Here is a 1153433-nt window from a genome sequence, read left to right on the forward strand (position 1 = left end):
TGTATTCTGGGAAACTCTCATGTTCTATGATATTAACTCTTGTTTGATGTATTTCTAGAAGTTTTTCCAATAATCTTCCAAGAGAGATTGCTGATTCAATGTGAGCTAAGTTAAAAATCGCACAACACCAGGTTATAGTCCAACAGGTTTATTTGGAAACACTAGCTTTAGGAGGTGCTGCTCCTTCATCAGGTGACAACCATCTGATGAAGGAGCATCGCTCCAAAAGCTAGTGTTTCCAAATAAACCTGTTGGACTATAACCTGGTGTCGTATGATTTTTAAATTTGTCCACCTCAGTCCAACACCGATTTCTAAATCATGACTACCAACGTGAACTTCGAGTGCATTTCTAAAAGAACAGATTTAAAGCCGATGTTATTTCACAGTAAATCAGTGGAGGGTGAGAGGAGAGAATGGCAGGGTGTGTCTCCCTGATGAAGCATGGCAACCAGTATACTGTGTTCACAAAACAAAACAGCTCATTTTGACAGCTCCGATTGCTCTCACACAGACAGACAGTGAGAAGCACCTGCCTTTATTTGGAGCAGGTTGTATCTCACAGTACACCATTAGCAGCTAATCCGGATTGGTCGTGAGTTAAAATCACTCAGATTTACTAGATCTCTTCATTCAAGTCTTTATTCACAAAGGGTGAAGTGATGGACTGGTTGTATTCTCACTGGGCTTGTAATCCAGAGATCCAAGTAATCTTCCAGGCATCTGAGTTCAAATACCTTCATGACAATTGGTAGAATTTGAATTCAATGAGGATCTGGAATTAAGAGTTGAATGATGACCATGTAACTACTGTCAATTGTTGGAAAAATATATCTGGTTCACAATTTCCCTTAGGAATGGAAATCTGCCCTTTTCAGCTGGTCTGACCTACATGTGACTCCAGACCCATGGCATTGTGGTTAATTTTTAACTGTCTCTGAAATGGCCTAGCCCCTGGGAGCTATAAACCTGTGAGTCTGATAGTGGTGGAGGGTAAGTTTTGGAGGTGATTCTGAAAGATAGGATTTACATGTATTTGGATAGCCAAGGACTGATTAGGGATTGTCCGCATGATCATGTGCGAGGAAAATCGTGTCTCACAAACTTGAGTGTTTTGAGGAAGTAACCAAAAATAATTGATGAAGGTGGGGTGGTAATGTAAGTTGTTTACTTGGGTTTTAGTAAAGTCTTTGATAAAGTTCTGCATAGTAGACTAATGAATAAGGACATCTCGATCAATTGGGTCAATGGGCTGAGGAGTGGCAGAAAGAGTTTAATTTGGATAAATGCGAGCATTACATTTTGGTAAAACAAATTCATTCTATTTCTACCTTTTCCCAGTTCTGAGGAAAGGTCATTGCTTTGAAACATTGGGGTGAATGTATTCCTGCTGATGTCAAGTTGAGAGTGGTGAGATGTTGGCTGATCCTGCTTCAGTGATCATTGAGTGCATCTTGTCAGCAAAAACCTATCAGTCAGACAGGCCCAGGGTTGCAGTATGTTGGTAAAGGCGGGCATCAGGACACACAGGAGTAGCCACTGGGCACACATGGATCAAAGGCTCTATCTCCTAAAGTCTGCTAAACGGCTGGTAGAGGGCACCCTGCCAATGGTAGCAGGTCATGAGTTGGTGCTGAGTGGGAGGTCACCTTCCCTGCCATTGGCACCTCACAGTGACCTCCTTCACTCTCGACAGATGCTATCAGACTCACTGAATGCTCTCAGTAGTTTCTATATACATTATCTATTAATAGCATAGTTCCAGAAGTTTCCATTTTGTTTCTACAGTTCATAGTGAATTCTCCCTAAAACAAATCAAATGGATTTGAAGCAAGGGATGGAGTGAAGGTGAGAGGAGGGTTTGCGCCTTTTGCCATTAGCTCGGTTTGCAGAGAGTTATGGAGTCATAGAGATGGACAGCAAGGAAACAGACCCTTCGGTCCAATCTGTCCATGCCGACCAGATATCCCAACCCAAACTAGTCCCACCTGCCAGCACCCCGCCCATATCCCTCCAAACCCTTCCTATTCATATACCCATCCAAATGCCTCTTAAATGTTGCAATTGTACCAGCCTCCACCACATCCTCTGGCAGCTCATTCCATACACACACCACCCTCTGTGTGAAATGGTTGCTCTTTTATATCTTTCTCCTCTCACCCTAAACCTATGCCCTCTAGTTCTGGACCCCCCGACCCCAGGGAAAACACTTTGCCTATTTACCCTATCCATGCCCCTCATCATTTTGTAAACCTCTATAAGGTCACCCCTCAGCCTCTGTAGCTCCAGGGAAAACAGCCCCAGCCTGTTCAGCCTCTCCCTATAGCTCAAATCCTCCAACCCTGACAACATCCTTGTAAATCTTTTCTGAACCCTTTCAAGTTTTACAGCATCTGTCCAATAAGGAGACCAGAATTGCACACAATATTCCAACAGTGGCCTAACCAATGTCCTGTACAGCCACAACATGACCTCCCAACTTCTGTACTCAATACTCTGACCAATAAAGGAAAGCATACTAAATGCTTTCTTCACTATCCTATCTACTTGCAACTCCACTTTCATGGAGCTATGAACCTGCACTCCAAGGTCTCTTTGTTCAGGAATACTCCCTAGGACCTTACCATTAAGTGTATAAGTCCTGCTAGGATTTGCTTTCCTAAAATGCAGCACCTTGCATTTACCTGAATTAAACTCCATCTGCCACTTCTCAGCCCATTGGCACATCAGATCAAGATCCTGTTGTAATCTGGGGTAACCCTCTTCACTGTCCACTACACCTTCAATTTTGGTGTCATCTGCAAACTTACTAACTGTACCTCTTATGCTCACATCCAAATCATTTATGTAAATGACAAAAAGTAGAGGACCCAGCACCGATCCTTTGTGGCACTCCAGTCTCCAGTCTGAAAAACAACCCTCCAGCACCACCCTCTGTCTTCTACCTTCGAGCCAGTTCTGTATCCAAATGGCTAGTTCTCCCTGTATTCTGTGAGATCTAACCTTGCTAATCAGTCTCCCATGGGGAACCTTGTCGAACGCCTTACTGAAGTCCATATAGATCACATCTACTTCTTTGCCCTCATCAATCTTCTTTGTTACTTGCTCAAAAAACTCAATCAAGTTTGTGAGACATGATTTCCCACACACAAAGCCATGTTGACTATCTCTAATCAGTCCTTGCCTTTCCAAATACATGTACATCCTGTCCCTCAGGATTCCCTCCAACAACTTGCGCACCACCGACATCAGGCTCACTGGCTTGTCCTTACCACTCCTCTTAAACAGTGGCACCACGTTTGCCAACCTCCAGTCTTCCAGCACCTCACCTGTGACAATCGATGATACAAATATCTCAGCAAGAGGCCCAGCAATCACTTCTCCAGCTTCCCACAGAGTTCTCAGGTACACCTGATCAGGTCCTGGGGATTTATCCACATTTACCCGTTTCAAGGCATCCAGCACTTCCTCCTCTGTAATATGGACATTTTGCAAGGTATCACCATCTATTTCCCTACAGTCTATATCTTCCATATCCTTTTCCACAGTAAATACTGATGCAAAATATTCATTTAGTATCTCCCCCATTTTCTGTGACTACACACAAAGGCCGCCTTGCTGAACTTCGAGAGATTCTGAGTCAAATCCTTAGGTTGGCCTCGATGCAAGTTCCATCAAATAAAAGTAGATTTTCCTGTGCTCGTTGGGTATGAGAGATATTCCCATAAAAGAAAACACTATTTCAATTTGTACATTTTTTTTTCCAGGTAGGAAATGTCCAAAGGAACTTAACTGAAGCTTTATTCATTGATTCCAAAGGGAAGTCATGATTCACTTAAAATTGTCTCATATGTAGTCATGATTTTTAGGAACACAACTACAATTTTGATGAACTGTAATTGGTCTTTACAGATGACAGTCTCAAATATGAATTGTGGACTTCACCGGTTTCCTCATTTCCCCTCCCCCCCCACCTTACCCCAGTTCCAACCTTCCAGCTCAGCATCATCCCCATGACCTGTCCTACCTGCCAATCTTCCCTCCCACCTATCCGCTTCACCCTCCTCTCTGACCTATCACCTCCATCCTTACCCCCATCCACCTATTGTACTCTTGGCTACCTTCTCCCCAGTCCCACACCCCTCCCATTTATCTCTCCACCCCAGAGACTCCCTGATGAAGTCCTTTTGCCCAAAACATCGATTCTCCTGCTCCTTGGATACTGCCTGACCTGCTGTGTTTTTCCAGCACCACTCTAATCCACACTCTGATCTCTAGTATCTGCAGTCCTCACTTTTGCCTCAAATATGAAATTGTCACTTGAGTTGTTTAGTGGGCGGCACGATGGCACAGTGGTTAGCACTGCTGCCTCACAGCACCAGAGGCCTGGGTTCAATTCCCGCCTCAGGCGATTGACTGTATGGAGTTTGCACCTTCTCCCCGTGTCTGCGTGGGTTTCCTCCGGGTGCTCCGGTTTCCTCCCACAGTCCAAAGATGTGCGGGTCAGGTGAATTGGCCATGCTAAATTGCCCGTAATGTTAGGTAAGAGGTAAAGGTAGGGGTAGGGGTATGGGTGGGTTGCGCTTCGGCAGGTTGGTGTGGACTTGTTGGGCCGAAGGGCCTGTTTCCACACTGTAAGTAATCTAATCACTGTTTGATATGTTATGTCATTCGTTAAAAAAAATGTTTTAGAGTAACTGTTTATTCTGAAAACAGGGAGAAATGCCATGAGAGGTTGGCTAACAATTGTGACATTTTACAAAGACCATATTTTATTGTAAAAAAAATAAGCAATTAACAATTGTGCTCTGACTGGTTAACAGGTTTATGACAAAACCCAATAACCTCTTTAGATAGTTTCCTCACGGACTACTTTCTTCACAGTGAGCATCACTGGCTGTGTATTGCCCATTCCTAATTGCCCCTTGAGAAGGTGGTGAGTTGCTTCTTGAACTGCTACAGAGCTTGGGGCACGGGGCACTCACAATGCCCTTAGGGAGGGCATTCTAGGATTGTGATCCTGCAATAGTGAAGGGAACGGTGATATACTTCCAAGTCAGGAATGGTGAGTGGCCTGGAGGGAAAGGTGCAGGTGGTGGTGTTCCTATGTATCTGCTGCCCTTCTCCTTCTAAGGGGTAGAGGTCATGGATTTGGGAGGAGTTGTTGGAGGAATTTGGTGCATCTTGTAGAAGGTACACATGGCTGATACTGAGTGACAATGGTGAAGCAAAAATTACTGGATCCAGCTAGTTTCACATTTAAATCTCATGGTCTGCAGTTTCCGCTCAATTCCATTGGTTTTCTTGATGCATTTTGCCTGGAATTGATGTAACCTGTGCAAATGACTGGAATTTTAAGCACAAATTAGCTTAAGTGCAACTTGTATTTCAACCATCGATTCTGCTGGTCCAGCAGGTTCTGTGCATTAAACCAGCCATGACCCAAGGCTGGATTGATCACCATTAAGAATTTCTGCTAATTGCAATCATTGATGGCCCTTAAGGGAGGTTTTAAAAATTAAACTGGTTGTTTTGGGCACAAGGACAGATGTTAAAAGCTTTTAAATGTGACTTTTGTTTTAATTTACAAAGAAGCTTACCAAGAAACTTCAACATAATGAACAAGTAGTTGTATTTATTTTTTATGAAACTGAATTTCAATCACTTGCAATTTAGTTACTCAGCGGTGGGGGTTTTTATCACTGTCATTAAAATGCTTACTGAATGGGACAAGCTTCACAAGTTAGGACTTTCGAATCCATGAAGACAAAGTTCCTAAAGCAAACTATGAAACCTCAATAAATTAAGTTCTAAAACACTGCATGATAAATAAACTGGACCTGGTTGCTCCTGCAGGTCATCATTTCAATGTTTGTGCACAAAACGTGGCACAGCAGGTTGGAAAAGTGATTCATAAGGCAAGTGGCATCCTGGATTTTATAAATGGAGGCACAGAGTACAAGAGCAAAGACATGTACGAAATCATAACCATAAGGAAAATATGGAATTACATCAAAGTGTTTGCTCACTTGTAAAGGGATGAAATGTAGTTTTCTTGAGGAGTAAGAATATCTGGTCCTTGTGACAGACAACCATTGACCTGTAAACAGTACCAATAGAAAGCTGCATCACCACAAGGCCAGAGAAGGCACATTTGTAAGGAGCTGTGTTAAACAAACATGAATGAGGAGTAGAAATAAGGTTACTCATCTCCCCAAACCTGCTCTGCAGCTAATCTGATTGAGTATTTGCATTTCTACCAATCTCTCATAATATTTCACCCCCTTGCTTAACGAGAATCTTCCTATCTCTGCCTAAAGGGATTTGAGCACTCTGCTCTCAGCATCTTCTCAGGAAAAGAGTTCCAACCTTCTGAGAGAAAAGACATGCCTAATCTCTGGTTCAAATGGACAATCTAGACTTTGAAAACCTCGGGCTGAGGGATTGGCACCAATTCCAGGGCAGGTGAGACTTCGAGAAGATGGATGGCTCACACCTTGAGAGGGCCAGGACTAACATCTCGGAAGAATGATTTGGAGGTGCCGGTGTTGGACTGGGTGGACAAAGTTAAAAATCACACAACACCAGGTTATAGTCCAACAGGTTTAATTGGAAGCACCATAAGACACAGAATTTATAGCAGAAGATTACAGTGATACAATATACATTGAACAAAGCTAGAATGTTAAGTTTTTAACCCTTTAGAATGGACTTGCTGGTTTCAGTTCTTTAATATGTAAATCCCAGAGCTTCTTTTGAGTCACATTCTCAAGATACTGTAAGATTTTATAAGAAAAGGTGAGATCTCAGCTCAGATAATGCCTCAAAGGTGTGAGTCAGACCAATCTTGAGTCAAACTGGTTCTATTTCTCAAGTGGAAAACATTATATGGACTCACTGCCTGCATTGACTGCTTGCAGGTTCTGCACTTTTTGAGCAATAAGGAATGCATCTGCAAATACAAATTCACCCCATAAACTTACACTTGTGTGTACATGTAGGAGAGAGAGAGAGAGAGAGAGAGAGAGACAGAGTGAGTGTGTACATGTGAGTGTAAGTGCATGAGAGAGTGTGGGTTTGCATAAGTGCAGGCTTGGTAAAGTATGTGTGTGGGTGTGATGGGGTATTAGCCTGTGACAGGGTGTGTGCATGGGTGAGTGCGGGAGGTATATATGTGTGCATATGAGAGAGGCTTTATGTGAGTGTCCGTGTGTGTGTGTGTGTGTGTGTGAGAGAGAGAGAGTGTATAGTGTAGTGGGGTCACCTATAGTGTGACATGAACCCAAGGTCCCAGTTGAGGCCATCCTCATGGGTACTGAACTTGGCCATCAGCCCCTGCTTGGCCACTTTGTGTTGCTGCCTGTCCTGAAGTCTGCCTTGGAGGATGGTCACCGAAGGTCCGAGGCTGAGTGTCCCTGACCACGGAAATGTTCCCCGAGTGGGAGGGAATATCCCTACCTGGTGGGTTGTTGTGTGGTGTCCATTCATCCATTGTCATTGCCTCTGCACAGCTACGATCTAGAATGGTGGGGCAGGCTTGAACAGCCTTCCTTTGTTTCTATGTCCCTTCAAGTTTATCACTATTTACCTCACAGTTCAAAACACTTTGAAGTTTTTTGTCAGTTGAAAACTTTGAAATTGAGGCTTATTTATGAAGGAAAGCAGGCCCCACTGCTGACTACAGGGATTGGTGTACGTCCCTTCAGGCCTGAAAACAACTTTTCACCTTGACTCTGTTTCCTGTGGTTCAGCTAATTCCGTACCATACTGTGACTGTTGCTTCTATTTCATGGGCTTCAGTTGAGCTGACTAGCCTGTTTTACCAAACAGTTTTTGGAAAATCCATATTGTTAACAGTTCAACCCTCATTGAAAAAGTTAGAAAAATACAAACTTTCTCTAAGAAACCCATATTGACCTTCCTTACTTAAAAAGCTTCCATAAAGCTTTTCCCATTACTGGTTCAATGGATTGGCCTGGTCTCTCTGCTGGTAAGTTTTATTTAAGGCAAAGTTGCATTAATATTTAAGTGATTTATGCTGTCAATAAAGTATAACAGTGATGTGTATACCCCCCTGCACAATGTTTCTATTACTTAGGGTGTGTTCTTACATTGATTATGTGGACCTCTTGATTACCCAGAATATTTGATCAGTGGGCACACTCCTGTTTCCATATTTGCTAGTTAATAAAAATTTGCTGTCATAACCTTCACTTCCTCCTCCCCTCAGGCTCTCTCTGAACTTACCTCCTGCTCTCTCACCGTCGTTGCTGCGAAACTGCTGATTGCCTCCCCTCCTCGTCTCACACTTGCCAATTCTAGAAATGATTTTTTCTCTCTTCAGCTGTTGTTCCTCTCTCCTTGAAATCTGGCTCTTTTCACTCTTTCCCTCCAAAATTTCAATCCTTCATTCCTCTGTCCTTACAAACAATTCCCCTTTGTCCATCCTCCATTTTCTCTGCAAATTCCTAAAATACACGTACACTTTCATGTAAATATGAAATAGGAGCACAAACAGCACATCCAGCCCTTCAAACCTGCTCCTCCATTCAATAACATAATGGTGAATTGGAATGTCACCCCTTCAAATCTGCGCTAATTTTGAAAATCTCCAATGACGATTTCTATCCTGACATAAACTGAAACGGCAATGGATTTTCTGCAGAGTTTGTGTTACGTTCCTCCACTCTCTGTAACTTGCAACAGAAGTAATCGCGATTTTGTCAGGAAGCTGCTCTCATTCTCTGCTGGAATCTTTTACAACAGATTTACATAGAGACAAAGGAATAGGAAGGAGTTGGTCCTTTGAGTGGTGTTTGCTTGCACAGACACACTATTTCAGTGACCGTGGTTTGCTTTTTGCTGCATGTGAAATCTGTTCCACTTCCAATTCTTCAGCTAACACATGGTCAATACTGACTGGTTTTAATTTTACATCCACAAGGACCCACAGCCTTTCCTCCCTCTGCCTCGTCAGTTCCTGGTGGATGTGCATTTGAAGAATTCATGAGCTCATTATGATGCTGATGGTGTAGAAGGTTAATGAACTGCACGAGCATAAGGGAAACTAGAATAAGGCTTCTTCAAGGCTGAACAAAGATGATTCAAACGATTGAGATAATTTCCTGTTCTCATGTAAGTTGCTGCTAATTGTATCCTGTTTAACTTCCATAATTACAAATACATGTGGCCTGTACATGTATAGTACAAGTTAGAGTAGAATTTTGTGAAACATGACAGGATCCCCACTGTCCAAAATTTCTAGGTAGTCATAGCATTCTAGAGTAATACAGAACAGAAGCAGGCCCTTCAGCCCAACTGTTCCATGCCGACCCGTGTTTCAAAACTGAACCAACACCATTTGCCTGCGTTTGGCCCATATCCCTTTCCTATCCTTGTACCTATGCAAATGTCTTTTACATGTTGTATTTGTAACTGCCTCTATCACTTCCTTTGGCAGCCAATATATGCATTATATATTCACTACCCTCTGTGTGGAAAATATGCTCCTTTTAAATTGTTCTCTCTCATCGTAAACATATAGACTCTCGTTCTGGACTCCCCTACCTCAGGGAAAAGGCCTCTACAATGTCACCCGTCAGCCTCCTACACTCCAGGGAAAAATGTCTGAGCCTATCCAGCCTCTCCTTATAACTGAAACCCTCCAAACTTGGTAAACCCCCCTTGTAAATCCTTTTTGCATCCTTTTCAGTTTAATAACATCCTTCCTGTAGCAGGGCAACCAGAATTGTACGCAGCACTCCAGATGTGGCCTAATCAGTGTCTTGTACAGCTGTAACATGATGTCCCAGTTCCTGTATTTAATGACTGATGAAGGCAAGTGTGCCAAATATCATCTCCCCCACCCTGTCTACCTGTGGCGTCACTTGCAAGGAACAATACCTGCACTCCTAGGTCTCTCCATTCGACAATACTGCCCAGGACCCGACTATTAACTGTGGAAGCCCTGCCCTGGATCTCATAAGACCTAGGAGAAAATAAGGACTGCAGATGCTGGAGATCAGAGTCAAGATTGTGGTGCTGGAAAAGCAGAGGGGTCAGACAGCATCCGAGGAGCAGGAAAATTGATGTTTTGGGCATAAGCCCTTCCAGATGAAGGGCTATGCCTGAAACATCAATTCTCCCACTCCTCGGATGCTGCCTGACTTGCTGTGCTTTTCCAGCACCACACTTTTCAACCTTACTAATTAGTCCACCATGTGGAACCTTCTTGAAGGCCTTCCTAAAGTCCACATAGACAGTGTCTATTACTCTGCCTTTATCTATCCTCTTGGTCACCTCTTCAAAACAATTCAATCAACTTTGAGATAAGATTTCCCATGCACAAAGCAATACTGACTGTCCCTAATAAATCCTTGCCTTTCCAAGAGTTCGTAAACCCTGTCTCTCAGAATCCCCTCCAGCAACTTACTCACCACTGACATTAAGCTCACTGATCTATACTTTTCCTGGCTTTTCTTTGCAGCCTTTCTTAAATAATGGCACAAGATTAGCCACTCTGCAGGCGACCGGCACTTCACCCATTGCTGTCAATGATACAAATATCTTCTAGGGACCTAGCAATTTCTTCCCTAGTTTCATAATGTTGTGGGATACACTTGATCAGGTTCTGGAGAGTTTTCTGTCTTTATGCATTTTAGGACATCCACTTCCTCCTCTTCTGTAATGTACTCTTTTGAAGACATCACTATTTATTTCTCAAGTTTCCTAACTTGCATGCCTTTCTCCACAGTAAATTCTGATGAGAAATATTCATTTCGGATCTCACCCATCCCCTATGGGTCCATACATAGATGGCTTTGCTGATCTTTAAGGGGCCCTGTTCTCTCCACAGTTATGCTTTTGTCCTTATTATACTTGTAGAATCTCTTTGGATTATCCTTTACCCCATCTGCCAAAGCTATCTCCTATCCACTCTTTGCCTTCCTGATTTCCCTCTTAAGTCAGCTGGGGAACTGAGCCAAGTAATGACAAATGGAGTTTAATACAGATAAGTGTGGGGTCTTGAATTTTGGAAAGTCAAATCAAGGTGGGAGTTTCGTAGTGAATGGTAGGGCCTTAAGGAGTGTAGTGGAACAGAGGGACCTTGGAGTTCAGGTGCACAGTTCTCCAAAAATGGAGTCACGGGTAGACAGGGCAGTGAAGAAGGCTTTTGGCACATTGGCCTTCATCAGTCAGGGCATTGAGTATAGAAGTTGGGAAGTTATGCTGCAGTTGTACAGGATGTTAGTGAAGCCTCATTTGGATATTATGTTCAGTTTGACTCACCTTGCTATAGGAAGGATGTTATTAAATTGGAAAGAGCGCGGAAGAAATTATAAGGATGTTGCCTGGACTCAAGGGTCTTAGTTATAGGGAAAAGTTGGACAAGCTAAGACTCTTTCCTTAGAGTGGAGACTGAGGGGGGATGTTATAGAAGTGTATAAGATCATGAGTGGCATGGATAGGGTGAATGCACTCAGTCTTTATCCCAGGGTTGGGGAATCAACGAGTAGAGGGCATCAGTTTAGGGTTAGAGGGGAAAAATAAAAGGGAACCTGAGGGCAACCTTTTTGCACAGAAGGTGATACGCAAATGGAATGAACTGCCAATGGAAGTGGCTGATGTGGGTACATTAACAGTTACAAGGTATTTGGACAAATACGTGGTTAGGAAAAGTTTAGAAGGATATGGCGAAAGTGAGAACTGCAGATGTTGGAGATTAGAATCAAAAGTGCAGTGCTGGAAAGGCACAGCAGGTCAGGCAGCATCCGAGGAGCAGGAAAAAACAGGAGAAGGATATGGGCCAAGTGCAGGGAATGGGGTTAGTGTTGATGGACATCTTGGTCGACATAGATCAGTTTGGGTCAAAGGGCTTGTCTCTGTGCTTCATTGACTCTATGACTCTATGAATTGTACTCCTACACTTCCATACTCATAAGAGTGTTTACTTGATCCCATCTGTCTATACCTGACATATGCCTCCTTCCTATTCTTGACCAGAGCCTCAATATCTCTAGTCTTCCAGTATTCCCTACTCCTGTCATCCTTTCCCTTCAGACTAACAGGAACATGTTGGCCATAAACTCATATTATCGTGCTTTTGAAAACATCCAATTTGCCTGACATCTCTTTAGAGTCTGCGCTCTCTGCCCCGCCCCCCCGCCTCCCCAAACAACCTTTGAAAGTTCCAGTCCAATACCAACAAAATTGGCTTTGCCCCAATGTAGAACTTGGTCTCCAGGTGCTTCCCCACTAACACCTCAGTCACTTGCCCTGCCTTAGGAAGGACATACTGGCACTGGAACATGTCCAGCGGAGATTCACACGGATGATCCCTGGAACGGTTGGTCTAACATATGAGAAACGGCTGAGGATCCTGGGATTGTATTCATTGGAGTTTAGAAGATTAAGGGGAGATTTAATAGAGATGTACAAGATAATACATGGCTTGGAAAGGGTGGACGCTAGAAAAATTTTTCCATTAGGCGAGAAGACTAGGACCCATGGGCACAGCCTTAGAATTAGAGGGGGTCAATTCAGAACAGAAATGCGGAGACATTTCTTCAGCCAGAGAGTGGTGGGCCTGTGGAATTCATTGCCGCAGAGTGCAGTGGAGGCCGGGACGCTAAATGTCTTCAAGGCAGAGATCGATAGATGCTTGTTGTCTCGAGGAATTAAGGGCTACGGGGAGAATGCGGGTAAGTGGAGTTGAAATGCCCATCAGCCATGATTGAATGGCGGAGTGGACTCGATGGGCCGAATGGCCTTACTTCCACTCCTATGTCTTATGGTCTTATTTCCCAAGAGGAGGTCGAGTTTTACCCATTTTCTAGTATAGGAATTGATTGATTGAGAAATTTTTCTTGAATATAGATAACACATTCCTCTCTATCCAAGCTCTTAACAGTCCCAGTCTATATTTGGAAAGCTAAAATTCCCTACTATTATCATTATTCTTACAACTGTCTGAGATTTCCCGACATATTTGCTCCTCAGTTACCTGCTGACTATTGGGGTTGCCTATAGTACAATCCCATCAAAGTGATCACCCACTTTCTATTTCTCAGTTCCACCCATATGGCTTCACAGGCTGATCACTCAGGAATATCCTAAGTACTGCTGTGATGTTTCCACTAAACAAAAGTGCCAATCCCCTTCCTCCTCTGTTTCACCTTCTATCCTTCCAATAGCATCTGTACCCTGGAACATTGAGCTGCCAGTCCTGTTCCTCTCTCAGCCATGTTTCTGTAATAGCTACAATATCCCAGTCCCATATACACATCCATGCCCTGAGTTCATCTGCCTTACTTGTCAGGTCTCTTGCACTGAAATAAATGCAATTTAAGTCATCAGACTTCCCTTGTTCCTGCCTTGCTCTTGCCTGCCTTGTCTATTTAACTTGTTCTCTTTAATGTCTGTACCAGCCTCAACCTTCTCTCTTGTCTCATTCCTGCTTAGGGTTCCACCTCCTTGCCAGAAAACTTTAAACTCTTCTGAGTAGCTTGAGCAACACAATAAATTTTGCAGGGACATCAGAGTCCTCTGAAATATGCTAAACACCACAGTGGCCTCAGAGCATGAGGAGGCAGCGGCCCAGTCGGGTTATTGAGAGACTATTAATCCAGAAACCCAGGTAACGTGGGAACCTGGGTTTGACAATAGAAGGCCATTCTGTCCTTCGAGCCTGCACCACCATTCAGTACGATCATGGCTGATCATCCTTAGTCAGTATCCACTTCCTGCCTTATCTCCATAACCCTTGATCCCACTATCCTTGAGAGCTCTATCCAATTCTTTCTTAAATGAATCCAGAGACTGGGCCTCCACTACCCTCTGGGGCAGAGCATTCCACACAGCCACCACTCTCTGGGTGAAGAAGTTTCTCTTCATCTCTGTCCTAAATTGTCTACCCCGTATTTTTAAGCCGTGTCCTCTGGTTCGGCACTCACCCATCAGCGGAAACATGTTTCCTGCCTCCAGAGTGTCCAATCCTTTAATAGTCTTATATGTCTCAATCAGATCCCCTCTCAGTCTTCTAAACTCAAGGATATACAAGCCCAGTCGCTCCAGTCTTTCAGCATAAGGTAGTCCCGCCATTCCAGGAATTGACCTCGTGAACCTACGCTGCACTCCCTCAATAGCCAGAATGTCTTTCCTCAAATTTGGAGACCAAAACTGCACACAATACACCAGGCGTGGTCTCACCAGGGCCCTGTACAGCTGCAGAAGAACCTCTTTGCTTGTGTACTCAATCCCTTTTGTTATGAAGGCCAGCATGCTATTAGCCTTCTTCACTACCTGCTGTACCTGCATATTTACCTTCATTGGCTGGTGTACAAGAACACCCAGATCTCTCTGTACTGCCCCTTTACCTAAATTGATTCCACTTAGGTAGTAATCTGCCTTCCTGTTCTTGCCACCAAAGTGGATAACCATACATTTATCCACATTAAACTGCATCTGCCATGCATCTGACCACTCACCTAACCTGTCCAGGTCACCCTGTAATCTCCTAACATCCTCCTCACATTTCACCCTGTCACCCAGCTTAGTATCATCAGCAAATTTGCTAATGTTATTACTAATACCATCTTCTATATCATTAATATATATTGTAAAAAGCTGCGGTCCCAGCACTGATCCCTGCGGTACCCCACTGGTCACTGCCTGCCATTCTGAAATGGAGCCGTTTGTCACTACTCTTTGTTTCCTGTCAGCCAACCAACTTTCAATTCAAGTTAGTACTTTGCCCCCAATACCATGCGCCCTAATTTTGTCACTAACCTATGTGGGACTTTATCAAAAGCTTTCTGAAGGTCAGGTACACTACATCTACTGGATCTCCCTCGTCCATCTTCAGAGTTACATCTTCAAAAAATTCCAGAAGATGAGTCAAGCATGATTTCCCCTTCATAAATCTATGTCGACTCTGACCTATCCTGTTACAACTATCCAGATGTGTCATAATTTCATCCTTTATAATAGACTCCAGCATCTTTCCCATCACTGAGGTCAAATTAACTCGTCTATAATTTCCTGCTTTCTCTCTCCCACCTTTCTTGAAAAGTGGTACAACATTAGCCACCTCTAATCCGCAGGAACTGATCCTGAATCTATCGAATTCTAGAAAATAATCACCAACGCAATTACGATTTCCCGAGCCATCTCCTTCAGTACCCTGGGATGTAGACCATCAGGCCCTGGGGACTTATCAACCTTTGAGTCATGTCGTGGCAAATAGTAACATTTGAATTCAATAAAAATCTGGAATTTAGAGTCTAATGATGACCATTGACAGCTGCTGGGAAAACCCATCTGCCAACCTGCCGGCATGGTGGTACAGTAGTTAGCACTGCTTCCTCACAGCACCAGAGACCCGGGTTCAATTCCCACCTCAGGCAACTGTCTGTGTGGAGTTTGCACATTCTCCCCCTGTCTGTGTGGGTTTCCTCCGGGTGCTCTGGTTTCCTCCCACAGTCCAAAAACGTGCGGGTTAGATGAATTGGCCATGCTAAATTGCCCGTAGAGTTAGGCGAAGGGGCAAATGTAGGGGAATGGGTCTGGATGGATTGCTCTTCGGAGGGTTGGTATGGACCTGTTGGGCCGAAGGGCCTGTTTCCACACTGTCAGTAATCTAATCTAATCCAGTAGTCTAGGTTACATTGACTCTTAACTTCCCTCTGGCCAATCAGGGATGGTCAATAAATACTAGCCCAGCCAGCAACACCCTCTTGCCAGAATGAATATAAAAAAAAACTTCATTGTTTCCTCCCTTCCAATTATGATACTTGGTATCTATGGTCATCACATGATCTCTATTTCTTAAATAAATATAGAATTTCTGCTTGTAGGTTACAAAATATTTATTGTCAATGAGAAATAAAGACTGTTTGACTGACAGTGACAGTTGAAGTTTGTTTTCTTTCCAATTAGTGGGTCAGAAAATCAATTATTTTTGATTTATTATTGGCCCATACTGAAATACAGCAAAATGTATTGTTTTGCATGCCATCCAGATAAATCATACCTTACATAAGTATTAGGATAATAGAACAGAATGCAGAATAGTATTACAGCTACAGAGAAGGTGCAGAGAAAGATCAACTTTAGTATATCAGAAGTCCATTCATGAGTCTGTTAACCCCGGGAAAGAAACTGTCCTTGAATCTGTTGGTTTATCTTTTCAAACTTCTGTATCTTCTGCCCGATGAGAGTGGGTATAACCAAGATTGGAGAGGTCTTTGATTATGTTGGCTGCTTTCCCAAGGCCATGGGAAATACAGACAGACTGGGCTGTGTTTACGGCTCTAATTTCTTGCAGTCTTAGGCAGAGCAGTTACTATACCAAAGTGTGATGCATTTGGATGGAATGCCTTCTATGGTGCATCTATAAAAATTCGTAACAGTCATCACAAACATGCCAAATATTATTTAGCTTTTCGAGGAAGTAGAGGTGTTGATGTGCTTTGTTGACTGTAGTGGTGATGTGGATGGGCCAGGATAGTTCATTATTGATATTTACTCTGATGAACTTGAAGCTCTTGACCATCTCCACCTCAATACCATTGATACAGACATTAAGGGAAAAATTGTCTTTGCACCATTCTGCTAAGCTCTGCCTCCTTCCTGTACTCTGTCGCCTCATTGTTTGAGATCCAACCCACTACAATGGTGGCATCAGCAAATTTGTAGATGGAGTTAGAGCAGAATCTGGCTACAGTGGTGAGTGTATAAGGAGTACAGTAAGGGGCTGAGTATGCAGCCTTCCTGGGCACCGGTGCTGAGGATTGTCGTGGAGGAGGTTTGGTCGCCAATAATTACTGATTGAAATCTGCAGGTTGGGAACATAGAACATAGAACATAGAAAGATACAGCGCAGTACAGGCCCTTCGGCCCTCGATGTTGCGCCGACCGAATCCTACCTAGCCTACACTAGCCCAATAACTTCCAAATGCCTATCCAATGCCCGCTTAAATGACCATAAAGAAGGAGAGTTCACCACTGCTACTGGCAGGGCATTCCATGAACTCACAACCCGCTGTGTAAAGAATCTACCCCTAACATCTGTCCTATACCTACCACCCCTTAATTTAAAGCTGTGTCCCCTAGTTGAGGATCCATTTGCAGATGTGGGAGCATAGTCCTAGGTATGGGGGTTTGGAGATAAATTTGGTTAATTATGGTGTTAAACACAGAACTGAAGTCAATAAGTAGATGTCCTTGTTATCCAGATGTTCCAGGATGAATGTAGGGCCAGGGATATAGCATCTGCTTTGGACCTATTGCATCGAAAAGCCAATTATAGTGGATTGAGGAAATCTGGGAGGCAGGAGTTGATTACTAACCTCTCAAAGCACTTCAAAATGATAGATGTCCAGCAAGATAGCGGCAGAGTAGGACACTTCACCAGGAGCTCCTGTGCCTGACTGTTCTTTTTCTTTCTTTCCTTTATTCCTCTCTTTTGAGCAGTCCTGGGACACCACACGGAGAAGCAGTCCCACAGCAGAGTGTGGGGAAACAGTCCTGGGACACCACACGGGGAAACAGCCCCACAGCAGAGTGTGGGGAAACAGTCCCACAGCAGAGTGTGGGGAAACAGTCCCACAGCAGAGTGCGGGGAAACAGTCCTGGGACACTACACGGGTAAGCCGTCCTGGGACACCACACGGAGAAGCAGTCCCACAGCAGTGTGTGGGGAAGCAGTCCTGGAGCAGCGGGAGAGAAAACCAGAGTCCTGGAGCAGCGTGAAGGGAAATGATTAGATTACTTACAGTGTAGAAACAGGCCCTTCGGCCCAACAAGTCCACACCGACCCGCCGAAGCGCAACCCATCCATACCCCTACATTTACCCCTTCACCTAACACTAGGGGCAATTTAGCATGGCCAATTCACCTGACCCGCACATCTTTGGATTGTGGGAGGAAACCGGAGCACCCGGAGGAAACCCACGCAGACACGAGGAGAATGTGCAAACTCCACACAGTCAGTCCCCTGAGTCGGGAATTGAACCCGGGTCTCTGGCGCTGTGAGGCAGCAGTGCTAACCACTGTGCCACCGTGTCGCCCACGATGGAAACAGGCCCTTTGGCCCAACAAGTCCAGATTAACCCTCCAAAGACCTACCCACTTCCCTCTGACTAATGCACCTAAGACAAATGAGTCCTGGAGCAATGAAGGGTAGCGAGTCCCAGAACAGCGAGAGGAAATGAACCCTAGAGCAGCGCATGGGGAAGCAAGTCCTGCAGCAGTGCAACCCACCTTGGTGTAACTGAGTGCCGATGTGGAGTGGACTGGAGGCTTGGAGTGGAATGGGACAGTTGTTGGATCGGGACCTGGTGCAGGTGGTCAGACCATGTACTCGCTGAGCTGTTGCAATGTAATGTCGATTTGAAATTCTTCACCAGACTGTAATGTCAATCCTTTAACAATGTTATAACTACCTTATTTCTATTTCATTTTTTAGATACTGTAAGTAATGCTACCACTTTTCCTTTTACTCCTCTTTTGTATCTAAGACTTGTACCTAAGGTGGCACCATTTAAGGCAGCCATTGTAAAACCTCTTCACTGTACCCCTGTACTGGAGTACACATGACAATAAAGGATACTCTATTCAATTCTGTGTCAGAGCCTCCGGGTGGTGGTCATTAAAGCACACTGCCTGGTTTTACTTTGGCATCCAAATGACAGCGACCTTCTCGAAGCAGGTAGCAGCTGAAGCTGATTACTGACTAGGTTTTCCTGCTTTTGAACATGGGCTGCTTCAGTGTCTAACCAGTTGTGAATGGTGCTGAACATTGTGCAAAAGTTGGAAATACCCCACTTTTGACCTTATGATGGAGGGAAGGTCATTGATGAAGCAGCTAAAGATGGTTGAGCCTAGGTCACTACCCTGAGGAACTCCTGCAGAGATGTCCTGCAGCTGAGATGACTGACCTCCAACAGCCACAGCCATCTATGTGTCAGGTATGACTCTAACCACTGGAGAGCTCCCCCCCCCGCAATTCCCATCTATTTCAGTTTTGCTCGGGCTCCATTATGGCACACTCGTTAAGGTGAGGTCTTGATGTCACTCTCACCTTCCCTCTGGAACTCAGCTCTTTCATCCATGTTTGAACCAAGACTGTAATGAGGTCAGGAACAGTTTGATCTTGGCAGAACCTAAACTGGGTGTCACTCAGCAGGTTACTTAATAATTCTTTTGAAAGCAAAATGCACAGCTCAAATTCACAGCTCAAGTTCAGAAGCTATCATTACATGTGGGGAATTGAATTGTGTACATGTTTTATCTAGTCTTTGTTTTAATCATGTTCTTTAATCTTAAGGGTCACAGCTTTTAAATAACACGACTACAGAAATAATATTCATTCTAATTATACATTATTACTTGGTTACCATAGTGCAGACCAAACCAAACAAAAGGTCTTTGTCAGACTGATGGAATTTGAGATTACATGCCAATCACTGAATTGAATTTGTTTCACCCAACATTAGTGCAGCGCTGCGCTCAGATAATCATCTTATTTGTCAAAGGACAAGCCATTCATTTTACTTCAAATAATTTGAATCATCCAACTGTGTTCAATAAATGTGATTCACAATTAATGAGATGAAATGCAAACTATATTCATTTTACTGCAGTGATTTCTTAAGCCTTTCAAGCACAAAATGCTTAGCTGAATGAAGTGGATAATTACTTTGTGCAGTTTACCACAGCAGTCAGCTCAATAATGTCGTGTTAATTAAATTAGTCCAATGCCAAAAATCCATTCAAATGAATAAAAATGGTTTTCTGTCTCAACAGTTAAAAACACATTTCCAATTAGTTGAAATTGTGACCTAATTTTTCAGTGGAGATATGAGCTTCTGTGATGTAGCACACTGAGTCTAGTGATAGAACTGCTCAGATGTAGCTTAATAATTTAATTATGCTTGGCATTACACTACCATTGCTGAAAACCCTACTGGCTATCTTCAGTCAGGAATATAACTTTTTGAATATAGCTCAATGTTCTTTTTGAAAAAAGACTTGCATTTATGTAGCAACTTTAATGCAGTAAAACATTCGAAGGGTCTTTACAGGGAACACCAGACACTGAGACAATGAAGGAAATATTAGGTTAGATGCATGATTGAAAGAGTTAGCAGGGAACACATCATGGGGAAAATATGCAGAGTTCTTGGAGGTCTCTGGGACCACCAGAGATACAGATTATGGCAGAACCACGTAGAGATTTAAAACCAATGATGAGAATTTTAAAACTGAGATATGGGTTGGGTCGGGAGCTACTGTGGATCAGCGAGTGAACGCAGAGGTGAAGAATGACTGGGTCTTGGTGTAGGTTTGATGATGAGCAGCGGTGTTTTAGATCAACTCAAGTCTATATCAGAAGGTGGGCTGCTGGCCTGGAGAGAACTGGAATAGTAACGGAAAGGGCAGCCGAAGGATAAAAGGTGGTCTCAGCAGCAGATGAAATCAGACATCCTGCGCATGATTGGTTGTTTTGTTATGTTGAAGGCACAAGGTCGCTTGCATTGTTGAAAGAACCAGCCCTGGTGTGTTAATGTATTGCAGTCTCCAGTACGTGCAAGTATGTCACATCTCAAAGTTTGTGCGAAGATTTGTAGCTCGGGTGCTCGTTGTTGTGGTTCTGTTCGCCGAGCTGGAAGTTTTTGTTGCAAACGTTCCGTCCCCTGGCTAGGAGACATCATCAGTGCTTTGGAGCCTCCTGCGAAGCGCTTCTTTGATGTTTCTTCCGGTATTTATAGTGGTCTGTCCTTGCCGCTTCCGGTTGTCAGTTTCAGCTGTCCGCTGTAGTGATTGGTATATTGGGTCCAGGTCGATGTGTTTGTTGATGGAGTTTGTGGATGAATGCCATGCCTCTAGGAATTCCCTGGCTGTTCTCTGTCTGGCTTGCCCTATGATAGTAGTGTTGTCCCAGTCGAATTCATGTTGCTTGTTGTCTGCGTGTGTGGCTACTAGGGATAGCTGGTCGTGTCGTTTCGTGGCTAGTTGATGTTCATGTATGCGGATTGTTAGCTGTCTTCCTGTTTGTCCTATATAGTGTTTTGTGCAGTCCTTGCATGGTATTTTGTACACTACATTAGTTTTGCTCATGTTGGGTATCGGGTCCTTCGTTCTAGTGAGTTGTTGTCTGAGCGTGGCTGTTGGTTTGTGTGCCGTTATGAGTCCTAAGGGTCGCAGTAGTCTGGCTGTCAGTTCTGAAATGCTTCTGATGTATGGTAGTGTGGCTAGTCCTTTTGGTTGTGGCATGTCCTCGTTCAGTGGTCTTTCTCTTAGGCATCTGTTGAGGACATGCCACAACCAAAAGGACTAGCCACACTACCATACATCAGGAGCATTTCAGAACTGACAGCCAGACTACTGCGACCCTTAGGACTCATAACGGCACACAAACCAACAGCCACGCTCAGACAACAACTCACTAGAACGAGGGACCCGATACCCAACATGAGCAAAACTAATATAGTGTACAAAATACCATGCAAGGACTGCACAAAACACTATATAGGACAAACAGGAAGACAGCTAACAATCCGCATACATGAACATCAACTAGCCACGAAACGACACGACCAGCTATTCCTAGTAGCCACACACGCAGACAACAAGCAACATGAATTCGACTGGGACAACACTACTATCATAGGGCAAGCCAGACAGAGAACAGTCAGGGAATTCCTAGAGGCATGGCATTCATCCACAAACTCCATCAACAAACACATCGACCTGGACCCAATATACCAACCACTACAGCGGACAGCTGAAACTGACACCCGGAAGCGGCAAGGACAGACCACTATAAATACCGGAAGAAACATCAAAGAAGCGCTTCGCAGGAGGCTCCAAAGCACTGATGATGTTGCCTAGCCAGGGGACGGAACGTTTGCAACAAAAACTTCCAGCTCGGCAAACAGAACCACAACAGTATGTCACACTGTAACAATCCTAATTCCTGATGTTGCTGAGGTGGGAATTCCTGAAGTTATTGAGATGGGTATTCATGATGTTATTGCGGTGGAAACTCAGCTTAGGGTATAATAGGACAGTGAGGGTGAACCTTAAGCCCAAAAAAATTACCTCAAGGCTGTTGGTAAGACTTTGCTCTGTATATTAGAAAGTGACCATGCTTCATTGGCAGCATGGGACATCCTGAGGATGTGAAAGATGTTTTGTGAATCCAATTCCTATTGAACACATGGTGTTTGCCACTAACAGGATGCTGCTGTATACTTGCTGCTTATGCCATTAGCCATGCAAGTTGTCCTGTTTGGTAGCTTCAGCAGATTGACACCTTGTTTTTTAGGTCTGTCTGGTGTTGCTCCTGGCGTGGTCTCATGCACTCTCCACTGATCCAGGGTTGACCCCCTGTCATGGTAATGATCGCGTTTGGGATATGCCAGGCCATGAGGTTACAGATTGGGCTGGATTACAATTCTGCAGCTGCTGATAACCCACAGAACCTCATGGATGCCCAGTCTTGAGTCACTAAACCTATTCAAATCTGTTTCATTTAGCATGGTGATAGTGTCACACATGGTGGAGGTTATTCTGAACGTGACGCCGGGACTTTGTCTCCATAAGAAAAGTGCAGTGGTCGCTCTTACAGATACTGTCATGGACAGATGTATCTGCATTTGGTAGATCAGTGTGGACGAGGTCAAGTATGTTTTTCCCTTACCGTCTGTCACAGAGCTACTCTAGTAGTTACATCCTTTAGGATCCGACCAGCTCGATCAGTATTCATGTTGCCAAGCCACTCTAGTGGACATTGGAATTCTGCACCTAAAGTACACTTTAGGCCCTTGTCATCCTTAATGCTTCCTCCAAGATTTGGAGGAGCCAGTGTTGGACTGGGGTGAACAGAGTTAAAAATCACACAGCACCAGGTTATAGTCCAATAGGTTCATTTGGAAGCACTAGCTTTCGGAACGCTGCTCTTTCATCAGTTGGCTATGGAGATTAAAATCATGCTCACAGAATTTATAGTCAAAGGAGTCCAGTGTCAGGGAGATGTGATACAGTAAACAATCTTTGATTAAAACTTTCATCTTTTATAATGGGATATGCTGGTTTCTGTTCTTTGGTACGTAAATCCCAGAACTTCTTTTAAATTACATTCCCAAGATAGCTCTGCTTTTTAACTAATAGACAAACTTTCTGAGCATTCCGCCTGGTAGCTAGCAGGGAAAAAACACAAGCCTTTCCCTCCGCAGACGGCAGTGGTCGCTGTTCTGTGTCCGTCGCCCTCCCTTGGTCGCTCGGCAGGGATTTTAAAAAAAGATAACAGGGAATCTATAAGTCTACACAAAGCAGTTGCCTGGTACTTTGTGAGGCTTCAGGTGTGAAATATGGCATGTGGGTTGTTTAGTAAATCTTAACCAAGCTTCTGCCTTCATGGTCTAACGAAATGGTGGTTAAACCCTTCTGTTAATTAAACCAAACGCCCAGAAATGCTTACCTCGCCTCCTAATCTATTAAAATATGAGTGACAAAGAGTGAACATTAAACAACAATTATTTACAACTGGAAGCCTCCTTTCTCCTCACTGCTTATTATTTGCCTCCAACTCTATAACAATATACTGTTCCAATAACCAGCCATTTTAAAATTATATCAACTTAATTTCAAAAACAGGCAGCAGCGCTTGTCTCTGGTGTCCTCCTTCCTCTGGCTGGAGACCTCCCTGGGTTGTCCTTGTCTTTTGCTGCAAAGATGTTTCAGATAAAAAGGTACCTTTTATACAGAGTGTTTTGCCGGCTGTTACTCTAGCAATGGTAGTTGGTTGCTCTCTGACTAACATTCAAAACACCAGCTTCTTTATACCCGATACATTGGATCTTCTCATTGGTTCGAGGTTGGCAAAAACAATAAATTCAAATTTGATTGTGTTTTAGTATCCTGGGGCATACTTTAAACTGATTGTTTAAGTTTGAACTGTTGCAAAAACAGAGAAACCAAAACTCAGACAATTGTTTCACAGCCAAATGTTACATATTTTCAATTTTCCAGTACACTCTGAGCCTGCTGGTCAGTCACATGACAGGTCCCTGCAAGCTCTCAGTGCCAAACAGCTTTTACTCTCTCTTAAAGGTACAGTACATGCCTTCAATTTCATAACACCTGCCCCCTTAAGAAGAAAAAAATGAACGATCATAATGAAAAGATGGCTTCATTTTTTTTCTAATTCTTAACCCCATTGCCATGAAATACATAGACATTAATCTAAGTTCATATTAATTTCTGCACACATATATAACATTGGTATCTGTTCAATCCTATCTATACTTAATCTGTTATGACTCACAACATCTACAATTTGTAAATTAAAAGTCTATAACCTCAGACTCCAACAAAATAGTCTCACATTCTTGTCTTTAAATCACTCCAAGAATGTCAGAGGATTGTGATCCATGTACGTAATCGTCTCTGACACATTGTTTGTCACATAAATATTAAAATATTGTAAGACCGGTACCAAACTCAATAATTCCTTTTCAATGGTAGAGTATTTTGTCTGTTGGGTATTATTTGAAAAGTAACCAACTGACTGTACAATTCCATCATCATCGTCCTGTAGCAGGACAGCTCCAACTCCTATGTCACTAGCATCGATTACAATTTTAAAGAATTTCAAAATGTTTGGTGTCGTTAAAATTGATGCAGTGGTTAACACTGCTTTTAAATTGTCAAATGGCTCCTGGCATTGTTCTATCCACTGAAACTTTGTGTCCTTCTTTAGTAAATCTGTTAGTGGTGCCACTCCTCTGCTGACGTTTAGAACAAACTTCCAATAGAATCTGCTTAGTCCCAAAAATCAAAACATCTCTTTCTTTGAGGTTGGTTGTGGAAATTCCTCGATGGCCTTTGTCTTTGCATTCCTTGGGGACAACCTTCCATGACAGATGTTATGTCTTCAGAATATCCTCTCAGCCTTTGCAAATTCTGTTTTCTTCCCAGTTTTGCTTCTCTTAATCATTCAAAGAGCTCTGTCAACTGTACCATGTAATCTGTCCAAGACTCACTAAAGATCACTATATCATCCAGACAGGCTGCACAGTTTGTTAATCCAGCCACAACTCTGTTCATGAGTCTTTGGAATGTGGTGGGTATGCTTTTCATTCCAAAAGGGATCACGTGGAATTGATATAGCCCATTTGGGGTTACAAACCCAGAAATTTCTTTTGCTTACTCTGATAAAGGTATTTGACAATAACCACACAGTAATTCCAACTTTCTGATGGAACTGGCTTGTCCAACTTTCTCTATACAGTCCTCCAAATCTTGATATTGGGTATGAGTCTGATTTTGTTACAGCATTGACCTTCTGAAAGTTCACACAAAATCATTGAGTCCCACCAGGTTTGGGAACTAACACGATTGGTGCACTCCACTCACTCTGACTCGGCTCAATGATAATCTTCATTCAGCATCGCATTCAATTCCTTGTGGATCTGTGTGGCTTTGAAAGGATTAAGCCTCTAGGAGTGTTGTTTTATTGGAATGGCATTCCTTACTTCTACCTCATGCAAAATAGCCACTGGGGGTCCTTGGTAAGCTTGTACCTGTCAGGCAGGGAGGAAGTGTTTGAATGCAGGAGCCCTGGTTTATTAAGGAAGTTGAATGTCTTGTCAAGAGAAAGAGGAAGGCTTATATTAAGATTAGATGTTAGGGCACTTGGGAGTTACAGGTTATCCAGGAAAGACTAAAAAAAGAGAGCTCAGAAGAGCCATGAGGGGACATGAGAAGTCATTGACAGATAGGATCAAGGAATATTCTCAGGCTTTCTATAGGTATATAAGGAATAAAAGAATGACCAGAGTAAGATGAGGGCCAATCAAGGATAGTAGTGGGAGGTTGTGCATGGAGTCAGAGGAGATGGGGAAGCACTAAATGAATATTTTTTGTCAGTAGAAAAAGATAGTGTTGTCAAGGAGAATACTGAGATACAGGCAACTAGATTAGATGGAATTGAGGCTCCCAAGGAGGAAGTGTAAGCAATTCTAGAAAGTGTAAAATTAGGTACGTCCCTTGGGCCGGATGGGATTTACCCTAGGCGTCTCTGGGAAGCTATGGAGGAAGTTGCTGAGCCTTTGGCTTTGATCTTTATGCCATCATTGTCTACATGAATAGTGCCAGAAGACTGGAGGATAGCAAATGTTGTCCCCATGATCAAGAGGGGAATAGAGACAACCCTGGTAATTATAGACCAGTGAGCCTTGCTTCGCTTGTGGGTAAGGTGTTGGAAAGTATTTATAATCATCTAGAAAGGAATAAGTTGATTAGGGATATTCAACACGGCTTTACGAAGGGTAGGTTGTACCTCATAGACCTTATTGAGCTCTTTGAGAAGGTGACCAAACAGATGGATGCAGATAAAGTGGTTGGTGTGGTGTTTATGGATCTCAGAAAGGCATTTGAGAAGGTGTCTCACGGTAGGCTATTGCACAAAATACAGAGGCATGGGATTGTGGTTGATTTAGCGGTTTGGATCAGAAATTGGCTAGCTGAAAAAAGAGAGAGGATGGTGGTTGTTGAGAAATGTTCATCCTGGAGCTCAGTTACTATGGTGTAACACAAGGATCTGTTTTGGGGCCACTGCTGTTTGTCATTTTTATAAGTGACCTGGATGAGGGCGTAGAAGGATGGGATGGCATGAATGTCGGTAGAACTGTGGAGACATTTAACATCATCAACAACACCCTCACAGGCATAAAGTTCACCAAGGAGGAAGAAACTGACAATAAACTCGCATTTCTGGACGTCACAGTAGAAAGAAAGGACAAGGGAGAATTACTAACCTGCTTATACAGAAAACCGACAAATACTGACCAAATACTCAACTACACTAGCAACCATCCCAACACACACAAACGAAGCTGTATCAGAACATTATTCCAATGAGCCACCACACACTGCAGCACAGACGAACTTCGAAAAACAGAGGAGAACCACCTATAAGACGTATTCAAGAAGAACGGATACTCAAAAAATACAGTGCGCAGATTCCTCAAGAATAAACCAGACAAGCAGACCTAACACAGCCAGAAACCCTAACCACATTACCATATATCAAAGAAGTTTTAGAAATGACAGCCCTCAGAATCCTAGTAGCACACAAACCCACCAACACTCTCGAACAAAAACTAACAAACTTAAAAGACCCAGTACAACCCATGGACAAAACCAACCAAACTGCCACAAACACTACGTAGGACAAACAGGAAGAAAGTTAGCCACCAGGATACACAAACACCAGCTAGCCACAAAAAGACACGACCCTCTCTTCCTCACAGCCCTATACACGGATGAAAAAAAACACCATTTCAACTGGGACAACACATCTATCCTGGGACAGGCTAAGCAAAGACATGCCAGAGAATTCCTAGAGGCCTGGCACTCCAACCACAACGCCATAAACAAGCACATAGATCTAGATGCCATCTATCAACCCCTCAGAAAACGAACAGGAAATGACATCACCACAAACCCCAGGAACCCCATCCAGGAGACAACAGCTTTGCTTCACTTGGAGGTCACCACTGATGATGTTACCTAGCCAGGTAATGAAACGTCTGGATATCAAACCTATAGCTCAGCGAGCAAACCTACACCCTAAACCTCAACCTGAGCTACAAACCTTCACAAACCTTGCCAGAACTGTGGATAGCGCAGAAGGATGTTGTAAGTTACAGAGGGACATGGATAAGCTGCAAAGCTGGGCTGAGAGGTGGCAAATAGAGTTTAATGTGGAAAAGTGTGAGGTGATTCACTTTGGAAAGAGTAAAAGGAATGCAGAGTACTGGGCTAATGTAAAATTCTTGGTAGAGTAGATGAGCAGAGATATCTCGGTGTCCATGTCCACAGATCCCTGAAAGTTGCCACCCAGGTTGATAGGGATGTTAAGAAGGTATACGATGTGTTCTTTCATTGGTTGAGGGACTCAGTTTTGGAACCATGAGGTCATGCTACAGCTGTCCACAACTCTGGTGCGGCCACATTAGGAGTATTACGTACAGTTCTGGTCACTACATTACAGGAAGAATGTGGAAGCTTTGGAAAGAGTTCAGAGGAGATTTACTTGAATGTTGCTGAGGAAAGGCTGAGGGACTTGATGGTGTTTTTGTTGGAGAGAAGAAGGTTGAGAGGTGATTTAATTGAGACATTTAAGATAATCAGAGGATTAGATCGGGTGGACAGGGAGAGCCTTTTTCCTCGAGATGTTGATGGCTCACACGAGGGGGCATCGCTTTAAATTGAGGGGTGATAGATATTGGACAGATGTCAGAGGTAGTTTCTTTACTCAGAGAGTAGTAAGGGTATGGAATGCTTTGCCTGCAACAGTAGCAGACTTGCCAACTTTAAGGACATTTAAATGGTCATTGGATAAACATATGGAAGAAAGCGGAATTGTGTAGGTTAGATGGGCTTCAGATTGGTTTTGTAGGTTGGTGCAACATTGAGGGCCGAAGGACCCATCCTGCGCTGTGATGTTCTATTTTCTAATGTCTCATAGAGACTCATAGGTCTTATCTATTTTTAACCAACCTTTCAAAATTACAATGTTTAATTATTTTGAACTCAACATAAGTCTGGCCTGGTTTCTTCTTTATGTTTCTGAATCAATGTCTATTGCTTCTGGTACCAGTTCATAAGCACTCAAGATAGTCTGTTTGACATCTTCGTAATCTCTTGACCCTTTGTCTGTCAGTGCTGCAAATACCTCACTCGCTCTGCCTACCAGCTTACATTACCCACACGTTTTCTGACCACTCCAACTGTCTAGCCAATTTTTCAAATGAAACTAAGATGGCTTTGACATCTTTTTCATCAAAATGTGGCAATGTTTTAACAGATTGTCTATATCACCACCTTCTCTCTTCATCCCCACCCTGTTAACTTAACTTTCCTGACTAATTCACAACTTCTGCATTGCAAATTCTCTCTGCCTTTGCTCAGCTAAGAACCTTCTCTCTCTTACTTTTCTCTCCCTTTTTCCTCTGTTTATCTTCTAACTTCATTTTCCTGAACTTTAATTCAAGTTTTTCTAACTCTGCTGCACTTGCCTGTTTCTCTAATACACCTACGTGTTTGAGTAATTCCCTTACAATTTAGCCCTTTTTTATTTGACCTTGGGTAACCCAATTCTAACCTCTTTGCTAATTCTGAAAGCATGGTCTTTTTCTGTCCTTCTAAACTTGCTTGGCAAATTTGGGAATCATCTTCAAACCCTCGAACATCTTAAGAGCCAGTTCTCTTACTTTTAATTTAATCAACTACAAGTAACCAAAATTAAACAAATGGTCTCACCGATGTTTTATTTAAAGATCTAGGACATTATTCGGCAAGTGTTTAAATCTGCTGGGACCTTTCATAGCCCAAATCTGTGCAAATCTGTTCAAATCTCAGACTGGATCTGTCTAAACCTGTCCAAATCCCAGGCGAACCCCCAAATTGTTACAACACAGTTGAACCCTTCTGTTAATTAAACCAAACACCCAGAAAAGCTCACATTGTCTCCTGATCTGTTAAAATACGAGTAAAAAAGAACTCCCAAATTCCACTATTTAAAGAAAGAATTATCAATTTATTCATTACCTCTAAAAGTGGACATTAAACAACACCTCTAAGTGTCTTTTATCCTAACTGTCTCCAACTCTATAACAATATACTGCTTCAATAACCACCCGTACTAAAATTACATCAACTTAATTTCAAAACCAGACAGCAGCGATTGTCTCCGGTGTCCTCCTTGCTCTGGATGTAGATCTCCCTGGGTTGTCTTTGGTCTTGGTGGTGCAAAGATGTTTCATATTAAAAAGGTACCTTTGATAGAGAGTGCTTTGCTAGCAGATACTTTGGTGATGGCAGTTGGTTGCTGTCTGGCTAACTTTCAAAATGCCTGCTTCTTTATATGCCAAACATCAGATCTTCTCATTGGTTCAAGGTTGGTAAGAACAATAAATTCAAATTTGATTGAGTTTTAGTGTCTTGGGGCATAATTTAAACTGACTGGCTCATTTCGAACTATTGTGAAAACATAGCAACCAAACTCAGGTATTTGTTTCACAGCCAAATGTTATACATTTTCAATTTTCCTGTACACTCTGAGACTGCTAGTCAATGCTAACAGCTTCCACTCTCTCTTAAAGGTACAGTACACGCCTTCAACTTCATAACAATAGTAACAAAATCTCATAAGCCAGTCAGAACTTCAGAGCATGTGACTCTTCACTGATCCATTTGCAACGCAAAATATAATCACCATGTGACCCCTTCACACTTGTTAGCTCCTCTCAACAATCTGTCCAGAGTCATCACCAAAGTCAATAAACTAAGATCCGAATCAAACAGGGCTTAAGTGAGTTGTTTAACGCAGAAATGAGCAGAAAATTGGCTGCAGTGGCAAACACATGTGAGAGTCCCTGCACTGAGTGTGTGTTGTCTAAACATGTAGAGCTGTGGTTATCACAAGCTACAAAGTAAGAGGTGCCTGTACTGGTGAAACTGATCTGTGACACATTCAGGGCTAAAGATCATTTCCTCAGTGGAGCTCCTAAGACAAGTCTTTAAAAAGTGTCCCAAGGTCACACAGCCTAGAAGGGAAGTGAAGGGTAGTGTCAGATATGCCGGCTCCTCTTCTCCCACCTGCAGATATTGGAAAATGCAAGTCCCAGTGGGAAACCTGCTTTGCAGGTTTCAGAACGTAATCCATAATTAACTTTAACAGCAAAATTTTCCACAGGTCGTAGAGTCATAGAGATGTACATCACAGAAACAGACCCTTCAATCCAACTCATCCATGTCACCAGATATCCTAACCTAATCTAGTCCCATTTGCCAGCACTTGGTCCACATCCCTCTAAACCCTTTCTATTCATATACCTATCCAGATGCCTTTTAAATGCTGCAAATGTACCAGCCTCCACCACCTCCCCTGGCAGCTCATTCCACACACACACCACCCTTTGTATGAAAATGTTGCCCCTCAGGTTACTTTCCTATCTTTCCCCTCTCACCCCAAACCTATGCCTTCCAGTTTTGGACTCCCCAACCCAGGGAAGAGACCTTGTCTATTTATCCTATCCATAGCCCCTCAGCCTTTAATGCTCCAGGGAAAACAGCCCCAGCTTATTTAGTTTCTCTCTATTGCTCAAATCTTCCAACCCTGGCAACATCCTTGTACATCTTTTCTGAATCCTTTCAAGTTTCACAACATCCTTCCAATAGGAAGGAGACCAGAATTGCACGCAATATTCCAACAGTGGCCTAACCAATGTCCTGTACAGCCGCAACATGACCTCCCAACTCCTGTACTCAATACTCTGACCAATAAAGGAAAGCATACTAAACACCTTCTTCACTACCTATCTATCTGTGACTCTACTTTCAAGAAACTATGAACCTGCACTCCAGGGTCTCTTTGTTCAGCAACACTCCACAGGACCTTACCATTAAGTATATAAGTCCTGCCCTGATTTGCTTTTCCAAAATGCAGCACCTCGCATTTATCTAAATTAAATTCCATCTGCTACTTCTCAGCCCATTGATCTAGCTGATCAAGATTCCGTTGTAATCTTTGCTGTCCACTACACCTCCAACTTTGGTGTCATCTGCAAACTTACTAACTATACCTCTTATGTTCACATCCAAATCATTTATATAAATGTCGAAAAGTAGCGGACCCAGCACCGATCCTCGTGGCAAACCACTGGTCACAAGCCTCCAGTCTGAAAAGTAACCCTCCACCACCACCCTCTGTCTTCTAAGTGCAAGCCAGTTCGGTATCCAAATGGCTAGTTCTCCCTGTATTCTGCAAGATCTAACATTGTTAACTAGTCTCCCAGCCTCACTGAAGTCCAAATAGATCACGTCCACCGCTCTGCCCTCATCAACCCTCTTTGCTACTTTTTCAAAAAACTCAATCAAGTTTGTGAGACATGATTTCCATGTTGACTTTCCAGAAAGAGACTTTGCCTTTCCAAATACATGTTAATCCTGTCTCTCAGAATTCTTTCCAACAACTTACCCACCATTGATGTCAGGCTCACCAGTCAACAATTCCCGGGCTTTTCCTTATCACTTTTCTTAAACAGTGGCATCATGTTAGCCAACCTCCAGTCTTCCAGCACTTAACCTACAACTATCGATGATACAAATATCTCAGCAGGGGGTCCAGCAATTATTTCCTTATCTGTCCACAGAGTTGGAGGGTACATCTGATCAGTCCTGTGGATTTATCCATTTTTATGCATTTCAAGACATCCAGCATCTCTTCCTCTGTAATATGGCCATTTTCATGATGTCACCATCTATTTCCCCACATTCTGATCTTCTATGTCCTTCTCCACAGTAAACACTGATGCAAAATACTCATTTAGTATCTCCCCCATCTCCTGAAGCTCCACACTTGCTGATCTTTGATGGGTCCTATCCTCTCCCTAGTTACCCTTTCGTCCTTAGTGCATTTGTAAAAACCCTTTGGATTCTCCTTAACCTTATTTGCCAAAGCATGTCCCCTTTTTGCACATTCAAATTTTAGCTGTAAAAATACAAAACAACCTCAACTATCTGAACGAGACAGGCGGGGAGCATTTTGTTCGGATAACTGATTGTTCAGATAGCTGATAATTCTTTTATGGGACCTTGAGATCTTGTTCAGATAATCCAAAAGTTGGATAATTGATGTTTGGATAACCGAGGTTGTTCTGTATAGGTTCCCCCCTACCTCCACCCCAGCTCCTATCCCACTCATGATAAAAGGATAAAAAACACAATTTTTTGGACAGCATAATGCTGAAACGCAGTGGTTAGCACTGCTGCCTCACAGCGCCAGGGACCTGGGTTCAATTCCCACCTCAGGCGACTGACTGTGTGGAGTTTGCACGTTCTCCCCGTGTCTGCGTGGGTTTCCTCCGGGTGCTCCGGTTTCCTCCCACAGTCCAAAGATGTGCGGGTCAGGTGAATTGGCCATGCTAAATTGCCCATAGTGTTAGGTAAGGGGTATATGTAGGGATAGGGGTTTGGGTGGGTTGCGCTTCGGCGGGTCGGTGTGGACTTGTTGGGCCGAAGGGCCTGTTTCCACACTGTAAGTAATCTAATCTAAAAATAAGGGTCAAATCATTGGTATATATCAACTGTTGTAGTTCCTGCTACCAACAGCACTTTGACGTACTTCAGGTTAGACAATATTCTAACTGCAAGTAAGTCAGATAAAGATATGATAAGATAGTAGCTGAAAATGTGTTGTTGGTTAAAGCACAGCAGGTCAGGCAGCATCCAAGGAACAGGAAATTCGACGCTTTGGGCAAAAGCCCTTCATCAGGAATGAAGGGCTTTTGCCCGAAACGTCGAATTTCCTGTTCCTTGGATGCTGCCTGACCTGCTGTGCTTTAACCAGCAACACATTTTCAGCTCTGATCTCCAGCATCTGCAGTCCTCACTTTTTACTCTATGATAAGATAGTGCCTTGTTGCACTCTCACAGAATCCTTTGGGGGTCGTTTTCAAAATCAGGATTGGGAACTCAATATCTAGGTAATTTCCAGATCGAGAATGTGGTGCTGCAAAAGCACAGCAGGTCAGGCAGCATCCGAGGAGCAGGAGAATCGACATTTTGGGCATAATTTCCAAGTGCCGACCCTGTGCTATATTGAGGATAATGACTTCCTGAGCATAATGGTGAAAAATCTTCCAACCACTTCCATCAATCTCGGGCCCAGAGGTTCACAATAACAATTGCACCTTTGGCAGTAAGTTTTTAATTGCCTGAACAATGATGGATATTACCTGCATTATGTAGAAATGTACTGGCAATGGAAATCAGATAGTAATATACTTCTAGAATTTGTACTAACAGGTTTAAAATGCAATGATGTAAATACATAAAGTGATTAATGGTGCTGAGCTACAAGTACATGTGACCACGTGGGAATATAACGTTGTGGCAATAGGGGAATGTGACTCAAAGACAGAGACTTGCTACTTCATACAAAAGGGTATAAAGTGTTCAGAAAAGATGCAAGGCAGTGAAATTATTAAACAGAAAGGTGGTAACAGTGCTGATCAGAGAAGGTACTTTACTGTGGGAAAGGAAGGTTCTTGGAGGTGACAAAGACAGGATCATCTTTTCTGATAATTTCTAGGATGTAAGCATCATTGGGAAGGACCCATCCCTAATTGCTTGTTAAAGTTTAAAAGCGAAATTGAGATGATCATACTACTGGACAATTCTCCGACACACACACACATATATATATATAAACAGTGGTATCTGCTCAATCTTATTGTTACTTTAATTGATAACCTGTCTGCTTATACATTCTTACATGTACAATTTTAGATTAGATTCCCCACAGTGTGGCAACATGCCCTTTGGCCCAACAAGTCCACACCGACCCTCTGAAGAGTAACCCTGACTAATGCATCTAACACCATGGTCAATTTAGCACGGCCAATTCACCTAAAGTGCACATTTTTTTGATTGTGGGAGGAAACACGGGGGACACGGGGAGAATGTACAAACTCCACACAGACAGTCACCCGAGGTTGGAATCGAACCTGGGTTCCTGGCGCTGTGAGGCAGCAGTGCGAACCACTGAGCCACTATGCCACCCCAATTTTAATTTGTAAATTAAAAGTCTGTAACGTAAGACTCCAACAAAATAGCCTCATATTCTTGTCTTTAAATTGTTCCAGGAACGTGAGAGGATTTTGATCCGAGTACACAATTCTCTCTGACACATTGTTCATCACATAAACATTAAAATAGTGTAAGGCCAGTACAAAACCCAATAATTCAGTTTTGATGGTGAGTATTTTCTCTGTTGGGTGTTGAGTTTCTTTGAAAAGTAACTAATTGGCCATTCAATTCCATCATCATTCTTGTAGCAGTACAGCTCCTATATCAGTGGCATTGAATTCAACTGTGAAGGGTTTCAAAAAATTTGGTGTTGCTAAAACTGGTGCACTGGTTAACACTGGTTTTAAATTATCAAATGCCTCCTGGCATTGTTCTGTCCACCAAAAGTTTGTGTTCTTCTTCAGTAAACCTGGTAACGGTGCCCCACTACGCTGTCCTTGGGCCTCTACTGTTTGTAATTTTTATTAATGACTTGGATGAGGGGATTCTGGGATGGGTCAGCAAATTTGCAGATGACACAAAGGTTGGAGGTGTCGTTGACAGTATAGAGGGCTGTTGTAGGCTGTAGCGGGACATTGACAGGATGCAGAGATGGGCTGAGAGGTGGCAGATGGAGTTCAATCTGGATAAATGCGAGGTGATGCATTTTGGAAGGTCGAATTTGAAAGCTGAGTACAGGATTAAGGATAGGATTCTTGGCAGTGTGGAGGAACAGCGGGATTTTGGTGTGTAGATACATAGATCCCTTAAAATGGCCACCCAAGTGGACAGGGTTGTTAAGAAAGCATATGGTGTTTTGTCTTTCATTAACAGGGGGATTAAATTTAAGAGGCGTGAGATCTTGTTGCAGCTCTATAAAACTTTGGTTAGACTGCACTTGGAATACTGTGTCCAGTTCTGGTCACCCAGATGCTGTGGAGAGGGTTCAGAGGAGGTTTACCAGGATGCTGCCTGGACTGGAGGGCTTATCTTATGAGGAGAGGTTGACTGAGCTCAGACTTTTTTCATTGGAGAAAAGGAGGAGAAGAGGGGACCTAATTGAGGTATACAAGATAATGAGAGGCATAGATAGAGTTGATAGCCAGAGACTATTTCCCAGGGCAGAAATGACCAACACGAGGGGTCATAGTTTTAAACTGGTTACAGGAAAGTATAGAGGGGATGTCAGAGGCGGGTTCTTTACACAGGAAGTTGTGAGAGCAAGGAATGCGTCGCCAGCAGCAGTTGTGGAAGCGAGGTCATTGGGGACATTTAAGAGACTACTGGACATGCATATGGTCACAGAAATTTGAGGGTGCATACATGAGGATCAGTGGTTGGCACAACATCGTGGGCTGAAGGGCCTGTTCTGTGCTGTACTGTTCTATGTTCTATCTTGGACTAAGCCCTACTCTCTGCAACTGGATCCTCAGCTTCCTGACCCACAGGACACAATCAGTGAAGATTGCGGACAATATTTCATCCTCACTAACACTCAACACCAGAGCCCCCAGGAGTGTGTGCTCAGCCCCCTACTGTACTCACTGTATAACCATGACAGCGGCACCAAATACCAGACTAATGCCATTTACAAGTTCGCTGATGACACCACCATAGTCGGTTGAATATCAGATGGCGACGAAACAGACTACAGACAGAAGGTGGAAGACCTGGAAAAGTGGTGCACTGAGAACAACCTAGCTGTCAATGCCAGCAAAACCAAAGAACTCATTATTGACTTTTGGCGGGATGTTACTCATGCCCCCCTACGTATTAACAGCACAGAGGTGGGACGAGTGGAGAGTGTCAAGCTCCTGGGAGTGGGCATTCACAACAACCTTTCTTGGACTCTTTATGTGGACGCACTGGTTACAAAAGCCCCACAGCGTCTCTTCTTCCTCAGGCAGCTGACGAAATTTGGCATCTTTTATAGGTGCGCCATCAAAAGCATTCTGTCTGGATGTATCACTCCCTGGTATGGCAAGTGTACCATTCAAGATCAGAGACGATTACAGAGAGTGGTGAACTCGGCCCAGACAATCACAAAGACCAACCTCCCATCGATGGAATCCATCTACCAGGCCCGTTGTCAAGGAAAGGCCGCCAGCATTCTCAAAGATCCATCCCACCCTAGCAATGTTTTTCTATAACCACCATCGGGCAGAAGGTACAGAAGCCTGAACACATGCACCAGCCAGTTTCAAAACAGTTTCTACCCTATTGTTAGAATACTGAATAGACTCAAAAACTCTTAGCATTCGCCTGAACCTGTGTTTTTGTTTTTGCCACTGTTTACCTATTATTTACTATCTAAGCTACTTAACTATGAAATCTGCTTGTATTGCTCGCAAAACAAAGCCTTTCACTGTGCCTCAACACACGTGACAATAAATTTAATTTAATTCAATTCAATCCCACAAATTATCACTCTCTTGGGTCCAAGGTCAGAAAGAGAGCAAACACATTAATCTCTTACTATTAGATACTAATTAGATCCTGTATCTCTCAAAATTATAACTTCTTTCCCTTCTCCCCCAGTTCTTTCTGAGTAAACTGTATCCACAGAGGCAAAGTCTTTAGAGCGAACATGCACTAACTCCATAGCCTGCCCTGGCCTACGCTGTGCACTCTCTTGCAGCTCCTCGACATGTCGCACTTTACCACAGTGGAAACACCCGAGGCCTTTTGCCTCCTTTTCACGCTCTTGGGCTTCGTTTTTAACCTGTGGTAAACTATTATCAATGTGCTCTACTTTTTGTTTTGTAGTGTAGGCTCTCTCCTTCTCCCGATTTCTATTTCTCACAGGATGAAATTCCTGTCGAAAGTTAAATTTCATTTTATGCACCAATGGTTTTGGTATCCTGGGGTATAATTTAAGCCAATTGGTTAGATTCGAATTGTTATGAAAACAACTCAGGTATTTATTTCACAGCCAAATGTTACATATTTTCAATTTTCCAGTATACTTTGAGACTGCTAGCTAGTCATATGACATATCTCAGCACAAAACAGCATTCTCTCTGTAGTGGTTCCGTTCGCCGAGCTGTAAGTTTTTGTTGCAAACGTCTCGTCCCCTGGCTAGGAGACATCATCAGTGTTCTGGAGCCTCCTGCAAAGCGCTTCTTTGATGTTTCTTCCGGTATTTATAGTGGTCTGTCCTTGCCGCTTCCGGGTGTCAGTTTCAGCTGTCCGCTGTGGTGGTTGGTATATTGGGTCCAGGTCGATGTGTTTGTTGATGGAGTTTGTGGATGAATGCCATGCCTCTAGGAATTCCCTGGCTGTTCTCTGTCTGGCTTTCCCTATGATAGTAGTGTTTTCCCAGTCGAATTCATGTTGCTTGTTGTCTGTGTGTGTGGCTACTAGGGATAGCTGGTCGTGTCGTTTCGTGGCTGGTTGGTGTTCATGTATGCGGATTGTTAGCTGTCTTCCTGTTTGTCCTATATAGTGTTTTGTGCAGTCCTTGCATGGTATTTTATAAACTACATTAGTTTTGCTCATGTTGGATATTGACTCCTTTGTTCTAGTAAGCTGTTGTCTGAGCGTGGCTGTTGGTTTGTGTGCCGTTATGAGTCCTAAGGGTCGCAGTAGTCTGGCTATCAGTTCTGAAATGCTCCTGATGTATGGTAGTGTGGCTAGTCCTTTTGGTTGTGGCATGTCCTCGTTCCGTGGTCTATCTCTTAGGCATCTGTTGATAAAGTTGCGCGGGTATCCGTTTTTGTATAGGTGTTCCTCTTCCTCTTTTTGCAGTTCTGGTGTACTGCAGTGTGTTGTAGCTCTTTTGAATAGTGTCCTGATGCAGCTTCGGTTGTGTGTGTTGGGGTGATTACTTTCATAGTTTAGGACTTGGTCTGTGTGTGTTGTTTTCCTGTGTACCCTTGTGGTGAATTCTCCGTTCGGTGTTCTCTGTACTATCACGTCTAGGAATGGGAGTTGGCTGAAACTGACACCCGGAAGCGACAAGGACAGACCACTATAAATACCGGAAGAAACATCAAAGAAGCGCTTCGCAGGAGGCTCCAAAGCACTGATGATGTCTCCTAGCCAGGGGACGAAACGTTTGCAACAAAAACTTCCAGCTCGGCGAACAGAACCACTACAACAAGCACCCGAGCTACAAATCTTCGCACAAACTTTGAGCATTCTCTCTCTCGCTTAAAGGTACAGTATACGCCTTCAACTTCATAAAATATATATGCTGAACATGGGATGGGTTAGAAGGGGGAGTAAACAATAGGTGCAGATGGAGCTCAGAGAGAGAGAAAAAAAACAACAGTTGGGTAGAGAAAGAAATGAGGAACAGTGAGCTGGGGAGAAAGAGAAGCTGCTAGCTAATAGTGAGTGTAAATGGATTGGCTGTGATGAAAGTAGCCCATGTGCTGACAAGGCCTGATGTGTGGGGGTCAGGGTGAGGACATGGAAGATGCTCAGGTCCGAAATTATTGAAGTTGATATTATGTCCTGAAGGCTGCAGGGAACATGGTGGTGTGTTGAAGTAGCAGGAAGCTCAGGGTCATTTTATGGATAGAATGTATGCATTCCACAAGCGGTCACCCAATCTGTTTTACGTCTTCCTCGTGCAGAGGAGACCACATTGTGAGCAGTCAATAAGTAGACTAAATTAAGTGAAGTGCAGACAAAGCACAGCTTCACCTGTGAGGTGTATCTGGGGCCTAGTGAGGAAGGATTAAGTTAATGGACAGATAATATACCTTCTGTGATTACATGGGAAGGTGCCATGGTTGTGGGGGCATGTTAGGAATGGAGTAGTGGACCAGAGTGTCCTGAACAGATAGATCCCTGCAGAAAGCTGATAAAGGAATCGTGGAGAATGTGTGTCTGGTAGTGGCATCCTATCGGAGATGCTGCAAATGGCAGCTTATGATCCTTTTTTTGATTACTCAATTATTAGTAAGGACAACAATAATGTAAACAATAACGTGGGCAGCACGGTGGCACAGTGGTTAGCACTGCTGCCTCACAGTGCCAGAGACCCGGGTTCAATTCCTGCCTCGGGTGACTGACTGTGTGGAGTTTGCACATTCTCCCTGTGTCTGCGTGGGTTTCCTCCGGGTGCTTCGGTTTCCTCCCACAGTCCAAAGGTGTGCGGGTCAGGTGAATTGGCCATGCTAAATTGCCCGTAGTGTTAGGTAAGGGGCAAATGTAGGGGTATGGGTGGGTTACGCTTCGGCGGGTCGGTGTGGACATGTTGGGCCAAAGGGCCTGTTTCCACACTGTAAGTAATCTAATCTAAAATGAGGGTGGGGAGGTATTTGCTACAGGGTAAGACAATGTGCACGTTTGACTGGCCCCTTTGCTTTGGATCCTCTTCTTAACCAGCTGAGCTATGTTCTTTGTTTTTCACCCCCAACGGCTTCCAGTCATCCTCCAGAGACAGTCTCTAAGCTGTCGGTGTCAATGTCTGCCACCTTCATACCTTACTTACAGCTGTCCTTGTACTGGAGGCACGGATGGTCAAGAGGTCATACCCAGAAGCCAGTTCACTGTCCAGAAGGTCATTCATTGATGAATGTGGCCAAGCCAGTGCATATATTACAGAATCATGCAGTACAGAAGAAACCTCTTTGATCCATCATGTCTATATTATCAAATCTACACTAAATTGTCATTGGTTTATAATCATACAGATATGAATGGCTTGGATATTGGAATAGAGAGTAAAATTTCAAAACTCTACCAATGATACCAAAATTGGTTGAGTGGTAAAAAGTAAGGATGTTATAGATCAACTGCAACAGGGCATGGATCGGCTAGCAGAATGGGCAGGCAAGTGGCAGATGGTGTTTAATAGGGAGAATTACAAAACTTACAAGATATCTGGATGGGTATGCGAATAGGAAGGTTTTCGAGGCATATGCTAGCAATGGGACTAGATTAATTTAGGATATCTGGTTGGCATGGATGGGTTAGACTCAATAAAGTAATTTTGTGCAGAAGGGATAGGACGAGGTATTACATACTGAATAGCACACTTCTTAGGAGTTTGTGAAAACAGAGGGACCTGGGGATTTAAATACATGGATATGAGGGTGGCAGAAAGGAGAAAAAAAAATTAAAAAAGCAGATGGGATGTTGACCTTCATAAAGGGACATATTGAGTGTAAAAGTAGAGAAGCTGAACCTGTCTAAAACTCTGGTTAGGCTACAAAGAAGGTTACTGTATCTAGTTCCAGTCCCAACATTTTAGAAAGAATGTGAAGGCCTTTGAGAGAGTGCTGAGCACATTGATCAGAATGGTTCAAGGGATGAGGGGTTTTATATACAGATTAGATTAAGAAAAGCTGGGGTGATTCTCCTTGATAGGAGATTTGACAAAGGCATTCAATGTCTGTTCAACAGGATGACAGGTTTAGATAAGGAGGATGTGGAAGATTATTCTGATTAGTTGATTGAATGCTAGTTTGGGGACACTGATTGAAAGCTTCAGGAAAGAGATATGGTGAGACTCAACATGAATTGCTTTCAATACACTAGGTGATAATAACCTGGAACTCTCTGCCTAAATAGTGATGGGTGAGGGGATGATGAATGATTCCAAAAGGAAATTGAATGGACACTTGACATAAATAAACCTGCAGGATAACGGATAGAACAGTGGAAATGAGTGACTGGATTCCTCTACAAAAAGCCAGCATGGACTTGATGGGCTGAATGGCTTCCTATTATGGGATGGTTACACAATGACATTAATTTTATCCCAGCTCTGTGTCTTACAACCAAAGTGATAGACAAATGTAATACAAGGTACAGCAGATGCTGCAGGTGAGTATGTGTACCTTTTCATAGCTACTATCATAAGGAGAATCACTGGGCACAAAACTCTGCTTTCTCTCCAAAGATGCTGCCAGACCTGAGTTTCTCCAGCAAATTCTATGATTGACAAATGTGTTTTAAATTTACTCAGGATACAGACAGTGGGGGAAGCTTGTGAGGCACTGAGGTTAGGTTTGCATTAAGCAGAACTATGAAGAGAGGCAGCATGGATCGATGGGAAGACACTAAGATAGTGTGGATTGTTCTGGATTGATTCAAGTTACAGAAACAAGTGAATTATTTTGGGGTGGATAAGGGGAATGGGAATAGATAGGGAAATATAGGTTGTTTGGATCACTCAAAAAACTGCACTGGTTTTCTGTTTATCATGCCTTTCCAAGGTATTTTGTAGTCAATAAAGAACTATTGAGGTTATACTATAGGAAGCCAATAGCAAGGCAAGATCTCACAAACTGCAACTGTTATTGACTGGATATCTGATTGTGATTGGACATTGATTGGGAGAGAAATACGACCAAACACAGTGGGGGAGACCTCTGTTACTCTTACCCCATCTTATCTTAGTAAAGCACTTGGACTGTCCAACTAGAATATGCCTTAGACTATGACTTGTACCCACAATCTTATCACTCAGAGACAAAGAGTGTTATGCATGGAATCCTAGGTGACAAGATTCTTAGCACAATGCTATATATTAATAATATATTACTATAATAAATAAAGTCAAATATTAAAGCAACATAACGTCTTTTTTATTCATTCACAGGATGTGGACATCTTCAATTAAGTCAACATAGATTGCCCATTCTAATTGTACTTGAAGAAAAGATGGGGGTGAGCCTCCTGCATGTTCTGGAGCTAAACAAAGGTAATTACATATACACGAAGATGGGTCTGGCCTGAATGGACTGCGCAGGAAAACTAAAAGAAAGAACAGTTAATGAGCATTGTTAGATGTTTAAAGAGATATTCAATTGCTCCCAACCTAAAATATATTGCAGAAAGGAAGAAAGAATGTAAGAGGGGGAGAAAATATCCATGTATAGGCAACCCGAAGGAATTTAAAGATAATATAAAGACAAAAACTAAGACATACCAAAAGTGAGTCGCAGGCTGGAAAATTAGGAAACTTATAAAGATGGGCAACGAGTTACTAAAAAAGTAATGAATAGAATAAAGGTAAATTATGAAAGAAAACTAGTGCCAAAAAGGGAATGGATAGAGAAAGCTTCAATAAGGATATAAAAAAGGAAGATAGTAATTAAAGCAAATGTTGGTCCACTGGAAGATTCCTGAAGAAGGGCTTATGCCCGAAATGTCGAATCTCCTGCTCCTTGGATGATGCCTGACCTGCTGCGCTTTTCCAGCAACACATTTTCACCACTGGAACATGAGACTGGGGAGTTAATAGTTGAGAACATAGAAATGGTACATCACTAAATCAGTGTTTTACTCCATTTTCACTGTGAAGGACACTAGTTCTATGTTGAGAGTGTGGTGCTGGAAAAGCACAGCAGATCCGGCAGCATCCGAGAAGCAGGAGAATCGACGTTTCGGGCATAAGCCCTTCATCAGGAATCCTGCTATGCTTTTCCAGCACTCAGGTCTCCAACATTTGCAGTCTTTACTTGACTCTAGTTCTATACCAATATTAACAGATAAAGCAGAGTTAATGGAAAGTGGGGTGGCAGGGGTGGGGACTTTAAATATGCATCATCATATGAAACACCACTCAGTACGTTATTGGGATTGAAGGCAGACAAGTCTTCAGGCCCTGATAGCCCACATCGTAGGGTCTTAAAGGAAGTGGCAGCAGAGATAGTGAGTCATTGGTTATAATAATCCAAAATTCACTGGAAGGGGGAAAGGTTCCTGTGGGTTGGAAAGATCCTATTACAGGACTCTTATTCCAAAAGTGATGCAAGTAGAAAGTAGCAAACTACAGGCCAGTTAGTTTAAAGTCTGTTAGATTATAGATTACTTACAGTAAGTAATCTAATTAGATTACTGTAAGTAATCTAATTTCAGTGTGGAAACAGGCCCTTCAGCCCAACAAGTCCACACCGACCCGCCGAAGCGCAACCCACCCATACCCCTACATTCACCCCTTTACCTAACACTACGGGCAATTTAGCATGGCCAATTCACCTAACCTGCACATTTTTGGACTGTGGGAGGAAACCGGAGGACCCGGAGGAAACCCACGCAGACACGGGGAGAATGTGCAAACTCCACACAGTCAATTGCCTGAGTCGGGAATTGAACCCAGGTCTCTGGCGCTGTGAGGCAGCAGTGCTAACCACTGTGCCACCGTGCCGCCTCAAAACAACCGTGTTGTTGGGAAAGTATCAGAATCCATTATTAAGGAAGTAATTACAGGATATTTGGAAAGTCAAAATACAACTGATCAAAGTCAGCATGTTTTATGAAAGGTAGATCATGTTTGAGTAATTTGTTTGAGCTATTTGTAAATGTAACAACAAAGTGGGGCTCCTATAGATGTAGTTTATCTGGACTTCTGGAAGGCATTTGATAAGGTACTGCACAAAACGTTAATATATAAGGTAAGGTCACATGGAGTTAATAATTTATTTGCACGGATTCAGGATTGGTGAACCAACAGAAAGCTGAAAGTCAGGGTAAATGGGTCTTTTCTGGTGGCAGGGTATAACGACTGAGGTGCCACAGGGATTGGTTCATCGGCCCCAACTATTTACAATCTATTGGAATAACTTGGATGCAGGAAAAGAAAGTACTATAGCTAAATTTGTAAATGATAATAAAATAGGTGGGGCAGTAAATTGCAAATAGGAAATAAAACATAAAAAGATGAATATGGATAGATTAGGTGAATGTGCCAAAATCTGGCAGATATAGATAGGTGAGAGGTTAGTCATTTTGGTAAGAGGAATGGAAAGGAAATTTAATATCTAATAGGAAATAAATTTCTGAGTGCTTTGGTGCAAAGGGATCTGGGCATCTTTGTGTAAACTAATATATGGGTACACCAGCTAATAAAGTCAAATAAAATGTTGGCATTATTGCTAAAGGAATAGGGAAGTGTTGCTGCAACTGTACAAGGCATTACTGAGACTGTAATTGGAGCATCATGTACAGTTTTGGTCTCTTGTTTGAGGAAGGATGTAGTTGCAAAGAAGGGAGTTTAGAGGAGGTTCACTAGATTGATTCCAAAGGTGAGAGATCCTGAGTGTGAAAACAGGCCATTCGGCCCAACAAGTCCTCAGACCCTCCAAGAGCATCCCGTCCAGACCCATCTCCTTGACTTTTTCCTGTAACCCAGCATTTCCCATTGCTAATGCACTTAACCTATACATCCCTGAAAACTATGGGCAATTTAACCCACCGACTCCCACAACTACATGGATTAAATCTCTTCCCACCCTACTACCTGCAAAAATGCTATCCTGTATTCCCAATTCCTTCACCTCCGCCATATCTGCTCCCAGGAGGACCAGTTCCACCACAGAACACATCAGATGGCCTCCTTCTTTAAAGACTGTAATTTCCCTTCCCACGTGGTTAAAAATGCCCTTCAACGCATCTCATCCAAGTCTCGCACCTCCACCCTCAAACCCCACCCCTCCAACCGCAACAAGGACAGAATTCCCTGGTGCTCACCTTCCACCCTACCAACCTTCGCATAAACCGCATCATCCACCAATATTTCCGCCACCTCCAAACGGACCCCAACAGCAGGGATATATTTCCTTCCTCACCCCTTTCTGCCTTCCGCAAAGACCATTCCCTCTGTGACTACCTGGTCAGGTCTATGCCCTCCAACAACCCACCCTCATGTCCTGGCATCTTCCCCTGCCACCGCAGGAATTGCAGAACCTGTACTCACACCTTCCCCCTCATCTCCATCCCAGGCCCCAAAGGAGCCTTCCACATCCATTAAAGTTTCACCTGCACTTCCACACATGCCATTTACTGTATCCATTGCTCCCAATGCAGTCTCCTCTACATTGGAGAGACTGGACGCCTTCTCGCAGAGCGCTTTAGGGAACATCTCTGGGACACCCGCACCAATCAACCCCACCGCTCCGTGGCCAAACATTTCAACTCCCCCTCCCACTCTGCTGAAGACACGCAGGTCCTGGGCCTCCTCTATCGTCACTCCCTCACCACCCGACGCCTGGAGGAAAACAGCCTCATCTTCTACCTCAGAACACTTCAATGACAGGGCATCAATGTGGACTTCACCAATTTCCTCATTTCCCCTCACCCCCCCACCTTACCCAGTTCCAACCTGCCAGCTCAGAACCATTCTCATGACTGGTCCTACCTGCCAACCTTTCTTAACACCTATCCGCTTCACCCTCCTCTCCTCACCTTCATCCCCACCTCCATCCACCTATTGTAAACTTAGCTACCTTCTCCCCAGCCCAACCCCCCTCTCATTTATCTCACCATCCCAGAGGCATCCTGCGTCATTCCTGAAGGGTTTTTGCCTGAAACGTCGATTTTCCTGCTCCTCGGATGCTGCCTGACCTGCTGTGCTTTTTCAGCACCACTCTAATCTTCACTCAGATCTCCAGTATCTGCAGTCCTCACTTTCACATCACAATTTACCATGGCCAATGCACCTAAACTGCACATCTTTTGAGAGTGGGAGGAAAACAAAGCATCTGCCAGAAACCGACACAGACATGGGGACAGGTTATGGAGAGAGGGCAGGAAAGTGGAGTCAAGGCTGAGATGGGATCAGCCATGATGGTATTCAAACGGTGGAACAGGCCCGAGGGGCTGAATTGCCTATTACTGCTGCTAGTTCTTACATTCTTAGGAATACAAGTCGCTTGTTCGGCCATTTCACAGGACAGTTACGTATCAACCACATCACTGTAGTGTGGAATCATACGAGATCTGATCAGGTAAAGATGGTAGATTTCCTTTCCCAAGGACATTAATGAGCCAGTTGGAGTTTTACAACAATTGATAATTTCATGATCACCTTTATCTTTCATTAAGTAAATTTAAACTCTATCAGCTGCCCAGATTTCCAGATCACTTGCTCTATGAGAGGCTGAACAGGCTAGGGCTGTTTTTCCTAGAGTGTCGGAGGCTGAGGGATGACCTTATAGAGATTTATAAAATCATGAGAAGTATGGCTTGGGTAAATAGACAAGGACTTTTCCCTGGGGTGGGGGAGTCCAAAACTTGAGGGCATAGGTTTAGGGTGAGAGGGAAAAGAGTTAAAAGGGACCTAAGGGGCAAATATTTCACACAGAGGGTGGTGTGTGTATGGAATGAGCTGCCAAAGGAAGTGGAGGAAACTGGTACAATGACAACATTTAAAAGGCATCTGGGCGGGGATATGAATGGGAAGGAATTTGAGGGTTATGGGCTGAGTGCTGGCAAATAGGACTAGATTAGGTTAGGATATTTAGTTGGCATGGACGAGGTGTGCCGAAGGGTCTGTTTCCATGCTGTATTTGGCTCTATTTGCATCATATACCACACTGTTACCATACCAAGGGGACTCCTTGTCTAAAATCAGAGGGGTTTTGGGGTGATGAAATGACAGCATGGTTAACAGCATTTCAGACTTTTCCATCAGTGTTATTTTCAAATTATTTTCAATGTCCCATTTGTTTTTGTAGCTTTAAAAAAGTTAATTCAGAAATCATTGCGAAGCCAAGTTGTGACGACAGTTGAAAATAAACAAGGCAATATTTAACTACAGATGCCAAATGATTTATTCAATGCTGGAAGTGTTCACTTTGTTACCCAGAACAGCATTAGGTAGCAGTAAGCACGCACACATACTTGGATTCTGAGAGTGATTAGTGATGGACGTTTACAACATAATAGCTCACAATATACCCACACTGCTTCTTCACTGGAACAGAACTTGTAACAGAAACGCATAATCTGCTGACTGCATACTCCCAGCAAATTGTAGGCTGACACTTTTTACTAGAACTTTGCTGACCAGTTTTTCCATTCATTTGACCTTTAGCAGAGAAGTTCTGTTCTGAACAATCACACTTCCTTCAGATCTATCAGTATGCTTGCACAGATATCTTTATTTAACACTAAAGATGATGCTTGTGACTATTGCGTTAACATGAATGATGTGATGTAAAAGCTGGTAATGAGGAAGCTGCAGTGTCAGATTTGTTGACATGAAAACACAGAGCTTTCACTGAAGCAGCTCCCCCACTGCCCTTAAAAGAACCATCAAGTAATTCACTTCTAGTAGGGTTATTATACACACCTTTCACTTACACCAAAATTGTTATTAATTAAATCAACGTTATTCAAATTAATTTTTAATATAACTGCTGCAATCTTGAAGTTAGGGAAGCTATAGTCTATTTCAATAATAGACTAAAGGCATTTAGAATTTTGAAGAGGCAGGTTTGCAGGTGCAGGATCTGCTTCTACAGAATCACTGTAGAAAGCAAGCAGAGAAACTCAGTACTTCCCTTTGTCTTGATAATTCATGAACTCTCATGTGTATAATACACTCAGCAATACAGTCTTAGCAAATGATCAACTGATACAGGGCAATTTGCAATGAAACAACTATGAAGCAAAGCAAAAAGATTGCAAATCAAATCATGCTTAGTCGATGAGCTGTTTTTCACTGCTCATGGAGGAAAGTAAAAACCAAACTTCTTGTGTAAAGATGCGTCAAAGGAATGCAGCCCCAAACTCTCCCTGCTTGCTGAAATAAAATACTACACTGGTGTGGCCCCAGGTAAGGCATCTAAGCAAGACTTTATCCAAGGACAGAACTGCGAGAGCACTACCCTTAGGTCACCCAGAACTTCTGCTTCACTGCCACATATCCCTTGCATCAGCGTTCTCATGGAACTTGTGCAGATGGTCAGAATACCTGCAGAAAGGAAAAGGACAAATCACTGGCACTGAGAATATTCACAACACCACACAGAATGTTCAGCATTGACTGAAGCTGCAAAGGGCAAATATGTAGCAACTTATTAACATCCCTTTTAGATACTGACCAATGATGAATACTTCAACATTTGTATAAAATATAAATAAATATGTAAAAATGTAAATGTACATTGATCATGTCAATAATAATATGTAAACCCACCAATATATTTGGGTGAGAATAGCCAATATTGTTAACATTGCCCAGAAGAAACAACTGAATCTTTCTCCCTCCCCCCCCCTCTCTCTCTCACACACACTCTTAAAATAAATCCCATTGCTGATCTGTAGGAGAAGGAAGACTTCCATTTTCACAGCATCTTTCAAAACCCTTCAGGATATCTCAGTATGTTTTGCAGCCAATTAAATACGTTAAGAGGTCACTATCTCAATGTGAGGTAATATGGTTGGTGATTTGTGCACAACAAACTCCAACAAACAGCACTGATATAATGCTCAGATAGTCTTTTTTCTAAGTGGTGCTGACTGAAGGAGGCCACCTGGCATCTTTAATGGAAAAGTGCAGATCTCTCAACGTTGCCACCCAAGTGGATAGGGTTATTAAGCAGGCATATGGTGTGTCGACTTTCATAAGCAGGGGGATTGAGTTTAATAGCCGCAAGGTTATCCTGCAGCTCTACAAAGCCCTGGTTAGATCACACTTGGAATACTGTGTTCAGACCTGGTCGCCTCATTATACGAAGGATGTGGAAGCCTTATAGAGGGTGCAGAGGATATTTACCAGGATGCTGCCTGGACTGGAGGGCTTGTCTTATGAAGAAAGGGTGAGTGAGCTAGGGCTTCTCTCATTGGAGAGAAGAAGGATGAGAGAGGACTTGATAGAGGTGTACAAGATGATGAGAGGTATAGATAGAGTGAATAGCCAGAGACATTTTCCCAGGGGGAAAATGGCTATCACGAGGGGGCATAAGTTTAAAGTGACTGGAGGAAGGTTTAGGGGAGATGTCAGAGGTAGGTTCTTTAGAAAGAGTGTGGTGGTTGCATGGAATGAACTGCCAGCAGTGGTGGTCAAGTCAGATACATTACGGACATTTAAACAACTCCTGGATAGACACATGAATGATAGTACAATGAAGGGTTAGTTTGATCTGAGAATAAAAGGTCAGCTCAACATTGAGGGCTGAAGGGCCTATACCCGGCTGTACTGTTCTATGTTCAGATGGGAATAACAGTGAGGCTTAAGAAAGGTGGGAACCAGTGCTCTGCAGGAGGAGATTCTTGAGTGGTGTGAAGCAATGGAGAGCACCAGATCCTCAGGCTACACAGTGATGAAGTGACAGCCAGAAGAAAAAAGACCAAGATTCATCCTGTTTGACTTCCACCATTCTCATACCATGGAAATGGAATTGGTGAGAATTAGCAATCAATTTCTACCAATTAATTTGCAACAGTGAGAAGCAAAACTCCAGCACTGGTCAGTTTGGGAAGGTGGATGTCTGGGATTTGCAATGCTTTTGCCAATGTCTCCTAAATTTAATTCATTGCATGATCTGCCCTCTATGTGCATGCTGCAATGGGTGTTTGAGTCGAAAAGTGTGGTGCGGAAAAAGAACAACAAGTCAGGCAGCATCCAAGGTGCAGGAGAGTCCATGTCAGACATAAGGCCTTCATTAGGAATGTTTGGCTCAGAACATCAGGCTTTAGCTCCCCAAGTTGGATGGGCTGCCTCATGCTCCAGATGGCGAAGGAAAGAAGTGACTGGATGTCATTGGGGAAAGGGACATTTACTGTGTTTGAACTCGAGCAAAGTGAGAAACTACTGAAATGTAGATAAAACAACCTTCATGTGGAATTAGTAATCTTATGAATGATAGGGGAGGTCCCTTACTTGTTGTCATTATAGATGTTCTTTAAGGATCAGGCAGTGCATAATGGCAGCTATTATAAAGACTGGACTATTTCAGAGACATTTATGATGATTGAATTTATTCGGAAGAGGTCAAAATCAGAGATAAAGATTTTAAAAGATCAGACATTAATTTAGAAGCAAAATACACATGAACAAAATGCTTCAATATAGTCAATAATCACAGGAGGCTTCATCAGCAAGGAAAGGAACATAGATCTATGTAATTCAATGGCCATGACGCACAGACTGACACAAGTGATACTATCAGAGCAATACTTGTACTGAATATTGATCTGAAAAGGTATTTTCAGATTGATATCAAAGTAATTCAATGAAACCAGACTCCAAAGCAATTGGACTGTAATTGCCCTCAGCTTACAAGTCAGAAGAGGGAATGCACATGATAAATGGAGCACAGGAAAAGATCCAGGAGTTATAGAGATTGCATGACAGAAAGCTGAGACACTGCTCAGATTATTTTTTGGAAGTGCTGCATGCAGTTGTGGTCACCTCATTAAAACAAAAATCAAACTCAGGATGTGGATGTCAATGGCCAATTAATGTCCATATCAAGGTGCACCTGAGAAGCTCATGGTGAATATGCCTTTGAATCCCTGGGGTGGTGTAGTGAAGGTCACATAACGTTACCAGGTGAGGTTTCTTGAATTTTGATCCAGGATTGTGGGTCTACTTCATAGGATCATACAGTACAGAACATGCTCTTCGGCCAACAAGTCTGTATTTAGCCTTCAGGGTGAGCAGAAAAGGTTTCATTCAAAATAGCTGGCAATTGCACCAAATTGATTTGGAGGTGCTGGTGTTGGACTGGGGTGTACAAAATTAGAATTCACACAACACCAGGTTATAGTCCAACAGGTTTATTTGGAAGTACAAGCTTTTGGAGCACTGTCCTTCATCATATCAATCTGAAATTATCTTTCCAGATCATTATTCAGTACTAGTATTGCTCTGATTGTATAATTTGTGTCAGTCTGTGCGTCATGACCATTGAATTTACATAGGTGTATGATCCTTTCCTTGCTGATGAAGCTGTCTATGATTATTGATTATATTGAAACATTTTATTCATGTGTATTTTGCTTCTAAATTAACCTCTGACCTTTTAATTACACAAAATCCCGTCAACTCAGCACTGTCCTCTCGAACCGTCCTACCTGCCGATCTTCCTTCCCACCTATCCATACCACTTTCCCCTCCAACTATCACCATCACCTCCCACCTGCATTAACCAACTGCCTTCCCATCTACCACCTCCCTAGCCCTACCCCTCACCCTTCTACTTATCTCTCAGTCACGTTCCCCCACCCACATTCCTGATGAAGAGCTTATGCCTGAGATGTCAATTCTCCTGCTCCTCGAATGCTACCTGACCTCCTGTGCTTTTCCAGCACCATTTATCGACTCTGATCTCCAGCATCTGCAGACCTCACTTTCTGCTCCTTTCAAATAAACCTGTTGGACTATAACCTGGTGTTATGTGATTTTTAACCATGAGGTTAGGTTGAGGAAGTTGGGGCACTTTTTACAAATGTGGAAATTTTGAGGTTTCCAACTGACATTATGAAGATAACCCGGGAAAATTATTTGCTAAATGCATACCTTTAAATCCTGAACAATTACTGAGCATCAGTAGTAAGTGTGGGAGTTGGAAGATAATTTTCCCCAAAGGACAAGAGAATTGAGGAATTATTAAAACAGGCAAGTGGAGACTAAAACTGAGGTGAAAGCAAATTCAGGTATATTTCAATAGAGACTGGGGATTGGGGGGTATGGAGAGATGGCAGGGAAGTCATGTTGATCTATGGAATAAAGGCAGTTCTGAGCTCAGTAATATTTCCTGTTCTTTAAAATTTCTTAGGTTCTTTCATTAGATTTTAGAGTGACCTGGTTGGTTCTTTTTTGTTATTTCTTTCAACTGCTGTCTCTTAAAACAACTTATTCTTAAAATAAAAACTGCTGTTTATTGAAATTATTCCCATGTTTTCATGATACCATCCTGCAGAAACAATCTGCAGAGGAAATTCAAGAAAAAAAACATTTAGGAAGAGTTTGAGGCTGAACTGAAATGGTGAAGAATGGAGAAATAAAGTGAAATAAGCTCACTAATTAAGGTTCTGGGTGTAACACTGATGTGAATAAAGCAGACATTCCAAAGTGTTAGCATACTTACTTCTTTGCACAATAGGCAACACAATCTCTGCCCACACTTTCACTCCAAGCCACCTTATACAGCACCTGGAAAATACAGATAATCAGTAAAGCATGTCCTTAAATGCACATACAAACAATGGGCATATTCCAAGGTTAGATACTAAATTTGCTGACTTTAATTAGATTCTGTAATTTGTTTAATCAGCACAATCTGTATCGAGAGGATCCATGATGTGGAGCTGTAGCATATGACGGATACAAGAGAGATATCTGAACAAATCACTAACACACAGGCAGTGAGAACTGGTTTGGAACAAGAACATTAATCATAACTGGTCACTGGGATTTTGCGTGTTAAATGTTAGACCACAGCTTGGGGGAATTTGCTTCACCTTTGGCGACCTTTCTGTACCATGGGTCTATGACATCAGGATATTGATCGTGCAGGATTTTATTGTTTGCCCATGGGATATGGGACACTGCTGGCTAGGCCAACACTTATTGCTCTTCATGAATTGCCGCTTGAAATGAGTGCTTCGGTTGGGGCATTTCAGATGGCATCTAGAGTTAACTACACTGGCAATGTGCCACAAAGCAGTCAGTCAGGAACACTGGCAGTGTGTCGCATAGCAGTCAGATAGGGACACTGGCAGTGTGTCACACGGCAGTCAGTCAGGGACACTGGCAGTGTGTCACACGGCAGTCAGATAGGGACACTGGCAGTGTGTCACACGGCAGTCAGATAGGGACACTGGCAGTGTGTCACACCGCAGTCAGATAGGGACACTGGCAGTGTGTCACACCGCAGTCAGTCAGGGACACTGGCAGTGTGTCACACCGCAGTCAGATAGGGACACTGGCAGTGTGTCACACGGCAGTCAGATAGGGACACTGGCAGTGTGTCACACCGCAGTCAGATAGGGACACTGGCAGTGTGTCACACGGCAGTCAGTCAGGGACACTGGCAGTGTGTCACACGGCAGTCAGATAGGGACACTGGCAGTGTGTCACACCGCAGTCAGATAGGGACACTGGCAGTGTCTCACACGGCAGTCAGTCAGGGACACTGGCAGTGTGTCACACAGCAGTCAGATAGGGACACTGGCAGTGTGTCACACGGCAGTCAGATAGGAACACTGGCAGTGTGTCACACGGCAGTCAGATAGGGACACTGGCAGTGTGTCACACGGCAGTCAGATAGGGACACTGGCAGTGTGTCACACGGCAGTCAGTCAGGGACACTGGCAGTGTGTCACACGGCAGTCAGATAGGGACACTGGCAGTGTGTCACACGGCAGTCAGTCAGGGACACTGGCAGTGTGTCACACGGCAGTCAGTCAGGGACACTGGCAGTGTGTCACACCGCAGTCAGATAGGGATACTGGCAGTGTGTCACACGGCAGTCAGATAGGGACACTGGCAGTGTGTCACACAGCAGTCAGATAGGGACACTGGCAGTGTGTCACACAGCAGTCAGATAGGGACACTGGCAGTGTGTCACACGGCAGTCAGTCAGGGACACTGGCAGTGTGTCACACGGCAGTCAGATAGGGACACTGGCAGTGTGTCACACCGCAGTCAGATAGGGACACTGGCAGTGTGTCACACGGCAGTCAGTCAGGGACACTAGCAGTGTGTCACACGGCAGTCAGTCAGGGACACTGGCAGTGTGTCACACCGCAGTCAGATAGGGATACTGGCAGTGTGTCACACGGCAGTCAGTCAGAGACACTGGCAGTGTGTCACATGGCAGTCAGATAGGGACACTGGCAGTGTGTCACACGGCAGTCAGCCAGGGACACTGGCAGTGTGTCACACCGCAGTCAGATAGGGACACTGGCAGTGTGTCACACGGCAGTCAGCCAGGGACACTGGCAGTGTGTCACACCGCAGTCAGATAGGGACACTGGCAGTGTGTCACATGGCAGTCACCTAGGGACACAGGCAGTGTGTCACACGGCAGTCAGCCAATGACACTGGCAGTGTGTCATTTACCAGTCAGATAGGGACACTGGCAGTGTGTCGCACGGCAGTCAGCCAGGGACACTGGCAGTGTGTCACACCGCAGTCAGATAGGGACACTGGCAGTGTGTCACACGGCAGTCAGCCAGGGACACTGGCAGTGTGTCACACGGCAGTCAGCCAATGACACTGGCAGTGTGTCGCACGGCAGTCAGATAGGGACTCTGGCAGTGTGTCACACGGCAGTCAGCCAATGACACTGGCAGTGTGTCGCACGGCAGTCAGCCAGGGACACTGGCAGTGTGTCACACGGCAGTCAGATAGGGACACTGGCAGTGTGTCGCACGGCAGTCAGCCAGGGACACTGGCAGTGTGTCACACGGCAGTCAGATAGGGACACTGGCAGTGTGTCACACGGCAGTCAGCCAATGACACTGGCAGTGTGTCACACGGCAGTCAGCCAGGGACACTGGCAGTGTGTCACACGGCAGTCAGATAGGGACACTGGCAGTGTGTCACACGGCAGTCAGCCAGGGACACTGGCAGTGTGTCACACCGCAGTCAGCCAGGGACACTGGCAGTGTGTCACACGGCTGTATGGATTGAGAAACTGTTAGAGAAAATGACGTGGTCATTAACTAGATACACTGATGTAACAGATCTGTGGAGTGTGCAAATCTTCAATACAAAAGGAACAAACACACACAATAGTCGGGATATTGCTCTCAACCATGAACTCAGTGGGACTGAGTTAATACACTATGTCATCAATGAAAGTTTAGAAGGTTAAATAGAGTCATTACCCTATAAATTACTATTGAATAGGCCGGTGCACAAGAGCAGCAGCTGAATCTGGAATTACTATGGAGGTATGAGATTACAGATGATTGTAATTTTATTGCCCCACTCTGTATTCAATTGCAGTTAACTTAGCACCATGATATTGTTTTACAGCAGCCTGAAACAGTGAGTTCTGTTCTGTCACTCTGATTTCTAATGAGTTCTGCTCTGTCATACCAGCAGCAACTATGCTCTAACTCTCTGCCCTGTTGCATTGGTACATCTGATTGATTGTAGCACCAGTACAGACTGTGAACTTTAATAAAACCACTTACAAGAAAGACCAGGCAGTGCAGCAGCACTGTGTAGAAAAAAGCAATAGTGCGAGCCAACTTGTTAGAAAGGATGACACGGCCCTGAAATTAAAAAAAAGGCTTTGTAGAGCTTTCAAAATAAAGAGGTCCAATCATTTTAACAGCCAAAAGTGAATTGCACTCACCATACTCAGAGTAGCTTTATCCCAGGGGCTGAGACTCAGATATCGGCGCTGACGCTCCTAGATACAGTAACAGAAAAGCATAGAAGAGACCAGACAGTCACCAAACACTTCATATCTTTTATTAAGGAGTCATTTTCGGTTGGGATTGAACTATTAATAATCAAGTGACATATTTCTAATTCACACTTTGTAAAGGGAGGTAATATGAACTTTGAAGATTTACACACACTTTTCTTGAAACATGACCAAGGTCATTTCACAGCAATGAATTTTTAGCACCTGCAGTATCGTTTGAGAAAAAAATACTTCAACAGTATCCAACTCGCTCAGGGCTACAACAGATGTAGTTAGCACCAGCTTCAATCCAATTCAGTTTCATTACCTGCTCCTCTCTGAACAGGCATCCTTTTATAAAACACTAACTTGGCCTCAGGCATTGTGACAACTTTAGGAGTACAAGACAGGGTGAAGAGGAGACTTACTGATCCGTACCTGGGAGGAGGGATTTCAGTTGTGGGGTGAACTTGGAGAAGCTCGTGTTAAGGGGAGATTTGATGCATGTACAAAATTGTGAATGGTTTTATTGGAACAATAATGAGGAATTGCTTCCATTGACAGCAGAGGATACAGATTTGAAGGCACTGGCAAAAGAACATGAGGTTTGTTTTCCCAATTTTTAAAAATACACTGACTGGATGTGGCTATCCCTGGTGGTGCTCCCATGTATCTGCTGCCCTTGTCCTTCTAGATGGAAGTTGTTGTGGGTTTGGAAGGTGCTAAAGAACCTTAGCAAAATTCTAGATGCATCTTGGAAATGGCACATTCTACTGCTACTGTGTGTCAGTGGTAAAGGGAGTGAATGTTTGTGGATTGGTTCTTAATCCACAGGCTGCTTTGTCCTGCATGATATCAAGCTTCTTGAGTATTGTTGGAGCTGCATTTATATTGACAAGTGGGGAGTTTGCCAACATATCCTGATTTCTGCTTTGTAAATGATGGACAAGTTTTGGCAAGTCAGAGCTGAGTTGCTGTCTCCACAATTCCTAGCCTCTGACCTGTGGCTTGTAACCACTGCAATTACAGAGGAACCTTGATTATCCATCATTTGATTATCCAAATTTTGGATTATCCAGCAAGATCACAAGGTCCCCATGCTTGGCTAAACTATGTTATCCAGCATTCGATTAACCGAACAAAATATTCCCCGTCAATGTCCTTCGGATAATCAAGGTTCCTCTGGATATGGCAAGTCCAGTTAGTTTCTAGTCAAATGTAATGTCCAGGATATTGACAGTGAGGGATTTCACTGATGGTGAATTAGGTCTGGAGGAACTATCCTGAGCTACCTCACCCAACAGGAACCCTTTAGCAGGCTAAAATCAATTGCGTTCAGGCCCTCTGTGGTTTGTTCTAGATGATGCTCGCGAACACATGACAGAAGCTCAGATAAACATTTCAATGACACCCTTGCTGCTTGGAATTAAGTTTTAACACTCCTCCCAACACCCTAGAATTAAAATACTGGAAAAAGTGAGGGGGTTAAAAATTGGTCCTTCATGAAATAGGACAAGCAGACTGTAAACCATGGGTTGACTGTAGAATCATGTTTGGTTTTCACAGGAATCGTTTACTTTCCTTTATAACTGTAGAAAGTAATGGAACTGACAATAAGGCTCCTGCATTTCCCACGGTAAAGCAAAATAGCTATCTCGTTGGAAAGACCTACCTTTCTGCTGAAAGAGGCAAAAGGATCCAGGCGCTCTTCATACTGAGAGGAGTAACGCAGCTCAGTGTCATCACTGCTTGCTCCCTGCAAAATCAATAACATCAGGAAATAGGGCATCTGTTAATCTGCATTCCTCCAGCTACATTATCAATAATCCACAGAGGCTAAGTGGCTTGCTCATTGTACAGTATTTCATCGGTTGTTATGCATTTCTGATGGGCTGAGACTGTGAAATGAGTTATATAAATGTTGACTCTTTCTTACACATATCAATCATCTACCCAATACAACAAACGAAGATGGATGAATTACCTGTCTTAATATTTTAGAAATTGTTTCAATTTTGCTTCTCTTGCATTGCCATATTCTTCCCTACAACTCCCCAAACCACCCTAAGGCTATAAGTTGTCACCTTTCCCAGGGTGCATGGCACCAATCCATCCAACCATATACCAACAGCTGTATTATTATTTATTGATCAATAATATACAATCTTTAATACTTGATATTGAACCATGTAGCTACGGAGAACTGCTTTCTCTATCACCTATGCTTGGCCCAGTTCTGCAGAATTTCAGCTAATATATGTTAAACATATGGAGGAAGCAACCACAAAGATAGCATCTCTGGACAGAATGAGAGATGAGCATTTTGGAAAGTGGAGAATTTGGTGCAGTGAGGGAAGAGCTGCTGTTTTGGATGTAAATGCAGTGGGCTGAGAATGGGAGACAGAGAACAGTAGTCATAGAGAAGTACAGCACAGAAAAATGTTTTTTGGCCCATTCTGCTGTCAAAGCAACTATCTAACAATTGCTTGACCTGTCTACATCCCTCCATGATATTACTTTTGCTGCTTGCTTTCCCACCTATTTTTGTGTCATCTGCAAATTTAGTGATAGTCTTCCATTATCCAAGGCATTTGTATGTATGGTAGATAGTTGTGCCCCAGCAGTTGTGCCCCAGCGGCACTGATCCATTGGTTGTAGTTTGTCATCCTGAAATTGGCACCTTTACCCCTAATGTCTTCTGTTAGTTAGCCAATCCTCTCTCCATGCTGACGTAATGCACCAGGCTCCACCCTCTCTTACCTTATTAAGTGGCTTTGGGTGCAGTACCTTGTTGAACATTTACTGGTTCCCCTTTATCTATCCTGCCTGTTGCCTCTTCAAGGAATACTAGTAAATTTGTCAGGCATGATTTCTTCTTCAAGAAGCCACGCTGACTCACTTGATTACATTATGTTTTTTCTAAGTGCTCTGCTTTTACATTCTTTATAATAGACTCCAACACTTCGAACCTGAGAGGCAACTTGATAAAAGTATATAAAATTATGAAAGGCATGGACCGAGTGGATATTGGAAATGTCAAATACTTTCAGGCATAAAATGAGAGGGGGAAAGTTTAAAGGAGATGAGCAAAGAAAGGCTTTTATGCAGAGGGTGGTAGGTGCCTAGAACGTGTTGTCAGGGGAGGTGGTAGAAGCAGATACGACAGCACCCTTGAAGGGACATTTAGACAGACACATGAACAGGCAGGGAATAGAGGGATGTGGAGCATGCGATTAGTCTAGACTAGCATTTATATAGTGGTCTGTTTCTGTGCTGTACTGTTCTATTTTAACCAGAGTTTCCATCATTTGGCCTTAGCCTTGTCTGATTTGACATCACAAGTGCACCTCAAAACATTTCAACGTTATGAAGGCTTCAGCCTCTACAATACTTATAGGCAGTGAATTCCAGATTCCCACCACCACCTGAGTGAAAATGTTTCTCATTTAGACCTGCCCCTTACCTTAAATCAACGTCTCCTGATCATTGGTCTTTTCATCAAGAATATGGTTTGCTATATCTTTGGATCCCATGGGCTGTGAACAGCATTCAGCCTTTTATGCAGGATCTTCAAAAGTGCTGAAAGAGGCCATTCAACTCATTGACCCTCCGAAGAACATCCCACCCAGATCCCCTACCCTATCCCAATAATCCCACATTTCCCATGGCTAATCCATGCACATCCCTGGACACTATGAAAAATTTAGCATGGCCAATGTACCTAACCTGCATAACTTTGGACTGCGGTATAAAACCAGAGCACCCGGAGGAAACCCACACACACATGGGAAAAATCTCTACACAGACCCTAGGCTGGAATGGAACTGGAGTCCCTGACACTGTGAGGCAGCAGTGCCAACCACTGAACCATCATCCAAGTAGACTACATCAAAAGCATTTCTCTCACCTACACACCTGGTTACGTATTTAAAAAATTCAATAAAGTTGATCAGACATGATCTCCCCTTAGAGGATTGGGATTTTTTTTGTTTTTAGGAACCAGTTGCAGCTGTCTAAAGTTATTAAAGATGGAGAAAATTGAATATGAAAGTAAATTGACAAAAAATATAAAAACAAAGGGCAATATCTTCTACAGACATACGAAAAGAAAGACTAGCTAAAGTAAGTGCGGTACCTACGAAGGGTACAACTGGGAAATTAATAACAGGGGGCAGGGAAATGGCAGATAATTTAAACCAACATTTGCATCAGTCTTCATGGTAGAGGGCACTATAAACATCTGAAAGATAACAGGTAAACAACGTATGAATGGGAGGAATGATCTTGCACAGTTTCTATCATGAGGGACAAATAATTTGACAAATTTATGGGACTAAAGACAGACAAGTCACCAAGACCCAAGGCCTACACCCAGTAGTTTTAAAGAAATGGTTGCAGAGTTAGTGGAGGCATTGGTCAAAATATTCCAGAACTCACTGGATTCCTGGAGGGTCCAGCATAATGGAAAACTGTTAATCTGACATCCCTGTTCAAGAAGGAAGGGGAACAAAAAGCAGGAAGCCACAGGCCAATTAGTCTGACATTGGGAAAATGTTAACAGTCCATTACTAAGCAGAAATAGCAGGACATTCAGAAAGTTTTAATGCAAACAATCAAGAATCAACATGGTTTTATGAAAAGGAATGTGCTAGACTTCTTGGAGGATGTAACAGGCAGAGTTGATGAAAGGTAATTGGCAGAATCAGTGTATTTGGATTTCCAGAAAGCTTTCAACAAGCTCCAGACAGAAGTTTGGGGTAATAGCATGAATCCAGGACTGGCTAACACACTTAAGACATTGAGTTGGGATTAATGCTTGTTCAGTTTGGAAAGACCTAACTAGTGGAGTGTCACAGGGTTAAGTCCTTACTTTATTTTACTATTTTATCAATGACTTAGAGGAGGGGCATCATTTTCTATATTGAAATTTGCTGAAAATATAAAAACTGGTGGGAAAGCATGTGAGAGGAAGAAAGAAGGATTCTGCAAGTACATCAGTGAGTAAGGATAAGCTTAGCAGGTGGAGTTTATTGTAGGAAAGTGAGAGCATTTTGGTAGGAAGAATTAAAAAGCAGATTATTTAAATGGAAGGAGACTTTAAAGAGTGCAGCACATAGGGATCTATGTGAAACACAAACTATTTTTATGTTCATGCAGCAAATAATTAAGGGGGCAAATGAAGTTTTGCCCTTCATTGCTAGGGTTTAGAGTTTTAAAAAAAGGGAGGTCTTGTTACAACCGCGCAGAGTGAGGCTGCTCCTGGTGTCCTATGTACAATTTTGGTTGCCGTATTTAAGAGATGATATACTAGCATTGAAGGCAGTTCAAAACAGATTAACAAAACTGATTCCCTGGGATGAAGGGCTTGACTTTTCAAGAATGGCTAAACAGGATAGGCCTTTATCCATTTGAATTTAGAAGAATGAGTGCTGTCTTATTGAAATATCCATGATACAAGGATATTGAAATGTAGTTTCTATTTATGGGGGAATCTGAAACTAGGGTACATAGTTACAGAGCTGAAAATGTGTTGCTGGAAAAGCGCAGCAGGTCAGGCAGCATCCAAGGAACAGGAGATTCGACGTTTCGGGCATAAGCCCTTCTTCAGGAATGAGGAAAGTGTGTCCAGCAGGCTAAGATAAAAGGTAGGGAGGAGGGACTTGGGGGAGGGGCATTGGAGATGCAATAGGTGGAAGGAGGTCAAGGTGAGGGTGATAGGCCTGAGTGGGATGGGGGCAGAGAGGTCAGGAAGAAGATTGCAGGTTAGGAAGGCGGTGCTGAGTTCAAGGGATTTGACTGAGACAAGGTGGGGGGAGGAGAAATGAGGAAACTGGAGAAATCTGAGTTCATCCCTTGTGGTTGGAGGGTTCCTAGGTGGAAGATGAGGCGCTCTTCCTCCAACCGTCGTGTTGTTATGGCCTGGCGATGGAGGAGTTCTTACCTACAACCCCACCAACCTCCATATAGAGCGTATCATCCGCCGTCATTTCTGCCACCTCCAAACAGACTCCACCACCAAGGATATATTTCCCTCCCCTCCCCTATCAGCGTTCCGGAAAGACCCTCGTCAGGTCCACACCCCCCACCAATCCAACCTCCACTCCCGGCACCTTCCCCTGCAACAGCAAGAAATGCAAAACTTGCGCCCACACCTCCTTACTTCTCTCCAAGGCCCCAAGGAATCCTTCCATATTCCCCTGCACCTCCACACACATCATTTACTGTATCCACTGCACCCAATGTGGCCTCCTCTATATTGGGGAGACGGGCCGCCTACTTGCGGAACGTTTCAGAGAACGCCTCTGGGATACCCGGACCAACCAACCCAACCACCCTGTGGCTCAACACTTTAACTCCCCCTCCCACTCCACCAAGGACATGCATGTCCTTGGACTCCTCCATCGCCAGACCATAACAACACGACGGTTGGAGAAAGAGCGCCTCATCTTCCGCCTGGGAACCCTCCAACCACAAGGGATGAACTCAGATTTCTCCAGTTTCCTCATTTCCCCTCCCCCCACTTTGTCTCAGTCAAATCCCTCGAACTCAGCACCGCCTTCCTAACGTCTCCGCCCCACCCCACTCCGGCCTATCACCCTCACCTTGACCTCTTCCACCTATCGCATCTCCAACACTCCTCCCCCAAATCCCTCCTCCCTACCTTTTATCTTAGCCTGCTGGACACACTTTCCTCATTCCTGAAGGGCTTATGCCCGAAACATCGAATCTCCTGTTCCTTGGATGCTGCCTGACCTGCTGCGCTTTTCCAGCAACACATTTTCAGCTCTGATCTCCAGCATCTGCAGACCTCACTTTCTCCTAATTTTTAGAAGGCAAATGGAGGAAGTGACAATGGTAATTTAGGATATTTTGACTGAAAGACACTCAAAGGACATATCCAGTGATGGGAAAAAATGTTTGCTAGACCCATGATTAATTCGGATAAATCATTCAAGCAAAACGAAGGAAGCCTTACTCTAACTGAAGCATGTCACATTTGAAACGTCGGGCATCAAATGTTCTGTTCATCAACATCTACATTCTGTACCTTCATGCGTAAATTTCTTTCCACATTCCCCAAAACAGATTAAAATAAAAGCATGAAAATACGATACGTAAAGTACCAATAGTGTCCTCAGCCATATACACATAAGGGAGGTATGCAAAATGCTGGAGGGTATGCATGAACATATATGGCAGCTCAAATTTACAAAATTGATTAATCGCTTTTGCTTGTGTACTCTGTTACAATGCATCGCATCGTGTGAGTTGAGTAACAGGATTTCAGCTCAGGAGGCAGGTTATTTAGTAAAACAAGTTAATACTCAATTTACACCCTCTAATTCGCCTTTACCATTGAAGTTAACTACCACCAAGGGAAGAGCTATTTGTCATAGAAGTGAATCTCTTGTGAACTATGATTTTATTTTACATATTTATAGAATAATCAATGATTATGGATGATAGTTCAGTTATGCTTAATACTCACAATGAGTTACAACTGAAGCTTTGTGATAAAGCTGATTAAGACTAAACTTTCATAAATTCCATTATAAAATTACTTTGATTGAAATGCAGGTCAGTCCTTATGGGGCAGGGCCATCAAGAAGACAGTCTGAACCAAATCAAGGTGCTCCTTCAAACCTACCTCTCTCATGAAGCTTTTGGCCAAGTGCCCTAACAGTACATGACTAATTGTCTAATTTTGCTTTTTTACAATCCCGTGAAGGGTTAATGCCATGAATATAATAAAACACATTGTAAATCTAAACTGCTGTTGATTACAATTCAATTCCAGTAGAAGTGGTGGAAATGTTCTCCATCAGTATAATTAGCTGAATTACTGGAACATTTTTCTTCTGCTTTTAAAAACATCTTAGAAAGGACAAATGTTTGTTCAAGTAAAGTTTATATTGAGTGAACATAACTTCCTTGTCACTCATGTTCATAATAAACTCTTCATCACTTAAGTCACCATTAAATCTTTTTCTAGCCTGCACTACTGTTGTGAAAATGGTCTTGGCATCTCAAATCTCTCCTCATTATTATTAAGGAAAGAAAGAGAGAAACTGCAATGAGACAACAACAGAAAAATGTAAAACAGAAACCACAGTCCCATATTTAATGAATATCACACAAGACCACACCAAGATTATTAAAGGGCTTGCACAGAATGCGTAATTTCTATCCAAATACCTTTCTTTGTGTCATGACTTTTGGTCATACAGTACTTCTCTGTCACTTTATTGCGGCAAATTCTTGTTACTTTGTTGTCCACTTAATTTTATTTTGTTAACTACCATAATGTCGTTTCAGGCTGTGGCTACTAGGTGACACTGCAGAACAAGTTTTTCAAGAACAACTGGTTATCGCATCTCTGTCACCTGCATATAAAGACCTATACTGTATAAATCTACTTGTTTGTTTAAAATCAAATTATTTCATGTCTAATTTAAAATATGTGCATAACTCTTACCCATGAATCTTACTGACAGAGTATGCCATTTTTGGCAATGCCTTTAAGTTGAAATTCCACAAAACTGACTGAGATGAAATTACAGAAATATTTAGATAAAAAAAGAGAGATTTGGATTTATACAATTTGCCTCTCATGATCTTAGGATGTTCCAACCTATTATAATTGACATCATTTCAAAAGTACTTACAAGAGAAATGTTGTAACGCAGGTAAATGAACAGAGGTACTATAGTGTCAGTACTAAACCAGAACCCCAAAAGGATGAGAGTTCAAATTAACCACAGTAAATTAGAAAATTAAATTCAATAAATCTGGTAATTAATCAGCTGGAATTAGAAAATAAACACCACTTCTTACTGCTATTTACAGAATAATGGACACGGTACCCTGGAATTATGATAAACCCTAGAATGCCACTTACTGAAACAAGATTATTTCTAGTCTCCGTAAGTAAATGATCTTGTGGGCAATAAATACCCAGTGTTGTAAAACAGATTCATAATGATCATGTGTGTAAATAAAAGGGTTGGGGCATTAAGAGTGAAACTACGAAAAAATATTTCCTCACTTACAGTGTAAGGCCAGTACTTAATCTGGATTAGCCTTACTCCTTTTACAGGTTGTTGCAATAACGGGTTAACACATTATAAGTTTCCATCATGTTTTGAAGATTACACTCACTCTGCCAGGGTAACTTTGCAGGAATTTGATTTTTTCATAGAGTTTGATATTGTCAGCACGCAGATTGTCCAACTCGTTCTGAAGTGCATGCAACGTTTGCTGCATCATACGGTTATCCTGGAACACAAAATGACAGGTTCAGTGAGGATACCATAGTAAACCACAAATCAAGCTCAGCACAACACTGGAAATCCTTGCAACTGTACGTGTATTATCAGACCCAGAGAGGGGAAGATATAAAGGAGGTACTGTCTACATCAGTGGGCAATATACAGGTCTAATCAAACTTGAAGCAGATCAGGACAGATTTCATTAACATCTTCATTAAGAAATTAACTGTCCAAAGTCTATACTGATGTTTTCAGATTGGCTTCCTCATCAACAAAGCACTAGAGGTTTGAGATGGACTCCGGTCCAAAGGGAAGGCCCTAGCTCAATGCACATTAAAATGCATTTTTGAGTTAGCTTACATATTTCTGTAATGAAAAGATACAATGTTTCCTTCAAAGAAAAGGCTGACATTCATATAGTATGTTTCAGGACTTCAGTGTGAACTAAACTGTTTCACAACCAATGAAGTACTTTTGAAGTTGTAATGTAGGGAAAACTTGGCCAAATTGCACACAGCAGGATCAGACAAACAGCACTGAGATTAATTACTAGATCACCTGTTTTTGATAATTTTGCTTCAGGAATAAACATTGGCAAGGACAAGGGGAGATACCCTTTGCTCTCCAAATAATTCAGAAGGATTTCTTTATATGTCCACTTTCAAAGACTAAGGAATCTCAGTTTAATGCTCTACTTGAAAGAGGGCACTCTGACAGTAGAGCAACCCTCAGCACTCCTGTAAAGTTGTTAACTTGGATCATGTACTCAGGTCTTTGGAATGGAATTTAAATCAAAGACTGTTTGGCTCAGAGGTGAGATCCTAAAAGGAACTGGAATGTTGTTTTTACTGTGTCTCTGTTTTTGTTAAATGATTCTCTTGTCTACTTGCCCTTGTGATACAATCCACCAAACAGTGCCAAATAGAGGTTTGGTAAAACTGTTTCCCAAAGTATTAAGAAGGATGCATACAGCAGATTAATTATTGCCTTTGAAATCCGAATGACATTGTGGAAGCTTTACAGAGGATGCAGAGGAGATTTACCAGGATGCTGCCTGTACTGGAGGGCATGTTTGATGAAGAAAGGTTAAGATAGCTTTTCTCATTGGAGCGAGGAAGGTGACTTAATAGAAGTGTACAAGTTGAAGGCAGGTATAGATGGAGTAGATAGCCAGAGGTTTTTTTCCACAGGGTGGAAATGGCTATCATGAGGGGCACCATTTTAAGGAGGAAGGTTTAAGGGACATGTCAGAGGTTGGTTCGTTGCACAGAGAGTGGTGGGTGTGTGGAATGCACGGTCAGGGTCAGGAGCGGTAATAGAGTCAAGACATTACGGACTTCTAAGTGACTCTTGGATAGGCACATGGATGACAGTAAAGCGACAGGTATGTAGGTTAGAGTTGAGATTGTGGTGGTGGAAAAGCACAGCAGGTCAGGCAGCATCCATGGAGCAGGGGAATTGATGTTTCGGGCAAGAGCCCTTCATCAGAAATGAGCCTTGTGAACCATGGGGATGGAGAGATAAATGTGAGGGAGGTGGGGCTGGGGGGGAGGCAGCTGAGAGTGCGACAGGTAAATGGAGGTAGGGGCAATGGTGATGGGTCAGAGAGGAGGGTGGAGCGGATAGAGGTGGGAAGGAAGATGAACAGTTTGGACAGGTCATGAGGGCGGTGCTGAGTTGGAAGGTTGGAACTGGGATAAGGTAGGGTAAGGGGAAAATGAGGAAACTGGTGAAATCCACATTGATGCCATGTAGTTGGAGGGTCACAAGGTGGAAGATGAGGCATTCTTCCTCCAGGCGTCAAGTGGTAAAGGTGTGGTGATGGAGGAGGCATCTCCTAGATGGGGTGGGGAGGGGGAGTTGAAGTGTTCGGCCATGGGGCAGTGGGGTTGGTTGGTGTGGGAATTCGGCCACCCCATCCCAGAAGTTCCGAGTATCTGGCAGGCTTAAAAGTAGATAGGGCCGGATGAAATGTATCTCAGTTTGAATGAGAGAAGGGAGGAACTAAAAGTGAAACTTGCAAAGATTTTCAAATCCTCTCTGGCCACAGGAGAGGTGTCAGAGGATTGGAGGCCAGCTAATGTGGTACCTTTATTCAAAAAGTGAACAAGGGATAAATCAGGAAACTATAGGCCAGTCAGTTTAACCTTTGTGGTGGTGAAACTATTGGAAGCAATTCTGAGGAACAGAATTAAGCTGCATTTGGAGACACGAGCATTGATTGAGAACAGTCTGCATGGCTTGTTCAGAGGTGGTCATGTCTGACCAACTTGATTGATTTTTTTGAAGAAGTGACCAAGTGAGCAGACGAGAATAATGCTTTTGATAGGTAGTTCTTCTATAATGCGTTGGTTGCATCCTTGCGCATTCCAGTGTTCTAGAAAAATCGTGCTTTAGACACAGCACTTAAAGTGTTGGTGATGTAATCCTGTCACAGCCAATGCACATTTTAAAGGTTTGTGCTTTAGGAACAATGCCCCTAATTTGTCAAACACGATATAGTGAATTCATGCTAACGAAATGTGCATTATAGGAGAATGATCTGTAACTCACTTAACCAGAATGAGGGAGTCTACCTTGTGCACCATGAGAGGCAATGCTGAAAAGATTAAAGCTAGCTGGAACAAATCTGCGTGCCATCTAATTGATGAAGATGACTACACCTTCGATCAAATCTTCAATTTGGATGAGACCGGTTTATACTGGAAGCGATTGCTAGTAAGAATCTACATTTCTAAGAATGAAGCACATACTCCAGGCGTTAAGGTGGCAAAGGATCGTATGACTGTGCTGCTGGGTACCAGGGAGAAATTCTTCAGCAGGAAGGGCTGGGTGCCAATGCCTGTGGGGACTTCAAGCTTAAGCCTGTGATGGTGTGCCACTCTGCCAATCTGTCAGCCTTGACAGTTTACCTTAAGTCTACTCTAGACATCCATTTCTGGTCAAGCAAAAAAAGTGGAACGATGAGGCAAATTTTTTTTTGACCTTACTATTGATGTTTTGGAAGATGTTTTTAGATGATATTGCAGGCAAAAAAAATTGGATTCCAAGGCTCTCCTCATTCTGGATATTGCGCCAAGCCATTCTGCCGTCATTGGTGAGCTTTCTGAAAACATCAAAGTGCTTTTTCTGCCTCCAAACACAACCTATCTCATTCAACCCATGGAAAAGGGTGCAATATCAGCTTTTAAAACTTATTGCTTAAGATGCACTTTCAAGAGGTTGGTTGCAGCTACTGATGGGGATAATAAGGACAGTGTTCTTCAATTTTGGAATAGCTTTAACATCAGGAATACCATCGACATTATTGTGGGGGCCTTGGGTGATGTCAGTAAGGACTGCCTGCATGCAATTTGGCGGCAGATATTCCCAGGTTATTTTTCAAGATTTTAAAGAATGCAAACCATCACAGAAACTCCCAAAAACCAAACAACATTGTGTTGCCCTTGAAAAGTAGGTTGGCTTTGAAGAAGTGGAAAGTGAGGATATTGAAGAGCTGCCCGAGTCCCATTGTGATGATCGCTCTACAGCTGATCCACAACAGGTTTATAAATGACCTGGATGAGGGCGTAGAAGGGTGGGCTAGTAAATTTGCGGATAACACTAAGGTCGGTGAAGTTGTAGATAGTGACGAAGGATGTAGTAGATTGCAGAGAGACATAGATAAGCTGCAGAGCTGGGCTGATAGGTAGCAAATGGAGTTTAATGTGGACAAGTGTGAGGTGATACACTTTGGACGGAGTAATCGGAATGCAAAGTACTGGGCTAATGGTAGGATTCTTGGGAGTGCAGATGAGCAGGGAGATCTTGGTGTCCATGTACACAGATCCCTGAAAGTTGCCACCCAGATTGACACGGCATACAGTGTTTTGGCCTTTATTAATAGAGGGATTGAGTTCCAGAACCAGGAGGTTATGTTGCAGCTATACAAAGCTCTGGTACAGCCACATTTGGAGTATTGTGAACAGTTCTGGTCACCGCTTTATAAGAAGGATGTGGAAGCTTTGGAAAGGGTGCAGAGGAGATTTACTAGGATGTTGCCTGGTATGGAAGGAATGTCTTGCGAGGAAAGGCTGAGGGTCTTGAGGCTGTTCTCGTTAGAGAGAAGAAGGTTGAGAGGTGACTTAATAGAGACATACAAAATAATCAGAGGGTTAGATAGGGTGGACAGGGAGAGCCTTTTTCCATGTACGGGAACAGCAAAAACAAGGGGACACAACTTTAAAGTGAGGGGAGATAGGTATAAGACAGATGTCAGAGGTAGTTTCTTTACTCAGAGAGTAGTAAGGGTATGGAATGCTTTGCCTGCAACGGTAGTAGATTCACCAAGTTTAAGTGCATTTAAGTCGTCATTGGACAGGCATATGGACGTACATGGAATAGTGTAGGTGGGATGGGCTTCAGATTAGTATGACAGGGTGGCGCAACATCGAGGGCCGAAGGGCCTGTACTGCACTGTAATGTTCTATGTTCTATGTAGGTTGACGCTGAAGAGAAAGTGGAGGCTGGAGATGAAAATGATGAAGTCCAGGATGAATCACCACGAGAGCTTTCTACTTTTCTTTTGTCTTCCGTTCTCAGGGAAGTTGAGAGGCAGTTGCAGCTTTTAGAGGAGAATGCTAACATTCTTGCCACTGTGCCCCTCCATTGTTGCAAAAAAAAATAATTTAGGAGTAGATTGTGAGATATGCAGTACAAGAAAAAATTAGAAAAACAAATGATATGTATAAGAGTAATGCAGTCCTGCAGGAATTATACATGGCTTATACAGGAATTATATAAGAATGTTCTTATTTTACAGGGAATACAATGAACATTGATTAGTTTAATTTTTAAGATGGAATGAATGGTGTTGCACCTCTCACATGCTCTAACGGCACCTGACATTGGTGCATGCGCAGAACGGTGCACAGACATCGGTGCTGACATTGGTGCATGCGCAGAACAGTGCAGAGATGTCGGTGCTGACATTGGTGCATGCGCAGAATGAAACGTGCAAAATGACTGCTGCTGGAATCACACTATTGTAAATAGGTGCTTGCATTCTTGAAAATATCGTTCCCTAATTCTTCAACAACATTACAGCTAAGTCACACTGTCAAAACACGCTTGATATGAGAACTACTTGTATATATGCTGGAGACATGGGGATGGGTGGGGGTAAAGGTGTAAATGATAGGCGGATACAGAGCCCGGATAGAAGGACAATTTGGCAAACAAGGGGACTGATAATGACAAACCAAGGAGAAAGAAGAGCTCCTAATGGGTAGCATTATTGTATTGATAATGGGGGAATTGGGTGATGGTAACGCCATTGAATGCCAAGAGCAATGGTTAGAATGTATCTTGTTGGAAGTAGTAATTGCCTGGCATCTGTATTACTTGCCACTTGTCACCTCAAATTTGGATATTGTCAGGATCTTTCTGCATTTGACACAGAGTACTTCACTATCTGAGAAAACTGTGCTGTCATCAGAGAAAATTCCCGGTTTTGATCTTATGAAGATGGTTGGGCCTAATACAATACCCTGAGGAACTCCTGTAGAGATGTCCTGGATGACCTCCAACAGCCATAACCACCTTCGTACGTGTCAGGTAAAACTCCAAGCAATGCAGTGTTCATCCCATCCGATCCCCTAATTTTTCTTGATGCCAGACTTGGTCAAATGTGGCCTTAATGTCAAGGGCTGTCAATCTCACCTCAACTTTGGAATTCAGCTCTCTTATCCATGTTTGAACCAAGGCTAAAAGGAAGGGGGGGGGGGGGGGGGAACGGTGGCTCAGTGGTTAGCACGGCTGCCTCACAGCACCAGGATCCTAGGTTCGATTCCAACTCAGGCAACTGTCTTTGTGGAGTTTGCACATTCTCCCAGTGTCTGCATGGGTTTCCTCTGGGTAGTATGGTTTCCTCCCACAGTCCAAAGATATGCAGGTCAGGTGAACTGGCCATGCTAAATTGCCCATTAGTCAGAGGGAAATGGGTCTTGGTGGGTTACTCTTCGGAGGGTTGGTGTGGACTGGTTGGGCTGAAGAGCCTGTTTCCACACTGTAGGGAATCTAATCTAATCTAAAATGAGGTCAGGAGCTGTGTGGCCACAGTGGAACCTAAACTGGATGTTACTGAGTAGGTTACTGCTGAGCAGGTGCTGCTGGATAGTACTGCTGATGACACAAGCCAATGCAAATAGCCTGCTTTAGCTGACCATGTGCTCTGCATAGCTTCTTTACAACCAAGACCCTACTCCTCCAGAAAGACAAACATAAAACCACGTGGAGGCATCCAGTTTGAGCACTGCTGTCATTAAGGATTGGTTGGACAAAAATGAAGTAACTTCATTGACATGCATGAAGATTTAAAGGTGTTTGCCAGTACCTGCGAGGAGGATGCCTGAGTTCGGAAATCTCAAACAAGGGGCCACTGTCTCAGGATAAAGGGTAGATCATTTAGCATGAAGACATGGAGAAATTTCTTAACTCAAAGGGTTGTGAATCTTTGAAATCCCCTGCATCATTAATCTGCAGATGTGTATTCATGGAATATATTTAAATCAAGGTTTGAGTTTTTTTGGATACATGTGAGTCGGGGACGTGGGGGTGCAGCTGATCAAATCTGATATCATTGAATGGTGAAGCAGGCTCGAAGCTTCAAGCAGTCTGCTCTAATCTCCATTTCTTATATTACTATGTACTGCTCTGCAGAAATTGAATCCAATCAACACTTGAGTGTCACACTTGGAGGTTTCTGGTTCAGCAGCTTCCGGACAAATTAAAATGATGGAAATCTGCAAATTAAACCAAAATTGCATGGAAGATCTGGACTTTTAAAAGGCCAATTTATTAGCATTGTACCAATCTTGTGCTCATTTTCACCGTTTAGTCAAGGATTATTTTCACTTGGTCAGAGAAGGTTGAGATGAGACTTAGTTAAAAATTTTAAAATTATGAATGGATGTAGGTTAAGATTGTCACCAAATGTGTGGGAAAAATATTTTAGGAAAAATATTGTTCTGTAGATGAAATTGTGCTATAAAATCAGGAATATTTTCCCCAGGAAGAAGTTGGGACAGAAATTATTTTAACTTTTATGACAAAATTACTGTAAAGTAAGGGTCTGTGGGTTTTGTATTTGGCTGTTGTATCAAAGAACTGGCATGAGCATGATGGATCAAATGGCCTTTTTCAAGCCTGTCACTTCTATGATCCAATATTCCTCACAGGTGGAAAAACATGGATTTTTTTTCAGAAATTCTAAACAGTATGAAGTGATGTAGCATACGTACAGATTCCAACTCTTGATTTCTGGCTCGAAATCTTTCTCGCTGACTTGAGATGATGGAAAGCAGAGAGTCCATCTGTCCCTGGGGAAGTTCGGAGGTTGGAAAAGGGCCAGAACCTTCAACACAGAAACACAGTTAGTGAGCATATTTGTATACATTTGTTAAAAGGAATCCCTTTGCATTATATTAAAGCACCAATTTCTTCAGCACAGGTTAGAGATTCCAACCACGGTCAATGTATTCTGAAAGACATTCTGCTTACAATCCATCCCAGCCCACAAGTCCATTGGTCACTGATATTTATCCTTGTGGGTAACTGGAAAACTAAGTGTGTCTTCATTACAGACTGAATGACTCCAAACCGACAGTCAACCTGCCAAGTCTTTCTTGCTTTTGATATTATTATATCAAATAAAAATGTTCAAAGAAAACACACACACAATTATATTTAATACCTCTAAGATTTTTTTCTCCAGGGCTGTTTACAATTAAGACAGCAGGAGAGTCTGGAGGGTTACTAACTCTACCACAGCTACACAAAATAGAAGAAACCTCTTCAAGGTAGCTCAAACTACCAACAAATGCAGTTTCAAAGCTGGGAGGGAGGAAGGGACAGAATGGTAAGAGAGGCATCACCATTCAATGTGTAGCTCCATTAATGGCTTCTCTTACCCTCCACATTCATCTCATTATCTCTAGTCTACCCGAGACTTCTTTCCATTTACAAGAAGCTACCTCATTAAACTCTCTCTTACATCCCTGCCTCTCTCTTTGATTAACTTATATCCATTCAATGTCATATTCCTTCAACTCTTCCCAACTGCTTGTCAGATATTTTTCTCTGTGAAATACAATGTAATTAAAAATGTTGCATAAATGCAAATTATTATTAATCTCGCAACTAATAAAATTTGAAAAAATACAGTTAAGGATTTGTAAAAAGAAACAACAGTATATCAGATTCAATATTTATATCAATTGATCACAAATACTTCAATGTCTTACATTCACCTTGTTTTAACAGTCAAAATCTATCATTAGCTTTCTGAAAACATCTGCTTCAGATACTAGGTATTTTGTTTGTTATTTTCAATTCTTACCAAAGAGGGCTGTAGCTTCTTTGATGGGTTCTGGAATCTTTTCCATGTTGCTCAGATCTGCTCCCTGAGATCAATGAGAAACCAGAATTTTCAGTCAGTTCAGCAATAAGACGCTGGTTAGACTACAGCTATACACCCCTGGGCACTATTAAAGTTTAACAGCTTGGATTTAGGGAAATATTCAATGGAGCAACACTAAATTAATGAATGCTCATAAACAGGCTTTCCCACATTGGAACATGCAAGCTAGGGGAAAGGACAAGAGTTGCGATTTATTTTAGAGCAAAAAAAGATAGTTAAGTAGACTGTAAGAGAGATTCAAGGAGAAAATTCTTAAGTTTAAGACCCTGATGCTGTATACAAGACTGCCAATGTTGGAGTCATTGAAACTGGATGTGAAGACAACCTAATTATTTTTCTGAGTATTTGATTGTGGATTGAAGTGGGGAAAGGACTGATTTAAAAAATAAAGATTTTTTTGTTGAATGACTGCTGCACTTTTTAAAAGCAAGTTACTGACTTTCGGGGAGGTGATGACTAACGGTATAATTGAAAGAGCATTCATCCTGAGACCTAGGTGGGGGACCGAGAATTGAATCCTGAATTTTGCTATGGTAGATGTACAATGAGAATTCAATACAAGTCTGTAATTAAGAATCTAACAATGACCGTGAAACCGTTGTCAATTGTTGGAAAAACCCGCCTGGTTCACCAATGTTTAATCTGCCATCTTCACCTGGTCTGACCGACATGTGATTCCAGACCGCAACAATGTGGTTGACTTTTAACTGTCCTCTGGGCAAATAGGGGTGGACAATAAATACTCTTGCCAGCAATGCCCACATTTAGAATGAATTAAAACAAAACAAAAGTGTAAGTGCTATTTATACAGCTGTTGGTTCAAATAGTGGGAAAAGCCTAGTTACAAATGAGCTGGGGGAGCCAGGTGGAGCTATATATGAGATCCAGCCACCAACAAATAGCTGACTAGCCTTAGAGTAATGGCCAGTTATATCCTTGACATTGGCTTACTGCTGGCCAAAAACTGTGCTTGGCTCCCACATGGCTGAACAGCTTGGTGGAAAGAATGTTCAGTCAGAAACAGCAGACGGCAAGCAGCTGTTTTGCTCTGCAGTAGAAACAACACAAGTCTGAAGATAGCAAATTTATTTCCTCGCAACAGTTGCTGTAAGCTATGACTTTTACATAATAAGTCAGAGATTTTTTTAATAAGTGTGAACCAGTCACTCAGTGTCTCCTGCAAATATCAAGAAGCAACATTCTAACCAGCAGGGTCACCTCGCAAATCCTGTGGATCATGAGTGATTGAGCTGCATTACCAGATTTTCCCTCCACTCGTAACACCCATGTTTTGTTTTGTATGTGTGTGTGTGTGTGTGTGTGTGTGTGTGTCTAGAGGGAACATTTTATAAGTGGGTTACAGCTTTAACGAGTAAAGTTATTGTGAGATGGTTCACATTTTTTATTCATTCATGTGCTGTGGACATTTCTGGCTAGACCAGCATCTATTATCCATCCCTAATTGCCCACAAGGCAGTCAAGAGTCAGTATACTGTTGACAGTCTGGAGTCACATTTAGGCCAGACCAGATGAGATGATAGTTTCCTCTGAAAGGACAGTCATGAACCAGATGGATTTTTCAGATAGTCCACAATGGTTTCATAGCTATTGCTTAACTCTGAATTCCAGCATCTGCCATGGCAGAATTCAAACACAGCCCCACAGAATATTATCTGGGACTCTGGTCTAGCAATAATGTATTTATTTATAAATATGCTGTTTTGGTTTCCAGTGCAATACCCCAGTGAGATTTAACTCTAGACATGTACAACAGGCCAGAATTAGAGAAGTTCAGGTTTCCCAAGGGGCTCTGGGGTTGGAAGAGATCACAGCAATAAGGAGCGGTTGAGTTCGTTAAAGGATTTCAAAAGTACAATTTTAACATTGAGAGTTTGCTTATCTGGGAGCTACTGTAGGTCGGCAATGATAGGTCTAAAGGCAACAATGGCATGGATGAGGGCTTCAGCAACAGATGAATTGATGGAAAAGCTCAATAAGCGATGTTTTGAAGGTTAAATGTAGAGTAGATCAGGTTGAGGTTCCCTACAGTATGGAAACATGCCCTTCGGCCCAACTAGTCCACACCGACCCTCCGAAGAGTAACCCACCCATTCCCATTCCCCATATTTACCCATGACTAATGCACCTAACTCTATGGGCAACCTAGCATGACTAATTCATCTAACCTGCACATCGTTGGACTGTGGGAGGAAACCCACGCAGACACGGGGAGAATGTGCAAACTCCACACAGACAGTCGCTAGAGGCTGGAATCGAACCTGGGTCCCTGGTGCTGTGAGGCAGCAGTGCTAACCACTGAGCCACTGTGCCGCCCATTATGTAGTGTGAGCAATGCTGAGCAATGTATGGTCAGAGCCCATCTCAGAGTCACAAATGATACTGAGATTGTAAATAGCCTCAGACAGTAGCCATTGAGTGGGGAGGAAGTGGCTGTACGGAGTGGAGATTTTGCCAGGCACTGAAGACAACGGATTTGGTGTTTCCAATACTTGTCCTCATCTAGTACTGGACATTGGACATGTAGAATGATAACTTAGCAATACTAGCGGTGGTGAGGAAAACCTTGTTGTCACCAGCAAATATGTGGGATTCTATCACACTCCTCACTTGTGGCCTTTGGAGTTTAAGGAGACAGGAGGTGAATTACAAACTGTAGATTACTCAGCCTCTGACTTGCTATTTTTGATTACAGTATTCACATGGCTGGCCCAGTTAAGTTTGTGGATGATGATGGTCTCCAGAATGCTGCAAAGTTCATTGATGGTAATGCTGTTGAATGTCAAAGGGAGATGGTTATGTGGGAGATGGTCACTGACCGCACTTCTGGGACCACGGTATCATCAATACATCACCCATACCCATGGAAATCTGTGTACCTCAGTATCAGGGCGTTGCAGGGAGGACATTGCTTGGATAGTGCTGAGATCTTGTTCTAGCTTTATGATCAGCTCCTTCTGTCCTGTTGTGGTTTTCACAGCCTCAGTGAACTGCATCTGTAACTCAGCACAGCGAGCTGCAGTAACACAGCAGCAATACAAATAATTAACATGAGTCATAATCTGAAACACGCATTAAAAGATTCTCAACATCTGAGTCAGCATTTAAAGAGAAAAGTAAGGTTATTTCATGGTGTGAATTGATTAGCATATGGAAAGACTCAGGGTGGAAAGAAAACATTAAGAGGGCAACACAAGCACAAGAAATTACAACTGATAAGGAAATAAAGAACAGTTTGAAAAGGAAATCGCATTAGAATAACAGGTTGCTGGCAACAGGAACACATGTTGGCATGTGGATAAAGTAGCTAAGTTAAAGGAGTTATTTAGTTCAAGATGTGTGATAAAAAGAGTAGGAAGTGCAAAGGCAGAATGAGGGATGAAACATCCATATCAATAACTGGATACTTGAAAAGGCCAGATGTGAATCATAAAGGTGTGCTTTGAGTACTGTTGGACAAGAAAAACCATGCCAAAAGCCAGTACAATGTGAAATGCAGTGAATTCACTAAAAGAAGGAACTGCAGAAGACTCTGCAGAGTAACTGCAGACCAGTTAGTCCAACGGCAGTTTTAAGAATATTACATTTCTATCTTTCTTCAGTTCTGTTACAAGGTCACTGGACTGAAATATTAACACTGTTTATCACCACAGATGCTGCCTGACATGATGAGCTTTTCCAACAGTTTTATTTTTATTTCAGCCATTTTTAATATTGTGTTTAAGTATTAGGAACAATTCTTTGAATCAAACAGATTGGATGACTTGGTCAGATTTAAGTAAACTGGAAAGAACAATCACAGAAATACAAATGGTGGTCATACCAGAAAATGGAGTATTTTAATAAAGTGATAGAAGGTGAAGTTGAGTGGAATTATTGAGAAGATGCCAAACTAAATACCAGATTACTGATCATGCTACTGGCTTCAATGTGCTGAGATGGTCTGACGGGGTCTATCTAAATGAGAAGTATTCTACGTTAGGTGGTAATGAAGAGTATGATCTTGCAAGGGATAGTGTTAATACTAATATTCATCAACATTATCATTTCAAATTTTGCAGATAGCAAAATAGGAGAAATATCTGATCAAGTGAACTGTTGCGAATTTGGGCATGTTATTGGAAAATAGAGTTTAATGTTTAACAGTTAAGAGATTAGAAAATTATTTGAAATTACTGACACATATCATGAATAGGATATTATATCAAACAACAGTGAAATTAATGGAATATTGGATTAAACTAGATGAGGATGGAGGACAGATGGGAAGTACTAGAAAGCCTACATGAAAAGTGGTGGAAGCTGATTTTGTAATTACTTTAGGATGAGTAATTTCTATGATTATGGCAAAAAAAAAATTGATTGTGTCTGACTAAACATGAGTGCTTTTTCAACGAAGTACAACAGATGCATTGCCTCCTTTTATTCCATAACCTTCTATGTCTCCATGATAAGAATGCTCATCAGACCAATTTTGTTATGGCTTTGAAATTCACAGAAAGAATGAAATTAAGTTGGAACAAGGATGAATAAGGATTACATCAAAAGGGCTATAGAATGAAACATATTCAAAGATTCAGGAGAAAATTATTAGAAAGAAAATTTAAGGGACAATAATAACATTTGAGGAAGCAAATCAGTCAAGGCTTTTCTACATTACTTTGCTAGCAGATTGAATGCCTAGTGGAACAATTTTGAAGATTAAATTTTTTTAGATATATGATCTTGAGGAAAAGCACATTACTAGGATAGCAGAAAGAATGCATAGATGGACTTACAATTCCTTCCACCCTGAGATTTCTACACTGATTTTCCATTGCTCTGAGATGCTGACTGACCACCTGTACATTTCTGTTCTCTTTTCAATAACAGGAACCGTTAGTGTATCATCTTTATGATTAGATTAATGAACTGGAAACTGTATCTCTTTTATTTCAGTAAGGAGATTAACTACGATGCAAAGTGTGACCACCTCTGAAAATCAAACTAGTGTAGCATTTATACACCATTGTAGCCATTAGCATGTAAACAAGTGTCCAGATTCTATCCTGTGATATTCACAACTCAACTCCTTGAGCTGAAGTTCCCTTAAAAATCATTAACTAAGTATTTAAGAAAGTTAAAATAGATTCAGTCTATTTAAAATTCTTTCTTCAGCTATGCTGTTCTTTATCTTTTATTTATTTATTATATATTAGTATCTGGACAGATCAGCCAAATATATACACTTCCCCCTATTAATGGAGATAACTAATCATTCATTTTCGAGACCTAAATTTCTGCAATGTCATGCTTTTCCTAAGGCAACTATTTAAAGATTAAACAACAATTCTAAATTAAATATGCTCGGAAATGAGTAGTTATTTTGTTGAATTCTGCCTTTCATTGATGTAAGAAATAGGAACAGAAGTAGGCCCCACGCAAACTTTCCAACCTGCTTCAACATTCTACAAAAACATGACTGAACCAATTGTAGCATCAACTCCACTTTCCTGCCTGTGCTTCAATAACCCTCAATTTTTGTCAATCAAAAGTCTGCCTAACTCGACTTGGGATACATTATGCAGCCTAGCCTCAAATGACATCTAAACACAGTGACTTTCAGAGAAGAGATTCCTCCTTATGTCTGTCCTAAATGGCAGAACTTTATTTTTAAACTCTGCATTCAGTTGTAGACTTCTCCCAAGAGAAGGAATATTCTCTTCATTTCCACCCAGTGAAGGCCTCAGAATCTTATGTTACAATAATATCCACTCTTAATCTTCTAAGCTCTGAACAGTTTACACCAACCTTTCCTCACAAGTTACTTTCTTTGCTGTTTTTGTACCAGCAGCAAATTTGGCTGCAATGTACTTATTGCCTTCATTTAAGTGATTAAATAAGATAAGGAGTGGGAGTATAATGGCATTATCTCTGGGATATAGGTTAAAATCCCACTTTGGCATGTGGTGAAACTCAAATATAATTTTTAAAAAAGGCAAAGTGGTGGCCATGTTAGAAAAGTTGTAAAAATCCATTTGGGTCACTGATATCCTAGAGAAAGAAAACTGCCTTCCTCATCTTGTATGGCCTACATGTGACTCCAAACCTACAACTATCTTAATCGCCCTCTGAAATGACAGAAGTCACTCATTTCTAGGGTAGTTAGGGATAGGCAATGAATCATAGCTCAGCCAGCAATGGCCACATCCTAAGAACAAATGCAAAACCAAGTTCAGGCACTGATCCCTGCAGTTAGAATCTGTTTACCTTCCTGCATATGACTTATTTGTCTCAACTCTCTTGTTTCCTTTTTGTTGGCCTATCTATATGATGATGTCTTAGCCCCAACACAATAATCTCTTATCTTATGTGGTAACCTTTTATGAGACATTTTATTATTGGCTTGATGGAAAAGCAAACTGACTTTCCGATGTCTCATGTTTTTTCAATGATTCAATTTAAAGAACAAGATAAATATCATTAAAGGGTCCCTCAAATTTAATATATCTGAAAAATTGAAACATGCCAAACATCTGTCACTGAAGAAAATATATTTGGAAAAGATAGGGACCCAGTAAATTAATATTTCGCAAATCGTGAGTTTTGAGAAGAAAAATCAATCTTACCTCTGAACAAAAAGGGGCAGTGATTTCCATGATTAAAATAATAGTTAATGTTGTGTCTGAATCAACAATAAATTTCTATAAATGTAAACATGCTACAAAATGCAACAATTCAGAGACTTCTTAAACATGGTATACACAGACTGGGTAATAGAACACTTACAGAAGACCTTGTTGGAGTACATTTCCAATACTTATTTTGTTCACAGCCAATTTTGTGCACATGCATTCCTTTTTAACATTGAAATTTAATCATCAATACCATCACTGGTAATTTCTACAGCTGACTGTCTAAAACCGTTATTGTGAAATTCAAGAGAGATATTACATTTTCCAAATAGGATGAAGGAGCTTCTGTCTGTTTTGAGCAAATAAGCCTCAATTCATGAATTGCAACTCAAAAAATTTTAATTACTTTAATGAACACATGAGGGTGCAGGTCTTTATGGCACTTTTCTAAATACCACTTGAAAGAGCTGAAAAAAGTAAGTGTAAATGCAGATTCGATACTGAAAATAAAGCAGCGTGCAGGTCCTGTCACTGGGCAGCAGGTGGTGCACTACAAGAAGTACCAACCATCTTTACAGAGTATACACCATTTCTTGCTTTCAATTCACTGCAGAACAAAACAGAATAGGCATCAAATACAAGAAAGCTTATATTTTCCCACAATTGCACTAACTTTACTTTCTCATTAAGTCATTTTACAGCCTCATCTGAACAAAATTCGTTTTCAAATGGAAGGGAAATCCATTTGCTTTAAGTCAGTAACTGCATTTGTGACTGACATTTTCTGTTCTTGATATATTTTTCTTGCACCCCCTGTACTGAAAAGCAGCTTCTGCACAAAGTAATATTTGGTATCCACTACTATGCAATCCACCTACAATACAAGAGGGAGAAAATTAGGTAGTGAGGAACAGGAGTAAGGTCCTGAGTTCTGAGGCTTGTAACTGTTTAAAGATGAGCACAGCTTCCATGTACTGTCTAAACAATATCCTACCAAGAAAGCATTTGAAGAATTTCATGTAGAAATTGGACCAAAGTGAGGACCATGTCTTCGGGAGGATCTTGAATTTTAGCAGAAATGCTTTGACACTAATTTTGCTGAGTGTTTACATTAAAGATAAAAAGTAGATTGAATTCTAGACTCTGAATCATTATTACTAAGTTGGGCACAAAATTGCTATTTACTGAGTGAAATGCTGCAAGTTGCTAAGTCTGTTTCAGTTAAGACTCAGTAATGGGTCAATTTATGACACCAAATTAAAAACCCACTCACAAAACAAAATTGACATGAATTTTAGAGCCAAAGAGGAAAAGATTAAGGTTGGGTTAGATTTTAAAATTCTAACAACTTGAAACTCAAACTGAATGCACTCTCTTTGTGATTATACGGAGGCAGGACAGGAGGTGGACAGTCAATTCATTCCACGGATATAGCTGGCAATTTAGTATTTTAATGAGGCTGGCTTCCAATGATTTGGGCTGCTTTGCACATTTATTTCAGCCAAGAAATGCAGCAGCTGAATATAGGAGGAATGCTTTGGGGAGAAGGTAAGTATCTTCCCAGCATGGCTCAAGAGTTGGAAGCAGCAGGAATGTTTCCCTTGTGCCCATCCCAAAGTTGACTGACAAGAGTGCCGACTGACCCTAACTGCCCTTGTGGCTTGATGTTGAGTCCTCCCCACCTGTACAGAAACCATCTCTGGCAATCAGACTGACTTCTAGGTGGAGAACCTGCAAAGTTCAAAAACATGCCTCCAAAGAGTTAAAACTCCACTGTGTGCAGGGAAACTTGGTCTTTCAGACTTGCCATCAGGAATTCTGTTCCCTTCTACCCATATCCAGCCATCGGATAAGGTGACTGTCAGGGTGATAAAATTCTGTAAGTGTGGTGCTTCATGAAAGAAATAAAGACATGGCCTCTCATGGCCTCAGGATGCCCCTATGGGCTTTATATACCTTCTGAAGTGTAACCACCATCGTAATACAGGAAGCACAACTGACAATCACACACACTCAACTTCCACAGATGTTACTGAAATACTTGACTCAGTCCTCTATTTTTAATGCTAACTGAGAAGAAACATTGCCAAGTTCACCAGTGAGAACATCTCTGCTTTTGTTCAAAGAAAGCCCTCTCTGAAAAGATATGGGACTTCCTTCTTAACATCCAACAATCCAGCGCACCTTCAGTATTGGACAAGGAAGGTTAGCCTAAATTATAGGAACATTTTACAGAAGTGGACAACAAAGAACTCCAACTCAGAGCTTACAGTCCTACCACATGAGCCACAGTTGACCTCCAAATAATGGTCCAGAATTTGCTGCATTGTGGTACTTCATTTCTTAATTTGTTATGCACCTGGGCACAATGGGAGCATGTGAGAGTGGGATGTGTCTATGTAAGGTGTGTAACCAACAGTTCATAAAGTTGTAACAAGACTTGCTGGCTCCTATATTCTATGCCCCACCTAACAAGGACAAAAATCCTGTGTGCCTCCTTCTATCCTGTCTACCTTCAAGGACCTACGGACTTTTACAACAAGGTCCCTTTGTCCTCAGTATTCCCTAAGGACGTCTCATTCAGTGTGTATATGCTTCCCTTAATAGACCTCCCAAAATGAATTATCAGGATGAAATTCCATTACCTATCCTAATTTACCAGCTGGTCAATATCAGGCCATAGCCTGAGATCAAACTTCTCACGTCCAATAACATCACTAATTTTCCTGTCATCTCAATCTCCTTATTACATCTACTACATTCACATCCAAATCATTAATGTACATGACAAACACTGCTAGTCATAAGCTTCCAATCTCAAAATCAATCCTCTTTCATCACCCTTTGCCTCCTATTTGCAAACCAATTTGGATTCAGTTTGCTAACTAGCTTGGATCCCATGGGCTCTCATCTTTTGGACTAGCCTTTCATATGGGATCTTGTCAAAGGCCTTACAGAAATCCATGTAAACCACATCGATTGTGCTATCCTCATCAATATATTTATTGAAACTTTTTAAAAATTAAATTAAGTCAGATAGGATCTCCATCGAACAAATCCAGGCTAACTATACCTGATGAATCTCTGTTTTTCCAAGTGTTGATTACTCCTGTCCCTAAGACATATTCCCAATAATTTCCCTACCACTGATGTCAGACTAACTAGTCTTTACTTACCTGGCCTATCCCTGCTGCTCATCTTAAACCACATTTAGACAGTGTTCCTAGGATTAAGTTGAAAATGTGTTGCTGGTTAAAGCACTGATGAAGGGCTCTGGCCTGAAACGTCGAATTTCCTGTTCCTTGGATGCTGCCAAACCTGCTGTGCTTTAACCAGCAACACATTTTCAGCTCTGATCTCCAGCATCTGCAGACCTCACTTTTTATTCCTAGGATTAAGGTCAACACATCTGATTCAGACTGAAGAATAATACTAATTTCAATTTAATAATTTGTCAACTAAAAATAGATATTTCCACTTAGTGAAATTAAAAGTATAAGCAGGTTGGAGATGCTTACCGGATTATAACTAGAATGGCCTGAGTTATTGATCAGAAGATCTTCATCTAGCAGGTGCAAAACATTCAATGTGAAACTCCTGCCTTTACTGTGTGGAGAAAACAACTGGACTTCTGCTCCTAGTTAGTGAAGATATAAATATGATCCACAATATGAAACATAGTATGAACTTGCCAGCTGAGCCACAAATGCCATGAGTGTTAAACTAACAAGGTTACAGTGAGTGTTGTTATACCTGGAAAAAGAGTAGACTTATAGCTAAGGAAAGAATCTTAAAATGACAGCAGAAATAACATGCAACCATATGACCTCTATGTAATGTAAAAAAGTGTTTTTTGTCAAGGGATTATGCATAAATAAAGACAATGCAGGCCATTGCTGTGTTTGTATAAAAGATATTTACTTCAATTATCACACCTAGGGTGCTAGTGAATAATACATCATGTGAGTTTCATACAGTGATATTGCTTCTCCATATCATATAGGGACTGTTTACAGTGCTGAGAACAGAGTATGCTATATGGCTAATCACCAGAGACAGAAAAAAAAACTAGTTCTGCCAATGGAGGGAGTAGATTCCACTACTGCCTGCCATACAGAAAAGTTTCAACCAGTTCTAACAAATACCAAGAAAAAACAGTTACGAAACATGGATCACAGTGAAGGAAATGGGTGGTGTAAAGCTGTGTGTACAAAAATTACAATTTTTTTTGGTCAACTGGGTTTATTATTTGTGAAATTTTTTGTGACTACCTGTGAATAGCAAATTCTAGAAAAGTCTAAGACATTTAGTGCGTGATGGCAAAAAAATGAAATACTGCAAAACTGTATGACACCACAGCACACTTGGGGTGGGGTGGGAGAGCAGAGGGGATAAAGACAATAAGCGTATTAAAATAGTCCAAGTCAGTGTCTTATACACATGTGCTGCAGTACTACATGGAGCAATTCAGACACGGTCTAGCAGTGGCAAGTCATTATTGCACAAATGCTTCATGAGTAGTTCCAAATATTCCCATCACCTCCCTCAATTAAAAAAAAGCCTTGTAAATAAAACCTTCTTTTCTTTCTACTCCGTATTCAACAACTTGACTTGCAGGAGGCTCTAGGAGGCTGAAACAAAAGTTACAACCACTGTCTCACTTAAACTTATGAACCATAATCAGATGTACATGCTAAAAATTATGACCATGCAAAGTAACGGATATTGTCAACTGGCCAAACTCAGCAGAAATAAATTAAATTCATCTGCTATTAAACACTTTACAATTCAAAAGATAAAACCTACAAATAATAAAATACGAAAGCAAAAATGCTAGAAACACTCAGCAGATCAGTCAGCATTTAAGCAGAGAGGTGGTAAGTTAAAATTTCAAGTGTAATCAAAATATTTTCTAATCAACATGATCAGAGATGTTATTACACACCTTCGGAGCAGGAGCAACTTGAACCTGGATAATTATGACCCAGAGGTAGGGTCACTCACTGTCACTGCACCATAAGAACCCTTCAGGTGTTACTGATCATAGTTGAATGAATGACAGCTGACATGTTAACTTACTCGTCCTCACCAAAGGAGCATGAACAACTCATGCCTGAGAGGATAGCAACAGATGCTATTCTATTGCAACCAACCAAAATAAACTCAAACTGTTGGTAGTGAGCACTGCAGTACATTATTTTTAAAAAATCCCGTCAGGACAGCAGCCTTCAAACAGAACAAGGTGATTCATAAATGAGAATAAGGTAGAATCAAGAATGTCACTTTATTCACATATGGGCTGCCACCTCTGAGCATGCTGTAGGTTTGGGCAAAGTGGGCCCTGAAACAGTTGTACAATCTTTCTTCATTCCATACAAATTAAAATTCAGAATTTCCTAACAGCCTTTGTTCCGGAGTATATTTAAACAGTCCAGTGATATCTGTTTTCAGGGTGAATTCCACTTGGTATAGGGACAATGAATTTGATCCCACATCTATCTAAAGCAGATCCCACGATACTTGTACCTTGCTATATCTGAAAATAGGATTGCTATACCTGAATGTAGGGCTCAGATGACATTTTTATAGCACTGAAGTAATGTTTGGAGTGAAGACATGGAAGCAGGTACATACTAAGACCAGTACGCAAGCACAGGATATACCAACACTTCTAAACCTGGGATACAATGCTATCTTACAATTCATTAAATTCCCTTCTTCCCCAAGCGCTAATGCTAAACCAAGCTTCTCACAACTTCGATGATACAAGTATAGCTCACTGGTAAATATTTGGTCAACAGTCCTGAGCTGTTGAAGAAATGTCTGTTTCTTCCACTAAAGAAAATGCAGATTTGAGCCTTTATCGTGTCCATTAAATAAATGATTCAGATTGTTAAATCTTTCCTGTTCGCAGCTAGATATCTCTGAGCTAATGCCACCTAACTTGGCAAAACAATCCATCTTGACTTTATTAATCCTACCCCACAGGAAGTACAGCTGCCACCAGATGGCCAGTGTGGAGACATTCAGAGCCAGCTTGAATATTTATCGGCCGAATAAATCAAATGCTGTCATTAACACAAGGAATTGTGCCTTCCTGGTGTTTTAGGAGTCAATGTGATACTATCCATTTTTGTGAATATTACACATTACTCATTAAATCTGTGGTCAGTCCTCTCTTGCTCAACTGAAAAGTGATGTGCGCACGTGAAGAAAACTAGAAAAAGAATGAGAAAAAGAATTCTGGAAAAATAAACCTGACTTCAAATTCTTATATCTTTCGGGATTCAAACAAAAGTAGGTTCTAACATACACATCAATCAGTACAAAGTGGTGTAAAACCACATGGTGCACCCAGTTATTGTTGGCTATGGTAGCTAGTCATGTGTAACTGCATCATTTTCATTTCTTGCTTTAGTAACCTTGCAACACTTTATATCTATAAAACACAGCTCAGTAAACTTTAAACCTTAGACGAATCTTGAACATCCTGGTGCCAAAATAACTCAAAAATGAAAACTTGAGCCTACATAAGCAAGAGAAAGAGAGACCCCCGGAGACACATAGAATATCCTACCCATCATGATCAATACACTCCGACAATTGCAAACTTAGTGCAACTGTCTCCAGAGGAAGTACTATGTCAAAACAGATTTTCTGACCATAAAATGGCTCCTTTTTGTAAAAGGAATGGATGAGAGTTTGTTAAAACCACAAACAGTACAAATTGCCTATTGAAGCTATTTTGGAGTTCTTCCATGGACTGCAACCCATTTGCTGCTGACATTATATGCTGGTTATAAATCGCACTAAACGTGAAAAACAGTCCTTCTTGGAACAGGCTAAACTACAATGGAGCCTTGAGGGGAGTTTATAGTGAGTAAATATAAATATGAATACATTGAAATTGCAGATGCTCTGTTTCAAACAGTGTGGGTTTCATTGGTGTTAAATGCAAAATGATCGACTGAAATAGAGAAAGCATTGATAGAGGAATCTTTCACAAGTAGGGGGCTTTACGTTTCAAATATTAGGAATTACTGACATCCCTATTATTGATCAAAATCTTTAAAACAACTGCATTGCTACTGGTTGCTTAAAAGGATTACTAGCTAACTAATAACTGTTTTTCAACATTATCAAACTAGTAAAAGGCCAGATCTTAAATCTTTTAGTGACTGATAACTTTTCAATAAATTACAGTCCTTGTAACAGGTTAAACTGCAAAGGAGCTTCGGGGGAGTATATCATGGGTGTCAGAAGCAGCAGGTTATAAAAATCTGATATTCCAGATGCATAAACTGGAAGTGAATTATAAACTTCTGGATATGCTGGGTATGATAATGTAGTAATTATTATTGAACAAATAATCGAATGGCTTGGACATTATAATCCATATGAACATGAATTCAAATCTTACCAAGGCTACTGAAGAATTCAAATTCAGCTTAATAAAGCTAGAAGTAGAAAGATCTGCCATCAGTGCTTGTGAAGCTGCCAGACTGTTGTAAAACTTAACTGGCTCACTTGAGCCCTGCTTGCCTTTATCCCAGCTGTCCTCTTTGTGTCTCCAGTTTCCAACGAACATGATTTCACTTCCAAAGCAAGCTGCTCAGTTGCATCAAACTACTTCAGTAAACTGAAGTTGAACAAGATGCACTTCCACCTTCTTAGCATGACTAAAAAATTGACAATAAATGGCAACCTTGCCAGTGATCCCTATATTAAATTGAAAAGAAGCTTCATTTGAAGTTTGTGACCCTGGCTATATATTTGCTGCTAGTTCTCAGCATCTGGCAAATCCCGTCCACAGCTTAGCTTTTAATGAATACAATAAATACTTCACGTTTGTAGATAAAACATCAGAAACTAACCCTTTCTAAAGCAACATACAACAATAAAACCCTGACTTCTATATAGCGCCATTACAACATTCCAAATAGCCAAAAAACATGGCTTGGGCAATTTGAAGAGATTACCAAAAGTATAGGCGAAAACCCATGTGGGTTTTAAGAATATATATAGTTTGGGGAAAATGGTAGAGTTGCCACTCAATGCTAATGGGTGGAATGCAGAAAACGAAGTAACTTGTGACTCAACATGATGATTGAGGTGGTTTTGGAGGGAAGTGGATAAAGCTATGATGAGATGAGGATGTTTGGGGCTGGATGGGGTGCAGGGGCAGATACACAAGTGGCCAAAATGAGGAGGTTCCTGAGGGACATGAAGACTGCCTCTCTCAGGTGTTGAAGGGCTAAGTATGTCATCCAACAGTTCTGGTTTTGAAAGTATTTTGCTTGTTATATTTCTCTTCATTTTATTTGTTATTTTTATTCATTTTTATTAAAGTCACTGACTCTAATCTAAAATCCTTTTGTTATACATTTACATATGGGGAAAGGTACAGGAAAATTGTATCTGTGACACACTTGTAACAAAATAGGCTATTTGTGATGAATTCGTCAGTTGACTGAACTGTACTATATGAGTTTTATTGATACATTCCTCAAAGAGAAAAAAAATCAAGGTTATTAGAACTAAAGAAAATGGAAGGAACTAAGTATCTCCTACAAATAAAGTTCTTTTAAGTGAAACATATTAATGCTTAGATAATTTGATCTATTGTTAGCTATTTCAAAAAGCCCTAACATTATTTACCGATGAAGCAATGGTGGGCTCACTTGCCTCAAATCAACCTTCTGTTCCTGATTTTCAAATAGCAAAAGGTCAAAATATAACTTGCTCTTTAAGGGAAAAGCTTCCTCTCTAAAGTCAACTTTTTATGTAAAGAGAGCTAGGCAGCTTTTGACTGAAATGTTACAAATACCAAGGGATGCACTGGGCATTTTTGTTTTTCTGATAAAGATGAGAGTTGAAGTTTTATGGGAGAGAGCAATGATGAAATAAATCATTGAAGATGGCAATGAAGGAATAAAAATAGAATGGAGTAAGGAGAAACAGAATGCAACAGTCAACCAAATAAATAATGGAGCAGCACTTCAATCCCAGAGGGAGAGTACTGATTTGTATCTGCGTTCTTAGTTGTTTGAGGAAAGCCTTGGCTCTCCATACCAAAGAGAAGAATTGCAGGAACTTGGTCATTTTGTAGTTACTTCAATCAACCTACTCATTTTGTCTTTGAAGTAAATTTAAAAGTAGCAGTTGTGAATATGGGCAAAATCCTTTCTAATTTTCTGGTCATGCAGCACAAACTAATCCAATACAGACCAAGTAAATCCTATGGGAGACATTTCACACTGAAGGTGGATGAACAAGCAAACTAGTGGCAATGACAGCAATTAGAACAGAATATTCTTTAGATTAATGGTGTTACTGATTCAATTTTTAAAAACTCAAATGTTAATTGAAAAGAAAACATCTCCAAACATGGTGCAGGTAAGTGCTTAAAAACAACCTAATTCTAAAGTACTAATCTGATTCCTTTCTTAAAATACCATTTTCATCATTGTGCAGCTCATTGGGAAAACTGCACTCTACTTCACACATTTAGCTAATGTCAATCCCACTTCTCTATTTTTCTAAATACTAAATTATGAAATCAATAACAGGAAACTTATTGAATGCAGAATACAGTGTATACTGAAAATCTGCAATAAATAAAGAAAATGCTGGAAATATTCAGCAGGTCAGGCAGCATCTGGATAATGAGGGTCAAACAGTTAAGGTTGATTACCTTTCACATTTTTTGAACTAAAATGTTCTATTAACTGCTTCTCTCTTCACAGATACTGAGTACTTCCAGTATTTTGTTTTTAATAGGAAAATTTAGGTGTGCAAGAAGTGCACATTAATTAAACCATTAATGCTATAATCTGGATACATTATATAAAATGCCAATTTTGTGTCATCTTAAAAACAGACAGCAGAAAACTTCTGATTTGATGAAGAATTACAACAGTGCTTGAAAAAATGCATAATAATTACACCGGAAGCAATAATGGTAAAGCACATTCTCAGGAAGTCTACCAATCTTTTTAAGGTTCTTAAATAAATCATGATTGAAGAACAAGTTTATGTTTGAGGTTAAATGTAAAGTTGAATCTAGGCTACTTTAAGTTTGAGAAAACGGTTTCAAGAAGTAAGTGAAAAATAGACTCTGAATGCAATGTAGAAAATGTACAGATTCAATAAAAATTGACAACTATGTTCTTTGCTAAGCAGACCCTGCCAAAGAAAATGGCTGGTTTTGGATCCCAAAATATCAACATGCTACATGAAAATGACGTAGTGTACGCTATGTGTTACTTCAATAGAAAAGTATTGCCAATAAAAGGTGGCCAATTCCCAGAACGTACAGTCAAAGATTTATTTACATGTGGAATTTTAGCACAGGTATAACCCCAATCTGTGACTGGGCTTCTGTACTTGTCTATTCCAAGTCACGCAGAATTGAGTACATTTTCGCTGTTGAACAGCAAACAGTTCCTAAGCATCTTTTAAAGAATTCAGAGTAAAAAGTTTTCTTTACAAAAGTTACAATTAAAAATCTATGGAATGTCAGTATTGCTTTTTATAATAGTGCTTTTGAGAGAAAATGTTCACCAAAATATGTTGGTGAAGCCACCAACAGGAAGGGTTTTATAGAAAAATACCTCTAAAGCTTTGAACAGAATTTATTCTCCTTCCGTAAGTTCTGACTTTACAAATTTTGTGCTTACATAATTGTATCACAACAGATTTTAAAAATATATTCTTAATAAAATATGCTCTAAGTGCTTTGGGGGAATGTATTCCAATTATTTTGGCTGTTGCATGTATTTCTGTCAGTGACAGCAATCAAAGTGACCTATGGGTATGACAGAGTTTGACTCTTTCATTCCTAGCGTACTATCCTAATCAAGGCACACAATGAGTTCTGCTGTTTTGCTTCTTACTATTTGAAGTAGCTTGAAATTTTAGCATTCAATGCCAGCATACACAAACTGAGCAAGGGTTCACAGGAATATCTGCTTTAATCATTATCTCTTAAGGTGGCTTGATAGTGCAGACAACAATCTCAGGAGATTTGGGTGCAAAGTCATCCAAAGCAAAGATTAGGGCAGGGAGAGTTACAAAGATTGGTATTTCCTGATAGCTATTGTGGGTTGAAAGTGGAATGTGTGTTGATAGTCTCAACCTTGTATCTAATGGACAAAACTCTTCAATGCAAAGCCTTTGATGGCAGGCTTCATAAGTAACAAGCTTAGGTCTCAGGAAGTAGATGGAAATGGTTCATACAAATTACCCCAGCATAGGATTTAAAATTTCAAATAGAATCCAGCTTTTCTGTAGAACTGAAACTTATCAGAATTACAAATATTTTATAATACTACAGCAGCACAAATATAACAGGCATCAATTAATGACAGTGGAAAATGCCACCAAGTCCAGTCAGCTTTTTAGGACCTTTTAAACAGGGGATGTAGCTCAGTGTGTGATTCCCTCCATTCTTACTGCTAAACAGGTCTATGGCTGCCAATGTGTTTTGAATTTTCCAAATTTATTACTTCATTCTGGAGAACGGAAAAGCTTTGTTGCCAAATTGTTTGCAAGCAAAATTTACAAGTATTTCAAGTTTGTAAAATTAGAGGGGGGCCACAATTAATGCTCGGTTCCTCAGAAGGCATTGGATTAAACGCAAACTCCATAAATACATACTACCAAAATTGTACGTTACAAATTTCTTGTTCTGACCAGGTTATCTGGTGAGATTAAAAGGATGTACATCGTCAAATGAAATAAAGCTTACTACTTCCACCAAACTATCTAAATTTTAAAAAAAGTAAAACTTTAATTTGAATATATATATATATTTATACTGTATATAAAATGCCTGGAAACCATCCCCTAAAATGCAAATTAAAACACAGCATCTGAATATGTTTAACATTAATATTCACTTAATGAAACTGAAACACATTGCCTGAATTGTAAATTTTTCAGCTGAAGCAGCCTAAAAGTGACTGTGAATGGGAGGCAGGATTTCAATCACAGAGAGGAAGAACAGAACTTTTTTTTAAGAAAAAGTATAGATTTCCCAATCAGTTGGACCTAAATTCCAAATGAATAAATTAAGAAAATGGAAATAAAGTAAAATGCCTATATTGATCTCAGAAAGTCAGCTTCAGGAATTAGTTATAAAAAATAAAACATTTTTAAGACTTTTCTACAGAGGATACTTCATTCCAATAGCATCAGAATTAAACTCAAACAACTCTGGATATTGACTGCTAAGTCTTGCATATCAATGAAAAATATTTGCTTTTAGGATCTACACATTTTCTAAGGCAGTGATCTGCAGTTTGTAGTTAATAAACTTAGTTTTATGTACAAATTATAATGAGCATTGTATGTCTTATGAATTACCATGCAATACTAAAACTCAAACAGCAATGACAATGTAGAGGCAAAAACTATGATTAATTATGGAATACATAAGGGACAAAATAAAGATTAAAATGAATAAAACCACATGTCTGCCTGCAAAAAAAACACTGCTGCTAATACAGCATTCCTTTCATCATTCTAAGGAGGCTGTATAGACAATGTTCTAAAAAATAATGTGCACACACATTGCTCTATTTATCTCAGCAAGATGTCGGCTTTCGATAGTATTCCAAGTTTTTGCAATAATCACTGTGTTACAGTGGCTCTGGGACAACCGTACAGCTACTTTTAAATCCCCTGTGTGGGCCCTGCAGAAACAGACACTACTGTAAACGTTCCTGGGATAAAGTTATTACATTCTACGAAACAGTATCAAAATCTGAAGCTTCAAGTTACATTTACATTGATTATATTATGTTCCAATTAAGTTTTAATTTCCTGAGTTGTCCAGTCTTAAGCACACATTACAAAGTAGACTATGTTAAGAAGGGACATGAGTGCTTTAGAAGAGGATGAAACAACAGATGGACAGGCTACCATTCCTCAAAGATATTTACTAAAATTTACTTATGAAATTTTTCTTTGCCAAGTTAGCAAAATGAGAACATTGTCAAAAACGTGGGCCTAGTCCCTGATCCTCCTTCCTTTCTTCATAAGGATGCCAACTCGGGCACGATGTCTGGCAATAGCCTTCCTCATCTGCAACCAAGGGCAAACATCCAACGATATTATATTGTGCAAAATTATGTTTAAGTGATACACAAATTATGGTGCAGAATTACAAGGAGCAGTAGTGCTGCTACAGCAGTTAGTTTAATGCTTGTGTTAAAGAAGGTTGGAAACAGAAAACTGCATATGGTAAGTGATGTTTGTTCTGAAATATTCTGTTTGATCACCATTTTATTCACTACAGTCTCAAGTGCAAAGACTAAAAGTAGTCATAGGGCAGGAAACTAATATGTTAAATGAAGTGCAGCGTTACCTTTTGTTCTCTGGTTAACTGGGGCAAGCGTGTGTAGTGGGCAATACAGAGATCAGAATGGGAGGGAATGGAATGTTCTCTGATTCACTGAGATTCTGATCTTTGAACAAATCATATTACAGAGTGGACTCCTCATTAGGAGGTAGAAAATATCAGGATTATCCTTGATCTTTCCTCAGCACTGCCCAACAGAGCAAAAGAAGTAGTCTCTGTGTATCACTCATCCTTTTGGACCTGGCTGGTGAATAGTAATTGAAACTTGCCCTATTTGTCATATACAGCTTGATATTGAGGAATGCTCTCTTGTGAACATATATTTGAAGGATTCATTCTAACTTACTGCCTGGCAGCCTCCTAGAGCCCTTCCCTATGACTAGCTGGAGTTGAATCAGCACCATCTGTACTTAACAGCTAAGTGCTCAATCTACGTGTACAGTTTTATGTATGAAATATATGATTATTTAACATATCATGCAGGTAATGCATTTTTCCCTATAAACAGTCATAATCTGCTACAAAACTACACACAACTCACTGCGGTGCAATATCAGGTATATAACTCCTCAACCATAATTATTATAGAAAACAGAATTCATATATTATAATTAAAATGACAGGTTATGATTGTGCTACACAGTTACTTCAATGGATTCTGACCTAAAAGACCAACACAAAAATCATGATGCAATTTACACTGAGAAACAACGTCTAATCAATATTTTGGAGCTTGAAAGATGTCAAGGAGCCAATATTTATCCAGTGAAACTTGTAAAATATCCCAAATACTGCCGGCAGTCTGACCCTCTAGAACAAGACTTGCTCCCTTTCATCCCTTCCTAACAATGGATAGAAAAAAAAAGCACCTATAAATAAGCACAAAAATATTCTTGTATACTGAAATCATCTACTGTTAGTTTTAATTAAAGATATGGCAAGAAAAAAATATGTAACTTGTGACAAGCTAACTCATACATGCCTTACTGATGACACAGCTTATTGAGAAAAGGGTGGCAGTAACGCACTTTAAATGTGCATTGGTACGTATGAAATCAGTCAGACCTAAGAATTCACACATATACAACTTTCTCTCTCACACACTCTCTCACACACATAAAGACAATATGAGGTCTGATCAGCGTGCTTTGTGGTTTAGAGGTTAAAAAGCAGGTTATAAAATACCTAGGTTCAGATCTTGTCCTGATTTGGCCTAAAATGGAGTGTATTAAACAAACCCTGGCCTGCAGAGAAACCAGAGTCAGTTAAAGCTATGAAACAATGTGCACTACATATCATTATCCTAAATTCACATACAAGAAACACTAACTCACCTACCACATCTTTTTTGACAATTTTTTTAAACGTGACCTTTTTTTAAAAAATAAGTGGACTAAATGTGTTTTTTTTCCTCTTTCAAAGTTTAAAACAGCAAGAATTCTCAAAATATCTAAAAACCAAACTAGTGTGTTTAGAGTCAGATGACTGTGCAATCTCTCAGTGGCAACTGAACAGCTACAAAATTCTAGTCATTTGAAAACTCTCCAATCTTTTTCTGGTTAAGAAGTTAATAGTGTAATATCGCTCTGCTGCCATTTTATGGCAAAGGAGACCCCTCTTTAGCCGATGGGTGTCGCTGCTTGAAGCCCACTTGGCGGAGGGAGAAGGCAAAGCTGTAACAGTTAATCCCAGACAGTTTGAAAATCAGTCATGACACAAAAACACTTCGGGGTACAAAAGCTTAACTGCATGTTTCAACTCTTGCTTTGAAAATGCAATGATGAACGGAACTTAATGCTCTCCTTTTCTATATGCACCTTGGCCTATGGCATTTTTGCCCTGTGGCCTGCAGGGCATTAAGTGCGTGACAGGATAAAATGAGTAAAGAATGTCCAAGGTCTCTTAATACCTAACTCTCAGGAGTTGTGCATAATTAATAATTTAATCTCAAAATTCCCATTCAATGGGCTCTTCCCGACTTGCAGCTTTCTCCAAACGATGAATAATGTTGTTCAAGTTTGCTGCTTTCTTACGCCTTAAACTGTTCTCACGCAGGCTTGTTTTTTGGGCAGGCGAGGGGGTGTCAGAAAAGTTGAACAGGCCTTTCTGGAAGCCTTTTGTGGAAGAGGATGTGGTGCCCCTGCAACCTGTGTTCGTTCCAATGCTCGCCTGCTGCATCAAAGAGGTATCTTCTTTCAAATCTCGGGAGGTCTCTGCTACAGTTGCCGACGTGGAGGCGGATGAGGTAGAGTTGTCCTCTTCTACAACTGACTGGGCCGAAGGCTGGTTTGTTTGGAATTCCTCCAGGGATGTTCCTGACACATGTGCTTCTCGCTGTAATCTCTTATTTCGGCCCGGATGCTTCATGATGCCCTCATCTTCACTCTCAGCATTAGGAGAGACCATGGCATCTCCTTCTAAATGGGACGAGTCCTTTGTATCAATCACTGTGGCATCTTTAATGTCAGGCTGCACAACAGACTCTGTATCCTCATCGCAAACTGACTCCATCTGCCCTTCCTTAGGAGTTACACATCCCGTGCTGTAATTTTCCATTCCCATGGCATTATCCTTTTCTTCAGTCACTGCTTCCAAGTCTCCTCCATCACAGCTTTCTCCTTCTGAGCTGTGTCCTGTCCTATTTCCTCTGACAGATGGAGAGCCACTGGATCCTGTTTGACCATGAGGCCCTGCCTGCACTTCTTCGATGAACAGCTCCCTTCGAATGCGGGACCTGAAACATAACAATATATAAATAAATTATTAAACAATACTTACTAATTCCAGAGATTTTCCTGAACTTTTATTACATTTACAAAAGACCTCTAAGGAACAGACACATAGGCACAAGGTTAACCAAAGTTAGAGGCACTTAAATCCTAAACTCTGGAATCCCCTTCTTGTAATGTTCACCTCTCTACCTCATTTTACTGTTTACAGTCTTCTTAAAAACTACTTCTCTGAAAAGATTTCTGAAAACTTTAACTAATAAAATATTCACACAGCTCAGTATCACGCTTAGGTTTACAATGATCCAGTTAAGTACCTTTAGGTACAGTCATGGAATCATACAGCATAGAAACAGACCCTTTGCTCCAACTTCCCCAAACCGACCAGACACTCCAGCCTGGCGCAGTCCCATTTGCCAGCATTTGACCCATAGCCCTCTAAACCCTTCCTATTCACGTACCCATCCATGTGCCTTTTAAATGTTGTAATTGTACCCACTTACACCACTTCCTTTGGCAGCTTGTTCCACATATGCACCACTACCTGTTTCAAAAAGTTACCTATCAGGTCCTTTTTAAATCTTTCCCCTCTCAGTTTAAACATATGCACTCGAGTTTTGGATTCCCTCACCCTTGGAAAAAGACCTTGGTTATTCACTCTGTTCATGTCCTTCATGAATGTATAACCTTTATAAGGTTAGCATCTGACTCTCCAAGGTAAAAAGCCACAGCCTATTCAGCCATTTCTTATAGCTCAAACCCTACAGTCCTGGCAACATGCTTATAAATCCTTTCTGCACTTCCTCAAATTTAACAACATCCTTCCTACAGAAAGGCTACCAGAATTATATGCAGTATTCTAAAAGTGGCCAGACCAGTGTCCTGTACAGCTGCAACATGATGTCTCAACTGCAGTACTCAATGTTCTGACCAATGAAAGCGAGCGCATCAAAAGACTACCTCACCACCCTACCCTGCAACCCCACTTGCAAGGAAATACACACCTGACCCCTTGGTCTCTTTGTTTGGCTCTACCATGATTTAAAGTTGCTGCATAATTATAAAAATTGCTGCTATTCAACATTATGAATGTTTACGTAAGGGTAAATAGCTGTTGATTATTTCCACGAGTGACACGAGGGTCAACTTTAAGATAACCACAGAAATTAAAGTGGAGGTTAGAAAACTAGCTTTTACATAGAAGACATCAGAATCTGAACAGAAGTTCAATTTCTCAAAGTGTAATTCATTGAAAGTTGAACATTTGGTGTTCTTAGCAGGACTTATACACTTAATGGTAAGGTCCTAGGGAGTGTTGCTGAACATAGAGACCTTGGAGTGCAGGTTCATAGCTCCTTGAAAGTGGAGTTGCAGGTAGATAGGATAGTGTTTGGTATGCTTTCTTTTATTGGACAGAGTATTGAGTACAGGAGTTGGGAGGTCATGTTGTGGCATTGGTTAGGCCACTATTGGAATATTGCATGCAATTCTGGTCTCCTTCCTATCGGAAAGATGTTGTGAAACTTGAAAGGGTCCAGAAAAGTTTTACAAGGATGTTGCCAGGGTTGGAGGATGAGCTACAGGGAGAGGCTGAACAGGCTGGGACTGTTTGCCCTGGAGCGCCGGAGGCTGAGGGGTGACCTTATAGAGGTTTACAAAATCATGAGAGGCATGGATAGGGTAAATAGGCAAAGTCTTTTCCCTGGGGTCGGAGGAGTCCAGAACTAGAGGGCATGGGTTTAGGGTGAGAGGGGAAAGATATAAAAGAGACCTAAGGGGCAACGTTTTCACACAGAGGGTGGTACGGGTATGGAATGAGCTGCCAAAGGAAGTGGTGGAGGCTGGTACAATTGCAACATTTAAGAGGCATTTGGATGGGTATATGAGTAGGAAGGGTTTGGAGGGATATGGGCGGGGTGCTGGCAGGTGGGAATGGATTGGGTTGAGATATCTGGTCGGCATGGACGGGTTGGACCGAAGGGTCTATTTCCATGCTCTATGACTCTATAACTAATACACTCGTCTCTTTCTTAAGGATATGAAGTAACTGTTGTAGATGGGCTCCTATTGATGATGGTAGTAATTAGTGAAAGATCTTGTAAATTGTTAGGTTCTTACATAGAAATGGAAAAACTGAGTCATTCTACCCATCAACCCATCTGTGTTATTCAACATGATCATAGCACCATCCTCCTGCTCTGCTAGTCTCTGGAAATATATTTTATTCTTAAAGCTGTTTAGTAACTTTGCTTCCATCACCTTCATGCGTTAAAGAACTACAAAAGTTGACCACCTTTTAAGTGAAGAAATTTCTCATCTCAATCCAAAATAGCTTACCCTGTATCATTACCCGTTTTTTCTGGATTCTCTAGGCAGGGGGAAAAAAAAACATCCTTTGAAGTCCTGAGCTCCTAGTTGCAAGGAATTAGAATTTTATTTATCTGTCAATAAAATTGTACCAGCTTTTCACAATGAACCTCATTGTGTTATTAAAACTTTTTCACACCTGCAACAGAGTTTGAGATGCGATGAAAGTATCGGATGTGTTATAGGCATGTGTCATGCCTTCGGTATTCATATCGGCAGTTCTATCTTCAGTCTGAAGTGCCCCAATACTGAAATTAATGGGTTATAACATTGAAACGGTTCAGTTCAATTGGAAGCAAATCTCAAGGGTACTACTTTCATCGTATGAGGTAAGGTGCACTGACTATAGCACACCTAACGCAAGGAGGGTTATACCCAAAACATTGACTTCTCCACCTCCTGATGCTGTCTAGCATTTCTTCTAGTCTCCTGCCTGTCTACGTCAGACAAATCATCAATAAACTACTGCCATAGAGACATACGAAGAGATACTGCAACAGATAACCTAAAGCTTGGTCAATTGCATCTTCGAGGAACTGAGAAAGATAGAGAAGTGGAGAGATTTAAGTGGGAGGCAGGGATTCCAGAGCTGAAGGCTCAGATGAAAGCAACATTGACTGATTTAATTATCATTATCTTATGTCTCTGATGAGCATGCCAAACAACAATGTTAAAGATTTCTGCAAGGCTAGATTAAGATAAAGACTACAATTATACAGAACATAATCCAAAATATTCATAACAACAGTCAGCTAGTTTACATTGCTGTAGTAGCAAACTGAATTATTTAATTTTCACTGTTAAACTTTTCTCAAGCCTCTAAAAACAAAAGCAAAATTCATCATCAGCACTTACACATCAGGTTTTGTGAAATCTAAACAAAAAATTCTTCTATTTAAGGTAAATATCCTTGCTTTTCAAGACTGGTCTTCAGGCCAGGAAACTAGGTCATTACTTCACTGCAACAAACGATTAAAATTCTTCTGGCAAATCTCCCATGTAACACTCATAGGCAGCCTGGGACCAGACATACAGTCTTGCTGCAGACTAACTGCAGCAAATGGACAAAAACAATACATCACATAACTGATGGAAATCTCAAACACCCATCTTTTATGTACTGGAAGAAACCAGCCTCTCTCATCTAATGGCTGCATTTTTAATCTACCTTTTATAGTACTTGTTCCAGAAATTAGCCTGAAACAGAAAATATTCTACACTTGGAGAGCAGGGAGAGGTACTATGTACAATTGAGAGAGACAAAAATAGCCAATGGAATAGCCAAGAAATGATTGGGAAAGATGGTCTGCAATAATAGCAAAAGCTTTTTCGGCTACAACTGGAAGACTATTATGAATCATAAATGGATACTCAGAGACAGTAGGAACGATTCAAAATGGTTCGCAGGTTATGCAGAGCTGCTAAATAAAAATGTCTGCATCAAGCATGTTTAGATTTAAAATGAAGGGGACTTTGCACTGAATTTTTAAAATTTCATTCAGAGGTTGTCCACACTGCTGGCTGGGCCAACATTTATTATCCATTCCTAATTGCCCTTGAGAAGGTGATGATGAGGCACCTTCTTCAGTCTCTGCAGTCCACATGAAGTTACACCATATTGGTGCTGGAGAGAGATCCAGGATTTTGATCTAGCAATGATGAACGAATGACAATATAATTCCACATCATGATGCTGTGTGATTTGGAGGGCAACTTGCAGATAGATGTGTTGCCTTGTAGGTGATAGAGGTCACAGGTTTGGAAGCTGGTGTTTGAGGAGGCTCAGTGAGTTACTATATTTCGTAGTTGATACACATTGCTGCCACTATTTGTTATTGGTGAAACGAGTGGACATTGAAGGGTGCTAAGTGGGGTGCAAACCAAATGAAATGCTTTGTCCTGGATCCAGTATTGTCAAATTAATCCAGTATTGTTGGAGCTGCATTCATCTAAGCAAGTGAAGAGGATTTCATCACACTACTTTCTTGTGCCTCAATATGATGGAGAGGCTTGAAAAATAAGGAGGTCAGTTGCTTGTTGCAGAAGAAGTCCCAACATTACTGGTCTAGTTCAGTTTCTGGGCCAATTGTAACCTACAGGGTGTTGATAGTGAGGAATTCAGGAATGGCAATCCCATTAAAATTCATAAAGTTATGGTTAGATTCTCTCTTTTTGAAGATGGGCATTGCTTGGCACTTTTGTGATGTAAATGTTACTTGCCAATTGTCAGTTGAAATCTGGATGTTGACTTGAGTGTCTTACTCATTTATAGGCGGATTACTTCAGTATTTGAGGAGTTGTGAATAGTGCTAACCGTTTTTCAATCGTCCACGAACAACATTTCTGACCTTATGATGGAGGGAAGGTCATAGATGAAGCAGTTGAAGATGGTCAGGTCAAGGAAATTACCCTGAGGAATTCCTGTAAAGATGTGCCTAGAGCTGAGACAACTGATCTCCAACAACCACAACCATATCGCATCCTGCTAGGTATGACTCCAACCAGCAGCGTTTGTCCCCGGTATCCATTGATTCCAGTTTTGCCAGGGCTCCTTGATGACGAGGGCAATCATTCTCACCTCACCTCTGGTTCATGTTTAAACCAAGGTTGTAAGGAGGTCAGGAGCTGAGTGGCCCTGGTGGAAGCCAAACTGGATGTCAATGAGCAGGTGAAGCCAGATAGTACCAGTTGATCACACTTTATTGATGACTGTGTGTATACTGATGGTGTGGTAATTGGTTGGGTTGGATTTGTCTTGCTTTTTTTGAACAGTACAAACCTGAGAAATTTTCTACATTATTTGGAGATACTAGTGTTGTAACTGTATTGTAACAGCATCACTGGGGGCAGGAGTGATTCTGGAGCACAAGTCTTCAGCACTATTGCTAGAATGTTGTCAAGGGTCCAAAGCCTTTGTAGCATCTAGTGTCTTCTATCATTTCTTCATGTCATATGGCCAGAATTGAAATGGGACATCAGGAAAAGGTTGTGATGTAGCATTCACTCAGCACTTAAGGCTTGCAAATGATTCAGCCTCATCTTTTGCACTGATCATCACTGAACAGGGGATATTTGTGGAACGTCTTCCTCCAGCGAGTTAATTGTTCACATCATTCACAACTGAATGTTTCAGAATTACAGAACTTAGATCTGATTCATTGGAAGTGGGATTGCTTAGATATATATCTATTATTTGCTGCTTATATTAATTGGAATGTAAATTGACCATCTGCCATCACGGAATTCAAACTCATTTACCCAGTAATTATGCTTAGGTCACTAGACTATTTGTCCAGTGACGAAATGTATGCCTGGTGTTGTTTCTGGCACATCGTCCTGCACTCTTCATTGAACTGTGGTTGATCCCCTGGCTTGATGGTAATGATAGGATGGGGAATTGCTAGACTATGATGTTACAATTCTGCGGCTGCTGATGGCCCACAGTCTTGAGTTGCTTGATACATTCAAAATTTAACCCTATTGCCATGTACATGATAGAGGGTATTGTCAATGTGAGAATGGGACTTTGTCTCCACAAAGATTCCATGGTAATTAGTCCAACCAATGCAGACATGGAAAGATGCATTTGCAATTGGCAAATTGAGGACAAGGTCAAATAAGGTTTTCCCTTTTGCTGGTTACCTCACGACCTGTGACAAACCCAGTCTAGAAGCAATGTCCTTTAGGACTTGCCAGCTCAGTCAGTAGTGGTGCTGCTAAGTCATTCTTACTAATGGACATTGAAGCTCCCCATACGAAATACAGTATGACCTCTTGCCAGCCTCAATGTGACGTATAAGTGGAGTTCAACATTGGAAGGAGTACTGATTCATCAGCTGTGGCAGCAATACGTGCTAATCAGTAGGCAGCTTTCTGATCCATTATTTGACATGATATCATGAGACTTCATGGAGTCTGAAGTCAATGCTGAAAACTCCAGGGCAACTTTCTGTATACTACTGCACTACCACCTCTGACAGGTTTGTCAGTGGCTCAGGACGTACCCAGGGTTGTGATAATGATGTGTGGGATATTATCTGTAAGGTATGATTCTGCAAGAATGACTATGTCAGGATGTTGCTTAACTAGTCTGTGGTTCAGCTCTTCCAATCCCTCAGGTGTTAGTAAGGAGCTCTATAAAGGGTTGAAAAGGTTAGAGCTTTCGGTGCCTTGATGGATGCTGGGTTATTCATTGGTTTTATTTCTTTCAGCTGACTTTGCAGCAGTTAGATGCAACTGATTAGCTTGTTAGAGCAGTTCAAAGGTCATTTAAGAGTCAACCATATTTCTCTGCATTTGGAGTAATGCGGAGATCAGACCAAGTAAGAAATGCATGTTATCATTTAGTAGAGTTTGACAGGGAATAGATGAAGATCATATGTTAATTAACAAATAATAGGGTGAGAGAAGAGTTTTTGTGCTGCAGTGGCATGCTCCTACCTCCGAGTTGGGAGGCCTGGAGTCAAGTCCCACCTTTCCAGAGTAGTGTAACTGGGTGAGAATTTAACATGTATACACAGGGGACAAGTAAAAGTGTTGTTGGCATGAGAGAGTTAGAACACAATTCTGACTGGAAAAGCATATGCCTGGACTCTGTCTAACCAAGGGAAAAAGTGAGGACTGCAGATGCTGGAGATCAGAGCTTAAAAATGTGTTGCTGGAAAAGCGCAGCAGGTCAGGCAGCATCAAAGAAGCAGGAGAATCGATGTTTCGGGCATCAGCCCTTCTTCAGGAAATCCTCAGGATTTCTTCAGGAATATTCAGGAAATCCATGAATTGCTTTTCCAGCAACACATTTTTAAGCTCTGTCTAACCAACCTTATAACCTCTGATGTTTTATGTGACATATATTTCCCCAAAGAACTTCAGTGAATTAGATTTTTTTTCAAAACAACAATCAAAAATGGTTTCAAGGTTAGGGTTAAGGTTATTATTAGACTGGCTTTTAATTCCACATTAATAACTAAATCCAAATTGAACATCTGCCACAGTGGAATTCAAACTCATTTCCCCAGTAATTAGCCTTAAGTCTCTAGATTATTCATTCAGTGACAATATCACTATGCTCCCTAGGCTTCAGTTCTAGATTGTTATCTGTTCCAGAATGATTAAAAAGATGGGAAAGGTGCAGTAGCTTAATACAGTCAGGGATACTTCATGTTCATGTACAAAACTGGCTTGATGGTAGGAGACAGAGGGTGGTGGTGGAAGCTTGTTTTTCAGACTGGAGATCTGTGACTAGCAGCATTTTACAGGGATCAGTACTGGGTCCATTTTTGTTTGTCATTTATATAAATGACCCTGGATAAGAATATAGGAAGCACAGTTAGTAAGTTTGCAGATGATAGCGAAGAATGTTATCTAAGATTATAAAGAGATCGTGAAAAATTGCATCAATGGGCTGATGAGTGGCAGATGGTGGATTTAATTTGGATAAATGTGAGATATTTACTTTGGTAAAACAAACATGGGCAGGACTTATACAATTAATGCAGGGTCCTGGGTAGTGTTGCAGAACAGAGATCCAGGAGTTTAGGTACATGATTCTTTGAAATTTGCATCACAGGTGGACAAGGGTGGGTAAGGATGCATTTAGCACAACTGCCTTCATTGGTCACACCGTTTAGTATAGGAATTGGGATATAATGTTGAGGTTGTAAAGGACATCGGTGAGGTCTCTTCTGGAATACCTTGTGATTGTTCTGGTTGCCCTACCACAGGAAGGATATTATAAAGTTGGAGAGGATTCAGAAAAGGTTTACCAAGATGTTGTCAGGAATGGAGGGTTTGATTTTTAAAACCAGACTGGGACTTTGTTCACAAGCTTAGGAAGTTGGGGAATGACCTCAGAGATTTATAAAATCATTAGGGACATAGATTAGATGAATAGTAAAGGTCTTTTCCCTAGGGTGGGGGAGTTCAAACCAAGGGGCATATTTTTAACATGACAGTAGAAAGTTTTAAAAAGGACACGAGGGACAACGTTTTCATACTGCATGATTTATGTGTGGAATGAACTGCTAGAGGAAGTGGTGGATGCAGGTACAGTTACAACATTTAAAAGAAATGTGAATAAGTAAATGAATAGGAAGGATTTGGAGGGATAAGGGCCAAATGCAGGCAAGTGGGTTTGGTTTAGTTTGGGAACATGTTGGCTTGGACTAGTTGGACCGAAGGGTCTGTTTCAATGTTGTATGACTCCAAGACTCTGTGACTCTATGTAGACTTGAGTTAGCTAATGAAAAAGAAGAAATCCGAACCAGGGAACCTTAGGCCTATCAACCTAACGATTATTTCTGAGAAGTTGATTGAGAAGATTTGCCTTTGTCTATTTATTTTACAGCAGTACAGACTTAGAGGTGATAGGTCTACGAAATAACTAAAGGACTGTCTTACATCCCTATTTCAATCCAGTTTAATTTGAACAGATTGGGGAGCACGAGGGAACATAATGGAAAGAATGGGCTTGAGCAATGAGTGGTTTGTCTGTTTCCAGACAGCAAGGACCCTCTGGAGTATGCTGTCACTTGCCTTCAGACAGAACCGGACCACTTTCTAATTAGGAGAAAGCGAGGACTGCAGATGCTGGAGATCAGAGCTGAAAAATGTGTTGCTGGAAAAGCGCAGCAGGTCAGGCAGCATCCAAGAAGCAGGAGAATCAATGTTTCGGGCATAAGCCCTTCTTCAGGAATTGGGACATATTGAAAGCATCATTATTTGGGGTGAGTAATTTTAGACCAACCAATCTTTCTCTCTGCATGACTCATGTTCAGACTTACACCGCTCCCTCAACAAACATCACCAAAGCAGATTAACTCATCAAGAAGCTTAACGTAAGTTTGAGGAACAACATTTCATTGTCTTATCAGGAACTTCACAGCCTTTACAATTGTGAGCGCAGTAATTTCAAATCATGCCCTTTTTGATGGCATCTTCTGTCCATTCACATTTTGTCTATGTCCACCATTTCTTTAATTTTACCATGACTATTTTTTTTAACCTTGGAGCATTATCCCTGGACACAGAAGCAAGAGCTCGTATTTCAGAACTGAGACAACTCTGTTTCTCTTTCCTTCTTTCCACAGTTGCTATGCAACCTTGAGTATTTCAAATACTTTCTAATTTTTACTAACACAACATTATCGGTCCAGGTCCAAGTTTAATCCCCTCAATTACCAAAGTGCCTACTTAATTTCCTTTTGAAATTATTCACCATCTCCATTTCCGACATCCTTGTGGGCATCGAGTTACAGACGACCGCTCGCTGCAAAAACTGTCCCCGTATCCTTCTGCACCTCTTGCCCAAAACCTTAAATCTGTTTCTCTGAGTTGATGTACCAATACCAATTCCACCTCCCAGAAACACCTGTCAAATGTCTGGACAAAGATGCAGCTCTAGGATGGGCTCACCAACAACACAAGGACCCATGACAGAATACAGAATTGGCTAGGTGACAATCATTAGTGAATCATTGCTAACGATGACCATTAGCTGATGGGAACAGGTTTTGCCTATCCCTGCAAACCAGTAATAATCTCGTACACCTCTTTTTAATCACTTCTTTGCTCCATGGAGAACTAAGTTGAGAGTGTGGCGCTGGAAAAGCACAACAGATCAGGCAGCATCTGAGGAGCAGGAGAATCGATGTTTCAGGCTTTAGCCCTTCATCAAGAATGAGGCTTGCGGGCCGGGAGGATGAGAGATAAATAGGAGGGGAGAAGGTTGGGAGGGCTGAGAATGCAATAGGTAGAGGAAGGTGTGGGAGAAGGTAATACATCGGAGAGGCGAGTGGAGCGGACAGTTGGGAAAGACAATGGACAAGTCAAGAGGGCACTGCCGAGTTGGAGGCTTGGGACTGGGATAAGATGGGGAGGGGAAATGAGGAAACTGGTGAAATCCACATTAATCCCATGTGGTTTCAGGGTGGAAGATGAGACGTTCTTCCTCCAGGCTTTGGGTGGTTAAGGTTTGGTGATGGAGGAGACCTAAGACCTGCACGTCCTTGGTGGAGTGGGAGGGAGAGTTAAAGTGTTCAACCACGGAGTGGTAGGGTTGGTGTGGGTGGCCCAGAGATGTTCTCTGAAATGATCCACAAATTGGCGTCCTAACTCCTTAATGTAGAGGAGACCACATCGGGTGCAACACATACAGTAGGTGACGTTGATGGACGTACAGGTGAATTTCTGTCAGATGTGAAAGAATCCTTTGGGGCTTTGGACAGAGGTGGGGGGAGGTGTGGGCGCAGGTTTTGCACTTCCTGCAGAGGTAGGGGAAGGTGCCAGGAGTGGGGTGTGAGCAGGTATGGTGGTGGGGGATTGGTCTGACAAGGGAGACGCGGGGTGTGGGGGTAGTGGACTCTCTGAAACGCTAATAGGGGAGGGAAATATATCCCTAGTGGTGGGGTCCTCACTTTCTCCAGGGAGAACAAACCACGTTTCTCCAACCTTGTAGTTAAATTTCTCATTCCTCAAGCCGTTCTTGTAAGTGTCCTCTGCAATCTCTCAAATGTCCTCGCATCCTCTCTGAAGAGTGGTGACCAGTACTCGTTGTGGCCTAACTGATGCTTTTGTAAAGATTTTGTAAATCTTCCCTGCTTTAGTATTCAAAATTTTTATTTATGAAATCTGAGATACTTTGCTAATGAATCTCCCAACATGTCTTGTGTCTTTGCAAATCTGTGTACTTGGATCTATTGGTTGGTGCTTAAACTTTTGAACTGTGCCATTACATCTGTATTGTCACTCTCCATCTCTTTGCGAAAAATACATCACTGCAAACTTCTCTCTATTTGCTACTTGTCTCTCCATTCCTGTTGCAGTTGATTTGCACCATCCTCTGGGCTTAACAGGTCATTGGTTGTGAAGTACGTTGAGGAATCTGGAGATTGTAAGAAGTGCAATATTTCTTTACTTGATTATACTTGTTCCCTTCATGCCTCAATAGTGGCTCCTTGTAAATTTTCTGTCTGGTGTCAGAGTGCAGCTGGGTATTGTAGATCTGCAAGTATTAGGTGGAAATTACAATGCTCTTTATAAATCTATTCATGGATGTCTTTTCTTTCTCTCACTTAAACAAAACCTAGCTTTCCTGAAATGAGCATTGATTATTGGCCTTTCAGTGTGCACATTGTGCAAATTGTTGAATGCTTCTCATTCACTGACTTGTTGCGCTCAATATTAAGGGCATTTGTATTGAAAGTCAAGTAACGAAGAGGCACTCACCTGTAATTATGAAACCAGTTGATGACAGTGCTGGTTTTCAGATTCAACTGAGCAGCAAGTTCTTCTATAGTTTTTGGGGATGGATATGGCTTTAGCTGGTAAGCTCGCTTCAAAGCTTCTTTCTCTTCAGGGGCCAACACCACCCTAGGCTTCTTCAGATGAACCTGTGGCTGGGGACTGGCGCTCTGACTGTAGTCAAGCCCAGCAACTGAAGAGTCACTACCATGACCGTCACTCACTGAGCTATGTCGGCGTTTCATGTAGGCTGAAACAAAAAAATTAAACTTCCAGTTCATCTCATTGTTAAGAAAAAGCAATAGTTTAATTTTTTTAAAGAAAAAAAACATATCAGTCTTATAACTAAGTGTTCATCAAACATTGTGGTTTTAAGTGAATTTAGAACCTGAAGTTTCACCACATGGAAGATTCCTTAGGGGACTTGACGGGGTGGACATGGAGAGGTTGTTTCCTTTTGTGGGAAATTTCAGAACCAAAGGGAATAATCTCAGAATAAGAGGTTGCACATTTAAGACATGGGGAGGAATTTCTTCTCCAGGAGAGTGGTGAATCTATGGAATTCTTTATCACAGAGGACTATTGAGGCTCGGTCATTAAGTATATTCAAGACTGAGATACACAGATTTTTAATCAGCAGAGGAATCAAGGGTTATGGGGAAAAGGCAGGCAAGTCAATTTGAGGAATATCAGATCAGCCGTGATCTTATTGAATGGCAGAGCATACTGCTCGGGCTGGATAATCTACTTCTGCTCTAGCATCTTACGGTCATTAGAATGACACAGAAGTCATTTAATCAAGACTAGATAATAATCAAAGGGAAGGAGGGTTCATTAATAACTCCATCGCCAGGTTAGTGGTGTGCTGTGGAATCACAGAACTGGACAGGATCCTTAGGCTGGCTCTTTGAATGAACCACCCAATCAGTTCCACTTTCTTTGTTTTCCCCAGAGCTCCACATATATTTCCTTTTCACGATAGTCAGTGGAAAATTGAGAAAAATGTCTGAAAGGAGATCCCAGTTATCTGTAAGAATAATGGGGTGGTTTTAGTAGGGGATTTTAACTTTCTAAACATAGACTGGGATTGCCATCGTGTTAAAGGTTTGGATGGAGAGGAATTTGTTAAGTGTGCACAAAAAAATTTTCTTATTCAGTATGTGGATGTACCTACAACAAAACTTGACCTACTCTTGGGACATAAGGGAGGGTAGGTGACTGAGGTGTCAGTGGTGGAGCACTTTGGGGCCAGCGACCATAATTCTATTAATTTAAAATAACGATGGAAAAGGATAGACTGCATCTAAAAGTTAAAGATCTAAATTGGAGGAAAGCAAATTTTGATGGTTTTAGGCAAGAACTTTCAAATGTTGATTGGGGGTAGATGTTTGCAGGTAGAGGGACGGCTGGAAAAGGAAGCCTTCAGAAATGAGATAGCGAATGTTCATGGTCAGTGTGTTCCTGTTAGGGTGAAAGGCAAGGCTGGTAGATGTAGGGAATGCTAGATGACTAGATAAATTGAGGTTTCAGTCAAGAAAAAGGAAGCATACGTCAGATAGACAGCAGGGATTGAGTGAATCCTGAGAAGAGTTTAAAGGCAGTAGGAGTATACTTATAGAGTCACAGAGATGTACAGCACAGAAACAGATCCTTCGGTCCAACTTGTCCATGCCAACTAGATATCCCAACCCAATTTAGTCCCATCTGCCAGCACCCAGCCCATATCCCTCAAAACCCTTCCTATTCATATACCCATCCAACTGCCTCTTAAATGTTGCAATTGTACCAGCCTCCACCACTTCCTCTGGCAGCCCATTCCATACACGTACCACCCTCTGTGTGAAAAAGGTGCCCCTTTTATATCTTGCCCCTCTCACTCTAAACCTATGCTCTCTAGTTCTGGACTCCCCCATCTCAGGGAAAAGACCTTGTCTATTTACCCTATCCATATCAGCAGTGCAAAAAAGGGGACACGAGAAAGCTTTGGCAAATAGGATTATGGAGAATCCAAAAGGATTTTACAAAACATTAAGGACAAAAGGGTACTAGGGATAGAACAGGGCCCCTGAAAGATCAGCAAGACCACCTATGTGTGGAACCGCAGGACATGGGAGATATACTAAATGAGTATTTTGCATCAGTGTTTACTGTGGAAAAGATATAGAAGATAAAGGACGGCACAGTGACTCAGTGGTTAGCACTGCCTCACAGTGCCAGGGTCCCAAGTTCAATTCCATCCTCGGGCAACTGTCTGTGTGAAGTTTGCACATTCTCCCAGTGTCTGCCTGGGTTTCCTCCGGGTGCTCCAGTTTCCTCCCACGGTCCAAAGATGTGCAGATGAATTGGCTATGCTAAATTGCTGAGAGTGTTAGGTGCATTAATCAGAGGGAAATGTGTCTGGGTGGGTTACTCTTCGGAGGGTCGGTATGGACTTGTCCGGCCAAAGGGCCTGTTTCCAAACTGTAGGGAATCTAGAATAAAAAATTGGGGAAATAGCTACATATTGAAAATATCAATGTGACAGCGGTGGTGGTGCTGGATGGCTTAAAGTGTATGAAGGTGGATAAATCACTGGGACCTGACCAGGTGAACCCTAGAACTCTGTGGGAAACTAGAGAAGTCATAGCTGGACCCCTTGCTGAGATATTTGTATCATTGATAGTCACAGGTGAGGTGCCAGAAGACTGGAGGTTGGCTAACATGGTGCCACTATTTAAGAAATGTAGGCATGTTGCAGGGAATCCTGAGGTGAAAAATGTGTTGCTGGAAAAGTGCAGCAGGTCAGGCAGCATTCAAGGAGCAGGAGAATCCTTGGTCAGAACCTGAAGGTCAAGGTTTATAAGGACTGGCAAGGCAAGAACTGATTAGGAATAATCAACATGGCTTTGTGCATGTGAAATCATGTCTCACCAACTTGATTTGAGTTTTTTGAAAAAATAACAAAGAGGATTGATGAAGGGAGAGCAGTGGACGTGATTATATGAACTTCAGTAAGATATTCAACAAGGTTCCTCATGTGAGACTGATTAGCAAGGTTCGATCACATGGAATACAGGGAGAACTAGCCATTTGGATACAGAACTAGCTTAAAGTTAGAAGACTGAGGATGGTGGTGGAGTGTTGCTTTTCAGACTGGAGGCCTATGACCACAAGGATTGGTGCTGGGTTCACAGCTTGTCATCATTTATATAAATGATTTGGATGTGAACATAACAGATATGGTTAGTAACCTTGCAGACGATACCAAAATTGGAGGTGTAGTGGACAGCAAAGAAGCTTACCTCAGATTACAACAGGATCTTGATCAGATGGGCCAACAGGCAGAGGGTTTGGCAGATGAAATTTAATTTAGATAAATGAGAGATGCTGCTTTTTGGAAAGGCAAACCAGGGCAGGTCTTACACAATTAATGGTAAGGTCCTGGGGAGTATTGCTGAACAAAGAGACCTTGGCGTGCAGATTCATAATTCCTTGAAAGTAGAGTTACAAATAGATAGGATAGTGAAGAAGGCATTTGGTATGCTTGCCTTTATTGGTCAGAGTATTGAGTGTAGGAGTTGCGAGGTCATGTTGCGGCTGTACAGGACATTGGTTAGGCCACTTTTGGAATATTGTGTGCAGTTCTGGTCTCCCTGCTATTGTGAAACTTGAAACAGCTCAGGAAAGTTTTACAAGGATGTTGCCAAGTTTGGGGAGGGTTTGAGTTATAGGGGGAGGCTGAATAGACTGGGGCTATTTTTCCTGAAGCATTGGAGGCTGAGGGGTGAATTTATCAAGGTTTATAAGATCATGAGAGGCATGGATAGGATAAATAGACAAGGCCTTTTCCCTGGGGTGGGGTGGGGGGTGGTGTTCAAAACTAGAGGGTATAATTTTAATGCGAGACGGGAATGATTTAAAAGGGACCTTAGGGGCAACATATTCACACAAGGGCGGTGCGTGTATATGGAATGAGCTGCCAGAGGAAGTGGCGGAGGTTGTACAATTAAAACATTTAAAAGGTATCTGGTTGGGTATATGAACAGGAAGCATTTAGAGGGAAATGGACCAAATGCTGGCAAATTGGACTAGATTTATCTAGGATATCTGGTCGGCAGGACGAGTTGGACCAAAAGGTCTGTTTCCATGCTGTACCTCTCTATGACTCTATTTGCTAATTTACTTTTCAACTTTACTTGTGAATCTCCTTCCACCACACATTCAGATAGAACATTCTAGGTCATAACAATTCATTAAATCACTTCTTCTTAGCCTTTCATCAATTCTTCTGCACACCTAATTTTCATCCAACAACAAGGAATAAGCAATCCACTTCACGAGGCAATGATTCTGTGCTGCTGGCTTGAAGGAAATACAGAATCCATCCATAGAAAATTAGATGAATAATTTGCTCTTTAATATAAAAGTAGTGTCATAAAATTAACTTGCCCCTGTTTTGTAGCCCCCTGAGCCTAATTTCCCTGGAGGCTCTCCTCCCCCAATACTGAACTCATTTCTTTGTCTTGTCTCTCTCTAATTATTGCTCATGCCCTCCCTGAGATTCTCAGTTTGTCCCTGAGGTTCACCTGCATCTCTCTCAGCTCCTTTCCATCTTAACTACCAACTAAGTAAATTCCATTTCTGATGAGATGATTAATGTTCTCTCTTTTGGGTGTATCATTCTCTTCTCCAAATGTTGCTGTGGGCACTGCTCTCCTTAAGAAGCTAAGCCTTGACATATTTCAAATTAATGCCCCTTTCTTCAACCTCCCTTTCCTCTATGAATTCCTTGAATGTGTGTTACCTTTCAAACCCATGTCCATCTTTCCTCAAACTATTCTGAATCCCTCCAATCAGGTTTCCACCTCTGCAGCAGTAAAGCGACCAATGACATCCTATGGATTTGCAACAAAGGCAAATCGTTTTTTCTAACCAACATGTCAGCAGCCTCTGACAGAGTTGATCGTATTATCCCTCCTCCAGTGCCTCTCATGCTGTGCAAGATGGCATTCTCCTCACTCCATTCTTATCTATCCAATCATAGCCTGAAAACTATGAGTGGCTTCTTTTTCTATTCCTGCACCATTTCCTCCAGAGTCCCTGAAGGATCCTCAGGTCTCCTCTAAATTCAAAGCTATGTACTGCCTTTTTTTTTTAGACTTACAGTGTGGAAACAGGCCCTTCGGCCCAACAAGTCCACACCGACCCGCCGAAGCGCAACCCACCCATACCCCTTACCTAACACTACGGGCAATTTAGCTTGGCCAATTCACCTGACCCGCACATCTTTGTGACTGTGGGAGGAAACCGGAGCACCCGGAGGAAACCCACGCAGACACGGGGAGAACGTGCAAACTCCACACAGTCAGTCGCCTGAGTCGGGAATTGAACCCGGGTCTACAGGCGCTGTGAGGCAGCAGTGCTAACCACTGTGCCACCGTGCTGTTACGTGATCGGAGGACTCTGTGTTCATTTTCACATATATGCTGACTAGACCCAGTTTTGACTTACTTTCTCTCAACTCCTCCACTGTTTCTAAATTATCAGACTGGTTATTCAACATCCAGCACTGCATGAGCAAAAATGTTATGTACCAAAGGATTGGAAGACTGAAGCCTTTGCCTGTTGTTGCTTCCACTGACTCCATCCCTCTTCCTGGTAACTGTCTGAAGTTGACTCAGACTGTTAATAACCTCAACACGAATCTTCAAATGTGTAGTCATACAATCACTAAGACTATATTGTTTCACTTCCATCACATCAACTGACTATTGAACCCTGCTTCAACTTCTATGCTTTGAAACTCTCATGCATGCCTTTGTTATCACCAGGCTTGGCTGTTGTAACAAAGGTCTGGATGGCCTTTCTTATTGCATTCCATTAACCTGAAGCCATCCTAAACTCTGCTGCCCATATCTTAACTGTCACTAAATCCCAATCATCACTAATTTGGCTATAATACAAGCAATGCTCAACCGTAAAAATTCTTATCCTTTTTCAAATGTCTCTATGGTCTCACTTGTCCCCATCTCTGCAATATCTCAAAACAATACGAGCCCCGGAGATACCTGCATTCCTAGTCATCTCTGACTTGGATTACTTGACCAATAATGGTTGTGCCTTCATCTGCTGAGGCCCTAAACTCTGCAATTCCCTCCATAAGTCTATCCATTTCTCTACCTTCCCCTGCTCCTGCAAGACATTTGTCAAAACCCATTCACTTTGAACAAGTTTTTGGCTATTTGCCCTAAAAAATCTATCTACGGGGCTCAGTGAAACATTTTGTTTGAAAAGCCCTGTGGGGTATCTCAGGATGTTTTATTAGTTAAAGGCGTTATGCTATTATTAAGCTGATAATTAAAATATTCAAGGAGCAACTGTCGAGATTTACTCTGACATATTTTATGAGGAAGTAAATATAATTGGATGGGTAATCTTATTTACTACCCAAAAAACAATTCAGTAATTTAAAAGGCTTATTCTATCTTTGAAAGTCATTGCAATAAACAATAACAGTGTGCTTTATTTTTATCAGATTCTTATTAGATTCCCTACAGTATGGAAACAGTTCCTTTGGCCCAGCAAGTTCACACCGACCCTTCAAAGAGTAACCCACCCAGACCCATTCCCCTACATTTACCCCTGAATAGGGGTAACAATTGCCCACCTAACACTGGGCAATTTAGCATGGCCAATTCACCTGATCCGCACATTTCTGGATTGTGGAGGAAACTGCAGCACCCAGAGGAAACCCACGTAGACATAGAGAGAACGTGCAAACTCCACACAGACAGTTGCCCGAGGTGGGAATTGAACTCAGGTCCCTGCTGCTGTGAGGCAACAGCGCTAACCACTGAGCCACTGTGCTACACACATTAGATTCCCTATAGTGTGGAAACAAGCCCTTCAGCCCAACAAGTCCACACCGACCTTCTGAAGAGTAACCCACCCAGACCCATTTCCCTCTGCCTAATGCACCTAACACTACGGTCAATTTACCATGGTCAATTCACCAGACTTGCACATCTTTAGACTGTGGGAGGAAACCAGAGCAACCTGAGAAAACCCACGCAGGCATGGGGAGAATGTGCAAACTCCACACAGACAGCCGGCTGAGGCTGGAATCGAACCTCGTCCCTGGTGCTGAGAGGCTGTAGTGCTAATCACTGAGCCATGTCATGTCCTGGCAGCACGTTCTAAATAATCTTTATTTCTGTGTTTGCTTCTTAACATGTTGTGACTAATCATGTGTCACACAGGAACTGTTAAAGGTGTCCATGTGAATAGGTTATTCATTGCAAGTGAACTACCAAATGAACAGTAATGACTACTCAATCTAGACTATCAACTAAACAATGTCAGTACTCCAGATGATTGTGAGATAAAGTCATCACTGAATGCAATTTATACTGAACTCCAGTCCCCTTCACTATACAAATCATGAAATTTTGTTCATCTTAACCTTCTATTATTTCTCCTTCATATTACCACCTTGCTTTTGGCTCAACTTTTGATGCAGTTATCATGAAAACGTGAGCTGTCACACAGGTGTCTGAGTCCAGAGAGACACAGAAGGTAGCTATGAGCAACAAATCTTATTAGTATTATTAGTTATGATTGTATTTAATGGCAGAGAAGATTCAATAGGCTAAATGGGCTACTCCCAATTCTTGGAGAAAGTGAGGACTGTAGATGTTGAAGATCAGAGTTGACAGTGTGGTGCTGGAAAAGCTCTGCAGGTCAGGCAGCATCCACAGAGCAGGAGAGTCGACGTTTTAGGCCTAAGCCCTTCATCAGGAACTCCCTACTCTTGTTTGCATGTTTAACAAGATAACAGTTTATGCCTGTCAACTTTGATGTGCATAATCAATTCAAAATGTTTCTCTTCAGAATAATGGTGCATACTAAGCAGATATAGGAATGAGATTAATCACAGAGGAAACTGCTGAGGAGGTATCTGAAATGACAATTAGCAAGAAAAAGGTGAAGTAAAGTTCTAGAAGATGGAGTCACAGAGGCAAAAAAGAGATATGGGATACTAAGCAGTAAACCAAAGCAGGAAGAGTGTTAAGACGTTGTGCTGGAGACAAATCCAGTAAATCTCATATCCACTTGACAATTAATGGTCAGTGGAAATGGACTTTAAGAAGAGTGGCAGATACGCAGAGATGATTTGGAGATGCCGGTGTTGGACTGGGGTGTACAAAGTTAAAAATCACACAACACCAGGTTATAGTCCAACAGGTTTAATTGGAAGCACACGAGCTTTCGTAGCGACGCTCCTTCATCAGGTGATTGTGAGCGTCGCTACGAAAGTTAGTGTGCGTCCAATTAAACCTGTTGGACTATAACCTGGTGTGTGATTTTTAACTAGATATGCAGAGATTATGGGAAAAAAAGAGATTATAAAGATGGTGAAAATTTTTAGGCATATTTGGTGCATATTTAATACAATTTCCTAAATAATTCCAGGCTTAGAATGACTAAGTGTACTAGATATACGGCCAGATGTATCTCTGATAGCAAAGATGTAACTGTGTACAACAACTCAGTCATTAATTCTAAACTAGAGTCAATAAATCTGGAGTGATCATATAATCAAAGCCCTTCAAGTGGAATTCATTGACATGTTTTTGCATCATACATGCCACATTAATAGACATATTACTGATAAACAATGGTTTTCTGTGTACTGGCCATACCAATGATCATTGTCATAAGATAGCTAAATGTTTCAAAAACTTGAGGCTAGAAATACAAATTGATAGTAAACTCAACATTTCTTGCCCTGCCCTAGATGCTCTTGAAAAGCTGGTGTGGAGTCACTGGAGTTCCAAATATTAATCTTTCTGAAGTTCTAAAGAATGTGCAGGGAAACTCATAGGTCATAGTGTTTCCATGCACTTGCTGTCCTAATCCTTCGAGGTGGAAAGTGGAAAGAATAGCAGAATGACACTACAAAGCACCTATTAAAAATCCTATTTAATTAAAAATACAATTTGATGACCACAAAACTCACTGAAGGATGATCTGGATCTACTTTGCAAGCTTTAACCTTTCCTTGAATGACACTGCAGTATTAGCCACAGACACCATGAACATTTACTTGATCACTGTGTGAAGGGCATATATTAAAAGCTCAGCATTTTAACCAACAGCAGGCTGCCCTGAATAACTCTGTTGTGATGAGATCTAAGCTCTGGCCATGGCTCCCTGAACAGTCACTCAATGTCATCCACCCACAAGCCAATTCTCTCTATAACAGCATTTTACAGATGCTGTCTGAAAACTGAGCTTCTGAGGTCTGTGGACTTCATAGAGAACCATTGCTCTGCACAGGCTACAATTCATCTGCAACAAGTGTGCTACACAATGTGTCGTAATATGCATTCTCCAAAACTCATTATGCAGCTATACAATCATAACATTTGCACCAAAACCAATCAACATCACAAGTTATAATCAAATCATAACATACAAGTGCTGTATTAATCCTGTATCATTCATATGAACTAAGAAAAGAATTATAGATACGAAGAATGACATATCAGACTCAAAACATTAACTGTTTCTTTCTCCACAGGTGCTGCCAGACCTGCTGGGTGCTCAAACATTTTCTGTTTGTTTAATGTAGTTCACAACTACATTATGATGCATGCATTTTTAAAAAAAAGATTTCTCAAGGGCTACTTTGAATGTTGAAAAAATGAGAGACTCATTGCTGGGCATGCAGCCAAGAATCTCAAAACTGTTAAACCATTATCTTTCATTCACCCATCACACCCACACACAACCCTTTGTCCTTCTTCAGTTGACTGAGCTCTTCTGAATCAGAAAATGATCCTGGGAAGCACCAGGATCAGAGGGACCTTGGAGTGCATATCCATCCTTTCCTTAAGGTAGGTGGGTAAAAAGGCATATGAGTTACTTGCTTTTATTAGACAAGGCATAAAGTTCAAGAGCAGTGAGACAATAAGATACAGGAGCAGAATTTGGTCAAGCAAATCTGCCTTGCTCTGGCTGATATGTTTCTCAACCCCATTCTGCTGCATTTTCCCCACAACCCTTAATCCCTTACTAATCAAGAACCTATCCATCTCTGTCTTAAATACATTCAATGCCTTGTACAAATTCACCACCCTCCGCCTGAAGAAATTCCTCCACATCTCAATTCTAAAGGGTCATCCCTTCACTGTGAGGCTGTGCCCTCAGATCCTTGTCCCTCCTACTAGTAGAAACATCTTTGCCATATCTACCCAATACAGGCTTCTCAATATCTATAAGTTTCAATGAGATTCCACCCCTCCTGCTTCTGAATTCCTTCGTGTACACACCCAGAGTTCTCTTATGTCAAGCCCTTCATCCTGGGATCATTCTTGTAAACCTCCTCTGGACGCCTTCCCAGGTCAGCATATCCTTCTCTAGATATGGGACCCAGAACTGCTCACAATATTCTGAATGCAGTCTGATCAGTGCATTATCCAGCCTCTCTTTTCCTGGCCCTCGTGAAATGAAAGTTGATATTACGTTTGTCTTCCTAATTGCCAAATGATCTTGTATGTTAACTTTGAATCCTGAACTAGGTCCGCTTTGTGCCTCAGATTTCCAAAGCCTTTTCCCATTTAGAAAATAATCTACTCTAATAGCCATTCTCCCAGCTTTCAAAGCCCTTCTGTAACCTCCCCATCTTCTCAACACAACCTGTCATTCCACCTACCTTTGTGTCATCTGCAAACTTAATAACAATGCCTTGACTATCTTCTTCCAAGGGAGGTTACACAGAAACTGTGTAAAACATTGCTTAGACAACAGCCAGAGAATTGTGTACAGTTCTGGAATCTACATTATAGGGTGGGAGCAATGGCACTGGAGAAGGTGTAGAGGAGATTTACCAGGGCGCTGCCTGGGCTAATGTGTTTTAGTGATGAAAGGTGACTGGACAGATTGTAGTTGTTAACCTTGCAGCAGAGGAAACCTGATGGGGGATGTGATTGAGATGAATAAAATTATGAGGGGCATAGACAAGAAGAAACCTTGATGGAGGGATCAATGGCCATGGGGCATATATTTGAGGTTTACAAAGTTTAGAGAAGGGTTTGAGGAAGGAGCCTTTCACCCAGATGGTGGTGGGAATCATTGCCAGTAAGGGAGAGACCCTCATAACATTTAAGAACTATTTATAAGTACACTTGCAATACAAAGCTATGGGACAAATGCTGAAAAATGGAATTACAATAGCTTGCTGAATGTTTTTGATTGGCACAGACTCGATAGGCAGAAGTGCCTTTTCTTCTGTGCTGTAGGTCCCTATGAATCAACTGGACTTCTAACTTTTTCTATACATCAAAGTTTAATAAACACACACATACGCAACTCACACACACCCACCCATCCCCACACACATACGCAACTCACACCCACCCACCCACACACACATACACAACTCACACACACCCACCCACCCCTACACACATACGCAACTCTCACACACACCCACCCACACACACATACGCAACTCACACACACCCACCTCTCATACACACACACACCCACCTACATACAAACGTGCAACTCACACACAGCTTTTAAAAAAGCTTTAATGCATACTGACCCTTCTAAAGCAAATTTTCTTTTAATCTAAGGCAAACAGAATAAAATGGATTTTTAATAACAATATCTTTTCTCCTGCTTTAAATCTTGCTCTCAAAATAATATATTGGACAAATATAAAAGAGAAGATAGCCCTTGGAACAGATTTTACTTTCCTTTGGGTGTCACAGAAATACATTGTAAAAGGACAGCCAGACCCAAGATGAGGATTTTGGATTAATGAGGTTTAAAGTTGGGGAATCATTGAGTCAACTTGACAAAATAATTTTTAAGTGTGAGAGAGCACAATACTGCATTTTGGCCATGCCTTTTCTCTCTCTGGTTTGACGACTCCTCTCCAAGTTGTCCTCTTCTTCAGTATCTCTGGTTCTCCGCCTCTCTCCCCAACATACATACTTTCACCTGCTCCCTCTGTGACACCACCAGAATTGCTTTACCTGCAGTGGAACGTGGTCTTCACTTATTGCTCTGCTGCTGTTGCTCCACCTCCACCAAATACATGTGCCCCTCATTCCTGCTCTCATTGCTTCACCAAACAATGGAGGGAAGCTGTGATTGGAGGAGCTGGAGCAGCTAGTATAGAATAGACAGAATCTGCAATTCGAAGAGGAGCACTTCAGAGTCTGTTCACTTTCACAATCATTTGCTCCTCGAATCAAAGTCTGTATGTTTCTTACTCTCAACAAGATGCCTCCACTTGCAACCATTTAGCCCTGGAGCATGGAACAGCATATGTGGCATGAAAGTAAACTTTCTTGAATTCTCCATATCCATCTTTGCTTTACGCCTGGCTACTTGTGATATTTTGAAAGCAAATTTGCATGTTGCCTCCTTGCATATTAAACCCTGTTATGGTGTCACAGAATTCTACCTCATTACACAAATCTTAAATTTTTAACCTGATGTCCAGTGCAACTGTGAGAAAGGCAAGTACAAATAGTTGTTTGGTGGTGCACAAATTGAGTTTTTTGTAGAAAAAATGCATTTTGTTGAAACTTTTCATTTTGCACGGATCAGGCAATTTTCAAGAATGCCAATTTATTTGGAAAGCCAATTTTTAAAATCTGGTTGGTAGAGGCTCAGCATCAAGAACGCATCTGTTAATGATGACTGATAGTATTGCCAGTCCTAGCTACTTGCCAAGCAGACAGCACTCTCCTCTCAAAGTATAAATGTTGGCTTTTCCTCCAACTTGGTATTCTTGTAAACTGTCCTGATGAGTGCAAAAGAAAAAGTTTCAATAAAGTACGTCTTTTTTTCTGCAATGCCAAAGGCAAATATATCAAATGACACTCTTACAATAACATAACTGCAGACTGCTCAATATTTAAATGATTATTAGTTAAGTTGCTCTTGGGAAGCAGTGACACTGGTAAAACAGTATCACTGCCCTTTACTAGTTTGCCTTGTTGGTATTACGTCAACAATACAGAGAGAGCAGATCTGGTAGGCCGTCTTCCATTAATGAACCAGTGACTTTTCATTATACCAGCAATATTCTTATTTTCTATTTTCCAGCCCATGTATGACTACATTTATTGAATTCAATCTCACAACTTGTCATAGCTAAATCTGAACCAATGACCACCAAGGCTATAACTATAAGCCAATCACTGCAAAAACTAATTAAAGCATGTAATAAGAACATACATTTTGAGTAGCTTTAATTTTACCCTTTTAATACTCAGATTATTTATGGAAAAGTTGATTATTTATGATAAAGTTTGTTTCTTTCTGTTTCAAATGAAATTATTCTCCTCCCATTATATCTTTCCTTCATCATGGAGTCCCTGCACCTGGTAATGTATTCCCAATTTTGTGCTACAGGCTAACTGAGCACTGAGTGGACAAACAACTTTTGAGCAAATGCCTGTTATGACCAGTCCAGTAGGTGGCACTCCATTTCTTCTTAATTCAGTTTTACACAATAAAGCTTCAATTCACAATGGTGAGGTAAAACCACACATTGCACCTGAAAACAAACATATCCCCTCACGGTGGAACTGCCTTATTTTAAACATGTCAAAGAAGAATTGCAGCTATAACACTGATCTCTAATTCTCCATACACTTCCAGAAACTTCACTGTTTAAATTTAGATTTGAATTCTTTGCCCTTTGCTAACAATAGGACCAGGAAAAACAGAATGGGGTTTTCATTGAGAAACATTAATGAATGCATTTATTTCAATAATCAGCATTCCAAATCCGCAAAACTGCACAGATACCAAGTTAGAAAAGACACAGGCATAATTGCAAAGCTGAACTGCAAAAGGACATTTAATGTTCACACTGACTGGATCTTTCCTGATTGTTCAGAGTAGAGAAGGCACTAAAATAGCTGGTATGCCAAAAGACCACAGGGCCTTTGAGCTCAAATATTTTTTTTCTGACGGTCACTCCTGACATACTCCTCATTAGGAGTTTATGCTGAAAACTTCAACAAATTAAAAACTAAATTTGAGCGAGGAAGTGATGTCTAATCCCTCCTAAAATGAATAATTTCCTTTGCCCCTGCTTCCTTTACACTTGGGAAAGCTGGAACGTTATGTGCTAATAAGAGACTCAGGTGACAGGCCTGGAATGGGGCTGGAATAATTTATATATATAAATATATAGTTGGTGACTTTAAGTGTGCCCCTTTCTTGAATGGTGTACATTTCAATGTGGAGCCAAATAATGCTGACTTTGTGCATCAGCAGCAAAAAAACCCAGTAATTTTTTTTTCTGAATTCAAAAACCCAAAAGTCCAAGGAAGTCAATTAAATTTAATGATACTTGCACAAAAATATTAAAGTGTTACCAGTTCATGGCCATTAACAATGGAGAATGCAAAAAAGAATATTAAACAGAGTGTGACGTAATACTGTAACAAAGGACTGGTCCACTAAAGTTCAGTTTAATATGTTGATTCATTTACCTTTCTTTTCCATTCGTTTCATGTCCATCAGCTTCTCAACATTGCTTGGGTCATTGAGCCAGAGCTGCATGCGGACAAAAGGCTCCCTTCCCTTCAGGCTCAGCTTGTGCCAGGGTTTGGGCCGTGCCAGCAGATCAGACACGGAACCTTGTGTCAGGCCAAGGATGGTCTCTCCAAACAGACGTTGGCCTGTTGGTGGGACACAGAAAACAATCAGCCTACTGAGGCACAAAGCTACATTTTACCAGTTAGACAAAAACATTTTGCAGTTTTATATTGATAATTCTTAAATCAAACCAGGACTTTTGCCAGAATTGGGAATAAGGAGTTTGTAGGAGTTTTTAAGGCAGTTGTATTCCATTTTCTCTATCAGTGAAGGCTAGTAGGTGACTGTGGGAGAGTTAATGCCCACCAAAACAAAGTACCAGATTGGAATCCTCCCAAACGTAACGTGTCCATTGAAAGCAAGATCATCAAAATATTATAAAAACAGGTTGGTCATTCACTGCAGCAATTTGTTGAGAGTAATTTTCATGCGAGTAGTTTATATCAACACTTAAACATCGCAGACTGCTCACCCTATCACTGCGCCACCATCGCAGACTGCTCACTCTATCACTGAACCATCATAGCTCACTGCGCCACCATTGCAGACTGCACACTTTACCACTGCACCACCATCATTGACTGCTCACTTTGGTATCACTGAGCCAACAGTGTTATCTAACCACTCTGATATCACTGCATGATAACTGCTGTGTGCTCACTCCGAAATCACTGCATCACACCTGCTGTGTATTCACTACGATATCTCTGCACCACACCCGCTGTGCTCACTACGATATCTCTGCACCACACCTACTGTGTGCTCACTCCGATGTCACTGCACCACAACTGCTGTGTGCTGACTCCGATATCAATGCAACACACCCGTTGTGTACTCACTCGATATTACTGCACCACACTCGCTGTGCTCACTCCGATATCACTGCATCACACCCGCTGTGAGCTCACTCCGATATCACTGCATCACACCCGCTGTGTGCTCACTCCGATGTCACTGCACCACACCTGCTGTGCTCACTCCGATGTCACTGCAACACACCCGTTGTGTACTCACTTCGATATCATTGCGCCACACCCGCTGTGTGCTCACTTCTATGTCACTGCACCACAACCACTGTGTGCTCCCTCCGATATCACTGCATCACACCCACTTTGTGCTCACTCCGATATCACTGTGCCACTCCGCTGTGCTCACTCTGATGTCACTGCACCACACCCACTGTGTGCTCACTCTGATATCACTGCACCACACCCGCTGTGCTCTCACTCCAATATCACTGCACCACACCCACTGTTTGCTCACTCCGATATCACAGCACCATAACTGCTGTGTGCTTACTCCAATATCACTGCACCACAACTGCTGTGTACTCACTTCAATATCACAGCACCATCACCGCTGTTTGCCCTCTTCAATATCACAGCACCATCACCGCTGTGTACTCACTCCAATATCACAGCACCATCACCGCTGTGTACTCACTCCAATATCACAGCACCATCACCGCTGTTTGCCCTCTTCAATATCACAGCACCATCACCGCTGTGTACTCACTCCAATATCACTGCACCAAAGCGGTTGTCTGCTCACTGTGGTATCACTTCACCATTAATGCTTTCTGGTCCCCTAGTCTTTTAAGACGTCAGTTCTGCATTGTGGTAAATTCACAAAGTCTGGATGTGTACCAAATGCAACTTAACTTTCATTCCATCAAGAAATAAATGTTGGATGATAAATTCAAGCCTTAAAGTCAAACATAACTTGAAGGACTAAATCGAAAAGCCTCCTAAAATGTGGACAGAGATTACAATATCTGATGTGTGCCAAAAACTTCAACAAAATGAGAACTTTGTAATGCCTACTTATATCAATGTTTCCTGTGACCAGCTAGTGTTGTTCAGCTGGATGCATTAAAAGACATAGGTACTGGGATTGGATATCTCATTTAAGGTTAGCTTGTGGAATTTAAAGGAAAGTGCCCTGTAGTTGCAGCTGGTGCTGGCACCCATGTAAAAGAGACTCCTACATCAATTAGTTACACAATTATGGGAGAGTGCGCTTCCAAAGTTTTTTGACACAGCGTTTTTGGTGGAAGTGGCAAGTAGGAACAATATCCTGTAACTCGACAGGATAGAGTCCAATTCATGATAAGAAGCCATTGGATGTTGACAGCCATGAAGGTCAATGGCAACAGTTTAGCACTGAGAATTTGAAAGGAGAGCTGCAAGAAGGTTTTGACCTCACGTAAGTGGTCAGAGTCTGTGAATTCAAATTCTACTGTCACATCCCACCAACTGTACCACTATCCTCAGAAACAGCTGAGCCTATCACACATCCCCATCATGCACTCGCTGACAACCTGTATCAGGACTCATATAGTCAACTGCCCTCTCACGTATATAGCACTACTTCCAAGTCTCTCTCTCACACACCTTACAGGGTACACCCAAAGTTTTCATCATGATCAGTGGCACATTCCCTTCCTTTTTGCAGAACAAGGTTACATACAACAGGAGATAACCAGAAGAGGAACACCTATCTTTCCTAATCCATATGGAGGAAATGATGCAGACTACCACTAAGAAGCTGATTGCTGAGGTTCTGGCCAATGGCATGCCTCAAATCATAAACCTTATGCTTAATTTTCTTTTTGAAAACCCACTACTTCCCCATCTCATCGATCTCCTGTGATTCGCAAGCTGCATTTTAATTAGATTTAGATTAGACTTACAGTGTGGAAACAGGCCCTTCGGCCCAACAAGTCCACACCGACCCGCCGAAGCGCAACCCACCCATACCCCTACATTTACCCCTTACCTAACACTACGGGCAATTTAGCTTGGCCAATTCACCTGACCCGCACATCTTTGGACTGTGGGAGGAAACCGGAGCACCTGGAGGAAACCCACGCAGACACGGGGAGAACGTGCAAACTCCACACAGTCAGTCGCCTGAGGCGGGAAATGAACCCGCCTATCTCCTTACTTTCCTATCTCCCCACACCGTAATGTTACTTGTGACTTTTTCATTTTAAATATCAAAACTGAAAACAACCCAGGCAGTGGAGGAATAGCAAGTAGACAGTAATGAAGAGGACACAGTCTGACTCAATTTTACACTTGTAATCACCAACTCACATAGTGATGCTAGGTAATTTAGGAGCGTGATACAGAGGTAGAAAGTGCATCTGGTGAGGTACAGGAAGAAAGTAGACTGCAGCCATGACTGAGAGTAAAATAATGTAGCTTCCAGTTTTCCTGAAGACAAGGGTGCAAACAAGTACAGCTGCATAAAAGCAATTTAATGGGTAATCTATAAAAGAATGCAATGGATAGGTACAGTGCAATGCAAAGCTTACCAGAAAGCCAACAGTCTAATTCAAAGAGCGTGAGGAAGTTCTCTGTCAACCTAATACAGGATGTGGTGCAGGACTTGAAGCCCATTCTTTTCAGCATGGAAGTGATAGCCAATTCCATTCAAAGAGCCAACCAATGCAGAATACACACAAGAGCTGCCTAGCACTGGATGTTGAATGGAAACTCAGACTGCCCTGTATAGATTTAGACTGCAGCTAACTGTGAATTAGGGTGCAAAGGGATTGGAATTTAAGGGAAGGTGCCCATGTAAAACAGACTAGTTGCACAATTATAAGAGAGTGCTACAGAGTGTTACAGCAGTCCGAACAGCTTCCCTAAGACTGCTGAAGTGCATGCCTAGAGAGTGACAGTGAGTTCCATGGAGCACGAACCTACTGTCCTTCAATAGAAAAGCGACATTTGTCTTCTCTCCACTGCCATCTGCCAGTGTTCAGCTTCCAGTGCAGTCTTCGGTTCCAACCACTGAAAGTCAGCAGAATTCCACTAATTATGCTGCAATTGTTAGGATAAAACAACATCGGAGAACTAGAAAAGACGGGCACTAAGGAGATTCACAAGTATGATTTACTCGTGGATACGAGATCACTTAATTTATAAATTTGGTTTGAGATGTTTTGTGGTAGCTTAAATTTCTGTACAAAAACTAAGTATGTTAAGGAAGGTCAATGATAGAAAATAATACATGAAACTGTTAGATGATGGAGGCAGCAGGGTAGATGGTGTTTGGAGCCTTGCTCATCTATCCCTTCTCACATGACTGACAATATCCTTTTTTATAATTATTTTCTTCATTTAACTTTCAAATCAAATTCATAATTCTTCTTTCTGAAGCTGCAATGGAGATAGGTTGCGAGGAGCAGTTGAGTGGTGGATCTTGTCCATTCCTCATGGCCATGCTGGGCGCAGCTTGGGAATATGTTCCAGCATTGATGCATTTGGATCCATTCCTTACCTCTGATGTTTTGATGGCATCTGCAACATTGGCGGAGTGAACATTGGTGAATGATCTCTCTGCCCCTGGAGTTCATTTGGATAGTCAAATCAGTTCTTGGAAGTTGAGATGGGCTCCGGTCCTTGAGAGTTGAGACAGTCTCCAGGCTATGGTTGTGGCTGTAGTACTGGCAGCAATAGGCTGCTTTGGCAGAGGCGGAGTTCTGGGTCTGGTCAATGGCAGTGAGGGCTGCTTCAGCGTGCATTCTCTTTGGTGCTGTTGCCTCAGGGACAGCTTTGGCAGCTACAGAGTGTGGTGGTGTCCTGTAGTCACTTTGAAAATCAGGAAGCCATTGATGGAACAAAAAAACGAGATTTGTCCAAACCCTTGTATGATTTTTTAATATAAGTTATGTCATTAAAATGGTGCCAGCTAATGGCAACTTATATGCATTTTACTGTTGCATATAAAAGCATGTAAAAATAAAGTACTATTACTATCTGAGAAAGGGGAATTAGAGTGGAGATTACTGGTATCAATGACAAATGAATATTTCACAGATGTTCTTGCTTGAGAGCTTTTCTCCTCTTGTCCTCATGTCCCTATTACTCCCTCTCATTACTTGGTCACCCTAAAATAGGTGACAACGACTTTCCCCTCAAAATGAGATATGGTGTGCAGCACGTAGCAGATATGACAAGTATGGAACCTTTATGCTGAATACTGCAGGGCTCCTCTGAACAGCAAAAATGTTATCACTGTATGCACGCTGTAACATGTGCTTGAATTGCACACTGGAGTCATCAGCCATGCCTTCAATGGACATCTTTTGTAGTCAAGTAGCATTTGCTACTCTAACTCAAATGGGGTTGAAACAACAGACTGTTACAGAATGAAGGCATAAGGACTTCTGATTGGATAGTGAGGATTAACCTACAGTGATTCTCTGCATTTGGTCACACAGCAGCTGGATAATGATGGAATGGGATCACTTTTGTTTGTAGTTTAGCTCCTAGTAGATATGCAGCACCTACCAGCGTGTGCAGCCTATGGCACCATTCATGAACAAACCAGCAATCCTCTGACCGTTTCTCTCTCGCAAAAGAATATGAAATACAGTTGGCTTTCAATAAATAGAATATATCAGTTACATTAAAGTGATTGTGAGATACTACATGTTCCTCCTGCTTAGCCTGAAGAAACCAAATGCAAATACAATGTTAATGACCACTGTCACTTTCACAGCCACTGGTACTGCTATCCTGGCTCTTCTGAAGGAGCTGCCATCCTGTGTCAGACTATTGGATTTCAAAGTTATCAATAACTGGTTTGTATGTGTAGCAAATAAATGTTTAACTGAGCACCCTTTCAGTACAATCCCTTCCAAAAAAAAGCCAATGATATCACTAGTCCTCACTTTCTAAACAGAAGAACTTCAAAAGAAAATATTACCAGTGAATGAAATTAATGAAAGGATGGAAAACCTACTTTTTGTAGTTATTTTAAATTAGTTCTATTACTGATATTCCTTTCAGACTACTTACCTGAAAATTAGTCCAACCATTTGCACTTAACAATCAAGTGTAATAAATTTTCGAACAGCTTTGGGGATTTCCTGCTAAAATATCACTTCTCCAAAAATCAACGGAAGCAATAAAAGGCAGTTTACCAAATTGATTGATCTGCTGTGTCAGATTAACATTCAGGCAGCAAGGTGATTAGCTCCCCAAACACCAGCTATGGTATAGTTTTGCCATTTAAACACCAATAACAGAACAGACTTCATTTTTGCTGCCACCATGTTAAACTCTTCAATCAGTGACACTCAATGAATCAATACCAATTCAAATAGGCAATTTAATCCAATATAAGACTTGGCCCGTACTGGTTTAGTGATTTCTCGTAAAAAAAACACAAGCAACCAGTGAAGTGATCATTTAAATGCATGGCTCTGTAACAGGTTATCAATCATTAATGGGTAGCTGTGCCCCTCCACTAGGATAGGTTTGGCAGCATTGTTTCCATGCATGTCAGAATGACTCACTATCAGTGACACTAAGCCTTGCACACAAAAATCAAGACTGACACGGCAGCATAGAACTGAGTGAGCACCACACTGAGCTCATTTTCTGTTGTGACAACTGACTTTGAAGTGATTTAATTACTGCTTTCAAGGTGATAAAAATGGACAAAAATCATCCAAGAAACTGTGTTCAATATACTGATGGGTTCAAAGGGTAAAAGCTATGGCATTAGATGTAGAAACAGTCAACCATAATGTGTTCACGTATAGAGTGACAGAGACAAGTTGCAAAGAAATCCATTGAAGCAAGAATCCTGAGTGTAACCGGGAAGCAATGAGACACTGTTAAAGATTAAAAAGGAATTGTGGCGTAAACTGAGAAACAAGAGTTTATTTCGTAAAAATGAAGCTTTTATTGATATTCCTAAAAGTTCTTATATTCCAAAAAAAGATGAATGTTTACCAGATCACATTTCCTGCAGCAAGCCAGAAAGCAGTGAACTCTTCATGAACTACTTACAACGGAACTTTGATCTTAATCTTATTTAAATTTGACTGTTTTCAGTACTGGTCACTGCCAAGTGATGCAAACAAAACAACAGATAAAAATGGGAAAATAGCCAGGAAGAAATAAGGGGGACGAAAAATTATCAAAAGTATTGACAATACTATTTTAGCAGGATTACAAATCTTTCATTGCAGCACCATTTTGTTTATCTTGCCAGAATTGACATCACATAAATAGAGAAACTCCAACAAATTATGCTCTACTGACAAAACTTACTATTCTCAATTTTGGAATGAGATTTGCTTATATCATAGAAAATTTACTAAAGTTCTGTTGTTAAATGGTTAGATTCAAAAATCATCTACTTTTCCTTATCGTTGTCGGCATAAAAGTTTTCTTGCTTTTATTGTTAAGTATAAAATGATCACATGACTAAATGTTATTTTTAGTTTCTTGTTAATGACTATGTGAACTTCTTTTGACCGGTAATCGCTGCAGTTTTCATTTTAGATGTAATCTGTTCTGAATGTTGATGAGTTCCAGGGGAACTGTTTTTAAGTTCCCAAAGATAAGATGTGTTGGAACAATCTACACAGTACCTTCTCTTTGTAATTTCCTGGGGAATAAACCCTTGTGCAGTTTATGTTTTCACCACATCTTTCATTCATCTGCTGTGGAATCCCTGGGCCCACTGCTATCAGAAGCACATTTCAGTAAGCCAGTGGTTTCAGCTTTTGCTAATCATAGCCGAAGGCTGTGTATGGCCCCATTTCCAAGGGCAGCAAATATATTCAGAATGAGAAAAGAAATTCAAGTGCATATTTCCTTGTTTATTTTCAGAAAATGCAACACATTGAACTTTCCAAGACCCTATTTGTACTAACAAATTTCAAAACAGTTAAATAATAAATTCAGAGAATCAGAGTCCCTACAGTGTTGAAGCAGGTTATTTGGCCTATCAAGTCCACACCTACCCTCCCAAAGAACATCCCACTCATACCCACCATGAACCCTGCATTGACTATAATTAATCCACCTGACCTGCACACCTTTGGACTGTGGGAAGAAACCCACGCAGACACGGGGAGAATGTGCAAACTCCACATTAACAGTCGCCAGAGAGTGGAATCGAACCTGAGTCACTGGCAACGTGACACTGCAGTGCTAAGCATTGAGCCACCGTGTCCACCATGATTAAACATCAAATATTTCTAACGTTTTCTTTTACATGCTTGCTATTTTCATGGTATTTGGTTTTTATTGTGCAATTCAATGGGGCATAGCAACACACAACTTTGCTTACACAAAGTGCCAGGTATTCACATAGATATATTTATACATACAACATCAACAGCAGATTCTGAATTATTTTCCAGCACTCAGCATTAAGCCAATGAATAAAAACTTGCAGATTGAATGCATCATTATGTCAAACACCACAGCCACAATACAGTTCAGTTATAAGCTGAATCAATTCAGTCAGACAACAATGTCAATTATTGCCTTTCATGGATTTGATCGGGATATTCTGGGTATGAAGATCTCTTGTAATTAAGAAGGATCAAGTAATCTAGGACTACTAGCTAATCAAAAAATGGTATATTTGAAAATTTCTATTTGTAACTTTAATTGTTTGTTTAAAAACCAAATAAATACTTTATTTACTCTTTTGTTCTCCACACAGATACAAAGTGAACATACAACATAAAACAAAACTACTAGATTCAGTAAGTAGCCGTTCTATACACACAGAGGGTCACAGACTGACCTTTACTGGAGCAATGGTAGAGATTGTTATCATTAGTGTCAGAAGCTTTGGTCTACAGAGGGGTAAAATGACATGGGTTCACACTTTTGCCTCAACTGCGTCATTATAAGTTCAAGCACATGAACATTATAGAGGCAGGATCAGGTGTGACGGTGCAAGCTTCACAGTTGCCTGGCCTGCTAACATTCCCATTCAATGTTTACACAGGAATAATGGCTGACCAGCACCTAGTCCCTGTGGTACAATCTTTAAAAAACGTCATCAAGGGATTCAGTACAGGAGAAGTAGATCACCAAACAAACTGGAAAAAGGAACTAGCCAGCCAGCATTTTGTAGCTGTGTTAGAAAGAAAGGTTATAGCTTAAATGGCACAAGAACTACTGGGAATTCTTACAGCTAATAAGTCTTTGTGAACAGATTGTAACCATATTCTCTCTCTCTCTCTCTAGCTAATTTGCTTGTGGAAATATTTTCTGGGTCAAAGGAAAGTAAGTGTCTATATTTTAAAAAGTCAGAAGGATACAATAAGACAAAGAGGAGAAAACTGGAAAACATAATTGTGGAAGAGAAACAAGCAAAGCAACAGCATTAGCAGATTTCCACATTGCTGTTCACAGTAAGTCTGAAGCCAAACAGTTTGGAGGGTGGGTTGCTAGTTTATGGGATGCATTCAGTTCATTGTCTCTCTTGCTTTCTTTCAAACTTCTTTACAAATCCTTTCAATAGCTCTTTTCATCATTAAAGAGATCTGGAAATAGGTTAATCAGAGGTAAAGGTAAAGTGAAATAGCTAAAATAAAACAAAGAACTACAGACTCAAAACATTAGCTCTGTTTTTCTCTCCTCTCACATGCCACTATATCTGCTGACTTTCTCTAGTAACTTGTCTGTGAAAGTAAAATAGCTGTTTTCTATTTGGTTCCTTGAAAATTAAGAATATTTGACTTATGCGTAACTGGTCAAAACATAATAACTAAAATATTAAATCATGATACATTTTACTAATAATTTTCAGAACAGAAATATACTTGTAAATGATTCTATTTGCTGAAACACTTTATTTAGAACCTTGCTCCAAACATTTAGTCTTCCAGCATTTTTTTTATTCTTTGGATGGTTATTTTTGTATTCTGACTCCGATATATGTAAGTAGAAACATATTTGCTCTAATTGTGTGGAATCAAAGTAATTAAAACAGTTGTAATATATAATATTACAGAAGTGGGAAGACAAACTTATGAAATAAAGAAACCTTTAAAGATAGTCATACCCATTAACGTTATAGTTACACTTGTTCTTGTTTGAAGATTTTATCCGGGGAGGGGGGAAACAAAACAAATTCCAGTTATTTCCTCTACTTGTAAAAACTTTTCTCAGAAAACTATCACTACTATTTTGTTAACAGAAGTAGAAAAGGACCAGGGGTCAGAAAGAAAGTCACACTCTGCAAGCAAGGATTCCAATTAATCAAAAAAAAATTGAGATGCTTGGACGTGAAAATTTGGGGTTGTAGGCTGCTACTCTGTTGAAAGTTGAACGATAGTCCAGGAAGTTTCATAAACCGAAGCCACAGGTTTCTCAGAAAAGAGGCACAAGCCTATGATGGAAAGAATTTTAGGGGAGGCTGTGGTGCACTGCTAATGCTACCAGAACAGTAATGGGTTAGAATCCTACAATAACAGATGTTGATATTTAAATTAATTTCTGAATATTCAATGAAATTTTGGAATTAAAAGTTTGTCTAATAATGACCATTTAACCATTGCCACGTGTTGTTAAAAAAAAACATCTGGATCATTACTGTCCTTTAGGGAAGGAAATCTGCCTATCCTGGTCTGGCCTTTATGTGATTTCAGATTCACAGCAATGAGGCTGACTTTTAACTGGCCCCTGAAACATCCTTGCAAGCCAGTAAGTTTAAAAGGCAACAGGGATAGGCAATAAATGCTGGCGCACCCAGCAGCATTCACACCCTATGAACGAACAACAAAAAAACACAAGTGGCTATGATCTACAAAAGGATAGGTTAAACTCACTAGCAGTCAACCAGTTGTGAACTTATGAGGATGTAATTGGAACCCATCAGGTGTGACCACACCACAGAAATCTCCTGATGCAACTGACTGATAAAAAACACTTTAGGCACGCAACGGATCATTCCATCCAAATAAAAACCAAAATAACTGCGGATGCTGGAAATCAGAAACAAAAACCAAAATTGCTGGAAAAGCTCAGCAAGTCTGGCAGCACCCGTGGAAGGGAATCAGAATTACGTTTTGAGTTGAGTGCCTGCTTTGGGTCTGTTTTGAGGAAGGGTCACTCAACCCGAAATGGTAACTCTGATTTCTCTTTGCAGATGTTGAGCTTTTCCCACAATTTCTATATTTGTTTCTGATCATTCTATCCTCTTAAAATCCCAAAAGAATAAAAGAGAACATAGAGAAGTACAGAACAGGCTCTTTGGCCCTCCAAGCTTGTGCCAATCATCATGCCCTAACTAAATTAAAAAACAAACCTTGGTCCTTATTTGGTCCATATCCCTCCATATTCATGTAACCATTCAGATGTCTCTTAAATTTTGTCAATATGTCTGCTTACACCATCTCTTCTGGCAGCTGGCTCCAACCACTCTCAGCATGAGAAACTTCTCTCACACATCTTCCTTAAACTTCCCCCTCACCTTGAACCTGTGTCGCCTTGTAATTGAAACTCGAATCCTGGGAAAAAGCCTCTGACTATCCACCCTGTCTATGCCTCTCATAATTGTGTAGACCTCTATCAGGTCTCCTCTCACCCACCGTCTTTCCAGTGAAAACCATCTCAGTCTTTTTAATCTTTCCTCATAGCCAATGCTCTCAGGACCAGGCAACATCCTGATGAACCTTCTCCGCAGTCTCTCCAAAGCTTCCATGTCTTTCTGATAGTATGGTGACCAAAACTGCACACAATACCCCAATGCAGTCTAACAAGGGTTTTATATAGCTGCAACATGGATTACCAACTCTTGTCCTCCATGTCCTGGCTGAAGAAGGTAAGCATGCCACATGCCTTCTTAATCACCTTGGCCACCTGTGTTGCCACTTTTAGGAAACTGTGGACCTGAACATTCAGATCCATCTATATGTTAATGTCACTAAGGGTTCTGCCAATTACAGTATAACTCACACCTAAATTTGATCCTCCAAAATGCATTTGTTTAGATTAAACTCCACCGGTCATTTCTGTGCCCAAGTTGCCAATCTATATCCTGTTGTATCCTTTCACAATCGTCAGCACTGTCAACAACACCAATCTTCATGTCATCTGCAAATTTACTGATCAGATCACCCACATTGTCCACCAGATCATTTATAAATACTACAAACAACAGAGGGCCTTAGATTGATCCCTGTGGAACACACTAGTTACCAGTTATCATTCTGAAAGACACCCTCCCACGGCTACCTCCTGTCTTCTATGGCCATTCCAGTTTTGTATCTATCTAGCCAGCCCACCTCAAACCCGATGTGATTTTAATTTTTGTACAAATCTTCCACATGGATCTTTATTAAGTGCCTTACTAAAGTCCATATAAACTTCATCCACAGCCCTTCCCACAATTATCTTTGCCAACTCTTCACAAAATACAATGAGGTTGGTGAGATACAATCTTTCCTGTACAAAACCATGCCATTTGTTACTAACTAGGCCATTTTCTTCCAAATGTGCATATATCTTGTCCCTCAGTATCTTCTCCAAGTGTTGCCCCATCACAGACATCAGGCTCATCGGCCTGTAATTTACTGAATTATCTCTGCCTCCTTTCTTAAACAAGGGAACAACATTGGCTGATCTCAAGTGCTCTAGAACCTTGCCTATGGTCAAAGAAGACGAGAAGATATCTGCTAATGCCCCAGGTATATCTTCCTTTGCTTTCTCGTAGTAACCTGGGATAGATCCCAGCCGGCTATAGATCTCCTATAAGAACTTCTCACATCCTCCACACGGTTACCTTTACAATGTCCCAAAGCTCCATCAATGCACCTTGTCTATGTGATACATACCCCACCTCCACTTCACATCTATGTCAACAACACACAGATCTATTTCTCCACAACTGCTTTTGATTCCTCAAATGTTTCTCTGTGATCTTGTTGTTCAGCTGCCATCAAGATCTGGACAAGATGGAAAGCTCACATCAAAGTTTTGATAATTCAAGAGATTTCTTCAGCAGGATATCTCAAGCCTAGAGCTATGTTGCTCATTTGCCTCCAATAGTGCCATCTCTGCAGTATTTCCACATTCTGCCCTAATTCATCCCATTACTTCTGAACCCCTTATCCCACCCTTTAACATGTCCTTGCAGGCCTCTTGAAGTTCTTTATTCACAAATTATAGTGCACTGAAAATATTTCAAGACATATTCCTCATTCTTATCAACAGCAGTAACTTCCAATCAAATTAGTTCAACATTCTTGGGCTCCTCTACAGGCTTTTCTGGGGTCTGTCTCTTTCAGTTCCATTATGCAACCTTCTGAGCTTGGTTTAGCACCCATTTTTGGCCAATGCAATATCTTAAGTTTGCATGCTGCAGCACTTAGGCATGAACTGCTCAGAAACTCCAACTAAACTGTGTCATGAGGAAAAAGATCCTGGCAATCTACTCTGTCTATGCCTTTCATAGTGTTGTATCCCTCAAACAGATTCCCCCCTCAACAACTTCTGCTCCAAGGAAAACAAACCTAGCCTATCCAGCCTCTCCTCAAAAGAGAGACTTTTCATCCCAGACACAATCCTGATGAATCTCCTGTGCAACAACTCTGATAGGATTATGACCAGAATTACATTTACTAATCCATCTGTGGCCCAACCAATGTTTTATAAAGTTGTAACAACATTTTCTTGCTCCACTATTCCACACCTTGTCTAATAAAAGCAAATATCTCATATGCCTTCTTCACTTATGCTGGCATTTTCAGGAATCTATGGACTTGTACACCAAGGTACCATTGTTTCTCAGTACTCCGAGGGACCTACCATTCATTGTGTAAATCCTTCCCTTGGACTCTCCAAAATTCGTTATCTCATACTTATCAGAATTAAACTCTATCTGCTCCTGCTCTGCCCAATTTACTGCTGATCAACATCACAGACAAAACCTCATGATTGACGCCATCACCAATTTGAATGTTATTGATAAACTTATTAACTATGTATCTCTAAAATTACATGCAAGTCATTCCTATACATAAGAAACAGCAGACAGTCCAAAATCTACCTCTGTAGTACACTGCTGGTCATGGATTTCAGATCACAAAAAACAACGCTCCACAATCACACTTTGCCTCCAATTTACAAGCCAATTTTGGATCCTGTTTGCCAACTTGCCTTGGATTCCGTGGGCTGTTACCTTTTGGACCAGCCTTCCAGATATGACCTTGTCAAAGGCCTTACTGAAGACTACATCAACTGCACTACCCTTACCAAATCTGTAGTCAACTCTTCAAACAACTTGAAATTTAAAAAAAGTAAAAATTAAAATTAAATTAGTCAGACAGGAAGTCCCTCCAACAAAGCTGCCTTTGGAGAGATGATCTCTGTCTTTCCAATTAATCCTGTCTCTCAGAATCTTTTCCAATGATTTCCCCACTACTGATGTGAGACTCATGGGTCTGAAATTATCTGTTCTATTCCTGCTTGAACAAAGGAAATACATCAGCTGTCCTCCAGTCATCTGACACTTCACCTGGAGTCACAGAAGTATTAAATATCTCTACCAGAGTCCCAGCAATGTACTTCCATGCCTCACAGGGCAGTCTGGCATATACAATAAATGGGAATATAATGAGAGGGGTAGGTGAAGTGAATGGTCTTGGCATGCAACTGCAAAGGTAGCAGTACAAGTAGATAAGGTTGTAAGGAAGGTTTATGGAGTGCTCTCCTTTACTGGCAGAGGTATGGAATACAAAAGCTGGGATATAATGATGAAATTGTTTAAGATAATGATGAAGACACAACGGGAATACTTTATGCCATTTTGATCAGCACAGTACAGGAAGGATGTAATTTTTCTGCAAAGAGTGTAGAGAAGATTTACTAGAATGTTGCCAAGGCTGAAGAATTGTAGCTACAAAGAGAGATTGGAAAGGGATGCTTTCCTTAGAACAGAGGAGTGACATGATTGGGGTGCATTAAATAGTAAGGGTAGAGATAGAGTAGATAGGAAGAACATGTTCCCTTGGTTGAGAGTTCAAAAACCAGGGATTCAAGCGAAGTGGCAGAAGAATTAGAGAGAACGTGAGGAAATATTTTTTAATGCAACAGGGTTGTGGGTGTCTGGAGTTCACTGCTTGAATCAGAAGTGGAGGCAGAGATTCTCAACGCCTTTATGAAGTACCTGGATCTGCAACTCAACTGCTGTAAGTTACAGGACTGGGACCATGTGCAGAAAGGGCATGGGTGTTTTGGGATTTACATGGGCAAGATGGTCTGAATGGCTCCCTTCTGCACTGTATCATGTCTATGGTTCGAGGAGTGCCAAAACAAGAAAATTTTGACCAATCTTGTATGAAACACTGGAGAGTTTCTTTTGCCTCAACTGAAATAATAAGCTCAGTTCTGGGCATCACATTTTAATAAGACATTCAGAAGGAAGATTTAGAAAAGATTCATGAGAATTGTTCCAGGATTGCGGACCTTCAGTTATAGAGCATAGAACAGTACAGGCCTTTTGACCCTCAATGTTGTGCTCACCTTTTATCCTACTCTAAGATCAAACTAGCCTACATGCCCTTCATTTTACTATCATCCTTGTGCCTATCCAAGAGTCGCTTAATGTCCCTAATGTATCTGACTCTACCACCATTGCTGGCAGTACATTCCACACACCCACCACACTCTGCATAAAGAACCAACCTCTGACATCTCCCCTAAAGTTTCTTTCAATCACCTTAAAATGATGCCCCCTTGTGATAGCCATTTCCGCCCTGGGAAAAAATCTCTGGCTATCCACTCTATCTATGCTTGTCACCATCTTGTACACCTCTATCAAGTCTACTCGCATCCTTCTTCGCTCCAATGAGAAAAGCCCTAGCTCCCTCAACCTTTCTTCACAAGACATGCCCTCCAGTCCAAGCAGCATCCTGGTAAATCTCCTCTGCACCCTCTCTAAAGCTTCCATACCTTTCTATAATGAGGCAACCAGAACTGAACACAATATTCCAAATGTGGTTTAACCAGGGCTCTATAGAGCTGCAATATAACCTTGCGGCTCTTAAACTCAATCCCCTTGCTAATGAAAGCCAACACACTATATGCTTTCTGAACAACCCTATGAACTTGGTTGGCAATTTTGATGCATCTATCGATTTGCTCAGCTCTGCATCCTGTCAATGTCCACTGCAACCTACAACAGCTCTCCACACTGTCCACAACTCCACCAAACTTCGTATCATTGGCAAACTTACTAACGCACCCTTTGACTTCCTCATCGAAGTTATTTATGAAAATCACAAACAGCAGAGGTCCCAGAACAGATCCCTGTGGAACACCACTGCTCACCAAGCTCCAGGCTGAATACGTTCCATCTACTACCACTCTCTGTCTTTTATGGACCAGCCAATTCTATATCCAGACAGCCAAATTTCCCTGTATCCCATGCTTCCTTGCTTTGTGAATGAGCCCACCATGGGGAACATTATCAAACACCTTGCTAAAATTCATATACACCACATGCACTGCTCTACCTTCATCAATATGTTTTGTCACATTCTCAAAGAATTCAATAAAGTTTATGAGGTATGATCTGTCCCTCACAAAGCCATTATGCATATCTCTAAACAAACTATGCTTTTCCAAATAATCATAAATCGTGACTCTCAGCATCCTCTTCAATAATTTGCCCACCATTAACGTAAGACTGATTGGTCTGTAATTCCCAAAGTTATCTCTATTCCCTTTCTTGAACAAAGGAATAACATTTGCCAATCATCTGGTACTACTCCAGAGGACGCAAAGATCATAGCCAAAGACGCAACAATCCCTTCCCTTGTTTCCCGTAGTAACTTTGGGTATATCCCATCTTGCCCAGGGGACTTATCTACCCTACTGTTTTTCAAAATTTCCAGCACATCCTCCTTCTTAACATCAACCTGTCTTGAGCACATCAGCCTGTTTCACACTGTCCTCACAAACACCAAGATCTCTCTCACTAGTGAACACTGAAGCAAAGCATTCATTAAAGACCGCCCCATCTCATCCGAATCCAGACCCAAGTTCCTTCCACTATCCCTGATCTGACCCTCACTCTGGCCATCCTCTTGTTCCTTATATAATTGTAGAATGCCTTGGGGATTTCCTTAATCCTACCCGCCAAGGCTCTTCTGAGTCCATTCTTCAGTTGCTTCTTGGTTACCTTGTAACCCTTTACAACCCCACCTGATCCTTGCTTCCTTAATCTTAAGTAAGCTTCCTTTTTCCTCTTGAAGAGATATTCCACAACTCCTGTTATTAAAGGTTCCTTCATCCTACTATCCCTCCTTGCCTCAGTGGGAAAAATGTATTCAGCATTCGCAGCACGTGCTTCTTAAACAACCTCCACATTTCTGTTGTGCATTTCACTGAGAATATCGGTTCCCAATTTATGCTCCACAGCTCCTGCTTAATAGCACTGTAATTTCCCCCTCCCCCAATTAAATACTTTCCCATAATGTCTGCTCCTGTCTCTCTCTCCATGATTATAGTAAAGTCATTTCACTATATGAAAAGCTCTCCCACCATGAGATCTGACACCTGACCTGGTTTGCTGCCAAGCACCAAATCCAAGTGGCTTCCCCTCTAGTCAGCCTATCTACATATTGAATCAGGAATCCTTCCTGGACACACCTGACAAAATCTGCTCCATCTAAATTTGCATTAACGAGGTTTCAAACAATATTAGGGAAGTTGAAGTCACCCATGACAACAACCCTGTTACTTTTGTACCTTTTCAAAATCTGCCTCTTAATCTACCCCTCTGTGTCTCTGTTGCTATTGAGACTTTTCTACAGACCCCCAAAAAGGTGAGTGCGCCTTTCCTGTTTCTGAATTTCGCCCATACTGACTCAGTAGACAAACCCTCCTCAACGACCTCCCTTTTTGCAGCTTTGATACTATCCCTGATTAGCAATGCCAGTCCCCACCTCTTTTACCTCCTGCCCATCCCTTCTGAAAAATCTAAATTCTGGAACATCCAATAATTCCTGCCCCTGTGATGTCATGGGGATAGATTATAGAATCCAGTTCTAGTCGCCTTAGAGAAACTTCAAGATTTAGTAGAGGTATTCAAAATCATGACAGGTCTAGATAAAGTAGACAGGGAGATACTGTTTCCGTTGGTGGAAAAATCAAGAACCAGAGGCTACAGATGTAAGGTAATTGGCAAAAGGAACGATGACAATGAGGAAAATCTTTTCTACACAGCAAATAGCTCATATTCAAATGCGTTGCTGTAGAGTGCAGTGGCAAAGCATAGTATTTAAAAGAAAGTTGAATCATTACATTGAAATGAAATATTGATGTGCTTAGTGGCACTAGGTGAATTGCTCTCATAGAGAGCTGGTCAAGACAGGACAGGCCTAATAGCCTCCTCTTGTGATTCTACATTCAGTATGCTAGTTAGGTTTGCAATTTCAGAATTGAAGTATCCTTTAAGAAGTTAATATCAATGAGATCTGGCCTGCAATAGCTTCGGATTGCTGTGGGCATGAGGAAGATGATAGGCAGACCAGAAGCAGCAGTCAGGTGAGGTGACAACTGGGTGGTTGGAGCTCTTGTCCAATGATTGCTGAGATGCGAGATGATTGGGCAAGTGCTATGGCTAGAGTGCCATGGATAGATATGTGTCTGAGTGGGGTGGTTAGTAACACACAAAGCAGGAGTGGGACCAGGCCGTTTGACCTCCAATACTCCGCTATTCAATGAGATCATGGGTGATCTGGATCATACTTATTCACCTGTCTTTGCTTCACATTCCCATGACCCATAGACTGAAAATATCTTTCCTGATTTCATCCTGAATGCCCAGTTCTAACTTTTCAGCAGCCCTCCCATTTTGGATTTTCTCTTCAGAAAATATGAACAATTAAAACAAAAGAGAGTGAAGCAAAGAAAGAATATTTTATATTTTTTAACCATTGGAAATAGCAAAGAACCTGAATGATAGCTCTAAAGTGTAGCTTGTAAATACAGCACTGTATTTTCCCATTATAAACTGCTTATTCAACTTCCATACCTTTTCCTTTTATAATACTTACGTCATGTACATGAGAAATAATGGCCTAAAGATGGTTTTTATTTATACTAAAATGGACGAATAATAGAGAGAATTAAATAAATCTAGAAATTAAACAAATGCAAGTGTCATAAAAGGCACTGCTTTGAGGTTGGAGCAACATTGCCTACATCAGTGCAATGCCTGACCTGTGAATGTCTGATGAAGCAATGCAGACAGAATGTTGCTCTGTATCTGATTCATGTTTGAACAGATGTAATTTGCACATAACGCAGGAAGTGAGAGAATGCTCTTTTTGCTTTAACTGACACTTTTCACATTCACCAATTTAAAACGTAAACCAGAAAATGTTTAGGGAGGAAATTAAAGCACAAAGAAAATACAGGAAATCTCAAAAAAATTCCCCTCCTGTTTCTTGGTTGTCCATAAGCATTAAAAAGGACTAAAAAATGGTATTAAATACAAACCCCAACAGTAGGACATTATTAGCTAGAAACAACTAAAGCTACTACACACAACAGTAACAAAATCTGATCATGCAACTATCAGATCTTGTATATACACAGAGACACAAAACCATTCCACTTTGGCTGAAATGGCTACTGAATGCAAAATAAATTTGTTGAGAATGATTACAGATACTGACTTCATTTTTATAATTAATCTTGTATATCTTTTAAATATTTTCTAAATACACTAATAAACTAAAAGTAATACTGAATTATAACTGATCTCAGGAACAATTACCTTGTTGACTATTTGTCCACTGAATATGTGATTTAAATTAATTTATACTTATTGACAACACAATGGATCTTCACAACAATGATCATAACGTACACAATAATAAAAAATGGGATTGAATTGCATGCAGTATTTCCACTGAGACGAATCTACAAAAAACTGCAACTATGAAATCTGCATGAAAGTTACTCAAGTTGCGTGATACATTTCTGACTGATCATTTGGATAATCAGTCTTACACATACTGTGTTAATCTGATATTGAAAAAATGATGCTTTCTCAGCTAGGAGTGGAGCGACTGGTCCTGTTACGGGAGGTCTACAATGTTACAGTTGATTAGAGTAATTTGACAAAGTTTAAATCAGAGATCTTCCTCCACAAACATCAACAGGGATCACTTGATGAATTTTAGAAGCTTTTTTGGAACAGTGCTTTCATTGTGCTAGCAATATATTCCATATTTTTGATGTTATAATTTCAGTGTTAACATCAAAGAGTTTAATTCGTGTTAGTCTGGGGGGGTATGAGAAAGCATTGATGTTTGACCTGAGGAGTGACAGTGCCATGTGACAGATCCTGTAGTAAATTACTGGAGAATAACACATACAGTGTATATTACACTCTGTATGACCTCCATTTGGCAGAAATGTCCTTGGCAACAAAGAGCTCCTGTGCTTTGATGAAAGAGCTCATTCTGCAGCCTCAGCATTTAACAGCACAGAGGCCAATCATTGCCCAGTAGACGTCTGACAAACTGATAAATGGAGGTTAGCTCTTATTATGGTGCATGATGCAATTGCAGGCCAATCGCAACAAACATCTTGCTCGTGTTTCAAGGGTTATTCTGTGATATACTTGTGCAAAACACTAGATTAAACAGCATCCAATCACAAGGTTTAAACTGTGGTCAAGATATCATGGTAATATCAAACAACTTTTAATTTAAGTATCCTCAACTTTAGTCTTATACCAACACAATTAATAAATAAGTGTTAGAATAGGCATGTTGAAAGTCACAATAAGATTGAGAGACATTAATGTAACACCTGCATTGGTGAGAGGGTGTCATTATTCAATTTGTCTCTTCATGTTATTATGCCAGTTTAAGTGATTATGTCCAACGGTACCACCACATTCAAGTGCCAATAAGGGCATCTTGGCATATCAATAACCATTCATTTTTGAGGACTGCCTTCAGTAATAAATAGGTGAATAATTATGAAAACATTTATGGCATTGAAACACGAGCTGATACCAGTTTGATATAATCACCTGCAGCAGTAGAGATGACATTCTATTAACAGCTAAGTAAAAGCAATTTCAGCTCGGAGTCACGATCTAGTTATCTATGTCAGCCTACATTCCAGATTGACCTTCAATCCATTACAAATAGAGTACTACAGTATCTTTAGGATAAGATGCAAACACTCTCTGGTAGAGATCGAAGAACACCAGGAATTATATGAGAAAGAGTACAGGATATTACTTGGCATTCTAGTAGACATTTTCCCCACATATCAACAAAAAATAATTTTCTGGTTATTTATCTCATTGCTCTGTGTGGAACCTCGCTGTTAACTTCTTAAGGGCTGCACTTCATTAACTTTGGGCCAGAAGGGAATGCCCAATCAACATAAAAGCCATTTCCTAAAAATAAGTTCTTTCTTTACTATTCTTGTAGTTCCAAACTGCTCCTTTGCTTCCAAAGGAAAGATCCAGCAATGGATCTTTTAAAAAAAAATCTTCCTGTGAAGACATAATGCCTCACAATGTTATTTTCAAGTAAAATACACCAAATATTCATAACGTCCTGGTCACATACACCATGCCAGAACTGGGGCCTGACCTATTAATGGGATCTGACTCAACCATTTGTGGGAATAGCCAAGTTTAAATATCGTTTGAGGTTATTGGTACATCTATAGCTTGCTAGCTGGTATCACTTCTTGGGTCAAATGTCCTGCATTATCTCAATAGCATCATAACTTTTAGAAATGAATATAAATGCTGAGGTATGGAGGTAGTAAACCATTTTCACAGTCAATAGATAGATACAGACAAGAAAACAAAGTACTGGCAATCAAGACAGCCAACTGGCCTCAGAGGCAACTTGCTGCTGAAAATCTGTACAGATGTCACATGATTTTGTCAGTATCTTATATAAAGAAAGAGAGAGCATGATTCTCATAAAATACATCTGTTTATAGGCATACTGCAGTTGTGAAAAGAAGTTTTAAAATGAATAGCACTATTAATATAAAAATTGGGATATTGAAAATAGTTTGATAAACAATTTAGCTATTAGAATAATCTTGATAATGTAATAAAGTTTGGGAAATATAAATCAAAAAATGTTTGTTTTTTATATAAGCTGTCAGTTTGTAGAATGGACTCAGTCGTTCTCATTTAAAGATATGCTTTTACATACCTAAATTGTTGTCTGTCAGCACTTCTTTGACTTTCTTTGTGATGGCATACGTATCGAGTTCAGGAGACATGGCCACCAGTTCTTGAATGCTTAATGCTGACTGACCAGAAATTGGCAGTGATGATAGAACCTGAGGATCGTTCGAAGGTTGTTCACAGGGTGGTTTGATCTCCTTACTACCTTCTGTGGCTGTGGATTGCTGTGAAGGTATTTCAGCCACACTCTTCACTGATTCAGCAGAACTGACTGGAGATTCAGGGGCCGGGCTGCAACTAGCCGAGGTCTTTGGGGTTATCTCTAAAATAAGTGAACAAAATGAAAAGTATGAAAGTTTTGTTTTCTTTGCTGCAAAGCATTTTAGCCTACATTTCACTGTAGGCAACCCCAGACTTTTAAGCAAAATGTCACCAAAGATTTTGAATTTTATTTGATCTACTACAGCAGTAAAATCAGAAATGCAATTGCAGGTTTAAGAGAACCCCATTTGTTCAAATAAAAACAGGAAGTACTAGAGAAGCTAAGCAGGTCTGGCAGCATCTGTGGCAAGAGACACATAGCTAATTCTTCAGTTCTGAATAGGAGTCACACTGAATTTGAACCATTAACTCTGTTTCTCTCTCTACAGTGCTGCCGAACCTGAGTTTGTCCAGCAATTTCTGTTTTTAATACAGATTTCTAGCATCCACAATATTTTACTTTTATTTACCCCATTAGTTCAAACAGTTAATTCAGTGAATGGCTATGCCACACAGATTAGGAAGGTACAAAGCACACAGGAGGCCACATGTTCTATCTAATCCATGCCCACTCTCCATGTTGCAGTCATTCCTATTCCCCTGTTCCCTCTAATAGCCCTGCAAGTTATTTCTCTCAACCGTCCACTCAATTTCCTTTTCCTTGTAAAACTCATGTGACAGATGTCAAAACTGCTGGGTTAGATGCAGGAACATCAAGCAAAATTTCTGCTTAGTTGATTAGGGGGGAAGATTCACAATGGGGATGCTTAAGTATATACTGTGTGATCTCAGAATACTTGCAGTCAATGCGATCTACAACCAGTCTGCCAACACTGTGTCTGGACATCGAGGTACAGTCAACCCTCACAGCAACCAGCAGGGAGTGAAATGTAGAAGGGCAAAGTTGTCAAAACAGAGAGAAAAAGAAGAAGGAAGGAAAAAATGTCTGTGCACTTCAAGTATAGTACACTGGGAAGAGGTAAAGGGAAATCTGAGCACAAACTCAAAGAAGAGTAGCTGCATGCAGAAATTTTATGATAAAGCTGAAATATCACATTCCTGAAAACGTTTGTAATGGTAAATGCAAAGACTGAAGGAGCGAACTTTTCAACTTTTAACATGATGGGCTGAATAGCCTCCTTCTGTGCATTATATGATTCTGTAACAGAAATACCTCAGGAATTTTAGTACTGAGTTATAGATTGCATAAGGCCAAAGAGGAAAGCTGAAATATCACATTCCTGAAAACATTTATAACGGTAAATGCAAATACTGAAGGAGACAACTTTAATCGTCATAATAGCTTGCACTATATAAATCCATTAATTTCGATCTTGATCTAAAACAATCATGACCTTCAAAAGGTGCAAGAAAATAACTCAAAGTTGCGGTGAATAATCTTTTTTGTAACAAGTCAGTTTGGTTATTTAAAGACTAATTTTTCAGTTACAAATGAGATATAGTCTGGGTTGTATGAGGTACCCATAAGGTACGATATCATAAAATGTGATGATGTAGTATGCTTTCAAAAAAATGAACTGAAAATCTCATGTTGACACTGACAAGAAAATGAAACAATTGTTTAGAATTGTTTTTATGGTCAATCGTAAATATAGTCATATATTTTACAATGGAGGATTAACAGCAAAGACTGAACCATAATAAAATATGTGCACATGAAGATAAGCTATATTCAGAAATCTTTGGTTAGTGTTGGAGCAAATAGCTTTATTTCAGTGGAAGAAATAAACTGGCAGAATACGACACAACATGGCATGCCTTTCACAGCCAAAACAGTTATCAGATTGATAAATGGACCGATTATCTATAACAATGACTATTTTATAAATATATTACATACTTTCCTAATCTGAAGGCAATGAATTAACATTTTAAATTTGGGGTGGGGAAAAAACTGAATAGGTATAGATTTAATATAATTTGATGTGCTACTTACTGAAATGTAATTTGTAGTAAAATAATTATATTGTAGTTTAACAACCAGAACATTACAAATTCTCCCATGTTACATTTATCCTTAAAAGTCTGAATGAAAATCCAGGATACCATTCTGATTAAAGCTATCTTTTTAATCATAGCAACCAGAGAATTATGTGCCAAATTTGCTCCTAATTCACCCATGCGAGGGAGTAGTTTGGCAGATCATCCATCTTCCTCACTGTATGGTGTCAGAGATGGCAGAAACTCCTGCATGATGAAGATATTTTTACTGAGGTCCATGTCCTTTAACCTATACCAAGGTCAAACATACCACTGCTTGGTTAATGACATTCAATGAGGATTTTTTTTCTGACTTCTGTTATTGCTCATTTCCCTCGATCAAGAACACAATTGATAAATCTCACAAATATGTTTTTCTAAATTTTTTTTGTATTTTTAGAAGACAAGCTAAAAACAATTGCGCTTTGGCAACTGGCCATAAAACGAAGCTGTCTAAAACACCTGAGAATACCCGAATAAGATATTGCTGTGTTGAGTTCTGCCAAACCTGAAACAGGATGTTAATGGGATTTAATAAAGAACAAAATACAGCCATTTGCCTTCCTCCTCTTGTATTTTGAGCAAATCTAACCTCCCATCTAGTTTCTCCTCTTCGTTAAAAGTGCATTTGCACAGATGCTACCATTCCTGACGAGGCACTGCCATGAATTCCATCAGAACACTGAAGCTTGTGCTCCCTTTTTAGCTCAGTGTTCTATCTGTTAATCAGGAGAGATGGAGTGAGATTATGTCTGGTGCCCCTAGTTTAAAAGTCTAGCTTCCATGCTTACCATGTGTTGCTGTTGCTTTGTAAGGGGCATTCTGCGTGGCCCAAACAAACTATTTTGCCAAGCTTTACACTAAAAACTCAATCAATGTAATCCTGACTTGCAACAAGTCAACAGACAATAGGTGCAGGAGTAGGCCATTCTGCCCTTCGAGCCTGCACCACCATTCATTATGATCATGGCTGATCATCCTCAAATCAGTATCCTGTTTCTGCTTTATCACCATAACCTTTGATTCCACTATCCTTGAGAGCTCTATCCAACTCTTTCTTAAACGAATCGAGAGACTGGGCCTCCACTGTCTTCTGGGGCAGAGCATTCCACACAGCCACCACTCTCTGGGTGAAGAAGTTTCTCCTCATCTCTGTCCTAAATGTCCTACTCCTTATTTTTAAGCTATGTCCTCTGGTTTGGGACTCACCCATCAGCGGAAACATGTTTCCTGCCTCCAGAATATCCAATCCTTTAATAATCTTTTACGTCTCAATCAGATCCCCTCTCAGTCTTCTAAACTCAAGGGTATACAAGCCCAGTCGTTCCAATCTTTCAACATAAGATAGTCCCGCCATTCCAGGAATTGACCTCATGAACCTACATTGCACTCCCTCAATAGCCAGAGTGTCTTTCCTCAAATCTGGAGACCAGAACTGCACACAATATTCCAGGTGTGGTCTCACCAGGGCCCTGTACAGCTGCAGAAGACCATTTTTGCTTCTATACTCAATACTTCTTGTTATGAAGGCAAGCATGCTATTAGCTTTCTTCACTACCTGCTGTACCTGCATGCTGGCCTTCATTGACTGGTGTACAAGAACATCCAGATCTCTTTATACTGCCCCTTTACCTAACTTGACTCCATTTAGGTAGTAATGTGCCTTCCTGTTCTTGCCACCAAAGTAGATAACCATACATTTATCCACATTAAACTGCATCTGCCATGCATCTGTCCACTCACCTAACCAGTCCAGGTCACCCTGTAATCTCCTAACATCCTCCTCATATTTCACTCTGCCACCCAGCTTTGCATCATCAGCAAATTTACTAATGTTGCTATTAATACCATCTTCTATATCATTAACATATATTGTAAAAAAGCTGCGGTCCCAGCACTGATCCCTGCGGTACCCCACTGGTCACCGCCTGCCATTCCGAAAGGGAGCCGTTTATCACTACTCTTTGTTTCCTGTCAGCCAACCAATTTTCAATCCAAGTCAGTAAGGTAATAAGGAAATCAAACTTTTAATAGTCCAGAAAATTTGGGGTCGGGGAGGGGAGGGAGGAGAGCAATTTCTACAATTTGGAATGCAGAATCATTGGGAACTAGTTCTATTTACTGTTACACGGAAAAGATGGAGCGAGTTTATTAATTTATTCAAGAAGAAAGCATTTGCTAACCAATGGACAGAGAAAAGGTGGAGCAAGGCTCCACTACCTTAAACATATAAAATTAGTTTTACTATCTGTTATATAGAAGTATTCACATTATATACAATAAGTAACCAGGGTCTAGCTGTACTGATATTTCCTCCCTCACTTGGGGTAAAGGGTTCAGTTGGACATACTCAAGATAGATAATTGCTATTTTATAACAACGTGCATTTGTACAATGTTAACACAGAATGATTCAGGAAGGTATAAAGAAATTGATGCCAAGCTAAGACAATATTAAGAATGACAGAAACAAAGACAGAGGATTATGAACAAAGAGGAGAGGGAGTTGATGAAGAAGTGGGGCTTGAGGAAGAAAACTTATCAGTGCAAGTCCATGTGGTAATGGGTAGAAGGGCTTGGACAATAAGCCAATCATAGGATCATAGTGCCTATAGTTTTGGAGATATAAACACGTTTTGGTATCTTCTTCTACATTCTGCAATAGATATCAACTTGTTGAGGACATTAGCACTGTTGTTAAGTGTAAGCATGAACACTGGTTTGTACACACTACACTGGTTTGATGCCAGTGCTTCCATTTTGGACCTCATCACTTCAGCTATCACTGCACTGCCTAACACATATTTAACAGCAGAAAGGACTGCACATCCCATCCTTTCCAAACCACCTGTGCTATTTAAAGGGCTCATCAATTGCTTTCAGGTTATTTCCTAATCAAACTCCACTGGACTGAACTGTGTTTTGAGAACTGTGCATTTTCCTAATGAAGTTTAAAGTTGAATTTGGTGAAGAATGGCATTGCACATGGTGAAGGCCTTGATTCTGAGTTTTGGGCTTCTAGAACATAGAACATAGAAAAATACAGCGCAGTACAGGCCCTTCGGCCCTCGATGTTGCGCCGATCCAAGCCCACCTAACCTACATTAGCCCTATCCAATGCCCGTTTAAATGCCCATAAAGAGGGAGAGTCCACCACTGTTACTGGCAGGGCATTCCATGAACTCACGACTCGCTGAGTAAAGAATCTACCCCTAACATCAGTCCTATATCCACCACCCCTTAATTTAAAGCTATGCCCCCTCGTAATATCTGACTCCATACATGGAAAAAGGTTCTCATGGTCAACCCTATCTAAACCCCTAATCATCTTGCACACCTCTATCAAGTCACCCCTAAACCTTCTTTTCTCCAATGAAAACAGCCCCAAGTGCCTCAGCCTTTCCTCATACGATCGTCCTGCCATACCAGGCAACATCCTGGTAAACTTCCTTTGCACCCGTTCCAGTGCCTCCACATCCTTCCTATAGTATGGCGATCAAAACTGCACACAATACTCCAGATGCAGCCGCACCAGAGTCTTATACAACTGCAACATGACCTCAGGACTCCGGAATTCAATTCCTCTACCAATTCTGCTCGAGTCACTTGTTCCCAATCTTAGCTTCAGCAGTTTCTGACCTCTCTGCCTGCAACATAACAGGAGATTTAGAAGGGCAACACAGAGAAAAATAAGCTGTTGACTGAGAGAGGAACAGGAGAAGGCATTATCCATTGAAAGCCGTCAGGAAAATATTTCCCTTACTTCAACCTGGATGACGTCTGATGTTTTGGAGTAGGGAAAAGAATAGCACCAGCAGTGGCTATGAACAGCACGATAACTAATATCCTTACAATGGGATTTGTCTAAGTTGTAGTAGGTGACACGTTGACCTGGTCCCAGCTTGCATACCAAAGTTGACTGATACTCCTTATGCCCAGGAGAGCAAGTACCTGAGGTTCTCTCAGGCCAGTGAGAAGATGCCAGAGTATGCACATGTACAGTATTATGAGCTTCCCCACTGTAAAGGGTTCCATCACTGGCACATGTCACTTTGTAACTACTGTACCTATATGCAGAAGTATTGCAACCACAAAGGATTCAATTTTCTCATTTGATAAACTCATCATACAGGAGAATATCAGGCATCCTTGTGGTGGCAATGACGCTTTCATTCTACACCATTCCAATGTTCTCTCAGAGCCTGAACCACCTTGGCAACATGGACATCTAGGGACCACTTGCTCCATGACTTTGATACAAAAGTCAGACATTTATATATTGACAGTAATGTTGCTGCACAGAACATCACTGGGCAGACCACTGGGTTGAAAGTGTGCTGCCTGGACCTAGTGTCAAGATCCTGGATCACTCACTGGAGACTATATCACGTAATGTAATTATTTGCAGCATCTTCTTCTTTTCTGACAGCAGAGCACTTGACAACAGGGCTACAATAAGCAAACTGAGGTGCAGCAGCAGGTGGTGGTAGTGGAAGAAGAGCAGAAGAAAAGAAGGACACTCACAGGACATTCTCTTTCTGGCTGGGTTGTCAGCAGTCACCTCATCTGCAGACACAATGCATTTGAATTATCAGAAAGTGCCACACAGGTTAGTTAACTAAATTGTAGCACATGGGATGGGGAACTATAATAGTCTGGATTTAAGATTAGTTAATGGAATGAAAATAGAGTGTGTAGGAATAAATAGGTGTGACTAATGAGATATTGTAAGAATTAGTGCTTGAGCCTCATCTTTTCACAATCTATATGAAAAGATAGATTCTTGATTAGTAGAGGGAATCAAAGGTTATAGGGAAATGGCAGGAAAGTTGTTGTGAGGATTGTCAGATTAACTTTGATCCTTTTGACTGGTGGAGCAGGCTCAAGGAGCTGAATGGCCTACTCCTGTTCCTATTGCTTATGGTCAATGATTTCAACGTGGAGATTAAATGTGTTATTTCCAAAGTTGCAGATGAAACCATTCTAGGTGAGAAATCTGCATTGTGATGATGATAATGATGCAAAGAGAATTCAAGTTAACATGCATGTGCAGCAGACAATCAGAAGGGCAAATAGTATATTTACCTCCATCACATGGGGATTTGTATATGATTAAAGATGACTTGCTTCAATTGTATAGAACCTTGGTGAGACAGCACCTGGAGTACTGGGTGCAGTTCTGGTCTTTTTATCTAAGCATATAGTCTTCACAGAAGATGTATATGGGAGGTTCAAGAGACGATGGGACTGCCTTATGAGGAGAGATTGCACTCGCTAGAATTTCAAAGAATGAGAAATGATCTCATCGAAACTTACAAAATTCTTAAGGGGCTTGACATGGTAGTATGGAAGCTGTTTTTTTCGCTGGCCTGCTAGTTTGCAGCCATTTTAGTCAGTCATGATATTGCTTCGCCTGGCTTGGCCCCTTGCCCTGGGTGGCCCATAGTCTGCCAGAACATTCTGTAACAACCACATAACTAACAAACCAACCAGATGTTATCAACGGGTGAATGCAATGTCTGGAGCATATATTGGCTGAAGGTCTGAAAACAATAGCTTGTTACATACAGTCCTGAGAAACTGTCAGCTCGGCATCTGTTGAAATATACAAATCCACGGTGATTGGGAGCACTTTGGAAAGGTGCTCCCCATGATATCATGCAATAAAATTTGTCAATGCTCAAGGTCTGAGTCTGGAAATCTCTTCAACAGGCAGAGACAAAAAGGACGGTTCCCTTAGTTTGGAGGTCAAGAACCAGAGGGCAAAGTCTCACAATCAGAGGCAAGCCATTTAGGATTGAGATCAAGAGGAATTTCTTCACATAGTAAGTGGTGAATCTTTGGAATTCTCTACCTCGAGGATCTGTGGAAGCTCAGTCAGTATGTTCAAGATAGAGATAGATAACATTAAGGGAAATGGGAACAGCACAGGAAAATGGCAATGAGAAGACAATCAGTTATTATTTGGAATGGTGGTGCAGCTGCAAACAACTGAATGACTTAGTCCTGCTCTTATCTTCCTTTGATTGTAACCAACAAACACAACTTTAATACTCAATTGTACAGTCTCACACCTTATTGTCCCTCTGTTCTCTTAGCCACAACACTTCTAAACAAGCCAACATTTTAAACAAATCATTCAATATTCTGAAGAACATACCAGACTCCAAACGTCAGCATATGTGGAGAAAATTAAAGTTATCAGATCTGCAGAGGTTCTCCAGCATTCTCTTGTGTTTGATTCAATGTTGCGCCAAAATCAACTAATCATTCTTGGGCATTCTATTAGTACTTGTTTTGCTTGGCATAGTGTTCTTTTGTTGTGTGGTCCCAGTGGGCTTAGTATCCCAGTGGATAGAAGACCATTCAGTTTAAATGGAGTGAACTTCAGATAGCCTTGCGAGGGACCCACGAGCACCTCTGGCATTGAGGGTCTAGTTGCAAGCTGCATCATCTGGGCACTGGTGGCAGCAGTCCTGAATAGCTGGCTGGCAGACAGACATTTGTGCAGTAGCAATAATGGGACAAAAAAAAAAATCCTTAGTCAGGGCAAAAGGTTCATGTCTCACAGAAACAATGTGACATAACTCAACATTTAAGAAAACTGTTCAGCTGTTACACAACAAATTGCTGGAATGCTGAGACACCCTGAAAACCCCATTTGAGCACTGATATCTGCACTCATGATGGCACTGGTCTTAGCCTGCATAGCAGAAAGCTGACTTGCAAGGCACCAAGGTACGATTGCATGACTTTAGTCAGAGCTTCTGAAATTGATCTGAGTGGGGAAAGGAAAGATAGACAGAGCAAGCGAAACAGAAGTAGGCAGAGGTGGTGATGGAGGCACCAACTGGCTGTCTCATTTAATAACTTGACATAGACTTGACATATAACTTGGATAGCCCCAGTAACTATAGGCCAGTGAGTCTGACTTCAGTGGTGGGCAAAGTCTTAGAGAGAATGGTAAGGGATAAGATTTATGAACATCTGGGTAGGAATAACGTGATCAGGGATAGCCAGCATGGTTTTGTGAAGGGCAGGTCGTGCCTCACAAACCTTATTGAGTTCTTTGAGAAGGTGACTAAGGAAGTGGATGAGGGTAAAGCAGTAGATGTTGTGTATATGGATTTTAGTAAGGCGTTCGATAAGGTTCCCCATGGTAGGCTAATGCTAAAACTTCGGAGGTATGGCATTGAGGATACATTAGAGGTTTGGATTAGGAATTGGCTGGCTGGAAGGAGACAGAGGGTAGTAGTTGATGGATTATGTTCATCTTGGAGCGCAGTTACTAGCGGTGTACCACAAGGATCTGTTTTGGGACCATTGCTTTTTGTTATCTTTATAAATGATCTAGAGGAAGGACTTGAAAGCTGGGTAAGCAAGTTTGCGGATGACACAAAAGTCGGTGGAGTTGTGGATAGTGAGGAAGGAAGTGGTAGGTTACAGCGGGATATAGATAAGTTGCAGAGCTGGGCGGAAATGTGGCAAATGGAATTCAATGTAGCTAAGTGTGAAGTCGTTCACTTTGGTAGGAATAACAAGATGATGGATTACTGGGCTAATGGGAGGCTACTTGGTAGTGTGGATGAGCAGAGGGATCTTGGTGTCTATGTACACAGATCTCTGAAAGTTGCCACCCAGGTAAATAATGCTGTGAGGAAGGCATATGGTGTACTGGGCTTTATTGGCAGAGGAATTGAGTTCCGGAGTCCTGAGGTCATGTTGCAGTTGTATAGGACTCTGGTGAGGCCTCATCTGGAGTATTGTGTGCAGTTTTGGTCGCCATACTATAGGAAGGATGTGGAAGCTTTAGAACGAGTGCAGAGGAGGTTTACCAGGATGTTGCCTGGAATGGTAGGAAAATCTTATGAGGAAAGACTGAGGCACTTGGGGCTGTTCTCATTGGAGAAGAGAAGGTTTAGGGGAGATCTGATAGAAGTGTATAAGATGATTAGGGGTTTAGATAGGGTAGATACTAAGAACCTTTTACCGCTAATGGAGTCAGGTGTTACTAGGGGACATAGCTTTAAATTAAGGGGTGGTAGGTATAGGACAGATGTTAGGGGTAGATTCTTCACACAGCGGGTTGTGAGTTCATGGAATGCCCTGCCCGTATCAGTGGTGAACTCTCCTTCTTTATGGTCATTTAAGCGGGCATTGGATAGGCATTTGGAAGTTATTGGGCTAGTATAGGTTAGGTAGGATTCGGTCGGCGCAACATCGAGGGCCGAAGGGCCTGTACTGCGCTGTATCTTTCTATGTTCTATGTTCTATGTTCTATAGACAGATCGAGTCTATATGTAAAGAATTGTGTATGCTAGTATTTGTAGTGGTGGTCATCGTGAGGTCAAGTGACATTTTTTGTTCATCAATACCCTGCTGCTCTTTTTATTTACACTCTTATGGATTTGAAAGGAGAAAGGCACAAAGGTAGGAGTTTGGTGAAGAATAATGGGGAAGTCAGATGTGCCAGTTTAACCACTGTATTCAGCTTGCAAATGAGAAGAAATTATGGATTATGGGGAAAGGGGATGTGTAAAAGAGATGAAGTCAATGGTTCCGTTAGAAGGATAGAGCATTTGAGGATGAATTCAGTAAACAAGGCAAATCATTCCTGTGAGGCCATCAAATACGTTCTTACAATGCAATAAGGGTCCCACAGACCATATCGACTTGCTGCTCTCATTGCCTTTGCAACATCTTTCTGAAGGACCTGCTAGTTTCTGTGGAAACTCACACTCCTCTCCAACGCTTGCACTCAGGCCTCCCCTGCTATATCTGAGAAACTTGGTAAAATAAAACAAAGATCAATGGATGCTGTAAATCTGAAACAAACGTAGTAACTGCTGGAGAAACACAGCAGGTCCGACAGCATCTGTCAAGAGAAAACACAGTCAATGTCTTGGGTTCGGTAACCCTTCATGAGAATACGGTTCTGGGAAACATGGTGCCTCTCTCTGCCTCATTGTACCATATTCTTTTCTCTGCAAGGCAGACCCACTTCTCCACCTACTTTCAACACCTGGTACTGTCAATGTGTTATTCCTCTTTAAGAGATGTAGGAAACCTTTTTAATGCTCTGTTCTGAAATATTAACTGTTTGTTTTTCCATTGAGGCTGCTTCACACCAGAACTTTTCAGAAATTAGATTTTCTTTTCAATTTTCCAACATTGTAAATATTTTGCATGATCGTTGACAGTTTTAGCTTTGTACAAACTTGTGCCTCCTATGAGGTGTGTAGAGCTCTTGGTGTTATTGTATAAATTTAACATGCAGCACGGTATTTTCTAGCTGCATCCCACGTACTGAAATGACACAAGTTAATCACACAGTATGATCCCTGAGTCCAATTTTAAGCCTTATCCACCTTTTCCCAATGTGTTTCCTCAATACTCTCTAGTATTTTTTGTTACATCACTCAAATAAGCTAACACTGGGTTGAGCATTTGTAATAGTTACCTGAATGCAGTTACTACAGGGATGTTTGGTTGAAAATTCAAACAGGTTACACTCAAGATTCTTGCTTCAATGACTTCCTTTGCATATTATGGAGTAAATCACTTTTACTGCTCACCAACCACTGATTTTGTTTGTCCCCAACACCCATAATGTAGCTGAAGGTTCACATCTGATGTGAATTTACAACCATTAAATTAACAAAGACTCTGATGTATCACCAGTGGTCATACTCCTACTAGAATACTATTTCAAACCAGCTGCTTTAAAACTTTCCATGTTCTTTCTTTGACCAAATCTCAGAAATCAGTGGATAAGTTCTCTATAATAAACTTGACTGTTTTCATTTTCTGCCTATTTAAAGTCAGGATAAAGTCATTTCTTATTATTGCGAGCATCGAGATGATGATGTCTGCAAGCATTTTTCACCATGAAATAATTATTGCAACTGACATTTTTACTGCTGGCATGCCACAAGGCACAATGTGCATTTGGAAGAAAAGGAATTATTATAAAGAAACAGAAGAGCATTCAGCAATATGCTGCCAGACATAATCATTGTTCTGGTTACTAAAATGGCAGAGAAGAAATATACAAACAAAGAGCTTTTTGTGAATTCCATTATCATCGATGTTGATTGGCAAAAGTTAGCCCATTTATTTGGCTTGCATTAATCTATTTGTTAATAACTGAGTTCTCAAACATACTAAACACCCCCCCTGTCCTTTGAGAACTTTGGTAATATTTCTGCACAAAAACCAAACCTTCAAGCTAATAAGAAAGAAAGGCTTTTAAAAAGTGCTTCATGAGCAAACAAGATGCTTTTTCTATGATTAGTATGATATTACAAGGGTTAAGCCTTTAATCACATAAATTTGTCAATTTATTTTACATTTATGAAAAAAAATCCTAATCTTTTTCCTTAAAAAAAGTTTCTGCAAGGGATATGCCAACACTGATGTTTCCTATAATGCAATGTGATAGATAAATTTCATGAATCTCTTTTAAATTCAATGAGCAAAAATCAGAGCAGTTAACACTACAATATCTCTATAGACCTGGGGTCTTGCATGGAAACAAGTACACTATTGTCTGCATAAAGAATGAGAAGGCCCTGATTCTCCATGTAAATGTGCCTGAATTCCACTGGTGGTTTAATTGGAAGTACGTTGACTTACAGAACTACTGTCAATCTCAGGCCACCACCAAATGCAAAATACAGAGATGTTGGCACTGGTGATAGAGTCACTAAGACACCATCTCCAATAAAGCAACTGCCTGAACCTTTGTAGGTAAACTTGTATGCAGACCACAACCTCCACGGTAGATCTGCAGGAAATTTATTACAGCCTACGTGAAAGTCTAGATAAGCAAACACAAACATTCAGTGCCATTAGCAGTGGAAATAACCAGACAGAATTTTGTTTGCAAATGCCAGCTTTCTTCTAGCTACAAATTCTCAAAATTAACATCAAATAAGCTCAAAAACAGTATATTATTCACTTTTATCATAATCTTTTCAGGATGAAGTAATTTCTTACTATTAATTGTTTTGCTGTGTTAACATTTAAAATAGTTATTCTCTTGCTAGTTATGAAAATGATTTAAGATTTATAGCAGTTTACTTTCTGTATTAAAAACCAAAAGAAATGCGGATGCTGTAAATCAGAAACAAAAACAGAAGTTGCTGGAAAAGCACAGAAGGTCAGGCAGCACCTGTGAAGAGAAACCAGTTAATATTTTGGGTCCGGTGACCCTTCCTCAGAGCACTATGTTCTAAGGAAGGGTCACTTGACCCAAAACATTAACTCTGGTTTCTCTTCAAGGATATTGCCAGACCTGCAGCGTTCCCAGCAATCTCTGTTTTTGTTACCTGCTGCATTGCTTGATTCACACAGCGTCTATTAGTCACCTTTTATTCCAGGTTCCTGCCAGGTATGTAGCTAGAATCCTTGGCACAGCAGACATCATTAGATGTCTGCACAGCCTGTACATGCCAAAGTTACTGGCTTTGGGAAGAAATAATTCCAACAATGCTATACAACTTTAACGGGTTGACTTAATTTACATTGTGCTGCATAACAGAAAAACAATTATAAATAGAAAAGGTTTTATAGTAAAAAGATTATTGATTTGGCTTAATTTTCTTGTATGTGAGTGCTATTGCTTCAGATAAAGCATCTCTGTTGTCCGACAAAGCTTTGTTAGCTACACTATGCTGTAAAAAAAAGGACTCAAGTTGAAATGATGCATTTCACAACCCACAAAAAAACAAGGCCAATGAAATTATTTTGATAATACAGGAAAACACCGCAGCTATTTACATAAAGCTGTTTACTCAAAAGCTTTAATAAAAATCTTGGGTTTTTAGTGCTGGTTTTCTGAACCAAGCATTAATCGTGTTGGTTAGGAAGATCACATCTTGGTTTAACATTGCATGCAAAACAGACAACACCCTTGACAATGCATCACTCCCTCAATGGCAGCCTGGATTACATCCTCAAATCCCTTGAGTATGGCTAAAACCTTTTGACTCAGAGGTGAGACTTTACCACCAACATTAAATCAACATTGGACATGTTTCTCAAGATAAATCCCAGTTAATCTTCTCTCAAAAGTTATTCCTTTCACAAGTTTAAAGTTTACAATATTATTTCAGTTTTGCAAAAGACAGGAAATTTATTCGAACACATGGGTGTGATATTTCTGAATCAGCCGGGAGATAGTGTAGAGCAATCGGTGCTGGCAAACTGCTACTTGGGATCTGTTAAGTATCCACCTTGTTTGTTCACACTGAAATTGTCAAAATGGAGCTGAGTGCTTCACGCCCAATATATACTCCTAGGTTACAATGGTTGTGACTTCAAGAAAATGTAACCCTGCTCCCAAAATATTACTGCCATTGCTCTCCTCAGTGGATGAAGTCACACTGAGGGAGAGAACACTATATCTAAGCAATCTTGGTGAGTCATGACACCATAATTTTGCATACAAATATTTCAACCACACCTACTGCTCTGTGTGCTGGACTCCACCTTGGTTGATGATGGAGATCCATGAAGTATTTCTCTTTGTCATCTGCTGCCTGCTTACCAATGTACTTGGCTGGATGAGATAGCCTGAAGAGTTTTTTTCTCCAAATTGTTTGTTGTAAGACTGTTTGGCCGCAACTACAGCCTGCTCTTGTCTTTGGTACTTAACATGCAGGGAACCCTATCCTGCACATTAACCAGATTGTAAGGTTATTTTAAGGTATGCTTAATGCTCGTCTTGGCACATCCCATAATACTCAGCATTGGTCTCACTATTTAGTGGAAAGCGAGAAGCAAAAGTATGGTGACGGCTTGCAGGACACCATAAGCATTTTGTTTGGTTTACTGGATCCACCCTTTGACTATCCGACTTAGTAGCAAAATAATGGAGTCACCCCACACAATGGAGTGTATCCATGATATGGAAGCCTGATAATGTCTGCAAGACATCACCTGACACAAGGCCTCAAGGCCTCTTAGTCCTCAAGGACTTGGTAACCTCAAGTCACTGGTGGTGGACATTGAAGCTCCTGAGGCACTGTACAATGTTTCTTTCAGAGCTTTCTCCAAGTAATGTTCATACAATTGTTATGGTGTAAGTTACACTGTAGGAGATATTTGGCCTACTCACTGGCTCTAATCATTACCAAGAGCCAATCTCCTATTTTGACCCAAACCTCTGCACACTATTTCCATCCAAATAATTATCTGATGCCCTCTTGAATGCTTCAATGGAACTTGCCTCCACAACATTTCCAGGCAGTGTATTTCACTGAGTTCACTACGCATTAAATGAAAACATATTTCTCACATCATTATTGCTTCTTTTGCGTATCACTTTAAATCTGTGCCCTCTCATTCTTGTTCCTTTTATGAGTGGGAACAGCTTCTCCTACCCAGTCCATCTAGCCCACTAATTTAAAAATCACACAACACCAGGTTATAGTCTAACACGTTTAACTGGAGTCACCTGATGAAGGAGCGTCGCTCCGAAAGCTAGTGTGCTTCCAATTAAACCTGTTGGACTATAACCTAGTGTTGTGTGATTTTTAACTTTGTACACCCCAGTCCTACACCGGCATCTCCAAATCAGCCCACTAATGACTTTGAAAACATCTATCAAATCTCCTCTTGGCCTTCCTCTCTCCAAGGAGACCAGTCCAAACTTCCTCATCACTGAAATTGCTAATTTCTGAACCATTCTTGTAAACTGCTTCTGCATTCTCTGCAATGTATTCACATCTTTCCTATAATATTGTGGCCATAACTGCACACAATACCCCAGCTAAGGTCTACATGTACTTACGTTCAACATCACCTCCTTGCTCTTAGATTCTATGCTCCTATTAATAAAGTCGAGGATACTCCATGCTTTATTTACTGCTCTCCATCTATCCTACAACCTTCAATGATCCGTGCACATATACTCCCATATCCTGCTGCTCCTGCATCCCCTTTAGAATTGTATCCTCCATTTTATATTATCTTTCAATGTTCTTCCATCTCCTCTCATTTCTCTACACTGAACTTCATCAGCCTGTCCACCCACTCCAACTTGTCACAGTCCTTTTGGAGCTCCACACAGTGGACAAGTCATCCAAGTTTCACGTCATCTGCAAATTTTGAAACTGTCCCCTGCACACCAAGATCTAAATCGTCATGCCCGAAACGTCGATTCTCCTGCTCCTTGGATGCTGCGCTTTTCCAGCAACACATTTTCAGCTCTGATCTCCAGCATCTGCGGTCCTCACTTTCTCCATTAAGAAAAGCATGTCAAATGGAAACCTGGGAACTATGTTTTATAAACTCTTCTCCAGCCCGAAAAGTATTGAATGTCATTACTCTCTGTTTCTTATTACTCCCCTAATTTTGTATTCACTTTGCTACTGTTCAACAGGGAAAAATACCATTCTAGCACTTGGGGAGGCAGTCATCGATAATCAGCAGGTGTCATTGACTGCATTTGACCTGAGACCACGATGCTAATTTAAATTAATACTCAGGAAACTTAATGCCACATCTACCGAATGTTTAACTTGAATGTATCCCCACTTGCAGTGGTTTTGTCATATCAATTAAATAGTGAGTTTTTACTGTTGATTGACACTAAGACACATTTGAGGGCATTAAAAGCTATTGGTGATATTTGGCTCCTATAAATGAGCAACATTTACAAGTCAGTTGGATTTTAAAAGCAATCTAAAAGCAGATAACTTCTGGTGTCAGTTCATACATTACTTGTTTTAGATTAGATTAGATTAGATTAGATTACTTACAGTGTGGAAACAGGCCCTTCGGCCCAACAAGTCCACACCGACCCGCCGAAGCGCAACCCACCCATACCCCTACATTTACCCCTTACCTAACATGACAGGCAATTTAGCATGGCCAATTCACCTGACCCGCACATCTTTGGACTGTGGGAGGAAACCAGAGCACTCGGAGGAAACCCACGCAGACACGGGGAGAACGTGCAAACTCCACACAGTCAGTCGCCTGAGTCGGGAATTGAACCCGGGTCTCAGGCGCTGTGAGGCAGCAGTGCTAACCACTGTGCCACCGTGCCGCCCACGGTGAATGTAATTTCACAACCCTCCTAGATGGGATCTGGCCCTCAACCTCACAACCATCTTCACAATAAGAACAGTATGCCTCTCCTTATAATTACATACCTCATTGTTTGAACAATTGTACAAGTTGTTATAATCCAACTAATGTTATTAGTGGACACTAATGTTGCGAATTTGGTTTTAACAATAAAACAGAGGCTTATTGTGCAAAAGAAATGAAGATAAATTTATGAACCTATTTATATACAACACACATTTACAGATTTTGAAACACAGTCAAAATATGATCCTATTTATCTGAACAACATACTACTATGGCACTCAGACACCAGAAAGACAACTCCTTCTGATCTCAAGTAAGTTTTAACTTAGCTGTGACTTTAATTCCTGTCTGTGAGAATCTGATAGCCTCACTCTTGTGTTTGTCCTATAACTGAATCTAACATTTCTTGCTTCAAATTACCCCTCCAGGGTTTTTACCAAATATTTCTAGTCTGGAATTTTTAAAACTAAACATCTTGGACCAAGGTAACCTATTTTTATAACTCTAAGCTATCTTCTCCTTTTCACCTCCAGGTAGAGTCAAGTAAAACTGCCCAAACTGTATTGTAAAAAAGAACTTCTTTTGTTTGAGATGGGTGTTTCCCCTAAGCCCAGAAAAACACTTCAGAATCTGCTATCTGACTGCTTAATGTACTACACGGTTTACCTTGTTCATTCGTAAACTCTCCCAATATAAACAAAATTTCCATTAGCCTCCAAAACATACACACACAGACCTTTTTTTTAAAAAAAGACATCACTATAGCTACAAAAATACTTAGAAGTTAATAATTAAACTTGTTTAGACACACAAAAATACATGTAGCACTAGTTCAGAATTAAAAAATTGAAATTGAAATATAATTATAAAAATATATAATCACACACTGGACATCACAAGGTTAAGGTATTTAAACTAAGTAAAATAGGTATAGATCATATGTGACGAAAGGAGAACATAAAGCATGTAATACGTGTTTTTCAGCTTTGATGATGCCCTACCCTTATACAATTTTACTCAGATAGTGATAATTGCAAAACAGATTGTTTAAAATTCACCTCATGAAAATTCATAATACTTTTTTGGTAGTGCAGAAGTTAAGAATTGCTGAAAAAAGACAAAGAGTGCTGAATATTTTCATCTTGCACTCATCAACACAATTCACAAGAAATACCAATCCAGCAGTAACATGACTGACAAATAAATGTCAAACATTGTTTAAATTTTAAACTAGGCAGGTTAACTCTGATTAGTCAAGGTATTCACCTGAGAAATGAATTACAGATTGACTGTCACCTATTTTGCTGACTTAAAACAGGCACAGTGCGTGTATACTTTCTTTCTATATGCAAAGAGCAGTGTATTAATACTCATAGCTTCTAGGATATGCAAGCCTAAATGACAATTCCAAACTGGTTGTTAGCATAAATCTTTACAGTCAGGATTACTTAGCAAATGCTGTCCAATTGTAAAAAATTATATGTAATGTTGGACACTGTGTTGCAAATTCTGCAAGTGTTGGCTGGCTGGGTATAGTCAGTAACTTGCTGGTTCTGAACAACTTAAGAAATATGCTTAGTGGTATGATCCACTAGTCTTTGGGATATAAGGCCTACATATCTAGCATCACACCAGCAGTAAAATTCAACTACCACATTCGAGAGCTAAGCAAAATGTTCTTATGGCTTGACTAGCATGTCCAGGCACCATTATCCTACCTGGTCTAAAATTTAAGCACTTGGCCTTTGATTATCAGTCAACTCGTCCTCAACTGCAACACCTCTACTAATCACAGGCCACCTGCCAACCAATAAGCACTTTCTCAGAAAGGTTGTTTTTTTCTTTAAACAGGTATTCGTTGTAAATTGTCCTGATGAAACAAAAAGCTTCAACAACTTGTCTTTTTTCAGCAACAATAAAATTCATAATCTTTGGCATCAGACTAAATCTAGTGCAGTGCCACCATAAAAAAATTAATTTAGCATTTGATTTTAGATTAAGAAGTTGGGTTTGATGAACTCTGTTAGAGCAATAGTTAAACAAAAAAGCAACAAATCAGGAGCAATGGCTCTGCATTAAGAAAGAATGATTGGTCAGGATTCTGATTCCAACGTTATCTGCAGGAACATCTTCCAGAAGTGCATGTATATGAGCAGAACAGGATCTGGCTGCAATGTCCTCTCCTGTCATCATCTGCTGAAATTCACACAAGAATGATAAAGCAGTCAGGAAAGGTACTGTCGAGCATCTGGTATCAATGCAATGATATCGCAGTAAGGGAGTTATTGCCTTCAAGAGAGGAAGCATGCCATAAAATTGCAGGGAAAACGTGCTGGGCAGAATGAATTTAAAAAATCATTAGGCAACCTGTCTAGAGTAAGCACAATACCAGATGCCTTCTTAAATCTATTATGGGCATATTACATTTCTGAACACATATAATTTACATAAAATTTTTGGCAATGTTGTCCTTATAGGTCATTATAAAACACTCCTGTAGTTAATTTTGATCAAACATTTATAAAATGAAGATACTTTATGCAAACCAAAAACAGCAGTGAGTAAAAGCAATTTATCATCTCTTTGCCTCACTGATCACATTATCAGTACACTCTTCCACTGCATTCATCATGCAATCGGACGATTATTTGCATATTAATCAGGCATCCAACCATAAAGGACTGCATGCCAGCCAAATGCTGTGCTATCTCTGGAGGAACATTCAGTAATTATCATGTATCAGTGTTATGATGTGGTAATTGATTACAACATCTTTCTCTGCGCCTGGGGAGTCCTCAAACTCGCCCACCTCTAGGCATCATAGTGTAATTCTAAATTCTTCATTCAACCACACAAACAAGGATGAGTTACAAGAAAAACAGATAGCTGACCTTTACAGCAAGCTAGCAACTGCATAGCAAATTTTACTTTTTAACCTTAACAGTAAAGATACAAATAACTGGGCTATCATGTGTGAAATAAATATTAATTTAAACTAGAACACTATAAATAGTAATATGAGAAATTAGTCATCAATTATTTAATAGTGGAAAATGTTGCACTTGCATAACTTCAAGTTCTAGTGCTATCATTGTGTCCCAATTTGCAGCAAAAAGAACAACACTGGTTAAAGCAGTCAAACATATTGTAATATTGAAGCCAAATAATGCTTGAACATGAATGCACTTTCAAAATGCTCCACAATTCAAGTTACTGATTTTGCCACATCTTAGAGGGAATCGAGGAAACTCTTCAAATCGATGAAAACAGAGGAGTGGAATGAAAGGAGAATTTGGAAGGTGTTCCAAATAGAGTAATGCAGTTATAGACAGCAGATGGGTACTAAGCAGGCGCCCACTCACACAACTGGGAAATATTACGTGACACCAAGGGAGTTCAAATGGTTGCTAAAATGGTTGCTTTGGTAGTGGTGGTTGGGGTGGGGGGATAGGTGCGTGAAAAGAGATAATGACATGATCATAAATGCCTCAGTGAATCATGACTAAAGAAAACAAATATTTAGTTTTCTCTGTTTTTATATAAATATGTAACTTACCTCCATCAACCTAATTGCTTTATTGTGATAGATTTTTGAAATGTTCAAGTTGAAACGAATTTGTTTTTGATGGTCATTGATGCGATGAATTCTTCATATTAAATCTTTAACTTAACTATATGTAGTATTTTATGTTCCATCATTTTCTTCAGACACTGTTGACATTAGTGCAATGCAACTGTTTTAAGGGGATTTTTTTTAATTACCTTCATGTAATTTACATTTACTTACTGGCACTTTAGTGCTTTTTGAAGGGATTTGCTCACATATTAATTTACCCTGAAGAGAAACTATAGATTAATTTTGTCTTTCTGATATGAAATAGCAAAAAAGGAGCTTCTTATACTTTTATTAAAAAGGGATTAAGTTTTATGAATCCCTAAAGCAAGACAAATTATTCAGAGTAATACCAATGCCTTTAACAATACCAATTCTAATTAGGCACTTTCTGCTGCGTTAATGCTTTATACGGCTCCTCTGGGTATTCCCATTACCAGGCAATGCAGTGCTAGCGCATAGAGGAATGACGAATGATATCTGGGGACAAACTAAACAAACATAAAATTCAGGCTCCCTGTGGGTCATTGCAGCTGCATCTTAAAATTGAGTTCAGCAGGTCAGGATCTAGTTCACTGAACAGCCTAAATAACATAGATACCTTACCGCACAGTTGAATCTTAGCGACTAAGAAATAACTTCTTCCAATTGTGTTATATATTAATAGCCTTTTTCATTGTCATGGTTTTATTCTTACTACAAATTGAACATTTTTTTCAAACATTCTTCAACAGTAAGTATATTGGAAGAAATGTTAGAAATGTAATTACTAATACAGATGTTATACTAAGGTACTAAGTGTGACTGATCTGCATAAGCATTTGAAATCACTTTCTCATATGTACAATTTAAAACCCATTTCATTTCACAGCCTTACCATTCTAACTAATCACAAATTAAATTAGAATTACCTTGCAACATATTGTTCAAAATAATTAAATATATGCATTTTTGTGGCAAATATTGCCAGTTCACTATCCAAGACAATTCCCCAACCTTGAGGGAGGTTACCCCGTCTTATTAAAAATGAGAATCATTCAGATGTTCTCTCGAAACAGTAGTCAAAGCACAGACAGTAAAGTAGCAGGCAGGTTTCTAGAATTTCCCCACTACGAAGGGGAATAAACCAGAGGGAAAAGCATTTCAAGCACTCTCACACATTTAGTCCTGCTAACAATGGTGCAGCACTGGGATAGACCTAGCACAGCATCAATCCTGGATATCCAATGGAGAAAAGAAAAACAAAATTAAAGTTGTTAAGTTGGGGGGAGGGGTGATGGAGAAATAATTAACCTTCCACTGTTGAAATACTCTGGGAAGAACAAAGAAAAGGAATGCAAATCAGTTCCTGTTCTATGTTCCATTAGAGGATTATTAAATTTATTGAAGCATAAAGCTGCTATACCCAATTCAACATAAAGATCTAGTGTGCAGTATACTTCAATATATTAAAGTTTCAGACGCTTTCCCGGAAAGTGGAGATGGACTCTGTTTCGCACATCAATTTCTTTTTGAAAACGGGTATGATAATGCCTGTAAGCAAGACTCCTCAAAACAAATGTGCAACATATAATACAATATATGTTCATTTGAAAATACAGACTCCGAAAGGGAATTCTTTTATATCTATCTGAGCAGACAGTGGACAATATTTCATTCAAAAGACAGGAAAGGAATTGCAAGTGAAACCATGATTGGAAAAATTAAAGGTGTGAAGAGGAACATACAGCAGACTCAAGTTGTAGAGATCTGTAGTGCTGGGGTCAGGAAGTTATGTGTGGATGAAAACAAAAATAATGAAATTGCTTGCGATACAGACTCAGTGAAGGTCAGTTGATCATGAGAGTAATAAGGAACCTATTGTAGGTAAGGATGCAACTGATGGCGTTTTGGACAATTTGTAATTTTTGAAGAACAGTTCCGTTTTGAAGATCAGATTATGAGTATTCTGTTCCTCGACGTCTTGTTGCTTTGGCAGAAACGTTATCTATCATTATCAAAGTCAAAATATCTTAAAGAGTCAAATCATGCTAGCCTCAATGTTTTAAAGACTTCAAACTGTAACAGCTCATCATGATTGTGTAAAACCTCCAACCTTCTCATTGATTATATGCCAGATTTTTCCAACTGAAAAACTATCCACTATTCAATGATCGCGACAATGTTTGAAGAATGAACTGATACAATCAGAAAGTGTTGTTGCAATGCTCACTATATACGACAATTGCTTAAAAGCAGGACATAATGAACAGAGGAGCAGCACATATTCCATTTTTTTCTTGCTAGCTATCATTTATCAGCATTGTCAGTGGAGCAAATGTACCTGAGATACTAAAGCCTGAGACCAAATGCCTAGGGTTTAATTCAACTTAGACTCTTGAGATAGTTATATATGATGCCGTGGTATTTCGGCACCCTGTTAAAGATTTAGTACCTATTGCTTTATTGAGAATTACCACTCCCATCTCATAACTCAGAAACACTGAAGTCATTTATAACACAGAAACAATATTCAACAGTTCTCTCTGACCTGCAATCATAATATCTAACATTTTTTAAAAAATCAAACAACTCTTACTTCCTTTTTAATCAGCATATATATAAATTACTACAGGAGTGGTTGTGACAGAGAATACTGATCCACTACATTCTAAGTTTTTTGTTTGCAAACTATCAATTTTTACCATCTCTTCAATTCTTGTTTCAAGGTTGTGTAATTCATGCTCTTTTGATACTATTTCATTGACAACTTAAGAGATAAATGCAATATTTGCTATAGGTCAAAGTATATAAGTCTATCTTTGAAGCTTCACAAATCCTTCAGGAAATAGGGGTTGTCCTATATCCCAAGTATAACATGTCTCAAATCATGATTTGGACTTCGGGATTGGCAGCAGCGAAAAGTGGCCGAGCACAGGCTGATAGCTAAGTTCGGTACCCATAGGAAGGGCCTCAACAGGGACCTTGGGGTCATGTCACAATTCAGGTTACCACCATTGCACTACACACACACAGACACTCCTACATACACACACAGGCACTCCCATACACACACACAGACAAATACCCACATGCACACATATATTTTGTGGGGGGAACTTGTACCTGCAGGATTACATTGTACTTTGCTCAAAGACTGCATGCATTCATGTAAAACTCTGTTATCTCACTTTTTAGATTAGAATCAATCTAAACATCATGACATAGACAGAGAACACAGGGGGCTAACAAAAAAGGTTTTGTGATTTACACATGAAAGAAGTGAAACTATCATGGTATTCGAACAGATGAAAGACTCAACAGACAATCAAGGTATTTTTCAATGGATAATTTCAGTTACATCACACTGTAAATTTTTGTTATAAATTCTGTGCCTTCAAATTGAGCCCTCCACTATCACCTGATGAAGGAGCGGCACTCCGAAAGCTAGTGTGCTTCCAACTAAACCTGTTGGACTATAACCTGGTGTTGTTTGATTTTTAACTATGTCTCAAATTAAGCTGCAACCAGCAATGTAAATGCTAACACACTTGTTTCCATTGGAAAGAACTGAGGGACCATCTACCATTTACAAAGCAAGATGGCAAAGCCAAACTCTCCTTCTGGAGAGAAGGAATACTTCGATGAAATCCAGTTTGTTCTGGTGCCTTGCAAAATACATGTGTACAAAAAGAAAATAAAACAAATTACTTTTCGTCTAACTGTACCCTGGAAAGGAACTGAGAGTACACCAAACATATTTTTGAAGTCACTGGAAATATTTTGTCCTTTTCGTCCTTGTTTCTTTTAATGTAATGCTGATTAGGGGATTATTTTTCTGTTTTACACTATTGACATATGTAACTTCAGGAAAACTCATATTTCAGCTTTCAAATAAATTGAAATTATGCTTGATCAATAATACAAAAACTAATCATCTATTTTGCAAGTCAATAACGCTTTTTAGACATATATTTTTTGGAGCCCAACTCAAATTTGAGTTGCATGCACAATGTCCCTACCTTGTGTTTCAATGAATACCAAGATCACTGAAAAATTACTGCAGTTATGATAATCTCACAGCCATCATGTTAATTTGTACACACACTGAGCTTTGACTGCTGGATAATTATACAGTTCACAGTAAAACTGCAAGAAACATTTTTCACCCTGGTTAATAATATTTAAAATTTATCTTATTGTAAATTTTACAAATTGGCGGCATGTTGGCTCAGTGGTTTGCACTGTTGCCTCGCAGCGGCAGGGAGCAAGATTTGATTCCAACCCTCGATTGACCGTTTGTGTGGAGTTTACACATTCTCCCTGAGTCTGATAGGTTTTTTTTATCAGGTATTATGGTTTCTGTGCACAGTCCAAAGATGGTTAGGTAGATTGGCCATGCTAAGTTTCCCCTAGTGTCTAGGGATGTGCAGGCTAGATGGATTGGCCTTGGTAAATGCAGGGTTACGACAATAAGGTGGGATGCTGGGTCTGGGTGGGATGCTGTTTGGAGGCTTGATGCAGACTCAATCAGCTAAATGGCCTCTTTCCCCACTGTTGGGATTCTGTGATTTTAAATTCTCAACATGGTTTCTGCAATTCATTGTTTATGTAATTATAAAGTACAATGATATTTCTTCAGGGCATGACTGAGTTCATACAGTTACAATGCAATTCATTAATTTTTTTTAAAAAAACTACATTTTCAAAATTGATAAGATCCAGATAACCAGAGGGAATTATTACCTGAAAGAAGGGGTTTGGGAAGGATTGATTTAAGTACAAATTAAATGCTGAAACGTGGCATTTAAGTACTAAAAATATCAGGTCAACTTGATATGCCAGGTTGACCTATGCCCTGTTATCTACTGTAACTTCAAAAAAAACATAATCTTAAAAGACGTTCTCTAGGAGCATCTCTTAACCTTCTCAGTTCCAGTGACAAAAATCCTAATATTTCAGGACAAATGAAAATGTTGCCAATGCTGATCAGGTCATTCAGTATCTGTGAAAAGAGTAATAAACGTACAGCATTATAAATATAAAATGATATCAGAACGAGGGAAGGATTATATTGCAAAACGTTAACATTTTTACTTGCCCATAGATCCTACTTAAGCTTTTTTGCTTTTTAGATTTTTTTGTTCAACTTTCCAGTAACTGTAGAGCTTTAATTTGTTTGCTGCCATAATTAATCAAGTCTATCTTCTTCACTGCAACCTCTTAACTCTGGTAACAGCTCAGTGAATCTGCGCTTCACTCTTCTCATGAGTTTACAACTTTTCCATAATGAGACAACATCCTGACCTGCAGATCTGGGCCAAAGAAATAGCATCAATGCCTGAAATAGGCTTTTTAACACATGCAAATTAGGAGCCTTCCAGGAGCTTAAGGCTCCCATTTCATGGCGAGATAATATCAAAAGGTATGGCACAAGCAGCATTTGGCAAGTCACATGGATGTGCAGTCTGTTGCAATCTGCAAGCAACAGGGTAACTCAACTGTAGCACTGACAGGAGTTTATAATACTTTCTCTGAATTCACATTATAGAATTCAGCTGCTGACCCAGCCAGCGCAGTTTCTTTTAATAGCCAAAGACTGCAAGAGGTCAAATGCAGTAAAATGTGTGAATGGCACATACTGGCCCAACTCGGCTGGTATACTTCAAAATGAAGCCCCAATACAACCAGCATGTCAATTTCCAAGGATTACTGTTTTTCTCCTCAGGGCCCTACCGCACTCTAAATTCTTTATGTTGACTGCTGCTGCAAATGCAGCCATTGATTGGCAATTTCACTCCATTGTTGAGATCCCTCAGTTAACCCATAGTTTACTCAACAGTAATGAAACCCAAAATCTAATATCAGGTTTGTCTTAGCTCACATCACAAGGAATTGCTTGCACCATATCCCCAAAAATGAGTGCAACCAAATTTTTTTGTCAGAACGCAACTGAAGCGTAACTAATGTCCCTCAGAGGCTAAGTACCACCTCTTTGAGTCTTCAGTAATTCTAACCACCTATACTGGCTGTCATCAGCTAGTTTATTGCAAATTAAAGATCAAATTTAGCATCTCTACAAAGTTCTGCTATCAGTGGAGAAACTCAGCAACCAGGAGAACATAGGCAAGAGTGTGGTGCTGGAAAAGCACATCAGGTCAGGCAACATCCAAGGAACAGGAAAAATGATGTTTCGGGCAAAAGTCCTTCATCAGGATTGAGGCTGGGAGCCTCAGGGGTGGAGAGATAAATGGAAGGGGATTGGGGCTGGAGAGAATGTGCAACAGGTGGGTGGAGGTGGGGAAAAGGTGACAGGTCGGAGGGGAGGATGGAGTGAGAAGGAAGATTGCCAGGTGGGACAGGTCATGAGACAGTGCTGAACTTGAAGGTTGGAACTGGGGTAAGGTTGGGGGTGGGGAAATGAGGAAACTGATGAAATCCACATTGATGCCCGGGGGTTGAAGTGTCCCAAGGTGGAAGATGAGGCGTTCTTCCTCCAGGCGTTGGGCGTTAAAGAAGGGGCAATGGACGAAGCCCAGAGCCTGCATATCCTTGGCAGAATGGGAGAAGGAGTTAAAACATTCGGCCACGGAGAGGTGGGGTGTCCTGGAGATATTCTCTGAAGCGGTCTGCGAGTAGGCGTCCTGTCTCCCCAATGTAGAGGTGACTGCACTGGGAGCAATGGATACAGTAAATGACGTGTGGAAGTGCAGGTAAAACTCTGATGGATGCAGAAAGCTCCTTAGGGACCTTGGACAGAGGTTGGTGGGGGGTGTGGGCTCAGGTTTTGCAATTCCTGTTGTGGCAGGGGAAGGTTGCAGGAGGGGAGGGTAGGTTGTGGACCTGATGAGGTAGTTGCTGAGGGAACGGTCTTTATGGAATGTGAATGGGGTGGGGAGGAAAATATATCTCTGGTGTTGGGACCTGTTTGTAGGTGGCGAAAATGGTGTTGGATAATGCAATTTATATGGAGGTTGGTGGGGTGGAAGGTGAGGACCGGGTTGTGGGGGATACTAGTGATAGTGGGTCGTGTCCTTTGGTGGTCCAAGGACTGCAACAAACATTACACTGGACAGACGGGCAGGAAATGAGCCACCAGGATACATGAGCATGAATTAGCTATCAAAAGACATGACCAACTATCACTAGCATCCATACACACAGACAAAGAGGGACACCAGTTCAACTGGGACAATTCATCCAACTTGGGACAGGCTAAAACAAAGACACGGACAGGAATTCCTAGAGGTCTGGCATTCAAACCGGAACTTCACTAACAAACATATAGATCTGAACCTCATTTACTAACATCTCAGAAAAAGTACCAGAAGTGATATCACCCTCCACAACAGACCAAGACACATAAATAGCTTCATTGAAGGCTCACTGATGATGTTACCTAGCATGGTGATGAAATGTCAATCTACCAGCTTAATGAGCAAACTTACAGCAAAAACATAGCCTCTATAGTTACGAAGATTTTGATGCAAATAAGATATAATAAAACTAATGTCTAAACAATTGCTTAGGATAAATGTCAAAAAACATTTCACAGAAGGGATTATGATGCTTGGTGCATCAAATGGCACAAACTTAGGGATGGTCACTATGGGAGATGGATAATTTCTCTGCATAACATGAAATTTACCAGAAGGGTCTGAATTCTGAAAAATGGTAACAGTAACTAGACTCTCTCCAACAGATTAGATTGATGGGAAGATTATAGGGATTAACTTATAAAAGTCAAGGTAAACAGGGTTATTTCTTATCAGTGGTACATGAAGACCAGTAATATCAAGATAAATATCACATACACGAGATTCTAAAGTATTTGAAAATTTGCAGAACAAAGTAGGCCTGTTTGGTCCAATCAATCCATGCCAGTTTTTATGTTCCCCATGATCTTTCTCCCAATCAACATAATCATTTTCCTTCTTCCTTTTCAGATTTTCCTCAAATATTATTCGCTTCAGCAACCTTTTGCAAGTAATGTATGTTCACCACTCTCAATGAAGACATTTCTCCTAAATTCCTTGGGGGGTTTTCTTATGGCTGTGTTGTTATTTATATCCACTAGTTTTGATCACAAAAACAATATATTTTATATTGCACGCTTAAATTAATTAACCATTCAAAAGCATTTCAGGGAAAGTTTTCAAACAAAATATAATACCTAGCCACACAAAGACCTATAATAAGAAGATAAGATCTGTAACAATTAATAGAAAAGATACCACAAAAAGAAGTGAATTCAAAGCCACGGCCTGAGGAAATGGCAGAGACAGTGAAAGAATCTTAGTGTCAAAATATCACGTGGAAACATTTTCTCTAAATATAGACCTCTACTATCAGATCTCAGCTTTGTTCTTTCCAGAGAAATGAACCCCAGATGTATCAATCTCCCCTGACAGATCTAACCTTTCAATTTGGTATCAGCCTATCAATTTTACACCTTCTCCATTGTCTCTGTATCGTTTTTATAATAAATTCTTTTTGGACAGTCCCTCAGGGTCAAGAATGATTTGCGTTCACTCTGTTTCAATGGGTTCCAAGATTGCTCATATGTCCAATATTTTGAGAACATCCCTTAATTGTTCCACTGTCTCCCAGGAGTCAACTGCTGCGATAAAATTGGAATATCACAGTTGCACTGGAAATCTGGTGTCAGGCATACAAATGAGATGCGAGAATTGGAAATGGATAGAGAGAATGTGGGTGTCACTGGCAAAACAGAAGAAAGAATCGGTGGTTGTGATGTATTTAGGTTTGCTGAAAGCTTTTGATAAGAGGTTATTGCAAAACTAAAATACATGGAATGATGCCATGGACTCAGAATTAGTCAGCAGACAAGAAACAGAATTGGAGTAAATGAGTTATACAGAGAGGAATGTGGTAACAAGTGGGGCATTGGGGCAATGCGTAGGTCATTGCTGTTCACAATATATATCAATGAACTGGATGAGTGATCAAGTGTTATATTTACAAGTTTTCTAACAACAAAAAAGCGAAGTGAAAGTGATGAGGAAGATATAAAGTGGCTTCAAGGTGATTTAGACAAGTTGAGTGAGAGATCAAACACATGGCAGTCATAGTACAACTGGGATCATTGTGAAGTTGTCCACATTGGTAGCTAAAACATAATTACAGAATACTATTTGAAAGTTACTAGATTGGGAAAGATTAATGTACAAAGTGACCTGCGTGTCCTTATACACTGGTAATCAAAAACATGCATGCAGATGCAGCAAGCAGTTAGGAAGATGAATGGCATGCTAGCCTTCTTTGTAGAAATGAGAGTACAGGAACAAGGAAATCTTACTGCATTTGTAGGAGCTGGGTGAGACCACACCTGGCGTACTATGTAGCTTTTGGATCTCCTTATCTCAGAAAAAAATACCTAGCCATAGAGGGACTGCAGCGAAGGTAGCCCAAACTGATTCCTGGGATGGTAAGGTTTCCCTGGAGATAGATTGGATCAACTGGTGTTCAGAACAATGAGAAGGGCTCTCATTGAGTCACATACATTCTGACATGGCTGGACAGATTAGATTCAGGGATGATGTTTCCCCTGTACAGAGGGTCTGGAATATAAGATCACAGTCTCAGCACAGGGGGCCATTTTAGACTGAGATGAGGGGAAACGTTTTTATGAAGAGTGTGGTCAACCTGTAGAATTCTTTACCACAGAAAGCTATGGAGGCCAAGTCAGCAAATGTATTTAAGAAAGAAATAGCTTTCTAGAAACTAATGGTGCCAAAGGGCATGAGGTGAGAGCAGGAATATGGTGCTGAGGTAGAGGATCAGCCATGATCGTGTCGAATGACAGAACAAGGCATGATAGGTAGAATGGCCTACTTCTATTCCTATTTTTATTTCAATGTTCTGCCCAGTGAAGCTGATTTTAAATGAGTACACTTAGATACTGGCCATGTTTCTTGGGAGAGGACATTGAGATTGAATGATGCATTGTTATTTGCATTTTACAATGAATAATATAGCAAAATACAAATTCAACTGTCACCACAATCGGGCTCTATTTTGAAACGTTTAAGAATAAAAAGAATGAAATAACAAAAAGATCTAGATAAAAGAGAGTTTATTGTCTTTCTGCCACCTCCACTTGTGAGTCCAGAGCCAGGTCACCAATGATACATGCACTTCCACCTCTCCTGCACCAGACCCACCAATGTAGGGAGTCGCCACTCTTTGAGCAACATCTCTGCGTTGCTGAGCCCACTTCACCAACACCAATGCCAGGTCCCATACTAAACCCACACTCTCACCACAACCTCGAAGTTCCTGGCCCTGCTCTCGCAACCGCCTCACTGAAAACCAGGAGTCCCTGGCTCCACTGCCAAGCTAGGCTGCCACCTCACCAAGAGTCCAGTTCCAGTTGCCCTCCTCTGAGATGTCATATTGCTGGCACCATCATCTTGAAAGGTCCACTGCCCCTCTGATCCCTGAAGGGGTTTTGCTACCGGTCGAAGACCGGGAGAACGTCCTGGCTGCTGCCACCATCTCCAGTTGCCAGGAGAAGCCACATCCACCGTCGCCTCTAACTGCTGGAAGGCTGCTGCCGTTTCACGTGTGGCCCATTGTTGCTGCCATGTCAATGTCGCCAATTAATCCGCAGCACAAGGGCCCAAAGAATAACAATTAATGACAAAACACAAGAAAAAAGAAAAAAAAGAAGGAAAATGGAAAAATGGAAAAATAAAGAAAGCAGACGGGAGCAGATGAGCCCTGGCTCAAGAGCCCACATGCAGTCTTGCTACTCTGTCATCATCTTTAAGTAAGATGCTGTTGAACTGCCTCTTTTGTTACCAGAATTGAAGGCACCGCTGGTGATATTTCTTCATGCTTTCAGATGCCTGCTGCAGGCTGCCCAAGTCTTCAAACAATTTGCAGTGGAGGGATCACTGCTGCCTGGAGTAATTCAAATGTAAGTATTGGTTTTCAGATCCTAGGCCTCAAATATGCTTTTTCTCCATCAGGTGAAGGGTGAGCTAACACGGTAGAGGCTAGAGTGAAGTTTCTTGTCCATGCATGCCTTTGTCAGGAGAATCACAATAATCCAGGAATTTATCATTGACCTCAACCAACAGATTTTCTGGGAGGGCAGGGAATTGATTATTTGATTTTGTGGGAGCTGATTGGAATAGGACCTTACTTTCCACATCTTTACAGAAAGGCTCAATTTATCTCATATGCTTTGGAGAATAAGATGATAGTGATCTGGAGCTTATTTTCTGAGTGAGCACAAACACAAATCAAAGCAGGAAATTGTATTGAACCTCTGAAAAGCTCTAGTTTGATCCCAACTAGAACACTGCATTCAATTTAGATCACTACATTTTAGTAAATTTGTGACAGATGCAAAAGACATCTTATTATGGATGTGGAAATTTCTAAGTCATAAACTGGAGTTGTTCTCCATGGAACAAAGGAGTTTGAGGGTATGTTTGTGGAAGTGTATACATTTAGACAAGATGGACAAGGAAAATCTACACCTCTTTGGTGAAGTGTAAGTATGAGGGGACACAGATTTAAAGTTTTGGACAACTGTGTGAGCAGTTGTGGAAGAACATAGAACAATACTGCGCAGAATAGGGCCTTTGGTCCTCGTTGTTGCACCGACCTGTGAACTATTCTCAGCTCATTCCCCCTACACTATCCCATCAACATCCATGTGCTTATCCAAGGATTGTTTAAATCTTCCTAATGTGGCAGGTAGGGCATTCCACACCCCTATCACTCTCTGAGTAAGGAACCTGCCTCTGACATCTGTCTTAAATCTATCACCCTTCAATTTATAGTTATGTCCCCTCGTATAAGCTGACGTCATCACCCTAGGAAAAAGACTTTCACTGTCTACCCTATCTAATCCTCTGATCATCCTGTATGTCTCTATCAAATCCCCCCTTAGCCTTCTTCTTTCCAATGAGAACAGACCCAAGTCTCTCAGCCTTTCCTCCAGACCAGGCAACATCCTAGTAAATCTCCTCTGCACCTTTTCCAATACTTCTAGAGAGCATAGAGTTAGGGTGAGAGGGGAAAGATATAAAAGAGACCTCAGGGGCAACTTTTAACACAGAGGGTGGTACATGTATGGAATGAGCTGCCAGATGAAGTGGTGGAGTCTGGTATGATTGTAACATTTAAAAGGCATTTGGATGGGTATATGAATAGGATGGGTTTGGAGGGATATGGGCCAGGTGGGACTAGATTGGGTTGGGATATCTGGTCGGCATGGACGGGTTGGACCGAAGGGTCTGTTTCCATACTGTACATCTCTATGACTCTATGAACTTCCACATCCTTCCCGAAATATGGCGACCAGAACTGTACATAATATTCCAAGTGCAGCCACACTAGCGTTTTGTATTGTTGCAGCATGATATTGCGGCTCTGGAACTCAGTCCCTCTACCAATGAAACCTAACACACCATATGCCTTCTAAACAGCACTATCAATCTGGGTGGCAACTTTTAGGGATCTATGCACATGAACTCCAAGATCCCTCTGCACATCCACACTACCAAGAATCTTTCCATTGACCCAGTACTCTGCCTTCCTTTTATTCTTCCCAAAGTGCATCACCTCACATTTAGCTGTATTGAACTCCATTTGCCACCTCTCAGCCCAATTCTGCAGTTTATCCAAGTCACCCTGCAACCTGTAACATTCTTCCAAACTGTCCACTACTCTGCCGACTTTCGTGTCATCTGCAAATTTACTAATCCATCCATCTATGCCTGCGTCTAAGTCATTTATAAAAATGACAAACCGCAGTGGTTCCAAAACAGAACCTTGTGGCACACCACTCGTAACTGGACTCCAGGCTGAATATTTTCCATCAATCACCACTCGCTGCCTTCTTTCAGAAAGCCAGTTTCTAATCCAAATTGCTAAATCACCCTCAATCCCATAACTCTGCATTTTCTCCAACAGCCTACCATGTGGAACCTTATCAAAGGTTTTACTGAAGTCCATGTATACCACATCAACTGTCCTCCCCTCATCTACATGCTTGGTCACCCTCTCAAAAAACTCAATGAGGTTTGTGAGACACGACCTGCCCTTGATGAAACCATGTTGACTACCTGAAATCAAATTGCTGCTTGCTAGATGATTATAAATCTAATCTGTTATAATCCTTTCCAACACCTTTCCTACGGCAGAAGTACGGCTCAGTGGTCTATAATTACCTACACTTTTAAGTAGGAAGTTGCAATCTCCTAGAACCCTCTGCCTACAAGTAGGGTTCAGGAACTGAGCAGAAGGGTGATCTAACTGGTTTGCTCCACAGTCAGAACAGTATAAATGAGTTGAATGCTTTTAATGACGCGAAGTGTAGTTCAACTAAGGTTCTACCACAGTTTAATATACCTACCTGTTTTGCAATTCTATTGCTTTAGAAACGAAACCTAATGGTTTGTTCACTTTCTTTTTAGTCTTTTTAACTTGCAGATTTACACAGTGATTAGTGCAGAGGTATCCTAGATCCCTACACTCCTGTCCCCTGGTTAGACTCATATTTTCCAATGAGTAAGTTGCCTTCTTATTCTTACCAGCAAAATGCACCATCTCACTTTACTTATAAGGACATTCATTTGTCAAGTATGCACTCTTCTGATTAGAAAGCATTTGCTTTATGCAAAAATAATTAGAATAATTTGCCACTCACAGCAATCGATGTTAAATTGACTACAACAGTACAAGTATCACAAGCTGATTATTAAAGAAGAAAAATATGAAGTGTATAGGGAGAGAACAGGAAAATGGAAAATAGCTTTTTGAACTAAAAGATACGAAATGTAATTACCCTGTTGCCATGGCTTTGTAAGCAGCCACCAAGATAGTGGTCAATAATTCTGTCCACAGGTTAAGACTGCACACACATATCGTCTCTCTGACCTACCTTGTCCTGATTGCTGGACCTGGGATGGAAGAACGCTTTGCCCCAGCTCGCCATTCAGCCACAGCTGCATGCGAATAAAGGGTTCTCGGCCTTTCTGAGTCAACTTACTCCAAGGCTTGGGCCTAGACAGCATGTCACTAACACTCCCTTGTGACAGACCCAAAACCTAAGAAAAAGATCAGGGCATGGCAAAGAAAAACAAAGAATTTTGTGAGTAATTGTTTTCTCCTAATTTCTTTTGGTTTTGGTAATAGAAAATAAGTGTTACAAGACATTATATTTATAAACATGCAAAATGCATCCAAGTGTTGAAAGCCATTTCAAGGATCACAAGTTATCTTGAAGGGTTACTGATCCAGATTTCAAAGTCACCGGCGCAGACAGCTATAAGGAAAGCATCAATTTTCTGGCAGTAATTTGGACCACTGGTGTTATTTATTTCCTACTCCATTTGTCATACCAATTTGTTGCTTTCCAGAATTTCAATTGCTTTTCTGCCTTTGCGTTTATTTCTTCTTTGGCTTCTAAAACTCATTTTTCACTTCCTTTCTTGTAGTATTTCAGTCACTAAATAAAATAAAATGGTCTAGTTCTGTCTTTTTTGTGGTAGAAAATGAGTTTTACTATGCAACATTCTATTAATAACGTCAAACTACCAACTAGCTCAGTGAAATGCAAAACAACTGCTTAAATTATTTAAGCTCCAAAGCCAGTGGATCCCAGACTGCTTACTGCCTTAAGTTTATCCAGCTTCTGCATTTCCTGCGTAAACTCAATATATTGTGCTGTACTTGGCGTTATGTAAGATTTTACAATGGCCTTATAGAGCAAAAATGATAAAAATGTGTGAACTAGTTATGATTTCACCATTATAATGTTTTACTACTTGCTTTTTTTATAATGTTTATACAATGGTTCTGGCCTACAACATTTCTTGTAACAAGATGATGGACTTTCTTAAGAATTAATCAGGGACTTACCGGTGTTGCTCCAGTGCCGCATGCTCCACTGTGGTCATTTGATGTGGTCGGTGCGGAGCTGATTGGTTGTGTAGTCAGACGCAACACCTGAGTGATGACAATTAGAATGATAAATCGTTCCCTTCTAAGTGTTATCACACTGGTGCTATGACATTGTTTGAAAAGCCAGAACCATTGTATAATAGAAACCACACCTTCTGATGTGGGAACATGAAAGATTGTTTTTCACAGTTCCACCCTCATGTGGTCATATAAAAAACAAACTCAATCAGAACTTCAAACCTCTGAACTTGGTATACCAGTTAGCTGATGATCAGTAATGGAATATATCAAAGTTTCCCACTTCTAGTGCTGAGTGCAACTTATTCCTAGAGATAGATATTAAATCTTGGCACTGGCAATGGCCCCTTCTCCAGTTAACCTACAGATATTAAACAGTCATTATTTTGGGAAGGCAATGTACCATTACATTTCAATTAATTTAGGACAATAATATGTTTCCTGCATTTTAATGGCAACATAATTAGGCTAACTGGAGATTTGTGTCACTCCAAAAGAAGGAATTTTCTGTCTTAACTTTACTGTTGTTGAGGAACATGCGTCTGTAAACTTTAATCCTTCAATCGCAATAACAAAAGGTGTCAGTCCCAAACAGTGCTACATTTGTGGTTCTCATATTGAAACTTCTGGACATTACAGTAAATATCTTGAACTGAGGTTGAGCGAGCAGATATACCAAATGAGGAACAATGCAACAATATCAGCCTATTAACAAACATATTGGATACTCTAGCGAAACTGTTAACAGCATTATTCTTTGTAAACTAGCCTGAGCTGAGTGTTACAGCAAGGTTAGCAACTGATTAGCAAGCAGCTATTATAGACCTGTTCAGTTGGGAACAGGGCTAGGTTAAAACACTTGGAACGTCAGGAAAAAAAATTCAACAATCCTTAATAACACAGGAATAATGTTACTTTTAAATAGCCATTAAGTAAGTAATATCTAATTTTTGTTGGAAACATGATCCAAAATAACAATAATAATGTGTTTACATGGGGCATTTTCATGAAAAAAAAGACTGGTGTTTATGTGGCATTTCGCACAAACACTGGATATCCCAAAGCCGTTTACAGCCATTTAAATACTTTCCGAAATGTCATCACTGACATAATGTAAGGAACATGGCAACTAATTTCAGCTCAGCAAGATCCTGGGGTCAGTTAGATAGATTCCTGGTTTGCAATGCAGCATGGTGTCAAAACAATGGGTTCAATTTCTGCACTAGCTGAGATTACTATAAAAGTCCAGTCTTCTCAACCTCTCTCCTGGCCTGATGCATGGTGACCCTCAGGTTAAACCACCATCGTTTATCTTTCTCATTCTGAAAGAGCAGCTCTATAGTCTGCTAGGACTATTGCCACTTTACCTTTATTATAGCAAGATTCCACAAACACATGCAATATTGATTGAAGGATAAACATTGGCCTGGACACTGTAGGTAACTCTGCTGCTCTCCTTTAAAACACCCAGCAGAAAATGTAGCAAAACACTCAAGGCGTTTCATAGGAGTGCAACATGATATTTCAAACTGATTGTATTATGAAGGAAAGGATAAGTGGTCTTGGTTAAAAATATAGTTTAGTGCATTTTTGAGGATGAGAAACAAGTGAAGAGTAAAAGAGGTATGTGAATGAAGTTTGAAGCTTAAAAATCTAAACAGTAGTAAGCATTGCTGCCAATAGTCATAGACAAAAGAACTAGGGGTTGTACAGTAGGCCAGAGTTGGTGGAATACAAGTCAAAATGGTTGACTCAATGTTTGTGGTGATTTTTATTGGAAGGAAACAGCTTTTGCGTTCTGAACGCAAGTTAGAAATGTTGGAACGGGATATTAGTCTTAACAATGTACATTAAATTTTCATAAAATGGTTGGAAAAAAACTAATTTGAAAAAAAAAGGTGTTTTTAGAAATCATTTACCTTTTCCCCAAAGATCCTCTGGCAGATCCCATTCTTGGCCAACTTTTCCTTCACCTGTCGTGTCAATTCAGCTGTGTCCACTTCCTGGTACATGTAGATCTCATACTGTTCTGGTGTTAATGGTGGGACAGAGGGCTTGTGTGGTTTTGAGACAGGGACAAGAGGTGAAGAAGGCAGGGGACTGCTTTGTGGAGTCACACTGCTACTTGCAGCCACTGTGCCTATATCAGATGCTTGAGAATAAGGCGACTCCGCATTTTGCCAGTCTTTCCAGTGGTCAGAAGCTGCAGGTCCTTGCAAAGCATTTCGCTCCAGTCTGTTTGGATTACTAATCCTCTCTCTCCCACTACAAGCTTCCTCTGCTCTTCCATCTTCTGAAAAAGTGGAGTTTCTTCTGTCAGGACAAACTGTATTCCACCACTGGTCCCTCCATATACTACTTCGTCCCAGCTCATTTTTAACTTGCTTGAGCATATTCTGGGGTGTGTCTGCTATCCCATGGTGCTCTGAGGAGCATGAGTCATGTAATGCTTCTTTTTTAAATCCATGAGATGTTTGTGTTGTGTTGTTGCTGGAATCCACCATGAAAGGCTTTTTCATGGCGATCAGTGAGGAAGAGAATGATGATGAGGAAGATGATGCTGCTTTGGATGAATGGAGGGCTAAGTCAGCTTGAGGAACTGGTGTTGGCTTTGGTGTCGGCTCAAGGCCTGCCTTCTGAGCTTCCATCTCACGCCGGGCCTGTTCCAATATTGACCAAATTGCTTCATCTGAACCACCACTGCTCGATGTACAGGGTGGTTGAGTTGAATCAACTGTAACACAAAATAAAAAAACATTCAAAACCTTCTTTAAACAGTGACAGTTTTATTAGGAATCTGTTCTGAGATTCTGGCAGCTGTCTACAATCTTAAAGATCATAGAAGAAATTATAGCAATACAGAAAATCTGCCAGGAAAAAAAATATGAAATGACACTTCAATACCTGGAAAATGGACAGACATGTGAAAGATGAAATTAATGCAGACAAATATGAAGTGATTGCATTCTTGTAGGAAAAATAAAGAGAGGCCATTTAGAATTAACATGCAATTATAAAGATGGTGTAGTAACAGCAGGAGACATATATGCTTACATAGTTGAATGTGCCAGGGCAGATTAAGGAAAACAATGTATATGGGTTTCAAAGAAGAGTCACATTGGACCCGAGATATTAACCCGGTTTCTGTCTCCACATATGTTGAGTTTCTCCATCACTTTCTATTTTTATCTAAGGTATGTGAAGTGGTGAGTTTTATGGAATGAGGTATAGAGTAACCTTTAAAAAATACTGATTCAGCCTCAACTTTGTGTCTATTTCTGATCACAGTCTTGGAAGGATTTAAAGGATTTTCAGAAGTTGCAAAAAATAGTTACACCAATGGTTCACAACCACCTGATGAAGAGGCAGCGCTCCGAAAGCTAGTGCTTCTAAATAACCCTGATGGACTATAACCTGGTGTTGTGTCATTTTTAACCTTGTCCACCCCAGTTCAAATCATGGTTCCAGGGATGAGGAACTTCAGTTACCTGCATAGATTAGAGAAGCTGATTTAATTAATCTTGTGGCAGAGAACATTGGGAATAGGTTTGTCACTAGGATGAACAGCCAGATTTAAAGTGAAAAAAACCCAATGGTGACATTACAAAATGCTACTTTCACAGCAAGAAATTAGGATCTGGGATGTACTGTTGCTAAGTGTGGTAAAGACAGATTTAATCATACCTTTCAAAAGGTAATTGCATAAGGACCTGAGGAGCAAAGATTTGTAGGGCCTCAGGCAAAGAGAAGGAAGTGACGCTGACAGAGTTACTCTTACAGATAGCTGGCATGGAAATGAAGGGCCAAATATTCTTGTTCTATGCTGCAAACATTCTACAATTCTATGAAAACTGCACCCGAGATCGAGGACAATGTAACTATTTTCATTACTAGCTCAGCAATTCCTAATTGGCAGAGTACATTAAGACAACACACTTAGTTCAGCATTTCAGCAAATAATTTTCCATATAAATATAAATGGATCTCAGTGCGTCAGTTGCTTATGTAAAATAAACCTACACTAGTATTCAGACTTCCATACCTTTAACAAAAAACATATACTGGAAAATAATTCTGTAACTGAAATGATTAACTTGCAAGTCAGAATACTAAAAGGACACAATCTTTCTCAGTTGCAAACACTTTTCCAAAACAAGTATTTTCTTTTGAAGGTTCAAAACCCTAAGTAAAGTAATAGGTTTGTGTTACATAAGAGACTGGCACATTGAGGTTCATTAGTTTAAGTCTCAATTTGGAAGTTGGCTGATACTTTGGTTACGTACAAAAACTTCTCAGTTTCAACTTAAAGATGTCTCTGCCTCCAATACTGAAGGAAGCAATGTTGGTCTACCAGGTCTGGTCCAATGTATCTATGATTTCAGTGTACTCACCAGTTTTTTGCACCTGTAGTTCTCTCTTGGCCTGTTCTAGAATGGATTTAATGGCTTCATCAGAGCCAGTCTCAGGGGTTCTGATCCGCGTTGTGATATTGCCTGAAGATATAAAAATTGCAAGTGAAGACTAAAGCAGGGGGTTTCTAGCCAACAGAAATATATTTATAGTACAACAAAGTCAAAATTTACTTATACTCTTTCAGTGCGTCTAGATAATAGCAACTAACTTCTAAAAGCAAATTTAAGAACAGACTTTTGCCCAGTACATTACTCAAATTATGTACAAAATGCTTTGAAAAGCTGAATTATCCTACTTTTTCTTCAATTACACACTCACTGCCATCATCCAGAATCACTTTGAATTAAGTGGAGATTTGACAATTTATAATGCTGATTTTTTTTTAAGGATTTTCAATGTGTTTTAGGTTGAGTGCACATGATAGCTAAAGAGTGAGAGACTTAAAATTTACAGTACAGGAACAGACCCAAGTTATCTATGCTGGTAAAGCATGGCACTGCTTAGATCTGAATCAAGAACAGTAAAAAGTTGGAGAAATTCAGCAGATCTGGCAGCATTTGTTAATACTTTATGTTCAATATGACACTTCTTTAGAAAGAAGTACTTGAAATCTTAACTGTTTCTCTTGTCATGGATGCTGCCAGACCCGCCAGGTTATTACTCTGATAATATATTTATGTAGGCTGATGCTAAAGTGGCAGAATACTTTAAGAAAGGCTTTAAAACTTCTTGGAAGAATGTAGAAAATATTTTGAGAGAACTGTGCCATGGTGAGGGACTTCTGTTACATGGAGTTACACAAAAAGCTGGAGTTATTCATTTTAGGGAAGATTGAAAGGAGATTTGATACAGGTGCTCTAAATCAGAAACGGTCCACACAGCTACAAAAAGATACTGTTCCTGCTGACAGGAGGATTGAGAGCCAGAAAACAACAATTCAAGGTGATTGGCAAAAGAATCAACAGCAACATGAGAATAATAATTACAATCAGTAGTGGACATGCCAACTTTAAGGGCATTTAAATGGTCATTGGATAAACATATGGATGAAAATGGAATAGTGGACAATAGATGGTTTTCAGATTTGTTCCACAGGTCGGTGCAACACTGAGGGCCGAAGGGCCTGTACTGCTCTGTAATGTTTTATGTTCTATCTAATGCAGAGAGTTGTTAGAATGTGGATTGGTGCTATCTGGGATTGTGGTAGAGGGTTTTCAAAATAGGATCTGATAGCAGCTGAAGATAAAGTAATTTCAGCGCTAGGGGAAAAGGTCAGGGGGGTGGGATAAACTTATTTGCTTTTGCAGAAATCCAGTGTGGACATGATGGGCTGAATGGTCTCCTTCTGTGATGCTACAACTGCATTGGAGATGGGGAAAAAGGCAGTCTATCCCAACCATGGCAGCTTTAGTGATGATGGGGATCATTTACTTATTCTAATTCGTCTCACATGCAATAAACTTTTTCTTAGCTTTCATAATTTAACTGAATGTTAAAATCTAATCAGGTACAAAACCTTATGTTGACTTGGAATAAAACAAAGAATTGTGGATGCTGGACATTGAAACAGCAAATGCTGGCAAAACTCAGTAGGTCTGGCAGCTACTGTAGGATGGACACAGAGTTAAAGTTTTGAGTCCAGTGTCTCTTCAACATTAGTTGTCTTCGGATTTAGGTAATTTTTTTGTGTATATAATTTGAATGGTAACTCCTGTGGAATCAGCACAGTCTAAGCTTTCTTTTCTCATTTTTCACCCTCATTCATATACAGCTATTTTATAACATTTTCAATATTTTCTGCATAAGATTTTTGATATTTGTTCTATAGGTTTAATTTGAAAGACAAACTAACAGCGGTCAAAAGATAGGAGGAGGATACAGGTCGTTTTATAATGTGGATGTTGCTAAAGCATTTTGGAACACTACACTGCTTTGACAGAAATCGAATGACATGACTTAGACACAAAGTTACTGAAAATGATCAAGTTTGTGCCCTGGCTAAACTTTCCTCTAAAATGTTAATTGGAGACAATAAAAGACTTCAAAGCACAAACAAGATTGTAATGTCATTGTGAAAAATAATTTATGCAAACAATTGTATCAAATGTTAATTTTACACAAGAATATTCATGTTTGAAAGACTGGCAGTTGAAATTATTTTGTATTTGATTTATACATCGCACAAAATGTGACTTTGCACATTTACATTAGGCCGCTGTGGTGTGTTGACAAACAGGTTTTTTTTTATTATGCATTGGAGCTCAGAAATTACATTCAATATCTACAGGAAGTGAGAGCTATGTTTAGAATTTTACTGGGAAACAAGCAATATTCAGTTTGCTTTTGCAACCCACGCATACCCCTACATTTACCCCTTCACCTAACACTACGGACAATTTAGCATGGCCAATTCACCTAACCTGCACATCTTTGGACTGTGGGAGGAAACCAGAGCACCAGGAGGAAACCCATGTAGACAAGGGGAGAATGTGCAAATTCCAAACAGACAGTTGCCCGAGGCAGGAATTGAACCCGGGTCTCTCGCGCTGTGAAGCGGCAGTGCTAACCAGTGTGCCACTATGCCACCCAAACAAAGGAAATCAAGAACTTGCATAAATTGTCAGGTGAAGCAGAATTCAAGATCAGAAAGTTATTGGAACAAACTGCAGACAAAGTTCTTTTTTTGTTCAAAACTATATTCCAGCATTTATAGTAAAGTAGCAACAATACTGGTGGGAGGATGTAATTCCAGTCTAACCAGTTTAAATATATCTAATCAATATTCCTATAGGTCGTTCTGCTATAATGTGCGTTTCATCAGCGTGAATTGGCTATAATGTGATTGATGAATTGTGGACGTTGCTTGGATGACACAAACTTTCTGCTGAATGGGTACAGCCATTTTCTATTAGCGATCTCCACAGCCGGGTTACAGAGGAGCACAACTATCGTGTTACAGCAGAACAACCTGTATGTCAACATTTACTATATATTTCCATGGATTTTGAATTCATCAATAGATAGATGAAGTTGCTAAATTGTTTCCAAATCATAAACATAAACAACAAGACTATGTTTCTCCACACTGGAATGCTATGACTAAATACTAGCTTTTATACAGCAGCTTAGTTAGAAACTTACTCAGACCAATTGTTTAATTTGCCTTAATTTCATTTTCACACAAACCCACAAAAGAAAGCACCATTTCTCCTGACTTATTTGTATTTGAACCATAAATAGAAAATTGAGTTAGTATAATCTGTATGGTTTTCACGCTGCACTGGGGCTCTCCCTGATTCTCTCTCTCTTATTCAGAAACACATTTCTTCTCTTTTTTTTCACTCTGTTTAAATATTATCTGAATGGAGGAAAAGATGCTTTAAGATTGAGAAAAAAATCAGTTCTTATTCGACTAACAGAATGCTACTAATGTAGTTTGCGTGAATTTAGATTCGAGGATATGCCTACAGTTTATCAGGTAATATTTCAAAACAAAATAATTCATTTCCAGCACTCAGAGACAGACCATGGGAACTTCAGTTTAAAAATATTACTGAAGTTACTCAAAGTAACAAAAAGCAATATTTTGGCTGGTTAATCATTTTATTCATGTTGCTAACCCTGTTTTGCACATTGTGGACACTTCAATTACTCTAATAGCTAACAAGTTTTCCCATTAAATTAATGCAATCGTTGGGGAGAACAGATTTCTTCACATAATATTCATTCTACTCCCCACCTTCACAAAGTAATGGGAGGACTATTCAATTCACACCTAATTGCAAATTACAATTCCATATCTCATGCAGTCCTCAGCCTCTCTGTGATGTGAGAAAGGCTGCAGTCCTCTCACAACACTCTCTGATTCAATACCCAGCAAGACCAGGTTGGAATCAAGGCCACAGCTCTTTAGGAGAGCACATACTCAGCTGGTGAAATTATTTTCTGGATTAGGCAGCCCACACCCTAAACACTACCTGCAACTGAAGTGAACACAGTAACTTCACATTTCTAGTTACAACCCACAGTTAGCACTGCTGCCTCACAGCGCCAGGGGCCCGGGTTCAATTCCTGACCCAGGCAACTGTCTGTGTGGAGTTTGCACATTCTCCCCAGGTTTCCTCCGGGTGCTCCGGGTTCCTCCCACAGTCCAAAGGTGTGCAGGTCAGGTGAATTGGCCATGCTAAATTGCCCGTAGTGTTAGGTGTCTTCGTCAGGGGTAAATGTATGGGACTGGGTTTTGGTGGGTTGCTCTTTGAAGGGTCGATGTGGACTTGTTGGGCCAAAGGGCCTGTTTCCATTCTGTAGATAATCTAATCTAATCTAATCCTGTAAAATACATCAGGTAGAAAGGCAATGAAAAATTGCTTGTTCTCCAAAAGGGAGCAGATGTAACGACCTCTTCTTCTGGAGTACTTTGTATATTTTTAAAAACTTCAGCAACAGGGAACGTAATAGGACAAGAAGGTACACAAGACATAACCAGAAAATAGGAGACTTGAATACCTTATTAATTCTATGCCATTGACCAACTTTAATCAAACTAAGACTTGAAAGCCTATTTGAAATCAATATTTGTACTTTTCCATCATTAATATTTTCATAAAGCATCTTTCACGATGTGCTTGAACATCTGTGGACCTGTTTACTATGCAAATACTGCAGTGCTATATACTCATCCCAAAACAATAACAACCAACAATAAATTTGATGTGCAACTTATAGTTCACTGCAGGTTTTCTTTAATGACTTCACACATAGGGATTTGAATTGTGCACCGATGCAACTCAGTAGGCAATTACTACAAACAGGTGCAAAACCTCATTTACAGCTGCAAACAGAATAATATTTTATTTACTTAAACAATGGGGAATAATGGAGAACTGCCACTCAGTTACACAACTCTAGATCAATTTCTGACTTTTCAGAACTTCCAGCCATTCATCTTATTACGTTTTCAAAAAAAGAAGACAAGATTGGAAATTTCATCCTGGCCATTACTCCCTTCCATTTCACTAACCAGACAACGCAGAACTGTCTTTGCAACCGAATGTATCACAAACACACGCCAGTGTCTTGAAAACTGCCAGTGCTATTAAATTGTCATCAATGCATGTCTCTATTCCTGAAATCACAATTTCCTGATTCCGAGGAGATGACGTTCTCAACAGAGGCAGCTGGTACTGCGAGCAATTTCAATCACACAGACCCCTAAGTCAACTGCTCTGTCAGCCTATCCATTCAACCAAATGCATTTCAGAATGTCAACCAGTCAGATTCCAGGGCTGTCTCTGCATTAGCACTTCTAATTGTTACTGATTCATTAAAATAAGGTCTCTGGCATTTAGAAATTCTGTCTCACCTCATTCTTAAAAATTAACTTCATCACAGAAATAGCACATATTACTTGCATAGTTCATTCACAAGAGAATTTTCTAATTGCTCAGTCATGCTCCTTCCCAACTCAAAATGATTAACTTCATTCCTGGTTAGCTACATCGGTGTCAGTGGACAGCACAAAGTCCTTCCTGTTCCTAGCCCTGTCTGTGCTTCAGTGACCAAAATCATCTGTTAATGCACTACAGACCAAGAACACTCCATGCATGCTGTGTTCTCTTGCTTGTTCCATCCATCTTATAGATCTCTACGATATCATCTCAATGCAGCTCATCCTGTCTGTCCTTCAGATACAACCCTGTACTTGTCTTTACTTCACTTGCCAGCGAGAAGTCTGAGCTCAACTCAAAATATAAAACAACATGGATCAAAGGGTTCATCAAGACTCATTATCCTATCCCAAAGAAACAAAAAAAGCTATAAATAAGTCAATTGGCTATGATATACAATGAATCAGTATTGCAGATGTCTGATGTATTTGGCTAAACAACTATGCAGCATTCATTTTGTTTCATACACATTATGTATCAGGCGCGGAGCAGATAATTAGTTATTCACTAAAAATAACTAAAACTAACAATGTACTGCAGCTATTTAACAACTGACAGCACTGATGTACTTCCATGACTTCAATGTCAAGAGAACACTTCACAAGCACAGTTTTGATATTAATAAAGATGACAGGTTTCGCATGCCTGAAAATGCCTTTGAAGCCTGCCTTGGGTGTGCCAGGGAATTAGTGGAACATTTCTTTCCAATGCTCAAGGGTTTGTTTCTCATCCTCACTTAGACCGGCACCTACGCCCTTCCTTACGTTCTTCGCTGTGAGCCCAATGGAAGAGCTACCATGATACCCTCAGCCCACATACAGTACCTGGTCAATAACATTCAATTGTCAGAATCAGCTGCATCACATAGAAGTATTGAAGGCAGACAAAACTCACCACGACTGAGGAAGCCTGCTGTAGAATGACAAGTGGGCTTAAGGGTTCTAGCAGGGAAGCTTTATCAATAGCTACTAGAAATGAACTCCATCCAAAGTCACAAACACTGAGAGACTTGAATTCCAAGAGCCACCATTTTGGCAATACATTTTTTTAGCACCTCCTTGCAAATGCCTACAAACATACAAAATAGAACTCGTTTGGGACCTGTATTTCTTTTTCATTGATTAAACTTTGTTTTTCTGGAAGTTTGTTGCCTGCTTTTAAATCTCTCTGTCCCACACACAATTTCCAGATTTCCATGAGTGCTTACCAGTATATGACACTAGGGACCGTTCAGCTCAGTTGGCTGAAAGTTGTGATACTGAGTGACACCAACAGTATAGATTAAATTCCTGCAATGGCTGAGGTTATTTCTCCCTTCACCTGAGGCATGGTAGCCCTCAGGTTAAACCACCAACAGCTGTTTCTCTCTGATGATAGAGCTGCTGTATGGGCTGGTAACACTATGGCAACTTTACCTTTTAGTAGGTCACTATGCCAAAGTGCACACCAGTAGGATGCGTGTGTATGCTGGGGCAACCCCACATGCATCTTTAATAAATAGCAGGTATCCCCTGTTGCTAAGTTTGGTAAGAAGCTGTTTTCTTGAGATCAGTACTTATCCTATGGGAAAAGACATTTGAATATAGGTTTTACTGCACTGTACGTCAAACATTTGGCCTTTTCAGAATTCAGTTCCCCTGATCTAACTTTAGTCACCCCAGAAATTTTTGAGCTGATCTTTTACCCTCAACACAAATAAATTTAATTTATCCCCTCAATATTTCATCTGGACATCAATTAATTTATATGATCTCACAAGGTGAGAGTTCATGGAATCGGTACAATAGAGGTAAAGGCCATTTGGCCAAAGGTGAGTCTGCACCAACCCTCAGAAAGCATCCTGACCAGATCCACTCACTCATCCTATCCCCGTAACCCCATATTTACCTTGGTTAATCCATCTATTCTACACATCACTGGACACTATGGGATAATTTAACATGGCCAATCTATCTAGCCTGCATATCTTTGGGCGATGGAAAGAAACCAAAGTGTCCTCTGGATAACCACATAGACATGTGGAGAACATGCAGACTCCACACAGTCACCTGAAGGTGGAATCGAACCTGGTGCTATGAGGCAGTGTGCTAACAAATGTGCTGCACCAGGGCAACAAAACCAAGCCCAATATTCGCCTTATTAATTATCAAATCTCCAGAAAGGTCAATGGATAGTGACAGGACACAAGGACATTTCCCTAACTTCAACTAACTTAACTGTCTGTACTGTTATTTCAGCCTTTTGAGAGAAGCTAGTTCAGTATACATCAGGATTCACACTATGAGACTAACCTGTTGAGTATGGTTAATACTGTATCGCAGAAATTAGCCACCAACAAACCTATTTCTCCCTCGCTAATGAACAGACTGCAGACCATCAAAGAAAAATGTGTGAACTCATTCCAACATGTTCTGCAACCTATACTGCACTTTTATGGATCATGAGCAGTTGGTCTCGGAGTTAAACGGAAGGTAAAAAGAGAACAGCAATTTAAGCATATGGATGAAATAGATAAAAATAAGAATGACATGAACACCAAAAATACAATCATGGCCACAAGTGCCACTGGATATTGTCACGAAAACAAACATATTTGTCAAACTAACTAATGTGCCTAATGTGCAAATCTGAGTTAACTTAATAAATCTTGGGATCGACGAAATTTAGCATCAGATGTTATAAAATAAAGAACATGTAGTAGCACAAATTTATACTGAGAAAGGATCATAACTGCATCCCATTAAACAGAATTACTGTGCTGCTAACGACAGTATATCTAAATTAAAAGTGTCAGAAATGAAAATCGAATGCAACGAGTCACATCAAATTATGTCAAATAAGAAGCAACAGAAATCAATATGAGATTGTGTCGCTTGAGAAATGTGAGGGATAGAATATTGTCTTTCTTGTTTGTCACGTTGCTATCATCTTAGTTTTATTTGGTTTCAGTTTAGAGTGCCATTTTGTACTGTGACAGCTTTTTAAAAGCTGTCAGTTGTTAAAATGCTTTATAAGGGATGACTGTTGTTATTTAGATAATGACAAAAAGGCTTCACTCTACAAATTTAAACCAGCTCAAGTAAAATCAAAATTACCAGCAATTTTATGCAAGAGAAAGTTTGTTGCCTAACTTACTTAACTTAATTAACAACTTCAACGGTGCACTAATTCACAACTCTCCTTACAATGTTAACTTGCAGTTTGCATAAACCATAACTTAAATGTTGCTCTTAACTGCACACCATCCATGCTAAGCCCACAGTTACCCACTACCCATTTCTTATTTACATTACTAAATAATTTGCATACCAGCATGGTCTTATGCATTCCAACATCTGAGATGTCCTCCAGTCATACATTGCCACACACATTCTCAATTCTAAGAAATAAGCCTGGTTCTCATTCCATGTTCCATTCAGTCCAATTTTTATTGATATCACCTCCATTCAATGGCACTCCAACCTCTGTATTGACATCTCCCTTCCAGCCTTCAAAAACATCTTGTAAAGCACTTAGAATTTTATAAATCTGTGAATATTCCTTGTGATAATCAGAAGGTACTGGTCTTGCTCAAAGTAATGCTCTCCAAATAGAGCCTGCAATGTACATGTTAAGTGAAGAGTTTGAATGTTCTACCACAAGACAGGGATTTCAGTGATTTCAAGGAGGCCAAAAGAATGATTCCTCTTGTGGGAGAATCTAGAGCTACAGGTCACAGTTTAAAAATAAGGGATCACCCTTTTAAGACAGCTCTCTCTGACAGTTGAACGTTTTTGGAATTTCATTTCTCAAAGACAGTATGGAGGAACAGCGAGATCTTGGGGTCCATGAGGCAGCATCCCTCAAAGCTGCTGCCTAAGTTGATAGAGTTGTTAAGGAGGCGTACGGTGTTTTGGCTTTCATTAACAGGGGGATTGAGTTCAAGAGCCGTGAGGTTATGCTGCAGCTCTCTAAAACTCTAGTTAGACCACACTTGGAATATTGTGTCCAGTTCTGGTCACCTCATTATAGGAAGGATGTAGATGCTTTAGAGAGGAGATGTACCAGAATGCTGCCTGGATTGATGGCTTGTCTTACAAAGAGAGGTTGACTGAGCTAGGGCATTTCACATTGGAGAGGAAGAGAGGTGACTTGATAGAGGTGTACAAGATAATGAGAGGCATAGATAGAGTTGATAGCTAGAGACTTTTTCTCAGGGCAGAAATAGCAGTCACGAGGGGTCATATTCTTAAGGTATTGGAAGAAGGTATGGGGAGATGTCAGAGATTGGTTCTTTATGCAGAGAGTGGTGGGTACATGGAATGCACTGCCAGCAGTTGTAGTAGGGACATTTAAGCGACTGCTGGACAAGCAGATTGACAGCAGTAAATTAAGGGGTGTGTAGGCTGGGTTTATCTTAGACTAAGATAAATGCTTGGCCCAACATTGTGGGCCAAAGGGCCTATAATGTGCTGAAAAAATAATGAATTACAATGCAGTAAATACATATTTCAATATTTTTCAAGGTAGTTTGAATTTTGATTGACCAAGACGGTGAACAATGTAGGAGTAGTGTAGAGTTGTGTAGAGTTGAGGTTAAAATCAGATAAGCCATGACCTTATTGAATGGTGGAGCAGGCTCTGAGAGTTGCTGGTAAAGCTTTATTATTTCACAAAAGTTATTTCATAGATGTAGGAGCATTTCTTTTAAGTTGTAAAAGACTGTTGTGCCAAAAAGAATCACCACTTCATGCTGTTCTGAAGTTGTCAAGAGTTCAGGAGAGCACAGGATAGCCAGTGGTACAGAATGCCTGTGGTTTAGAAGCCATGCTAATCAATTACCCAGAAGGAGGCATATTTTGTAAGGCAAGTGTCTGGTTATCCTATTTCTAGTTTATAACTCAGTAAAAGACATTACTTCTCCTATAAGCTTTCCATGTATGGTTCCAAATAAGAACTGCTGAAACTCGCCTACTAGGAACAGCTGGAAATTCTAGGTCACCATCTTTTATTGCTCGAAAAGCTCATGATGCTGACATTCCAGGGCTTTAATCGCAATTTTGTGATGACGATAATGGGTTTAATCAGCAGGCATTACAATTTGATAGGATTTATGTAGTTGTCTATTGTGTAATGGCTTCAAGACACGAGCGGTAGAAAGACAATGGAATTAAAAATTATGCATAAGACCATAATATATAGGAGCAGAATTAGACCATTTAGCCTATTAGGTCTTCTCTGGCATTCAATCATGGCTGAAATGTTTCTCAACCCTATTCTCTGCCTTAATCCTCCCACTGAACAAGAACCTATCTATATCTGTCTTAAATACAACCAATAACTTGGCCTCTACAGCCTGCTGTGGCAATGACTTCCACAAATCTACCACCCCCTGTCTGAAGAACAGGTGACTGATCTGACATCACACTATTTTGTGCTGCACCAGAGGTAGATTTCTATTATTCCTTACCAGAACTCTATTATTCAATTTTTCTAAAAAGAACAAGAACATGAAAAATTACGAATATTTATACTGTGCGAAGAAAGAGCTCCTTGTCACTTTGGTAAATTGTATCTGCTCAGTCTGACTGCTAACAGAACTATGCCATTCTGAATACGGCACTCTATGCACACTGTGATCCATTCCAATTCCCATTTCAGGTTCGTTTAATGAACTGTGAGGTCACATTAAATCCAACAAAAACAACAGTGCAGGCACCAGGAAAACTTCAAAGTACACAAGCAATGCATTTTCCTGAAATGTAAGCCAAACTTCAGACACATTAAAAATAACTTGGATTTATGTAGCACTTCATACATTCATCACAAAGCGTTTCACAGACAACATATTACTTTTATTCAAAAGCATGGCAACCAATACATTGTGGAAGAACGCTTGACTTCTCTGCTTCAGCATTCGGAAACTATGATGCTAGAGTCAAAAATTTGATATTAACAGAATCAATAACTGACTTAGTTGATACTACTCTGCATTCATTTTAGTAAAATAAAATGAGAATTTGTGAACCTTTTCATAAAAATATGTAGAGATTTCCCTTCAATTGAATACAAGTAGTATTAGTCAGAAAGACTGTACTGCTGAGGTTTAAATTAATTACATATTCAGGTTATAATTTTTCCAGAAGTAACACATGGCCATCATTAGATTAAATTCTCCACTTTAATCCATCTTTTCACTCCAGGTTATCAAAAGGCTGACCAGAATGTGTTAAATGTTCATCATTACCAAAAGTATTTAGAAACTATTGGGAGCATAAGAATTTGTAAACACCTCAACTGGTCAACAATATTTTAGGCAACCTGTTGATCAGCCAACAAAGAACACTTCAGTCTTGTGAATATCCCTGGTAACAGACCCTCAGAAATAATTCAAACGGTATGCTTCATGAGGTCACAACCGTAACTTGCATGAACTGTCACTTAAAGCTGCAATGCCCTTTCAATCTAATTTGTTTAAATACACCCACCTCTCTCTGAACAATTTCAGTATGCTCAAGATTTTGAGAGGTAAAACCTGCAATTTCCACTCTGTTCTGTGTTAATATTCATCAAAAAGATCCAAAGACTCCCTATCTCTTCAATAACCTCCATCAACCATGCTCTGAGTCACTGAACCAGCTATTTCTGTCATAATCCCAAAATTACTTTTTTCTTTAAATTTAGAAATATTTACAAATGATATTCAAACGAAATGACTAAAATAAATAATAGGTGCATTAAAATGCAGTTCAAGGAGAATAAATTAGTTCAAAAATAGATTTAAAAGACAAGTATCAAATAGTTGCTCATTGCAGCTTTAAGGAGTGAATGCCTTGATTTTTATACTTACACTATCTGTTTTCCAGCAGATTCCAGGCCAGTATTAGACCGCATCACTTGGGTTTTATGTAGTTAATATGTTTACATGAATCCTATTGGTTGTAATTAACAGAACATCCCAGGACCTACCTTCTGAACCATATCTTCGTTTCTTTACTTCCTGCAACACTCTTTGTATGTTCTGGCCTGGAACCTCTGTTAAAAAACAAGTTTTGATAAGAATAAAAAACAAGGGGGAATTTTTTTTGTCTCTTTACAGTGACCTAGCATGCTATATACTGGGGCACACACAATATATACTGTCACTGATTATTTCAATGGACTGTGTTTTTGGTGGAGGGAGGAAGGTCAAAAACAGCAGTTGAGCTTCACGACAGATGTCATGATGATTCTTGTCGGCACAAAATCATTTTAAAATTTAATGAGCATCAATAACCATGATATCAAATGTCAGTGGCCTCCTTACACTCTCAGCAATTACTGCATTTTCATTACCTATTTCTAACCTAAATAAAGGTTGTTCAATGGCAGATGATTCTGTAAAGCTGCAAGCTACTAAATGTTGATTCTCAGTATTTGGATATGCTTGTCAATGAATTGTGGTAAGTTAACATGCAGATTTAGTAAGCCATTAGGAAGGCAAATGCTTTGTTTAACTTTTTACAAAGGGTATGGAGTGCAAAAATAAAGAAATCTTCATGAAATTCTACAAGGCTTTGAATATTGTTCGCAGATTTGTTCTCTGAACACAAAGAAACATAAACTTGCCTTACTGCAATAAAGGTTCACTATTGGTTCTTGAAATGAGAAGGCGGAGCTATGAGAACAAATCAGGTCACTGAACCTGAAACTTTAGCTCTGCTTTCTCTTCACAGGTGCTGCCAGACCTGCTGAAATTTTAACAGCAATTTCTGCTTTTGTTTCTATATTATCTGGAGTTTAGGAGAAGAAAAAATTTCACCAAAACACTTTTTTTAAGAAGGCTTGACAGAGTAGACACTGAGTCTCCATTTCCCAATTACTGAAGAGGTTATAGCCTCAGGAAAAGTGTTTAGCCATTTGGTGCTAAAAAATGAGAAATTTCTTCATTCAGAAGATTCTTTCAAATTCTTTAACAGGGCTACAGATACTCAGATGACGAATACAATCAAAACATTTGGACTCTAAGGGAATCAAGGGATATGAGGATGGGGCTGGAAAGTGGACTTAACATTTAGTTTAGATATTATCTTCCTGAATGGAGAAAATTTGAGAGATTTTATGGGCATATTTCTTTTTCCATTGTCAATTGGTTCAATAATCTACTATGATACTTTGATACAAGCTCAAGCTTGCTCACAAGCTGTCAAGTGATTTGGAATGAGCAACAAATGCAGGCAATGATGCTCACACCCCATAAATAAATAATCTAGAAAAAAATATTGTGACTTCTCTACATGCACGTTTCTCCTTGGTTCCTTGTGCAGCAAGAACAGTAACACTGTCTCTCCTTACAAAACCTAGTTATTGCAACTGGAATTTCATGCATTAGTAAAATTTAACTTTCAGTTTTATTATATATCTCTGGATGGTTCTTGACATCATTTGCGATCTTCATTGCACAAGATGTCATTATACAGAATATACAGAACAGAAATAAGCTTCTTGCGAGCAGCCAGTCCATGCCGATGTTTTTGCTTAAGCCTCTTTTCTTAACTAAATGTACCACTGTAACCACTATTCCCTTCTCACTCACATGTTTGTCTAGTTTCCCTTAAATACATCTGCACTATCCATTCAACCAAACCCTGTGCCAGATAATTGCAAGTTCTTGCCATGCTCTGGGTGAAAAAAATGCTACTAAATTTATTGGTGACTATGCAATATTCATGGCTTTTGGCTTTGTTCTTCTCCCCAAAAGGAGGCATTCTATATCAAAACTTTTCAAAATTTTTAAAGACCTCTATTAGGTCATTTCTCAACCTTTTTTTTCAAGAAATGTTGAGACCCATCCTGTCAACTCTTTCCTGATGAGTAAATCCACACATTTCTAAGACTGTCCTTGTAAATCTTCACCACCGCCCTCTTATATGCCTCTATTGTGACTAGATCTGCAAATGGTATTCCAAGTGTGCACCAAGGCTCAGTACAGATTTGGCATTGATTAATGTCCTCCTGTAATGTGTAATCCACAAGAAAATGTGGAAAACAAAACACTTCAATGTTTGACAGGAATTGACAAGAAAATTCTTCACTGAACACAAATATATACAAAAATAAACTGATAAAAATGGTATCTACAAATTAGGAAGAAGGCCTTTTCTTTGAAGAAGCGTGTTAAGTGACAAAATTACAACAATTACATTTAAAATCAATTGGATTTTCACAAACGAGAAAAACAAAGCTCCTGATTCTAACACTCAGGTTCTCTTAGTAAAACAATACTTTTTTTAAAAAAAATTACATTAGATTCCCTACAGTATGGAAACAGGCTTTTTGGCCCAGCAAGTCCACATCAACCCTCCGAAGAGAAACCGCCCCCCCCCTTCCCAGACCCATCCCTCTATATTTACCTCTGACTATTGTACCTAACACTATGGGCAATTTAGCACGGCCAATTCATCTGGCCTGCACATCTTTGGATTGTGGGAGGAAAACCATGCAGACACAGGGAGAATGTGCAAACCCCACACACACAGTCACCCAAGGTGGAAATCAAACCTAGTTCCTTGGCACTGTGAAGCAGCAGTGCTAACTACTGAGCCACCATGCCGCCCTTTCTCAGGTCATGCAGCTTAATCCAATACTGCATGAAAAATAATCAAGACCTCGAGTACGCTCATGGCTCATATTCTAAATGTGGAGTACAGTCTTTTCATTTTTGATGTGTTCTATTCACAAAGCTCCTGTTGCTACAATCAATACCTATACATGTACTGACTTTCAACAAGAAAAGCTCTAAACTCAAAAGTACAACAAATCCATGTGAAGTCTCACAGCAGCTTTCTGTGAGGCAATGCTTTACCAATGTACTTGACAATTAAATATCATGGTTCTCTACACAGCAGCCTTTAGGCTGTCAAGTGCACACTGCTGTGTGCTTGCGTATTATATGAGGAAGGAATATACCAGAAGCCTTACGAATTTAAACAGTTGCCTATCTCTGTTCTAGGTGGGAGAATGCACGAAGTGCAGTGCCTATAAATGATACGATGATTTAGTCATGGAAATTGTTACACTACTTGGAATCTGGGCTGTTTCAATTAATAAGTAGCCATAAAAAAATCTTTATCAAACTTTGATTTGTTTTATCTGCTGTTCAGAATTTGCTTTCGTGTTGTCAACTTTTTTAAAAGCTAAAAGTGTTAGGATGTAAAAGGCCAATGAGCCCATATCTGCACCAGCTCTTCAAATGAGCATCATTACCAAGTTCTAAATCCTTATTTGTTTTCCCCCCACAACTGTGCACATTATCTATCCAAATAATCATTAAAGGGCATCTTGACTATCTCAACTGAACCTGTCTCAACCATACTACCAGGCAGTGCATTCTATAACCTAATTACTTGTGTGAAAAAACTTTCCTCTCGCATTTACATCTTGCAAATCACTTTAAACCTACGCTGCTTCATTCTTGTTTCTTTACAAGTCGAAACAGTTTCTCCCTATTCATTCTATCCAGCCCGGTCATGATTTTGAAAACCTTGTGTCAGATCTCTTCTTGTTATCTCAAAGTGAAGAATTTGGGACTGCTCTATCTATCCTTATAACCAAAATTCCTTATTCCTGGCATTATTCTTGTGCTCTCTGAAATGTGTTCATCTCCTCCCTATAATGTGGCACCCTGAGCTACAAGAAGACTCAAGCTGAGGTTTAACAAGTGCCATTCTTTAAAGATAGTCTTATACCAGTCCTCGTTTTACATTTAGTTGTCTTATCTTCGTGAATCATTACAGTCTTCGCTCTTACACTCCAGCAATTTCCAGCCTATGTTTCAGGATTTGCAGTCCTTTCCTTTGATGTATGTTTTACTTTCATTTTATCAATGTTTACACAGTGATTGCTGGTGATTGGAGCAATCCTTTTGAAGTGTACAGTGGAGGAGACCTGGAAATAACCTGTTGGGATATGGAAGTTGGGTTATGATACCAGTTAGGCATCAAGACAAGGTGGAATTATGAAGTGCAAATCTATCTGCACTGTGCAGATTGGGATTAAAACAGAAAAACTAAAGCAAACAGACTTCTACATATTTAAAATGTGTATTCATTTTTCAAGGGGAGAAATTAGTCAGGGGTAGACTTGGTTCTGAGAAACATTCCACATAACTCATTTCAACAAATCTCCATTTCCTAATTAGTTTTAATCAATGCAAGTCAAGGAACATACTACTGGCAAAAAATAAAAATACCAGTCAGAACGGCTGTTTTTTAAAATGTATTCATGTTGAGGGATGTGGGTGTTGCTGGCTGACTTGCATTTATTGCCCATCTCTCAGTGCCCTTGAGGTGGTGGTGGTGAGTGTTTTCTTGAACCAGTGCGGTCTACCTGCTGTGGGTTTACCCACAATGCCATGAGGAAGTGAATTCCAGAATTCTGTATAATTAACCAGTCAGCAAGTTGCATTCTTCTCTTTATTTTAAAGTACCGATTTATGAAGAAACATAGCTTGAAAGTCAAATTGCCTGTACTAATCTATATACTGCTAACCAAGTGCTTAATATATTGAACTATAAGGCTAGTTTACAACTCAACATCTTTTTAAGTTCACACTTGGGACGTGGGCATTGCTGACAAGCCAGCATTTATTGCCCATCCTAGTTTCCCTTGAGAAGGAGGCATTATGCAACCTTCTTGAACCTGTGAGGTTCACATGCCATAGGTTGACTGATATTCTTAAACAATAGGTTGGTAACAGAATATGGTATTTCAGATCTCATACTGTATGAAACAAAACATCTCTATGAGTCTATATAGAAACTAAAAAAGCTGTGCGATAATTTGGAAGACAATGATGATCAATATTTTCCAAAATACTGATTTCCAGAAAACTGGATGGACACTTGAAGGAAGCAAACTTGCAGAGCCAGACTTGGTAGAAACTGGATTGTTCTACAAAGAACCAACATGGACCTTGATGTGCTGAATGGTGTCCTTCTGTGCAGTAATGACTCCAACTTGCTTTTGATGTATATTTGGTTTTGATTTTTCCAGGAGATCATATGGTTTCAGTTGGGATAGACAATATATCTTATAATGCACAATGAATTACAAATATACAAAGAGTCATAGAGTCATACAGCACAGAACCAGACGCTATGGCCCAACTCGTTCACACTGACCAGGCTCCCCAAAGTGAACTAGTCCCCTTTTGCCTGTGTTTCACCCATGTCCCTCTAAACCTTTCCTGGGATACAACAGACCAGATGGTCTTTACCAATCCAACACTGTCCATTAAACAGGCAATGAATTGACAAATTCTGATTAGTCAGATGTTGCACTGTGATCTGGGTTAGGATTAGGCACCACACCTCACTAAGTATGATTTTGCCTTTGAAGGAGTACAGTACAGATTCACCAAAATTATAGGAAAACCAAATGGTTAAATTACAAAAACAGGATTCAGAGACAAGATTTGCTAACCATTGAATGTCAAACATTAAGAGGTAATCTAATCATGACGACACTGATAATGATCTGCCAAACCTCTTTAGACACAGGAGTTGTACCACAAGATTGAAAAACTGCAAATGTTACATAAAAGCAAAATACTGCAGCTGCTGGAAATCCAAATTAAAATTCATCAAATTCAACTCAATACTTGAACTTGGTTTCTCTTTCCACAGATGTTTTGGACCTGCTGAATTTCTGTTTTTATGATTCAAAAAAGGATGAAAGGGCAAAACCAGCAATTTATGTGGTAAGAAATCTGTCAGAAATGTGGGATAAAGTTATTAATCACTTGAACAAGGAAGGATATATCAAGTAAAGCCTACATGGATTTGTTTTGGACAGATTGTGTACAACTTACTTGATTGAATTTTTTGATGAGGTAATAAAGATGGTTGATGAGGATAATGCAGTTGATGTGGTGTACAGGACATCTAAAAAATGCTTGGTAAAGTGTTATTTAGCAGATTGTCAGCTAAGTTGAAGTCTGTATGAAAAGAGGAACAGTGGCTGCACAGATTTGCACTACCAAGTTGACTAAATGATGGGAAATAGAAAGTAGTTTTTAACACTTTAGCAAAGCATACAGTGAGTTTTCCCAGGGATCAGTACAAGAGTCATTGTTTTTCTTGAATTAGATAAATGACCCAGACTTTGGTGTACACAGGGCATCAAAGTATTGTGAACTGTGAATGAGACAGCAATAGGTCCAGATTTCGACAGAGCACAGACAAGCTTATGGACGGGTGGACAACTGGCAAGTAACATTTAATGCAGAGATTCACTTTGGTAGGAACAACGAGGAAAGACAATACAAAATAAACAATAAAATTCTAGAGTGATTGTAGGGGGAGAAGAATCATGTTTAACACCACAAATTTGAAGAGTGGCAGATAGACAAAAAGATATACCTGGGCTTTATAAACAGAGAAATTGACTATAAAAACAAACTAATGACAAACCTTTATAAACACTGGTTCAACCAGAAACTAGAATATTGTATCCAAATCTCTACACCCCACTTTTGAAAGATCATTAAGGCATTACAGAGAGTGCAGAAAAAACTGAAGTTACTTTAAGCTATGAGGTGCTTCGGTTACACAGATTGATTGGAATAATTGTGACTGTTGTCATGTAAGGTTTTGAGAGAGTAAATAGGAAGAAATTTTTTCCACTGGCAGAAGGGACAAGCACTAAAGAACACCAATTTAGGTTGACTGGCCAAAGTACCAAAACAGACAGAAGGAAAAAAACTTTTAAAATTTTTAAAAGCAAGTTAGCATCTAGAGAGCACTGCCTAATAGAGAATCAGAAGCTGGTTCAGTTGTTGTTTGAGGATCATCTGAAAAGAAAAATATTTCAGGCCTCTAAGGAAAAGGCAAGGAACCAGATGTGTTGCTCTAATAGAGAGCCAATATGGACACAAACGGCTAAATGGCTTCTTTATTTGTTGCCATGATTTTATGGTTACTGAAGTCGTTGATCCCTTGCTAGCATGTGCATCCCTTAGATACACTCACTGAACAGTCGACATTCATCTTTCACCTTTGACACGTGGCCTTACCATGTATTTCACAGAAGAGGGGAACAGGAGGAAGAGAAAAATTTTAACTAAGCCTCACCAACTTCACCCACATCCATTCTTCTCTTATTTCCAGCTGTGGTTGCTTGATACCAACAGGAGCCAGAACCTATGACCAATACTTGTTCTTAAACTAAGAATAATCAAGACCCTGCTTGATACCAATTAATTCAATACATCAAAGACTGACCCTGGGATTTTATGGCCCAATAACACAGATATATCAACTGGAGTACAGAAAGCCTATTTTCTCTTCATCATGAAATTATTTTCAAATCAAAGGTTTACGCTCTAGTTCTACACTTTTATTTCTGTTACCAGGCATTGAGACTGACTTAATTTGCAAGAAAATTGCAAGATCTGAAACTACATCATATTGAGAATGTAGATACATTTAGGGACAATGGGACTAACAGATCTGGGATGACGTTGTGCTCAAATAAACATCACACCTTGAGGTTTGAGCCACAGGCTTTTACAGTAAAGACAGACCAGCTATTTCATTAGAAAAACAGGTTTCCATGTTATTTTAAGAACTTATTGCAAGGTAAAAATATATCCTTACCACTAGAAAAGACAGAAGGGTGTCTGTGGATAGTCTGCAGATTCTGCAGCATAGTAAATTTACACGTAATAGGGGGAGTTCGAGGTGATCTGAAAATGTGTTGCTGGAAAAGTGCAGCAGGTCAGGCAGCATCCAAGGAGCTGGAGAATCGACGTTTCGGGCATGAGCCCTTCTTCGGGCTCATGCCCGAAACATCGATTCTCCTGCTCCTTGGATGCTGCCTGACCTGCTGCACTTTTCCAGCAACACATTTTCAGCTCTGATCTCCAGCATCTACAGTCCTCACTTTCTCCAAGGAGTTCAAGGTGATATCAATGTACAGGTTTTTAAATGTTTTCAGTATTCAAATGAAATACCAGTGCCCTAAGTCGACATTGTCCTCCCCAAAATCATCAATTCTGGAAATGTATTAAAGTAATCATGCTGAAGGATGGAAATAAAATGTGTTGCATTCCAACACTCTGCAAATCAGCAGAACAGCTTAAAGACACAGGATTCCTTTTAGAAGTCCTAACAGAATTTTGATGAAACACGTTCAAAGTTAGGTCCAGTTTCTGAATCTTTCAGCTACTGAGTTCTCAGTTATGTTATCCATTATGACATGTTTTGATTTTAAAGTATGGGAAATTCCTTTCTATAATACACCTTCAAACATATAATGGAGAGTAGTTTTGAATGGTCTTCTTCTTGTAACTATCATAGGTGTTAACTTATGGTTGGGTAAAGGTCTGCAAGCATAAGACATTTTGTGTGACCTTAGACATCTTCAGCTCAGTAACACTTGCGTAACACTTGCTCTGGAGCCAAAATTCATGGATTTGTCCCTGGGATGAATGAGTTGTCCTATGATGAGAAGTTGAGTAAATTGGGGCTGCATTCTCGGGCTTTACAAGAATGAGAAGTAATCTCATTGAAACATTCTAGAGTAGAAAGAAACTTGACAGTCCTTGGTATTCGAGACCAAAGGGGCACAATTTCAAGTTAAACAGAGTTGTGGACTCTCCACCACTGAATAAATTTAAGACCGAGAAAGCTATAGATTTCTGGTGTCTCACCAATCAAAGGATATGAGTGTGTGTTGGAAAGTGATGGTGAAACAGAAGATCTGTTATCATCATTTGGAATTGTAGAGCACACTTTGGGCCATCTACTCCTGCCCTGTGTTTTACGCAACTCAGGACTGTAATCATAAGCAGGAATTCTGGTTGATACTTTCCATCTTCTCAGCCAATGGCTTGTGAGGTTAACTTTCATATTCACTCTGCAATCAGCAACCCCACAATATACCATGTACTATAGTACAAAACTGGGCATTGCAGCTATTCACTGTCCTATCAGGTGAGCAGCTATGAGAAAGCATAGAAAAAATCCCAGTTCCTATCATATTTGACAAAGCCAGTACCAGAACAGACTGCACAACGCCATCTAGCATTTTATCAGTTGAAATAGAACTGCAGGAATAATATATCTTTAAGATACTTTGAATGAAAAAGATTATAGTCATCACCCACCTCTTTGCCTGCCCTGGATGCTCCGCAGGGCCAGAATGTTCTGTTCATCAGACAGGAACTGTTTCATCTTGTGAAAAGGCTCCTTCCCTCGAACAGTCAATTTATTCCATGGTTTGGGTCTGGCCAGTATTTCACTTACAGAGCCTTGAGACAACCCCAGTACATAATGTCCAAATATCCGTTGGCCAATATTGTGCTTGATCAGCTGCTCTTTAACTTGCCGTGCAATTTCTGCAGTGTCCAGCTCTTCGCCCTCAGATATGCTTCCAGCACTTTCTGACTGGCTGGGTGAAGGGATCATTCCATTTAAGTCAGAACTTTGCTGGATCGGGCTTGGGGATGATATGGAATTTGTGCTGTAGGGACCTGTTGGAAAAAGCATGGTTGTGCTTCCTGCATCCTGCATTGCCTTGGTGTAGAAGGACTGCATTAGCTGCCGCTGAAGAAGTGAGTTTAGTGCAAATTTCCCTGCAGAGGCCAGGGGAAACGGGGAGCTTGTCAATGATGAGTTGAAAAAATCTTGACCTAAAACCGTCGGTGAGAATTGGTGCGTACCATTAGCACTGGAAGCCTGCTCATTCGCGTTGCGCAGCAACTTAGAGGGAGGGGAGGATGGTGAGGTCGAAGGGCGCAGACTCTCAAGTCGGTCTTTCCCATTTCTCCCAGCTGACCCTACAAGAAAGGCCAAACACAATGCATTATGGGGGAGTGAAAAGTAAAACCATGAAAAATAGCAAACTTTAGCCCAAAATTGCAAGTTAACAAAGGGCTTTCAACTGACGCAACTGGTCAAATTTGAGTATGCCAGACTAGCCCCCAAAGACAGATGTCATGCATTTGTTGTTTGTACCTTTCTTGTAAATGGCAGCCTGAAGAATCCCTGACAAGCATTTAAGCAGCCCATACCAAGCATTACTTAGTGTAAGTGCCACCGTCAGGCAATGTGTTAGTTTAACAGATATAAAACCCTACGCAGAGAGATAATTGCAGCAATACAAAATGACATTAATTACATTTAATTAACTTCTGTAATCACTATTGAATATATACTCAGACATAAACCAACGAGGAAAAAAAAGCTTTTATACCCAAATGCATCAAGATAAAAACTCAGGCAAAATCTGGTCTTTTATTAAAACATTGTCTCCGAGGTCTGAAAGCTTCTTCCTATTACCCAGTCTGTACAAGTATACAAATACAATTTAGTACTTTAGGAAAGAGTAATATACATTAATCTTGTTGCCATGCACTAGTGCAGGCTTTGATGTCAGGACAGCTCCTCACACTCCCCAAGCACAGCAATGTGAGCTGCAAACACAAAGACCTACCACTAAGGTCACTGTTGGTGATACGCAGAGTTGCATTTTCAGACTGTAATGAGCGGTTCTTTTCCAGCAGAAGTACCTCGAGGGTTTTGGATGCATCCTGATAAAGTAACAGCAATGGAGTCAGACTTACTTAATGTTAAATGTGTGATATTTCAGTACTCATCTTGCTTAATCAAGGATTCATTAAGAATCAAAATTAACGGCAGACATTTAGCCCAAGGCAACCTCTTTCAGAAGAGAAATCCTTTAAAGGTGCACCATCATTATAAAGTGCCTGGTAAACCTTTTGTTTACTGACAAACATACAAGATGAAATGATTTACATTGTGTCTAAATGTGTATTATCCCATTATGAAGGAACCAATGTACATTCTTCTCCTTTGGCAGACAAAGAAAGATTTTACAAATCAACCTTTCATGCCCTTTCAAGCTTTTGGCAAAGGAATAAAATTTCTGCAGTTTGCCCTCAAAAAAAAACTGTATTCTAAGAATACGTACTATATTAGTGAAATAAAGCAAAGCAAGAATTTGTTATCTTGAAGTTCAAAAGAAGATTATCTTAAACCATTTCTTCACTTTCCAAATAAACCTTACATTGTCCTGTAACAATCAAATAGATTACCTTTACATTCTAGAAACACAAATTTATGTTTCCATCCCCAAAATCCAGCTTAATGCCAATACCAACCGTCAGAATTTGATGACTTTGCTATTGCCTGAATTTTATTCATGAGCAAATTTAGCAAAGAAAGAGTGAGATTTGAAGTTTGTTTGTGGGTGGCTAAGGGCTTTTACAATCTTACCATCAAACATCTAAGTTACTTTTACAGACATGATGCTCTATATTAAAGTATGTGAAGGTTTCGAGTCAATTTGGGCACCATCACAAATTCACGATTTCAGATTTGGAGAAGAAACAAAAACAGTTGATATTATTTGAATCAAAAAATTCAATCACATGATTTAATACTATTATAGTTAACACAAATGTTACACTAGGTTTGATGACTAGCATGCTCGATTACCATAATAAGATTGACAGGAAGAACACAGCAAGCCAGGCAGCATCGGGAGGTAGAGAAGTCGACATTTTGGGTATAGTTCTTCTTCAGGACAGGGGGTGGGTGTAGAGGGGGGCAGAGATACAGAGAGTGGTGGGGGCAGGATGGTGAAGTGGGGATAGTTAAAGACAGGTAGAGAGTACGACCTGGTTGGTCAATGGGAGGAATGAATCCAGTTGGTGTGCAGGGAGGAGTGGAAGGAGGAGGGGCTGGGAAGGGAGGTTATTTGAAATTGGAGAACTCAATGTTGAGTCCTTTGGATGGGCCCCAGCTACACCTGCCTCTTTGTCGGCTACGCTGAAGTTTTTTTCTCACTACCACGACAAAATGGCATTTTCATTAAGAAATTAACCTTCCAATGTAATACTCGTTAAATGGTAAAATGCTATGCAGTATTTGCTTATCAGTGCTTTCTACTTTTTCTGATATATAAATAGATGCTTTTATAACTCATTTTACAACTGAAGAGTTTCCCACTGATTAAAAACCCTTAAAAATTCTACAACTGTCCCCACAAAAAACTGACCAGCAAACAACATTTGTTTATTTAATTTAAATGGAACTAGCAATAACAATAAATGGGAAATGAAATCCAATCATCTCATTCTCACCCAAGCCAAACTCCTCTGCATCTTACCTCTAGGTTTGTGGCTTATGAGCTGCAATGTATCAAAAACATTCCTGTCTGCTGACCACTAAAATTCTAACGACACTAGTGCTTTCCACAGAACGCTTTTTTCAGACTAGCTTTTATCTTTCCCTGAAAATGTGATCAAAGCAATGAAAATGCAGATTAGGGTCTGTTTAAGGTACCATTTGATGTTATGCTCTAGATGTGTAAGGGCAAAATAACAAATTTCATCAGTTCAGGTGCAAAAGATCAATCTGTAAAAGTACAACTTGTAAAGAAGATTTGGATTACCATTAACATTTAAAAGCTTAGTATTCAACTTGTGTGGGATTTGTAATACCCTCCTCTTGGTCTGACCTAGTATTTACTTTAAAAAGTATTCAAAGCATAAGATGGAGGTTAATCACATTGCTCTTAAATACTACAGCTAAGTAAAACGTTTGTGTTAGGAATTGTAAAGGTATTGCATACACAGGTACTAGGCATGTAAAGGCAATCTTAAAGTCACGGTTGGTTATACTTTTAAATTATTATAACTGACGGAGAATGAGTCATTTTTAGTCAATGTATTGCATATAAATATGATTTGCAACTCTTTGCCAACTCATTACAATTCTGCGAAGATGACTTGGTTCCTGTACAGCTTTCAAAAACACAAATATTTGTTCAATCAATTTTCTGTAAATTCCCTAAGCTTTCCCATAATTACAGTATCATACAAGATTGCAAATTATTCCAACTGACAGCTTCTCAGAAATAATTAAGCATTGCCTTTTCTTGTTTTAAATACCAGTGCAAACAAACTTCTGGAGTGTTAGAAAGTTATCGGCAAACCTAACATTCAGTGGTAAGTTATATTAATGATCATTAACACGAATCACAGAATGGCTACAGCAGTTACATGAGGAGGGCATTCAGTCTTTCATGGCCATGCTGTCTCTCTGCAAGCACAACTAAACAGGTCCCACACTCCTGTCTCTTTCTCACAGCCCTGATAACATTTTCTTCAGGTACTATCAAACTACCTATGGACGCCCTAATTAGCTTCTGACACAGTCCCAGATAGCACATTGTAATTCTAATCAATCACTGTTTACAAAAAAATCCTCCTGCTGCTGTTTACTTTTTTAACAATCACCCTGAATCGATATCATCTCAATCCTCCCATCATTAGGAATCATTTCTTTCTGTCAGCCATATGAACGATTTCTGATTTTGAACTGTGCTACCAAATCTCCTCTCAATCTTTTCTTCTCTCAGGAATACAACTCTATTCTTTTCTAAACTATGCTTGTAACAGAAGAACCTCACCCATGGAACCACTCTCCTAAATTATTTCTAAACCCTTGTTAAATCTTCTTATTCCTTCTTTAAGTGTGATGCCCATATTTGGACACAATACCCCAGTGAAACCAAAACAGAGTTTCATAAGGGTTCATCATGATGGCTTTGCTTTTGTCTCTTATGCTTCTTTTGATAAAGCTGAGGATCTCATGTGCCTTCTGAACTCCTTTTACAATCCAACTTGCAACCTTCAATGATTTCTGCTCACGTACTGCCAAGGCCTCTGTCAGAAACCACTTTTAGAATTGTGTCGCATTCTTCCCACCATAATGAATCATTTGACACTTTTCTGCATTAAACTTTATTTGCCATATATCTCCCCATTCCACTAGCTATGTTCTCTTGCTGCGCTTATCTTGATCATGATATTTGCAAGTTGTGCGTCTTTTTCATTAAATCACTATAAAGAACTTCTTAGGTGGCATCTATGAATTCTTGAATGCAACTGTTAGATGTAAATGTCTCTGCAGTATCCTAGTTTGACCACTTTTAAAACAATGATTGGAATCGACTGAGGTACACCCATGTATGATTAACAATGCTAACACAGCAGAACAAAATCCAGGCATCTTATGAAAACATGTAGGAAGGGTTTCGAGGGATATGGGCCGGGTGCTGGCAGATGGGACTAGATTAGATTGGGATATCTGGTCGGCATGGACTGGTTGGACCGAAGGGTCTGTTTCCATGCTGTACATCTCCACGACTCTATGTGAGATTATTTGTCCAAAACTCTGATCCTTAAAAGTTTCAAATCTATAATTGAGATACGTTTTCAATGTGTAACTCATCTCACCCAGTCCAAATATTCTCCTCGAAATTTCATAATCTACCATCATTTTATTGTATTGATGGATAGCACCTAAGCATTATGTAACTTGGAATTTATACATTAAATACAACAAATTATTAAATTACAACAGAACCTACCTGTGACCCAGATCCTTCTGATGCTACAAATTCCATTGACTTCAGGATACTGGAAACAGGAGGAAAATTATTGTTTAATCATGTTCTTGAATTGGCACAAACAACATTCAAATATATCTCTACATTAATAAGGATGGTAGGAGTAATAACACACACTTCTAGGTATCAGTATACAAAAGAGAAGAATTGCTTAAATTGTCTAAGTTATTAATGTGCCAGGTTACAAATTAAACTTTTAATTTCACCAATAAACACTTCAACATAACTAACGAAGTTATAAAGCAATGTTTAAAATCGAGCATGTACGTATAAATGTAATTCGACACGGCTTTTAAGAGGACAAATATAAAAGTTAATAAGAAGGTAACTTTACACTATCAAAAGCTTTAAGTCACCTATGCTGACTGCAACACTTTCAACCCTTTAGGAATTATTCATGGAAGATTAGTTACAAATGTGAACTTTCTCGATTGGCAATGAATTATGTAATAAAATCAAAATGTGACATTATTGTGGATTCTAATTAAAACATTACTACGACAAATACTCTACATCTCAGTACAGAATACAGGAATACATCTTCATAAACCATAATTCCAGAACTAAAAATGTATTAAGTAACAAATTAGGAGCGAGAGCAAATACACCATATGTGGTTCTCACAATGTGCTTCAACTTAAAGGGAAACAAATCTGCCTATGATGCATCCTGAATATATTACAAATATCAAAGGTGATATATAGATTCAAGTTATTGTTGCTCACTAAGCAAGCACCAACTGCATAAAAACAAAAATGAGGACAGATTCTGACAGTAAAAAATACTCATTTTTAACTCTTTACTTTGACAACTTTTCTACAAACACGCTTTTGACCATCTTGCAGTTATAGGAAACCACACAATTAGCAACCATCTAATTTTGAGAACACTCATTAAAGGTAACATCAGTGGGCCACCCTTTCAATTCTCAAATCACTGGATTAGCACAAAGGAGCCCCAATATAGAAGAATGTGCTACAGCCCCTAAAGAGTTTTGAGATAATTCACTAACTTCTTTGTCATGACACACTTTTCTCACAAGAAACAGATTGTGCATATAACCTTTAAACTTCTCTGCATTATATCCTTCCTAACATAACAGTTAAAATCTATTTCTTCGACCAAATCTTTGGTCACCTGCTTCAATAACTCAACACCTGACTAGGGTAGGAATAGGTCCAGTCAAGGATAGTAGTGGGAAGTTGTGCATGGAGGCTGAAGAGATTGGGGAGACGGTGAATGAATACTTTTCGTCAGTATTCACTCAGGAACAGGATATGGTTGCCGATGTGAATATTGAGTCACAATTAATTAGAATGGATGGCTTTGAGGTATGTAGGGAAGAGGTGTTGGAAAGGATGAAAATAGATAAGTCCCCTGGGCCTGATGGCATTTATCCTAGGATTTTCTAGGAAGCAAGGGAGGAGATTGCAGAGCCATTGGCCTTGATTTTTATGTTCTTGTTGTCTACAGGAATAGTGCCAGAATACTGGAGGATAGCAAATGTGGTTCCCTTGTTCACAAAGGGGAGTAAGGATAAACCTTGTAACTATAGGCCGGTGAGTCTCACTTCTGTTGTGGGCAAAGTCTTAGAGAGAATTGTAAGGGATAGGATTTATGAACATCTGGATAGGAATAATATGATCAAGGATTGTCAGCATGGTTTTGTGAAGGGCAGGTCGTGCCTCACAAACGTTACTGAATTCTTTGAGAAGGTGACTAAGGAAGTGGACGAGGGTAAAGCGGTAGATGTGGTGCATATGGATTTTAGTAAGGCGTTTGATAATGATCCCCATGGTAGGCTACTGCAAAACATACGGAGGTATGACATTGAGGGTGCGTTGGAGGTTTGGATTAGGAATTGGCTGGCTGGAAGAAGACAGAGGGTAGTAGTTGATGGTAAAAGTTCATCTTGGAGTGCAGTAACTAGCGGTGTTCCGCAAGGATCTGTTTTGGGACCATTGCTGTTTGTCATTTTTATAAATGACCTGGAGAAGGGGCTAGAAGGTTGGGTGAGCAAGTTTACGGATGATACGAAAGTTGGTGGAGTTGTTGACAGTGAGGAAGGTTGTGGCAGGTTACAGCGGGATATAGATAAGTTGCAGAGCTGGGCAGAAAGGTGGCAAATGGAGTTCAATGTAGGTAAGTGTGAAGTGATTCACTTTGGTAAGAGTAACAAGAAGATGGAGTACTGGGCTAATGGTCAGATACTTGGTAGTGTGATTGAGCAGAGAGATCTTGGTGTCCATGTACACAGATCTCTGAAAGTTGTCACCCAGGTAAAAAATGCTGTGAAGAAGGCATATGGCATCCTGGCTTTTATTGGTAGAGGAATGGTGTTCCGGAGTCCTGAGGTCATGTTGCAGTTGTATAAGACTCTGGTGCGGCTGCATCTGGAGTATTGTGTGCAGTTTTGGTCGCCATACTATAGGAACGATGTGGAGGCACTGGAACGGGTGCAGAGGAGGTTTACCAGGATGTTGCCTGGTATGGTAGGAAGATCGTATGAGGAAAGGCTGAGGCACTTGGGGCTGTTTTTATTGGAGAAAAGGAGGTTTAGGGGTGACTTGATAGAGGTGTACAAGATGATTAGGGGTTTAGATAGGGTTGACAATGAGAACCTTTTCCCACGTATGGAGTCAGCTATTATGAGGGGGCATAGCTTTAAATTAAGGGGTGGTAGGTATAGGACAGGTGTTAGGGGTAGATTCTTTACTCAGCAAGTCGTGAGTTCATGGAATGTCCTGCCATTAGCAGTGGTGGACTTTCCCTCTTTATGGGCATTTAAACGGGCATTGGATAGGCATATAGAGGATAGTGGGTTAGTGTAGGTTAGGTGGGCTTGGGTCGGCGCAACATCGAGGGCCAAAGGGCCTGTATTGCGCTGTATGTTTCTATGTTCTATGTTCTATCTGACTTAGTGTCAAATTTTGACTGATAATGCTTCTATGAAGAGCTTTGGACAGTTTATCATATTAAAGGGACATTTGTAGGAAGTGCTGTTGTTAATACCAATTTAATCTAAAATTAGCATAAGATCCTGTACCAAATCTTGTCTTCAAAGGCAACAATGCAAAAGCTTGAGAACCTAATTTAATGAATTAGAACAGATAACATTTTAAGTATTTGAATAATGATTACAGCAAAATACAATAAAGTACAGTGAAAAGTTTTCATTTGTCACCATAATCCTGCACCATTTTGATAGTTTAAGAATGAGAAAATGAAAAGATGTAGCTTAAAGAGAAGTGTGTCTACATAGGTGTTCTCAGCCAGCTTAGAAACACACCTCACCAGACCCAACTCATGCAAAAGTCTTTAATCCTCATGAGAAGGAGGAGAAAGTGAGAAGAGAGGACTGAGTTGGATGATTGGTCATAACCATATTGAATGGCAGAGTAGGCTAGAAGAGTCAAATGAACTACTCCTGCTCAAAGTTTGTGCGAAGATTTGTAGCTCGGGTGCTCGTTGTTGTGGTTCTGTTCGCCGAGCTGGAAGTTTTTGTTGCAAACGTTTCGTCCCCTGGCTAGGCGACATCATCAGTGCTTTGATAAATACCGGAAGAAACATCAAAGAAGCGCTTCGCAGGAGGCTCCAAAGCACTGATGATGTCGCCTAGCCAGGGACGTAACGTTTGCAACAAAAACTTCCAGCTCGGCGAACAGAACTACTCCTGCTTCTAGATACTATGCTTCTATGAAAGGAAAACGTGTGAGAATGTGCCAAGAGGAGGGTCAGCGGATTGCTGAGCAGGGAAACAGAGTTAACATATTTTAGTCAAAGGATTTGTCATCAGAAGTCGAACAAGTTAGAAGGTAATTGGTTCTTAGCAAGTGAAATGGAGGACGATAGGAAAACGAATAAACGGAGGACGATAGGAAAACGAATAAATGGAAAGATCGGTAATAGGATATAAGGCAGAAGAGATTAAATGACAAGAGAGATGATAATGCAGGGCCAAACTCAAAAATAATTTTGTCACCCAACTTACCATTGAGTAACTGTTTTTATACAACATGACTACCAGAATATTAAACAACTTCTATTATTCTGTATTCACATCATATATGGTAAAATAAATCATCATCTGATCCAATCTGCATGTGCTGCCTTTCTCATCAACTTGACCAATAATGCTTTTTTTTGTTGGTGTTCTGCACTAAGAAACCACACAGTTCTACTGAAATTATTACTTCCATTGAAGGATGAAACATGCAGCAAAGCAGGGGTATGTTCAAACAGTTACAAAATAACAATTGTATTTCATAGTTAACTTGTTCCACTGAGCTTCACTCCATAGAAGTCTACAAATATGAAAGTCATAACAAACATCTACATTACTAGATACTAGTAAACAACTTATCTCATGACGTTACAGCCATTTCTCTTTTCTAAATGATTGTTGTAAGTTGCACAGAGCACGAGAGTAAGCAAGAAGAACTATCAATTTCTAGAGGAGAAGGAATTGTTTTGCTACCTAGATGCCAGGATCTGACCCAAATCTTCCTTCAAATAAATAAGAAATTGTGGGGAGTGGATTTCCATATCTGAACACTGGCTTTTGTTTTTGAAAAGATGTTTACTTTTTAAATGAGCAAATAGTGAAGTATTTATATTTTCATCAAATTAGTTAAGATTAGTCATATCAAAACAAAGTAAAAAATAAGAACAGGCATATGGCATTTGACCCAGCAAGCCTGTTCTGCCATATATAAGATCTGACTGCGGTCTTAAAGTCGTAGAGATCTACAGCACAAAGATCCTTCGGCCTATTGTATCCATACTAGTCAAAAACACTTTAATTCCATTTTCCAGCATCTGGCCCATAGCCTTGTATGTTGCGGTATCACAAGTGCACATCTAAATACTTCTTAAATATTATGAGGGGTCTTACAGGCAGTGAGTTCCAAGTTCCTCTCTAGTACAATCATATCCCTCCTATAATATAGATTCCAGGACAAAACACAAAATTCTAGCTGTCATCTGACTAACATTTTATAAAATCTCCACTCCTAAACACTTTGCCTTTACTCATAAAGTCAACTATCCCATAGGCCTTCTTCACTACTGATAAGTTGAGGGCCTGCTGGACATATTCACCAAGATCCCTTTGATCCTTGGTGCTTTCCAGGGTTCTATTGTTCACCAAGTACTTCCTTGAGTTGTTTGTCCTGCCCACGTGTCCTTCTGACCCACCCACCTATATCTCCCTGTAATCTAAGGCTATCTTCCCCAATGTTAATCACTCCAAAAAGTTTTGTTATCATGCGCAAACTTAGTGACCAAACCTTGTTTCAAGTTCAAATCATTTATGTAAACCACAAATAGTAATGACCTCTGTGGATCCTTCCTAAATGAGTCTTTGCCTTTTGGTCTATCATTCTTAGTAACTACCCTAACAAGTCCTCTTAGGAGTCACATACAAACTTCATTCTCATTCTTCTAATTTCCTAAGACCATAAACCCGACCTGGACATTTTCTGCATTACAGGGATCAGCAAAGTGAAACTTCCTGAATTGCTTCCAATGCAAGAATATCTCTCCTCAGACCATCTTCAAAAAAGATCAGACTGTCAGCAATAGGCTTCTTCTCTGTGACCAGGACACTGGTGATCTCACAAGGGGTGAATATGTATTATGACAGATGCCATGGATCAACGACAGCCATGCTGTGACCAGGATGCAGGGGACTCTCACTGATCACTCAGAGTCTCCATTTCTACTGGTAAATGTTTTAATTATGAGCAATCAAACTAGCTGCAAAAAATAGGATTGCCATGGAGCTATTTGTCCAGTTGAAGTGTGCCTTGATACTGCACAGGTGACAATGCAGATTCTGCCCTCTAAGGGGCACAACAGACCTTAATTGCATGGCAACTACAAAAGAAAACAAGAACAGCACTAATTCTTGGATATAGCCTTCTTTGATCTCACGAAGGCATTAGATATGGTTAATCATGAGAGATTATGGAGTCTTCTCCTTCGCTTTAGCTGCCATCAAGAATTTGTCACTATCTTCAATCTTCCCCATAATGACATACAAGCCGTAAACCTATCAATTCATGCTTGGACCCGGGTCAAGCAGGGCCATTGCACCAACACCTTTAGAGTTGTACACTGTCTATGCCCCTCAAAGCTCTGTATACTTCAATCAGGTTCCACCCTCAGGCTTCTTTGCTCTCAGGAAATCAATCACAACCTATCTAGTCTCTCTTCGTAACTGAATTGCTCCAGCCCAGGCCAATTCCACTGCATTCTCTCGAATACAATCACAACCATCCTATAGCGTACCGATCAGAACTGCACACAGTACCCCAACTGTGGCCTAATTATTTTATATACAGCTCCATCACAACTTCCTTAGTCCTTGCATTCAAAGCCTTGAAAAATGTATGTATCCCATATGCCTTCTTAAACATCTTCTCCACCTGTCCTGCTGTATTCAAGGCTCCATGGACATTTACACCAAGGTCTCTCTAATGCTCTATACTTAGTAGCACCTTTCTATTTATTGTGCTCTCTAGTCTTATTAGTACTGTCAAAATGTATCATCTCACACTTTTCGGGTTAAATTCCATTTGCCAGTGTTCAGCCCATCTATATCTTCTTGTCGTCTAAGGCTTTCCTTCTTGCTATTTACCACATCACCAATTTTCCTGTCATCTGTGAACTACATTCCTGTTTCGATCATTTATGCACACAACAAACAGCAAAGGATTCACCCTGTGGTACGGTAATGGACACAAAATCTCTGTTCGACCATCATCCTCTGCTTCCTCGGCAATTCAAGGCAATTTTGAATCCAATTTGTGAAATTGTGCATGATTCCATAGCTTTTTAATTTCTTAGCCAGTTTGTCATGCTAATCCTTGTTAACATCCTTTCTCCAAGTCCATAAACTGTACTTCCCTCATCTTCACACCTGTAGTCACCTTCTTGAAAAATTCAATCTCATTCTTATCCATTTTTCTCACTGCAATGTTCCACCTCATCCTGAACAAGCTCCCTGCTGGGGTGGAACTAATCTACAGAATTAACATCCACTGCCTGAAGGCCACAGCTAAGGTAGTCTCGTTTTCTATCACTGAATTATGGAATGTCAACATGCTTGTGTCCGCCGTCATTAGAGGCTGAGCTCCAAATCATCATCAACACCTTCTCCGAGGCATACAGAGCATAGGTCTTTGTTACGTATTTAAGACACAGGTCCTCTACCAAAGTTTTTGATTCCGTGAAACCTGTTCCTATCACATTGCATTGCCTCTGAAATTTCAAAATATACAAGCAAATCTTAGGACAATATAGACAACTTTCCATACCTTGAGATCTTACCTTTAGGAAGGATAACGAAGCTCATTGCCACCTTTGTTGTGCTAGTACAGCCTTCAAGCAGCTGACGAAGAGTGCGCATGGAGGCTAAGTCCTCAAACTCTGTAACAAGCTCATTGTTTACAGAGTAATAGGAGTGCATGCCCTCTTGTATGATTCAGGGACATTGATTATATACAACAGGTACTTCAAAACCATGGAGAAGTGCCATCAGAGCTGCTTCCACAAGGTCTTGCAAATCCATTAGCAAGGACACCACTGACAGATTTCTCATTCAGGCCAATACCCCCAGTATCAAAGCACTGAACACACAATGAATCAGCTCCATTATTCACATGCCTGAAAAGAGATTCCCAATCTAAGTACACTATTCAGAGGTTCAACATACCAAATAAAAAAAGTGACAATGGTGTACCTAATCAGCCAATGGATTTCTTCTGCTGAGGAGAGCAAAAGAAATGCTTCAAAGACATCCTCAAAGCCTTCTTGAAAATGTGTAACATCCACAACAATATTGGGAAATACCGACACCAAGGAAAACCCTGGTCCAAGGCTGCTCAAAGTGGAGGGTAAGTATCTGGAAAGGATCTGAACACCTTGAGTCTGAAGACTGACAGCAAACTGAAGTCAAGTGTGACAGACTAAAGAGCATGTGGCAAGCTGGGCATCCCATACGCTTTTTTTCCCCCAGACACTGCCTGCTTCACCTGTGACAGAGTGTGTCGGGCATGTACTGGACTTTTCAGTAATCTGAGAAGTCATTTTTCATACAGAGCATGTCATCCTTGAACAAGGAATTGCCTGAGAAGAATAAGATGATCTCTCCTTAAATAAGGAGAGCAAAACTGTATGCATTACTCCACCTGTGGTCTCACCAATGTTTTGCACAATAGTAATACGACTTGTTCCATGTACAAAGTCACTCATGGCTTTCCAAACCACAGCATTCTACAGACACTCTCCACTTAAATAATATTCTGCCTTTCTATTCTTCCCACTACTTCACATTTTTCAACATAATACTCCAACTAACAAACTTTTATCCACTCACTTTAATTATCAATAGCCCTTTGTAGGCTGTCCTCACATCTTTGTTTTCCTGCCTATCCTTCTGCTGTCAGCAAATTTGGCTGCGGTATCATGAAACACTGCAATGGCAGCGATGAAAAGCCACCATATAGTAAGCGGTTTGTGGAAAGTGACTACTAGTTAAAGAAGAATCACCTTGTTGAACTGTACAGCAAGTGTTGCTGCATGGTAAGCCCCAGCATTTTCCAGATTTCATCCAAAGACTTGCGAGTGTGGAAATTGTAAATTACTACTGTCAAAACACTGCTCAACGGTTCACTGGATTGATTTCAAGGATGAAGTGTCTGTCGCATGAAGAGAGTTTGAACAGTTTGGGCCTATACTCTCTGGAATTTAGAAGAATGAGAGGTGATCAAATTGATTCAAGATGAAAAATGTGCGGATAAAATTGACGAGAAGTGGATGCTTCCTCTTGTGGGGCAATCTAGAACGAGAGGTCATAGTCTGAGGGTAAGGGGTAGCAAATTCAAAACAGAGTTGAAGAGAAACTACTTCTCCCAAAGGGTTGTGAATCTGTGGAATTCACTGCCCCAAAGTGAGGTGGATGCTGGTCAGTGAATAAATTTGAGGAGGAGTTAGATTTTTAATTGGCAATGAGTTGAAGGGTTATGAGGAGAGGACAGGAAAATGGGGGTTATGAGCTTCTCAGCCATGATCGAATGACGGAGCAGACTCAATGGCCTAATTCTGCTCCTATATCTTATGAACTTATAGAACATAGAAAAATACAGCGCAGTACAGGCCCTTTGGCCCTCAATGTTGCGCCGATCCAAGCCCACCTAACGTACACTAGCCCACTATCCTCCATATGCCTATCTGACCGACCGACTCCCACAGCTACCTAGACTACACCTCCTCCCACCCTGCCCCCTGTAAAAACGCCATCCCATACTCCCAACTCCTTCGGCTCTGCCGCATCTGCTCTCAGGAGGACGAGTTCCAATACCGTACAACCCAAATGGCCTCCTTCTTGAAAGACCGCAATTTCCCCCCAGACGTGATCGACGATGCCTTCCACCGCATCTCCTCCACTTCCCGCTCCTCTGCCTTTGAGCCACGCCCCTCCAATCGCCACCAGGACAGAACCCCACTGGTCCTCACCTACCACCCCACCAACCTCCACATACATCATATCATCCGTTGTCATTTCTGCCACCTCCAAACGGACCCCACCACCAGAGATATATTTCCCTCCCCTATCAGCATTCGAAAAGACCACACCCTCTGTGACTCCCTTGTCAGGTCCACACCCCCCACCAACCCAACCTCCACTCCCGGCATCTTCCCCTGCAACCTCAAGAAATGCAAAACTTGCACCCACACCTCCCCCCTTACTTCCCTCCAAGGCCCCAAGGGATCCTTCCATATCCGCCACAAATTCACCTGCACCTCCATACACATCATTTACTGCATCCGCTGCACCCGATGTGGCCTCCTCTATACTGGGGAGACAGGCCGCCTACTTGCGGAACGTTTCAGGGAACACCTGTGGGACACCCGGACCAACCAACCCAACCACCCTGTGGCTCAACACTTCAACTCCCCCTCCCACTCCCCCAAGGACATGCAGGTCCTTGGGCTCCTCCATTGCCAGACCATAGCAACACGACGGCTGGAGGAAGAGCACCTCATCTTCCACCTAGGAACCCTCCAACCACAAGGGATGAACCTAGATTTCTCCAGTTTCCTCATTTCCCCTCCCCCCACCTTATCTCAGTCAAATTCCTCGAACTCAGCACCACTTCATAACCTGCGATCTTCTTCCTGACCTCTCCGCGCTCGCCCCCACTCCAGCCTATCACCCTTACCTTGACCTCCTTCCACCTATCGCATTTCCAACGCCCCTCTCCCAAGTCCCTCCTCCCAACTTTTATCTTAGCCTGCTGAACACACTTTCCTCATTCCTGAAGAAGGGCTCATGCCCAAAACGTCGATTCTCCTGCTCTTTGGATGCTGCCTGACCTGCTGCACTTTTCCAGCAACACATTTTCAGTGCTGATCTGCAGCATCTGCAGTCCTCACTTTCTCCTATGCCTATCCAATGCCCGTTTAAATGTCCATAAAGAGGGAGAGTCCACCACTGCTACGGGCAGGGCATTCCATGAACTCACGACTCTCTGAGTAAAGAATCTACCCCTAACATCAGTCCTATGCCTACCACCCCTTAATTTAAAGCTATGCCCCCTCGTAATAGCTGACTCCATACGTGGAAAAAGGTTCTCATTGTCAACCTTATCTAAACCCCTAATCATCTTGTACACCTCTATCAAGTCACCCCAAACCTCCTTTTCTCCAATGAAAACAGCCCCAAGTGCCTCAGCCTTTCCTCATACGATCTTCCTACCATACCAGGCAACTTCCTGGTAAACCTCCTCTGCACCCGTTCCAGTGCCTCCACATCCTTCCTACAGTATGGCAACCAAAACTGCACACAATACTCCAGATGTGGTTGCACCAGAGTCATTTCCAACTGCAACATGACCTCAGGACTCCAGAACTCAATTCCTCTACCAATAAAGCCCAGTACACCATATGTCTTCTTCACAGCACTATTTACCTGGGTGACAACTTTCAGAGATCTGTGTACATGGACACCAAGATCCCTCTGCTCATCCACACTACCAAGTATCCTACCATTAGCCCAGCACCCCACCTTCTTGTTACTCTTACCAAAGTGAATCACTTCACTACATTGAACTCTGTTTGCCACCTTTCTGCCCACCTCTGCAGCTTATCTATATCCCACTGTAACCTGCCACATCCTTCCTCGCTGTCAACAACTCCACCGACCTTCGTATCATCCGCAAACTTGCTCACCCAACCTTCTAGCCCCTTCTCCAGGTCATTTATAAAAATGACAAACAGCAATGGTCCCAAAACAGATCCTTGTGGAACACCGCTGGTAACTGCACTCCAAGATGAACCTTTACCATCAACTACTACCCTCTGTCTTCTTCCAGCCAGCCAATTCCTAATCCAAACCTCCAACGCACCCTCAATGCCATACGTCCGTATGTTTTGCAGTAGCCTACCATGGGGATCATTATCAAACGCCTTACTAAAATCCATATACACCACATCTACCGCTTTACCCTCGTCCACTTCCTTAGTCACCTTCTCAAAGAGCTCAATAAGGTTTGTGAGGCACGACCTGCCCTTCACAAAACCATGCTGACAATCCTTGATCATATTATTCCTATCCAGATGTTCATAAATCCTATCCCTTACAATTCTCTCTAAGACTTTGCCCACAACAGAAGTGAGACTCACCGGCCTATAGTTACAAGGGTTATCCTTACTCCCCTTCGTGAACAAGGAAACCACATTTGCTATCCTCCAGTATTCTGGCACTATTCCTGTAGACAAGGACATAAAAATCAAGGCCAATGGCTGTGCAATCTCCTCCCTTGCTTCCTACAGAATCCTAGGATAAATGCCATCAGGCCCAGGGGACTTATCTATTTTCACCCTTTCCAGAATTTCCAACACCTCTTCCCTACATACCTCAAAGCCATCCATTCTAATTAATTGTGACTCAATATTCACATCAGCAACAATGTCCTGTTCCTGAGTGAAAACTGACAAAAAGTATTATGATCAAAGCTACAGGATACAACTCCTTTTGTTGAGATCCTCAGATGCCAATTCATTTCATTTTCAATAAATTAATGGAGAAAATAATTTTGACTGAAATTCAAATGATTATTGCCCAGTCTATCACAACTTAAGAGTTACAGAGTTGCACAGCATGGAAACAGACCCTTCAGTCCAACTCATCCATGCCAACCAGGTATCCTAAATTAATCTAGTTCCATTTGCCCAGCATTTGGCCCATATCCTTCTAAACCCTTCCTATTCATACACCCATCCAGTTGCATTTTAATTATTGTTATTGTACTAGCCTCCAATAGTTCCCCTGGCTGATGGTTTCTCTGCATCTTAATGCTATTCCTTGGATCCCTTTTAAATCATTCCCCTCTCACCTTAAACCTATGCCCTCCAGTTTTGGACTCCCTTACCTTGGGGAAAAAGATGTTGGCAATTCACCTTATCCATGCCCCTTATGATTCTTATAAACCACTATAAGGTTCACAATGCACACTGAGGATCAGAACCAATACCTTATTTTTATGATCAGACTAATTTCTTAAACGAATAAAAAGACCTTTCAGGTCCTGAAACATTTCAATAAGAAAAATAAATGGAATATGGAAAGAAAAATGTCTCAAGGAGATAAGTACTACCATTAATAATCTTTAAAAGAAAATAGTAGGTCTTAACAAATGAATGAGTTTGTTGGATTTATTTTTGTTAGGTAGAATACACTACCATAAAAGGTAGAGAATGTAGATTTCAAAAGCAATTGGTTATATACTGGAAACAAAAAACATTTTGGGGTGATGGAGAATAAATAATGGAGTAGGGTTAATTTTTAAAAAAGCTGGCACAGACACAGTGGTTCCAATGGTGTTCAATGATTCTATTGTAACTGCAATACAGTAATATAGTTTTACAAGTTTGGATGCTGCCTCATGTGAGCCTTTGGAAAGTGTGTATATCTGACAGACCTAATAAGTCGAAGAAAGAAGTAAATGCCCTGAAAACAAATTTCTATTGAAAATTTCAACAATAAAAGACATTTTCAGAAGATGATCCAGCGATCACATGTTCTCATGATGGCAACAGTCCAAATTATATCCTGCCTTTGACTGATATTCATATTCAGTGCTCCCCTGAAGGACAAATGTCAAGTCTTGGCAAAGTCACCTATGGAAGGTCCCAGGAAATTATGGATGTACGCTTCCAATTCACACCCCTTAAGTATACTTCTGAGAAAGCTTTGCAGAACAGAACGTCTGTAAATATCAGTGTACAGAGGGAAATTGGATTCCATAGACTTGGGAGAGGGAAGTAAGCTAAATAGATTTTGGGAATACGAATGAATGACAGCTCACGTTTCAAGCTAAACTTCCTACTTTTTTTCACAAGATGTATAGGAAGTCTCATACTGAATTAACACTCACCTCAGCTCTTTTTTAATCTCTTCATAGTCAGACTGTCCTTTCAGCTTTTCCTCTAGATGCTTCAAAATAGATGGAAATGATTTATAATATACTAAAAGTGCAGGAATTTACTGTTCAGCACAACAGCACAGAAGTTAAATTCTGCAAACTCACAATAAGACAGATAATTTCATGATAGTATCAGAAAACTTGTACAAAAGTTCAATCATATAGCTCTCAGCCCATTTCCTAAAATACTACCTTTCAATGAAGTAAAAATAATTTCATACGTTCATTGGAAATAGCAGTTTCATACCTGGTCTACAAATTCTTGAATTTCTTTATGTTACTTTTCCTCTTCAGCAATGAGCTCTGAATTAGATACTCTCCTCACCACAGTAATGTACCAGAACTTACCCAATTGCTAATGATTCAACATCTGTGCAAATTAAATAAGATAAGCAAGTCCAGAACAGGCAGGCATTTGCAAAAGTAATCTGTTGACATGCAAGTAAGGTTCAAAAAATTATACTTGCTTCAAAAATTATAGGTTAAAAGCACAATCTGAAGTCTGTCTCTGAATACATTTATTTGATAATGCCTATAATTTGAAAATTGAGTGTTTTTTTACCTTCAGTGTGCTGTTCTTCGCACTGAGCTGCTGCTCCAGTTGTGAGACCTGACTTGCTGAGGTCTCACGAAGTTTGGTCAGGTTTGCCTGCAACCTCTGTACATCCTCAACCAATTGCATTATCTCACGGTCTTTTGCTGCCAATTCAACTTCCAGACTTGATCGTGTTAGCACTTCGATAGCTTGTTCCTAATAACCAGAACACAGGTTTTGTATGAACTGTAGCTTTCCTGAAATTATTTTAGTACCATACTAAATGTTTTGCACCTTTGGAAATGTTTCCCAGCTGAGAGTAAACTGATCAAGTTAGAACCCAGAATTAAATGGCTTGAAAGATTACATGTTTAATTTTCACTGTTCCTTTAAAGTTACAGCGAATCACTGAAGCCTATTCACAAGGGGCTGCAAAAGTTCTTTAACAACAGAACATAAGTTTATGACACAAACAAAGGAATGTATTCATTACTTTGCCCTTAAAAGAGTTTATATGTCAGTCAATGCTGTGATCACCGAAGTATCCCATTATCAGATTATTTTCCATGGACTCTGGAGATAATTTTACAATTCCTGTCCAAGCCTGAGGCATGCATCTTACACAATTCTGAGGGACTGAACTTTTTCAGTTCTAACAACTTGAAAACTTCTATTTAAGGTCTGCTGGCTTATAAACTCCAAAGACTAGATATCTCTTCTGCTGAGGTGACTGATTACACTGAACTGAATTATACACTTGTTTCGTCTAAACCAAATTATAAAACTTGATTTTGCTGCTTTGAAGTCAAAACAAAACCAATTGCCTAACTGTGTTTATTTTGCTCATCATAAACCCAATATAATAAACATCTTATCCAAGAATAGCTCAGATGCTTGTAGTAAATTGACTGTAGTTATAAAAACAGAAATTACTGGAAACTCTCAGCAGGTCTGGCAGCATCTGTGGAGAGGAAGCAGAGTTAATGTTTCAGATTCAGTGACCCTTCCCAGAATGGAACTGATTTGAGTGGCGTGAAGCAGAGGGTGATGGTTGACAGATGTTTTTGTGATTCAAGCCTGTGCCCGAAGGGATTCTGCAAAGATCAGTGTTGGTGCCTTTGCTGGTTGTGGTATATAAAAACAATTTAGACCTGAATGTAGGAGGGTTGATAATTAAGTTTGTGGATGATATGAAAATTGGTGGGATGGTTTAAAAAAAAGAGAGGACAGCCTTAGATTAAAGGAGGACAGGTGGTCAGATGGGCTGATCAGTGGCAAATGGAATTTAATCTAAATAAATGCGAAGTGGTGCATTTGGGCAGAACAAACAAGGCAAGGGAATACACAATGAACAGTAGGACCCTCCTCCTTGACCTAACACCTTCATCCCCTCCCCCACTCACTTATTGTACTCTATGCTACTTTCTCCCCACCCCCACCCTCCTCTCATTTATCTCTCCACCCTTCAGGCTCTCTGCCTGTATTCCTGAAGGGCTTTTGCCCGAAACGTCGATTTTACTGCTCCTCGGATGCTGCCTGAACTGCTGTGCTTTTCCAGCACCTCGATTCCAGAACCCTGGTGTACATGTCCAGTGGTCCATTAAAATAGGAGGACAGTTACGCTAAAGTGGCTCAGAAGGCACATGGGATACTTGACATTATCAGTTGAGGCAGAGTATTTAGGAGAAAGGTTGCTATCCTTGCCGCAGCAAGGGTATTATGTGCAGTTCTGGAATCCACTTTATAGAAAGGATATGATAGATGGAGAGAGTGAAGTAGGGATTTACCAGGGGTGTTGCCTGGGCTGGTGATGTTTCATTACGAAGAGAGATTGGACAGACTAAGGAAAACAACAAATGCTGGCGATCATAGCGAGTTAGGCATCTTTCATGGAGAGACAGCCAGCTAATGTTTCGAGTCTAGAGACTCCATCAGCATTGACAGACCGGGGTTGTTTTCCTTGAAGCAGAGGAGGCTGCAAGGGGACATGATTGAGATATGTAAAATTATGAAGGGCATGGACAGAGTAGACAGGAATAAACCTTCCCTTCTTATAGAGGGATCAATGAGTAGGTGGATACAAAGTTAAGGCAATGGCAGTAGGTTTAGGGGGAATGTGAGGAAAGATTGCTTCACCCAGAAAATGATGGGAATCTGGAACTTTCTGTGAGGTTTGTAGGCTCAGAAACCCTCATAATATTTGAAAAGTAATTAGATGTACACTTGGAATTTGAGGAAATCACCACCAGCACCTAAGATACCTCAAAAAAAGGAGCAGCTCTTACAGCCAGAAATTTTCCCCATCCTCCATCTTGGATTACGAAGATTGGTGAGGGCAGAACAGTAGATGTGATCTATATGGACTTCAGTAAGGCGTTCGACAAGGTTCCCTACGGGAGACTCATTAGCAAGGTTAGATCTCATGGAATAAAGGGAGAACTAGCCATTTGGATACAGAACTGGCTCAAAGGTAGAAGACAGAGGGTGGCGGTGGACGGTTGTTTTTCAGACTGGAGGCCTGTGACCAGTGGAGAGCCACAAGGATCGGTGTTGGGCCCTCTACTTTTTGTCATTTACATAACTGATTTGGATGCGAGCATAAGAGGTACAGTTAGTAAGTTTGTGGATAACACCAAAATGGAAGGCACGGTGGCACCGCATTATAAGAAGGATGTGGAAGCTTGGAAAGGGTGCAGAGGAGATTTACTAGGATGTTGCCGGGTATGGAGGAAAGGTCTTACGAGGAAAGGCTGAGGGCCTTGAGGCTGTTCTCGTTAGAGAGAAGAAGGTTGAGAGGTGACTTAATAGAGACATATAAGTTAATCAGAGGGTTAGACAGGGTGGACAGGGAGAGCCTGAACAGGACATTGGTTAGGCCACTGTTGGAATACTGCATGCAATTCTGGTCTCCTTCCTATCGGAAAGATACTGTGAAACCTGAAAGGGTTCAGAAAAGATTTACAAGGATGTTGCCAGGGTTGGAGGATTTGAGCTACAGGGAGAGGCTGAATAGGCTGGGGTTGTTTTCCCTGGAGCATCGGAGGCTGAGGGGTAACCTTATAGAGGTTTACAAAATTATGATGGGCATGGATAGGATAAATAGACACAGTCTTTTCCCTGGGGTCGGGGAGTCCAGAACTGGAGGGCATAGGTTTAGGGTGAGAGGGGAAAGATATAAAAGAGATCTAAGGGCAACCTTTTCACTGAGAGGGTGGTATGTGTATGGAATGAGCTGCCAGAGGAAGTGGTGGAGGCTGGTACAATTGCAACATTTAAGAGGCATTTGGATGGGTATATGAATAGGAAGAGTTTGGAGGGAAATAGACCAAGTGCTGGCAGGTGGGACTAGATTGGGTTGGGATATCTGGTCAGCATGGACAGGTTGGACCGAAGGCTCTGTTTCCAAGCTATACTTCTCTATGACCCTACTGCTATGAAGTACCAGTGTACAAGCTCAAGATTTCTGATTTGAAATGTATGCCTGTGGTAGAATGGGAATATTAATAATACAGGTGTGTTTAATCCTGCTGCGTAGAACCCTGGCTTTGTACTGGGGCTTTTCCCTCAACAAGGTCTCTTTTATGTTTGACAGAGGACTATTATTACTTCATAACAAAGTATGAATCCTGTGACAAAATGCATTTTTCTCATTTTAAACGTTACTTTCTACACTTCTAGAATCATATATATCTTAGGTTATTGCCAACTTCAATTCACACAAAGATGAGCAGATGCTATAATTCTGATCTGACAGCTGACAGAAGAACAAACTTGTCACTGGCAACATAATAGTGGTGTAAACTTGTACAAATTTATCATTTCAGGGAACCATAAGTCATATTTGCAAATATCAAGTATTATTGATAGATGCGACTCCATTGTCTCAATAACATGCAGCATTTTCGGAGGGCTTTCCATGCAATTCACAAAGCACTGTACTAAACCTTGGGTCATGATTCAAAGAACAGCCAACTCCAACCTTACATTTACAAACAGCTATTTCTAACTTCTCTGAAAAGGTCAGGGTCAATGCCTGGCTGGTTCACTCTGTATACTGGGTGGTTGATGAGCAGATATATCATCTCAGACATTGATAGCAATGCACAGAAAAAGGCAATATGGCAAGAGCAGCTAAAACTTTGCAGCCTTATGGTGTTTTAAAGCTTGAGTCAACTTGGTCATGGAAGTTAATTTAATGGAAACTTACAGTAAGTGGTCTTTGTTTCACAGAAAATGAGTTTTACAGTAATGCTACAATAAGGCAAAAAAAAACCTACTCTTAAATATTCAAAATGTAGTTGAACTATGTTATGTAAATAAACACATTACAAATTCAAAGCCTGTTCTGCAAATAAGTTCAGGTGTTTATTAGTCCATCATCTGTCAAGGAGAGATCACGTTGCAGCATGAGGTATACCAGAAGCTTGGTGCATTGTTAACATGATGCTGATTAGACTTACAGTGTGGAAACAGGCCCTCCGGCCCAACAAGTCCACACCGACCCGCCGAAGCGCAACCCACCCATACCCCCACACCCACCCCCTACCTAACACTACGGGCAATTTAGCTTGGCCAATTCACCTGACCCGCACATCTTTGGACTGTGGGAGGAAACCGGAGCACCCGGAGGAAACCCACGCAGACACGGGGAGAACGTGCAAACTCCACACAGTCAGTCGCCTGAGTCGGGAATTGACCCGGGTCTACAGGCGCTGTGAGGCAGCAGTGCTAACCACTGTGCCACCGTGCCGCCCACCATTGATATTGGGAAGGATACATTTCAGATCATATAGACTATGAAGTCTGCGTAAAGGAGTGAACATGAAAGTGACACTGTTGCAACTTGTAAATTAGTGAGGAAAATAATTCTGAACTTATTGTTGTTTTGCTTATGCTGACTGAGTGCTATCAAGCATGATACATTGCAGGATTTTGCTTATGTCACAGAGACTGCAGGCTCCCATACAAGGATGGCAAGATTATTTTCAACACCTTGTAGTTTTATGAGCATTTCTATGGTAATCCTAAGGGTCTTCTGGGATTACTCTTAGACTGCGTAAGAGATGAGGTGGGAATCAATATCAAGTATACAAGTAGCGCCTGATGTATGATCCATTTCGACCATCTCCTAAGATGCCTAGTCTCTCGGTGCTATTCTTAGCTATACATTCTTTAAAAGTTTCCCATTTTGAACTAGTTGTTTTACCCATAAATGCTTGATTCAAATTTATCTGATCAGATATCTTTGCAATCACTGAATTTTTTTGTCCTTTTCATAACTAAAATAACCCCTCTTATCCTACCTGCTTCCTGGGAATTTGATCTCACGCTGTTTCCTTTCTTGTTGGGCAACAAATGCTCTGCTCAAGAATGTTCTCTTATATAAAGACTTCAGGAATTCCTTCCTGCCTGTGCTCATTTAGATTGTGAAACATTCCTAATGAAGGGCCTATACCCAAAACATCAACTCTCCTGCTCCTTAGATGCTGCCTGACCTGCTGTGCTTTTCCAGAGCCACACTTTTTGATTCTGATGTCCAGCATCTGGAGTCCTCACTTTCTCCTACATCGTGACCAATTCTTCTCTTTCTTGTTTACATAATGCCCTTGACATGTTATCAAAAAACAAGGCATTCGTTTTCAAGATATACTGATGACAACCATCACAGAATCACTTCTCCCATCGTTGTTACTAGATTATTAGACAAATTGTCTAATATCCTGTGGTGAATGAGCAGAAATTTATTTCAATTAAAGATAAGGAAGCTGGAAACTATCATCTTTGGTCCTTATGATTAATGCTGGTCTCTAGCTACCAGCTACTTCACAAATTCTATCAACAGACACATCGACCTAGACCCTATATACCAGCCACTGCAGCGGACAGCAACTGACAACCGGAAGCGGCTGATTCAAACCAGTATAAATGCCGGAGGAATCAGCACAGAAGCGCTTCACAGGAGGCTCCCAAGCACTGAAGATGTCACCTAGAAAGGGGACAAAACGTTTGCAACAAAAACTCCCAGCTCGGCGAACAGAACCACAACAACTTCACTCTCCCTGCAACTGAGGCTGAACCCAGTTGTTTGCAACGTGGTTGACATACTGGAGTCTGAGAACAGCTTCTCTTCATCTACAGCATTAAGGCTAAACTGATTTTCAAACCATAACATTGTCTGACTCTGTACATATCTTAGCTCATCTTTTTCTGAAATCCTCACCTCTGGACTTGACTATTCCAATGTATTCCCGGCTGGACTACTACATTCTACCTTTTAAAAACTCGAGGTCATCCAAATTTCCCTTAGCGGTGTCCTAGTCATTCATTACTCTTATGCTTAGTATCCCAGACGAACTCCTGGTCAAACAAGGCTTTGATTTAAGAATACAAGTCCTGGTTTCTCAGTCCACCCATGGCCTCGACCCTTGCTACCTCTATAATGTCTTTCAGTACTTCATTGTTCCAAAATATTTGTGATCATCTAACTCTGATCAATTGAGCATCTACAATTTTAAATGTTTTGTCATTGGTCCACTTGCCAATAACTGCCAAAACCCTAAGCTTTGAAATCCTCTCCCTCTGTTGTCCTTTAAAGTATAACTTTTTGATCAAGATTAGGTCATTTGCTGTAAGGCCTTGATGTTACGTCTTGCTTCATTATGCCCCAGCGAAGTGCCTTAGGCATTTCATCATGTTAAGTACACCAAATAAATGCAGATTTTGGTGTTGCAACTCCATTCTAATGTTTCATTCTGGTGCCTAGACGACTGTTAACTTAGCTTAAATTCTGATTACAAAATGAGTTCACTTCCTCTCAAGAAGATCTGTTCCAAATCTGTTGAGGTTTGAACATCCACCTAAAAGGTGCTTGCTGTCTCACAGAACAGAGGCAGAGTGACACTGTAGTGCCAGGAGGATGAAAAAGCCCTCTGTCAAGCAAAGAGTGTCTTTAAAGATAGCTTTTGGGACAATAGTATTTGGTGACTGTGAAAAAGTTCAAATGTTATATTTCTAGTCATTTTCTTTTAAGACTGGAAGTTAGTCAACTGCAAGGTCAATAAAGTCTTTGTTGCAGGTAGACTGATATGGCGGAGAGAAATGTGGTCGATAAGGTCAAGCTAAGCAGCCTCTGCCTGAGAATCATGCTAAGTCTAGTTAGTACATGTTCAAAATTAGGAAAACCAGACATTAAGATTACAATGTCACTGAATCACATGGATGAACAGTTATTTTAACACATTTTTAACAAATTAATGTTAACAAGATAGAAAAAAAAAATTTCTGTGCAAAAGTTGGTGTCATTGTTTCAGCCTCTTACAGTCATAGTTATTCAGCACAGAAACAGACCTTTCAGTCCCCATGCCAATCAGATATCCCAAATTAATCTAGTCCAGTTTGCCAGCATTTGGAACATATCCCTCGAAACCTTTCCTACTAATGTACCCATCCAGTACATTTCTCTTCATTTTAAGTTATATCTTAACCATGTTACCAGCTTTTTCAGTTCAACTACATAACTATCATTGGTGCGTTAATCTTTAATGTAGAAAATTGATCTAAAATTAATAGGTTTACAGTTGGAAAGTGATTTAGAGAGCTCTTAAGTCAAAAATGTGTGCAACAGTCAACCCTTCATTCCACTCATCATGTTAATGCCTTACCACATCAGGAGCTTTTTGGATCTGAGTGGCCAACTGCAGGGATTGGTTAGCTGAGGAAAGCTGCTCACGCAAGGCCTCTGCTTCTCTCTGAACCACCTCTGCCCTCTGAAGGAAAGTGAAAAGAAACAAAACACACTCATTCAACAGCTGACAAATTATATAGGCCCATTAGTCAATTTCTGCGTCAGTGACTATAACAGATTTTCCTTAACAGTCAACCTAATAAATGTAAAAAGAAAATACTGAAAGTGATGGATATTCGTTTTAAACAGTACAAGGAGGAAATAATTGAGTGATTATGACAGTAATTTAACGCCAGGAGCAAGGAATCCCTGCTGATATTAATGTTGCAGCTCAGCGAGTTTTTGAGAAGCAACAAAAACAAGTGGAACGACATTTTATTTTCAATTTCTTTTCCACAGATGAGACCAAAAGGATCTTTCTCTTGGTATGGGAGAGGGGAGGAATGGGAGATGAGGGATGGGGATGGGATGGAGATGAATGAGAGAAGAGGGTTGAGGATGGCTGGGACAGGAAGGGTGGAGATGACAGAGAGGAGGGGTGGGTGGGGAGTGGAGGGGAGAAAAGGAGTGGAGAGGGGAGGGTGGGAAGAGGAGGGAAGGAAGAGAAGAGGAGAGGTGGAAATTACTTGGAAAAGATGGCTCGGGAGAGGATGAGTGAGAAGATAGGAGAAAGAAGGGGTGGGATGGATTGGGAAAGGAGAGGTGGGGATCCTCTAGGGAACGAGAGTGGGAAGGTGAAGGTGAGACAATTGAGGAATGAAGTTAGATATTAGTACTAGGAGAGGGGATGGGCAGGAAAGGACATGTCAGGATGCTGGAACAAAAAGGGGATTGAAGAGATCAAGGAGTGGAGGAGGAGTTGATCAGAGGGGAGGGACAAGGTGATGACGTGAGGGAATGAAGTGATAAGGGAAGTGGATGAGAAAATATGGGGACAGATGAGTTGACGAGGGGAGGGGATAAGATGAGTTGGCAAACTTATTGGATGAAAGGAATGGATGAGGAGATACACAGAGGGGATGGGACAGGGAGGTGCACGAGGAAACAAGAGGAGGGTCAAAGTGATGAGGGGAGGGACAAGGGGAAGGGGGTGGTCAACTGGCCTAAGCAAATTATTAGTCAAAGCATTAAAAATTAGTTACCTGATTGGCTCTTTCCAGATCTGTCATGATCATTTCAATTTCATCTGCTCTGTAAGAGATTCAACAATTAATGAAGTAATATCCTGAACACAATACCAATAGGTCCACACAATGATGGCACACCCCCAGGTATATTCATTAAGGATAGAAATGTCCTCAGTGTAACAGAGAAATTTCGTCCAGATGTTATATTTAGGGCTAGTTACAAATATGCTTAGTATCTATGCCCATCTTATTTGTTTGCTTTTAGACAAATAAATCACAATTGTAACTGTACAAACAACTTCAGACACTCTCTATTACCTGACAGCAATTCTCACAGATTATGTTTCTCACTAGGCTAATAAAGGAATTGTTTGAGGCCAGCAGGAGTCTATATGAATTACGTACTGGAAGCTGGAAGTAAACTTTCAAGTCTGAAAAGTATATCACACTAGGAGCAATGAACAAATCATAGCATTGCACAAGGGAATTTAGAAAAAAGTGCATTACACAGGAGAACTCAACACAGGAAAATAACTCGCATATATACAATTTTATTCTTGCTTAACCGAACCGAGTAGCAGTTAGCTAGGTAACAAAGGCCAAACCAAAGATCAGATTTAGCTCTGTGTAGCCCTCAGCCTTGATAAAATGAACAACAGTACTATATAACGGGCCTATTAACATTTGTGATTATCTTTTGACAGATCTTCATTCAAATAGTTTTGAGATGCAAGGCAGTAACATTTATTTGATAAGAATCACAAAAAACAGTCCATAACAAGTTGGAACAGTAACAAAACAACATATTCGCTGTGGCTATTCACAAAAAATCTTTAAATTACAACATCAAATCATCTCTTTCCCATAGCACCAGTCAAATTTTACATCATTAAGATATTTAAAGGCATCAAATTTCTGTATCAGGTCTTAGATTGAGATTGATATTTAAAGCTAAGCTATTGTAATTCTGAATTTTCTGACATAACAGATTAGACAAATGATTAAGAGACAGAATCTTTAACCTCTTCTGATACGGAGCACCAGGTGGATTTCTTTAAATTAACATACTCAAAACACACAGCCGATCCACAGAATAGAATTGGTCAGTTGTTCCCTAATTTAAATCCCTTCGTTAAATTGTTGAAATTGTTTGATATTTGGTATTCTGTGTTTGTTGAATAGCTTCAGCAATATCACTGTTCTCAGTGATTTTACTTTTAACAGAAATAATATTAAGCAACATATCTGATTAAGATTTTCCATTTTTGCCTCATTTAATTCACCCAGAATTTTCTTTCCTCTTCATAAAAAGTAGATGAAAACACATGCAATCTTCCAGCAGCCTCAGTCAGGCACACATTAGACAGCTCATTTATTAAGTAGAAATCACTTATATTAAATTGAAGATAAAAAACAAACCTTTTCTATAAATTACCAACAATATCTATGCATTAAAAATAAACATGCATCCAAAAGACTAATATTACAAAAATAATTTCTCTTGAGACACTTCACTGGACTTAAAACTTTTCGTACAGATCCTGGTTTGTTCATGCCCCTGGGCTATAACTTTAGGGACCAATTCTTGTATAAGGTCACTGAAAAAGTTTCAAGCATTCAGTGCTCAGTCCAAAAGTCCTGTTAGTATCTAACGTTATCAATTGTCTATTTACCAAGCCCTTGCTGTAAATTCTGAAAACTGAAAATGACACTGCCTTCAAAGAAGCTATCTTCTGGGAACAATTTAATATTGAGTTCTATTATTCTTTTGCACATATCAGGATTCAAATCATTAGCAAATACCTGCAGCAGATACCCTATAATCTGCACAGTATTACAATAAACGTCAAATAAAATTTATACCAAGTACTGAAGTAAAATTAAACCACATGGATAGTAAGACAAAACCACAAAGTTAGGAACCACTGGCAACTTTTCTTTTTAAATAAGTTCAAAATTTGACTACACAAGCAATGCATTGCACTCTTGTGGGAAAATATGAATTTTAACCTACATCAAAATACTGAGTGTGAGTGTGAAAGTGTGTGGCTTACTTACACCCACAATGATAGAAGGAAGATCTGGAATTTTGACCTAGTAACAGTGAAGAAACAATATTGTAGTTCCAAGACAGGATGGCATTTAGCTTGGTGGGATTTCCATGCATTTGCTGTCCATGACCTTCCAGGTGGTAGAGATCTTGGGATTTGAAGGTGCTGTGAAACAAATCATGCTGAGTGAATGCTGAAGGTGGTGAATGAGTGCCAAACAGACTGATTTGTCCTAGATGGCACCAAGGTTCTGGAGTGTTGTTGGAGCTGTACTCATCCAGACAAGTGGAGAATATTCCACCAGGTTTCTGACATATGCTTGATGGATGGCAACAGGCACCAAGAGGCAGAAATGCCTCAAAAGTTCTATCCACTGACCTACTCATGATATTTAAAATGTTAGTATGTTCAGTTACTTATTAATATTCCTTATCAATGTTATCTCCTAGATGTTGATTGTTGCTTGCCACTTTTGTGCTGAGAAAGTTTTTTTGCCACTTACGAACCTTGTTGCTATCTAGGCTTTGCTGCACACGGACACAGACTGCTTCAGTATTTGAGGAACTGTGAATGGTACATCTAAGCAAAAATATTGAAAATTGTTCAAGTATACCCTGTCAACAAAAAGCAGAATTAGTCCAATCTGACTAATTATTGCCCATAATCACTCCCTTCAACATTTGTAAAGTGATTGAAGGTGTCATCAACAGTGCTATCAGCAGTATAGGTTGACCAAGCTGTTCTAAGGACTGCATTGCGTAATATGTTTTTAAGAAATTATAAAACAATCTCGATTATCTGAACGAAACGGGCAGGGAGTATTTTGTTTGGATAAGTAACCATTGAGATAACAGATAACGTTTTTATTGGACCTTGAAATCTTGCTCAGATAATCCGAAGCTTAGATAATTGATGTTTGGATAACCAAGGTTGTTTTGTACGTATCATTTGATGTCACAAAAGTAGGGAATATTTGGATATCATCCTGCACCTGATCTTGATAACTAAAATGAAGTCAAGTTGTCAGTCCATGTAAAGCTCCAAAGCAAATTTTATGTTCACTATAAACCACTGACAATCTTCATGTCTTCAGTTTGCTCTTGGGGCACCACCAGCAATGGTGGACATGGAACACTGCATGACCATGGTGTGGCTTTTCTCACTCACTACGGCACCATACAATCAATTTAAAGTTATACAGCAGCATTTTTTAAAAATTCACTCATGGTACGTGGGCATACTTATTAATTTAATGTTCACTGCACAGACATTTACTTCTATGCTGTAGATCTTTATGGCTCTATGACTAGATCCATGTAGTGCAGGAAAGATCCTCTGGCTCAGAGTCTGCACTGACATAACTACCGCTAAAAGTGCACTAATTCCAATTTCCTTCCTGCATTTGTCCCATATCCTTGAATGCTGTGATCCAAATATCTTTTAAAGGTTGTAAGATTTCTAGCCTCTGCTACCCTCCTAGGCAGTACATTCCAGATTCACCGCTGAGGGAAAAACTTTTTTGCCAAATCTGCCTGAATCTCCTCCCCTTACAATCTTTACATCTCAATCATGTCCCCCCACCCCCTCAATCTTCTCTGGTCTAAAGAAAACAATCCAAGCCTATCTAGTATCTCCTCATCGCTCAATTTCAGTGAGCAAGAGGTGATAGGTGCAAGAGGTTTGGTGTGAGACATAGGCAAAGTTTCAGAGTATCTCAAATTCACATAGGGGAAACTGTTCCATGGAGAGCAGGAAGTATATCGGAATATTCAAGTAAAGAAGCATTAAGGCATGAATAAGGATTTCAGCAAATAAACTGAAATGGAACAGACCTAGGTGATATTATGGAGGTAGCCTTAATGATTGCACAAAATTAAGTTTGCAGCTCAAATTGGTATCAAATGTGACACCAAGACTGGAAAAAGATTTGCTTAATCTTAAATAGCTGCCAAGAAGAGGATTGGAGTTAGCAGCTGGGGAATAAATTTTGGAGCAGGGCCTGAAAACAAAAATGCTTTAGTCTTCTTGGTAACTGCAGGAAATTTCAGCTCATGCGGGAGTGGAAGTCAGTCAACCAGTCGATAGTCTAGCAACAATGGAGGAGTCAATGAAGGTAGTGGCGAAAAAGAGCTGATATTGTCAGCTTACATGCGAAATCTAACACTGTGCTGTCAGGTAAGTGTTGAAGAACAGCCAGTAAGTAGAAATTAGGAGAAGCAAATAGTCAAATCTTAAAAGACATCATAAGTTATATTGCAGGAGTAGGAAGAGGAACTAATACAATTGACTAGATAGATAAGAATGGAATCAAAGGCGAGTACGTCTCCCCATATGGATGACATGGAGACTCTTTGGAGGCAGGTAGTATGGTCAACTATGTCAAAGTCTATAGGCAGGTCAAAAGGATTGAGGGGGAATGTTTACCTTTATTACAATGTCATTGAGGATGTCATTGTGACTTCGATAAGATCAGTTTCGCACTGTGGTAAGGGCAGAAATCTGACTGGAGAAATTGTGTGAAAAATGGCATGGATTTTGAGTTGGAGATTGAGAGGTGACAACACCTTTGAGAACTTGGAGAGGAAAAGGAGGTTGAAGATGGGATAGTAGCTTGCAAGAACATTTTTTTGGTAAGAGAGGCAATGACAGTAAACTTAAATAAGAGAAATAGAACACCTGAACTGGGAAAACCATTCACAATATAGATTAATGTGGGTAATCAGCAGTTAGTAAGCATTTGCTTTAAACAGGAAAACAAGCTACAGAGAGGTGCAGGGGAATTTCAAAGGTTAGAGCCGAGGCAACTGAAGGTACACACACAAGTTATAAAAGGAAATGCATGGCACCAGAATTAGAGGAGTATAGACATCTTGGAGGGTTGGAAGGATTTATTTAGGTAGGTCTCCCATAAAGATGATTTCACGGAGTGCACAGGGAAAACTATGAAAGAAACTAGAAACAGATACAAGTTTAGGGTTAGGGAAGGAAGACTGCTTAAGGAAACCGATATGATTTAAAAACAGGATAAGGAAGCAACTGTCTGTGTAGAGTTTGCACATTCTCCACGTGTCTGTATGGGTTTCCTCCAGGTGCTCCAGTTTCCTCCTACAGTCCAGAAATATGCAGATTAGGTGAACTGCCTGAGCTAAATTGCCCGTAGTGTTAGGTGAAGGGGTAAATGTCAGGAATGGGCCTGGGTGGGTTGCGCTTCGGCGGGTCGGTGTGAACTTGTTGGGCCGAAGGACTTGTTTCCACACTGTAAGTAATCTAATCTAAATTGCCCATAGTGTTCAAGAATGTGTAGTTTAGGTGCATGGTCAGGGGAAATGTAGAGTAATAGGGTAGAGGAATGGATCTGGGTGGGTTACTCTTCAGAGGGTCAGTGTGGATTTGTTGGGCCAAAATGGCCTGTTTCCACATTGCAGGGATTCTATAATTCTAATTTACTAGAATGTCTTAATCTTCATGACATGCAAATTCATGACCTCATTGCATGTGTTAAGGCAAAGAGTAGAGGGGCAGGCGATTTAAGATGACAGGAAGGTGGTATGCAGTTAAAAATAGAAGCCAAGGTGATTTTTTGCATTCCAGGATAATTATGCAATAGCGAACAGCCCAGGAGACAACAGTAGGACTTGGTAATATTTTAGTTGCTGTTGAGGGTACCTTGTTGAAGGTTTTTAAGGCAAAGATAGATAGACTTCTGAAGAGTAAAAGAACCAAGGGTTATGGTGAGCGGGTGAGTAAGTGGAACTGAATCCACATCAACCCTCCATGATCTTACTGAATAGCAGAACAAGCTCAGCAGGCCAGGTGGCCTATTCCTGCCCCATCTTCTTATGTTCTTATGTAAATAGTTCAGTTAAATCTGGGAATGAGATGACCAAACCGATTATCCAGCATACCCTTTTAAATCTGCGTAATAAATAAGATTGTGTATTGGAGTTGCAATGTACATGTGAACCTTCAAAATACAGTGAAAGACTATTAGTCTGTTAAATGGTCATGTTAATTCATGAAATTTGATAATACCATTCACAAATCTAACAATTAATAACTGTAGTAGATTTATAGAATGGCTGTGTGCGCAAAACATGGTTCATGAATTGTTTAAGATCGAAAACGTTGATATCACAGTAAGGAATTCCATCAACTGGACTTGGTCGCTGATAATTTGTATGACGATGGCAGATTTTATCTTAAGAATACATAAATGTTACATCCATAAATCATGCTAATGGGGATGCTGTATTAATTTTTTAGATTGAAGTTGTATGATATATAAGGAATAAAGACCAAGGATCAATTTTAACCCAGAGCAGTTTGTGGGCGTGGGATGGAGGGGATAGGAAGAGGAGGAGAGAGGGAGAGGGAGGACGAAGAGAGAGAGAGAGAGACAGAGAGAGAGACTGTATAATTTTTCAATAGCCTTAGATGTCCATAAATGCTAAAAAGGATGAGCAGGAACCTGGCTCCCAATCAATTCTCTGCCACGTGTGGTTTCTCTTGCCACTGATATCATTATTGTCCACTTCTCACTTGCTTTCTAGCATTAATTGCCCATTTCTGCCTGCTTTCTCCACCATGGGAGTGCACTCCTCAAATCTCTATCCACTCCACCATTACCTCACTTCCTACTTCTTTCTGATTCTACTCCCTTCCCATGTTTCCCCGCATTGTTTACTACCATGCACCGTTCTCTTTACTGCTCCCTCTCAAGACGGCGGGAAGCAGAAAACAGGGTCAGGCAGCTGCTTTGAACTTCACTGTTAATCAAACACACTGAAACTGCATGTCAGGGAATGCACACACTATAATAGTCGCATTAGTAAATGCAACTGTCTGCAAAACTCTGCAGGTAAATTATTTAGAATTATAGACAATGATAATGCTGTAATGTTATTTATCTGGATTTCCATAAGGTTCTGCATTATAGACTAATGAGTAATTTCAGAGAATATGGAATCAGGGACAAATGGCAGAAAGGATTACTTGTTGGCTCCAAGGCTGAAAGCAGAGCATGAATGGAGTATTAACTGTAATGGAAGAAGATGAGAATTTACAAGGATCTATAGATCAACATTTATATTGACAATTTGTAATTTATAATTAAAAACATAACTTTAAAATTTGGGACAACATCAAATTGGAGTGCGGGGGGAACAGCAACAAATTACAGCATGGGCAAACAAATGGGAAATGGATAAAAGCAAACTACAGTGGATGCTGGAGATCTGAATGAAGCCTTCTGAGGAGTTGTCTTTGAATTTGAAATGTTAACTGTATTTCTTCCTCCTCAGAGGCTGCCTGGGCTGATGAGTTTCTGAAGCATTTTCTGTTTTCATGTTGATAACTGAAGTTCAACATAGATAAATGTGAAATTAAACATTTTAGCAGGAAGAATAGAGTGGTCACTTAACTTGTTTTAACAGCGTTCAAGGAATCAAAGGGAACTTGAAGTACAAATACATCAAACTCTAGAAGGGATGCCATACATTTACAAACACATTAAAATTGCACTAGGTTTTATTTGTAGGATGGAATTCAAAAGTAGTGATATTTTCTAAATGGGTAGAATATTCAGAAGTCTGAAGTGCAAAGTGTTTTGTAAATTCTAATCCAATTGGTCGCTGGCTTGAAGGGTCCGTTGTGTAATGGAAGGGAGGAGGTGGGGCTGGAAAGGGAGCTGCGGGATTGGAAGGAAGGTTTATTTCATAGAATAGAATCACAGAATCCCTACAGTGTGGAAACAGGCCCTTAAGCCCAACAAGCCCACAATCACTCTCCGATGAGTATCCCACCCAAACTCAATTCCCACTACTCTACACTTATCCCTGATTAATGCACCTAACCTACACATCCCTGAACACAATGGGTAATTTAGCATGGCCAATTCACCTAACCTGCACATCTTTGACAGGGGGAGGAAACTGGAGCACCCAGAGGAAATCCATGCAAACACGGGGACATAATTTCAGAGAATATGGAATCAGGGACAAATGGCAGAAAGGATTGCTAGTTGGCTTCAAGAAAGCAGAGCAGGAGTAGTACAGGAACAGTTCATTCAGTTTTTCAAAACCTGCTCCACCAGTCAGTAAAATCACAGCTAAACTGGCTATGATCTCAGCTTCACTTTTCTGACTGCATCTATAATCCTCAACTTCCTTATATACTAAAAATCTAACTTATTCTTGAATAGATTCAATGATCCAGCCTCCACTGGATTTTGTGTAAGAGAATTCCACAGACTAACAATCCTCTCAATTCCACCTTAAACTGTGTCTGCTAATCCTCGTCTCTCCCACACAAAGCTTTGTACATGTTTCAATAAGGTCACCTCTCATTCTGCTAAACTCTGACATGAATAGGCCCAAACTGTTCAATTGTTTTTCCTAAGATAAGGCCTTCACCCCAGAAGTGAGCCAACTGAACTTTCCCTGATCTGCTACTAGTGTAATTACATTTGCAAATAAGGACACCAAAATTGTACACAGCATTCTGGATATGATCTCATGAAAGCTACGTTCAGCTGTAGTAAATCATTCACACTTTCATATTCCACTGCCATCGAATTAAACATCAAACTTTCATTTGCTTTGCTGATCACTTGCTGTACCTGCATATAAACATAATACGACACGTGCCAGGACACCCAGATCCTTATACAACGGAACCTCGATTATCCGACATTTGATTAACCGAACTTCGGAACATCCCAACAAGATAGTCAGGTCCCGATGCATGGCTAACTATCTTATCCGAAATTGGTTAATTGAATGCTGGATAATCAAACAAAATACTTCCTGCCCACTCCTTTAGATAGTTGAGGTTCCTCTGTATACCACCCCATTCTGCAATGTCTCTCCATTTTAAATATTTGACCTATTTTAAAGATTTGTATAGTGTTTCTTTCAGTACTTTCTTTCAGCATAGTGTTTACAATCCTTAATATCCTTATTTAACCATGGGTAATGCACTTTGTTCAAAGGATCTTTCTTTTTTACTAGGATAGATCAGTACTAAAAGTTATTAAATATCTTCTTCAAAGCCTGCCACTGCATCTCCATGTTCTGCCTTTTAGCTTAATTTGTCAGTTTGCTATAATTACTTGCCTTCATACTCTTCTTATCTTATTCAGGTTTGAAACACTAAACTCAGACCATACTCTTCACTTTCAATTTAAACATTAAATTCTATTTCATGACTGCTGTCACATGGAGACTCCTTTTCCATGAAGTTAGTGAATAACCCCATCTCACTTCTCATTACCGGATCTCAAGCATCCTGCTGTTGGGTCAACTCTAGAATGTACTACAATTAGAAATTGTTTCTACATCTACATGTAGATTTAAGGACAATGATGATTATTACGGCAAATTTCTTATGTCCCCAATTTATTTATTCCATTATATAACAGAAATAACTACTGTTGGGGATCCTAAAAACTTATCTCTTCTTTTTTTTATCTCTACAAGACCAAAACTACATCTCTTTTGAACAAAGATCACCTATCCTGACAATTTTCATGACTTATCTAACATACAGAACTACCCCACCATGAGTTGATATAGTGAAATTGAAATGCAAGCTTGCTAGGTTATTAGTCATTTGTAACCACCATACTATCAAATCCACTGCTAACTTTGTTTGTTGTACGCAGCACAGACATGATTACAAATCTTGCAGAGTAAACAAAATGTACAAAGTGGCATGGTTTATAAATTATGTGTCAAAATTGGAGTTGCATGAAAGCTTCCGACCAGCCTTGAAACCGACAGATGTAGAAATAACATTACTGAGAGATCAAAATGCAAGTGAATGTTTGCAAATTTGCACCAGTTAAAAGATATATTTTTTGCTGAGCAGCAATTGCGCTTGCAATTAAAACCCAACATAACATGAGGATTGGGGCTAGAAGATTTAAAAATAATTCTTTGGCAATAAAAATGAGAATGACACTATCAATGTTTTTGTGGGGTGGGTGTAAAATTAACTTCAGTGTAAAATACTTCTTACACTTTTCAAAGATTCTTATGATTGCTGTAACCACTTTGCAAAACCAACAGCTTATATTTCTGTAGAACTTTTAATGAACAGAAACATCCCACGACTCTTCACAAAGGACTTCATCAACCAACACTGGATACTGAGTCAAAGAAACAGTAATATCAGTACAGAACAAAGTGGATCTTAAAGTAGAAGAGGAAGTAAAGTAGATAGGGTTAGGGATGGAATTTCAATATCCGCGGCCTCAGCAGTTGAAGGCATGGCTACCAATGGACAGAGTGAGAGGAGCAGGAATGCACTGATGGCCAAAGACCACAGAATGAAGAATTAAGCAACAACTGTAAACTGGACAAGGTTATAAAGTTTGGGAGAAGTAATATCATACAAGAATTTAAACACAAAACTGTGTGTTCTCATTTATTTTGATCAATAAAAAACTCTTGAACCCACCTACTACCCAATCCCTGTAACCCTGCATTTCCCAATCCACCTGGTCTGGACTGTGGAAGAAAACCAGAGCACCTGCAGGAAACCCATGCAGACACTGGAAGAACCTGCAAACACCACACAGTCAGTCGCCAAGTCTGGAATTGAACCTGGGTCCCTCGTGTGGTGAGGCAGCAGTGCTAACCACTTAGCCACCACGCCACCCCTTAATTCATCAGGAATTGGAAAAATGTATCATAATCACTTCTAATTTCCACCCTTCCCTCAACTTTATCTGGTCCATCTTTGAGTTTTTTCTCGACATCTCAGTCACTATTTCTGGGATAGACTGGCCACCGATATCCATTACAAACCCACTGATTCTCACAGTTGTCTCGACTATATAATCCCACACCTTGCTTCCTGTAGGGATTCCATCCCATTCACCCAGTTTCTCCATCTCCAGCACATCTGTTCTGATAATGTCACCTTCTACAGGAGAGCCTCAGAACTGTCCATCTACTTCCTCAACTGAGGATTCACTGTCACTATGGTTGACAGGGACCTTAGTCTTGTCAGAACCATTTCCCTCTTCTGTCCTCCCTCATTCTCTTCACTCCCAAACCCTAGGAGTCCCTGGGCTTCACTTTCCATCCTACAGGCTTTTGCATCCAAAGGATCATAAGCCACTATTTTCATCATCTCCAGCAGAACACCATCACACACTGGTTTACCTCCTCCCTCCTATTATCTAAGGCTCCAGACATATGAGAGAAAGCAATCTACTTGCAGTTCACTCAATCTTGTCAGTAGTATTCTCTGCTCACAGTGTGGCTTCCTCTACACTGGGGAGATAAACAACAGACTGGGTGACCATTTTGCAGAACACCTATGTTCTGCCTGTAAAAATGACACTGAGTGTCCATTTGTCCACCACTCTAAAACACCACCGTGTTCCCTGGTCAGCATCTCTGACTTGGGCTTGCTGTAGTACTCCAGCAAAGCTCATTGGAAGCAGAAGAATTGCATCTTATTTTTCACTTGAGGACCCTGCAGCCTTCAGGATGCAATAATTTTAAATTACCTTATTCTCTGTCATGTCTTGATCTGCTTTCAGCACAGGGAGAAAGTGAGGACTGCAGATGCTGGAGACCAGAGTTGAAAAATGTGGTGCTGGAAAAACACAGCAGGCCAGGCAGCATCCAAGGAGCAGGAGAACCGACGTTTCGGGCATAAGCCCTTCTTCAGAAATGAGGCTGGTGTGCCAAGCAGGCTGAGATAAAAGGTAGGGGGGAGGGAATTTGGGGGAGGGGCACTGGGAATACGATAGGTGGAAGGAGGTGAGGGTGAGGATGATATGCAGGAGACGGGGTGGGGGCGGAGAGGTCGGGAAGAAGATTGCAGGTAAAGAGGGCGGTGCTGAATCCGAGGGTTGGGACTGAGATAAGGTGGGGGGAGGGGAAATGAGGAAGCTGGAGAAATCTACATTCATTCCGTGTGGTTGGAGGGTTCCTAGGTATCGTGTGATCAGGGTCTGGCGATGGAGGAGGCCAAGGACCTGCATGTCCTTGGCGGAGTGGGAGGGGGAGGTAAAGTGTTCAGCCACGGGGCGGTTGGGTTGGTTGGTGCGGGTGTCCCAGAGGTGTTCCCTGAGATGTTCCGCAAGTAGGCGGCCAGTCTCCCCAATGTAGAGGAGACCGCATCGGGTACAACGGATACAGTAAATGATGGATCCTTCCATATCCCAATGGATCCTTCCATATCTGTCGCAAATTCACCTGCACCTCCACACACCTCATTTACTGTATCCGCTGTACCCGATGTGGCCTCCTCTATATTGGGGAGACAGGCCACCTACTTGCGGAACGATTCAGGAAACACCTCTGGAGCACCCGCACCAACCATCCCGTGGCTGAACACTTTAACTCCCCCTCCCACTCCACCAAGGACATACAGGTTCTTGGCCTCCTCCATCGCCAGACCCTGATCACACGACGCCTAGGAACCCTCCAACTACACGGGATGAATGTAGATTTCTCCAACTTCCTCATTTCCCCTCCCCCCACCTTATCTCAGTCACAACCCCAAATTCAGCACCGCCCTCTTGACCTGCAATCTTCTTCCCGACCTCTCCGCGACCCCCCCCCACCCCCTCTCTGGCCTATTACCCTCACCCTCACCTCCTTCCACCTATCGTATTCCCAGCGTCCCTCCCCCAAATTCCCTACCCCTCTACCTTTTATCTCAGCCCGCTTGGCACACCAACTTCATTTCTGAAGAAGGGTTTATGCCCGAAACGTCGGTTCTCCTGCTCCTTGGATGCTGCCTGGCCTGCTGTGCTTTTCCAGCACCACATTTTTCAACTGTGCTTTCAGCACAGCTAACCCTTTTTTACCGATTTATGGTCCCCATTGTCAAATTTTCTTTCTCCCTGGCATACTATCACTATCCCTTTGTCTGCCTAACTGTCCTTCTTTCTCTCTGGACTCCACCTCCACCGATCTGCTCACCCAATCCTCTGTCTTTAGCATATATACCATCTTTTCCGAGCTACTTTCAATTCTGAAGAAGGGCCATGGGATTCAAAACATAACTCTGCTTTCTCTCCACAGATGCTGCCATACCTGCTGAGTTTCTTTCACAATTTCGGTTTTTGCTACTGTACTATTTTCTTTGCTGTGAACTGAAACAATTAGGCATCAAAAAGTGAATTTTATGTTGAATGCCGTTATCACTCAGGTGGCAAATTTGGACCTCATAGAACCTATGGTGCGGCCGCATCTGGAGTATTGTGTGCAGTTTTGGTCGCCATACTATAGGAACGATGTGGAGGCACTGGAACGGGTGCAAAGGAGGTTTACCAGGATGTTGCCTGGTATGGTAGGACGATCGTATGAGGAAAGGCTGAGGCACTTGGGGCTGTTTTCATTGGAGAAAAGAAGGTTTAGGGGTGACTTGATAGAGGTGTACAAGATGATTAGGGGTTTAGATAGGGTTGACCATGAGAACCTTTTTCCACATATGGAGTCAGATATTACGAGGGGGCATAGCTTTAAATTAAGGGGTGGTATGTATAGGACTGATGTTAGGGGTAGATTCTTTACTCAGCGAGTCGTGAGTTCATGGAATGCCCTGCCAGTAACAGTGGTGGACTCTCCCTCTTTATGGGCATTTAAATGGGCATTGGATAGGCATATGGAGTAAAGTGGGCTAGTGTAGGTTAGGTGGGCTTGGATCGGCGCAACAGCGAGGGCCGAAGGGCCTGTTCTGCGTTGTATTTTTCTATGTTCTATGTTCTAATAGGTTTCCAGCCATCTACCCTTATCCAAACTACACAAGATCCTGTTGGGAAATTTTGAACATATGAGTAGTCTGTTCAGCTCCTTGAACCTGCTCTGCCATCCAATGAGATCAGAGTTGATGAGTATCTCAACTCCATTTCCCTGCCTTTAGCCAAATCCTTCAAAAGGCTTACCTAATAAAAATTGAAAGATTGAAAAAAATAGAGATTTATCACCCCCTTGGATGCAGAAGCCTGCGGGGTGGAAAGTGAAGTCCAGGGGTTACCTATCTGTGGAAATATTAACTCTGGTTTCTCTTCACAGATGCTGCCTGACCTGGTGAGCTTTTCCTGCAATTTCATATTTTTGCTGCTTATCTAATGAAAATCTGTTGAGTTATTTCACACCTCTCCCCAGCTGGACAGCCTCTTCCAAGGTGGAGACAGGGCTTAAAATTCTGTCCCAAAATATCTAAATGTTACTTGATAAAATGAAATTACCAAATTGAAGGCTGCAGAACGGGTAACCTGAATGGTTAGAACATAGAACATTACAGTGCAGTACAGACCCTGTGGCCCTCAATGTTGCGGCGCCTTGTGAAACCAATCTGAAGCCCATCTAACCTACACTATTCCATTCTCATCCATATGCCTATTCTATGACCTTTTAACCCGTAAAGATGTTGAGTCTACAACTGTCGCAGGCAGTGAGTTTCACGCTCCTACTACTCTCTGGGTAAAAACAAGATCTACTTCTGACATCTGTCCTATCTATTGCCTCTCAATTTGAAGCTTTGCCCCCTCGTGCCAGCATCATCAACCTCAGAAAAAGGCTCTCACTGTCCACCCGATCTAACCCTCTGATTATCTTATATGTCTCAATTCAGTCACCTCTCAAACTTCTTCTCTCTAACGAAAGCAGCCTCAAGTCCCTCACAACCTTTCCTTTCCTTGTAAGACCTTCCCTCCAAGCCAGGCACCATCCTAGTAAATCTCCTCTGCACCTTTCCAAAGCTTCCACATCTTTCCTATACTTCTGTGTTATAATAGTTCAGTCATTAATATACATTCTGTACATCAATTACAGTGATAATTGTCCATATAAAATCCTATTATTAATTATGCAAATTGCCAAGTAAAATTTACTAAAATGACATTGGAGCCCTATGATGAAGAACTTCTTTGAGGAGCATCAAAATCTCAATTTTTAATTATAGATCTCCACAAACCAGTTGGAGAGCAACTGAATTTTCCTTTATCTGACACAGTGTGCCGAGAAAGTTTATCCATCAACTGAATTAAATTTTTGAAGCCTTAAACACATTAAAGGCACTTATTCATAAAATGGTTGTAGGAAGTCATGAATAAACTGTCAAAGACACAGAAGTCCAAATATCGTAGCACAGCTTTATCCAAAAGATACAGCAATTTTCAATGACTGCACAGAGATGGCATAATACACAAATAGGACTTGTTGTCAGAAGTGTAAACAAATATTGAAGATTACTGGCTGCAAGAAACTTTAAAATAACAAGTTATTAAGTGGCTTAAAAAAGGCACAAGATTTATAAGTCATCACTCAATCTCGATGCATTGGGAGAATCCCAAAGCATTTTATTCTTATATAAGAAGCAAGAGGGTAACTAGAGAAAGCATTGGTCCACTAAAGGAGAATGAAGGAAGGCTGTGTGTCAAACCTGAGAGAATAGGTGAGATTCTGAATGATTACTTTGTATCAGTGTTCACTGAGGAGAGGAACATGATGAATGTTGAGATTAAGAGATAGAAGTTTGGTTAGTCTGGATCATGTTGACATAAGTAGGGAAGATGTTTTGGGTAGGATAAAGGTTATTAAGGTAGACAAATCCCCAGGACTGGATGGGATCTATCCTGAGTTGCTGAGGGAGGTGAGAGAGGAAATAGCTGAGGCCCTGACAGATATCTTTGTGTCATCCTTAAAGACAGGTGAGGTGCCGGACGACTGGAAGATTGCTCATGTTGTCCTCCTGTATAAGAAAGGTAGTAGGGATATTCTGGGTAACTAGTGAGCCTGATGTCAGTGCTGGGAAAGTTGCTGGAGAAGATACTGAGGGATAGGATCTATTTATATTTAGAAAAGAATGGGCTTATCAGTGATAGGCAAAATGGTTTTGTGTGGTGGAGATCACGCCTTAACAACTTAATAGACTTCTTCGAGGAAATGACCAAGTTGATAGATGAAGGAAGGGCTGTTGATGTCATATACATGGACTTTAGTAAGGTGTTTGATAAGGTTCCCCATGGTAAACTAATAGAGAAAGTAAAGTCACATTGTGTGTAGGGTGTTCTAGCTAGGTGCATAAAGAACTGGTTGAGCAACAGGAGACAGAGTCGTAGTTGAAGAGAGTTTCTTGAAATGGAGAAAGGTGACCAGTGGTGTTCCACAGGGATCAGTGCGAGGGCCACTGTTGTTTGTGATATACATAAATGATCTGGAAGAGGGCACTGTTGGTCTGATCAACAAGTTTGCAGATGACACCAAGATTGGTGGAGTAAGCAGAAAGCATAAGGGACTGTCAAAGAATACAGGAGAATATAGATAGACTGGAGAATTGGGTGGAAAAGTGGCAGATGGCGTTCAATCCAGGCAAACGTGAGATGATGCATTTAAGCAAGTCTAATTCTAAAGCGAATTATACTGTAAAAGGAAGAGCCTTGGGAAAAGTTGATGGGCAGAGAGATCTGGAAGATCCATTGTACCATGAAGGTTGCTGCACAGATGGATAGAATGGTCAAGAAGGCATACTGTATGCTTGCCTTCCATGGATGGAGTATTGAGTATAAGAGCTGGCAGGTCATGTTAAAATTGTAAAAGACATTGGTTTGGCCACATTTAGAATACGGTGTACAGTTCCGGTTGCCGCATTACCAAAAGGATGTGGACGTTTTAGAGAGGGTGCAGTTGAAGGTTTATGAGGAGGTTACTTGGTATGGAAGGTGCTAGCTATGAAGAGAGATTGAGTAGGTTAGGTTTGTTTTCATTAGGAAAAAGGAGATTGAGGGGGGACCTGAGTGAGGTTTACAAAATAAGGCAGGATATAGACAGGGTGGATAGAGATTAGCTTTCTCCCAGGGTGAAGGATTCAATAACGAGAGGTCACGCTTTCAAGGTGAGAGGTGAAAAGTTTAAAGGGGATACACATAGCAAGTGCTTTACACAGAGGATGGTGGGTGCCTGGAATGCATTGCTAGCAGAGGTGGTAGAAGCAGGCACGGTAGATTAACTTAAGATGCGTCTGGACAGATGCATGAGTAAGTGGGGAGCAGAGGGATACAGATGCTTAGGAATTCAGCGACAGGTTTAGACAGTAGATTTAGATCGGTTCAGGCTTGAAGGGCCGAAGGGCCTGTTCCTGGGCTATAAATTTTCTTTGTTTTTTTCATTGCAAAAATCAACAAAATAAACATCTGGTAAAATTTTATAATCCCTTATTTGCGCTGCCATTAGCAGAATGCAAGCAGTACTTTCAATAATGCAATCCTAACGCATTTCAATTAACTCTTGCAAAAACTCCTTAACAACCATTCATCATAGGTACAGAAAAGTAATACTGTACATAAAATGATTTGCAAGGCTGGATGTGATCATAATATTAGGGAATGCTTAATCTTCTCAGACAGCAAAATAATTTCTTGGGATTAGTTTTCTCAAAAAAAACTGCAAAATATTCTGATGCCAACAAAACACCTTAAAACAACAAGATATAGAAGCAGATTTAAAGCATTTGGTCTGTTGAGTCTACTTCACCATACGATCTTCACTGATGTATTTCTCAAACCCATTCTCCTGTCTTCTCCCCATAACCACTGTGCCCTTACTAATCAAAGACCTATCAACCTCTGTCTGAAATATAGTCAATGACTTGGCCTCCACAGCCTTCTGCAAAAATGAGTTCCACAAAATAACCACCCTCCATTCCAAAGATTAACCCACCTTCAGCTGAAGAAATTCCTCCTCATCTTGGTCGCCCTTTCATGCTGAGTCTGTGCACTCGGCTAGTCTCTCCTATGAGTGAAAACATCTTCTCCACGTCTTCTCTATATTCTGCAAGTTTCAATCAGAACGCCCCCATCCTTCTAAACTCCGAGTACAGACCCAAAGATCTCAAACACTCTTCGTATAAGAAGCCCTTCATCCCCAGGATCATTCTTACAAATGTCTTTTGGACCCACTTCAACACCAGCAGATCCTTCTTTAGATATAGGGCATAAAGCTGCTCACAAACGTGGCCTCAGCAGTACATCTCTGCTCTTGTTTCCTTGCCCTCTTGAAATGAACACCAACATTGTGTTTGCCTTTCTGACTGCCAAGCAAACCAGTATGTTAACATTAAAAGAACCCTGAACTGGATTCCAAAGTCCTTTTGTGCTTCAGCTTTCCAAAAGCCTTTCCCCTATTAGAAAATAATCTAAGCCTCTATTCTTGAAGAGTGTGGTGCTGGAAAAGCACAGCTGGTCAGGCAGCATCTGAGGAGCAGGAGAGTCAACATTTCGAGCATAAGCCCTTCATCAGGAGGGTTTATGTCCGAAACATTGATTCTCCTTCTCTTCGGATGCTGCCTGACCAGCTGTACTTTTCCAGCACCACACTCTTCAACTCTGATCTCCAACATCCGCACTCCTCATTTTCTTCTCAGCCTCTTCCTACTGAAGCGCATAATCTCACAATTTTCCACATTGCATTTCAGTTGCCATTTCTTTGCCCATTCTCCCAACCTGCCCAAGTTCTTGTGCAATTCTCTGCTTCCTCAACACAACCTGTATCTCCACCTATCTTTGTGTCATCAGCAAACTTAGCAACAATACCCTCAGTTCCTTTGTCCAGATGGTTAATGTAAATAGTTGTGGTCCAAAAACTCCACTAAGTCACTGACTGCCATCCTAAAAAAGACAACTTTATCTCCACTCTCTACCTTCTATCAATTAGCCAATAGTCTCTCCATATCAGTACCTTGCCCCTAACACAATGGGCTATTACCTTATTTAGCATCCTCCTGAATGGCACATTGTCAAAGGCCTTCCAGATCATGTCTATTGGCTCTCCTTTGTCAAATTTGCTCATTTCCTCCTGAAAGAATTCTAAAAGATTTGTCAAATATGACATCCTTTTGAAAGGCTGTGCTGATTCAGCCCTATTTTACCATGCACTTCGAAGTACTTTGCAATCTCATCCATATTAATAGACACTAATATCTTACCAATGGCCAAGGTCAGGTTAAATAGTCTGCAGTCTCTTGTCTTCTGCCTCCCTCCCTTCTTAAACAGGAGTGTTGCAATAGCCATTTTTGAGTTCTTCTTGAATATACGTCTCAATGTTAATTACAATCAAACTTATGATAGTCTATACAATTTTAGAAGCAATGAGGAATCTCCTGGTTAGTAGATATTCCCCAGACTACCTAAGATACCTTTATTTGCTATTTTTTTTTGTCACAGCTTTTTTTTGTCACTGTAATGTATTAAAGAAAACACTAATATTTGAGGTTATTTTGTAGGACCATGCCCATGTTTGATATTTTTCAATATTTAATAATGTATTGCAGAATCTTGCTTATAAATTTGAAGGGCTGAACATTATTTTACAAGTTGCCTCGGGTAGTTACTAAAAACAATAAAAAAAAATGAAGTTCAAAAAGTATAACGCATTTTATAACATGGAAACAAAAGGGACTGCAGAAAAAAACTGACAAAGACGAATGCTTCATTAAAATTGTGCCTCGGTTACCTGTCTTACTCGGTTTCAGAACACACCAGAAATATGAGAGCTGACAGTACAAGCAGAATTGCAGGGCTGACCTTTTCCATTTACTGCTGTTGAAAATTAGAGGTTAACCTGCAGGTCATTTGTACGCTGTATAACTGCTGTTCGCACAAATATGTTTAGAATAATCCTGCAGACTCACACCTTGCATTAGTCCTTTTGAGTTTTCTCAGGTTAATGTGTCACTTTCCAGATTTAACCTATTATATCTCCATTTTCACATTACATTTGATGTACTTCGCTCGCAGCTTCCAGTTATTTAACCTACGAAAGACTGATGGAAAATAACTCCCGGCTAAGGCAAGTTCTATTACCACCGGAATAGTAAATAACTTTATGATATAATTCTAAATTGATATGAAACAGTATGATGATAAATGTATAAGTTGTTAAATTATTACATCCAATTGTGTGTGAACAACCGCAGGAATATTACGGTAAATTGATTTAATAATTTTTTTCCCCCACAAAAAAACCCCAATTCTACTTCAGATATTGCTATGGTACAAACAGCCAATTTAGGCTGTTACGTACTCATTTAAAGGGAGCAATAACTGAGACTATTTCCCTTTCACTTACCCCAATTTTTAACTGCAGCAAGATTAGACTGACCATGAGGTTAACATTAAGTAATGCTCCTTCAACAAAATTAAAAATCACACAACACCAGGCCACAGTCCAACAGGTTTAATTGGAAGCACTAGGTTTCGGAATGCCACTCCTTAATTAGGTGATTGATGAAGGAGCGGCACTCCGAAAGCTAGTGCTTCCAATTAAACCTGTTGAACTATAACCTGGTGTTGTGTGATTTTTAACTTTCTACACTCCAGTCCAACACTGGCATCTCCAAATCACGATTACTTTAGCAAATTTACCTTAACATCTAACCATCAAATCAGTTTACTTTATAACATTAGATACCTTGACTTCAAACGTACTCATATTACAACCACATTATGTGAACAAACCACTGTATATAGGCGAAAGGTTAAAATCAATGAGAAGGGCTCGCCCGAAACATTGATTCTCCTGCTCCTTGGATGCTGCCTGACCTACTGTGCTCTTCCAGCACCACACTCTCGACTGCTGTATACAGGCCAATACTGTGACAACAAAACCAACTCAAGAGACTGGGTTGTCTGCAACAATCCCCAAGATCTCTCTACCATCTACAAGGCACAGATCAAGAGTGTGATAGCATATTCTCCACACCCTAACTTTAACTTCATTAGCACTGGCACAACGAGATGTAGAACAAAGCAGCTCCTTTAACTGGCACCCTGTCCATCGTTAAGTTATTCTGCGTGACTATGATAATGACCTACCCACTCCTTACACATTCACTAGCACACAACTATGCATACCATCTCTAAAATCTACTGCAGAATACTAAACACGGATAATTTTGCAAAGCCTTTCACACCCACAAACAACCCAGAATAAAATGAATAGCCGGCATATGCAAATACCATCACCTGCACCATGTCTCCAAGTTTTCTTACAATTCTGGCTCAGAAATGTATTGCTTTTCATTCATCATCACTTGGTAGAAATCTTAACTTATACAGTCAGAGAGAGGGAATGGAAAGAGGTGAGCAGGAGAGAGGAAATGGGAGTAGAGGGATGAGATGGAGAAGAACAGAAAGGAAAGAAAGTGCTCCTAAATAAACAGAATGCAGCAGTTCAAGAAAGCTGGTGCCTGCATTCCATGAATGAGTAAGAAAAGAAGAACCCCATCATTTAAGGGTTATAAAAGGGGTTATAAAAAAAAACAGAAACAATGTTATGCTGTGAAGTTATTTTGTGAAACAGTATTTAGATTCCATGGGATTACTGGTATAGGTAGGTATTAATAGCATCATTCAGAGACAAATTAAAGTCACTGGTGTAACAGGAGAATGCAATATTGTACTGTGGCTATTGGTATGCATGTTTTTGCAGACCGTTCAGTTTCAAGTAGGCGTTTGTCGGTGCAACTGCATTTTTAAACTACATCTACAATCATAATAACTTTACATGTTTCCCTTTAGAAACCAAGTCAATTCATTCGTAGAAATGTGTGACCATTACTACAGTGCTGCATGCTCGATTTCAACCTAGTTGTTCCATACCTATATGCTTTTCTCACAGCTGCTTTAGCTATCATTTTTTCCAGCAATTTCACATGCAACAGCATATAGCAATACTATTTTTTAAAAACATAAACAAGACATCAACATAATCTAATAATTATTGGAGCTTTAGTCACACTCGTCTCATGTCAAGCTAATCCCTGATATGTTAAAATTGAATATACAGTTTGTAATTCATTGTGATTAAGTAGTTAAAAATAAATATAAATTCAAAATTTGTAAAATTTATGTTTATCTCTTCTTAGCTGGTAAATAAGCCCTATACTGCTGCCCTTAGAATAGTATTTTCCACTGTGACCCCACTTTGAGGCTTGAAAATTGTCATATTCCCTCAGTGAGAACTGAAAGAACTGGGAATGAAAACTGATAAAACACGGAGTGAGGACTGGGAGCAGAGATTGAGGACTGAGAGACAAGAGATTGAGGAATGAGACAACAGGGGCCTATTGAGCAGAAGGACAGCTGGTTGAACTGTTAAGTTACATTGTAGCCAATGCTGTCTCAGACCTTACAACCCCAAATTTTAGCTCACACCACCACTTGGGAAACCAAATCCCAATATGGGGAACTCTGTCATGTAATTTTTACTGTTACGTACACTCACCCACTAACTGTTCATCTGCTTATGGGAATATACTCTACAAAACTATATTCTATGAATTATACTAAACTATTCTAGTCATATAAAGTGGTTTCCAAATGTTTTGATGCAATTACAGGAGGTTATAATTACTCCTGTTAAGCATTTATATTGTGGAATATCACTGTACAGAAATGAACTCCCCTTGCCAGTTTTTTTAGAAGTATGTGGAATCATTTGTGCGAATCAGAAATAAAGGTTAAACCAGTCAAAGTTAATATCAATATAGTCAGAAAGAGATAACCCCCAAATCAATGTGGTCATATTTTGCCAAATTTAAGCAAAGAGTAAATGGAAATTCTTGGTAAGAGATTATTTGATCAATAATCTCTTGATAAGAGATTAATCAATCTAAGAACAAACTACTGTTTTAAGACTATAGAAATGTTTGGAATGTTCAGGTCAGAATAATGCAGCTGTGCTGCCGGGACAGTGTTATATAGCGGTATATTAAAAGTTCATATCCCAGGCATTCCACGGTATTCTGGTCTGCCTGATTGCTGCACTGTCTGGGAAAATATTAGACACCCCACAGTCCTTTCTGGTAATCAGTAGCATGCCTGAACAAATACAACCTCCAAGAATCTCTGGGTAAGAAATTATTCAATCTAAGAACACACTATGGTTTTAAAAATATAGAAATGTATAGAATGTACAGCTCAGAAAATTATCAGTGCATATAAAGAAAGGCTGTAATATTGGCCTATGTTATACTGAGGAAAACAAACCATTCTTCAATGATTTATTTCCTGTCATTTGGTATATAATATTGAAAACAACTGCTCGCCCCAAGCAGGAAACATTCAGCACTTAAATAACTTTGCATTTAAACTCATCCTAACACAGTAATTCAAAGCTACGGTAGGAGTATATAGACATGTACTGGAAAAGTTAGGCATCAGTTGGCAGCAAATATTATTGGAGATGATCTGTTCAAATATGATGATGTTACACACTTGATAAAGTATTTTCTTTCACTTTTTCAACAGTAGAACTTCAAACTAATCTTGATATTGTTTTCATAATGTCCACTTTCATGTGACATTAAAATAAGTCACAATGCCCATTACTTCCAGCATAATATATTAATTGATTCTAGTTAACACACTGAGAGTAGTAGATATACATCAATAAAACAAGTCATTCACAGTTTTTCCCACATAATTCTGGCATAATAAACATTTTTTTTTACAAAAGACATTCCAAGAACCAAACAAATCTTAACAGGAAAAACATCAAGTTATGATGAAAAAAAGCCACTGACATCTAATTATTCAAACTGCAGGATTTAGAGAAAGGTAAGTTTTGTGTCAAAAATAACTCTAAAGAGTCAAAAATAATAAATGCACTCTTTATTTAAGGTCTCTTTTGGATTTAGAAAGGTTTTCACATTGCAGTCTGGGAAAAGTAGGTAGTACTACAGCAGTAGTCACATATTATTCCAGTAATTCCCTAATGATAACCTTAACAGAACTGCATTATTTAAGATCTTCCATCTAGTACATGCTTATGGTCCACAGGGAAATTAACTTTTGCACAGTCAGTAATCTAAGGGTTAATACAAACTGAAGTACTAAGCCCCCAGTACATGTTCTGTTCAGTAAAGCATAAAATCTGTAAGCTCAGGAGAATAATGCAGCTGTGCTGCAAGGACTGTGTTATATAGCAGTATATTAAAAATTCATATCCCAGGCATTCCACGGTATTCTGCTCTGTCGGTTTGCTGCACTGACTGGGAAAGTATTAGATACCCCACAGTCTTTTTTCACAATCAGTAGCATTCCTGAACCAATACAACCTCCAAGAATTAAAGGGTAAATAGGCTATGAAAAATTACTGAATTAAACTCTCTCTAGTTAAAAAAAAATTAGCTTAAATCTGTCTTTTTTGTACAAATACCTCTTCTAATGCTGCCACTGACAGTCATAGACAAAAGTCATGTCACAGCCCTGAAGTCAAACGCATGATCTAATTTCACTGTCTGCAGCCTGTCTCACCCACCCCATACATTAGGCTTTGTTCTAATGATATATATTTATGATAAATATAGACGAAATATAGGAGGCTCGGCATTACAAAATACTTCTGTTCAAAAGCTGATTTTTAAACTTCATCACAAATAATAAGTGAAACTTGAAAAATTGGAAGGAACTTGTATTGAACAATCCAATACCTAGCAGAAATATTCAAACCTTTTTACTGTAATAAAAGAAATAGTGACAGAAATAACAAGTCTACACAAAGAAATTTAGATTTTAATCATTCGCCTTCTAAACTGGTTGAGTCTTCTAACTGAACCTAATGCAAACTAATTTGCATTCAATTTCTTGGTAGCACCATTTATGATTTTTGCTACGAATATATTTTTTGCTGGATAAACATTACAAAATTCATTTCTAGATTATTAAGGCATCCATAGTAATTCAGGATTCTGGAATTATAGTTTACAATTAATGGGTCACAATGGCAGCATTCTAGGTAGAGGATTTACCAACATGAAGTTATTCAAACATTAGATAAAAACGTGGCATTGAATACTGCCAGACAAAACAGGAGGGGCAATTAGCAATGTGTCATTGCACTTTTCCCAGTGGATTTTTAAGTTTGTGCCAATAAATATTAATTCCTGAAATGTAATTATTTCAGTTGTATTTATTCATACAAGTATAGTCAGTAGATTTGTGTTGGGTTTTGTTGTCTAATTGAAGTGCACAGAATAAAGGTAAGGTATCAACAGCTTTGCTACTCAATGTGTTAGATGTGATGAAAAAGTAACAGGATGTTCTCTTGCCCAGTCTTAGTAATGGCATCCAATCATCTACAAGAATTCATTAAAATGACAGGACTTGTCAAAGAACAATAAAAATTTAATAACAATCAATATAATTAGTGCCTTGAGTGTTTTATGATTTAATAATAATGGCTCATATTTTCACTGTCACTTGACACTGTCAGCACTAATGCTTTGTGTTCAACAGGTTGAGAGTAACTTATTGCACCTTAGGTAATTTTGGGGAAACCAAATGTCAAAATAATACTTTTCAAGCTTGTTAATTATTTTGACATTTTAGATACATGTATATGAAACAACAAATAACAAATGATAATGGTCTACTGCAACAAAAGGGCACATTCCTCGTAAATCCCAAGTCTCTTCCTCCCACAATAACTGAATTTTTTTTTTAAAACTGGTACACTGGCAGATCATATTTCCACAAACAGTCTCTCAAACAGGAAATTGTTGAACATTTTCCTTAAACCACTTTGGTTGTTGGAGGTCTGTCAATGACAATTAATTTTAATATTTCCTTTCACAACTGGGTACTCAACTCCTGTTTCTACGACATGACGCATTTCTATTCCTGCTCTTCTAGTAATTATTAACAAATATCCTTTTCAGGGAACATGTGCTGGATAGTGCAGATTGATTACTTTCAGAGTGGAATTTATTCGCATCGTTCTGTTCATGGCTTTATACTGTCATTCTGACGTTATGATACACAGCATAGTTTGTAATCAGTTATTGCTGTCTTTTTTTTCTCAAGCTTACTGAAACATCATGAAATCATGAATATTGTTTTGCATTTCATCCTTTGCAATTTAAAGTTAAATAGTTAGCTTATTAATAGCTAAATTCTGAATAACAGAATACATCTGTGTTTTGAGACACATATTAATCAGGATCAGACGGCATGAATATGTTGTGGGAAGTTTGCTGAAGTGGATCAAATTTTTTGAGGAGGTAACCAGGAGTGCTGAGACTTACACATTTTAAGTAAAGTACGCAGACTTTAGCAAAGGTTCATGGTAGATAGATCAAGAAAGTAAAAGCCTATGGGATCAAAGGCAAAGTGACATGCTGGATCCAAAATTGGTTGACTGGCAGGAAGCAGAGTGACAGTGGAGTAATGATTCCATGGCTGGATGTCTGTTTCCAGTGTGGTTCTGTGGGGCCTGGTTCGGTATTAAATAAATGGTAGGATGAATGAATGAGTGACACTATGGACGGAAAAGCCTTGGAAAGTATTGAAGCTTAGACGGACCATGGTTTGAAGATTCACAGATCACTGAAAACAGGGAAGATGGTTAAGAAAGTATATGGGATACTTGCCTTTATTAGCTGAGGCAAAGAATGGAAGGGCTTTGAGATTATGCTGGAATTGCATAAAATGTGAGTGAGGCCACAACTGGAGTACTGTTTGCAATTTTAGTCACTACACTTCAGAAAGGATATGATTAGGAGTTTTGATAGGGTTGACAATGAGAACCTTTTTCCACGTATGGAGTCAGCTATTACGAGGTGGCATTGCTTTAAATTAAGGGGTGGTAGGTATAGGACAGATGTTAGGGGTAGAATCTTTACCCAGCGAGTCGTGAGTTCATGGAATGCCCTGCCAGTAGCAGTGGTGGACTCTCCCTCTTTATGGGCATTTAAACAGGCATTGGATAGGCATATGGAGGATAGTGGGCTAGTGTAGGTTAGGTGGGCTTAGATCGGCGCAACATCAAGTGTCAAAGGGCCTGTACTACGCTGCATTTTTCTATGTTCTATGATTACACAAGACACAGTGCAGAGGAGATTTACCAGGATGCTGTCTGGGCTACACGTTCTAAGTGATAAGGGAAGATTGGGTGGCTGGGGTTGCTTTCCTTGCAGCAGCAAAAATTGGTAGGGGACCTGATAAAGGCATATAAGATTATGAAGGACAACCACAGGGTGGATAGAAAGGCACTTTTTCTATTAGTAGAGAGGTCAATAAGTAGGGAGGGGGCATAAAATTAAGATAAAAGGTAGAAGACTAAGATGGAAGTTGAGGAGAATATTTTCACCTGGAGGGTGGAAGGAGTCTGAACTGGGTCTGAAGAGGTGATTGAGTCAGAAACTCTCATAGCAGTTAAACACCATTTAGATATTCACTTACATTACCAAAGCCTCCAGGACTACGAGCCAAGAGCTGGAAAATGGGATTAGATAATTAGATCCTCGTTGACTGGCACAGAAACGATGGGCCAAATGGTCTACTTTATGGGTGTAGACATCTATAAATCTATGAGCTTTCTTCAAAATCTATGTACTCACTTTAAAAAGAAATAAATATCTTAGCAATTTAGATGCCGTTTAGACTGCAGTGCATTACAAATGTTACCATGCAGATGCATTATTTATATTTTGTTTCCAAAAATGTTATCAACTTTCATTGTTCTGTTTAAAGTGCATCTGTCAATTATCTGCCTATTTATCTAATCTGCTTCATATTCTTTAGTGGTGTCTTGCATTTTTATCCCCAATTGGGTTCCATCAACAGACTTTGATAAGGACTCATGTACATTTACAGTCAGAGCACTTATTTATAGTTTGTAAATGGAGAAGAAAATTAGTCCTGACACCCATCCCTGCAGTAAAAGGCGAGCCGCCTTCTGGTAATCCTACTAAGATTAATTTATCCAAACGTTTACTGCTTGTCCACCTATTGATACCATCACCCCTAATTTTCTCCCTGGTTTCTTAGAAAGCAGTCTATTAAATTATAGCCCACCTCCGATGTTTTTTATCATGTTAAATCTAATCATGGGTGCTTGTCATTTTCAGCTACAAATTGAACAAAAGCTGCTTGGCTTATCCTTTTCTGAATAAAAGCACAATACCTTTTAACAACATCTTCAGTCTTCCCCTCTCCATCACTAACTTCATAATGTTGATGATCACCATCACATGGAGGTGTCGGTGTTGGAACAGGTGTTGGTCTAACGTCATCACTAACATCCTCCACTATTCAGCGCTGCACATCAATTTCTGTTCCTTACTAGCTTGCTATTAATAAATGCAACAAGGATTGCCTAAACTCTGGCTACACTTCATTCTGGAGCAAAGTAAACTTTCATTAAATAAATCTGCTCTTTCCTTCTCTATGCCTACAATCTTACCATGCGCATTTCTGAATGGTTCCACTCCTCTAATGACTTTACCTTCCCAAACACCTTTTCAATTTTCTATCATGATGGGAGCAATTTATTTGCAGACATACCTCTTTCCATCCCAAATTTGTGGACTAATCATGCTACTGGTGCTGCAATATGCTTTCTTACAGACTTTATTATAAATCTAATCTGGGTACTCAGTCACAGAACCATAATTGTACATGCAGTGCATTTTCCAGTTACAGGAATATGTTTTCCCAATCTCACCCACAGATCGTTTCTACTGTTGCTGCAATGTTCTACTAGTTGACTGATCTGCATCATTCACACCACATGAAAAGCTGTGCTAGGCATGTATTTTCCACAAAAGGTAGTGATAACAATGTTATCATGTTGCTACCCATGCTCACCTACATTCAAACATGTAGCTTTCCTGAGACTACATCAGCGCATGAGCTTGTTAGAACTTAAATCAAATTCTATTGCATTGATGGTAGGAAAAGATCAGCTGGTTCATCAGAACATAAGAGTTATGGTTAGTAAGTTTGCAGACGACACCAAAATTGGAGGTGTAGTGGACAGCAAAGAAGGTTACCTCAGAGTACAATGGGATCTTGATCAGATGGGCCAATGGTCTCTGGAGTGGCAGTTGGAGTTTAATTTAGATAAATGCGAGGAGCTTGATTTTGGAAAAGCAAATCAGAGCAGGACTTACCTACTTAATGATTAGATCAGATTACTTACAGTGTGGAAACAGGCCCTTCAGCCCAACAAGTCCACACCGACCCTCCGAAGAGCAAACTAACCAGACCCATTCCCCTACATTTACTCCTTCACCTGACACTACGGGCAATTTAGCATGGCCAATTCACCTAACCTGCACTTCTTTAGGCTGTGGGAGGAAACCCACGCAGACACGGGGAGAACGTGCAAACTCCACACAGAGAGTTGCCCTAGACAGGAATTGAACCCAGGTCTCTGGCACTGTGAGGCAGCAGTGCTAACCACTGTGCCACCATGCCGTCCTAGCAGTGTTGCTGAACAAAGAGACCTTGGAGTGCAGGTTCATAGTTCCTTGAAAGTAGAGTTGCAGGTAGATAGGACAGTGAAGAAGGTGTTTGGTACGCTTGCCCTTATTGGTCAGAGCAATGAGTATAGGGGTTGGGAGGTCATGTTGCAGATGTACAGCATATTGGTTAGGCCACTTTTGGAAAACTGCGTGCAATTCTGGTCTTCCTTTTATCAGAAGGATGTTGTGAAACTTGAAAGCGTTCAGAAAACATTTATAAGGATGTTGCCAGGGTTGGAAGATTTGAGCTACAGGGAGAGGCTGAAAAGGTTGGGGCTCTTTTCACTGGAAGGTTGAGGGGTGTGACCTGATTGAGGTTTATAAAATCATGAGGAGCATGGATAGGATAAATAAACAAAGTCTTTCCCCTGCGTTAGGGTAGTCCAGAACTTGAGGGCATAGGTTTAGCTTGAGAGGGGAAAGATATAAAAAGGACCTAAGGGGCAACATTTTCACACAGAGGGTGGTGTGTGTATGGAATGAGCTGCCAAAGGAAGTGGTGGAGGCTGTACAAGTGCAGCATTTAAAAGGCATCTGTTTGGGTCTATGAATAGGAAGAGTTTAGAGCGATATGGGCCAAGTGCTGGCAAATGGGACTAGATTAGGTTAGGATATCTAGTCGACATGGACGAGTTGGACCAAAGGGTCTGTTTCTGTGCTGTAAACCTCTATGACTCTATAAACACCCAACAAACAGCAAAAAGGCTATATGGCACTGAACTTTCATTGGTGGGTCACATCGCATAGATTTCTTGAACTATCCTCAATACATTATGAAGGCATAACAAAGTGGCATGATTTAGGAGGAAAGAGCACCTCCACACGAAAGATGGCCAATGAAACGTTTCTGGGCAGCTATCAAATCTAAACTGTACTCGCTCTTGAACTTTTGACAGCTTAACATACACTACAAATCAGAACGTGACTAAACGAAAACCAGAAGGGAAACATTTTCTTCTAGGTTTAACTGCCATAAACTACAGAGAATTGCATAAGCCATTGTTAACAATTTATCACAATCCAAATTAACTATTTCCTGAACGATGTTCACAAAAATGCAGAAAGCAGAAAATATTATCAATATTAAATCACTTTGGACGGACTAAACCGCCATTCTAATTTATTTATGAGGAGGATTTACAGAAGCAAAATTAACACAGGCAACATTAATACACAACAAATTACAAAATCATAAAATGTTACTTTTTTTACAGTTACAGTTTTTTTTGTAACAGAAAAAGCTGGTTAATGATCCATCCAAGAAACATCCAAGTAATTTCATGGTAAATTACCCCAGCAGAATACAACTAGCTAGAACTACCTGGATTTGTCATAGAATAATGAACTTAAAAGAATTGATCAAATTGCAACTAAATTTCACAAGCAGGTCAGGCAGCATCCAAGGAGCAGGATGTTTCGGGCATGAGCGCCCAAAACGTCGATTCTCCTGCTCCTTGGATGCTGCCTGACCTGCTGCACTTTTCCAGCAACACATTTTCAGCTCTGATCTCCAGCATCTGCAGTCCTCACTTTTTCCTAAATTTCACAAGCATCCTTCGAGCCTCTGGTCTCAACAATTCCAAGTCACTCCTGACTGGTCTCCCACACTCTACCTTCTATAAACAAGATTATACAAAACTCTGCTGCTCATATCTTAATTTGGAGCACGTTACATTCACTTATCATAGTTTTTGGTGACCTACAGTACTGCTCTGTTATTCTAACTTCTTTCTTCAATCACAAGGCACTGGTTTATCTGTGCGATTCTAATTCTGGTCGCTTGGACATGCCTGATTTTAATTTCTGCCCCACTGGGAGCTATGCTTTCAGTTTTCTAGGCCCAAAACACTTGAATCATCTCAGTACATCTCTCTGTCTATCTATTTCATCCATCTCCTTTAGGATGTTCCTTAAATTCTATCTTCTTGATTAAGATTTTTACTTAATATCTCTGGATGGGGTTTGGTGTCACGCTGTTTTACACTGTCCCTGTGACGTAGCTTGGGATGCTTCACTAAGTTTATTGGAATAAAAAAACGAGGAACAGGAGTGAACAGTTTTGACTCTTAAACCTGCTTCACCATTTAATGTGATCATGGCTGATCCCATCAGCTGCAACTGCATTTTCCTGCCATAATCCATTAACACTTTAACCAACTACTAAATAAAAATTTGTGCATCTCCTCCTTAAATTTATTCAATATATCAGCATTCACCACACTTTGGGGGACTAATTTCCACAGATTCATATCTCTTTGAGAGAAGTAATTTCTCCTCATTTCGGTTTTACATCTTTATCCAAAGACTAGCATTTTGCATTCTAGATTGCCCCACAAAAGGAACTATCCTCTCTACATCTACCTTTGTCAATTCATCTTTAGGATTTTATATATCTCACTCACTATCTCCTCTCATTCTTCTAAACTTTCCACAGTATTGGCCTAAACTGCTTAATCTCTGCTCATGAGTAAAACTGTACACTGAAGGACTCTGAAGATCCTCTCTATTTAGATGATAAATGGCCTTTTTCTTCTTCTGAACAAAAATGGGTAACCTCACACTTATCCACAATAAACTTCATCGGCCAGATTTTAGCCCATTCACCCAAACTCTCCATATCCATTTGTACATTTATTTCTTTATTGCAACTTATTTTCCCCACCTATTTTAGTGTCATCTGAAAATTTGGCGATAGAATCTTGTATTACTGCATCCATGTCACTTATATAGAATACAGAACATAGAACAGTACAGGCCCTTCAGCCCACAATGTTGTGCTGAGCTTAATCTAAGATCAACCTAACCCACACACACCTCAATTTACTGCCGTCCATGTGCTTATCCAACTGTCACTTAAATGACCCTAATGTCTCTGACTCTACTACCAATGCTGGCAGTGCATTCCACACAACCACCACTCTCTGGCATCTCCCCTCTACCCTCCTCCAATCACTTTAAGATTATGCCCCCTTGTGACAGCCATTTCTGTCCTGGGGAAAAGTCTCTGGCTATCTACTCTATCTATGCCTCTCATTACCTTGTACCCCTCTATCAAGTCAGCTCTCTTCCTTCTTCTCTCCAGTGTGAAAAGCTCTAGCTCACTCAACCTCTCTTCATAAGACATGCCCTCAATCCAGGTAGCATCTGCACCCTCTCTAAAGCATCTACATCCTTCCTATAACGAGGCAACCAGAACTGGACACAATACTCTAAGTGTGATCTAACCAGGATTTTAGAGAGCTACGGCAAAACCTCATGGCTCTTAAACTCAATCCCCCTGTTAATGAAAGCTGAAACACCATACGCCTCCTTAACAACCCTATCAACTTGGGTGGCAACTTTGAGGGATCTATGCATGTGATTAGATTAGATTAGATTACTTACAGTGTGGAAACAGGCCCTTTGGCCCAACAAGTCCACACCGACCCGCCGAAGCGCCACCCACCCATACCCCTACATTTACCCCTTACCTAACACTACGGGCAATTTAGCATGGCCAATTCACCTGACCCGCACATCTTTGGACTGTGGGAGGAAACCGGAGCACCCGGAGGAAACCCACGCAGACACGGGGAGCATGTGCAAACTCCACACAGTCAGTCGCCTGAGGCGGGAATTGAACCCAGGTCCCTGGCGCTGTGAGGCAGCAGTGCTAACCACTGTGCCACCGTGCCGCCGTAAGTAATCTAATCTAATCAAACAGCTCCTCTCCTACAGCAGTATAATCTCCCCTCCCCCCATTAAGTACCTTCCCAAACTGTCTGTTCCTTTCCCTCTCCATGGCTATGGTAAAGGTGAGGCAGTTGTGGTCACCGTCACTGAAACGCTCCCCCATCAACAGATCTGACACTTGGCCTGGCTCGTTGTCTAGCACCAAATCCAATATGGCCTCCCCTCAGCCAGCCTATTGACCTATTGAGTCATGAATCTTTCCTGAACACACCTGACAAAATCAGCTCCATCCAGACCATCTGCAATAAGGAGGTTCCAATCAATATTGGGGAAGTTGAAGTCACCAATAACAACTGTTTCATCTGCCCTTTCCAAGATCTGCTGACCAATCAGGGGTCCGCAAAAAACACCTATTAACATGACTGCTCCTTTCCTGTTACTGACTTCTACCCATACTGACTCGGTAGACAAATCCTCCTCAACAACCTCCTTTTCTGCAGCTGTGATGCACTCTCTAATTCATAATCCCCTCCTCTTCTACCCCTCTCCCTGTTTTTTTTAAGAAATCTAAATCCTGGAACATTCAGCAACCATTCCTGCCCTTGTGAAATCCATGATTCTGTTATTGCCACAACATCACAGTTCCAAGTGCTTAGCCATGCTCGAAGTTCATCATTCTTATTGCTGACAGTCCTTGCATTGAAACAGACACATTTTAATTCATCACTTTGCCCTATCAACTGAATATCCTTCCTGATTGACACTCTGCATTCTATTTCTGCCCATTAAATAACTACCCTGTCCTCCGATCTGTAGCCCTGGTTCCCATCCCCCTGCCAAACCAGTTTAAACCCTCCCGCAGTGCTCTTCCAAATCTCCCGCTCAGAACATTGGTGCCCCTTGAGTTTAAGTGGACCCTGTCCTTCATGGAGATTACAAATAGTTGGGGTCTGAGGACTGAACCCTGTGGTGCCCCACTAGTAATTTCTTACTAATCAGAAAAAGACCTGATTCTCTTGCTTTCTATTGATTATCCAATCCTCTACCTGAGCTAATAAATTACCCCTAACCCATGTGACCTTACTTTGTATATTAACCTTTTGTGCTGCATTTTATTAAATGCTTTCTGGAAGTCCAGATGTACAATTTGTACAGGATCCTCTCTGCTAATTTGCCTGTTAGATCATCAAAGAACTCTAGCACATTAGTCAAACACAATTTACCCTTCATAAAGCCATGGTGACTCTGATGGATTGTGTTTTAACTTTATGAATGTGAGATTACCACCTCCTTAATAATGGAGTCTAACAATTTCTCAACAATATCGGTCTGTAAGTTTCCTACTTTCTGTCTGCCTCCCTTTCTGAGTAAGGGTTTTATTTTAGCATTTCCCGCCTCCTGGGAATTTTGCTGCCAAGACCATAGGATGTAAGCTAACCAGCCCTGCAGATGTATCTGCCTTCAATCCAACTAGTCTGCTCAGTACATTTTTCCTTTCGATAACCTCTGCATTAGCTGTTACTATTGGCAAGATACGGGTGTTTTTTTTATCGTGGAACCTAAGGCAAAATATTGATTCAGTGTCTTTGCCTTTTCTGTGATCCTCTCCTATTAACTCCTCAGTCTCATCCTCTAATGAATCTACATTCACTTTAGTTACTCTCTTCCCTTTTATATACTTATGAAAGCTTTTGCGATCTATTTTTATATTTTGCACTAGTTTTCCTTCATAATTTACCTTTGGTATTTTATTATTTGGTATTTTGTAGTGGTGCAATATAAGGAGTTATTGTTGGTCAAGATGATCCCATGACTGATGCTAGAATCAGTCGTGAACATTGTGTTAACATAGGATTATGTAGATATACAGAACAGAAACAAGTCATTCATCCCAGTCAGTCTATGCAAATATTTATGGTCTACTTGAACTTCTTTCCTCACTGAAGTGTTGCCTCATATGCTTACTTTGCCTGGCCTTAAATGTATCTAGAGCTTTCATTTCAACCACTCTTTGTTATCACTCGTTCCACATTCTTGCTCAACAAGTTTATTTTGAAATTCATTTCTAGGTGACTGCTCCATTTTACTCTTCTGGCCTAGAGAAAAAATGTTTCTATATCCACTCGATCAAAACTTTTCATAATTTTAAAGTTAAAAATCACACAACACCAGGTTATAGTCCAACATTTGGAAACACAAGCTTTCAGAGCGCCACTTCTTCATCAGGTGGTTGCAAGGAGCAGTGCTTCGAAAGCTAGTGCTTGTAAATAAACCTGCTGGACTATCACTTGGTGATGTGTGATTTTTTTTTTAAACTTTGTACAACCCAGTCCAACACCAGCACCTCCAATTCATAATTTTAAAGATTCCTACACGTCAGCCTTCTCTTTTCAAGAGAAAGGATCCAGTCTCTGTTCACTCTCTTTTGATAGGTATTATACATTTCTGGTAACATTCTTGTAACTTTTTTGCACCTTTGCTCTCATCTCCACATCATTTTTAAAGAGGAAATTAGAATTGTAAGCAGTAATCCAAATGGGGTCTGACCAAGGTTTTTTTAAAAGAATTTCTCTTTTAGTTTCTAATTCTATTGATCTGGAAATAAACATTATTCTTTATTTCTCTTTTTAATGGTTTGGTAAAATGTGTTGCCATCTTAAATAAAAGCAAAATGCTGAGGATGCTCGAGATCTGAAAGAAAAACGAAGAGCTGGTGAAACTTCGCTGGTTTGGCAACGTGTGGAAAGATATAGATTAATGTTTTTAGTCCAATGAATTCTCTTTAGATTCAAAACATTAACTATTTCTCTGTCCATAAACACTGAGAGACCTGCTGTATTCCTCCAGCACTTTGATTTTATTACTGTGACCTTCAGTGATCTGTGTATTTATCTGTTGTCCCATAGCCCTTTGCTCCTTTCCTATTTAAATTCTTCTTTTCTAGGATATGTACAATCACTTTACCTTCTTTCCATAACATATTAAGAAAAAATGTACTTAGTTCTTAACTATTTAGTAATCCAAATAATCTGACTTTTCTACCATCCTGGTCAGTCTTCCAATTACTATTACTGTTAAAGTAGTTTTAAATTTATGTCCACCTATTTAAGAGGGAAGTTCAATTTTTTTTCAAAAATAAGTACAGCTCTGGATAACCCAAAGCTGAAAATTTCCCAAGCGCCTTCAGGTTAGCAGCTTGAGTATTTGCCATTTAAATGTCTGCTGCTGCTTTATCATGGAGCAGAGTATTATATTGGTGATCCTTAGTATTGTAAATCAGTCTGAAGGTTACTTCAGACATTCTGTCAGTCATAGTTTGGTTATGAAGTTCAATTCCTGGTATTTAGAAACAGTGTAAAATTGCCTGGTGTTAAGAAGCTGCATAACTTTAGACATAGCATTTGTAAATTCTTCGAGTAAAAAATGAGGTCTGCAGATGCTGGAGATCACAGCTGCAAATGTGTTGCTGGTCAAAGCACAGCAGGCCAGGCAGCATCTCAGGAATAGAGAATTCGACGTTTCGAGCATAAGAGGGCTTATGCTCGAAACGTCGAATTCTCTATTCCTGAGATGCTGCCTGGCCTGCTGTGCTTTGACCAGCAACACATTTGCAGCATTTGTAAATTCCCAAGCTACTCACAATCAGCTTGCTGATATGTCTTTTGATGTGAAATCTGAAACTTCTGCCGAATACTCTTAGTGAATTTGTCATGGTATTACTCCTGCATATCATTCTCATTCACAATCATGAATGAGTTACGTCATTTTGCAATGTTATTAATACTTGTGGCGAATATACTGTCTGGTCTGAGGAGAACCTCAATGGACCAGTGACTGTGGCACAGTGTTAGAAGCCCAAGAGAGAATCATTTTGTGCCCAACGCAAATTTCTATTTGCATTCGTTCCTTTGTTTAAATGCCTCAATTTTCACAAGAGAACTGGTGATTGGTCAAAGTTACATAACTTGAACTAGGACAGGCTTTTGCACCAAGCCTGTACACTTCGTAACAGCAATCTCATTTGTTTATTTTTGTGCATCTCCTAATAAAAATCTTCTCATTCGTTCACACATATTATGTAAAATCACTGGTTACCAAATGCTGACACCTCAATTCCTGAGAAAACAAACCTTGGATCAACACAAAGGCTATTTAACTTAACCTACAGGCCCCCAAAGTCCTGAATTTATTGTAAATCCACATTAAACAATCAAGGTCTTCTTTCCATGAATCAGTAGGGGCTGTACCTCTGCTAATCTGTGCCAATGTACAAATTATTGAATAACACTATTAGGAAGTGGATACTTAAACATGGATCATTTTATCAAACATCAGGGAATAGGAGAACAGTGTTTTGACTCACAAACTTTGAAACAAACAATAAATATTCAGTGATTCAAAAATGAAAATAATTAAATACATTACTTCAGGATGGGGATGGAGAACTTGCCAACAGTGAAATTAAAATGATTAGAACTCACCCACTTCCACACGGCATTCCTTCTCCCCAAACACCCCAAAAAAGTCCTGGGATTTCTTCAAGAACTTTCTTCGTAAGTTGAAGTGAAAAATTCTTGAACTGGTCAATGTTTATTTAGTGGTTAATTTCACACATTATATGAAAATGAAGCAATGCATTTGTCTAAGTTGTGCTCAGGTGATAAAAGCCTTAACTGATACTGAGAAAGTAGTTTCAAATGCATTAAAGGAGACATATGCAAGTCCACAATTAATCATCCAATTATTATCGTCAACACATTCTGTTTCCAACCCGAAAAAGATAGTAAATATCTCTAGTTGACCTATAGATTCCACCCACCCAATGCTAATTCTGAGTCATGTCTACTATTCCAAGTTGTGGCTTTTCTTAATTTATGTTTATTGTGAAATTACTGACAGCCTATAGGAAGGGATACAAGATGATACTTACTGTGTGTGACTCTACATCATTAATACAATTTAATTGCTGCTTCTAAGATTGCTAATGCGCACTGCAGCTGATGTTGCCTTCTTAACATCTGTACTGCCAGCCAGCTACAGAGCTCAGTAAGGAAGGACAATCAAGGCTAGCTGTCTAAATTGTAGCTTGCACAGCTGAACTGGAACAAGACACACAACTGGAACAAGACCCCCAACTGGCACAAGTGCAGTATTCATGCTGGTTTGAATCCAGAGTTCATACTCTTGACAGTGCATAGCATTATGAACACTGTACTGCCAAGAACAGAGTTATTCAGTGCTGCATGGAGATAATAGCTTTGCATTTAATTAATGTCATTCAGACGTAACAGACTTGTCAAGTAGTAGTCTAATCACACATGCAAAAAAAGGTTCTCCATGCAACAGGATCAAATGGTTTCATCACTTTCACTGTGGGATATTTTTGAACATAGTGACAGAGTACAGACCTATTTTATAACTCCTGTTGGGAACTGTAAAGCAGCAGCATTCAACAACATTCAAACAAAACCACAGACGTTGCAGCTACAGCTCTGAAACATAGAAGCATAGAAGATAGAAGCAGGAGCAGGCCATTCAGCCCTTTGAGCCCCCTCCGTCATTCATCACAATCATGACTGCTTTCTCCCCATAACCTTTGAACCTATTTGTTCCAAGAGCTGTATCTCACTGCCTCTTGAATGCATTCAATGTTTTGGCATCAACTATGCCCTGTGGAAATTAATTCCACAGGCTCACCACTTTGGATGAAGCAGTGTCTCCTCATCTCCGTCCTAAATGGTCTATCCCAAATCCTGACTGTGATCCACCTTATCACTTATCCACCTTAGTGCCTTTTAGAATGCGCAACACTTCCTTCCACCTTATGCTGACTTGACCGAGAGTAATCAAGCTTCTACCCTTAACCTTAACATTTGTCATGTCCCTCTCCTTAGTGAATACTGATGCGAAGTGCTCATTAAGAATTTCACCCATTTTCTCTGGATTGAATTCCATTTGTCACTAATCAACTTACCTGATCAGTCCTTCTAACCCTCCTGTAATCTAAGGCTGTCCTCCTATTTGTCAAGCCACTAATTTTTATATCATTTGTGAACTTACTGATCACCCTTCCTACTTTCAAGTCTAAATAATTGATGTAAACCACAAACAGCAAAGGCCGCAATACTGACCCCTGGGAGATGCCACAGGACACACACTTCCGGTCAGAATAACACCCCCAACCAACACCTTCTTTCCTCGTAAACAGCCAACTGTGGATACAACTTGTCAAATTTCCTTGGATTCCATGGGTAATTCCCTTTGCTATCAGTCTCCCATGTCACATCTTATCAAAAGCCTTGCTGAAGCCCAAGTAGACTACCCTCATCTACAACTCCAGTTAATACTGTCACTTAAACATTTATTATTGTCAAGAGTGTGGTGCTGGAAAAGCACAGCAGGTCAGACAGCATCCGGGGAACAGGAGATTCAAAGTTTCAGACATAAGGTCTTCATCAGCCCTGATTCTCCTGCTCCTCGGATGCTGCCTGACCTGCTGTGATTTTCCAGCACCACACTCTCGACTCTGATCTCCAGCATCTGCAGTCCTCACTTTCTCCTGAACATTTATCATTCCCAACCTTATAAAACAAATTGATCCCCAGCTTCTAGAGTATGTTCAATGAGAACATTCCAAATTCCTTCCATAGAATGAAAAAGTAGCCTTTCATTTAATTCTTAAAAGGCTTCACGTTAATTTTAAAACCATGTCCCCTTGATTTGAATTCTTCCACTGGAGTAAACAGTTCCTGTGTATTCACTATTGAATTTGGTTATCATTTACACACCTTAAATAGATCAGCTTTCAAGCTTTTAAACACAAAATGTATGCAATCTTTCCAAATAACCTAATCCCTTTAACCTCTAGTATTATTTTGGTGAATCGGAACTCTAAAAACTATATGTTTTCTTAAATTGACGTCTAAAACTGAAAACAGTTCCCTAGTTAGTAGGATCTAACCATTGAACTTTACAACTGAAGTGCAATTTTTCACTTTTGTGTTCCAATTTCCATGAAAAAGATGGCTATTCCATCTGTCTTTATGAGTACATTTTCTACTCAGTTTTGTAACTGTTTCCAAGTGGTGTACTTTGCATTCCATCTTCCTAGCTTTTAACAATCTGTCAATGTAGTGAATCACGTAAATTCCTCATGCTTTAGAACATTCAACTCTAGCTGTCATAATATTGTCCATTCATTTAATTTATCTATGCTCCTCTGTAACTTCCTGCACACATCTGCAAAATTTATTGAGCCTCTCAACTTACAATCATTTGTGAACATATGACTCTCTAATCCCTTACTCGAACTATTGACACTTCTGATAACAAGCTGAGGCTCCAGTACTGCCATATTCTGCCAATTAGAGAGTATTTCCTTTATCCCTATTCGTATCTTCTACCCTGTCAACCAATTGTGTCTCCAGTTCTGTGGACTTTTATTATTCTTAATAACCCTGTGAAACATTTCTCAATTTCTCATGAAATTCCACAGAGAGCATGACAGTTCATATCTCTGACCACTTTGCTCACAACACTCAAAATATTCAACTAGATCAGTCAGACATGACCTACTCTGCACAAATTCATGTTGCCTTTCTCTAAACAATTTCTACTTTTGCATCGTCACTTATCATCAGATATCAGTAACTTACTCAGAACTATGTTAACCTGACAGATTTGAACCTCCTTAATTTCTCGTTCCCTCTCTTAAATAATGGAATGGTACTTTTTCCAATCCAATGGCACAATTTTGAATCTAGAGAGCTTTTAAGAAATCCTAATTAATATATCTATAATTCCCCCTTCTGTTTCTCTTACTACCATGAAGTGAATTCATTGGGAACTGGAGGTGTCTCTATTGTCATTCTACTTTTTTTAACCACAACCATTTTTAATATTTTAAATACAAGTGACTTCCTGCTATTGACATTTTGTAAGTTTCTATTTCATTGATGTTTCATTGTCCTTTTCTACTGAAAAGAAATATAAAGTACTTGCTTAAGAATTTATTTCCTTATTACTGCCTAAGTACCAACAGTCTTTAATGGGCTCTGACTCCACCTCACGACTCTCTTCTTATTAAAAGATTAATGGAAATTTGCTGTTAGCTTTGAAATCCCAAGCAGGTTTTTTTAAAATATTGCACAACAGTGACTACACTTCAAAAATATCCAACGGTTGGAAAGCATTTAGGATTGTCCTAAGATTGTGAAAAGTACCATGTAAATGCAAGTATCCTTTCCTTGCTTAAGTCCTCCCTTTTGTCTTTTTTAACTCTGGCAAAGTGGAGTTCTTATGTTTTCTTATATTGTGCAAGCATTTACTTAAAATTACTATTCACTGTTTTTGACGATTGTTGCTACTCAATGTACAACTTATCTTTCACCTTTTGTAAGTATGTACACAATGCAAAACTCCACCAACCATTATTAAAATGCTGTCAAACTGAAGGACTCTTCCTCATAGTTTCATCAAAATCCAGCTCCAAACCCCAAAGAATTAAAGAAAGATAAGCCAACAGCCACTTATAGCCTAAGGATGATTACAGATGCAGACAGATGCACCAAACCCCACACTAATTCCAAAAAAAAATGGAAGAACTGCACATACTGGAAATGAGAAACAAAAACAAAAATAGAAATTGCTGGAAAAACTCCTTCAGCAGGTGGTAGTGTAAGGTGTAAGGTTTGGTAAATCTTTTTTTTTAGATTAGACTCTGACCATTGTGGCACAGACAGTCTCATAGGGCACCTCACGTCTTCAATGCATTATCTAAGCCGACATGACACCAAATTGTTCAAGTTCACTTGAGAATGTAAGTTTTTAAAAGTTCTGCGATTTACATATGAAAGAACTGAAACTAATATGTTCATTCTAAAAAATGAGAGACTTAACAAATAATCCAGATCTTTTTCAATATATAGTTTCAGTTACATCGCACTGTAAACGTTTGCTATAAATTCTGTGTCTTGTGATATTATATTCCACAACCACCTGAGTAGCACTCCAAAAGCCAGTGCTCCCAAATACAGAGGAACCCCGATTATCCGAACAAGATGGGCAGGCATATATTTCGTTCAGATAACTGATCATTTGGTTAATCGATTCAATATCTCGCCTCTGGGGCTCAGAGTTTTCTATTAAGTCTGCTCCCCGTTCAAGGGACTAGGCAGCAACACACCACGTGCAAGCCCCTGCCCACCCCTACCTCATCCAACACCACACCCTGCCCACCCCTAATCCTGTCCCCTTGCCCCTCAACGCAGTCCTACCCCGCCCGCCGCCCCCCCCCCCAACACCATGCAACACCGCCTCCATGTCCGACCCTCATCGCTCTGCTCCCCCCCAAGCCCCATGTGCTCCCGCTCGTCAGCCTCCCCTCCCCCTCCAGGACAGCCGGAGTGGACACCAGTAGTAAGACTGCCAAGATTTTGACAAGTTCAAAATCTGCCCTGTACAAGACAATGTTAGAGAGAATATCTGGGGAAGGGAGGTTTAGGGTTCACCCTTATGTAGAGCTCCAGGGAAAGTGTGGAGAGAGGGAGAGAGGGCAGAAGGTCAGCTATTTGGAGATGGTGCCTGGGCTTCCATCAATGCCCATGACTGTTCTCTGCAGCATTTCAGTGAGCCAAGAATGCTTTTAATCATTATAAACAAAAGACGTGATCAGGGTTGAAACAGCCCTTTTATGTAATGTTTCGATCAGGACCTCAAGATCTCCTCCGGATAATTTGATATTCGGAAAATCGCAGTTCCACTGTACACCTGTTGGACTATAATCTGGTGTTGTGATTTTTAAAAAACAGTCCAGATCTTTTTCAATATATAATTTCAGTTACATCATACTGTAAACGTTTGCTATAAATTCTGCGTCTTGTGATATTGCACTCCACAACCACCTGCATCTCCAAATTATGACTAAAACCTATGCTTGGATCCCCATCTTTCTATTTCAAGTCAAGGAACTGCAGAACTGCCTGAAGACAGAAAAATATCTTTCACTTATTATAACAAAGAAATCGATGAAGGCAGGGTGGTGGACGTTGTCTAAGTGGACTTCAGCAAGGCGTTCAACAAGGTGCCACACAGTAGAAAGTTAAGAGCACACAGAATCCAGGCAGAGCTAGCCATTTGGATACAAAATTGGCTTGAAGGTAGGAGACAGAAGGTGGTGGTGGAGGGCAGTTACTCAGACTGGATGCCTATGACCAGCATTGTGCCACATGGAATAGTGCTAGGTCTGTTGCTTTTTGTTATGTACAGTATCCCCCAAGGGGATATGTTCCAAGACCTATCACGGAAGCCCAAAATTGCAGATAAGAGCGAGCTGATTCATTTAAGTGGAAAGTTCACCTTCCTGGCAGCCCCAGGTCCCTGGTTCAGGCTGCAGTAAACCAAGGGTAACTGGAACCATGGAAAACAATACCGCGGATACAGCGGTAGGCCTGTATATGAATGATTTTGATGTGAATGTAGAAGGATTGGTTAGTAAGTTTACAGAGGAGACCAAAATTGTAGTGTAGTGGACAGTGAAGAAGGTTATCTCAGAGTATAAAGGGACCTTGATCAAATGAGCCAAAGGGCCTGTAATGGCAGATGGAGTTTAATTTAGAAAAATGGGAGGTGCCACATTTAGCTGAGACAAATCAGGACAGGACATTTGGTACACTTGCCTTTATTGGTCATTGAGTATAAGAGTTTGGATATCATGGTGCAACTGCACACGACATTGGTCAGGCCACTTTTGGAATACTGCATTCAATTCTAGTCTCCCTGCTATAGCAAAGATATTGTTAAACTTGAAAGGTACAAAAAAGAATTGCAAGGAGGTTTTGGGCTTTAGGGAGAGGCTGAATAAGTTGGAGATGTTTTCTCGGGAATGTCGGAGGCTGAGTGGTGACCTTATAGATGCTTATAAAATCATGATATGCATGGATAGGCTGAATAGCCAAGGTCTTTGTCCTAGGGTAGGTGAGTCCAAAACTAGTGGGCATAGGTTTAAGGTGAGAGGAGAAAGATATAAAAGGGACCTTAGGAGCAACTTTTTCACACAGAGGGTGGTGCATGTATGGAATGAGCTGCTGGAGGAAGTGGTGGAGGCTGGTACAAATATAACATTTAAAAAGCACCTGAGTGAGTATATGAATAGGAAAAATTTAGAGGGATAAGGGCCAAATGTGAGCAAATGGGACTAGGTTAATTTAGGCTATCTGGTCAGCATCGATGACTTGGATGTAAGAGTCTGTTCCCATGCTGCACAACTCTATATAAAATTTCCAAATTTCAACATGCAAATTTGTTTTTATTCCACTGCAAATAAATTGTCTTTACCCATGCAACAGCCCGAACACAACCAAGTGCAGTATGTATCTTTATGTTGGCCTGTATTGAAAAATTTATTGCTTATGTATATGAATGTGTCAAATTCAAAGAATACACCATAAATTGAATTACATTTTGATAGCTGTATTAGAATTTGTAAAATCCTCCACTGGATTATAACATTTATTCGATTTCCAAAGTAATGACAATTTGAGAAATAGATGTGTAGCCAAGAAACATTTGAGATTTTGCTTAAGGATATTTCATTTCTGAAGCATCTGTGAAACTTGTAACAAATTAAGGTATCAAGAGAGATGAAGTAAAACATGCAAAAACTCAAGAATTCATGGAAATGGACTGAAAATTACAAGTACATGAGGGTAGGTGGTAGTTTAACATTACTGGACTGGTAATTCAGAACCTCAAGCTAATGTTCTAGAGACATGGATTTGAAACTCGCCATATCAGATGCTAAAATATGAATTCTAGAGAAATCTGAAAAGGAAAACTAGTCTAATGGTGATCATGTCACCATTGTTGATTGTTATATTGAACTCAACTAGTTCATCATGTCCTTTAAGGAAGGAAATCTGCCATCCTTACCTTGTCCGGCCTACATGTGACTTCAGACCAACAGCAAAGTAGTTAGCTCTTAAGGTAAGCAATAAATGCCTGGCCAACACCACCCACACAGAATCAATGAAGAATCATACAATCCCTACAGAGCAGGTGCAGGTCTTTCAGCCCATCAAGTCTTCACCGACCCTCCAAAGAGTATCCCACATTTACCATTCCATCTACACATCGCTGAACACTATGGGACAATTTACCACAGCTGATCCACCTAACATGCACATCTTTGGATTATGGGAGGAAACCAGAACACGCAGCAGCACACAGACACAGGGAGAATGTACAAACTCCACATGGATAGTCATCCAATGCTGGAATCGAACCCGGGTCCCAGGTGCTACGAGGCAGCAGGACTAACCACTGTGCAAGCTGCCCACACCCCATGAATGAATAAAGCAAAAATGGAAATAAAGGTATGTAAAAAATGTGAACAACCATCTCGAATGACAAGAAAATTTTGTATTTCTGACTTCACAAAGTGAGTAAAACACATCTAATGCATAAATTCAAACATCAAATAATGTAATTCTACCCTTTATTGGTCAGAGTAATGAGTACAGGAGTTGGGAGGTCATGTTGTGGCTGTACAGGACATTGGTTAGGCCACCGTTGGAATATTGCGTGCAATTCTGGTCTCCTCCCTATCGGAAAGATGTTGTGAAACTTGAAAGGGTTCAGAAAAGATTGACAAGGATGTTGCCAGGGTTGGAGGATTTGAGCTATAGGGAGAGGCTGAACAGGCTGGGGCTGTTTTCCCTGGAGCGTCGGAGGCTGAAAGATGACCTTATAGAGGTTTACAAAATTACGAGGGGCATGGATAGGGTAAATAGGCAAAGTCTTTTCCCTGGAGTCGGGAGTCCAGAACTAGAGGGCATAGGTTTAGGGTGAGGGTGGAAAGATATAAAAAACCTACGGGGCAACGTTTTTACAGAGGGTGGTACGTGTATGGAATGAGCTGCCAGAGGAAGTGGTGGAGGCTGGTACAATTGCAACATTTAAGAGGCATTTGGATGAGTATATAGGAAGGGTTTGGAGGGATATGGGTCGGGTGCTGGCAGGTGAGACTAGATTGGGTTGGAATATCTGGTCAGCATGGACAGGTTGAACTGAAGGGTCTGTTTCCATGCTGTACAACCGTACGACTCTATTTATTAATTACGTTTTCAAAATAACACTAATATAAAGGTCAGAAGTATTGTTCCACTTACTATACTTCACAATTTAGGGGAAAAAAACTGATGCACGGGGCACCTTCAAATGTCATTTACTGGAATTTATAAAGACAATTGAAATTATATTGTTAGTGCTGTGACGACTTGCCTCAAACACAATTTATTAACCACACCAGTTAACTTTTGAGCAGAAACAGAACTGAAGAAGGATGTTAAATTATTTAAAGGAAAGAGGGTAGGATGGATAACATTTTCATTTAAAGACAAGGGAGAAAAGGAAAGATCAGAGCTTTAAAAAAGATATAATTCTGGGAAATATTCCATAAGCAGAAAATGTTATAAGAAACAATTGTGACATGCCTAAAAAAGGCAGGAATTACAAAACTAACAACATACTCAATTGTCTGCAACACTACAACGGCATCAACAAAACATTGAAAGAACTGGAAAGAATTTAAAGATTAGCAGTGAGGAAATAAATAAAATATGGCTTGCAGATAGGTCAGGATTGGCTTTGAAAATTTTCAGGCTACAGAGATTTAAGAAAAGCTTGGAAAAAGATGTTAGTAGGACAGCTGTGCTTATCAGAAAATACCTGCAGCAAGAAAGGACATAACTCTAAAAGGACTTAGAAATGTAATGCAAAATGTTGAAGATATTAGGGGTATACAGCCGACCTTAAATAGTGGAAAGGGTGTAAAGGAAGAAATACATGAAATGAGCAAAAACCACAACATCCCCTGAATAAAACACCCAAGAAAGGTAGTGAAAGAAGGTTGCAGCTGTTACAGTGAGTACAAGATGATCCAAAGGTGACATCTGACCCCTTTTGTAACAACCTCAATAATGAGACAGGCTTTTGTGAGAACCTCAATGAGACAAGCATCACTGCACTTAATAATGGGGAAATTTTCCAGAACAGATAAGAGAAGGAAGTGTATGAGGATGACTAGAGAATGGCAACAACAACATTATAAGGTTGAGAAAGATCAAGCTCAGTTCAAAGACCAAACTAAATAGAGTAAAAAATGCAGCGATGAGTGAATGACAATGGAGTTCAGGAAAATAAGCCAGAAAAAAATACTGACAAAGTTAACAGCTTGAAACATTCAAAGATGAAATCAAAGGTGGAAGTAAAGAACTTATGAAGAATTTGCCAACAGAAAGTAGTGAAACGTGGAACTTGCAGCCACGTCGAGTGAATAAAGCAGATACATGAGGGAGAAGGAAACAGAGAATTATAGTGTAGAGTGGGAGAGGTCAAATGAGAGGGAGGTTCACATGCAGTATAAAACTGGGAAAGACCATGAGCTGTATCTCATAATAAATATATAATTGCCATTTTATCTTGGAAAAGTCAAATGTAACTGTTAAATTAAGCAATTTAAAAGAAAAATCAGAACGTAAGCACATAATAAAAACATAAAACATCTAAAAATATTACCGAATTATTGAGTTATTTGAGGATGTAACAAGACAAGTTGACGAAGGTCGAGCAGTGGATTTGGTGTATATGGATTGCAATAAGTTCCCCACGGTAGGCTCATTCAGAAAGTCAGGAGGTATGGGATATGGGGAAATTTGGCAGTCCGGATACAGAATTGGTAGTGCATGGAAAGTAATCTGCCTGGAGTCAATGACCAGTGGTGTTCCACAGAGATCTGTTCTTGGTCCTCTGCTCTTTGTAGTTTTTATAAATTACTTGGAAGAAGTGGAAGGGTGGGTTAGTGAGTTTACAGATGATACAAAGGTCGGTGGTGTCGTAGGTAGTATTGAGGGCTGTTGCAGGCTACAACAAGACATTTATAGGATGCACAGCCGGGTTGAGAAGTGGCAGATGAAGTTCAACCTGGATAAATGCGAAGTGATTCAATTTGGAAAGGTGAATTTGTATGCCGAATACAGGGTTAAAGACAGGATTCTTGGCAGTGTGGAGGAAAAGCAGAATCTTGGGGTCCACATACGCAGATCCCTCAAAGTTAATCCTCAAACCCAAGATAATAGGGTTGTTAAGAAGGCCTAGCGTTCACTAACAGGAGGATTGAGTTTAAGAGCTGCAAGGTTTTGCTGCAGCTCTATAAAACCCTGGTTAGACCACACTTGGAAAATGGTTTCCAGTTCTGGTCGCTTCATTACAGGAATGATGCAGATGCTTTAGAGAGGGTACAGAGGAGATTTACCAGGATGCTGCCTGGATTAGAGGGCTTGTCTTATTCAGACAGTTTGAATGAGCTAGGGCATTTCACACTGGAGAGAAGGAGGAAGAGAGGTGACTTGATAGGGGTGTACAGGGACATAGATAGAGTAGATGGCCAGAGATTTTTCCCCAAAGCAGAAATGGCTATTATGAGGGGTCATAATTTTAAGGTGATTGGAGGAAAGTAGAGGGGAGATGTCAGAGGTAGGTTCTTTACGCAGAGAGTGGGGGGGTGCATGGAATGCACTGCCAGCGGTGGTAGTAGAGTAAGAGACATTAGGGACGTTTAAGCGATTGCTGGACAAGCACATGGACAGCAATAAATTGAGGGGTGTTTAGCTAGGTTGATACTAAGATAAATGCTTGGCACAAAATCGTGGGCCGAAGGGCCTGTACTGTTCTGTGTTCTATTCCTGCAAAAGCACATCTGTCCAAGTATTTTATACAAGGGAAACATTCCATTCGGAAATTGGTCCCTATTATTGGCTACGATTTAACAAGCACAATCAAATGGCACAAACTCCTCCTCCACCTCTAGCTGCTCACTGAATCCACATACCTCGGCCATGTGCTCACTCCCATTTCCAGTGGCACCACAACCCCACAAAAACAAAGAAAGTAAAACTGTAAATGTTTGGAAATTGGAAATAAAAATAAAAGATGCTGGAAATGTAGAGTGTGCATTCTTTCATCAGAACTAAGGTCTGAAAACAAACATGCAACTTACAATGACAAAGAAAATAAGGAGACAATGGAGGAGGAGGTGAGAATCAAAAAAACAAACTATTCATAGGGATGGAAATAGCCTTCCACAAGTGTTTAATGGAAAACTTTCAAATAAGTTCAAAATCATCAATGAGATGATAAAAGACATAACAATGCAAAAAATACTGGGGCATGTGATGATCTAAAAAAGGCTAATGACGTTAATTCCATTGCATTTTGCTCATTTGGACTTTCCATGACCTTTTATTCTACATTCTATTTTAACACCTTTTTAGCCTTAGAAGGTGCACAAATGCTCTTTTCTGATTAACAGCTTTTATTCAGTACTCACAGCACATTTAATCCATAAACTGCCTCTCTGTATTTGTTGATTGCCAATACTATAGTTTAGTTCACTTTCACACCTAGTAAAAGTGCCTGTTCATCTAACCTTCAACCTAGATGAATAAGTACATGCAATCAATGTATGTATCTTTCCTCTTTAAGAGGCTACCTAACAGGCTGCATTTTCAGCATCTTCTGCTTTTATATCAGCCATTTCTATAAAAAGCAAGGTGGACATTAGGACTTTTTCATCAACACTGATAATGGATTCAAAGCTTCTTTCTGCTAGCAGTTGTAGCATAGGGCTGGTGTAATTGAGCTTTACAGATGTCTGATGGTGTCTGTGGCAGTTCGTCAACTGCGGTCAGAGATGCAACAAATTCTGAATTTTTAAATGCAAGGTTCTCTGCTTTCTACACCAGAATTTCATATAGGCATCACAGTTGTCAACTATTAAGGAAAGTTCTGTCTCTTCATTGCCAGGCTACCAAAAGGGCAATTAGCAAAGTTTATTTAATGGTTTTTCTAAGTTACTCTTGGCATCATAAAAAAGTCTAGATGGTTCAGGATTCCCAATTAGCAGCACTATCCTTTCCCCTAGTATTGCTGGTACAACCATGACAGTTTGCTGCTTAGCCATTTTTCCCATACATGCACTTCGTTAAATGTTGAACATTAGTGTATGTATCAAAGAAAATGGCTGATTATAACAGGTGTATTCAAGATTCCATTACAAAAACTGTTTAGGATATTATTACATGCACAGTGGCCCATACTCTGCTGATTGCTTTCCCATATGTGGATTTTAACAGACTCAAATACTTCAAATTAATTGGCCAGCAAGACAAAATCAGATAGTCAAGGAAAACCAGCTACTGTGGCTTGTTCAAACCAGGATAGATTCAAATAAAAGTAGATTCATTTGGAGTGGACCATGAAATTTGGAGTAACCAATCAGTCTAACAAAGTCGTTTGAATTAACCATGGACTCGTGCATAGCATGGATTCCTGTACAGTTTGAATTTGAATTTATTGATAATTTTTCAAATCAGGAACACATCACATACTCAATAACATATCACTACTGAAAATGGAGCATCTCAACAAATAATGGATGGATCACATCAATCGAAGCGAGATCTTGGATCCAAATCCAGAGTTGAAAGGACATTTCCAACCACTGAGTCACACAGGATACCATTTAGAAGAAACTAAACTTTGAAAGGGAAGTAAGTAGTCAAATTGTACAAATGGAAACAATACTTGAATACTTCAACAAGATCAGAAGGTGATGGATTACACTGCCTGCGAGGATAGGTGAGGCAGGAAACTTTAAAACCTTTAAAAATTACTTGGTTGAGAACCTGAAATGTTTCAACATTCAAGGCTGTGGGCCTAGTGTGGGAAACTGGGACTAGTGGGACTTTTTGGCAGTACGGATTTGATGAGACAAAGGGTCTCCTCTGAACTATATAATTCTGTGATCTAGTAAGTTAACAGTTTCACATAGGTAAACGTGTTGATAGCTATCTATCAACAGGGTCTATATTACCATTAAGATGGAAACATGTGAGCAACTCCTATCAATTATATGCAATAAGTGTCATCCTTGCATATCTACGTCACTTCAAAATATCTACACAAAAAAAGGATATTGAGGCCAGAATGCCTATAGCCTTTTTGATTGTTTGTTGATTGCAATGCCATCAATGATTCTCCACACCTAATTACACTGCAGATGATGGTGTTAAGCCACCTACTCGAACCACTGCAGTCCATCTGGTGTGGTAGACTGCTGTTGGGGAGAAAATTCCATCATTTGTCCGTGTGATGGTGTCGGAATATAGACACAGTCATAGTCATAGAGATGTACAGCACAGAAACAGACCCTACAGTCCAACTCGTCCATGCCGACCAAATATCCCAACCCAATCTAGTCCCATTTGCCAATATTTGGCCCATATCCCTCTAAACCCTTCTCATTCATACACCCATCCAGATGCCTTTTAAATGTTGCAATTATACCAGCCTCCACCACTTCCTCTGGCAGCTCATTCCATATGCGCACCACTCTCTGCGTGAAAAAGTTGTCTCTTTTATATGTTTCCCCTTTCACCTTAAATCTCTTCCCTCTAGTTCTGGACTTCCCCACCCCAGGGAAAAGACTTTGTCTATTTATCCTATCCATGCCCCTCATGATTTTATTTATATCTTTCCAGCCTGCTAAGTAACCACTGTGAACTCATCAGTGATAGCACGGGAATCACATTTTCGAATGAGACAACATTTAGACTTATAATCTCAGACCAAATCACCAAAGTTATGTTAAGCTAGGAATTGGCAACTTGGAAAACTTGGAATAGCCTCTCCCTTACTAACAGGCAGAATTAAATGTTGCTACCTGGCGACTCTAGCAACTGTGCATGCTCTGAATGTTACAATTCACATATTGTAGACTTGTGAGTGCAAGAAAATACGACAAAAATAATTCATCACAGACTTTCACAAAACACTATTGCTTAACTCTGTGCTGTGTTTGGGTTCTTAGAGAGCAGTGTGTCCTATAATAAAAGATAAAGTAGCGATATACCGGGATTAAATTTCTTGTCTATAAAATGACAAGTGACACTCCATGTAACATTGTTGTCCCTAATCTCACCCTATGAAGGTTATACTTCACTTCTATTCTTACCTTCTAAGGAATATTCCCAATTTGACAACACCCTTAAAGGCATGTCACTCAGCTCTCCTCTCCATAGCACCATCTCTCTCAGGCCTAATACAATTAAACATACTTTAAAATGATAAACCCCTTGCTCTCTTCCTTATTGTCTCCACATTACCATGTGCCTCTGAATTTCATACTATATGGCTGTGTGTCTGATTATTGCTGGGAATGGGCTTTGAATTCATTATTTTTAGTAAATGGGTCAAAATTGATTAAAACATCTGAAAGTCATTTCCCCCATTGTGCATGCAAATGTACAGGCAGAATTTCCACAAGGGACTCTTCTGCCATTTGAAGTCCTTTCATCATAACTGCCAATACATGTCATACAGTTACACTCAAAGCTCGTTACTGGGGAATTTGTGTTGTTAAAAACTTCTGTTTGAAGGTATGTATTCCTGGGGAACGAAGTGTACTTTGGGGTCTGATAAAATACACGATTGGCATTTGTTATGAAGATGTGGGTGAAATGGTTTTCAATTAAGCAGGAAGGTTTACCCCGTGTTGTAACAGCTTGGGGGGCTCCGGTTCACGATTTGAACTGGTTTAGACAGATTTGAATAGATTTCAGGGTATAACAAATCCCAGCAGATTTAAACACTTACAGGTTAGTGTCTGAGATCTTTAAATAAAACGTAGGTGAGACAATTTGTCTAATTTCAGTGACTTGTGGTTTATTAAATTAGAAGTGAAAGAAAAGGTTCTTAAAATTGTTAAAGAGGTTCCGGGATTTGAAGATAGTTCTCAAATTTGCCAAAAAATGTCTAGAAGGAAAGAAAAAAGCCATACTTTTAGAATTAGCAAATATGTTAGATTTGTATTTAACCAAGGACAAAAGTTAAGCTGAAATTCTAAGGGAGTTACTCAAACACTTAGGTGCGTCAGATAAACAGACAAGTGCAACAGAGGTAGAAAATCTTAAATTACTATTGAGGAAAATGGAGTTAGAAGATAAAGAGAGATTGAGAGAGAGAGAGAGAGGAAAGGAGAGGGAGAGAAAAGAAACAGAGAGAGAGAAGAGAGGGGGAGCGAGGAGAAAGAGAGAAGAAAAAGAGAGAGACAAGATTCTTGGCTGAACAAAGAGAGAGAGAAGAAAGGGAGAAAGGGGAGAAAGAAAGAGAAAGTTCTTAGCTGAGCAAAAAAGAGAGAATTTGAACATGAGAAGTTGCAATGTAAGTCAGTAAAGTTGACAGGATTGAGATTAAAAGAGAAGGTAGTGATATATGTCAAAACTCTGCCACATTTTGATGAGAAAGATGTCGAAGCCTTCTTTATTTCATTTGAAAAATTTGTGAGGCAGATGGAGTGGTCTGAGTATTTATGGGTAATGCTAGTTCAGACTAAATTGGTAGGCAGAGCTAATGAGGTATTTGCCACACTCTCAGATGAGGTGTCAATAGGTTAAACAGGTTATTTTAAGTGCTTATGAATTAGTACCAGAAGCACACACACAGCAGTTCAGAAACACAAGGAACCAGGTCAGACTTATGTTGAGTTCGAAAGAATTAAATATAGTCACTTTGATCAATGGGTGTGTGCTTTGAAAATAGATAGGACATTTGAGGCTCTCAAAGAGATTATTCTGCTGGAAGAGTTTAAAAATTCACTTTCAGAGATGGTAATAATTCACGTGGAGGAACAGGAAGTTCAGGAAGTGAGAAGGGCAGCAGAATTAGCAGATGAGTATATTTTGGTGCAAAAGACAAGCTTCTGGCCAGAATTTTGTCCTGTGAGGGACAGAAAGTTGGGAGAAGGGCAGATCTTATACTACTAAACCAAGAGTAGAGAACACTGGTAAAAATTTACCACAGGATAAAAAAAAAGTCCAACAGGGTGGCAAGGAGGTGAGAGACCCCAGGTGTTTCCACTGTGGTAAAGTGGAACATGTAAAGACACAGCACTGGTCGTTAAAGAAAGGCACCATGGGAAAAGATGTGGTAAAAGAAGCTAAGCATTAGTGAAGCTAGTAAAGGAAACGCCAAGAAAATTTGAAGAGCTGCAAGACAATAAAAGATATTATGTGGATGCGTACTCTGAAAATGAGGTAGAGAATATTCTGGAGGGTTATTATCTAAAAGATAGAATCCTAAGATGGAAATGGAGACCATGGCAGGTTAACGTAAAGGAGAAGTGGGCTTAAGTGAGCCAGATTGTGTTGCCGGTAGCATACAGACAGGAGGTATTACGGATAGCACATGAACTACCTGTAGGAGATCACCTAGGGATACAACAGCCTCAGGCTAAGGGACAAAAACATTTTTATTGGCCTGGAATGCACAAGGATATGTTTAACTTTTGCCATAAGCGTCATACATGCCAAATGGTAGGTAAACTACAGTCAGTAATAAAACCAGCACCTTTGTTGCCAATTTCCACAATTGAAGAACCTTTCACACGGATTATAATTGATTGTGTAGGTCCCATCCAGAGAAATAAAAGTGGGAACCAGTATTTGTTAACCATAGTGAATGTGTCTACCAGATTTCCGGAGGCAATTCCATTACGGAGTATCAGTGCAAAAAACGTAGTACAGAAATTAGTAGCTTTCTTCGCACAGTATGGGCTACCCAGAGAGATTCAGTTGGACCAAGCGTCAAATTTTACTGCTCTGTGTTTATGGATAGCTTAGTATACAGCACTTTAATTCTGAATCCCAGGGAGCTTTAGAAAGAAGACCATGTTGAGAGTATACCGTCAGGATTACGCCAATTAATTGGGATAAAGGTATCCCATTCATATCGTTTGCCATTAGAGATGCCCCAAATGAATCTATTCAGTTTACTCACTTTTGAGTTCATATTCGGTCATGAAGTGAGAGGCCCTTTGAAATTAATGAAAGAAAAATCGACAGGACTAGAGTCAGAGATCTCACAATTAATTACATATCGGGGGGGGGGGGGAGAGATTAAACCAAGTACGTGAGTTAGCTAAACAGCATCTAAAGAGGGCACAATGAAGCAGGTAGTAGATAAAAGTTCTGAGGCTCAAACGTTTTCCCAAGGGGATGACGTGTTAGTATTGTTACCAATGATAGGAGATCCCTTCAAAGCCAGGTTTAGTGGTCCCTATCAAATTAAGAAAAGGTTGAGTTGGGTAAACTATTTAGTAAAGATGCCAGATTGGAAAGAAACGGTATCACGTATGTCACGTGAACACGTTGAAACTGTATTACACTAGCAAGAAAGAATATGAGAAACAGGTGTTAGTTAATGCCCCACAGAGTGAGGAATCAAATCCAGACAATATGGATTTTGAGGTACCTCAAAATAGATTAAAAAATGAAGTAGTCCTTGAGGAATGGGATAGGTTAATAAGGTATCTGTCTCAGGAGCATAGAATGGAGCTGAAAGATTTGTTACTGCAGTATAAGGACATATGAAACATTAGATGAGGAGGACTAATGCTACTGTACATGAAGTAGATGCAGGTAATAGTGCTCTGATAAAACAATATCCCTATCGGCTTAATCCTCTCAAAGCCAGACAGGTCCAGATGCAGTTGGAGGCCATGATCAATGAGGACATCATCAAACCAAGCCAGAGCGACTGGAGTTTGCAGATCGTCTTAGTTCTCAAACTGGATGAAACTCAACAATTCTGCGTGGATTATCAGAAGGTCAACGCGGTTACAAAATCAGACTCATCTCCAATTCCTGGATTGTACTGAGAAAGTTGGATAAGCCAATTACATCACCATGCTGGACTTAATATGTGGTTACTGGCAAGTACATTTATCAGAGCTGGCAAAAGAAATTTCTGTGTCTGTAACCATAAATGGGCTATACCAGTTTGAAGTGATGCCCTTTGGAATGAAGGACAGGCTCATGAACAGAGTTGTGGTTCGGTTAATAAACTGTGCAGTCTATTCGGACGTTGTAGTGATCTTTCGTAAGTCCTGGAAAGATCACATGGTACCGTTGGCAGAGCTCTTTCAACAACTAGGAGAAGCAAAACTGGTGAAAAACTTAAATAATACGAAATTTGCAAAAGCAGAGATGATGTTCTTGGGACATAACATCGGTCATGGAAGGTTAACATTGGATGCAAAGACAAAGGCTATCAAGGAATTTCCATACCAACTTCAAAGACAGAGGTGTTTCGATTCGTAGGACTCAGGAAGAACACAAAGTTTCGGTGGACAGAACCATGCCAGGAGGCATTCGACCATTTAAAATCGATATTAACCAGCAAACCAGTTTTAGCTACACCAAACTTTTCAAAACCTTTTTAAGTCACCATCGATGTTAGTGACATTGGAGTTGCGAGCTGTACTCCTACAAGAAGATGAGGATAGGGCTGAACTGCCAGTTCGTTACTTTTTGAAGAAGATCAACATCCACCAGAGGAAATACTCCACAATCGAAAAGTAACAATTGAGTTTGATACTGGCCCTACAACATTTTAATATGTATGTTACAAACAATGTGTCAGAGATAGTTGTGTACACTGACCACAATCCACTTACATTCTTAGAATGTTTTAAAGATAAGAATATGAGACAATTTTATTGGAGTCTTATGTTACAGACTTTTAACTTTAAAATCATGCATGTTGCGGGTTGGAAGAATGTAATTGCAGCTGCGTTATCACGGATTTAACTGATACAGTTTAGATGAGATCTGCCTTTATTTAATGTTATACAAGGTATATGGGAAGAAGTTAAGATGAACTTATATTAAAGTTATCTGTATGTTACGAAATGTGTTTAAAAATAGAAAAGAAAAGAAGCCATCTTTTCATTATGATGGTTCCTTTTTTTTCCTTAAGGGGGTGGTGTTATGAACATGTGGGTGAACTATACCTTTTAAGCGAGTTAAAAGCTAGCAGTGACAGCACCAAGTGTTCTCAATAAGACACAATGTAACATGTGCTCCAGCTACTGGAGTAGCTGGTTGCCTGGAAACAACAAAAAAACAGATTCAAATTAGACCAATAATTTAAATTATTCCCTGAAAATTACAAACTCCAATCAAGTTTGAATTGAGTATATTGACAATCTTAAAAGCCAATGACAAAATCTGATGCTTTGGAGGTATGAAAACTGGGAAAATTAAACAGTTGAGAGGAGAACTGCCAAGCCCCAGCATGTAAACAGACTGCCTGAAAAATAGCTCTCTTAAAAAGTACCTTTTTTGATCAGACCTGTGAAGCAGAAATCCCGAAGAAGAAAACTGCCTGGATTTGAGATAATAAGTTTTGTTTCATAAATCTTAATTGAGAGTTTTATCGGATTAGTATTATAGAAGGCAAAGTAAAAGAAAGGTTAGAGTACGGACTTATGAATAGTTGTTAGTTAATTATTCTCTGTTATACTTTAAGAAATAAAGCTGTTAATTTTTACTTTAAATATTTCTTGGCCAATCCAAATTTTACAGATTACTGCTCGGGTTAAATGTTTTGTGTTGCTAGTTTTAAATTAAGCAAGAGGTCGAATTTGAAAGCTAAGTACAGGATTAAGGATAGGATTCTTGGCAGTGTGGAGGAACAGAGGGATCTTGGTGTGCAGGTACATAGATCCCTTAAAATGGCCATCCAAGTGGACTGGGTTGTTAAGAAAGCATATGATGTTTTGGCTTTCATTAACAGGGGGATTGAGTTTAAGAGTCGTGGGATCTTGTTGCAGCTCTATAAAACTTTGGTTAGACCGCACTTGGAATACTGCGTCCAGTTCCGGTCGCCCTATTATAGGAAAGATGTGCACGCTTTGGAGAAGGTTCAGAGGAGGTTTACCAGGATGCTGCCTGGACTGGAGGGCTTACCCTATGAAGAGAGGTTGACTGAGCTCGGACATTTTTCATTGGAGGAGAGGGGACCTAATTGAGGTATACAAGATAATGAGAGGCATAGATATAGTCGATAGCCAGAGACTATTTCGGGGCAGAAATGACCAACACGAGGGGTGATAGTTTTAAGCTGGTTGGAGGAAAGTATAGAGGGGATGTCAGAGGCGGGTTCTTTACACAGAGAGCTGAGAGCATGGAATGCGTTGCCAGCAGCAGTTGTGGAAGCGAGATCATTGGGTACATTTAAGAGACTACTGGACATGCATATGGTCACAGAAATTTGCGGGTGCGTACATGAGGATCAGTGGTTGGCACAACATCGTGGGCTGAAGGGCCTGTTTTGTTCTATAACAACATTACTGTACTTAGTAAACTATTGCAGGAACTTTTAAGGTTGGCACAGCTTTGAAAAAGTTAAAGCAAATTGTTTTTTGAGTAAATGTGCATCCAATTGTATTCACTGAATTTACATTTACAGCAATGTATCAGAAGAGACAAATGCTAACCAAACATGGTTATCAAATCATATAAAACATCCATTTCTTTTGACATATCAATAACTAAAACATGAAGAAAATCATACTGCTTTCAGAATGATGAAACTTGCCAAAATTGTCTTTTATGTGCTTAAGGAGCTACCTTCTAGTTTTACATGAGGGTTTCAGCCTTTCAAAGAAACCTAGTATTGAAATCTATACTCTGACTTCCAGCTCTCACTTTCCTGGCCTCAGGGAATTCTACAGCTTGAGTTTGCATGGCACGTCCAATCTCTCATTGTGTCAGTAAAACTCTTGTCATTGCTGTTTTTCTTGTGACAAAATAGCTGATTACACTACCAGCAACTGTTTCCAAATGGGCTAGAGAAGAACCCTTAATCATGTACTGTAATATTTACTTTGTCTACTGTGACTGGTATATTAAACTTACTTCAAAGACAGGTGAGAGGCGGACACAAATAGCAAAATCCTCTCTTACTGGTATTTCAGATATTGCGTAAGAAAGTTACTTTGCAGAAAGTATTTCTTTCCCTTTCATTTTAAGTTCACTGTAGTTAAGGTTTGGTAAAATAGATCAAATCAGGAGAAGAAACATAGTGTGAGATGAATGTTAGAACTTTTTTTTGCAGACATCTTCCTTCACTACTCTAAGACAAAGATATCTTTCATCAGTAATTGACAATCTTGAAATTGCCTTACAAGGTGATGAGATTCCACCTCTTTGCATGTTTCTGACTTCAGTACCGACCCTAATGCTTCCAAGTTCTGGGATCTTTCCACCACTACCCTAATGTCAAAAACACCCAGTAAACAAACACAAATATTCCACTCTCCAAACCCTAAGCTTCCTCTCCACAGTATTACCACAATAAATCTCAAAATCACTTCTCAAAACTCACTAGAAAATTTCAGTTATTGTTAAAAACCCAGGTGCACCTCCTGCCCACTACTACTAAGCCCCATGTAGTTAACCTACATTCTGCTTCATGTAGTTCTCCTATAACGCGGGTTTATTAAACGTGATTTGTGAATTGCCGACTTTTCGAAGTCTGGGTGGCACGGTGGCCCAGTGGTTAGCACTGCTGCATCACCGCACCAAGGACCCAAGGTTTGATTCTAGCCTCAGCCGATGGAGGCGTTGCCATTTCAGAGACGTGGACAGAGCAGGAACAGGAATGCTTTTTGCATATTCCGGGATTTAGATGTTTCAGTGAGAACAGAGAAGATGGTAAAAGAGCAGGAGTGTGGCAGTGTTATTCAAGGACAGTATTAGAGTAGCAGAAAGGATGTTTGAGGACTCATCTACCGAGGTGGTATGGGCTGAGGTTAGAAACATGAAAGGAGAGGTCACGCTGTTGGGTGTTTTCTATAGGCCTCCAAATAGTTCCAGACATGTAGAGGAAAGAATAGCAAACATGGGGCAGCATGGTGACTCAATGGTTAGCACTGATGCCTCATAGCACCAGGGGTCCCAGGTTTGATTCCAGCCTCGTGTGACTGTGTGTGTGCAGTTTGCACATTCTCCCAGTGACTGCGTGGGCTTCCTCCGGTGCTCCGGTTTCCTCCCACAGTCCAAAGATGTGCAGGTTAGGTGAATTGGCCATGCTAAATTGCCCATAGTGTTAGGAATATTAGTCAGAGGGAAATGGGTCTGTGTGGGTTACTCTTCGGAGAGTCAGTGTGGACTAGTTGGGCCGAAGGGCGTGTTTCCACACTGTAGGGAATCTAATGTAATAATCTAATAATTCTGGATAGGAGTGAGGGTAACAGGGTAGTTGTTATGGGGACTTTAAATTTCAAAATATTGACTGGAAATACTATAGTTCGCATACTTTAGATGGGGCAGCTTATGATCAATCTGTGCCGGAGTGTTTCCTGGCACAGTAAGCAGAAGGACAACAAGGGACGAGGCCATGTTGGATTTGGTACTGGGTAATGAACCGGGCCAGGTGTTAGAATTGGAGGTATGTGAGCACTTTGGTGATAGTGACCACAACTCAGTTATGTTTGCTTTATTGATGGAAAAGGATAGGTATATAATGCAGGATAAGAGTTATAGCTTGGGGAAAAGCAATCATAATGCAATTAGGCAAGATTTAGGATGCAAAGGATGGGGAAGGAAACTTCAGGAGATGGGCACAATACAAAAGTGGTGCTTATTCAAGGAACAGCTACTGCGTGTCCTTGATAAGTATATACCTGTCAGGCAGGGAGGAAGCAGTCAAGCAAGGGAGCAGTGGTTTACTAAAGAAGTTGAGTCTCGTGTCAAGAGGAAGAAGAAGGCTTATGTTAGCATGAGATGTGAAGTCTCAGTTAGGGTGTATGAGAATTACAAGTTAACCAGGAAAGACGTAAAGAGGGAGCTAAGAAGAGCCAGGAGGGGACATGAGAAGTCGTTGGTAGGTATGATCAAGGGAAACCTTTCTGTAGATATATCAGGAAAAAAAGAATAACTAGAGAAGGATTAGCGTCAATCAAAGACAGTACTGGGAAGTAGTGCATGGAGTCAGAAGAAAAAGGGGAAGCGCTAAATGAATATTTTTTATCAGTATTCATACTGGAAAAAGACAATGTTGTTGAGGAGAATACTGAGATATAGGCTACTAGACTAGACAGGATTGAAGTTCAAAAGGAGGAGGTATTTGCAATTCTGGAAAGTGAAAATAGATAAGTCCCCTGGGCTGGATGGGATTTATCCTAGGATTCTCTGGAAAGCCAAGGAGGATACTGCAAAGCCTTCAGCTTTGATCTTTATGTCGTCATTGTCTACAGGAATCGTGCCAGAAGACTGGAGGATAGCAAATGTTGTCCCCTTGTTCAAGAAGTGGAGTAGAGACAAACCTGGTAATTACAGGCTAGTGAGCCTTCCTTCGTTTGTAGGTAAAGTGTTGGAAAAGATTAAAAGAAATAGGATATATAATCATTGAAAGAGAAATAAGTTGATTAGGGATTGCCAACACAGTCTTATGAAGCATAGGTCATACCTCACAAACCTTATTGAATTCTTTGAGATGGCAACCAAACAGATGGATGACGGTAAAGTGGTTGATGTTGTGTACATGGATTTAGATTTAAGGCATTAGATAAGGTTCCCCACAATAGGGTAATGCACAAAATATGCAGGCATGGGATTAAGGGTGATTTAGTTTGGATCAGAAATTGACGAGCTGAAAAAAGACAGAGGGTAGTGGTTGATGGAAAATGTTCGCAGTGTATCGCAAAGATCTGTTTTGGTGCCACTGCTGTTTGTCATTTTTATAAAGGACCTAGATGAGGCCGTAGAAGGATGGGTTAGTAAAGTTGCAGATGACACTAAAGTCGGTGGAATTGTGGATAGTGCTGAAGGATGTTGCAGGTTTCAGAGGGACCTTGATAAACTGCAGAGCTGTGCTGAGAAGTGGCAAATGGAGTTTAATGCTGAAAACTGTGAGGTGATTCAGTTTGGAAGGAGTGACAGGAATAAAGAGTACTGGGCTAATGGTAAGATTCGTGGTGCTGTACATAAGCAGAGAGATCTCGGTGTCCATGTACATAGATCCCTGAAAGTTGCTACCCAGGTTGTTGTTAGAAGGTTATTATTGGTAGAGGGATTGAGTTTTGGAGCCACGAGGTCATGCTGCAGCTGTACAAAACTCTGGTGCGGCCGCACTTGGAGTATTGTGTACAGTTCTGGTCACTGCATTATAGGAAGGATGTGGAAGCTTTGGAAAGGGTTCAGAGGAGACTTACCAGGATGTTGCCTGGTATGGAGGGAAGGACTTATAAGGAAAGGCTGAGGGACTTGAGGCTGTTTTCATTAGACAGAAGAAGGTTGAGACGTGACTTAACTGAGACATCTAAGATGATCAGAGGGTTACATAGGGTGGACTACGAGAGCTTTTTTCCTTCGTGATAGCAAGCACAAGGGGACATAACTTTAAATTGAGGGGTGATAGATATCGGAGAGATGTCAAAGGTAATTTCTTTACTCAGAGAGCAGTAGGGGCGTGGAACGCACTGCTTGCAACTGTAGTAGACTCCTCAACTTTAACATCACTTAAATGGCCATTGGAAAAACATACGGATGAAAATGGAATAGTGTAGGATTGGTTCCATAGGGTGGCGCAATATCAAGGGCTGAAGAGCCTTTACTGCAATGTACTGTTCTATGTTCTATTCTCCTTGTGTCTGTGCAGATTTCCTCTGGATTCCCCAGTTTTCTTCCATAACCAAAAGATGTGCAGATTAGATGACTGGCCATGCTAAATTGCCCGTAGTGTTCAGGGATATGTAGGCTAGGTGCATTAGTCATGGGAAATGTAGAGTAATACGGTAGGAGAATGGGTGTGGATGGTTACTCTGCAGAGGGTCGGTGTGGATTTGTTGGACCAAAGGGCCTGTTTCCGCACTGTAGGGATTCTATGAAAATGTCTCTCCAGCCGGAGGACAAGAAGCTGGGAGGAATCTGTTAATTTAAGAACCTGACTTGAACTAAGAGTGAAATTTCATTGCAATTGACTAACGATAAAAGGACAGTATTGAGGAGCAGTTTGAAACTTGGCTTTGTTGTTTGTATCAAGAGCTTTTTCTCTTTTTTTATTTAAGAAATATGTTTAGATGTTAAAGAATACCTGTAGACTCATGTGAAATTATTTCAATGACTAATCACTATAGTAATCAACTGCAAAAAAGTGACTAGTACAGGGGCTTGGACATGGTCAGTCAGCAGCTCAGGGTGGTAAGATGCACGAAACTTTGTACATAGTGGGTGAGGGACAGAAAGGTGGGTTGGCACACTGCTACTTTCGCTGTATGTGTGGGGATGTCCTGAGGAATATCCACACACTGTAGGCTGTGCAGAAGAGGTTCAGGGTTAGTCAGGGTCAGATGTTAGTAAGAATGAGTGAGAGTGGGGAAGCTGTTGTTGCAGGAAATGATGGGTACAATCGCAAAGATGAAGTGTGAAGTGTCAGCGAGAAGATGGTGGCACTTTCACTGGCAGAGTGGAGAAGGCCACTGATCTCCTTCCTACATTCTGTGTATTCCTATGATGGTTGAGACTGCACTGACCTGGATGGTAACCCTGGTCCAGGTTAGCATGGTTATAGTAGAATGGCATCCTCTGTTGGCCTGGGAGAAAAGAGCATCCTGCCTTTACCTCACCCCATCCCTATCAGCAGCATCTTCATGTCCCTGTCCACAAAGAGAGACCTGAATTTTCCATTGTCTGCCATGTCCAGGGCCAATGTCAGGAACCGTGCAGGGCAGCTCCAGACTGATGGTGCTGCACCACAGATGTTGGTCAATTCTGGGATATCCAGGAAGTGGTAAGTTGTTTTGGAAATTGCACATGGAATGATAGTGACAGAACATGTGAGAGGGGCACCGAAGTGTGGGGTAGGTAATAGAACAGATTGGTTTTGTAAAATAAGGTGAGAGACGTCCCCAAGCATCACGATATGAAACTCTCTGAGAAACTTGACAAAACTGACACTTAGCGAAAGAAATGATGATTCAGCCCTTGATCTATCAAGGCAAGTTTCATTTTAAGATCTGACTTGTGCAGTGTTACCACTGATGGGTTCAGAAGACTGGCTAGAACGCAATGCATCCAGCAGGAATAGCTGCCAATCAAGAGTAATCAATTGAAGATTCTCATGAATTGCACTATGCAGTACAGGTCAGTTACAACAGGTCAACATTTAGCTCGACTGTACTATCATTTGTAGTAGGCTAACTACTATTTTTGACGTTTCGGGCATGAGCCCTTCTTCAGGCTCCTGAAGGATTCCTGATGAAGTGCTCATGCCCGAAACATCGATTCTCCTGCTCCTTGGATGCTGCCTGACCTGCTGCACTTTTCCAGCAACACATTTTCAGCTCTGATCTCCAGCATCTGCAGTCCTCACTTTCTCCTAACTACTATTTTTGTTAAAATTTGTACTGATTTGCCCCAACCCTGTTTTTCCCTTAGATCGCTTTATTTCTAATGCACCATTTTCCACAACCCAGCATCGCACACGAATGCAACTATGGCATCACAGGCGAACTATCTGTACGTGACTGCAGAGTTTTATAAAAGGTATAATACAGAGACAGATATTTGTTAATTGAACACATATTAATAATCGAGGTCACTCATTTGTACTTTTCACAAATACAAATCATGGAATGTGATGACCAAAACACTGGTTGAAAACCACAATGTCATATAATTAAAGCAGAATTAGATTAATCATAGTAAATTAGTGCCCTGATAATAAATAATGTGATAAAGCAGTCCCTCACTGTAGCAAAGCTGGTTCAGATAGAAACAGCACAATAAAGCATGATAGTGCAGCACACATTTTTCATTTAGGACATTTAAATGTGTGCTCCACTTTGAAAAAGGGACAAGGAAACTTTCCAGGAACAGCAAAGAGCCTGAGCTTACACATCTAAATACCTTAAATGACTTTTTCAAATAGATTTTACAAAAGACAAACCCATGATTTTGATTTCTACTCTGAATAGCAATCAAACACTGGTTTAACACACGTAGTGTGATCTCAATTACAATTAGACTGAGGGGAACTGAAGTTCATTTTCAGAATAGAAAACACCATGCAATAATTACTTAATGGCCCTTTTTTTTTAAACAAAAGCATTTTATCTAGTTATCATGAGCCATGTCATAGCTCTGTGTCTGTGTGTTTTCAACAACTTCAACCATTTTGAACGTATGGAACAACCATTTTTAAAAATACTTTCAATTGCTTTGGTTTTAAATCATTTCATTATACTTACTTGGCAGTTGACTCCTCATCATATTTTGTTTTCAAATCAAATAGCTCAGTCTGAGTTGATTCCAGGGCTGCAAAAGAAAAATAGCTTCAATAAAAGCCAAGAATGGAATGGTTTAAGGAAACATTTTTAGCTGTTCATGCAGTTAATTGTTTAGTAAATCGAGATCCTTTGAGTTCCCAAAGAGGTTAACTGGCCTCACAATATTAACTCTAAGTTAAAAATCACACAACACCAGGTTATAGTCCAACAGGTTCATTTGGAAGCACTAGCTTTGGAGCGCTGCTCTTTTCTCAGGTGGTTGTTGGGTATAAGATCATCAGACACAGAATTGATAGCACAGGTTAACAGTGATGCAACTGAAATGATACATTGAAAAAGACCTTGATTGTTTAAGTCTCTAATCTTTTAGAATGTCCATGTTGATTTTAGTTCTTTCATATTTAAATTTTAAAAGGTATATTCTCAATTGAACTTTAACATGTCAGCCCAGATAATGCATTGAAGGTAAAGTTAAAGTCTATTTGTTTGTGCCTCAATGTTCAGACAGATTCTATTTCTAAAAAAGAGATTTACAGAATCTCGTATAAATTCATGCAGTTTTTGAGCAAAATAAAGTGTAATTCTGCAAGTACAAATTCACCCCACAAACTTGTGTGTGTGTGTGTGTGTGTGTGTGTGTGTGTGTCTGTGCGAGAGTGTATGTGTATGTGTATGAGTATGAGTGTGAAGGGGTATAAGTGTGGGGAGGTGTGTATGTGTGAGCATATGAGAGACAGCTTGTGTGTGAGAGAGCATCTGCGTGAATGTGTGGGTTTGCAGGAGTGTGCGCATGTGCACAGGCGTGTGTGTGTGCATGCGCGCGAGAGAGAGAGAGACAGACAGAGTGTGCAGTGCAGTGGAATCACTTGTAGTGTGACATGAACCCAAGGTCCCAGTTGAGGCCACCCTCATGGGTACTGAACTTGGATATCAGCCTGTGCTCAGCCATTTTGCGTTGTTAGGTAAAAACAATGACTGCAGATGCTGGAAACCAAATTCTGGAGTAGAGTGTTGCTGGAAAAGCACAGCAGTTCAGGCAGCATCAGAGGATCCAACGCCATTTTGCGTTGTTGCCTGCCCCGAAGACTGCCTCTTTTTAAATCCACAAATACTTCCAGTCCTGCCAAGTTCCTCCAGCAATTTCAGCTTTTCTTTGTTCTAGATTTTTTGAAGCTGTTTGAATTACGTTTGTCAAGTAGTATAATGAATATTATGGAATGAGCAGTTGATTGAATTTAAGGAGAAGGCTGCCTTAAGCTGCAAGAGTAACTGGGCCTAAACAAACCAACTTTAAAATAAATTGGCATGCTTTCCACAACTTGAAGGAATAATTCATGTTATTTTTAGTTCTTAAGTAGCTAAATAAACAATAAATTGCTTCTAGACATTACCATTAAACTCAGTTTACATTCAATTTCTTTTTTCTCTCAGGTTTTAGTGGTGGAGAGGTGTCATGCTAGCTGCATAAGAGAATGCTACCTATTTTGGGAACCCAACATCAACTTTTAAGTCCAAGATTGTTCATGACGGAATGAATGTAATCTAATACAATAACCCAATTGTACCAAGATAGAACTTTTCAATTTTCCATACAACCTATCTGATGTGACATTTCACTATAACATCACAGGACCTATATTGACTAGAAACATGATTGTTGACAATAGAAAATTCATGTCATTGAATAACTTCATCTTCTGTACACAGTAATGGCCACCATCTGGCCAGTCAAGGCTTAATTTCAATCCACTTTGAAGCAGCAAACTGTATTGACTAGCTCCCCCATTCATAATATTAAAAACAGGAAATATAATTAGAACCTCTTGACGATGAACAAAGACTTTAAAAACAAAATGACATTTTTTAATGCAGGATGAAAGGAAAATCTTCTAAACTGTCACCTGTAGTATTAGAAATGTACCCAGTGTCGAGAGGAGGCAGTATTTCCACATACAGAACAACCTCGATTATCCGAACGTGACGGGTGGGAAGTACTTTGTTCGGATAACTGAGAGTTCGGATTTCTGATTATTCAGATAATGGATAGCATTTTTACGAGGTTGTTCTCTATTCTCCAAACTTGTAGATGACACTAAGCTGAGTGGCAGTGTGTGCTGTGAGGAGGATACTAAGAGGCTGCAGGGTGGGTTGTACAGACTGGCTGAGCAAGTACCTGGCAAATGCAAAATAAGATGGATAAATGAGAGATTGTCCACGTTGTCTGCAAAAACAGGACAGATTAATATCTGAATGGTAGCAATTTAGGAAAAGGTGAGGTGCAACAAGATCTGGCTGTCATGGTGGACCAGTTGCTGAAGGTGGGCTTGCAGGTACAGCAGGTGGGGAGGAAAGCTAATGGCATGCTGGCCTTCACAGCAGGAGGATTTGAGTATCGGAGTAAAGATGTCTTGCTGCAGTTATGCCACCTCGAGTATTGTGTGCAGTTTTGGTCTCCTAATCTGAGGAAGTACATTCTTACTACTGAGGGAGTCCAGTGAAGGTTCACCAGGCTGATTCCTGGGATGCAGAACTAACATATGAAGAAAGACTGGATCGAGTGGGCTTGTACTTACTGGAATTTAGAAGAATGAGGGGGGGATCTCATAAAAACATATAAAATCCTGATTGGACTGGACAGGCCAGATGCGGGAATAATGTTCCTGATGGGGAAGTGGGGGGGTAGACTGACCAGAAGTAGGGGTCACATTCTAAGAATAAGGGGTAAGCTATTCAGGACTGAGATGAGGAAGAATTTCTTAACTCAGAAAGATGTGAACCTGTGATATTCTCTCCCACAGGAAGCTGTTCAGGCCACTTTATTAGACATATTCAAGAGGGAGAGAGTTAGTGATTTCGGAGACCGATGAAAGATTCTGGAACAGTTGAGGAACCCAGAGTATTCAAGAGGGAGCTGGACATGTTTCTTGCAGCTAAAGGGATCAAAGAGGTATGGAGAGAAAATGGGAATAGGATATTTAGTACATAGAACATAACAGCACAGAACAGGCCTTTCAGCCCACGATGTTGTGCTGACCATTGATCCTCATGTAAGGTAAACCTAATGTACAAACCCTCAAATTTCTGTGACAATATGCATGTCCAGTAGTCTCTTAAATATTCCCAATGACCTTGCTTCCACAACTGCTGCTGGCAACGCATTCCATGCTCTCACAACTCTCTGCATAAAGAACCCACCTCTGACCATCCCCTCTATACTTTCCGCCAAACAACTTAAAACTATGACCCCTCGTGTTAACAATTTCTGCCTGAGGAAAAAGTCTCTGGCTATCAAGTCTATCTATGCCTCTCATTATCTTGTACACCTCAATTAGGTCCTCTCTCTTCCTTCTTTTTTCCAAAGAAAAAAGTCCGAGCTCAGTCAACCTCTCTTTGTAAGATAAGCCCGCCATTCCAGGCAGCATCCTGGTAAACCTCCTCTGAACCCTCTCCAAAGCATCCACATTTTTCCTAGAATAGGGCAACCAGAACTGGACACAGTATTCCAAGTGTGGTCTAACCAAAGTAGAGACTGATATAAACTCCTCTGCCATTTCATCGTTTTCCATAATTATCACCCCAAATTCATTTTTCTGAGGCGTCTTATTGGACTATGACCTCTATCCCTTTTTATATACTTGAAGAAGCTCTCATTGTCAGTTTTTATATTCCTCACTAGTTTGCCATCATGCTTTATTTTAATTGTCTAAATTACCTTTTTAGCCCTCCTTTGCTGGATTCTGATAGTCATCCTACATGCTTTTTCTTTTAACTTCATACTCTCTTTAACTTCCTTGGTTTGACGTGGTTGGTTTATCCCTCCTTAGTGGGATGGACTTTTGCAGTGTCATAAATTGCCTCCTTAAATGTCCTTAAACATTTGCTTATTGTCATTCTTGCTAATCTAACCACCCAGTTCATTTTAGCTAACTCTACCTCATTTCATTGCAATTCCCCTTATTTAAGTTAAACACAGTTATTTCCGACCAAATTTCTTCCTCATAAACTGAACATTAAATTCCATTATGCTATGATCATTACTTCCTGGGGGATATTTTATTCTGAGTTAGCATATTTGGCGTATGTTTTAAAAGACACATTTCAAAGGCGCACAGGAAAGAATGCAAGTTTTTCCTTGATCCAATATTGAGTTGACTTATTGTTAGCATGTCTTTCATTTTCTCAATATTACTTTTGGCTATTGCGTTCCTTCTTCTAAGTTCTGATTCACATTTGCCATATTTTCTGATCATTTGTCCTGAACAGACAAACCATTTGCTTCAGTGTGACATTACCCACTTCAATCTACATTCTAGTTTCTTTCGATATATTCTTTCAAACAACCATTGGTTTTGTTTTTGTGGTGTTCATACTCAATCTGTAATCTAAACCACTACATTTTACTTGATCTAAGCACACTTCATAGAATTATACGATGTTTCTCTTAATTTCATACTATCTTTAACACCCTTACTTAGCCACAGATGATGCAAAGATTTTCTTTCTAACTGGGATAACTCTTTGCTTTAAGTACCTCCTTAAAAGCACGCCGCTACACATCCATCGTATTATCTTTTAAGCCAGTTTCCCAGTTCAGTTCAGCCAGCAATGTTGTTACAGTTACATTTATTGAGGTTTAAAGCACCAGTCTTAGGATGAAACATCTCCCTTCAAACTGAATGTGAAACTCTACCTTATTATAATTGCTGTTGCCTAGATGCACCTTTACTATTCAAAGTATCAGGAACAGAATATCAACGGTAGGGGAAATATCACATATAGAGTACCAGAGATCCCCATTCATCTGCCCTCAAAGATATTCCGGGTTAGGTAAAAGTTGTTCTTAGAGAATAACATCCTTAACGTGTAGCAGCAAATCCATTAAAAGCAATAAATTTGTAAGCAAATGAATATGCTATCACAAATGATGTGCAAAATAAATTACTTAGTGTAAGCTTGTGAATGTACCTACATGAAATGGACTGCAATGGTTCAAGAAGGCAACACACCACCTTTTTGACAGCAATTAGGGATGGGTTAGAAATACTAGCACACCATCAACACCCATATCCATAAATGCTTTTTAACAAGTTGGACACAATAACTATTTTGTCCAGTTATACTTAGCTGCACATTCCAATTATTCATTCTACCAGAAATTTTAGCATTGAAGTATTGTGGCTTTTACTTTTAATCTTTTACATTTTGTAAATGATTTATATGTCTGTAAAAGCATTTTAATATATTCAACATGTTCCTTTGCTGTACTGTTCTGTTTTATGTTAATTTACAATGTGCATATACCATGCAAACAGTGAGTCACATAAAGCCCTGACCATGGGATCAAAATCATTCTCTTACCTGTCTGTAAAACTTGAACCTTGTGATCAGCCTCCTCAAATTTGGAGGCCAAGGATGTTTGAGTCTCTTGTAATTTCCTGCAAGATAAATGAAATATTAAGAGAATGATCAAAAGAGTCCACAATCGATGCAACTTCATCTTGTGTACAAGAAAGACTACAGCTTCATTGAGAAGTTATTCTTTTTGATCCTTCATAGTTTCATGTATCATAGGATAAACACTTCCCTTTTGTTTTGCTTTTAAACCACTCTTGACAATAATTTCACTTCAAAGCCATTACTGTTGAATTTATTTTCAGTTTCTTTTAACTTCACTGTTCAAAATTCCATTACAAAGAAAATTGATAGAGCAATCAAAGAAAAATTATAAGCACACAGCACAATGATATAACAGCAGTGAATGGCATCGGTACTTCAATCCAGCTGGTCATTATGAGGAACCAGGAATAAATACCCTGCACTGGTGTTAACAATAGAAAACACTAATAGCATTCTGAAATTACTAAATAATCAAGGGGTAAAACGAGGAGTGGAAATAAATACAATAATTATTGTTATGACACAGAGTAAACCCTTCTGCTTAATTTAAACCAACAACCTAGAAAAGATTTATCCCGTGCAGTAATCTGTGAAAGTTCTAGAGGCCAAGAACTGCTAAAAGTAAAAATTAACAACTTTGTTTCTTCAAGCATAATGGAGAATAATTAATGACCAACTACATACAACTCATTCCTGTAACCTATCTTTTATCTTCCCTTCTACAATACTAGTCCGATAAAACCCCCGTTTAAGATTTACCAAAAATTCAAATTTTCAAAACCAGCCAGCTGTCAAACCTTCTATTTGGATTCTTCCTGTGTCTTTTCTTCTTCTTGGGGATTATGCTTCACAGGTCATGGATCAATAAAGGTACCTTTAAGGGAGCTATTTATCAGGCAGTCTTGACATGATTTTGTAGTAGCAGTTCTCCTCTCAACTGCTCAATTTTCCCAGTCTTATACCCCTAAAGCATCAGATTGTGTCACTGGCTTTTAAGATTGTCAATATACTTAATTCAAACTTGATTGGAGTTTGGCAATTTTTGGAGGTATCATTTAAACTGATTGACCAAATTCAAATCTCTTTTTTTTTGTCTCCAGGCAACCAACTACCCTAGCTATCCCCAGGAGCTGGACCACATGTTACATTGCATCTTATTCAGAACACTTTGTGCTGTTAGGTAGTTCTGCCAGTTTTTAACTCTCTTAAAGATACAGTACACTCACATCTTCATAACACCATCACTAGAGAAAAGGTGCTCACAGGATGAGGCTGTTACTGACTAGGCCAGAATTTATTGCCCATCCTTAATTGCCCAGAGGTCAGTTAAGAGTCAACCACATTGCTGTGGATTTGGAATCACATGTAGGCCAAACAAGGGAAGAATGGCATTTGCTTCCCTGAAGGACATTAGTGAACCAGAAGAGTTTTTCTAACAAGCGGCTAATAAGGCTATAAAGATTGATAAGTTCCCTGATGAAATGCAGTATGCAAGACACAGCTACAAAGTAGTAGATGTGTTGGTAATAATCTACCAAGAATCTTTAAATTCTGGAAAACATAGGAACACAGAAAACAAGGAGCAGGAGAAAGCTTTCCCCGCCATTCAATAGGATCATCGAACTCAATAAACTGTTTCCACTTTCACCCCAGGCCCTTTTAGCCCTAAGAACTATTTGAAGTCTGGTTGAAGATTTGTAGCTCGGGTGTCCGTTGTTGTGGTTCTGTTTGCCGAGCTGGAAGTTTTTGCTGCAAACGTTTCATTCCCTGGCTAGGGAACATCATCAGTGCTATTGGAGCCTCCTGTGAAGTGCTGCTTTGATGTTTCTTCCGGTATTTATAGTGGTTTGTTCTTGCCGCTTCCGGGTGTCAGTTTCAGCTGTAGTAGTTTGTATGTGGGGTCCAGGTCGATGTGTCTGTTGATGGATGTTCTTGCCGCTTCCGGGTGTCAGTTTCAGCTGTAGTAGTTTGTATATGGGGTCCAGGTCAATGTGTCTGTTAATGGAGTTTGTGGATGAATGCCATGCCTCTAGGAATTCCCTGGCTGTTCTCTGTCTGGCTTGTCCTATGATAGTGGTGTTTTCCCAGTCAAATTCATGTTGATGGTTGTCTGAGTGTATGGCTACTAGGGATAGCTGGTCATGTCGTTTTGTGGCTAGCCAACACTCAGACAACCAGGAACATGAATTTGACTGGGAAAACACTACCATCATAGGACAAGCCAGACAGAGAACAGCCAGGGAATTCCTAGAGGCATGGCATTCATCCACAAACTCCATTAACAGACACATGGACCTGGACCCCATATACAAACCACTACAGCTGAAACTGACACCCGGAAGCGGCAAGAACAAACCACTATAAATACCGGAAGAAACATCAAAGCAGCACTTCACAGGAGGCTCCAATAGCACTGATGATGTTCCTTAGCCAGGGAACGAAACGTTTGCAGCAAAAACTTCCAGCTCGGCAAACAGAACCACAACCTAAGAACTATATCTAACTCTTTCTTGAAAACATTCAGTAGTTTGACCTCAACTATTTTCTGTGGTAGAGAATTCCACAGACTCACCATTCTCTGAGTGAAGAAATTTCTCATTTCAGGCCTAAATGGTCTACCGATATCCTTAGACTGGGATCCCTGGTTCTGGGCCTCTCAGTCATTGGGAACACCCTTCCCTGCATTTACCATGTCTTGTCGTGTTAGAATTTTATATATTTCTATGAAATTCACCCCAAGGCATTATTCTAAATCCTGGTAAACATAGTCCTGACTAATTTCAGTCTCTCTTCATATTTTAGTCGTCATCCCTGGAATCAGTCTCGTAAACCTTTGTTGCACTCCCTCCCTGGCCAGGACATCCTTCCTCAGATAAGTCGATCAAAACTACATAGAATACTCACTAAAGCCCGTACAATGCAAGACAGCTCTGCTCCTGTACTTGAATCCTCCCGCTATGAAGGCCAATATACCATTTGCCTTCTTTACTGCTTGCTACACTGTGTTCTTAATTTCAGCAAGAATACCCAGGTTTCATTGCACCTTCCCTTTTCTCAATCTATTACCACTCAGATAATATCCCACCTTGCTGTTTTTGCGAACAAAATGGATAATCTCATAGTTATCCACATTATATTTCATTTTCCATGCATTTGGCCACTCACTCAAATTATCCAAATCACACTGAAGCATCTCCACATCCACCTCACAGCTCACCCTCCCACCCAGATTTGTGTCATCTGCAAAAGTGGGGATATTACATTTAGTTCCCTAATCTAAATCAGGAATGTATGCTGTGAACAGTTGGGATCCAAGGACTGGTCCCTGTAATATCCCACTATCTGCCACTCGGAAAAAAGAGATATTTATTCTTATCTTTCTTTTCCTGTCTGCCAAACAGTTCTGTATTTATGTCAGTACGCTCCTCCCAAACCAATGTGCTTTAATTTTACATGCTAATCTCTTATGTGGGACCATACTAAAAGCTTTCTGAAAATCCAAGTAAGCCACATCCACTGCTCGACTCTACCAGTTATAGCTTTGAAACATTCCAGTAGATTTGTCAAACAGCACACTGGGATTTTAACCTGTGAGCCCACCAAATCTTCTTTTATGAGACATGCTGATGAGACAATTACACGTCTAGAATAACCAGGAACATCCCAGAGAATTGGTGCAGTTATACTGGGCCTTGGTAAAGCCACATCTTCAATATTGTGTGCAGTTTTGGTCTCCTGGCCTGAGGAAGGATATTCTTGCTGTTGAGGGAGTCCAGCAAAGGTTCGCCAGACTGATCCCTAGGATAGACATATGATGAAAGACTAGATCGACTGGTCTTGTACTCACAGGAATTTAGAAGAATGGGAGGGGACAATCACATAGAAAGATATAAAATCCTGATGGGACTGGACAGGCTAGATGCGGGAAGAATGTTCCCCATGTTGGGGGGGATGTCCAGAACTAGGGGCCACAGTCTAAGAATAAGGTGTAAGCTATTCAGGACTGAGATGAGGAAGACTTTCAGAGAGTTGTGAACCTGTGGAATTCTCTGCCACAGGAAGCTGTTGGGGCCAGCTTGTTAGATATATTCAAAACGGAGCTGGACGTGGCCCTTGCAGCTAAAGGGATCAAGGGATATGGAGAGATAGCAGGAGTGGGATACTGGAATTACATTATCAACTATGATCATATTCAATGGTAGTGCAAGTTCCAAGGGCTGAATAGCCTATTCCTGCATGATTTTCTATGTTTCCAGAACTGCTAGTGTAATACCTTTCTTTTAATTGGGAAGGAGGCAAAAAGAAAGGGTAACCAGAGGCTAGTTAGCTTAATGTCTGTTATTGGAAAAATGTTAGAGTCTATTATAAAAGATGTAATAGCATAGCATATAGAGATGCATAGAATGATCAAGCAGAGTCAACATGGCTTCACAAAGGGGAAATCACGCATGAAAAATGTATTAAAATAAGAGATATAAGGGTAGTAGTGGATGTAACATATCTGGATTTTCAGAAGCCATTTGATAAGGAGTTATACACTTTTAATCAATACGGGAATCAAGGGTTTTGGGAAAATGCAGGAAAGTGGAGTTGATGAGTTTCAGATCAGATGTAATCTCATTGAGTGTTGTAACAGATTCGATGGGCTTAATAGCGTGCTTCTGCTCCTGTGTGTTAAAGATGCTGCACTGTTCCTGTAACTTGTTACATCACAAAAAGCTTGAGGACAAAGCCTCTTAAAACACACTGACAGGGTTATCTCCAAATATAAAGATTGCAGAGCATTTCAGCTCACAACTGTTTCCCCTTTTACACTTTACAAAGAATTTGGGCGGCACGGTGGCTCAGTGGTTAGCACTGCTGCCTCACAGCACCAGTGTCCCAGGTTTGATTTCAGCCTTGTGCGAGTGTCTGTGTGGAGTTTGCACATTCTCCCCACGTCTGAATGGGTTTCCTCCGGGTGCTCCGATTTCCTCCCACAATCACAAAAATATGCAGGCCAGGTGAATTGGCCATGCTAAATTGCCCATACTGTTAGGTATGTTAGCCAGAGGGAATGGATCTGGGTGGGTTACTCTTCGGAAGGTCAGTGTGGACTTGTTGGGCCGAAGGGCCTGTTTCCACACTGTAGGGAATCTAATCTAGTCCAATTACTCCTGACTTTCAAAACAACTCCTGAGCCACCTGAGGTGCCACAGAGAGACAAATACTGCAGGAACTTAAGTTCCATGATTTTCTGAAAGGAAGAATGGTACTATTTTCGGTATATAGTCTGTTCTGATATAATACGATAGTTCTGTTCACGTGTGATCCTGCGTTGTAAAAAAATTGTGTAATAGCAGAACTACTTAAACTATTGGGACAGAAATTGCGTTATAGCCAATCCAGATAGGGAAAGTTCACGTTCTTCAAATTACAGTCTAAATTCTTCAATCGCGTTATAGCCAATTTGATTGTGTTATAGCAGAACTGACTATTATTTTATTCTCCCCTTCTTTAATCCATTGTACTTTTGAATATTAACAAAGAGTATGTTGAAGTTAAAACTACATCTATATTTTTCCAATACTAGTTGGGAGTGAGCCGAAGTTTTATGCTGCATATTATTTCCTTCTTATAGGAGCCCCAGGCTGTGATTTCTGCTGCATAATAGAAAAGTCACAGTAGAAGACAGTTCATATAAATCTTGCTGATTATCAGATCCCCAGTTTTTAGTAAAGAAAGTAACTCCAAGATAAAAGCAGCAAAGTCAAATACTGTACAGCAGTTAATTATCACAACACACAGACACACAATTGGCCAGACAAAACAAAGACTCCAACCAATTTATGTAACAGTAGCTGTATCGTTTCAATCCCATTCCCAACAAAATCTACAAACCATTATTTTGTGTTGCGGGATGCCCTGAAACTACAATTGGGATGTGGAGATCTGGGTACTGAGTAATTGATGTAGCTGTCAGCCTAACCAGGGGCGTGACAGCAACAGTTGCTCCAGATTACTATGATAACACTTAGAGTTGTGGAAGGGAATGGTGATGTCTACCTATTGACATGAAAATAAAGAGCTGCTAACAACTTTGGAACTGAAAGATTTCAACATTGAAACTTTTAACATGGATACTTGCTGTGGAGCTATAGACTTGATTTTTTTTGGCAGGTAAAGTAAATCACTAAACAAAGTACAATGAGAAACAGGTAACAAGCAACGTAAAGCATAATTCCCACAGAACAATTAATGGCAATGGTCAGCTGCAGCAACAGTGAACAAAACAGCCTAAAATCAACTGAAAAGAACAACTAGACGGATTAAGTTCAAAAATACCTGTATTTCAATGGATGTATGTCACTAGTCCTTACTATCAACCCATTCTATGATAACAATATATCATTTAATACAATGTGTGTGCCTCACAAAGCACTGATCAACTGAATTCTATTAGGTGGATGTGCCTGGTGAACACATCCCTAATGTTTGATAATCTTAGTCTGGGGGAGAAACATGAAATTCTGATTTTCTCCAGCTGCCTTTGGATGGGGATATCACCGACATTCAGTACCACACATCATCACCAACATCCAAACATTAAAGAAATTAAACCTTGTCTCACAATCCACAGTCCTTGTGATTTTTTAGTACATCATAGAGTGATTTTTTTTTAAAATACAGTATTATTACAGCAAGCAAATAATGCTGTCTTAAGAACAAAATTGCCAGCCTCTTTGACGTGACAGTAAAAAAAAATGTAATCACGGAAGCAAGCTGTGTTGCAAGTCTGGCTGCTCCAAAATTCTGACAGTATTCTCGATTGTGGGGGTTGTTTGGCAAACATATTTAACCTCAGAATTAAGCCCCATTAAATATTTTTCAGAACTAGCTTCTTAGCTGTAGCATCCACATGGAGCCATGTTTCATCAGTTTTTGGTGACATGTCACACAGTCAGAGATGCATCTTACACACATTATGGAGTAGAAACAGATGCCCCTACTTCAGCCAGTCAATGGTCTCAAAAATGAAAACGATCAGGGAAACAGCTTTATCATCTGATGAATTCCTCAACCAGAAACAGGAAATGCCTGCCTCCAAAAGATTAGACTTTAAAATAAAACATATTGAGCAAAACATGAAATGAAAAAAGAGGCATTAACTCACCTTTCTTTCTCTGTGAAGTCATTCTGCAATTTCTGCTCTTTTTCAAGTGCAAGGCTTTCTGCTCTGCTGCTCAAGGTCTGCTCATACTCTTTGATTTTTTCTTTAAGTGCTTTTATTGTAACCTCTGTAAAACAAGAAGTGTTTACACAGTTATTGTGCAGTTCTACATGAGGAGCTTTCCTGTACTCAGAAAACGTGCCATGATTTAAACTGCAACTTTACAAACCTGACATATAATCAATTGATACTAGTCCCTTTGGAGTCCCATTATTCCTTAAATGTTAAATTGAAGTTCAAATGGTTAGGTTATGAACGATCAATAGAGTTTGCTTTAAAGGATACTCTAGGCCCACTGAAATGACTCACAAGAAAATCAATGTCAAAATATTATACCACTTTATTGACTCGACTCAAGTTAGCTTCTGTTCACTAAAGATCGCAAAGCTATTTATAACTTTTGATTTTGGAAGCCAATCAACATAGTCAACGACAAATGCATCACAAAATGGTTACAAGTCCAAAGATGGCCATTCAGCCCTTCAAATCTGGAAAAGCTATCAACAAAAAAAAATCAGCTAATCCGAATCCTCAGCCTTCCTCCATAATCCTGCATGTTTATCTTCAGGTCATTATATAATGCTCTTTCGAAAGAGACACAAGTAAATCTATCTTTTGTCATGCTTTTGGGCATTCAAGATCCTAATCAATCACTGCAAAAAAAACTTACTCTCATGGTACCACTGGTTCTTTTGCCACTCAATTTGTATCAGTGTCATCTGGTACTCAAAAATTCCAGCTATGGGAACAATTTTTCCCTTAGTACAAAGAACAATATAGAATAGGATCAGGTTATTCAGCCCTCCAACCCTGACACATTTTGCCCTTCCATACTAAAACTATCTTTACTTATAGGATCCATTTCCCTCTAATCCCTTCCTATTCATATATGCATCCAGGTGTTTCTTGAATGCTGCTGTTGTATCTGCTTCCACCATGTCCTCTGGCAGCACATTCCAGACATTCACCACTCTTTGTGTGAAAAACTTCCCCGCACCCTGAACTTATGTTCCCTTCTAACTGACTGCTCCACTCTGGAAAGAAGCCTCATACTTTCCATTCTATCCAAGCCATTCACAATCTTTAACAATCTTAAACAATCTTAAGCAATGGGGTTCAGGCCTCTGTCATGGAGCCTATCCCCGTTGCTCAGAAGGGAAGGGTGGAGAAGAGCAGAGCAATAGTTGTTGGAGACTTGATAGTTCGCGGCACAGATAGGCGGTTTTGTGGGGGTGAGAGAGACTCACGATTGGTATGTTGCCTCCCAGGTGCAAGGGTACATGATGTCTTTGATCGTGTTTTTCGGGTCCTTGAGGGGGAGGGGGAGCAGCCCGAAGTCGTGGTCCACATTGGCACCAACGACATAGGTAGGAAGAGGGATGAGGATGTTAGGCAGGCTTTCAGGGAGCTAGGTTGGAAGCTCAGAGTTAGAACAAACAGAGTTGTTGTCTCTGGTTTGTTATCCGTGCCACGTGATAGAGAGTCGAGGAATAGGGAGAGAGAGCAGTTAAATGCTTGGCTACAGGGATGGTGCAGGAGGGAGGGATTCTGATTTCTGGATAACTGGGGTTCTTTCTGGGGAAGGTGGGACCTCTATAAACAGGATGGTCTACACCTGAACCTGAGGGGCACCAGTATCCTTGAGGGGAGGTTTGCTAGTGCTCTTTCGGGGGTTTAAACAAACTCTGCAGGGGCATGGGAACCTAGACTGTAGTTTCAGGGTGCAGGACGTGGAGTGTTAGGGAGGTTAGGAACATGGCATCAATCTTGAAGGAGGGTGCCTGTAAACAGGAAGGTGGCTTGAAGTGTGCATACTTCAATGCGAGAAGTATACGAAATAAGGTAGGTGAACTTGCAGCGTGGGTTGGTACTTGGGAGTTCGATGTTGTGGCTATTACGGAGACATGGGTAGAACAGGGACAGGATTGGTTGTTGCAGGTTCCAGGGTTTAAATGTTTTCGTAGGGTCAGAGGGGGAGGTGTGGCATTGCTTGTCAAAGATAGTATTACAGCAGTGGAAAGGACGATGGATGAAGACTCGCCATCTGAGGTAGTTTGGGCTGAGCTTAGAAATAGGAAAGGTGAGGTCACCCGGTTAGGAGTTTTCTACAGGCCTCCTAATAGTGCTAGAAACCTAGAAGAAAGGGTTGCGAGGATGATTCAGGAGAAGAGTGACAGTAATAGGGTGGTTGTTATGGAGGACTTTAACTTTCCAGATATTGACTGGGGAAGCTATAGCTCGAGTACGTTAGATGGGTCGGTGTTTGTACAATGTGTGCAGGAGGGTTTCCTGACACAATATGTAGACAGGCCAACAAGAGGTGAGGCCATACTGGATTTGGTTCTGGGTAACGAACCAGGCCAGGTGTTAGAATTGGAGGTAGGTGAGCGCTTTGGGGACAGTGACCACAATTCGGTGACTTTTACTCTAGTGATGGAGAGGGATAAGTGTGCACTACAGGGCAAGCGTTATAGCTGGGGGCAGGGAAATTATGATGCAGTGAGGCATGACTTAGGATGCGTGGCTTGGAAAAGTAGGCTTCAAGGGAAGGGTGCAATCGATGTGTGGAGCTTGTTCAAGGAGCAACTACTGAGTGTCCTTGATAAGTATGTACCTGTCAGGCAGGGAGGAAAGGGTCGTGTGAGGGAGCCATGGTTTAATAAGGAATTGGAATCCCTGTTACAGGGAAGAGGGCAGCCTATGTGAAGATGAGGCGTGAAGGTTCAATTGGGGCGATTGAGAGTTATAAGGTAGCCAGGAAGGATCTAAAGAGAGAGCGAAGAGCAGCAAGGAGGGGACTTGAAAAGTCCTTGGGTGGTAGGATTAGGGAAAACTCAAAGGCTTTCTATAGGTATGTCAGGAATAAAAGAATGACTAGGGTAGGAATAGGTCCAGTCAAGGATAGTAGTGGGAGGTTGTGCGTGGAGGCTGAAGAAATTGGGGAGACACTGAATGAATACTTTTCGTCAGTATTCACTCAGGAACAGGACATTGTTGCCGATGTGAATATTCAGTCACAATTAATTAGAATGGATGGCTTTGAGGTATCTAGGGAAGAGGTGTTGGAAATTCTGGAAAGGGTGAATACAGATAAGTCCCCTGGGCCTGATGGCATTTATCCTAGGATTCTCTGGGAAGCAAGGGAGGAGATTGCACAGCCATTGGCCTTGATTTTTATGCCCTCGTTGTCTACAGGAATAGTGCCAGAATACTGGAGGATAGCAAATGTGGTTCCCTTGTTCAAGAGGGGAGTAGGGATAACCCTAGTAACTATACACTGGTGAGTGTTACCTCTGTTGTAGGCAAAGTCTTAGAGAGAATTGTAAGGGATAGGATTTATGAACATCTGGATAGGAATAATGTGATCAAGGATTGTCAGCATGGTTTTGTGAAGGGCAGGTCGTGCCTCACAAACCTTATTGAATTCTTTGAGAAGGTGACTAAGGAAGTGGACGAGGGTAAAGCGGTAGATGTGGTGTATATGGATTTTAGTAAGGCGTCTGATAAGGTTCCCCATGGTAGGCTACTGCAAAACATACGGACGTATGGCATTGAGGATGAGTTGGAGGTTTGGATTAGGAATTGGCTGGCTGGAAGAAGACAGAGGGTAGTAGTTGATGGTAAAGGTTCATCTTGGAGTGCAGTTACCAGCGGTGTTCCACAAGGATCTGTTTTGGGACCATTGCTGTTTGTCATTTTTATAAATGACCTGGAGGAGGGGCTAGAAGGTTGGGTGAGCAAGTTTGTGGATGATATGAAAGTCGGTGGAGTTGTTGACAGTGAGGAAGGATGTGGCAGGTTACAGCGGGATATAGATAAGCTGCAGAGGTGGCAAATGGAGTTCAATGTAGCTAAGTGTGAAGTGATTCACTTTGGTAAGAGTAACAAGAAGATGGAGTACTGGGCTAATGGTCGGATACTTGGTAGTGTGGATGAGCAGAGGGATCTTGGTGTCCACGTATATAGATAAGTTGCAGAGCTGGGCGGAAATGTGGCAAATGGAATTCAATGTAGCTAAGTGCGAAGTCGTTCACTTTGGTAGGAATAACAAGATGATGGATTACTGGGCTAATGGTAGGCTACTTGGTAGTGTGGATGAGCAGAGGGATCTTGGTGTCCATGTACACAGATCTCTGAAAGTTGCCACCCAGGTAAATAGTGCTGTGAGGAAGGCATATGGTGTACTGGGCTTTATTGGCAGAGGAATTGAGTTCCGGAGTCCTGAGGTCATGTTGCAGTTGTATAGGACTCTGGTGAGGCCTCATCTGGAGTATTGTGTGCAGTTTTGGTCGCCATACTATAGGAAGGATGTGGAAGCTTTAGAACGAGTGCAGAGGAGGTTTACCAGGATGTTGCCTGGAATGGTAGGAAAATCTTATGAGGAAAGGCTGAGGCACTTGGGGCTGTTCTCATTGGAGAAGAGAAGGTTTAGGGGAGATCTGATAGAAGTGTATAAGATGATTAGGGGTTTAGATAGGGTAGATACTAAGAACCTTTTACCACTAATGGAGTCAGGTGTTACTAGGGGACAAAGCTTTAAATTAAGGGGTGGTAGGTATAGGACAGATGTTAGGGGTAGATTCTTCACACAGCGGGTTGTGAGTTCATGGAATGCCCTGCCCGTATCAGTGGTGAACTCTCCTTCTTTATGGTCATTTAAGCGGGCATTGGATAGGCATTTGGAAGTTATTGGGCTAGTATAGGTTAGGTAGGATTCGGTCGGCGCAACATCGAGGGCCGAAGGGCCTGTACTGCGCTGTATCCTTCTATGTTCTATGTTCTATGTACACAGATCTCTGAAAGTTGCCACCCAGGTAAATAGTGCTGTGAAGAAGGCATATGGTGTACTGGGCTTTATTGGTAGAGGAATTGAGTTCCGGAGTCCTGAGGTCATGTTGCAGTTGTATAAGACTCTGGTGTGGCTGCATCTGGAGTATTGTGTGCAGTTTTGGTCGCCATACTATAGGAAGGATGTGGAGGCACTGGAACGGGTGCACAGGAGGTTTACCAGGATGTTGCCTGGTATGATAGGAAGATCGTATGAGGAAAGGCTGAGGCACTTGGGGCTGTTTTCATTGGAGAAAAGGAGGTTTAGGGGTGACTTGATAGAGGTGTACAAGATGATTAGGGGTTTAGATAGGGTTGACCATGAGAACCTTTTTCCACGTATGGAGTCAGATATTACGAGAGGGCATGGCTTTAAATTAAGGGGTGGTGGGTATAGGACTGATGTTAGGGGTAGATTCTTTACTCAGCGAGTCGTGAGTACATGGAATGTCCTGCCGGTAACAGTGGTGGACTCTCCCTCTTTATGGGTATTTAAACGGGCATTGGATAGGCATATGGAAGGAAGTGGGCTAGTGTAGGTTAGGTGAGTTTGGATCGGCGCAACATTGAGGGCCGAAGGGCCTGTACTGCACTGTATTTTTCCATCTTCTATCAGGTTGCTCCTACATCCCAGTTAAAACAAACCCAGTCTATGCAATCTTTCTTCATAGCTAAAATTCCCCCAGACCAGGCAACATCCTGGAAAACCTTTTCTGTACCCCTTCCAAAGCATCCACATCCTCTGGTGGTGTGGGGACCAGAACTGGACGCAATATTCCAAATGTGGCCTAACCAAGGTCTATAAAGATGCAGCACAACTTACCTGTGCTTATATTACATCTCCTTTCAATGAAGGCAAGCATGCCATGGGCCTTTTTTACTATCTTATCTACCTGCGCTGCCACTTCCAGTGATCTGTGGACCAGCCCACTCAGATCCCTCTGCATATCAATACTACTAAGGGTTCTGCCTTTCACTGTTATTTTTTACCTGCACTTGACCTTCCAAAATGCATCACCTCATATTAAATTCCATCTGCCATTTTTCTGCCCATGCCTCCAAATGATCTATATCCAGCTGTATCCACTGACAATCCTCCTCACTGTCCACAACTCCATCAATCTTTGTAACAACCGCAAACCAGCTACAGTTTCCTCCAAATCATTTTTGTAGTAGACCATGAGCAGCACTGATCCCTGTCGAACGCCACTCGTTGCAACCCTCCATTCCAAAATGCATCCTTCCAACACTACCCTCTGTCTCCTATGACTAAGCCAGTTCTGTATCCATTTGCCAGCTCACCCTGATACCATGTGACTTCATCTTTTGTAGCAATCTGCCATGACTGACTTTGTCAAAGACATTTCTGAAGTCCATGCTGACAACATCAACTGCTTTTCCCTCAATCATCTTTGTCACCTCCTCAAAAAACTTAAGTCAGTGAGGCACAATCATCCCTCTCAAAACTATGCTTTGCTTCTAAATGCATCTAGATGTTGTCCCTGAGAATCTTTTCCAATAATTTCCCCCCCACTGAGGTGAGGCTCAAAGGCTTGTAATTTCCTGGATTATCCCCGCTATCGTTCTTAAAAACTGGGGAAACACTGGCTGTTCTCCAGTCCTTTGGGAGCTCACCTGTGGCCACGGAGGATACAAAGATGTCTGTTAATGCTCCAGTGAACTGTTCTCTTGCCTCCCTCAATATTCCTGGGATAGATCCCATTAGGACCTGGGTACTTATCTACCTTAATGCTTTTTAAGATGCACAACACTTCTTCCTTTTTAATAGTAATGCAGTGTAGAAATTCGACATTCCCTTCTCCGAGATCATCCTCCACTAATTCCTTCTCTTTGGTGAATACCGACAAAAAGTATTCATTTAAGAACTCACCTATCCCTTCTGGCTCCACACAGATTCCCTCCTTGTCCTTGAGTGGGCAACTTTTTCCCTGATTACCCTCTTGCTTTTTATATACACACAAAAAGCCTTGGTATTCTCCTTAGTCCTGTATGCTAACAATTTTTCATGACTCCTTTTAACCATTCTAATTCTTTGTTTTCTTTCCCACTTTCCTTATATACTTCAAGAGCTTCGTCAGTTCCAACCTCCCAGACCTTATGTATGCTTCCTTTCTCTTATTGACCAAAGTCATAACATCCCAGATCATCCAAGGTTCATGTAACTTGCCGTACCTATCCTTCATTCTCACAGGAATATGCAGTTTCTGAACTCTTATCAACTGCCATTTGAAATACTCCCACATTTCCGATATGGATTTACCTTCAAACAACTGCCTCCAATCAAAATTCTCCAGTTCCTGCCTAATCTTGTTGTAGCTCACCTTCCTCCAGTTTAACACCTTCACCCGAGGACTGCTGTTAGCCCTATCCATGAGTTCTTATAACCTTCGACATTATAGATACTACTCCTGAAATCCTCCCCAACTAAAACTTCATTCATCTGGCAGGGCTCATTTCTCAAAACCAGATCCAGAATAACCCCTTCCCTGATCGAACTGTATCAAGAGGGGAAATTAAAATCACCCACCACAACAACCCTGCTGTTTTTATATCTTTCCAAAATCTGTCCACATATTCTCTCCTCTATCTCCACAATGCAGTCTCAACATTGTGATTTCACCTTTTCTATTCTTGAGATCTAGCCATATTAACTTGCTACACAAGTACCTGTTGACTTTCTTATTTTCCTTTCACTTGAATGTGTTGAATGCTTATTGTGATACTTTTTCACACACAACCACCCCTTTCACTTCTCATAAACGTTCAGCCTTGAACAATCAGCAAGACCCAAGGAGCAGTACTTGCCAAAATCGTAAGTTGGGGCCCAATCTAAGGGCAGAATTGTAACCCTGGTGCAGTGTTCAAATCAGCAGAAGCAGCAGTAGGTACCATATCCCCTCTCTTGCATTTGGCCAGTTCCTGCATGATTATCACTAAACCTTAAAAATGCAAGGGAATCCAGTGTGATCACATGGTAGGAGAAGTTTCTTTGGTGAAATACATTATCGGCTGACAATGCAGAGTATATAATGATAAAAGAGTTACAGAGATCGACATCACAGAAAAAGACCCTTCAGCCCATTGTATCTGCACTGGTCAAAAACAACCACCGAACTACTCTAATTTCATTTTCCAGCCCTTTCCCATATGATTATATGCCGTGGCATCGCAAGTGCACATCTAAATTATTTTTAAACCCTCTAGGGTTTTTTTTTAAACCTCTAACACACTTACAAGCAGAGCTCCACATTCCCACTACTTTCTGGATGAAAAGTTTTTTCCTCACATCTCTAAATCCTCTGTACCTTACCTTAAATCCAGGTCTCCTGGTCACTCATTAAGGGGAAAAGTTTTTTATTATCTACCCTACCTTTGCCCCTCATAATTTTACATATCTATAGGAGAAAAGATAAACCACTCTGCCTGCCCACTACTTGCTCACAGAAACCATTGCTGTTCTTAACGAAACATATCCATAATACATCAATCTGACAACAAGAACTAAACAGCAAAACAAGACATTACCTAAACAGCTTCCAGACTGAAGGAATACACTCCTGAGATGGTCTAATAACAGACTTCCTATCTCAGAATAGCATCACTGTTCCTGCAGCCCCGAAGGCATCCCTAGTCTCCTCAAGTACTGAGGCCCTACAAAGCCTACTTAGACTGAGTGGCATCCAGATACCTGACAAGAATGCACATCACCCTACAGATCTACTGTAACCAGGATATTGGACATTAGCACTTGCTCTAGCAGAGGAATGGAACCTCCTGTCACAATTATTACCTAATGGCTACTACCGGACAACTGATTGTTTTCCATTGAATGTAATTTAATTCATATTGTATTGTAATTAACACACTACAAAAAATGTGTCTGCAGCTCAGATAATAGAATCCTTGACTTAACTGCATCAGTCCTGTCACTTTCTCTTCCCACCATATCCTGAGAAATAAACCAATATTCATCAATTTCACAAGATCTGTGTGTGGCCTCTATTTGTAATTGGAACATTCTCCGACAGTATCTCAGAAAGGAGTCCTCTCAATCTCCACTGCTCTAAGGAAAACAATCCAATGTGTCCAATTTTGCTTCATCACTGACTTCAAAAGAGCCTGCTGGATGAGCAGGGAACCCAAGAAATTCAGAACACAAAGGTGGCACTGGTCTATTTCAAATTTAAATTTTATTCGTCTACATTTCATATGCCATTAGTTTCACTTTAGTCATGAATGCATCACTGTAATTTCTAGCTAGTTTAGACAGAAAGCTGAGTGCATATCTTATTGTTTACATATATGCATGATTCCAGTGGAGATCAGAGATGATTGTGATAGGTCAGTGTGGAGGGTGGAGTGGATGGGTGGGAAAGAAGATGGACAGGTAGGTCAGGCCAAGAGGGCAGTGCTGAGTTGGAGGTTTGGATGTAGGATAAGGTGATGGGAGGATTGGGGAGATTTAGAAACTGGTGAAGTCAATGTTGATGCCGTGTGGTTGTAGAGTCCCAAGGCATGAGGTGTTCTTCCTCCAGTCGGCGAGTGGCTTTGATTTGGGGTGGAGGTGGCCCAGGATTTGCATGTCCTTGAGGGAATGGGAGGCAAAGTTGAAGTCGTTGGCCAGACGGTGGTGGGGTTGTTGGGTGCATGCAGACTAGAAGTGTTTCCTGAACCGCAAGTTGGCGCTTGGTCTCCCTGCTGTAGAGAAGACCACATTGAGAGCAACACTTGCAATAAATGAGGTGGGACGATGTGCAGGAAAATCTCTGTTGGATTTGAAATGATCTTTTAGGGCCTTGGATGGAGGTGAGGCGCGGGCACCGGCTTTACATCTCATGCAGCGGCAAGGGGAGATGGTGGTTTGGTGGAGAGTGCGGACCTAATGGGGGACTCAAGGAGGGAATAGTCTCTGCGAAACGCAGATAAAGGTGGGGATGGAAATATATTTTTGCTGATGGGGTCTGATTGTAGGTGGCAAAATGGTGGAGGATAATGCACTGTATATGGAGATTTGTGGGGTGGCATGTGAGGACCAGGAGGGTTCTATTCTTGTTGCGGTTGAGGGGGTGGGGAGCAGAAGAGGTCCAGGAAGAGAGAGAGCATTAGAGATGGCCCATGTGAATTTGAGGTCAGGGTGAAAGGTGTTGGTGAACTTGCTGAACTGTTCAATCTCCTTGTGGGAGCACAAGGTGGCATCGATACAGTCATCAATGTAGAGGAAGAAAAGATGGGGGATGGTGCTGGTGTAGCCACAAAGAGGGACTATACCACATATTCGACAAAGAGGCAGGCATAGCTGGGGCCCATGCAGGCTGTAAGAATATGAAGGGGACGTTGTTCAGGGTGAGGACCAGTTCCAATAATTAAATGAGTGCGCCAGTGGAGGGGAACTGGTTAGGTCAGTGGGAAAGGAAAAAACGGAGGGCTTTTAGGCCTTCATCATGGGGGGTGGAGGTGTATAGGGACTGGACATCCATGGTGAAGGTGAGGTGCTGGGGGCCAGGGAATCAAAAGTTATGGAGGAGGTGGAAGGTGAGGGTGGTATCCTGGATGTATGTGGGGAGGTCATGCACTGAGGGGGGCAGGACAGAATCAAGATATGAGGAATTGAGTTCAGTGGGGCAAGAGCAGGGGGAGACAATTGGGCAGTCAGGTTTGTGGATTTTGGATAAGAGGTAGAACCGGGAGGTGCGGGGCTGGGGAACTATCAGGTTGGAGGCTGTAGATGGGAGATCCACTGAGGTGATGAGGTGGTAGTTAATTTGGGAGATGATGGCCTGGTGATGTGAGGTGGGGTCATGGTCAAGGGGGCAGTAGGAGGAGGTGTCAGCGAGTTATATAAAGTGGATATAGAGTTTGCAGGCATGATAGAGTGGGTGACAACAAAACAAGAGGAAGCAGCAATTGGTTAAAGAATCAATTACAGTTGTGAGAAGGGTTGATATATTAAATGAATTAACAAATGAGGCTTTATAGGTTGAGCTTAGAAATAAATAATGGACAGTCACACTTTTAGGAGTATACTACACACCCCCAAATAGTAAGAGAGAGATAGAACACCATAAATATAGACACATTTCTGTCTGTAGAAATAAGAAGGCAATAGTAGTAGTCGACGTTAACTATCCCAAATTCAACAAGGTTTCAAATCACATAATGGGTACTGATTTTGAAAAATTAATGTTCTGAATCCAGGAAAAAAATTTAAACAATGCATGACAAGCCCAATGAGAGGAGATGCAATTCTGGATTTAACTTTGGGAAATGAAGATGGGCAAGTAGGTGAACGCCATAATCAAGTAAATTACGAGTAAAAGTTTTAAACTGGGGGAAGGCAAGCTTTACAGGACTGAGAAGTGATTTGGCTGAAGTGGATTGGACAGGACTGCTAACGAATAAATGAGTGGGAAATGAGTGGGAAATCAGTGGCAGGCACTAAAAAGTCAGATCCTTAGGGCGTAAAACAGAAATGCTCCCTCCAAAAATAAGAATGGTACTACCAAATCTGGACGACCACCCCCCCCCCCCCCCCCCGCCCCGCCCCCCCCCCCCGCCCCGCCCCCCCCCCGCCCCGCCCCCCCCCCCCCCCCCCGGTTGTCTAGAAAAATACAAATGAAAATTAAACAGAAAAGGAAAGTTTATGATCGCCACAAATAAATTATAACACTGCAGATAGCCAAGAGCAGTTTAGAAAGTACAGGGAAGAAGTTAAAAAAGAAATAAGGAAATCAAAGCATGAACAAATATTAACAAGCAAGATAAACAAAAACCCAAAGATGTGCTACCAGTATATAAAGAACAAAAGGATCGTTAAGGAAAAAGTAGGACCTATCAGAGATAAAGAAGGGAACTTATGTGAAGATGCAGAGGATATGGGGAGAATGTTAAATTAATTCTCCAAATTTACAAAGGAAAGGGGTGATGAGGATATCCAAAAGAAGCAGTGTGAAATATTGGCCAAAATAATCGTAATGCAAGAGGAAATGTAAGAAGAGTTGGAATCCTTGAAAGTGAGTAAGTTGACAAGACCAGATGATTGTTCGCTAGCATGTTGATGGAGGTTAGGGATGAAATAGCAGATGCTCTGACGATTATTTTCCAATCCTCACTAGACACAGGTGAAGGACTGTGGGAATGCAAATGTGGTTCCACTGTGTAAAAAAGGCGTAAATGAAATGCCAAACTAGTTAGCTGACTTTGGTGTTGGGCAAGTTGCTAGGATAATCGCTGAAAAATCGGAAAAACTGTCACTTGGAAAGGCATGGACAAGTTAGAGATAGCATTGTTTTGTTAAGGGAAGGTCATGCTTTACAAATTTGATTGAATTCTTTGAGGAACTGACAAGGAGGATTGGTGATAGTAGTGCAATGGATGTTGTCTATGTAGATTTTAGTAAAACATTTGACAAGGCCCCACATGGCAGACTGGCCAATGAAGTGATTAGATTACTTACAGTGTGGAAACAGGCCCTTCGGCCCAACAAGTCCACACCGACCCGCCGAAGCGCAACCCACCCATACCCCTACATTTACCCCTTACCTAACACTACGGGCAATTTAGCAAGGCCAATTCACCTGACCCACACATCTTTGGACTGTGGGAGGAAACCGGAGCACCCGGAGGAAACCCACACAGACACGGGGAGAACGTGCAAACTTCACACAGACAGTCGCCTGAGTCGGGAATTGAACCCAGGTCCCTGGCGCTGTGAGGCAGCAGTGCTAACCACTGTGCCACCGTGCCGCCCTAAGTAAAAGCTGATGGGCTACAGGGCACCGTCTCAAATTAGATTCCACCAACCCTCAAGTCAGACTCGATCTTGCCTATCCCAAGCCTCCATTTAAGCTGTCACTCTACTGCTCCCCTGCCTTTTGCCCAAGAATTCAACAAGAAAACTTATCAGACACAACTGCACAAACAAACAGTTGCATGGCAAATTCGTAAATTTGGTGCTATGACATTCTCATGCTCTGCTGACTTGATTCTGAGGTTGGAACATAATTTCAAAAAAAAAATTCAATATAACCAATTTCATAATGACAAATGTGTTCCAAGTTAAATAACACCATAGGGCATCATGAGGGCTGTCCAGCAAGAAACATGCTGCTGATCTTCTCTGAATTTGAACCCACAATCAGGAAAGCACAATTTCAGGTCTCACTGATTCAGTCATCTTTCTCACACTTTAGAAACATCCCTGTCCCCTCAAAGCCCCTCTAAAGTCCAAAAATCAGCTGGCAACTGCAGTGCCATGCTGAGGGACTGCTGTACTGTTAAAGGTGCTATAATCCAGGTGAAACATCAAAATGAACTCTCGTCTACCTTTTTATCTGCCTTGAAGAACAGCTGAGGAGTTATCTCCGGTGACCTGCAAGATTTACACCCCTCAATCACTATTGCTTAAAATAGTTTACTTGATCATTGATATGTCATTGTTGTTTATAAGAGCTGAGTGCAAACATTTACGACATTTCAAAAGGGCTTAATTAGCCATAAAGTCTTTTCAGGTGTTCAGTGGTCATTGAAAGCGCAAGATAAATCCAAGTCTTTCTTCATTTATCTGAATTCTGGAGGCATCACTTACAATTCTGTTTGCACCAAATGTCCATGCACACTTACAGCTAGCATGTGTCTGCATTTTCTCTCTCTAACGTAGCAGCACTAACACCACTTACGGTGTTTCAGTTGGTACTCTGGTCAACTCTGTGATCAAATTCGACACTTTTTCTTAACTCTCATTTTCCAGTCTCACCTGAAATGTTTGAAGTGGTTATCTTTTTTTACTGTGATATACAACCATAACTTTGTTTCCTTCTCTCGAGAGATGCTGTCAGACCTGTTGAGATTTTCCAGCAGTTTTTGTTCATAATTCATATTTCTTGCATTTACAGTATTTAGTCTTTGCAGAATAACAATTTCTGTTTAATAAAGTGTTAGAAAAGGCTTCTGGGGCCCAAGTGATTTAAAATTACAGCTAGTCTAAATGTTCCATTAAGTTTCTTGGGAAGTTTTGTACTCATTTTACAAATATACATTAACAGGAAATAAATTAACTAATCTCATCATCACAACTTCTACGCTGAGCCTGGAACAGAAAAATCTTGCCTGAGAAAGAACAAATACATTTTACAAATTTACAATTTACCAACCTAACTATAAGGAATTCCAATCCTGCATGCGTATTTTTTATTACTAGCAATACAATAAATGAATTCTGTGGGTTGCAACTACACCTATATTTTCACAAATCAAATAAAAGGCATTAAAAAGCTAAGTTTTTACTATAGACTGCTTAATAGTCAGATATATCTTTCAATGACCTTTAATACTTAGAACAGCAAATCAGTTTTGTAGAATACAATTTTAGAACATTACTGCACATTAACAGGCCATTTGGTGCATGAAATCTGTGCCAGTTCTTCTGCACACAAGTTATATAATCTAATGCTACTTGCATAACACCAGATTTTTGCCTGCCTTCACTGCCCTGATTAATCTAGGGGTGATTTAGTGGGTGGAGTCTGGTGCACACAGAGGACTGGAGCTGATAAATGTACATATGACTACCAATGACAACAAATCTATGTGGAAGTTTGGTAAAGTAAAATAATTACACCTGACAAGAGAAGCCCAACAACAAGGCCATCCAGGTCACGGGAAATGTTTGCATGCATGAGGGCAGAAAGGAAGGTGAATGCATATGTGACAAAGGGAAGAGAGAGAGAGTGTAAGTGTCTGTGGGTGTATGCATGGCTGTGAGAAATGGCACAGCCACTGATATTAAGGATCAGTGTCAGCTATTGTGTCAGCTGCAGCCAACCCTGACAATGCGGAACAAACAGGAAGGAACCACAAAATGTCCATAACTCTCGGCCTGCCCTTAACTCCATCATAAACAACAATTGTGGGGAGACTCCTGGTTTTTCTAATGGGAAGTGTCACAGGTGGTTTGACAAGAATGACCAGGAAATCCAGAAACTGCTAAATGACAAATGCAAGCTGTTCCTGAACTGAAACACCACCAAATCCGACGAGAAAGAATATAGGTCTATTGACAAATGAAGGCAGAGGTTTAATGAGAATTCCGTGACTGACAGATGGTGGGCAGGAGAGCATAGGAAAATCAGGAACTCACTGGCAGTCATGGTACGCTTGATTCTTCAACATAGCCAAGGCCAGCTGCAGCCCAAACACCCAGAGACCTAAGAGAGCGAAGACCTGAGAGGTGAAAATAATACTAAGCACTACCACCTCAGCATAACCACAACCCGGCATGTTTTTAAAAATCTATCCAACAGCAGAAAACAACAAGTCTGCAAGTGCAGTCTAGGAATCTCTGAAAAAATATTGAAATATGGTAGAGATGCACTCTTTGCATTGATACATATTCTTGTCTTCCTTATCTGGAAGGAAAACATGCCTACTGAACTCTGAGATGCGTTAATTATGACCAAGTTCAGGAAATGAGATAATATTGAGTATGATCATTACAGACAGCTTTTTCCACTATCTGCCACATTGAAAGATTGTTGCAAAATCCTTCTCCCAATGGTTAAGGAGGTCCTACAGGAGTTGTAATGCAGATTCTGTCCATCAAAAGGCAAAGTGCATATGACATACACAGCAATACAAGTCCAAATAATGTGTTCAGAGCCACAGCAACCTTTATATATGGCCTCCTTTGACCTTACAAAGCCTTTGATTTTGTCGTCCAAGAGGCTACAGATCATCCCTCTCAAATTTGGCTCCCTGTAGAAACCCAACACCATACTCTGCCAATGACAAGATAATTTGCAAGCCATAATCCTCGCTGATGATCCACCACATACCCAAGATGTGTACAATATGGTGTTAAGTAATGCTGTGTCGTCACACCAAATCCTTTCTCCATCTTCCTCACTGCAATACTCCATTCCATATGCATGAAGCTTCCCATTGGAATGAAGCTGCTACAAGTTGGGCCGGATGGGATTTATCCTAGGATTCTCTGAGAAGCCAAGGAGGAGACTGCAGAACCTTTGGCTATGATCTTTATGTCATCATTGTCTACAGGAATAGTGCCAGAAAACAGGAGGAGAATGAATGTTGTTCCCTTGTTCAAGAAGAGGAGCAGAGACAACCCTACCTAAGCCTTACTTCAGTTAGACCTATAAGCCTTACTTCAGTTGTGGGTAAAGCGTTGGAAAGGGTTATATGGGATCGGATTTATAGTCAACTAGAAAGGAATAAGTTGATTAGGGATAGTCAACATAGTTCTGTGAAGGGTAGGTCATGCCTCACAAACCTTATTGAGTTTTTTGAGAAGCTGACCAAATAGGTGAATGAAGATAAAGCAACTGATGTAGTGTAAATGGATTTCAGTAAGGTGTTTGATAAGGTTCCCCATAGTAAGCTATTGCACAAAATACAAAGACATGAGATTGAAGGTGATTTAGTGGTTTGGATCAGAAATTGGCTTGCTGAAAGAAGAGATAAGGTGGTCACTGATGGGAAATATTCATACTGGAGTTCAGTTACTAGTGGTTTACTGCAAGGATCTGTTTGAGTCCTTTATAAATGACCTGGATGAGGCCATAGAAGGATGGGTTAGTAAATTTGCAGGCGACAGTAAGGTTGGTAGAGTTGAGGATAGTGACAAAAGATGTTGCAGTTTACTGTGGGATGTAGATAAGCTGCAGAGCTGGGCTGAGAGGCAGCAAATGGAGTTTAATGCAGAAAAGTGAGAGATGATTCACTTTGGAAGGAGTAACAGGAATGCAGAGTACTGAGCTCATGGTAAGATTCTTGATAGTGTAGATGAACAGAGAGATCTCGGTGTCCAGGTACATAGATCCTTGAAAGCTGCCACTCAGCTTGATAGGATTGTTAAGAAGGCATACAGTATGTTAGCTTTTATTGGTAGAGGGATTGAGTTTCAGAGCCATGAGGTCATGCTGCAGCTAAACAAAACTCTGGCGCTGCCACACTTGGAGTATTGGGTACAATTCTGGTCACTGCATTACATGAAGGATGTGGAAGCTTTGGAAAGGATTCAGATGAGATCTATTAGGATGTTGCCTGGTATGGAGAGAACGTCTTACAAGGAAAGGCTAAGGGACTGGAGGCTGTTTTCGTTAGAGAGAAGAAGATTGAGAGGTGGCTTAATTGAAACATAAAAGATAGTCAGAGGGTTAGATAGGTCGGACAGTAAGAGTCTTTTCCCTCGGATGGCGATGGCTAGCATAAGGGGGCATAGCTTTAAAATGAGGGCTGACAGATATTGGACAAACGTCAGATGTAGTTTCTTTACTCAGAGAATATTGGGGGTGTGGAACATATTGCCTGCAACAGTAGTAGACTCACCAACTTTATGGGCATTTAAACAATCATTGGATAGGCATATGGACGAGAATGGAATACTGTAGGTTAGATGGGCTTCAGAGTGGTTTCAAGGGCTGAAAGGTCTGTACTGCACTGTAATGTTCTATGTTGTATGTTCTAAGTTGAGCAGAAAACTGTTAATCAAGCTGCAGTGTGTATTCTTGGGTGCACACACTCACAGGCCAAGCTACAAACTGTTAAACATATTCAAGGAGGCATATGACAGCATGGTCCTTACATTAAATATCCAGAAAACAAAAGTCTTCCAACTGTTCTGACCACACACCACCGCCCAACTATTAAGATTGGCAATCAGCCACTGGATGTGAGTCAATTCCCATACCTTGGAAGGCCCCTTTCAAGATATGCAGACATCAAAAATGAAATTCATCATCATTTGGCTGCCTGAGGAACACAGCATCTGATGACAAAGACTACAAGCTTTGCTCCAAGCTCATGGCGTTAGCTGCCCCATCGCACGTGCCAGAGACATGAAGGTTGTACAGCAGACATCTCAAATCCCTCAATCTCAGATGCCAGAAATACTATCAACAACACCTCCACAAATTCCTGCAAATCCAATAACAGGATTAAAACTCCAAGTGCAGTGCCCACTCTCAAATAGATGCCCCTAGCGTCAAAGCACTGGCTACTGTCAATCAGTTACATTGTGCGGGCAGACAGAGAACTTCCAAAATAAGCTCACTACCCAAGTTTCACCATGGCAATGAGTTACAAAGGAATAAAAAGAATTAAGGACATCCTCAAAGGCTTACTGAAAAAAAAACACCGATGTATAGAAATATTCTGCACTGGATCTCTCCAAACTGGAGAAAAAACTTCAGTAATGATACCAACCAAGCAGGCCCAAATTCAAACAGCAGAGGAAAGTATGAAAACCTGAGCACCCCACTAACCCGTTCTCAAATATGATTCACTTTGCCTGTGCCAGGATATACAGATATCTAACGGTAGAGTCTAGATTAGACTGGTGCTGGAAAAGCACAGCAGGTCAGGCAACATCCGAGGAGCAGGTAAATCAACGTTTTCTGCAAAAGCCCCTCATCAGGAACCTCTGGTGGTAGACTATTTAGTCACCTCAGGATCAGTAAATCCAGGCTGAAAGGAAGTTAACCTAGGTTTCAAGGGACTGCCTGAGGGGATGATAATGGTGCACTTTATGAATAAAACAGCTAAATTTGTTTTGAAAGCACTTAATCAAGTTTCTTCAAGAAAAAAAGACATCTTCTAATCTCCAACTGTTTGATTTTATTTAACAATGGAACATGGACATCGCTGGCTGACCAGCATTTTATTGCCAATCCCTAGTTGTCTCTTGAGAAGGTGATAGTGAGCTGCCCTCATCAACTGGTGCAGTCCATATGTAGTGGGTTGACCCACAATGGCCTTAGGCAGGGAATTCCAGCAGGTTGAACCTGCGACAGTGAAGGAATGTGATTTATTTCCAAATCAAAATGATGAGTGGGTTGGAGGAGAACTTGCAAGTAATGGTGCTCCATTATTTTGATGTCCTTGACCTAGATACAAATGGACATGAGTTTGGAAGTGCTGACTAAAAATCTGTAATGAATTTCTGCAGTGCATCTTACAGATAGTACACATTGCTGCTACTCAGCATTGGTGATGGACAAAGTGGATGCTTGTGGATGTGGTGCCAATTAAGCAGGCTGCTTTGTCCAAAATGGTATCAAACTTAAACGCAGTTGGAATTGCATCCATCCAGGCAGTGGAGAACATTCCATCACACTCCTGACTTGTGCCTTGCAGATGGTGGACAGGCTTTGGGTGGTAAGAAGGTGAGTTACTTGCAACAGCATTTGACTTGCTCTTGTAGTCACTGTGTTTTTGTGATGAATCTGAGTTTCTGGTCAATGGTATCTCCAAGGATGTTGATAGTGGGGAATTTAATCTCAAGTGGTAGTGATTGTCACTTGTCAGCCCAAACCTGGAGATTGTCAAGATCTTGCTGAATGTGAACATTGACTGTTTTAGTATCTGAGGAGCCGTGAATGATGTTAAACATTTTGCAATCATCGGCGAACATCCCCACTGTTGACCTGATGGGGGAGGCAAGCCCATAAATGAAGCAATTGAAGATAGTTGGGCCTAGGACACTACCCTGAGGAACTGCAGAGATGTCCTGGAGCTGAGATCACAGAGTCCTATAGCACAAAAACAGGCCCTTTGGACCAAACTGGTCCATGCCAAACAAAATGTCTGCCAGATTAATTCCATTTCCCTGTATTTGGCCCATATCCTTCAAACCCATTACTATCCATGTATTTGGCCAAATGCCTTTTAAATGTTGTTCATGTATCTGTGTCAAACACTTCCGCTGGCAGCTCATTCCACCTTCTGTGCAAACAAGTTGCCCCTCAGCTTCCCTTTTATTCTTTCCCCTCTAACCTTAAACTAATGTCCTCTAGTTCTTGATTACCCAACCCTCAGAAAAAGACTGAGTGCGTTTATCCTATCCATGCCTCTCATGATCTTATACACCTCTATAAGAGGTGTCCTATGCTCAGGTGCTCTGGTTTCCTCCCACAATCCAAAGATATGCAGTAAGGTGAATTGACCACGCTAAATTGCACATATTGTTCAGGGATATGTTGGTTAGGTGCATTAGTCAGGGGAAATATAGGGTAGGGGAATGGGTTTGTGTGGGATACTCTTTGGAGGGTCAGTGTGGACTTATTGGGCTAAAGGGCCTGTTTCCATACTGTAGGGTTGACCACGCTAAATTGCACATATTGTTCAGGGATATGTTGGTTAGGTGCATTAGTCAGGGGAAATATAGGGTAGGGGAATGGGTTTGTGTGGGATACTCTTTGGAGGGTCAGTGTGGACTTATTGGGCTAAAGGGCCTGTTTCCATACTGTAGGGATTCTATGTTTCTCATTGACCAGGAAGGTTGATGAGGGCAGGGGTTAGATGTAGTCTATATGGATTTCAGTAAGGCACTCTGTCTCCTATGCTCCACAGAGAAATGCCCTCACTTGTCCAACTTCTCCCTATAACTCAGACAATTGAGTCCTGCCAACATCCTTGTAAATTCCTTCTGCACTCTTTCCAGCTTAATAATATCCTTCCTATAACAAGGTGACCAAAACTGAACATTATACTCCAAGTGCAGCCTCACCAAAGTCCTGTATAACTGCAACATAACTTCCCAACTTCTATACTCAATGCCCTGACTGATGAAAGCCACTGTGCCAAAAGTCTTCTTTACCGCCCTCGCTACCTGTGACTCCATTTTCAGAGAACTGTGAACCTGAACTCCATCATCCCTCTGTTCCACTACCATTCACCACAAAATTTCGATCTTGACTTACTTTCCAAAATACAAGCCCTCACACTTATCTATATCAAGTTCCATTTGCCATTTCTCAGCCTACTTCCCCAACTGATAAATATCCTGCTGCAATTTCTGATAATGTTCATCACTGTCCACATTACCACCTCTTTTAGTATCATGTCCAAAATCATTAAACATACCTTGTACAGTCTCATTCAAATTACTGATATAGATAACAAACAGAATGGGCCCAGTACCAACCCCTGAGGCACTCCACTTGTCACAGGCATCCAGTCCAACAAGCATCCTTCCACAATTATCCTCTGCTTCCTACCAGCAAGCCAATTTTGAATCTAATTCATCACTTCCCCCTGAATTCCATGTAATCTAACCTTCCAGAGCAGCCTACTATGTGAAACCTTATCTAAGGCCTTACTGAAATCCATATAGACTACATCTAACCCCTGCCCTCATCAACCTTCCTGGTCAATGAGAAACATAGAATCCCTACAGTATGGAAACAGGCCCTTTAGCCCAATAAGTCCACACTGACCCTCCAAAGAGTATCCCACACAAACCCATTCCCCTACCCTATATTTCCCCTGACTAATGCACCTAACCAACATATCCCTGAACAATATGTGCAATTTAGCGTGGTCAATTCACCTTACTGCATATCTTTGGATTGTGGGAGGAAACCAGAGCACCTGAAGGAAACCCATGCAAACACGGGGAGAATGTGCAAACTTCACACAGACAGTTGCCCGAGGCTGGAGTGGAACCCCAGTCCCTGGAACTATGAGGCAGCAGTTCTACCTGCTGAACCACCATGTCGCTCAGAACCATCAAGGAACAAGTTTGTGAGGCATGATCTCCCACTCACAAAGCATTGCTGACTATTTTTAATCAAACCTAGTCTTTCAAATGCATGTATATCTTATCCTTCAAAATCTTCTCAAGTAACTTACCCCCCACAGATGTTAAGCTTCCTGGTTTATCGTGCCCAAGTTTTTCTTTGCAGCCCTTCTTGAACAAGGGCACAACATTCGCTACCCTCCAGTCTTCCAAGACCTCACAACTAACGACGATACAAAAATATCAGCCAGGGCCCTCACAATTTCTTCTCTAGCCTCTTGCAGTGTTCTTGGATATATGTGGTCAGGACCAGGAGATTTATCCACCTTTATATATCCAAGTACATCGAACACCTCCCCCAACTGTGACATGGACTGATCTCCAACAACCACAACCATTTTCTTACATGCTAGGTAGACTTTAACCAGCAGAAAGCTTGTCCCTTTGATTCCAGTTTTGCAAGGGCTCCTTGATGCCACACTCAGTTGAATGTCGCCTTGATGCCAAAGACAGTCACTCTCACCTCACTTCTTTTGTCAATGTTTGAACCAAGGTTGCAATGAGGTCAGGAATGGAGTGGCCCTGGCAAATCCCAAAATGAGCATCACTGACCAGGTTATTGCTGAGCAGGTGCTGCTTGACAGCACTGTTGATTACATCTTCCATCAAGAGAAGAGTGATGGGGTGGTAATTGGCCAGGTGGGATTGTCCTGCTTTTTGTGTATCGGAGTGTCATTGACCAGACCAAATACTCTCAAAATATATTAAGAAGATAGCCTAACTTTTTCTTATTTTAAACACAAGTGTGAGGCACTGCTTTCCAGATGCAATTCGATTGGTCAAACTGCCAGTCTTGAAGCAAAACACTTTTTATTCATACATAATTGTTAAAAAGACAACAAAAGAAAGAAGAAATTGGAATAACTTAACTCTTTTGGAAAGCTTTAACAGAATAATAGATTATTTAACTACTGAGCAGTAACTGTTCCGATATAATAACATCCCATAAACACACCCTTAGTAAAGGTAAACTCATTAAAATGGATTATTTAACAGGCAATTCTCTAGTCTAGCAGGAAAAACATCACGAGAAAGCTCCAAAAGGGAGCAGCACAGAAGGATGAACTATAGCTTCCAAATGCAGCTTCAAAACTAAAACTGTGATAGCTCAACCACACCCATTCAGGCTACTCCCATTGCTTCAACTTTTTTTTAAATCCCCCAAGGCCTCATAAACATTATTGGCTTCAGAGCAGACTGCCTTTGCCAGGACCTTTCTTCATATAAAAAAAAAGGATAAAATACAGCTCTGAAAGCCATTGTATTGTCACAAGGCTATACCTAGGTAAGTGTCCACATTGTTGTGAAGATGCCAGCATTGTAACTGTTCCGGAATAGTTTGGCTAGGAGAGTGGTAAGTTCTGGAGCACAAGTTTTTAGTACTATGGCAAGAATATGTCATTTAAACTAATGGTGCTGGAATCCTGTTATTGCCAATACAGGTAAGGAAATTAGTTTTTGACAACAACGGTCTAAATTCTTCAAATCCGTTAAAGCCAATTTGCAGTCAAGAAACACGGGTATTGGCAGAATCAACTGTATCTGTAATACTGGGGACAACTCGTGGTGGTCAAGATGGATCAGCCACATGGGGCTTCAGGTTTAAGATGGTACAAATGTTTCCGCCTTATCTTTTGCCCTAGTGTGTTGCATTCATTCATCATTGGGGATGGGGATATTTTTTAAGCTTCCTTCTCAACTGTGTGTTTAATTGTCGACCACCTTTCACAACTGGATGTGGCAGGACTGCAGAGTTTAGGTCTGATCCATTGATTGTGGAATCACTTAGCTCTATCACTTTCAGTTCACACAGTTTGGCATGCAAATAATCCTGTTTAGTAGCTTCATCAGGCTGACACCTCATTTTCTGGTATGCTTGGTGCTGCTCCTGGCACCCCTCCTGCACTCTCCATTGAACTAGTGTTGATCCCCTGGCTTATGGGTCATGGTTGAGTAGGAGATATACCGTGCCATTGGATTGCAGATTGTGCTGGAGTGCGATTCTACTATTGATGGCCATGTCCAATCTTGAGTTGCTAGATCGGTTTGATGTTTGTCCCATTTAGCATGGTCATCATGCTGCATAACACTCAATGTAAAAGCGGAACTGTACAGCAGTCACTCTTTTATCGAGACTTCCATGGACAAATGCACCTGCAGCTGGCAGATTGTTAAACACGAGGTCAAGTATATACTTTCCTTTTAAAAACGGAAAGAACTATGAATGGTGTAAATCAGAAACAAAAACAAAAATCATGGGAGAAGTTCAGCAGATCTGACAGGATCTGTAGAGAGAAATCAGTTAAAGTTTCAGGTCGAGTTAGAGTTCTTTAATGAACTGACCAGGAAGGTTGATGAGGGCAGGGCAGTTGACATAGTGCATACAGATTTCAGTAAGGCTTTTAATTAGGTTCCACATAGTAGGCCTGTCTGGAAGGTTAGATTGCTTGGAATCCAAGGAGAGCTGGCAAATTGGATATAAAATTGGTTTGCTGGCAGAAAGCAGAGGATGCTCGTCAGACGGAGGCCTGTGCCGAGTGGTGTACCTCAGGGGTCAGTGCTGGGCTGTTACTGTTTGATATCCATATCAATGATTTGGATGAGAATGTACAAGGCATGATTAGTAAGTTTGCTGATGACACTAAAATAGGCATTATCGGAGACAGTGAGGTAGATTATCAGAGATTGCAACAGGATATTGATCAGTGCACCAAGGAATGGCAAATGGAGTTTAATATAGATAAGTATGAGGTCTTGCATTTTGGAAAGTCAATTCAAGGTAGGAGTTTCATGGAGAATGGTAGGGCTTTAAGGTGTGTAGTGATACAAAGGGAACTTGGAATATAGATGCACAGTTCTCTGAAAGTGGAGTCACAGACAGACAGGGCAGTGAAGAAGACCTTTAGCACAATGGCCTTCATCAGTCAGTGCACTGGGTGTAGAAGTTGGGTAATTATTTTGCAGTTGCACAGGACATTGGTTAGGTTGTACTTAAGAGTATCTTCTTCAGGTTTGTGACCTTACTATAGGAAGGATGTTATTAAACTGTAATGAGTGCAGAAGAAATTTATAAGGATGTTGCCAGGTCTCAATGGTGTGAGTTATGGGGAGAGGTTAGACAAGCTAGGACTTTTTTCTTTAGAGCATAGGAGACTGAGGGAGGATCTTATAGAAATGTATAAGATTGTGACAGGCACGAATAGAGTGAGCATCAGTTTAAGGTTAGAGGGGAAAGAATACAAGGGAACCAAAGTAACTTTTTTTTTTAAACACTGCGTGGGTTTCCTCCGGGCACTCCAGTTTCCTCCCACAATCCAAAAATATGCAGATCAGGTGAATTGGCCATGTTAAATTGCCCATAGTGTTGGGTGCATTAGTCAGAAGGAAACCGGTTTGGGTGGGTTACTCTTCGGAGGGTTGGTGTGGACTGATTGGGCCAAAGGGCCCGTTTCCACACTGTAGGTAATCTAATCTAATCTAAACAGAGGGTGGTACGCTTATGGAATAAGCTGCCAGAGGAAGTGATTGAGGCGGGTACTTTAATAACATTTAAAAGGCATTTGGACAAACACATGGATAGGAAAGGTATGGGCCAAATGCAGGGAAATAAGGTTAGTGCGGATGGACATTTTAGACAGCATGGACTAGTTTGGTTCAAAGGGCCTGTCTCTGTGCTATAGGGCTCCTCAACTCTATGAATGAGTCTTCCTCAGAAACTCCAGTTCCTCAATGTTCAGTTCTGAGGAAGGATCATTCATAGAGTTATCTCCACAGACACTGCCAGACTTGCTGAGCTTTTCCAGCAATTTGTTTTTGTTTTTCCCTCACACCCTGCCACAGACCCACTCTAGTAAACATGTCCTTTAGGACCCGATCAGTTTAATCAGTCATGCTGCTGCTGTGCCAGTCTTAGTCTTGGGCACTGAAATCCCCAACCAGAATATATTTTGTACTCTTGCCGCTTCAGTGCTTCCTTCAAATGATAGTCAACATGGAGAAGTACTTATTCATTAGCAGAGGGAGAATGGTATGTGGTAATCAGCGGGAGGCTTCCTTGCCCATCTTTAAACTGAAGCCGGGAGTCTTCATGGTGTCTGGAGTCAATGTAGCGGCCTCCGAGGGCAACATCCCTCCAAGCATATACCACTGTGCCGCCACCTCTGCTGGGTCCGTCCTGCCAGTGGGACAAGATAAACCCAAGGAAAATGGTGGTGGTGTCTACAACATTATCTGTAATGTATGATTCTCTGAGTATGACTGTGTCAGGCTGTTACTTGACTAGTCAATCAGACAGCTCTCCCAAATTTTGTCACTAGCACCCAGGTATTAATAAGGACTTGCAGGATCAACAGGGCTGTTTCTCCCATTTTCTATTCCAGTACCTAGATCAAGACCAGGTGGTCTGTCAGTTTCATTTCTTTGAGACTTCATTGTAATTGATACAACTGGCTTGCAAGGCTATATCAAAGAGCAGTTAAAAGTCAGAGTCAATCACAATGCTCCGGGTCTGGAGTCACATGTGGGTGAGGATGGCAGATTTCTTTCCGTGCAGGACATTACTGAGCCAGATGGTTTTCCCAACAATCGACAATGGTCTCATGGTCCTCAGTAGATTCTTAATTTCAGAGTATGTTTTCTACTGAATTTAAATTTCACCATCTGCCATATTCTACCATTCCATCGAACCTAAGTCTACCATTCCATCGAACCTATTCTACCATTCCATCGAACATTAGCTGAGTTCCAGATTAATATTCTAGTGATAATACCACTAGGTCATCGTCTCTGCTGTGCTTTTCTGGTACACTTAAACTTGCATTAAAGTATATAATTATCATACCAGACTTTGTGGAAGTCATGAGATCAGATCCTCATTACAGAATTCCAAGGATGACGCAATCATTCTACTGATATGACCAGTTAAGATTCTGGTCAATTGTGCTGCCATATGCAATTGATGTTGGATTCAGCAATAGTAATATAATTAAACGTCACTAGATGGGGGTTTAGATTCGCTCTAGTTCGAAATGGTGATGGTCTGGTACTCGATTAGCATGAAGTTTACTCTTCACTTAAGAGCACAGGCTTGGATGTGGTGTAGGTTTTTCAGCATGTAGGCAGAAACAGAGGATTGCAAATCGTACTAAAGAGTGCACAATCACCACCAAACATCACCATTTCTGACTTTATGATGGAGGGCAGATTATCGATAAAACAGCTGAAGATAATTTTGACTGGAACACGACATCATGAATTGCAGGGATGTCCTTGGAAACGGGTGGTCACCAAAACGTGTGGTGCATAAGAGCTTGACAGGTGACCTTATCAAGGTTTGAAAATCATGCCAGGTAAAGATAAAGGTTTTTTTTCCTGAAAGTAGGAGATTTCAAGACAAAGGTGCATATTTTTAAGGTTGAAAGGAGAAAGATTTAACAAAGATATGCGGGGCAATCTTTTTACACAAAGTGTGTAAAATGAACTTCCAGAGGAAGTGGTAGATGTGGATACAACTGCAACATTTAACAGACATATGGATGAGTACATGAATAAGAAATGTTTAGAGGCAGGCAATTCTAGTTTAGATTGGGATTATGGTCAGCATGGACTGGTTGGACCGAAGGGTCTATATCCAGGCTGTATGACTCTGATTATATAATGAAATATTGGTCAGGTTTGATTTCTTGCATGTAGATTATAAGCTTCTGAAATTTTTCACATTGTCAAGGAAATGTCAGTATTGTAACTGTACTGGAAGACCTTGACCAGGAGGAAGCCAAATTTGAAGCATCAGTCTTCAGTAGTATCACAAAGTTGTTGCCAGGAGCCATAGCCTTTGCTGTGTGCAATTATATCATGTTCAATGCATCAAATTGGCTGAAGACTGACACCTGTGATGCTGGAGAACTCAGGTGGCAGCCAAAGTAGATCATCCAATTGACACAAAAAGCTGAAGATGGTTGAGAGTGTTTCTGCCTTGTCTTTTGGACAGATATTCACAGAACATCCGGTTTCCTCCCACAATCCAAAGATGTGCAGTAAGGTGAACTGACCATGCTAAATTGCCCATAGTGTTCAAGGACAAGGAGGTTATTAGTCAGGGGAAATATAGGGTAGGGGAATAGGTCTGTGTGGGATACTCTTTGGAGGGTTGGTGTGGACTTGTTGGGTCAAAGGACCTGTTTCTACACTGTAGGGATCCTATGTTTCTATTCTATGACAGCACAGTACAGGCCTGTTGGTCTTCGATTTCATGCCAACCGGTGGAACCAATCTGAAGCCCATCTATCCTACACTGTTCCATTTTCATCCATATGTTTATCCAATGACCCTTAAAGTTGGTGAGTCTACTACTGTTGCAGACAGTGCGGTCCACACCCCTACTACTCTCCAAGTAAAGAAACTACCTCTGACATTTGTTCTATATCTATCACCTCTCGATTTAAAGCTATGTCCCCCTCATGCTAGCCATCACCATCCAAACAAAAAAGCTCTCACTGTTCAACCTATCCAACTCCTCTGATTATCTTTTGTGTCTGAATTCAGTTACCTCACAACCTTCTTCTATCTAATGAAAAGCCTCAAGTCCCTCAGCCTTTCCTCAAAAGACCCTCTCTCTATACCAGGCAACATTGTAGTAACTCACATCTGAACCCTTTTCAAAGCTTCCACATCTTCTTATAATGGGGTGACCAAAACTGTAAACAATACTCCAAGTGTGGCTGCACCAGTTTTGTACAACTGCAAAATGACCTCATGTCTCTGAAATGCAATCCCTCTACCAATAAAAGCTAGCACACTGTGTGCCATCTTAGCAATCCTATCAAGCTGGGTGGCAGCTTTCAGGGATCTATGTACATGGACACGGACATCTCTTTGCTCATCTACACTGTGAAGAATCTTACCATTAGCCCAGTACTCTGTATTCCTGTTGCTCCTTCTAAAGTGAATCACCTCACACTTTTCCACATTAAACTCCATTTATCATCTCTCAGCCCAGCTCTGCAGCTTATCTCTGTCTCTCTGCAACCTGCAATATCCTTTGGCACTGTTCATAACTCCCCCGAACTTAGTGTCATCCACAAATTTACTAACTCATCCTCCTATGCCCGGGTCATTTATAAAAATGATAAATCAGCAGTGGACCCAAAACAGGCCCTTGTGGTACATCACTAGTAACTGAATTCCAGGAAGAACATTTCCTATCAACCACCACCTTCTTTCAACGAGCCAATTTCTGATCCAAACCACTAAATCACCCTCAATCCCATACCTCCATATTTTCTGCAATAGCCTACTGTGGGGAACCTTACCAAATGCCTTACTGAAATCCATATATAACACATCAACCGCTTTACCCTCATCCTCCTGTTTGGTGACCTTCTCAAAGGACTCAGTAAGATTTGTGCGGCACACCCTACCCTTCATAAAACCATGTTGACTATCCCTAATCAATTTATTCCTTTCTAGATGATTATAAGGATGTATAACCTTATAAGGTTATTTATCTCTTATAACCCTTTCCAACACTTTACCCACAACTGAAGTAAGGCTCACTGGTCTATTAACACCACAGCGTCTCTACTCCTCTTCTTGAACAAGGGGACAACATTTGCTATCCTCCAGTCTTCTGACTCTATTCCTGTTGACATAAAGATCAAATCCAAAGGCTCTGCAATCTCCTCCCTGGTTTCCCAAAGAATCCTAGGATAAATTCCACCCGTCCCTAGAGACTTATCTCTTTTCTCACTTTCCAGAATTGCTAACACCTCCTTCTTGTGAACCTCAATCTCGTTTAGTCTAGTAGCCTGTATCTCAGTAATCTCCTCAACAACATTACCTTTTTTCCAGTGTGAGTACTGATGAAAAATATTCATTTAGCACTTCTCCTATCTCCTCAGACTCCATGCACAACCTCCCACTACTGTCCTTGACTGGCTCTAATCTTACTCTAGTCATTCTTTTATTCCCAATATACCTATAGAAAACTCTAGGGTTTTCCTTGATCCTACATGTCAATGAAATTTCATGTCACCTCCTGGCTCTTCTTAGTTCTCTCTTTAGGTCTTTGCTGGCTAGCTTGTAATTCTCAAATGCCCTAACTGAGCCTTCATGTTTATCCTAACATAAGCCTTCTTCTTCCCCTTGACAAGAGAACGATGTTTAAGGATTCATTATCATTGAGGTTTGAGTGATTGTAGAGCTGTCTCCTTCTGTTATTTCCTTAATTGTCCACAGCCATTCATGACTGGATGAGGAAGAATTGCAGAGCTTTGATTGAATCAATGGGTTGTTGAATGTTTTAGCCCTCTCTACATATAATTAAACAGCAGAAACAGCATCTTAAGTTCTAGTACTAATCTAGTTCTAAGTTGCAGTTTCACTCAGTTGATATCTTATTTTCAAGTACACTTGATACTATTCTTAGAATGCTTCTTCACATTCTTCATTGAACCATGAGTGCTCTCCTGATTTGATATTAATGAAAGAATACAGGATACTCTGGATAAGGTCATTACAGATTTTGGTTTAGTACAATTCTACCACTGCTGATGGCATACAGCATCTCACGATACCATTTCAGCTGCTAAATCTGTCCTGAATCAATCACATATAACATGCTGGCGCTACACAAAGTGGTGGTGGGTGGCCTCAGTGTAGAGACATACAGGCATTCAAGTCTGCATTCCTGGGATGCGGAACAGGGCTGAAGGTTGTATAAGAGGAGCTACCAAGGAGGAGCAAGTAGTGTATTTATTGGGGAGGAAAGCACATACTGGTAGCTGCAGAAATATGTCATGCTGAATGAAAGGCAATGGACTAGACAGTTAAAAGTGTCCGCATTTGGTTATTCTTCTAATTGTTAACATGTGGCCTTATTAATTGTGAGGTCTTGTTTATTGACGTTTAACAATAAATTTGAAATTTTGCAGGAAGTGAATCCTTTTCCTTCTTCAGTTTTTCTTTTGGAAACAAGCTTCGATTTTGACAACTTCAAGGATTTGCAGACATCCCAGGTCTCACCCCAGCCCCACATTCAGGATTCACACATACAATGGCAGGAAGCTTTACCTACTCCTTCCACAGTTGTAAAGGTTGCACTCAACTCGTCACAATCAGCTGACATTTTTACAAAAAAAATATATCGAACAGATATATCATGATAGACAGATCAATGGGATTTTGTATCATTTTTGATGATCAAAGGACTTACACAGTTTCTAATGTAATGAACTGGTTATATTATAGTCTACATTCAGCATCAGCAAAAACTGCAGTACAATTTTAGCAAGGAGTGACGTAGGCAAAAATCAATACTGTGCCCACAGTAGTTCAACTTTTCATTGCTGAATTTGAAACTGAACTGATAGATCCTTGAGGAAGTCAGTTGAAACATCTGCAAACTTCCTCAGATAGATTGAAAAAGCAGCTTGCCATGCTCTGAAGCAGATATCTGGGTCAAACAATGTGCCGGTGCATGTAGGAAAGGTGTTATTGTGCTCTTTAATTTGGTGGTAAATGACAAAAATACTTTAAGTATGACTAATTGTTTTCAGGGATCAATCATGGTGGATAATTATAGAGAGAAACTGATGAATTTTAAGTTTGCTGAAAAAAATCACAGATCATACAATCCCTACGGTGCCAAAAGAGGCCATTCAGCAAATTCAGTCCACACCAACCCTCCAAAGAGCATCCCACTCAGACCAAGACCCTCACTCTGTTCCCATAACTCCACATTTAATTCACCTGATTTGCACATCCCTGAAGAATTTAGCATGGCCAATCAACCTAACCTGCACATCTCTGGGAAGAAATTAGAGCATCTGGCAGAAATTCACACAAACAAAGGGAGAACATGCAACCTCTATACAGACTTTCAAGGCTGCAACTGAACTGAGTTTCTGGCGCTGTGAGGGAGCAGTGCTAACCACTGAACCAATGTAAATTTCTATTTTTACTGCCAATGATGCTTCCTTCTCTGCAGATGCAACAATTAATTTCCCAGTGTTAGTTTTAATATTGAGGGCACTGAAATTAATGTTGATATTTTTGAAATACTTTGTGCTCCAGGCAGAGGCAAACTTTGGTTTTCAATGCAAGTTGTGATCCATTTGTCCACTTTAATAATCCATAATCCATAAAGTAGCAGCTAAAGGATGCACAAAAATGTGTTCCTTAGTTTTTGCTTGACACAAAGATAATGAAACTGTTACCGACATACTTAGCTTTAAAAACATTCAATGAGGAGGCCTCAACTACTTCACTGGGCAGGGAATTTCACAGCTTCACAACCCTTTGGGTGAAGAAGTTCCTCCCCAACTCAGTCCTAAATCTGTATTCCTGATGAAGGACTTATGCCCGAAGTGTCGACTCTCCTCCTACTCGGATGCTGCCTGACCTGCTGTGCTTTTTCAGTGCCACACGCTTTTAATCTGATCTCCAGCATCGGCAATCCTCACTTTTTCCTAAATCTGCACCCCCTAATTTTGAAGCTTTTCCTCTTGTTCTCGATTCACCTGCCAGTGGAAACAACCTCCCTGCTTCTATCTTATCTATTCTCTTCATAATTTTATATGTTTCTAAAAGATCCCACCTCATTCTTCTAAATTCCGATGAATATAATCCCAGTCTACTCATTCTCTCCTCATAAACAAACCCTCTCAACTGCTGAATCAACCTAGTGAATCCCCTCTGCACCCCCTCTAGTGCCAGGACATCCTTTCTCAAGTAAGGAGACCAAAACTGCATGCAGTACTCCAGGAATGGCCTCACCAGCACTCTGTTCACACCTGTTTTTAAACTCAATCCTTCGAGTAACGAAGGACAAAATTCCATTTGTCTTCTAATTACCTTTGCACCTGTGAACCAACCTTCTGAGATTCGTAAACAAGAACACCCAGGGTCCCTCTACACAGCATCATGCTGCAAGTTTTTACTGTTCAAAGATAGTCAACTAAGGCAAAGTTTATTATATTCTTGATGGGAAAGAATCATAAAGTGATGTTCACTGAGCCTAAAGATTAGAAAATAAAAACAGTATTTAGAAGTACCTTAGCTGCTGAAATTAGAAGTGACGGATATGAAGGTATACTTGTCCAATATTATGAAGGAAATTGCATGCAAAGGACAATCCGAGAAAAAAATTGTTCAGAGAATGTTGCAAGTTAACTACTGTCCCAAATAGAATATTTAGTCAACATTGCAGGTGATGCCTACTAATTGATGTCTAGATATACAAGATAGAGTATAGGGCTTTTTTGGTGCAGTAGTAGTGTCCGTGCATTTAAGCCAGGAGGCCTGGGTTCAATTCCCACTTGCCCCAAAATAACATCTCTGAACAGGTTGATCAGAAAATATCTATACGGGGTAACAAATGGAAGTTGGGGAGAGAGCTGTTACCCTGGTACGGACGATAAACTCACTGCACAGAGTCTATGTCTCTTAGATTTTAACCAGGTTCCTCAAACAGAAACTAGTAATATCACAGGTCGTGTAGGCAATGATATCATCATACAACCATGAAAGAAACAACTAGCATTTACAGATGTAATATGAAGTGGAAGTTTCTAATCCTTACCCTGATTCTTGACTTCCGCAAACTCTTTGTTGTACTCCTCAAGCGTTTCCCGCAGCTTTTGATTCTCTGTTTCAATATCATGCATACGTTGGACTTTGAGCTGGAGTTGTTGTCCTAGATCTAACGCTTGAACAGGGTCTACAAAGGAACAACAGAAGGGAAAATCATCACAGATAATTAGACATACTAGAACTGAAGACCTCATTCCAGACATGCTCCACTCTCTGTGTGAAAAAGCTGCCACATAGGTCCCTTTTAAATTTTTCCCCTCTCATTCTATGCCCTCGAGTTCCAGTCAGGTCCTAAAGGACATATTTACTAGAATGGGTCTACGGCAAGGGGTGAGGGAACCAACAAAAGGAAAAACATACATGACACCAATTGTTAAAGTTCACTTGAGAATGTAATTTTTAAAAAATTCTGTGATTTATAATTGAAAGAACTGAAATCAACATGTTCATTCTAAAAGATGAGCAACTTAACAAACAATCCAGGTCTTTTTTAACAAATAATTTCTATTATATCACACTGTAAACGTTTACTATAAATTCTGTGTCTTATGATCTTATACTCCACAACCACCTAATGAAGGAGCAGCGCTCCAAAAGCTAGTGCTTCTAAATTAACCTGTGGGACTATAACCAGGTGTTGTGAGATTTTTAACTTCGTACACTCCAGCTCCAAATCATGACTGACACAGCCTGATTATATGACATATTTCTAAATGCTCTGCTATTACATGATACTAACATTTTCCCAATAACAGGTGTTAAGCTGTTGGTCAATAGTCACCTGCACTTTGTCTCTTCATTGTCTGAAAAAAGGTGCTACATTAGCAGTTTTCCAATCCTCCAGGACCTTTCCAGCATGTAAGGATTTTTAGAAGATTACTACTAATGTAGCCATTATCTAAGTGGCTACTTCCTTTAGTATCCTTGGATGTATCATTTCAGGTCTAAGAGACGCATTGATGTTTAGCCCCATTTAGTTCCCTAACAATTATTATGAGAGAAAAAGTAGTATATTTATTTTCTTTCTGTCTTTTGCCCCTTAATTATTTTGGAATGCTACTTGTGTACTTGTACTCTGATGGAAATTATTTACTCAACTCTTCTTTCATTTCCTTGTTTCCCATTACTACTTCCCCAGCCTTATTTCCTCAGGAGCATATCTTCATTTTGGCTTCTTTATATATTTAAAGAAACTCTTGCCAGATGTCTGAAATTACTTACAAACAATACTCAAAGTTTATTTTCTCCATCTTTACTTTTTTCAGTCATCTTTTCATTTGCCTTTAAAACTTTTCCAATCCTCTGGCTTACCACCAAGCGTTGCCACTTTTCTTTCTATCTGATGCTATCCTCAACTTCCCTGGTCAACCATGGTTGGTTTATGCTCTTCATGGAAACTTTCTTTCTCAATGGGATTATCCTTGTTGTGAGCAATAAACTATTTTCTTAAATGTCCGTCATTGTAATTCAACTATCTTTACTGCAAAACCCTCACAAATCCACCTCAGCGAGCTCTACCCTCATTCCTTTGTGATTATCATTATTTAAGTTACTGCTGTTTCTGACCAAGGTTTTCAGCTCTCAAATTTAATGCTAAATTCTGTCATGTTATGGCAAATTTTTTTCGGATATCTTTAGATTAGATTACTTACAGTGTGGAAACAAGTCCACACCGACCTGCCAAAGCACAACCCACCCAGACCCATTTCCCTACATTTATCCCTTCACCTAACACTACAGGCAATTTGGCATGGCCAATTCACATATTTGTGACAGTGGGAGGAAACCCACACAGACACAGGGAGAATGTGCAAACTCCACACAGTCAGTCGCCTGATGCGGGAATTGAACTGGGTCTCTGGCGTTGTGAGGCAGCAGTACTAACCACTATGCCATCGTGCCGCCCACTACTCTTCTACTACTCTGTGATTGTTTATTGAAATTGCCTCAATATACACCATCAGATACAAAATAGGCTGATTCCTAGTTAAATCCATAACATAGTTTCTCGGAAATTATCCCAAATACACTTTATGGATCCTTATTTGTGGCTACCCTCTGTAAATGTGACTTTCAAAATCTACACGAAGATTAAAGTTATGCAAGATTAACATATCACCTTCTGTAAATGCCCTCATTATCTCCTGATTTATTCTCTGTCCTACTATATAGCTACTATTATAGACTACTATTAACAGTGTCTTCTCCTGTATTACTTCTCATCTCCATTCACATCGATTCTATATCTGAAAACTCAAGGTCATTTCTTGCTATTGTACTTATTCTATCCCTCATTAACAAAGTTATGCATCACTGTTTCCTTCCTGCCTTCCTTTAGAAAAGTCGCATACTTACTAATCTTTATTTGAGCCATCAATTTATTGACTTTGCATACCATGTGCATTCAAGTAAAGGGCCAATATTTTGCCTTTTTGTTATTTTACCCTGCTTGACCTGATTTGTTGCTGTTCTTCTATGGTTGGTACACTATGCCCCCTTCTTGTCCCACTCTGAGTATTGTCATTCATATGAATATCCTACAAAGCAACCATATTGTTTTGCTTTGTAGCCTATATTTTCCCTCTTGCAAACCCCTCCCCATTTAACACTTTCTACCATTTACTGCAAGGCAGGAAGCAGAGGGTAATAGTGGAAGGATGATTGTCGGACAGGAGTCATAGAGATGTACAGCATGGAAACAGATCCTTCGGTCCAACCTGTCCACGCCCACCACATATCCCAACCCAATCTAGTCTCTGCCAGCACTAGAGGCCCATATCCCTCTAAACCCTTCCTATTCATATACCCATCCAAATGTCTCTTAAATGTTGTAATTCTACCAGCCTCCACCACATCCTCTGGCAGCTCATTCCATACACGTACCACTCTCTGCATTAAAAGGTTGCCCCTTGGGTCTCTTTCCCCTCTCACCCGAAACTATCTCTCTTATTCTGGACTCACCGGTCCCAGGGAAAAGACTTTGTCTATTTATCCTATCCATGCCCCTCATCTTTTTGTAAACCTCTATAAGGTCACCCCCCCTCAGCCTCTGACGCTCCAGGGAAAACAGCCCCAGCCTGTTCAGCATCTCCCTGTAGTTCAAATCCTCCAACCCTGGCAACATCCATGTAAATCTTTTCTGAACCCTTTCAAGTTTCACAACATCTTTCCGATAGGAAGGAGACCAGAATTGCACGTAATATTCCAACAGTGGCCAAACCAATGTCCTGTACAGCCACAGCATGACCTCCCAACTCCTGTACTCAATACTCTGACCAATAAAGGAAAGCATACCAAACGCCACCTTCACTATCCTAGCTACCTGCGACTCCACTTTCAAGGAACTATGAACCTGTACTCCAAGGTCTCTTTGTTCAGCAACACTCCCATTACCATTAAGTGTATAAGTCCTGCTAAGATTTGCTTTCCCAAAATGCAGCACCTCGCATTTATCAGAATTAAATTCCATCTGCCACTTCTCAGCCCATTGGCACATCTGATCCAGATCCTGTTGTAATCTGAGGTAACCTTCTTCTCTGTCCAGTACACCTCCAATTTTGGTGTCATCTGAAAACTTACTAACTGTACCTCTTATGGTCACATCTAAATCATTTATGTAATTGACAAAAAGTGGAGGACCCAGCACTGATCCTTGTGGCACTCCGCTAGTCACAGCCCCCCAGTCTGAAAAACAACCCTCCACCACCATCCTGTCTTCTACCTTTGAGCCTGTCCTGCATCCAAATGGCTAGTTCTCTCTTTATTCCATGAGATCTAACCTTGCTAATCAGTCTCCCATGGGGGACCTTGTCGAACGCCTTACTGAAGTCTATATAGATCACATCTACTGCTCTGCCCTCATCAATCCTCTTTGTTACTTCTTCAAAAAACTCAACCAAGTTTGTGAGACATGATTTCCCACACACAAAGCCATGTTGACTATCCCTAATCAGTCCTTGCCTTTCCATCTCCCCGTGTCTGCGCGGGTTTCCTCCGGGTGCTCCGGTTTCCTCCCACAAATCAAAGATGTGCAGGTCAGGTGAATTGGCCATGTAGTGTTAGGTGAAGGGGTAAATGTAGGAGAATGGGTCTGGCTGGGTTGCGCTTTGCCGGGTCGGTGTGGACTTGTTGGGCCTGTTTCCACACTGTAAGTAATCTAATCTAATCTAATCAAATACATGTACATCCTGTCCCTCAGGATTCCCTCCAACAACTTGCCCACCACTGTGGTCAGGCTCACCGGTCTATAGTTCCCTGGCTTGTCTTCACCGCCCTTCTTAAACAGTGGCACCACGTTTGCCAACCTCCAGTCTTTCAGCACCTTACCTGTGACTATCGATGATACAAATATCTCAGCAAGAGGCCCAGCAATCACTTCTCTAGCTTCCCACAGAGTTTTAGGGTACACCTGATCAGGTCCTGGAGATTTATCCACCTTTACCTGTTACAAGACATCCAGCACTTCCTCCTCTGTAATATGGACATTTTGCAAGATGTCACCATCTATTTCCCTGCAGTCTATATCTTCCATATCCTTTTCCACAGTAAATACTGATGCAAAATATTCATTTAGTATCTCCCCCATTTTCTCTGGCTCCACACAAAGGCCGCCTTGCTGATCTTCGAGAGGCCCTATTCTCTCCCTAGTAACCCTTTTGTCCTTAATATATTGGTAAAAACCCTTTGGATTCTCCCTAATTCTAGTTGCCAACGCTATCTCATGTCCCCTTTTTGCCCTGTGACTAGTGGAGTGTCTCAGGGGTTGGCACTGGGCCCATTGCTGTTTGTTATTTATATCAATGATTTGGACAAGAATGCACAAAGCATGATTTGTATGTCTGCAGATGACCCAAAAATAGGCGGTACCGTGGAAAGTGAGGAAGGTTATCAGAAATTGCAGCAGGACATTGAGGAGCTGGGGAAGTGTACTGAGAATGGCAAATGGAGTTTAATTTGGATAAGCATGAGGAATGCATTTTGGAAAGTCTAATCAAGGTGGGAGTTTCATGGTGAATGGTAGGGCCTTACAGAGTGTAGTGGAACAGAGGGACTGTGGAGTTCAGGTGCATGAAACCAAGAATGGGAAATGAAGATTTCAGACTCGGAAATGAAGGCGCCTTTTGGCTCACTGGGCTTTATCAGTCAGGGCATTGAGTATAGAAGTTGGGAAGTTATGTTGCAGTTGTACAGGATATTGGTGAGGTAGTACTTGGATTATTCTCTTCAGTTTTTGTCACCTTGCTTTAGGAAGGATATTATTAAACTGGAAAGAGTGCAGAAGAAATTTTCAAGAATGTTGTCAACGGTCTGAATTGTAGGGAAAGGTTGGGCAAGTTAAGAGTGGAGGAGAATGAGGAGGGACCTACAGAAGCTCATGAGAGGCAATGATAGGGTGAATGCACTCAGTCTTTTTCCCAGGACTAAAGGGTATCAGTTTCAAGTTAGAGGGGAAAGAATAAAAGGGAAGCTGAGGGGCAAATCTTTTACACAGATGGGAGGTAACATATGGAATGAGCTGCCAGTGGAAGTGGTTAAGACAGGTACATTAACAACATTTAAAAGGCATTTGGACAAATACATGGATAGAAAAGGTTTACAAGGATCTGGGCCATATGTAGGGAAATAAGGTTAGCAGTGACAGACATTTTGGTCAGCATGGACAAGTTTGGGCCAAAGGTCCTGTCTCCCTGACTCTATGAGAACTTCCTCCCTTGACCTATCAATGTCATTAGTACTAGCTTGGATGATAACAACCCTTCTTTTCCCACCTCTTCTCCAGTGCTGAGATGTTCTTAAGTCTGACACCGAGCAGGCAACACAGCATTCGGGACTCATGATTAATATTCCCTCTAAGCTGTGTGTCATGTTCTGAGAGTTTGCGTACTCCAATCAGTGTGCCAAAGCCAGTTCCAGCACTGACTTCTGATTTTAGAAGTTACTGACACACAAAGACTTCTGTAGTCTGCACAGAAAAGTCAGGAATTGGAAGATCATAGCTCATGGCTGCAGAGAACTGTATCTGTCCCAGATCTTCCATCGTCATATATTTACTATCTTATTTCAGTCATCCTTTCACAGTTGAATTATGGATCAGGAGCAGCTTAAAGGACTATATCCTGCATCAAATACTTCTGGATGTGGTACAAAATCAAAATCTTAACTTCTAAGTTGCTTTTTTTTTCATTATTGATTTTTAATTAGCCCTGCTAGTCCTCTGTCAGACTCTCCTGCAAGCAGCCTGGAAACTTAGTTTCTAAATCGGTTGGTTCACTTGCAGAGAAGTGGCCATGAGCCTACAACCTTAACCTGGTACTGACATTGTATGCTTGTTTACTGTTGTAAAGGAAGAACGAACAAACAATTGCTGAGGACATGTCTGACATAAAAGTACATCTATACAATATAAAAACTAATTTGATGTGTGAGATAAATAACAATCCTGTCATTGTTCCCAAATATCCCGATTTGGCCATCATGACAACAATGACAACTCAAAAGTACTTCATTGGTTAAAGGTGTTCAGTGTTCAGAAGAAAAACCCAATATAAATACAACAAAATAAAAAAGCACTTGAAATGCTCAATGGGTTTGATGATGATTGGCCATCATCCACCTGAAACGTTCAGCCTGTTTCTCTTCACAGATCTAACCTGATTTGTTGAGTATTTCATGAATTTTCTGTTTTATTTCAGATTTCCAGCAACTGCAATATTTTGCTTTTCTAAATAAATGCAAACCTTCCTTTTTTTAAGAAAAGGCATTAATAACAACAATTAATTGTACCACACATTCTACAAATTCATGCAGCCTATTGCCTTGCCTTTTTTTAAATAACAAATGCAAATTTAAAAATATCTTTCCCCAAATATTTTCTAACGAATTGATAGCGTCCAAGTGGATCAAGCTTGATCCTGATCGAGGCAAATGTGTTGGCACGACTAACAGCGTTCCGGTAGCTCAGTGGTTAGCACTGATGCCTCACAACACCAGGAACCAGAGTTCAATTCCAGCCTCGGGCGACTGTGTGTAGTTTGCATGTTCACCTCCCCCTCCACCCCCTAACCCTACCATGTCTGCATGGGTTTCCTCCAGGTGATCTGGCTTCCTCCGACAGTCTAAAGATATGCAGGTCTGGTGGGTGGTTGTGCCACTTTGCCCATTGTGTCTAGGGATGTGCAGGTAGGTGAATTAGGCATGTGAACATTACAGGGATAGGGTCGTGGGATTAGTCTGAGTGGGGTGCTCTTCAGAGGGTCGGTGTGGACTCAAAATGCCAAATGGCCTGTTTCCGTCTGCAGGGGTTCCGTGAGCTGATCCAATAGGAGAGGAATGACCAGTGAGAAAATCATCTGCAAACTTGCCACAGTATCTGAACCCAAAAGTCACGACAATCTGTATTCAATCTGAGAGGAAGACACTATGGGAACTAGGGGTCAAGATGCCTTTAAAATTACTTGTGAAAATCCAAAAGCTATTTTTACAGAGAAGAATTACTGTACAGGATAACTTTGTGTGTATAACAGACAGGCTAACTAGGCTGTCACTTTTAATAAGAGGTATGTGTAAAAAATTGAGATTATTGTTTTAAGGAGTAAAATTGGGAATTGATAATGATCTGTAAATGTGACAGATGAGGATTGATTTTTTTTTAAGATACTAAATGGAAGACAAATGAGGTTAAAATAATGCACGTTAGTTTATTTCCAGATCAACAATTATACAACATTCGTTTTTGAAGGGAATGTGTTTACTTTGTTACGCACAGCCCAGAAAGGAAAGACATCCATTTTACAGTGCCTTTTATGACTACCAGTCTTCTCAAACCACATTACAGCCATTGTTTGGCTTTTTAAGTGCAGTCAGTGTTATGATGGAGGAAGCCATGCAACAGTAAGCTCTCACAAACAGGAATATGATAATAATCAGATCATCTTCTTTTGTAATGATTTTGAGGAAAACATGTTGATCAGAACACCTGGGATAATTTCTCACTCTTCTTCAAAATAGTGCCATGGGATCTTTTATGGCCACTTGGGAAGGCAGAGGTACCTCGTCATAACCCAACACCCAAAGGACAGCAATTCTAATAGTGTGGTATTCCCTCAGAATGACACTGGAATGTCAGCCTTGAATTTTGTGCTCAGCTCCTGATGTGGGACTTGAACTCTGTGACTCAGAGGAAACAGTGCCACCAACTGAGACAAAACTGACATATAAACTTGAGTAAAGGAACATCAGCATTTGTCATTCAAGGCAGTGAATGCATTGGCCTATACTACTGAAAGATCCCCACCCAAAGCGTAAAGGCTAATAAATCAGGGTGGTTCCTTTTGAGCTACCTGCACCATTGGGAAACTATCAAAAAAACATTTTGCCACTTTTATTAAAAAAAATTCAGCAGTTATGTCAACATCAATGAAGAGAAACAGAGTAAATGACTGGAGTCTTGTCTGATTTCTTCAGAACGGAAGGCCACATTAATTGTGTTGCAATTACAGAAATTGCAATGAATATTAAAAGATTATATCTGGATCAGAAACAAAGGCTGAGGTAGCTTGGCATTAAAGGGTTGTGTATTTCTCATGTTTCAATCTATGTTATAATTTTAATGATAATCATGCAGTTACAATTTACATGTGGCTGCATGTTAGATAAAAGGCAAGTATAAATCAAGAGGCATAACTTTCCTGACTACTGATGCAGACAAATACCCACCGCTGTCACTTATGCCGAAAGGGTGACTCAGTGGTTAGTACTGCCGCCTCACAGCGCCGCCAGGGACCCAGGCTCGGCCGACAGTCTGTAAGGAGTTTGCACATTCTCCCCATGTCTGCATGGGTTTCTTCTGGGTGCTCGGTTTTCTCCCACAATCCAAAGATGGGCAGGTTAGGTGAATTAACCACACTAAATTGTCCACAGTGTTCAGCGATACATAGATTGGCTACATTAATCAGGGATTAAATGTAGGGAAATGGGTCTGCGTGAGTTACTCTTCGGAAGGTCAGTGTGGACTTGTTTCCACATTGTTACCATACTGTCGGGGTTCTATGATTCTATGAAATACATGATACTAAAAAAAGTCACAATGTGTAAGCAATTCTGCAGATATGCCTCACTAACGTGTTCAGGAGAAGTGTTTGCATACAAACGACATTTGGATGCGTCACAGTTGCACTCAAACTGTCAGATTTAAACTTTGGTGAATATTAGGAAAGTAGAACCTGGGGAAAACATGAAGACAGCTGATATTTGCAAACATCAAGGTTGCATGCTATTTCAGCTGAATTATATAATTTTACAAACATTGTATTCTTTATATTTGACACATTTTCAGTAATTCCTGAAACTAAATTTTACTAAAAGTGTCTGCTACCCATCTCATCTTTATAGTCACAGTATCTGGGGATAATTTAATAGAAGAAACAGAATAATTTTCGTGGAAATGCAAGTTAACTACATTTTCGCATCAGCAATGAAACATGTGAGTTCTGAACATTTTTCACAATGAACAAATTTCAGTATTTCCCAAGAACACGTGAATTATTATTTTTAAATATAAAGGCTCAATTTTTCAATTATAACATTTCTATGATGCTGCTTGCATTCAGAGTTGCATTCCAAGTTTAATCCATAGCTTATACTGATATCAGTCCTTGATGTCAATGGACTGAATTTTCACCGCCTCTAAACAAAATGGGCAATGCTAGATTGTAAAAATGAGATTCTCATGTTGAAACCAAAAGGTTGATTTTCCGCTCTAGATTTGAATGATGAGACAACAATCTCACTAGTGAGTGGCGAGAAGCCTTGTTTCCATGTATTTACATCTCATTGCTACCTCTTCTCAGTGCACTGACAAGCATTCACCTATTCTTTCATGGGGCACAGAGAAACTAGATAGCAGCCATTCCTGGGATGGAAGTCAGAGCAGGTCACTACATGTTCCTCTAGTCCTCTATCTTGGACAGTAGTCCCCAGCATCTCAGGGCATGCTCCATGGATAGCACCTACTCAGAGGTGCCCTAGGTTGAGCCTGCGACTTACTCAGCAAAGAGTGATCTGTGTACCTTTCTATCCTTGTGTGAATCACAAACGTGCGATGGAAATGGAAAATAGCTGGAATCCCAGCCTGAGGTTTTGGAGTAAGTGTTTTCTTTCTGTCTGAATATGCAGGCTCCATTCATGAGCAATGTGACGCTCTTCAAAGTGAAATTTCATTAACCAGCTACTTAAATGATACAAGTTGATTCAAGTTGAAGACAAACAAAAGCAGAAATTGCTGGAGAAACTTAGATGATCTGGCAGTATCTGTGGAGAGAAAGCAGTGTCACTGTTTTCAAGTCCAGTGGCCCATTTTCTGAGAAATGTCATGAAATCAAAACACTAATTCCATTTTCTCTCTACAGATGCTGCCAGACCTCTGAGTTTCACCAACAATTTCTGTTTTTGTTTGTTTCAGATTTCCAGCATCTGCAATTCCTTCTTTTATTTACACAAGTTGAAGTAATCATAGTACACTGCGCAAGTAATGCTCGCAGTGTTCAACAATGCCCTGGCCATAAGTCCTGGCCGCAAGTAATCTTTACCACATCTTTAGTAATTTCAAATTGACCACGGTAATCTTTGTGAAACCATATTAAAAGTTTCACCTGCAGGACATAATTCACAAAGATCATCCAAGGTCTCACAGGTTATACAAGGGATTAGAGTTGATTTCCTTTCACATTGAGCTGTAAGCATTTGTCAACATGTGCTTATATGCATTTTGCCTTTCTGGGTAATGGGGTTCAGCAGTCTTGCCACACTTACAATCTCATACTTCGTTTATACTGCATGGCTTGTGCTGTACACATCAGAATAAGGTCTACTATGTCAAAGGTTCATGGAGAGGAATTCCATAGCTATCCTTTTCAAAGTCCTTCATGTCCCTGTATGGAGGACTATGCTAAACTGCCACTTGGATGTGACGGTAATTTGAGCAGTCAGAATTCACAAGAATTTATTCTGTTTCTAATATTCCCATACAGGTTATTGGAACTATGACTAATGGATCCAGCCACAGCAAGCATCTTTACTGTAGCCACAATGTGACGAAGGCAAAGAGAAATTGAGAAGGAACGAAGTTGTAGCTAAAGGTCCCTTCAGGATGCACAGAAGAAATGGGAGGCACCAAGACCATTGTCCTACTTGCAAGTTCCTTTAGGTAAGCCAAGTGTGTTGCCATCACAGACCACGAATGCCTTGGGCACCATCACAGAACTTTGCCAGCTGCTAATGCCAAAACCTCTAGGGATGGTAGCCATTCTAACCCTTGGTCATTAAAGTGACAAGAGGGCTAAATGTTAAATTAATTGGCTGCTTCCAAGGATCCATTAGGGACTTATATGGGATCAGTCAAACTTCAACCAACAAATGCATCAATGCTGTTAGCAATGCAATTTGTGCCAATCTCTCAGTTTCATAACATTTCCCCATAAAGAGGTCAGTGCTACAGCCTGGGCAGTAGGCTTTGTCAATATATTTGGCGTCTCCTAGGTGCAGGGAAAATGCCGTATCACAATGCAGCTGTCTGCACAGGCAGGAAGGGTTGCACCTAAATGAAGCCCAGATCAGCTTTCTTGGGAACGGTTTGTCAGTGCTATTGAGAAGATTCAACTGACTTGGTAGGGTTGTGGAAACCAGGAGTCAATACTATATAGTCATATCAAAGTATACATAATATTGGTAGGGGCAGAAAGCATGAATTGCAGGCTTTATAAGGTTTTAGACAGATTCAACATAGGAGGGAAAGAGTCTAAGTTGGGATTACTATGCATTTATGGAAGTGTGCAGTGATTAACACTGCTAAGTCATAATGCAAATAGCCGCACAGAAAAATGATGCTGCACTAACAATGGAGGCCTGTCTCAAAGAAGTATATTGAATGTTCCTAGATACTAGGTGTCCTGTAGAAAAACAGAAGGGAAGCAATTTATTTCTTCTTAATTCTTACATAAAGATGAGCGTCACTGCCAAGACCAGCATTTGGTGCCCATCCTTAATCGCTTTTAAGAAGCGGTGACTGCTTTCTTAAACCACTGCAGTCCACCAGGCGTCCTTTAGGAAAATATTAGAATGCAGAAGACAGGATGTCCCAGAGGAGGACAGGGTCCAGTTGGAACTAAAATGATGCAGTATACAGGCCATCAACATATTGAGATACAGATTTATATGGAATTTACAGCAAAGTACAGAATTATATCATAACTCTAATGGAGTATATTAATCATATAGACTGGGATAGTAGTCATATAAAGGAATGAGTCAAGAGTGTGGTGCTAGAAAAGCACAGCCAGTCTGGCAGCATCCAAGGAGCAAGAGAATCGAGGTTTCAGGCTTAAGCCCTTCATCAGGAATCCCCAGCATCTCCAGTCCTCACTTTCTCCCATATAAAGGAAAGAGACAAGCAAGGGATCTAAGTGTGTGTACAAGGGAATTTTATTTACAGAATAAAAGACATTTGAGACAGATGATACAACACAACTTCATTCTGAGATGTGCCAAGTTGATCAAATGTTAGTAGGGGAATATTTAGAGGACCATGATAATTGTATCCTAATGTTTAAGTTGGCTATGTAAAAGGAGAAGGAATACTCCAAAATAAGAGCAATTAACTGAGGGGAAACCAAACTCAAAGGGATGAGAGTGGACCAAGCCCAAATAAACCAAAATCAAAAACTGGCAGAGAAAATTGCAACTGAAAAATTAGGTGCCTTTGAACAAAAAATAATGTGGCTATGGCCAAAGCACAATAGCATGAAGGAGAAAGGGAGGGAAAACAATTCAGATCTCTCTAGAAGAATGAAAGAAATAAAAATGATGGCAGGGTGCGGTGAATCAAACAGCGCGCCGGGCAGGGTGCTCTGAACCACAGAGCGTGCTGGGCAGGGTGCGGTGAAGAAGACAGCGCGCCGGGCAGGGTGCTCTGAACCACAGAGCGTGCTGGGCAGGGTGCGGTGAACAAGACAGCATGCCGGGCAGGGTGCGCTGAACCACAGAGCGTGCTGGGCAGGGTGCGGTGAACAAGACAGCATGCCGGGCAGGGTGCGGTGAACCACAGAGCGTGCTGGGCAGGGTGCGGTGAAGAAGACAGCGCGCCGGGCAGGGTGCGCTGAACCACAGAGCGTGCTGGGCAGGGTGCGGTGAACAAGACAGCATGCCGGGCAGGGTGCTCTGAACCACAGAGCGTGCTGGGCAGGGTGCGGTGAACAAGACAGCATGCCGGGCAGGGTGCTCTGAACCACAGAGCGTGCTGGGCAGGGTGCGGTGAACAAGACAGCATGCCGGGCAGGGTGCGCTGAACCACAGAGCGTGCTGGGCAGGGTGCGGTGAACAAGACAGCATGCCGGGCAGGGTGCGGTGAACCACAGAGCGTGCTGGGCAGGGTGCGGTGAAGAAGACAGCGCGCCAGGCAGGGTGCGCTGAACCACAGAGCGTGCTGGGCAGGGTGCGATGAACAAGACAGCATGCCGGGCAGGGTGCGGTGAACCACAGAGCGTGCTGGGCAGGGTGCGGTGAATCAGGTAGCATGCCGGGCAGGGTGCGGTGAAGCACAGAGCGTATTGGGGAGAGTGTGGTGAAGCAGAGAGCGGTGAAGCAGAGAGCGTATTGGGCAGGGTGCGGTGAACCAGACAGCGTTCCGGGCAGGGTATGGTGAAACAGAGAGCGTATTGGGCAGGGTGTGGTGAACCAGACAGCGCGCCAGGCAGGGTGTGGTGGAGCAGGGAGCGTATTGGGCAGGGTGCGCTGAACCACAGGGCGTGCTGGGCAGGGTGCGCTGAACCACAGAGCGCGCTGGGCAGGGTGCACTGAATCAGACAGCACGCTGGGCAGGGTGTGGTGAAGCAGACAGCACGCCGGGCAGGGTGTGGTGAAGCAGATAGCACACCGGGCAGGGTGCGGTGAATCAGACAGCGCGCTGGGCAGGGTATGGTGAATCAGATAGAACGCCAGGCAGGGTGCGGTGAAACAGAGAGCGTATTGGGCAGAGTGCGGTGAAGCAGAGAGCATATTGGGCAGGGTGTGGTGAACCAGACAGCGCGCCGGGCAGGATGTGGTGAAGCAGAGAGCGTATTGGGCAGAGTGTGGTGAAGCAGATAGCATGCCGGGCAGGGTGCGGTGAAGCAGAGAGCGTATTGGGCAGAGTGTGGTGAAGCAGAGAGCGTATTGGGCAGGGTGCGGTGAACCAGACAAGGCCCTAGAAGGTTACAAGGTAGCCAGGAAGGAACTGAAGAATGGACTTAGGGAGAGCTAAAAGGAGCATGAAAAAACCTTGGTGGCTCGGATTAAGGAAAGCCCCAAGCCGTTCTTCAGTTATGTGAGGAACAAAAGGATGCTCAGAGTGAGGGTAGGACTGATAAGGGATAGTGGACAGAACTTGCGCCTGGAGTCAGAGGAGGTAGGGGAGGTCCTCAATAAATATGTTGCTTCATAAATTCAATAGTGAGCAGGACTTTACTGGGACATTGACCTTTGTGAGGTCAGTGCGAAACAGGCTGATATGCTCAAATTTGTTGATGTTGAGGAGGAGGATGTGCTGGAAATTTTGAAAAACACGAGGATAGGTAAGTCTCCTGCAGGCAGACAGGATATACCCATGGTTACTGTAGGAAGCGAGGGAAAATGGTGCTGCACCTTTGGCAATGATCTTTGCGTCCCCGTTGTCCACTGTAGATGATGGGAGGCTGGCAAATGTTATTCCCTTGTTCAAGAAAGGGAGTAGGGATAACTCTGGGAACTACTGACCAGTCAGTCTGACTTCAGTAGTGGGAAAATTATTGGAGAGGATTCTGAGAGATCGGATTTATGATTACTTGGAAAACCACAGCTTGATTAGAGATAGTCAGCAAGACTTTCAGGGGGGCAGGTCATGCTTCACAAACCTCACTGAATTCTTTGAGGATGTGACAAAACACATTGATTAAGTTAGAGCAGTGAATGTGGTGCATATGGATTTTACCAAGATGTTTGAGAAGGTTCTTCATGATAGGCTCATTGAGAAAGTAAGGAGGCATGGGATACAGGGAAATCTGGCTGTCTGGATACACAATTGGCTGGCCCATAGAAGAGAGAGGATGGCAGTAGATGGAAAGTATTCAGCCAGGAGCTTGGTGACCAGTGGTGCTCTGCAGGGATCGGTTCTGGGACTTCTGCTCTTTGTGATTTTCATAAATGACTTGGATGAGAAAAGGTGGGTTGGTAAGTTGGCCGAGAGCTCATAAGGTTAGTGGAGTTGTGGATAATATGGAGGGCTGTTGTAGGTTGCAACGGGACATTGACAGGATGCAGAGCTTGGCTGAGAAGTGGCAGCTGGAGTTCAACCTGGAAAAGTGTGAAGTAATTCATTATGGAAGGTCAAATTTGAATGCAGTTTACAGGGTTAAAGGCTGGATTCTTGGCAATGTGGAGGAAAAGAGGGATCGTGGAGTCCACATCCATAGATACCTCAAAGTTGCCACCCAATTTGATAAGGGGTTGTTAAGAAGGTGTGTTGGCTTTTATTAGCAGGGGAATGAGTTCAAAAGCCCTAAGGTTGTCCTGCAGCTCTGTAAAGCCTTGGCTCAACCACACTTGGAATATTGTGTTCAGTTCTGGTTGCCTCATTAAAGGAAGAGAGGGTGCAGAGGAGATTTATCAGGATGCTACCTAGACTGGAGAGCAGGAATTATGAAGAAAGGTTGAGTGAGCTAGGGTTTTTCTCTTCGGAATGAAGAAGGATGAGAGATGACTCGATAGAGGTGTACAGGGTGATGAGACGCGTAGATAGAGTGGAGAGTCAGAGGCTTTTTTCAGAGGGGGCTATCACAAGGGGGCATAATCTTAAGGCAACTGGAGGAAAGTTTAGGGGAGATGTCAGAGGGAGGTTCTTTACACAGAGAGTGGTGCATGCATGAAATGCCAGTGGTGGTAGTAGAATCAGATACATTAGCGACATCTAAGCGACTCTTGGATAGGCCATGGATGATAGTACAATGAAGGATACGTAGTTAGATTGATCTTCGGATAACAGGTTGACACAACATTGAGGTCTGAAGGACCTATACTACGTTTCTAATACTGGGCATGATGCAGTGAACCAGAGAACACTGGGCATTGTACAAGTTGCAGAAAAGCAGACATGGTACAGGGTGCAGATCGTATCTGACATGGTGAAGGCTGCAAAAATCAAGAGAGCACTGGGCATGGTGCAGTGAACCAAACATCATGAGGCATGGTGCAGAAATCAGAATACCACAGAGCTTTGGGCATGGTGCAGGGTGCAAAAACCCAGACCACGTTGGGCATGCTGAAGGTTGCAGAGAACCACAGAGTATTAGCATGGTGCAGAGCACCAGAGAGCACAGTGCAGGCTGCAGTGATGCTGAGAGAAGGGGGCAATATTCCAGCATGCTCTGGCACATTCAGGATGGAGTGACTGAGACTTGATGCACCAATCTAAGTGCCAAATCTGAGAATAGAAGTATTGAAGCTCTTTCAATCTTGATGAAGCACTTGGGTGGAATGTTGGGTGCTGTTAACAGTGTCTGAATTGCACACTGTTCTTTAGGACTTTTTCTTTACCTGATCTATATAAAATACAGCAGAGCAAATATCTTATGTAATACGTTGAAAGAGCGCAACTAAAGTGATTGTCAAATCATATGTGCCAGCTACAAGTAAATCTAAACATTAACTACTGAAAATATCTGATTACTACTTTCACTGCTTTGCAACTATTGGCACACTGAGAAGAAAGTCTAACAGAAAGCAAATAAAGTGAAATATAACTAAATAAACAGAGGAAAAATTATAAGAGAATGAGGAAAAGTGGAAAAATGGGATCATGTGGGAATATACTGAAGAGAAACAAGAGAGGAAATGGGGGACACAAAACAAAAAGATCCATAGTAATCAGAAAGAGGAAAGAAATAGAAAAGAGCATAATGAATAAAAAATACAAAAGTAGAACATTGGTTCTCTTTTCTTTTGCAGTGGACTAAGGTAGAAGGCAAAGGTGGTGCAATCAAAAGGAATCGACAGCAGAACTAGGTTCAATTCCAGCCTCGGGCAACTGTCTGTGTGGATTTGCATATTCTCCCTGTGTCTGCGTGGGTTTCCTCTGGGTGCTCCGGTTTCCTCCCACAATCCAAAGATGCCCAGGTCAGGTGAATTGACCGTGCAAAATTGCCTGTAGTGTTCGGTGCATTAGTCAGAGGGAAAATGGGTCTGGGCGCATTATTCTTCGGAGGGTTAGTGTGGACTGGTTGGGCCAAAGGGTCTGTTTCCACGCTGAGGGAATCTAATCTAATCGAACTGAAAGAGTCACAGAGTCATACAGCATCGAAACAGATCCCTCCGTCCAACTAGTTCACTCTGTGTTCCAAAACTAAACTATTTCCACCTACCTGTATTTGACCCATATCTCTCCAAATCTCTCCGATTCATGTACTTATCAAAATGTCTTTTGAACATTGTAACTTGTACCTACATCCATCACTTCCTCTGTCAGTTCATTCCATTCACTAACCACTGTGTGGAAAAATAAGTTGCTCCCCATGTCCTTTTTGAATCTTTCTCCTTCCATCTTACAAATATGTCCCTTAGCTTTGAACTCCACCACCTTAGGGAAAAGACCTTTGTTATTCACCTAATCTATGCCCCTCATGATTTTATAAACCTCTATAAGGTCACGCCTCAACCTCCTACACTCCAATGAAAAAACGTCCCAGCCTCTCCTTATAACTCAAACCCTCCATTCCTGCCAACGTCCTGGAAAATCTTCGTTCAACCCTCTCCAGTTCAACAATGTCCTTTCTTTAACAGGGTGACCAGAACTGAACACAGTACACCACAAGAGGCCTCACGATATCTTGCAGAACCTCAACATGATGGCCCAACTCTGATACTCAAGAGGTCTGAGCATTGAAGGTAAGCACGCCAAACAAGTTCTGGGAAATAAAGAAACTACAAAGAGAGAGAGGTGAACAGAAATGGTGACGTATTGAACATTGTAAAGGGAAAAAAAATGAGCATATGAACAAACAAAGGGAAAGGAAGAGAAATGGTACCAACAGCATGGAGAAAGTCGCATTAAGATAACAAAATTTACTATCCTTAAAAAGGCAAACATCTTACATGTTTCTTGGAGCCTATTCGCTGAGCATCGACTATTTGGAATGGAATATACATTTGATTCTTACTCTGCATAATGTCTACTTCCCAGACACATTTGAATAAAGGCAAGTTATCCAATAAAGCAAAGTTACAATATCATATTCTATATTGTTATAAATTTACAGGCATTATACAGTTTGTCTGTAGCATTACTTCTTGTTCTCTAAAAATAGCTTACATTGGTAAAAATTAAGTTAGACGAATAACCAATAATATTTAGTGTCGAAATTGCCAGCAGATTGTATTCTTCTCAAAAGCCCATACAGTTGCAGATTGCACATAAACATCTGCAAGATCTCTACTGATGTCTGAAGAAATGGTAATATGGATAACTGCATCACTAGCACCCAAAGATGACGAATAGATCCTTGTCGTGTACATCCGTACATAGCTCATCCAATGATGTCACAGCTTCAGATGTGTTCCTGACTTGGAAAAGTGGGATCTTAAGAGCTAATGTAATTAGACAATCACTAAATTAACTCAGCTGCTGTATTAAAAGGAATCAGCTGGAATTTATTCATACAGCAATTAATACTGCAATAAGGGAGTATATTACCCAGCCAACATGGCTGCGTTTTATAAAATAAGTAGCTGGTCAGAACCATGAGAAATATATTCTTTATTCCACATTTCTTTTAAACTTTAAAATGAGAAATAAGCTTTTATGGAGTCACACACAGCTGCACTGTAGGTCGGTCATAGTTAATACAGGCTGCCTAAAATAATATTTTACTCTAAAAATCTTGGAACTAATACAGTTGTGCTCGTATTTCAAACATATTACAAGCTTGCAATGTGAGTTATCATGATGAGAACTCCTAACCACAGCAGCTATGATTTACTGAGTGGTTCGCCTGCTGACCTACTGAGACTGGCTAGGAAGAGCACAGAGGAAAACAAGGAACGAAGAAATTTGGATCGGAACTCCATATAAACACAGTGCATAATAATATAACATCACAGACATTAAGCCCCATGTTCTTGCCAATACAGTTAGAGGAAAAAAAAATTGAAGATTATACAATACAGAAACTTTAAAAAAACTTGAATAAGGTAGAGTGTAAATGGTGCTGACAATGTTGTAACTAAAATAATAGACAAAACACATACAAATACATAGACATCAAAACCTGCTGTTTCTGCATGAACAGTGTGGGAAATTCACGTGGTTTTTTAAAAGATGCCATCTGCAAATTTTCTTAAGGGCTCTGAAAATTATAAAATCTTGCTAGCGCTTTACCTAAACTGCAGAAAACAATTTACATCAATATTTAAACTGAAATCATGGAACATCTCTTTCACCATGCCATTAGATATTTCTGGAACAATAGTGGAACTTAATGGACACAATAACAATCAAGCAGATGCCTTTCCCTTTACAATATCAGCTCAGCTTCAACATTATGTGCCTCAAACTGCCATGTCTTTTTAGACCGCAGTTGGTCATAGTGAATCTTTTTTTTTACTTATATCAGCTGTCCATTGTAAATGATTTCAGATCAACAAGATTTATGCCTGAGCTAATTTAGAAATCAAATTCCAGGGAGAGCAAAAGACAAAAACAAAACATTCCCAAAACTAAAGAAGTGACAGGAAATAGGCTGACCCATGTCAGAAGCTAAATTCTGGAAACATACCTGGAACATCAATTAATCTTTTGTAAACATTTAAAAAGGCTGCCTCTGCTTCTTTGCTTCTTTTACTTAGGGCGTCGATCTGAAACAAACAATAAAAATATTCATTTAAAAAAACCATCACTCTTTCCTTCAAATTACAGACATTGACTATATTTTATAAATTTTAAATTAACGGTTTAACTCCTTGTAAATTTAACTTTGTAATCTCCTCCAAATCTACAACCTTCTGAGTTATCTGCATTCCCCTAATTCTGATGAATTCCCAGGCATAACCATTCCATTATCAGTGGTAGTGCATTCAGTTGCTCAATCCCAAACTCTGGAATTCATTTTGTGTACCTCTTCATCTCAATTTCCACCTTTAAGATGTTTATTCAAACATATCCCCTAACTAGATTTTTGGGCATCTGATCCAATATCTCTTTTGCTCAATGTTTTATAACGCTTCAGTGAAGCACCTTCGGACATTTCACTATATTAAAGGCACTGTACAAGTTGTTGTACTACAAAACCTTTGCGCTCCCAAGTTTCAGAGGAAAGAAAAACTGTGTGCATTCAAATCAGATAATGTTATTGAACATTTACAAATATTCCTATGACGACAATGGCAAATGGTAATTTGCACATAAGCATGAACAAATCCAATGGACATCCATGGCACAACACTCGGAAACAAGAAGGAAAGAAAAGATATTCAAGTTCTGATCTTCAGAGCCACAAAGGATATTTAATTTTTTTTTCCCCTTTGTACTATTACAGACCTCCCCCTCTAAGTATGTACCTCCTCCCCTTTGTCGTCGTTCTGAACTTGCTTAAAAACTGTTCAGCATTATTATCTCCCCAGTTCTGAAGAAAAATCTTCAATCAGAATCAAATACACTATTTATTTTCTACTCCCTGCCAGCTTGCTCAGTGTTTCCATCATTTTCTACTTCAGCTTCCTATTCCGAAAATCTATCAATCTAAGTCAGGGAGTCTTTTTTTGCCATGTTAGTGCCTCAATTCTCCCAGGTTGGTCAGATATGATCAAAACGAAAAATAAAATTCCATCACCTAGTTTAAAATGATGCTGGTCATAATGGATTTCAGTAACATTAAAGAGCAAGAACATCAGCTAGTTCTTTTTCAAAAACAATTACTCAGCAGCAAATCAGCTGAACAGCTGTTGAAATCCCTAAGTAACCCAGCCACACAAAAACATTTCTTAAAAAAATTCATTAGCCGTTCTCTCGCTCTTCCTCCAATATGGCTTTACTGGTTTTCCAATCTGACCAAAAATCGTCCAACCAGAAATATCTGAAGCTGATCATCTCCTAGATCTGCAATTCACGCTGCCCCACACTAAGACTTCAATGCTCAGACAGATAAGATTGACGTTTAGTACATTCAACAACATAATAGGTTATTCAGTGAAACTCATACCAGTCAAATAAATGCCTTACCTATTAATGTTCTTTCACTGTCAGTTTAATCTTTTGCCAATTATAAGGCATTTTTGAAATGAGTAACTCATAAGCCTGACTAAAGGGATGCATAATGTAAATGCGAGACACACAGTTCTTGCTTTCTGCCAGGAATCATGAAGAATTCACCAAACAACTTTCTAACAAACAGGAACAATAGTATAATGACTATGTTACTGGACCAGTAATCCAGAAAAGTGAACTAATAGTATGGAAACATGAGCTCAAAAACCACATTTGATGAATATATAGCTACCAAACTGTTACATCCGTTCCACTAAAGTCCAGTCAGGAGACAAAATCTGCAGTCGTTACCCAGCCGAGCCTGAGTGTGAAATCAGAGTCACAGCAATCACTCTGAAAAGGCCTTGCAAGCTACTCAGTTGTATCAAAGCATAGAGTACCGTCCAGAAGGGTGCCTAACAATACTTTAAGGCCAATAAAGTCCACATTACATGAAAGAAAATGAAAATCTCCTCTTTGCTGATTCTCAAATATTTTTTCAGGAGCCCATTTGCTTAGCAACGCAACCAAAAAATTTTCCATGATTTGGTGTTACCATATTTTTAGCCAACAGACAGTTCAGTGGTGCAGGGAATGTAGGAACATTTCATGGTACTTTATGGTGGCATCAGTAATTACATTTTAATGAGATATAGCCTTTTTTCTAACAAACAACTTCATTTGTATGTTAACCCTGAGAAAAATAAACTGTGAAAACAAAACAGCTGCATGCCTAAGCGACATGAAAGTGACTATCACAGGAGAATGTATAGCTTGTAAAATGATGCCACATCTCTGATGGCTTAGTAGCCAAATATAGCACTACACTAAGGAGAAAGTGAGGACTGCAGATGCTGGAGATCAAAGCTGAAAATGTGTTGCTGGAAAAGCGCAGCAGGTCAGGCAGCATCCAAGAAGCAGGAGAATCGACATTTCGGGCATGAGCCCTTCTTCAGGTATTTTATAACTTTAATCACTGAACCAGAATTTGAAGATTCCCTAAAAAGTGATCATTACTTTTTATTGATACAGCTTAATGGGCAAAGCCTCATCAAGAATCTTTCAGACCTGAGACTGTAAAAACTTTAAGTATTTGCACTGAGAAGTTTCAAAGCAACCAGAAAACTGACACTAATTGAAACTGCTCCCACTCAATTCTTTAATGGAGTGAACAAAATATTCTAAACTGCTCTGCGTGGGCCAGAATAAATGAACAAAAGACTCTGTTTGACGTAATCACAGGACTGAATAACTCCCTGGTCTCAGAAGAAATATATCTCATCTCATACACAATGGAACAGTCTCAAAGTAATTCCAAGTATATTCTTTCTAGATTAGTAAACATTTTATCATTAAGCAATAAAAGACAACATTTAATTCAAAAATTAATTGTAGCATTCTGCCTTAAGACAGAAAACATTCAATCACACTGCAATAAAGTGTTAATCTCAAAATTCAAACATTTGAGGGGGAGGAAAGTCCAAACCCTGTCATAGTATTCCATATAACTGAACCACAAACATCTTGAATAAAAATCTGATCGTTCTTCCCTTATAAGTAACACAACTGTAGAGATTTCTTCCTATAAACATTTTCTAGTCAGAACAGGCATTGAGATTGCAAGCACTTGCAAGACTTGACAAACTTTCATTCCCTAGTATTAACAACATTGTTTTTTCACCATAATGCAGTCAAACGCATACTCTGTATTTCAGCATTTTGTGGTTGAAATTTCTATTAAGATTCCATAATGCACAGCTAAAATGTACTTTTTTAAATAGAAAGCAACTGAGGGACTAATAGACCTTTATAGCTGATTGGTTAAGCCAGTTAAATCACTAGGACCAGTTTTCAGGTGTCTATTTTTTGATGAATGTTAAAGGAAACCGTGCGAGACAGATAGACTAACAGCATATCAGTAATGAGAGACTTTAGTTGACAACTGAGTGACCAGGAAAACAGAAATTGAGAAGAGAACAAGAGCTGGGAATGGAAGAAAAGAAATAGGTAAATACTAGGTTGTGCATTCAAAAGGTTTTCTCCTCCCTGCCAGGTGGAGGTAGCTAAGTAGCAGAGAAGAATGGATGTAGATGATTGGGTAGGGTCAGTACTTTGAGAAAGTGAGGACTGCAGATGCTGCAGTACCAAAGTTGAAAAATGTGGTGCTGGAAAAACTAAGCAGGGCAGGCAGCATCCAAGGAGCAGGAGAATCAACTTTTCGGGCATAAGCTCTTCTTCAGGTCTTTGAAAAATACACTTAAAATGCATACTCAACTGAGTGTTCGTGTAGATTTGTGCTGTTTATTTTTATTCATTCATTAAACATAGGCATCGATGAACAAGCCAGTATTTATTATCCATCCCTAATTGCCACTGGGTGCAGGAGTACAATCATAGAGATGTTAGGAAGGGAGTTCCAGTATATCAACTCAGTGATAGTGAAAGAACTAAGATATATTTTCAAGTGGTATGTGGATTGGAGGGTATCTTGTATGGAGTGGTGATCGCATTCATCTGCTGCCTTCGTCCTCCTAGATGGTAGGAATTTACACTTTGGAAGCTGTTGTCAAAGGAGAATTGGTGAGTTATTGCAGTCCATCTGGTGAACGATATACATTACCGTCACTGTACTGGTGGTTAAGTAAGTGAATTCTAAAAGAAGTGGATGGGGTGCCATTAAAGTTGACTGCTTATCCTAAATGGTGTCAAGCTTCTTGAGTGTTATTGGAGCTGCACTCATTTAGGCAAATGGCTCGAATTCCATCAAATTCCTGACTTGTGCCTTGTAGATGATGGACAGGTAGTGGGAGACAGGAAGTGAGTTACTCAGAGCTGCATTTCCAGCCTCTGCCCTGCACATGATTTACATGGCTGCACCAATTCAGTTTCTTCTCTAATATTGAATTCCTGGTGTTGACCGTAGGAGATTCAGGCATGATAATGCCACTGAAAGTCAAGGGGTTATACTTAATATTTATCAGTCAAGGATGGCAGTAAGAGGCAAATCAGCAGAAAGTTTCCTTCCCATTTTTGATCTGTTTGTAAGTCTCACGTCTGTCATCTGCAAGGTGTTAGAAAGGATTCTGAGGGATAGGATTTATGACCATCTGGAAGAGCATGGCTTGATTAAATGCAGTCAGCACGGCTTTGTGAGGGCCAGGTCATGCCTCACAAACCTTATCGAGTTCTTTGAGGATGTGACTAGAAAGGTTGATGAGGGTCGAGCTGTGGATGTGGTGTATATGGACTTCAGCAAGGTATTTGATAAGATCCCCATGGTTGGCTCATTCAGAAGGTCAGGAGGAATGGGATTCAGGGGAACATAGCTGTCTGGATACAGAATTGGCTGGCCAACAGAAAACAGAGAGTGGTAGTAGAAGGAAAATATTCTGCCTGGAAGTCTGTGGTGAATGGTGTTCCACAGGGCTCTGTCCTTGGGCCTCTATTGTTTGTAATTTTTTTTAATAACTTGGATGAGGGGATTGAAGGATGGGAGTCAGTCGGTTTATAGTAGATGTCTGTGTTGATTCGGTCGCCCGAGATAGAAATGGAAAGATCTAGGAAGGGGTGGGAGGAGTCTGAGACGGTCCAGGTGAATTTGAGGTCAGGGTGGAAGGTGTTAGTAAAGTGGATGAACTGTTCAACCTCCTCATGGGAGCATGAGGCAGCGCCGATACAGTCATCGATGTAGCGGAGGAAAAGGTGGGGGGTGGTGCCAGTGTAGTTGCGGAAGATGGACTGTTCCACATATCCTACGAAGAGACAGGCATAGCTGGGGCCCAGGCGCGTGCCCATGGCAACTCCTTTAGTTTGGAGGAAGCTGACTCCCACAGCTACCTAGACTACACCTCCTCCCACCCTGCCCCCTGTAAAAACGCCATCCCATATTCCCAATTCCTTCGTCTCCGCCGCATCTGCTCCGAAGAGGACCAGTTCCAATACAGTACAGCCCAGATGACCTCCTTCTTCAAGGACCGCAGATTCCCCCCAGATGTGATCGACGATGCCCTCCACTGCATCTCCTCCACTTCCCGCTCCTCCACCCTTGAGCCCCGCCCCTCCAACCGCCACCAGGACAGAACCCCACTGGTTCTCACCTACCACCCCACCAACCTCCATATACAGCGTATCATCCGCTGTCATTTCCGCCACCTCCAAACGGACCCCACCACCAGGGATATATTTCCCTCCCCTCCCCTATCAGCGTTCCGAAAAGACCACTCCCTCTGTGACTCCCTCGTCAGGTCCATACCCCCCACCAACCCAACCTCCACTCCCGGCACCTTCCCCTGCAACCGCAAGAAATGCAAAACTTGCGCCCACACCTCCTCCCTTACTTCTCTCCAAGGCCCCAAGGGATCCTTCCGTATCCGCCACAAATTCACCTGCACCTCCACACACATCATCTATTGCATCCGCTGCACCCGATGTGGCCTCCTCTATATTGGGGAGACAGGCCGCCTACTTGTGGAACGTTTCAGAGAACACCTCTGGGACACCCGGACCAACCAACCCAACTATCCTGTGGCTCAACACTTTAACTCCCCCTCCCACTCCACCAAGGACATGCAGGTCCTTGGACTCCTCCATCGCCAGACCATAACAACACGACGGTTGGAGGACGAGCACCTCATCTTCCGCCTGAGAACCCTCCAACCACAAGGGATGAACTCAGATTTCTCCAGTTTCCTCATTTCCCCTCCCCCCACCTTGTCTCAGTCGAATCCCTCGAACTCAGCACGCCTTCCTAACCTGCAATCTTCTTCCTGACCTCTCTACCCCCACCCCACTCCGGCCTATCACCCTCACCTTGACCTCCCTCCACCTATCACATCTCCATCGCCCCTCCCCTAAGTCCCTCCTTCCTACCTTTTATCTTAGCCTGCTTGGCACACCTTCCTCATTCTTGAGGAAGGGCTTATGCCCAAAACATCGAATTTCCTGTTCCTTGGATTATGCCTTGGGGAAGAAGAGGTCGAGAAAAAGGTTGCAGGTCAAGAAGGCGGTGCTGAGTCTGAGGGTTGGGACTGAGATAAGTTGGGGGGAGGGGAAATGAGGAAGCTGGAGAAATCTGCATTCATCTCTTGTGGTTGGAGGGTTCCTAGGCGGAAGATGAGGCACTCTTCCTCCAGGCGTCATGTTGCCATGGTCTGACGATGGAGGAGGCCAAGGACCTGCATGTCCTTGACGGAGTGGGAGGGGGAGTTAAAGTGTTCAGCCACGGGGCGGTTGGGTTGGTTGGTGCCGGTGTCCCAGAGGTGCTCTCTGAAACTTTCTGCACCACCCCCCACCTTTTCCTCCGCTACATCGATGACTGTATCGGCGCTGCCTCGTGCTCCCACGAGGAGGTTGAACAGTTCATCAACTTTACTAACACCTTCCATCCCGACCTGAAATTCACCTGGACTGTCTCAGACTCCTCCCTCCCCTTCCTAGACCTATCCATCTCTATCTTGGGCGACCGACTCAACACAGACATCTATTATAAACCGACTGACTCCCACAGCTACCTGGACTACACCTCCTCCCAACCTGCCCCCTGCAAAAACGCCATCCCATATTCCCAATTCCTTCGTCTCCGCCGCATCTGCTCCCAGGAGGACCAGTTCCAACACCACACAGCCCAGATGGCCTCCTTCTTCAAGGACCGCAGATTCCCCCCAGACGTGATCGACGATGCCCTCCACCGCATCTCCTCCACTTCCCGCTCCTCCGCCCTTGAGCCCCGCTCCTCCAACCGCCACCAAGACAGAACCCCACTGGTTCTCACCTACCACCCCACCAACCTCCGCATACAACGTATCATCCGCCGTCATTTCCGCCACCTCCAAACGGACCCCACCACCAAGGATATATTCCCCTCCCCTCCCCTATCAGCGTTCCGCAAGGACCACTCCTTTCGTGACTCCCTCGTCAGATCCACACCCCCCACCAACCCAACCTCCACCCCCGGCACCTTCCCCTGCAACCGCAGGAAATGTAAAACTTGCGCCCACACCTCCACACTCACTTCCCTCCAAGGCCCCAAGGGATCCTTCCATATCCGCCACAAGTTCACCTGTACCTCCACACACATCGTCTATTGCATCCGCTGCACCCGATGTGGCCTCCTCTATATTGGTGAGACAGGCCGCTTACTTGCGGAACGCTTCAGAGAACACCTCAGGGACGCCCGGACCAACCAACCCAACCACCCCGTGGCTCAACACTTTAACTCTCCCTCCCACTCCACCGAGGACATGCAGGTCCTTGGACTCCTCCACTGGCAGAACATAACAACACGACGGCTGGAGGAGGAGCGCCTCATCTTCCGCCTGGGAACCCTCCAACCACAAGGTATGAATTCAGATTTCTCCAGTTTCCTCATTTCCCCTCCCCCCACCTTGTCTCAGTCGGTTCCCTCAACTCAGCACCGCCCTCCTAACCTGCAATCTTCTTCCTGACCTCTCCGCCCCCACCCCACACCGGCCTATCACCCTCACCTTGACCTCCTTCCACCTATCCCACCTCCATCGCCCCTCCCCCAAGTCCCTCCCCCAAGTCCCTCCTCCCTACCTTTTATCTTAGCCTGCTTGGCTACTCTCTCTCATTCCTGATGAAGGGCTTAAGCTCGAAACGTCGAATTCTCTATTCCTGAGATGCTGCCTGGCCTGCTGTGCTTTGACCAGCAACACATTTTCAGAGTTATCTATGTCAACCAAAAAAAATTACACAAGGCATTTTCTCATTCATGTCTCAAGGCAATGCCTTAATCATACAGAGTCAACCTGCCCAGTTTAAATTTAAGCAAAGTGTAGCAGTTAACTGTCAACCATCATCAAGCTAGTGCATTCTCCATGGCAATGTCTTTACTAACCACAGTCAACATGCCAACTAAGTAAACTAGACAGCTCTGGCAAAAGTATCAGCCCAGGTTCTCTGGGAGAGATTGTAGACTGCAGAAGAAAAATATTAATGGAATTAATAGAAGTCTCAAAAGACAAGTCAACTGATAAACAAACCCATGTTATGAGCATTTTTGTAAATACTTTGTTTGGAAAAAAAAATTCAGTTGTTAAGAAAAAACATCTCATGAAAATCATTTCACTGACTAAAATCTATCAAAATAAATATTGATATGTGCAAATCCTCTCCAGCATACTCACTGAATGTTAGCAGTTTCAGAAAGAAATTTCTCATACCTATTATGGACTAGGCCAGACCACTCAAAACGTTCTTAAGCAGGCAGCCCCAGACATAACTTTGCAATTTGTTTTGGTAAGTGTACCGTGAAAATTACCCGGAGTAAGATACCTAGGCTGATGACAAGATTTTCAAACAGACAAAAATTTATTCACAAAGTACACAATGAAACACAAAGAACAGAATAAAGAAGCCCAAAGAACTCAACTTATCCAACTACACTTAATTATACTATTCTGAATATACACAACAGTCCCAATAAGCAAACTCTCTTTAAAAACCTGTATAAATGGAACACATGCTTACAGGTTGAAGTTGAAGGGCAGAAAAGAGAGAAAGTTTCCACACAGCTCCCTGCTGAACTTCCCAATTCAAGACTGAATTAAAACTGCTCACCCAGCTAATGAGTTAACCACTCCCCTTTCATTATACAGGTCACTTCTAAAACATGACCACTTTGACCTGAAGTTTCACCTGTTTACATATAAACAAAAGGCCTCTCAAAATCCTTTTCATCTCTGTATAAATATGCAAACATGCACAAACACATGCAAATTCAGGCCACAGTACACGCACCACCGAACACCTCCGTATCTCATTCGAGTCTCGATAACGCATCGGCAATCACGTCTTCGTTACCTGCCACATACACAATTGTCAAATTGCCACTCAATCTCCATTTAAACAGTCTGGCATTTTTGTCCTCAAATTTTTCCACAAATGTCAACGGGTTGTTATCAGTGTATACGATTGTCTCAGTTGCATTGCTGTAATATAAATATTGAAATGTTTTAATGCCAATACCAAACTTCAAGTCGCTTTCTCCACTGTTGAATATTTCTGTTGATGAACGTTCAACTTCCTGGAAAAATACCAGATGGGTTTTTCTATCCCTTCGTTATCCTTCTGCAGTAGCACCGCACCGACACCCACATCACTGGCATCGATAGCTATCTTGAAAGGCTTCATGTAATCAGGTGTGGCTAATACTAGGGCAGTGGTTAACACGGTTTTTAGGCTGTCAAATGCCTTTTGACAGTCTGCTGTCCACTGAAACTTCTTGCCCTTTTTTAAGAATCCGGTGAGAGCTGAAGTTCGGCACAAGCTTGCAAAAAAATCCACACAACCTAGGAACCTAGTACTGATTTTTTCATCAAACATTTGGGAAATTCCCCAATTATTTTCATTCTTGCATCGCGTGGGGCCATTTGTCCATGTCCAATAAATGGCCCAGGAAGGTGACTTAGTCCTCAAGTTCACTTTCCTGCCCTTTTTCTGTAACCCGTAACTCCTTTACTGATTAAAGATTAGCCTAATATAGACTTTAACAAATTCACTTTTAGCTAGGTTTACTATCAAGCTTGCCTTCCGAAGTCGATTGAACAAGTCCGATATGTGTTGTAAATGCTCCTTCCATGAGTTACTAAAAATCAACAGGTCATCAATCTACACCACAAAGTTGGGTAAACTGGCAATGACTTTATTAGTCAGTCTCTGAAGTGTGGCTGGTGCGTTTTTCATACCAAATGGCATGACTTTGAACATTTGACATTACGAAAGCCGAAACTGACTTTGCTCTCTGTGATGGAGGTACTTGCCAGTAGCCTCTGAACAAGTCCAACTTAGAAATGTAATTGCTTGTCCCACGTTTTTGACACAGTCCTCAAGTGGAATTGGATATGCATCAGTTTCTGTAATGACATTGACTTTACGATAGTCCACACATAACCGTAGGGTACCATCTGGCTTTGGCACCATGACTATGGGTGAGCTCCAGTCACTGTAACTCACTTCGATTATGCCATCTTGGAACATGCACTCTATCTCCTTCTGAACCTGTGCCAACTTTAGAGGGCTATGCCTATAAGGATGTTGCTTAATTGGAACAGCATCTCCTGTCTCAACATCATGCACAAATTAGGTTTGTATTTCCCATTTTATTTTCGCATATCTCCCCATGTCAGAGTAATACCTCTTTCAGCTCATTTTGAGTTTCTTGTGGAAGGTAACTCAATTATTTATCCCAATTTTTGACAACTTCCTCATTGTCCAATTTGATTTGAAGATTGTCCAATTCAGAATCCTCTGAACTTGGTTCTTCCTTCTGTGCTGTACAGTGGTTAGCACTGCTGCCTCACAGCGCCAGGGACCTGGGTTCAATTCCCGCCTCAGGCGACTGACTGTGTGGAGTTTGCACATTCTCCCCGTGTCTGCATGGGTTTTCTCCGGGTGCTCCGGTTTCCTCCCACAATCCAAAGATGTGCGGGTCAGGTGAATTGGCCATGCTAAATTGCCCGTAGTGTTAGGTAAGGGGTATATGTAGGGGTATGGTGGGTTGCGCTTCGGCGGGTCGGTGTGGACTTGTTGGGCCGAAGGGCCTGTTTCCACACTGTAAGTAATCTAATCTAAAAAAAAATTAATACCTTCTCCTCTTGCTTTCCTTCCCTATCAAAATACCTTTTCAGCATATTCACTTGACATATACTGTGAGATTTCTTCCTGTCTGGAGTCTTTATCAAGTAGTTCACCTCACTCAGTTTCCTCTCGATTTGATAAGGTCCACTAAACCTTGCTTTTAAAGGCTCACCTGTTACTGGAAATAACACCAACACCTTATCTCCAATTGTAAAATTGTGAATTTGTGATTTCTTATCCGCTTCCTGTTTCATTGTATGCTGTCATACATTTAAATGCTGTTTGGTCAACTCTCCAGCCCTATTTAATCTTCCTCTAAAATTTGACACACAGTCCAAATGGGTGGTCTCTGAATTCTGACTTATTAATTTCTCCTTCGTCAATTTTAACAGTCCTCTTACTTCATGCCCAAACATTAATTCCAATGGACTGAATTTAGTCGATTCATTTGGTGCATCTCTGATCACAAAAAGTATAAACGGAATTCCCTTATTCCAATCATCTGGATAATCCTGACCATAAGCCCTCAACATGATCTTTCATGTTTGATGCCATCTCTAGCGCTCCCTGCAATTCCAGATGATACGCAGTAGATTTGAATTGCTTTATTCCCAAGTTATCCATAAACTCCTTGAAGAACTTGGATGTGAAGTTTGATCTTTGATCTGACTGGATCTCTACTGGCAGTCCGTATCTAGTAAAAAACGTAAGTAATTCTTCGATAACCCTTTTAGTTGTGTTGTTCCGTGATGGGAGTGCCTCTAGAAATCCAGTCCATTATTGTTATTAAATACTTATTCCCACTTTTTGTTTGAGGTAGGGGACCTACGCAATCTATCAAGTCTCTTGGGAAAGGTTTCTCAAATTAAAGGTGCCGGTTTTATTACTGCCAGTCGTTTTCCGATTAACTGACATATATGGCACATCTGACAAACTTCAACGACATCTCTGTGTAGTCCAGGCCAGTAAAAATGCCATTGAATTTTAGCCTGTATTTTCCTCATCCCTAAATGGCCTCCAACTGGTAGCTCATGCGCCACTCGCAGCACCCTATGCCTTATTGGCAAAATAATTTGATGAATCTCTGTCCATTTCTTATCTGCTTGAATGTATGATGGTCACCATTTCCTCATTAAGACATAATTTGTTAAGTAATAACACACAAGAATGCATTCACTTTCTTTCTTTGTAAATGCCTTTTGATGTAACTGTTTTAACTCTTCATCTTTCTGTGGTAATTCAATCATCTTCATAGAGTTAAAGGTACTGGCATGTTTATCTATTTCCTCCTTCTCTGTGCCACTTATCTGATCAAAGGTGGTCTTGGAAAACACTATATCAGTTTCCATATTTGTGCCTTCTGATCTCTCCTGCTTCAGCTTGTGTCTCTGTGATCTTGTGACCACACAATCTGGGAAAATTCCTGGATAAACATTCTCCATGTCTTCAGTTGCCTGTGTCTCCACTGGCTCTTCAACTAGAGTAGGCAGCACGACTACCAGTGAATCAGCTGTATAATTAAAAGGACAAATTGTATTCCTGGAGCTGAGAGTTTGTCCAGTACTCCTACCACAAATGCTCTACTATTTTCTGGACTCTTTAGCCTCACTTTACATAACTGAGCACTCTTTGCCTCAGCATGAATCCCTATTATCAGCACTGTTTCTGGCAATAGTCCCTCAGGAGTACACAGTTCCTCATCCTTCAGCATTACAGACTGAGAGGATCCTGTGTCCCTTAATATTGTAACCTCCTTACCTGCTGCTCCTGGCCTATGTGAATAAACTTTACCCTTGCATGTATTTTTTGTAAGCAGATCTGGCACTTCCTCCTTAATCAACCTCTGATCATCTTGTACACTCTGAGGCAGTTGTATAACTTTTCTTGTGCTTTGTTACTAGTCCAACAAAACTTCCAGGATTGTCTGGTTTTCCTACATCTGGCTTTCTCCTCGCCCACCAACACTGATTTTGTGTGGCTCACTATATTACAATGAAAACATTGGAACTTGTTAATTTCTTTGACCCCCTCAAGGGTTTCATTTTTATCCTGTGCTAAGTTATACTTATTCCCTGAGATCTACCTTTCCCTTTCCATGTTAGGATTTCTCTTTGCCTCAGTTTCTGTCCCTCATGGACTGAAATTGATTCTGGAAGCCAAACCATGTTTTATGGGCCAGCGCATAATCATCAGCCACTTCAGCTGCTAACCTTGCTGTTTTAATTCCACATGATCTAACCTTCCTTAGTAGCCTACCATGTGGAACCTTATCAAAGGCCTTACTGAAATCTGTATAGACCACATCTACTGCCCTGCCCTCATCAAGCTTCATGGTCACAACATCAAAGGACTCTTAACAAATTTGTGAAGCATGATCTTCCACACACAAAGCCATGCTGACTACTCCTAATCAAACCTCGTCTTTCCAAATGAATGTATACCTTATCTCTCATACATTTCACAAGTAACTTACCCACTACACATGTTAGAACATGAACAGTACAGGCTCTTCGGCCCTCAATGTCCTGCTGACCTATTCTATGTTCAAACTAACCTATATATCCTACTCCAGCCTTTCTTGAATAATGGGCACAACATTCGCTACCCGCCTATCTTCCGGGGCCTCCCTTGTGGCTAAGAATGATGCAAAAATATCAGCCAGATATATCAGCCAACAATTTCTTCTCTAACCTTTTGCAATGCGCTTGAATAGAACTGGTCAGGACCAGGAGATTTATCCATCTTCATACATTCTAATATATCCAACACTCCGCTGCTGTGATATGGACCACTCCGAAATATCACCACTAACTTCCCCAAGTTCCCAAGTCTTCATGTCTTTCTCCATGGTAAACACACCTGAAAAATATTCATTGAGGACCTCACCCAGCTCCTGCTGTTCTACACATATATATCCACTTTGGTCCTTGAGGGGTCCTATTCTGTCTCTAGTTACCCTTTTTCCTTTAATATACTGTAAGAGCCTCTCCAGGTTCACCCTAATCTCCTCAGCCAAGGCTATCTTATACCCCCCTTTTCGCCCTCCTGATTTCTTTCTTCAGTAAAGTCCTCTATGTGCCTTTAGGGATTCCCTTGATTCCAGCTGTCGGTACCTGAGCCATGCCTCCTTTTTTCTGTCGAGGCCTCAATATCTTGTCATCCAGGGTTCCCTATTCCTGCAAACCTTGCCCTTCACCCTCACAGGAACATATAGACTTTTGAACTCTAGATACCTCACTTTTAAAGGCCTCCCACTTGCCAGAGGTCCCTTTGCCTACAAACAAATTACTCAAATTAACCCCTGTTGATCAAGCTCCTGCCTAATTCCATCAAAGTTCGACGTGTCCCGAATTAGAAGTTGAATCTGTATACCAGTTTTGTCCCTCTCCACCTTGCAAAAATACACAACATCCACTGCTCTCCCTTCATCAACATTTTTTTCACATCCTCAAAGAATTCAATAAGACTCGTGAGACATGACCTGCCCTTCACAAAGCCATGCTGACTATCTCTAATCAAACTATGATTTTCCAAGTAATCACATATCCTGTCTCTCAAAATCCTCTCCAATAATTTGCCCACCACAGAAGTAAGACTGGTCTATAATTCCCAGGATCATCCCCATTCCCTTTCTTGAACAAAGAAATAACATTTGCCACATGCCAATCGTCTGGCACTACTCCAGTGGACAGTAAGGACACAAAGATCCTTGCTAAAGGCACAGTAATCTCTTCCCTCACTTCCTTTAGTAACCTTGTGTATATCTCATCTGACCCATCCTATCTATCCTTATGTTGTCCAAAGTTTTCAGCACATCCTCTTTCTTAACATCAACCTATCAGGCATATCAGCCTGTTTGATGTAGTCCTCACAAGTGTCAAGGTCCGTTTCAACAGTGAATACTGAAGCAAAGTATTCATTAAGGACCTCCCCTACCTACTATGACTCCAGGCACAGGTTCCCTCCATTATCCCTGATCGGCCCTACTCTCACTTTGGCCAGCCTCTTGTTCCTCACTTAAGTGTAGAATGCCTTAGGATTTTCCTGAATCCTACCCGCTAAAACTTTTTCATGCCCTTTTCTAGCTCTTCTAAGTCCATTCTTCAGTTCCTTCCTGGCCACCTTGTAATCCTCTACAGTCCTGTCTGATCATTGCCTCCTCAACCTAAGTAAGCTTCCTTCTTCCTCTTGACTAGATGTTCCACATCCCTGCACAAACTACATGAGCTTTCAAACACTTCATTCCTCTGCCAAATCACCCACTCTTCCAAGATCAAATATGTATCCAATTTGCCAGGTCCCCCTCAATTACACCGATAACTCACTGATCACAGATTTCAAGATTATTAAAACTGAGATGACCAATACATTTGCCTCAATGCCTTCACTCCAACACCCCCTTCCTTTTGCTAAACAAAGCAAGCAATCTCTCCAGCTCCCTCCTGAACTGATTTCAAATGCATCTTCTTCTCTATGTTTCCTCATATCTACCATATATGTATGATGCACAACTCTTGTGTCACTAATAGAGGTCAGCCTTAAACTCCTGAGTTGATGGATAGCAAATGGCTCTCTTTGCATTTTGTAATTAAAAGCTGGTACTTGGGGCTGTTGTGGCACAATGGTAATGTACCTACCTCTGAACCAGAAGACTCAGGTTCAAAATCCCACTTGCTCCAGAAGTGCGTCATAACATCTCTGATGGGTTCCTGTGACACATCGGGTAATATGCTATATAACAGTAATAAACTCTGACTCAGGAAGCCTGCACTCAAATCTCACCTTTCCAGAGCAGTGTAATAATATCTATGAACAGGTCTATGATCAGAAAATATCCACAGCATATCTGAACAGGCTGATGAGAAAATGTAAAAAAAAAAGCTGGTTGTGATGCAGTGGCAGTGTCCCTACCCCTAGCTCATAAGGTCTGCGTTAAAATCCCACCTGCCTCAGTCATAACAGGTTGATTTTAAGATAACATTAAAGAATGGGTTCACATGATTGGGTGTTTTATTTTATTGGTGATTTTCAAAGAAACAAAAAAGTCCAATGTTTTCCCCCAGTGGAGAGGTGGCTTCTGTATAGTGAAACGGTCCAGAAGAGAAAGAAATAAAACCCTGCAAAGTCTTCCTCTGCCTAATTCAGCAGGTGGCTGGCTGTTAAAAAACCTGTTATCTTGGGCTCATTCACACTTAATTGTTGACCATTTATTATCACCAGCTGACCCTATGTTAGGTGTCCTTTGTAATTTTCTGTCTTCAGGTACTATCTCCTCCTCCTCTTTCTCAAATTATCCCTGTGCTTCTTCTGAAAACAAATCTATGCTCAACCTCTCTGCTCATGAATATTTTGTACAGCTGGTTATCTCCTAAATTGAAGCCCAACCTTCCCACAGTCAGGTTTGAACATTTCCTATCAGATTACTGCCTCTGAGGTACTAAAAAGTGAGTTTAACTAAAAGGCATAAAGGACAGCAACTGTGACTTGGACCGTTGTACATTTTTTCCCTACATTCTTGCTGTAATCTTACAATTTACCATACCAACAATTTTCAACAAGTCAGCCTTCCTGCTCAATATATCTGCTCCTCCCCTTGGCTTCACCCTTAATTACGAAATCAGAAACAGAGCATCTTCAATTATATTATCTTTTTCTGATATCACATCAATTGCTCTGGATTAACACAAAAATCTATCCTTGGTTCCCTCGTTTTCCTCATCTGCTCCCATCCCACTTGGCAACATCACTCATACTCAGAAGGTCAGTTTCTACGTGTACAGCTCTGACCTGTCTCACCACATTGTCTGACATAAGTCCTGGATGAGTGACACTTCTTTCTAATTAATATTTGAGTAGACTGGAACAATTAGATATGAGGTTTTGACACCAATTTCATTTTAGTCGCAAGATTTGTAATCAAACTGCTTACTATCACAACTCTATATTTCACCCAGAAGCCAGCTTAACAAGCTTGTGTCCTCCCATCATAAAAACCATCTACTTCATCATCACAATCATTTCCAAATGTTACATTCCCAATTTCTCCATCTCACCTGTTCACCTTGCACAATGGTGCTTCTGACAAGTTATCATTTTCTTTATCAAAGAAAACACTATAGCTGTACAAAATATAAAAATAACAGGCTAGTGACAGCAGAGGACTTAGAACTTTCTCAACATTAACTGGTATAATCATACAGTGGAAGGTTTCAGGGAAACCATATTCTTTATAATGTATCATGAAAGCTTTTTAAGCCAGTACAAAGAGGGTCCTATAAGAGGGAGGGCAGTCCTGGACTTAATTGTAGGTAATGAAGCTGGATAAGAGGTTGAAGTATCAGTGAGGAAGCATTTGCAGATAGCAATCAGAACTTCATTAGATTCAAGATTGTTCTGGAAAAGGTCATGGATGGGCCTAAAATCCAAGTTCTCAGTTGGGGAAAAGCCAGTAAAGGTCTCCTGCCCTCCAACATTTTCACTTTCCCTTTTGTTCCACTCCCCACTTCTCGAGTCCTGAAGAAGTCACACTGAATTTGAAGAATCAAATCTGTACATCTCAACAATGGCATCCAGACCTGCTCAGTTTCTCCAGCATTCTGCTTTTGTACCACATCATTAACACGCATCTCAGCCTATTTTCTGCTTGCCCCAGTTGATCCACAACCCTGAATCTATAATACCTCAAAATTCAAATTCTTTTCCATATCGTCATTCCCCGTTTCGGTAATCCTTTGCAACCTTCCAAAAGTCAGTCGAGGAGCTTCTTTCTACACAACTCTGAACTCTCCAAATCCCATTCTCTGGTCTTTTAAGCACCAGTGCATCCTCCTGGTCATATCATTAGCAGTCACGCTTCTGCCTTCAGCCACCTCAACTCCACAATCAAATTCTCTGCTCGATACTGTTCATTTCCTCATTTTAAGGCTCTCCTTAAAATCTATTAATTTGACCAATTTTTTGGTCAGTAATATTTGGTCCCTAATATCTCATTATTTGAAAGCTGCTGTAAAGAGACATTTTGTCAATATTTTTCATCTTGACAATTTGCAAAAATAGCTGAAAAATGTGTTGCTGGAAAAGCGCAGCAAGTCAGGCAGCATCCAAGGAGGAGGAGAATCGACGTTTCGGGCATAAGTCCTTCTTCAGGAATTTGCAAAAATAGTAGTTTTAAGGGAAAACAACATTTATACTGCCAGAGAGCAGATTGTTGATTTGTTGAATGCTTTTCAGCAGAGTTTAAGAAATTGGTAAACACTGGTGCTTTCTCCATGACAATGACGATTAACAGTTAACTGCCAGACTTTGTTTGAATCTTAAACCAGGCAAAGTTGCCTGATTGGTTGAGGCACTCCCATGAGAAATGAACCAGAGAATGTCTGTCATCTATTTTGCTGAGTTTAAACAGGTGCAACATGTGTACATAGGATCCTGTTCATTGCAAGCAGTCTATGTGGCTCACAGTACATGTAGGTTTGCCATGCCAAATGCCCGATGAACAATCTTAATTGATTGTAAGTCCAAATATTTGCACACTCAGGATTATGCAGCAAAATGTTATCCACCTGTAGAATCACATCTAATGTTGGATACTGTGCCGTGGGTTTTGAAAACATGGGCTGGTTGGTTAGTTAGGACCTCGTTTCTAACTGACAGCCAAATGGTATGTTGGTTGATATCAACTACTGGTTTTCGAGACATATGGCCTATGTATCTGGCATCACACTGGCACTAATACTCATATACAATTTGTTTGTTTAATGGGCAGAATATATTTTTGGTTTGAAGACAGAATCCCCTTAGTGACGAATACTACTCATGTTGCTTCTCCATAGCTGCAGCGTGGAGCAGGCTCATCTTTTGGTCAAACTATTGAGAAACCTAATGATCACTAATTGGTGAATTCTCCTTGGCAACGTCTCCATTGGAGACGCCTCGCCAACTAATGAAAACTCTTCAACAGTATAAATGTTGGTTTTCCTCTTAAAATTAATATTCTTGTGAATTGCCCTATTGAGTATAAGATGAAAGGCTTCAACAAAATCTATCTTCTTTTCCAGTTACAACCAAGTAATCATCTCAATGTGGTTTGGCTTCCATTTATTGGTGCTTACATGCCTATGAAATGCCTTAGGACTATTTTCTACGTTAATACCTTTATAAAATGTTATACATTGCTCTTAAATATATTATAGTATGATAATATTCCAACTTGATACTTTAGTATTTTCAGTATAATGAAAACAATTTCTTCATGATCTCTTTTCTGTGAAAAGATGAAAATGTCAGCGATGTCATTGTGTACTGACAGCATTCCTAAATTGGAAAGGTTAACTGAAAGATTTGGCATAATACGACTTTGAGCACATTTCAGTTCCAATAGGAGCCTAAAGCATCTTTGGTCAAGTACTGTATCAAGTGTGAGTGAGACACAAACATCATCAGTTAGCAAGGATTTGAGGATGCTGTGCACAAGAACAGGAGCTAGATAATGGACATGGACTGGTACTACCAGAAGAATGGATAATGTGTAATCTGCCTCTCAGAGAAAATTGTATATTCCATCAATATTACTCTGGTCAAAATATGAATTATAGTCATCTATGTACTTCAGATGGGCTTGATGCCTGATACACAAACCGGGCATTCATTGCTCATGCTCATGATCTCAGTTCATATTCAACTACTCTGAGTAGTGGTCTCACAAGATGTCAGAAGAAGTAGAAGGGAAATGAAGGTTCATACCACTGTGTTATTTGGTAACACCTTCAGCAACTTTCCCCCAGTTGTGTAAGAACTTTTAGGAAGACTATCCAAAAAAGAAGTGAAGTTGAATAGGAATGGTTGCACATGCATAGCTTTTCCCATTTGAAAGCGAATGAAGGTACAAAACCAAGCAAGCAGAGACTGCTGGGAGATCACTGGTAGTTGCGCAGGATTTCATTCCTGAAATTACATGCTTATCTTCTCAAATTTGGTCTATGCTTCAGCCTTCGCCTGTTTAAGAACAAATATTGGACTGGTCATATTTGCAAACAAATTCAGTATTTCTTTGGTAAACACTCTCTCGGCGGAGCAGGTATCGGCTGTCTGGTGGTGTTTTTTTTAAAGTCGCGGTACAGTCCAGTTATTATTTTTTTTAACGGCTAAAATTTAAAGTTTTTTTTAAGCACCTAGCGGACCCGGAAGCTGGTGTCGCGCTAGCTTACCTGGGAAGGTTTTTTTTCTTATAAAAGCGCGCAGGAGAGGAACCCGAGGCACTACAGGGGTAGAGCCTCCCACCCACCCTCCTCCTCTAACCTAATAATAAGACCCGTTGTGGTAAGCAGGTAAGTGCTGCATTTTGCTTGTTTGTTTCTTTAGATCCAGTTTTCCTTTAAAGTTTACCTTTTTGAGGGATGGCAGCGAAGGCAGTGCAATGTTCCTCTTGCAACATGTATGAGGTGAGGGAAGCCATTAGCGTCCCTGCTGATTACACTTGCAGGAAGTACACACATCTCCAGCTCCTCCAAGACCGTGTTAGGGAACTGGAGCTGGAGTTGGATGAACTACGGATCATTCGGGAGGCAGAGGTGGTCATAGATCAGAGCTTTAGGGAAGTAATTACTCCGAAAGTTATAGACAGATGGGTGACAGTGAGGGGGACTGGGAGGAAGCAGCCAGTGCAGGGACCCCCTGCGGTCATTCCCCTCAAGAACAAGTATACCGTTTTGGATACTTGTGGGGGGGGGGGGGGGGGGGGGGGGGGACTTACCAGGGGTAAGCAATGAGGTTCAGGCCTCTGGAGCCTGTTCCCATTGCTCAGAAGAGAAGGGCGGAGAAAGGTAGAGCAATAGTTATTGGGGACTCAATAGTGAGGGGCACAGACAGGCGGTTTTGCGGGGGCGACAGAGACTCATGATTGGTATGTTGCCTCCCAGGTGCAAGGGTACGTGATGTCTCTGATCGTGTTTTCCGGGTCCTTAAGGGGGAGGGGGAGCAGCCCCAGATCGTGGTCCACATTGGCACCAACAACATAGGGAGGAAGAGGAGTGAGGATGTTAGGCAGGCTTTCAGGGAGCTAGGTTGGAAGCTCAGAGCTAGAACAAACAGAGTTGTTGTCTCTGGTTTGTTACCCGTGCCACGTGATAGAGTCGAGGAATACGGAGAGAGAACAGTTAAATGCGTGGTGGCTACAGGGATGGTGCAGGAGGGAGGGATTCCGGTTTCTGGATAACTGGGGTTCTTTCTGGGGAAGGTGGGACCTCTATAAACAGGATGGTCTACACCTGAACCTGAGGGGCACCAGTATCCTTGGGGGGAGGTTTGCTAGTGCTCTTTGGGAGGGTTTAAACTAACTCTGCAGGGGAATGGGAACCTGGACTGTAGCTTTAGGGTACAGGACCTTGAGTGTAGGGAGGTTAGGAACATGGCATCAATCTCGAAGGAGGGTGCCTGTAAACAGGAAGGTGGCTTGAAGTGTGTATACTTCAATGCCAGAAGTATAAGAAATAAGGTAGGTGAACTTGCAGCGTGGGTTGGTACCTGGGACTTCGATGTTGTGGCCATTACAGAGACGTGGGTAGAACAGGGACAGGAATGGCCATTGCAGGTTCCAGGATTTAAATGTTTCAGTAGGGTCAGAGGTGGGGGTATAAGAGGGGGAGGTGTGGCATTGCTTGTCAAGGATAGTATTACAGCGGTGGAAAGGACGATGGAGGAAGACTTGCCATCTGAAGTAGTTTGGGCTGAGGTTAGAAATAGGAAAGGTGAGGTCACCCTGTTAGGAGTTTTCTACAGGCCTCCTAATAGTTCAAGAGACATAGAGGAAAGTATTGCGAGGATGATTCAGGAGAAGAGTGAAAGTAGCAGTAGGTGGTTGTTATGGGGGACTTTAACTTCCCAGATATTGACTGGGAAAGCTATAGCTCGAGTTCGTTAGATGGGTCGGTGTTTGTCCAATGTGTGCAGGAGGGTTTCCTGATACAATATGTAGATAGGCCAACAAGAGGTGAGGCCATACTGGACTTGGTTCTAGGTAATGAACCAGGCCAGGTGTTAGACTTGGAGGTAGGTGAGCACTTCGGGGACAGTGACCACAACTCGGTGACTTTTACTCTAGTGATGGAGAGGGATAAGTGTGCACTGCAGGACAGGAGTTATAGCTGGGGGTAGGGAAATTATGATGCGGTGAGGCATGACTTAGGATGTCTGGATTGGAAAAATAGGCTTCAAGGGAAGGACACAAATGATATGTGGAGCTTGTTCAAGGAGCAGCTATTGGGTGTCCTTGATAAGTATGTACCAGTCAGGCAGGGAGGAAAGGGTCTTGTGAGGGAGCCGTGGTTTAATAAGGAATTGGAATCCCTTGTAAAATGGAAGAGGGCGGCCTATGTAAAGTTGAGTCGTGAAGGTTCAATTGGGACGATTGAGAGTTATAAGGTAGCCAGGAAGGATCTAAAGAGAGAGCTAAGAGCAGCGAGAAGGGGACATGTAAAGTCCTTGGTTGGTAGGATTAGGGAAAACCCAAAGGCTTTCTATAGATATGTCAGGAATAAAAGGATGACTAGGATAGGTATCGGTCCAGTCAAGGATAGTAGTGGGAAGTTGTGCGTGGAGGCGGAGGAGATTGGAGAGACATTAAATCAATACTTTTCGTCAGTATTCACTCAGGAACAGAACATCGTTGCTGATGTGAATATTGAGTCACAAGTGATTAGAATGGATGGCTTTGAGGTATGTAGGGAAGAGGTCCGGGGAATACTGGAAAGGGTGAAAATAGATAAGTCCCCTGGGCCTGATGGCATTTATCCTAGGATCCTCTGGGAAGCTAGGGAGGAGAGAGGGGAGCCATTGGCCTTGATTTTTATGTCGTCGTTGTCTACAGGAATAGTGCCAGAAGACTGGAGGAGAGCGAATGTGGCCCCCTTGTTCAAGAAGGGGAGTAGGGACAGCCCTAGTAACTATAGAGCAGTGAGTCTCACTTCTGTTGTGGGCAAAGTCTTAGAGAGAATTGTAAGGGATAGGATTTATGAACATCTGGATAGGAATAATGTGATCAAGGATAGTCAGCATGGTTATATGAAGGGCAGGTCGTGCCTCACAAACCTTATTGAGCTCTTTGAGAAGGTGACCGAGGAAGTGGACGAGGGTAAAGCAGTAGATGTGGTGTATATGGATTTTAGCAAGGCGTTCGATAAGGTACCCCATGGTAGGCTACTGCAAAAATTACGGAGGTATGGCATTGAGGGTGCATTAGAGGTTTGGATTAGGAATTGGCTGGCCGGAAGGAGACAGAGGGTAGTAGTTGATGGTATAGGTTCATCTTGGAGTGCAGTTACTAGCGGTGTTCCACAAGGATCTGTTTTGGGACCATTGCTGTTTGTCATTTTTATAAATGACCTGGAGGAGGGGCTTGAAGGCTGGGTGAGCAAGTATTGGATGATACGAAAGTCGGTGGAGTGGTGGACAGCGAAGAAGGATGTGGCAGGTTACAGCGGGATATAGATAAATTGCAGAGCTAGGCAGAAAGGTGGCAAATGGAGCTCAATGTAGCTAAGTGTGAAGTCATTCACTTTGGTAGGAGTAACAAGAAGGTGGATTACTGGGCTAATGGTAGGCTACTTGGTAGTGTGGATGAGCAGAGGGATCTTGGTGTCCATGTACACAGATCTCTGAAAGTTGCCACCCAGGTAAATAGTGCTGTGACAAAGACATATGGCGTACTGGGCTTTATTGGTAGAGGAATTGAGTTCCGGAGTCCTGAGGTCATGTTGCAGTTGTATAAGACTCTGGTGCGGCCTCATCTGGAGTATTGTGTGCAGTTTTGGTCGCCATACTATAGGAAGGATGTGGAGGCACTGGAGCGGGTGCAGAGGAGGTTTACCAGGATGTTGCCTGGCATGGTAGGAAGATCGTATGAGGAAAGGCTGAGGCACTTGGGGCTGTTCTCATTGGAGAAAAGAAGGTTTAGGGGAGATTTGATAGAGGTGTACAAGATGATTAGAGGTTTAGGTAGGGTTGACAGTGAGAACCTTTTTCCGCATATGGAGTCAGCTGTTACTAGGGGACATACCTTTAAATTAAGGGGAGGTTGGTATAGGACAGATGTTAGGGGTAGATTCTTTACTCAGCGAGTTGTGAGTTCATGGAATGCCCTGCCAGTATCAGTGGTGGACTCTCCCTCTTTATGGTCATTCATGTGGGCATTGGATAAGCATATGGAGGTTATTGGGCTAGTGTAGGTTAGGTAGGCTTCGGTCGGCGCAACATCGTGGGCCGAAGGGCCTGTACTGCGCTGTATTTTTCTATGTTCTATGTAATAAAAGCTTCCTTACTCACAAAGAACAACTGGCAGAATCTCAACTTTTCAATTAAGTCTAAATTGCTTACCAGTATTGAACCCAGTCCCAAATCTAAACTTCTTGCAATTTCTTTTCTCCATTATAAACACATTTATCAGTAATAAACTAACTAAAAACAGCCATTGCTAATTTAAAGATCCTGACTGTCTGGTTTGGGAATTGCGCCATCTCGGATCTTAAGACCCTGCAACGGATAGTGAGGACAGCTGAGAAGATCACCAGGGTCTCTCTTCCCTCCATTACAGACATTTACTCCACACACAGCATCTGAAAGACTAACAGCAGAAGACCCCACACATACCCCCATCAAACTCTTCTCCCTCCTGCATCTGGCAGAAGATACCAGAGCATACAGTCTCTCATGGTCAGACTGTGGAAACAGTTTCTCCCCTGAAGCCATCAGGCTCCTTAACACAGTATAATCAGACACTTTCCCATCTGAATTTCTTTCGCATCACTGCGAGAAAAACGTCCACTATTTATCATTCTTCTATTACATTGTATCTTGCATGTTTTGCACTTCTATATATTTTTTGCCGTGTACAAATGTGTAGTTTGTGCTGTCCATGTAGCACCTTCAGTCCTGGAAGAACACTGTCTTGTTTTTACTCTATCAGTTGTATCTGGTAGAAATGACAAATAAAAACTCCTCTACTGTAATTTTGGTTGGCTTGGCTACATTAAGTACACTAGTAATAGATGTATAACAAATAATACAAAGCTGAATCATGCGTCTCCTCCCTTATAGAGAAACTCTGCAATTCCCGGCTAACTATGAACCTATCCCTCAGATATCTGGTCAAAACTAAATTTGGCTTCCACTTCAAACATTAATTTCCGATTGTAAGTATGGTTATATCTTTTCCTGCATTACAAATCTAACCATCTGTGGGAAAGATATGTTTTTAATTACTTGGTTGATTTTATCCATACACTTGTGATATTCAGTTTCTCAGTCCACTTCATGAAGCATAATTTGGAACTTTAAGTTAGCATTAAGTTTAGTAATAAAGATGAAGTACAACTTTTGTTTACTAGGAGAAAGTGAGGATAGCAGATGCTGGACAGTCAGAGTCGAAAAGTGTGGCGCTGGAAAACCACAGCAGGTCAGGCAGCATCCAAGGAAGGGGAGAATCGACATTTTGGGCATTAGTCCTGTATCAGGAATGTGGAAGGGGAAGGTGAATGAGAGGTAAACAGAAGGGTGGGAAGGAAGCTGAAAAAGCGATAGGTGGATGCAGGTGTGTGTGTGTGTGAGTGTGAGTGTGAGTGTGAGTGTGAGTGTGAGTGTGTGTGTGTGTTAATTGTGATAGTTCAGTGGAGAGTGTGGAGCGGATACGTGGGAAGGAAGATGGACAGGTAGGACAGGCCAAGAGAGCGGTGCCAAGTTAGATCTGGGATGAGGAGGGGGGAGAGGAGATTTGGAAATTAGTGGTCGACATTGAAACCGTGTGGTTGCAGGATCCCATAGCGGAAGATGAGGTGTTCTTTCCCAGTTGTCAGGTGGCTTAGATTTGGTGGTGGAGGTGGCCCAGGACTTGCATGTCTTTGGGGGAGTGGGAGGGGAGTTGAAGTAGTTGGCCACAAGGCGGTGGGGATGTTTGGATTATGTGCTCCAGAGACGTTCCCTGAAACGGTCCATGAGCTGGCGCCCTGTCTTGCCGATGTAGAGGAGACCACATCGAGAGCAAAAGACATAGTAGATGAGATGGGTAGATGTGCAGGAAAATCTCTGCCAAATGTGAAAAGATCCTTTGGGGTCTTGGACTGAGGTGAGGGCGCAGGTTTTATACCTCTTGCTGTGGCAAGGGAAGGTACCATGTGTGAAGAGTGGGGGTCGTGGACCTAACAAGAGAGTCATAGAGGGAATAGTCTCTACAGAACGCATATAGGGGTGGGGAGGGAAATATATTTCTGGTAGTAGGAGTCTGAATGTAGGTAGCAGAAATAGCAGAGGATAATACCTACATACAGAGATTAGAGATTAGAGAAGATTTTCAGCTCAGGTTCAGATTCTGGATGTAGGTTTGTTCGCTGAGTTGGAAGGTTCATTTTCAGGCATTTCATCACCATACTAGGTAACATCTTTAGTGAGCTTCCAGATGAAGCACTGGTGATGTAGCCTGTTTTCAATTTATATGTTTGGGTTTCCTTGGGTTGGTGATGTCATTTCATGTGGTGATGTCATTTCCTGTTTTTTTCTCAGTGGTGGTAAAATGGCATCCAAGTCAACGTGTTTGTTGATAGAGTTCCTGTTGGAATGCCATGTGTGTCTCTGTTTGGCTGTTCCTAGGATGGATGTGTTGTCCCAGTCAAAGTGGTGTCGTTCCTCATCCATATGTAAGAATATTCGTGAGAGAGGGTCATGTGTTTTTGTGGCTAGTTGATGTTCATGTATGCAGGTGGCTAGTTTATTGCCTGCTTGTCCAATGTAGTGCTCTTTTACAGTTCTTGTGAGGTATTTTATTAATGACATTAGTTTTGCTTGTTGTCTGTATAGGGACTTTCAAGTTCATTAGCTGTTGTTTTAGTGTATTGGTGGGCTACCATGTTGCCAAAGGGTCTGAGTAGTCTGGCCGTCATTTCAGAGATGTCTTTGATGTAGGGAAGTGTGCCTAGAGTTTCTGGACGTGTTTTGTCTGCTTGTTTGGGTTTGTTGCTAAGAAATCGGCAGACTGTGTTGATTGGGTACGTGTTCTTTTTGAATACACTGGAGAGATGATTTTCCTCTGCTCTGCAGCTTCGTTTGTGGATATTGGGATGATTGCTTCTGTAGTTCAATATTTGGTCCATATGTGTTGTTTTTCTTAGACGCTGGTTTGAAGTTCTCCATTGGCTGTTTGCTCTACTGCAACATCTAGGAATGGCAATGTGTTGTTGTTTTCCTTAATGGGGTGGAAGGGAAGGACCAGGGGTGTTCTATCTTTGTTGTGGTGGGAGGGGTGGGGTTCAAGGGTGGAGCTGCGGGAAGTGGAAGAGATGTGCTGAAGATTATTGTGGGACGGGAAATTACAGTCCTTGAAATAGGAAGCCATCTGACATTTCCTTGACTGCAATTTTTGTTTGCTGCTGAAAATGGTGGTGCAGCCAATACTTGGGTAACTTTTAAAAATTTAAACCCAGCAGTTCACTCTTGAATAGACAGCAATCTAAACGCATATCGAAAAAATAACATGCATACGTTATCATGCTTTTGACATGCTTTTCAATGAATGATGAATGCAGTTCACCTTCAACGAGGAATGAATAAACCACTTCCTACATTAAAATAGTGGCTCCAATTCAAAGTTCTATCATTGATTGCAAAGTACTTTAAACCATCTTCAAAAAAGTAACACAGACCAGCTGTTAATCATGACAGAATTCCACCCTAATCCAATGGTCATCCAGCATTATTATGAAAGCCACTAGGAGTGGAGATTTTAATTGAGCGATTTATTCCTGTCTCTATCCTATTTGTGCTACAGCTGATACCAGGTAAGTTAGCACAGACTGAACAGTAGAATAGGAATATTCTTGGTCTGTAACCATATTAGAAGCTGGAAACAGACATCTTTTAAATTGTTTCATCGATAATTAATCATCATCTAGGCTAACTTTACCATCACAATTCTTCCTTCTGGATTTGCATCTCCACAGGGAATTTACTGGAATTAAGATTTATACACTGCTTGGGTAATACACTGAAAATCAAGTGCCACTGTTCCTGGAGTCATCACAAAAGTTAAAGACGTTAAACAGTGTGTAAAATTCTCCAGTTTACCTAACTGTTACATCTAGGTTGACAAAGCACAGACCAAGTTTGGTACTTAACACAAAATTTCTCATTATTACAATAAATTAGTCTCCAGCTACGGCTAAACATCTATGAACCATCGGCATCCTGGTGGTGGAAATTTGAATGAAGATTCGGACACCTTGTGTCTTTCACTGTGTCTCACACCTGCACACGCACAACATGGGTGCTGGGGATAAAATAAGCACGACTGCTGTTAGACGGTGGTGTAGGGGTAAAAAGGGGAAAAAAAGAAAAGAAAGAAACAAAAACGTGAGGTGCTGCAAAAAAAAGAACCATCAGCATATAATTCTTTCATGAAGACTCCAATGGCTCATCAACTCCTGCTTACATTCTCTCACACATGGCAAAAAATATAGGTTAAGGATGGAGAAATTCAACTGAGAAAGCCAGTTCTGCAGTTCCTGTTCATAAGGGAGGCACGGTGGCCAATCATTAGCACTGTTGCCTCACAGCACCATCATTAGCACTGTTGCCTCACAGCACCAGGGTCCCAGGTTCGATTCCAATCTCTGACGACTGTCTGTGTGGAATAGAGTGATCCTGAAGTTGATGTAAATATCCCTATAGGTATCAAGACAGGTAAATAACATCGTTCAGTAGATACATTGGATACTTTCCTTTGTGGGCAGCACAGTGGTTAGCACTGCTGCCTCACAGCGCCAGAGACTCGGGTTCAATTCCTGCCTCAGGCGACTGACTGTGTGGAGTTTGCACATTCTCCCCGTGTCTGCGTGGGTTTCCTCCAGGTGCTCCGGTTTCCTCCCACAGTCCAAAAATGTGCAAGTTAGGTGAATTGGCCATGCTAAATTTCCCATAGTATTAGGTGCAGGGGTAAATGTAGGGGAATGGGTCTGGGTGGATGCGCTTCGGCAGGTCGGTGTGGACTTGTTGGGCCGAAGGGCTTACTTACAGCATGGAAACAACCTAAAAAAAAGGGTGCAGAGATAAATCTGACGATTCTGGAGTTGCTCAGAATGCTGTTTTTCAGTTGTCCTTCTCTTGATGGTTTGTATGAGGTACAGGGTGACTGGTTCGCTCATAAAAGATCTCCAACTTATCAATTAAAAGTACAACAACCTCTGAAGATCTTCTGAAAGATAAACTGATTTTCTTCAGGTACAAAGGGCCTTTTTACTGCAAAGAACAAAGAAAACTTCTAAGAGGGTGGTGATCTGAAATCTTCTCTATATCTTGTTCACAGCCCCAACATGTTCAGGTGCCTGAGAGCCAATTACAGAGTTATTGACAAACAGAAGGCATTTGTCAACTGGTTATTAATCCACAAATTAATCATTTACTTGTATCAACCAAAGATTCATCTATACACAAACCCCTTGGTTCCAGGTCGTCTGCAACTACATTGTAACAACCTCTCAAACAAGCAATTGTATAAATGCTTAAAATGAAAGTTACTTACTTGCAAAACATGCAGCAACACTACAACATACCTTGGTTTTAATACAGTTCTTTACTGACTTCAGTTCAAAAGTAGAAACACAGGAAAAATACAAATACATATTTTTTTAATAGTCATAGAGATGTACAGCACAGAAACACTGATGCAAAATACTCATTTAGTATTTTCCCCCATCTCCTACCCTCCACACAAAGGTCACTTGTTGATCTTTGCGGGGGCCGTATTTTCTCCCTAGTTACCCCTTTGTCCTTAATGTATTTGTGAAAACCCTTTGGATTCTCCATAGCCCCATTTGCCAAAGCTATCTCATGGCCCCTTTTTGCCCTCCTGATTTCTCTCTTAAGTATACTCCTACTGCTTTTATACTCTCCTAAGGATTCACTCGATGTATCCTGTCTATACCTGAAATATGCTTCCTTTTTTTTCATAACCAAACCTTACAATCATGATCTCAGACAAGTGAAGCTCAAGTGCATTTTTAACAAAACTTAGGAATGATCTCTAAAATATATAACCCAAACACCAGACAAAAGATTTAGTGGCCAGCTTAACACCAAGGTTGGCTTTCATCCACAAATTTAGGAAGACAAAATATGATGGGCCCATGATGGCAGGATGATGCCAGAACAACCCAATGAATGTCACTAAGCAAGAAATTAGATGCCATTTCAAGTGTGTCTCAAAATGCCAGACACTTAGAGGCTTATCCATCAAAACTGGAAGAACTTGGAATGACTGCCAAATAAACCACTAACATGCTGGATAACATGCTCAAGAGTATAGAATGTGGGAACTGTTGCTTTGAAAAAAAATCATAGTCGATAGAGACCACATCAACATTCACCTTCTACCACCCTGGTTGTTGCCTACTTCTTCAAGAATGGCTTGTTGAAAATTCATAGCAATAAAACACTATCAATTAAACTACAACAAATCAAGATGTGAGGAAAACCTGTTAGAAATCTTGGGATACATAGGTCAATAGTCACCTATTCTTCCCCAAGCAGGTTCTACTCACCATATCATGCCTGAAATTACTTACACATTCTAGCTCAAAATATGTTTCTTCTCATGCCATGAGTGTCCCTTCCTCTGAGCTAGGAGATCTGGGTTCAAGTCCCATCTACCTCACCCACTCTAACTGGGGGAGGGGGCAGTGGTAGTTTGGTGCACTAACCTTGACGCAGGCATCAACTTGAAGACACCTCCTCCTACTGCCCCTTTGAACATGACCTCACCCCCCCATCACCAAACCATCATCTCCCAGACCGTACAGAATCTCATCTCCTCAGGAGATCTCCCACCCACAGCTTCTAACCTCATAGTTCGGGAACCCCGCACTACCCTGTTCTACCTCCTACCCAAGATTCACAAGCCTGACTACCCCAGCAGACCCATCGTCTCAGCCTGCTCCTGCCCCACCGAACTCATCTCCACATACCTTGATACTGTCCTTCCCCCCACCCCTCCCGAATTCAGGAACTCCCCACATACGTTTGGGACACCATCCATGCCCTCCACCTCTTCCAAGACTTTTGTATCCCTGACTCTCAATGCCTCATTGTCACTACTGATATCCAGTCCCTATACATCTCGATCCACCATGACAAGGGCCTCCAAACCCTCCATTTCTTCCTCTCCCAGTGTTCCCACCAGGACCCTTCCACTGACCCTCTTATTTGGTTTGCTGAACTGGTCCTCACCCTCAACAATTTCTCCTTTGAATCCTCCCACTTCCTCCAGACTAAAAGGATAGCCATGGGCACCCGCATGGGCCCCAGCTATGCCTGCCTCTTCATCGGGTACGTGGAACAGCTACACTTGCACCATTCCCCATCTTTCCCTCCATTACATTAATGACCATATCGGCGTCACCTCATGCTCCCACGAGGAGGTTGAACAGTTCATCAACTTTACCAACACATTCCATCCCGACCTTAAGTTCACCTGGAACATCTCGGACATCTCCCTCCCCTTCCTGGACCTCTCCATTTCTATCAACAGTGACCAACTCAACACGGACATCTTCTACAAACCCACCAACTTCCACAGCTACCTGGACTACAGTTCCTCCCACCCTGCCTCCTGCAAAAACACTATCCCTTATTCCCAAAACCTCCGCTTCTGCCGCATCTGCATCCAGGAGGACCAGTTCCACCATAGAACACACCAGATGACCTCCTCCTTCAAAGACTGCAACTTCCCCTCCCACATGGCCCTCCAGTGCATCTCATCCACTTCCCGCACCTCTCCCCTCGGACCCCACCCCTCCAACCACAAGGACAGAACTGCCCTGGTCCTCACCTTCCACTCCACCAACCTCCGTATACATCACATCATCCTCTGCCATTTCCGCCACCTACAAACTGATCCCACCACCAGAAATATATTTTCCTCCCCACCCCATCCACTTTCTGTAGAGACCATTCCCTCCGCGATTCTCTTGTCAGGTCCAGGCCCCCAATAACCCACCCTCCCCTCCCGGCACCTTCCCTTGCCAGCGCAGAAGTTGCGAAATCTGTGCCCACACCTCCCCCCAAGGCCCCAAAGGAGCCTTCCACATCCATGTGGAAGTGCAGTTTTACCTGATGCGGTCTCCTCTACATTGGGGAGGCAAGACACCTACTTGCAGATCACGTCAGAGAACATTTCCAGGACACCCACACCAACCCATGCCCAAATACTTCAACTCCCCCTCCCACTCCGGCAAGGACATGCTATCCTGGGCATCATCCATCGCCAAACCCTAACCACGCGATGCCTGGAAGAAGAACACCTCAGCTTCCATCTTGAGACCCTCCAACGATACGGAATCAATGTGGATTTCACCAGTTTTCCTCATTTCCCCTCCCCACTTATCCCTGATCCAACATTCCAACTTGGCACCACCCTCATGACCTGTCCTACCTGTCCATTTTCCTTCCCACCTATCTGCTCCATCTTCCTCTCCAACCTGTCAGCTTTACCCCCCTCTTCATTTACCTATCACACTCTAAGCTACCTTCTCCACAGCGACACCACCCTCCTATTTATCTCTCCACCCCCTTGACTCACAAGCTTCATTCCTGATTAAGGGCTTTTGCCCAAAACGTCGATTCTCCTGTTCCGCGGATGCTGCCTGACCTGCTGTGCTTTCTCAGCACCACATTTTCGACTGCCTCAGAGATGTGTCATGACATGTCTAAACAGGTTGAATAAAATATCTACATTGTATTAGGGCTGTTGTGACACAATGGTAATGACCCTATCTCTGGATCAGGTGCATGAGCTCAAGTCTCACTGGCTTTAGAGGTACATAACAACATTACTGAACAGAAAAATAAGAAGAAATCCAAAACGTTTTTCTTTAAAATGAATCTAATTTATATTTAAATGAATAACCACAGTCTGTTCCATCATCTCTCAAGGGAGCCTGTTCAAAAGACTGATAATTTCCTCAATGATATGGTGCCACAGATTAGCTTTTTCATGCACCTCTGAGTGCCTACTCTGCCATTGCTTCTACAGTTCTGGACGAGGTGATACAGCTCATCATGACCCATATTATCTATTTCCCCTATATCTGCAATCTTACTCGCATTATGTCTAAATGCCAACATTACACATCCAATCCTCTCAATCATGAGCACTGAGGATATACAACAGGACTTCCAAAACTGTGGGTCATGTTCACCATTGCAGTCCAGAAAAGGGCAGATTACTGAAAATCCCTGAAGATTAAATATTTTGTTCCCTTCAACACTCTCAGATCTCTTCAACTTCCCAACACTCCACAGACTGTCCAAACACATGGTTTATAGGCTTCGAAATTAGGTCACAGTGGGGGGAAACAAGGATTGAAAAGTGTTGATATAGCATCACAGAGTAAAGACACAGGAAAGCAGTCAGTCCATCATACTTGTGCCAGACTTTTGTTAGTTATCCACGTAATCCCACTTCCCTACTCTTCCCCATTGCAATGCAATCATTTACATTCATGGATTTATCCAATTCTCTTTTGAACGTTATGATTGCAAGTGCTTCAATCATCCTTTCAGGCAGTACATTCCAGATCAAAACTACTTGGTGTGTAAAAATGAAGGTTCCTCCTGTTGCTCTAGTTCTTTTACCAACTATAGCTATATTCTCTGGTTACTCAATCTTCTCCAACTTGACCTGTCATTTTAAAAACTGGAACAATTAGTACTATCATAATTCACAGGGGTTATGCACTGGTAATCAAGTCCCAGTGTTCCCAAGAGTTGTCACAGATATGAAAAGACTTAGCACGCAAAATTCTCCAAAGTTCCCAATTTACCTGACTGACAAATCCAGGTTAAAAGAAAATACTCAACAGATTTCTGCATGTAGCAAGAAAACAACTACTTATTGCAAACAGATGCCTTAAGCAATGGCAGAAAAGAAACACAAAGTGTTGACTTAACACTTTACATTCCTGTACTCATACAAACAGACATATAAGGAGACAAGATAAGGGAAAGAAACAAGAAAAATCAGTGAAATACAATTCTGGCACCAGTCCAGATTACAAACAGCAATAAGATGTTTTTCCTCAATTCCCTTTGAGTCCTTGATTTGGTTCTGGATATACAAATTCTCAACCTTACATTCAGTGGTTGAGGATGCAGCCCTTCATTGTCTCTGAAGATGGATTACCCATTTACAGAGAAAACAGAGAGAAGCAGCTGCTCAGAATTTTCTTCTGATTCTCCACATGCTGAGGGGACAGTGAGAGAAAAAATTCCTCTTTCATAGGCTGGATGCTTCAGCTGTATTGTCCAAACACAAAGCTGTAGTCACTTGCCCAGGAATGAATCAAGAAGCCGTTTCAACATTTAATCCTCCTGACTACACACAACTGGTTTTGGTTGACAAAACAATCAACCATCAGTCACTGGGCAAAGTCGCTCCTTGAACCACACTCGTGCTAAGGTGCGCAGCATCCTCCCTACAGTTCAAAGAAGACGACTTTGCAGATAGAACGTACAATGTGTGCAGGTAACGATTTAAAAAAAAGCAACATCTTCTTCCACAATTTTTCATTTACAACAGTATCTTCCCATATTTCAGTCCACAATCCAAACAAAAAGAGGTATTTACAATACATGCATTCTCAACCTGTCTGTTCCTGCACCTCTTTTAAAATTGTAACATCTAGCTTATAATGCTTCACTTCATTAATACTGACAAATTTATCACTTTACGGTTCTGTCCATTAAATTTCATTGTTGAAGTCTCCCACAACAGCTGTCTATGTCCTGCTGAAATCTATTACCTTACTAACTGTTCATTACATTCACACGTTAAACCATCTGCATGCTCTACAATACGCATTATAAAGAACAGTGGGTCCTCATAGTGACTCCTGGGAAACATCCTTCCTATCTGAAAAATAATCCCCATCATGGCCGCTGTTTTCTCTCTCTTAGCCAATTGAGTACCCATGCTGCCACTATATCTCTTTAATCCCACTGCTTTAATTTCTCTAAGAAATCTAAAGTACAATAATGATAGAGAGTGTGTTGTCAATATCTTCTCAGATTCCAAGCACTACATCAATATCAAATTGCAAACAGGTGAAGCCCTCTTATTAAGCATCAGCAATTCAAAAACAGCACTTTCTTAAGGATAACAGAATGTAAACACTGAAAAATTACACAATAAATCTCAAAGAGGGAACATGTCAAATTGAAGCTCCAAGGACAGTCATGTGCCATCTGCAGCCCCATCTAGGATAATAGTTACTACTTGCATGAAACTCCTGACACTGCACACAAAAGGTCATAAAATCAGGTTAACCATAACTTTAAATAGCAAACAAAAGTTTCTTTTATACCTTTGACAGATTCTTAGAAGAGGAAAGCAGCAATTCAAATTGAATTATTCACTCCACATAAACAATAACTAACTGAATAACAAACTATTCTGCTGCTTTCAAGCATGAGAACCTCATCTGCCAAACAAATACTGTCATGCACAGGGAACAGTATAATCGTGGTTATTATTCTGGAGTTATGATCTAAAGATATTAATTAATGATTCAGAGAAATATGTCAATCACAAACTCAGTCAGTAAACTAAATCTAGAATTCAAAAGCAGTGTCACAAGCATGTCCTCAAGGGTAGTTTCTTAACTGAATGTTTTCTATAGTTTCTTGATAAAACAAGAAAGACTAGAAAGGAGTTATGTTTCAACAAGAAAAAAAGTTAGTTTAGTGCTGCTAAATGTTACTTACAGCCGTCAGGGTGTCAGTCATGATGGAGCTTGGTACAGCAGGAGGAGAAAGACCAAAAGGAGGAATTACACTGAACTGATCATGGCAAACAACAGCAAGCAGGGTCACCATTGCCTTTCAACATGACCGACAGATTAATGTGAGCAGGAACAAGGGACATCTCAAGCAGGCAGCCTGGAGCCTGTTAAGAATGGTTTCAGAACTCAGATAGAATTAGAATCCATACTCAGAGTCAAGCATGGGGTTAGGCCATATATCAAAAGGTGGGCACAAAGGCAGCCTCAAGTCACACAGCAGGAGAGGCTTTGACAAAATGGTGCCAAGTGGGTAGATGATCATAAAATTAATTTGGCAATGCTCAGCATGTTTCCTGACCCCAATAATCTTAAACACAAGTTTAGATTAGATTAGATTAGATTAGATTAGACTTACAGTGTGGAAACAGGCCCTTCGGCCCAACAAGTCCACACCGACCCGCCGAAGCGCAACCCACCCATACCCCTACATTTACCCCTTACCTAACACTATGGGCAATTTAGCTTGGCCAATTCACCTGACCCGCACATCTTTGTGACTGTGGGAGGAAACCGGAGCACCCGGAGGAAACCCACACAGACACGGGGAGAACGTGCAAACTCCACACAGTCAGTCGCCTGAGTCGGGAATTGAACCCGGGTCTACAGGCGCTGTGAGGCAGCAGTGCTAACCACTGTGCCACCGTGCCGCCCACTAAATTGCAAAGTCTTTGCAATTCACAAGGAAATCACAAAAGTCATGCTCTGGTCATCCCAATACGGAAAAGCAAATGTGTTTTAAGATCAGATGAGGACATTGATGCCCACTCTCTGCTCAATTCTCAGAACGTCATGTATATTCACATTCGGCAAGTTACTATCAACTAGCAAACTGTATTTCCTGACAAAAAAAAAATTTTAGAAATTCTTTTTATACCACTTGATCTCAAATACTGCTTCAATCCAATTACGTGACCAACAATCTACAAAATTGATTCCTCCACAGCAACCATTAATACTGCAATCAGCTAACAAGAACAATGATTTACCATGAAATCGTCTAATCTCCCCATGAAAAACAACATTCCCCCATCACCAATTAGGCCTTCCAACCACTGATCTAAACAAGAGCTACCAAAACGTACTCACTCAGAGGTGGAAAGATGCTAATGTCCATTACAGTTGTGGGTTTGTAAAGTGGAATTCAATATTAAACTGCTCTGAAACTAGGCCTGCTAGAGACAAAAGGATTTTGTTCAAGTCTGAAAAATTGTTTCAGATATCTATGTTGTTTATATAGCAGTAATTGCTGAAGGACATTGACTGCATGGAAATTTCAACCAGAACAATATGCAATATGAAAAGCGTTATAAAGAACAAAAGCAATTTTGATAATATTTATTAACTTTATTTCAAATTGAAGCAACTATGTAAAGAACTTGCATTAAAAATGCTTGAACATTTGAAGGTTTATTAAGAAATAAATTTGTATTTGCTTCCTGCATGTACGATTATCAGAAGAAATGCATCACAACTTGTTCAATTTAAATAATATTCAAGGACTTCTCATGCATTTTCAAACTTACAGTATCCAAAAATCACATTCAGGCTTAAACATAAAAATACAACCCATGCATGTGCAAAGAAATCCAGTGTTTTTCTTATTTGGATTTATGACTGATCTTTCACAGTAACCTATAAGCAAGCAGAACACAAAAAAATAACCTAAACATAAATAAACCTAGATGAAACATAGTTCTAAAACTGACGTGGAAAGAAAATCCTCCTGTTGAAAGGATATTAGAGATTGCTACCAGATACAAAACAGCCAAGCATGGGTTTTGTCATAAAATGCCACATAGAAGTGTTTTCCACCTAACAATATCTCACAATGTGATCTACACAGCATTATAGAGGCATACAGCATGAAAACATCTTTGGTTCAACCAGTTCATGCTAAACAAAATCCCAAACTAAACTAGTCTCACCTGCCTGATCCTGGCCTATATCCCTCCAAACCTTTCCAATTTATGTATCTATGCAAATGTCTTTTAAATGTTGTAATTGTATCTGCATCCACCACTTTCTCAAGAAGTTCATCCAACATGCAAACCATCCTCTGTTAAAAAAAATTCCCCCTTTTTTAAAACTCTCTCCTTTCACCTTAAAAATGTGTCCCCTGTCTTGAAATCCCACAACCTTGGGAAAAGACAACTACTATTAACTCTATCTATATTTCTCATTATTTTACAAACTTCTATCAGATCACCTCTCAATCTTCTATGCTCCAGTGGAAAAACATCCCAGCCTATCCAGCCTTTCTTTATAACTCAATTCCCAGCAACATCCTGGTAAATCTCTTCTGAACCCTCTCCTGCTTAATAATAAATAGAGTTCCATATATATATATATATATATATATATATATAATCAAAAGAATTTTGTACAATTGAAACTTAAGCATATTTACAAACTTTGACATCTTACAAGGTTCTATAAAAGAAATTTAAAAACCATAAAATCGTAAGGAATAGAAACAAGCAGAGCAGGCCATTCAACCCTTATAACCTGCTCCACCATCCATGATGATCATTGCAAATTTACTCCCTCAGCAATATCTTCTCACACTATTGGAATACCTCTTGATTGCGTCAGTATCTAAAGTTCTATGGATCTCTGATTTGAATTGACTCAATAACTAAGCACACTACAGTAGAGAATCCCTACTCAGGGAAACATCAACTTCAAACTCCGTTAAGAATGTTACAGTTCTACAAGATCACCTTTCATTCTTCTGAACTAGAGGGAAATTACATTAAGCCTACTTAATATTGCCTGGAAAATCTCTCACCCTAATAATCAACCTACTGATGTCTGCTGCGCATCTTCCAATATCCTTCCTTATGTAAGGAGAACAAAACAGAAACAATATGGAACAATACACTACATGGTCTCACCAAAGCTCTCTATAAATTGCAGCAAGACTTCTATATTCTGATACATAAATCCATCTGGGGCAATGAAGAACATGCCATTTTCTTTCCTAATTGCATGCTGCAATAGCACATTGATTTTCGGTGATTCATTTACAACAGCAACAAGAATCCTCTGATTTCCAAGCTTGTAAAATATTCTGACTTTCTGATATTTCTACCAAATGGATAACTTCATATTCCTCCACATTATATTCATTTGCTACGTTCTTTCACATTCACTTAATCCATCTAAATTCTTTTAGTTTTGTTGCATGCTCCCCACAACGTGCTTTCCCTCCTAACATCAAATCATCAGCTAATTTAGAAATACCAAAGCAAGTAAAAGCAGCTCTGAGTACCAAATTATAAATAAACACACAGATAATTTTAATTATCAGAAATCATGACAGAATAAACTTTAATAACAGGTATGACAACTTACATAAATGTGTCTGAATATCTACTGCTAAAGCTGTAACCTGCAGGATACAGACAAAATGCTGAAAAGTGGGATTAGGTAGAGTGGTTCATTTCTCGCAGAATAGACCAAACGGAGTTGTCCTGCATGTAAGCATTCTGTACTTATTAATATGCTCCATATATAATTTATTAATGGACCATGAATGAAGTGATGCAATATAATGGCTATATAGTTGGAAATTTTCTTTTTAATTGATATCCTCTAAACACCGATAAAAGTTGTCTCTTTTAACCATTACCTTGTTTGGTCTTACAAAGTGTGAAATGAGACTCACCTCTGCCTGGAAACTCTTCAGTAATGGTGCCACCAATTTCCTTAAATCCTGTAGTTAGAGAGGAAGAGTGCAGGAGTAGGGGAAGTGGTGATGGAGCAGGATGGTAGGAAATATAAAAAAAAATTCATGAGCAAACAGTACTTTAATACACAATCTGCTATATCATTTCCCTTATTCACCTTGTATTAGATCATCTCATATTGATTTATTAAACAATATACTCTCTGAAATAATAATAACATGAAATGCATTCGGTGTAATTGTCAATTGACAGCTGTAAACAATTTCAAACAATTAGGATAAAATCTCAGCACAACACCATGAGCCAAAGGGCCTGTTCTGTGCTGTACTTTTCTATGTTCTATGTTCTTCTAATGCAAGTGAGCTCGCACGACTCTAGATTATGTCCCCAGGCAGCAGATGAGAGCAAATTATGGGAGAAAACGGATTGTACCCAGGTTTGAGTTACTTTGCGACAGAAAGGTGGAAATAGACTCTGCTATTTGCAAGCTGGAGATCTTTATCCTCTGTCCCATTCACATATGTTTAGTTGCTCAGACTCCAATCACAGAGTTGTCAGGTTGCTTACCTCTACCATCCACATTGGTCACAACTGCATGGAACAATCAGCAACCTGCTACTGGCTAAATCTCACTCTACAAACACATCCTAGTGCCGTGTTGTTTTATCTCTCACTGCCTGCACACCAATTGACTACGTTAAATTGTTCAGAGATGTGCAGCTAGGTTGGTGAGCCACAGTAAATGTGCGGTTACAGGGATAGGGTACAGGAGGCTGGATCTGGGAGGGATGCTCTTCAAGGGTCAGTGCACTCTCAGTGGACCAAATGGCCTTTTTCTGCATTGTAGGGATTCTATGATGGTATGAATCTTAGTGTGTAACTAAGATGATGCCTAGAGAACGGCAACTTTGTACACTTTTCACTATAATCCTGGATTCCTACACTTGAGTACATGTGACAACAAAAACTTAATTGCTAAAGCATTCATTATATGTTTATAAATTTTTGATAAGGACCATCATTAACGAGATGAGTGAAGAGTTGAGAGCTGCAGTCAGAGGAAGAGTCAGGATTGGTCAACTTGATTCAGACCTACAATAAATAATGGAATGTTCAGCCATACTGGGGGCTGTATGCATTCCTGCAGGGTTTGGACTCACCGACAAGAGTCACGAATGGTTGGCCTTGCTCATGGACCTTAATTCTCACTAGAAGGAATGATGAACATAGAACAACAGAGCAGAGTACAGACCCTTTGGCCCTCGATGTTGGGCCAACCTTTACTCTGACTTTAAGATCAAATGAACCTACTTACCCTACATTTTACTATCATCCACATGCCTATCCAAGACTCAGTTAAACATGCCTGATGTATCTGCAATGCATTCCACACACCCACCAGTCTCTGCATAAAGAACCAACTCTGACATCTCCCCTAAACCTTCCTCAATCACCTTAAAATTATGCCCCCTTGTGATAGCCATTTCTGCCTTAGGAAAAAGTCTCTGACTATTCACTCTATCTATATCTCTCATCATCATGTGCTCCTCTATCAAGTCACTCGCAGCTTTCTTCACTCCAATGAGAAAAGCCTCAACTCTTTCAACCTTTCTTCATAAGACTTGCCATCCAGTCCAGGCAACATCCTGGTAAATCTCCTTTGCATTCTCTCTAAAGCTTCCACAACATTCCTATATTGAGGCGACCAAACTGAACACAATATTCCAAGTATGGTCGAACCAGGGCTCGATATAGCTGAGCACAACCTCACGGCTCTTAAACACAATCCCCCTGCTAATGAAAGTCAACATGCCTTCTTAACAACCCTATCAAGCTGGGTGGCAACTATGAGGGATCTACGGCCATGGATCCCAAGATCCCTCTGCTCCTCCACACTGTCAAAAATCCTGCCTTTAACGCTGTATTCTGTATTGAAATTTGACCTTTCAAAATGAATCATTTCACACTTTTCCAGGTTGAACTCCAACTGTCACTTCTCAGCTCAGCTCTGCTCTGCATCCTGTCAATGTCCCGTTGCAGCCTACAACACCCCTCCGCACTATCCACAACTCCACCAACATTTGAATCATTGGCAAACTTACTAACCCACCCTTCCACTTCCTCATCCAAGTCATTTATGAAAATCACAAAAAGCAGAGGTCCCAGAACAGATCCCTGCAGAACACCACTGGTTACCGAGCTCCAGGCTGAATACTTTCCATCTATTACCACCTTCTGTCTTCTATAGACCAGCCAATGCTGTATCCAGACAGCCAGATTTCCCTCATCCCATACCTCTTACTTTCTGAATGGGTCTCTCATGGAGAACCTTACCAAACACCTTGATAAAATCCATATACACAACATTCACTGCTCTACTTTCATGATTGTGTTTTGTGACATCCTCAAATTCAATTAAGTTTGTGAGACATGACCTTCCCCTGACAAAGCCATGCTGACTATCTCTGCTTTTCCAAGTAATCATAAATCCTGTCACTCAGAATCCTCTCCAATATTTTGCCCACCACAGACATGAGATTGACTGGTCTGTAACTCCCAGGATTATACCTATTCTTGAACAAGGGAATAATATTTGCCACCCTCCAATCAACTGGCACTACTTCAGTGGACAGTGAGGACGCAAAGATCATCGCCAAAGATACAGTAACCTCTTTCCTTGCTTCCTGTAGTAACGCAGGGTACCTGGTCCAGGAGATTCATCTAACCTACATGTTTCAAAGTTTTCAGCACGTCCTTCTTCCTAACATCAATCTATTTGGGCATATCAGCCTGTTTCACACTTTCTTCAGAAACATCAAGGTCCCTCTCACTAGTGAATACTTAAACAAAGTATTCATTAAGAATACCCCTACAGCCTCTGACTCCAGGCGCAATTTCCCTCCGCTATCCCTGATTGGCCCTACCCTCACTCTAACCACCCTCTTGCGCCTCACATAAGTGTAGAATGTCTTAGGCATTTGAACAAAGAACATTGCAGCACACAAACAGGCCCTTCGGCCCCCCTGCGCCGATCCAGATCCTCCATCTAAATCTGCAACCTATTTTCTAAGGATCTGTATCCTTTTGCTACCTGTCCATTCATGCAGCTGTCTAGATACTTCTTAAATGAAGCTATCAGTCCCATCCCTACCACCTCCGCTGGCAGCATATTCTAGGCACCCACCACCCTCTGCATGAATAACTTTCCATGACTTTCTCCCCTAAACTTTCCCCCTCTCACTTTGAATTCGTGACCCCGAGTAATTGGTTCCTTCACTCTGGGAAAAAGTTTCTTGCTATCCACACCTCTCATGATTTTGTAGACCTCAACCAGGTCTCCCCTCAACCTCTTTCTTTTCAATGAAAATAATCCTAATCTACTCAATCTCTCCTCACAGCTCGCACCCTCCATGCCAGGCAACATCCTGGTGAACCTCCTCTGCACCTTCTCAAAGGCATCCACATCCTTCTGGTAATGTGACCAGAACTGTACACAGTATTCCACATGTGGCAGAATCAAAACCTTACACAACCATAACATGACACACCAACTCTTGAAGGAAAGCATGCCGTATGCATTCTTGATCATTACTGACCTGCATTGCCACCTTCAGGGAACAATGGACCTGAACACCCAGATCTCTCTGTACATCAATGTTCCCCAGAACTTTTCCATTTATTGTACAGTTTGCTCTGGAATTGCATCTTCCAAAATGTATAAATCCACATTTGTCTGGATTGAACTCCATCTGCCATTTTTCTGTCCAACTCTCCAATCTATCTATATTTTGCTGTATTCTCTGACAGTCCCCTTCAATGTCTGCTACTCCACCAATCTTTGTGCCACCTGCAAACATGCCAATGAGGCAACCTATACCTTCCTCCAAATCATTTATGTATATCACAAACAACAGTGGTCCCAGCACAGATCCCTGTGGGACACACCGGTCATAGTTCTCCATTATGAGAAGCTCCCTTCAACTACTACTCTCTGCCTCCTATTGCCCAACCAGTTCTCTATCCATCGAGCTAGAACACCCAACCCATGCGACTGCACTTTCTTCATCAGCCTACCATGGGGAACCTTATCAAATTATATCCATGTATCTGACATCTCCATCCCTTCCCTCATCAATCAACTTTGTCACCTCTTCAAAGAATTCTACTAAGTTGGTAAGGCATGACCTTCTCTGCACAAAACCATGCTGCTGATCACTGATGAGCCCATTTTCTTCTGAAACAGAAGAATAGATCCTATCCCTCAGTATATTCTCCAGTAGCATCCCTATCACTGACATCAGGCTCACAGGTCTGTAATTACCTGAATTATCCCCGCTATCTTTCTTAAACAAGGGGACAACATTAACAATTCTTCAGTCCTCTGGGACCTACCCCGTTTCAAGATGCTGCCAAGATATCTGTTAAAGCCCCAGCTATTTCCTCTCTCGCTTCCCTCAGTAACCTGGGATAGATCCCATCCAGACCTGGGTCCACCTTAATGCCTTTTAGAATACACAACACTTCCTCCCTCCATATGCCGACTTGATCTAATCAAAGATCTGTCCCTAACCTCAACATCTGCCATGTCCCTGTCCTCTGATGCAAAGTACTCATTAAGAATCTCACCCATTTTCTCTAACTCCACACATCTCTCCTCCTTTGTCCTTGAGTGAGCTAACCCTTTCCCTAGTAACCCTTTTGCTCCTTATATATGAATAAAAGGCTTAACCCTGCTTGCTAAGGTTCTCTCATTTAGCCCTCTTAATTTCTCGTTTCAGATTGGTCCGACATTTCAGGTATTCTTCCAAAGCTTCGTCTGTCTTCAGTCACCTTGACCTTATATACACATCCTTTTTCCTCTTAGCTAATCTCACAATTTCACCGGTCCTCCATGGTTCCCCAACCTTGCCATTTCTGTCCTTCATTTTCACAGGAACATATCTCTCCTGCACTCTAATCAACCTCTCTTTAAAAGCCTCCCAAATATCAGATGTGCATTTCCCTTCAAACAGTTGCTCCCAATCTACATTCCCCAGCTCCTTCTGAACTTTGGAAAACTGGCCTTCCCCCAATTTAGCCCAATTCTTTTAGGACCACTCTCGTATTTGTCCATGAGTATTCTAAAACTTATAGAATTGTGTCACTACTCCCAAAGTAATCTCCCACACAAACTTCAACCACCTGGCTGGGTGCATTTCCTAACACCAGGTCAGAATGGCCCCTTCCTGAGTTGGATCACTCATATACTGTTCTAGAAAAGCCTCCTGCATGCTCCTTCCAAATTCTGGTCCATCCAGACCTCTAACACTACGTGAATCTCAGTAAAATTAAAATTTCCTGTCACCACCACTCTATTATATCTATTTTCCTTCTTCCTAGCTGCTAAAGCTTTTTCATGCCCCCCCCCGCCCCCCTTCTAACTCTCCGAAGCCCATTCTTCAGTTCCTTCCTGGCTACCTTGTAATCCTCTGGAGACCTATCTGACCTTTGCCTCCTCAACCTTAAGTAAGCTTTCTTCTTTCTTTCGACTAGATGTTCCATATCCCTTGTCACCTAAGGTTCTTTCAACCTACCATCCCTTCCTTGCCTCAGTTGGACAAACCTGTCCAGCACTAACAGCACTAACATTTCTGTCATGCATTTACCTGAGAACATCTGTTCCCAATTTAGATGTCCCCAGTTTCTGCCAAATAGCATTGTAATTCCCCCTCCCACAATTAAATACTTTCCCATACCATCTGCTCCTCTCCCTCTGCATGACTATAGTAAAGGTCAGGGAGTTGTGATCACTATCACCAAAATGCTCTTCCACCGAGAGATTTAACACCGGCCTGGTTTGTGCCAAACACCAAATCCAATATGGCCTCCTCTCTAGTCTACATATTGAGTCAGGAATCCTTCCTGGACAAACCTGACAAAAATTGCTCCATCCAAACTATTTGAACTAAGTAGGTTCCAATCAATATTATTAGGGAAGTTAAAGGCACCCATGGCAACAACCTCGGTTATTTCCGCATCTCTCCAAAACCTGCCTCCCAACTGGTCCTCCTTGTCTCTGTTGCTTGGGGGGGGCTGCTAAAAACTCCAAATTACATGACTGCTTCTTTCCTGTTTCTGACTTTCACCCATACTGATTCTGTAGACAAACCTTCCTTGATGACCTCCCTTTCTGCAGCTGTGATATTATCCCTGACTAGCAATGCACTTCCCCCACGTCATTTACCTCCCTTCCCCCATTCCTTTTGAAAAATCTAAACCTGGGTCATTCAACAACCAATCCTGCCCCTGTGATATCCAAGCCTCCGTTATGGCCACAACATCACAGTTCCAAGTACTGATCCATGCTCAAAGTTCATCAATCTTATTCCTGATACTTCTTGCATTAAAATAGATAAACTTTAACCCATCATACAGACTGCATCTTTCTCTATCTCTCCTCACAGACTCCCTGCACATTGTATCTGGCTGTTCACTACCTACTCCATCATCTGATCCATAGCTCTGGTTCCCACCAGACACACCCATTGAGACTTACAAGTTTTCAACCAAATCCTATGGGTACTGGGCTCAGAATTTAAAGTAAGTTTAAATTCAGGGGTTTGGATCGGAGTTGGATACAATTTGGGCATAAACATGAGGTTTTGCTGTAGTCTTTTGGGAGAAGCTACTTTCTGTTAAGTTACGGTGACTGTGCGTTTTAGATTCATACAGTGCGTGAAAGACTCTTTGGTCCATTGAGTCTGCAATACATAATTACAACTATAAATAGCTAATCCCAATTTCCTGCACTTGTCCCATAACTTTGAATGTTATATTTTAAGCATTCATCCAAATATCTTTTCAAGGTTGTACAGTTTCAGCCTCCATTTTCCCAGGCTGTCCATTCTTGATTCACACCACCTGCTCAGTGAAAAAGTTTTTCTCAAATCCACTCTGAATCTCTTGCCTCTTCCCCTAAAACCACACCTGTTCATGACTGACCCCTCAACCAAGGGGAACGAATGCTCCCTATTCACCCTGCAATACCCTTCATAATCTTATGTACCTCAATTATGTCCCCTTAAGTCTTCTCTGATCCAAGCCTATCTAGTCTCTCGTTAGACCTCAATTTCTCCATCCCAAGCAACGTCTTGGCGAACCTTCTCTGCACCCTCTCTATCACATCCTTCCTGGTGACCAGAACTGCACACAGTACTACAGTTGGAGCCTGACCAATGCACTGTACAACTCCAACATTTCCTCCTTGATCTATATTCTGTGACACAACTAATGAAAGCAAGTTTTCCATATGTTTGATTAGCAATCCCCTTCACATGCCCTGCTGACTTGATTTGTGAATAATTACACTAAGATCCCTCTGTCCCTCTCAGCTACCCAATGTCCTGCCATTCATTGTGTTTCATCTTCTGAAGTGCATTACCTCACATTTATCAGGGTTAAATACTACCTGCCACTGGTCTGCCCATCTGATCAATCCAGCTATACCTTTCTGTAACCAACAACCATCTTCTCCACTATTAACCAGTCTACCAATCTCGGTGTCATCTGCAAATTTGCTTTACATTCCCTCCACATTTTCATCTATATCATTTATGTATATAACAACCAAAAAGGGTCCCAGTTCTGATCCTTGTGATATACCAAGTTTTGGGTGGGAGCCAAGGTTAAATCATGGAGGAATTGATATTGGATGAATAAATCAAGGAATTGTGGTATTTACAACAGGTGAAGTGATCTGTATCAAGTGTCAGAAGATTTATTTCAATTAACAAATTTATGGTTGAGTCAAATCCAGTGTCTATGCAACTTTTTTGTTTATAAAATGCAGAGTGTATGCACATGTGTGAGTGAGAGTGAGAGAGAATGAATGAGAGAACTGATTAGAATCTCTCTCAAGCATCCGTTCTGTTTATAGAGACTACAACACTGGATATCAATTGCCAATGACTGCTGACAGTGCATAACATCAAATCAGAAAATGAGACAAACAGCTTGAAGGTTTCGTACTTCTCAATTTGAATGGAAAATGGGCATGTTATACAAACTATAAGCTTCTAAGTCATCGTTGTTCCTCCAGCACTGACACGTATATGTTTCCAATATACTTCAATCACTAGCGAAGACATCCAATCTGTGTTGTCTGGGATTCCCTTATGTCTTATCTGATTTGCTCGGACCTACAAGATGGTTTTCTGCCCACTACACAATTTAAGATATTGAACAAATTTTTATCAGTAATAAATATCCAATACATTTCCGATCGACTTTGCTGACAATATGTTCTTTTCCTTATCCAGATGCACTCGGGCTAGCAAGTGTTCCGAGATCCAATACAGTGGAGATAATGAAATACAGTGCAGTTGTTCCTTCTTTGGTGACATCATTAGCCCAGCTGTCACTTTCTATTTATGAAATGGCCTAGCTCTCACACACAATGACAAACCTCTACTGGCATCTCACCCTTTTTGCATTCCACATTCTTTGTTATTCTAAACAAAATAATGAAAGACCAACACCTGGTGCTGCTCTGGACTCATTCATTGACTGCAGTGCCTCCAACTGAACAATAACTGCAAGGAATCCAAACAGCTCTCAGCGCATATGGTGGTAAAGTACAAATTGCTGTTTATAATTTTACTCCAAAAGCTCCATGGAATTGGGCAGACTACTGCTTAGCCCTTCAAACTTTAAAGTGATCTATTGATACCACTGATTCCACGAGAGACAATTCTGCAATATAAAAAGATCAATGTTTTAAATCAACCTATATATTTGGGGTGGGGCTGGCGGGGGGTTGAATATTAAATAATGAAAAACAGCAACTTTTTCTCAAAAATTATTTCAACTGAAATAAACAAAAAGGGCAGTTCGACTGATTATTTTTTCCAATTTCCCAGGCATAAATGCCAACAAATCTTGAAACTGCTTTGTAGTGAATTCTTGCAGCAGGTTTTGGTACATATGTATCTGTGAGTTTCATGTCAAAACACTACCACTGTAATGAAAATTGAAACTTGTAAAATGTTAGGTAGGTGTTACTGATCTTTTAACAGACTTTATATGATATGACTTATTTCAAGATCCAGCATGGGTGCATACAGGCAAGCATCAAAAAGAACATCAAAGCTGTTTTTGCTCATCTTAGTCATAAACATGCTTTCATGTAATCAACACCACTCAGTTAGTTTTCCAGTAAATCATCCCGTTCAGTATTCTTACCATCAGTCTTACAACATATTAACAAACAATGCATTTATTTTTGCATATTTCACAAAAGGTCAAATAATCCCTAAATTCAATCTCTGTTTAGAAGCAAAGACAGAAAACTTCAAAATAACAACCAAATGCACCTCAGTTTATGCCTTGCAGTAAGTAGCACATATATGGCCGCCGTTACAGACAAGCAAGTATCAAGATACAAAATATATTCCCTTCCTTGTCTTGAATACCAACTAACAAATCTCTCTTCCAACCCCATTTTCAAACATTCCTTTTGTATAGGGAAAGCTAGTTTCACAGTGAGAAATTTCCATGTCCTGAGAAACTTTGTGTTTGAGTCTACTGCGAACAGAAAACATATTGCTGGTCACTTTTTTTCTGAACAAAAATAGTGTGCAAAGGTATGAAGAAAAAGCAGAAAACCGGCAATTAGTAATAATGCTTGCTTGAAGAGCCAGTGCAGGCAAAATGGGCCAAATGGTATCTTTCTGCACCATAACAATTGTGAATTATAGATAGTTTTCAATCAACCTGTTCAGAAATTATTTTACACACCTCTGGGGCAGGTGAGACTTGAACCAGAGTCACTAGGCTCTGAGACAGCAACACTACCAATGTATCAATTGTAGTTAAATACATACAGTGCTGAAATGTGTAGCACTGGAAAAGCACAGCAGGTCAGGTAGCATCCAAGGAGCAGCAGAATAGATGTTTTGGGCATTAGCCCTCCGTCAGGAATTACTTACATACAGATGAGGCTTATTAATTGGATAGTTACTTAAACATATACAAAGAGACAATTACTGACACAGGAGTAGAGTCTGGAGATTACATACACCGAATGTTTCACTCTGACCGGTTCTGGTTCTTTCTGCTTCTTTTGCCAACTAGCTTAAGGAGTATAACAGACCATGCTCCAGCTTCTACATTCACATCAAGATCAACAGGAGTTGGGCATCAGCATAGAGATACAAATCAACATCAACACCTTTTAAGGTTATAAATTCAATATGTAATTGTCTAGTGTCAGTGTGCATATCTAATTTTCCAGAATTGGTATTATTGGAAGATTTTTCTTTGGCTCTTCGCACTTTGTGATCAGTAGTTGTTACATAGTATTTATGTTACTAACACAGATAATTCTGTCTAACCACTCTGTGCTGATTTTTATCTTGTCCCATCTTACTTCATCTGCACTCGCAACACATTATAATTAAAGAACAATCTCACAGAAGTCAAATCAATAAACTCTTAGAGTGTATATTTCGTGCTCTATAAACTTGACAAGTGTGACACGACTATAAACATAACAAGAAAGTATTTCTCTCAAAGGGTCGTGACTCTGTGGAACTCAATACTCCAGAATATGGTGGATTCTGGAACACTGAGTAAATGTAAAGGAAGAGACAGATAGAATTTTAATAATTAATGGGTTGAAGGGTTATGGAGACCGGTCAGGCAAGTGGACTTGAGGCCAAGATGAGATCACCCACAATCATATCAAATTGCAGAGTAAGCTCGAGGGGCTGAACGATCTACTCCTGCTCCTAGTTCTAATGTTCTAAGTCCATTAAACTGGTGAAGAAAACATCACAATAAAAAGTGAGAGGAGATAGGGAGGGGAAGAAGAAAACACATTTTAATTTCATATTAATGCAATTCTCAAAACACCAAATGAATTTTGAAGCTAACTAATGTTTTGATAACTACTTAAGTGATGACACGTGAGACAGAATCGCCAATACTTAGGACACAGAGCAGGCAAGACAAAAAGGTTTACTTTTTGGTTTAAAAAAAGTCTTTTTGTTTTTAAAGTTAGTCTTTTTGTGGAAAACCGATAGCGTAAGGGGGAATATTGAAAGTACAGTGTGTGAAAGGGCCTCGAATCTGTCACTACCTGCTAGTATTGAAGCAAAGTGGGTCTGGAAGAGGATGTAAATAGAAGGTTAAGGATGAGCTTAAGTAACAACAGATCTAGGAAAAGAGGAATTGAGGAGATTGCTCAGAGTGGGAAGAGAAGGACCAAAATGAAGGAGAAGGTAATATAGCAGTATCAAATAAGTGGAAAAGTCAATAACAAGATATGATTACAGGAGGTAAACATAAACATTTCTTGATGACTACTCCTTATTGGGGGTACATCAACTGAAAAATTGTTATTAATCGATGATTTCTTCCAGGTTTTGCTACCATTATCACTAAATATTTAAGATTAATCTTTCTACCACACTGCAAAGTGCTATCATATTCAAAAGACTCAGATTCCGCAGGATATGTTTTTTGCACTTTAAAAAATGATTATTATATAATATTGTAATCCAACTATTAAATGTATAACGTTTTACATGAAATTGGAAATAAAAAATAAGCTAATAGTTCTTAAACAGTTAAACCACAATCTGCAGATGGCTACAGCACACTGTTAGAAGGAAGTGATTATGCACTTAATAGAGTACAGCTGCTCAATGTTTCAAATAAAGGTTTTCTGTCAAGGAAATACCATACTTCCTTGAATGCAAACACTTAAATATTGGCAAGTCTGATTCAATTGTCGGGAACATGGCTCAAGCACTAAATTTGAGTCTTAAATTTAAAACTCATATACTTAATGTTAAAGGTCTCCTTGACAAGACATAAATAATTACACAATGCTTCCGAACCACTGCTGTTATAATTTGTCTCATGCATTATTGGAATTAATTGACAAGAAAAACTGACAATCAGCTGTATCTTAAAATAGATTTTTCCCCAGCCAACCTCCACCCCTACCACCAAAATGTATATTTTAAGTTAATTTAAAAAGACCATGAGAAAAAAATTGTAAATTGCTGATAAGATGCATTTTAAGAAGCAAAACAAATTTGCTCTGAACTTCAAAAGTAGGCTAGAAGATTGAGAAGCTGGCTATGTGTTTGGATTTCTGTAACAATATCTCTAATCCCAAGATTCATCATGTTCCTCTCCTCAGTGAACACTGATGAAAAATAATCATTCAGAATCTCACCCATTCTCTCAGGTTCAGCACACAGCCTTCCTTCATTATCTTTTAGTGGACCAATCTTTTCTTTAGTTATCCGCCTGCATCCTATATAAGAATAAAATGCTTTGGGATTTTCCTTAATTCTGTATAATTCGCTCTAGAATTAGACTTGCCTAAATGCATCACCTCACATTTGTTTGGACTGAAAGCCATTTGCCACTTTTCTGCCCAATTCTCCAGTCTATCTATATCCTCCTGTATTGTGACAGTCCCTTATGCTTTCTGCTACTCCACCAATTTTCGTGTCATCTGCAAACTTGCTGATCATACCAACAGTGCCCTCTTCTAGATCATTTATGTATATCACAAACAACAGTGGCCCAAATACTGACCCCTGTGGAACACCACTGGTCACCTTTCTCCATTTCCAGAAACTCCCTTCAACTACTACTCTCTGTCTCCTGTTGCTCAACCAGTTTTATCCACCTAGCTAGAACACCCTGCACACCATGACTTCAAGTTCTCCATTAGTCTACAATGGGGAACCTTATCAAATGCCTTACTAAAGTCCATGTATGTGACATCAACAGCCCTTCCTTCATCTAACAACTTGGTCACTTCCTCAAAGAACTCTACCAAGTTGGTAAGGCATGATCTCCCCCGTACAAAACCATGTTGCCCATCACCAATAAGCTCATTCCTTTCCAAGTATAAATAGATCCAATCACTCAGTACCCTCTCCAGTTGATGGGCAGAGAGATCTTGGAATGCAGGTCCATTGTACCCTGAAGGTTGCTGCACAGGTGGAATAGAGTGGCCAAAAAGGCATATAGTATGCTTGCCTGCATTAGATGGGGTATTGAGTATAAGAGCTGGTAAGTCATGTTAAAATTGTATAAGACATTGGTTTGGCCGCATTTCAAATACTGTGTACAGTTCTGGTCACCACATTACCAAAGGGATGTGGACGCTTTGGAGAGGGTGCAGAGAAGGTTTACGAGGATGTTGCCTGGTATGAAATGTGCTAGCTATGAAGAGAGGTTGAGTAGGTTAGGTTTATTTTCACTAGAAAAAAGGAGATTGACGGGGGACCTGATTGAGGTTTACGAAATCATGAAGGATGTAGACAGGGTGGATAAAGACAAGATTTTTCCCAGGGTGAAGGATTCAATAATGACAAGTCATGCTTTCAAGGTGAGAAGTGGAAAGTTTAAGGAGGATACACGCGGCAAGTACTTCACACCGAGGGTGGTGGGCGTTTGGAATGTGTTGCTAGCAGAGGTGGTAGAGGCGGGCTCAGTAGATTCATTTAAGATGCGTCTAGACAGATGCATGAGTAGGTGGGGAGCAGAGGGATACAAATGCTCAGGAATTGACCGACAGGTTTAGACAGTACGTTTGGATTGGCTTTTGTTTGGAGGGCCGAAGGGCCTGTTCCTGGGCTGTAAATTTTCTTTGTTCTTTGTTCTAAATCAACTAATATCAGACTGACTGCTGTTGCAAACAATTCTAGCACTAATGTGAATGTGAACAATCAAACTGAGTGAAAATACTGGACCAAACTGTTTCTGGACAGTTTCTTAGCTTACGACATTCCAGATTCTGGTAACAAGATGTTGTTTTGATTATTGTTTATCGTATATTTACTTTTCCTTTACAAAACTGAAAGTGCTGAACTGGTAGCACTTCACCTGAGAGGGTAGAAAATATGAGAAATAGGAAGCAGTAATGTTGCTTCTGATGGCATAAAATTGAAATGTAAATCAAATTTTATTATTTAATCAGAATTAACACAAGCCTGTTAAGCTTCTTATGGATGCACAGATCTGTTATTTTCATTTATAAGTGAGAAATTGGGAGATAGACGTTTATGGGAAAATATTGAGTTTACATCTCTGGACTCACAATGAATCCTTACAATAAGTCAAATTCGAGAATCAAGAACTAAGACAAAGCCCTGTTGCAGTCTGATTCCTGTACGATGTACATTTGTCTGTTGCTGTTGTAACATTATGAACATTTTCTTTTATAATTTAAGATTTCCTAGTCAGATGCCACAACTGCCAATTGTGATGTCTTATTTTTAAATCACAAAGGCTGAGTGGGTTTTGAAAAAACAAGCACGAAGCCTACATTTTTCTCAGCTTTAAGATACAATTTTATACGTTTTGATTCATTTGCAGTATGACACCAAATAGCTTTAGCCCACCCTTGTTACCTTTGAGATGGTGGTGGCAAGCTGCCTTCTTGAACAAACTGCAGTCCATATATGCTGTCAATAGTTCCACAATTCTATTACGGAGAAAATTCAAGGATTTTGACCCAGTGATGCTGAAGGAACAGCAACATATTTCCAAATCAGAGTGGTGAATGGCTTGCAGGGGAATTTGTATCCATCTGCTGCCCTTGTTTTTATTTTGATTTGGATGTGGGTCTCACTTGCTGGGCCAGTATTTATTGCCCAGAGGGCAGTTACAAGTCACCACATTGCTACGGGCCTGAGTCACATGTAGACGAAAACAGGCAAGAATTGCAATTTCCTTCCTTAAAGGACATTAGTGAACCAGTTGGGGTTTTCTGACAATCAACAGAAGTTTCATGGCTGAAAAACAGAAATTGCGGGAGAAATTCAGCAGGAGCAACTGGTAGCATCTCTGGAGAGCACAGTTAACATTTTGAGTCCAGTGATTATTCATCAGACATAGATGCTATCGGACCTGCTGAGTTTTGCCAGCAATTTCTGTTTTTGTTTCAGATTTCCAGCATCTATATTTCTTTGTTTTACTATAGTCATCATTAGACTCTTAAATCCAGATTATTTTAAAATTTCAAATTCCACCATCTGCACATAGCAGGATTTAGAACATAGAACAGTACAGCACAGAACAGGCCCTTCAACTCACGATGTTGTGCCGACCACTGATCCTCATGTATGCACCCTCAAATTTCTGTGACCATATGCATGTTCAGTAGTCTCTTAAATGTCCCCAATGATCTTGCTTCCACAACTGCTGCTGGCGACGCATTCCTTGCTCTCACAACTTCCTGTGTAAAGAACCCGCCTCTGACACCCCCTCTACTTTCCTCCAACCAGCTTAAAACTATGACCCCTTGTGTTAGCCATTTCTGCCCTGGGAAATAGAGTCGATAACCAGAGACTATCTATGCCTCTCATTATCTTGTATACCTCAATTAGGTCCCCTCTCCTCCTCCTTTTCTCCAATGAAAAAAGTCCGAGCTCAGTCAACCTCTCTTCATGAGATAAGCCCTCCAGTACAGGCAGCATTCTAATAAGCCTCCTCTGAACCCTCTCCAAAGCAACCATATCTTTTCTATAATAGAGTGATCAGAACTGGCTGCAGTATTCCAAGTGCAGTCTAACCAAAGTTTTATAGAGCTGCAACAAGATCTCACAACTCTTAAACTCAATCCCCCTGTTAGTGAAAGCCAAAACACCATATGCTTTCTTAACAACACTGTCTACTTGGGTAGCCATTTTAAGGGATCTATGTACCTGCACCCCAAGATCCCGCTGTTCCTCCACACTGCCACGAATCCTATCCTTAATCCTGTACTCAGCTTTCAAATTCGACCTTCCAAATTGCATCACCTCGCATTTATCCTGGTTGAACTCCGTCTGCCACCTCTCAGCCCATCTCTGCATCCTGTCAATGTCCCACTGCAGTCTACAACAGCCCTCTATACTGTCAACGACACCTCCAACCTTTGTGTCATCTGCAAACTTGCCAACCCATCTTTCAATCTCCTCATCCAAGTCATTAATAAAAATTACAAACAGTAGAGGCCCAAGGACAGAGCTCTGTGGAACACCACTCACCACAGACTTCCAGGCAGAATATTTTCCTTCTACTACCACTCGCTGCCTTCTGTTGGCCAGCCAATTCTGTATCCAGACAGCTAAGTTCCCCTGAATCCCATTCCTCCTGACCTTCTGAATGAGCCAACCATGGGGATCTTATCAAATACCTTGCTGAAGTCCAGATACGCCACATCCACAGTTCGACCCTCATCAACTTTTCTAGTCACATCCTCAAAGAACTCAATAAGGTTTGTGAGGCATGACCTGGCCCTCACAAAGCCGTGTTGACTGCATTTAATCAAGCCATGCTCTTCCAGATGGCCATAAATCCTATCCCTCAGAATCCTTTCTAACACCTTGCAGATGACAGACGTGAGACTTACTGGTCTCCAATTGCCGGGGATTTCCCTATTTCCTTTCTTGAAGAGAGGAATTACATTTGCCTCTCTCCAGTATGACTCCAGTGGAGAGCGAGGATGCAAAGATCTTCGCAAGTGGCGAAGCAATTGCATTCCTCATTTCCCAAAGCAACCGAGGACAAATCTGGTCCTGGTCCTGGCCTGGCAACTTGTCAACCTTAATGTTTGACAAAATTTTCAACACATCAGCTTCCTCTATCTATTCCAGCATGCACACCTGCTCTTCAAAGGTTTCATTCACTACAAAGTTCATTTCTTTCGTAAAGACAGAAGCAAAAAACTCATTTAGGGCTTCCCCTACCTCCTCAGACTCCACACACAAATTCCCTATGCTATCCCTGATCGGCCCTACTCTTTCTTTGACCATTCTCTTATTCCTCACGTAAGTGTAAAATGCTTTTGTGTTCTCCCTAAACAATTCTGCCAAGCCTTTCTCGTGCCCTCTCCTGGCTCTCCTCAGACCATTTTTGAGTTCCTTCCTCACCTGCCTGTAATCCTCTAGAGCTGAGCTTGACCCTAGCTTCCTCCACCTTATGTAAGTTACCTTTTTCTTTTTGACGAGAAGCTCCACCACTCTTGTCATGCAAGGTTCCTTTATCTTATCATTTCTTGCCTGTCTCAGAGGGACATATTTATTCATCACTTGCAACAACTGTTCCTTAAACTGTTCCTGATGCTGAGTCTCTGGGTTAATAGTCTGGTAATAATACCACTAGGCTTTTCCTAGTCCTTCTAGATGCAAATGGCCTTAAGTTTGGGAAGTGCTATCTAAAAAGGTTTGGTGAATATCTGCAGTACATCTTGTAGACCATAAACACTGCTGCTATTGAGTGTCAGTGGTGGATGTGGTGCTAAACCAGCAGGTTGCTTTGCCATGGATACTGTCAAGCTTGAATATTGTTAGAGTTACATTCATTTAGGCAAACCAGGAGTATACAATCACACTCCTGACTTGTGCCTTGTAAATGGTAGATGACCTCTGGAAAGTCAGGAAGTGAGTTCCTCGCCACAGCATTCACAGCCTCTAACTTGTTCCTGTAGGTAATGTTTTTAAATGTCTCGTCCATTTTAGAATCTGGTCAATGGTAACCCCCAGATGTTGATGTTGGGAGATTCAATGCTGGTAATGTCATTGAGTGTCAGGGCCGATGATTAGAATGCTCTTATTAGAAGAAATGATCATTGTTTGGAATTTCTGGATGGCACGTTACTTGCCGATTTTCAGCCCAACCACATCCCAGCTTTGCTGCATTTAGACAATGACTACACCAGTATCCGAGGAGTCGTGAATGGTGCTGAAATGTGCAAACATGACCAAACATCGCCATTTCTGACCTTAAGATGTCGGGAAAAACATTGAAGAAGCAGCCAAAGATGGTTTAGCCCTAGAATACCCTCTCTGAAACACTCCTGCAGAGATAACATGTTGCAGAGATAACATGTAGCCGAGTAAACTGACCTCCAACAACCAGAATTCTGTGCCAAGTATGATTCCAAACAACGGATAGTTATCCCCAGCTCCCAATGATTTCAGTTTTGCTAGGGCTTCTTGATGCCACACTCAGTCAAAGGTGGCCTTGATGTCAAGAGCAGTCACTTTCACCTCACCTCTGGAATTCAGCTCTTTTGCCCATATTTGAACAAAGCTATAAGAAGGTCAGGAGTTAAGTGGCCCTCGTGGAATCAAAATGGGCGGCAGTGAACAGGCACTGCTTATAACACGGTTGATGACACTTTCCATCACTTTACTGATGATGAAAAGTAAGTGATAGGGTGGTAATTGGCTGGTTTGGATCTCTCCTGCTTTTTTGCATGCAGCACATACCAGGGCAATTTTCTAGATTATCAAATACATGCCCATGTTATAGCTGTACCAGAATAGCTTGGCAAGGAGGTGTGGCAGGTTCATGTGCACAAGTCTTCAGGACTATTGCTGGAATGTTGCCAGAGCTCATAGCCTTTGCAGTATCCAGCGACTCCAACCAGTTCTTTATAGCAGTGGAGTGAAGTGAATTGGCTGATGACTAGCATCTATAATGCTGGGATCCTCTGGAGGAGGCCAACATGGATCATGAGCATGGCACTTCGAACTAAAAATGCTTCAACTTTGCACTGGTGCACTGGGATCCCCCCATCATTGAGGATGAGAATATTTGTGACATTTCCTCAACCACAACTCCGCACCGCCCTTTTCTACCTCCTGCCCAAAATCCACAAACCTGACTGCCCCGGCCGACCCATTGTCTCAGCCTGCTCCTGCCCCACCGAACTCATTTCTGCATACCTTGACACGGTCCTGCCCCCCTTAGTCCAAGAACTTCCCACCTACGTTTGGGACACCACCCACGCCCTCCACCTCCTCCATGATTTTCGCTTACCCGGCCCCAACGCCTTATCTTCACCATGGACATCCAGTCCCTATACACCTCCATCCCCATCACGAAGGCCTCAAAGCCCTCCGCTTCTTCCTTTCCCGCCGAACCAAGAAGTACCCTTCCACTGACATCCTCCTTCGACTGACTGAACTGGTCCTCACTCTAAACAACTTCTCTTTCCAATCCTCCCACTTCCTCCAAACCAAAGGAGTTGCCATGGGCACCCGCATAGGCCCCAGCTATGCCTGCCTCTTCGTTGGATATGTGGAACAGTCCATCTTCCGCAGCTACACTGGCACCACCCCTCAACTTTTCTTCCGCTACATCGATAACTGTATCGGCGCTACCTCGTGCTCCCACGAGGAGGTTGAACAGTTCATTCACTTTACTAACACCTTCCACACCGACCTCAAATTCACCTGGACCGTCTCAGACTCCTCCCTCTCCTTCCTAGACCTCTCCATTTCTATCTCGGACGACCGAATCAACACGGACATTTACTATAAACCTACTGACTCCCACAGCTACCTCGATTACATCTCCTCTCACCCTGCCCCCTGTAAAAACCCCATCCCATATTCCCAATTCCTTCGCCTTCGCCGCATCTGCTCCCAGGAGGACCAATTCTAATACCGAACAATCCAGATGGCCTCCTTCTTCAAAGACTGCAATTTCCCCTCAGATATGGTTGACAATGTTCTCCACCGCATCTCCTCCTCTTCCCACTCCTCCGCCCTTGAACCCCGCCCCTCCAACCACCACCAGGACAGAACCCCACTGGTCCTCACCTACCACCCCACCAACCTCCAGATACATCATATCATCCGTCGTCATTTCTGCCACCTCTAAACAGACCCCACCACCAAGGATATATTTCCTTCCCCACCTCTATCAGCGTTCCAGAAAGACCACTCCCTCGTCAGATCCATACCTCCCACCAACCCAACCTCCACTCCCGGCACCTTCCCCTGCAACCGCAAGAAATGCAAAACTTGCGCCCTCACCTCCCCCAAGGCCCCAAGGGATCCTTCCATATCCGTCACAAATTCACCTGCACCTCCACACACATCATTTATTGCATCCGCTGCACCCGATGTGGCCTCCTATACATTGGGGAGAGAGGCCGCCTACTTGCGGAACGTTTCAGAGAGCACCTCCGGGACACCCGCACCAACGAACCCAACCACTCCATGACCGAACACTTTAACTCCCCCTCCCACTCCGCCAAGGACATGCAGGTCCTTGGCCTCCTCCATCGCCAGACCATGGCAACACGACGCCTGGAGGAAGAGTGCCTCATCTTCCGCCCAAGAACCCTCCAACCACAAGGGATGAATGCAGATTTCTCCAGCTTTCTCATTTCCCCTCCCCCCACCTTTTCTCAGTCCCAACCCTCAGACTCAGCACCACCCTCTTGACCTGCAATCTTCTTCCCGACCTCTCCGCCCCACCCGTTTAGATTAGATTAGATTAGATTACTTACAGTGTGGAAACAGGCCCTTCGGCCCAACAAGTCCACACTGACCCGCCGAAGCGCAACCCACCCATACCCCTACATTTACCCCTTCACCTAACACTATGGGCAATTTATCCTGGCCAATTCACCTAACCTGCACATCTTTGGACTGTGGGAGGAAACCGGAGCACCCGGAGGAAACCCACGCAGACACGGGGAGAACATGCAAACTCCACACAGTCAGTCGCCTGAGGCGGGAACTGAACCTGGGTCTCTGGCGCTGTGAGGCAGCAGTGCTAACCACTGTGCCACCGTGCCGCCGTTCTCCGGCCTATCACCCTCCCCTTAACCTCCTTCCACCTATCGTATTCCCAGCGCCCCTCCCTCAAGTCCCTCCTCCCTACCTTTTATCTTAGCCTGCTTGGCACACCCTCCTCATTCCTGAAGAAGGGCTTATGCCCGAAACATTGATTCTCCTGTTCCTTTGATGCTGCCTGACCTGCTGCGCTTTTCCAGCAACACATTTTTAAGCTCTGATCTCCAGCATCTCCAGTCCTCACTTACTCCCTGTTTAATTGTCCACCACCATTCACAAATGGGGATGACAGGACAGGTCTGAGCTCTATGGTCCTAAAACAAAGAACTGTGGATGCTGGATATCTGAAACAATATATTCAGAAATCGATCGAAAAACTCAGTAGGTGTGACCCCATAAGGGTCACTGAACTCAAATGTTAACTCTTTTTCTCTCCACAGATGCTGCCAGACATACTGAGTTCCTCTAGCAATTTGCTTTTGTTTTAGATCTGTCCTGTTGGTTCTGGAATTGCTTAATTCTAACACTTGTATGCCACACAGCATAAGCAGCAAGTAGTCCTGTTTTGTAGCTTCACCAAGTTGTAAGTATGTCGGGTGCTGCTCCTGGTATGCCCTCCCGAACCTCTCCTTGAACTTTCAAAGATGGTCAAAAATAAACTAGATCATCAGTAAATGAATGGAAACCTCCTAAAAATCTCAACACTCTTCTTACAGGTCACTTTTAAACTACAATATGACCAAATGCAAACAAAGAATCTGGGTGTTCTTGTACACCAGTCAATGAAGGTAAGCATGTAGGTACAGCAGGTAGTGAAGAAGGTTAATAGCATGCTGGCCTTCATAACAAGAGGGATTGAGTATAGACGCAAAGAGGTTCTTCTGCAGCTGTACAGGGCCCTGGTGAGACCACACCTGGAGTACTGTGTGCAGTTCTGGTCTTAAAATTTGAGGAAAGACATTCTGGCTATTGAGGGAGTGCAGCATAGGTTCACGAGGTCAATTCCTGGAATGGCGGGACTACTTTATGCTGAAAGACTGGAGCAACTGGACTTGTATACTCGAGTTTACAAGACCGAGAGAGGATCTGATTGAGACATATAAGATTATTAAAGGATTGGACACTCTGGAGGCAGGAAACATGTTTCCGCTGATGGGTAAGTGCCGAAACAGAGGACACAGCTTAAAAAATACGGGGTAGACCATTTAGGACAGAGATGTGGAGAAACTTCTTCACTCAGAGTGGTGGCTGTGTGGAATGCTCTGCCCCAGAGGGCAGTGGAGGCCCAGTCTCTGGATTCATTTAAGGAAGAGTTGGATAGAGCTCTCAAGGATAGCGGAATCAAGGGTTATGGAGATAAGGCAGAAACAGGATACTGATTAAGGATGATCAGCCATGATCATATTGAATGGTGGTGCAGGTTTGAAGGGCAGAATGGCCTACTCCTGCACCTATTGTCTATTATCTGTTCAAGAATACCCGCTATTTACACATCTGGTATTTAAATATTTCCTCTATTACCAACTGTTGAGGATATACTTTACAATAAGAATAACAAAATATATAAACAATATAACTAATAAGGGATATTTGTGACTGTCCTATGTGATGGTGAAAGTGTTCAGAACCCATGACTATACAAAGACAGTAATTTGTCACTTTGAAAATCCTCTGCCACATTCTGTCACTATTCTCAAAGGGCAAGTTATTGTCAACTTTCAATACACAAGCAAAATACTGCAGCCGGAAGTTTGAGTTCTCATCAAATTGTATTTCTTTCAATTTAGCACACTGCATTTACTGTTTACAATGCTATTTCATCTACATTGTGAAGAACAGAGCAGAGTAGGTGCCCGCTTTGTAGAACACCTCTTTTCAGTTGGAAGGACCTACACTTTCTCAAACTTTGTGTATTCTTATTCATCCTCAACCACCAAGCTTCTGGTTGCTTGCCGTTTTATTTCAGTGCCTTGCTGTCACACTCACATTTCTGTCCTTTGCCTATTGCAATATTTCAGTGAAACACAATGTAAGTTCAAAGAACAGCATCTGATTTTATTAGGGACTTTACAGCCCATATATCATAACTGCATGTGCCTTTCTTTGTCTTGCATTTTAATCTTTTGCTTGGGACCTTATTAATTGCCTTTTGGAAGTCTGTACATTGCACTGACAGCTTTCCCATTATTTTGCCAAACTGCTGTTATTTCCTTATAGCAGACATCATCCACATAAATTTGCATCACATACTCTCTTACTGCTCAATAATCTTCTAGTTTATTGAGTTCCAAAATTGCCATAATGATCGTACTTCAATACGTGTTGCCAAAAAATACAGGATTCTTCCAAGTGTCTTGACATGGTATTTTAATGCTTGTATTCTCAATCCTCCTATTCTTCCACATCATTGTTTAATGGTGAAATATGGCTTAAATGATCCTATAGACTATTTCTACAAAGTGCATCCTCCATATCACCACTATCCCTCATCAAAGTTAAAAATCACAAAACACCAGGTTATAGTCCAACAGGTTTAATTGGAAGCACACTAGCTTTCGGAGCAACGCTCCTTCATCGGGTGGTAGTGGAGGGCTCGATCGTAACACAGAATTTATAGCAAAAATTTACAGTGTGATGTATTGAAAAATTGATTGTCTGTTAAGCCTTTCATCTGTTAGAATACAGTGATAGTTTCACTTCTTTCATGTGTAAATCACAAAACCTTTTTTTAAAAGTTGCATTCTCGGGTTAGCTGTAACAATGGGTGATAGCTAGACAATATGTTGAAGGTGTTAGCCCCTGTGTTCTCTGTCTATGCCATGATGTTTAGATTGATTCTAATCTAAGAAGTTGGGGAACACTTCAGTGGTCCAGGACATTCAGCCTCGGACCTTCAGGTGACCATCCCCCAAGGTGGACTTCGGGACAGGCAGCAGAGAAAAGTGGCCGAGCAGAGGCTGATAGCTAAGTTCGGTACCCAAAGGGAGGGCCTCAACCGGGACCTTGGGTTCATGTCACATTACAGGTGATCACCATTGCACCACACACACACACCCCCACACACACACACATACAGATATTCCTACACGCATACACTCTCACATACAGACGGACACAGGTACACACAGACGCGCACACAGACACTCACACACACTCTTGTAGACACACACACTCCCACACGCACCCCCTCACAGACTTAAGACACTCTGCACCCACTATACACACAACACACACTTTCTCACACCTAAAACCCCCACCCCAGACAGACAGACAGACAGACAGACAGACAGACACACACACACACACACACACACACACAGACAAAGACCCACATGCACACATATATTTTGTGGGGTGAATTTGCACTTGCAGTACATTGTACATTGTACTTTGCTCAAAAACTGCATGCATTCATGTAGAACTCCGTTACCTCACTTTTTAGATTAGAATCGATCTAAACTCATGGCATAGACAGAGAACACAGGGGGCTAACACCTTCAACATATTGTCTAGCTATCACCATAACAGCTAACCCGAGAATGCAACTTTTAAAAAAAGTTTTGTGATTTACACATGAAAGAAGTGAAACTATCACTGTATTCTAACAGATGAAACGCTTAACAGACAATCAATTTTTCAATGTATGATTTCAGTTACATCACACTGTAAATTTTGCTATAAATTCTGTGTTACGATCGAGCCCTCCACTATCACCTGATGAAGCAGCGTCGCACCGAAAGATAGTGTGCTTCCAATTAAACCTGTTGGACTATAACCTGGTGCTGTGTGATTTTTAACTTTGTACACCCCAGTCCAACACCGGCATCTCCAAATCATCCCTCATCAACATCTACATCTAAAAAGAACCTCTCAAAATATATTCCTGAGAGAAAGAGGAATCATAATAAGGTAGAAAATCATCCATGTAGTAATAAGGAAGTCAATATTAAGATAAAGACAAAAACTACTGCATGCCGTACTGCGAATGTTAGTGGCATTCTGGAGGATTAGGAGAACTTTAAACATCAAAGGGCTACTAAAGACAAAATCAAGAGCCAAGATGAACTATGTAAGGAAACTGGCAGAAAATATATGCACTGATACCAAAAGCTTCTGTAAGCATATAAAAAGGAAGAGAAAAGTGAAAGAAAATGTTGGCCCTTCAGAGGTCAAAAATCACCATATAATAATGGCAAACACAGAAATGGCAGTGGCAGTAAACCAATATTTTGCCTGTTTTCATAGTGGAAGATAATAATTTCTTCCCAAAAACTCCAATTACAACAGAGGAACTTGGTGAAATTACTATAACTAGGGAGAAGGTATTAAGTAAACTAATGGGATTAAAGGAAGATAAGTCCCCAGGGCCGAATGGCCTGCACCAAGGGGATGAACACCTGGAAAAACAAAGCTTAATCCGCCAATGTCACCACAGAAGGGCAAGTTGTGCTTGACAAACTGGAGTTCTTTGAGGATGTAACCAGCAAGATAGACAATAGGGAACCGGTGGACACGTATATCTAGACTTCCAAATGGCATTTGACAAGGTGCCGCATAAAAGACTGATCCAGAAGGTTACATCCCAGGGGGCAAGGGTAGAGACCTAATGAACGGTCTCAACCTGAAACACAGACTTCTCCACCTACTGACGCTGCCTGGCTTGCTGTGTTCTTCCAGCATCCTGTTTGTTTACTAAGGATACAGTATTGGCTAACTGACAGAAAGCAGAGGGTTGGGATAAATGGGTCCTTCTCTGGATGGCAAATTGTAACTGCGGGAGCGGCAAGGTTTGGTTAGAGTCATAGAGATGTACAGCACGGAAACAGACCCTTCAGTCCAACTCGTCCATGCTGACTAGATATCTAACCCAATCTAGAATCTCAAACATCTGAAATTGATATAAATAATCTGCAAGCAGGGACAGAAAGTAACATAGCAAAATTCACGGGTGAAACGAAATAGGTGGGAAAGCAGGCTGTGATGAGGAGATAAAGAGAGCTTAGGCAAGGAGAATTAGCCAGAATCCGGCAATCAGAGCTTAATGTGCTTAAGTGTGAGGTTGTCAATTTTGGCCAGAAAAATAAAATGGCAAGTTATTATTTAAATGGGAAACAGATTCAAAGTGCATCAGTGCAGAGAGATCTAGGTGTCTTTGTATATGAATCGAGAGTGGGTATGTGGCGTAGCATATAATGAGAAAGGCAAATGGAGTCCTGGCAATTATTGCAAAAGGATTGGTGTATTAAAGTACAGTGTTGTTATTATTATATAAGGCATTAGTGAGACCACAGCTGGAATACTGTGCCAAGTCTTGGTCCCTCTACTTGAGGAAGGATGTAGTGGCACTGAAGTAAGTTAAGAGGATGTTTGCCAGGTTAATTCCACGTATGAAACATCTGTGGTATGAGGAGTTGAATAGCTTTGGCGTAAATTCACTTGCGTTCAGAAGAATTGGCGGGCTGGGTGAGATCTGATTGAGGTACATAAAATGCTAAAGGGGATTGATAAGATGGACATTGGACAAATGTTGCCCTTTGTGAGACAGTCTCGAACAAGAGGTCTTACAGTGAGAGGATAGGTTCAAAACCGAGATGAGGAGAAACTACTTCTCTCAGGGGGTTGTGAATATGTGAAACTCATTGCCCCAAAGCGTTGTAGAGGCAGAATGAATCAATCAGTAGATTCAAGAAAGTAATAGATATGTTTCTGATGAAAGGTGGGATAAAAGGCTATGGGGAACAGGCAGGAATGTGGAGGTGAGACCATGATAAGGTTAGCCATGATTATGTTAAATGGCAAAGCAGCATTGCTTATTCTCTATCCTAATTCCTATGCTCCTATGTTTCTAACACTAGAAGCATTATAAACTAAATTAGGAATAACTCTCTGCTTTTGTTACCTGCAGACTCTTGAAATGCAATAGCCAGGATTTCAACCTATTGGGTCTTAAAATGTGCATTTGGGAAACCACTCCTTAGCCAGTTACTTAAATTAATTTACAGAAACAACAAGGCACTCAACCAAAATTAAAAAAATAAATGGCCAAGCTGAGAAAAACAAAAAAAAATCGAACTGCCCCAAAACCATCACCCTACATAGCACAGGATATTTTAAGTTGGACCGAAATACAGTATTCCATACTCCAATTACATTAGAAATGCACTTAAAACTACACAATTAGTGGGCAAAGTTCACAAAAAGCAATCCTTATTGCAAACATTGTAACTCTGACAGAACTACTAATATTCTACAATGACTGCACAAGGAACATTGGTTGACTAGCTCGTTTATAGATTTACTGAATCATTTTGTAGTTTTTCTTCATTAGACTAGTTCAAGAGTGTGTCAAAAAATATTTGTTTCCTTCACCAAATATAAAGTTCATCCAAAACTGGTTGTTGAAGTATAATCACTCAGTCTCTGAAAAGATCGAAGGGGCAGCACAGTGGCTCAGTGGTTAGCCCTGCTGCCTCACAGCACCAGGGTTCCAGGTTCGATTCCAACCTCAGGTGACTCTGTGTGGAGCTTGCATTCTCCCCGTGTCTGTGCATTCTCCCCATGTTTGCGTGGGTTTCCTTCCACAGTCCAAAGATATGCAGGTCAGGTGAATTGGCTATGCTAAAATGCCCATTGTGTTAAGGTGCATTAGTCAGAGGGAAATGGGTCTGCGTGGGTTACTCTTCGGAGGGTCACTGTGGACTTGCTAGGCTGAAGGGCCTGTTTCCACACTGTAGGGAATCTAATCTAATTTTGTATTCAGTTTACAACAAATATCCTGAGCCACCATAAATGTGAAGTTCCTTTAAAACTCCTAGTTCGAGTTACTCCTAGTAACCCAATTTAGGGTTACATAATTAGACAGGTTCCACTGCTTTTCATCATTTATATAACTGACTTGGATGTGAACACAGGTGATATAGTTACTAAAGTTTGCAGATGACACCAAAATTGGAGGTGTGGTGGACAGCGAAGAAAGCGACCAGACCAAATTGCCCGTAGTGTTAGGTAAGGGGTAAATGTAGGGGTATGGGTGGGTTGCGCTTCGGCGGGTCGTTGTGGACTTGTTGGGCCGAAGGGCCTGTTTCCACACTGTAAGTAATCTAGTCTAAGCTAAAAAAAAAGTACACTGGGATTTTGATCAGATGGCACAATAGGCTGATGAGGAGAGGCATATGGACTTTAATTTAGATAAATGTGACATGCTGCATTTCGGAAACGGAAATCAGAGCAGATCTTATGCACTTAATGGCAAGGTCTTGGGAGTGTTGCTGAACAAAGAGACCTTGGAGTGCAGGTTCATAGTTCCTTGAAAGTTCAGTTGCAGGTAGTTAGGATAGTGAATGCGGTGTTGAGTTTAAGAGTTGGGAAGTCATGTTGCAGGTGTATAGGACACTGGCTAGGCCACTTTTGGAACTGTATATGCAGTTCTGGTCTCCATCCTATCGGAAGGATGTTGTGAAACATGAAAGGGTTCAGAAAAGATTTACAAGAATGTTGCCAGGGTTGGAGGATTTGAGGTGTAGGAGAGAGGTTGAATAGGCTGGGGCTGTTTTCTCTGGAGCATCGCAGGCTGACGGGTGACCTTTCATTGGTTTATAAAATCATGAGGATAAATAGACAATGTCTTTTCCCTGAGGTGGGGGAGTCCAGAACTAAGAACAAAGAACCTTACAGCACAGGAACAGGCCCTTCGGCCCTCCAAGTATGCACCAATAACTTGAGGACATAGGTTTACGGTGAGATGGGAAGGTAGAAAAAGGGACCTAAGGGGCAATTTTTTTCACATAGAGGGTGGTGCGTGTATGGAATGAGCTGGCAGAGGAATTGGTGGAGGCTGGAACAATCGCAGTATTTAAAAGGTATCTGAAGGATGAATTGGAAAGATATGGGCCAAGTGCTGGCAATTGGGACTAGATTAGATTGGGATATCTGGTCAGCATGGACAACTTGGGACAGAAGGGTCTGTATCTGTACTGTACATCTTTAAATCTACAAGCATCACATCTATAAGCTACATCAGGAAACATTTTAAAATCAAATACACAAGGTTTCTGAGTTATAAGATTTTGCAAAATCAAGAGAGTAGAACAGTTTTAATAATTAACTGTGGTGAACGCTTTCTGGAAGGAGCCAGAGAAACTGACACAATATAGTGAATTATTTGTGACAAATCTGCTTTAATTGCCATGACTCATTAAATTATCTTGTGTGGGAGAAGTGATGGAACAGAGAGAAAATGCAGAAAATGTGGAGAACTTCAAGCCGAAAAATATATTTTCGTCTTCAGATTTAGTGATTTGTAATATACTATTGCAAAGGTAAGTATATAAAGCCAACAATTTCACAAAATATTAAATTGTGCAATGTCATGCAGAAGGATGGTCACAAAACTGAACAACATTGTGAACAGAATTGCTAAGAAACAGGGAAATTTAAAATACACAGAGGAATCACTCATCACATGAAGCCTGTGCAAAGCAAAGCCAAAAATAAGCTAAACGAAGAGAATTCCATAACGCATTTGGTTCAGCTTCAGCTGAAGTATTGGGGAAACATTGTAAAAACCTTAGAAAGGGAATTAAATTGGTTACTAGAGCTGAGGAATTTCAATTCTGAGGCAAGGCTGAAAGAGTTGAAAGAGTTAGGAATGCTTCTTTGGTCTAAAGTAAGCTAATAATTGATCTAATAGAGATTTTCAAGATGAGAGGGTTTGAAAAAATAGCTCGTGATAAACTATGCTCTTTAACAAGTCAGTTAATAATCACTGGTTATATTATATCACCAGCAAAAGACCTAGGAAAAATGAGGGGTCCTTGGATGAGCGTTGTCAAAAAAGCAGGAGAATCGACGTTTTGGGCATAAGCCCTTCTTCAGGAAGTGCTCATGCCCGAAACGTTGATTCTCCTGCTCCTTGGATGCTGCCCGATCTGCTGCGCTTTTCCAGCAACACATTTTCAGCTCTGATCTCCAGCATCTGCAGTCCTCACTTTCTCCTGAACGTTGTCAAACTCTGGAATGCTATTCTTGAAGTTGATAGAAACTGGTCTAATTCATCATTTTAAAAGGGAATTCAATGGATAGTTGAAGATAAAGGACTCACAGGGCTACTTAGAAAAAGCAGGTAGCAAGGAGGACTAAACAAGGCCATGAGACTAAACAACTGCTTTCTCAGAGTCAGCTCTAGAATTAGGAGACAAGTGGCCACATTCTGTGCTGTAATCTACTACCATTCTATGAGTTTGTCTCATAATTTTGTATCTTCAAATATTTATCTATTTTTTTGCCCTGAAATATACCAAGATCACCATTTCCATTGCTCAATTTAAAAATATTACATGTTGTACCCAAGTTCAGATCAAATATTTTCTCCTAACCCTCTCTTTACTGTATGAGGCTTTCAGCTGATAATTCTTCATGTGCCAGAGAAAGCAGCCTATTAAATAAATCCTATCTGACACCTCATATGTTTGAAAATCTCTTACATTTTCTGTGGTGGAAATTAATCCAGTCTTTCAAGTATCATTGTAGAACTATAGCTTCCATTGCTGGCATCATCCTGATGAACGTGTGGTCTCTACTGCTTAAATAGCTTTTCTCAAATGGGATGCTCAAGACAGCACACGGAAAACAAAACTGTCATCTAACCTTATACAAACACCTTAGCAATGCTTAAACACTTAGCGAATCATGTATTTGAAGTCCTAAGTCTCACCAAGCATTCAGATCCTTCAGTTTATTTCCATTACTTGTTTCCTTCATACTTCTCGTATGGTATTCTATCTGCCTGTCACAAACACTTCCCCCTAAAATGACAATCATTATGTTTGCCAAATCCTCCATGTTTTGGTAATATCATGTCCACAATACCCAGGTCTACATTATATAGGCATTAGACAGAAAACAGAACTGTGGGATTGGCACTCTTCCATGTAGTATGAGACCTATTCTGTAACTCATTTCCTAACTTTCCATTAATAGAAAGCTTTTCTATGTTTTGGCTCATTTTCCATGAATACAGTAGAGTCTTGAACCAGAATAATCCTATTTTGAACCATAGTAGAACTGACAGTGTGGAAGCAGCACAATGTGAATCAGTTTTTTTTGTCAGATTTAACTGTCGATAAGAGAATCCTGAATGACTTGCATTATTTAACAGCCAGAATAGGAAATTTATCTAAATTTCAACATACCCAGAGAGGTGCATGCAAATAAGTTAAACAACATACTCCTTTGTACGTCCAAGAAGAACATATCAGGTGTAAAAGTAGGTTTTCAACTTCTAGAACAATTAGAAGGAAAATGGAAGGGATTAGTGGTGGACAGAGAATGCAAGAGTCAGGTCTTCTGTGTGCTGTGAAGGTTTAAGCTCTGTGGCCTGTGACAACTCAATTAACAGACTAATTTCCAGTCAGGTGGGAAACCCTAGAGAATAAACCACATTATCAGACATGTCCACCTCCTTACATGCATGTTTCAGTCTGTGGAACGGAAGAGGTGACATAAGAATGCATATGGTACACGAAGCAAGTGCACTGAATACAGCAGGTACCTGCAAAAGCACTCAGCTCCTGAATCCAACATATAGTACATTGCCCTTGTCTTTTTATAGTCATCAGCTTTACAAATCCAGGAAATCTAGCTGTTACAGGCTTAAATTGCAAATGGTGAATGAAAATAAGACGCATACTTTTTGATACGTTCAAATGTACCCTTCAAACAAGCCTCAGACTTCCTGACAGCCCTGGATAACCATCTATAAAAGTGAACTTATGTTTGTGAAAACCCTTCAGGACCTGGAGGAATTCACTATCATTGAAGGTAGCATCTAACCATCTGCTTCTGAAGGGCACTAGAAGGACAATAAATGGTGACCTTACTCGGTTTCAGGGTTGAAAGAATTTAGCTACAAGACCAGCCTGAAGAAACTGGGTTGTGCTCCTGCACGCAAAAGGAGATTGTTCTTTTTTGATTCATTCACAGGATGAGTGCATCACTGGCTAGGCCAGCATTTACTGTCCATCCTAAACTGCCCAGAGACTCTAATTCCAGATAATTACTGAATTCAAAATCCACTGCCTATTATGGTGGGATTCGATTGAGGGGAGATCTGACAGAAGTGGAGCAGCACAGTGGCTCAGTGGTTAGCACTGCTGTCTCACAGCACCTGAGACCTAGGTTCGATTCCAACCTCGGGTGATTGTGCAAATTCCATACAGGCATGCACATTCTCCCGATGTCTGTGTGGGTTTCTTCTGATTGCTCCGGTTTCCTCCCACAGTACAAAGATGTGCAGGTTAGGTGGATTGGCCATGCTAAATTGCCTATATTATCCAGGTATGTGGAGGTGGATGAGCCATGGGAAAATGTAGGATTACAGGGAAAGGGTATGGTGTTGTTCTGGGTGGAACACTCTTTGGAGGGTTGGCATGGACTCAATGGGATGAATGGCTTTTGTCCATATTGGAGGGATTTTATGATTCTAGAAAAGTTTACAATTAGATAAAGTTAGAGAGTGAATATGGAAGATATGGTTAGTAAGTCTGCAGATGATTTCAAAATTGGTGGTATAGTGGACAGCAAAGAAGGTTACCTCTCAATACAAATGGACCTCGATCAGATGGGCTGAGGAAAGGTTGTTTAGGAGGGTAGGATTTATACACTTAATGGTAAGGACCTGGGGAGTGTTGCCAAACAAAGGAGACTTTGGAGTCCAGATTCATAGTTCCTTAAAGTTGCAGGTAGACAGGGTAGTGAAGATGACATTTGGTGTGCTTGCCTTTATTGGTCATTGCATTCAATATAGAAGTTGGGAGGTCATATTGCAGCTGTACATGACATTGGTTCAGTCACTTTTGGAATACTGCATTCAATTCTGATCTTCCCTGCTATAGGGGGGATGTTGTGAAACTTGAAAGGATTCAGAAAATAATTACATGGATGTTGTCAGTGTTGGAGGGTTTGAGCTATAGGGAGAAGCTGAATAGACTGGGGCTATTTTCCCTGGAGTTTTAGAGGGGTGACCCTATAGAAGTATATAAAGTCATGAGAGGCATGGATAGGGTTAATAATCAAGGTTTTTTTTCCCAGGGTAGAGGAGTCAAAAACTATGGGGTATAGATTTAAGTGAAAGGGAAAAGATTTAAAAGGGACATTCCTGATGAAGGGATCCGGCCCAAAACGTCGATTTTCCTGCTGCTCAGATGCTGCCTGACCTGCTGTGCTTTTCCAGCAACACACACACAACTTTTCCATGCAGAGGATTGTGCATCTATGAATGAGCTGCCAGAAGAAGTGATGGAGGTTGGTACAATTACAACATTTAAAAGCATCTGATGGGTATATGAGTCGGACGAGTTGAGGGAAGTGGCCATATGCTGGCAAATGGGACTAGATTATTTTAAGATATCTGGTCAGCAAGGACAAAATAAATCAAAGGGTCTGCTTCTATGCTGTACATCTCCATGACTTTTAAGAAGTAGTTGATTTCAGAAGGATGAGGAGACAGTGCTTTGAAGTTACGGGCAAGTGATCTGAGTGGAATGAGGAAGCACCATTTTTAAACAAATCAGTGGCAATGATCTGGAAGTTAATGCCCATAAGAATAAGGGAAGTAACGATCACTGATGATCTCCAAAGGAAATTTTAGACAGAAATAGAGATAAAGAATGGGTCAAACTGGATTGCACTATAAATAGCTGACAGGGACTGGGTGGGCAATGATGCTGATTTGGCTCTAGTTGCTTTCATTTGAACAAGTTATGGTCAACTCTAGAAACTGTTCTCCCGAATACTAATTTTTAAGCAAAATTCGACATAATGGGATTTTGTAAAAAAGTTATTTATCTATTGCCCATCCCAATTCTGAGCCACCTTCTTGGGTGTTGCAGTCCACGTGAAGTAGGTACACTCAAAATAGCTGTTAGGGTGGAAATCCCAGGATTATGAAGCTTATTAAGAAGCTACTACACTAAATCATAATAACTTCCACAAATGGATGAGTATGCACTTTTTGGCAATTGGTTCACTACCACATTATGTTCAAATTTACATCAAGAGAACACATTTGGGTATTCCCCTTCCAGAAACCTTGAGTGAACCAGGAAATCCTCTACCTACTGAAGACCAGGCATGCAGCATTCAAGTCGGACAACCCAGACCTATTACAGAAAATCCAGATATGATCTCTGAAAATTTACCAGAGATACCAAGAGATAGTACCGGACCAAGTTACAGACCCAAAACAACCTTATTGACTCCTACCACCTGTGCTAAGACCTAAACGGCAGAACGGGATACAAAATGGAGCAGGGCAAGATGATGGACAAAGACACATCCCTCCCTGATGTGCTCAATGCTTTCTATGCTTGGTTCGAGGAAAATGCCAGCAGTGTGGTGTCACCTTCCCCAACAGCCCTGGGACATACGTGTTCCCTTTGTCATCACTGCAAACACCAGATCTGTCCTCCTGGGAGTCAATCCAACAAAAGTGGTAGGCCCAGATAGAGTCCCCAGCTAAGCACTTAGATCCTGTGCGCATCAGTTGGCAGAGGTATTCATTGGCATCTTCACCCTCGACGGGCACAGTGGTTAGCACTGCTGCTTCATGGCATCAGGGAACCGGGTTCGATTCAAGCCTTGGGTGACTGCCTGTGTGGAATTTGCACATTCGTCCCGTGTCTGCGTGGGTTTCCTCTGTGTGCTCCCACAATCGAAAAATGTGCAAGTTAGGTGAACTGGTCGTGCTAAATTGCCCATAGTGTTCAGGGATAGGTTACGTGCATGAGTCAGAGGTAAATGTAGAGAAATGGGATACTCTTCAGCAGGTCACTGTGGACTTCTTGGGCTGATGGGTCTGTTTCCACACAGTTGGAATTCTAAATCTACACCCTCTCCCTCCTACAAGCCCAAGTCCCCAGCTGCTTCAAGAAGACCACCACCATCCCAGTACATAAGGAAGCACATGCAGTGTGCCTTAATGACTACCGGCTAGTGGCTCTTACCTCCATAATCATAAGCTGCTTCCAGATGCTGGTCATGCCCACATCAACTCTAGTCTCTTAGCCTGCCTCGATCCCCTGCAATTTGCCTACCAACATACAACTTTCATAGTGGATGCTATTTCCCTGGCCCTGCACTCATCTCCGGAACATTTGGACAACAAGGACACCTACGTCCTGCTCATCAACTACACTTCTGCCTTCAACACATTATCCCCTCTAGACTGATCTCAAAGACTCTGAGACCTAGGTCGCAGTTATGCCCTCGGCTATCTAGATGAAATTATAAATGCATGTTTAAAAAGAATAAAAAGTGAAAAATAGAGCGTTGATGATGCCAAATCACTGTCACATACCCAGTGCAACCAAGTCTATATGGATAGAAGGTACTGCTGGCATTATAAATGAACATTAGCATTAAAATGTTACATAACATCAAAGATTGTTATGCAGCTGTTCCACCCATTCCTGCCAGTGATTGCTATGACTGGCTACAGGCCAAAATGAGCATCAACATGTTCAACGGAAGTGAACTTTCACAAAAATGACTCAATACGTTGACTTTGCTCCAGTTCGTTGTTAGACTCAGCAGTTCCTTCAGAATTCTACTCCACTGCCATCGGAAGTCACTACTTTTACCCAAATTTAGAATTGAATTTGACAAGTGAACTTGCCAAATTTGTCAATAACTCAAAAAGAGATGGGAACGCAAGTTGTGAGGATGATACAAGGAGCTTACAGAAGGATATAGACAGGTCAACTGAGTAGGCAAAAACTTGGCTCATAGAATATAATGTGGGAAAACATGAAGCAATGCACTTTGGTAGGAAGAATAGAAAAGATTATTATTCAAACAAGGAAAAACTGCAGAAAGCTGCAGTATAAAGCAATTTAAGAATGGTAATGCATGAATTACAAAAAACTGGTATCCAAGTTCAGCAGGTAATCAGGAAGGCAATACTTTTTTTTATATTTCAAAGAGGGTACAGTGTACAAATAGGGAAGTCTTGCTGCAACTATATAAGCCATTAGTTAGATAACACTGTGAACAGTTTTGGTCCCTAGGATGACCCTGGGTTTGGGGGGTGGATTTCTTCATGAAGAGTGGTCGAAAAGGTTAAGTTTATCTGAACATTTAGAAAAATGAGAGGAGACTTTATTGAAACATTCTTAGCGACTTAATAGGGTAGATATAGAGAGACTGTTTTCCCTGTGAGAGAATGTAGGACCAGAGGGCACTATCGCAGAGTAAGGAGCACCCATTTAAAACATGATTTAAAAAAAGGGTTTTCTCTCAGACAGTGATGAATTTGTGGAATTTAATTGAGGCTGAGTCATTTGGAAATTGCATTTGAAAATTCCCCAGTCTTTGGTGGCATATTGAATCGTGTCAAAATATCCAGTTTGGGCAGAATTCTAGTTTTGACAATAATTAACTTTGCGGATAAATATAAACTACTGTAACAAATGTCAGAAGCTGTTAAAAAATTTCTCAGAAAAGCATTGCTTCCCAGCTACATTCGTATCACAAAATGGCAATCAGCAATATCCAGAAAATAATAGAGCATTAACAAATTGGTGAGATCATCCAGATACCTTTCATTGGTGACAATACAAAAGCAGAACCATGACTAATAGAAAAGACAACAGAAATGAGGCTCATAAATTTGAGAACTAAATAAAATTTGGATTTACAATAAGCAAATTAACCTCAGAAATGCTTCAGACATAGTCAATTGCTGTTTCAGGTGTAGATCAAAGCTTTGATGAAGCATTCATAACCAAAGAAATGGAGAATTTAGAGGAAGAAGATGGAGATACAGATCATGGAGAGGACAATGTACTGGTCAAAAGAAGTTTCAGCCCATTAATGAATGTATTGCTGCCACATTGGACAGCGGATATACATTTACTGAGTGAGGAATAGTCCAGTTAAAATGTTATCAAGACTCTCCGAATAAAAAGGATCAGAGCAAGCATAAGGAATTTGAATTTCAGATTTGGAGGTGATAACATTAAAAAATTTTGATAAGAATGATTATTCCTTGTTAGATAACTTAAATGAATCATGTTATTCACACAGATGCAGTGTTCAGTGAATTGCCTTTGTTATTAAAAAGATCATTGATGAAGAAAACCCAGATGAAACTAAATCCGGAGAATAACAAAGATACTATATTTGGGAAATCCAAGAACTTGCAATTTTCACTATTGGGACACTAACGGATTCACTTAATGGAACATAAACTCTCTACTAACAAAATTAAAGAACTGTTATTGACATCAGGGGGTAGAAATCTGAAAGACAGAGGTCAATTGTGTTTAAAGCTACATAGATAATTTGTTCATCTATCTTCCAAAGGATTAAAACTCTTAGGAAAGGATGACAGATAAGATGTGAAATCTATCAGAAAAATCAAAGGATACTGTCACAATCTTCTGTAACTCTGCCCTTTAGATTTCAATGAGGTAGTTATCATAGATGTAATGGTATGAGCTACAGGAAAAAGCATTTTCAATTTATGTGTTGCAGATTTAGCAAGCAGATTTTGTCAGTCAATAACATTACACAGCAAAGATAAGAAAACAATTGTGGTTAAGGTAATGGAAAAAGTGGATAGGGCCTGGGCTTGAATAATTAGCAAAACTTTTCACTGATAACAGATGAAGAGGAGAGTTTGCTAATGACAAATTCAGAGATGTATACTAATATGAACATAATAGTTATGAATGCAGCAGAAAGCTTGTTAACAATGAGGTATGTGAAACGAAGTATGCCATAATAGACAAAATATTTCATAAAATTTTGGCAGATCAGCCAAACTATAAATTATCGACACTAATGTGGGCTGTAAATACTTAGAATTCTTTGCAGATGTGGGAGGATACAATCCACATCAGTTTTTTTTGTAGGAATCCTAAAGTTCCATGAGTGATAAGTGATCAGCCCTCAGCTTGGAAAGGGGCTACAATTACAGAGTATTTGAATGCACCACATGCAGGCATCAAGGCTTTCATTAAAATTGGAAGTCTGAGAAAGAATTCAGTTGGCTTTAATATACAAGGTAAAGGCCAGAAGAAACTAGTTTCAATCTGGGAGATGTGATTTGTTATAAGAGAGGGCTGGTGAAGACTATTAATAAAGACAGAAAAATAATAATTGTATAGTAGGGAAAATCAGTTTGTTCAGATATATTCTGAGATTATTTATGATGGATTACAAACTTGCAGGAGTTAACTTCTGAAGGAGTTACAGAAAAAATTGAAGAAACAGGTACATCTCATACCCAAATATTGCACAGCTATGAAAATCAAACTTCCATGGCTTGATGATGAACACATCAGTTCTGATGGTCAATATAAGACCATTAATCCCCAAAGGGCGATGACGAAAAGTAGATCCTCAAGTCAAATGGAATAATGCAATTATAAATAGAGGAGGAAAATCCGCAGGGAAAATACAGCATGAAAAGTGTAATTTCAACAATGACAAGAAATTCTGGACTATAAATAAATCATGACTACCACCAGAAGTAGAAGACCATGTGATTAATAAGATTTAATGGCCACGAACAAACTTGAATACAAATTAATACAAAAGGTCAAACAACTTGAACAACAAAGCTAAAGAGAAGCTGGGGTGTATACAGAGAAAGCAGATGGGAGGCAGAAGTGAATAGGCACTGGAAAATGTCCCCTGATGGGACCTATAAGGCTAAAGCAGGCGGCATGAACTTTTGAAGAAAACCTGGGAAGGTAAGGTATATGGATTGATTTTCCAACTGAAAGAAAAGCAATTTTGAAATATTTCTAACTCTGTTAGCAATGAATGCTTTCAAGTATATGTCAATCAGTTCTGCAGGAAGTTAAGGCTTAGGAGGCAAGTGTTTCTTTGTCTTCAAAAAGAGGTACCAAATGCAGTGGGGACAATCTGGAAGTTAAATAAATGAGAAAATGGCTTATAGGATGCCTCTAGAGTTTGGTACTTCTCAGTAAGGTCTATCATATTAAAATTGCTCTATCTTCAGGAATAGGTGGCTCTGGGTAGGATGTTCTTTGGAGGATCAGTGCGGACTCGACGGGCTGAATCTCCCGTTTTCACATAATAAGGATTCTATAAGCTTAAAGCAGACTTAAAAATTAGAAATCGTGTTTCTCAAGGTTTTAAGTATACTGGATTGGAAATCAGGCAGAATGGATCAAATACCACTTTGTGTCAGCAATCATAGTTGGAAAATGTTAGCCCCATTGCTATTAGTCAAAGTAGGGCTTCACAAAAAGTTGAAGCAACTTCCAAAACTGAAATGGAAGAACTGCAATGTCTAATTGGAGAGGTGAATTGGCTGGGCATCCAAGCACGGCCAGCTTCCAAGCATAATTAAGAAAAATCCCAAGGTGGAAGATATTATTTAGGGAAACGAATCATTGAAACAACTAAAAATGGTTCATTATGCTTTGAAATTTCCATCACTGGAAGATGCCAGAAACATGAAACTTGATTTTAGTGATGCTTCTTATGCAAATCTCTGTGATGGGTTCTCAAGTGCAGGAGGGTTTATAAATTTTCTTTCACAGAGAGGAAGTTAAATGTTACCCTTTAGCTTGCAAAGCTAAAATGATCAGAAAAGTAGTTCAAAAATACCTTCGAGATGGAGACTCGCTCTCAATGAGGCGGTATACATGGCATTTTTCTTAGAAAAATATATTTTTAAAAATTCTAAAAAGGAATTCAGCAACAATATCCAAGTACTACATCAATAATGATTCACAATATAATAAGGTACACTCAACTAAATAAGAAGAAGAAAAGATTGAGGATAGATACTGAGGTTTTAAAACACATTTTGGAGAATGGGAGAGATCTCCAAATTGAAATGGGCGGCTAGCAGCAGTAAGTTGATTGCTGCTTTCTTTGTAAAACAATTTCTAAATTTTTTCTTAAAATTCACTCGTGGGACATGGGCATCACTGGATGGCCAGCATTTATTGCCGGTTCTTACTTGCTATTGACAATATGGTAGCTTGAACCACTGCAGTCCACGTGTTACAGGTGGGTTGTTGGGCATACTGTGACAAGGATACTTGCAACTTTAACGTGCAACTGGAAAAAGGGAATATAATAATGTATCATTTTTTATGAGAGGTTGATTTGTCTAAAGAGAACAAAGGGAATCTGTTCTTATCCAATGCGGTCTGAAGGAATGCACAAAGGCTAGAGACATAAATTGAAAAAGGAATACAAGAAGGATGTGAGGAAGAACTTTGTTTTGAAGAAGTGATTAGTAATGATCTGGAAGTTGCTGTCCACAAGGGGAGTGAAGCTGAGACACTGAACAATTCCAAAAGAAATTTGTCTGCACAATCCAAATAAACCTGAAGTGAAGTGCATTAGACAAACAGTGGGCCTAATTGGATTCCTCTACTGGAACTGAAAATGTGTTGCTAGTTAAAGCGCAGCAGGTCAGGCAGCATCCAAGGAACAGGAAATTCGACGTTTCGGGCAAAAGCCCTTCATCAGGAATGAGGAAAGTGTGCCCAGCAGGCTAAGATAAAAGGTAAGGAGGAGGAACTTGGGGAAGGGGCGATGGAGATGTGATAGGTGGAAGGAGGTCAAGGTGAGGGTGATAGGCCGGAGTGGGGTGGGCACGGAGAGGTCAGGAAGAAAATTGCAGGTTGAGCCTATTCAGTCCTACGCTGACTTATCTGCACTAATCCCACTTTCCAACATTTGGCCCAGAGCCTTGAAGGTTACGACACTTCAAGTGCTCATCCATGTCCTTTTTAAAGGTTGTGAGGTTTCTCATCTCTATTACCATTTCAAGCAGTGCATTCCAAATCCCCACCAACCACTAAGTGAGAAAAGCTTTCCTCAAATCCCCTCTAAACCTCCTGCCCTTCACCTTAAAATTATGCCCCTTTGCTCTTTACCCTAGTTTAAAACAGTTGATACCTCCCTATAACCCTTTCTACTAGGAAATCGCTCAGGAAGTACCCATCTAGAAAGATAGAGTATTAAAGCAAAGTTGAAGTTTTTGAAAGACAGACAGTCAACAAATATTGCTATTCCCTAACTCCTACAACTACCTCAACTATGCTGTTCCCCATAAAGACTATCCAGTTCTCGTCTCCCTATTATAGGAAGGATATTATTAAAATGGAGAGGATTTACCAGGATGTTACCAAGAACGGAGGGTTTGTGTTATAAGGAGAGGCTAGATGGGCTGGGACTTTTTACACAAGAGTGATGAAGGTTAAGAGGTGACCATAAAGAAGTTTATAAGATCATGAATGGCACTTTTTCACTAGGGGCATTTTTTTTAAAATGAGAGGAGAATGATTTGAAAAAGACATATGGGGCAAGTTTCTTTTTTAAACACAAAGTGGTTTGTGTGCAGAATTAACTTCCAGACGAAGTGGTGGATGTGAGTACAGTTACAACCTTTAAAAGGCATTCAGATAATTACATGAATAAGAAATGTTTGGAGAGATATAGGCCAAGTGCACACAGATAGGATAAGTTTAGTTTGGGAACATGGTGTGAACTAGTTGGACCTAAGGGTCTTGTGTTCCATGCTGTACGACTTTATGACTTTATTGCTGTAAGCCACTCTACATCAAAACTTGGAACTATATACCCATTCCTTCACTGTTGCTGGGCTGGTGCCCCTTCCTAATAGTATGGTGGATGACCCCTACACCTTAAGGACTGCAGAGGTTCAAAAAGACAGGTCCCCACAACCTTTGAGGGCAATCAGGGATGGGCAATAAATGCTGGCCTAACCGGCAATAACTCACTTGCATGGACAAGAAAAAAATATTGCTCTGGACTTCCATCCCCTTGCTTTCTGTTCCACTTTCCTAAACATTATTAAAAGGAGACAAGAAGTTGAAGTTTTGCACTCATCACGACCATTACACACAAGAACAAAACTTGGCAAAAAGAGACACCAAATTATACACCATGAAGAGAATGCGGATTAGTTGAGCCATCGTTGGCATAGATATGCAACAAGAACTGTCAAATCTTAACACGCAGTTCAGGAAGAGGAGAGTGTAATTAGTCCAGGGCGGAGCCTCGATGGTGGTGATTTGCCTTGGGAATGTAGCAGAGACCAGAACTCTCCAAAATCTATTTGTTGTGACTTGCAGCCAATATAGCCTGCATCATACCAACACAAATTTATATTACTTTATTCATTTATGCTTTCCTTTATTGGTCAGAGTATTGAGTACAGGAGTTGGGAGGTCATGCTGTGGCTGAACAGGACATTGGTTAGGCCACTGTTGGAATATTACATGCAATTCTGGTCACCTTCCTATTGGGAAGATGTTATGAAACTTGAAAGGGTTCAGAAAAGATTTACAAGGATGTTGCCAGGGTTGGAGGATTTGAGCTATAGGGAGAGGCTAAATAGGCTAAGGTTGTTTTCCCAGGAGTGTTGAGACTGAGGGGTGATCTTATAGAGGTTTATAAAATTATGAGTGCATGGATAGGATAAATAGACAAAGTCTCTTCCCTGGAGTGGAAGAGTCCAGAACTAGAGGGCATAGGTATAGGATGAGAGGGGAAAGATATAGAAGAGACCTTAAGGGCAACTTTTTCACGGAGAGGGTGGTATGTGTATGGAATGAGCTGTTAGAGGAAGTGGTGGAGGCTAGTAAAATTGCAACATTTAGAAGGCATCTGAATGGGTATATGAATAGGAAGGGTTTGGAGGAATATGAGCCGGGTGCTGGCAGGTGGGTCTAGATTGGGTGGGATATCTGGTCGGCATGGACAAGTTGGACCAAAGGGTCTGTTCTCGTGCTGTACATCTCTAAGACTTTGTGGTAGACAATGTTTTTCTGTTTTGATGACAGTATCCTATTAATGGAGAAAATCACTTTAGGTTTACTGCATAGTAGCAACCGGAGACATCTAACTTCACCTACTCTTCAAATTTCTGAGGCATATTTGCCTTCTAGGTAATCAGAAGTCAACCAAGCACTGCTTGTTTTGCTCCTTTCACATATTTATCTCATCTGCTCGTCCAGAGACATTATAATTCTGGTTTTCTGTCTCTACAGTTTCTGCTGAGAATTTTCAACATTTTATGTTTCATTTCAAATTTCCAGTTCACAGTATTTTGCTTTGGTACCATTATGTTTGATTCTACCTCAATGTTCAGAATACTTTAGAAATAGCAGCAATGGGAGGCAATGTATAGAAACATAGAAAATAGGAGCAGGAGCAAATCATTCAGCCCTTCAGAATGCTCCACCATTCAAAATGATCTTTGCTGATCATCAAACTCAGCATCCTGTTTCTGCTTTCTCCCCATATCCCTTAATCCCTTAGTCCTAACAACTATATCAAACATAGAGTCATAGAACTGTATAGCACAAAAACAGACCCTTCAGGCCAACTCGTCCATGTCGATCAGATACCCTAAATTATTCTAGTCCCATGTGCCAGCATTTAGTTCATATCCTTCTAAACACTAACTATTCATATACTCATCCAGATGACTTTTAAATGGTGCAATTGTACTAGCCTACAGCACTTCCTCTGGTACCTCGTTTCAGACACACACCACCCTCTGCATGAAAAAGTTGCCTGTGAGGTCCCTTTTAAGTCTTTCTCCTCTCACCTAAATGTATGAAGTGAAAAGTTGTTGTCCCAACATTGACCCTTACAGAAAACCACCAGTCACTGGCTGCCATCCTGAAAATGACCCTTTTGTCCACACTTTCTGCTTTCTTTGCTGGACAGCCAATCTTCCATCCATGCTGACACATTGCCTCAAACACCATGGGATCTTAACTTACTCTGCAGCCTCTTGTGTACCACCATGGCAAAGGCCTTCTGGAAATCCAAGGAGATAACATTTATTGGCTCTCCTTGGCCTAACCGGAACATTATATCCTCAAAGAATTCTAACAGATTTGTCAGGCATGATCTCCCCTTGATGATACCATGCTGACTTTGCCCTATTTTACCATGCATGTCCAAGTATTCGAAAATCTCATCTCAAAGAAATGACTGAGGAACTGAGTAAGTATATTTTTGTCAATCTTCACAGTGGAAGACGCAAGTAACATCCCAAACATTCAATAAAGTCAAGGAGTAGAGGTGAGTATGGTGGCCATCACCAAGGAGAAAGTGCTAGAAAAAGTGGAAGATCTGAAAGTGGATAAACAACCTGGAACAAGCAGACTATGCCCAGACTTCTGAAGGAGATAGCTGAAGAGATAGCGAAGGCATTAGTGATGATCTTTCAGGAATCATGGAGTCAAGGAGGGTCCCAGTGGACTGAAAAATCACTCATGTAACCCCCCCCCCCCCGCCATTTAAGAAGTGAGTACGGCAAAAGATGGGGAATTAGAGGGCCATTAGCCTGACTTTGGTCATTGGTAAGTTGTTGGAGTCCATTTGACTGGCCCCAAAGTACACCCCACTGACACCTCAGTCACCGGCCTTCCCTTATTTCCCAACAGATGGTCAGGCTTTGCACTTTTTCTAGTGAGTACATCCACATGCTGAATCAGAAAATGTTCTTGTACACACTAAACCAATTCCTCTCCATCCAGGCCCTTAACACTATGATAGTCTATGTTTGGAAAGTTAAAATCCCCTACCATAACCACCCTATTTTTCTTGCAAGTAACTAAGATTTTCTTACAAACTTTCCTTACATTAAACTGCCATAATTTTGATCTTTCTTTTCCTCCAAAGTTCCAAATCAATGCAACAGCTTATAAAACAGTAATTACCGTTCCTAGAATTCAAGGAAATCAGCTCCACCACTGAAAATGCCTCAAAAAAAAAAGTAGCAGCTCTTTCAACCACAACTTTTTCCCATCCTCCATCCTGGATAGCTTATCAAATATCTTGAAAATCTTCAATGATTTGGCCTCAATCAATTTCTGTGCAGAGCATTTCACTGGCTTACCCTTCTCGGGGTGAAGGAATTTCTTCTCATCTCAGATCTAAATGGCTATATACAGTTTTATACACAGAATGCTGTATAACTGAACATAAGTTCAAATGACTCATCCAAAATCTGTCTTCAAAACAGATGCTTAAACAAAGGTATAAAAATATTTCAAATGGTCTGTGATAGCATCGGTATTAATAGCAAAAGAACAAGCAACCACAATATCTACTGCTATCCCTCACAAATTAGTAGGTCTTTACTTATAAATAAATTTTGCATTCAAATTCCCATTCTCAATTTGCAAATAGTTTAAGGGCTCTTCAAGCAAACATTAAATTTAACTTGAAAGTCAGGCAATGCTCTTTAGATTGGTTTTCAATTACTGCCCTAACCTTTCAGAGTCCATCTTCTTATTTTTCAAAACTCACGTCTGTTCTACATCAATACAATTTGACACACAAAATACAAAGACAAGCAGGGTTTCCAAGAAAATCAAATGATTGGTTAAACAAAAGTATGAGCACACAGAAAACAGTTAATTTGTAACAAATCCCAGCACTCTTAATGGAAAGTTTTGTTTAAACTAATTTTATGCACAAGATGCTTTAGATGCTGATGAAGGGAAAGAACAGGATTACAGTTTGTTTCTATATAAAACAAAATGTCCAGGCACAGGAATACTAATGGTTGGAAGTTTTTTTTTCCTTAAATTTGTACTCACATTATTATTTGAATGGCTGTAAATTGAGAGAAGGGAATACTCAATGAGACCAGTGTCCTCATGCACAAGTTTCTGAGACTAATCGTGCAGGTGCAGAAGGCTGTAAAGAAATTAAGCTGCATGTTGGCCTACATAGAGGATTCAAGAACAGGAACAAGGATATCTTGCTGCAATTATACAGGACACTGATGAGGGCTGGAATATTGTGCATTTTTGGTCTCCTTGTCTGAGCAAGGATTTTCTTGCTATAGAGGGAATGCAGAGAAGGTTACCAAAGCTAATTCCTGGGATGGCAGGACTGATCTCTGAGAGATTCAGTCCATTAGGATTCTATTCACTGAATTTTAGAAAAATTAGGATGGGGCCTCATAGAAACCTATAAAATTCTAACAGGACTAGACAGGTTAGATGCAGGAAGGGTGTCCTCCATGTTGGGGGGAGTCCAGAACCGGTTAAAGCATAGGATTGACTGAGGAGAAATTTCTCCATCCACAGAGTGGTCAGGCCTAAACATTATATGTTTTCAAGAAGGAAGTAGATATAGTACTTGAGATTAAAGGTATCAAGGGATGTCGTGGGGGTGGGGACAGAGAGAATAGGGTATTGAGTCAACGATCAGCTATGATCATATTGAATGGCAGAGCAGGCTCGAGGGGCTGAATTGGTCACTCCTGCTCCTATCTTCTATGATTCTACATTTACTAAATAAGACCCAAATTTGGTTGACTTCTCAAAGTAATACTGTATGAATTTTCAACAGGGCAGTTCTTTTGAAATAAGTACTTAGAAAAGTTTACATGATACTTAGCTGTGAATATGTCACAAAGGATACCCAAACAAAATGCCGCTCAATCCAATTTTCGGTAAGGCGATGAAATGTATTTAGTCACCTGATTACTTTCAGTCTCAAATAAAAATATAGCAATTAACCAATGTACATGTAACATAGATGTGCTTGTCCCTGAATTTCCAATTTCTCCTTAGTAACAAAGGGTGGGCATAAGTGAAACTTTGGTAGCCTGCATCAGTTATACAGCAGATAGATTTTAAGCCAGTGACCAACAGAAGGATTTCCATTGGCCAAGGCAGAAAAGAAGAAAAAGATTTGGTAAGAATTACTGATCACACTCTGAATGAGTCTGGTTGTAAAAGTCATAGAGTCATTCAGCGTGGAAACAGGCCCTTCAGTCCAGACAGTCTACGACAACCATATTCCCAAACTGAACCTGCCCATCTGCCTGTGTTTGGCCCAAAGCCCTCCCAACCTTTCCTATTGAATAATTATCCAAATATCTTTTAAAGGTTCTAACTGTACCTGCATCCACCACTTCCTCTAGAGGCCCATTTCACACATGCACCACTTTGTGTAAAAAAGTTGCCTGTCATGTCCTTTTTAAATCTTTTTCCCTTCACGTTAAAAATATGCCCCCTAGTTTTGAACTCTCCTACCCCAGGGAAAAGACCCTTGCTATTCAGCTTAGCTATGCGTCTCATGATTTTATAAACCTCTATAAGGTCACACCTCAACCTCCTCAACTGCAATGGAAAAAAAAGTCACAGCCTACATTTATAACTCAATCCCTCCACTCCTGGTAAATCTTTACTGAACCCGCTCCAGTTTAATAATATTATTTATATTTGAAACCTACAAAATACTGAGGTGCCTGGATAGAATGAATGTGGGGATAATGTTTTCACTAGTTGGCGAGATTCATTGGAACTCATTGCTGCAGAAGGCTGTGGAGGTCGAGTCATAGTGTACCTTTAAGACAGCAACAGCTAGATTGTTGATTAGTAATGAGATCAAGTGTTACAAGAAGAAGGCAAGCGAATGCGGTTGAGAAAAATAACAGCCATGATCGAATGGTAGAGCAGACTCAATGAGCTAAATAGCCTAATTCTGCTCCTATATATTATTATCTATTAATATTTTCACTCTCATTCAGCAGATAGATTAACAGTTCATTCAGTCAGCAACAGAAATTAAAGAGTTTATTAAGGCAGATTAACAGTTACTGAGTGATCAGTTCTGTAACACTTCTGTATTTCTATAATGTGCTCATATACCTGAAATATGCAGTTTAGGAGGTCAGGAAGACAAACAGAGGGTTATAAAATAACAGACTGACCATGAAACAGACAACTACAGTGCTAGGAAACAGAAAAGGTTTGAAATTTACAACACAAAGAGGCCATCCGGCCTGACTGCAGCTTTGAGTAAGCAGCTGTGATTGATAGCGAGTGATATTTGCACCAGTCTGAACATCATGCACACTGCCATCCAGATTGCATCCTCCACCACCATCTTGCTAAAGTTAATAATCACACAACACCAGGTTATAGTCCAAAAGGTTTTTTTCCAAAGTTTGATACCCATGAGGACAGCCTCAACTGGGATCTTGGATTCATGTCACATTACAGGTGACCTCACTACACTATACAAACTCACACATAAGCGCGTGCGCACACACACACACACACACACTCACATACACACCCTTTCACAGGCATATTCACTGTCACATTTGCGCAGACACTCTATCAAGCATGCACATACACACTCTCTCTCTCCCCCCCACACACACACACACACACACCAACACACTCTCTCTCTCTCAAACACACACACACAACCACAAGTCTATAAGTGAATTTGTATTTGCAGATACATTCTACTTTGTTCAAAAAGCACACAGTCTGTAGGCACTCAGTCAATGTGATGTTTTACAAATTCCTACATTGGAAATGGACCAGTCTGACTCCAGGTTGGGACACAGACAGACTCTAACCTCACACCTTTAATGCATTGTCTGAGTTGAGATGTCACCCTTTTCTTATATACTGATAAAACCTTGTTATCTTGGGACTGTGACTTGAAAGAAATTCTGGGATTTACATATTAAATCAGTCAATCAAAAGCTGCATCCCCATTCCGAGTGATTAAGAACTTAACAGCAATCTAGGTTTGTTCAATACATCGCATCAGTTGAACAACACTTTGATTTTCTTTACTATAAATTGTGTGTCCTATGATCCTACCCCACTAGCTACGTGATGAAGGAGCAACACTACAATAGCTCCTACTTTTAAACAAACCTGCTGGGCTATAACCTGGTGTTGCATGATTTTTAACTTTGTGTACCCAAGCCAACACCAGCTCCTCCATATCATGGCCACCACCTTGACAGTCAGTGCTTTCCAACCTCTCTCAGTGCTTCTCTTTCCTCTATCACACTCTATGTTTGTATTCAGCAAGACAGTAAATAGCATTCATAGCTCTGACGTGGAACTTCAACTCACACTGATTCCACCAGAGCTGTGCAGTATCAACAAGAAGAATTTTGGCCCAAAGCGATATGTTGTCATTCACTGATAAGAAATCAAACCCAGGCCGTAGAACTGAAAACACCAAATCTTAACTGCTTGACCACCAGGGAAATTGCTCCACTTTTTTGGATCTCCTATTGCTGTTGCTTTCACCATTTGATCTTTGCATTCCAGGGATTAGCACAAGGCAGGTTTCTCCTCAGATGAAATGTTGTAATGGAACAGAAGTAACTCCCTCACTCTGTGCCATCAACCATTGCTATTCATGGGGACACGAAATCTACATTTGTCTCGGTCAAGACAGTTCCTGAAGCAGAAATTTTTGCCTCAGGTTTTTCTTTCATCCCAAATACGTTTTGTTGTCAAACTGTGTTATATAATAACTCTAGGAAACTATCTGGGGTTGGTTCATGAGACAAAAGTCACAAAATTATAATGACCTGTCCTTTCAAAACATTACTATACTTGACATTGTAAACTAGCCATTGATAAGGCTGATTATGATCTAAATGCTTTAGAACAGCACTGAATTACAAGACATATGGTAGCAGTTACATTTCAGTTACATGCTTTTCTCACACCTGACATAATAATTCTCTTCTTAGGCAAGCACATGCTTTCCTAATGATTTAAAACAAGATTGCATGCACAAACTAATCCAAGAAAGTTTCTACTAGGTAAACAAAAAAAACCCTTCAGTTGTCTCTGGCTTTAGGTAGGATTTACATCAAGGACACAGTTAAGTTCTGAGAATGAGAAATATTCATCATAACAGCACTTTTGTATAAGAGGGCAAATCCAAATTAAATGTATCCTGTGATAAAGTCTTAATCAATAGTAATAAAATGCACCCAGTTGTCAAGGCCAGCTCAGTTAGAAATGGCTCTCAATCATCAGGACTTGAAACAGAAAAAAAACACACAATGATCTTTTTTCTTTTCTTTTTCTTTTCAAATAACAAAATTCTTGATAAGTCAGTGGTACATTAGTCCCAATTGGTATGGTCATATTTAAGTTTAAAATAGACATTCCGAGACATGGAACACATATTCTGACTGTTAACTGAGACTTGGTTAAAATCATAAATTAGAGTAAACATACCCAAAGCCTATATCATTCAAAATCTTTGTTTCACTCTCTTTGTGAGACGAAGACAATTAAATGGACATGAACATACGGATCAAAAAGGCAATGAGATAAAGTTGCTGTTTCCAAATTTGGTTTCCAGCAGTATCCTCTTGGGATCAATAGTATCAAATACTTCCACAAATAATCCGAGTACTATACCTTTGTACAATTTGATACATATTGCTCAATAAACAACTTGCATGATAATGTAACTCTGGAGTATAATCTGTGTAATCAGGTTTAGATATGGTCTTTCACACAGGTTCTTCTCTAAACTGATCAAAGGCACAGCACAACAAGACATAAAACTGTTAGAATATAAGAGAAAAGAAAAGGCCACATGGCCTGCCGAACCCGCTTTATCATTCAATGACATTAGGCTGGTCTGATTAACTACACTTTGTCCATCACTCCTAACTCAGTGTAACTTCTATTGGTCAAAAGCTTATCTGAATACATTCAAGACTGAATGAAATCATCTAGCCTCTGCTGTTATCTATGAGACAGAACTCACAGACTAAAGATCCTCTGAATGAAGGAATTCTGCCTCAGTTCCATCTTAACAGGATGTTCCCCGATTGTTGGACTGTGCCCCCCACATGAGCAAACATCAGTTCAGATCTTCAGATAAAAAGTTGTCGCTGCTGAAGAAGAGTCTGGAGTTGCATGTTGGGACCATGTGAAAGTCCTGACATAGCTTACTTGGTGCAAATTTCCTAGGAAATTGAAACTGCTGATGAGCAATCATCTGGAATTGGGAGCACTCCAACGACGTCCCCCACATCTGTGTTAAAGTCATGAGACCTGGTGGAGAGAGCAATATTTTGGCAATGATGGAAGAACTAGCTTGTTAACAGGAAACAGCGAGTATGAATAAATAGGTCTTTTTCAGGCTAGCACACATCAATAGTGGTGTGCCACAGTGTTCGTGATGCATCAGATTTTTAAAATTTGTATAGAGTCATAATAAATTATTTGAATAAATGATCAAAGACATAGTCGCTAAGTTTGCTGAAGACACAAATATTGGTTGGAAAGTAAATTGTGAAGAGGAATAAGGAGCCTACAAATCGATATAGATGGATTCAGGGAGTGGGCAAAGATCTAGGAAATGGAGTACAATATGGGACAAGTGCGAAACTGCCCATTTTGGGAGAAAAAATAAAATGAAGCACATTATCTAAATGGTAATACAAAGAACAAAGAAAATTACAGCACAGGAACAGGCCCTTCGGCCGTCCAAACTTGCACCGATCCAGATCCTCTATGTAAACCTGTCCCTTAAAAGAATGGAGAAATAAAAATAAGTTGCAGAGCTCAGAGATAAAGTTGCCTTAACACATGCATCACAGAACATTTGTATGTAGGTACAGCAAATAATCAGGAAAGCTAGCAGAATATAATGATTTATTACAGGTGGAATTGACTACGAGTTGTGTTTCAATTATACAGGGTACTGGTGAGGATTCATCTGGAGTAGAGTACAATCAGAAAAGGTTCACGAGATAAATACCTGGAATGAGTGGATTGCCTTATGAGGAAGGCTAGGCAGACTAGACCTGTATATTCTGGAATTCTGGAATGACTTAATTGAAACATACCAAATCCTGAAGGGACTTCATTTGGTGAATGTTGATAGTACATTGCTTCTTCTGTGAGAATCTAGATCATAGTTTAAAACTAAGGGGCACCTATTTAAGAGAGATGAAAGTCTTTGGAACTCCCTTCCTCAAAAAGCAGTGGATGCAGAATTTTTATTTTTTTTAGTAATCAAGAATCTTTCTACCTCTGCCTAAGGGAATGAAAGATTATTGGGAATTTACAGAAATGCAGAGTTGAAGTTAAAATCAAATGAGTCATGATCTGAGGCTGAGTGGTCTACCCTTGTTCCTTGTTCATATGTTTGTGAATGAAGACGTAGGCATAGGGAATGAGCTGCCATTAGAAGTGGTTGAAGCAGGTACTTTAACATTTAAAAGGCATTAGAAGGAAAGGACCAAGTGCAGAGAAACGGGATGAGCATGGACATTTTGGTTGGCATGGACCAGCTTGGGCCGAAGGGTCTGTCTCCATGCTATAGGACTCTATGACTCTAAGAGCATGTTTTCAGCACCAACCCATTCCACAGCTGCCTACATGGAGTCTTCCAACATAATTGCGTTGGTTCAGAGCATTCTTAAGTCCAAACGTTTGCCCAGAAAACTCTTCCACAGGTAAGTGGGAATTTTTTTTTCTGAGCTGAGTCAGGAATAATGATTACAACCAGATCAGAAAATTGATGCCATCTTATCAGCACTATTATGTTAAGTCCCCTGATATTTCAATATGATCACCTCTCATTCTTACAAAAGTCAATAAGCATTGGCCTAAACTGAATAAACTTCCCTTATATTTGCACTGTAAATTCTTTAATTACTTCCAAAGCACAGATATATCCTTTAAGTGAGGAGACCAAACTTGCACACAGTACTCTCATTTGGACCTCATCAATACCCTGTACTTCTGTACCAAAATGTCCCTGTATTTAAACTCCAGTAATCCATCTTCCTTGCAGTGAAGGCCAGATTCCATTTGGATTCCTAATTTATGGCTGTGCCAGCCTGCAAACACATCTTTAGAATTCAAGTACAAGGACACCTATATCCTTCTGCACTAAATGCCCTATAATCTTTTTATTCTTCCATGAATTTGAGTGTCATTGACTAGACCACAGCTATCACGAAGTACCTTAGACAAGGTGGTGGTGAACTGCCTCCTTGAACCTATGCAGTCCATAAGAATAGATGCAACTACAGGACTGTTAGGAAGGAAGTTTCAGGATTTTAACCCGTACAGGAAATGAACCAAGTAGTATCAAGTCAGAAGGATGCAGGATTTGAAAGTGAAGATCTGCTACCCTAGTTCTGCTGACTGGTACAGGTCACAGGTTTGGAAAATGTGAAATAAGCCTTGATGTGTTACTGCACTGCATTTGATAGATGATATACACTGTTGGCACTGTACGGCAACAGTGGAAGAAGTAAATGTTTTAAGATGTGGATGGATGTCAATCAAACAGGCTGTTTTGTCCTGGGTGGTGTCAAGCTTCTTAAATGTTGTTGGAACTGCACTTATCCAGGCAAGTGGGTAGCTTTCCAGCACATTCCCGACTTGAGCTTTTTAAATGATGAACAAACTTTGGGGAGACAGAATGGCTTACCTCTGACTTGCTCTTGTGGCCACAGTATTTGTACAGCTAATCTAATTAAGTTTCTGAACAATGAAAACCCCATGATGTTGACAGAGGGGTTTTTAGTCATGGTAATACCACTGAATGCCAAGGGACAAAAGTTAGGATTCCCTCTTGCTGGTGATGGCCATTGCCTGGCCCATCTGTGGGTCAAACCTAAATGTTGTTCATGTCTTGCCATATACAGACAAAGCCTGCTTCAGCATCTAAGAAGTTGTAAATGGTCCACATCACCACAAACAACTTAAGCCAAAAAGAGAATGAGGTCCTATAGGCAAATTTTAGGAAGCTAGGAGGAGACTAAGAACAAGCCTTCAAAAGGCAGCAACTGCCAGTGGCAGGGGGCTTTAGTTTATTGAGAAATAACAGGGTAAGAAGTCATAGGTCGAAGTCATTTATAAGCCCCCAAAGATTTATTTCACTGTATAAATCAGAATAATTTAGGCGGTAAGAAGGGCACTACAACTATCATGGGTAAGCCTAATGGGAAATTAATAACATGGAACACAGAACAGGCAGATCATTTAAAGCATTGCTCTCCACCAGTCTTCATGGTGAAGACAAGATGAAACATCCCAAAGATAACAGTTTAACAAGGTACTAATGGGACAAAAGATCTTATCAACATCATGAGAGACAACACATTTGGCAAGCTAACATGCCAGAGACTGAGAAGTTGCTAAGAATTAATGGCCTGCACTCAAGTGATTTAAAGGAATTGACTGCAAAGATAATGGTTGAAATATTTCAAAATTCACTAGATTCCTAAAGGATTCTAGTGAATTGAAAAACCACTAATGTGGTTGAAAAACCCCATGTGTTCAATAAAGGAGGGAGACAGAATGCAGGAATCTATAGGCTAATTAGCTTAATATCTGTCATTGCAAAACAAGTTACAGTTCATTTCATAAGAAAGAAACAGGAGGACATCTAAAAAAGTTTAATGCAATCAAACAGTAAACAGTGTTGTGGAAAAGAAATCATGTTTGGCAAATTTGCCAGAGTGCTTTAACAACACTGTGAATATGCTTACATGGACTGCAGTGGTTCAAGAAAGTGACTCACTGCTTCCTTCTCGAGGGCAACAAATCCTAGCCTAATCACTGATGACCATACCCAATGAATAAATTAAAAAATGTTTAACTATCTAGATAAGCAAATATTATTGTTTAGTGGAAAACAACTCTATTTAGTAATCTTTTGTATAGAAATTTATAAACCTGAGAGAATGCATACAGTTTTTAAAACTGAACATTGAAAGTGACTCTTTTCCAAATCTTTTCTGTCATCCTTAAGAATAATAAGCTACGCTTAATAGATAGTGACAACGATTAATTGTCCAGTTAACATTCTACTTGGAATATTATTTCTCTCAGGTGCTAAGTTTACTTCTGCCCTAGAGAGTCGACATCCTGGTAACAACTCCTTTTGGCATATTCGTCTCCATGCTGGTATTATGATAAGCAATGAAAGATGAACTGACTTCTCCCTTTCCCACTCCCTAGCTGGTTCCAGTGGAGATTTAAATTTAAAAGGGTGCGATATCGCCAATTCAATATGCATACAGTCTTGTTAAAAAAATGAGCCAGACAAGTAGTTTTGGGTTAAACGCATAGGAGGTGGTTTTATTGCTAAAATATACCCTGGTAAAAAAGTTTTTAAAGTGCTACAGATGACCAATACTACCATCCTACTTTTCATCGATGCACACAAACACACATACTCTCCAGGTATGCAAAAAAGAAATGCAACTTTAAAACATATCAGAGGTTAAACCTGGTCAAGTGAGATGCACTGACAATATATAGTCAATAAAGATTCACTGATTACATCCTTTGCTCAGCAAAACAACATTTCAAACTTGGATGGGAGGTTAGAGAGGAAACTTTTCACTTTGGCAGCCATTCATGCCTATCCTACGTTCAAACGTTCCCTCAATGACAGAAACAAGTGTCTTGAGCTTCCTGCAAGTCATCTAAAGTTGTTAAGATGAAAAATAATTGATGTGACATTGCGGAAATCTCTTCCTTTGTTTCCTCCTGCCTGCAGAATTGTTTACAACCAATAACACACAGTCTGTTCTTAAAATAGCTATTCAAAGTTTGCAACTTATGTAGAAATTTAGCTGTTCATTATTAAGTGTTGGCACAGCCTTGATGGGCTGAAGGTCCAGTCACTGTGCTGTATCGTTCTGTTCTCTATACATTGCAAAATTACAAACAACATAAAGCCATAAATACAAAGAATATAACACAAGGGTATACCTAGACAAGAAAAACTGCAAATATTATTAGAACTGGAGTTCCAAAGATTCCTCCTTCAACAATTAGTATGCCCTCATATTGGGAAAGTGACCAATTTATATCCAATTTAAAGTTGGCAAATTGGAGTACTATTATACTGTCAACAGCCTCCCACCTCCGCAGGATCTGTGAAGATAAAAGCTTGCTCTACACATGGAATCTGCCTGCTCGGAGAACAACACACATACAGTCATTGTACTGAACCAGGAGCTTGTGGTCAATATGAAATACGGAGCACAGCTGCAACAGCTGTCAGCAGTGAAGGCATGAAGCATAATGATTTTTAGTGAACTGTGATCTTTTACATAGAAGAGAGCAACGCTGGTTTATATCAAGATGCTGTTCCTCCAGCTATAAAATTACACCAAGTTGTATAAACCGTGTAAAATACAAGGAATTGTTGAATGATTTGAGTGAGAACATGGAGAATTTCATTGTACTTCAGCAAAAGGTACAAGAAATGATTGAGCAAAATTGAAACAATAATAATTTCAGATGCAGGCTGCTAATATGCAATGTTTCGCAAATCCCAAGCAACTAGTTAGTATTTCAACTTTACAGCCGGCAGTTTGCCTTTACTGTAAAAATAAGAATTCAGTCATCAGGTGGCTCAGTGGTTAGCACGAGCTGCCTTAGAACCAGGGAACGAGGTTTGATTCTACCTTAGGCCTGTGTGGAGTTTGCACATCCACTCCATGTCTCCACGGGTTTCCTCTGTGTGCTCCGGTTTACCCCCACAGCAAACATTTGCAGGCTAGGTGGATTAGTCATTAGAAATGCAAGGTTACAGGGATGGGATAGGGGTTTGGGTCCAGGTGAAATGCTCTTCAAAGGGTCAGTATAACTTGTTAGGCCAAATGGTCTGCCTCCACACTGTAGGGATTCTATGACTGAATACCCACTAAACACTTCCAGCCTTAACAGGCAAAGACAGAATATCTGTTCCCAAACCCACCCTCAAGTCATAGAGTCATAGAGATGTACAGCATGGAAACAGACGCTTCGGTCCAACTCGCCCATGCCGACCAGATATCCCAACTCAATTTAATCCCACCTGCCAGCACCTGGCCCACATCCCTCCAAATCCTTCCTATTCATGTACCCATCCAGCTGCCTTTTAAATGCTGTAATTGTACTAGTCTCCACAACTTCCTCTGGCAGCTCATTCCATACACTTATCACCCTCTGCATGAAAATGTTGCGCCTTAGGTCTCTTTTATATCTTTCCCCTCTCACCCTAAACCTATGCCCTCTAGTACTGGACTCCCCCACCCAAGGGAAAGGACTTTGTCTATTTATCTTATCCATGCCCCTCACGATTTTATACACCACTGTCTGGAAGGTCACCCCTCAGCCTCCAAGGGTCCAGGGAAAACAGCCTCAAACCTATTTAGGCTCTTCCTATAGCTCAAATCCTCGAACCCTGGCAACATCCTTGTAATTCTTTTTTAACCCTTTTCAAATTTCACAACATCCTTCCTATAGGAAGGAGACCAGAATTGCACGCAGTATTCCAACAGTGGCATAACCAATGTCCTGTACACCTGCAACATGACCTCCCAACTCTTGTACTCAATACTCTGACCAATAAAGGAAAGCATACCTGCGACTCCACTTTCAAGGAGCTATGGACCTGAACTCCAAGGTCTCTTTGTTCAGCAACATTCCCTAGGACCTTACCATTAAGTGTATAAGTCCTGCTAAGATTTGCTTTCCCAAAATGCAGCACCTCTCATTTATCTAAATCAAACTCCATCTGCCATTCCTCAGTCCATTGGCCCATCTGATAAAGACCCCATTGTAATCGGAGGTAACCTTCTTCGCTGTCCACTACACCTCCGACTTTGGTGTCATCTACAAACTTAGTAACTATATCTCGTATGTTCACATCCAAATCATTTATATAAATGACGAAAAGTAGTGGACCCAGCACAGATCCTTGTGGCACTCCACTGGTCACAGGCCTCCAGTCTGAAAAACAATCCTCCGTCTTCTACCTAGGACCCATTCTGTATCCAAATGGCTAGTTCTCCCTGTATTCTATGAGATCTAACCTTACTAAATTAGTCTCCCATGGGAAACTTTGTTGAATGCCTTACTGAAGTCCATATAGATCACATCTATCGCCTTGACCTCATCAATCCTCTTTGTTACTTCTTCAAAAAAACTCAATCAAGATGTGAGACATGATTTCCCACGCACAAAACCACGTTGACTATCCCTAATCACTCCTTGCCTTTCCAAATACATGTACATCCTGTCCCTCAGGATTCCCTCCCTAATCTTGCCCACCACTGACGTCAGGCTCACTGGTCTATAGTTCCCTGGCTTATCCTTACCACCCTTTTTAAACAGTGGCACCACGTTTGCCAACCTCCAGTCTTCCAGCACCTCACCTTCTAGCTTCCTACAGAGTTCTAGGGTACAGTTGATCAGGTCCTGGGAATTTATCCACCTAAACCCGTTTCAAGACATCCAGCACTTCCTCCGCTGGAGTTATAGGCATTGTTTAAGATGCCACCATTTAGTTCCCTACAGTCTATATCTTCCATGTCCTTTTCCACAGTAAATACTGATGTAAAATACTTGTTTAGTATCTCCCCCATCTCCTGCGGCTTCACGTGAAGGCTGCCTTGCTGATCTTTGAGAAGTCCTATTTTCTCTCTCTAGTTACCCTTTTGTCCTTAATGTATTTGTAAAAACCCTTTGGATTCTCCTTAACTCTATTTGCCAAAGTCATCTCATGTCCTCTTTTTGCCCTCCTGATTTCCCGCTTACATATACCCCTACTGCTTTATATTCTTCTCAGGATTCACTCAATCTATCCTGTCTATGCCTGACATATGCTTCCTTCTCTTTCTTAACTAAATCCTCAATTTCTTTAGTCATCCAGCATTCCCTATACCTACCAGCTTTTCCTTTCACCCTAACAGGAATATATGTTCTCTGGACTCTCGTTATCTCACTTCTGAAGGCTTACCATTTTCCAGCAGTCCCTTTACCTGCGAACATCTGCCTACAATCAACTTTCGAAAGTTCTTGCCTAATGTCAAAATTGGCCTTCCTCCAATTTAGAACTTCAACTTTCAGATCTGGTCTATCCTTTTCCATCACTATTTTAAAACTAATAGAATTATGGTCACTGGCCCAAAGTGCTCCCTCACTACACCTCAGTCACCTGCCCTGACTTATTTCCCAAGGGTAGGTCAGGTTTTGCACATTCTCTCGTAGGTACATCCACACACTGAATCAGAAAATTTTCTTTTACACACTTAAGTTTCTTTCCATCTAAACCTTTAACACTATGGCACTCTCAGTCTATGTTTGGAAAGTTAAAATCCCCTACCGTAATGACCCTATTAGTCTTACTGGTAACTGAGATCATCTTACAAATTTGTTTCTTAATTTCGCTCTAACTATTAGGGGGTTTATAATACAATCCCAATAAAGGTCATCATCTCCTTCTTATTCCTCAGTTCCACCCAAATTACTTCCCTTGATGTTATTTCCAGGAATATCCTCCCTCAGTACAGCTGTAATGCTACCCCTTATCAAAAACGCCACTCCCCCTCCTCTCCTGCCCCATTTCTGTCCATCCTGTCGCATTTGTATCCTGGAACATTAAGCTGCCAGTCCTGTCCATCCCTGAGCCATGTTTCTGTAATTGCTATGATATCCCAGTCCCATGTTCCTAACCATGCCCTGAGTTCACCTGCTTTCCCTGTTAGGCGTCTTGCATTGAAATAAATGCAGTTTAATTTATCAGTGCTACCGTGTTCTCTGCTTTATCTCTGCCTGCCCTGACTGTTTGACTCGCCTTTGTTCTCAACTGTACCTGTCTCAGATTGATCTGTTTCTTCACTATTTCCTTGGTGCCCACCCCACCTTACTCGTTTAAATCCTCCCAAGCAGCTCTAGCAAATCTCCCTGCCAGTATATTAGTCCTCTTCCAATTTAGGTGCAATCCGTCCTTCTTGTACAGGTCACTTCTACCTCAAAAGAGCTTCCAACGATCCAAAAGCGTGAATCCTTCTCGCATACACCAGCTCCTCAGCCATGCAATCCTCTGCTCCATCCTCCTATTCCTGCCCTCACTAGCACGTAGCACCGGGAGTAATCCAGATATTACGACTCTCAAGGCCCTTCTTTCTAAATTCCCTTTTTAACTCTGTAATCTCCCTTCAGAATCTCAACCTTTTCCCTTTTTATGTCATTGGTTCCAATGCGTGCACTGACCTCCTGCTGCCCCCTCTCCCCAGCACTGAATGAAATACTGAGAAATGCTTTCTATTCAAGCCTCAAGATCAACACTTTCTCTGTTTATGGTTACGAGCCATCAGAGATCTCCTTCAGCCCAGGTCAGGATAATGGAGTGCAACTGTCTGAGGGCTAATACAAAGAGCTAGCCAGTGTAGGAGCAAATTACTCCAGATGCTAAAATCCGTACTGAAAACAAAAATACTGGAGCTCACAATGGGGCAGGTAGCGTCCACGGAGAGAGAGCAAGCTAACACTGAAGAGTCATCTAGACTCGAAATAGTAGCTTGCTCTCTCTCCATGCAGCTACCCAGTGGTGGTTTATACATCACAAGGTATTAAATTACCTATTCATCACATACATTGATTAGCAGGAATGTCACACCAGCTTGGTAAACCATCTGTGCACAACTACTCTGCAGCTTAGCATCTCGCAAGACTGGTAAGGCATCATAAAGATTTTGGCAATGGATTTAATTTGGCATTCATAGGGTCCTTACCTATTGTAAAAGTAAACACTTTGCCTTGGTTAGATACTGAAAGTGTTAATAAGTGAATTTTAGTGACCTCCGCTGCAGTATAGCCATCAGTGCTCAAGATTTTAGCAAGTAAAGACCATAGCTTCATCTTTCACTTTCCTTGTTCAATAGATAAATGTGCTACTTGTGTTTGCAGTTTATAGTCTCCAATTCACTCCCAAGGTGACTCAGGTGGTAACAGCACTACAAACAACAGTATAGTTAACTTCAGTGATTCATGCAAAAAGAGATGGGGGTGGGCATCAGCCAGGCACCTCTTCCAGATCAACAGAATTTAGAAAAGAAGTGTGGAAAAGTGGAGAATTTGGGCTGAGAACTTTATATATACAAGCATATGAAATACAAGAGTAAGCTATTTCGAGCTCTTTCAGGCTGCTCCACTATTCAATATCATAGTTAATCGGATTTCATCCTCAACTACGACATTCCTGCCTACACTCAATAACCTTTGCTTATCAAGAATTTGTCTCCTAATACTTTCAAGGATTCTGCCTCCATCACCTTTTGAGGAAGAATGTTCCAAAGAACCACTACCCTCAGAAAAAAATGTTCGCCTTATCTCTGCATTAAATAAGTGACTGCTAATTTTTAAGCAGTGATGCCTCATTGGACTAAGCTCAACTGTGATGCTCTCACAATCAAACAGACTACTCCCTAGGCTCATACAGAAAGAACAAGCATTTGAAATAAAATACTGAAGACAGCCAGAGTCTTGTGAAATTATATCCCAACATGAATAATAAATCAAAAGTGGGAGTAGGGGGAAAATGCAGATAATATAACCCAAATCAGAACCATTCAACTAAGAAGCAGAAATCTAGCGGTGTTTTCTTTCTTTCCACGATAACAAGGGGGAGGGTGTCTGCCAATGTTGCTGATCTGAATTTTTCAGTAGGCCTTCTTTAAGGATCCATAAGTGAGTATTCACGATAAACACATGGAACTATTCTTGTGACACGAGCTGGCAAGTGTCTGGAGGGAGGAGAGAACGAAGAGAGAAAGGATAAGGGAATTTTCACTGATATTCACATGATTCACACATTAGCTGCTTTTCATTTCGCAGCCCTTTTGTCTAGAAGTCAGAAGGTTATGGATTCAAATCTCACACCTAGACTTGAGGCTCAATTCCAGTACAGTAAAAAGGATGATGAAGGATCCACCTTTCTGGTGAGACTTTAAATTAAGTTCCATATGCCCCTTCAATTGGCTATAAAGATCTTTACGTGAAAGCAGAGCAAATTACGTTTTCAAACATCTTCAATCAATTCAAAAGAATAGATTATTTGCTTACTAAAATACTACTTTTTGGAAGTTTGGTGTCAACAAATTAACTCCTACATTTCCTATATTACAAGACTAAACTTCAAAAGTACTTCGCTGACATTTGGGAACATCGAGATGAAAGGCGGCATCTAACTATATCTCTTTTCACTTTGGTGAAGTATAAGGAGTCTGTGCTGCCGGTTTTCACCGGATATATCAATGACTTGAAACAAGAAATTATGTCATAAATTCAAGCTGGTTGATGACAGTAAGTTAGCAGGCATGGGATATTTTGAAAAGAGGTCAACTTGTTACAAAGCTACATAGACAGATTAAGTAAATTGAATTTCATCTGCACAATATTTCCAATGTGGGAAAATGCAAGCTCATCCATATTCAATCCAAGAAAGTCAAATGAAAATACTTTCTTAATGGGAAGAACCAAAGTGCTGTGGAAGTACAAAGGGATTTACATCTCCAAACACATAAGTCACTAACAGCCAGTGCACAGACACAAAAAGTAATTAAAAAGGCTAATGGAATGTTAGTTTTAATTTCAAGGTGATTGGACACAGAAGTGAAAATTGATGCTTTACTTGCACACAGCCTGGATCTGAACAGTTTTCAATGGTAAACCTCAAAAAATATATATTAGTCTTTCAGACATTTCACCAGAATACTAGGTTGAAGAGTTAAATTATGAAGATAGGTTGCATAGCTTGAGCTGTAACCTCTTCAGGTTAAAAGGGATGATCTAAATAAAATGTTTAAAATTATAACACAGGTGCAAAAAAGCATTATTCTCTGCTGGATAATTTCAGAATGAGAGGGCCATTTAGAACTGATTATTCTAGACGTACATTGTGTTTAAAGAATAAAAAATATTGGTTAGAAAAGTGTTACAAGGGATATAAACCAAAAGAGGAAATACCGTGTAGATCATCCATGATAGACACTTCTGTACTAATTTGTTCAGATGTGTTATGACATACCTCTGGTGCAGGTGCAACGTGAAGTCAGGCTTTCTGGCCCAAAGGTAGGGACATTACCACTACACTATAAGTGGGTGGCACGGTGGCACAGTGGTTAGCACTGCTGCCTCACAGCGCCTGAGACCCGGGTTCAATTCCCGACTCAGGCGACTGACTGTGTGGAGTTTGCACGTTCTCCCCGTGTCTGCGTGGGTTTCCTCCGGGTGCTCCGGTTTCCTCCCACAGTCCAAAGATGTGCGGGTCAGGTGAATTGGCCATGCTAAATTGCCCGTAGTGTTAGGTAAGGGGTAAATGTAGGGGTATGGGTGGGTTGCGCTTCGGTGGATCGGTGTGGACCTGTTGGGCCGAAGGGCCTGTTTCCACACTGTAAGTAATCTAATCCCCAAAGGGCATCTATGATATCATGGTGGAGGGGTTCTGGCTGCCTAATGGCCTGTTCTTGTTTACACGAATAGTGACGGTTGACAATCTAATGATCAATGAGAGAACCACTGTCCTAGTATAACCATTTTGTAATTATGACATGCAAACAAAATAAGAGAGCCTGTGTTTACAATATCTGCACTCCTAATTGAAAACCCTGTCGCAACTCCAGAAGGTGCATAAGGATAAACACAGCTAATACAATATATTTCTACTGAAAACTGTTCCTGCAATTTTGTCTGAAATGTCAGGAAGATTGAAATAGGTGAGACTAGAAGGAAAAGAAATGGCAATGGAAACTCACAAAAAAATGAAATACAAATAAATCTTATCAACAAAGTACTTATGTAAACACTTTCAAAATTCACGCAGTGGGTGGTACGTGTATGGAATGAGCTGCCAGAGGAAGTGGTGGAGGCTGGTACAACTGCAACATTTAAAAGGCATCTGGATGGGTATATGAATAGGATGGGTTTGGAGGGATATGGCTAAGTGCTGGCAGGTGGGACTAGATTGGGTTGAGATATCTGGTCAGCATGGACAAATTGGACTGAAGGGTCTGTTTCCATGCTGTACATCTCTATGACTCTAAATGCCATCACATCTGACCAATTTCAAACTAATCTGAAGGATTTTATTAGCTTAACACAATTGAAAGTAGCTTAAAAGCTTCCTTGTACTCATTTCCCACTATTGTTACTAGGTCAGAGACAAAGAAAAACTGCAGGTGTTGGATTCCAAGGTAGACAAGCAGGAAGCTAGAAGAACACAGCAAGTCAGGCAGCAACAGGAGGTGGAGGAGTCAATGTTTCTACAGGGCTATTATTACTAATCAGTTTTAGAGAGGCACATCCACAAATGCAGATCTAAAATATAGTTGGAATACAGTCCTTCGATAGAATAAACTGCTAAATTGTACCAGATGTTCACAGGCCTGCAGGGTACTTGAGTTTTATAAACCACAAGCTGGTCTGCATTCCCCATTTTAATTACACAGCTCTAATATAGAATAGAGACAATTTTTTTTAAGTAGTCTTGTTAATGACACAACTGCATTAAGAAAAGCATGATACCCCACAAGCTAACGTTGAGAAGGAATTTTTATAGCTGAGTTATACCTATAAAAGATTTGCGGTATGAAATAAAATCAACAGCAAGTGTCCATCATTTACCTACATGGAACCTAAAACATGCAGAATTTTTAATACAGGTCACTGACGTACTGATTTTGATATCACTCACTATACTGTAATTCCAGTACAGAGCATTCACACTGCTGATAGAAACTATTTGCATCAATTCTGACAAATTATTTTTCTCACAGAGAAGCAAACACAGCTATTTTCCTTTCCTCTTAAAACCATCAGCTCTTTTTTCATCCCAAAAACACAAGCATCCACATAACAGTGTTAACACACAACTGATTGAATGTTACAAAAGACACATTAACAAAGACATGACCAGCTGACACTATGACTGATTGACTGCAGACAGCAATGCTAGACAGTGACTGATGACTGATACCCCAGACGCATTGCATTCAATATGACTGAATTCCACAGGGAAAGCATTCAAGCTCTCAATCTAATTCACTGCACAGAAATTTCTGTTGGAGTACTGAATTAAGGAATAATAAATGTATTCTATATGTGAGCATGTAAAACTATCAAACACCCAAGTGAAAACAGAACTATAAAGGAAAAGAGCAGTTTTGGAGCTAGAGCAAAATTATCAACTATATTACCAATTAAATGTAGACTATCCGAATTTCTATTTTTTCATATTATTCCGTCACCTTTTTCTCTTTCAATGCAACCTCTTATGCAGTAACTGCTTGTTGATTTTAAGCAAGTTTTAGTATAAACATCGAAATCACCTATTAGAATGGAAACTTCAAAAGAAAAAGTCTAAATATTTGTTTTCTTGCAAGTCTCATTCCTTTTTCCCTACTTCTTTTTATACGTTCCGCAACATCTCTATCTCTCTCTAGTTCTAGCCCTCCAGAATTCCACCCAAGTCACCATTCTTTGAGTAGAAATGCTGGAAAGATATCCAAAGCTCAGTACATTCGCCTTCAGAGCTAGGAGAAGCTCATCTAATTCAATGGCAACAGTACTTGTAAATTATAAGTGATGCCGGTGATCTAGAGTGCCATGCAGCTGATAGCAATTTAAAAATTGCAGTGAATGAACATTTGACTTGCATAAATTGCAAGATTATTCAAAGATTCCAGAAACTCTCTAGATAAATATTCGTATACCACCCAGATGCTTTTAAATGTTGATTTTGTACCAGGCTACACCATTTCCTCTGGCAGCTCATTCCATACACACAACATCCTCTGTATGAAAAAGTTATCCCTCAGGTTTTTTTTAAATTTTTCCCCTCGAGCCTTAAACCTATACCCTCTAGTTTTGGATTCCACCATCATAGCAGAAAGACTTTGGCTATTCACCCCATTCATGCCCCTCATGATTTTATAAGCCTCAGTCTCTGACACTCCATTGAAAAATGTCCCAGCCTATTCAGCTTCTCCCTATAGCTCATCTCTCCAATCCAGCAATATTTGTGTAAATCTTTTCTACACACTGTCAAGTTTAACAACATCCTCCCTTAAGCAGGGCGACCAAAATTGTACGCAGTATTCCAAATGTGGCCTCACCAAAGTCCTGTACAGCTGTAACATGACATCCCAACTCCCATACACTATGTTCTGACAATTGAAGGCAAGTGCACCAAATGCCTTCTTCACCACCCTGTCTACCCATGACTCCACTTTCAAGGAACTATGTACCTGCACTGCAAAGTCTTTTTGTTTGGCAACACTCTCCTGGGCTCCACCATGAACTGTATAAGTCCTACCCTCGTTTGCCTTACCAAAATACAACACATCACATTTATCTAAATTAAACTCCATCTGCCACTCCTCAGCCCTGGGCCAAATGGAACTAGGTCAAAGTGGAAAGTCTGGTATAACTTGTCTGTGCTGACCAAAGGGTCTGTTTCCATTCAGTATGACTTTATGACTGGGTAGTAAGTGAAGAAAATATATTGAGCCTGAAAGCGTATTTCTCATCTAATACTATACTAAATACAAACATTACAGTCAATGAACATTTGACTTGCATAAATTGCAAGATTACTCATTTATGCATGCACCAGCACATTGCATTCTGAAAAAAGCCCAAGATTACCCAGGTAACTTGTCTGATGTAAAAAATTAACAGTAAAAGTTAGTTATTAATGAAGTGCAGCAATGTGGTAAAGTAATTCAACCTCTCTAAGTATTCCACAGTGCATCAAGAGCAGATGAATAACTTCTGGAAGGCCCTGGAACCTACCCAAAAACTTCAATAAATCCTCTAATCACACAATCAATATAATATTCCTGGTAACTAATTGGATTTCTTCCAAATAACTTATCTACCCTTGAAAATTAATGGGAATCTAAATCTACACTCGGACAATGGACAGGACAATATTTGAGTCAACGAACAAGAAAAAACCGGATTCAAGTAATCATCTGCCTTCCTAGGTTTGTTACGAAAGTGAATATCCTCACATTTATCCACATTATATTTCATCTACCATACATTTGCCCTCTCGATGAACTTGTCCTTACCACCTTAAGAAGAAGGAACAACAGAGCACAGCAGCAAATTAAGAATAAATGCATGCTTCATTCAAAAAATACTGACATTATAAATTGTTCTACATGCATCCAACACTAAGTACAAAAAGTTGCATTTTGAACTGTCTGGTTAAAGAACATTATTCTGAAATCAATAAGGGTGGAATAAAATGATATAGTGATGCCTAAACTTTACATTTGCTTCCAGAATTTGTTTGGCAAAAGAATGACCAGCAGCTGTGAAAAGAGCTTTATTGCAGAGCAGAATGTGTGTACTTTACAACCCCCACTATTCAATTTCCCAACATAAAAGCACTGAATATGGCCGATAAGCAAGTCATTAACTTAATCACTATGATCAACCAACTTAACAACCCTACATACTACGTTCAAAGTAAATATGTCACAATATTTTTTTTATGTCTGATGATAACTAGTTCAGGTACTAATATATACATATTCCAGTATAACAAGACAACTATACTATTCTTACTAATGCTTGGGATGTAATTTTGCATGACCAAGTGAAAGACCTTTACTAGCACATAAAAAGTCATAATGATCCTGTAAAACTCATTCTCTTTAGAACATCTGCTGTGCTATCCAAAAACAATTATTTTCACTTGGTGGCCACGACAAGCAGGAAAAATACCAAAATCACTGTGTGACACATAGTTCATGTTGAAATTTATAACAGTCTTAAAATAAATATATAGCAGCATTGACTCATTACTACTCATTAAATCATGTGATACTGTTACACAAAACTAATTTCAAACCACAATATTCCACATTAAACTTCAGTTACTGTAAGTTTCAGTGACTGCAACAATTCTGAGGCACACCATTAAGACATGATGCATCCTTTAGAATTAGTAACTACCTTTGCTGTTGGACTGATAAGAAAGCAATACAAAACACACAGAACATGTCTTCAATTGCACTGAGCTGGAAAAAATGTAAATCTCAATCTTGCATTGGCTGCAAAACAATTACTAAAATTCCCAAGAGTATAGGAAAACAAACACATGCCAAGAAAATTCAACTCATGATGAACACACATGGTACTATCAGAAGGGTTCAAGACCATCTGCTTCAGAGGGGTGTCATGGCATGTCCTTACTATAATGAAGAAACCTGAGAATCAATGGTCTCCTTTTAATTTTAAAACAAAACCTTTCTACAATTGGCATTCAGTGAATCAAGGATTTCATTGAAATCAGGAACCTTCTATTCCTTCATAAATCTCAGTAAGTATCACATATCAGGATAAAACAGGTTAATCTGGGGTGCTACATGAAGCTGAAATTATTATTTGAAGAGACCTAATAACGTTGTTGTATTTTTGATCCTTAACAACTCTAACTGTGTAAAAGTTTCATTTTTCATTTCAGAAACGTAGTTTTTTTTGTAATGAAGCAAATCAAACAGTGTGCAATAGGAAATGCTGAGATTGGATATATGAAAGGGATGTACAAGTCAGGTAACTTTGAAAGTTGAATGGCCATATGGAAAGAATACACTGAACAATGGGGCATGCTTACCAGTCCTGTCCTGTAACATAGACATCAGTGGCAAAGGGAAGACAACTGCTCAAACATGCGTAATAAAGTTCATGTGAAAGGAGAGAAATACTGTAGTACAGTTGTCACACTCTGCACTGATACGATGGCAGACAGTAACAAGGAATCCTTCATATCAGAAAGAAACCCTTTCATTGGCATATTTCTCATGAAAGAAAGATAGCCACTGTGCCCAGTTGATAAGGTTTCCCAATAGTGGAAATATACTGCAGTCTCGTCCTGCAAAGGAGGAGAACCCTACAAACTCTCTTTATTCCCTTAATGACCTATAGTTCTATCAATCTCAGCCATAAACATCAAATGAATATCAACTGCCTTCTAGAAAACAGTATTCTAAAACCCCAGGAGAAGAAATTTCCTTTTATCCAGTCTGAATAACGAGCCCCTTGTCCTGAGACAATGACTTTAGTTCTAGTTTCTCCAGATATAGAAAACCCCCTCTCAGCTGTCCAGTCAAAGCTCTAAGAACTTTAAAGAGATCTGATAAACTCCAAAGAAACAGTCCGATTTTCTTGCATATCTGTACATATGATAGACCTCTTGACATAGAAATCAATCTACTGAATATTTGCTGCATCCCTTCAAAGGAAAGCATTTCCTTCCTTGGATTTATGAAGATCACCCTTGGGTATGAAGATCAAAATTGTACACAGTATGCCAGGTCTAGTCACACCAAAGCTCTATGTAACTGCAGCAAGATCTCACTCTTAGACTTTAATCCCATAGTAAAGGCCAACATACCATTTGGTTTCCACATTGTTTAACTTAATTTTCTCCCATTCAAGTCTGAAGATACTTAAATCTCTGTAAATACTAACATTTACCAATCTCCTACCTTTCAAAGAATTTTCATTCTTCCAACAAAAGTGGTTGATTGCTTCCACACTTCCTCACATTATCCTCTACCTGCCATCCTCTGGTCCAAAGTCTGACATGGTGTCTATCCTTTTGCCAAATCCTTACTTCCTCCTCATAACTTATGGCCCATTTAGCTTTGTACTATAAGCAAACTAGATCACATTGTATTTGATCCCTATATCTAAGTCAATGAGTATAAACTGCATTCCAATGGAGGCCCAAGCACTAAACATTACAACATTCCACTAGTTACATCCTGCCATCCCAAACATGCCCTGCTTATTTCTACTCTGATTTCTTTCATTAACTAATTCTCCATCCATGCTAATACATCACCCTCCATCATTTCAGAAAATCTTGTTGATTCTGCCGAATCAAACTGTTGTGGGCTACTGATAGAATCATGCTGCTGCTTTGCTGGTATTGACAAAATTTTAAATAAAAATGTAACTGGCATATGCACATTGGAAACTGTAGAGTCATGTCTGATGCCACAGTCATGAATCTAAATTATAGTTAGAGACTATATTATTAACCTGCATGTTCTTATTGCAATCACTATAAGTTTCAGAATCAAGGCTTTGAATATAAGCGATTAACCCTAACAATATTGAGTGTTAAAGTGAGGTCATCACACTACCCTCCACTGCTGATACAGGCTATTATTCAAAATCTGTACTTTGCTGATGCTCTGGAAAAGCAAATACCAGGAAAAGGAGTAAATCCACATCCTATTTGAACCATATTATTTTCCAAGAAACCCAAAAGTCTAATTCTCATATACAGGCAGAACTTTAACTACCAAGGGCAAGGATTTTAGTTGTGAGAAAGGAACAGGAGTTAAAAGCCCAAAAAGTGGTAGGTCCTGGTATAATTCTGCCCAGATCCAAATTCAACCCATGCTGAACCAAAGATGTGTAGGTCGGTGAATTGGCCATGCTAAATTGCCCATAGTCAGGGGTAAATATAGGGGAGGGGAGGGGAATGGGTCTGGGTAGGTTACTCTTCAGAGGGTTAGTGTGGGCTTGTTGGGCTGAAGGGCCTGTTTCCATACTGTAGGGAATCTAACCTAATCTAAAACAAGCAATGAATGATATCAGAGGCATTTTAACCAGTCTGTTCTCACCATAGCTTCTGTCTGACCTGTTTTAAGATTTTCATAACCAGTATCCTTCTTTTGGTTGGAAAGCATTAATTATTAAATTGCTGTCCCTATGGCAAACTATTTCTTCAGTAGTTTCTCTGATCCTGCAATTATTGCAATCTGTACAGCATGCAAGCCCACTCCACTTTATTAAATTAGATACACCTGTCTTATACAATACTTTCAGAATGAGTGCCATACTGCCCAAAATCTTTCTTGCAATTATTAGCAAAGTGCACCAGAAGTAGGTGGCTAGTATTATACACTAGAAGATAACTTTATTTAAGTAGGGTTCAAGTTGACATTTTTAGTGAGAGCTTTATTTCAGTTAGCCATATTTCATACATACCACACTTATTAGCTCCTCAGATTTGTGCAACCAACTCACATCCAATTAACCTGTAATTAATATATGCATCATCTGGTTCCTTGTTCTTTAGGTCTCAGGCATTGATTCAAACCACGTCAGATAAGTTAGTCGGATAAGCATTGCTGCACCATTATACTGCTGAGACAAAACTACGTGTACAATAACAAATGTTGCTGGCATTGACCGAACAAGTAATGAGGTAGAGAATGTTTTCGAAAGCCAAGAAAAAACATATAATATTTTTCACGAGGTATTCTGTGTGACAGGGACTCTAAGGGTAAAGCTTTAAAATGCACCACAGAGATTCATTAGCCTTTGGACAAATAAAAAATTAACACCAAACATTTCCATAGGAGCAAAATAAGGTTCCCTTCAGATTGCACTGCACGAATATCAGTAGGTAAATGCATTAGTGTGGTTTGCATGCTGGGCTACATAAGTGCCTCCCTGATAACTGTCCACACTATGTGTTAACACAGTTATAATTAACAGTGTTAAATTCTAGTCAGCCAGCTCAGGCATGTTGCCAATACATCAGCCCTAATTACTATATTCACAATGTCAGCGATGTTCATTTTATAGCACATTCTTCATGCTAATGGCAATTCCCTATTTCCCTCCTCACCTCAAAGAAGCATCATACTGTATTTGTACTCCTCTGTATGTCTCCTTTATACGTTTGCTGACTTTTCTCTTCTGGCTGCAGAGTTCCATGATTCATAAGTGTGCATGTGACAAAGCTAGAATCACTTATATAAGTGGAACATGAAAAGGCTTTTCAAGTTAGATTACATAACAAGCCACTTTCAGTTGAAACAACTTTGCCACACAACAGTAACATTGAACTTGACTGATTACACCAAATTTTAAGACTACACTTTCCTCTGTAACATTTTTGACTATCCTAATTCCTACTAATGACTCAGTATATTTTTTCTACACAATTTTTGATCAATTTCATTAACAGAGTTGCACAATAACATGACAGTTTATTCACTACAATCAAATGATCCTAAAAAAAGAGAATGATAATATTTACTTCTAAAGTAGTCATGTTTTAGGACCTTCCATAACGTTTTGAACAGAGACATTCTCAGTTTAACATCTCATTTAAATGACAGCACCTCTAACAGTGCAGTACTCTGTCGATAGAATGGACTGAAATGTCAGTCTGGATTCTTACGCTCAAGTCCTGGAGTTGAACTTAAATCTAAAACCTGACTCAGAGGCAAGAGTCTTACCCACTGACTCCCAATTGTCATCTAATGCCAGAATCGAGGAGAAAACAGGATAAGGTGGATGGTGAGCAAACAAGAATTGGTGAACAGAATACAGACAATAAAGTTTTAGGTGAGCGAATGCTTTTTGAAGGTGGCGTTGGCTCAGAAGCCCAGTCACAAGATAGCTAGAGTAGCTAAATATTAATGATGTCAATCAGTCAGAGGTAAAATAATCAAGGCTTCCTTGAGAATGTTTTCAGGTTACGTCCGGCCTTCGCTAAAATTGACCCCAATTCAGGCCTTGGCTAAAAACAGTCTACAATCCAGGCCCCAATTAAAGATGGTCTCCAGTCCAAGCCTCAACTAAAACGACTTTACTCATTTTCATAACTGTTCATTGTCCCTTCATTCAAAAATATTTTCATCTTCTCTTTGTCACTGCAAGGCTCCCTTGGGAGAGAACTGGTCTGTGTTTGGAGGAGCAACTTCTTGCCATTCCCTTTCATTCAATTTAAGGAGTGAATTTTCCCTGATTACTCACCCAAACAAATTTTCATGGGTGATCAAAGGACATTTGCTAACAATTCGCACAACATTCCCCCTCGGTATATTTTCTGCATCGATGGCAACAGCACAGGTTAACGCTTCAACGGCAGCTGAGGAAATGCACATGGTCACAAGGTGGATGTTGGCAGTTCATATAAGGCACTGTGCACAAGGTCAGAAATCAGCTTGATATCAAAAGAGGTATTGAGGATGCATCAAGCTTTGCTTAGCCTCAGGCAAGAGCCAAGGAGTGCTACGGGTTTGGTGTGGAGAGCATGGAGTAAGCAACAGGAGAACAAAAACAATGATTTCAATCTTTCAATTGTTTAACTAAAAGAAGGTACAGTTCATTCACAACAAATGTTAAACAAGCAGTCTGAGGCTACGAAAGATATCGATGGAGCCAAGAGAGCTCACTGAGACATCGCACTAGGCTCCATCAGCACTAATGTAGAAAATGCATGCAGATGTAAAAACTCAATCTTTTTGCTTCAAATTAATTGTGTATGCTCTCACTGAATTTAAGTGGAAGCAAACTGCTGAAACTGATGCCTCATGGTGAATATGAATAAGCAAAAGTTGATCATATTCCTCAGCTTCTACTTTTCCTATACTTATCCCATATGCTTGTTGACTGTTGATATTTTCTTGAGCTTTTCCAAGTCCAAAGACGAACTCTCATTAAATGTCTTAAGTCATAGTCTCTCTCTCTCTCACCAACAACATTTAGCGAAAGTCGAATGGTACTTCTAATCATCTCAGCACATAACCAGACCTGTTTGTCAGCAGCTGTAGCAAGGGAGCAAGTAGATCCTAATGCTTCTCCATCTCTGAATAATCAAGTTTCAATTTGTTCTGTTCTCTCACATTAGAGCTACAATTCAAGCAATTCTTGAGAAAGATACCTCATCAGCATTCATTTTAAGTTTCCTTCATGCAAGGAAAAATCGTTTTGGGAAAAATGAGAAGACAGTAATAACTTTCAGCTGAATTCTGGCTTGGTTATATGTAAAAACTACCCAACTCCACTGCCCAGTTACAAACCACAAAACATAGTGCGGGTCAGGAGGTGGGCAAGTTGGGGGAGGGAGCAGGAAGAGAGAGCAGCGTCACAAGGGTTACGCTGGGGTAGGGTGGGAAGGAGGAGGTGGGAGGGGAAGTGGGAGAGGAAAGTGGAAAGGGGCAAGGGGCAGAGGAGAGTGAGTTGGAAGGGGCAGGAGGAAGGTGCAGGGGCAAGGAAGGTGGGGAGAAGATGAGGTGGGGCAAAAGGTGGGGTGGGAGGGGAAGGAGAAGGAATATAGGTGTCTCAGGAATGGTTAGAAGCAAAAATGGCCTTTAATAGAGTAATATGCTCTTCTTGTCAGATGTGGAAGCTGAGGGAGAGTTTATGTTACTGAAGATTACAACTGCAATAAATGCCATTGGCGGCGAAACTGTAATAAATGCCGTTGGTGGCAAATCCTATCACATCAAATGGATTGTTGGAGCGACAGATAGAGGCAATGAGGAACTTACAAGAGCAAGGGGGTGTGATGATTGGCAGTTATAAGAAGAGAGAAAAGCCGCAGATGCAATCACATAGATAGGTTAAGTCCAGGAAAGGTAAGAGAGGTAGGCAGGTAGTGCAGGAATCGTTTGTGGCTATCCCCATTTCAAACAAGTAAGCTGTTTGAAAAATGTAGGGGGTGATGGATTCTCAGGGGAATGTACCACGAACAACCAAGTTTCTGGTATCAAGACAGGCTCTAATGTAATGAGGGGTACGTCAGGTTCCAAGCATTCGATTGTGTTAGGGAACTCTCCAGTCAGAAGCACGGACAGACGTTTCATTGGCCGGGAGTGAAAAATCAGAATGGTGTGTTGCCTCCCTGGTGCCAGGATCAAGGATGTCTCAGACAGGGGATGCAGAATGTTCTCAAAGGGAAAGAGGGCCCAGCAGCAGGTCATTGTACACATTGGAACCAACAACATAGGAAGGGAAAAGGATGCGATTCTGAATGGAGAATATAGAAAGTTAAGCAGGAACTTAAAAATGAGGTCCTCGAGGTAATATCTGGATTACTCTTGGTGCTTCAAGCTAGTGAGGGTAGGAAATGGAGGATAGAACAGATGAATGCATGGCTGAGGAGCTGGTGTAGGGGAGAAAGATTCACATTTTTGGATCATGGAATCTCTTCTGGGGGGTAGAAGTGACCTGTACAAAGAGGATGGATTGCACCTGAATAGGAAGGGGACTAATATACAGGCAGGGAGATTTGCTAGAGCTACTCAGGAGGATATAAACGAGTAAGGTGGATTGGTGGGACCAAGGGAGATAGTGAGAAAACAGATCAATCTGAGGCAGGTACAGTTGAAAACAAAGGCGAGTCAACCAGTCAGGGCAGGCAATGACAAAGCAGAGAACAAGGTAGGACTGATAAATTTAGCTGCATTTATTTCAATGCAAGAGACCTTAACAGGGAAGGCAGATGAACTCAGGGCATGGTTAGAAACATGGGACTAGGATATCATAGCAATTACAGAAACATTGCTCAGGGATGGACAGAACTGGCAGCTTAATGTTCCAGGATACAAATGCAAAATGAAGGACAGAAAGGTAGGCAAGAAATAAGCGGGAGTGGCGTTTTTGATAAGGGATAGCATTACAGCTGTACTGAGGGAGGGTATTCCCGGAAATACATAGAGGGAAGTTTTTGGGTAGAACTGAGAAATAAGAAAGGGATGATTACCACATTGGGATTGTATTATAGACCCCCTAATAGTCAGAGGGAAATTAAGAAATAAATTTGTACGGAGATTTCAGTTATTTGTAAGACTAATAGTATGTTATCGTAGGGGATTTTAACTTTCCAAACACTGGCACTGCCATAGTGTTAAGGGTTTAGATGGTGAGGAATTTGTTAAGTGTGTACAAGAAAATTTTCTGATTCAGTATGTGGGTGTACCAATAGAGAAGGTCAAATCTTGACCTATGCTTGGGAAATAAGGCAGGGCAGGTGACTGAGGTGTCAGTGGGGGAGCACTTTGGGGCCAGCAACCAGAATTTTATTAGTTTAAAATAGTGATGGAAAAGGATAGACCTGATCTAAAAGTTGAAGCTTTAAATTGGAGGAAGGCTAATTTTGATGGTATCAGGAAAGAACTTTCAAAAGCTGATTGGGGGCGGATGTTCACAGGCAAAGGGACAGCTGGAAAATGGGAAACCTTCAGAAATGAGATAACAAGAGTGCAGAAACAGTATATTCCTGTTGAGGTGAAAGGAAAGGCTGGCAGGTATAGGGAATGCTGGATGACGAAAGAAATTGAGGGTTTGGTTAAGAAAAAGAAGGAAGCATATGTCAGGTATAGACAGGATAGATTGAGTGAATCCTTAGCAGAGTATAAAGGCAGTAGGAGTCTACTTGAGAAGGAGATCAGGAGGACATAAAGGGGATATGAAATATCTTTGGCAATAGGGTTCAGGAGAATCCAAAGGGTTTTTACAAATACATTAAAGACAAAAGCATGACGAGGGAGAGAATAGGATCCCTCAAAGATCTGCAAGGCGGCCTTTGAGTGGAGCTGCAGGAGATGGGGGAGATACTAAACGAGTATTTTGCATCAGTATTTACTGTACAAAAGGACACGCAAGATATAGACTGTAGGGAAATATACGGTGACATCTTGAAAATGTCCATATTAAAGAGGTGATGGGACTGGATGTCATGAAATGCATAAAGGAGGTATTTCCCCAGGACTTGATCATGTGTACCCTAGAACTCTGGGGGAACCTAGGGAAATGACTGCTGGGCCTCTTGCTAAGATATTTGTATCATCGATAGTCACAGGTGAGCTGCCAGAAGACTGGAGGTTGGCTAACATAGAGCCACTATTGAAGAAAGGTAGTAGGGACAAGCTAGGGAACTACAGACCAGTGAGCTTGATGTTAGTGGTGGGCAAGTTGTTGGAGGGAATCCTGAGGGACAGGATTTACACATATTTGGAAAGGTAAGGACTGATTAGGGATAGTCAACATGGCTTTGTGCGTGGGAAATCATGTCTCACAAACTTGATTGAGCTTTTTGATGAAGTAACAAAGAAGATTGATGAGGGCAGAGTAGTTGATGTGATCTATATGGACTTCAGTAAGGCGTTCGACAAGGTTCCCCATGGGAGACCAGTTAGCAATGATAGATCTCATGGAATAAAGGGAGAACTAGGCATTTGGATACAGAAGGTAAAAAGACAGGTGGTGGTGGTAGTGGGTTGTTTTTCAGACTAGAGGCCTGTGACCAGTGGAGTACCACTGGTCGGTGCTGGATCCACTATCTTTTGTCATTTATATAAATGATTTGGAATGTGAACACTGGAGGTACAGTTAGTAAGTCTGCAGATGACACCAAAATTGGAGGTGTAGTGGACAGTGAAGAAGGCTATCTCAGGTTATAATGGGATCTTGATCAGATGGAGTTTAATTTAGATAAATGTGAGGTGCTGCATTTTGGGAAAGCAAATCTTAGCAGGACTTATACACTTAATGGTAAGGTCCTAGGGAGTGTTGCTGAACAAAGAGACCTCGGAGTGCAGGTTCATCGTTCTTTGAAAGTGGAGTCACAGGTAAATAGGACAGTGAAGAAGTCGTTTGGTATGCTTTCCTTTATTGGCCAGAGTATTGAATATAGGAGTTGGGAGGTCATGTTGCAGCTGTACAGGATGTTAGTTGGGGCACTCTTGGAATACTGCGTGCAATTCTGGTCTCCTTGTGAAATTAATGATTGCATAGCAAGATGAATAATGTATTGCTACTGCATATTGTGGGAGTTGCTGGACCCTAAGGTGATCCAGGGTAATCATGACTCTGGTTAAGTGGTTGCAGCTTGATGAACTTCAGTTCTGAGCTGAGTTCAACCTGCAGATGCTGAGTCACATCAAGGAAAAGGAAAGAACACACCACTGTCCTCAGATGAGGTAATTCAAAACTTATCTTTGATCAGGGAGAAGAAAGTGAGGATTGCAGATGCTGGAGAGCAGAGTTGAAAATGTGTTGCTGGAAAAGCGCAACAGGTCAGGCAGCATCCAAAAAGCAGGAGAATCGACGTTTCGGGCATGAGCTCTTCTTCAGGAATGCAAGTGCATGACTACAGTGAGGCAGGTGTGAGTACCCAAGCATAGCATTCGACAATGACCGGCAGGGCCAATGCTACAACAATCACAAGTTTGTGGAAGCTGTGTGAACAACAGTTGGGACTGCGGTGTAGATATACAAACAGACCACAGCATTGTAGAATATGGGGCCTTTGAATGGGGAGAAATAGGAACACAGAAATGGGGAAATGCAGCCGTGAGTATGTGCCTCAAATGCTGTGCTTCCTGAAGGTCCCAGGCTGGAGAGAAATTTGCAATGGGAATAGGGGGATCTGGTTACTGTCATCCGCTTTGGCACGAACAACATTGACAGGACTAGAAAAGATGGTCTGCTGAAAGAATTTAAACAGATAAGAGCAAAGGTAAAAATCAGCTGGGGAGGGTAGAGAGATCTGGAAAGGGAAACATTCAACAGAAAAAGGTATGGCAATATTGTAGGCAGCAATTTAGGCAACGATACCCAGTGGGACTGGAAGGAACAGTGTTAACAAAAAAAAACTGCAAATAGGGAAATAAGGTCAAAGTGAAAAGAAGTTGAAAGGGAAAATTAATGGCTTTAGTTTAGATGCAATTCAGATCAAAACTCAGTTAATTAATGGTACAAATACAGGTTAATGGGTGATCTTCTTGCCATTACATGGTTATAAGATTATCAAAGCTAGGAAGTAAATATTCAGCGGTATGTGACTTTTCAAAAGGACAAGCAGGAAGAAAAGAATGGTGAGGTAGCATTGTCAGTATAGGATGGAATAAATATGATACCAAGAAAGGATCTTGGATGGGAAGGTGTGGAACTCACATGGGTGGAGATCAGAAATAACAAAAGGAAGACAACAATCTATAGACCTAACAGTCATTGTACCACAGAACACAAAAGAAATCAAATGTAATAAAGACACATTAAAAAAATCAGTATGCTATTCATGGGTGACTTCAATCTTCACATAAATTGGGAAAATCAAACAGGCTAAAAGTAATGTGTGTATTCAGAAACATTAAGCTATGGATCAAACCACAGACCAGGCTATTTTGGATCTGATAATATGTAATATGAGGCAGGATTAATAAATGATTTCAGAGTAATAGATTCCCTAGCAAACAGTGGCCATAACATAAGCATTCAGTTTACAAGTGAGAAACTTCGGCCAGAAAATACAGAGCTAAGCATAAATATAAGGGCACTTATATAGGAATGACTTGGTTGCAATGTACTATGAAAGGAGTTCCACAGAAAAGACAGATGATGAACACCAGCAGATCTTTAAGAAAATAATTCATGATTCACAACAAACATATACCCCAGTGAAGGAGGAGGATTCTAGAAAGGGGATAAGCCAAACATGGTTAACTTAGGAACTTGAGGATAACATCAAATTAAAAGTGAAAAAAAAACAATATAACAAAAAGTGTACAGGCAAGTCAGAAAATTGAGCTCAAAGTTTCAAAAGCCAACAAAAGCTGGCCAGTACAATACGTAGCTGAAAATGTGTTGCTGGTTAAAGCACAGCAGGTTAGGCAGCATCCAAGGAACAGGAAATTCGACGTTTCGGGCCAGAGCCTGATGAAGGGCTCTGGCCCGAAACGTTGAATTTCCTGTTCCTTGGATGCTGCCTAACCTGCTGTGCTTTAACCAGTAACACATTTTCAGCTCTGATCTCCAGCATCTGCAGACCTCACTTTTTACTCCCAGTACAATACGTAGAAATAATAAGAGTAAGCTAGCAAGTAATATAAAAAATAACACAGGCTTTTTAAAGTATATAAAAAGGAAGAGTGAACATCGGTGCCTTAGAGAATGAGACTGGAATATTAGTAATAGGAAATCAAGAGAAGACAGACTGAATTGGTCACTCAGACTTTCTGGCACCATGACTTCCAGCCATTGACTGAGGCTGTGCACGTTTTACCTCCCTGGTGTGGCCACAGTGAACAGTATTAGCATGACTCCATTGGATGCTTTGAACCCCACTCATGACTTCTTTGGCGAAAGGCCAAAGAACATTTGGCAAGGAAAGGGTAAGTTCTTTGAGAAGGTGACCAAACAGGTGGATGAGGGTAAAGCGTGGTGGATATGGATTTCAGTAAGGCATTTGATAAGGTAGGTTCTTGCACAAAATATGTGCAAGAAGCATGGGATTGAGGGTGATTTAGCAGTTTGGATCAGAAATTGGCTAGCTGAGAGCAGACAGAGGATGGTGGTTGATGGGAAATATTCATCCTGGAGTTCAGTTACTCGAGGAGTACTGCAAGGATCTGTTTGAGTCCAGTGGTGTTCGTCATTTATATAAATGATCTGGATGAGGGTATAGAAAGATGGGTTAGTAAATTTGCTGATGACACTAAGGTCGGTAGAGTTGTGGAGAGTGACGAAGAAAGTTGTAGGTTACTCAGAGACAGAGATAAGCTGCAAAGCTGGGCTGAGAGGTGGCAAACGAAGTTCAATGCGGAAAAGTTTGAGATGATTCACTTTGGACCAAGTAGCAGGAATTCAGAGTACTGGGCTAATGGTAAGATTTTTGGTAGTGTGGATGAACAAAGAGATCTAGGTGTGCAGGTACATAGATCCTTGAAAGTTGCCACCCGGGTTGATAGGATTATTAAGAAGGCATACGGTGTGTTAGCTTTTATTGGCAGAGGGATTGAGTTTGGGAATCATGAGATCATGCTGCAGCTATACAAAACTTTGGTGCGGCCACATTTGGAGTATTGCATACAGTTCTGGTCACCACATTTTAGGAAGGATGTGGAAGCTTTGGAAAGGGTTCAGAGGAGATTTACCAGGATGTTGCCTGGTATGGAGGGAAGGTCTTACAAGGAAAGGCTGAGGGACTTGAGACAGTTTTTATTAGGGAGGAAGAGGTTGGGAGGTGACTTAACTGAGACATATAAGATAATAAGAGGGTTAGATAGATTAGACAGTGAGAGCCTTTTTCCTTGGATGGCGATGGCTATCACCAGGGGACATAGCTTTAAGTTGAGAGCTGATAGATATATGTCAGATATCAGAGGTAGTTTCTTTACTTAGAGAGTAGTCAGGGTGTGGAATGCACTGCCTGCAACAGTAGTAGACTCGCCAACTTTAAAGGCATTTAAATGATCATTGGCTGGCATTTGGACGAGAATGGAATAGTGTAAGTTAGGTGGGCTTCAGATTGGTTCCACAGATCGGCGCAACACTGAGGACCAAAGGGCCTGTACTGCACTGATGTTCTATGTTCTATAGAAATACACACCAGAAGGCCACACAGTGAAGACTCGTGCAAAGAATTGTGCAACAACCCAGGAGAAGTTCCAGCCTCACCTGAGAGACCCACCTTCATGGAAGTGAGGCAGTGCTACATCAGAAAGGAAAACAATTCCAACAAGTGGATTGTTGCGGGTAATATCTTTCTCAGACAAACATAGCTGGACGGAGAGTAAATATTGTTGGAAGTGTGGGAAATTCTCAGTGTTTTTAATAATTTTATTAATAAAAATCAAGTTGAACGACAATCCGAATTCGGTGCCCCTTTGTCTGCCTCACTGGCAATAGCACTTACAAAACAAATTAAAACGTAGGTCCTCAAAGCTGGCAAGCTCAAGATTGCTATTGTACTCTTCAGAGAAGAAATTCACTCATGGAACATGGGCATCACTGGCTGGCCAGCATTTATTGCCCTAGAGACAGTGCTGGTGAGCTACCTTGTTGAAGCACTAGAGTCCATATGCTGCAGGTTGCCCCACAATGCCATTAGGAAGGGAATTCCAGAATGTTGACCCAGCGACAGTAAAAGAACGGTAATATATTTCCAAGTCAGGATGGTGAGTGGTTTGGAGGGAAATTTGCAGGCGTAGGTATTCCCATGAATCTGCTGCACATGTTCTTCTAGGTCTAAGTGGTTGCGCGTTTGGGAGGTGCAGTCTAAGGAGCTTTCTAGATTTCTGCAGTGCAAATTGTAGATAGTACACACTGTTGCTTTAGTGTTGGAGGGGACGCTTGTGGATGTGATTCCAATCAAGCAAGCGATTTTGACCTGAATGGTGTCAAGCTTCTTAAGCGGTGGCACTGCACCCATTGAGGCAAGTGGACAGTATTCCTTCACATTCCTGACTTGTGCTTTATACATGGTGGACAGGGTTTGAGGAGTCAGGAGGTGAGTTATTCGCTGTAGTATTTCTGTTCTTGTCGTCAGTGTTTATGTAGCAAGTCCAGTCAAGTTTCTGGTCAGTGGTAACCCCAAGGATTAGTCGGGGATTCAGTGATTCGTAACACCACTGAATATCATGGGGCGGTGGTTAAATAATCTCTTAATGGACATTTGTTTGGTATGAATATCGGAGATAGTGCTGGAGAGTCGGGGTGGATAAAAAGCTGGAAAAAGCACAGCAGGTCAGGCAGCATCAGCAGAAAACCTTTAATCAGGACTGGGGAGGGAAAGAGGGCTGAGAAATAAGTAGAAGGAGGGGATGGGGTTGGGGGAATGGCGTTGGGAATGTGATAGGTGGATGCAGGTAGGTGGTGGCTGGAGTGGATGGGTGGGAAGCAAGATGGACAGGTCAGGTTAAGGGAAAAGGAGGGCTGGGCCTGGGATGAGGCGGTGGGTTGGGTAGATTTAGAAGTTGGTGAATTGTGACAAGGCCACTTGTCACTTGTCAGTCTAAGGCTGGATACTATCCACATCTTGCTGCAATTCACTAACGACTACTTCAGCATCTGAGAAGTCATGAATGGTGCTGAACATTGTGAATATTCCAACTTCTGACTTTATAATAGGGGAAGGTCATTAACTCCTGAAGAAACATTCTGGAGCTGTGATGACTGACCTCCAACAAGCACAGGAAGAGGTGGGTACTGCAGATGCTGGAGATTAGAGTCAAGATTAGAGTGGTGCTGGAAACACACAGCAGGTCAGGCAGCATCCAAGGAGCAGGAAAATTGACATTTCGGGCAAAAGCTCTTCATGAAGGACTTCCTGATGAAGGTCTTTTGCCCGAAACGTTGATTTTCCTTCTCCTCAGATGCTGCCTGACCTGCTGTGTTTTTCCAGCACTACTCTAATCTCTTCCAACAACCACAACTACCTTATGATATGCTAGCTATCACACCAGTGGAGAGTTTGCTCCCCATACAAATTGATTCCAGTTTCATTAGAGCATCTTGATACCAAACTTGGTCGAATGTAGCCTTGATGTCACTCTTACCTCACCCAGGAACCCAAACTGATCGCTAAGCAGGTACTGCTTGATAACAATGTTCATAACACCTCCATAACTTTAATGATGATCAAGACTGATGGGACAATAATTGGCTGGGTTGGATTTGTCCTGCGTTTTGTGTAAAAGATATACCCGGGCAAGTTTTCACATTGTTGAGTATATGCTAGCATTGTAGCTGAACTGGAGAAGGTTGAGTAGGGGAGTGATGAGTTCTGGAGCATAAATCTTCAGTACTATTGCCAGAATGTTGTCAGTGCCCATAGCCTTTGCAGCATTTCTTCATATCAAGTGGAGTGAATTAAATTGGCTGAAGACTGGAATACTGGGAACCACTGGAGGTAGCTGAGATAGGACATGTACATGGCAATTCTGGCTGAACATTGCTGCAAATGCTTCAGTCTTACCTTTTTACACTGAAGTGCTGGGCTCTTCCATCGGGGAAAGTGGGAGATTTGTGGAGCCTCTTCCTCCTATGAGTTGTTTAATTGTCCACTATCATTCACAACCTGATGTACTAAGACTGTAGAGCTTAAATCTGACCTACTGGTGGTGGACTTTCTTAGCCCAATCGATCCAACCAGTACCCTTCCACTGATACACTCAATTTGATTGGTGGAACCGGCCCTCACCCTCAACAGCTTCTCCTTTGAACCCTCCACTTCCTTCAGATGAAAAGGGTAGCCATGAGCACCCAACTATGCCTGCCTCTTCATCGGGTACGTGGAACAGTCCATCTTCTGCAGTTACACTGGCACCATTCCCCACTTTTTCCTTGGCTACATTGATAACTGTATCAGCATCACCTCATGCTCCCACAAGGAGGATGATCAGTTCATCAACTTCACAAATACCTTCCACTCTGATCTCAAGTTCACCTGGATCATCTCAGACACCTCCATCTCCTTCCTAGACCTCTCCGTCTCCGGCAACCGGCTCAACACAGACATCTACTTCAAACCCACCGACTCCCACAGCTACCTGGATTACACCTTCTTCCAGCCACTCTGTAAAAATGTTATCCCTTACTTGCAATTCCTCTGCCGTATCTGGTGTCAGCAGAGGCTATTCCGCTCCAGGATATCCCAGATGGCCTCCTATTTCAAGGACTGCAATTTCTGCTCCCACTTGTTCAACAATGCCTGCCAGCACATCTTCTCCACTTCTTGCACCTCTGCCCTTGAACCTCACCTCTCCAACCACAGCAAGAATAGATCCACCCTGGTTCTCCCCCTCTACCCATTTATCGTTGGACACAGCACATTATCCTCCACCATTTCTGCCACCTACAATCAAACCACCAGAGGGATATATTTCTCGCCCCACCCCAATCAGTATTCTGCAGAGACCATTCCCTCCATTACTCCCTCGTTAGGTCCACGTCACCCCCCACTTCCCTTGCCGCAGCAGGAGGTATAAAACCTGCACCCATACCTCCCCCCTCACCTCCGTCCAGATCCCAAAGGATGCTTCCGCATCTAATAGAGATTTTCCTCCACTTGCAAACAGCTCATCTACCGTGTCCATTGCTCTCAATATGGTGTCCTCTACATTGGAGAGGCAGGATGCCAACTTGAGGAACGTTTCAGGGAACATCTCCAGGACACACTGCAAACTCACCGCCCTGTGGCCAACCACTACAACACCCCTCCCAGTCTGCCAGGGACATGCAAGTCCTTGGCCTCTTCCATCGCCAAATCCAAGCCTGGAGGATGAACGCCTCATCTCCCGCCTTGGGACCTTCCAACCACATGACATGAATGTTGTTTTCACCAGTTTCCTCAACTCCCCACCCCATCCAATCCCAGATCCAACACTCCAACTCAACACCACCCTCTTGAACTATCCTATCTGTCCATCTTCCTTCCCACCTATCCGCTCCACCCTCCCCTCCAACCTATCACCATCACCTCCACCTCCATCTACCTATCGCCTTCCCAGCTACCTTCCCCCCAGCCCCATCCCAACCCTCCTATTTCTCTCTCAGCCCCCTTCTTCCTCCCACATTCCAGATGAAGGGCCCAAAATATTGATTCTCCTGTCCCTCGGACTTGCTGTGATTTTCCAGTACCACACTATTCAACTCTGCTTTCTTTACTCTGTCTATTATTTGCTGTTTGGCACAGTTTTCCCGCTTGGTAGCTTTATTAGTTTGACGCCTCATTTTTAGGTATGCCTGGTGCTGCTCCTGACATGTCCTCCTATACTCTCCGCTGAACTAGGGTTGATTCCCTGGTTTATGGCAATGGTTCAGTAAATGATATACCAGGCCATGTGGTTGCAGATTGTGTTGGAGTATAATTCTGCTGCTGCTGATGGCACTCAGCGCATCATGGATGGCCAGATTGGAGTTGTTATATCTTTCTGAATTCTGTTCCATTTAGCATGGTGACAGTAACACATAACACAATGAAAGGTAGTCTCAATGTGAAGTTGGGACTTTGTCTCCACAAGAACTGTACTGTGGTCACTCTTACCAATATTGTCATTGGTAAGGATGTGATTGTGTGATTTTAGTTCGTGTTCGTTATCACACCATCTGCTGCAGACCTAGTCTAGCATCTACGTCCTTTAGGACCTAACCAAATTGATCAGTACTGTTGTTGCTAAGCCACTGTTTAAGGTCGACCTTAAAATCCCCCATTCAGAGTACATTTTGCCAACTTCAGCGTGCTGGTTCAACATGGAGGGAGTATGGATTTGTTATCTGAGGAAGGGTGGCATGTGGTAATCAGCAAGTTTCCTTCCCCATGTTTAACTGAAGTCATGAGACCCAGCATCAATGTTGCAGACTGTATTCTACCATGCTGCCACCGCTGCTGGATCTGTCCTGCCAGTGGGACAGGACATATCCAAGGATGGTGATGGTGGTGTCTGGGACACTGTGTGTCTGGGACACTCTGTGCAAAGTATGATTCTGTAAGAGTGACCACGTCTACTAGTGCTTAACTAGTCTGAGAGACAGTTCTCCCTATTTTGGCACCAGCCCCCAGATTTCAGAAAGGAGGATTTTGCAGTGTTGATAGGCTGTTTCTGTGCTATCTTTTCCAGTGTCTAGGTTGATGCCAGATGATCTATCCAGTTTCATTTCTTTGTAGTGACTGATTCAACTATATTAGCAAGAGTTACCAGATCAGGTGAGGATGGCAGATTTCCTTTCTTGAAGTGAGCCAGAGCAGTTTTTCTGACAATCAATAATGGTTTCAAGGTCATCAGCAGATTCTTAGGAAGAGATTTTTTAATTAAATTTAAATTCCACCATCACACCCTGGCCCCAGAACATTAGCTGATTTTCTGGATTAATAGCCTAGCGATAATACCATTCGGCCAAGCCACCCCTAAATGAAATAGTGCAACAGGGTACGTTTTAGATTCCAGGGCCGTTAGAACAGATTCTGAGGGAGGTGGGACCAATATATGCTGGATAAGTTGCACCTTGGGGACCAGAACTGAAGTTCTGTGGGAGATTTACAAATGCAATTGGAAGGATTTAAACTAAAATGGCAGGGGGATGCGAACCTCTAAAAGGAGACAGATTGGGAAAGGAAATGGGGAAAGAGCACAAAAACAAAGGACAGAATAAGAAATAACAAAAGCAATAGGCAGAGAATTCAGGGGTAAGAATCCAACAGGACCAGTGAAATATAATGTGAACAGGACAAAGAATGTTAAAAAGGTAAGCCTAAAAAGGGCTTTGTTTTAATGCGTGGAACATTCACAATAAATTGGATGAATTTCTTGCACAAATAGATATAAATTCATACTACATAATTGAGATTATAGCAACATGGCTCCAGCATGACCAGGGATGGCAACTCAATATTCAGAAAGGAAAGGATGTAGCTTTGCTCGCTGAGCTGAAAAGTTCATTTTCAGATGCTTCATCGCCATACTGGGTAACATCTTCAGTGAGCCTCTGAATGAAGCACTGGTGGTGTAGCCCGCTTTCTATTTATGTGTTTGGGTTTCCTTGGGTCAGTGATGCAATTTTCTGTGGTGACGTCATTTCCCATGGTGATGTAATTTCCTGTTCTTTTTCTCAGGGGTGGTAAATGGGATCCAAGTCAATGTGTTTGTTGATAGGGTTCCGGTTGGAATGCCATGCTTCTAGGAATTCATGAGTATCCTTACATACAGATAAGGAAGGACACCACTTCGACTGGGACAACACATCCATCCTAGGACAAACCAAACAGAGACACGCACGAGAATTCCTAAAAGCATGGCATTCTAATTGGAACTCTATCAACAAACACATTGACCTAGATCCCATTTACCACCCCCAAGAAAAAGAACAGGCAATGGCATCATGAATAGAAATAACATTACCAACCCAAGGAAACCCAAGTACACAAATAGAAAGCGGGCTACATCTTCAGTGCTTCGTCCAGATGCTCACTGAAGATGTTACCTAGTATGGTGGCAAAACATCTGAAAACAAAGAGAGCAAACCTACATCCAGAAGCTTAACCTGAGGTACAAATCATCTCAAAACTCACTACCCAAAGGGACAGTGAGAAAAGTTAAAGGAGGTGGAGTAGCATTACTGGTTAAAGAGTAAATTAATGCAATAGTCAGGAATGTGTATGGATAGTGCTTAGAAACACCAATTGCTAAAAAAAATATAATGGGCTGTGTTAACTGATGCAACTGGAAATGTCAACTTTTGTGAACAACAACCAAATTTTATTAAGCACCGGGACATCCAATTTCCTGCAGATCAGCAGAGCAAGTTAATTCTTTAATATCACAGCTGAATATAGACTCCCAAACTGTAGTGGAAATATTGAGGGAGGCATTAAACAGGAAATTAGAGGTGCAGGCAATAAAGGTATAGCTACAATTATGGCAACTCTAATCTGCATGTAGATTGGGAAAGTCAAATGAGTAAGATTTTGATAGAGGAGAAATTTCTCAGTGAGTATGGGGTGGTTTTCCTAATCAATACACTGAGGAACCAACTAGAGGACAGGCCACCCTAAACTGGGTATTGTGCAATGAGAAAGGAATAATAGGTAATCGAGTTATGCAAGACCTCATGGGGAAGATTGACCATATTATAACAGGTCTTCATTAAAATCATGAGTGACATCCTTATTTCTCAGACTAAGGTCCTGAATCTAAATAAAGGAACTACAATGGCTTGAGGCATGACTTTGCTGTGATAAATTAAGGAATGTTATTTAAAGGGATGATAGTGGATAGATGGTGGCAAACTTTTAAAGAAAGCACGGAAGAACTGCAACAATTGTTCATTCCATCAACCACGAAGATAAAAAGGGAAAGGTGGTTACAACATGGCTAACAAAGGAAATTAATGCTTATATTAGATCCAACAAAGGTGCATAAAAAGGCTGTGGACCTGAGGACTTCAAGCATTTTAAATTTCAACAGCCAGGGACAAAAGCATTGATTAGGATGGGAGTACTTCAGTATGAGAATGAGCTCGTGGGGAACATAGAAACTTATTGTAAAAACATTCTACGGGATGTGAAGAGAAAAAGATTAGTGAAGACAAATGTAGATCCCTCACTGCCAGAAATAGGTAGTTACAGGAATAAAGAAGGACGAATTAAATACATACTTGGTTCTGTTTTCACAAACATGGAGACAAATAATGTCCCCAAAATGTTGGAGAACACCAGTCTAGTGCAATCTTGTGCTATACAAAACCACACTATGGAAAATCAGCATTGGTAGGAAAATGGTGCTGGGGAAACTGTTGGGATTCAAGACTGATAAATCCCAGGCCTACATCCCAGAGCACTTAACCAAGTGGTCCTGGAAACGTGGACTGGCAGTTGTCTTTCAAGATTCAAAAAGAGACTCTGAAATAGTTCTTATGAATTAGAGGGTAGCTCATGAAACCACATTATTTAAAAGAGGAGGTCAAGAGAAAATGGAATTATGGACTAAAAGCACGACATTGGTAGGAAGGAAAATGCTACAGACTGCTTGGAAAACAACTCAGCATGAATTTATGAAAGAGATATCATGCTTAACAAACATAATGAAATTTTGAGAGGGTGGAACTTGTAGAGTTGACAAGACAGAGCTATGAACCTGGATGCGGATTACTTGTACTTCCAGACTTTTGATAGGATCCCACATAAGAGGTTAACAAGTAAAGTTAAAGTGTATGGAGTGGGGATACATACAGGTTGTTTTGCTATAACGTGACAATTGCGTTCCTCTGCAATCTTGCACTAAACAAAATTGCACTAACCACTGTAGAAAATCACATTGTAGAAGATCATTATAGAAAATCACTATACCCATTCAGTGAAAAGTTCCCATTATTCAAACAGCATTTATAATTTGTCAATTGCGTTATCACCAATTCGCTTTGAACTAGAATGACCTGTAGTGTAACGAAATGAATACAGAACTGGTTGCCAGACAGGAAACAAAAGAGTAGAAATAAACTATATTTTTCAGTGTGATAGGCAGTGACTAGTGGGGTACTGTGGGGATCAATGCTTGGACTCCAACAATTCACAATATATATTAATGGGTTAGTTGAGGGAACTAAATGCATTGTTTCCAAGTTTGTAGACAATGCAAAGGTAAGTGGGACGGTGAACTTGAAGAGGATGCAGAAATGCTTCAGTGTGATTTGAGCAAGTTAATCAAGTGGGCAAATGCATAACAGATCAAGTCCAATGTTGATTAATGTGAGGTTACCCGTGTTAATATCAAAAATAGAAAGGCACATTATTATCTGAATGACAACAGATTGGGAAAGAGGGAGGTACAACTAGACCTGGTTGTCTCTGTACACCAGTCACTGAAACTAAGTATGCAGGTCCAGCAGGTCCAGTGAAGAAAACAAATGGTATGTTGGCCTTCATAGTAAAGATTTCAAGCGTACAGGAACAGTGATGTCTTGTGGTAATTGTTCAGGGCCTTGGTAAGATCACACCTGGAATATTGTGTATAATTTCAGTCATCTTATCTGTGGAAGGATTTTCTGGCTATCAAGAGAGTGCAATATAGGCTTCCCAGTTTAATTCCTAGGATGGCAGACGCATGGAATCCCTACAATTTGGAAGCAGGCCATTCAGCCCATCAAGTTGACGCCAATCCTCTGAATGGCTTTTGCACGAAACATCAATTTTCCTGCTCCTCCGATGCTGCCTAACTTGCTGTGCTTTTCCATCACCACTCTGATCTAAACTCTGGTTTCCAGCATCTGCAGTTCTCACTTTTGACGAGCATTCCACACAGACCACCCCCCACCTTATCCCTGTACCCTGCATTTCCCAGGGCTAATCAACACAGCATGCATATTCCTGGACACTGTGGGCAATTTGGCACAGCCAATCCACCCAAATTGCACATCTTTGGACTGCGGAAGGAAACCGGAGCACTTGATGAAACCCATGCAGACGAGGAAAATGTGCTAACTCCACAAAGACAGATGCCAGAGGGTGGAACTGAATCCAGGTCCCTGGCACTGTGAGACAGCAGTGCTAACCACTGATTCACCATGCCACCCTGGCACAAAGACAGATTGAATCAGTTAGAAGTATACTCACTGCAGTTTAGAAAAACGAAGGGGAGATTTCACAGAAACATATAAAATCCAACATCTAAACAAGCTAAATGCACAAAGCCTGTTCCCAGTGACTGGGAAATCCAGAACCAGGAGTTACATAAGTTAAGGATATGGAGTAGGCCATTTAAGACTGGGATGAGGAGAAATATCTTCATCCACAGAAGGGCATGGATGGGTAAACAGGCAATGTCTTTTTCCTGGGGTGGGGGAGTCCAGAACTAGAGGGCAGAGGTTTACGGTGAGAGGGTAAAGATTTAAAAGGATCCTAAGAGGCAACCTTTTCACACAAAGGGTGGTGGTGTATGGATTGAGCTGCCATAGGAAGTGGTGGAGGCTGGTGCAATTCCAATATTTAAAAGGCATCTGGACGGTATATGATTAGGAAGGGTTTAGAGTGACATAGGTCAAATGTAACTAGATTAATTTAGGATATCTGGTCGGCATGGTCAGTTAGACTGAAGGGTCTGTTTCTGTGCTGTACATCTCTTTGACTCTACAGTGCAGTGGAATCTCTGCCATAGAAAGCAGTTAAGCCTAAGTCATTGAACGTTTTCAGGATGGAGTTAGATATAGTTAAGGCAAAAGGGATCAAAGAGTATGGGGAGAAAGCAGGAACAGGGTGCGAAGTTGGATGATTGGTCATGATTATTTTGAATGGCAGATGGCTGAAGAGCCTACTCCTAATTTTATTTTCTCTGACAAAGTAGCATTTTGCAATAGTATACTGACATATCTTCTTAGAATAAGTACTCAAAGTGACAAAAGAGTTTAAATCTGAAATTTTCTAATAGGGGCAACGTTTCCTACAGAGGGTGGTACACATATGGAATGAGCTGCCAGAGGGAGTGGTAGAGGTGAATAAAATTACAACATTTAAAAGACATTTGGACAGATTATTGGATAATAAATGTTTAGAGGAATATGGGCCAAATGCAGGCAAATAGGACTAGTTTAGTTTAGAAAAACTGGGTCAGCATGGATGAGTTCAGCCAAAAGGTCTGTTTCCATACTGTGTTACTCTATAACTTTCAGAGATGAAAGTGCTGCGCACAGACGAGATAAAACATTAGAAACTTCCTTCTATTGGATAAAGCCCAAATGTATGGGCGTAATCTTAAGTGGAGCTTGTTCCAGAGTTTGAGTCAATTAGGAACTAAATCAAGAATCACCCCTTACAAAGGAGAGTGAAAATCTGGTATTCTCTCCCTCAGTGTTAACGAAAATCTTATGACCAAAACTGACAAGATTTGTTAGGCAACCGTAACAGCAGCTACACAACAGATAAATGAAGTTTCATTTAGATCACTCATGTTCTAGGTGAAGAACGGAACAACATCAAGGGGCTGAGTGGCTTGCTTCAATGCATAAATTCAAAACATTTGCTTGAAATGCACACAGGTTAATTTCACTAATACGGAAGAAGAATTTTTTTTTACATCAGAGATTAATATTTCAACAGATCAAAAGAAAGATAGTTGTACTTAGATGGAAATCTGCTACAGTACTTTACAATGCTATTGTCAAGAGAACTCAGAGAATTCAGTGCAATTTGTAATGTGGTAATTTGCAGTCTCCAGGCAATAGTCTTCTAGTCTTTTTGTGGTGACTCACACTATTCATTATTGTTTGATAAACTGGTTATAGCTTTAGCAGGTGATTTAAGCTCGTTTTTTAAATAATCAAAAGGATATTCTGGGAACAGCTGGATTCCAAAGAATAAGCTCCAAGACCTGCCATGCCAATTTAAACACTTCTAATATTAATGTGACAATGTATTACAAAATACAAATATAAATCATTACAGAAAGCTTTTAGATGAAAAAAAAGTTAGATTTATTACGTTTTTCAAGACAAGGCTGAGTAAAAACAGACTGCAACTGTCCCAGTTTTCTATCATCACTCCAGCTATTCCTCAGGCAGAAAAATATTTCTTGAAAACTCAAACATCTTACAGTAAAGCTTAATATGCTCCAGGGACCTTCCAAACTTTTTCACGTATTAATACAAACAAAAGCTAAATCAAGAACTTTTCTTTTCAGCGACAACAAGAATTTAAATGAAAAATCATGAATGAGCAGCACAGCTCATACCCTAGCAATCAGAGATAATACCGTCCAGACACTGCTTCAAACTACATTGGCAAATTTATGCTTCAAGATAATCTTCAACATAACATGCCACACCATTACTAATTTTCACAAGTGCCATCAAAAATAAATTACACCTTTAGCACCTTTAATATCAGAAAACCTCATTTGATGCAAACATAGAACAAAAAAAAAGTGCTGAACCAAAAAAAAAGGCTAACCACAAGTTGAGTGGTTTCTCAAACTGAATTTATAAGAGCACAGGGAGGTGGAGGACATTTCAGGACACAGGACCTCAAATACAACTCAAAGGCTCATGTTGAGCTGAAGAGAGCTAGGGATGCACAAGAGACTAAGAGATAAAAAATAAAGTCCTCAAATAATGAAGACTACCTTCAACACCATATTTGGTTGTTTTTTTTTATTCTCTGCATCGCTGCAGCAATCAACAATAAAACTAATTCCATCTTGGGCCACACCTAAGCTTCCTATTAATAGGTCAATTGTATTGAAGTTTTGAAGCTGCCAATTCATGCAAAGTCATGTGTCCAACCACAACAATGATATGTATGAAAGTGGGTGAAACAGGAATGAATATATTAATAGTGGGGTAGTACAGTATCAGAAGAAGTTCCCCCACACCAGAAAGGAAAATGTGTCCTGATCTACTGCTTGGGTCACAGTAGAAGGAGTTGAAAAATGTGGTGCTGGAAAAACACAGCAGGCCAGGCAGCATCTGAGGAGCAGGAGAATCGACGTTTCAGGCATAAACCCTGGTGTTGTGTGATTTTTAACTTTGCAGCAATATGTAAACTGATAAGAACCTTTTTTTTAGATTACTTATAGTGCAGAAACAGGCCCTTTGGCCCAACAAGTCCACACTGACCCGCCGAAGTACAACCCACCCAGACCCATTCCCCTACACCTAACACTACGGGCAATTTAGCATGGCCAATTCACCTAACCTGCACATATCTGGATGGTGGGAGGAAACCAGAGCACCCGGAGGAAACCCACACAGACACAGGGAGAATATCCAAACTCCACACACAGAGTCGCCTGAGGCGGGAATTGAACACAGGTCTCTGGCGCTGTGAGGCAGCAGTGCTAACCACTTCGCCTCCGTGCCTCCTACCAATTACATGATAATTCCTGAGAGATCCTGTCACATTTATCACACAGTATTGATGTTTGCTGTGGAATGGTAAATAGTTGGAAATTGAAGTGCCTGAAACTAATCCATTGAATTACCAGAAGTTGAGATCAGTTCTTGAATACATTTTAATCCACATAATCACTGAGATATTAGGCAGCAATGAAAGTTACAAATGCTTTTCAATTAACTGGCTTATATGTCACCTATTTGCTACAAAATAAAACCAATTTAATGATTTACTACTAGTCCAATTATTTCAAACAAGCATAGAATGCTCGAGAAACTCAGCATGTCTGACAGAGCTTGTGGAGAGAGAAAAAGAGAGTCGCCATTTTGAATCCAAATCACAATAGATTCATACCACTCAAAATGTTAATTCTGCTTCACCCTCTACAGACATTGCCAGAGCCACCGAGTTTCTCCAGAATTGTGTTTGTTTCAGATTTTCAGTAATTGCAGTATTTTGCTTTTACTCCAATCACTTCACTCATTACTGAGATGCTTTCAGCAAATATAGTCACAAAGAAGAGTTGGGATAGTTTTAAACAGGGCACTGAATGCTTCAGAGAGAACAACAAAAATCTGGAACAGAGCACAAAATAAAAGAAAGTTCAGGTGCCACTGAATGCTATGTCACCAAAGCTTCAACTATTTTAAATAACATCACCACAACAGATTAACTGCAAATTGATTGCTACATTTGCTGCCATAATAGTGACTGCAATGCCAAAGCAATCAATTGAGTCTGATGAACTTTAGGACATCCAAGGACCTGCAATACAATTGAATGAAAGACCTTTCAATTTCAAAATGATTGCAGTCATCAAATTACTTCTTGTTTTCATGTGTACTGCCTATAGTTATGATATTAAAAATCACACAACACCAGGTTATAGTCCAACAGGTTTATTTGGAAGTACTAGCTTTCAGAGTGCTGCTCCTTCATCAGATAACCAGTTGCCTGATGAAGGAGGGGCGCTCCAAAAGTTAGTACTTCCAAATAAACCTGTTGGACTATAACCTGGCATTGTGATTTTTAACTTTATCCACCCCAGTCCAACACCAGCACCTCCACATTATAGTTATGATATAACACTAAAACTCTGCATCAAGATGTAATCTGATACTTGCTTGGTTCTGTAGGCGATTGTGCTCAGTTGGATGATAACTGTTGCCACACCTCATACCCATGATGATGTCAACAAAAAACAACTAATTCAATCTTCATAACTATACATTTAAATTGAGTTGTGATGTTTTGACTGCTTTTTAGTTAACTAAAGGGATGGGGGGAAAGAGTAATTAAGAATGTCAACTTTCTTCATGTTAGTGCTGTTATTTAATTCCATATTAAGTTCAACACAGGAATTATGCTTATTACTAACATGGCACTGTTACTTTGATCAAGAAATGTCACGATTTCATACACCATAGACTCCATATTATTGCAATTTAAAAGCTTATGAAACAAATTTGAAATTTGGCTTTGTATTGTAAGTAACGTAAATGACACAGAACTTTGCATTCCTCATGCACGCTCCTTCACTTACAATAATAAGCAAAGTTCTGCAGTGGAAATACTTTCCCTGAAAAGCCTACCAACTGATTCTAGGTGGACCTTCCCTTTTCCATGTTCTATATAACTCCCATCTATACAATATCTTCCTAAATATAACTTCTTTCAAATTCACCTCCTAATTCACTGCATGCAGCCAATTGCAATTATGGGCAGCACAGTGGCTCAGCAGTTAGCAATGCTGCCTCACAGTACCAGGGACCCGGGTTCAATTCCAGCCTTGGGCGACTGTCTGTGTTGCGTTTGCACATTCTCCCAGTGTGTGTGTGGATTTCCTCCAGGTGCTCCGCTTCCTCCCACAATCCAAAGATGTGTAGGTTAGGTGAATTGGCTATGCTAAGTTGCCCAGTGTTCAGGGATGTGTGGTTCAGGTGCATTAGTCAGGGGTAAATGTACAGTAATAGGGTAGGGAAATGGGTCTGGATGAGTTACTCTTCAGAAAGTCAGTGTGAACGTATTGAGCCAAATGGCCTGTTTCCATACTGTCGGGATTCTATGATTCTATAGCATCTTTCCATACATTTTCTAATTCTCCTCCGTCCACCCTATTTAATCTTTGACATTGCTTTCCATTCACTGACTTTCATACTATCTCAACTGATATAATATTACCTCTTCACCCTAACCACAAAACATCACCCTATTTGGTGTCTCATCAGTTATTTAATATTTGTTAATCATGTTTCTGCTGGTATTTAAATGCTGATAAACACCAAACTAAGGCAAATCTTGTCTAAATCAGGCCTTCATCAACAAAGGATTTACAAATGCTGATGTTCTAGTCTAGTTAAACATTCACACGCAATTCAATCTGTTAGAACAGTACATAGCTTGGCAAATCATATTTTACAAGAAAATGATTGATTTATCTGAATACCCTGCTGAGTAAGTTGGCTTCGAGTTAACTGTATTTAGTCTCAATAACTGGGGAATATTTTGTGCTAGGATCAGGAATTCTACATAATAAAAATTAAATGAGATGTAGGTTGAAGTGGAATTCTTAACATGCATAAAGCTCATGTTTTCTTATTTTTCTACCATAATCACAACCAAACCATATTCTCATACTTTGCTTAGTATCTAATTTTGAAATAGTTTCCTCTATAATCACAATTTAAAGGCTGGTAAACTGCTATTCAGATAAGAGAATTCTGATATACATGGATGTCACAGCTTTGCTATTCTTCCACTACTTACATCACAACAATAATATTTCCAACGTTGGGCATTTCTGAAGACTTCAATCCGAAGTGGGTTTTATTTTCTTGGGACTTATTTTACTCACTTCAGGTCACTGACATTCCCATCTGCATGTAAACAGTCACCAGTAGCTTTAAGCCTTGGTTAAATATAAGCTTTGTTTCAGTCATACCCATTACTCCTTATCTCGCTCCCTTCTGCCTCTGACAATCTGTCCTGGACGCAGCCTAAGAGTCTGGTTGTAATATGGCCAATAAAGAAGGACTACTTGGGCAGAATATTGCAGCTTACAAAATCTAACAGCAGGATTTGTTTAGTACACAGTGGTAATAATGCACTGATGATATAGCTGGAAGGGCACAGATGCATTCATACAATAATCATCTCAGCAGTGGTGTTGTACAGAAGAGAAAAAGTATGGTGTGCCCTCTTCACTAGATAATTACTTGGAAGAAGTTAAGTCAACAATAGCTTGCATTTTTATCATGAGCTAGAACCTCGCCAAATATGTGATCACAAATTTAGGTTTTAAGAATAATCTTAATGGAAATAGGGTAACAGAGTCAAGGGTTCAAAACCTAGCAAGACATGACTGTCACTGGCAATGCGGAAGGGTGATTTGAATTGAGGGTGTACAACAGGCCAAAACTGAGAGAATATAGAGCTTTCAAATTCACAGTGGAACAATTCATATTTATATTATGACTTTCTTGTAATATGTTGTCATTACAGATCTGCATTTGCCCCATTGGTCAGAAATGGCATCCATTCAAGGGAAAATTCCACTATGAACGAAGTTTATGAAACTATTTTACAATGTGCTCTTCCCACCTCTCCTTTCTACCGAAGATGGTTCAGTTAGTAAATACACATCTTGATGTGACATTACACCACATGAATCACAATGGTCACACTCCAGTCTGTGCTACAATTAGCACTTCTAGAAAACCAGTGAGCAAAAATTAGCCAGCATTCCAGATTTTTCTAACTATACAGACAAAAAGTAATTCACGTGGATACCACGGATAAACATGAGCTGAACTGTAATATTCCTTCTCTTTCCAAACTCCCAAACCATAAATGCTTGAGCACCAGGGGCCAGTGAAACTGCAATTCATCTTAATACAATGCTTTCAAGAACGGAGCAAACATTCATTGCTTGAAAACAAGAAGTCACTGCCACTTGCTGTAGTTTTAAACAAAAGAACTTGTAAATTCCTGTGCCCAAGGACTGAAAACTAAATGCAACTGATGACAGGACAAAAGAAAGTAATGAATGTAACAGGTAAACAATCCTCAAAGGAGCTGGTACACTAACATTTTCACATGGGATTTCCAGGCTTCAAATATGCTAGAGCACCAATAAAGTTTACATTTCTGGTAAAAAGTAACTGATGGCAGCACCAAGATTTCAATAAGCTTGCCATTTCTAAGTCAGACCTGGTAACCAGAGCATTAATTCACACACTTTCAAACAACAACCTGCAAAGCCTTTCCTTTACCTACCTCTGGTGTGTTCTTCTTAAATTCTCGACTTTCGTCAATAAGTCGTTTTCTGGATTGTTCACTTTCATCCTGTCGATTGGCCAACACAGTAGCAGTGGCATCAAGTTCTCTCTGCACAAATGTAAAAAAAAATGAAATCATGAAATGGAACTGGCACTGGTTTAGGAAGAGGTTCTGGGTAGGTCCAACAACTAGACATATTTTGGAAAATGAAAGCAATAAAATACAAAACAACTCAGACCATAAAGCCAATCCTGATTTATACTGAGAATTAGCTCATAGCAGCAGGTTGTCTGTAGAAGCAAATTTGCAAATCTTGCCCTGGGCTAAGAAAGGAGAAGTCAGCCAGCATTTCTAGGCCAGATCCAAGGAGTTCTATGAAAATTGCACATGTCTGAATATTGGTGAGGGTAAAATGAGCTTTGTCGTGATGTCATTCACTGTCAATAAACTTGCTAAAACACATATCTTAGGGTACGGTCCAACATCAAGACTGGACATGAGTGACATATCTCTGGGTTATCTATGTATATGATACCACAGCACAGCTCGAATCATTACCATTGTCTCTGAGGGTAAGAAGTCAGAAAATAAAGAAGAAATGCGCACAAAATACAGAAGATTTAACAAGTACAATAAAGGATGGCAAACACTTCTGCTGATCTCTTTCTACACCTAATGTATAATGCATTTTCATCAGAAAATTAGTTAAACTATTTGAAGAAGCAGTAGTTATCACTTGCTGAAAAAATGTGTAGTACTGTTTGAAAATAAAACAAGACCTACATTATTAAAATCTGCACGGCGATAAAGGGAGTTTGGAGTACAAGCATTGATTTTCTGCAACTAATCTGCTATTTTAACAGAAACAAGGGAAATACCCCAAAGTACTGGAACAGTGAAGGATTCTATCTGATCTTTTGAATGAAACGTATGATATTTAACAAGGTCTGAACCGATCACCCACTGATAACGCGACAACAGTAAAGGTCAATTCCTGAGCAAAAAGAGAAAACAGAGAACTGCAAGAGGTGAGACAAAGAATGTTAGTGGGGAGGTATTAATTGTGAAGAGTATAAAGAGAATAAAAACCAGAGAAGTAGCACAAGAGCAAAGAGAAGCAAAACAGTCGATAGAAGAAGAAAAGACCTTAGGAGAAAAACAAATCGGAAACACGAATAGCAAATGAAGTAGAAGGTGCTCTTGATGAAAATAGGCTTCACATGACAAGTGCTTGTTAATTCTACTCCTATGGGTCATTACTGTTTGTTCCTCACTCATATAATTTTCATTAACTGATGTTTCTCTATTTTTTTGTTTATTGACATCACAATATTTGAGCATTCATTTCTCAACCTGCTTTAAAACCTACTAAAATAGTTGCAAATTTATATGCTGCACTCAGCAAAAAAATCACCAAAATGTCAAACATTGAGAGACAGTGAGTATAAGTAAGGCCGAATAGAACTCAGTTTCTGGTATTATAAGGGCACCAAACAATTTAGCTACTTCAAGAAGAAATCTTTATGGGGTATGTGGAACAATCCTGTTCCAATTTTACACTGGGACCCTCCTATAACTCTTTTCTCATACATCGATGACTGCTTCTGTGCCGTTTCATGCTCCCACTAGGAACTTCATTCACTTTGCCTCTAATTTTCCACCCCTCTATAACTTTCACATCAATCATTCCCGACACTTCACTTCTTTTCCTTGACATCTGTGTCTTAATTTCAGGGATTAAACTGTCCACTAATATCCACTACAAAGTCAGTGACTCCCACAGCTACCTTCAGTACAGCTCATCACACCCATCCCATTCTCCCAGTTCCTTTGCCTATGTTGCATCTGTTCAGATAATGCCATCTTCCAAATAGCACTGCTGACATGCCTTGCTTCTTCCAAGACCATGGTTTCCCACTCACTGTGGTTAACAGGATTCTCAATCGCATTCAACTGATCACCTGTGCTTCCACTCTTGCCCCTTCCTATTACTGACAACAGTGTGAACAGGTTCCCCTCTTCCTCACTTTTCATCCCACCAGCCTTTACATTCAAAGGATCATTCACCACCATTTCAGACAACTCCAGCAGAATGCCACCACCAAACACATCATCCCTTCACTCCCCAATCTGCATTTCACAGGGATCGTTCCTTCCGGGACACACTAGTCCATTCCACAACAACCAACACGACCAGCCTCTCTCCACTGCACCTGCCCATGTAACCACGAAGGTCCAACTCCTAGCCATTCACATCCTCTCTGCTCACCATGCAAGGGCCTAAAAGGTCTTTCAAGATGAAACAGCATTTTACTTGTACCTCCTCCAATCTTCTGTATTATATTCACTGCACCTTATGGGGGCTATTCGACATTAGAGAAACCAAACGCAGCCTGGGTAACTGCTTTGCAGACCACCTCCAGTCTGTGTGCAAGCTGAATCCCGACCTACTGGTAGCCAGTCATTTTAACAAAGTCTCCTGGTCACATGCCCACATCCGTCCTCAGCACACTGCAGTGTTCCAGCGAATCACAGCGCAAATTAGTACAAAAACTTTGCATTTTCAGACTGGGCACTTTACAGCCTTCTAGATTTAATATTGAGTTTAAAATCTTTAAATTGCGAGCCATTTTTTTCCCTACCTTTTAGCTTACCATGTCATGTCCTCCCCTCCACCAATCCCAGTTACTGTCCTTACAAGTCTGGCAGGAGACACACCAATGTTCAGTCATTCTCACATTCCAATCACTTAATCTGAAATATTAACATCTCTTCTCCAGCAGCACCCTAGCCCCACTACTCTCTTCCCCCCCCCCCCCCCCCAAACTATACTATAAATGCTGTTCCCCCCCCACACTTCACTTCAGCTCTGATGAAGGGTCATTAAGAACTCAAAACATTAGCTTGTTCTCTCTCTATGGATGCTGTCTGACCTGCTGTGATCTCCAGCATTTGTCAAGAAAAGATGCAATCTCCTATATTGAGGCCAAATTAAGTTGAAAATATGCTTATTAATTAAATGACTGGAAGGGTCAAATATTTCCTGGTTAATATTTCCAAGGTGAAAAATTTGAATTTTCCAGAACGCTAAAGTTCACAAAATGGCTCCGCAATGCATTTATTTCAACACTTTCAAAACCTAAAGCTGATTCAATAAATCATCCAAAAGCTAGCAATGTTTCACATTTTAACAAACTACACAGGATTTTATTTTGTCAAACTTGACAAGAAGAATGACTGTCTCTCTTTTTATTGGAAAATAGACTCTGATACCGCCCGGTTCTAACTCCTTCCCAAGATCCACAAGCCTGACCACCCTGGCTGACCCATCGTCTCAGCATGCTCCTGCCCCACTGAACTCATCTTTACCTACACTGTCCTATCCCGCCTAGTCCAGGAACTCCCCACATACGTTCAAGACACCACCAAACACCCTCCACCTCCTCCAAGACTTCTGTCTCCCCGGCCACCAATGCCTCATCTTCTCCGTGAATATCCAATCCTTCTACACCTCCATCCGCTATGACCAGGGCCTTTAAGCCCTCCATTTCTTCCTCTCCCAATGTCCCCAACAGTACCCTTCCACCAACACTCTCATTCATTTGGCCGAACTGGTCCTCACCCTTAACAATTTCTCCTTCACCCTTAACAATTTCTCCTTCAAATCCTCCCACTTCCTCCAGACCAAAGGGCACCCGCACCTGTATGGGCCCCAGCTATGCTCGTCTCTTTGTTGGCTACTTAGAACAGTCCATCTTCCGTAATTACACCGGCACCACCCCCTGCCTCTTCCTCCGCTACATTGATGACTGCATTGGCGCCACCTCATGCTCCCGCAAGGAGGTTGAGCAATTCATCAACTTCACCAATACATTCCACCCTGACCTTAAATTTACCTGGACCATCTCTGACACCTCCCTCCCCATCCTGGACCTCTCCATCTCCATTAATGATGACCGACTTGACACCGACTTTTTTTTACAAACCCACCGACTCGCACAGCTACCTGGATTACACCTCTTCCCACCCTACCTCCTGCAAAAATGCCATCCCGTATTCCCAATTCCTCTGTCTCCGCCGTATCTGCTCCCAGGAGGACCATCACAGAACACACCAGATGGCTTCTTTCTTTAGAGACTGCAATTTCCCTTTCCACGTGGTTAAGGATGCCCCTCAACGCATCTCGTCTACATCCTGCACCTCTGCCTTCAGACCCCACCCCTCCAACCGTAAGAAGGACGGAACCCCCCCTGGTGCTCACCTTCCACACCACCAACCTTCACATAAACCAAATCATCCAACGACATTTCTGCCACCTCCAAACGGACCCCACCACCAGGGATATATTTCCCTCCCCAACCCCCCAACAACCCACCCTCCTGTCCTGACACCTTCCCCTGCCACCATAGGAATTGCAAAACCTGCGTCCACACCTCCTCCCTCACCTCCATCCAAGACCCCAAAGGAGCCTTCCACATCCAAAGATTTACCTGCACATCCACCAATATCATTTATTGTATCCGTTGCTCCCGATGCGGTCTTCTCTACATTGGGGAGACTGGACGCCTCCTAGAAGAGCGCTTTAGGGAACTTCTCTGGGACACCCGCACCAATCAACCATACCACCCTGTGGCCCAACATTTCAACTCCCCCTCTCACTCAGCCTAGGGCATGGAGGCCCTGGGCCTCCTCCACCGCTGCTCCCTCACCACCCGATGCCTGGAGGAAGAACGCCTCATCTTCCGCCTCAGAACACCTCAACCCCAGAGCATCAATGTGGACTTCACCAGTTTCCTAATTTCCCCTTCCTCCACCTCACCCCAGTTCCAAACTTCCAGCTCAGCACTGTCCCCAAGACTTGTCCTACCTGCCTATCTTCCTTTCCACTTACCCACTCCACCCTCCTCCCTGACCTATCACCTTCATCCCCACCCCCATTCACCTATTGTACTCTATGCTACTTTCTCCCCACCCCCACCCTCCTCTCATTTATCTCTCCACCTTTCAGGCACTCTGCCTGTATTCCTGATGAAGGGCTTTTGCCCGAAACATCGATTTTCCTGCTCCTCAGATGCTGCCTGAACTGCTGTGCTTTTCCAGCACCACTCTAATCCAGAATCTGGTTTCCAGCAACTGCAGTCATTGTTTTTACCTATTTATTGAATGAGGTCTTTCAGTGCATCATGTCTAGGTTGGGCAACAATGAAAGGACTTCACTAATCCAATTTTCCAACTCTTGGCTCATAGACTTGAAGGCTATGATAATGCAAGTAATTATCCAAATACTGCTTAAATATTCCAAGAATTTCTGACCTCATCATCCTTTCAGGCAGCGAATTCCAGATAACTTTCCTGTTATCTTCAGCTTGTCCAAGATTGCATCTTTCTTAAATAGTGGATTGGGATTAAATTTAATGGACAAAGTGCCACTTTGCTTTTGATCAGATGGGTTCTTACTTTCTTGATCAGTTTGCAATGAGTGACCTTATTGGAAGTTTCGTTAAAGTTTAGAGAAACCACATGACATGCATTAACCTCATTAGCACACGTGGGTGCCTCCTCAAAAGTTCATCAAATTTGTCAAACAAGTTTTAAGTGTGGCCTTGCTGTAAGTCTGCAGTTGAGAGTAGAGTGGGATCTTTCTTGATTATATGTTTTATTGAGATATGTCTCTTGATTAAACTTAAAAATATAAGCCATAAGCATCAAGTTAGCCTGCAGCAGCATTTTGTAGAGGTATGAGATGGTGCTATTTTCCGGGTCTTCAGATTGGAAAAAGGAAAAGTGGTCTTGAGTAGAGTGATATGCTCTTCTTGTTGGATGTGGGAGTTTAGGGAGAGTTTATATGTTATCGAATGGATCAGCTGGAGCGACAGTTAAGGGCAATGAGGAATTTAAAAGAGCAAGGGGTGTGATGGAAGGCAGTTACAGGAAGGGAGAAAAGCTGCAGTCACATAGATGGGTTAACACCAGGAAAGGTAAGAGAGGTAAAGTAGTTAGTGCAGGGGTCTTCTGTGGCTATCCTCATTTCAAACAGGTATGCTGTTTTGGAAAATGTCGGGAGTGATAGATTCTCAGGGGAATGCAGCACGAACAGCCAAGTTTTGGTTTTGAGACTGACTCTAATGCAATGAGGGGTATGTCAGGTTCCAAAAGATAGATTGCGTTAGGGGACTCTCTAAGCAGAGGCCAGCAAAAAATTAGAATGGTATGCTTATCTCCCTGGTGCCAGGATCAAGGATGCCTCAGAGAGGGTGCAGAATGTTCTCAAGGGGGAAGAGGGATCAGCAGGAGGTCACTGTATACATTGGAACCAATGACAAAGGAAGGGAAAAGGATGAGATTGAGGAGGGAGTATAGAGAGTTAGGCAGGAATTTAAGAAGGAGGTCCTTATAGATAGTAATATCTGGATTACACCAGCTATGAGCTGGTGAGGTAGGAATAGGAGGATAGAGCAGATGAATGCATGGCTGAGGAGGTGGTGGATGGTAGGAGGTTTCACATTTTAGTATCATTGGAGACCCAGGGAGATAGTGAGGAAAGAGATCAATCGGAGACTAGTATAATTGAGAAAAGAAGCTAGTCAAACAGTCAGAGTGGCAGAGAACAAGATAGAACTGATAAATTTAACTGCATTTATTTCAATGCAAGAGGCCTAACAGGGAAGGCAGATGAATTCAGGGCATGGTTAGGAACATGAGAGTGGAGTATCACAGCAATTACATAAACATGGCTCAGAGATGGACAGGACTGGCAGCTTAATGTTCCAGGATATAAATGCAACAAGAAGCCAAGAAAAGGAAGCAAGAGAGGAAGGGGAGTGTTAAGCAGAATGCAAAGGGTTTTTACAAATACATTAAGGACAGAAGGGTAACTGGGGAGAGAATAGGGCCCCTCAACGATCTGCAAGGCAGCCTTTGCGTGGAGCCACAGAAAATGGGAGTGATACTAAACGAGTATTTTGCATCAGTATTTACTGTGGAAAAGGACATGGAAGATATAGACTGTAGGGAAATAGATGGTGACAGCTTGCAAAATGTTCATATTACAGAGGAGGAAGTGTTGGATGTCATGAAATGCATAAAGGTGAATAAATCCCCAGGACCTTATCAGGTGTACCCAAGAACTCTGAGAACCTAGGGAAATGATTATGGGCCCTTTGCTGAGATATTTGGATCATTGATAGTCACAGGTGAGCTGCCAGAAGACTGGAGGTTGGCTAACGTAGTGCCACTATTCAAGAAAGGTGGTAAGGACAAGCCAGGGAACTATAGACCAGTAAGCCTGACCTCGGTGGTGGGCAAGTTGTTGGAGGGAATCCGGAGGGACAGAATGCACATGTATTTGGAAAGGCAAGGATTGATTAGGGATAGTCAACATGGCTTTGTGCGTGGGAAATCATGTCTCACAAACTTGATTTGAGTTTTTTGAAGTAAAAAAAGAGGATTGATGAGGGCAGAGCAGTAGGTGTGATCTATATGGCGTTCGACAAGGTTCCCCATGGGAACTAGTTAGCAAGGTTAGATCTCATGGCATACAGGGAGAACTAGCCACTTGGATACAGAACAAGCTCAAAGGTAGAAGACAGAGGGTGGTGGTGGAGGGTTGTTTTTCAGACTGGAGGCCTGTGACCAGTGGAGTGCCACAACGATTGATGCTGTGTCTGCTACTTTTCATCATTTACGTAAATGATTTGGATGTGAGCATAAGAGGTATAGTTAGTCGGTTTGTGGATGACACCACAATTAGAGGTGTAGTGGACAGCAAAGAAGGTTACCTCGGATTACAACAGGATCTCGATCAGATGAGCGAATAGGTTGAGCAATGGCAACTGGGAGTTTAATTTAGATAAATGTGAGGTGTTGCATTTTCGGAAAGCAAATCTTAGCAGGACTTATACACTTAATGGTAAGGTCCTAGGGAGTGTTGCTGAACAGAGAGACCTTGGAGTGCAGGTTCATAGCTCCTTGAAAGTGGAGTCGCAGGTAGGTAGGAAGGATAGTGAAGAAGGCATTTGATATGCTTTCCTTTATTGGTCAAAGAGTATTGAGTACAGGAGGTCATGTTGCAGCTTTTTAGGACATTGGTTAGGTCACTTTTTTAATATTGTGTGCAATTCTGGTTTCCTTCCTTTTGGAAGGATGTTGTGAAACTTGAAAGGGTCAGAAAAGATTGACAAGGATGTTACCAGGGTTGGAGGATTTGAGCTATAGGGAGAGGTTGAATAGGCTAGGGCTGTTTTGCCTGGAGCGTCAGAGGCTGAGGGATGATCTTATAGAGGTTTATAAAATCATAGGGTCGTGGATAGGGTAAATGGACATGGTCTTTTCCCTGGGGTGGGGGGAGTCCAGAACAAGAGGGCATAGGTTTATGGTGAGAAGGGAAAGAGACCTAAGGGACAACTTTCTCACACAGAGAGTGGTGCACGTGTGGAATGGGCTGCTAGAGGAAGTGGAGGAGGCTGGTACAATTGCAACATTTAAAAGGCATCTGGATGGGTACCTGAATAGAAAGGGTTTGGAAGGATATGGGCAGGGTGCTGGCAAGTGGGACTAGATTGGGTTGGGATATCTGGTCGGCATGGAGCGGTTGGACCAAAGAGTCTGTTTCCATGCTGTCCATCTCTGACTCTACGATCCTTCCAAAACAAATCTATGTTGAATTTCCCTATTAATCAGAGTCTCTCCAAGCGCAAATATATTCTATCCCACAGAATTCTAATTGCCCACCACTGAGGTTCCACTGACTGGCCTTTAATTTCCTGGTCAAAACCTTCCTCCCTTTTCCAAAAATTGGGCAATGTTAGTGATCCTTTCCTGATGAAGGGCTTATGCCCGAAACGTCAAATTTCCTATTCCTTGGATGCTGCCTAACCTGCTGTGCTTTAACCAGCAACACATTTTCAGCTCTACTCTTCTGGCAACTTACCCATTGCCTCCCTAAATAGCCTGGCATACATCTCTTTTGAGCCTGTGGACATATCAACTGTTAAATCCGATAATATAAACTCTTTCTCTCTGTTAATTTTTTTCTAATATTTCACAGTCTTTCTCCAAATTAGCAAGTTTGCAAATGACACAAAGATTGGTGGAGTAGCAGATAGTGAGGTGGACTGTCAGAGAATGCCGCAGAATATAGATAGATTGGAGAGTTGGGCGGAGAAATGGCAGATGAAGTTCACTCTGGACAAATGCGATGTGAAGCATTTTGCAAGATACAATTCAACAGCGAACTATACAGTAAATGGAGAAATCCTGAAGAAAATTGATGTACAGAGAGATCTGGGTATTCAGGTCCATTGCACACTGAAGAAGGTGACGCAGGTCAATAGAGTGGTCAAGAAAGCATACAGCATGCTTTCCTTCATCAGATGGGGTATTGAGTACAAGGGGTGGCAGGTCATGTTACAGTTGTATAGGACTTTGCTTCGGCCAAATTTGGAATACAGCGTACAGTTCTGGTCGCCACATTACCAAAAGGAAATGGATGCTTTGGACAGAGTATAAACGAGGTTCACCAGGATGTTGCTTTGTATGGATGGTGCCAGCTATGAAGAGAGGTTGAGTAGATTTGGGTTATTTTCATTAGAAAGACAGAGGTTGACGGGGACCTGACTGATGTCTACAAATCATGAGAGGTATAGACAGGACGGATAGCAAAAAGCTTTTTCCCCAGAGTGGGGGACTCTATTACCAGGGGTCACGAATTCAGTGTGAGAAGGGTAAAGTGGAAGGGACAAATGCGTGGGGAGTTCTTTACACGGAGAATGGTGGTTGCCTGGAATGTGTTGCCAGCAGAGTTGGTAGAGGCAGCCACGAGAGCATCATTTAAGATGTACGTAGACAGATAAATGAATGGGCAGGGAGCAGAGAGATACAGATCCTTTGGAAATAGGCAACAGGTTTAGATAGAGGATCTGGATCAGCTGTAATTTTCTTTGTTCTATCCCAATTAATATGTGAATAGTTAAAGTTCCCTACATTCTTGCCTTATTATTTTCACATTTCTCTTAAATTCAATTACATATTTGATACAATGTCTCTCCTGACTGTGTGTGCCTCTTCTGTGTTCTTTTTTACTTTGGCCTTTAATTGATGACCTTTAAAGGTAGAATGCCTCCTCACTGCTATAATTGATTCTTTGATCAATACTGCAACCTCAAAATTCACATGCCACCAACTTCTATCTTATCTAAACAATCTATATCCATGAATGTTTGACTGCCACCCTACCCATCTTTCAGTCGTCTTGGTCATACGCTATTCAGTTCTGCCTACTAATCAGGATACCATCTCCCTGCCAAACTAATTTAAATCTGCTCCAGCAGCATTCTCTGAAAGGATATCGGTTCCAATACTGTTCAGATATAAATGATCCAACTTGTACAAGTCTCAGCTCCCCAAGAATTGATCCCAATGCCTTAGGAATCTAAAGTTCCCCCTTCTGCACCATTTCTCTAACCATGCATTCACCTGCATGAATTCCTTCTCTTCCTATACTCACTATTGCATGGCACCACGAGTAATCTAGAGATTACTACCTGTGAAGTCCTGCTTTTTAATTTCCTACCAAACACTCTGAAGTTTGCTTGCATTATCTCATCTCTCTTACTTCCTGTATCATTGGTCCCAACAGACCATGACTTCTTCCTTTCCCTTCACAGCTTCCTGCAGTCTTTCCAAAACTCTGGCACCTTGGAAGCCTCCTGGAGTCATGGCTATTGCCACAAAAGCAGCTGTCTGCTCTCCTCATGAACAAATCCCCTGCTGCTATTGCCTTTCCACACTTTCTCCTCTCCTCCCCCCGAGCAGTTGGATCACCACTGTGCCATGACCACAGCCAGTACTCTGAAGGACTTTCGCCTGAAACGTCAATCCTCCTGATCCTCGGACGCTGCTTGACCTGCTGTGGTTTTCCAGCACTACACTCTTGACTGTGATTCATACCCTGACCTCCTTCAGAGTGCTGCCTCGGATGAAAATCAAACACAGAGAATACGATTGGCATTCCTTCCAAGCACAAGTCCCAGCACTGTTCATATTTTCAGAAGCTACCTAAAAATCTAAAGGAAAGCAAAGGTTGGCCATCTGCCCAGACTCAGGTCAATCAAGTCAAGCCATAGATCATGATATCCAGCCAATTGTTACTTCTTGCAGATTGTAATTCGATTTCAGATTTAATGAGCTCAGTTTCACAATTTACCAAGCTGAGATCTGAATTCACAAGTAGTTGCATAAATGTAGTTCATATGGAACTTCAGAAACCATTTGTTAAATTAGTACATAACATTAGTTGAGGAAATTTTGTCCAACAAATAAAATTGTAATATAGATGACAAGACTTGAAGGCATATAGGCCCAGAACTATATTGCAGCTTTCTTCAGCATCCTACAGCAGGATGTCCACTTGGACTTACAGAAACAAAGTGTTGGATAAATCTTATTTCTGATAATTAATGAAAAGCTAGAGCACACTGCCTGGAGAATCCCAGACAGTGCAAGATGGCAAAAACAGAAAGGGTGTCAGCTATGGCTCAGTCAGTGGCAGTTTTTCTGCCAGAATAACATGGATTTAAGCCCTAATCCAGAGACTTGAATACAAAATCTATATATTCCACTGCACTATTTAGGGAGCATTACATTGGCAGCAGTACCACTTTTGCATGAGACATTAAATCAATAAACAATCTGTCCATCTGTGGTTATAAAAGATCCCACAGCACCGTTCAAAAAAGAGCAAGGCTGAAATTTTGATCAATATTTGTCCTTCAACACCATTAAGAAAAAACAGATCATCTGTCAACAGCATATTGTTTTTGTGGGACAACTGACCATTTCTTGGTATGTACCAATAAATACCACTCCTTTGCATTGAGTTGCAACTGAATTATTTTCCAGAATCATGAAAACAGAGGGAATCAAGTAATATCCCCACTTTAACTAACAAATTACATGCAAGATGGGTTCTGTTCCCTTTACAAAGTTGAAGATTGATATGACTGGCGCAGATACAGGTAGTTCTGCACTAATGCACATTTCATTAGCACAAATTCATCGTAATGCAATTGACAAATTGGGGACACTGTTTCTAAAGCACGAACCTCTAAAATGTATGTTGGCTATAACACGATTACATCACTGTTTCTAAAGCATGATTTTTTTCTATAACACGGGGTTGCACAAGAATGCAACGATCGCGTTATACAAGAACTACCTCTCCCTGTAACTCAAATCCTCCAACTTTGGAAACATCTTTGTAAATCTGAACCTTTTTAAGCCTCACAACATCCTTCCTATAGCAGAGAGATCAAAATTGCACACAATATCCGAAAAGTGGCCTAACCAATGTCCTGTACAGGCACATGACCTTCCTACACTTAATTCTCTGGCCAATAAAAAAGAACATGCAAAAAGTCTTCTTCGTTATCCTAAACACCTACAACTCCACTTTCAAGTAACTATGATCTTGCATGCGGGGTGTCTTTGTTCAGCAACACTCTCCAGGATCTTACCTTTAAGTGTATAAGTCCTGCCCTGATTTACCTTTCCAAAATTCAGCACCTCACATTTATCTAAATTAAACTCCATCCGCCACTCCTTAGCCCATTAGCCCACCTGATCAAGATCCTTAATGGTCTTTTAAACCTTACTTTCCCCAATGACCCTATTTGCATTCATCTTTATGCACTCTGTCCCTTCCTGTCACACTCCTGGTAATCATTTTTTGTATTGTTACCTAGCACCAGGTCTTCTCCTTTCACAATAACTTTCCAAATCTCCCATCTCTTCACCTCCTCTCCCACCCCAGGTTACTTTCCCTCTTAGTAACTTTTTTTCCCACCCTTCTACCGCCTTAAATTAAACAACTTACCAGGACTCTGGTCTCAGCAGGGATCAAGTTAAAATTGTTCCAGTAGTACAGCTTTCTTCCCTGTTCTGATGCCAGTGGTCCATGAGTAAAAATTAAATTTCTCCCACACCAATTCATGATAAATACACTTAATATTCTTATATTAGTTAGCACATGGCAATTTGGGCATAACTCAGTTGGTGATTCAGAAATTATTACCTGTGATCTGTTTAGTAATTTAGGCTCTCATTGCCCCACTTCCTCAGAAGGATCTCTTTCTTAGTCTGACCTATGTTGTTGCTATCAAAATGGACCATAGCAACTGGAACTTTGCTTTCTCATTCACCAGCTCCATGTTCCCCTCCAGTACTGAAGAGATGCCCTTCACCTTATACGAGGTATGTAACACAGCCTTCAGGACACCCATTCTTCGCTCAAGAGAACAGTTATCGTCCCCCTCCTTGCTATCAGGTAACTGTCCGTGTGGAGTTTGCACATTCTTCCAGTGTCTGCGTGGGTTTCCTCCGGGTAGTCTGGTTTTCTCCCACACTCCAAAAAATGTGCAGGTCAAGTAGATTGGTCATAGTAAATTGTCTATAGTATCCAGGGATGTATAGACTAGGTGGGTTAGTTATGGGAAATATAAGGTTACAGGGTTACGGTAGCGGAGGAGGTCTGGATGGGTTGCTCTTTGGAGGGTTGTTGTGGATTCCATAGGCTGAATGACCTGATCCCACACCGCAGGGATTCTATGAATCTGTAACAGTTCCCCTCACAACATCCTCGTATTCCTCAACTCTGTACCACAGCATCTTCCCATGCAATCTCAGGAAATGTAGCATTTACCCTGTAGCCTCCACAATTCTCACTGGAAATGACTCACTCCAGGTGAAATGGTAATTTCTTTCAATCTGCATAGTAGTCTATGTTTGCTGTTTACAAAGCTATCTCCTCTCCAATGGGGAAATCAAACTCTGGCTGGGTGAGCACTTTGTAGATTATCCCCAGACAACAAGGCATAATCCCAATCTTACTATTTCAATTTTTTTTCCATGCTTGCTTTCATTCCTCAGCTGACTACACTGTTCCAGTGAAACCCAACCACAAAGTGGAGGAACAGTTTTTCACTTAATTTTCCACTTAAGCACATTTCAGCCTTTTGGGCTCAACATTGAAGTTATCAACTTCAAATCATCGACTCTATCCTACATTTTGATTTTTTTTGTTCATTGTCCTTGTTTGTATCTCATTCTCACATTTTGCTTTCAGTCAAAGTTGACCTTTATTCCATTCTAAACAAGGGTCACTAGACCCCAAATGTTAACTCTACTTTCTCTCCACAGATACTACTAGACCCGATGAGATTTTCCAACAATTTTTATTTTACAATTATTGGTTTGCTCACTGAGCTGGTAGGTTTGTATGTAGACATTTTGTCATCCTGCTAAATAACGTCCTCAATGAGCCTTCCAATGAAGCATTGTTGAATTACTCTGCTCAGTGTTTACCTGGCCTGGTTAGTTACGGTGCATTGTGGCATTTCCAGTCCTGTTCTGCAGTGGTTCATATGTAGAGACAATTTCTACATGTCTGTTGAAAATGTTGCAGATTGAGAACCTCGAGAAATTTGTGTGTGTCTCTCTCTCTCTTTGGTTAGTTCATCCCAAGATGATTACATTATCCCAGTCTAATTGATAGCCCTCCTTGCTTGACTGTATAGAAATGAGTGAAAATTGGACGTGACGTTTCGCTGCCAGATGGTGTTTGTGTATTCTGGTATCTAGTCTACGTCCGGTATGTCCAATGTAATGTTTGTGGCAGTTACAGCATGAATTTTGTATATTACGTTCGATCTGTGTGTTATGGGTATAGGGTCTTTCATCCTTGACAGCAGTTGGCATAGTGTGGCAGTGGGTTTGCGTGCTATCATGATCTGAGTGGTCATAGAAATCTTATTATCATTTCTGAGATGTTCTTAATGTAAGGTAGAGTGACCACTGTCTGTTCCATAAGCATCGGAGATGATGTTGACTGGGTATCTGTTGTTTGCAAAAACTTTGCGGATATGTTTTTCTTCATTTTTGTGTAGTTCCAGGGTGTTGCAGTGTGTTATTGCTGGTTTGAACAGTGTTCTGACACAGCTCTGTTTGTGGACGTTGGGACAGTTGCTATTAAAATTAAAGATTTAGTCTGTGTGTGAGTTGTCTTCCGGTACACCTTAGTTTTGGAATTCACTGTTGGTCATTCTTTCCACCATTACATCCAAAAATGGAAGTGGATCACTGTTTTCCTCTTCTCTGGTGAATTTACACTGATGAAAATGTTGTTGATAAGTCGGTGTGTTTCCTCTAACCTAGTGCTTTTGATGATGACAAATATATCAATAACATATCAAATCCACAGCTTTGACTGACTCAAGGGAAGGGCAGTGTGTTCCAGTCTCTGCATGACTGCTTCTGCTATGATACCTGAGATAGGTTATCCCATGGGTGTGCCAATGATTTGTTCACACACCTGCCATTAAATATGAGGGGGGAAGTGAGGCATAAATCCAGTATTTGATGGTGTTTTTTATTTTTAGTTTCTGACTTCCAGCAGCAACAACTCTGCTTTTTCAGGCCTTTATTCTGCTATTAACACCCACTCAGAACAAATGCTTTGTTGTTCTGGAAGACTATTACCATTCTCTTTGCCTTTTGATCCATGGCATCCTTGTTCTGTCATCTCTCTCACGCTCCAAATCTTTTCCGGAACTTCCTTTGTTTCATTTGCACCTCCCCCCATTCTTTAATAGCATAAAACACAAAGCTCCGAAGTTTTCTTTTCAGTTCAAAAGACAACTTATTTTCTCTCTTCACATCACCAGCTTCTGCACTATTTTCCTTTCATGACAACATCCATGTAGAAGGGCAAGGGCAGCGAATACATGGGAACACCATCACCTGCAAGTTCCCATCTTGACTTGGAAATATAATCGCCTTTCCTTCACTGTCGCTGATTAAAATCCTGGAATTCACTGACCTCAGAGTATTGTGGGTCAACCTACAGCACTTGGACTGCAGTAGTTCAATAAGGAAGTTCACCAGCACCTTCTCAAGGACAACTAGGGACCAGCAATAAACACTGGCCAGCCAATGAAGCGTGTAGTTGAGAGAATAAAAGCTCGCTATGAAGAACTCATACATGATTGATTGACTGTCTTAGAACATTCAAAGTTTGTGCGAAGATTTGTAGCTCGGGTGCTTGTTGTAGTGGTTCTGTTCGCCGAGCTGTCTTAGAACATGCAAGTTTCAAAATACAGAGTGACAGAAAATAACTACCTCAAATTGAGAGTACGAGGGCAAGAGAAAACAGAAATTAGGAGTTACAACATGGTATTTAACCAATGGAAGCAGCTAAACTTTTATTAGATAAATGACCTATGTATTATGCTATGGATGTGTACATAGGACTTAAAATTGCGTGCATATGTGTGTGCAGTTGTATGGAAAAATTAGAAAATCAAAGGTAAAGGAGAAGGTCCGATTGCAGATATGGCTGATTGTTACCAGAAATTAAAAAGGATGCAATATGCAAGTGTTGTAGTGTGACAAGGAAACAAAGTGTAGGGAAAGTTAATTATAGACTAAGCTTAAAAGCTTTGTACCTTAATGCACAAAGCATTCGGAATAACATAGACGAACCAGCAGCAAAAATCCACGTAAATAAATATGGTCTTATAGCGTTTACAGTTATAAGGAGATCAAAACTGGAACTTAACATTCAGGGACATACAACCTTTCGGAAAGATTGAAGGTATGGGAAAGGTGGTAGCGTAGCGCATTTAATAACAGATTGAATGAGGACAGTTGTGAGTGATTATGAGCTCGGATAATGCAGAGTCCATTTAGCCAAAGGTGAAAACAATGTCTTCTTTCCCTTGCTGTTTTTAAGAGTGGCGTACAGACACACAACAGTAGAAAAGTCTTATGAGGAGAGGTTGACTGAGCTCGGACTTTTTTCATTGGAGAAAAGGAGGAGAAGAGGGGACCTAATTGAGGTATACAAGATAATGAGAGGCATAGATATAGTCGATAGCCAGAGACTATTTCCCAGGGCAGAAATGACCAACACGAGGGGTCATAGTTTTTTAAGCTGGTTGGAGGAAAGTATAGAGGGGATGTCAGAGGCGGGTTCTTTACACAGAGAGTTGAGAGAGAATGGAATGCGTTGCCAGCAGCAGTTGTGGAAGCAAGGTCATTGGGGACATTTAAGAGACAACTGGACATGCATATGGTCACAGAAATTTGAGGGTGCATACATGAGGATCAGTGGTCGGCACAACATCGTGGGTTGAAGGGCCTGTTCTGTGCTGTACTGTTCTATGTTCTAAACTAACTCATAAAAGGATAAGTCATTAAAACTTATGGTGTTAGAGATACTATATTGACATGGATAGAAGATTGGTTCATAGGCAGGAAATAGCAAGGGAGGATAGACTAAGTGGGCAAAAAGTTAGCAAATGAAGTATAATGTAAAAAAATGTGAAGTTTTTCATTTTTGAAGGTAGAACAAAAGAACTGAGTACTATTTAAATGGAGAAAGACTGCAAAAAAGTGGTACACAAAAGGATTTGAAGGTTACTTGCACACAGAACACATTAACTTAGCACACACGTGCAGCTGATAATCAGGAAGGCTAATGGAATATTGGCCCCTTAGTTCAAGAGGATCGGAGTATAAAAGTAGGGACATCTTACTGGAAATGTACAAGGTGATGGTGTGACTACATCTGTAGTATTGAGAGCAGTTTTAGTCTCCTTAATTAAGAAAATATATCATTTCATTTGAGGCAATTCAGAGAAGGTTCATTAGGATGATGCCTGGTATGAAGAGACTGCCTTATGTGCAAAGAATTAAGAAGAATGAGAGGTGATCTCATTGAAACATATAGGATTCTTAAGGGACTCAACAGGGTAAATACTGAGAGGATGTTTTCCCTCATGGGAGAATCTCAGATCAGTTGGCAAAGTCTCAGAATATAGAAGGGCCGAGTGTCGGATCAGGCATGATACACTGAGTGGCGGAGCAGGCTCGAGGGGCCAGATGGCCTACTCCTGTTCCTATTTCTTATGATTTTATGGATATATGGTTGAATATATCCATCAAAAGACCAGCAAACATAAAGAAAGATGAAGTGATTCCATTATAGATGATGACAATGAAGCACTTACTAATGTCACATAAAGAGGGAGAACATCTCAGAAGGCTTCTCAAATGAAGCTATATAGTTTGAATACAAAAAATTAAGAGGAACAATCAGATTGATGGTATTGTACAGTAGGCCCCCAAACAGTTCAAGAAAAACAGAAGAGTAGATATTTGGAAAATTTTAGGGAAATGTAAAAGTAAAAGCACAATGATAGTAAGGAATTTCAACATCCCAAACACTATCGTAGGTCGTCAAAGCGTGAAAGGTTTAGAGGGAGTGGAATTCTTAAAATGCATCCAGGACAGGTTTTTAAGCCCGTATGTAGAAGAATGTACAAAACAGGAGGCAGACCTGGACTTAGTTTTAGATGGTAAAGCATGGCAAATGGTTGAAGTACAAATGGGATAGCATGTTGCAAATAGCAATCATAACTCAGTTTCAAGATTATTATGGAATAAGGACAAAAATAGGGTTGAAATGAAAGTTTTAAGATGGGAGAAGGCTGATTTTAGTATGGTCAGATATGATTTGGCCAGAGTGGACTGGGAGCAGATACTTTTCTGTAAATCTGTTTCATTACAGTGTGGTGCGTACAAGAGGATTAGATTAGATTCCTTACAATGTGGAAACAGGCTGTTCAGCCCAACCAGTCCACACCAACCCTCCGAAGAGTAACCCACCCAGACCCATTTCCCTCTAACTAATGCGCCTAACATTATGGCCTATTTAGCACAGACGATTCACCTGATCTGCACATCTTTGGACTGTGGAAGGAAACCAGAGGAAACCCGCGCAAACCCGGGGAGAATGTGCAAACTCCACACAGTCACCAGAGGCTGGAATCGAACCTGGGATCCTGGTGCTGCAAGACAGCAGTAGTAACCACTGAGCCACCATGCCACTCTAGGAGATAGGGAGAATACAGGGCCAATAAAGAAAAAGGGTGGGTCCATCAAATCCTATGAACCTTGGATATCAAGGGCTATACAGCATTGGCTTAAGAGAAAAAAATGGAGGTTTATGGCAGATCCAGAGGGCTCAAAATAGCAGATTCCTGGAGGGGTATAGAATATGCAAGAAGGAATTTAAAGAAATTAGGAGAGCTCAAAGGGCCATAAAAGGATACTGGCAGGCAAAATGAAGGAAAATCCTAAGCTGCTTTACAGGTACATTAAGGGTAAAAGATAATGGGGACCCATTTAGGAACACAGGGAAAATTGCACATGGAGACAGAGGGTAGGGTTCAAAATGAATACTTTGTATTAGTGCACACAAGTGAGGGGAAAGATCTACATATAACATCTATGATATCATTAAAGAATTAGCAAAGACAGAGAGGAGATTCTGAGTGGTCTGGCAGGCTTAAAAGCAAATAAATCTCCAGAGTCAAATGAAATGTAACCCAATTTGAGTGAGGTACTTGCAAAAAAAAAGTTCAATTCCTTTCTGATCATGGGATAGGTGCTAGAGAACTACAGGACAGCAAATGTGGAATCATTATTCAAGGAGGAAGCAACAGATAAACCAAGAACCTATAGGCCAGTCAAAATTCAGTGGTGGGGAAACTATTGGAAGCACTACTGAGGGACTGATGTAATCTGCATTTGAGGAGGCAGGGATTTACCAAGATCAGTCAGCATAGTTTTAAGGAGAGGCGACGTCTGACTAACTTGCTGAAATGTTTTGAAGAGGTGACCAAGTGTATAGATACAGGCAATATTTTTGTTATAGTCAATTTGGACTGCAGCAAAGTTTTTTGATAAGGTCTCACATATGGGAGACTGACAGCGAAGCAACAGAGCCCACAGAACCCAAGGAAATTTGGCAAAATTGGATTCACAACTAGCTGAGTGGTAGGAAACAAAATGATTAGACTAGAGTAGATTAGATTCCCATTCCCCTCTGACTAATGCACTTAGCACTACAGGCAATTTAGCAAGGCCAATTCACCTAACCTGAACATCTTTGGACTGTGGGAGGAAACCAGAGCACCCGGAGGAAATCCATGCAGACATGGGGAGAATGTACAAAGTCCACATAGACAGTCACCCGAGGCTGGAATCGAACCTGGGACCCTGGTGCTGTGAGGCAGCAGTGCTAACCCCTGAGCCACTGTGCCGATTGTTGTGGGATTTTTTTTTCCCGACTGAAAGTCTGTCTCCACTGGAGCTCCATAGGGTCAGTGTTGGGGCCCTTACTGTTTGCCATTTGTATAAATGATTTAGACTTGAATGTACAAGGCTTGAGTAGTAAGTTTTCAGATGAAACAACAACTAGTGCAGTGGTAAATAAACAGTAGGACAACCTTACATTACAGAGGATATAGACGGATTGGTCAGATGGGCTGATCAATGGCAAATGGAATTCCACCCAGATACATGAGGTAATACTGCATTCAGTTCTGGTCTTCCTGGTCTAGGATGGATATTGCGAAACTTGAAAGGGTTCAGAATATGTTACCAGGATTGGAGGGTTTGAGCTTTAGGGAGAGGCTGAAAAGGCTTTTTTCCTGGAGTGTCAGAGGCTCAGGGGTGACCTTATAGATGTTTATAAAATCATGAAGGGCAAGGATAGGGTGTATAGACAAGGTCTTTACTCCCAGAGTGGGGGGGACCAAAACTAGTAGGCATAAGTTTATGGTGAAAGAGCAAAGATTTAAAGGAGACCTCAGGGGCAACTTTTTCACACGTGTGAAATGAGCTGCCAGAGGAAGTGGTGGAGGCTGGTATAAATACAACATTTAAAAAGCATCTGGATGGGTATATGAATTGGAAGCGTTCAGAGGGATATGGGCAAAATTCTGGTAAATGGAAAGATTAATTTAGGATTTCTGGTTGGCAAGGACAAGTTGGACCAAAGGGTCTGTTTCCATGCTGTTCAGTTGTATGACTCTATGTACACTTGGTGTTGGACAAACAAACATGGAACACATGATGGATGGTCGGACCTTAGGAAGCAGAAGATCAGAGGGACATTGGTGTTCATGTACAGCTGTCCCTTCAGGTATGAAGACTGGTGGATAAAGTGGTTAAAAAGGTACATGAAATACTTCCCTTTATTAGCTGATGCATAGAGCTTAAGAGCAGGGAAGTTATGCTGGAACTGCTGTAAAATGCTGGTTAGGCCACAGCTGGAAAATTGTTAAAAAAAAACAAAAGAACTGTGTATGCTGGAAATGAGAAACAAAAACAGAAATTGCTGCAAAATCTCAGCAGGTCTGGCAACATTTGTGGAGAAAAACTCTGATTTTTCTCTGCAGATGTATCTAGACCTGAGATTTTGCAGCAATTTCTGTTTTGGTTGCTGGGAGCATTGCATGCAGCTCTGGAATCCACATTGTTCAAGAGATGTGACAGCATTGGAGAAGGTGATTTACCAAGATGTTGCGTGGCTGAAGAGTCTCAGTTATCAAGAGATTAGACAGACTGGGGCTGATTTCTTTGAGCAGAGGAGATTGACAATTGTACAAAATTGAGAGAGACAAAGACAGGGTAGATAGGAAGAAGCTTTTCCACTTGATGGAAGCATCAATTACCAGGGGCCGTAGAGGGAGTTCCCGATTTATGAACATCTGACTTACAAATACTCATACTTATGAATGCTCACATCTGCAAGCATAATCCCATACAGGCATGTCATTTTAAATTTCCGACATACAAACATTTCTTGTACTTATGAATGGATACTTTATATTATCCTGTTTCAGTTCTGATCTGTGAACGACTCAGGAAAGAAATGTGTTCATATGGATTGGTTGTCAATTTAAGGTAAGATCAGAGGTTTACAGATGAGCAGAGAAAGCTTTTCACCCAGAGGGTGGTGGGAATGTGGAACTCGTTGTCTGCAAGAGTGGCAGAGACAGAAACCCTCCTAATATTTAAGGTGCATTTAAATGTGCACTTGCGATGCCAAGGCAAATAAGACAGAGGGCCTTAGGAGTGCAGTTACATAATTCTTTGAAGCTTGCATCACATATATAGACCGGGTGGTTAAAAAGGCATTTGGCATGTTTGCCTTGATTGCTCAGTTCTTCGAGTATAGGAGTTGGGAAGTCATGTTGAAGTTGTACACGACATTTGTCAAACCTCTTCTAGAATACCGTGTGCAGTTCGGGTTGTCTAGTTATAGGTAGGATATAATCAAACTGGAGGGGGTTCAGAAGAGATTTACCAGGATGTTGTCAAGTCTGGAAGGTTTGAGTTATAAAGAAAGGCTGGATAAGCTGGGACTTTTTTCACTAGATCGTAGGAGGTTGAGAGACAACCTAACAGATGCTTACATAGGAATGAGAGGTATACATAGAGTTAATGGTAGTTGTCTTTTTCCCTAGAACGGGGATTTCAAGACTCGCGGGCACATTTTTAAGGCGAGAGGAGCGAGATTTTAAAAAGACATGAGAGGCAATTTATTTTTTAAACAGAGGGTGGTTCGCATGTGGAACGAACTTCCAGAGAAAGTGGTGAATGCAGGTATAAGTACAATGTTTAAATGACACTTGGATACGTTAATGAATAGCAACGGTTTGGAGGGATATCGGGCAGCAACAGGCAGGTGGGGCTAGTTTAGTTTGGGATTATGTATGGCATGGACTGAAGAGTCTGTTTCCATGCTGTATGACTCTATGACAACGTGACTATGGGATTAGAATAGTTGCGTGGTTGGTATTTGATAGGTGAGGATGTAATGGGCTGAAGGGCTTTTTTTCTGTGCTGTAGATTTCTATGACTGAAAGGTTTTCTCAAAACAACTGAAGACAAACTAATATCAGTTAAAGCACAGATTGCTCAGACTATTTAAATTGCTTAATTTAGGTCTAGTGCAGTCAATAACATGATTGCAAAGAAAACATTGAGTGTAGGAAAATTCTGCAGCACGTAGCTGAAAACATTTGCTATCAATGAGGAGTGGAAAGTAGTGGTGTGAAAACTTTACAACATGCGCCCTGTAAAGTACAACCTAAGGCGCAAAACATCTTAGGAACCACAAGATAAAGCAGCTTTGTTAAATTATTCACTGCTAAAACCACCACTGAAAGTGGTTTTCACAGTAGTTTCTAGTCCCAGGAAAGCATCTTATGCTGTTATGTAAAGCTGCGGAAAGCAGGTGTGGCTACAGTAGGCAGAATCACAGTAGTTGTACGTGCAGGGAAGCAAAAGGCAACAGATATCATCAGATCCCCACTTGTTTGGTCATTTGCAACATGTTTTCTTAATTTGCTAGGTCAGTCACACTTAGAAGATAAAAATCATAATCTCTGCTGATTTATTTACTGACAGTGACTCATACCTTTCATCTTGGTTAATCCTTCATAAAAATATAAATCGGTTTAGATAAATTAAAATTCAATGTATTTTACACTGAAATATGAATCAAAGGCTTATCATGCTTATCAAGATGGGGATCATTAAGTGCTGATAGATACAATGTTTTTCAGAGTCAGATATATCACAGTAAGATACAGAATAATGAATTTCTATGTTTACTCTACTCGGAGATGTAAAGTTTCTTGTTAAGATCTCCACGGAATCCCATGTTCGTTTTGTACACTGTAAATACCAAAACTTTGTTGGCAGTTTTTAACACACTGGAAGAAAAAATTGTAGCTTGACACCAAATTAGTAATAGCAGGTAGCATCCATGCCATTTCTCTGAAATTGTGCGGTTTTACTTTTGTGGGTAAAACATGCACATTAAACATTAAACAAACAATGTGCAGCAACAGGGAAGTAGTGCACGAGTCTCCTCATAGTAATCAAAATCATCTTCTGTACCAAAGAATTCAAATTATTCTATGACTCTAATTCAAATGAACATGATATGGAGGTGCCGGTGTTGGACTGGGGTGGACAAAGTTAAAAGTCACACAACATCAGGTTATAGTCCAACAGGTTTATTTGGAAGCAATAGCTTTCGGAGCGCTGCTCCTTCATCAGGTAGTTGTGGAGCAGGACCATAAGACACAGAGGTCATAGTGAAATATTAGTGTCATGCAACGGAAATGACATATTGAACAGATTGTTATTAAGTCTTTTAGAATGGATCATTATTATGTAAATCCCAGAACTTCTTTTAAGTCACACTGTCAAGATAACTTAAGGTTTTATAAAGAAAGACGACACCTCAGCTTAGACAATGCATTAAAAGTATGAGGTTAAAGTTTGTCTGTATTCCAATCTTGAGTCAGACTGGTTCTATTTCCAAAGCTCAATTTACAAAATATTACGAGTTGACTGCCTGCAGATTGTGCATTTTTTGAGCAAAATAGAATGTATCTGCAAATCCAAATTCACCCCACAAACTTATATCTGTGTGTGTATGCATGAGAGAGAGAATGTTGACAGAGTATGTTTGCGTGTGCGCAAGCTTGGTAGTGTGTGTGTGCATGGATGAGAGTGTGGGGGATGCAAATACATGTATGAGAGAGGGTCTGCATCAGTATGTATGAGTGTGCAAGTGCGAGAGAGAGAGAGATCTCCTGTAGTGTGTCATGAACCCAAGATCCTGGTTGAGGCCATCTTCATGGGTACCGAACTTGGCTTTCAGCCTGTGGTTGGTCACTTTGCATTTTTGCCTGTCTCAAAGTCCGCTTTGGAGGACAGTTACCCGAGGCCAAATGTCCCTGACTGCTGAAGTCTTCCCTGACTGGGAGGGAACACCCCTGTGTGGTGAGTGTTGCACGGTATCCATTCATCCGTTGTCGTAGCGTCTGCTTGATCCCGCCAATGAACCATGTCTCGTACCCTTGCCTGCAGCGTATGCGATAGACAACGTTGGCCGAGTCACATGAGTACCTGCCGTGTAGTGGGATCTGTGTCGACACTCTGACATGTATTCCAGGGGCTGACATGACAGTGTTGTGGTCAATGTTGTTCTGAAGGCTGAGCAGTTTGCTGCGAACAATAGTCTATTTAAGGTTTCGCAGTTGTTTAAAGGCGAGAAGCAGAGGTGTAGGGAAGTGCTCATCCTCAGTGATAATGTGTTGCAAGCTGTGAAGAACATGGCCTACTTTTCCGGCTCCCAGGAAGTACTGAATAACTAAGGACACCCGATCAGTTGCAACCCATGTCTGTCTCCTGAGGAGGTCATTACGGTTTCTCGCTGTGGCAGATCAGAACTGGCAATCGATGAGTTGAGCATCGTGTTCTGTTCTTAGGAGGTCATCCTTGAGCACCTTCAGGTGTCTGTCACATTCCTCCTCATCTGAACAGATCCTGTGTATGCATAGCACTTATCCTTAGGAGATGGCTGTTTTAATATGTTTAGGGTGGAAGCTCGAGAAGTTAGCATTGTGAGGTTATCCGTAGGTTTGCGGTAGAGTGAAGTACTGGGGTGGCCATCCTTGATGGAGATGCATGTGTCCAAGAATGAGACAGATACTAAAGAGTAGCCCATGGTAAGTCTGATGGTGGGATGAAATGGATGAATGGACAACGCAATAATCACCAGACAGGTGTGAGCACCAGTCATTTCAGTAGCATGTTACTGTCATCCTTTGCTATAAATTCTGTCTCTTATGGCTCTGCTCCACAGCTACCTGAAGGAACAGTGCTTTGAAAGGTCAGGCTTCCAAATAAACCTGGTGCACTATAACCTGATGTTGTGAGATTTTTAATGCAAATAAACATGGCAAGGGGAAATTTAGTCATTAAAAACAGTTGAAATAATCAAATAATTACAAGTGGCTCAAGTTAATATAATGTAGCTTAGCAAATAAGCCATTGTTCATAAATAATATTGATGTGGACAAAGTTACTTAAATGCTAACTGTGGTTAGTAGCTGAATTTGTTGATACTGATTTCTCTAAACTGTTTGTCATTTGATTATAGGGAGCAAAACTACTGTCAACTTGAGCAGAGGGACATGTGCAGTATTTTCTTTTGAAAACAAGAAACTGTCCCATGCAGAAATCCAAAGCATTTGAGATAAGGTTGTAAACACAGATTGGTGCCTGCTATCACATCACTGAATGCTTTCATTTGTTTGGCATATTCTTCACACCAAAACATAATATTATAATACAACACTTTGAAATGCAGTGGCTACTAGGAACTGGCAACAGGAATTTTTAGTTAATCAGGGCCAGCCAGCATGGATTCATGACAGATAAGTCATGCCGAACATACCTCATTGAACATTTTGAAGATATGACTAAGGTAGTGGACAAGGGACAGTCTATGGGTATTGTTTATATGGAATTTCATAAGGAATTTGATACTGTTCACTAAGGCAGAAATGCAACTGAAGGCAAAATACTGACATGGCTGGGAAAGTGGCAACAAAAAAAAGACAATGGATTAGTATTCAAATTGGCAAGATGTGACCAGTGGTATCTCACAAGGATAAAACAAAGAACTGTGGATGCTGGAAATCTGAAACAAAATCAGAAATTGGAGAAACTCTGGCAGTATCTGCGGGAAGAAAGCAGAGTTAACGTTTCAAGTCCAGTGACTATTCATCAGATCATTAGCGGCTATGAAAAAGCCTATATATCTGTGACAGATAGAATTCAATGTAAGCAAATGTGAGGTTATCCATTTTGGAAAAGACAAAGTATAAGTCAGGGTACTTTCCATGATGATATGAAGTAAATGCAGTGGATGTCCAAAGAGACTTTGGGGTTCAAGTGAAAAGATCTTTATTTTTGGCATCCGTTTGTGACATTTTAATCAAGAGAGTTAATGGAATGCTGGCCTTTATGTTTAGAGGACTGGAATACAAGGATAAAAATATTATGCTGCAGCTGTACAAAACCCAGGTTAGACCCCACACGGAGTACCGAAAGATCTGGGCACAAAGGATATATTGGCCTTGGAGGCATTATAACATAGGTTTACAAGAATGATAGCTGGATTTCAGGGGTTTAGTTATGAGGATAAATTACATAAATTAGGCCCATTTTCTCTAGAATTAGAATGTTAATGGGTGAACTGATCGAAGTGTTCAGCAGGAAAAGACAGGGTAGATAAAGATATTTCTGCTGGTTGAAGGTTCAAGAACTGGGGGGCATACTCTAGGAAAAGGGTCAGACCATTCAGATTTTAGGATGCACTCCTACATAAAAAGAGTAGAAGGTACTCCCTTCCAGAAACAGTAGTGGATTCTAGATCAGCTATTAATTTTAAATCTGAGATAGCTGAATTTACATTAAACAAAAGAATATTGGGGCGGCATGGTGGCTCAGTCGTTAGCACCGCTGCCTCACAGTGCCAGGGACCTGCGTTCAATTCCTGCCTCAGGCCACTGTCTGCGTGGAGTTTGCACATTCTCCCCGTGTCTGCGTGAGTTTCCTCCAGGTGCTCCGGTTTCCTCCCACAGAGGATCGGTGTGGACTTGTTTGGCCAAAGGACCTGTTTCCACACTGTAAGGAATTTAATCTAATATTAAGGGATATGGGCCAAAGGGAGGTATATGGAGTTGGACCATAGATAAGCTATGATCTCACTTAATGTGGCTCAGTGGCACGGCAGTCGGTGGTTAGCACTGCTGCCTCTCAGCGCCAGGGACCCAGGTTCAATTCCCACTTCAGCAACTGTCTGTATGGAGTTTGCATGTTCTCCCCATGTCTGCATGGGTTTCCTCTGGGTGCTCCGGTTTCCTCTCACAGTCCAAAGATGCGTAGGTCAGGTGAATTGGCCATGCTAAATTGCCCGTAGTGTTAGGTGCATTAGTCAGGGGTAAATGTAAGGGAATGGGTCTGGATGGGTTGTTCTTCAGAGGGTCAGTGTGGACTTGTTGGGCTGAACGGCCCTGTTTCCACACTGTTGGGAATCTAATCTAATGTGGAACAGGCTCCAGGAGATAAATGGCCTCCTCCACTTCCTATATTTCCATGTATGCACATCATTCTGCATGCAGATCCACAATGCACTATTTTAGAAATCCCGCAAGAAAACTGCTAAAACAACATATACTAAAGTTGGGCGAAAGTGAGGACTGCAGATGTTGGAGATTAGAGTCGAGGGTTTGGTGCTGGAAAAGCACAGGTCAGGCAGCAGCTGAGCAGGAAAATTGACATTTCAGGCAAAAGCCCTTCATCAGGAAGGTCATATACTAAAGTTAACTCTTCCTGGTCTGAATGGTCATTGATTTCAGGAGCCAGCTACTCCTTTTTTAAACAATGTTTTTTTAAAAAATACTCAACTATAAAAGCAGAAAAATACATGAATCATAGATTACATTCAAAAGTTTATTTCAAACGTTGGTATTTTGCAAAAAGGTTGTACATTATATTTTATTCTACTGGATGAAATATATATCAACAATTACAGCACATCGACTTTATTTCAAAGTTACACATGCTGTAACAATTCACTATTATGTACCTACAATCATGATAAATTTAGCAGGCTGAGGTCTAAACTACGTTTAGATGTTCACACGTTCAAAAATATTAAATGCTCGTTTATTTTGGCAACATCTACAAGAGTTTGAAATCAGTTTTGAGTTACATCTGAAAGAGGAAGTGAAGAAAAGCAGAAAAGAATGTACAGAACTTTAATGGTTAAATCAAAGTACCTTTATAATTATGAATTGATGGTTCATAGACAATAATTTCACTTGCTTGTGACATCATTATAAAACATAATTGACCTTATACAGGCCTCACTAGAATTGGGCAGTGCAAGCAAATTCAACTGCTCAGGAGTTTGATTGCAGCCAGTTTCTTTACAAGCACTTCAGACTGACAAAATTGGTATTTTATAGAGTAAATTGGAGGCCTGTTACATTTGATTAAAAACTGCCAATGTTCAAAACACTATTTGGTCCTGTGGCTGTAAACAGTCTAGACAAGTACTTTGCCACCTGTTATTTTGTAAGAATACTGCAGAACTTCAATAAGGACTTAATCTGTTTTGACCCAGTTCTTGATTTTGTGTTGGAGGTCTAAGTCACAAATGCTGCATGTGCAGTTTTTAATCATTACATGAATGTGGGTGAAAATGACAGCACTAGGGTTTCATAAGAAATACTGTATTTTGAAACCTAGAAATATTTTAGAAACCACCTCCACCAATAACAGACAGGTGGGGGGAGCTGGTGATGATGGTTGGTGGAGCATTCCTGTGTGCGCAATGTTGGATAATAAGAATTTAACTGTAACTACAACTCTTCCTGACATTCTTGTGAAATGACAGAAACAATTCAGACAAAACTTAAGACAATGGTGATACTCTGCAATGGAGTAAAATCGACACTCATGCCATGCTAAGTGGAGCTAAGGTGAAGGGAAACCTCAATAGCTAGTCCAGAACACTGCTAGGTACCCATTTCTATCAGAGTCATAGAGGTACACAGCATGGAAACAGACCCTTCGGTCAAACTCGTCTATGCTGATCGGATATCCTAAATTAATCTAGTCCCATGTGTCAACATTTTGCTCATGTCCCTCTAAACTTGTCTTATTCATGTACCCATCCAGATGCCTTTTAGATGTTATAATTGTAGCAACCTCCACCACTCCCTCTGGCACCTCGTTCCAAACACACACCACCCTCTGTGTGAAAATGTTGCCCCTGAGGTAATCTTTCCTATCTTACTTTAAACCTATGCTCACTAGTTTCAGACTCCCCCACCCCAAGGAAAAGACATTGTCTACTTACCCTATCCATGCCCCTCATGATTTTATAGACCTCGATAAGATCACCCCTCAGCTTCCAACGCTCAAGGGAAGGTAGCCCCAGTCTATTCAACCTCTCCTTATAACTCAAATCCTCTAACTCTGGGAAGATCCTTGTAAATCTTTTCTGAACCCTTGCAAGTTTCAAACATATTTCCTATAGCAGGGAGACCAGAATTCGTGCAAAATGCAGCCTAACCAATGTCCATATACAGCTGCAATCTGACCTCCCAATTTCTATGCCTAATGCACTGACCAATAAACAAAAGCATACCAAACACCTTCTTCACCATCATATCTACCTACAACTCCAGTTTCAAGGAACCATGAATCTGCACTCCAAGGTCTCTTTGTTCAGCAACACTCCCCAGGACCTTACTATTAAGTGTATAAGTCCTGCTAAGATTTGCCAACATGCAGCATCTCATATTTATCTAAATAAAATTCCATCCACCACTCCCTGACTCATTGGCACATCTGATCAAGATCCCGTCGTAGTCCAAGATAACCATCTTCGCTGTCCATGACACCTCCAGTTTTGGTGTCATCTGTAAATGTGTTAACTGCCTCCTAGGTACACATCCAAATCATTTATATAGATGACAAAAAGCAGTGGACCCAGCACCTATGCTTGTGTTACACCACTAGTCACAGGCCTTCACTCTGAAAAGCAACCACCACCACACTCTGTCTTTGACCTTCAAACCAGTTTTGTATCCAAATAGCTAGTTCTTCCTCTATTCCGTGATCTAATCCTGCTCACCAGTCTACCAAAAAAAATCTTGTTGAACACTTTACTGAATTCTATATTGATCATGTCCACCACTCTGCCTTCATCAAATCTCTTTGTTATTTCTTCAAAATACTTAATCAAGCTAGCGAGTCACAATTTCCCACGCATAAAGCCATGTTGACTATCCTCTAATCAGTCCTTGCCTTTTCAAATACTTGTAAATCTTGCCTCCAAGATTCCCTCCAACAACGTGCCCACCACTGGTGCCAGGCTTACCGGCCCATAGTTCCTTGGCTTTTCCTTACTACCTTTTTGTTAAAATAGTGGTACCCCATTAGCCAACCTCCAGTCTTCTGGCACCTCACCTGTGGTTATCAATCAAACAAGTATCTCTGCAAGGGGCCCAATCAAGTGCTGGGGATTTATCCACCTTTATCCATTTTAAGTCGTCCAGCACCTTCTCCTCTGACATTTTTCAAGATGTCGCAATATATTTCCCTATGTTCTATATTTTCCATATCCTACTCCACGATAAACACTGATGCAAAATACACATTTAGTATCTTCCGCACCTCCTGCAGTTCCACACATAGGTGGCCTTGCTGCTCTTTAAGGGGCCCTATTCTCTCCCCAGTTACCTTTTTATCAGTTACTTCCCTGGTCCTAGCTACATCCACTGTTATCAAATGGCACAACCAGCCCATAATTTCAGTCAGAATGGCCGCATATCACAACTTATCTTGGCAGCTGTGCATACTAAATTTTATGGTCAATTCTCAAAACATGAGAAAAACACCTAGGATAAAATTCATTCTGGACGTTGAGTCAATAACATGAAGATGATTAACAATTTTTTGTACTGACATTACATGCTCCTGTAATTTTTAAATCCTGAAAGCAGGAGGCAATTTGTAATAAAAGTGCTTATGTGACAAATACCTACATTTGTTTCAGGCAAGCTGTATTCTAATACGTTTGGACACAATATAAACATACTCTACTGTAAACAAAACTTAACAGTCATGTTTAATTTCACCCTGGCTTTGGGAGATCTGAGTTCAAGTCCCAGCTGCTCCAGAGGCGTGTCAAAAAATGTCTGAAGAAGTTAATTGTTTTTTCAAGAAAATGGAACTTCAAAAGGAAAAGATCAATATCTCGAGTCAAGTATCTGCACTATCATACTCAGCTAATTTCAACTTACTGAAACAAAATGTGACATTGAAGGTTGGTGAAATTTAAAACCTTTCAAAATGGCTTTGTTACATTAAGGTTAAGAGATGGTCAACGATGAAGCAGCTGAAGGTGGTTGGATCTAGGACACTAAGAATGGGTCTAAAGTAATTGGCTTCTGACAATCAATACCCGCTAGAACTAGTATCCTTTGTGCCTGGAATGACCTCAACCTGTGGAGTTTTCAATCTACTTCCCAATTTAATAGTTTTGCTCATCCCTTAAGAACTATTGCCTCAATGTAAGACTCTTCAGAATTCTTTCACCCCTCCTCTGGAATTCATCTCTCATATTGATGTTTAGACCAAGGCTGCAATTTAGTCTACAGCTAAATACCTCAGCAAGTCCTAAATGGAGCACAGGTGAGGTTACTGATGAGTTAATACCTTTTTTCAGCAGTGTTAATAATCCCTTCCATTACTCCAATGAAAATTAAGAGTAGGCGGAGTTAATTGGTCAGATTGGATTTGTTCTGTTTTATGCGGATCAAATTAATCTGAATAATTATACACTTTGGCCACCTCATCACCATTGATGTTTGGCTTAAACAATGAACCTGTGGTCTTCAAAGTTTAACAATAGTCCTGCTTTGAACTCTGCTTTAATGTTACACCAATGTTTGCAATCATGCTCAATTTCCCATATTATTCCAGCCTACTCATTCCTTTTCAGTAGTTACACACCTTTTGTTTCTTTAATGCCCAGATCAGGGGTGAGGAACCTGCAGCCTTAAGGCCACATGTGGCCTTCTAGGCCTATTGAATGAATCCAAATTTTGCAAAACAAATTTTTTTTATTATTAATATTTTTACGTCCTTTTTTTATTTAAATCTTAAAATGAATGTACTTAAAATACCAGAGAGTAAAAGAAAATTCAACGAAATAATCCTCACAGACTGACCTCCACAATTAAAAAATGTGAATTTTGAAGAATATATAATTGAAGTTTCTTGGATGCAGCCTTATTAGATTACAACTAACATAATGCAGCCTTCCAACATGAAAAGGTTCCCCACCTCTGGCCCAGATGATCCACCCATTACTTGACTCAGATGATTTGCTATATCATTTCACTCATTATTTAGTTGTGGGTTTGTTTGCTTTGTTAATATCAATGGCATCTCACCCCCTCTCCTTGTAATACTAATTGTATCAAAATGCCTAACGTTGCATTTTTACAAGATACAAAACATTAAATTGTCTATTTCCTCCACAAAATCAATGGGCCTGTGTGCTGCCAAAATAATATTTTTATACCTGTTCAAATATGGAAAATTCAAAGAAAATTAGTAAAAATAACTTCTTAGTCTTATACCCTTGACTTTAAAGAATGGGTTGCAATATCAGGTAAAGTTGAGAAGTTTCAATCTGTTTCAATCTATTGTAATCCAGAAACCTCTAACAATGCTAGCATCAAGTCCACATTTTTGCTTCTTTAATCTTCTCTGGAGATCAAATCAAAGTCATATGGCCTAATGAAGAATTTGCATGCAACAAGGGGAACAAGGAAACATCATTATGATGCTCATTCCATATTTCTTTGCATCAGGACATCAACTGACTGAATTGTCTCAGTAGGCCAATGGGAAATAGACATTCCAACATCAGGGAGACTCATGATCTGAGACCCCATTGCCAGTGACTACTTGCATCACTATATATTCAGTAACTCAATGAAATGTTAAATCACCTTTTTCTGCACGCAGTTTGCCTTTGTACTATAATTTCAGACACATATACCCGTTCATGGTTTATGTTAGTATGATTTTCACTTCTCTACCCACCATTCACTTTTTAACCAATATCTTATTTCTAATTATTATCCCTAATCTTACTTAATATTTTCTAATAAAAAGAAACTTTATTTTCTACTGTTGCGTCAGCAGGAAAGATATTCCTAGCTAAAATTTATTTGAAGCATCACTGAAAATTAAACATTAAAATCCTTCACCTTTACCATATGTCTAGCAGATATCAATATCCATTAAAAACCTGAATGTAAACAGTCTGAAGTATAGCTATAGGGAGATGCTTCTTCAAAGACAGAATTCACGCAGACAACTTTCTTGTAATGCCCTCAAAACTGTTTAACTGTCACTATAGTTAACATAGATATTTAACTTACATTTTTTGATCTGCTAGCTGGCTGCTACATTACAAACTTGCATTTAAATAAAATTCTTTCAACAAATAAATACTGATTAGAGAAAATATCCCAAAGTTTACAGGGAATTTAGTGCATTTATTCAAGTTAAGTGATAAATGATTTCAAAAGTTGCAACTATTTATAGACAACCATTTACACAAGCAAACTACTTTACAGCAGTCACTGCAGAACAGGCACGTTATGAGCAGGTTATTCATATTATTTCCTGTATTCATCTATTTTAATGAGACACCTACAGTACATAGAAAATTGCTAAACAGTGGAGCAATGCAATATAACACCTGAATAGTTCAAGAGTTCTTATCACTTGACCACTGTGAATGATTCTTTCTAGATTTTGCAAAGTAATGCAGGCAAAGTTAAAAATCACACAACACCAGGTTATAGTACAACAGGTTTATTTGGAAGCACCAGCTTTGAGTGCTGCTCCTTCATCAGGTATCTCAATAAACTACAAGTATTCCTGTCACAAGTTCAGGTGCCTCTGGCTGGGAATATTTAGTTTGTCTTTTTCAGAAAAAATGTGCTTCAATGTTCAGTAAAAAAGATCAATGTTGGAGCAATTTCGATCATATTCCCTTAAATCATTTCCATGTTTCAATAATTCACGTTTCCTATGAATTTCACCCTAGATCCCCATGCATCTTGTATTTCTTATTTTCCAATTTGGTACTCTCCCTGGCATAAAATTTGAAACAGATGTATAGCAGGTTAAAAATCACTGATTTTAAATGGACAGAAAAATACACACAAGAAGATACTACAGCAAAGCCACAAAACCTTAAATATTTTGGTATAAAAATAATTTTTTGTTTCAATGAGCTAACCTTTCCTTCTTTACATTTATATGTAACACAAGTGACACACAATGATAATTCAAAATGAAAGACGGGATTAAAAGGCTAACTCATGTCAATTTATATCACTCAACTTTCTATTTCACCAATGACATGTTGACAGTATCACCCCTTGGCATTTTGCTTAAAGTATGTGAAGAATATTGTAAAAAAAAAGTCAAGCCTGTCAATAGCTGCATATGCCTTTCTCAAAGAGAAAACTGAAAAGCACTGTATATAGACAGTTACAGTCAGGGCAGGAAGATAAAACTGTATGAGCCAACGTTTTTCTTTATTTCCTTATGAGCAAAAGGGAGTCATTCTGCTAGAATTCTTGCCATCATTTGCTCAGTATTTATGGTTAATGGGACAAATTATCTCATTCTCTAAAGAAATTAATATGGAGCAAGCCTACAGAGTGCAAAACCAAGTTTGTTTGTATTATCAGCCATATAAGGTGACACGGATGCAAAATGGTAGAATACCATTCTGACTAGTTAATATTAACTGATTCAAGATGACACTGTAGCTCATTAGTCAGCACAGACACCTTACAGCACCAGGGACCTGAGTTCTACCCTCGGGTACCTGTCTGTGTGGAGTTTGCACATTCTTCCCACATCTGCATGGATTCCTCTGATTTCCTCCAGCATTCCAAAGATGTGCAGAGTATGTGGATTGGCCACGCTAAATTGCCCATAGTGTCCATGGATGTGCAGGCTAGGTGGATTAGTCATGGGAAATGCAGGGTTATGGGAAATGCAGGGTTACAGGAATTGGGTAAGAGGTTGGGATTGGTTAGGAGGTTGGGTCAGGTGGGATGCTCTTTGGAGGGTTGATGTGGACTTGATGGGCTGAATGGCCTAATTCCACACTGTTAGGATTCAATGATTTAAAATCCATAAAGAAGGTTTAAATCGTGTCTCAAAAATTGCACATACAGAAAGAAAAATTATTTCAGAGAAAGCTTTTCTTATATCAATATAAAATCTTAGCTAATTCCAAAATGAACCCCAGGGAAACAGTCTAGTTCCTTAACAAATACACATTTTCAGGTTTGAAAATCTGCACATATTCTCAATCTGGATTGAAACCTATAACTTTTCTCTTTGTTTTCACTGGACTTTTTCTGCACAAGCAAGATGATGAATTCAAACTTCATGAGCTCTTTAATTCCTGGTCTTTCACTTGAGAACAAGGAAATAGGGTAACTACAGAAGCTTTTCAGAAAACACATTGCTTTTAAGATGCTGTCATAGTAGCTCAGAAAGGAATGGTGAGGATCAGGATACCGTAATAGTCTGACTTCCAAATGGGGAATTGAACACAAGAGCAGGAAGATTATGATGGAGCTACAAAAACGTTAGCCAGCTGGAATCCTGTGTGCAGTTTTGGTCACTGCGCTGTAGAATAGATGTCTTTGCACAATAAAAGGTGCAGACTTACTAGGATGTTGACTGGGCTGAAGTATTTCAGCTACGAAGAGAGACTAGACAGGCTGGGGCTGTTCTGCTTAGTGCAGAGAAGACTGAGAGGGGACTTGACTGAGAAGTACAAAAGTGGCCCGTAGAAGTACAAAAGTATCAGGGGGCATAGACAAAGTAGATGGGAGCAATCTTTTCCCTAAGTCAAGATATTAATAACTAGGAGCCATATACTTGAGGTATGGGATAAGAGGTTTAGAGGGATTTTAGGCACCCAGAAGGTTGTGGGATGCAGGAACCCGCACAATAGTTAAAAAGTATTTGAATGCACACCTGAAACATCACTGAATACAAGGCTCAGGCCAACTGCTGGAAAATGGAATAAGAGTAGATAGGTGCTTGCTAATCCGTGCAGATACAATGGACTACGGGCACTTTTCATGCTGTAAAACTCTATGATCATAGGTAGATTGCTATGGTTATTCTCAGTCATCCTGGGTCCTGATCGGACACAAGGGGAAAGCTGGAGAATATAAAAATGGAGATTAGGAGGATTATAGTAGCTTCAAACTATCTACTGCCAACGAGGGGAGATTTGATCAGAATATAATAAAGGACTGGTCAGTCAAAGGCAAAGGAAAACAAGGAAATTATTAGATTCGAAGGTGAGAGCATGACTCTCATGAAGATATAACAAAATAGAATGGTTAACGCAAAAAAAATGAAATGGGGGAAATTTCATGGAACATGAACAATAAAACAGAATGATAAGAAGTGGGATAATCTTTAACGCTGTATTCAATTTGCATGATCGAGAGGACAAACTCTACTATAGATTCAGCAAGTAATGAGTAACCCTGATTTTTATGTTGTTGAACCATATATATTAGAATAGGTTCTGGAAGAGAGACATAGATTCTGGAATCACTCTTCTCCTAAGGTGAAAGAAATGTAATTATTAGATATAACCGAGTGAAACAGAACTTACGAAGAATTCACAATCAAATTTTCTCATCATTAGCTCAACCCAATATTACATTTCATACTGAAGGCAGTCCAATTATAAGTGCATACTGCTGGTACAATTGATCAATTTAACAGTTTCCACCCAAAATCTACAACAATAGATTTATACACCCAGCAGCTGTAAATCCTGAGGTGATACCGAAGTGCAATAATTATAAGGCTGGGTTTCAAATGGGTAGGCAGCTGGTTAAATACAAATAATATAGCCCCAGGTATTGGGATAAAATCCTTTGGTTTCGTAGGAATATAAAATGTGGTGAAATTACATAAAAAAAGATATAATTCATGGAGTCTAAAAAAAAAAGTAGCAATACACCAAATATTTTTACTAAAATGTCAACAAAATTAGGTTCTTTGGAATATGCAATGATAATAATTCCCTGACTTTGCACAACTAGGGATGAAGCTATTGTAATATCTCACCTAGGTACATTTAAAGTAATTTCTAAAACATTGCATTCTAGAAGCGGCAAAACACAAATATTACTGCTGGCACATTGTTTTGGATTGCCTACTGAGACATAAGGAAGTCAACTTATAAAAATGCATCTATCCACCATAAATGCAGCTATACGTCCCCAGCAAACACAAGTTAAAACAATTTTTAATTCTGCTTTACAGGATCAAAAAGCTGTATTGCACAAACATATATGTATGTTAAATGATATTAGAAACCACCATACAAGTAATTCTTCATTTAAATGCAGTTTCATAAATCTTGTATCATTAAACATGGAGGCAGGTTCCCAATAAAATTCTGAGTTTAAACAAGCTTATTTTCTATTCATTTAACTTTAAATTTTGAAAGCAGGTAAATATGCCAGAGGTATTTAGTAAACAAAGATGCAAATTTACACAGAGATGTCCAACTCGTCCATGTCGACCAGATATCCTAACCAAATCTAGTCCCGTTTGCCAGCACTTGGCCCATATCCCTCTAAATCCTTCCAATTCGTATACACATATAGATGTCTTTTAAACGTTGCAGTTATACCAGCCTTAATTACTTCCTCTGGCAGCTTATTCCAGCCCATACAAGCACAACTGGCTGCGTGAAATTGTTGCCCCTTAGATTGCTTTTATAGCTTTCCCCTCTCACCTTAAACTATGCCCTCTAGTTCTGGAGTTCCACAACCCCAGAGAAAAGACGTTCTCTATTTATCCTATCCATGTCCCTCATGATCTTATAAGCCTCTATAAAGTCTCCCCTCAGCCTCTGACACTCTGGAGAAAACAGCCCCAGCCTGTTCAGCCTCTCCCTCCAATCCTCCAAACCTGGCAACATCCTTATAAATCTTTCCTGAACCCTTTCAAATTTCACAACATCTTTTTGATAGCAAGGAGACCAGAATTGTAGGTAATATTCCAAAAGTGGCCTCACCGATGTCCTATGCAACTAGAACATGACCTCCCAAGTCCTATACTCAAGCTCTGACCAATAAAGGAAAGCATACCAAACACCTTCTTCACTATCCTATCTACCTGCGACTCCACTTTCAAGGAGCTATGAACCTGCACTCCAAGGTCTCTTTGTCTAGCAACACTCACTAGGACCTTACCATTAAGTCCTGCTAAGATTTGCCTTTCCAAAATGCAGCACCTTACATCTGAAACTCCTCTGTCCATTTACCCATCTGATCAAGAGGGAATCAGAGGTAACCTTCTTCTCTGTCCACTACACCTCCAATTTTGGTATCATCTGCAAACTTACTAGCCATACCTTCTACGTTCACAGCCAAATCATCTCTATGAATGACAAAAAACAGTGGATCCAGCACCGATCCTTGTGGCACACCACTGAAAACAGGCCTCCAATCTGAAAAGCAACCTTCCACCTCTGTCTTTTACCTTCAAGCCAGTTCTGCATCCAAAAGGCAGGTTCTCTCTGCATTCCATGAGATCTAACCTTGCTTACCAGTCTCCCATGGGAACCTTGTCAAACACCTTACTGAAATCCATATAGGTCACGTCCAACATTCTGCCCTCATTAAGCCTCTTTGTTACTTCTTCAAAAAACTCAATCAAGTTCGTGATTTCCTATGCACAAAGCCATGCTGATTAATGCAAATCAGTCTTTGCCTTTCGAAGTACACGTAAACCCTGTCCCTCAGGATTCCCTCCAACAACTTGCCCACCACCAACATCAGGCTCACCGGTCTATAGTTCCCTGGCTTTATCTTACCACCTTTCTAAATTGGTGGTACCACACTGGCCAACCTCCAGTCTTCCAGCACCTCACCTGCAATTATTGATGATACAAATATCTCAGCAACGAACCCAGCAATGACTTCCCTAGCTTCACACAGAGTTTTAGGCCACACCTGATCAGGTCCTGAGGATTTATCCATTTTTATGCGTTTTAAACCATCCAGCACCACCGCCTCTGTAACATGCACATTTTCCCAAGATATCATCATCTATTGAACTTGAAGCATGGGTTGGTACCTCGGAGGCATGGACAGGTGTCGGACGGTGGGTGGGGATGTTCGGGGTGGAAGCAGACGGGGTTCGGGGCAGAAGCAGACAGGGTTGGGGGGCTTGGTAGGAGCAGACAAGGTTGGGGGCAAGCATTCACACGCAGTGTGTTTTTACCTAGTGTCCTGAACGGGGAGCAGACTTCAGAGAAAACTCTGAGCCCCAGAGAAAATCAATTAACCAAATAATCAATTATCCGAATGAAATAATACCCACCCATCTCGTTTGGATAATCGAGGTTCCTCTGTATACTGCAGGGCATGAGTTATTGCTGCGGGAAAGACAATTATGATTTGATTAAGCAAGATTTACGATGCATAGGATACAGAGGAAACTGCAGGGGATGGGCACAATTGAAATGTGGAGGTTATTCAAGGAAGATCTACTGTGTGTCCTTAATAAGTATATAACTGTCAGACAGGGAGGATGTAGTAAAGCGAGAGAGTTGTGGTTTACTGAAGAGGATGAATCGCTTGTCAAGAGGAAAAAGAAGATTTATATTAGGATGAGATGTGAAGGCTAAGTTAGGGAATTCCCGAAAGTTACAGGTTAGCCAGGGAAGACCAGAAGAGAGAGCTAAGAAGAGCCAGGAGGGGACATGAGAAGTCATTGGCAGATAGGATCAAGAAAAACCCTAACGCTTTCTACAGGTATGTCAGGAATAAAAGAATGACTGGAATAAGATTAAGGTCAATCAAGGACAGTAGTGGGAAGTTGTGCATGGAGTCAGAGGAGATAGGAAAGTGCTAAATGAATACTTTTCGTTAGTATTCACACTAGAAAAAGACAGTATTGCCGAGGGGAATACTGAGAAACAGGCTACTAGAGTAGATGGGATTGAGGTTCACAAGGAGGTATTAGAAAGTGTGAAAATAGATAAGTCTGCTGGACCAAATGAGAATTATTCTCCAATTCTCTGGGAAGCTAGGGAGGAGATTGCTGAGCCTTTGCCTCTGATCTTTATGTCATCATTGTCTACAGGAATACAGTCAGAAGACTGGAGGATAGCAAATGTTGTCCCCTTGTTCAAGAAGGGGAGTAGAGACAACCCTGGTAATTATAGACCAGTGAACCTTACTTCAGTTATGGGTAAAGTGTTGGAAAAGGTTAAAAGAGATAGGAGTTATCATCAAGAGAAAAATAAGTTGATTAGGGATGGTCAACACAGTTTGGTGAAGGGGAGGTCATGCCTCACAAATGTTATTGAGTTCTTTGAGAAGGTGACCAAACAGGTGGATGAAGGTCAAGTGGTTAATGTGGTGTCTATGGATTTCAGTAAGGTGTTTGATAAGGTTCCACACAGTAGGCTATTCCACAAAATATGGAGGCATGGAATTGAGGGTGATTTAGCAGTTTGGATCAGAAATTGGCTAGCTGAAAGAAGACAGACAGTGGTGGTTGATGGGAAATGTTCGTCATGGGGTTCAGTTACTAGCGATGTACTGCAAGGACCTGTTTTGGGGCCACTGCTGTTTGTCATTTTTATAAGTGACCTAGAAGGATGGGTTAGTAAATTTGTGGATGACACTAGCCTGGTGGAGTTGTGGACAGTAATGAAGGACAGTGATGTACGTTACAGAGGGACATAGATAAGCTGCAGAGCTGGACTGAGGGGTGGCAAATGCAGTTTAATGCTGAAAAATGTGAGGCGATTCCGTTTGGAAGGAGCAACAGGAATGAAGAGTATTGGACTAATGGTAAGATTCTTGGTAGTGTGGATGAGCAGAGAGATATCGGTGTCCATGTACACAGATCCATGCAAGTTGCCACCTAGGTTGACAAAGTTGTTAGGAAAGCAGACAGTGTGTTAATTTTTATTAGTAGAGGGATTGAGTTTTGGAGCCACCAGGTCATGCTGCAGTTGTACAAACCTCTGGTGCAACCGCACTTGGAGAATCGCATACAGTTCTGGTCACCGTATTATAGGAAAAATGTGGAAGCTTTGGAAAGGGTTCAGAGATCATTTCCTGGGATGTTGTCTGGTATGGAGGGACAGTCTTATGAGAAAAGGCTGAGGGACTTGAGGCGGTTTTCATTAGAGAGAAGAAGGTTGAGAGGTGAGAGCCGTTTTGCTCGGATAGTGATGGTGAGCATGATGGGACATAGCTTTAAATTGAGAGGTGATAGATATAGGACAGATGTCAGAGGTAGTTTCTTTACTCAGAGACGTAGGGGCGTGGAACACACTGCCTGCTACAGTAGTTGACTCGCCAACTTTAATGGTCATTGGATAAACATATGGATTAAAATGGAATAATGTAGGATAGATGAGCTTCAGATTGGCGCAACATCGAGGGCCAAAGGGTCTGTACTGCACTGTAATATTCCATGTTCTATTTCCCTGCATTCCACATCTTCCATGTCCTTCTCCACAGTAAACACTGATGCAAAATATTCATTTAGCATCTCCCCAAATCTTGCAGCTCCACACAAAGACTGCCTTGCTGATCTTTGAGGGGCCCTATTCCCTCCCTAGTTACCCTTTTGTCCTTAATATATTTGTAAAACCCTTTGGTTTCTCCTTAGCCCTATATGTCAAAGCTATCTCATGTCTTCTTTTTGCTTTCCTGATTTACCTGTTAACTATACTCCTACTGCCTTTATGTTATATACCTAACATTTGCTTCCTTTTTTCTTAACCAAAACCTCAATTACTCTGATCATCCAGCATTCCCCATACCTACCTGCCTTTTCTTTCACCCTAACAGGAATATGCTGTCTCTGGAGTGTTGTTATGTAATTTCTGAAGGCTTCCCATTTTCCACCCATCTGCCCCCAACCAGCTTTTGAAAGTTCTTGCCTAATACCATCAAAATTAGCCTTCCTCCAATTTAGAACTTCAACTTTTATATCTGGTCTATCCTTTTCCATCACTATTTTAAAACTAATAGAATTATGGTCACTGGCCCCAAGTTCTCGCCCACTGACACCTCAGTCACCTGCCCTTGCTGTAGGTCAAGTTTTGCACCTTCTCTAGTGAGTACATCCACAACTAACCAGAAAAAAATTCTTGCACAAATTTAACCAATTCCTCTCCATCTAAATCCTTAACACTATGGTAATCCCAGTCTACGTTTGGAAAGTTAAAATCCTCTACCATAACCACCCTATCAGTCTTACAGATATCTGAAATCTCCTTACAAATCCCCCCCCCCACTCCCCCTCCCCTCCCCACTCCCCCCCCACTCCCCCTCCCCTCTCCCCACTCCCCCCCCACCCCCCCCCCCCCCCCCACCCCCCCCCCCCCCCCCCCACTCCCCCCCCCCCCGCCCCCCCCCCCCCCCCCCCCCCCCCCCCCCCCCCCCCCCCCCCCCCGCCCCCCCCCCCCCCCCCCCCCCCCCCCCCCCCCCCCCCCCCCCCTTCTATCCTTCCTTTTGCATTTGTACCCTGGAACATTAAGCTGCCAGTCCTATCCATCCCTGAGCCATGTTTCTGTTATTGCTATGATATCCCAGTTCCATGTTCCTAACCATGCCTTGAGCTCTTTTGCCTTCACCATAAGGCCTCTTGCATTGACGTATAAATGCAGTTTATCAGTCCTACTTGATCTCCACTTTGTTCCTACCCACCCTGACTGACTCACTCCCTTTCCCAACTGTACCAGTCTCAGATTGATCTCGTTCCTCACTATCTCCCTGGGTCCCATCATTTCCAACTGAGACAAGTTGCACTGTTTATCATAGGCTACAAAGAGCTTATCTAGCTTGTTAATGAATTAAATGATTGCAAAGCAGGACAAAGCAACAGTCTTTAGTAGATTACAAAAAGCAATGTTTCATTTTTTACAAGTACATATTAATTACATATAAAACTAACTTAGCTCCAGTTAGATTAGTCTGTCCAATTCTGGTTGTCAAACTTCAGTGAGGACATAAATGGGTATGGGTATAAAAGGAAAGGGATGGCAAAGATTTCTTAAAATGGCTCTAAGAATTACAATTACAATTCCAAATAACGAAGGGGCCATAATGAAAAGGCAGGCAATAGGGAGAACTTAATACTTGGACAGTCCGGGTCTCAATAAATTTTATCATGGGTTATGCCATGGAAAGAACACGGTTTCAAAGCAGAGCATAAACAGAAGCCAAGGGCAGCACTGACAAGTGATTAGCATAATTCAACTGATACAGAAAACATGAGCTGTCTATTCTGGTGCGATGAAATCCATTTCTAACATTGTATGTGAATGTAATCTTCAGAGTGCACTTAATTCCAAGAGTGATATTTTCACTGCTCCAAAATTTTAATAACATTCAATTCTGTTCAGCAATAGGGAAGAGACATATGCTTAATTGGTCATTCAGGACAGGTCAACAGTAATCGAGTATAAGGGTCATAAGCATCAAGTGAGAACATGTAACATAGACATGAGGAATGTTGAGGTTAACTACACAAATGGGGACACGATGGCCTAATGGTATTAATCGCTGGACAGCTAACCCAAAGACCAAGATAACGTACTGGGGCTTACCTGGTTTAGCCTACATGTGGCTCCAAGCTCACAGCAAAGTGGTTTGCTCTTAACTGTCCTCTGGAGCATAAAAAATTCAATGTAAGGAACTCAGTGAGAAGTCAAAGGAATTTGAATGGTTCTGTACTGTTTAAAAACTCAAGACATGATTATTGGAACTTGTAGGCAACAAAGCATTGTAGCCAGAACTTAGAAGTAGTCCTGGGGAGCTGAGAAAGTGGGAAGGTTGTTGGTTTTACTTTGGGGGAAGCTGAGAGTACTCTGAAGAAGTTTGTGAGCATTAATATCTTCACTGGAGCAGAGAGAGTGGTGATTGAAAAGCTCAAGGGCAGTATTTGTTTGAGCATGTGTCGAATTTCAGAAAACAATTCAGGAGCAGGATTGGCTTAATGAAGCTACCAGTCAGTGAAGAGCTGGAGTTGTGTTTCTGAACCACAGCTGAAGTGTAGTTCCAGAGTACAGGACTGCATAGATCCAAGAAAGAAAAGTGATCGATTATCCCAGGATGAGCTCGAGGCATTTTTTGATGGAACAATCAAGTGAGAGTTTTAAGGTCAGATTAGTAAAAGTGAAGAATTATCAAATGTTGAAGTTTCATAAGGTTTGGTGACCCATTGTGTCATTAACTGAGAATTGATGTGAAACCATGCAATCTATCTTGGTCACATTTGCTATCTGATGTCCACTGTGTGGTGTTTCATCACAGTCTCTTACTCAAGTTAACAATCATAAAACACCAGGTTATAGTCCAACAAGTTTATAACAAAAGTTTACAGTGTGATGTACTTATGCTGTAAACGTTTGGTATAAATTCTGCGTCTTACGCTCCACAACCACCTGATAAAGGAGCAGCGCTCCGAAAACTAGTGCTTCCAAATAAACCTGGTGTTGTGGGATTTTTAACTTTGTACACCCACATCTCTAAATCATAATTACCAGTGTTAATTCATAGCCTTAGAATATTCATTGTACAAATATAAATTTGATTACTGTCCTAACACTGTAGTATTGTTGTCTAATCAAAACTGTGGAATCTTGTGGATTGAAATCACATTAGTGGTCCCTACCTAACTTGATCATAATAAAATTGATAAGGAGGTGCCGGTGTTGGACTGGGCTGGACAAAGTTAAAAATCACACAACACTAGGCTGGACTATTACCTAGTATTGTGGTTTTTAATAAAGTGTAATAAAATTGATAGTCTAGTCCAGGATCATAACAACAATGGGAGAGGCTACTATGTTCACTGGTAAGCCACCAAGTCATGCAGTCTCTAACTAATGAACTGCTGATCTGTCGTTGTTCATCTGCTTGAGTAGGTGGTTGGGGTTTGCAGTCTTTGCTCAAGACATGGACTCAATATATCAAACTTGCAAACAAACATTTTCCATAACATGATGCACAAGAAAATGTTCACATTATGGCCACAACTATAGATGAGGAATACCAAAAAATGAATTCACATTGTACCTGAGTACACTATGAGGGAAAGTAAGTCTCAACCCTTAACATTTCTATTCTTTTATTTTTGACTTAGGAACCTTATTTTCTGCTTCTATAAATCTCCTGAACAAAATTTTCAAACCAGGCCATGGTAACTAATGAATTTGAAAAAAGCCAATGCTTAAACCACAATCAGTCAAAACTAATTCATTTATTTTAACAATAAATGCATGCTGTCAGTGGGGTGGTGCATGCCCCTGTCATATGCTGGGTTTCCTGTGCATCTTGCACAACAAGTTCATTTCCTGTCAACAAAGTTTAACACAAACAGCAGAGCTAAATATCACAATTCTTCTAATCAACTACGCTCATCCAAACTTACTGAAACACAATGCCATACCATGTTATAAACAATATTAGCACATGGACTAGGACAACAACACTTTTACTTCCTGATTACCCTACTATTTTTATTTCTTGTCTACAAGTACTTAAATATTTAAATTTGTCCATTAGTAGTTGGGATACAACTGATGATACTCCCAGAGTTACATCAGTAACTTTCTCATTAAAATCTACATTTTCAGCACAAACGTTCTTAGAACACATTATACCAAAATTCTAAAATAATAGACCCCATATCCTACTCTCCATTCACAAGATTGTGGGATCAAGTCCTTAGCAGCAATTTGAAAATATAATCTAGGTCATCACTTCTTTTCAGGACTGAATCAATGTTACAAATCAGATGAAATATTAAACAAAGCCCCCATCTGCTTGCTCAGATGGATGCCAAAGATCACATGGCACAAGTTGGAGGGAGCTCTTCTGGTCAATTTCTTCGTTAACCAATACCCCCAAGTAATAAATCACTTGTCATTTAACTAATTTGCTTGCATGTCCTCTTGCTGTGTGCAATTTGAATGCCAAATTTACTTGGGAGGAGTGTGAAGTGCTTTTCATATCCTCAGGGCTTTTCAAATTACAATGAAATACTTTTGAAATATAGTCCTTTCTTGCTGAACAACAATCATGATGCAAAGAGCAAGATCTCACAAACAACCAAAAGCCTTTTAAGGAACAATGACTCCATGCCATATGCATTTAATTGACTGTGAAAAACATTTGGGGTTTAATGTGGTAAGTTTTTTTTAAATACAGTATCCGGACTCATGGCTTGCTCTTTTCATTTTTGTTTTATCCTCAATGACAACACATACTGTTGGCCATTTGATTAAGAAAATCAAACCTGTGCTTTCATTGAAAACATAAGGAAACATACATATTCTTGGTACTTTGAGGCCAAATAATCAAAGTACTTATTCCAAGAATCATTAACAATTCTGATTTACTTCACAGATTGCAGATCTCTGAGGTATAAAGGGATGTGGACGTCCGCATAAGTGAGTCACAAAAAAAAGTACAAGTGCTGAATAGGCTTGGGCTATTTTTCCTGGAGTGTGGACACTGAGGGGTGATCCAATAGAGGTTTGTGAAATCATGAGGGGCATGGATAGGGTAAATACACAAAGTATTTTCCCCAGGGTGGGGGAGTCCAAAAACTAGAGGGCACAAGTTTAAGGTGAGAGGGGTGAGATTTAAAAGGGACCTTAGGGGGAACATTTTCATAGACAGGGTGGTGTGTGTATGGAATCAGTCGCTAGAGAAAGTGGAGGAGGCTGGTACAATTATAACGTTTAAAAGGCATCTGGATGGATATGTGAATAGGTTGGGTTTAGAGGGATATGTGCCAAATACCAGCAAATGGGACGAGATTAATTTTAGATATTTGGTCAGCATGGATCAGTTGAACCAAAATGTCTCTTTCCATGCTGTACAGCTCTATATAAGCCGAATGGCTGTTATTTACCGCAAGGAGAGCAGAACATTAAAGTAGGGAAGTCTTTGCACAGCTACTGTTCGATTGGTGTTTCTCCAGCACTTTCTGTTATTATAATACAAAAGTAGGGATCTTTTGTCACAATTGAATAAAGCATTGGTGAGGCTACCTTGGGATTACTACACACAGTTTTATTTGCCATATTTAAGTAACTTTGCAAATGCATCGAAAGGTTATTCAAAGAAGGTTTAACTTGGCAAATCCTCAGCTGTGGATAGGACAGATCATTTTATCAGGAAAAGTTGGTCAAGCGGTAAGGGCGTGGAATGCCCTACCTGCCAATATAGTTAACTCAGCCACATTAGGGGAGATTTAAACAATCATTGGATAAGCACGTAGATGACGATGGGAAAGTGTAGGGGAACAAGCTGAGAATAGTTCACAAGTCAGCGCAACATTGAGGGCTAAAGGGCCTGTTCTGCTCTGTATTGTTCTTTGTTTTACACTGGACTCATTGGAGTTTAGAAGGATAGATAATTAATTGAAATACAAGATCCTGAGGTGGCTTGACAGGGTGGATGCTTAAACATTTAAACCTTAAATGCTCTCCCCTTGTGAGAGAAACTAGAGCTAAGGGACACAGTTTAAAAATCAGTTTTAAAACAGAGATGAGAAGAATTTTTTTTCTCTCAAGAAGGGATCTTTGGAGCAAACACAGAAAATGCTGTAGAAATTCAGGTCTAGCAGCACCAATATTTCAAGTCCACAATTATTCTTCTTCAGAACTTTCTCTCTGAAGTGGAGGAGGCAGGATAATTAAATAATGCTAGATTTAGCTGAACGATATCCAGATCTATCAAATCTCATTATTCTTTTCCAAAGGTATACACTTCTTTGGGAAGAAAAAAAGCAACCCCAGATGTCTTTTGTCCAAAATTAACTGTGCCATCAGACTTTTGCTGTGATTCCTATATCTTCACCTCTGTGTGGTAAAGATTTTGTGGGCACCAAGACAAAGACAGTTGCCTGCACGGTTTCCTTTTTCCCTACCCCACTCAACCAAAACATTCATTACAAAATATTCAATAGCAACTTCCTCCATTTCAATGAACTCTTTATCTAGCTTCAAACAGGACATGTAAAGCCATTAAATCATTTTAAATGAAATATTTTTTGCAACAGTGACAGCAACATAGTGTCTCCAACTCTATAGAACTACACTTTCATTTCATTTACACTTATCCAACCTTGGCCAGAGCATCACTAACATTACTTCTCTTCCCACTCCAACATTTTATCAAACTTATGGACCTTCAAAATAACATTTAGGTCCTTGCAATCATCCCTTTCACATGACTGCCCCAGAAATTATGTATTGTATTTATTTGTGTGTTAATTTATTACTAATCTCTTCTTTAAAATCCTCAGCACCCACAATTCTTTTCACAACCCTGTTTCTTCTTTCTCTCCTTCCTTCCCTCAGCCTCTGCAATTCTAGTGATTTCAAACTCTCTTGCAAGCCCTAGAATCCAATCCTAAAATCTACACTTCTCTGAGTCTACCTTTACCCTAAAATCGCCACATCTTTTCCATGATTAACAGTTATATCCTTCGCTGCCTAATTCCTACATTCAGCAATTCTCTCCCTTTCCTTCCCTAGCTTCAAGATTCCCTTACAACCAACTTCTTCGACCATACTTTCAGGGGCCCTTTCTAATATCTCTTCTTTTGGCTCTACATTCATTTTCAATAACAGTTCTGTGAAAAATGTTGGGACATGAAAAGCAGTAATGCAACATGATGTTGACATTAATGCTTTTACTGCATCTGAATTAAAAAGGCTGCCAACACTGTCTTGTTTTGGGTAATTAATAGTATCACTGAGAATTAAGACAGGGTGCTTCTGTGAAAAAATATTGCCCTAAATATGCAGCTTAGAAAGTTAACACATTTGGAAGAACTAAAGCTAAAATAGTAGTAATAATAAATGCAATAGTGCAAGTGATTGAAGTAGGGATAGCCAAAAATTTTCATACTGTTTGCATGTGTGAAATCTTAATAATCAAGGACTAATATTATGTTTGAAATGTTTGTTAATGGAATGAATTTCAACTCTAACGTTTTTAGTGCAAATCAACTGATTGCTTTTAAACTGTACGACATTTCGAAGAAAACTGGATTCATACTACAAATAGTCACTGACTAAAATCAATGTGTTTCAGTCCATATATAAGAGTGTCCCTTGCAAAGTTGCATCTATTGCCAATCTCTGGTGGACCTTTACACAGTGATGATGGTCCCTCTTGTTGGTTCCCTCATCACGTGCCGCAACCTAGTCTAATAACTATGTCCTCTAGGACCCTACCAGCTCGGATTAGTAATACCGTTGAGCTACTCTTGGCTTCTGGTTAAAGATGGTGGTGGACGTTGAAATCCATTTTGTGCCCAGCCACCTTTAATGATTCCTCCAACTGTTATTCAATATGGAAGAGTACTGATTCATCAACCAGGAAAGTGCGGTACGTGGTTATCAGCAGGAAGTTTCCTTGTCCATGTTTAACCAGAAGCCAAGAGACTTCATGGGGCATGGAGTCAATGCTGAGGGCAACTCCCTCTCAACTGCATACCACTCTGTGTTGCCCACCACTACTGGATCTCTCCTGCCCATGGGACAGAACATATCCAGGGATGGTGATGGTGGTGCCTGGGGCATAGTCTGTGAGCTCTGATTCAGTGAGTATCACTATGTCAGGCTGTTGCTTGACTAGTTCTTGAGACAACTCTCCCAATTTTGGCACTAACCCCAGATGTTTGTCATGAGGAATGTGCACGACTGACAGGACGGTTTCTGCCATTGTCTTTCCTAGTGCCTAGGATGATGTTATGTGATGCTTCAGGTTTCATTCTCGAATTATTTGTTACTGGAAGATGTATAACGGCTATCATATTATTTAATATATCTCATTTACCATCCCCTATCAATTTTTTTTCTTCCCTTCTTCTCTAGAAGCATTCTTCTGCTTTGAGATGGCCAAAGTACAAACTATAAATGTGCCAGTCTGAACCTGTGAGGTGTCAGCATAAAATAATTCAGATCACGTTTCTTTGCATTCTTCTGGCCAGCATTAACTACTTCTTCTCCTCAATTAAAGACCCCCAAAAAAAATCTTCGTTTGGGCTGTTCACCTTGCCACTACTCTCACCTTGAATCTGCAGTATGTAAGATGCTGTGCAGCACTTTACCAACATTATCTTGCTGACATCTCCGGAGACTGCAACCACTGTAAAGGACGTGTGCAGCAACGCTTTGCAAACACAACTGCCTTCAAATTATAACGGTTTGTTTTTGTTGCGTTAGCTCAAAATGCTGTAATTCTCAACTAACATCATGTTGGACAATCTTCTCCGTGAAAAGGTCCACCAGAGATTGGTAATGGATGCAACTTTGCAAATGATACATATCCACCACTTCTTCAGGATGTTCATTCCACACACGAAACACCCTGTGTAAAAAAACTTCCCTCATCTGATCAGGAATGATGATGGACAATTAAACAACTCACTAGAGGTGGCGGCTTCACAAACATCCTCAATGATGAAAGAGGCCAGCACATTAGTGCAAAAGAAAAGGCTGAAGCATTCACAGGATCTGCAGCTAGAACTGCCAAGTGGATAATCCATGGTGGCCTCCTCCAGTGGTACCCAGTATTATAGATACCAGTCTTTAGCCAAATTTGATTCACTCCACCTGATAAAGAAACAGTTGGAGGCAGTGGATATTGCAAAGGCTATGGGGCCCTGACAATATTCCAACAATAGGACTGAAAACCTGTGCTCCTGAACTCATCACACCTTGGTCAAGCTCTTTCAGTACAGTCATAATATCGGCATCTATCCGACAATGTGGAAAATTGCACAAATACATCCTGGGTACATAAAAAGCAGGACAAACCCAAACTGTCCAATTACTACCACATCAGTCTACACTCCACCTTTAGTAAAGTGGTGGAAGGTGTCATTAACAGTGCTGTCAAGCAGCACCTGCTCAATGATAACCTGCTCAGTGATGTCCAGTTTGGGTTCCAGCAGAGCCACTTAGCTCCTGACTTCATTTCAGCCTTGATGCAAACAGAGACAAAAGAGCTGAACTCCAGAGGTGAGATTAGATTTAGACTAGATTCCCTACATTGTGGAAACAGGCCCTTCGGCCCAACAAGTCCACACCGACCCTCTGAAGAGTAACTCATCCAGACCCATTTCCCTCTGACTAATACACCTAACACTATGGGCAACTTAGCATGGCAAATTCACCTAACCTGCACATCTGATGTAAGAGCAACAGCCCTTGACATTCAACTGAGTGTTGCAACAAGGAGTCCTAACAAAACTGGAAGTAGTGGGTATCAGGGCAAATTCTCTGCTAGTTGGAGTCATAACTGGCACGTAGGAAGATGGTTGTGACTGCTGGAGGTCAGTCATGTCAGCTTCAGAATACCTCTGCAGGGGTTCCTCAGGATAGTGTTGCAGTCCCAACCACCTTCAGCTGCATCATCAATGACCTTCCCTCCATCATAAGGTTAGAATTGGGGATGTTTGCTGGTGAGTGAACAATGTTCAGCACCATTTGCTACTCCTTAGAAAGAGAAGCAGTCCATATGACATGCAACAAGATCCAGTCTTAGACTAACAATTGGCAAGTAACATTCAGAGCACACAAATGCCAGGCAATAACTGTCTCTTATTGGAAATGGTCTAATCACCATCCATTGATATTCAGTGATGTTACCATCACTGACACCCCTAATATCAACATTTTTGGGGTTACTATTGACCAGAAACTCAACCGGACTTGTCACATAAATGTGGGGCTACAAGAACAGATCAGCAGCTGGAATATTGCAGCAAATAACTCACCTCCTGACTCCCTAAAACCTGTCCACCATCTACAAGGCACAAGTCAAAAAGTGAAAGAAAGCTCCTCAATTGCAACGTGCAGGTGCAACAGCGCTCTAGAAACTTGAACCCATCCGGGATAAAGCAGCCTGCTTGTTTGGCACCATATCCACAAGCATCTACTGCCTTCACCACCAATGCTCAGTAGCGGCAATGTGTATTGTCTACAAAACGTATTGCAGAAATTCATGAAGATTCTTGGCCAGCATTTCCAAACCTATGACCAATTCTATCTAGAAGGACAAGGGCAGCAGATACAGGAACACTACCACCTGCAAATACCCCTCCAAGCCACTCATCATCCTTACCTTGAAATATATTGCCAGTCCTTCACTGTTGTTGGGTCAAAATCCTGTAAATCCCTCCCTAATGACATTATGGGTCAACTTAGAGCATATGAGCTCCAACAGTTCAAAAAGGCAAGTCACCAAACCTTCTCAAAAGACAACTGGGGATACCAACATCCCACAAACGAATAAAAAAAACTGAAATATTTCAATGTCACATTTCTCATGGTTAGTTTCACAAAGGAAAAGATAACAGGTGCATTTATTTCTAGAAGTTTTTATTGTCCAAAGTAATATATGCTGACAGTGAGTTAATTGAAATGGCATACATAAAGACATCCACAAAGATTCCAAAAGAGAAAAGAATACATATCACCAATATCTATTTATTACAACAACAAGAATTAAGGAATGTAACAAGTTTCCTTTAACATGTGGATGAGGGTAGAGCAGTGGATGTAGTGTACATGGATTTTAGTAAGGCATTTGATAAGGTTCCCCATGGTAGGCTTATGCGGAAAGTCAGGAGACATGGGATAGAGGGAAATTTGGCCAATTGGATAGAAAACTGGCTAACCTGTCGAAGTCAGAGAGTGGTGGTAGATGGTAAATATTCAGCCTGGAGCCCAGTTACAAGTGGAGTTCCTCAGGGATCAGTTCTGGGTCCTCTGCTGTTTGTAATTTTTATTAATGACTTGGATGAGGGAGTCGAAGGGTGGGTCAGTAAATTTGCAGATGAGACGAAGATTGGTGGAGTTGTGGATAGTGAGGAGGGCTGTTGTCGGCTGCAAAGGGACTTAGATATGATGCAGAGCTGGGCTGAGGAGTGGCAGATGGAGTTCAACCCTGCCAAGTCTGAGGTTGTCCATTTTGGAAGAACAAATAAGAATGCGGAATACTGGGTTAACGGTAGGGTTCTTAGTCAGGTGGAGGAACAGAGGGATCTTGGGGTCTATGTACATAGATATTTGAAAGTTGCCACTCAGGTGGATAGAGCTTGTAAGAAGGCCTATGGTGTATTAGCGTTCATTAGCAGAGGGATTGAATTCAAGAGTCGTGAAGTGATGTTGCAGCTGTACAGGACTTTGGTTAGGCCACATTTGGAGTACTGTGTGCAGTTCTGGTCGCCTCACTTTAGGAAAGATGTGGAAGCTTTGGAGAGGGTGCAGAGAAGATTTACCAGGAGGTTGCCTGGAATGGAGAATAGGTCGTACGAGGATAGGTTGAGAGTTCTCAGCCTTTTCTCGTTGGAACGGCGAAGGATGAGGGGTGACTTGATAGAGGTTTATAAGATGATCAGAGGAATAGATAGAGTAGACAGTCAGAAACTTTTTCCCTGGATACAACAGTGTTACAAGGGGACATAAATTTAAGGTGAAGGGTGGAAGGTATAGGTGGGTTCTTTACCCAGAGAGTGGTGGGGGCATGGAATGCGCTGCCCGTGGGAGTGGTAGAGTCAGAATCATTGGCGACCTTTAAGCGGCAATTGGATAGGTACATGGATGGGTGCTTAATCTAGGATAGATGTTCGGCACAACATCGTGGGCCGAAGGGCCTGTTCTGTGCTGTATTGTTCTATGTTCTATGTAAATTTATTATATACCTGCACTAACATCCCCATTTCCATGAGGCGGAATATTTCGAGTTTAGGTTGACAGGATCAGCCCAAAAAAACAAAGGGCACAATTCTACAGGGAACGCAAGACCAGGGAGTTCTGGGTATATTTAAATAACCGAAGATGGAAGAACAAGTTGAGGCCGGAATTAATTAAGCACACAGCATACTAAGGTTTTATTATGTGCAACAAAATGCACAAAACAAGGAATAAAGATGACATCAAGTTCTGAGCACCGCACTTTAGGAAAAAGCCATCTGAGAGGGTGCAAGAGGATCATCATATGTGTAGACAGATTGAAAAATTTAGAAGTGTTCTTCTCAGGGAAGAGAATCCAAACAGCAGATTTGATAGAGATAATCAAAATCATGAAGGGGTCTAAACAGGGGAAAGTGTTACTATTGGTGAAAGGATTGAGAATCAAAGAGCACAGATTCAAAATATTTGAGAAAAGAAGCAATGGAGACAGGAGGAGAAAATATTTCTATGCAGTTAGTGTTTAGGATCTGGAATTCATTGCCTTAAGAGTGAGGTATAGGAAGGTTCGATCAAGACTTTCAAGACAGTTATCTGAAAGGAAAGAATGTGGGAGGGCTACAGGGGGAAGGCAGGGAAGTGACACTAGGTGAATTGCCTCTTTCAGAAGGCCAGCACTATTATGATCAACCAAATAGCCTCATACTACACTGTAATTAATCTGCAATTCTAAGAGAAATAAAACAGATTTTTTTTCAAACAGGTGACATATTAAACAGTTACAATATAATCACAGAATTATAGGGTCATACAACATAGAAACAGACTCGTCAGTCCACCATGCCAACCAACAAACAGAAAGCTACACTAATCCCATTTACCTGCACTTCTTCCATAGCATAGTGCAGGTATAGCCTTGCACTTTGAGTGCTCGTCCAGATGCTTCTTAAATGTAGCAAGAGCATCTGCCTCCACCACCCTGTCAGGCAGCGCATTCCACATTTTTACCATCCTCTGGGTGAAAACATTTTTTCTCAGATCCCCTCTAAACCTCTTGTTCCTCACCTATAACGTTTGCCCTCTGGTCTTAGTGTGCCATGGGGAAAGTATTCTACTCTGTCAATGCCTCTCATAATTTTGTCCAACTCAATCTACCTCAGCTTCCTCTGCTCCAAGAAAAACAAACCCAGCTTATCAAGTCTCTCTTCATTACCAAGACATTCCATCCCAGGCAACTCGCTGGTAAATCTTCTCTGCACCCTGTCTAGTCTAATAACCCCCTTTTGATAGTGTGGTGACCAAAACTGCACACAATATTCCATCTGTGGCCTAACCAATGTTTTATAAAGTTGTAACAACAGTTCCTTGCTCTTACATTCTACGCCCTTGCTAATTAAAGGCAAGCATCCCATATTCCTTCTTCACCATCCTGTGCTAACACCTTCAGGGATCTATAGACTTGAACACCAAGGTCCCTTTGATCCTCAGGACTCCCTCAGGATGTACCATTTATTGTATATATCCTTCCTTTAGTGGACTTCCCAAAATCCATCATCCCGCACTTATCAGAATAAAAGTCTGTCGGCCATTCCTTTGTCTAATTTACCAGCTGATCAACTGGAGCCTAAGACCATCCTTCTCACCATCAACACCAATTTTCATGTAATTTGCAAACCTAATTATATCTTCTGTACTCACATCCAAGTTTTTAGTGTAAATAACAAACAGTAGCATGAAATTTGTCCTCACAAGATACTGGACAAACATTAGGAGACATACCCTTGCATCACTAAGTTTGGTTGATTCAAATAAAAGCTTCAAACCACACTGTTGCTTCGAATTTACCTCGGGTCCTCCATTTTGTGTTCAGCAGCAGGAAGAGCGGAAGCAACAGACAAGGGGGCTGCCAGGAAGGTGAGTCACTGATTTAAAAACTTACTCGTGAATAGGCAGAGTGCACACTGAGCAAGAGCAGACACGGGACTGCTGAGTAAGTGAAGTAATATATTTGGGGGATGCTTTACCCGAAACACGACTTAGGTTGTGCCTCCCCATCCACCCAGCCCCGTCCTCTAACTAAAACAAAAGTTCTGTGCACCAGATTGGTAAGGTTTTTTTTAATTCTTTATTTTTCAATAGTCACTTTGGGAATTTAGAATGGTGGGAATGGAGGTTAGTGCAGTTGAATGTTCCTCCCGCAGGAAGTGGAAGGTAAGAGTCACCACTAGTGTCCCTGTTGACCTCCTCTGCTGGAAGTGCACCAAAAGCCAGCTCCTCAAACCGCATTAGGGAACTGGAGCTGGATGAACTTCAGATCATTCAGGAGGTGGAGGGGATTATTGAGGACAGTTACAGGGAGGCAGTCACACCTCAGGTGCGAGAAGAAGACAGATGAGTTACAGCGACTGACTGTGTGGAGTTTGCACGTTCTCCCCGTGTCTGCGTGGGTTTCCTCCGGGTGCTCCGGTTTCCTCCCACACTCCAAAAATGTGCGGGTCAGGTGAATTGGCCATGCTAAATTGCCCGTAGTGGTAGGTAAGGGGTAAATGTAGGGGTATGGGTGGGTTTCGCTTCGGCGGGTCGGTGTGGACTTGTTGGGCCGCAGGGCCCGTTTCCACACTGTAAGTCTAATCTAATCTAATCTAATCTAGTCAGGAGACAGAAAGGAAACCAGCAGGCACCACAGGGATCCCCTGTGGCCATTCTCCTTAATACCAAGTATACAGTTTTGGATAATGTTTTGGGGGAGGAGCATACCAGAGGGATACAGGTCATGGGATACAGTCGCTGGCACAGTATCTGTCCCTGTTGCTCAGAAAGGGAGAATAAGACCAGAATATTAGCAACTGGGGGCTCCATAGTTAGGTGCACAGTTAGGACATTCTGTGAGAATGAGGGAGACTCACATTTGAAAAATGTCTACTTCAATACCAGGAGTATCCGGAACAATGTGGGTGAACTACATTGCTGACTACATCTGCGGGAAGTGCACCCAACTCCAGCTCCTCGAAAACCGCATTAGGAAACTGGAGCTAGAGCTGGATGAACTTCGGATCATTCGGGAGGCAGAAGGGGTTATTGAGGGGAGTTATAGGGAGGTAGTCACTCCTCAGGTACAAGAAAAAGGCAGATGGGTTACAGTCAGGGGACAGAAAGGGAACTGGCAGGCAGTGCAGGGATGCCCTGTGGCCATTCACTCAACAATAAGTATACCATTTTGGATACGGTTTGGGGGGGGGGGGGGGGGGGGGGGGGAGAGACTTACCAGGGGAAAGGAGTGGGGCACAGAATCTGTCCCTACTGCTCAGAAGGGAAGGGGGAAGAGGAGCAGAGCAGTAGTCATTGGGGACTCCATAGTTAGGGGGACAGATAGGAGGTTCTGTGGGGATGAGAGAGACTCACTGTTGGTACGTTGCCTCCCAGTGCCAGGGTTCATGATGTCTCTGATCGTGTTTTGGGGATCCTTAAGGGGAAGGGGGAGCAGCCCCAAGTCATGGTCCACATAGGCACCAACGACATAGGTAGGAAGAGAGATGGGGATTTAAGGCAGAAATTCAGGGAGCTAGGATGGAAGCTTAGAGCTAGGACGAAGAGAATTGTTGTCTCTGGTTTGTGCCAGTGCCACGTGCTAGTGAGGGGAGGAATAGGGAGAGAGAGGAGTTGAACACGTGGCTACAGGGATGGTGCAGGAGGGAGGGTTTGGGATTCTTGGATAATTGGGGCTCTTTCTGGGGTAGGTGGGACCTCTACAAGCAGGATGGTCTTAATCTGAACCAGAGGGGTACCAATATCCTGGGGGGGGGGGGAGAAATTCGGGGTGGGTTTAAACTAATCCAGCAGGGGGATGGGGACCAAAATTGTAGTTAGAGTACAGAAAAGGTTGAGAGTAGGGAGGTCCGAAATCAAGTTTCAGGTATGCAAGATGGCAGCGGCAAGCAAGAAGTTGGTTTGAAGTGTGCCTATTTCAACGCCAGGAGCATCCAGAATAAGGTGGGTGAACTTGCAGCATGGGTTGGTACCTGGGACTTCGATGTTGTGGCCATTTCGGAGACATGGATAGAGCAGGGACAGGAATGGTTGTTGCAGGTTCCAAGATTTAGATGTTTCAGTAAGAACAGAGAAAGTGGTAAAAGAGGGGGAGGTGTGGCATTCTTGGTCAAGGACAGTATTACAGTTGCAGAAAGGATGTTTGGGGACTCATCAATTGTGATAGTATAGACTGAGGTTAGTGACAGGAAAGGAGAGGTCACCTATAGGGAGTTTTCTATAGGCCTCCGAATAGCTCCAGAGATGTAGAGGAAAGGGTAGCAAAGATGATTCTCGATAGAAGTGAGAAAGACAGGGTAGTTGTCATGGGGGACTTCAACTTTCCAAATATTGACTGGAAACACTGTAGTACGAGTACTATAGATAGGACAGTTTTTGTCCAGTGTGTGCAGGAGGGTTTCCTGACACAGTATGTAGACAGGCCAACAAGGGGCGAAGCCACATTAGATTTGGTATTGGGCATTGAGCCCGGCCAGGTGTTAGACTTGGAGGAAGGTGAACACTTTGGTGAGAGCGATCACAATTCTGTTATGTTTACTTTAGTGATAGAAAGGGATAGGTCTATACTTCTGGGCAGGAGTTACAGCTGGGGGAAAGACAATTACGATGCGATTAGGCAAGATTTAGGAAGCCATGGATGGCGAAGGAAACTGCAGGGGATGGGCACATTAGAAATGTGGAGCTCATTCAAGGATAAGCTCCTGTGTGTCCTTGATAAGTATGTACCTGTTAGGTAGGGAGGAAGCTGTAGAGCGCTGGAGCCATGGTTTACAAAGGAAGTGGAATCTCTCGTCAAGAGGAAGAAGAAGGCTTATGTTAGGATGAGATGTGAAGGCTCAGTTAGGGCACTTGAGGGTTACAAGGTAGCCAGGAAAGACCTAAAGATAGAGCTCAGAAGAGTCAGGAGGAGACATGAGAAGTTGTTGGCGGATAGGATCAGGGTAAACCCTAAGGCTTTCTATATGTATTTAAGGAATAAAAGAATGACGAGAGTAAGATTTGGGCTAATCAAGAATAGTAGTGGGAGGTTGTGTGTGGAATCAGAGGAGATAGGGGCAGCAATTAATGAATATTTTTTGACAGTATTCACTCTAGAAAACGACAACGTCGTCAAGGAGAATACTGAGATTCAGGCTACTAGACTAGATGTGATTGAGGTTCACAAGGAGGAGGTACAAGAAATCCTGCAGAGTGTGAAAATAGATAAGTCCCTGGGTAATAATGGGATTTATCCTAGGATCCTCTGGGAAGCCAGGGAGGAGTATGCCGAAGCTTTGGCATTGATCTTTAAATCGTCATTGTCTACAGGAATAGTGTCAGAAGATGGAGGGTAGCAAATGTGGTTCCCCTGTTCAAGAAGAGGAGTAGAGACAACCCTGACAATTATAGACCAGTGAGCCTTACTTCAGTTGTTGGCAAAATGTTGGAAAAGGTTATAAAAGATAGGATTTATAATCATTTAGAAAATAATAATTTGATTAAGGATAGTCAGCACGGTTTTGTGAAGGGTAGGTCGTGCCTCCCAAATTTATTGAGTTCTTTGAGAAGGTGACCAAACAGGTAGATGAGAGTAAACCGGTTGATGTGGTGTATATGGATTTCAGCAAGGCTTTCAATAAGGTTCCCCACAGTAGGCTATTGTACAAAATGCGGAGGAATGGGATTGAGAGAGATATTGAAAGAAGACAGAGGGTGGTGGTTGATGGGAAATGTTCATCCTGGAGTCCAGTTACTAGTGGTGTACCGCAAGGGTTGGTGCTGGGTCCACTGCTGTTTGTCATTTTTATAAATGACCTGGATGATGGTACAGAAGGGTGGGTTAGTAAATTTGCAGATGACACCAAGGTCGGTGGAGTTGTGGATAGTGACAAAGGATGTTGTAGGTTACAGAGAGACATAGATAAACTGCAGAGTTGGGCTGAGAGGTGGCAAATAGAGTTTAATGTGGACAAGTGTGAGGTGATTCACTTTGGTCGGAGTAACCGGAATGCAAAGTACTGGGCTAATGGTAAGACTCTTGGTAGTGTAGATGAGCAGAGAGATCTCTGTGTCCAGGTACACAGATCCTCGAAAGTTGCCACCCAGGTTGACAGAGTTGTTAAGAAGGCATACACTGTTTTAGCTTTTATTAATAGAGGGATCAAGTTCCGGAACCGTGAGGTTATGCTGCAGCTGTACAAAACTCTGGTGTGGCCGCATTTGGAATATTGTGTACAGTTCTGGTCACCACATTATAAGAAGGATGTGGAAGCTTTGGAAAGGGTGCAGAGGAGAGTTACTAGGATGATGCCTGGTATGGTGGAAGGACTTACGAGGAAAGGCTGAGGGACTTGAGACTGTTTTCATTGGACAGAAGAAGGTTGAGAGGTGACTTAATAGAGACATATAAGAACCAGAGATGGATAGGGTGGACAGGGAGAGCCTTTTTCCAAGTATGGTGACAGCGAGCACGAGGGGGCATAGCTTTAAATTGAGGGGTGATAGATATAGGACAGATGTCAGAGGTAGTTTCTTTACTCAGAGAGTAGTAAGGGTATGCAATGCTTTGCCTGCAACGGTAGTAGATTCGCCAACTTTAAGGACATTTAAGTTGTCGTTGGACAAGCAAATGGACGTACATGGTATACTGTAGGTTAGATGGGCTTCAGATTGGTTTGACAGGTCAGTGCAACATCAAGGCCCAAAGGGCCTGTACTGCGCTGTAATGTTCTATGTTCAATAACTTGCAGCATGGATTGGTACCTGGGACTTCAATGTTGTGGCCATTTCAGAGACATGAATTGAGCAGGGACAGGAATGGCTGTTGCAGGTTCCAGGATTTAGATGATTCAGCAAGAACACATAGCAGATGGTAAAAGAGGGGGAGGTGTGGCACTATTAGTCAAGGACAGTAGTACGGTGGCAGGAAGGACGTTTGAGGACTTATCTACTCGTCTACTAGTATGGACTGAGGTTAGAAACAGAAAAGGAGGTCACCCTGTTGACAGTTTTCTCTCGACCTCTGAATAGTTCCAGAGATGTAGAGGAAAGTGAGAATGTATATAGGGTATAAGCAGGCAGGAAAAGAGGTAAGTTCTAAGTTTTGAGAAACAAGAGTCCAGCTGAGCAGGACTCAGATCAGACAAGAACTTACAGTTAACAATGGGGTGCTGGGCGCAAGGCTAACCAGGTGAAAAAGCATTCATTATGTACAGCCATTTAACAAGATGAGGTAGCATTCAGTATGTGAGATCAACTTAACAAGGTGAAAAGTATTCATTATGTGAAGCCAGTTATTCATTGTATAACAGCAGATGGCTTAATCTTACTACTGACATTCATTGATTGTAACGGTCACCCAATCAATATGTATGTTGCCTTATGTGGATGCTCCTCCCTGTAAAATGACAATATAGTTCATTGAGAAACTGCTGTTCTCAAGAAGACTGCGAACTCAAGTCCCTGGGCAGATGGGCGATTGTTCTCTCCCCCTCCAGGGCCCGGAATAAAGATGAAGGAGGTAAAACCACACTGTCTCTCTGAGGGTTTTGCTTCGAATGAAGGGAGAACGGGACGACAAAAGGAAAGCAAAGACGAAATGAGCTAAGGTAACAGGGTAGTTGTTATGGGGCATTTAATTTTCTAAATATTGACTGAAAAGTACTTCGAGTACTTTAGATGAGTCAGCTCTTGTTCAATGTGAGCAGTATGTAGATAGGCCAACAAGGGATGAGGCCACATTAGATGGGTAATGAACCCGGCCAGGTGTTAGATTTGGAGGTAGGTGAGTAGCAATTGTGACTACAATTCAGTTATGTTTACTTTAGTGATGGAAAGGGATAGGAAAGAGTTGTAGATGGGGGAAAAAGGCGCTTATGATGCAATTATGCAAGATTTAGGATGCATAGGATGGGGAAGGAAACTGCAGGGGATGGGCACAATTGAAATGTGGAACTTATTCAAGGAACATCTACTTGAATAAGTAGAATAAGCTTGAAAAGTAGAATAAGCTCCATGCCGACCAAATATTCCAACCCAATCTAGTCCCACCTGCCAGCACCCGGCCCATATCCCTCCTTATATTAGAATGAGACGTGAAGACTCAGTTAGGACGCTTGAGAGTTACAAGTTAGCCATGAAAGACCAAAAGAGAGAGCTAAGAAGAGCCAGGAGGCGACATGAGAAGTCATTGACAGATAGGATCAAGAAAAACCCGAAGGCTTTCTATAGGTATGTCAGGAATAAAAGAGTGACTCATATAAGATGAGGGCCAATCAAGAACAGTAATGGGTAGTGGTACGTGGAGTCTGAAGAGATGGGGAAACAATTAATAAATATGTTTCATCAGTATTCACACTGGAAAAAGACAGTGTTATCAAGGAGAATACTGAGATACAGGCTACTAGACTAGAGAAGATAGAGGTTCACAAGGAGGAGGTTTTAGCAATTCTGGAAAGTGTGAAAATAGGTCAGTCTCCTGGACCAGATAGGATTTATCCTAGGATTCCTTACAAAGCTAGAGAGGAGATTGCAGAGTTTTTTGGCTTTGATCTTTATGTCATCATTGTCTGCAGGAATAGTGCCAGAAGACTGGAGGATAGCAAATGTTGTCCACTTTTCAAAAAGGGGAGTAGAAACAATCCTGGTAATTACAGACCAGTGAGCCTTCCTTCGGCTGTGGGTAAAGTGTTGGAAAAGGTTATAAGAGATAGAAGTTATAATAATCTAGAAAGGAATAAGTTGATTAGGGATAGTCAACACGGTTTAGTGAAGGGGAGGTTGTGCCTCCCAAAAGTTATTGAGTTCTTTGAGAAGGTGACCAAACAGGTGGATGAGGGTAAAGTGGTTGATGTGGTGTGTATGGATTTCAGTAAGGAGTTTGCACAAAATATGGAGGCATGGGATTGAGAGTGATTTAGCAGTTTGGATCAGAAATTGGCTAACTGAAAAAAGGCAGGGGGTGATAGTTGATGGGAAATGTTCATCCTGGTGTTCAGTTACGATTGGTGTACTGCGAGAACCTGTTTTGGATCCACTACTGTTTTGTCATTTTTAAAAATAATCAGGATGAGGGCGTAAAAGGATGGGTTAGTAAATTTGCAGATGATACTAAGGTCAGTGGAGATGTGGACAGTGCCGAATGATGTCGCAGATTACAGAGCTGGGCTGCAGAGTTGGCAAATGGAGTTTAAAGCAGAAAAATGAGTTGATTCACTTTGGAAGCAGCAACAGGAATAGAGAGCTAATTGTAATAAAGGGCTAATGGTAAGATCTTGGTAATGTAGATTAACAGAGAGATTTTGGTGCCCCTGAAAGTTGCCACCCAGTTGATAGGGTTGTTAAGAAGGTGTGTTCACCTTTATTGGGAGAGGGTATATGTTTCAGAGCCACGAGGTCATATTACAGCTGTACACAACTCTGGAGCAACCGCACTTGGAGTACTACATACAGTTCTGGTCACCGCATATAGGAAGGATGGGAAAGCTTTGGAAAGGGTTCAGAAGAGAGTTACGAGGATGTTGCCTGGTATGGAGGGAAGGTCTTACGAAGAAAGGCTGAGGGACTTGAGGCAGTTTTTGTTAGAGAGAAGATGATTGAGAGGTAACTCAATTGATAAAAGATAATCAGAGGGTTAGATAGGGTGGATAGTAAGATCCTTTTTCTTCAGATGGTGATGGCAAGCATGAGGGAACCTACCTTTAAATTGAGGGGTGATAGATATAGGACAGATGTCAGACGTAGTTTCTTTTCTCAGAAAATAGTAGGGGCACGTAACGCACTGTCTGCAACAGTAGTAGACTTGCCAACTTTAAGGGCATTTAAATGGTCACTGGATAAACACATGGACGAAAATGGAATAATGTAGGTTAGATGGGCTTAAGATTAGTTTCATAGATCATCACAACATCGAAGGCCAAAAGACCTGTACTGCGCTGTAATGTTCCATGTTCTATGTTCATGATCTCTGCACCCATGCAAAAGCCGGATTGTTAGCATATTTCTGTTTCTATTTTACCTCTTCATTCAACACCAGAAAGGAGAACTGATTTTTGAAAGTGTCATCATCAAACATTTCCCAGCACAATGACACTGAGATGTGAAGCGCTGCCAAAACAGACTTAAGCATTATCTATAATAAAAAACCAAGTGCAGGGGATATTCAGCAGGTCTGGCAGTATCTATGGAGGGAGAAACAGAGTTAAATGTTTTGAGTTCAGTAAGACTCTCCACCATAACAAGAGAATTTAGATTCCAGCATGTACAGTACTTTGCTTTTATTATCTATAACCAATGGAAAAATAACTTCTAAAATTCTAGATGGCAAATATTTTACCATAATTTCAACTCAGTCCTTTCTGTACATGCAAATTATCTATAATTCTGAGGAAGTGGCAAAGCCAACTGATGAGGAAAGGGCTGTAAATGTCATATGCATGGACGTCAGTAAGGCATGTGACAATGTTCCCTTTGGTCGACCAATGGCGACGGTAAGTGTGTGTGTGCGCGCGCGATACATATATGTAAAGTGATCTGGAAGAAGGTATATAGGTGGTCTGATTAGCAAGTTTGCAAATAACACCAAGATTGGTGGAGTAGCAGATAGTGAAGGAGACTGTCAGAGAATGCAGCAGAATATAGATAGATTGGAGAGTTGAGCAGAGAAATGGCAGATGGAGTTCAATCCAGACAAATGCAAGGTGATGCATTTAGGAAGATACAATTCAAGAGCAAACTATACAGTAAATGGAAAAGCCGTGGGGAAAATTGATGTAGAGACATAAAGTCATAGAGATGTACAGCATGGAAACAGACCCTTTGGTCCAACCCGTCCATGCCAACCAGACATCCCAACCTAATCTCGTCCCACCTGCCAGAACCCGGCCCATATCCCTCAAAACCCTTCCTATTCATGTACCCATCCAAATGCCTCTTAAATGTTGCAATTGTACCAGTCTCCACCACATCCTCTGGCAGCTCATTCCATATACGTACCATGCTCTGCGTGAAAAAGTTGCCCCTTAGGTCTCTTTTATATCTTTCCCCTCTCACCCTAAACCTATGCCCTCTAGTTCTGGACTCCCTGACCCCAGGGAAAAGACTTTGTCTATTTATCCTATCCATGCCCCTCAATTTTGTAAACCCCTATAAGGTCACCCCTCAGCCTCTGACGCCCCAGGGAAAACAGCCCAGCCTGTTCAGCCTCTCCCTGTAGCTCAGATCCTCCAACCCTGGCAACATCCTTGTAAATCTTTTCTGAACCCTTTCAAGTTTCACAACATCTTTCCGATAGGAAGGAGACCAGAACTGCACGCAGTATTCCAACAGCAGCCTAACAAATGTCCTGTACAGCCGCAACAGGACCTCCCAACTCCTGTACTCAATACTCTGACCAATAAAGGAAAACATACCAAATGCCTTCTTCACTATCCTAACTATCTGCAACTCCACTTTCAAGGAGCTCTGAACCTGCACTCCAAGGTCTCTTTGTTCAGCAACACTCCCTAGGACCTTACCATTAAGTGTATAAGTCCTGCTAAGATTTGCTTTCCCAAAATGCATCTTGTATTCAGGTCCATTGTACCCGGAGGGGACAACGCAGGTTGATAAGAGTGGCCAAGAAAGCACACAGAGGAGAAAGTGAGGACTGTATATGCTGGTGATCAGAGTTGAGAGTGTAATGCTGGAAAAGCACAGCAGGACAGGCAGCATCTGAGGAGCCGGAGTATCGATGTTTCAGGCACAAGTCCTTCATCCTGATAAAGGGCTTGTGCCCAAAATGTCGATTGTCTGGCTCCTCAGATGCTGCCTGACCTGCTGTGCTTTTCCAGCACCACACTCTCGACAAAGATGGCACCCGGCATGCTTTCCTTCATTGGAAAGGGTACTGAGTATAAGAGTTGGTAGATCATGTGATAGTTGTATCGGACTTTCGTTTGGCCACATACTGCCAATAGTTCTGGTTGCCACGTTACGAAAAGGATGTGGATGCTTTGGAGAGGGTACAGAGGAGGTTCACCAGGATGTTGCCTGGTATGGAGGGTGCTAGATATGAAGAGAGGTTGAGTAGATTAGGATTATTTTCATTAGAAAGATGGAGTTTGAGGGGGAACCTGATTTGAGTTCTACAAAATCATGAGCGGTATAGACAGGGTGGATAGCAAGAAGCCTTTTCCCCAGAGTAGGGGACTCAGTTACTAGGGGTCATGAGTTCAGGGTGGGGGAGGGGGGTGGGGGGGGGGGGGGGGGGGGGGGGGGGGGGGGGGGGGGTTGGGGGGGGAGAGAAGAGAGAGAGAGAGAGAGAGAGACTGGGGGGGAAGGAAGAGAGAGAGAGAGAGAGAGAAAGAGAGAGAGAGAGAGAGAGAGAGAAAGAAAGACAGAGTGAGTGAGTGAGAGAGTTTAAGGGAGCTATGCGTGGAACGTTCTTTACGCAGAAGGTGGTGGGTACCTGGAATATGTTGCCAGCAGTGGTGGTAGAGGCTGTAGATAGCGTCATTTAAGACGCATCTAGACAGATAAATGAATGGGCAGGGAGCAGAGGGATACAGATCCTTTGAAAATAGGCAACAGGCTTAGATAGAAGATCTGGATCAACGCAGGATTGGAGGGCCGAGGGGCCTGTTTCTGGGCTGTAATTTTCTTGATTCTTGTTCTTAAATCCACTTGATTTAAAAGCCCAAAATCTTTAATAAAGCTATTTTTAAAATCACAAAATATGTTGTTTTTTAATTTCCAAACATACATGTTTTTTTCTAGGCTATACTTTGAATATTAAAACCACAAGTTCCTTTGACTGCATTGCTTTAACAGTAATGATCTATAGTGTCTAGTTCAGTTGTTGGGAGCAGCTATGCTCTATCTTCAAGGTGAAAGGACTGCATTGACCATCAAAAACGTCCTGATTTTTTTTTCCTTTTCATATTCATAGTAAGGATTCCCTTTGGATTGGACGTTAGATTCAAGTTTCCAATGTACTTTAAACCAATTATATTGGTATGGTTAGGAAACACAGAAATACTTTGGATAAATAATGACATCAGATTTAGTAAAATTCATATCCAGAAAATGGAGTATGGTGTACAGTAAATCATTCAAAATCATCAATGTGAACCTTCAGAAACATAGGTGCCATTTTGTGTGTGACGATGTCATACACATTGCATACTGTAAATGCCAGAGTCTGACTGATAGCATATGAAACAAAGAAAATTCACTGAATTCTTAAAATCATTTTTTTTAAAAATAAAATTGGATCAATTCAAAGACACATTAAGATTCAGTTAAACAAATAACTTAATATATGGTAACACAAAAATAAACTGTACTTCAGCTTTATTAAGATGATAGAAGGTAGATGAATTAAACTAATGACATGATATTATAAATCAGATAAAATCAAATGGAAAGCAAATCAAATCAAATGAAAGTATATGAAATATATTCAATAGTTGAAATGGCTGCAGTTTATAATACAATTTCATTACACAGCCACTGCAATCAATAATTTTCAGACAATCAGGGCGTACGGTGTAATTTCAGTTTAAGATAAATAAAACACAGAAAATAGCATATTAAATGTACAAACTATGTTGCAAGTTTTGGCACTGTACACTAATCATGTTAATCAGAATTGAATATTAATGCGATGAGCTCAATCAACTTATTAGCTCAGTTTAACATAAGGAAATTTATAAACAAATTGAGGTAAATAGTTAAAGTCTGCAGCAATGTGGAAATTAAGAAACTGACTCCATCACAATAACAAAGGAAATAGGCTGCTGTCCCAAGTCACTGATCACAGGAAAACCTTTTGACTAACTCATATTCAAGCATCATCAATTAAAATAGCAGGCGTTGTTCTTGGAAAATTTCTTTCAGCAATCTAACCAGAAATATGACATTTTCTAAGAACGTGAACATTAGTTTTGTTTTAAATCCAACTTTAGAATGCTAATTTTTAGAGAAGGGTTGGGATGCAGTGTGGAGTGAAAGGAAATATATCCACTTGCACATATTCTGAGAAGATTTCAATGATCTTCGAAATGTTAAATTTCTTTACAGAATGATCGTACTTCACTGAAATGAACACCAGAACGAATGCTTTAAGCAGCAACCTGAAAATCAATGTTAGGGAAGGTAGTAGCATAGATCAGAGTAAAATCATTCCTCAAGAAAGAAACCTATTGCATTGTATTCTAACACTGATCCCTTTAATTCCATGGGCTCTTCCAAGTAGCTGCTTCAAGCAAAGAACAACAAAGAACACATACTCAACATTTATGCCACTCAAAAATAATAACTGGAGGCAACTCATTGTGATACTCTTACTTTGAAACCTTCACTGACTTTTTGAAGTCACAAGTCATCACTGCCCCAACCTAGAGTATGGTGCTAAAGAAATGGAAAAATATAGCTTCTTGGAGCAAGAAAGGAAACTTAGACAGACATCTTGGAAATCTCTAAATGAGCTGTTCTTTATAACTCACGTTCAACTGGGCAATTGTTTGTTTGATTATTAAAAACTTTGCAATAAGTCACATTTAATTTAGTTACTTGTAAAGTGTTTTAAGATATTTGAAAGCAGTAGAATGCTACATAAATTTGAGTTTTCTTCATTAACATACTGTGACCAAAAGCAGTGAACATATGGCCTCCAGGTGTTTAAAATAAAAATGCATTCAAAGAGGGCTCTTGTGGTGCACTGGTTGTGTCCCGACCCCTGGACTGGGAGGCCTGGGTTCAAGTCCCATCTGCTCCAGATGTGAGCAGGTCAATTAGAAAAATAGTTTTTTTTAAATGCATTGAAAGAGGGCTCTTGTGGTGCAGTGGTATTGTCACTATTGCTGTACCAGGAGGCCCAGGTTTATGTCCCACCTGCCCCAGAGGTGTGTAATTGCAACTCTGAACAGGTTGATTAGAAAATAATCATGCAGAGACAGCAGTTCAGAGAAGGTTTACTAGACTAATACCTACAATGGACAGTTTGTCTTGAGGGAATGCTGGACAAGCCTGGTTTGACTTCAGCTGGAGTCTAGAAGACAAACAGGCAACTTGATTAAAGCATATAAGATCCTTATTGTTGGTGACAAGGTAATTGTGGAAATTACGTTTCTCATTCCGGAAGAATCTAGAAGCAGGGGTAACATTGGAAAAACAAGGTGTCACCCATTTAAGGCAGGGGTCAGATCTTCTTTTCTCCCACAGGGTCACGAATCTTTGGAACATCCTTCCTCAAAAGGTACTGAAAGCAGAGACTGGAGAGAATCTTGATAAGCAATGGGTTGAAAGGTAACATGAGTAGGTGGAAATTTGCAGCAATCAGATTTGTCATGATCTTACTGAATGGCAGAGCTGGCTTGAGGCCAAGTGGCCTACTCTTGCTTCTAATGTATATGCTCATATAATATATCCATTTTGTTTTCAACCTAAATATAATGTTCAAAGCTAATTTTAAGTGTCATAGCTTAATAGTAAAGACAAATTAACTAGTAAAGGATGGACTACTGAATTAACAGCAAAAATCAATAATTAAATTCTGCTTTTCAAACTTCTGTCCAAATTGCTTTGTGATAATCAATAATCAAGATTCTGACAAATTCAACACATCTGGCATTCAAAATACATTGATATCAATCTCATAATTTTTTAAAAGAATTCTGATCAGGCTCCTGAAAGTTTAGGCTAACACACCTCCAGAACATACCAGGGATGTGGAAGATTCAGAGGAGGAAGCAATGTTCAGAGGAGGAAGCACGGTGGCACAGTGGTTAGCACTGCTGCCTCACAGCGCCAGGGACCTGGGTTCAATTCCCACCTCAGGCGACTGACTGTGTGGAGTTTGCACGTTCTCCCCGTGTCTGCGTGGGTTTCCTCCGGGTGCTCCGGTTTCCTCCCACAGTCCAAAGATGTGCGGGTCAGGTGAATTGGCCATGCTAAATTGCCCGTAGTGTTAGGTCAGGGGTATATGTAGGGGTATGGGTGGGTTGCGCTTCGGCGGGTCGGTGTGGACTTGTTGGGCCGAAGGGCCTGTTTCCACACTGTAAGTAATCTAATCTAATCTAGAGTTAAATGACGAAACAGGAACATCAAGTGATTCAATTCAATATCGAATTGAGATAGTCAATACAGAAAGGACATTAGCTAAGGGCTCTCGTGGTGCAGCAGCAGCGTTCCTACATTTGGGTCAGAAAGTCCGGACAAAAGTCCCTCCTTCTGCAGGGGTATATCATAACATGCCAATCAGAATGATTAAAAAAAACTATAAAGGATTCAGTTTGTGTACAATTGGATAGGAAATCATGCATCTGAGCAACAGCAGGGCCCAGCAGTTGATTAGTAGTAGAAAAGTGATATAAGAAAAATGATGTACTCAAGAAGAATGAGAAGAGGTAATTTACCATGGTCAGAGCTCTGGAGTATGTCATTTGTTCCAGCACACTGATAATAAATGAGTAGGATTGTGCTGGCAGTAGTTCTACATTTATAATTAATCTGTACATTTTCTGGTTTTATTGAGTATTAGAAACATATATGTGCTATTTTTCTAGTTGTCATGTTCGATTTCTCAGTCTATTTCATTTCATTTTAATTTGTTCAAAACTATTTTTGTGCACTAATTTTGCTTTTCATTCTCAAAGTTTGGGTGCAAGCTCATCTATCTTCTAAACACTTTATTATTGTACTTGGGTAAAAAGGAGCTACAAATCTAGTAAATTTCTTGTGCAGTATGGAATCTAGTAAATGTACCATCCAACCAGTGAAATGAGCACTCTGATAAACTATTTTCCTATCTTACAGTTTCCATTTAGATTGCAATTATAAATGACACTGGTGTTTAACATCCCACTTGCACCATAGAAATGGTGCTTTTGAAATTTGCTGAGTGAACATTCCAAACTTGTCCTACTTACACTGTAAAACAGCACACCTACAGAAATCGTGCTTGTCCAGTTTAACAGTTCGAATTACAACTGAAAACAAACCGAACTGTGTGCGCATAATTTTTTTTCATGCACCCCTAGCCAGAGGCCAGATAAAGCCTGTATAAATTAGCAACTTGAAAACCATATTACTGAGTAATATATGCAGTAACAGAGCTTAGCTCTATGTATTGCTACATGGCAGCTCAGCTGACTAGTGTCAGAAACACCACAGCACAAATGGAGTAATAGCAAATTACTGTATCAAATCAACTTAGATACCAGATGTTACAACATTTATTAGCTCATTTGTGCAGCACCAGTTTTTCACAATTGGTTGTACTTACTGCATCACCAATCTCTTTAAGCCTAGAAAATGCAACTGGGAATAGAAGAGAACGCAGCTAACAGCAACAGCTTTCCTTAGCCTTGTGGCTGCAAAAGTTTTTGAAAATGAGAACTAATAATATTGAATATAGTAGCTATGGTCATGCTGTTGACCTGAAGTCACAAGCACAAATTTTGATCAAATTTCATGATATTAATTAAATGTTCATCTCCTTGTTGACCAAGTCATGAAAGAATGCAATAAAGGTCAATATTCTGCTTGCTCAACAACCATTCAACAACTCTCACCCTTACCAAATTTCCACTCTGAAGTCACACAGCGTGGAGCATTAAAATAGTGCCACACCAGGAAAAAGGGTTGGGAAGTATGTCAATATGGAAAGGCAAGGCACATGGAAAATGGGAAGGAAAGTGAGTTGTTGTCAAAGATCAGCCATATCTGAGCAGGCTTGAAGAATTGTTTAGTCTATACTTGTTATGATATTCTAAATATCGTCACAATACTCTAAATGTGGTCAGACTAGGGCCTTTTCAAACCAATCCCTGTTCTTATATTCAGGTCCTCTTGAAATAAATGCCAACATCGTACTTGCCTTCCTAACTACTGACTCAACCTGCATGTTTACCTTAGGAGAATTCTTGACTAGAAATCCTAGTCCCTTTGCATTTCAGATTTTCTGCCCATTTAGAAAATAATCCATGCCTCTATTCTTCCACCCAAAGTGCATGACCTCACACTTTCCCACCTTGTATTCCATCTGCCATTTCTTTGCCACTCTCCTAATCTGTCTAAATCCTTCTACAGTTTCCCCACCTCCTCAATACTACCTGTCCCTCTACCTGTTTTTGCAGCTGTGTTCAAGCCACACTCCTGGATTTAAGTGTAAAATTGATTCAGACATTGAAGTTGTGAAAGACTGCTGCACTGTCAAAGTTACTGCTTTCCAAAGGAACATTGACTGAAGTGTTATTAAAGAAGTTCAATGATTTATATGGGTATTAAACAGTCTATGATCATATTCAAGCAGCAGAGAATTCTGATGTCCTGGGCTATTTTCTTCTTTAAAAAAAAAGAGTGCCAAAGGGAAACTAAATGGTTGCTATTTCTGATGCTTACTCTGCATCTGCCCAAATAATAATACTGATACTTCCAAGAAAGGTGATGTTAAGTTCTTTGAATGTCGGAACTGTGATAGCCATTTACAGTTAGCATTCAATTTCTTCTACTGTTAGAACATCTGTCAGTTCAATCAATTTACCAATTAACAGGTTGGCATAATGAGGTAATTTCACAACATAACTCATAACCAAGTACTTCTGCCATTTGATTATTAATATCAGCTAAAGTTCAAGAATGCTATTAAAAACAGTAAGTCCTTTCCACAACCTGTAAAGCAGAAAGCACTGCAGTCTTCAAACACTAATTTATACAAAGCATATCCTGAAAACATTTGTTTAAATCAGGATGCAATTTTGTAATGGCAAAAAGTCAGAATAAAAACACAACAAGATTCTGGGTAATCCAAGAAAAATTCCTGGCTGTAACAGCTGCTCCTTTTTTGAGGTATTTTAGGTGCTGGAGGTGATTTCCTCAACTTCCAGGAGCAGCAATTACTGTTTTATATGCTGTTACATTATTGTGGAACTTTGGAAACAAAAGTCAAAAGAGAGAAGTTAAAAAGAGAGAAGAACAGACAAAGGAAGCACATGGTGAGGTCACTGCAGGACAGAGAGAGAGAAATAAACTCACACAGCAGTGAACCTGCACAGTTACTGCCTTTGCTGTTTGAATTCATGTACCACTGGACATCTGAGTGCGTCTGGGAAAATTAACAACCAGTGAAATTCACAACTTATCTTGGAGGAACTGTTTGGGTGAAGTTCACAGCACAGAATCAGATAAGTTAATTGTTTTAAGTGTGGCCTACAGAAAGTCTGCAGTAATGAGTAGAGTGAGTTCTTTCTTGATTATATATTTTTTGAGATATGTCTCTTGATTAAACTTAAAATATAAGCCATAACCATTAATTTAACCTGGGGCAGTGTTTTCTAAAGGAATAAGACCGTGTTATTTTCGGGGTCTGTAGATTGTGAAGGAGCAAAAATGGCCTTTAGTAGAGTAATATGCACTTCTTATCAGATGTGCGCTTTTACAGAGAGTTTAAGGATTAATGCAGATTATATCTGCAATAAATCTTGTTGGTCGCCAATCCTATCAGACCAAATGGATCGGTTGGTGAGACAGTTAGAGGCAATGAGGAATTTGCAACAACAACAGTATGTGATTGATGGCAGTTATGGGAAGGGGAGAAATTCTCAGATACAGTCACATAGATGGGTTAACTCCAGGAAAGGTAAGAGAGGTAGGCAGCTAGTGCAGGAGTCTTCTGTGGCTATCCCCATTTCAAACAAGTATGCTGTTTTGGAAAATGTAGGGGGTGATCGATTCACAGGGGAACGTAGTATGAACACCTAAGTTTCTGGTATTGAGACTGGGTCTAAAGCAACAAGGGGTACGTCGGGTTCCAAGAGATCAGTTGTGTTAGGGGATTCTCTAGTCTGAGTACAGACAGATGTTTCTGTGGCCAGCAGCAAAAAATCAGAATGGTATGTTGTTTCCCTGGTGCCAGGATCAAGGATGTCTCAGAGAGGGTGCAAATTTTCTCAAGGGAGAAGAGAGGCCAGCACGAGATCATTGTCTACTTTGGAACTAACAACATAGGAAGTGAAAAGGTTGAGATTCTGAAGGGAGATTACAGAGAGTTAGGCAGGAATTTAAAAAGGAGGTCCTCGAGAATAGTAATATCTAGATTATTCCTGGCACTACAAGCTAGTGAGGGCAGGAATAGGAGAATACAGCAGATGAATGCATGGCTGAGGAGCTGGTGTATGGGAGAAGGATTCACATTTTTGGATCATTGGAATCTCTTTTGGAATAGAAGTGACATGTACAAGAAGAACAGATTGCACCTAAATTGGAAAGGGACTAATATACTGGCAGGGAAATTTGCTAGAGCTGCTTGGGAGGATTTAAACTAATAAGGTGGGGAGGTTGGGACTGGGATATCATAGCAATTACAGAAACATGGCTTAGTGATGGGCAGGTCTGGCAGCTTAATGTTCCAGGATACAAATGAGATAGGAAGGATAGAAAGAGAGGCAAGAGAGGAGGGAGAGTGGCGTTTTTGATAAGGGATAGCATTACAGTTATATTGAGAGAGGATGTTCCCGGAAACACATCCAGGGAAGTTATTTGGGTGAAACTAAGAAATAAGAAAGGGATGATAACCTTATTGGGATTGTATTATAGATTCCCCAATAGTCAGAGAGAAATTGAAAAACAAACCTGAAAGGAGGTCTCGGCTATCTGCAAGAATAATAGGGTGGTTATGGTAGGGGATGTTAAGTTTCCAAACATAGACTGGGACTGCCATAGTGTTAAGGGTTTAAATGGAGAGGAATTTATTAAGTGTGTACAAGAAAATTTTCTGATTCAGTAAGTGGATGTACCTACTAGAGAAGGTGCAAAACCTGACCTACTCTTGGGAAATAATGCAGGGCAGGTGACTGAGGTGTCAGTGGGGGAGCACTTTGGGACCAGCAACCATAATTCTATTAGATTTAAAATAGTGATGGAAAAAGATAGACCAGATCTAAAAGTTGAAATTCTAAATTGGAGAAAGGCCAATTTTGACAGTATTAGGCAAGAACTTTCAAAAGCTGATTGGGGGCAGATGTTCGCAGGCAAAGGGATGGCTGGAAAATGGGAAACCTTCAGAAATGCGATAACGAGAATCCAGAGAAAGTATATTTCTGTCAGGGTGAAAGGAAAGGCTGGTAGGTATAGGGAATGCTGGATGACTAAAGAAATTGATGGTTTGGTTAAGAAAAAGAAGGAAGCATATGTCAGGTATAGGCAGGATAGATTGAGTGAATCCTTAGAAGAGTATAAAGGCAGTAAGAGTATACTTAAGAGGGAAATTAGGAAGGCAAAAAGGGGACAAGAGATAGCTTTGGCAATTAGAATTAAAGAGAATTCAAAAGGTTTTTACAAATACATTAAAGACAAAAGGGTAAATAAGGAGAGAATAGGGTCTCTCAAAGATCAGCAACGCGGCCTTTGTGTGGAGCCGCAGAAAATGGGGGAGATACTAAACGAGTATTTTGCATCAATATTTACTGTGGAAAAGGATATGGAAGATATAGAATGTAGGGACATAGATGGTGACACCTTGAAAAATGTCCATATTACAGAGGAGGAAGTGCTGGATGTCTTGAAATGCATAAAGGGGGATAAATCTGATCAGGACCTGATCAGATATACCCTAGAACTTTGTGGGAAGCTAGAAAAGTGATTGCTGGGCCTCTTGCTGAGATATCTGTATCATCAATAGTCACAAGTGAGGTGCTGGAAGACTGGAGGTTGGCTAACGTGGTGCCACTGTTTAAGAAGGGTGGTAAGGACAAGCCAGGGAACTACAGACCAGTGAGCCTGATGTCAATGGTGGGCAAGTTGTTGGAGGGAATCCTGAGGGACAGGAAGTATATATATTTGGAAAGGCAAGGACTGATTAGGGATAGTCAACATGGCTTTGTGTGTGGGAACTCATGTCTCACAAACATGATTGAGTTTTTTAAAGAAGTAACAAAGAGGATTGATGAGGGCAGAGCGGTAAACACGATCTATATGGACTTCAGTCAGGCGTCCGATAAAGTTCCCAATGGAAGACTGGCTCACAAGGTTAGATCTCACTGAATACAGGGAGAACTAGCCATTTGGATACATAACTGGCTCAAAGGTAGAAAACAGAGGATGGTGGTGGAGGGTTGCTTTTCAGACTGGAGGCCTGTGACCAGTGGAGTGCCACAAGGATCGATGCTGGGTCCTCTACTTTCTGTCATTTTCATAAATGATTTGGATGTGAGCATAAGAGGTATAGTTAGTAAGTTTGCAGATGACACCAAAATTAGAGGTGTAGTGGACAGCCATAAAGGTTACCTCAGATTACAATGGGATCTTGATCAGATGAGCCAATGGGCTGAGAAGTGACAGATGGAGATTAATTCAGATAAATGCAAGGTGCTGCATTTTGGTTTATTCCCGAAGGGTTTATGCCTAAAACGTCGATTCTCCTGCTTCTCAGATGCTGCCTGACCTGCTGTGCTTTCCCTGCAACACACTCTTGACTCTGACCTCCAGCATCTGCAGTCCCTCACTTTCTCCTAGTTAAAATCGCAACACTACAGTGATCCATTATATGGCATCATACTTTGAGAGAAATGTAAAATAATCTTTGAAATAAATGCAGAGGCAGCCAGGCATTTCAACCTGGGTTCTTCTGATCTACAATCTGATATTTACAAGCAATGTAACAACCTCCAATTGGCTTCAAGCTAAGTTCCTAAATTTATATTGTGTTTTGTACATCACCTGGAAGTACTAAACAACTAATTTAATTTAAAAGTAGTTTAGATTAGCAAAGCATTTCACACAGTTCAATGACTCGACAACAACAAATTAAAAAACTGACCACCTTATCTGTCTCGTTGTACTGGTACATGGCAGACTTGTAGCTAGAACAGAAGGAATGCTGGCCAAGACACTGAGAAAATTCCAGTTTCCTCTAAACAAACAAACAATTTAATTGAAAATAATGTACTTGCAATAATCAATCTAGGATAATTGCATTCAAGTCCTGGATTCCACATTGGACTGACCATCTTCTGACTTAGAGTTGAGAAAGCTATCAGATGGGTTAAGGTGACACTACAAGCTGCCATAACTACCTGCATATGTCACCCACATGATGTCAGCAAGAAGGAAAGAATGAAGAGGTATGTGATGACAATAAAATGAAGTGGAAATGACAATGTTTAGTGTGACAAATAAACACCAACATAGATCATGTAGGCGGCGTATCCTTTTTCAACGTTGTAAATTCAATGTAATCTTAGGTAAACTTAAATGTATATGTTAGCAACTATACATAACACCCTGGATTAAACTGACATGAGGTCAATGTACAGCAATTCAAAATCAGGTTTTGAAGCTTTATGATGTTTTTTCAAAAATTTACAGTTCAAAAGTTAATTTTGTAGTTCAAAAATGTGTTTTTTTTAAATCATAAAAACAGGTACTACTTTAATCTTAAATCTGGTGACAATTCATTGAAAGAGCAGTAAGATCATGGAACATATAGGGTGTTGTGTTTTGGATATAATTATCAACTCTTCAACTTTTACATTCTTTAAATATCTTTCAAGTTTTATGGTCATTAATTCACCTAAATTATAGAGTCTGGACAAAAATATGCAATTGAAAATCAAGTCTGGCTTCAATAAAATAAAAATAAATTAAAAACCAACCAGAATGTCTGTTCTTTTTATTAATAATTTAAATGTCCTGTCTCTAGATTAAAATGAAGTGCTGTATATGTTAGAGCTCTTTGTTTAGTCAGTATTAGACATTGACACCAAATATCAGAAATAATGTTACAGCAGCAATATCTACCTATTCCAAACTGCAGTATGACTTCAGCACACAAATTTAAAACAAAACTAGTTTATTTTGAGACTAAGAAAAGTTTTAGTGTTATAAATGTTTTTATATTTAAATGTATGATACAGAAAACTATTTGTACTTGGACAGCAAACTATGCCCTCAGGTTTTAGTGCTCAGTCTAAGTTCTAGGGCACAACTTGGCCACTGTGATCATACAGTGAGGTTCAAATTTCAACTGTATTGTCAGGAGCTGATGTTAAGCAGATACTTTCACATCAGGAGAAAGGAGGGAATAATCATTAGGCACGTAACATCGTATCATTTTTGCAAAGATTCCGATGGCCAGCTCTCTCAAAAATACATTCCCTTGTTTCAAGTGATCTGTTGACCTTCTAATGAGCATATCCACTAAATAACAGACGCGTTTGAGATTTTCCTAGTCCCTACTACTCTGTGCTTCAAACTTCAATTATTAGAAATCAAGATGGGAGTTTTCATGACACGAGTGGTAAAACAAAAATGGAATACAAGAGCAGAATTAAACATATCAATAGTAAAATCTATTGCGGTTTGTCCTGTAAGTAGAGACTTGCTTACATGGAAAATCATCTGGGATATTCAAAGATTTGAGACATAGCTACTTTCCATCTAGATTTCTTTGAATGGCCTCCTCCACTTCGACTTGGATGTACAAACAGGGTGTTGCAATCTGCTGGTACACTCACAGACTCACAGACAGGACCATTAATGGCCCAAACATCATAATTCACACATCATAATTCAATCCAGCAGAAGCAAAATATTCTGTGTGGATGCTGAAAATCTGAAAGCAGATAATGCTGCTAGAAACCAGCAGCATCTTGAGGACAGCAAAGCTGAGGTTAGATTGAAGGTCAATGACCTTTCATCTCAGACAAGGACCAGCATTCCTAATTTTCATCACTGTACAGAATCATCAATACCCTGTGCTGTTAAAAACACTGCCACCTGCTTTGTTATTTACAACTTCTTGTTTAATTACTAATCAAATATTCACAGCTTCCTGTAAGACTGAGACAGTACAATCTGACATGAAATTTATTGTTACTACAATATGTTTGCATTTTACTTCACTGCAACACACTTCGGGATTTCAAATTCCAGCCCCTCCCCTCTTATCTTCTATTCACTAGTAACTGGAAAGATACTACTGTCATGTTAACTTGGGCATCTCCACACAACTACTCTGAAATACCTCTCCAATTCTGATTCTTCACTTATCTGCCACAATCATTTCGTGCTCACCTTTTACTCCATCACACCTCACTTTACTGAGTCCATTGTTGAAATCAATGTGCAATTCCAAGCAATTAGAAAGCTTTCACTCTTAAATTTATTTTCAATAAAAACTTAGGACTTTTTTTTTGTAAAATTCATTCATTCATGGGATTTGGGGGTCACTAGCTAGGCCATCCATAATTGCCCAGAGGCCAGACCGGATTCAAACAACAGATTTCCTCCAAGGACATTAGTGAATCAATTTAAAACAAAACAATGTTATGTTTTCATGATAAAAGGCAATGGTCATTAGGCTCTTATTTCCAGGTTATCATGAATTCAAATTCCACCATTCTACAAAGACATTTCGCAGCTGATACTGAATTTGGGAATTATGAAACCAACTCCAACGGTTACAATATTCTGTAACTAAAATCACAACAAGTAAACTTAAGAAACATGTCAAAATAGTTTCAGTGCCTAATTCCATAAATGGGTCAAAATATCCAGAATCAATGCTTCTCTTACGATAGCGTAACAATACTGGTAAACATAAATCTGTCAAATTCACGTAATCAGGCCAGCTGCTTACTTCTTTAACCAACCAGATTGCAATCGTTATCCATGAATAGAAATTCTGCTAACCAGCCAAGCCTCTTTCGATTGCAAAGTTAATAAATATATTACACTATTGAAATGTAATACACACATTATCTTCCTATATTCTTTTATACAGCTTGGTGTATCATAATACCAGACCCGTAATCATGAAATCTAATATCCTTCTTGCATTAATTTGTAAACCTTGGAATAAAGTAGCAAATGACAAATATGCAAATAAAGAAACCAACCAACAATCAATTCAACCCATCTTTAGTATTAAAAAGTCAATAAAGTTCATAAGCAAATATACAGTAATTTATTGAAACTATTTACTCTATCTACCAGTGAAGTTAAGCTCTCGTAAAGAGAATCAACTACAAAAACCTTTTTTGATTTACAGAAGTTCAAAAAGCATACACTCTGTACGCAGTCAATTTTTTTTTATAATCCATGTGACAGTTTATAAATTCCTACTTTGGAAACAGAACCAGTCTGACTCCAGATTGGAATACATACAGACTCTAGCCTCACACCTTTAATACATTGTCTGAGGTGAGATGTCACTATTTTTTATATAAAGCCCAAAGTTATCTTGGGAATGTGACTTAAAAGAAGTCCTGGGATTTACATATTAATGAATCAAAACCTGCAGCCCATTCGAAAAGATGAAAGACTTAACAGTAATCTACACTTGGTCAATATTCTACATCGGTGTATGACGCTATGATCTTTTATTATAAATTCTGTGTCCTATGATTCTACTCCACTAACTACCTGACAAAAGAGGAGAGCAGCAGCTTGTACTTTCAAATAAACCTATTGGACTATAACCTGGTGTGACTTTTAACTTTGTCCACCCCAGTCCAAAATAATGCTGGAAATCTGTAAAGAACATCAAATGCAAGAAAACATTTTACAGAGTAGACACCATTTGTGGAGAGAACTAACAAGCTCACTTTTCAAACAAAGTTCCACACCCCAAACAAAAACTTGTAGTCTCTCCCCAAAACATTGAGGGAACAGTTGTGCTTTCAGAAATTTCTATTTGTGTGGTAGAATGGATGAATCAATCAACCATTTGCGTCAGTTTCTTTTGCAGTTGAGAATCTGACACGTATGCTATTGAAGTGAGGATTGGATGGATATTTATCTTCCAGTCTGTGTTTATCCACTCTCTACTTCAAGTAACTTAAGTCTCCTGTGGCTAGTGACACAAGGAATACCATTATTTTCAATAACAATCAGGCTTCAATCACATTGTCAGTTCACCTCATGCACAGCAGCTTAAGATTCTCCATAGCCGATGTTTTGGTCTGGCTCTTACCTTTTAATTTGTCTAGCATCAATGGTCCTATGAGCAACACACTCACCACTAGAGCTCATGTTGACAATGGGAGAAAACAAGCCTTCACTCCGTGTTCAAGAGCAACCCCAAGGAGTAGGATTATCTGACAGATCTTCAAAGAGAGACACTCCATGCAAACTGACTGACTGGGAGCAAACTACTGCAGATGCTGGAATCTATACTGAAAACAAAAATGCTGGAGATCACAACAGGCCAGGCTGCATCCATGGAAAGAGCAAGACAACGTTGAAGAGTCATCATATTCATGTGCTTATCTAAAAGGCCTTTAAATGCCCCTATCATATCTGCCTCCACACCTGGCAGCACGTTCCAGACACCTACCGCTGTGGGTGAAAAAAACTTGCCTCTCACATCGCCTTTGAACTTTCCCCCTCCAAACTTAAATGCATGCCCCCTAGTATCAGACATTTCCACTCTGGGAAAAAGTGTCAAAGCTATTCATGCATCTCAATTTTACAGACTTCTATCAAGTATTCCCTCAGCTTCCACCACTCCAGAGAAACCAACCCCTAGTTTTTCTAGCCTCTCATTATAGCTCATACCATCTAATCCAGGCAACATCCAATTAAACCTCTTCAGCATCCTCACCAAAACCTCCAGATCCTTCCTGTAATATGATGACCAGAACTGAATGCAATATTCTAAGTGCAGCCTAACCAAAGTCATATGAAACTGCAACATGATATCCTGACTCTTGTACTCAATGCCCTGGCTAAGAAAGGCAAGCATGCCATATGCCTTCCTTACCTTCTTTATCTACTTCTGTGGCCACTTTCAAGAAGCAATGGACTTGAATGCCAAGATCCCTTTGTTCATCAATGCTTTCAGGGTCCTGCCACTAAATGTATTAGTTTCCTTAACATTTGATCTCCCACAGTGCAGCATCTCACACTTGTCCGCATTAAACTCCATCTGCCAATTCTCCATCCATATCTGCAACTGATCTATATCCCGCTGTATTCTTTGACAATCTTTTACATTATCTATAAATTGCCCAATATTTGTGCTGTCTGCAAATTTACTAACCCACCCATCAATGTTTTCATCCAAGTCATTTATATAAATCAAACAGTCAACATCCTCGAATGGATCCCTCCAGAACACCACTAAGACACTGACCTCCAACCAGAAACACACCACTATATCCTGCCTTCTGTAGGCAAGGCAATTTTGAATCCAAGGGGCCAAGTCACTGTGGATTCCCATGCATCTTAATCTTCTGGATGAGCCTACCGTGAGGTACCTATCAAAAGCCTTACTAAAATCCATGTAGACAACTCACTGCTCTACCCTCATCAACTTTTGTCAACTCCTTGAAAAATTCAATTAAGTTAGTAAGACATAACCTACCCAACACAAAGCCATGCTTTCCAAATGCATGTAAATCCTATCACTAAGAATTCTCTCCAATAGTTTTCCAGTCACCGAGAGACTCACTGGTCTGTAGTTTCCTGGATTATTTCTATTTCCCTTCTTGAAGAGCATTAGCTAGTTGCCAGTCCTTCAGGACTTTTCCAATGGTTAGTGAGGATTGCCTCTCTCAATAACCTGGGGTAGGTACTATCAAGGACTGGGGACCTATCCACCTTAATGCTTAAGAGACCCAACACCACTTCTTTCTCAGTCTCAAAATGCCCTAGCATATTAGCATGTGCCACACTAACTTCACTATCCTTCATATCCTTCTCTTGGGTAAAGTACTCATTTAGGAGTTCACCTAAGGTTCTTGCTATAATCAATGAAGAGGTGACACGAACATCCTGTGGAAATTCAGAGATAAATAAGTGTATTGTAAGCCCTCTCAAAGTCTCACTTCATGGTCAGCTGTGGATAGCATCAATTCTGGGTCAGATCAACAAGGGTTCAATCCCAACTGCAGAGACAAGCACATATTGTTGCTCTGTTCAAGGGGTTATTTTCTAAATGAAACATTAAAGCAAAATCCCATCTGCCCTTTTTCAAATAGAAGGATCTCATAGCATTTTTTAAGAGTACATTCCTCTATATCCTGACATTTTTCTTCAAACATCATTGATAAAACAAATCGACTGTGCATCAATGTAATTTTCCTGAAAACTTGGTATGTACACATTGACAACTATATTACAGATATTATGTTTCAAAAGCATATTTTCGACTTAATGAGAAAAGTTCTCTGAAAAGCAATCTTTTCACTGTCTAGTTAGTAGAGATTGAATTTTTTTTAAATAGGAAAAGCAACATCTATTCAACACTCTCTGGGCTGCCCTCTTTTTGTAACAGCCAAATATTGATTGCAAAATATTAAAGGTAGCATCCTGATCATGTGTAATGCACCACAAAACATGTGCAATGCACCACAAAACAAAAATAATGTAACCTCTGATTTACCATAGGAATTCCACAAGCAGTATAGAAAAAGTAGTGGTTACAGTAAAGGGACATGGGGGAATCCACTGACTCTAGAAGATATCAAACAGCACAGAAATAGAAAACTCAGATTTATACTTCAAAGGCATCCAACAAAGTAGCACTTATAAGCATAAATTTTTTAAAAAGTAAATTTTATAGCTGATTACAAGAAACTTTGAATGACAAGTATTTAGAGGAATCTGCAAATATAAATGGTTAAATTATTGTTGGGTACCATGTCAGGATGCACTTCAATTGACCAAATTACCTTTTCTTGTCCTTGACTCTAGTTTTTATTCCAAGTATTTCCAAGGTCTAGGCTAATATACGTTCATTATCAGTGATCAGGGAATCTTATGGAGAAAATTATGTTTTTACATCAAATAATGATGCGGCAATTGTGAAGCTAAAGAGTTTTGTTGCCTTAGTTGATTGTCCACAATTCATATATTTTATTTCTTGGCTTTGGCAAGTCAAATTTGGAAATTAATTGCCTGAGGGGCAATCTAATCATCAAAATTAGATATGTGAGCCACAATGGATCATAATGGTGCCAAGCCAGATACCAGTTTACGTTCATTCCTAATATGTCAGAATTCAATTCATATGAAAATGTCATACTTTGGCTACAACAACAAATGGAAGTAAAATGAGAAAGAAAAAAAATACGATGTGCTGTAATTTGCCAGGATCAGTTTCACTTCTATAGCACCCAAAAGCTCCAATCAATCAGCTTTAAAATCAAATCTCCCACCATCAGAAAAGCAGGAGAGAAATACCATTTGTAATTCAAGCTTCATCACCTCAGAATCTCTCAAAGCATTGACATCTAATGAAATATTTCTGAAACATAGTGATGATATAAAACGTGTAATATGGTGGGCAATTTATTCAACCAAAGTCCCACAAACAATGACAAGATATTTTGTTTTAGTGAAACCAGACAGGTTAGACAGTACAAAAAGAGCAAATACAGTCAATAGTACTTCTATTTTTAAATGCTTTAAAAAGTTTGGAATAATGCTGGCATTATCTAACCCTCATTAGAGGTATTGTTGAGTCACCTCCGTAAATGCTGCTCTTTCATAAAGTCATACAGCATGGAAACAGACCCTTCGGTCCAACCAGTTCAGGCCAAACATAATCCCAAACTAAATTAGTCCCACCTGCCTGCTCCTGGCCTTCCTCCAAACCTTTCCTATTCATGTACCTATCCAAACGTCTTTTAAATGCTGTAATTGAACCCACATCTACCACTTCCTCAGAGGTTCACTCAACACGCAAACCACCCTCTGTGTCAAAAATTTACTTCTCATGTCTTTTTTTAAATCTTCCTTCCCTCTCTGCCCCTTAGACTTGAAATCGCCCATCCTAGGGATAAGACAACCACCATTAACTCTATCAGTATTTCTCTATTTTATAAACGTCTATGTTATTAGTGATCCTGTAATGTTGTTAGTAAGGATATTTTGAAAGAACTTCCCTGGAGTGAAGAAAGTTGGACATTACAACATATTATGACAATATCACTTTTGGAGTTGTCAGTCGTCAATCATAGAACTGCTTGTGCAATTTAGATTAACACAAAGATTAGACAACACCGGTATATCAAATGACATATCACTAGGCATGTTGACTTTGAATAATGTTGCTACAAGGTCATGGGTAACACAAGGAAAAGGATAACAGTTGAGCTAGGTTGTCACAAGATTTTACATTTAGATTTTATTGTTACATGAATTCATGAACAGAAGTACAGGCATACAGTGAAAAGTGTATAATGTCACCGAGTGAGGCAACATCAACCGAAGTACAAAAAAGCTTAGCTTAAGTACCAAGAGAAACAAGTTTAAAAATATGCAGGTTAGGAAGAGAAATTGCCAGAGATCAGCTTGACATATAGAAAGAAGTGAAACCATACAACCTACTGTAAGCAGCCTCAAAATGACCCACCAATATGCAATTCACTTGCAGATTTTTAGCAACTGAAGTTGCCAAAAAGTTGGCCACAGACTGTTTGCCTAACTACTCGATTTCAAAAATGTTTATAGTAAAAAACAAATTGGAGAGAGAAGACTAAATCAAAGCTGCATGCAATAAAGGGAGATGAGGAATAGAATGATATTTCAATCAGTATAAATAGCTAATTATTTACATTATTGTTCTTAGTTCAGCATTTGCCTACACCTTCATTCCCAACGTCAATGCATGGCTGTAGCCCAAAACAGGGCTTAACACTGAAGAATTGTGACAGGGGAAGAAGCAATTAAAGCCAGTTACAGTTAAGGAAAATGTAGCTCAGAAATTCTTCAAATCAAGTATCAGCAAGTATTTTCAAAGAATGGTTTTGTTTTCCAGAACTGATGATATTTACTGGTAACACACGAGCAAGGCTAGAATAGGTTTCTAATGAGGTTTAGCGTTCACATTACTAAATGAAACTCCAATACAATTTAGATACTAGAAAACATAGATTTCTCAGTTAATGGGAGCAAAATATAACCAAAGACATCACAATTAACAAGAGGTGGAATTTTTCCACCATGCTCAAAAGATTGCAGGTTGCATTAAGTACTGTATATGGTGTAATGCAAGTAATTAATTATTCCAAGACAAAGTTAGTCTCCTTCAAGCAGTAAAAAATAGCATTGGCAATGCACACTAGAAAACGTTTGGAATGTGATAATCAGTACTGGAATCAATAAAACTAAAATGGGACATGACAAAGACAGGTAGATAGGATAGTGAATGCAGCACTTTCCTTTATTGGTCAGAGCATCAAGTATGGGAATTGGGAGGTCATGGCGTAGCTGTACAGGACATTGGTTAGGCCACTTTTGGAACATTGCGCACAATCCTAGTCTCTGTTCTATAGAAAGGATGTTGTGAAATTGTTTAGAAAAGATTTACAAGAATGTTGCCAGAGTTGGAGGATCTGAGCTTTCAGGAGAGGCTGCATAGGCTGGGGCTGTTTTCCCAGACCGTGAGAGGCTGAGGATAACCTTATAGGGGTTGATAAAATCATGAAGGGCATGAATAGGGTGAATTAGACCAGGTATTTTCCCCAGGAGGGGAAAGTCCAGAACCAGATGGCATAAGTTTAAGGTGAGAGGGGCAAGATTTAAAAGGGACCTCAGGGGCAACCTTTTCATACAAAGGGTGGTGCATGCATGGCCTGAGCTACCAGAGGGAGTGGTGGAGGCTGGTACAATTACAACATTTAAAAAGGCATCTGGGAGGGGATCCAAGATGGCAGCGACCCAGCAAGACTGAGTCCACAGTGCTCTACCCAAAACTTGGGAAAAGTGGGCTATCCACCCCCACCACACTCACTAAACCATTTATAATAGTTGTTAACCTTAAATAGTTACCTATTAGTACATTTAAATAGTCTAATACTAGCTGGAAAATGAGTAAAGGGAAGGGAACAGGCGGCTCTAAGAAAGCAGGGACCCCTCCCCCACCCTCTCCCTCTTCAGCTGCAACAAAGGTGTCCTCACCTACTTCAGGAGATTTACCAATGAAGATGAGCTTTGAGGAGATGTTTGCCAGGTGGGAGGCGAAGATTGATGCTTTTATCGATGAGTCTCGGCAGAGCAGAGAAGCACTATCAGCCGAGCTGCAGAAGCAGGGCAGAGACATTCAGGAATTGGAGTGCCGAGTCAGAGAGGTGGAGTCGAAGGCCGCAGCCTCAGAGACTGGGATAAAATCAACAGCCGACCACATCCATTTTCTCGAGAATCGAGTCCAGAACCTAGAAAACCACATTGATGACCTCGAAAATCGATGTCGTAGAAAAAATATTCGGTTGTTGGGCCTTCCCGAGCAGGAAGAGGGAGGCCAGCTGACAGCATTCTTAGAGCATTGGCTGCCACAACTTTTAAATCTGTAGGCTGGATCAGGCCAGGTAAGGGTAGAATGGGCCTACCGGGTCACAGTACGTGGGCCCGGCTCAACCCAGCGCCCACGCCCGGTCCTGTTCCAGCTGCAGAGCTATAGGGAGAGGCAGATGCTCCTGGAAGCCTCAAGAAATCTGGGGAAAGATCCCCAAGCTATGACCCACAAAGGATCCAGGATCATGCTGTTCCAGGACTTCTCCCCAGCTTTGGTCTGAAAGAGGAAGGCATTCGATGAGGCGAAGAAGCGTTTAAGGGACTTAAATATCCAGTACTCCTTACGATATCCAGCGACGCTACGCCTTAGCCACGAAGGATCCATATATAACTTCGGATCACCGGAGAAGGCTAAGGAACTCTTGGACTCTCTTAAATAAGCTGTAAGAGATTGTGGACGCTGGTCTGCCTTTCCCATTATTTTGGTTTACATCCCTTCATCTTTTCTTATCTTTCCCCCTATGTGTGTATGTATATATATATGTTGGGGCGTTTGGTTAATGTTGATGGGGGGAGGTGGTTACCTTATCCTATTTTACTTCTGTTTTTAGGAGCGGGGTTGTTTTTCTTTCCCCTGTTATTTTGTGGTATTATATTTAAGTATTACGTGTTGAGATTGTAATCTTATAGTTATATATGGTATTAATATTCCCAAATATATTTAGATGTGGGTGTGGGTGGGGGTGGGGTGTTCACTGTTAACTCTAGCTTTATATTATATTTGAATTCTCCTCATTTTATTGAGGAACACCTGGGTCAAGGGTGGGGCACTGGTTGGAAGAGGGTAAGATGGACTGTGGGAGAGGAAGTGACGCTCCCTGGGAACAAGGGAGAAAATCTCCAATTCGGAATGTTTTATATTTTTTATACTTAGAAAGAGTTTTTTGTTATATTGTTTTGAGTGTATCAGAGAATCTTTACTTTTGTAAATCTTGTATGCTCCATGCTCGGGATGTTCTAGATAGGGTTTCCCCTCCCGAGGGGTCTCGGATCTGTCCAGATGATTATGGCTGAACAGTCGGTTAAGTGGTGCACCTGGAATGTCAGGGGGAGTAATTCGCCAGTTAAAAGGAAGAAAATATTATCAAATCTTAAGAAGGAGAGAGTTGATATAGCTCTCCTACAGGAGACACACCTGTCGGATAAAGAACACTTAAAATTACGACAGGGCGGATTTGATCAGGCCTTTTTTTCCTCTTTTAATTCAAAAAGCAGGGGAGTCGTTATCCTTGTCCGGAAGAACTTCCCTTTGAAAATTCTAAATCAGATAAAAGACGAATCTGGACGATATATTTTGATTAAAGCCCTCATAAATGGAGAGGAATATGGAATCTTAAATGTATACAGCCCCCCGGCACACCCCTTTAAATTCATAACGGAAGCTTTTTCAAAACTGATGGCCTTTGGTGCCCGTCATACAATTATAGGGGGAGACTTTAATTGTATTATGGATCCGGAAATAGACAGGATTCCCAAGAGTGCCTGGAGTATCTCCCAGATCTAGACAACTGGCGGACCTGAATAAAGAATTAGGATTGGTAGATGTATGGAGATGTCTCCATCCACAGGGTAGAGATTTTTCTTTCTACTCTAATCCACATAAATGTCACACAAGAATTGATATGTTTTTTGCCCCATCGATTTTTCTAAACTCTATAGCAACCTGTAAAATAGGTACTATAGCAATCTCTGACCATGCCGCTGTATACATGGAAACTAAGGTAAAGAACAATGGGACATCTGCTCGGCATTGGCGTATGGACCCCTTCCTGATAAAAGATAGCAAATTTTTAAAGTACTTCTCCCAAGAACTTAAAACTTTTTTAGAAATTAATACTGGTACGGCTAGCAATCCGTCAATGATGTGGGAGACCATCAAAGCTTATGCACGAGGTTTGATCATCTCCTATTCAGCGACCCAGAGGAAAATGAAGGGAGAGCAACAGCGTCTGCTCGAAGCTCGCCTAAAAGCAGCCGAAACAGCATACGCTGATAGACTTTCTATCACAAAATTGCAGAGGATTACAGCTCTTAGGACAGCTTTAAACACCGCGCTTACTCAAACGGCTAAAAGGGAAATATTATTTGCGAAACAAAGATTATATGAATATGGCGACAAACCGGGTAGATACTTAGCATTTCTTGCAAAGAAAAAGAAAGCCCCTCAAACTATTCCGACCATCAAGGAAAGTATAGGTACCCTGACTCATGATCATAAAAAGATCAATGCGACCTTTAAAGAATTTTATTCTGAACTATATAGATCGCAGGATTGTGAAGATAGGATTAGGAGGATGCAGTCATTTTTTAAAAATTTGACCTTCCCGGGCCTGACTCCGGAACAGGTGTCGGCCCTAAATACCCCTTTAACAGTCCAAGAAATACTTGAGGCAATTAGGCAACTTCAGAGCGGAAAAGCACCGGGCCCGGATGGTTTTCAAGCTGAATTCTATAAAGAATTTACAGGAATATTGGTTGACCCACTTATGGATATGTATAATTTTGCGCATAGTCAGGTCTGTCTCCCGCCCACGCTGAAAGAAGCAAATATTTCTCTTATCCTCAAAAAAGGAAAAGACCCAGAAGATTGTGCATCTTACAGACCAATATCCTTACTAAATGTAGACTTTAAAATTCTCTCAAAAATGTTAGCACTAAGACTAGAAAGGGTACTGCCATATATTATAAAGGAGGACCAGACGGGATTTATTAAGGGCCGCAGATCATCCAATAATATCAGAAGGGTCTTGAATATGATCCAAGCCTGTCATCAGGGAAAGATACCAGGAGTAGTAATTTCATTGGATGCGGAAAAGGCATTTGATAGGGTTGAATGGTCATATTTATTTTACACATTGGAAAGGTTTGGCGTTGGACAGGTGTTTACCAAATGGGTTTCAACATTGTATAATGACCCCAAAGCAGCTGTTATTACTAATGGGTTAAGATCGGATGGCTTCAGTGTGGGTAGGGGCTGCCGTCAAGGATGTCCTCTCTCACCATTGTTGTTTACACTGATAATCGAACCATTAGCAGAAGCCATCCGGACTGATCCTAATATAATGGCCCCGAGGATTGGTACAGGTAAACACAAAATTACCCTCTATGCAGATGACGTTCTCTTATTCCTCAGTAATCCTTTAATGTCAGTGCCTCGTCTAATTCAAGTTATTAATACATTTAGTGCATTCTCAGGCTATAAAATTAATTTTTCAAAATCGGAAGCCATGCCAATGGGTGGTCTGGCTATGATACCCCACTTAATGGACGGATCCCCTTTTCCCTTCCATTGGTCCCTGGAGGGCTTCTTATATTTAGGTATTTTTATCACGCCAGTATTTGATCAGCTGTATAGGGCTAATTTTGTGCAATTAATGGAAAGGATAAGGCAGGACCTCCAGCGATGGAGAGACCTTCCGATTTCCTGGCTAGGGAGAATAGCATTAATTAAAATGAATGTTCTGCCCCGTCTCTTATATCCTATGAGAATGCTCCCGCTGATGCTGCCAAGGCTAGCCCTACGTAAATTATATGGCTGGTTGGGCTCCTTTATTTGGAACCATAGACGGCCCCTTATTAAGCTGAAGAAGCTACAGCTTCCACAGGCAAGGGGAGGACTGGACTTCCCAGACTTTAGGAAATATCAGTTAAGCTCCCTACTAAGTTACATAGCTGATTGGGTTTCATCTGATCCACAATCAATTTGGCTGGATATCGAAGCCTCCCATGTAAAATACCCACTTATTAACCTTTTATTTTCAGATAAGAGGAAAATCATTACAGACCACTATAAAAATCCCATAATATTAAACACAATTAAGGCCTGGAATATAATGCGGCAAAATGAGGGTAACTCACATAAAACATCCCCCCATGCACCAATAGTAGGCGCATGGGGATTCCAACCGGGGATTACAGATGCCACCTTTAAACTCTGGAGATCCAGGGGCATCTCATGCTTAGGGGACCTATTTAAAGATGGGATCCTGATGTCCTTTGAGCAGCTGCGTCTGAAATTCGGAATACCTAATGGGGATCTCTTTCGATACTTCCAAGTTCGAGATTATATACAGAGGAAGACTAGATTAGATTAGATTAGATTAGACTTACAGTGTGGAAACAGGCCCTTCGGCCCAACAAGTCCACACCGACCCGCCGAAGCGCAACCCACCCATACCCCTACATTTACCCCTTACCTAACACTATGGGCAATTTAGCATGGCCAATTCACCTGACCCGCACATCTTTGGACTGTGGGAGGAAACCGGAGCACCCGGAGGAAACCCACGCAGACAAGGGGAGAATGTGCAAACTCCACACAGTCAGTCACCTGAGTCGGGAATTGAACCCGGGTCTCAGGCGCTGTGAGGCAGCAGTGCTAACCACTGTGCCACTGTGCCGCCCACTACATTAATAGATAGTCTTTATAAATCAGACAGAGAACGTAATGTCTTACGACCAGCGGGGGCATCCTCCGTTAGTACTATATACCATTTAATACATGATGGAGTCTCAGGAGACATGGATGACCTGCTTAAAACATGGGAGCAGGACTTGGGGCTAGAAATCTCTGAGGATATGTGGAATGACATTTGGGAAAATGCTAGAAGAATTGCTATCTGTAACAGAACTCAGGCTATCCAACTAAAGATACTTCATAGGGCCCATATAGCTCCGGCTCGACTGGCAAAATTTAAGGCAGGAGCATCTCCAATGTGTCCCAAATGCAAAATAGAGGTGGGTACTCTTGTACATTGTCTGCGGACTTGTCAGAAAATCCGCAGATACTGGACTAAAGTGGCAAATACCCTGACAGAAATTTTAGGAACGGAAATTAGGGTGGACCCTGTATCTCTCCTTTTGGGCTTTTCGAACCTCTCATCTCTGGATATGCATGGGAAGAGACTATTTTCTATTCTCTCTTTCTGTGCAAGGAAAAATATTTTGGTGAACTGGGTGGCTGAGGGCCCCCCTGGACTTTCAAATTGGCACAGATTAATTATGGAATATATCCCCCTTGACTTCCTCACAAATATGGTGCACCGAAAGACTTAATTATTTTATAAAATATGGCAGCCCTTTTTGAATTATATAAATGCAGATATTTCGGCTATCCTAACAAGGGCTTTTATTTAGTGAAGATTTCAGACCGGGCTGCTCCGGGGCCCCTTGGGAGAGGAATCCTGCGCGAATACGGGTTTTATTATATTTGATGTTTATACATTCCGAGCATGTAAGAGACTTAGGTATACACTCTGGTTAGTTATAGGTTAGATTAGTAGAAAGTTGAGTTTTTTTTTCTTTTTTCGTTTCTTCTTTTTTCTTTTTTTGTTTTCTTTCTTTCTCTTTTCTTTGTTAAATTATGACTATTGTATATATGATTTAATTGTACATCAATGTTTGTATTTGAGAGTTTTGTTTATTTTTGTAAATTTGCAAAAATGTTAAATTTCAATAAAAATATCTACAAAAAAAAAAGGCATCTGGATGGGTAGATGAATAGGAAGGGTTCAGAGGAGATATGGGCCAAGTGCTGGCAAATGGGAGTAGATTAATTTAGGATATCTGCTCAGCATGGGTGAGTTATACCAAAAAGGTCTGTTTCTGTGCTGTATATCTCTATTGCGTGGGGATAATTTCATTTCATTCACAGGATAAGGGTGTCGCTGGCTAGATTTATTGCCCATCCCTAATTGCTCAGAGAACAGTTTAGAATCAACAACATTGCTGCAGGTCTGGAGTCATTTGTAGGTCAGACTAAGGAAGGAAGGCCATTGATGAACCAGATGGGTTTTTCTCAACAATGGATTCACGGTCATCGTTCAACTCAATTCCAGATCTGAATTCAAATTTCATCATATGCCATGGCACTATTCAAATCCAGATCCCTACAATACTACTCTGGATCCATGGATTAACAGTCCACCAGTAATACCACTAGGCCTCATCTCCCCATTTAGGAGGCAAATAAGAAATGGGAATGATTAAAAATAAGAATTTAATTAAATTCAATGTGTGATTTGGTGGTACAATCCTTAGAATAGAATATGGTTCGATATGCCATCAGTACTGCATTCAATTCTAAAGGGTTATCCCTTCTCTCTGAGGCTATGCCCTCAGTCCTAGTCTCTCCTACTAATGGGAACATCTTCTCCACATCCACTCTATCCAGGCCTTTCAGTATTCTGTAAGTTTCAGTCAGGTCCCTCTCATTCCTTCTAACTTCACCTAGTACAGACCAAGAGTCAAAGAAGCTACTTTGGCCCAACAAGTAGCACTGTTTTGTAAGCAAAACAATCTTTTGATTAGACTTTTGTTCTCGGATGGTATTTGGCTCATTATTTTTAGATTAGATTAGATTACTTACCGTGTGGAAATTTGAGGGAGAGAAAAAGCAGTTTTCTTCCCTTGACCGTCTCCCAGTTATGGTACTCAGTCATGTGGCACAGGTTGACAGCTGGCTTGAAAGCACTGCCAATACAATTCTACGTCTCAATATAAGGAGATAATTTCATTTCTATCTGACAGGCACCTCTTTTCCATTTGATTCACATTAGGTCGCTAGAAGAAAGTACTAACATCTTTTGATGTATAGAATTCAAACACAACTCACCAACTAGATTTCTTGAGAGGCAGATTTTTCCTTTTCCCTAAATTTTCTGCTCTCATTTCCTGTAGGTGTTAATTCTTCAGTGAAAGCATTAATGACACAGATTCATCTAATTCGCTCTTACAATTAGTAACTCAATTAATTCTCACTTTCCTAAGAATTTGAGTACGTAACAGACTCTTGCTCAAGCGGCCACACGTCAGACAGTAAGGATCCATCTCCTGGTTTCTTGTGTGACATCATCCTGCAAAATACACAATGCCACTCTTATCCTCAGTTTCTGTTCACAAAAACTGACTTCCACAAGGACCTGAAATTTTATATTGAGAATTTTAAATAGTGAAAATCTAATTTGGCTCTGAAGATCTAACTTTTGGTTCTGAAGATTTACATCTAAATCTTCTTTGGTAGCTTCTAGTTAGGTACATAGGGGAAAACAAAAGGAGTTAAGACTTTTTGAAGTCCTTTTGAATCAATGCACCCATCTAGTTCATCAATGGCCTTAGGAAAGTAATTGCCCGTAGTGTTAGGTGAAGGGGTAAACGTAGGGGAATGGGTCTGGGTGGGTTGCGCTTTGGCCAGTCGGTGTGGACTTGTTGGAAAGAAGGGCCTGTTTCCACACTGTAACTAATCTAATCTAATCTAATCTAACAAAAAGACAAATATAGTAATATCAAATATGCACAGTGACAGAATAACCATCTCATTTATACTGAATATATTTTGGTGTAATTATTTCTCCTTTATCATGCTCCCAAACACACAATCTTTGTTCTCAAATAATTTGCTGCTGACAGAAACTTTCCAAAAGATTAGAAAGGATCAACTAAGCCCAAAAATATCTGCAATTGTCAATAGACAAAGGCTGGTTGCCTCTATCTCACCTAATGGTGCTGTTAAAGAAAAGGATAAAATGAACACATCTACTTAATGCCATTTATAGTGACAAACATTACAGCAACAGACCGTTCATAATGCAAAACAAAATGAATGAATATCTTCAGAGAATCCTGGACAAAATACACAGGAGGTTGATCTGAATGTGTGCACATGGTAGATAAACGGCAATGGTTCTAGGGACAAGAAACAGTAAATTGGGCTTTGGGCCAACAAGCTAAAAGATTTGTAATCATTGCCTGAAATCATCTGGGCAGTATGACATATATAAGGTAAATAAGATACTTGCAAACATGAACAAGATATAACTAGAGAGAGAATAGGACCCCTCAAGGACCAAAGTGGACATGTATGTGTAAGAGAAAGACGTGTAGACTTGGGAACTTGGGGAAGTTAGTGGTGATATCTTGGGGACACCTCATCTCACAGTAGAGGTGGATGCACTATAATGTATCAAGGTGGATAAATCTCCTGGTCCTGACCAAATATATCCAAGAACACTGAAAGAGGCTAGAGAAGAAATTGCGGGGGAACCTGACTGATATTTTTGCATCATCATTAGCCACTGGTGACGTCCCAGAAGATTCAAGGGTAGCAAATGCTGTGCCCTAATTCAAGACGGGGTTCCAAAGGAAAACCTGGGAACTATACACCAGTAAGCCTAACATCTGTGATGGGTAAGTTACTTGAGAAGATTCGGAGGGATAAGATATACATGCATTTGAAAGACAGGATTTTTTAGGAGTCAGCATGGCTTTGTGCATGGGAGATCATGCCTTACAAATTTGTGAGAGCTCTTTAATGATGAACATTGATGAGCGGAGGACAGTAGACGTGGTCTTTCAGTAAGGCCTTTGAGAAGTTTCCACAGGGTAGGCTGCTTGGAAGGTTACATCACATGGAATCTAGGGTAAGCTGGTAAACTGGATACACAATTGGCTTGATGGAGGCCTGTGACTAGTGGAGTGCCTCAGAAGTCAGTACTGGATCCACTGCCGTTTGTCATCTATATCAATGATTTGGATGAGACTGTACAAAGCATGATAAATAAGTGTGCAGATGACACTAAAATAGGCAGTATCATGAACAGTGAGGAAGGCTATTAGAAATTGCAGCAGGACCTTGATCAGTTGGGGAAGTGGGCCAAGAAATGGCAAATGGAGTTTAACATAGATAGCCGTGAGGTCTTGCATTTTGGAAAGTCAAATCAAGGTAGGAGTTTCATACAGAACGGTATGGATCGTGGTTCTCAAAGTGGAGTCACAGTTAGACAGGGCAGTGAAGGCGGCTTTTGGCACACTGGCCTTCATCAGTCAGGGCACTGAGTATAGAAGTTGGGAAGTTATGTTGCAATTGTCCAGGACATTGATGAGGCCGCACTTGGAATATTGTGTTCACTTTTAGTCACCTTATTACAGGAAGGATGTTATTATACTAGAAAGAGTGCCGAAGAAATTTTCGAGTAAAAAATGAGGTCTGCAGATGCCTGGCCTGCTGTGCTTTGACCAGCAACACATTTGCAGCTGCCGAAGAAATTTACAAGGATGTCGTCTGGACTCAATGAGGTGGGACAAGCTCGGACATTTTTTTTCTTTAAAGCGTAGGAGATTGAGAGGGGATCTTATAGAGGCATGAATAGGGTGAATGCTCCATCTTTTTCCCAGAGATGGGGAATTGAGATTGAGAGAGCATCCATTTAAGCATAGAGGGGAAAAAATAAAAGGGAATGTGGGGGACAACTTTTTTTTAATACACAGAGGGTGGTACACATATGGAATGAACTGCCAGTGCAAGTGGCCACTCCTTTACCACCCGACACCTGAAGGAAGAACGCCTCATCTTCTGCCTTGGGACCCTGGGCATCAATGTGGACTTCACCAGTTTCCTCATTTCCCCTCCCCCCACCTTATCCCAGTTCCAACCTTCCAGCTCAGCACCGTCCTCATGGCCTGTCCCATCTGTCCATCTTCTTTCCCACCTATCTGTACCACCCTCCTCTCCAAACTATCACTTTTAGACTTACAGTGTGGAAACAGGCCCTTCGGCCCAACAAGTCCACACCGACCCGCCGAAGCGCAACCCACCCATACCCCTACATATACCCCTTACCTAACACTACAGGCAATTTAGCATGGCCAATTCACCTGACCCGCACATCTTTGGACTGTGGGAGGAAACCGGAGCACCCGGAGGAAACCCACGCAGACACAGGGAGAATGTGCAAACTCCACACAGTCAGTCGCCTGAGGCGGGAATTGAACCCAGGTCCCTGGCGCTGTGAGGCAGCAGTGCTAACCACTGTGCCACCGTGCTGCCCACTTTTACCCCATCTCCATCCACTATTGCGCTCTCAGCTACCTTGCCCCCAGCTCCACCCCCTCCCATTTCTCTCGCCAACCCCAGGCTCACAGCCTCATTTCTGATGAAGTGCTTTTGCCTGAAACATCGATTTTCCTCCTCTTCAATGCTGCCTAACCCGCTGTGCTTTTCCAGCACCACATTCTTGACTGCCAGTGCAAGTGGTTGAAGTGGGTACATTAACAACATTTAAAAGGTACGTGGACAAATACATGGATAGGAAAGGTTTAGAAGGATGTGGGCCAAGTGCAGGGAGATGGGGTTCGCGTGAATGGACCTTTTGTTCAGCATGGACCAGTTTGGTCCAAAGGGCCTGCCTCCATGCTGTCGCACTCTATGACTATGACTTATAGTGACTTTTTACAGGTTGAGAATGAGGTCAATTTTACTCAGGATAGGAGATTTTGACCACCCTTGTCAAAAATATTGAATATATTCAGAAGGACTGAGAGAACGTTGGCCCACAATAAAACACAATACCAGGACATTGGTTCATATTAAAGTGGAAGTGTTCTTTCAAAAAGAAAGATTTGTCAATTATTTAACACTTTTTGAAATTTTTTTAGGGAGCTGAATATACTTTTTTTTAAAACTAGGAATCAATAAGAGATTGTTCTGAAGTAGGGATGGAAATGAGAAGCACACAATTAACATTAATTCTTCAGGTGGATTCTTTATTTTCTCAACATCCACATTCCATTTGGCACTACCAAAGGCACAAGTAATAAAGACAGCTAAAAAGTAACCACAGTTTGAAGAACTATCAATTGTCACTGGCAAATGTAATTTTAGATCTCAGTCTCACAGGTGGTGTAGAAAAATCAGCCTGACTGGCCCAACTCTAGGTATTGCAAACAAAATTATTCCAGACACTCATCAGAGCTACATTGTCCCTGACTAGCCATTATAATCTTGGGAATTGCAACACAAGTTTTTTTTTTACAAATCTTCATATGCCATTGAGTACCAGAGATGTGTATATAAGTCTATGGTCAGCAATTATGTGTACATTTAATAAAAAATGCAATGTTTTTATAGCCCAGTGAAATACTATAATACCAGTTAGGGCTTTTGAAACAGTTTCAGAGAAAAACTTGCGGTGGTGACATATTTTGGCCCAGCAACTTCTGCCTCCACTTTCAATTATGGTTAGCCTGGCCCTCTACTGGTAAAACAATATGTAGAAAAACATTGTCTGCAAAAAGACAAGATTAAATCCCACTTTTGGCTCAGTGGTTAGCACTGCTGCCTCACAGCACCAGGGACCCAGGTTCGATTCCAGCCTCAGTCTGTGTGGAGTTTGCACATTCTCCGTGTCTGCGTGAGTTTCCTCCGGGTGCTCCAGTTTCCTCCCACAGTCCAAAGTTTTGCAGGTCAGGTGAATTGGTCGTGCTAAACTGTCCATAGTATTAGGTGCATTAGTGAGAGGGAAATGGGTCTGGGTGGGTTACTCTTTGGAATGTCAGTGTGGACTTGTTGGGCCAAAGGGCCTGTTTCCACACTGTAGGGAATTTCATCAATATAAAAAAGTAGCAGCTTTGGAAATTTCCTCTTCAACTGCCACTGTCACAAAGCTGGTCCCTGATTTTTTTTTAAGAGAGGATCTAAACGACCCAAGGTTCCATCATGTCTGACGTTTGAGTGGTTCAATGGGGCATGGCCAGTTCTCTAGCTGGGCAGGTCAGTTCAGTTTGGAGGTTAGTTGAGTCAGGTTCACAGTTGAAACTGGGCACTCTTCCCCCTCCTTCTGCTCTTCTGACTTTGTAACCTGTAAGGCTTTGTGTCATATTTTACTCTTTGTACATTGAGGGGTTTGTACATTGGGATAGTTGCAAATATTTTGAAATAGCATCATTAAGTCAGGAGAGCAAGTCGGGTTTGGATAGGATAAGTTATTCGGGTATTCTATTTTTGGTTCGTTGTGTTTCATTCCATAATTTTGGGAATAAATTCTGTTTGTTTAAAACTCAGCGGTCTGACCAGCTAATTCACGCCGGGAAAATCCACTGTACACTTACCTGAAACAAATAGCAAAGTTATGGTCTGGGTTACCTGCTTAAAAATGTTTTGAGGGGTCAGGCCTGGCCTGTAACACCATGCAAACTTCACACACCAGTTGCTTCACTATTAATGTTTGCAGTGCTCATAGTTACTTCTGCATTGCAAATGTTAGATTCTAGGTTTATTTTAGTTGGAACAAAGCTAAATGAAACTCTCTCCTCCAGAGATACCACTGCAATGTGAATGTGATGCCAAGTGACTATGTAAATCAGATTTTAGCAATTTAAACACAAATTAATCAGAAAATAACCACCCTCCAGCAATAGTGTTTACATAGCTCTATCAAAGGGTCGTCTTGCCAATTGATGAAGGTAATTTTCATTATGCCACATCATATTATAGCCTGAATATGTCCACTTGGTTGTATCCATCCACATTAGAAGCCTCCTGCAGGCTGTTCACAATACGACTGAGCATTACATCCAAACCACATTCCTGACGTTTTACGCATTAACACACTTCAAAATATAGCAAAATCTATCCAATTTATTTTGGACAATAGTAGATCACAGATATTTTCAGATATTATTAAATTCTGTCTGCTTAAACTCCTATCAAGTTTCGTAACTGGTAATTCCTGTAGCCCCACTAGATTTTTGTTGTTCAAGGGAATAATGTCCAGTTTAAGAACAACCTGTGGTATGATATGAAAGTCTGCATCACAAATTTGCAACAATACACCTTTGATGAAATTCCTGCAATTCTGGGTGGTTTGATCCTCACCTAATGTTTTTGAGCAACTTAACAGCAGCATTATATGCATTAGCAAAATAAGCTTTTAGCTATATCCTAGAATGAAACATTTCAAAAACAATCTAAAAGAGCACACCCAAGTCTTTAAAAACTATGGAAGATGGCAAATACAATTCTGCCTACCCGTCTACTCCAGAAAACCTATAAATCACAGCTCGATTTAATAATACCAGGCAACAAACAGGTATATTTTAACATGAAATAAATGTAATTAAGATACCAACCCTTCCACATCCTCTTATAGAATATTTTTTGATAAAGTCACTAACTAGTCTCAAAACAAAATAGACATACGGACAGGTCACTGTACAGGGACATGCCAATCAATGTAAATCACAATTTGAGAATATTATGTTTAAATTCATCAATTCAGAAAATTTGAGGAACATAGCTCTGATGCATTTACTTAAAGAAAGGTCACTTTTCAAATTACTTCCAATCTTTACTGATACAACATGTCAATCATGGAGGCATATAAGTGTAGCTTATGGATGTAGGTTTGCTCGCTGAGCTTGAAGGTTCATTTTCAGATGTTTTGTTACCATACTAGGTAACATCTTCAGCGTGCCCCCAGACAAAGCACTGCTGATGATTCCTGCCTTCTATTTATGTGTTTGGGTTTCTTTGGTTGGTGATGTCATTTCCTGTTCTTTTTCTCAAGGGGTGTTAAATTGGGTCCAAGTCAATGTTTGTTGATAGAGTTCTGGTTAGAATGCCATGCTTCTAGGAATTCTCATGCGTGTCTCCGTTTGGCTTGTCCTAGGATGGATGTAGGTAAAAACAAGGACTGTAGATGCTGGACACCAGTGTCTAGATTAGAGTGGTGCTGGAAAAGCACAGCAGGTCAGACAGCATCCGAGGAGCAGGAAAATCAACATTTCGGGCAAAAGTCCTTCATCGGGAATCATTCCTGATGAAGGGCTTTTGCCCAAAACGTTGATTTTCCTGCTCCTCGGATGCTGCCTGACCTGCTGTGCTTTTCCAGCACCACTCTAATCTAGACCCTAGGATGGATGTGTTGTCCCAGTCGAAGTAATGTCCTTCCTCATTTGTATTTGAGGACACTAGTGAGAGGGGGTCATGTCGTTTTGTGGCTAGTTGATGTTCATGTATCCTGTGGCTAGTTTTCTGCCTGTTTGTCCAATGTAGTGTTTGTTTCAATCCTTGCACAGTATTTTGTAAATGACATTAGTTTTGCTTGTTGTCTATATAGGATCTTTCAAGTTCATTCACGACTGTTTTGTGTATTGTGGGCTACCATGATGCCAAGGGGTCTGAGTAGTCTGGCAGTCATTTCCAAGATGTCTTTGACGTAGGGGACAGTGGCTAGTATTTTTGGATGTGTTTTGTTTGCTCGTTAGGGTTTGTTGCTGAGAAATTTGCGAACTGTGTTCATTGGGTACCCATTCTTTTTGAATACATTGTATACATGATTTTCCTCTGATCTGCACATTTCCTCTGTGCTGCAGTGTGTGGTGGCTCGTTGAAATAATGTTCTGTAGATGTTGGTCTCCTTTGATGTAACAGCCCTGTTCACAGCAATCAACATCAACCTGGCCAAGGAAACACTGACTACACTAAAGACCCAAAGACACATACACAAACCACCACCAACTTCATCAGCAAGGATAGTATTGTCAAGCTAGTGGACCTATGCCTTACTACCCACTTTACCTTCAGCAACAAAACCTACAGACAAACCAACGGAACATCCACAGGATCTCCGATATCAGGGTTCTTGGCAGACACAGTAATGCAGAGACTCGACTCTGCCAAGCATCCAACCCAAATTTTGGGTCCACGACATGGATGGCATCTTTGTCATCCCTAAATGAAACAAATTAGAGGAAATCTTCAAGACCATCAATAATACCCTTACTGGCATAAAATTCACTAGAGGAGAAAAACAACAAACTGCCATTCCTAGATGTCACAATAGAGCGAACAGCCAATGGGGAACTTCAAACCAGTGTCTACAGGAAAACAAGGAGAAAGTGAGAACTGCAAATGCTGGAGATCAGAGTTGAAAATGTGGGCTGAATCTCCTTCCTGAAGAAGGGCTTATGCCCGAAACGTCGATTCCCTTGCTCTTTGGATGCTGCCTGACCTGCTGTGCTTTTCCAGCAACACATTTTCAGCTCTACAGGAAAACAACACATACTGACCAAATATTAAACTACAGAAGCAATCATCCCAACACCCACAAACGAAGCTGCATCAGAATGTTATTCCAACGAGCCAGCACACATGGCAGCACAGAGGAACTACACAGAGCAGAGGAAAATCACCTATACAGTGTATTCAAAAAGAACGCGTACCCAATGAACACAGTTCACCGATTTATCAGCAACAAACCCACCAACAAGCATGTGTAAGCACTGCTATTGACCTTTCCTTTTGTTCAGTGCCTGACTTTGACGCGACTTTGCATGCCTGTGAAGAGGGTCAAATGGGGTCACCTAGTTTGTACAAGCTTTAATAAACTTCAACAGTTGCAGAGGTTGGTGTGTTACAATTGCATCAAGTGTAAGAACCTGAGGAAAAAGAACTTAACGATCACTTAACACTCTTCGCAAGGCTTGCAAAGCAAAGCTCTCTGAATAAAGGAACCAGTTCTTCCTTTATATAAAATCTCACATCACAGTCAGCAGTCCACAGGACAACCACTCCCCCATAGTTGCATGCCACTCAAGACACAATGCAGTAATTTGATCATTTCCAGAAACAATGTAATGTAAATCATCCCTTAATGGCAAGATCCGTTGTAAATCATTTTTTAACTACAGAATGTGGTCAGAATTTTAACTGCAATGTTCTTATTGATTCTGAACAGAAGATGACAAAATAAATTCTTTTACTGAGTAATATGAAATGATAATGTAAATTTTTTACATTATACTTGCAAGTTGGAGAAACATACCACACTAAACCCAAGTCATCCAATTTCTTGAAGGTCAGCAGAACAAATTAACCCTTTAACATCTCATCCTGACCCTTCCTCCAACGTGATGACAACTAGGAAAATGTCAGTTTATGTGCAGAATGTGGGGTTGGGAGATGGGGTAAAGAGTAAATGATAGGTAGGAATAGAGCCCAAAGAGACAGGACAATTAGACAGACAAATGAGTGGATGATGATCCAGCTAGGAGAGTGAATTGCTGTTAATGGGTTAAAAATCACACAACACCAGGTTATAGTCCAACATGTTTAATTGGAAGCACACTAGCTTTCGGAGCGCCGCTCCTTCATCAGGTGGTGATGAAGGAATGGCGTTCCAAAAGCTAGTGCTTCCAATTAAACCTGTTGGAATATAACCTGGTGTTGTGTGATTTTTTAACTTTGTACACCCCAGTCCAACACCAGCATCTCCAAATCATGGCTATTAATGGGTACTGTTAGCGGCTTGTGTGTAATAGCATACTGTGTGATAACAAGGCCTGATGTGACAAGGACATGAGAGAGCTCAAGTCCTAAAGCTGTTGAACTTGAAAGCTGCAGGGTCTCCAAGCGAAAAATAAGGTGCTATTCTTCCAGCTTGCACTGAGCTTTGCTGGAGAACTGCAGCAAGCCTGAGACAGAGCTGTTGGCCAGGGAACAGGGTGGTGTATGGAAGTGGCTGGCAACAAGATGTGGACAACATCCGTGCATGTGCTTCACAAATGACGAGTAATTTTTGCATCAAATACCAGCCAATGACCATCTACAATAAGAAAGAGAATCTAATCACCGCACTTTGACAATTAATGGTATCACCATCACTGAATCCCCCACTATCAATATCTTTGACCAGGCACTAAACTGGGGTCACCATATAAACAAACTGGTTACAAGAGCAGGTCAGAGCCTAGGAATACTGCACCTCCTTGACTCCCCAAAGCCTGTCCACCATCTACAAGACACAAGTCACGACTATGATGAAATGCTCCCTACTTGTCCGGATGAGTAGCTCCACAACTCAAGTAGTTTGACATTCTCCAGAATAAACCAGTCCACTTGATTGGCACTACATCAATTTGCATCTACTCCCTCCATCATCGACAAGCAGTTGTAGTAGTGCGTACTGCCTACAGGATGCACTGCAGAAATTCAAAGATCCTTTGAAACATACAACACTTTCTGTCTAGAAGGTCAACGGCAACAGTACGTGGAAACACCACACACGTTCCCCATAAAGTCACTCACCATCCTGATTTAGAAATATTTTGCCATTCCTTCAATGTTGCTGGGCCAAAATCCCAGAACTCCCTCCCACTGAGGATCAACTTACAACATGTACACTGCTGCGGTTCAAGAAGGCAGCTCACCACCACGTTCTCAAGACTAACTAGAGACAGGCAATAAATGCTGGCCTGCCAGGGATGCTCACGCCCCACAAATGAACAAAAAAAAACCCTGAAGTCCAATCTTGTAAACTGACATTGTACTCCCGCCAAAGCCAATATATACTTCCTACTGTATGGTGCCCAGATCAGCTCACAGTACTTTAAGTGAGTCTAACCAGTATTTTGTAAAACTGCAGCATAACTTCTACATCCTCGACCTCCAGATATAAAAGTCTGCATTCTAGTAGATTTTGTGATAAAAATGACACAAACAGATGTAGAAACTAAAGGTCATACATCTGAACATTAAAGTATCTTTGGGCATCCACTATAATTAACTTTATACCATCTCAAAAGTGCCCTGATCTTTGTTGGTCCAAAGCTCACACTGAACTCCATCAATTCACTTAGTCTATCTGTAGCCCTTTGTAATTTTGTTATCTATGCAATCTATAATGCCACCTAACATTTCAATCAGCATATTTTGAAAAATTATATCTTTATGCCATTATCCAAGGCATTAATAAATAATGGAAGACCTAACAGATTCTTGAGGGACACGACTGGTTACATTCTGCCAATTTTCATGTCTGCCCATTATCCCTACTTTCTGTTGTCTGTCATATAACCAACTGTAGGTAGTGACATGAATTTTTAAATTAAACAACAGCTCTTTAGGACCCTAAAAACAACATTGGCCAACTGAATGGCATGCTGGGAAAAATGGTCAACTGTGCATGCTGATACTGAATAAGTGTTAATAAGACAGTGGAACTGAGATATTAATCCAAGAAGCTTGCAGCATTCACTATTAATTTTGATAATGCTGGGCAGACACGTAAGCCTTGATAGGTGCTGATGAGACAATGCTGCAAGGTTTCAAGTGAAACAATAGATCACATTTTCAATAGAAACTCTTGTTCTGAGGAAGCATCACTAGACCCGAAGCATTAATTCTGACTTCTCTCCACAGGTGTTACCAGACCTGCTGAGTTTTCCCAGCAATTTCTGTTTTTGTTTGCGTTTCAGTAGAGCTGTTTTTGAGACATTCTGATTCCAAGGATCAGCTCAATCAATACAGAAAGGTCTTTTGTAACACACTTGTTGGGACAGAAATTCAATTTGCATTGAGTAACTGAATTACATTAATTATATTGTTGCATCAAACTACTGTTCCTTAAATGATAGTGAGCCACAATATTTGGAAATGATACAGCTAACTATTCTAATCAGAGGGGTCTCTCACACAATCCAGAGGGAACATCTGCATCAAGAAGCAGATATGCAAATTGGCAGGAACAGGAAGAACAGCCCCAACTTCAGTTCAACCAGCTGTAGTTGGGGTAATAAAAACTTCTTTACCATCTTGCACTCCTAAAGGTGATTTTAAACCAATGTGAAAGCATAACATCTAAGAACTGTAAAGTTACTCAGGAAATTAGAGGGAAAGATGAGTTTTATAGAATTACATCGGTAATAAACCTCATCTCATGAGAAACCACATCTCATTATTCAAGTAAAATTAGTCCCACTAAGCAAGTAAGTAGATCAGGCACACATGAAAATGACATTTACATCATTGCCTAAACACATCAGTAATGTGCCCTCAATTCTTTGGGCTTCTACCTTAGTTCACAATCTCTTATGTAAGACTTTATCAAAAGCCTTCTGCGTCCACATAAACAATATTAATCAGTTTTCCCCTATCCACTATGTTAGTCAGCTCTTCAAAAAAGATGTGTCAGACAGAATTTAAGGTGTTCAATTACCCCACCCTTATTACCGACTCCAACAATTTTCCCACCATAGATGTTAAGCTACTTGTAATTCCCTGATTTTCCTCCTTCACATTTGTTAAAAAGCAAAGCGACTTATGCAATTTTCTAATTCAGGTGGCTCCTTAATCTAGCGAACTCTGAAAGCTTTTAGTTAGACTGTCTACAATATGATCCCTGCTTCCTTTTACACAATGAGATGAAAGCCATTAGGTCCTGGGGATCTATCACTCTTAATTCCATTCATTTTCTCATACTTCCATTAATTTTATTGTGCCCTGTTCCCAATCCACTATTAATTTCCTCAGGGCTTCTAGCAAACTATCCTTTTTTTTTGCTGCAAACACAAAGTGATTATTCAACATGTCTGTCATTTCTCTACAGTCATCAACTATATCCCTATCTTCAGTCTTTAGTGGGTCAACGTTGCTCCTGACCATCTATATTCCCTTTATGTAACTGTAGAATTTCTTCTTACTGGCCAGTCTGCTTTTATAATCCCTCTTAGTAATTCTTAGAGGCTGCTTTATACCCTTCACTGGTCTTTGTGTTTTTCCCACCAGTCAGCAGGATCTGTGCTGTTGTTTTTCATTTTGTAAGACCTTTCTTTTAGTTTTACACTGTCCCTTATTTCTTTGGTCACCCATGGCTGTATTTTTCTTCCCGTTCAGGGGCACAACCTTCATCCTCCAATTTTCCATCCTAATTTCCTTAGTATCCTTGAATATATCCCACCTGGAGGTAGTCACTTAGCAACTTTAAATACATAGTCTTACTTATCAAAACCTCATACATCTTCACCAAAACAGAAAAAATATTCATCAAAAACCTCCTGATTCCACATACAGAACAACCTCAATTATCCGAATGTGGATTATCCAAACAAGATCTCAAGGCCTGTTAAAAATGGCTTTAGGCAACTCAGCATTCAGTTAAACAGCATTATGGCGTGCATTGCCGGATAATTGAGAAATGTCCGATAACCGGCACTCAAATTGTCATTTGTTTACGATAGATCGGTTATTGGTTAAACGAGATCATGGCACGCATTGCCAGATAACCAAGAAATGTTCGGATAACTGCCACTCAAACCGGCTTGTTTATGATCAGATTGATTATCCAAACAAAATATTCCTGACCCACCTCGTTCAGATAATCGAGGTTCTACTGTATAATTCATCTTTACGTTGCCCAGTTGGTCCCACACTACTTACTTCCTTTTACTACTTGCCTAAGGAAGACTTACGAAAAACCTAATTTTTACCTCAATGCATTCCTTTTTTGTCTAACCACGTGTGATACTTTATTATTTATTTCAGTGCTATGTCCCTCCTAATCACTTGTGCTATTGTGAGGATAAGGAAGGCAACTTTAACAGTGGAAACACTTGGCAAAGAATTTCAAATCACAGTACTGGTTTTCATTTATGTTTTAATTTTTATGTTGACAACACTCAGCATAGTCATCACTCTCCCACATAATTAGCATACTGCTTTTCCACCATCCAGTAATTGGTGAGCTGAAATTTCTTCAAATTAAATATTTGAAAGATTGAAGCATTATTCAGTCCCTGTTGCAAACTCTGACACATAATGTGTGTTTTCAAATGTTGTTATCTTCTGCCCAATGTAAGAGGGTTGAGGAGAGTATAAACAGGTTGGGAGGGGTCATTGTTTACATTGGCTGCTCTCCTAAGGCAGTGGGAAGTGTAGATGGAGTCAATGGAAGGAAGGCTGGTTTTTGTGATGGACTGGGCTACGTTCACATTCTCCATAACTTCTGATCATGGGCAGAGTGGTTGCCATACTAAGCTGTGATCAGGATCATATGCCTTCTATGGTGCATCTAGAAAAAAACTGGTAAGAGTCATTGTGTACATGCCAAATTTACTAAGGCTTCTGAGGAAGTAGAATCTCCGACAGTACTGCATTCCCTTAGTATTGCAGTGAAGTGTCACCTTAGATTCCGATCTCAAATATAATGTCTGAGCTAAGCACAGATATCTTTGGGTAACACCAGTCTATAAATGCTTGAGGCACAAAACTCATCAGACTGTACTGAACAGAGCACAGTATCACGGCCAGCTTTTAATGTTAATACAGCAATCTAAAAGGCCTCACAAAGGGCAACGTGCACATCAGCCCCCTTAAATGACTGGATGGCTCAACTGTACAAAAAGGACATGTACACAGACACAAAGATTTTCTGTCCAGAAACCACCCAAAACATATATTTTATTTAAATCTCCCATGAGCCATTCAGATATCAAATACTTAGTCCTGTTATAAACTGGCTCAATTCCTTTGTAATTGCCAACATGTAAATCTTCTGCAGCCGCATACTGTAAACCATAATAAAGTATCTGTGCACATGAACAATGGAACTGACAGAAAGCTGAGTTCTAATTTTCAAAGATAAAAATGCGTACATAAATAAACAGGAAAAACAAGAGAGATCGCTTTCTCCAGCAGCACTCATTTCAACATCCAAGTCTGTCCGACCAGTATTTCCTTTTGTGATGACTTGGAGGTGCTGGTGTTGGACTGCAGTGGACAAAGTTAAAAATCACACAACACCAGGTTGATTTGGAAGGAGTAGCTTTTGGAGTGCCACTCCTTCATCACAACAACTTGAACGGTGCTCTGAAAGCTAGTGCTTCCAAATAAACTGTTGGATTATAACCTGGTGTTGTGTGATTTTTACTTTTGAGACTACTGTTCATATGGATTACATCACTACATCAGTTGTCAGACTTTCCAAAATATAAAACTGTTAAGATACCCACTGACAGTTCACGAGCAATGAACATGATCTCCAGTCAGCATAACAAAAATTGACAAAAAAGGATACATTTAAGTTCAGATTAAATAAACTTTAATTTATTCCTGCATTTCTATCTCAAAGCCAACAGCAACTTACTTGAGCAAATTAGATGCGAATTTCAGCTATAAACTAGCAATATAATTTGATGCACAACTGTTATCTGGATGTGAATTGCACAGGGCTCCCAGTTTGAACTCAGAAGCATGGCAGCTTGCAGTGATTTCACTATACGCCACCCTGCTGTAAACAAAGTCTCTAAGGAGGGCACATCAGTTTGTTCAATAGTGGAAGTAGGGACAAAATAATTGGCCGTTTAATCTTTTGCAAGCTATGTTAGATAGATATTTCCCACAAAAAAAAAGCTTTTTTTTTCAAAACATCCTTTTGTTCAATCATTTAATCATCAGTATTTAAAGTCTGTCAATTTCAGAAGTAGTTTTAGATTAGATTAGATTACTTAGTGTGGAAACAGGCCCTTCGGCCCAACACCTCCACACCGACCCACCAAAGCGCAACCCACCCATACCCCTACATTTACCCCTTACCTAACACAACCGGCAATGTAGCATGGCCAATTCACCTGACCCGCACATCTTTGGACTGTGCGAAGAAACCGGAGCACCCGGAGGAAACCCACGCAGACGCGGGAAGAATGTGCAAACTCCACACAGTCAGTCGCCTGAGGCAGGAATTTAACCCGGGTCTCTGCCGCTGTGAGGCAGCAGTGCTAACCACTGTGCCACCATGCTGCCCACAGACCCTCTGAAAAATATGCCACCACCTCCAAACCTGTAACCCTGCATGTCCCATGGCAAATCTACTGAGCCTGCACATCCCTGGACACAATAAGCAATATAGCATGGCCAATCCACCTTACTCGCACATCTGTGGACTACTTTAGGAAATCCACTCAGACACAGGTAGAATGGGCAAACTCCACCCAGATAGTCCCCAAAGGTGGACTAGAACCTGGGTTCCTGGTGCTGTGAAGCAGCAGTGCTACCACTGAGCCACCATGCCACTCCAAAGCTGTACATAACATTCTCTGACTTGACATTTTACAGAAGCACACCGATCTGGTGCCAGTGAATCAACTGCTCCAGTAAGCTGATGTCACTCTACAACAAGAAGTTAACGGTGGCTGAATTATTCATTGCAACTTTATATAGTGTGTTAGACACAGCGGGCTGAATATGCTGGCTTTTTGTAAAAGCAGTTGTGTTCAGTCTCACATTCTTCCTTTTTGGCCGTGATCTTGCAAGTCCTTCTCCCTCAATTATCTTCACTCCCATTTAAAATTAGTTATGGAATCAGCTGCATCCACATTTTCAAAAGTCGTATCAGCTCATTTTGATTAAAGTCCTTCAATGTACATCAACAATTCAGGCACTCAATGCTCAGTAGATACTAATATTTATCTGTTACGCAAGGAGTCAGTCTATGGTTGCTAGAACTTTAAATCAAGTTTATTGCTAGAAATGTTTCTGCAACCTTTCTCATTCAATATATCACTTATGGCAGAAGGATAGTTAAATTGCAGAATAACAAAGAACAAATCTGTCTAATCTAGGAACAATTCAACATTTAGCTATTCAGCTTGTCAAAGGGAAAGTCACACTTTGATTTTGTAGTTCATTGAAGGTCAAAATGAAGGTACAAGATCCAACAAGCAGCAAGTTTATTAACTACCAAAGTTAAAGTTTCAAATAACTCCAAACATAAAACTTGAAATCAAATTATTTGGTATCTTCCTATTCAGGACTCGACATTTGAATGAATCAGCTGCTTCACACAGTTCTAAATAGATAGATATGATCACTTTTCAATTCAGTTGAACTAATATCTTACACGACAAAGAAACAAGCATTCAAGCTACCAAAAACAGTTCTCTTCCACTAACTTTACACTCGCACAAATACTATAAAAGCTTGAAGTATAAATTACCACACCAACATTATAGAAACTAGAAATGAATTTTTGTTTCATAAATGTCTGTTGTGACTTGAAAGAAGTTCAGGGATTTACAATCAATCAAAATCTGCATCCCCATTCTAAGTAATTAAAAACTTAACAGCCATCTAGGCTTGTTAACACATCACGTTAGTTGTATGACACTTCGATCTTTTATTTATAAATTCTGAGTCCTACGTACCCTGCCCCAATTGCTACCTGACTAAGGAGCAGTGCTCCTAAAGCTTGTACTTTCAAATAAACCTGTTGGACTATATGCTGGCATTGTGTGATTTTTTTATCGTTGTCTCAGTTCTGGCAATGTTTCTTTCCCCAACGATCATTCACCAAAGGCAACTTAAGAAAAAGAATCAAGCTTTCTGAAATAAGTTAACTTCATTTGTTGCCCGAGTTCATAACATCATCTTTACAGCTCTTATGTGAAAGTCGTGTAAAAGCCATGAGGTGATTTTATTTTCAGGATAGTGCTGTGCAGGAACTGAGAGAGACTCAAGTGGAGTTGCTTTTAGAGAAAAGACAGCTTTCTAACTCACTGTATTACTTAATATCAACATTATTTTCCTTTTATAAATCATTCCTTTAAATGTATCAGAGCTTTAAATAGAATTTAAGTGTTTTACTAGGATCTTCATTAGATAAATGCATCGTATAAACCAAAACCTTTGACTATTCCATTGGCTCATCTCAGCCATGACAAACACAGTACTTTTGGCCTCAGTGCACAGAGTTACAAAGGGCCAAAGCAAAATTGTCCTGACTCCAGATCAGCGGCACGGTGGCACAGTGGTTAGCACTGCTGCCTCACAGCGCCAGGGACCTGGGTTCAATTCCCGCCTCAGGTGACTGACTGTGTGGAGTTTGCACGTTCTCCCAGTGTCTGCGTGGGTTTCCTCCGGGTGCTCCGGTTTCCTCCCACAGTCCAAAGATGTGTGGGTCAGGTGAATTGGCCATGCTAAATTGTCCGTAGGGTAGGGGTATGGGTGGGTTGTGCTTCGGCGGGTTGGTGTGGACTTGTTGGGCCGAAGGGCCTGTTTCCACACTGTAAGTAATCTAATCACTATACAGTAGGCTCTGCTGCAAAGTACGTTGAGTGAATGTGTCAGTAAAAGACAGAATCTACCTGACTTGGACAGACCACCTAGATTCTTTCATCAAGAATAACATTTGGGAGAGTATGAGAAGACAGTGGTCATGAAATCAGACACTACAAGTATCAGTGTCTTCAGAACAGAGAAGAGACACAAAACATGGGGAATGGAATCATTGGAAATGGGAAAAAGTGAGAATGGTGGAATTGCGTAGGAATCACAGAATCCCAATGGCTTGGAAGTTCACAATGACCCTCTGAAGAGCAACCCTAGCAGAGTCTTTCCCTGTAACCCTGCATTTTCCATGGCCAACCCACCTAACCTGCACATCTTTGGGACCACAAGAGGAAACCGGAGTATATGGAAACCATGAAGACACAGGGAGAATGTGTAAATTCCACATAGAAGTCAACTGAGGTGGAATCGAACCTGGGTCCCTGTCACTGTGAGGCAGCAGTGCTAATCAAGAAACTACCTTGCCGCCCTAGGAACAAGATTACAAAATCATAACAAAAAATACTGGAATCATTCTATCAAACACCTCAGAGAAATTACCAATATTTCAGGTCAGTTTTCAATGAAATGTGATCAACCTCAGACATCAGCTTTGATTCTCCACGGATATTGCCTAAGATGCCGACTGTTGCCAGTATTTTCAAATTTTATTTCAAAATTCATTGAATTTTACTAGATTTTACTCACGTACTGAGATACTGAGATAATTCTGATTTGTCCTTCGTGATAACAGAGCCCAGTGTTTAACAGTACAATTTTAAATTTCTTCCTTTCCTGAAGATACTCGCGCCCTGACGTGAAACCACAGACGTGGACAGTTCTCAACTAACATTAGCGGACATTCTACATGAATTTCAACTTCAATACAGTACTAAAAAGGACAGGCTTATCTGGTCACATATGCACATACTCCAGTAGGAATGACAGTGATCTGATTTGCATCCTCCTTAAATTGAGAACAACAGACCATAAGCAAATTGTAACAGCTCAGTTACTGCTCATGCCAAAACATCAACAGTGAATCAACTCAAGACTTTTCTGAACCGTTAAATTCAGAATCACACAGGGGGCACAAGTTTAAGGTGATTGAAGGAAGATTTAGGGAAGATGTCAGAGGTCGGTGCGTTACACAGAGTAGTGGGTACGTGGAATGCACTGCCAGTAGTGGTAGTAGGGTCAGATACATTCGGGACATTTCAGCGACTCTTGAATAGACACATGGAAGATAGTACAATGAAGGGTATGTAGGTTAGTCTGATCTTAAGAGTAGGATAGAACAGTGGATAGGATAGTGTAGTACAGGCCCTTTGGCCTCAATGTTGCGCTGCCCTGTGAAACCAATCTGATGCCCATCTAACCTACACTATTTCATTCTCGTCCATATGCCTATCCAATGAACATTTAAAAGCCAATCCTATAACTGTTGCAGGCAGTGTGTTCCATGCCCCTACTACTCTCTCTGAGTAAAGAAACTACCTCTGATATCCATCCTATATCTATCACCCCTCAACTTGAAGCTATGCCCCCTCATGCTAGCCATCATCAACCTAGGAAAAAGGCTCTCACTGTCCACCCGATCTAACCCTCTGATTACCTTATATGTCTCACTGATGTCACCTCTCAACCTCCTCTCTAACAAAAACAGCTTCAAGTCCTTCAACCTTCCCTCATAAAACCAGTACAACATCGAGGGCTGAAGGGTCTGTACTATGCTGTACTGTTCTATGTTCTTTAATGCCCTGGGAGGCAGCAACAGGTACAGTCTATTTCCATGCGTCAGGTGCTTTAGAAACACAGAAGAGAGGAGAAGGAGGCGGCCATTCGGCCCTTCAAGCCTGCTCTGCCATTCATCACAATCATGGCTGATCATCCAATTCAATAGTTTAATCCTGCCTTCTCCCGAAAATCTTAAATCCCATTTGCCCCAAGTGTTATAGCTAGCCGCCCCTTGAATACATTCAACTAATTCCTGCGGCCATGAATTCCACAGGCTTACCATTCTTTGGGTGAAGGGATGTCTCCTCAACTCCGTCCTAAATAGCCTATCCCCAATCATCAGACTGTGACTGAGATTCTGCACACACCCACCATCGGGGACATCCTCCCTGCATCTTCTCTGTCTAGTCCTGTTAAAATGTTATAAGTCTCTATGAGATTCACCCTCATTTATCTGAACTCCAGCGAAAACAATCCTTATCTAGTCAATCTCTCCTCATGCGTCAATCCTGCCACTACTGGAATCAGCCCAATAAACCTTCACTAGACTCCCTCAAGAGCAAAACCATCCTTCCTCAGAAAAGACAACGAAAACTGAACACAACATTCTAGGTGTGGCCTCTCCAAGCACTGTATAACTGCAACAATACATCTCTGCTCCTGTACTCAAAATCGCTCGCAATGAAGGCCAACACAGCATTTGCCTTCTTTACCACCTGCTGCACAAGGACACCGAGGTCCTGTTGCACACTCCCCTATCCCAATTTACAGCCATTCTGGTATTGAGAATATTATAGGGTATAAGTAGGCAGGGAAAGAGTTATGTTCTGAATTTTGTGCAACAAGAGATTCAGCCAAGCATGACTCAGGTCAGATAAGATCTTAGAGCTAACAATGGCGTGTTGGAGGCAAGGATGATGAGTTAACAAGGTGGAAAAGCAGTCATTATGTTCAGCCATTTAACAATATTGAAAGCATTCAGTATGCAAGGTCAGCTAACAAGGGGAAAAGTACCCATTGTATGAGCCCAGTTAACAAAGTTAAGAACACCCACTTGGCCTCTGCTATAGATACTCATTGCTTGTAATGGTAACCCAATTAATATGTACATTGCTTTATCTGGATGCTCCTCCCTGTAAAATGACTACATAATTCATTGAGAAGCTGTTGTTCTAGAGAAGACCATGAATTCATGTCTCTGTGCACATGGGTGATCGCGCTCTCTCTCTCTCTCCAGAGCCTGGAATAAAGGAAGGTAAATCAACTCTGAGCATTTTGCTTCGACTGAAGGGGGAAATGGGAATGACAGTAATAATTTGCCTTCTTGTTTTTGCTTCCAAAATGAATAACCTCACATTTATCCAAATTATACTGCATCTGCCATTGATTGGCCCACTTGTTATAAGTGAATTCTGTCTAGGTATTCTAAATCTCCGGAGAATAATCCCTGACACTCGGCTAACTACTCTACACTAGGGCTATGGTTCAGATCAACCGAGTTCTGCCTCCACACTCTGCCGACCGCGGACCGTCCTTTAACCCTTGACTTCAAGGGAGACTGTCCACAAGGTCCCGTCCTAGGAGGCGAACTCCAAGCTGACAGCACCAGCCCTCATCCCCTCCGGCTACCGCTTTTCCCGTGGCAAATCAAAATGCTGCGAGACACACAAATGAGCAACGGATGTTTATTTCAAATTTGCAAGTTTGGGCGGCTTCCAAAAAAAAAAGGAGCTTCGGAAGAATCACGACGGAAGATTTTACAGCACTGATATTTATACATTATTTTTACATGTAAAAACATTAATGACAATTCCATTGGTTAAAACATTTCACGCTTTTCTCTGCCAACTCTTTGATTATCTGTATGTTTCTAATATTCTGAGAGCTTCTATTGTATCATGGCCACCTGTTTCTTAAACATTACATTATTTTTAACGATTCTATTGACTAAAGCATTTCTCGCTTCTCTATCCCAGGCCTTGGTTATCTGTATGTTTCTAATATTTTAAGAGCTTCTATTGTATTATTGCCAAGGTTACCTAGCTTCATAGCAGCCTAGTTTTAATTAACAGCTTACGTCAGTTTCATTCAAGGTTCCAAACCGCCATGTTTTTGACATAACAGTTTCTCCCTGTTTCCAGGCTAACTTACATTCAGTCTCACAGTTCGCCCTTACTTATTAACCCTTAGTTAAACTTCAGAAATTACATCACCCATATCACACTCACCCAACCTGTCCATATCATGCTGAAGGATCTCTGTATCCTTGTCACAGTTCACCCTCCCATCCAACTTGGTATTATCTGACAACACTGAGATGTTACATTTTGTTCGCTCATCCAAATCATGCACCGATCTCTGTGGCATCCCACTAGTTACTGCCTGGGAGTTTAAAAATAAATCAATGAGGGTGGCATTGGAAAAGCACTGCAGGTCAGGCAGCATCCATGGAGCAGGAGAGTCGATGTTTTGGGCATAATCCCTTCATCACAAATAGGGCTTATGCCCAAGGTGCCAACTCTCCTGCTCCTCCTTTTCCAGCAACACTTTTCAACTCTGATCTCCAACATCTGCAATCCTCCTAATTTGAAAATAACCCATTAACTCCTACTCTGTTTCCTCTCTGCCAACCAGCTTTCTATTTATCTCAATACACTTCCCCATCCTGTGCACTTCAATTTTGCACAATAACCTCTGACATGGTACTTTGTCAACACTTTCTGAAAGTCCACATCGATTGACTCCCCCTTAACAACTCTACTAATTACAGCTTCATAGAACTCCAACAAATTTGTCAAGCATGATTTCCCCTTCATAAATCCATGCTGATTCTGTCTAATCCTGCCACTACTTTCTGAGTGCTCCACTACAAAGTCCTTGATAACAGATTCGAGAAGTTTTCCCACTACCGATGTTCGGCTTACTGGTCTATAATTGCCTGGTTTTTCTCGACTTCCCATTTTTAACAATGAAGTGACATTAGCTACACTCAAATCTGCAGGAACCAATCCAGAGTCTACAGTAACCTGGAAGATGACCACGAACGCATCTACTATTTCTTAAGTACTTTGGGACATAGATGATCATACCCTGGGGATTTATCTGCCTTCGATCCCCCCCAATTTTCCCAGCGCCATTTCTCTGCTAATAGTGATCTCCTTCAGTTCTTACCTCTCCAATAAATCTTGCATCCTCCGACATTTCTGGTATCTGATTTGTGTCCTCTTTTGTGAAGACAAACCAAAGCATATATTCACTTGTTCAGCCATTTCTTTGTCCCCTGTAGGTAACCTACATTTGTCTTCACCAATTTCTTTCTCTTCACATACTTATAGAAATGCTTAGTGTCAGTCTTTATGTCCCCTACAAGCTAGATTTCGTATTGTATTTTGCCCTTCTTATTCAACTCCTTGGTCCTTCTTTGCTGAATTCTAAACTGCTCCCAATCCTCAGACCTATTATTTTTCTTGGTCACTCGGCAGGCTTCTTCCTTGGATCAGATACTACCTCAAATTTATTTTGTAAGCCTCGGATTGTCCCTCTTACCCATTTTACTTTTGTGCAAGACAGGAATAAACATTTGTTGCAGTTCTCTCATGCTTTCCTTGAATGTTTGCCATAGCCTATCCCCTGCCATCTCTCTCCCCAATTAACTCTCCCCAATCTATCAAGAACTCACACCTCAAATGTTCATAATTTCCTTTATTAAGATTCAGCACCCTAGTTCCAAATCAACCAGCACACTCTGCAACCTGACAAAAAATTCTATTATGTAATGGTCGCTCATCCGCAAAGCGTCTCACACAGCTAGACATGTAATGTTAAAAGATTAAGTGGGACTATCTCTCTGGACAGTAATGTAATGTTAAAGGGTTAAACTGCACTGTCTTTGGGTAGGGACAAAAGCCATGAAAGAGTGTGGATGACTATCCATTGTAATTTGAACTTCATTTAGACATTACTCCCCTGCTACTGTCAAGTTAAACTATCAATTCAATCTCTTCCATTCAAAAATGCTTTCTGGCCAGAGATATGTCGCACCTGTATCGTCTTGGGAAAGCACAGACTCAGGAAATCGTCTGCATCACGATTCCCCAGGATTAGGACATTAGCATTTGCATTATCACTGAGGATGATCTCATCCTGCCATTGTACCTGGGGTCATATGTGACTGTTAGTAACTGGGATTGGGGGGGGTGTCTTGAGTGGCGTGTGATTGTGGGGGAGCAGCCAGATTACCTGTAAGCATTTCCATTGACCTGTATAAAGAGGATGCGCTTTCTTTATTCAGAGCCTCGCTTAGATCAGACTTCGCATTCCTGTGAAGAGGGTCAAAGGGGGGTCACCTAGCTTTAATTGTACTGTACTATATTGTGCTGAATAAATTTAGTTGCTTGTTCACAGGTGTGGGAGTTGCATCAAGTGTGTAAGAACCTCAGGAGTAAAACAACTTAACAGATTGTCAATAATTCCCTTCTCATTATATAGTACTCCATTTAAGATGGCGTGCTGTCTAGTTGGTTCCTCTACATATTGCTCAGTGACAGTGGGGGAGCACTTTGGGGCCAGCGACCATAATTCTAATCGTTTTAAAATAGTGATGGAAAAGGATAGACCAGATCTAAAAGTTGAAGGTCTAAACTGGGGAAAGGCCAATTTTGATGATATTAGGCAAGAACTTTTGAAAGCTGATTGGAGGCAAATGTTCACAGGTCAAGGGACGGCTGGAAAATGGGAAGCCTTCAGGAATGAGATAACAAGAATTCAGAGAAAGTATATTCCTGTCAAGGTGAAAGGGAACGCCAGTAGGTATAGGGAATGCTGGATGACGAAAGAAATTGAGGGTTTGGTTAAGAAAAAGAAGGAAGCATATGTCAGGTATAGACAGGATAGATCGAGTGAATCCTTAGAAAACTATAAAAGCAGTAGGAGTATACTTAAGAGGGAAATCAGGAGGGCAAAACAGGGACATGAGATAGCTTTGGCAAATAGAATTAAGGAGAATCCAAAGGGTTTTTACAAATATATTAAGCGCAAAAGGGTAACTAGGGAGAGAATAGGGCCCCTCAAAGATCACCATTTGTGTGGAGCCACAGAAAATGGGGGAGATATTAAATGAATATTTTGCATCAGCATTTACTGTGGAAAAGGATATTGAAGATATAGACTGTAGGGAAATAGATGGTGACATCTTGCAAAATGTCCAGATTACTGAGGAGGAAGTGCTGGATGCCTTGAAATGTTTAAAGGTGAATAAATCCCCAGGGCCTGATCAGGTGTACCCGAGAACTCTGTGGGAAGCTAGAGAAGTGATTGCTGGGTCTCTTGCTGAGATATTTGTATCATCGATAGTCACAGGTGAGGTGCCGGAAGGCTGGAGGTTGGCTAACGTGATGCCACTATTTAAGAAGGGCAGTAAAGACAAGCCAGGGAACTACAGACCTCGGTGATAGGCAAGTTGTTGGAGAGAATCCTGAGGGACAGGATGTACATGTATTTGGAAAGTCAAGGACTGATTCGGGACAGTCAACATGGCTTTGTGCGTGGGAAATCATGTCTCACAAACTTGATTGATTTTTTTGAAGAAGTAACAAAGAAGATTGATGAGGGCAGAGCAGTAGATGTGATCTAGATGGACTTCAGTAAGGCATTCAACAAGGTTCCCCATGGGAGACTGATTAGCAAGTTTAGATCTCATGGAATACAGGGAGAACTAGCCATTTGGATACAGAACTGGATCAAAAGTAGAAGACAGAGGGTTGTTTTTCAGACTGGAGACTTGTGACCAGTGGAGTGGCACAAGGATCAATGCTGGGTCCTCTACTTTTTGTCATTTACATAAATGATTTGGATGTGAGCATAAGAGGTACAGTTAGTAAGTTTGCAGATGACACCAAAATTGGAGGTGTAGTGGACAGAGAAGAGGGTTACCTCCGATTACAAAAGGATCTGGACCAGATGGACCAATGGACTGAAAAGTGGCAGATGGAGTTTAATTCAGATAAATGCGACGTGCTGCATTTTGGGAAAGGAAATCTTAGCAGGACTTATATACTTAATGGTAAGGCCCTAGGGAGTATTGCTGAACAAAGAGACCTTGGAGTGCAGGTTCATAGCTCCTTGAAAGTGGAGTCGCAGGCAGATAGGATAGTGAAGAAGGCGTTTGGTATGTTTCCCTTTATTGGTCAGAGTATTGAGTACAGGAGTTGGGAGGTCATGTTGCGGCTGTACAGGACATTGGTTGGGCCACTGTTGGAATATTGCATGCAATTCTGGTCTCCTTCCTATCGGAGAGATGTTGTGAAACTTGAAAGGGTTCAGAAAAGAAAGACAAGGATGTTGCCAGGGTTGGAGGATCTGAGCTACAGGGAGAGGCTGAACAGGCTGGGGCTGTTTTCCCTGGAGCGTCGGAGGCTGAGGGGTGACCTTATAGAGGTTTACAAAATTATGAGGGGCATAGATAGGATAAATAAACAAAGTCTTTTCCCTGGGGTCGGGGAGTCCAGAACTAGAAAGCATAGGTTTAGAGTGAGAGGTGAAAGATATAAAAGAGACCAACGGGGCAACTTTTTCACACAGAGGGTAGTACATTTGTGGAATGAGCTGCCAGAGAATGTGGTGAAGGCTGGTACAATTGTAACATTTAAGCAGAATTTGGATGGGTATATGAATAGGAAGGGTTTGGAGGGATATGGACCGGGTGCTGGCAGGTGGGACTAGATTGGGATGGGATATCTGGTCAGCATGGACGGGTTGGACCAAAGGGTCTGTTTCCATGCTGTACATCTCTATGACTCTATGACAACTGTGTTAACTTCCTCTTTAACCAGCAATACTACTCCACTACATTTTTCTTTTTGCCTATGTTTCCTAAATACTGAATACTCTGGGAAATTTAGTTTCCATCCCTGGTCACCCTGCAGACATGTCTCCATAATCTCAATTATTATATCATTCCCGTTTCCATCCATCTGCACGATTGGTTCACCTACTTAACTGCAAATGCTCAATACATTAAAGACACACTGCCTTTAAGCTGGTCTTTTTACTATTTTTCTCAATAACCCTGTTTGAATTATATACTTGGTTACTCTGACTTGCACTTTTCTTATTCCCTATTCTACCTTTTGTTTTTGTCCTTTCTCCTATCTTCTAATGTCTCTTTACCTAGGTTCTCAACCCTCTGGCATATTAATTAAAAAGTCTCCCTAACCATTCTAACAAACACTCCCCCAGGACATCGATCCCAGTCCTGCCCAGGTGGAACCCGTCCAATTTGTATAGGTCCCACCTCTACCAGAACCGTGCCAATGCCCCAGGAATCTGAAACCTTCCCCCGACACCATCTTTTCAGCCACACATTCATCCAGTATATCCTGTTATTTCCAAGCACGTGGCTCTGAGGTCCGATTTCTTAACTTTCTTCCTGGCTCCTTCAATTCTGCTTTTAAGACCTCATCCCTATTACCCATGTCCTTTGTAACAACGTGTACCACAAATACTGGCTGTAGACCCTCCCCCCTTCAGAACGTCCTGTACCCACTCTGAGATATCCTTGACCCTAGCAGCAGGGAGGCAACATCCCATCCTGGAGTCTCATTGCAGCTACAGAAACACCGGTCTATTCCCCTTACAATAGTGTTTCCTACAACTATTGCGCTGGCACACTTTTTAATCCCTTCCCTCTGCAGCAGAGCCAACCGTTGTGCAACGAGCCTAGTTGCTGTTGCTTTCCCCTAATACGTCATTCCCATCAACAAAATCCAAAACAGTATATCTGTTTGCAGGGAGATGGCCACAGGACATTTTTGAACTACGTGCCTATCTATCTTGCTCTGCCTGGTGGTCACCTATTCCCTTCCTGCCTGCAAAGTCTGATTTATGGTGTGACCACCTCTCTGTACATGCTATCCACGATACTCTCTGCCTCGCGGATGCTCCACAGTGTTCCCATCCACTCTAGGAGCTGCACAGCTGGAGATACTTTCTGCATGTTGGAACTGTTCCCAGCCTGCCACATGGAGCAAACCGAACTATAGGCTCTCCTGCCATGGTTTACCTCTGTAAATTAAACCTTGGAGAATACTTTATATTAGATTAAACCAGTTATCTGTGGCCCTTCTTTCCTAGTCCATGGACTACCCTTACAGATTTGAAGCCAAAAAAGGTACTATAAGCAATAGAGGTTGGAAGGACTTAGCTGCCTTACCTACTATTCATCAATCAGCTCTCTCCCTTGGAGTCTCCTGCAGCAGTGCAAGATCATTCACTTGATATAATTGAGACCAGTAACACACTTAGTTTGTAAACAATATAGACCATAACAGAATTATGCTGGGGATACCATGGTGAAGACAAAGTGAAGCAGCAGTAGGAGGCAGGACTTGGCACTCAGCAAGAGCAGAGCACAGATGCCACATGCAATAGCGTGGACGTGGCGGCTCACGTAAGACAGGACAACCATAAATAAGAGCAACATGATAGATGGACCCCACAGATTCCTACAACGTTAGAATGCCCAGCAGATCACGCAGCCTACTTTACTGCCCTGACTGTGCACGTCAGAGTCATACAAGCGCAAAGACAAACCCTTATGGTCAACCAGTCCATGCCAAACATAATCCCAACCTAAACTTGTCTCGCTTGCCTGCTCCTGGCCCACATCCCACCAAATCTTTCCTATTCATGAATCTATACAAATATCTTTTCAAGATTTGGTGGGATGTGGGCCAGGAGCAGGCAAGCGAGACAAGTTTAGGTTGGGATTATGTTTGGCATGGACTGGTTGACCATAAGGGTTTGTCTTTGCGCTTGTATGTTGTGCTCACATCCAGAGAATTTGTACTGTGTATAAGCAGGCAGGGCAAGAGTTAAGTTCAGAGTTTTGTGAAACAAGAGGTTCAGCTGAACATGACTCAGATCAGATAAGAGCTTACAGTTAACAATGGGGTTCTGGAAACGAGGATGATAGGTTAACAAGGTAGGAAAGTATTCATTACGTAGAGCCATTTTACACAACAATATAGCATTCAGTATGTAAAGTCAGTTAACAAGGTGAAAAGTATTCATTACGTGAAGCCAGTTAACAAGGTTAAGAACATTCATTGTGTAAGAGCAGATGGCTTAATCTTTACTGTTGATGCTTGCCGATCGTTGTTCCCCTCCTACGTGAGCCACCTCCACCCCCACCACCCCCTTACCCCACTCTGCTGTATGGTCACCCAATAAATATGTATACTGCCTGATCTGGATGCTCGTCCCTTTAAAATGACTATATACTTAATTGAGAAACTGCTCTTCCAGAGAAGACAGAGAACTCATGTCTCTGTGCACATGGGCAATTGTTCTCTCTCCCTCCAGGGCCCAGAATAAAGATGGAGGAGTTAAGCTAAACAGGGGACCCTTGATTATCCAAATATCAACTATCCAAATTTTGGATTATACGAAGAAGATACCAAGGTCCGGATAGAAACATTACATCAAAGAGGTGTTTCAACATTGATTGCATCTTTTGTTTACAATGATTAAAAATGAACTCTGCTTTCTGAAATGCTGCTGAGAACAGTCTTGGAAATTGATGGGAGCCCAGGCACCTTCTACAAATGACTGACCACTCATCCTCTCCCCATACTTTCCCTGGGTTCTACACAGGGTAGTACCCCAAACCCTGACAAGGGGGCTGACAGGAGTTGGGATGCATGGGTTGGACAGAGAGCAGGGTTGGAGGGGATTGGGAGAGGACAGACCGGTGGGGGGGGGGGGGGGAAGAGGGCCTCACGCACGTGGTGTACTGCTGCCTAGTCTCTAGAACGGGAAGCAACTTAGCAAGTGCTTGCTGTATCAACTCCATTGAACTGATGGTGGATTGTGGCAGGACAGGTGCCTTACACACAGGTGTGTGTTTGCTCAGAAAATCTGACCCAGAGAGGGGGAGCAAGGCAGGCGGAGCGAAGAGAAAGGAAACTTCAGAAAACTCCGAGCCCCAGAGGAGAGGCACTGAATCAATTAACCAAATAATCAATCATCCAAACGAAATAGTGCCCACCCATCCCATTTGAATAATCGAGATTCTTCTGTACAGTGTCTCTGAGCATTTTATCCACACTGGGGTTTGAGTTCCCCGAGTGGGTAATTGTGGTTCGAGTCCTCTGTGCGGTACTGAGGTTCCAATCCTCTGGGGTGGGAAGGAAGGTAACTGAGGTTCGAGTCCTCTGCATTTCAGCGAGGTTCAAGCCCCCCTTGAGGAGTAGAGTGAGAAAATCACCCAGTGGCAAAACCTGAGGCTCTGTGAGTCTTTGATCTGGGTGAAGAGTGTGGCTTGGATTGCAGCATGATGTGGTCCGCTGTGAGAGCTTTCTCTTTTTAGAAGTGTAATTTCAGTCAGAGGATGCATAAAGAAACGAGAAATGCTGAAATTAAGGTTGCACTAATACTTGGGTTGAAAAAAGAATGTAGATTGTGCCATGCTCAGAGTGGTTAATGTTTAAAAACTTTGGTTTGCTAAAATACTGGTTTAGAAAATCCTTTTAAGTAAGTGTTTTGCCTTGTCTGAATCACAATCTCAATTCAATATGTTTTGTGGGCTGTGTTGTGGGGCAGATTTTGTTTTTACATTGAAATTGTGCAACATTATGTCCTTAAAATTATCAAACTTGTAACCTTAAAACAATCAAAATTCTACAATGCCTGTTTAAAAAGGAACAATTGGGTCAGTGGTCATACTTTAGTCAGATCAGATTGTTGTATTAAAATATCTTTGCTGAGCTATGCAGAGTATTTACAAAAAGAATAATGCATTTTTAATGTTTTGTTAAGAATTTCTAGAGAATATCAGAACTTGAGGCTGAGCTACTTAACTTCTGTTAAGACTTCATTGGCTCCCTTCATATTGCAAATTCAAGGAATGTTGATTTCTACCAAAGTTGCCACTGTAAATCCAACTGTTTTATTTGGGAGGTTTCATTTGGAGAAAATATTTTAAAATATTCTGCATTTGATTCCCAATATTTGAAATTTAAATCTGAACTGAAACTGCCTGTTCCAATTTCTAAAACACAGGAAACATTTTGTTGTTTTCTTGCTGTTCCTGACTTTTGAAATACTTATCCTGACAGCGTTCACATTAGCCAAGTATCAATTTGTTAAAGGAAAATTAGTCTTGAATAACCTGAATGGAGTCCCCCAAGGGTTTGATTTTAGGACCATTGATTGTTGTTTACAATTGGCTGAATTGTTTAGGCAGTACAATTTAGAAGTTTATGGATTGTATAAAGCTTGATACGGTCATAAATAGTGAACAAATTAACAGACTTCAAGACGACTGAGAAGGTTGAAATTGGCAGACACAATTTAGTGTAATTAAATGTGTGACTTTCTTCAAACTCATAACCACCTTGGCAAGGAAGGAACGAGAGAAGAAGTGCAAAGACATTTCAGCAGGCAACATCATCTCTAGAGTTTCTCCATTCACAGGTAAAGCATGCCTTCGGACCACTGCCCACCCCTCCACAAGCTGATCCAACAAATTCAATCAGCTCCCCAGTCATGAGCATGAAAATTGAAGAAGCTAGCAACAGTGAAGAGCAGATCGGTACACATTGTGTCAGTGGCCTTCCTATGGACATTAAACCATGTGAGCTTTACCTTCTCTTTCAATCATTGAAGGGATATGACGGTTCACTGATCAAGCTAACATCACAACAGCCAGTTGGCTTTGTTACATTTAAACAGCACAGCGAGAGCAGAAGCAGCAAAGAATGCTGCATTCACCTAGCCTGCTGCTGCTGCAGTTGCAACTGCAATCGCAAATGCAGCTGTGCTGGTATCCTTCAAGTGAAGCATCTCTGCAAGGATTAAAGTCTCAGTTTTGCGATGCATTTAACTGTACCTATCCAAAAAATCAAAGTTCTCCGAAGAGTGATGCAAGAACACACTGAATTTTCTTTTCAGGTTGGATTTTATTAAAGGGATTTTCGGAGAACTGGCTCATTTCCACTCAACTTGAAAGGGATGGAGTAGTCACAAAGGACTGTGGATTTAAGAACTTTACTGGTGAATCTTTTTTCCACATGGGAGGATTCGTCACACTCTAATTACTGTAACGGATTCGTTCTTTTTGTTGTTACAATCATTGTATGCTGCGTGTCAATAACTTGCTTAAATACTGGCTGTCAGAGTCTGATGAAAGTTGGTAGTGCCATTGGTTATCAAGAAATGATAAAAGGAGAGAATAAGAATGTGTATAAGTAGGCAAGGAAAGAGTTAAGTTCTGCGTTTTGTGAAACAAGAAGTTCAGCTGAGCATGACTCAGATAAGAACTTACAGTTAACAATGGGGTGCTAGAGGCAAGGGTAATGGATTAACAAGGTGGAAAAGCATTCATTATGTAGATCCATTTAACATGATGAGACAGCATTCAGTATGTAATGTCAGTTAACAAGGTGAAAAGTAGAGCCAGTTAACAAGGTTAAGAACATTCATTGTGTAACAGCAAATGGCTTAATCTTTACTGTTGATGCTCGCTGATTGTAACGGTCACCCAATTAATATGTATCTTGCCTTATCTGGATGCTCCTCCACGTAAAATAGTTCATTAAGAAACTGCTCTTCCAGAGAAGACTGAGAACTCATGTCTCTGTGCACATGGGCAATCGTTCTCTCTCCCTCCAGGGCCCAGAGTAAAGATGAAGGAGATAAAACTATACCGAGCATTTTGCTTCAACTGAGGGGGAAAATGGGATGACACCACCACTTTCTCAGGCAGTTCATTCCACACACAAACCACCCTCTGTGTAAAACATTTGTCCCTCTTGTCTTTAAAATCTCTCTCCTCTCATCTAGTCTTGAAATCCCTCATCCTAGGGAAAAGACACCTACCATTAACCCTATCTGTATCCAAACAGATTAGAGGAACCACCGCAGCTACATTCAATCTTGTTCAAGGTAATTTAGTTACTCATGTACCACATATAGGGTGATCCGAAATTAATAATGTAGTTCTATTCATGAAATTTACTACATTAAGCAAAACTGCAATACTCCAAAGAAACTGATGTACATACTCAGGTTATATTCCAGGAATGTCAATCAAATACTGAATACAAGCACAAAGTTAATATAAAACACCAAATAGTCACAAAAACATCCAAAAAGAACACCTTTTTTCATTTCTTGCCTCACTTACAAGATTGCTTATCTGGAGGCAGAGCACCATAGATCTTAAACCGATAGCAGCTCTGGAAATTGGAAGCTGTGGATTATTAGACTACCATCCTGCTACCTTAGAGGCGAGGAGCACTGAAGTTCCTTAGAAATATCAAAATATCATCCAGCTTTACTTGAGCTGCTGACTTTTTAAATCTCTCTACATCTCCCAGTAGCAACGAATGGCATCATTAACAAGTCCCGCCACCTTGTAGCTCCATTCTCAGTCCGTGTCATCCTCACCAGAAATATGAGATGCTGACTTAACCACCCAGAATGCTTCTGCTAGTTTATTGGTGGTTAGAATTTTTAAGAGAAGCAAGGAATTCACATTTATCCTCTTTGCTATTTTGACTGCCTGGCTAATGGGCATGAAACAGCAAGTGGCAATATGGAGTTCTTTTTCAGTTGGCAACCCGTAACAAGTGGAGTTCCATAAGCATCTGTGCAGGGACCAGAACTGTTGACATTATACATGAATGACTTGGAGAAAGAAAGCGAATGTACAATAGCCAAATTTGCAGACAACACAAAAATAGGTAGAAAGACAAGTTTTGATAGACATACATGCAGCTGAGATAATGGTAAGTAAATGGACAAAAAGTTGGCAGTATAGTGTGGGAAGATGTGAAGTTGTTCATTTTGGAAGGAAGATCAAAGATCACATTATTTAAATGGAGAAAAATTGCAAAAAGACGTAATCCACAGAGACTTGGGGCACTTGTGCATGAAACACAAAGCTAACACACAGATGCAGCAGGTGATTAGATAGGCTAATGGAATTTTGGCCCTTATTTCAGGGGGTTTGGAGTTTAAGAGTAAAGATGTCTTACAGCAACTGAACAAGATGCTGATGAGACCACATCTAGAGAACTGAGAGCAGTTTTTGTTTTATTTAAGGGGGAAATACCTAATTTCATTGGAGGCAGTTCAGAGAAGATTTATGATGATGATCATTGGTACGAAGGGATTGTCTTATGAGCAAAGGCTAAACAGGTTTACCACTGGAGTACAGAAGAACAAAAGAATCTCATTAAAACAAATAGAACTTTTAAGGAGCTTGACAAGGAAATTATGAGAAATTGTTTCCCTCATGGGAGAGTCTGCAGCCAGAGGGCATAGCCTTTGAATAAACAGATGCCAATTTAAAACTGAGATGAGTAGGAATTTCTTCTCTCAGAGGACTGAGGGTCTTTGTAACTCCTTGCCACAGAGAGTTGTGGGACAGAGTGCTTATGTACATTTAGGGTTGAGATAGATAAATTCTTCACTGTAGGAAAATTAAAGCTGATTGGGAATTGCAGGAAAGTGGGCAAGGTATGTCAGGTCAGACATGATCCTACTAATTGGTGGAGCAGACTTGAGAGGCCCAATAGCCTACACCTGCTCCTATTTCTTATGGTCTTTCGTATTGTATTTCCCACAATTGTTTTGCTTTCAACGCAAAATTGCTTAGGAGCTGTGATAGATGTTGGAATAGCAAAAACAAGGTGGCAGATTATAATCTGAATGGCGACAGATTAGGCAAGGGGGAAGTGCAATGAAACCTGAGTGTTCCTGTACATTGTCGCAAGTAGACAGGTGCATCAGGTGACGAAGGCAAATCCCTTGTTGGCCTTCACAATGACAGGTTGAGTACAGAAGCAGGGATGTTGTGCTGCAATTGTACAGGGCCTTGGTGAGCCCACACCTCAAGTACTGTGAGCAAATTTAGTCTCCGTATGTAAAGGAAGGATATTCTGACAACAGAAGGAGTGCAATGAAGCTTTACCAGACCAATTTCTGGGATAGCAAAATTAACATAGATAGGGAAATAGGACTGGTTTGGACTGTATCCATCAGTGTTTCAAAGAACTTGATTGGAGTGGGGGGTGGGGGGGGTGGAATTTCCGAAAAACTTAGAGGACTTCAACAGGACTAGAACAGGGTAAACACACAAAGAAAGTTTCTGATGACCAGGGAGTCCAAGGCCAAGGATCATAATCTAAGGATACAGATAGTCCTTTTTTGAAAAGATTTGCAGCTTAGGTTGATGATAATTACCTAAGTTATCTTGCTTGAAGGTTTGTTTTCAGATGTTTTGTCACCATGCTAGGTAATATCAGTGAGTCTCTGGTGTAGCGCTGGCGGTATGCCCCGCCTCTCAATTTGTAAGTCTTGGTTTCTTAAGGTGGGTGATGTAATTTCAGGTTCTTTTTTCCCCAAGGAACAAAGATATGCACAAGAATCCTTAAAGGCATGGAATTCTAACCAGAACTCCTTCAATAAACAATCAATTTAGATCCTATCTGCCTTCCCTTGCAAAGAAAAAAGAATCGGAAATGACATCACCCACCTTAAGAAACCAAGACCTATAAATAGAGAGGCGAGACATACCACTAGCGCTTCACTAGAGACTCTCACTGATGTTGTTACCTAGTACGGTGACAAAACTTCCGAAAACAAACCTTCAAGCTCAGTGAGAAAACTTACATACTTATACAGGTGGCTTATTTAGGACTGAGATTAGGAGAAATTCTTCAGTAAAGCATGGTTAGCCTAAGGAAATCTCTACCACAGAAAGTAGTTGAGACCCAAACATTCTATGTTTCAGGAATTTGAAGTAGTTGTTAGGGCAACAAGGATTTGGGGAGAAAGCAGAACAGGATGCGGAGTTAGATGATCAAGCATGATTATGATGCATGGCAGACTCAAAGGACCAAATGACCTACTCCTGCTCCTATTTTCTAGGTCACTCAGGCAGGGAATAGCTCATTAGCTGACTGAGAAGGAACTTACTGAACTTAGGAGCACTGAAAGGAGAAGTTACAATGAACTTCAGAGTAATGGGCTAGGACAACTGGTGAAAGAACAGTGTGGAGACCCTTGTTAGCTAGGAAAGTCAAAGTGGGCACAACTGCAACGTTTGAAAGACACTTGGATAAGTACATGAATAAGAAAGGTTTGGAGGGATATGAGAAGTAGGTGGGTCTAATTTAGTTTGGGATATGTTCAGTAAGAACTGGTTGGATCAAAGGGTCTATTTCCATTCTGTATGACGGAAGCTGACAGTGGTTAAACGGAAGCATTTAGTGGACTAGAGAAGCAGAATAAAAAATTAAGAATTTCACTTTAAGGGGCACAGAAGGAAGGCTACATGTGGAAAAATTCGAAGGCCCTGAGAATACTTGTTGGGCAATAGAGAAAAAAACAACAATGCACAGGGTTTTGCTCATACACAGCATTTTGTTAAGCATATGTCATCCTAAAATTTGCTTTTAGCTTTAAACTTTTCCAGCCATACCCCAGCACTGAATATTTACCTCTAAAGCAAAGCAATACAGATGTTATCAAACCAGGGAGGCCTTCCTTAAAACATATGGATGTTTAAGCAGTGGATAGTTTGAAGTATTTTACTGTCACGAAACAAGTGAAATATCAGAAGCAGACAGTAGAAGGAGCTAGTATACTATCTCAACAAAATTCAGTGACCAATTAACAGAGGCGCTGAAGCATATTTGATTCCTCTATCAGCTCTTAATCTTGCAAGTCACACAAAGAATACATTCACGCAATCCATGTTACAACTTCAAAACTTCCCAAAGCATTCAAAACCAATAAAGTACTTATTAAAGTACAGTCCAATTCTACATCACTGGTGTAATACAGAAAACCAGCAAAGCATGGTACCACTAATGGTCCACAAAGTACAATTAGATAATAACAAGATAATATGCTTCAGCCATGCAAATCAAGAAATAAATAATAGCTAGGAAATCTAAGACTCTTCTCCAAACAGTGCCACAAGGTCTTTTGCATTAAACTGAGCCCTTGTCTGCCCCCTCAGCTAATGTCTCATCCAAAATATAGCAGCAGTGCAGCACAATATCTCCTCAGTACTGCACAGGAGTATTAACCTAGATTTTGTGCTCGATTTTTTGTAGATAGAAAATGGAATTCACACCATTGCTCAGATTTTTCTAAATGGGTGAAGGAGTAGCAAAAAGAGAATTAAAACATCAACGTCTCATTTCCTCAGATGATCCAGAGATAAAGACAAACCAGCTGGGAAGCTTGAAAATTTTGAATCTTAACACAGTGCTATTCACTAAAGCATAAACTCTCTCAGCTAAAAATCATATCAAAACAGGGATAACAGAAACATACACAATGTGCTGACTAACTGCAGTCAGAAAAAGATAAAACACACATTCCCCCTCTCCAGTGAAGAAAACATAGTAGAACAAGCTGTTCGAAGTTACTTGCTTGCACAAAGTTATCAATCTTAAATAAATGTTATCGTGTGTGGCATTTCAGTGTTCAATGTGTCAATAGAGCAATCATCACCCATTATCAGGACCTCAATTCCGGGGATAAAAAAAAAATCACTTTTTTTTTCCTTAAAATAGATTCAAGATCTTCGTATGCTTCTTCTCTCTTCCAGAAGAATGTACGACTGTGAGAAATGATCGAGATAGCATGGAGGTTATTATGCCAAGAAAATGCGCATTGGGCCTGCTGGTCTTTTCTTGCTTATTTGTTTGTAAAAGCAAACAGGTCAAACCGGTTCAGCTCTCTATCTACACCTGGAATACTGCTTCTGCCCGAAACATCGATTTTACTGCTCCTCGGATGCTGCCTGAACTGCTGTGCTTTTCCAGCACCACTCTAATCTAGACTCTGGTTTCCAGCATCTGCAGTCATTGTTTTACCTCTCTATCTACACCAAAAAGGCACAGCCGTCCTACATTACAGCAAGGAGCTGAACGGTCAAAATATTATAGATAATTATAGATAGCAGTTTTACCCTTGAGTGCAAAGTGAGTTTCATTTCTGGAAAGGAGCAAGGATCACTGATTGACACTTTAGTGCCCTATCTGGTCCCAAAGAGAACAACTTACTTGACACAATGCTCCCTTTAAATCACACAGCTGCGCAACAACTGGGAACATGCCACACAGCAACATACAGAATGTGTACAAATAATATTTCCTTTAAAATGTATATATGCAAGACCTTGTGTCAATCGTAAAGGGATCCAAGGGCACAAAAAACCCAATTAAAAAACTATGAACAGACCGGAGTCTAACAATACAGTTAGGAAAGCACTGTATATTTTAGAACAAGACTTAGCTTTAATAAGAGGTTTTACAAGATGTATGCTATGCTTTACAAACTTAAGGCATTTGAGGTTATAACTACTAGGGTATATGGTGTAGTATACTTAGATTTCCAAAAGTTATTTGATTAGGTGCTGCACAAAAAACTAATACATAAGGTATGGACTCATGGATTTGGAACCGATGTCTGAAGTGGATCTCTTCTTAGGCATTCCCTGAGGTGGAGGATGACTTGCTTCCACACTGGTTCCATGAATTCAGAGATGACTGATGTGTCCACCGCATGACCTGCAGACTCGGCTACCTGGATGGCAGATTATGTTTGGAGCTTTTTTGCAATTTCTTCAAATCCCTCAATTTTTCCTTTATGTACTACCAAAGTTTCTCAAACTGTTTGATGACTTCCCGAATGAGCTTTCTCCATTTTGGTCAGTCACAATCCCGGGTCTCCTTTTAGTTTTACCAGCTCAGGTTAGCTTTGAGGACATCCCTAAAAGCACTTCCACTGCTCTCCTGATGTGACCTAGTTCCAAGTACAGAAATTGCTTCAGGCATCTGGCGTCAGGTATACGAAAGACATATTCTGCTCAGTGAAGCCACCTTGATGCTGGGCATATTGGTGTGAAAGAGGATGCTGCAGTTATACCATCTTTCTTGCCACCATGTTATAGCTAGTGACATAACACTTCTGCAATGCTTTGACAAACCTGCCACAGATCTTCCAAAGCAGATAGGAGCAGAGATCCCTGCTGTCCAGTAAACGTTTAGCTATTTTCAATCTACAATAATAACTTAAACATCAATAGAAAGAGAATCATGTATCAAAGTCTGCTAATGACAGAGAGCTAACAGGGTGTCCAAGCTGTGGGGAAGACAAAAGGGTGTAAATAAGTTCACGGAGTGGAAAAAAGCATAACATAAGAAATTGTTCACTTTGGTGCAAGAATAGGAAAGCTGTGTTTTTTTAAAACAAGGCTCGAAAACTGTATATGTTGGAGCATAGGGAGCCTTGGACGTGCTCATACAAGGAACATTAAAGTTTAGATGTAAGTTTGCTTGCTGGAAAGTTCATTTTCAGAGGTTTTGTCACCATATCAGGTAGCATCAGTGAACCTCCGGTGAAGCACTGCTGTTAGTGACCGGCTTTTTATTTATGTATTTAGGTTTCCTTGGGTTGGTGATGTCAGTTCCTGTTTTTTTCTTAGGTGGTAAATGGGGTCCACATCCATGTGTTTGTTCAACGAAATGTCTCAAAATGAACCTTCCAGTTCAGCAAACAAACTTACATCCAGAATCTCAACCTGAGCTACAAATCTTCTCAAAACTCACCAACATGAAAGCTTGCATGCAGGTACTGCAAATAATTAGGAAAACAATGGCACGGTAGCATTTAATAACCAATCTGGACCAATACATCTATTCCCACCTCTGTAGCATTGTCTGTTTCTGCACCACTGCAACTCTTCTGCTACCAAAATCATCAATTATGGTCTTGTTCCTATCAAGCATAATTATTCTAATATACTCCAACTGGCCTTCCACACTGCATACAAACTGAAGCATGTGGAAACTACTTTTTCCTGGTCTACACTCTCCCTACCTCATCTCCACTGGCACTTTAATTCCTTCAAATTGTTTTTTATGTTAGTGTAGACCCCCTGCATCAACTTTCAAAATTAGTAACTAAAGTGTCATCACATGCACAGAACTCCACAGCGGTTGCACACGTTAGAGAAAATGTTACTTTTACCTCTCCATGATATCGGTACTTGTTTAGTTCCAGCCTCCTGTGCATTCCTAATTGTAATTGTTCCATTACTGGATGGTCATGCCTTAACTATCTGGGCCCCAGGTTCTGGAATTCCCTCAAACTTCTCTCTCTCTCTACCTCACTCTTCTCTAAACCTAATATTACCCAAACCTTTGGTCATCACATAGTTGGGCTTGGTCTCATATTTTGCTTCATGTAGCTTCTAGAAAACACCTTGGGCATCTCATTACATTAAGGTAAAGTAGAAGTCAAGGGGACATAATCCAGAGGACCACAGGGCTGCTCTCTCATTGAAAGGAAATGACGGGTGGTAGTTTAACTGGAGGGCCACCATGCCTCAGGCAAGGGGACAGTGTGAGAAGGACACCACATTCATGGTGACCTCAGCCACTGCAGGAACTGAATCCACATATTAGCATAATTCTGCTTGCATACCAGCTGTCCAGCTAACTGAGCTAATTAACTCCACTAGCTAGAGATACTACTTAAATATAAATTATTGTTTGTGCATGAAATACATGTGATAGCAGATAGCTATGTGAATTAAGCTCAACATAAATCACTACTTAGACAAAGCGGAGACAGAGGAAGAAAATACAAGTACAGAGGAATCTCGATTATCCGAACGAGATGGGTGGGCACTATTTCGTTCGGATAATTGATTATTCAGTTAAATCAATTAAATGCCTTTCCTCTGGGGCTCAGAGTTTTGTTAAGTCCACTCCCCATTCGGGAGACGAGGCAGTAGCACACCTCGTGTGAGCCCCCACCCCACCCCTTTTCGATACTCCCTGCCCCTCTCCGGGGCAGCCAGACTGGACACCAACAAGACTACTGCCTTTGTGGGTAAGTCTCCAAATAGTGCATACATACACAGGCACAGCCACACACACAACTTTTTACTGCAACGTTTTGACAGTTTCCACCTTTACTCTGTACAGGACAAAGTTGGAGAGATTATCTGGGGAAGGGGGGTTTAGGGTACACCCCTCTGTAGAACTCCAGGGAAAGTATAGGGGGAGAGAGAGAGGGCAGGAGCTAAGTCATTTGGGGATGGTGCCTGTTTAATCACTGTAAACAAAAGACATGATCAGTGCTGGAAACATGTCATTGATGTAATGTTTCTATCGCGACCACAAGATCTCCTTCGGATAATCCAACATTCAGATAATTGGTATTCGAACAATCAAGGTTCCTCTGTACTCATCTAAATCATTCAATTAGTCACAGTGTGACAAAGCTTCCAAATTTATACACAGAATGCAATGAAAGATATAGTATCAAATAAAAACAGTAGAAAATCATGTTTAATACAACACTAAATTCATTCACTTTAACAATTTCATTGTCTGCTGACAGTTCTGCAAACCGCAAAGGTCCCATTTCCTAGAGTAGATGTTTGTTCAAAGAACAAAGATCTTTCAACCCAGATTGCAACTGGGAGAAAACACAAACAAAATGTGCATTATGTTTCTGTACCCATAGATCACTGACAACAACTCTTCAGCAGAGATTCTCCAGCTTCCTAACAGTCAACTGTAAAAACAAATCTCATATTTAAATTGTAATTAGTTAATTGCTAATATTTCAACAGATTACTAATGGTACCTCCTCTAAACTGTAACAGTTCTGACAGAATTGAATTTGATTTGAACTTGAAGTAATGTAAATCTACATAAATAAAGGAACTCCTTATTAATAGTATTTTTAATTTAAACTGTTATCTTTCCAAGTTGCAGGTCAAACTTAAACACTGTGTGAGCAAGAGCAGCCTTTAGTGCATTCAAATCACAAATAAATCCAAATTTCTCACTCTCAAGTGAAAGTTTACTGAACTATTTTCACTATTCTTAAAAATAACCATTGACCAACAGAAAATCTATCCAAACATTACGTTAGTTCAAAACCGAAAATTCTTCATTCGTTTTATGCAATGCAAAAGGAAAGAAAGATGGCCATAGTCCTCAACCAAGCACTTCACAATCATCTAGGTGTCAAGTACAGCCCAAGGGGCCTCACCATCTCAAGAATGTTCAACACAAAGACAGCTATTCTGCCTTGTCAAGGAAGGGTTTATGCACATTTAGAATTCAAAGCTGCTTCAACAGAAACTTCACATGTGAAATTAATGAGAAGCCAACTCCAGTCTCTTCACCGTAAAAATACTGCACCTCACAAAGTAACTGGCATAAATATTATTTCGAAACATAGCATCTATAAAACAAGTACTACCCTACCTTGAAGCCAGAAGCTAAAATGTGTAAAGCTTCTGAATTGTCCCTGTAATCAGTCTATACTCAACTCCAATAAATTGTCAGGCAAAAATATTTATTAAAATGTATGTTTTATGTACAATATTGTAATTATAGTACGGAAATAGAATTTTACCACACTGCACCATGACAATACTTTTCAATATAATACTGAAAGATTCATTCTCTCACTCGCTCAGCTAAGACTACAGTTTGTTTGCATAAATCAAACTGCACTAGAGAATTAGAGTGAGAATGGTCATTTTCTTTTAACTGTAATAGATATAAAATTAGCCTTGGAAAATAATCAAACTAACATGCCCAATTTTTTAAAACTATTTCATCAAGCGTAAACCCCTTTCACATCCCATACCTCAGCAATTATCATTTGGCAGATGGCCAAAGCTAGCTTTGAAATTTCAGGCTTGTATGAGTATCTAATAGACTTGCAGTAATTTTATATATAAAAAAAAACACTAGTTTAACGAAGCTCAGGTCTAATCATTCTTCGCTATCAGTATTTTTACTCTTGAGCAGCTGGGGGAAATTACCCCATAATGACCAAATACAAATTCAAATTATTTTTAACAGGAACATTACTTTTAAGTTATCTCCATAATTATTCTATAATTAAAGAGTATATACCAAGATTTTAAAGAACATTTTAAAATAACACAAGCTGCAGAGTTGCAGTAGCCAAACTAATCTAGTTTATGCAAGTAAATTCATAAATGTTGATGCTTCATCACTTTTTATTTTGTTAATTTATCTTCAAAATCCAAAGAGTTATATTCAAAATGTTAGCATATATATTTAACTATGATTGTATGCTTCTGCAACAGGGAACAAATCAGAGGGTGAAAGGGTTACAACACCAACCCCCACTAAAGCTGTAAAAATGTATGGAACAATACATAGACACGCACTGTGATTATCATACCAGACACGCTTAGTCAGAATTCATCTTCAAAGTATGCTTCAGTAAACAAACAGAGGAGGATTAATGAAAAAGTGATTCAGCCTGCCGCCTAAGCACTATAAAAATTTGAAATAATTACATATACTGAAAACACCAATAGCCCAAAAATACACATGGTTAAACTATTTTGCAATTGCAATTGCCTGGTTCACTTAAGATATTTGAAATAACCTGGACAAGGACAATTAAAAGATGTCTTAGACCCACATTATTGGTTAGTTACAAAAAGAGCTTTGCTGTGTCTCAAAACTGTTCACATACTATGCAAACTATGTTTTCAAGCACAAGTGAATTGTTCTTCTCAGACAACAAAAAAAGTCATTTCAGCCTATCTCCAAAAAAAATCAAAACCTCAGAACCATGTCAACCAGAAGGACTTCAAAGTTTCATATCCAAAAACACTCATCTTGTGTTCAATGCCAAAACCTGAATGTTGGATGCACTTATCACAGCATGATTACTACACAGTACCAACTGACCCAACCTCGTTTCTTTAACCAAGCTGCACCTAATGTACTCATTTGCCAGATCCTATAATGTGCAGCAACACCACATTATAAACACATTTGGTAAAGCTTTGTTATTGTACCAATTAATCCAACAACTTGATCTGAGTTGCTTAACCATTACTATATCTAAGATCTATCACCGTATCCATTTATCAAAGAACTGTCACTGTGCAAAAGATGCTCTCCAGCATTGCATTCATTTACGAGTGCCATTCAAAACAAACTATACTACTGACTGTCATTACCACAGGAGAATCCCCTTTTTTTATGTCATTATGACTTTAAATTTTGATTACTCTATTGCATTATGGCACATCGCCGCCTTTTGTACATTTCATCATCGTTACTCATTACAGCATCCCATTGGTATATGAGATGTCCAGGCATCATCATTTTGTAATAACAGAGATTGCCTGTATCTCACTCCATTACTGCATCCATTACTGCATATAACTATTCCAATACACTTCTGACCAGTCTCCCACATTTTGCCCTCCAAAAACTTGAGGTCATCCAAAACTCTGTTCCTAACTCACACAAATTCCAATTCCCAACTATTGTTGTTCTTGATAACTAACACACTCAGTTAAGGAACATCTTGATTTTAAAATTCTCTCTTGGTTTCAAATCACTCTATGATCTCCAGCATCTGCAATCCTCACTTTCTCCTAAGGCCTTGCCCTGTTTACTTCTGTAATCGTTAGTAAAAGGTGAAAGATTTATACGATCTGAAGAGAAACCAGAGTATTGTCCAGCTCACATACTTCTAATGTTGATACCTTGAATATCCCAAATTTAAAATATATCATCGACGGTATAGTAGCGTTCAATTCCTGTATCTAGGCTTGAAGCTATGGAATACTTTCCATAAACTTTTCTACTTTGCTATCTTTCTTTAAGGCACTTCTGAAAATGTATTTCTTTGAGTTTGCTCTTGGTCATCTCACTTAATATCTCAGTAGGGCTCAATGTCACATTTTGGTTTATGATGCACATATGAAGTCCTTAAAGGCTCCTAATAAATTGTTGCTGTTACTGTGCCCAAATACTGCAATCCATTACTGAACTAGATGTCAAACACTGCATCATATTCAAGCAACTAAGTGCCCATGCTGCACACAATTAAGATACCGGACATCGTTACTTGTTCAGATCCCCATCACTGCATCCAAATGCAGTTTCAACTCTCCAATCCCACGACAGTAGCATTTCCAAAATCCAGCACCCTACTGCTGCATCATCTCCCAAATCCAACTGCAGCACTAGCATTCCAAACGTGCAAACAACGGCTGCAGCACCAGCTCCACAAATCCCATTCCCCATAACAGCACATATTCCCAAACTTTAATTCTCCATTACACCATGAGATGTCCAAACCCTGCTCCCATTAGAGCACAGGATCCAAATGTACTCACCATCACAGCAACCAGATTCCCAAATTGTGACCCATCCCACAAGATATCCAAATCTCACACCCATTACAGCAATGTCATTCCCAAATCCACTACAGCCAGAAATCTCCAAATTTCTCTCTCTCCCTATTACAACAGTGGATCATCAAATCTTGTTCTCCAGTGAATAGTTGTGGATCTTCAAAGCCCAACCTCCAGTACAGCACCAATCCCACAATTCTGCTTGTTAAAGCCAAGGAAAATCAATCCTGCATTCCATTAAATTTTCAAATCCCGACTCCTGCAACACATTCCTTCCCTGAATCGCCAATCCCACACACCTTTCCATCAAAGGTCCCCAACCTCATATCCCCAATACAAGTCTAATGACATTCCCACTCCCCATTACATTCATGGATCACCGAACCAGCACCACTTTCCAAAACTAGATTTCCAATCCCATACTTACTGCAGCCTCGGGCCCCAAGTGCAGCCTACCCAATCATCTATGGGATCCCCAAACCTGTACCCACTGCAATACCAGATTCAGAATCCCACACTCTGCCCCAATCCCAGATCTCCAATTCCAATCCCTATCCTAAATCCCATTCAAGCACTTTTCGCAGTCCCAGAGCCTCAATCCTGCAATTTTTCCCACATTCCCAATCCTTGCACCCTGCCTGGATCCTCAATCCCCTATACCTTTACAGTTCTAAAGTCCCCATCCCACATCCCTTTCCAATCTCCATACCCAGTCCCAAATGCACACCCCACTCTATCCTGTCATGCCAAATCTCATACTGTTCCAGTTTCAGATCCCAAATGCCATACTCTGTCCCAGTTTCTCTCACCAGCAATCCTGCATCCCAATCTCACACCCTTTCCAATTGCAGCTTCTCAATCCAGTTCCCCCCCCCCAAACCATCTACTGATCCTCAATGACACATCCTGTTCTAGTCTCAGATCCCAATCCCCCACCATTCTAGCTCTGCATCCTAAATCTCACACCCTGTTCCAGTTACCCCCAATCATCTATTCCCAATCCCAAACCCTTTCCAATTCTAGATTTTCAATCCTGCACCCTGTCCAGGTCCAGGATCCCCAACACTCGCCCCTTATACCAGTCCCAGAATCGTTATCGCCGCGCTGTATCCCAGTCCCAAATCCCTAAACCTTCACCTTAACAAATGTAGGTTCCCCCCCAATCCTGTTCCCAACTCCATCCAGTGATCCCCGATCTCGCACCCCACCAGAACACATTGTTGCCCCAGCTTCCCCTGTTGCCGAGGTCCGTCATTGCGACGAGCCTCAATGAGACGCTGCAAGCCGCCGCCGAGGGCAGCCACTCAGGCTCATCGTCAACACTCCCTCTTCATTAATCTGACGTCCTGATTAGAAAAAAAAGTTTTCATAAACCCCCGAGCTTGAACACAAAGTGCTGGAGCGGAGCAGATCCTGTCGCTCTCCGCAACCATTGCCGGTCCGCCCGAGTTCCGGAGGTCAGGGAGGAGTAGGGCCTTGGAAAGCCTCCGGCCGGGGCACGTTCGCAACTTCAAGCCCGGGGGGGCCGCCTCCCCCCCGACCCTGCCGCTCCTTCAGGCTCCTGGCCGCTGCTCCACATTTCACCCGGCCGGCGAAAGCCGCGGCCTATCGCAGCCTCCGGCCGGCCGGCTCCCCATGGGGACAGCCGTCCGACTGTGAGGCTCTCGGTGTCGGCGCGCTTCCAAATGGAAGCCGCTTGGTGCTGGCTCTCTGAGGGAGGAGGGAAGAGGCAGGCTACAGCTCAAACTTTCCCTCCTCCTCAGGGCAGCCGACCCTGACTCCCCCTCTCCGCCCCCCCCCCCCTCCTCCGGCCGGAAAAGTTACAATAAGCTGTGGGGCAAAGGCGCCCCTGCAGCCGCCAGGCCTCGGCCTCAGGGCCCGGATCAGATCGCGGGCGCCATCTTGGCTGCTGGCGGCTGATCGATGATTGAACACAAAAGCAGCCGAGGGATCAATTCCTGATCAATCACAAAAAGCCCGCATCCCGGCGCCCGGAGCCGGCCAATACCGCCACTGTCCGGCCAGGCCCAAAGTCCAGACTACCCGGTGGGCCGTGCCGCCCTCCCGAACTCCCCCGACCGCTGCTGACCTGAAGCAGTTGTAAATCAAATTTCTTCCAATATTGAAACATCGATCCCACATTGGCGGCCATCTTGAGACATATTGAGGCGATAGAGAGCGAGCCTGGATTGGAGTTCCTGCACGGAGGGGGAGGGGGAGGGGGAGGCGGACATCCACAAAACCCGGTACGACACTCTCACACAGCGCGGAGCCGGATCCACCAGTACCAACCTGACCGGCCGGTCGTCACTCGGCCGCCCGCATCCTGATCCCGAGTTCCGGGATCCGGCTCCCATCGCCGCTGGGCTGAGCACACCAACAAATAAAACAGGGAGCTTGCATCGTGCAAGCGATACATCCCATTTAAACCCGCAGCATTTTCACCCCAATGTTTTCTTTAACATTTAAAAAGGCGACCACTCGATACACAGTGCTCCTCGGATATGCAACTAAAATATTTTTCTTCTTTCCAGTTTTGTTTATTTTGTCAAGTAGCTTGTATTTTGCATCCTGCTGTGTTTGTGTACTCTAACATTGCGATTTTTTTTCTCTGGACTTAGGATTCGACTCCATAAAGAAAGGGAACACCAAAATATGTCAGTTTATAATGACGTTATTTGTGTTTTTTTAAGTTAAGACTATGATTGATGATCCTTTAAAAACTCGTAATGTTTAATCAAAGAGACTTAGCGCTACATTGTAAACCACTTGAGATGTTCTGACTGTTCGGAACACAGTTTAACCTCAAATCCCCAAATCCTCCCATGCCACCAGCGAACTGCTGTGATCCCGAATTCTTCTTTTTCAAAGGGCAAACAACTTTCACACTTTTCATTGAGTTTAGGGTTTTTTAAAGCATTCGAAATATATCTCAACGAAATTTAAAGTGCGCAACACGCATGTTTAAATGTCTTAATGCTGTTTAACATAGTATCTAACTATTTTTTCCTAAATTTTTCTCTTTATTTTCAGCCTTTCATTTGCAGAGTGTGTGATTATCAAGGTAGAATTCTACTCATCTGGCGACATGCCCAAAAGTGGTTCAGGATCACATTCTTTGACTTGGGAAATTTGTCATCACTGTTCCTCACCCTCCACTCATCGGTGCTCCATGTGACGCATGGGAGCTTTGAGCATTTATTTGTTCCTTCTCCTATCTCAGACGCTTGCAATATTTCGCCATGAATTTAAATATTATTTGGTAACTCGTTATAATATCTCAACGAAATTGAGTTTCACCAATTATTTCTGGTTTTGTTTGTTTAAGTCCTCCAGCATCCGCAGTTCTTTGTTTCATCGTATTTCGGTGCGCCTCTTTTCCAGTCTTCGTTCGCTGCATTCATGGTGTGTTATTAACTATATAATTACCCCCAAAGGGAGTATGATAATTATCTAAAGGAAAAATGTAAGATCACAGGGGAATGGGACTAGTTAAGTTGTATTTGCAGAGAGGTGGCACAGACAAATAGGGCTGAATGGTTTCCCTCTGTGCTCTAAATATTCTATGATTCATGATTCTATTAGATATGTCTTTATTTTGATAAGAGACAAAAAAAAACTGCAGATGCTGGAATGCAAGGTAGACACGCAGAAGGCTGGAACAACACAGCAGCCAGGCGGCATCAGGAGATGGAGAAATCAACGTTTCCGGTGTAAACCTTCATCCAGTCCTGAACAAGAGGTACACCCGAAACGTTGACTTCTACACCTCCTGATGCTGCCTGACCTGGTCTGTCCTTCCAGCATCCTGTTTACTTCGATAAAGCACATTTAATCTCTCCCCATATCTTTTTCAGCTGGATCACAAAAGTGGGTAGGGCTGGGAGTTATGAGGAGGAATCAAATATGCTTCAACGGCTGTGAATGGGCAAAAATTGGCTAATGGAATACGAGGAGAGATGAACGGTTATCTATGTTGGTAGCAAAAAAAAAGTATTTCCTAAATGATTACAGTCTGAAAAGTGTTGAACTTCAAGGGAATTGGGTGTTCTTGTTCATTATCACTGAAAATTAATATGCAGGTCCAGCAAGCAATTAAGAAGGCATGCTGGCATTTTATCACAAGGGAATTTGAGTATAGGAGTCAAACTTTTCTTACCGCAAGAACCTTGGTGCGACTACACCTGGACTATTGTATGCAGTTTTGGTTCAATGAAAGATATATTCACCATAGAGAGAAGTGCAATGAAGTTTCATTCAACTAATTTCTGGGATGGATGGAGATTGTCCTATGGGAAAAAAAACAGACTGGGACTGTACTGTATAGAAGAATGAGAGATTCAAACGTACAACATTATTATAGGGCTTGGCAGGGTAAATGCAAGAAGGTCATTCTCCTTGAATGGGGTTGCAGGATCTAGAACCAAGGGACTGAGATTAGGAGAATTTTCTTTCCTCGGGGAGCTGTGGAGATTCAGTGATTGAGTATGTTCAAAACTGAGATTGATTGATTTCTAAATTTGAAAACCAACGACAGAAATGGGAAAAGTGCAGGAAAATGGTTTTAAAGATCAGCTATGATTAGTCATTGAATGCTGGAGCAAGGACAAAGGTGATTGGACTACTTCTCGTTCCATATCGGTATAGGTTTGGAGGGCCGAAGGGCCTGTTCATATTCCGTACTTCTCCTTGTTCTTCAATTTTATATTTTTATTTCGACTTCCCTTCAGGATATGCTGAACCTTTCGATGAACTTTCAGTTGAAGTATATATCACTAACAGGTCACCTCAAGTCGAATATTATCCTGACCTTGAATGTGCATCCCTGTTCCTTAACATCATAGAGTAGAACAGCTTAGATCATTGTGATTGGACCCAAATCCTCCTTCACCTTGGCACCGCCTTCGACATTGCAACCACTGCCTTCTCAAAGACAATACTGGGCTTGCCAATAACATCCAGGGCCTGTGAATGAAAACTAAAGTCATTCTTTTTGATTTCTTGGAGTTCCATGGCCGCTGCTAAGAGCGACTAGCCTACCCACCAGTCAAAAACTTCCCTTCAGTCCCTGCTACTGATACAATGTCACATGGGTCAACTGCATACCCGGCATGAAGACAGCGATCGGTTTCCTCTTTGCATTTCTCTTGGAATGCAAGGAAGGGTTATCTCCAGCACCATTTCAACAGGAGATACTGACAGATAAGGGGCGAAAGTGAAAGCTTTGCAATATACATTTCCTCAAAATTCCATGGAATTGCAATCTATGTGACCATGAGGAATAGGCGGCATGTCCCAATTTCTTCCTGAAAGCAGTGAGGTGCGCGGTAATTGGAAGAGATTCAACGTTTCCTCCGAGACCTACCTTGGCTGCTGACGAGTTCCTGGTCTTGCCCGGTGGTAGGAAATAAGTTTCTGTAAATGTGCTGAGGAACCTGATGGCTACCAGCACCACTCAAGGAAACCAAGCTTCGTTTTCCTTCCTCCTGGCCCTTTCTTGGTGACCAAATAGAGACATTCACAGCTTTCTCCTGGTTTTCTCACATTCCTGCTGAAGCTGATTGATAATCATATGGTCACCATCCTTCCCTCTGTGCTTCATTGAGATGAGTCAGCGACTTTGTATCAATAAATTGCAGCTTTAACTCCTTCTGTGCTGTCCAATTTGTTAGAATCTGGCGGACCCGCCTGAGGGGATGTCTAGTACAGGTTACCTGGAGAGCAGTCCTCCTGCTATGAGCATTGAGTCCACTCTTTGTCCGAGATACCCCCTGCCAAACCACGCTGAGTCCAGATTGTGATCTCTTCACCATCTGGAAAACAACTCTTTCCGCTTTCACATAACCTGCCATGATTTCCCATTGCCTATGTTACAAAACGGCAATACTGCGTTTACATCGTGCGATTTCGAGACTAAAAGAGAGTTTAGAAACCGGCAGGGAGTGGGAATAAAGGGAATTCCTGTGTTTAGAAAGCGAAGCCCCCTAGTGAGCCGTGCCGGGCCCTCCATTTCGCACTGCATTTGACAGTGAGATGTTTGAAGATGCCACGACGTTAAAATAGACAATGTGCAATTTAGACAGTTATAAAAAACAGATTTTAAGTTATAAAAAAAGTTGCGAAGGGGCTTTGAAAAATTCAGCGAGTAGGAGAAGCCATGGGACATTGCGTTCTATGTAGGCAAGTGTGGTGACGTTTTGAACTCAAAAGAGGCAATGGTGTGGAACTGCAGAGGAGAAAAGCAATTTGGAAATCCACAACATCAAACGCCATCAAGGGCCAGGAATGAGGTACAAAACTAATTAGGAGGAGAACGCATGGTCACTGTGAGCTGAGGGAGGCTGCAAAGCGAAGTGAGAAGACTTGGCTTCAGACAGGTGCAACCCGCGCTTTCAGGGTTATTTTATCAGGACGCGATTTAGAAAATCAAATAAAATCAAAATACTGTGGATGCTGGAAATCTGAAATAAAAACTGAAAGTGCTCGGGAAACTCAGCAGGTCTGGCAGCACCTGTGGAGGGAGAAAACCCAGATCGAGTTTCGTGTTCAACGGCTTTTCTTTCTAAAGTGTAGAAGGTTTGCCTTGGTGTTATTCATGTGCTAGAGATGGGATGTGATTTGATAGGGTGGATATGGAGGAAATGTTTCTTCCAAAAGGATGTTTAAGTGGAGAGAGGGTTCACTCAGAAAGCACAATGCACAGACACGGTGGAGGGGGTAATGATTCCTCTGGGCAACATCGATGGGGAGGAACAGGGCTTCTTAAAACAGGACCGAGAGTCCTTGAAACTTGAAATCAGGCCGCATTTTTACACAGACAGGAGATTCATGCTGCTGAAGCAACTGAGGCTTTGAAGACTGAAACGAGGACCTGTTGTTAGGTCTGGGCATCCAATGTCAGTCTGGAGTAACAGAGAGCAAATGAAGCTAAGCTTCAGATCAGCCGTCACCGAGTTAATAGTTTAACACATCTCTTGGTTCTTCTGTTGCAGCTCCTGCTCTCGAGAGCTTTGTATTCCAGAAGCAGAGAATTTGAACTTCTCCCCGGAACTGGAATACCCACAAGCAGGTCGCCTCAGGCCAACACGATCCAAGCTGCGATCCATGCAGCCCAATATATCTGCAACAAAGGTGACTGACATCCGCTCAAACTGAAGAAGTAAAGGCAGAGATTGCTGGCGAAACTCAGCAAGTCTGGCAGCATCAATGGGAACAAAGCAGAGTTAACGTTTAGGAAAAAAATGCTCTTGATGTTGAAGGTGGAGCTGGAATCCAGAGAGAGAGAGAGAGCCAAATGAAAGGGAACTGGAACATTACAGCATAGTACAGGCCCTTTGGCCCTCCACGTTGCTCCAATCTGAAGCCCATCTATCCTACACTGTTCCATTTTCATCCATATGTTTATCCAATTACCATTTAATTGCCCTTGAAGTTGGTGAGTCTACTACTCTTGCAGGCAGGGCAATCCATGCACTTACTACTCTCTGAGTAAAGAAACTACCTCTGACATCTGTCCTATATCTATCACCCCTCAATTTAAAGCGATGGCCCCTCTTGTGAGCATCCCAAAGAAAAAAGCTCACACTGTCCACCCGATCTAACCCTCTGATTATCTTATATGTCTCAATTAAGTCATCTCTCAATCTTCTCTCTAACGAAAACAGCCTCAAGTCCCTCAGCCTTTCCTCATAAGACCTTCCCTCCATACCAGGCAACATCCTAGTAAATCTCCTTTGCACCCTTTCCAAAGAATCCACATCCTTCTTATAATGCAGTGACTAGAATTGTATGCAACACTCCAAGTGTGGCAGCACCAGAGTTTTGTACAGCTGCAGCATGACCTCATGGCTCTGAAACTCAATCCCTCTACCAATAAAAGCTAATACACCGTTCGCCTCCTTAACAACCCTATCAACCTGGGTGGCAACTTTCAGGGAGTTATATATCCGGACACTGAGATCTCTCTGCTCATCTACACTATCAAGAATCTTACCTTGAGTCGAGTACTTTTTATTCCTGTTGCTCCTCTCAAAGTGAATCATCTCACACTTTTCCACATTAAACTCCATTTGCCACCTCTTAGCCCAGCTCTGCAGCTTATCTATGTCCCTCAGTAACCTGCAACATCCTTCAGCACTGTCCACAATTCCACCAATCTTAGTGTCATCCGCAAATTTACTAACCCATCCTTCTATGACCTCATCCAAGTCATTTATAAAACTGACAAGCGGAAGTGGCCCCAAAACTTATCCATGCAGTACACCACTGCTAACTGAACTTCAGAATGAACATTTCCCACCACTCTGCTTTCTTTCAGCTAGCCAATTTCTGATCCAAACTGTTAAATCACCCTCAGTTCTATGCCTCCGTAGATTGTGCAATAGCCTACTATGGGGAACCTTATCAAACGCCTTACTGAAATCCAAACACACCACATCAACTGCTTTACCCTCATCCACCAGTTTGGTCACTGTCTCAAAAAACTCAATAAGGTTTATGAGGCCTGACCCATCCTTCACAAAGCCGTGTTGACTATCCCTAATCAATTTATTCCATTCTAGATGAATATAAATTATATCTCTTAGAACCTTTTCCAACACTTTACCCACAACTGAAGTAAGGCTCACTGGTCTATAATTGCCAGGATTATCTCTCTTCCCCTTCTTGAACAAGTGGTCAACATTTGCCATCCTCCAGTCTTCTGGCACTATTCCTGTCGACAAAAATAACATAAAAATCAATGCTAAAGACTCTGCAATCTCCTGTCTGGCTTCCTTCAGAATCCTAGGGTAAATCCCTCTGGCCCAGGGGACTTATCTATTTTCACACTTTCCAGAATTGCTAACACCTCCTCCTTGTGAACCTCAATCCCATTGAGTCTAATAGGCAGTATCTCAGTGTTCTCAACAGCACTGTCTTTTTCCAGTGTGAATACTGACGAAAAATATTCATTTAGCATTTCCTATCTCCTCGGACTCCACGCACAATTTCCCACTACTATCCTTGACTGGCCCTAATCTTTCCCTCATCATTCTTTTATTCCTTACATGCCTATAGAAAACCTTAGGGTTTTCCTGGATCCTATATGCCAACGATTTCTCATATTCTCTCCTGGCTCTTCTTAGCTCTCTATTTTGGTCTTTTCTAGTGAACTTGTAATTCTCAAGTGTCCGAACTGAGCCTTCACATCACATCCTAATATAAGCCTTCTTCCTCCTGACATGTACATACTTATCAAGGACACACAGTAGTTGTTCCTTGAATAAGCTCCACATTTCAATTGTGCCCACCCCCTGCAGTTTCCTTCCCCATCCTATGCATCCTAAATCTTGCCTAATCACATCATAAATGCCCTCCCTCAGCTATGACTCTTGCCCTGCAGTATATGCCTCTCCCTTTCCATCGCTAAACATAACCGAATTGTGGTCACTATCACCAAAGTGCTCACATACCTCCAAATCTAACACTTGGCCAGGTTCATTACTCAGTACCAAATCCAATGTGGCCTCCCCCCTTGTTGGCCTGACTACATACTGTGTAAGAAAACAGTCCTGGAGACATTGGACAAAAACTGACCTATCTAAACTACTTGAACTATATTATTTCCAGTCAATATTTGAAAAGTTAAGCCCCCATAACAACTTCCTGTCACCCTCGCTTCTATCCAGAATCATCTTTACAATTCTTTCCTCTCAATCTCTAGAATTAATCGGAGGCCTGTAAAAACTTCCAAAGGGTAACCTTTCCTTTCCTGTTTCTAACTTCAACCCATACTATCTCAGTAGACAAGTCCTCAAATGCCCTTTCTGCCATTGTAATACTGTCCTTGACTAAAAATGCCACATCTCCCCCTCTTTTACCATCTTCTTTGTGTTCTGACTGAAACATCTAAAGCCTGGAACCTGTAACAAACATTCCTGTCTCTGGTCTATCCATGTCTCTGAAATGGCCACAACATCGAAATCCCAGGTACCAACCCATGCTGCAAGTTCACTCACTTTATTCCAGATGCTCCTAGTGTTGAAGTAAACACACTTCAAATCACCTTCCTGCTTGTCGGTGAACTCTTGTGACTGTGAAACCTCATTTCTAACCTTACTGCTCTCAACCTCCTGGACATAGAACTGCAATTTTGGTTCCCATCCCCCTCCTGCATTGGTTTAACCCCACCTGAAGAGCTTTAGCAAATTCCCCCCTCTAGAATATCGGTACCCCACTGGTTCAGGTGTAGACTATCCTGTTTGTAGACGTCCTACCTACCACAGAATGTGCCCCAATTGTCCAGGTATCCAAAACCCTCCTCCTATGCTATCCCAGTAGCCAGGTATTCAACTCCTCTCTCTCCCTATTCCTTGCGTTGTAAGCACGTGGCATGGGCAACAAAGCAGAGATAACAACTGTTTGTTCTAACACTAAGGTTGCACCCCAGCTCCATGAATGTCTACCTTAAACGCCTATCCCTTTTCCTACCTATGTCGTTTGTGCCTATGTGGATCTGCTGGAACTGCTCCCCCTCAAGGATCCCGAAAACATGATCCAAGACATTACGAACTCTGGCACTTGAGAGGCAACACAACAACCTTTAGTCTCTCTCATTCCCACAAAACCTCCTATCTGTATGGAGACCCCAGTGACTAATGCTCTGCTCATCTCATCCTTTCCATTATGAGCAACAGGTACAGACTCTGTGCCAGAAACCTGTACCCCATGGCTTAGCCCTGGTATGTCATCCCCACTAACAGTATCCAAAACTGTATACTTGTTATTGAGGACAACGGTCACAGAGGATCCCTGGACTGTTTGCTGGTTCCCCTTCTGTCCCCTGACGGTAACCCATCCGTCTTTTTCTTATACCTGAGATATGACTACTTCCCATAACTCTCCACAATAACCCTCTCTGCTTCCTGAATGATCTGGAGTTCATCCAGCTCCAATTCCAGTTCCCTAACACAGTTTTTGAGGAGCTGGAGTTGGATGCACTTCCTACAGAGGATGTCAGCAGCGACACTAGCAGTCTCCCTTACCTCCCATGTTCTGCAGAAGGAACAGTCAACTGCCCTAACTGCTATTGCCACTATTCTAAATTACCAAAGAGACTGTAGAAAAATAAAGAATAAAACAAAACTAAGTTACCTTACCAGTTCTGGTGCACAGAACATTTTTTTTGGTTAGAGGAGGAGGATGGTTAGGAGACACTACCTAAGTAGTGTTTCGGGTAAAGCAACCCTCCAAATATATTATTTCACTTACTCAGCTGTCCCGCATCTGCTCCTGCTCAGCATGTACTCCACAAAGCAAGTTTTTAAATCGATTCACTTTCCCGTCAACCCCCCCGGTTGACATTCCCACTCTTCCTGCTTGTGAAATAAAAATGGAGGGCCCCTTCACTCAAGGTAAGGGTTTAAATAGTGATTTACCTTCCCGTCAGTCCCCAGGTCCACACAGCAGCTCTTCCTGATGCTGAAACAAAAAGGAGAAGATTTACGTGGTGATTATGGATAGCAGGCCAAGACAGAAGAACTAAAAGTGTGGTGCTGGAAAAGCACAGCCAGTCAGGCAGAATCTGAGATGCAGGAGAGTCGACATTTCAAGCTTAAGCACTTCATCAGGAAGTACCTCAGGCTCCTCATTCATTCCTAATGAAGGGCCCTGAATGAAGAACTTATGCTTGAAATGTCGACTCTCCTGCTCCTTGGATGCTGCCTGACCAACTGTGCTTTTTCAGCACCACACGTTTTGATTCTGATCTCCGGCATCTGCAGTCCTCACCTTCTCCAAGATAGAAGAACACTTAATAAGTGATTTAAAAGTTGAGGGTAGCAGAGACTGAAAGCATCCCATACCCTGTAATGTGATAACAGGCCTAGGAATGGGTGAGAATGGGTGACTGTGACAAAGGCAATCTATCTCATAACAGGACTAGGATATGGGATTTTTTAAAGAATCTGAAAGGATGAAATCAGGCTATAAATTTATTGAACTCGATATTGAGTCCTAGAGGTTGCATGGTCCCCAAGTGAAAAATGAAATGTTGTTATGTGAGTTTGTGCTGCGGCTCACTGGAACACTGCAGCAGGCCTGCGACAGAAATGTTGGCAGCACAATGGACTGCTGAAGTGGCAGGCAGCTGGAAGCTCAGAGTCATGTTTACGGATAGAATGTCAGTATTTTACAGAGTAGTCACCTAGTCTATGTTCCTCTCCTCAGTTTAAAGGAGACCACATTTTTAAAAGTGATTACAATAGACTAGATTGGTTGAAGTGCAGGTAAATCGCTGCTTCACCTGGAAGGTGGGTGTGGGGCATTGGATGTTGATGAGGGAGGAAATAAATAGGCAAGTGTTACATCTTATGCGATTGCAGGCAAAGAAGCTGCTGAGATCATTATTATAGAATCCCTACAGTGTAGAAACAGACTATTTGGCCCGAAAGTCCACACTGATCCTCCAAAGAGTATCCCACCCAGAACCATTCCTCTACTGCTCTACATTTCCCCTGACTAATGCACCAAGCCTCCACATCCCTGAACACTATGGGCAATTTAGCTTGGCCACTCTATGTAACCTACACATCTTTGGGTTGTGGGAGGAAATCGGAGTACCCACAGGAAACCCACACAGACACGGGGAGGATGTGCAAATGACAGATAGTTGCCTGAGGCTGGAATCGAACCCAGGTCCCTGGCTCTGTGAGGCAGCAGTACTAACCAGATGTGGGGAGATGTTGGGAATGGAGGAGGACTGGACCAGGGATTCCAGATGCGAACTGTCTCTGTGGAAGGCTGACAAGGGAAGGGAGGGGAATTGGAGACTGCTGGTGGCATCCCACTGGAGGTGGAAGAAATTATGGCTTTTATTACTTTGAATGTGGATACTGGTAGGGTGGTAAGTGAGGACAAGGGGGCTCTATCATTGTTGTGGAAGAAAGGGAAAAGGTAAGGACTGAAGTGTAAGAGATGTGTTAGCCATGTCCGAGTGCCCTTTCAACCACGGTAGTGAAGAATCGTCAGTTGAGGAAAAAGATGGAGATTTTGTAGGCCCCTTTGTTAAAGTTGGCATCACTGGAACAGATGTGCCAGAGTGGGAGAAACTGGGAGAATGGGATGGACTCCTTACAGGAAGCAAGATTTGACAATATAAAGTAGGGAGAGCCAGTGGGTTTGTCATGGCCAGCCCATCCCCAGAAATGGAAACAGACATCCAGGAAAGGATGGGAGGAGTCAGAGATGTGCCAGCCTGCTCCGCCATTCACTAAGATCACGGCTGATCTTTTCATAGACTCGGTTCCACTTACCCGCATTCTCACTGTATCCCTTAATTCCTTTATTGTTCAAAAGTATCTATCTTAGCTTTAGAACGTGTACTGATGTCGCATCAACTACGTCACTGGGCAAGGAATTCTATAGCTTTACAACCCTTTGGGTAAGGAAGTTCCTTCTCAATTCAGTCCTTCTAGTCTTGAGGCTGTAACCTATTGTCCTAGTTTCACCTCTGTGGAAACATCCTCTCTACTTCTACCTTACCTATTCCCTTCATAATTTTATATGTTTCTATAAGATCCCCCCTCATTCTTCTGAATTCCAATGAATATAATTCCAGTCTCTCCTCATAAACCAACCCCCTCAACTCATGAATCAACCTAGTGAATCTCCTCTGCACCCCCTCTAGTGCCAGTACATCCTTTCTCAAGTAAGGAGACCAAAACTGCATGCAGTTTTTTTTAGATTAGACTTACAGTGTGGAAACAGGCCCTTCGGCCCAACAAGTCCACACCAACCCGCCAAAGCGCAACCCACCCATACCCCTACATTTACCCCTTACCTAACACTACGGGCAATTTAGCATGGCCAATTCACCTGACCCGCACATCTTTGGACTGTGGGAGGAAACCGGAGCACCCGGAGGAAACCCACGCAGACACGGGGAGAACGTGCACAGTCAGTCGCCTGAGTCGGGAATTGAACCCGGGTCTACAGGCGCTGTGAGGCAGCAGTGCTAACCACTGTGCCACCGTGCCGCCCATATGTGCCACCGTGCCGCCCAGTTCTCCAGCTGTGGCCTCATCAGCACCCTGTAGAGCTGCAACGTAACCTCCCTGCTTTTAAACACAATCCTTTTAACAATGAAGGACAAAATTCAATTTGCCTTCCTAATTACCTGTTGTACCCGCAGACCAACCCTCTGTGATTCATACACAAGGACACCCACTAGCAGCATGCTACAACTTTTTAACCAGCTTGGACTGCACCATCAGCTGTCTGTGCACTGGCAGCTACACTATCCAGATCACCCACAGAACTGGAAGCTTACTCCTCCCAGCGATTCAGCCCCAATAGCGTTGGCCGGTGAGGAATCACTGAGTTCAAACAAACTCTGAAAGAGACTGTGACGGGCAGAATGAGCCAGGCCCCCGTACAGCAAGGGAGCAATATCCAATAGAAACAGTAGATACAATTCATCAACACAATCATTGCTAGAACTGGTGACTGAGTTCATCTCATTGCTGCCAACTTTCCCATATGGCAGGGATACATTTGAAAGTAAACCCTGTGGGCAATTGAATTTTGAAACAGAAAAAAAGATCATTCAGCCATTACTCTTTGATCTTTTGTCTGGAAACCAACAGATTATTAATTCAGGAAAAAAAATGCTTTTCGCGAAGTTGGAGTTTTCGAGGTTTAAACTTTCTCTCATCAATGCGTGTTCTCTCAACGTTACACCTCAACTGACAAGGAGCCAGATTTCAAACGGACCCTATGTGTTTGGGATCCGCTAGATTACCTGCATGCGATCATTTATTCTATAATATTCTGTTATGAGCTATTTCACATGCGATATATTTTACTTTCAGAGGCAAAAATACTCATTTGAACATTTTTGCTGCAAGTTTCTCGAACTGTACTGCGGTGACATGGTCAGACATCTTTTAAACCCCAAACGTGTTTTCTAAAGGTGGAGAGCATCGCGGTCACGCCCCATTGAGAGCAGTGAGGGACAAGTACTCTCCAGCACGAACCTGACCCGTCTGGTTCTCGCTTGTTGATGACACTTGGATAATATTTGGACATGGATTTCACTGCAAATCTACAGCAAGCGAAGCCCCCCCAGCAGCTCCATTTTACTTCCTTTTATTTCAATAAGTTTCAAACTCCATTCCATTTTCCAAGTTTCCCGACTGCCTCCAATTTAGAGTTGTCTGGATTGGGTCACAATCCTGGTTTGTAAACTTGGAGGTGAGAAGCCCCAAGACGGAGTAAACCCTTTCCCCTCCGGCTACAGCAGCACGGAGCCCCACTTACTATCAAATCCTGGCGTCACTGAGAGGGAAGCAGGGCCGCTGCTGACAGCTCAGTGTCCTCGTTACCGTCAGAAAACAGGGCGATATCCACCAGCTGCCGACTGAAGTCACAAGAGGACGACTGCAAAAATGTTGCTCAAGAGGTTTTGTTTAACACCAGTCTGTAGGAATTGGACTTGATATTTTTTTGACCAAGTCATGACTGGCACCGGAGAGAGGGCTAGGGGAGATCTTGGTGGAAACATACCTACCTGCCTGCTTGTAGTTAAAGCAGCCTATAGCACTAAAGTTACTGCTCTTTGAGTAAGGAATTGGATATAAACACACACCTCATGTTAGTTTCTGGCCTGGACTATGGAGCAAAATGGAATTTCTGGCATTTTAACATAAGAATGAAGAGGAAGATGGACTTGTTGAGTGCCTGCTGCTGGAGTCAGAAGGTTGTAGCTTTAAGTCCCACCGCGTGCTGGTGAAGGTGATCCAGGCTGCCTCTCAGAGGGAGTGTGTTGCACTGTGTGAGGTGTTGTCCTTCACATATATTGCTGATGCTCCTAGAGATCAAACCTACAAGCCACTGGTTATAGTCATATAGTCACACAGTCATACAGCACAGAAACAGACTGTACAAACAGAGAAATTCTTCCAACAATTATCTGTCAACTACACTGGGAAAATAGCAATTTACTGTTAAACTTAACGATGATTTATGGGTTCTTGCTGTGCATGAATTATCTGCCAAGTTTGCCTGGAGACATTGATGATAGTGATGGATTTTCCAATGGTCAACAATGGAGATTCATCATTTTGGTTAGTGCCTTCTGACATCTGGTGTTAGAGAGTTATAGAGCCATAGAGCTGTATGGCACGGAAACAGATCCTTTGGCCCAACTTGTCCATGCTGACCAGATATCCTAAACTAATCTAGTCCCATTTTCCAACACTTGGCCCATATCCCTCTAAGAGAAAGTGAGGACTGCAGATGCTGGAGATCAGATCTGAAAAATGTGCTGCTGGAAAAGCGCAGCAGGTCAGGCAGCATCCAAGGAGCAGGAGAATCGACGTTTCGGGCATAAGCCCTTCTTCAGGAATGAGGAACGTGTGCCAAGCAGGCTGAGATAAAAGGTAGGGAGGAGGGACTTGGGGGAGGGGTGCTGGGAATGCGATAGGTGGAAGGAGGTTAAGGCGAGAGTGATAGGCTGGAGAGGGGGTGGGGGCGGAGAGGTCGGGAAGAAGATTGCAGGTCAAGAGGGTGGTGCTGAATCCGAGGGTTGGGACTGAGATAAGGTGGGGGGAGGGGAAATGAGGAAGGTGGAGAAATCTACATTCATCCCGTGTGGTTGGAGGGTTCGTGGGCGGAAGATGAGGCACTCTTCCTCCAGGCATCGTGTTGCCATGGTCTGGAGATGGAGGAGGCCAAGGACCTGCATGTCCTTGCCGGAGTGGGAGGGGGAGTTAAAGTGTTCCGTCATGGGGCGGTTGGGTTGGTTGGTGCGGGTGTCCCAGAGGCGGCCTGTCTCCCCAATGTAGAGGAGACCACATTGGGTGCAGCAGATGCAGTAAATGATGTGTGTGGAGGTGCAGGTGAATTTGTGATGGATATGGAAGGGTCCCTTGGGCCCTTGGAGGGAATTGAGGGGGGAGGTGTGGGCGCAAGTTTTGCATTTCTTGCACTTGCAGGGGAAGGTGCTGGGAGTGGAGGTTGGGTTGGTGGGGGGTGTGGACCTGACAAGGGAGTCGCGGAGGGAGTGGTCTTTCCAGAACGCTGATAGGGGAGGGGAGGGAAATATATCCTTGGTGGTGGGATCTGTTTGAAGGTGGCGGAAATGACGAAGGATGATACGATGTATCTGGAGGTTGTTGGGGTGTAGGTGAGGACCAGTGGGGTTCAGTCCTGGTGGTGATTGGAGGGGTGGGCTTCAAGGGTGGAGGAGATGCGGTGGAGAGCATCGTCCACCATGTCTGAGGGGAAATTGTGGTCTTTGAAGAAGGAGGCCATCTGGGTTGTTCAGTATTGGAATTGGTCCTCCTGGGAGCAGATGCGGTGGAGGCAAAGGAATTGGAAATATGGGATGGCGTTTTTACAGGGGGCAGGGTGGGGGGAAGTGTAATCTAGGTAGCTATGGGAGTCGGTCGGTTTATAGTAAATGTCTGTGTTGAGTCAGTCGCCCGAGATAGAAATGGAGAGGTCTAGGAAGGGGTGGTAGGAGTCTGAGACGGTCCAAGTAAATTTGGGATGGAAGGTGTTAGTAAAGTGGATGAACTGTTCAACCTCCTCGTAGGAGCACGAGGTAGCGCCGATACAGTCATTGATGTAACAGAGGAAAAGGTGGGGGGTGGTGCCAGTGTAGCTGCAGAAAATGGACTGTTCCACATATCCGACGAAGAGGCAGGCACAGCTGGGGCCCATGCGCTTCCTCCAAAACAACTTCTCTTTCCAATCCTCCCACTTCCTCCAAACAACTTCTCTTTCCAATCCTCCCACTTCCTCCAAATTATAGGCGTAGCCATGGGCACCCACATGGGCCCCAGCTATGCCTGCCTGGACTCTCTCACACCAATGGAAAAGACCTTGTCTATTTATCCTATCCATGCCCTTCATGATCTTATAAACCTCTATAAGGTCACCCCTTAGCCTCCGATGCTCCAGGAAAAACAGTCCCAACCTATTCAGTCTCTCTCCATAGCTCAAACTCTGCAACCCTGGCAACATCCTTGTCAATCTTTTCTGAACCCTTTCAAGTTTCACAACATCTTTCCGATAGGAAGGAAACCAGAATTGCACGCAATCTTCCAAAAGTGGCCTAACCAATGTCCTGTACAGCCGCAACATGATCTCCCAATTCCTATACTCAATGCTCTGAAGGAAAGCATACCAAACGCCTTCTTCACTATCCTATCTACCTGCGACTCTGCTTTCAAGGAGCTATGAACCTGCTGAGGATCTGGGGAGAGGAACCAGGGAGGCAGCTCCCACTCTCTCTCTGCACTTGCACAAACACTTTCCCCCTGCTGATTTTGTGTGTGTGTGTGTGTGTGTGTGCGTGCGCGCGTGCGTGCGCGCTCACCTTTCCTCACAATGGTGATGCTCTATCTGACCTGTTGATTCAGGTGTCTCGCTTTTGGGTCAGACGAGAAGTTACCTTGAAAGAGTTGAACCCGGTGTCAGGATGACCTCTGTGGGGAGGCTTAGGTACAAGTTTGCTCACAAAGGTTCTGAGTTCAGTGGTAATGGCATCTTTGCTTGTCAGCCTCTCCACTCCAGTTGCACAGACTCCCTGCCCTTCTATCTTGCCAGAGTAGGGTTGGTGTGCAGTCCTTCTGTGTTCCTGTGGTTTTTGATGAAAGTGAGTGGTCGGTCCTGTATGCGGCGGTGGTTTCGGAACAGTCCCTTACATTGTGTGCAAGACCAGTGTGTGAAGTATGCGTCCCAGCCTCCGTAGACCCCCACCGAGGTCATTGACAGCATTCCCAGCCACCGTTCTGGTTTCCCACTCCGTTGCTGGCTTGCCGTTTGTCAGTTCGGTTACCTAGGTAATCCTGCCAGTAGCATATGTTTGTCTCAAAGATTAAGCCATGCATGTCTAAGTACACACAGCCGGTCCAGTGACCCTGCGAATGGCTCATTAACTCAGTTGTGGTTCCTTTGATCGCCCCAAACGTTACTTGGATAACTGTGGTAATTCTAGAGCTAATACATGCAAACGAGTGCTGACCCATGCGGGTATGCGTACATTTATCAGACCAAAACCAATCCAGGCTTGCCCAGCAGCTTTGGTGACTCTAGATAACCTCAGGCAGATCACAAGTCCTCGTGACAGTGACGACTCATTCAAATGTCTCTGGGTAATGGGGAATCAGGGTTTGATTCCGGAGAGGGAGCCTGAGAAACAGCTACCACATCCAAGGAAGGCAACAAGTTACCCACTTCCGACTCGGGGAGATAATGACGGAAAATAACAATACAGGACTCTTTTGAGGCCCTGTAATTGGAATGAGTACACTTTAAATCCTTTAAAGAGGATCTATTGGAGGGCAAGTCAGCTGGCAGCAGCCGCAGTAATTCCAGCTCCAGTAACATATATTAAAGCTGCTGCAGTTAAAAAGCGCGGAGTTGGATCTTGGGATCGGGCTGGTGTTTGACCGCGAGGTGAGCTATCGTCTGTCCTTGCCCCTGCCTCTCAGCGCTCCCTTGATGCTGAGTGTCCTGGGGGTCTGAAACGTTTACTTTGTTTTTTTGAATTGGAAAAAGTTAAATTGCAAATGAGACAATTGGAGTTAGAAGATGAGGGAGTAGTGAGGAGAGAGGAACAGGGGCTGCCGGGAGGTAAGCTTTCCACTTGAAAAAGACTGACCTTGAGATTTAGTTTGCAGCAGAAAGAGCGGGAGTGACAATCAGGGGGCTGCTGGGAAGGTAAATGATTGCTTTAAAAACTTACTTGGTGAATAGGCAGTGCCCAAGCTGAGCAGGAGCAGACACAGGATTGCTGAGAAAGTGAAGTAATATATTTGGGGGGTTGCATTACCCGAAACACTACTTAGATAGTGCCACCCTCCTCGAACTAGATTGTTGAGCTAACCTTTTTTTGTATTCTTTATTTTTCAATAATCTCTTTGGGAATTTAGGACAGTGGGAATGGAGGTTAGTGCAGTTGAATGTTCCTCCTGCAGAATGTGGGAAGTAAGGATCACCACTAGTGTCCCTGTTGACTGCATCAATGGGAAGTGCAACCAACTCCAGCTCCTCAAAAACCGCGCGAGGGAACTGGAGCTGGAGCTGGATGAACTTTGGATCATTTGGGAGGTGGAGGGGGTTATTGAGGAGAGTTACAGGGAGGTAGTCACACCTCAGATACAAGAAAAGGCAGATATTTACTGTCAGGGGGCGGAAGGGGAACTGGCAGACAGTGCAGAGACCCCCTGTGGCTGTTTCCTCAATAACAATGATACCATTTTAGATACTGCTGGGGGGGGGGGGGGGGGGGGAGGGTGGGGGGGAGACTTACTGGGGGAAGTAATGGGGTACAGGTCTCTGGCAGGAGTCTGTCCCTGTTGCTCAGAAGGGAACGAGGAGATGAGCAGAGCATTAGTCATTGGGGACTCCATAGTTATGGGGACAGATAGGAGGTTCTGTGGGAATGAGAGAGACTCACGGTTGGTGTGTTGCCTCCCAGGTGCCAGGGTCCGTGATGTCTCTGATCATGTTTTCAGGATCCTTGGGGGGGGGGGGAGGAGCAGCCCCAAGTCGTGGGTCACATATGCACCAATGACATAGGTAGAAAAAGGGATGGGGATTTAAGGTAGAAATTCAAGGAGCTAGAGCAAACGGAGTTGTTATCTCTGGTTTGTTGCCTGTGCCATGTGCTAGTGAGGCGAGGAATAGGGAAAGAGCAGAGTTGAATACGTGGCTACAGGGATGGTGCAGGAAGAGGATTTCACATACCTGGATAATTGGGACTCATTCTGGGTGAGGGGGACCTCTACAAAACAGGATGGGTCTACACCTGACCCAGAGGGGTACCAATATCCTGGGGGGGAATTTGCTAATGCTCTTCATGTGCTAATTCTTCAGGGGGATGGGAACCTAAATTGTAGTTCCAGTATCCTGGAGGTTGAGAATAGTGAGGTCGCAAGAGTTCACCGGCAAGCAGGAAGGTGGTTTGAAATGTGTCTACTTCAACCCCAGGAGCATCCGGAATAAGGTGGGTGAACTTGCAGTATGGGACTTTGATGTTGTGGCCATTTCAGAGACATAGATAGAGCAGGGTCAGGAATGGTTGTTGCAGGTTCCAGGTTTTAATTCCGTCAGTAAGAACACAGAGAAGATGGTAAAAGAGGGGAAGGTGTGGCACTGTTAGTCAAGGACAGTATTATGGTGGCAGAAAGGAATTTTGAGGACTCATCTACTGAGGTAGTATGGTCTGAGGTTAAAAAACAGGAAAGAAGAGGTCACCCTTTTGGAGTTTTCTACAGGCCTCCGAATAGTTCCAGAGATGTAGAGGAAAGAATTGCAAAGATGATTCTGGATAGAAGTGAGGGTGATAGTGTAGTTGTTATAGGGGACTTTAACTTTCCAAATATTGACAGGAAATATGATAATTTGAGTACTTCAGTTGGGTCAGTTTTTGTCCAGTGTGTGTAGGAGGGTTTTCTGACACAGTATGTAGACAGGCCAACAAGGGTGAGGCAATATTGGATTTAGTACTGGGGAATGAACCCAAACAGGTGTCAAATTTGGAGGTAGGTGATCGTGACCACAATTCAATCATGTTCGCTTTAGCAATAGAAAGGGATAGGGCAGAGCAAGAGTAAGAGTTATAACTGGGGAAAAGGCAATTATGATGCAATTAGGCAAGATTTCAGATGCATAGGATGGGGAAAGAAACTGCATGTCCTCGATAAATATGTATCTGTCAGACAGGGAGGAAGTGGTTGAGCATGGGAGCTGTGGATTACTAAAGAAGTTGAATCTGTCAAGAGGAAGAAGAAGGCTTATGTTAGGATGAGATGTGAAGGCTCAGTTAGAATACTTGGGAGTTACAGGTTAGTCAGGAAAGACCTAAAGAAAGAGCTAAGAAAAGCCCGAATGGGACATGAGTAGTCATTGGCAGATAGGATCAAGGAAAACCCAAAAGCTTTCTATAGAGTTATCAGGAATAAAAGAATGACTAGAGTCAATCAAGGACAGTAGTGGGAAATTGTCTGTGGAGTCCGAGGAGATAGGGGAAGCGCTAAATTAATATTTTTCATCAGTATTCACACTGGAAAAAGACAATGTTGTCGAAGAAAATATTGAGAAACAGGCGACTAGATGAGATGGGATTGAGGTTCACAAGTAGGAGGTGTTAGCAATTCTGGAAAGTATGAAATTTATCCTCGGATTCTCTGGGAAGCCAAGGAGGAGATTGTTGAGCCTTTGGCTTTGATCTTTATGTCGTCATTGTCTACAGGAATAGTGTCAGAAGACTAGAGGATAGCAAATGTTGTTCCCTTGTTCAAGAGGGGAGTAGAGACAACCCTGGTAATTATAAACTAGTGAGCCTTACTTCAGTTGTGGGTAAAGTATTGGAAAATGTTATAAGAGATAAAATTTATAATCATCTAGAAAGGAATAACTTGATTAGGGATAGTCAACACGGTTTTGTGAAGGGTGGGTCAGGCCTCACAAACGTTATTTAGTTCTTTGAGAAGGTGACCAAACAGGGGGATGAGGGTAAAGTAGTTGATGTGATGTATATGGATTTCAGTCAGGAGTTTGATAAGTTTCCCCACGGTAACCGATTCTACAAAATACGGAGGAATGGAATTGAGCATGATTTAGTAGTTTGGCTCAGAAGTTGACTAGCTGAAAGAAGACAGAGGATGGGGGTTGATGGGAAATGTTCATTCTGGAGTTCAGTTACTAGTGGTGTACAGCACGGATCTGTTTTGAGTCCACTGTTTGTTATTTTATCAATAACAAAGGGCAACACGGTGGCTCAGTGGTTAGCACTGCTGCCTCACAGCGCCAGGGTCCCAGGTTCGATTCTAGCCTCGGGCAACTGTCTGTGTGGAGTTTGCACATTCTCCCCGTGTTGCATGGGTTTCCTCTGGGTGCTCCAGTTTCCTCCCACAATCCAAAGATGTGCAGGTCAGATGAATTCATCTGAATCATTCAGATGAATTGGCCATGCTAAATTGCCCATAGTGTTAGGTGCATTAGTCAGAGGGAAATAAGTCTGGGTGGGTTACTCTTTGGAGGGTCGGTGTGGACTGGTTGGGCCGGAGGGCCTGTTTCCACACTGTAGGGAATCTAATCTAATCTTAAATGATCTGGATGAGGGCATAGAAAGACGTATTAGTAAATTTGTGGATGACACTAAGGTCGGTGGAAATGTGCTGAAGAATGCTTAAGTGATGAAGGATCTTGCAGGTTACAGAGCAGAGCTGGGCTGAGAGGTGGCAAATGGAGTTTAACGTGGAAAAGTGTGAGGTGATTCACTTTGGAAGGAGCAACAGGAATACAAAGTACTGGGCTAATGGTAAGATTCTGCATCCACATACATAGATCCCTGAAAGTTGCCACCCAGGCTGAAAGGGTTGTTGGGAAGACATATGATGTGTTAACTTTTATTGGTGGAGGAATTGAGTTTTGGAGCCACGAGGTCATGCTACAAGTGTATAAAACTCTGGTGCGGCTGCACTTGGAGTATTGTGTACAGTTTTGGAATAATTATAGGAAGGATGTGGAAGCTTTGGAAAGGGTTCAGAGGAAGTTTACCAGGATGTTGCCTGGTATGGAGGGAAGGACTTATAAGGAAAGGCTGAGGGACGTGAGGCTATTTTCGTTAGAGAGAAGAAGGTTGAGAGGCAACTTAATTGAGACAAATAAGATAATCAGAGAGTTAGATAGGATGGACAGTTTGACCTTTTTTCCTCAGATGGTGATAGCTAGCACGAGGGGACATAGCGTTAAATTGAGGGGTGATAGATATAGGACAGATATCAGAGGTAGTTTCTTTATTCCGAGAGTAGTAGGGGCATGGAACGCATTGTCTGTAACAGTAGTGGACTCACCAACTTTAAGGGCATTTAAATGATCATTGGATAACCACATGGATGAAAATGGAATAGTGCAGGATTGATAGGCTTCAGATTGGCTCCACAGGTCCATGTGACATTGAGGGACGAAGGGCCTGTACTGTGCTGTAATGTTCTATCTATCTATGAAGAAGGGGAGAAAAAATCTAAATGGCTGCAATTGGAAGAAAAAGAAAATGAAGAAACGTCCCTAGCAGAAGAAAGGGAAAAAGAGAGAGAGTTTCAACTTCAGAAGCTGGCAATTAGACAGAAAGGTTGGCTCAAAGGGTTGGAGATGATAGTAGAAGTTAGGTTTAATGAGGAGGATAGTGACAACGAGCAAACCCATTGTAGCCAAAGACCTTCTGGGGATCTGTTTAAAAATATCAAAACATTGCCTAAATTTGATGAGAAAGATTTTGAAGCCTTTTTCATCTTATTTGAGAAAGTGGCTCAACAAATGAAGGGCCAGTGACCAAATAATGTCAGTGGGGATGTATCGTGAACTGTTTGCAGTACTGTCAGAGGAGTATCAGGAGAATATGAAGAAGTGAAAAAGGCTAATTTGAGTGCCTGCAAATTGGTACCAGAAGCACACAGACAAGGTTCAGAAATGTAAGAAAGGAATCGGGTCAGACTTATATCACATTTGAAATAATTAAACAGAGCAACTTTGATATATGGATGAGAGCATTAAAGATAGAAAAGATATATAAGTCTCTTAGAGATATTATTCTGCTGAAGGAGTTTAAAAATTCACTTTCAGAAGTGATAAGGACTCATGATGAGTAACAAGAAGTCAAAACAGTTAGAAAAGCTGCAGAGATAATGGATGAATACGCACTAGTGCATAAATTCACATCTCGCTTCTGACAGCAATTTCATTCCGTGAGGGATAAAAATTGGGAAAGAGGGAGATCCTTCAATGAAAAACAAAAAACTAGATCACACTGGGAACAGCTTGCCACAGGTGAAAAAAGAAACCCAGGAAGAAGGAAAAGAGGTGAAAGGCCTCAGGTGTTTTCACGACAATAAGATGGGACACACAAAGTCACAGTGCTGGTGGTTTACAAAGAACAAAGAAAATTACAGCACAGGAACAGGCCCTTCGGCCCTCCAAGCCTGCGCTGATCCAGATCCTCTATCTAAACCTGGAGCCTGTTTCCTAAGGGCCTGTATCCCTCTACTCCCTGCCCATTCATGCATCTGGCTAGATACATCTTAAATGATGCTATCGTGCCCGCTGCTACCACCTCCACTGTCAACGCATTCCAGGCACCCACCATCCTCTGCGAAAAGAACTTTCCATACATATCTCCCTTAAACTTTTCTCCTCTCACTTTGAACTCATGACCCCAAGTAATTGAGTCCCCCGCACTGGGAAAAAAGCCTCTTGCTGTCCACCCTGTCTATATCTCTCATGATTTTGTCAAGCTCAATCAAGTCCCCCATCAACCATTGCCTTTCTGATGAAAATAATCCTAATCTACTCAACCTCTCTTCATACTTATCACCCTCCATACCAGGCTTTCCTGGTGAACCTCCTCTGCACCCTCCCCAAAACATCCATATCCTTTGGGTAATGTGGTGACCAGAACTGTACGCAGTATTCCAAATGTGGCCGAACCAAAGTCTTATACAACTGAAAAATTACCTACCAACTCTTGTTCTCAATATCCCACCCAATGAAGGAAAGTATGCCTTCTTGACCACTGTATTGACCTATGTTGCCACCTTCGGGGAACAATGGACTTGAACATTCAGATCTCTCTGGACATGAATTTTCCCCAGGACATTTCCATTGACTGTATAGTTCACTGTTGAATCGGATCTTCCAAAATATATCACCTTGGATTTGCCCAGATTGAATTCCATCTGCCATTTCTCTGCCCAACTCTCCAATCTATCTATATTCTGCTGCATTCTCTGACAGTCCCTTCACTAGCTGCTACTCCACCAATCTTAGTGTCAACTGCAAACTTGCTAATCAGACCACCTATAACTTCCTCCAGGTCATTTATGTACATCACAAACAACTGTGGTCCCAGCATAGTTCCCTGTGGAACACCACTGGTCACAGTTCTCCATTTTGAGAAACTCCCTTCCACTACTACCCTCTGTCTCCTATTACCCAGCCAGTTCTTTATCTGTCCAGCTAGAACACCCTGGACCTCATGCAACTTCACTTTCTCCATCAGCCTTCCAGGGGGAACTTTACCAAAAGCCTTACTGAAGTCCATGTATGTGACATCTACAGCCCTTCCCTCATCAATCGACTTTGTCACTTCCTCAAAGAATTCTATTAAGTTGGTTAGACATGACCGTCCCTGCACAGAACCATGTTGCCTTTCCCTGATAAGTCCATTTTCTTCCAAATGGGAATAGATCCTAAGCCTCAGTATCTTTTCCAGCAACTTCCCTACCATTGATGTCTGGCCTACTAGTCTCTAATTACCTGGATTATTCTTGCTATCCTTCTTAAACAAAGGGACAACACAAGCAATTTTCCAGTCCTCTTAGACCTCAGCCCTGTTCAAGAATGCTGCAAAGATATCTGTTAAGGCTCCAGCTATTTCCTGTCTCTCTTCTCTCAGTAACCTGGGATAGATCTCATCTGGACCTGGGGACTTGTCCACTTTAATGCCTTTTAGAATACCCACCACTGTCCTCCCTCCTTATACTAGCTTCCCCTAGAGCAATCAAACATTTATCCCTAACCTCAACATCCATCATGTCTCTTTCCTCAGTGAATACCAATGCAAAGTACTCATTAAGAATCTCACCCATTTCTTCTGACTCTTCGCATATCTTTCCTCATTTGTCCTTGAGTGGGCCAACCCTTTCTCTTGTTACCCTCTTGCTCCTTTTGTATGCATAAAAGGCTTTGGGATTTTCCTTAACCTTGTTTGCTAAAGATATCTCACGATCCCTTTTAGCCCTTTTAATTCCTTGTTTTAGATTGGACCTACATTCCCGATATTCTTCCAAAGTTTTATCTGTCTTCAGTCACCTAGACCTGAATGAGTGTTTCCTTTTTCCACTTAGCTTGTCTCACAATTTCACTTGTTATCCATGGTACCCTAAACTTGCCATTTCTATCCCTCATTTTTACAGGAACATATCTCTCCTGAAGTCTAATCAACCTCTCTTTAAAAGCCTCTCTCATATCAAGTGCGGATTTACCTTCAAACAGCTCTTCCCAATCTATGTTCCCCAGCGCCTGCTGAATTTTAATAATGTTGGCCTTCCCCCAGTTTAGCACTCTTCCTTTAGGCTCCCTCTCATCTTTGTCCATGAGTATTCTAAAACCTACGGAATTGTGATCACTGTTCCCAAAGTAATCCCCTGCTGAAACTTCCACCACCTGGCTGGGCTCATTCCCCAACACCAGGTCCAGATTAAGAAAGGAGAAAGTGAGGTCTGCAGATGCTGGAGTATCAGAGCTGAAAATGTGTTGCTGGAAAAACGCAGCAGGTCAAGCAGCATCCAAGGAACAGGAAATTCGACGTTTCAGGCATAAGCCCTTCACCAGGAATGAGCAAAGTGTGTTCAGCAGGCTAAGATAAAAGGTAGGGAGGAGGGACTTGGGGGAGGGGCGATGGAGATGTGATAGGTGGAAGGAGGTCAAGGTGAGGATGATAGGCCGGAGTGGGGTGGGGCGGAGAGGTCAGGAAGAAAATTGCAGGTTAGGAAGGCGGTGCTGAGTTCAAGGGATTCGACTGAGACAAGGTAGGGGTAGGGGAAATGAGGAAACTGGAGAAATCTGAGTTCATCCCTTGTGGTTGGAGGGTTCCCAGGCGGAAGATGAGGTGCTCTTCCTCCAACCGTCATGTTGTTATGGTCTGGTGATGGAGGAGTCCAAGGACCTGCATATCCTTGGTGGAGTGGGAGGGAGAGTTAAAGTGTTGAGCCACAGGGTGGTTGGGTTGGTTGGTCCGGGTGTCCCAGAGGTATTCTCTGAAATGTTCCACAAGTAGGCGGCCTGTCTCCCCAATATAGAGGAGGCCACATTGGATGCAGCTGATGCAATAGATGATGTGTGTGGAGGTGCAGGTGAATTTGTGGCAGATATGGAAGGATCCCTTGGGGCCTTGGAGAGAAGTAAGGGAGGAGGTTTGGGCGCAAGTTTTGCATTTCTTGCGGTTGCAGGGGAAGGTGCCGGGAGTGGAGGTTGGGTTGGTGGGGGGTATGGACCTGACGAGGGAGTCACGGAGGGAGTGGTCTTTCCGGAACGCTGATAGGGGAGGGGAGGGAAATATATCCCTGGTGGTGGGGTCCGTTTGGAGGTGGCGGAAATGACGGCGGATGATACGCTGTATATGGAGGTTGGTGGGGTGGTAGGTGAGACCCAATGGGGTTCTGTTCTGGTGGCGGTTGGAGGGTGGGGCTCAAGGGTGGAGGAGCAGGAATTGGAAGATATGCGGTGTAGGGCATCGTCGATCACGTCTGGGGGGAATCTGCGGTCCTTGAAGAAGGAGGCCATCTGGTATTGAAACTGGTCCTCCTGGGAGCAGATGTGGCGGAGACGAAGGAATTGGGAATATGGGATGGCGTTTTTACAGGGGGCAGGGTGGGAGGAGGTGTAGTCTAGGTAGGTGTGGGAGTCAGTCAGTTTATAGTAGATGTCTATGTTGATTTGGTCGCCCGAGATAGAAATGGAAAGGTCTAGGAAGGGGAGGGAGGAGTCTGAGACGGTCCAGATGAATTTGAGTCTGAGACGGTCCAGGTGAATTGGGAACCCTCCAACCAAAGGGATGAACTCAGATTTCTCCAGTTTCCTCATTTTCCCTCCCCCCACCTTGTCTCAGTCGAATCCCTCGAACTCAGCACCGCCTTCCTAACCTGCAATCTTCTTCCTGACCTCTCCGCTCCCACCCCACTCCGGCCTATCACCCTCACCTTGACCTCCTTCCACCTATCACATCTCCATTGCCCCTCCCCCAAGTCCCTCCTCCCTACCTTTTATCTTAGCCTGCCTGGCACCCTCTCCTCATTCCTGATGAAGGGCTTATACCCGAAATGTCAAACTTCCTGTTCCTTGGATGCTGCCCGACCTGCTGCGCTTTTCCAGCAACACAGATTAAGAAAGGCACTGGGAAAAAGGATAGGGTAAAAGAGGCTAAACCAATGGGATTCATTAAGACAGTGAAGGAAATCTGGAGAGAAGCCAAGGCGCTGCAGGAGACTGCACAGCCCTAGTCACAGCTGGATTGTAAGATAGTGCCTGATCTATTCAAAGATTTTGTCTGTGTGGGTAAGATTTACTCAGGTAGAATGGGGGAGTAGGTAAAGAAGTTGAAATATTGAGAGATACGGAAGCTAGTTTGTCTCTCAAACTAAGAGATGAAAATATTTGCACTCCTTCTAAAATATTGCCACAGAGAATGGTATTTTTTGGAATAAATAGAGGGAAGTTAGTTTTCCCCTGTGTAAGACAAAGCGAGAAAGTCCAATCAAGACTGGAGAAGTGATAGTGGGAGTGATGGAACATTGGCTATTCCAGGAATTCAGTTTATTTTTGGAAACTATATAACTGGATCACAGGTGGGAGTGATACCCATTGGAGTGGAAAAGCTGAAAGAAAACCAGGGAACTGAGGAGTTAAAAGAAAAATACCCTGGAATTTTTCTGGGCTGTGTGGTGACAAAAGCCCATAGCCATAAGTTAAAACAAGAAGGGAAAACAAAAGAGAAAGATGAAGGAGTTGAGGTCCAGTTAATTGACACTATGTTTGATGAGATGGTAAAGGAAAAACTTGAGCAGGCTGAGGATCAGGCAGAGGTGTTTAGCTCTGAAAGATTAATGGAGTTACAACAAAAAGATGAGACAATAAAGAGTTTCTATCAATAAAGCCTACCTGGAAAAGGAAAAAGAATGTGTTCCAGAATGCTATTACGTTAAGGATAAAACCTTAAGGCAGACCTTGGAAGGTTATTGCAGATGAGAAATGGATGGAAGTTTACCAGATTGTGTTGCCAGTAGAACAGACAGGAAGTATTGCAGGTAGCACACAAATTACCTGTAGGAGTCATCTAAGAGTGAGGAAAACTAATGCTAAGATCCAACAGAAGCATTTTTATTGGCCTGGTTTACATTGAAGATGTGGTTGTATTTTGCTATGCCTGTCATATGTGTCAGATGGTAGAAAAGCCACAGGCAATGATAAAACCAATGCCTTTGATGCCAATTCTGCATTTGAAGAACCTTTTACACGTTAAAATTGATTTTGTGAGTCCCCTCCCCAAAATCAAAAGTGGGAACAGTATTTGCTAACCATAATGGATGTGTCTATCAGTTCCTGATGGAATGTCAAGGCAAATAAGGTTGTGGAAGAGTCTGCCAGGGTAATCCATTTTACTGCCAAAATGTTTAAAGATGTCAAGGGCTTTTAGGCAAAAAATACTTAACATTAAGTGAGTACCATCCAAAATCCCAGGGAGCATTGGAAGGGTGGCATCAGATCCTAAGAACCATGTTGAGGGCTCACTGTCAGGATTACCCAAATGATTGGGATAAATGTATCCCATTTATATTATTTGCTTTTAGAAATGGTCCAAATGAATCAACTCAGTGTGCTCTATTTGAATCGATATTCAGACAGGAAGTAAAAGGGCCTTTAAAATTAGTTAAAGAAAGTTGATAGGTCTGAAGTCAGAGATCTCACAGTTGGATTATGATTCTGAGGTGAGAGAAGGATTAAACAGAGTAGGTGAACTAGCTAGATCACATTCGAAGGTGGCACCGATCCCAATGAAGCAAGAAACAGATAAGAAATCTAAAATTCATATGTTTGCCCATGAGGATAAATTATTTGTGTCTTTGTGAGTGGTAGGAGATCCCTTCAAAGCAAGGCTCTATCAGTTTGAGATAATGTAAGGTCAGGTGAATTATCTGGTAAAGATGCCAGACAGGGACCTCCAGTAGCTGCAGAAATGATTCTTCCTGAGAATTGTCAGCTTCACACTGTCTGCCGTGAGGTGACACCTCTCCCTGAAGTCGGCCTTGCCCCAGCTCAGGGCCTCTCTCTCCCAGACCTGCACTGGACCTGTACTGTTCTTTATGCTCAGAAGTATTCACACCCTCAACAAATGCTGTTTCTCCACTCTATCAGACATTAAGATTGAAATTATGCTAAATTCTCCTATCTTACTTCCAGACACAAATCTTCTCAACCATTCAGCATCCTGGCCTCAGCTCTGACCTTCTCTGAGATCAGCTAAGAGAAAGTAAGGACTGCAGGTGCTGGAGATCAGATCCTTATTCCTGATGAAGGGCTTGTGCCTGAAATGTCAACATCTCTGCTCTTCGGATGTTGCCTGAACTGCTGTGCTTTTCCAGCCCCACACTCTCGACTCTTCTCTGAGATCAGCCCAGTGCCATTAACCATGAGGATGCTCTGGCCACTCCCAAGGATTGCATGGCTGCTGCTTCCTCTCATGTCAAGGACCATGGGATTGCTGCCTCTGTTTGTGCCGGGGACCGTGGGTCTGCTGCCTCTGTTTGTGCCGGGGACCGTGGGTCTGCTGCCTGTGTTTGTGCCGGGGACCATGGGATTGCTACCTGTTCTCGTGCCAGGGACCGCGTGGCTACCACTTCTGTTTGCACCAAAGACCATCTGACTGCCAACAGTGTTAATGAATGGGTTACGTCTGCTTCCACCCATGTGACTGCTCCAGAGTACACACTCGCTCCTGATGAAGTCTCCACCCCCAGTTCTGGACTGCGCTCTCCCCTCAGCTCCAGCCCCAAACCCTGCCATATATTCACCATGCCCCCCTGACCCCGCGCCCCCACCCCCGCACTGAGGCTGAACGGTCAGTCCTCAGCAAAGGGCCCACCTTCATTCCCTTTTGCCCACAAGGCAAGAAATTTCACACCCGCCATGATGTTGAGTTCTTTTTCTGCTGTCCCTGCCTCAGCCTCTGCCTCTGCCTCCACCTCCATGCCTATTTCTCTGAACAGGAATCCAACCCACCCTCTAATGGCCTCTTCCCACATCTCCAGCACATTCCATCCTCCTGGACACACCCCTCAGCCCTCCTACCCTCCCTCGATCTTTTAATCTCGAACTGTCGCCATGACATCAATCACTTGGATCTTTCCACCCCTCTCACTCAGTCCAACCTCTCCCCATTGGAACACGCAACCCTCTGCTCCTTTCGCTCCAACCCTTACTCACTATTAACCCCGCTGAAAAGGTGGAGTGCTGTAGTAGTATGGCGAACTGACCTCTACATCGCTGAGGACAGACGTCAACTCTCTGATGCGTTCTCCTACCATCTGCTTGACTATGATCCCATCTCTGATCACCAAGCCATCATCTCCCAGACCATCACCAACCTCATCACTTTGGGAGATCTCCCATCTACAGCCTGCAACCTGATAGTTCCACCTGTTTCTATCTCCTATCCAAAATCCATAAACCTGACTGCCCCCGTCAACCCATTCTCTCTGCCTACTCCTGCCCCACCGCACTCCTCTCCTCCTACCTCAATTCTGTTCTTTCACCTTTGGTACAGAACCTCCCTAGCTACAATTGAGACACAACCCATGCACTCCACCTCTTCCAAAGCTTTCAATTCCCTGGCATCCAGTACCTCATCTTCACCATGGATGTACAGCCCCTTTACACCTGTATCTCCCACACAAAGGGCCTAAAGCCCTCAGCTTCTTCCTCTCCCATACACCCAACCATACCCCTTCCACTGACACCCTCATTTGCTTGGTAGAACTGGTCCTGACCCTCAACAATTTTTCATTTGATTCCTCCCAACCAAAGGGGTAGCAATGGGCAGCCATATGGACCCGAGCTATGTTGGTCTCTTTGTGGGATTTGAGGAACAGTCCCTCCTGCACAACTACACTGGCACCATGCCTCACCTCTTCCTCAGCTGTATTGATTACTGCATCAGTGCTACCTTGTACTCTGTGAGGTGCTCAAATGGTTCATCAACTTCACCAAAATCTTCCACCCTGCCCTCAAATTCACCTGAACCATTTCTGATACCTCCCCAGCTGGACCTCTCCATCTCTTCCGGAAAATGACTTTCGAACCCACTGATTCCCACAACTACCTCGATTACATCTCCTCTCACCCCACTCCTGCAAAAATGCTATTCCATAATGCTATTCCGTTACATCTGTTCCCAAAATGAGGTATTTCATTCCAGGACATCCTAGATATCCTCTACTTTAGGATCCGTAGTTTTTCCTCCTCAACCTCCCTTCCCCAACAACAATAAAGATAGAGGCCCCTTAGTCCTCACATACCACCCCACCAACCTCTGAATCCAACACATCATCCTCCAACATTTGACACATACAATCAGACCCCCACCACCAAAAAGATATTTCTTTCCCCACCCCTATCTGCTTTCTGCAAGGACTGTTGACTCCATGACTCCCTCGTCAACTCTACACCCCCCATCAACATCACCACACCCAGTACCTCTCCCTGCCACTGCAAGACTTGTAACACCTGCCCCCACACCTCCCCTCTCACCTCTTCCAAGGCCCTAAACAATCCTACCAGATCCAACAGAGATTCACCTGCATGTCAGCTAACATCATTTATTGGCTCTCTTCTTTACCAGGGAGACCAAACTCAGACTTGGGGAGCAGTTTGCAGAGCATTTATGGTGGACACACACTAACCAACCCGGCCTTCCAGTTGCCATCCACTTTAATTCCCCCTCCCACTCCCCTGGTGATGTGTCCATCCTTGGCCTCCTCCACTATCAGGGTGAGGCCAAACAAAACTGGAGGAACAACACCTGATATTTCACCCGGGGGACTTCCAGTCCGATGGCCTCAAAATTGACTTCACCAGCTTCAAAGTTCCCTCCTCCCCCAATCTTATCTCATATCTAGCTCCACCCTTCCCCCCGCCTCCCTGGCCTGTTCTAACCTGTCCATCTTCCTACTCACCTATTCACTCCACCCTTCCCACTGACCAATCACAATTAAGTCCCACATGCATCCACCTATCACCATCCCACATACCCTTCCCCCAGCCCCACCCCTCTCCCTCTATTTATTTCTGGACTCCCCTCCCCCTCCCCAATCCTGATGAAGGGTTTCAGCCTGAAACGTTGCCTTTCCTGCTCCTCAGATGCTGCCTGACCGGCTGTGCTCTTCCAGCTTCACATCTGTTGATTCTGAGTTCCAGAATCTGCAGTCCTTACTGTCTCTTAGGGAAAAAATTATTGGGTATGTCATGTGAACATGTTACAATGGTACTGTATCAGGGAATTGGAACCGGAAAAGCAGGTATTAGTTACAGCCACTCAGAGTGAGGAATCAAATCCAGATGATTTAGATTTTGATGTGCCTCAGAATAAAATGAATAATGAGGAAGTCCTCAAGGAATGGCATAGAGTAGTGAGCTACCTGCCCCAGGACAGAGAGACCTGTTACAGTGCTATGAGGACCTATGTAGAAATAGAATGGGGAGGACTAATTCCATAGTACATGGGATTGATGTAGGCAATGCAGTGCTGATAACAACCCCCCCCCCCACACCAGGTCTAATCCTGTCAAACCAGTGCAAGTTCAAAAGAAAGTGGGAGGGGTGTTCCAAGTACACGTCATAGAGACAAGTCAAAGCGAGTCAATTGTGTTGGTTCCCAAACTTGATGGTACTCAACATAGATTATCAGAACGTCAATGCTGTGACTAAATTTGACTTATGCCCCAGTCCAAGGCTGGGAGGATTGTGTGGAAAAAGTAGACAAGCCACTTACATCACAAAGTTGGACTTACTTCATGGTTACTAGCAAGTACGTTTTGTCAGAGAGAGGAAAAGGAGTTTCTGCTTTTTTAACCCCAAATGGACTATATCAATTTAAAGTAATGCCCTATGGAATGAAAAATAAATAAGTCACTTTTCAAAGGTTAATGAACAGAGTTGCAGTATTGATAATTGTGCTGTCTACATAAATAACTTAGTGATCTTTAACCATTCGTGGAAAGATCACATGGAACATTTAGCAGAGCTGTTTGAGAGACGACAGAAGGCAAAGTTGGTCATAAATTTGCTAAAAACAGAATCTACAAAGGCAGAAGTGACATTCTTAGGGCAACGTTAGATACGGACATCGACCCCAAAGGCCATCGAGGAATTCCAAAGCCCATCTTCAAAAAAGGAAATGTGACACTTTTAGGACTGAGTGGATTGTATAGGAAATTTACACCAAACTTTCGTAGATCAGTGGCACCATTGATAGATTTGTGATAAAATAACATGAAACTTTGATGAACAGAACTATTCCAGGAGGCATTTGAGAATTTAAAAGCTGTGTTAACCACAGCACCCATTTTGGCCACAGCAAAGTGCTTGAAAACCTTCAAAGTTGCCATTGACGTAAACGATATAAGTGTTGGAGCCGTGTTGTTACAGGATTATGGAATTGAAAGGCAAGTTGGTTATTTTTCAAAACTACTCAATATGTACTAGAGGAAATATTCATACTTTGAAAATGAGTTATTAAATTTGGTAATGGCCTTACAGTATTTTAATATTTACATAGCAAACAATGCATCAGAGACAATTGTGTATACCAACCACAAACCTTTCACATTTCTTAAGACATTGGTATGACTTAAGGACAAGAACACCAGCCTACTTTGTTGGAGACTCACGTTTTAAGCATTTAATTTGCAGATTGTACATGTGGGTCATGAAAATATTATCATGGATGCTTTATTGCGAGTTTAAAAGGAATATGTTTATGGAAGATAGAAATGGAAGGGTTCAATGTTAAATCTATGGACTTAGTATAAAATGTGTAACTGTAGATTAATGAGATATGGATCTAGTAATATAATGGAGTTAATGTTTTGAAATAAAGAATGAAGCCATTTTTCATAATGGTGGTTCATTTTTTTAAACGGGAGGTGTTGTGATGTTGGGTAGAGTAATTGTAGATTGGGCAACAGGAAGTTAGAATTTGGTGTGTAAAAAAAAATTGCTGGGGAGGGAGGTGAAGCATGTGGTCCCTTTAAAAGATGGTGGGTTTTTTTCCTGTGCTTAGAGGTTAAAATGTATGCCTGTGAGTAGCAGTTTAGGGGCTTGCAGGTGACCAGAGAGCCCAAACTGAAACATTTGTATCAGTTAGCAGGCCAAGCAGCAGTTTTTTTAATCAAGACAGCAGGTTTTGAGATGTAGCCATTTAATTTTAACCAGGCACTCAGATACCAAAACCTATTAAATTTAAATCTGATGACTTTAACAACATAGGACCAATCCTATGCAAGAAATATTGTTAAGTCATCATAGGAATAAAAGAAGGGGGCAGTTGGACTGAGCCCCAGAGCTACCTGCCATCCGCCGAGCTAACAGCCCTCACCTCTCAAGAGAGAATCTCTGGCTCTCACAGTCACTTATGTATTAGAGAGAATACCATCTAATTAGTAACAGTACTAATGACAGAAAAGACACTCTTGACAGAAGAAACAACGGAAGAAGGCACAGAACATTCTGGAAGACACATAACCTGCTGTAATTTCGAGAGACTAAATTCAATTTTTGTTATGAGTGAGACTTGTATTTTTTGCAACAGCACACCATTAGAATCTTATTTTATGTGGGAATAGTTAGTACTTAGAAGGGATTTATTCATTTTGTTAATAGATTAGTTAATTTGTTTGCTGTTAAGAGTTAGATAAATAAATTTGTTACTTGTTGATTTTGAAGGGAGTGTCAGGGATTTATCTTGTTTAGCCACTAGAAGTTGCTGAAAAGCAGGTGACACCACTTTTCACACACTTTGTACAGATTATAGGGCGAGATGCTTATCTTTGAGTGTTTCAGTTTTAGTTCTTGTAGGAGGGTCAACCTCCGCTTCATAACAGATCCTGTTGAACTGACTGATTTGATTTTACCATCAGCTCTATATTTCTGCACATCCCCAATCATCTTTCATCCCCATGGTAATCAAATATCTATCTACCTCTGCCTTAAAATATTTAAAGATTCTTCATCCACTGTTTTTAGAGAAAGGAAAATGTCTTGGAACTTTTAGATAGTTCATGAATAAAGTATAACAAAATAAAGTGCAACCAAAAAAAAGCTGAAGTGCTTGATGCCATTAGGACTCCAAAGTGTAAAGAGTTTGATTCATCAGTATTGAAGTTCCTCACTTTGATCAGCACAAAACTGATATCAAAAATTCAGAAATAAAATGTCAGACAGTAGCTACTTAAAACTAGATGATATTCTTTAAAATCTGGACTCTAATATCCCTATATGTGGCTGTGTTGAAGTTTGCCTGATTACATTCTTGTGAAACACTGAGATTAACACCAATTTATTCAGCACAATATTAAACTCAGCTTGTTTCTTGTTTACTATGGGAAGTTCCTCTGTTACAAGCACCATATATATGTAGGCAGTTATGGTAATGTGGTTCTTTGTTTGATGTGTATTTGAATTGTGCAATTACCTACTTGCCGAGACTGAACAGAGCTTGCTGTTGTTTTACAGAAGTTTTCCTCAGTTTTTATAATGAACAAACTGAGTGGTCATGGCATTGTTGCAAGGACGAATGAATCGAAACAAATCTCAGTGTTTGCACTCTATTGTACAACCCATACTAAAATCTTGTTTCTTAATTTAGAGTCCTAGAGCTGAACAGATGCTTTGGTCCAACTCGTCCATGCTGACCAGAGGGGTCCTAAGTTAATCTAGTCCCATTTGCCAGCATTTGGCCCAAATCTCTCGGAACCTTCCTATCTATATTCTCATCTAAATTTCCCTTTTAAATGTTGTAATTGTACCAGCCTCCTCTGGCAGCTCATTCCATACATGCACTACCCTCTGTGTGAAAACGTCACTTTTAAATTTTTCCCCTCTCACCTTAAACCTACGCCTTCTAGTTTTGAACTCCCCACCCCAGAGAAAAGATCTTGACTATTTACCCTATCCATGCCCCTCATGATGTTACAAACCTCTATAAGATCACCCCTCATTAGTAGAAGTGTTAACCATTCAAACAAATGGTTTGACTGTTCCACTGCAAAAAAGGGAGGAGTTTGTGGGAAAGGGTTTGGTTTTGTGCAGTTAACATCACTCAGTCACTTCTGCCACGTTATCACTTCTGATGTAGCTTGTTTTGTCATTCAGCATCATATTCAGTTGTGGCATTGTTGCCAGACCAATATAGTCACTGCTTGTTTCTTTACACCATATGATTACAGTCACTTGCATAAAATATGCATGAGCAGGCTAATATTGTACTGGCAGCCAACACTGGGAACTGTTGTGTGGGCAGGAGTCTCAGTTTGTGCTAGCAGATGGCGATTTATTTTGTTGTGTTGCTGTCTAACATTACTCACTTTAGATTATTGCTTTCTGGAAGTGATTAGCAGTTAACAATGAAAATTAATTTTAATAAGTAAATGCTTTACACTTCAAAATTTAATTAGTTTGATTTTTAAATTAAGTTATTTTTGTAAATTTTCCCACTTTTATCCTTCAATGCTTTCTCCACAGCTCTCGACCTGACTTCTCCCGTTCAGATAGTAGATGCAGAAGGAGCACTGGCGTGTTTACAGCAGGGTGTGATCCCGAGGGGGATTCCTTTTCCCTCTGATGTAATGGCCCCAGCTGGGAGCTAAACTCACTCATTGCACAATAGCTAGTGTGCTTCAAAATCCAATGCCTCACAGTCCATAGAAAGAAGTACTGGCTTTTATATAGTCTCTTTCATGACCATCAAACATGACCACGTGCTTTGTAAGTAACAAAGTTTTTTGAACTGTAGTCACTGTTGTTATGTCGGAAACACAACAGTCACTTTTGCCTGCAGTATTGCCTTAAAAAGAGAAATGGATAATAATGTAGTGATATTGATAACTATTGCTCAGGACAGATGACAGAACTTTCTTGCTATTCCTCAAAGTAGTGGTCATTAGAACTTTAACATCCACTGGCAAGGGCACTCTGAGCATCATTTTACTTCTGAACTGAAAGTGTGTGTGTGTGTGTGTGTGTGTGTGTGTGTGTGTGTGTGTGTGTGTGTGTGTGTGTGTGTTGAAGCTTTGTGCAACTCACTCTTCTCTTGTTGGTGGCCAGCCTGGCTGCCCTGGAAGGGGTGGGTGGGGGCAGGGGGCAGTGGCAGACGGTGGGGGGGGGAGCAGATTGGCAAGGGTGCCCTGTTGGATGGGGTTTCGGGGAGGGCGGGGGTGGGGGAGAAGGGTGGCAGTGTTGGATGGGGTTGGGGGTGGGGGAAGGGTGGTGGGGGTGTACAGGTTTAGGGGGAGAGGGGGAACAGGGGTGGGGTTGGACAGGGTTTGGAGGCAGGCGAGGGGTTGGTGGGGGTGGACACCAGCGGGCAGGGGAGTGGTGTTGGACGGGTTGGGTGGGGGTTGATCTTGGACGGGGACAGAAGGGGATGGAGTTGGATGGGAGCAGGGGGACGGTGTTGGATGGGGGGGAGATGGTGTTGGACGGGGCGGGCGGGGGAGGGGTGTTGGACGGGGGTCAGGTGGGGGACGGTGTTGGATGGGGGCGGGGGGGACAGTGTTGGACGGAGGCGGGGGGGCGGTGTTGGACGGAGGCGGGGGGGCGGTGTTGGACGGAGGCGGGGGGGCGGTGTTGGACGAGGGTGGGCGGGGGACGGTGTTGGAGGGGGGAGGGCGGGGTACGGCGTTGGAAGGAGGCGGGGGGCGGTGTTGGTAGAGGTGTTGGCAGGGGGGGAGACCGTGTTGGACGTGGGCGGGCGGGGTACAGTGTTGGATGGGGGCGGGGAGCGGTGCTGGAAAGGGGCGGGCGGGACGGTGTTGGACGGGGATGGGGGGAGCGGTTTTGGACCGAGGCGGGGGGGGGCGGTGTTGGACGTGGGCGGGGGGAACGGTGTTGGACGGGGGTGGGCGGGGGGCGGTGTTGGACGGGGGTGGGGGGCGGTTTTGGACCGAGGCGGGGGGGGCGGTGTTGGACGGGGGTGGGCAGGGGACGGTGTTGGACGGAGGTGGGGGGGGCGGTGTTGGATGGGGGTGGGGGAGGCAGTGTTGGGCGGGTGGTGTGGTGTTGGATGGGGGTGGGGGAGACGGTGTTGGTCGAAGGTGGGGGGAGACGGTGTCGGATGTGCGCGGGCGGGGGGTGCGGTGTTGGACAGAGGTGGGGGTGCGGTGTTGGGGGGGGCGGGTGGGGGAAGGTGTTGGACGGGGACGGGGGGAGACAGTGTTGGTCAGGGGGCGGGGAACGGCATTGGACAGGGAGGGCGGGGCTACAGCGTCGGACGGAGGCGGGGGTGCGGTGTCGGATGGAGGTGGGGGTACGGTGTTGGATGGGGTGGGGGGTGTGGTGTTGGACAAAGGTGGGGGGGCGGTGTTGGACGGAGGCGGGTGGACGGTGATGGACGGGTTTCTGGGGGGTGACTGGTGTTGTTCGCGGTTTGGGGGGCGGGGACTGGTGTTGTTTGGGGGTTGGGGGGGAGCGGTGTCATTTGGGGTTTGGGGGGGAGGGGACCGGTGTTGTTTGGGGGTTGGGGGGGGACCGGTGTTGTTTGGGGTTTGGGGGGGTAGAGTGGTGTTGTTCGGGGTTTTGGGGGAGCGGTGTTGTTCGGGGTGACCAGTGTTGTACGGGGTTTGTTGGGGGACCGGTGTTGAACGGGGTTTGGGTGGCGGGGAGCCAGTGTTGGACGGGGTTTGAATGGGGACCGTGTTGGACCCCTACCACGAGTACTTCTCTACTCTGCCCCCCTTCCCTTCTTTGCCACAGTGTCAGGCTCGGGGAACTGATTATTCGGTGAATTGGTTCAATGCCTTTCCTCTGGGGCTCGGAGTTTTCTGTTAAATCCACCCCCCATCCAGGAGACAAGGCAGCAGTAGCATACCACGCGCGAGCTCCTGCCTCCCCCCGCCCCCCCATTTTGTGGTCAGGATCGGGATTCCCGGAAGGTATGTTGCCTTCCTGGTGCCAGGGTCCGGGACGTCTCCGATCGGGTGCGTAAGGTTCTCAAAGGAGAGGGCGAACACCCAGAAATCGTGTTTCATATTGGCACTAATGATATAGCCAGGAAAAGGATCGAGGATATAAAAAGTGATTTCAGGGAGTTAGGATGGAAGCTGCAAAGCAGGACGAACAGAGTCGTGTTCTCTAGTTTACTACCGGTGCCACGAGATAGCGAGGCGAGGAACAGGGAGCGGGCGCAGCTTAATACGTGGCTGCGCAGCTGGTGTAGGAGGGAGGGCTTCAGATATGTAGATAATTAGGATGCCTTCTGGGGAAGGTGGGACCTGTACAAGGAGGACGGGTTGCATCTGAACTGGAAAGGGACCAATGTCCTGGGTGGAAGGTTTGCTTGAGTAGTTCGAGAGGGTTTAAACTAGTATGGCAGGGGGGTGGGACCCTGAGCTGTATACCACCTGAGCGGAGGTGAGAGTTGATGCAGATGAGGCAATAGCAAGACATAGACCAGCTAGTGGGAAGGATTTTCCTGGGAATTAACCAAGGGATCAGTTAAAGTGTGTTTGCTTTAACGCAAGGAGTATCAGGAATAAAAGTGACAACATCATAGCACCAGGTACTGATCCATGCTCTATGAGAGACATGGGTTTCTCAGGGGCAGGAATGGTTGCTGGATGTTCCAGGGTTTAGAACATTTAAAAAGAATATGGTGGGGGGAGGGGGAGGGGGGAAAGAGGAGGGGGTGTAGCACTACTAATCAGAGAGGGTATCACAGCTACAGAAGCTTCCATTGTCGAGGAAGATCTGCCTACCGAGTCAGTATGGGTGGAAATTAGGAACAGCAAGGGAGCAGTCACCTCGGTAGGGGTTTACTACAGGCCTCCCAATAGCAGCAGGGAGATGGAAGAAGACATAGGTCAGCAGATTTTGGAAAAGTGAGGACGTAGTAGGGTTGTTGTAGTGGGTGGCTTTAACTTTCCCAATATTGATTGGAACCTCCTTCGAGCAGAAGATTTGAATGGAGCTGTTTTTGTAAGGTGTGTTCAGGAGGGTTTCCTAACTCAGTACGTTGACAGGCCGACGAGGGGAGAGGCCATTCTAGACTTGGTGCTCGGAAACGAGCCGGGGCAGGTATCAGATCTTGTGGTGGGAGAGCATTTTGGTGATAGTGACCACAACTGCCTCACATTCTACATAGCTATGGAGGAGGAGAGGATTAGGCAAAATGGGAGGATATTTAATTGGGGAAGAGGAAACTAAGATGCGATTAGACATGAGTTAGGAAGTATGGATTGGGAGCAATTTTTCCATGGTAAAGGCACTATAGACATGTGGAGACTGTTTAAGGAACAGTTGTTGCAAGTGATGAATAAATATGTCCCTCTGAGACAGGCAAGAAGTGATAAGATAAAGGAACCTTGGATGACAAGAGCGGTGGAGCTTCTCATCAAAAGGAAAAAGGTAGTTGACATAAGGTGGAGGAAGCTAGGGTCAAGCTCAGCTCTAGAGGATTACAGGCAGGTGAGGAAGGAGCTCAAAAATGGTCTGAGGAGAGCCAGGAGAGGGCACGAGAAAGGCTTGGCAGAATGGATTAGGGAGAACACAAAGGCATTTTACACTTATGTGAGGAATAAGAGAATGGTCAAAGAAAGAGTAGGGCCGATCAGGGATTGTGGGAGGAAACCAGAGCACACAGGAACAGGGAGAATGTGCAAACTCTACACAGACAGTTGCCCGAGGTAGCGATTGAACCTGGGTCCCTGGTGCTGTGAGGAAGCAGTGCTAATCACTGAGCCACCATGCCAACCACTAAGGAAAAAGGAAGCTTACTTAAAGTTGAGGAAGCAAGGACCTGGCACAACTTGAGAGGATTGCAGGGTAGCGAGGAAAGAATTCAAAAATTGACTGAGGAGAGCCAGGAGGCTGCATTGAATAAGCCTTGGTGGGAAGGATAAGGGAAAATGAAAAGGTGTTCTACACTTACATGAGGAATAAGCGAATGATCAGAGAGAGTGTAAGGCCAATCAGACATTGTGGAGGGAACTTGTGACTGGAGTCTGAAGAGGTAGAGGCAGTCCTAAATGTGTTTTTTGATTCAGTATTCACAAGAGAGAGAGAGGGTCGGTATGGACATGTTGGGTCGAATGGCCTGTTTCCATACTGTACAGAATCTATAATCTAATCTAATCCTCTTGAGGAGAAGCTTCTCTTCTCTTGTCATTCAAGGCTCCTTCACCTTTCAATTCCTTGCCTGTCTCAGTGGGACGATGTTATCCAACACTCCCAACAAGTGCTACTTAAACAGCCTCCACATTTCTGTTGTGCTTAACCTGTACAACAGTTGTTCCCAATTTATCCTCCCTCCCCACATCCTGTCTAATTGCATTATAATTTTCCCTCCCCCAATTAAATATCTTCTCATACTGTCTGTCCCTATCCCTCTCCATGGCTTTGGTAAAGGTGAGGCACTTGTGGTCACTGTCACTGAAATGCTCTCCCAATGAGAGACCTGACACCTGGCCTGGCTCATTGCCAAGCACCAAATCCAACTAATCCAGAAACCCAGGCTAATGTTCCGAATGCTAATGTGTTTGAATCCCACTGTGGCAGATGATGAAATCTGAATTCAATGAAAATATTTTGGAATTAAAAGCTAGCCTAAAGGTAACCATATAACTACTGGCAATTCTCGTAAAAACCCATCTGGTTTGATAATGTTCTTTAAGGGAGGTTGTGCCAAACTGCATGCAAGCAGTCCTTACTGACATCATCCCCAGCCTCCACAATGATGCCAATAGTATTCTTGATGTTAAAGTTCTTCCAAAATTGAAGCACACTGTCCTCATTATCCCCCTTGGTAGCCACAATCAGCTTCCTGAATGTGTGCCTTAAATAATAAGCTTTAAAAGCTGCTTTTGTACCCTGGTCGAAAGAGGGACGTTGGTGTTTGGAGATGGAATTCTCCCATTCACCAATGGTGGGAGAATGACTCGGCACTTAATCCAGAATGAGGAGAATCTAAAAATCCAAATCTGTTCTCCTGCGATAATTTCTAAAAACACTCTCGAAAACATCAACAATAAGGTGGGGCAGGACAGTGGCTCAGTGGTTAACACTGCTTCCTCTTGCCTCCAGGGTTCGATTCTAGTCTCGGGCTTACCATTAAGTGTATAAGTCCTGCTAAGGAAGTAGGAGTACACTCGAAAGGGAAATCAGGAGGGCAAAACAGGGACATGAGATAGCGTTGGCAAATAGAATTAAGGAGAATCCAAAAGGGTTTTACAAATATATTAAGGACAGAAGGGTAACTAGGGAGAGAATAGGGCCCAACAAAGATCGGCAAGGTGGCCTTTGGGTGGAGCCACAGAAAATGGGGGAGACACTGAATGAATATTTGCATCTGTGTTTACTGTGGAAAAGGATATGGAAGATATAGTCTGTAGGGAAATAGATAGTGACATCTTGCAAAATGTCCATATTACAGAAGAGGAAGTGCTGGATGTCTTGAAATGGTTAAAGGTGGATAAATCCCCAGGACCTGATCAGGTGTACCTGAGAACTCTGTGGGGGAAGGGAATTTGTGTTGCAGATGTTTCGTCCCCTGTCTAGGTGACATCCTCAGTGCTTGGGAGCCTCCTGTGAAGCGCTTCTGTGATCATTCCTCCGGCATTTGTAGTGGTTTGAATCTGCCTCTTCTGGTTATCAGTTCCAGCTGTCCGCTGCAGTGGTCGGTATATTGGGTCCAGGTCGATGTGCTTATTGATTGAATCTGTGGATGATTGCCATGCCTCTAGGAATTCCCTGGCTGTTCTCTGTTTGGCTTGTCCTATAATAGTAGTGTTGTCCCAGTCGAATTCATGTTGCTTGTCATCTGCGTATGTGGCTACTAAGGACAGCTGGTCGTGTCGTTTCGCAGCTAGTTGGTGTTCATGGATGCGGATCGTTAGGTGTCTTCCTGTTTGTCCTATGTAGTGTTTTGTGCAGTCCTTGCATGGGATTTTGTTCACTACATTGGTACACAACAACGAACGCCCAAGCTACAAATCTTCTCACAAACTTTGAACTCTGTGGGAAGCTAGAGAAGTGATTGCTGGGCCTCTTGCTGAGATATTTGTATCATCGATAGTCACAGGTGAGGTGTTGGAAGACTGGAGGTTGGCTAACGTGGTGCCACTGTTTAAGAAGGGCGGTAAAGATAAGCCAGGGAACTATAGATCGGTGAGCCTGACCTCGGTGGTGGGCAAGTTGTTGGAGGGAATCCTGAGGGACAGGATGTACGTGTATTTGGAAAGGCAAGGACTGATTAGGGATAGTCAACATGGCTTTGTGCATGGGAAATATTAGTGGGTGGCACGGTGGCACAGTGGTTAGCACTGCTGCCTCACAGCGCCTGAGACCCAGGTTCAATTCCCGACTCAGGCGACTGACTGTGTGGAGTTTGCACGTTCTCCCCGTGTCTGCGTGGGTTTCCTCCGGGTGCTCCGGTTTCCTCCCACAGTCCAAAGATGTGTGGGTCAGGTGAATTGGCCATGCTAAATTGCCCGTAGTGTTAGGTAAGGGGTAAATGTAGGAGTATGGGTGGGTTGCACTTTGGCGGGTCGGTGTGGACTTGTTGGGCCGAAGGGCCTATTTCCACACTGTAAGTAATCTAATCTAAAAAATCATGTCTCACAAACTTGATTGAGTTTTTTGAAGAAGTAACAAAGAAGATTGATGAGGGCAGAGCAGTAGGTGTGATCTATATGGCTTTCAGTAAGGCGTTCAACAAGGTTCCCCATGGGAGACTGATTAGCAAGGTTAGATCTCATGGAATAAAGGGAGAACTCACCATTTGAATACAGAATTGGCTCAAAGGTAGAAGACAGAGGGTGGTGGTGGACGGTTGTTTATCAGACTGGAGGCCTGTGACCAGTGGAGTGCCACAAGGATCGGTGCTGGGCCCTCTACTTTTTGTCATTTACATAAATGATTTGGATGCGAGCATGAGAAGTACAGTTAGTAAGTTTGCAGATGACACCAAAATTGGAGGTGTAGTGGACAGCGAAGAGGGTTACCTCAGATTACAACAGGATCTGGACCAGATGTGCCAATGGGCTGAGAAGTGGCAGATGAAGTTTAATTCAGATAAATGCCAGGTGCTGCATTTTAGGAAAGCAAATCTTAACAGGACTTATACACTTAATGGTAAGGTCCTAGGGAGTGTTACTGAACAAAGAGACCTTAGAGTGCAGGTTCATAGCTCCTTGAAAATGGAGTCGCAGGTAGTTAGGATAGTGAAGAAAGCTTTTCGTATGCTTTCCTTTTTTGGTCGGAGCATTGAGTACAGGAGTTGGGAGGTTATGTTCCTGCTGTACAGGATACTGGCTAGGCCACTTTTGGAATATTGCGTGCATTCTGGTCTCCATCCTATCGGAAAGATGTTGTGAAATTTGAAAGCATTCAGAAAAGATTTTTAAGGATGTTGCCAGGATTGGAGAGTTTGAGCTATTGGGAGAGGTTGAATAGGCTGGGGCTGTTTTCCCTGGAGCATCAGAGACTGAGGGGTGATTCTATAGAGGTTTATAAAATCATGAGGGGCATGGACAGGATAAATAGGGAAAGTCTTTTCCCTGGGGTGGGGGAGTCCAGAACTAGAGGGCATAGGTTTAGGGTGAGATATTAAAGAGATCTAAGGACAATGTTTTCACGCAGAGTGTGCTGCGTTGGTGGAATGAGCTGCCAGAGGAAATGGTGGAGGCTGGTACAATTGCAACATTTAAAATGCATCTGGATCGGTATATGAATAGGAAGGGTTTAGAGGGATGTGGGTCGGTTGCTGGCTGTGGGTATCTGGTTGGCATGGACAGGTTGGACTGAAGGATCTGTTTCCATGCTGTACATGACAATGACTAAGTCAAGGACAGTCTCTGATGCCAGCCCAGGTGATTGGACATGGTCAGTCAGCTGTTTGGGGCTAAATATCTCCTCATTTGGATGATGCGATGGTTCAGTATTTTGACTGCTGCCTCACAGCACTAGGGATCTGAGCTTGATTCCACACTCTGTGTGGAGTTTGCATATTCTCCTTGTGTCTGTGTGAGTTTCCTCTGGGTACTCCAGTTTCTTCCCATAGTGCAAAGATGTGTAGGTTGAGTGGATTGGCCGTGCTAAGTTGCCCAAAGTGTCAGAGATGTGCAGTTTCAGTGAACTAGCTGTGGGAAATGCAGTGTTACAAGGATAGGGTAAGGGTGTGGGTTTGGATGAGGTGTTCTTCAGAGAGTTGGTATGGACTTGTAGAGTTAATTGACCTGCTTCCACACTGTTGGGATTCAATGATTCTGTGAATGTCAGGCTGTCCACCTGGACACTCTCTGCCCTATTAGGCTGTTTTCTCCCTGGAATGAGGGACAGGCAGTTCCCTTGGGAGATGAAAGTAGGTGGGATAGCTATTGCTGTTGGTGCAGGTGGGGTGTGTCCCAAGTGAGTGGGCAGTGCGGAGGCAATGTAAGGTTGGTGGTTCGATTGGTGACAGTGAGTGAGGGAAAATGTTGCAGCAAGAGTGAGAGTGGGTGAGCATGAGCCTTGGTGGGAGGTGGAGGCAGTAGTAGAGATAGAGTGAGGGTGGGGTATCAGAGTGAAGATGGTGGCACCAATGCTAGTGGAGTGGGGAGGGTCAATGACCCTCTTCCTACAGAGCTGCACATTCCCCCACATGGCTGAGACTGCACTAATCCAGGGTTAACCTGGACCAGAGTGGCATGGTCCGGTGGAACGGCCTCTACCGCTGGGCCTGGGGTAAAGGCACGTCCTCACCCAGCAGGTCCTTCAGGATCGCGTCCACAAAGCAGGGCACTAATTTCCGTTTGATATGTCTTGAGAATTGTCAGGATCCGAGCTGGGCATCTGTGGACTGACAGTGCTTGTCCAGGTACAAACCAGACTTTGAATAATGGCATTGGTACAAGGAATTCCAATGTTTTCATGGATATCTGGTGAGAGGCGAGTTGCTTCAAGATGGTGTGTGGTAGATAGGGGATAGAATTGGATGTGAGGGATGCCATAGGTTAGGGGAAGTAATGAGGCAATTTTCATAAAAAGCAGTAAGAAATCACCCTTGGTCTCTCAGCAAGAAAGCCTCCAAAAAAACACCAACCAATCTGCACTTAGAGAAAAAGGGCTAGATCCAGCCCAACACCATTTGAAGACACTCCATTGTACAGTGAGGTGCTCCCATGGTGAAATTTGAGACAAAGTGAGTCCTGACTCAAGATTTGTCATCCATGAGGACATTAACTTTAATTCTCTCCATCAATATTTTTTGTTCTTAAGACCCAACATGTCCTTAATTTTTCCATTCCATCAAGCCTTGAGTCTTGCCCTGGTTCTGTGTGCAGTGCAGGACTGTGTGTGAATCGAGTGAAGCTATCACACAGAGGTACATGCAGGCGAAACATCAAAAGCAGCAGGTGATAGACTCAGCTACACAATGATAAATCTGCCTAAAGCTACCATATCCAGTGGGCAACTGGTATTAGTCAATTGTACATGTGTCTCCAAGTTTAATACAGAATTAGCCTTGTCAAATCAGGTACAATAGCACTGCAAATGACTGTGGGCAACTCTCCTTTGAAGATCTGGCAGCCTGGCCAGTAAATGTCTCTTAACCTAGTTCAAAGCTTCCACGAGATCCCCTCACTTCAGATGCTTCCTGATCACTGTTTTGTGACAGCATCAACCACACTCCCTCATTGTTTGCCAACCTTAACATGAACTTTACTGCACTTGTCTGAACACATGTGCCATTTTACTGCATTAACACTCTGGGGAAGGTGGGACCTCTATAAAAAGGATGGTCTACACCTGAACCTGAGGGGCACCAGTATCCTTGGGGGGAGGTTTGCTAGTGCTCTTTGGGAGGGTTTAAACTAACTCCGCCGGGGCATGGGAACCTGGACTGTAGCTTTAGGGTACAGGACCTTGAGTGTAGGGAGGTTATGAATAATGCAGCGATCTCGAAGGAGGGTGCCTGTAAACAGAAGGGTGGATTGAAGTGTGTATACTTCAATGCCAGAAGTATAAGGAATAAGGTAGGTGAACTTGCAGCGTGGGTTGGTACCTGGGACTTCGATGTTGTGGCCATTACAGAGACGTGGGTAGAACAAGGACAAGAATGGCTGTTGCAGGTTCCAGGGTTTAAATGTTTTAGTAGGATCAGACGTGGGGGTAAAAAAGGGGGAGGTGTGGCATTACTTGTCAAAGATAGTATTACAGCAGTGGAATGGACGATGGAAGAGGACTTGCCATCTGAGGTAGTTTGGGCTGAGGTTAGAAATAGGAAAGGTGAGGTCACCCTGTTAGGTGTATTCTACAGGCCTCCTAATAGTCCTAGAGAAGTAGAGGATAATATTGCGAGGATGATTCAGGAAAAGAGTGAAGGTAGCAGGGTGGTTGTTATGGGGGACTTTAACTTCCCAGATATTGACTGGGAGAGCTATAGCTCGAGTTCATTAGATGGGTCGGTGTTTGTCCAATGTGTGCAGGAGGGTTTCCTGACACAATATGTAGACAGGCCAACAAGAGGTGAGGCTATACTGGATTTGGTTCTAGGTAATGAACCAGGCCAGGTGTTAGACTTGGAGGTAGGTGAGCACTTCGGGGACAGTGACCACAGCTCGGTGACTTTTACTTTAATGATGGAGAGGGATAAGTGTGCGCCGCAGGGCAAGAGTTATAGCTGGGGGCAGGGAAATTATGATGCAGTGAGGCATGACTTAGGATGTGTGGATTGGAAAAACAGGCTTCAAGAGAAGAACACTAATGAGATGTGGGGATTGTTCAAGGAGCAGCTACTACGTGTCCTCGATAAGTATGTACCAGTCAGGCATGGTGTAAAGGGCCTTGTGAGGCAGCCGTGGTTTAGTAAGGAATTGGAATCCCTTGTGAAAGGGAAGAAGGCGGCATATGTAAAGATGAGGCGTGAAGGTTCAGTTGGGGCGATAGAGAGTTATAAGGTAGCCAGGAAGAATCTAAAGAGAGAGCTAAGAGAAGCGAGAAGGGGACATGAAAAGTCTTTAGCTGGTAGGATTAGGGAAAACCCAAAGGCTTTCTATAGGTATGTCAGGAATAAAAGGATGACTAGGGTAGGTATCGGTCCAGTCAAGGATAGTAGTGGGAAGTTGTGTGTGGAGGCGGAGGAGATTGGAGAGACACTAAATCAATACTTTTCATCAGTATTCACTCAGGAACAGGACACTGTTGCTGACGTGAATATGGAGTCACAAATGATTAGAATGGATGGCCTGGAAATATGCAGGGAAGAGGTTCTGGGAATATTGGAGAGGATGAAAATAGATAAGTCTCCTGGGCCTGATGGCATTTACCCTAGGATCCTATGGGAAGCTAGGGAGGAGATAGCAGAGCCATTGGCCTGGATTTTTATGTCGTCATTGTCAACGGGAATAGTACCAGAGGACTGGAGGATAGCGAATGTGGTCCCCTTGTTCAAGAAAGGGAGTAGGGATAGCCCTAGTAACTATAGGCCAGTGAGTCTGACTTCAGTGGTGGGCAAAGTCTTAGAGAGAATGGTAAGGGATAAGATTTATGAACATCTGGATGGGAATAACGTGATCAAGGATAGCCAGCATGGTTTTGTGAAGGGCAGGTCGTGCCTCACAAACCTTATTGAGTTCTTTGAGAAGGTGACTAAGGAAGTGGACGAGGGTAAAGCAGTAGATGTTGTGTATATGAATTTTAGTAAGGCGTTCGATAAGGTTCCCCATGGTAGGCTAATGCTAAAACTACGGAGGTATGGCATTGAGGATACATTAGAGGTTTGGATTAGGAATTGGCTGGCTGGAAGGAGACAGAGGGTAGTAGTTGATGGACTAAGTTCATCTTGGATTGCAGTTACTAGCGGTGTACCACAAGGATCTGTTTTGGGACCATTGCTTTTTGTTATCTTTATAAATGATCTAGAGGAAGGGCTTGAAAGCTGGGTAAGCAAGTTTGCGGATGACACAAAAGTCGGTGGAGTTGTGGATAGTGAGGAAGGAAGTGGTAGGTTACAGCGGGATATAGATAAGTTGCAGAGCTGGGCAGAAAGGTGGCAAATGGAATTCAATGTAGCTAAGTGTGAAGTCATTCACTTTGGTAGGAATAACAAGATGATGGATTACTGGGCTAATGGTAGGCTACTTGGTAGTGTGGATGAGCAGAGGGATCTTGGTGTCCATGTACACAGATCTCTGAAAGTTGCCACCCAGGTAAATAGTGCTGTGAGGAAGGCATATGGTGTACTGGGCTTTATTGGTAGAGGAATTGAGTTCCGGAGTCCTGAGGTCATGTTGCAACTGTATAAGACTCTGGTGCGGCCTCATCTGGAGTATTGTGTGCAGTTTTGGTCGCCATACTATAGGAAGGATGTGGAGGCATTGGAACGAGTGCAGAGGAGGTTTACCAGGATGTTGCCTGGAATGGTAGGAAAATCTTATGTGGAAAGGCTGAGGCACTTGGGGCTGTTCTCATTGGAGAAGAGAAGGTTTAGGGGAGATTTGATAGAGGTGTATAAGATGATTAGGGGTTTAGATAGGGTTGACACTGAGAACCTTTTACCGCTAATGGAGTCAGGTGTTACTAGGGGACACAGCTTTAAATTAAGGGGTGGTAGGTATAGGACAGATGTTAGGGGTAGATTCTTTACACAGCGGGTTATGAGTTCATGGAATGCCCTGCCAGTAGCAGTGGTGAACTCTCCTTCTTTATGGTCATTTAAGCGGGCATTGGATAGGCATTTGGAAGTTATTGGGCTAGTGTAGGTTAGGTAGGCTTCGGTCGGCGCAACATCGAGGGCCGAAGGGCCTGTACTGCGCTGTATCTTTCTATGTTCTATGTTCTATGTCGAATTATTCAACCGTGGGAATCTGCTGTCATTTCCAGGTCTTCAGACCCTTCTAAACCTACCTATCAGCACAAGGTTATTGATCCAATATCGTGTCTAATGTCACAGATTGCACCGTTTTATTCACTCCCCATCTATTCCAGACATACAGAATGGTTAAACATTGATTAGCTATTTCGAAGTATTGTGGCTTAAAATAATATCATCTTTGTCAGCTGAGAAGTACCATTTCCCACAGCTACATTATGCTCAGTATTATTATTATGTGGGCGGCACGGTGGCACAGTGGTTAGCACTGCTGCCTCACAGCGCCTGAAGACCCGGGTTCAGTTCCCGCCTCAGGCGACTGACTGTGTGGAGTTTGCACGTTCTCCCCGTGTCAGCGTGGGTTTCCTCCGGGTGCTCCGGTTTCCTCCCACAGTCCAAAGATGTGCGGGTCAGGTGAATTGGCCATGCTAAATTGCCCGTAGTGTTAGGTAAGGGGTAAATATAGGGGTATGGGTGGGTTTCGCTTCGGCGGGTCGGTGTGGACTTGTTGGGCCGAAGGGCCTGTTTCCACACTGTAAATCTAATCTTAATCTCAAGGAAGGCAAAGCACAGTGTAACAAGCAGCAGAGTGCATCACCACAATGGGTTTCTACCGTTGATCTGATTAATCCTTTCCATGCTATTTGACTACATTATCCATAGTTATAAATCTATTACATGCACATGTCTTAACTACAACCTCTAAAGCTGGATTCACATAAAGCAGGAACATTAAGTACAGGCTTCCCAAAGTGTGGGAAGGAGTGGGGTAGTGAACTAAAATTTGTAGATTATGAAATCTGAGGCATTAATGGACAGTGAGGAGTTCTGATCAAGTTATCATAGAATCCCTGCAGTGTTGAAACAGGCCCTTCGGCCCAACAGGTCCACACCGACCTGTTCCCCAACCACTCTACATCTGCCCCTGACTAATGCACCTAACCTACACATCCCTGAACACTGCGGGCAATTTAGCATGGCCAATTCACCTAACCTGCACATCTCTGGGCTATAGGAGGAAACCAGAGCATCCGGAGGAAACCCATGCAAATTCCACACAGACAGTCGTCTGAGAGTGGGATCAAACCTGGGTCCCTGACGCTGAGAGGCAAAGTGCTAACCACTGAGCCACTGTGCCGTCCCAAGTGTCAGCCAAGTTCCTGATTGTTATGAGTCTAGGTGGACTTTATAGAATATACGTTCCCTGGTTGAGGCTGTTAATCTGGTTCAATCAGGGAGCCCTAGCTGACAGATATGAACAACAGTGTCAGAGCTTTTTTTTCACTCTGAGGGAACTGGGCCAGTGTCAAGGTCTCTCCATATGTAAATAAAAGGTGACTTGGAGGATGGGATAATGGCCTCTGTGGAGTAATTTCATTGATCTGATGGACTCCTGCTTTCACAGATCTCAGTGAGGAGGTCACAATAATTTTCAGGTTTGAAATGTCATCATCATGGGAAGAAGTTTGGAAACAGCACCTTAGGATTTCAGCAAACAATACCATCAGCACCATTTTGCAAACCAGAATGACCATTGATTTGGTAGAAGTAGAATAAGAGATCAGGGTTTGAGGGTGGATTTTACGATGCTTGGAAACAAATAAAAAGTGATATCTCAATCACTGACTGCTCTTTGTGCCATGCACAATTTAGTGCAGAAATAAATGGATGGTGTAGATGAATGTCTGGCTGAGTAGATAATACTGGGTGGAGGGGTTTTGATTCCAGTGACACCTTCCCCCCCCCCCTTCCTGGACCTCTCCATCTCTATCTCTGGCGGCCAGCTCAATTTCCAACCCAGTGACCCCCACAGCTACTGTGATTACACCTCCTCCCACAACCCCCCTCCATAATGCGATGCCTTGCTCCCAATTCCTCCACCTCTGCCATATCTGCTCCCAGGAAGAATAATTCCATTCCAGTACCTCCCAGATGGCCTCCGATTTCAAGGACCACAATTTCCTCTTCCACATGATCAACCATACCTTTCAGCACATCTCCTCCACTTCCTGCACCTCCGTCCTTGAACCCCACCCTCTAATCTTAACAAAGTTAGAACCTCCCAGTCCTCACCTTCCACCGCAAGAAGTGCAAAACCCGTGCCCACAAGTCCCCCTCTCACCCCCATCCCATGTTCCAAAGAATCTTTCCACATCCAGCAGAGATTTTCCTGCACATCCACCCACCTCATCTACTATGTCCGTTGCGCTCAATATGGTCTCCTCTACATTGGGGAGACAGGATGCCAACTCACGGAACATTTCAGGGAACATCTCTGGGACACGCACACAAAACACCCCCACCGTCCTGTGGCAACCACTTCAACTCTTCAACTTCCCTTCCCACATTCAAGTCCTGGGCCTCCTTCACCTCTAAATCTAAGCTACCTGACGACTGGAGGAAAAACAACTCATCTTCTGCCTTGGGATCCTTCAACAACATGGCATCAACATCGACTTTATCAGTCTCCAAAACTCCCCATCCCTCACCTTATCCCAGATCCAACCTTTCAACTCTGCACCGCCCTCTTGATCTTTTCTACCTGTCCACCTTCCTTCCCACCTATTCGCTCCACTGTCACCACCGACCTATCAGTTTTACACCGCACCTGCATCCACCAATTCCTTCCCAAGTATCTTCCTGCTAATTCCACCCCACCCCCTATTTATCTCTCAGCACCCGCTCTCCCCCTATCCTTTCCCCCTGCGCCCCCCCCTCCCCCCCCAAACCACGTTCCTGATAAAGGGCTTTTGCCCAACCCGTTGGCTCTCCTGCTCCTCGGGTGCTGCCTGACCTGCTGTACTTTTCCAGTGCCACACCTTTCGACTCTGATTCTCCAGCATCTGCAGTCCTCACTTTCTCCAACATCTTGGGGACAGTCCATATCACAGTGGAGGAGATGTTGGATGTATTAGAATTTATGAAAGTGGATAAATCCCCTGGTCCTAACCAGATATATCCAAGAACACTGAAAGAGGCTAGAGAAGAAATTACATGGGCCCTGGCTGATATTCTTGCACCACCATTAGCCACAGGTGAGGTCCCAGAAGGGTAGCGAATGTTGTGCCCTTATTCAAGAAGGGCTGCAAAAGAGAAACCTGGGAACTATAGACCAGTAAGCTTCACATCTGTGGTGGGTAAGTTACTTGAGAAGATTCTGAGATAAGATATACGTGCATTTGGAAAGACAGGGTTTGATTAGGAATAGTCAGCATGGCTTTGTGCATGAGAGCTTTTGACGCACTGGCCTTCATCAGTCAAGGCATTAAGCTGGGAAGTTGGGAAATTATGTTGCAGTTGTACAGGACATTAGTGAGGCCGCACTTGGGGTATTATATTCAGTTTTGGAAACCTTGCTCTAGGAAGGATGTTATTAAACTGGAAAGAGTGCAGAACAAATTTACAAGGATGTTGGCAGGACTCAAGCTTTAGGGAGAGGTTGGACAAGTTAGGGCTTTTTTTCCTTTAGAGCATAGGAGACTGAGGGAAAGTCTTATAAAAGTGTATAAGATCATGAGAGGCATGGATAGGGTGAATGCACTCAGTCTTTTTCCCAGGGTTAAGTAATCAAGGATTGGGGGCATCTGTTTAACATTAGTGGGGAAAGAATAAAAGGGAACCTGAGGGGCAATGTTTTTACACAGAGGGTGGTATGCATATGGAATGAGCTGCCAGTGGAAGTGGTTGAAGCAGGTACATTAACAACATTTGAAAAGCATTTGGAGAAATAGACAGATAGGAAAGGTTGAGAAGGATATGGGCCAGGTGCTGGGAAATAGGGTTACGTGGATGGACATTTTGGTCGGCACGGACCAGTTTGGGCCAAAGGGCCTGCCTGTGCTGTAGGACTCGATGATTCTACGGCTCTAAGTTTGGTTGAATAGGTTGAGTGCGAATCCAAAGGTATGTAGAAGATTGGGAAGTGATCTGACTGAAACATATAGGATCCTGAGGGGGCTTGATAGGTTGAATTCTGAGAGGATGGATTAGAACCAGGATTTAAGAAGTTTAAGAGCTATGATGTCTTATTTTTAAGATGGAAATGTCAATATATTAAACATGATATACAAACATGACTAATTCCTAGTAACTAGGTTTTCAGCTAGCATAAAGAGACCATCACAGATGTGAGGAAAGATGATATGCCAGAGCAATCATCACATTTCATTTGACTCAGATCCCATGGGCAAGGAAACCTCCTGCTGATTACCACGTGTCCTCCTTCAGCTGATGAATTCACACTCCTCCATGTTGAACAACCCTTGGAGGAAGCCCTGAGGGTAGCAAGGCTGCAAAATGTATTCTGGGTGGTGGATTTTAATGTCCATTACCAAGGGTGGCTCAGCAGCAGTGCTGCTGATTGAGCTGGTCAGGTCCTCAAGGACATAGCTGCTAGAATGGATCTGTGGCAGGTGGTGTGGGGATCAACATACTTGACGTCATCCTTATCAAATTGCCCATGACAGTATTGGGAAGAGTGATCAATGCATAATCCTTGAGGAGACAAAATCCTACCTTCACACTGAGAATACCTTTCATCTTGTTATGTGACACTATCACTCTGCTAAATGGCACAGACTTCAAACAGATCTAGCAACTCAAGGCATGAGGTACTGTGGGCCATGTCAAGATGTAGAATTAAAATCAAACACAATCTGCAACCTTACGGCCTGGTATATCCCCCACTCAAACATGACCATAAACTCAGAGGATCAACCGTGGTTCAATGAAGTGGCAGGTCAACATGACAGGAGAATGTTGACCAGTCATACCTAAAAATGAGGTGTCAACCCGGTGAAGTCACAAAACAGGACTACTTGCATGCCAAACAGCATAAGCAGTAAATTATTCTACAACTAACAGATCAGATCTGGGTTCTGCAAGCCTACCACATCCAGTCATGAATGGTGGTGAATAATTAAACAACTCACTGGAGGAGGAGTCTCCACAAATAACTCCATCTTCAATGATGGAAGAGCCCAACACATCAGTGCAAAATATTGAAGAATTTGCAACAATCTTCAGTCAGAAGTGTCGAATGGATAGTCCACTTCAGCTTCCTCCAGTGGTCCCCAGCATCACAGATATCAGTCTTCAACCAATTCAATTCACTCACATGATATCAAGAAACAGCTGGAGGCACTGGATACCACAAAGGCTGTGGACATTGACAATGTTCCAACAATAGGACTGAAGGCTTGTGCTGCAGAACTTGTTACTGCCCTAGACAAGCTCTTCCAGTACAGTTACGTACCTGACACCTACCTCACAACATGGAAAATTTCTCAGGTAAGTCCTGTATACAAAAAGCTGGAGAAATCCAACCGAGCCAATTCCCACCCCATCAGTCTACACTTGATCATCAGTAAAGTGATGGAAGGTGTCATTAAAAGTGCTGACAAGCAGCACCTGCTCAGCAAAAACCTGCTCAGTGATGTCCAGTTTGGGTTCACCAGGGCCACTCAGCTCCTGATCTCATTTCAGCCTTGGTACAAACATGGACAAAAGAGCTGAATTCCAGAGGGGAGGTGAGAACGAAAGCCCTCCACACCAAGGCTGCATTCAATTGAATGTGGCATCAAGGAGTCCTAGTAAAACTGAAATCAATAGGTATCAGAAGCAAACTGTCCACTGGTTGGTGTCTCACCTGGCACAAAGGAAAATGGTTATGGTTGTTGGACATCAGTCATCTCAGCTCCAGAACATCTCTGCAGGATCTCGGCCCAACCATCTTCAGGCTCCTACATCATTGACCCTCCTCCATCATAAGGTTAGAAGTGAGGATGTTCACCAATGATTGCACAGTGTTTACACAGCCATTTGTCACTCTTCACATCCATGTTCAAATGCAACAAGATATGGACATTATACAGGCTTGGGCTGACATGTAGCAAATAACATTCATGCCACACAAATGCCAGGCAATGACCACCTCCAATAAGAGATAATCTAACCTCTGTCCCTTGACATTCAATGGTGTTACTATCATTACATCCCCACCATTAACATCCTGACCATTACCATTGACCAGAAACACAACTTGATTAACTACATAAATGCAGTGGCTACAAGAACAGATCAGAGGCTAGGAAGACTGTGGCAAGTAACTCACCCCTTGACTCCTCAAAGCCTTTCCACCATCTACAAAGCACAAGTCAGGAATGTGAAGGAGTACTCCCCACTTGCCTGAATGGGTGCAGTTCCAACTGTTAAGAAGCTTGATACCATCCAGGACAAAGCAACCCGCTTGATTGGAATTATATCCACAAGAATCCACTCTCTCCACCAGCAGCAGTGTCTACTATCTACAAGATACACTGTAGAAATCCAGAAGGATCCTCAGATTGTACTTTCCAAAGACACACCCATTTCCATCTAGAAGGACATGGGCAGCAGACTTATGGGAATACCACCACCTGCAAGTTCCCCTCCAAACCACTCATCATCTAGACATGGAAATATATTGCCACACCTTTACTGTCGCTGGGACAAAATCCTGGAATTCCCTCCCTAAGAGCATTATAGATCAACCTACAGCACATGGGCTACAGTGGTTCAAGAAGGCAACTCATCATCACCTTCTCAAGGGCAACTGGGAATGGGCAATAAATGCTGGTCAGCCAGTGACACCCATATTCCACGAGTGAATAAGGAAAAGAGACAATTTGTGTTGAACTGAACAACAAAGAAGGTATAAGCAGTGTTGGCAGGATACTTTCAAACCGTGTCAGGAATCTAAAAGAGGAAATGTGTGGACTAATTGCTGAGCAATGCAGAAAAAAATAGGACAAGGATTTCAATTACTTGTACATGACATCAGTGTAAAAGATACAGAGAGCACAACATTGTTAAAATGCTTTTGAGAGCAAAAACAATAAAGAAAAGCTCAGCTCTTGACTAACATTAGGAAAGGAAGCTGGGCAAATGGAAGGGGTTTCAGCGGGAAAGCAGGAATGTTGTTTCAATTTCATTTAGAGTATTAACAGAAAGGACCAAAGATAGATAAGGAGTAAATGTTTGAAATTGAGAAAATTGCTAAGCCAGGGTGTGACTTGGCAAAAGTGGAGTTCAAACATTAGTTGAAGCTAAATAGAAGAGCTGTGGGAAAAACTCAAAGACGAGATAGACACGGGTCAAAACAAATATATTCCAACAAAGTCTTACAAATCTAAACTCTCCAGGATGTCAAAAAAACACAATAAAAAGAAGATTATGTCTTATAGACATCAGGAGCTCAATTTTGCAAAGAGGCTAGAAGTTAAAAAAATGCCAAAATGAAATTAAAAATGAAAGTGGGAAAGATCTGGATTACAGTGGGATCTTGATCAGATGGACCAATAGGCTGAGGAGTGGCAGATGGAGTTTAAGGGCAGCGTAGAAGGGCGGCTCAGTGGTTAGCACTTTTGCCTCATAGTGCCAGGGACCCGGGTTCGATTCCAGCCTTGAGCGACTGTCTGTGTAGAGTTTGCATATTCTCCCCTTGTCTGCGTGGGTTTCCTCTAGGTTTTCCTCCCACAGTCCAAAAACGTACAGGTCAGGTGAATTGGCCATGCTAAATTGCCCATAGTGTTAGGTGCATTAGTTAGACAGAGATGGGTTTGATTGGGTTACTCTTCGGAGGGTCATTGTGGACTGGTTGGGCCTAAGGGCCTGTTTCCACAATGTAGGGAATCTAATCTAATCTAATTCAGCTAAATGTGAGGTACTGCATTTTGGGAAAGCAAATCTTAGCAGGACTTATATACATAATGGTCAGGTCCTAGGGAGTGTTGCTGAACAAAGAGACCTTGGAGTGCAGGTTCAGCTGCTGAAAGTAGAAAAGCAGGTAGATAGGATAGTCAAGAAGGCATTTGGTATGCGTTCCTTTATTGGTCAGAGCACTGAGTATAGGAATTGGGAGGTCATGTTGCGGCTGTACAGGACATTGGTTAGGACACTTTTGGAATAGTGTGTGAATGTTGGTCTTCCTTTTGGAAGGATGTTGTGAAACTTGAAAGGGTTCAGAAAAGATTTACAAGGATGTTGCCGGGGTTGGAGGATTTGAGCTACAGGGAGAGGGCTGCAGAGGCTGGGGCTGTTTTCCCTGGAACGTCAGAGGCAGAGGGGTGACCTTACAGAGGTTTTCAAAATTATGAGGGGCATGAATAGGGTAAATAGATAATGTCTTTTCCCTGAGGTGAGGGAGTCCAGAATTAGAGGGCATAGGTTTAGGATGAGAGGGGAAAGATATAAAAGAGACCTAAGGGGCAACTTTTTCATGCAGAGGGTCTTTTTATGTTTATGGAATGAGCTGCCAGAGGAAGTGGTGGAGGCTAGTACAATTATAACATTTAAAAAGCATCTAGATGGATATATGAATAAAAAGGGTTTGGAGGGATATGGGCCAAGTGTTGGTAGGTGGGACTAGATTGGGTTGGGATATCTGGTCAGCATGGATAAGTTGGACTGAAGGGTCTGTTTATGTGCTGTACATCTCTATGACTCTGACTCTATGCAGTATTGCGTGCTCTTCTGAGATCCACATTGCAGGGGGGATGTGACTCTGCTGGTGAGGGTGTAGAGAAGATTTGCCAGGATGTTCCCTTGCCTGGAGAGTGAGATTGGACAGACAGGGGTTGCTTTCCTTTGAGCAGTGGGGATATTGAGAGGGCTCATGATTGAGATGAGGGGCATAGACCGGGTAAACAAGAAGAAAATTTTCCCTTTGATGGAGGGAACAAAGGTTTCAGATAAGGGACAGAAGTTTTAAAGGAGAAGAATGTTTTCACCTAGAGGGTGGTGGGAATCAGCAACTCACTGCCTACAAAAGTGGTCGAGGCAGAAACCCTCACCACATTTAAGAAGGATTTAGATGTGCACATATGATTCCAAAGTAAAGAAGGGCTATAGGTTGAGTGCAGGAGAATGGGATTAGAATAGTTAGGTGATTACTTTTGACCAGCATGGGCACAATGGGCTGAAGGTCTTTTTTCTGAGCTGTAGTTTTCTAGGACTCTATGACTCTAGTTATCCTTTAAATAATTTAAGGAGTAAAAGTAAGAGGATGGCCTGACAGAGGACTAATACTGGGGGTGGAAGTGAAAGGTATGGGCATGTTTTGTAATTAATATTTTGTGTCCACTTCACAAAAATAGGGGAACCAATGCAGAAACTCTTGTTAAAGGGGAGCAGTGTGAGATTTTGGTTGGATTAGAGATAGTGAGAGAGGAAATATCAAAGAGTTTAGATCCTTTGAGAATGGAAAAGTCTCCTGGTCCAGATGAAGTGTACCCCAAGCTACTAAGAGAGCAAGGATGAAATAACTTTGGTCATTGTTAGTCAATCTCTTCTCTTGTTACAGCTGTTGTAGGAGGAAGGCTGAATAGAGAAGGAGGAAGAGATAATTTGAGTAATTGCAGGCCAATCAGCTTAACCTACACCCCAGTGCACAGGGACAGAGTATTGCAACAACTCACAAAGGCTCCTTTCACAGTCTTCCAAACTCATGACCTCTACCACTTGTAGAATGAGGGGGGAGGGTTTTAGTGCAAGCACACGGAATCGCTTTCACTGACAAGCTCCTCTCTATGTCACACAACATCCTGACACAAGGTCAAATTCCTGGAACTCCTTCCCTAATGGAATTTTTGGTGCATTTACAATGGTAACAGCAATGGTCTCACTTCGTGAATGAATTTTAGAAAACACAGTAGTGGATAAATGGAAAAAAAAGTCTGAGGAAAAGAATAAAATTTCGTTTAAAAAATAATCAATTAATAATCTACAGCATGCATTTGTTAAGGCATTGTCATGCTTTTCCAGCACTACACTTTTTGACTCTGTCTAAAATGGTTGATTATTTTGATGAAGAGATTAATGTAATTTACATGGATTTTAACAAGACTTTAGACCAGGTCTTAGGTAACAGGCTGGTCATGAAAGTAAAGGCTCATGGATTCAAGCCCAAATATTAATTCAGAGCCAGAATTGTCTCAGGGCTGGGAAACAAAGGCTATTTGAATAAAAGGCTATTTCCAATTAAATTCCCTAAAGTATGGAAACAGGCTCTTTGCCCACAAGTCCACACCGACCCTCTGAACAGTAACCCATCCAGACCCATTCCCCTACATTTACCTCTGACTAATGCACCTTACACGATAGGCAATTTAGTCTGGCCAATTCACCTGACCTGCACATCTTTGGATTGTGGAAGGAAATCCACACAGCTATGGGGAGAATGTGCAAACTCCACACAGACAGTCACCTGAGGATGGACTCAAACCCAAGTCCCTGGCACTGTGAGGCAGCAGGGCTAACCACTGAGACACTGTGCCGTTCAGTACTGGGACTCTTGCTAAATGTGGTATATGTTGATGACTTGATGTTAACTGTAAGGTGTATACTGAGGAACTTTGCAGGTGAAACCAAAATTGGAAGTGTGATTAACAGTGAGGAACAAGATTATTGATATAGATAAATAACAAAAGATGAGTCAGGTCAGCAGAAATGTGGCAAATGGAATTCATCCAGATCAGGAGGCAACAATGTATTTGGGAGATCAATCAAGCAAAAGAACAAATAATAAGTGGTAGTGCACCGAGAAGTGTAGAGGAACAGAAAGACGTTGAAGTGCTTGTCCTCAAATCCCCGAAGGTATGTGGGGCAGGTAGTTAAGGTGGTTGAGAAATGATCTGAATTAAGTTACATTTATTGACACATGAGTATGGTGAAAAGTTTACAAGTCACCACTTATGATGCCATCTTTGGTACAAAGATACCAAAGGTACAGAAGCTTAGTTACAAAGCAGAAGCATAATGAAAACAAAAGTTTAAAAGTTCAACATTACAGTCTTTCTTACTAAAAAGTAGAAAAACAATGAAACACAATTCCACATGGATATTTTCCCCCATTTGCCAGGGCATAGGTTATAATAGTGAAGGGGATTGTTATTTACACCTGGGGATAGGCAGAGTTAACACACAATATGTGGACAGGATTTAATTACAAATTAAACTTTTAAAATGACAACAGCACCCACATATTCCAGCCCTGTTTTCAGTTTCTCCTCCCCTGTAATCGTACCCACAGGCTTGATGAACAGCACACAGCAGAAAGAACAGTCAGCAGATACACACAGACAAACGATGAACAATTGAACACAACATGGAGGTTATTACCAGAGCTGTAAGAACTACTAGTTAGCTCACAAACTACTTTGTGCAGTTCTGGTCATCTCATTGCAGGAAATATGTGATTGCGTTAGAGACTTTGACAAAGAGATTTGTGAGAATCTTGCCAGGAATGGAGAATTTCGTATCAGCTGCACTGGGCTTGTTTTCCTTGCAACAGAGGAAACAAATACGATTTAATTAAGGAGTATAAACTTATGAGGCTGCTAGATAGGTTCTTCTTATTCACTCTAACCTTTTAGTAGGATGGTCAATACTCAGAGACATAGATGTGTAGTAAAGGCGGAGGATTGGAGGGGATTGAGTCATAGTGTCCTAGAGTCCTACAGCATGGACACAGGCCCTTTGGCCCAAACTGGTCCATGCGACCAAAATACTAACCCCATTTTCCTGCACTTGGCCCATATCCTTCTCAACCTTTCCTGTCCCTGTATTTGTCCAAATGCCTTTTAAATGTTGTTAATGTAACCATCTCAACCACTTCCACTGGCAGCTCATTGCATATGCATACCACACTCAGCGCCAGACTCCCGACTCTGATCTCCAGTGTAAAAAAGTTGTCCCTCAGGTTCCCTTTTATTCTTTCCCCTCCAACCTTAAATTGACGCCCTCTATCCCTCGATTTCCCAACACTGGGAAAAAGACTGAGTGCACTCAACCTCTCCATGTCTCTCATTATCTTATACACTTTGTCCTGGACCAGGTCAGACCCCCTAAAAACATCTCAAGAAGACAGCCAAGACACTAACTTTGCTGGCTGTTTTAAGTAGGTGTTAGCTGGACATTCAAGGGTGGATGCAGTTGGCCCATCCACTCAGTTTATGAAAAACAGAATTTATTTACACAGTACCGAATGAAAGACAAACAAAAGAAAGCAGAATACAGAATAAATTGGAGAAAGAGAGGACTGCAGATGCTGGAGATCAGAGTCAGGAGTCTGGTGCTAAGTGTGGTCAGGCAGCCTCCGAGGAACAGGAGAACAGGAATGAGGCTTGTGGGCCAGGGAGCCCGAGAGATACATGAGAGGGAGGTGGGGCTGGGGGGAAGGAAGCTGAGAGTGCAATAAGTAGATGGAGGTGGGGGGTAATGATGATAGGGCGGAGCGGATAGGTGGGAAGGAAGATGGACAGGTAGGACAGGTCATGAGGATGGTAATTAGCTGGAAGGTTGGATCTGGGATAAGGTGGGTGTAGAGGAAATGAGTAAACTGGTGAAATCCACGTTGATGCCGTGTTGAGGGTCCCAAGGCAGAAGATGAGCGTTCTTCCTGCAGGCATCAGGTGGTTCGGGTCTGGCGATGGAGGAGGCCCAGGACCTGCATGACCTTGGCGGAGTGGGAGGGGGAGTTGAAGTGTTCAGCCACAGGGCGGTTGGGATGATTTATGCGGGTGTCCTGGAGATGTTCTCTGAAGCGGTCTGCAAGTAGGTGTCTTGTCTCCCCAGTGTAGAGGAGACCGCATTGGGAGCAACGGATACAGTAAATGACAAGTGTGGAAGTGCAGGTAAAACTCTGATGGATGTGGAAGGCTCCTTTGGGGCCTGGGATGGAGGTGTGGGATGGTGTGGGGTGTGGACCTGACAAGAGAGTCGCGGAATGAAATGTCTTTACAGAAAGCAGATAGGGGTGGGGAGGAAACGATGTCTCTGGTGGTGAGGTCTGTTTGTAGGTGATGGAAGTGGCAGAGAATGATGGATGTATCCAGAGGTTGGTGGAGTGGAAGGTGAGGACCACGGGAGTTCTGTCCTTGTTGCAGTTGGAGGGGTAGGGTCCAAGGACAGAGGTGCGGAAAGTGGATGAGATGCTCTGGAGGGCTTCATTGACCACGTGGGAGGGGAAATTGTGGTCCTTCAAGAAGGAGGCCATCTGGAAGTTGTATCCAAGTAAAAGTGCTGATTGACAATTCTTGGAATCAAGTAACTAATTTAAAACGTAATTATTTATTCTGTGGTTAGGTGATGGCCTATCACTAGATTATTAATCCAGAGTACCAAGTAATGTTCTTGGGACCTGGGTTCAAATCCTGCCGTGGCAGATGATGGAATTTGAATTCAATAATAATCTGGAAATAAGAGTTTAAAGATGACCATGAAACCATTGTCGATTGTCAGGGGAAAAACCCATCTGGTTCATTATTATCCTTTAAGGAAGGAAATCTAACAACCTTACCTGCTCTGACCTTTGTGTAACTCCGCACTCACATCAATGTGTGTTGACTCTTAAGTGGGCAATTAAGGATGGACAATAAATGCTGGTCCAACCAGCAATGCCCATATCCTATTAATGAAAGGGGAAAAAAAATGAACATTCTCAACACTTGCCTGTCTATCCATTGTTAAAACAAGTCACATGCAGAACCAGGATTAAAAATCACATGCTCTGTACTGTGCCAGACCTGGGACACTACCCCAACCAGAACACCGTGTTCCCTGTCACTGCCCCTGTCCCTGTGCTTGTCCCTGCCCCTGTCCCTGGCTGGAACACGTTAAAGACACAGTGTAGGAATGGAGCAATCCATAAACCTCACATCTGTAGCAGTGTGATATGTGGTCAGACCTAGCTTAAACCACATTTCATTCTGCTTCTACCTCTTCACCTAAAATCACTTCCTTACTTATTCAGGATATCACATTGAGAACTCAGTCTCATGGTGGAGTGAACACATCAAACATGGTGAGAGGGCACGTTGTCTTTCACTTGCTGGGGTACCATTGCTTAGCTGTTCATCTGCACATTCCCTCAGACCTCCATCCTATTGCCTCTCCATGTTCAAGATCCATTCAGAAATTAGATTCAGAAACCAACATCCCTGAGTCATGTGGTGACAAAATAAAGAAAAAAACAGCAGGTAAAAATGCTAAAATAGAAACAACTGAAAATAAGGGCATGGCCCTGGGGATTGGCTGATTTGTGAGGCAAGAGTTTTTTTTAAATAGAGAACTCATGATCTGCCAGCAGAGCTATGTTTCTGTCTTTCCCAGGAGAGGGAGACATGGGATGAGATCTGACAATAATAAAGTGAGGCTCTTCGAGAGGACCTGAAAATGTTTCTTGTCCTAGGTGCACGATGTGTAATGTTTGTAATGTTACATACAAACATTACGATAGCAGAACACTCTGAGCACAGCAATCATGCAGAATAATTGCCAACACAATGTAACAACTGGAGATGGCACAAAGAGATGTAATATAGCCCTGATTTATCTAGGCAGCTGCAGCTCCATTTGACATGTCATTTTAAACAACTTGTTTACAGGATGGGAGCATCTCTGGCTGGACTCCACCCTGATGGGAACAGTGGCCCCACATCCGAATGTGAACAATGACTCCATCCCCATCTGAGAACAGTGACCCCAACCCGAACTCAGAACAGTGACTCCACCCCGAACTCAGAACAGTGACCCCAACCCGAACTCAGAATAGTATCTCAGGACCTGCTCCTGACTTAAACAGTGGCGGCACTCCCGACCAAGAACAGAGGGCTCACCACTGTTGAAATTGTTGAATGTCTGTACCCTGATTTACTCTCCAATCAATGGTTTAACAGTTTGATCAAATTGAAATTCGGCTTTCTGCTATTTCAGCTTAATTTTTTTGTCATTCATGCCTATTCTACTTCTGACTTCAGTAGATTTTTAGCTGTTGGGAGAGAATTGCTGTTCTTATTCACACTTAGAGATGCAATAGCACTCTGAGAGGATGCAGAGGAGATTTACTAAGATAATGCCTGGGCTGAAGAGTTTCAGTTATAAAGACAGATTGAACAGACTGGGGTTATTTCCCTTAGAGCAAAAGAGACTGTGGAATAACATAATTGAGGTAAAATAATCTGGAACATAATAGGCAGGAAGAAAGTTTTCTCCTTGATGAAGGGATTCATGATCAGGAGGAGCAGATACTTAAGGTAAGGAGCAAGAGGGAATGTGAGGATAAACCTTTTCACCCAGAGAGTGGTAGGAATCTAGAACTCACTGTCTGTGAGGGTGGTGGAGGAAGAAACCCTCATCACGTTTAGGAAACATATAGATGTGCTCTTGCAATGCCAAGGCATGTAAGGTTATTGGCCAAGTGCTGGAGATGGGAATTAGAATAAATGGCTGTTTTTCACTGACACAAACTCAATGGGCTTGAAGGTCCTTTTCTGTGTTGGAAACTTCTATGACTTTGCAGCAAAGCTGGAATACCATAACAGCTGAAGTGTGCTTTTAAACAAGCAACAACCTCAGCAGTAGTCCTCGAAGTCTTCTACTTCATGTCCCAGGAATCAGAATAGTCATCTACTGTGACAAGATATTTACATGAACTGATTATGAGGAGATCTACTTTCAGCCTTATCTGATCACCAGTGACTCTCTAGCTTGTGTTGCTCAGTACACATTACAAACCCTGCACTGGCTGACGTGCCCCTTACTATTGTTGCTCATGTTTGGCCGGAGCAGCACATCTCTTACCTTTCTTAGACCTGATTCAACTACTTAATGATTTGCATGATGTATCTTAGCATCACTGCTCCCAATCCCAAAGGGATGGTGACTCTATTTTCCTTGTACAATAGGCCACCTAGGACTGTCAGTTCATCTCTACATGCTCTTCAGCAATAGGTTTTTTCTTGATGCTCTTTGGTCATCCTTTCATTACAACCGTTGGAGATTTCCATCTTGTTGGACAGATTGCTTGATTTGAGCAAGGTATCTGTTATATTCAATGTCTCTGCTGGTCTTGATGACTTGCAGAGCATGAAGGGTTGCTGCTTCACATTAAGTCTGAAAGTTTTCACACTCTGTTATAGCGTCTTCCACATTCTTCACCAGGAATGCTGCTCTCAACAGTATATGTGCAAAAGCATCTGCTTTCCTTGGTAAACAAAAAAAACGAAACAACTGCAGATGCTGGACATCAGTGACAAAAACAGAAATTGCTGGAAAATCTCAGCAAGTCTTGGCAGCATCTGTAGAGACAAATTGGAGTTAATGTCTCAAGTTCAGTGACCCTTCTTCGGAACTTCTGTGGAACTGAAACGTTAACTCTGCTTTCTCTGCACAGATGCCGCCAGGCCTGCTGAGATTTTCCAGCAATTTCTGTTCTTGCTTCCCTTGCTTGTATGTCACAACCAGATGATGTGCAAAGCAGTGGAGATTAACCTAGAGAAAGGAATGGTGCGAGGGGAGAGAGGACTGTCAGAGGACAAGTAAAGAACATAAGAACATGGAACTAGGAGAAGGAGCAGGCAATTCAGCCTCTCGAGTCTGTTCTGCTATTTGATACAATCATGTCTGACATCATTATGACCTCAACTCCACTTTCCTGTCTGCTCCCCACAACTCTTCAACCCATTACTCATTAAAAGTCTGTCTATCTCCTCCTTAAGTTTACTCAGTGTTGCAGCATCCACAGTATTCTGACTGAAAGAAAGAGAAGATGTGTTCACAGGAGGTGGAATTGGCCATGGCAGCATCAGCAGCAGCTGCTATCTGAAAAGGTGGGGACAGTGACTCTGATCACAGACTGGCGAACTTGCCATATTTGGAAAGCTGAGATGTCTGAGCTTCCTAAAGACAAACTGGAATTGGTGGCTCTGGCCGAGTCACATGCAGCAACTTTGACAAAGGCTTGTTCTGTGCTGCCCCCTTGTGCCTTCATGCTGCCATCCCTGTCACTGAGTAAGTGGAGACAGCAACTCTCCCTGGGAAAAAGTGAGGACTGCAGATGCTGGAAACCAGAGTTTAGATTAGAATGGTGCTGGAAAAGCACAGCAGGTCTGGCAGCATCTGATGAGTAGGAAAATCGACATTTTGGGCAAAAAGCTCTTCATCAGGAATAGAGACAGGATGCCTGCAGAGTGGAGAGATAAATGAGAGGGGGGGTGGGGGTGGGGAGAAAGTAGCACAGAGTACAATAGGTGAATGGGGGTGGGGATGGAGGTGATTAATAGAGCCTGGATCAGTGGTGCTGGAAGAGCACAGCAGTTCAGGCAACATCCAACGGGCAGCGAAATCGACGTTTCGGGCAAAAGCCCTTCATCAGGAATCATTCTCCCCACCCCCACTCCGCTCTCATTTATCTCTCCACTCTGCAGGCACCCTGCCTCTATTCCTGATGAAGGGCTTTTGCCCGAAATGTCGATTTAGTAACTGTCCCTGACTTAACCCAGAGAAGCAGTCACCTACCTGTGCTGTGACTAGCAGAACAGAAACAATTAGCTTGCATCCCTCTAGTGGTTCGAGTATTTCTTAAGTGAAACTAATGGAGGAGACACAGTAGCCTGTTTGTGAACAAAAAACGTTTGCAAAAAACAGGCATAAGAGAAGTGACTAAATCTTCAAGTGATGTTCATTGAAGGAAAAACATTGGCTAAGACATTCAGAATTCCCCTGACCTTCTTTGAAAGAGAAGATACCAACAGGTGGCTACAAGGGAATGACATTTCCATGTATTTGCTGGATAATTCTTCAAACATTCTGTTTAGGAAAAGCCTATGCAAGTTTCTCTCAGACTCTTTGCTTCAAAAGGGACACATTCTCAGCCACTTCATACACCAATCCTTCAACCTCTCATTGCTTCTTGGCTGAAAGCCTGAGTTGGTGCCTAGGGAGTGAGGGAACTTGTGGCAAAGAGTGTGGATTGAGGTAGAGGATAGTAACATCATGCAGCTGACATGATTCAGGCACTCCAATCCATATCTTTCTCCTCCTGTAGTAATGGATTTTCAGGAGCAAAGGCTAAAAACCATGCTTGGGTTATATGTAATATCTTATACAAAAGACTTGGTGGAGATTTAAAGGATTCATTCCTGAACATGCGCATTGGAGTTCATGTCATTGATGGTGTAAATAAAATATTGCTTCAAAAAAGTCTAGCATATTGTAAAGTGACGCTCACTAAACAGCATCAAAAACTCCAGCTGACAAATCGGGCAAAATGAAGAATTCCTGATGAAGGGCTTTTGCCCGAAATGTTGCTTCTCCTGCTCCTTGGATGCTGCCTGACCTGCTGTGCTTTTCCAGCACCACACTCTCAACTCTAATCTCCAGCATCTGCAGTGTTCACTTTCTCCTGATACCGGTATAGAGGGAGAGGAGAGATTGGTCATGTTGGGCCTGTACACATTGAAATTTAGAAGAAGGAGGGGTGACTTATTTGCAACATAGAAGATTCTGAAGGGACTTGACAGGGTAGATGTGGAAAGATTGTTTCCTCTTGTAGGATTGTAAGATGACAGGGTATAATTTCAGGATTGAACACATAAGGAATGAGAAGGAATTTAAGGAGGAATTTCTTCTCTCAGAGGAGAGTAAGTTCTGTGGAATTACTTGCTGCAGAGTCTGGATCATTAAATATATTCAATAGGCAGAGTTTTAATCAGTAAGGGAATCAAGTGTTGTGGGGAAATGACAGGAAAGTGGAGTTGAGGCATGATCAGATTAGCCATGTTGTCATGATATTGCAGAGCAGACTCAAATGGCTGAATGATCTATTTCTGCTTCTGTTTCTTATAGTCTTATGGTCTTATTGTTTCAATTTCATGCCAGTTAGTTAATAGGACCTGTTCCAGTTTTGCATGATGAGGTTTGCTTAAAATTGTTTCATTGCTAGTCTGGTCTCATGTTATATGACCTGAGGAGTGCCATTTGGGAATGGCCTCTCATGTTCCTAATCCACTGTCTTGCTGATTTTTGCTCCCACCAACTCTCCTGCTTCCTGACACTCCTGCTTGATACTTCTCCTTTGTGAATCTTTGTTTTGAGTGTGGGAGCTGAAAGTGAAATGCAAGCGAAGCAGCTTTAACTTATCCAAAATAAACTCTCTTTAAGTGGGTTTGTGAACAGCATCAGTCTTTTCTGACAGAAATCTCCCGGTAATGGATCCCTTTTCTGCACCATGAAACAATTCACTCACTAATGCTTATCAGAAATTGTTTTACATGCTTCGACATAATTTGCTATCAACAACTTTCATTTGCACTCAAATATAATCATTCAGTTGTTATTGGCATCAATTGCCCTCATGAACAATCACGTAACTAGAAACTGATATCCCACATGGTAGACAAAGCACCATTGTCACCAAATGGCATCAAGTGGAATATTGCTGCACTCAAACCTTATTTAATCAGAAACCAGCCAAAACAATTAAGACAATCTCATGATAACAGACAAAATGTGACTGCATTCCACACATTAGTTAACATCAACAATATTGTGCCACTGATTTTCTTAATCCCAGCTAAAATATAATGGACTGAGGTGATTATTTAATGGGCAGTGTGCTGATATTGTAGCAGGAGTACAAACTTGTACACTTCCCTTTTGACTTCTCTGATTCCTGTGTTTGGGTGCCTCATCAACCTATCCAGCTAATGGCTCTACTCTCTTTATCTGTCACCCACTCCTGGTTTCCTGATGTCTACCCTTCCTCAGGTTATTCCCAGTCTTGCTCTCCCTCCCCTGCAAAGTTTCGTAGAATATAGAACAATACAGCGCAGAACAGGCCCTTTGGCCCTCAACGTTGTGCCAAACTGTGAACTAATCTAAACCATCCCCCTACACTATCCCATCATCATCCATATGCTTATCCAAGGACTGTTTAAATGCATCCAAGTCATTTATAAAAATGACAAACAGCACCTTCCAAACTGATGACCACTTCCATGTAGAAGGATAAGGGCAGCAGATGGTAGGTGTACTCCGCCACCTACCATCCTGACTTGGAAATATATCACCATTCCTTCACTATCGCTGGGTCAAAATCCTGGAATACCCTCCCTCAGGGTATTGTGGGTCTACCTACAGCACATGGACTGCAGTGGTTCAAGAAGGTGCCTCACCCCCACCTGCTCAAGGACAACAATGAATGCTGGTCCAGCCAGTGATGACAATGTTTTCTGAGTGAATAACTAAAATATCTTTGAATTATTGTCAAGCTTGAAGAAAGCTTTGGCTACTCTTTCCACTTGATTGCAGTATCATAGTGACCTCTGTTGATGGACTTTGTTTAGGCATGATGTCTAAGTCTAGTCACCACACATGATGGAAAAATATCTGGAAAATGTTCCTGTAATTGTTCCATCTCTTTAGCCTCATGCGAACTTTCCAAAATTAGAGATGAAACAATAGCTTTCACTAGGGCCAAATCACTACCGAGGAGTAAATCAAATCAGTTCACAGTCAATTTCTCAACCATTTTCTCAACTAATCCCATGGTTCTGAACAATATGCCACATTTTAAGTGTACTTTAAACAAAGGAACTGGAATCTTCGCTCCATTCTCTCTACCTGTTTCTTAAAGCTTTGCCTTTCGTGGCACGCTCAGGAGGTAAAAGTGTGTTTTTCTCTGACAAAATGAGTAGTTCCTTCATATAGCTATGTGTTTAGCTGTATCAGTTAAAAACAAGGAGCTACCTATCCTTTGAGCAAAAATCCTTTATATTTCTCATCTGTCTTATTCACCTCTCAAGTACTCATGGAACAGCAATTACACTGCATTCAACGACATTTACCCTTGGTCTCCTGGTTATAATTAAAGTTTGCTCCTTGGCTGTTTCCTTCTGAGTTCCCTTTTCAGTCGGACTCTCAAATACCATTGCATTTCAGGGTTTCCAGCGTTCCAGCAAAGTCCAGCACATTTAGGTCGAGGTCTCTTACTTTAGTTCTCAGCACCATCTCTTCAGGTTTGAAAAATACTTTCTGAGACATTCCCAGCTTTTCTTTCTTTACCCTGACTCCCTCCCTTTCTTTCACTCTCCCACCTTCTATACTTGGGTTTCTGGGACAAATGGGAAAAAGATCAGCTCATAATTGTCAGCCATTTGTGCTGTCTGTCTGGCAGTTGCTGGAAGTTCAATCTTTATTTTCTTTGCCTTAGCCTTAGCCCAGGGATATAAATCAATCAGCATCACCCCCTCCATCTGCAGGTTAGTTTGAGCTGTTTCCAATGCCATTTCATTTTACAGCATGAGAAACTGGTATCTTCTCTTTTATCCTTTACCAATTAATCTTCCTCCATGTATAAGTTCATGTTGACTTCATTCAATGATTCTGCATCTTCCACACAATGGGAGGCACGGTGGCACAGTGGTTAGCACTGCTGCCTCACAGCGCCAGAGACGGGTCTGTGTTCAATTCCTGCTTCAGGTGACTGTCTGTGTGGAGTTTGCACGTTCTCCCTGTGTCTGTGTGGGTTTCCTCCCACAGTCCAAAGATGTGCGGGTCAGGTGAATTGGCCATGTTAAATTGTCCGTTGTGTTAGGTAAGGGATAAATATATGGGTTGGTGTGGACTTATTGGGCCAAAGGGCTTGTTTCCACACTGAAAGTAATCTAAACAATGCCTCTTAACTTTTGTCATGATCCTGATGGGAGGAGTAAGCTGGAAATCATAGCCGAGTATTCTATGAGTCATCACAAATACTTAAATGATCAGCTGAATGCACAGGATTTGCTAACTATCACCATTATTGAGAATGAAAGAAACTCAGACCAGGTTTCACCAATACATGAAAACACAAAAATACATTTATTATAAACAAACTTATTCTTTAATAAATGGCAAAATGGATTATTAACTACTACTATGCAAACTTAAACAATATTCATTTAAATCCAAACACACACATATTCATTCACAAATAGAACAAACAGTTCTGCAGAAATATCATGGGAGGAAAATATTAGCAAAAAGAAATAAATTTTGTGGACCGGGTGTTCAAATCACAAGAGGAGGAATGTGATGGCTTTCTTTCAGTGCTTTTAGATTGCAACAATATATCATGCTGCTGTTGCCTGTGGAAGATCCACATTTTGATCGATGGTCAGTTGGGCCTGGGTGACATTTGTGTTTGAAGTTCTTCTTTTCAGAATCTTTGAGTGCTGGTTTTCTTCCACTAACGGACGGTGAGGGACAGAGTGAGACCTGTTTTGGCTGGCAGACTTTCCAGATGTCTGATGCGACTGGTCTCCCCCTCTCCTCTGTGTGCAACTCCAAAGTGAAAAGCTGTTGCTAGGCAGCTTTTTAAGCCAAATATATGTAGTGTGTGCTTCTATCTGAAAATGATCAAATCCAGTTTCTCCAATAGAACATAAAACATGGAACAGTACAGCACAGTTCAGGCCCTTTGGCCATCGATGCTGTGCCAACCTTTTATCCGACTCCAAGATCAAACTAACCTATATACTATACATTTCACTATCACCCAGTGCCTATTCAAGATTCGCTTTGAAGTCCCTAATGTGTCTGACTCTACTACCATCACTGGCAGTACATTCCATCCACCCATCACTCCCTGTGTAAATAATCTACCTCTGACATTCCCCCTAAACCTTCCTCCGATCACCTTACAATTATGCCCCCTCATGATAGCAATTTCTGCCCTGGGAAAAAGTCCCTGGCTATCCACCCTGTCTGTGTCTTTCATCATCTTGTACACCTCCAACAAGTCACCCCTCATCCTTCTTCGCTCCAATGAGAAAAGCTCTAGCTTCCTCAACCTTTCTTCATAACTCCTGCTCTCTAGTTTGGGTAGCATCCTAGTAAATCTCCTCTGCACCCTCTGTAAAGCTTCCTCTAATGAGGTGACCAGAACTGAACACAATATTCCAAGTGTGGTCTAACCAGGGCTTTATAGAGCTGCAGTATAATCTTACGGCTCTTAAACGCAATCCCTCTGCTAATGAAACCAACACAACGTACACCTTCTTAACAGCACCATCAACTTGGTTGGAAACATTGAGGGATCTATGGACATGAACCCCAAGATCCCCCTGTTCCTCCACACTGCCAAGAATCCTGTCTTTAACCTGTAATTGACATTCAAATTCCACCTTCCAAAATGAATCACTTCACACTTTTCGAGGTTGAATGCCATTTGTCACTTTTCATCCCAGCTCTGCATCCTGTCAATGTCCTGTTGCAACCTACAATAGCCCTCCATACTATCCACAACTCCACCAAACTTTGTGTCATCAGACCTGTCCCTCACAAAACCATGCTGACTATCTCTAACCAAACTATGTTTTTCCAAAAATCATAAATCCCACCTCTCAGAATCCTCTTCAATAATTTGCCTACCACTGCCATAAGACTGACTGGTTGAAAATTCCCAGGATTATCCTTATTTCCTTTCTAGAATGGGGGAATAATATTTGCCGCCCTTCAATCATCTGGTATTACTCCAGTGACCAATGAGGACGCAAAGATCATCACCAAAGGTGCTGAAATCTCTTCCATTACTTCCTGTAGTAACCTAGGGTATATTCTGTCTGGCCCAGGGGACTTATCTATCCACATGCTTTTCAAAATTTCCAGCACATCCTCCTTCTTAACATCAACCTGTTTGAGCAGATCAGTCTGTTTCACACTGTCCTCACAAACGACAAGGTCCCTCTCACTAGTGAATACTGAAGACAAGTATTCATTAAGGACCTCCCTTACCTCTTATGACTCCAGACTCAAGTTCCGTCCGCTATCCCTTATCAGCCCTACCCTCACTCTGGCCATCCTCTTGTTCCTCACATAAGAGTAGAACACCTTGGGGTTTTCCTTAGTCCTACCTGCCAAGGCTTTTTCTCACTCTTCTACGTCCATTCTTCAGTTCTTTCCTGGCTACCTTGTAACCCTCTACAGTCCTGTCTGATCCTTGCTTCCTCAAGCTTAAATAAGCTTCCTTCTTCCTCTTGATTAGATGTTCCACATCACTTGTCATCCAAGGTTCGTTCATCCTACCCTTCCCTGCCTCAGTGGGACAAACCTATCCAGCACAATCAGCAAGTGTTCCCTCACCAGGGATAGTATCACAGCTGCAGAGAGGGAGGTGGGCGAGGAGGGTTTCTCTACGGAGGAGCAGATTGGGAGGCAGATTTTGGAAAGGTGCAGCACAGTGGTTAGTGCTGCTGCCTCACAGCGCCAGAGACCCAGGTTCAATTCCTGCCTCAGGTGACACTCTGTGTGGAGATTGCACATTCTCCCTGTGTCTGCGTGGGTTTTCTCCAGATGCTCCGGTTTCCTCCCACAGTCCAAAGATGTGCAGGTTAGGTGAATTGGCCATGTTAAATTGCCCGTAGGAGAATGGGTCTGGGTGGGTTGCGTTTCGGCGGGTCGGTGTGGACTTGTTGGGCCGAAGGGCCTGTTTCCACTCTGTAAGTAATCTAATCTAATCTAAAAACCTCCACATTTCTGTCGTGCATTTCCCTGAGAACATCTGTTCCCAGTTTAGGTGCCCCAGTTCCTGCCTAATAGCATTGCAATTCCCCCTCCTTCAATTGAATAATTTCCCATACTATCTGCTCCTATTCCTCTCCATGACTATAGTAAAAGTAAGGGAGTTGTGACCACAATTACTGAAATGCTCTCCCACCGAGACATCTGACACCTGACCTGATTCATTGCCAAGCACAAAATTCAAATATGGCCTCTAGTAGGCCTATCTACATATTGAGTCAGGAATCCTTCCTGGACATATGTGACAAACTATTGCAGTCAGGAGGTTTCAATCAATATTAGGGACATTGAAGTCACCCATGACAACAACCCTGTTGTTTCTGCACCTTTCCAAAATCTGCCTCCCAATCTGTTCCTCCGTGTCTCTGTTGCTATTTGGGGGTGGGGGGGGGGTGGGGGGGGGGGTATATAGAAAGCTCCCAAGACAGTGCTGCTCCTTTCCTGTTTCTGATTTCCACCCTTACTGACTCTGTAGAGAAACCCTCCTCGTCCACCTCCCTCTCTGCAGCTGTGATACTATCCCTGATTAGCAATGCCACTCCCCCAACTCTTTTACCTCCCCCCATTCCTTTTAAAACATCTAAACTCCCAACATCCAACAACCATTCCTGCCCCTGTGATATCCAAGTCTCTGTAATAGCCACAACATCACAGTTCCAAATACTGACCCATGCTCCAAGTTCGTCACCCTTATTCCTGATACTTCTTGCATTAAAACAGACACACTTCAACTCATCACACTGACTGCAACTTTGCCCTATTAATTGTCTATCTTTCCTCACAGATTCTCTGCACTCTGTATCTGCCAGTTCACCAGCTACCCCATCCTCTGATCCATAGCTCTGATTCCCAAGGCCTTGTTAAATGGCTTTGAACCTTCCCAAAGAACTCTATCAAACTTCCCTCCCAGGATATTGGTGCCCCTCCAGTTCAGGTGCAACCCGTCCTCCTTGTACAGGTCCCACCATCCCCAGAAGGTCACCCTTTTATCCACATTTCTGAAGCCCTTCCTCCTACATCAGCCCAGCAGCCATGTGTTCGGCTGCACTAGCCCATGGCACTGGTAGCAATCCTGAGATTACTACTCTGCTCGTCCTGTCTTTTAGCTTTCAACCTAATTCCCTATGTTCATTTTTCAGGTCCACATCCTTTTCCCTACCTGTATCATTGGTACTGATGTGTACCATGACTTCTAGCTGCTCACCCTTCCCCTTAAGAGTCCTGTGGACTTGATCTGAGACATCCCTGACCTTGGCACCCAAGAGGCAAAATACCATCTGGGAGTCTCGTTGGCAACCACAGAATCTCCTGTCTGTTCCTTTAACCAATGAATCTCCTGTAACTATCACTCTCTAATTCTAACCCCTTCACTTCTGAGCCACAGAGCCAGGTTCAGTGTCAGAGACCTGGGCACTGTGGCTTTCTCCTGGTAAGCTCCCCCTCCCCCCTCAACAGTATCCAAAACGGTATACTTATTTGGGGGAATGGCCACAGGGGATCTCTGCATTGACTGCATTCCCTTTCCCTCTCTTGATGGTCACCCAGCTACCTTTATCCTGTAACTTGGGGGTGACTACCTCCTTATAATACCTCTCCATCACCCCCTCAGCCTTCTGAATGATGTGAAGTTCATCCAACTCCAGCTCCAGTTCCCTAACGGGGGCCAAAAGAGATTAAAATAAAACAACTTAACTGTACTAATCCTCCAGACAGAGGGTTACATGACCTTGTATAATCAATGATTGAACAACAGACTGGATTGAAGTAGGGCAGGAGAGAATGAACTGGGGTTGGGAGTTCTTCTGTTCTCCCCCCCACTGACCTATTCTCTCCCCTCCCTCGGCCCAGTCCTTCTTCTACCCCTTCCCCTTTCATAGTCATGTGCATTAATGTGCATGTACAATTTCACAAGGAATAGAGCACAGGCTCTGTATGGTTAACATACGTAACCATTGGAAAATCCTTCAGCCATCTTGGAAAAGGAAAACTTTCATTCACCTCTATGAAGAAGTCATATTGATTTGATTTGATTTGATTTGAGTTATTATTGTCACATACTGGTACAATGAAAAATTTTGCGGATGCAGTACAAGCATATAATAACATACAAAGATCATAGGGTGATTGAACAAAGTTATAGCAGCAGAGAAGGTGCACACAAAGCAAGATCAACATTAGATTTGAAATTTGAGAGGTCCATTCAGTGTTTACTTGACTGTCACATCAGTGTGAATCTCGAGGGCAGATCGTTGGCGATTGTCACTCCTAGGAACTTGACAGTCTTGACCATCTCCATATTTGTAAAGGATAACACAACCTTAGAATGAGACAGCATTTGAACAGAAGAAAAAAATCACAATTATAAGTTTTTCAGTACTACAGCAACAATCTTTACAGCAACAAAAATGTGGTGACAAATTACGTGTCTAAGAAGACTGCAAGATAACAAAACCGACTAGAGTAGAAGGCGATCAAAACCCAACAATGATCATCCAAGTCAAGGAAAAAAACACTCATCTTTCACATATCATCAAAAGATTCAAGAGTTTACATTCAATTCGCAAATCAACAAAGTTTCAAAGGTGGAAAATACAATTTTTAAGATTTTAAGAAGCTTCTGGCTTGGACACTATATCAAACTCAGAACACCTTAGCACACATGTCTGCCACATGAGATCAGCATCCTGATCACTGATCAATGAGAAACAAATTACGTGTGACAATCTTTGATTAGCTTTAGATCAATATTTCACTTGAAGAACTACCAGAACTCCCTTGAGATCATGCCTCAATTGCAGTAATTAACTCTCAAGAGAGTCTGGAGATCTCATGGAGAGATATCTTGGAACTGAGATTTACTAAGGATATCTGGTTGGAATGGATGAGTTGAACTGAAGGGTCTGTTTCCATACTGTATAGCTCTATGACTCTATAACTGCTCTGTAACAATCACAACCATCTTCCTATGTGCTAGGTATGTCTTGGAACAGTGGCGATTTTACCCCAGATACCCCTTCATTCCAGTTTACAAGGGCTCCTTCAAGCTGCATTCAGTCAAATACAGCCCTGATATCCGGGGTAGTCACTCTCACCCCATCACTGGAATTCAGCTCTTATGTCCATGTTGAACCAGGGTTGTGATCCAGGAGCTGAGTGATCCTCGCAGAACCCAAACCAGACTCACTGAGCAAGTTTTTACTGAGCAAGTGCTGCTGGGTAGCACTGTTGCTAACACTTCCATCACCTTACTGATGATCAAGAGAAGACTGATGGCGCAGTAATTGGCTGGGTTGGATTTGGTCCTGCTTTTTATGTACAGGACATACCTGGGCTATTTTCCACATTGTCAGTGTTGCAACAGCTTGGCTAGAGGAGCAGTGAGTTCAGGAGCACAGGTATTATTGATGGAATGTTGTCAGAATCCATAGCCTTTCCATTATTCAGTGCTTTCAGAGAATTCTTGACATCAAATCAAATTGGCTGAAGACTAATAAATGTAATGTTGGGGATCACTGGAGGAGGCTGAGTCAGACTATCCCAGTCAGATAATTCTCCTATAATACCATAGTTGCATTCCAGCAACAGTTCATTTAATAGAAAATCACTTCATGGAAATAATGGGACCTATGGGAAAAGTGGGATTAGGGACAGACCAGCAAAAAATATCACTCACAATTACTCAACTATCACCCAAAGGTCTCACACAATGTATACCCCAGTCTGAATGAAGATTGAAATTATATTTATTAATGAAATAAAAGTAAATTTAGCAGAGTCCATTAAAAAATGTAAGAAAGCTGCTCTCGATACAGTATCTTGCACAGAAAGCTGCTCTGTTGGCAACTGACATTGGTGCATGCGCAGATTGGCACGAAGACTGGCGCTGGCATCGCACATGCGCAGAACAGCATAAAGACTTTGCCACGCACATTCGCGTGTGCGTAGAACAAAGTGCGCAAACAGGAATCGCACTATTGCCAATGGAGGAAAGCGTTCTTGAAAATACTGTTCCCTAACTCTGGAGCCTAATCACACTGCCGAAACGCACGTTATCCCAGAACTACTTGTGCTTGCTGAAAATTAGTGCGAACGGTTCAGATTTTTCGTTTGCACTGTTGTGCTGGGCTCTTCCATCATTGAGGATAGGGATATTTGTGGACCCTCCTCCTCCAGTGAGTTGTTTAATTGTCCATCACCATTCATGACTGGATGTGGCAGGACTACAGAGCTTAGACTTAACTCTGCATGTCACTGCATATCAGTACTGCTGTTTGGCCTCAGGTAGTCCTTGTGGTATGTTCACGAGGGCTTCATTATCAGGTATGCCTAAGGAAAATAATGCTTATTGTACAATGCAATAAATATCTGATGGATTTTTCAATATAACAATATCTGTGCCCAGTTCCTATGATGGACAACCATTCTACTGGAGGAGGTCTGAAGTGTCATCTCGACCCAAAATCTTGGGCCCCAGCACGCACAGTGACTGAGGTAAGATGGGGCAGGATGTAGACTCTTCATATTCTGTGTCTTTGGCCTGTGTACAGCGATGGCAGTTTCATGAGTCAATGGTAGTGCACTTTGCCTAACACCATGGCCAAAAACAGCAAGAAATCCAACATTGAGTCAGTAACATCTGCAAAACAAAAGTAATGAATAAATCAATAACATTCAAGAATGACAAATAACCAGACTCACATTCTGATCAGGACAAGTCAATATGGTTTTATGAAGGGAAATCCTGTTTGACAACTTTTTTTTCAGAATGTTACTAATTGGGTAGAGAAAGGGGCAGCAACATTTAGAATTAAAAAAGGAGTTTGATAAAGTGCGATACAATATGCTAATATAGAAAGTCTGGATTCGTGGATTCGTGGTGACATATCAGTGGGCGGCACGGTAGCACAGTGGTTAGCACTGCTGTCTCACAGCGCCTGAGACCCGGGTTCAATTCCCGACTCAGGCGACAGACTGTGTGGAGTTTGCACGTTCTCCCCGTGTCTGCGTGGGTTTCCTCCGGGTGCTCCGGTTTCCTCCCACAGTCCAAAGATGTGCGGGCCAGGTGAATTGGCCATGCTAAATTGCCCATAGTGTTAGGTAAGGGGTAAATGTATGGGTGGGTTGCGCTTCGGCGGGTCGGTGTGGACTTGTTGGGCCGAAGGGCCTGTTTCCACACTGTAAGTAATCTAATCAGTATGGGTAGACAATTAGTTAGCAAGCAAAGAGTAAGAATTCACGGGGCCTTTTCAAGTTGGTGAGAGAAATGAATTTGCATATTAAGCCTCGATCTTTCTATCCTTGATTTAGTCAAAGAAACAGTGAATAATGCAAATCTGTGAGGAGGACATGAAGAGTGGAGGGATCTGATAGAGTGAGGCAGGGAGTGGAGTGATCTGAGAGGGTGAGACAGGGAGAGGAGGGGTCTGAGAGAGTGAGGCAGGGAGTAGAGGGATCTGAGGGAGTGAGACAGGGGGTGGAGGGGTCTGAGGGAGTGGAGGGGTCTGAGGGAGTAAGACAGGGAGAGGAAGGGTCTGAGAGATTGAGACAGGGAATGGAGGGGTCTGATGGAGTGAGTCAGGGAGTGAAGGGGCCTGAGAGGGTGAGTCAGGGAGTGGAGGGGTCTGAGGGAGTGAGACAGGGAGTGGAGGGGTCTGAGAGGGTGAGTCAGGGAGTGGAGGGGTCTGAGGGAGTGAGGCAGGGAGTGGAGGAGTCTGAGAGAGTAAGGCAGAGAGTGGAGGGGTCTGAGAGAGTGAGACAGAGAGTGGAGGGGTCTGAGAGAGTGAGACAGGGAGAGGAGGGGTCTGGGAGAGTGAGACAGGGAGAGGAAGGGTCTGAGAGAGTGAGACAGGGAGAGTAGGGGTCTGAGAGATTGAGACAGGGAATGGAGGGGTCTGATGGAGTGAGTCAGGGAGTGAAGGGGTCTAAGACGGTGAGTCAGGGAGTGGAGGGGTCTGAGGGAGTGAGACAGGGAGTGGAGGGGTCTCAGGGAGTGGAAGGGTCTGAGAGGGTGAGGCAGGGGGTGGAGGCGTCTGAGGGAGTGAGACAGGGAGAGGAGGGGTCTGAGAGGGTGAGTCAGGGAGTGGAGGGGTCTGAGAGAGTAAGGCAGAGAGTGGAGGGGTCTGAGAGAGTAAGGCAGAGAGTGGAGGGGTCTGAGAGAGTGAGACAGGGAGTGGAGGAGTCTGAGAGAGTAAGACAGGGAGAGGAGGGGTCTGGGAGAGTAAGACAGGGGGTGGAGGGGTCTGAGAGAGTGAGACAGGGAGTGGAGGGGTCTGAGAGGGCGAGGCAGGGAGTGGAGGGGTCTGAATGGGTCAGACCTGGAGCAAATTCAGTGGAACAGAGGGAAAGAATGAGGCTGAGAAAGTGCTGAATGTATCTGTCTCTCTTTTGCTGTGAAAGGAGCAGGTGAAAATGCATACCATAATGACTTCACAGCATAAGAAGCCACAAGGGAGAAAGTCTACAGGTAAGCACTAATTTAATTTAACTTAAATCAACCCATGAAGTAAGATAAATTTTTTAATTTGTACAGAATTTAAACCTAAGCTCATTTGATAAAATTCTTAAACTTTAACTTGTACTTTATACATTACCTTGGGTAAGTATTTAATTAATCAGATCTCGGGGATAAAGTTAGAACTAAATGAAGAGCTTTGGTAATATTAAAGCATACCTAATATTTAATTAAATTAGAATCCGAGTTATTTGAATATTATGAATGAAGTAGAAACGTGGAAGTTGATTTACCTGTAGATTAACGGATATCAGCAAAGGGGGAGGAGGGCATTTGGTCAGGAGCTGATGAGTGTCTATTTAAGTTTTAAATTTATTTCTTGTAATTGAGTAATAATTGAAAGCATGGCAGACCCCCTCAGCCCTGCAAAACACAGCCATGGAACCCCAGGACACATTTCATGTCTTCAGCCAGAGGAGGTAAAATTCCAGATTTTGTGGCTTAAGTGCACTGTGTGGCAGAGAGCTGCATGAACAGTATGTTTCTGAAGATAGTCATCATCACCAACCTCCCCCCACCCCCCACAGTTTAAATGTGTAAAGGCAGAGAGGACTGGCTAACATCCAAATAGTGACAGAGGACCAGGCAAGTAGCACAGGAGTCTCCTTAGTGAAGCTGTCTCACTGCCTGTGATAAGGGTGTTGCTTCGACTGGAGATGGACACCAATGCTGGGAGTATTTTGCTGGGAAAGCACAGCAGTTCGGACAGTGTCTGAGGAGCAGGAGAATCAACGTTTTGGGCAGAAGCCCTTCATCAGGCATGGGACCAATGCCATTATGGTTGGCTCAGCTGTACAATGGGGAGTGAGGGAGGAAGTTCGGGAAGGCAGTAGGTGATTCAATAGTGAGGGGAACAGGCAGCTATTTCTGATGCTTCAAAATGGTATTGGGGGGGGGGCAGGGGCGGGTAGGGGTAGGGAATGGACAGTGAGCAGCCAGCAGTCTTAGTCAATGTCAGTAGAAACAGGAGTGTGGTAGAGTTTGGTGAATGAGAAAAGAAGCAAAGATGATGGACATCAAAAGGTAGTAATCTCCAGATAACTCCAGTTTCCTTATATAGTGAATATTGAGGGGCAGGATTGTGCAGGTGAAAGCATGGCTGGAAAGATGGTGCAGGGTGGAGGGCTTTCGATTGCTGGGATATTGTGAATGAGGGAGATGGAACCTGTACAGGGGAGTTGACCCACAACAGAGCTGACTTCAATGACCTCTCAGAGGACTTTGCAAATGGAGAAGATTGAAACTAATTTGGGAGGAGGGTGGGATGAAACATCAGGGAGGAAGAGCACCTTGTGATTTAATGGCAGCTGAAGGGAAGGTCCTAGAGGTCTGCTTCACACTGACCCCAGAGACAGACACAAATTATGACCAGACCAAAACTGGCCTCCTCATGGGTGTGAGGTAGTTCCAGAGGAACCCCAGCATGCTCCTGGGGAGCCCAAACAGAGTTACCACGAGTTGGAAAGGATAAAACAACTTTCGATCCACTCTGTAAAAATACAGCACACTAAAATGGAATACAAGATTGATATTGCTGGAGGAATTTTTATGTTGCCTACTCTCCAGTCTGAGGGTGCACTGAGGAGCACAGAGTCCTCACAGTGAGATGGGCTGAGGTTGCTGCTGGTCAGATTGACCTTCCTCATGAGCCAAATGACACAGAGTGACCACTGAAATTACTGGGACAATAACAGGGGAGAGCTGAATCAACACAGAGCTACACCCTGGAAGGGAATCAAAGGTTTGCAAAATCCATCCCACACACCCAGTGACCAGTGCGTTCTCCCAATGATAAAGTGGAGTGTTCCTGGAGATTAAAAAGGAAGCTGGGAGGGATGGTTAAAGCATAAGAGTACTACAGTGTAATTTGATCTCAGGTCCTGTCATTGTAAGAATTGTTCCTGAGCTCCTGGAAGCAAGACTTGCTACTTGGGAGTGATCTGTCAGGCAACTAATTCATCATATCATGACAGAACTAATCCCAAATACAGATGGATCAACACAGCTTTGCATCGAAAAGTAAATGCAACTACCAAGGTTGACTCCTATCTATTTGCATAAACCATCCTTTTTATTTTAACCTTTAAAGGCAGTGTGTCATTTTAAAAATATGACTTTGCTGCAGAGTTTGGGGAAACACACCACTGCTGATTTTTAAAAGGAAATAAACAAAATTAAAAGCGCCTTGTAACTGACAGAAGAGTAATTCATCTCTGTGTTCTATCCATGACAAAGGAAAAGAAAAGACCGCTGGAATACAAGGACAGCTTTACAAGAGCAAAGTTGATAATATAATTATAAGAAAAATGTTTAACAACCACCCCTCCATAACATTGACCATCTAAAGACTGTAATCCAAATGAATTTCCAAACCAAAACAGCAGCATATTTGCATTAATGTTACAATCTAATTTATTCTTTGATTTCACCAGCAAGGACATCATTTATTACCAATTATTAATTGCCCATGAACCATTTCAGAGGGTGGTTAAGAATCACCCACATTTGCAAGTTTTGAGAAGATTTGTAGCTCAGGTTGAGGCTTTGGATGTAGGTTTGCTCACTGAGCTGGAAGGTTCATTTTCAGACGTTTCATCACCATACTAGGTAACATTTTCGAAGTTACCGGAGGCTCACTGAAGATGTTACCTAGTATGGTGACAAAACGTATAAAACAAACTTTCCAGCTCAGCGAGCAAACCTACATCTGTCACCATATTACTCTGGGCCTGGAGTTACGTGTAGGTCAGAACAGATAAGAATGACTAGTTAAGGAGTTAAGAACAAAGACCACAAAATCCATTCAATAGGCCACCAAATAGTGGAAAGATAGGAGAAATAAGTTCCCACTGAAATTATAGAGTTGTAAAAACTAGTGAGTAGTTATAATGAGTGACTTTAATTATCCCAATCTGGACTGGGGTAAAGGGAAAAGATGGAGAAGGGTTTCTGAAGTGTGTTCAAGAAAATGAGGAAGAAATCATTGCTGGCCTGATTCTGGAGAATGAGATAGGCTCTGCAGATCAAGTATCAGACGGGAATCATTCAGGGAACAGTGATTATAGCATTGTAAGGTTTAAATGAACTCTGGAAAAGGACAAGGAACAGTGTAATCCTTATCTACTGATGTGTTCCTCAGTATAATCCTTACCCATTAATATGTGATGACCTGCACGAACCTCGAGCACTCTTATACACCCTCATTCTGGGCAACTCACTGGCTCTTTCTGATTTGTCCAAATGTCTTCACTATTCCATGGGCTGGCTCAGTGAGATACCTGGTGGTCATTGGGCTGTTTTTGTAGTACCCTCCACCCTCATTGATGATTTCTCACAGGCTGGGTAAGCTAGAGGGGTTCCGTGAACTTGGCTTTATGGAGTAAAAACAGTCTTGGATATTGGATTGCTCTTCATTCTTCAGTGTGGATAGTTCTGATAGCTACCTAGGTGATTGCTGAGGTCAGTCTATGCTCTAAGATTCTGACTAGTACCAAGGTGATTGCAGAGGTCATTCTGTGTCCAGAAGATTGTACTGAAAACAAGACAGAAAACACCATGTGGTAGAGTTTTGAACAAGGTGCTGGTTTGGGATTCGTTCTCCTTGTATTTTCATTTTGTTTCTGATACACACTTATTTTCAAAAGACAGTGCACCATGGCAAGCCTCTCTCAGGATTCAAAGTGAATATCCAAACTGCTAAGTGAGGCAGTGTGATTGTCCTTGTAGATTTCCTTTTACTGCCATGAGGGTGCATCCCGGTCTTGAACTTTCTGTAGAAGATGGCTTTGGTAAGTAGATGTCAGAGTCGTGGCCACGTAGCCAGCCCAACTCAGTTGTGACTATCTCAATTGGTTGCAGATGCTTGGCATTTTAACTTGGGTGAGCACCTCAGCTTCTATTCCTTCTGGCTGATTTTCAGAAGCTTCTGAAGGCAGGTCAGGTGGAAGTGATTGAGGTTCTTGCTTTGTCGCTGGTCCAAGTTTCTCATATGTAGAGCAGGGTGGGCAGGACTGTTACTTTATAGACTTTCAGTTGGTAGGCAAACTTACTCCTTTTTGTTTCCAAACTAACATTGAATGTGCAAAAGGCTATGTTTGCGTTGACAGTTCTTGTCTGTGTTTTATTGTCAGTTCAAATAAGCATGCTTTTTCAATATGAATGAATCGTGTCAATTTCCAGGGAATCTGAGGCAGATCTGCATAAATATCTTCTTGTGGATTCACACCAGCTGCAGACTGAGGGATGGATCTTGCTCTGACTTTATCAAAACTCCTGGTTGTTTTGACAGTGCTTGTATTCTCAATGATAGATCAGTCAATGAGACCCTGGACTGAGGTAGACCAGGCTCAGGGAAGGTTCCCAGTATTTGCGCTGGGATTATTCACCAATATAACACAAGTCAGTGAGCAGCAGACTCCTGAATCCATTACTCAGACATTTGGAGGTAAAGTGTTGGCCTCAGTGGTGAATTCTGTAGGATCTGTTACCGAGTGGCCACAGAATTTAACAGGTAACTGGCATTCTATTGGGACATTGTAGATGTCAATCTTCCCTGTACACCCATTTCTGCTGCACACCTCTGTCTCCCATATACCCCTGCCCAACACTTCCCTCTCCCATGTACATCCTACAGCCCTCTTGCCTACATCCTTCTCTCTGGACACCCCCTCTCTCCCCCATACGCCCCGCTCCCACATACATTCCTCTTCCATGCACGGCCCTCTCTCCTGTACACCTCTCTCTCCCATATGCCTCTGTCCTGACTGTTGATCCCATCACTACACATTGTCATTGCTGTGAATGAGGGTGCTGTCCCTCCTTTGATAGGTTGTCAGACATATTTTAACTCCTTCCTTATCTGGTTGAAGTTCTCTGAGTGGGAAGGAGAATTATTCACCAGGCCATTGTCCCAGACATGTTCTGAAGGCACTGAGGCTCCAGCAGGTTCTATTCACATTGGCCAGTGACAGCCTGAAAGCTGGACCTAACTCACAGGTCACCTGTGTGTGGCCCAGGGACCCATTTTGGTTGTGTTACTTTCGATAAGTCTTCAAAGCAATTTAAAAACACATGATAATTATCTGCTCTGGGTCCATCCATATTCAAACTCAAAGCAATTTCAATGAGCGAGATTCCCACCAGTATCCAGGACACCTCTGTCAGAGCTGCAGTTGAAAATGTGGAGTTGTGGAGAGCTGCTATCACCAAAATTACAGTGTTACCTTCTCCTGCTCTAAACCCTCCTGTTTCTGAGAATTACTACCCTCCCCAGTGCTCAAGTGTTGAGTTTGCAGTTTCAGATGCTTTTGGATAAACCTGTAATTTTCATCCTCTGTTGTCATTCATTTTTCTAATTACCAAACCTGCCACAGTCTGTTCTGCCTCCTTATTATGACAATTTATTTTCTTCAGTGCAACACTACAGTGAAACCAATATAAACCGTCTAAATAAATCTGCAGTCTGAAACAGAAACTTACTTCTGATAAATAATTATCCAGTAAAATCAGCAGGTTGGAACTTTGTCAATGGGGATTTCTTTCCCAGATGTATAGTATTCTGAAGTGAGGCAAACCTGATGGAAGTTCACAGCCTACTTCAATGCGGCAAAGCTAAGGGTTGTCTTGCTGAGGTGAATTCTTCTTGCTGACACTGTCACCGATGATCACTCACCATTAACTTGGGTGTAAGTACCATCTAACTTAGCAGAATTACAGCTAAATAGTAGCGAGTCAGCTGTCATACAGCTCTCAATCATGTTGACTTGTCAACAGCCAATAGAACATGATTATGTTGCTCAAAATCAGCTGCAGTACGGTCACCCAGACAGGAGTCAATCCTGTTGATACTACTACACAGCAGTGTGTCTGGGGAGGCTGCTGGGTGAGGGCCATGCAGATGAGTCATCAGCTCAGTTACTGACACTTTGGTTTCAAGAGGCTGTGACTTGGGTTTGCTGGTGGATCCTCACAATGAGCAGGGTTTCGGGATGGCTGCTGGACATTCTTCTGTGGGAGTGAGATCAGAAAGAGGTTGTGGTCCATGTTGTAACAACATCAACAGGCAGAAGGACTTGGGACATAGAACATAGAACAAAGAGCAATACAGCTTAGGAACAGGCCTTTCAGCCCACAATGTTAAGCCAAACATGATGCCAAATTAAACCAGTCCCTTCTGCCTGAGCTTGGTCCATATCACTCCATTCCTTACATATTCATGTGCTTATCTGAAAAGTCTCTTAAATGCCCCTATTGGATCTGCCTACAGCACCACTCCTGACAGCATGTTCCAGACTCCTACCCGTCTCTGGGTAAAATACTTGCCCCTCACATCTCCTTTGAACTTGCCCCCTCTCACCTGAAATACACGTCCCCTGGTATTAGACATTTCAACTCTGCGTAAAAGATTCTGACCATCAACCCTATCTATGTATCTCATAATTTTATAAACTTCCTTCAAGTGTCCCCTCAGAATCTGCCACTCCAGAGAAAACACTCGAGTTTTTCTATCTTCTCCCTGTAGCTCATACCCTGTAATCCAGGCAGCATCCTGGTTAAACCTCTTCTGCACCCTCTCCAAAGCCTCCACATCATTACTGTAATGTGGCAACCAGAATTGAATGTAATACTCTAAGCGTGGCCTAACCAAAGTTTTATAAAGCCGCAACATGACATCCCAAATCTTGTACTCAGTTCCCTGATGGTACTGCAATCAGAATTTAGGGAGCTAGGTAGAAAATGGGGGGTAATCTGGAGATTAATGCAAGGCCACATGTAAGCAAGTACAGAAGTAGCAGGATAAGGCAGATGAATGTGTGGCTGGAAAACTAATGAAGGAGGGAGGGATTTGTACTCCTAAGAATTCTGTGGGGCGGCACGGTGGCCCAGTGGTTAGCACTGCTGCCTCACAGTGCCAAGGACTAGGGTTTGATTCCAGCCTTGGGTGGCTGTCTGCATGGAGTTTGCACATTCTCCCCGTGTCTGTGTGGGTTTCCTCTGCGTACTCTGGTTTCCTCCCACAGTCCAAATATGTGCACATTACGTGAATTGGCCATGCTAAATTGCCCATAGTGTTCAGGGGTGAGAGCGTAGGGGATTGGGTCTCCGTAGGATACTCTGTGTGGAGGGTTGGTGTGGACTTGTTGGGCCGAATGGCCTATTTCACATTGCAGGGATTCTAAGACTATCTCGTGTAACATGTTAGGAAGTGATACTGGGGCTGGCTATGAATGAGATGGCACCTGGACAAGCTGGATGGATTACGTCCTTGGGGCATTTCGCTAGTGCTGTTGAGGAGAGTTTAAATTAAATCAACAGAGGTGTTGGGAGACCAGGAGAGAATACTACCAGGGAGCACAAAATGCTGGGAGAGGCAGCTAGCGCTAGAAATGAGAACAGCGAGTTAACGGGGTGGAGTCAGAGTAAGGGAGGAATAAAACTTTGTAAATCAGGGCCATGCTACATGCATACAGACTATAGTTAATACATCTGGGGAGTTCCCAGGCACAGCTTGGTGTCTTGTGGGATGATGATAATTCAGTGGCAGTAACAGAGACCTGCCATAGGAAGGGCAGCACTGAATGTTAAATCTCCCTGATTGCAGGGTGTTCAGGAAAGATCGGAAAGGAAGAAAAAGAGGAGGGGTTGTGTTATTGTGAAGAAAAAGGGTTCAGAGACAGAATTTGGCTAGAGCTACAGAATCAAAAAAGTGGTGAGTAGATTATCACAACTGGTAGGAATGAACTAGTGGATCAAATCTACAAAGAAGTGTAAGCATTATAGGGTATTAATAATGGGGGGGGTTTAATTACGGAGTATTAATAATGGGGGAGTTTAATTACAGGGTATTAATAATGGGTGCATTCAATTATATATTAATAATGGGGAATTTAATTATAGGGTATTAATAATAGGTGCGTTTAATTATAAATTAATAATGGGGAGGGGTTTAATTATAGGATATTAATAAAGGGGAGTTTAATTTTGGGGTATTAATAATGGGGGAGTTTAATTAACTAAATAAAGACAAGGGCTATGGTGGTGCTAAGGACAGAGAGGTGCAAGTGTTCTGAGATTGTGTTAAGGAGAATTTCCATTAGCAGAATGAGTCCAATCCAATAAGAAAGAAGGTACTCCTAAACCTGAGAATGAAGTGGATAGATTGAATCGAATATCATGCGGGAATGTTTAGTGAACAGGGATCGTTGTATCACACATTTTAGGATGACAGTGGACAGGCAAGAAGGACAATGGACAATCCAATGTGAGATTTATTAAAAATGGGAGATCATCACCAGGGCAAGAACAGAGCTGGGTTGAATAGACTGGAGTCAAAGGTTGGTGGGAAAAACTGTAACTGTATGGTGGACCAGATTCAAAGTGAAAATAGTTTTGGGTACAGTCAGGTATATTCTACTGAAATGGAAAGCGAGGGTAAACATATCCAGGGGTTCACGAGAAGTGTCAGGTAGGAAATGCAATTGAGGGCATTGAGGAATACACAAGATTGGGGAGTTGCACGCACAGAAAGTCACAGAGTGCTAATATGTTGTCAGAATGGCAATAACAGGAACCTGACTCACACCAGGCAGAAATGGGTACTAAACATTCCTGGCTATGAAGTGTTGTGGACTATGGATAGGGATCAAAGTAGTCAACAATTACAGGGGACCTCATAGACAGTTCAATGTGATTACACATAAGCAATTGCTGTGATTATCCACATACAGTTTACAGTGTGATTTCAGATACAGTTCACAACTATTTGCAAACAGTTTACAGTGTGATGACACACTCAGTCACTGTGATTACATTCACAGTTTACAGACAGATTAAAGACATGGAAGTGATTAGACAGTGTGATTAAGCATACACTTCTTTTAAAGCAGTAATTACATACAATTTATAGTATGATTACAAACACAGTTTTAGTGTAATTACACACAGTTTTTCTGGAATGATTAGACATGCAGTCAGTGAAATTACACACAGCCAGTTTACTGTGTGATAGCACACACAGTTGAAGTATTATCACAAGCACAGTTTAGCATGACTACAAACACTTTTCACGGCATCATTACAGACATATAGTTTACCATTTGATTATACAAACTTTTTTTGTAGTGTCAACACATGTACAGTTTGGCATGTGACTAGACACAGTTAACAATGCGATTACACAAACACAAAGTCATAAAGTGAAGATGCACTGATTACATGAAGTCACATTGTGCTATAACATACACCTTACCATCATTGCACACGGCAAGTGTGGGGGCTGGGGGTCCACGTTAGTGCCTTGGGGTTTGGAAATAAGGCCTTGAGGTTTGAAGCCCAGTGTGTTCTCGAGACTTAAGGATGGCACAGACTTAGTCAAAAGACTAAAATTCAAGTGTTTTTTTAAAAAGAAAACCTTTTTTTAATAGAACCCCATCAGTGTGGAAACAGGCCATCTGGTTTAACAAGAGCACATTGAACTTTTGAAGAGCAACCCACTCAATCCATCCCCCTACCCTATCCCTGTATCCCTGCACTTCCGCTAGCTAATGCACCTAACCTACACATCCCTGATCACCATGGGTAATTTAGCATGGCCAATACACTTAACCTACATAGCATTTGGACTGTGGAAGAAAACTGGAGCACCTGGAGGAAACCCATACAGACACAGGGAGAATATGCAAACTTGACACAGACAGTCACCTGAGGCAGGAATCAAACCTGGTCCCTGGCACTATAAGGCAGCAATGCTAACCACTAAATCATCATGCTGGCCTGTTTTATTCTCATGTTGAACTTTGATTTATGATTATCTCAAGTCTATAATACTTACGTAAATATTCTGTACTGAGGAATCCTGTATCTAAGATAGCAGAAAATTGCCACATTACAAACTTTCACTGCACTCCTTCAAGTGCATGTGACAATAAAGGCTAATTAAAATTCAAAAAAATTTATTGAATTCAAATTCCACCACCTGAATGGCAGGATTTGAACTCGAGTCCCCAGGATGTTACCTTGGTCTCCAGATTAATAATCTCGTGATAATACCACCTGGCCAGAGGGATAGGATTGAGAGATCTGGAAGATGCCAGCTACTGACTGGCACATAGGTGGTGGTGTCTGCCTCTCTGATTATGAACAAGGAGAGTATTTTGTCAGCTTTCTTCATGACTGTGCAGCCTTCTTCAGAGTTCACTCTGCACACCCTGCTCATTGAGGTTTCCTTGTCACTGGAATCTGGACAAGGACACTGTGTCTGCTGATGTGCAACAGCATTCCCACATTAAAAGATGTCCCACTCAAAGCTTCTGCATCAAGGAATTCAAACCCCCTCTATGCACAACACAACCCTTTGGTGAGAGAGAGAGGATTGAGAGATCTGGAAGATGCCAGTTTCTGACCAGTGTGCAGGTGATGTTAGTTTAACTCAGTCAATTCACTTTCGGTTTATGAACTGGACAGCACTTTGTCAGCTGTCTTCATGACCGTGCAGCCATCTTCAGAATTCACTGTGTTCAACCCACACGGGGGAGGAACTAGAAATGGTGACCTAAAAATAGTCTGTTCCATCACAAACCTGGCTGGAAAACACATCCAGTGACCTCGCCTACCTGCAGTCTGAAAACCAAAGTCAACCTCGATCTCTGAACCTGGAATGTTTTCCCATTCCCTGTAAGAATGAACCCTCATGCACCTTCATACAATGTACAACAGAGAGGGATTTGCTTGTTCTTTTACATGAACCAGTAACACAATCATCGGAATGAAGCACTACACTTGTTGCCAGTGAACTCAGGCACTTCTTCATCGATATCACTGTCCTGCAGGAGACTCGAAGGGCAGCTTGGGGAAGGTGTTGGTCACACTCTCTTCTGGAGAAGGAAACCCAAGGATCAGCTCAGGATGAGTGGAATTGGATTCACCATCAAGAACAAACTTAATAACTAACTCTCAGAGCTCCCTGTCAGCACCAACAATCACCTCATGACTCTGTCTACAACTTGCCATGAGCCAGCAGGCAATGATCCTGAGTGCCTGTGCATCCAACCCTGATGCCATGGGTGAGTCCAAAAAAGGCTATTACTTCACCCTAGACAGCATCCTCACCAACATCCCTTAAGAATCTTCAATGCCAGGGTTGCAAATGATGCCCAACTCTGGGAAGGAACCATTGGAAATGAAGGAGTTGGCAATTGCAACACCAATGGGATTATCCTGCTCACCAAACATGTGAAACACTAGCTAGTTATTACCAACACACTGATCCACTAAAAAGACAAATTCAAGATTTCTTGGAGGCATCCACAGTCAAAGCATTGGCACATGATCAACTACGTCATCATTGATTCCAAATTCATAAGGTTGAGGTCATTACCAAAACATTGACTGGTGCAGATAACTGGTGACTGGATCATTGGCTCAGCTGCTCATCAATGTTCACCAAATGCCACTTGAAGCAGTTCAGAAAAAAAAGCCCTGTTAGCGAACATGCAAAGTCTTCACAAAAATCTCCAAAGAGTTCATTTTAATGGAGTGGAGGAAATCTGAAAAGAGCTGAAGATAGCCATTATCTCAGTGAAGAAATAATCAGCCGCAAGACTGGGAAAAACCAAGTTAAAAATCACACAACACTAGGTTATAGTCCAACAGGTTTAATTGGAAACACTAGCTTTTGGAGCGCTGCTCTTTCATCAGGTAGCTGTTACAACCAGGAGCAGCACTCCAAAAGCTAGTGCTTCTAAATAAACCTGTTGGACTCTAACCTGGTGTTGTGTGATTTTTAACTTTGTCCACCCCAGCCCAATACTGGCATCTCCAAATCAGGAAACACCAAGACTGGTTCAAGAATGACCACATCATCCAAGATCTCATTGACAAGAAGAGGAACAATCTCCATGCCTGGCAAAAGGATATCATAGCGAGGCAAGGAGGAGAACTCCTTCAACAGCAAAGGCAGAAGCACAAAGAAGAATGAGGAAATCAAGAGCCAATGGTTTGAGAAAGCGAAGGAGCTGCAACTCCATGCTGACAACCAGGACAACCTGGGGTTTCTTCCTTCCCACCAAGGCAATGTATGGATCCAATATTATTGGCTTCAGCTTGAAGAGGAGTAAGGATGGCATCCTTTTAAAGAGATGGCCTCTACTGGAGAGAACAGTTCAAAGACCTCTGAGAGTGTGATACAAATCATTGACAAGGACATGTTTGATGTAATTCCCCAACTCCCCATCAATGATGTAGTGGCCTGTGACTGCTCAATTAAAATAAAAGTCATTCAAAAAAAGGAAAAAACCTGAAATAAACAGGGCATGGAAAATAGCAAAAAAAAACCTGTTATGCTGGGATTACTTGGACCAAGGCTTATCCATACAGAGACAATTCTGCCGACAGATAGGTCCTTGCAACATTCAAGCCCAGACAACTGAAAACCAAAGAGTCACGGCAACACAAGAGCAAGTGTAAAAGAGCAGTTCAACATTTCCTGAAAACCAACACTATCCGCATGGGGCGGACATGCCTCACTAAGACAAAAGACAAAAAACAGAAGTTGCTGGAAAAGCTCAGAATGTCTGGCAGCATCTGCAAAAAGAAATCAGAGTTAACATTTCAATTCTGAGAAAGGGTCACTGGACCCAAAATGTTAACTCTGATTTCTCATCAGAGATGCTGCCAGACCTGCTGAGTTTTACCAGTAACTTCTGTTTATATTTCTGATTTATAGCATCTGCAGTTATAGAACATAAAACATTACAGCCCTCAATGTTGTGCCAACATGTGAAATTAATCTGATGCCCATCTAACCTACACCGTTCCATTATTATCCATGTATATGTCCAATGCCTATTTAAATGCCCTCAATATCAGCCAATCTATTACTGTTGTAGGCTGGCCATTCCACGTCCCTACTACACCCCAATATCTGTCCTATGTCTATCACCCCTCAATTTAGAGTTAAATCTCCTCATGCTAGCAATCACCATCTGAGGAAAAAGGCACACACTGTCCATTCTATCTAACCCACGATTATCTTATATGCCTCGATGAAGTCACCTCTCAACCTTCTTCTCTCCAATGAAAACAGCCCAAGTTCCCTCAGCTTTTCCTCGGAAGAACTTTCTTCCATACCAGACAACATCCTAGTAAATCTCCTCTGAACCCTTTCCAAAGCTTCCACATCGTTCCTATAATGCGGTGATCAGAACTGTACGTAATACTCTAGGTACACCTTACCAGTGTTTTGTACAGCTGAAGCATGACCTCATGGTTCTTAAACTCAATCCCCCTACCAACACACCATATGCCTTCTTAACAACACTATCAACCTTGGTGAAAGTGAGGACTGCAGAAGCTGGACACCAGAGTCGAGATTAGAGTGGTGCAGGAAAAGCACAGCAGGTCAGGCAGTATCGAGGAGCAGGAAAATCAACGTTTCGGGCAAAAGCCCTTCAAAGGGATTCCTGATGAAGGGCTTTTGCCCAAAATGTCAATTTCCCTGCTCCTCGGATGCTGCCTGACCTGCCGTGCTTTTCCAGCACCACTCTAATCTATCAACTTAGGTGGCAACTTTCAGGGATTTATGCACCTGGACACCAAGATCTCTCTTTTCATCGACACTGCCAAGAATTTTACAATTAGCCCAGTACTCTGCATTCCTGTTACTTCTTTCAATTTGAACTACCTCACACTTTTCCGCATTAAACTCCATTTGCTACTTCTCAGCCCAGCTCTGCATCTTATCTATGTCCTTCTGTAACCCACAACAGCCTTCGGCACTATCCACAACTCTGCCGATCTTAGTGTCATCTGAAACTTACTAACCCATCCTTCTATGCCCACATCCAGATCATTTATAAAAATGAGAAACAGCAGTGGCCCCAAACAAAACAGATCCTTGCAGCACACCATTGGTAACTGAGCTCTAAGATGAACATTTCCCATCAATCACCAACCTCTCTCTTCTTTCAGTTAGCCAACTTCTGAGTCACCTTTAATCCCGAAACTCCGTATTTTGTGCAATAGCCTACCATGTGGAACCTTATCCAAATGCCTTACTGAAGTCCATATACACCACATTTACCTTCATTCACCTGTTTTGTCACTTTCTGGAAGAACTCAGTAAGGTTAGTGAGGCAGGGCCTACTCTTCACAAAACCGTGTTGACTATCCCTAGTCAAATTATTCCTTTCCAGATGATTATAAATCTTATCTCTTATAACTTTTCCAATACTTTTCCCATAACTGGTCTATCTCTTGACAACTACCTCCCTGCCTGTTAGGTATATACCTGTCAAGAACCCGCAGGAGGTGTTCCTTGAATAAGGAAAGGATACATTTTAAGAGTGTCCATCCCCTGCAGTTTCCTTTCCCATTCTATGCATCCTAAATCTTGCCTAATTGCACCTTAATTGACTTGCACCCAGTTATACCTCTTTTGCTGAGGTATATACCTATCCCTGCCCAATGCTATTGTAAACATAACTGTATTGTGGTCACTATTGCCAAAGTGCTCATCTACCTCCAAACCCAACACCTGGCCAGATTCATTCCCCAGTACCAAATCCAATATAGCATTGCCCCTTGTTGGACTGTCTACATACTGTGTCAGAAAACCCTCCTGCACACATTGAACAAAAACTGACCCGCCTGAACTATAATATTCCCAGTCAATATTGGGGAAGTTAAAGTCCCCCATAACAACTACTCTGTTACTCTTGCTCCTATTGAGAATCATCTTTGCTATCCTTTCCTCTACATCCCTGGAACAATTCGGAGGCCTATAGAAAAGTCCCAACAGGGTGGCCTCTCATTTCCTGTTTCTAACCTCAGCCCAAACTACCCCAGTGGATGAGTCCTCAAACGTTATCTCAGCTTATGTAATACTATCCTCGATTAACAATGCCACACCGCTAACCTTCCCCCACCCCCCCCACCCCCACCTCCACTCCACCCCACCCCTCCCCCCCTCCAAACCATCTTCTCTGTTCTTATTGGAATGTCTAAATCCGGCATCTGCAGCAACCATTTCTGTCCCTCCTCTAGCCAATGTTTTTAGATTACTTACAGTGTGGAAACAGGCCCTTCGGCCCAACAAGTCCACACTGACCCACCAAAGCGCAACCCACTCAGACTCATTCCCCTACATTTACTTCTTCACCTAACACTACTGCCAATTTAGCATGGCCAATTCACCTAACCTGCACATTTTTGGACTGTGGGAGGAAAACGGAGCACCCGGAGGAAACCCACACAGATATGAGGGGAATGTGCAAACTCCACACAGTCAGTTGCCTCTGGTGCTGTGAGGCAGCAGTGCTAACCACAACTCCAAAGCCTTTTATTCGTATATAAGGAGCAAGAGGGTAACTAGTAGGTTGGCCCACTGAAGGGCAAAGGAGGAAAGAGATGTGTGGAGTCAGAGCAAATGGGTGAGATTCAAAATGAGTACTTTACATAAGTATTCACCGAGGAGAAGGACATGGCAGATGTTGGGTTAGGGATAGATCTTTGATTACTCTCAGTCAAGTCAGCATAAGGTGGGAGGAAGTGTTGGGTATTCTAAAAAGGATTAAGCTGTATAAGTCCCCAGGTCCAGATGGGATCCATCCCAGGTTACTGAGGGAAATGAGACAGGAAATTGCTGGGACTTTAACAAATATCTTGAACATGAGGGAGGTCCCAGAGAACTGGAGAATTGCTAATGTTGGGTTCCCCTTGTTTAAGAAGGGTAGCAGGGATAAATCAGGTAATTACAGTCCTGTCAGCATGAAATCAGTAGAAGGGAAGCTACTGGAGAAGATTAGATTAGATTCCCTACAGTGTGCAAACAGGCCCTTCGGCCCAACAAGTCCACACTGACCCTCCGAAGAGTCACCCACCCAGACCCATTCCCCCCGACTAATGCACCTAACACTACGGGCAATTTAGCGTGGCCAATTCACCTGACCTGACATCTTTGGACTGTGGGAGGAAACCTGAGCACCCGAAGGAAACCCACACAGACACGGGGAGAATGTGCAAACTCCACACAGACAGACACCTGAGGCTGGAATCAAACCTGGGACCTGGTGCTGTGAGGCAGCAGTGCTAACCACTGAGCCACCATGCCGCCTGAGGGTTGATACTGAGGGGTAGGATATATACTCATTTGGAAGAAAATAGGCTTATCGGTGATCAGCAGCATGGTTTTGTACAGGGATGGTCATTTCTTACAAACCTAGTAGAATTCTTTGAAGAGGTGACACAGTTGATTGATGGGGGAAGGGATGTAGATGTCATATATATGGACTTTAATAAGGCATTCGATACCCTGTGGTAGGCTGATGGAGAAGGTGAAGTCATATGGGGTCCAGGGTGTTCTAGTTCAATGGATAGAGAATTGGTTGGGCAACAAAAGACAGAGAGCAGTAGTGGTGGAAGGGAGCTTCTCAAAATGGAGAACTGTTACCAGTGTGTTCCACAGAGATCCGTGCTGGGACCACTGTAGTTTGTGATGTACATAAATGATTTGGAGGAAGGTGTAGGTTGTCTCATTAGCAAGTTTGCAGATGCCACTAAGATTGGTGGAGTAGCAGATAGTGAAGGGGACTGTCAGAGAATACAGCAGAATATAGATGGATTGGGGACTTGGACAGGAAAATGGTAGACGGAGTTCAACCCAGACAAATGTAAGGTGATACGTTTTGGAAGATACAATTCAAGGATGAACTATACAGTAAATGGAAAAGTCCTGGAGAAAATTGATGTAGAGAGAGAGCTAGATGTTCAAGCCCATTGTTCCCTGAAGGTGGCAACGCAGGTCAGTAGAGTGGTCAAGAAGTTATACAGCATGCTTTCCTGAATTGGATGGGGTATTGAGATACAACTGTAACATAACCTGCCAACTGTTGTAAAGACTTTGGTTCATTCTCATTTGGAATACTGCATAGAGTTCTGGTCATCACATTACCAAAAGGATGTGGATGCTTTGGAGACGGTACAGAGGAGGTTCACCAGGATGTTGCTTGCTATGAAGGATGGTAGCTATGAAGAGAGCTTGAAAAGATTAGGATTATTTTCATTGGAAAGGAGGAAATTGAAGGGGGAAACCTGATTGAGGCCTACAAAATCACGAGAGGTATAGACAGGGTGGATAGCAAGAAACATTTTCCCCAAAGTGGATGACTCAATTATTAGGGATCACCAGCTCAAAGTGAGAGGGGAAAAGTTTAGGAGAAATATACATGGAAAGTTCTTCACACTGAGGGTGGTGGATGCCTGAAACATGCTGCCAGCAGAAGTGATAGATGCGGGTACGATAGCATCATTTTTTTTTAAAGATATTTTTATTAGAAATTTAATATTTTGACAGATTTACAAAAATAAACAGAACTTTCAAGCACAAACATTAATATAAAAATAGATCTTAAATATATAATCATCAAAATTCAAAGGAATGATACTAAAGAAGAAAGAAAAACAATGAAACTCAGTTAACTACTAATCTAATCCACAATTATCCAGAGTGTATAGTTGAGTCACTTACATCCTTCAAACAAGAGAAAATGTTCTCTAATACACTCATAACAGTATAATAAAAAGGAAACTATTTCCAAACAATAAGAGCAAAAAAAAACATGTTTGAATGGAGATCCTCCCCCCTGTTCTCAGGGGGCCTTACTTCCTTTCTAAAGGTCCACCATATCCTCTCCCAAACAGTGTCCCACCCTTGACCCGGGCACACCTTAATAGGATTTAGATATAATACCGAGCTAGAGTTGACAGTGAGCGCCCCACCCCCACCCCTCCCCACCCATACCTGAGTATATCTGATACATCAATGCCACGTACAAACACACATAACTATAAAATTACAACTCCAACAAATTACAATTAAGTATAATAACATAAAATAGCAAGAGAAGACAACCCTGCTCCCAGAAGCAAAAGTAAAGTAGAGTAAAGTATCCACTTCTCCCCACGGAGTGTGGAAGAGGCAAGCCAACATAAATTGTCTCTTACGATTTATTTAAACGAGTCTAAAAGTTCCTTAGCCTCTTCTGGTGATCTAAAATTATACTCGGATCCTTCGTGGGTAAAGCATAACGTCGCTGGGTAGCGTAAGGTGTATTGAATATTTAAGTTCCTTAGACATTTCTTCACCTCATCAAACGCCTTCCTCCTTCGGGCCAAAGCCGGGGAGAAGTCCTGAAATAACATAATCTTGGATCCTTCATGAATCATAGCTTTAGGATCCTTTCCAAGATTTCTGGAGGCATCCAGGAGTATCTGCCTCTCCCTATAACTCTGCAGCCGGAACAGGACCGGGCGTGGGCGCTGGTTTGGGCCAGATCCGCGTACTGCGACCCGGTAGGCCCACTCCACCCTTACCCGGTCAGTTTCAGCCCCCAGGTTTAAAAGCTGGGGCAGCCATCGCTCCAGAAATACTGCTAACTGTCCCTTCTCTTCTTGTTCAGGGAGGCCCAGAAGACGGATATTCTTTCTCCGATTTCTATTATCCAGGTCATCCATGTAGATTTCAAAGGCCCTGACTCTCTGCTCCAGAGCTCTCACCTGTTCTGCAGCTGTTTGTGCTGCAGCCTCGGAGGTCGTGGCCTTTAGCTCCGCCCCCTCCACTCGGCCCTGTAATTCCTCGAGAGCCTGGCTGTACTTTTGTAACTTTTCTTCGAATGCATTCCATCTCTGTCTGGATTCTGCGATGAAATTGACGAGTGTCGTTTCCAGCCTGGCAATCATCTCTTCAAGGCCTGTTTTTACATCAGCTGCAGCCGGAGGAGAGGAGGGTGGGGGAGGGGTCTTTGTTTTCTGAGAGCTGCGGGATCCCTTTGGTTTACTCATTATCCACTTAATATTAAACTGCTTAAATATAATAGTAAGCAGCTAATTAAGGTTAGAAAATTTTTTTGGGTGGTTTGGCAAGTGTGGTGGGGGTGAGTAACTCACTTTACCCAGGTTTTGGGAAGAGCTCTGTAAACTCAGACTTGCTGAGTCGCCGCCATCTTGGATCTCCCCGATAGCATCATTTAAGATGTATCTAGACAGATACACGAATGGGCAGGGAGCAAAGGGATACAGATCCATAGAAAATAGGTGGCACGTTTAGATAGAGGAACTGGATCAGCACAGGCTTGGACGGCCGAAGGGCCTGTTCCTGTGCTGTAATTTTCTTTGTTCTTTTACTCTTTTCCAACTGCTTCCAGTGGACAGAAGATATAAAAGTTTGAATACACATATGAATAAATTCAGCTTCTTCCTGTTGTCAGACATTTGAATGGACCAAGTGTTAATTCTGATCTCTCTCTGCAGCTGTAACACAGTAAGATGCACTCTGTTCTGCTACCTGATGCACTTTGTATGGTATGATGTGCCTGTATAGTTTGTAAAATAACAATTCTCACTGTATCTCAATATAAATGACAACAATAAAGCTGCATGCTTGTTTACCAGGAAACTCCATGGCCTGGGATCCAATACTGTCATCTGGATTTGGTTAATTCATTGGCTATTACCAGAAAGATTTCTGGTGATGAGCACATGTTGTGGTGCAAGTTAGCAGAACAAAGGACTTTGACAGAGTGAGCCTTCGAAAGCAACGTTTGAGAAGCACGTGCCCGTAAGTCATCTTCAGAGAAGATGAAGAACCACAAGGCAAGATCTACACTGACAGCAAAGTTAGCCACTTCACTCAAATCAGGGCAGTATTTGTTTCAAAGCTGAAAATGTGTTGCCGGAAAAGTGCAGCAGGTCAGGCAGCATCCAAGGAACAGGAGAATCGACGTTTCGGGCACGAGCCTTCTTCAGGAATTCGCTTGGCACACTTTCCTCATTCCTGAAGAAGGGCTCGTGCCCGAAACATCGATTCTCCTGCTCCTTTGATGCTGCCTGACCTGCTGCGCTTTTCCAGCAACACATTTTCAGCTCTCATCTCCAGCATCTGCAGTCCTCACTTTCTCCTAGTATTTGCTTCAAGCCAAACGTAGAGTTAAGGTTTAGCTAGGGTTAAATGTGAATTAAGTGAGGTAAAGCAAAGTTAAAGTGAGTTAAAATTAGACCAAGAGTAAGAAGTAACTGTTGCAACAAACGCATGTCTTCCGTTAAGTATTGGTATCTAAAGAGTGAAACCCCTGCCTTTTGTCTGTCACACAAGGGACAAATACCTGAGTAAAATTTGCAGTACTCCTTTTGGGCAACACGTGTAACTGCATAAAGACAGTCTTCTTGTGATTAGACACATGTACTTTAAGATCACACTCGGACCATTTTAGAATATACTGTGATTACATATCAGTCCGATCACACCAACACAAAATGTCAAAGTTAGTACAGAAATACAACTTAAACAGTGTGAGGAACAATTGAGTTATCACAGTTTTTGAACAAGAGGAGATTACAGACATGACTTTAAATCACTCATTTAAGCAGTTTGGAGTTCTTTAAGTCAGTTTTTGGTTAAAGTTTCCAGTGTGCTTACAGGTTAAGGAGTTTACAGGTATAGGAAACAATTACAGTTATAAAATATATAGTTATGGTATGATCATACTGACAGTTTTGATCTAGATTACATAATGATTATACACAAGTTTGCAGTCTGTGAAAGTGCCTACAGTTAAGGATGATGAGACACTTTTCAGATTGACTTGCATGATAAGTCATGTGTAATCAAGTAATTATACAAAGTCAACATTGATTTTACTCATTATACCCACAGCCTACAGTACACTTAGTTTAGAGTGATCACATTTGCAGTGTTTACAGTCTGACTACATACTGTTGGTGTAATTTCATGCACATCCAAGGTGCTTACTGGTTGCACAGTTGGAGATGACAGATTTCAGTGTAACGCAATCTTTACCTTCTGATCACAAACAACTTACAATGTCTCACACAGTTTGCACTGTGATTAGACAAATTGTGATCACATCAGCAAATAAAGTCTGATTGTGAACTTTATTTTGGGCAAACAGTTCACCAACTGATTACAGACATCTTAGAGTGATCAAACAGAAAGTTTACATCCTGATTAGAGACATAGTTTACTGTGATCACACACCCCCTATGATTCTGCACAGTTGACAGTGTGATCACACACAGACAGATTACAATGTGTTTATACACTATTTACAGGTGGAAACCAACACTGATTGCTGAATGATTAAACACTTAAGCTATATTCAATTACTCGATGTAACAATTTTCAAAACAAAGATTACAATTTGATATCACACATTCTTCAGAGTTAGCAAATGAATACAGTTGGAGTCAAAGCATATAACACCTCATTCACCATAATCCTCAACACTGATGGCCTGTAAGGCTGTGTACTCAGCCCCCTTATCATTTCTTCATGGACTCTCAACCATGTGGCCACATTCCACCCCAGCTGCACTTACAGGTTTGCTGACGATACCACCATTGTCGGTCAGATCTCAAACAATGATGAGACATAACATACAAAAAGAGATTGAGTGCTTAGCAACATGGTATAAAGACAATAATCTCTCCATCAACCTCAGCAAAACAAAGGAGTTGGTTATTGGCTTCAGGAAGCAGAGTGGAGGGCATGCTGCTGTTTACATCAATGGTGCTGAGGTGGAGGTGGTTAAGAGGGTCAAGTTACTGGGAGTGATGATCACTAACAATCTGTCCTGGTCCACCCAGATCTCATGAAATCAAGAAAGCACAACAATGTCAAAGTACAAACTGGTTCTTCAGCCCAACTTGTCCATACCAACTATGGTTTCCTAAACTCAACTAGTCCTATTTGCCTGCATTCAGCTCATAGCTACATGAATAAGAAAAGTTTAGAGAACTTTCTTTTAAACGTTGTATTTATACCTGCCCTACCACTTCCTTTGGCAGATTGTTCCATATATGCAACAACCTGTGTGTGAAAAAGTTAGTTCTCAGGTCCTTTTTAAATCTTTCCCCTCTCACATTTCACCTCTACCCTCTAGTTCTGGACTTTGGGAAAAGACCTTAGTTATTCACCTTATCTATGCCCCTCATGATTTTATAAACTTCAGGTCACCACTCAGCCGCCTAAGCTCCAGGGAAAAAAAAGGAGTCACACGTCTTCCTTCCTCACCTTATAACTCAAACTTCAGACTTGGTAACATCCTTGATAATGTTTTTTTTGCATTCTTTCCAGTTTAATAATATCCTTCCTTTTGTAAGGCAACCAGAATTGTACACAATACTCCAACTGTGGCTTCAATAATATCTTGTACAATTATAACCGACATCCCAACTACTTTCCTCAATATTGACTGATTAGATTACTTAGTGTGGAAACCGGCCTTTCGGCCCAATAAGTCCACACCGACCCGCCGAAGAGCAATCCACCCAGACCCATTCCCCTACATTCCATCCCTTCACCTAACACTATGGGCAATTTAGCATGGTCAATTCACCTAACCTGCACATTTTTTTTTGGACTGTGGGAGGAAACCGGACACCCGGAGGAAACCCACGTAGATACGGGGAGAATGTGCAAACTTCAAACAGTTGGTCGCCTGAGGTGGGAATTGAACCCGTGTATCTAGCTCTGTGAGGCAACAGTGCTAACCACTGTGCCACCCATAATGAAGGCAATCATGCTAAATGTTTTCTTCACCACCCTGTCTGTGACACCACTATCAAGGAACTATGTACCTGCCCCTTTGATCTCTATTTGACAACACTCCCCAGCGCCCTACCATTAACTGTACAAGTCCTGCCCTGGTTTATCTTATCAAAATGAAATACCTCTTTTCTGAAATGAACTCCTGCCATTCCTCGGTCCACTAGCCCAGTTGAACAAGATCCTGTTTTATTCTTAGGTAACTTTCTTCACCGCCTACTACGCCAAAGAGTCAGAGATGTACAGCATGGAAACAGACCTTTTAGTCCAGCCTGTCCATGTCCACCAGATATCCCAACCCAATCTAATCCCACCTGCCAGCACCTGGCCCATATCCCTCCAATTCCTACCTATTCATATATCCGTCCAGGTGCCTTTTAAATGTTGCAATTGTACCAGCCTCCACCACTTCCTCTAGCAGCTCATTCCATACACGTACCACCCTCTGTTGAAGAGTTGACCCTTAGGTCTCTTTTACGTCTTTCACCTCTCACCATAAACCTATGCCCTCTAGGTCTGGACTTCCCCACTCCAGGGAAAAGACTTTCTCTATTTATCCTATCCATCCCCCTCATGATTTTATAAAACTCTATAAGGTCACCCCTCAGCCTCCGATGCTCCAGGGAAAACAGCCCTAGCCTATTCAACCTCTCTCTATAGCTCAAATCCTCCAACCCTGGCAACATCCTTGTCTTTCCTTTCTGAACCCTTTCAAGTTTCACAACATCTTTCTGATAGAAAGGAGACCAGAATTGCACGCAATATTCTAACAGTGGCCTAACCAATACCCAGTACAGCCGCAACATGACCTCCCAACTCCTGTACTCAATGCTTTGACCAATAAAGGAAAGCATACCAAACGCCTTCTTCACTATCCTATCTACCTGCGACTCCACTTTCAAGGAGCTATGAACCTGCACTCCAAGGTCTCTTTGTTCAGCAACACTCCCTAGGACAAAACTTACTAACCTATATTCTCATCCAAGTTATTTATGCAAGTGACAACAAACAAGCACCAATCCTGGTAAGCACACTGCTGGTCAAAGGCCTCCAGTCTGAACAACACCTTCTGTCTCAAAGTTGAGGGATTTTCTATCCAGTTCTTGGATACCTGCAACATGAGCCCTTACAACACCATTTTCCTGAGTCCCCTAACTTCCATGCCTTTCTCGATGGTAAATCCTAGATCCCTGTGATTTAAACTAAGGGATCTACCATGTGGATCCTTAGAGGTCTAGCTAAAGTCCATGTTGACAATGTCTACCGCTCTGCCTTCATCTATCTTCTTGGTTACCTCTTCAGAAAACTCATTTGAGATCGAAGTTCCTCTGCACAAAGCAATGCTGACTATCCCTAATCAGTCCTGGGCCTTTTCAAGTACACGTAAACCCTGTCTCAAAATCTCCTCCAGTCTTCAGATGCCTCACGTGTGGCTGTCGATGAAGCAAGTCTCTCTGCTGGGGATCCTGCAATTTGTTCCCCAGCTTCCCACAATGTCCTAGGACACACTTGATTAGGCCCTGGAGATTCACTGTCTTTTATGTATTTTAATGTCTCCAGCAGCTCCTCTTCTGCAATGTGGATTTTATTTAAGCCATCACTATTCCCACTGAGTTCCCTAGCTTCCACATCTTTCTGTGCAGTAAATATTAACAAGAAACGTTAGGACCTGCCCACCACCTGCGGCATCACACATTGGTGACCTTGTTGATCTTTAAGAAGCCCTATTTTCTCTCTAGGGCCTCTTTTGCCCTTAATATAATTGTAGAAGCGCTTTGGATTTCCCTTTACCTTCTCTGCAAAAGCCATCTCATGTTCCCTTTCAGACCTCCTGATTTACCTCTTACATGTATTCCTACACCCCTTATATACCAAGGTGGGGGCACTTAATCCCAGTTGCTCATGCTGGACATAGGCCTCCTTTTTCTTGACTGGAGCCTCTATATCTCTAATCATCCAGTGCTCCCTACTCCTTCCAGCCTTGCCCTTCATTTGAAGAGAAGCATGTTGCCTGTGAACTCTCATCATTTCACTTTTGAAAGCTTCCCACTTTTAGACATTCTTCACTTGTTTCGAGGAGGCTGGTCACAACTTTTGAATAACTGCCTCAAGACCATCAAAACTGGCCCTGCCCTAATTTAGAATTTTAAGATCAAACCTATCCTTTCCTATATCTATTTTAAAACTAACACAATTACAGCCACTGGCTCCATAAGTGCACCCCCATTAGCACCTCAGTCACTTGCCCTGCTAAGAGGGGAATCAAGTTTTGCTGTTTTTGGTAGGGTCATAAATGAGTTAGTGTGTGATCATATATTGTAAACAATTAGATGACACACAGTGCAGTCACTCATGTGGTTACTAGATCATAATTTAATTATGGATAGCTCATGGAGTGATGACAGTTTATAATTTAGTGTTTGACTAATTGTTCTTCAAACTGTAACCTGTGATAATGTGATAGCACACACACACTTCACAAAGTAATTACACAGTTTATATTGTGAGTACAGGCACACAGTTTACTGAATAATTCAGTGTAAATTGCATGTGTATTGTTGCATACAATGATATTAAGGTATACCTTTATGCAAGATTCTACAGGGTGAATGCTCTAAGTTGTATGACTATAAATGACTAAGTTTTACACAGAATTTACACTTAATTGTGTGGATTCAAGTAAAATGTTTCTTTAATCAAAGTGATTACAGTTTACAGACACACCAGATACATTGTTCATAGCATTGTACACATTTTAGAATGCAATTACTGTATGCACAGTTTAGTGTGATTAAATATTCAGTTTGAGGAGTGATCAGACATGCAGATTTGCAGTGTGAACATGTGTGCAGTTAACTGCATGTAGGCATTTTACTGGGCTTCAGTGTTATTACACCATATATAGTATTAATCCACAGATTATAATGTTATTACAACATTTGCAGTCTGATTACACTGGTTACAGTGCCAGCACAGTTCAGTAAGTAATTAGGCTAACAGTTTAAAATATTACACATGTTTATAGCCAGTTGCATACAGTTTACTGTATAGTCATACACAGCTCAGTGATTATACTTGAGTTACAATATGATCAAAGCAAAGTTACCATGTGATTGCATTCTCATTATTCAGCTCTATCTATAATATATCTGAGAAACTTGAGTTTGTGGTACAGGTACTTTGTCTACTTCTCATCAATCCAGAACTTTTTTTCCTCAAATGTTTAATTAATATGGTCACAAAACTGGATTGTTAGGTTTTCATGTTTGATAAGGACTGCATTGAAAATTGAATTAAAAATCATATTTTGGTACAAATAAACATCAACAAGTGAAGGAAAGAGCACAAGAATCACTGAGGTCAATGTTTTATTAGATGGATACTGCAGATTATTGGTGTCCTATTATCAGCGTAGTGTTTGGGAAAACTGGATCTTTATTCCCGAAAAAAAAACCTAACCTTCCAAAAAAAACCAAAAAAAGAGGCGGGCAAGGGGACAAAGACCCATTTTTGTTTCAGGAGCAGGAACAGCAGGAGCAACAACCAGGGGCTGACAGGAAGATGAATCACAGATTTAAAAATATTTGCCTCCTGAATAGGCAGAATACACGCTGAGCAGGAGGAGATGTGAGCAGAGCTGAGCAAGTAATATTTGGCGGGTTGTTTTACCCAAAACACTATTTAGGTAGTGTCTCCCACCCATCCTGCAACCTAAAAAAAGTCTGCACTGAATGATCTACACCTGAACCAGAAGAGTTGGGGGGGTTGGGGGGGGGGGGGGGGGGGGGGGGGGGGGGTGGGGGGGACCGTGGGGGGGGGGGAGGGGGGGGGGGGGATGGGGTGGGTGGGGGAAGAGGATGGAGGGAGGGTTGGAGTTTGCTAATGCTCTGTAGGAGGGTTTAAACTATTTCAGCAGGGAGATGGGATCCTAAATTGTAGGTCCAGTGTCCAGGAGATTGTGAGTAGTGAGGTCAGAAATGAGGTCAAGATCTCAAGAGTGCACCGGTAAGCAGGAAAGGTGATTTGAAGTGTGTCTACTTCAACACCAGGAGCATCTGGAATAAGGTGGGTGAACTTGCAACATGGGTTACCTGGGATTGTGATGTTGTGACCATTTTAGAGACATGAATAGAGCAGGGACAGGAATGGTTGTTGCAGGTTCCAGGATTTAGATGCCCCGGTAAGTACGGAGAAGATGGTAAAAGAGGAGGTGTGGCATTGTTAGTCAAGGACAGTAATACTGTGGGAGGAAGAACATTTGAGGTAGTATAGACTGCAGTTAGGAACAGGAAAGGAGAGGTCACCCTGTTGGAGTTTTCAGTAGGCTTCTGAATAATTTGAGGTGTGGAGGAAAGAATAGCAAAGATAATTCTGAATAGGAGCGTGTGCAACATGGTTGTTTTAATGGAGGTGTTGAATTTTCCAAATATTGACACGGAATACTATAGTTCAAATACTTTAGATGGGTCAGCTTTTGGCCAATGTGTATAGGATGGTTTCCTGACAGTATGTAGACAGGCCAACAAGGGGCAAGGCCACATTAGATTTGGTACTGGATAAGGAACCCAGCCAGGTGTTAAATTTGGAGGTAGGTGAGCACTTGTGATATGACCACAAATCAGTTATGTTTACTTTAGTGATGGAAAGGGGATAGGTAGACACTTCAGGGCAAAAACTATTACTGGGGAAAAGGCGATTACAATGTTATTAGGCAAGATTTAGGATGCATCAGATAGGGATGGAAATTGCATGGCATAGGCACAATTGAAATTTGGAGCTTATTCAGGGAATAGCTACCGAGTCCTTGATAAGGATGTATCTGTCAAGCAGGCAGGAAGTGGTCAAGTGAGGGAACTATTGTTTACTAAAGAAGTTGAATTTCTTGTCAAGAGGAAGAAGGAGGCTCATGTTAGAATGAGACACAAAGGCTCAGTTAGGGTGCATGAGAGCCATGAAAGAGCTAACAAGAGCTAGGAAGGGATGAGAAATTGTTGGCAGATAGGATCAAAAGGAATACCTATGGAAGGATTTAGAGCTTCAATAGGCACAAAAGAGCAACTAGAGAAAGATAATGGCCAATCAAGGATAGTATTAGGGGAATCCAAGATGGCAGTGATCCAGGAAGATTGCATTGCAGAGCTTCACATCTCAGCACAAGTGGGACCAACTTTCAACCCACTCAATCGAGACCATCATGATATCCTGGGACTCCAGAAAGATCTTGGTGTCCTAAGAAACTTTTAAAAGTTACCTGCATTTCCAGCTGTCCTGAGATGCTGAGAAAGGGAGGAAGAGCATCCGAGGGTCGGTCTGCAGGATCCTTGGATTTGATTACTTTCCAGGCCCTGGAGGACGAGCTCGAAAAATCTCACGAGATATTGGGAAACAAGTGGAATAGAAGCTGGCTCCAATCTTTATTACGCTGCAGAAGCATGAGCAGCAGCTGGAAGACCTGAAAAAAAAGGACAGATGAAGTTAAGCACAGGGTCAGTGCTGGAATCTGATGTCAGTTCATCCAAGGATGGGATCCAAGTCCTGGAGATGCAGGCTTGTAATTTGCGTGACCAAGTGGATGATCTGGAGAACAGGGGTAGGAGAAAAAAAAAAATTCAGATCATTGGTCTGCCTGAGGGTAAGGAAGGAGAGCGGCCTGGCTGCTAAAATTTCTTAACTTGGGGGATCAAAGATCAACAGAGCTCACCAGATCATGGTGTGGAGATTGGGCCTGTGTCAATGCCAACATCCTCATCCTCTTCTGGTGAGGTTCCACTACTATAGGGGTAAGGAGAGAATCACGGAAGCTTCTAGAATCCATAGGAAGGATCCAAAGGCCCTAATTTACGAGGGCGCGAAGATCATGTTCTTCCAGGACTTCTCAGCGGCAGTGATCCAGAAAAGAAAATCTTATGATTGTGTCAAGAGAAGACTGAGGGAGCTTGGGATTCAGTTCTGAGGTAGCCGGCGGTGCTTCAGTTTATCTTAGATGGATCCATACAACTGACACGTCAGAGAAGGCAAGAGACTTTGTGGACAAATTAACCAATCTGAACAATTTAGTATGTATAAATAGTAGCATTGTTTGGGTATGTTGTTGTCATTTTGTTGAAGAAACAGGAAGTCTGGTTGAAGCTGTCCTTTTCCATTTTTCCTATTGATAGTAATTTATTTTAAACTATGGCGGCAGTTTGAGATGAATTTTCAATTTCTAAGTTAAGATATACCAAAGGATGGGTGGGTTATTTATCCTTTTTTGTTCTTTAAAAGTTTTTTTATTTTATTCATATTGGTATTCTATGGTGTGTTTCCTCTCTTTTCTGCTTGGGGTTGTGGTGCGGCTCGAGCTGGAAGAAGTGAAGGCGGGTGGGATGGTTAGACGTCTACTGATGGACAGTTTGGGATGGATAGTTGCCCCCTCTGGGCAGGGGAAGAGTTCCCCTATTCAGCACTGTTGGCCCTTTAAATGTTGATTTGTTTTTTTTGTTGTTTTTAATTTTCAATAGTTGTGTAGGTTTGTTAAATGTAGTGGTTTTAGTTTGTAGTTTTTATGTTTGGCAGATCATATGACACAAAGTCTCAGTGATTTGTGGTTTGAGAGCTCTTCTCTGGAATTTAAGTGCTACTGCAGAAGGTTTGGCTAATGACTTGATTAAATGGTGTATCTGGACTATCAAGGGAAGTCACTCACCAATTAAGAGGAAGGTACTCAAGTCTTAGAAGGGAGAAGGTGGATAATGCTTTGTTATAGAAGATATACTTAGAGGACAGGGAGTATTTGAAATTACAGCAGAATGGCTTTGACCAAGTTTATTTTTCATCATTTAATACCAGAAGTAGGGGAGTGGCTATATTGGTTGGGAAGAATCACCCATTTAAGTTACTAGACAGGACAGGAGGGCTATAATTCTTAAAGTCTTGATAAATGGGTAAGAATATGGCATTTTAAATATTTATTGCCCTTCAGCTCATCCCCTCTAATTTTTTGTAGCCTTATTTTCTAAACTGATAGATCAAGTCCCAGCATATCATTATAGGGGGAGATTTTAAGTGTCTCATGGATCCCACAGTAGACAGGTTGCCCAAAGGTCCCTCGATGCCCTCCGTACATGTAAACAGTTGGGGGAATCAGTTGGGGGGGGGGAATTGGGTTGGTGGACATCTGGAGGCATCACCACCCTACACACAGGGACTTTACATTTTTCTCCAATCTGGTTCCCCTGTGGCAACCCTGGACTTGATGTCATAGACCAAGATAATAGACAATAGATAATAGGTGCAGGAGTTGGCCATTCTGCCCTTCGAGCCTGCCCCACCATTCAATATGATCATGGCTGATCATCCTTAATCAGTATCCTGTTCCTACCTTATCTCCATAACCCTTGATTCCGCTATCCTTGAGGGTTTTATCCAACTCTTTCTTAAATGAATCCAGAGACTGGGCCTCCACTACCCTCTGGGGAAGAGCATTCCACACAGCCACCACTCTCTGGGTGAAGAAGTTCCTCCTCATCTCTGTCCTAAATGGTCTACCCCGTATTTTTAAGTTGTGTCCTCTGGTTTGGCACTCACCCATCAGCGGAAACATGTTTCCTGCCTCCAGAGTGTCCAATCCTTTAATAATCTTATATGTCTCAATCAGATCCCCTCTCAGTCTTCTAAACTCAAGGGTATACAAGCCCAGTCGCTCCCCAGTCTTTCAGCGTAAGGTAGTCCCGCCATTCCAGGAATTGACCTCGTGAACCTATGCTGCACTCCCTCAATAGCCAGAATGTCTTTCCTCAAATTTGAAGACCAGAACTGCACACAATACTCCAGGTGTGCTCTCACTAGGGCCCTGTACAGCTGCAGAAGAACCTCTCTGCCTCTATACTCAATCCCTCTTGTTATGAAGGCCAGTATGCTATTAGCCTTCTTCACTACCTGCTGTACCTGCATGCTTACCTTCATTGACTGGTGTACAAGAACACCCAGATCTCTCTGTACAGCCCCTTTCCCTAACTTGACTCCATTTAGGTAGTAGCTGAAAATGTGTTGCTGGAAAAGCGCAGCAGGTCAGGCAGCATCCAAGGAGCAGGAGAATCGACGTTTCGTGCATGAGCCCTTCTTCAGGAATGAGGAAAGTGTGTCCAGCAGGCTAAGATAAAAGGTAGGGAGGAGGGACTTGGGGGAGGGGTGTTGGAAATGTGATAGGTGGAAGGAGGTCAAGGGGAGAGTGACAGGCCGGAGAGGGGATGGGGGCGGAGAGGTCAGGAAGAAGATTGCAGGTTAGGAAGGCGGTGCTGAGTTTGAGGGATTTGACTGAGACAAGGTGGGGGGAGGGGAAATGAGGAAATGAGGATTTGTCTCAGGAAATGAGGATTCTTCCTGACCTCTCCACCCCTACCCCTACTCCAGCCTATCACCCTCACCTTGACCTCATTCCACCTATCGCATTTCCAATGCCCCTCCCCCAAGTCCCTCCTCCTTACCTTTTACCTTAGCCTGCTGGACACACTTTCTCATTCCTGAAGAAGGGCTCATGCCCGGAACGTTGATTCTCCTGCTCCTTGGATGCTGCCTGACCTGCTGCGCTTTTCCAGCAACACATTTTCAGCTCTGATCTCCAGCATCTGCAGTCCTCACTTTCTCCTCCATTTAGGTAGTAATCTGCCTTCCTGTTCTTGCCACCAAAGTGGATAACCATAAATTTATACACATTAAACTGCATCTGCCATCCATCTGACCACTCACCTAGCCTGTCCAGGCCACCCTGTAATCTCCTAACATCCTCATCACATTTCACCCTGCCACCCAACTTAGTATCATCAGCAAATTTGCTAACGTCATTGCTAATACCATCTTCTATATCATTAACATATATTGTAAAAAGCTGCGGTCCCAGCACTGATCCCTGCGGTACCCCACTGGTCACTGCCTGCCATTCTGAAATGGAGCCGTTTATCACTACTCTTTGTTTCCAACCAACTAACCAACGTTCAATTCAAGTCAGTAACTTGTCCCAATACATGCGCTCTAATTTTGCTCACTACCCTCCTATGTGGGACTTTATCAAAAGCTTTCTGAATACACTACATCTACTGGATTTCCCTCGTCCATCTTCAGAGTTACATCCTCAAAAAATTCCAGAAGATTAGTCAAGCATGATTTCCCCTTCACAAATCCATGCTGACTCTGACCTATCCAGATATGTTGTAATTTCATCCTTTATAATAGACTCCAGCATCTTTCCCACCACTGAGGTCAGACTAACTGGTCTATAATTTCCTGCTTTCTCTCTCCCACCTTTCTTAAAAAGTGGTACATTAGCCACCCTCCAATCCACAGGAACTGATCCTGAATCTATTGAACTCTGGAAAATAATCACCAATGCATCCACAATTTCTCGAGCCACCTCCTTTAGTACCCTGGGATGTAGACCATCAGGCCCCGGAGACTTATCAACCTTCAGCCCGAACAGTCTCTCCAACACCAATTCCTGGCAAATATAGATTCCCTTAAGTTCAGATCCTTCAGCCACTGTTACCTCTTAGAGATTGCTTGTGTCTTTCCCAGTGAACACAGATTTGAAGCACCAATTCAATTCTTCTGCCATTTCTTTGTTCCCCGTAATATATTCCCCTGTTTCTGTCTTCAAGGGCCCAATTTTACTCTTAACCATTTTTTTTTGCCTTTCACATACCTTAAAAAGCTTTTACTATCCTCCTTTATATTTTTGGCCAGTTTACCTTTGTACCTCATTTTTTTCTCTGCGTATTTCCTTCTTAGTAAACATCTGTTGTTCTTTAAGAGCTTCCCAGTCCTCCGTTTTCCCACTTATCTTTGTTATGTTATACTTTTTCTCCTTTAACCTTATATGTTTCTTAACTTCCCTCATCAGCCACGGCTACCCATGCCTCCTCATAGGATCTTTCTTCCTTTTTGGAATGAACTGATCCTGCATCTTCTGCATTATACACAGAAATATCCGCTATTGTTCCTCCACTGTCATCCCTGCTAAGGTATTGCACCATTGAACTTTGGCCAGCTCCTCCCTCATAGCTCCATAGTTCCTTTTATTCAACAGAAATATTGTCACTTCCGATTGTACCCTCTCCCTCTCAAATTGCAGATTGAAGCTTATTGTATTATGGTCACTACTTCCTAATGGCTCCTTTACTTCAAGGTCCCTGATCAATTCTGGTTCATTGCACAATACCAGATCTAGAATTGTCTTCTTCCCGGTAGGCTCCAGCACCAGCTGTTGTAAGAATCCATCTCGGAGACACTCCACAAAGTCTCTTTTTTGAGATTGTTATCTTGTATGATTGATAATATTACCATCTCTGATCACACTCCAGTGTACTTTATGGTTAAGGTTAAGTACATTACAGTGGGTTCGAGGCACTGGTGAATGGATCCCTTTACCCTAAAGGATAACAAGTTTGTGGAGTATTTCTCCAGGGAATTTCAGGCATACTTAAACATTAACTCAGGCTCGGTTGGTAGTCCGTCCATCCTTTGGGAAACTGCAAAAGCCTATGCCAGGAGTTTAGTTAGGAACAGGCAAAAGGGTGAACAGCAACGTGTCCTTGAAACATGGTTAAAGGCAGCTAAGAAGGCTTACTTTGACAGACACTTGATGGTCAAGCTACAGAAGATTACGGTGCTGCAGTGCTGCATTGAATTTCATGCTCATGCAATTGGCAAAGAAGGAGCTGGCATTTACAAAGCAAAAGGTTATATGAGCATGGTGATAAGCCAGGAAAAGGCATTTCAGCAATTAGGGAAGGATCTGGGAACCTAACATTGACTCAAGAGATTAATAAGGTATTCCAGAGATTTTACTCAAGTTATACCAATCTGAGGGTTGAGGAAGAGCAGCCAAGATGGATTTTTTTTGTTAAAGGACCTGAAGCTCCTGGGTGTGACCCCTGAACAAGAGTCCTTTCTCAATACCCCCTAATCAAGAAGTGCAAGAAGTGCAGGAGGCTGTGAAGCAGCTTCAGAGTGGAAAGGCGCCCAGTCCTGACAGACTTTCCAACAAGTTCTACAAGGAATTTAGAAACATACTGTCGGGTCCCATGCTCAATATGTTTAATGATTCATACATCTGGTTGTCTCCAGTCACCTCAGAGAAACCAATATTTCACTTGTTCTTTTAGAAAAAAAGGGACTGGTGGACTGTGCTTCGTACAGGCCCCTTTCACTCTTAAATGTGGACTTTAAAATCCTCAAAGGCTCTCGCATCTAGACTGTGTTCCCTTCTATTGTTAAAGAGGATCAGATGGGCTTCATAAAGGGCTGCAGATCCTTCAATAATGTTAGGAGGCTGCTTAATGTAATTCAAGTGTGTCAACATTCAATACAGGGATTGGTGATTTCTCTAGATGCAGAGAAGGCATTTGACAGAGTTGAGTGGCTGTACCTTTTCTATACTTTGGAGAGGTTTGGTTTGGGCGAAGTCTTTATAAGATGGGTATAGGTTTCCTATAATGACCCTCTCGCAGCAGTCATCACCAATGGAGTATGATCAAGCAATTTTAACTTTTAGGGGCAGCCAGCGCGGCTGTCCCCTTTCACCACTGCTTTTTATGTTGGTGATTGAACCATTGGCAGAGGCCATTTGTGAGGATCCCAATATATCAGCTCCAGAAGTGGGGTCAAAATCACATCAGGTTTCATTTAATGCAGATGATGTCCTAATTTTTTTGTCAAATCCAGCAGTCTCAGTGCCTCGCCAGATACAGTGCATCTCCATGTTTGGCCCTTTTTCAGGGTACAAGATTAATTTTGCAAAATCAGGCTCTGCCAATGGATGGTCTTACAAAGGAGCTAGGTCTTGAGAGTGAACATAGATTTCCATTTAGGTTGTCAGAGGGGTTGTATATTTGGGCATATTTATCACTCCAGTTTTGGATTGGCTGTTCAAAGCCAATTTTGTTCAATGATTTGAATAAATCAAACAAAACCTACAAATGTGGGAGGCACTTCTAGTTTCATGGTTGGGTTGGATAGCGCTTATGAATATTCTCCCCATTTGCTATATCCTATACGGACGTAGCCCACCAATATTCAGGAGACTGAATAGATGGTTCATCTCCTTTATGTGGATCGTAAGCGACCCCTCATTAAATTAGCTAAACTGCAATGGCCTCAGATTGGGGGAGTGGACCTTACAGACATTAAAAATGACCAACTAAGTTTGCTTTTATCCTAAGAGTGATTGGGCTTGTAGGAACCCTCTTTCAATATGACTTGATAAATATCGAAGCCTCCCAAGCAAGGTGCCCCCTTACTAGTTTGCTGTTCTTGGACAAAATAAGGACAGTTAGGGAATATTGCCATAACTCAATAGTCATCAATACTGTTAAAGCATGGAGGGCAATTTGGCAGAGGGTAGGCATATTGGCAAAACATCTTTTACACCTTTAGTGGGTATGCCGGGTTTTCACCCAGGGATGACAGATTCAGGCTTTAAGCATTGGGCGGCTTGGGGTGTCTTGCATGGGCAATTTAGTTGGGAGAGGTGTAATGCTGTCCTTTGATCAGTTAGTACAGAAATGAAGCTATCTAACATTTTTTTTAACCAAGTTAGTCTTCTTTGAATCAGAGAGACAGACACAGGCTAAGTTTTCTCAGAAGCTTGGGAAGATATTTGGGAAAATACAAGATAGATATCAATTTGTAATAGGACCCATGCTTTATAGGTGAAGATTCTCCACAGAGTCCACTTGGCTCTGGACTGTTTGTCAAAATTTAAATCAGGAGTATCTTCAACATGTCCCAAGTGCAAGGTTTGTATGGGCAACCTTACCCATTGTCTCTGGTCATGTGGTAGGGTCCAAACATACTGGAGTGCTGTGCAGGTGCAGTGAGAGGATTTTGGGTGTAAGGGTGGAGAAGGACACGCTCTCTTCTGGGCCTGCTAGTATGTTCCCTGCAGATGCACTTCTCAATATCCTCACTTTCTGCACAAGAAAGAATATCTTTTCAGGTTAGGTGTCCTAAATCCTCCACCCCGGGCCTGTCGGGTTGGTGGCAGATTGTTATGGAGCATATTCCTTTGGATTTTCTCACGAGTATGGTACACCATAAAAACAGAATTTTTAAATACTTGGACACAGATTTATCTACCACACTAACAAAGGCTTTTATCTGCATGGTGGCACAGTGGTTAGCACTGCTGCCTCACAGCGCCAGGGACCCAGGTTCAATTCCTGCCTCAGGTGACTCTCTGTGTGGAGTTTGTACATTCTCCCCGTGTCAGCGTGGATTTCCTCCAGGTGCTTCGGTTTCCTCCCACAATCCAAAAATGTGCAGGTTAGGTGGATTGGCCATGCTAAATTGCCCGTAGTGTTAGGTGAAGGGGTAAATGTAGGTGAATGGGTCTGGGTGGGTTACGCTTCGGCGGGTCAGTGTGGACTTGTTGGGCAGAAGGGCCTGTTTCCACACTGTAAGTAATCTAATCTAAAAAAATATATAGCTGTAACATTTATGTTTCACAAGTCCATTATCTGGGGAGGAGGAACTATGAATGTATGAGTGTCTTGTTTGGCTAAGCTGAATTATTACTATTTATTAGCTTGTTGTTGATTATTTTAGTTAAATAGCTTTTTTATTCTATATTTTTCTATATATTTAAACATTTGTACACAAGGATGGGTTGGGTTTTTAAACTTTTTTTCTATTGTTTTGTATTTGTTGTAATATTAAAAATCTATTTTTTTCAATAATTTGTTTAAAAAGGATAGTAGTGGAGAGTTGTGCGTGGTGTATAAGGATATAGGGAAAGCACGAAATGAATATTTTTGTTGGTACTCACTGGAAAAGACAATGTTGTTGAGGAGAATATGGAGATACAGGCTACTAGAGTAGATGGGATTGAGGTTCACAAGGTGGTGTTAGTAATTCTGGAAAGTGTGAAAATAGACAAGTCCCCTGGGCCAGATGGGATTTATCCTAGGATTCTGTGGGAAGCCAGGGAAGAATTGCAGAGCCTTTGGCTTTGATCTTTGTCATCATTGTCTATAGGAATAATGCCAGAAGACCGGAGGATAGCAAATGTTCCCTTGTTCAAGAAGGGGAGTAGAGATAACCCTGGTACGTTATAGACTAGTGAATCTTACTTTGGTTGTGGGTAAAGTGTTGGAAGATGTTAAGAGATAGGATTTATCATCTAGAAAGGAATAAGTTGATTAGGGATAGTCAACACTGTTTTGAAGGGAGGTTATGCCTCACAAACCTTATTGAGTTCTTTGAGAAGGTGACCAAACTGATAGAGGAGGATAAAGCAGTTAATGTGGTATATATGGATTTCAGTAAGGTGTTTGCTAAGATGCCCCATAGTAGGGAATTGCAGATAATATGGAGGCATGAGATTGAGGGTGATTTAGTGGTTTGGATCAGAAATTAACTAGCTGAAAGACAGACAGAGATTGGTGGTTGATGGGAAATGTTTATCCTAGAATTCAGTTACTAATGGTGTACTGCAGGGATCTGTTTTGGGGCCACTGCTGGTTTGTCATTTATAAAATCGATCAGGATGAGGGTGTAGAAGGATGGGTTGGTAAGTTTGCGGGTGACAAGGTTGGTGGAATTGTGGAGTGCTAAAGGGTGTTGCAGGTTAGAGGGACATAGAAAAGCCGCAGAGCTGGGCTGAGAGGTGGCAAATAGAGTTTAATGCAGAAATATGAGATTTACTTTGGAAGGAGCAACAGGAATAGAAAAATACAAGCTAATGACACGATTCTTGGTAGTGTAGATGAGCAGAGAGATCTGTGTCCATGTACATAGAGACCTGAAAGTTGCCACCCAGGTTGATAGGTTGTTAAGGTGTACAGTGTGTTAGCTTTGATTGGTAGAGGGATTGAGATTTGAAACTATGAGGTCATATTACAGCTGTACAAAACTCTGGTGAGGCTGCACTTGGAGTATTGCATACAGTTCTGGTCACTGCATTATATGAAGCTTTGGAAAAAAGGGTGGAGAGGAGATTTACTAGGATGTTGCCTGGCATGGAGGGAAGGTCTTACGAGAAAGGCTGAGGGACTTGAGGCTGTTTTCAACAGTGTAGGTTGAGGGGTGACTTAATTGAGACAAGATCAGATGGTCACATAAGGTGGACAGTGAGACTCTTTCTCCTCGGATGGTGATGGCTTGCATGAGGGAACATAGCTTTAAAATTTAGGGGTGATAGATACAGAACATAGAAAGGTTTGGGCTCTTGGCCTATGATGTTGTGCTGAGGATTAATCTTAATGTAAAATAAAATAACATAACCTATGCTCCCTTCAATTCACTGCTGTCCATGTGCATGTCCAGCAGTTGCTTAAATGTCCCCAGTGACTGCTTCCACCACCACCACTGGCAATGCATTCCATGCACTAACAGCTCTCTGCATAAAGAACCTAGCTCCGACATCTCTATACCTTCCTCCTTACACCTTAAATCTTTGATCCTTCAAGCCAGTCAATCTGTCCAAGGAAAAGGTCTCTGGCTATCTACTCTATCCATGCTTCTCATTACCTAGTACACCCTGATCAGGTCACCTCTCCATCCTCTTCTCCAGATGGAGAGGAGTCTGAGCTCAGTCAACCGTATAAGATAAGCCTTCCAGTTCAGGCAGCATCCTGGTAAACCTTCTTTGCACCCTCTCCAAAGCCTCTGCATCTTCTCTATAATAGGGTGACCAGAACTGGACAATATTCCAAGTGTGGTCGCACGAGGGTTTTGTAGAGCTGCTGCAAAACCTTACAGCTCTTAAACTTGATCCCCTTTTAATGAAAGCCAAAACACCATTTGCTTTAACAACCCTATCCACTTGGGTGGCATTTTTGAGGGATGTACTTGAACACCAAGACCCCCTGTTTCTCCACACGTTGCCAAGAATCCTGTCTTTAATCCTATATTCAACATTCAAGTTAGACCTTCCACAATGTATCACTTCACATTTATCCAGGTTGAACTCCACCTGCCATTTCTCAGCCCAGCTCTGCATCCTGTCTATGTTGCACTGCAGCCTGCAGTAGCTCTCAATGCAGTCAACGGCACCTCCAACCTTTATCTCATTGGCATATTTACTAACCCACCCCTCAACCAGGCCATTTATAAAAATACAAAAGAGCAGAGGCCCAAGGACAAAACCCTGTGGGACATCACTCACCTCCACCTACAACCACGCCTCCTTTTGCCAGCCAATCAATTCTGAATCCAGAGCCAGATCTCCCTGTACCCCAAACCTCCTGACTTTATGAGCCTACTGTGGGTAACCTTATCAAATGCCTTGCTGAAATCCATATACACCACACCCATTGCTCAACCTTCACCAACCTGTCTCAACACCTCAAAGAACTCAAGATTTGAGGCATGCCCTGCCCTTCACAAAGCCATGCTGACTGCCTTTAATCATGCTATGCTTTTCCAGTCATAAATAGTCATTTACAATCATAAATCCTGTCCCTGACATAAGATTGACTAGTCTGTAATTGCCATGGATTTCAAGAAAGGGAATCGGGAAAATGGGAAACATTCACCTCCCTCCAATCCTCCAGAGAGACCTCCCATGGAGATTGAGGAAGCAAAGATCTTTATCAGCAGTTTAGCAACCTCCTTTCTCACTTCTTGGAGCAACCGAGAATAAATCGGGTCTGATCCTGGGGACTTATTGATTTAAATATTTGCCAAAATTTCCTGCACATCAATTTTGTCAATCTCAATCTGTTCAAGCCTGTTTCCCCACTCCTCAATGTTCTCATTCACAAAGGATCCTTTCCTTAGTGAAAAGGAAAGAAATAAACTCCAAAGGCTTCTCCTATCTGCTCAGGCTCCATGCACAAGTTCCCTATGCTATCCCTGACCAACCCTACTTTCTCCCTGATGATTCTCTTATGTCAGAGGTAGTTTCATTACTCAGTAGGGGCAGGGCATGCCCTGCCTGCAATAGTAGTAGGCTTGCCAACTTTAAGGGCATTTAAATGGTCATTGGATAAACACAGATGAAAATGAAAGTGTGGAATAGATAGACTTCAGATTGGCTCCAGAGGTTTGTGGAACCAGAGGGCCAAAGAGCTTGTCCTGTGCTGGGCGCGACTCTTGGATGTTTGTTGCCTCCCGGATGCCAGGACATCTCGGACCGTGTCTTCAGAATCCTTAAGGGGGAGGGTGTGCAGCCAGAAGTCGTGGTGCACATTGGCACCAACGACATAGGTAGGAAGAGGGGTGGGGAGGTCATTCAGGAGCTCAGGGAGTTAGGCTGGAAGCTAACCGCTAGGACAGACAGAGTTGTCATCTCTGGGTTGTTGCCGGTGCCACGTGACAGTGAGGCAAGGAATAGGGAGAGAGTGCAGTTGAACATGTGGTGTAGGAGGGAGGGCTTCAGGTATTTGGACAATTGGACTGCATTCTGGGGAAGGTGGGACCTGTACAAGCAGGACGGGTTGCACCTGAATCAGAAGGGCACCAATATCCTGGGAGGTAGGTTTGCTAGCATTCTTTGGGGGGGGGATGTTAAACTAATTTGGCAGGGGGACTTGTAGTCCAGCAAGTAGGTTAGCTGTTTTTCAAGATGTCCAAGAATGTAGGGAGGCTGTGGAGAAGGTAGCACTGACAGGGAATACTTGCGGACACAGAGATGGGCTCAAGTGTGTATATTTCAACGCAAGGAGTATCAGAAATAAGGCGGGTGCACTTAAGGCATGCATCGGTACTTGGGATTACAATGTTGTGGCCATCACAAAAACATGGATAGAAGAGAGACAGGAATGGGTGTTGGAGGTTCCTGGTTACAGATGTTTCAGTAAGATTAGAGGAGGTGGTAAAAAAGGAGGGGGGTGGGTGGCGTTGCTAATTAGAAATAGTATAACGGCTGCAGAAAGACAGTTCGAGGGGGATCTGCCTTTGGAGGTAGTATGGGCTGAAGTCAGAAATAGGAAAGGAGCAGTCACCTTGTTGAGTGTTTACTATAGGCCCCCTAATAGCAGCAGAGATGTGGAGAAACAGATTGGGAAACAGATTTTGGAAAGTTGCAGAAGCCACAGGGTAGTAGTCATGGGCAATTTCAACTTCCCAAATATTGATTGGAAGCTCTTCAGATCAAATAGATTGGACAGGGCGATATTTGTGCAGTGTTTTCTAACGCAGTATGTAGATTGTCCGACCAGAGGGGAGGCCATATTAGATTTGGTACTTGGTAACGAACCGGGACAAGTGATGGGCTTGTTAGTGGGTGAGCATTTTGGTGATGTTGACCACAATTCTGTGACTTTCACCTTGGTTATGGAGAGAGATAGGTGCGTGCATCAGGGCAGGTTTTACAATTGGGGGAAGGATAAATACGATGCTGCAATACAGGATCTGAGGAGCATAAGTTGGGAACATTGGCTGTCAGGGAAGGATGTCGTTGAAATGTGGAACTTTTCAAGGAACAGATACGACGTGTCCTTGATATGTATGTACCTGTCAGGCAGGAAAGAGATGGTTGTGTGAGGGAACCTTGGTTGACAAGGGAGGTTGAATGTCTTGTAAAGTTGAAGAAGGAGGCTTACATAAGGTTGAGGAAACAAGGTTCAGACAGAGCATTGGAGGAATACAGGATAGCCAGGAGGGAGCTGAAGAAAGGGATTAGGAAAGCTAAGAGAGGGCATGAAAAATCTTTGGCGGGTAGGATCAAGGATAACCCCAAGGCCTTTTATGCGTATGTGAGAAACATGAGAATGACGAGAACGAGGGTAGGTCCGATCAAGGACAGTAGTGGGAGACTGTGTATTGAGTCAGAAGAGATAGGAGAGGTCTTGAATGAGTACTTTTCTTCAGTATTTACAAATGAGAGGGATTGTATTGTTGAAGAGGAGAGTATGAAACAGACTGGTAAGCTAGAGGAAGGAAGGAAGGAAGATGTGTTGGGCATTTTGAAAAACTTGAGGATAGACAAGTCCCCCGGGCCTGACGGGATATATCCTAGGATTATGTGAGAAGCAAGAGAGGAAATTGCAGAACCGTTGGCAATGATCTTTTCGTCTTCACTGTCAATGGGATTGGTGCCAGGGACTGGAGAGTGGCGAATATTGTGCCCCTGCTCAAAAAAGGGAATAGGGATAACCCCAGGAATTACAGGCCAGTTAGTCTTACTTCGGTGGTAGGCAAAGTAATGGAAAGGGTATTGAGGGATAGGATTTATGAGTATCTGGAAAGACACTGCTTGATTAGGGACAGCCAGCATGGATTTGTGAGGGGTAGGTCTTGCCTTACAAGTCTTATTGAATTCTTTGAGGAGGTGACCAAGCATGTGGATGAGGGTAGAGCAGTGGATGTAGTGTACATGGATTTTAGTAAGGCATTTGATAAGGTTCCCCATGGTAGGCTTTATGCGGAAAATCAGGAGGCATGGGATAGTGGGAAGTTTGGCCAGTTGAATAGAGAACTGGCTAACCGGTCGAAGTCAGAGAGTGGTGGTAGATGGTAAATATTCAGCCTGGAGCCCAGTTACAAGTGGAGTTCCGTAGGGATCAGTTCTGGGGCCTCTGCTGTTTGTAATTTTTATTAATGACTTGGAAGAGGGAGTCAAAGGGTGGGTCAGCAAATTTGCAGACGATACGAAGATTGGTGGAGTTGTAGATTGTGAGGAGGGCTATTGTCGGCTGCAAAGGGACTTAGATATGATGCAGAGCTGGGCTGAGGAGTGGCAGATGGAATTCAACTCTGTCAAGTGTGAGGTTGTCCATTTTGGAAGGACAAATAAGAATATGGAATACAGGGTTAATGGTAGGGTTCTTAGTAAGGTGGAGGAGCAGGGGGATCTTGGGGTCTATGTTCATAGATCTTTGAAAGTTGCCACTCAGGTGGATAGAGCTTGTAAGAAGGCCTATGGTGTATTAGCTTTCATTAGCAGAGGGATTGAATTCAAGAGTCGTGAGGTGATGTTGCAGCTGTTTAGGACCTTGGTAAGGCCACATTTGGAGTACAGTGTGCAGTTCCGGTCGCCTCATTTTAGGAAAGGTGTGGAAGCTTTTGAGAGGGTGTAGAGGAGATTTACCAGGATGTTGCCTGGAATGGAGAATAGGTCATACGAGGATAGGTTGAGAGTGCTAGGCCTTTTCTCATTGGAACGGCGAAGGATGAGGGGTGACTTGATAGAGGTTTATAAGATGATCAGGGGAATAGATAGAGTAGACAGTCAGAGACTTTTTCCCCAGGTACAACAGAGTGTTCCAAGGGGACATAAATTTAAGGTAAAGGGTGGAAGGTATAGGGGGGATGTAAGGGGTAGGTTCTTTACCAGAGAGTGATGGGGGCATAGAATGCGCTGCCTGTGGGAGTGGCAGAGTCAGAAACATTGGTGACCTTTAAGCGGCAATTGGATAGGTACATGGATTGGTGCTTAAGCTAGGACAAATGTTCAGCACAACATCGTGGGCCAAAGGGCCTGTTCTGTGCTGTATTGTTCTATGTTCTATGCTGTAATGTTCTATGTTCTAAAGGCCATCTTAATATCATGACTAGCTGCCTATGGTCATTGGACAAAAGATTCAAACAATTGATTGACAGAGTAAGATACCAGCCCCTACAAATAGGGAGCATCAACATGTGCTCAAGCATGGAGCAGTCCTTGACAGGTGCCTGAGGACTGTCTTTGCCAGACGGATAATAGACCAGAAGACTGGGGAGAGTTCCCCAACACTGGAGGACACAGGATGCTGCCTTCATAACTTTAATGAGACCAACTCATTCCACCCCAACAGCTTGTTTGGGCTCTGGGATCAGTGAACCATCATCAATTGTAATGGTTTTGAATTTTATACAAATTAAAGAATGTACCTTATCTGAATACCTGCTTCTTAGCAATCACAAACTCTGAAGATTAACCACAGGGGCTCAACTGTAGGCTCAACTGCCTACATGAGGTAACTGTGATCAAAATACCTAGCAAACGTTACCACTCAGACCTATTCACTTAATATGGTCTTTCCATATTAGACAGCTCTTATAATGCAAGACAAGATATTCAGGTCACCTTGTACAATACCTCAGCTGTTTGTATTTCCAATAACTCAGTCTTGATTAAAGCTCATCTCCCTGTAAATAAAAAAAGTTTAATGCTTAGAAAATATGAATCCAAATCCAGGAAAACAATCAATATTCTCTACACAGATCATTGAATCCTAGAACGGCCTAAAAAGGGTCATGTGGCCTACTTCTACTTTCCATGTTTCTATGCATTTTTGTTAATCTTCATGATATAGGATCAAAGTCATATCCCAGAAATAGCTGTAAATCAAGAATTGGATTTGGAATTTGAGTTCCTATCAGATGGGATTTCATTAATTTATAGGATGTGAGTGTCACTTGCTGGGCCAGCATTTATTGCTTGTTCCTATTTGCCCCATGAGAGGTGGGGGGGAGGGGGCGGGGAGCTGCCTTCTGGAACTGCTGCAGTCCAGCTGCTGGGGAGTTGACTCAATGCCATAGGAGGGAATTCCAGGAGATTGCCCCAGTAACATTGGGAAAAAAATGGTGTGCAAATCAGAGCTGTACATTGGCAAGCCCCTGATCCAAGGCTTTTAAAGTGAAGTGATAGATAATTGACTTAGTTTTGCTTTATATAAACTCAGATTTATGTCATTAGAATGGCAAAACATGTGAACTTGCTCCTCCAAGGAGTGAGGGATACAAAGCAGCATACTATATAGCTTAAAATATAATCAGAGTGAAGGGGTTTGTAAGGCACTGAGGCAAGTTCAAATGTAATCTGAAAGTCAATTTTTTTTAAACTAACAAAACTAACACTGTACCAATCTGAGTTCTGTGAGCAAGCAACATGTGCTGTTGAAAAAGGAGAACCTTGTGCTTAGACCTCCAGACTTTTGATAAAATACCACAAAAGGTTATTGCTGAAAATAAAAAAAAGTTTGTGATGTAGAAGATAATGTGGACATTGAATTGTTAAAAATCCAATTTCTAACTGTTAAAATTAAAAACCACAACACCAGGTTTAATCAACAGGTGTATTTGGAAGTACAGCACAGAGCTAAAAGCTTGTCCATCTCAATGGATATGGTGTGTCAGAGAGATCAGTTCTGGGGCTACACTTTAACAAGGTATATAAATGGTTTGGATGAAGGATCAAAGGTATGTAGCTAAATTTACCGATGACACACACACACACACACACACACGAAGTCAGTGACCAAAGATCTGACAAATGGAGGATAACATGGGAAAATGAAATTATACCTTTGGGCAGGAATTAAAAAAACAACACACTAACTAAAGACAAATTGCAGAACTGAGATGCTTAGATGTCAGTGCCCTTGTGCATGAGTCAGTGGTATATAGATACAGGAAATAATTAAGCTCATAGAATTGAATGCAAAAGTAGCTTATTTTTATGGGGAGATAATTCAGGAATATGTACTGTACAGTCTTGAGCTCCTTATTCAAGGAAATCATGCCCCAACAATCGGTGTTGAGATTCTTTATGACACTGGCATCAGGTCATTACAAAGCAGGAAGAGACACTACATGTAACCAAAGACTATATTTATAATCCAATCCACATGTATTGGAATGAAGAGTTCCTTTAGCTATCCCCCTCCCAGTTCTCCTACTAAATTCATTTTCCAGTAATAATCCATTTGATTATTTCTACTTTCCTCCCCACCACCTGCTGGAGGCTATGCAGAATTACTGCGTTGTCTTACTCAGGACCCACCATCACTGCCACTGGTGGGCTCGTGCATTAGAAAGAATATAAAAGCATTGGAAACAATTCAGAGAAGACTTAATACACTAATACCTGGAATGGTTTGGCTCTCTTGCCAAGAATGTTTGGACAAGCCAAGCTTGTCTTCTGGAATCAAAATGCGTGACACTGAAAAAACACAGCAGGTTAGGCAGCATCTAAGGAGCAGGATAGGGGTTGTCTTGTGCATAAGTTCTTCAGGAAGGGGGAAGGGGCCGAGAGATAAATGGGGCAGGGAGAAGGTAACTGGGGAGACAATTGTGACAGGTCAGTGGAGAGGGTAGACTGGATAGGTGGGAAGGAAGATGGACAGGTCAAGAATATGGTGTTGAGTTTGAAGGTTGAATCTGGGATGAATTAGGAAGAAGTGACATTTGGAAATGGAATTAAGATGTTTTTAAAACAAAATACTGAGAGGACTTGACCAGATGGGTGTCTAAAGGATGCTTCCTCCTGTAGAAGAATCTAGAGTTAAAGGTCAATGTTTAAAAATAATGGGTCACTCATTGAAGGCAGTGGAGGAGAACTCTCCCCCTGCCCCAGAGTGGCATCATCTTTGGAACTCTTCTTGAGAAATTAATGGAAGCAGAGTCTTTGTATCTTCAAGCAAAAACAGAGATTCTTGATAAGCAAGTAGGTGAAAGTACATTGGAGATTGATGGAATGTGAAAAATGTTAAGTTGGTTGTAATCTTATTGTTGGTGAGGCAATGACCTAATGGTATTACTGCTGTCCTGTTATTCCAGAGTTGGTGTTCTAGCAACAAATCCCACCATGGATTTCAATAAAAATCCACATTCGGAGTCTAATGACTACTGATTGTTGGAATAACTTCTCTGGTTCACTAATGTCCTTTAGGGAAGCAAACTGCCGTCCTGATCTAGTCTGGCCAACACATGACTCTAGATTCACAGCAATGTGGTCAACTCCTAGGCAACAAAACATTGGCCTGACCAGTGATGCCCACATCCTGAGGGGCAAAAAAAAGGTGAATGCTGGCAGATGTGGAAAGCAGTGCTATGGTGATGCCAACAGACCTACATTGGTCAGTGATGGATTGCAGTTGCCTGGTACCACATTTATGTTTCAGTCCACTGCAGTGAACCTTAATGTTAGCTCAGAGAGGGGTCATGAGTGGAGAGTGGTACATGCCCAGGCTGAGTATAGCAGATCTTCGGGTGACACTGGAGCCAGGTTCTCAAGGGGCCCACAGAAGCTCATCTCTGCAACAATCTCTGTCCAGGCTGTCTGTCAGGATGGCATGTTGTTGCAATCCTTCAGGATAACACTTCCTTCTGGCCTGTACAGCTGTCAGAAATTTCTAAGGAGGCATTGTTAAAGAGTGACACTTTTGTGCCTGCTCTCACCTCTGGGGCTTGGTGGGTGATCGGGGATTGTAGAGAATGAAGAGCTGTCTGGAGACCTTAAATATAGCTCGATGCCTGAGCCCAGAATGTCCCAGCAAGGAGGGTAAGAATTTCCAACCTGCCTGCTGATAGAGAGTTTGGTATTTAACTGCAAGCGAATATTTAATGAGCTGAGATGGATGTAATCCATAGAACCATTGAAATGATCAGGACAGAGGGACCATTTGGCCCATCTTGTCCATGCCATCCCAAAAACCATCCAGATGTCCTTTATCCCATCTTCCTGCACATGTTCCATTGCCCTGCAGCTTACAGCATTTAAAGGGGCAGATCCAGGAATGTAAAGTTTTGGTTCTCCAACTCCAGCCGCCAATTCCCAACACGCAAATATAAAATAATTTTCTGACATCCCCTCTAATCCTTCTTCCACTTAGCTTGAAGCTGTGGCCCCTGGTTTTTGAACTCTGCCAAGAAAAACAGGTTCCTCCTGTCTACTCTCTACCTTGCACAGTTTTGTACACTGAAATCATGTCACCCCTCAGTCTTCTGTTCCAAGAACAGACAACCCAAATCTTTCCAATCTCTCCTCATCTACAATTCTTCAGGCCTGGCAACATTCCAATACAGAGCCTTGTGGGCAGACATTTTAAATGACTTTCCATTCCCAAGAGCAACCATTGACCATTATCCTGTTTCCTGTTATAAAGCCAACTTTGGCTCAAATTCAATACATCACTCTGTATCCTTCAGGCTTTTTTGTGACCAGTCTGCCACATGTCTTACTGAAATCCATGTAGGGATCATCCACTGCACTACTGTTCTTGTCACTTCCACAAAGAATTCAGTCACATTTGCAAGACATGACTGTCCCTTAAAGCCATGCTGACGTTTTGACTAGTCCATGCTTTCCAAGTTTATGGAATCTCAGGATTGAGTCTAATCATTTGCCCACCATAACAATAACACTAACTGCTCTATAATTGTTTGGTATTTTCTTTGTGCCTTTAAGAGTGGAATACATTTGCATTCCTCTAGTTCTCCAGCACCTCACGTGGTGTCTAATGAAGATTGGGAAATGGTCCTCAGAACATCTGCTATCTGACCTCCTCCAACAACCTAGGGAACAATCTATCTGGCCCTCGTGACAGATATACTTAGGGCAAGTGTTACAGTTGGAACCCTTATCTTTCATACTGCTATTCTTGGAAGACTATCTACAATATCCATTTTCTTTCTGAAATTTGTTCACCCCTCCTGCTTCAGAATGTCCAGCAGCCACTCCATGAGATCTGACCCTGGTACCAGAGAGGCAACACAATATCCTGTATTCATATCTGCAGTCATAGAAATGCCTCTCCATACCCCAACAATATCCAAAGGGGCATATCTGTTTCAAACAGAACAGCATAGCACTGGCCCTTTGGTTCTTGATTTTGCCTTGACCTTTTACCTATTAAGATCAGACTAACCTACATACCATTCATTGTACATAGAACATAGAACATTACAGCGCAGTACAGGCCCTTCAGCCCTTGATGTTGCGCCGACCAGTCATACCAATCTGAAGCCCATCGAACCTACACTATTCCATGTACGTCCATATGTTTGTCCAATGACAAGTTAAATGCACTTAAAGTTGGAGAATATACTACCGTTGCAGGCAAAGCATTCCATACCCTTACTACTCTCTGAGTAAAGAAACTATCTCTGACATCTGTCCTATATCTATCACCCCTCAATTTAAAGCTACGTCCCCTCGTGCTTGCCGTCACCATACTTGGAAAAAGCCTCTCCCTGTCCACCCTATCTAACCCTCTGATTATCTTACATGTCTCTATTAAGTCACCTCTCAACCTTCTTCTGTCCAATGAAAACAGCCTCAAGTCCCTCAGCCTTTCCTCACAAGACCTCCCCACCATAGTTTAGATTAGATTACTTACTTACAGTGTGGAAACAGGCCCTTCGGCCCAACAAGTCCACACCGACCCACCGAAGTGCAACCCACCCATACCCCTACATTTACCCCTTACCTAACACTACGGGCAATTTAGCATGGCCAATTCACCTGACCCGCACATCTTTGGACTGTGGGAGGAAACCAGAGCACCCGGAGGAAACCCACGCAGACACGGGGAGAATGTGCACGGTGGCACAGTGGTTAGCACTGCTGTCTCACAGCACTAGAGACCCGGGTTCAATTCCCGACTCAGGCGACTGACTGTGTGGAGTTTGCATGTTCTCCCCGTGTCTGCGTGGGTTTCCTCCGGGTGCTCCGGTTTCCTCCCACTGTCCAAAGATGTGCGGGTCAGGTGAATTGGCCATGCTAAATTGCCCGTAGTGTTAGGTAAGGGGTAAATGTAGGGGTATGGGTGGGTTGCGCTTCGGCGGGTCGGTGTGGACTTGTTGGGCCGAAGGGCCTGTTTCCACACTGTAAGTCTAATCCATACAGTCAGTTGCCTGAGTCGGGAATTGAACCCGGGTCTCTGGCGTTGTGAGGCAGCAGTGCTAACCACTGTGCCACCGTGCCACCCGTACCAGGCATCATCCTAGTAACTCTCCTCTGCACCCTTTCCAAAGCTTCCACGTCCTTCTTATAATGTGGTGACCAGAACTGTACACAATACTCCACGTACGGCTGCACCAGAGTTTTATACAGCTGTAGCATAACCTCACAGTTCCGGAACTTGATCCCTCTATTAATAAAAGCTAAAACACTGTATGACTTCTTAACAACCCTGCCAACCTGGGTGGCAACTTTCGAGGATCTGTGTACATGGACACCGAGATCTCTCTGCTCATCTACACTACCAAGAATCTTACCATTAGCCCAGTACTTTGCATTCCGGTTACTCCGACCAAAGTGAATCACCTCACACTTGTCCACATTAAACTCCATTTGCCACCTCTCAGCTCAGCTCTGCAATTTATCTATGTCTCTCTGTAACCTACAACATCCTTCATCACTATCCACAACTCCACCGACCTTAGTGTCGTCTGCAAATTTACTAACCCACCCTTCTACACCCTCATCCAGGTCATTTATAAAAATGACGAACAGCAGTGGACCCAACACTGACCCTTGTGGTGCACCATTGGTAACTGGACTCCAGGATGAACATTTCCCATCAACCACCAACCCCTGTCTTCTTTCAGCAAGCCAATTACTGATCCAAACTGCTATATCTCCCACAATCCCATTGCTCCGCATTTTGTACAATAGCCTGCTGTGGGGAATCTTATCGAACGCTTTGCTGAAATCCATATACACCACACCAACCAGTTTACTCTCATCTACCTGTTTGGTCACCTTCTCAAAGAACTCAATAAGGTTTGTGAGGCACAACTTATCCTTCACAAAACTGTACTGACTATCCTTAATCAAATTATTCTTTTCTAAATGATTATAAATCCTATCTTTTATAACCTTTTCCAACATTTTACCAACAACTGAAGTAAGGCTCACTGGTCTATAATTATCAAGATTGTCTTTACTCCCCTTCTTGACCAGTTGAACCACATTTGCTGTCCTCCAGTCTTCTGGCACTATTCCTGTAGACAATGATGATTTAAAGATCAATTGCAAAGGCTCAGCAATCTCCTCCCTGGCTTCCCAGAGGATCCTAGAATAAATCCCATCCGGCCAGGGGGACTTATCTATTTTCACACTCTGCAGGATTTCTAATACCTCTTCCTTGTGAACCTCAATCCCACCTAGTCTAGTAGCCTACTATCATCCATGTGCCTAGCACAGCGTAGTTTAAATGTCCCCAATGTATCTGACTACCACCATCACTGGCATACATTCCACGCACCCACCATTCTAAGAACCTACTTCTGGTATCTCCCTTAAACTTTCCTCTAATCACCTTAAATTTATGCCCCCTTTTGATAGCCAGTTCCACCATGGGAAAAGTCTCTGGCTAACCACTAATTAATGCCTTCCTCATTTTGTATACCTCTATCAAGTCACCTCTCATCCTTCTTCACAAGAATGAAGAGTGCCCTAGCTCCCAGAATATTTCATAAGAAATGTCCTCCAGCCCAGGCAGCATTCTGGGAAATCTCCTCTGCACCTTCAAGCTTCCACATCTTTCCTATGAAGCAACCAAAACTGAACAATATTCCAATTGCGGTCTAACCACGATTCTAGAGCTGCAGCATAACCTTGCACCTCTTAAAACAATCCCCTACTTATGAAAGCCAACACCTTAACAATCCTAACAACTTGGGTAGCAACTTTGAGGGATCTATGGACATGGACTCCAAGATCTCTCTTCCTCCACACTGCCAAGAATACTGCCTTTAACCCTGTAATCTGCCACCACAGCCCAGCTCTGCATCCTGTCAATGTCCCTTTGCAACCTACAACAGCCCTCCACAATATCCACCAACCTTCATGTTATCGGTAAGCTTATTAACCCCCCTTCTACTTCATCCAAGTCATTTATGTTTAAAAAAAACGAATTACAAAAGGCCAGGGGCCCTAGAACAAATCCCTGTGGAACACCACTGGTCACCAAGCTCCAGGCTGAATACTTTCCATCTACTGCCACCCTGTCGATGGGCTAGCCAAATCTGTATCCAGACAGCTAAATTTCCTTGTATCCATGCTTCCTTACTTTCTGAAGGAGTCTATCATGGGAACCTTATCAAAGGAGAAAGTGAGGACTGCAGATGCTGGAGATCAGAGCTGAAAATGTGTTGCTGGAAAAGCGCAGCAGGTCAGGCAGCATCCAAGGAACAGCAGATTCAACGTTTCGGGCATAAGCCCTTCTGATTCCTGAAGAAGGGCTTATGCCCGAAACGTCGAATCTCCTGTTCCTTGGATGCTGCCCGACCTGCTGCGCTTTTCCAGCAACACATTTTGAACCTTATCAAAAGTCTTGCTGAAATCTATGTATACTGCATCCACTTTGCTACCTTCAATAGGTTTTGTCACATCCTCAAATAATTCAATAAGGCTTGGAGGCATGGCCTGCCCCTCACAAAGCCATACTGATTATCTCTAATCAAGCTATGCTTTTCCAAGTAACCAAATCTGTCTCAGATTCCTCTCCAATACTTCGCCCACCACTGATGGAGCATTCAAATTTCCAGGGTTATCCCTATTCCCTTTCTTGGAGGGAATAGCATTTGCCACCCTCCAATCATCTGGCACTACTCCAGTGGGCAGTGAGGACACAGATCACCAAAGGCACATTATTCCTTCCCTCATTTCCTGTAGTAACCTAGGATGTGTCCCATCTGGCCCAGGGGATTTTTCTATCCTTCTGTTTTTCACACTTTTCTCAAATGAATAGCCTCTCTCAGTAGTGAACACTAAAGCAAAGTGCTCATTAAAAGACCTCCCCTACCTCAGACAAGTTCCTTCCACTATCCCTGATCAATCCTGTCTGATCCTTAACTCAGGAACATTAAGTAAGCTTCCTTCTTCCTCACAAAGAGATATTCCACATACCTTGTCACTCAAGGTTCCCCCCACCCCATCCCTTCCTTCAGTGGGACAAACCTATCCAGCACTCACAGCAAAGGCCCCTAAACAGCCTCATTTCTGTCGTATCTCCCAGAGAAACTGTCCAATTTAGGCACCCCAGGTCTTAATTGGTGCTGGGGGAATTAATGCTTTCTCTTACTTTTATGTCTTACATTTATGTCGTAGCATCTGCTCCTATCCCTCTCCAGAATTCTAGCAAAGGTCAGGGAGTTGTGATCACCATCACCAAAATGCTCTCCCACTGAGAGATCTGGCACAATTCGTTACCAAGCACTAAATCCAATATGGCCTCCCTCTTAGTCAGCCTATCTAGATGTTGAATCAGGAATCCTTCCTAGACACCTGCCAAAAAGTGCTCCATCCAAATTATTTGAACTAAAGGAGGCTCCAACCAATATTATGGAAGTTAAAGTCACCCATGACAACAATCCTGTTCCTTCTGCACTTTTCCAAAATCTGCATCCCAATCTGCTCCTCCATATCTCTTGCTATTGGGGAGTCCTTGGAAAACTCCCAATAAAGTGACTGTTCTTTTGTTTCCAACATCCATTCATGTGGAGATGAGGATGACCTACAGTTTCTTCCCAAGTATTTTTTGTCTGATGATCACCTATTCCTTTCTGGGAGTGTAATCTTCAACTGTGAGGAGGCCACTTTACTAATTGTACTATCCATAACGTTCTCAGCATCATGGATACTTCAGGGTGTGTCCACCCACATCTCCACCTCTTAAAAACAAAGGTGAGCCTGGTGTGCAGGTGGACACACACGTCTCACACATGTAGACATCAGGTACACTGGAACATGTTTACCCTTACTTTCCACAAGTGGATGACACCACAGATCTGAAGTCTCCTATTATGACTGCACCCTTGAAGAGCCTAGTTATTTCTGTAAAGATATTAATTTGAGACTTTTCTTCAATTCAAATACTTTTAATTTGAAATCAAACGTCATAACCTTCATTTATGCTTCAAAAACTGAAAGAAAATACTCTACAGGTACCGTTTACCATTAGGATCATTATCACTTGCACGACTGAGTACTGCACTCAGTCTTTCAACTTTGTTTAACTCCAAAACATTCACATATAATCAATTAGCATTGAGATTACCTCCCTTTTATAGGCCCCCAAAACAATGCTACTGAACTGGATCAAACCAGTTGTTAAGCTAAACCAGCTTCACCTGAGAGTGACTCAGCTGATTCCTGTTTCAGAAATATAATTAAAATTACAGCCACACAAACAGAGCAGCTTTTAGTTATAGAACTAGATTAAATACCTAATTTATCTTGAAAATGTGCTCTGAAATTAAATTTAATTACCATTTACCCCTTGAAACTTCCTTCTTTCACCCAACTTCAGAGCTCTCTTGTTTATCTAAGCTGTACTAATAGTGCAGTAGACATATGACAAAACCCAACCTGACCCACTCCTGAGCAGAAGAGCCTTCACCTTCCCACTTGATCATGAAAAAGAAAATTCTACCCCTTGGTTCACCACACAGGAATGAGGGCAAATGTTTTCACTTGAAATTAGGCTTATTCTGCTTGGAGTAGAGTTATAGAGATGTACAGCTGAAAATGTGTTGCTGGTTAAAGCACAGCAGGTTAGGCAGCATCTCAGGAATAGGGAATTCGACGTTTTGAGCATAAGCCCTTCATCAGGAAGGGCTTATGCTCGAAACGTCGAATTCCCTATTCCTGAGATGCTGCCTAACCTGCTGTGCTTTAACCAGCAACACATTTTCAGCTGTGATCTCCAGCATCTGCAGACCTCATTTTTACTTTATAGAGATGTACAGCATGGAAACAGACACTTCGGTCCAACCCGTCCATGGCGACCAGATATCCCAACCCAACCTAGTCCCACCTGCCAGCACCCGGCCCATATCCCTTCAAACCCTTCCTATTCATAAACTCATCCAAATGCCTCTTAAATGTTGCAATTGTACCAGCCTCCACCACATCCTCTGGCAGCTCATTCCATACACGTACCACCCTCTGCTTGAAAAGGTTTCCCCTTAAGTCTCTTTTATATCTTTCCCCCTCACCCTAAATTTGTCTATTTATCCTATCCATGCCCCTCATCATTTTGTAAATGTCTATAAGTTCAGCCCTCAGCCTCCGATGCTCCAGGGAAAACAGCCCCAGCCTGTTCAGCCTCTCCCTGCAGCTCAGATCCTCCAACCCTGGCAACATCCTTGTAAATCTTTTCTGAACCCTTTCAAGTTTCACAACATCTTTCTGATAGAAAGGAGACCAGATTTGCACGCAATATTCCAACAGTGGCCCAACCAATGTCCTGTACAGCTGCAACATGACCTCCCAACTCCTGTACTTAATACTCTGACCAATAAAGGAAAGCATACCAAACACCTTCTTCACTATCCTATCTACCTGCGACGCCACTTTCAAGGAACTATGAACTTGCACTCCAAGGTCTCTTTGTTCAGCAATACTCCCTAGGACATACCATTAAGTGTATAAGTCCTGCTAAGATTTGCTTTCCAAAAATGTAGCACCTCACATTTATCTGAATTAAACTCCATCTGCCACTTCTCAGCCCATTGACCCATCTGGTCAAAATCCTGTTGTAATCTGAGGTAACCCTCTTCGCTGTTCACTATACCTCCAATTTTGGAGTCATCTGCAAACTTACTAACTGTACCTCTTATGCTCGCATCCAAATCATTTACGTAAATGACAAAAAGTAGAGGGCCCAGCACCGATCCTTGTGACACTCCACTGGTCACAGGCCTCCAGTCTGAAAAGCAGCTCTCCACCACCACCCTCTGTCTTCTGTCTTTGAGCCACTTCTGTATCCAAATGGCTAGTTCTCCCTGTATTCCGTGAGATCTAACCTTGCTAATCAGTCTCCCATGGGGAACCTTGTTGAATGCCTTACTGAAGTCCATATAGATCATATCTACCACTCTGCCCTCATCAATCTTCTTTGTTACTTTTTCAAAAAACTCAATCAAGTTTGTGAGACATGATTTCCCATGCACAAAGCCATGTTGACTATCTCTAATCAGTCCTTGCCTTTCCAAATACATGTACATCCTGTCCCTCAGGATTCCCTCCAACAACTTGCCCACCACTGAGGTCAGGGTCACTGGTCTATAGTTCCCTGGCTTGTCTTTACTGCCCTTCTTAAACAGTGGCACCACACAAACCAACCTCCAGTCTTCCGGCACTTCACCTATGACTATCGATGATACAAATATCTCGGCAAGAGGCCCAGCAATCACTTCTCTAGCTTCCCACAGAGTTCTCAGGTACACCTGATCAGATCCTGGGGATTTATCCACCTTTAACCATTTCAAGACATCCAGCACTTCCTCCTCTGTAATCTGGACATTATAATTAATCTGGGATGATTAAGAGCTGACCTTATTGACATGTTCAAAATTATGAACAACATTGACAGGGTAAAGAGGGATATTCTGTTTCCATATGTCCGTAATTAGAGATCACAGTTTTAAGATCACTAGCAAGAGGGCTAGGAGTGAAATGAGGTTAAACTTCTTCACTCAGAGAGTTGTTACGATTTAGAATTCTCTATCTGGGAGAGTGGTGGAGATGGATTCCAAAGGAGGTTTCGAAAGGGTGCTAGATATATATTTTAAAAGGATAAATTTACAGGGCTCCAGAGATAGGACTGGAGAATGGGACTAGTTGGAAAGCTCTTTCAGGAATTGGTACAGACACGATGGGCCAAATGGTCTCATTTTGTACAGTAATATTCTATAATTGGAAGCATCAAATTGTGAGGATTTAAAGCAAAACTAGAAGTTTGGCAATGCTGTCACTGATAGGGTCAGTTCTGGAATTACATTAGACTGGGCTGAGAAAGGAAAAGAACAGAAATGAACAATCCAGAGCTGAGAAACCTGTACTGTTGCTGGGAGAATTGGGTGGGAGAAAGTGAGGACTGCAGATGCTGGAGACCAGAGTTGAAAAGTGTGGTGCTGGAAGAGCACAGCAGGTCAGGCAGCATCCAAGGAGCAGGAGAATCGACATTTTGGGCATCAGCCCTTCATCAGGAATTCTTCTGCCTGAAACATCGATTCTCCTGCTCATCAGATGCTGTCTGACATATTGTGCTCGTCTAGCACCCCGCTATTTGACTGGGTAAATTGGGTGTTTACTTCACATGTACCTTTTATCACTTATGTTAAGAATAAGATAATAGATATCCCATTCTGTGGCTGAGGACATAAAATGCCCACAAAGAGAATGTTTGGTCAATAATGTTTTTATTGCATTTAATTTTATAAGTTACCAGTGTTGAAGGGATTATAAAATGAATTGGTCAACTCTAGATGCACTGATTTTCAAAATATTATTGTTTTACCATACTCCATGGCAGGTTGTATTCATTTTACAAAGAATTACAGCTCATTATATAACACTTCAATGTGTTGCAATCATCCAATCTAAAGTAAGCAACACTTTTATATTCCACAACCTTGTAATCATCGTCCTTACTTCATGGATCAAGGTAACATTATGAACTGTCTGTCCCTGTGGAAGTTAATGAAGCTGGACACTAACTCATTCATGACAGGACTAACAGTTACTAGAGACCTTTATAATTTATTTGGATCCATCTTCTTTGTTAAAGGTCTCTGCATTATGTAACAGTTCAAGGATTCTGCATCCCTATTTTATCTGGTTCAACACATAATGATACCTCATGACACACCTAAACTTGGCGGTTATTTCTTTATTATTGCTGTTCCAATTCTGTCATTTGCTGTAGTAATGACATCAAGGCACTTTCACCTGCATGATTTAGTGTTAAAATTCCTTATACTGACTGTTGCATTCGGTATCTGACCATTCTGAAGTCTGCCAATCATGGAGACCTCTATTTGTATCCCCATGGAATATCCCATTTGTTCCACAACAGCTGAAGGAAATGCTTCTTTCCCAGGATTTTTTTTAAAGCAGCAGAAATTTGATCCAATAACACGTTCTTTTCTGAAAACTGAATGTCATTTGGATAGTAGTCAAACTATATTCAACACTATTGAGAAATTTAAAAGCTATTGTCGTTCCCCAGATTATAAAATGTTACTGTCCAGAATGCCTTTTTCCAAATATTAACTGTATTTTCCAAAATTTGTAAAATCCACAGGCATTTCAACAAATCATTTCATAATTTCATCCCAGATCTCCCTCACAATTCAATAGACAAACATCCAGTTTATAAAATACTTGATTTGTGAATGTGTATCTGTTAGGAAGCAGCAATGCCAAGGCTATCATTCTACACACATCCACTGCATTTTATCAGTGGTCATAAACAACAGGGGAGGCTAATTCTACCCAAATAATTTTGAGCTATTTTCTGCCATATTCACTGATGTTGGGTCATCCAAGATGGAGGACGGGAAAAAATTCTGGCTGCAACAGTTGCTCCCTTTTTGAGGTATTTTAGGTGCTGGAAGTGATTTCCTCGAATTACAGGAGCAGCAATTACTGTTTTATATGCTGTTGCATTGTTTTGGAACTTTGGAAAAAAAAGTCAAAACAACAGCAGTTTTAAAAGGGAGTAGAACAGACAACAGACATGGTGAGGTCAGTGCAGAAGAGAGAGAGAAATACGCTGATACTGCCTTTGCTGTTTGAATTCATGTATCGCTGGACATTAGAGTGCATCTGGGAAAATTAACAAACAGTGAAATTCACAAGTGACTTTGGAGGAACTGTTGGGCAAAGTTCACAGCACAGAATCAGATAAGTTAATTGTTGTTTTAAGTGTGGCCTACAGAAAGTCTGAAGTAGTGAGTAGAGTGGGTTAATTCTTGTTTATATGTTTTTGGAGATATGTCTCTTGATTAAACTTAAAATATAAGCCATAACTATTATTTTGACCTGGGGCAGTGTTTGTAGAGGAATAAGACAGTGTTATTTTCTGGGTCTGTAGATTGTGAAGGAGCAAAAATGGCCTTTAGTAGAGTGATATGTACTTCTTGTCAGATGTGGGAGTTTAAAGAGAGTTTAAGGGTTACTGCAGATTATATCTGACATAAATGCTGTTAGTTATGAATCTTATCAGATCGAATGAATCGGTTGGAGAGACAGTTAGAAGCAATGAGGAATTTTCAACTGCAACACTTTGTGATGGATGGCAGTTATAGTGAGGGGGAAAGTCTCAGATACAGTCATATAGATGGGTTAACTCCAGGAAGGGTAAGAGAGGTAGGCAGCTAATGCAGGAGTCTTTTATGGCTATACCCATTTCAAACAGGTATGTTGTTTTGTATGTAGGGGTGATTGATTCTCAGGGAAACACAGCACGAACAGCCATGTTTCTGGTTTTGAGACTGGCTCTAATGCAATGAGGGGTACGTTGGGTTCCAAGAGATCAATTGTGTTAGGGGACTCTCTAGTCCAAAGTACAGACAGACATTTCTGTGGCCAGCAGCAAAAAAGCAGAATGGTGTGTTGCTTCCCTGGTGCCAGGATCAAGGATGTCTCAGAGAGGGTGTAGAATGTTCTCAACGGGGAGAGGGGCCAGCAAGAGGTCATTGTCTACATTGTAACCAACAATATAGAAAGAGAAAAGGTTGAACTTCTGAAGGGAGATTACAGAGAGTTAGGCAGGAATTTAAAAAGGAGGTCCTCGAGAGTAGTAATATCTAGATTATTTCCAATGCTACGAGCTAGTGAGGGCAGGAATAGGAGGATAGAGCAGACAAATGCATGGCTGAGGAGCTGGTGTATTGGAGAAGGATTCACATTTTTGGATCATTGGAATCTCTTTTGGAGTAGAAGTGGCCTGTACAAGAAAGATGGATTGCACCTAAATTGGAAGGGGACTAATATACAGGCAGGGAGATTTGCTAGAGCTGCTTGGGAGGATTCAAACTAGTAAGGTGGTGGTGGTGGGTGGGTGGGGAAATCAGGAGATAGTGAGGAAAGAGATCGATCTGAGACTGGTACAGTTGAGAACAGAAGTGAGTCAAACAGTCAGGGCAGGCAGGGACAAGGTAGGACTAATAAATTAAACTGCATTTATTTCAATGTAAGGGGTCTAACAGGGAAGGCAGATGAACTCAGGGCATCATGGAACATGGGACTGGGATATCATAGCAATTACAGAAACATGGCCCAGGGATGGGCAGGACTGGCAGCTTAATGTTCCAGGATAAAAATGCTACAGGCAGGATGTAAAGGGAGGCAAGAGAGGAGGGGGAGGGGCATTTTTGATAGGGGATAGCATTACAGCTGTGCTGAGGGAGGATATTCCCAGAAAGTTATCTAGGGAAGTTATTTGGGTGGAACTGAGAAATAAGAAAGGAATGATCACCTTATTGGGATTGTATTATACACCCCCCAATTGGCAGAGAGAAATTGAGAAACAAACTTGTAAGGAGATCTCAGCTATCTGTAAGAATAATAGGGTGGTTATGGTAAGGGATTTTAACTTTCCAAACATTGACTGGGACTGCCATATTATTAAGGGTTTAGATGGAGAGGAATTTGTTAAGTATGTACAGACAATTTTCTGATTCAGTATGTGGATGTATCTACTAGAAAAAGTGCAAAACTTGACCTACTCTTGGGAAATAAGGCAGGGCAGGTGACTGAGGTGTCAGTGGGGGAGCACTTTGGGGCCAGCGACCATAATTCTATTAGATTTAAAATAGTGATGGAAAAGGATAGACCAGGTCTAAAAGTTGAAGTTCTAAATTGGAGAAAGGCCAATTTTGACGATATTAGGCAAGAACTTTTGAAAGCTGATTGGGGGCAGATGTTCATAGGCAAAGGGACGGCTGGAAAATGGGAAACCTTTAGAAATGAGATAATGAGAATCCAGAAGAAGTATATTCTTGTTAGGGGGAAAGAAAAGGCTGGTAGGTATAGGGAATGCTGGATGACGAAAGAAATTGAGGATTTGGTTAAGAAAAAGAAGGGAGCATTTGTAAGGTATAAACAGAATAGATCGAGTGAATCCTTAGAAGAGTATAAAGGAAGTAGGAGTATACTTAAGAGGGAAATCAGGAAGGCAAAAAGGGGACATGAGATAGCTTTGGCAAATAGAATTAAGGAGAATCCAAAGGGTTTTTACAAATACATTAAGGACAAAAGGGTAACTAGGGAGAAAGTAGGGTCCCTCAAAGATCAGCAAGGCGGCCTTTGTGTGGAGCTGCAGAAAATGGGGGAGATACTAAACAAGCATTTTGTGTCAATATTTACTGTGGAAAAGGATATGGAAGATATAGACTGTAGATGGTGATACCTTGCAAAATGTCCATATTACAGAGGAGGAAGTGCTGGATGTCTTGAACCGGGTAAAGGTGGATAAATCCCCAGGACCCGATCAGGTGTACGCGAGAACTCTGTGGGAAGCTAGAGAAGTGATTGTTGGGCCTCTTGCTGAGATACTTATATCATTAATAGTCACAGGTGAGGTGCCGGAAGACTGGAGATTGGCAAATGTGGTGCCACTGTTTAAGAAGGGCGGTAAAGACAAGCCAGGGAACTATAGACCAGTGACCCTGACCTCAGTGGTGGGCAAGTTGTTGGAGGGAATCCTGAGGGACAGGGTGTACATGTATTTGGAAAGGCAAGGACTGATTAGAGATAGTCAACATGGCTTTGTGCATGGGAAATCATGTCTCACAAACTTGATTGAGTTTTTTGAAAAAGTAACAAAGAAGATTGATGAGGGCAGAGTGGTAGATGTGATCTATATGGACTTCAGGAAGGCTTTCGACAAAGTTCCCCATGGGATACTGATTAGCAAGGTTAGATCTCACAGAATACAGGAAGAACTAGCCATTTGGACACAGAACTGACTCAAAGGTAGAAGACAGAGGGTGGTAGTGGAGAGTTGCTTTTCAGACTGGAGGCCTGTGACCAGTGGATTGCCACAAGTATGGGGGTTGGTTCCTCTTTTTTTGTCATTTATATAAATGATTTGGATGCGAGCATAAGAGGTACAGTTAGTAAGTTTGCAGATGACACCAAAATTGGAGATGTAGTGAACAGCGAAGAGGGTTACCTCAGATTACAACAGGATCTTGACCAGATGTGCCAATGGGCTGAGAAGTGGCAGATGGAGTTTAATTCAGATAAATGCGAGGTGCTGCATTTTGGGAAATCAGATCCTAGCAGGACTTATACACTTAATGGTAAGGTCCTAGGGAGAGTTGCTGAACAAAGAGACCTTGGAGTGCAAGTTCATAGCTCCTTGAAAGTGGAGTCGCAGGTAGATAGGATAGTGAAGGTGGCATTTGGTATGCTTTCCTTTATTGGTCAGAGTATTGAGTACAGGAGTTGGGAGGTCATGTTGTGGCTGTACAGGACATTGGTTAGGCCACTGTTGGAATATTGCATGCAATTCTGGTCTTCTTCCTATTGGAAAGATGTTGTGAAACTTGAAAGGGTTCAGAAAAGATTTACAAGGATGTTGCCAGGGTTGCAGAGTTTGAGCTATAGAGAGAGGCTGAACAGGCTGGGCTGTTTTCTCTGGACCGTCGGAGGCTGAGAGGTGAACTTATAGAAGTTTACAAAATGATGAGGGGCATGGATAGGGTAAATAGACGAAGTCTTTTCCCTCAGTTCAGGGTGTCCAGAACTAGAGGGCATATCTTTAGGGTGAGAGGGGAAAGATATAAAAGAGACCTACCGGGCAACAGTTTCACACAGAGGGTACGGAATGAGCTGCCAGAGGAAGTGGTGGAGACTGGTACAATTGCAACATTTAAGAGGCATTTGAATGGATAGGAAGGGTTTGGAGGGATATGGGCTGGGTGCTGGCAGGTGGGACTACATTGGGTTGGGATATCTGGTCGGCATGGACAGGTTGGACGGAAGGGTCTGTTTCCATGCTGTATATCTCTATGATTCTATGGCTCTATACCAGTTTTCTGTTTGTGACGAATTTTCTTAGCTTCTTTGTCTACCATCTTCTTGTTGTTTTATTGCAGAAAGCAAATTGATGGGGGATGAAACTGGAACCAATCTTTATAAACCTTGTATGTTTTTATTTTTAGGTATCAGGTTTAGTCAATGCCTGTATTTATTTACCAAGGTGCAAGTAAATGCCCAGTAAGTGGGCACCACCTGACTATGGTTAAATACCATTATTAAGCAAGTATTGCCATTCCTTCAGTTGAAAAATGTATTGCTGGAAAAGCACAGCAGGTCAGGCAGCATCCAAGTAGCAGGCCAAGCCCTAAGCCGTAATGTTCCTCAACCGTCCCACTTTTCCATCTCTCTCTCTCTCTTCCTTAAAGATTTTGTTCACAATTCTGGTAACATGTTGTTATCTCCTATGTTGCGAGATATTAGTCTTGTTTGATACATTTTGTGATGCAATTTGCGAAATTTTATTATGTTCAGATGTTGTATAGATCACAGTCACCTGCAACTCGATTCTTAGGATGATGTTTACATGAAGCTGGGAATCTCTGTTGTGGGTCTTCATGAGAGTGAACAAGCTGATTCTTAATCCACAGACATTTGTGAAGCTGGGGCAGGACTTGTCACAAGCCAGTGGGATCCAGATGTAGGACTTGGTCCATCTTCTTTCCTTTCCCATTGCTGCTTTGTCTCATGGTTAAAGGTATTAGGATACAAAATGCAATGGACATTTTGCTGCCATTCTGAACAAGTTTCTGAATGTCAATGTCACTGTGCTTCAAGGAGGGTTTCAGAGTCTCTTTCTAGTGCTTTCTTTGTCTTCAACAGGAACATTGGCCATTTGCAATTCAGGAGACAGGACTTGTTGGTCAAGGCAGTTTATCAGCCATCTGGACACAGCGAAGAGGATTTTGTAGGTTTTTCAGGAGCTCCACCTGTGGTGCTGGTGTCATGAAGGTCCTTGGTGTCTGTAGTGATTAGAACAAGGTCAGCCAGGTAGGCCTTATACAATGTAAGATCTCTGATTGAGGCTGTTCACCTGGTTCAATCAGGGACCCTGGCTTACAGATAAGTACAGGAGTGTCTAACATTCTATTCATGCTGAGAGCTGGCTCTGAGGGAGTTGGATCAAGGAGTCCAATATCAAGGACTCTCCACGTATAAATAAAAGGTGACTTGGTGATAGGATTCCGGCCTCTGTGGAGTTATGTCAGTGACAATGAGAGAAAAGCACAGTCCTGGAGAAATTTGCTTGCAACATTCATTTTTGAGTTAGGATAAGCATTTCTGGCATCATGCTGTTATTTGGGAAGCTTGACTCATTCGATCCTGCTGTTGAAGACAGGACCCAGCATATGTTAGAATGCATTATTTTTCTGGGCAAATAACATTGAATGAGGCCCCTTTCAGGTCATGGCTGACCATGGGCTGCATCCTCGCTGTTCTAGCTTTCAGTTCCCTGAAGCAACGTTGCTTGTGACTGAAGACACTGATGCTAGAGTGACAGTCCCAATCACAGAGGTCCCATCTCTTTGTGGTCATTGATCTGCTCGAGCTGCTGCACCCCTTCCTTGGTACCTGCTTGTCTGCTGCAGCACTCATCAGCTTCTTTTCCCCTGTTTTGAGGTGTTGGTTCAGGGTGCTCCTCCGTCTCATGCGGTCAGCTGCAAGCTGCTCCCAAGGCTCCATAATGATATCAAGCGCCTTCATGTCCCTCATGTCCTTGTCCTGCAGCTGGGGACGCCGAGTGGATCTCTTCCTGGATACAAGCTTTCCATGGAGGATATCCTTTGGGATGTGGCCGTCCTCCTTGTGGTGGATGTGGCCCAACCAGTGTAGTCTCTGCTGCCTGAGCAGACTATACATGTTGGGAAGGCCAGCACCAGATAGACCGATGCACTGGACACTCTGTCTTGCCAGGATATGCCCAGGATATGGCAGATACTCCTCAAGTGGAAGGTGTTCAGTCTCCTCTCCTGTCTGGCATATCTAGTCCATGTTTCACTGCCGTACAGCAGTGCGCTTATAACGCCGGCATTGTAGACTGACATTTTTGTCTTCACTGTCGGCTTGGAATTTGACCATACTTGAGTTGTGAGGCAAGCAAGGATTGAGGCTGCTTTCCCGATCCTCTTGTTGATCTCTGTGTCCAAGGAGAGGTTGTCAGTGATGGTAGAGCCAAGGTACATAAACTGATGGACAACATTGAGTTTGTAGCCTTTGATGGCGATGATCAGCGATGCCTCTGTGTCCTGTCCCAGGACACTCGTCTTCTTCAGACTGATAGTCAGCCTGAATCCCTTGCAAGTGTGAGAGAGGTGGTCTGTCAGTAACTGGACTTCCTGCTGGGCGTGTGTTGTAACTGCAGCATCATCGGAAAACAGCATGTCCCTGATGAGTGCTGCGTGTACTTTTGTCTTGGCCCTGAGGCAGGCCAGGTTGTAGAGCCTGCTGTCTGATCTTATGCGTGGGTAAATCCCCTCCGATGAGGTGCCAAAGGCATGTTTTAGGAGCACAACAAAAAAAAATCCCAAAGAGTGTGGGAGCGAGGGCGCAGCCTTGTTTAATGCAGCAAACAACATTAGGACAGATGAAAAGCAATAAGCAATTTTCCTGACAGTTTTGGACCCACAGCTTTATAGGAGCTGAACATTCCCTGAGACACCAAACACTAAAACCTTTCAAGAATTGACAGATTCAGTTAAGGAATATTACAACCCCAAGCCTCCTCTAATTTTGAGATATTATTCATTTTACTTGGTAATTCAAGAACCAGGGGAATCCATATTGGAATTTTTGACAAGGTTAAGATGCTGGCAGAGACCTGTGACTTTGATTTAACCCTTAATGAAATGCTGAGAGATCTTTTGGGATGTGTGATTAATGATGTAACCATGCAAAAATGTCTACTGGCTGAAGCCCAAATTGACATCATATAGGCACGACAATTAGCTTTATCATTGGAAAATGCAGCAAGAAGAACATACGAGTTGCAGGGTATTCCAATGGAAGTGGACACCCTCGCCAGTCCGACCAAGCCAGGGGAACACTACTTGAGTGAAGGCAATTACATCGCCTCACTCAGGACTGATTTTGAACAGATTGTCTCTCGGTCAGACCAAAGCAAGACCCCTAAACAAAACCAGGCTTCAGACAATGAACATTTTCTTCAGGATCTGGGCTGGTAAGGATTAGAAACAGCAAAAAAAATCCCACTGGACCTAAACTGAGTAAGGAAACTCATAGGTCAGTATCCAAAAAAGTGAACATCCTTGAAGGTCCATCCACATCTGGCTGGAACAGTTATATTGCTTAGTAACATCCAAATTGGAACCAATCAAAATAAGCATGTGGTTAAATGGGCACCCAGATCTAATAGAGGTAGATACTGGCACGGCTGTTTCCGTGACCACAAAACCAGTCTTAAACAAAATCCATGCTGGACTCCAACTCTTCTGTTTGTGTAAGACCTCGGCCAGGCTGAGAACCTTTACCAGTGAACGCTGACAGATTAAGGTTACAATTTCTGTTCCAGTCCCTTACGAGAAGCAGTGATTGTAGTAAAAGGCTCAGGCCCAAGATTGATGGGATAGTATTGTTTGAGAAAACTAGATTGGCTCAACATTGTTCTATTCGAAAATGGCTGTCTGAGTGAAGTCCCTATTAAATACCCGGACATTTTTCAGGAGGGTCTAGGGACTATTAAAGGAGACAAGACCACTATGCATGTTGACCAGGAAGCAATTCCACAATTCTGCAAGGCCGACCCAGGCAAAAGTAGAGGCAGAAACCACAAGGCTGGAATCATCAAACCAGTTCAGTTTGCAGAATGGGCAGCACCAGTTGAACAGGTTGGTTCATCTTTGTGGGGATTTTAAGCAAATGGTAAACCGCTTTTTGCAGCTGGATAAACACCCTATCCCTCACATCGAGGATATATACACAAAGCTGTCAGGGGACTATCCTTCACAATACTGGACATGAGCTATGCGTGCTTACAATTGCAGTTAGAAGAGGATTCCCAGAAGTACACCATAATTAATACCCATGAGGGTTTGTACTAATATATGAGATTGCCATTTGGGGTATCCTCAGCCTAGGCAATTTTTCAAATGGATGAAGGAGACATTTTCAAGTTCTCCCATGTTACCATTTATCTAGATGACTTGCTAATAAAAGGGAGACCAATAAGGACCACTTAGAGAGCTTGAACATAGTCCTTCGACTTTTCTCCCAGGCGGATAGACACCTTAGAAGGAAAAAATGTGTGTTCCAGGCATCCCAAGTGACCATCTTGAGCAACAGCTTCAACAAGAACGGTTACACCTGTTGGAAGATAAAGTGAAGGCGATCAAAGGTACCCTGGCTCCCATATCTGTCCCGGAGCTTAGGTCTTTCCTTGGGCTGGTGAATTATTATAGTAAGTTCATACATAACCTAGCCTCCATCCTGGCACCTTTGCATCAACTCCTTAAAAATGGTTAGCCTTGGAAATGGCCACGTGGCCAAATGGCCACTTTGGGGAAGTGAAGACAAAGCTATTTTCCCCAAAGGTGTTGGTACACTATGATCCAAGCAGGATCTGATAATGACATGCAATGTCTCCCTATGCAGCCTCAGGGTAGTATTAACTCATAGGTGGCAGAATGGAGAGGAACGCCCAATTGTGTCTGCATCTCCAGACTTTGGCTAATGCAGAGCCAAATATACCAAGATAGAGAAGAAAGCTTTAGCATTTGAAGTCAGGAAGTTCCACCAATACCTTTGTGGACATAAATTTGAAATAATAATGGACCATAAACCCCTGCTAGGTCAACTTAAAAAAGACAAGACAGTGCCAACCATAGCTTCCGGCTGAATTTAGCAGTGGGCACATAATAAGTTAAGGAGGCCAAGTAGCAAATGCAGGTGCAGTGAGCTGCCTCCTGCTGGAAGGGACACCACTGGTGGTACTGGCACTGGAAGGGACCATTATGGTTTTAACTTTTCTGGACACGCTTCCAGTCACAGCTGACAATATCAAGACTTTGGATGCAGAAAGATCCAGTCCTGGTAAAACTGAAACAGCTGGTGGTGATAGGGAAAACCAAAGGGTTATCACAACCAGAACTGAATTATTTTTGAACCTGGAGAGACCAGATCACAGCAGAGGATGGCATTTTATGATGGGGAGCAGGAGCGACTGTCCCAAGCAAAGATACTGGTTGAACACTACCAGGGTCATTCAGATGTTTCCAAAATGAAGATGTTAGTGATAACTTATATCTGGTGGCCCAGATTGGATGCCAACATAGCTGTGTTGGTGGAGCAATGCTCAGATTGCAAACATGGACATGAATTACCGCCAGCAGCTTTCCCACATTCACGGGAGTGGCTGGGTAAATCCTGGACTCAGTTATACATCGACTGCACAGGTCCTTTCATGGGCTCAAAGTTCTTAGTCATTGTGGACGTCCACTTAAAAACACTGTTTGTGCATAGAGTTCACTCATCAAACATGGGGAAGACATTAGAAAAAAACTGCCCGCCATCTTTTGAAAGCACAGACTCCTGGAAGTGTTTCTCACAGAAAACAGGCCTTGTTTACCAATAAGTAATATGAGTATTTCCTTAAGTCAAATGGCATTCGACATACAAGGACAGCCCCATAACATCCATCATCCAATGGTCTGACAGAAACCACAGTCCAAACATTGACAGCAGGCTTAAAAAAAGCCTACAGCTTCACTAGATACCAAACAGTCCCAGTTCCCATTTGATGACAGGACCACCCCTCATGCAACCACAGGGATAGCTCCAGCAGCGTTGCTGATGGGGAGGAGACTCGACACCAGGTTAAATCTGAGCTTCCCAGATGGGGATGAAGGTGAAATGGCTGTAAATGCTGGACACAAGGCTCCATTTAGCAAAGGAGATAGTTTACTTCAGGAAACAGATTTTGGTGTAGGAGCATTGGGAATGGCCCTGCATGAGTAAGAGGCATGGTCGACATGAGCTCAAGTCCGGTGGTGTATAAAAGTTCAGGTAGGTGTGACAGTGCTGAATGTGGACCATATGAAAGCTGTAAACTTGCAAACAGATTGGGAGTAAAATGTGCCTGCTCCTTGACAGTCTTTCTGACTATTCCAGAACGCATGCTTGCTCCCTTCCCATCAAGTGTTGAAGATACTTTGGAATCTGAGATGGACACGGTGCCTGAACAGGAGAATGAATCCGTATCAGAGACAGAGTTGGAGGAACCTGGGCTGGTGCTCAAACCCCCCAGGAGGAGCTACGAAAAAGAACCGGTCTATGTCCTCGGACTCAGAGGTGGAGGCATGCAGTGACTGTAATGAGGTTAGCCAAGTTCACCTCAGAGAATATGAGTTCCCTGATTGAGGCTGTTAATCCCTAACAGATTAGAACAGGAATGTTAGACATCCTGTCATTCTGAGAACTGATTCTGATGGAATTGGATCAGTGTTAAGAACTTTCCATATGTAAATAAAGGGTACTTGGTGGTGGGATACTAGCCTCTGTGGAGTTATTTAATGTCTGTTCAATGATCTTGGCATTAATTTGTGAGGATGTGGAGGAGGGATTGCAGATGGAAGTGTTCTGGTGCTACTCGTGTGTAGCTGGTATGGTCTCCTGCAGTACAGGAGTATGGTAATGACAACTGCTCTGTGCACTAAGACGTTTGTTGATTTGTGAAGATCTATAAATAGAAGGTGTTGTTATAGGAACCCAAGCTGTGAGTCAGCCTTCTACACTTTGAAAGTAGATCTTCAAAACTGTACACCTCTTTTTGAGAAAAGTAGCAGTAATGTAAATTTATCTCTAGTATTTAGGCAAACGGAATCTTTAGTAGCAAAATATCAATTGTTCGGTTCTGTAAGTCTGTGATCATTTCAAATATCGAACATTACTGCTTCTATTTTGACCTACAATCTATTGAAATTGTACTGAAGCGTAGCATGGCCAATAAAAACATTTACAGACATGGATATTAAGTAACGTCTCCAAAATGAATACAGCTTCCACAGACATCATTCTTCAGTTGTTTGTTTCCTCTTTCAGAATTTCTCTAAGTTCAAAACATACGGTGCTTGATTATTAAGTAATTTCCAAAAAAAAATCTCATATGCATATACACCCGGTGAATATTCATGACCTGCCTTACCTACAGCCTCTCTAGAATTCAGAATATAGCTGGGACATAATGCAAGTTAAATGCTCCTGTTAATGCCATCAGTCCCCCATCACTGACTGAAGCTCCCTCTTCCGAAGTGCTACACCTTGCACTTGCAGCATCTTCTATCAATTAACAGCCATTTGGTTTACTGGCATCATTTGCTGAGACATTGTTTCCGTGACCTCTGTGGCAGTGTGACTGTAATACTCCCTTGAAGCAGACCCCCACCCTTTAACAGTGTGTTGCTTGGATCCTGGAGCTGATCTATTCTATGTGAGGTCAACTGTGAATGAAACAGCTCAATCCATTTTTATATTAAAAGCAGCCCAATTTCACAGAGTCACTCAATGTAGCTTTACATTATTAATACAACATCAGAGGAATACTTTGTATGATAGAAATCTGAGTAGCTGGCCTCCTTTATATCCTTTCCTTGTAGTTATTATTGATTTTATGTCTCAGAAATGTATTCATCTCAATCTACTATATGAGAGATAAACAGAGAATCAACACAAGGGATGGATTTGATGATTTTTTTTCCTAGCAGTCACCCAGTAGCCTATATTATACATTACCCTGTCAGTGAGTGTTACATAAGAGCTTTTTGGTCAATGGCAGGTTTCAACAACTACTAAAGGCATTAACGATTTGGTAACTAATGGACAATTTCTGTTGGAGTTTAATGTTATCAGTAAACACTGTGTTCTGGAGCAGGAGATTCATGCTCAGTGGAGCCACTAACTGCGTCCAGGGGCAGCACCTTAATAATCTTATTCATTGACATGTCAGAACAACATGATGCCACAATATACAGGAGTTATATCAGTACATTGGCCAGAACTAATAATGAGACAAAGGCCATTTGGGAAGGATTATTAAAAACTTGGACAGTGACAGATTGATTTGAAGTGAAGATGGATGGATGGAGATGTTTAGGAAGTTAAGTCTAAATCTACAGGCTGCAATGACTAAATGCTAACATGACAAAAGTGTGTGAAACTTGTGGAGAAATCTAAACAAAACAGTGTGGGTTTTAAAATGGAGTCAGAGTCATGGTTAATTGGGATGTGGTGTGTATCAGTGAGCAGCATAATGAGTGTGTAATCACACAGTGAACTCTGTCATTTAGAATTAGAGTTAGAACTTATTGTCATGAGTACTTGAGTATAGGAATTCCACTAACAGAATGCTGTCATCAAGCCAAAATGAAGTTCTATGTTCGAAACAAACAACTACATGGTATATGAGTTTCAGTGCAGGTGTGGAGGCCATATAGAGTCATAGAGATATACAGCATGGAAACAGACCCTTCCGTTCAACCCGTCCAGATATCCCAACCTAGTCCCACCTACCAGCACCCGGCCCATATCCCTCCAAACCTTCCTATTCATATACCCATCCAAATGCCTTTTAAATGTTGCAATTGTACCAGCCCCCACCACTTCCTACGGCAGCTCTGCTTCAGTATTTGTTGTTTTCACCTGGGGAAAGGCCTTATTCTCTGGAGGTTAGAGGAGTCGGAGGTGACCTAATTGAAACATATAAGATCATGAGGGGACTTGACCAGGTGGATGTAGAAAGGATGTTTCCTCTTGAGGGAGAATTGAGAACTAGGGGTCATAGTTTAAAAGTAAGGGTCCACCTTTAAAACAGAGTGAAGGAAACATTTTCTTCTCTGAGCATTAAGAGTCTTTGGAATTCCCTTCCTTAAAAGGCAGCACATGTAGAATCTTTAAATATGTTTAAGGCAGATGTGGATAGATTCTTGATGACCAAGAGGATGAAAGGTGATCAGGGATATGCAGGAATGTGGAGCTGAGGGTAAAATCAGATCAGCCACCATCTTACTGACTGGTGGAGCAGGCTCAAAGGCCCAAGTGGCCTACTCCTGTTTGTCTGTTTTCAATCAACCAAAAGCTGAGGAGAAGCTATTCCTGCATCCTCCCTGGAAATTCTTTGACCAATAAGAGTTGACTTACCATTTTGAGTCTGAATAATGCTCCAGTTCCTGTCTTCCATGTGATCCTGTTCCTATGTGATTTCTTCCCCTGTGGCTTCGACATGTCTGTGGGGAATTGAGGAGATGACATGTGGCCTTTCGAGGGTAGACTTCAAACAGCTCTAAGTCTAGGAGGCCCATTCCCTTACTGTCTCGCCCCTCACTGTCTGACCCCTCACACCCAGTGTCTGACTGCCCAGTCCCTCATTGCCCATCTCTGCCCAGTCTGGCTATAGGTAACACTGGCAGTATGGCAAGGTGAGAGCGGGAATGCAGTTGTCCAGAGTAGGCCTGTGCTCCCAGCTACACTCCCACCATCCAGCATGGCTCAGTGGTTAGCACTGCTGCCTCACAGCACCATGGACATGGGTTCAATTCCCGCCTCAGGCAACTGTCTGTGTTGAGTTTGCACATTCTCCCCATGTCTGTGTGGGTTTCCTCCCACAGTCCAAAGATGTGCATTTAGGTGAATTGGCCATGGTAAATTGCCCGTAGTGTTTGGTGCATTAGTCAGGGGTGAATATAGGGGAATGGGTCTGGGTGGATTGCTCTTTGGAGGGTCAGTGTGGACTTGTTGGGCTGAAGGGCCAGTTTCCATACTGTAGGTAATCTAATCTAATTGCCTAGAGGGCAGTTCAAAGCCAGCCACATTGCTCTTAGTCTAGGATCACATGTGGGCCAAACCTTCCATTAAAGGCTAAAATATGAACCATATTTTGATATTTTGTTAACAACCATCTGTACACAGTCACCATTAGATTAGGTTTTAATTCTTGGTTTCTATTGAATTCAAATCACACTGTCTGCTGCAGTGGGATTCAAACCCATATCCCCAGAATGTTAGACTGAGGTTCTGTATTACTAATCCAGGGACACTTATAACTATATCATCAATCCCGTATTGATTCTGGATTCTATGAAACCTCAGGGCACCAGATCAAGCATGGAAAAGGAAACCTCCTGCTGATTACCACCTCGTCCATGTTGAACAGTACTTGGAGTGTAGCAAGAGCGCAGAATGTTCTCTGAGTGGAGACCTCAATCCTTGAAAGATGTAGCAGCAGCTGCAGAGGGAACCAACAAAAGGGAAAAAAACAATCTCTTGGTGACATATCTTAGCTTGGGAATGCCAGGCTATTCCCCAGGTATCTTAGCAGGGGAATAGCATCCATTTCCAAAATAATTCAGACAACATTCAGCAACCCATTCACTAAAAGCGTTTCCTCTTGTAATGACCACTGAGTAGGATGGCCCAGATTGATTTGCCACTTTATTTTCAGGGCATTGTAGTTAGAATGCTCCATTTGGCCTCAGTACACTTAAGGAGGATTCAGGAGCTTGCTGCCCCAGATCTATTCTACCCTACAGAGAGGATGTGCACTTTGCACATGACTGTGCCTAGTCACTGTTACCCTTCTTATTGTTGTCTAAATGGCCCACAGTCTCTGCTGAATCACATGCCAGTGTCATCTGGGGAAAATAGGGTCTATTTTTGTTTTTATGATCAATGTGTGGAACTTCATAATAAAAATGAACGAGCTGTTGACGTAATATTTGCAATAGTTACATCTCTACGGGAATGCAATTATACACGACCAGTACCGGGCAGCTCACAAGTCCCAGTCCAACCATGCAGAACATCCAAAAATTGAAGTTACAGTCAACTTTCTCCCACAGAGAGAGATTCCCCAGAGATTTCAGAGTGCGTTTGTTTTGCATTACTTCAAATTTAAATTAAGAATTTATGTTGAATTTTTAAACATCAATTCAGACATTAATTATTCAGTTCCATGGAAATGAATGTCTTTAGAAATATACTCAATTTGCATAATGCATGTTTGAAATACTTTAGTATTTTACTTCTAAAAGAATTAATTATGTGAATAATGCAGTGAGACTTTCCAAGTGAGGTCAGACAATGAAATAATTCCTTGTCCCACACGTTTGCACAGTTTCAATCTTAATTAATTGGTTACCTCAATTAATTGTCTGATTATCAAACACCCTAATGACTTTCTGGGGAAATATACCATTGGGAATACAGAGCTGTACATGCACTAGGACATCGCTTGTAGCCTTCATCAAGGCTAAGGTAGTTGCTACATATGATATGCACCATTAGGAGAGATGCAAAACAAGTGTGTTTTAAAAGACATTGCCTCATACTGTTATATAAACATAGAAACTGGGAGCAGGACATTGATGAGGGCTGGGTATGGACTCACAGCTCCTTCTGGTGGCTTGTTATATCAAATGCCTTTGAAGACATGGGTGAAACCAAACAGGCAACTGGAATGATGTGTGACAGAATCGGACGAGAAGTCCAGTCATCTCACTCTATCTTCTGTGCTTTTCACAAGCAGTGTAGTGAGATTCTTGCTGGAAGGTGACAAGATGCCAGTTAATGTTTAGCATTTATTAAATGCCTTGTTAATAGCACAACTCACCTCATTAATATCTAGATGCCTATCTTACAAAATTTATCATCAAACTGGATGGCAAAAACATGACAAGGAAACCAGGGTGGGTACCTGTGTATTCAGCTCACTGCTTGTCCTAAATGACCTCTATGTTGGACATCAGGTAACAACATTTCAGGGCATGATCCTCTGGCACCAGTCGAATGCACACACCATCTCCAAGACTTTTGCATCTGTCAAATCATTATGACCATCCTGGTATCTCCCTGATACACTGGCAGTATGCTCTTGAAGCATTGACCTGCATAACGGTGTGCACCAGCAGCAAGCATTGAAAGGCTTCAACAAGGACATTTTGCACACAGAGACACACACACAGTTCACGGAATGGGCTGGTCTGCAATTCAGGGCAGGTCTCTTAGCACTTGTTCACCTCGTGCTTAGCTTCCTGCTCACAGCATCCTGCCCCTACCTTGCTGTACCAATTAGTGCAATCATACAACCAGCATCTAATTAAAAATCACACAACACCAAATTATTTTCCAACAGGTTTAATTGGAAGCACTAGCTTTCGGAGGGCTGCTTCTTCATCAGGTGGTTGTGGAATACACAGTTGTAAGACACAGAATTTATAGCAGAAGTTTACAGTGTGATGTAACTGAAATTATACATTGAAAAAGACCTGGATTGTTTGTTAAGTCTCTCATCTGTTAGAAAGACCATGTTAGTTTCACTTCTTTCATATGTAAATCACAAAACCTTTTTCAAAAAGTTACATTCTCAGGTTAACTTTAATAATTGGTGTCAGCCCAGGTAATATGTTGAAGGTGTTAGCCCGCTGTGTTCCCTGTCTGTGCCATACTGATTAGACTGATTCTCATCTAAGAAATGAGTTAACAAAGTCTTACATGACTTCATACAGTGTTTGAGCAAAGTACAATGTAACTCTGCAAGTGCAAATTCACCCCACAAATGTTTATGTGTATGTGTGCGTGTGTGTGTGTGTGGGGGGGGGGGGGGGGGTGTTGGGGGTTTTGAGTGTCTGTGAGAGAGAATGTATATGTGTGTGTGAATGTAAAGTGGTCTAAGTCTGTGAGAGGATGCATATGTGAGTATGGGTGTATGCGTGTGTGTCTGTAGGAGTGTGTGTGCCCATGTTCATGTCTGTGTATAGGACTGTGTGTGGTGTGTGTGTGTATACACACACATACACGCGCACACGCACGCACGTGCACTCCTATACACGGACATGTGCGCACACACTCCAGACATACACACTCCCACACTCACACATGCTCTCTCACAGATTCTCTCTCACAGATACTCACAACCCACAACGCTCCCCCCCCACACACACACACACACACATACATACAAACCCATATGCACACATACACATAAACATTTGTGGGGTGAATTTGTACTTGCAGAGTTACATTGTACTTTGCTCAAACACTGTATGAAGCCATGTAAGACTTTGTTAACTCATTTTTTAGATTAGGATCAGTCTAATCAGTATGGCACAGACAGGGAACACAGCGGGCTAACACCTTCAACATATTACCTGGGCTGACACCAATTATTAAAGTTAACCTGAGAATGTAACTTTTTGAAAAAGGTTTTGTGATTTACATATGAAAGAAGTGAAACTAACATGGTCTTTCTAACAGATGAGAGACTTAACAAACAATCCAGGTCTTTTTCAATGTATAATTTCAGTTACATCACACTGTAAACTTCTGCTATAAATTCTGTCTTACAATTGTGTACTCCACAACCACCTGATGAAGAAGCAGCCCTCCGAAAGCTAGTGCTTCCAATTAAACCTGTTGCACTATAACCTGGCGTTGTATGATTTTTAACTTTGTACACCTCAGTCCAACACTGGCATCTCCAAAGCATTTAATTAGGTGGTTATGACATATTTAAACCCTGCTGCCTGCTCAGTTCTGCCAGCATAAGATTCTGGGCAGTGGGACCCATGGTCAACCTCTCAGCTCAGCCCTAACTGAGGCCTTAAAGTGGCCAATTAAAGACCGATGGATTCCAGATCATATCCACTCTGCTTCTTATACCAAATATCTTCAATTGTTGTTTTCTGGTTCACGTATCTCTCATTAATGGGAGCAGTTTCTCCCCATCCACTCTGTCCAGACTACTTTCCTTCTCTACCTTCTCCCCTCCAAAGAAAACATTCCCAGCCTCACCAATCTATCCACATAGCTAATGTTTCTCAATCCTGGAGCAGCCTTTTGAATATTTTCTTCATCCTCTCTACCACCTCTACATCATTCCTAAAGATGCTCAAAACTGGACACAGTCCTCTAGTTATGGAGTCATTGAAGCTGAACCACGCTTTATGCGAGTTTAACATAACTTTCTTACTTTTGTTCTCTTTATAGCCTAAGGGCTATAAGTTTAACCAACCACACAGTCAGCCTGTCCTGCTACCTTCAGTGGTTTATGCAGTTATACACTATGGTCCCATTGCTCTTACACCAACTGTGAAAGAACACTCCTTGTTTTCCCTTCTCTCTCTCTAAATTCCTTCTTCCAAATGAATCACACTTCTGTACGTTAAGTTCTATCTGCTAATTGTTCACTTATTCTATCAACCTTTTAAAGTTATATGTTGTCCTCCTCAAAGTTCTCAATGCTCCCACGTTTTATCTGAAGTGTAAATGTTGAAAATGTGCCCTGTACATCAAGCGGATCATTAATTGAAATCAGGAAAAACAAGGATCTCGACATTGGTGCCTCTAGGCTCTACAACAAACTTGCAGCCAGTCTGAAAAAAAATCCAATAATTGTTACTCACTATTTGCCATTACACAACGATTTTATTACTGTACCTTTTATTCTAACTTGGCTCACATGTTTGCCCATGTAAAAAGTGAGAGGTAAAGTCACTATAGTCTTACTAGACCATAGGACTGTTCTCTCATTAGAAAGACAACTGGTGGTAGTTTAACCTAAGGGTCACCACATCTCAGGCCAGGAGAGAGGTTGAGAAGGAGAGTTTTTCATGGTAACCATAGCTCATGTGGGAATTGAATTCATACTCTAGTCAAGAGTGTGGTGCTGGAAAAGGCTGTATCCGAGGAGCAGGAGAATTGACGTTTCAGGCATAAACCCTTCATTAGGAATGAGGATTGTGGGCCGGGGGGCTGAGAGATAAATGGGAGGGGGTGGGTTTGGGGGGAGGTAGCTGGGAAAGCGATAGGTGAATGAAGGTGAGGGAGAAAGTGAAAGTCAGAGAAGGTAGTGATGAATGGATTCAGAGGGTGGTGTTGAGTTGGAGACTTGGAGCTGGGATAATGTGGGGGGAGGTGAAATGAGGAAGCTGTTGAAATCTACATTTATCCCATGTGGTTGCAGGGTCCCAAGGTGGAATATGAGGCGTTCTTCCTCCAGGCATCAGGTGGTAACGGTTTGGAGGCGGAGGAGGCCCAACATGCATGTCCTTAATGAAGTAGGAAGGGGCATTGAAATGTTCATGCATGGGAGATAGGGTTGGTGGGTGCAGTGTCCCAGAGATGTTCTGTGAAACGATCAGCAAGAAGGCGTCCTATCTCCCCGATGTAGAGGAGACCACACCGGATGCAACGGATGCAGTAGATGACATTGGGAGAGGTACAGGTGAATTTCTGACGGATGTGGAAGGATCCCTTGGGGCCTTGTACGGAGGTGACGGGAGTGGTGTGGGCGCAGGTTTTGCACTTCCTGCATTGCAAACCAGCCATCCAGTCAACTGAGCTAACCAACACATATTGTTGAAATACACCACATCAGCAACAATTTGCTTATCAACCTTCTCTGTCACCTCATTAACAATAATTTGGCAAGTTAGTTAAACATGATTTTCTCCTAACAAATCCATATTGCCTTTCCTTACTTAACCAGCATTCATCCTAGTGACAACTAATTTTGACTGGAATGATCTTTTCCAGATGTGTCCCCACCATTGAGGTTAAACTAATTCACCTAGAATTGCTACGTTTATCTTTACACTCTTTTATTACGAGTGTAACGTTTTCAATTCTTCAGTCCTTTGACTACAGGCAATTTCCACTCACTTCCCTCGGCATTCTTCGATGCAACTAATCTGAGCAAATAGCAATTTCCATTTCCTGAGTATCTGTTGGATTTTCTGTTCTCAAGTGAGCTGCTGTATTTCCCTCCATCACAACAATGAGGTTATCTCTGACATAACCTGGTTATGTGGCTCTTTGAGATGTCCTGGGGAAAGGCATTGTAGAAGTGTTAGTTATTTCCTTTCAAGTTCAGTTTAAAGTACTAGACTTGGTTTTACTATGTGAACAACTTGGCAATTCACTCATAAAATACATAACCCTGCAGAAATGAATGAATCATTCCCCACGATTCTATGATGATTCTGGAGAGACCATGCAACACTTTACTCTAGTTAGACACCTCCACCTAGTGGTTTATACTTGAATTGTCAATTGTACGAAATATTATTACTTGGGATTCTTCATACTTAAAGAAGCCATGTTGGATTTAGATTAGATTACTTACAGTATGGAAACAGGCCCTTCAGCCCAACAAGTCCACACCGACCCTCCAAAGAGCAACCCACGCAGACCCATTCCCCTACACCTAACACTACAGGTAAGTTAGCATGGCCGATTCACCTAACCTGCACATTTTTGGACTGTGGGAGGAAACCGGTACATCCTGAGGAAATCCACACAGACATGGGGAGAATGTGCAAACTCCACACAGTTAGTTGCCCGAGGCGGGAATTGAACCCGGGTCTGAGGTGCTGTGAGGCAGCAGTGCTAACCACTATGCCACCGTGCCACCCATAATTTGTTTCTCTCTCCACAGATGCTGCTGAGTTTCTTCAGCATTTTCTGTGTTTATTACTTATATTTTCTTTTGAAATGTTCCCTTCCCATCCTCTACAGCAAACCCTACATCCCGAGGTTTCCTGCTCTCCTTTCATCAGGTGCGGAGGTGCTTCATACGAAGCCAGCTTCAGTGACCCCACTTAAATACAGACGTGAACCTGACCTTCAATCACTGCAGCCTGTTTTGTCATGGAAATACCACATCTGAGCTGTCAACTCAACTGCAAACTTCCAACTGGACCCATAGAATAGCCTGTAGGTGTAGGAGTGGCAACTGAAAAAGATCTGAAAGACAATTCCACCTCATTTAATAGTCATTCAGGAAAGTCCAAGCCATCACCTTTTGTGGAGCATTTGGTTAACTCTACTTTTACTCCAAGAATAGCTACTAAGCATGTGCATAAGGGTTCTGAACCCAGCTGATGACATTATTGGATAAGTCTGAACCCAGAATGAAAACTGACTTGATAGATCATGGATTTTTTTTTGTTTAGTTAATTGAGTGGTCAGTCACTGAAACCTGAAATCCACACATCGATTCATATTTTCTGTAACAATTGAGCAAACTTACTGAATAAAATATGAAAAAAACTAACAAATTAAGCTATCAGGACATAGACAGTTGTTAAAATAGCCTTAAAACATGCAGTAAAACAAAGTTGAAAATGTGTTGCTGGTTAAAGCACAGCAGGTTAGGCAGCATCTCAGGAATAGGGAATTCCCTATTCCTGAGATGCTGCCTAACCTGCTGCGCTTTAACCAGCAACACATTTTCAGCTGTGATCTCCAGCATCTGCAGACCTCATTTTTTACAGTAAAACAAAGTGTCAATCTTTTTCCTGACATTATCTCTTACAGAGACATCAGTGCACAGAAATTAGCCCCCATTTCAACTTTTCAGACTTTTACTTAATTGCTTCCTACACATTAATGCTAAGTCCACTGAACCTTTCACAAATTTCACTTTTTAATTTATCTCAGCGCTAATAATCTTCAGATTTCTAAACAAACTCACACAGATTGGAAGCTTAACTAACTAAACCCTTCCTCTGGATAATTGGTTTCCTAAACTGTTCTTAACGTGTAGGAGAGAAAATGATCTGGAATTTGAACTCAACTCCAGTGTCCTCTGAACTGCATTAAAATATTTCCTCATCCTGGATTCTTCTGAGCTGAAAACAAAGTTAATGGTTTATCCTCTCAGCACTGACCCTCTGACAGTGCGACATTCACTCAGTACTGGCTCTTCAACACAGCAGAACTCCCTCAGTATTTACCCTCCAATAGTGCAAACCTCCCTCAATACTGACCGTCCAATAGTGCAGAACTCCCTCAGTCCTGATGCTCCGACAATGTGGCACTCTCTCAGCAGTGACTGTGCAGCACTCCGTTAGCACTGGCCCTCTGACAGTGTGCAGCACTTCCTCAGTACTGACACTCTGACAGTGCAGCACTCCCTCAGTATTAACATTTCAATAGTGCAATATTCTCTCAGTACTGACCCCCCAACAATGCAGTACTCCCTTATCATTGACTCTCTGACGGTACAGCACTCCCTCAATATAGAACCTCTAACAGTGTAACACTCCTCCAGTACTGACCCTGCGACAGTGCTGCAATCCTTCAATACCAGCCTGCTGACAGTGCGACATTCTCTTAGTACTGATCTTCTGACTGGGCATCATTGTCTTAGTACTTACCCTTTGACAATGCAGTACAGGCTGTATTGTACAATCAATACAGGCCCTCAGACAGTGCATTGCTTCATCAATACTGACCACTTGATAGTGCAGTACTCCTTCATCATTGACCCTTTGACATTACAGCATTCCAGCAGTACTGGCCTTCTGACAACGCAACACTCGGACAGTGCGGCTCTCCCTCAGTACTGACCCTCCATCAATGTGGCATTCCCTCAGTACTGACCCTCTGACAATGAGGTACTCCCTCAGTGCTGAGCCTCTGATAGTGTGGCACTCCCTCAGTATTGACTATCTGACAGTGCAGCACTCCCTCAGCACTGACACTCTGACAGTATAGCACTCCCTCAGTACTGATCCTCCAACTTTGCAGCACTGTCTCAGTACTGGCCCTCTCACACTGTAGCACCCCTTCACAACTGACCATCTGACAGTGTGAAACAACGCAGTACTGCAACAGTGCAGCACTCCCTCAGTACTGACAGTCCGACTGTGCAGCACTTTGTCAGCACTGACCCTTTGACAGTGCAGCACTTCCCCAGTACTAACCCTCCAACATTACTGCACTCTGTCAATACTGACCCTCTGGCAATGTGGCACTCCATCAGTTCTTGCCATTCAACAGTGCAGCGTTCCCTCAGCAATGACTCTCCCACAGTGTGGCGCTCCCTCAGTACTGTTTTTCCTACAGTGTGGTGCTCATTCAGTACTGAGCCACCACTTTGCGGCACTGCCTAACAAAATTGCTCCAACACACAAACAGTCCATACAGCCTATCATACCTGCATTGGCTCCTCAATTGAGCATCATCATCTTGTGCCAATTTCTTAATATTCTGTCACACCTTGCACATTAGTTTGATCAAAATAATTATCTAACATCTTCTCAAATGCCTCAGTTGAACCTGTGTCCTCCACATTTCCAGGTAGTGTATTCTGTACCTGAACTACTTGCCGTGTGAAAAGGTGTTTTCTCACATCTTTCTTGCTTTCTTGCACATCACTTTAAATCTATGCCATTCCTGACTCAATATATAGAAGGGCTGACTAGAGAGGAGGCCATATTGGATTTGGCGCTTGGCACTAAATCATGCCAGATATCAGATCTCTTGGTGGGAGAGTATTTCAGTGATAGTGATCACAACTCCCTGACCTTTGCTAGAGTGGAGAGGGATAAGAGCAGATAGTATGACATATAAACATAATACATGGGAAAGTATTTAACGGGGGAGAGGGGGAATTGCTTATTAGGCAGGAACTGGGGTGCCTAAATTGGGAACAGATATTCTCAGGGAAATGCACGACAGAAATGTGGAGATTGTTTAGGGAGCACTTGCTGAAAGTGCTGGATAGGTTTGTCCCACTGAGGCAAGGAAGGGATGGCCTGTTGAAAGAACCTTGGGTAACAAGGGATGTGGAACACCTAGTCAAGCGGAAGAAGGAAGCTTTCTTAAGGTTGAGGAACAAAGATCAGACAGGGCTCTAGAGGGCTACAAGGTAACCAGGAAGGAACTGAAGAATGGACTGAGGAGAGCTAAAATGGGGAATGAAAAAGCTTAGGCAGGTAGGATTAAAGGAAACCTTAAGGCATTTTACTCTTACGTGAGGAACAAGAGGATGGCCAGAGTGAGGGTAGGGCCAATCAGGGATAGTGGAAGGAACTTGAGCCTCGAGTTGGAGGAGGTAGGGAAAGTCCTTAATGAATACTTTGTTCAGTATTTACTAGTGAGAGGGACCTTGCGAGGACAACATCAAACAGGCTGATATGCTCGAACAGACTGATGTTAAGCAGGAGGATGTGCTGGAAAGTTTGAAAACATGAGGATAGATAATTTCCCTGGGCCAGAGGGGATATACCCAAGGTTACTACAGGAAGCGAGGGAGGAGATTCCTGCGACTTTGGTAATGACCTTTGTGTCCTCACTGTCCACACAGAACCACCAGATGATGGGAGGGTAGCTTGTTCAAGAAAGGGAATAGGGATAACTCTGAGAATTACAGACCAGTCAGTCTTATGTTTGTGGTGGGCAAAGTATTGAAGAGGATTCTGAGAGACAGGATTTATGATTAGAGATAGTCAGCATGAATTTGTGAGGGGCAGGTCGTGCATTACAAACTTTATTGAATTCTTTGAGGATCTGACAAAACACATTGATGAAGGTAGAGCAGTGGATGCGGTGTACTTGGATTTTAGCAAGGCTAAAATAAGGTTCCCCATGGTAGGCTCATTCAGAAAGTAAGGAGGTATGGGATACAGGGAAATCTGGCTGTCTGGCTACAGAATTGGCTGCCCCCTAGAAGACAGAGGGTGGTAGTACATGGAAAGAATTCAGCCTGGAGCTCGGTGACCAGCGGTGTTCTGCAGGGATCGGTTCTGGGACTCCTGGTCTTTGTGATTTTTAGACAAGCAAGTGACAGGATGGGTTAGTAAGTTTGGTGATGACATGAAGGTTGGTGGAGTGGTGGATAGTGTGGAGTGCCACAGGGCAGCACGGTGGCACAGTGGTTAGCACTGCTGCCTCACAATGCCAGAGACCTGGGTTCAATTCCCGACTCAGGCAACTGACTGTGTGGAGTTTGCACATTCTCCCCGTGTCTGCGTGGGTTTACTCCTGCTGCTCTGGTTTCCTCCCACAGTCCAAAGATGTGCAGGTCAGGTGAATTGGCCATACTAAATTGCCTATAGTGTTAGGTAAAGGGGTATGGGTGGGTTGCGCTTCGGCGTGGACTTGTTGGGCCGAAGGGCCTGTTTCCACACTGTATGTAATCTAATCTAAAGTAATCTGTTGTAGGTTGCAACGGGACATTGACAGGATGCAGAACTGGGCTGAGAAATCGCAGATGGAGTTCAACCTGAAAAATTGTGAAGTGATTCATTTTGGAAGGTGGAATTTGAATGTAGAATATAGGGTTAAAGGTAGGATTCTTGGCAGTGGGGAGTAACAGAGGGATCTTGGAGTCATGTTCATAGATCCCCCAAAGTTGCCAACCAAATTGATCGGGTCTTTCAGAAGGCACATGGTGTGTTGGGTTTCATTAGCAGGGGGATTGGGTTTAAGAGCTGCGAGGTTATAGTGGAGGACTCAATCCTCTGTTATCTCACTTTTTAGATTAGAATCAATCTAAACATCAGGTCATAGACAGAGAACACAGGGGGCTAACACCTTCAACATATTATCTAGCTATCACCATTGTTAACAGCTAACCTGAAAATGCAACTTTTTGAAAAAAGGTTTTGTGATTTACACATGAAAGAAGTGAAACTATCACTGTATTCTAACAGATGAAAGACTTAACAGACAATCAATTTTTCTATGTATGATTTCAGTTACATCACACTGTAAACTTTTGCTATAAATTCTGTGTGTTAGGATTGAGCCCTCCACTATCACCTGATGAAGGAACGTTGCTCCGAAAGCTAGTGTGCTTCCAATTAAACCTGTTGGACTATAACCTGGTGTTGTGTGATTCTTAACTATGGCTAAGCCAGTTCTGTATCCATCTTGCCAGGTCACCCATGATACCATGTATTTCCCCTTTTGTATCAGTCTGCCACGGGATGTTGTCAAAGGCTTTACTGAAGTCCATGTAAACAACATCAGCTGCTTTTCCCTCATCAATCATCTTCATCACCTCTTCAAAAAACTCGATCAAGTTAGTGAGGCATGACCTCTTCAGTACAGAATCACGCTGTCTATCACTAATACGTCCATTTGCTTCTGAATGCGTGTAGATCTTGTCCCTGAGAATTGTTTTCAATGTGCCCTATCACCGACATGAAGCTCACTGGACTACCATTTCCAGAAATATCCCTGTCACCCTGGTTAAACAGTGAGAAGACATTGGCTATTCTCCAGTCCTCTGGGAGCTCACCTATGGCCAAAGAGGATATGAAGATGTCTGTCAATGCTCCAGCAATTTGTTCCTTTGCCTCCCTCAATAATCTGGGAGATATCCCATCGGTACCGGGGACTTACTTTACTTTTAAGACGCATAATACCTCTTCTTTTTTACTAGCAACTTGGATTAGAGATCTGACACTCCCTTTCCTGAGACCATCCTCCATCAATTTCTTCCTCTTGGTAAATACTGACACAAAAATTCATTTCAGACCTCACTGACCTGTTCTGGCTCCACACATGGATTCCCGCCTTTGACCTTGAGTGGGCAATGGTCCTTAATCCTGTTGGTTAATGACTTTTCATGATCCTTTTAGCCCTTCTAATCCCTTATTTAAGTTCTTTCCTAATTTCCTTACACACTTCGTCAGTTCCCATCCCGCATGACAAACCTTGCTCCAGCCTAACAAAATCTATTAACCATTGCTTTCTGTTTTCTATCACTGAGCAAATTTAATATCCATTTTGAATTAGATTTAGAATCCCTACAGTTTGGAAACAGGCCCTTTGGCCCAACAAGTCTTGCTGAAAAAAAACAGAGGGTTGTAGTTGATGGAACATGTTCATCTTGGTGTCCAGCTACTAGCGGCGTACAGCAAGGGTTGGTGTTGGGTCCACTGCTGTTCATCATTTTTATAAGTGACCTGGATGAGGGCTTAGAAGGGTGGGTTAGTAAATTTGTGGATGACACTAAGGTCGGTGGAGTTGTGGATAGTGACAAAGGATGTAGTAGGTTGCAGAGAGACATAGATAGGATGCAGAGCTGGGCTGAGAGGTGGCAAATGGAGTTTAATGTGGACAAGTGTGAGGTGATTCACTTTGGTCAGAGTAATCGGAATGCAAAGTACTGGGCTAATGGTAAGATTCTTGGTAGTGTAGATGAGCAAAGAGATCTCAGTGTCCATGTACACAGATCCCTGAATGTTGCCACCCAGATTGACAGGGTTGTTAAGAAGGCATACAGTGTTTTGGCCTTTATTAATAGAGGAATTGAGTTCTGGAACCAGGAGGTTATGCTGCAGCTGTACAAAGCTCTGGTACGGCCGCACTTGGAGTATTGTGTACAGTTCTGGTCACCGCATTCTAAGAGGATGTGGAAGCTTTGGAAAGGGTGCAGAGGAGATTTACTAGGATGTTGTCTGGTATGGAGGGAATGTCTTACAAGGAAAGGCTGAGGTCCTTGAGGCTGTTCTCGTTAGAGAGAAGAAGGTTCAGAGGTTACTTAATAGAGACATACAAGATAATCATAGGGTTAGATAGGGTGGACAGGGAGAGCCTTTTTCCAAGTATGGAGACGGCAAACACAAGGGGACACAGCTTTAAAGTGAGGGGAGATAGGTATAGGACAGATGTCAGAGGTAGTTTCTTTACTCAAAGAGTAGTAAGGGTATGGAATGCTTTGCCTGCAACGGTAGTAGATTCGCCAAGTTTAAGTGCATTTAAGTCGTCATTGGACAGGCATATGGACATACATGGAATAGTGTAGGTGGGATGGGCTTCAGATTAGTATGACAGGGTGGCGCAACATCGAGAGCCAAAGGGCCTGTACTGTGCTATAATGTTCTATGTTCTATGTTCTAAGTCCACACTGACCATCCGAAGAGTAATCCACCCAGACACATTTCCCTACCCTATATTTGTCCCTGACTAATGCACCTCATCTACACATCCCTGAACACTACGGGCAATTTAGTATTGTCAGTTCAGCTAACCTGCACATCTTTGGACTGTGGGAGGAAACCAGAACACCCGGCGAAAACCCACGCAGACACGGGGAGAATGTGCAAATTCCACACAGACAGTTGTCCGAAGTTGGAATCAAACCCAAGTCCCTGGAGCTGAGAGGCAGCAGTGCTAACCACTGAGCCACCGTGCCGCCCTAAATCACTACTGCTCCTTTTATACCTTGACTTATAACTTTCCTCACAAGTCTATGGTGTGGCATTGATCAAGTACCGTCTGGAAATCCATGTACGTCACATTAACAGTGTTACCTTCACACTTTATTCATAAAGAAAATATACAGTTAATAAAGCCATTCCTCTTTACTTACTTATTTATAGTGAAGAAAACAAACATTGGGGTTTGGCTTTCTCTATGGCAACACGGTGGTTCAGTGGTTAGCACCGTGGCCTGGGGCCTGGGGCCTGGGGCCCGGGATTGATTCCCACCTCCGGTGACTGTCTGTGTGGAGTTTGCACATTCTCCCGTGTCTGTGTGGGTTTCCTCCAGGTGCTCCAGTTTCCTCCCACAGTCCAAAAATGTGTAGGTCAGATGAATTGGCCATGCTAAATTGCCCATTGTGTTAGGTGCATTAATCAGGGTAAATAACAGGTTGGGGAATGGGTCTGGGTGGGTTACTCTTTGAAGGGTCGGTGTGGACCTTTTGCGCCAAATGGCATGTTTTCATACTGTAGGGAATCTAATCTAATCACTACATATAATTAACCTTTAGGCACTTATCTGGGGCATTGGGAGGATCTGATAGCTGAATGGACCTGCTTTATACTTTGGCAGAAAGACCTTACATGGTAGTCTGTTCCCACTGCACCTTGGAGGCAGCTCCGAGCTCCCAGAACTTTAGTACGTCCCTCAGCACATAGTTCTGCACATTAGAACATGCCAGTCTGAAATACTCAGTCGAGGTCAGCTCTTAAAAATGGAAGGCCAGCAAGTTTCAGGCAGATCAAAGACCATCTTCCACTGAATTGATGGTCCTCCAGGTTCAGTTGATGTTGTCTCGGTGTGTACTCCAAGGAACAGGCCATAAAGCACAGAGTCCTGCGTCATGGAACTGCTTCGGATGAACATCAACAAAAACCATTGCATTTCTCTCCAGATTTCCTTTGCAAAGGCACATTCCAGAACGAGATGTGTGACAGCTTCATCCCACCGTTGCTTCGAGGGCACAGACCCACTGGGTATACATGAAGGATCTCACAGACAGAGCCTTTCTCACCACCAGCCGAGCGATGTCCTGGTGCCTGTTGGAAGTTTCTAATGATAAAGCATTCTGCCAAATGACTTTGACAGGCTGCTCAGGGAACCAGCGGACAAGATCCACCCTCTCCTTTCCCAAAGGCCCTCAATGATGCTGTGTGCTGACCACTTCCTGATAGACTTGTGGTCAAAGGGGTTATTTTTCAGGAGTTTCTGCATGAGCGACAGGTGATATGGAATGGTCCAACTACGTGGAGTGTTCCACAGCAACTTAACTTTCACAACACTGGGGGTGGGTAGAACTTCAGTAAGTAGTGACACTTGGTGCTTATGTACCAAGGATCTCCACACAGCTTGATGCAGCTGCATGCAAAGGTGGCCATCTGAATGAAGGTAGCATTGGGTATGTTCTTCCCCCTTTTTTCCAGGGCTTTATACATAGTGTTTCCTCGGACTCAGTCCATCTTCAACTTCCAAATGAAATAAAGGATGACTCAGGTGACTGAAGTAGATCGACCCTTTCTGTCACCTCTTCAGAAAACTCCAGCAAGTTAGTTCAGCATGATTTTCCTTTTCAAAATCCATGCTGACTCTTCCTAATGAACCCTTTTTTTCATGTGACTACTAATTCTATCCTGAATAATAATTCTTTCTCAAAGTTTCCCCACTACTGAAGTTAAATGAACAGGTTTATAATTTGCTGGAATTGTGCTTACAACCTGTTTGGAACGAGGCTATACGGTGTGGAACAAGGCTATACGGTGTGGAACAAGGCTATACGGTGTGCAATTCTCCAGTTTTCTGGCACCTCACCCGAGTCTATGGAAGATTGTGGCCAGTGACCCCACTCTTTCTATCCACAATTCTTATTAAATGCTTTGATACATCTCATCTGGTCCTTGTGCCTTGTCAATATGAAGTGTTAACAATCTATACCATCAGTTTTGAGGAAGGGTCACTGGGCCCAAGACATTAACTCTGATTTCTCTTCACAGATGCTGCCAGACCTGCTCAGCTTTGCCTTGTTTTGTTTCTAATTTACAGCATCTGCAGTTCTTTCGGTTTTTATCTTGTTCCCTCTAAACCTTTTCTATCCATGTATGTATCCAAATGTTTTTTAAATGTTGTAACTGTTCCTGCTTCTACCCCTTAATGAGTTTTGAGGAGATTTGAGGAGTACATTTACCCCTTCCTCTGGCAATCCATTCCATTCACGCACCACCCTCTGTGTGAAAACGTTGCCCCTCAGCTCCCTTTTAAATCTTTCCCCTCTTACCGAAAGCCTACACTCTCTAGTTTTGAACTCCTGAACCCTAGGGATAAGACCTTGGCTATTCACTTTATCTATGTATTCATGACTTTATAAATCCCTACAATGTCACCCCTCATCCTCCTATGCTCCAGCGAAAAATGCCCCAGCCTTTTCAGACTCTCCTTATAGCTCAAACCCACCAGTTCTGGTAACACTTTGTAAATCTTTTCTGCACTCTTTCCAATTTAATGACATTTTTCCTATAGCAGGATGACCAAAACTGTACGCAGTATTCCAAAAGTAGCCTCACCAATGTCCTGTATAGCTGTAAAATGACATCCCAACTATAATACTCAATGTTCTAACCAATGGAGGCAACTGTGCTAAATGCTTTCTCCACCACCCTGTCAACCCATGATGCCACTTCCAAGAAACTATGCACCTGAACCCCTTGATCTATCTCTACGATAACGCTCCCCAGTGACCTACCATTAACTGTGTAAGTCCTGTTCTGGTTTGTCTTACCAAATTGCAACACCTCTCATTTATCTGAATTGAACTCCATCTGCCATTCCTCAGCCCACTGGCCAGTTGATCAGGATCCCATTGTAAACTTAGATAACCTTCTTTACTGTCCGCTATGCCACCAATTGTGGTGTCATCCACAAACTTACTATGCTTTTTATGTTCTCATCCAAACGGTTTATATAAATGACATACAACAATGGAACAAATTCGAGAGTGTGGTGCTGGAAAAGCACAACAGGTCAGGCAGCATTAGAGGAGCTGAAGGCAAAAGCCCTTCATCAGGAATGGGGCTTGTGAGCCAAGAGGGTGGAGAGATAAATGGGACGGGGGTGGGGCTGGGGGAAGGTAGCTGACAGTGCGACAGGTGGATGGAGGTGGGGTGTAATAGTGATAGGTCAGAGAGGAGGGTGGAGCAGATAGGTGGGAAGGAAGATGGGGAGGTAGGATAGGTCATGAGGTCAGTGCCAAATTAGAAGGTTGGATCTGGGATAAGGTGGGGGAAGAGGAAATGAGGAAACTAGTGAAATCCACATTAGTCCCGTATGGTTGGATTGTCCCAAGACAGAAGGTAAGACGTTCTTCCTCATCTGTTAGGGTCTGGCAATGGAGAAGGCCTAAGACCTGCATGTCCTTGGCGGAGTGGGAGGGGGAATTAAAGTTTTCAGACATGGGATGGGGGATTGCTTCGTGCATGTGTCCTGGAGATGTTCTCTGAAGCGCTCTGCAAGTAGGCATCCTGTCTCCCCAGTGTAGAGGAGACTGCATCGGGAGCGATGGATACAGTAAATGACGTGTGTGGAAGTGCAGGTAAAACTCTGATGGATATGGAAGGCTCCTTTGGGGTTTTAGACAGAGGTGAGTGGAGAGGTGTGGGTGCTTATTCTGTTTCTGGTGTTTCCATTTTATTCGGTTTCTCTTCATTTACAATTTTTTTTACAAATTATATTGATTTGATTAATTGTAGTCGTATACCTAGGTACAGTGAAAAGCTTTGTTTGTGAGGAGGACAGGCAGATCAGAGTAAGCAAGTACATACAAATCACAGGGTGCTGGGACAGATCGAGGCAGACAGGTTACATTACACAGGAGGTGCGTGAAGCAAGATCAACTTTCACAAGATCAACTTTAACAAGATCGACATTATTTGAACTTAGAGAGTCCGTTCATCAGTCTAATAATGGCAGGGAAAAAGCAGTTATTGAACCAATTGCCATGTGTGTTCAAACTTCTCTATCTTCTGCCTGACTGAAGACATTGTAGGAGAGCATTACCAAGGTGGGAGAGGTCTGTGCTGATGTTGGCAGCCTTTCCACAGCAACAAGCAGTGCAAATGGAGTCCATGGATGGAAGGTTGGCTTCTGTGATGGTCTGGGCTGTGGACATGACCTTCTGTAGTTTCTTACACTCCTGGGCCAAGCAGTTGCCATACCAGGCCATGATGCACCCGGATAGAATGGTGCATCTGCAGAATTTGATGTGAGTCCTTTATGGACATGCCAAATTTCCTGAGCAATGTGAGGAAGAAGAAGCATTGCTGTCCCTTCTTGACTGTTACATCTATAGTGGGGAGTCTTGGACAGGTTGTTGGTTATCGTCACTCCTAGGAACTTGACGCTCTCCACCCTCTCAACCTCCACTCTGTAGATGTAGATGTGGGTATGTTCTCTCCTTCCTTTCTGAAGTCAATGATCAGTTCTTTAGTTTTGCCGACATTGAGAGGGAGGTTGTTATCATTGCACCACGTGACCAAGTCTTCTCTTTCCTTTCTGTATTCGCATTCATTATTGTTTGATATCCGTCATACCACAGCAGTGGTGTCAGCAAATTTGGAGACGGCATTTGTTTGGAATTTGGCCACACAGTTGTGGGGGTACAGGGAGTACAGTAGGGGGCTGAGAATGCATCCTTAGGGGGCTGCAGTGTTGAGCGTTATCGTGCAGTAGTCTGTCTTCACTGATTGTGGTCTATGGGTGAGGAAGCTCAGGATCCAGTTGCAGAGGGCGTGACTGCAACCTAGATCTCACAGTTTTGAGATCAGTCTGGAGGGGATAAATGGTGTTGAAGGCAGAACTGTAGTTGATGAACAGGACGTAGGTGTCCTTGTTGTCCAAATGTTCCGGAGATGAGTGCAGGGCCAGGGAAATAGCATCCACTATGAAAGTTGTATGTTGGTAGGCAACTTGCAGGGGATCGAGGCAGGCTAAGAGACTAGAGTTGATGTGGGCATGACCAGCATCTGGAAGCAGCTTATGATTATGGAGGTCAGAGCCACTAGCCGGTAGTCATTAAGGCACACTGCATGTGCTTCCTTATGTACTGGGATGGTGGTGGTCTTCTTGAAGTAGCTGGGGACTTGGGCTTGTAGGAGGGAGAGGGTGTAGATTTAGAATTCCAACTGTGTGGAAACAGACCCATCAGCCCAACAACTCCACAGTGACCCGCTGAAGAGTATCCCACCCAGACCCATTTCTCTACATTTATCTCTGACTCATGCACGTAACCTATCCCTGAACACTATGGGCAATTTAGCACGACCAGTTCACCTAACTTGCACATTTTTGGATTGTGGGAACACACAGAGGAAACCCACGCAAACACGGGATGAATGTGCAAACTTCACACAGGCAGTCACCCAAGGCTTGAATCAAACCCGGTTCCCTGATGCCATGAAGCAGCAGTGCTAACCACTGTGCCCGTCGAGGGTGAAGATGCCAATGAATACCTCTGCCAACTGATGCGCACAGGATCTAAGTGCTTAGCTGGGGACTCTATCTGGGCCTACCACTTTTGTTGGATTGACTCCCAGGAGGACAGATCTGGTGTTTGCAGTAATGACAAAGGGAACACGTACGTCCCAGGGCTGTTGGGGAAGGTGACACCACACTGCTGGCATTTTCCTCGAACCGAGCATAGAAAGCATTGAGCACATCAGGGAGGGATGTGTCTTTGTCCATCATCTTGCCCTGCTCCATTTTGTATCCCGTTCTGCCGTTTAGGTCTTAGCACAGGTGGTAGGAGTCAATAAGGTTGTTTTGGGTCTGTAACTTGGTCCGGTACTATCTCTTGGTATCTCTGGTGAATTTTCAGAGGTCATATCAGGATTTTCTGGAATAGGTCTGGGTTGTCCGACTTGAATGCTGCATGCCTGGTCTTCAGTAGGCAGAGGATTTCCTGGTTCACCCAAAGTCTCTGGAAGGGGAACATTCAGATTTAATTTCTCTCCCTAAGCTACCGAAAAGAAATTTCAAACTAAGCTAAACCCGGAAGGTGGTGTCGCGCTAGCTTACCTGGGAAGGTTTACTTTTCTTATAAAAGCGCGCAGCTCCAAGCGTTCGGCCTCACTCTCTCGGCGGAGCAGGTAACGGCTGTCTGGTGGTTTTTTTTAAAGTCGCGGTATAGTCCAGTTATTGTTTTTTTAACGGCTAAAATTTAAAGTTTTTTTAAGCGCCTAGCGGACCCGGAAGCTGGTGTCGCGCTAGCTTACCTGGGAAGGTTTTTTTTCTTATAAAAGTGTGCAGGAGAGGAACCCGAGGCACTACAGGGGTAGAACCTCCCACCCGCCCTCCTCCTCTAACCTAATAATAAGACCCGTTGTGGTAAGCAGGTAAGTGCTGCATTTTGCTTGTTTGTTTTTTTTTATCTAGTTTTTAAAGTTTACCTTTTAGGGGGATGGCAGCGAAGGCAGTGCAATGTTCCTCTTGCAAGATGTATGAGGTGAGGGAAGCCATTAGCGTCCCTGCTGATTACACTTGCAGGAAGCGCACACATCTCCAGCTCCTCCAAGACCGTGTTAGGGAACTGGAGCTGGAGTTGGATGAACTGCGGATCATTCGGGAGGCAGAGGTGGTCATAGATCAGAGCTTTAGGGAAGTAGTTACTCCGAAAGTTATAGAGAGATGGGTGACAGTGAGGGGGAGTGGGAAGAAGCAGCCAGTGCAGGGACCCCCTGCGGTCATTCCCCTCAAGAACAAGTATACCGTTTTGGATACTTGTTGGGGGGATGACTTACCAGGGGTAAGCAACGAGGTTCAGGCCTCTGGCATGGAGCCTGTCCCTGTTGCTCAGAAGGGAAGGGTGGAGAAAGGTAGAGCGATAGTTATTGGGGACTCAATAGTGAGGGGCACAGATAGGTGGTTTTGCGGGGGCGACAGAGACTCACGATTGGTATGTTGCCTCCCAGGTACGTGATGTCTCTGATCGTGTTTTCCGGGTCCTTAAGGGGGAGGGGGAGCAGCCCCAGATTGTGGTCCACATTGGCACCAACAACATAGGGAGGAAGAGGGGTGAGGATGTTAGGCAGGCTTTCAGGGAGCTAGGTTGGAAGCTCAGAGCTAGAACAAACAGAGTTGTTGTCTCTGGTTTGTTACCCGTGCCACGTGATAGAGAGTCGAGGAATAGGGAGAGAGAACAGTTAAATGCGTGGCTACAGGGATGGTGCAGGAGGGAGGGATTCCGGTTTCTGGATAACTGGGGTTCTTTCTGGGGAAGGTGGGACCTCTATAAACAGGATGGTCTACACCTGAACCTGAGGGGCACCAGTATCCTTGGGGGGAGGTTTGCTAGTGCTCTTTGGGAGGGTTTAAACTAACTCTGCAAGGGCATGGGAACCTGGACTGTAGCTTTAGGGTACAGGACCTTGAGTGTAGGGAGGTTAGGAACATGGCATCGATCTCGAAGGAGGGTGCCTGTAAACAGGAAGGTGGCTTGAAGTGTGTATACTTCAATGCCAGAAGTATAAGAAATAAGGTAGGTGAACTTGCAGCGTGGGTTGGTACCTGGGACTTCGATGTTGTGGCCATTACAGAGACGTGGGTAGAACAGGGACAGGAATTGCTGTTGCAGGTTCCAGGGTTTAAATGTTTTAGTAGGGTCAGAGGTGGGGGTATAAGAGGGGGAGGTGTGGCATTGCTTGTCAAGGATAGTATTACAGCAGTGGAATGGACGATGGAAGAGGACTTGCCATCTGAAGTAGTTTGGGCTGAGGTTAGAAATAGGAAAGGTGAGGTCACCCTGTTAGGTGTATTCTACAGGCCTCCTAATAGTCCTAGAGAAGTAGAGGATAATATTGCGAGGATGATTCAGGAAAAGAGTGAAGGTAGCAGGGTGGTTGTTATGGGGGACTTTAACTTCCCAGATATTGACTGGGAGAGCTATAGCTCGAGTTCATTAGATGGGTCGGTGTTTGTCCAATGTGTGCAGGAGGGTTTCCTGACACAATATGTAGACAGGCCAACAAGAGGTGAGGCTATACTGGATTTGGTTCTAGGTAATGAACCAGGCCAGGTGTTAGACTTGGAGGTAGGTGAGCACTTCGGGGACAGTGACCACAACTCGGTGACTTTTACTCTAGTGATGGAGAGGGATAAGTGTGCACTGCAGGGCAAGAGTTATAGCTGGGGGCAGGGAAATTATGATGCGGTGAGGCATTACTTAGGATGCTTGGATTGGAAAAATAGGCTTCAAGGGAAGAACACAAATGATATGTGGAGATTGTTCAAGGAACAGTTAATGGGTGTCCTTGATAAGTATGTACCAGTCAGGCAGGGAGGAAAGGGTCTTGTGAGGGAGCCGTGGCTTAATAAGGAATTGGAATCCCTTGTGAAAGGGAAGAGGGCGGCCTATGTAAAGATGAGGCGTGAAGGTTCAGTTGGGGCGATTGAGAGTTATAAGGTAGCCAGGAAGGATCTAAAGAGAGAGCTAAGAGCAGCGAGAAGGGGACATGAAAAGTCCTTAGTTGGTAGGATTAGGGAAAACCCAAAGGCTTTCTATAGGTATGTCAGGAATAAAAGGATGACTAGGGTAGGTATCGGTCCAGTCAAGGATAGTAGTGGGAAGTTGTGCGTGGAGGCGGAGGAGATTGGAGAGACACTAAATCAATACTTTTCGTCAGTATTCACTCAGGAACAGGACCCTGTTGCTGATGTGAATATTGAGTCACAAGTGATTAGAATGGATGGCTTTGAGGTATGTAGGGAAGAGGTCTGGGGAATACTGGAAAGGATGAAAATAGATAAGTCCCCTGGGCCTGATGGCATTTATCCTAGGATCCTCTGGGAAGCTAGGGAGGAGATAGCGGAGCCATTGGCCTTGATTTTTATGTTGTCGTTGTCTACGGGAATAGTGCCAGAAGGCTGGAGGATAGCAAATGTGGTCCCCTTGTTCAAGAAGGGGAGTAGGGATAGCCCTAGTAACTATAGGCCAGTGAGTCTCACTTCTGTTGTGGGCAAAGTCTTAGAGAGAATTGTAAGGGATAGGATTTATGAACATCTGGATAGGAATAATGTGATCAAGGATAGTCAGCATGGTTTTGTGAAGGGCAGGTCGTGCCTCATAAACCTTATTGAGTTCTTTGAGAAGGTGACCAAGGAAGTGGACGAGGGTAAAGCAGTAGATGTGGTGTATATGGATTTTAGCAAGGCGTTCGATAAGGTACCCCATGGCAGGCTAATGCAAAGACTACAGAGGTATGGCATTGAGGGTGCATTAGAGGTTTGGATTAGGAATTGGCTGGCCGGAAGGAGACAGAGGGTAGTAGTTGATGGTATAGGTTCATCTTGGAGTGCAGTTACTAGCGGTGTTCCACAAGGATCTGTTTTGGGACCATTGCTGTTTGTCATTTTTATAAATGACCTAGAGGAGGGGCTTGAAGGCTGGGTGAGCAAGTTTGCGGATGACACGAAAGTCGGTGGAGTTGTGGACAGCGAAGAAGGATGTGGCAGGTTACAGCGGGATATAGATAAGTTGCAGAGCTGGGCAGAAAGGTGGCAAATGGAGTTCAATGAAGCTAAGTGTGAAGTCATTCACTTTGGTAGGAGTAACAAGAAGATGGATTACTGGGCTAATGGTAGGCTACTTGGTAGTGTGGATGAGCAGAGGGATCTTGGTGTCCATGTACACAGATCTCTGAAAGTTGCCACCCAGGTAAATAGTGCTGTGAAGAAGGCATATGGTGTACTGGGCTTTATTGGTAGAGGAATTGAGTTCCGGAGTCCTGAGGTCATGTTGCAGTTGTATAAGACTCTGGTGCGGCCTCATCTGGAGTAATGTGTGCAGTTTTGGTCGCCATACTATAGGAACGATGTGGAGGCATTGGAACGAGTGCAGAGGAGGTTTACCAGGATGTTGCCTGGCATGGTAGGAAGATCGTATGAGGAAAGGCTGAGGCAATTGGGGCTGTTCTCATTGGAGAAAAGAAGGTTTAGGGGAGATTTGATAGAGGTGTACAAGATGATTAGGGGTTTAGATAGGGTTGACAGTGAGAACCTTTTTCCGTTAATGGAGTCAGCTGTTACTAGGGGACACTGCTTTAAATTAAGGGGTTGTAGGTATAGGACAGATGTTAGGGGTAGATTCTTTACTCAGCGGGTTGTGAGTTCATGGAATGCCCTGCCAGTAGCAGTGGTGGACTCTCCCTCTTTATGGTCATTCAAGCGGGCATTGGATAAGCATATGGAGGTTATTGGGCTAGTGTAGGTTAGGTAGGCTTCGGTCGGCGCAACATCGAGGGCCGAAGGGCCTGTACTGTGCTGTGTTTTTCTATGTTCTATGTTCTATGTAAAATATTACTTTGATTTCAGAGCAATTATGCAAGTTCTCTCAATCCAGTGTTCAGTACTTTTTTAAACTTCTGGCTAACTTTCTGGATTGTTTTCCCTTTGTCTGTATATCATTGCAACCCTGTCACTAACCAACAGCATAGACTTTCCTCTACTTCTTTAATGCACTGAACTGTTCATCTCAAGGTTCCAAACCCTATTTTCAAGTACATAAATAAAAAAGACCTCCAGACAACTCAATGCCAATCCACAAGATCATTCTAAAATGAAACTAAACTATGTGTCTCTCTTCTGAACACTCAAAAATTCAATTTATTCTGAGCACATTATCAGTTAAATCCCTTATTCTTCTTATAAATTCCATTTCCTTCTATATCTATCCTGCAAGTAAATTCTCTTTCATTGGAACTGGTGAGACTTCGACTAATGCTGGTCTACTCCTCAACTTCTTTCACTCCAAAAGCTCTCTTTTTTGCCTCCCACCTCCATATCCCTTGACATCTTCATCTACCTTAGGCTTGAAAGCTCCAATTACCCAATTACAGTACTCTGAGGGAGAGAGATCCCAACCTCCATTAACCTTTTTGAGAAGAAATGTGTTCTGATTTCAGCCTGCAATGTTTTCACTCGAAGATTGAATTGGACCCCTGTGGCTGAAGAAACATCAGCAAAGCATTACACCCAAGGAGTATCCCACTGGCGTTGTTATCAAAAATAACCTCTACTTGGACTTGGCATGGACAATTTTGAAATTTATGGACAATGCAAAAGTTGGCCAGATAGTAAACAGTGAGTAGGTCGGTGGCAGACTGTAGCTACTGAGCACAGGTAGAAAAATTGCTGCTAATTTTACAATTTGTTCATGGAATGTGGAGGGTCACTAGCTGGGGAAGCATTTGTTGTCTGTCCCTCGTTGCTCTGGAGAAGGAGATGGGGAGCCACTTAATTGAACCGCTGCAGTCAGTGAGCTGTAGTCACACTCACAGTCGGTGTGGTGTACGCACACTCACAGTCAGTGAGGTGTATGCACACTCAGTCGGTGAGCTGTATGCACACTCACTCTCGGTGAGGTGTATGCACACTCACAGTCGGTGAGCTGTTAGGCACACTCACAGTCGGTGAGGTATAGGCACACTCACAGTCGGTGAGGTGTAAGCACACACACAGTCGGTGAGGTGTAAGCACACACACAGTCGGTGAGGTGTAAGCACACTCACAGTTGGTGAGGTGTTAGGCACACTCACAGTTAGTGAGGTGTATGCACACTCACAGTTGGTGAGGTGTTAGGCACACTCACAGTTAGTGAGGTGTATGCACACTCACAGTTAGTGAGGTGTAGACACACTCACAGTCGGTGAGGTGTCAGCACACTCACATGTCAGTGAGATGTAGACACATTCACAGTTAGTGAGGTGTCGGCACAGTCACAGTTCCTGAGATGTAGACACACTCACAGTCCATGAGGTGCATGCACTGTCACAGTCAGTGCGGTGTACGCACACACACAGTCGGTGAAGTGTAGGCACACTTACAGTCGGTGTGTTGTATGCACACTCAGTCGGTGAGATGCAGGCACACTCACATGTCAGTGAGGTGTAGACACATTCACAGTCAGTGAGGTGTAGGCACATTCACAGCCCGTGAGGTGTAGACACAGTCATAGTCAGTGAGGTGTATGCACACTCATAGTTGGTGAGGTGTATGCACACTCACAGTCAGTGAGGTGTAGGCACACACAGTCGGTGAGGTGTCAGCACACTCACATGTCAGTGAGGTGTAGACACATTCACAGTCAGTGAGGTGTCGGCACTGTCACAGTCGGTGAGGTGAAGGCACGGTCACAGTCGATGAAGTATACGCACACTCACAATCGGTGAGGTGTACACACACTCACAGTCGGTGAGATGTAGGCAAACTCACAGCCGGTGAGGTGTAGGCACATTCACAGTCGGTGAGGAGTAGGCACACTCACAGTCGGTGAGGAGTAGGCACACTCACAGTCAGTGAGGTGTGGGCACATTCACAGCCCGTGAGGTGTAGACACAGTCATAGTCGGTGAGGTGTATGCACACTCATAGTCGGTGAGGTGTATGCACACTCACAGTCAGTGAGGTGTAGGCACACACAGTCGGTGAGGTGTCAGCACACTCACATGTCAGTGAGGTGTAGACACATTCACAGTCAGTGAGGTGTCGGCACGGTCACAGTCGGTGAGGTATACGCACACTCACAATCGGTGAGGTGTACGCACACTCACAGTCGGTGAGATGTAGACAAACTCACAGTCGGTGAGGTGTAGGCACATTCACAGTCGGTGAGGTGTAGGCACACTCACAGTCGGTGAGGTGTAGGCACATTCACAGTCGGTGAGGTGTAGGCACACTCACAGTCAGTGAGGTGTCGGCACAGTCACAGTCCCTGCGGTGTAGACACACACACTCCATGAGGTGTATGCACTGTCACAGTCGGCGGGGTGTATGCACACTCACAGTCAGTGAGGTGTAGGCGCAGTCACAGTCGGTGAGGTGTATGCACACTCACAGTCGGTGAGGTGAAGGCACTGTCACAGTCGGTGAGGTGTACGCACACTCACAATCAGTGAGGTGTAGGCACACTCACAGTCGGTGAGGTGTGGGCACACTCACAGTCAGTGAGGTGTGGGCACATTCACAGCCCGTGAGGTGTAGACACAGTCATAGTCGGTGAGGTGTATGCACACTCATAGTTGGTGAGGTGTATGCACACTCACAGTCAGTGAGGTGTAGGCACACACAGTCGGTGAGGTGTCAGCACACTCACATGTCAGTGAGGTGTAGACACATTCACAGTCAGTGAGGTGTCGGCACGGTCACAGTCGGTGAGGTATACGCACACTCACAATCGGTGAGGTGTACGCACACTCACAGTCGGTGAGATGTAGACAAACTCACAGTCGGTGAGGTGTAGGCACATTCACAGTCGGTGAGGTGTAGGCACACTCACAGTCGGTGAGGTGTAGGCACATTCACAGTCGGTGAGGTGTAGGCACACTCACAGTCGGTGAGGTGTAGGCACATTCACAGTCGGTGAGGTGTAGGCACACTCACAGTCAGTGAGGTGTCGGCACAGTCACAGTCCCTGCGGTGTAGACACACACACTCCATGAGGTGTATGCACTGTCACAGTCGGCGGGGTGTATGCACACTCACAGTCAGTGAGGTGTAGGCGCAGTCACAGTCGGTGAGGTGTATGCACACTCACAGTCGGTGAGGTGAAGGCACTGTCACAGTCGGTGAGGTGTACGCACACTCACAATCAGTGAGGTGTAGGCACACTCACAGTCGGTGAGGTGTAGGCGCAGTCACAGTCGGTGAGGTGAAGGCACTGTCACAGTCGGTGAGGTGTAGGCACACTCCATTGGTGAGGTGTAGGCACAGTCACAGTTGGTGAGGTGTAGGCGCAGTCACAGTCGGTGAGGTGTACGCACACTCACAATCAGTGAGGTGTATGCACACTCACAGTCGGTGAGATGTATGCACACTCACAGTCGGTGAGGTGTATGCACACTCCATTGGTGAGGTGTAGGCGCAGTCACAGTCGGTGAGGTGTACGCACACTCACAATCAGTGAGGTGTATGCACACTCACAGTCGGTGAGGTGAAGGCACTGTCACAGTCGGTGAGGTGTAGGCACACTCCATTGGTGAGGTGTAGGCACACTCACGGTTGGTGAGGTGTAGACACACTCACCGTCGGTTACGTGTAGGCACACTCCCAGTCAGTGAGGTGTAGGCACACTCACACTCAGTGCGAGGTGTAGGCACACTCACACTCAGTGCGGTGTAGGCACACTCACAGTCGGTGAGGTGTAGGCACACTCACAGTCAGTGCGGTGTAGGCACACTCACAGTCGATGTGCTGTAGGCACACTTGCAGTCGGTGAGGTGTAGGCACAGTCACAGTCCCTGAGGTGTAGACACACTCACAGTCTGTGAGGTGTATGCACTGTCACAGTCGGTGAGTTGTAGGCACACTCACAGTCGGTGAGGTGTCAGCACACTCACATGTCATTGAGGTGTAGACACATTCACAGTCAGTGAGGTGTAGACACATTCACAGTCAGTGAGGAGTAGGCACACACAGTTGGTGAGCTGTACACACACTCACAGTCGGTGAGGTGTAGGCACAGTCACAGTCCACGAGGTGTAGGCACACTCACAGTCAGTGAGGTGTAGATACACTCACAGTTGGTGAGGTGTAGGCACAGTCACAGTCGGTGAGGTGTAGGCACACTCACAGTTGGTGAGGTGTAGGCACAGTCACAGTCGGTGAGGTGTAGGCACACTCACAGTGCTCTTAAGGAGAGAGTCCTGGAAGTGGACACATGGTAATTCAATTGAAGATGGAAAACTCCTGGGAAAAATCGATGTACAGAGAGATCTGGCTGTCGAAGTCTATTGTTCCTTGAAGGTGGCAACATAGGTCACTAGAATGGTCAAGAAGACAATGACATGTTTTCCTTCATCGGACGGGGTATTGAGTACAAGTGTTTGCGGGTCATGTTACAGTTTGTAGGCCTTTGCTTTGACCACATTTGGAATACTGCATACAGTTTTGGTCACCACATTACTGAAAGGATGTGGTAGGATGGGTGCAGTGAAGGTTCACCAGGATGTTGCCTGGTATGAAGAGAGCTAGCTAATAAAGGAAGGTTGAGCAGATTGGGACTATTTTCACTAGAAAGACGAAGGTTCAGGGGGTCCCTGAATGAGGTCTACAAAGTCATGACAGGGATAGACAAGGTGGATAGCAAGAAGCTTTTCCCCAGAGTGGGGGACTCAATTACTAGGGGTCATGAGTTCAAGGTGAGAGAGGAATAGTGTAAGGGAGATAAGCATGGAAAATTCTTTAGACAGAGGGTTGGGGGCACCTGGAATACGTAGCCAGCAGAGGTTGTAGAGGTGGGCACAATAGCGTCATTTAAAATGTATCTAGACAGATACATGAATGGGCAGGGAGCAAAGGGATACAGACCCTTAGAAAGTAGGCAACAGAGGAACTGGATTGGCACAGCCTTGGATGGCCAAAGGGCCTGTTCCTGTCTTGTAACGTTCTTTGTTCTTTGGTGTGAATTCAGGAATTCGGTCTATGACTTATCACTTGAGGTCAGATTCAATTGGAACTTCCAAAACATAATGGACTTGTCCTCAAAATGTATTTCCTTACTGAAAGGAAATACTGGGAATGGATAGACTGGTACTGTCATGGTGAACAGACTGGCCTCCTTACGTGTTGTTAGATTTTACGATTCAATGCCTGGTGTTAATCAATCCTTCCAATTCCTTATAGGCTCTTTCACTCATGCCCAAATAACATTGTTTGTGCTGAATGTTTTTTAGTTAAATGTCATCGAGTTTTCTGCAGGGTTTCTTACGGAGAGGACCAGTGAGTTGTCTAGTCATATCTTACCTCCTCACTATCTCCAAAAACAGAAGGAACTGCTCCTATCTTCCATGTTTCTATAGATATATCACTTGGGACAAATAGGATCAAAGGTCATGGGGAGAGACCAGGATTAGGCTATTGAGTTGGATGATTAGCCATGATTGTGATGAGTGGCAGAATACACTTGAAGGGCCAAATGGCCTCCTCCTGCACCTATCTTGTAGGCTTAAATCAGAAACAAATACAGAAATTACTGGAAAAGGTCAGCAGGTCTGGGCAGTATCTGTGGAAAGAAATCAGCGTAAATGTTTCGAGTTGAGTTCTGAGTATTCTGAGAAATGGTCACTTGACCTGAAAAGTTAACGGTGATTTCTCTCCACAGATGCTGCCGGACCTGCTGAACGTTTCCAGCAGTTTCTGTTTTTGTTCTTCCTCATCAATAACCCACCCCAGCCTTTGGTGCCCTTCTTGACCAGTTCAAGCTGACTGTACCCATCTCCCACTGAGGCTCATGTCCTATTGACACCCACCCCACCCCAAACAGCACTAACCCCACGTGCCCTCTGTGTTGCCCGCTCACTCGGAGACTGCCTCACCTACACCAACAGTGATAGCTTCATCTCCCACTGTACCAGCCTCTGTTTCACTCCAGGGAGAATGCAGCCCACAAAAGGGCAGAGAGAATCAAGATGGTTACTGTGCTGCCCGACATTCAGTTCCTTACCACTTTATGTGGATAGGGTCCTGACTCTGCACACCCTGATCAGCTGACTGACAAGGTCCAATCCCCTGGGGTGGTATTGGACACTGCCCTTGACTTACTGTGTCAGCCCCCCCAGAGTAAAGGCTGCCGACCCCTTGACCTGACTGAAGTCTGCTGGCAGTGCTGATCAGCTTACTGTGTGTCTGTGTCTGTGCTAAACTGCAGCAAGATAGCAGTGATATGAGCCTGATATCCCTGGCTGACAGGGCAAACTGCACAAAGGCAATGCGAGGAGGAATTCAGTGAGCATCCAGCTCAGCTCAGAGTAAGTGAGTGCTGTGAGAGAGCAAAGAGCTCGGAGCTGCACCCCCCAATCCCTGAGCTGGGGCTGTGTCCCTGAGCACATAGTGTCCTTACTGCAGCGTTACAATGAGAACATCAGTGCAGCCTGAGGGACAGCATTGAAGTGTAAAAATACCCTGTCAGTGGATCGGAGATGTGCCACGACAGTTCTTAGAGGCTGGCACATGTCAGATGCCAATATCTGTGGATGTGAGGTGTGTGCCCATGGAGTGTGCCCTGAGACATTGTCCAGTGTCCAACATGGGGGTGGGGTGTTCAGAGTAAGCAGAGAGTTGGATGTACCTGGGATTCACTCTGGTTTCCATGTCGAGATTTCTCAATGTCGAGCTTGTTTGTTCAAATAGGAAACTAGTTGTAATCCCCCTCAACTGGCAGTTTTCTGTGACCTACCTGCCACTCAACAAAAGTATAAAAGATTCAGTGAAACACTCCCAACATCGAGATTATCTAGCTGGTATCCTCAACTGATTCAGTTACATATCTCACCATCGCCCGCATCACCCAGAGTCCACTCTCTGTCTCTTCATTTGAATCTGTTCCCACTGTACTTTGTGAAAGTGTCAGTTATTACTTATAGCTTTCCTGAAAAGTTTAACATTCATTCGCTTGTACTCATTCGCAAACTAAAACATGAACCCACATTTCAGTGCATCAAAATAATTGAGAATGGTAAGTTCACTTTACATGTCAACACAACTCTGTTTAGAGACTCTTCCAGGAGAGGGGGCTCTAGGTCTGCTCACTTCCTCAATCACCCAGTTCACAGTTTCAATTCCACTGCCTCCAGCTTAAAGCAGCAGATTCATTAATAAATGGTCCTTGGGAAAAGATATTAGTGACCTTGTCAATGGTGATATCGAAGTGGTGAATATGCTGAATAAGTTACCTTGTGGCTGCATTTCCATGAAAATTACACAACACCAGGTTACAGTCTAACAGGTTAATTTGGATGCACTAGCTTTCGGAGTATGTGAAGGAGCAGCCCTCCAAAAGCTAGTGTATCCAAATTAACCTGTTGGACTATAACCTGGTGTTGTGTGATTTTTAACTTTGTACACCCCAGTCAAACACTGACTCCTCCAAATCATGATTTCCATGAAAGGAAATAGTAGACATTGCAAGGGAGAATCACTCAATCAAGGGAATCAAATAAAACAAGATAACAGGAAGGTTCTGCTCCATGCATATCTGTCCTTTACAAATGCACTTCTTTGCACAATGCTGAATTCACAATGACAAATTTAATCTTCATTCATGTGCAGTTTTAAAGGACAAAAATAAGGAAGCTTGTTTCCTGGAGTAAAAATGCTCACTGAACTTGCGCTGTCCACCAAATTCACAGATTACACCAATCTCTGGAAGCAGGTTACTGTAATGAAGCAATAAATAGTATTAAAGAGTGATAAATCCACAGAACGTCTGACTTGCATCCGGGAGCTTTTAAAGAAGAAAATGAAGACTAATGAATGGAGGAATATTACAGTTATAGGGTGAGCAAGGAAAGCCACTGGCAAACACAGACTGCCTCAATGTGTAAGATGAGGGACATGAGGTAAAATCCATTGATTGACAACACGAGGTAAAGGTGTGGAAGATCAGAAAATGCAGAATGAGTTTTGAAAATGGACTTGGAAATAAACATGGCTCTGGGAAGAGATTGTGGATTTGTGAAAGGAATAGGAAGGGTTTAGAGGGATATGGGCCAAGTGCTGGCAAATGGGACTCGATTAGATTAGGATATCTGATCGGCATGGATGGGTTGGATGGAAAGGTCTGTTAGGCAGCATCCAAGGAACAGGAAATTCGACGTTTCGGGCCAGAGCCCTTCATCAGGCTCTGGCCCGAAACGTCGAATTTCCTGTTCCTTGGATGCTGCCTAACCTGCTGTGCTTTAACCAGCAACACATTTTCAGCTCTGATCTCCAGCATCTGCAGACCTCACTTTTTACTGGAAAGGTCTGTTTCCCTGCTGTACATCTCTGTGACTCTATGCATTTAAATCTTTCACAGGGAGCAATCTGAGAAAAGTTTGCCCAGATAGCAAATTATTTGAGGATAACTTACATTTGACAACCAGTAACACTAAGAAAAGGTTGCTTATTGACTTTGCTCTCTTAAAAGAAATATTAGAAGGAAAAGACATTTCCAAAATAAAGTGGATTAATGCAAGTCAGCCATTGTCAAACCATTTCATAAAACATGATACATTTCTAAAAAGTTATTGTAGGTCCTTAGACACCCTTGAAAATGTGAGGAGTTATATATAACAAAGAGTAAAACATAGAAAAATCAATATATGTTTGGGTCACTATGATTAAGCATTGTTCAAAAAAAATAAGTGGAATACAGGAGATTGTATTATATGGAATGTGAAGAAAATGCATAATATTACTTGGGTTATATAGTAAGATAAAAAACGTGAAAAGAACCATTTTGTTTACTTTGCATTAATTTTGATAAAGGATTATTCATAAGTTTCAAAAGATTTTAATGAAAGAGTAGAGTGGAATTTTTTTGTTTCATTTTAAAAACTCATCATCAAATTAACTAATTAAAACAATAATAAACAGCAACAATTAGCAAGCATAGCCCACCAAGGGCAGAACAGCAATAACATAAAGCAAGAAGGGAGGGACTGAATCAAATGGTGTTGGAGAGGAAGGTAATGTATTCTGGCCCCTGCAATGTGGTATTGTATTATGTCAAACAATTATGCAAGTAATTGGAGTTAATTGGTTCATTAATTGTCTCAGTACATAATGCGATGGTTGAGTTCTTGTGCAACCCTGTGTTATGGAAAATTGCGCTTTAGAAACAAGGCTTAACGTGTTGGCAATGTAATTGTGTTGCAGCCAACAAACGTTTTGAAAATTTGCACTTATAAACAATGTGCCCAATTCGCTAATTGCGTTTTAGTGAATTTGCATTAATGAAACATGTGTTATAGTAGAATGACCCATCGGGGGAATATACCATGGGTGAATTGGTGATGGGAAAAAAAATTCAGTTGTGCATTAGAGCACTTAAGAAAGAGAAAAAAATAAAGAGGGAACAGATAGGACTGGTGTGCAGGAGTTAAAAACTGAGTAGTTAATAAGCTCTATCTGCAAAGAAATATATCTTGGTTTCTCTTTAATTGACTGGTTTGATTCTGAATTGACAGTGCTACCCAACTCACTACCAACATCTTATGGCTACGAAGATTGGTCTTCAGCACATGTGCGAAACTTCAGATTGCAATGTTAAACAAATATTGTTCGTGTTAAGTATAATTCCAATTACAGTATATGTATTACCAGGAACTTCACAGTCTTTGAGGAGTTTTGAAGTCTTTCACTAGCTTCCTCAAGATAAGGTCTCATGTTTCTGGAAAAGTCAGCCCAAAATGTTAAACACAACAAATATAAATTGTTATTAAAGTTTGACTCATTCTTGAGCTTTGAAGAAATGTTACCATTACATTTTTGTTTACAGTTGGTTTAATATCTCTTTTTTCAACTACTTCTTGGACATTTTGAAATGATTCCTCCCAAGTCCATGTTAACTTTCTTTTCCAGATGATCTCAATTTCTGAGGACCTTTAACATAAGTCTCCTTGACACACATAGTCAGACAGACAGAAAGAAACATACCAGATACTGTCATAGTAACCACACACAGAGACACAGACACACACAGACACCAGGCACACACTCACATATATACACAGGGATGTGTATGTGCACATGCATCTACCCACTAACAGCCACATGATACATGCTCATACCCATGTTCATATATGCACCCAGACACACATTTTAAAATCACTTATGTTTTGAAAAGATTCCTAGTTTTGAAGAGATTGCTGAAAGCTTCCTGATAACTGTTCGCTGCTTGTGTCATATCCTTCTCCCTCACAATGCTTCTGCTGTCACGAACTGCATTTGCAGCAACATATAGCTCATTCTGGTGCTTTCAGATTGGAAGGGACTGTTTGGCCTGAGGAAGTTGTGCTTTTGAAGTAAAGAGCTAATTAAAAAGAAACTATTTAAATCCAAGGCTTTATGCAGCAGGCTGTCAACAGTGTTGACAGTTTCCAAACACTAATTACTCTGTCTCACACTCTGCGAGCATTCTGGCAATACAATTGTGACAGGGAGCTTATCCAGCATTGAATCCTGGGATTTTTACACTTGCATCCATTGAGATTAATATATTCTGAATTGGGTCACATTTACAGGCATATCCTTTCAACCGAACACAGGTTTGGTTTTAATGCTATACTTTATCAAATTTTGTGAAGATTTGTAGCTCAAGTTGAGATTCTGGATGTAGGTTTGCTCACTGAGCTGGACGATTCATTTTCAGATGTTTCATCACTATACTAAGTAACATCAATTAGCCACAACACACATACCCTCTCTCACCAGTATCCTTATATATGGATGAGGAAGAACAGCACTTCGACTGGGACAACACATCCATCCTAGGACAAGCACGAGAATTCCTAGAAGCATGGCATTCCAACCAGAATTCTATCAACAAACACATTGACTTGATTCCTATTTACCACACCCTGAGAAAAAGAACAGAAAATGATATCACCATAGGAAATTATGTCATCAAAAGAAATGACATCACCATAGGAAATGACGTTGTCACAGGAAATTACATCAAGGAAGGCCAAATACAAATAGAAAGCGGGCTACACCACCAGTGGTTCATCCGGAGACTCATTGAAGATGTTGCCTAGTATGGTGATGAAACGTCCGAAAATGAACCTTCCAGCTCAGCGAGCAAACCTACATCCAGCTGTACTTCATGTGACAGAGAAATAGGTATGAACAGTTCCTGATGTGTGATTTGGAATTCCAGGTCTGACAGGAGACTTTGAGATTGGTTTCAGCCTGTTACAGTGTAATTGATCATGTGATCACAGAATGGGACTCCCCCCCACCCCCCTCCCCAGACCAACCAGGTGGCTCATATTCCAATGGGATACAGTCACTATGTAGACTTGAATTCCAGATCTGCAGCATGCAGAAATCCAGATGCTATTGACTCCAAGGGAACTGACTAAGAACAGGAAAATTGTGATGGATACTTCTCTTGTGACATAATGTCCCTTACAGTCAGAGAGCTGATTGGGTTTGACTTACTTAAGCTCAACGGTTACCCTGGAAAGCTTGCAGAATCATAACAGACTAACTCCTGGGTAGCTGTTGAACTGACCCTCCTCTCAGCTCAACACTGAACACCAACCCCACCCACACCCCCCAACTACATCCCCAAAACTCCTGCCACCCTCAGATATGAAATCCTCATTACCCCTCCTGACATTGTCCCCCTAACTTGAACAAACCTCATGGACCTGACAATTCCCTGCCTGCTATTCAAACATCTTCCACTACCCTGACTTGATCTGACAGTCTCCTGATCCAATCACTCCCACCAACCTGTTTCAGACACTCATCCACTTGTTTAGCACCCTTCCCCCATCCACTTGGCACCCACTCCCAACCTGCCCACTTGAACCCTTCACCTACTCACCCATTGTCTCTCCAACTCTACCCCACCACTTACATTATGTTACCTACTTCTCCTTTCACAATAACTTTTACATTTCTGCTGGACCTTTTGACTCCAGTACATGCACATGATATTGCAAAATGGGGTGTTGTTTCTAAATACCACTGGATATGAGGCTACCTGGAAAGATTTGTAACAGGAGGCCTCTGTCCAAGAATCTCCAGAGTAGACTTTTCTGGAGGATGTGGGTCATTTGTAATCCAGTCAAGGTCAGAAAGGGGCTGTCCAATCCTGACTGGAATTTCTGGGCTACAGAGGAGCAGGTATGCAAAGAAGTCCCAGAGGGGAAAAAATGGGGGACTGTAGATACTGCCCGATACGCTGCTTCACGTTAAAGGACCGAACTGCCATCAAAGCCTAGGCTGTTTATCTCTCTTCACCAGCTTTGAATGTAGCAGACCCTTATCCCTCTCGTACCCACTTCATCATGCCTTTTTACAGAAGTGGAGGCTGTGAACAGAAGAATCAAAGGACATGGGGAGAAAGCAGGAATTTGGTGTAGAGTTCGAGGATTGGCCACGATCTTAATGAATGACAGAGGAGGGTTGAAGGTCTGAATGGCCTCCTCCTACTCTCAGTTTCTATGTTTCGCAAGGCCAACTATGGATTGGCAATACTTGGTGGCTAGCTAACAATGCCACATTCCACAAATTGATTAAATAACAGAAGTGGATGCAAGGATCACCTTATCACAACTTCAACTGTGAATTTCACAGCCAGAGGGGGTTCATGAGCAATGGGAGACAGATGTATACCTTGTCTCCCAGAAATCATCTTGATATGCCTCAATCTACTGTAAATAAAGCCAGACTGGAGTTGCTTATGAAGTGGCCTGAGAGTTCATTGTGCATTTGGCTTTGATGTTTGGGATTTCTTGCAGCTGGTCAACTATTTTGAATAATCACCTTCTTCATTCAGAAAATTCAATGACTGAACAGTGGGACTCACCCATTGGTAGCGAGTTTTGAGAAGATTCATTAAATTTCACTAAAGACGAAGAAAATAACAACACACTGCCATTCCTCGATGTCACAGTAGAGGGAACAGCCAATGGGGAACTTCAAACCAGTGTCTACAGGAAACCAACACAGACAGACCAAATGCTGAACTACAGAAGTAATTATCCCAACATCCACAAACAAAGCTGCATTAGAACATTACTTCAATGAACCACCACACACTGCAGCACAGAAGAACTACGAAAGCAGATGAAAATCACCTATACAGTGTATTCAAAAAGAACGGGTACCCAATAATCACAGGCAAAAGTGAGGACTGCAGATGCTAGAGATTAGAGTCAAGATTAGAGTGGTGCTGGAAATGCACAGCAGGTCAGGCAGCATTCGATGAGCAGGAAAATTGATGTCGCAGGCAGGACCCAATGAACACAGTCCCAAACAAGCAGACAAAACACATCCAGAAACCCTAGCCACTCTCCCCTACATCAAAGACATCTCTGAAATTACTGCCAGACTACTCAGACCCCTTGGCATCATGGTAGCCCACAAACCCACCAACACACTAAAACAGCAGCTAATGAACTTGAAAGACTCTATCCAGACAACAAGCAAAACTAATATCATTTACAAAATATCTTGCAAGAACTGTAACAAACAATACATTGGACAAACAGTGGGCGGCACGGTGGCACAGTGGTTAGCACTGCTGCCTCACAGCGCCTGTAGACCCGGGTTCAATTCCCGACTCAGGCGACTGACTGTGTGGAGTTTGCACGTTCTCCCCGTGTCTGCGTGGGTTTCCTCCGGGTGCTCCGGTTTCCTCCCACAGTCCAAAGATGTGCGGGTCCAGGTGAATTGGCCATGCTAAATTGTCCGTAGTGTTAGGTAAGGGGTAAATGTAGGGGTATGGGTGGGTTGCGCTTCGGCGGGTCGGTGTGGACTTGTTGGGCTGAAGGGCCTGTTTCCACACTGTAAGTCTAATCAAAACAGGCAGAAACCTAGCCACCAGAATACACAAACATCAACTAGCCACAAAACAACATGACCCGCTCTCACTAGTATCCTTGCATTTGGATGAGGAAGGACACCACTACGACTGGAACAACACATCCATCCTCAGACAAGACAAACAGAGACAGGCATGAGAATTCCTAAAAGCATGGCATTCCAACTGGACTTGGACCCCACTTACCACCTCCTGAGAAAAAGAACAGGAAATAACATCACCACAGGAAATGATGTCACCCCAAGAAATGACATCACCAATCCCAGGAAACTCAAACATATAAATAGAAAGTGGGCTACACCACCAATGCTTCATTTGGAGGCTCATTAAAGGTATTGTCTTGAATGGTGATGAACATCTGAAAACGAACCTTCCAGCTCAGCGAGCAAACCTATATTCATCACCAATTGGTCTTTAAAATCTGGGAATAAGCAACATGATATTATTGCTGCATGGTACTCAAGCTGCATTGTCAAAACGTGAGCAGAGTTCTCAGAGCAGATTACTGGATAGGAGCCCATTCAGTAAGATGTAAGGCCTTAATAAAACGCTTTCATTTTCTGATTTGCAGTTACAAAGCATTAACCAAGGAATACAGTGATATCTTGAAAAGAGTCCATCTTACAGAAGAGGAGATGTTGCACATCTTAAAATGCATAAAGGTGGATAAATCCTGGGTCCTGATCAGATGTTCCCTCAAACTCTATGGGAAGCTAGGAAAGTGATTGCTGGGGCCCCTTGTTGATATATTTGTATGATCGATAGCCACAGGTGAGGTGCCAAAGACTGGAAGTTGGCTAATGTGATGCCAATATTTAAGAAAGTGGTAAGGGACAGCCAGAGAATTGTAGCCTGGTGAGCCTGACATGGGTAAATTATTGGAGGGTATTTTGAGGGACAGGATTTACATGTATTTGGAAAGGCAAACATAAGGAGTGATTATGGAGAGTCAGCGTGGCTTAATGCATGGGAAATCATGTCTCACAAACTTGACTGAGCGTTTTGAAGAAGTGACAAGATTGATGAATGCAGCGCAGTAAATTGTCTGTATAGACTTCAGGAAGGTGTTCGGCAAGGTTCTTCATAGTAGATTGGTTTGCAAGGTTTTTTTTTAGATTAGATTCCCTACAATGCGGAAACAGGCCCTTCGGCCCAAAGAGTCCACACTGACCCTCCGAAGAGTAACCCACCCAGACCCATTTCCCTCTTACTAATGCCCCTAACACTATGGGCGATTTAGCATGGCCAATTCACCTGACCTGCACATCTTTGGACCGTGGGAGGAAACCGGAGCACCTAGAGGAAACCCATGCAAACACGGAATGTGCAAACTCCACACAGAGAGTCACCCAAGGCTGAGAATCGAACCTGGGACCCAGGTGCTGTGAGGAGGCAGCGTGAGCCCCTGTGCCGCCCCCCCCCCCCCCCCCAACCTTAGTTAACTGTCTGTGTGGAGTTTGCACATTCCCCTGTGCCTGCGTCGGTTTCTTCTGGGTGCTGCAGTGTCCTCCCACAATCTAAAGATGTGCAGGTTAGGTAAATTGGCCATGCTAAATTGCCCATAATATTCAGAGATGTGCAGGTTAAGTCCATTAGTCAGGGCTAATAGGATAATAGTATCGGGGAATGGGTCTGGGTGGGTTACTCTTCGGAGGCTCCATGTGGACTTGTTGGGCCAAAGGGCCTGTTTCCACACTGTAGGGATTCTATGGAGTCAGAGGAGACGGGGAGGTCCTTAATGAATACTTTGCTTCAGTATTCACCAGTAAGGGGGATCTTGATGTTTCTGAGGTCAGTGTGAAACAGGCTGATATGCTAGAACTGGCTGATGTTAAGTAGGAGGCCTATAGATGACAAAGGGTAGTAGTAGATGGAAAGTATTCAGCCTGGAGCTCGGTGTTCCAAAGGGATCGACTCTGGGACCTGTGCTCTTTATGATTTTTATAAATGACTTTGATAAAGAAGTGGAAGGTTGCGATAGTAAGTTTGCCGAAGACACAAAGGCCAGTGGTGTTGTAGATAGTGTCGAGGGCTGTTGCAGGCTACAACAAGACATTGACAGGATGCAGAGCCGGGCTAAGAAGTGGCGGATGGAGTTCAACCTGGATATATGTGGTGGTTTATTTTGGAAGGTCGATTTTAAGTGCAGAATACAGGATTAAAGACAAGATTCTTGGCAGTGTAGAGGAACAGTGGGATCTTGGGGTCCACGTACATAGATCCCTCAATATTGCCACCCAAGTTGATAGTGTTATTAAGAAGATGTATGGTGTTTTGGCTTTCATTAACAGGGGGATTGAGTTAAAGAGCTGCAAAGGTTTTGCTGCAGCTGTACAAAGCCTTGGAATATTGTGTCCAGTTCTGGTCACCTCAATATAGGAAAGATGTAGATACTTTGAAGAGGGTGTAGAGGAGATTTACCAGGATGATGCTCAGCTTGGAGGGCTTGTCTTATGCAGAGAGGTTGAGGGAGCTCGAGCTTTTCACACTGGAGAGTAGGAAGAGAGGTGATTTGACTGAGGTGTACAAGAGAAGCATGTCCCCAGGGCAGAAATGGCTGTCATAAGGGGTCATGATTTTAAGGTGATTGGAGGAAGATATAGGGGAGATATCAGAGGTAGGTTCGTTATACAGAGAGTGGTGGATGTGTGGAATGCACTGCTGGCGGCGGTAGTAGAGTCAGAAATGTTAGGGACATTTGAGTGATTGCTGGACAAGCACATGGATGGCAGTAAGTTGAGGGGTGTGTAGGTTAGGTTGATCTTAGATTAAGATAAATGCTCAGCACAACATCATGGGTGGAAGGGCCTGTACTGTGCTGTATTGCTCTATGTTGGTGGGATATAGACTGATTCAATGTGGGGCTGGCTCAGTAGCAGCTAATCACTCGATGACAGCCAGCTTCGAGGGATGACTGAAGATGTTCTCATGACAGAATAGAATTAGGAGTTAAAATAACGAAACAGAAATATCAGGGAATTCTTCAGTAAATCTCAGATGAAATGACAAAGGATATAAATGTCAGCTCCCTGTGATGGTTGATGCACGTCCACATAATTTGATCAGTTCTGACTACATTCCACACCCATGACATCGTCTACACACAGAAACACCCTGACAATGCCCACTCGGACTATATTAGGCGCTGGATCCAGGGCTCACGGCACCATTCCCCAGGGATCAGTTCAAGGACTCAAACAAAGACCTTCTCGACCTTTCGGGAACAATGGAACGGAATCCCTGTCAGATATCACTGTCCACTCTCGGCCCATGCCCTGTGACTGCTGCCCTATTTTAAACTGCACATTGTTATTCTTTTCCATTGCCCCTTTCTTTGCTGTAATATTGTGTTTGCAAAATTATCATTGACAGCGATGGGGATGGGGTGGATGGGAGTGAATGATCCTCAGAAACCTCACCTAACATTATTACCCGGAGATGTGAGAGATTGAGTGTAGAAACAGAGACAGAATGAATAAAGGAATGGCCTTCTTGCTAGCCCACTCCTTGAGGGAGAGCCGTAGTTTACCCTCAGGTGACTGGCTCGGCCTGCCAGTCTGCCTTGGAAATCCCCAGGCTGGCAGTCCCAGCTCCCTGCTTTTCTGAAAAATCTCCAGTGTTCCTTTGTTGCTGAAGGTCAGGCGTGTTTCAGATAGCGAGCCGATTAGATTACAGAGCTGAACGCTCGCCACACAGACAGCTCCAGCAGCTAAACTGGGAGGCTGGATATTTTTACTCTTTCCGAGCCCACATATAAGAGAGTGGCCGCACCTTGTTTCGTCTGGCTCGTTGAAAGGATACAGGGATCAGCATCGAGAGATGGTAGGAACCAGCATTTTCTCTACACCTCCCCTGGAGGAACCTTCTAGAAGCCTCTGCTCTTCCCTTGTCACACCTCGACTTTGCCTCCTCTTTCTTTCCGTGGTTTCTTGTCTTTTTTTTTGTAGTTTCAAGAAGGGCGAACCTCTTATTGAGAGTTTGACGTTAACTCTGTTTTATCTCTCAGTCCCCAAAGAAAGCTAAGAAGAAGTTGGAGGGAGGAAGCTCAAATGTCTTCTCCATGTTTGACCAAACTCAGATTCAAGAGCTCAAAGAGGTGAGTGTGAGACATGACATGACCTGCCTCCTCCCACCCCATGCATGATCTGGACTGGGTTCACTCTAACATCAAACTGATTCTAACCACAGTCTCCACATCAGCATCCTGGGATATCCGTGTTGTGGGATGTAACGTGCCAATGTACACTTGGTTGTTCCAGGTGGATTGAACTTGGGAGCAGTGCTGTGGTTTGAGAATGCAGTGTAGTCGAAAGATAAGCCTCTCACTCATTTCACAGAATCCTCACAGTGTGGAAGCAGGCCATTTGGCCCATCAAGTCTATACCAGCCCTTCTAAGAACATTCCACTCAGACCCACTCCAGTATCCTATCCCTATAACCCCATGTTTCCCCTCGCTAACCCACTTAGCCTGCACATCTTTGAGAAAATCAGATAGTTGTTTGAGGCTGGAATTGAACCTGAGTCCCTGGAGCTGTGAGGCAGCAGTGCTAACCACTGAGCCACCACGCTGTCCCGGCAACTCCTCATGTTGCTTTCCTTCCTTTTCATGTCAGTGTGTAATCTGATGTGGGAAGAGGTTACTCACCAGGTGGTTTGACAATACCTGGGAGTACACATTATTAAAAAGGGTCAATCACTAACACAGTATAGCTGTCGATTATCTTTCTCAGTTATCTTCTGACCAGCCCAGACTCATCCATTCCTCCCTCAGGCTTTCACCATCATGGATCAGAACCGAGATGGCTTCATCAATAAAGAGGACCTGAGAGACACCTTTGCTGCTCTGGGTAAGGAATCATTTCTTTACTTGCTTTTAGGGATTTTTTTAGTGCTTTGAATGCATAAAGGTGGATTGGACATTGAACATGTTTGGAAATCTAGAATAACTAGTGCCAGACAACTGTTTTGCCCATAGGCCGTGCTGCCAAAAGTGAGGAGTTGGATGCAATGCTGGCGGAGGCACCGGGGCCAATAAACTTCACTGTCTTTCTCACCATGTTCGGCGAGAAGATGAAAGGTAAGGAACAAAAAGTGGTGACTCAGAACCCCATAAAGGTTTAGTAAGGTGCTGAGGTTAAATGAATTTGTCACTAATACTACATTATGTAACAAGAGTCCCCACATCAGTAGTTGGTTGATGAATTTTTGCTTATAGTTTCCACAGGTTTTGCCATCAGGCAGTCTGATTTCATGTCGAGTAAATATTCTCTGTTTCTTTTCTCTAGTCCAGTATTGTGCTAGTATTCTGAACAGCATCTTTTATTTCAGGAGGAAATGTTTACGCATGTGTGTGAACATTGTTATAAACTGAAAATGTCAGGATAATAATTGCTGGACCAAATGACTAATTGTGAACTTGTTTTGTGTATTCCTGTATTGGAGGTATTACAGTGTCTATTTTAAACAGGATTAATTCCTCTGTTGGTTCCTCTGTCATTACAAGCACATTAAGCAGTGAGCCATTAATATTACCAGAAGTAATCTCCAGGCAGTCCTCTTCAATTGTTGTGAACTGTTAGCTCTCCTGTGCTCGGTGTAAAGTGAACTGAGGTGGTTGGGAGAGGGAGGGTCTTGCATTGCAGTGATAGTGTTCCTACCTCTAGACCAGGAGGCCTGTGTTCAAGTCCAACTTGACTACAAGTGTGTGTTATAACATCTTGGAACAGACTGATTAGACTGATCTCTCGAAAAAAGGAAAGGACATAATAAAGTCAACCAATTCTAGTCTCCCTGCTATCAGAAGGATGTTGTGAAACTTGAAAGGTTTCAGAAAAGATTTACAAGAATATTGTCAGGGTCGGAGGCTTTGAGCTATAGGTAGAGGCTGAATAGGCTGGGGTTGTTTTCTCTGGAGCATCGCAGGCTGAGAGGTGACCTTACAAAGATCTATAAAATCATGAGCAGGAAGGAGAGTAAAGGTCTTTTCCCTGGAATGGGGGAGTCCGTAAGTAGAGGGCATAGATTTAGGGTGAGAGGAGAAATATTTAAAAGGGACCTAAGGAGCAACTTGTTTCAGGCAAAGGGTGGTGCAGGTATGGAATGAGCCAGAGGAAGTGGTGGAGGCTGGTACAATTGCAACATTTAAAAGGCATCTGGATGGGTATATGAATAGGAAGGATTTAGTGGGATATGGGCTAAGTGCTGGCAACTGGGACTAGATTAATTTAGGATATCTGGTCGGCATGGATGAGTTGGGTGGAAGGGTCTGTTTCCATGCTTTACATCTCCATGACTGTATGACTCTAAGGTAGCAAGATTTTATATCAGGTCATTTAAGCTTACAGACAGACTAATGTTACTATCATGGTGGACTTCTATCACGTAATTGCATAAGTGTTATGGTGTAGTTCAAGCCAATTTTGTATCCAATTGCTTAGCTCTCCTGGATCCCATGTGATCTAAGCTTACTAATCAGTCTACCATGTGGAACCTTGTTGTACGCTGTGCTGAAGTCTATATAGACAACATCTACCTCTCTGCCTCCATCAATCTTCTTTGTCACCTCTTCAAAAAAACTCCAACAATATTTAACAACAGCACAAGAACAAAGCGGGCTCGTGGTGTTTTGGTCACCATCGCTCTATCCATCAACACCACTTGCCAATTTGTGTATTTTTGATGATCAATGTCACTGCTTATGATCAACTGCTGGTGATCTACTGATGATGATCAGTTGGTTTCTGTGGTTGTCCACAGGTGCTGACCCAGAAGAAACGATCCTGAACGCTTTCAAGATTTTTGACCCAGAAGCCAAGGGACATATCAAAGCAGATTAGTGAGTATAAAGTAAACCTTCCATTCTTTCTGTTGTAGATTTAAGCAAAGCTATCATCTAGACTGTTTAATCAAATTATATAATATCAATATATGTAATTAATTAAAATATTAATATTTCTAACATTCTGTTTGGTTGTAAACATTCAACTCTAAAGCATTTTCCATGGCATCCAGAATGCCCAATGGCGCCGTTGTCATTGAGTCATAGAGTCATACTGCATAGTGACAGACCCTTCAGCCCACCGTGTCTGTGCAAATCAACAAACACCAAATTACATTGATCCCATTTACCTGCACTGACTCCATAGCCTACTATGCCCTGGTATTTTAAGTGCTCATCCAGATGCTTCATGAAAGTTCTGAGAATACCTGCCTCCTTCACCCTCTCAGGCAGCACATTCCTCATCTCGATCATCCTCTCGATGAAAAAATATTTCCTCAAAATCTCCTCTAAACCATTTACTCCTCACTTGAAATGAATGCCGTCTGGTCTTAGACAAGTCTGCCATGAGAAAAAGATTCTCACAGTCTACTCTGCCTATGCCTCTCATAATATTATATCCCTCAATCAAATCCTACCAGATCTCCTCTGTACAAGAGAAGCAAACCCAGCCTATCCAGTCTCTCCTCAAAACTGAGATATTTCATCTCAGGCAACATTCTGGTGAATCTCCTGTGCGACCATATCCTTCTGATAGCGTGGTGACCTTAACTGCACACAAAGCATTCCATCTGTATCCTAGCTAATATTTTATAAAGTTGGAACCAGACTTCCTTGGTCTTACAAAAATAGAAATTGCTGGAAAAGAAAGGCTGGCAGCATCTGTGGAGAGAAATCAGAGTTAACGTTTAGGTTTGAGTGACCCTTCCTCAGGACCAGTTCTGAGGAAGGGTCACACGACCTGAAACACAAACTTTGATTTCTCTTCACACGTGCTGCTGAATCTGCTGAGCTTTTCCAGCAATCTCTATTTTTGTTTCTGATTTACAGCGTCTGCAGTTCTTTTGATTTGCCTTGCTCTTATATTCTGTACTCTTGCTAATGAAGACAAGCATTCCAAATGCCTTCTTTCCCACCATGTCTACCTGTGCTGACACCGTCAGGGACTGTGGACTTTTACACCAAGGTCCCTTTGTTCCTCAGTACTCCCTAGGGACCTACCCTTCATTGTGTATATTCTTCCTTTATTACATCTCCCAAAATGGATCACCTCACACATTATCAGGGTTGAATTCCATCTACCATTGCTCAGCCCAATTAACTTGCCTTGGATCCCATGGGCTGTTATTGTTTGGACCAGTCATCCATGTGGAAGCACGTCAAGGGCTGCAGTGAAGTCCATGTAAACCAAATGAATGGCACTACCCTCATCATAATATTTAGTCACTGTTTCAAATAACTCTGTTAAATTAGTCAGAAAAGATCTCCCACCAACAGGTCCATACTTATTATCCTTGTTCAATATCTGTCTTTCCAAATGTTGTTTAGTCCTGTCCCTCAGAACTTGTTCCAATAACTTCCTTACCACTGACATCATACCATTGACATCAGACCAACTGGTATGTAATGACCTGGTTTTCCCCTGCCACCCTTCTTGAATAAAGGAACCACATAAACTACCCTCCTATCTTCTGTCATTTCACCTGTGGCCAGCAAAGTATTAAGTATGTCTAGCAGAGCACCTAGCAATCTCCTCCCATGCCTCCCATACCAACCTGGGATACATCTCACCAGGGTCTGGGGATTTATGATGATTGCATGGTCCTGTGTTTCTCTGTGGTCCCATTATACTCCAGAAAACAATGGGTCAAATTTAGAAATGGAACCAATCTTTACACACTTTTGTTAACATTTATTTATGTAGAAACACATTACAAGTGTGTACTTCCAAACCCAATCTTCAACAATTTCTCTGTTTCCACTCACACCAGAGAACATACAGTTCATAATAATTAATAGTGGTGGTAGACCAGTAAACAACTAAGTACAATTAATACACACTTTGTAGAAAGATTAATTATTTGGTTCTAGCTGAGAAAGACCTCTCCAGTCTAATCCACTTTCTAGCTCTGTAGCCCAGTAGATTATGACATCTCTAGTGTTTATCCAGGATTTTTTTTATTCAAAGGGAGTTGCTGCTTTTACCACCCTTTCAGGCAGTGAGTTCCAGACCCCACCATTACTCCCAACTTCCCCCTAATTGTTCCCAAAATTACTTCAAATCTACAAACATCCTCAACAATGATTGTAACCCTCCCCCCCCCATCAGAAATGAAACTTCCTTATCCAGTCTGTTAAACTGCTCATTATTTAAGCATTTTAAATAATTCACCCTCAGTATTCTGTTCTAAATAAAAAAAATGCAGCCTCTCTGGGCTTTTCACACTACTGAAAGTGTAATCACTGGCAATTTGCTTCAGTTGCTCTTCAATACTTCCCTACTGCGATTACATCCTTCCTATCATTTAGTGACCAGCACCACACACAGTATGCTAGTGTCTAATCAGTATTGTATCCAGTTCTGGGATGATACACTACTCCTACAGCCTAGGCTTGGACTTTACAAAGAATAGTCAAGACCCTAAGGGGGTTTGCACCGAAACATTGGGATGATGAGATGTGAGTCAGCAGTGTCCTTCTCATCAAGTTATAACCACTGCCGTTTCATGCTTTCGGTTCTCATTAAGGTTAGTGACAATGTTCAAATGTTAGGATGGGGCTACGGGGGAATATGTATAGACTGTTTAGGCCACAGCCGATAGAGGAAACTATTCCATTCATCTACAAAGCCACCTTATTATCCTGTTACTTTTAGGACATACACTCGCGGCCCCTCTGCTCCTCTACACTCTTCAATATCCTGTCACTTCCTGAGTACTCCCCACGTTTCTCCTCCCTTGCGCACCACTTCACACTTCTCTAGACTGAATCCCAGTTACCAATGTTCACCCCATCTGACCAGTCCATCAATATCCTCCTGTAATCTACAATTGTCTGCCTCACAATCAACCAAATGTCAGTCTTTGACAAATCTCTATAACCTTCTCAATTATCCCAAAGGTAATTTGAAAACATTGTTTTAGACAATTTCAGCACTGAAGCCCTGTGAAACCTCGCTGGAAACTGTCATTGCAAAACATTCTACAAATAGTTGATGAGATCCTTGCTGTCGACCCAGTTTATTATCTTGCTGATGTCTCTGCTTCATACAGTCATAGAGACAAAATAGCACGGAAACAGACCCTTCGGTCCAAGTCGTCCATGCAGACCAAGTGTCCCAAACTAAACTAGTCCCATTTGCCTGCATTTTGCCCATATCCTTCTAAACCTTTCCTATCCATGTATCTGTCCAAATGTCATTTAAATGATGTAATAATACCTGCACATCCTCTGGCAGTTCATTCCACATACAGTACACCCTTCCTGTGTAAATGTTTTCCCTCTCACCTTAAAGGTATGCCCTCTAGCTTTGGACTCTCCCAACCTCAGGAAAAGTCCCTATTCACTTTATCCATGCCCCTCATGATTTTATAAACCTCTAGAAGGTTTAATCTCCTATGCTGCAGTGAAAAAAAGTCACTGCCTCCCCTTACAACTCCAGTTCTGGTAACATCCTTGTAAATGTTTTCTGCACCCTCTCCAATTGCAGAATATCCTTCTCATGGCAGGGCAATCAGTACTCCAGAAGTGGCCTTACCAATGCCATGCAACATATACAGGGGAACCTCGATTATCAGAACGTGATGGGTGGGCACTATTTCGTTCGGATAATTGATTATTTGGTTAATCGATTAAATGCTTTTCCTCTGGGGCTCAGAGTTTTTAAAGTCTGCTCCCCGTTCAGGAGACGGCAGCAGCACACAGTGAGTGAGACCCCGCCCCCCCCCCCCGCTCCCAACCCCGTCCAACACCGTCCCCCTGGCCCCAACCCTGCCCCTCCCCCCCCATAACTGGCACCTCCGCCCCCAACACAGTGCACTACTGCCCCCCCTGCCATCCGCCCAAACCCAGTGCAAGACCGCCCCCGTCTCCAACAGCCCCCTGCCCCCCATCCCCATCCAATACTGGGCCCATGGCCCCCAACCCAGTGCAATACTGCCTCCCCCCGCACATTCCAGTCTAACCCCGCCTCCAACCCCGTCCAACACCGCCCCTGTCCCCAAAACCCCCCTGCCCCAACCCTGTACAACACCGCACTCCAACCCCAAACCCCGTCCAACACCACCCTCCAACCCGGTACATACCCACCCTCGCTCCGGGGCGGCTGGACTGGACACCAACAATATTGCTGCTGTTGCTGCCTTTGTGGGTAAGTCTCCAAACAGCACAAACACACACATGGCCACAGCTACAGTCACACACACATAACTTGTTACTCCAATTTTTTGACAGGTTCCACCTTTGACCTGTACATGACAATGTTGGAGAGATTATGTCGAGAAGGGGGGTTTCGGGTACACGCCTGTGTAGAACTCCAGAGAATGTGTTGGGGGAGAGAGAGAGAGAGAGACTGCATGCAGACAGTCATTTGGAGACAGTGCCTGTTTAATCACTGTAAACAAAAGACATGATCACTGTTGGAAACAGTGACCTCAAGATCTCTTTAGGATAATCCGATTTTCGGATAATTAGTATTTGGATAATCGAGGTTCGTCTGTAGTCCTAACTGTTATACTCAGTGGTCTGAGTAATGAAGGCAAATATGCCAAACATCTTCCCTGTCTACCTGTGATGCAATTTTCACAATATTATGTACCTGAACCCCTAGATCTCTGTTTGACAAACTCTCCAGGGCTCTACCTGACTCTATCAGTCATATCCATGTTTGCCTTACCAAAATGCAACATTTATCCAAATTAAACTTCATCTGCCAGTCTTCAGTCCATTTTCTCACACCTTGTTTATTACACGCTAATATCACTGCTCGAGGACCCAGTTTATTACACGCTAATATCACTGCTCGAGGACCCAGTTTATTACACGCTAATATCACTGCTCGAGGACCCAGTTTATTACACGCTAATATCACTGCTCGAGGACCCAGTTTATTACACGCTAATGTCACTGCTCGAGGACCCAGTTTATTACACGCTAATATCACTGCTCGAGGACCCAGTTTATTACACGCTAATGTCACTGCTTGAGGACCCAGTTTATTACACTGTTAATGTCACTGCTCGTGGACCCAGTTTATTACACGCTAATATCACTGCTCAAGGACCTAGTGTTCATGCATTTCTTTTCGGAAAATGACCGAGGTGATGACTCACACCCACCTATTTAATTGGAGATCATCTCCAGCATTTTGTTCAAGGCAGGTGGTCAATTCAAATGTATATGTTTTTACTTGCACTTTCATTGTCCAACACTAAATGACTATCTATACAACACTCAATGGATATACTGATTTCAGTATGCACATTGTACAGAATGCCATTGTTTCCATGAGAAAGAATTTCAGCAGCCAACAGTAACTTTTAATTTCTTAGCTTCCCAAAGTAAAACGTAACATATTTTCCATTCTCATCTTTAAAAGATATTATGAATCAACCATGAAGCAACTCTATAAATGTCTAGTGTCATATCAGTCCTTAAATCCATGGACATAGTAGCAGAAGTAGGCCATTCAGCCCATTGAGTCTTCTGAGCCCTTCAGTGAATCATGACTGATCTGATGATCATCACCTTTCACTTTCCTGCCCTTCTCCCTTAATTCTCAGGTTAAAAATCTAGCTTGGCTTCGGATATCCTTAATGACCCAGTCTTGGCAGTTCCCTGTGGTAAAGAATTCCACAAATTCACTCTCTGAGGGAAGAAATTCCTCCTTATGTCAATAGATGTGAAGCTGGAAAGCACAGTAGACAAGCAGGAGACTAGAAGAACACAGTAAGCCAGGCAGCATTAGACGGTGGAGAAGTCAACGTTCCACGAAAGTGCAGCAGTTCAGACAACATCTGAGGAGCAGGAAAGTCAATGTTTCGGGTTAAAACCCTTTTGTCAGGACTGGCAAGGTAAGGCCAGAAGTGAAGGTTGGGGATGGGGGGTGGGGGGGGGGGGGGGGGGGGACGTGGCTATGGCTGGGGGCAGGGCAGGTGAGTTAATGATAGGCAGATACAGATGGGGGATTAATGTGATTGGTCAGTGGGCAGGGTGAAGTGGATGGATGAATAGGAAGATGGATAGATTAGGTCAGGTCAGGGAGGCGAGGAGAAGGGGCAAGGCTGGATATGGGATAAGGCTGGAGTTGGAGGGATTTTGAAGCTGGCAAAGTCAATATGGAGGTCATTGGTCTATAAGCTCCTCAGGCAAAATATCAGGTGTTGTTCTTCCAGTTTACGTTTAGCCTTCCTTTGACGGTGGAGGAGGCCAAGATGGGCATGTTGCCAGGGAAGTGGGAGGGGGAATTAAAATGGATGGCAACTGGGAAGTTGGGTTGGTTGATGCTTGCAGAGTGCAGGTATTCCGCGACTTGGTCCCTAAGTCCAGTTTGGTCTCCCCGATATAGAGGAGACAACATCAGGAGCCTCGGATGCAGTAGATCAGGTTGGGTGAGGTGCAGGTGTATCTCTGCTGGATCTGGAAGGATTGTTTAAGGCCTTCAACGGATGTGAGAGGAGAGCTGTAGGGGCAGGTGTTGCACCTTTTGCGATGGCAGGGAACGATACCGGGTGTGATGGAGAAGTTGATAGGAAGTTTAGAGTTGATGAGGGAGTCGCAGAGTGAACAGTCCCTGCAGAAAGCAGACAGGGATGGGGAAGGAAATACCTTCTTACTCACCTATTTGCTGTACCCTTCCCACAGACCAATCACAATAACCCCCTACCTTCATCCACTTATCACCACCTATCATCATCCCACTTACCCCTCCCCCAGCCCCACCCCTCTCCCTCTAATTATTTCTGGGCTCCCCACCCCCTCCCCAGTCCTGACGAAGGATTTCGGCCTGAAACGTTGCCTTTCCTGCTCCTCGGACGCTGCCTGACCTGCTGCGCTCTTCCAGCTTCACATCTGTTGACTCTGATTTCCAGAATCTACAGCCCTTACTGTCTTTAAGGCTGCAGGCCTCAGAGAAAAAGATGACACATTCTCAAGAATAATTTCTTAAAACCATTTCATTTGCCTCCTACTTAAAGTACACAATTATTTCAACTGAAAGTCAAACTTCGCAATTGATGTCTCTTTTTAGACATAATATTGTCTTGCTGTGAATCCTTGGGATGATGACCTGGGATTTGAGTAACACTTTCTAAACATGATTGCTAACTTATATTTCAGACGTACTCTACAGAATGTCTGGACCTATATATTGAAAAGGCACATAGACCCGACTCTCATTTTTAAGCTCTAATCATAAGGGTGGCACAGTGGCTCAGTGGTCTGCCTCATAGCGCAAGGGACCTGGGTTCAATTTCAGCCTCTGGTGACTGTCTGTGTGGAGTTTGCACATTCTCCCTGTATGGGTTTCCTTCCACAATCCAAAGATGTGTAGGTTAGGGTGGATTGGCCATGCTAAATTGCCCACAGTGTTAGGTGCATAAGTCAGGCATAAATGTAGGGGAGTGGGTTACTCTTCAAGGGTCAGTGTGGACTTGTTGGGCTGAAGGGCCTGTTTCCACACTGTAGGGATTCTAATTTAACCTTATTAATAGCACTGCCATCAAACTTTACAGTACCTCCCCTCTTCAGAAGCTACCTGTTCATTTTTCCTTTCAAATATCAATAAAACTCTGCAAGATCTGCAGGTCTTTGACAAAATATTACACTCAGATGGCATCGCTCAGGCCATAGAGGTAGCATTGTTAAATTTCCATCTTACCCTTTGACATCTATGACTTCTTTAGGCACTTTCTGACTTACCTCTGTATAAAAACTATCATTTTGCAGACATGTGGCTTTTATCTCGATATATCTCCACACATGTGAATATGTGGTCGAAACAATTCGGAATATTTAAGGAAGTTATGATAAGAATATTGCTCAGCTCAAGGCTGATAGGGAATCTAATGCTGCGTTTGTTATATGCTCTGTTGTGAAGCCATCTGAGCAACTGGCTCATCTTGCTGATCTTATCTGAGATATATGAAGCACATTCACTTCCATTGATGGTGGTTTGGCAGAACAGTGTTGCCATTTGGCAAAGTTCCTCTGTTTCACAGAGATGGGCAACTAATTGAAGTAGTGTTAAAACCTCTGAGAATCTGTCTCCTCGATCTGAGAATCTTTTACTCTGAGAGCCATGAGGTCAGAATCATTGGCAAACAGGATTCACAGACATTTTTGGTTTTGCATGAAATGCTGTTGGTTTCACCAGAGGCTGAAATTGAACCCAGGTCCCTTGCGCTATGAGGCAGACCACTGAGCCACTGAGCCACCAAGACAATATTGGAACTACACTCCCTGTTCACAGGACAGGATGGCTGATGGAAGAGGATGAGTGCTAGAACATAGCTCTGTTTCACCTGCTGGAATTCTTAGAGGAAACGGATGATTCATTATCAGGAAGGACACAGCCCATCATTCCACCATGGTGAAGCTCACTGATCATGATGGATTTGGATTTGTATCACATCATTCCAGGATTGTCCAGAGAGTTGGCCCATTGACTGTTGTGATGGCCTTTGAGAGGGTCAATGAAAATGAAGGAAAGGGCTGCGTACTTTTTGAAGCAATTTTCCCAGATTTGTTTCACTGTGGACATCATGTCCATGGTGCTTCGATATGAGCCTTGGGTAGACTTGGTTCAGCCTCAGGAAGGAAATCTGAACAGGATGCTGTTCTGCTCTGCAGAGTCATAGAGTCAGACCGCACAGAAACCAAGACCCTTTGGTCCAACTTATCTGTGCTGACCAGACATCCCAATCTGACCTAGTCCCATTTGCCAGCATCTGGCCCATATTCCTCTAAACCCTTCTTATTCATATACCCATCCAGATGCCTTTTAATTGTTGTAAGTTGACCAGCCTCCACCACTTCCTCTGGCAGTTCAATCCATACACGTACCACCCACTGCGTGAAACAAAGTTATCCCTCAGATCCTTTTAAATTCTTTCCCCTCTCACCTTAAATCTATGACCCCTAGTTTTGGACTCCCTTTTCCTTGGAAAAAGACTTTGGCTAATCACCCCACCCCTGCCCCTTATGATTTTATAAACCTCTAAAAGAGGTGAGAATCCTCTGTAGTTGCCACACTCTGCCCTCACTGCTTGTGGTTTTGTGGGCTCTATGTTTATTGTGTAATAAATTTCACCTGCTAATGGAAAGTTCATAACAGGATGTAGCAGGGTCCTCTGGTCCTCTTTACAAAGACCACATTTCCTCCTGATCTAATCGACTCTTCATTAACCATTTCTGTGGGACTTTTAGCTGTGGACAGAAAAGGGCAAGTTGTCGATGAACTTTTCAAGCTGTGTTTCAGTCTGATCCCTGATAGCCATTGTCACTTGTTCCCTGCTCTGATGAGGACCTTTGGCCTGGACCTGCCTCTGAGCTTGAGGTTTCCCCAAAGCAGCTCATGTTGCCCTGTCAGTGGCTCCGCAGGGAAGCTGGTTCCAATGGAATAGCCGAGACAGCACCAGGCTGCAAGGAGAAACCCACGCCCCTTCAGGTCACTCTCTTGATCAATAGCGTGAGAGATTTTCAAATGATTTTTAACATTTAGAAATAGTTAAGACGTTCTAACACTTCAAAACTTTCATGTACACACACGCTTTTATATTAATGTTTAAAGGCTTTATCGAGCCCATCACAGACATTATTGTCAGTTGGCTGCTTTCCACACCTAGCAACCCCAGCTCCCTCTGACTACACCCACATCACCTCCTGGAAGCTGCTGGGTGGCTCGGGGAGGGGGGAAGAGGGTAGAGCGGGCAGTGAGGGAGAGGGTAGGGGCAATGAGGGAGAGGGTAGCGGAGTCAGTGAGGGAGAGGGTAGAGCAGGCAGTGAGGGAGAGGGTAGAGGTGGCTGAGGGAGAGGGTAGAGGTGGCTGAGGGAGAGGGTAGAGCAGGCAGTGAGGGAGAGGGTGAGGGGGCAGTGAGGGAGAGGGTGAGGGGGCTGAGGGAGAGGGTAGAGCGGGTAGTGAGGGAGAGGGTAGAGCGGGTAGTGAGGGAGAGAGTAGAGGAGGCAGTGAGGGAGAGGGTAGAGGAGGCAGTGAAGGAGAGGGTAGAGGGCAGTGAGGGAGAGGGTAGAGGTGGCTGAGGGAGAGGGTAGAGCAGGCAGTGAGGGAGAGGGTGAGGGGGCAGTGAGGGAGAGGGTGAGGGGGCTGAGGGAGAGAGTAGAGCGGGCAGTGAGGGAGAGGGTGAGGGGGCTGAGGGAGAGGGTAGAGCAGGCAGTGAGGGAGAGGGTGAGGGGGCAGTGAGGGAGAGGGTGAGGGGGCTGAGGGAGAGGGTAGAGCAGGCAGTGAGGGAGAGGGTGGAGGGGACAGTGAGGGAGAGGGTAGAGCGGGTAGTGAGGGAGAGGGTAGAGGAGGTAGTGAGGGAGAGGGTAGAGGGCAGTGAGGGATAGGGTGGGGCAGTGAGGGAGAGGGTAGAGTGGGAAGTGAGGGAGAGGGTAGGGGGCAGTGAGGGAGAGGGTAGAGGAGGCAGTGAGGGAGAGGGTAGAGGGCAGTGAGGGAGAGGGTGGAGTGGGCAGTGAGGGAGAGGGTAGAGGGCAGTGAGGGAGAGGGTGGGGCAGTGAGGGAGAGGGTAGGGGGCAGTGAGGGAGAGGGTAGAGGGCAGTGAGGGAGAGGGTAGAGCGGTAAGTGAGGGAGAGGGTAGAGGGCAGTGAGGGAGAGGGTAGGGGGCAGTGAGGGAGAGGGTAGAGGGCAGTGAGGGAGAGGGTGGGGCAGTGAGGGAGAGGGTAGAGGGCAGTGAGGGAGAGGGTGGGGCAGTGAGGGAGAGGGTAGAGCGGGAAGTGAGGGAGAGGGTAGAGGGCAGTGAGGGAGAGAGTGAATGAGTGCAATCTGTAATGATCAATAATTTTTTAAAAGTCAGAGTGATCATCAGCCACCTCGGAGTCTTCGATCCCACTTTCAATCTCCTGGTTCGGTCAGCTGACTGGAGTTTCTGGTACTTCTAAAAACAATGACCTTCTCAGAGTTGGCAGCTTTTGAGAAAGGAATTTCCCAGCCTAGAGCTTGTAGTCATGGATCAGTAATGATCTGACTGGGAAAAATGCAGGGCCACTGACTTTTCAAAATAGTCATCACACTCATCATGCTCTCTGTCAACATTCATTTGTGTTCTTTTCATAGACGGTTTACTCCACAACAAGCAGTTGGAGAATGTTTTACTGCAGCTATTCACATAGAATTCCAACTCTCTCTCTCTCATCCACAGTATATGATCATCAGTAGGCATAAAACAAGTCATATTTTTATTTTCCTAACCTCGTATTAATTCTTACTGCTTGGTGAATCAAGGCAACATTTTAATCAATCTCCCTATCACAGTTAAAGTGCAAAAACTATCTAGAACTTCACAGGTAAAGGAGTTGGCAACTAATACATGCAATATGGTTAAGATAAACTGTTAACCAGTAAAGCTGTTAACCAGAAGTTCCAAAATAGGGTCAGAAACCCGCCGTTCAACCCTGATCGGTGGAAAAATGCCCTTCGAGCATCATTTTCCCAAAGTATTCCCATAGATTCTAGACTTTGCTGGAGAAATGACTCTCTGGTCATTGGAATATCTGGGCTGTATATATATGTGTGTGTGTGTGTTCCTCTTTGTCCTCGTTCCCTTTGTCACATAATCAGTTGATAGTGATTATGAATCGGAAAGATTATGTGATTGTGGAAAAGGACAAGGAGTAATTGAACGTAATTGAAAATTAAACAGAGGAGGATCACCTTCAGTGGGTGAGAGCGAACTTGGCTAACCTACTTACTGTCTTTACCCGAATATTCAACATTAAGTTATCTCTTTTCTGTTCCAGCATCAAGCAAATGTTGACCACCCAAGCCGACAGATTTAATGAAGAGGAGGTATTGATTTCACTTTCTTTAATGTTATCTCTCAGGTGTCTCTCAGACTATAGCACTGGTCACTGTACATTCTCAACTTTTTCATTACCCCTCATCATCCCATTTCCCAATCACCTCCTCTTTCTATCACCCCTCTCTCTCCTATCACCTGCCCTCTCCCAATTAAACCCCCCACTCCTCATCACTCCCACTCTCCATCACTCCATCTATCCCCCCTCCTCATTCACTCCCTCTTTTGACCACTCCATTCCCTCCTCTCCCCATCCACCCTCTCTTCCCAACCACCCCCTCTCCTAATCGCCCTCTCTCCCTATCACCCCATCTCTCCATCACCTCCTGTCCAACCACGCCTCTTACTATCACCCTGTTCCCATCACTCCCTCTCCCCATTACCCCATCTCTCCATCATCCTCTCTCTGATCACACCCCTCACCATCACTCCATTCCCATTGTCCCCATTCCCTTTCACATCCTTCTATCTCCCTTCTCTGTGTCATCCCATTCCCCTCTGTCAGACCCGTCCCTTAATCAGCTTCCTCCACCCTTTTTCTTGATTCACTCCTGTCTCAATCACTCTCTTTTCCTGACTATTCCCAAACACCTTTCTTTCCCAATTAAACACCATGCTGGGTGCAGCCCATGATTAAAGCAGATTGAAGTTCCTGCTGCCTTTTCTGCGTAGTGACACCTGAGGGTAGTTACAGTTCTCCACTGTTCTGTAACAGAGACAGCTGCCAGCCAACATAACACTGTGAGATGTGAATCTCACACATGTGGATCTCATACTCTGACACGTGGACATCACATTTTCATATGTGGATATCGCTCTAATTAGTGGATAATATACTCTGACATGTGGATATCACACCATGACAAATGAATATCACACTGATATGTGGCTATCACCCAACATGTGAATGTCATATGATATGCTGCATTCTGACAAATTGCACTCTGACATGTGGATCTTTGGAATATCTAGGTCAATGAGTTTTAAGCTCAGTGTTTGATCAGAATGGGTGCCTCCTTTAGAATTTTATCCCCACATTTTTGGAAGTAATGCAAGGTTTCTTGAGCAACCAGCACTGTGTTTGACTTTGAAATTATCTCTGAAATACTGAGGAAACCACTCATTTGGATGCAATAAAGTGACTCACCATCTCAAGAGGATTTAAGAATGGACAATACATGATGAGTGAACTTGTTTCAGGGATGAGTGACTGCTAGGTTAGCGAGCTGGGGTTGTTGAGATTGAGAGATTTGACAGAGATGTTCAAGATTATGACAGGGTTAGTTAGGTAGACAAAGAAAAGCTATTCTCATGAATTGACTGTACAAAGACTAGGAGACATAGATTTTGAGGAGCATTTGGGGAGGATTGGAGGAAAGATTTGTAAGGAGTAAGTGGTATGGCTACCAATGATTTCCAAAGGATAGCTACTTGAAGGAAATGTTCCTGCAGATGCATAGGAAGAGAGTGGAAGAGTGACAGTGGCTGGATTACTCCACAGAGAGTCAGATTTGGCCAGCAGAATGTCAATGGAGTGACAGCTCTCCCAGATGAAGCTCTAATGTAGTGAGTTCATGACACAAGACACAGTGAAGAATCATAGTGATGTTAGTTCAGAGTGACACTGCAAGTGGAAGGTTAAAGTGTCTGTCTCCTGCTGAGTGTTCTGATTGCTGACTCTGTGATGATTGTGACTATCATCCTGTCTTTTCACTCTTACCCCTAGTGTGCACAGATGTTTACTGCATTCCCTCCTGACGTCTCTGGTAACCTCGACTATAAAAACCTGTGTTACGTTATCACACATGGTGAAGAGAAGGACTGAGGACACCCATCCTGCAGGATGACGATTATCATTGAGAGTGATGTGATTCTCCCTCCTGGTAATGGGGATGATCAGAAGTGACAATGTTCACAAGGAGTTTGTGGAACCATTGCAAATATCTTCACACACCTTTGAATGTTAACTTTCGGTAATATATTGCGATGTGAACTCCCTTTTCTGATGATTTAAAATGCTTGTTGTTGCATATCCTGATTAGGATTCTGATTCAGTTGTAAATAAATGTCTTTCCCAAGTATCATTGTGATCATTCATTGTTCGTGGTTCTTGTCATTGCTGGATGCAATAATTGTATTTTGGTGGGATTGACTAACTTTATTTGAATCATTCCTAAGATGTGGATACTAAAGGCTAGGACAGCATTTATTGTCCATCCCTAATTGTCCTTGAACAAGTGAGCCATCTCTGATTCATAGAGTCATATAGATGGAAACAGGCCCTTCAATCTAACTTGTCCATGCCAACGAGGTTTCCTAAACTGAACCAGTCCCATTTTTCTGCATTTGGCCCATACCCCTCTAAACCTTTCTTATCCATGTACCTGTCAAAATATCTTTTAAATGTTGTAATTGTACCTGCCACTATTACTTCCTCTGACAGCTCATACCATACGTGTGAAAAAGTTGCCCCTTAGGTCATTTTAAAATCTTTCCCCTTCTCACCTTAAACTTATACTCTATAGTTCTGGACTCCCCTATCCTGGGGAAAAGAAGTTGACTATTCACCTTATTTATGCCTTTCATTATTTGACACACCTCTATAAGGTCACCCCTCAGCCTCCTATACTCCATAAAAAAAAGTCCTAGCCTATCCAGCCCTATCCAGCCTCTTATAACTCAAACCTTCCAATCTCAATAATGTCTTAATAAATCATTCTTAACGTTTTCCAGTTTAATAACATTCTTCCTATAACAGGTCAACCAGAATTGTACCCAGTACTCTAAATATGGCCTTCCCAATATCCTGTACAGCTTTAATATGATGTTCCAACTTCTATACTTAGTGCTCTGACTGATGGAGGCAAGCATGTCAAATACCTTCTTCACTACTCTGTCTACCTGTGACACCACCTTCAAGGGATTATGTACTACACCCCTTAGGCCTCTCTGTTGGACAACAATCCCCACGGCCCTACTGTGTAAGTCGTGCCCTGGTTTGTTTTACCAAAATGCAACATTTCACATTTATCTGAATTAACTCCATCTGCCATTCCTCAGATCACTGGCCCAGTTGATCAAGATCCTGTTGTACTTTGAGATAATCTTCTTCACTATCCACCAAAGCACCAATTTTGTCTCATTCGCAGACTTACAAACCATGCCTCCTTATTCTCATCCAAATCATTTATACAAATGACTAACAGCAGTGGACTCAGCACTGATATTGGTGACAGACTGCTGGTCACAGGTCTCCAGTCTGAACAGCAACTCTCTACCACCATCCTCAGTCTCCTACCGTCAAGCCAATTTTGTATCCAATTGGCTATCTCTCCCGGGTCTAACCTCACCTTACTAACCAGCCTATCATGCAGAAACCTGTCGGCCTTGGTAAGGTCCATGGAGACAATGTCTATCGCTCTGCCATCATCAATCTTCTTGATCCCCTCTTCATAAAACTCAAATTTGTGAGATACAGTTTCCCATGCTGACTATCCCTAATCAGTCCTTGCCTTTCCAAATGCATGTAAATTCTGTCTCAGAATCCCTGTCAACAACTAACCTACCACTAGCATTAGGTTCACTAGTCTGTAGTTTCCTGGCTTTTCCTTGCAGCCTTTCTTAAATAATGGCACGACATTAGCCACCCTTCAGTCTTCAGGCACCTCACCCAAGGCTATCAATGATATAAATATCTTAGCTCAGGGTTCTGAAATTTCCTCCCTAGCATCCCATAATGTCCTAGGATACAGATGATCAGGTCTACCTTTATGCGTTTTAAGATCTCCAGCATCTTATGTAATGTGGACTCTTTTCAAGACATCACTATTTATCTCCCCGAGTTCCCTAGATTCCAAGTCTTTCTCAACAGTAAATGCTATTGCAAAATATTCATTTAGGATGTCACCCATATCTGAGGTTTCACACACAGACAGCCTCATTGACCTTTAAGGACCCCCCAAACCAGGCAACATTCTGGTTAACCTTTTAATCACCCACTCTAAAGCACCACATCCTTCTAATAGTGTGGTGACTGGGACTGCACAATATATTCCAACCTTCTATAGAGCTGCAACATGGCTTGCCAGTTGTTTTACTCTAGGCTGAAAATGTGTTGCTGGTTAAAGCGCAGCAGGTCAAGCAGCATCCAAGGAACAGGAAATTCGATGTTTCGGGCACAAGCCCTTCATCAGGCTTGTGCTCGAAACGTCAAATTTCCTGTTCCTTGGATGCTGCCTGACCTGCTGCGCTTTAACCAGCAACACATTTTCAGCTCTGATCTCCAGCATCTGCAGACCTCACTTTTTACTCGAAGGTTTTACTCTAGGCACCAATTGATGAAGGTAAGCATGCCATACACCTTCTGGACTATCTTATCCACTAGTGCTACCACTTTTAGCGAACTGTGGACCTGTATGCTTGGTTCCTTCTGCATATTAATCCTGTACCCTCTGGGATTCAGGTACTAATCCATGACACCCTGTAGCTGTGACTGTACTGGTTACCAGGAGAAAGTGAGGGCTGCAGATGCTGCAGATCAGAGTCAAAAAGTGTGGTGCAGGATAAGCACAGCCGGTCAGGCAGCATCCGAGGAGCAGGAGAGTTGACGTTTCGAGCATAAGCCCTTCATCAGGAATGACACTACCTGCTCTTCAGATGCTGCCTGGCTGGCTGTGCTTTTCCAGCACCACATGTTTTGAGTCTGTACTGGTTACCAGCTTGATCTATTTCTATTCGCATGCTCGGTTCATCCAGTTCATTGCAAATACTATGTGAAACCAGGTGAAAGTTTTTAGGTTTATCATTTTCTTTTTATAAACTCTAATCTCATCTATTGACTTACACTTTATACTCTCTGTTCCTTCCTGTATAGGTCTATTTAGTATTTCCCATATTTCCTTTTAGTTTGGCTTCACCTATGCATTTTGATTCTTATATCGTCCCAAATGTAATCTCTTGTCCCACTATTTAGTTTAATATTCTCTCTGCATTCCTAGTTATGCAGTTTTCAGTAACATTGGTCCGTGTACTGTTCAGCTGGGGACTATCCTAATAATATGACGTCCACTTTCCCAGTATTGGTGTCAATACCCCATGACTCGGAGCCCACTTCTGTCATACCAGTGTTTGAGTGACACACAGATCTCACTAGTCTGATATTTTCTGTCAATTTGCACAGAGCCTCAGGTAATAATCCAATGATCATGATTTTTGAGGCCTTTCCTCTTGATTCGGTAACTTGCTCCTCACACTGATTATGCAGAGCCTCCTTCTTTGATCTGCCAATGCCATTGTTATCCCTATGGACCAGGAAGACTGGATCCTCCCACCTACAGCCTGAGCACATCGCTAAAACGCTAGCATCAGACAAAAATCACAACGTCTGGACTCACACTCTTCACTGAATGACGCTCCTCGACCTGTCCTGACAATTAAATTGCATTTTTACCATCTTGATTACTTGGTTAGTGCCAACTCTTGTGATCATATAGATTTGATCTTAGCTTTTCCCGGTGTCATTGTCAGGGCTCCTCACAGACATCACTAGCCATAAATTCACACAACAACCTTTGTCTCCACAGAGTCAGCTACTGAAGGTGGAAGTATCAGAGCATCTCCTTGGAATCTTGCAGATGCAGATTGATGGAGTGGAGACCTTTCCAGTAAATGTTGATTCTAGAGAGATCTGGGGTCACAAGGATTGCTCTTGAGTGCAGTCAATGACTCCCTGTACCCATGGGTGGCCAGTGAGAATCTCAAAGTTGAGTGTCTGCTATTGAGAATGACTCAGCAGTTAAGATGTTTTCACAAATCCTGAGAAAATGGTGTCATGCACTTGTGAGATGCACTTGTTGGCAGTAGATTGCACATTTGCATTAATGTCATCTGACAGTGAGACATCTGGTTAAAGCTCCCAATATGAGAATTTTGGGCATTTTAATTGCTAACTCAGTTGCCCCATGGCAGACTCCTGCATGATGAAGATCACTCTGAGCTGAAAGGCACAGGTCTCTGGGTACTTCTCAAAGTTCTGGTAATTTCAAGCCTTCTAACCAACCTCTCACAAACACTCTCCTTTCCAGGTTAAAATAGTCTGTGAGAGTTTTTCAATGTGCTCTTGCAGACTCCTGATGACAATGAACTGTCACTTCGTAAACAAGGAAAATGACTGTCCCTTCACGGCTAAACACAAAGTCTGCAACAATGAATACAAAATGCCAGTTTGAATAATCAGTCACTGTAAGTTAGTGAGTTGGTACTGTAACAGGGTTGTGGGTATCACTGAGACAGTCACATTCTAGTTGATAACATTTTCATTGGAGATAGGGAGAGGGAAGCCATGACAGTGCAGTCTCCCAGTCATTCCTATCCTCTATCATGGAGGTCTTAGACAATAACATGCAGGAAAGACTGGTCCAGCCATTATCTCTGGATGAGCTGATCAAGCCCCTCAGAAAGTCCTTAGAAAAAAACAAAACTCCCAGAAGTGATGGCTTACTGGCCAAATTGTATTCAGCTCTCTGGGACTTGATTGGCCAGGACCTGCTGGAGGTGCACAATTGCATGCTTCTGTCAGATACAATGTGCAAATCCATGAGAACAGATATCATCACCCTCATCTACAAGCAGAAGGGAGAAGAGGGAAGAAATTAGCAACTGGTGACCAATTTCACTACTGGATGCAGATTACAAACCCCTGACTAAGGTCATCGCCAACCGGACCAGATCTGATCTGGGATTGGTGATTTACCTCAACCAAACCTTTACTGTATCAGGCAGGACAATTTCTGAGAGCCTTGCACTCCTCAGGGATATGATCACCTACAAGTAGGATAGTGGGGTGGACATCTGCCTCATCAGCCTGGATCAGGAGAAGGCCTTTGACAGGATCTCACACACTTACATTCGATTCGATTAGATTACTTACAGTGTGGAAACAGGCCTTTCGGCCCAACAATTCCACACCGACCCGCCAAAGCGCAACCCACCCATACCCCTACATTTACCCCTTACGTAACACTACGGGCAATTTAGCATCTTTGTGACTGTGGGAGGAAACCGGAGCACCCGGAGGAAACCCACGCAGACACAGGGAGAACGTGCAAACTCCACACAGTCAGTCACCTGAGTCGGGAATTGAACCCGGGTCTCAGGCGTTGTGAGACAGCAGTGCTAACCACTGTGCCACCGTGCCGCCCATACATGTGGGTATGCTTTCCAAAATGGGCTTTAGGTAGGGAATTCACAACTGGATCCAATCACTCTACATAAACATCGTTAGTGCAGTCTCAATCATTGGGTGGAAATCAAAAAATTTCCCAAACAAATTTGGAGTTAGTCAGGGCTGCCTTGTTTGTGTATTGTATAGAATGTTTTTCTGAGTCCATCAGGAAGGGTGTAAGCCTGGGATAGGTGACTATTCCAGACGGTGGAGGGCAGCAGGTCAAAGCCTTTCTGTACATGAATGGTGTCACTATTTTCTGTTCGGATTCACTGTCAGTGTGCAGATTCATGGGCATTTGTGACCAGTTTGAACTGGCCTCAGGTGCCAAGGTAAATCAAGGGAAGAGCAAGGCCATGTTCTTTGGGAACTGAGCCGACCGATTCTTTATCCCCTTCACTGTCAGGAGAGGTTACCTGAAGGAGCTGGGAATATGAGCCAGAGGGGCTGGGGTGTGGGCAAAGTCTTGGGAGGAGTGTAGCGCCAAAGTGAAGCAGAAACTAGTCTTTTGCAAGCATCGCGCCCTCTTCATTGTGGATAAAACCATCGGATATGAGGTTGTACGTGGTGGAGGTCTAATCCATTCTCAAACCTGCGCCATTACAGTCACCTAAACCATCTTCCAATTCACCTGAGGTCTAAGATGGACTGTGTCTGCAGGGACACTATACACAAAGCTCTGGATAAGGGGGGTAAGAATGTACCCAACATCACCAGCATCAAGCTGTGTGTAGACCCTCGGTACACAAACACTACGCTCTGAGGTTCTATTTGTCCACGATGTTGTAAAGGATAGGAGTGGCCTCACTGCTGCAGAACAATTCAAGTAGTTGGGCTGTTCCAGATCACCTGTCCGTCATGGAGAAATTTGCAAAGATAAACACCTTTGATCATAAGGTCATCAGAAAGTGGTTGTCATTTAGTATCCTCAAGACTCTGTGAGAAAAGGAGAGGGTGGATCCTGTTACCTGGTTCCCTGAGCAGACTGTCAAAGTCATTTGGCAGAAAGCCTCATCGCCAGCACTTTCTAACAAGCACCAAGACATGGCTTGGTTGGTGGTGAGAAGGGCACTATCTGTGAGATCCTTCATATAGACCTGGTCAGTCTGCCCAACTGCACGTTTCCCTTGAAGTGGGGTGTGAGGATGGAGGGATGGTGGTTCCAGGGCAGAGATTGTCACACGTCTCCTGCTGAGAAGTGCCTTTGCAAAGGACATCGAGATAAAGATGCAGAGGCTTTTGTCCTGAGCAGCTCCATGACAATATTCTCTGTGGTCCATGGTCTGCTTCGCAGGATGCACACCGAGATAAAAAAGGAGAAATTGTATAACGGCTGCAGAAAGGAAGTTTGAGGGGGATCTGCCCTTGGGGGTAGTATGGGCTGAAGTCAGAAATAGGAAAGGTGCAGTCACCTTGTTGGGTGTTTACTACAGACCCCCCAATAGCAGCAGAGATGTGGAGAAACAGATTGGGAAACAGATTTTGGAAAAGTGCAGAAGCCACAGGGTCGTAGTCATGGGCGACTTCAACTTCCCAAATATTGATTGGAAGCTCTTTAGATCAAGTAGATTGGATGGGGCGGTGTTTGTGCAGTGTGTCCAGGAAGCTTTTCTAACTCAGTATGTAGATTGTCCGACCGGAGGGGAGGCCATATTGGATTTGGTACTCGGTAAGGAACTGGGACAAGTGATGGGCTTGATCGTGGGTGAGCATTTTGGTGATGGTGACCACAATTCCGTGACTTTCCCCTTGGTTATGGAGAGAGATAAGTGCGTGCAACAGGGTAGGTTTTACAATTGGGGGAAGGGAAATTACGATGCTGTAAGACAGGATCTGAGGAGCATAAGTTGGGAGCATGGGCTGTCAGGGAAGGATGTGGTGGAAATGTGGAACTTTTTCAAGGAACACATATAACGTGTCCTTGATATGTATGTACCTGTCAGGCAGGAAAGAGATGGTCGTGTGAGGGAACCTTGGTTGACGAGGGAGGTTGAATGTCTAGTAAAGAGGAAGAAGGAGGCTTACATAAGGTTGTGGAAACGGGGTTCAGACAGAGCAGTGGAGGGATACAGGATAGCCAGAAGGGACCTGAAGAAAGGGATTAGGAGAGGTAAGAGAGGGCATGAAAGATCCTTGGCGAATAGGATCAAGGATAACCCCAAGGCCTTTTATGCGTATGTTAGAAACATGAGAATGACGAGAACGAGGGTAAGTCCGATCAAGGACAGTAGTGGGAGACTGTGTATTGAGTCGGAAGAGATAGGAGAGGTATTGAATGAGTACTTTGCTTCAGTATTTACGAAGGAGAGGGATCATATTGTTGAAGAGGAGAGTGTGAAACGGATTGGTAAGTTAGAAGAGATACTTGTTAGGAAGGAAGATTTTGAACAACTTAAGGACAGACAAGTCCCCCGGGCCTGACGGGATATATCCCAGGATTATGTGGGAAGCAAGAGAGGAAATTGCAGTACCGTTGGCAATGATCTTTTCGTCTTCACTGTCAACGGGGGTGGTACCAGGGGACTGGAGAGTGGCAAATGTTGTGCCCCTGTTCAAAAAAGGGAATAGGGATAACCCCGGGAATTACAGGCCAGTTAGTCTTACTTCTGTGGTAGGTAAAGTAATGGAAAGGGTACTGAGGGATAGGATTTATGAGTATCTGGAAAGACACTGCTTGATTAGGGACAGCCAGCACGGATTTGTGAAGGGTAGGTCTTGCCTTACAAGTCTTATTGAATTCTTTGAGGAGGTGACCAAGCATGTGGATGAGGGTAGAGCAGTGGATGTAGTGTACATGGATTTTAGTAAGGCATTTGATAAGGTTCCCCATGGTAGGCTTATGCGGAAAGTCAGGAGGCATGGGTTAGAGGGAAATTTGGCCAATTGGATAGAAAACTGGCTAACCGGTCGAAGTCAGAGAGTGGTGGTAGATGGTAAATATTCAGCCTGGAACTCAGTTACAAGTGGAGTTCCGCAGGGATCAGTTCTGGGTCCTCTGCTGTTTGTAATTTTTATTAATGTCTTGGATGAGGGAGTCGAAGGATGGGTCAGTAAATTTGCAGATGATACGAAGATTGGTGGAGTTGTGGATAGTGAGGAGGGCTGTTGTCGGCTGCAAAGGGATTTAGATATGATGCAGAGCTGGGCTGAGGAGTGGCAGATGGAGTTCAATCCTGCCAAGTGTGAGGTTGTCCATTTTGGAAGGACAAATAAGAATGCGGAATACAGGGTTAACGGTAGGGTTCTTAGTCAGGTGGAGGAACAGAGGGATCTTGGGGTCTATGAACATAGATCTTTGAAAGTTGCCACTCAGGTGGATAGAGCTTGTAAGAAGGCCTATGGTGTATTAGCTTTCATTAGCAGAGGGATTGAATTCAAGAGTCGTGAAGTGATGTTGCAGCTGTACAGGACTTTGGTTAGGCCACATTTGGAGTACTGTGTGCAATTTTGGTCGCCTCACTTTAGGAAAGATGTGGAAGCTTTGGAGAGGGTGCAGAGAAGATTTACGAGGATGTTGCCTGGAATGGAGAATAGGTCGTACGAGGATAGGTTGAGAGTGCTAGGCCTTTTCTCGTTGGAACGGCGAAGGATAAGGGGTGACTTGATAGAGGTTTATAGGATGATCAGAGGAATAGATAGAGTAGACAGTCAGAAACTTTTTCCCCGGGTACAACAGAGTGTTACAAGGGGACATAAATTTAAGGTGAAGGGTGGAAGGTATAGGGGAGATGTCAGGGGTGGGTTCTTTACCCAGAGAGTGGTGGGGGCATGGAATGCGCTGCCCGTGGGAGTGGTAGAGTCAGAATCACTGGTGACCTTTAAGCGGCAATTGGATAGGTACATGGATGGGTGCTTAAGCTAGGACAAATGTTCGGCACAACATCGTGGGCTGAAGGGCCTGTTCTGTGCTGTATTGTTCTATGTTCTATGTTCTATAAATATTGACAGCACCTGAAAGACGATCAACTCAGTCACACCCTTTGGTCTGCCCTTTGGTAGTCTTCCAGAAGAAGGAGTTGACCTTGACCAAGTGTTGCAGACTGACACATTCCAAGGTCCAGGATGGACACACTAAAGTTTGGGGTAACTGCCAACAAGGTGCAGTGAGAAAAGACTAAGGTCCTTATGCCATAGTTAAATCGAGGTCTGTTCAGATATCGGACCCTCCTGCTGCATCAAGTGTTTTGGTTTGTTTGGATAGAGTCAAACTCCAATGTTTGTTTGTTTCTTTGATACGCTACTGTACGGAACTGAACTGTGTTTGTGACTATGTATACATAAAGATATTTTTTATTTGTATTTGTTTTAAATAAAGAGCCAAAGAGTATTTGTGAAAGAATGCAGGAAAATAGTTGGAAGTTAGCTCTCCCAATCTTATGAGGGCCTTGGTGAGACCACATCTGCACTATTGTGTGCAGTTTTGGTCTCCTTATCTCAGCGAGGATATCCTGGTAAGGGAGAGAATGCAACAAAGGTTTACCAGACTGATTCCTGGGATGGCAGGACTAATGACTAAAGAAAGACTAAATCAGAAAGGGACTACATTCATTAGAGGTTGGAAGAATGAAGGAAAATCTCATTGAAAGCTATAAAATTCTGACAATTCCAAACACAGGAAGGATCTGGAGAGTCCTCAACTAGTGGTCAAAGTTTAAGAGTATAGGATAGGCCTTTCAGGACAGAGATGAAGAGAAATTTCTTCACCAGAGAGCGATGAGCCTGTGGAATGCTCTGCTACAAAAAGCAATTCAGGCCAAAATGTTAAATGTTTTCAAGGTTTTATGTATAGTTATTGGGCTCAGTGGAGAAAGTGGGAACAGGGTATTGATTTGGATGATCAGCCATGATCATATTGAACAATACTGCAAGCTTGAAGGGCCAAATGGCCTACTCCTGCCCTCATTTCGATGTTTCTACCTGCAATCCCTAGAGCAGGAAGACTCTTCACTGCAGAGCACCAGGCAGGAGATTATGTGTGGAGTTGTTTAATGTGAGGGTGTAGGGGTAGCTGGACTGGTGGGGAGCTGCTGACATGCAGCTGTCACATGTCTCAAAGTTGACCTGATTCATGAGACACTGCTCCTGGCCTCTTCACCATGCTCTCAGCAAACAGCTGAGCATCAACATACCTTTCCGGTTCTCACATGAACTCAAAATCAGCATCATTCCCTCTCTCCTCAAAATTCAGCTTCATTGTGATGCTTCTCACAATGTTCAATCCCATCGCTGATTGTGCTTTCCGCTCCTCACTGGTGATGGTGATGCTCCCAGCACTGTGGTTAGAGTTTCTGCCACCCTTGTTCAATTCTCCACAAGGTAGGCCATTCAGCCCTCACAGTCCTACCTGAAGATAGTTGCATTATCTCTCCTTGTCTCATGTTTAGCCCTTGATGTGGTCAGCGATGCCAGTGTCTCACTGAGCTTTGGGAAACTCCTCCCCACTTCCATGATTGGGCATCTACCAGACAAAGCAGCTTGACCAATCACATCCCTTCAAAATCCAAGACTTGGTTCCACCAAAGGATTGAGTTTGGCCCTTAACTCCATGTTGCTTCTTGGTGATCCCACACAAAGACATCTGATCAAAAGCTGGTATGACTCTGCAGCATCTTAGATTAGATTAGATTAGACTTACAGTGTGGAAACAGGCCCTTCGGCCCAACAAGTCCACACCGACCCACCGAAGCGAAACCCACCCATACCCCTACCTTTACCCCTTACCTAACACTACGGGCAATTTAGCATGGCCAATTCACCTGACCTGCACATCTTTGGACTGTGGGAGGAAACCGGAGCACCCGGAGGAAACCCACGCAGACACGGGGAGAACGTGCAAACTCCACACAGTCTGTCGCCTGAGTCGGTATATGAACCCGGGTCTCAGGCGCTGTGAGGCAGCAGTGCTAACCACTGTGCCACCGTGCCGCCCACAGCACCTTGAAAGTCTCTCTCCATTCCTATGTTCCTGTGATAAATGACCGGTCTTGAATCAGCTGGAATTTTCTAACCCGGGTTCTAGTTGAAACAAAAGACGAGAGAAGCCTCCCATATCAGCCCATCCTGAGCCTAACTGGCCTCCCCCCATCTCCTTTCCCAGGATAGCCTGATCCATGGATTTATTGGGAGGATCTAGAGCCAAGTCTCCAGTTCCCACCAGTTCTGGAATGTCATGCAGAGTGAAGTCATGTGTTGAGAGAAAGGGCATTCTGCCTTAAGGGAGGAGACAGGGCCAAAATGTGTCTGATTGATCTTTCTCTTGTCCAACATTGAATGCTTCATTTGATCTGCTTTACCATTTCGGGAAAGGACTTTTACACTCTGACCCCCTTTCACCTGTGCCCACACAGAGGGTATGCCCTGGCCGTCTCTCACCTGTGCCCACACAGAGGGTACGCCCTGGCTCCCTTTCACTTGTACCCACACAGAAGGTACGCCCTGGCCCCCTTTCACTTGTACCCACACAGAAGGTACGCCCTGGCCACCTCTCACCTGCACCCACACAGAGGGTACGCCCTGGCCATCTCTCACCTGTGCCCACACAGAGGGTACGCCCTGGCCGTCTCTCACCTGTGCCCACACAGAAGGTACGCCCTGGCCGTCTCTCACTTGTGCCCACACAGAGGGTACAACCTACCCTCTTCTTATATGTGCTCACACACGGAAGTACACTCCAGCTCTTCTCACTCTCTCAGATGGTTCCTGAGAAACATACCCAGTGACCTCTGAACCCTCAGCCACCAAACGAGACTGAGGATAAGGATGTGGCTGGGAATAAGTACTTTTTAAAAACAATTCTGTATGATGCAGATGACAGCATGTCAGTTGTATTGATGACTCCATTTTAGTTTTTCAGGGCACGTAAAAACTGAGGCCATGGACACAAGATCTAGTCAGATGCTCCAATGTTGTGTGGAGGCATTTGGCACCAATTTTTAGAAGGTATCTGTGCTATCCTGTTCAATATTTATCCGTGACAATATCTAAAATAGATTATCTAGTCATGATCATGCTGCTGCTTGTGGGTGCTGGCTGCGCTGCAGACCTGACTTACTGTGACAGCAGCCACAGAAAGTTGAGCAGATGGTTTGGAAAATATTTAATTCATTCCTTTGTCCTCAGCTGTCTACATGCCCAGGAACACCGTGACAATTAAATCACTCCCAAAGAATTGCAGCAATGTTTGACCAGTTGCTTTGTTACTTGGTCCCTGGCATCAACTTTAATAACCAGCTCTTCAATCATCAATCTGAACATGAAATTGGGACATCACCAAATTGAAAACTCTTTTCCTAAATGGATCCAGTCTGGTCCCAGACAGTGAACTGCTTCAACACACTGTCAATAACAGCTGCTGTGGCCAGGCACAAGCTGATCCCAATTTTAACTAATCCAGCTGGAGAAATGACCCTGGATACTGAGAAAGACTGAAACATGGAGTGTCACAGTATTCTAAATACAGCCTTAGTGACTCAGCTCCCAAACAATGGCACATATTTATCAGATTACTCATTACTGTAAAGTCTGCTGCTTTAAATGATCATTCACTCCCCTTTGAAGATCAGAAGTAAATTAATCAAATGACTAAACAGGAACAATACAAAAGCAAAAGATATTGTGTTGATCTCCCATCTACTCAGTTCTCTTTCCCCTCCCTTCTCTTGACTGAGTGAAGTCCAGTCTGCAATCAGATTTCGGGACGACGTTAAGTTTGTTGCACCACACATTTGCACAGTCTGTGAATACTTCCTCAACATTCCCAACACCATTAACAATTCTCTGAGTGATATCAATTCCCAATAGAATGGCTGTGTAGAGACTACAGTCACACACAAGATTCAGAAACAGTTCACGCAGATGAGATTGAGCAGAATGGTCCCTGGGGTGAGGGAGTTTAGCTGCAAGGTCAAGTGGAGGAAGCTGGGGTTGTTTCCTTTGGAGCAAAGGAGACTGGGGAGAGATTTGTTGATAGATTTAAATAAACTTGACAAAAAAACAGCTATTTGGATGTGCTGATGACACAAGGATAGATTTGAGATTTTGGGCAAGATACGTAAGTAGATGTGAGGCAGAAGCTTTCTTATGGAGCAAGTGTTAATGATCTGAAAGGGGAGCAAAAAGGTGAAGGTAATCAATGATGTTCAAAGGAAAATGGATGGAAACTTGAAGGAAAGAGACTTGCAGATCGTATAACTGAATGGAACTGACTGAATTACTGTGAAGAGCAGTCCTTAATATTTCCATATCATAGAGTGAATGGGCGGAGTGGTCTCTTTCTCATTCCTCCTGCTGGACTGCAATGTCAATTCTGTTCCTCTCGATTGTAGAAACAAACTGAAACTGTTCATTACGAAACACACAAACATCCTTCTTCTCCACTTCCAGGTCCCAGGCAAACTCTACCCCTTACTATCCTTATGTTCTTCATTTAGTTAAAGTGAATCTTTGAGTTTTCCTTGATTTTTACTTGTCAAAATGTTTCATGTTCTCTCCAATTTCCTCGTTTCAATCTTCATAGTTGTCTGCTTTTTTTTCCTTTGAGTTTTCTTTGGTTTGGAGCAGTCAGTATCTCCCTCACGTTTCCCTTTCCTTACCCCTTGACATTCAGGATGGCTCTGAAATTCTCATACTGTCTCTTGTGTTTTGTTTCACAGCTAATGTGCTTGTATTATCTTGTTTCTTTCTGTATCTCCTTCTATGTGCGTGCCCATTTTAACATAAAGGTGGCATTTAAGTTCTAGAGTTATCAGCTAGCAATTCATATTTCTTGCTTGTCAATAAATAAAGATTGCCTTGTTAATGCAAAACCTAATTTGTGTATTCTTTTAAACTGAGTTAAACAGCTGGAAAAAACTGGACAAACCAGTGCTTTCATGACAGATGGTTAAAAAGGTGTTTGATACACTTGCTTTCTTTGCTCAGTCCTTTGAGGATAGGAGTTGGGAAGCTATGTTGATGTTGCACAGAACATTGGCAAGGCCTCTCCTGGAATACTGTGTCCAGTTCTGGTTGCCCAGTTATTGGAAATTTGTTATCAAGCTGCAGAGGATTCAGAAGAGATTTACCAGGATGTTGGTCTGGAAGGTTTGAGATATAAAGAAAGGCTGGATAGGCTGGGATTTTCTTCACTGGAGAGTAGGAGGTTGAGGGGAAACCTGATAGAAATGTATAAAATAATGAGAGGTATACATAGAGTTAATGGTTGTTGTCTTTTCCTTTGGGTTGGGGATTTCAAGACTAAGGAGTACATTTTTAAGGTGAGACGAGAGAGATTTAGAAAAGACATAAGAGGCAAATGTTTTTGTGCAGAAGGTGGTTTGCGTGAAGAATGAACCTCCTGAGGAAGTGGTGGATGCATGTACAATTACAAAGACATTTGGACAGCATCATAGAATCACTACAGTGCAGAAACAGGCCATTCGGCCCAACGGGTCCATACCGACTGCCCAAAGAGCATCCACCCAGACTCACCCCCCTAACCCTGCATTTACCATGGTTAACACACATAGACTGTACATCCCTGAACACTATGGGCAATTTAGCATGGCAAATCCACCTCACGTGCACATCTTTGGACTGTGGGAGGTAACTGGGGCACCCAGCAAAAACCCACGCAGACACTGAGAGAATATGCAAACTCCACATAGGCAGTCACCCTAAGGTGGAATTGAACCTGGGACCCTGGCGCTCTGAGGCAGTAGTGCTGACCACTGAGCCACTGTGCTGCCCATAGATATGTGAATAGGAAAGGTTTGGAGGTCTATGGGCCAGGAGCAGGCAGGTAGCACGAGGGAGTTTAGGATTATGTTCGGCATGGACTGGATGAACCAAGGGTCTGTTTCCATGCTGTATGACTCTACGACTCTATTAGTGGTAACTTAGAGAATATTGACATTTGATTTCCAATGCACTATCCATTGAGCTGTAATTGTACACATCTGCTGCTACTGATTGTCAGTGGTGGATGGAATGTTGCCTGGTATGGAAGGTGCTAGCTATGAAGAGAGGTTGAATAGGTTAGGTTTATTTTCACTAGCAAAAAGGAGGTTGAGGAGGGACCGGATTTAGGTTTACAAAATCACGAAGGGTACAAAATCAATCAGGAGACAGACACGTGCTGCAACCGACAGGGTATCCTTCGTTGTTCAGTACTTTCCAGGGGCTGAAAAATTATGCCATGTTCTTCGTGACCTGCAACACATTATCAATGAGGATGAGCACCTCACCAAGACCTTCCCCACACCTTCACTACTTGCTTTTAAACAACCGCCAAACCTCAAACAGATCATTGTTCGTAGCAAACTGCCCGGCTCTCAGGACAACTCCATACATCCATATCACGGTGGACACTGCAAGACGTGTCAGATTGTGGACATAGATACCACTATTATGTGTGGGAACACCTCCCACCTTGTACATGGCAGGTACTCATGTGATTCAGCCAACGTTGTCTATCTTATACGTTGCAGGCAAGGATGCCCGGAGGCACGGTACATTGGGGAAACCGAGCAAAGGCTACGACAACGGATGAATGGCACCACACAACAATCAACAGATAGGAGTGTAACCGTGTTGGGGAACACTTCAGTGGTCCAGGACATTCAGCCTCGGACCTTCGGGTGACCATCCTCCAAGGTGGACTTCGGGACAGGCAGCAGAGAAAAGTGGCCAAGCAGAGGCTGATAGCTAAGTTCGGTACCCATAGGGAGGGTCTCAACTGGGACCTTGGGTTCATGTCACATTACAAGTGATCACCATCGCACTACACACACACACAGATATTCCTACACACACACACTCTCACATACACACGGACACAGGTACACACAGGCGCGCACACAGACACCCACACACACCCTTATAGACACACACACTCGCACGCTCACACATGCACTCCCTTGCAGTCTTAAGACACTCTGCACCCACCACACCACACACACACACACACTCTCTCACAACCCCCACCGCAGACAGACACACACACACAGACAGACAAAGACCCACATGAACACATATATTTTGTGGGGTGAATTTATATTGCAAAGTTAGATTGCACTTTGCTCAAAAACTGCATACATTCATGTAGAACTCTGAGCTTAAAAACTGCATGAATTTATGTAAAACACTGTTATCTCACTTATTAGATTAGAATCAATCTAAACATCAGGTCATAGACAGAGAACACAGGGGGCTAATACCTTCAACATATTGTCTAGCTATCACCATTGTTAGCAGCTAACCCGAGAATGCAACTTTAAAAAGAAGAGTTTTGTGATTTACACATGAAAGAAGTGAAACTATCACTGTTTTCTAACAGATGAAAGACAATCAATTTTTCAGTGTATAATTTCAGTTACATCACACTGTAAATTTTTGCTATAAATTCTGTGTGTTAGGATTGAGCCCTCCACTATCACCTGATGAAGGAATGTTGCTCCGAAAGCTAGTGTGCTTCCAATTAAACCTGTTGGACTATAACCTGGTGTTGTGTGATTTTTAACTATAAAGGGTATAGACAGGTTGGATAGAGAAAGCATTTTTCCCAGGGTGAAGGATTCAATAACGAGAGGTCATGCTTTTAAAGTGAGAGGTGGAAAGTTTAAGGGGGATACACGCGGTAAGTACTTCACACAGAGGGTGGTGGGTGTTTGGAATGCGTTGCCAGCAGTGGTGGTAGAGGCAGGCATGGTAAATTAATTTAAGATGCGTCTGGACAGACGCATGAGTAGGTCGTGGAGCAGAGGGATACAGAAGCTTAGGAATTTACTGACAGGTTTAGACAGTACATTTGGATCGGCTCAGGCTTGGAGGGCCGAAGGGCCTGTTCCTGGGCTGTTTTTGTTTGTTCTTTGCTCTTTGAATGGACATGGTTCCAAACAAGTGGGCTGTTTTATCCTGGAAGGTGTCAACATCTTAGACCGTAAGATCATAAGGCATAGGAACAGAAATTAGGCCATTCAGCCCATCGAATTTGCTTTGCCATTCAATCATGGCTGATAAGTTTCTCAACCTCATTTTCCCACTTTCTTCCTGTAACCCTGAGCCCCTATCTATCAATCTTAAATATACTCAATGACCTAGCTTCCACAGCCTTCTGTGGCAATGAATTCCAAGGATTCACCACTGTTTGAATGTTGAAGATTCTCCTTATCTCCAATCTAAAAGATCTTCCCTTTACTCTAAGGCTATGCCCGCGGGTCCTAGTCTCTCCTACCAATAGAAACATCTTCCTAATGTCTACTCTGTCCAGGCCATTGAGTATTCTGTAAGTTTCAATCAGAAACCCCCCACCCCCACCCCCACCCCCATTCTTCTAAACTCCATCAGTATAGATCCGGAGTCCTCAATTGTTTCTCATTTGTTAAGCTTTTCATTCCTGGGGCCATTCTCATGAACCTCCTCTGAACACAAGCCAGGGCCAGTTGATACCTCGTGAAATATGGGGCCCAAAACTGCACACAATATTGACTCAACCTGCAAGTTTAGATTGAGAGAATCCTGGACTAGAACTCCCAAGTTTCCTGGCACTTTCAGACTTCTGAATTTTCTCTCTATTTAGAAAATAGTTCATGCCTCTATTCTTCTGACCAAAGTGATTGACCTCACACTTGCCCACGTTTTAGACCATTTACTTCTTTGCCCACTCTCCTAACCTGTCCATATTCTCCTGTAGCATCTCCACCTCCTCAATACCACCAGTCCCTCTATCTATCTTTGTATCGTCTATAAACTTAGCCAGAATACCCTCAGTTCCTTCATCTAGGTCATTAACCTATAAAGTGAAAAGTTGTGGTCCCAACACTGAGCATTGATGAACACCACTTGCCACCACAGTTTTGGGCCCCATATCTCAGGAAGGATGTATTGGCCCTGGAGTGTAAACAGAGGACATTCTCAAGAATGGTCCCAGGAATGAAAGGCTTAACATATGAGGAACGTTTGAGGATTCTGGGTTTATACTCAGTGGAGTTTAGAAGGATGAGAGAAGATCTAATTGAAACTTACAGAATACTGTAAGTATTCTGGACAGAGTTGATGTTGGGAAGATGTTTCCATTGGTAGGAGAGACTAGGACTTGAGGGCACAGCCTTAGAGTAAAGGCAAGACTTTTTACAATGGAGATAAGGACAAACTTCTTTAGCCAGGGAGTGGTGAATCTATGGAATTTATTGCCACAGAAGTTTGTGGAGGCAGGTCATTGAGTATCAAATGGATCAAGAGTTACAGGGAAAAAGTGGGAGAAGGACCCTTTTATCCCCACTCTCTGCTTTCTGCCAGCAAGCCAAGCTTCTCCTCATGCTAGTACCTTGCCTCTGACACCATGGGCCCTTATCTTACTTAGTAGCCTCCTGTGTGGCACCTTGTCAAAGGCCTTCTTGAAGTCTAGGTAGATAACATCCATTGGCTCTCCTTGGTCTAACCTGCTTATTACTTCCTCAAATAATTCTAATGGATTTGTCAGACGTGACTTCCCCTTGCTGAAACCATGCTGACTTTGCTGTATTTTACCATACACTTCCAAGTATTTAGAAATCTCATCCTTCACAATGGATTCCAGAATCTTACCAATGACTGAGGTTAGGCTAATCGGCCTGTAATTTTCTGTCTTTTGCCTTACTCCCTTTTTAAAAAGGGGTGTAACTTTAGTGATTTTCCAGTCCTCTAGAACTCTCCCTGAATCTGATGATTCCTGAAAGATCACCACTAACACATCCACTATCTATTTAGCTATCTCCCTTAGAACTCTGGGGGGTAGTCCATCTGGTCCAGGTGATTTATCCACCTTCAGGCCATTCAGTTTTTCGAGTACCTTCTCCTTGGTGATGGCCACCATACTCAGCTCTGCCCCCTCACTCTCTTGAATCTTTCGATATTACTTGCCTCTTCAATCGTGAACACTGATGTGAAGTAATTATTTAGCTCCTCAGCCATTTCCTTGTGGCCCATGACTATCTCTCCAGCATTATTTTCAATGGGTCAATGTCCATTTTTCCTCTTGTTTGCCCTTTATATATCTACAGAAACGTTTACAGTCTTTTTTTTGTATTACTGGCTAGCTTACCTTCATATTTAATCTTCTCTCTCCTTGATTTTTTTTGTTGCCCTTTGTTGGTCTTTGTAAGCTTCCCAATTCTTGAGTGTTGTTGGAGCTGTAACCATCTAATCAAGTGGGGAATAGTCCCTCACATTCCTGACTAGTGGACAGGTGTTGGGAATCAGGAGGTGAGTTACTCACTGCAGGATTCCTAGTCTCTGAGCTGCTCTTGTAGTCACTATTTAATTGGCAAGTCCAGTTGAGTTTCTGGTCAACAGTAACCCCTGGTAGTGGGGAATTCAGTGATGGTAATGCCATTAAATGTCAAGGGACGTAGCGAGATTGTCTCTTATTGGAGATAGTCGATGCCTGGTACTTGTGTGATACAAATACAACTTGTCAGGCCAAGACTGGATATTGTCCAGTTCTTGTTCCATTTAAACATGAACTACTTCAGTGTCTGAGGAGTTGTGAATCATGTAATCATCAATGATGGAGGGAAGGTCATTGATGAAGCAGCTGAAGATGCTTTGGTCTACAACACTACCCTGTGGAACTCATAGAACCATAGAACAGAAGCCCTATGGGGCAGAAGGAGGCCAGTAAGCCCATTGCATCAACATAGACTTTCCAAAGAGCATCTACCCAGAACTAGCTCCCTACCGTATCCCTGTAACCCCACATCCCTGTAGCCTGGACATCCCCGGACACCAAGGACAATTTCGCATGACCAATCCACTTAACCTACCTATCTTTGGAATGTGGGGAGAATCCAAGAGCCTGGTGGAAGCTCGTGCAGACATGGAGAGAATGTGCGAACTCCACACAGGCAGGATGTGGAGGAGCCGATGATGGACAAAGTTATAAAAAAAAATCACACTACACCAAGTTATAGACCAACAGATTTATTTGGAAGGACAAAGCTTGTGCTTCCAAAGCGTGGACTATATCCTAGTGTGTGTGACAGACAGTCACCCAAGGCTAGAATCAAACCCACATCCCTGATGCTTCGAGGCAGTAGTGCTAATCATTGAGCCACCGAGCCACCCTGCAGATGTGTCCTGGAGATGAGATGACTGACTCCAACAGCCACAACTATCTTCCTATGTGCCAGGTGTGACACCAACCAGCGGACAGTTATCGCTGATACCCACTGATTCCAGTTTGACTAGTACTCCTTGATGGCACACTTGGTCAAATGTGGCCTTGATGTCGAGGGCTGTCACTCTCACATTTCTGATCACGTGTTGCTTGATAGCATTGCTGATGACACCTTCCATAGCTTTACTGATGATCGAGAGTAGACTGATGGGGCAGTAACTGGATGGGTTGGACGTGTCCGCATTTTATGTACAGGGTATATTTGGGGAATTTTCCACATTGTAAATGGACTTGAAGAGCTTGGCGAGGGGAGCAGTGAGGTCTGAAGCACAAGTCTTCAGTACTATTGTCAGAATGTTGTCAATGCACACAGCCTTTGCAGTATCCAGTGCCTGTAACCATTTTTTGATATTACATGGAGTGAATCGAATTGGCTGAAGACAGGTATCTGTAATGCTAGAGACCACTGATGGAGGCCGAGCTGGATCACCCACTCAGCACGTCTGGTTGAAGATTGCTGCGGATGCTGGAACCTTATCTTTTGCATTGATGTGCTGGGCTCTTCCTTCATTGAGGATGAGGATATTTGTGGAGCCTCCTCCTCCAATAAGCTGTTTAATTGTCCACCACCACTCATGACTGGATGTGGCAGGACTGAACAGCTGAGATATGACCCATTGGTTGTGGCATTGCTTATCTCTGTGTATCGTTTGCTGTTTGTGCCATTTGGCATTCCAGTAATCCTGTTTGGTAGCTTCACCAGGTTACCACCTCATTTTTAGGTACACTTGGTGCTCCTCCTTGCATGCTCTCCTGTAATCTCCATTGAACCAGTCTCCCTTGACTTGATGGCAAAGGTTGAGTGGGGGATATGCTGTGCCTTGAGGTTGCAGATTGTGCTGGGGTATAATTCTGCTGCTGTTGATTGCCAACAGTGCCTTATGGATGCCCAGTCCGGAGTTGCTAGATCTTTTTGAAGTCTGTCCCATTTAGCACGGTGATAATGCCACACAACACAATGGAAAGGGTTCTCAATGTTAAGGTGAGACTTCATCTCCCCAAGGATTGTGCAGTGGTCACACTTACTGATACTGACATGGACAGATGCATCTGCAGCCAGCAGATTTGTAAGGATGAGGTCAAATATGTTTTTCCCTAATGTTGATTTTCTCACCACCTGCCGTAGACCAAGTCTGGTAGTAATGTCCTTTACGACTCGACAGACACTTTTAATGGCGGACATTGAAATTCCCCCCCCCAGAGTACATTTTGTGTACAGCCACATGGGATACTCGGCTTTATTAGTTGAGGCACTGAATACAAGAACCACGAGGCTATGTTGGAGTTGTATAATGTTAGTTAGGCCACAGCTGTATTGAAGGTTGGGTGCAGTTCTGGTCATGACACCACGGGAAGGAATGCAATTGCACTGGAGAGGATGCAGAGGAGATTCACCAGGATATTGCTTGGGCTGACCAAGTCAGCGATGAAGAGAGATTTGGTAGCTCTGGGGGCTTTCCTTAGGGCATGGAAGTTTGAAGGGGCACCTGACTGAGGTGTACAAAGTTTCAAGGGGTATATGTGAGTGGGGATGGGAGGAGAAGGTAGATAGGAAGAAGCCTTTCCCCTAAATGGAGGGATTATTAACAAGGGGATACAGTGTGAAGATAAAGAGGAGAAGGTTTTGAGGGGATTTGAGGAAGACATTTTCACCTAGAGAGTTTGGATATCTAGAACTCACTGCCTAAAAGGGAACCATCAAGATTTAAGACCAGTCTGGATGGATGCTTGAAATGCCATAGTATGCAAGGATACAGGTCAAAAATGGGGGAATTGGAATAGATAGATGTATAATGACCTGCATGGGCAGGATGGGCTGTAAAAACGTTCTATGATTCTTAGTAAAACCCTGAAGAACTGCAGACGCTGTAAATCAGAAACAAAAACAGGAATTGCTGGAAAAGCTTAGCAGGTCTGGCAGCGTTTTGGAGACAAATCAGAGTTAACAGTTTTGGTCACGTGACCGTTTCTCAAACGTTGACTCTGATTTCTCTCTACAGGTAGTGCCAGACCTGCTGAGCTTTTCCAGCAATTTCTGTTTTTGTGTCTATAATTCTTGGCATCATCCTATCACTCTATGAGAGATCATCTGAGTGGGTGGTGGGTACGATAGTCCACTTTATTAAAACTTGCAGACCCATATGCAACATCTCCCTTTTTGCATTATTATCACACATTTGTATGTAAATTCCATTTATCACTAACCCATTTTCATACAGGTCTTGATTTTAAAAATTCAGGTGATCTGGAATCACAAAATCACAGAAATGTTACTGTGCAGAAGGAGGCCATTCTTTCCCACCATGACTATCCAAAATAAAAGTCCAATGCCCTCTTAAATGTTTCAATTGAATTGACTTCCATCACATTTTCAGGTGGTGCTTCTAACTACTCGGTTAAAAGTTTTTTATTACATCACCCTTGCATCATTTGCACATCATTTTAACTCTATGGCCTCTTGTTCTTGTAGCTTTTGCAAGCATGAACAGCTTCTCTCTATCTACTCTGTCCAGCCAACTCATGACTTTGAAGATATCTATCAAATCTCCTTTTGACCTTCCCCTCTCTCCAAGGAGACTAGTCCCAACTTCTTCAATCTATCTTCATCACTGAAATTTCTCAGGCTGGAATTCTCTCTTGTAACTCGTTTCTGCACTCTCTCTCTTTCTAAAATGCATTCACATCTTTCCCATTATGTGGTACATGATACTCCAGCTAAGGGCTAACAAATATCTTAGCGGTTTCACTGTTCTCCTGGAATGCATTCTGTTCAAACTTTTAAGTCTGAGAGCTTGCTGTTGGAAGACGATTGTCATTGATTCATTTCTTGACGGTCTGAGGTCTATATGACCTGTAAACTGGAAGACCTTTAATTTCCTGGATTCCCTTCATGCAGGATGCCTTCTGAGTGAGAACAGGCAATCTCTTCCCTGCTGTACATTGAATCATTGGACAGTGACTTGCAGCAAATGTTGGTTGCTGGAGGAACTTTGGCTCAGAATTAGACTTATAGAGTCATAGAGTCCTACAGCATAGAGACAGGTCCTTCATCCCAGACTGGTCCATGTAGACCAAAATGTCCATCTTCGCTAACCCCATTTCCCTGTACTTGACCCAGATCCTTCTAAACCTTTCCTATCCATGTATTTGTCCAAATGTCTTTTAAATGTTGTGCATGTACCCACCTCAACCACTTCCACTGGCAGCTCATTCCATATGTGTACCACGCTATGTGTAAAAACGTTGCCCCTTAGGTTCCCTTTTATTCTTTCCCCTCGAGCCTTAAACTGATTCCTTCTAGACCTCGATTCCCCAACCCTGGGAAAAACACTGTGCATTCACCCCGTCCACTTCTCTCATGATCTTACACACTTCTATAAGATGCAGCCTCTGTCTGCAATGCTCTAAAGAGAAAAGTCCTCGCTTGTCCAACCTCTCCCTATAACTCAGACCCTTGAGTCCTGGCAACATGTTTGTAAATTTGTTCTGCACTCTTTCCAGTTTAATAACACCCTTCCTGTAAAGGTGACCAAACCTGAACATAATACTCCAAGTGCAGCCTCACCAATGTCCTGTACAACTGCAACATAACTTCTCAACTTCTACATTCAATGCCTTGACTGATGAAGGCCAGTGTGCCTAAAACCTTCTTCACAGCCCTGTCTACCTGGGACTCCACTTTCAGAGAATCATGCACCTGAACCACAAGGTCCCTTTGTTCCAATACACTCCTTAAGGCCCCACCATTCACCATGAAACACAGAACATAGAGCAGTACCGCACAGTACGGACCCTTTGACCGATGATGTTGTGCTGAGCTTTTATCTTAATCTAAGATCAACCTAACCTACACACCCTTATGCTGTCCATGCGCTTGTCCATCAGTCACTCAAATGTCCCTGATTCTACCGCCACCACTGGCAGTGCATTCCACACACCTACCACTCTCTGTATATCGAACCTACCTCTGACATCTCCCCATACCTTCCTCCAATCGCCTTAAAATTATGATCCCTCATGACAGCCACTTCTGCCTTGGGAAAAAGTCTCTGGCTATCTACTCTATCTATGCCTCTCATTAGCATGTACACCTCTATCAAGTCACCTCTCTTCCTTCTTCTCTCCAGTGTGAAAAACCCTAGCTCACTCAACCTTCTCTTCAATTCAGGCAGCATCCAGGTCAGCCTCCTCTGCACTCTCTCCAAAGTATCCACATCCTTCCTATAATGACCCGACCAGAACTGGACACAATATTCCAAGTGTGGTCTAACCAGGGTTTTGTAGAGCTGCAGCAAAACTTCGCGGCTCTTAAACTCAATCCCCCTGTTAGTGAAAGCCAAAACACTGTATAACCTCTTAACAATCATACCAACTTGAGTGGCAACTTCGAGGGATCTATGTATGTGGACCCCAAGATCCTGTTGTCCTCCATACTGCCAAAATACTTGTCTTTCACCATGTATTCAGCATTCAAATTCCACTTTCCAAAATTAATCACTTCACATTTATCCAGGTTGAACTCCATTTCGCACTTCTCAGCTCAGTTCTCTATCCTGTCAATGTCTTGGTGTAGCTTGCAACAGCCCTTGACATTATCTATAACACCACCAACCTTTGTGTCATTGACAAACCTACTAAGCCACCCTTCCACTTCTCCATCCAAGTCATTCATAAAAACTGCAAAGGTGGGGGGGGGGGGGGGGAATCAAAAATGGTGACGATCTGAGAAGATCACACTGCAGAGCTTCGCATCGCAGCAGGAGCAGGACGGTTCTTTAACCCACCCAACACAGGTCATCAGGATTTCTTGGGTCATTGGAAAGATTGTGGAGCCCCAAGAAACATTTAAAAATTGACTTACCTGTATTTTCAGCTGTCCAGAAATGCCTAAAAAGGGAAGAGCAGCATCTGAGGCCAGGCCTGCAGCTCAGCCTGCAGCAGCCTCGGAGCCGATTACTCTCCAGGACCTGGTGAACCAGCTCTCGAAATCTGGTGAGATGTTGGGGGAACAGATTGAAGAGAAGCTGGCTCCAGTCTCTCTCATGCTGCAGAAGCATGAGCAGCAGCTGGGAGACCTGAAGAAGAGGACGGATGAGGTGGAGCACAGGGTCACAGTGGTGGAAGCTGATGCCAGTTCATTCAAGGAAGAGATCCAAGCCCTGAAGACGCAGGTTCGTAATTTGCGTGACCTAGTGGATGATCTTGTAAACAGGGGCAGGAAAAAAAAATTTGGATCATCGATCTGCCTGAGGGTAAGGAATGTGAGTGGCCTGAGGAATTTATTGAAGATTAGTTTCTGAAATTCCTTAACTTGGAGACTGGCATGAGAGGATTGAAGATAGAGAGGGCTCACCGGGTCACAGCACAGAGGTTGGGTCTGGGTCAACGCCCTCGTCCTTTGTGCGGTTCCATCATTACCAGGATAAGGAGAGAGTCATGGAGGCTTCCAGACTCCAGGGGAAGGATCCAAAGGCCCTAATTTATGAGGGGTCTAAGATCATGTTTCTTCAGTTCTTTTCAGCGGCAGTGATCCAGAAACGAAAATCGTACGATGGTGTCAAGAGAAGACTGAAGGAGCTTGGGATTCAGTACTCCCTGAGATATCCGGCAGTGCTTCGGATCACCTTAGGTGGATCCATGCATCTCTTTGACACATCGGAGAAGGCAAGAGACTTTGTGGACAAACTAACCTAAGTTAAGCAATTGTAGTATGTATAAATATTGTTGCTTGGGTATGCGTTTATATCTATAAAAGAAACAGAGGAAATTCGGTTGGAGATTTGTTTTTCCCCTTTTTTTTCCCTTTATTGATAATAATTTGGTTCAAACTATGTCTGGCAGTGATTAAGATATACATTTTAAATTTCTAAGTTAGGACATACCAAAGGATGGATGGGGTATTTATTCCCCTTTTTTTTATAAAAGAATTTTTTTTATTCATATTGATATTCTATGGGGTGTTTATTCTTTTTAGCTTGTGCTTGCGATGCGGCTCTAGCTGGGAGACGTGAAGGTGGTTGAGATGGTTAGATGCCTATTTATGGGCAGTTTGGGACGGGTAGTTGCCCCCTCCGGGCAGGGGGTGAGTTCCCCTACTCAGCACTATTGGCGCTTTATATGTTGGTTTGTTTTCTGGTTTTTGTTGTTTTTTATTTTTAATAATTTTTCATGTTTGTTAAATGTAGTGGTTTTAGTTTATGTAGTTCTTATATTTGGTGGACCATGCGACACTAAGGCTCAGCAATTTGTAGTTCGGGTTCCTCCTCTCTGGAATTTAAATGTAATTGAAGAAGATTATGGCTAATGATTTGATTAAATGGTGTACCTGGAATATCAAGGGAAATCACTCACCAATTAAGAGGAAGAAGGTACTCCTGAGTCTTAGAAAGGATATTGCTTTGTTACAGGAGACACATTTGGATGACAAGGAGCATCTGAAATTACAGCAGAATGGCTTTGACCGAGTTTATTTTTCATCATTTAATACCAGAAGTAGGGGAGTGGCCATATTGGTAAGGAAAAATCTCTTACTTAAATTGTTGGAATGTGTTAAAGACACATACAGGAGGTTTGTAATTCTTAAAGCCTTGATAAATGGGGAAGAATATGGCATTTTAAATGTTTATTATCCCCCAGCTCATCCGTTTAAATTCTTGGTAGATGTCTTTTCTAAGCTGATAAATCCCAAGTCTCGGCACATCATTATAGAGGGAGATTTTAACTCCTCATGGGACCTCACAGTAGACAGGTTGCTTAAAGATCCCTCAATACCCTCTACACAAACTAAACAGTTATTGGGTTTATGTGGGGAATTAGAGTGGGTGGATGTCTGGAGGTATCTCCACCCTACAGGTAGGGATTTCACGTTTTTCTCCAATCCGCATAGGTGTCACACGAAGATTGATTTTTTTCTAACCCCTGCAGTAACCCTGGATCTGGTGGCATCCTGTACGATTGGTAATATTGCCATCTCTGATCATGCTCCAGTGTAGCTCATGGTTAAAATTAAGGATGTTACAGTGGATTCAAGGTACTGGCGAATAGGCCCCTTTATTCTCGTGCACAGCAAGTTTGTGGAATATTTCTCCAGGGAATTTTGGGCATGCCTAGACATCAATATAGGCTCAGTTGATAGCTCATCTGTTCTCTGGGAAACTGCCAAAGCTTATGGCAGAGGGTTAGTTATTTCATATTCCACAAGTAGGAAGCGGCAGAAGGGTGAGCAGCAACGTCTCCTTGAAGCACGGTTGAAGGCAGCCGAGAAGGCCTATTTTGACAGACCCTCGTTGGTCAAACTACAGAGGATTACGGCACTGCAGTCTGCACTAAATTCCGTGCTCACGCAGACAGCAAAGAAGGAGCTGGCTTTTGCAAAGCAACGGTTATACGAGCATGGTGACAAGCCAGGCAAATACTTGGCATACCTTGCCAGAAAGACAAGTGTCCCACAAACCATTACAGTGATTAGGGAAGGGTCTGGGAACCTAACATGTGATTCTAAAAAGATTAATGTGGCATTCTAGAGATTCTACTCTAAGTTATATCAGTCTGAGAATTGTGAGGAGGGGCAGACCAAAATGGAATCCTTTTTTAGAGATCGGAAGCTCCCGGGTGTGACTCCCGAACAACAGTCCTTTCTCAATGCCCCGTTATCAGAGCAAAAAGTGCAGAAAGCTGTGAGGCAGCTTCAGAGAGGAAAGGCGCCCGGTCCTGATGGACTTCCCAGTGAATTCTATAAGAAATTTATAAGTATACTGTCAGGCCCGATGCTGAATATGTTTAATGATTCATACAGTCATTTTGGCTCCCACCATCTCTGCGAGAGGCCACTTATCCTTAAAAAAGGGAAGGATCTGGAAGACTGTGCTTCATACAGGCCCATCTCACTCTTAAATATGGACTTTAAGATCCTCTCTAAGGCTCTTGCATTAAGGCTGGAAACTGTGTTACCCTCTATTATTAAAGAGGATCAGACGGGCTTCATAAAGGGTCGCAGATCCTTCAGTAACGTTAGGAGTCTGCTTAACGTAATTCAAGCATGCCAACAGCAGTCAATACACTGATTGGTGATTTCTTTAGATGCAGAGAAGGCATTTGACTGAGTTGAGTGGCCGTACCTTTTCTACACTCTAGCCCGGTTTGGTCTGGGCAAAGTTTTCATAAGATGGGTAAAAGTTCTCTATAGTGTACCTCTCGCTGCGGTCATTACCAATGGGGTACGATCAAGCAATTTCAATATTTCTAGGGGCAGCCGGCAGGGCTGTCCCCTTTCACCATTACTTTTTACATTGATGATTGAACCATTGGCAGAGGCCATTCGTGGGGATCCCAATACATCAGCTCCAGAAGTGGGGTCAAAATTACATAAGATCTCGCTGTATGCAGATGATGTTTTAATTTTCTTGACAAATCCAGCAGTCTCAGTGCCTTGCCTGATACAATGCATTCACGCACTTGACGCTTTTTCAGGGTATAAGATTAATTTTGCTAAATCAGAGGCTTTGCCTATGGGTGGTCTTACGAAAGAGTTGGCTCTTGAGAGTGACTATTGATTCCTATTTAAGTGGTCACAGGGGGGTTTTGTGTATTTGGGAATATTCATAATTCCAGTTCTGGATTGGCTGTTCAAAGTCAATTTTACTCAATTATTTTAAAAAATTAAACAAGATCTTCAAAGATGGGAGGCACTTCCAGTCTCATGGTTGGGTCGGATAGCGCTTATTAAGATGAATATTCTCCCTCGTTTGCTATACCCTACACGGATGCTTCCCCCTGATTTTCAATAAACAAACACTCAGGAGGCTGAACAGTTGGTTCAGCTCCTTTATCTGGCAACATAAATGGCCCCTCATTAAATTAGCCAAACTGCAGTTGCCTCATAGATTATCATAGGTGGGGGTGGGAGTAGACCTTCTGGACATTAAAAATGACCAATTAAGCTCGCTTTTGACCTATGTAAGTGATTGGGTTTGTGGGGACCATCTTTCAATATGGCTAGATATCGAAGTCTCCCAGGCAAGATGCCCCCTTACCAGTTTGCAGTTTTTGGACAAGGTGAGGACAGTTAGGGAATATTGCCATAACCCAATAGTCATCAATACTGTTAAAGCATGGAGGGCAATTCGGCAGAGGGAAGGTAATATTGGCAAAACATCTTTGTTTACACCTTTAGTGGGTATGCCGAGTTTTCAACCAGATATGATAGATTCAGGATTTAAATGTTGAGCAGCAAGGGGTATATCTTGCATGGGTGATTTATTTGAGGAAAATGTAATGATGTCCTTCGACCAGTTAGTACGGAAGTACGAGTTTTCAAGTTAGGGATTTTATTCAAAAAAGACCACATTTTTGACTGATCCCGACAAATCTGACATAGAAAGTGGGGTATTAAGGGCTAAGAGTACACTCTCTGTCAGTACTCTATATCACCAATTGGGGGGTGCCACCTCAGATGAGTCTGATCGACTCTGCAAGATGTGGGAAGGAGAGTTGGGTGTTGAAGTATCTTCAGAGGCATGGGAGGATATTTGGGAGAATGCAAGGAAGGTATCAATTTGCAATAGGACCCATGCTTTACAGTTGAAGATTCTCCACAGGGTCACCAACCTCCCGGCAGAATACTTTCCACCCACTATCACTGGCTGTTCTTCTTTCGGCTAGCCAATTCTGTATCCAGGCAGCCAAATTTTACACCCACACATACATTTGTGAGGTGAATTTGTACTTGCTGGGTTACATTGTACTTTGCTCAAAAACTGCATGAGTAAGACTCCATTAACTCATTTTTTAGATTAGTATCAGTCTAAACATTATGGCACGGACAACAGCACACAGGGGGCTAACACCTTCAATACATTATCTGGGTTGACACCAATTGTTAAAGTTAATCTGAGAATGTAACTTTTAAAAAGGTTTTATGATTTACATTTGAAAGAAGTGAAATTAACATGGTCATTCTAATGAGAGACTTAACAAACAATCAAGGTTTTTTTCAATGTATAATTTCAGTTATATCTGAAAATTTTTGATTTAATTCTGTGCCTTACAATTGTGTATTCCACAACCACCTGATGAAGAAGCAGCGCTCTGAAAGCTGGTGCTTTCAATTAAACCTGTTGGACTATAATCTGGTGTTGTGTGATTTTTAACTTTGTACAGCCCAGTCCAACACCGGCATCTCCAAATGATGACTCTCAAGCAAGAGCCTCGATACTTATCCTGCTACCAACGAATTTTCCAACAGCATGTCTTTTTATCCTCCCTTGTTTTTGTTTGGTTAGAGGAGGAGGGAAGGAGGGAAACACTATAGTGATAGAGTGTTTGGACCTTTAGCATTCCTTGATACCAGGCTAATGCTAATCTGCTCTTCAGTGCAGGTGACTGGTTCCAGGCTGTAATGCATGCGCTAAAGTGATGCCTCGCCCTCTGCTGGATGCTCTTAGATTAGATTAATTACAGTGTGGAAACAGGCCCTTTGGCCCAACAAGTCCACACCGACCCACTGAAGCGCAACCCACCCATACCCCTACATTTACCCTTACCTAACACTATGGGCAATTTAGCATGGCCAATTCACCTGACCTGTGGGCGGAAACCGGAGTACACCCACGCAGACACGGGGAGAATGTGCAAACTCCACACAGTCGCCTGAGTCGGGAATTGAACCCGGGTCTCAGGTGCTGTGAGGCAGCAGTGCTAACCACTGTGCCACCGTGCCGTCTTCTTACTGCTGATCACAGGGGCTGTTGCCAGATGACTCACACTTCAGTGCTGGTACAAAGAACAAAGAACAAAGAAAATTTACAGCCCAGGAACAGGCCCTTCGGCCCTCCAAGCCTGAGCCAATCCAAATCTACTGTCTAAATCTGTCGCTAAATTCCTAAGCTTCTGTATTCCTCTGCTCCCCACCTACTCATGCATCTGCCCAGGCACATCTTAAGTGAATCTACCATGCTTGCCTCTCCCACCTCTGCTAGCAACACATTCCAAATGCACACCACCCTCTGTGTGAAATACTTGCCGCATGTATCCCCCTTAAACTTTTCACTTCTCACCTTGAAAGCATGACCTCTTGTTATTGAATCCTTCACTTTGGAAAAAAGCTTATCTCTATCTACCCTGTCTGTACCCTGCCTGATTTTGTAAACCTCAATCAGGTCCACCCTCAATCTCCTTTTTTCTAATGAAAACAAACCTAACCTACTCAACCTCTCTTCATAGCTAGCATCTTCCATTCCAGGCAACATCCTTATAAACCTTCTCTGCACCCTCTCCAAAGTGTCCAAATCCTTTTGGTAATGTGGTGACCAGAACTGTACACAGTATTCTAAATGCAGCTGAACCAATGTCTTGTACAATTTTAACATGACCTGCCAGCTCTTATACTCAATACCCTGTCCAAAGAAGGCAAGCATACTATATGCCTTCTTGACCACTCTATCCACCTGTGCAGCAACCTTCAAGGTACAATGGACCTGCACTCCCAGATCTCTCAGCCCATCAACTTTTCCCAAGGCTCTTCCATTCATTGTATAATTCACTCTAGAATTAGACTTGCTGAAATGCATCACCTCACATTTGTCTGAATTGAACTCCATCTGCCACTCTTCTGCCCAACTCTCCAATTTATCTATAGCCTCCTGCATTCTTTGACAGTCCCTTATGATTTCAGTTACTCCACCAATCTTGGTGTCATCTGCAAACTTGGTGATCATATCAAGAGTGCCCTCTTCTAGATCATTTATGTATATCACAAATCACAGAGGCCACAGCACTGATCCCTGCGGAACACCACTGGTCACCTTTCTCCATTTCAAGAAACTCCCTTCAACTACTACTGTCTGTCTCCTGTTGCTCAACCAGTTCTTTATCCACCTGCTAGAACACCCTGCACACCATGTGACTTTACTTTCTCTATTAGTTTACCATGGGGAACCTTATCAAATGCCTTACTAAAGTCCATGTATATGACATCAATAGCCCTTCCTTCAACTTGGTCACTTCCTTGAAAAACTCTATTAAGTTGATAAGGCACAATCTCCTCCACACAAAACCATGTTGCCCTTCACTGATAAGCCCATTCTTATCTAAATATAAATGAATCCTATCCCTCAGTACCTTCTCCAGCAACTTCCCCACCACTGACGTCAGGCTCACTGGTCTGTAGTTTCCCGGAATATCCCTACTACCCTTCTTGTACAGGGGGACAACTTGAGCAACCCTTCAGTCCTCTGGCACCTCACCTGTGTTTAATGATGCCACAAAGATATCTGTCAGGGCCTCAGCTATTTCCTCTCTTGCCTCCCTCAGCAACTCGGGATAGATCCCATCCATACCTGGGGATTTGTCCATCTTAATAACCTCTAGCGTACCCAAAACATCTTCCCTACTTATGCCAAAGTGATCCAGACTAATCAAATTTCTATCTGTAATCTCAAGATTCATCATGTTTCTCTCCTCAGTGAACACTGATACAAAGTAATCATTCAGAATCTCACCCACTCTCTCAGGTTCGACCCACAGCCTTCTTTCATTATCCTTTAGTGGACCAATCCTTTCTCTAGTTACCCTCTTGCTTCTTCTTTAAGAATAAAATGCTTTGGGATTCTCCTTAATTCTGCTCGCTAAAGCTATTTCATGACTCCTTTTAGCCCGCTTGATTCCTCTTTAAAGACTGGTCCTACTCTTCCAATATTCCTCCAGGGCCCGTTCTGTCCTCAGCTAACTAGACCTTACTCTTGGCTGGTCATACAATTTCTTCTGTCATCCATGGTTCATGAATCTTGCCCTTTCTATCCATTGCCTTCAGTGGGACATGCCTATCCTGCACTATCTTCAACCTATCTATGAAAGTCTCCCACATATCAAATATGGACTTCCCTTCAAATAGCTGTGTCCAATCCATATTTCCCAGCTCGTGCCTAAAATTGGCCTTGACCCAGTTAAGTACTCTTCCCTTAAGACCACTCTCATCTTTGTCTACGAGTATTCTAAAACTTACAGAATTATGGTCACTGTTCCCAAAGAAATCCCCCTGCAACTTCTACCACCTGTCCTGGCTCATTCCCCAACATCAGGTTCAATATGGCCCCTTCCCAGTTGGACTATTTACATACTGCTCTAGAAAACTCTCCTGGACGCTTCTTACAAATTCTGCCCCATCCAGACCTCTGACACTAAGTGTATCCCAGTCGATGTTAGGAAAATTAAAATCTCCCATCACCACCACCCTATTGCCTCTGATTCTTTCCATAATCTGTTCACCTATTTGTTCTTCTACCTCACGCTCACTATTGGGAGGCCTGTAATACAGCCCCAATAATGTAACTGCACCTTTTTTATTTCTCAACTCCACCCATAATGCCTCATTAGGCAAACCCTCCATAGCGTCCTCCATCAGCACAGTCATGAGATCATTCCTGACCAACAATGCAACTCCAACCCCCCCCTTTTACTTCCCTCCCTGTCCTGTCTGAAGCATCTATATCTTGGATTCTTTAATTGCCAATCATGCCCTTCCTTCAACAAAGTCTCTATGATTGCAATAATGTCATACTCCCGGACACCAACAAATAATGGGAGTTATGTATAGTAGTCAGGATTTGGGGCACAAGATACACTAGAATATAGAAAAGGCATGAAAGAAAAACAGAGTTACAGTGATCATGGGGACCTTCAACATGCAGGTGGACTGGGAAAGTCAGGTTGGTAGTGGATGACAAGAAAAACAATTTCTACAAGGTCACTTTTTGGAGCAGAGCGTGGTGAAGCCCACTAGGGAACACTAAATTCTGGATTTAGTGTTGTGCAATGGGAGCTTAAGGTGAAGGAAACCTTAGGAGGCAGTGATCATTATATGATAGAATTTACTCTGCAATTTGAGACGGAGAAGGTGAAATCAGATGTAATGGTATTATATTTGAATAAAGGCAACTGCAGAGGCATAAGGGAGGAGCTGACCAGTTTTGACTGGGAGAGGAGCCTAGCAGAAAAGACAGTGGAACAGCAATGACAAGAGTTTCTAAGAGTAATTCAGGAGACACAGCAAAAGTTCATCCCTAGGATAAAGAAGCATATTAAAGGGAGAATGAGGCACCAACGGCTAACAAGGGAAGGCAGGGACAGTGTAACAGCAAAATAGAAAGCAAACAATGTGGTGATGGGACACCTACAAAGACCAACAGAGATTAATGAAAAAAGAAATAAGGATGGAGAAGATTAAATATGAGGGTAAGCTAACCATTAATATAAAAGCAGATTGCAAGAGCTTCTTTAGATAAATAAAGGGCAAAATAGAGGCAAAAATGGACATTGGTCCACCAGAAAATGATGCTGGAGAAGTAGCAATGGGGAACAAATAAATGGCTGAGGAACTAAATAAATACTTTGCATCAGTCTTCATAATGGAAGACATGAGTAACATCCCAAAAATTCAAGAGAATCGGGGATTGTGGGTTGAGGGTGGAGGTGGGGAGATGGTGGTGCAGAGGTGAGTATGGTGGCCATCACCAAGGAGAAGGTGCTAGGAAAACTGCAAGGTCTGATAGTGAATAAATCACCAGGACCAGATGGACCAGACCCCAGACTTCTGAAGGAGATAGACGAAAGATAATGGAGGTGTTAGTGTGATCTTTCAGAAATCACTGGAGTCAGGGAGGGTCCCAGAGGACTGGAAAATCATTAATGTAACCCTCCTGTTTAAGAAAAGAGTAAGGCAAAAGATGGGGAATTAGCGGATGATTAGCCTGACCTCAATTGTTGATAAGATTTTGGAATCTATCGTGAAGGATGAGATTTCTGAATAGTTGAAATTGCAAGGTAAAATAGGGCAAAGTCAGCATGGTTTCATCAAGGGGAGGTCATGCCTGACAAATCTGCTAGAATTCTTTGAGGATGTAATGAGCAGGTTAGACCAAGGAGAGTCAATGGATGTTATTTACCTGGACTTCCAGAAGGCCTTTGTTAAGGTGCCATCCAAGAGGCTGCTGAGTAAGATAAGGGCCCATGGTGTTAGAGGCAAGGTACCAGCATGGGTAGAAGCTTGGTTATCTGGCAGAAAGCAGAGAGTGGAGATAAAATGGGTCCTTCTCATGACGGCAGCCATTGACTAGTGGTTTTCCGCAAGAGTCAAGTTTTCATTTTATATATTAATTACCTAGTTAAAGGAACTGAGGGTATCCTGGCTAAGTTTGTAGATGCTACAAAAGTAGATGGAGGGACAGAGGTATTGAGGAGGGAGGGAGGTTGCAGAAGGATTTTGACAGGGTAGGAATGCGGGCATAGAAGTGGCAGGTGGAATACATTTTGATGTCATGCATTTTGATAGGAAGAATAGAGGCATAGATTGTTTTCTAAATGGGGAGAAAATTCAGAAATCTGCAGTGTGAAAGGATTTGGGAGTCCTAGTCCAGGATTCCTTTAAGGTACACTTGCAGGTTGAGTCGGTAGTTAGGAAGGCATTTATTTTGAGAGGACTAGAGTATAAAAGCAGGGGTGTACTTCTGAGGCTTTATAATAAGGCCATACTTAGAGTATTATGAACAATTTTGGGCCCCATACCTCAGGAAGAATGTTTAGGCACTGGAGTGGGTCCAAAAGAGGTTCAAAAGATTGACTCCAGGATTAAAAGGCTTAACATATGAGGAACATTTGAAGACTTTGGATCTATACTCAGTGGAGTTTAGAAAGATGAGGGGGCATCAAATTAAAATTTACAGAATACTGAATGGCCTGGACAGAGTGGACATTGGGAAGATATTTCCATTGCAGGAGAAACAAGGACCCAAGGCTCAGCCTGAGAGTAAAAGGAAGACCCTTTAGTATGGAGATAAGGAGAAACTTCTTCAGCCAGAGGGTGGTGAATCTGTGGAATTCATTGTTCCGGAAGTCTGTGGACTCCAGGTCATTGAGTATATCTAAGACAGAGATGGACAGGTTCTTGATTGTCAAGAGTATAAGGGTTACTGGGAGAAAGTGGGAAAATGGGGTTGAGAAGCTTATCAACCATGATTGAATGGTGGAGCAGACTCAATGGGCTGAATGGCCTAATTTTTGCTCCTACGCTCATGTCAGGGTGATTAATTGGGCAAGAGCCAATTACACTTAAATTAGACAGGAACTAGGGAATGTTGATTGCGAGAAGTTATTTAAGGGCAAATCTACATCTGACATGTGAGGCTTTTAAAGACTAGCTGATTAAAGTGCAGAATATTCATGCCCTTGTAGAACTGAAGGATAGGAGTGGCAGGATTCAGAAATTGGCAAATCCCTTGAGGAATATAGAGAAGTTAGGAAGGAAGTTAAACACAGAATTAGAAAGTATAAAAGGGGTCAGGAAATGCCTTTAGCAAACAGGGTCAAGGTTTTTGTCTGCACATAATAGAAGAAAGAGGGTAGCAAGGGAAAGAGCAGGCCCACCCAAGGATAAAGAAGGGAGAGTATACATGGAGCCACAGGAAGTGAGAAAGATTCCTAATGAATACTTTGTGTCAGTATTCGCCGAGGAAAAGGACATATCAGATGTTGAGATCAGGAATGATTCTGTAAATACTCTAGAAAATGTCAATATAATGAAGGAGGAAGTTTTGGGTATCCTAACTTGCATTAAGGTAGATGTCTGCAGGGCCAGATCGGATCTATCCAGGTTTTAGTGGGCAGTAATGGAAGAAGTAATTGGGGCACTAGCAGATATCTTCACATCTTCTTTGAGTACAGGTGAAGGACTGGAAATTAGCCAATGTTGTTCTGTTGTTTAAGAAAGAAAGCAGGGATAATCCAGGAAATTAAAGGCCGGTGAGTCTGACTTCTGTGGTAGGGAAGCTCTTGGAGGGACAAGATATACGCACCTTAGGGAGAACATTTAGTCAACACAGTTTTGTGATGGGTAGGCCGTGCCTCACAAACCTTATTGAGTTCTTGAGAAGGTGACCAAACAGGTGGATGAGGATAAAGTGGTTGATGTGGTGGATATGGATTTCAGTAAAGTGTTTGATAAGGTTCCACATGGTAGGCTCTTGCACAAAGTACAGAGGCATGGGATTGAGGGTGATTTAACAGTTTGGATCAGAAATTGGCTTGCTGAAAGAAGAGAGAGGTTGATGGGACATATTTATCCTGGATTTCAGTTACTAGTGGTGTACTGGAAGGGTCTGTTTTGGAGCCAGTGCTGTTTGTCATTTTTATAAATGACCTGGATGGGGGCATAGAAGGATGGGTTAGTAAATTTGTGGATGACACTAAGGTCATCCACTAAGGTAGAGTTGTGGATAGTGATGAATAATGCTGTAGGTTACAGGGGGACATAGATAAGCTGCAAAGCTGGGCTGAGAGATGGCAAATGGAGTTTAATACAGAAAAGTGTGAGGTGATTCACTTTGGAAGGAGTAACAGGAATGCAGAGTACTGGGCTATTGGTAAGATTCTTGGTAGTGTAGATGAGCAGAGAGATCTAGGTGTCCATGTACATAGATCCCTGAAAGTTGCCACCCAGGTTGATAAGGTTATTAAGAAGGCATACGGTGTGTTAGCTTTTATTGGTAGAGGGATTGAATTTTAGAACCATGTGGTCATGCTGCAGCTGTACAAAACTCTGGTACTGCCACACTGCGTACAGCTCTGGTCACCACATAATAGGAAGGATACGGAAGCTTTGTAAAGATTTCAGAAGAGATTTACTAGAATGCTGCTTGGTATGGAGGGAGAGTCTTACAAGGAAAGGCTGAGGGACTTGAGGCTGTTTTCATCGGAGAAAAGATAGTGAAGTGACTGAATTGAGACATATAAGATAATCAGAGTGTTAGATAGAGTGGACAGTGAGAGTATTTTTCCTTGGATGGCTAGCACAAGGGGACATGGCTTTAAATTGAGGGGTGATAGGACAAATGTCAGAGGGAGTTTCTTTACTCAGAGAACAATAGGGATGTGGAATGCACTACCTGCAATAGTAGTAGACTCACCAGTATTAAGTGCATTTAAATGGTCATTGGATAGATATATGGATGAGAATGGGATAATGTAAAATCGAAGGCCAAAGGGCCATACCACGCTGTCATGTTCTATGTTCTATGGACTCAATAGTGGCAGGCAGCAGGGTTTTGTACAGGGAAGGTCTCGCCAACGTAATTGAATTTCTTGAAGAGGTGATAAGGATAGTACTGTGGATGACATTTAGATTAGATTATTTACAGTGTGGAAACAGGCCCTTCGGCCCAACAAGTCCACACCGACCCGCCAAAGCGCAACCCACCCATACCCCTACATTTACCCCTCACCTAACATTATGGGCAATTTAGCATGGCCAATTCACCTGACCTGCACATCTTTGGACTGTGGGAGGAAACCGGAGCACCCGGAGGAAACCCACGCAGACACGGGGAGAACGTGCAAACTCCACACAGTCAGTCGCCTGAAGCGGGAATTGAACCCGGGTCTCTGGCGCTGTGAGACAGCAGTGCTAATCACTATGCCACCGTGCCACCCACCATTTATATGGACTTTAGTAAGGCATTTGATAAAGTCCCACATGGCAGATTGGTACAAAAAACTAAAATCACATGGGTGTTGGGGTGGTCTGGCTAGATAGATACAAAACTGGCATGGCCATAGAAGACATGAGGTAGCCGTGGGAGGGTGTCTTTCAGAATGATAACTGGTAACTAGTGGTGTTCCACAGGGATCAATCTAAGGCCCTCTGTTGTTTGTAGTGTTCATAAATAATCTGGAGGAAAAGGTGGTGATCTGATCAGTAAATTTGCAGATGACATGAAGATTGGTGTTGTTGACAGTGCTGACGATTGTGAAAGGATACAATAGGATATAGATTGGCAATTTGGGCACAGAAATGACAGGTGGACTTTAATCTAAACACATGCAAAGTGATGCATTTTGGAGGATCAAATTTAGGTGTGAGTTATACTGTAATTGGCAGAACCCTTAGTGACATTAACATATAGATGGATCTGAATGTTCAGGTCCACAGTTTCCTAAAACTGGCAACACAGGTCGCCAAGGTGATTAAGAAAGCATGTGGCATGCTTACCTTCTTCAGCCAGGACATGGAGGACAAGAGTTGGTAATCCATGTTGCAGCTATATAAAACCCTTGTTAGACTGCATTTGGGGTATTGTGTGCAGTTTTGGTCACCATACTATCAGAAAGACATGGAAGCTTTGGAGAGACTGCAGAGAAGGTTCATCTGGATTTTACCTGGTCTTGAGAGCATTGGCTATGAGGAAAGATTAAAAAGACTGAGATTGTTTTCACTGGAAAGACGGCGGGTGAGAGGAGACCTGATAGAGGTCTACACAATTATGAGAGGCATAGACAGGGTGGATAGTCAGAGGCTTTTTCCCAGGGTTCGAGTTTCAATTACAAGACGACACAGGTTCAAGGTGAGGGGGGAGTTTAAGGGAGATTTGTGAGGGAAGTTTCTCACGTTGAGATTGGCAAGAGCCTGGAACGCACCATCAGAAGAGGTGGTGGAAGCAGGTACATTGACAACATTTAAGAGGTATTTGGATGGTTACATGAATCGGGAGGGAATACAGAGATACGGACCAAATAAGAGTAGATGATGATTGGCACAGGTTTGAAGGGAGGTATTAGGGGTTGCCAATCATGTGGGCTGTTTTGTTTTGGAGTTGAAACCATCCTAAGACCTCACTCTGCACATGCTCACTTTAGATTGGTGTCTTCACTGTCACTGGCATCAGGGTCATGTGATCAGTTACATCATGAGGATTGACATGAATCTTATTGTATCATAGAAAGGAGAAGGAAACGAGGATGGAAGTGAAACTGAGAGTGATATCGAAGTAGCCGGTGGATGATGATTTGCTGAGAATCGGAAAGCTTTGTAGAAGATGGTTTTGAATTCTGGGTGCTCTGGTGCATTCACTCAGGCAAGTGGCACCAATTCTAGCACAATCCTGACTTCTACCTTGTTAATATTCACTTACAACATGAAGGGACCACTGGTTCTTGTCCATCCTAATTGCTGTTGAGAAGGTGGTGGTTTGTGAGTACCCTGCTATTTAGAGAGTTGGATTCAAGGAGTATCCAGAGACAGTGAGAGACAGTGCGGGAGAGAGGGAGGACACAGCATGCTGAGCTCCTGAGACAGTTTGTTAATACAAACTGCTGAAGCAGAGCTCCACACAGTGGGCAGTAAGTCAGTAACAGACAAATTCTCTCAGAGTTCGTTCTCTTTCCCAGAAGGGGATTGATGAAAAAGGCTGGAGAACAGATATGTTACTGACTGACTGTACACCAGAGGCACTTACCAAGCTCCTAGCCATTAATATCTTGAGTTTTGTTTTTTGTAAATATTTCTAGGAGAGCTGAAAAGTGTGTCACAAGCAGTTGGGATGATGTCAGTTGTGCCATATTGCCCATGGATCGGAGTGTATTGTGAAAAGAGGGTACTGCTGGCAATGCAGGAGGAAGGGTCCTTCCTACCACTGACACCCTCACCCCTCCAAAACCCAGCTGCCTCAAAATGCCAGGGACCCATGCTCAATTCCACCCTTGGGTGACTGTGGTGGAGTTTGCCCATTCGCCCCACTTCTATGTGGGTTTCCTCTGGGTGCCCTGGTTTCTTCCCACAGTCCAAAGATGTGCAGGTTAGATGGTTGGCCATGTTAAATTGTCAATAGGGTCAAGGAATGAGCAGGCTAGGTGAAGGAATGCAGGGTTTTGGCATAGGGTAGGTGGGGTGGGTTTGGATGGGATGTTCTTCGGAGAGTCAGTGTGGACTCAACGGGGCCAGCTGACTTGCTTCAATACTGTAGGGATTCTACGATGAACCAGATAAAGATGGTTGAGCAAAGAACACCACCTTGAGGAATGTGGGTTTGTGTAACATTGGTCTTGTCCCTGGGTCCGGGCCAGAGGACTCAGGTTCAAGCCACACATTGCAAATGTCTCCTAACATGTTCGAACAGTCTGATCCAGAATACATACCCTGAAGATTGCCTTCAGTGGTGTTTTGGGACAGACGCTGCCAGATCTCTGAGTTTCTCTGTTTTTGCTTCAGGTCTTCAGAATCTGCAGTTCTTTGTGTTATTTTAAACTTTCTCCTCACCTGACTCCATCCACTTGAAAGTCTGACCCACCCACATTTCCCGTTCTGATTCCAGCACCTGAAATGCCTGACCTTGTCACATGACTGAAATCACAGCTTGCTGAATTGCTCAAATACACAATTCTGGAATTAGAGGACGAGTAGGTCTCCAGCCTGAGTTGGTAGCCTGGATCAGACTCGCCATCTCTGTCTCCAAGATGCTAGCTGCAAAGCAGGAACATTATTGGGCCCAACTCACAAGGCAAACTTACTGGACTTCCAGGAAGTTACTACTCATGTTAGCTAAATTTTAAATACTAAGATTTACTAAAGCTTGATCTCCTCCCTGACCTCCTGAATTTAGAGTGTTTGTGTATATGAATGAAGCAACTCCCATGTTCTGAATGAATTCTAAATAAATCCCATCTCTGATTTCATCTTAATGGATTTATTTTAACCACTGGATCCAAAAAAACAGGATTTGGGAAACAGCCTTCAGCCTACTTCAGTATGGGACAGGAATGAAAAGGGAAAGGAGCAAATCAAACAACACCTTGCTGTCTTAGGCTTAAGAAGGGTAAAGCTATCATAAATTAAATGTACCTTCATTCCCACCTTTGTCCATGACTGATGTCAGGAGCTGAGTGGTCCTGGCAGAACCCAAACTGAGCATGTTGCAGTCTAGCATATAGTACATTCCTGTCCATGAAGCAACTCTAGGTTAGGTTGAAAACAAATTGCCACACGCCTTGAGAGAGGGAGAGGTAGGGCATAGCAAGCATTTCAACAATATCCTGAAAACACTGCAGTGTAACCTACAGCCAGTTCATACAAGAAGATCTCATAAATAGCAAATGAGAAAGTGATCAATTAATTCAAAGACACCATTAACCCACCTAACTTCAACACTAGCACCAGCCTGGTTAGAAATTCTTAATTGGAAGCGTAGATTATAAATAGGCTGTCGGTACATTGTTGAATGTCACCACATTAACCAACCTCCGTGCAATGTATGCAGGTTCTGCCTTTTATTGCAAGCCCCAATAGCTGACATGTTCCTCCTCAATTCTCCAATCAGATATACAGCACAAAAATGTAACCATGTATATAAATACAATTAGTGATACACAATTACAAAGAATGGACAGCAAATCAAACATGCATATTGAATGCTGCTTTTGTTCTTATGAATTGATGAGTTTAAAATACATTGTAAAAAAGACAGTTATCAAGCAACACATACAAGCAGGGGTAAAGATAAAAAAGAAATCCAATGGAAACTGGTCAACAGAAGCAGTGGGATTATATATCCAGTGGGTAAAAAGCCAATACATCCAATAGATGACATCTGTAAGAGTCACTGTCTATTTTTCATTAGATTTTGGTAAGCCAATGGAATACACTTTGCTGGGAAATGGATCTTTATGCATTTACCACCACCATCAGCACCAAGCAATTTCAGGTGAGATAAAACAGAGTGAAATACCACGGAATCACGTTCTTTGTCTCATTCTGGCATCCCTCTAAATGCACCAACTTAATGATGGAGTGTTTGGTGATGAGACAATGGCTAAACTTAACTCCATGTGCCACCTTTACAGCCTGCAGATAGTTTCTGTGTTTGCCAATACAGATATGCAGGTGATATTGAAGTTGCAAGATCAGACACATGTTGGATTGGCACCTCCAAGATGTTGGTTAGCTCAGTTGGCTGGGGTCTGGTAAGTGATGCCAGTAACATGGTTTCAATTCCTGAGGTTACCATGAAGGACTCTCCTTCTCAACCTCTCCCCTTGCCTGAGGTATGGTAACCCTCAGGTTAAACCACCACCAGTTGTCTCTCTCCCTCTAAAAGAGAACAGCCTGATGGTCCAGGAGGGCCAGAGCATGTTTGATTGATTTTAAATTACATCTAAAAAATCTGAGCTACTTTTATAGAAAGTTAAAATGCAAGAGTCTACTGCAAAACCTATATCTAAAATGTCATATATATATTAAATTTATAAAGTACACCCCTGCTGTTACAGTATTTATGAACTTGTAGACAAGCAGTCATTGTTTTCATTAAGAAAAGACAAACAATATTACTTACAGCAAACCAACAATATTCCAAATGATCACGAAACATCCTTCCAAATCAGAAAAATCAGTTTAAAGGTGCAGCATTCTTATTATGTTGGCCCATTCTGGACAAGACCAGAACCTCAAATTCTCCATCGATGAGGAAATATTAGTTACAATTTTATCCTAATGTTGAGAATTATTAGTAACATTTCCTGGTCGCCATCACTGACAGAACACAACCTTGGTGTGTCCAAAGAAGCTTCCCTTGGATAGTTATTAACTGTCTACCACAGACAAGGTTTCATTCAGGCCATGATGTGGATGCTGGAGATCCCAGCTGAGAACAGATGGGAGTTATAATGTGTTCATCTACTGCATACGCTGCTTCAGGTCTCATTAGCAATTTCCACAGATTCTCACGAGGACACTTTTTGGGATGACACCTATTCAGTATTTATCAGACTAGCCTCAAGCTTTCAAACAGCTCCTAAAATTTACAGTAAGCAGGATGCCATTCAGCACACATATGTGCCAGCTTCCAACTTCTGTTTTGAACTGATTTTAGTTTGGAATTTCTTTGATGATATACTTGGTACATATCTCATTTTGAAAATGGCCATAGCATGGGTGAGTCTCCGCCCAGTATAATGCAGAGAAAGAGGATGAGAAAGGTAAGCAAGGGTGGGACAAATACACTCGAGGTAAGCTGTCCAGATACTCCCTTATCTGCAGAGACACTTATTTGTGACTTGGAATGTCAGAAAATGGCTCCTCCTTATGCTGCACTTCACTGCAGCCATTGACAAATTTAATGAGGTGTTTTCTGCAATATAACCATCTCAATGACAATCATATTAAATCAACATTTCTGTCCATGCCACCTTTTACAGGGAACTGCAGCTCTCGAACACTCACATGGAATTTGCTGATTCTAAGTTATTTGCAGGCCACAGTTCCGTTTAGTTACATTTGGGGTCAGAGTTCGTATTGAAATTTCAGGAATTCAGGTTACCAGAGATGTGGATGTTATCATGACACGAGGAAACACAAGCCCACTTTTAATGGATTTGGAAAATTGGAAACTTTGCCCAAAATGTTGCAAGCACATGTTGCGTGTGACATCTATTTAATGATTTGAATTTAAGTCTGATTATTTGACTTCAACTACTTGTGGACTGCTCTCTTCCACTATTGGTTAAACAGGCATCTGAGAGGTTGATGGTTGTGAGAATATTACTCACATCGCATACATGATCTGTCAGTGATTTCTGAAGAGTTATAATCTCTAGAAAGCAATCTTTGATTCAGTTCAACCTCATGCTATATCTAAAACTCAAACCTACACATCACACTATATAGGTGGCACAGTGGCTCAGTGAAGGAAAAAGTGAGGTCTGCAGATGCTGGAGATCCGAGCTGAAAATGTGTTGCTGGAAAAGTGCAGCAGGTCAGGCAGCATCCAAGGAACAGGAAATTCGACGTTTCGGGCATAAGCCCTTCCTGATGAAGGGCTTATGCCCGAAATGTCAAATTTCCTGTTCCTTGGATGCTGCCTGACCTGCTGCGCTTTTCCAGCAACACATTTTCAACAGTGGCTCAGTGGTTAGCACTGCTGCCTCAGTGCCAGGGACCCAGGTTGAACCCAGGTCTGTGTGGAGTTTGCACATTCACCCCGTGTCTGCATGGGTTTCCTCCAGGTGCTCTGGTTTCCTCCCACAGTCCAAACATGTGCAGGTGAAATGGATTGGCCATGCTACATTGACCCTGTGTATCCAGGAATATGCAGGCTAGGTGCATTAGCCATGGGAAATGGGTGACAGTCGGTGAGATGCTGTTCAGAGGGTTGGTGTGGACTTGATATGCTGAATAGCCTGCTTCCACAATGTAGTGATTATATAGTGAGTGTTTTCACCAGCCGGACAGGGAATGAGAGCTCTCTTGGAAGACACTTGAGGCTTTATTTTGGTATTTAAGTGAAATGCGAAGGTAATTGAAAACACGGTGGTCAGAGTATTTCTGATCTCCACCAGTCAAGCCTCATCATCTAAATATGTTTAATTACAAAGCAAAGAAAGTTAAAATACGATTGGTACATGCCTTCAACACAGGAGATGTTACATTGAAGATTACCAGCTTACAGTATTGTTTATCTACAGAACATTGCTGCCATCTTACAACTCTTACCTCTTCCTGAAACCATTCTACTTACAGATTTGTGATTCTGCAAAACTTTTTGTTTGATAGATGGTGTTTGGAATTTGATAGAGCAATTAGGCTAAAATGGCAAATCAGAGAATACAATCTGTTGGCAGATGTTTTAATGCACAGCCATGATTAAGACTGAAATGTTTGATGAAATGTATATTCCCTGCACCCGCTATAGGTCAGCTACTAAGAATTGAAAGCCTTCCCTGTTTTTGTTTCTGGCATCTGCTCTGTATTAACTTTCATTATTCTATGAATAACAGGGTCATGAGGGGGGATAGAGGGGAGTGGTGTCAAACTGGGTCACTGAGCATGATTTCTTCAATCACGAGATGAGGGTGTCATTGGCTATTGATGTGCTCTGGAGTCACATGTCCAGGTAAGGTTGGCAGATTTCCATCCTGAAAGGACATTAGTGAACCAGATGGGTTTTTCCAACAGTCAACAATGGATTGGACACTTAATTTTTTTACTGAATTGAAAGCCACCATCTGCCATGGCAGGATTCAAACCTGGGGTCCCCAGAACATGACCTGGGTCTCTGGATTATCAGTGCAGTAATAATGCCCCTAGGCCATTGCCTTCCTTAAATGCATCAAACCAGGTCCCTGGAGGACTGGGAAGAGTTGGTTGTCAAACTGGGTGAGAGAAGGTGAGGACTACAGATGCTGGAAAGTCAGAGTCGAAAGGTTTGGCGCTGGAAAAGCACAGCAGGTTAGGCAGCATCCGAGGAGCATGAGAGTCGATATTTTGGGCTTAAGCCCTTCATCAGGAATTCCTCGGATGCTGCCTGACCTGCTGTGCTTTTCCAGCACCACACTTTTTGTGTCAAACTGGGTCACTGGGATGGGAGGGGCTGTCCCTTTGGGTCACTGGCGGAGTGTCAAACCCAGTGTGGGAGTGTGGGAGGAGGGACAGTATGGGAGGAAGAGGTATCAAGCCAATCTAGGCCAAACCATGCTGCACCTTTAATAAACATTTGCGGTGGTTTCTTCAGCCTGTGTTTGCCAGGCCTCCTGTTCAGTTGATGGCTGCCTCTATTTGTGTTTTCGTCCCTTGTCAGCCAGCAGTGCAGAGAGGGTACGATGTAGCTGTCCTTCCCTCTTGATCTTTACATTTGGAGGTAATGTTTCAAAACCTGACCCAGACTCCAGTGTTGTGGAACCATCTGGAAAAATAGCATTGAGTTAAGACAGTTAACTCAGTTCCACACAAATAGTACCATAAGATGGAGGAGCAGAAGTAGACCATTCAGCCCATTGAGTCCAGGACACCATTCAATGAGATTGTGGTTGATCTGATAATCCTCAACTCCACTTTCCTGTCTTTTGCCCATAAACCTTGATTCCCTGATGATTAAAAATCAGTCTATCTCAGCTTCGAATATAGGGTTTTCTCTCATTCTTCTAAACTTGAGTACAAGTCTAACCTATTTAACCTCTCTTACCCCCCCCCCCCCCCCCACCCCCAAACCCAGGATCGGTGAAACATCTCTGGACTGGCTCCAAGGTCAGTGCATCTCTCCTTAGATAAGGGGACCAAAACTGTTCACTGTATCCCAGGTATGGTCTGACTATTGCCATGTAAAGTTTTAGGAGGACCTCCCTACTTTTATAATTCATTTCATTTGAAATACAGACCAACTTTCTATTTGTCTTCCCGATTACCCACTGAGCTTGGATGCTAGCTTTTGTGATTCATGGACGAGACTTCCAAATCCCTTGGTGTTGCATGTTTCTACAGTTTCTTTCCAACTTAAATAATATTCAGCTCCTTTATCCTTCCTGCCAAAGTGCATACACTCACATTTTCCTGCATTATATTCCATCTGCCAAGTTTTTGCTTATTCATTTAACCTCATTCATATGCCTCTGTAGACTCTTTGCATCCTCACTACTTGCCTTCCTACCTATTTTTGTGTCATCTGCAAACTTGGCAATAGTACATTCCTTTATCACACCCAACTCATAAATACAAGTTGTAAATAATTGTGACCCCAGCACTGACCTTTCTGCCACTCAACTAGTTACAAGTTGCTACCCTAAAAAGTCCCTCCTTATCCCTCCTTCATCTTCTATTATTTAGACAATCCTCTGTCCCTTCTAATATAAAATCCCAAAACCATGGGCTCTTATCTCATTAAAGTTGCCTAATGTGTGGTTTCTTTCCCAATCTGGTTTGCCACTAATCTTCACCTTGCTGTATGTTTTCCGTTACAATCCAATATTATCCCTAGCCTTCCCAGTTAACTGAGGTTGGTTTATCCTCTTCATCTTCTCACTGGGATATATCTTTGTCATGACCTTTTTTTAAAAAAAAAACGTGGTTTGATATAAAAATAAAAGTGGTGTGTTTCACCAGCTGAAAATGGGCGGTAAAATGATTAGGAAATGTGGCCAATTTCAATTTAATTCAATATTGAGTTAATCATTTTCTCTTTACCGTATGTAATAACAAATTGAAATCTGTAGACAAGCCATGTCACTGATTCTCCTTCAATGGATCTAAGTGGATCCAGTGTGATTGGAACATTGATCCTTTGACTAGTTATCTTTCAGCTTACTCACCATGGATTTTGATCATGTGTTCCAAAATCAAAACTCGTTCAGCTATTATCTTCAAAGCCTCCCGAAGCTGCTCAACTGCTTCTCCCTGTGCAAGAAAAGGATGTAGTGAGGGAAGGGAAGTATGAATAGACTGTGGGCTCAATTTTCTGAAAGTTGTCAGTTTTGTCACACCAACAGTAATGTTGGTTTTTGTGGATGAGCATGCAGTACTTATTGTCTCAGGAGCTTTTTATCAGTGTGCATCCTACTTTGTCTACACCTCAGCTGAGTACATCGATTAGAATTACTTTCATATGTATTTTCCATTTTTATCCTTTTGTATTCCAGCTGAATTTGCTGAAACAAATTGTTCGTCCATTAGCAGGTGCCAGTCACTTGGCACAGTGGTCATGTCGCTAGTAACCACATGGCTTGGGAGAGGTTGGCAGATGCTAATGCCCATAGATGACAGGCCCATGCAGATGGTGCCCATGGATTGTGCTTTGAAGTGAGTTGGACCATCAATTGGTGTTTAACAATAATAATTCTTTCTGAATGGGGACTTACTGCTGTCCAGTGAGAAACTTTGATTAGATTAGATTCCCTACAGTATGGAAACAGGCCCTTCACCCCAACAAGTCCTCACCAACCCTCTGAAGAGTAACCCATTCAGACCAATTCCCCTACCCTATATTTACCCCTGACCAATGCACCTAACACTATGGGCAGTTTAGCATTGCCAATTCACCTGACCTGCACATCTTTTGGATTGTGGGAGGAAACCAGAGCACCCGGAGGAAACCCACGCAGACACGGGGAGAATGCAGATAGTCGCCCGAGGCTGGGATCGAACCCGGATCCCTGACACTGTGAGGCAGCAGTGCTAACCACTGAGCCACTGTGCTGCTTTTTTTTTTACAGATGTTTTAATATTGTTTAACAAGCTATTGATGTAAATACATCAGTGTTATTTATGGCTGGGATAATTTAACATCATGATCTTAGTTTTTAATGTACTCTCACTCGTGATAATACAGTTTCAATGTTTCTCTCCCCTTTATGTGTCATGCTTGTCATGTGCTCTGCAAAACCTGCAGCAAGATGCCCCTATCATCGAAACTAGCTTTGGCAGACTTATTGGATTCTGTTAGAAATCCCATCATACTCCACATTGCACAGCGCCCTATATGATTCTGCCCTTAACATCTAGGATAATATTGTGCTAAGAGGTTACAACAATGCAGCACGTTTTCAATAGAGCATCATGCTTCAAGTGATCCCAGTCAGATGGTGTATGAGACCACTGCTGCCTCACAGCATCAGGGACCCAGGTTTGATTCTACTCTTGGGCAACTGTCTGTGTGGAGTTTGCTCATTCCCCCCGTGTCTGCGTGGGTTTCCTCCCACAATCCAAAGATATGCAAGTCAGGTGAATTGGTCGTGCTAAATGTCCCATAGTATCCAGGGATGTGTAGGCTAGGGTCATGGGAAATGAAGGGTTACAGGGACAGGGTAGCAAGGTGGGCCTGGGGGGATGCTCTTCAGAGGCTCGGTGTGGACTTGATGGGCCGAATGACCTGCGTCCACACTCCAGGGATTCTACATGATACATAGGTGTTCATAGTATCGTCACTATTATTGGGACACTGATTGGAAACCTCACACAGCAACATGGTCAGTTCATTCTAGTGGTATGGCTGAGGGTAGTTTAACAGAGTTCCAATCTTTTCTCTAGTTGGGAGAGACAGTGGTGTCATGATAATGTCACTGGACTAATAATTCAGAACCTTAGATTAATGTTCTGGAGACCTGTGTTTGAATCCCATTACGACAGATGGTGATATTTAAATTCATTAAAAATCTGGAATTAAAAGGTGACAATTCAATTGCTGGAAAACCTATCGAATTCACTAATATCTGCCATCCTTACCTGGTCTGGCCAACATGTGATCCCAGGCCTACAGCGATGTGGTTAAACTCTGAACAGCCCTTTGGGCCATTAAGGATGGGCAATAAACAGGCACAAAGTCCATCCTGTGAGTGAATAGCAAATAAGAATCAAAATGAATGAAAATCCTCACCTCTGAGTCTTTGTCACAGCATTCTCCTTTCTGCCCTGGTTCACCCTAATAAGGAAAGAGGTATGAATCAGCCAACAGTAGTTAAATCACAGGAACAGGTACAGCCACAGAGATGTTCACACATACAAAGGGGCTTTTACAGGAAACCCCCTTCTACTTTCTTCTGATTCATTAAATTGTCTGAAGTGGTTTGTAGGTGGTTGCCCTTAAATTTTAAAATTCATTGTTAGAATGAGGGCATTACCCATTTACTGTCGCGAGTGTGTTGCTGGAAAAGCACAGCAGGTCAGACAGCATCCGAGAAGCAGGAGAATTGACGTTTCGGGCCAGAGCCCTTCATCAGAAGTGAGGCTAGGAGCCTCGGGGATGGAGAGATAAATGGGAGGGGGGATGGGGCTAGGGGGAAGGTAGCTGAGAGTGCAACCAGGTGGATAGAAGTTGGGATAAAGGTGATAGATTGGAGGGGAGGGTTGAGTAGATAGGTGGGAAGGAAGATGGACAGGTGGGACAGGTCATGAAGATGGTGCTTAGTTGGAAGGTTGGAACTGGGGTAAGGTGGGGGGAGGGGGAATGAGGGGAAGTCCACATTGATGCCCTGGGATTGTAGAGTCCTGAGGTAGAAGATTCTTCCTCCAGGTATCTGGTGGTGAGGGAGTGACAGTGGATGGAGCCCAGGACCTGCATGTTCTCGGCGGAGTGGGAGGGGGAATCGAAGTGTTCGGCCACGGAGTGATGGGGTGGTTAGTGCAGGTGTCCCAGAGATGTTCTCTGAAGTGCTCTGCGAGTCAGCGTCCTGTCTTTCCAATGTAGAGGAGCGCCGGATACAGTAAATGATATTTGTGGAAGTGCAGGTGAAACTTTGATGGATGTGGAAGGTTCCTTTGGGGCCTTGGATGGAGGTGGGGGCTGGGGGGGTGCAGGGGGGAGGTTCGGACGCAGGTTTTGCAATTTCTGTGGTGGCGGGGTAAGGTGCCAGGAGGGGAAGGTGGGCTGGTTGGGGGGCATGGACTTGAAAAAGTAGTTGTGGAGGGGACAGTCTTTTCGGAAAGCAGAAAGGGGTGGGGAGGGAAATATATCCCTGGTAGTGGGGTCCATTTGGAGGTGGCAGAAATACCGGCAGATAATGCAATGTATATGGAGGTTGTTGTGGTGGAAGGTGAGGCACAGGGGGCTCTGTCCTTGTTGCAGGTGGAGGTGTAGGATTGGAGGGCAGAGGTGCAGGAAGTGGATGAGGTGTGCTGGAGGACATCATCAACCACGTGAGAGGGGAAATTGCGGTCTATCAAGAAGCAGGTCATCTGGTGTGTTCTGTGGCTGAACCGGTTCTCCTGGGAGCAGATGTGGTGGAGGCGGGGAATTGGGAATACGGAATAGCATTTTTACAGGAGGCAGGGTGGGAGGAGGTGTAATCCAGGTAGCTGTGGGAGTTGGTGGGTTTGTAGAAAATGTCAGTGTTGAGTCGGTCACTGCTGATGGAGATGGAGAGCTCCAGGAAGAGAGGGAGGTGTCTGAAACGGTCCAGGTGAATTTAAGGTCGGGATGGAATGTGTTGATGAAGTTGATAAACTGTTCAACCTCCTGGTAGAAGCATGAGGTGGTGCTGATGCAGTCACCAGTATAGCGGAGGAAAAGGTGGGGAGTGGTGCCGGTGTAACTATGGAAGATGGACTGTTCTACGTAGCCAACAAAGAGACAGGCATAGCTGGGACCCAGCTGGGAGTGGGAGGATTTGAAGGAGAAATTGTTGAGGATAAGGACCAGTTCAGCCAAATGAATGAGTGTGTCAGTGGAAGGGTACTGGTGGGGATGTCAGGAGAGGAAGAAACGGAGGGCTTGGAGGCCCTGGTCATGACGGATGGAGGTGGATAGGAGCTGGATGTCCACGGTGAAGATGAGGCTTTGGGGGCCAGGGAAACAGAATTCTTGAAAGAGGTGGAGGGCATGTGTCCTTTCCTGAATGTATGTGGGGAGTTCCTGGACCAGGGGGGATAGGACAATATCGAGGTATGCAGAGATGAGTTTGGTGAAGCAAGAGCAGGCTGAGACAATAGGTCAGCCGGGGTAGTCAGGTTTGTGGATCTTGTGTAGGAGGTAGAACTGCTAGGTGTGGGGTTCCTGAACTATGAGGTCAGAAGCTGTGCGTGGGAGATCCCCTGAGGTGATGAGGTTGTGTACGGTCTGGGAGATGATGGTTTGATGATGGGATGTGAGGTCATGGTCAAGGGGGCAGTGGGAGGAGGTGTTTTCAAATTGGCGTCTGGCTTCAGCGATGTAATGGTCAGTGCGTCAAACTACCACTGTGCCCCCGCAACCTCCCCTCCACCATCCCCAGTCTGCTGGTTTGATGGTGAGGTTGGGGTTGGGGTTGGAGTGGAGGATTGCGCGTTGTGAGGGTGAGAGATTGGAGTGGGGGAGGGGGGCAGACAGGTTGAGGCAGTCAATGTCCCAGTGGCAGTTGGAAATAAAGAGGTCGAGGGCGGGTAACAGACCGGCACGGGGTGTCCACATGGATGGGGTGTGTTGCAAGTGGGCGAAGGGGTCTTCGGAAGGTGGGTGGGAGTCCTGATTGAAAAAGTAAGATCGGAGGCGGAGGCGGAGGTGGCGGAAGAAGTGTTCAACGTCGCAACGCATGTTGAATTTGTTGATCCATGAATGGAGGAGGATGAAGATAAAGCCTTTGGTGAGGACTGATCGTTCGTCCTCAGCGAGGGGGTGGTCTGGGAGGATAGTGAAAATTCAGCAGGGCTGGCTGGGAGCTAGGACCTGGTGTGAGGCTGGAGCTGGGGGTGGGGGCAGAGACTTTGAATGGAGTGGTCAATGGTAGTGGGGAGACCTGAGGGGGGGTGGGTGGGTGACGTCATTTATGGAAGTGATGCTCATCCTGTGTATTGGTGGGGGGGAACAAGGGGGGTAGTGGCTGGAGGTGGTGACAGTGGGATCCATGCCGGGGGGTGGGGGTTGGGCGGGTGTCAGCAGTGTTCAGGTGAGTGGCATCAGCGGGGACGGAAGTAGTTGTGATGACAGCAGCTCCGGGGGAGGGGAAGTAGTCATTGTGTTGATATGGCTAGTCCAGATGAGTCTTCAGTTAACGGTAACTCCTAGGATGCTGATAGTGGGAAGTCAGTGATGGTAATGTCATTGAATGCCAAGGGGCGGTGGTTAGATTCTTTCTTTTTGTAGAAGTTCATTGCCCAGCATTTGTGTGGTACAAACGTTATTTCTCACTTGTCAGCTCAAGCCTCGATATAGTCCAAATCCTGTTGCATTTGAACATGGACTGCTTCATGTCTGAGAAATCACAAATAGTGCTGAACATTATGCAATCATCAATGAACATCCTTGATCTGTCCTTATGAAGGAGGGAAGGTAATTGATGAAGCAGCTGAACATGGTTGGGCCGAGGATACCACCTTGAGGAACTCCTGTAGAGATTCAACATATTGTCTAGCTAACACCAATTGTTACAGTTAACCTGAGAATGCAACTTTTTAAAAAAGTTTTATGATTTACTCATGAAAAAAGTGAAACCTATCATGGTATTCCAACAGATGAAAGACTCAACAGGCAATCAAGGTATTTTTACATCACACTGTAAATTTTTGCTATAAATTCCTTGCCTTACGATTGTGTCCTCCACAACCACCTGATGAAGGAGCAATGCTCCGAAAGCTAGTTTAACTAGTTGGACCATAACCTGGTGTTGTGTGATTTTTAACTTTCTACATCCCAGTCCAACACCGGCATCTCCAAATCCTGTAGAGATGTCCTTGAGCTAAAATGACTGACCTCCAACAACCACAACCATCTTCCTATGTTCTAAGTATGGCTCCAATCAGTGAAGAGTTTGTCCAAATATTCCAAATTTCCCTCTGCACGTCCCTTCCATGTTTTTCCACACAGTAACCTCTCCTTCTGTTGATCAGAATGTCGAAAAGAAATCTCTGAATTTTGCTTTCTCTGCAGAACATCCTTTCAGCTAGACAATCTGACTGGAAAGTTTCACCTGGATGTGAAGAAGCGGGTGGAGAAGCTGAGACCTTATTGGTAGGCTAGATTCTTATTTCAAATCATATCCTGCCAACACCAGAACCAATGATCCCTAAACTGGTCCCAGGGATGAGAGGACCTGTGATAAGAGAAACTGGTCCCAGGGATGAGAGGACCTGTGATAAGAGGATAAATAAATAAATTGGGCCAATATTTTCTGCGATTTTAAAGAATCAGCTGATCTTATTGAAACAAACAAGCTACAAAAATGTACAACAATATCTTTACTTGCTTAGGAGGCTAAGGACATTTGACATGTCCATAAGGACTCTTACTAATCCTTATAGATGCACTATAGAAGGCATCCCATCTGGAGACACCACAGTGTGGAATGGCAACTGCTCTTCCCAAGATTGCAAAAAACTCCAGAGAGTCGTGAACACAGCCACGAAACCAGCCTTCCATTTATTGACTCCACCTATACTTCCCACTGCCTCGGGAAAGCAAACAACATCATCAAAGACCCCTCCCACCTTGGTTATACTGTCTTCCATCTTCTTCTGGCGGGCAGAAGGTATGCATGCACATACAAATAGATTGAAGGACAGCTTCTTCCTTGCTGTTATGAATGGACCTCTCAAATTTTAAATTTAGTGTTGATCTCACTCTCTGTGCGCCCATTCACTACGTTCTGTTACCTTAATTCACTTTATATGGAATGGGCTGCCTGCACTGCATGCAAAACAAAACTTTTCACAGTACCTAGGTACATGTGACAATAACAAATCAAATCAAAATGTACAAGACTCTCATGGGCCTTGACAGCATAGGCATTGACAGGATACATTCCCATTGGCTGGGAAATCCAAAACATGATTTGGGTGGGGATGGGAGGGTTGGGGGTGGGGGGGGGGAAGGGGGTGGTGGAAGTGGAGGGTCACAGTCTCAGGATAAGGGGCAATTCATATTTGGGGTGGCACAGTGTCTCTCAGTGGTTAGCACTTCTGCCTCACAGCTCCAGGTCCCAGGTTCGATTCCAGCCTCGGGCGACTGTCTGTGTGGAGTTTGCACGTTCTCCCCGTGTCTGCCTGGGTTTCCTCCAGGTGCTCTGGTTTCCTCCCACAGTCCAAAGATGTGCAAGTCAGGTGAATTGCCCATGCTAAATTGCCCGTAGTGTTAGGTGCATTAGTCAGAGGGAAATGGGTCTAGGTGGGTTACTTTTCGGAGGGTCGGTGTGGACTGGTTGGGCCAAGGGGCCTGTTTCTACACTATAGGGAATCTAATCTAATCATATTGAATTGAGTGGAGGAGAAATTTCTACAAAGTGGTGTGCATCTTGGGAATTCTCTATCTCAGGGAATTGTGGATGCTCCAGCATTGAATATATTCAAGATTGGGATCAACAGATTTTTAACCTCTCAAGGAACTGAGAGATATGGGGAAATGGAGGTGATGCCTATAATCATATTAAATAGTGGATCAGGCTTGATAGGTTGAAGGGTCTACTTTGCTGCTATTTGTTAAGTTTGTACAATTATTTATTCCACAAAAGTGGGACTGAATGTTTATAGCTGGCTCAACTAATCTAAGGTTAGTGGATATTGCTAGCTTGTGGGAAGACTGCTATGTAGTGGGCAGTTTGGATGTGTTGGTTTGGGTGGATAGGTATTGGAGGAAGGACAGCAGATTTTTCTGAAGGAGTGGTTGGCAGAGAGGTGACCAACAATGGACTGGCAGTGCCAGGGAACTGACTGCTGTGGATAGTGCCAATCTTCTGTGGCAGTCTCCCCACTACCATTCCCACTCCATTCACAATCTCACTGACTGTAGGCCAAGTACCTCCAGTAATGGCCTCTTTTCACAGTCAGGAACTGGCACTTGCAGAGTTCCCCAAAGTGAAAGTGAGGACTGCAGATGCTGGAGATTACAGTTGAGAGTGTGGTGCTGGAAAAGCACAGTAGGTCAGGCAGCATCTGAGGAGCAGGAAAATTGACATTTTGGGCAAAAGCCCTTCATTAGGAATGAGTTCCTCAAGGTCCTATCCTCAACTCAATGCTCATCTTCATCTCTACACACTGCTTTTTGCTGATTCCAACTGGGAATAATGTACCAGACTCTGTTTGTATTGGTTACTGACTCTAACTTGAGATGAACTTACTGGTAAACCTCTGTAGCCACTCTCACCACGCAAGCCTGGTTGGCCCTGTAGATAGAACAACATAATATATTAATGAAGCAAAACTGCTCTTAGAGGGCAGCAGGAGAACTCACCAACTCAGACCTTTCCAAAGGCCTCTGAAAATTGTAAAATAAGCAGGATTTGTTCAATAACTACCTACTCATTAATACCTAACGTGGAAGTATTCTGACAAACTACAATGTGGAAGTATATGGAGAAGAGAATAAAGTTTCATGCTTCAAAGAGGAGAACGAATTAGAGGATAGAAAGCAAGAGTAAATGGGCCATTATAACTTGGCATAATTATTTATTATAGTTTGGTGAGATAAATTATTGTAGTTTGGTGCAATTAATTATTGCAGTTAGATGTTCTCTACATTTGATCACTGTAGATCAATTGAATGAAAATTCCACCATCTACTTTGGCAGGATTTCCCCAGAATGGTTCCCAATTCTGTATTACTAATCAAGCAACAATACCACTTGCACATCATGTGTGTGCATCGGTGACTATACTATATGTTCTCTAATATTTTAATGTAGGTATATGTCATCCATCAGATCAGGGCTTTATCCTCCAAGTTTCATTGGTTTATCAATTGTCTCCATTCCTTTTATTTCTTCCTTAATCACCCTTTATATTGGTTATTCTCTCTGGTAAATAGTGAGGGAAAGTAAGTTGAAAATGTAAAATCCTGTTGTGTGATTCTCTTACAGACCACTGAAAATGCTTTTTAAAAGTTAGCAGATTCTCCGGAAATTTTAACCAACTACTCCATATCTCTGCCTCTTCATTGTCACTAGTTGTGAATACCTCATGGCCCTATTCCCATCCTGGTCCATGTACTGTTCTTTCTGAGTTGTGGAATACTGCACTGTTTATGTTTACTTTCCTTGACAGTTTAATTTCATTGTTTCACTTTGCATTCCTGATTGTTGATTTGATATTTGACATCTAGTGTCATCCTTTCCCTTGTTTCTAATGTTTACATCGTTATTGAAGTTCAATTTTACCCTTATTTCTTTATAAATTCATAGTATTTTACTGTTGATTAGTTTGGCATTGTTTGATTAATTTGTGCAAAACCTTAACCAAATAAAGTATCTGCACCACTCTTCTGTTTGTCTATCATTCTATTTTAGTTTATCTTCCATTCTCTTTCCTCCTTTTGCTATTGGTTTGATCTTTGCATTACTTAAACCTTTCTCAATCTTCATCTTGAAACTTTTTTCACTTTTTCATTTTGTGGGATGTGGGCATCGCTGGCTGGGCCAGCATTTATTGCCCGTCCCTAGTTGCCCCTTGAGAAGGTGGTAGTGAGCTACTTTCTTGAACCGCTGCCATCCACCTGCTGTGGGCTGACCCACAATGCCGTGAGGGAGGGAATTCCAAGATTTTGACCCAGCAACAGTGAAGGAACACCAATGTATTTCCAAGTCTGGATGGTGAGTAGCTTGGAGAGGATCCTGCCCTTGTCCTGCTAGATAGAAGTGTTTTTGGGTTTCGAAGATGCTGCATGAGCATTTTGGTGAATTTCTGCAGTGCACCCTGTAGATAGTACACACTGCTGCTGCTGAGCGTCGGTGGTGGAGGGAGTGGATGCAGTGCCAATCAAGTGGGCTGCTTTGTCCTTGATGGTGTCCAGCTACTTGAGTGCTGTTGGGGCTACGCTAATCCAGGCAAGTGAGGAGTACTCCACCATACTCCCGACTTGGGCCTTGTAAATGGTGGACAGGCTTTCGGAAGTCAGAAGGTGAGTTACTTGCCGCAGCATTCCCAGCCTCTGACCTGTTCCTATGGCAACTGTGTTTGTTTGGTGAGTCCAGTTGAGCTTCTGATCAATGATAACTCCTGCAGGATTGATAGTGAGGGTTAAGCGATGGTAACACCACTAAATGTCAAAGGGTAGTAGTTAGACTGTCTCTTATTGGTGATGGTTATAGACTAGCATTTGTATGGCATGAAGGTTACTTGCCACCAGTCAGCCCAAGCCTGGATATTGTCCAGAACCTGTTGTATTTGGCACAGAGTGCTTCAGTTCCTGAGGAGTTATGAATGGTGCTGAACATTATGCAATCATCAGCAAACATTCCCACTTTGGACCTAATGTTGGAGGGAAGATCATTGATGAAGCAGCTGAAGATGATTGGGTCTAGGACGGTATCCTGAGGAATTCCTGCAGAGATGTTCTGGAGCTGAGATGACTGACCTCCAGCAATCATGACCATCTTCCTATGTGTCAGATATGACTCCAACCATCAGAGAGTTTACTCTGATACCCATTGATTTCAGTTTTGCTTGGGCTCCTTGAGGCCACACTCAGTGGAATGCAGCTTTGATGTCAAGGGCGGTTGCTGTCACCTCACATCTGGAATTTAGCTGTTTTGTCCAAGTTTGAACCAAGGCTGTAATGAGGTCAGGATCTGAGTGGCCCTGGCGAAAGCCAAACTGGGCATCACTGAGCAGGTTGTTGCTGAGCAAGTGCTGCTTGATAATACTTGATGACATCTTCGATCACTTTACTGATGATTGATAGTAGAATGATGGGGCGGTAACTGGACGGGTTGGATTTGGTCCTGTGTTTTACGCACAGGACATTCTTGGGCAATTTTCCATATTGTCGGGCAGATGCCAGTGTTGTAACTATATTGGAACAATGTGGCTAGGGGAGCAGCAAGTTCTGGAGCATAAGTCTTCAGGACTATTATTGCAATGTTGTCAGGGCCCGTAGCCTTTGCAGTATCCAGTGGATATCAAATGGAGTAAATCGAATCGAATTGGCTGAAGACTAGTATCTGCAATACTGGGCACCATTGGAGGAGGCCAGGATGGATCATCCACCTGGCACTTCAGGCTGAGGATAGCTGCGAAAGTTTCAGTCTTACCTTTTGCACTGATGTGCTGGGCTCTTCCTTCATTGACTTTGGGAATATTTGTGGTGTCTCCTCCTTCAGTGAGCTGTTTAATTGTCCACAACCATTCCCAACTAGATGTGGCAGGACTGCAGAGCTTAAATCTGATCCATTGGTTGTGGGTTCGCTTAGTTCTATCACTTGCTGCTTTTGCTGTTTAGCATGCAAGTAGTCCTGCTTGATGGCTTCACCAGGTGAACATCTCATCTTCAAGCATGCCTGTGTTGCTCCTGACATGCCCTCCTGCACTGTCCATTGAACTAGGGTTGATCCTCTGGCTTGATGGTAATGGTTGATTGGGGAATATGCCGGCCCATGAAGTTTCAGATTGTGCTGGAGTACAATTCTGCTGCTGTTGATGGCCCATACCATCTAATGGATACATAGTCATAAGCTGCTAGATCTGTTTGAAGTCTGTCCCATTTAGCATGGTGATAGTGCCACACAACCGGATAGAGGTTATTCTCAATGTGAAGGTGGGACTTTGTCTCCACAAGCACTGTGAAGTGGTCACTCTTACCAATACTGTCATAGTCAAATGCCTTTGGTGGGAAAGATGCTGGAGTCTATTATAAAGGATGAAATTACGACACATCTGGATAGCAGTAACAGAATTGGTCAGAGTGGATTTATGAAGGGGAAATTATGCTTGACTAATCTTCTGGAATTTTTTGAGGCTGTAACTTTGAAGATGGACAAGGGAGATCCAGTGGATGTAATGTACCTGGACTTTCAGAAAGCATTTGATAAAGTCCCACATAGGAGGGTAGTGAGCAAAATTAGGGCGCATGGTATTGGGGGCAAAGACTTGGATTGAAAATTGGTTGGCTGACAAAAAACAAAGAGTAGTGATAAACGGGTCCCTTTCGGAATGGCAGGCGGTGACCAGTGGGGTACCGCAGGGATCAGTGCTGGGACTGCAGCTTTTTACAATATATGTTACTGATATAGAAGATGGTATTAATAGTAACATTAGCAAATTTGCTGATGATACTAAGCTGGGTAGCAGGGTGAAATGTGAGGAGGATGTTAGGAGATTACAGGGTGACCTGGACAGGTTAGGTGAGTGGGCAGATGCATGGCAGATGTAGTTTAATGTGGATAAATGTATGGTTATCCACTTTGGTGGCAAGAACAGGAAGGCACATTACTACCTAAATGGAGTCAAGTTAGGTAAAGGGGCAGTACAAAGAGATCTGGATGTTCTTGTACACCACTCAATGAAGGCAAGACATGCAGGTACAGCAGGTAGTGAAGAAAGCTAATAGCATGCTGGCCTTCATAACAAGAGGGATTGAGTATAGAAGCATAGAGGTTCTTTTGCAGCTGTACAGGGCCCTGGTGAGACCACACCTGGAATATTTCATGCAGTTCTGGTCTCCAAATTTGAGGAAAGACATTCTGGCTATTGAGGGAGTGCAGCGGAGGTTCACGAGGTCAATTCCTGGAATGGCGGGACTATCTTATGTTGAAAGATTGGAGCGACTGGGCTTGTACACCCTTGAGTTTAGAAGACTGAGAGGGGATCTGATTGAGATGTATAAGATTATTAAAGGATTGGACACTCTGGAGGCAGAAAACATGTTTCTGCTGATGGGTGAGTACTGAACCAGAGGACACAACTTATAAATAAGGAGTAGGCTGTTTAGGACAGAGATGAGGAGAAACTTCTTCAGCCAGAGAGTGGTGGGTATGTGGAATGCTCTGCCCCAGAAGGCAGTAGAGGCCCAGTCTCTGGATTCGTTTAAGAAAGAGTTGGATAGAGCTCTCAAGGATAGTGGAATCAAGGGTTATGGTGATAAGGCAGGAACAGGATACTGATTGAGGATGAGCAGCCATGATCATAATGAATGGTGGTGCAGGCTTGAAGGGCAGAATGGCTTACTCCTGCACCTATTGTCTATTCTCTATTGCCTCTGAGGCAGCAGATTGGTAAGGATGAGGTCAAGTATGTTTTTCCCTCTTGTTGGTTCCCTCAGCGCCTGCTGCAGACTCAATCTAGCAGCTATGTCCTTAAGGACCCGAGCAGCTCGATCAGTCATACTGTTGCTGAGTCACTATTGATGGGGAATATTGAAATCACCATCCCAGAATGTCTTTTGTGCCCTTGCCATCCTCAGTGCTTCCTTTAGGTGGTGTTCAACATGGAGGAATACCAATTCATTAGCAAAGGATGATATGTGGCAAACAGCACATTTCCTTGCCTGTATTTAATCTGAAGCCTTGAGACTTCTCGGGATCCTGAGTCAATGTTGAGCACTCCCAGGGAATCTCCCTTCTGACTGTGTATCACTGGAGATATGCTGTCCCATCAACAGGACAGACCCAGCAGAGGTGGGTGATGGTGGTATTTGGGAATAGTCATATTCACAAAATCATACCTTACAGACAACGTCAGGTTGTTGCTTGACTAGTCCATGAGATAGCTGTCCCAATTTTGGCACTAGCCCCTAGATATTAATGAAGAGCGCTTTGCAGGGTCAACAGGGTTCTTTCTGCCGTTGTCTTTTCCGTTGTCTAGGTCGATGCCAGGTGATCCATCTGGTTTCATTTATTTAAGATTGTGCCATGATTGGTACAACTGATTGGCTTGCCAGGCTATTTCAAAGGGTAAAAAATGAGGTCTGCAGATGCTGGAGATCACAGTTGAAAATGTGTTGCTGGTTAAAGCACAGCAGGTCAGGCAGCATCCAAGGAATAGGAAATTCGACGTTTCAGGCATAAGCCCTTCATCAGGAAACTGATTTCAAAGGACAACTGAGAGTCAACCACATTGTTGCGGGTCTGGAGTCACATGTCAACCAGACCATGAGAGGATGGCAGATTTCCTTTCCTCAAGGATATTAGTGAAACATATGGGTTTTCCCATCAATCCAGTGATTTGATAGTCATCAGTAGATTCTTGATTCTAGATTTTTGTTTCATTGGATTCAAATTCCCAATCTGCCGGGGCTGAATTTGAATCTGAGCCCCAAGAACATAATCTAGGACTCTGACTTAATAGTCTAATGATAATACCACTAGGACATCACCTTCCCACCACTAGGCTATCACCTTCCCTTAATGTGTTGAGATTGCTATTGCCTAGAGCCCCCTCTCTATATACTTTTCAGAATGGCTCGGCCTCATTTCTCATTTTAAGATCGGCAAATGATCCATGCAAGTCTAAGCACATTTTAAGGAATCTTCTTGCCTGTTTTACAACTATACCAGCCAGATTCTAACTCTAAAAGGAGAGAAAAACCAGGGGGCATAATGGAGAAAGATGAGAACCAGAAACAATAAGAACACATTACCATATTGGGTTATGAAGGAATCCATGCATAGAAATCCAACCATCATGAAGAGTTAAAAAGGCAAATGTTACTTCCCTACCTAACCAAGCTTAAAAAAATTGCAAGGGTTCACTTCGTTAAAGAATTTCACAATGCCTGACCACAAGTTGCTACATGGTCTGCAATTATCTCAAAAAGGGGCTAGTATTACAATCCACCACATGGCTTTATGAAGACTATATTGTGTCATGCAGACTATATAATGCTTAGAGCTTTACAAGTTAGGGAATATTGATTGGAATACTGATCACACACATCATACGGTTACATTTTATTTATTCATTCATTGGATGAGAGCATCACTGTCTAGGCCAGTGTTTATTGCCATCCCTGATTGCCCAGAGGGCAGTTAAGAATCAACCACATTGCAGTGGGTCTGGAGTTACATGTAGTCCTGCTGAGGTAAGGATAGCAGTTTCCTTCCCTAATTGACATTAGTGAACCAGATGAGTTTTTAGGACAATTGACAATGGCTCCATGGTCCTCATCAGACTCTTAATTTCAGATTTTTATTGAATTCAAATTTCACCATTTGGCATTAAAGAATTTGAACTTGGGTCCCCAGAAATTTAACAGGATTAACAGTCCAGCAATAATACAATAGGCCATCAGCTCCTCCAATCCCCTTCTCTTTCCAGACAATCTTACGTAAAGAACTAAATGTAGTCATTTGTATCTACTTATTTTTACTAAAACAAGCAAATACTTCAACAGTACTTCATTAGCTGTTGGTCATTTTGTGATATCCAGTGGTTATGAAGAGCACTATATAAATGAAATTCTCTCTTTTCTTTATCAGTAGAAAGTATTGATTGTTGGGAAAGTTTTCACCATCTATAGGGGATACCAATAATCTGTAGCAAAGAGATGAATCCTTCTCTCCTGCACTTGATCATATTCTGTAGTGGATATAGCAAGTGAACTGATCCCTGTCCAAAGAGGGCTTTCCACTTACTACAACAAAACCAACCAGCAACAAATCAGAAGCTTGCACTTACTCTGTCACCTGGATCCCCTTTTGGACCAGGCGCGCCTTGATTGCCCTAGAATTTAACAAAAAGAAACACAAATGATTTTATTGTTTATGTTGAATGATCAGTAAGTACTCTTATAATGGAAGCTCTCAAGGAGCAATAGCTTCTTCCATATTGTCCAGTCCCTAGATTGTAACCCTCAAAACTGCTGACTTGCTAATTGGTCAATACGTCTGCAAAAGGACAGCCATTAGATACCCTCTGGGTATTGCCCTGGAAGCCAATTGAGAACTTTGTGCTCCTGTCACAGTGGAGGACCTGAACTCTGAACACCCTGACTCAGAGGTGAGAGTGCTCCTAACTGAACCACAGCTAACATCTCTTCTGTATAGTGATATGTGGAAAATTATAGCAACCGCTCAGAATGAGCTGAACTCCCTGCCCAATCATTTGCAGCGCAGATTGAAACCTGATTCCTGACAAATTCTGAATCAGAATCATCACCAGCTGACTTGAAACTGATGGTGGGCACTGAGCTCACCCTTTCATAGAAATGGGGCATCGCCACTCTTCTCACCTGGATGGCCTGCATCGAGAGATATTTTGGTAACCGACTTGGTAAATATTTCAATCAACTCCCTGGTCTTATAGAAAGGTTGTTAGACTCATAACATCAGATCCTCGTCACTGAATTATTGCAGGGTTACTTGAATCTTTCCAAAGTTGCATTTGCAGTTAGTACTTATCTGCTGTGGGTCTGGGAAGAAATGGAAGACAGCATTCTTCCAGCCACCTAGAATAGGTGCAGACATGATGGGCTGAGTGGTCTTCTTCTACACTGTAGCTGTTCTGTAATTCTTCCACCTATCGTCGACCACATGTCTCACCCTTCTCAGCTGACCTGTGGCTGTCCCTGTGCGAGAGCAAATCTAGTGGTAGGGACTGCACCAAGGGAGTTAGAAGTGTTTACAACATACAGGTATCCATTTGGCCCATTGTGTCCCTGTCAGCAATTCATTAATTGAGCAATCCAAACTACTTTGCCGTTCATGAGAAGATCTGTCTGTTGACAGTCCAGCCTGCACTCCACTTTGTTACTCATGGGAGGGGAGTGTAAGGGAAAGCTGATAATTGAGGGAGCAAGCTGGGTGTGGCAACTGTTAACTGAATGGAGAATTTTCAATGAACCATCACAGGGTAGACCTGAAACCATGAATTGATGGGATGTTACTCTGCAATGTGTCTGAGACATGAGCATTGTTTCTACGAGAGTATTGGATGAGCAATGTGTTGGGAAATTACTCACTTTAGGTCCGGAGGCTCCAGGAGGTCCAGGAAGTCCTAGATAAACAAACAACAACCAAACACAGAGATTTCCATCATTGATGTAGAGAAATAGAGTGAACAACAATTAGAAAATAATTATAATTACACATTACTCACTCAGAACAAAGTTTGCTTTTTTTTGTTGACTTATGGTTAATCCCACCTTTCATACCTACGTTCAGCTGAGCATTTCTGTTGCTACTTTATCCATGAATATTGTCTTGATGGAAGTTTGCAGTTAATGACCATTCCACACTGTCTAATGAAACTGGAATCGTAGTCAATGTTTGGTCAGTTACAGGCCAGAAGAAAGTGAGGACTGCAGATGCTGGAGATCAGAGGTGAGAGTGTGGTGCTGGAAAAGCGCAGCAGGTCAGGCAGCATCTGAGGAGCAGGAGCATTGACGTTTTGGGCATTAGCCCTTCATCAGGAATGAACTCATTCAGGACTAGTGTAATTTACACGTTGGCAGTGCACCAGGTAAGGACAGGGAACTGTAAGGTTAATGTGTACCAGATTGAGGAAGACTGAATGCCCAAGGGTCAGTCTCAAACCTGCTGTTAGCATTGCCATAGCAACTCTTAAAGGAATTTTGGAGCTTGGAAAATTTTGAGGGATTTAAAGTCACAGCTAAAAATTCCATTCAGGCATTAAAAGGCAAGATATTAAAATGGATATTGCGGCCCAATCTAAGCATAATCTAAGCATTAAGTCTTTCAGAACCAAAGAGTTGGTGAGAGAAAGTTTTATTTAGTCATGGGATGTGGGCATTTCTGGCTGGGCCAGCATTTATTGCCAGCCCCTAGTTGTTTTTGAGAAGGTAGTGGTGAGCTGCCTTCTTGAACTGCTGCAGTTCCCATTCTCAAAGTGAAACAACAATGCTCTTAGGGAAGGAATTCCAGGGACAGTGAAAGAACAGTGAGATATTTCCAACTTATAGTCTGGGGCATCATTTGAGTATCAGGGCCAGACCATTCGGCAAAGACGTTAGGAAGTATTTCCCGTTACAAAGAGTGGTAGATATTTGGAATTCTCATCTCGTCCACAACGTGGATGCTGGATCAGTCGTTAATTTCAAATCTAAGCTAGATCAATTTTTGTTTGAAGGATTAAAGAAGATGGAGTGAGGCCACATATCAGTCATTATCTCATTGAATGGCGGAATAGGCTCAAGGGGCTGAATGGCCTACTCCTATTCCTATGCCTACGTTCCTCAGTCAGGGTGGTGAGTGTCTTGGAACGCAACTTGCAGGTGTTGACTTTCCCATGTACCTGCTGTTCTTGTCCTTCGAAGGGAAAGTGGTTATGACTTTGAAAGCTGCTGTCTAAGTATCTTTGGTGAATTTCTGCAGTGCATCTTGTAGATAGTACACACTGCTGCTACTGAGCGTTGTGGACATAGTGCCAATCACATGGGCTTCTTTGTAGGTTAGATTACTTACAGTGTGGGAAAAGGCCCTTCGGCCCAACAAGTCCACACTGACCCGCCACCCACCCATACCCCTACATTTGCCCCTTACCTAACACTACGGGCAATTTAGCATGGCCAATTCACCTGGCCCGCACAGCTTTGGACTGTGGGAGGAAACCGGGGAGAATGTGCAAACTCCACACAGTCAGTCGCCTGAGGTGGGAATTGAACCCGGGTCTCTGGCGCTATGAGGTAGCAGTGCTAACCACTGTGCCACCTGAATTGTCCTGAATGGTGTCAAGCTTCTTGAGTGTTGTTGGAGCTGCACCCATCCAGGCAAGTGGGGAGTATTCCATTACACACCTGACTTATGCTTTGAAAATGGTAAAACGTCAGGAGGTGGTTTACTCACCACAGTATTCCTAGCCTCTGGCCTGATCTTGTAGCCACTGTATTTATATGGTGAGTCTAGTTGAGTTTCTGGTTAACAGTGACTCTTAGCACATTGACAAGGGAAGATTTAGTGATGGTAACACCATTGAATATCAAGGGACAATTATTAGATTGTGTCTTGTTGGAGACGATATTGTCTGACACTTGTGTGGTGCTAATGCTATTTGTCCTTCATCGGCCCAAGCCTAGACACTGTCAGTGTAGGGAAGGAATTACAGCCTCTGCCCAATAACAACATAAAGAATGAATGAAACATTTCTATTCACATAGCACCTCTCCTAAATCAGGATAGGCCAAGAATTTTGCAGCAAGGAAATATGTTTGAAGTGTAATCTCTGTTGTTGTATCAAATGCAGCTCTTGTTTCTGAACATCATTCCCTCTGATTAAGCTCATCTTGAACTGGGAGCACTGTCCCTTCCAGGAACATTGGAACAGAAATAAATCATTCAGCTCCTCATTCCTGTTCTATTGCTCAGTTCAATAATAGCAATCTTACTTTGTAAACCCACTCATCAACATTACCTCCATCTCCCTGAAACACACTGATACAGGAAGCTATTTATCTTCTTGTGCCAGTTATATCATTACGTGACCTAATGCCACAAACCTTAATACCGTGGGAGGGGGAACAAAACTTTATTAACAGTAAGTTTAAATTCACAACTGACCAAACACCAACTGATGCTTTCAGGAGAAGTCTCCAAATGTTCCCCACTCTTTGTAGAAGAGCAGGGGAGATACTTGTTGTATGTTGAACAATATTTATCGCTCACCCAACAACACAAAATCCCAAGATTATCTACTCATTACCATGCTGCTGTTTCTTGCTGGGTGGACATAAACTGATGTTATTCCTGCTGTAAAACAATGACTGTGCTTCAAGAGTTGCAATATTGGCTGTAAAATCATACTTCAATCCCCTAAAGATTGGAAAAGTTGCCACATAAATGCAAGAAGTTCCTTCTTTTTTATGTCTGGCTCCTCAGTTTGCAATAAAAAAATTGTTCTAAAACTTAATTCTCTGGTTATTCTTCCATCTCGCATTCCCATCTCTAATCTCACCATCTCTCAAAACCATATACTGTCTCTCACTGGGGAAACCATGAGGTTACTGCTCTGAGATTCAAACAGAGATATATTGAAGCTGGTTGCTATGGTGGGTCTTGAATGACTCCTCTCCAATCTACTCTATGGACAGCCTGGATTAATGAGCGCTTGAGTCTTCTGATGATGTTATGCCTGAGGCTAGTCACACGAGGTGTGAGGATGTGAACCAGAACAGCTCCTCCCTTCGATTTCACCACCTCTGGAATATTAAAATCACTTGCTTTCAATGAGCTGCTGTATTCCCACGGTGGGTGATCAACCTGAGTTGTCTGATCCACATATTCATCAACCACCCAGCTGTTTAACAAAGAAAACCTTCTGGAAATATTTGTAAAGGTGAGAGTAACCATTACCTGGTGTTCCAGCTGGGCCTGGTTTCCCTGGGAAACCAGGAAGGCCTCTCAATAAATGTTCAGTCCCAGTGGGAAAAACTGGCATCTCGGCTGGAATTGGAGAGAAAAGATAATTAACATGAGTAACTGGGTGAAACTGTCATTGTTTTGAATTGTAATCATTATATTCTGATTGTCTGTCTCCCTTGATGTTGCTGGTCACCCAGTGTCACTGTGGAATGTCTCAGGGAACATCTCTGGTCCACATATACCAAACAACCCCACTGTCCTGTGGCCAACCACTTCAACTCCCCCAAGAACATGCAAATCCTTGGCCTCCTCCACTGCCAAATCAATGCCACCCACCAACTGGAGGAAAAATACTTCCTCACCCACCTCAGGACCTTACAAGCACATGGCATCAACATCGACTTCACCAATTTCCAGATCTCTCCTTCTTCCACCTCATCCCAGATGCAACCCTCCAACTCGGCACCACCCACTTGAACTGTCCATCTTCCTTCACCTATCTGCTCCACCTTCCCCACTGATCTGGCACAATTATCCCCACCGGCATCCACCCATCACCACCCCAACTACCTTCCCCCCAGCAACCATTCACCCCTCATTTATCTCTCAGCTCCCTTCCCCCTCCAAATTCCTGATGAAGAGCTAATGATTTTCCTGCTCCTCGGATGCTGCCTGACCTACTGTGCGTTTTAAGCACCACACTTTTTGACACTGCTTGATACCCAAAAGCACCGGGGCGAATGGGCAGCAACACTTCACCCAGAATCCTGCCAAATCTCATCACTAGTAGTGACAGCAGCTGGCAGTCAATACCCCCATTAGAGGCTCCCCACACACTATGGGAGCCCCTACAACCTCAAGAGATCCCCATTCTCCTCCAAGAGATTTCCCTCCACACAATGGGACTCCCACAATAATTGCCCTCTGCTGTAGATTCTCCACAACTGACCTATGTACTGCAAATTCACTGACCTGCATACCCACTAAACGCACTGACCTGCATACTCCCTGAACACACATCTGCGTATCCCCTAAACACACCGACCTGCATACCCCCTGAACACACTGACCTGCGTACCCGCTGAACACACTACCTGCGTACCACCTGAATACACTGACCTGCGTACCCCTAAACACACTGACCTGCATAACCCCAAAACACACTGACCTGCATATCCCCTGAACACACTGACCTGTGTACCCCTAAACACACTGACCTTTGTACCCCCTGAACACACTGACCTGCGTACCTCCTAAACATTGAGCTGCGTATCCCCTGAACACACTGACCTGTGTGTCCTGTGAACACACTGACCTGCGTACCCCCTCAACACACTGACCTGCGTATCCCTAAACACACTGACCTGCGTATCCCCTGAACACACTGACCTGCGTACCCCCTAAACAGACTGACCTGCATGCCCCCTGAACACACATCTGCATATCCCCGAAACACACTGACCTGTGTACCCCCTAAACACACTGACTAGCATACGCCTTAAACACACTGACCTCCATAGCCCCCTAAACACACTGACCCGTATACCCCTAAAATCATTGACCTGCATAAACCCTAAACACACTGACCTGCGTACCCCCTGAACACACTGACCTGCATATCCCCTAAACACACTGACCTGCGTATCCGCTGAACACACTGACCTGCGTACCACCTGAATACACTGACCTGCGTACCCCTAATCACACTGACCTGCGTATCCCCTGAACACACTGACCTGCGTACTCCTTAAACACACAGACCTGCATACCCCCGAAACACACTAACCTGCATAACCCCAAAACACACTGACCTGCATATCCCCTGAACACACTGACCTGCGTACCCCCTGAACACACTGACCTGCATACCACCTGAACACACTGACCTGCGTGTCCCGGGAACACACTTACCTGCGTACCCCCTAAACACACTGACCTGCGTACCCCCTGAACACACTGACCTGCATACCCCTAAACACACTAACCTGCATACCTCTGAACACACTGATCTGCGTACCCCCTAAATATACTGGCCTGCGTACCCCCTAAACATACTGACTTGTGTATCCCCATAACACACTGACCTGCGTACCCCCTAAACACACTGACCTGCGTACCACCTGAACACACTGACCTGCATACCCCCTAAACACACTGACCTGCGTACCACCTAAATATACTGGCCTGCGTACCCCCTAAACATACTGACTTGTGTATCCCCATAACACACTGACCTGCATACCCCCTAAACACACTGACCTGTGTACCACCTGAACACACTGACCTACATACCCCCTAAACACACTGACCTGCGTAACCCCTAAACGCACTGACCTGCATATCCCCTAAACACACTGATCTGCGTACCCCCTAAACACACTGACCTGCATACCCCATAAACACACTGACCTACATACCCCCTAAACACACTGACCTGCATACCCCCTAAACACACTGACCTGCATATCTCCTAAACACACTGACCTGCGTATCCCCTAAACACACTGACCTGCGTATCCCCTAAACACACTGACCTGCGTATCCGCTGAACACACTGACCTGCGTACCACCTGAATACACTGACCTGCGTACCCCTAATCACACTGACCTGCGTATCCCCTGAACACACTGACCTGCGTACTCCTTAAACACACAGACCTGCATACCCCCGAAACACACTAACCTGCATAACCCCAAAACACACTGACCTGCATATCCCCTGAACACACTGACCTGCGTACCCCCTGAACACACTGACCTGCATACCACCTGAACACACTGACCTGCGTGTCCCGGGAACACACTTACCTGCGTACCCCCTAAACACACTGACCTGCGTACCCCCTGAACACACTGACCTGCATACCCCTAAACACACTAACCTGCATACCTCTGAACACACTGATCTGCGTACCCCCTAAATATACTGGCCTGCGTACCCCCTAAACATACTGACTTGTGTATCCCCATAACACACTGACCTGCGTACCCCCTAAACACACTGACCTGCGTACCACCTGAACACACTGACCTGCATACCCCCTAAACACACTGACCTGCGTACCACCTAAATATACTGGCCTGCGTACCCCCTAAACATACTGACTTGTGTATCCCCATAACACACTGACCTGCATACCCCCTAAACACACTGACCTGTGTACCAGCTGAACACACTGACCTACATACCCCCTAAACACACTGACCTGCGTAACCCCTAAACGCACTGACCTGCATATCCCCTAAACACACTGATCTGCGTACCCCCTAAACACACTGACCTGCATACCCCATAAACACACTGACCTACATACCCCCTAAACACACTGACCTGCATACCCCCTAAACACACTGACCTGCATATCTCCTAAACACACTGACCTGCGTATCCCCTAAACACACTGACCTGCGTACCCCCTAAACACACTGTCCTGCATACCCCATAAACACACTGACCTGCGTACCCCCTAAACACACTGACCTGCATACCCCCTAAACACACTGACCTGCATACCCCCTAAACACACTGGCCTGCGTGCCCCCTAAACACACTGACCTGCGTACCCCCTAAACACACTGACCTGCATACCCCCTAAACACACTGGCCTGCATACCCCATAAACACACTGGCCTGCATACCCCCTAAACACACTGGCCTGCATACCCCCTAAACACACTGACCTGCGTACCCCCTAAACACACTGACCTGCATACCCCCTAAACACACTGTCCTGCATACCCCATAAACACACTGACCTGCGTACCCCCTAAACACACTGACCTGCATACCCCCTAAACACACTGACCTGCGAACACTTGAACAGCCTTGTGCATGGCTTGGGAGGTGGGGGAACTTGAAGGAGGTGGTGTTCTTATCTTTCTGCTGCTCTTGTTCTTCTGGATGGAAGTGGTTGTGGGTGTGGAAGGTGCTGTCTGAGAATTTTTAGTGAATTTCTGCAGTGCATCTTGTAGATAGTACACACTGCTGCTACTAAACATTGGTGGTTGAGGGAGTCAATGCTTGTGGATGTGGTGCCAATCAAGTGGGTTTCTTTGTCCTGGATGGTGTCAAGGCTTGGGCTGGGGCTGCACTCATCCAGGCGAGTGGGGAGTATTCTGACTTGTGCCTTGTGGACAGGCTTTGGGGAATCAGGAGTTGAGTTTTCTGCCACAGTATTCCTAGCCTCTAACTTGTCCTGATCGCCACTGGGTTTATGTGGTGAGTCCAGATGACTTTCTGCTCAATAATAACCCGCAGGATGTTGACTGTGGGGGATTCAGTGATGGTAATGCCATTGAACGCCATAATACAATCAAACAGAGTTAACACGAGTTTGTGAAATAAAAACAGCGTTTGACAAATTTATTAGCATTCTTTGTTAAAGATATTAGAAATAGGGTGAATAATGGGAAACCAGCAGATATAGTATATTTGGATTCCAAAAGACATTCAGTAAAGCTCCACAATGAAGATAACTGCATAAAATAGAAACTCCTGGATTCAGAGGTGACATTTTAGCATGAATAGAAGATAGGCTAATGAACAGTGAGCAAAGTCAGAATAAGCAGTCATTTTCAGGTTTACAACTGCATCTAGTGAAATGCCAAAGGGAACATTATTTACTATCTATCTTATTGACTTGGATGTGGGAACCCTGAATTATAGCCAGAGTTGCTAATGATACAAAGATATGTAGAATTACAAATTGTGAAGAGGATACAAAAAGATAGAGCATTATAAATAAATTAACAGAGTGCATAAAAGTTGTCAGGTGGAGAATAATCTGTGATAATGAGCAGGAAGAATGGAAAACAGAGTATTATGGAAACAGAAATAATGCAGAATGCTGTCTTTCAGAGGGAGCTGAGTGCCTTTTTTCACACATCATAAAAAGTTAACATGCAGATGGAGCAATTAACCAGGAATGCAAGTGGAATGGTGCTGTTTATTGCAAGTGGAATAAAGGATAAAGTGGGGAAGTGTCTCTACAATTATACAGGGCATTGGCAGAACTGCATCTGGAGTACTGTGGTTTCCTTAATGTGGCTTATAGAACATAGAACAATAGAGCACGGGAACAGACACTTCTCTCTGCCTTTGGTCTGCCTCCCTCCACTCCTTGCTTATTCAAAAGTCCCTTAAACATCCCGATTGTAACTGATTCCATCACTACCTCTGGCAATGTGTTCCAGACTCCTACCACTTTCTGTGTAAAAAAAACTTGCCCCTTACATCTCCTTTGAACTTTCCTCCTCTCACTAATGCCCCCTTACATTCCAACTGGCGGAAAATGATTCTGATCATCAACCCTATCTATGCATCTTATAATTGTATAGACTTCGATCAAGTCTCCCCTCAGCCTAAGCAGCTCCAAAGAAAACAACACAAGTTTTTCTAGTCACTCCTTATAGCTCATACCCTCTAATTCCAGGCAGCATCCTGGTAAACCTCTTCTGCACCCTCTCCAAAGCCTCCACACCCTTCCTGTAATGTGGTGACTAGAACTGAATGCAATACCCTTAAGTGTAGCCCAACCAAGGTCTTATAAAGCTGCAACATGACATCCTGACTCTTGTATCAATTCCCTAACCAATGAAGGTGAGCATTCTATATGCCTCCTTTACCACTCTATCTACTTGCATGGCCACTTTCAGGGAGCTATGGACCTGAACCCCAAGATCCATCTGTACATCAATGCTATTCAAGATCTTGCCATTAACTGTATAGTTTTCCTTAACATTTGCTCTCCGAAAGTGCAGCAACTCACACTTAGATTAGATTAGACTTACAGTGTGGAAACAGGCCCTTCGGCCCAACAAGTCCACACCGACCCGCCGAAGCGCAACCCACCCATGCCCCTACATTTACCCCTTACCTAACACTATGGGCAATTTAGCTTGGCCAATTCACCTGACCAGCACATCTTTGTGACTGTGGGAGGAAACCGGAGCACCCGGAGGAAACCCACGCAGACACGGGGAGAACGTGCAAACTCCACACAGTCAGTCGCCTGAGTCGGGAATTGAACCCGGGTCTACAGGCGCTGTGAGGCAGCAGTGCTAACCGCTGGATTAAACTCCATCTGCCATTATCTGCCTTTATCTGTAACTGAGCTATATCCCACTGTATCCTTTGATAACCTTCTGCACTGCCTATAACTCTAATGATCTTTGTATTGCCTGCAAACTTATTAACTTAGCCACTTACATTTTCATCCATGTCAGTTATATATATCTCTCAAACAGCAGAGGTCCCACCATGGATATGTGACTACAACACTACTATGGGCAATCCAACTCTGAATCCATGCTGCCAAGTCACCATGGATCCCATGCGTCTTAATCTTCTGGATGAGCCTCCATGTGGGATTTTGTTGAAAGTTTTACTAAAATCCCTGTCGACAACATCCACTTCTCTATCCTCACTGATTACTTTTGTCACTTGCTCAAAAAATCCAGTCAAGGTAGTAAGACATAACCTGCCCTGCACAAAGACATGCTGACTGTCCCTAATTAGGTCATGCTTTCCAAATACACATAAATCCTATCCCTAAGAATTCTTCCCAATAGCTTCCTAATCACTGATGTGAGACTCACTGGCCTATAGTTACCTGGATTATTCCTATTTGCTTTCTTGAATAGATATGGTTATATTAGAGACAATTCAGAAAATATTCACTCTGCTGATTGATGTGATTGTCTTATGAGGTAAGGTTGAATGGGTTGAGTCTGTCCTCGCTATCCAGCTTAGAAGAACCACAGACAATCGTATTGAAATAAATATTCCTAAGTGGTTTGATAGGGTAGATTCTGGGAGGACGTTTCCCCTCATGGGAGTGTCCAGAAGTTGGAAAACAGTTTCAAAATAAGAGTTTTCCTACTTAAAACCAAAATGAAAAGGAATTTCTTGTCTCAAAGAGTGGCAATTGTTTGGATCTCTGTATCCAGCGAGCACAGAAGGCCGGGTCATTGAGTATATACAATGCTGATATGGAAGCCATTTTCTTGGCTATGGTTTCCCTCCTGGTTAAGGAACCATTTTGTTTAAGTGACCCTCACCCCAGCAAAACTATTTACTCAGCACGTTAGCTGTGGCTGTCTCACAGCCCCCTCTCATACCTCTCACGGTGATGTAACACTTGTATGTAGCTTATCAGTTCAAAGGCATTTTAACCTGTGTGCTCGCTGCTTTCCCACTATGAAATATTGCTGTGTGTAGCTTAATTTATCAAAGACACCTCCTCTTGTCAATTAGCTTCTCTTTCTTTACAATGTATTGCTCATGTGTTGTTCTTGTAGTTAAGAACATCTGCTTTCCATCTGTTAGAGATCTTTGTAAATAGCATGTCAGGTGACAACTGTCTGCATGTGGAATGTATAGCATTAATTAGGGCTGACCCCTGAGAGCTCGCCTCTGATTCGGTACCTCCTTGAACCTCCTTTGTAATTAACAGTCAACTCTGGGTCTGATTTCTATATAATCCTGTAGCTTTTGCTGTACTTTGGAGTTCTACTGAGCCACTGTTAGTATGTCGTGTAATAAACTAGTCAATGCTCAAGGTGTGCCTTGAGATTTTCTTCAACAGCTGAGCTTGAGAAATGTTTGAGAAACTGAATGGTATCGCTTCCATTTCAACTGCTATGGTGTCCTGTTTATGCCTAAACAATTGTTCTGTCCCATTGCCACTAAAATATTGCTGCATTGTAATCACTGAAATTATTAGGAAGGAGCACTATTAAAAACAGAACAATAACTAGAATTATTTGTGAAATATGAGAGAAGTGATTTGCTTTGATGTCAGGTTTTTGCTTGTTGCTCATTCTCTAACCAAAGACTTCCTGTACCTTGTTTGGGGACTTCTGTGTGCCCTGCTCTCTACATTAGTGTCCAGGTTTTACATAATACCTCCCTACTGAAAGAGCAAGAACTGGCATAGGACCTACTGGGCTCTCTTCCTGGATAACCCAAGCTGTGTTGGACATCACGAGTGAAGCTTGGGATACCTGGTGGGCCGGGCAGTCCCGTCTCTCCTGGGAATCCCCTTGGACCTGGGGGTCCTCGAGGTCCCATCGCACCTGAAAAGTAAAACAAATTTAAAAGAGGCTTGAACTTCAACAGAAAGTGAAGCAGAGATCAATATGTTCTCCGTCTCGCTGCTGGCTCTGATTCCTGCATTGCCCACTATTGCAGACCATTGCATGATTGTGTGGCATAAATGCTAAGAGATTAAGGGAAGAGATTCACTTTACACTCTTGCACCAAGTCATATTGGAGATGTATGGTAGCCCACATCAAAATGCTGGGAAAGATTAAAGACTACACTTTCTCATCAACAAAATCTGTGAAGTTGCTTTTCAAAGTCTTTAAAACTGTGATGAGGTTTGCTACGACAGACATAGAAGAAATATTATAAAAGCAAAATACTGCAGATGCTGGTAATCTGAAATAAAAATAGAAAATGCTGGAGAAAGTCAGCAACTCTTGTAGTCTCTGTGGAGAAACATAATTAACATTTTGAGTCCCGTGACTCTTGAAACTGATGTTCTGAAGAACTGATGTTCAGACTAGAAACCTTATCTGTTTCTCTCACCATAGATGCTGCCAAACCTGCTGAGTTTATCCAGCATTCTCTGTTTTCATTATAGCTAAAATGTTTCCTCTTATCTGGGAAGCCGGTAGTATCAGTCATCAATATAAAACAGTCACTCAAATCAAATTGAGAACTCGGGTGAAATGTCTTTACCTACAGGATGGGAAGAACGTGGAAAAGATTTGCTGAGGTTCAGTTTCAATGAAGTGGAAGCTGAATAAAGATATCGCGGAGACAGAAATGGGAAGCTGTGTCAGTGGGAGCTAACACAGTAAGGCAGGGAGAATACTGAGCAGAAATATCAACCTGCAACTATTTTCATATTATGTAGAAGCCCATGTAACAGAGACTCAGTATCATGTCAGGTTCTACAACATAGATCCATTAATAGACTTACAGTCTTCCATCCAATATCCAGTGAGATTAGCACAAATATCTTCCATCCTGTATTGATATCTTGTGTCTCAGACTCAATCTGGACTGTATTTCAGGCAAGAACTGTGAACATTCACCACTCTGCTTCTGCAGCAGCTTTTACCAAGGATTTACTGCAATACTGGTTGCTCACCATTCATCTCTTATTTCTTGGATTTGGTCAGCAGTTGCACACCCTTACTGCTGCCAGTCCTCAGCATTTATCTGAGCTGTACACTAGCACAGATTTCCACTGGGTTACTTTCAAGACTTAGGGAGGGACTTGAACACAGTGTACACTGGCCCAGAGATAGCACAGGCTATTTCTTCACAACCCATCCTTCATTCCTGCCCAATAAAAACCTCACAATTGATCCATTTCATGCCAGGTGTAACATCCAAGTCACAGTTTAAAAAAAAACTACTTGGAAAAAATGAAAGCAAACTAATAACTTAAAATTCTCGAGTCACATCACCAAGTCTCTTCTGTTAAACCATCTGAACCACATTTAACAAGCCCAAAGAAAGCCACTTCTTTGTTATTGGTTTTTGCCTGATCGCTCATCGATCCCAGCATTACGCCAATATCAAATAATGTCCAAGTGAACCAGAAACTGGGGCAAGAAAGACACATCATGTGGTTCCAACACATCAGCAACGGAATGTTATCTTTGGACATCACTATATAAAACAAATTGCTTCAATTTAGTCTGAACTATGCCACAGAAAGAAATAATAATAATTGAAATATTACTGAATAAGGACCATAAAATCACAACACCTGTGGCTCAGATTTTGAGGCTTTAGATGCCTGTAAATCTGTTAGGTGATTTGTCCTTATATAATCTCCTGCTACTTGGTCAGTATTCTCAGAGTCAGGCTCAGTTCAGTACAATATTAATAAACAGGACACCAGAGTTCCCAAAACTTTCTCAAGAAGGAAGACTTGAATGAAACTACATGTGGGGTCCCTCAGAGATAGCGACAGGAGAAAATGTAATGGGCAATATAACGCTGAACCATTGAACAAATACATTGCGCCTGTGCTCACATAAACCATAATGGACATTGTAAGGAACAAGGGTCAAAGTGAATATCAATAACAAACAAGTATGGCTGAAATAAATAGGACTGAAAACCAGCAAAGCCCCTTAATCTGAAGCCCTACAATTCAGACTTTTAAGAGGGTAACTAGTGGTGCATGCATTTCTTTAAATCTTAAATTCCAGAATTTTCTTCATGGATTGAAATTTTGCAAATGTAACCTCATTGTTTTGGGACAGACTGAGAGAGAAAAGTAAGTCAGCTAAGTAGGGAAAGTGTTTGAATCTTTTATTGGAGACACAATCAAACTAGGCAGAGCTAACACAGTATTATGAAATGGAAATCATGGCTAACAAATCAATTTCAAAGGTGTAACCAGCAGGGTAAGGGAATCTTCCTGAGCAAAGACATCTCATTGGTTCATATATACAGAGAAAACTAAAGAGCTAGAGGGAGAGGGAAGGCACATGCAGGACTTAAAACAGAATGAAAATATCACCTGCCACCTGACAGAGAGTCAGTGTTGGTGCAGAGTGTGAGTGTGCATGAGTGTGAGAGTGTGTGTGTGTGTGTGTGTGTGTGTGTGTGTGTGTGTGTGTGTGTGTGTGTGTGTGTGTGTGTGTGTGTGTGAGTGACACAGTTTGCATGAGTGTGTGTGTGGTGTGTATTCGGGTGTTTCGGGTGTATGTGTGTGAGTGTCACGGGGTGTGTGTGTGAGTCTGTCGGGTGTGTGAGAGAGAGTGTGTCAGTGTGTGAGTGTATGAGCATGTGTGAGCGTGTGTGAGTGTGTGTCTGTGTGTGTCTGTGTGTGGTGTGACTGTGTGTCTGTGTGTATGAGCATGTGTGTGTGTGTGTGTGTGTGAGAGAGAGAGAATGTGTCTGTGTGTGAATGTGTGTGAGCGCATGTGTGTGTGAGAGCGCGTGAGTGTGTGTGTGTGGTGTGAGAGTGTGTGTCTGTGTGTGAGCATGTGTGTGAGAGCATGTGTGTGTGAGTGTGTGTGTGTCTCTGTGTGTGGGGTGTGTGTGGTATGTCGGGTGTGTGTGTGAGTGTGCGCCTGTGTGTGAGTATGCGCCTGTGTGTGTGTGTGTGTGTGTGTGTGTGTGTCTGTGTGTGTGCGCATGAGACTGTAAGAGTGTGTGTATGAGCATGAGTGTGGTATATGTCGGGTGTGTGTGTGTCTGTGTGAGTGTGTGTGTGTGTATGAGTGAGTGTGTGTGCATGAGTGTATGAGTGAGTGTGTGTACGAGTGAGTGTGTGTATGAGTGAATGTGTGTGTGTGTGTGTATGAGTGAGTGAGTGTGTGTGTATGAGTGAATGAGTGAGTGAGTGTGTGTGTGTGTAGTGTTGGGGGAGGTGACCAGAACATACTGCATGTTATAATGCTGGCTTATGCTTATGTCTGATGGCAGACTGGAACAGCAAAAAAAGTGCTGGAAGAGCTGTGACCAAGACCTGAATGAGGGTTTCAGCACTGGGCGAGTTGAGAGAGGGTGGAGGCAGCAATTTTACAGCAATGGATATGGGATGGTGCTCTTAAAAAAGCTGAGCTTCACAGAATCACACAGTACAGAAGAGGCCCTTCGGCCCATTGAGTCTGTACTGCAAGAAATACACTACCTCCGACACTTGTCCCATTTTCCCACATTAGGCACATCGCTTTGAATTTTATGACACTCCAAGTGCTCATCCAAGGACTTCATAAAGATTATTCTAGAACATTACAATCTCATTGTTGCACCAACCCGTGAAACCGATCTGAAGCCAATCCAGTATACACTTATTCCATTTTCATCCATATGTTTATCCAATGACCATTTAAATGCCCTTAAATTTGGAGAGTCTACCACTCTTGCAGGCAGGGCGTTCCACGCCCCTACTACTCTCTGAGTAAAGAAACTACCTCTGACATTTGTTCTATATCCATCACCTCTCAATTTAAAGCAATGTCCTCTCATGCACACCATCACCATCCGAGGATAAAGGCTCTCACTGTCCACCCTATATAACCCTCAGATTATCTTATATGTCCCAATTAAGTCACCTCTCAACCTTCTTCTCTCTAACGATAACAGCCTCAAGTACCTCAGCCTTTCCTCATAAGACCTTCCCTCCATACCAGACAACATCCCAGTAAGTCTGCTCTGAACCTTTTCCAAAGCTTCCATATTCTTCCCATAATGCGTTGATCAGAACTGTATGAAATACTCCAAATGCGGCCGCACCACAGTTTTGTACAGCTGCAATATTACCTCATGGTTCTGAAACTTAGTCCCTCTACTAATAAAAACTAGCACACTGTATGCCTTCTTAACAATCCTATCAACCTGAGTGGCAACTTTCAGGGATCTACGTACGTGGACACCGATATGTCTCTGTTCATCTACCCTATCAAGAATCTTACCATTAGCCCAGTACTCTGTATTCCTATTACTCCTTCCAAAGTGAATCAACTCACACCTTTCCACATTAAACTCCAGTTGCCACCTCTCAGCTCAGCTCTGCAGCTTAACCTGCAACATTTGTTCGACGCTATTCACAACTCCACCGACGTTAGTGTCATCCACAAATTTACTAATCCATCCTTCGATGCCCTCATCCAGGTCTTTCATAAAATTGACAAACAGCAGTGGCCCCAAAACAGATCCTTGGGGTACACCACTAGTAAGTGAGCTTCATGATGAACATTTCCCATTAACTACCACAACCTGTCTTTTTTCAGCGAGCCAATTTTTGATCCTAAATCATCTTCAATCCCATGTCTCCGTATTTTGTGCAATAGCCTACCATGAGGAACCTTATCAAACGCCTTACTGAATTCCACATACACCACATCAACCGCTTTACTCTCATCCACTTGTTTGGTCACCTTCTCAAGAACTCAATAAGGTTTGTGAGGCATGACCTACCCTTCACAAAACCATGTTGACAATCCATAATCAACTTATTCTTTTCTAGATTATTATAAATCCTATCTATTACAACCTTGACAACATTTTACCCGCAACTGAAGTAAGGGGTCCTATCCTTCACCTTGTTATTCTCTTTCCTTTGATGTACTTTTGTAACATCTCCGCATTCTCTTGCCTTCCAATGTTCTCCCATACCCCTCTTTGCTCACCTCAATGCTTTCCTGAGGTCTCTCCTTGACTTCCTATACTCCTCTAGGGCCTCAATTGGTTTTCTCCCTCTTGTACTTGTTATGCCATGTGGCCCAAAGGCTAGGGCTTCTGTCTTGGCAATAATTCCATGCATTTGAGTCAATCACTCTCCAAAGAAGAGTCATTAAGAATAATTAAAAAGCTGTCTACCTCAGCCTTAAATATACTTACTGACCCAATGTTACGAGAAATAAGTTTAAGAAGGATTTATTCTGTCTTGTTTCTTTTGAAAGTAACTGTTGTAAGCTGACTGTTCCAAGTCTAGCAACATAGCTAGCTTTGTTTTTTCTTAAAATTTGGAACAATAGAAGAAGCATGAAGTGGTAAGATCAAGCTCTCACAGAACCAAGATCTTGGTTTAACTTTCAGTAGCTGTTGGTGTTTGGAAGCTGCTATACATCTCTCTCTGCTACAGCAAAACATTTGAGTTCTTTCTCTCATCTTAGAATTTTCACTTGGTGTTCTTTCCTTTTGGACTAGAGAAACATTGCATGTGAGATATCTATTTTACTGAATTTCCCTTTGCCAATCCATACCTTCTCTATCTTGACTGGCCCTGCTATGAAAACACCACCCATTCCTGGAACCAGTTAGTACAGAGAAACTAATATCCAGATCCTAGTGAACTAGAACAAAGCACAGCAAAGTGAGTGGAACTGAAGTAGGCTGTGTTTCATCAATGGTCATTTCAGAGCTGTTGACTGAGGACCATCCTGTGCTGACTGCCTGTTTGTATGAGTTTGTGCCAAAGATCTGTGCTTACAAAATGTACATACCTGTTCGTCCAGGTGTCCCCGCTTCACCCAATTCTCCCATCTTCCCAGGGGGACCAACAGGTCCAGGAAGGCCAGGTGGTCCCTGGGAACCTGAAACAGGAATACCACAAACACGTTTCACTGAGCAACACTGAACATTATGGAATTGAACAACACTCATTGTCTCATTCAACTTCTACTCTACCTGATCAGGCTGGTCCAAGTGGATCACTTCAATCCCCTCTCTTTAACTGTTCCAACAATGTCAGAATTCATTATTAAGGACACGATGACAATTAGCCACCTGATCAACAGGGATTTACAAAAGGGAATTGTATTCTTTCACGTATGGGATCTGGGCCTCACTAGCATTTGTTGTCTGTCCCTAATCACCCATGGCTCACTCTGCCATTTCAGAGGGCAGTAAAGAGTCAGTCACATGGCTGTGGGTCTGGAGTCACACGTAGGCCAAAACAGGTTAGGATAGCAGCTTCATTCCTTGAAAAGACAGGAATGAATCAGATGGGTTTTTATGACATTCGCTGATAGTTTCACGGTCACCAGCACGGAAATCCTGTTTTCAATTCTGGATTCTTTGAAATGAATTAATGAGATGAATTTAAATTTCAGCAACTGCCATAGTGGGAGTTGAATCCTTGTTCTTAAAGTATAAACTGGGCTGCTAGATTCATACCCACCAACACTGCACCAACAATTCTCCACTCAGAGTAGTGTTTGAGGGAGTAACTAGCAGCATCAATAATGGGTCAGACCAATAGATCTGGCATATTTAGCTAGTCAAAGATATTCAAAAGGTGCCACACAAAAATTTTTGCTTAAGATAGAGGCCCTTAGGTTATTGGTAATATATAGTCACAGAGAAGGAAACTGTGTACAGTTCTGGTCTCTAGACTACCAGAAGGATGTGGATGTTTTGGCAAGGGTACAGAAAAGGTTTATCAGGATATTGCCTGCAATGGGACATTTTAGCTATGAAGAAATGTTGGATAGACTGGTTTGGTTTCACTGAACTCAGGAGGTTGAGAGGTGACATGACAGAAGTTTAAAAGATTGTGAATGGTTACAGTGGAAAGTCTTGAGGCTTTTTCCCAGGGTGGAGGGCTCAATTACCAGGGGACACAGGTTGTAGGTGCAGGGAGGAAGTTTACAAGAGATGTGGGAGGCAAGTTTTTCACACAAAGATTTGGTGAGTGCCTGGAATGCGCTGCCATAGGAGGTGGTGGAAGCAGACACGCAGTAGCATTGATGAAGCACATTGACGAATACATGACTAGGAAGAGAATAGAGGGGTATAGATCCTGTAAGGGAAGACAATTTTAATATGGAAGGGCAAAACATGTCAGTGCAGGCTTGGAGAGTCAAAGGGCCTGTTCCTGTACTGTATTGTTCTTTTCTCTTTGATTAAATCCAGAAAATGGAAAGGAAGAATGAGCAAGTTATTTTGGGGTTGGAGGCTGTTATTAGTAGAGAGTTGGAGTCTCCACCAATGAAAATGTATATTAATAACTTTGAGAAAGGAGTTGTGTGTAATGGATCTAAGATTACTACTGGGTGAGAAGTTGTGAGGTAGACACACAGGCTGCAAAGGGACAGAGATGGGATAAGTAAGTGGGCAGCAAGGAGACTGATAGATTATGATGTGGGGAAGTGGAAGGTTGTTCACTTTTGATTTAAAAAAAGAAGAGCAGATGATTTTAGATGGTTTTAGTAACAAAATCCTGACAGTCAGAAGCAGATGGTGTTTTTGATACAAACCAAGGAAAGTTCACTTACAGATTATGTTCACCTGTGTCTCACTGTAGAAGGAAATAAATGGGGCACGTAAGCAAAGGTTTTGAATGCAGCAAAGATGGCTTTAATCTTCATGTAGATTCACTGGAGTAGAGGGCGGGTACCATGAAAAATGAACTCATTTCACCAGGACCTTCTCCTACAGCAGCTTGTTCAACAGCCACTGGAGGCTGGCCATTTTAATGTTAATGTGCAATGAACTGGCTCAAGGAGCCAAATGGCTGACTTACGTTATTTCTTTGGTCAGTAGGAACTGTAGGTATAGGAAATGCAGGTTCACAATCTGGTGACCTCCTCACTGTGACAGCCCTGCAGTAGGCTAAGGAAGAAATGGCCCAGGCAGTTAGCACTTGGAGAACTACTGAAGAGCAGGCACTTGCTGAGCACCAGGTAGGAGAAGACTCTGTGGGGTCAGCAATTAGAGACTTTGTCCACATGGAAAGGGAGGGACAGAAGCAGCTGACAGGAACAGAAATGTGGGAGGTATGGCTTTCACTGCCCAGAGGCTGCAGCAATGCGATGAGTCATGTGACCATCCAGCTGCCTCCTTGGTGCTGCCTTGGAGATCCAGGTCCAGCAGCATCAGGGTCAGCTGGAGAGGCACACACTCCTGCACTCCATCACCGTAGCCACTGGTCCCCTGGACTGAAGACATGGCAACACAGAAGGCAGGGATCTTAAACCTGCAGAAGGATTTAGACAGGGTAAGTGAATGGGCAAAAGCTTGGCAAATAGAATATAATATGGGAAACGTGAAGCTATACACTTTGGCAGGAAGAATAGATGAATTGCATACTTTTTAAATGGGGAAAGACTGCAGAAAGCTACAAGACAGAGGGATTTGGAAGTTCTCGCATAAACCACAAAAAGCAACCATTCATATTGAGCGAGTAACAGGGAGGGAAACGGAATGTTGGTCTTTATTTTAAAGGGAATGGAGGATAAAAACATGTTAAACTTGCTAAAACTGTACATGGCTTAGTCAGACCCTAGCTGGAATACAATAAATAGTTTTAATCCCCTTATCTAAGGAACAATATACTGGCATTGGAGGCAGTCCAGAGAAGGTTCATTAGTCTGATATCAGGCATGGAATGAGAGGTTGAGTTGTTTGGGACTGTACTCATTGGAGTTTAGAAGAAATGAGAGGAGACTTTATTGAAACATGCAAGATTCTTAGGGGACCTGTCAAGGTGGGTGTGCAGAGATTGGTTCCCCTAATAGGAGAGTCTATATAGTATAATCTCAAAATAAGTGTTGCACGTTAAAGACAGAGATGAGGAGGAATTTCTTCTCTCAGTGTGTAATGAATTGGTGGAATTCTTTCCCACAGATGTTTTAGCCAGTGAAGTGAATAGTTGTGGCCTCAACACTGACCCTTGTGGAATGGCACTCGCCACCGGCTGCCAGACTGAAAAAGACCCCTTTATCCCCCACTGTCTGCCATTTGCCAGTCAGCTATCCATGCCAGTATCCTACCCTAACACCATGAGCTCTTATTTTATTTAGTAATATCCTATGCATCACCTTGTTAAAGGCCCTCTGGAAATCTTAGTAGATCACATCCACTGGCTCTCCTTTGTCAAAATTATTCATTACCCGTTCAAAGAATTCTAACAGGTTTGTCAGGTATGACCTCCCTTTGACGAAGCAATGCTGACTGGGCCCTATTTTACCATGCACTTCCATTTGTTTTGCAATCTCATCCTTAACAATGAGCTCTGAAATCTTATCAAATACTGTGGTCAGGCTAACCAGCTGAAAGTTGCCTATCTTTTGCCTCCCTTTTTAAACAGGGATGTTACATTAGCCACTATCCGGTTTGTTGGGACTCTCCCCAGCTGTAGCGATTCCGGCAAGTTCACCAGCAATGTCTTTTGCTATCTCCTTCAATAAGGTTGGGGAGGCGGGGGTGGAGGTTGGCATTGTTAGTCAAGGACAGTATTACTTTGGCAGAAAGGACATTTGAGGGTTTGTCTACTGAGGTAGTATGGGCTGAGGTTAGAAACAGGAAAAGAGTGGTCACCGTGTTGGGAGTTTTCTATAGGCCTCCGAATAGTTCCTGAGATGTAGAGGAAAGGATAGCAAAATGATTCTTGATAGGAGCGTGAGGGACAGGATAGTTGTTACACGGGACTTTAACTTTCCAAATATTTACTGGAAATACTATAGTTCAAGTAGTTTAGATGGGTCAGTTTTTGTCCAATGTCTCCAGGAGTGCTTTCTGACACAGTATGTAGACAGGCCAATAAGGGACGAGGCCACATTGGATTTGGTACTGGGCAATGAACCCAGCCAGGTATTAGCTTTGGAGGTAAGTGTGCACTTTGGTGATAGTGACCACAATTCATTTATGTTTACTTCAGCGATGGAAAGGGAGAGATATATACTGCAGGGCAAGAGTTATAGTTGAGGGAAAGGCAATTATGATGTGACTGGGCAAGATTTAGGATGCGTAGGATAGGGAAAGAAATTGCAGGGGATGGGCACAATTGAAATGTGGAACTAATGCAAGGAACAGCTACTGCATGTCCTTGAGACGTATGTACCTGTCAGGTAGGGAGGAAGTGGTAGAGTGAAGGAGCAATGGTTTACTAAAGACATTGAAGCTCTTGTCAAGAGGAAGAGGAAGGCTTATGTTAGAATGAGATTTGAAAGCTCAGTTAGGGCACTTGAGAGTTACAAGTTAGCCAGGAAAGACCTAAAGACAAAGCTAAGAAGAGCCAGGGAGGGGGGGACATGAGGAGTTGTTGGCGGTTAGGATCAAGGAAGACCCTTTGATAGGCATATCAGGAATAAAAAAATGACTAGAGTAAGATTAAGGTCAAGCAAGGATAGTACTGGGAAGCACTGGCAAGTCAGAAGAGATAGAGGAAGCACTAAATAAGCATTTTTTATCAGTATTCACACTAGCAAAAGACAATGTTGTTGATAAGAATACTGAGATACAAGTTATTTGAGTAGATGGGATTGAGGCTCACAAGGAAGAGGTGCTAGCAATTCTGGAAAATGAAAATAGATAAGTCCCCTGGGCTGGATGGGATTTATTCTCAGATTCTCTGGGAAATCAGGGAGGAGATTGCAGTGCCTTTGGCTTTGATCTTTATGTCATCATTGTCTACAGGGATAGTGCCAGAAGACTGGAGGATAGCAAATGTGGTTCCCCTGTTCAAGAAGGGGAGTAGAGACAACCCTGGTAATTATAGACCAGTGAGCCTTACTTCGGTTGTGGGTAAAGTGTTGGAAAAGGCTAAAAGAGATAGGATTTATTATCATTTAAAAAGGAATAATCTGATTAGGGATAGTCAACACAGTTTTGTGAAGGCAGTTTGTGCCTCACAAATCTTATTGAGTTCTTTGAGAAGGTGACCAAACAGGTGGATGGGAGTAAAGTGGTTGATGTGGTGTATATGGATTTCAGTAAGGCATTTGATAAGATTCCCCATGGTAGGGTAATGCACAAAATACGGAGGCAAGGGATTGAGCTGTTTGGATCAGAAATTGGCTAGCTGAAAGAAGACAGAGGGTGGTGGTTGATGGGAAATGTTTATCCTGAATTTCAGTTCCTAGTGGTGTACCAATCTGTTTTGGGGCCACTATTGTTTGTCATTTTTATAAAGACCTGGATGAGGGCATAGAAGAATGGGTTAGCAAATTTATGGATGACACTATAGTCGGTGCAGTTGTGGATAGTGACGAAGAATGTTATGGGTTACAGAAAGATATAGATAAGCTGCAGAGCTGGGCTGAGAGGTGGCAAATGGAGTTTAATGTGGAAAAGTGTGAGGTGATTCACTTTGGAAGGAGCAACAGGAATACAGAGTACTGGGCTAATGGTAAAATTCTTGGCAGTGTCAGTGAATAGAGAGATCTCAACATCCATTTACATAGATCCCTGAAAGTTGCAATCTAGATTGATAGGTTTGTTAAGAAGGCATTTGTTGTGTTAGTTTTTATTAGTAGAGGGACTGAGTTTCAGAGCCACAAGGTCATGTTGCAACTATACAAAACCTTGGTGAGGCCACACTTGGAATATTTTTTATAGTTCTGGTCACTGCATTATAGGAAGGGTGTAGAAGCTTTGGAAAGGGTTCAGAGGAGATTTACTAGGATGTTGCGTGATATGGAGTGAAGGTTGTACGAGGAAATGCTGAAGGATTCGAGGCTGTTTTCATTAGAGAGAAGAAGGTTGAGAGGTGACTTAATTGAGACAAATAAGATAATCAGAGGGTTAGAAAGGGTGGACAGTGAGAGCCTTTATCCTTGGATGGTGATGGCTAGCATGAGGGTACATCACTTTAAATTGAACGGTGATAGATATAGGACAGATGTCAGAGATAGTTCTTTAATTAGAGAGTAGTAGGGGTGTGGAAGTGCCTACCTGCAACAGTAGTAGACGCACCGACGTTAAGGGCGTTTAAGTGGTAGACATACATATGAATGGAAATGGAATAGTGTAGGATAGATGGGCTTCAGATTGGTTTCACACGTTGGTAAAACATCGAGGGCCGAAGGGCCTATACCGTGTCGTAATGGTTTATGTAAAGTTCTATGTAAATTAGAGCAGGACTTATACACCTAATGGTAAAGTCCTAGGGAGTGTTGCTGAACAAAGAGACCTTGGAGTGCAGGTTCATAGCTCCTTGAAAGTGGACTCGCAGATAGATAGGATAGTGAAGAAGGTGTTTGGTATGCTTTCCTTTATTGGTCAGAGTATTGAGTACAGGAGTTGGGAGGTAATGTTGTGGCTGTACAGGTCATTGGTTAGGCCACTGTTGGAATATTGTGTGCAATTCTGGTCTCCTTCCTATTGGAATGATGTTGTGAAACTTGAAAAAGTTCAGAAAAGATTTACAAGGATGATGCCAGGGTTGGGGAATTTGAGATATACGGAGAGGCTGAATAGGCTGTGTCTGTTTTCCTTGGAGCATCAGAGGCTGAGGGATGACCTTATAGAGGTTTATAAAGACATGAGGGGCATGGATAGGATAAACAGACAAAGTCTTTTCCCTGGGGTCGGCCAGTCCAGAACTAGAGGGGAAAGGTTTAGGGTGAGAGGGGAAAGATATAAAAGAGACCTAACAGGCAATGTTTTCACACAGAGGGTGGTAGGTGTATGGAATGAGCTGACAGAGGCTAGGACAATTGCAGCATTTAGAAGGCATCTGGACGGGTATATGAATAGGAAGGGTTGAGAGGAATACAGTCCAAGTGCTGGCAAATGGGACTAGATTCAGTTAGGATATTTGGTCGGCACGGATGAGTTGGACCGATGGGTCTGTTTCCATGTTGTCCATCTCTATGACTTTATAATTCTGGAGTGTAGTCCATCTGGTCCAGGTGATTTATCTGTCTCCAGATTTTTCAGCATCTGTAGCACTTTACAGTGATGGTCACAACTTTCACTTCTGCCCCCCTTTCCCCCCCCCTCTCACCAAATGACTCTCTTGACATCCTGATATGCCATTGGTGTCTTGCACTGTGAAAATTGTTGCAGATGGAAATTAACATTGATAAGTGTGAGGTGATGCACTTTGGAGGAAATAACAAGAGAAGGGAATACTCAATGAATGGCAAGATACTGGGAAGCTCAGAGGAACAGAGGGATTTTGGGATACTTGTCTACAGATCCCCAAAGGTGGCAGGACAGGTTAATTGGGTAGTTAAAAAGGTACATGGGATGCTTGCTTTTATCATTCGTGAGATAGATTATAAGAGCAGGGAAGTCAAGTTGGAGCTGTACAAAACTTAGTTAACTCACAACTAAAGTACTGTGTGCCGTTTTGGTCACCACAGGAGGAAGGATATGACTGCACTGGAGGGGGATCAGAGGGGATTCACCAGGATATTGCCTGGGATAGAGCATTACAGGTATGAAGAGAATCTAGATAGAGTTGGGTTGTTTTCTTTGGAGCAAATAGGATGAGGTGGGATCTAATATAGGTACAGGTAGACACCCTTTATCTGAAATCCAGAAATCTGAAAAGCTCCAAAGTCAAAAGGCTTTTTTGTGAAGTTTTTTTCTCGTTAACAAGGTTGTTTGGCATGCAAACAGTTAACCCAAGTCGACCCCCACTCGATGTGTATCAATAAGATGCAACACATGAGGGCATGACCCAGCACTGGTAGGTCTCAATTCCGCGTCTGTTTTACTCACTGAGGCTGCTCCTCCTGTAAGTTTTTTAAAAAAAAATTTCACCATCAAACTGTCACTTATTCTGAAATTCAAAACAGTCTAAATTCTGAAAACCAGCTGGACCCCAGCATTTCAGATAAAGATAACACCCGTGTAAGGTTGAGAGGAGCATGAACTGCTCCCTTAGGCAAATGGCCCATAACATGAGGCCATAATTTTCAAGTTAAAGTCAGGAGTTTTAGAAAGGATTTGAGGAAAAAGGTTTTCACCCAGAGGTGGAGGGGATCTGTAATCCACATCCTGGGAGGGTAATTGAGGTGGGCAACCTCACAATATTTAAAAAGTACTAGGCTGAAACCTTGAAATGTTATAACGTTTAAGGCTATGCACCTAGTGTGGGAAAGTGGGGCTAGCCTTGGTAGTAGTGGCAGTACAGACTCAATATGTCCAGTTTGTTCCATTCTTGTTTCTGGATCAGACGGGCCACTCCAACTTCCCGTCAGGTTTCTTGTAAGAGTGTACTGGAATGGGGGTGACTTCAGCCAAATAAATCAAAGAATGAGATTCAAGCTCCCATTATTGGGAATGCCGAACAATGGGACCCATGTCAGAATGCTCACCAGGTGGTCCTCGCTCTCCTGGCTCTCCTTTTTGTCCAGGTGCTCCTGTTGAACAAAGATATCAGAGAGTTCAATAAGATAGATTGCTCCTGACCTGGTGAATGGTTGGGCTTAAGGAGTGTAGTGGAACAAAGGGATTTTGGAGTTCAGGTTCACAATTTTCTGAAAGTGGAGTCACAAGTAGAAGGGTAGTGAAGAATGCTTTTGGCACACAGTCTTAATCAATCAGGGCATTGAGTATAGAAACTGGGAAGTTATGTTGCAGTTGTACAAGTCATTGATGAGGCCGCAGTTGAAGTGAGGATCTAAAATCTGGATTTGTCAGGAGCAACCATTTAATGCATGCTTTTTCTAACTACAAAATAGCTTCTTAATGCAAGTAACATAAAATAATTCAACAAAATGGCTTCTCGGAGCAATGGCATCTAACTCTGCTGAAAACGACATTCCTGAACTAATTGAAAGAGATTAGCAAACAATGTCCTGTTCATAATATGAATTAACAAAGTAAGATATGACATTATTAAACTATCCTAAATTGACCTTGGAAACCAGGTGTTCCCCAAGATAAAAAAGTGCAAAACAAGTCAATTCCCAGGAAATATTGTCGGCTTAATTTTATGTCTATTTGTCATATCATTTCATTTTATTGGATTAATTTTGCAATTAAGGCTGTTCTGTTTGTTAAGAGACCTATAAAAGTTGTTTGTGTATTAAGATTGTGTGCTGCTTTTCCAGAGTACAGAGAAGTGCTTAACCCCTGCATTCTGAATAACCTATGTCCAGTGTCATAAAAGATTGTTAAATCTTGCTGAAATCAGACCGAGCTGCCTGTGTTTATTTGACCGATTGCAGAACATCGTGGCTCCTCCGGGGGTGGGGGGTGGGGGGCGGGGGGGAGGGTGGAGGTCTAGAGCTTCTGGAGTATTGTGTTCAGTTTTGGTCATCTTGCTACAGCAAGAATGTAATTAAACTGGAAAGAGTACAGAAGACGGGGGTGAGGTATGGATTAGACCAATGTGAGACATCAAGAAGCACAGAGTGTGCTGAAAACGTTTAAAATGTAACGTTTGGCTGTGAACAAATAGCTGAGCTGAGTTGATATGTTACACAACAAATTCGAATTTGGCTAATCAATTGAAATTATGCCCCAAAATACAAAAACCCAATCGAATTTGAAATTTTTCTGTTTTAACAACATCAAACCAATGAGACGATCCAATGTTTTGGGGTATAAAAATCAGGCATTTTGAACAGTTAGCCAGAGTGTCAAACAGCACCAACAGGCTGCCCATGGAGATCCTCTCTGAATGGTACCTGTCCATATGAAATCTATGAAGCAAAAGACTGAAGAAAAAAAGACTGGAAGATACAGAGGAGAATCGACACAGCTGGCTGATTTTCAAATTTGATTTTTTGTAAATTTTATTTAGACATTTTATTGGATCAGTGTATTGTTGTCGAGTGGGAGGTAGGTAAGTTGTTCAGACAAAGGAGGGTTACAGTGTAGTTAATTGTTTTAATGTTCTTTTCTTTGGGAGTTAATGAATAAACTGTTAATTTTTTTCTTTAAATAGTAGAATTTAGGGTAGTTCTTTGTCACTTGTAGTTTTACAGATGACAAGGTGAAGTGAGCTTTTCTGTGTGCCTGGTTTAAAAAATTAGCAAAAAGGGTAACCCCGTATCACTTTCACTGCATTTACAGGCAGTAGCTTGCCACCACAGTCTGAGATCACAGAGCGTGTGGCCAGCCCTAACCATGCTGCAGAGGTCAACAGACAGATCAATACCCTGAGTGACAGGTGCTATATAGAGGCATCCAACACCTCTTTAAAAAAGGCTCAGAGGAGAGACTTGGTATTTCACAGCAAACTAACTTCTTCTTGAGCAGCAGTCACTGTTGTAATGCAGAAAACGTGACAGTTAATTCATACAGAGCAAGATTCCACAAATAATACTACGGTAAGGACCTGATCATCTGTTTTCATGATGTTCATTCAGGTATTAGAAAATCCATAATGTGCAGAAAGGAGCCATTTGACCCATCAATTCTGCACCAGCCCTCTGAACAACATCCCACCCGATCCCCACAACCCCACATTTCCCATGGCTAACCCATCTGGCATGCACATCCCCGGACACTACAGGGCAATCTGGCATGGCCAATCCACCATAACCTGCACATCTTTGGATTGTGGGAGGAAACCAGAGCCCCTGGAGGGAACCCATGCACTTAGAGGGAGAACATGCAGGCTGCACACAGACAGACACCCCAGGTGGAATCAAACATGGAGTCCAGGCACCAGAGGGGAAGTAGTAATAGAAATAATTGCCAATAAATCAAATGCAATCTTTTCTACTCTTCTTTAAAAAGTGCCATAAAGATCCAAATCAAAACTTCCCTACAGTCTGGAAGTGAACCATTCAGGTCATCCAGACCACACTAACACTTCAAAAGGTACCCCACCCAGATCGACCCATTTTCCATGGATTGCACATCTTTGGACTGTGAGAGGAAACACCTTCCCGACACAGGAAGAGTTGTGCAAACTCCATACAGTGCCAGGGATCTGAGCAATGGAATCAAACCCAGGTCCCTGGCGCTGCGAGGCAGCAGTGCTAATCACGAATGCCCCCATCCTGCTGTCATATCCACCTGAAAGGGCAGACATGGCTTTTGTTTAATATGTCATGCAACAGACAACACCACTGCAATTCAAAGTCACTCACCCACGATTCCAGTTCACAGTAACTCTCCCTAATTCCAATTCACAGTCACTCAACCCCCCATTCCGGTTCACAATCACTAACCCCGGATTCCAGTTCACAGTCACTCACCCCGGATTCCAGTTCACAGTCACTCATCTCTGATTCATTTTCCTTAAACAATTCTTTTCAGATGGCTGACCCTTCTGTCACTGAAAACTGTTTATTCTTAACTTGATTTTAAGGTGATTCAAATAACTTTGAAACTTCCTCTTAACCTCTTTGTTCCAATAAGAAGAGGAGCTCTCCATCTAACTGAGCTTGCTAATCCCTTATATCATTCCAGTCAATCTTCTCCACTTCTTATCCATCACTTTGCCATGTTTCGTAAAGCGTGATGTCTTGTCTCTTACACAACTCTCCAGCCGAGGCCAAGATACAGTTAAAGGTTTAGTATTGGCTTATGTGTTGTTGTATTCTGGTCCTTTAGTAATAAAACCAAGAATTCCATTTTTTTAAAAACAGTTTTCTCAGCTGCACTAATATAGTTTCAGTTAGGGAGGAGTTGGGACGGTTCTCCTTTGAAGAAAAGGAAGATTGAAAGGAAATTTGATACACGTTTTCAAAATCATGGCGCAGAGACAAGCTGTTCGCATTGGTGGGAGAACCAAGGACATAGATTTAAAGTTAAATTTTTAAAAAATGTAAAGAACTCAGTATGCTGGAAATCCGAAACCAAAATAGAAATTACTGGGAAAACTCAGCTGCCCTGTCAGCATTTGTAGAGAGAGAAACACGGTTAACGTTTCGAGTGTTTCTGCATTCTGAAGAAAGATCGAAATGTTAACTCTGCTTTCTGTCCACACAGATGCTACCAGACCTGCTGAGTTTCTTCAGCAATTTCTCTTTCTGTTCATAGATTTAAGGTAACTGCCAAAAGAAACAAACTCTACAACAGGACAACCTTTTTCTTCAATCAGGGTGTGGTCGACATCTAACCCTAACCCTGATCAGGTTACTTCCTTCTAACCATAATGGACTGAAAGTGCAGCCCCCCATTCTCACATCAGCACCTGTATCTTTCCCCAGAATTCTCATGTCAGCATCAATATTTTACCTTCCCCTCGCCCCCTCCCCCCACCCCCAAAAACCAAGTGATGAATCATGCCCAAGATGATAATGTGGTGATGGTGGCACTAACCTCTTGGACCTGGTGGTCCCCTCTGTATGAGCATATGGTTCTCCCAAGGCATAGCGGTATCTGATGTCTCATTGGCTGCAGGTGACACTCCAACAGTATCTGTAAGATGCAGCTCAAACATCTGGAATATTAGCACTGCTGAAGTTATTATTTATCATCTAAAGACTGTTTCTTTAAAGTTTAATCCTTCTCAATAACAAATTCCTGTTAAAAGCAAAAGTGCTTTTCAACCGATTGTAAAATGAGCGAAAGCCTGACCAGTTCAATCTTTCCACAGGAGACTACCCACCCATTGCAAGTATTCATCCGCTTAAAGCTTTCTGACCCACCTCCCAGACCGTGATCAGAAAATATGGAAAATGCTGCTATTTGGGAAACTGGAACGTTATGATGTGACTGTGGAGGACTGGTCCCAGTATGGTGAAATAATGAGACCATTTTTCAGGCACACAGGCTAGAAGGGAATCACTAGCAAAACATCATTCTCCTGACTGCTTGTGGGGGCCCAACATTCAGCATCAAAAAAGGGTTTAACCGATGCGGCGACCCAGAAGTCAAAATCTTTTGACTGACTGATAGAAATTGTAGCGGATCACTCTGAACCCAAACCATCTGCTATATTGCAGCACTACAGCACGGCAAATAGACTTCCTGGGAATTCTGAATTCTTGACAAAGTTGTTGAAATTGGTGGAACACAGAGTAGGAGTCAGCATTTTGGGAAATGTTAAGAGATTGTTTTGATTGTGAAATTAACCCGGTTTTGTTGAGGAGGATGAGCAGCAAAAAGGAAAACCTTTTTTTACTCCTCTTCCAAATTCTGCTAGTTGTTAAAAGGGTAGAGATGACAGTCAGTAGAGTGGGATGCTCTTCCTGTTGGATGCAGGAGGTTGTGGAACAGTTGAGTGTCCCCGGTTACCAAATCGACAGGAAGTGTGTCCACCTGCAGCTCCTCTCAGACCACGTGGTTCAGTTGCAGCAGCAGCTAGACACACTGAGGAGAATGCAGGAGCCAGAGAGTGTGATAGATAGTAACTCCAGGGAGGTGACTACACTGCTGGCTCAGTCAGGTCGATGGATGACTGTCAGGAGAGGTAGGCAGGTATTGCAGGAGCCTCCTGTGGCTACCTCTTCTCAAACAAGGAAACCATTTTGGATAAAGTTGGTGGGGGATAGCCTCTCAAGAGAAAATAGCAGCAGCAGCCACGTATTTTGCTCTACAACTGGCTTTCCTGTAAAACAGGATATGGTAAAGTCCAAGTGAGCAATTGTGATTGGGAATTCTGTGGTCAGGGGCACAGACGTGCGTTTCTGCAGCTGGGAGTGAGACTTCAGGATAATGTGTTGCCTCCCTGGTGCAGGGCCAAGGATGTCTCCAAGCATTACAGCAAATTCTGAAAAGGGAGCATGAACAGCCAGAGGTCATTGCATACCTTGGTGCCAATGCCATAGATGGGAAAAGGGATGAAGCCTGCAGAGCGAGTAGAGGGATATGGGAGGAGGTTAAAAGCTTTCTAGATTACTCCCACTGTCACGTTAGTGAGAAGAGGAATAGGAAGATAGGACAGATGAATGTGTTACTGACAAGCTGATGCAAGGGGCAGGTATTCAGACATTTGGATCATTGGGATCTCCTCTGGAGAAGAGGTGACCTGTGCAAGAGGGAGAAGTTGCACTTGAACTGGACGGGGACCAATATCCTGGGTAGGGAGATTTACAAGATCTACTTGAGAGAGTTTAAATGAGTCTGGCCAGACTATGGGGCCTTAAACAAAAGTGAAGGTTGAGGCTGATCCAGACGTTAAAGAGGCCAATTGAGATAGACAAGGCTGGCAAGATCACAGCAAAGAATGTGGGAAAACAGGTGGAATTAAACTGCATTTAGTTCAATGCAAGAGGCCTGACAGATAATGCAAGATGCATGCAGGGCATGCATGGGGATATGGGTCTGGTATATCATAGTTATCACAGAAACACAGCTGAGGGAGGGTCAGCACTAGCAGTTGAACATTCTGGGATCCAGATGCTATAGGGAGGATAGAAGGGGAAGTAAGAGAGGGGTGTGATTCTGGCAGTTTTAATTAGGGAAAACATCACGGCAGTACTTAGAGAGGATATTCCTTAGGTATAGTAAGTGAAGCCATATGGGTGGTGGAACTGAGAAATAAGAAGAGGCTGATCACTCTGATGGGATTGTACTATAGGCTCCAGAATAGCCAGCAGGAAATGGCGGAGCAAATATGCAGGGAAATTGCAGATAGCTGTAAGTGTTAAATAGTAAAGACATAGACTGGGCCTGCCATACACTTAAGGACTTGGATGGCAAAGAGTTTGTTAAGTGTATTCAGGAAAACCTTCTCAATCAATAGAGAACAGGCAAAACTCAACCTCCTCTTGGGAAATAAGGCAGGGCAAGTGACTGAGGTGGTAGCAAGGGAGCACTTTGAGACCAGTGACCATAATTCAATTAATTTTCAAATAATTATGGAAAAGGATAGGTTGGTCTGCAAGTTAAAGTCCAAACTGGGGCAAGGCAAGTATTGATGGTACTAGACAGGAACTTTCAAAAGTTGATTTGCGGAGCCCAAGACCTTTTAAAATGGGTACTGGCAATCTGTATGAAGTCACTGGGAAGTATCCCACAGTATCCTTGGGAAGATAAAAGATGCCAGGACCAAGATCTCGATAGACCTAGCGGCCGACCTAAATACATGAGGGCTTGGCTGCTCCCTATGCACACTGAAACATCTAGAGGAACTGGGCATCATATGCCCAGTACAATTTGCTGAATAGGCCACACCAGTCGTCCCTGTTATAAGCTGAAAATGTGTTGCTGGAAAAGTGCAGCAAGTCAGGCAGCATCCAAGAAGCAGGAGAATCGACGTTTTGGGCATGAGCCCTTCTTCAGAAATGAGCAAAGTGTGCCAAGCGGGCTGAGATAAAAGGTAGGGAGGAGGGACTTGGGGAAGGGGTGTTGGAAATGCGATAGGTGGAAGGAGGTTAAGGTGAGGGTGATAAGTTGAGGGTGATAGGCTGGAGTCCCTGTTATAGGACCTGACAATTTGGTCTGTCTCTGTGACAGTCAATAGAGCTTCCCATTTTGACAGACAGAGGACTTGTATGCAAAGCTGGCTGGGGGTGGGGTGGGGTGGGGAGGGGGCACATATTTTCTAAATTGAATACGATCCTTGCCTACCTCCAGCTGGAGCTTAAGGGTCATCCAAGAAGCTATAAACTGTAAATCTTCTCAAACGACTGTATGAGTACACTCACTTGCACTTGGGGTATCTCTTCGGCTTGCGCAACCTTTGAAAGGGGATTTAGAGAACACCCTCCAAGGGCTGCACAGAGGGTGGGGGGTTTATCTGGATGACATTTTAGTCTCAGGAGCTACTGCAAAAGAACATGTGGAGAGTTTGGAGGGAGATCTATAGCATTTTTCTGATGCTAGTGTTTGGTATAAAGGGAAAAATGGATGTTCCATGTAAACGAGGTGAGATACTTCAGGTACAGAATCGACAAGGACAGATTATACCCTGATGAGGAGAAGATGCAAGCCATAAGAAAGGGCTCTGACTCCAAGGATCACAGTGGTTTCAAAGTTTTACCTAGATCTCAAAAATTATGTGGGGGATATATGGTCCACGTAAGGAACTTTAGCGATGGCTCTCCAGGAGTCCCGGGAGTCATCCCTAAAAAATGAGCCCAGTATTGTATACGGTCTAAACCAGTGAGAAGATTGCAAAAGATAAAGAAAACATGCTGACCACCTCCAGCAGGAACCCTCCACAGAGACAATTGTATCAATGGGTGGACCACCAAGCATGAGACCCCTGCAATTACTCTTTGATGGTCTTCACAGTAAACACATTGGCTTTTTATTATACAAACCCCCACCAGACTCAGAAAGCAACGGGAATGAGGTATGAGCAAAACAACACAAGAGGCTTTATTGTCACAGGAACGAGGGGGAACACTCTGAATTGGAGATGTGACAAACACTTCAAGGCCCATGAGGAATAATCACTAATGAATCTCTGTGAGGACAACATGCTGTATTTTGTATCAAAGGAGTAAACACACATCTAAACAATGCTTCACAGACTATAGAAAGAAATGCTTGGTTATTGTCTTTGCTTGTGAGTATTTGCATTAATACTTGTTTGGGAGACACAATGTAACAGTTGGGTCTGAACACAAGCAGTTTCAAAGAATTTTCTTCAATCTATTTTCATTTGCTGCAAAGCTGCTACTAAAAACATTATTTCATATTCTTGATCTTCAAGCTGTGGAAGCCAATGTACAGAGCAGACGTGCTGTCAAGAGTAGCACTACCTAGGAAGAAATGTTGAAGATACTAAGACAGAATATGAAACCTTTCAGCTTCAATGAGAAGCAACATCCCGACATGCTCTGGAAGTCATCAAGTCAGCAAAGATAGGGAACCTTAACAACAAATCCCTTGCTCAAATCGAGCCAACTACATAACAAGATGCTACAGGAATTTGTGGTGTCAGGCAGGTCTGAAAGCATTGGCTGTTATAAGGGAACATTGAGATTGTAGAGATGAAGGATAATCCATAGTGCCATCTTATACAAAGGATATGGTCATTATCCTAAAGGAGGTGAAAAGCATGTCCATGCAGGCCATTGAGGAAATAAGTCAAGTCTGAGGAAGGCAAGAGAAGTGTTCTATTGGCCAAACATGAGCAATGTGATGAAGGAGAGCATCAGTTAGTGTAGTGCATATATACTGTATGTATACATGTACTGTATTCATATTTTGCAAAAGAGGCACACACCTTTTCTATCATCGTTCCTGTGTTTGACAAATTAACTCAATCCACTTTGAGTGCTGTGTACACAATGACTAAGAACGTCGAGCCCATAAAAGGACTTACACAGCTGATGTGTGACCAAGTCCAAGGTTTGTCCGGCCATTCCCATGAATGTGGGTGAGATGCTGGTGGTAATGTTTGAGCTTGCACTGTGCACTGCCCCACCAATGCGGCTATGTCTGCATCCAGTCCTGCCCACCAGACAAAACTTCTTGCCAACAACTTCATTTTGGAAACCGCTGGTATACTCTGGTGGAGTTCTGCCAGTATCAGGAACAATCACTCTTGCTCCCACAGTAATATGCCATTCTCTACTGGTGATCTGGTCTCTCTGGGTCCAAAATGGTTTCAATTCTGGTGACGGCCCTTTGGTTTCCCCCACCACAAGCTGTTTCAGTTTTACCAAGATTGGATTTTTCTGCATCCAAAGTCTGATATTGTTAGCCACAGCTGGAAGTATGTCCAGAAAGTTTAAAACCATTATAGACTCTTCCAGTGGCAATACCACTGGTGGTGTATCTGCCATGGGAGGCAACTCAATGCATCCAATTTACCCTTTGGCCTCCTGGACGGTGGTCCAACTTGTAATTATACGTGCTTGGTATTAGAGCCTACCAGTGAATTTAGTCTGAAGCTAGGGACAGCACTGCTTCATCCTCTTTAGGTAGATCTAACGGGGTGTGTGGTCCGATAACATTATAAGCATACATCATAGAGGTTTTGGTGGCAGCTTCCTGACTCCAAATATGACTGCCAAACCTACCTTCACTATCTGGGTGTATTTACATTCTGCAAAAGCGAATGTCCTGGGTGCATACACTATTGTACGTTCCTCTCCATTGGACCATCTATGAGCTAATGCTACTCAGTGGCATACAGGGAAGCATCTCATGTCAACACCAGATCTCACTTGGGGTCTTAGCATGCCAACACTTTAGAGGATGAGAGCTGTTTTTTCACTTCCCTGAAGGCTACGGCTTGATATGCAACTACCTCCAAGGCTTACTCTTTTTTAAGAGTTGATGCTGAGTGCCAGGATGGAGGCTAGCTTATGTATGAACTTCCTGTAATAATTCACCAGCCCAAGAAAAGACCCCAGCTCCGGTACAGATATGGGAGACAGGGCACCTTCAACTGCCATCACTTTATCTGTCTGTGTCCCAATCTTGAGTCAGACTGGTTCTATTTCTAAAGTGGAATTTTTTGAGCAAAATAGAATGTATACAGGGTACCTGGGGTAGACTTTGTAAAATGTTCTTCCTCATCCATTGAAAAGTGGCACAGACTAACAATGCCCCAAATGGCAGTCTTGAATATTGGTACAAACTCTCACATGTATTAATTACAGCATTCTACTGGGAATCCTCATCTAACCATAATTGCAAGTACGCATAGTTCATGTCCAGCTTCGTGAAGAACAGCCCTCCTGCCAGCTTTGCGTGCAAGTCCTCCATGTGAGGATTTGGTTATTTATCAAGCTGTGAAAAGAGGTTTGTAGTTTGTTTAGAATTCCCACAAAGCTGAACTGATCAGTCGGACTGAATAATTGGTATGACTGGTGTTGCCCATTCACAAAATGGACTGGTTTGATGATTCCTTCACTTTCCAGCCTTCTGATTTCTGCTTCTGCTTTTGTCCAAAATGCAAATTGCACTGGGCAGGCCTTGCAGAATTGTGGAACTGCTTCATAGTCAACAAGCATGGTCGTCTTGTCTCCTTTCATAGTTCCTAGACCTTCCTGAAAAGCTTCTGGGCATTTCATGAGGACTTCTCTCAAGCAGCCATTTTCTAATCGGAACATGTTGAGCAAACCTCAGTGAATCTTTCTAAACCAATTTCACCCCAAGCTTGGGTCCAACCCTTTTACTATCATCACTGGTAACTGAAACACTTGCTTCTCATAAGAGACCAATACCAAAGTTGTACCCTTAATCTGTAAAGGTTTCCCTGAAATGGCTGAGCTGGTATCAAACACCATTAAAACTGGATGACTGTTTAAACAGATGCTAATTTTGATTGGTTCTAATTTGGATGTTGCTAAGCAATTTAACACTTGCAGACCAGATGTAGGTGGACTTTCCAGAATGTGCACTCTTCTGGATACCGGTTCTCTTACTCAATTCTGGCCTAGAGAGACTCCTTTGCTGTCTGACGGTCGTAAACCAGCAGCAGCAGCAGCCGGCCTGGATCCTGAAGTAAACCTTAACCATTTGGCCGAGGCTTGGCCTTGTTTTGGGGTTTTGCTGTGGGCTGACGTGAGTGAGGTGATGCAATTACCTTCCCCCAAGTAGTGTTCCCCAAGCTCAGTCAGTCTGGCGAAGGTGTCCACTTCCATTGGATTACCCTGCAACTTATATGTTCTATTTGCTGCATTTTCCAATGACAAAGCCAGTTGTATTGTCTGTTGGAAGTCCAGTTGGGCTTTTGCTAAAAGGTGCTTTTGCATGGCTACATCATTAATCCCACATACCAGACAGCGGCTCAGCATCTCATTGAGGCTTAAACCAAAGTCACATCCCTCTGCCAATCATCTTAATGTAGTTAAAAGTCCTGAACCAGATTCTCCTCGTTCTCCAATTACTAAGTAAAACGGATAGGCATCTTAGAATTAGAGGTGGCTTAAGGTTACAATATTCCTTAATTAAATCCGTCAACTCTTCAAAGGTTTTAGTATCTTGTGCCCCAGGGAAAGTTAAGCTCTTCATAACCGAAAAAGCTGTGAGTCCAGTAGCTGTCAGGAGAGTTACTTGTTGCTTTTTATTCACCCCAATGTCATTTGTCTAGAAAAAAAAGACACGTTCTTTCCACAAACTGGACCCAGTCTTTGACGGCAGAATCAAATGAATCAAACTTCTCAAATAATGGCATGATACCAGAAATGCTTAACCATACTCAAAGTCGACTGTTGCGAGTGAATTTCTTGAGGAGCATGCTTTTCCCTCACTGCCACTGAAATAACTTCACCATGGCTGGTACCATGTCACTAAGTCTTTAACATTGATCTGGCTCCCTTACCACTAGCTCTCAGAGTGACAGGCTGTCTGACATTCCTGTTCTTTTTTTTATTTTTTAAATTTTTTTTCAAACAGTGAAGGGGAGACCCTCCTGTTTATTTTTTTTTTCTTTTCTTTAATTAACCCCCACACTACTGCCCAACTGCAGTAGTGCTTATTATTTTTTTCCCCAGCACCCAATATTGTGTGTGTGTGAGTGTGAGACACAGTGAGAGACACAAAGTGCACAAATCTTTATTTAATTTCCACCACCAGGAAGAAAGGAAACACCCGAGTGGCCTGTGACAAGCAGTGCGCTTCACATCAAAGGGCAATGCTGTGTGATCAAAACAGTGAAGGGGAGGGCAGGGACTAAATCAAAATAGAGTTGGAGGGGGAAGTGATGCACTCCACTCTCTGCGGCGCCCACCTCTCCCTGAACAGCTCCAGGGTGTTGGTGGACACCGCGTGCTCCTTCTCCAAGGACACCCGGGCCCTAACGTAACCGCGGAAGAGGGGCAGGCAGTCGGCCCTAACGACCCCCTCCACGGCCCGCTGCCTGGACCTGTTTATGGCCAGTTTGGCCAGGCCCAGGAGCAGACCCACGAGGAGGTCTTCAGACCTGCCCTCCCTCCTCCTTACCGGGTGCCCGAAGATCAGGAGCGTGGGACTGAAGTGCAACCAAAAGCAGAGGAGAAGGTTTTTGAGAAAATCAAAAAGGGAATGCAAACGCCCACACCCAACATACACATGGTCCACGGACTCCACAGCACCACAGAACAAGCAGTTGGGCTGGGAGTCAGTGAACCACCGCAATCTGCGGTTGTAGGGGACTGCTGCGTGCAGCACCCTCCACCCCAGATCCCCGAGAGAAAGGGGGAGGACTCCCGCGTAGAGGGCCCTCCACTGGGGAGACATTCCTGTTCTTATTTTTTTTGTGTGATCAAAAACACTCCTGTTCTTTTCTTTTTTTTTAAACACACCAGTACTTTCTTTTTTTTTTATTAACCCCCACACTACCGCCTAACTGCGGTAGTGCTTATTATTTTTAACCCCAGCACCCATGGTGTGTGTGCGCGCAGGTGTGAGACACAGTGAGAGACAAGGTGTACAAATCTTTATTCAATTTCCACCACCAGGAAAAGTAGGAAAACACCCGAGTGGCCTGTGACAAGCAGTGCCCTTCACATCAAAGGGCAATGCTGTGTGAACAAACAGTGAAGGGGAGGGCAGGGACTAAATTAAAATAGCGTTGGAGGGGGAAATGATGCACTCCACTCCCTGCGGCGCCCACCTCTCCCTGAACAACTCCAGGGTGTTGGTGGACACCGCGTGCTCCTTCTCCAAGGACACCCGGGCCCTAACGTAACCGCGGAAGAGGGGCAAGCAGTCGGCCCTAACGACCCCCTCCACGGCCCGCTATCTGGACCTGTTTATGGCCAGTTTGGCCAGGCCCAGGAGCAGATCCACGAGGAGGTCTTCAGACCTGCCCTCCCTCCTCCGCACCGGGTGCCCGAAGATCAGGAGCGTGGGACTGAAGTGCAACCAAAAACAGAGGAGGAGGTTTTTCAGAAAATCAAAAAGGGAGTGCAAACGCCCACACCCAACATACACATGGTCCACGGACTCCACAGCACCACAGAACAAGCAGTTGGGCTGGGAGTCCGTGAACCACCGCAATCTGCGGTTGCAGGGGACTGCTGCGTGCAGCACCCTCCACCCCAGATCCCCGAGAGAAAGGGGGAGGACTCCAGCATAGAGGGCCCTCCACTGGGGAGACATTCCTGTTCTTTTTTTTTTCTTTTTTTTTAAGACTTCTGTTTTTTTTTCTTTTTTTTAAGGGGAGAAACTCCTGTTGATTTTTTTTTTCTTTTCTTCTTTTTTTTCTTTTTTTTTATTAACCCCACACTACCGCCTAACTGCGGTAGTGCTTATTTTCCCCAGCACCCATGGTGTGTGTGCGTGTGTGTAGTTGTGAGACATAGTGAGAGACGCAAAGTGCACAAATCTTTATTCAATATCCACCACCAGGAAAAGTAGGAAAACACCCAAGTGGTCTGTGACAAGCAGTGCCCTTCACGTCAAAGGGCAATGCTGTGTGATCAAAACAGTGAAGGGGAGGGCAGGAACTAAATCAAAATAGAGTTGGAGGGGGAAATGATGCACTCCACTCCCTGCGGCGCCCACCTCTCCCTGAACAACTCCAGGGTATTGGTGGACACCGCGTGCTCCTTCTCCAAGGACACCCGGGCCCTAACGTAACCGCGGAAGAGGGGCAGGCAGTCGGCCCTAACGACCCCCTCCACGGCCCGCTGCCTGGACCTGTTTATGGCCAGTTTGGCCAGGCCCAGGAGCAGACCCACGAGGAGGTCTTCAGACCTGCCCTCCCTCCTCCGCACCGGGTGCCCGAAGATCAGGAGCGTGGGACTGAAGTGCAACCAAAAGCAGAGGAGAAGGTTTTTCAGAAAATCAAAAAGGGGGTGCAAACGCCCACACCCAACATACACATGGTCCACGGACTCCACAGCGCCACAGAACAAGCAGTTGGGCTGGGAGTCCGTGAACCACCGCAATCTGCGGTTGCAGGGGACTGCTGCGTGCAGCACCCTCCACCCCAGATCCCCGAGAGAAAGGGGAGGACTCCAGCATAGAGGGCCCTCCACTGGGGAGACATTCCTGTTCTTATCTGACCGTCAGCACTCTGTGATTGGACCAGATTAAAATGCATGGGATCCACTGTGACTTGGCCATTTGGATTCAGAATTGGCTTGCCCATAGAAGAGAGAGGGTAGTGATGGAAGGGTTTTTCTGGCTGGAGGTCCATGAGTAGCAGTGTTATGCAGGGATCTGTGCTGGAACCTCTGCTGTTTGTGATTTATATAAATGGCATGATTGGAAACTTGGATGGGTGAGGTGGTAATTTTGCAGATGACACAAAGATCGCAGGAATTTTGGATAGTGTAGAAGTTTGTCAAAGGATACAACAGGATATAGATCAGTTGCAGATATGGGTGGAGGCATGGCAGATGGAGTTTATTCCAGGTAAGTTCGAGGTGCGCTTTCAGCGATCAAATGTTAAATCAAAGTATACAATTAATAGCAGGATCCTTAATAGCATTGATGTACTGAGGGATCTTGGGGCCCTAGATCCATAACTCCCTGAAAGTAGCCACACAAGTAGATAGGGTAGTAAAGAAGGCAGATAGCGTACTTGCCTTCATTTGTCGGGAATTGAATACAAGAGTCAGGAAGTGATGTTGCAGCTTTATAAATTAGGCCATTCAATTCTGGTCACCACACTACAGGAAAGATGTGCAGGTTTTGGAGATGGTGCAAAAGAGGTTCACCAAGATGCTGCCTGGATTAGAGGGTATGAGGGATAAGCAGAGGCCAGACAAACTAGGATCTTTTCCTCTGAGCAATGGAGGCTGATAGAAATCTATAAAATTATGAGTTGCATGGATAGAGTTAATAGAATCTTTTTTCAAGAGTTGAAATGTGTATTACTAGGGTGCATGCATTTAGGGTGAGAGGGGGAAAGCTCAAAGGAGATGTGAAGGGCACTTTTTATTACACAAAGGAAAGGAGGAGTCTAGAACACACTGCCAGGGGCACCAGTAGGGGCAGATATGATAGGGGCATTTAGGGGCTTTTGGATCACCACATAAATAAACCATGAATGGAGGGACACGGACCTAGGGTGGGTAGAAGGCATTAGTTTAATTTGGATTCATGTCTGGCACAATATTGTAGGCTGAAGGCCCTGTTTTATGCTGTACTGTTGTATGTTCTATGTTCTATTAACAGCCCAATCAGGGAATTCATATCCTATGAAGTCCATTTGGCAGACCTCATTACAGGGATCTATGACTCTATGAATCACAACATTGATGACGCATCACATCCCAGATAGAGCATGGATTAAGCTGGGAATCAAGCTTTTCCCCAGACAGGAACTAGATATCTCATCACTGTCGATAGCAATTCTGACTAGGAGTTAGACGAGTAACATCATTGTCTACAGTGAGATTGTAAAACACACTTCAGTCATTACTGAATTCCAGACATGAAGAGACGCAACAATGCACAAGTAAAAAGTGCATGTACTTTATAAATGCTTGGGAAATTCAGCATCACACATCATCATCTCCACATTCCCTCAGTCAAACAGGAAGGTTCAGGTGCCAGCAAAAATTGTGATGTTCATTGAATTTGGTTCACCATCTCAGAACATTACCTAGGGGCTCTGCATTACCAGTGCGATTACCACTATGTCTGCACCTCCCCTGTGAACATGCATGAAATCATTGGATGACAAGTGCTTCTAAATGGAAAATCCTCTGCGTGAGCAAGTGCAGCCATTGGAGGCATACCCTACTGGCCAATGAGATAGAATGTGATGTCTAATAGAGGATTATTAAACTCCATGATTTCATAACAATAGCCAAGAGAGTAGTATGAATTTTATCTGTGCATTTCTCATGAGTCATTTCCCAAATTCCCATCTGACCTTTTTTTCCTCCGAGAATCCCTACAGTGTAGAAACAGGCCCTTCGACCCAACAGTTCCACACCGACCATTCAAAGAGTAACCCACCCAGACCAATTCCCCTACCCTATATTTCCCCCCTGACTAATGCCCCTACACATCTCTGAACACAATGGACAATTTAACATGACTAATTCATCCAACCCGCATATCTTTGGACTGTGGGAGGAAACCGGAGCACCAAAAGGAAACCTACAGAAACACAGGGAGAATGTGCAAACTCCAGACAGACAGTCACCAGAGGCTGGAATCAAACTGGGGTTCCTGATGTTGTGAAGTAGTAGTGCTTACCACTGAGCCACCGTGCCACCTCCTTCTTGAGTATCCTTTGCAATCTGTAATTTCTCCCTTATGTCCCTGTTCTGCCACTGCCAGGTTTGCATCTGGCAGTTATCTCCATGCTTCTGTTGCCCTGACTATGAGAAAAGACCCATCACTGCCTTGTACTCAGAAGTATCTATTGCTCCACCCGCCTCTCTTACAGCCCTTCCTTTTTCTCGGATGTGCACCAACATCTTTGCTATCCCAAACCCCACTCAATTCCCTTTAGACTCTGCCCACTGGTCAATCATGTTTACCCTTCCCTCCACATGAATGTCCATTTAGATCTAAGCAAGTCCATTCCTAGCCTTGACGTTACTGCAAAACCATGAAAACATACCTTTGATAGCAACATAATTTTGTTCTTGAATGATCGAACATCTGAACATTTAACATGTATTGAATGGGAAATTACTCCACATTCCAGGTGGATTGATTATATTTTGACGTAAGTTAGGAAACAAGTAAAACATTTTCCGCATTCAAATAAGTTTATTTACCTTATTCTCCAGAGTATTTAATCTCTCCTGTAGTTCAGCAAATTTGGTGCAGTTCATACATGCTGAAAGTAAAACAAGTATTTTTTAAAGTTTACACTTTGCACATCTCCACATATACAAAAAAAAATCAGAAACTGTATTCATGGCTTTTAGGAACAAAGAACACAGAAGCAAGAGTAGGCCATTTGGCCCTTAGCACTTGCTCCATCATTCAATATGATCATGGCTGAACTTCCAGCTCATCCTGTTCCTGCTTTCTCCCCAGACTCTCTAATTCCTTTATCCCCAAGAACTATGCCTAACTCCTTTGGTTAACTCAAGAAAGCCTGGTTAGATTGGCTCCTACTGATTTATTTGAGCCTGGGAGAAAATCATCCACAAGGACAGGGATCTTTTTCAAATGAACCTTGTTATGAGGGGGCAAGTGGATATTGAAGGGGAGCCAGCTCCCCCCTCCTGACACTGGAGCTTAATGATTCGGGGTGAGATTAGAGCTCATTCATTGGGTCTGAGACTCTTTGGCACTTCCAGAAGTTAGGAATCCAAATTCTTTATAATGTTAACCTAAGAAAAAAAATCAACAAAATCAAGATCATCTTGTCTAAGATTCCATTCAGCTACCACAAAATAGGGTCCTTTGACATGATATACATTTACCGACATATTTTCCTGAATCTAGTTATGCATAAAAACATTTCACTGTCATTTCTCCAGGCTGCCCCATGTCATTCACTAATCTTGTAAACTGCAAGGCTTCAGAACAGATCCCTGCCTGATTTCTTTCCTAGAATGAACCTTTTCTACTTTTCACTATATTTTCTGCTGCCAAGAAAGTTTTCAATTGATGTGGGCAACTTGTCAATAATTCAAGGGTCTGGAAGTCTCCTTATGAGTTTCAATGGAGAAACTTTGCTGAATATCTTGGGAATCTCGGAATAAACTATAAATGTTAGATTACCCTTGTTCATTAGCTCAGCCACAACCCTCTCATTGTCCACATCCAAACACCTCCCCACACCTCTCAACAAAAATTACAGCAGGTCTGTAACTTTGAAAACGCCATTAACTACCCCTCACAAAGTGCTCTTCCAACTACCCAACCTCTTTTGTCAGACCATGGATATTGGATAATGTTTACTCTGGTTTACATGCTTGCCTGTATCAGATCTACAATTGTACCTTGCTGTCTTCAATAAGTCTTCCAGTATTTATGATGTTCTGAAAAATACAAACATAACAAGTGCGTGTTTCCTTCTTTAATTTCTTGAGGATTCAAGGATTTACCCAGTAATGTCAGATTCTGCATATTTAACAGCAGTTTCCGTTGATGACAGCATTGAACTTCAATGTGCTTTGGAGTCACTGAACACTATTTCCAGCATTGACTGTAACTGCCTGCAACATTATATATAAACTGAGGTGAAGAGTCAATCTGACGTATCTGACATCATCTGACCATCTGGAATTATTTTGACAATTTCATGGTCCCACCTGTTCTTGAAGTTTTTTTTCTACTGTTACATTTCCTCTTGCTCTCTGAGCTGTCTCATGGCTGTCAGGAGTTCACTGTTTATTGAAACAATGCTGAAAAATAGTTCCATATTTTCCAATCCCCAATTGGGGTCGAAATGAAATCAGCTGTCAATTCAATTCAAAGACCTTGGAGCATAGTTTGAAAATGCCTAAGTACACGGATCTCTGGGTTATCCAAACCAACAAGACATTTTTATAAATTAAACTGACTTTGTGCGTTGAAAGATTCTGCCTTCGAGTGCTTGAATTCTCCAGTGATCTCTAATGTATACAACTGCTGTTCATTGTCTACAACATACAGCAGGAACATTAAGTATTGGGATGCGTTTTTTGTTCCTGGAGTCTGAGACAGATTAAATTAGTGTCATACAGATCAGATAGAACGCCTCAATCTAACAATGCCTCACATACCAATGTGCCTTTATCATTTTTCAAACTACCTATTCTTGTGGTTTGTCTCAGATGGCCACCAGGTTAGTCACCAAATGATTCCTGAAGAAGGGCTAATGCCCGAAACGTCGAATCTCTTGTTCCTTGGATGCTGCCTGACCTGCTGCGCTTTTCCAGCAACACATTTTCATCTAGTTACCAAATAAGGCTAGATTCATGATTTGGATTTGCACCTTTGATGTGGAACTATAGCTAAGAGGAACATCAATAAAATAATTGAGATTTGACGTGTTCCAGATGAGAGCCTGTTGGAGTACATTGTACAGGGATACATAGCTGCAGGAATGCCAGTTATCGCACAGTTTAAAATAAGGCTCCTCTTTAACTTCTGCAGATTGTAGGTTGTTAAAATGGTGTTTTGAGCCTGTCAGACCCACAACAAGAATTATATAGTGTTTGCCAAGTAAGTGAGGCTTCTCTCAGTTAACGAATCCAGGTGTAGAGAGAGGTTTAACTATAACATCTTTCAATGACAAACTCTATTTCTTAATCTACAAAAGGAGAGGAGGGATGACATATTCAGGATCACTGGCAATAACTAATGATTGGTTAGGCACAGAGCCCACGTTGCCTCTCTGATAGAGCAAGTCCAGCAAATCTCACACCCGTCATCCTTTTCCCATTGCTCCCCACATTAGTTTTAAGTATTTATCTAATTCTCTTCTAAAAGTAATGACTGAATCTACTACCACCACTGCTTTAGGCAGTGTGTTGCAGATCCGAACCACACGCTATGAAAAATTATTTTTCCTCATGTTACACTTGATACTTTTGCCTATCACCTGATATCAAAGTCCTCAGGTTCCAGACCAGTCTGCCAATGGAATCAGTTCTTCCCTATTCTCTCTGTCCTCAGGGTTCTGAACACTTCAATCATATCTTCTCAACATTTAGTTCTCCAAGGATAACAGTCTATATTTCTGCAAACTGTCATTGTAATTCATGTCCCTCACTCGGAAACAATTCTCCTAAATCATTTCTGCTCCCTTCTTCTGAAGTGCACAATTGGACACAGTTCTGGAAAGGCCTATTATGTGACAGTTTATCAAACGTTTTCGAAGTCCATTTACCATGTAACTTCTCTGTTACTTCCTCAAAATACTTAATCACATTAGCTAAACACGAATAGCCTTAAATACATTTGAACCAGAAGTGACTAAACCACAGACTCTACAACTATTGAGAAAGTTCTGGAGGAATGGTGTAATTGAGGATGTAAAAGGAAGATGGAGCACAGAGAATCTCAATCTTAACTGTCAGCTGTCCAGGAGAGAGAAGAGGTGGAGGAGGAACTTACATTTAGACCATAAGACATAGGAGCAGAAATTAGTCCATTCAGCCCATCGAGTCTGCTCCACCATTCAATCATGGCTGATAGATTTCTCAACCCCATCTCCTATTTGTCCCCATAATGCTTGATCCTTTTGATACTCAAAAACCTATCTCTGTCTTACATATACTCAATGACCTAGCCTCCCCAGACTCCACTCTCAGGCTGAAGAAGTTTATCCTTACCTTTGTTCTAAAAGATCTTCCCTTTATTCTAAGGATGTGTCCTCGGGTTGCAAATGAGACTCCCTGATGGTATGTTGCCTCCCAGGTGCCAGGGTCAGGGATGTCTCTGATCAGTCCACAGGATTCTTAAGAGGGAGAGCGAGCAGCTAGAAGTTGTCTTACACATCGGTACCAATGACGTAGCTAGGAAAAGGCATGAGGACCTGAAAGGTTAGGGAGTTAGGTTGAAGCTAATATGCAGGACGAGTAGTATTAATCTAAGGATTGCTACCAGTGCCACGGACTAGTGAGGCTAAGAACAGAGAGCGAAGGCAAATGAACACTTGGGCTGCAGGGCTAGTGTAGAAGGGACGGTTCAGAAAAGTGGATCATTGGGATAGCCTCTGGGAACAATAGGACCTGTACAAGAAGGATGGGTAAAACTTGCACTGGAGGGGCACCAATATACTGGGCGGGAAGTTTGCTACAGATCTTTGGGAGGGTTTAAGCCAGTTTAGCAGGGGGGAGGGGGGCATGGGAACCAGAGTTACGGATCTATGGAGGGAGTAGCTACTGAACAGCCAGATACAATTTGCAGAGAGTCTGTGAGGAGAGATAGACAGTTGTTAGGACAAAGTTGCAGTCAGTATGATGGGCTGAAATCTGTCTAATTTAACGACTATCAGGAATAAGGGTGATGAACTTAGAGCATGGATCAGTACTTGGATCTGTGATGTGGCTATTAAGGAGGCTTGGATATCACAGGGGTAGGAATGGTTGTTGGATATTCTGGGATTCAAATGTTTTATATGGAGGGAGGTAAAAGTGGTGGTGGAGTGGTATTGATAATCAGGAATAGTATCGCAACTGCAGAAAGGGAGGTCATCGAGGAGGGTTTGTGAACAGAGTCAGTATGGGTGGAAGTCACTGGGTTGGAAGTTTTCTACAGACTCTCCAGAAGCAACAGAGACATGGAGGAGCAGATTGTGAGGCAGATTTTGAAAGGGTGCAAAAGTAACAGGATTGGTGTCATGGGTGACTTTAACTTCCCTGATATTGAATGGAACCTCCTTCGCACAAATAGTTTGGATGGAGCAATTTTTATCAAGTCCAGGAATGGTTCTGTCTCAATATGTAGATAGGCCAACTAGAGGGAAAGCCATATGGATTTAGTGCTTGGCAACCAAACAGGAGTCAGAACTCTCAGTGGGAGAGCATTTCGGTGATAGTGATCATAACTCTCTGACCTTTACTATAGTCAAGGAGAGGGATAGGAGCAGATGGTGTGGGAAAGTATTTAATTGGGAGAGGGGGAATAGCAATGGTATTAGGCAGGAACTGGGGCACCTTAACTGGGAACAGATGTTCTCAGGAAAATGCACAACAGAAATGTGCAGGTTGATTAGGGATCACTTGCTGAGAGTACTGGATAGGTTTGTCCCACTGAGGCAACAAGGGATGGCCTGTTGAAAGAACCTAGGGTAACAAGGGACGTGGAACATCTAGTCAAGAGGAAGAAGGAAGCTTACTTAAGGTTGAGGAAGCAAGGATCAGACAGGGCTCTAGAGGGCTACAAGGTAGCCAGGAAAGAACTGAAGAATAGACTTAGGAGAGCTAGATGGGGTCATGAAAATATTTGAGCAGTTAGGATTAAGGAAAACCTTAAGGCATTCTACGCTTATGTGAGGAACAAGAGGATGGCCAGAGTGAGGGTAGGGTCGATCAGGGATAGTGGTGGGAACTTGTGTCTGGAGTCGGAAGAGGTAAGGGAGGTCCTTAATGAATACTTTGCTTCAGTATTCACTAGTGAGAGGGACCTTGTCGTTTGTGAGGACAGTGTGAAACAGGCTGATCTGCTCAAACAGATTGATGTTAAGAAGGAGGATGTGCTGAAAATTTTGAAAAATGAAAGGATAGACGGAATATACCCAGGGTTATTACAGGAAGCAAGGGAAGAGATTGCTACACCTTTGGCGATGATCTTTCTGTCCTCATTGTCCACTGGAGTAGTGCCAGATGATTGGACGGTGGCAAAGAAAGAGAATATGGATAATCCTGGGAATTACAGATCAGTCAATTTTACGTCTGTGTTGTGCAAATTATTGGAGAAGACTCTGACAGACTGGATTTATGATTACATGGAAAACTAAAGTTTGATTAGAGATAGTCAGCATGGCTTTGTGAGGGGCAGGTCATGCCTCACAAGCTTTATTGAATTATTTGAGGATGTGACAAAACGAATTGATAAAGGTTGGCATCGTGGCTTTTCAGGCGGGCACGTTGGCACAGCGGTTAGCACTGCTGCCTCACAGTACCAGGGACCCAGGTTTGATTTCCACCTCGAGTGACTGTCTGTGTGGAGTTTGCACATTCTCCCCGTGTCTGTGTGGGTTTCCTCCGGGTGCTTCGATTTCCTCCCACAATCCAAAGATGTGTAGGTAGGTGAACTGGCCATGCTGAATTGCCCATTGTGTTAGATGCATTAGTCAGGAGTAAATATAGGGTTGGGCAATGGGTCTGGGTGGGTTACTCTTCGGAGAGTCAGTGTGGATTTGTTGGGCCAAACGGCCTGTTTCCAAACTGTAGGGAATCTAATCTAATCAAGAGTAGAGCAGTGCATGTGGTGTGCGTGGATCTTAGCAAGGGGTTAGTTAAGGTTCCCCATGGTAGACTCATTCAGAAAGTAAGGAGGTATGGGATATAGAGACATTTAGCTGTCTGGATACAAAATTGGCTGGCCCACAGAAGACAGAAGGTGGTAGCAGATGGAAAGTATTCAGCCAGGAGCTCGGTGACCAGTGGTGTTCTGCAGGGATCGGTTCTGGAACCTCCACTCTTTGTGATTTCCATAAGTGACGAGGATGTGTAAGTGGATGGGTGGGTTAGTAAGTTTGTCGATGACACGAACGTTGGTGGAGTTGTGGATAGTGTGGAGGGCTGTTGTAGGTTGCAACGGGACATTGACAAGATGCAGAGATGGGCCAAGGAGTGGCAGATGGAGTTCAACCGGGAAAAGTGTGAATTCTGGAAGGTCAAATTTGAATTCAGATTACAGGGTTAAAGGCAGGATTCTTGGTAGCGTGGAGGAACTGAGGGATCTTGGGGTCCATGTCCATTGGTCCGTCAAAGTTGCTACCCAAGTTGATAGCATTGTTAAGAAGGCCTATGGTGTGTTGGCTTTCATGAGCAGGGGGGTTGAAGTTAAGAGCCATGGGGTTACACTGAAGCTCTACAGAGTCCTGGTTAGACCACACTTGAAATATTGTGTTCAGTTTTGGTCGCCTCATGATAGGAAATATAATGCTGTTCACTGTTGCTGGCGTCAAACTCCTGAAAATCCCTCCCTAAAAATATTGTGGGTCAATCTAAAGTACATGGACTACAGCAGTTCAAGGCAGCAGCTCACCATCACGCTCTCAAGGGCAAGTAGGGACAGGCAATAAATGTTATCCAGCCAGTGATGCCCACACCTTTTATTAATCCACACTTCTTCAAATTACTGGTAATTTTATTTAGGATTATCATTTTCAAAAGGTTCTTCATTGCTGAAATTAAACTCACTGGCCTGTAATTGTTAATGCTATCCTTACTTGTGCATTGAACAAGGTGTTAGACATCACTTCCTTGGTAAGCTTATGTAATTCATGCTCAAATTATTAAAATATACAATACATAAGCTTACTGATAAAATGTCTTACTGTGTAGTCATAACTTGGAGATGCCAGTATTGGACTGGGGTGTACAAAGTTAAAAATCACACAACACCAGGTTATAGTCCAACAGGTTTAATTGGAAGCACACTAGTTTTCGAAGTGCTGACCTGATGAAGGAGCGTTGCTCCAAAAGCTAGTGCTTCCAATTAAACCTGTTGGACTATAACCTGGTGTTGTGTGATTTTTAACTTCTTACTGTGTATATATCATTAGAATGTTGTTTTAAAAAAATCCAACTTAAAAGTTTTCTAAGTACCCTTCCTAAGAATCATAGAATCATACAGTATGGAAACACACCTTCCAATCCAACTCATCCGCACCAACCATACTTCCCAAACTGACCACCTCCCATTTGCCAGCATATGGTCCATATTCCCTTAAACCTTTTCTATTATTATACTCATCTTGATACTCCAATGTAACTTTAAAAAGAATATAGGGAGTTTTCACTCGGGTACATTTATACCTTTAGCCGTCAGTGCATTAGTGACTAAATTAATTATTTCTGGTTGGGAACTGCTATAATTATGCTCTGTAGAGATCAGTATTAATATCCAGTGTTAGGCTAAAGGCAACTGGTGTAAAAGAAAGTGAATAGTTTTTATTAGAAAACTGCCTCCAGCAGAGGGAGAAAGAAAAGGCTTCATGAGAGTCAAACTGCAAAAGATGTGTATCTGAAGCAAACAGCAAGAGAGACTAAGGTGGTTCTGCAGATCAGTAACAGTGTGCTGAAGGTCAGTAATGAGATGCTGTAGGCCAGTAAAGTGACGCTGTAAGAAGGTAACACGATGCTGTCGGTCAATTGTGTGATGCTGTAGGTGAATAATGTGATGCTTTAGGTCAGCAATTTGATGCTGTAGATCAGTAACATGGTGCTCTAGGTCAATAATGCGAATGTGCATATCAGGAAATCCTTTTTTTTTGTCATTTATGTTATGTTGTAGGGCAGTAATATAGTAGTGTAGGTTAATTATGTAAACCTGTAGCTCTGTGATGTGATACTGTCAGTCAGTAATGCTGAGACAGAGGTCAGTAAGGGTCATTGCAGATCAATTATGTGATGGCATGGTTCAGGAATATGATGCTGTAATTCCAGTACTACATTGTTGTGGGGCAGTTATGTGGTGCTATAGCTCAATAAAGTGCTGCAGTTGGTCAAGAATGTGATGCTGTATGTCAGTAACACAAACCTATAGGTCAGTAACATGGTGCTGTAGGCCAGAAATAATAACCCAAAGGCCCGTAATGTAGTGCTATAGGTCAATAATTCAAACCTGTAGGTCAGCAATGCAGTGTTGTAGGTCAGTAATGTGGTGGACAAAGTCAGAAGTCACAAGACACCAGATTGTAATCCAACAGGTTTATTTGCAATCACAAACTTTCAGAGTGTAACCCCTTTATCAGATGAAGACCACTTCACCAGATGAAGGGATCGTCTCCAAAAGCTCGTGACTTCAAATAAACCTGGTGTTGTGTGACTTCTGACATTGTCCACCACAGTTCAACATCAACACCTACACATCACGAGTAATATGGTGTTGTAGGTTAATAATGTGAATTTGCAGGTCTGTCATGTGATACTGTCAGTCAGTAATTTTGCGCTAGTAAGGCATATTGCAGTTGAATTATGTGATGCTGCAGGTCAGTAATATGGTGCTGTAATGTGATTTGATTTATAAATTGAATATAGATTCCTGCAACTGCTGTGGTGGGATTTGAACCCACAGTCCAGAATGTTAACTGGGTCACTGGATTAGTAGTCTTGTAATATTGTCACTATGCCATCATCTAGTCATAGTCACTTGTCTAAAGTCAACCTTTACACTTTAAACTTAGCTATTCTAGTTTAATTTTATCCAGTCTCAAAAGAAAGGACCTGCTGTTATTCAAGAGCCACTCGGCCTGAAGACCTTCAAACATATGTCACAGTCGATGCAGTAACTATTATAGGAAACAATGGCAACACTTCTAAAAGACTCTTGGCTGTAAAATGTTCTAAGATTGTGAAAGATGCTGGAATAATTGTAAGTCCACTCTTTCTTCCTTGAACTGGCAAAGCCTGGCCAGAACTAAAGGCAAGATTGTCAACTGGATTTCATGACTCCCAGCAGTTACAACATTCCCCTTTTACAGACAGACTCCAGAGCAGGGTATCTGTTTAGCAGACACCCTGTGGCAGCTATTTGCTGACATGTCAGTAAACCACAGACTGCTGACAGGATTAAGGTAAATAAAAGGCTGGTTTTCTGGGTAAGTAACTTTTTCAGGAACTAGCTCTCCAGGGCAATTTGATTTTTTTTAAAAAGATCTTTCTATAGAAATGAAGGGTCTTGAGATTGTTTACAGAATTCCATGTGAAAAAAAGCCAAAAAATGGGGGGAAATAAAACCAGTCAAGTGGTTTTATTGGACTAGCTCTGAGATTTAAACTAAACTTGTGTCAGGAAAATTATTCAGCTTCGAATTGTTTCAAGTAAATGTTGATTTTCCTGTTTTTTTAAAGCTAATTTCCTGTAACTGACTTCCTTTCCTGCAATCCAAATGTAACAGTACCCCTTCTAAAACTGGAAGCTGATGATGAGAAACTATTTCTTGCACCATCTCATGTAAAAAAGCATTTAAAATTTGTTTCAAGTTATCAACACATGAACAAGTGTTGAAACCTGTGTGATGGTATGTTTTAGTGTGTGGAGGGGGACGATGTTGCACTTAATAAGAAATTCATTACGTTTTCTCTGTAAACTAAAACTACAGCTCTACGGATTTAATTCTTTATTACTGACCAGTCACAAAGAATTTGAGCAGGTGGCTCCACCAAGTGGGTCCAAACCCCACTACAGTGGCTGTGAAATTTAAATTTGTTTTGTCAAATAAAACTTGAATAAAAAATCTGGTATTCATAATGACAACTATGAAACAATTGGATTGTGGTGAAGACCCATCTCAAAGTCCTTCAAGAAAGGAAATTTGCCATCCTGACCTAACCTGATGTTGAAGTGAGATTAGTGTAGATAGGTTAGCACCGACTAGATAGGCCAAAGGGTGTCTTCTGTGCTGATGAAGCTAAAGCTCTACATGTCATTCCAAGTCAACTCTCCTTAATGTTGAGAAAATGGAGGTAGATAAAAATTACAAGTCTTGCTGACGATACCCACATTCTGTAAATGAATAACGAAACTTGCTTCCCAGGAAGGAACTGAACCCTTAAGATTTTGTTGATTTGAAACAAACAACAAGTGAGGCAGCTTTGAAATGCTCCAGCCATTGAGAGGAGAGACATGGTTAACACCAAGCAAGACTTGTGCATGCAGGATCTCCTCCTGAACGGATGGGGAAGGTCTATCAAGTCCCAGATTCGGGGATTGAACTGGGCACGTGGATTCAAGCAGTACAGAAGAAATGTGAGGAGAAACCAATGAATGGCTCCTGGTGTGCTAGGGTGGCAAAAATAAATGGGGAGAAAGTGAGGTCTGCAGATGCTGGAGATCAGAGCTGAAAATGTGTTGCTGGAAAAGCGCAGCAGGTCAGGCAGCATCCAAGGAACAGGAGAATCGACATTTCGGGCATAAGCCCTTCATCAGGAATGAGGAAAGTGTGTCCAGCAGGCTAAGATAAAAGGTAGGGAGGAGGGACTTGGGGGAGGGGCGATGGAGATGTGATAGGTGAAAGGAGGTCAAGGTGAGGGTGATAGGCCAGAATGGGGTGGGGGCGGAGAGGTCGGGAAGAAGATTGCACGTTAGGAAGGCGGTGCTGAGTTCGAGGGATTCGACTGAGACAAGGTGGGGGGAGGGGAAATGAGGAAACTGGAGAAATCTGAGTTCATCCCTTGTGGTTGGAGGGTTCCCAGGCGGAAGATGAGGCGCTCTTCCTCCAACTGTCGTGTTGTTATGGTCTGGCGATAGAGGAGTCCAAGGACCTGTATGTCCTTGGTGGAGTAGCAGGGGGAGTTAAAGTGTTGAGCCACGGGGTGGTTGGGTTGGTTGGTCCGGGCGTCCCTGAGGTGTTCTCTGAAACGTTCCGCAAGTAGGCGGCCCGTCTCCCCAATATAGAGGAGGCCACATCGGGTGTAGCGGATGCAATAGATGATGTGTGTGGAGGTGCAGGTGAATTTGTGGCGGATATGGAAGGATCCCTTGGGGCCTTGGAGAGAAGTAAGGGAGGAGTTTTTCCAGGTGTTCCAGAGGTGACAATATAAGGGCAACAGCACGAATTACTGATCGGCAGCACTGCATTACTAACCTACATTATTGGGTTACCAATCTCCACCATCACACAATACATTGCAATGAACTTTACTGACCCATGGTACAGCATTACTAACCAATAGTGCCACATTAGAGATCTACCGATTTGCATTATTAACAGACACTACCAGATTACTGAGTTACAACCCAGCATATCTGACCGCAAACATGGCACTCCTGAGCTACAACATTGCAACATTGACCAACAGGGTTTTATTTCTGACCTGCAGGACCACGTAAGTGACCAACAGTCACATTACTAACATACAGGTTTGTGTTACAATGGTTAGCACTGTAACACAGCGCTAAGGACCCAAATTTGATTCCAGCCTCAGGTGGAATCCTGCATGGAGTTTGCACATCCTCCTCATGTCTGCATGGGTTTCCTCCGAGCACTCCGGCTTCCTCCCACAGTCCAAGGATGTGAAGGTTAGGTGAATTGGCCATACTACATTGCCCATAATGTACAGGGATGTGTCGGGTAGGTGCATTTCACAAGGTAAATGTGGAGTAATAAGGTAGAGAAGTGGTTCTGGATGGGTTACTCTTGGGAGGGTTGGTGTGGGCTTGTTGGGCTAAAGAGCCTGTTTCCACACTGTAGGGATTCTATGATATTATCAGCATACAGCAGCACATTACTGACCTACAGCACCACATGTCTGACACAGATTTGCATTACTGACCTACAGCATCGCGTTACTGACTTACTGCATCATATTATTGATCTATGGCATCGCATTACTGACCTACGGCATCACTTTACTGACCTACAGCATCACATTAATGATCTACAGCATTGCTTTACTGACCTACAGCATCGCGTTACTGCCCTACAGCATCGCGTTACTGCCCTACAGCATCACATTACTGACCTACAGAATCGTGTTCCCGCCCTGCAGCATCGCATTACTGACCGACAGCACCAAATTACTGATCTACAGCGTCGCATTACTGACCTACAGCATCAGATTACTGACCTACAGCATCACATTACTGACCTACAGTATCGCATTATTGACCTACAGCATCACGTTACTGACCTACAGCATCACGTTATTGACCTACCGCATAACATTACTGATCTACAGAATCACGTTACTGACCTACAGCATCACTTTACTGACCTACCGTATCACATTAATGATCTACAGCATCGCTTACTGACTTACAGCATCCCATTACGGATCTACAGCATCGCATTACTGACCTACAGCATCCCGTTACTGACCTAAGCATCGCATTACTGCCCTACAGCATCCCATTACTGACCTACAGTGTCGCGTACTGACCTACAGCAACGCATAACTGACCTACAGCATCACATTACTGACCTACAGCATCACATTACTGACCTACAGAATCGTGTTTATGACCTACAGCATCACAGTACTGACGTGCAGCATCATGTTCCCGCCCTACAGCATCGCATTACTGACCTACAGCATCGTGTTACTGACCGACAGCACCAAATTACTGATCTACAGCGTCGCATTAGTGACCTACAGCGTCGCATTACTGACCTACAGCATCACATTACTGACCTACAGCTTTGCATTACTGACCTACAGCATCCAATTACGGATCTACAGCATCACGTTACTGACCTACAGCATCGCATTACTGACCTACAGCATCGTCGAATTCTCTATTCCTGAGATGCTGCCTAACCTGCTGTGCTTTGACCTACAGCATCGCATTACTGCCTTACAGCATCACATTACTGACCTACATCATCACAGTACAGACCTACAGCATCGCATTACTGCCCTACAGTATCACATTACTGACCTACAGAATCGCGTTACTGACCTACAGCATCGCATTACTGACATACAGCAACGCGTTACTGACCTAAGCATCATCACTGCCCCACAGCATCAGATTACAGACCTACAGTATCACATTACTAATCTACAGAATCGCGTTACTGACCTACAGCATCCCATTACGGATCTACAGCATCGCATTATTGACCTACAGCATAACGTTACTGCCCCACAGCATCACATTACTGACCTACAGTATCACATTACTAATCTACAGAATCGCGTTACTGCTCTACATCATCGCATTACTGCCCTACAGCATCACATTACTGACCTATAGCATCACATTACTGATCTACAGAATCGCATTCATGACCTACAGCATCGCAGCACTGACATGCAGCATCATGTTCCCGCCCTGCAGCATGCATTACTGACCTACAGCATCGTGTTACTGACCTACAGCACCACATTACTGATCTACAGCGTCGTGTTACTGAGCGAAACCATGAAGTTACTTATCTACAGCAGTGTGTTCCTGACCTGCAGCGTCACATTACTGACCTACAGCATTGCATTACTGACCTACAGCATCCCATTACGGATCTACAGCATCGCATTACTGACCTACAGCATCGCGTTACTGACCTAAGCATCGCATTACAGACCTACAGTATCACATTACTGACCTACAGCATCGCATTACTGACCTATAGCATCTAATTACGGATCTACAGCATCGCATTATTGACCTACAGCATAACGTTACTGACCTACAGCATCACATTACTGACCCACAGCGTCGCATTACTGACCTACAGCACCAAATTACTGACCCACAGCATCGCGTTATTGAGCTACCGCATCACAGTACTGACCTACCAAATCACGTTACTGATCTACAGCATCGCATTACTGCCCTATAGCATCACATTACTGACCTACAGAAATCGCGTTACTGACCTACAGCATCCCATTACGGATCTACAGCATCGCATTACTGACCTACAGCATTGCATTACTGACCTACAGCACTGCGTTACTGACCTAAGCATCGCATTACTGCCCTACAGCATCACATTACTAATCTACAGAATTGCGTTACTGCTCTACATCATTGCATTACTGCCCTACAGCATCACATTACTGACCTACAGCATAACATTACTGATCTACAGAATTGCATTCATGACCTACAGCATCGCAGCACTGACGTGCAGCATCATGTTCCCGCCCTGCAGCATCGCATTACTGACCTACAGCATCGTGTTACTGACCTACAGCACCACATTACTGATCTACAGCGTCGTGTCACTGACCGAAACCATGAAGTCACTTATCTACAGCAGTGTGTTCCTGACCTGCAGCGTCGCATTACTGACCTACAGCGTTGCATTACTGACCTACAGCATCGCATTACTGACCTACAGCATCACATTGGGTAAAAAATGAGGTCTGCAGATGCTGGAGATCACAGTTGAAAATGTGTTGCTGGTTAAAGCACAGCAGGTCAGGCAGCATCCAAGGAATAGGAAATTCGACGTTTCGGGCATAAGCCCTTCATCAGGAATGAGGAGAGGGTGCCGGGCAGGCTAAGATAAAAGGTAGGGAGGAGGGACTTGGGGGAGGGGCGATGGAGATGTGATAGGTGGAAGGAGGTCAAGGTGAGGGTGATAGGCCGGAGTGGGGTGGGGGCGGAGAGGTCAGGAAGAAGATTGCAGGTTAGGAGGGCGGTGCTGAGTTGAGGGAACCGACTGAGACAAGGTGGGGGGAGGGGAAATGAGGAAACTGGAGAAATCTGAGTTCATTCCTTGTGGTTGGAGGTTTCCCAGGCGGAAGATGAGGCGCTCTTCCTCCAACCGTCGTGTTGTTATGTTTTGCCGGTGGAGGAGTCCAAGGACCTGCATGTCCTCGGTGGAGTGGGAGGGAGAGTTAAAGTGTTGAGCCACGGGGTGGTTGGCAAAACATAACAACACGACGGTTGGAGGAAGAGCGCCTCATCTTCCGCCTGGGAACCCTCCAACCACAAGGGATGAACTCAGATTTCTCCAGTTTCCTCATTTCCCCTCCCCCCACCTTGTCTCAGTCGGTTCCCTCAACTCAGCACCGCCCTCCTAACTGCAATCTTCTTCCTAACCTCTCCGCCCCCACCCCACTCCAGCCTATCACCCTCACCTTGACCTCCTTCCACCTATCACATCTCCATCGCCCCTCCCCCAAGTCCCTCCTCCCTACCTTTTATCTTAGCCTGCCTGGCACCCTCTCCTCATTCCTGATGAAGGGCTTATGCCCGAAACGTCGAATTTCCTATTCCTTGGATGCTGCCTGACCTGCTGTGCTTTAACCAGCAACACATTTTCAACTACAGCATCACATTACTGACTTACAGCATCCCATTACCGACCTACAGCATCACGTTACTGACCTACAGCATCACATTACTGACCTACAGAATCGTGTTCATGACCTACAGCATCGCATTACTGACCTACAGCATCGTGTTACTGACCGACAGCACCAAATTACTGATCTACAGTGTCGCATTAGTGACCTACAGCATCACATTACTGACCTACAACATCCCATTACAGATCTACAGCATCACATTATTGACCTACAACATCGCGTTACTGACCAACAGCATTGCATTATTGACCTACGGCATCACATTACTGATCTACAGAATCACGTTTCTGCCCTACAGCACCATGTTACTGACCTACAGCATCACATTAATGATCTACAGCATCACGTTACTGCCCTACAGCATCACATTACTGACCTACAGCATCACAGTACAGACCCACAGTATCACATTACTGACCTACAGAATCGCGTTACTGACTACATCATCCCATTACGGATCTACAGCATCGCATTACTGACCTACAGCATCCCGTTACTGACCTACAGCATCACATTACTGATCTACAGCGTCGTGTTACTGACTGAAACCATGAAGTTACTTATCTACAGCACTGTGTTCCTGACCTGCAGCATCATATTACTGACCTACAGCCTCGCGGTACTGACTGACAGCATTGCATTACTGACCTACAGCATCCAATTACGGATCTACAGCATCGCATTATTGACCTACAGCATAACGTTACTGACCTACAGCATCCCATTACTGACCTACAGCGTCGCATTACTGACCTACAGCGTCGCATTACTGACCTACAGCAGCGCATTACTGACCTACAGCATCGTGTTACTGACCGACAGCACCAAATTACTGATCCACAGCGTCGTGTTACTGACTGAAATCATGAAGTTACTTATCTACAGCACTGTGTTCCTGACCTGCAGCGTCGTATTACTGACCTACAGCCTCGTGGTACTGACTGACTGCATTGCATTACTGACCTACAGCATCCAATTACGGATCTACAGCATCGCATTATTGACCTACAGCATAACGTTACTGACCTACAGCATCGCATTACTGACCTACAGCATCACATTACTGACCTACAGCATCGCGTTACTCACCGACAGCATTGCATTACTGACTTACAGCATCACATTACTCACTTACAACATCGCATTACTGACCTATAGCATTGCATTACTGACCTACAGCATCGCATTACTGACCTACAGCATCACATTACTGACCTACAGCATCACGTTACTGACCTACAGCATCATTTTACTGACCTACAGCATCACTTTACTGACCTACAGCATCACTTTACTGACCGACAGCAACGCGTTACTGACCTACAGCATTGCGTTACTGACCTACCTCATCACATTACTGATCGACAGCATCGCATTACTGACCTACTGAATCGCATTACTGTCCTATAGCATCACATTACTGACCTACAGCGTCGTGTTACTGACTTACAGCGTTGCATTACTGACCTACAGCATCATGTAACTGACCTACAGCAGCCCATTTCTGATATACAGCATCACGTTATTGACAAACAGCATCACATTACTGACCTACAGCATCACATTACTGCCCTACAGCATCACTTTACTGACCTACAACATCGCATTACTGACCTACAACATTGCATCTCTGACCTACAGTGTTACATTACCTATCTGCACCGTGCATTGCTGTCTCATATCATGACAATACTGACATACAGGGGTGCATTTCTTACCCACGGTATCACATTACTGATTTAGAGTATGGCATTATTAACCCACATTATTGTCCTAACCCCTCCCATTATAAACCTACAGCATCACACTATTATGAACCTAAAGCATTGCATTACTGTGCAGCACTACGTTACTGACCTACGGGACCATGTTTCTAATCTACAGAATTACATTATTACTGATCTACAGCCTTGTATTTCTGACCTCCAACATTGTATATCGTGGCACAGTGATTAGCATTGCTGCCTCATAGCACCCTATTAAAGATGCACACTGCCTCTTTCTATTTAACAATAACGTGGCGTAGAAATTTGACACTCCCTTTCCTGAGAATCCTCCACTAATTCCTTCTCTTTGGTGAATACCGACACAAAGAATTCATTTAGGAACTCACCTACTTCTTCTGGCTCCACAGATATGTTCCCTTCTTTGTCCTTGAGTGCACTAACCTTTTTCCTGGCTATTCTGTTTTTTTTATCTGTATGTAAAAAGCCTTGGGATTCTCCTTCGACCTGTTTGCTAATGACTTTTCATGACCCTTTTTTAGCCTTTCTAACTCCTTGTCTGTTTTCCTACTTTCCTTATATACTTCAAGGGCTTCGTCAATTCCATCCTCCCAGACCTTATGTATGCTTCCTTTCTCTTGTTGACCAAAGTCGTAACATCCCAGATCATCCAAGGTTCATGTAACTTGCCGTACATATCCTTAATTCTCACAGGAATATGCAGCTTCTGAACTCTTATCAACTGCCAGTTGAAATACTCCCACATTTCCGATATGGATTTACCTTCAAACAACTGCCTCCAATCAAAATTCTCCAGTTCCTGCCTAATCTTGTTGTATCTCGCCTTCCTCCAGTTTAACACCTTCACCCGAGGACTGCTGTTAGCCCTATCCATGAGTATCTTAAAATGCTCGACATTATGGTCACTACTCCTGAAGTGCTCCCCAACTGAAACTTCATCCATCTGGCAGGGCTCATTTCTCAAAACCAGATCCAGAATAACCCTTCCCTGATCAGACTGTTCACACACTGTGTCAGGAAATCCACCCAGATGGTCCTTACAAATTCTATCCCAACCAAGCCTCTAGCACAAAGTAAGTCCCAGTCAATATATGGGAAGCTAAAATCACTCACAACAATCCTGCTGTTTTTACATCTTTCCAAAATCTGTCCACATATTCTTTCCTCCAATTCCTACAGGCTGTTGGGAAGCCTGTAAGAATATCCCCAGCATTGTGATTTCATCTTTCCTATTCCTGAGTTCTACCCATATTGCCTCACTGCATGGGTCCTCTGATGTATCCTCCCTCAATACAACTGTGAGATACTCCTTCACCAGAAATGCAACTCCTCCAACACTTTCACATCCCTTTCTAGCACATCTGAAACATTCATATCCTGGGACATTCAGCTGCCAGTCCTGTCCCTCTTTCAGCCAAGATGCTGAATAATAATAATATCATAGTTCCAAGTTCTAACCAAGGCTCTGAGTTCACTTACCTTGCCTATTATACTCTTAAATAATGGAGATGCTTTATTATAACTTGTAACAGCGGCCAATGGCTGCGCTGTCAAAGAAATGTGGTGTGGAAAGAAGGTAAAGGTCAAATGGACATAGACTCATACAGCATGGAAACAGATCATTCCATCTAACAAATTCACACCAACCAAGTTTCCCAAACAAATCTCGTCCCATTTACATTTGACCCATATCCCTCTAAACCTTTCCTATTCATGAACTTATGCAAATACCTTTTAAATGTTGTAACTGTACCTCCGTCCACCACTTCCTCTGGAGCACCTTAAAAAATATGTCCCTTAGTTTTGAACTCCCCCACGCGAGGGAAAAGACACCATTAATCCTATCTATACCCCTCAAGACTTTATAAACCTCTATAAGGTCATCCCTCAACCTCTTACATTCCAGGGAAAGAAATCTCAGCCTGTCCACCTTATTTTTATAACTCAATCCCTCTATTCCTGGCAGCATCCTGGTAAATCTTTTCTGAACCCTTTTCAATTCAATAATATCTTTCTAATACAGAGCAACCAGAACCAGACAGGTACTCCAGAAGAGACCTCACCGATCTCCTGTACAACCTCAGTATGATAGCCCAACTCCTACACTCAAAATCTCTCATTGCCCTTTTTTGTTTCTGTTTCTGTTTTGATCTTTTAAAGTCACTGAAAATGATGGTCTAGACAGACACATTTTACTCCAAAAAGTGTCTGTTGGAAAACTACATCGGTTTAATCCAGCATCCCCAAAGATGTTGGGGCTGGTGAGACTAAGAACACTGTAAGGGAGACCTACACTGCGGTTACTCCCCCAGTGGACCATCCAGTGTGTAGTGTGGCTGAGCAGCACATGTAGCTCCACCACATTCACACCTCTCTGGTCCAAGGGTGGAAGCAGGTCTTGCCTTGCTAACTGCGAACAAAGGTGAAGTGAGCTAAGACACAAGGACAGGAACCCACACTGTTCATCTCTATCAAAATCGAAAGCTGCAAACTAATCAGGCAAAAGTCCAGTTTAAACCATTGACTAGGTCGCAGTACGTAGAAGGCACCTTGTATAAGTGAACTTAAATAACGTACCAAACTGGAGAAGTGTGGTGTACTAATTATTAATTATTCTGTAATTACACATATTGAATTGGGTTAAGCTTGACCACTGCCCAACCTGAAACTAAGCAGCTCATTGATTTATTTCTTGTGTTGCGTTAGTAATAACCTATCAGCAATTAATACAAGAGATGTATTTGTGCATATGAACTACATCTAGTTCAGATAACAAAGGGTTATTGCTATCATATAGATAGTTATTGACTCTCTGACCAAATGGGAATATAACAAGTTTGGGGACACTCCTCAACATGAGAAACTTCTATATCCAGGGCTCATCCAAAATTTGTAAAATGCCTTCTCTAATATTGAAACCTCAAATAGTCTCTGTCCTTTTGTGAGCAACTTACATATTTTCAATAACGTTATAATATAAAATGAAGCACTGAGGATGCCAGAGATCTGAACAAAAACAGAAATTACTGGAGAAACTCAGCAGGTCTGGCAGCACCTGTGGGAAAAAGGCAGAGTTAACATTTCAAATTCAGTGACTTCATCAGATCTGTTAGCAGCTAAGAAAATGCGATCTTTATGCTGAAGAGAAGGTTGTGGGGGTGGAGGGAGAAGTGAGCTCAGAGGGAGAGATATATGAAAGAGGTATGTAAATGAGGGGATTATTGATAATAGCCCAGAATAAAAGAGAGGCTGATTAAGTGATAGTGAAAGCGGAGGGTAAGAGAGAAGGTGGAGGCTGTGCTAAAGGCAACTCATGTCATGGTAGGACCAGGGTTTGGGCTAGGTGAAAATTCTGGAAGGATGGAATTAAGCTCTAAACCTATTGAACTCGAGGCAAGTCTGAGAGGCTGCAGGGTCCCCGAGTGGAAATTGAGATGTTCCTCTTCAAGCTTGCACTGAGACTCTCTACACTGCGGCAGGCCTGCAACAGAAATGTTGGCCAGGGAAACACAGTCATTTGTTGAACTGGAAGCTCGGGCTCATTTATATGGATAAAACACCATAAGGAGTTTGGACATTCTCCATTGTCTGCATGGTTTCCTCTGGGTGCTCTGGTTTCCTCCCACAGTCCAAAGCTGTGTGTTTGAGCCTGCGTTTTATGTCCCCAAAATTTTCAAGATGTGATACAACTATTAACTAATAGAGTTTCTGATACAGCAATTCCTTGATGAAATGAACAGGAGTTACCCAGACCAGGAGTCTTATTGAATTATATAGAGACTGATGAAAACACACCTGGAGTACTGGGGACAGGGTTTGGTCTCCTACCCAAGCACGCAAATACTTGTCAACAAAGGAGTACACTAAAGGTTCACATAGACGGATTCCTGAAATGAGGAGGCTGTTCTCAGAGTAGTGAGTGAGAGTAAAAGGTATGCCAGAGGAAGAGCAGTTTACTTGATCAGCCATGATTTTGCTGAATGGAGAAGCAGGCCTGAAAGACAAATGGCCAACTCCTGCCATTCTCCTCCTATACTACTATACTAACCTCCTATACTACTATTACTGTGGAACTGCTGATGCGGTGAAATACAGACACAGAAACTGGCTTACACTATAAAAGGGTTGGAAAGCCAGATACAACATAAAAAGTGGCACAATTCAAAACATTTTCAATTGCTCCACTAGATACTTTGTAAAACTGCCAGAACAAGCCTGTAAAATTAATCTTTTTATGTGACATGCAACAGAAGTGATCTTTTACTTGCATTATTTAAATCATTCAGATGGAGGAAACTGACAAACAAGCAAGTGACATCTTTATATGAATGTTGCATTTTCCCAGTCCCAGAGCGTTCACTGAGTACAGCTTGCAGAGTCATTCCAATACAGCAGTGAGTGGAGAGAGTGCACTCTCGTTATGATGGTGAAATGTGGGAGCTATCACTACTTAAGAGAAAATCCACATTCCCAGGAAGGACATTTTAAAAAGTACTGGGTTATAATTTGGAACCATAAATTTCTTTTTACAGCTTTTTAAACTCTCCAATTAGTGACTAATGCAATTTATAATTCCATTTAAACTTGTGTGGTGATGTGAGACATTTAAAAATCAGACTGTTGCTTCTTTGTTTTGTGTGCCATATAATGAACATGTTCAACAATTAATGCTGGTAAAAAAGATCTCAGGTGTCTTATACAACTGCTTCTCATCTCTGGAATGTCTCTCTAATGGCTAATTCAAGTGTAACATCTGGTTCTGGAGAGGTGCTTTTCAGGATAAGGGATCTGTAAATTCCATGCACTGTTAAAACTGGCTCCATATTTCCAAATATTTCAAACCATCCCCTTCCATCTTCCTTCATCCTTGGGTGTCAGTTCAAGAGATAATTAATTTCTCACTCACGCTCCTCACCTTCAAGAGACCCCATCCCTTCAAGGTAAACACGGTGGCACAGTGGTTAGCACTGCTGCCTCACAGCGCCTGTAGACCCGGGTTCAATTCCCGACTCAGGCGACTGACTGTGTGGAGTTTGCACGTTCTCCCCGTGTCTGCGTGGGTTTCCTCCGGGTGCTCCGGTTTCCTCCCACAGTCCAAAGATGTGCGGGTCAGGTGAATTGGCCAAGCTAAAATTGCCCGTAGTGTTAGGTAAGGGGTAAATGTAGGGGTATGGGTGGGTTGCGCTTCGGCGGGTCGGTGTGGACTTGTTGGGCCGAAGGGCCTGTTTCCACACTGTAAATCTAATCTAATCTAATCCTTGAGATTTTCCTCTGAAATGTGATAAATAGACCCTGCTTGGTCAGGGCTCTAGGTGCTGTTTGTAGTCAGCTTGCTTGGCTGTAATTTGATCAATCACCAGTTTCCAAAGGACCTCTCACTCAGCCACATCATCCTGTGTTCAATGTCATTCATCAGTCTACATGAGTATTTGATGGGTCTCAGCATGCTCTTCATCTTGTGTTCAAACGTGAACCAGCAACTCAATGGCATCCACAGGAATTCAGATCCAGAACTCAGCACTCAGTTTATGTTGTGAAGAGCTATGTGCAGCCAGGAGCTGCAAGACTGGAACTTATTCTACTATCTTCAGGATTTTGCACATTGAATTGACTGAGTGCACAAAAGCTGAAAATGTGTTGTTGGTTAAAGCGCAGCAGGTCAGGCAGCATCCAAGGAGCAGGGAATTCAACGTTTCGGGCATAAGCCCTTCATCAGGAATGAGGAAAGTGTGTCTAGCAGGCTAAGATAAAAGGTAGGGAGGAGGGACTTGGGGGAGGGGCGATGGAGATGTGATAGGTGGAAGGAGGTCAAGGTGAGGGTGATAGGCCGGAGTGGGGTGGGGGCGGAGAGGTCAGGAAGAGGATTGCAGGTTAGGAGGGCGGTGCTGAGTTCGAGGGAATCAACTGAGACAAGGTGGGGGGAGAGGAAATGAGGAAACTGGAGAAATCTGAGTGCACAAAAGACAGGCAACTATTCACTTGCAGCTCTCTGTAACCTTCCTCCACATAAGTGGTGCAATTTTCTGAGAATATCTTAGCATAACCTACAATGAAGTACCATTGACATTCTCTCCACCTCCTTAGCATCCCCACATATGATAAAGACTGCTTCTTATTCAATTTATTTTTGAATTTTGGAGCAAAATGGGAAAAGGAGACTACTTGAAACCATAGAAAGTGTGGAAAGAGATGCTGCAACTGGAAAACAAGTTACTCAAACTTGTTGTGAATTGTATTGACACTGTGGCCTTGTTCAAGTGGTGGGAGGAAATTGCTGGGTTCACTGGCACTGTCAAAGTGCATTCAGGGCAGCTATATCAGAAGATCGTCAGGTGATTGAGTTATCAATCGGGAAGAGCCATGTGGTTCATACTGAATCCGCTTGATCCAGTTCCCAGATTGGCTCTGTGCAGGTGGACAGTCTGGGTTTGAACAGGACAGGGAAGAAAAACTCCAGGTTCTAAAGAACACTTTCTCCTGCCAGAGAGGAAACAAAAGGTGTGCTAATCACTCTGCATCTTCAGTGAAGAATGAAGGAGAATTGCAATGAAAAAGACTGTGATCTGAAGAATTCAAAATAAGCAGAAAGATATCTGACTGAATCATATGGCACTTTCAACTGTGTTCCCTCAATTTTTTTTTTGTCTGTGCCTAAATGTGTGCATGGTTTGAATGGTTTTAAGCAAGAGAATCAAACATTTGTACTTTGAAGACATTACTCATAAATTGTTTAAGGTTCAAACTTGTATATTTGCGATAAATAACATTTCTTGTTAACTACAGACACTTGGTTAGTAATTTCTGAAATCAGGAAAAGCGTGGAGTATTTTGACGACAAATTTAATTTCTGGGATAACATAGGGAGTAGCAGGGCTTGATGATCAGGGTGATTAGCCAAATTATTGTGACAATTTATACAGCCATCAACACACTCCCTTACACTCACGCGACACAGCCCTCAGCTCACAACATAACACTTGCTGCATACAGATCTCATCCTCCACCCCCACAATCAGTACAGAGCTCCCATCCCACACCTGATAAACAGAGCTCACCCTGCGTCTCAACACTCATCAAACACAACCCTCACCTAAACTCCCACTGCACTCACCGTGCACAACCCTCACCTAAACACCCCCTACACTCACCGTAAACAACCATCACCTAAATCCCCCGACAAGCACCTTGCACAACCCACACCTAAACTCACCCTACACTCACCGAGCACAACCCTCATCTAAACACCCCCAACACTCACCGTGCACAACCCTCACCTAAACATGCCTAACACCCACCGTGAACAACCCTCACCTAAACCCCCCCTACATTCACCGTGCACAACACTCACCTGAACTCACCCTACACTCATTGTGAACAATCCTCACCTAAACCCTCTCTACATGCAACGTGCACAACCCTCACCTGAACTCCCACGACACTCACCATGAACATCCCTCACCTAAACTCCCCCTACACTCACCGTGAACGTGCCTCACCTAAACTCTCTCTACACTCAACGTGAACAACCTGCACCTAAACATCCCCTACCCTCACCATGAACAACACTTACCTAAACACCCCCTACACTCACCGTGAATAACCCTCACCTAAATCCTCTTTATTGCACCATGCACAACCCTCACCTAAACTCCGCCGACATTCACAGTGAACAACACTCACCTAAACTCACACTACACTCACCGTGCACAACCCTCACCTAAACACCCACTACACTCACCGTGAACAAATCCTCAAGTAAACTCTCCCTACACTCATCGTGAACAACCCTCACCTAAATCCTCTCAACACTCGCCGTGCACAACTCTCACCTAAACCCCCTTAAACTCAGCTTGCACAACCCTCACCTAAATCCCTCTACACGCTCCATGCACAACCTTCACCAAAACCCCTCCGACACTCACCGTAAACAACACTCACCTAAACTCCCCCTACACTCACTGTGCACAACCCTCACCAAAACACCCCCTACACTCACCTTGGCCAATCCTCACCTAAAACCGTGCAATACTCACCGTGCACAACCCTCACTTAAACAGCCCCCATACTCACCGTGAACAATCCTCACCTGAACTCCCCCGACACTCACCATGAACATCCCTCACCTAAACACCCCCTACACTCACTGTGCACAACACTCACCTAAACTCCCCCTACACTCACCATGCACAACCTTCGCCTAAACCCTCTCTACACTAACCGTGCACAACCTTCACCTAAACTGCCCCTACACTCACCGTGACCAACCCTCACCTAAACCTCTCAACACTCACCATGAACATCCCTCACCTAAATTCCCCTTATACTCACCGTGAACAACCCTCACCTAAACCCTCTCTACACTCCCCATGAACAACCCTCACCTAAAACCTCTCTATACTCATCGTGAGCAACCCTCACCTAAACCCTCTCTACACTCACCGTGAACAACCCTCACCTAAACCCTCTCTACACTCCCCGTGAACAACCCTCACCTAAAACCTCTCTATACTCATCGTGAACAACCCTCACCTAAATCCTCTCAACACTCACCGTGCACAACCCTCACCTAAACCCTCTCTACACTCACCGTGAACAACCCACACCTAAACTCCCCCTATACTCATCGTGCACAACCCTCACCTAATCTCACCTTACAATCACCGAGAACAACCCTCACCTAAACCCTCTCTACACTCACCGTGAACAACCCTCACCTAAATCCCCCTACATGCACCATGCACAACCCTCACCTAAACCCTCTCTACACTCATCGTGCGCAACCTTCACCAAAACCCCTCCGACACTCACCATAAACAACACTCACCTAAACTCCCCCTACACTCACGGTGCACAACCAGTACCTATACACCTCCGACACTCACCGTGCATAACACTCACCTAAATTCCCCTACATTCACCGTGAACAACCCTCACCTGATCTCCCCTACACTCACCATGAACAACCCACACCTAAACACTCCCTACACTCACCGTGCACAATCTGCACCTAAACTCACCCGAAACTTGCCGCAAAAAACACTCACCTAAACTCCCCCTACACTTATTGTGAACAATCCACACCTAAACCCGCTCTACACTCACCGTGTACAACCATCACCAAAACCCCTCCGACACTCACCGTGCACAACACTCACCTAAACTCCCCCTACACTCACCTTGCACAACCCTCACCTCACCCCCCCTACACTCACCGTAAACAACACTCACCTAAACTCCCCCTACACTCACGCTGCACAACCCGTACCTATACACCTCTGACACTCACCGTGCACAACACTCACCTAAATTCCCCTACATTCACCGTGAACAACCCTCACCTAAACACCCCCTACACTCACCCTGAACAACCCACACCTAAACTCACCTTAATCCCACCATGAACCACCCACACCTAAACACCCCCTACACTCACCCTGAACAACCCTCACCTAAATCCCCCTACACGCACCATGCACAACCCTCACCTAAACCCTCTCTACACTCATCGTGCGCAACCTTCACCAAAAACCCTCCGACGCTCACCGTAAACAACACTCACCTAAACTCCCCCTACACTCATGGTGCACATCCCATACCTATACACCTCCTACACTCACCGTGCACAACACTCACCTAAATTCCCCTATATTCACCGTGAACAACCCTCACCTAATCTCCCCCTACACTCACCATGAACAACCCACACCTAAACTCACCCTAATCCCACCATGAACCACCCTCACCTAAACTCCCCCTACATGCACCGTGCACAACCCTCCCCAAACTCCGCCTACACTCACCGTGAACAACCCTCACCTAAACTCCCCCTACATTCACCGTGCACAACCCTCACCTAAACTCCCCCTACACTCACCATTCATAACCCTCACCTAAACCCCCCCTACATTCACCGTGCACAACCCTCACCTAAACTCCCCCTACACTCACCGTGCACAACCCTCACCTAAACACCCCCTACACTCACCGTGAACAACCCTCACCTAAACTCCCCCTACACGCACCGTTTACAACCCTCCCCAAACTCCGCCTACACTCACCATGAACAACCCTCACCTAAACCCTCCCTACACTCACCGTGCACAACCCTCACCTAAACCCTCCCTACACTCACCGTGAACATCCCTCACCTAAACACCCCCTACACTCACCGTGAACAACCCTCACCTAAACCCTCCCTACACTCACCGTGCACAACCCTCACCTAAACCCTCCCTACACTCACCGTGAACATCCCTCACCTAAACACCCCCTACACTCACCGTGAACAACCCTCACCTAAACTCCCCCTACACTCACCGTGAACAACCCTCACCTAAACCCTCTCTACACTCACGGTGCACAACTCTCACCTAAACTCCCCCGACACTCACTGTGAACAACCCTCCCCTAACCTTCCAGTGAACAACCCTCACCTATACTCTCCCTGCACTTATCGTGAACAACCCACACCTACACCCTCTTTACACTGACCATGCACAACCCTCACCTAAACTCTCCCTACACTCACCATGAACAACCTTCTCCTAAACCATCTCTTCACTCACCGTGCACAACCCTCACCTAAACACTCCCTACACTCACCATGCACAACCCTCACCTAAATTCCCCCTACACTCACCGTGAACAACCCTCACCTAAATACCCCCTACACTCACCGTGAACAACCGTCACCTAAACCCTCTCTACACTCACCGTGCACAACTCTCACCTAAATTCTCCGACACTCACCATGAACAACCCACACCTAAACTCCCCCTACACTCATTGATAAAAACCCACACCTAAACCCTCTCTACACTCACCGTGCGCAAGCTTCACCAAAAACCCTCCGACGCTCACCGTAAACAACACTCACCTAAACTCCCCCTACACTCACGGTGCACATCCCATACCTATACACCTCCTACACTCACCGTGCACAACACTCACCTAAATTCCCCTACATTCACCGTGAACAACCCTCACCTAATCTCCCCCTACACTCACCATGAACAACCCACACCTAAACTCACCCTAATCCCACCATGAACCACCCTCACCTAAACACCCCTACACTCACCGTGCACAACTCTCACCTAAATTCCCCGACACTCACCATGAACAACCTTCACCTAAACTCCCCCTACATGCACCGTGCACAACCCTCCCCAAACTCCGCCTACACTCACCATGAACATCTCTAACCTAAACCCTCCTTACACTCACCGTGCACAACCCTCACCTAAACCCTCTCTACACTCACCATGAACCACCCTCACCTAAACACCCCTACACTCACCGTGCACAACTCTCACCTAAACTCCTCCAACACACACCGTGAACAACCCTCACCTAAACCACCTCTACACTCACCATTCATAACCCTCACCTAAACTCCCCCTACATTCACCGTGCACAACCCTCACCTAAACTGCCCCTACACTCACCATGAACAACTGTCACCTAAACACCCCCACAATCACCGTGAACAACCCACACCTAAATTCCCCGACACTCACCATGAACAACCTTCACCTAAACTCCCCCTACACGCACCGTGCACAACCCTCACCTAAACCCTCCCAACACTCACTGTGAACAACCCTCACCTAAACATCCCCTACACTCACCGTGAACAACCCTCACCTAAACTCCCCCTACACGCACCGTGCACAACCCTCCCCAAACACCCCCTACACTCACTGTGCACAACACTCACCTAAACACCCCCTACACTCACCGTGAACAACCCTCACCTAAATCCTCTCTACACTCACCGTGAACAACCCTCACCTAAACCCTCTCTACGCTCACGGTGCACAACTCTCACCTAAACCCTCTCTACACTCACGGTGCACAACCCTCACCTAAACTCCCCCGATACTCACTGTGAACAACCCTCCCCTAACCTTCCAGTGAACAACCCTCACCTATACTCTCCCTGCACTTATCGTGAACAACCCACACCTACACCCTCTTTACACTGACCATGCACAACCCTCACCTAAACACTCCCTACGCTCACCATGAACAAACTTCTCCTAAACCCTCACTACACTCACCGTGAACAACCCTCACCTAAACACTCCCTACACTCACAGTTAATAACCCTCACCTAAACTTCCCCTACACTCACCGTGCACAACCCTCCCCAAACTCCCCGTACACTCACCATGAACATCCCTCACCTAAACTCCCCCTACACTCACCATGAACATCCCTCACCTAAATTCCCCTTATACTCGACCGTGCACAACCCTCACCTAAACCACCTCCTACACTCACCATTCATAACCCTCACCTAAACTCCCCCTACATTCACCGTGCACAACCCTCACCTAAACTGCCCCTACACTCACCATGAACAACCGTCACCTAAACACCCACTACACTCACCGTGAACAACCCACACCTAAACATCCCCTACACTCACCGTGCACAACTCTCACCTAAATTCCCCGACACTCACCATGAACAACCTTCACCTAAACTCCCCCTACACTCACCGTGAACAACCCTCACCTAAACACCCCCTACACTCACTGTGAACAACCCTCACCTAAACTCCCCCTACACGCACCGTGAACAACTCTCACCTAAATTCCCCGACACTCACCATGAACAACCTTCACCTAAACTCCACCTACACTCACCGTGAACAACCCTCACCTAAACATCCCCTACACTCACCGTGAACAACCCTCACCTAAACATCCCCTACACTCACCGTGAACAACCCTCACCTAAACACCCCCTACACTCACTGTGAACAACCCTCACCTAAACTCCCCCTACACTCACCGTGAACAACCCTCACCTAAACTCCCCCTACACGCACCGTGAACAACCCTCACCTAAACATCCCCTACACTCACCGTGAACAACCCTCCCCAAACTCCGCCTACACTCACCATGAACAACTCTAACCTAAACCCTCTCTACACTCACCGTGCACAACCCTCACCTAAACTCCTCCAACACTCACCGTGAACAACCCTCACCTAAACTCCCCCTACACTCACCATTCATAACCCTCACCTAAACTCCCCCTACATTCACCGTGCACAACCCTCACCTAAACTCCCCCTACACTCACCATTCATAACCCTCACCTAAACTCCCCCTACATTCACCGTGCACAACCCTCACCTAAACTCCCCCTACACTCACCGTGCACAACCCTCACCTAAACTCCCCCTACACTCACCGTGCACAACCCTCACCTAAACTGCCCCTACACTCACCATGAACAACCGTCACCTAAACACCCCCTACACGCACCGTGAACAACCCTCACCTAAACTCCCCCTACACGCACCGTGAACAACCCTCACCTAAACTCCCCCTACACTCACCGTGCACAACCCTCACCTAAACTGCCCCTACACTCACCATGAACAACCGTTACCTAAACACCCCCTACACGCACCGTGAACAACCCTCACCTAAACATCCCCTACACTCACCGTGAACAACTCTCACCTAAATTCCCCGACACTCACCATGAACAACCTCCACCTAAACTCCCCCTACACGCACCGTGCACAACCCTCACCTAAACCCTCCCTACACTCACTGTGAACAACCCTCACCTAAACTCCCCCTACACTCACCGTGAACAACCCTCACCTAAACTCCCCTACACGCACCGTGAACAACCCTCACCTAAACTCCCCCTACACTCACCGTGAACAACCCTCACCTAAACTCCCCCTATACGCACCGTGCACAACCCTCCCCAAACTCCGCCTACACTCACCATGAACAACTCTCACCTAAACCCCCCCTACACTCACCGTGAACAACCGTCACCTAAACACCCCCTACACTCACCGTGCACAACTCTCACCTAAATTCCCCGACACTCACCATGAACAACCTTCACCTAAACTCCCCCTACACGCACCGTGCACAACCCTCACCTAAACCCTCCCTACACTCACCGTGAACAACCCTCACCTAAATTCCCCGACACTCACTGTGAACAACCCTCACCTAAACTCCCCCTACACTCACCGTGAACAACTCTCACCTAAATTCCCCGACACTCACCATGAACAACCATCACCTAAACTCCCCCTACACGCACCGTGCACAACCCTCACCTAAACATCCCCTACACTCACTGTGAACAACCCTCACCTAAACACCCCCTACACTCACCGTGAACAACCCTCACCTAAACACCCCCTACACTCACCGTGAACAACCCTCACCTAAACATCCCCTACACTCACTGTGAACAACCCTCACCTAAACTCCCCCTACACTCACCGTGAACAACCCTCACCTAAACCCTCTCTACGCTCACCGTGCACAACCCTCACCTAAACCCTCTCTACACTCACGGTGCACAACTCTCACCTAAACTCCCCCGACACTCACTGTGAACAACCCTCCCCTAACCTTCCCGTGAACAACCCTCACCTATACTCTCCCTGAACTTATCGTGAACAACCCACACCTACACCCTCTTTACACTGACCATGCACAACCCTCACCTAAACACTCCCTACGCTCACCATGAACAACCTTCTCCTAAACCCTCACTACACTCACCGTGAACAACCTTCTCCTAAACACTCCCTACACTCACAGTTAATAACCCTCACCTAAACTTCCCCTACACTCACCGTGCACAACCCTCCCCAAACTCCCTGTACACTCACCATGAACATCCCTCTCCTAAACTCACCCTACACTCACCATGAACATCCCTCACCTAAACTCGCCCTACATTCACCATGAACATCCCTCACCTAAACTCGCCCTACATTCACCATGAACATCCCTCACCTAAACCCTCTCTAAACTCACCGTGAACAACCGTCACCTAAACCCTCTCTACACTCACCGTGCACAACCCTCACCTAAACACCCCCTGAACTCACCATGAACAGACCTCACCTAAAACACCCTCTTCACTCACCGTGAAGATCTTTCACCGAAACTCCTCCTATACTCAATGTGCACAACCCTCACCTAAACTCCCCCTACACTCACCGTGAACAACCCCTACACTCACCATGAACAACTCTCACCTAAAACACCCCCTACACTTACCATGGACATCCTTCACCTAAACTCCCCCTACACTCGCCGTGAACCACCCTTCCCTAAATACCCCCAAGTTCGCCGTGCACAGCGCTCAAACCACTTTTGTGCACTCACTACATAGTCATAGAGGTATTCTGCATAGAAACAGGTCCTTCAGCCCAACTTGTCCATGCTGACCAGGTTTCCCAAACAGAACCAATCCCATTTGCCTGTGTTTGGCCCTTATCCCTCTAAACCCTTCTCTCCATATACCTGTCCAAATGGCTTTTAAATGTTGAAATTTTATCCATTTCTGTTGGCTCCCTCTACAGAGCCATCACTCCCACTCCCCATGCACTCAATCCACTCAGCCCTCACCACATGGTGATTAAGCACGATTAGGGAAGACGCCATCTCCCTGGCCTAACACTCATCCCTGGAACATGGGGATAACAAGGACACTTTTCTAATGGCTGGGCCTTCAATACCACAATTCCAACCAAACTCATCCGTAAACTCTGAGACCTTGGACTCTGCTGCCCTCTGGGCAACTGGATCCTCAACTTTCTGACCTACAGACTGCAATCAATAAGGTTAGGCAGTAACATTACCCCTTCAATAATCCTCAACACTGGTGCCCTGCAATGCTGAGTACTCCTTCTACGCTCACAACCTTGTGGCCAAATTTTGCCCAAACTCCATCTGCAAGTTCACTGGTGACACCATTATTGGAGGTCGGATATCAAACAATGGCAAGCCAGAATACAGGAAAAGAGTCAGAGTGCTTGGTAATGTGGTGTTTCGGTAACAATCTCTCCCTCAACATCAACAAAACTAAAGATCTGATCATTAATTTCATCATGAAGTAAAGAGCAGGGCACACCCCTACCTACATCAATGGGGCTGAGGTGGAGATGTTGGAGAGAATCAAGTTCCAAGGAGTGATGATCCCCAACAATCTGTCCTCATCCACCCATGTTTATACGACAGTTAAGGTTGCTCATCAATGCCTCCTCTTCCTCAGGAGGCAAAGGAAATTTGGTATGCCCACAATGAATCATAGCAATGTTTTGGGATGTGCCAATGAAAGCATTCGATCTGGATGCATTATAGCTTGGTATGGCAACTGGTCTGCTGAAGATGGCAAGAAATTACAGAGTTGCAAATGCAGCCCAATCCATCACAAAATCCAACCTTCCATCTGTTGATACCATCTACACTTCTCGATCCTTGTGGCACTCCACTGGTCACAGGCCTCCAGTCGGAAAAACAACCTTCCTCCACCATGTTCTGTCTTCTACCTTTGACCCAGTTCTGTATCCAAATGGCTAGTTCTCCCTGTATTCCATGAGATCTAACCTTGCTAATCAGTCTCCCATGGGGAACCTTGTTGAATGCCTTACTGAAGTCCATATAGATCACATCTACCGCTCTGCCCTCATCAATCCTCTTTGTTACATCTTCAAAAAACTCAATCAAGTTTGTGAGACATGATTTCCCATGCACAAAGCCATGTTGACTATCCCTAATCAGTCCTTGCCTTTCTAAATACATGTACATACTATCCCTCAGGATTCCCTCCAACCACTTGCCCACCACCAATGTCAGGCTCACTGATCTATACTCCCCTGGCTTGTCCTTACCACCCTTCTTAAACAGTGGCACAACGTCAGCCAACCTCCAGACCTCCAGCATCTCACCTGTGACTATCGATGATACAAATATCTCAGCAAGAGGCCCAACAATCACTTCTCTAGCTTCCCACAGAGTTCTCGGGTACACCTGATCAGGTCCTGTGGATTTATCCACCTTTATGCGTTTCAAGACACCCAGCACTTCCTCCTCTGTAATATGGACATTTTGCAAAACGCCACCATCTATTTCCCTACAGTCTATATCTTCCATATCCTTTTCCATAGTAAACACTGATGCAAAATATTATTTTGGATTCTCCTCAATTCTATTTGCCAACATTATCTCATGTCCCCTTTTTGCCCTCCTGATTTCCCTTTTAAGTATACTCCTACTTCCTTTATACTCTTCTATTCACTCAATCTATCCTGTCTATACCTGACATATGCTTCCTTCTTTTTCTTAACTAAACCCTCAATTTCTTTAGTCATCCAGCATTCCCTATACCTACCAGCCTTTCCTTTCACCCTGACAGAAATATACTTTCTCTGGATTCTCGTTATCGCATTTCTGAAGGCTTCCCATTTTCCAGCCGCCGCTTTACCTGCGAACATCTGCCCCCAATCAGCTTTTGAAAGTTCTTGCTTAATGCTGTCAAAATTAGCCTTCCTCCAATTTAGAACTTCAATTTTTTGATCTGGTCTATCCTTTTCCATCACTATTTTAAATCTAATAGAATTATGGTCGCTGGTGCCAAAGTGCTCCCCCACTGACACCTCAGTCACCTGCCCTGCCTTATTTCCCAAGAGTAGGTCATGTTTTTCACCTTCTCTAGTAGGTACATCCACATACTGAATCAGAAAATTGTCTTGTACACACTTAACAAATTCCTCCCCATCTAAACCCTTAACACTATGGCAGTCCCAGTCTATGTTTGGAAAGTTAAAATCCCCTACCATAACTACCCTATTATTCTTACAAGGAAGTGAGATCTCCTTCCAAGTTTGTTTCTCAATTTCCCTCTGACTATTAGGGAGTCTATAATACAATCCCAATAAGGTGATCATTCGTTTCATATTTCTTAGTGCCATCGAAATAACTTCCCTCGATGTTATTTCCAGGAATATCCTCCCTCAGCACAGCTGTAATGCTATCCCTTATCAAAAATGCCACTTCCCCTCCTCTCTTGCCTCCCTTTCTATCCTTCCTGTAGCATTTGTATCCTGGAACATCCAGCTGCCAGTCCTGCCCATCCCTGAGCCATGTTTCTGTAATTGCTGTGATATCCCAGTCCCATGTTCCTAACCATGCCCTGAGTTCATCTGCTTTCCCTGTTAGGCCCCTTGCAGTGAAATAAATGCAGTTTAACTTATTAGTCCTACCTTGTCCCTGCCTGCCCTGACTGTTCGACTCGCTTCTGTTCTCAACTGTACCAGTCTCAGATTGATCTCTTTCCTCACTATCTCCCTGGGTCCCACCCCGCCCCCCACCACACACCACCCCCCCAGCCTCCCCCCCCCTTATAATTTAAATCCACCCGAGCAGCTCTAGCAAACCTCCCTGCCAATATATTAGTCCCCTTCCAATTTAGGTGCAATCCGTCCTTCTTGTACAGGTCACGTCTGCCTCAAAAGAGATTCCAATGATCCAAAAATGTGAATCCTTCTCCCATACACCAGCTCCTCAGCCATGTATTCATCTGCTCTATCCTCCTATTCCTGTCCTCACTGGCTGTAGGTAGACCCACTATGCCCTTAGGGAGGGAATTCCAGGATTTTGACTCAGTGACAGTGATAAAATGATGATAAGTTTCCAAGTCAGTATGGTGAGTGGCTTGGAGGGGAACTTGCAGGTGTAATTAGCAATTTCTCACCAGGAGTTTCACACAGTCCATTAAGATGTTGATAAGTGGTTCCAACACAGAAATCCTACACAGGTTTTATTTCTGCTCCATTGAACCCGGTGGGTCAGCTCATTAGGCTGCTGCTAAGAAAGGGTCTTTGATCACACTCTTAGGATCTGCTAGACTCCAGCAAAAGATTCAGGTAATGGAGCAAAGAGCCTTCTATTTGGGTTACCACATCAGTGTCCACTGACTGAGCCAAGGACGATGGAATGACACAAGGTTGGGGAAATCTCCGTGCCTACTTTCACAACCAAGACTCCCGCCCACCCTCTGACGACCCCTTCTCCCGCCTCCAACACACCCCATCCACCTGGACACCCCGTGCAGGCCTCCTACCCGCCCTCGACCTCTTTATAGCCAACTGCCGCCGTGACATCAACCGACTCAACCTGTCCACCCCTCTCACCCACTCCAACCTCTCACCCTCAGAACGTGCAGCCCTCCACTCCCTCCGCTCCAATCCCAACCTCACCATCAAACCCGCAGACAAGGGAGGCGAGGTGGTAATTTGGCGCACTGACCTGTACACCGCTGAAGCCAAACGCCAGCTCGCGGACGCCTCCTCTTATCGCCCCCTTGACCACGACCCCACCTCCCACCACCAAACCATCATCTCCCAGACCATCCAGGACCTCATCAGGATCTCCCATCCACCGCCTCCAACCTCATAGTCCCACAACCCCGCACCGCCCGTTTCTACCTCCTGCCCAAAATCCACAAACCTGCCTGCCCCGGCCGACCCATTGTCTCAGCCTGCTCCTGCCCCACCGAACTCATCTCCCAATACCTCGACACGGTCCTGTCCCCTTTAGTCCAAGAACTCCCCACCTACGTTCGGGACACCACCCACGCCCTCCACCTCCTCCAGGATTTTCGCTTCCCCGGTCCCCAACGCCTTATTTTCACTATGGACATCCAGTCCCTGTACACCTCCATCCCCCATCATGAAGGACTCAAAGCCCTCCGCTTCTTCCTTTCCCGCCGCACCAACCAGTACCCTTCCACTGACACCCTCCTTCGACTGACTGAACTGGTCCTCACCCTGAATAACTTCTCTTTTCAATCCTCCCACTTCCTCCAAACTAAAGGAGTTGCCATGGGCACCCGCATGGGCCCCAGCTATGCCTGCCTCTTCGTAGGATATGTGGAACAGTCCATCTTCCGCAACTACACTGGCACCACCCCCCACCTTTTCGTCCGCTACATCGATGACTGTATCGGCGCTGCCTCGTGCTCCCACGAGGAGGTTGAACAGTTCATCAACTTTACTAACACCTTCCATCCCGACCTGAAATTCACCTGGACTGTCTCAGACTCCTCCCTCCCCTTCCTAGACCTTTCCATTTCTATCTCAGGCGACCGACTCAACACAGACATCTATTATAAACCGACTGACTCCCACAGCTACCTGGACTACACCTCCCCCCACCCTGCCCCCTGTAAAAACGCCATCCCATATTCCCAATTCCTTCGTCTCCGCCGCATCTGCTCCCAGGAGGACCAATTCCAACACCGCACAGCCCAGATGGCCTCCTTCTTCAAGGACCGCAGATTCCCCCCAGACGTGATCGACGATGCCCTCCACCGCATCTCCTCCACTTCCCGCTCCTCCGCCCTTGAGCCCCGCTCCTCCAACCGCCACCAAGACAGAACCCCACTGGTTCTCACCTACCACCCCACCAACCTGCGCATACAACGTATTATCCGCCGCCATTTCCGCCACCTCCAAACGGACCCCACCACCAAGGATATATTTCCCTCCCCTCCCCTATCAGCGTTCCGCAAGGACCACTCCCTTCGTGACTCCCTTGTCAGATCCACACCCCCCACCAACCCAACCTCCACCCCCGGCACCTTCCCCTGCAACCGCAGGAAATGTAAAACTTGCGCCCACACCTCCACACTCGCTTCCCTCCAAGGCCCCAAGGGATCCTTCCATATCCGCCACAAGTTCACCTGTACCTCCACACACATCATCTATTGCATCCGCTGCACCCGATGTGGCCTCCTCTATATTGGTGAGACAGGCCGCTTACTTGCGGAACGCTTCAGAGAACACCTCTGGGCCGCCCGAACCAACCAACCCAATCACCCCGTGGCTCAACACTTTAACTCCCCCTCCCACTCCACCGAGGACATGCAGGTCCTTGGACTCCTCCACCGGCAGAACACAACTACACGACGGCTGGAGGAGGAGCGCCTCATCTTCCGCCTGGGAACCCTCCAACCACAAGGTATGAATTCAGATTTCTCCAGCTTCCTCATTTCCCCTCCCCCCACCTTGTCTCAGTCGGTTCCCTCAACTCAGCACCGCCCTCCTAACCTGCAATCCTCTTCCTGACCTCTCCGCCCCCACCCCACTCCGGCCTATCACCCTCACCTTGACCTCCTTCCACCTATCCCACCTCCATTGCCCCTCCCCCTAGTCCCTCCTCCCTACCTTTTATCTCAGCCTGCTTGGCTCTCTCTCTTATTCCTGATGAAGGGCTTATGCTCGAAACGTCGAATTCTCTATTCCTGAGATGCTGCCTAACCTGCTGTGCTTTGACCAGCAACACATTTGCAGCTGTGATCTCCAGCATCTGCAGACCTCATTTTTTACTCGAAATACCAGGTAAACTGGGGATGACTCAGTGGTGGCACGGTGGCACAGTGGTTAGCACTGCTGCCTCACAGCGCCAGAGACCTGGGTTCAATTCCTGAGTTTGCACGTTCTCTCTGTGTCTGCATGGGTTTCCTCCGGGTGCTCTGGCTTCCTCCCACAGTCCAAAAATGTGCGGGTCAGGTGAATTGGCCATGCTAAATTGCCCGTAGTGTTAGGTAAGGGGTAAATGTAGGGGTATGGGTGGGTTGCGCTTCAGCGGGTCAGTGTGGACTTGTTGGGCCGAAGGGCCTGTTTCCACACTGTAAGTAATCTAGACTCCCACAGTCACTGGTCCTGACTCTATGTGCTCCCACTGTTAGGAGATGGGCATGCTCCCTTCTCAGTTCTCTTTACCCTGGCACTTGCTGGTGGCTAGGTCATCTCTTTCCCAGCAGCAGCTGACTGGTTCCTAATATCCCTCTGTGTCATTTTAGGCTTGCTTGTCTCACCTCAGGTCACCGTTCCTTTTGATACAAAATCACGCTATCTCTCAGGGATTTGTTTAACCTCATCCACACTGTCAGAAGTGTCTTTACAATGATTTACAGCTACTGTCAGAGCCATTGCCTCCTCTGCTCTCTGACTGACTTCCATCCTCAGAGGGGTATATGCGCCCCAGTAAATCCCACTCATTTTTCCCATGTAGCCAGCAGCTGGTCTGGACATGCCATCGCTCTCAGCAGTTCAAACACATGGTTTTCTTAGACTCATTATTCATCTTCATACCAACATTTCCGCCCTGAGGAGGGTTCCTAATGTTTCTCTCTGTCCCAATTGGGCTCAATTTTCTGTTACTCTCTCTATCCGGTCCTTTCCACTTGGTAGGAGGTGGTAAGGAAGTATCTTTTCCTTAATGGGCTTTTGGAATGTGGTCATAATCATAGTAGGGTGGCTGTCTGTCTGGTCCCTTTTAGCCTCTGAACATCTAGGTATTTTCTCATGGGGATAGATATGGAAGTTTTAAATTCCTTGAAGAAATATATCATGGAGATTTTCTGAAGAGGCTTTTGTCTTGGGTTCCTGAGAAGATACAATTTCTGATGGTACTTCTTTGGCATTAAGAACACTGGTACACACGTAAAGTAGTCCTTTTTGCTCCTTTATGGTCTGTAGCACTTTCCCTGGCAAGAGAGAGGAAACTTTATAAGCTGTTCCTGAAAGCTTACTCTGCAGTGATAAGCACCTGCCACACCAACAGCCTCCCCTGGGGAAGAAGCAACACTCCAGAAGCTTGTGAGTTCAAATAAACCTGTTGGACACTGACCTGGTATTGTGTGACTTCTGACTTTGTCCACCCGAGTCTAACATCGGTACCTCCACAGAACAGCTTGAAAGAGATAAAGGCTTCAGCTACTGCTTCAGTGGTGTTTCCAAGGGACACAACAGGATTCCAGTCTCTCAGACTGAGCTGGTTTAGGTTTAAGCTCCCTTTTCTTCTCTCAATCCTGAAGCTCTCTCTTCTCTCTTTGTTCTTTCCTCTCTCTCTTTCTCCTTCATTTGTTTAAAATAATAACTTCTGTTGCTCCAGTTTTAAACATTGTGACTCTACCCATTTCATTTTCCACAATTTCCACCTGGAATCTGTTGGTCTAACTTTTTCAAACTTTGCATTTTCTGGCTCTCAGGCAAAATTCTAATTCCAGATACTGCACTAAATCTGTTTGAGGGGCAGAACGTTTAAATCATCATAAGTAACTTCCTCTTGGACTTTTCAGCAGTTTCGTAGGGCAGACTCGAGAAAGTTTTTATGCAATTTTAAAAATTGATTTCAAAGGAACAATTTGCTTTTCTCATCCTAACTTTTTTCCTTCATCTGTGGGTAATATTCTATACATCAGTCATGCTCTGCTGTAGGTCAGTAGTGCCATCAGTTTGCACGGTGGCTCAATGGTTAGCACTGCTGCCTCACAGTGCCAGGGACCTCAGTTTTATTCCACCCTTGGATAGTTTGTGGAATTTGCATGTTCTCCCTGTATCTTCATAAATTTCTGTCGGGTCTCTGGTTTCCTCCCACTGTCCAAAGATGTGCAGGTTAAAAGCCAAACTGAGTCCAAGTGGGACAGAGAGAAACATTAGGAACCCCCCTCAGGACAGAAAGGTAACAATGATGAATAATGAGTCCAACAAGACCATGTGTTTGAACTACTGAGAGCGAGAGCATGTCCAAGCCAGTTGCTGGCTACATGGGAAAAACAAGTGGGATTTACTGGGGCGCATACACTCCTCACAGAGGATGGGAGTCAGTCAGAGAGCAGAGGAGGCAATGGCTCCTCTAACCATGTTAAGTTGCCCATAGTGTCCCGGAATGTGTGGGCTAGGTATATTGGCAGTGGGCAATGTAGGATTAAAGGGATTGGGTGACGTGCTGTTTGCAGGGTCAGTGAGGACTTGAATGGCGTGCTTCCACACTATAGGCATTCTATCATTCTGGGCATCAAGTTAGAATTTATTTATGATTAGTGCCCAGGCAAGGGTCCCTAGTTAGTTACGGTTCCAGCCAGGATACCCCAAATGTTTATGCTCCCAGGTGGGGACGGATGTTTGAGCCCATCTCTCTATCAATGCAACATTTCTCTTCTCTTGATTGGTCACAACAAGGTAAACTTAAAAGGAATCCCTTTCCTAATGGATATTGTCTTCAATCCAAATGTATTTATGTTTCAGACATAGTCAGGTCTAATTAATTAACCAGATTTTCTTGAGTTATAAAAGAATGAGCTTATTAGCTACCATACACAAGATATACACAGACAGACGTGCTGAAATGAGCATATGTTGAAACGAGTGTAAACTGAATTGTGTGCACCTTCTGAAATATGCACATGCACTCTGACACACACACTCTCTGACACACACAAACACTCTGATACACACACAGTCTCCCTGATGCACTTTCCTTCTCCCTGATGCACTCTCATGATCTCTGACATTCTCTGAAACACACACACAGATACCTATTTCCTTTGATACATAACTGACAAACCATTTCTTGCCCATCTCTTCATTTTACAGTGAAACAGCCTCCACACTGATGTCACGACATGAGGCAGCTTGAATGGCGTTGTGTAGTTCGGTGAAACTAAAACTGACACAGATTTCATGCTTACAGACACCATTTCAATTTTCTGCCTTTCTTCACTAAATCTGTTAAAAATGCAATGACTATGGTACGGTCCAGAACAAACATATGACAAAATGTACTCATGTCAAAATAACAGAAAATTTTACATTTGTTCCAAGGAGTGGGAAAATCCAGCACAGAGCTTACTTTCCCTTCTCAGGGTGCTAGAACATAGAACATTACAGTGCAGTAGATGCCTTTCAGCCCTTCAATGTTGCACCAACCTGTGGAACCAAATTGAAGCCCGTTTATCATACACAATGCCATTTTCATCCAAATGTTTATCATGGCCTTGTCCCATAATGTGGCCCAAACAAGTCAGTCCTGCTTTGGCAAATTCCCTTTTATTCTGGATTAGAGTGGTGCTGGAAAAGCACAGCACTTCAGACAGCATCCAAGGAGCAGGAAAATCCATGTTTCGGGAAAAGCCCTTCATCAGGAATACAGGCAGAGTGCCTGAAGGGTGGAGAGATAAATGAGAGGAGGTAGGAGTGGGGAAAACGTAGCATAGAGTACATTAGGTGAATGGGGATGGGGATGAAGGTGATAGTTCGGGAGGAGGGTGGGGGGAGGTAGCAAAGAGTACAATGGGTGAATGAGGGTGGGGATGAAGGTGATAGGTCAGAGAGGAGGGTGGAGTGGATAGTTGGAAAGGAAGATAGGCCGGTAGGACAAGTCATGAGGACAGTGCTGAGCTGGAAGTTTGGAACTGGGTGAGTTGGGGGTGGGGGGGGAAATGAGGAAACTGGTGAAGTCCACATTGATGCCCTGGGGTTGAAGTGTTCCAAGGTGGAAGATGAGGTGTTCTTCCTCCAGGCGTCGGGTGGTGAGGGAGCAGCGAAGGAGGCCCAGGACCTCCATGTCCTCGGCAGAGTGGGAGGGGGAGTTGAAATGTTGGGCCACAGGGTGGTGTGGTTGATTGGTGTGGGTGTCCCAGAGATGTTCCCTAAAGTGCTCTGCTAGGAGGCGTCCAGTCTCCCCAGTGTAGAGAAGATCACATAGGGAGCAACGGATACAACAAATGATATTGGTGGACGTGCAGGTAAAACTTTGATGGATGTGGAAGGCTCGTTTAGGGCCTTGGATGGAGGTGAGGGAGGAGGTGTGGGCAGGGGTTTTGCAATTCCTGCGGTGGCAGGAGAAGGTGCCAGGATGGGAGAATGGGTTTTTGCGAGGGGCGTGGACCTGACCAGGTAGTCATGGAGGGAACGGTCTTTGAGGAAGGCGAAAAGGGGTGGGGGGGGGGGGGGTAAACATATCCCTGTTGGTGGGGTCCGTTTGGAGGTGGCGGAAATGTCGGTGGATGATTTGCTTAATGCAAAGGTTGGCAGGGTGGAAGGTGAGCACCAGAGGGGTTCTGTCCTTGTTACGGTTGGAGGGGTGGGGTCTGAGGGCGGAGGTGCCGAATGTGGACGAGATGCGTTGGAGGACATCTTTAACCACGTGGGAAGGGAACTTGCGGTCTCTAAAGAAGGCGGCCATCTGGTGTGTTCTGTGGTGGAACTGGTCCTCCTGGGAGCAGATACAGCTGAGGCGGAGGAATTGGGAATATGGGTTGGCATTTTTGCAGGAGGTAGGGTGGGAAGAGGTGGGTTTGTAAAAAATGTTGGTGTCAAGTCCCAGGGTTCAAATGTTTTAGTAGGATCAGACATGGGGGTAAAAAAGGGGGAGGCGTGGCATTACTTGTCAAAGACAGTATCACAGCAGTGGAATGGACGATGGAAGAGGACTTGCCATCTGAGGTAGTTTGGGCTGAGGTTAGAAATAGGAAAGGTGAGGTCACCCTGTTAGGTGTTTTCTACAGGCCTCCTAATAGTCCTAGAGAAGTAGAGGATAATATTGCAAGGATGATTCAGGAAAAGAGTGAAGGTAGCAGGGTGGTTGTTATGGGGGACTTTGACTTCCCAGATATTGACTGGGAGAGCTATAGCTCGAGTTCATTAGATGGGTCGGTGTTTGTACAATGTGTGCAGGAGGGTTTCCTGACACAATATGTCGACAGGCCAACAAGAGGGGAGGCTATATTGGATTTGGTTCTAGGTAATGAACCAGGCCAGGTGTTAGACTTGGAGGTAGGTGAGCACTTCGGGGACAGTGACCACAACTCGGTGACTTTTACTTTAGTGATGGAGAGGGATAATCGTGCGCCGCAGGGCAAGAGCTATAGCTGGGGGCAGGGAAATTATGATGCAGTGAGGCATGACTTAGGATGTGTGGATTGGAAAAACAGGCTTCAAGAGAAGAACACTAATGAGATGTGGGGATTGTTCAAGGAGCAGCTACTGCGTGTCCTTGATAGGTATGTACCAGTCAGGCATGGTGTAAAGGGCCTTGTGAGGCAGCCGTGGTTTAGTAAGGAATTGGAGTCCCTTGTGAAAGGGAAGAAGGCAGCATATGTAAAGATGAGGCGTGAAGGTTCAGTTGGAGCGATTGAGAGTCATAAGGTAGCCAGGAAGGAGCTAAAGAGAGAGCTAAGAGAAGCGAGAAGGGGACATGAAAAGTCTTTAGCTGGTAGGATTAGGGAAAACCCAAAGGCTTTCTATAGGTATGTCAAGAATAAAAGGATGACTAGGGTAGGTATCGGTCCAGTCAAGGATAGTAGTGGGAAGTTGTGTGTGGAGGCGGAGGAGATTGGAGAGACATTAAATCAGTACTTTTCATCAGTATTCACTCAGGAACAGGACACTGTTGCTGATGTGAATATGGAATCACAAATAATTAGAATGGATGCCCTGGAAATATGCAGGGAAGAGGTTTTGGGAATATTGGAAAGGATGAATATAGATAAGTCTCCTGGGCCTGATGGCATTTACCCCAGGATCCTATGGGAAGCTAGGGAGGAGATAGCAGAGCCATTGGCCTGGATTTTTATGTCATCATTGTCAACGGGAATAGTACCAGAGGACTGGAGGATAGCGAATGTGGTCCCATTGTTCAAGAAAGGGAGTAGGGATAGCCCTAGTAACTATAGGCCAGTGAGTCTGACTTCAGTGGTGGGCAAAGTCTTAGAGAGAATGGTAAGGGATAAGATTTATGAACATCTGGGTAGGAATAACGTGATCAGGGATAGCCAGCATGGTTTTGTGAAGGGCAGGTCGTGCCTCACAAACCTTATTGAGTTCTTTGAGAAGGTGACTAAGGAAGTGGATGAGGGTAAAGCAGTAGATGTTGTGTATATGGATTTTAGTAAGGCGTTCGATAAGGTTCCCCATGGTAGGCTAATGCTAAAACTTCGGAGGTATGGCATTGAGGATACATTAGAGGTTTGGATTAGGAATTGGCTGGCTGGAAGGAGACAGAGGGTAGTAGTTGATGGATTATGTTCATCTTGGAGCGCAGTTACTAGTGGTGTACCACAAGGATCTGTTTTGGGACCATTGCTTTTTGTTATCTTTATAAATGATCTAGAGGAAGGACTTGAAAGCTGGGTAAGCAAGTTTGCGGATGACACAAAAGTCGGTGGAGTTGTGGATAGTGAGGAAGGAAGTGGTAGGTTACAGCGGGATATAGATAAGTTGCAGAGCTGGGCGGAAATGTGGCAAATGGAATTCAATGTAGCTAAGTGCGAAGTCGTTCACTTTGGTAGGAATAACAAGATGATGGATTACTGGGCTAATGGTAGGCTACTTGGTAGTGTGGATGAGCAGAGGGATCTTGGTGTCTATGTACACAGATCTCTGAAAGTTGCCACCCAGGTAAATAGTGCTGTGAGGAAGGCATATGGTGTACTGGGCTTTATTGGCAGAGGAATTGAGTTCCGGAGTCCTGAGGTCATGTTGCAGTTGTATCAGACTCTGGTGAGGCCTCATCTGGAGTATTGTGTGCAGTTTTGGTCGCCATACTATAGGAAGGATGTGGAAGCTTTAGAACGAGTGCAGAGGAGGTTTACCAGGATGTTGCCTGGAATGGTAGGAAAATCTTATGAGGAAAGGCTGAGGCACTTCGGGCTGTTCTCATTGGAGAAGAGAAGGTTTAGGGGAGATCTGATAGAAGTGTATAAGATGATTAGGGGTTTAGATAGGGTAGATACTAAGAATCTTTTACCGCTAATGGAGTCAGGTGTTACTAGGGGACATAGCTTTAAATTAAGGGGTGGTAGGTATAGGACAGATGTTAGGGGTAGATTCTTCACACAGCGGGTTGTGAGTTCATGGAATGCCCTGCCCGTATCAGTGGTGAACTCTCCTTCTTTATGGTCATTTAAGCGGGCATTGGATAGGCATTTGGAAGTTATTGGGCTAGTATAGGTTAGGTAGGATTCGGTCGGCGCAACATCGAGGGCCGAAGGGCCTGTACTGCGCTGTATCCTTCTATGTTCTAAGTCGGTCATCATTAATGGAGATGGAGAGGTCCAGTAAGGGGAGGGCGGTGTCAGAGATGGTCCAGGTAAATTTAAGGTCAGGGTGGAATGTGGTGGTGAAGTTGATGAATAGCTCAACCTCCTCACGAGAGCACGAGGTGGGGTCAATGCAGTCATCAATGTAGTGGAGGAAGAGGTAAGGAGTGGTGTTGGTGTAATTATGAAAGATGGACTAATCTATGTAGCCGACAAAGAGACAGGCTTAGCTGGGGCCCATACGGGTGCTCATGGCTACCCCTTTGGTCTGGAGGAAGTCGGAGGATTCGAAGGAGAAATTGTTAAGGGTGAGGACCAGTTCGGCCAAATTCACTCTTAGCCAGACTTGAGATCAAATTGGCATTTAGAGACTGATCAAACAGTTCAGTCAAATGGTGTAAATGTTCTTCCTATATTTTGCTAAAAACAACCAAAGTGTCAACGTAGACCACACAGTTACAAAATCCTTCAGTCCCTTCATTGATCCCTTAGTTGGAACATCGTGACACAACTTTTCATGGAAAAAGTCCCTCTGGTCTTACAAAAGCTGGTATTTCTTTGGTCTTTCTGCCAATGGAACTAGCCAGTATCCTTTTAGTAAGCCTGTCACTGTGATAAATCATGTAGTCCACCAGTCTCAGAATAGGATACAAATCATTTTTGTTCCTAACTAAAGTGAAATAATGTAATGTTGGAAATCTGAAATAAACACAAAGAATACTGGAAAAATTTAAAACATCTTTTAGATTAGATGACTGACAGTGTGGAAACAGGCCCTTCGGCCCAACAAGTCCACACCGACCCGCAACCCACCCAGACCCATTCCCTTACATTTACCCCTTCACCTAACACTACGGGAATTTAGCATGGCTAATTCACCTAACCTGCACATTTTTGGAATGTGGGAGGAAACCGGAACACCCGAAGGAAACCCACGCAGGGAGAATGTGCAAACTCCACACAGTCGGTCACCTGAGGCGAGAATTGAACCCGGGTCTCTGGTGCTGTGAGACAGCAGAGCTAACGACTGTGCCACCGTACCGCTTGCAGCATCTGTGGAGAGACTATTCTTTAGAACTGAAATTACAGTGATGACTTTGTGACAATCAATACAAAATCTTTGGGATCCATCCAATTTTTGACAACATCATGCTAGGTACATTCTATTTACCATGACTCAAGGATTCAATAATGTCTTTGCCTATCATGAATTTAATCTCTGGGCTCACTTGAACTCATCTCACTTGAATTAATCAGAAAGGATGTTGATTCATGGATAGTATAGACACAACATTAGCTTCATAAACAGCAAAAATAGTTTTTCATTGAATCATTGAAATCCTACAGTGTGGAAGCAAGCCATTCAGCCCAACAAATCCACACTGACCCTCCAAAGAGCATCGCACCTTCCCAGCCTATCCCTATAACCCTGAATTTCCCATGGCTAATCCACCTATCCTGGACGCTATGACCAATCCACCTAACTTGCACATCTTTAGATGGTGGAAAGAAACTGGAGCACCCAGCAGAAACTCACACAGACACAGGGAGAACATGCGAACTCCGCACAGACAGTCACTTAAGGCTAGAATTGAACCCAGGACCTTGGCACTGTGAGGCAGCAGTGCTAATCACTGTGCCACTGTGCTGTCCCACTCACAATTTTCCTTACCTATTCCCACAAATTGATTTATAATTTGTAATTTGTAATTTTATAAATGTGTAAGTCACCTCAATAATGCTGTCTATCCTGTCAAGCACCTCTGTCTCATCTAATCAGATTGCTGGAAGATTTCAATTTCTGTTACATTGCCAGAGTGTTCTGATATATTAATTTCACTCTTTATTTATTTAAATATTGTAAGTACACTTTTCTCCTGACCATAAACCCTCCCATAACATGTCTTTAACATGTTGGCATTATTGACATGCAACAGAATTTTGGGCATTGGCCTTTTATCTTCCCCAGCTTTCATTATTTGGTGAGCACCCTTCAATAAGTTTTAGCCAATTTCTCTTTGAAATTCAAAACATAATCTAGAAACATAGTCTCTGAGCTTTGGTTTATCAATTTTTGTTTAATCAGTTTAAGTGCTCTCCTTACCTCGTGCACATTTTAGTTTAAAATGCCTGAATACAGTGGAATAAATAGGAGCATCCCTAATGACCAATAAAAATAAAGGAATTCCTTTATCCCAATTATTAGAGTATTATTGGCAAAGTTTGGTGTCATCTTTCCAATGCACCTTGATATCATTGGTGATATGCAGAAGAAGTAAATTGTGGTAACTAGTCAACATTTCTGTAAATATTTACACAAAATTTCAACCTTGATCTGAGTGTAATTTTTTTTGTAATCCATACATTATTAAATCAGTTGAGTTAACATTTTCACTAGCCCTTTGGCAGTAATTTTACCTGAAGGCACTGCTTCGGGACAACTCATTCAAACATCCATAGCTGTTAAAAGATATTTTTCCCCACTCCTAGTTTTAGGAAAGGGTCCTACACCCCATTAAGACCCTGCTAAACAGTTCTTTCAAAGCTGATACTGAAATTCAAGGCACAGGTTTAATTGAGAGTTTGGGTTTCCCTGTTTCCTGACACATGGCAAAATTTGACCACATCTTTATGTAATCCTTCCCAGCAGAAATGTATTAATATTTTAGCCAGTGTTTTCCTAATACCCTAGGTGACCTGAGATTGGAATTTTGTGACCACATGTAAAATTGAATTGGAATACTGTGATGGAATGACCATCTGATGGAACACTGCCCACTCCTCATTGAATGGTATTTAAGGTTGCCCCCATCTCTCCATTGAGACTTTGTTTTTCAAGTAATAACATACAGGGATTAAATTAAAAAATCCTGAGTAGGCTATTTTTGGTGTAATTCCTTCAGCGTCAAATTTGTTTGTTGCATTTCTGTTAAAGGAGGGACTAAATCTTTTAGCCTCATTCCTTTCACCATATTTCATTTGTGCTAAAGTTTCAAAAGTTGTATCCAGTAACTGAACTTCAAAACCATCTCCCTGTTTCATGGATTTCTTTTCTTTCTGAATAGTTCTATGGACTTGGGACTGTTGGGAAATAGATTACTTTAATGGAAGGATTTAAACTTAAAAGTTGCAGAGCAGAAATGCTTGGTTAAAAACCTGAAGGGGTTATTTGAAGTTGAGAAAATCTAAGCTCAGTTATGTGACTATCAAATAGTCCACCGTTACCTCTTGGACTTCCCAAAACTCTAAGCAAAATTCAAAGTCATCATCAAAGTCTATGCAATGAATCTTACCACAATGCTGCTGTTTTATATCCAGAACAATCTCATGTCTGGTACTCTCAAATCCAGGGAATGCAAATCCCAAGCTGGATTCTGGCCAAATAGGTCACATTTTGTTTCATCTAGTTGCAACACTGTCAGAAAACAACCCACCACATTGTCCCTGTAACATTTCAGTTTCTTTTACTGGTTGTTCCATTACCTTCAGTGAGGCCAATGCTCTTTGAACCTGCCAGGTCATTGCCAAAAATAAAATTTGTTCCACCACTTCCATTACAATTAAACCTGGTGTTATGTGATTTTTAACTTTATCCATTTGCTAAGTCAGTGCTAATATAACTCTGTGTAATGAATCTAGATTGTAACCACTATGAATACTCCAAATAATGTTTCCTCCTCCTTCAAGCCTCTGGAAGACAAATAATATCATCAAGATTAGAGTAGTGCTGGAAAAGCACAGCAGGTCAGGCAGCATCCAAGGAGCAGGAAAATTGCTGTTTCAGGCTAAAGCCCTTCATCAGGAATGAGGCTGGGAGCCTTGGGGGTGGAGAGAGAAATGGATAAACAGTATCACCAGCCAACATATTATTCTTGGTTTACTTCCTTGATTCGAAGTGTAAGGAAATATTTTCTACTTTAAGATGAAATGCTCAATTTTCAGCAATCTGATTCTTTTTGACATTATTCAACGAAGAATTTTCATTCCTGTCCTGAGCCATTCTCCCTTCTTAGTATGTTCGAAGGAAATATTTTCTCTTTGTGCTCCCAGTACATGTTTAAGATCAATGTCCTTTCCTCATACTCCCTCTTCTGAAGATTCCTAAGACATCCCTACTACAGCAATCAGTCTCCCATTTAACTTCCAGAAATTGGCTTTGGTATGTCCAGGCTTCTTCCAATGGAAGTATATTAATTTCTTTATATCACTTACTGATTCTAAACTTTCTCCTTTAACAAGTTGACGTCCTTCTATCAGTTCTCTAAACCTTGTACCTTTTCCGTCCACAGATTTACTATACTTCAAATTTCCTTAAATGATCTTGTTCCTAATGCAATTGTCTGTGTGAGATGTCAGGAGTATCTGCCAGAATTACTGCTTCTCTGATATTGAATACTTAATGCTCATAGAAATAAAATTTTAAGTTTGCTGGATTGTCATTTCTCAATTCTTCTGTGATCATAATCTCCTTTACACTTTCAATTCTTTTCTCTAGCGTGTGACCTAAATCACTCAGTCCACGGCATTTCTTTATCCCTTGTAATTTCCACAGCTTCCACAGTTAACTTAACTGTTTCTTATAATTGCTTGTCTTGAAAATTTGGTACCTTTGTCTTTGAATAATCACATAACTGAGCTTAGATTTTCTCAACTTCAAATAACCCCTTCAGATTTTTAACCAAACATTTCTGCTCTGGAACTTTTAAGTTTAAATCCTTCCATTGAAGTAACCTATTTCCCAACAGTTCTAAATTACTCCTTTCTTCAGTAGAAACTGTTTCCAATATTTAAATTACACCTCTGCAAACTCAGAAACAAATGGTTTTCAATCCTGATCCTTCTAATCAGAAGGCAGGCTAATTCTCCTCCATATTTATTCTGTCTGCTCATCAAGCTTGCTCACTGCAAACAAATTCCTGTTATCACCTCTCTCTCATATTGATTTCAAAAGATCATCTCTCCAGAAATACTAACAATTTAACTGTTAAATACGTTCATACATATACCAATCCCTACATTCTTATTCAAAATCAAATCTTTAAAACAAATCAGTTATAAGGTGCTCCGGTTTCCTCCCACAGTCCAAAGATGTGCAGGTTAGGTAAATTGGTCATGCTAAATTGCCCATAGAGGTATGTGCATCATTCAGGGGAATGGGTCTGGGTGAGTTACTCTTCGGAGGGTCGGTATGGACTAGTTGGGCCGAATGGCCTGTTTCCACACTGTAGGGAATCTAATCTAATCATCTAAATCACACACCTTACACCACACCTACCATAGGTCAGCAAGGGGTTAGGACTCACAATGAACAGACTCCTGACAGGAGCAAAATTTCACTTCCTGCAAAATTAATTCACCCTGCCTGCTACATTTCCTCCCTCCCAGAGGAACAAACAAGATAAATGTAGAAGGCAGATTGGGGATCTGACAGTGTCGGGATTGATATGAAACTTAAGATTTTCAACAATAGAATTTTGTGGCAAAAGGCTATAAGGAAAACCAGAGAATTGAATTGAATTAGCTTTATTGTCACGCAGTCAAATGAATACAGTAAAAGGTTTACAGTCACCACATCTCAGGTACAAAGGTGCCAGGGCACAGACACTTAAGATTTGCAGAAGGGGATCTAGAGAAGGGGAGCAACAATTGTTCAATGCATTGCTAATTAAAAACAATCTCAGCCTTAGAATGGACTATGGTGATGCACTCTGTGTCTGTCTAAGCAGAGAGGCAGAAATGGATCTGCCACTGTAATGGGACTACGTTACAGTGGACCAAGGGAGGAGGTTCAAGAAAGAGTGAAACAGAGTCAGCTGTACTTGACTTTGAATCAGAAGGTTAAACAATAAAGTGCCACTGAAACACATTACCATCAAAACACTCATCTTGTAACCTTTCATCGAGATCCTGCTTCCAAGCTGTGATGTCCCAGTGTGTTTTCAATCAATAATTTATAGAGAAGGAAGTTTATGGACAGAACCCTGACAGCCTCAGTCTAATTAGAATGCAGAATTTTGACTTTCCTAGTGAACTATCCTCAGAAATGGTTTCTGCTTCTTTATTATGCCTGCACCTCCCCTGAGCCTGCAAAAATGAAGAAAGGCATGGTTTCCCATAAACTCATACAATGCTCAAATTGAGCTCACCTTCGCTCTCTCCTGGATATTGGTAGCCTGCAGTTCCTGGTGTTGGAATTTTTGGTTTTTGTGTATGTAGACAAGTCACTGGCAGTGAATTGGAATGGATGCAAAGCATCTGGTGGGACCTTTGCAGGGGTAAACATCAGTAATTTTCTCGATTAGATCAAAAAGTCGAAAGAACAGCAAACGATTTCCCTCTAATTAAACAGAGGAAATGGCGAGCAATTAACTGATAATATGCAATTTGGAAATGATTCCGAAGCTAACAAGGAAGAGGGATCAAAGGGGATTTTCAGTTTAAAAATTAACTTGCAATTTATATTTATCGGAAAGCAGGGATTTTCGGGCACAGGAGACATGACAAACTGATGGGAGATCCAGCTGTAGGGTGGGGCTGGGTGATGGTGTGTACATGTGTACTCACAGGGACCAGTTATGACAAGAACCAATTTTGTAAATAAAATAACTGTAGTCTTAGCATAATAGGATTATATCAGTTACAAATATTACATCAGTACTCTCCAAAATACAGGAGAAACAGGTGAAAACTCAATTTTTTTTTCTGATCACAGACTGTTTGACCTTAAATGTTAGATTAATTCATTTCAGTGGATTCAGCAGAATCATTTGTTTATATTTTTAATTACTTGTGGAATGTGGGTGTCACTGGCTGGGCCCAGCATTTAATATCTGTCCCTAATTAACCCTTGAGAAGGTGGTGGTGAGCTTTCTTGCTGTAGGTGAACCTGCAACACCTGCAATAGAGGACAGTGAAGGAACAATAATATATTTCCAAGTCAGGAGGAAAGCTTGCGGATGGCCATGTATCTGCTGCCCCTGTCCTTCCAGATGGAAATGGTTGTGGGTTTGGAAGGTGTTGTCAAAGGATCTTCGGTGAATTTCAGGAGAGCATCTTGTGGATGGTACAAACTGCTATTACTGAAAGTTGCTGGGGGGAGTAGATACCTGTGTATGTGGTGCCAATCCATTGGGCTGCTCTGTCCTGGATGGTGACAAGTTTCTTGTGTGGTTGGAGCTGCATCCATCCAGGTAAGAGGGAAGTATTCAACCACACTCCTGACTTTTTATTTTATTCATTCACGGGATGAGGGCATTACTGGCGAGGGCAGTTGTTATTGCCCTTCCCTATTTGGCAAGCAACCAGATTGCTGCCAAAGCTTAAGGCATAGAAATTCCGACAACATAGAATTTCCTTTCTAATTTCTTTGGATTTAAAGGGTTCAGTAATACAGTTATTACAGGAGCACGAACCTTGAGAAAGTGTCAGTGAAATCCCATTGGAGCAGAAAACAATGGAGTTCAGTGAAAAACATTAAAATGTGAGAACAGAAAAGGAGTCCCTGAAGCTGATAGATTGTCAATTGGGTGCTCAATTGTCCTTACAGGAAGGAGAGGTCAGGTTTATATGTGACTACAGTCACACACCAGCCCTCTAAACTATTACAGTCAAACAAGGAGACTTGCTTGGAAGCAGCTTTCCAACAACAGCAACCACCTGACAATGAATAACATTGGGTTGAAGTTTGAATTGTGATTCTCAAAATCTTGGATACTCAGATCAAAGAAATAGAAATATAATTCAATTTATTCATTCATTATAAACCAGGGTCTCTATTCAGAGCAGTAATTGGTTGTCATATATGATCTCTATACAGCATAATTTCCAGTGAGTGGAAGAATCACACAGCAAGATTCTGAATTTTAAGACTCTTCGTGTAACAAATTCAAGCGAACATTGACCATACACAATCTGAGACAGACATCTCAATGAAGTGACCCAACCACCCTTATTCTACCATGAAATTTAATACTTTGTAATATAGGAGAAAGTGAGGACTGCAGATGCTGGAGGTCAGAGCTTAAAAATGTGTTGCTGGAAAAGCGCAGCAGGTCAGGCAGCATCAAAGGAACAGGAGAATCGATGTTTCAGGCATAAGCCCTTCTTCAGGAATGAGGAAGGTGTGCCAAGCAGGCTGAGATAAAAGGTAGGGAGGAGGGACTTGGGGGAGGGGCATTGGGAATACGATAGGTGGAAGGAGGTTAAGGTGAGGGTGATAGGACGGAGTAGGGGTGGGGGCGGAGAGGTCAGGAAAAAGATTGCAGGTCAAGAAGGCGGTGCTGAGTCTGAGGGTTGGGACTGAGAAAAGGTGGGGGGGGGGGGGGAGGGGAAATAAGGAAGCTGGAGAAATCTGCATTCATCCCTTGTGGTTGGAGGGTTCTCTTCCTCCAGGTTGGAGGTGCTCTTCCTCCAGGCTTCATGTTGCTATGGTCTGGTAATGGAGGAGGCCAAGGACCTGCATGTCCTTGGTGGAGTGGGAGGAGGAGTTAAAGTGTTCAGCCACAGGCTGGTTGGGTTGGTTGGTGCGGGTGTCCCAGAGGTGTTCTCTGAAATGTTCCGCAAGTAGGCAGCCTGTCTCCCCAATGTGTAGGAGGCCACATTTTGCATCCAAAATCCACAAACCTGATTGCCCCAGCCGACCCATTGTCTCAGCCTGCTCCTGTCCCATCGAACTCATTTCTGCATACCTTGACACAGTCCTGACCCCCTTAGTCCAAGAACTCCCCACCTACGTTCGGGACACCACCCACGCCCTCCACCTCCTCCATGACTTTCGCTTCCCCGGTCCCCAACGCCTTATCTTCACCATGGACATCCAGTCCCTATACACCTCCATCCCCATCACAAAGGCCTCAAAGCCCTCCGCTCCTTCCTTTCCCACCAAACCAAGCAGTACCCTTCCACTGACACCCTCCTTCGACTGACTGAACTGGTCCTCACTCTGAACAACTTCTCTTTCAAATCCTCCCACTTCCTCCAAACCAAAGGAGTTGCCATGGGCACCCGCATGGGCCCCAGCTATGCCTGCCTCTTCGTAGGATATGTGGAACAGTCCATCTTCCGCAGCTACACCTGGCACCACACCTCACCTTTTCCATCGCTACATCGATGACTGTATCGGCGCTACCTCGTGCTCTCACGAGGAGGTTGAACAGTTCATCCACTTTACTAACACCTTCCACCCCGACCTCAAATTTACCTGAACTGTCTCAGACTCCTCCCTCCCTTTCCTTGACCTCTCCATTTCTATCTCGGACCACCGTCTCAACACGGAAGTTTACTATAAACCGACTGACTCCCACAGCTACCTAGATTACACCTCCTCCCACCCTGCCCCCTGTAAAAACCCCATCCCATATTCCCATTCCTTCGCCTTCGCCGCATCTGCCCCCAGGAGGACCAATTCCAATACCGAACAACCCAGATGGCCTCCTTCTTCAAAGACCGCTCAGACGTAGTTGACGATGCCCTCCACCGCATCCCCTCCACTTCCCGCTCCTCCGCCCTTGAGCCCTGCCCCTCCAACCGCCACCAAGACAGAACCCCACTGGTCCTCACCTACCACCCCACCAACCTCCAGATACATCGTATCATCCTTTATCATTTCCGCCACCTCCAGACAGACCCCACCACCAAGGATGTATTTCCCTCCCCACCCCTATCAGCATTCCGGAAAGACCACGCCCCCCGCGACTCCCTCGTCAGGTCCATACCCCCCACCAACCCAACCTCCATTCCCAGCACCTTCCCCTGCAACCGCAAGAAATGCAAAACTTGTGCCCACATCTTCCCCCTCACTTCCCTCCAAGGCCCCAAGGGATCCTTCCATATCCGTCAGAAATTCACCTACATCTCCACACACATCACTTACTGAATCCGCTGCACCCGATGTGGCCTCCTATATATTGGGGAGACAAGCGGAACGTTTCAGGGAACACCTCTGAGACACCCTCACCAACCAACCCAACCGCCCCGTGGCTGAACACTTTAACTCCCCCTCCCACTCCGCCAAGGACATGCAGGTCCTTGGCCTCCTTCATCGCCAGACCATGACAACACGATGCCTGGAGGAAGAGCACCTCATCTTCCGCCTAGGAACCCTCCAACCACAAGGGATGAATGCAGATTTCTCCAGCTTCCTCATTTCCCCTCCCCCCACCTTATCTCAGTCCCAACCCTCAGACTCAGCACTGCCTTCTTGACCTGCAATCTTCTTCCCGACCTCTCCGCCCCCACCCCCTCTCCAGCCTATCACCCTCACCTTGACCTCCTTCCACCTTTTGCATTTCCAATGCCCCTCCCCCAAGTCCCTCCTCCCTACCTTTTATCTTAGCCTGCTGGACACACCCTCTTCATTCCTGAAGAAGGGCTTATGCCCGAAACGTCGAATCTCCTGTTCCTTGGATGCTGCCTGACCTGCTGCGCTTTTCCCGCAACACATTTTCAGTACAGGAGAATATAGATAGACTGGAGAGTTGGACGGAGAAGTGGCAGATGGAATTCAATCCAGACAAATGTGAGGTGATGCATTTTGGGAAGTCTAATTCTAGAGTGAATTATACAGCGAATGGAAGAGCTTTGGGAAAAGTTGATGAGCAGAGAGATCTGGGAGTGCAGGTCCATTGTACCCTGAAGGTTGCTGCACAGTTGGATAGAATAGTCAAGAAGGCATATAGTATGCTTGTCTTCATCGGACGGGGTATTAAGTATAAGAGCTGGCAAGTCATGTTACAATTGTAAACAACATTGGTTCGGCTGCATTTAGAATACTGTGTACAGTTCTGGTCACCACATTACCAAAAGGATGTGGACGCTTTGGAGTGGATGCAGAGAAGGTTTACGAGGATGTTGCCTGGTATGGAAGGTGCTAGCTATGAAGAGAGGTTGAGTAGGTTAGGTTTATTTCCATTAGAAGAAACGAGATTAAGGTGGAACTGATTGAGATTTACAAAATCATGAATGGTACAGACATGGTAGATTGAGCTAAGCTTTTTCCCAAGGTGAAGAATTCAATAATGAGAAGTCACATTTTCAAGGTGAGAGGTGAAAAGTTTAAGGAGGAAAAACTCGGCAAGTACTTCACACAGAGGGTGGTGGGTGTCTGGACCGCGTTGCCAGCAGAGGTGGTAGAGGCAGGCATGGTTGAAACATTTAAGGTGCATCTGGACAGATGCATGAGTAAGTGGAGGGCATAGGGATACAGACGCTTAGGAATTGGTTGACAGGTTTACTCAGTAGATTTGGATCGGCTCAGGCATGGAGGGCCGAAGGGCCTGTTCCTGGGCTGTAAACTTTCTTTGTTCTTTGTTCTTTGAGTGAGTGTATGGGAATGAGGTGAAAGCAGTCGAGTGAGGGGAGGGGACTGGAGTGAAAGATGAACAGAATTAGTTTCAGAGAGTGATGTGAGGGAAGTGAGACTTTCATGGAGTGAGTGAGGATGATGTAATGTGCCTGCTGAGGAGTGAGCGAGGGCTGTGCAGTATGAGTGTAGGGGAGTGAATGAAGGCTGTGCAGAGTGAGTGTAGGGAAATGAGTGAGGGCAGTGCAGAGTGGTATAGGGGAGTGAGTGACGGCAGTGCAGAGTGAGTGTAGGGGAGTGAGTGAGGGCAGTGGAGGGTGAGTGTCGGGGAGTGAGTGAGGGCAGTGCAGAGTGAGTGTCGGGGAGTGAGCAAGAGCTATGCAGAGTGAATGTAGGGGAGTGAGCGAGGACTGTGAACAATGAGTATATGAACAGCGGAGTGAGGACTGTGTAGGGGAATTAATTGAGTGCTGTATTCAGTGAGTATAAGGGAGTGAGGCAAGGACTGTTTCGAATGAAGGTAGGAGATTGGGCGAGGCCTGTTTAGATTGAGTGTATGGGAGCAGGTTCAGAATTGTGTAGAGTGAGTCTAGGTGAACGGAGTAAGGATCATGTAGAGTGAGTTTGGGACTGGAATAAGAGCTGTGTCAAGTTAGTGTATGGGAGTGGAGAGTCATAGTCATAGAGTCCTACAGCACGGAGACAGGCCCTTTGGCCCAAACTGGTCCACACTGATCAAAATGTCCATCCACCCTAACCCCATTTCCCTGCACCTGGCCCATATCCTTCTCAACCTTCTCAATCAATGTATTTTTCCAAACACCTTTTAAATGTTGTTAATGTACCCGCTTAAAACACTTCTGTTGGCAGCTCATTCCATATGTGTACCATCCTCTGCGTAAAAAGGTTGCCTCTCTTGTTTCCTTTTATTCTTTCCCCTCTAACCTTATACTGATGCCCTCTAGTCTTCAAACCCCCAACGCTGAGTGCATTCACCCTATCCATGCCTCTCATGATCTTATACACCTCTATAAGTCCCCTCTCAGTCACCTATCCTCTAAAGAAAAATGTCTTAGTTTGTCTAATCTCTCCCTATAACTCAGACCCTTGAGTCCTGGCAACATCTTTGTAAACTTCTTCACTCTTTCCACTTTAATAACATCCTTCCTATAGCAAGGTGACCAGAACTCCAAGTGCAGTCTCACCAACATCCTGTACAACTGCCCAACTTCCCAACATAATTTTCCAACTTTTATATTCAATGCCCTGACTAAGGGCTTATGCCTGAAACATTGATTCTCCTGCTCCTCAGATGCTGCCTGACCTGCTGTACTTTTCCAGCGCCACATTTTTGACTCTGATCTCCAGCATCTGCAGTCCTCACTTTCTCCCAGTGTGCCAAAAGCCTTCTTCACTACCGTCTCTACCTGTGACTCCATTTTCAGAGAAACATGCACCTGAATTCCAAGGTCCCTCTGTTCAACTACACTCATTCACCATGAAACTCATACCTTGATTTGACTTTCCAAAATGCAAGATCTCACACTTAACTATATTAAACGCCATTTGCCATTTTTCAGCCCACTTCCCCAGCTGCAATTTCTGATAACCTTCCTCACTGTCCACGATATCTGCTATTTTAACTAACTAATCATGCCTTGTACATTCTCATCCAAATCAGTGATATAGATAACAAACAGCAATGGACCCAGTGCCAACCCCTGAGGCAGTCACAGGCTCCAGTCTGACAAGCATCCTTTCACTATTACCCTCTGCTTCCAGCCATCAAGCCAATTGTGTATCCAATTTGCCAGCTCACCCTTGGATTACATGTGACCTAACCTTCCAGACCAGCCTACAATGCGGAACCTTATCAAAGGCATTACTGAAATCCATGTAGACTACATCTACCGCCCTGCCCTCAACAACCTTCTTGGTCACTTCATCAAAGAACTCTAATAGATTTGTGAGGCATGATCTTCCATGCAAACAGCCATGCTGACTGTTCCTAATCAAACCCTGCCTTCCAAATGCATGTATATCTTATCCCTCAGAATCTTCTCAAATAAGCTGTTGGGCTAAATGGCCTGTTTCCACACTGGAGGGAATCTAATCTAACTTACCCCCCCACAGATGCTAAGCATGCTGGTCTTTAGTTCCCAGGTTTTTCTTTGCAGCCCTTCTTGAATAAAGGCATAACATTTGATGAGGGGTTATGTCCTCTCTGTGTATGAGAGTGGAGTGAGGCGTGTGTAGAGGAAGCTTTGAAGTGTGGGGCGAGGGCTGTGTAGACAGTCTATGGAGACTTTAATGACTGCTTTGTTGAGGGAGTGTTGGGGTGAGGTATAAGGGCAGCATAAACTGAGTGTAGGGAGAATGGGGATAGGGCCATGCATCCTGACTCTGAGGCAGTGGTGTGTGGGCTGCCTCGGGGTGTGGAGTGAGTGGGCTGGAAATTGTGTAGACTGACTGTAGGGAAATGCTTTGAGAGCTATATGCAGTGAATGGAGGGGACTGGGATGAGGGCTGTGTAGAATGAATATAGGAGAGTGGGCGAGTGTCCAGTGAGTACAGAGGAATAGAATGGGGCCGTATACAGTCAAAACTCACCACATTCACCTATATTGACTGTATACAGCACACATTCTCCTGCACTGTGTGAGTTTTGTGCACAGAGTGTAGGGGAGTAGAGTTAGGGCTGTGTTGGGGAGTGGAATGAGGGCTCTGTACAGGAGTGGGTTGGGGAGTAAGTAGGGAGTAGAGTGAGGGCTGTATACACTCAGTGCAGGATCAGTGTTCTGAGAACTGTGTAGAATGAATGTGGGAGTGGCGGGTGCTGACAGGTGGGACTAGATTGGGTTGGGATATCTGGTCGGCGTGGACAGGTTGAACCGAAGGGTCTGTTCTCATGCTATACATCTCTATGACTCTATGACTCTACAGCATATGGATTGCAGCTGTTCAAGAAGGCAACTCATCACCACCTTCTCTCAGGCAACTAGGGACAGGTAATAAATGCTGGCCCAGCCAGCGACACTCACATCTTATGAATAAATTTTAAAAAGTCACCATCCCTTCACTCCCATCAGTCAGCTCAGGGATAATTTGAGAAACCCCTGTCTGGGAGCAGGTTCCCTTCAGCAAATCAGAAGAGATTCAGAGTGAAAATCTGTTCAGAGTATCTGAACTGAAATTGTAAGCTGTCAAGTAAGGAATTTCACTGCATACATGGTAGATCTGGTCAGGAATAAATTTACCAACAAATGTTGACTTCACCTCAGTGGGGACGCAGGATACTGTTCATCAGTTAAATTACTGTCATTGTGAATTCCATTAGCTCTTGGACTGGTTTCTGGGTGGATTACTCTACAAAAACAAGAGTGACTGCATCTTTGTGGGGGATGGTTGAGGAAGAGAGAGACAGATCCAATCGGTTTTACTCAAATCTCATTTTGTGCCAAATCCTTGAGGGGGATCACAGTCATGGTGGAGTTCACTGTCTGAAACAACCCACTCTCTCAGCTGCTGAACATGATACACTGAGAATCAGATTACCAGAATACAAAGAAAACTAAAGTAAAAGATGAAAAATACAGCTGAATACAACATCTTCAGAAAGAGCCCACTGAAACCTTCCTAAAGGTTCTACAAGGGAAATTCAATCCCTCACTTGACAGTAATCCCCTAACATAGTGCACAGTTTGCCTTCCAGCTAACATTGCATTGTGTTTAAGCATGGGATCCATTTCAAACACAATGATGTGAACAGTCGGGTTGGAATTCTGAAACGATTCAACGTCTGTTTTGTGTTATAGTCCAGTTATTACAAGCTGTCAAAACAAATGTTCAGAATGATAGACGTGTTCTAAAGACGGTTGGGTTTGTCTCAGATGAGCCTCAGTGTTTTGTAGGGAGTTACAATCAGATAGTGGCACCTGAAGTCATGGTTAGTCATGGACTCCTCATGAAGCTCCAGTGAAAACCCACAGAACGCTGCCATTTTGCAGCTTTGAGCCAGAAACAGGACATAAATGAATGAGAAAGCTCTGTCTCTTTTAGTCTACTCCTCTACAAAGCAACTTGATTCTTCATGCTCAATTGGAGAACTAAAGAGAAGATGACAATGTCTTACTTGATATTAGCTAAAAAAAACAGAAGAGAAACCAGCCAGTTCATTAATTGGTTCTTCCTGAACATCCCATCAGGCCAGGTTTCTCACACCGATCACACACCTCACTCCAAATCACCACCCCAAAACCACTCTGACCATCCCATCCAAAGGGCACCCCTCAGCCAGAACACTTTCCCACCGTACATCGAGGTCCCGCCACAGCTGCCACCCACACACATACCAATCCCTCCCAACCATCTTCACTCACCCCCTGTTACAACCCATCCCTAAACTCCACATGTACTCCCCCTACTTGTCTGACTTTTGCCCCAGTTGGTATCCCACGCAGCGCTGCTCATTTTATGGAGATGCAAGGGTTCTTACAATTAATGGCACAGTGTAAAGTCAACAATCTCTTCATCAATGTCAGCAAAACAAAGGAGCTGGTCATTGTCTTAAGGAAGTTGAGTGGAAGACATGTCCCTGGCTGTATCATGGGTGCTGAGTTGGAGGTGGTCAAGAGATTCAAGTTTCTTAGAGTAAATATCACCAATAATCTGTCCTAGTCCATCCATATCGATGCCACAGTCAAGAAAGCACACCAATTTTCTCAGAAGGAAATTTGGTGTGTACACAATGGCTCCTACTGATTTTTATGGATGGACCATAGAGAGCACTCTATCTGGAAGCATCACAGCTTGGTATGGTAACTGCTCTGTCCAAGGTCGCAATAAAGTACAGAGAGCTGTGAACGCAGGCCAGTCCATCACAAAAACCAGCCTTCCTTCCATTGAAACTGACTACACGTCCCACTGCCTCGGGAAATCAGCCAACATAAACAAAGACCCATTCCAACCCACTTCTACTCTCTTTAACACTCTTCCATCGGACAGCAGATATAAAAGTTTGAAAACATGTACCAACAGATTCATGAACAGCTTCCTTCCTGCTGTTATCAGATTTATGTTAGGACCTGTTATTGGACCTCTCCGATATTAGAGTTGATCTTTCTCTGCACCTTCTCTGTAGCTGTAACATTATATTATGCATTCTGTTCGATTACCTCAATGTACTCATGTAAGGTATGGTTTGTCCGGTTAGAGGCAATACAATATTTTTCACTGTATCTCAGTCCGTGTGACAATAATAAATCAAATCAAAAATGAAAACAGTGCTACTACCTCAGAGTCAAGATGCCTGGGTTCAAGACCCAACCACTCCAAAGCTGTGTAATAACATCCCTGAACAGGGTGGTTAGAAAATACCTACTGTGAAGTTCAATCATGATTGTCAGCACGTCTTTTATCCTGACTCTTATACAACACATGGGCTGGCTGCTAATAGAGAGCCTTCCACACACAGGGACACAAGAAGCTGGGCTACTCCATTCCGCTATTTATTAACTATGTGGAGGTGTCGGTATTGGACTGAGGTGGACAAGGTCAGAAGTCACATGACACCAGATTACAGTCCAACAGGTTTATTTGAAATCACAAGCTTTACCTGACAAAGGAGAAGTGCTCCAAAAGCTTGTGATTTCAAATAAACCTCTTGGTAGTGTGTGACTTCTGGCCATTTAATAAGATCAAGGATTATCTAAAATTGGCTTTAACTCCACTTCTCTGGCAGCACCCCTTTCCCTTGTAACCCTTGATATCTCATAAATCAAAAGTCTGCTAAACTCAGCCTCCTACATGTCCAATGACCAAGCCTCCAGTGCTCTCTGGAGAAGAGAGTCTCAGGCATTAATAATAGTCACCCTCCCCCAATCTTGGGAAATAGCTACTCAGCACCTAACCTGTCAGTTTCCCTGAGAAACATACATGTTTCAATAAGATCAGCTCATACTTTTCCAAACTCCAATGGGGAACAGTCCAACCTGCTCAATGTTTCCTGATAGGACAATCCTTTCATCCCAGGAATCAGTCACTTGAACTACTTTTCATGCAATTATGTCCTTTCTTAACTAAGGGAATCAAAACTGCACACAATGCTCCAGCTATGGACTGACTTCCTGTACAGTTATAGCAGCACTTTCTATTTTTTTGATTCCAATCCCTTTGCAATCAATGCCAACATTAAGTGCAATATCTGGGCCGACATGACACTAATTGTTAAAGTTCACTTGAGAATGTAAGTTTTAAAAACGTTCTGCGATTTACATATGAAAAAACTGAAACCAACATGTTCATTCTAAAAGATGAGAGACTTAACATAAGCCAGGTCTTTTTCAATATATAATTTCAGTTACATTACAATGAAAACTTTTGCTATAAATTCTGTGTCTTACAATCTTATTCTCCACAATCACTTGATGAAAGAACAGTGCTCCAAAAGCTAGTGCTTCCAAATAAACCTGGTGTTGTGAAATTTTTATCTATGTACACCCCAGTCCAACACCGGCATCTCCAAATCATAACATCCCATTTGACTTCCAGACTAATTTTCTATCATCCGTGCACCAGGACATTTACATTCCTCTCTAATCTTCTTTTGTTCTCAAGAAGAGTTATACCGGACTCAAAACATGAACTTTGTTTCTCTCTCCACAGAGCTGCCGAGTTTCTCCAGCATTAGATGTGCCTGTCCCTCTGATCTGTAATTGCTGTAGTCTCTCTTTACGGTGTCTTCTCAGTCTTGTTGCAGGTTCTGTTCCTGACTCTGCAGGAGGTATAGTACACCTCTGTTAAGCACTGTCTCCAACTCAGTTGCTGGAATACCTGGTGTTCAAATCGCACTACCAGGGTGGAAGACCATCTTGATAATTTGGTAAACTCTGTAGTGTTGATTCAGTCACCTATTCTTTACCCCACTCAATATTCAATGAGTTCACTATAACAGAGGAAGAACAGCAGGAGCCTGGCATGTTTTTCCACAAGTCCCTGAAGTTGACAGGACAGATTAGTCAGGTAGTTAAAAAGGCATAAAGGACGCTTGCCTTGATCAGTCATGACATAGATTATAAGAGCAGAGAGGTTATGTTTCAGCTGCACAGACTTAGGCCCCAGCTGGAGTACTGTATGCAGTTCTGGTCCCCACACTATAGGAAGGATATGATTGTACTGGAGGGGGTGCAGAGGAGATTCCCCACCGGGTTGTCTGAAATGGAGCTTTTCAGCAATGAAGGGATCCTGAATAAGCTCAGGCTGTTTTCTTTGGAACAGAGAAGGTTGAGGGGGGACTTGGTAGAGGTGAATAAGATTATGAGGGGCATGGACTGGGTGGATAGAAAGCATCTGTTACCTTTAATCGAAGGGTCGATAACAAGGGGTCATAATTTTAAGGTGACAGACAGGAGGTTTAATGGAAAGTTGAGGAAAACACTGTCACCGAGAGGGTGATGGGGTCCACAATATGTTGCCTGGGAGAGTAGTTGAGGAGGGTGCTCACAACCTTTAAAAAGTACTTGGATGAGCATTTGAAGGGTCCTGACATTCAGGGTTAGGGGCCGCGTGTCGGAAAGTGGGACTAGCGTTAATGGTGTTTTTGGTGGTCCAGACTTGATGGGCCGTATGGCCTTTTCTGTAATGTATGATTCTATGTATATTTTTGACAAACTTCAATCAATGGTAAGAGGGGAAACCTATGGAGGTGATATAGTCACAGAGTGATATAGCATGTAAACAGAGCCTTCGGTCCAACCAGTCCAGGCCGAACATAATCCCAAACTAAACAAGTCCCACCTACCAGCTCCTGGCCCATATTCTTCCAAACCTTTCCTATCCATGTACTTATCCAAATGTCATAGAATCATAGAGATGTACAGCATGGAATCAGACCCTTCAGTCCAACCCGTCCATGCTGACCAGATAACCCAACCCAATCTAGTCTCACCTGCCAGCATCCGGCCCATATCCCTCCAAACCCTTCCTATTCATATACCCATTCAGATGCCTCTTAAATGTTGCAACTGTACCAGCCTCCACCACTTCCTCTGGCAACTCATTCCATGCACATACCACCCTCTGTGTGAAAAAGTTGCCCCATAGGTCTCTTTTATATCCTTCCCCTCTCAAATGTCTTTTAAAAGTTGAAATTGTACCCACAATCACCACTTCCTGAGGAAGTTCATTCCTCACACAAATCATCGTCGGGGTAAAAAAATGTGCCCCTCATTTTTAAAAAATTTCTCTCTTCTCACCTTATAAACGTACCCCCTAGTCTCGAAATCCCTCAGCCTAAGGAAAGGACAACTACCATTAATTCTATCTCTACCTCTCATTATTTTATAAACTTCTTTCAGGTCACCCCTCAACCTCCTACTCTCCAGTGAAAAAAGTCCCAGCCTATCCAGCCTTTCTTTATAGCTCAAACCTTCCAGACCTGGCAACATCCTGGTAAATCACTTCTGAACTCTGTGACTTGATAATATCCTTCCTATAATATTCTTGATTACTAAAAGGCATTTGAAGAAGTACCACATAAAAGATTGCAGAAAATAGAAAATGTCAGTAACATATTAGCCTGAATAAATGAACAGTCAGTTAACAGAAAACAGAGAATAGGGTTAAATAGGTATTTTTCAGATGACAGGCTGTAACTAGTGGAGTTCCACAGGGATCAGTGTTGGGTCCTCAACTATTTTCAATCTACTTGAAGAGTTCGAATGAAGGGATCAAGTGCAATGTAGCTAAATTTGCTAGTGACACAAAGATGAGTAGGAAAGTAGTTGTCAAGAGCAGTACAAAGTCAGCAAAGAGACATAAACAAGTTTGCCATTTTGAGAAGATTTTTGCTCAGATTGAGGTTCAGGTTGGAGGTTTGCTCACTGAGCTGCATTGTTTTCAGTTGTTTCATCGGCATGCGAGGTAACATCATCAGTGAGCCCCAGTGTTCTATCCCGCTTTCTATTTGTGTGTCTAGGTGTGTCCTAGGGAACCCTATATCAACAACCAGTAAAATGAATGTCATTTTAAAAGGTTACAACTTTTAAATGACTGCTCTGCAAGGACTGTAACAAGCACTGCAGTGGACAGACAGGCAGAAACTAGCCACCAGGATACACGAACACCAACTAGCCACCAAATACATGACTGCTATTATACCAGTAGTATCCTTACATACAGATGAAGAAGGACACCACTTCAACTGGGGCAACATATCCATTCTAGGACAGGGTAAACAGAGATACACACGGGAATTCCTAGAGACCTGGCATTCAAACCGGAACTCCATCAATAAACACATTGATTTGGACCCCATTTACCAACCTTTGAGAAAAACAACCAGAAATGATATCACTGACCAAAACAGACCAAGACACATAAACAGCAAACGAGACAGAATGCCATCGCTTCATCGGAGGCTCACTGATGATGTTACCTAACATGGTGACAAAATGTCCGAGAACAAACCTACCAGCTCAATGAGCAAACTTACAACATAAACATGAATGGGGAATGGGACACTTTTAATTGATGTAGTATAATGTAAGTAAATGTGAACTAGTCCAGTTTGGCTGGAAGAATAGAAAAGACAGTGATTTATTTAAATGGAGAGAGACTGCAGAATGCAATGGCAGAGACGGATCTGGGCATGACAGTAGATGAATCATAAACTTAGTTCGCAGGTACAGCATGCAATTAGGAACGGAAATGGAATGTTGGTGTTTATTGTGAGGGGAGTAATAAACAAATGTGGGGAGGTTTTACTATAGCTGTACAGGGCCTTGGTGAGACCACATCTCGAGTATTCTGTATAGTTTTAGTATTGGCCTTGTGGTTTAATCGCTATTTATCAAGAAACTCAACTAGTATTCTGGGGACCCAGGTTTGAATCCCAGCATGGCAAATGGTGAAATTTGAATTCAATTAAGAAAAAACTGTGGAATTAATGACCATGAAATCATTACCAATTGTAGAACCCATCTGATTTACTAACATCCTTCAGGAAAGGAAATCTGTTGTCCTCACCTGGGTCTGGCCTATAGGTGACTCCAGACCCACAACAATGTGGTTATCACTTATCTGCCCTCTGAAATGGTCAGCAAGCCACTCAGTTCAAGGGCATTATGTCCCATCCGTTATTAATAAATAAAAATGAATATAGTCTTCTAGCCAGTACAGAGTACAATAAGATCAAAGGTATGTGATGTTTCAAAAGGACAGGCAGGAGAGGAAGGGTGGTGGGGCAGCTTTGTTAATACAAGATGGAATTAACACATTTGCAAAAAATTAGCTTGGATTGGATGCCATCGAATCTAAAAGGATGGAGGTTAAAAAATAGCAAGGGAAAGAAGACACTGTTAGAAGTAGTCTTTTGGATCCCAATCAGGGGTTTTGTAACAGCTCTGTAGAATCGAGAATAGATCAGTAACAATGACTGCATAGAAAAAGGCAATACATTAATCATTGGTGACTTCAATTTTCGTGTTGATTGGGAAAATCAAAGTGGCAGAGGGAGCTGTGAAGAAGAATTATTGAATGTTTTCAGGATAGCTCCTGGAACAATATATTATGGATTGAAGCAGGATCAGACTATCTTTGGATCTGTTAATGTACAGTAAGACACATTTAATAAATAATCTCAGAATGAAAAATTCCTTAGGGAATATGGACCATAATAGGGTAGAATTTAGTATTCAGATTGGGAGTGAGAAACCTGGGTCAGAAAAAAAAATGTACTGATTTAAATAAGGATAATTAAAAATGAATGCAGACAAAGTTAGCTGGAGTGAGCTAGGAAAGGTTAACAGCATTGACAGTTGATGAATACAGTCAAATGTCTTTTAAAAAAAGCTCATGACTCTCAGAAAAGATGTATCCCAATGAGGAAGAAAGTGTCTTGGAATGGGATCAACTGACCATGGTCAACCAAGGAAATTAAGGATAAGATCAAGTTGAAAGAAAAGATAGATATTGTGGCAAAAAATAGTGGTGAGCCAGAGAACATAGAACAGCAGAACACAGGATCCATGATGCTGCGCTGAACATGATGTCAAATTAAACTAATAAGCAGAAGGTTGGGGAAGTTTTAAAAATCAACAAAAGATGATAAAAAAAGAGGGTGAAAATAAACAATGATACAAAGTAGCAAGTGATATCAAACAGACTGTATGAGTTTCTTTAATTAAAAAAGGAAGAGAGACACCAGTGAACACAAGACCCTTTTAGAACAAGGCTGAGGAACAAGTAGTGGACAAACACCTTCGCATCAATCTTCATGCAAGAATACTAACAGCAATCTAACAGTACTAAATATTCAAGCTGCGAAAGGGGGAAGAATAAACAACAACTAGCACTAGACAAATGCAGTCAGGAAATGTCTAGGGCTAAAGGGCAGTTTTTACCTGATGGGATGTATACTAGAATTTTAAAGGTAGTAGCTACACAGAATAATCCATACACTGACAGTAATCTTCCAGGAATCATTTGATTCTGGAAAACACCAGAAGGATTGGAAAACTGTCAACTTACCATTTCTATTCAAAAGTGGTGGGGAATTAAAAAATATTATCAGGCACAGATAATATCATGTGATGGAGGGGAAAACATGTCTAACAAATTTACTGGAACTCTTTGAGGAGGATTGATAATGAGGAAGCAGTGGTTGTAATGTATTTTGATTTTCAGAAGGCACTTGATAGGATGCCATACATTAGGCAACTTGAACAATAAGATCCCATCGGGTATTCTACAGCATGGATAGAAGTTCAGGATGGCAATCTGTAACTAGCTCAGACACACAAAGTAATGTTACTCGAGTGTTGGTGAAGTATTGACAAAGTGTCCCACTGTGTTTCTGAGGTCCTCATCACAGCTGTTTCAACCTTGGCCATGGAAAGTGTGAACAAGAAAATTTCCTGATTCAGTATGTGGATGTACCTCTTGAAAAGGTGAAAAACTTGACCAACTCTTGGGAAATAAGGCAGGGCAGGTGACTGAGGTGGCAGAGGGGAAGCATTTTGGGGACAGTGACCATAATTCTATCAGTTTTAAAATAGTGATGGAAAAGGATAGACCAGATCTAACAGTTGAAGTTCTAAATTGGAGGAAGGCTAACTTTGATGGTATTAGACAAGAACTTTCAAAAGCTGATTGGGTGCAGATGTTCGCAAGTAAAGGGACGGCTGGAAAATGGGAAGCCTTTAGAAATTAGATTAAGGGGAGTCCAGCGACAGTATATTCTTGTTAGGGTGAAAGGAAAGGCTGGTAGGTGTAGGGAATGCTAGCTGACTGAAGAAATTGAGGGTTTGGTTAAGAAAAAGGAGGAAGCAAATGTCAGATATAGACAAGATAGATTGAATGAATATTTAGAAGAGTATAAAGGCAGTATACTTAAGAGGGAAATCAGTAGGGCAAAAAGGGAATGTGAGGTAGCTTTTCCAAATAGAGTTAAGGAGAATCCAAAGGGTTTTTACAAACACATTATGGACAAAAGGGTAACTAGGTGGTAAGGACAAGCCAGGGAACTAGACTGGTGAGACTGATGTTGGTGGTGGCCAAGTTGGAGGAAATCCTGAGGGAGATGACATACACATATTTGGAAAGGCAAGGACTGATTAGGGATAGTGAACATGGCTTTGTGCATGGGAAATCATGTCTCACAAACTTGATTGAGATTTTTGAAGAAGTTACAAAGAGTATATATGAGGGCAGAATGGTAGATGTGGTCTATATGGACTTCAGTGAGGCATTCAACAAGGTTCTCCATGGGAGACTGATTAGCAAGGTTAGATTAGATTAGATTACTTACAGTGTGGAAACAGGCCCTTCGGCCCAACAAGTCCACACCGACCCGCCGAAGCGCAACCCACCCAGACCCATCCCCCTACATTTACCCCTTTACATAACACTACGGGCAATTTAGCATGGCCAATTCACCTAACCTGCACATTTTTTTGGATTGTGGGAGGAAACCGGAGCACCCGGAGGAAACCCAGGCAGACATGGGGGAAATGTGCAAACTCCACGCCTGAGATGGGAATTGAACCCGGGTCTCTGGCGCTGTGAGGCAGCAGTGCTAAACACTGTGCCAAAGTGCCACCGTGGAATACAGAGAGAACTAGCCAATTGGATACAGAACTGGTTCAAAGGTAGAAGACAGAGGGTGGTGGTGGAGGGTTGTTTTTCAGACTGGAGGCCTGTGACCAGTGGACTGCTATAAGGATTGGTGTTGGGTCTTGCAGATGACACCAAAATTGGAGGTGTAATGGACAGCGAAGAGGGTTACCTCAGATTACAACAGGATCTTGATCAGATGGGGCAATGGGCTGAGGAGTGGCAGATGGAGTTTAATTCAGACAAATACGAGGTGCTGCATTTTGGAAATACAAATCTTAGCAGGTCTTATACACTTAATGATAACGTCCTAGGGAGTGTTGCTAAACAAGAGACCTTGGAGTGCAGGTTCATAGCTCCTACAAAGTAGAGCCATGGGTAGATTGGATAGTGAAGAAGGTGTTTGGTCAGAGTACTGAGTACAAGAGATGGGAGGTCATGTTGCGGCTGTACAGGACATTGGTTAGGCCACTGTTGGAATATTGTGTGCAATTCTGGTCTCCTTCCTATCGGAAAGATGTTATGAAACTTGAAAGGGTTCAGAAAAGATTTACAAAGATGTTGCCAGGGTTGGAGATTTGATCTATAGAGAGAGATCGAGTAGGTTAGGGCTGTTTTCCCTGGAGCGTCGGAGGCTGAGGGGTAACCTTATAGAGGTTTATAAAATCATGAGGGGCATGGATAGGATAAATAGACAAAGTCTTTTCCCTGGGGTGGGGGAGTCCAGAACTAGAGGGCATAGGTTTAGGGTGAGAGGGGAAAAATACAAAAGAGACCTAAGGGGCAACTTTTTCACACAGAGGGTGGTACGTGTATGGAATGAGCTGCCAGAGGAAGTGGTGGAGGCTGGTACAGTTGCAACATTTAAAAGGTATGTGGATGGGTATATGAATAGGAAGGGTTTGGAGGGATATGGGCCGCGTGCTGGCAGGTGGGACTAGATTGGATTGGGATATCTGGTCAGCATGGACAGGTTGGACTGAAGGCTCTGGTTCTGTGCTGTATATCTCTATGCCTCTATGAATCTATGAATAGTGTGTATCTCTTTACCTAAAAATTCAAATTGATATGAATGTTGTGTGTCTTCCCAAAGAGCAGCCACTATCAGGAGTGAACTATTGGTCCCAAAATCTCATGCAGTCTCTTCAATAATTTTTAGATGGCAGTTAAATGTTCAACAAGTGTCCAGGTGCCTCTGCGTGGTTTACAGTCTTGCTGAAGATGACACCTTGGGAAACACTTGCTAAACCAATGTCTGAGCTTTATTCCCACACCTGAGCCCTTTTTGTATCAAAGTCCCATTGTGAAGGAACATAAACAGACAAGAGTTAGACCAGAATGACCTGCTTGAAGATGTTGGTAACCTACAGAGACTGTGTTCTGGCCTCAGGAGCAATGTCAAAGGATTTTCGTAGTTTTGAAAAAGATTCCCATTATTTGAAGAGTGTTCAATTTCATCAATGTTTCTATTGAAATTGGCACCTGTACTAGGAGAGAACTGAATCTCTCCAAGGTAGAGGACTATCTTCTCAAATGCTAATCTTGCCCACTTTTGAGGCAAATCCAGGTGTTACGATTCTCCACTTTCTGTCATCCTACAACTGACTCTGAGCTCCCATCCAGCAGCAGCAGCAGTCGCTGGAATGGACAGCAGGCCAGTTGCAATGGAGAAGGAATCAAATTCATTTTACGTTTAGAAGCCAGACCCACACATAGTTCCAGGTACTTGCCAAAACTGTCATGTAAATGTTGAGTGGGCAGGAGAAATAATAGCTCATTCACAAATCACTTTGCAAATACACAGCCCAGAGACTCAGTGTTAGGGGTTTGGATAGGCAGTGGGTGAAGGAGGGTTAGTGTTAGGGAGTTGGTCAGGCAGTGGGGGGGGGACAGTGTTAGGGGGTTGGACAGACAATGGTTGAGAGGGTCAGTATTAAGGGGGTTAGACAGGCAGTGAGTGAAGGGGGGTGTCAGTGTTAGAGGGGGTTGGACAGGCAGTGAATGAACAGGGGGCGTTTGGATTAGAGTGGTGTTGGAAAAGCACAGCAGGTCAGGCAGCATCCGAGGAGCAGGAAAATTTCCTTCATCTTTCCTGTTCCTCGGATGCTGCCTGACCTGCAGTGCTTTTCCAGCACCACTCTAATCTAGACTCTGATCACCAGCATCTGCAGTCCTCACTTTGCCTAGGGGTGTTTGGACACTCAGCAGATTACCTCCGAGAGTGCAGTGCAAATTGGGTGCTGTGCCTGTTCAGCCAGTACAGTGCACTGACCAGCACTGTATTTCAATATTTTTGAAGGTATTTCTGCAATATACCCAGCCAGTGACAACATTTGGGAGAAAGCAAACAGACAGAATCTCTGACTGGGAGAGAGGACACTGGCAACAGTCTGAGGAAGGAGTAGCACTGAATGTGAAATGATATCCAATAGAGAGAGACAGTTGCAAGGTGATCAAGATGAGAAACCGAATATTCAAAGGCATTTTATATTTTGGAAGGACAGACAGAAAGGAAAAGGACATGGTGTATTTTTGCTAATGAAGGCTGGAATCAATATAGTAAGGAGAAATTATCTTGTCTTTGAAGATTGAGATGTAGAATTAGTTTGGGTTGAGCTAAGAAATAGGAAAGGAAAAAATTTCCTGGTGAGAGTATTCCTAATGGTGGCTACACTGTAGGACAAAGCTTACATCAGTAAAGAAATGGGCAGTTAAAAAGAAAAACACTGGAGTAACCATGGGCAATTTTAATCTTGGATGGAACAAATCAGCAAAGGTAGATTGAAGAATGAGTTTATAGAAGGTAATTGGGATAGTTTCTTTGAAGAATATGTTCTGGTACCAACCAGGGAATACCCTATTTCAGGTTGGGGAATGTGTAACCAAACAGAATTAAATAATACTTCATATTTGTCAATGATAATTGATCAGGAGCCCAAATTACTAATGGATAAATGAACCTTCAATTCCGACAAGTGATTTTCATAAAAGTAGACTGCTTCAGCCAAAAAAATAAAATTGACCAAAGAAGTAAATTGAGTAACTGTATGGTCAAGTCCTCTATTGAATGTCAAACTTTTATAATCAGGGAAACTTTGAATGAGGAAGATTAGAGTCTTGCTGTCATATGGCATGGAAACAGACTCCTCAGTCCAATCCAGCTATCCTAAGTTTCCCAAACTAAACTGGTCTAATTTGCCTGCATTTGACATATATCCCTTTAAACCTTTCCTTTTCATGTACCTGTCTAAATGTCTTTTTAAAATTGTAACTGTACCAGCACCTACCACTCCCTCTGGCAGTTCATTCCACAAACCACCCTGTGTGTGAAAAAATTGCCCCTCGGGTCTCTCAAATCTTTCTCCTCTCACCCTCTAGTTTTGAACTCCCCACATTAGGGAAAATACCTTTGTTATTCACCTTATCCATGCGCCTCATGACTTTATAAACTGCTAGAAGCCCACCCCTCAACATCCTATGCTCCAGTGAAAAAGGTCTCAGCCTCTTCCTCTAATTCAAACCCTCCAATCCCACTAAAGCTTTATCCTTCCTGGAGCAGAGTGATCAACTAGGCAGACTAGCCACTACCTTCTCATCAGGAAGGCATCTCCTGTAGATATTTGTGTTTAATCCTTCCAGAAATATACAACAGAAGGAGTTAAAAACTAAGTCAAACTGTTGATTTGTGTCAGATAGTAAGCTGATATTCTAATTTATGAGCTAATGAGTTGCAAAGGTTGTAACTTGAAGCCTAGTGTATTACTTGCACTGCAGTTAAAGAGAAAAACATTGTCTCTCATGAGAAGAGCTGCCGAGTTGTCGCCATCAAAAAGAACCAGGGCAGAAGAATTTTAGTCAACTTGCAAATAAGCCAAAAATCACAAGTTGACTGTTCAACTGATACTAATACTTCATAACAGCCACAATGTTCTTTTACCTACACTTCATGGAGCTTTTTTTAAACTTATTTCTAATTCACAATCTGTGTTGCATGTTACTTCTGGTGTTTAGTTCCTAAACAAAATCATTATGTTAACTCAAGAAAATCCGGTAAAATTTTAAAATGTAAATTAATTTGGGTTAGGTAGAAAGGTATCCATGGGGGAAGGGAAAAGTGTTTTAAAAATTTAACTTGTCACGATCAGCTGAAGGTGGGGGTGGACTGTAAAATCTGTCCATCCTTCCTGATCAGCAAGTTTAACAATTCAGGATATTCTGTCTGGAACAGATTGGGGAACCTTATCAGGGGACCAGTTATAACAGAGAGGATCCACTATGCAGATAAGTCAATTTGACAAGTAAAAGTTTCTACAAATACATGAAGAGGAAAACAGTGGAGAAAATTAGTGTTGGTCCCTCAGAGGATAACACTGGGGAATTAATAACAAGAAAGAAAGACATCATAGAGATTTGAACAAATGTTTTATATCTACCTTCACAGTAGAAGCCACTAAAGAATTCCAAGAATAATAGAAAATCGAAAAGGCAAAAAAGAACAAACAGTCACTAAAGGTAAAGAAATAGGAACAGGGACTCGGGTCAGATCTAAGGCCAACAATTTCCCTCCAGCAGGGCAAGGCTTTCTAAAAGTTGCAGCTGCAACATAAGATTTTGGGATCACGAGATATGAGGCAGCAGGGACTTCCCTGGAGCTTAGATTGATTTCTGGCAACTGTGAGGTCCCTTTTAATAGAGTCATAGAGACATACAGCATGGAAACAGATCCTTCAGTCCAACGCATCCATGCCAAACAGTTATCCTAATCTAATCTAGTTCCACTTGCCAGCATTTGGCCCATGTCTCTCTAAAACCTTCCTGTTCATAAACCCATCCAGATGCCTCTAAACACTGAAATTGTACCAGCCTCCACCACTTCCTCTGGCAGCTCATTCCATACATGGCATGAAAATGTTACCCCTTAGGTCTCTTTTATATCTTTCCTCTGTCATCCTAAACCTATGTCCTCTAGTTCTGGACTCCCCCACCCCAGGGAAAAGACATTGTCTATTTACCCTATCTATGCCCCTCATGATTTTATAAACCTCTATAAGGTCACCAGTCAGCCTCCGACGCTCCAGAGAAAACAGTCCCAGCTTGTTCAGCCTCTCCCTATAGCTCAGATCCTTCAACCCTGGCAACATCTTTGTAAATCTTTTCTGCACCCTTTCAAGTTTCACAACATCCTTCCAATAGGAAGGAGACCAGAATTGCACGCAGTATTCCAAAAGTGGCCTAACCAACGTCCTGTCCAGCCACAACATGACCTCCCAACTCCTGTACTCAGTGCTCTGACCAACAAAGGAAAGCACACCAAACACCTTCTTCACTATCCTATCTACCTGAGACTCCACTTTCAAGGAGCTATGAACCTGCACCCAGCAACACTCCCTAGGACCTTATCATTGAGTGCATAAAACCTGCTAAGACTTGCTTTCCCAAAATGCTGCATCTCGCATTTGTCTGAACTAAACCTCATCTGCCACTTCTCAGCCCATTGACCCATCTGAAGGCAACCTTCATCGCTGTCCACTACACCTCCAGTTTTGGTGTCATCTGCAAACTTACTAACTATACTTCTTATATTCATATCCAATCATTTACAGTAATGATGAAAAGTAGTGGACTCAGCACCAATCATTGTGGCACTCCACTGGTCACAGGCCTCCAGTTTGAAAAACAACTCTCTGTCTTCTACCTCTGAGCCAGTTCTGTATCCAAATGGCTAGTTCTCCCTGTATGCCATGAGATCTAACCTTGCTAACCAATCTCCCATAGGGAACTTTGTCGAATGCCTTACTGAAGTCCATATATATCACGTCCACCGCTCTGTCCTCATCAATCCTCTTTGTTATTTTTTCAATAAACTCCATCAAGTTCATGAGACATGAGTTACCATGCAAAAAACCATGTTGATTATCTCTAAGCAGTCCTTGCCTTTCCAAATACATGTACGTCCTGTCCCTCAGGATTCCCCCCAACAACTTGCCTACCGCCGACATCAGACTTACTGGTCAATAGTTCCCTGGCTTGTCCTTACCACCCTTCTTAAACAGTGGCACCACGTTAGCCAACCTCTAGTCTTCCAGAACCTCACCTGTGACTATTGATGAGACAAATATCTCAGCAAGGGGCCCAGGAATCACTTCCCTAGCTTCCCACAGAGTCCTAGGGTACACCTGATCAGGTCCTGGGGATTTATCCACTTTTATGAGTTTCAAGACATCCAGCACTTCCTCCTCTGTAATATGGAATTTTTTCAAGATGTCATCATCTATTTCCCTACATTCCATATCCTCCATGTCAATTTCCACAGTAAATACTGTTGCAAAATACTCGTTTCGTATCTCCCCCATCCCCCCGCGGCTCCACACAAAGGCTACCTTGCTGATCTTTGAGGGGCCCTATTCTCTCCCTAGTTATCCTTTTGTCCTTAATGTATTTGTAAAAATCCTTTGGATTCTCCTTAATTCTATTTGCCAAAGCTATCTCATGTTCCCTTTTTTCCCTCCTGAATTCCCTCTTAAGTATACTCCCACCGCCTTTATACTCTTCTAAGGATGCACTTAATCTCTCCTGTCTTTACCTGACATATGCTTCCTTATGGAAAAACCATGGATTGCTGTTAGGTAGGTAGGTTGCATGACACTATGATCTCTTACTATAAATTCTGTGTCTTAGAATCCTGCCTTACTAGTTACGTGATGAACGAGCAATGCGCTGAAAGTAAATCCTTCCAAATAAACATGTTGAACTATAACCAGGTATTGTATAATTTTTAACTTCCTTATTTATAAACAGTAACCCTGGTTCTTGATTTTCCCACAAGAGGAAACATCCTCTCCACATCTCTCCATCAGGATCTTATAGGTTTCAATTTAGTCATCTCTTCACTTCTTAATGAACAGATTACAAGTCCTTTCTCATAAGACAAGGCGTCTCCAATGCATTTACATCCTTGCTTAAATAAGCAACATGCATACAGAAATGGGCTCACCAGTGCCCTTGTATAACTGAGGTATAATCTCTCAACTTCTGCATTCAATTATTGTCACAATAAACAGTAACATTCCATGGACTGGTCTCTTTCTGATTCTACACCTTAAGCTCCCTAGTGCACACCAAACCTTTGGCTAACAAGAAAATAATCCATTTATGCCTAATCCGTATTTACCATTAACCTGTGCTAATTAATTACCCCTACACCATGAGATTTTATTCACTATGAATATCTTTTACGTACCGTATTAAATTACTTCTGGAAATTCAGGTTCACTACCTCCATGAGTTCCTCTTTATTCACAGCATGTTAGTTACTCAAAAAACTCTAACTGGTTGGTTAAACATGATGTCCCTTTCACAACCTCACAACCTCATGTTGACTCTGCCTGATCACCTTGAACTTATCTAAATTCCATGATAGAACTTCTTTAACAAAAGCTCTTGATATTTCTTTTTCCTAGATCTTAAGCTGGGTCCTAGCAAATGGGAAAATTGCAAATGTTACACCTCCTTTCAAGAAAGGAGAGAGATAGAAGAAAATAAAATACTGTTGACATAACATTTATCAATGGAAAGTGCTGCACTTAATTGTCAAAGTGGCAGAGGGCCCCATGATTGGTTAGTTCAGATGGGAAGAGCATGTGCTACTAATCTGAGGACTCTAGTGGTGCAGTAGTAGTACCCTTACCTCTGAGCTAAGAGACCCAAGTTCAGGTCCCACCAACTCCAGAGTTGTGTAATAACACTACTAAACAGGTTTATTAGAAAATATCTGCAAAGAAGAAAAAAGAGCTCTTGTGGTGCAATGGTAGTGTCCCTATCTCTGAGGCAGCAGACCTGGGTTCAAGTCCTACCTATTCCAGAGGAATGTAATAACAGCTCTGAACAGGTTGCTTTAAAAAAATCTCTACAATGAGGCAGACTCACCATGAATTTGTGAAAGGGAATCATGTATGACACATTTATCAGAATTCCCTGAGGATGTAACACACAGGGTACATGAGGGGAGTCAGTAGATATGGTACATTTAGATTTTCAAAAGATAGGTGACTGAGCCATTGAAGGGGGAGCCCAGAGAGAGACAGAGACAGACAAATAGAGAAATGGTGAGGCAGGCAAAATGATTGTTGATTGTAAGCTGGGAATGAACAGAAGCTAGAAATATGATAATGGGAGCTATGAATAGGTGAAAATGGGCTAGTTGTCCTGAGAGCTACCCATTTTATGACAGTACCAAGAATGCAAGGATGTATAATAGACAGCCTGGGACCTAGCAGCAGGAAGCTATATTAGGTACAACATCTGAAAAATTGAAAATTAAAGTTCAGGGTGCCATCCAATTGGTGTTGTCCCAGGATTTGGGTGTAGAATCAAGCAGTTTAGCACAAGGTTCATCACGAGGTGATGTTGCAGCTGTACAGGACCTTGGTAAGGCCACATTTGGAGAACTGTGTGCAATTCTGGTTGCCTCACTTTAGGAAAGATGTGGAAGCTTTGGAGAGGGTGCAGAGGAGATTTACCAGGATGTTGCCTGGAATGGAGAATAGGTCGTACGAGGATAGGTTGAGAGTGCTATGCCTTTTCTCATTGGAACGGTGAAGGGTGAGGGGTGACTTGATAGAGGTTTATAAGATGATCAGGGGAATAGATAGAGTAGACAGTCAGAGACTTTTTCCCCGGGTACAACAGAGTGTTACAAGAGGACATAAATTTAAGGTGAAGGGTGGAAGGTATAGGGGGTATATCAGGGGGGGATGTTCTTTACCCAGAGAGTGGTGGGGGCATGGAATGCGCTGCCTGTGGGAGTGGCAGAGTCAGAATCATTGGTGACCTTTAAGCGTTAATTGGATAGGTACAGGGATAGGTGCTTAAGCTAGGACAAATGTTCGGCACAACATCATGGGCTGAAGGGCCTGTTCTGTGCTGTATCATTCTATGTTCTATGTTCTGATGGAGACAAATGTTTTATCGCTGGCCCCTGATAGTCTTAATTAAGGGTTCCTCGCTAGTCAATGTAACTTGTACCATGCAATAGAACATAGAACATAGAACATAGAAGGATACAGCGCAGTACAGGCCCTTCGGCCCTCGATGTTGCGCCGACCGAATCCTACCTAACCTATACTAGCCCAATAACTTCCAAATGCCTATCCAATGCCTGCTTAAATAAAGAAGGAGAGTTCACCACTGATACGGGCAGGGCATTCCATGAACTCACAACCCGCTGTGTGAAGAATCTACCCCTAACATCTGTCCTATACCTACCACCCCTTAATTTAAAGCTATGTCCCCTAGTAACACCTGACTCCATTAGCGGTAAAAGGTTCTTAGTATCTACCCTATCTAAACCCCTAATCATCTTATACACTTCTATCAGATCTCCCCTAAACCTTCTCTTCTCCAATGAGAACAGCCCCAAGTGCCTCAGCCTTTCCTCATAAGATTTTCCTACCATTCCAGGCAACATCCTGGTAAACCTCCTCTGCACTCGTTCTAAAGCTTCCACATCCTTCCTATAGTATGGCGACCAAAACTGCACACAATACTCCAGATGAGGCCTCACCAGAGTCTGATACAACTGCAACATGACCTCAGGACTCCGGAACTCAATTCCTCTGCCAATAAAGCCCAGTACACCATATGCCTTCCTCACAGCACTATTTACCTGGGTGGCAACTTTCAGAGATCTGTGTACATAGACACCAAGATCCCTCTGCTCATCCACACTACCAAGTAGCCTACCATTAGCCCAGTAATCCATCATCTTGTTATTCCTACCAAAGTGAACGACTTCGCACTTAGCTACATTGAATTCCATTTGCCACATTTCCGCCCAGCTCTGCAACTTATCTATATCCCGCTGTAACCTACCACTTCCTTCCTCACTATCCACAACTCCACCGACTTTTGTGTCATCCGCAAACTTGCTTACCCAGCTTTCAAGTCCTTCCTCTAGATCATTTATAAAGATAACAAAAAGCAATGGTCCCAAAACAGATCCTTGTGGTACACCGCTAGTAACTGCGCTCCAAGATGAACATAGTCCATCAACTACTACCCTCTGTCTCCTTCCAGCCAGCCAATTCCTAATCCAAACCTCTAATGTATCCTCAATGCCATACCTCCGAAGTTTTAGCATTAGCCTACCATGGGGAACCTTATCGAACGCCTTACTAAAATCCATATACACAACATCTACTGCTTTACCCTCATCCACTTCCTTAGTCACCTTCTCAAAGAACTCAATAAGGTTTGTGAGGCACGACCTGCCCTTCACAAAACCATGCTGGCTATCCCTGATCACGTTATTCCTACCCAGATGTTCATAAATCTTATCCCTTACCATTCTCTCTAAGACTTTGCCCACCACTGAAGTCAGACTCACTGGCCTATAGTTACTAGGGCTATCCCTACTCCCTTTCTTGAACAATGGGACCACATTCGCTATCCTCCAGTCCTCTGGTACTATTCCCGTTGACAATGACGACATAAAAATCCAGGCCAATGGCTCTGCTATCTCCTCCCTAGCTTCCCATAGGATCCTGGGGTAAATGCCATCAGGCCCAGGAGACTTATCTATATTCATCCTTTCCAATATTCCCAAAACCTCTTCCCTGCATATTTCCAGGGCATCCATTCTAATTATTTGTGATTCCATATTCACATCAGCAACAGTGTCCTGTTCCTGAGTGAATACTGATGAAAAGTACTGATTTAATGTCTCTCCAATCTCCTCCGCCTCCACACACAACTTCCCACTACTATCCTTGACTGGACCGATACCTACCCTAGTCATCCTTTTATTCTTGACATACCTATAGAAAGCCTTTGGGTTTTCCCTAATCCTACCAGCTAAAGACTTTTCATGTCCCCTTCTCGCTTCTCTTAGCTCTCTCTTTAGCTCCTTCCTGGCTACCTTATAACTCTCAATCGCCCCAACTGAACCTTCACGCCTCATCTTTACATATGCCGCCTTCTTCCCTTTCACAAGGGACTCCAATTCCTTACTAAACCACGGCTGCCTCACAAGGCCCTTTACACCATGCCTGACTGGTACATACCTATCGAGGACACGCAGTAGCTGCTCCTTGAACAATCCCCACATCTCATTAGTGTTCTTCTCTTGAAGCCTGTTTTTCCAATCCACACATCCTAAGTCATGCCTCACTGCATCATAATTTCCCTGCCCCCAGCTATAGCTCTTGCCCTGCGGCGCACGATTATCCCTCTCCATCACTAAAGTAAAAGTCACCGAGTTGTGGTCACTGTCCCCGAAGTGCTCACCTACCTCCAAGTCTAACACCTGGCCTGGTTCATTACCTAGAACCAAATCCAATATAGCCTCCCCTCTTGTTGGCCTGTCGACATATTGTGTCAGGAAACCCTCCTGCACACATTGTACAAACACCGACCCATCTAATGAACTCGAGCTATAGCTCTCCCAGTCAATATCTGGGAAGTCAAAGTCCCCCATAACAACCACCCTGCTACCTTCACTCTTTTCCTGAATCATCCTCGCAATATTATCCTCTACTTCTCTAGGACTATTAGGAGGCCTGTAGAAAACACCTAACAGGGTGACCTCACCTTTCCTATTTCTAACCTCAGCCCAAACTACCTCAGATGGCAAGTCCTCTTCCATCGTCCATTCCACTGCTGTGATACTGTCTTTGACAAGTAATGCCACGCCTCCCCCTTTTTTACCCCCATGTCTGATCCTACTAAAACATTTGAACCCTGGAACGTGCAACAGCCATTCTTGTCCCTGTTCTACCCACGTCTCTGTAATGGCCACAACATCGAAGTCCCAGGTACCAACCCACGCTGCAAGTTCACCTACCTTATTCCTTATACTTCTGGCATTGAAGTATACACACTTCAATCCACCTTTCTGGTTACAGGCACCCTCCTTAGAGATCGCTGCATTATTCCTAACCTCCCTACACTCAAGGTCCTGTACCCTAAAGCTACAGTCCTGGTTCCCATGCCCCCGCGGAGTTAGTTTAAACCCTCCCAAAGAGCACTAGCAAACCTCCCCCCAAGGATACTGGTGCCCCTCAGGTTCAGGTGTAGCCCATCCTTTTTATAGAGGTCCCACCTTCCCCAGAAAGGACCCCAGTTGTCCAGAAACCGGAATCCCTCCCTCCTGCACCATCCCTGTAGCCACGCATTTAACTGCTCTCTCTCCCTATTCCTCGACTCTCTATCACGTGGCACGGGTAACAAACCAGAGACTACAACTCTGTTTGTTCTAACTCTGAGCTTCCAACCTAGCTCCCTGAAAGCCTGTCTGACATCCTCACCCTTCTTTCTACCTATATCGTTGGTGCCAACGTGGACCACGATCTGGGGCTGCTCCCCCTCCCCCTTAAGGACCCAGAAAACACGATCAGCGACATCACGTACCCTTGCACCTGGGAGGCAACATACCAAACGTGAGTCCCTGTCGCCCCCACAAAACCGTCTGTCTGTACCCCTCACTATCGAGTCCCCAAAAACAATTGCTCTACCTTTCTCCACCCTACCCTTCTGAGCAACGGGGCCAGGCTCCATGCCAGAGGCCTGAACCTCATTGCTTGCCCCTGGTAAGTCATCCCCCCCACAAGTATCCAAAACGGTATACTTGTTCTTGAGGGGAATGACCGCAGGGGGTCCCTGCACTGGCTTCCTCCTCCCACTCCCCCTCACTGTCACCCATCTATCTTGAACTTTCGGAGTAACTACTTGCCTAAAGCTCCGATCTATGACCTCCTCTACCTCCCGAATGATCCGCAGTTCATCCAACTCCAGCTCCAGTTCCCTAACACGGGTTTGGAGGAGCTGGAGATGGGTGCACTTCTTGCAAGTGTACTCAGCAGGGACGCTAATGGCTTCCCTCACCTCATACATGTTGCAAGAGGAACATTGCCCTCTCTGCACTGCCATCCCTCTAAAAGTAAGCTTCCCTTAAAAAAAACAACAAAAACCAACTAAATCTAAAGAAACAAACAAGGAAAATGCAGCACTTACCCGCTAGTCACAATTGGTCTTATTATTAGGTTAGAGGAGGTGGAAGGGTGGGAGGCACTACTCGTGTAGTGCCTCAGGTGACTCGCCTACGCGTTTAAATAAGGGGAGAGAAAAAAAAAACCTTACCCAGGTAACCTAGCGCTCCTTCCGGGTCTGCTACCGCTTTTTTAAAGGAAAACTTTCAACTTTTAACTATTAAATAAACGACCAAACTTACCCAATAAACGACCTCTTGTTATGTACAAGTGCCTCATTTAGCTCTGACACACTACTGGTTTATCCTTTACCTCTTATAATTAAACAGTTCTTCAGACTCCACATAGAAAAGAGGATTAGTGGCAGCACTATTTCTCAACAACCAGAGATCAACATGATACAAGAATAAGCCATTTAGCTCCTGCAGCCTGTCCTGCCATTCAAAAAGGTCATGGCTTTTCTGGTTGTCATCTCAACTCTACTTTTCTCTCTGCCCCATAATCTCTGTCTCCTTCATCTATCAGAAATCCATCCAACTCAGTTTTAGGTAAAATCAATGAGTAAGCTCCCACTGCTTTTTCACAAAGAGCATTCCACAGACTAGTGACTCGTCAAAATGGGTCAGAACAGGAAGTGGAGGTCATCCCGTTAATTACACTAACAATGATATGTTTAATTAAAACTGCTTTTCCTACAATGTTCCAAGGCATGTGAATAGAGATAGGTAAAAGGCCATCTTGTGAAGCCAGGATTATTAAAATTGGCTGAGGGTCTTCTTCTGTAACCATGAACGGTCTCTGGTGCTAAACAGTGTATTTCCTTAGTTAATGTGGTTAAAGGATTTTGTAAGATAAACAGAAGAAGCACTGAGAAGATGGACAAATTCAAGTTTGTGAATTCATTCTCAAGTCAAGTGCAGAGTAAAATAAAGGCAGGAAAAGATTGGACTGAGAAACAGAAATAAAGAGACTGAAAAGTAAGAGAAATTGATCTTAAATTTGACATTTTTAGCATCTGACAAAACTATTCAGGACCTTCAGGACAGAGTCCTTAATTCAAAGTTTTGCTTTTCCAGGTGAGAAAGCTTGATGATGAAGAATCATAAATATGTTTTTCTTTCAAAGGTTGTAGGCATCACGGTCTGGGCCAGTAGATACTGGCCATCTAAAACTGCTCTTGAGAAGGTGGTGGTGAGAGACCATCTTGGATCATTGCAGTCTTCAGAGTGTACGGAAACTCCCAATGCTTTCAGGGAGTGAGGTTCCAGAATTTGAGTCAACACCAGCGAAGTAAAGGAACTCTAATGTCAAGTCAGGATGGAATGTGTCTTAGGAAAATGCCCAATGGAATGATGTTGACAATTACAAGATGTCACTTTCTATAGTCAGTTTAATTAGAAGTTAATCTACAATTGCAACTCCTTGAATCTTTCGAGAAAGTTGAGGGTGAGATGTTATTTTCTCAAAATGCATGGTGGAGTGGAGTAAATCAGTCAGCACCTTCTTACACTTTGCAACTCAGCATATTCTCACTACAAGATGCTGTTCAATTCTGGTATTCAGAGCAGCTTGCATCATTCACACATCATTAATTTTTCAGCAAAACCAGACACATTGTAATGACAAAACCTGTACTTCAAAGGGATGCCTCATGGGATACTTCAAGGCAGCACTGCCAAAAACATTAACCATAAAGCACGAGTATCTCATTGGAAATTTAGATGTGGCTAATTGCTTGGTTTATTGGTAAATGTGAATGAGTAATAAAAATTGTTATTTGTTGGGCAAGATCAATATTTACATTCTCACAGTGTGTGAATATGAACTTTAATAGTTTATTAGCTGCCCAGAAAGCCTAGCCTGTTCAATGGTGGCTGTAAAACCTGCTAAGGCCACAGTGGCTCATTATTAACATATGAGCCATGCAGCTGGAGACAGAGAAACAGTGTAAAATCCTGATTAGAGACATGCGACAAAATGTGCTCCCTTTAATACTGGAGATACACAGGCCTCCATATGTAAGAAGCAACAAGGCAGGATGGCTTGTTGTGGTTTTTGTAGAACAGACGCAAGTTTTGTGAACAGAGGAATATAGGACATGGAAGCAATTGGCTATTTGGCCTATCTGAGCCTTTGATCATTGTGGTGGGCTCAATTTCATTTTCCTGTCTGTCCCTGAAACTTGTGACTCCCATGTCAGTCAAACAACCCTCTGAGAATAAAGGAAAGTTCTCTTATTTCCAATTTAATTTTTAAATTTTTGTTCAAGTATATTGGCTTGGGATATCTAGTCGGCATGGACGAGTTGGACCGAAGGGTCTGTTTCTGTACATCTCTATGACTCTATGATTCTATGTCCCTTCAGATTGGAGTCTGCTCCCACAAGGGAAAACATCCTCCTGATATCCATCCAATCCAGTCCCTTCAAGATCTTACATGTTTCAATAAGTTTCATTATTGGAGATAGTGAGGACTGCAGATACTGGAAAGTCAGAGTCGATAAAGCATGGAGCTAGGAAAAGCAGAGCCGGTCAGGCACCTCTCATTATTCTAAACTCCAGTGAATAAAGCCTGACATTTTCAACATGGTTTTTCCCCTCAAGGTAAATCCTTCATCCCAGAGTGAATTAGAGTGAATCATTCCTAAACCGATTCTAAAAAGATTCTGTTTATTTTCACATAAGATGATCAGAGTTTAACAGAAATACATTAGATTAGACAGCGAAAGACTTACAGAGACCTACAAGAGAATCTATAGTTTAAGACAAACACCAGCTTCCACCTTTGCCTTCTGGAATCTTCCCCATTGCAGACGTCAATCCTCACTGGGAAAAGAACCAAGCTCTTTTTTGTTTATAAAGAAGCCCCCCTCCAAATTCACAAATTACCCAGTTAACAAGTTAACAGCACTGTCCACCAGGGGCAGTGAAATAAGAAATAAAACATAGAGGAAAAACAAGGGAAAGGACTATTTAAAAATGGTACCAATGGAGGAGATAATACACTCCAGCTCCCGCGGTGCCCACCTTTCCCACTTGGAATATTGTGTTCAGTTCTGGTCGCCTCACTATAGGAAGGATGTGGAAACTTTAGAGAGGGTGCGGGGAGATTTACCAGGATGCTGCCTGGACAGGAGGGCATGTCTTATGAACAAAGGTTGAGAGAGCTAGGACTTTACTCATTGGAGTGAACAAGGATGGGAGGTGATTTGATAGAGGTGTACAAGATGATGCGAGGCATAGATAGACTGGTAAGCCAGAGACTTTTTCCCAGGGCAGAAATGGCTATCACAGGGGGCCAAAATTTGAACGTGACTGGAGGAAGGTTTCAGGGAGATGTCAGAGGTAGGTTCTTTACACAGAGAGTGATGGGTGTGTGGAATGCACTGCCAGCAGTGGTCGCAGAGTCAGATACATTAGGAACGTTTAAGCAACTCTTGGATAGGCACATGGATGATCGTAAAATGAAGGGTATGTAGCTTAGTTTGATCTTAGGGTAGGATAAAAGGTCGACACACCATTAATGGCCGAAGGGCCTGTAATGTGCTGTACTGTTCGATGTTCTTTCCCGAAATGCTTTAAGGCAGCTGCTCCTTTTCCATGGGCACCTGGGCACAGATGGAACTGTTGAAGAGAGGCAGGCAGTTGGGAATGACAATCCCCTCCACAGCCCACTGCCTGAACCTGAAAATACGCTAGCCTTTTCCCTTCAAAACCCACGAGCAGATCACCCATTTGACTATGAAATCGAAGAGCACATTCAAAACACTGCCCACCAAAGGCAATTCAGCTCTACCAAACTGTCAAATCTTCGGATGTGCAGAATACTCAGGAAAGTGAAGCACCAAACCAGAGGAATTGATTCCCATTCATGTTAAACTTTCAGATCAGGAAGAGAAACACTGGTGCATTAAATTAGAATCAAAATCAACAGCTGAGACCTTTACATTACTCCATAAATATTAACAAAGTTAATCACTGAACAATAGCAATAACTGTATCTTCGAAGTGTATGGGTTCTTTCGGTGTTTACATCCCCATGTAAAAGGGTGGCCATCTTCTGGTCTAATGAGAAGACTCCTGTCGACTGAACAAGATGTAGTTTGACGCCATCTCTTGACTGTTTACAGGACTCCACATTACTGCAAAGACTGTTGGGTCAATCCCCATGACATCACACTAATGGATAATGCATACTGCACTTACATAGTAACCTTTTCAGACTGATTAACTATACCTCCCCCACAGCTTTTCTTTCTGACAGGTATTCTTGTTGTACATCTGTTTTGAAAATTACATCTTCCCCAAGTCTCTGGCTTTACAAATTCAGATGATCTGGAAGTTTCACAAATCTCCCTGAACGTGATCTATTCAGACTTTAAAGTGTTTCTTGGGCCAAAGGTAGCTAACTTGGATGAAAGATAAAGATAAAGCCATAAGAAGCTGGCTCCTGTTTTCAACAGAACAAAAACAACAACTTCATTTGTGCAGCGCCTAGAGTTGTACAGCATGGAAACAGACCCTTTGGTCCAACTTATCGATGCCAACCAGGTATCAATTTGCCATCATTTGGCCCATGTCCTGCTAAAGCCTTCCTATACGTGTACCCATCCAGGTGCCTCTTAAATGTTGTAACTGTACCAGCCTCCACCACTTCCTCTGGCAGCTCATTCCATACACGTACCACCCTCTGCATGAAAAAGTTGCCCCTTGGGTTCCTTTGTAAATCTTTCCCCTCTCACCTTCAACCTATGCTGTCTAGTTTTGGACTCCTCTACTCTGGGAAAAAGGCCTTGGCTACTCACCCTTTCCACACCTCTCTGAGTCATCATCATTACCAAGAAGCATTATTAAACAACAGGATATTGATCGAGAAAACAGGTGATCGATAGCTCAGTCAAAAGAGTTTCGTAAAAGGTGGAACCACAGAGAGATGCAAGGAGGGAATTCCAGAACTTAAGCCCAGCAGGTGAACAGAGCCTCCATTGATAGAGAAATGAAAATCAGAGGTGCTGGAATTCAAGGAAATTATTCCAAGGAAAAACAGAGCTTCACTGGAAAAGAGAAGAACATTTAGAGCTTCCTCTAAACTTTGAACAATCCGAAAGGTAGCTGATGATCAGCTTCATCAAAATCAACAACTCAAAGCCAACTGAAGCATATTCTCAAATAAAGGTCTACCACCAAGGGAGCTGCTTCAAGGTGGCAGGTTGAGATTCAGTTCCCCTTTTAGCTTCTTTGGATTTTTAGTTCACATTTGACAGCTGAGATTGTTTTGGAAACTGAAATCCAGTGGCCTCATTCATATCAGACAGAAAGAGGCACTGACAATGAGAAAGCAGTACTGCATGGAATTAATCAAAGTTAGACTGTGATAGAATCCAGCAGCACATCCGTTACATTATAGACAAAATATAATCAGACTCATTAACTTCAATCACAGTGATTGACTGAGACATAGCAATCCAAAGAGTAAGTTGCTGACAAAAAACATGCATGGCGGGAAAGAGTGAATACTCTGAGGGCCAGTCTTAAACATAATCATGGGCCTGGGACAGATTACAGAAGGAAAATAATGGTGCTCAAAACTGAGGAGCAATCAATCTCACCCCTACGCCCTGCACCCATCAATGCCCACACAAGGGATTGAGGTGATTTGGAGTCACCGGTCAGTGAATATTCAAAATTCAGATTGTTCACATTACAAGTTTAAGCGGTTATCTCCCAATAATATCACCAATTAGCTGTGAACAATAATATAATCATAAAACACAAATTACCCGAGAATATTTCTCGAACTCCATGGTAATGAAGCCAAGCACTGAGATCTCAATCAGTATCAATCATATTCACAGCCCTTCAGTTTCCCCAGATTCTACACTGTATCCAATTACCTGTGGCTGCACTTTGCCTTGTAAGCTTTAACCTTCATTCCATTGCTAATTATTTAGAACAAAATCACATGCCTTAAAAAGTCCCCTTATCCTACCACAAAGAGCCAACACAGCAAAAATCATTTTAACAACATACTGTAATTTCGCTCCTTTCTGCTAATAAAGGGCAATTTAAGCTGATATGTGAGTAACGCATTTAGGGAGCTGTCAGTTTTTCTCGCAAGTATTTTGGATCTCTGAGCGCTGATGCTATCTGGGTAATAGCCAAGGAATGTTATTCGGGCAATGTTGAGTTTCTAGTCCTCTCATGCCTTGTGGTACCCACCACAGCATTAATCTCATGTCACCAGCCTGTCCTAATCCCACATATTGAAGCCACATTTCAACAATTTCTCTGAGTCATCTGACTCCCATTCAGGCTATATTCAAAAGCCCCAGAGGTTGTGCAGGGGTCAGTACGGTTGACGTTGATGCAGCTCACTCCATACTCTGTTCCTTCAGTCTATTTGGCTGGGGGTGGCTGCTTTGGAAGGAGGGTGGTCACCAGTGATGACCCTGCAATCAGAAGGTGCTTGTGCGCCACCTCATAAAATACTGTTAAAATAAAAACCTAGGATTCATCACATCCTAAAATACCTTTCATGAGGAAACATGAAGGACAGTGCAAGCTGACTTGTTGCAGTAATGAAGTGTTGGCATTTATTCTCTTCGAATCTGGGGGATTAGTAACAGATGTGACATACCAGCAAGCGGCACTTGGACGTGCAATTTAAAACAACAGGCTGCCTTTCACAGTGTTCGAGTCAACTCCAAATAAACAGCATGGGAAGGCGAAAACTGAAACCTCTGTCCAAAGCACTGACAGAACTCTCATCATCAACAATGACAGCTACAAAAAGTAAACTTGTGCAAGTCTCCCTTTGCCTTTACTCTTGGGCTTTGTGAACCCACTTCGTTACTTCTAGACTCAACAATTTCAGCTCGTGTCAAGCTAGATCCACTCATTCTATCCCTCATTAACACAAGGTCATTCAAAACTCTGCTGAAGCTGAAACGAGAGGCTGGTATCACCAGAACTGGGGGCAGCACCATGATGGAGTCAGTTGCTGCTGGGAAATCACTGCATTGTGTTCAGGAATGGTAAGGTAAAGCTTGGTATCATCAATCACACTGGAAAGCTGACAACATGTTTTAGAGGTTATTGGCATCTGTACACAAGAAATGGGAGGGGAATCTGTCAGATGTGCAGTCCTTGTTTTTCCCAGTCTGTTACACACCGCTGGTTCTGGTCGCCTCACAATTGAAAGGATGTGGAGGCTTTGGAAAGGGTACAAATGATGTTGGCCAGGATGTTGCCTGGGTTGGAGTGTATTAGCTAGAAGGAGAGGTTAGACAAACTTGGACTGCTCTAGCTAGAGTGTTGGAGTCTGAAGGATAACCTGCCTCAAAGTATGCTGTGGCATGCTGCAGTGGTTAGCACTGCTGCCTCACAGCGCCAGGGAGCCAGGTTCAATTCCAGCTTTGGATGAGTGTCTGTGTGGAGCTTCCTCTGGGTACCCTGGTTTCCTCCCATAGTCCAAACATGTGCAGGTTAGGTGAATTGGCCATGCTAAATTGCCCATAGAGTCCAGACATGTGCAGTTTAGATGAATTAGCCAGGAGAAATGAAGGGTTACAGGGATAGGTTAGGAGAGTGCATCGGAGTGGGATGTTCTTTAGAGGGTTGGTGCGGATTCAATGGGCTGAATGGCCTGTTTCCACACTGTGGGGTCTCTGAGGATTCGATGTATATAAGATTATGAAAGCATGGATAATTGGAGTCTTTCCCCCAGCGTGGGGAAGTATCAAATACTAGGGGGACATAGGTTAAGGTGAGAGGAGGAAAAGTTTAAAGGCGATGTATGAGGCAAGTTTTCTTTTAAACAGAGGGAGTAGGTGCCTGGAACACATGGCTTGGGGGGGTGGTAAAAGCAGATATGACAGCAATGATTAAGAGTTGTTTGGACAGACACGAACAGGAAAAGAATATGGGATACTGACTATGTACAGGCAGATGGGATTAGTTTACAATGGCAACACAGTCTGTACAGATATGATGGGCTAAAGGGCCTGTTGCTGCACTGTTCTGTTCTATGTTTTATAGTCTATACCAATCATTGCCCTGTTTTTGGATACAGTAATCCATTAAGAGTGGTCCATTCAGAATCATGTTATTGCTGTACTAAAGTGGGACCTTCAGCACACTATGAGCAGGCTCGTGTATTGGGATTCTAACTCGCTCCCTGCTGAGCAATCATCCTGATAGAGATTTCATTGTTACTCTTGCAAAGAGTAATTTTGAAATTTCCTCCCAACCTAACCTGCTAAATATAAATATTAAGTTTAAAACAAAAAGAAAAATTGTTGGAAAAACTCAGAAGGTCTGACAGCATCTGTGAAGAGAAATCAGAGTTAACATTTCGGGTCGAGTGACCCTTCCTCAGAACTATAAAATACCTGTTCAGGTCACTGGAATAATGATGAATAAGCCAACACCATAACAGAGCAGTGATTATAGTTAATGATTGTATGGTGAAATCACAGCGAGGCAAATCCTAATTACGCAGGACTGCACTTAAGGTGAAGTTGTCAGTCATTACTGCTGACGGAATAGGGAATCCAGTAGGAGGATGTTGGTGATAAGCTGACATCCCAGACTACTAACTTCAGATAGCTAAACCAGCACAGGCTTGTCACATGACCACACCAGAGCAAAATCATGGGCAAGCCAGCAGTGAAGACTACAAAATGGTCTTCCTATGTCCTAAATGCATATGCACCAGGGGATGTTTCTAATGTGAGTTGTTTTACTGCCTTTACCAGATTAATCTTTAATGTTTTATGTTTAATGTGTAATGGTAGGAAGCGATCAACATGGATGGCACCCAAACTCTGCTGCTGTTTGTGACAGGAAAGTCCAAGAAGCCATGTTGTTTTGTGGATACCAAGTCAGTATCAGCCCTGTTTGTGGCTAACAAAACTGTGTGGATAACCTCCAGCGTTTTTGCGATATGGATCAGAAAAGTAGATAAGACGTCCCAATGGAAGAAAAGGAAGATTACTACAGAGAGTTGCCCTGTGGATCCTAGATCACTGGCTTCAAGATTGTCAATCACAACCTACCTCTCAACACCACTCCTTTTAACTGGAGTCAGTTAAACTCCAGCTGATGGATTAATGGGTGAGAGGAACTTTAAAAATATCTCTCAAATTATTGAGGCCATAAATTCAAAGCCAAAATACAATGCAAATATTGCAGAGGTCATGTCCATGGTTGGAGAAGCCATTGAAGATGGTAACACTGGGAACGAGGAGGAGTGGAATGAAGCGATACAATTCATTTGCTGTGAGAGGCTGGCAAAAGAAACCTCAGCAGACACCATTGTGAAGGTGTGGATCCAGTTCCCAGAGTGAGGTGGTGATATCTGGTATGGATCCAGTACTCAAGCCAAACAGTGTGGGTCCAGTGCTACAGAGCATTCGGTGACACCAGGTGTGGTTCCAGTGCCTGAGTGGGACAAGTAATACCCAGTTTGGATCCAGTGCCAAGATATCTGGTGTAGTTTCAATGCCAAAAGACGGTAATAGCCAGTGTGAATTCTGTGCCCAGAATAGACAGGACTGACAGTTTAATGTGCCAGGGTATAGCTGCCTTTGGCAGGACAGAGGTGATGCAAAACGGGGAGGGAGTGTTGCATCTTTGATTAAGATGAGTATCACAGCAGTAACCAGAGATTAAATAACTGAAGAATCATCCAGTGAGGTTTTGCAGATGGAGCCAAGAAATAAGTAGGGGGTGATAATGTTATTGGCTGTTGTGCTATAGTCCCCCAAATAGTCAACAGGAATTAGAGGAACAAATATGCAAGGAGATTGGGGAGACTTGCAGGAGCAATAGGCTTGTCATAGTAGGAGATTTCAATTTTCCTAACATAGGACTGGGACTGCCAGAACATTAAGGGCTTAGATGGGGTGGAATTTGTTAAGGAAAGTTTCCTCATGCAGGATATAAGAGGGTCTAACTTTTAAAGGGGCAAAACCAGACCAACTCGTGAGAAATAGGGCAGGACAGGTGATGGAGATGACAGTGGGGGAGTATCTTGATGTGGTGGGCATCACAGAGATGTGTCTGCAAGCAGGTCAGGATTGGGAGCTAAATATTCAAGGATATACATCCTATCGAAAACAGGCCTGTGGGCAGAAGGGTTGGGGCTGCTTTACTGGAATTCTTTGAAGAGGTGACAAAGTTGATTGATGAGGGAAGGGATGTGGATGTCATATACATGAACTTTAGTAAGGCATTTGATAATGTTCCCCATGGTAAACTGATGAAGAAGGTGAAGTCACATGGGGTCCATGGTGTTCTAGCTTGATGGATAGAGAACTGGTTCGGCAACAGGAAACAGAGAGTAGTGGTGAAAGGGAGCTTCTCAAAAGGGAGACCTGTGACCAAATGTGTCACAGGGATCCGTGGTGGGATCTCCTCTTCTCTGCCCTAAATTGTGTACCCGTATTTTTAAGCTGTGTCCTCTGGTTCAGCACTCACCCATCAGCAGAAACATGTTTCCTGCCTTCAGAGTGTCCAATCCTTTAATAATCTTATACGTCTCAATCAGATCCCCTCTCAGTCTTCTAAATTCAAGGGTATAAAAGCCCAGTCAGTCCAGTCTTTCAGCGTCAGGTAGTCCCACCATTCCAGGAATTGACCTTGTGAACCTACACTGCACTCCCTCAATAGCCAGAATGTCTTTCCTCAAATTTGGAGACCAGAACTGCACACAATACTCCAGGTGTGGCTGTAATGTTCTATGTTCTCTGTTCTAATTGACTGGGAGAGGAGCCAAGCAGGAAAGACAGTAGAACAGCAATGGCAGAAGTTCCTGAGAGTAATTCAGGAGACGCAGTAGAAATTCATCCCAAGGAAAATGAAGCAACCACGGCTGACTAGGGAAGACAGGGATAGCATCAAAGCAAAAGAGAAAGCATGTAATGTGGTGAAGGGCAGTGGATTGGGAAGATTACAAAGACCAACAGAGGTCAAAGAAAAAGCGAATTAAGGAGGAAGAAGATTAAATGTGAGGATAAGCTAGCCAGTAATGTAAAGGAAGATTGCAAGAGTTTCTATAGATATATAAAGGGCAAAAGAGAGGAAAAAGTGGATGTTGAGCCACTGGAAAATAATGCTGGAGAGATAGTCGTGGGGCACAAGGAAATGGCAGAGGAACTGTTTTATTACTTCATGTCAGTCTTCATGGTGGAAGACATGAGTAATATCCCAAAACTTCAAGAGAGTGAGGGGGCAGAAGTGAGAATGGTGGCCAACACCAAGGAGAAGGTGCTAGGAAAACTGAATGGCCTGAAGGTGGACTATACCCCAGAATTCGAAGGGAGATAGCTGAAGAGAAGTGGAGTCATTAGTGGTGATCTTTCACGAATCGCTAGATTCAGGGAGGGCCCCAGAGGACTGGAAAATCACTAACTTGACACTCCTGTTTAAAAAAGAAGTAAGACAAAGATGGAAATTTACAGACCAATTAGCCAAACCTCAGTCATGGGTAAGATCCTAGAATCCATTGTGAAGGATGAGATTTCTGATGACTTGGAAGTGTAGAGTAAAATAGGGCAAAGTCAGCATGGTTTCATCAAGGAGAAGTCATGCCTGACAAATCTGCTAGAGTTCTTTGAGGACGTGACAAACAGCTTAGACCAAGAAGAGCCAACTGATGTTATCTACCTGGATTTCAAGAAGGCCTCTGACAAGATGCTGCTTAGGAGCTAACTGAGTAAGATAAAGGCCCATGGTATTAGGGGCAAGGTGGTAGCATGGATAGAAGCTTTGCTGTCTGGCAGAAAGCAGACAGTGTGGATAAAAGGGTCCTTCTCAGGATGGCAACTGGTGATAAATGGTGTTCTATAAGGATCAGTGTTGGGAACACAACTTTCACTTTATACATTAACAATTTAGATGAAGGAACTGAGGGTATTCTGGCTACAGTTGCAGACAATACAAAATTGGTAGAGGGACAGATAGCATTGAGGAGGCAGTGAGGCTGAAGAAGGATTTGAACAGGTTAGGAAAGTGGGCAAAGAAGTGGCAGATGGAGTACAACGGGGGAAAGTATGAAGTCATGCAGTTTGGTTGGAAGAAGAGAGTCATGGACCATTTTCTAAATGGGGAGAAAATTCAGAAGTCTGATGTGCCAGGAAACTTGTGAGTTCTAGTCCAGGATTCTGTCAAGGTAAACTTACAGCTTGAGTCAGTAGTTAGTAAATCAAATGCAATGATGGCATTAATTTTGAAAGGACTTGAATGTAAAAGCAGGGATCCATTTCTGAGGCTCTAGTCAGGCCACATTTGGAGTATTGTGTGCAGTTTTGGGCACCATATCTCAGAAAGGATGTACTGACCCTGGACCATGTGCAGAGGAGGCTCACAACAATGAAAAGCTTAAAATATGAGAGCTCTCGGTTTATATTTGATGGAATTTAGAAGGATGAGGGGGTATCTAATTGATCATACAGAATACTAAATGGCCTAGGCAGAGTGGATGTTGGGAAGATGTTTCCATTGGTAGGAGAAACAAGGACCCCAGGTCCCAGCCTTGGAGTAAAGGGAAGATCTCTTAGAATGGAGATAAGGAGAACCTTTGTCAGCCAGAGAGTGGTGAATCTAGGGAATTCATTGACATGGAAGACTGTGGAGGCCAGGTCATTGAGTATATTTAAGACTGAGATAAATAGGTTATTGAGTATAGCTAGAGTCCCAAGTTATATGAACATGTGCGGGTGAAAGGCAAGGTTGACAGGAACAGGGAACCCTGTATGACTAGAGATATTGAGGCTTTGACCACAAAAAAGGAGAAGGCATGGCTCAGGTACAGGCAGCTGGAGTCAAGGGGTCCCTGGAGATATACAGGGAATACAGGAGTTTACTGAAGAAGGAACCCTTGTTACCCTGATTTAAGAAGGGTAGCAAGGATAATCCAGGTAATTATAGACCGGTGAGCCTGACGTCAGTGGTAGGGAAGCTGCTGGAGAAGATACTGAGGGATAGGGTCCATTCCCATTTGGAAGAAAATTGGCTTATCAGTGATAGGCAGCATGGTTTTGTGCAGGAAAGGTAGTGTCTTACCAACTTAATAGAATTATTTGAGGAAGTGACAAAGTTAATTGATGAGGGAAGGGTTTCAGTAAGGCATTTGATAAGGTTCTCCATGGTAGGCTAATGGAGAAAATGAAGTTGCATGGGGTCCAGGGCTATCAGCTAGATGGATAGAGAACTGGCTGGGCAACAGGAGACAGAGTCATAATGGAAGGGAGTTTCTCAAAATGGTGACCTTGGTGTTCCACTGGGGCCACTATTGTTTGTGATATACATAAATTATGTGGGGCAAGGTACAGGTTGCTTGATTAGCAAGTTTACAGATGACACTAAGATTGGTGGAGTAGCAGATAGCAAAAGGGACTGTCAGAGAATGCAGCAGAATATAGATAGATTGGAGAGTTGGCAGAAAAATGGCAGATGGAGTTCAAATGTGAAGTGATGCATTTTGGAAGATCCAATTCAAGAGCGAACTATACAGTAAAAGGAAAAACCCTAGGGAAAATTGATGTACTAAGATACTAGTAGATACTAAGGTACTTAGTAGATACTAAGAACCTTTTACCGCTAATGGAGTCAGGTGTTACTAGGGGACATAGCTTTAAATTAAGGGGTGGTAGGTATAGGACAGATGTTAGGGGTAGATTCTTCACACAGCGGGTTGTGAGTTCATGGAATGCCCTGCCCGTATCAGTGGTGAACTCTCCTTCTTTATGTTCATTTAAGCGGGCATTGGATAGGCATTTGGAAGTTATTGGGCTAGTATAGGTTAGGTAGGACTCGGTCGGCGCAACATCGAGGGCCGAAGGGCCTGTACTGCGCTGTATCCTTCTATGTTCTATATGTTCTATGTTCTATGTACAAGAGAGATCTGGATGTTCAGGTCTATTGTACCCTGAAGATGGCAACGCAGGTCAGTAGAGTGGTCAAGAAGGCATACGGCATGTTTTCGTCATTGGACAGGGTATTGAGTATAAGAGCTGGCAGGTTATGTTACAGTTGTATAAGACTTTGGTTCGGTCATATTTGGAATACTATGTACAGTTCTGATCACCACATTCCCAAAAGGATGTGGATGCTCTGGAGAGGGTGCAGAGGAGTTTCACCAGGATGTTGCCTGGTATGGAGGGTGCTAGTTACGAAGAGAGGTTCAGTAGATTAGAATTATTTTCATTAGAAAGAGGGAGATTGAGGGGTGACCTGATTGAGGTCTACAAAATCATGAGAGGTATAGACAGAGTGGATAGCAAGAAGCTTTTCCCAGAGTGGGACTCAATTACTAGGGGGTCACAAGTTCAAGGTGAAGGGGAAAAGTTTGAGGGAAATATATTTGGCAAATTCTTTATGCAGAGGGTGGTGGGTGCCTGGAATGCATAGCCAGCGGAGGCAGTAGAGATGGGCACAATAGCGTCAGTTAAGATGTATCTGGACGGATACATAAGTGTGCAGGGAGCAGAGGAATACAGGTCCTTAGAAAATAGGCAACAGGTTTAGATAGAGGATCTGGAACAGCGCAGGTTTGGAGGGCTAAAGGGCCTGTTCCTGTGCTGTAATTTTTTTGTTCTTTGAAATCAGGAGGGGGAAAAGGAAGCACAAGACAACCGTGGCTGAGTATAGTACAGTGAACCTAAAGAGGTTTTTCAAGTATATTAAAGGAAAAAGAACACTAAAGAGAGAACAGAACCCCTCTAGGACCAAAGTAGATATGCATGTATAAAACCACAGGAAGTAGGAGAGGTTCTCAATGAATATTTCTCCAGTGTGTTTACCATGGAGAAAGGCATGAAGACTTGGGAATTGGGGAAGTTAGTGGTGATATCTTGGGGCCCATATTACAGTGGAGGTGGTGCTGGATGTATTAGAATGCATGAGGGTGGAGAAATCTCCTAGTCCTGACCAGATATATCCATGAACACCGCAAGAGGCTAGAGAAGAAATTACAGGGGCCCTGGCTGATTTTTTTTTTGCATCATCATTAGCCTCGGGTGAGGCCACAGAAGACTGGATGGTAGCAAATGCTGTGCAGCCCTTTCTCAATAAGGGCAAAGAAAATCCTGGGAACTATAGACCAGTGAGCTTCACATCTGTGGTGGGTAAGATACTTGAGAAGATTGTGAGGGATAAGATATACATGCATTTGGAAAGATAGGGTTTGATTAGGAGTGGTCAGCATGGCTTTGTGAGTGGGAGATCATGCCTCACATATTTGTTAGAGTTCTTTGATGAAGAGATCAGGAGGATGAATGAGAGCAGGGCAATAGATTCCAGTATATGGATTTTGATAAAGTCCCACTTGACAGGTTGCTCTGGAAGATTAGATCATGTGGAATCCAATGTGAGCAGTCAAATTAGATGCACAGTTGGGTTGATGGTAGGAAGCAGAGGGTAATAGTGAAGGATGCTTGTCAGACTGGAGGCCTGTGACTAGTGGAGTGCCTCAGGGGTCAGTGCAGGACCCATTGCTGTTTGTCATCTGTATCAATGATTTGGATGAAAATGTATAAGGCATGATTAATAAGTTCGCAGATGACAATAAGATCAAGTTAAAAATCACACAACACCAGGTTGTAGTCCAACAGGTTTAATTGGAAGCACACTAGCTTTCAGAGCGTTGCTCCTTCATCAGGTGATAGTGGAGGGCTCAATCGTAACACAGACTTTATAGCAAAAATTTACAGTGTGATGTAACTGAAATCATACATTGACAAACTGATTGTCTGTTAAGCCTTTCATCTGTTAGAATACAGTGATAGTTACACTTCTTTCATGTGTAAATCACAAAACCTTTTTCTAAAGTTGCATTCTCGAGTTGGCTGTTAACAATGGTGATAGCTAGACGATATGTTAAAGGTGCTAGCCCCCTGTGTTCTCTGTCTATGACCTGATGTTTAGATTGATTCTAATCTAAAAAGTGAGATACCTGAGTTTTACATGAATGCATGCAGTTTTTGAGCAAAGTGCAATGTAATTCTGCAAGTACAAATTCACCCCACAAAATATATGTGTGTATGTGGGTCTTTGTCTGTCTGTGTCTGTCTGTCTGTCTGGGTTGGGGGTTGTGAGTGTGAGAAAGTGTGCCAGGTACATTGACGACATTTTCTTCCTCTGGACCCATGGTGAGGAGTCACTGATAAAACTACAGTGACATCAACACGTTTCATCCCACCATCAAACTCACCATGGACTACTCTCGACTGTCTGTCTCATTCTTGGACAAGTGCGTCTCTATCAAGGATGGACACCTCAGCACCACACTCTACCACAAACCCGCAGACAACCTCACAATGCTACACTTCTCCAGCTTCCACCCAAAACATATTAAAACAGCCATTCCCTCTGGACAAGCCCTATGTATACACTGGATCTGCTCAATGAGGAGGAACATAACAGACACCTGGAAGTACTCAAGGATGCCCTCACAAGATGCTCAACTCATCAACCGCCTGTTCCGACATGCCACAGCAAGGAACTGTAATGACCTCCTCAAGAGACAGACACGTGCTGCAACTGACAGGGTACCCTTCGTTGTTCAGTACTTCCCAAGAGCTGAAAAACTACGCCATGTTCTTCGTGACCTGCAACACATGATCAATGAGGATGAGCACCTCCACTACTTGCCTTTAAACAACCGTCAAACCTCAAACAGATCATTGTTCGTAGCAAACTGCTCGGCTCTCAGAACAACTCCATACAACCGTGCCACGGTGGACACTGCAAGACGTGTCAGATTGTGGACATAGATACCACTATTACGCGTGGGAACACCTCCCACCTTGTACATGGCAGGTACTCATGTGACTCAACCAACGTTGTCTATCTTATACTTTGCAGGCAAGGATGCCCGGAGGCATGGTACATTGGGGAAACCGAGCAAAGGCTATGACGACAGATTAATGGGCACCGCACAACAGTTGGGGAACACTTCAGTGGTCCAGGACATTCAGCCTCGGACCTTCGGGTGACCATCCTCCAAGGTGGACTTCGGGACAGGCAGCAGAGAAAAGTGGCCGAGCAGAGGCTGATACCTAAGCTCGGTACCCATAGGGAGGGTCTCAACCGGGACCTTGGGTTCATGTCACATTACAGATGATCACCATTGCCCTACACACACACACACACACACACACACACACACACACACACACACACACACACACACAAAGACCCACATGCACACATATATTTTGTGGGGTGAATTTGTACTTGGAGAGTTACATTGTACTTTGTTCAAAAACTGCATGCATTCATGTAGAACTCTGAGCTCAAAGACTGCATGAATTTATATAAAACTCCGTTATCTCACTTTTTAGATTAGAATCAATCTAAACATCATGGCATCGACAGAGAACACAGGGGGCTAACACCTTCAACATATTGTCTAGCTATCACCATTGTTAACAGCTAACCCGAGAATGCAACTTTAAAAAAAAAGGTTTTGTGATTTACACATGAAAGAAGTGAAACTATCACTGTATTCTAACAGATGAAAGGCTTAACAGACAATCAATTTTTCAATATATAATTTCAGTTACATCACACTGTAAACTTTTACTATAAATTCTGTGTTACGATCAAGCCCTCCACTATCACCTGATAAAGGAGTGTCACTCCGAAAGCTAGTGTGCTTCCAATTAAACCTGTTGGACTATAACCTGGTGTTGTGTGATTTTTAACTTTGTACACCCTAGTCCAACACCAGCATCTCCAAATCATGACAATAAGATAGGTGGTATCATGGACAGTGAGAAAGGTTATCAGAAATTGCAGCAGGTCCTTGATCAGCTGGTGAAGTGGGCCAAGGAATGGCAAATGGAGTTTAATATAGGTAAGTGTGAGATCTTGAATATTGGAAAGTCAAATCAAGATAGGAGTTTCATGGTGAATGGTGAGTGTAATAGAACAGAGGGACCTTGGAGTTCAGGTGCATGATTCTCTGAAAGTGGAGTCACAGGTAGACAGGGCAGGGAAGAAGGTTTTTGGCACATTGGCCTTCATCAGTCAGGGCTTTGAGTATAGAAGTTGGGAAGTTATGTTGCAGTTGTACAGGACTGTGGTGAGGCCACAATTGGAGTATTGTATTCAGTTTTGGTCACTTTGTTATAGGAAGGATGTTATTAAATTGGCAAGAGTGCAGAAGAAATTTACAAAGATGTTGCCTGGACTCAATAATCTGGGTTATAGGGAGAGGTTGAACAAGCTAGGACTTTTTTCTTTCCAGCGTAGGAGAGTGAGAGGGGACCTTACAGAGGTGTATAAGATCATGAAAGGCATGGATAAGGTGAATGCACTGAATCTTTTTCCCAGATTTGGGGAATCAAGGACTTAAGGTTAGTGGGGAAAGAATAAAACGGAACCTGAGGGGCAAGCTTTTTATACAGAAGGTGGTACGCGTATGAAATGAGCTACCAGTGGAAGTGGTTGAGATGGGTAGGTTAACAACATTTGAAAGGCATTTGGACAATTACATGGATAGAAGGACATGAGCCAAGTGCAGGGAAATGGGGTTCGAGTGGATGGACATTTTGGTTGGCATGGAGCAGTTTGGGCCAAAGGGCCTGTCTCCATGTTGTGCAAGATGGTAACAACCAGTGTGGATCCAGTGTACCACCGCGAGATGGTAATAACCAGTGTGAATCCAGTGCACCACTGCAAGGTGGTAATAACCAGTTTGGATTCAGCGGCCAGAGTGAGTCAGTGATACCAGGTGTGGTTCCTGTGCCCTCAAAGCTAGATAGTGTAATCAGATGCAGATCTGGTGCCCTAGACTAAGATAGTGATACCAGGAGTGGATCCAATACCACAGAGTATGACAGTGATACCAGGAGTGGACCCAGACTGCAGTCCAAGTCCCTCATAGGAACACTAAAGTTTTGAGTCAAATGTTCTAACTCTGTCACTAAGTGTCTCTCAAGTGTCTCTTGATATTATAGATCTGCATTTTGTACTTCGGAAAGACCATTTCTGATAAACAGTCATTAACTGAAACAGCTGCTTCATCTAAATTTGTTGCAGCTCTATCTGAGATTAGCTTCTGTAGGTTAGAAACTGAACTTCATAGATCATAGAATCCCTACACTGCAGAAACAGGCCATTTGGCCCAACAAATCCACACCAACCCTCCGAAGAGTAACCCAAACAGACCCTCCCCTACCCTATTACTCTATATTGACCCCTGACTAATGCCCCTAATCTCCTCATCTCTGAACACTACGGGCAATTTAGCATGGCCAATTCACTTAACCCGCACATCTTTACATTGAAACCAGAGCACCTGGAGGAAACCTACGCAAACACAGGGAGAATGTCTGTGTGGAATTTGCACGGTCTCCAGAGGGTGGAATCGAACTCGGGTCCCTGGCGCTGAGAGACAGCAGTGATAACCACTGAGCCACCGTGCCACCCTGCAAACTCCACACAGACAGTCACCCGAGGCTGGAATTGAACCCGGATCCCTGGCACTGGTCACATAGTCACTGCTTCACTTTTAAAGTCTGGTTGACGAACCCAAGAAAAAACATTTCTTAGTATTGAAATTAATTCAACAACCTCACCCCTGGCCCTTCTGTAGGCAGACAACAGCTCAGACAGAAAAACTTCCAGTAATATTGCATGCACAGCTACTCTGACATTCCAAGGACAGCAACCAATAATCTGACACTGTTGATTTCTGGTTCCAAAAGATGTCACAGCACATGCACACAGGAATGGAAAATTAATGGGAATTGAAAGTTAATGGGAACACTGCTAGCAAATGGGATATACTGGTCGGAATCATCTTGTACACTTCAAAATTAGAGCCAGCACATTCAAGAGAGATGTTAGGATGCACTTCTCCACAGAAAGGATGGTAGAGATTTGGAACTCTCTCCACAAAGGATGCTGGGCCAGTTATTAGTTTTAAATCTGAAATAGATTTTTTTTCATCAAAGGTACAAAGGGATATGAGCTAAAGACAGGCACATACAGTAAGGTCACAGATCAGCCTTGATCTCATTGAATGGTGGAACAAGATTGAGGGACAGAATGGCTGATCCTATATCTATGTTCCTGAAATATAGCTCCAGTACACTCATGTTCAAATACAGTGAGTTCGTCTATAACACAATGGTTGCGTTCTTGTGCAATCCCATGATATAGGAAAATTGTGCTTTAAAAACAGCACTTAAAGATGCTGTAACCATGTTACAGCCAACACACTTTTTTAAAGTTCACATTTTGGAAACAGCCTCCCCAATTTGTTGATCATGTTAGAATGAATTTGTTGACAAAATGCATGTTATAACAGAATAACCTTACAGCTAGTTCTTGTAATGGTTCCCTCTGGTACAGCAGGTCTCTGCTTTCAGTGGCTGACCCTGTACTCCCAAGTCTTTGTACAAAATTTACTCCCAATACGAGATGGAGAAATCACCAGCCATTCAATCACACCCTGCCCTTTTGTAAGCTACTATGCGGTCACCTGATAAGGGTTGACGCTTTGAGATTGATCAGAAAGCTCCCAGACTCACCTTCCTGACAGCTGCCTCCCATGAATCCAGGGCAACACCTCCATTCCAAAGCAGTAACATTCTTGTAAGCCAGCTTGTATGTGGGTCTGATGATAGTTCTGTAACTAGCACAAGAAACTAATCAAGATTATGAGAACACTGTTTCAAATTTCATTATTTATTCCCCGAACAATTGTTTTTCTTCCACTCTAAAGAATGGGCAGATCTTATGGTAAGATGGGTAGTGTCCTTGCCTCTTTTTAAAATTATTTTTTGTGGGATATGGGCATTGCTGGGTGGCCAGCTTGTATTGCCTGTTCCTTGTTGCCTTTGAGAAGGTAGTGGTGAGCTACCTTTATGAATCGCTGCTGTCCACAATGCTATTAAAGAGGGAATTCCAGCATTTTGACCCAGCAACAGTGAAGGAATGCTGATATATTTCCAAGTCAGGATGGTGAGTGGCGTGGAGGGGGACTTGAAGGTGGTGGTGTTCCCATATATCTGCTGCGCCTGTCCTTCTAGATGGAAGTGGTCTGGGGTTTGGAAGGTGCTGTCTGAGGAACTTTGGTGAATTTCTGCAATGCACCTTGTAGATAGTACACACTGCTGCTACTGGTGGTGGAGGGAGTGGATGCTTGTGGATATAGTGCGATCAAGCAGCTGCTTTGTCCAGGATGGTGTCAAGCTTCTTCAGTGTTGTTGGGTCTGCACTCATCCAGGCAAGTGGGGAGTATACCCTCACACCCAGAAGCTCTAGCTTCATGCTCCCTCTGGGATTTGACAGCTAAGGAGTTGCTCTAAATGTACTCAACAGGATAAGGGTCAATTTGTAAAACCTTCGATGCACACCACTAGCAGACTAGAATAGTGGAAAGGTCTGCTGGTCAGTCAGAACCATGTGGTAACTGCAATAACAGCCATCCCATACATAGCTTCTTGCCACAGTCAACACTCACAGTGCCTCTTCATTGGGAAGGACTGCCAGAAATCCAAGAATCTAAAGAATAATTAATTTCTATACTGCTACAAACAAGTGCAAAGCAAACATTAGGAGATTTGTGTGCTGTTGATAAAGACACATTATTGAATCGGTGGTATTATATTGAATCATATTGGCGGCATGGTGGCTCAGTGGTTCGCACTGCTGCCTCACGGCACCATGGACTCTAGTTCAATTCCAGCCTTGGATGAGACTGTCTGTGGGGAGTTTGCACATTCTCCCTGTGTCTGTGTGGGTTTCCTCCAGGTGCTCTGGTCTCCTCCCACAGTCCAAAGATATGCAGGTTAGGTAGATTGGCCATGCTAAATTGCCCATAGTGTTCAGGGATGGGCAGAGTAGGTGGGTTAGTGATGGGAAATGCAGCATTACAGGGATAGAGTAGAAGGATGGGTCTAGGTGGGATGCCCTTTGAATGGTCAGTGTAGACTCGATGGGCTGAATGGTCTGCTTCCACTGTAAGGGATTCTGTGCATTTTATCTTCAGCCTACATCAAGACAAATTGTAAGAATACCAGTTCAAGGGGCAAAACAACCTTTATACTGCCTGATTGGTTGATAAACTGATTCATATTGGTAGAGGGTCTTCACCAATTAATGAGGATGGCAGTTAACTCCCAGACTTTGTTTACCTTTTCTGTCAGGCAGAGTGACTCGAATCAAATTATGACTTAGAAGAGGGAATCGAAGGGTGGGTCAGTAAATTTGCAGATGATACGAAAATAGGTGGAGTTGTGGGTGAAGAGGGCTGTTGTCAGCTGCAAAGGAATTTAGATATGATGCAGAGCTGGGTTGAGGAGTGGCAGATGGAATTAAACCCTGACAAGTGTGAGGTTGTCCATTTTGGAAGGACAAATAAGAATGCGGAATGCAGGGTTAATGGTAGGGTTCTTAGTCAGGTGGAGGAGCAGAGGGATCTTGGGGTCTATGTTCATAGCTCTTTGAAAGTTGCCACTCAGGTGGATAGAGCTTGTAAGAAGGCCTATGGTGTATTAGCGTTCATTAACAGGGATTGAATTCAAGAGTCGTGAGGTGATGTTGCAGCTCTACAGGACCTTGGTAAGGCTACATTTGGAGTACTGTGTGCAGTTCTGGTCGCCTCACTTTAGGAAAGATGTAGAAGCTTTGGAGAGGGTGCGGAGGAGATTTACCAGGATGTTGCCTGGAATGGAGAATAGATCATACGAGGACAGGTTGAGAGTGCTAGGCCTTTTCTCATTGGAACGGTGAAGGATGAGGGGTGACTTGATAGAGGTTTATAAGATGATCAGGGGAATAGATAAAGCAGACAGTCAGAGACATTTTCCCCAGGTACAACAGAGTGTTACAAGGGGGTATAAATTTAAGGTGAAGGGTGGAAGGTATAGGGGGGATGTCAGGGGTAGGTTCTTTACCCAGAGAGTGGTGGGGGCATGGAATGCGCTGCCTGTGGGAGTGGCAGAGGCAGAATCATTGGTGACCTTTAAGCGGCAATTGGATAGGTACATGGATTGGTGCTTAAGCTAGGACAAATGTTCGGCACAACATCGTGGGCCGAAGGGCCTGTTCTGTGCTGTATTTTTCTACATTTTATGTTCTATGGGTCGAAAGTTGAACTGTTTTAGTTGAGTAATAGGAAGGCTTTGAAACTTGAGAATGAAGTGTTGTCTATTCTTGACCTGTGTAATACAATGCTGCTTATCAGAAGCAAAAGGTGGGGTAGAATGAGACTAAATGACACCAAGAGTCTTCAAGTTAAGGACCTTCTGCCTGGCAGCAGAACTGCTAAAATGCTGCCCAGATCAGGACAGAGTGAAAACAGTCAAAACCTGCAGACGTCATCCTATCTCCCTCTCTCTATTCGCCTTTGTGGGGAGAAGACAGAAAATCATAGAATCTTCACAGTGTGGGAGCAGGCCATTCAGTCCATCGAGTCCACACCACCCTCTGAATAGCATCCTACCCAGACCCAATCCCTGTAATCTTGCATTTCCCTTGGTTAATCTACCTAAACTGACCATTCCTGGAAACTACGGGGAATTTAGCATGGTCAATCCACATAACCTGCACATCCTTGGACTGGGGGAAGAAACCAGAGAACCCAGAGGAAACCCACACAGGCACATGGAGAGTGTGTAAACTCCACACGGACAGTCACCTGAGTGGCAATCGAACTTGGGTCTGTGGTGCTGTGAGGCAGCAGTGCTAACCACTGAGCCACCGTGCTTTTAGATTAGATTAGATTTATTAGATTAGTTACAGTGTGGTGTGGAAACAGGCCCTTCGGCCCAACAAGTCCACACTGACCCACCGAAACACAACCCACCCAGATCCCATTCTCCTACATTTACCCCTTCACCTAACAATTTAGCTCAGCCAATTCACCCAACCTGCACATTTTTGGACTGTGGGAGGAAACCGGAGCACCCGGAGGAAACCCACGCAGACACTGGGAGAATGTGCAAACTCCACACAGTCAGTCACCTGAGGCGGGAATTGAACCCGAGTCTCTTGCGCCGTGAGGCAGCAGTGCTAACCACTGAGTCACCCGTGCTGTCTTTAAAAATCCCAGAAAGAAGGAATCCATTCAAGACAGTATACAGTAATTGGCAGGACCCTTAGGAGCATTGATATACAGCGAGGCAAAAGCAAAGATTGCTGGAGAAACTCAGCAGGGCCAGCAGCATTTGCGGGAAGAAAGCAGAGAAAGCAGGACTGGAAGCATTAACTCTGTTTTCTTCCCACAGATGCTGCCAGACCTGCTGAATTTCTCCAGAAATTTCTGCTTTTGTATCAGATCTCCAACATTCGCAGTTCTGTTTTATTTCAATGATCTCCAGGGAGATCTTGGGATGGAAGACCACTGCTCCCTGAAAGTGGCAATACAAGTGGATAAGATGATAAAGAAAGCATACAGCACGCTTGCCTTCTTTGGTTGGGGAATGGAGTATAAAAGCTGGTGAATCATGTTGCAGCTGTATGAAACTTGAGCAAGGCTACATTTGAAGTACTGCTTGCAGTTCTAGTACCATACTATAGGAAGGGTGTGGAACACTGGAGAGTCTCCAAAAGAGGTTTACCAGGATGTTGCCTGGATTGGAGTGTATTAGCCAGAAGGAGATGTTGAGCATACCTAGATTTTTCTCATTAGAGTACCAGAGGCTGAGGGGTGAACTGAGAGAAGTATGTAAAATAGTAAGAGGCATGGATAGGGTTTATCATCAAAGATATTTTTCCCAGAGTGGAAATGTCAAATATCAGGGGACACGGGTTTAGGTGAGAGGAGAAATATTTAAAAGGAGATGTACGAGATAAGTTTTTTTTAAACTTGGACCCACTGCCAGGGGAGGTGGTGGAAGCAGATATGATAGCAATGTTTAAGAAGCATTTAGACAGAGCCATGTATAGGTATGGATCATGGGATTGGTTTAGAATGGCATCATGGTCTGTGCAGACATGATGGGCTGAAGGGGCTGGTTACTATGCTGTATTGTTCTATGTTCTAAAATCTAGGTTTGCTTGCTCAACCCTCAAACTGAACAGTGACTATCACCCGAAGATAACAGCATCATCACAAAAACCAAAAGGACAGTGGTAAATAAAGGCCTTTTGACCTTTTGGTCAGTTTTCAGGATTTTCCCCATCTATATTATTTTCTTACTCATAGCAAATTGGTTGAAATCATTTGTCTATCTTAATCACGATCGAATGTGCATGTTGTGAAGGGGCATCATTTCAGGATTTTGTTGACCTCATTGGGATTTTTATAGATTTTGGGACAACCTGTGAGTCATGATTATCAGTGATTTCCAGTTAGTTCGTGACAATTCTGGAACAAATGTCTCAGCTGCATGGACTTCACTCACTTGTTCTGTTAACTGTATCATGAGCTCAAATGTTTAACCCCACACTAAGTGTGATAGCTCAGAGAAAATTCCAGGGATTTCAAAACAGCTGAGGGATGGTCAAGACCTTGAATCCAGTGACAGGATAACCATCATTTCCAGTTCATTCTTGGAGATCCTGTATCACTGTTTGGAACTTTGGAATAGAGCAGCAAGCTTCCTCTTCAGAGGAAGGCTGCAACATAACAATTGCGGAGCTTCCAGATACTGAGCTCAGTTCAATATTATCAGGGGAGTTAGTCCAAACAGCAGGATTTTCATTATTTTAACTGCTCAGGAAATTAAATACTGACAACTCTGGATATCTGCTGGCTTAACATGCAGAAACTGTTGTGAACTGTTAATACAAAGTTACAGTGTCTAAAAGAACATGTATTGTTCTAATATCAGTCTAGCCTTAGAAAGTTCATTCAATCAGCCATTACAGAGTGACCACTGCAGCCTGGGGATCACTGAGGATCACCAGATATCACAGGTCAGACTGCTATATACAAATAATCGAAAATTGCAACTACCAACTACATCTCTGAATTCAAAATGAGGAAGTGTAGACTGAATTTGCCAAGCCATCTCTCGGTTCCAGAAACCCACATCAGCTCCACAGCCAATATAAATTCCTGTGGTTTCTCCTGAAGTGAGGATATGGATGGGATAGTTAACAAGTTGAAAGAGTTGTGGACCATGGTCCAAATGTACTGTGCTAACCCCTCCCCTCACATCCCCAACTCCACCCGGAGTGCCATTTTGCCGAGAGGAAAGAGGTTCTGGGTGGCATAGTGGTTTAGTGGTTAACACTGCTGCCTTACAGCACCAGGGACCCAGGTTTGATTCCAGCCAGGGTGATTATCTGTGTGGAGTTTGCACATTCTCCCCATGTCTGCGTCAGTTTATTCTAGGTACTCTTGTTTCCTCCTACAGTCCAAAGATGTGCAGGTTAGGTGGATTCAGGATGTGTAGGTTCAGTTGATTTGCCATGGGAAATGCAAGATCACAGGGATAGGTTAGCGGGGTGGATCTGATGGATGCTCTTCGGAGGGGTGGTCCAGACGTGATTGGCCAAATGACATGATTCCACACTTCAGGGATTCTATCATCAAGACTAACATGTTGGCGGAGAAGTTAACTAAGGGTCACAGACTCGTCCTGGAGAGCTGGCATTTGGGCATGTGAATCCACATAGAGTCAGAGTTTGCCTGGGGGCCATGGGGAATGAGACGGCAGTCTTTTTTGCTAATGAGTTGGAATCAAAGACGTCAGAGATCTGGCTAGTTCTCTTTATATGAGCAAGTGAACTTGCAGCTTCTTATTAGGGCAAGAGGGCCTGGCGTTTCCTGTTTGCCTTGTTTAATGTGGCACAGGGCAAACACACTGATGACACCATGAAGTTTATATGAATAAATGGAGGTCACTTTACAGCCACATTTAAGCCTGAATTCCAACTCCAGAAGATTTCATCCTTGTGGTCCCTCGTTCAGTCAGTGGGTGCAACATTCTCCCTAGGGTCAAACAATGTCGCTTACCTGACCATACTGGAGCAATGTGCAGGCCAGTGACAGCTCTGGTAAACACGCTGCACCAGGGTCTGCGATCCATTCTGTACTTGGCAAGACACAATCTTGGAGATAGTGTACAGGCACCAATTCCTGCAGGAAAATAAATATTCACCAGTTAATGATGGTCATCAGTAGCAAATAAACACTCTCCTCCATTTGTTTATTCTCTCAAACTCATTATACCACTTCCTGATTGAATGATTAAAATTCTATTCAACATTTTCGTAGAAATGTTACAGAGTAACTCATGGGCTGTCTCTCCCTCAGATCCTGTCTTACATTTATCCTAAAAAAGAAAGATCACAATATCAGATTGTATCATTCCAGATCTGTGAATCCGTTGAGCTGAAAACATCCTGATGTTATAGGCTAAAACTCTCTCACTCCAGCAGACAGAAACTGACCAGGGGGTCATGATCAGACCTGCTTTCTGATTTCGGTAGATTATCAATAATCAATCCAGCTTACTGCGCCTGAACTAGAAACTGACATTCTACAGTTCTGAGGAAGGGTCACCAGACCCGAAATATTAACTCTGATTTCTCTCCACAGATGCTGCCAGACCTGCTGAGCTTTTCCAGCAATTTCTGTTTTTGTTACTGACATTCTGCAACTGAATAACATTCACTTGTAAGTTTTACACAGGGAGATTTGGCCATTAAGGAATGTCATTCAGATTGGTCAAAACAGATTCAAGCCAGTCAGGCAGAAATCAAGTCACATTTCTGAGTCAGTAGAGTTTATTAACCACTCACTCTTACAACTCCTTCCATCTAGCAATCCCTTTAGTTTTGAATTTTCACACACAACTGAATATTTTTTTTCTCCACCACCAAAGCCCCACATTTTCACCTGTTATCCCCCACCCTTAAATCAGTCATGTTTCCAATTCAGAGTCAATTGACAATGTAGAGCCTGTTAAAGGCAAGACAGTGAGCTGCTCCTTTTTCTTATTACCCTATTTTTCTAATTTACTGTTCAGAGATGTTATTACACGTCTCTGGAGCAGATGGAGACTTGAACTCAGGTCTCTTTATCCAGGGGTAGAGACACTACCACTCGCCATAGAAGCCCTTAGTCTGAGACTCTGGATTACCAGTCCAGTAATATGACCATGATACCTTCTTTATATCTGCTCAGTCAATTAACCCCAAACACCTCTTTAATTACTCGTCTTATTAACAGATTTCCTTCTTCTGAAAAAGACTTTTGAAGACACAAAAAATCCTCCTACAAAACCAATGAAAGATGAGCAGAATGCTTTCCTTCACATTCCATGTAATACAATCAATCTTCCCCTACCCCTTTCTTTCAAACATAAAATCCAATATGTTTAATCAGAAAGTGACCTGAACAAAAATGGATTTTTAAACGTTCTTATAATCTTCATGACACCTAATACCCATTTTAGAGAATTTATTGGAGCAAGCAGATTCTTTACTTCCTAATGTTGTGGTTCTGCTCACCAAGCTGGAAGTTTTTGCTGCAAACGTTTCGTTCCCTGGCTAGGGAACATCATCAGTGCTGTTGGAGCCTCGTGTGAAGCGCTGCTTTGATGTTTCTTCCAGTATTTATATTGGTTTGTTCTTGCCGCTCCCGGATGTCAGTTTCAGCTGCAGTGATTTGTATGTGGGGTCCAGGTCGATGTGTCTGTTGATGGATGTTCTTGCCGTTTCTGGGTGTCAGTTTCAGCTGTAGTGGTTTGTATATGGTGTCCAGGTCAATGTGTCTGTTGATGGAGTTTGGGGATGAATGCCATGCTTCTAGGAATTCTCTGGCTGTTCTCTGTCTGGCTTGTCCTATGATAGTGGTGTTTTCCCAGTCAAATTCATGTTGCTGGTTGTCTGAGTGTATGGCTACTAGAGATAGCTGGTCGTGTCGTTTTGTGGCTAGCTGATGTTCATGGATGCGGATTGTTAGCTGTCTTCCTGTTTGTCCTATATAGTGTTTTGTGCAGTCCTTGCATGGTATTTTGTAAACTACGTTAGTTTGGCTCATGCTGGGTATTGGGTCCTTTGTTCTAGTGAGTTGTTGTCTGAGCGTGGATGTTGGCTTGTGTGCTGTTATGAGTCCTAAGGGTCGCAGTAGTCTGGCTGTCAGTTCTGAGACGCTCCTGACATATGGTAGAGTGGCTAGTCCTTTTGGTTGTGGCATGTCCTCGTTCCTCGGTCTATCTCTTAGGCATCTGGTGATAAAGTTGCGTGGGTATCCGTTTTTGGCGAATACCTTGTATAGATGTTCCTCTTCCTCTTTTCGCAGTTCTGGTGTACTGCAGTGTGTTGTGGCCCTTTTGAATAGTGTCCTGATGCAGCTTCGTTTGTGTGTGTTGGGGTGGTTACTTTCATAGTTTAAGACTTGGTCTGTGTGTGTTGGTTTCCTGTGTACCCTTGTGGTGAATTCTCCGTTGGGTGTTCTCTCTACTAACACGTCTAGGAATGGGAGTTGGCTATCCTTTTCCTCTTCTCGTGTGAATTGGATTCCTGTGAGTGTGGCGTTGATGATTCGGTGTGTTTTTTCTATATCTGTGTTTTTGATGATTACAAAGGTGTCATCAACATATCTGATCCAGAGTTTGGGTTGGATTTGTGGTATGGCTGTATGTTCTAACCTTTGCATAACTGCCTCTGCTATGAGTCCCGAGATTGGTGATCCCATGGGTGTTCCGTTGATTTGTTCGTATATCTGATTGTTGAATGTAAAGTGTGTGGTGAGGCACAGGTCTAGTAGTTTAAGTATGCCGTCCTTGTTGATAGGTTCGGCCTCCTGTGTTCTGTTATGTATGTCCAGTAGGTTGGCTATTGTTTCTCTGGCTAGGGTTTTGTCAATTGAAGTGAACAGTGCCGTCACGTCGAATGATACCATGGTTTCTTCTTTGTCTATGTGTGTATTCCTACAGCTGAAACTGACACCCGGAAACGGCAAGAACATCCATCAACAGACACATCGACCTGGACCCCACATACAAATCACTGCAGCTGAAACTGACACCCGGAAGCGGCAAGAACAAACCAATATAAATACCGGAAGAAACATCAAAGCAGCGCTTCACACGAGGCTCCAACAGCACTGATGATGTTCCCTAGCCAGGGAACGAAACGTTTGCAGCAAAAACTTCCAGCTCGGCGAGCAGAACCACAACAACGGATACCCGAGCTACAAATCTTCAATCAGATTTTAATTACTTCCTAATGTTCCCTTTGTGGGAGTGAGGTTAATCTTTTTCTCAGCATCACTTGATGTCAAAGGTACATTGTGTCAGTGGAATGGACAGCCACATAAAATTCTAATATCAAACCTTCTTTAGATTGTGCTTTGCATTGGATCTCCTTCAGAGTATGGATAAATACAGCACACCATTGCATCTATAGCTTCTTCTAAGACCAATGTTTCAGCGGGCTAAAGTACTTTTATCTACTCTGTTTACTTTCTTAGCTTTATAGGCCAATATCTATTATTTTCCTCCAAGAATATTAGATTAGATTACATTACAGTGTGGAACAAGCCCTTCGGCCCAACAAGTCCACACTGACCCGCCAAAATGCAACCTACCCATACCCCTACATTTACCCCTTACCTAACACTATGGGCAATTTAGCATGGCCAATTCACCTGACCTGCACATCTTTGGACTGTGGGAGGAAACCAGAGCACCCAGAGGAAACCCACGCAGACACGGGGAGAATGTGCAAACTCCACACAGTCAGTCGCCTGAGGCAAGTATTGAACCCGGGTCTCAGGCGCTATGAGGCAGCAGTCCTAACCACTGTGCCACCGTGCCACCCACCAATATGATAAATCCTATTGCACCAAATGAACCAACCATTCAGCACCATCAAAATGACGAACTTCATATTTTCTGGGTCACCCAAGGATGGAAACAGGAGTGGGCATTTTTCTGAATTTCTTTTCTGAGATATTACATTTGCTTTCAAACTGTCCTCAGTAAGGTAAGGTATATCACAGTACTCATATCCACTACGTCATAACCGCTACCAAGTCTCACCTCAGGGCACAACGAGGTCGAACTATACAATCAAGCTTCTCAACTGTTCTTGATCTGACCTGGTTTACTAGGATGTGATCAACACTTTCCAAAGTCACTGCTGATTTACTTTCTTTAGTGTCAGATCCTATATATAAAAGGCCCCCAAAGGAGAAGCTCAAATACTAAACTCCATTTTTAATTTATCCATCACACATTTAAATTCCATAGAACTCCCCCCCCACCCCACAACATGAAAATCATTGGCAAGCATTATAATGAGGCTTACCAATTTCTCAATAGAACATTGCTGGGTCTGCTTTAAGCTGAATGCAATATACTTTCAGCAAGACTGAGAAATACCAAAGCCTCACTGCATTATTCAACCCAAAAACACATTTAATAAATTTCCATAACTTCCCTTGTATATCGCATACTTATTTAAGTGGTTTCAAACATAGATCAAATTTCTCTTATAAATCTCAAGACACCAGTCTGCGTCTGCCTTATACGTTCCAAACTGGAGCATGTTTTCTGTGCATATCCACTTGTGTGATAAGTCTAGCTTTCCCTCATCTGTTACCTCAGTATATACAAATTTCACAAACTCTTTTTGTTTGGCATCCTTTATTAACGATAGGTTGTTCTCCATTTTTAGCAGCGGGAGTCAAGAGAGCGTGAGCCAAGGGGCAGCAGGGAAGTTAAATTTGAATATTTACCTCATGAATCAGTAGAGCAAAGGCTGAACAGGAGCAGAAGCAGACCCAGGGACGGCTGCGTACATGAACTAATATATTCAGGCAGTGGTTAAGTCCAAAACACTACACATGCAGTGTCACTCACCTGTTCTCCTCCACTAACCACAACAAAAAGACTCTGTCTGGAGGGTTAGGAAGATAAGATTGCTTTTTAATCTCTTTTGGCAATTTAGAGCAGAAGGGATGGAAACTACGGCAGTTGCATGCTCCTCCTGCAGGATGTGGAGGTCAGCGTCACCATTTGTGCCCCTAGGAGAAATGCACCCAAATTCAGCTCCTCACAGACTACATTAGGGAACTGGAGTTGGAACTAGATGAACTTTGGATCATTTGGGAGGTTGGGGGGATATTATAGAGGGGTTATAATGAGGCAGTCACACCTACGTTACAGGATAAAGGTAGCTGGGTGACCGTAAGGAGAGGGAAAGGGAATAGGCAGACAGTGCAGGGACCCCCTGTGGCCTTTCCCCTCAATAATAAGTACTGTATACCATTTTGGATACTGTTACAGGGGTCGGGGGTTGGGGGTTGGGGGGGGAGCAACCTACCTGGGGAAAGGCACAGCGGCCAACTGTCTGGACTGAGCTGGCTCTGTGGCTCAGAATGGATGGGGGCAGAGTAGTAATCTCAGGATTGCTACCACCATGAGTTAGTGAGGCTAGGCACAGAGAGCAAGTGCAGTTAACACTTGGCTGCAGGGCTTGTGTAGGAGGGAGGGCTTCAGATACATGGATAAAAGGGTTACCTTCTGGGGAGGGTGGGACTTGTACAAGGAGGATGGGTTGCACCTGAACTGAAGAAGCACCAATATCCTGGGAAGGAGGTTTCCAAAAGCTCTTTGGGAGGCTTCAATTAAGTTTGTCCGGGGAATAGGAACCAGAGCTATGGATCAGAAGATGGGGTAGGTGGTAAACAGGCAGATACAGTGTGCAGAGAGTCTGTGAAGATAGGTAGAGAGTTGATAGGGTAAAGTTGCAGTCAGTGTGATGAGTTGCTGTGTGTCTATGTTAACGCAACAAGTGTTAGGAATAAGGGTGATGAACTAAGAGCATGGATCAGTACTTGGAACTGTGATGTTGTGGCCATTACAGGAGGAGGAATGGTTGTTGGATATTCCAGGATTCAAATGTTTCAAAAGGAATAGGAAGGAAGGTAAAAGAGTTTGGGGAGTGGCATTGCTAATCAGGAATAGTATCATAGCTGCAGAGAAGGAGGTCATCACAGAGGGTTTGTCTACAGAGCCAGTATGGGTGAAAGTCAGAAACAGAACAGGAGCATTGGGAGTTTTCTACAGACTCCCCAATAGCAACAGAGACACAGAGAAGTAGATTAGGAGGCAAATTTTGAAATGTGCAAAAGTAACAGGTTGTTGTCATGGCAGACTTCAACTTAATCTCCTTAGTTCAAATAATTTGGATGGAGCAGTTTTTGTCAGGTGTGTCCAGGAAGGATTCCTGACTCAATATGCCGCTAGGCCAACTAGAGGGGAAGCCATATTGGATTTGGTGCTTGGCAATGAATCAGGTCAGGTGGCAGATCTTTTGATAGGAGAGCATTTCAGTGACTGTGACCACAACTCCCAAACCTTTATGATAGTCATGGAGAGGGATAGGACCAGACAGTGTGGAAAAGTATGTAATTAGGGGAGGGAGAATTACAATGCTATTAGGCAGGAACTGTGGAGCATAATTGGGAACAGATATTCTCAGGGAAATGCATGACAGAAATGTGCTGCAAATGCTGATTGGGTTTGTCCTTCTGAGGCAAGGAAGGGATGGGAAGGTGAAGGAACCTTAGGCGATAAGAGATGTGGAACATCCAGTTAAGAGGAAGAAGGAAGCTTACTGAAGGTTGAAGAAGCAAGGTCAGACAGGGCTGTAGAGGGTTGTAAGGTACCCAAGCAGGAACTCAAGTATGGACTTAGAAGAGTAAGAAGGGGATATGAAAAAGTCTTGGTGGGTAAGATTAAGGAAAACCCTGAGGCATTCTACACTTAAGTGAGGAACAACAGGATAGCCAGTGAGGGTAGGGTCGACCAGGGATAATGGAGGGAACTTCTGCCTGGAGTCAGAGGAGACATGGAAGGTCCTTAATAAATACTTTGCTTTAGTATTCACTAGTGAGAGGGACCTTGTTGTTTTGAGGACAGCGTGAACCAGGCTGATCTGCTCAAACAGGTTGATGTTAAGAAGGGGGGGGTGTGCTGAAAATTTTGTAAAACACAAGGATAGATAAGTCCCCTAGGCCAGATGGGATGTAAGCAAGGTTACTACAGGAAGCGAGGGAAGAGATTTCTGTGCTTTTAGCAATGATCTTTGAATCCTCACTGTCCACTAGAATAGTACCAGATGACTGGAGAGTGGCAAATGTTATTCCCTTGTTCAAGAAAGGGAATAGGAATAATCCTGGGAATTACAGATCAGTCAATTTTACATCGATGGTGGGCAAATTATTGGAGAGGATTCTGAGAGACCTGATTCATGATTATTTGGAAACGCATAGCTTAATTAGAGATAGTGAGCATGGCTTTGAGAGAGGCAGGTCATGCCTTACAAACCTTATTGAATTCTTTGAGGATGTGACAAAACACTTTGATGAAGATAGAGCAATGCATATGGTGTACATGAATTTCAGCAAGGTGTTTAATAAGGTTCATTCAGAAAGTAAGGAGGCATGGGATACAGGGAAACCTGCCTGTATGGCACAGAATTGTCTGGTCCATAGAAGACAGAAGGTGGTAGTAGATGGAAAGTATTCAACCTGGAGCTTGGTGACCAGTGTGTTCCACAGGGATCTGTTCTGGAACCTCTGCTCTTTGTGACTTTTATAAATGACTTGGATGAGGTCGTCAAAGGATGGGTGAATAGGTTTGGAGGAGTTGTGGATAGTGTGGAGGGCTGTAGTAGGTTGCAACAGGACTTTGACAGAATGCAGAGCTGTGCTGAGAAGTGGCAGATGGAGTTCAACCTGGACAAGTGTGAAGTGATTCATTTTGGAAGGTCAAATTTGAATGCAGAATACATGGTTAAAGGCAGGATTCTTGGCAGTGTGGAGGAACAGAGAGTTCTTGGGGTCCATTGTCCATAGATCCCTCGAAGTTGCCACCCATGTTGATAGGGTTATTAAGAAAGCATATGGTGTGTTGGTTTTCATTAGCAGGAGGATTGAGTTTTAAGAGCTGCGAGGTTAGGCTGCAGCTGTATAAAGCCCTGGTTAAACCACACTTGGAATATTGTGTTCAGTTCTGATTGCCTCATTATAGGAAGGTTGTGGAGCTCTACAGACGGTGCAGAGGAGCTTTACCAGGATGCTGCTTGGACTGGAGAGCATGTCTTATTAAGAAAGATTGAGAGAGCTAGGGGTTTTCTCATTAAAGTAACGGAAGAAAGAGAGGTGATTGGATAGAGGTGTACAAGCTGATGAGAGGCATAGATAGAGTGGATAGCCAGAGACTTTTTCCCAGAAATGGCTATCACAGTGGCCAAAACTTGAAGGTATTTAGAAGAATGTCTAGGGGAGATGTCAGCGGTAGGTTCTTTACACAGAGAGAGTTGGGTGTGTGGAATGCACTGCCAGCAGTGGGCGCAGAGTCAGAGACATTAGGGACATTTAAGCGACTCTTGGATAGGCAAATGGATGATAGTAAAATTAATGGTACATAGGTTAGTTTGATCTTAGAGTAGGATAAATGGTCAGCACAACATCGAGGGCCGAAGGGCCTGTACTGTGCTGTACTGTTCTATGTTCTATGTTCTATGTTTTGTTAATGTGAATTTGCTGTAACACAATTGGCGAATTGGGGACATTGATTCTAAAGCGCAAATGTTTAAAATATTGGCTCTAATGTGATTATATTGTGAACCCTTTAAGCACTGTTTCTAAGGTGCAATTTTTCTATAATGCGGTTTTGCACAAGAATGCAACCATCACATTATAGAAGAACTACCTGTATCCTTAAATTTGTCTGTTGTCAATAAAACATCTCAACAATAAGGGGTGCTACTTCTTGTGATTTTTCCCATCCTGATCCATAGTCCATGTTCTTGTTAAATTACAATCTCTGCTCATCCTCCTGTCTCATCACAAGGATTGGTGCTGGGTCTACTACTTATCATAATTTATATAAATGATTTGGATGTGAACATTGGAGGTACAGTTAGTAAGTTTGCAGATGACACCAAAATTGGAGGTGTAGTGGACAGCGAAGAAGGTTACCTCCGATTACAACAGGATCTTGATCAGATGGGCAATGGGCTGAGAAGTGGCAGATGGAGTTTAATTCAGATAAATGTGAGGTGCTGCATTTTGAAAAGGCAGATCAGGGAAGGACTTATACACTTCATGGTAAGGTCCTAGGCAGTGTTGCTGAAAAAAAGAGACCTTGGAATGCAGGTTCATAGCTCCTTGAAAGTGGAGTCACAGGTAGATAGGATAAGTGAAGAAGGTGTTTGGTATGCTTTCCTTTATCGTTCAGCATATTGAGTACAGGAGTTGGGAGGTCATGTTGTGACTTATGGAATATTATGTGCAATTCTGATCTCCCTCCTCTAGGTAGGATATTGTGAAACTTGAACTCAGGAAAGATTTACAACGATGTTGACTGGGTTGGAGGGTTTAAGCTATAGGGAGAGGCTGAATTGGCTGGGGCTGTTTTCCCCTGGAGTGTCGATGCTAAGGGGTGACCTCTGACTCCATATAGCTCAAACCCCCGACTCTGGCAACATCCTTGTAAGTCTTTTCTGAGTTAAAGTCCCCATGAGAATGGCCTCAACCGGAACCTTGGGTTAATGTCACACTACAGGTGATCTCACTACACTATAAACTCTCTCTCACACACACACAATCTTACATATTCTCACATTAATGCAGACCTCCTCTTGTAAACACGCTCTCCTTCAGACACATTCACATACACCCCTCATACTCACACCGTGCACACACCCTCTCACAGGCTTATACTCCATCACACTCATGCACACACTCTCTCTCTCTCTCTCTCTCCAGCAATCTAGATTTATTCTATATATAATTTCAGTTGTGATCTTTTGCTAGAAATCTGTGTCTTATCATCCTGCTCCACAGCAAGCTGATGAAGAAGCAGCGCTCCGAAAGCTAGTGCTTCCAAACAAACCTATTGGACTATAACCTGGTGTTGTGTGATTGTTAACTTTGTACACCCCAGTCCAACACCAGCATCTCCACATCATCTCTCCACAGAGGCTGCCAGATCTGCCGAGTCTCTCTGGCTCTTTCTGGTTTTACTCTATGTTAGTGAGAGTAAGTAGAGGACAATGTGGCAGATGACTGCATGGTTAAAGAATTGGGCAGGGAGCAGAGATTCAGATTTTTAGACAATTGGGATGATTTTTGGGGCAGAGGTGACCTGTCCAAGAGGGACAGGTTGCACCTGAACTGGAGGGGGACCAGGTTTGCTAGGATTTAAATTAGATTGGTAGGGGGATGGAATCCTCAACTGCAGGGATGAGACAGGTCAGGCTGGAACATGACAGAGAGCAAAGAATGCCTGTTGGATTAAATTGCATCTATTTCAATGCAAGAGGGCTGACAGATAAGGCCGATGAACTCAGAGTATGGATAGGCACGTGGGACTGGGATAGTATAGCCATTAAAGATACATGGGTTAGGGAAAGACAGGACGGGTGGCTTAATGTGCCAGGGTACACATGCTTTAGTCAGGACAGAGGTGGTGGAAAGAGGGGAGGGGGAGTGGTATTTTTGATTAAGGCGAGTATCCCAGCAGTAACCATAGATAAAATAACTGAAGGATCATCCAGTGAGGCTTTCTTGGTAGAGCTAAGAAACAAGAAGGGGATGGTGATATTATTGGAATTGTACTATAGGCCCCCAAATAGTTAATGAGAATTAGAGGAACAAACATGTGGGGAGATTGGGGAGACTTGCAGGAGCAATAGGGTTGTCATTGTAGGGGATTAATTTTCCTAACATACACTGGGACTGCCAGAGCATTAAGGGTTTAGCTGGGGAGGAATTTGTGCATTCAGGAAAGTTTCCTCAAGCAATATATACACAGTCCTACTCAGGAAGGGGCAAAACTCTACCTCCTGTTGGAAATAGGGCAGGACAGGTGATGAAGGTGACAATGGGGGAGCAGTTTGGGACCAGTAACCACAGTTCTATTCATTTTAAAATAGTTATGGAAAGGGACAACACTGGTCCACAGGTTCAAGTTCTAAACTGGGACAAGGCAAATTTTGGTGGAATTAGACAGGAGCTTGCAAGGGTTGATTGGAGTAGTTTGTTTGCAGGCAAAGGGACGTCTGGCAAGTGGGAGGCCTTTAAAACTGAGATAGCTAGAGTTCAAGGTCTGTATGTTCCTGTGAGGGTGAAGGGCAAGGTTGGCAGGAATAAGGAACCCTGGACAACAAGAGAGATTGAGGCTTTGACCAGAAAAAAGGAGGCATAGCTCAGCTATAGGTAGCTGGGTCAAGGAAATCCCTGGAGGTATATGGGGGATATAGGAGTTTATTGAAGAAGGAAGTCAGGAGGGGGCATCAGATAGCCTTGGCTGAGATGGTTAGGGTGAATCCAAATGTCCACCTTTAATGATATTAAAGGAAAAAGAATAACTAAAGAGAGAATAGGGCCCCTCGAGGACCAAAGTGAATGTGATGGTGTAGAACCACAGGAGATGGGTGAGGGCGTCAATGAATATTTCTCCTCTGTGTTCACCATGGAGAAAGATAAGAAGACTTGGGAACTTGATAAGTCAGTGGTGATATCTTGGGGACTCATGGTAGAGGTGGTGTTGGGTGTATTAGAATATATGAAGATGGAGAAATCTCCTGGTCCTAACCATTTCTATCCAAGAACACTGAAAGAGGCTAGAGAAGAAATTTGGGGGACCTTGATTAATATTTTTGAATCATTGTTAGCCACAGGTGAGGTCTGAAGACTGGAGGATGGCGAATGTTGTGCCCTTATTCAAGAGGAGCTACAAAGAAAAACCTGGGAACTGTAGACCAGGAAGCCTAACAACTGTGGTGAGTAAATTACATGAGAAGATTCTGTGAGATAAGATATACATGCATTTGGAAAGAGAGGGTTTGATTAGACGTAGTCAGCATGGCTTTGTGAGTGGGATATCATGCCTCATAAATTTGTTTGAGTTCCTTGAAGAAGTGACCAGGAAGATTAACGAGGGCAGGGCGGTAGACATAGTCTATATGGATTTCCGTAAAGCCTTGGATAAGGTTCTAACTGGTAGGCTGCTCTGGAAGGTTAGATCGGGTAAGCTGGCAAATTGGATACACAATTAGCTTGATGGCAGGAAGCAGAGGGTAGGGAAGGATGCTTGTCGGATTGGATGCCTTTAACTAGTGGAGTGCCTCAGGAGTCAGTGCTGGGCCCATGACTGTTTGTTATCTGTATCAATGATTTGGATGAGAATATACAAGGCATGATTAGTAAGTTTGCAGATGACACTAAAATAGGTGGTATCATGGACGGTGAGGAAAATTATCAGAAATTGCAGCAGGACCTTGATCAGCTGGGGAAGTGGGCTCAGAAGTGGCAAATGGAGTTTAATATTGAAAAGGTCTTGCATTTTGGAATGTCAAATCAAGGCAGGAGTTTCATGGTGAGCAGTAGGACCTTAAGGAGTGTAGAGGAACAGAGAGATCTTGGAGTTCAAGTGCACGGTTCTCTGAAAGTGGAGTCACAGGTAGACAGGGCAATGAAGAAGGCTTTTGACACAGTGACCTTCATCAGTCAGGACATTGAGTATAAACGTTAGGAACTTATGTTGCAGTTGTACAGGACATTGGTGAGGCCGCACTTGGAGTATTATGTTCAGTTTTTGTCACCTTGTTACAGGAAAGATGTTATTAAACTGGAAAGAGTACAGAAGAAATTTACGAAGCTGTTGCCTGGACTCAATGGTCTGGGTTATAGAGAGAGGTTGGACAAACGTGGACATTTTCTTTAGAGTGTAGGAGAGTGTGTAGGATCATGAGACCCATGATGTGGAGATGTGCTGGTATTGGACTGGGGTGGACGAAGTTAAAAATCACACAACACCAGATTATAGTCCAAAAGGTTTAATTGGAAGCACTAGCTTTCAGAGTGCTGTTCCTTCATCAGGTGGTTGTGGAACAGGACTATAATGCACAGAATTTATAGCAAAAGGGTTACGGTGTCATGCAACTGCAATGTATTAAAATTAGCTTAAGTCTTTCATCTTGGAGAATGATTTTGCTAGCTTTGATTCATTAATTTGTAAATCTTAGAACTCCTTTTAAGTCACATTCTCAAGATAACTTCAGGTTTTCCAACAAAATGTGTCATCTCAGTTCAGAAAATGCACAAAGTTGCGAGGTTAAAGTTTGTCTGTGTCCCAATCTTGAGTCAGACTGGTTCTATTTCTTAAAGGGGATTTACAGAATTTTACATGGATGACAGAATCTTATATGGCTTGACTGTAGGTTATGAATTTTTTGAGCAAAATAACATAATTCTGCAAATATAGATTCACCCCATAAACTTATATGTGTGTGCATACAGGAGAGACAGAGTGAGTGTGTGCGTGTGGGTGTGAGTGCATGTGAGAGAGTGTATATGTGTGTGGAAGCTTGGTAAAGTATGTGTGTGATGGGGTATAAGCCTATGAGAGGGTGAGAGGGTGGTTTTCGGCAGAAAAGCTGGGTAAGTGGGGCCCCTCCTCCTTGGAGTTTGGAAGAATGAGAGGTGAGCTTTTTGAAACAGGTCAGATTCTGAAGGAGCTTGACAGAGTCAATGGCTACCTGCTACCAATGGCCTGTGGGTATACCAGAGGATACAGGAGCTCTACTCTCCATTGACCATTATGAAAATAGTTTCCAAGTAATGATTGGCATTTACATAAGAGCAGAAGACATAGGATGTGAATGTGTTAACCAATTCTTAATCTACGGGTAAAAAGTGAGGTCTGCAGATGCTGGAGATCACAGTTGAAAATGTGTTGCTGGTTAAAGCACAGCAGGTTAGGCAGCATCCAAGGAATAGGAAATTCTTAATCTATGATAATACATTGTTACCATACCATGGTCCTCCATCTTGTGCTTTTATAGGCACCTTCTTGAATGACTTCTGGAATTCCAATACACCACTTCTGACCAGTTGCCCTTTATCAATTCTATTTGATATATTAAGAAAGTCAGACAAATTTGTCAAACATGATTTCTCTTTCACAAAACAATGTTGACCCTATTTGATCTGTTGAAATACCTACATTTCCTGTTATTTCTTCCTTAACAACTGGATTCTAGCAATTTTTGCAATGACAAATGTCAGGTTAACTGGCCTACGGTTTCCTGCTTTCTGTCTCCTTCCCTTTATAAACAGGGGCAGCACAGTAATGATTTTCAATTCAGAGTTAGAGATCTACAGCACAGAAAAAGGCCCTTCCACCCATCCCCTTCATGCTTAACAACCACTTAACTATTCTAATCTCATTTTCCAGTACTTTGCCTATAGATTTGTATGCCTTGACATCACTAGTATATATCTAAAGACTATTTCAATGTTATTAAGGTTTCTGCTTCTACCACTCTTACACGCAGTGAGTTCCAGATTCTCCCCACCCTTTGACTGAAATAGTTTTTCCTCACATCGTCTCCAAACCTCCTGCCCCTTACCATATATCTATGCTCCCTAGTTATTGATCCCTCCATCAAATGGAATGTTTCTTCCTATCTACACTCCCTCATTATTTTATAGAACATAGAAGAGTACAGAATGGAAGTGGGTTGTTTGGCCAATGATGCTGACAAACATGACACCAAATTAAGTGAATCCCTTCTGCCTGCCCTTGGTCCATATCCCTCCATTTTTTGAATAATCATGGATTTCTCTAAAAGTGCCTTAAATATCCGTATGGTATCTGTCTCCACCACCACCCCTGGCAGCACATTTCAGACTCCTATCAGACATCCTGACACTTGAACTCAATTCCCCAGCCAATAAAGGCAAGCACGGCAATATGCTTTCTTTACTATCCTATCCACTTGTGCAGCCACTTTCAGGGAGCTATGGACTTGAACCTCAAGCTCCTTCTGTACATTAATGCTTTCAGCATTCCGCCATTATACGTTTCCTTAACATTTGATCTCCCAAAGTGCAGTACAATCATGTCCCCCACTAGCTCCTCTGCTTTCAGGAAAATAACCTCAGTTGGTCCAATCTCTCTCCATTACTGAAACTCTCCAGCCCAAGCAACATCCTGGTTAATCTCTTTATACCTTCTCCAATGTGATAATGAGGATTCCAGAACTGTACACAATACTCTCACTGTCAATGCTAGACCTCCCTGCTCTTAAATTCTATGCCACAACTAATCAAGCCTTAACTCCTTTATCCACCTGTCCTGATATCTTAAGGGACCAATGTACATGTACACCAAGGTCCCTTTGATCTTCAGTGCTCCCCAGGATCTGACTGTTTATCGTGTATTCCCATGCCTTATTTGTCCTGCCCAAGTACATCATCTCACATTTATCCAGATTGAATTCCATTTGCCACTCCGTCCATATCCTCCTGTAATCTAAGACTATCCTCCTCACTATTTTCCACCCCTTCAATTTTTGTATCATCAACTACTACTGATCAAGTCAAACATCAAAGGCACCAAAACTGTCCCCTGTGGAGTCCCACTGGACACAGGCTTCCAGTCATAAAAACATCCTTCAAATATCATCCTCTGCTTCCTGACACTCAGCCAATTGTCAAGTTTCTTTGAATCCTCTGGGCTCTTAACTTTTCTATCAGTCTCCCATGTGGGATCTTGCCGAAGTCCAAATTGATTACACCTGGTCAAATCTTTAAAAAATCCAGTCAAATTGGTCAGACGTGACCTTCTCTTAACAAAATGATGCTGACAGTCCTTGATTAATCTCTGTCTCTCCCGAATGCAGATTAATTCTATCCTTCAGAATTGCTGACTGTTTCCCCAGCACTGAGGATTCTTGGATTTTGCAATCTGCTGGAAAACTGGTAGATTCTGGAATATTTCAATGAATGCCTCCACTATCTCTGTTGCAAGTTGTCTGCCTTTAGTCCCTTCAGTTTGTTAAATACTTTATTTTCCATGATAGAGACCAGTGATGGCATCAGGCAGGCGGTCCCTAACATTGGGACAGGTTCAGTGTCACGGAATCAGTCACTGAGCTCACCTCTGGTGCAACTGCCACATTAGCATTTTAAAAAAATGTTGGGGGGTATGGAGTAACAGCCCAGAAATTATTTTGGAGTCAGATTCCCATTTTTAAAACGTGACCACTGTTCAGTTTACAAAACTAAATGCCAGAAAGACAGTCAGTCACTCTGACAAATTCACAGCAGTTTAGAGAAGCACTAAATTACCAGCACACTCTCTCTATCGAGCTACCTCTTATCTTTTGGGATTATCCCACAGGATTCCCATTTTATAAAGAAAAATCTTGTGCTCCTAGTAAGCAGCTTTCCATCTGTTACTTGTCCTCCCCAGAGTTGAAAAGGAACAGGATGTCTGGAACATGTGTTTTCTTTCCCTGTATTCCCACAAGCTTTAGCAAGTTCTTTCAATTCCCTATTTCACTGAGGGTTTAACTTCAGCATTCAGAACAGCATCAGGTGTGAACCAGTCTGACTGAAAGGTATGGAAAACATGAAGCAGATTGAAAATTCTCGCTCTGGATTAGTGAAAAGCAGAACAGTGAGCTCACCAGAAAACTATTCAGCTTTTCTGTAACGATTCTATGGAGTCAGCAGAAAAGCCAGAACCAGGAACTACTGATCCAGGGGAGTGGAATGGAGGCTCCAGCCAAGGGAACACTGACCCAGGGGAGGCGAGAGGATCCAGGTGGGGTAGGAGGTATGAAGGAAGAAGAGATTAGGGCAGGGAGGGGTGGTTGGAAGGCAGAACAATTAATGATTTCAAAAGGAAATTGGATGGTCACCTGAGGGAAATAAACCTGGAGAGTGCAAGGAAGTGGGACTGACTGGATTGCTCTTCAGAAGACCAGCACGGATTGAATGGACTGAATAACCACCGTTTAGACTTAGAAACAGACCCTTCTGCCCAACAAGTCCACATCGACCCTCCAAAGAACAACCCATCCAGACCATTCTTCTCCTAACACTATGGGCAATTTAGCTCGGCCATTTCACCTAACCTGCACGTTTTTGGACTGTGGGAGGAAACTGGAGCATCCGGAGGAAATCCACGCAGACACGGGTAGAATGTGCAAACTCCACATAGACAAGTGGCCTGAGGCAGGAATTGAACCTGGGTCTCTGGCACTGTGAGGCAGCAGTGCTAACCACTGTGCTACCGTGCCGCTGGCTGGAGACAAATTTGAATTGGGAAGGAGAGGTCCAGGTGTTTCTGTCTACCTAGGAAATACAGGCATACATCAAACTAGAAACATGGTTTTACGGAGAAAGTTTGAGGAATTAGCACCCAAATTAACCTCAAAGATTCCCTGGATTCTTCCCAGATTTGTGTGCCAATTGGCATAGGATAAAGCAAACTGAAGAATCAAAAATGTGGCTTAAAGATTCTTGTGAAAAGAAGTAGTTTCATCCAAGGGACACCAGTTCTAGTTCTCAGGAAAGAAGGAGCTGTTTCACTGGAATAGACTTGGCTGGGATCAGTGTCCTGGAATATCATAAATGGCACTGTGGAAAAGGTTTTAAACTAAAAAAGGACTCCATTCATTGCAATATAGAAGAATGAGAGGTGATCTCACCGAAACATATTGGATTCTTAAAGAATGCTTTTTTCAGTCATTCATGGGATGAGGAGCCACGCTGGTGAGGTTAGCATTTATTGCCCATCCCTAATTGCCCAGATGGCAGTTAAGAATCAACCACATTGCTGTGGGTCTGGAGTCACATGTAGGCCAGACCAGATAAGGATAGCAGTTTCCTTTTCCTAAAGAACATTAGTGAACCAGATGGGTTTTTCCAATAATCAACAATGGATTTATGGTCATCATTACACTCTTAATTCCAGAAATTCATTGAACGCAAATTCTACCATCTGCCATGGCAGGGTTTGAACCTCCATCCCCAAAACATTACTTGGGTCCCTGGATTAGCAGTCCAGCAATAATACCTCCGCTGAAAGGGTCAATGCCGACAGAATGTTTCCCTTCACGGGTGTTTAGGACCAGAGGGCATAATCTGAGAATAAAGGGATGCCAATTTAAGACTGAGATAGGGCGAAGTTTCTTCTCTCAGATGGTCTTTAGAAATCCTTGCCGCAGAGAGCTATGGGAAAAGAGTCCTTGGGTATATTTAAGGCTGAGATAGATTCTTGATCAGTCAGGGAATCACGTGGTATGGGAAAGGGCAGGAAAGTGGACATGACGAATGTCAGATCTGCCATGACCTTATTCAATGGTGGAGCAGGGTCAAGGGCCAAATGGCCTCCTTCTGTTCCTATTTCTTATAGTCATAAGTTCTTATAGTAAAGGTGGATATAGTAATCTGAAGAGAAAACTCAAGCTAAAACAGAAATGTACCAATCTGGGTACAAGGGACATGAGGAGAAGTGGGAACATGGGCTGAAGTTTGAGATCGTACCAAATGGTGGAATAATTTTGACAGGCAAAATTGCCTATCCTGTGTCTATCTCTGGTGTTCTTCTCATTTGTAACAATAAGTAACAATGGGAGTGGCAGAGATCTAACTGTTCTATTGCTTCAGTGAATAAGCCATGATATGGAGGTGCCCGTTTTGAATTGGGGTGGACAAAGTATAAAATCACACAACATCAGGTATTGGTCCAACAGGTTTATTTGTAAGTAGAAGCCGTCAGAGTGCTGCTCCTTCATCAGGTAGTTGATGGGGCAGGGCATAGGACACAGAATTTATAGCAAAAGTCCTTCCCTACGCTTCCACTTCCCGCCTTTAAACAACCGCCAAACCTCAAACAGATGATCCTTCACAGCAAACTGCCCAGCCTTCAGGACAACATCAACCACAACACCATACAACCCTGTCATGGCAACCATTGCAAGACACATCAGAATGTCAACCTGGATACTAACATTACTCTTGTGGACACCACACATCATGTACACTGCAGATGCTCATGTGACTCGTCAACATTGTCTCATACTCTAGAGGCAAGGATGCCCCTGGGCCTGGTACGTTGGCGAGACCAAGCAGATGCTACGACAAAGGGTGAATGGACACTGCGCGACAATTGCTAGACAGGGATGTTCCCTCCCAGTCGGGGAACACAACGATCAGGGACACTCAGCCTTGGATCTTCGGGTGACTGTCCTCCAAGGCGGGCTCCAGGATTCACAACAACGTAGAGGCTGATAGCAACATTCTGTACCCATGAGGATGGCCTCACCCAGGACCTTGGGTTCATGTCACACTTCAGGAGATTCTACTACACTATACACTCTCACACACATATACACATACTCTTACATATTCACACACTCACACAGACCCTCTCTCATACACACACTGTCTCTCAGACATGCACACACCTCCCACACTTAGATCCACCCACACATCCTCTCACAGGCATAAAATCCATCACACTCACGCACACACTCTCACACGCACACACTCACACTCTCTCCCACATACACACAAACATGCACACACACCTATAAATTTATGGGGTAAACTTGTATTTGCAGATACATTCTATTTTGTTCAAAAAGCTCACAATTTGAAGGCAGTCAATCCATGTGACATTTTATAAATTTCTACTTGGGAAACAGAACCAGTCTGACTCAAGTTTGGAATACAGACAGACTCTAACCTCACCCCTTTAGTGCATTGTCTGAGTTGAGGTGTCACTTTTTTAATATAAAACCTTAAGTTATCTTGGGAAAGTGTCTTAAAAGAAGTTCTAGAATTTACATATTAATGAATCAAAACCTGCAACCCATTCTAAAGGATGGGAGACTTAACAGCAATCTAGGTTTGTTCAAGATATCATATCAGTTGCATGGCACAATGATCTTGTGCTATAAATTCTGTGTCTTCTGATCCTGCACCTCTAACTACCTGATGAAGGAGCAGCGCTCTGAAAGCTAGTGCTTCCAAATAAACCTGTTGGACTATAACCTGGTGTTGTGTGATTTTTAACTCAGTGAATAAGGTCCATGCAAAGCATAGTTAAAAAAAATTATAATTAAAATTAAATTTTATCTGCACCCATAAAGCATTCATAATCAGATAACTGAATTCACTGCATCGAGCTAATTGGGTTTAATTTAATTTTGTGATAATGGTTACAAGGGGACCAAGATTGGGAAATACATTTTCCACTGTATGCAACAAATCCAAAAGACAGAAAAGGAGAACTAACCCTGATAATAAAGGTTGACATGAGGATAATGATGAGAAAGGACCTTGGTTTCGTAAATAAGGAAGTGGAATCAGTATCGACGAAGATTATGAATAACAAAGGTCAGAAAACACTATTGAGTGTAATTTTGGATCCCATCTTTACTACTGGATAGAATATTACACAAGAAATTATTAGAGTCTGTAACCAAGGTAACGCAATAAATTAAGAGGAAATTTAATCTCACATGGACATAACCAATCAAATTGACAAAGCTCCTCTGGAAGATAAGTTTCTGGAATGCTTTTACGAAAGTTTTCTGGGACAGAACATTTTGAAGTCAATAAGGAATAAATTAATTGCTGATCTACGTTGTGCAATGGGGCAGGTCTAATTAAATAATCTCAATCCAAGAACTTCTGGGTGTAAAACATGTTCACCATAACATTGAATTCTATATTAAATTTAAAACTGAGTTTCTCCAGTCCCAAACAAGAATCTTAAACTAAAACAGATCCAGTTACATCGAGTTGTGAAGGGATGTACAAGATTGACTGGGTAAGTAGACTAAACAGTATAGCTACAAAATAACAGTGGGAAACATTTACAGAAACAATTCAACATGTACACCGAAAATACATTAAATAAAAAAAACTAAAATTCAGTAAGAAAAATCCACCTGTGTTTTTTGAGAGAAGTTAAGGATAGTATCGGGTTAAAAGGAATGATGTATAATGTTGCAAAGATCAGCAAAAATAAGCCTGAGGATTAGAAACCAGCAAAGGACAATCTAAAAGTTGATGAAACAAGAAATAAATACGATGAGAGTAAACTAACCAGAAATATAAAATAAATCTTTTGAGCTTTTAAAAGTAAGGGTTCGGGAGCACCGTATCTGAAGTAAATATTGGTCCCTGACATGCAGAGCCAGGGGAAATATTGAAGCATGTTCTGCCTGCTATTTCAGCAGAAGACAGGAATTACATTCCAGAAATCAAGGGTAATTCAAGTGGCTAATAAGTGTGAGGAAATTAACATAATTAAATGTCTCAGTTAGAAAACTTAAGGGGATAAAATCAGTCAAAGCCCAAGACCTGATGATTTACATCCAGAGTTCTAAAAGAGGTAGCTACAGAGAAAGTGGATTCATTGGTTGCCATTTTTCAAAATCCGCAAATGTTTCTAGAAGGTTGGAGGGAGAGGGGAAAGAACAAACAACAGGCCAATTGACATGATATCAGCTGTACAATCCCAGATGAGATTACCAAATTTATGTTACAATCTGGCTAGGACACAGGAACCTTGAATTTTAAAGTAAACCAAAAAGGTAAAATGAAACCACAAGATTCCATGCTTTTGATCAAACAGTAAACTTTACAACATTGGAACAATAATGCAACATATGATACATGTACAACTTATGTTCTAACACCTAGAATTAAAGGGTGTGCTATGATATGGAGACACATACATGAACCAAATCAGCCTTTCTACTTCTGTATTCATAACACAGTAAACCTAAAACCTTCAACCATCCTCAAAATTGACCCCATTGGTTCCGAACCAGACTTTTGAATAAATAATCCCAGACTCTACAAAGAATCAATTCCAGACACCAGTTTATACCTTAAACAAAAAAGGTAACAGGATATTATCAATACAATAACTTTAGCAGAGCAAAATTAATCTAATTGGTCTATGTTTCAAATCTACTTTGAGGGCCATTCACACAAAAGGCAGACAGACAAACATAGTTAAAGGATAAAAAAAATTTTAAAAACTGGCCAGATTACTGAAGTGGTTTTCATGATGTGTCATTCCACAGGTATAAATGACAGTTTCTCAGTTGATGTTCTGAAGCTATTGATTAGGATCACCTTTATATTTCCCTCAGATATAACTTAATATATATAAATATATATAAATAATAACTTAATTTTCTATTCTTTGAACTTCTAAGAGCTGATCATAGAACATAGAACAATACAGCGCAGAAGAGGCCCTTCGGCCCTCGATGTTGTACTGACCTGAACTAAACTAAGCCCATCCCTCTACATTATCCCATTATCATTCATATGTCTATCCAAGGACTGTATAAAAGGCCCCGAATGTGGCTGAGTTAACTACATTGGCAGGCAGGGCATTCCACACCCTTACCACTCTCTGAGTAAAGAACCTACCTCTGACATCTGTCTTAAATGTATCACCCCTCAATTTTCAGCTATGCCCCCTCTTACGAGCCGATGTCATCATCCTAGGAAAAAGACTTTCACTGTCCAACACACCTAATCCTCTGATCATCTTGTATGTTTCTATTAAATCCCCGCTTAGCCTTCTTCTCTCCAATGAGAACAGACACAAGTCCCTCAGCCTTTCCTCATAAGACCTTCGCTCCAGACCAGGCAACATCCTGGCAAATCTCCTCTGCACCTTTTCTAATGCTTCCAAATCATGGGATGTTTGGCAGGGAGCTTTCAAATCATCGTGCTGTAGTACCGTCAACCTGATTCTTTGTCCCAGAAAATACAATTTCGAACCAAGTTGACCTCATTGGTTGGGCTTGTTAACCTGGGCCAATCAGGAAAGCCCTTGCTGACCAGTTCAGGTGACTGACTAGAGCCCGGGTGTCCCTGGAGAAGGAGCACGCGGTGTCCACCAACACCCTCGAGATTTGCAGGGAGAGGTGGGCACCGCAGGGAGTGGAGTGCATTATTTCCCTCTCCAACTCTATTTTGATTTAATCCCTGCCCTCCCCTTCACTGTTTGATCACACAGCATTGCCCATTGATGAGAAGGGCACTGCTTGTCACTGGCCACTTCCCCGATCCAAATCAACACTGGTAAAAGAATAAAATTAAAATAATGAAAAAACCAGCAAGGGTTCTAATAGGGTGATAAAGATGGGGAAAAGGCTGTGATCAAAGACTCCAAATGGCAAACATGATCAGCATCTCCCCTATCCCAACATTAATGAGGGACTGGGTCATTAAATCTCATTAAGCTTCAAAAAGTATTCACAATTCTTTGCTTTTTGCTCATTTAACAAGTAATGCTCCCCAACAGTCTCAGGTCTCCAAAACATTTTTATAAAAACTTCATTAATGGGATTTAGGGGTGACTAATTAAATCAATGCTTATTGCCAATCCCTAATTACCCTTGAAAGAGTGAGCTGCCTTCTTAAACCACTGCAGTCCATGTGGGTAGACCCATAATGCTGTTAAGGAGAGAGTTCCAAGATTTTCACCCAGAGACAATGAAGAAACAAGTGATATATTTCCAAGTCAGGATGGTAGGTGGCTTGGAGGGGAACTTGCAGGTGGTTCCCATGTATCTGCTGTCCTTGTCCTTCTACATAGAAGTGGTCGTGGGTTTGTAATGTGCTGCCTCAGAACTCTGGTGGATTTCTGCAGTGTATCTTCTAGATGGTACACACCACTTTTGATTCCTCGCTACTCAGATTCAGTCAACTGATCCTAACCTCCTCCCAATGGGTCAACTGAAAATCAGGCCTCCAGACATGGAGTATGCCCCTGCTTGTCCATCTAAACTGTGTATCAAGTTTCTTTAGTGACCTCTAAACTATCTTAAGGGATATGTTGAAAATGTTGTAATAAGAACATGGAACATAGAACAGTACAGCACAGTACAGGCCCTTCGGCCCTTGATGTTGTGTCAACCTTTTATCCTACTCTAAGATCAAACTAACCCACATCCGTGTGCCTATCCAAGAGTTGCTTAACTGTCCCTAATGTATCTGACTCTACTAGCCATCGACTACCAGTGCATTCCACACACCCACCACTTGTGTAACGAACCAACCTCTAACATCTCTCCTAAACCTTCCTCCAATTACCTTAAAATTATTGCCCCCTCATGATAGACATTTCTGCCATGGGAAAAAGTCTCTGACCATTCACTCTATTTATGCCTCTCTTCATCTTGTACACCTCTATCAAGTCCCCCCTCATCCTCCAATGAGAAAAGCCCTAGCTCCCTCAACCTTTCTTCATAAGACATGCCCTCCAGTTCAGGCAGCATCCTGGTAAATCTCCTCTGCCTTCTTTCTAAAGCTTCCATAACCTTCTTATAATGAGGTAACCAGAACTGAATACAATATTCCAAGTGTAATCTAATCAAAGCTCTATAGAGCTGCAGCATAAACTTGCTCAATCCCCCTGGTGGTAAAAGCCAAATCACAAAGGGTAAAGGTCCCAGAACAGATCCCTGCGGAACACTACTAGTCACCAAGCTCCAGGCTGGTTACTTTTCATCGACTACCACCACCCTCTGTCTTCTATAGGGCAGCCAACTCAGTATCCAGACAGCCAGGTTTCTCTGTATCCCAAGCCTCCTTACTTTCTGAATGGGCCTACCATGGGGAACATTATTAAATGCCTTTCTAAAATCCACATGCACCACACACACTGCTCTACCTTCATCAATGTGTTTAAGTCACATCCTTAAAGAATTCAATAAGGCTTGAGAAGCATGGCTTGCCCCTCACAAAATCATGCTGACTGTCTTGAATCAAGCTATGCTTTTCATAATCTTAAATCCTGTCTCTCAGAATCCTCTCCATAAGACTGACTGATCTGTAGTTCCCAGGGTTATCCCTATTCCCTTTTCCATCCTCCAATCATCTAGAACTACTCCAGTGGACAATGAGGACACAAAGATCATTGCCAAAGGGGCATCACTTCCCTCGCTTCCCGTAGAAACCTTGGGTATATCCTGTCTGGCCCAGGGGACTTATTGAGCCTCATGTTTTTCAATATTTCCAGTATATCCTCCTTCTTAACATCAACCTGTTTGAGTATATCCGCCTGTTTCACACTGTCCTCACAAGTGACAGGGTCCCTCTCACTAGTGAATACTGAAGCAAAGTATTCATTAAGGACCTCATCTTTTCCTCTGACTCCAGGCACAATTCCCTCTACCATCCCTGATCAGCCTTACCCTCACACTGACTATCCTTTTGTTCCTCACATAACTGTAGAACGCCTTGGGGTTTTCCTTAATCCTACCCGCCAAGATTTTTTCATGCCACCCGTAGCTCTCTTCAGTCCATTCTCGAGTTCCTTCCTGGCTACCTTGTAACCCTCCAGAGCCCTGTCTGATCCTTGTTTCCTCAACCTTGCTTCTTCCTCTTGACTAAATGTTCCACATCTCTTGTCATCCAAGGTTTTTTCATCCTACCATCCCTTCCTTACCTCATTGGGACAACCCATTCAGCACTCACAGCAAGTTTTCCCTAAACTAACCCCACTTTTCTGTCATGCATGTCCCTGTTCCCAATTTATGCTCCACAGTTCCTGCCTAATAGCATTGTAATTACCCCTCCCCAATTAAATACTTTCCCGTACCATCTGCTCTTACTCCTCTCCATGACTACAGTAAAGGTCAGGGAGTTATGATCACTATCACTGAAATGCTCTCCTACTGAGAGATCGGACACCTGACCTGATTCGTTGCCAAGCACCAAATCCAATATGGCCTCCCCTCTTGGCATAAGCTTGGCATGTAACCAACGTTATGGAAAATTGTCCAGTTATGTTTTGTATACAAAAAGAAGAAATCCAACTAAGCCAATTACTTTAAATCATCGTTGTGGTTCTGTTCGCCGAGCTGGAAGTTTTTGTTGCAAACGTTTCGTCCCCTGGCTAGGCAACATCATCAGTGCTTTGGAGCCTCCTGCGAAGCGCTTCTTTGATGTTTCTTCCGGTATTTATAGTGGTCTGTCCTTGCCGCTTCCGGGTGTCAGTTTCAGCTGTCCACTGTAGTGGTTGGTTTATTGGGTCCAGGTCGATGTGTTTGTTGATGGAGTTTGTGGATGAATGCCATGCCTCTAGGAATTCCCTGGCTGTTCTCTGTCTGGCTTGCCCTATGATAGTAGTGTTTTCCCAGTCGAATTCATGTTGCTTGTTGTCTGCGTGTGTGGCTACTAGGGATAGCTGGTATGGTAGTGTGGCTAGTCCTTTCGGTTGTGGCATGTCCTCGTTCCGTGGTCTGTCTCTTAGGCATCTGTTGATAAAGTTGCGCGGGTATCCGTTTTTGGCGAATACCTTGTATAGGTGTTCCTCTTCCTCTTTTTGCAGTTCTGGTGTACTGCAGTGTGTTGTGGCCCTTTTGAATAGTGTCCTGATGCAGCTTCGTTTGTGTGTGTTGGGGTGGTTACTTTCATAGTTTAGGACTTGGTCTGTGTGTGTTGTTTTCCTGTGTACCCTTGTGGTGAATTCTCCGTTCGGTGTTCTCTGTACTATCACGTCTAGGAATGGGAGTTGGCTACAAGGAATGGGACATGCCACAACCAAAAGGACTAGCCACACTACCATACATCAGGAGTGTTTCAGAACTGACAGCCAGACTCCTGCGACCCTTAGGACTCATAATGGCACACAAACCAACAGCCACGCTCAGACAACAACTTACTAGAACAAAGGAGCCAATACCCAACATGAGCAAAACTAATGTAGTTTACAAAATACCATGCAAGGACTGCACAAAACACCATATAGGACAAACAGGAAGACAGCTAACAATCCGCATACATGAACATCAACTAGCCACGAAACGACACGACCAGCTATCCCTAGTAGCCACACACGCAGACAACAAGCAACATGAATTCGACTGGGAAAACACTACTATCATAGGGCAAGCCAGACAGAGAACAGCCAGGGAATTCCTAGAGGCATGGCATTCATCCACAAACTCCATCAACAAACACATCGACCTGGACCCAATAAACCAACCACTACAGTGGACAGCTGAAACTGACACCCGGAAGCGGCAAGGACAGACCACTATAAATACCGGAAGAAACATCAAAGAAGCGCTTCGCAGTAGGCTCCAAAGCACTGATGATGTCGCCTAGCCAGGGGACGAAACGTTTGCAACAAAAACTTCCAGCTCGGCGAACAGAACCACAACAATGAGCACCCGAGGTACAAATCTTCGCGCAAACTTTAAATCATCAGCAAAATATGGAAAGGGTCATCAAGACAAGGCTAACATTTGCAGCAATGGTTGTGCCTAGGACATGACCCTGAGGAACTCCTGCAGAGAAGTTCTGGAGCTGAGATAACTGACATCCAACAATCACAACCGTCTTAGTACATGCCATGTATGAGCCCAACCAGCTGAGAGTTATCCTTATTGATGTCCATTGATTCCAACTTTACTAGGGCTCCATGCTGCTACAGTCAGTCAAATGTGGCCTCAATGGTTAAGTCTGTCACTCTCACCTCACTTCTGGAATTTAACTCTTTTGTCCATATTTGAACAGGGCTGTAATGAGTCAGGAGCTGAGTGGCCCTGGAAAAACTACCATTGAGCAGAATGATTGCTGAGCAGGTACTGCTTGATAGCATTTCACTGATGAGTAAAAAGTGAGGTCTGCAGATGCTGGAGATCAGAGCTGAAAATGTGTTGCTGGTTAAAGCACAGCAGGTCAGGCAGCATCCAAGGAACAGGAAATTCAACATTTCAGGCCAGAGCCCTTTCCTGATGAAGGGCTCTGGCCCGAAACATCAAATTTCCTATTCCTTGGATGCTGCCTGACCTGCTGTGCTCTTTCACTGATGAGTAGACTGATTTGGGTGGTAATTGGTTGGGTTGGATTTGTTCTGCTTTTAGTGTATAGGGCAATTTTCCACACTGTCAGATAGGTACTAGTGAAGAGCTTGGCTGGGGAGCGGGAGGTTTCGGAGCACAAGTCTTCAGTATCATTGCCGGAACGTTGTCAGGACCCATACCTTTTGCAGTATCTAACCATATGGAGAGAATCATCTGTGATGCTGGGGTCCATTGGAAGAGGCTAAGATGGATCGTACACTCTGCAACTCTGGCTGAAGATTACCTCAAGTACATCAGCTCTTTCTTTGGCATTAATGTGTCGGGCTTGTCCATCATTGAGGATGGGAATAATTGTGGGGCCTCTTCTTCCAGTGGTTGTTAATTATCCACCACCATTCACAACTGGATATGACAAAACTTCAGTGCTTCGATCTGATCTGTTGGTTGTGGGATTGCTTAGCTGTGTCTATCACATGCTACTTATGCTGTGGGGAATGCAAGTAGTACTATTTAGTAGCTTCACCAAATTGACACCTTATTTTTAGGTATGCCTAATGCTGTACCTGGCACACCCTCCTGAACTAGGTAAAAACAAGGACCGCAGATGCTGGAAACCTGAATCTAGATTAGAGTGGTGCTGAAAAAGCACAGCAGTTCAGGCAGCATCCGAGGAGCAGGAAAATCGATGTTTCGGGCAAAAGCTCTTCATCAGGAATACAGGCAGGGTTCCTGCAGGGTGGAGAAATAAATGAGAGGAGGGTGAGGGTGGGGGGAGTAGCAAAGAGTACAATGGGTGTTTGGGGGTGGGGATGGAGGTGATAGGTCAGAGAGGAGGGTGGGGGAAGGTAACAAAGAGTACAATGGGTGAATGGGGGTGGGGATGAAGGTGATAGGTCAGAGGGGAGGGTGGAGTGGATAGGTGGAAAGGAAGATAGGCAGGTAGGACAGGTCATGGGGACGGTGCTGAGCTGGAAGGCTGGAGCTGGGGTGAGGTGGAGGAAGGGGAAATGAGGAAACTGGTGAAGTCCACATTGATGCCCTGGGGTTGAAGTGTTCCGAGGTGGACTTCCTCCTCGGGAGGAAGCAGTAGTGGATCCCTCCTGTACTATCCATTGAATCAGAGTTGATCCCTTGGGCTTGAATGGTAATGTTTGAGTAGAGGAATATGCTGCGCCATGAGTTTCCAGATTGTGTTGGAGTACAGTTCTGCTGCTATTGATGGCCAACAGTAATTCATGGATGCTAGACTTGAGTTTCTAGATCTGTTCAAATTCTGCGCTATTTAGCACCGTGATGGTGCCACACAACACTGACAAGTAGCAAGTAACATTGGTGCCACACAAATGCCAAGCAATGACCATCTCCAACAAGATGGAACCTAATCATCTTCCTTTGATATTCCACAGCAAAGCTGTCACTGAATCTCCCACTATCAATATCCTGGAAGTTACCATTGACCAGAAACTGAAATGAAAGAGCAGGCCAGAGTTTAGGAATCCAGCAGAGAGTCATTCACTTCCTGACTTCTCAAAGACTACCACCCCTCTATTAGGCAGGAGTCAAGAGGATGATGGAATATTCCCATTTGTCTGGCACCTTCAACATGGTGAAACTTGACACCATCCAAGACAAAACAGCGTGTTTGATTGGTGCCACATTCACCCGTGATACTCAGTAGCAAGAAATTATTTTCAAAATAAAGATTCTGGGTGGAGGTAAGAAATAACAAATGGAATAAGAAACTGGTGGGAATAGTTGAGAGGTCACCAAACACTGCAGCACAGAGAATAAATGAGGAGATGATGAGGACATGTCGAAAGGCACTCCATTAACCATGGGTGACTTCAATGTTTATATCAATTGTGAAAATCAAATTGGCAGAGACAGTAGTGTGTGTTTGGGGCTGTTTTCTAGAATAATATGTTGTGGATCCACCAGAAAACAAGCTATTTTGGATCTGGGCATATATTAAATGGAGAGTTTTAATAAATGATTTCAGATTTTTTTTAAACCCCCTTGGAAATTGTGACCATTACATGGCAAAATTTAGGATTCACCTTGCAATAGAGAAACCTGGGCCAGACACAACTGTGCTGAACTTAAAGGGTAAATATAAAGGAATGAGGAAAGAGCAGATATTTTAGAAAATAGTTCATTGCTCACAACAAAGATTTATCCCAATGAAGATAAGGATTCTAGGATGAGGGGAAGCCAATCTTAGTTAATGAGGGAAGTTAAGGATTGCATCAAATTGAAAGAAAGAAATACATATTGTAGTGGAACACCAAAGGTTTGGGAAAGTGTTTTTTTATAAACCCAAGAAAGAAGATTTATAAAGAAAGAGGAAAAAATAAAATTTGGAGGTAAATTAGAAATGAATATAAAAACAAACAGCAAGACTGTATTTGAATATATGAAAAGAGAGAGGTTAGAATGAATATAGGCCCCTTAGAAAACAAGGCTGAAGAAATAATAACCGGGAACCAGAAAATGGCAAAGGGTGGTTGAACAAATACTTTGCATCAGGTTTCATGGTAAAGGCTCAAGTAGCATTTTCAAAAATGCTAACTAAACAGTGAGTAGATGTAGGAAAGGAAAATAACCACAATATCTGTCACGCAAGCAAATTAATAGGGCAAAAAGTCAATTAGTCATAGGTTGCATCCTAACATATTAAACAAAGTAGCAACAGAGATAGTAAATGCACTGGCAGTAATCTTCCAAGAAGTCTTGCTGCTGAAAAAAGCCTGAAAGGAATAGGAAACTGCCAACGTAACACCTATTTTCAAAGAGAGGAGGATTGACAGCAGTAAGTATAGGCCAGTTAGCTTAACGTCTGTCACTGGGAAAATGTTAGAGTCTATTATAAAGGATGTATTAGCAGCGCATTTAGAAATAGATAATATGATCCAGCAGAGTCAGCATGGCTTCGTGAAGAGAAATTCATGGCTGACCAATTGTTTAGAATTCTCTGAGGTAACAAATAGAATAGATACAAGAGAGATAGTTAGTGTAATAGACTCAGATTTCCAAAGTACTTTTCAGTAAGGTACTGCATGAGGCTACTTAATAAGAGCTCATGGTTTTGGTAGTTAGCATAGCTTGAGGATTAGCTAACAAATACAACATAGAAAATTGTGATAAAGGAACATTTTCAGGATGGTAACCTGTAACTAGTGGAATTAGTGCCACAATTATTTACAATATGTATTAATGACTAATGAGGGATGTGAATGTACTATTATCATAGTTGCAGATGACACAAAAATGAGTGGAAAAATTAATGAGGTGACACACAGAGCCTACAGAGGGACAAAGACAGGTTAAGTGAGTAGGCAGAAACTTGGCAGATGGAATATAATGTGGAAAAATGTAAGATTATGCAGCGTGGCAGGAAAAATAGAGGAGTTGTACATTATTTAAATGGTGAATGACTGCAGAAAGCTACAAAGGGAATGAAGGATAAAAATAAGGAAGTCTTGCTAAAAATATACAAGGTACTAATCAGACCACACCTTGAATATTCTGAACTGTTTTGGGCCACTTATCTCAGGAAAGACATATCAGCATTGGAGGTACATCAGGGAAGGGTCACTAGGCTGATGCCAAGAATAGAAGGATTGTCTTTTGATAGAATCACAGAACCCTACAGATAGAGGCTATTTGATTCTCTGAAGAGCATCCCATCACCCTATCTGCATAACTCTGCATGGTGAGACCACATAGCCCTAGACACAACAGGGCAATTTTCCATGGTCAACTTGAGTATCTTTGAACTATGGGAGGAATCCACAGCACTTGGAGGAAACCCACGCAGACACAGGAAGAGCGTGCACACCCCACACAATCAACCAAGGCTGGAATTAAATCTGGGTCCCTGGTGCTGTGAGGCAGCAGTACTAACCACTGAACCACTATGCTGCCTGTGCTTCAAGGATAGATCGAGTAGGTTGAGAGGTGATCTTACTAAAACCTAAAGGATATTTCGTTAGTAAGAGAATCAAGGGTTAAAGGGCAAGGCAGGAAAGTGAGCAAATTTGAAGAGATGAATGGCCTACTTCTATTCCGACATCTTACAGTCACCTGGAATCATTACCTCGGATTCTTTCCTAGATGGTTATACAGATAATTTAGTTTAGTTTAGTTTCCATCACTGGATTTATTTTTCAAATGTTACATTATGTCAATTACATAACCTTTTCTGTTCTTGGAGTGCATCATTTGTTTTATGTCGTCTCCCACCTTTCTTCTCAGGTCTTGTCTTTCAGCCTAGATTGGATAACTCCTCCAGTCTAGTAGCTGGCACAGGGCAGAATGGCCTCAGTTTGCGCTGGCAATTTAATGACTGTCCAGGTGCCTTCTGAAACAAGGGAGACAGAAGACATTTGGCTGCACAAACTGAGCCACCCTGGCACCAGGTTGAAAAACAACACAGGCAGGAGACCAGAGGGCAGTGTGCCACCAGAAATGGGAGGGCAGAAATCAACTCCAACGAGAACCAGGCAATAAAGATGCAATGCAGCTTGAATTTTTGTGAAAGTTCGTGCCGTTGAAATGATGATTAAGATCGACACATGGGTAAAGTGTGCTCCTGAGCGGAGATGGAAGTTGGCAAGCTTCCTTTTAGCAGAATAATAAATATAATTGTTAAAAGAGTCAAATTACTAAATTGCCAGCCACTGTCATGGTTGAAGCTCTCCAACAGGCAGTCAGCACATATCATTTACTGAAATATAATAAAAGATATTCTGGCTCCCAACTCAACGTATGACCCACATTTTCCTTCTCTCTATAACCTCTCTCCCCATTATCCCATGTGAAAGTTTTGGCTCTGAAACTGTCACTTACACAGGAACGTTCTCCTGGATTAGTGTCTCCATTGCACATTATTTTAACAAATAGCACTCGGAAATCTCCCCATTTTTTCACTTTGGTACAAATGAAGCTGTCGAGGGTTGAGTTGATGCTTTATGGAGTAGTCAAGCAAATGCCAGCAAGGTGATCATCTTCACGTCACTTGAAAAGACCGGGTGTGGAGGAACAGAGAAACACGGCAACAGGAGGCAGCCATTCAGCCCCTCAGTTACAGTTGATCCTGTACCTCAACTCCAGCCTGGTTCCAAAACCCACTGCCAATAACAAAAAATCTAACCAATCCTAGTTAAGATATTTTCACCAAACCTGACTCCCTACTCCACTGCCTTCATCCATCGTCCTTTCCACTGCTGTAATACTATCTTTGACAAGCAATGCCACACTTTCCCCTCTTCTACCCCCACCTCTGACCAAACCTGACTGAGGTAGTTTGGGCTGAGCTTAGAAATAGGAAAGGTGAGGTCACCCTGTTGGGAGTTTTCTACAGGTCTCCTAATAGTCCTAGAGACGTAGAAGAAAGGATTGCGAGGATGATTCAGGAGAAGAGTGAAAGTAATAGGGTGGTTGTTATGGGGGACTTTAACTTTCCAGATATTGACTGGGAAAGCTATAGCTCGAGTACGTTAGATGGGTCGGTGTTTGTACAATGTGTGCAGGAGGGTTTCCTGACACAATATGTAGACAGGCCAACAAGAGGCGAGGCCATACTGGATTTAGTTCTGGGTAACGAACCAGGCCAGGTGTTAGATTTGGAGGTAGGTGAGCACTTTGGGGACAGTGACCACAGTTCGGTGACTTTTACTCTAGTGATGGAGAGGGATAAATGTGCACTAGTTATAGGGCAAGAGTTATAGCTGGGGGCAGGGAAATTATGATGCGGTGAGGCATGACTTAGGATGCGTGGCTTGGAAAAGTAGACTTCAAGGGAAGGGTGCAATCGATGTGTGGAGCTTGTTCAAGGAGCAACTACTGAGTGTCCTTGATAAGTATGTACCTGTCAGGCAGGGAGGAAAGGGTCGTGTGAGGGAGCCGTGGTTTAATAAGGAATTGGAATCCCTTGTTAAAGGGAAGAGGGCAACCTATGTAAAGATGAGGCGTGAAGGTTCAATTGGGGCGATTGAGAGTTATAAGGTAGCCAGGAAGGATCAAAAGAGAGAGTTAAGAGCAGCAAGGAGGGGACATGAAAAGTCCTTGGTTGATAGAATTAGGGAAAACCCAAAGGCTTTCTATAGGTATGTCAGGAATAAAAGGATGACTAGGGTAGGAATAGGTCCAGTCAAGGATAGTAGTGGGAAGTTGCGTGTGGACGCTGAAGAAATTGGGGAGACACTGAATGAATACTTTTCGTCAGTATCACTCAGGAACAGGACATTGTTGCCGATGTGAATATTGAGTCACAATTAATTAGAATGGATGGCTTTGAGATATGTAGGGAAGAGGTGTTGGAAATTCTGGAAAGGGTAAATGTAGATAAGTCCCCTGGGCCTGATGGCATTTATCCTAGGATTCTCTGGGAAGCAAGGGAGGAGATTGCACAGCCATTGGTCTTGATTTTTACGTCCTCGTTGTCTACAGGAATAGTGCCAGAAGACTGGAGGATAGCAAATGTGGTTCCCTTGTTCAAGAAGGGGAGTAGGGATAACTCTAGTAACTATACGCTGGTGAGTCTTACCTCTGTTGTAGGCAAAGTTTTAGAGAGAATTGTAATGGATAGGATTTATGAACATCTGGATAGGAATAATGTAATCAAGGATAGTCAGCATGGTTTTGTGAAGGGCAGGTCGTGCCTCACAAACCTTATTGAATTCTTTGAGAGGGTGACTAAGGAGGTGGACGAGGGTAAAGCGGTAGATGTGGTGTATATGGATTTTAGTAAGGCGTTTGATAAGGTTCCCCATGGTAGGCTACTGCAAAACATACGGACGTATGGCATTGAGGGTGAGTTGGAGGTTTGGATTAGGAATTGGCTGGCTGGAAGGAGACAGAGGATAGAGGTTGATGGTAAAGGTTCATCTTTGAGTGCAGTTACCAGCAGTGTTCTGCAAGGATCTGTTTTGGGACCATTGCTGTTTGTCATTTTTATAAATGACCTGGAGGAGGGGCTTGAAGGTTGGGTGAGCAAGTTTGCGGATAATACAAAACTCGGTGGAGTTGTTGACAGTGAGGAAGGATGTGGCAGGTTACAGCGGGATATAGATAAGCTGCAGAGCTGGACAGAAAGGTGGCAAATGGAGTTCAATGTAGCTAAGTGTAACAAGAAGATGGAGTACTGGGCTAATGGTCGGATACTTGGTAGTGTGGATGAGCTGAGGGATCTTGGTGTCCATGTACACAGATCTCTGAAAGTTGCCACCCAGGTAAATAGTGCTGTGAAGAAGGCATATGGCGTACTGGTTTTTATTGGTAGAGGAATTGAGTTCCGGAGTCCCGAGGTCATGTTGCAGTTGTAGTATTGTGGAGTATTGTGCGCAGTTTTGGTCGCCATACAATAAGAAGGATGTGGAGGCACTGGAACGGGTGCAGAGGAGGTTTACCAGGATGTTGCCTGGTATGGTAGGGAGATCGTATGAGGAAAGGCTGAGGCACTTGGGGCTGTTTTCATTGGAGAAAAGAAGGTTTAGGGGTGACTTGATAGAGGTGTACAAGATGATTAGGGGTTTAGATAGGGTTGACCATGAGAACCTTTTTCCACGTATGGAGTCAGATATTACGAGGGGGCATAGCTTTAAATTAAGGGGTGGTAGGTATAGGACAGGTGTTAGGGGTAGATTCTTTACTCAGCGAGATGTGAGTTCATGGAATGCCTTGCCAGTAACCGTGGTGAACTCTACCTCTTTATGGGCATTTAAACGGGCATTGGATAGGCATATGGAGGAAAGTGGGCTCGTGTAGGTTAGGTGGGCTTGGATCGGCGCAACATCGAGGGCCGAAGGGCCTGTACTGTGCTGTATTTTTCTATGTTCTATGTTCTAAATGTTCCAGGATATAGATGCTTCAAACAGGACAGGGAGGGAAGTAAAGGGCAGTGGTGGGAGGGGGAGGGGGGGTGGAGTTGCATTGCTGGTCAGGGACAATATCACGGCTGTGCTAAAGGAGTACACTAAGGAGGTCTTGGGTATTGAGGCATTATGGGTGGATCTGAGAAATAAGAAGGGTGCAGTTAAATTGTTGGGGCTGTATTACAGGCCTCCCAACAGTGAGGTAGAAGAACAAATAGGTAAACAAATCATGGAAAGATGTAGAGGCAATAGGGTGGTGGTGATGGGAGATTTTAATTTTCCCAACATTGACTGGGATACACTGAACGTCAGAGGTCTGGATGGGGCAGAATTTGTAAGAAGCGTTCAGGAGAGTTTTCTAGAGCAGTATGTAAATAGTCCGATGAGGGAAGGGGCCATATTGGACCTGGTACTGGGGAACGAGCCAGGACAGGTGGTAGAAGTTGCGGTGGGGGATTTCTTTGGGAACAGTGACCACAATTCTGCAAGTTTTAGAATACTCATAGATAAAGAAGAGAGTGGTCCTAAGGGAAGAGTCCTAAACTGGGCCAAGGCCAATTATATCAAAATTAGGCAGGAGCTGGGAAATGTGGATTGGACACAGCTATTTGAAGGAAAGTCCACATTTGAGATGTGGGAGGCTTTCAAAGATAGGTTAAAAATATTGCAGGATAGGCATGTCCCACTGAAGGCAAAGGATAGGAAGGGCAAGATTTGTGAACCACGGATGACAGGAGAAATTGTACGACTAACACAGAGGAAAAGGGAAGCGTACATAAGGTCCAGGCAGCTAAGAACAGAACGGGCCCTGGAGGAATATCAGAAGAGTAGGACAAGTCTTAAACAAGGAATAAAGCGGGCTAAAAGGGGTCATGAAATAGCTTTAGCTAGCAGAATTAAGGAGAATCCCAAAGCATTTTATTCTTATACAAGAAGCAAGCAGCTAACTAGAGAAAGGATTGGTCCATTAAAGGATAATGAAGGAAGGCTGTGGGTCCAACCTGAGAGAATGAGTGAGATTCTAAATGATTACTTTGCATCAGTGTTCACTGAGACGAGGAAAATGATGAATCTTGAGATTAGAGGTAGAAGTTTGATTAGTCTAGATCACGTTGACATAAGTAGAGAAGATGTGTTGGGTAAGCTAGAGATTATTAAGGTGGACACATCCCCAGGATCAGATAGGTTCTATCCCAGGTTGTTAAGAGAGGTGAGAGAGGAAATAACTGAGGCTCTGACAGATATCTTTGTGGCATCCTTAAACACAGGTGAGCTGTCAGAGGACTGGAGGTTTGCTCACGTTGTCCCCCTGTATAAGACAGATGGTAGGGATATTCCGGATAACTACAGACCAGTGAGCCTGATGTTGGTGGTGGGGAAGTTGCTGGAGAGGGTACTGAGGAATAGGATCTATTTATGTTTAGAAAAGAATGGGCTTATCAGTGATAGGCAACGTGGTTTTGTGTGGGGGAGATCGTGCCTTATCAACTTAACAGAGTTCTTCGAGGAAGTGACCAAGTTGATGAAGGAAGGGCTGTTGATATCATATACGTGGACTTTAGTAAGGCGTTTGATAAGGTTCCCCATGGTAGACTAATGGAGAAAGTGAAGTCACATAGTTTGCAGGGTCTTCTAGCTAGATGCTTAAAGAACACCTAGCATAAAGAGCAACAGGAGACAGAGAGTAATAGTTAAAGGGAGAATCTCGAAATGGAGACAAGTGATCAATGGTGTTCCACGGGTCGAGAAGAGGGCACTGTTGGTATGATCAGCAAGTTTGCAGATGACACGAAGATTGGTGGAGTAACAGAAAGCATAAGGGACTGTCAGAGAATACAGGAGGATATAGATAGACTGGAGAGTTGGGCGGAAAAGTGGCAGATGGATTTCAATCCAGACAAATGTGAGGTGTTGCATTTAGGCAAGACTAATTCTCGAGCGAATTATACAATGAACAGAAGAGCCTTGGGAAAAGTTGATGAGCAGAGAGATCTAGGAGTGCAAGTCCATTGTACCCTGAAGGTTGCTGCACAGGTGGATAGAGTGGTCAAGAAGGCATATAGTATGCTTACCTTCATTGGACAGGGTATTGAGTATAAGAGCTGGCAAGTCATGTTAAAATTGTACAAGACATTGGTTTGGCCACATTTGGAATACTGTGTACAGTTCTGGGTGCCACATTACTAAAAGGATTTGGACATTTTGGAGAGGGTGCAGAGAAGGTTTACAAGGATGTTGCTTGGTTTGGAAGGTGCTAGCTATGAAGAGAGGTTGAGTAGGTTAGGTTTATTTTCATTAGAAAAACGGAGATTGAGAGGGGAACTGATTGAGGTTTACAAAATCATGAAGAGTAAGGACAGGGTGGACAGACACAAGCTTTTTCCCAGGGTGAAGGATTAAATAATGAGAGGTCACACTTTCAAGGTGAGAGGTGAAAAGTTTAAGGGGGATACATGCGGCAAGTACTTCACAAGGAGGGTGGTGGGTGTTTGGAATGCGTTGCTAGCAGAGGTGGTAGACGCAGGCATGGTAGATTCACTTAAGATGCATCTGGACTGATGCATGAGTAGGTGGGGAGCAGAGGGATACTTAAGAAGAGGCGACAGGTTTAGACAGCAGATTGAATCGGCTCAGGCTTGGAGGACCGAAGGGCATGTTCCTGGGCTGTAAATTTTCTTCGTTCTTTCTTTGTTCTTTGTACACACCCCCAAGCCTGATCCCACAATCCCACACACCCACCCCCCCAAGCCTGATCCCACAATCTCTCTCACACACACACACACACCCACAAGCCTGATCCCACAATCCCACACACCCACCCCACCAAGCCTGATCCCACAATCTCTCTCACACACACACCCCCCCAAGCCTGATCCCACAATCTCATACACACCCCCCCCAAGCCTGATCCCACAATCTCTCTCACACACACACACCCCCAAGCCTGATCCCACAATCTCACCCACACACCCCCAAGCCAGCTCCCACAATCTCACCCACACACACACACCCCCAAGCCAGCTCCCACAATCTCTCACACACACACCCCCAAGCCAGCTCCCACAATCTCTCACACACACATACACCCCCAAGCCTAATCCCACAATCTCTCACACACACACACACCCCCAAGCCTGATCCCACAATCTCACACACACACACCCCAAGCCAGCTCCCACAATCTCTCTCTCACAGACACACACACCCCCAAGCCAGCTCCCACAATCTCACACACACACACCCCAAAGCCAGCTCCCACAATCTCACACACACACACCCCCAAGCCAGCTCCCACAATCTCACACACACACACCCCCAAGCCAGCTCCCACAATCTCACACACACACACACACCCCCAAGCCAGCTCCCACAATCTCACACACACACACCCCCAAGCCAGCTCCCACAATCTCTCACACACACACACCCACCCCCCCCAAGCCTGATCACACAATCCCACACACCCACCCCCCCAAGCCTGATCCCACAATCTCTCTCACACACACACAACCCCAAGCCAGCTCCCACAATCTCACACACACACACACCCCCAAGCCAGCTTCCACAATCTCTCTCACACACCCACCCCCCCAAGCCAGCTCACACAATCTCACACACACCCACACCCACCCAAGCCTGATCCCACAATCTCTAACACACACACACACACCCCGAAGCCTGATCCCACAATCTCACACACACACACCCCCAAGCCAGCTCCCACAATCTCTCTCTCACTCACACACACCCCACCAAGCCAGGTCCCACAATCTCACACACACACCCACCCCCCCCAAGCCTGATCACACAATCCCACACACCCACCCCCTCCAAGCCTGATCCCACAATTCCACACACCCACCCCCCCAAGCCAGCTCCCACAATCCCACACACCTACCCCCCCCAAGCCAGCTCCCACAATCTCACACACACCCACCCCCGCCAAGCCAGCTCCCACAATCTCACACACACACACACACACCCCTAAGCCAGCTCCCACAATCTCTCACACACACACACACACACCCCCAAGCCAGCTCCCACAATCTCACACACACACACACACACCCAAGCCAGCTCCCACAATCTCACACACACACACACACCCCCAAGCCAGCTCCCACAATCTCTCACACACACACACCCCCAAGCCAGCTCCCACAATCTCTCACACACACACACATCCCCAAGCCAGCTCCCACAATCTCTCACACACACACACACCCCCAAGCCAGCTCCCACAATCTCACACACACACACGCACCCCCAAGCCTGATCCCACAATCCCACACACCCACCCCCGCAAGCCTGATCCCACAATCTCTCACACACCCACCCCCCCAAGCCAGCTCCCACAATCTCTCTCACACACACCCACCCCCCCAAGCCAGCTCCCACAATCTCTCACACACACACACACCCCCAAGCCAGCTCCCACAATCTCTCACACACACACACATCCCCAAGCCAGCTCCCACAATCTCTCACACACACATACACCCCCAAGCCAGCTCCCACAATCTCACACACACACCCACCCCCCCAAGCCTGATCCCACAATCCCACACACCCACCCCCCCAAGCCTGATCCCACAATCTCTCACACACCCACCCCCCCAAGCCAGCTCCCACAATCTCTCTCACGCACACACTCACCCCCAAGCCAGCTCCCACAATCTCTCTCACACACACACACACACACCCCCAAGCCAGCTCCCACAATCTCTCTCACACACGCACACACCCCCAAGCCAGCTCCCACAATCTCTCACACACACCCACCCCACCAAGCCAGTTCCCACAATCTCACACACACACCCACTCCCCCAAGCCAGCTCCCACAATCTCACACACACACCCACGCCCCCAAGCTTGATCCCACAATCCCACATACCCACTCCCACAAGCCTGATCCCACAATCCCACACACCCACCCCCCCAAGCCAGCTCCCACAATCTCACACACACACCCACACCCCCCCAAGCCAGCTCCCACAATCTCTCTCACACACACACACCCCCAAGCCAGCCCCCATAATCTCTCTCACACACACACACACACCCACAAGCCTGATCCCACAATCCCACACACCCACACCCCCAAGCCAGCTCCCACAATCTTACACACACCCACCCCCCCAAGCCTGATCCCACAATCCCACACACCCACCCCCCCAAGCCAGCTCCCACAATCTCACACTCACACCCACCCCCCCAAGCCTGATCCCACAATCCCACCCCCCCACCCCCCCAAGCCTGATCCCACAATCCCACCCCCCCACCCCCCAAGCCTGATCCCACAATCCCATCCCCCCACCCCCCCAGCCTGATCCCACAATCTCACACACACACACACACCCCAAGCCTGATCCCACAATCTCTCTCACACACACCCCCAAGCCAGCTCCCACAATCTCTCTCACACACACACACCCCCAAGCCAGCTCCCACAATCTCTCTCACACACACACACACCCAAGCCAGCTCCCACAATCTCTCTCACACACACACCCCCCAAGTTGATCGCACAATCTCTCACACACACACCCACACCCCCAAGCCTGATCCCACAATCCCACACACACACCCCCAAGCCAGCTCCCACAATCCCACACACGCACCCCCCCAAGCCAGCTCCCACAATCCCACAAACCCACCCCCCCAAGCCAGCTCCCACAATCCCACAAACCCACCCCCCCAAGCCTGATCCCACAATCCCACACACCCACCCCCCCAAGCCAGCTCCCACAATCTCACACACACACCCACCCCCCCAAGCCTGATCCCACAATCCCACCCCCCCCCCCCCCCAAGCCTGATCCCACAATCCCATCCCCCCACCCCCCAAGCCTGATCCCACAATCTCTCTCACACACACACACCCCAAGCCAGCTCTGACAATCTCACACACCCCCAAGCCAGCTCCCACAATCTCTCACACACACACACACCCCACCAAGCCAGCTCCCACAATCTCTCTCTCACACACACACACCCCCAAGCCAGCTCCCACAATCTCACACACACCCCCAAGCCTGATCCCACAATCTCACACACACACCCCCAAGCCAGCTCCCACAATCTCACCCACACACACACACCCCCAAGCCAGCTCCCACAATCTCTCTCTCACAGACACACACACCCCCAAGCCAGCTCCCACAATCTCTCACACACACACCCCCAAGCCAGCTCCCACAATCTCTCTCACACACACACACACACCCCCAAGCCTGATCACACAATCCCACACACCCACCCCCGCCAAGCCTGATCCCACAATCTCTCTCTCACACACACACACCCCCAAGCCTAATCCCACAATCCCACACACCCACCCCCCCAAGCCTGATCCCACAATTCCACACACCCACCCCCCAAGCCAGCTCCCACAATCCCACACACCCACCCCCCCAAGCCAGCTCCCACAATCTTAGACACACCCACCCCCCCAAGCCAGCTCCCACAATCTCACACACCCACCCCTCCAAGCCAGCTCCCACAATCTCACACACTCCCACCCCCCCAAGCCAGCTCCACAATCTTAGACACACCCACCCCCCCCAAGCCAGCTCCCACAATCTCACACACACACCCCCCAAGCCAGCTCCCACAATCTCACACACACACACACCCCCAAGCCAGCTCCCACAATCTCACACACACACACACACACCCCCAAGCCAGCTCCCACAATCTCACACACACACACACACACACCCAAGCCAGCTCCCACAATCTCACACACACACACACACACCCCCAAGCCAGCTCCCTCAATCTCTCACACACACACACACACACCCCCAAGCCAGCTCCCACTATCTCTCACACACACACACATCCCCAAGCCAGCTCCCACTATCTCTCACACACACACACATCCCCAAGCCAGCTCCCACTATCTCTCACACACACACACAAGCCAGCTCCCACAATCTCTCACACACACACATAAGCCAGCTCCCACAATCTCACACACACACCCACCCCCCCCAAGCCTGATCCCACAATCCCACACACCCACCCCGCCAAGCTAGCTCGCACAATCTCTCTCACACACACACACGCACCCCCAAGCCTGATCCCACAATCCCACACACCCACCCCCCCAAGCCAGCTCCCACAATCTCACACACACACACACCCCCAAGCCAGCTCCCACAATGTCTCTCACACACACACACACCCCCAAGCCAGCTCCCACAATCTCTCTCACACACACACACACCCCCAAGCCAGCTCCCACAATCTCACACACACACACACACCCCCAAGCCAGCTCCCACAATCTCACACACACACACACACCCCCAAGCCAGCTCCCACAATCTCTCTCACACACACACACACCCCCAAGCCAGCTCCCACTATCTCTCACACACACACACACCCCCAAGCCAGGTCCCACAATCTCACACACACACACACACACCCCCAAGCCAGCTCCCACAATCTCTCACACACACATACACCCCCAAGCCAGCTCCCACTATCTCTCACACACACATACACCCCCAAGCCAGCTCCCACTATCTCTCACACACACATACACCCCCAAGCCAGCTCCCACTATCTCTCACACACACACACAAGTCAGCTCCCACAATCTCACACACACACACCCACCCCCCCCAAGCCTGATCCCACAATCCCACATACCCACTCCCACAAGCCTGATCCCACAATCCCACACACCCACCCCACCAAGCCAGCTCCCACAATCTCACACACACACCCACACCCCCCCAAGCCTGATCCCACAATCTCTCTCACACACACACACCCCCAAGCCAGCTCCCACAATCTCTCTCACACACACACACCCTCAAGCCAGCCCCCATAATCTCTCTCACACACACACACACACCCACAAGCCTGATCCCACAATCCCACACACCCACCCCCCCAAGCCAGCTCCCACAATCTTACACACACCCACCCCCCCCAAGCCTGATCCCACAATCCCACACACCCACCCCCCCCAAGCCAGCTCCCACAATCTCACACTCACACCCACCCCCCCAAGCCTGATCCCACAATCCCACCCCCCCACCCCCCCAAGCCTGATCCCACAATCCCATCCCCCCACCCCCCAAGCCTGATCCCACAATCTCACACACACACACACACCCCAAGCCTGATCCCACAATCTCTCTCACACACACCCCCAAGCCAGCTCCCACAATCTCTCTCACACACACACACCCCCAAGCCAGCTCCCACAATCTCTCACACAAACACACACCCCCAAGTTGATCCCACAATCTCTCACACACACACCCACCCCCCCAAGCCTGATCCCACAATCCCACACACGCACCCCCCCAAGCCAGCTCCCACAATCCCACACACGCACCCCCCCAAGCCAGCTCCCACAATCCCACACACCCCCCCAAGCCAGCTCCCACAATCCCACACACCCACCCCCCCCCAAGCCAGCTCCCACAATCCCACAAACCCACCCCCCCAAGCCAGCTCCCACAATCCCACACACCCACCCCCCCAAGCCAGCTCCCACAATCCCACACACCCATCCCCCCAAGCCAGCTCCCACAATCTTACACACACCCCCCCCAAGCCTGATCCCACAATCTCACACACCCACCCCTCCAAGCCAGCTCCCACAATCTCACACTCACACCCACCCCCCCAAGCCTGATCACACAATCCCACACACCCACCTCCCCCAAGCCTGATCCCACAATCTCTCTCTCACACACACACACCCCCAAGCCTAATCCCACAATCCCACACACCCACCCCCCCAAGCCTGATCCCACAATTCCACACACCCACCCCCCCCAAGCCAGCTCCCACAATCCCTCAAACCCACCCCCCCAAGCCAGCTCCCACAATCCCACACACCCACCCCTCCAAGCCAGCTCCCACAATCCCACACACACACCCCCAAGCCAGCTCCCACAATCTCTCACACACACACATCCCCAAGCCAGCTCCCACAATCTCTCACACACACATACACCCCCAAGCCAGCTCCCACAATCTCACACACACACCCACCCCCCCAAGCCTGATCCCACAATCCCACACACCCACCCCGCCAAGCCTGATCCCACAATCTCACACACACACCCACTCCCCCAAGCCAGCTCCCACAATCTCACACACACACCCACTCCCCCAAGCCAGCTCCCACAATCTCACACACACACCCACGCCCCCAAGCTTGATCCCACAATCCCACATACCCACTCCCACAAGCCTGATCCCACAATCCCACACACCCACCCCCCCAAGCCAGCTCCCACAATCTCACACACACACCCACACCCCCCCAAGCCTGATCCCACAATCTCTCTCACACACACACACACACCCCCAAGCCAGCTCCCACAATCTCTCTCACACACACACACCCCCAAGCCAGCCCCCATAATCTCTCTCTCACACACACACACACCCACAAGCCTGATCCCACAATCCCACACACCCACACCCCCAAGCCAGCTCCCACAATCTTACACACACACCACCCCCCCAAGCCTGATCCCACAATCCCACACACCCACCCCCCCAAGCCAGCTCCCACAATCTCACACTCACACCCACCCCCCCAAGCCTGATCCCACAATCCCACCCCCCCAACCCCCCAAGCCTGATCCCACAATCCCATCCCCCCACCACCCAAGCCTGATCCCACAATCCCATCCCCCCACCCCCCAAGCCTGATCCCACAATCTCACACACACACACACACAACCCCAAGCCTGATCCCACAATCTCTCTCACACACACCCCCAAGCCAGCTCCCACAATCTCTCTCACACACACACACCCCCAAGCCAGCTCCCACAATCTCTCTCACACACACACACCCCCAAGCCAGCTCCCACAATCTCTCTCACACACACACACCCCCAAGCCAGCTCCCACAATCTCTCTCACACACACACACCCCCAAGCCAGCTCCCACAATCTCTCACACACACACCCACCCCCCCAAGCCTGATCCCACAATCCCACACACACACACCCCCAAGCCAGCTCCCACAATCCCACACACGCACCCCCCCAAGCCAGCTCCCACAATCCCACACACCCCCCCCAAGCCAGCTCCCACAATCCCACACACCCACCCCCCCAAGCCAGCTCCCACAATCCCACAAACCCACCCCCCCAAGCCAGCTCCCACAATCCCACAAACCCACCCCCCCAAGCCTGATCCCACAATCCCACACACCCACCCCCCCAAGCCAGCTCCCACAATCTCACACTCACACCCACCCCCCCAAGCCTGATCCCACAATCCCACCCCCCCACCCCCCCAAGCCTGATCCCACAATCCCATCCCCCCACCCCCCAAGCCTGATCCCACAATCTCTCTCACACACACACACCCCAAGCCAGCTCTGACAATCTCACACACCCCCAAGCCAGCTCCCACAATCTCTCACACACACACACACCCCACCAAGCCAGCTCCCACAATCTCTCTCTCACACACACACACCCCCAAGCCAGCTCCCACAATCTCACACACACCCCCAAGCCTGATCCCACAATCTCACACACACACCCCCAAGCCAGCTCCCACAATCTCACCCACACACACACACCCCCAAGCCAGCTCCCACAATCTCTCTCTCACAGACACACACACCCCCAAGCCAGCTCCCACAATCTCTCACACACACACCCCCAAGCCAGCTCCCACAATCTCTCTCACACACACACACACACCCCCAAGCCTGATCACACAATCCCACACACCCACCCCCGCCAAGCCTGATCCCACAATCTCTCTCTCACACACACACACCCCCAAGCCTAATCCCACAATCCCACACACCCACCCCCCCAAGCCTGATCCCACAATTCCACACACCCACCCCCCCAAGCCAGCTCCCACAATCCCACACACCCACCCCCCCAAGCCAGCTCCCACAATCTTAGACACACCCACCCCCCCAAGCCAGCTCCCACAATCTCACACACCCACCCCACCAAGCCAGCTCCCACAATCTCACACACTCCCACCCCCCCAAGCCAGCTCCACAATCTTAGACACACCCACCCCCCCCAAGCCAGCTCCCACAATCTCACACACACCCCCCCCCAAGCCAGCTCCCACAATCTCACACACACACACACCCCCAAGCCAGCTCCCACAATCTCACACACACACACACCCCCAAGCCAGCTCCCACAATCTCACACACACACACACACACCCCCAAGCCAGCTCCCACAATCTCACACACACACACACACACCCCCAAGCCAGCTCCCACAATCTCACACACACACACACACCCCCAAGCCAGCTCCCACAATCTCACACACACACACACACACCCCCAAGCCAGCTCCCACAATCTCTCACACACACACACACACCCCCAAGCCAGCTCCCACTATCTCTCACACACACACACATCCCCAAGCCAGCTCCCACTATCTCTCACACACACACACACATCCCCAAGCCAGCTCCCACTATCTCTAACACACACACACAAGCCAGCTCCCACAATCTCACACACACACCCACCCCCCCCAAGCCTGATCCCACAATCCCACACACCCACCCCGCCAAGCCAGCTCGCACAATCTCTCTCACACACACACACGCACCCCCAAGCCTGATCCCACAATCCCACACACCCACCCCCCCAAGCCAGCTCCCACAATCTCACACACACACACACACCCCCAAGCCAGCTCCCACAATGTCTCTCACACACACACACACACACCCCCAAGCCAGCTCCCACAATCTCTCTCACACACACACACACCCCCAAGCCAGCTCCCACAATCTCACACACACACACACCCCCAAGCCAGCTCCCACAATCTCACACACACACACACACCCCCAAGCCAGCTCCCACAATCTCTCACACACACACACACCCCCCAAGCCAGCTCCCACAATCTCTCACACACACACACACACTCCCACAACACACACACCCCCAAGCCAGCTCCCACTATCTCTCACACACACATACACCCCCAAGCCAGCTCCCACTATCTCTCACACACACACACAAGCCAGCTCCCACAATCTCACACACACACCCACACCCTCAAGCCAGCCCCCATAATCTCTCTCACACACACACACACACCCACAAGCCTGATCCCACAATCCCACACACCCACTCCCCCAAGCCAGCTCCCACAATCTTACACACACCCACCCCCCCCAAGCCTGATCCCGCAATCCCACACACCCACCCCCCCCAAGCCAGCTCCCACAATCTCACACTCACACCCACCCCCCAAGCCTGATCCCACAATCCCACCCCCCACCCCCCAAGCCTGATCCCACACTCCCATCCCCCCCCCCCCCAAGCCTGATCCCACAATCTCACACACACACACACACCCCAAGCCTGATCCCACAATCTCTCTCACACACACCCCCAAGCCAGCTCCCACAATCTCTCTCACACACACACACCCCCAAGCCAGCTCCCACAATCTCTCACACAAACACACCCCCCCCAAGTTGATCCCACAATCTCTCACACACACACCCACCCCCCCCAAGCCTGATCCCACAATCCCACACACCCACCCCCCCAAGCCAGCTCCCACAATCCCACACACGCACCCCCCCAAGCCAGCTCCCACAATCCCACACACCCCCCCAAGCCAGCTCCCACAATCCCACACACCCACCCCCCCAAGCCAGCTCCCACAATCCCACACACACACACCCCCAAGCCAGCTCCCACAATCCCACAAACCCACCCCCCCAAGCCAGCTCCCACAATCCCACACACCCACCCACACCCCCCCAAGCCTGATCCCACAATCTCTCTCACACACACACACACACACCCCCAAGCCAGCTCCCACAATCTCTCTCACACACACACACACACACCCCCAAGCCAGCTCCCACAATCTCTCTCACACACACACACCCTCAAGCCAGCCCCCATAATCTCTCTCACACACACACACACACCCACAAGCCTGATCCCACAATCCCACACACCCACTCCCCCAAGCCAGCTCCCACAATCTTACACACACCCACCCCCCCCAAGCCTGATCCCGCAATCCCACACACCCACCCCCCCCAAGCCAGCTCCCACAATCTCACACTCACACCCACCCCCCCAAGCCTGATCCCACAATCCCACCCCCCACCCCCCCAAGCCTGATCCCACAATCCCATCCCCCCACCCCCCAAGCCTGATCCCACAATCTCACACACACACACACACCCAAGCCTGATCCCACAATCTCTCTCACACACACCCCCAAGCCAGCTCCCACAATCTCTCTCACACACACACACCCCCAAGCCAGCTCCCACAATCTCTCACACACACACACCCCCCCAAGTTGATCCCACAATCTCTCACACACACACCCACCCCCCAAGCCTGATCCCACAATCCCACACACGCACCCCCCCAAGCCAGCTCCCACAATCCCACACACGCACCCCCCCAAGCCAGCTCCCACAATCCCACACACCCCCCCAAGCCAGCTCCCACAATCCCACACACCCACCCCCCCAAGCCAGCTCCCACAATCCCACAAACCCACCCCCCCAAGCCAGCTCCCACAATCCCACAAACCCACCCCCCCAAGCCAGCTCCCACAATCCCACACACCCACCCCCCCAAGCCAGCTCCCACAATCCCACACACCCACACACCCCCCAAGCCAGCTCCCACAATCCCACACACCCACACACCCCCCAAGCCAGCTCCCACAATCTCTTACACACACCCCCCCCAAGCCTGATCCCACAATCTCACACACCCACACCCCCCAAGCCAGCTCCCACAATCTCACACTCACACCCCACCCCCCCAAGCCTGATCCCACAATCCCATCCCCCCACTCCCCAAGCCTGATCCCACAATCTCTCACACACACACCCCCCCAAGCCAGCTCCCACAATCTCTCACACACACACACACACCCCCCCAAGCCAGCTCCCACAATCTCTCTCTCACACACACACACACCCCCAAGCCAGCTCCCACAATCTCACACACACCCCCAAGCCTGATCCCACAATCTCACACACACACCCCCAAACCAGCTCCCACAATCTCACCCACACACACACACCCCCCAAGCCAGCTCCCACAACCTCTCTCTCACAGACACACACTCCCCCAAGCCAGCTCCCACAATCTCTCACACACACACCCCCCAGCCAGCTCCCACAATCTCTCTCACAACACCACACACACACCCCCAAAGCCTGATCACACAATCCCACACACCCACCTCCCCCAAGCCTGATCCCACAATCTCTCTCTCACGCACACACACCCCCAAGCCTAATCCCACAATCCCACACACCCACCCCCCCAAGCCTGATCCCACAATCCCACACACCCACCCCCCCAAGCCAGCTCCCACAATCCCACAAACCCCACCCCCCCCAAGCCAGCTCCCACAATCCCACACTCCCACACACCCACCCCCCCCCCCCAGCCCCACACTCCCACACACCCATCCCCCAAGCCAGCTCCCACAATCTCACACACACCCCCCCCAAGCCTGATCCCACAATCTCACACACCCACCCCCCCAAGCCAGCTCCCACAATCTCACACTCACACCCACCCCCCCAAGCCTGATCCCACAATCCCATCCCCCCACTCCCCAAGCCTGATCCCACAATCTCTCTCACACACACACACCCCCAAGCCAGCTCCCACAATCTCTCACACACACACACACACACCCCCAAGCCAGCTCCCACAATCTCTCTCTCACACACACACACACCCCCAAGCCAGCTCCCACAATCTCACACACACCCCCAAGCCTGATCCCACAATCTCACACACACACCCCCAAACCAGCTCCCACAATCACACCCACACACACACACCCCAAGCCAGCTCCCACAACCTCTCTCTCACAGACACACACACCCCCAAGCCAGCTCCCACAATCTCTCACACACACACCCCCAAGCCAGCTCCCACAATCTCTCTCACACACACACACACACACCCCCAAGCCTGATCACACAATCCCACACACCCACCTCCCCCAAGCCTGATCCCACAATCTCTCTCTCACGCACACACACCCCCAAGCCTAATCCCACAATCCCACACACCCACCCCCCCAAGCCTGATCCCACAATTCCACACACCCACCCCCCCAAGCCAGCTCCCACAATCCCACAAACCCACCCCCCCAAGCCAGCTCCCACAATCCCACACACCCACCCCTCCAAGCCAGCTCCCACAATCCCACACACCCACCCCTCCAAGCCAGCTCCCACAATCCCACACACCCACCCCTCCAAGCCAGCTCCCACAATCCCACACACCCACCCCTCCAAGCCAGCTCCCACAATCTCACACACTCCCACCCCCCCAAGCCAGCTCCACAATCTTAGACACACACACCCCCCCCAAGCCAGCTCCCACAATCTCACACACCCACCCCTCCAAGCCGGCTCCCACAATCTCACACACTCACCCCCGCAAGCCAGCTCCACAATCTTAGACACACCCATCCCCCCAAGCCAGCTCCCACAATCTCACACACACCCCCCCCAAGCCAGCTCCCACAATCTCACACACACACACCCCAAGCCAGCTCCCACAATCTCACACCACACACACACCCCCAAGCCAGCTCCCACAATCTCTCACACACACACACATCCCCAAGCCAGCTCCCACAATCTCTCACACACACATACACCCGCAAGCCAGCTCCCACTATCTCTCACACACACACACAAGCCAGCTCCCACAATCTCACACACACACCCACCCCCCCCAAGCCTGATCCCACAATCCCACACACCCACCCCGCCAAGCCTGATCCCACAATCTCTCTCACACACACACACGCACCCCCAGCCTGATCCCACAATCCCACACACCCACCCCCCCAAGCCAGCTCCCACAATCTCTCTCACACACACACACACACCCCAAGCCAGCTCCCACAATCTCTCTCACACACACACACACCCCCCCAAGCCAGCTCCCACAATCTCTCACACACACACACCCCAAGTTGATCCCACAATCTCTCACACACACACCTCCCCCCCCAAGCCAGATCCCACAATCCCACACACCCACCCCGCCAAGCCTGATCCCACAATCTCTCTCACACACACACACGCACCCCCAAGCCTGATCCCACAATCCCACACACCCACACCCCCAAGCCAGCTCCCACAATCTCTCTCACACACACACACACCCAAGCCAGCTCCCACAATCTCTCTCACACACACACACACACCCAAGCCAGCTCCCACAATCTCTCTCACACACACACACACACCCCCAAGCCAGCTCCCACAATCTCTCACACACACACACACCCCCAAGCCAGCTCCCACAATCTCTCACACACACACACACCCCCAAGCCAGCTCCCACAATCTCTCACACACACACACACCCCCAAGCCAGCTCCCACAATCTCTCACACACACACACACCCCAAGCCAGCTCCCACAATCTCTCTCACACACACACACCCACCCCACCAGCCAGCTCCCACAATCTCACACACACACCCACTCCCCCAAGCCAGCTCCCACAATCTCACACACACACCCACCCCCCCCCAAGCTTGATCCCACAATCCCACATACACACTCCCCCAAGCCTGATCCCACAATCTCTCTCACACGTACACACCCACAAGCCTGATCCCACAATCCCACACACACCCACCCCCCCAAGCCAGCTCCCACAATCTCACACACACACACCCACACCCCGCCAAGCCTGATCCCAAAATCCCACACACCCACCCCCCAAGCCTGATCCCACAATCTCTCTCACACACACACAACCACAAGCCTGATCCCACAATCCCACCCCCCCACCCCGATCCCACATTCTCTCTCACACACACACACACCCCCAAGCCAGCTCCCACAATCTCTCTCACACACACACACACCCCCAAGCCAGCTCCCACAATCTCTCTCACACACACACACACCCCCAAGCCAGCTCCCACTATCTCTCACACACACACACACACCCCCAAGCCAGCTCCCACAATCTCACACAAACACACACACCCTCAAGCCAGCTCCCACAATCTCTCACACACACATACACCCCCAAGCCAGCTCCCACTATCTCTCACACACACATACACCCCCAAGCCAGCTCCCACTATCTCTCACACACACATACACCCCCAAGCCAGCTCCCACTATCTCTCACACACACACACAAGCCAGCTCCCACAATCTCACACACACACCCACCCCCCCCCCAAGCCTGATCCCACAATCCCACATACCCACTCCCACAAGCCTGATCCCACAATCCCACCCCCCCCCCCCCAAGCCAGCTCCCACAATCTCACACACACACCCACACCCCCCCAGCCTGATCCCACAATCTCTCTCACACACACACACACACACACACCCCCAAGCCAGCTCCCACAATCTCTCTCATACACACACACCCTCAAGCCAGCCCCCCATAATCTCTCTCACACACACACACACACCCACAAGCCTGATCCCACAATCCCCAACACCCACCCCCCCAAGCCAGCTCCCACAATCTTACACACACCCAACCCCACAAGCCTGATCCCACAATCCCACACACCCACCCCCCCCCAAGCCAGCTCCCACAATCTCACACTCACACCCACCCCCCAAGCCTGATCCCACAATCCCATCCCCCCACCCCCCAAGCCAGCTCCCACAATCTCTCTCACACACACACACCCCCCCAAGCCTGATCCCACAATCCCACACACGCACCCCCCAAGCCAGCTCCCACAATCCCACACACGCACCCCCCCAAGCCAGCTCCCACAATCCCACACACCCCCCAAGCCAGCTCCCACAATCCCACACACCCACCCCCCCAAGCCAGCTCCCACAATCCCACAAACCCGCCCCCCCAAGCCAGCTCCCACAATCCCACACACCCACCCCCCCAAGCCAGCTCCCACAATCCCACACACCCATCCCCCAAGCCAGCTCCCACAATCCCACACACCCATCCCCCAAGCCAGCTCCCACAATCTTACACACACCCCCCCCAAGCCTGATCCCACAATCTCACACACCCACCCCCCCCAAGCCAGCTCCCACAATCTCACACTCACACCCACCCCCCCAAGCCTGATCCCACAATCCCATCCCCCCACTCCCCAAGCCTGATCCCACAATCTCTCTCACACACACACACCCCCAAGCCAGCTCCCACAATCTCTCACACACACACACACACCCCCAAGCCAGCTCCCACAATCTCTCTCTCTCACACACACACACACACCCCCAAGCCAGCTCCCACAATCTCACACACACCCCCAAGCCTGATCCCACAATCTCACACACACACCCCCAAACCAGCTCCCACAATCTCACCCACACACACACACCCCCAAGCCAGCTCCCACAATCTCTCTCTCACAGACACACACACCCCCAAGACAGCTCCCACAATCTCTCACACACACACCCCCAAGCCAGCTCCCACAATCTCTCTCACACACACACACACACCCCCAAGCCTGATCACACAATCCCACACACCCACCTCCCCCAAGCCTGATCCCACAATCTCTCTCTCACACACACACACCCCCAGCCTAATCCCACAATCCCACACACCACCCCCCCCAAGCCTGATCCCACAATCCCACAAACCCACCCCCCCAAGCCAGCTCCCACAATCCCACACACACACCCCTCCAAGCCAGCTCCCACAATCCCACACACCCACCCCTCCAAGCCAGCTCCCACAATCCCACACACCCACCCCTCCAGGCCAGCTCCCACAATCTCACACACTCCCACCCCCCCCAGCCAGCTCCACAATCTTAGACACACCCACCCCCCCCAAGCCAGCTCCACAATCTTAGACACACCCACCCCCCCCAAGCCAGCTCCCACAATCTCACACACCCACCCCTCCAAGCCAGCTCCCACAATCTCCCACACTCCCACCCCCCCCAAGCCAGCTCCACAATCTTAGACACACCCATCCCCCCAAGCCAGCTCCCACAATCTCACACACACACACCCCCAAGCCAGCTCCCACAATCTCACACACACACACCCCCAAGCCAGCTCCCACAATCTCACACGCACACACACACCCCCAAGCCAGCTCCCACAATCTCTCACACACACACACATCCCCAAGCCAGCTCCCACAATCTCTCACACACACATACACCCGCAAGCCAGCTCCCACTATCTCTCACACACACACAAGCCAGCTCCCACAATCTCACACACACACCCACCCCCCCCAAGCCTGATCCCACAATCCCACACACCCCCCCCGCCAAGCCTGATCCCACAATCTCTCACACACACACACGCCCCCAAGCCTGATCCCACAATCCCACACCCCCCCCCCCCAAGCCAGCTCCCCAATCTCTCTCACACACACACACACCCCCAAGCCAGCTCCCACAATCTCTCTCACACACACACACACACCCAAGCCAGCTCCCACAATCTCTCACACACACACACCCCCAGTTGATCCCACAATCTCTCACACACACACTCCCCCCCCCAAGCCTGATCCCACAATCCCACACACCCACCCCGCCAAGCCTGATCCCACAATCTCTCTCACACACACACACGCACCCCCAAGCCTGATCCCACAATCCCACACACCCACCCCCCCAAGCCAGCTCCCACAATCTCTCTCACACACACACACACCCCCAAGCCAGCTCCCACAATCTCTCTCTCACACACACACACACCCAAGCCAGCTCCCACAATCTCTCTCACACACATACACCCCCCAAGCCAGCTCCCACAATCTCTCTCACACACACACACACCCCCAAGCCAGCTCCCACAATCTCTCTCACACACACACACACCCCCAAGCCAGCTCCCACAATCTCTCTCACACACACACACACCCCCCAAGCCAGCTCCCACAATCTCTCTCACACACACACACACCCCCAAGCCAGCTCCCACAATCTCTCTCACACACACACACACCCCCAAGCTAGCTCCCACAATCTCTCACACACACACACACCCCCAAGCCAGCTCCCACAATCTCTCTCACACACACACACACCCCAAGCCAGCTCCCACAATCTCTCACACACACACACACCCCCAAGCCAGCTCCCACAATCTCTCTCACACACACACACACCCACCCCCCAGCCAGCTCCCACAATCTCACACACACACCCACTCCCCAAGCCAGCTCCCACAATCTCACACACACACCCACCCCACCAAGCTTGATCCCACAATCCCACATACACACTCCCCCAAGCCTGATCCCACAATCTCTCTCACACGCACACACCCACAAGCCTGATCCCACAATCCCACCACACCCACCCCCCAGCCAGCTCCCACAATCTCACACACACACCCACACCCCCCCAAGCCTGATCCCAAAATCCCACACACCCACCCCCCCAAGCCTGATCCCACAATCTCTCTCACACACACACAACCACAAGCCTGATCCCACAATCCCACCCCCGCACCCCGATCCCACATTCTCTCTCACACACACACACACCCACAAGCCAGCTCCCACAATCTCTCTCACACACACACACACCCCCAAGCCAGCTCCCACAATCTCTCTCACACACACACACACCCCCAAGCCAGCTCCCACTATCTCTCACACACACACACACCCCCAAGCCAGCTCCCACAATCTCACACACACACACACACCCTCAAGCCTGCTCCCACAATCTCTCACACACACATACACCCCAAGCCAGCTCCCACTATCTCTCACACACACATACACCCCCAAGCCAGCTCCCACTATCTCTCACACACACATACACCCCCAAGCCAGCTCCCACTATCTCTCACACACACATACACCCCCAAGCCAGCTCCCACTATCTCTCACACACACACACAAGCCAGCTCCCACAATCTCACACACACACCCACCCCCCCCAAGCCTGATCCCACAATCCCACATACCCACTCCCACAAGCCTGATCCCACAATCCCACACACCCCCCCCCCAAGCCAGCTCCCACAATCTCACACACACACCCACACCCCACCAGGCCTGATCCCACAATCTCTCTCACACACACACACACACACCCCCAAGCCAGCTCCCACAATCTCTCTCACACACACACACCCTCAAGCCAGCCCCCATAATCTCTCTCACACACACACACACACCCACAAGCCTGATCCCACAATCCCACACCCACCCCCCCAAGCCAGCTCCCACAATCTTACACACACCCACCCCCCAAGCCTGATCCCACAATCCCACACACCTACCACCCCCAAGCCAGCTCCCACAATCTCACACTCACACCCACCCCCCAAGCCTGATCCCACAATCCCACCCCCCCACCCCCAAGCCTGATCCCACAATCCCATCACCCCACCCCCCAAGCCTGATCCCACAATCTCACACACACACACACACCCCAAGCCTGATCCCACATTCTCTCACACACACCCCCAAGCCAGCTCCCACAATCTCTCTCACACACACACACCCCCAAGCCAGCTCCCACAATCTCTCACACAAACACACACCCCCAAGTTGATCCCACAATCTCTCACACCACACACCCACCCCCCCAAGCCTGATCCCACAATCCCACACACGCACCCCCCCAAGCCAGCTCCCACAATCCCCCCACACGCACCCCCCCAAGCCAGCTCCCACAATCCCACACACCCCCCCAAGCCAGCTCCCACAATCCCACACACCCACCCCCCCAAGCCAGCTCCCACAATCCCACAAACCCACCCCCCCAAGCCAGCTCCCACAATCCCACACACCCACCCCCCCAAGCCAGCTCCCACAATCCCACACACCCATCCCCCCAAGCCAGCTCCCACAATCTTACACACACCCCCCCCAAGCCTGATCCCACAATCTCACACACCCACCCCCCCAAGCCAGCTCCCACAATATCTCACACTCACACCCACCCCCCCAAGCCTGATCCCACAATCCCATCCCCCCACTCCCCAAGCCTGATCCCACAATCTCTCTCACACACACACACCCCCAAGCCAGCTCCCACAATCTCTCACACACACACACACACACCCCCAAGCCAGCTCCCACAATCTCTCTCTCACACACACACACACCCCCAAGCCAGCTCCCACAATCTCACACACACCCCCAGCCTGATCCCACAATCTCACACACACACCCCCAAACCAGCTCCCACAATCTCACCCACACACACACACCCCCAAGCCAGCTCCCACAATCTCTCTCTCACAGACACACACACCCCAAGCCAGCTCCCACAATCTCTCACACACACACCCCAAGCCAGCTCCCACAATCTCTCTCTCACACACACACACCCCAAGCCTAATCCCACAATCCCACACACCCACCCCCCAAGCCTGATCCCACAATTCCACACACCCACCCCCCAAGCCAGCTCCCACAATCCCACAAACCCACCCCCCCCAAGCCAGCTCCCACAATCCCACACACCCACCCCTCCAAGCCAGCTCCCACAATCCCACACACCCACCCCTCCAAGCCAGCTCCCACAATCCCACACACACCCCTCCAAGCCAGCTCCCACAATCTCACACACACCCACCCCCAAGCCAGCTCCACAATCTTAGACACACCCACCCCCCCCAAGCCAGCTCCCACAATCTCACACACCCACCCCTCCAAGCCAGCTCCCACAATCTCACACACTCCCCCCCCCCCAAGCCAGCTCCACAATCTTAGACACACCCATCCCCCCAAGCCAGCTCCCACAATCTCACACACACACACACCCAAGCCAGCACCCACAATCTCTCACACACACATACACCCCCAAGCCAGCTCCCACAATCTCTCTCACACACACACACACACCCCCAAGCCAGCTCCCACAATCTCTCTCACACACACACACACCCCCAAGCCAGCTCCCACAATCTCTCTCACACACACACACACCCCCAAGCCAGCTCCCACAATCTCTCACACACACACACACCCCCAAGCCAGCTCCCACAATCTCTCACACACACACACACCCCCAAGCCAGCTCCCACAATCTCTCTCACACACACACACACACCCCCAGCCAGCTCCCACAATCTCTCACACACACACACCCCCAAGCCAGCTCCCACAATCTCTCTCACACACACACACACCCACCCCCCCAGCCAGCTCCCACAATCTCACACACACACCCACCCCCCCAAGCCAGCTCCCACAATCTCACACACACACCCACCCCCCCAAGCTTGATCCCACAATCCCACATACACACTCCCCCAAGCCTGATCCCACAATCTCTCTCACACGCACACACCCACAAGCCTGATCCCACAATCCCACACACCCACTCCCCCAAGCCAGCTCCCACAATCTCACACACACACCCACACCCCCCCAAGCCTGATCCCAAAATCCCACACACCCACCCCCCAAGCCTGATCCCACAATCTCTCTCACACACACACAACCACAAGCCTGATCCCACAATCCCACCCCCCACCCCGATCCCACATTCTCTCTCACACACACACACACCCACAAGCCAGCTCCCACAATCTCTCTCACACACACACACACCCCCAAGCCAGCTCCCACAATCTCTCTCACACACACACACACCCCCAAGCCAGCTCCCACTATCTCTCACACACACACACACCCCCAAGCCAGCTCCCACAATCTCACACACACACACACACCCTCAAGCCAGCTCCCACAATCTCTCACACACACATACACCCCCAAGCCAGCTCCCACTATCTCTCACACACACATACACCCCCAAGCCAGCTCCCACTATCTCTCACACACACATACACCCCAAGCCAGCTCCCACTATCTCTCACACACACACACAAGCCAGCTCCCACAATCTCACACACACACCCACACCCCACCAAGCCTGATCCCACAATCTCTCTCACACACACACACACACCCCCAAGCCAGCTCCCACAATCTCTCTCACACACACACACCCTCAAGCCAGCCCCCATAATCTCTCTCACACACACACACACACCACAAGCCTGATCCCACAATCCCACACCCCACCCCCCCAAGCCAGCTCCCACAATCTTACACACACCCAGCCCCCCAAGCCTGATCCCACAATCCCACACACCCACCCCCCCCAAGCCAGCTCCCACAATCTCACACTCACACCCACCCCCCAAGCCTGATCCCACAATCCCACCCCCCCTCCCCCCCAAGCCTGATCCCACAATCCCATCCCCCCACCCCCCAAGCCTGATCCCACAATCTCACACACACACACACACCCCAAGCCTGATCCCACAATCTCTCTCACACACACCCCAAGCCAGCTCCCACAATCTCTCTCACACACACACACCCCCAAGCCAGCTCCCACAATCTCTCACACAAACACACACCCCCAAGTTGATCCCACAATCTCTCACACACACACACCCACCCCCAAGCCTGATCCCACAATCCCACACACGCACCCCCCCAAGCCAGCTCCCACAATCCCACACACGCACCCCCCCAAGCCAGCTCCCACAATCCCACACACCCCCCAAGCCAGCTCCCACAATCCCACACACCCACCCCCCAAGCCAGCTCCCACAATCCCACAAACCCCCCCCCAAGCCAGCTCCCACAATCCACACACCCACCCCCCAAGCCAGCTCCCACAATCCCACACACCATCCCCCCAAGCCAGCTCCCACAATCTTACACACAGCCCCCCCAAGCCTGATCCCACAATCTCACACACCACCCCCCCAAGCCAGCTCCCACAATCCCATCCCCCCACTCCCCAAGCCTGATCCCACAATCTCTCTCACACACACACACCCCCAAGCCAGCTCCCACAATCTCTCACACACACACACACAACCCCCAAGCCAGCTCCCACAATCTCTCTCTCACACACACACACAGCCCCAAGCCAGCTCCCACAATCTCACACACCCCCAAGCCTGATCCCACAATCTCACACACACACCCCAAACCAGCTCCCACAATCTCACCCACACACACACCCCAAGCCAGCTCCCACAATCTCTCTCTCACAGACACACACACCCCAAGCCAGCTCCCACAATCTCTCACACACACACCCCAAGCCAGCTCCACAATCTCTCTCACACACACACCCCCAAGCCTGATCACACAACCCCACCCACCCACCTCCCCCAAGCCTGATCCCACAATCTCTCTCTCACACACACACACCCCGAAGCCTAATCCCACAATCCCACACACCCACCCCCCAAGCCTGATCCCACAATTCCACACACCCACCCCCCCAAGCCAGCTCCACAATCTCACACTCACACCCACCCCAAGCCTGATCCCACAATCCCATCCCCCCACTCCCCAAGCCTGATCCCACACTCTCTCTCACACACACACACCCCCAAGCCAGCTCCCACAATCTCTCTCACACACACACACACACCCCCAAGCCAGCTCCCACAATCTCTCTCTCACACACACACACACCCCCAAGCCAGCTCCCACAATCTCTCTCTCACACACACACACACCCCCAAGCCAGCTCCCACAATCTCACACACACCCCCAAGCCTGATCCCACAATCTCACACACACACCCCCAAACCAGCTCCCACAATCTCACCCACACACACACACCCCCAAGCCAGCTCCCACAATCTCTCTCTCACACACACACACACCCCCAAGCCAGCTCCCACAATCTCTCACACACACACCCCCCAGCCAGCTCCCACAATCTCTCTCACACACACACACACACCCCCAAGCCTGATCACACAATCCCACACACCCACCTCCCCCAAGCCTGATCCCACAATCTCTCTCACTCACACACACACCCCCAAGCCTAATCCCACAATCCCACACACCCACCCCCCAAGCCTGATCCCACAATTCCACACACCACCCCCCCAAGCCAGCTCCCACAATCCCACAAACCCACCCCTCCAAGCCAGCTCCCACAATCCCACACACCCACCCCTCCAAGCCAGCTCCCACAATCCCACACACCCACCCCTCCAAGCCAGCTCCCACAATCTCACACACTCCCAACCCCCCAAGCCAGCTCCACAATCTTAGACACACCCACCCCCCCCAAGCCAGCTCCCACAATCTCACACACCCACCCCTCCAAGCCAGCTCCCACAATCTCACACACTCCCACCACCCCAAGCCAGCTCCACAATCTTAGACACACCCATCCCCCCAAGCCAGCTCCCACAATCTCACACACACACACCCCAAGCCAGCTCCCACAATCTCACACACACACACCCCCAAGCCAGCTCCCACAATCTCACACGCACACACACACCCCCAAGCCAGCTCCCACAATCTCTCACACACACACACACACAAGCCAGCTCCCACAATCTCTCACACACACATACACCCGCAAGCCAGCTCCCACTATCTCTCACACACACACACAAGCCAGCTCCCACAATCTCACACACACACCCACCCCCCCCAAAGCCTGATCCCACAATCCCACACACCCACCCCGCCAAGCCTGATCCCACAATCTCTCTCACACACACACACGCACCCCCAAGCCTGATCCCACAATCCCACACACCCACCCCCCCAAGCCAGCTCCCACAATCTCTCTCACACACACACACACCCCAAGCCAGCTCCCACAATCTCTCTCACACACACACACACCCCCCAAGCCAGCTCCCACAATCTCTCACACACACACACCCCCCCAAGTTGATCCCACAATCTCTCACACACACACCCCCCCCCCCAAGCCTGATCCCACAATCCCACACACCCACCCCGCCAAGCCTGATCCCACAATCTCTCTCACACACACACACGCACCCCCAAGCCTGATCCCACAATCCCACACACCCACGCCCCCAAGCCAGCTCCCACAATCTCTCTCACACACACACACACCCCCAAGCCAGCTCCCACAATCTCTCTCACACACACACACACCCCCAAGCCAGCTCCCACAATCTCTCACACACACACACACACCCAAGCCAGCTCCCACAATCTCTCACACACACACACACCCCAAGCCAGCTCCCACAATCTCTCTCACACACACACACACCCCCAAGCCAGCTCCCACAATCTCTCTCACACACACACACACCCCCAAGCCAGCTCCCACAATCTCTCACACACACACACACCCCCAAGCCAGCTCCCACAATCTCTCACACACACACACACCCCCAAGCCAGCTCCCACAATCTCTCTCACACACACACACACCCCCAAGCCAGCTCCCACAATCTCTCACACACACACACACCCAAGCCAGCTCCCACAATCTCTCTCACACACACACACCCACCCCCCCCAGCCAGCTCCCACAATCTCACACACACACCCACTCCCCCAAGCCAGCTCCCACAATCTCACACACACACCCACCCCACCAAGCTTGATCCCACAATCCCACATACACACTCCCCCAAGCCTGATCCCACAATCTCTCTCACACGCACACACCCACAAGCCTGATCCCACAATCCCACACACCCACCCCCCAAGCCAGCTCCACAATCTCACACACACACCCACACCCCCCCCAAGCCTGATCCCAAAATCCCACCCCCCCACCCCCCCAAGCCTGATCCCACAATCTCTCTCACACACACACAACCACAAGCCTGATCCCACAATCCCATCCCCCAACCCCCCAAGCCTGATCCCACAATCTCTCTCTCACACACACACACCCCCAAGCCTGATCCCACAATCCCACACACACACACACCCACAAGCCTGATCCCACAATCCCACACACCCACCCCCCCAAGCCTGATCCCACAATCCCACACACCCACCCCCCACAAGCCTGATCCCACAATCCCACCCCCCCACCCCCCACAAGCCTGATCCCACAATCCCACACACCCACCCCCCCAAGCCTGTTCCCACAATCCCACACACCCACCCCCCCAAACCTGATCCCACAATCCCACACACCCACCCCCCCCAAGCCTGATCCCACAATCTCCCACACACACACAAGCCTGATCCCACAATCCCACACACACACACCCGCAAGCCTGATCCCACAATCCCACACACACACACACACACCGAAGCCTCATCCCACAAACACACACACCCACCCGCCCAAGCCTGATCCCACAATCCCACACACCCACTCCCCCAAAGCCAGCTCCCACAATCTCTCTCACACACACACACACCCACAAGCCTGTTCCCACAATCCCACACCCCCACCCCCCAAAGCCAGCTCCCACAATCCCCCACACACACACCCACAAGCCTGATCCCACAATCCCACACACCCACCCCCCCAAGCCTGATCCCACAATCTCACCCACACATACCCACAAGCCAGCTCCCACAATCTCACACACCCACCCCCCCCCAAGCCAGCTCCCACAATCTCTCTCACACACACACACGCACAAGCCTGATCCCACAATCCCACACACACACCTCACGCCTGATCCCACAATCTCTCTCACACCCACACACCCACAAGCCTGATCCCACAATCCCACACACCCACCCCACCAAGCCAGCTCCCACAATCTCTCTCACACCCACACACCCACAAGCCTGATCCCACAATCCCACACACCCACCCCACCAAGCCAGCTCCCACAATCTCACACACACCCACTCCCCCCAAGATGATCCCACAATCCCACACACACACACTCACAAGCCTGATCCCACAATCCCACACACCCACCCCCCCAAGCCTGATCCCACAATCTCTCTCTCACACACACACACCCACAAGCCTGATCCCACAATCCCACACACACACACACACCCCCAAGCCTGATCCCACAATCTCTCTCTCACACACACACCCACAAGCCTGATCCCACAATCCCACACACACACACACACCCACAAGCCTGATCCCACAATCCCACACACCCATACCCCCAAGCCTGATCCCACAATCTCTCTCTCACACACACACCCACAAGCCTGATCCCACAATCCCACACACACACACCCACAAGCCTGATCCCACAATCCCACACACCCACACCCCCAAGCCTGATCCCACAATCTCTCTCAGACACACACACCCACAAGCCTGATCCCACAATCCCACACACACACACCCACAAGCCTGATCCCACAGTCCCACACACACACACACACACACACACACACACACACCCACAAGCCGGCTCCCACAATCCCACACACACACACACACACACCCACAAGCCTGATCCCACAGTCCCACACACACACACACACACACCCATACGCCGGCTCCCACACACACACACACACACACACACACACGCCAGCTCCCACAATCTCTCTCACACACCCACCCCCCCAAGCCAGCTCCCACAATCCCACACACCCACCCCCCAAGCCTGGTCCCACATTCCCACACACACATCCCCCCAAGCCTGATCCCACAATCTCTCTCATACACACACACACACACACCCACAAGCCTGATCCCACAATCCCACACACACACCCCCAAGCCAGCTCCCACAGCCTCACCCACACACACATACACACCCCCAAGCCAGCTCCCACCAGCTATCCCACACACCCTCCTCCCAAGCCAGCTCCCACAATCTCACCCACACACACACCCCCAAGCCAGCTCCCACAATCTCACCCACACACACACACACACACCCCCAAACCAGCTCCCACAGCCTCACCCACGCACACCCCCACCAAGCCAGCTCCCACAATCTCACAAACACACATCCCCCGCCAAGCCAGCTAACACAGCCTCACCCACACACACACCCCGCCAAGCCAGCTCCCACAGCCTCACCCACACACACACCCGCCAAGCCAGCTCCCACAGCCTCACCCACACACACCACCCCCAAGCCAGCTCCCACAGCCTCACCCACACACACACCCCCCAAGCCAGCTCCCACAATCTCACCCACACACACCACCCCCACAAGCCAGCTCCCACAATCTCACCCGCAAACACACACCCCCGCTAGCCAGCTCCCACAATCTCACCCACACACACACCCCACCAAGCCAGCTCCCACCAGCTATTCCACACACCCCCCTCCCAACCCAGCTCCCACAATCTCACCCACGCACACACCCCCCCAAGCCAGCACCCACCATCTCACCCACGGAGACACACCCCCCCCACAAGCCAGCTCCTACAATCTCACCCACACGCACACACCCCCCCAAGCCAGCTCCCACCAGCAATCCCACGCACACACCCCGCAAGCCAGTTCCCACCAGCAATCCCACGCACACACCCCCCGAAGCCAGCTCCCACCAGTTATCCCACTCACACACACCCCCAAGCCAGCTCCCACAATCTCACCGACGCACACACCCCACCAAGCCAGCTCCCACAACCTCACCCACACACACACCCCGCCAAGCCAGCTCCCACCACCTATCCCACGCACACACCCCACCAAGCCAGCTCCCACAACCTCACCCACACACACACCCCCGCAAGCCAGCTCCCACAATCTCACCCACGCACACACCCCGCCAAGCCAGCTCCCACCACCTATCCCACGCACACACCCCACCAAGCCAGCTCCCACAACCTCACTCACACACACACCCCCACAAGCCAGCTCCCACAATCTCACCCACACGCACACACCCCCCCAAGCCAGCTCCCACCAGCAATCCCACGCACACACCCCCCTAAGCCAGTTCCCACCAGCAATCCCACGCACACACCCACCGAAGCCAGCTCCCACCAGTTATCCCACTCACACACACCCCCAAGCCAGCTCCCACAATCTCACCCACGCACACACCCCCGCAAGCCAGCTCCCACAACCTCACCCACACACACACCCCCGCAAGCCAGATCCCACAATCTCACCCACGCACACACCCCGCCAAGCCAGCTCCCACAACCTCACCCACACACACACCCCCGCAAGCCAGCTCCCACAATCTCACCCAAGGACACACCCCCGCAAGCCAGCTCCCACAACCTCACCCACGCACACACCCCCCCAAGCCAGATCCCACAATCTCACCCACGCACATACCCCCCCAAGCCAGCTCCCACCACCTATCCCACGCACCCACCCCCCCAAGCCAGCTCCCACCAGCCATCCGACGCACACACCCCGCCAAGCCAGCTCCCACAATCTCACCCACGCACACACCCGCCCAAGCCAGCTCCCACCAGCTTTCCCACGCGCACACCACCCCAAGCCAGCTCCCACGATCTCACCCACGCACACACCCCCACAAGCCAGCTCCCACAGCCTCACCCACACACACACACCCCCTCAAGCCAGCTCCCACAATCTCACCCACACACACACAAACCCCCAAGCCAGCTCCCACAATCTAACCCACGCACACACCCCCACCAAGCCAACTCCCACCAGCTATCCCACGCACACAACCACCCCGAGGAAGCTCCCACAATCTCACCCACACACACACCCCCCACCACAAGCCAGCTCCCACCATCTCACCCACGCACACACCCCGCCAAGCCAGCTAACACAATCTCACCCACGCACACACCCCCCGCAAGCCAGCTCCCAATAGCTATTCCACGCACACAACCCCCAAGACAGGTCCCACCAGCTATCCCACGCTCACCCCCCCAAGCCAGCTCCCACAATCTCTCTCACACACACACACCCACAAGCCTGATCCCACAATCCCATCCCCCAACCCCCCAAGCCTGATCCCACAATCTCTCTCTCACACACACACACCCCCAAGCCTGATCCCACAATCCCACACACACACACACCCACAAGCCTGATCCCACAATCCCACACACCCACCCCCCCAAGCCTGATCCCACAATCCCACACACCCACCCCCCCACAAGCCTGATCCCACAATCCCACCCCCCCATCCCCGACAAGCCTGATCCCACAATCCCACACACCCACCCCCCCAAGCCTGTTCCCACAATCCCACACACCCACCCCCCCAAACCTGATCCCACAATCCCACACACCCACCCCCCCCAAGCCTGATCCCACAATCTCCCACACACACACAAGCCTGATCCCACAATCCCACACACACACACCCGCAAGCCTGATCCCACAATCCCACACACACACACACACACCGAAGCCTCATCCCACAAACACACACACCCACCCGCCCAAGCCTGATCCCACAATCCCACACACCCACTCCCCCAAAGCCAGCTCCCACAATCTCTCTCACACACACACACACCCACAAGCCTGTTCCCACAATCCCACACCCCCACCCCCCAAAGCCAGCTCCCACAATCCCCACACACACACCCACAAGCCTGATCCCACAATCCCACACACCCACCCCCCCAAGCCTGATCCCACAATCTCACCCACACATACCCACAAGCCAGCTCCCACAATCTCACACACCCACCCCCCCCCAAGCCAGCTCCCACAATCTCTCTCACACACACACACCCACAAGCCTGATCCCACAATCCCACACACACACCTCACGCCTGATCCCACAATCTCTCTCACACCCACACACCCACAAGCCTGATCCCACAATCCCACACACCCACCCCACCAAGCCAGCTCCCACAATCTCACACACACACCCACTCCCCCCAAGATGATCCCACAATCCCACACACACACACTCACAAGCCTGATCCCACAATCCCACACACCCACCCCCCCAAGCCTGATCCCACAATCTCTCTCTCACACACACACACCCACAAGCCTGATCCCACAATCCCACACACACACACACACCCACAAGCCTGATCCCACAATCCCACACACCCACACCCCCAAGCCTGATCCCACAATCTCTCTCTCACACACACACCCACAAGCCTGATCCCACAATCCCACACACACACACACACCCACAAGCCTGATCCCACAATCCCACACACCCATACCCCCAAGCCTGATCCCACAATCTCTCTCTCACACACACACCCACAAGCCTGATCCCACAATCCCACACACACACACCCACAAGCCTGATCCCACAATCCCACACACCCACACCCCCAAGCCTGATCCCACAATCTCTCTCAGACACACACACCCACAAGCCTGATCCCACAATCCCACACACACACACCCACAAGCCTGATCCCACAGTCCCACACCCACAATCCCACACACACACACACACACACACACACCCACAAGCCTGATCCCACAGTCCCACACACACACACACACACACCCATACGCCGGCTCCCACACACACACACACACACACACACACACACGCCAGCTCCCACAATCTCTCTCACACACCCACCCCCCCAAGCCAGCTCCCACAATCCCACACACCCACCCCCCCAAGCCTGGTCCCACATTCCCACACACACATCCCCCCAAGCCTGATCCCACAATCTCTCTCATACACACACACACACACCCACAAGCCTGATCCCACAATCCCACACACACACCCCCAAGCCAGCTCCCACAGCCTCACCCACACACACATACACACCCCCAAGTCAGCTCCCACCAGCTATCCCACACACCCTCCTCCCAAGCCAGCTCCCACAATCTCACCCACACACACACCCCCAAGCCAGCTCCCACAATCTCACCCACACACACACACACCCCCAAACCAGCTCCCACAGCCTCACCCACGCACACCCCCCCCAAGCCAGCTCCCACAATCTCACAAACACACATCCCCCCCCAAGCCAGCTCCCACCAGCTATCCCACACACCCCGCCAAGCCAGCTAACACAGCCTCACCCACACACACACCCCGCCAAGCCAGCTCCCACAGCCTCACCCACACACACACCCCGCCAAGCCAGCTCCCACAGCCTCACCCACACACACCACCCCCAAGCCAGCTCCCACAGCCTCACCCACACACACACCCCCCAAGCCAGCTCCCACAATCTCACCCACACACACCACCCCCACAAGCCAGCTCCCACAATCTCACCCACACACACACCCCACCAAGCCAGCTCCCACCAGCTATTCCACACACTCCCCTCCCAAGCCAGCTCCCACAGCCTCACCCACACACACACCCCACCAAGCCAGCACCCACTATCCCACCCACGCAGACACACCCCCCCAAGCCAGCTCCCACCAGCTATCCCACACACCCCCCTCCCAACCCAGCTCCCACAATCTCACCCACGCACACCCCCCCCCAAGCCAGCACCCACCATCTCACCCACGGAGACACACCCCCCCCACAAGCCAGCTCCCACAATCTCACCCACACGCACACACCCCCCCAAGCCAGCTCCCACCAGCAATCCCACGCACACACCCCCCAAGCCAGTTCCCACCAGCTATCCCACGCACACACCCCCCGAAGCCAGCTCCCACCAGTTATCCCACTCACACACACCCCCAAGCCAGCTCCCACAATCTCACCCACGCACACACCCCACCAAGCCAGCTCCCACAACCTCACCCACACACACACCCCCGCAAGCCAGCTCCCACAATCTCACCCAAGCACACACCCCCCCAAGCCAGCTCCCACAACCTCACCCACGCACACACCCCGCCAAGCCAGCTCCCACCACCTATCCCACGCACACACCCCACCAAGCCAGCTCCCACAATCTCACTCACACACACACCCCCACAAGCCAGCTCCCACAATCTCACCCACACGCACACACCCCCCCAAGCCAGCTCCCACCAGCTATCCCACGCACACACCCCCCGAAGCCAGTTCCCACCAGCAATCCCACGCACACACCCACCGAAGCCAGCTCCCACCAGTTATCCCACTCACACACACCCCCAAGCCAGCTCCCACAATCTCACCCACGCACACACCCCCGCAAGCCAGATCCCACAATCTCACCCACGCACACACCCCGCCAAGCCAGCTCCCACAACCTCACCCACACACACACCCCCGCAAGCCAGCTCCCACAATCTCACCCAAGGACACACCCCCGCAAGCCAGCTCCCACAACCTCACCCACGCACACACCCCCCCAAGCCAGATCCCACAATCTCACCCACGCACATACCCCACCAAGCCAGCTCCCACCACCTATCCCACGCACCCCCCCCCCCAAGCCAGCTCCCACCAGCCATCCGACGCACACACCCCGCCAAGCCAGCTCCCACAATCTCACCCATGCACACACCCGCCCAAGCCAGCTCCCACCAGCTTTCCCACGCGCACACCACCCCAAGCCAGCTCCCACGATCTCACCCACGCACACACCCCCACAAGCCAGCTCCCACAGCCTCACCCACACACACACACCCCCTCAAGCCAGCTCCCACAATCTCACCCACACACACACAAACCCCCAAGCCAGCTCCCACAATCTAACCCACGCACACACCCCCACCAAGCCAACTCCCACCAGCTATCCCACGCACACAACCACCCAAGCCAGCTCCCACAATCTCACCCACGCACACACCCCCACAAGCCAGGTCCCACCAGCTATCCCACGCACAAACCCCCCCGAGGAAGCTCCCACAATCTCACCCACACACACACCCCCCACCACAAGCCAGCTCCCACCATCTCACCCACGCACACACCCCGCCAAGCCAGCTAACACAATCTCACCCACGCACACACCCCCCGCAAGCCAGCTCCCAATAGCTATTCCACGCACACAACCCCCAAGACAGGTCCCACCAGCTATCCCACGCTCACCCCCCAAGCCAGCTCCCACAATCTCTCTCACACACACACCCACAAGCCTGATCCCACAATCCCATCCCCCAACCCCCCAAGCCTGATCCCACAATCTCTCTCTCACACACACACACCCCCAAGCCTGATCCCACAATCCCACACACACACACACCCACAAGCCTGATCCCACAATCCCACACACCCACCCCCCCAAGCCTGATCCCACAATCCCACACACCCACCCCCCCACAAGCCTGATCCCACAATCCCACCCCCCCCCACCCCCCGACAAGCCTGATCCCACAATCCCACACACCCACCCCCCCCAAGCCTGTTCCCACAATCCCACACACCCACCCCCCCAAACCTGATCCCACAATCCCACACACCCACCCCCCCCAAGCCTGATCCCACAATCTCCCACACACACACAAGCCTGATCCCACAATCCCACACACACACACCCGCAAGCCTGATCCCACAATCCCACACACACACACACACACCGAAGCCTCATCCCACAAACACACACCCCCACCCGCCCAAGCCTGATCCCACAATCCCACACACCCACTCCCCCAAAGCCAGCTCCCACAATCTCTCTCACACACACACACACCCACAAGCCTGTTCCCACAATCCCACACCCCCCCCCCCCAAAGCCAGCTCCCACAATCCCCCACACACACACCCACAAGCCTGATCCCACAATCCCACACACCCACCCCCCCAAGCCTGATCCCACAATCTCACCCACACATACCCACAAGCCAGCTCCCACAATCTCACACACCCACCCCCCCCCAAGCCAGCTCCCACAATCTCTCTCACACACACACACCCACAAGCCTGATCCCACAATCCCACACACACACCTCACGCCTGATCCCACAATCTCTCTCACACCCACACACCCACAAGCCTGATCCCACAATCCCACACACCCACCCCACCAAGCCAGCTCCCACAATCTCTCTCACACCCACACACCCACAAGCCTGATCCCACAATCCCACACACCCACCCCACCAAGCCAGCTCCCACAATCTCACACACACACCCACTCCCCCCAAGATGATCCCACAATCCCACACACACACACTCACAAGCCTGATCCCACAATCCCACACACACACACCCCCAAGCCTGATCCCACAATCTCTCTCTCACACACACACACCCACAAGCCTGATCCCACAATCCCACACACACACACACACCCACAAGCCTGATCCCACAATCCCACACACCCACACCCCCAAGCCTGATCCCACAATCTCTCTCTCACACACACACCCACAAGCCTGATCCCACAATCCCACACACACACACACCCACAAGCCTGATCCCACAATCCCACACACCCATACCCCCAAGCCTGATCCCACAATCTCTCTCTCACACACACACCCACAAGCCTGATCCCACAATCCCACACACACACACCCACAAGCCTGATCCCACAATCCCACACACCCACACCCCCAAGCCTGATCCCACAATCTCTCTCAGACACACACACCCACAAGCCTGATCCCACAATCCCACACACACACACCCACAAGCCTGATCCCACAGTCCCACACACACACACACACACACACACACACACACACCCACAAGCCGGCTCCCACAATCCCACACACACACACACACACACCCACAAGCCTGATCCCACAGTCCCCACACACACACACACACACCCATACGCCGGCTCCCACACACACACACACACACACACACACACACACACACGCCAGCTCCCACAATCTCTCTCACACACCCACCCCCCCAAGCCAGCTCCCACAATCCCACACACACACACCCACAAGCCTGGTCCCACAATCCCACACACACATCCCCCCAAGCCTGATCCCACAATCTCTCTCATACACACACACACACACCCACAAGCCTGATCCCACAATCCCACACACACACCCCCAAGCCAGCTCCCACAGCCTCACCCACACACACATACACACCCCCAAGCCAGCTCCCACCAGCTATCCCACACACCCTCCTCCCAAGCCAGCTCCCACAATCTCACCCACACACACACCCCCAAGCCAGCTCCCACAATCTCACCCACACACACACACACCCCCAAACCAGCTCCCACAGCCTCACCCACGCACACCCCCCCCAAGCCAGCTCCCACAATCTCACAAACACACATCCCCCGCCAAGCCAGCTCCCACCAGCTATCCCACACACCCCGCCAAGCCAGCTAACACAGCCTCACCCACACACACACCCCGCCAAGCCAGCTCCCACAGCCTCACCCACACACACCACCCCCAAGCCAGCTCCCACAATCTCACCCACACACACCACCCCCACAAGCCAGCTCCCACAATCTCACCCGCAAACACACACCCCCGCTAGCCAGCTCCCACAATCTCACCCACACACACACCCCACCAAGCCAGCTCCCACCAGCTATTCCACACACCCCCCTCCCAAGCCAGCTCCCACAGCCTCACCCACACACACACCCCACCAAGCCAGCACCCACTATCCCACCCACGCAGACACACCCCCCCAAGCCAGCTCCCACCAGCTATCCCACACACCCCCCTCCCAACCCAGCTCCCACAATCTCACCCACGCACACACCCCCCCAAGCCAGCACCCACCATCTCACCCACGGAGACACACCCCCCCCACAAGCCAGCTCCCACAATCTCACCCACACGCACACACCCCCCCAAGCCAGCTCCCACCAGCAATCCCACGCACACACCCCCCAAGCCAGTTCCCACCAGCAATCCCACGCACACACCCCCCGAAGCCAGCTCCCACCAGTTATCCCACTCACACACACCCCCAAGCCAGCTCCCACAATCTCACCCACGCACACACCCCACCAAGCCAGCTCCCACAACCTCACCCACACACACACCCCCGCAAGCCAGCTCCCACAATCTCACCCACGCACACACCCCCCCAAGCCAGCTCCCACAGCCTCACCCACGCACACACCCCGCCAAGCCAGCTCCCACCACCTATCCCACGCACACACCCCACCAAGCCAGCTCCCACAACCTCACTCACACACACACCCCCACAAGCCAGCTCCCACAATCTCACCCACACGCACACACCCCCCCAAGCCAGCTCCCACCAGCAATCCCACGCACACACCCCCCGAAGCCAGTTCCCACCAGCAATCCCACGCACCCACCCCCCCCAAGCCAGCTCCCACCAGCCATCCGACGCACACACCCCGCCAAGCCAGCTCCCACAATCTCACCCATGCACACACCCGCCCAAGCCAGCTCCCACCAGCTTTCCCACGCGCACACCACCCCAAGCCAGCTCCCACGATCTCACCCACGCACACACCCCCACAAGCCAGCTCCCACAGCCTCACCACACACACACACCCCCTCAAGCCAGCTCCCACAATCTCACCCACACACACACAAACCCCCAAGCCAACTCCCACCAGCTATCCCACGCACACAACCACCCAAGCCAGCTCCCACAATCTCACCCACGCACACACCCCCACAAGCCAGGTCCCACCAGCTATCCCACGCACAAACCCCCCCGAGGAAGCTCCCACAATCTCACCCACACACACACCCCCCACCACAAGCCAGCTCCCACCATCTCACCCACGCACACACCCCGCCAAGCCAGCTAACACAATCTCACCCACGCACACACCCCCCGCAAGCCAGCTCCCAATAGCTATTCCACGCACACAACCCCCAAGACAGGTCCCACCAGCTATCCCACGCTCACCCCCCCAAGCCAGCTCCCACAATCTCTCTCACACACACACACCCACAAGCCTGATCCCACAATCCCATCCACCAACCCCCCAAGCCTGATCCCACAATCTCTCTCTCACACACACACACCCCCAAGCCTGATCCCACAATCCCACACACACACACACCCACAAGCCTGATCCCACAATCCCACACACCCACCCCCCCAAGCCTGATCCCACAATCCCACCCCCCCACCCCCCCACAAGCCTGATCCCACAATCCAACCCCCCCACCCCCCCACAAGCCTGATCCCACAATCCCACACACCCACCCCCCCAAGCCTGTTCCCACAATCCCACACACCCACCCCCCAAACCTGATCCCACAATCCCACACACCCACCCCCCCAAACCTGATCCCACAATCCCACACACCCAACCCCCCAAGCCTGATCCCACAATCTCCCACACACACACAAGCCTGATCCCACAATCCCACACACACACACCCGCAAGCCTGATCCCACAATCCCACACACACACACACACACACCGAAGCCTCATCCCACAAACACACACACCCACCCGCCCAAGCCTGATCCCACAATCCCACACACCCACTCCCCCAAAGCCAGCTCCCACAATCTCTCTCACACACACACACACCCACAAGCCTGTTCCCACAATCCCACACCCCCACCCCCCAAAGCCAGCTCCCACAATCCCCCACACACACACCCACAAGCCTGATCCCACAATCCCACACACCCACCCCCCCAAGCCTGATCCCACAATCTCACCCACACATACCCACAAGCCAGCTCCCACAATCTCACACACCCACCCCCCCCCAAGCCAGCTCCCACAATCTCTCTCACACACACACACCCACAAGCCTGATCCCACAATCCCACACACACACCTCACGCCTGATCCCACAATCTCTCTCACACCCACACACCCACAAGCCTGATCCCACAATCCCACACACCCACCCCACCAAGCCAGCTCCCACAATCTCTCTCACACACACACACCCACAAGCCTGATCCCACAATCCCACACACCCACCCCACCAAGCCAGCTCCCACAATCTCACACACACACCCACTCCCCCCAAGATGATCCCACAATCCCACACACACACACTCACAAGCCTGATCCCACAATCCCACACACCCACCCCACCAAGCCTGATCCCACAATCTCTCTCTCACACACACACACCCACAAGCCTGATCCCACAATCCCACACACACACACACACCCACAAGCCTGATCCCACAATCCCACACACCCACACCCCCAAGCCTGATCCCACAATCTCTCTCTCACACACACACCCACAAGCCTGATCCCACAATCCCACACACACACACACACACCCACAAGCCTGATCCCACAATCCCACACACCCATACCCCCAAGCCTGATCCCACAATCTCTCTCTCACACACACACCCACAAGCCTGATCCCACAATCCCACACACACACACCCACAAGCCTGATCCCACAATCCCACACACCCACACCCCCAAGCCTGATCCCACAATCTCTCTCAGACACACACACCCACAAGCCTGATCCCACAATCCCACACACACACACCCACAAGCCGGCTCCCACAATCCCACACACACACACACACACACCCACAAGCCTGATCCCACAGTCCCACACACACACACACACACCCATACGCCGGCTCCCACACACACACACACACACACACACACACACACACACACGCCAGCTCCCACAATCTCTCTCACACACCCACCCCCCCAAGCCAGCTCCCACAATCCCACACACCCACCCCCCCAAGCCTGGTCCCACATTCCCACACACACATCCCCCCAAGCCTGATCCCACAATCTCTCTCATACACACACACACACACCCACAAGCCTGATCCCACAATCCCACACACACACCCCCAAGCCAGCTCCCACAGCCTCACCCACACACACATACACACCCCCAAGCCAGCTCCCACCAGCTATCCCACACACCCTCCTCCCAAGCCAGCTCCCACAATCTCACCCACACACACACCCCCAAGCCAGCTCCCACAATCTCACCCACACACACACACACCCCCAAACCAGCTCCCACAGCCTCACCCACGCACACCCCCCCCAAGCCAGCTCCCACAATCTCACCAACACACATCCCCCGCCAAGCCAGCTCCCACCAGCTATCCCACACACCCCGCCAAGCCAGCTAACACAGCCTCACCCACACACACACCCCGCCAAGCCAGCTCCCACAGCCTCACCCACACACACACCCCGCCAAGCCAGCTCCCACAGCCTCACCCACACACACCACCCCAAACCAGCTCCCACAGCCTCACCCACACACACACCCCCCAAGCCAGCTCCCACAATCTCACCCACACACACCACCCCCACAAGCCAGCTCCCACAAGCTCACCCGCAAACACACACCCCCGCTAGCCAGCTCCCACAATCTCACCCACACACACACCCCACCAAGCCAGCTCCCACCAGCTATTCCACACACCCCCCTCCCAAGCCAGCTCCCACAGCCTCACCCACACACACACCCCACCAAGCCAGCACCCACTATCCCACCCACGCAGACACCCCCCACAAGCCAGCTCCCACCAGCTATCCCACACACCCCCCTCCCAACCCAGCTCCCACAATCTCACCCACGCACACACCCCCCCAAGCCAGCACCCACCATCTCACCCACGGAGACACACCCCCCCCGACAAGCCAGCTCCCACAATCTCACCCACACGCACACACCCCCCCAAGCCAGCTCCCACCAGCAATCCCACGCACACACCCCCCAAGCCAGCTCCCACCAGCAATCCCACGCACACACCCCCCGAAGCCAGCTCCCACCAGTTATCCCACTCACACACACCCCCAAGCCAGCTCCCACAATCTCACCCACGCACACACCCCACCAAGCCAGCTCCCACAACCTCACCCACACACACACCCCCGCAAGCCAGCTCCCACAATCTCACCCAAGCACACACCCCCCCAAGCCAGCTCCCACAGCCTCACCCACGCACACACCCCACCAAGCCAGCTCCCACAACCTCACTCACACACACACCCCCACAAGCCAGCTCCCACAAACTCACCCACACGCACACACCCCCCCAAGCCAGCTCCCACCAGCAATCCCACGCACACACCCCCCGAAGCCAGTTCCCACCAGCAATCCCACGCACCCACCCCCCCAAGCCAGCTCCCACCAGCCATCCGACGCACACACCCCGCCAAGCCAGCTCCCACAATCTCACCCATGCACACACCCGCCCAAGCCAGCTCCCACCAGCTTTCCCACGCGCACACCACCCCAAGCCAGCTCCCACAATCTCACCCACGCACACACCCCCACAAGCCAGCTCCCACAGCCTCACCCACACACACACACCCCCTCAAGCCAGCTCCCACAATCTCACCCACACACACACAAACCCCCAAGCCAGCTCCCACAATCTCACCCACACACACACACCCCCCAAGCCAGCCCCCACAATCTAACCCACGCACACACCCCCACCAAGCCAACTCCCACCAGCTATCCCACGCACACAACCACCCAAGCCAGCTCCCACAATCTCACCCACGCACACACCCCCACAAGCCAGGTCCCACCAGCTATCCCACGCACACACCCCCCCAAGCCAGCTCCCACCAGCTATCCCACGCACTCTCCCCACCAAGCCAGCTCCCACCAGCTATCCCACGCACAAACCCCCCCGAGGAAGCTCCCACAATCTCACCCACACACACACCCCCCACCACAAGCCAGCTCCCACCATCTCACCCACGCACACACCCCGCCAAGCCAGCTAACACAATCTCACCCACGCACACACCCCCCGCAAGCCAGCTCCCAATAGCTATTCCACGCACACAACCCCCAAGACAGGTCCCACCAGCTATCCCACGCTCACCCCCCCAAGCCAGCTCCCACAATCTCTCTCACACACACACACCCACAAGCCTGATCCCACAATCCCATCCCCCAACCCCCAAGCCTGATCCCACAATCTCTCTCTCACACACACACACCCCCAAGCCTGATCCCACAATCCCACACACACACACACCCACAAGCCTGATCCCACAATCCCACACACCCACCCCCCCAAGCCTGATCCCACAATCCCACACACCCACCCCCCCACAAGCCTGATCCCACAATCCCACCCCCCCACCCCCCCACAAGCCTGATCCCACAATCCCACACACCCACCCCCCCAAGCCTGTTCCCACAATCCCACACACCCACCCCCCAAACCTGATCCCACAATCCCACACACCCACCCCCCCCAAGCCTGATCCCACAATCTCCCACACACACACAAGCCTGATCCCACAATCCCACACACACACACCCGCAAGCCTGATCCCACAATCCCACACACCCACCCCCCCAAGCCTGATCCCACAATCCCACACACCCACCCCCCCACAAGCCTGATCCCACAATCCCAACCCCCCACCCCCCCACAAGCCTGATCCCACAATCCCACACACCCACCCCCCCAAGCCTGTTCCCACAATCCCACACACCCACCCCCCCAAACCTGATCCCACAATCCCCCCCACACACACACACACACACCCATACGCCGGCTCCCACACACACACACACACACACACACACACGCCAGCTCCCACAATCTCTCTCACACACCCACCCCCCCAAGCCAGCTCCCACAATCCCACACACCCACCCCCCCAAGCCTGGTCCCACATTCCCACACACACATCCCCCCAAGCCTGATCCCACAATCTCTCTCATACACACACACACACACCCACAAGCCTGATCCCACAATCCCACACACACACCCCCAAGCCAGCTCCCACAGCCTCACCCACACACACATACACACCCCCAAGCCAGCTCCCACCAGCTATCCCACACACCCTCCTCCCAAGCCAGCTCCCACAATCTCACCCACACACACGCCCCCAAGCCAGCTCCCACAATCTCACCCACACACACACACACCCCCAAACCAGCTCCCACAGCCTCACCCACGCACACCCCCCCCAAGCCAGCTCCCACAATCTCACAAACACACATCCCCCGCCAAGCCAGCTCCCACCAGCTATCCCACACACCCCGCCAAGCCAGCTAACACAGCCTCACCCACACACACACCCCGCCAAGCCAGCTCCCACAGCCTCACCCACACACACACCCCGCCAAGCCAGCTCCCACAGCCTCACCCACACACACCACCCCCAAGCCAGCTCCCACAGCCTCACCCACACACACACCCCCCAAGCC

At 43.0% G+C, this 1153433-nt stretch overlaps 3 protein-coding genes across 6 annotated transcripts in view; 1 reads left to right on the forward strand and 2 right to left on the reverse strand.

Annotated features, from left to right (window-relative positions):
* Positions 1 to 47131: 47131 nt before the first annotated feature.
* Positions 47132 to 643443, reverse strand: LOC132830572 (protein CASP-like). Of its 2 annotated transcripts, none has more exons than XM_060848388.1 (23): positions 643273 to 643405; positions 502107 to 502217; positions 404652 to 404699; positions 365053 to 365131; positions 345210 to 345347; positions 312136 to 312259; positions 304944 to 305020; positions 299547 to 299613; positions 234417 to 234465; positions 233252 to 233356; positions 225618 to 225806; positions 225008 to 225066; positions 211527 to 211575; positions 207561 to 207657; positions 76324 to 76460; positions 73346 to 73409; positions 72249 to 72361; positions 64859 to 64975; positions 57372 to 57455; positions 55646 to 55702; positions 55482 to 55562; positions 52424 to 52488; positions 47132 to 48300 (listed from the first exon to the last, which is right to left on the reverse strand). In XM_060848388.1, exons 1-23 carry the CDS (start codon positions 643333 to 643335, stop codon positions 48240 to 48242), a joined length of 2034 nt encoding a protein of 677 aa, XP_060704371.1. In that variant the 5' UTR covers positions 643336 to 643405; the 3' UTR covers positions 47132 to 48239. The 2 variants fall into 2 exon arrangements, with proteins under 2 accessions (XP_060704371.1, XP_060704372.1); XM_060848389.1 differs by lacking the exons at positions 47132 to 48300; positions 52424 to 52488; positions 55482 to 55562; ... (4 more) ...; positions 73346 to 73409; positions 76324 to 76460 and adding exons at positions 94900 to 96155; positions 107740 to 108004; positions 122262 to 122450; ... (4 more) ...; positions 197055 to 197120; positions 206233 to 206904 and having other exon boundaries at positions 643273 to 643443.
* Positions 643444 to 837827: 194384 nt separating this feature from the next.
* LOC132830564 (myosin regulatory light chain 2, ventricular/cardiac muscle isoform-like) lies at positions 837828 to 855060 on the forward strand. Its single transcript, XM_060848357.1, has 7 exons — positions 837828 to 837993; positions 838178 to 838267; positions 838944 to 839019; positions 839148 to 839249; positions 840929 to 841007; positions 852921 to 852969; positions 854706 to 855060. The coding sequence occupies exons 1-7, from the start codon at positions 837991 to 837993 to the stop codon at positions 854802 to 854804; spliced, it is 498 nt and encodes a 165-aa protein (XP_060704340.1). The 5' UTR covers positions 837828 to 837990; the 3' UTR covers positions 854805 to 855060.
* Positions 855061 to 900555: 45495 nt separating this feature from the next.
* Positions 900556 to 1153433, reverse strand: part of LOC132830496 (collagen alpha-1(XXVI) chain-like) — a 369329-nt gene continuing 116451 nt past the window's right edge. The window contains exons 2-15 of one of the 3 annotated variants that reach the window (XM_060848255.1): positions 1073374 to 1073496; positions 1066994 to 1067097; positions 963035 to 963096; positions 949836 to 949956; positions 945929 to 945973; positions 937382 to 937471; positions 931402 to 931473; positions 923389 to 923478; positions 920043 to 920077; positions 918761 to 918805; positions 911494 to 911538; positions 905349 to 905393; positions 903289 to 903373; positions 900556 to 901889 (exon numbers count right to left, since the gene is read on the reverse strand). In XM_060848255.1, coding sequence (XP_060704238.1) covers positions 901759 to 901889; positions 903289 to 903373; positions 905349 to 905393; positions 911494 to 911538; positions 918761 to 918805; positions 920043 to 920077; positions 923389 to 923478; positions 931402 to 931473; positions 937382 to 937471; positions 945929 to 945973; positions 949836 to 949956; positions 963035 to 963096; positions 1066994 to 1067097; positions 1073374 to 1073496 — 1093 coding nt within the window. In that variant the 3' untranslated portion in view covers positions 900556 to 901758. Of the gene's footprint in view, positions 901890 to 903288; positions 903374 to 905348; positions 905394 to 911493; positions 911539 to 918760; positions 918806 to 920042; positions 920078 to 923388; positions 923479 to 931341; positions 931474 to 937381; positions 937472 to 945928; positions 945974 to 949835; positions 949957 to 963034; positions 963097 to 1066993; positions 1067098 to 1073373; positions 1073497 to 1153433 lie in introns of all 3 variants that reach the window. The other 2 variants (XM_060848253.1, XM_060848254.1) reach the window with 2 other exon arrangements.

This window comes from Hemiscyllium ocellatum, chromosome 31 (genome assembly GCF_020745735.1).
Source record: "Hemiscyllium ocellatum isolate sHemOce1 chromosome 31, sHemOce1.pat.X.cur, whole genome shotgun sequence".
In the NCBI taxonomy this organism is placed as follows: domain Eukaryota; kingdom Metazoa; phylum Chordata; class Chondrichthyes; order Orectolobiformes; family Hemiscylliidae; genus Hemiscyllium; species Hemiscyllium ocellatum.

What these genes read in the sequence shown, in the direction of transcription:
- LOC132830564 (XM_060848357.1), top strand. An exon ending in GTTCGGCGAGAAGATGAAAG is followed by an intron (nt 839,250 to 840,928) that starts GTAAGGAACAAA and finishes GGTTGTCCACAG; the next exon opens with GTGCTGACCCAGAAGAAACG. An exon ending in ACAGATTTAATGAAGAGGAG is followed by an intron (nt 852,970 to 854,705) that starts GTATTGATTTCA and finishes TCTTACCCCTAG; the next exon opens with TGTGCACAGATGTTTACTGC.
- LOC132830572 (XM_060848389.1), bottom strand. Translation starts at nt 643,335, where the DNA reads ATGGCCGCCAATGTGGGATCGATGTTTCAATATTGGAAGAAATTTGAT. An exon ending in TCCAAAAAGCTCCTGATGTG is followed by an intron (nt 225,807 to 233,251) that starts GTAAGGCATTAA and finishes TCTGGTTATTAG; the next exon opens with GAACAAGCTATCGAAGTGCT. An exon ending in CACCAACAGTGACCTTAGTG is followed by an intron (nt 206,905 to 207,560) that starts GTAGGTCTTTGT and finishes CCTTTCTTGTAG; the next exon opens with GGTCAGCTGGGAGAAATGGG.